Source organism: Dermochelys coriacea, chromosome 2, assembly GCF_009764565.3.
Source record: "Dermochelys coriacea isolate rDerCor1 chromosome 2, rDerCor1.pri.v4, whole genome shotgun sequence".
In the NCBI taxonomy this organism is placed as follows: domain Eukaryota; kingdom Metazoa; phylum Chordata; order Testudines; family Dermochelyidae; genus Dermochelys; species Dermochelys coriacea.
Window position 1 is genome coordinate 155,081,160 of NC_050069.1, and position 1,153,433 is coordinate 156,234,592.

Genomic DNA, 1,153,433 nt, shown 5'->3' on the forward strand with positions numbered 1-1,153,433 from the left:
GCTCAAACAAGCTGTGGGTCCTGCTTCAGCACCGAGGGCTACATTGGATTGGAGGTTGCCCTCAGGTTCAGAGAGTGCTGCCATTTTGCATCTTGGAGCTGGCACCTCTCTGAAGAGATGGAGAAATTGCTGCCTGTTGAGTTTGCTGAGGAGAAGGTATAGAACACCAATCGTGGCTGCTCCAGGTTGCCTGTCTCCTGCAGGAGGAGCACAGACCAGCAGGTGTGAATACTGGTGCATGGGATGGAGTTGGTCTGTCAACTGCTCCCTGGTATCACACATGCAAGTTAGAGATCCTATACCATCTGTTATGGCCCTGGATTATCAATCGAGTTCAGTACCAAGGAAGGCAATGCCAGCACCAGCTGTTCCTGTGCTGGTGGCATATCAGGTAGTAATAGACCTCCTCTGCTTTTCTGTCCAATCCTTTCCCTTTGTCAAGGACTTTACAGGACTGCATCTTTTATAACCCTATTGGCTGGGCAGACTGCTGAACCTGTGGGTCTGTCAGCACCAAACACTGCTATTTCCCTTCTACAGTCAGTGGAAATGGGGCTCATGCTGGGCTCACCCCAAGTCACCGCTTCAGCATCCCTGCCGTCAGCACTGCTGATGTTACCAGGGAGGCACTCACCATCCTGCATGTTGGCATGGCTAGTCCCTGCGGTACTGCTGCTGACTTTGGAGTCAACACCACTTCCAGCATGAGGCAGGCTTGGTGCTGGAAGTACCATTTCCACCATTGCTGCCAGTTTTGGGCTACAGCTGAGTCAGATCAGTTGCTTGCTAGGGCTGGCTCCACCTTTATCCTCTGAAGCCCAGGACTCCTCAGCATTCAGGTGGGGATCTTCCACCTGACCCACATCAGGGGCCACTCATGGATCAGTGCAGGCACCAGGATTAGCACTCACCTCACAGTTTAGACAGATTTAAATCCACTCCCAAAGATAAGGACTCTAAATGGATGGCCCTAAGGGGGAGGAAGATTTACATCTCCTCTTGGTTACAGGTATGCATTGCTAACCACTTGGCCTTGCTGTCCAAATACAACTTTGAATTGGAGGGCTGTCTAAATGTGCAGACCTCCTGCCCAAAGCCTCAAGGGAGGAATTTTGAGCACTTATTAGAGAAGGCTGCTTGATGGCAAAGATCTCATTGCAGCCCATGCTGGACATTGCAGATACTTCAGCCAGACTCATGGCATTGGCATGAAAAGGGCATCCCTGTGATGCAAGAGTCCTTTCTGGGGGGCGCAAGGTGGATGGGATCTCCACTCTTGCAAAGACTTCAGGCTTACCCTACGGTCTGGCGGAAGGCTCTATATGCTGGCAGGGCAGAGGCACCACTATGGTAGTTGTCAGCAGCAGTATCATCGACAGTGCATATTAGGGCAGCCTTTCCTTACCCCAGATAGCAGGACTATGCCAGAAAGGGGCATAGATCCTAGAGGAGGCAGCATTTGGGTCCTGGGTTTGACCAGTCAACAACACCTTTCCCTGGCATGCCTCAAAGTCCATTTTGACTCCTTGGTCAGAACAGTGCTCCAGTTATTGCTCCCTACTACCCATCCCCTCCAGTTAGGGACAGGCTGGGTTGCTCTATTGACTATGCTCACATGTTGTCTCAGAATGATTGGTTTGTTGCTCTGGACCTTCAGGACACATACTTCTGTATGGTGGTCTTGCTAAGTCACAGAAAGTTCCTTCAGCTTGTTGTGGCAGAGCACCACTTTCAGTAGATGATGCTTCCCTTTCTTCTATCCCTTGAGTTTTTATCAAATGGATTTTGTCATGATAGCATACCTCAGGAAGAAAGAAATCCCCCATCTTCCCATCCCTGGACTAGTGGTTACTGAGAGGCAAGTGCAGAGAGGAAATCCTTTCCCATATTGACCCTACACTGTGCTTACTCGACCAGCTGGGTCTCATCCTAAACAATGGAAAGTCCACTTTGAACTGTTTTCTAAGTGGGAAATGGTGGGGCCCTAATAAACTCTAGGACTTTAAGAGAGTTTTTGTTGAATGACCATTTTCAGGAGATTCACCACCTTTCCCCTAACCTGGACTGGGGAGCACAACTGGAATTGCTGAAAGTTCAAGGTCTGTGTCAGAACAGAAATCTTCACTGCATATCAATGTGCTGGAGTTTGGGGCCATCTACAATTCATGTCATGCTTTCCTGGGCCATATCAGGGGCTCAGTAGTTTACATACTTACTACATTGGAGTGATATTGGCAATGGGGAGCACATGCCACAGTGCTCCGCCAAGAGGCTATCAGGTTATGGCAGTTACTCATAGAGGAGAGTATCACGCTGACAGCCAACCCCTTGTCCGGCGTCAGCACTCATCTCGTGGACCATCTCAGGAGGAATTTTTCTCTAAACCACAAGTGGACTCTGTTTCAGAGTAGCAGCCGTGTTAGTCTGTATTTGCAAAAAAAAAAAAAAAAAAGGAGTACTTGTGGCACTGAACACACATGTCCTCTAAGTCACTGTTGCAGCTTGGAGCATTCCAGCAATTGACCTGTTTGCCACAAGGGACAAGAAGAAACATCATCTGCTCTCAAGGGGATCTCAGTCCAGGCTCCCTGTCTGACACTTTCCAGTTCAGCTGACAGTTGGCTCTCCTTTACATGTTTCCCCCAATCATCCCATGGGTCATCCTCAAGCTGTAGGACAAGCTCATTGTCATTGCCCTGACATAGCCAAGGCTGCACTGGTTCCCTGATCTTCTCAAGCTGTCACTTCAGCCTCCCATACCCCTTCCTCTCCATGCTGACCTACTCGCACAGAACAACAGTCATACCTTACATTCCCCACTCAGCTCCCTGCAACTCACAGAATAGCTGCTTCATGGCTAAATGAAGAGGAAGAGCAATGTTCGATGGTTGTTCAACAGGTCCTACTCAACCGTAGAAAGCCCTTAACCAGAATGGCCTATTCAGTGAAATAGAAGCCACTGCCAGTATGGTCATTGGCCCACAGAATTCAGCAGATACTAGCTTCTATAGAGTACATGCTGCACCATCATTGTTGGGACTTGTGCTTAGCTCAGTGAGAGTGCATCTGGCAATGATATCAGTGTTTCATTCCCCCCACGCCCGTTTAGAGAAAGTCAGTCTTCTTTAATATCATGGTAGCAAGATTATTAAAAGGTTTCTCTCCATCCTCCAGTCCGTGAGCTGGTTCTTCTGTGGAACCTTAAGACGGTCCTAGCAGCTTTAATGGGACCTCTGTTTGAACTCTTGGCACCTTGTCCCTTTCCACTTTCATGTCAAAACTGCCTTCCTGATAGCAGTAACATCTGCAGGAAGTGAGAGAGAGTTGCAGGCAACGATAGCATCTCCTTCTACACAGGTTTCAGAGTAGTAGCCGTGTTAGTCTGTATTTGCAAAAAGAAAAGGAGTACTTGTGCCACCTTAGAGACTAACAAATTTATTTGAGCATAAGCTTTTGTGAGTTACAGCTCATGAAAGCTTATGCTCAAATAAATTTGTTAGTCTCTAAGGTGCCACACATCCTCCTTTTCTTTTTGCACAGTTCTCCAAGAACAAAGCGACTTTTAACCACACCCCACATTTTTGTCTGAAGTTGTTTCCCCAGTTTCATTTGAATCAGGCAGTATATTTATCTGTATTCTTTCCTAAGCTGCGTTCATCTCCGAAGCAGTAGCATCTCTGTACGCAGACATCAAGCAATGTCTACCCTTTCATTTGGACGGGACTAAATCATTTTGTGCTTCGCCTCACTTGTTTGTATCATATGCAGAGTATATCAATGGGCAAGCGGTCTCTTCCCAGACAATCTCTGAATGGATAACATCCTGTATCAAGACTGCAGATGAAATGGGTTCAGCTATGTCTCCTCAGCGGCTGCAAGCTTTTTATATGAGAGCACAAGCGAAGTCAATAGCATCCCTCAAAGCTGTCTCAATAGTGATGTTTGCAGGCTGCTACGTAGTCATCTGTACATACATTTACAAACCACTGTGCTAGTGCTTCATCTTCTAGGGTGGACGCAAGTTTTGGAAGGGTGGTCCTGTAATCCTTGCTCAGGTAGACTCTATGCCCTGCCCCCTGGAGCGGGTACTGCTTGTGAGTTATCTAAGTGGAATACATGTCTGCATCACATCTCACAGAACCACAGTTACGAGAAGTTAGTTTCTTCTTTGAGCAGCTGCAGACTTGTATTCCTCAACCCATCCACCATCCCCTCTGCATCAGTCTAGGCTCTGGGTGTTTAGTGCAAAGAAATGGGTGGGGTAGGGAAGAGGGTGGTGGTGCCGCATATAGCCCATGGCCAGGCGCCGCCTGTAGCCCAGGGAAGGGCTATGGCCACAAGGCATGAGGCCACAAGGCTGCCCCTCTATGGGTACTGCTAGGCAAAATTCTCTGGCTGCAGTGTCTTGGGACATACAACTGGAATACATGGCTGCATCACATCATGAAACATGGTTCCATAAGAAATGATTTTTTACTGTAACTACGACAATACTGCAGCAGTTTATGAGAGGAAGAAAGTATCTCTAAAAGTTGATAATGGAAGCCACTGGAGTGCACAGCTCAATCCCAGTCCCACATTCTTGCTTCAGTGATAGTGCTAAGGATTAATGAGTTTTTGATTGTGCTTATGACTCTACTGTGTGTTCTCATATTTAACCCCAACTACCACAAGTAGGGGAAGATTAGGAGAGAGGAACTGAGGTCTGCAGGCCCTGAAGTACAGCACATGCCAATTTCACATGATGCCCCCACAGATTATGCAGCACATTGGAAAATGTGGGAAGCAGGTCTAAACAGCCTATAATCAAAGAGAGGTAACTAGCTACAAGACAAAAATGGTAAAATAAGGCTTAAAAGTAGTGGGGGATGGAGATTTGGTCAGCGGCTAGAAACCAAAACAGAGTCAACCTAGCGGAGCAATTGACTGGTCTCTTTGCCACTATCCACTCACAGACCAGACCCTGACTAAAGAAATGTACTTATCTCACATTGTTTCATCTCATTTCTTAGATGAGCCACATAATGCACTCACACACTGGAACGCAAGTACTTGTGATACAGCAGGACCAGCGGGCAGCAGGAGAGTGATCGATGGGAGGTAAAAAACCCCAGGATGATCGGAGCCTTATTCCCTGTGGACTAAAGAGAAATTACTACAGATTAATTAGTGCACCTGGAGCAAGACCTAATAAAACCCCCTGCTTCAGTTCGACAGGAGAAGGGAAGGACAGCTGCCTGTAGTTTGGAGGCATACTGGTGTTGACCAGAGGATTTGAATACCATGGGAAGGGAGACCATCCACAAGCAGGGTAGAGGGACACCCCCAGCACAGAAAACCAAGAGAAACCCTGTCCGGGGGAAAGTGGGTGTGAAACCAAAGGGGCTGGGACTGGAGGAGGGAGCAAACCTGGGTCCCTTCTCCACTACCCTTCTCTTTCCCTCCAGGGCACTTGAGGAGACCAAGAGTAGGGGGAGGGGTAGTGGCCTGACCCACCACAATAGCATTGGCCATTTGCCACAGTGGTGTCAGTGGTGGGATTACCGTGCTGTGGACTTAATCCAGGGTGAGCCACATCCCCGCTCCTTCCCACAAGGAATGATGTAGTCAAGGTGCAGGTGCAAGCCACAGCAGCCCAACGGGAGGTAGTGCAGCAGGAGACCAAGCACATGCTGATGAGCCAGGCCACCCAGGACCACACCGTGCTACAGGAAGTGCTGAACCCGGAAGTGGCTACACCCCTTGGCCTTCAGCTCCAAGAAAATGATGGAGCTGCTGGTAGCGGACTGGTATATGAGGGGGCTACCCTCGAGCCTCCGAGCCTGGGTTGGCCAGAATGATCCTTCCACCTATGATGAGTTAGGTCAACCTTGTAGAGAGACAACTGGCAGCCTGTGAACTGTTCCAGATCCCAGGAGAGAAAAGACATGGTGTACCAGGAAGCCGGTCCCAACCCCAAGATTATCAAGAACTCCAGGAGAACTGCGACTGGAAGGAAGGGTGCCCAGGAAAACCCTGAGGCCCTGAAGGGGCCTGGGGGGAGAGGGCTGGGGCAGGCCGAATAGACCAAGGCAGAGGGCAACAACTGGAGTAAGGTATCACTGTTATGTGGGGGAAGGGGGGAACTGGAGCACATAGCAGTGCAGTGCCCCAACCCAGAGGAGTCCATGCAGTGCACTCTAAGGGATTACGGGGAGCCATGTAGTTTAATTGGCCTGGTGGGATTGCAACAACCCCACATGGGTACACCAGGCTGGTAAAAATGAATGGTACTGAGACCACAGCTTTGGTGGATTCTGGGAGTGCTGTCATGCTGGTCTCGGAGAAGTTAGTAGGGAAAGACCAACTGACCCAGGCCAAAACCACAGGAGTAATGTGTGTCCATAGCACCATAAACTTCTACCCCACGATTCAGTATGGATTGAGATCCAAGGAAATACTATCAGTCATCGCAGAGGTGGTCCCCAGACTCCCCTACCTAGTCTTAATTGGTAGGGACGGCCCAGGTTCAAAAACCTACTCCCCCCAATAGAGCTAGAGGAGGGTAGCAACCCCCGGACTGAAATTGAGGCACCCACAGATAGCCCTGACCAAATTTTGCTGGATTTGCCCCAGAATTATTTTCAGACCCCAGGAAACCCCGAAAATCTACGCGGGAAAGGGGCAAATAAAAGGTTAGGAACCAGGATTGTGGCAGGGAACTAGAAAGCTGCTTTAGTTGGTAGGCAAGCCATTCTGGGAGGCCAGGCGACAGCTCGTTGAGGACCCAGAGGTAGTCCCCAGCACCAGGTGCAGAGTTAAAACAGACTCCACAAAATTAGGCCAGATCAACCCCACACGCAAGAATTTTGGTTAGGACTAAGCCTATGATCCAATATATGCAAACAGCCTGCCCATAGAGAGGAAAACCAAAGGCCCAGAGCCATACCATGTGGTCAAATGTGATCTATTGTTCGGAGTAGTGCAAATAAGAGGGGAAAAAGTAGAAGCGGTACTAGACATCCTTAAACAGGCCGGCCTCACTTCCAACCCTCCCAAGTGCACGATGGCCAGATACCTCGGGTATGTAGTAGGAAGGGGCTTGGTGAAACCCAAATGGAACAAAGAGGCAATACAGGGTTGGCCCCCACTGGTCTGCAAAAAGCAAGTCAGAGCATTTTTTGGGATAGTGGGGTAGTATTGCTGGTTCATCCCTCACTTCACCATGAGGGCCTCGTCGCTGACATAGATGATAAAAGCTTGGGATCCAGATATAGTAAAGTGGACCAATGCGGCTGAAGAAGCATTCACAGACTTAAGGACGGCCCCTTGCAGTAATCCAGCGCTCGTAGCCCCAGACTTGGAGAAGGAATTCAGCCAACAGCTGGATCCCTCAGAGGTAGGGCTAGGGGCCATCCTCTTGCAGATAGTAGGAGAGGAGGAGCACTCAATCCTGTACCTTAGCCAGAAACTCTTCCCGAGGGAGCAACGGTATGCTATCATCGAAAAGAATGTCTGGCAGTTAAATGGGTCAGGGAGACTCAGACACTAGCTCTTGGGGTGACAGACCACGCTCTGCTCCAGTGGATGTACAGAAACAACCCTTTTACTTCCAGGTACAGTACAGGGCTGGAAGATCACACAGCAACACTGACTGCCTCTCTTGACAGTACTGCCTCTCGTCCCCAATAGCTCAACTCATGGTGCTGAATGGGAAGAGGGGAAAAATATGAGATACGGCAGGGCAAGAGGGCAGCAGGAGAGTGATAGATGGGAGGTATGTAAGCCTCAGGATGATCAGAGCCTTATTCCCTGTAGACGAAGGCCATGTCTACACTACCCGCCGGATCGGCGGGTAGTGATCAATCTATCGGGGATTGATTTATCACATCTAGTGTAGACATGATAAATCAATCCCTGATCGCTCTGCTGTCAACTCCGGAACTCCACCAGGGCAAGAGGCGGAAGCGGAGTTGACGGGGGAGCGGCGAACGTCGATCCCACGCTGCAAGGATGCGAAGTAAGTGATTCTAAGTCAATCTAAGATACGTCGACTTCAGCTACACTATTCTCATAGCTGAAGTTGCGCATCTTAGATCGATCCCCCCCAGTGTAGACCAGGCCTAAAGAGAGGTTACTACAAGTTAATTAGAGCACCTGGAACCAATTAAGGCCTTGCCCAAGACCTCATAAAAACCCCTGCTTCAATCAGACAGAAGAGGGAAGGAGAGCTGCCTGTAGTTTGGAGGTGTACTAGTGTTGACCAGAGGATTTGAATACCAAGCGAAGGGAGACCCTGCGCCCAAGCAGGGCAGAGGGACTCCCCCAGCACAGAAAACAGATATCCTCCTTCCCCCGGGCAGGGTTTAAGAAGCCTGAGAAGCCAAAGGAGCTGGGACTGGAATAGGTGGCAAACCTGGGACCCTTCCCCGCTCCCATTCTCTCCCAGTCTTGAGGAGTCCAAGAATAGGGGCAGGGGCAGTGCCCTGACCCATCACACCAAGGAAAAGTGCTGGACCCACCACAATAGCATTGGCCATTTGCCACATACTGCATTAAAAATTAAACTGACTTCCTCAGATACTGTAATGCATAACTAAAACAAGACCTAATTTTCTTCCCAATTTCATCTGTACACTTCCAAGTCAGTTTTTTAACTTCATGGACTGAAAGTGCTTTCTTATTCCTTGCACACAAAGTCCCTCCCTTCTGCCTGCCCGTGGTGATCTTTCCTATATTTCCATATTATCTTTCTATTAATCTAGTCAAGTTGCTGCTGCATTTTTGGTTGCCTCCTTCAAATACTTTTCACTCCATCAGGAGAGGGCGCTAATCCAAAGGACCAAGCAACAGCTGCAGTTCTTCTAGCATTTGCAGTGCTTACGGAGCACTCAACAGCAGCTTCATCACCAGAATGAAAGGCCTGAAGGCCACCCTGAAGTCTGGGTAATTGACACTCATTGACAACATGTGCCATTGACTGCTAGAGACCACACTGACAAAGTGGGTCATCGCACAGACCTTGTGCAGAGAATGGCTGCACATATTCCTTGGCCAGAGTTCAACAGAGTCCATAGGTGACGTGGCAGGTCAAATCCTGAAGGTCGAACGGTTGGATCAGGAACAAGAAAACCATTCCAAATGGCTTTGGCTGACCACTTATTGTGCCACAGGGCTGCTGCTGACATTCCGATCTGACATTTGAGACCACAATGGATGTCTCAATGTAAATTGTGCTATAGGGTGACTGAAGATGTCCATGTACAGTGGGAGAACTGGATTGGCATGTAGCTTTTCCATCAGTCCAGCTGCAGACTCCCTGTAACGAATGTGTGGAGGAGATAGTTACTCAGAACTGGTAGCCGTGGATACAGGGTGCCTGTGATGATGTGCATGGTCGAGTTCAATTCGGCATTGACCAATTTAGTGTAAGGTGAATGACTCCATACAGGGACACAGTATTTCACTGAGAAATAGCACAGTGCCAGAGCTACGCTCCATGTTGAACTGGCTAATTTGCTGATTAGATTATTTCCAGTTCTGATTTTGGCACCAGACTTTTTTAGATGGTCACAGTAAGTCAGAGCAGTCCGGTGTGACACCAAGGCAGACCAGTTTGCTATTTTCTGTTGAGGTTACTTGTGTTGTGGAGGTGAAAGCCGCTTAACACTGTCTTGGTCACATTTGGTTGAAGATGCCAACTGCTACGGTAGTCTGCCATCTTGGCCAGGTCAGTGTTCATGATGTTCTCCAATTCAGTGAAAGCTGCAGTATGTCATCCCTACACAGCTATGGCTGCCAATTAAATACCAGATTAAAAAGTACAAGCTCCTCAGCACAGCCCAGAAAAGCTGCAGTAACATTACTTTGGTTATAATTTCTATCCTTTTTACTATGCTTTCTGCACTCATTTAGGACAACAGCTACCACTTCCATACTTTTTCAAAAAGGAAACTTTGATACTCACTGAAGACACAGTTAAAAGGGTAAGCCTCCTTATTTCCTCTCCAAAAGTCCATTTTGTCTACAACTTGCCCACACAGTTATTTAGCAATAACCATACAGCCTGAATTATTAAAAGAACTTGAAATCTTTCAATTATTACAACCAGTAGGGGGAGGAAAAACTGGATCTCCGATGACAACTACCAGCTGACCTACAAGCAAACTATTTAAGCTTCCAAGAGGAGAGCTTCAGGATAAAGTTTAAAGGAACCATAATCAGTTCATTTGTAGCTTGTGTTAAGAAATGCCTCAGACAAACCTGTACAATATTCTATAATGGAGTATAAAAGATATTAGTAGGAAGCAATAGGACATCTCATGGAAACCTAGGATGAAGCTAGCGATGGTTTTGCAGCATCACTAGGACTTAATGCAGAAAGTGAAAAGCATCATAAAAGTGGATGAAAAGTAAAGAAAATTACAGTCTGCATTACAACACAGAATACAATTTCCTCAAAGGCACTGAACAGAACAGATCTTTATAATTAGCTGTCCTAGTCCCTTTTTAATTCTGTATCTAAAATCTTCCTCACTCATACGTATCTGAAAGAAAATGATGATGCTTTAGTATGTAAACTGATGGCAATGTGGTCTCTAGTCTGATTTTTGATGCATCTCCTGATGTGTTGGACCATCTGATTGTTTTCGTTTTTTGATTTCAAAGCAAAATTGTTTTGTGCTGATGTGACATTCATTCCATCTGCTGCCACCCATTTTGTCGACGCAGCAATAACTGACATGTTTGATACGTACCAACTAACTTGGGAAAACATGGCCACAACACACACAGATTCTGCTTCCTAGATGTTTAAGTTTGCATAGAAGATTAAACTCACTCAAAAACCGGAGCTGCAACATATTACCTGTCCTGCTCATCTGATTAATGTTGCGCTGTCAGCAGCTACTGCTACAAAAGAAATGAAAGAGTTGAAATCTTGCCTCATTGGATTAAGGGCCATTTTCAAGCATGAAAACAAGATGAAGGTTTTGTTTTCCACAGTGCAAGATGAGTGCAGAGCCGACTGCTGATTACCTACCACTGTTGTGCCACATCGATGGATGAATTTGTACTTCGCTGCCGGTCATGTAAATAATGCATGGACTGCGCTAATGCGTTTCTAGATCATCCCAACTTTGATGGTTCTAAAGCAGAAACTCTGAAGAGACTGGCAAATAACCAGAATGACTGCCAGATTCTGCATATCAAGGTAATGTTCACTGTTGAAAACTTGGAAACGTGTGATAACTCCAGTGTTTTCTGTGTTTCTCAGACTACTGCGAACACATGTGCCAAAACAGAGGTTTACTGGATCCTGACAACCAAAATCTCAGCTGAACTGAACACAAAAGGTGAAGGAGAAACATATGATGAGAAAACTCAGCCATTTCTGGAAATCCTTCTGACCCCAGAACACAAGAAAACCAAAAAAGCGTTCAAAGCCGTCAACTCAATGCTCAGTGAGAAATGGGAGATGCCCATGATGCATAACCTGAACCCCAAAGTGTTTGGTGCCAAAGATTCTTTTTGGAATGTCATCCAGGTGTTGCACCTCTTCCTCAAGGTGAATTTTGCAGCAAACTATGACCAGAGTGTTTTAACCATTTTCCACTAGTGATAAGATTTCACATCTGAAAGGGGAATTTACTACTTACATGAACTTGCCTGACCCTGACAATGTGAAACTGGATGTGTGGACTTTTTGGAACAATCATCAAGACATACTTCCTCACTTCAGCAAAGTAGCACGGTGAGCTCTGAGTGTACCCCCTGGATTTATTGATGCAGAGTGCACATTTTCAAAAAATTGGATTACCTCCAAGACAGCAAGAGGCTCAATCTGAGTGAGGATACTTGGAAGAAAATTATGGAAGCATATGCAAACCAGGATACTTGGAAAACCTACTAGCTCAGATAAAGACAAAATATCCCTTTGTACATTAAAAAAAAGTTTAAACTGTAGTAAAATGTGTATATTACCAAAAGGGTTTTTTGTTTTTCTTTCCCCCCACCCAATTTTTCTATTTTTTTTATATTTTAACCCAATTTCATCCTGGTTTTAAAGTTTGGAAAATGAACACTGCAAAATGCTCAGATTTTTTTTTTACACAAATAAAAATTGAAAATGCAGAATGCTATTCTATACAATGTAATTCTGGTTGTATTTCCATATTTGTGTGCATTTTTACAATTAAAAATAAAATTGGTTAAGTTTTTCCACTAACAAGTGTTTGCATTTTCTTATTTAAGAGCACATTTTGAGTCCACAGTAGGAGAAATGTTTTGTTTAGGGCCCATCATTTTAATGCGTTCCAAAAAGAAATTCAGTATAAGTTACTTCTAAAAAGTATCCTAACTAGTTAGAAAGTCTAAAATTAGAAGAACTGGCCATTTGTTCATATGTGAAGTAATGCATTTCTGTATTTTTCATGCAACGGAACTCTATTTTCAGTGAGTATTCTTTCTAAATGGATTATAACATACAAAAACTTTTTTTGGAAAAGGGTGATTAATATTAACCAGCCCTCAAAAATCTAGAGTTTTCACTGCAATCTACTAAAAATATTTAACAAATGCATAAAAATGCCTGAACAGTATATTCATCTCCATGACAATAATTTGTGCTCCAACTATATTTTTACTGTACTAAAAACAAACCCTATCCCCTTCCACAAAAAACAAAATATCCAGAACTAAATTGTTCAGTTTGTTTCCTAAAAACTCAAAATGAAGATTCTTCAGTGTTCTGTTCATCTGTTCCAGTTCAGCCGTTTTATCTTCTTAATTTATTTCTCTAGTTTCAATTAATTCTTTGACTAATGTTTCAATATTGATTTCTGGTAAAGGAAAAAAGAAAAAATCTTTAAATTATTTATTCATTTTTATGCAACTTTGCATAAATGCATATATCAGATACAATGTTAAAAATGAGAGATTTAGCTTTCCTCATTTCCTTAACTAACTTTCCTAATTCTAATATAGTCGAATAGTTTGCATTATCTATCTGGCAAATTCACCAACATGATGATGGCCCAGTTATATATTAGTTCAGTTCTGTCTTAAAATGTTCTAGAAATACATTTCATAAAATGGAATATTTTTCTACTATTTAAAACAAACTGCAATTCATAATGCTTATTTGTGTAGATACCAAAGCAAAATAATGTGACAAATTACCATCTCAACAGCAGTCAGAATCAATATCAAACTGTCTGTTTAAATATTTTACTATTAAAAAAATTATCCCCAAATGTGTTTGACACACATTTTGCATGTCTCTCTACTATTATCTCCAATGCTAGATTTCCCCCAACCCAGTTATTTGTACTCAGTCTCTCTTTAACAGCCACTCTTGTCTGAAGTCTGAAGCAAACTGGCTGCTTTATGAAATTTGAAACCTGGACAGCCAGACGGCCCAGACTAAAGCTCTCTTCCTCCACCCCCCAATTCATAGAATCATAGAAATCAGGGTTGGAAGGGAACTCAGGAGATCATCTAGTCCAACCCCCTGCTCAAAGCAGGACCAATCCCCAACTAAAATTAGGTAGGATTCTCTCCTATTTCATAACATCACTTTCCCACAACCACATCACCAAAACAACTATATCAGTCCTCAGAAGAGTTAAATTGAGCTCCCTTCAGAGCAATATTAATGCCAATCTTGAGCTGCAAATGTGATGTTGAGGGAAGTCAACCCAAAGGCAACCCTCACAACTGAACAAGCCATGTCAGCCCTCTGCACAGTTTGAACCTTTGACTACTGCTTCGTAGCACGTCAAACTACAAACTAGATCAGCAAGGCTTTAATAAGCTTAAAATCTTTACAATCTTACTTTGAAGTGCTGGATAATATGGAGTCAGCTGCTTGAGCATTCTGGTCATTGTAGGTACATCCTTTCCTCGAAGTCTATGCAGAATGTTGGGAGTAAGACCACTGGCATCTTCATCAAACATCGTATCTGACTCTCTGTTTTGTTGTTGGCAATCTCTGTATGAATTGTGGACAGAAGAGGAGGAACGAAATGAGGCCGAATCAGTCTTGAAATTTGATTTCTGATATCTCGATTCTTCTGACCAACTAGAACCACCTCTTGATGAAGAAGTGGAATTTGCAGACCCACTCCTGTAGTAAGATGAAAAGCTTTGTAAAGGATAGTTTGTTGAATATCCTCCAGATGAAGGATATGTAGCAGAGAGAGCAGAATAGGTTGATCTCTGGTCAGGTAAATTCCTTGTATTTGTAAATGCTCTTTGACTCTTCCAATTTGTACCTCCAACACCATAAGCCATTCTGTTATCAGGAGCTGTAGTTTGGTTTCCCTGGGCACTATTAGACTTGTAGTCTGTTGAATACCCACTTCCTGAATATGTGAAGTAGGGAGAGGCGCCTCCAACTGCAGTGGACTGGGAGGATACAGAAGCAGATTGGTTGAATTGCTTCAGCCATTCATTGATTCCAGTAGCAAAGCCTCCCGTCTGAAGGGCAAATGAATTACTGAGTGCAGCCATTGTTGCAGAATCATTAGGTCTTAGTCCATACGAGGACGATCCATCACCTGGTTGGTAACTGTATGAACTGGCAGTGGTGAATGAAGGGTTTGCATCTAATTGTGATGTAAATTGTGCCTGTTCAGGTCTTTGAGATGAAAAATCTTGATTCCAGTTAGTGTTTCCTGAAAAGAAACATGCAAGTAAACCTAAATAAAATGACAGAAAGGCCAGCAGCAGAAGTTGGTCCAACTTTAACTAAGCCCATGGCGGGGAAGGTGGGTGGTAATCTGTAAGTTTACCCCCTTTGTATTTTAGGATAGTATTTAAATTATTAAAAACCACTGATGTGTCTCACCACCTACTGGGTGGGCAAAATGTTAAAACACCGCCATCAGTTGCCTTTTCACCAGGTTTGTAATAAAACGTTAATAAAAATAATGAAGGAAAGTGGGTGAATGATTCTGACTCATAAATAGTTAAATCACTTAAGTCACAAATATTTGAATTAAACACACTACCTTCACAGGAGAGAGGAGCATTTTCCTTAACTGTTCTCTGAAAGTAGTTCTCAGTTGTGCCCCAGTATCTAATTACTTGGCCTGGTCCACACACCATTTCTGTACGGGTACAACTATCCAATTAGATTTGTGGGTTTGTTATATCAGTACAACCCCAATGTGGACACCATTCTATCCGTATAAATGTGCCTAAAATTGTACAGTTTACTCCCCTCTTCCCTTTTGATATTATTCACCTTTATTCTGGTATAACTTAATCCATGCTAGGGTTTTCTACCACTTTAACTATTCCAGTACACTTAAAGCAGTAACATTTATATATGGAGGCAAGCCCTTGCACAGAATGACTGAAGACAGCAATAGTTACAGGCACAAGAGTACAATGTGTCAAAAGAATGTTTTTAAAATTTAAAGACCATTTTAATAGTATACTCATGTACGAGTGTGAACACTGAGGGTAGCATGAATGTACCTCCAATGGATAGACAGCATATGCTAATGAAGTTCCTGACATTTCCTACAAAGAGGTTTAGTTCTAGATAAGGAATCTAGGTAGCAAAGATTCCCAAACAGACAACAGCCAGCGAGTCCAAAAACAAACAAAAAACAAAAAGATGCAAATCCATGAAAATAAGCTGTGACTGTGTGCCTCACCAACTAATAGTATTGTGCTCAAATTTTTGGGGGGAGGGATAGCTCAGTGGTTTGAGCATTAGCTTGCTAAACCCAGGGTTGTGAGTTCAATCCCTGAGGGGGCCATTTGGGGCAAAAATTGGGGATTGGTCCTGCTTTGAGCAGGGGGTTGGACTAGATGATCTCCTGAGGTCCCTTCCAACCCTGATATTCTATGATTCTTCTTCTTCTATGAACACAAATGTTGAAGTGCCTGAAAAACAGTTATAATCTGAAGACACTGCAGGTAAAAAAAAATACAAAAACGTATCTGTCTCTCAGCCACCACGTTTACAATGCATGTCCAAGACGAACCTAAGAAGGGAGAAGGTGAAACTAATACAGCACTTTGTAAGATTTACTTTTCTCATGTCACTTTAAGACCAGTTTAGAAACTGGAATGCCAAAAATACTTAACGCAATTATTATGGAGATTTTTAGTGCTCAGCCTTTCTATTGTTTGCAGAATCTGCCTCCTCAGTGAGGTCTACATATTTGGGGACTGGATTTCCAAAAGTGCTCAGGGCTGGCCTAACTGTTCCCACTGAAGTCAGTGGTAAAACTCCAAGAATTGTTAACATCTGTTTTAACTCAAATTACTAACATTCTGATAAAGGGGAGGTCTTTGTCTTAGAAATATCAGGAATGTCACTGTTCTTTTGAAGGGGAGGTTGTTGCATTTAAAGTGGAAAAAAAGAAGGAAGGAATTTTACAAAATTAAAACCTTTACAACATAATGAATAAAATATTGATACAAGCCTGATTTAAAATATTTTTTGCAGCTCATCTTTGAGAATTTTCTTTTTGGCTTTAAGCAATATCCTGTTTTCAAAGAGCTTTTGAGAATCTGCTAAAATTCACCAACATGATGATGGCCCAGTTATATGTTCTTTATATATATATATATATTCTTTTCTCCAATTTCTATTAACCATCTCACTTTGCCTATTTAACCAAAATGCTTCAAGTTCCAAATCTATTTTTTTCTAGCTAATTAAATGCATCAGACATTGAAATTTTGCTGCTTTATTCACTTCATTTATAGAATCACAGGACTGGAAGGGACCTCAAGAGGTCTTCTAGTCCAGTCCCCCATGTGACACTGTATGGAATCTCGGGGACTGTTTAGGATATTATGAATACCAATATTGTAAAATTGCCATGAGTTATGCCAGATATGCCGTGTAAGGTTATCTGCAAAAATGTTATAACTTGCCAGGTATGATAATCTCGTTTCTGTGTTTGTATCACCTTTGTATTGTAAATTATATGTATGGTACATCTGTAGTTTCAAACTAGTGTTATGCATCTGGGTAACACACCCAGACAGATTGGTATTAGCATTGCCTAGCTGTTTGACAGCCCATTAAGGGACAACAGCTATACAACTGACCCACTGACAGAAGGCAAGATATATGAATCAGTAAGGCATGCAGGGACATGCTTATGGAGAGAACTCTAAGAGGCCTTTCAAAGTCATGTGCTCTCTGCTATGAATGTGTTTGAAATAAAGGAAGTACCCGACATATGGCAAAAAGACTACAAAAGGCAGCTGCATCTTCTCCATTTTGTCTTCAGTCCTGCTTCTTACCCTGGAGTAACCTTCCTAAAACTTCTGAAGCTCTGAACAAAGGACAGAATGACCCATTCAAGTTGTAGATGTGTCCAGCGGGACTTTCAAGCCAGCAAACTCACTAATACTGCTAGGGACTGGATGGACTTAAAAGTCATTGTATGTGACTATTTTACCATTTAACATCTCTCTTGTTCTTTTTTCTTTATAATAAACTTTTAGCTTTAAGCACTAAAGGATTGGCTAGTATTTTGGGTAAGATCCAAACCTACACTGATCTGGCAACGTGGCTGACCCTTTGGGGTCAGAAGAACATTTTGTATATGTGAGCAGAGTTTTTTAAGTAACTTCTCACTGTACTGGACCTACGTGCTGACTGGGAGCCAGAAAACTGGAATATAATAAGGGGCCTGTGTGATTCCTTTTTTGCTTCTTGATAACTAGCGTGGGGGATCAGAAGCACAGTTTGTGACTGGTTGGGGAGTTTAACTTCAGCGTTACCCACCAGTCTCGGGAGTACCTTTTCTCCCTTTTGCAGTCTGCCCTGACCTTGGCATTTCCAGTGAGGGCTGCCCCAGGCACACCGGGTCAGACCCTGCACTCAAGGCAGGACTAAGTATTATCTAGACCATTCCTGCCAGGTATTTTTCTAACCTGCTTGAAAATTTCCACTGATGGAGATTCCACAACCTCTCTAGGAAATTTCAGTGCTTAATCACCCAGACAGTTAAGAAGTTTTTTCTAATGTCCAACCTAAACTGTCCTTGCTGAAATTTAAGCCCACTGCTTCTTACCCTATCCTCAGGGGTTAACGAGAACAATTTTTCTTCCTCCCCCTTGTAACAACTTTTATGTACTTGAAAACTGTTATGTCCCCTCTCAGTCTTCTCTTTTCCAGACTAAACAAACCCAATTTTTCAATCTTCTCTCATAGATCATGTTTTCTAGACCTTTAATGATTTCTGTTGGTCTTCTCTGGACTTTCTCCAATTTGTCCACATCTTTCCTGAAACGTGGTGCCCAGAACTGGACACAATACTCCAGTTAAGACCTAATGAGCACGGAGTAGAGCAGAAGAATTATTTCTTGTTTATTGCTTATAACACTCCTGCTAATAAAGAAAATGAGTACTTGTGGCACCTTAAAGACTAACAAATTTATTTGAGCATAAGCTTTCGAGAGCTACAGCCCACTTCATCGGATGCTCACGAAAGCTTATGCTCAAATAAATTTGTGAGTCTCTAAGGTGCCACAAGTACTCCTTTTCTTTATTGCGAATACAGACTAACATGGCTGCTACTCTAACTCCTACTAATGCAGCCAAGAATGATGTATTCTTTATTTGCAATGTTACACTGTTGACTCTCATTTAGTTTGTGATCCATTATGACCCCCAGATCCCTTTCCACAGTACTCCTTCCTAGGCAGTCATTTTATACGTGTGCAACTGATTGTTCCTGCCTAAGTGGAGTATTTTGCATTTGTCCTTATTGAATTTCATCCTATGTACTGCAGACCATTTCTCCAGATCATTTTGAATTTTAACCCTACCCTCCAAAGCACTTGCAACCCCTCCCAGCTTCGTATCATCCGCAAAATTTGTAAGTATATCTATATGCCATTATCTAAATCACTGATGAAGATATTAAACAGAACTGGACCCGAATCCAATCCCTGCGGAACCCAATTTGATGCATCCTTCCAGCTTGACTGTGAACCACTGATAACTACTGTCTGGGAAGAGTTTTCCAACCAGCTATGCACCTACCTTATAATAGCTCCATCTAAATTGTATTTCCCTAGTTTGTTTATGAGAAGGTCATATAAGACACTATCAAAAGCCTTACTAAAGTCAAGATATACCACATCTACCACTTCTCCCCATCCACAAGGCTTGTTAGTCTGTCAAAGAAAGCTATTAGGTTGGTTTGACATGATTTGTTCTTGACAAATCTATGCTGACTGTTACTTATCACTTTATTATCTGTTAGGTATCTGCAAACAGATTGCTTAATTATTTGCTCCATTATCTTTTGGGGTACTTAAGATGACTGGTCAGTAATTTCCCGGGTTGTCTTTATTCCCTCTTTTTCGAAGATAATTGCTAATGGCTCAGATGTCTTCTCAGTCAGCGCCTTGAGTAGTCTAAGATGTATTTCATCAGGCCCTGGTGACTTGAAAACATCTAACTTGTCTAATGAATTTCTAACTTGTTCTTTCCCTATTTTAGCCTCTGATCCTACCTCATTTTCACTGGCATTCACTAAGTTAGATATCCAATTGTTAAACCTTTTAGTGAAAACTGAAACAAAAAAATCATTTGGCACTTCTGCCATTTCCACATTTTCTATTATTCCCCCTCCCACACCCAATGTGTAACGGGCCTACCTTGTCTGGTCTTTCTCTTGCTTCTGATGTATTTGTAGAATGTTTTCTTGTTACCCTTTATGTCTCTAGCTAGTTATCACATTTTGCGCCTTTGCCTTTCTAATTCTGTCCCTACATACTTGTGTTATTTGTTTCTTTTCATCCTTCGTAATTTGATCTAGTTTCCACGTTTTATAGGATTCTTTTTTGAGTTTTAGATCACTGAAGATCTCCTGGTTAAGCCAGGGTGGCCTCTTGCCATGCTTCCTATCTTTCCTATGCAGTAGGATAGTTTGCTCTTATGCCGTGGAATCAGCTATATCTTTCTTCAGTCCCAGAATTCCCTTTAACAAATCAGACTGTTCTTCAGGTGGACGTGCAGGTTGGTACAGCACCACTCCACTCGTATTTGTTTCATGTAGTGGCTGACCCATACGTAATTTCTTTTTTTTTGCCAAAATGGTTTAATAATACTTTAGAGCAGGTCACAAGCTGGGAGGCATGCATGTTACTCTGTGCCCTTAGTGGTTCCAGACTATTTATTTCTGCTCACTGGAAAATATGGCAGACCAACCCCTCACTGAAGAAACCCTCTCATCAAAGCCAGAAGATGACAGCTCTAGCGCCGCCTGTTAATCTCAGCTACTTTGGCACCACTCAATGAGATGGGCAGGTCCTCAGGTGGTCAGTACCAGAATCAGGAAGGATTTAACAGATTAAAACCCAAAACTCCTTGAATTGCACCAGACAACAAATGGAAATCACAGAGCACTTCTAAAGCACGGCATTCTAGTGGCAGAGTAGCATAACTGGGCAGAAGTTTAAGTCCTCAAATAGCATATTCTGTGAATTCAAATCTACTTTATAAATAATATTTCAGCAAAGACACCCTGCAAAGTACCTGAATTGCCTTTGTAATTTTCGTAAGACTTATAGGGTTTTTGGATGTTTTTTCCTGCTGAAAGCTCATCTTGAGATATTGACATCAATGGCCTCAGGCTGCTGGCATAATTGACCTAGGGGGAAAAAAATAGCACACCTCATGGCATTTGTTCTAAAAATTTACATTTCATTTCCGTTTCAAAAATAGCAACTTTTCCCATAGCATGCCAATACATTTTCACTGGCAATGCTATTTTTAAGCAATGAATCCTATGTTTTGCTGTGCTGCTCAAGTTGCTCCCAACTATCAATGTGAGGAACAATGACTTCCTCCCATTTGACCTGGGTTTTGAATTAGCCATTAATCTGAGGAAAATCAATCTCAATACACAAGTTAGGTCTTTGAGCTTTCTCTCTCTCTCTCATGCATACACACCAGTACCTTATGATACCTGTTTATCAAAATGTGCTAAGTGCTAGCAAAATCAAAGCCAACCAACCATACTTACCATTTGGCTAGTATTAATACATTCTAGTTTTGACAGTGAAAGACTTCAGTGATTATTTTCCTTATTCCCCTCGTCCTTCTCCAGTTACTGTACAGGTTTTCAAAACTTTGTTATATTTTAAAATAATATTCATGGCAATGTCATGGGTGAACATTTGAATTTCATGGGATATACATGGCTGCTGAGTCCCCCCAGAACCAAACTGCTTCCATTTTTCCAACAGAGAGGAGGCTGGTCGTGGCGGCAATGGGGGGAGCAGGCCAGTCCCAACCCTGTGGGGAAAGCAGAGATGGTGGGCAGGTCCTAATCCAAGGAATCGAGGGGTGGCAGGCAGGCAGCATGTTTCACCACATGGTGCCGACTGATCTGATCCAGCCCAGCATGAGGCAAGGATCAGAGCCTGGCTCACTCTGCACTCAGCTCCAGGCCAGGCTACTGCATAGTGATTAGGAGCCTCAGTGTGGCCCATACCACAGTGGCCCCTGCAGGTCCTGGGAAAAAACTGAAGCACCAGCTGGTGAGAAACTGAGACCAGGATCCATCCACTCTATTCTCCTGCCAGGGTAGGGCCCTTCACACACCTGCTCCTGTTCCAAGCAGTGGCAGCACAGCTAAGATATTGGCTACAGTGGAGGGATGGATCCTGGTCTCAGATCTTGCAGTGTCTCCCTCGGGCTTGCAGGAGCCACCATGTGTAGGCAGGCCAGGCTCCCAACCACTGAGTTGCCAGAGCCAGCCCGTCTTCCCCACTCCCAACAGCCAGACAGGAAGCAGCAACCTTGGCGGGAGCCAAACAGCGTGAGCTGGGCCAGACCATCTGGAGCCATATAATGAGAGACATTCCCATCCCAGCCAATCCCCTCCCACGCAGAATAGGACCAACCCACCACCTCCCTGCCCCTCTCCAGAATGGGACCAGTCTGCTAACCCGCCACGAGCAGTCGTGGCCTCAATAGGGAGAAAGTAGGGATGCCTGCTTCTGCCTCTCTGCTGTTGAAAGTCACCATACTAGGCTAATTTCACAAGTTCCATGAAACCATGATTTTTACTGGTCCCTATATATAAGCAGATAGAAACAGAAGAGCAACCAGCCTAGATGTCTCTACTACAGTCTGCTGATATATGAAAAGAAGAAGAAACAGAAGCTGTTCTCATGGCTCAAAGCCTCAAGCAGGAACAGAGCTACATGCCACCAATGAGAACTGTCCACATGTCCGGGGAGAAACGAATGAAGCAGCCAAGTAGTGTCACTTGGGGAAAAACACCAAGTGGTTGAATTAGTTCCCTTATATCTTGGATATATAAGTAGCAGGAAAGCAGTATGGTGGGAGAACAATTAGGCAACATGTAAGCATGTGCAGAAGGAGGCAAAGGAGACCAACTGCAGAGATGCACATGAAGAGGGGAGAAAAACAGGACAAAATGGGACATGGAAAAGAAATTAAAGGGAAAAAACAGTGCAATTAACTTCTCAACACCAAGCACACTTATACTAAAAGACAGCTACTTATACTTAAATTTATTTTCTAATTTCTGTGCCAACTGCCATAATTGTTGCAGGGATGTTACATGATTATGAATTGGAGGAGTGGGTAAACGAATGGGAAAACCCTTGCAACAGAACACCACAATATAGAACTAGTCATTGAAGTAGACCAATTACTTACAGCTGCTTTCTTTTTACAAAAGGTCTTCAAAGCTTCTGTCAGATCTTGTGTAATACTAACTACCAGAGTTGCTTCTGTGTCTGAAGTGACCTGAAAAGTTTCCTGTCAAAGTAAAAATAATCAGACATTCAAAAAGGTTAAGTTTCAAACTGTAATTAAGAACACTTATCTCAAATACTCAACTGGACTTCCCAAAGGAGATCATAAATTTTGGGAAACAGATGCAAAATAGATGGATTCAAATGAAGTTCTATGACCAACTCAAGCAAAAAATTAAGGAAATGAGATTTATACAAGCAGCTGAAAGCCCTGGCCAGTAGATGGTGTAATTTGTGAAGCTGTGTGTGTAAAAAAGCAAAAAAAGGGCTGAGAACTTACAAATTGGATGCTAACAGGCCTCAAATCCCAGTGATGGCTGAACCAGATGATAATCTAAATAAAGAGGGCTCTCATCCACACTGGTAGCTGTTTCCACTGCTTCACACTGCCTCAGACATTTTAGGATTCAGACTGACATTCCTGGAATCTTGTTATATAAATGGGGCAAAATGGCATAAAAGAGTGGGAGAGCAGCCAGAGGGCACCACAGTAAAAACCAAAAAGACAGGATGAAGCAGGTGTCTGAGCCTCTCTCCAAATTTTTTTTTTTTAAAGAAAATAGTTCAGTAACCTTTTCTTCTCAGAGTTTCAAAATACAGACTAGACACTTACCTAAACAAATTACAAGCCATAATTAATCATGAACATTCTCCTTGCAAAGCATTTTAGACATTAAACATTATTAAAAACTACTTCAGCAGCTAATGTTAAAATCTCTACTACAAAAAGCAGAGATATCAAGTTCTATTTCTTTGAACTCTGAAGCAGTTCAAATTGAAGTTCTAGTGTATGATGTTCCCGGCAATAGCAAGCAAAAAAGGATTTATTTATACTGCAGCTGCCCAATCTTTAAGATTTGGTGAAATAAGATGTGAAGAAATACGACTTGAAAAGTAGGAATTACTGATCAAGTTCATTCATACTGTTCCCAGTGATTCATACAAGATTTGTTCTTTCTGCAGTGGTGCAAATCCAGTGTTAAAACGTAGCAAAATCCTGGCAAAAGTACTTTTTGTACATACCAAGTATTCTAGGGCTTTCTGCTTTCGAACTGGATCATTCTGCAGGGGGGAAAAACCACCACAAGGACTGATTACAATGTTTATATATATATTCTTCTGCAAAACATCATAAAATATAACAACCAAATGCTTGAGGGAAGAAAGTATTTTACAGCAATTATAATCTTAGGTCCTTATTGCTGGTATATTCAATAACAACTGCAATATTTCCATTTTGGGCTACGCAAGTTTCAAAATTAAGACAGACTTCAGTTCCCAAGATATAGAGTTCCTGAAAATCCTCTTCACTTTCAGCAATTACCTTTTTGTTCTCACGTTGACCATAAGAGAAGAGGTCTTTTACTGTTAAGTTACAGCTATTGATAAGTTGATATTCTTAAGGTGAAGGATAATCAAAGCACCTTACAAAAAAAAAAAAATCAGCACCTGTGAGGGATAGAAGTAATTATGCCAATTTTATAGGCGGAAAGTGAGGTTGAGAGGCTTGTGCATGGTCAGTGTGTCAGTGGATGAATTAGGATTCCAGGACTCTACTCTGAACATCCAATTGCACAAAAGTTTAACTAAAGATACATTTACCAAAGCAAGATAAAGTTATATGAGACTGTTTTAAAACAATATAAATGTTTCCACGTAAGAGTTTGCATTAGGGTTGCCAACTTTCTGATTGCACAAAACAGAACACCCTTCCCGCATCCTCTTCCCTGAGGCCCCACCCCTATTCCAAGGCCCCTTCCCCACTCACTCCATCCCCTGCTCTTACCCACTCTCGCTCATTTTCACTGGACTGGGCCAGGGGGTTGGGGTGTGGGTGCTAGGGGTGAGCCAGAGATGAGGGGTTTGTGGTGAGGGCTCTCGCTGGGTGTACAGACTCTGGGGTGGGGCTGAAGATGAGGGGTTCAGCGTGTAGGAGGGGGCTCTGGGCTGGGGCAGGAGGATAGGGTGCGGGGGGGATGAGGACTCCAGCTGAAGGTGTGGGCTCTGAGGTGGGATGGGGGATGAGGGGCTTGGGATGCAAGAGGGGGCTCTGGGCTGGATCCGAGGGGTTCGGAGTGCAGGAGGGGGCTCAGGGCTGGGATGCAGGAGGGGGTGCAGGGTGCAGGCTCTGGGAGGGAGTCTGGGTGCAGGAGGGGGCTCAGGGCTGGGGCAGGCAGTTGATGTGCGGGCTCTGGGAGGGAGCTGGGGTGTGGGAGGGGACTCAGGGCTGGTGGAGGTGGTTCGGGGTGTGGTGCAGGCTCTGGGCAGCACTTACCTGAGGTGGTTCCTGGAAGCAGTGACATGTCCTCTGGCTTCTAAGCGCAGGGGTGGCCACGAAGGCTCCATGCGCTGCCCTAGCCCACAGACACCGCCCCTGCAGCTTCTACTGACCTTGGTCTCAGCCAATGGGAGCTGCAGAGCCAGTGCTCTGGGTGGGGACAGTGCGCGGAGCCTCCATGGCTGCCCCTGAGCATAGGGGCCACAAGGGCACACTAGCCGCTTCCAGGAGACACATGGAGCCAGGGCAGGCAGCAAGCCTGTCTTAGCCCTGCTGCGCCATCGATTGAACTTTTAATGGCCCGGTCAGTGGTGCTGAATGGAGCCACCAGGGTTCCTTTTTGACCAGGTGCCTGGCAACCCTAGTTTGTATGGGTTTAACTAGATCAGTTTTTTAAATGTACAAAAAAGCTGCAACTGAAGAGAAGTCTAGTGGTGAATCCAAAGCTTAACAAGTGATGCCAAACCATGATGAAGAGGGAAGATGTCATATTCAAGTGTGGAATTTCTTATAATGTGTGAATATCTTCGTCCTGGAGCCAGTTTCTTCCCTGATGAGACACTGTGCCTTGATAGCTCTCATGGCACAGGCAATTCTTCTTCAAGTAAAGTCCCTATGGGAGCTCCACTGTAGGTGTATATGTGCCCCCGCGCCTCTAATCGGAGATTTTTGGTAGCAGTGTCCCGTTGACCCCACACATGGGCCCTCCCTCCCTCATGGTCTGCCTCGAGGCTATTTAGCACTGCAAGGTTGAACCCCCCCTCACTTCCTTCTCAACCGCCTTTGGCCTCAGACAGAATGAACAGTTGTCCCTCTCTTATATGTGTCATTAGCATAAGAAGCATTTGTTTTGTTACCTTTGTTCTCCTTAAAAATAGTTAGGCTAGTGTTTATTTTATTTTACTCCTTTGGGTTAAAGGGGGGGGGGGGGAAGAACTTCAGTTTCCTGCCCTGTCTGAGGGCATTCCCTCCCGGCATCTAGTAGACTTTTTTTTAACTGAAAATAAAAAATTAAGTAAAGACAAGGTTCTTCTGCATTCCTCCCTGCTAGAGGATGACAACCACCTGCCCATGGGCATGGCTGGCGCTCTCTGCTCCAAGCGGTGCTGCTCCTGCCAGGAGTCAGTTTCCGTAATGGCCAGACACACTCTCTCTGCCTGGGAGAGCCTCACAGAAGTGCTTTACCTGCCACAGCTAAAACGGCAGCCTCACAGGAGCTGGGAGCTGAAGTTAAAACTCCTCCCTATGGAGAAAACATTTCAGTCTGCAAGGGACTCCAGTGGGTGCTGACCCCGAATCATCCCCAGAGCCTTCACTTCAAAAGGGGTCGAGTTGTGAAGAGAAGGAGGAGAAGAATAAGAGAGTGGGGAGGGGGGGGAAGCCATCAGCAGACTCCCCCTGGAAAGGCTCATAAAAAGAACTCCTCTGACCAACTGGCTAGTCAGAGGGGTACCCCAGTGCGGCCATCTCGGCACCAAGCCAAACACATTCATTCTAAGTAGCTGGCCAGCAGGTGAGGCTCCCCAGAGCAGCCACCTCAGTAGGACGACACTAGCAGCTCTGAAGCATGGCACTGATAAAGAGCCCCCTGCTGTAAGCTCTGCTGCGGCACCATCCGCATCGGACCACAGCTTTGAAACAGGCACCTGAGAAGGCGTCTCCTGCTGTGAGCTCTGTTGCGGCACTGTCCGCACGGCACCATCCCCAAGGGGCTTCCGCACTCAGGCTCTCAGGAAACGGTACCACCCCCTAAGGAGAGGGGACAATTACTGAATAGTCTCTAAAACAGCGGCACAGAGAAATCCTTTGGTACCAGGTGCAACAAAACTCCCATCTAGGAAGTGTTCTGCACCTTCCCAACCATCGACACTGACAACATGTTACAGACACTCCTCTGTGGTACCACGTGAGCCCATGGTAACACACATGCTCTGGTACTCTGGAGACCTGTGGCCTCAGTTCCCAGGGAGAGAGAATTACAGTACCATATCTAAAATAGTGGCGCCAACAAACTTTCTGAACTGGGCACAATAAAACTCTCATTTAGGGAGTGCTGTGCCCAACTATCGGTACTGACAACATACCAGGGACACTCCTCTGTGGTACCAGATGAACCCATGGTACTGCATGAGCTCTGGTACCCTGGAGACCTGATCATTGGGGAAGAATTGCAATCCCCATTACTTGGTACCAGGACCCCAGTATTGAGCACATTCCGGCACCCAAAATCGCTCTTGGCACTGGGCTGTATACTGCCAATACCCCAGTCAGCGCCACCCTTACCCACGGAAGAATCTGACACTGGCCAGGAGAGGATCATTTCCCTGGCTCTCATTGTGGCCTACTGTCACACTACAAGAGTCCTCCCCAATTCCATCAATCATGGTGTGGGCCCCCTGAGGTAAGCCCACTGCCCATGCCCCCCTTCCTCCCCCGCCCCCCCCCCCGGTCATATTGTAATTCTTGGGTGACGTACAAACATGTCGCGACTGTCCCCAGTGTCTCTCAGGGCGAGTCCACCAGATGGTTTGCTACAGCCTGGCTGTCCAGAGCACCCGAGTCAGCACAGGAGGAAGCTTTTCAGAACAGGAAAAAGAACCCGAAGAGGAAGCTCCCCCTCCAGCCCACACTTCTCCTCATCGCTTCCAGACAAGCTGCGCTGCTCCCCCCTATCACTAGGTGAAGATTTTAAGAACTTTATGGACCTTACCAAGAGGGTGGCAGACAAGCTGCAGATTCCCCTACAGGAGGTGGCAGTTACACATCACAAGTTGGTGGAAATTCTGCATACCACCTTCTCATCTAGAACTCTCCTCCCAAATAATGAGGCAATTCTAGACCCTACCAAAATCATCTGGCAGACACCAGCCTCCATCGGACCATCCAGCAACAGAGTGTAAAAAAAACAAACCAAACCAACAAAAAACCCCTACATCTCTACCCAAAGAGGCAGACTTTGTTTTCAACATCCGCAACCCAACTCCACCATAATGGATGTGGTAGTCAACTCCATACGATCAGGCTTGGCAAGATGGCATATTCATCGACAACATTACTGTTTAAAGTAATAAATTACCAGACTGCCATGGCCAAATACAATTTTATTAATTATGGGAAACCCCATATGTTTCTGGAACATTACCGGAAACACAAAAAGAACAGATTCAAACCATTCTTAGAGATGGTCAATTAATAGCCAGACTATTACTAGAGACAGCACTGGATGTAGCTGTTACAGCTGCCCACCCAGTCTCCATGACAATGGTACTGAGGCAGGTTGTGTTTTTTTGGCTACACCCCTCTAGATTGCCCAAAGAGCGACAGACTTCCAGTTTGAAAGGCCCAACTCTTTGAGGAGAAGACAGATATTCTCTCCACATCCTGAAGGATTCTTGGATCACATTACACTTCTTAGGAATCTACCCTGTGGGACAGAAGAGAAGATATACCTCTCAACCACACCACAGGTCACAATCTTCTCAATGCCCACGATCTCAGTGCTGTCATGAGCCACAGTGTAAGAGGACCAGGGCTTAAAGTGGGAACAGTCTGCGCCTCAGTCCGTGACCTCTCCAACTGCCTCTTATAGGCACTTTTGATGAGCTGGTCGAGGGCCTGAACAATACTACCTTACAGCATCATCTACCATCTATCCACCTGTCACGCCACTCAGAAGTCACCTTGCCCTACTTCACAGCAGTTAGGACCAGCTCTAAAGTAAGGAGATTGATTTCTAGCCCTGAACCTACAGGGTGCCTACTTCCATATCTCAATACAACCATTGTACAGGAGATTTCCTACTGCTTACCTTTGGGGTAGGATCACTACTAGTACAGATTGCTCCACACAGGGTATTCTCCAAGGTTCTCTTCATTGTGGCAGCATACTAACCCCGGTACAGTGACTAGACTTTATCAGCACCAACCTTGATGCAGTACAAGTGAGAGCATTCCTCTTGCTACCCACATTCACCACCTTGGGACACGTCTCCCTAATATGCTGGGGAGATCACCTACACAATCACAAGGTTCAAAACAAAATGACCTTCCACAGAAACGACCTTCCATATCACTCTTTTGGGGCTAAGGGCTGTCAGGAGTGCCTGTGCACACTTTCTGCCTTTCATCAAAAACAACACACAAAGGTCATGATGGACTTAATGTGACCTATATGTTTGTATAAACCACCAAGGAGCTGCCAAATCTCCCGCCCTCTACAAGTCAGCACTCAAACTTTGGAAATGATGCACCCATCACAATGTGCTCATCTCAGCTGTCTATGTACCAGGGATACAGAACATCACAACCGCCAGTATCAGTTGCAATTTTCTCACGACAATGAGTGTGTACTGAATTCAGAGGTGCTTCAAGATATATCCACCCTTTGGGGAACCCTGCCTATGGATCTCTTTGTTACTTAACGGAACAAGAAAGGCCCTTGTTACTACTCCGGGGCTGGTCTGGGGAAACATTCACTGGCAGTTGCCCTCATCTTCCCACGGGACAGGGCCCACTTCTATATCTTTCCCCAGTTTCCTACTCTAAGATTCTGTTGAAAATTCAATGAGACAAAGCAAGAGTTATTCTAATTGCCCCTCTTGACCATGACAAGTCTGGCTCCCTTACCTGACACAGATGGCAATATGCCCTCATGTTTCTCTTCAGCCCATCCCTCACCCGCTCTCTCAAAACAATGGGCTGACCCTTTACCCCAACCTGTGCGTCCTCCATCTCCAAGCTTGGCTCCTTCTTAGTTCCAAGGCTTAGAGGCAGAATGCTCTGACAAGCTGAAAGATGTGTTGCAACACAACCAAAAGTTAACCACTCAACATATTTATCTACAAGTTTGTGTCATTTCAAACACACAGACCCAACCTCATCTTTCCTCCCTCTGATTTTGCACTACATTTTAACCTCTCACTCAGCTCCCTTAAGGTTCACCTTGCGGAGAAATCAGCTTCCCACTTGGTGTTTGCTCACCCACTAATGCATAGATTCTTTAAGGGCACTGGGAATCTCTTCCTGCATGTGACACTACCCACTCCAGCCTGGAACTTTAACCTAGTTCTCAGGGCTTTGATTAGACCTCCCTGCGAATCCAGGGCAACTTGTTCTCTCTTACACCTATCCATGAAGACAGCATTACTAATTGCCACACCATCAGCTAGGCACATAGGAGAAACAGCGACCCTGATGGCACATCCATCGTTCACAGTCTTTTTTTTTTTTTTTTTTTTTTTTTAAAAAGACAATAACTCTAAGACCATATCCCAAGTTTCTCCCTACATTCTCTTCACTTTCCATATGAATCAACAGATCCATCTCCCTGTTTTTTCCCAAAACCACATTGTGACAACCGGAAGATAATTATGCATATGCTAGATATTAGAAGGACATTAGCATTCTACTTGGACAGGACTAAGGACTTCAGGAAATCCCCGAAACTCTTCCTTTTGTCCACAGAAAGATCCAAAAGCTCTCTGATATTGGCTCAAAGACCATCCAAATGGGTCTCTAGTTGCATTAATCACTTATCAAGGGCGCAACTTGCTTCTGTCCAGAGTCCATACCCACTCCATGAGGTCAGTTTCTCCCTCAATCACATTCCGTAGGGATATCCCTATCTCAGCAATCTATAGAGCAACGACTTGGGTCTCTGCCTATACTTTCACAGAACATTATGCGATCACTGAAGATTTGGCTGCTGACATCATCTTCGAGTCCACAGTACTTTCTGTAGTAAAAGACTCCACTCCGAAGTCCCAGCCTCCAGTGGTGGGTACTGCTTGGGAGTCACCTACAGCGGTGCACCCATAGGGACACTACTCAAAGAAAAAGAGGAAGTTACTCACTTTGTGAAGTTCTTCGAGATGTGTGTCCCTATGGGTGCTCCACAACCCGCCCTCCTCCCCTCTACTTCAGAGTTCTCCATAGGGCTCTGCGTTAGAGAAGGAAGTGCGGGGGGTTCGCCCGTGCAGTGCTAAATAGCCGGGAGGGAGGGCACATGCAAAGGGTCAATGGGACACTGCTACCAAAAATCTCTGATTAGAAGTGCGGGGGCACATATACACCTACAGTGGAGCATCCATAAGGACACACATCTCAAAGAACCCATCGTTACTGCACAAGGTGAGGAACTTCCTCATATCCATTCCAATGAAATAGGCCACAACTAGGAGAGCCAAAAGTTTTAAGACAACTGGCTGGCCTGAGACAACGCACAGTGCCAAATTCCAGAAGAATCATAGTTCTTACAGCAATGGTTCTCAAAACAGAGGTACACATACCCATGGGTGGACGCAGACGTCTTCCGGGGATACATCAACTCATCTAGATATTTGCCTAGTTTTACAACAGGCTACATAAAAAGCCTAGTAAAGTCAGTACAAACTAAAATTTCAGAAGTAATTTCTCAGTGTGTTGTGCCACTTTTGTATTTTTATGTCTGATTTTGTAAGCAAGTAGTTTTTAAGTGAAGTGAAACTTGGGGTACGCAAGATAACTTAAGACTCCTGAAAGGAGTACAGTAGTCTTGAAAGGTTGAGAACCACTGATTTACACCATACGGTGTGTCAAAGCTTTGATATTAAGATCAAGATAAGGCTGACAAAGCTGTTGGTGCCTAGTGCTTTTCAGGGAAGCATCAATATATATTAATTATTTGTATTATTGTAGCAACTAGGAGCCATGGTTGTGACCCAAGACCACATTGTGCTAGGGTACATCTTTGAGAAAAATCTAAGGATTTTTTTATTGTCCTTTTGCTAACCCAAGATTTAACAAGTTATTGAGTATAGAAGGTCTTTGATTTAAAGAAGGAGGGAATAGTGAGGAAGCAGACTGACTGACTTTTGGCTTGGGGTACAGAGATAAAGCTTCCTAAAAAAAAAAAAACAACTGATGAATATCCTTTTAGCTTCCTCCAAAGAGTGATAAGCATCCCTTACCAATATGAAGTTTTGTTACGGTAGGTTATTTCACTTTATTGTATAAAGTGGGATACAATATCAATAAAATGGGAAACTGAGTCAAAACACAGGTAGACATTCAGAAAACAAGAACAATGAAACATATCTATCATACAACACATTTAAAAATTACTAACACTTACCTCAGGCTTGTAATCATCTTCCCACCTAGAATAAAAAAAGAAAGTTTTGTTGTTTAAACAACAGCATAAAGGCTATTTTAAAAAAGATTTAGAATATTTTTTATCTAGGCCATCCTGCACACAGATTTCAACTTCCCAAGTGACCTCAATTATTAATCAAGGCCTCCCACCAGATGGCACAGCTGTAGTACCACATTCAACACTAGGATATAGGATTACAGTAAGACCACCAGAAGAGTCCAGGAACACTTTCTACAGGGCTGTCAAGAGATTAAGAAAATTAATTGCGATTAATCACGCTGTTAAACAATAGAAAACTATTTATATAAATATTGTTGGATGTCCTCCACATTTTCAAATATATTGATTTCAGTTACAAAACAGAATACCAAGTGTACAGTGCTCACTTTATATTTATTTTTTATTATAAATATTTGCACTGTAAAAATAAAATAAATGGTATTTTTTAATTCACTTAATACAAGTACTGTAGTGCAATCTTTATCATGAAAGTTGAACTTACAAATGAAGAATTATATACAAAAAATAACTTTGTTCAAAAATAAAACAATGTAAAATTTTGGATCCTACACGTCCAATCAGTCCTACTTCTTGTTCAGCCAATCAGTCAGACAAACAAGCTTGTTTACATTTGCAGGAGAAAATGCTGCCCACTTCTTGCTTACAATGTCACCTGAAAGTAAGAACAGACATTCACATGGCACTGTTGTTGCCGGTGTTGCAAGATATTTACGTGCCAGATGCACTGAAGATTCGTATGCTCCTCCATGCTTCAACCACCATTCCAGAGGACATGCGTCCATGCTGATGATGGGTTCTGCTCGACAACGATCCAAAGCAGTGCAGACCAACACATGTTCATTTTCATCATCTGAGTCAGATGCCACCAGCAGAAGGTTGATTTTCTTTTTTGGTTTGGGTTCTTTAGTTTCTGCACAGAGTGTTGCTCTTTTAAGATTTCTGTAAGCATGCTCCACACCCCATCCCGATCAGATTTTAGAAGGCACTTCAGATTCTTAAATCTTGGGTCAAGTGCTGTAGCTATCTTTAGAAATCTCACATTGGTACCTTCTTTTCGTTTGGTCAAATCTGCAGTGAAAGTGTTCTTAAAACAAACAACATACTAGGTTATCATCCGAGACTGCTACAACATGAAACATATGGCAGAATGTGGGTAAAACACAGAGCAGGAAACATACAATTCTCCCCCAAGTTCAGTCTCAAATTTAATTAACGCATTTTTTTTTTTTAACAAGCGTCATCAGCATGGAAGCATGTCCTCTGAAATGGTGGCCAAAGCATGAAGGGACATATGAATGTTTAGCATATCTGGCATGTAAATACCTTGCAATGTCTGCTACAAAAGTGCCATGTAAACGTCTGTTCTCACTGTCAGGTGACATTGTAAATAAGAAGCGGGCAGCATTATCTCCCGTAAATGTAAACAAACTTGTTTCTCTTATCGATTGGTTGAACAAGAAGTAGGACTGAGTGGACATGTAGGCTCTTAAGTTTTACATTGTTTTGTGTTTGAGTGCAGTTATGTAACAAAACAAAAAAACCTACATTTGTAAATTGCACTTTCACAATAAAGAGATTGCACTATGGTACTTGTATGAGGTGAATTGAAAAATACTATTTCTTTTATCATTTATACAGTGCAAATATTTGTAATACAAATAATATAAAGTGAGTACTGTACACTTTGTATTCTGTGTTGTAATTGAAATCAATATATTTGAAAATGTAGAAAAACATCCAAAATATCTAATACATTTTAATTAGTATTCTATTGTTTAACAGTGCAATTAATCACAATTATTTTTCTACTATACAGACAATAAGTAACAAAGCTCCTTCACAGAACATCAGCTCCTTGAGAAGAAAAACGCTTAATTATCTTGGTCATCTCCTTTGACTGTATGCCACCTTTGCAACATTCTCAAACAATGCCAGCCCTGGGTGTGATGGACCATTCTGGGATATGATCTGAAGTTTCTCTATATATAAATACATCATGCTGCCATTAAATGATTCAGCACGTGCAATACATCAGAAAGTCATAGTTATACATACAAGATTAAAATAACAATCTATAACTCACTGATAATGAACAAAGTTTTGTACAAGAGCAAAAACTGAACAAAGATAACAGACAAAAATGTAGGATTTTTTTTTTCTAAAGACAAGTAGCAATGGTCTGAGATAAACAAAACAAGTGACCACTTAATCATTTCAAATGTATGGTGATGCGATGGTAATAAATGTATTCATGTGGGAGTTTACTGGAGGTTTCCTCACCTTGATTTTTTCTTTGATGATGAGGCTAGAAAAAAAAATTGGAAGCGGTCAGCAAGAGCATATGGTCATTATAGTATCAATGCAAACGGATCATAATATAAATTCCATATTTATTTACACTTCCAGCTCAGTTAAGTACAGAATTCTTCAGCACTGGCCCTGTTCATTATGCCAATGGATCTGATTAAATTTTGTCACCATCAGCCAAATTCACTTTCCCTCTTATCTTACTATTAGGCTATTAAAATGTACCAGGTACTGTCTGCCCCCAATTGGCATCGTTCAGATTGTGTTACACCAAGATGTCCAAGATTATATAAATGTATTTGGATCAAATATTTATAGCTGACCTTTTTCATTATAAGCTAATTTTAAAGATATAGTATTTGCAATATTCAGCTACACTTACATTCTAATGGGTTAAATGACTGTTAGCATACTAAAGCCAGTTCAGAGGTTCTATAAAGAACCCACAGTTTTTCTAGTGGAGGGCAGACTGTAGAGTACATAACCAGGTAGGCCCCCTTACCCTGGTATAAATAGCAGTGTAAATAGTGAAGTGTGGCTTAGGCAAGTAAAGACACACCTGAAGGACAGGGGTCTGAGTCCAAGTACATGCCCTACATGGCAGTCTACTTGCCCAAGCTGTGCCTTCCTGTCTACACTGCTATTTTTAACATCATAGAGTCAGGTTGCCTCCCCAGTGCTAGAGAGCCTTCCCCTGCTGCAGGGAAAGACTCCAACAGCAATGAAGAGCTCCAGTAGTGGGAAAAAGCCTCCACCCTGCCAGAGCCTCTCACTTACAGGTATAGCTATACACCACACAGCTGGCTTTTCACTGCAGCATATAGCTACACATATCCTAGACACCACTGACAGCAGTGTGTAGTGTAGACATAGCCTCAGTTCAATCAGGAAGGAGAAAAGTATATCAACTTATTCCAAAACAATGACATAATACTGCATTTTTCACTGAAATACATTTTTCAGTTGAGTTAATGAGTACAATAACTACTAATTATGATCTTAAATAGTATAGACAAGGTGGGTGAGGTAATATTTTTTATTGAACCAACTTCTGTTGGTGAAAGAGACAAGCTTTTTAGTTACACAGAGCTCTTCAGGTCTGGGAAATGTAGTCAGTGTGTCACAGCTAAATGCAAGATGAAACAGATTGTTTAGCATAAGTAGCTAACATATAGTTCACATTATATCTTAGTTATGTGTTAGCTACTTATGCGAAACAATCTGTTTCATCTTGTATTTAGCTGTGACACACTGACAACATTTCCCAGACCTGAAGAGCTCTGTAACTAAAAAGCTTGTCTCTTTCACCAACAGAAGTTGGTTCAATAAAAAATATTACCTCATCCACCTTGTCTCTCTAATATCCTGGGACGAACACACATACAGCAACACTGCATATCTTCAATACTGCCATATGCATTTTCAGTATTTTCAAAATGTTTCAGAAATGTGAAAAATATAACAAGATCACTTTTTGCACATCTAATTAAAACACTGGAGGATTTAAAAACAGAAAGTTATATGCATACTAAAGCTATTGCTCTAAAATTTTACACATTTTAAGTAATCACTAACTTTTGTAATCTCAAGTTAGGTTCAAATATTCATTATTTGAAGTTTTATTTAAAATATATTAAAATTATATTAATGTAATTTCACAAACTTACAAGATATACTGGGTCTTGTATAACCTTCAGTCTAGGAAGCAAAAACAGGCTTGTTTAGATTAGACTTCCTCGCTTACATATGAATTAATATTGGTTGTTTCCCCACAGTTCAAGTCCTCTGCCATACCCAGCAGAAACTTGGGCCTGCAGAGAACCCGTCTCACTATACTTTTATTTACCACTACCTATTGCACCACATAATTTTACATTTATCAAATACTAAACATTACCAGGCAACCTTACAAATTAGCACTTGTTTTTTGAAAGAATCAAGTTTGAGATGCAAGAATTTCCTCAGGTCCCGAGGATTTCTAAAACATAATGAACCCTTTGCCACTATGAATTTTAATGTAATATACTCAACTTTTATAATTGAAAACAGGACTGGCTAGACAATTTCTGATCCTAAAAGTTCTAAATTTCTGTGAAAACGAACAAGTTTTTGGTGAAATTTTAAAGGAATCCTCCTGATTTTTTGACCAGCATTAAGTGAAATACTGACTCAGGAAGATGTATGCTTTCTGAAAGCACTTTGTAAAATTAAACAGAGTTTACTACTTTTTAAAATTAAAAATTTAATAGGGCCTAGTGTCTAGTTTGCCAGAATCTAGATACAGAACCAAAGAACAAATTTAGTTGCTAGTTTAAAAACTTATCCAATTTACCTTATACATTTTTAAGCCTTCAGTCTTTTCTATCTCTCTTGCTATCCGTCTGAGAAATGAGACTTTGTCCTCTTTCACGCCTGGTGTGTTTTTCTTCATTTTATCTGGAAATTCTTTAGACTGTCAATGAAAAAGGTTTGAGACCATTTCAATATTAAATTTGACGAGTCATGCATTTTGGAAATTTTACAATACCTGTGGAGAAAACTGACAGGTTTCAGAGTAGCAGCCGTGTTAGTCTGTATTCGCAAAAAGAAAAGGAGTACTTGTGGCACCTTAAAGACTAACAAATTTATTTGAGCATAAGCTTTCGTGAGCTACAGCTCACTGAATGCATCCGATTAAGTGAGCTGTAGCTCACGAAAGCTTATGCTCAAATAAATTTGTTAGTCTCTAAGGTGCCACAAGTACTCCTTTTCTTTTTGTGGAGAAAACTAAACAAACAATAAGATTTTAGACATTATGGTCCTACATTTCCTCTAGCAGAATATAACTAATTGTGATTTAATATGATACATTTTTATTAGTTTTCATCATTACAGAATTTTAACACTATACAGAACTCAGGTAAGACCCTTGACAAAAGAAACATGCTTTGTACAATGTCCTAAAGGCAACCAGACTTGGGCTCTGATGGACTAAGAGAAGGAGTTGTTGTGACATGCTTCAGGAGTTTTACTAGAGAGACCTCAGCCTGCTTAGTCCCATGGCAAACACCACTAAAAATTCTTGAATCTTTATTGAAGATATGCAAAAGAAAAGTTTGAAATGTAACGTATTAAGGCTTTCATTTTAACAGTATCCCTTACTCTTTTTCACTGTAACCATAGAAAATTTTTCTATGAACCACCCCGGGTATTAAAGATAGGGAAAGAGGTACAGGGAGAAGAAAAAGCAGTTGAGATGGGTTGGAGCTGCTGTTGTTCATCTTAAAATCTGATGCCATTTCCTTGAAGACAAACTAAGACAAGCACACATAAAAGAGGAAAGAAAATAATACAAAGGTAGAAAATGAAGGTTCTGTCTTTGGCGTTGATTCTTACTGGCAAATCTCTCTACTAGAGAATCACACAAGACCAACACAGAGTCTTATCAGCTATTCTGAAACTTGTACCAGCTTCGGTTTGTTTAGGGTTTTGCTTATAGCTGTCTCTCTGGTCCCAGGCTCATAACAGTACTGCAAAGGTGGAGTTGTCTTAGATAGCTAAGCCAGAGATTCTTTTCAGACAAAACACAAAAAGTAACAGATGGGAAAAAAAGATAGGGTGAAAAAGGAAAATGACACACATGGGAATTGGTTACAGCAGGAACCCAAGTCTCACACACCAGGGAGGCGGTGCTGGGGATTTAGCTGTTGTAGGTGACAATGTCATCTAGATCCCTCTCTCTGGCCCAGTCTGATCAGGACATTGATCAGAATCAGGCCTGTGATGGTCCAACAGTATCACAGTGGACCTGGGCAACCCAGGAGATGCTGGAGGTAACAATCACAATGGCATAGACTGATCCGTTCAGGCCCTGGGTTCTCCAGCCATCTAATGTTAATTTGATCCTCCCCTAAGTCTTTTTTTTTTTTTAAAAAGGATCTCAAAAGGAAGTGATGGACAGAATAACCCATCCCCTCATTATATTCTCTATTAAACCTAGTTTCCGACACACCAATTTTGGTCCATTTATTTCCAGTCCCACACTCCTCTTGTTTACCAGATATGATCTTACAGTCTTTGTGTTATATCAGCAGACTTTTTAAGACTACCCCAATCTTTGGTCTCCTTTACCCATTAAAATTTGTTATAAATTATTGGAATATTTTGTGAATGTTTATCCACTTTACCTGCAGCTGAGCTCACAATTGGGTAGTCCTGTCAGCCCCAAATCACTACAATAGAGTCATTGGTGTATAAAAACTTACACTAGGGACTGAGAGCAAGACCATATTCAAGCAATAGAGAAGAGATTGTTTTAAAAACAACTGAGTGCTATATCACTTAAGGCTTTAAAAATCATAAGTTAACACACTCGCACCTAGAAGCTAGTTTAGTACACAGATTTACTGATTACTCTTGGCAATCTGACCAGCTAAAATGACAAGTCTATTGGATTAAGAGAAGTCAAGAGATCTAACTGAATCAGGATCAACAAATGGGCTTTATCACCATTCACCAATCATCTGAATACAACCTGTGCCATAATATACTCAATCACAACTGATGGGGTCCAGAAAACCACAAGTCTGGATATACGGGGAGTTGCCCAAGATTCTCAGTGACCATACCTTAACTCGTTACTGAGCAGATGACCAGCTGTTCTCTTCAGCCACCATTAGATAGCAATGACTTTTGGTCACTAGCGTAGCTGGTCATAAAATGCTTCCTATCTCATTACCAACCTCTTGAGCAAACCCTAATCACCACATGTCTAAACAATAAAAGTTAAAATGTTGCCATATCTTCTCAATTTATCTATGCTTTGGATTCCTTAGTATTCTTCATATATTATTATTAGTTCATAATGAGGCCCTTAGGAGCTATCGCAGTATAAACAACTGTTTATACAAAAGAAAATAAATGGTGTAATAGAGTATTTAAGCACTGACCCAAATGCATAAAATTTTACTTACAATATATGCTCTTCTGTGTTTATAGCCACTGAGATGTTCTATCATAGGTGCCATCTCCGTGTTAAATTCACACAGTTTGCATTCATAATGTGGCTCTCTCCTCCCTTCAAATCTGATTTCAACCACATGTTCTAAACCTATAAAATCAAAAGTTACAAGTACTTACATTTCTTTACACAGGCAATTATGAATAAATATATTCTTATTTCAGCTGTGTAGGGACAACCAATGACGAATCAATGATAAAAGATACTGATCCATTTTAGGTATTTCCTACATTTCCTCACAATTGCCCATTAAGGATTAGATTTCTTACTGGTAATATTTGTTAGTTCAAGTTTCTCTCTTCACCAGTACAGACTTTTCTCTGAGTAAAAGTTCTGTCCTTGGTAGACTGCCTGTCACAGCAGGATCACAGTACTTCATATACCTAGAATCTTAAGAATGTACAACCAGAAGAAAAAAAACAGTGCACACAAGCACATACCATAAAAGAACATTAAGGTCAAGCACTCAAAAGTTAGGAAATGGAAGAATAAAGGTTTCCTGTGCAACCTTAATTCAGCCCCTTTATGCATGTCTATGAAGTCTTTAATTACATGACCTCCCATACTAATATTCCCACAGGATTCTTGCCTCATTCAATATACAGGACGGACCACAGTTCTGGGGATGAATCAGCATTGTGACAGAAGACTCTTGTTTGTAGGATCCTGGGAGGCGTGTACTAAATGAGGCAGGAGATTGCAGGAAGGGAAAGGTCTCATGGTAAAGGAACTGGAACACCATCCTGGAGAATTGGATTCCATCCCTGCCTCTGCCACAAATTCCTGTGTGATGCTCAGCAGCTCACTTAAACTAAACTTCCCTTATGTGATCAGTTATTTCTTTACCTCATTTTTGGGAGCCCAACTTGAAACCCAGAGTTCTGAATTGCAGAAGAGCTGAGGACTCAGAGTTGCAACTGAACTCAATGGGAGCTGTGCTTAGAACCTGTACAGTGATATATAATGCTAACTACTCTGAGAAAAGAAAAAAAAAAAGCTCATAAGTGTCTCAAATTGGGCACCCAAAATTAATGGACACTTTAGACCTTAATTTCTCTTAAATTCTAATTTATCTTAAGTTTTAGCTCCTCAGCTATAAAATGGGGGTGATAATAACTCATCCTACAGATGAGTGCTATAGAAAAGATTTCAGGAAATAATTCTGTTTTCACAGCAGGGACTGAAATAGTGAATGTGCAGTAAATAATGGTCTAGGCTCCATATTGAACAAGAAGATAAAGCAAAATACCAAGAAGCTGCTCACTGAATGAGTATCATCTCATGGTCATGAGTAAAAAATAGCATATCATTACATAGTTCAAGACTACGATAATGCATACTTGTAAGGGGGACGAATTAAGGTTGCACTGGTAACCTGAATTCTTGCATTCCCTGAAACTATCCCCAGAGTAGCTGGGTTTAGAGGTAGGTGAGACAGAAAATGATCTCTCCATCCCACTGTTAACAACCCCAAGGCTGAACATTTATTCTATACCAGTACCATATAAGGCAGCAGTAAACCACCAGGCATAGTGGTACTTTTTGCAGGATTGACAACAGGGGTAACATATATTTTGCACAGCTCAAGAGTTCTATTAAATCAGTTAAGAGCAAACCTTCTGTGGAGAAATAATGATCCAAATAGAGGAAACTTACTGCTTACAACAGAACCCCTATTACTCAATTCAATGTACTCCTCAAAGATGCTAGCACTTGCTAGGATCATGGAGGACATTGGCTAGTAGGAAATCATAAACTGATAAAGTTAAGCTCTGCCTAGTAAAAACCATCAAGTAGAGAAAAATGGTAGTATGTCCCAGTAGATTTAATATTCTCAGGGACATCATGAGGATAAACAATCATACAGAAAATCCTGGGCCATCAGAAAAAAACTTATGTCTGGCTTTTCTTCTGCAGAACCACAGAAAGAACAATGGCATGTGGAGTTCAATGTGTCCCTCTAGAGATGGAGTACTACAGGGATGAGATGCTAGATAATATACCAGCCTCCCAGAGTAGGTCCCATCTTCAGAGTGAAAGCTCAGACTGATGAAAGAAGTAATAGAATATTTGTTATTGGAGATCTTCCAAAAAGCATTAAATATGGATAATATAAAAGTGATAAATAATATCTAAAATATTACTTGACTTACACCGGTGATTAAAGTTCAAGCAAAGGGAAGTTGTCTGAACACAAACACAACATACCAACTAGCGGTTCCTCTCTTTTGGGATCTTTCATAAAATCTTTCAGACAGGTTATGTCCTTTGTAAGCTTCCGCTTAACTAGTGAAAACAAAATAGAAATACATATTATACAGACAAATTACAATTACCTTAAGATACTGGGCATTTTGCACATAGTTTCATATGACTGAACTGACAAAATGAGTTGCTAGCCACGGTTTTTGAACGGTCAGAGTGAATTTTAGTTAGGAAATATTGAAAAATATTACTTTACAATGGAAACCAATTTCCCTTATTAGCAGTGTTCAAATGCACAGTCTATAAAAAAAATCAGAATAATTTGTATTAGTCATCCAGACTTATCCTGGCATCCCATTTTGTGCCTGAAAAACTGGGAGTTCAATATAGGTAACGGACACATCCAAGTTAATGATTTGCAGACAACAAATAACAGACACATTGGCATTCACAAAATTCTTCAGCCAAGTCAAAGCACCTGTAAAAAGGCTTTTAAGAAGTTTAGATTTAGATTTCATCAAGCTAAGATATTAGGGATAGAATCCCAATTCCTAGCAAAGGAAGACCTCAGTATTTTTCACACTAACTTCACTTAGGATTCATTAGGGTTACCATAAGTCCGTATTTTCCTGGACATGTCCAGCTTTGTAGTTCTTAAATCGCCGTCTGGGAGGAATTTTTAAATATCTAAAAACATCCAGGATTTTGCCATTATTATTTTTCCCCAAAGAAGAGCTGGTTGGCATGAAGTCCCTGCCTATCAGCTGTTTCCCCTGCAGCTGCTGAAGCTCAGAGGTTGCAGGCAGATGTGAGTCCTTCTAATTTTCAGGGCAGAGGGAGCTGGGCTGGGGGGGACAAGCAGCCAGGGCACAGCAGCTTCTGGGCTAGCTGTGGAGGGGTGGGGGGAGATGGGGTGGGAAGTCTTGGCAGGGGATTGCGGGGAGACGGGCTGGCAGCTTTTCGGTTGGCTCCAGGGGGCTGCTGAGGGGAGTATGGGCCAGGGGCTTTCTCAAGGACTGAGCCAACCCTTCTCAGCCCACTCCGGTGTTTCCTGCAGGACCTGTGCTCCCCCTCCAGCCAGGAGAAACCAGCTGCGGACCCCCTTAGTGCTGGGCAGAGGGACAAACCAAAGGACATGGCTCCTTTAAGAAAAGTTTGCCCTTGTGTCTAATGAGTGAACTTGGCTGGGGCAAGCAGCTCGCCCCCTCCCCCTCCTTCACCTGTCCAGAGGGGCTTCACTGCAGCATCAGCCCCAACTCCAAATGAGCAGCCTCCCCAAGCCCGGGCCCTGCCTGTGCCCAGACCCCTCCCATGCGCGCTCTGGGAGCTCCCAACCCCTACGGTTCTGGGGCTGCACATCCCTTCCCTGTGCGTGGGGAGTCAGGAGGGGGCAACATACCCAGTACTTCTAGCCTCAAGCTCCCTGTGGAAGCTGTCTCCCCCCCCTCCACACCCAGATCAAGCCTGCCTGAGGGGCTTTGCCTCCTAGAGGGGAAGTTTATCCCCTCCTCCCCATGTGAGGAAGGATTGATTCCCTTCCCCTGGATCCACCCTCCCTGCCCAGCTCCCAGGGAATTCCTTCCCTTGCATCCACCCCCCTGCATCAGCTTCAAGTCAGGAGACACTGCCTTGCTTCACCTTTGGACACCCGAGCTCCTCTTTCTTCAGGATGCTGGGCTGCTGCAGCCCGGTGGAAGAAGCAACCACCCCTCCTCCCCCGCCTCTGGCCACGGTCCCACCAAGGGCTCCCCTCCCACAAAAGTTGTAGAATGTGTGAGCGAGTCAGCGAGCGAGCTTCAAAGTGGGGGTGGGCTGCAGCCCTGGGGATTGGGATGAGCTGGAGCGATACAGCAACCATACAGCAGAATGAATGAATGGGCCATTTCTATGCTGGGCTGTTGAATTAAATTTCTATCTGTGTCAGGGCGTGTATTTTCTGGGCTGGCCGCAAGGGGTGCGGTTCGGGGGAGACAGAGCTGCTTTGAGTGCATGAGCGAGAGGAAAGGACTCACTACATATAAAGTAGTACAGTGAACTTTTAATAATTAAACTTTACTTTTGAGGCCATAGCACTTTTTCTTATAGACGACATGTAGTGCACAGCATATATAACGGTATAACAACACATTAATACAACGCAAGTTGGTAGATACTGGTGAAAATACACTCCCTCTCCCCCGGTGGAGTGTCCTCTTTTTTGAACGTTCAGATATGGTAACCCTAGATTCATAAAACTATTCAGGGAAGGATCAAAATCATCCAACAGTTACTCTGTCCTGGATATGATGGCCTGAGAAAATATCCTCAAGCAGTGCTTACATATGCAACCATTTTAGGAAGATGCCTGAATTAAACATCCTTGTGTAATAAAAAACATATATGATAATACCTGAACAAAAAACAGTGCTCCAGTAGTACATTCAGGCTCTGCTGGACAGAGATTAAGATCAGGATTCAAACTGATCCTCCTAAAATCAACACAATGTGCTGTCACTAGACTAAGGTTTTGTTTGCTTATTTTACAGATTGACATCTGAGTAACTGCATGATGCGAGTACTTGCCACAATGAAAAAATATTTAAAAGCAAAGGTATCAAAGCCACATTTAAAATATCTTCTCTTCTTTGCTGACATTATGCACCTCCTTAATAGAGTCAGTCTGCATAATTAGATTTACTCAGCATTACTACAAAAATCCAGTTTTTGTTAATTTTATGGGGTTACAGTGAAACAATTGGTGAATCAGGCACCCACAGGGTGGATTTATTTATATCACCAATTTTAATCATGATTTAAATCAGCAATTTCAATCACTTTTTTCATTTGTACTTTTTAGTTCTTTTCCTAAAGAAAAGTTGAATCTCATTGATTGGTAACCATTAAAACATGTGGATTTGCAACTAAATATGGCTTTTATGTTAAATTTGGTGCTTCTTTTTGCTAACCAGAAGAATACACTACACTTATAAACCTTTATTTACGCAGTTACATAGGATTAATTTACATTTATTCAGATTCAATTTTTACATTTTTTATTACGTTAGAAAATAATGAATGATGCATTTCTTTTTAAATAGATTTACTTTTTACTTGTGATTTGTGTCAAGCTCTATTTGGAAGGAAATTCAAATTCAGTTAAAAATGCACAAAAGCAAAAATTAAATTTTTATTAAATATAACTACCTTTGAAAGTGCTGGATACATGAGAAAAAACTTCTTCAAAAGACATACTGACTTTAAAAACTGATTTATTACACAAAGGAAGTATTATCTGTAGTTGGTGAATTGAACTGATTGTTTCCGGTAACTATGTCCTTCGAGATTTTAGAACTAGTAGATCTCACACCTAGTTTTTATTCATAGAGTGGAAGAGGAAAACAAGCTTTTCTGCTTTTTTAGCATCCTTTTTTTTCTTTTTGGTCACTCAACTAGCTGAATAAACAGATGTTAAGAAAATATTCTGACCCGCAGAAGTGGCTACTGATGTCAAAATCTGGTTTAGCACTCAAACTCTAGTTCACGGTATTTAAACTGTGACTTCCACCAGTTTAGTGGTTCGTCTTTCTTTAAAGCTCGTCAGCAAATATGCATTAGATATTTTTTGTATTTAATTATTTTAATAATTTAGGCCTTAGCATAGGCTGTCAATTTCAAATTTAATTTTACATGTTTATATTAAAAAATAAACTTGTATTTAGTTTAAATAAAAAAAATCAAATTTAATTAAAAAATCCAACATTTTTTATTTAATAAAACCACAGGTTTTTTAGAAGTCTACCCTGGGCACTTGGACTAAACTAATCATAAAGAAAGCTACTTCCTTCAAATCTCAAGAAAGTAAAACAGTATTACAATAGCAGTAGTTTAGTAAATGCTATTTTCCCCACCTCAAGGATGCCAAAACAGAGTCATGATTAAAAGCTACGTAAACAGAAAATGGGATTTAAAAACAAACAAACAAAAAAAACCCAACAACTTCTTAACTCCATTACAGGCATGGATTATCTGTGCCAACAGAAAAAATCCCGGCTCAGGTAAGAGAAAGTTTTACCAAACTTTCACACATCTGCTGGAGGATTCATGAGCTAAAAGTCATGCTCTGTATCACAGGTTGCAAGAACATCCCAGATTTGACACGGTTTCCTTCAATCAAAAGTCGCATATTTTGCTGTGTTTTTCAGAGATTCTTAAACTGAAGAAGTTAGCCATTGCATGAAGCACGGATGGTCAAAATTTTTGATAGTGCACAAGTGGAGTTGTCTCTTTCTAAAACTTAAGACTATCTTCATGAACTTTGGACTCTGACCATCGAAACAAAAATTTTGTTTTCTAGAAGGGCAACTCAAAGGGTCTCCTGGGGGGCCGCGGGCAGGTTTCAGGGGGTCCACCAAGCAGGGCCAGCATTTGACTTGCTGGGGCCCAGTGCAGAAAGCTGAAGAGCCACCATATGGGGCTGAAGCCCAGCGCCTTGAGCCCTGCCACCTGGGGCTGAAGCCAAAGCCTGAACAACTTAGCTACGTGGGATCCCCTGTGGCGTGGGGCCTTGGGCAATTGCCCTGCTTGCTACCCCCACCCCACACTAAACCTGGCTTTCATATGCAGAAAAACTCTTCTTGTGGTACGGGTGGGCCGTGCAGTTTTTAGAGCATGCTGGGAGGGCCTCAAAAAGAAAAAGGTTGAGAAACCCTGGTGTAACATGTTGTATTTATTCATTTATATTCAGTTTTCTTACCTGGTCTCTGTGTTTCATATATCACTGGCGCGGGAGCACCTAAGATAACATTATTTTGACAGTTATTTGTCTTTCTCCGCATAGCAGAACAGACACAGAATATAAAATAGGTTTAAAGCGATGTCTCCCTTATTCTATGTACCTAATGCTTTCAATTTAACCTCACTAACAATATTGTTCCATCTTGGTATTTGATTTTTTTGGTTTTGTATCTTTTCAATTAGTATTTTTATTAACAATTTTTTTTAAAAAAGCGTTCACCTACAAATGTCATTACTTCCCCTACCAGGCAAAACACCAAGGATCACAGAAATATTGACTAAAACATTTCTTTGAAAGTTTAACTACAAAAATTAATCTGTGTTACTCCTATTCCAGTTATTTCCTTATTTAATATTTATTATGGTACCTTTGAAAAACCACAACTGGAAACAAAGCCCCATTGTGCTAGATACAGTACTAAAAGGAGAGTCTACACAGTTTACAATATAATCTTTTAGGTCCAGAAACAGTTAGGTCCTGAAATTTCATCCATGACGTGGGAGACCCCTTGTACTCATGGGAAACCCCACGCGGGTTCCCAAGTCTATCCCATAGAGCTGATTTCCCAGTCAGGCCCTTACAGGGCCTTTTCAGATATTTTCATGCTTGGTAGTGTTACTTTTGCACAGTTACTTTCCCCCTTCCTGTGCCCTTCATCCAGTCCTCCACATGCTCAGAGGTCCCCTTATAAATACCCAGTATAAAGCTAATTTATGGCACACATTCAAAAATTTAAAAAAAGTCCTAAGAAGAATATCTGATAAAGTTTAATATATGGTATTAAAATACCCTTTTACAGCAAATATTAAAAGTTCAACCTAGATTATAAAGCTCCTCGGGCAAGTGTCTGCCTTAAAACTGATGTAAAATACCATATTAATTTTTATGTTATCATAGGTTTATAGCACACTAACGAAGCTAAGGGAACCCTGGGCTGTGAGCAGTACTGGTTCTCTCTGGTATCTGTACCAGATAAGTAGTTCAAGAAAAGATTATAGTAGATTACAATATCAAATTTGTGTAAATTTGTTGCCCATTTCAAGACACTGTGCTAGTGTTTAAATTTAACAAAAGGAAAAAACGTTTTAACCAGATTTCTTCTTAGAATAATCATGTCTCCCATTTGACTGAGTTAACCACACCTCTAGAACATCTCTCAATGAAATGGTAATTTGACTTGGTAATCCTGGTCTCTGGGCGAAGTCATAAAACATACAGGGCCAAGTCCCAAAAATTTTTCCAAGATACTAAGTTATAACAAAACTAAAACAAGATTTAGAAAAGGAACATACTATATTTCAAGTTGTCCTTTCATCAAGTATCACTGATCACCCGAGATCCAATTTAGGTTTCTTTAAAGAAACCTTCAATATTTTATGGCCATATGGGTCAACACAATTAGCTTGACAAGAACAATCTTTCCTCTTGAGTGCAATTATCTCCACTATGCCTCAGGAGAGAAAGCTTACCAGCTATATGCAACAAGTGAGATTAAAAAACTATTAAAGATAACCCAAGACCACACTATTGAGTTACCTTATATATTTCCTTTCAGGGACAAAGGAGGACAATTTGTCCTGGGAAACTGAAACAACCCTGTTCTACGATCTAGCTCTTTATCTTCATGCTACCTTAAAGATGTGCACTATGGAAGCCTTTGGTGTTTCCCCTCTCCCCCACTCCATCTCCCCCTTTTTTTGTTTCCTGTATAATAATGAATAAACTCTGATCCTTGGCTCACCTAAGACACTGATTGAATCTTACATCCCATCCATTTCAAGCCTTTTCCATACAATCTGGTTTAATCCAAGTTTACTTTAGGAATGAAGACTGGATCCTTTGAAGGCATCTCATCTTTGTGAGAAGAGTTTTTGATCATACTTCAAGGACCACGGATGATGGATGTAGCATAAAGAACAGACAGACAGGTTCAAAGTCTCTCCTGCAGAGTGGATGTCCAAAAGTAAGCCTTATTTTATATAGGAAGTAGGAAGGGTACGGAATTGAGAATACAGTGCCGATAGCTAGGATTTATATTCCAGGTCTGACATTTATATGCTGATATGGACTGACAAGTGGTGCTTCTGTAAGAAATATGTGTGTGTATAATGTAGGGAAACATGGTTTATTCTTTTCTACTTATTGGAAGCAAGCCAGATCCTGGAGTAAATTCAGTTTGTAGATTTCATTTCTGGAAGTTGGGAAAGTTTAAACTGCTTGAAAAGAAGGTCTCTCAATTAGTGATTTTATCTCATTACCCAGACTGAGGTCTGAGTGCAAGTCTGAACAACTATTCAGCAAATCCCTTCAACTGAAGGTACAGGAACTGAAAACTAGCGTCTTCTTGACCACTGTGGAACAATTATTAATATTGATCATACTTTATTTTCTGTATCATTCTCTAGGACAGGTAAAATCAGGAAGAGATAGCCAACACTTTCACAACATCACTGCCATGGCTTCCACTTCTTTGAGGTAGAACATATCTTGGAATTCTTCTGACAAACAGGGATACCAGGAGGACACCAAACTTCTCTGAAGACTTAGATATGAGAATAAATCATCCACTCAATCTACTCATTGCTGACTAGCTCAAGCTCACCACTCTGAAAGTTGTGCATCTTTTACTGAACGTTGCACATCAGTAAGACTCTTCTCTACAGAAGAAGAGGATGGATTCTTTGTGAACACTGGTGCTTCTCATCTCTTCTTGTCTGTTGACATAACACAGTCAGGATTATAGCCAGGAAATTCATATGAACATGTGTCCATGTAGAGTGCCTACACTGAACACATACATTCTTAGGAGCTTGCGTCTTCATGGATACTGGAGTGCTGAGTATGTAGGCTACTAACAGAATATTTTTGTACTTTTTGTTCAAAAATGCACTCTTCTCTGCCACAATCCTCTCTACCCACCACTCTAATGCTATATAACACGTGTAGAATTGTTTTCAAAGTTGCCATTGTTAATTTCCAGTTTCATATAACAATTACTAAAAATTGAAATTTTGAAAAACGCACATGATATAAAAAGGACTTAGCTGACCTACAGCAGGAGACATCACTACATCAGGAGAGTTTCAGATACTCATGTTATCCTAGAATGATATGTTTTATACTGTCTGAAGCAAACAGAAGTAGTCAGAGGTTTTTTAAAACCTTCACCTTTTTCCTATGGTAAATGCTCCTTCACAGGCGGAGGTTTCAAATGACTTGGATTTTTCATCTTCCCTAGAGTCACTTAAATTAAATCACAAGTATGTCACACTTCAATACAGCAAGTTTAAACACAGAGGTTTTTAAAACCACAATCGAAGGACTCAAAAAAGCAGAAGGAAAACACGTTTTCTTAATGGAAGAGCCACACATAGCGTATAACTTGGGATAACTGTCCAAGAATGGACTGTAATAGAGTTACAGTAGAAAATCATTCATTTCCAATCAAAACTGGGAGACCTACCACAGTTTACAAAATTTGTGAATTAAAACAAATAAATTAAAAATATTCTAGGATGCTCTAAGATTTTATTCCTTTATTTAAAAAAGCATCATTATAGTATTTAAGATATTAGACTGTATACTAATACATATGACAAAAGTAATGACGTCTTAGTGGTGTGTCTGCTACTAAGTCTTAAAAACTGGTGTTTTGTCCCACTTCAAAATTTGCAAATCTTCCTTTGTTATTAGCAAGGCACTAGCTATATAAGTCTGACACTCCTGTTAAGTTGTAGGTACACAAAGTTATGTATTTCTTCCACGTTCACACATACTTTGTGCAGAAGAGGGAGAAGAGGACCAAAAAAATTGTTTAAGAGTAGGATATATGAAGAGAGTCAGAAGCTCTCAAGCTGTGAACCACAGAACAGCCATCTAAGTCTAACTTGTTCCCATCTGCTAAACCACTTAAAAAGAAAAGCTAAAAATACATTACTTTCTTACTATTACTTTTCATACAAGAGACTACAGTAGAGGCCACAGGCTTGCTAATTGATCATGAATGGGAAGCAAGATGGTATGTGTGTAATCGTGAGTGGAATAGGAGTTGTTCACAAGACACTATTAAAGAGTAGTACATACAGTGACAAAGAAGTCTGATTTTCCTTTGAACGTAAGTAGATACTCTTGGGATATTTCTGAACAATTTAAGACTATAGATATCCTTTGACCCAGATGCCTCCACACCAAGCGTGAAAAGGTCCTCACATGAAATTTACATATGGAAATGCTCAATTACAGTTTCAAGGCAGGTAGAATTAAACTGTCCTAGAACTGAAATATGGCTTTTATTAGGATACCAAAATCCATTTAAACTCACAGCATATTACTGAAAAAAGTAGCATAAATTCACCTGAAGACAGATATGGCTACTTCCATTTTTACTGCATGAACACTAATTAAATTAAAAAACTGTTTTACCCATTTTCATCAGTGTCATTATCTGGTAGTCCTTACTTTCATGGTATCAAAGATGCAAGCTGATTAACTAAGCATGAATTTTTTCTGTCATAATGCTAAACTGCATTGAACAGATTTGCAAAATAAGCAAAACCACCACAAAATGCAGCAAGTGCTAACGCTAGCTGAAATACTGAACAAGCAATTTTATCATTTAAAAATTACAATCTGATAGCACCTATGGAAGCTTGAAGGGAAGAAGAAAAATGTCATACTTACGATAAGCATTCATGGCTCTCTCTTTCTTTAAATATGAAGATGCAAGTCATCCCAAAATAAAATAAGAAAAAAATCATTAATGTGTTAGACCATTTAAAAGAAAAAAAATGTACTTTCTTAATGCAGCTTTTGCAGATGAATTACAATGAAGGCCAACTTTTCCATTTTTACATAGTAAAAAGTATACAGCCTTTATGATTTTCTGCAAAAGCTGGAAGTGCTGACAAAGAAGTGCTGATAACAATTAATACCAGAAGGTTAACATAAAGACAACCCTGGTATTACCTGAAGGAAAGGGATCAATTCTTAAAGATGATTAAGGCTTGACAGACTGGTCTCAGGGATGCCACACAAAACCTTGATTTTTGCATGTTTGCAGCTCCTAAAATTTTAAGAGCTGTAGTTCCAAAAATCAACATTTTGGGCTAATTTGGCAAAATCCTCAGGCTAGCCAAAATTTCCTAAAGCTCTGATAACATGAAGAACACGCAAAGCAGTTTTCATCAACTGAATCCATCACAAGTGGTTTTTTGGGAGTAGATGGAAGAAGAGGAATTGAAATTTCCACTTCAAGACATGGATAAGACTAAATATTGACTTGTTCCTAGGTCTTTCCAGGTAATAAACACACAAAGAAACAAATTACTATGGATATTCTAACTCACCAATTTGAGAAATGAACCAATTCAACACATCTTTATGTCAACGGTGCAGTTGTTTGTTGAGAGCATTCCAAAAAGAGGAAGAGTTTGAATGGCACATCTGAAATATTCAGTGCCACAGAGCAGATGCTGCAAGTCATTTCGACAATTCAATAAGATTTTCTAATTGACACAAATAGTTAGAGGATTTGGTAAAGAAACCAAAATACTGCCACAAAAGAAAACAATGAGAAAGGCAGTACCACTGCAGACAATGCAGCTTAAGCTCAACAGCATTTTAAAAACTTAGAATCTGGGCTTTAAGAATAAGTCTCCCATCTATCTATAGAGATACAGGAATTATTACAGATAAGACCATTCTAGTCTGGTGTCTTGTGCCTGAGAGTTGCTAGTACCTGAAGTTTCAGAGTAAGGTGGAAAATGCACGTTCCCAATTGCATACTGCTGTACATGGGGGGAATTTCTTCTGGGTCATTTCTGGGCAGTCAGCTTATGCCCTTGATTTCGTTTTGATTATTGTTTTCATTAACATCAGGGAAGTGACTCCATGGTTGAGAGATCCATTCTATTTCTGACCCCTTTTAAAACGCTGCATTGGGACTGAAAATTCTCATGCTAAAATCTCAGGCCACAGGTGAAATTTCTTACAGGAAGCTGGAAATAAATTGCTCCAGCTGTTTTTGAGTTATAGGGCTCTGAGAAGTTAGTGTTTGATTTTTAACAAAGTATCTAACTTTGAGAAGTCATAACTCAAAAACTGCTGCTTTTTAGGGTTCAAACCTCCCATGCACTTTGTCCACCACAGTGCATAGGCTAGTTTTTACGGTTTACAAATTCACTTACAAAACATTTTGTTCCATGCACATAAGTAGACAACTCGTATCTCTTTATTTAAATCTTACTAAATATGCACACTTTAAATGACCTCACAGCAAGATATCAGAAATCAATATATGGAAATTCTTCACATTCCAGTTATTTAAGGACTCCTCCATAATAACCCTGAGGTTTTCCATGAAAGTGAAGCTTTCTTTAACAGAAATTTCTAAGCACTTTTGGTTGTGCAGATAACCTTCAGAGCGTAAGTGGATACAGTGTTGCTTGGAATAAAATGCAACAATAGCACCAGAACAGACGTGTAAATTTCCCCAAGTTCATTTCAATGGGGGTAGTAAACTGAAGTTTAACAACGCTGGTATTTAAGTTACCAACTGTTTCATCACTACCAGTGTCATTGACAACATCTGATTAATATGCTTATCCAGTGTGCTTGGTTTCATTTGGAAGGCCATCCCAAAGGAAATGAAGTTGTGATTGCAAATATCAAATATGCAAACATGTTCTGAAGTCTGATAATTCTGGTCTTCACCAACAAGATTTCCTCCTCCTCCTCCTCCTCCTCCCCCCTGCTCTATCTTTTCCACCACTGTGAGAACTGTCCTGATAGAGACAAGGAAGTTCTGGTTTGGTAGTGGCAGCAGAGTCTTGAACCCTAGAGGTTCTCTCTCTTTAGGAGAGACATTTGCATTTGGCTCCCCATTCTCTGGGTCAATGGGGGGAGATGGAAGAAAGGTATTTCACAATCCCACTGAGACTCCTCGATGGATGAAGGTAGCTCAACATATGCAATTTGTAACATGTACACTGAGGGGAGGAAACCACCTCTAGGGATGGAGTGAGAGTGGCCTCTTCATCTGTACTCCAGAGAGGGGTCCTAGAGCAGGGGGACATCATTTCTCTCACATAATGCCACACCTAACACCGACTACCCCTAGAGCAGGTGAAGAAATGGCAGACAATACTCTAGGAGTCCATCCCCAGAGAAACAGACAGGCAATAAAAGAGAATTGGTCCTTGCGCAGACATGATGCACTACATCTTATAAGCATATACATATTGCAGGTGAAGACCACCACTGCCTCCCCTTTCTATCTGGAGAAGACTCCCTCAAGGTCCTGACCCCTCTCCTTCAGCTGTCAGATGCTGCCATCAAGTATCCCACTGTTTTCTAGGCTTGTTACAAAGGAAAGTGTTAGTCAACAGGTATAAATCACAGTATATTTTTGAACCCAGGTTAATATAATGGCCAAGATCACAGTGATTCAATTATTCTTGAAAACATAAGACTTAAATATAACCATGCATAAAGGCGGCTATAATCAAATCTCCTTTCTGAAAGTGTCATGCTACATTAAACCCATATTTATACATTTACCTGTTTAGTCATTGCTTTTTCATTAATCCACACAACAGAAAGAAAACCAATGGTATGTATCTGTATGACGATTGTTAATTTATTCATTTTGGAAAACTTGCACAACCACCCTTGGCTTTTGGCCATCCCAATCACACACACAACTTTTACACCACTGTATGCCAGGCGAACCTGATCTCATGAACCACTAAAGCTAGATACAGTTACTTTGTCATGTTAGAAAGCCTGGAATCCCAGAGAGCCTTGTTTTTAGCCCTAGCTATTAGTAAGGTATCTTTCTTATCTTTTACCTCCTGTCTTAGATCCGTGCCGCCTAAAGAGTAAACTTCAAATATGGTTCTATTGAACCACCTTTGTTTGCAGGTTTCTATACTGGACATTTTTTTTAATTTTGAAAAAAATAAAGTAATTTGAACATTGTATCTAACTTAGAATGTTAGAAGTAACAACATAGAGATGGATAATCAAGCTGAGTTCAAGACTGGTTCAAAACTGCAGGTCATGGATGTGATACAAAATAAAGGTACTTTTCACATGAAACTAAGTATTTCCTAATTTATTTATAATGTTCAATTCATGTGAAAAACTAAGCTTTTTAGTTTTTTAGAACTTGGAAACTTCTATATTTAAACATATGTACGTACCAAGATATTAGAAAGTTAATTTTGTTTCAATAATCCAAGAACTGATTGCATCGAACAGGATATTAACAGTAACTTCAAAACATGATTAACTAAACTTCTTCAATAAAAATAGAATATATGACTATTATATAGTGTGGGTAAAGGCAGGGTGGAGGATGTTTTGTTGAACACTTTGTTGGAGTTTATATTCAACCACATCTCTGCTTCTAAAATGAGCAATTTACCTGCTAATCTGTTTTTTTTCCCAAGTTCCACAATATGCCAGTCCAGACAGACAATCAGAGGCTCCAAACAGCAAAGAGAGCCAGAAAATAAAATTAAAATCTGTAGCACTTCACTCACTTATAAATGTGTAGGCTTAGCTGAATATGCCAAGCTGTAAGCTTCCCAAACAATAGTGAAGTAGTTCCATGCAGTGGAGAGTCTGAATTTATTCTAACACGAGTTCGGGATTTAACAAAAACATTTTAAGGAGGGGTGATATTAAATTCCTGACTAACCTCACAAACAGGGTGGGATTTCCAAGCTGGCATGAAGAGACTTTTAAAAAAAGATGTAAATTAATATGTAAAAAAATAGTTTAAAAAAAAAATCTATTCTCAACACCCTTTATAACCAATAGTATAAGTAACAGTATGAGAAGCGGTCAGTTCAGGAATAGGCATAGAGTAAGCTCTCAAATGTGAGAGACTATTAGACAAGAGAGGGTGGCTAGCAATGGCAATGTTCCCCGAGTATACCATGTGAAAACTGCAGCAAAGCACAGATGATTTACACAGCTCTAAAAAGGGTGAGAAAGCATTTCCCTTTTGAAACAAAAGGCAACCATGCTCCAAAAGAGATGCTCTAGCTACTATGTGACAGCAGTCTTCCTTAAAGCACTCCATCACTCAATGGTTTGTAAGGCTTGTGAATCTTAAAGGCTTGTGAATCTCTAGACATACTGTTAAATAAATTCTTTCAGGTAGAGGGGCAATGCACTCCTCCCAACTTCAGTGGAGAAGAGCTTCATTTATTTCAGAGGGACTGACATAACAAGGGCAGGGAAATCATTTGAGATGTAGATGTGAGACATTAGTTTATGAAAGTAATGAGTTATGACAACCACCTTATTTTTGGTTGAACCTACAGGAAGGGGTAGAGTCTGAATGACCCATCTGACCAAGCAAAGGGGAAACAAACAAACAAACAGCGATTGAGAAGGTCACTAGAAAGTTTTTAGAGTAGCAGCCGTGTTAGTCTGTATTCGCAAAAAGAAAAGGAGTACTTGTAGCACCTTAGAGACTAACAAATTTATTAGAGCATAAACTTTCGTGAGCTAATGCATCCGATGAAGTGAGCTGTAGCTCACGAAAGCTTATGCTCTAAATTTGTTAGTCTCTAAGGTGCCACAAGTACTCCTTTTCTTTTTAAAAAGTTTTTATCACTAAGAGTTCAAAGGGTGGGCCTCTGAAGGTGTTAAGAACTAGACTGAAGTTCAAAGTGACAGGAAGGAGGGGAGTACAACTGAGTTTTTGCTTCTGCTTATCCACAGTTTCAAAGTCTATCTCGAGGCGGGACTCACTTTGCTACGGAAAGGTTCCAAATAATATGCTGAAGCTGTAGTGATCCAAAACTCAGGACTTTGGGCAATCCACCCTAAAGTAACGCAAGGAATTGTTGTCTCTAAATGCACTTAGCTGCCTCCCTTTGCACAAGTCCCAACACTAATAAATTGCAGAAGCAGCCTTCTGCATCACTTGTTCAGAGAAGCCCTTTCCCCCTCATTTGTAATCCACTCAAAGAGTCAGAATGACAAACATATGAGTCCTCATGAAGTGGCAACACTGGAACAATAGATTGTGTCTGAAAGGAAGGAACAACTCTGACAGTGACATTGAGATTCGGACAAATTTGAGAGAGAGATTCAAGCACTCTAAGAGCTTTTCCTAGATCAGTCCAAGTCTACAATAATGACCTTCTATTCAACCCCATTTATTTTCTGCAGAGTCCTGTCAATCACTTGCAAAAAAGACAAGCACTGATCAGGTTAAACTCCCATGAATGACTACATTATTCACTAACAATTCCGTTAATCAGGAGAAGATAGTTATCGACATGTATTTCTAGTATAACCGTTACCAATGAATCTATGTATCAAACAATTTTTGCTTTACTACTGACTTCTGTAGTATCTGAACACTTCAGAAGTTATTAAAAAAAAAAATTCTTCCATCCCCAACAGGAAGGAGTAAATTGCCTGAATGGCATACACAGTTTAAAATATTTTTTTAAACTATGAAATAATTTTGGGAAAGCTAAGGCTAAGAAATGAGTTTTGTATTTAGTCCAATCTGTGGTTATTCTCTCCTCTGTCAGCAAGTTTCACAATCTTGGTCTAGCCCTTGAGAAAATTCTGTCTGCATTCAGGGATCTTCCCCTAGTAAACAACACAATCACCATGTGCATTCGTAAATACACATTTTCCAGATGGCGAAAATAAGACACAGAGAGCTTAAGTTATTTGACCCAGGGTCACAAAGGAAGACTGTCGCAGAAATGAAAATAGAATCCAAGGTCTCCTACATCCTGTGCTTCAGTCACAAGAACATTCATCCTCTTTTCCTGATGTTGCACTATCAGTTTGACTCTTCTTCGCTTTGTCCTTGGTTTCTATATTTTAAATCAGAGAATATGCAAAACTAGCCTGGTCATGAGCTATCAGAGTTCTCTCCACTAACCACAATCAACCATACACTGAAGCAAAAATAAGCCTCACCTCAAAAACCTTGCTTCTTTGATAACAGCTGCCCAATTGTGTAAGAGATGCATGGGGAAGGGGAAGGAGAAGTAGGGGAGACTGCTGCAGAATTTATGTCTAGAAGATGTATGATAATTTCAGATCTTAAGAAAATAAAAGGGCCCAATGGAGCTTTGATAGCATTGGCAAGCAATTAAGAAGCCAAAGCGATGTGGCCACTCAAAACTACACCCATGCAAATATGTCCAAATGAGCTGCTGTGATATTGTGCTCTTGTAGGCATGTCCAAGCTAGACTGATGTCCCCTGCCTCAGAGTGGAAATCAGGGCCTTCCGATTAAGACCCAAAAATTTCAGTTCTTAAAGAACACTTATGCCACAATTGTATAATTTTCCGCATGACTGAACCCTATCCACAGCTAGGTGCAAGTCATCCATTTAACATATTTAAGGTATGAATAGACAAAAAAAAAATTCTCTTCATGAAAGGTATCAAGACCAGCTGTCCCTGCCATGTGAGCCCATTGGCAGGGTCCCTTTTCATCTAATATTTCATTTTACATTGTGTAATTTCAAATGGTGATGCACGATTGTCAATCTTAGTGTCTCAATTTATTCCTCCCGGCAGCTAAGATATCAACAAACGTAGACCATTATTCCACAATGAACAGAAGCTGATGTACTGCATCAGTCTCTCCATGTTGTCTCTCTTCCCACTTACAAAACTTCTTCCTGAAGTTAAAATTGATGCACAAAAATTTACGAAGAGAAATCTAACAAAATTCAAAGGACACAAAAACCAACACTGAAATTTCACATAAAAAGGCTATGGGCGGGTGGGAAAGATCTGTATCGATTTATGAATTCTATGTTGTACTAGGAATGAAGACAAGCCCGGACATTTCAAAGATAACCTATTATACTGCATTCAAACAACTGCCCGCCCCTATGAGAGGGCAGTTGTTAGAATGCAGTAATAATAGGATCCTGAAAAGGTGTTTAACATCTCACTGAAAGACTAACATCAAGAGACATCAAAACTACAATTCAGAGCCACCAACTTTGTCTCTAAACTACGCTGTTGGCCCACCCACGTGAAACAATGGCTTTTCTACACAGGGCCGGCAGGGAGACATGCATGAAAGAGAGGACTCCGGGGAAGGCTGGAGCTTCTCACAGTTGGTACATAGTTCACAACAGACCCCTACTTAAGGGACAGGTTTATGCTCTGCAGAGGGGGGTCCAACCATCACCACACAAAAGGAATGGGAGGTGGAGAACTATGGCCAGACTGAAATGCTGACAAGCCTCAGACTCGTAGGAGAGGTGAGATCAGAGATGGGGAGGGTGCATCTCATGACTTTTGGTTCTTTTCAAAGATCTCTGTTGAAAAAAAAAACAAAAAAACACACCTCTTGAATGTGTTCAGATTTAAAGTCTCTATGGTTAAGAAATTCCTTTGCTAAGCCTGTGGTTCCTTGCTTTCCTGCCACGCTGCCCCCAGAAGGGTTAAACTAGAAGCCCAGGCTGCCCACAGCCAAGGTAGAACTCAGGTGAAGCAAGTAAAAGCAACTGACAGTTTTGGAAAGTCTCAGACATTGGGTTTTGAAATATAGCGTGGCTGGGTAATAACATCGCACATCCCAAAGAAGGGTGTCAGGCAAGAGGTTTGAGCCTGGGAATATGCTCTCTTGCCCCAGAGCTAGAAACAATGACTAGACTCTACCGGACACATTTGGCTTAGAAGCATGTGGAATCCAGTGACTTGTTCCACTTGCAACAGACCGGTGACTAAACAATGGAGTACAGAGCCCTCTTGTAACAAAAGCAATCCATGCAGTAGAGGAAAAAAATAGAGATTTATTTATTCCCAGCTTTAAAGTAGATTTCAGAATATAATCTTAACTATAAAGCTGCTAATATGGCAATTCTCCTTCTGCAATTTAAAAAAAAAAATCATCATCACTGAGCTCCCACTGCTTTTTAGACATGGGTGAATTCAATGTTCATGAAAGATGCTCTGGTGACTGGAAAACTAAATGCAGCAAGAGCAGCAGTAATGCAAGCTTCCAGATGTTGCCGCAATAGCATGCCTCAACTCGGACCTGGAGCAACCAACTAAAGGGGCTAAATAAGTAGTTTGGCCTCCATGCAATTCTTGGCTTTTCAGGCTGCCAAATGCAGTGATAGTTTTGGATGAGACCATCCATCATCTCTCTGGAACTGGAATGAGGACAAAAAGGAACTATAAAGTGGTACCATGCCATAAGTCAAATTCCAAACCTAAAGAAAAAAAAGAAGGGGAAAACCCAAAAACTGAGCAAAACACAACTGAGTTATAAACAGCATGCCTCTAATTTTTTAATAAAATTATAAAGTTAATGGATGAAAGATAAGGTACATATAAATATTTGGATTTTAGTAAGACACTTGATACAGAATTAACACTCCACTTCCAAAATTTATTAAAATTGGCATGGATATGGACACTCACATAAATAAAAGAGTACTTAGTTCAGGGTGGGGAAGGAGAGGATGAGGAAGTACCCATAGAAACCCTAAGTTAGATATGGTCCTATTTTACATCTTTATTACTGGAAACAGTTAACTCCATAATAAAATCTGCAGGTATGACCACCAATGGCGTACAAAGGAAACAGCTAGTTAGAGAGTAGAAACCAACAGGAAAAAAAGATTAATTTGGAGAAAATGCAAATTAGTGTTCAGGGTTGGGTGGGGTAGAATTGGGAAAAGATATTCAATGGGAGAGAAATCTGGCAGCAATTCTGAAGAACTGAGCAGTTGACAGAAAATTAGACACAAGTTTTATGCTAAAAAGGCAGAGGTGTCACACAGCTATGAAACAACCGTCCTCTACATAGTTTTTATGCAACCACATCCAGAATACGTACTCAGTTTAGAATGCTTCACTACTGATACATTCAAGAAAGTTCAGAGAACTGTAATCAAAATAAGCTTAAAAAAAAACAAAAAACAAAACAGGAGTACTTAGAGGAATCATAGAATATCAGGGTTGGAAGGGACCTCAGGAGATCATCTAGTCCAACCCCCTGCTCAAAGCAGGACCAATCCCCAATTTTTGCCCCAAATGGCCCCCTCAGGGATTGAACTCACAACCCTGGGTTTAGCAAGCTAATGCTCAAACCACTGAGCTATCCCTCCAGAGACTAACAAATTTATTTAAGCACAAGCTTTCATGGGCTACAGCCCACTTCATCGGATGCACAGAATGGAACATATAGTAAGAAGATATACACACACATACAGAGAACATGAAAAGGTGGAGTAAGAGGCTAATTAATCAAGATGAGCTATTATCAGCAGGAAGAGAAAAAAAACAACCCACCTTTGTAGTGATAATCAAGATGGCCCATTTAGACAGTTGACAAGAAGGTGTGAGGATACTTAACATGGGGAAATAGATTCAATGTGTGTAATTGAGCCACTCCCAGTCTCTATTCAAACCCAAGTTAATGGTATCTAATTTGCATATTAATTCAAGCTCAGCAATTTCTCGTTTGAGTCTGTTTTTGAAGCTTTTCTGTTGCAAAATTGACACCTTTAAGTCTGTTACTGAGTGGCCAGAGAGGTTGAAGTGTTCTCCCACTAGTTTTTGAATGTTATGATTCCTGATGTCAGATTTGTGTCCATGTATTCTTTTGCGTAGAGACTGTCCAGTTTGGCCAATGTACACGGCAGAGGGGCATTGCTGGCGCATGATGGCATATATCACATTGGTAGATGTCTAGGAGAATGAGCCCCTGATGGCGTAGCTAATGTGATTAGATCCTATGATGGTGTCACTTGAATAAATATGTGGACAGAGTTGACATCGGGCTTTGTTGCAAGGACAGGTTCCTGGGTTAGTGGTTCTGTTGTGTGGTTGCTAGAGAGTATTTGCTTCAGGTTGGGGGGCTGTCTGTAAGTGAAGACTGGTCTGTCTCCCAAGATCTGTGAGATTGCGGGATCATTTTTCAGGATAGGTTGTAGATCTTTGCTGATGCGCTGGAGAGGTTTTAGTTGGGGGCTGAAGGTGACAGCTAGTGGCGTTCTGTTATTTTCTTTGTTGGGCCTGTCCTGTAGTAGGTGACTTCGGGGTACTCTTCTGGCTCTGTCAATCTGTTTTTCCAATTCAGCAAGTGGGTATTGTAGTTGTAAGAATGCCTGATAGAGATCTTGTAGGTATTTGTCTCTGTCTGAGGGATTGGAGCAAATACAGTTGCATCTTAGAGCTTGGCTGTAGACAATGGATTGTGTGGTGTGTCCTGGATGGAAGTTGGAGGCATGTGGGTAAGAACAGCGGTCAGTAGATTTCTGGTATAGGGTGGTGTTTATGTGGCCATCGCTTATTAGCACAGTAGTGTCCAGGAAATGGACCACTTGTGTGGATTCGTCTAGGCTGAGGTTGATGGTGGGATGGAAATTGTTGAAATCATGGTGGAATTCCTCAAGGGCTTCTTTTCCATAAGTCCAGATGATGAAGATGTCATCAATGTAGCGCAAGTAGGGTAGGGACATTAGGGGACGAGAGCTAAGTAAGTATTGTTCTAAGTCAGCCATAAAAATGTTGGCATACTGTGGGGCCATGCAGATACCCATAGCAGTGCTGCTGACTTGAAGGTATATATTGTCCCCAAGTGTGAAATAGTTGTGGGTGAGGACAAAATAATCTAGGATCTTTAAAGAGGTTTAAGAAAAGGCTAGCACCTTATACCTTTTCAGATAAATCTGAACCATGGAAAAACTGAACTATGGATTCAACTATATTATCTGGTGGGCTATAACTACTTTGCCAAACCTTCAGAAGCATGAATAGTAGCCAAAGGCCATATCTCTCTCTCTCTCTCTCACTCACACACAACACATTAGTTTACACTTTACATGAGTTCCTTAGACTACATAGACTTTTATCCCTAGCCTTAAAGAATAAATTTTGCAGTTCTGTTGTTAGCTATTAAGATGCAAATCACCTATAAAGAGCGCGCACACAGATGTTTCACCAGAGTGCTCAAAGGTTTTCTTCAGAACTCCATCAATCTTGTGCACTGGGTTAGTGGTGGAAGAATTTCCTATATTTCAAGAGGATTGGTTAAGGTCCAATGCATCACTTGGTATGAACTATAATTAAAATGTATTTCTTCAGCTATCTATGTAATCTATATAATCCAGAAAAAAAAAAGTCTGGATTTTCACTGAGAGATGAAGCTAGAAATTCTACTGTATAATAAATTGCCGAGTTTGACATGGATTATTTCCAGGACCTCTCTATTTCCAGAAGAAAAAACTTGAGAAGCCTGATCAGCTTTCCTAAGCAGGCTCAGTTCTGAGTTTTCTTGCACCTTCTCACTTGATCATGAGCATTCATCACTAAGGGCTTGTTTACACTTAAAACTCTACAAAAGAACAGTTGCAGTAGCACTTGAGTGTAGACACTACCTATGCCAACTGAAAGGGTTCTCCCATTTGCATAAGTAATCCACCTCTTCCATTGATATAGTGCTGTCTACGCTGGGAATTAGATCGTCTTACATCATCATTCAGGGCTATGAATTTTTCACACCACTGAATGACATAGCTGTGTCAACCTAACTTCTTGGTGTAGACCAGGCCTAAGTCCAAGAGAGGTTCTCTGTCCTCCACAGCTGAAGTAATACAAGTCTCATTCCAAACTGACTCCTAAGTTCACTTCCCCTATGTTTCTTCCACTATTCAGGATATTTTAGCAGTAGGTTTTGTTCTGAGACTTGAACTTTCAAGAAAATGCTAACGTACAAATGCTAAGTCAGGAACTGTAGTGGAAACCAACTGTGGCTAACAGGACATCTTACCATATGATGGAGTGTTTACTTACTTTAACCCAGAATCTAGCTACTATCAGGCATGAACAACTGCACCAAATACCTGTCACGGTGTTGCCCACTTGAAAATTAGACTTCTGCCTCAGCAACTGGGCAAGAAAACTTGGTGACACATTTAAGTGTGTCCTCTCCATCAAGAATAAATGGCTAATGCATATAACAATTTTATTGTATTAATATTTACTATTTATAAAAGCTACAATGAAAGCCACTGTTTATGCACTATTCATAGCTTTAGCATGAATCTAGATTGGGAGCATTTTCTTTCTTGCTTATAGGTTTGTTTTTTTCACTAATTTTTTCCCCTTAATAGATGCTTCCATGTACTGTTTCATGAGGGTCCAAAGGAAGTGGGGTAGACACTTGGCACTCTTCTTCTGGTATCTAGAACTGACAACTGATGGTAAGCGTTTAGGATGTCTCCTGGAGAAATTGTAACTTCAGTTTTCCTTTGTGTATTTTATGTGTCATGGTCTTCACTTTCAGTCTGCCAGCTGAGCACTGAATAACCGTTTTGCTAACAAAACCCTGTCCAGCCTTAGAATGCTGATTCTCAGAAACCAAAAGCCAGTAACTGAACTGAAGCACTTCCAGTTCCATTTTGACAGGATATTAAAAACAAAACATTTTACAAAGCACCTTTCATAGAACTTCTCCTCAATTAGTTCATTCACAAAGAAAAATAATAGTGATTACAACTGGTCATCAGCTCAGGGTAAGAACCCTCCTGTGACTTGGTCAGGCCTTTTGAGCAATGTTACTAAATTGATAAACATCAATTACACACACTAGAACTAAACAATATATCAGAAGTTTCTGTATTAATTCTATCCTTGGATGGGAAAATTTATTAGAAGAAAAATAACTTGCAACTGTACAGATTACGACAGATACTCTGTTGAAAACAGCTAGATTCCTTTTCCTATAACACCCATCCTAGAGTGCTGCAGCATGCTAATGGCATTATAATTAACAGAGAAAGCACTTTTATTCCAAATCTCCATTCTGAATAGTTTATATCAGAAGAGAGTTGACAGTTTTTCAAAGAGACATTAAGGGCCCAAGAGCAAACTATCACACTGCGTAGGAAAGATAGGAAGTATGACAAGAGACCACACTGGCATAACCAGGAGACCTTCAATTATCTGAAGCTCAAAAAAAGAATCCTACAAAAGTGGAAACTAGGCCAAATTTCAAAGTATGAAAAGAAACAAATAACACAAGTATGTAGGGAAAGGCCAAGACACAAAACGAGATTAAACTAGCTAGAAACAAAGGGTAACAAGAAAATATTCTACAAACACACTAGAAGCAAGAGGAAGACCAAGGACAGGGTAGGCCTGTCACTCAATTGGGGGGGGGGACACGGGGGGGGACAATAACAGAGAATGTGGTAATGGCAGAAGTGCTAAATGATTTTTTTGTTTTAGTTTTCCCCAAAAAGCTTAGCAGCAACTGGACATCTAACAGTGAATGCCAATTAAAATGAGGTAGGATCAGAGGCTAAAATAGGGAAAGAACAAGTTAAAAATTAGACAAGTTAAATGTCTTCAAGTCATCAGGGCTTGATGAAATACATTCTCGAATACTCAAGGAGCTGACTGAGGAGAGATATCTGAGCCCCTAGCGATTCTCTTCAAAAAGTCATGGAAAATGGGAGAGATTCCAGAGGACTGGAAAGGGGCAAATATAGCACCAATCTATAAGAAAGGAAATAAGGACAGCCCGAGGAATTACAGAGCAGTTAGTTTAATTTCAGTACCCAGAAAGATAATGGAACAAATAATTAAGCAATCAATTTGCAGACACCTAGAAAGGATAAGAAGTAACAGTTACCATTTATTTGTCAAGAACAAATTGTGTCAGCCAACCTAATAGCTTTCTTTGATAGGGTAACAAGCCTTGTGGATGGGGGAAAAGTGGTAGATGTGGTATATCTTGACTTTAGTAAGGCTGCTGATGTGGTCTAGTATGACCTTCTCAGAAACAAACTAGGAAAATACAACCTAGATGGAGATAGTATAATATGAGTGCATAACGGGTTGGAAAACCATTCTCAGACAGTAGTTATCAGTAATTCACAGTCAAGCTGGAAGGGCATATCAAGTGGGGCCCTGCAGGAATCAGTGATAGACCCGGTTCTGTTCAATATCTTCATCAATGATTTAGAATAATGGCATAGAGAGTACACTCAAAGTTTGCAGATGATACCAAACTGAGAAGGGTTGCAAGTTTTTTGGAGGATAGGAGTAAAATTCAAAATGATCTAGACAAACTTCAAAAATGGTCTGAAGTAAATAGGATGAAATTCAATAAGGAAAAATTCCAAGTACTCCACTTAGGAAGGATCAACTGCACACATACAAAATGGGAAATGACTGGCTAGGAAGGAGTACTGTGGGAAGGGATCTGGGTGGCATAGTGGATCACAAGCTAAATATGAGTCAGCAGTTTAACACTGTTGCAAAAAAAAGCAAACATCATTATGGGCTTAGCAGGAGCGTTGTAAGCAAGACACAAGAAGTAATTCTTCTGCTCTACTCCACGCTGATTAGGCCTCAGCTGAAGAATTGTGTCCAGTTCGGGGCACATCTGAAGAAAGATGTGGACAAATTGGAGAAAGTCCAGAGAAAAGCAACACAAACTATTAAAGGTCTAGAAAACGTGATCTATGAGGGAAGATTGAAAACATTGTGTTTGTTTAGTCTTGAAAAGAGAAGACTGAGGTGGGACACAATAACACTTCTCAAATACATAAAAGGTTGTTATAAGGAGAGGGGTTAATTATTCTTGTTAATCTCTGCGAATAGGACAAGAAGAAATGAGTTAAAATGGCAGCAAGGGAGGTTTAGGTGGGACATTAGGAATAAGCTCCTGTCAGGGTAGTTAAACACTGGAATAAATTGCCTAGGGAGGTTGTGGAATCTCCACCATTGGAGATTTTTAAGAGCGGGTTAGAAAAACACCCGTCAGGGATGGTCTAGATAATATTTAGTCCTGCCATGAGTGCAAGGGACTGGACTAGATGACCTCTCAAGGTCCCTTCCAGTCCTGTGACTCTACGATATTGTTGGTCCCATCACAGAAAATCCACTGCCACAAGTTAGCTCACTATCCCCAACACTGGGGGAGGGTAAAAAGAGAAAATTGTGATCTCTCCCAGAGCAGTCAGAATCTGCTATTGTTGCCCACCACAGGTCTGTCAAGGAGAAAAAGAAAAGGGTTTTCAAAGAAAGACATGTTTTGGAGGTAAGAAAGGAAAAAACTGGGTGTTGTTAGAAAGCAAGCAAGCAAACTAATAATTTCTGGTGGCAGAGAAAGGGAAGAAAGAGGTCTCACATTAGAAGCAAGTAGGGTATGAGAAAAAAATGATACATGAGTAAAGCATTAGGGATTACTGAGAATTACAGGGGGTCAAGAGAATAAGCCAGAAGAGGGAGTCATAGATAGCTGTTAGGAGTGTGGCTGGGAGCTAAAGTTAAAGCTAATGTTGAGGAAAACCCAACTTTATGAACAAACTTGAAGTTCACACTTCTGAGACAGCTAGAGACCAGGTGAGTTACAAAATACCATGTTTGATTTCTAGTAGCACAGGAGGAAAAGAAGGTCACTAAAAGTGTCATTAAGATGGCATCCCTCATTGAGGCAGCTCTTATTGCCAAGCAAGAATGCAGTCTGATGACACCAGACAGAAGTAACAAAAGAAAAAACACTAGCCACTGAAGTTCTATTATTATAAAGTTCTGTAATCTTAGACTAACCGAGAAAAGACTAACAACTGTTCAGTTAACCAAGAGTATGAAAACTGTAGAACCCGCTTAACGACTTTGAAACCTTTCTGATTTACAGCACTTTCTAATAGGAAGTTACCTACTTGTATCAAATTATAACAGCAACTTTCCTATTATTTGTTTTACTTATGTTTATTATATTTAAACCCTTACGTAACAATGCAAATAATGTTCCTTTGTAACTAGAGTTAGTTATTTCTAATTTATAATTACACTGGAGTTTTTCTCCAAATTTAAGCTCAGTTGTATGGAACCTGGGAAGTTGAGCCAGATATTCCTTTTAAATTGCAGAGAAAAAAGACTTTGCAGGTCAAGCAACCTTAAATATACACAATTCACAATACGTGCATATTAACTTCACTTAAAAGTTAAATTGTAAATATAGCTGAGTTTCAAAAAAATAATGTTCATTGTGTACATTTAACTATTTTAACAATGTTTGAAAAGGCTCAAAATACCAGCATTGGACACTTTTCTGGGGATTTCATTTTCAGAAAAAATGGTGAAACAAAGCAATTGAATTGCAAATTACACAAGCATTCAAAACTTTTTTTTTTAAAAACAATTACTTACAATAAGTTTACAGAACATTTAGAAGTGTGAAGTTTATACACAAGACATTAAAATCACATTACATTACCTTTTTATGTTTTGCTCCACGGAAGTGTGACTGAAGACTTATAGAACTCATACATGGAACTTTACAAACCTAAAGAAATTAATTACATTCAGTTATGCTACAGCCAACTTTAGTATAAAAATACTGTTATGCAAGCACATCAAATAGGTCTGCAGTTATGGATGAAAACCTTTCATTATATTTTACTATTTTAAGAAACTGCTGAAGGCTTCTTTGAGGAAGGCTTGTGTGAGAAATTTAAAGTAAGACACCAGTAAATGACAAAGAGTAGTACATAACTAATCACATTAAGCCTACTTAGACATCGGGAAAGTGAAGATATTAAAAACAGCACCAGATCTGTGTAAACTGTTTAAGAAGATTTAAAAAACAAAAAAAAACAAAAAACTTTTCAATGAACTAGTTTCTGGAATCCTTCCCCACCCCCCCCCCCGATTTTTGACAATATACTTTTAACTCAGTAGTTTCCACACTGTTCTGCAGAGTGTTGGTGGGTGGTCGGTGCTGAAATAGATGATCACATGATGCAAAGGGCATGGAGAAGGAGCTGGAAACAAGGAGGACTGTAACGCCAACACAATAATTATCATAAGATCTCACAGTATCATCAGTGCAAGGTCAGCACAAAAACTGTTTACTGTTAACACAAAACAATGACTGAAAGAAGACATCAAACCTATTAATATTTCCTGCTGTTTTAAGAAACAGCAGCTCAAACAAGCAGAAAAAAGTGGGCAGTTGAGGCCTTAGTTTCTTGCTTCTAGAAATCAGAGCTGGATACATATATGCTGGATCTCTTCCTCCTGATGCAGATACTTTGCCTCATTTTGTCAGAGGTGATGCCTCACCCAAGGAACTCCATCAGAGCGGTAGAAAACGTGTAATAACTTCACATACTTCAGCAAAATCAATTTATTGGATTTAGCCTGACACTTTGAGGGTGTTAAAATGCAGCACACTGCTCTATAGAGCAGTGGTCTCCAACCTTTTTACGCCCAAGATCACTTTTTGAATTTAAGGGCAACCCAGGATCTATGTCACCCTTTCCCCAAAGCCCCTCGCCCCGCTCTCCCCCACGCTCACTCACTTTCACCAGGCTGGAGTAGGGGGTTGGGATTCGGGGGGGGGGGGGCAGGCACTCCGGGCTGGCCCTGGGACAGGGGGGTTCGAGTGCAGGAGGGAGTTCGGGGCGCAAGCTCTGAAAGGGGGCTCAGGGCTGGGTTTCGGGGTGCTGGCTCCAGGATGGGGCTCAGGGCTGGGGTGCAGCCTGCCTCCCGGCAGAACTTACCTTGGGCAGCTCCCGGTTGGCAGCGCAGCAAGGCTAAGGCAGACTCCCTGCCTACCCTGGCCCCACGCTGCTCCCGGAAGGGGCCAGCGCGCCGCTAGGGGGAACAGGGGGCACATGGCTCCGCACACTGCCCCTCTCTGCAAGCACTGCCCCCACAGCGCCCATTGGCCACAGCTTCCCATTCCAAGCCCATGGGTGCTGCGGGGGCAGTGCTTGCAGAGAGGGGCAGTGTGCGGAGGGAGACTCCTATCCCTGAACCCCGGGGACTGCACTGGCTTCTTCAAGGAGCGGCGTGAGCCTGGGACAGGCAGGGAGCCTGCCTTAGTGGCAGCCTCGCTTCACCGCCAGAGATCGCAATTGACCGGTTGGTGACCACTGCTGTATGGTCAACATGGACTCTAATACTACACAAATAATACACAAGCAGGACTCTATTCTGGGTCAGCTGAAGCTGAAGCCTTTGAGCCTTTCTAGGTTGGCTTCTTATCCGATTAAGCAGAAAGTTTGAAGGACACATGACGACTTCAGGCACTCTCTAGGATTCAAGTGTTCATTGCTGAGAAAATCTTGCAGTCAAGCCAACTGTGGATCTTTTGAATCAGAGTCATACTTATCCTTGAAAGACATGGGACAAATTATTTCCAATTTCTCCTGAAGCAATTTGGGTACAAGTATGAAAAAGATCACGTTACAAAGTAAATCCAGAAAGTGGAAAAGCCATCCTAGATCTATTTTCTAATTGGGAGGAAATGAATTGTGCTAACACTGATCACAAGCTACTTCAGTTCAGCACTTGAAGGAACAGGTTCATGGTACACAGCAGAAGCAGGTTATTAAGATCATACCCACTCACTTTAAGAAATTAAATATGGGGACTTACTAGAAGTGCTTAATACTCTGTTTTTTCAACACAGCTGGGGCAGGGGAATCAACATTTAATTACTCCTGTTGTCACAAATCTAATTTTATGTTTGCTTTCTGGCTCTCTTGCAGGCTACCAGCATCATCCACAGAAGTGAAAAGTTACCTGGTTCCTGCACTTTGACCCCTAGGGGCTAGCAAGTGAAGATGATAATACTGCACCATATGACAGACCTACATTCAGGAGTAAAATGTACTCACTAGATCACACAAAACTATGTTATATAAGCCATACTTTAAAAAAGCACCCAGAAATCCACTCACCTCACAATAAAATATCTTTTTCTCAGATTCTTGTTTAACATCCTCTGGTTTAGCATCATCCACATTGGTGGTGCTCATCTTGTAAAAGTGGATCAGAGCACTTAAAAAAAACAATGAATTCACATCTTATTTACACATTTTTTTTTTTAGCTTAAAACTAGAGTGGAAGAATACCTATATGTAAATTATTAGATACTTGAACTGCAGAAAACATCTGAACAGAACCTCTAACACAAAGCAAAAGCATTTTCTACGGTGGTCTTAACTATGAAATATTTTTACCACAAAAACAAGGATGAATATTTAGTTAAAGTCCAGTAAGCTACTAAAAGAAATTTGATCTTGCTGCATCTTAGACACACACACTTCTTTTTAGTTATCTGTAGTTTTATGGTTTATAATCTTTTACAAATCGAAACAAGGAACACAATTAATTGTATTCATTTTCTTTAAAATGCTTGACTGCTCTATCACCACACTTATATTGAGGCTTTTCCGAACACAGAAGATACACCAATTTTTTAGTTAAAGGTGTGACAGTTAAACCTATTTAGTTAAAACTGGTGCAACTTTGTGTCTGTACACTCATCACACGTGCATGCTAAACTAATAAAAACCAGGTTTAAATTGATGATCTAATGATGTACCCGCCATTCAAGTGTTAATTTCAATATGATAAAATTCTAAGTTTGCTCACTAGAAAAAGTACATTACCTATTGCTATACTAGCTGAAAATTTATTTCAGTTCCATGTAAATATCTGTGGTGCCTATGTTCTTCTATAATATATCTCAATTCATCCTGTTTTCATACAACTGTGTGCCAAATTATCTGTATTTTATTCTGTTTTATTGAATCAATAAAAGTATCAGGTATGTGTTACAGTTAAGGAGATTACTTGCATAACAGGCAATTCCTGATAGCTTTCAAGCCCAAGGCAGAAAAACAAATTATAAACAGAAAGTTATAATTTCCTCTGTTTCTTTTCAACTCCAATCCTTTTACACTTTCCTCTATATTCATAGATACTACGGTCAGAAGGGACCATTATGATCATCTAGTCCGACCTCCTGCACAACGCAGGCCACAGAATCGCACCCACCCACTCCTGCGAAAAAACTCACCTATGTCTGAGCTACTGAAGTCCTCAAATTGTGGTTTAAAGACTTCAAGGAGCAGAGAATCCTCCAGTAAGTGACCCGTGCCCCATGTTACAGAGGAAGGTGAAAAACCTCCAGGGCCTCTTCCAATCTGCCCTGGAGGAAAATTCCTTCCTGACCCCAAATATGGCGATTAGCTAAACCCTGAGCATATGGGCAAGATTCACCAGCCAGATACTACAGAAAATTATTTCCTGGGTAACTCAGATCTCACCCCATCTAACATCCCATCACAGGCCATTAGGCCTATTTACCATGAATATTTAAAGATCAATTAATTACCAAAATCATGTTATCCCATCATACCATTTCCTTCATAAACTTATCAAGTTTAATCTTGAAGGCAGATAGGTCTTTTGCCCCCACTGCTTCCCTTGGAAGGCTATTCCAAAACTTCACTCCTCTGATGTTAGAAACCTTCATCTAATTTCAAGTCTAAACTTCCCATTGACCACTTTATATCCATTTGTTCTTGTGTCCACATTGGTACTGAGCTTAAATAATTCCTCTCCCTCTCCTGTATTTATCCCTCTGATATATTTATAGAGAGCAACCATATCTCCCCTCAACTTTCTTTTGGTTAGGCTAAACAAGCCAAGCTCCTTGAGTCTCCTTTCATAAGACAAGTTTTCCATTCCTCGGATCATCCTAGTAGCCCTTCTCTGTACCTGTTCCAGTCTGAGTTCATCCTTCTTAAACATGGGAGACCAGAACTGCACACAGTATTCCAGGTGAGGTCTCACCAGTGCCTTGTATAACAGTACTAAAACCTCCTTATCTCTACTGGAAATACCTCGCCTGATGCATCCCAAGACCGCATTAGCTTTTTTCACAGCCATATCACATTGGCGGCTCATAGTCATCCTATGATCAACCAATACTCCAAGATCCTTCTCCTCCTCCGTTACTTCTAATTGATGCATCCCCAACTTATAGCTAAAATTCTTGTTATTAATCCCTAAATGCATAACCTTACACTTCTCACTATTAAATTTCATCCTATTACTATTACTCCAGTTTACAAGGTCATCCAGATCCTCCTGTATGATATCCCGGTCCTTCTCTAAATTGGCAATACCTCCCAGCTTTGTATCATCCGCAAACTTTATTAGCACACTCCCACTTTTTTTGCCAAGGTCAGTAATAAAAAGATTAAATAAGATTGGTTCCAAAACTGATCCTTGAGGAACTCCACTGGTAACCTCCCTCCAGCCTGACAGTTCACCTTTCAGTAGGACCCGTTGTAGTTTCCCCTTTAACCAATTCCTTATCCACCTTTCAATTTTTAGATTGATCCCCATCTTTTCCAATTTAACTAATAATTCCCCATGTGGCACGGTATCAAACGCCTTACTGAAATCTAGGTAAATTAGAGCCACTCCGTTTCCTTTGTCTAAAAAAATCTGTTACTTTCTCAAAGAAGGAGATCAGGTTGGTTTGGCACGATCTATCTTTTGTAAAACCATGTTGTATTTTGTCCCATTTACCATTGACTTCAATGTCCTTAACTAATTTCTCCTTCAAAATTTTTTCCAAGACCTTGCATACTACAGATGTCAAACTAACAGGCCTGTAGTTACCCGGATCACGTTTTTTCCCCTTTCTTAAAAATAGGAACTATGTTAGTAATTCTCCAATCATACAGTACAACCCCTGAGTTTACAGATTCATTAAAAATTCTTGCTAATGGCAATTTCGGGTGCCAATTTCTTTAATATTCTTAGATCAAGATTATCTGGGCCCCCCGATTTAGTCCCTTTAAGCTGTTTGAGTTTTGCTTCTACCTCAGATATGGTAATACCTACCTCCATATCCTCATTCCCATTTGTCATGCTACCATTATCCCCAAGATCCTCTTTAGCCTTATTAAAGACTGAGGCAAAGTATTTGTTTAGATATTGGGCCACGCCTAGATTATCTTTAACCTCCACTCCATCCTCAGTGTTTAGCGGCCCCACTTCTTCTTTCTTAGTTTTCTTCTTATTTATATGGCTATAGAACCTTTTACTATTGGTTTTAATTCCCTTTGCAAGGTCCAACTCTACTCGACTTTTTGCCTGTCTCACTTTATCCCTACATCTTCTGACCTCAATAAGGTAGCTTTCCTTGCTTATCCTTCCCATCTTCCACTCCCTGTATGCTTTCTGCTTTTTCTTAATCACCTGAGATAATTTGTAAATACCACTATTACTCAGCATTAATAAATTTAGCCATTATTAATCACGCTTAATAAATCCTGTCTTCTCAATGAAGAAACATTAACAAAGTCAATTCGAAGTACATTGAACGACTAGATTTGAAACATTTTCACTGTTTGATGGTTAACAGGAAACAAGAATTATCATCCATTCATTGAAACCAAAGCTAACCAATCTCACCGGGGACACCTCCCTGCTCCATGGCAAGGGAAAACTATGTCGCTGGAGATGGTGACAGTTACCTACCACCACCATGGCAAGGCTGGAACCAAGATATCAGTCCAGCACATTTGAGTGGTGACAGAGATCGCAGGCATCCCCCCACAGGACTGTGACAGTAGAGAGTGGGTAGCTGCACTAGAGCAGGTGCCTGGGGCACCACTATTACCATGGTTCTCAGGAGGCGTTAAGCAGGCCCAGAGTACCAGCACAAAGAACAAAGTGCTGGGGAGTGGAGAATGTCCTCCTTTCCAACCCCCGAGTTATACAGTAATATAAAAAGGCCATAGTCACCAGCTGGGGGAGAGAAGAAAAGTAGAACTCAGAGCCTCGGGCCAGAAAAGATGAGAGGGTGGCAGAGGAACGTGGATGCTGCAGAGACAAGAACCACTATAAGCTACAAGACTGACAACAATAGTCCCCCGTGCCCTGCCCCCCAAGCCCTTCTCCCCCGTGCCTTGCCCCCCAAGCCCTTCTCCCCCGTGCCCTGCCCCCCCAAGCCCTTCTCCCCGAGCCGGCCGAACACCCTCCCAGCCCAGGCAGATGAGACCAGGGCGCCCCAGACCCACTCTCGCTGTCTCCCGCCTCCCCGCTCCACCCGCCGGGACGCTCCCGGAGAAAACACCAGCGACACTGCCTCAGGGAATGCGCAACTACATCCGGGACCCCAACTCGAAACGTCACTTCCGTCCCCTAACGGCGGGGCCCGCGAGAGTGAGCGAGGTTATGGTACATGAGACGGAAGGGGGGAGGGATTGACAGCAGGACTCCCTCCCAGCCAATGAGAGAGAGTCTTACAACCAGCCAATAGGAGAGGGAGAGAGGAGGAGCGGGAGTTCAGGCCACTATTTGTTGCGGCAACAGTTAAGGCGCGTGGGGGTCTAGGGCGTCTTCCCATCGCGGGGCCCGTCTGAGGCCGCCCGCCCCACCCCGCCCCTAGGCGGGCTCCGAGCGGCCCGGCCGCTCTGACGCAGACCGGAGACGGGGGCCGCCGCTCTGGCTCCCCTGAGGTAACGCTGCAGCCAGCCGCGCTCGGACGTGGGGCTGCGGCCGGGCGCGCCCAGCGGGCTTGTGGTCAGTGCTGGCTCGGCTGGCCAGCCTCTGCTCCCCGTTCCCAGGGAGCCCTTAGGGTGGGCAGGGGTCTTGCTCTCCTGGCGCGCCGCTCCTCCGCGTGGGGGGGGAGGGGTGCGCACGCGGGCCCCGCTTTGCCGAGAGCCCCTTGGCACAGACCCTGCCGTCGGTGATCAGACACGCACAGAAAGCGGTTCCAGGCAGCCCTCCTCGGAAAGGGTTCCGCCTTATTCCATGACTGTTGTGTTGCTTGCGTTTCCCCTGGCAAACCGTCCCTGTGGATTGCTGTGTGTGCTGGTCTTCACATATGGCCTAGCTCCCTGCCAGGGCATAGAAAAGCAACAAAGATGTCTCAGATTCATCTTGCCGTTGTGCAGTTTGGGTTTCCCACTTAGTAAGAGCTGCTGTTTTGCTAATTTGACTGTAGACTTTTTATTCTTTAGAGAGAAAAGATGCATGAAAAAGAATCAATACGTTTCCATTTAAAAGTAAATGTTTGTCATCAATTGCTTAATTTTACATTTCTCAACAGTATTAAATGCAAACTATGATTTAAGAAATACACATGACAGCTCTAAAAGTGGTGTGAAAAAGTACAAAATTACATTCTAGTACACATCTTAAAAATGAAGGGAATATAGTAACTTCATTTTGATGAAACATTTTTTCTTTCTGAAGAAAATTCCAAGATAAAAAATAGACACTTGCTTGACTGCTTTTAATTAGCTTGCTATTGATGCAGTCTTTCAGTCCATTGCAATTGTTGTATGCAAAGCAGCATAATGTATGCTATTTTAAGACAACATATTATCAAAAGATTACTGTTTATAGTTCATTTTCTTACAAGAGTTTAATTTTCCTAGACTAAACATTTAAGGCACAATTTCAAAAGTGCATTCTACCCACATTTGCATGTGTAAATAAGTATTTTCCAGAGAAAATGATTAGATGCTGTAGTTACCTGAATTTTATACGCAAGTGCCCATTTTGCGCACAAATGTGTTTCTTGGCGTCCACAAATTGGTACTTTTACAAATAATGCTAGTGCAGTTAAGGATCCTTTTTCAAAATTGTATCCCTGAAAATCTGAGACCATGTGATACCCTTTTGAAGAAAAAAGTGCTTAGGCTAAAAATGTTGGTAGAGGGCTATGTTCTGTGGATATGATCTTGCTCCACTGGGTCTTTTGAATTCACTGGTTGTGGGATTGGACCTTATATGGCAGCAGAACTTCTACCAAACTGTATCATTCTTTGATGATCTGGGTGTGAGTGTTTTTTGTTTTGTTTTATACCCATAAGAAACATTTCAGAGTAGCTGCTGTGTTAGTCTGTATTCACAAAAGGAAAAGGAGTACTAAAGTGCCACAAATACTCCTTTTCTTCATAAAAAACATGTAGCCAAAAGATAGTCCCTTATGTATGGCTAGATTTAAACACTTTTTCACAGTTCTTTATGATTTGTGCCAATCCTAAAACATACAATGGCCTTCCTTAAAATACATATAATGCATTATTTTGTATAGGGTCTTCCATATGTTCTCTCTTAAAAGGCTTTACATAATTAAAATATACAATTGCACAGTAAAAATAAAAAGTAAAAGGAAAAATATTGACAGGTAATAGCAAGGGAAGAAATGTTTTTAGATTTTGAAAATAAGTACAGCGTGAGGCCTATAGATACAATAAGCGTGTTTCAGATGATCGGTGTTGCAGAAAGCTCTTGCATCAACAGTGATAAGATTGTGAGGGTATATAGAGAATACTGGTGTTAGGTGAATGGGTGGAACAAAGAATGGAGCAGAAAAAGAAAGTCCAGAAGAAGGCTGTAGGAGCCTTCTTGGAGGGAAAGGAAAGAAGCTTTGAAGTGATGCCTGAAAAAATACAGGAAGCCATTGGAGTAGTTTGAGGGGGTCAGGGGGTCAATGAGGTGATTGTGTGTTTGAATGGCTGAAAGGGAAGCTAGCAACATTCTACACCTGATGAAGTCTGAAGAGAGTCCATAGTTGCAAAGGGTTGTGAGAAGATTACTGGATGGATAAAGATTTCAGTAGATCAAGAAACTGTTTCAGAGATGGTAATATGCAGATTTGCAGACAAATAGTTGAAGTAAGAGAATTTGGGATTAAGGATGTTGCCAAATTTAAGGATAGTGGAGGTAACGGGTTAACAGGTAACTGGGGTAACATCTTTGAGCAGGGCTTTTTTGTTTTTTGTTGTTTTTTGGGGCCATTTAGGGATCTAGGGCAAAAATTGGGGATTGGCCCTGCTTTGAGCAGGGGTTTGGACTAGATGACCTCCTGAGGTCCCTTCCAACCCTGATATTCTATGAACAGGAGATCAGCATAAAGAAATGCAACAGCGTTTGGTTTAAAGATGCTTCTCTTGCCCTAGAGAAACAGTTCACTCTGATATGTAGTTGAAAGAAGTTAAAATAAAATTCCAAGTTTATTTGATCAAGACAGAGTGTTTGGACAGCGAGGTGCACTTTTTCATCCGAGGTGCACTTTCCATGAACAATGAAATACCAGCAGTGTAAAAGTGTTAGCTAAGGTCTTGCCTACACTTGAAAGGGTTTGCCAGTGTAGATATACCAGTAGCGCTATATTGACAACACCTTCCAGCTTGTGTCAGAAAGATGGTTCTTTAGCCATGATGGTTTAAACCAGTTCCTTGAGTGGAGTACGCTGTACCAGTTTATACTGTGGGCTTTTGCCAATGTAACTGTCTTGAGTAGGGTGGGGAAAAATCATACCCCTGACCAATGTAGCTATGCCAGCAAAACTTTTAAGTGTAGATCAGGCCTAAGTTTAAAGTTAGAGATAAGATTAGAGAGAGAGAAAGTAGACAGAAAAGGCCAGAGGGCAAGGCCAGAGGAGGAGAAGTCATCCCAGAAATAAAGGGCCTTCTAATAGACAAGAACAGAATAATTTGAGGAAGGAATCAAAGTTCGCTTTGGTTAGTTTAGAGGCTGTTCTGCACTCAAGGGGAATAGGGACGAAGAGCCACCCCAGTAGAGGAGGTTGTTGACTATATACAACTGAAATTGCTCTTCCCTGTGACCAATATACAAAATCTAGATTGAATACTGTCAGTGAAATTATTGTTTGAGCACAGACTGGAGAACTGAGAAATTGTTACTTTGTCAAGCACTTGCTGAGAAAAGTCAAATTAAAACTGGACCAGTAGTTAGTGTTGTTGTCTAACTTGTTTCTTAAAAATCTCCTTTAACCAGAGATATTAAGGAATGTATCAGAAGTAAAGGAATGGTGACTAAGAAGGGAACAAAGAAACACATTGAAGGCAAAACGATAGGCTAGAGAAGGAGATTAAGAGTTCCCTAAGGAGTAGTTTAATAAAGCAGGAGGAAGGAGAGGGAGAAAGAACCTAAATTCTACAGCAATATTTTGGGATTCTGTGGCACTCTGGTGTGGCAGACTGGACGTTCAGTGGCAGTTTCATTTAAATTTTAAAAATGTAGGATTTTAATTAGTTAAATATAAAAATCAATACAAGATCAGTACAATAGACACTTTTATTTATTTTGAAATAAAATTCTGTTTATTTTATGCTGTCCTAACACTTGCAGTTTTTGAGATATCATAGTTCAGACAGCATAGAAGAAGTTATAAGTGTGAATCTGGAGGCTTTGACAGTTGTGTAAGGGGCATTTGAGACTTTTTACACCTAGGGAGACATGGGAAACAGTTTGAAATTGTTGGGTAAGTACATTAGTTGGATGTTTCTGTTCAAATAATCAGCAGTTAAAATAGTCAACAGTGCTGACATCTAAATTATTATCCTAAGGTTTCAGAGTTCAAATGAGATGCACAGGGCCAGTTCATGCCACACAGAGCTATTGTTTCAAGCTACAGAATGAGGAAGACAGCATTGCTTTGGTTTACACTAAGACCATGTTTTCAAGGTTTTCTTTGCAATCACAAGGTTTAGAACGTTAATTTTGTAGAAAAAAGTTAAAATTTGAATTCTAGAGTACAATTCTCTGGGCAAAGAATGGATTTCATGGTGAATTCTGTGGTCATAGAATGCAGGAGAGCCTGGCTGTTGTAAATCAAATTTTGTCTGAAATCTACTTTGTCTTTTTTAAAAATCAGAAGTACTTGAGCCTTCACCGATATATTTAAAAAAAACCAACACCCTGATTTTGTATTTTTAAATCACTGCTAATTTGTTCAGTGTTGTTAAATGCAACAAAAATTTTAAACTAAATGTAAAGAAACTGGAATCAGCCACCGTACCTAATTGCTGTCATAATTTGTGAAATACTTATTATTTTATAGACATGCATTCTGCATACCACAACATATTGCTGCTCATCTCACATTTTGCTTATTTCAGATACATGCACAATTTCCATTCTAATGTGTGTATTCACAAAATGTTATCAGTTAACACAAACCAAACACATTTTGTTCATTCTAGAAGCACAAGACTTTAAAAGATAATGCCACATGAACTGGAATATGTTTCTCATTTAATTTATACCAAAAGCTGTCTTCTCTTTTGAAATGTTATGTTTCTCACCTGAATGAGGTAGAGTTTTCTTTTATAAATTCCTGAACAATAAAGGGGTAGGTTAGAGTTTCAAGGTCACACTTCCCCCAGTGGTGGCATTATTGTGCTCTATACTGTCACAGATTCAAGTATCTTATGTAATTCTCATTGTAATTCATTCTTTGCTTTATGGACCCAAAGTCCAAGCATCATTACATATCTACATCAAGTTCCTGACCATTACATTTTGCTTGCGGATCTCTTGTTTAGTTGATTGATGTGAAAACACTCATACAGATAGATAACTCTCCAATGCCTGCTCATGTGCACATGCTGAAAAGTACAGGTTATTTAAATTACAATCCTACAAATATGTCCAGCAGCCTTAACTTAAAGCATGTGAGTAGTCCTGATAGAGTGAATGGGACTATTCACGTGACTAAAGCCGCCTTTTAAGGTTTTGCAAGATAGGGTGACCTTTGGCATCAACTTGTGCACCAAAATATTAACAAATCTAAGATATTTATGTGATTTAAGCATTTTTAAAAATGCATCAACCACTTTGGGACAAACTAATACTGTACCCCCTTTTCTGTAGGTTTGTTAATACAAACACAGAGGACTTCAGGATGCCATTCTTCCAGTAGACTTTGCATTTGGTATGGAGAACACCAGCAGGCCATGAAATATAGACAGGACATTTGCTGAGATTTGCATGGCATATTTTACAGCAAAATGTGTGCCTTAGTGCTCAGTTCACATAGCTGAAGACCCAAAACAGAACTTGTTCTCTTCAAAAAGTTCTCTCGCTCTTGTTCTCTCGATCTTTCCACTGATTTCTTCTTTTTCCCCTTTTAAAAGATTTTTATATGTTTAATGTCTTGTAATAACAATGTCAAAATAAATAAGGAAACAATAACAGAAGAATGTAAATCTTACTCTAACACTGTCCGTTCAGAAGAAATTATCAGATACTTAAGAAGGAGAGAAATTCAAGGGGTCTGCTGAGGTAGAGAAATTGATGAAACACGTTAAGAATAAAAAGAGTGACTGAGAACATATAAAACAGGTGGGCAGGGGTGGAATAGCAAAGAATGGTGGAGAAAATTGGGATGAAGAGGGAGATTGGGAACAGAAATAAGTGGACTTGTGTAGAGAGAGAGAAAGAGACTCAGGAAGAGTGAGGGGAAAGGACAGAAGAAAACCGGAGTGTAGGTCTACAACAAAATGTACACTAAGTAACATTAGATATGTATAAAAGAGCCAACTCAAGGTGAAATAAATAGGGGGAGAAAAGTAGAATCACATTTTAAGAAGTCTGGAGAAAAGAGGAGAGAACAAAAATCTGAGAAGTCTAAAAATCCAGAAGATTAGCACGGGAGAAAATGCAGTCCCTGGAAACCGTAGGGACAAAATGGACCAAGAAAAAATGGAGCGAGAAAAGGGAGAGAATGAAAAACAAAAAAAGAAAAGACACAGTAAATATTTTGTTTTTTACCAAAGTTTTACGACAGTGTTATATGAAGAAGTATTTACAATGCTGATTTGTACTCTGTGTATATAAGCACGCTATATATAAAGATATATTCACAATATAGTGGCACTGACCAGGAGTGTGTTGGCCTGGTGGGAGCTCTGGGCCTTCAGTCTACCTTGCTTGTCACCATGAAAGGTTTTCCTCCTTTCCCCCTCGCTGCTGGTGATGGCTCATCTTAAGTGATCACTCTCCTTACAGTGTATATGATAAAACCCATTGTTTCATGTTCTCTGTGGGTGTATATAAATCTCCCCTCTGTATTTTCCACCAAATGCAGCCGATGAAGTGAGCTGTAGCTCACGAAAGCTTATGCTCAAATAAATTTTAGTCTCTAAGGTGCCACAAGTACTCCTTTTCTTTTTGCGAATACAGACTAACACGGCTGCTACTCTGAAACCTTTCAAGTAAATGAAAACTCTGTGCCTCTAGCCTCAGCTTGACCAGCTGCAAAAGTCTCTACCTCTTCCTCCTAATGTTCAAGTTATTAAAATCTTCTTCCATATCCACACATCTAAGTTCACACAGAGCCTTGCAAGGCCTAGAAGAGAGAAAAAACTCCAGTGTTTCCAATGAGATATTCTCTATAAGCTGTGCCTCGGGCTGTTTTCCTCATAATCAGAAAAGAGAATTTTTCCATCTCCAATTTGAACTTCAGTTTTAAGGAGGGCCATGGACAAATAATAGCTCAGTTCTCCGTTATTTTTAATTTACATAACACTTCGAGCGAAATGTAGTTTTTTCCCTCACACAAGGGAATTAATATATTAACAAGCCTTGAAAAGTATTATCTGAAGCTGTTTCAATTTAGTGGTTATAAAATCCATTGTGACACCTTTTCTTAAGAGATACCTGTGATGGGTGAAATTTGACCCTGAATGGAGGGTCAATACAAAACCTGTGTACTGTACTACTAAGGATCTACTATGGCTTCAACATACGGATTAAGGAGGACTTAAATCATGCACAGGGTGCATTTCACCCCAGGGCATATTCCTTGCCTCCTAGTTGATGCCTTCCACTTTAATAACGTCAGACCTAGGAATCTGAGGGAAGATCGGACAGGTCCTTTAAACCTCAACATTTCAGGGCTCAGCCTTCCTCAACAGTTTATATGCAGGTGCACAAGTTTCAGACACTTCCATTTGGTCCAGACTCAACCCTCAAGTTTCCATTTCTAATATAGTCTAATGATCTGTATTTAGAGGGGAGAGACATGCATTTCATTACCATGTTTAAAATAGGTTCCAAGAAGGCAGTCTTTTCTATTAGAGCTTGTGTCCGATCCTTCCATTTTGCCATTTGACTACTCAAGTCCCCAAACTGATGATCTATTAAAACCAGTTTACCAAGAGCACAGTCCTACTTTTGTTTCAAGCTTTCAAAATGAGTTTCTGTTTTGGTGGCCAGAGATTGTAAAGTGAAGGGCCTTTATCTATGGTCTTGTCTACACTGGGGTTCTGCCTCAATTTCAACCACTGATGTAACTGCATCTGTCTATATTAGGAATTTGCACTACTGTACTTACTTTGGTGGCTGGCCACAGATGGCTAGAATGGGCAAATCCCCAGTAAAGACAAGGCCTTAATGGGGAGCTTTAACAACCTTAAGAGATATCCCTGGTTGAGGATTAAGAAACATGCCCTCTAAGGGAGGCATCTCCAGCGCCTTCTGGCTCAGTATGTCCTCCAGACTCCGATAACTTAAAAATGAGATTGAGGAGGTAAATCCTTTCCTTTTAGCTCCTCTGGACAGGTTCTGGGTAATGAAGTTTAGGAGCTATCACTAGTCAAAGATAAAAACAAATTATCAAGTAAACAGTAGGGCGAGGAGGAGAACTCCCTTTATCCTGAACTTCATACTCTGAGTTCATGTCAGCCAAATATTTGTCTAGATATTTCATATATAATAAGCAGCTTTTATGACCAACTTCAAAAAAAAAAAACACAAAAGGAGCCTCCCCCACACAGAAGTTAGAGCAGTAGCTATGGGAATATCAATTCAATACCAACTCATTAATGAAGAGCTCCAAGATCAAAGGTAAAAACTAAAAGCAAACATCTCATCCACCCTAGTGCTCTAAGCCAGTGTTTTCAACCTTCGGTCCATGGATCTCTGGGGGTCTGCAGACTATGTCTAAGGAGTCCACAAAAGATGACTATGAAAATAAAGTTTCAGATCCCAGAAAAGGCATTTCCTTTTTCTGATCGATCAATAATATGTGAATACACCCCACCTACAGGTCAAAACCTGGAAGTGTCATTACCATAGAAGCCCACAGTTTAGTGCCCAGTGTCACATTTATAGTTGAATTCTGTCCAGTCAGTTTTCAACCAAAGACTTCTATGATAAGGGGACTGGACCACAGGTTGAATTTCCAAAAGGGTCTGGACCTCCATTTGAAATTTTTTAGGATTTGCAAATGAAAGGTTGAAAACCACTGCTCTAAGAAACAGCAATGCAAACACTGCTAGAAATAACACTTCTCCAAAGATGGCTTCTAAAATAGTGAAGTAAACAGTGACCAGTGGAAGAAAGCTGTACAGTTTAAAAGTGCTGTGTCTAAAGCATTGTTTAATAATAGGTAAACTCTGGGTGCTCAGCCATTCACATTGTTTACCAATCAAACTTTCATTGGCTCCTTGACGTTTTAATTTTCCATAACATTCCTGTTATAAAAGCAGTGGCAGTCCCATAGTGCAACAATGTCAGAAACCACCCTCTAGGGTAGGGGTTCTCAAACTTCATTGCACCGTGACCCCCTTCTGACAATAAAAAATATTACACAACCCCAGTACGGGGGAATGAAGCCTGAGCCTGCCCGAGCTCTGCAGCCTCAGGCAAAGGGGCCAAAGCCCAAGGGCTTCAGCCCCGGGGAGGGGCCTATAACCTGAGCCCCACCACACAGGGCTGAAGCCAAAGCCTGAGACCTGCTGTCCAGGGCTGAAGCCCCTAGGCTTTGGCTTCAACCCTGGGTGGTGGGGCTCAGGCTTCAGCTTCAGCCCCAGGTGATGGGGCTCGGGCTTTGGCTTCTGCCCCAGCAAGTCTAACACCAGCCCTAGCAACCCCATTAAAATGGGGTCGCAACCAGTGTTCCCTCTGTTTTTACATCCATGTGTGGAATGAATTTTGTTATGTGCACCAATACAGAGATGATGTGTGACACATCACCTTTGTATTGGTGCACATAACAAAATTCATGTGGTGGGGTGGAGCTGAGGGGTTTGGAGTGTGGGAGGGGGCTCAGGGCTGGGGCACAGGGTTGAGGTTCAGTGGGAGGGCTCTGGCTGGGGGTGCAACTCTAGGGTGGGGCTGGGGATGAGGGGTTCAGGGTGCAGGAGGGGGCTCAGCTGGGGCAGAGAGTTGGGGTGTGGGAGGATGAGGGCTCTGGCTGAGGGTGTGGGGTTGGGATGAGGTTCAAGGTACAGAAGGGGGCTCAGGCCTGGGGCAGAGGGTTAGGTGCAGGGGGTGAGGGTTCTAGCTAGGGGTGGGGCTGGGGATGAGGGGCTTGGGTTGTGGGCGGGGGTTCAGGCTGGGGCAGAGGGTTGGGGTGTGGTGGGTGTGGGCTCTGGGGTGGGGGCTGGGGGAAGAGGCATCTCTCCCCGCCGCAACCCTGAACCTCTGCATGGGGCTTAATAGGCAGCTGCACAGCTTAGAGGTAACACAGATCACAAACCACTTTGGGTCCCGACCCACAGTTTGAGAACTGTTGCTCTTGGGCTATTTTGTGCTTGAAGAATGAGTAACTCCTATCAATTGTGGCAGGAAAGATGTCGGTACATCAAATACACTCCCATAGTGAGATTCTTACTTTGTTTTTTTTACTGTCTCTGTTAATATTTATTATTTGCAAATCGTACTTTACACCCGTGGCTTACAAGAAACTGATCTTCGTGTACTAGTTGTAACATTTACTTCTCTCTGTCCACAGAGAGGATAAAAGCTCTCCATAGACCCATTTGTTAAGGTTGTTGTATGTGTGTGAAGATTTACATTAGAAAGAATTCCACTGATAAATACCATATCCAGTTTCTGTATATGAGATATCTGATAACAGCTCAGCTATAAACCAGTGGAGCAAATTCTAAAGTGATGCAAATTAATGTAAAGGAGTCTAATTTAGACTTGGACTCCCTCAGATCTCAAAGGAGTGTAAACGTGTAATTTACACACCTAGGAGCCTGAAGATGTTGGTTTACTTTAACTGACACATTTATATACCCTCCCATGAGTTGTTTTTCTTGCTACACTCCTTCCTCCTGGCATCTCAGCATGTGAATTATATTTTAGATTCCCTTACACTCAGTCTCAGTGGGCTTGAGCCTCTACTGCCTTGCACCTCCTGTATGTAGTGTAGTTGTAGCCATGTTGGTCCCAGGATATTCGAGAGACAAGGTGGTGAGGTAATATCTTTCATTTGACCAATTTCTGTTTGTGAGACAGACAAGCTTTCGAGTTACAGTAGAACCTCAGCATTATGAACACAGGAGTTACATACTGACCAGTCAATCACACACCTCATTTGGAACAGCAATCAAGCAACAGCAAAGACAAAAAAAAAAAAAAGCAATTCTGCATAGTACTGTGTTAAACATAAACTACTAAAAAAAATAAAGGGGAAATCTTAAAAAAAATATTTGACTAGGTCAGGAAACTGTTTCTGTGCTTGTTTCATTTAAATTAAGATGGTTAAAAGCAGCATTTTTCTTCTGCATAGTAAAGTTTCAAAGCTGTATTAAGTCAATGTTCAGTTGTAAACTTTTGAAAGAACCATAACATTTTGTTCAGAGTTATGAACAACCTCCATTTCTGAGGTGTTTGTAACTCTGAGGTTCTAAAGTACATAAAGAAAAAGAGCTCTGAGTAGTTTGAAAGTGTTTCTGTCACTAACAGAAGTTGGTCCCATAGAAGATATTATCTCACCCACCTTGCACCTTCTGTCGTCATTTCCATCTAACCAAAGTAAGTGTAAAATGCTACGATTCTGACCTGGTAAAATTGATGCCCACTTTGCACAGATTTAAATGACTACCCAAGGTGCAAGGCAGTGGAGAATCAGGTCCAGTGGGTCAAATTCAGAGTTGATGTGTTAGGCAGGGTGTGAGTTACCTGTTGGTAAATGGGAGAGAGTCTAAGTAAGTTAGTCTAAAGGAGTCTAAACAAAGTCTGTAGTCCCAGTTCTGAAACTTGTTCCATAAGAGCAGATCTTGGGGGCCACACAGAACCCCAGTAACTTCAGTGGGGGTCCACATTGGATGCAGAGTTTTGTCTGTGCAGAACAAGTTGCAGGATTGGGTCCTAAATTTAGGAAACATGAACACTGAGACCCAGATGGGGGCATGGATTACACCATCTTTATACTAAAATCTGAATTAGTCCCAAAACCTTTATTGTAAGAGTAGAGTATGAGGGCAAGATTGTCACCGTCTGTGCCAATGCAGGGATATAAGGGGGCACAAGGTGCCCCTTACTTCCCTGTGTGGCCTACCTGTATTGCAGATGAGAGAAAGAGGGTGGGGCAGAGAAGTACATCCCTGCTGTACTTCTGGAGCAATGCAACTACATGCTGCCCCTTACTCAGGCCAGATTGATAACTGATGACAATCTCACCGTTACTGACGAGCAGTTACTGAAATGAAAGCATTCTAATTAGTTGTAACACTTTGAATAAGAAAATGTTTACTCTAAGCTTTATAAAAATCACAAATACATCTAACCATTTTCTTCATAATATGCCTTTTATATATGGGAAAGTGATTTAAAGTTGAAATAGTGCAATTTAAAAACAATAGTGCAGGAAGCGAACAATAAAAAACAAAATAGAAGTTGTAGATTGCATTATATTATTTTCAGCACAAGTAAATTAACTCAGCAACCTTTACATGAAAGAGACCTAGGGCAAAATTTTTGCAAGCACCGAAGTGACTTAGGGCATTTCTACACTGCAATAAAAAATCCACTGCACGTAGTCTCAGAGCCTGGGTCAGCAGACTCAGATGCGCAGGACTTGGGCTGCAGGGCTAAAAATTGCAATGTAGATGTTTGGGCTTGGGCTAGAGCCTGGGCTTTGAGACCCAACTCTCTTGCATGCTCTCAGAGTGCAGGCTACAACCTGAGCCTGAACATCTACACTGCAGTTTTATAGCCCTGCTGCCCTAAGTCCTGTGAGCCCGAGATCAGCTGATCTGGGCCAGTGGGTCTTTTATTGCCGTGCAGATGTACTCCTAGGTGCTTTTGAAAAATTGTTCCCATAATCACCTGAAGGCATGGGAACTAGTCATGAAGTCAGAGGACAGCATAGTGACCAATTAAAGGGACATCATCAAATTATAAACAATTGTCTGATTTTTTTCCTATTAATTATACACGTAACACAATTTTTGTAAGTGTATGAATTTGTGTGTCACTGTCTCCCCTGTATAATGGATAATTAGTCAAATTTTCCTGTTTTTTATATGGATCTTCCAAACTGCAACAGGGGAGAGATTAATATTTTTAATAGAGGAAATGTGATTGGTAAAACATAAAAATTGTCAGGGTAACTAAAGAAGAGGTATAGTAACTGAAATAATTGTAGCTTGTTTTTGTAAGGTGACTGGATTTTGATTAACAGATTTGTAGATTCTAAGACCAGACAGGACCATTGTGATCATCTAGTCTGACCTCTTGTATAACACAGGCCATAGAATTTCCCCTAAATAATTCCTAGAGCATTCCTGTTAGAAAAACATCCCAACTTGATTTCAAATTGCCAATGATGGAGAATCCTCCACAATCCTTTGAAATTATTCTCGCTGTTTAAAAATGTATGCCTTATTTTCAGTCTGTATTAGTCTACCTTCGACTTCTAGCCATTGGATCATGTTATGCCTTTGTCTGTTAGACTGAAGAGTCCGGTATTAAATATGTGTTCCCCGTGTAGGTACTTATAGACTGTGATCAGATCGCTCTTTAACCTTCTATTTGTCAGGCTAAACAGATTGAGGTCCCTGAGTCTATCACTATAATGGTCTTCCTTTAAATTAAGCAATTGTAGTTTGAGAAGCCCTTGCCTGAAGGTGATTAAATTAATGTGGGGAGAAGGCAATAGCTGAGAAACTAAAACTAAAAATATAGACCTTAGATTCACAGGTTGAAAGGCTGGTCTCAGGTGAAGCGAATAGGGGTTTTGCTATTGACTTCACAGTGGGGCCAGGATTTCACCCACATCATGCCATGAACAATAGAACAAGGCAAGAGGAAGATATAGTTATACATTAATAATGCATTCATATATACAACAGATAAGCGGGGAAGCTTGAAAAAGTTAAATTGGTACACCTAAAGGAGGTCTGAATTAGCACTTTGCCATGATATATGCGGTTTTACTTCACTCCATTTCCAAAGATCCCAAAGAGAGTAATATTTTCTTAAATCTTTTCCCTTTGGTTTTTAATTGTAGTTACTCATGTAGTCCAACAGGAAGATAATCTACAACTTTTTCTTGTTTTTCAATATCATAAATATTCCAGATGCTACAAAATCTATTGTAAAAATGTACATTCGGTTGATTTATGAGACACAGGACCTGGTAATGCATTTTCAGGGAAAATCATCTCTATTCCATCCTGCCCATTATCAGACAATGATGGAGAATCCAAGGGTTCACGCTTGATTGTGTGAACCAAGCAGGGATTTTTAAACTCACATTGCATCTTAAAAATCTGGTTATTCTGCTCTTTCTCTTCTACTGAATTGGGGTTATAGAACTGATTGTAGAAGTCTGTAGGCTGAAAGTCATGGATGCTTTCCAAACATGCAGAGTTCTGGGGGCAAACCTGTGTCATCTCTTTGTTATGTAACCCTTTACATGGTCTGTTTATATTCATATTGTTGGTATGATTTGTTACAATGCATTGCCAATTGTGCGGTGTGTAAACACAGTGCGTTGGTTTTTGACAAGGAGACAGTTGCTCACTGAGGTCCAATTCTGTTTTAAGGTGCACCATGTTAGGGTAGCCAATCAGCTGCTTTTTCACCATACCATTCTCATCCAGCCAGACTCGACTTTGTGACATCATGTAGCTATCGGCTACATTTTCAGAATCAGAATCATATTCAGTTTTGATGGGAATATCTAGAGGAAATACTGTGTCATACAGAGTTTCTGGGTACATCAGTGGACGTTGTAATTTCACAGGATCTGCAGTGTAGTTCTCCACTGTAAATTGCTGTAAGCCTGAATAAGACTGGCAATTTTCTGTAGTACCCCAGTGGGAAGGACAGGTTGATGCTAAATTTAAAAGACTTTGATCTCCGTTACAGAACGGTCCAACTTTTCTGCTCGGACATGTATTCATGCGTTGATTTACAGAACAAGAACTTGATGAATTTTTTAAAGTCCAAATGTTTTTTGTGTTGCAGTTGTTTTGGACACCTAAAAGTAATGTGTTAGAATTGAGAGATTCCTCTTGCATGAAACACTTGTCATTTGTATTAGGTTCAAACTTCACTTTTATGCTATCCTGTTCATTTTTTACAGTTGTCCAGTTAAAATGCTTCATCTGTCCCAAAGTTTCAATGGCACAGTTATAGTTAAGTGCTTCCTTGTGTCCTTTCAAACTTGTGATGTTCTTTGGTACCTTCAGGTGCACATCATCTTCCCTTTCAATAAAAGCAGAAAAAGTCAGTCAGTCAAATGTCTCTAAAATATTTTTCCTGTACTGTGTGTTACCCATGTAAAAAATAGAATGGAGTTCTATGATACAGGTTTCATTCATATTTGTTTGTTTGGTGTGATTTGGATAATTCATCTCTCATGAGTAATGCAGGAATCTCATACCCATACCAATATAATCTTATAATGTATTCCATATTTATACTATGTAAACACACAGTGCAAGGCCATCTCATTTAAACTACTGTATGCATGTTAAATTCCATTCCACTTTTGGTGTACATTTTACCATTACCTTAACTAAAATAGTAACAACTTTTACTTTTATTATCTTTTTTATTAAAAAATCACCAAATGTTCTGGGCAGAAAAATGGTTTCAATATACAGAATGGTTTATTCAACATAGTATATGAGTATACGGAATGGTTTCAATAGTGTGGAATAAAACAGAGTTCATAGTAGTTTAAATGAAATAGTACTACATAGTTAGGAACTTTTTGATTTAAGTGGTTTGAGTGAGAGCTGCAGAGGTGTGTTTTTTCAGAGTAGTTTGTTGTAGGAGATGAAAGAAGTGCCCAGACTAATACTCCCAAGCATTCACTAATTTGGGTGTCTCCATTTTCACGTGTCCAACTTGAGACATCTTGTGCTTGATTTTCTGAGGCTCTATGATCCCTTAGTTCTCATTAGCAACACCTGAAGCACACAAAATTAGTGATCATTTATGAAAAAATTGGCCTTAGCTTTTGGATAACAGGTATAGTCTTGTCTTGGGATTTAGATTAATCAGAGAGGAAAGATGTGAGACACTGAATCCAAGTTATTTAAGGTATAGAGCCAAACTGGTTTGGGGAAAAGTGGATATCAGAATTAGAAACTCAAAATGGAAGAGAGAGAAAACTGATGGGGATTTCAGAAGTTAGTTACTTAGCTCAATACTTGTAATTTTTGTTTTGAGAATGGGTTCAGCATGTAAGTACAAGAATCCTCAGTAGGGGGAGCCCATGCTGTTATAATGTGGAAACTGTCCCATTACAACAAACATAGATTAAGAAGGGGGAGAGAAGTTGTAAGTAGGTACTTACAATATTAATGGGTTTCAACTCCTGCTAAATATTATTACAATTTTAAATTCTTAAAACACAACTAACATGTTACTCTCTTGCAGAAATAACGTCTCAGGAAGAAAGACAAGTATGATGCAGCAACAGCAGCTTTTAGAAATCAGTGAAAATTTGTGGGGGCGGGAAGTAACATCCAATGTAAAAAGTAAAGCAGAAGATAGGTCTGTTCTGAAATAAAGCATGAAGACAAACATACTAAAGTATTTGTATATAAATAGGAGGAGAATGGGGGAAAGGATGCCATTTTATGGCAAACGAATTTACATTTCCAGCAAGCTACTGCACAGTTTGACAAGGCAGACCCCACCAGGCAGACCTGTGGGGCAAGGATGCAAGTGATGATGAACAAAATACAAAAACAACAGTGGGTATCTGCTACAGCCCACGTGGTTTAGCTAGGGGAGAATAAGAATGGAACTTCATGGACCAATGCTCATGGTACTCCATCCCACGTGATTACCTTGTTCAATGGAGGTATTTAACTATTTACTGCATAACAAAGGCATCCAAATATGAATCAAAGAGGTTCCTAAATTACACACACACAAAAACAAACACAAAAATAGAGACTTGAACAAGAAGAGAAGCCACCTTGGGTCTGCTTCTTAATGGTCCAATTCATTCCCTGGATTGGAGTAACAGATGGCAGGAGACTGTGGGAGAGGGATTCCCTGGGGAGAGATGGGGTTTCTCTCTTCATAGGCAAGATTATGGGATCCACCCCCTACAGCTGAAAGATGTCTAGAAATTCTTCTGGGGCATATGCAGGAAGCAAGAGCTATCTGTATAGATGCCCACTGCCTCCTCTCCTGCTTCCCAGCCCCGGGACAGCCAAAATGGGGAAAGATACAGCTCATATTGTTATAAGTGGGGTTAAATCTTGTTACGGGTTGTTTTAAAACCTAATCAAAATTGATGTGTGAACATTCCCTTCACTTAAGATAGTTGTGGGACAGTTAAGGGGCCACATCCAAGAGAAGGGCTAATAGAGGCCACCCAGGAGTTTTGGATTGTGTAGGCAGAGTGGCTTTTTGTGGAGTATTGTTTTTTGTGTGTGCACATGCATATGTGTACACATAGGAAGGGAGAATACACAGAAACTAGGGACAGATAAGAACACAGAGAAAGGCAGAGGCAAAAAACAACAAAGCCAACCAATAGCTGAAGAACACAGTGCAACCCTGGAGAAAGCTAGAGAGTTTTTGGCTAAAGAGATTTGAAGGCTGTGAGATAAGAAACTACTCCTTTTGTTCTTGGTTCCTCCTCCTTTGGAGAAACAGGATTTTGTACATTGTTTATAAATAAACAAGATTGCATCAAAGAAACTACCAGACTGCATCAAGTTGTGCTTCCAGCTGGAAAATTCCCAGGGCCCTAAACTTTGACTAGCTGTACAGGTCGGAAATGAGTAACACTGATGTGAGGAATGAGATCCAGTTTCCAAGGAGTGAGACTGTGAGCTGGTATTCCTGCTGAACCAAGATAGAGCAAATAATGGAGGTGCTTGTAGAGATCAAAAAAGGTCATCAGGAATTATAACAGGACTAAAATGATTTAAAACAAGACCTGAAACAGGGGCTGGAGGCTTCACAACAGGGATTAAAGCAGCATCTGGAGGTTTACCAGAAAGAGCTCAAAGATGACTTGCAGGCAGAGGTGAAAACTCTGTTGGAGCAACAACTACAAAGCATCTGGACAGACTGGGAATTCCAGCTGCAAAACTCCCAGTCTGGAATGGTAAAATGGATTGGTGAGGTGACCAACAATCTGACTGACATATACCAGAAGTTTTTCCATAAAACAATGAAGACCAAGCAAGCTATAGCTAATCTGGAATTTGCTAATTGAGATGAGCTGGATCAAGGATTCATGAATTTAAAAATTCAGCTCCAGAAGGAAATCAAAGGGTCACTGACTACAGTGGAAAGCAGCCTCATGGATGCGGAATTGGGTAAGACCAGACATTTTCAACTGTTTTCTATCCTGTTTGTAACCCACGGGGCTGAAAGGGGAGAGGCTGGGGGGTTGTCCCAGCTCAAATAATGAAAAAACTCGGTATCTTTCAGGGCAAAATTCTGGGAGACTTATTTGGCTCAATTCAACATTATAGCTCAAATTAATGACTGGGTGGAGGAAGAGAAAGGCTGGGCCCACAGAACCCCTACCATAGCAATTTGATGGGAGTCACTAGCAATTCTGGGGTTTCATGGACCAATGCTGCTTTCTATTCATGTTGCATCCCCAGATGTACACCTCTGACCCAGCCAACATGCGCTTGGTAATCTGCCGGCTGATGGGGGAGGTGTTGGACTGGGCCTCGCCCTTGCTGGAGAGTAACAGCAGTTTTGTCAAATTAGAACACCTTCCTCCAATCTATATGAGAGATCTTCAGTGACCCGCCTTGTGCACATTTAGCCAAGGCTGCTTTAAGGAAATTCTGGCAGTGGCAGGGTAAATGTTGCTTACTATGTGGCCCATTTCCATCATCTCATTATGGCCATGGAGTGGAACAAGGTAGTGCAGCAGTACCAATTCTGGTGGGGTGTGCAGGAGAAAATCAAAGATGAACTGGCCCACATGGAGACACCTTCACAGACCTTGCCGTCCACATAGATATTCAGTTACAGGCATGAAGGGAGGAAAAGGAGGGTCCCTGCAGCTCCCATCCACATACTATTAACTAGTGCCTGTTTCATCTGCTGAACCAGTGCAGGTGGATCTGACTTGTTGACAGCTCACCCCTGTCCTGTGCAAGCTCCGAGGAACCCAGGAAATTAGTCACTTCAGGGTCAGTAAGGACTGCCCTGGGTTGTGTGAAGAAAGAATTCCCCTGCACTTCAGTCCTGATTGGGGCATGCACCCAGCTCCATCCAGGGGCTTCCCATGTGCAGGTGCCTATCTGACTGCACATCCCTGGAGATCCCCAATGGATTCCCAGCTAATGAACCCTCATTGATTCAGGAGCAGCTGACAGTTTCATAGATGCAGCGACAACCCAGGCCCTGCAGATTCCTTTGTGACACAAAGCCACTCTGGACCTATGGAAAATATTGATGGCTGATGGCTCCCATCTGTCTTCAGGACTAGTGATTGAGAATACAGTCCACCTGGAAGCCATTATCCAGGAGCACAGAAATATTTTGATTCAGCATCATTCAATCTCTGCACTTCCCTCTGATTCTTGGCTTCTCATGGCAGACTATTCATAATCACCTCATTCATTGGTAAGAACAGGAGGACAGTTTCCCTTCAAAATTCTGTCAGCAGTATTGTCAGGAACAAATCAATATTGCCCCAGCACTCGGGGGCTTCAGGCAGGGATCATCACCAAAGTAGGGATGCCCACCAAACCTACTTCAGAACTCCACCTTAAGTATCATGACTATGCCAAAGTGTTTGAAAGAAGATCACAGAAACCCTCCCTCTACATCAGGACTGTGACTGCTCCCATAGAATTGCAGCTGGGAGTGTAAATACCATTTGGGTGGATTTATGCCATGTCAGAACCTGAGCTAGCTGCACTGGGTAAATACCTCCAGGAGAACCTGGCTAGAGGGGTCATTCTCAAGTCAACCTCACCAGCTGGTGCGCTGGTCCTCTTCATCGAGGGAAAAAATGAGTTTCCAACTCTATGTTGACAACTGAGTCTTAAACCAGATAATGATCAGGAACCGGTATCCACTACCCCTGATTCCAAAATTACTGGACAGTGTAGGGGCCACATGTCAACAAACTGGACCTCTGGTGAGCCTTCAACTTCATGTGCATCAGGGCTGGGAACGAATGGAAGACTGCCTTCCGAACCTGCTACAGCCACTTGGAATATTTAGTGATGCCGTTAGGGCTGACAAATGTGCTGGCAAACTCCCAACGTTTTATTAACAATGTGTTACGAGACATATTGGATTGTGCACCGTGGTCTGTCTGGACTATATATTGGTGTTTTCAGACAATGCTGAACAACATACCATTCATGTTTGAACTGTTCTGGAGAGGCTACAGTGGTCTTTATGCCAGGCTCCAGAAGTGTGCATTTGACCAGGTCTCCCAAGAGTTCTTGGATTTTATCCTGTTCCTAGAGGGAATCACAATGGACCTACACAAACTCCAGGCTGTCCATGGCTAGGCAGCTCCCCACAATATATATGACCTACAGTGTGTTTTGGGTTTAGCAAATTTCTACTGTTGGTCATTCCAAAATTTTTGAAGCAAATTGCACCCCTGACCATGGCTCCCATATTGGCCCACCCAGATGTCATGCAAGCTTTTGTTGGAATTCAGCTCCAGCCTGATTCTCTCCTAAAAACACAGTCCTGAACAAGTAATGCACCCACACACCTATTACTTTAGAAAACTTACCCCCAGACAGCATAACTGCGAGATCCTAGATAAAGAACTTCTGGCAATCAAAATCATCTTTGAGGAGTGGTGACATTACTTAGAATGGACTCATCTCTCAGTCCAAATATTTACCAACCATAAAAACCTGGAGTATTTCTGCAGGGCTAAGGCCCCGAACCAAAGACAGCTCCAGTGGGCCTTGGTCGTCTCAAAATTCAGCTTCACCATTACATACTGCCCCAGGACTGAAAATGGCAAGGCCAGTGCCCTGCCCCAAAAGGGAGAATATAGTACCAACCCACGACACCTCAGCCAGCAACTGACCCACATTCTCAAGCCTTGAAACTTTTTTAACACAACTCTCTGCCACTATCCATTCTGTCTCTGCCTCTGGGATTCCGACCAATGAACTGGCTGACATAAAGAGTCGCACGACACCTGGGAGGTAACCATCTTTGCGAATAACTGTATTTACATTCCCCTGGGTCCAGTAAGAGTGGCTGTTGTACAGTTAAGCCATGACTCGCCACTGATCAGACACTTTGGGTGCTCTAAGAGCCAAGTGTCCTCCTTCTTTTGCTGGCCTCAAATGTGCCTGTTACAATCTGTGCCAACTACGTTTACCCCTTTTACAAGACTATGATAAATTTTGTATGAAGTATGGCTTGTGAGGTATCATTTGAAAACTCATAATTTGCTGATCATTGTTGTCTTGGTAAAATATGTGCAGCAACATTGTATGTAAAGTTATAAAATTCTACGGTATATTACTACTGAGACATGTTCCCAGTTTAGAAAAGCATCCACAAACCAGTTCCTCGGAAACAATAGGTAAACTGATGCCTCAGCCAGATGACAATGAAATCAAATGAACTATCACCTGGTTAACTGGCAAGAAAAAGGGTGTGAGTGAAAAATTTACATCTTGGCAAAGAAACAGTTTCCCACAGACTTCCTGTCTCCTAAACTCCAGCTGGAGATTATTCTCAAAGAAGAAGAAAAGTATAAGAATGGGGAACAGATGACCCAAGTTATCCCTCCTTTTTTTCTCTATTCTTGGCAGCTGCAACACCTGAGGAACAAAGAAACAGCTTTGGGCTGAGGGAGGGATCCTGTCTGAAAGGATTTCAGCCAGTTACACTGCTGATGCATGGCGTGAGAGAGACTTTTGCTTTGAATTTACTTAGCTGCTTGTTACATATTGGTAACAAAGAAATAAAAGGTAAAATGCAACTAATTTTGACTTTTATGCCTCATTACTTGTAATCGCTTAAAATCTATCTTTCTGTGGTTAAACTTTTTTTATTGTTTTATCTAAACCAGTGTATTTGGACTGAAGTGTTTGGGAAAATCCATTTGAGATAACAGAATTTGTGTATCATTTTCTATTAATAAAATGATGTACTTTATATGACCTTGTGTTTTCCAGGAGAGGGCTGGGCTGTACAAGAAACACATTTCTGGGGGAAAATCTGGGACTGGGAATTTGCTGCTGTTGTTCTGCAGTGTAATTCAAGAATGGCTGGCCATAGCATTCATATTGTATAGCTATGAGCAATTTACATGCTGGAGGCAGAGTCTGAGCAGACCAGGAGTGGTTACTCTCACAGCGAAGCAGTGTAAAAGGCACCTCAGGGTGGAGAATTGAGAGGACACAGCTGTTCAACAGTCCAAATTATATCCTGGCTAATGTCACAGTGCCCCACAATGCAGGCATTCACTGCTTCCTGCGATGTATGCACCTCTATCAAGGAACTAAACCATGAACGCGGCAACTTTCTCCAACCTCTGGAAACCCCATCCTGCCCCCAAACAGCCATTGCCTTAGTTTTCATCATGGAATTACCAGATTTGGACTGTGGTAGACCATTTTGCCAAGAGGGCCCACTTAATTCCTTGCACTGGTGCACCCTTTGCTGCGGAAACTGCCCAGCTATTGATAAACCACATAGTCAGTCTCCATGGCCTCCCTGATCACGTTACCACCGATCAAGGGCCACAATTCACTTCCCGATTCTAACGTGAAACTATGTTACTGAGGATCCATACATACCACACCTCCACCTACCATCCCAGTTGAACAGCCAGGGAAGGTGAATCAGATCCTTGAACAGTACCTGCAATGCTATGTCAATTATCACCAAGATGATTGGTCCTCACTTGGTCTATGTGTAATTTGCATATAATAATGCAGACCAGGCATCCACAGACCCAAGTCCCCCACCCTTTTTTTTTTGCACTGACTCTGGGTACAACCTTGAATTTCACCGAAGCTACCCTAGACCTCCTCTAACCTGACCACCTCAGATCAGTACAATGGATCCATGAAATCCAGGAGGAAGTGAGGAACACCTCGAAAAAATGAAAGACTACTAATGGCACACAGATCAGCCTCATTAGCAGAGCCCTACGTGTTCAGTGAGACAAAAGTATGGCTCTCGACAGAGAACCTTCGTATGGATAGACTCTCTAGTAAGTTTGACTACCAGTTCCTTGGACCCTATCAAATCTGGCAACAAATTAATCTGGTTCCCTTCAAGCTCCACCTACCTCAATTTCTTATAATCCACCTGGTGTTCTATGCATCACTCCTAAAACCATTCTCAGAGAATTTATTTCCCCACAGGACCCCTCCCACCAGGTGCGTATACAGGGCATGAAGAATACATCATTCAGAAAGTCTTGGGTGCCAGACTGAAATGAGTTAGGCTCTAGTATCTAATTGACTGAGAGGGCTATGGCCTAGATGGGTGGACCTGGAGCCAGCAGAAAATGTTCATGCCCCCACCCAGGTATGAGCCTTCTTCAGGAACCACCTTGAGAAACCTGAACCAATGTTGCCCAGTGGATGTCTCTAGGGCATAGGGTGGTGTTACGACCCATGGGTCTCAAATCTGGGTCTGCAGGATTCCTGGCCGGGGTGGGACAACGACACATCATGCTCCAATCTTCCACTTGATGCTTACTGGCATCAGCTAGAACTGTGACTCCTTAAAGCCCAGTTTAGATAGAAGGCTCCAGCCCTGGGTCCCAACTGGTGGAACACGACTGTGCCCGATTGACCCGCTCCCCCTATTTAAGCAGGAAGGAGGAAGAGGAAGCTGCCCATATAGTTGGGCTCCACCCTGCTTCATAGTGCTCACCCAGCTGTTGTATCCTGACCCTGACCTCGGGTTTCTTAAATTGCCCTTCATGTTATCTGACACTCAGCTCCTGACCTCCTGGTTTTGAACCCCAGCTGTCATGAGTATCTGCCCCCACCCTACACATACCACTAGGCCCAGCCACCTATATTCCTGCCCTGACAGCCTGACAGAAAGACACTGTAAGTTTATACCATTTGTAATTTTTTAAATTTTTTTTTTCCTGTTTGGGATGGATTATTGGATGGCACCTTTTAGGCCTCATCGTGATGATGGGGAGAAGCTGAGATTGTTGATGCTGTTATGAGCTGGGTTAAACCTTGTTATGTCTTTAGTTAAAAACTCAGTGAAATTGATGTGTAAATGTGTCAGGCGCTTAAGATAGTTGTGAGGCAGCTGAAGTGCTACTTCTAAAACAAGACATGACAGAGTGCAAACAGGTGAGCCTGCACTCTGATCATTCAGATATGAATTAGCTCCCCTGGGGAAAGCTGATGGGGGGAATTAGTTAATCAGGCTGGCCAGCTGAGCCAATTACCCCACCAGCCCAAGGCTGATAAGAAGCACAGGAAGGAAGTGTAAAGGGGAGAGAGGGAGGAACAGGGTTAGCTGAGCTTAGCCACACAGGCTCAGAGTAGGGAGTCTTCTGTTCCCCTCAGGCCCTGATGAGAGGGCCAAAAGCTAGGTTAACACTGTAAATAGACTGTTGCATGGGGATGGTTGTGAAAAAGGTGGAGGGAACATTTAAAATAAAAAGATATGGTGAAGGCACCACCTCTGGAGTCCGTGCAGTTTCTGCGGGGAGAAGGCGGGAGAGGAGCCACATTCCATGACACAAGGCCTAACAGAGCACCCAGGAGTTTTGGATTATGTGGGGAGAGGGGCTTTTTGCTGAGTATTGTTCTGTGTGTGCGTGCGCACTGGCAGGAAAGAAGAACACACAGAAACTGAAGATAGGTGAGAACAGAGAGAGGGACAGAGGCAAAAAGCAACAAAGCCAAGGGGCAACAGTCTAAATACAATTTTCACAGAGTGAGGGGGGTTCTGTGCACATCTCCTGGCCCTGCACCCAGTCCACCCACTCGCTACTTCCTTCCTCAGCACAGACTGCAGAGAGGCCTCTTTAAGGTCCATGATGGAGGGGGTGTAAGAGACCATGCCAGAAATATGGCCGAGCCTTTTTTGTGGAGAAGAGGGGAGCTCTACATAGAGAGGGTCTGGTCCCTCTATGTACAGTTCTATGGGCAGTCTGACCAAATAATAGAGAACATGTGAATAGGGAGGCTTATATCGATAGTAATAAGAAATGGGTTCCTAAGATGGGCACAGATTCTACTCCCAGTGGAATACCTTTTGCATTGAACACAAGCTTCCCTATTTACATCATCACAGAAAATGTTTAAAGGGTGAGATTCAAGGATACTTTATAATCCCTGCCTCTGACAACATCATTCAGCTATCAGCCATAAAGAGCAAGAAATGACCATGGTTCTCAAATATTATAAAATAAGAGGACACTGGCAACCAAGGGGTCAGCAATGACGGGACAGTGAAGGCTTCCTGCAGCACACTCTGCTGGTGGCTGAGAAGAGCCTCCGTCATAGTTTTTCTTGTTCTGAATGTGTTCCCCATACTTCAGAAGGCCAATACCATCCCAAAATCTGTAGCCACAAAAGAGAAATATTGTAGTCCAGAGCTGGATTGACTCCCAGTTGTTTCTAAACCATAAATGGGAGGATTGAAGGTCTTAAGAATTGGGAGTTATGAAAGTCAAGTGGGAGAAAGTTACTTGCATGAACTTTCCTCCCCATCAGCTGTCTAGGAGTCTACTGAAGGGATGATTTGTTTAGGGGGTTATTCTGGCTTCCATGAGAGGCTCTTCTTGGTGCCAAATGATCCAACATACTGTGGAGATAGGATCTGTGCACCTCTAGGAACTGGCTCTTTGAAGAATACAAATATTGTGTTGAGTAAGGCCCTCTGAAAGTGCTTGTGAAGTCAGTCGTCATTCATCTTAGGGTTTTGTACTACTGGCTGTTACAATAGTACCTGAGTGCTTCCCACATAAATTATACTGGCAAAGTGACGTCTCTAATGAAATTAGGCTTGAAAATCTTGAAAATCCTACCTATGTGATTTTGGAGCCCAAGTCTCATTGACTTTCAGTGGGAATTGTGCTCCTAAGACACTTAAGTGCTTTGGAAAGTCCTACTTTTGGTGAATAGTATCTTTATCTTTAAGAACTACAGGAAAACGTAAATATACTTACTTTAGAGCTTGCTGTGAGGCAATGACGTATTCTGAACAGCCAGTCCTGTACAGAACTTGAGTATTAGCTTGTACCCAGACCCAGTGATCTTCATTTGTTAGTACTTTGAATAGAGAAATGCCATTTTCTCCATTGTTTGCTAGAAAAATTAAAAGAAAATATATTCTAGTGCAAACAATTTTATTAGTTTTATATAACCTAATAAACTACTGGACACTCACAAATATGCGTGGTATCCTTAGTATCTGTTACAAAGAAAAGTGCAAGTCAGAATGTGTTATGTCTAAGATTAACTAGGCAAATTACAGGCAAGAATGCACACTGGAAAAAGATTAAATGTTCAATTTTCAAACACTTAAACTGTAATCAGTGAGATTTTGCAGTATCATCAGTTCAGTACAGGTTTTCCTGTCTAATAATAAAAGATTCAAGAGAAACTAGACAGTGAAAGTGGCTGTGATAGAGAACTTGTATTAAAGACAGTTCGATTTTTCAAGGTTTCAGGCCTGTACAAAAAAGAAGTTAATAGAGTTATCTGTATAGGGAAGAGGGAGAAGGGAAGGCTTGAGGAGAAATAACTATCAAAAGTCAGCAAAGAGGATTACTAAATTCTTACATTTTATATTAAACGCCCTGCCAATTTGTAAAAGACAGCTATAGCAGATCATAGATTCTCATAGTAGTGTAAGTCCCAAGCATTCAGAAATCATGAGTCAGGTTACCAAAACACACACAAACAAAAACAAAACCCTTAAAAAAACTAATACATTTTCATTGCTTTTTATTTGCTGTCTGGTTTTGCACCTTTAGGGTACACTCACATCATGTTTTCAGGCTTTTTGCTTCAACCATGAGAAACCTCTCTGTTTTTAATGAATGCTAATACTTTTCACATTGCAGTGGGGCAGATCCCAACCCCACTCAGCAGAAGGTTAAAGAGCTCCTCTGGGCACAATCAGTTGCAACCTGGCCTCCTGTAAGGAATGTCAAGCCTGGAGGGGGGTGGGTCCTTAAAAGAGAGACTCCCTGCTCAGTGCAGCCTGTGTGGAACTCTGAAGGAGCAGGACTGCATCCCAGAGCTCTCCAGGCTCTGGAAGAAAAGGTTACTGACTAGGGAAACTACTTGAGAGCCTTGGCTGACCAGCCCCCCTCAGAAAAGAGAAGGGCTGATACCTTTCTCTTCAGCTTTCCAAAGGCCTTTCATGGCTGCGGAAGCATAATGACTTTTTGTTTGGACTACTTTAACTTTCCCCACACAAGAGGGGCTGACACCTCAGCTAGCACAGCTGGAGGGCTGTGCTCCGGCAGCTGAGGCAGGATCAATACCCACCCTTTCCCCAGGGAGCACTAGAGACGTATAGCCTACTATATCTTTAATCACATGAATCTGGGTGCTGAAGCTTTAAGAAAACACAATATCACAAGCCTTGTGATAAAATTGCGAGAACTGGTAACATTGTATTTCTAGGCAGCTAGTATTGACACCATACTCTAGCCATTCTCTATCTTATATTTGATGAATCTACATCACAATAGCAGACAATAGAAAAATGGAAAATTGGGACTAAAAGATGGAAAACTTAAATTGGGGGGGTGGGGGGAGGAAGATTGTCTCCATAAACTGTCAGTAATACAGAATTATTGCAAACTGATACCTTTAATCTGGTTTTCAGCATTTTGTAACACATTTGTGAAAGCTGCACCTTCATGGTAACTGGTTCTTCCTTGTAATTCTGTTTCACTTAGACCTGAAATAGCTTTTGAACTGCAGAAGACAGACAATGTGAAAATATTTGGTCAGTGAATGACAATTCAGCTAAGGGCAAACACAAAACTGAGTAAGACATGACTTTTAAAATAGCAAGCATGTATTAAGTAGTTATGGTTTGAATGTGTGATAATTAAAATTAAATGTTTGCCAGTAATTGCTGGATCATATGAATTTCCAATCCAGTGTGGGACTGGAATACTGTACATACTGTTAAGAAAAAATATGATTAAGAATGTTCTGCTCAGTACTTATTTCCTGGAATAATAACATTTAGATTGGATTGAAATAAATGGTAATGTTTCCATTCAATTCTATTCCATTAGATTCTTATACAACCAAGGTATCTGAGTGTTAGCATTAAAGATAAATGCTAGTAAATGGGCTTCAACATGTAGCAAGAATCATCACATAGTTTAGATATATAATCAGTCACAGTCTTTATTTTTAAAGCATTTTAGAGCTTGTGATTCGTGCCAAACTGACTTCACTGGATTCTAAGGTGATAGTCTTCACTGCACAGTTAACTTGGGCTGTTACCTGGGTTTTAGCAACGCCCTCCCCCGTCCCTCCCTCCCCACATCCACACAGAAAAATCTTTAATATAGGTTTGGAGATGCGTTAAGCCTAATTTATCTGGCTGGGGGTACAGGTTAGAGCCCAGTTTCTGCTTTAACTCAACAGGAAACCTGCCCACTTTGCAATGAAGACACAGGCAAAAGTCACTTGAGTGCTGATAGTCCTCCAGTGCCTTCCCACAATTCCCCGTGAAGGACAGGTAAGTTCTCCCAAAGCTGACACAATTGATTGGGAAAGAATCCTAGATGGGGTTCTCAAACAAATTATTACGTGGCCTCAGAGTGTGGCGACCAACTCTTGCTGGTGGCTGCTCTGACAATTTTTCCTAAAATACTTACTTACCTTTAGGAAAAACATATAAATATGCACATACACATGTACAAATCATTATTTTTTATGTTGAATTTTTTGCGGACTCTATAATAAAAAATACGTACAGTTGTCTCTATTCTTAACTGGACCTAAACAGATTAGAAACACAAATAAGGTGCTTTGAACATTCTTGTCTTTTTTCTTGTTGTTTCTTTTGCTTTTTTGGTTGCTTTAAGACTTGGTAGCTAGCAAGTCTGCTGTGAAAAGTGATATTAACACACATACAAATATCACTTTTCACAGCAGACTTACTCAGCCCCAGAAAGCCCACGGACAAATTAAACAGTAGGTGGGGATGGAGGCAGTGGGAGCCAGGGGCAATGGGACACTGGGCGAGACAGCAAGGGTGAGGGGTGATGGGGGGTGTGGTGAGCTCGGGGCCAGAGCCTGCCACCGCACAGCCAGGGAACGGAGCCTGAAGCCCTACATGCAGGGGATGGGGCCTGGGGACGGAGCCTGAAGCCCCATGGCTGGAACCTGCCACCTACTACCCCAGGGCTGAAGCCTGACCCCACCAACCCCAGAAAGGTGGGGAACTCACACTGGTTGTCTTTTCCTCCAGCTTTTGTGTCTTCAGAGGAGGGAAGGGCCCAACCACTGCTGGTGGCCACAGGGGAAGAGCCACTGCTTCCTCCCTCCCAATCAGCATCTAGGAGGCTGTGGCCACAAGAAAAGCCCCTGATGGCTATGTGCAGCCACAGCAGCTGCATTTGAGAAACACATCACAAAGAACCATGGACTATGTCCCAAACTCATAACATGAGTGCAAGAAGAATAACGACACAGTAATATGGGTAGTGCTTCGCTGTAGAAGTGCTCAGACCCAAGCCAGGCTAACCTAGGTCCCAATCTCCCACGTTAACTGTGCATGAAGACAAACCCTACCATTCTTTTTTTATTAACAGAAAAGGTAGGACATGGACATTGGCTGTGTAAGCGCCCCCACACTGCCATGCCAATGTGCCTCAACCCGGGACTGGAGGGACCCTAGAGGTGAAAGGTTAGTTCATTCTGCATTCCTATTACATCCTTGCCTTTGCTGAGACTGCCAATAATGCTTGTGCTATAATCAGTTCTCTAATAGGAACTGGCCCGAGATCACCAACTCATTTCACGTAGCCCACTGAAAAGCTGGCAAGTTGTAGTGACTTCTGATCACCACTGACCTGGGCTATATTCCAAATGTTGACCTAGAGATCAACTATTTTGTATTCCATTATCGCCTTCAACTTTTCAACAATTCCACTGCCTTGTCAAAATGACATCAAGTGGTTAACTTGCCAGAAATATAACATATGGGTATATAGTACACATACAGCATATACAAAAACAATGCTAACAGCCAGATTCTGATAGTCGTGCGCACACTGAACAATACCATATTCCACAAGTCGTCTGTCATCACTGGAACTCATGGTATATGGTACTATTCAGTGCAAGTTACAGAGCACAATCTAAACATTTTTGTAAGGTAACTCCCTTCTCTTCATGTGCCAATATATATTTATGTCTGTATCTGTAATTTTCACTCCATGCATCTGAAGAAGTGGATTTTTTACCCACGAAAGCTTATGCTCAAATATATCTGTTAGTCTTTAAGGTGCTACCAGACTCCTGGCTGTTTTAATCTAAACATTAAATCTGAGATTTAATCACAAAAGAGGCAGGAAATTTACCAAGGAGCAAACACCGGACATACTTTGTCCTGGGCTACACTGACTGCTGCATCATGTTCCGCCCCAGGTCAGCTAGCACAATTGTTGACAAGTGTGTTCCATTTTACAGTGTAGATCAGGTCTGCCTCTCCCTCACATGCATCCAGATACCCATACAGGCACATTTAGCATCCAAATGTTCCCCCTTCCTCAGTTTGCTACTAAGGTTTGCCCATTCGGTCATTCTTTAAACAGTAGCTATGCTACACACTGTGGCAAGTTGAGAACTCCCTCTAAATGAATGGATATATTTTTATTTGCCACTTTTACATCTAACACAACTATTTATTATGTTGATATCTTTTGAACAATAGCAAGGAAAGAACAAAAATATTGAAAGAAGCTAGATACTGTTATTAAGATTGAGAGTTTTTAAACAAAGGGATATTTAGAATAAGCTATGCTTTTTACATGTTTAATAAGTATAAATCCCCAGTAAGTAATGATAAATACTAAAAGGTTCATTTGAAAATACTTTGTATCCATTGTGGCTGCATCATCAGCTTTGTGTTTTGCTTTCACAAGCAGACTTTTCATCTTCAGCTCTGTCATAGAAGGGAGCAGAAGTGGTGCCACTATGCAGAATAAGGACAACTGAGGGGGTAATATTGTTCCTGAAGAGGACTTCTTCTTTTGTCCCAAGAGAAACTTCAGTTTACCTTGAAACTGCATTGTCTGTTATGTAAAGAAACAGAATAAAATTATCATAAGCATTCAATGTATAAAACACTTAAATGGTAATATGATCTATAGACCATAATGTTCAAATAATATTGAACATATTCATGTTCTATCTGTTCTAACACATGCAGATAAACCCTTAATATATATTTCATTATCTTTATTATGTTTAATGTGTGGCTGTCCAAATCAACTTCTGAAACATGGAAAGGGGAGATAATACTGATTAGAATGGAGACTTTTTAACTAGCCTTTTCCTCTCCTGTTGCTGGAGTAGAAGTTCTGTATCATGTTCCATTAGCCAAGTCTAGCAGCTTATGATGCTTAAGTAACAGTTTCCTGTATGCCTCAGTCTGGAGCTGGAACTGGGTTTTTTTTCCATGATCTGATCTCTCCAGGATGAAGATTCCTGAGTTTTCTTCCTCTCTCTCCCATCCCCTTGTGAAATAATTGTGTGTATTGTCTGGGAGGTACATGGCTGGGGCAAAATGCAGAGGAACCATGAAGAGATGCAGATGGGAGGGAAAGTAGGCTCAAAATGTCAGGATACTTTGTATGGGGCAGGAAGGGAACCTTCAGTCCCTATCTGAAGACCTTTACCCTCCACTGTACCCACAATCAGATGTCAGGGATGGGGGGAGGCTTGGAGTTTCAGTCTGAGATTAGTGCCTTCTGCACAGTTCTGTCCTAGAGCAGGGTGCTAAGCAAAGATCAACACTGCTGCTGAGACTTGAGAAGAAAGAGTCTGGAGGGACAGACCACTGTATCTCAGGGCTTCTTCACCAGACTGGAACATACTGCAGTTTGACCCCTTTCCCTCAGCTGACATGGTCAGGGACCAGTGCAAAGGTTCAGGGAGGCATTCACCTCATTGCTCTGCCAGCTACTGGTAATGGCTTGACAGTGCAACCACCACAGCCAGGAGGGAGCACATGACATGATTGCCTCCAAGGTGCCTGAGAAACTCCTGAGATGGGAACCTGAGCTTTCTTAGTATTATCTCTTTCCTGGTGCATCGACTTCCACTCCCTCACTTCTTCCACTTATCCATCTCTCTTTTTATCTTCTGACCGTAAGAGCTCAGCCAACAGGACAAATCTAACCTTGCAATGCTTAGCCTGCCAAGTTGCTCACAGCTAACAGCTGTTACCAGCAGCCTGATCTCAGTAGAAGTTTGCCTACCAGAGGAAAATACAAGTACTCCAGCCAAATGTTTTCCAGAGCTACAGGAGTAATGCCTGGACCCAGAAGTAGCTAACTGGGTCATATACTATGCCCATGGCCTAGCAGCAAGTGAACTGCAAGTATCCAAGACAGAATCTGTATTTTCCTATCTCTTGCTATTTTTCTCTCCCTGTTTTTTTGTGTGTCTTGTTTTAGCTTAAGAACAAACAGGATTGGACTTTAATAAAAGACTCTGGAAGTTATCACCTACAAGTGACTCTCTCTTATCTTCAGCAAAGTTATCTGAGACTTTTAAAAATGGGATTTCCCTTTAAAGGCTCTATACAAAATTAGAGAGGGAGAATATTTATTATTATTGTTGTTGTTGTTGTTTAACATTTATATTGTGATACCATCTCAAGGACACAGCCAGGTTGACTCCATTGTACCAGGCATTGTACAAATGTATAATAGATGACAGTCTCTGTCCCAAAGACTATACAATCTAAAAGTTGATCCTTTGAATTTTAAATATTATCACTTGTTTTTTCTTTTTTTATCTTGTGTATATACTTAATAAATGTCCCCACACAAAGTTCTTTGTTTAGTGTACAACAAATGAAACGATGCCTCTGGCAACACCTAAAATGACATCATGAAAACTCTACCAGTCCTCACAACTGTGTATATTCTGGATTGTGTTTTACAGCTGAGTTTGTAGCTTGGAGTAGGGAGGATTATAGGAAGCCTATAGCTTACTTCAGCAGCTGCCAGGATAGTGCAGAAAGAGGGGGGGAAAAACAACGAGGAGTACTTGTGGCACCTTAGAGACTAACAAATTTATTTGGGCATAAGCTTTCGTGGCCTAAAACCTACTTTTTAGCCCACAAAAGCTTATGCCCAAATAAATTTGTTAGTCTCTAAGGTGCCACAAGTACTCCTCGGGTTTTTTTTTTTTTTTTGCTGATATAGACTAACACGGCTACCACTCTGAAACCTGCATAAAGAGAGAAGGTCTCCTTCTCCTTCAGTGTCAACACTCAGGCCCTTAGACTTTATTCACTTCTTAGCAGCTGACTCTAGATCAGAGACCACATGGTTCAAGGACTGTGATAAACTGAGCCACATTGCTCTTGCCTACAAAAGCTGAGCGTCTGATTATCTTAAATGCCATGTAAGGAACCTAACGAAGAGGTTTCTACAGGGAAGGTGTATTTGGTGGGGAAGGTTAGATGGAAACATTCACCTTATAGTTAGCAAAGAGCCTGTCTATCTAATGAGTTAAAACATGCTGTTGTGCATTAGCACTGAGCACCATCGGGTTAAGAACAAACATTTGCTTCCATATTGGGGAGAAGATGCTGGGAATTACATAATAAGATGGGGACTCAAACTCTGCTGTGGATCAGTGTCCTGAGCAGGGAAATCCCTTGTGTTTGGCAGTCCTTCTCTCCAGAGGCAAAGCCATAGGTAACTTTAGAGAATAGATACAAGTGTGTGTGGAATGAAGGGAGGAGCTGAAGAAGATGAGCAAAGGGCCTTCTGGGTCAGGAAGGGAGTATCTGGAGGGAACAGCATGCTCGGATGTAGAACAGAAAGCAGAGAAGAGAATGTAGGGCCTATTTCAAGTAAACCAGACAGGAATCTCATGAGTCAACACTAGGGAACACAACTGAAGATTCATGAAAAAATATCATTTGGTGTGAGGGGTGCTGTAACCCAGGAGGAAGACTTAGAGGAGAAGGAGAGTGTTTGCCTGTAAATGGAGGGAATGGTGAGAGTAGGAGAAGAGTTTCACAGACACCCTTTACAAACTGATAGAAAAGTGATGGGAAAAGTGTCAGTCAGTGGTAGGAAAATGAAGATTCTGGTGAGGGTGAGTTTGTTGTAAGGGAAGGAGAAATTACCGTGGAACCTTCAAATCCTATCAATTTTTGTGATGCCTTTCCTGGGGGGGATTTTCCTGTTATGGTTCAGACCAAGGGACCTTTTGTAAGGGGGATCTGAAAAACAGGGTTACTCTGCCCACCTTCCCTGAAACTTTGAGCCCAGTGCTCAGGGAAATCTTGGACCACAGCCTTTTCTCCACAGAGTTCTTCTTAGCTGATCATTTTAATCCTCATCTTTTATCTTAGCTTCCCCTTTGTTTGGGAGATGAAAGGGGAAAGTGGAGGGTTCTAGGCTGGTGTACAAAAAGACTGAGCAGAATGGTCACTTTTTGCCTCTAATTTTTGCTAGGTAGAGACATTGGTCATGATGTTTATGTTTGTGGGATGGAGGAAGAGAGAACGTATGAGGTCAGGACTTTTAAACAATATAAATATAGAAAAGTATTTTTCAAGTACTAGTATGTATGGAAATATACTCTGGGTTTCCCAAAGAATTTCAGATCAAGTATCTTAAGAATGCCCAATACTTACTTATGATCTTTTATTATATAAAGTTCTAGTCAGCTGCATGCTGGAACAATTTCAAAAATTTCATACTTTATAATTGAGTGTTTAAGTGTCCTAAAATAGGAGTTGTAACATTAGTACTGATAGATCCTTAACCACAGCAGTGCTACCTGTGCCTTAACTAATAAAGATAGTCATTTGGGACAGTTCCACTGATGCAAAATCATAAGTAAAAACATTCAAAAAAACTGTCAAAAATAGAAGCCATCCTAAAATTGTATTTCCCATATCAGTGCATGCAATTCATACAATCATGTTCAAATATCTTTAAGAGGTCATTTAAATTTGTGCTACTCAGCCACAGCTTGTTTCACAAAATTATACTTACAAGGAAACCGGAAGTACTGTCCAACAGGCAGCGGACTCGACAGATGAAACAACGAGTTAAAAAGGAAGAATAATCTGTTGGCATGCTGTCACACTCTTGTGCCTTAAACATCTTACTGAGAATGTATTCTTCTCCTACAAACAATGCGGGTGACATATGTCAGATTATATGAACTCAGAATGAAAATTCTGTGTACATATTTGAACAGATAGTTAAAGAAATTCCTAAAAAGAATATTTTGTAGTGAATATTCAATCATGAATATTAATATCTGCTAGGAGTACATCACAAAACAACAGCTGTGCAATAAGCTTAAGTTAATTTGCCTGACGGAACATAAACTTTCATATTTTGTGACTTTTTTGATTTTTAACTTAGCAAAATTAATCTTACAGTAACATAGAAAAAGTTTTTCCTTTTGGTTTGCTAGACTTTTCAAAGAAAAGAGACAAAAAAAGGAAGAACATTAGGAGAAAATGCTTATTGGCACTGCTGACAGGCACCAGTCAGCCAAAGGTTAGCTGATGCCTCCTGAGTTCTTTCGTAAAGCATGCACCAGTTATGGGCAACAGTGTATAGTTTTTGAAAGTATGCATTTCTCAAAAGAAACACGAGTGCTTCTCTAGAAGTGTGAACTCTGAGACTTAGTGCAATTCTCTACTGTACATACCCAGAACAAAATTTCAGAGTGTTCATCACTGCTAAGTTCCAAACAATATTGTTCAAATTTAATTAATGTCTGCACACTGTTTTTACAGTTTGTTAAATGCCTAATGCAGAGGTTGGCAAACTACAGCCTGTGGGCCCTTTACGGGCCGCGGGACCCTCGTGCCCAGCCCCTGAGCTCCTTGCCCCTCCCCTGCTCTTCCCTGTCCCCCGCAGCCTCAGTGCATCGCGCCGCCGGCGCAACGCTCTGGGCGGCCAGGCAGCGCAGTTGCAGAGCCATGGCCTGACCTGGTGCTCTGGGCGGCATGGCTGTAGTGCCGTCAGCCACTGGTGCACCAGACAGCGCAGTAAGGGGGCAGGGAGCAGGGGGTGTTGGATAGAGGGCATGGGGAATTGGGGGGGTAGTCAGGGGGCAGGGGTGTGGATAAGGGTTGGAGCAGTCAGAGGGCAGGGAATAGGGGGATTGGATGGGGCAGGGGTCCCAGAGGGACAGTCAGGAAGGAGAAGGTGGGGTTGGATGGGGTGGCAGGGGACAGGGAGAAGGGGTGGTTGGATGGGGTAGGGGTCCCGGGGGGCAAGTCAGGAATGAGAGGGGGGTTGGATGGGGTGGCAAGGGGCAGGCAGGGGTGAGGGGGTCCGGGGTAGAGGATGGGGTAGGAGTCCCAGGGGGGACCATCAGGGGATGTGGGGGTTGGATGGGGCAGGAGTTCTGGGGGAGCCATCGAGCGTGAGAAGCGGGGTTGTCGGATAGGAGGCGGGGGCTGGGCCATGCCTGGCTGTTTGGGAAGACACAGACTCCCCTAACTGGCCCTCCATACAGTTTTGAAAACCTGATGTGGCCCTCAGGCCAAAAAGTTTGCCCACCGCTGGCCTAGTGCATTTTGCTTCATTGAGAGGTATTTATTTCTTCTATAAAGAAGGGACCATATTTTACAAAGTTCTCCAAAGACTGCAAGAACTCCTGTGGAAACTATAAGCTTCATGGGGACTGCTTTTGAAGTTAAAAGCCCTGTATAAATTCTCTGAGTTTAAAAGCCAGCCATGGACTCCTGCTTCATGGTGCTGCTGCAAGTTTCTTTCTACCCATCTGAAAAACCTATTAATGCTCCATTAGCCGTCAGTGATTTATATACATTTTACCATGGGTCTGGTGTACTTTAAGTTTGTGAAAGGTCCGAAGGACTTCATACATTTTACCCAAATTATGGCAGACTCCAGGAACTTGACAAAATGGGTCATTTCCAGTTAGTAACCCGTGAGATAGTTACAGTATCACCCCCATTGTCTAGAAAGAAGAACAGAGAATGTGGGGCCAAAATTTTCAGAAACAATCACTAGTTTTGGGTGCCTCCAATTTTTATGTGCCCAATTTGAGGCACCAGATTTTTCAAAGGAGATGAGCATTCACCATTACTATTGACTTAAACTGGAGTTCTGGGTATTCAATTCCTCTGAAAGTTTTAGGCCTTGGGTAACAAAGAGCATTTTTTCACTTGTCAAAAACTGTTCTTACTTTTTTAGCTGGACAAACATAAATAAAATAAATAAAAAAACTTGGCAGACTTCATGTTCATGTGCTGAGAAGGTTCTCTGGTCTGCAACTGGAACGTGGGCAGGTGTGGCATGTCTGAACTAAGGCTAGAGTTGAAACCTTAACTGAACATTTTCTCAAAAAGAAAAGGAGTACTCGTGGCACCTTAGAGACTAACAAATTTATTTGAGCGTAAGCTTTCGTGAGCTACAGATCACTGAACATATTCTGTTTTCTAGCATTTCTCATTAATCAAATATTATTGTTAAAAGATGTTGTATTTAAAAGGGCAATAAAGTTTCAACCTCAACTCTATATTGAAGTTTTACTGGGGATATTATTATTACCACTATTACTACCTGAGACAAGTCACAACCTCTACATACCTTAGTTTGTCATCTATAAAATGTGAATAAAAATACTTACCTACCTTCCAAGGGTGCCCATTTTTAAAGTCCTTTAAAATCTTTTAATGAAAGGTTTAATACCATAGAAGTGCAAATTATTAAGAGTAGTAGTAATGGATACTTTTATTTCAAAAAATCCCACAATGTAGTGTTTAAACTTAAACTGATATTTAGACTATGCTGGGGGATCACTTTACCTCTACAATGCAGACACCTGTGATGTGAAATGTGGTAATTATTCAGCAGCCCTAAACTACACAGCAACACTACACAGAAATTTTGCATAGAAATGAATAATAATTTCTCCAGATAAAATTGCTGGGGGAATTTAGAGTGACAGAATGTAGTCACCAGAGAAGGATCATGGCTCACTTGTTCGAGTTCACATCCCTCTTGTATTCTTAGAGAAAGGGAACTTTAATGACTAGAAGTAGTCATGATTTCTGTTTTATGCCTCATCTGATAGAGAGCACCTCTAAACAGCAGAGGGTGCCCTAACACCATGCTGGGACAGTACTGAATCGAGGAAAATGGACTGCAGCACCTACTTGTTCTTCAGAGGTGTTTTATCCAGGTAGTTTAGTGTGAGAAAGCAAATGGGATGACAGCACAAATACTTACCTATTTTCCAGGGATTTATAAAGTCCTTTAAAATCTTTTAGTGAAAGGCTTAATACCATAGAAGTGCAAATTATTAACTGCTGTAGCAATAGTGTTCAGAAACCTTATGCATACTGTATTTTTGTGATTGACAGAAATATTGATATGTTATTTAAAGACAAGAGCTTAGCAGGATTAACCATTTTTATGGATGATGAAAAGATCTACAGCTACATTCGATAGGAAAAAATAAAAGTAATGTAAACTCTCACGCTTCAAGGCATAAACCATTTTCTAATTGTCAAGAATTAGGAAGAAACATCACCCATGGGCTCATCGTGTTGCAATTGTCCACTCTGAGGGTTTCTGCACCTTGCTTTGAGGGATCTGGCACTAGTCACTATCAAAGTCAGGCTGCTGGACTAGATGGACACTGATCAGGATTCACTATGACAAATCCTCTATCTCTAATGAATATTACGCAAACCTACCTGTTTCTGTCTGCAATTGTTGTCCAGATACCAGTTGTGGAGGATTCATGGCCCAGTGCAATTGTCTACAGAAATCTTGGCGATCATCCACATGAATGTAATCGTATATATTTTGGTGCATTACATCAGTCTGAAATAATTACAATAAACAATGTTTAGGCTGTAAGTTCATTTGCTAGGGGCTATTATCTCTATATCCCCATTAGGTGGATGCTTGGTGGGGATATTGGGTCAGAGCTAAGATTGCTTAAGGAATATTATTTCTGAATTTCCTGACTTTCACGTTTACTTTTTATTTTAAACTACAGTATTGTAGTGAGGATCTTTTTAGCCTTAATTCTTAATTTCCTGACTTTTGTGCATGTGCAAAATATCCATCAATGTTGCATTAAGGTAATTTTTGCATTTATTAAAATAATGCTTGTTCTGAATGTTAAATTGAAGGGATAAATTACAATGATGAGCGTTAAGGGTATATTCTATATTTGTAAAGTTCATGTCTTTGTTTACCAAAGATTCACAATAACAGAATAGCTCAAAATGTCTCCTGGGATGTTACATAGAATACACATTCACCTGAATTCTAAAAAAAAATAAAAATAAAAAATAGGGAAAATTACAGTACCATATCCTCATCTGAAATTGCATCATAAATATACCTTTAGTCCATTTATACTTTATATCTAGTCAACTGTAAAGGCACATGTCAAAACAGTGTACCGTACATGATTTTAGAGAGTGTATCAAAAGAAATGACAGCAAGGAAGTCATTACAAATTGTACAACATTAAGCATTCTAAATACCTTTAATATACATTTACCTGATGAAAGCCTAGATAGTCCACAATAGTTGATGATGCATAAAATATCATTCCATCTGAACTTACCACCAAGGCAAAGCCATTCAGTGACTGGGAGAAGGGAGATAAAATAAAGAATAAAAAAGTCAACAAAAGACAAAACACAAGAAGTAAAACTGGTATGACATTTATTAACATATTTTCTAAGCTTTTCTTTCCTAGTGTTCAATTATGGAATAACTACATAGCAGAAAGATGAAAACTAAAGCGTTGCTTAAAACAGACATTTATTAATTTTATTTAGCTTTACTATGACCTTGAGGTTAATAAGCAGCATCTATACCCCATTGATTTGTCTGCTACATCGTATGGACTAGTTTCTTCTATCTTTACTGTGAGTAGTTTCATTGATATCTATAGGACTCTAATGTAAAGTTGCTGCCCAGTGCAAGAGGAGCAGACTCTGCCCCTATACAATGATGGGCTAATCAAATATTATTTATCAAATGCTAAAGAAAAATAACACATGGGTGTATCTTCTCATCTTGATATATGGGGATTGATTTTCATAACTCAGAATTAAATTCCTGCATATCAACATGAGGATATAATAGTTTCAAATATAATTAGGCATTTAAATAGCTCAGAGGTTTTGAACATTACATCTGTATTGCCAAAAATATGTAACCACTGGTTAGTAATAGTAGGATGTTAATTATTTCAGTCCTAAGCCCTTAATACAAAGTCTGATTCTAAATTTTTTTTCACTGCCTACCACAATGTAAAGATATTTTAATTCCCCCTCCCCCACCCCATACATTGTGGTAGTTTCCATAATTTTTCAGCAAGAGCATTCTCCTTGGAATGACATTGTGGATAATGACCTGGAATGTGTTCTCTCTCCTTTTTTTAAACTTACCTTTTTTGGTTACACTTAATAGAGAGACTAATTAAAATGTAATAACAACGTGGTTAACCTTTATGATACTTGGAATTACTACTAATTAATATAACTGGAAGGTTAATTTCATGAGCAAATTACTTGTCACCCATTTAATTTCAAACTTACTATATTCCACTAACTTTTCTGAATATATATTTTTGATACATGGACCTAACACAAAATCCTCTAACCAGAAAATTAACTATTTGGGTAACACTTTAACAGTAGTACTACTACTATATAACTACAGTCCTTTCTAAAGTGTAACCAATTTTTCAAAAACTTTAACAAAATACATATGTTGGCATAATTATATAAATAAAATAAGGAATATTTAAAGTAATTGGACTAAGCAATGGAACTTAATGCACTAATATCATAAACCAATACACAGTAAAGAAGACAATATATGTAGAGTAATATTATGCCAGGTAATGTAAACAACAAGAACGGATGTAAATGAAGTACATTACACAAACATGAACACTGGTCATACCTAATCTAGAATTGTCTAATTTTGCCTACCTTCCCCTACCCCAGGACCTCCAGGACGCTTTTTCACCACAGAGGGACTGTATTTCAGAGATGGATTAACTAATTCCTGCATATGGTTTATATATCAATTGGTAAAAAGCACTGGGATTGTTTGAGATTAAAGTTGTATATTGTGACAAAGTTCCTCCTCTACCTTGGTGGGTCTTGTGCTTATTGGCGGATTTGCTCGCCTTGGAGCTTCACGGCAGCCTCTGTTTGGCCATTTTCATGAACCCACAGTCCAGGTCAACTCTGGCTTGACCAATCACCCTCTACTCCGGGTTCCAGTCCAGGGCCCTGTGGAATGCAGCTGTTTAGAGTGCCTCCTGGAACAGCTGTGCAACAGCTACAACTCCCTGGGCTACTTCCCCATGGCCTCCTTCCAACACCTTCTTTATCCTCACCATAGGACCTTCCTCCTGGTGTCCGATAATGCTTGTACTCCTCAGTCCTCCAACAGTCCGCGTTCTCACTCTCAGCTCCTAGCGCCTCTTGCTCCCAGCTCCTTACATGCGCACCACAAACTGAAGTGAGCTCCTTTTTAAACCCAGGTGCCCTGATTAGCCTGCCTTGATTGATTCTAGCAGCTTCTTGATTGGCTGCAGGTGTTCTAATCAGTCTGTCTGTCTTAATTGTCTCCAGTAGGTTCCTGATTGTTCAGGAACCTTCCCTGTTACCTTACCCAGGGAAAAGAGACCTACTTAACCTGGGGCTAATATATCTGCCTTCTATTACTCTCCTGTTGCCATCTGGCCCAACCCTGTCACATATCCCCCACCTCTGCTCACCACTACGGGGTTGGACAACTTGGGACGTCAGGCAGTGTACTCATGACAAGCCTTCTGCATTGCCATGGTGGCTTCCAGCCTGCTGTTGTATGCTGAATTGGAAAGGTTGTAGGGACAGGAACCATCTGGTCACCTTTGCGTTCTTCTCTTTATTTCCCTGCATCCACTGGAGGGGTGCGTGGTCGGTCAAAAGGGTAAACCGTCGTCCCAGAAGGTAATAACGTAGTGTTTCCATGGCCCATTTCACAGATAGGCACTCTCTTTCAACCATGACATACTTCTGCTCTCTCAGGAGTTTCCTGCTGAGGTAGAGGATTGGGTGTTCTTCATCTCTGACCATCTGCGATAGGACAGCTCCCAATCCTACTTCAGATGCATCTGTTTGTAAAAATGAATTCTTTGTTGAAGTCTGGGGCTATAAGCACGGGGTTACTGCAGAGGGCTGTCCATAGATCCATGAATGCTTTCTCTGCGGCATCTGTCCACTTCACCAAGTCTGGACCCCGGGCTTTTATCAGGTCTGTCAGGGGACTTGCTCTGGTAGCAAAATGGGGAATAAATTGTCGGTAGTACCCCTCCACCCCCAGGAATGCCCGGACTTGCTTTTTCTGATTTGTCCGGGGCCAATTTTGGATAGCCTCTAGTTTGTTTAGTTGGGGCTTGACCATGCCCCTTCCTACAATGTAGCCAAGGTATTTAGCCTTGGCTAGCCCTATATCACACTTGGCTGGGTTGGCTGTGAGGCCAGCCCGTCTTAGCGTGTCCAGAACCGCTTCCACCTTTTCTAAGTGGGTTTCCCAGTCAGGGGTGTGAATAATCACATCATCCATGTATGCCGCTGCATAACTGGTATGGGACCATAGGAGCTTGTCCATAAGATGCTGGAAGGTGGCAGGTGCCCCATGCAGTCCAAAAGGAAGAATAATATATTGAAACAGACCCTCTGGGGTAGAGAATGCCGTCTTTTCTTTCGCATCATTGGCAAGGGGAATCTGCCAGTATCCCTTTGTTAAATCAAGAGTGGTCAAAAATCGGGCATTGCCCAGGTGGTCAACTAACTCATCGATACGGGGTATGGGGTATGCATCGAATTTGGATAGCTCATTCAGCCGGCGAAAGTCATTACAAAACCTAGTGGTGCCATTGGGTTTGGGCACCAACACAATCAGGCTTGACCACTGACTGTGGGACGAGTCAATGACTCCCAGCTCCAAAATCCTTTTTACCTCTGCCTTGATCTCCTCTTTTTTTGCCGCTGGGACCCGATAGGGCTTTAAAGTTACGTTTGCCCCAGGGTCTGTTATAACGTGGTGATATGCTTCGGTGGTCTGACCTAGTTTGGTTTGGTATCAGTTGATCATCTCAGTTACCTCCTTCTTCTGGTTTGGTGTCAGATCAGTGGATATCCTGATCTGCTCCTGCATGTTATTTCCCTGGATCGGGGTCTCTTGGGCTATTACACACGCCTCTCGTTGGTGTCAAGGCTTTAAGAGGTTAATGTGATAAATTTGTTCTTGTTTCCGGTGTCCTGGCTGCCACACCTTGTAGGTTACTTCCCCCACGGGTTCAACCACCTCATAGGGCCCCTGCCATTGGGCCAAAAGCTTGCTTTCTGCTGTGGGTACCAACACCATCACCTGATCCCCTGGTTGAAACTGTCGGACTTTTGCCTGGCGATTGTAATGGGTTCGCTGGGCCTCCTGCGCCTTTTCCAAATGTTCCCATACAATAGGGGTGACCCGGGCTATCCGCTCTCACATCTGCAACACATGGTCAATTATATTTCTCCCCTCATTGAGTTCCTTGTCCCAGATTTCTTTTGTGATATCTAGTATGCCATGGGGCTGGCATCTGTATAATAATTCAAAGGGAGAAAACCCAGTTGAGGCCTGAGGTATCTCCTGGATTGCAAACATAAGGTAGGGTAGTAGGGTGTCCCAATCCTTCCTGTCCCGACTTACCACTTTCCTTATCATTGTCTTGAGGGTTCGGTTAAACCTTTCTACCAGCCCATCGGTCTGCGGATGATAGATTGAAGTTCTCAGGGTATGTATATGGAGCAGCGTACAGAGGTTCTTCATTAGCTTTGACATAAATGGGGTACCTTGGTCTGTTAATTTCTCCTTTGGTAGCCCCACTCAGGCAAAGATCCCCACCAACTCTTTAGCTATCGTTTTAGAGGCCATGCTCCACAGGAGGACAGCTTCTGGGTAGCGAGTAGCATAATCCAGAAAGACAAGTATATATTTGTGGCCCAGGGCTGTCTTCTCCAGAGGTCCCACTAGGTCCATGGCTATTCGCTCGAAGGGGACCTCTATGATGGGAAGGGGTACTAAAGGTGCCCTCAAGTGGGGACGGGGATTGTGCAGCTGACACTCCGGGCAGGACGCACAGTACCTCCACACTTCTTCATGTACTCCGGGCCAGAAGAATTGTCGCAGGACCCATGCCAGGGTCTTCTCTACCCCCAAAAAGATGACTATGGGCCAGACTTAATACAGCATTCTGGTGTGTTTGAGGTACTAGGATCTGCTGTACCTTCTGCCCCTGTACTGGTGCAACCCGGTATAGGAGATTCGTCTTCATTATGAAGTAGGGTCCTGGTCCCTGGGTTTTCCCTTCCACAGGGACCCCATCTATTTTGGTCATCTCCTTCCTAATGTTGTCATACCTTGGATCTTCAGCCTGGTCCCATCCAAAATTTCCTCTCCCGGGGTTAATCTGCCCGAGATCTAGGGGGCCAGTCTCTGGTGCCTCTCCTGGTTCAGAGGCATTAGGGTGTGGGTCAGACTCAGGTGCTTTTCCCTCCTGGGTGACCTCCTTTTCAGCTGCTCGGGTCCACCTACCTATGAAAGCGACCCTCTGGCTTTAGGCCAGTATTCAGGTTCCCAAGGCCTTAGCTGCCCTTCTTTCTCTTTTCGTCTTTCTACGCTGTCTGGGAGTGGAGAACAAATCTGGGAATATTTCAGAGAAGGTTGGGGGTTGACAGTCTACTGTGGATGCCTCACTACTTTCAGGGCTTCCCCCTTTCTCCAATTCCCCTACCAGGAGTAAGTCTCCAAACCCTGGGAAGTCCTTCCCTATGAGCACCGGGTATGGGAGTTTAGGGACTACACCTGCGGCTACCTCAGTAGTGTTCCCTTGAATCTCGATTTTTACTGAGATGGTGGTGTAATAACCGACTGTCCCATGGACGTTATCCCCATACGCTTAGCCCACAGCAGCTAAGTACGCTTCATGAGCTTCTCCACGACAAGCGTGATAGCACTCCCCGAATCAACCAGTGCTGTGGTCTCTACCCCATTTAGCTTCACTGGTCTGGTGTACATATGTGGAGTTAGTTAGACCCCCACAAGGTGGATTAGAGAGCATGGGTCTGCCCAGTTCCCCAGGTTACACTGCATAGGCTCCTCGGCATTGGGACACTGTGCAGCTGTGTCTCCCCACTCCCTGCAGGCGTAACATCTGTATGGAGCCCTAGGCATTCCCCGGTCTCTTGGTTTGGGCAGTCTAACATCACGATCCTCTTCCCCCTCAGTGCTCTGACTCTTGGTGGCTTCTGGTGGGCCTTCAGCCCCTCTCTTTTTCCACCTGGGCTCTCCTGGCGGCCCAGTCACCCGAGCTCTAGGGCTTGGTGCTGCTAGTTTAACCAGGGGTGTTTCTTCCTTAACTGGTCGGGTCAGCTCCCTCACCGTCCTTCGCCTTTCTACCAGCACGACAACCTCATCATAGGTGGAGGGTTCGTTCTGGCTTACCCAGGAGAGGCAGTAGTCCTCTCATGTACTGGTCGATGACAAGAACCTCTGGTATCTCCTCCAGACTCCAGGACTCAGTTCGTAACCACTTTTGTGCGAGATGGATGAGGTCATATAATTGGGACTGCGGGGTTTTGTTTTCCTGTACCTCCACTCATGATATTGCTGGGCCCGCACTGCAGTTGTTACCCCAGATCTGGCCAGGATCTCTGCTTTCAGCTGGGGGTAGTCTGCCACAGCCTCTTCAGGCAAATCATAGTAGGCCTTCTGGGCCTCCCCACACAGGAATGGAGCGAGGATGCCAGACCACTGTTCTCGGGGCCAAGCCTCCAGCAGGGCTGTCCTCTCAAAGGCCAGGAGGTATGCCTCTACATCATCCTCCCGCATCAATTTCTGCAGCCAATTGCTGGCCCGCATGTTTTGTGTCCCATCATGGCCGCGGTTCAGCTCTCTAAGGCTCTTTACCTGGTTTACCAGTTCCCGCAACATAGCCCGGTCTTGAGCAGCCTGGTCCATCAGCAGGCGATTCGTCTCTTGTTGCAGCCACACTGCCTCCTGTTGGGCGGCTGCCTGGACATGAGTAGCCTCCTACTGGGCAGCCGTGGCTTGTATCAGTGCCCACACTACCTCCTCCATTGTGGTGAAAAAAAAAAATAAAATAAACCCTCTCCCTTTTCCCCCCCCCAAACACCCTCCTTCTTCCGCCGCGCTGTGCACACCAGATCCTACTGCTAACACTAGTTGTGACAAAGTTCCTGCTCTACCTTAGTGGGTCTTGTGCTTATTGGCGGATTTGCTCGCCTTGGAGCTTCACAGCAGCCCTCAGTTTGGCTGTTTTCATGAACCCACAGTCCAGGTCAACTCCTCCTGTGTCTGACCAGGAGTTGGGAGGTTTGGGGGGAACCTGGGCCCGCCCCCTACTCTGGGTTCCAGCCCAGGGCCCTGTGGAATGCAGCTGTTTAGAGTGCCTCCTGGAACAGCTGTGCAACAGCTACAACTCCCTGGGCTACTTCCCCATGGCCTCCTCCCAACACCTTCTTTATCCTCACCATAGGACCTTCCTCCTGGTGTCTGATAATGCTTGTACTCCTCAGTCCTCCAACAGTCCGCGTTCTCACTCTCAGCTCCTAGCGCCTCTTGCTCCCAGCTCCTTACATGCGCACCACAAACTGAAGTGAGCTCCTTTTTAAACCCAGGTGCCCTGATTAGCCTGCCTTGATTGATTCTAGCAGCTTCTTGATTGGCTGCAGGTGTTCTAATCAGTCTGTCTGTCTTAATTGTCTCCAGAAGGTTCCTGATTTTTTGGGAACCTTCCCTATTACCTTACCCAGGGAAAAGGAACCTACTTAACCTGGGGCTAATATATCTGCCTTCTGTTACTCTCCTGTAGCCATCTGTCCCAACCCTGTCACAATATATACTGCTACTTCTCCCTTCCCTCAACCTGTGCTTTTATTAAAAACATGAACATTACAGTGGACCGATATATTAATTCTCATGCATTGTGGGGCCATGTTTTCAAGAGCTCAGTTCCCATAAGGGTGAGATTTTTAAGACTGCTCAGCACCCATCAGTTCCCTTTGTGACATTTATGGCCAGAATTTCAAAAGAGCTCAGCACCAACATGCTGAGCTCCTCAGAACATTTGTCCATAATGGTAGGTGCTGAGCACCTTTGAGAAATTTGGACCTGTGTGGCTACTCACCCCAGGGTGAACTATGCGTTAAAGAACCCGCGATGTGTGAAATGGATAGCTAGAGAGAAGTCCAGCAGAAAGACTTTAGGGTAGAGATCCCCAAACTGTGGGGCGCACCCCCCTAAGGGGGCGCAGAGGAACATTCTGGGGGACATGGCAGGCCAAGGCCAGCCCTCATGGGGGGTGGGGAGAGAGTTCCTCCTAGCCTCAGTGCGGCTCCTGGCCCCCACTGCAGCCTGATTGCAGCTTTGCTCCCAGGCTCAACCCCAGCCTCAGCCCCTGGCCACAGCTCTGTTCTCAGCCCCAGACCCACCCCCACCTAATGCCCCAGCTGAGGCCCCCTTACCCCTGTCTGCTTTCCCACCCATCCACTCCGGGAGCCACAGCCTCGCCTCTCCTCCAGGATGGGGGTGCAGACAAGAATAAGGGGGGTTGCAACTCTGAAAAGTTTGGGGACCACTGCTTTAGGGCCTTGTCTACATTAGAAAATAGCACTGTTTCACCAATTGATTTAGCTGAACTGGTGCTAGCCAAGGGTTAGCTGTAAAGTAGACAAGGACAAACTGCAGTCAGCATCAGTTTAGCCAACTGGAGTTAATCCCTGCTCAGAACAGGCATTACCTCTGGCTAGCTGAACTGGTGCTGATCACTAGTTTCTCCATGGCTATTCTTCCAGTAAAACCAATTGTGGAAATGGTCCTATTTTCTTCTGTAAACAGGGCTCTAGTCTAGATGCCACATGAATCTTACTTCCTCCCATTTGTATCTTTCACTGTGCTGAGAGTATCTCTGTGGATGGTATTCTGTCATATCTATTTACAATATCAGATGGAGACAAGAAAGGATTTTTGGCATCTTGTCTCTTTGGATTCTTCTTTGCAGCTATGAAACCACCATTGATGTGATTTCAGGAATTTTATTACATTTTAAACATCTGGTAAGCTCTTTAACTAAAACCTCCAGACTAAAAACTTCCACAAAGATAAATGGAGCATTTATGTGAGCTCCTTTATGCAGGTGACTATACTTGCAATGTGCACACGGCAAAGAACTTCCCAGTCATCAACTATTCATTAGCTGAGATAGCTAGAAATGCTGACCTTGCCATCTGCTTCAAGAAAAATAAGGTAATTTGCCTGCCCACATCTAGGAAAGCATATACGAGACCTAGAATCACTCTGAAACATAGGGCCTGATAATGCAAGGTACCGGGAGCCCTTAATTCCCATTTTTGTTGGCTTCCATGTAAGATGGAGGTATTCAGCCATGCTAGGTGGTAGTGGACTTACCTTGTAGGAATTTTGTCAAACACTGTTCTTATGGATCAAGAAATTGCTACTCAAATTATTAAGGGATGTTCTGCACCCAATATATTGCCACATCTAGGCCCTGCACCATATTCCACAAGAGACTGAAGTCTGCTTTTAAAATGCAGAACTAATTTCCAACTCACTCCACAGCTGTGAAACATGGAAAAGCTACTGCTAATATTTCAAAGAACTGGAATGGGGTTGGAGCAGTAGGAAGGGTTTGTGTGGGAGGAGACTAAGTGAGTGTATGTATGTGTAGGGAGAGGTTACAGAAATATGGGAGGGAAGAGGGGTGTGGGGGGGTTGAGGAGGCGAGACAAAGAGATGGGGGGTTGGAGGAGGTGAGAGAAAGAGAGACAGGGTGGTTGGAGGAGGTGTTCATGGGGATGGGGATTGATGTAGTGGAGGGAGATTCAGGAGTGGAGTTCAAGGATGTGTGTATTTGGGTAGAGATGGAACAGAGCAGGGAATTGCAGGAGATGTGTGGAGAGTGCAGTTACCCCTGTTTTTTCTTTCTTGTAACACCTACTTTCTTTTCTGCTTTTTGTGGGAAGACCTTAACTGAGAATCTCCTGGTTTCCCAATATTTAAGCCTGAGGTTTTGAAGCTCCATGTTCTGGAAGAGTACAGGGAATGTTGTGCAGCAGGAACCCTAATTCCACCTTAGCAAAGTTATGTGTGATTAACTCAAGGTCCATGTTACAAAAATTGTACATTAGCTGGGAAACCTGCAGCACAATCCACACTAACTAAAAAACCAGTGAACATGGAGCAAAACTTCAAAACTAAAGTGCAGGTATTTGGCTAGTTTTTTTTAAATGTTATGTTAAAACATTACTCAATGAAAAGACATATTATTCACAGTAGAGAGGGCTCAATACAGATAAATGGGGCAGTGCATTATTGTGCTACCCCAGAAACAGACCCGGAATCTGCTTTCATTACCTCTTTGCTCCACAGGGGGTGACTGTGACGTTGCACGCCATATGTTTATGGAAATATGTTTATAAGTGTAAATATGATGTAACTGGAATATGCTTTATGCAAAAGGTCTCTTGTAAGGTATCATTACAAAGCTATTAATCTACTGAGTGTGGTCATCCTATTTGTATAAATGTATCATTCTTGTATCTGAAACTAGAAATATGAAATATAACTCTGAAGTCCTATTGTAATTATGCAAAGTGTGGGCCATTAATGGTGGTTTGGAATTGTGATGGCTCGCATCAACTAGGACAATTGGTTGTAAATGGCTCTGTTTACCTGCAAGCCTTCCTGTGAGTCAGGCCAGGAAGAATGAAGGCTTGGTGTCTCAGAGGACATGTGATCATGTCACCTGGTACTGGAATCCATCTTAAACCTGGTGCTTTTCCATTTAGAAGGAAGGGTGGGGACCCAAAGAGACAAAAGTTTCCCGCCTTGTGTCAAAACTATATAAGGGGGTGGAACAAAGGAGGTTTCAGTCATGAGAAATCTCCTAGTTACCACCTGAACTGGAGCTAACAAGAACTGTACCAGGGGAAAGGATTGGGCCCAGACTAAGACGGAGTCTAGTCTGTGAAAGAAGCTTATTGGAACATCTCTGAGGGTGAGATTTGATCTGTAATCACAAAAAGAAAAGGAGTACTTGTGGCACCTTAGAGACTAACAAATTTACTCCTTTTCTTTTTGCGAATACAGACTAACAGGCTGCTACTCTGAAACCTATCTGTAATCAGTTTCTTAATGTATTAGGCTTAGACTTGCATGTTTTGTTTTATTCTGCTTGGTAATTTACTTTGTTCTGCCTGTTATTACTTGGACCCACTTAAATCCTACTTTTTATACTTAATAAAATCACTTTTGCTTATTAATTAAGTAAGTAATTAATACCTGGAGGAGCAAACAGCTGTGAATATCTCTCTACCAGTGTTATAGAGGGTGGACAATTTATGAGTTTACCCTGTATAAGCTTTATACATCTGGGGTTTGGATCCCACTGGGAGCTGGGTGTCTGGGTGCTGGAGACAGGAGCACTTCTTAAGCTGTTTCAGTTAAGTCTGCAGCTTTGGGGCATGTGGTTCAGACCCTGGGTCAGTGTTGGAGCAGACTGGCATTCTGGCTCAACAAGGCAAGGTTCCAAAGGCCCAAAATGGCAGAGAAAACAGACTCAAAGGTACTCTCAGCACACTGGTGACAGTCCCAAGGGGATTTCTGTGATCAAACCTGTCACAGTGACATACTCAGCTCCAGCCCTATATCTGGCTCAGTGTGTGTATCCCCAAAACAGGCTGGAATGTTGGAGCTCTGCCCATTCCCTGCCCAATCTTGTCGACTCCTACCTGCATGTATAGCAGCCCTATGGAAACTGTACAGCCCCCCACAGTATAGATAGCTGGCATCAGGGAGTAAGGAGGCACCTTGCAGGAGTGTGTGGAAGTGTAGGAAGGGCTACAGACGGGTTCTTAGATTTTAGAGAATAGAGAAATATTAAAAGACCTTCATTCTGCAACTCTTTGTCCAAGCTGAGCTTACTACATAGTAATAAATAGTGTTTTATCAATAATAGTTCAATTGCCTGCCAAAACAATTTTCAAACATTGAGTATATTTACTTTTTCAAAAGGTTTCATAGTAGAAATTTGAGCAGTGACAACTAAACACAACTTTATTGTCTAAGCTGTAAAAATAAATGATTGTAAAATGCCATTTGGTAAACCATATGGATTCAATGGCAGATGGAATTTCTAATCCAAGCTAAAACTTGAAACATGTGAGACAGGCTTAACTATGCACTGCAAACACTTGTTTGTTTGTGTTTGGTTTTGTTTGTTTAAGAAACTCATATTTCTTACATTGTACATGAAAAATTAAATCACTTTTTTCCAAATGGAAAAAAGGGCTTGGCATCAAACTGTGGACTGTGTTCTTTTTAAAAACAAGTACATCCAATTATGTACTCACGAAAAGCTGCACCTGCTACTTAAACAAAAAACTATTAATATGTCAGTTCAAAGCAAGTTCACTGTTACTTTAGTGCGCACAGTAGCTCTGAGATTAAAGTTATCATCCTCTTTCATTATGAGGTTTTAGAAACATTATTAATAAAAAAGTTCTCCCTGGGAATGAAGACAAATATTTTGAGAAAGATAGGACTTCCTTTGGCAAGATTCTTTATATATCCTGATGTTTTTTCTGGTCCCTTAACAGAGAATCAGCCAGCAAATACTTCAAAGATATTTTGGTCAAGGTCATGGCACAGTAAAAATAAGAAAAAAAGATCAGTTCCAAGCCACATTTCTCTTATTACTCTTCTTTGAAATAAAGGAAAATTCACTAGCACTGTGATCTCCAGAGACCACACTGCTATGGTTACTAAAGTACAACAGTCAAGGCCTGGAGCCGTGCCTTGCTCAGAACAGATTTTCAAGTCACGCAACACGGGTACTAAATTTCCAGTGTCAGTTGGCTTTCAGTGTATCTAGAGTTGTTTCATTTAGCAGTCTGTTGATAATCTTTGCATCACATGTGGGGTGGAGTTATTCTTTGATGATATGAATAATAAGTTTCTGTAAGTGGTACACTCATCCCTATCTTTCTCCATAATGATGTCTACTTAAGAATACTACTGGGAAGATGCAGTCAGCTTTCTTAATTTGTACCATAATGGATTTGTCTGTTCCATTCCACTAGTGTTTTTAAAAATTCACAATTACCCTGCACAAAAATCATTTTATAATCCTTAATTAAGATGCTCTTTACAAACTAAAAAAATCAAGTCCTTAGAACTCTGATATCAAGCTGAAACACAAAAAGACTATTCAAAGAGATACACCAATGTATCTAGTGACATGAAAGCATACCCTTTGCCAGAATAGTAGGATAATTCATAGCACTCCAAAGGTTTGTGTACATGTATTGTATCGACAAAGTTACTTCAAAGGGGCTACTTGAGTACGTAAACACTGCCCTGCATAATTAGGGATTGCAGAATTGTATCCTTCATAAACAGTTTCTATCACAGCCTTATGTGCTAGGAAACAAAAAAGAGAGCAATTTTTTTTAAAAAAAAGCAGACATGCATTTCCATCATTGTAGCCAATGGAGATAGGAAGTGTTGATGGATAATACTTTTGTCATCGTGTTTTTGTATACGTGAGCCCTTTGCACATGGGAAGATTTATGGGTGAATCCCATGGACAAGGAATACCGTATATGGGAGCTCTTTTCATAGGCAAAACTTTGCATGGCAATGGATTTGAACAAGGAAAAAATTGCATACAAGCTGCTTTGAGCAGGGAAAACTTTCTAGGGTGAATTTACTCTTGCAAATGTCGGATTTCAGCACAGAAAAAAATGTATTCTCACTCATTCTATCACTCAATGCTACCTTCTCTTTTCCCCAGAAAAAGTCAAGTCCATGTTCCTTCCTATCTGACTCAGTCCAGGTATGACTTCTCAGATCCCCAAGAAGAGTTGTAGTACTTAGAAGGTTAGCAGACTAAGTCCATTCTGTGCTACCCAGAGCAAGGTCAATCAATGCTGACCTTTCAAACATCTTTTGTGCTAATGCAGCTGGGGAAGAGTTTGGACACTGGACCTCAAATTTACTTTTGGACAGGAGACCTGGGCCATCTGACAGGGAGGGAGGACCTGGAAAAATTTAGCTTGCAAAGTTTTTTTCATTTATCTCATGTTTTGCTGTCACATCACTATCACAAGGGAATTGGATCAACTTCAGAAATACTTGTTTGTGAGTGTGTTATTTTACCTGTCGGAATTCAGTGAGGGAGCTGAAATGTGACAGCTTATAAAGAGGGAGTAGGTATAATCAGCATCTTGGAAATGTGGTGGGAAAGTATAAATCAATGAGCTATGGTGATCCGTAGTCACAAACTTGCACACAAACACATTAGATTACAGAGAGAGCAGGGCGGGAGGGAAAATGCCACTGATGGCATGGGGTACAAACCATAGATCCCAACCATTGCCCTTCCTCTCCTTACATATCCCCATTCAGCGTGATCTTCTGAAATAACCTGAGCTCACTTAATACCTGTCAACTGTTTGGGGAAGGGGCTATATTTTTACTTTGTTTGTTTGTTTGTACATTGCCTGGCACAGTGGGACTGGGGCCCTTAGGCACTATCACAATACAAATAAACCCCTTTGCCCAAGATGGAATTGAGAACATGATCTATACTCAGACTGATTTGAAACACCTTATAACCCTGTACTTAGCTGTGTGACACTATGGTGCACTCTAGAAACCGATAAGTTCCATTGTGTGGATGGCCAAGGGATGCAATCTACAGTATTGGGTTACAAATACCAGGTACTGGAAATTGGAATGTAGATTATGCTTCAGGCCCCCACCACAGAGCAAGAATAAAGATTTCAGTAGGTTAATGAAAGATTAAGGAAATTGCTAAATGTGTTGATACAAAAATTATTAATGGGTAACTTCAAATACTCCAATATGAATTGGTTAAATGATACGTTTTGCTAGGTGTGATTCATTGTTACCACACATTTTTGCTTTGTAGACCAGCTTGTTTTGTTGTTTAACAGTGAGAATGTGATTCTTCTCTTTGTGTCAAGAATTACTCATGATTTACTATCGGAAGTGAATGTGGGAGCTCCACAGGATAACAGTTAACATTACTGTGACAATCCAGGTCCAGACACGCCAAGGGGACAACAGAAGGTTTAAACCGCAAATGTAAGCAGCTAAATCAACTGATTGTGTACAACATTATTGCACTATAAAATAAATCAAGTCAGGTCTCTTATGAAAGCTTGTAATGCATTGAACTGAACAGTCATTTTGAGATACTTATACAGATTATGATTATAAATGTATATATAGACCTTTTTAAATTGTAAGTGTGGTATAACAGGGAGGAGAATCAATAAGACAGGAAGGGGCACATCTCAAACAGTTTGCAGAAAAACATCTTCAAGACAATGGTAGACCATTAGAATTAATGGAAAGATTGTGACACAGCTTGAAACTGAAAAGAAAACTCCTGTCTTGGAAAAATAAGAAAGGCATGAGTTTTCCTCACTTTGCTTATCTAGAGTGACTGAAGAAAAAACCCTGAAAACCCTTAAAAATGGAAGTAGTTTGAACTGGAGACCATCCACAAGTTGATGGACAGTCACTTGGCAGGTGCTGTCAATGAACAGTGGCTCCCCTCTCTGGCTAGGGATACACTGGGAAACCGTTCAGAGGCAATATGTAACTTGCATTAGAAAAGGGAGTCTATAACATTTGAAAGTGTAAAGCCTGAGTTTGCATTTTTATGTGTATTTTCTGTGTAACTTGTATATGTTTGCAATTCCTTACTATTTTATCTTTGCATCTCTGATTTTTCTATTAAATAAGTTTTTCATTTATTTTTATCTCAAGCAGGTCTCTGGTGTGCAAACTGTGTGAAGTGTGAATCCCAAAGTAAGCTAGTGTCTGGGGGGTTGTTTCATGCCTTCAGGGGTGATGAACCAGAGGGCAATGGTTTGAGTGTCTGGTACTTAAGAACTCAGGAAGGGCGGAATTGGGGAGACTCGGCACTGGAAGGCTGTTGGTGTCACCCTACAAGAAGCACTTACGCTGGCGGAAGCTAGGTTGAGACCTTGTGCTTGTGGGCAGGCTACTGATGTCATGGCTCTGAATCAAAGCAGCACAGCATTAAGGCACCCAACATTACAGAGCAGGCTGTGACAGAACCCCTTACTGGGCTGGGTAATCCCCAAAACATCACACTTAGAGAGTTAGGCTTGATATTATAATTCATGGTTATATCTTTATAATACTGTGCTGAGGCATTTGAAAAGCATAAAGCTTATCATAAACACATGCATAATCACAGTAACTGGATGTGCAAATGACTATTTGGATATGTAACAAGTCATTTACCCATGCAATTATCACAAATGCACATTAAAATTTGACACAGTTTTACATGTACTCTTCTTGCTACTCCTTTATAATCAATATGATGGTATACAAATTAATGTGGGCTCTTCCAAGAATGGAACCCCCTAATTGGTGTTATTCCTCATTGTGATCTCTTATTATTTTTACTGGTAAAGAAAGGCTCAATTCTCACAGTACTTGCTCTTGCACAAATATTATGACTATACTAAATCTATAATTTCTGAAACAAAGAAACAATCTGTAATAATTTGTGTAATTTCAGTTTTGAGTTCCTCAGAAGCAGGTGTTATCTTTGCAAGTAGAAGAAAAATTAGGGTAATAATATGTTTTAATTTTATCCTTTAGTTGTTCTGTAGCTAGTCTCAGTGTTTCAACTTTCTTCTCAATTATTTGTTCAATATAAAAAATGCAACCCTGAGAAGTTCTACTTGAGAACTCACAACATAATACACTGATTGCTCATTACTCTAAACTGGCAATTACAAACCCTGGCTAAAGAGGATACCCATCCTCATCCACAAAAATAATTCAAATCTGAAAAGAGTCTCGTGTAACATTTTTCTGATGTGTAGAAAATTAAGGCATGCACAAGCAGGAGTTCTCTGGAATATTCAGCAGTGTTTCTAACATGTAGGTGAATAAAATACTGAAAAGTAAGAACTGTCATAATGTTTCATCCATAATCAGCTTCCCTCAGTTTCTGCACAGTCATAGCTATTGTAAATGACAGACATATCATGCTGTTAGAAACAGAATCTCAAACTAGATACTGGTGATAGCCTATATTCTATAGCAGTGGTTTTCAACCTGTAGTCTACAGACCTCGGGGGTCCACAGACTATGTCTAAGATTTCCAAAGGGGTCCACACCTCCATTTGAAATTTTTTAGGGGTCCACAAAGGAAAAAAAGGTTGAAAACCACTGTTCTATAGCACTTCTGGAATTGCACTTTCCCTACCTGTTTTAATTTCTGGTAGCAATTTCTCTGCTTTAGCTTTTTTTCAAATAGTATAATTATCAATGTGTATTATTCCTGTAATTCTGAAAGGGTTTTTTAAAGAAACCAACATAATCCATGTTTTGCTTAATAACATACATTCAACCATATGTATTAAAGCATCAAACACTTTTTTGGACAATTTCTGGTGTCATGGAGTTTGAGAAAAGCAAGAGTGTGGGGACTGTCTTAATGTTCTAGAAGAGACTTTGTAGCCCAAAAGCAGAGTTTATAAAATACTCCACCCTGTTGGCAGCAGTTGATTCTGCTGGGAAAAAGCAGAGTGGGTTGTGCAGACTCAGGAAGGCAGGTGGCTCATTAGCCCATCTAGATATAAGGTAGAGGAGGTGACTTATATGGAAGAGGATGTGGGTTGAATAGTCCAAAGAGTAGCTGCTCCTACTGCTGTAAAGTTCATGTAAGTAGTGTCTGGATGAGCTCTCCCCTGACAGCTAGTGATGAGCTGTGGAAAAGGATTTCAGGAGCTGATCTCATTTGCATGGGCACACCCACCCTGCCTAGGTGCTCAGCATGATGGGATGTTTGTCCAAATGATCACTTTTGGATGGTGTTGGATCCCCAGTCTCCTTGTTATTGGGCAGGAATGATAAAGCTGTTATCGTTGTTATCCTTGTTGTATGCATCAAGGGCAGCAGAACTGTACTTGGCATACCCTGATTGAGGGACTCACCCTCAACTAAATGGCACTCACTAGACAGAGGGATGTGGATTCCAAAGCCCAGTGATTTGAGAGAGGGTGAGATAGGTATTTGTGCCTAGTGGTGTGGGTCCTACTTAAGGGTCTTAGACACCATTTGACCTTTTTCTCTCCACTGTGTAATAAAAACAGTTAATTTAGACTCAATTGAGAATCTTGTTACATACTACCTAGGTCTAAGTGTTAGACCTGCTTGTGCACCAGGAAGGAGGCTCCCCCACTAACAGCTGAAATCACTGAGAGCTGTGTTAAGTGGTGGAACCTGAAGACATCCTGGCCTATTGGCTGGCAGGGTGGCCAGCAGGGTGATGATTGGCCAGCAGGGTGGCTGGCAAAGAGGAGCAGTGTGCGAATGCCTGGGCAGCGGACCAAGTAAGGTGCCTTCTTATTTCTCCCACCCAGGGTGGGAGCTGAATTCTGCAGATGTACCTCTGAACTCTGGATTTGCACTGACCAAGAACAGCAACTGTGAGTGGGGTGCAGAGAAGGGACAGGAATGTTAAAGGAACTTTTGATTGCTGGACTTAAGAACCTGAAGGAAAAGGACACTGCCCAATTCACCATGAGTCATAGAATCATAGAATCATAGAATATCAGGGTTGGAAGGGACCCCAGAAGGTCATCTAGTCCAACCCCCTGCTCAAAGCAGGACCAAGTCCCAGTTAAATCATCCTAGCCAGGGCTTTGTCAAGCCTGACCTTAAAAACCTCTAAGGAAGGAGATTCTACCACCTCCCTAGGTAACGCATTCCAGTGTTTCACCACCCTCTTAGTGAAAAAGTTTTTCCTAATATCCAATCTAAACCTCCCCCATTGCAACTTGAGACCATTACTCCTCGTTCTGTCATCTGCTACCATTGAGAACAGTCTAGAGCCATCCTCTTTGAAACCCCCTTTCAGGTAGTTGAAAGCAGCTATCAAATCCCCCCTCATTCTTCTCTTCTGCAGACTAAACAATCCCAGCTCCCTCAACCTCTCCTCATAAGTCATGTGCTCTAGACCCCTAATCATTTTTGTTGCCCTTCGCTGTACTCTTTCCAATTTATCCACATCCTTCTTGTAGTGTGGGGCCCAAAACTGGACACAGTACTCCAGATGAGGCCTCACCAGTGTCGAATAGAGGGGAATGATCACGTCCCTCGATCTGCTCGCTATGCCCCTACTTATACATCCCAAAATGCCATTGGCCTTCTTGGCAACAAGGGCACACTGCTGACTCATATCCAGCTTCTCGTCCACTGTCACCCCTAGGTCCTTTTCCGCAGAACTGCTGCCGAGCCATTCGGTCCCTAGTCTGTAGCGGTGCATTGGATTCTTCCATCCTAAGTGCAGGACCCTGCACTTATCCTTATTGAACCTCATTAGATTTCTTTTGGCCCAATCTTCCAATTTGTCTAGGTCCTTCTGTATCCTATCCCTCCCCTCCAGCGTATCTACCACTCCTCCCAGTTTAGTATCATCCGCAAATTTGCTGAGAGTGCAATCCACACCATCCTCCAGATCATTTATGAAGATATTGAACAAAACGGGCCCCAGGACCAACCCCTGGGGCACTCCACTTGACACCGGCTGCCAACTAGACATGGAGCCATTGATCACTACCCGTTGAGCCCGACAATCTAGCCAGCTTTCTACCCACCTTATAGTGCATTCATCCAGCCCATACTTCCTTAACTTGCTGACAAGAATGCTGTGGGAGACCGTGTCAAAAGCTTTGCTAAAGTCAAGAAACAATACATCCACTGCTTTCCCTTCATCCACAGAACCAGTAATCTCATCATAAAAGGCGATTAGATTAGTCAGGCATGACCTTCCCTTGATGAATCCATGCTGACTGTTCCTGATCACTTTCCTCTCCTCTAAGTGCTTCAGGATTGATTCTTTGAGGACCTGCTCCATGATTTTTCCAGGGACTGAGGTGAGGCTGACCGGCCTGTAGTTCCCAGGATCCTCCTTCTTCCCTTTTTTAAAGTCTTTTGCTCATGGTTTATGTTTATGAATCCTGTTCGTGGTGTTTTCCCAAATTAATGCTGAGTTACTTCCCCCCTTTTAATAAAAGTTTCTTTGCTACACTAAGACTATGCGCTTGTGAGAAGGGCAGTATTGCCTCTTAGAGACGCTGGGGTGGTGTGTAATTGTCCCAGATCACTGGATGGGGGAATCAAGCTGGTTTTGTGTTGAATTGTTGAAAAGGAACCCCTAGATACTGAAGCCGGCCCCTTGTTGCTGCCAACGCTGATTGGCAGAAGGGTTAAACTTAAGCAAAAGGTTGGAGTAGACCTTCATTACCTTATAGTTAAAAAAGCCAAACCTGAGGAAGGGGTGAGTTTAGACTTAGTTTCTGGACTGTGTTTGTTGAACAGATTAGGTAAGGTGCCTGTTTACACATTTCCATTAGTTTCTAGATTGTAGAGTTCGTTGAAGAACTGAAATTAGAACGGAATGTAGAAATCTCACACTTTCCATTTTCTGCTCCTAAGATTTCAGGAAGTGTAAGTTAAGATGAGGTTAATTTTGCAAAGTTTCTGGGACTGGAGCAGCAGGCAGATATTTTAAGGAGGTCTCCTTCCAATCTGTCCTCCTGCCCAAAAGTGAATACACTCTCTTGTCTGTTAGAGAATAGTATATTATGCCTATTGTGCTTGCTTTGCACCCAGTTTTCCTATCAGGGCAAAGCAGTCTGGTATCTTTTTCAAGTTTATTCAAACGGAAGTTCAACTCTTTATTAATGATCTAGATGATGGGATGGATTGCACCCTCAGCAAGATTTAGGAGAGACACTAAGATGGGGGAGAGGTGGATACGCTGGAGGGTAGGGATAGGGTCCGGAGTGACCTAGACAAATTGGAGGAAAGAAATCTGATGAGGTTCAACAAGGACAAGGGCAGAGTCCTGCACTTAGGATGGAAGAATCCCATGCACCGCTACAGACCGGGGACCGACTGGCTAAGCAGCAGTTCTGCAGAAAAGGACCTGCGGATTACATTAAAGCTGGATATGAGTCAGCAGCGTGCCCTTGTTGCTAAGAAGGCTAATGGCATATTAGGCTGCATTAGTAGGAGCACTGCCAGCAGATCGAGGGAAGTGATCATTCTTCTCTTTTTGGCACTAGTGAGGCCACATCTGGAGTATTGTGTCCAGTTTGGACCCCTCCCCCTTACAGAACGGATGTGGACAAATTGGAGAGAGTCCAGTAGAGGGCAACTAAAATGATTCGGGGTCTGGGGCACATGACTTACGAGGAGAGACTGAGGGAACTGGGCTTGTTTAGTCTGCAGAAGAGAAGAGTGAGGGGGGATTTGACAGCAGCCTTCAACTACCTGAAGGGGGGTTCCAAAGAGGATAGACTTCTGCTGTTCTCAGTGCTAGCAGATGACAAAACAAGGAGTAATAGTCTCAAGTTGCAGTGGGGGAGGTCTAGGTTGGATATTAGGAAACCCTATTTCACTAGGTGGGTGGTGAAGCACTGGAATGGGTTATCTAGGAAGATGGTGTAATCTCCATCCTTAGAGGTTTTTAAGGCCCGGCTTGACAAAGCCCTGACTGGGCTAATTTAGCTTTGAGCAGGGGGTTGGACTAGATGACCTCCTGAGGTCTCTTCCAACCCTAATCTTCTATGATTGTAAGTAGGAAAAAAACAAATTATTGAAATCTATTCAAAGTTTCTCTCATAAATCCAAAGTAGCATAAAATCTTTGTCACTACAAAACAAAATTACTTCAGTGTTAACACTGAAAAGAGTTTAAATATATTAACAAAATTAAATTTTGTGAACACTTGTATACACAGTATCAGCAGTGTGTTATTAACCCACTGATGTTAAATTCACAATGTAATGCTTTAAACGTAAATACAGTTCATGATAAAAAAAATCATTTGTTATTTACTACTTAGTCCCATTATTCCAATTCTCTGAGCATGCTTGCAAGGCTGTCTCTCTACTGCCTTGAGAATGTAACTAGGTTCAACCATTTCAACGTTCTTGATTTGTGAACACTGAATTTATACGAAGGCAGTGTTAGTTATAAATATAGCATGGGCTATTGGCTTATAATTGGGTGTTTGTGTTATTCTCATAACTAAGGATGTTAATTTGAATTTGTCTTATTTTGCACAGATAAACATTTTTAATATGAAACTTCTATGTAAAATCTGAAATTCCACTAACAATTAGGAAACTAAATAAAGAAATAAGCCCAAAACATCCACTTTAACAACATGAGATTATATAAGAAGAAGAAAATAAAGACCTAGCAACACATATATAAAAATAATGTAAGCTAAAAATCACTTTACTTAAATAATGATTTTTATCCACTCCAAAATAGGACACTTATTCTGAAACAAGTATTCACATTCAGACTTGCATCAAAAGAACAAAAATGTGAATGAAAACTGATTTAGTTATTTGGGTGCAAGTTTGTAGGTAGACCAGCCCTAGTAAATGTACAGCATCTTTGCTGCTCCCATGGCACTTTGTACAAATACATTTATTGAGTGTATCAGATGGAGAGAACAGTTGCTGAGAGATGTAGGTTCTGAAGTCAGTTGGGGAGAGAATGAAGTTGAAACAGGAGAGAATAAGTTTATAGTGGAGGAAGTTGCATGGTTTCTGAATTGTCTCCAAAGATGCTCAAGTAGTATGAGAGCAGAAACAGAAAGAGGTTGTGAAAAGTGAGCCAGGATGGGTTTTGGTATGGCAGGTGCAGAAGAGGAGCATGTGAATCGGAAAGGGGAATTGATGTAGAGCTCAGCTGGTATACAAAAGTTCAAGGATTTCTGTCTAAATATATTCAAAGAGTTAAAAAATACAGAAGGAAAGTTACTGGCTACTATGCAAAAAAGAGGAAGGAAGGAAGGAAAAAGGCTAATCAATAGATCAAATGTTTAAATACATAAGATCAATTGAAAAAAACAGTCAACTGTATTGTAATTTCAGTACCATACCAGAAGGGAGTCAGTTAAAAGGAAGATAGATCTTGTAACATTCTTTTACGTACAGTATAAAGAAGTTAAAAGAAACTTCAAACAGAATAGAGGGATTTGGTGTGGCAAATGAAATTAAGTCATTGAAATGCACCTTAACTATACTACTGCTTGAATATTTTTTCTTGTTATTGTTACAGGAAACACCAGTGATTGGTCTAACTGAAAGAAATTATAGATAAATAGCTACTATTTCTTTCTTCCTCATGTGTATTTGACAACGCTTTTTGTCTAGCCAATGTAATTATTTCCCTTTTAATAGTCAGTTAGCTTATTAGTTTTCCCCTGTTGGTTGTGTGGGTCTATCACACAGAAGCAGGGGAGAGAAATATTTTAAAAAACAATAGGGTAATGTGGTTGGAAAATGACAAACTTGCAGCTGTAGTATTTGAAACTTATTGTAAAAGGGTGGCAAGGTGACTGCATAAAACTGGAGAAATTTTGTTGACTCATTCCAGCAAGTGCAGTTTCTTAATTTCACCCTAGACTTAAAGGAGACAGGAGTGACTGTCCACAGACAGGGAAGTAGGACAAAGGAGGTGCTGAAGAGAAGTCCTACCGACAGCCCAATTCCTAGAGAAAACGAAGTGTAAGGTCTGTTGTATTATTCTTTTGAGATTACTAATAGAGACAAATTCCAAGAAGGGGGACACTAAGACACCAACTCTGAGCCCATGTGCAACACTGAGGGCTGGGGAGAGACTAGAGCTGGTTGGAATTTTTTTTGACAAGACATTTTTCTTCTGACAAGGCAGATTTGTCAAAACCGAAGCAGGAAAGAGTTGATTTCTATTAGTTTTATCATTTCAAAAACTGTTGGAAAAAAGTTTCAAAATTGTCAAAATGTCTCTTTTCTACATTTTCAATATGAAAAGTTCTGCTTTTTTCAGTTTGAAATGATTTTTTCATTTAGAATTTGACATGAAGTATAATAAAAATTAATTTGAAAAGGTTAAAATTGGAATGAAACATTTTGATTTACCCAAACTGAATTTTTTTTAGATTGTCAGTTCATGAAGTTTTTTGAGATTTTGAATTTTCATGCTGGTATGGAACAGGAAAATTTTTCAAAATTATTCCTGGAATGGGAAAACAGTTTTCTGCCAACTTCTGGTAGAGACTCAATACATTCACATTACTTTATATATTTTTAATTTTTAAATTTACTAGATTTCCAGTGTACTGTGTCCTTTTAAAGATAGACATATTCTTAATATATTCCTACTTACGACAACAACAGAAGGGAGGAGAAACACTGAAAAGGTCTCTTGTATTCTGCCTGCTACGAATTGGAAATGACAAGCAGTGCTGAACAGGTGCAGAAAGTAAATGTATGTGTGCAACAGAAGATAGTGAGTCTCTCCTGAACCCAATCTATAGGTGTCCTTTATAGCTATATTCTCCATAAATCATCCCAAATGACTCAAAACAGATGAGATTATGTCGTCTGTGGAGGAAGTATACCATTCACAATCAAAAGCAACTGAAAACAAAAGAATAAATACTGGGAGAATTTTTAAAAGTGGCATTAAGTTAAAAAACCACAAACAGTCTATGAAAACTTTATACAAATACACTATTTTTGAAAATGTTCTAATCACCACACCACATTTGAAAACAATATAATACAAAGGTGAAGTAGTGAACTTAGTACAGGATTTGTTCTAGTAAGAGTGTGCTCTCCTTAGACTGAATTGTCAGATGTCAACATTGGTTGGAGTTGAAAAGTGATTCGTGATCACAACAGATGGTAAACTTATCCATGACGGTTCCATCAAACTCTTAAGTGATTTCTGATGTTCCAAACCCCTTCCCCCACCACAACCCTAACCTAATAATCCTCCATTTGTGTTTGACCCCTAATTCTTCTTTTATTTTAAGTTTGTATTTAAATAAAAACAAAGAAAACAAATTTCTTGCACTCAGACTGAAGTTCAAACTAAGCTACTTTTTTCAAGATCAGAGTTTATTAAGTACTGATTACACAAAGTTTGAAAGAAGGAAATGGAATTACACTAACACTTTTAAAAAAAATTACAGGAAACTGAGTAGGAAAAAGGTTTCCTGTGTTATTTCCTTATACAAAGTGCAGAACAGCACCAATGGGATGTTTTCTACTATATCATTTCCCAATTCATCTTGGAATGAAATTTGAACATATGTTAATTTAAGTTCTGATTCAGATTGTATTAGTAGATGCCACCTGGAAATGTCTCCTTGTACTGTAGCATATATTTATTCATCTCTCTTCAAAATAGATTGCAGAAATCCTATTATTCACAGTCATTTTTCAAGTAATGCAATAATGCCTCTAATAAATTTCATGTGCCAGGAACCAAACCTTGGAGTCTTTACGCTGCCAAAAGGCCCCTTGACTTCAGTCAGAGTATCAACTAAGGATTTCAGGACTGCGTCCAAAAGGCCTGATTCAACTTCCATTCAAGTTGATGGAAAGACTCATTGACTTCAGTGGGAGTTGGATCAGGTCCAAAGTAGTTATCCACAATTGTATCTCATACTGTGATTTAGAGTTAAAAAACAGATTAAGGGTCTAATTTTTCAAACAGGGCCTCAATTTTTCAGGTCTATTTTGGTGCCTATACTTAAATTGTGCCAATATTTTTGCACTGACAATGACCTACAGGCACAAATGCTGTTATAGTTAAATATCAAACAACCCAAAGGGCCCCACAAATCACCTTCTGAAATCTGAAACCAGTAGGATTTGTACCCCGCCAATGCAATTAAATGCTGGAGTAAAATGTGCTACAAAACATGGAGGCTCAGTTTGAAAATCTAGCCCTAAATAACTATATATAAATAAGGTTAAGGACTGAAGTGAGACTAGGCTTATTTACATCAGTTGAAGGTTATGGCAGGGGTGCCACCTGTACCCCTCTTTGGTCTGAAATAACCTTTATTTGTTGACCTTCAGGACTTTGAGGGAGGGGTCTGATGCTTAAGACATAATGTTGAGGAAGGGGTATGTTACTGTCAGGCTGCATAGTTATTGACATCTATGGTTATTTGTGATTTTTAAATAATTGCTAAAGACTGATAGTTGCTAATTTTGTTTTATAAATCTAAACAAATAAAGGTGGAATATGGTACTATCAATATGAATGAAAGTGGCAGAATCGACTCCTTACTAGCTAATATGGAAAATTGAATCATTCATAATGGGTCTCTCCATCATTAGTGCAAATTACAGAGGTTCAACTGTATATCACAAAACAAACAATTTAAGGCTCACTGAGACACACTAACAAGTTCCAAAGCATCAAGCAGTATGAGATTGCCTCACTCTGAAGTCTACCATTAGCCATGTGTACAAAAGCAAATGCCTCCTGGGCTGCTCTCCTCAGGTGGTAGAATAAATGTCTATAGAACACCATGTGGTGTGGGCAGGGTTATCCCCCACATGCTCCAATAGAATGGAGTGAGTTACAGAACCGATGTGTGCAAACATTCTAACCTAAAGGGTATTGGAATCATTGGAATGTCAGACTTTTTTAGCAAAAAGAAAAGGAGTACTTGTGGCACCTTAGAGACTAACAAATTTATTAGAGCATAAGCTTTCGTGAGCTACAGCTCACTTCATCGGATGCATTTGGTGGAAAAAACAGAGGAGAGATTTATATATACACACACACAGAGAACATGAAACAATGGGTTTATCATACACACTGTAAGGAGAGTGATCACTTAAGATAAGCCATCACCAACAGCAGGGGGGGGAAGGAGGAAAACCTTTCATGGTGACAAGCAGGTAGGCTAATTCCAGCAGTTAACAAGAATATCAGAGGAACAGTGGGGGGTGGGGTGGGAGGGAGAAATACCATGGGGAAATAGTTTTACTTTGTGTAATGACTCATCCATTCCCAGTCTCTATTCAAGCCTAAGTTAATTGTATCCAGTTTGCAAATTAATTCCAATTCAGCAGTCTCTCGTTGGAGTCTGTTTTTGAAGCTTTTTTGTTGAAGTATAGCCACTCTTAGGTCTGTGATCGAGTGACCAGAGAGATTGAAGTGTTCTCCAACTGGTTTTTGAATGTTATAATTCTTGACGTCTGATTTGTGTCCATTCATTCTTTTACGTAGAGACTGTCCAGTTTGGCCAATGTACATGGCAGAGGGGCATTGCTGGCACATGATGGCATATATCACATTGGTAGATGCGCAGGTGAACGAGCCTCTGATAGTGTGGCTGATGTGATTAGGTCCTATGATGGTATCCCCTGAATAGATATGTGGACAGAGTTGGCAACGGGCTTTGTTGCAAGGATAGATCCTGGATCACTAAAATATGCAGGGAAAAACAAGAGAAGGGATTCTGTTTTAATCAGTTGTGCCCATATATTCAGCCTTCTGGAGTCTGATTCCAAACTACAGCTGGAAGATCACTGCCTTTCTGCTTCCTCTAAATCATATAGGCTTTTTTAATGGGAATAGTAACCAAATCTGCCAGTGATGTCTTATTATTGGGCCCAATGTAATAACACTGGCCTGGAAACGACTAACTTTCACCTTCTGAGACAGAAGGGATACAGTGGATGAGCTATATCACAGCAATGGGCAAACTGACAATGTCATTAAATAATTAATACCACAACTGTGTGGGAACGGGCAGCCTTAGAGCAACAATATGAAAATCGAGGAGGTAAAACTGTTAAACTGCATTGACTTAGAAAACTTTTTGGGAGTTGAAGGTTAAACCTCATTACAGGATACAAGCCACTTGGGTCGCAAAGCTAAGAGAACAGAGAAGGTCATACGAGTTGGTTACACAAGAAAAAAAAAACCAAGCCTTCTTAATAAAATGGACTTTAACTTTAGTCAGAAGGGGTTTCTTTTCTCTTCTATTCTGGTGAATATAGAAAGGGGAGACAGGAAAATAAGTGGAGCTAAGAGTAAAAACATTGGGAGAAGTGAACAACTCAAATACCCTGCAGAGGGTAAGTAGCAGCATGGGTGAAAAAGAGATTATGACAAACAAAATTACTGTTAAGTAATTGACTCTTTCCCGTGCTCACATACTATAAATTCACACTGAAATCCTACACAAAGCTTGATCCTGAGTGATGCTGAGCATCTACAACCCCCTTTTGAATTTAAAGGGAATTGTAGTCTCTCAGCACCTCTAAGGATCAGGTTTACAGTTTGTATATTTAAGAAGAAAGCGGAAGAACCTCAAACAGTAATTTGTAGAGCTTTGGCCACGTCAGCCTCTGCTAATGAAGGAGCCTTCCCCACATTGTCTAACAAGAAAATTAAAAGCCCATTAGACCCTCTGGGCTAAGTGACCTTCTTCTTTAAAATACACTTCTGCTAGTCTTTCCATCATTGATCTATTACTTAACAGAATAGTCTATTTAGAAAGCATGATAAACATACCAGTACAGTTTAAAGATATATGATATGCTGAAGGTCTACATGTCAAGTAGTACTTTAGAAAGATATTTGAGTTAGCTTTGAAGCATCTCAAGGTAGAGACCATACCTTTTTATGTTTGTACAGCACCAAGTAAACAATTGTTACTCAAAATAAAATAATCAGGCTTATATGAATCCAGGAACCAACCATGAGAGTTTGTACAGTGAAAGGTGTTTGCATGACAAGTAAAATGTAAGGACTTCTTGACACACCGAGAGGATCTTACAACAGCAGATTAAATGGCCTTATTCATGTGACTGTCCATAATACACAGTAGCTTTTCCCACAGAGCAGCAATGAAGGCAACTACTTAGTTAAAATTCCTTTGTCCACTACAGCTAATAAGATGAATTTGGGTCAACAACAAAACCCACAATTCATTGCATCCCAACAATACTGAAAGAGCATCTAAGCTAAAATCAGTCCCCAGAGGATTTCCACACATGTTCCCAATAAATACTAGAGAAAATTCACCCATTAATGCCATGTGATATTTCTCCACAATTGGAACTAGTTCAATTCATTCACATGCAGCTGATCATCATCCAGCTGATGAGCCACAGTGTCAAATGTCACTGATAAAACCAATAAGAATAGGCCTCCTCTGCCCATTGTAGTAGGCAGATCATTAATGTCGGAATGCATCCGATGAAGTGAGCTGTAGCTCACGAAAGCTTATGCTCAAATAAATTTGTTAGTTTCTAAGGTGCCACAAGTCCTCCTTTTCGTCTTGAGCAAAGTTAGTCTCAGCAGTTGGAGAGTGTCTGAAGTCAGTCTGAAATTTATTATATACATCAGTACGCTCTAAGTGTTCCTGTAGCCATATAGCTGGCATTCAAGACGTGTAACAATTATATCTTACATGTATATGGCACTTATCACCTTAAAAAATCCCAAACACAAATTAAATACAGTGGGAACCCTTAAGAATTAGACACTTACTGCTTTTGCTATTATTTATATGGACTGTATTCCTTATACATTTAGAACGGGGAACTATTGCAAATAATTTTTACTTATAATCAAATGGCAGTTTTATTAAGGGCACTGTGTGTATACAGGCATTGCTTCACCTATCTGTGAAATGGAGCCATCTCTGGGGCGGACCTCAGAGGCTACTTAACAATGCATAGCAGCGCTACTTTTAAATAAGATTAGTGGGCTTGATTCTCAGTTACACTAAGACCCCTTTATGCCACTATGGCAACAGAGGATCTTTAAGGAGATGGAAAGAGTTCTGCAAGAATAACATGTTCAGAGCTCTTTCCTGATAATGCAGAGCTGGTGTAAGGGTGCTGCACTAGCCTTCCACCTAGCCCCTGTCAGAGGCAGAGCAGAGGTCTATCCAGCGTGTACTGCGGCTATTTTCTGCTTTCTAGTGCCTACAGTGTCACATGACCAGAACATGGGTAGTTGTCCCTAGTGGTTGTAGCAGGAGTCAGGCCTAATGGTCCAAACAAGCATCAGGCCTAGTGGCTAGAACAGGAGTTGGTAGCCAGGAATTGGAGCCCAGGGTCAGAGCTGGAGTCAGAGGTCAGGAATTGGAGCCAAGGGTCAGAACTGGGTTACCTGGAGTGAGGAAATGCAGGGGCAGGGCTGGGAACAAGGCAGGAGCTTTCACAGCCACAGGCACATGCTTTGAGCAGCCAGTGAACTGCTGCTGCTGGCCTTAAGAGCCAGTCTGCTGTCTCTTCCAACCAATCAGGTGTTGTAGCCAGTCAGGCAGCCTATAACGGGCCAGTTGCATTTGTTAGGTTGCCTGAAGATTGGCTCTACAGGGCCTGCTCCCAGAGTACTCTGCTGCAGGCCCTGACTCCTGACACGTGGGAAGCCATGGAAAGCTGTTTAAATTATAGTAGCTCTTAGGCTGCTCTAACTCACACCAGAGATCAAGCAAGTCCCTGCATAGTCCCACATGTGTGCACACAGGCAGCTAAAAATCAATCTCTGCCACCATCACATGCCTGCTGTAAGTGAGAATCAGGTCCTTATATTTAATTGAAACTACTGGGAAATTTAGGGATGCAGAATGCAATCACCCAAGTTGGAATTTGACTAAGACTCCATAACTGATACTTTTATTCTTGCAAAAACTGCAACTGGATCTTTCATGTCCACAGGAGTTCTGGACCTTGATTTTCCATCCCATTCAACAGCGGACACTTCAAGTAATGCAAAGTCTAACACAATGCAGGGCCATTTGTTCAATGGCTCAGGCTAAATAACCTTTAATAAATCACCAATATAACTAAGTTGCATGCATTATGTTAGAACCAGAAATGATAGCATTTATCACTCACTTCTAGTAGGAGTCCACCTTCTGGTATGGCAGTCTCACTGGATCCGTAGTCTTTTACTGTGTGACCAACTTGCTTCCTAAAGTGCTTTTCTTGAATGGCTATTGAAAAAAGCAATTAACAATATATAAATAATCCTAATGAGGGCTTTTAGTTACTGAAAACTTATTGTTGGTCCTACGGAGAGAAAAATACATTTCACAGCTCAGATTTTTTATATATACAGTTCTTTCCTTGCTTGTCATTATACCTATCACATTATTTTTACTGATTATGTTTTTTCCATTATTATACTTGACATATACAAAACAACAACAAAGTCATAGGAAAGCAGCAGAGAAGACAATGACATATTGCCACACTGCTTTTGTTTACAAAAGAATACATGTTATGAAAATTCTAACTAATAGCAACACTGCTCAGAAGATTGTCAGAGGGAATACAGGATATGAATGAGTTTTCTTATTTTCTGTTTTGACCTCTTGTTTGGCATGAAATGATCTTGGCCTCTCACTTCTATGAATTTGAGATTAGTTCTAAGACTCTAGTGTGTATTTTTGAAATGCCTTTTTTTCAAATGTGAAGTCAAAGTTTGTTTTTTAGCATGGAAAGCATGAAAATTTTGGATTAAAATTGCAAAATTTTCTCTGGTAATACCAAGAGGCCTGACAGAAACAAAGGCAGATTACTTTGGCTGACTGCTTTTTCCCTGTATAGGCTGTAAATATTCGTTCTGAAATATCTTTAGATAATCAGATTTAAGTCTCTGCCGGAATAAATATGAAGTTGAATCCCTGAAAGAGTGATGATTTCAGATCCACTCTCATTTTTGAGGATAATGAAAGAATCACCCAGAATACAGAGTTGATTATACACATCATCTGCTAGGTGAGTATCTGGATCATTGGGGGAGTATGCAGTGTGAAGCAAATCTTGTGATTCTGTCAATAAATAATGAAGTTAAAGATTCAGCTTCATTATTATTGCTGGGTTTTTAGGTATTTGACCTGGATCATCTTGAAAAAGCTATGATGGCTAACTGAGATGAGACATTTACCACTGTTCAAACGTACCAATCTAACACATTCAATCTACAAAAATACAGTTCTTACTTGGTTTTGCTCTGTTGATGTGAAGGGACAGAGAGAAGGGTCTGCCACTAAGTGGACCCAGGGCAGTTGGTACATAGAGGCTACTCCAAATGTCAGCCCATAGGTGCTGAAACTAGGGGTACTGGGGGTGCAGCTGCATCTCCTGACTTGAAGTGGTTTCCATTACATACAGGGTTTACAGTTTGGTTCAATGGCTCTCAGGACCCCGCTGTACAAATTGTTCCAACACCCCTGCATCAGCCTGGAGTAACAGCCACAGGTTAATAACCCCAAAATAGGGATGAAACAATCTGAAATAATTCATTCCACATAGGAATATAAAAAAAAAAAATCTGGAATGTTACTTGGCTCTTTGCTAAATGTAGTGATGACAACTGGATGCAATTTTTGAATAAGAGCCTAAAGTAAAAACTGAATAAAAATGTTCATGGATTTAACAGTATTAGCTGAAAATGACAAAGGGCGTGGTCCAAAGCCTATTGGAGTGATTTCTCCTTATTTCATAGGTTTTGGATCAGGTGCCTGTTAACTTGAGGCTCTATAAAGAGTCAAGAGACACGTTATCTTTTCATATCATATGATGGCAACACAGATACCACAGTTCTGGAAGTTACTTAAGAAATTTGAATTGGTTTTTAGTTCAGATAGTGAACATTTACTGCTAGTGATACTGTGGACTCATATTTCCTAAATTGTAATCTCAAGTATAGATAATAAATTCCTCACCTGAATTGTGGAAAACACACTAGGATATCCCAAAACTATATGAAACAGGACGAAGGGTTGGTTTCCATGCACATTTTTCAAGCTACTATGATTTCATGTTTTCAACCCTGCAAGCCATTCTGCAAAATGGATATGAAACTTCTGTGGAAAGGTGCACATTTTTAGGAGATGGGTTTTGTAGTCGGTCTCGGTTTAAATGTTAGGTTTATTGGAAAAGGTCACATGATGTATCTTTTCCATGTCCCTGCTCAACTGAGCTTGCTCCTAGGATTAGTAAGGTCAGTCGTAATGCCATTCGCAGCTGGGTATTACAAAGAGGGTGTAACTGCAATTTCTGAAAGCAGAGCCCCCATCCCATTGCTCCCCTAGACCCCAAAAGTACATTTTCATAATTCTCTACACAGAGGCTCTTTATCTTTGTGTAGGTTAAAGGACAGACAGGGAGTGGCAAGAGGAAATGAAGATTGATTTTTATATGAGTTCTTTTGGCTTTGTCAAACGTTCCAGTGGAGCTAACTCCATCTTTAAGAGGAAAGCATTATTTTATTTCATCGAGCAGGCTACGGTTCCCTGCCTGTTTATTAGCCGTCAGGCTCACACAAACACAGCAGCAGAGGCACAAGAGATGTTTGTTCCACAGTCCATCTAGTACTAATTCCATTTCCAAATATAAAGTATTATATTGTACTGTCATTTCACCCGCTAGAAGTTCCTGTATGCTTGGCACACACCCATTGTTTTATAACACATTGTACACATTGCCCCAAAATGTGAACAGACCCATAGCAGCAGGCAAGGCAGCCCTCCTTGCGCCAAGAAGCAGAATGCATTCCTCAGATGCAGAAAAATTGCTCCCTGTGTCTGGATCAGCATAGCTTCCTCATCACTATATACTCCCCCTCAGGGTTGAAGACACTGCATTAAAATTAAATATGAATATAAAATCCTCAAGTGGAACCAACCCATCAGGGAAGCAGGGATCAGTCACTAATGCACAAAGAGCTCAGAAGAGAGGCTGATGTTGATGAGAGTGTGTCATTGATAAAGGAAGCAAATATGGTATCTCAGTGAGGAAGAACAGGATATATATCAGAGTGTAGAGGAGAAACTGAAAAATATTACTCCTTTGGGAGTAACAGGTAAACACAAGCAACAATTAACCTCTGTTTTAGAGCCCTGCTGATGCCTTATCAGTGACTAGAGACAGCAAAAGTTTTTTGGACAAACTTTTAATCGAAAAATGCATTTTGGGGGGTCTGAAAGTATTTACCCAAATTGGGTCAATTTGATGAATAGTTTCAGTTGAGAACATTTTGTCAAAAAAGAATCAAAATATTTTGTTTTGACCATTTTGAAACATTTTGTTTTGACTTTCATTCTAAAGAGTATTTTGGTTTCAAATTTGGCCCCAGATTTTTTTAAAAAACCACAACAAAGAAGGGTGAAAACACATGAAACAGGCAAATCAAAATGAAAAAATTGGTTTTATTCACTTGAAACTGATCGAAAAACAAAAATAATTTTGTTTCAGGTCAACTTGAAATGTTTGGGTGGATTCAGTTGAGATTTTTCAGTTTGATGAACATTTTTCAAAAAAAATTGTTTCTGTTCATCCCAAACCAGAGGGTATTTTTTTTCCAGATTTTTCAGTTAAGCCTCTGAACCAAAAAACCCATTATTAACTCAGCTCCACCAGTGACTGAGTATTAAGAATTGAACAGGAGTCACTAGAAAGAAAGCAGCAAGTGATCCTGATTGGTGATTTGATAGTGAGAAATTTTGTTCTGAGATACGTGTGACCAAATTTGAAAATTAAATAGAATACCGCCTCTACGGGTACAGGACAAATGATATAACAAAAAGGATAAAAGAGAGCTTGAAGAATGCCAGGGAAAAATCCTCTAGATGTCATTCATGTGGGAAAAGATTAGGAGAGATTTAATAAACTCAAGGAGGATGCAGGAATCCAGGAGAGCTGAAACCTTGTTGGAATTTCATTTAGTACCAAGAACAATAGAAGGAAAGAAATTGATATTGGAGGCAAACGGATGGAGGTATAAACTATGTCAAGAGTTGGGGTTGAATTTATGGAGCCTGGAAAAGCCTTCCATGAAGAGACACAACTGTTTGGATTATATTGTCTCCAACTAAGCGCAGGGGACTAACCTGCCAGGTTCAAAATTAGCAAAGCTGGTTAGGTAGGAAGTGGACAGAGGGGGGAGCTTTTGCTTAACACAAATTATTTGTTACATACTTCCAACATACAAAATAAAACAGAAGATGGAGCTGTTCTGCAAAAGAAGATGAAAAATAAGAAAAGCTATGTTGATATACAAGAGTGACAAACACATGAAGCATAGGCAACAAATGTGAGAGGATCACAAATTCTAGCAAGCCTGGTGCAATCAGAGGAAGTATCAAAATCCACAACTCTGGAAAGGCTGGAAACTACTAAAAGACACTATAATTGAAGAACATAAGAATGGCCATACTGGGTCAGACCAATGGTCCATCTAGCCGTGTCTCATGTCTCTGACAGTGGCCAGTGCCAAATGATTCAGAGGGAATGAAAAGAACAGGGCAGTTATCAAGTGATCCATCCCCTATTGTTCATTCCCAGCTTCTGAAGTTAGAGGCTGAGGACACCCAGAGCATGTGGTTGGATCCCTAATCATCTTGACTAATAGCCATTGATGGACCTATTCTCCATGAACGTATCTAGTTCTTTTCTGAACCCAGTTAGAGTTTGGGCCTTCACAACATCCCCTGGCAACGAGTTCCACAGGTTGACTGTACATTGTATGAAGAAGTACTTTGTTATGTTTGCTTTAAAACTGCAGCCTATTAATTTCATTGGGTGACCCCTGGTCCTTGTGTGACATGAAGGGGGTAAATAACACTTTCACTTTCTCCACACCATTCATGATTTTATAGACCTCTATCATATCCCACCTTAGTCATCTCTTTTCCAAGCTGAAAAGTTCCAGACTTTTTACTCTTTCCTCATATGGAGTCTGTTCCATACCCATAATCAATTTGGTTGCCCTTCTCTGCACTTTTTCCAATTCTAATATATCTTTGTTGAGATGGCATGGCCAGAACTGCACGTACTATTCAAGGTGTGGGTGCATCGTGGATATATATAGTGACATTATGATATTTTCTGTCTTATTATCTATCCCTTTCGTAATGGTTCCTAATATTCTGTTACCTTTTTAGACTCCCGCTGCACATTGAGTCGATGTTTTCAGAGAACTATTCACAATGACTCCAAGATCTTTCTTGAGTTGTAACAGCTAATTTAGACTTCATCATTTTACATGTATGGTTGGGATTATGTTTTCCAATGTGAATTACTTTGCATTTATCAACATTGAATTTAATCTGCCATTTTGTTGTCCAGTCTCCCAGTTTTGTGAGATCCCTTTGTAACTCTTCGCAGTCTGCTTTGGACTTAACTATCTTGAGTAATTTTTATCATCTGCAAACTTTACTACCTCACTATTTACCCCTTTTTCCAGATCATTGATGAGCAGCATTGGTCCCAGTACAGATTCCTGGGGGACCTGCTATTTACCTCGCTCCATTTTGAAAACTGACTATTAATTCCTATGCTTTGTTTCCTGTCTATTAACCAGTTACTGGTCCGTGACAGGACCTTCCCTCTTATCCCATGACAGCTTATTTGCTTAAGAGCCTTTGGTGAGGGACCTTGTCAAAGGCTTTCTGAAAATCCAAATACACTGAGTCCACTGGATCCCCCTTGTCCACATGCTTGTTGACCCCTTCACAGAATTCTGATAGATTGGTGAGGCATGATTTCCCTTTACATAAGCCGCCTTGACTCTTCCCCAACAAATTTTGTTCATCTATGTGTCTGATAACTTTTTATTCTTTACAAAGGTTCAATCAATTTAGCTGGTACTGAAGTTAGGCTTATCAGCCTGTAACTGCCAGGATCTCCTCTGGAGCCTTTTAAAAAAATTGGCATCACATTAGCTAACCAGTCATCTAGTACAGAAGCTCATTTAAATGATAGTTGACATGCCACCATTAGTAGTTATACAGTTTCCTATTTGGGTGAATACCATCTGGTCCTGGTGACTTATTACTGTTTAATTTATCAATTTGTTCCAAAACCTCCTCTACAGACACCTCAATCTGGTCCAGTTCCTCAGATCTGTCACCTAAAAAGAATGGCTCAGGTTTGGGAATCTCCCTCTCATCTTTTGCAGTGAAGACTGATGCAAAGAATTCATTTAGCTTCTCTGCACTGGCCTTATCTTCCCCGAGTGCTCCTTTAGTACCTCAATTGTCCAGTGGCCCTACTGATTGTTTGGTAGGCTTCTTGCTTCTGCTGTACTTCAAGAAAATTTTGCTGTTAGTTTTTGTTTTTTACTAGTTGCTTTTTCAATTTCTTTTCTGACTTGCCTGATTATACTTTTACACTTGACTTGCAGAGTTTATGCTCCTTTCTATATAGACTACAATTTCTTGTTGTTTTCTTCTTTTTCAGAGAAGTGTCCAGTGTGATTTCATGAAGAACTGTTCAGATAGGAGGATGGAGAACCATTTCCTGGTCTGGAAATGCAAAAAGGGGAGGACACCAAAGAAGAATAGAAAGTGAAGACTGATAGCTGAAGTAGCTAACGGATGATGAATGCACCAAAAACACCGAGGATGATGATTTTAGATTAGCTGAATGTTTTATGTAATGAGAGGCAACAGTTTCGTTTTAATTGTCTCCTTTTTAAGTTACCACTTCTGTCAGGTGAATTAGTGGATTGGAGGGATATGAATAATGAAATTGCTCTAAATCAGTTAGAAAAATGTACAGTTAGAGGCAGAAAGTATACTACAAAAGTATCTCATTCTGGCACTAGCATTGCCTATCTATAGACCTAAACCTTTTGATTTGAAAAATCAAATCTAGAAGACCTTGAACATGTTAAAGGGGAGAAAAGCACTCTGACATCTTTAATTCCAAATTCTTGAGAAATTTACTGAAAATTGTCCTCAGCAATCATTTTCTTTTGTCCCTCACTCCAGAGATCACATATTTGATGTAAGTTACTATTTTATTTGCATTTATATAAACCTCAGAGCTCTTGTTAAAATATGATTTTAGACCAATGGAATTACCCACTCCAAATCAACTCTCCAAGTCCTCTCATGGATCAGCCTTAACTCCACCCACTCAAGTTATAGTAGTGACAGTTTAATCCATTCCAAGAGCAGTGGGAAGACCATCTCTCTCCTGGACTGCTGCAACAGACGTGCTGCCCCTTACGGTGGGCAGATTGTAACTTCATTTCAAACTCAATTGATCAAAAAAGAAACTGAAAATACCAAGCCTGATTAAACTATACATTCTTTTGCACTCTTGAACATTGTCTCTTTTCTATACATATTAATTTCTCTTTAGAGCCAAGAATAGCTGGTCATGTGTACCCTACTGAATGGAAAAAGAACTCTGTGCATGAAATTGTCTTAAACTGAGCAATAGCCATGAAGCTAATGGGACTATTCCTCTCACTACTGATGTGGAGCACATGTTAACACTAAGGACTAGACTCTATAGACTGTACATTAAAAATCAAGTTACATACAACATGAAGAAGAGTTATTAAACTACTGAACAATCAGAACAGCATCTTTTCATTCTGAAATGCCACAGCTCACAGTTTGCATGACTGTTTCAGGAAAGAAATCACCGACAAAATCCATTCTCAGAGAGTCTGATGTTTGGAGTACAGTACTGTAGCAGGGCCCATCAGACTGCCAGATGAAATTATGGTAACAATAATACAAAGTTTTCCTTCCCTACTTAGTGGCTTTCTTAGTCTGCTTCTTCTTAAGAGACTCTTTGAAATGTGTCTGCCCTTTGAAGTTTAAGTGCAGCATGGCATTTATTTAAGGTACCAAACTCAGTAAACTGAACTACTTTCTTTTCCTTCAAAATCTCCTTCTCTCTTTCTTTCAAAATTATTTGCCTCATTCTTAGTGAGAGCTTAATGTGTTTCCCATGTACATGAGGTATCAAAGACATGCCCTCTTCTGACAATTACATTCTCCTCTAGCTATTTTACAGTATATTTTTTTCTCACAGCTTTGCATGATTAGAGCTCACAGATATCTTCATGGCATGTGGGTGGGATCTGGGCACAGAGCCACTTACTAAGTTGAAACTCCACCCTTTGCTCCCCTTCCCTCCCCAGTTGAGGAATTCCTTTTGAGAAAAAACACCAGGGGGAAAGCAGGCCTTTTGGTAAAAGCAGACTGCTGACTAACCAGAGCCTCACTGTCACGCAATCTAACCGGCTGTCAATCTTTCCTTGCATCTGACAGTGGCCTGGCTCTTGTTCAAACCATTGCGTGCAAGCAGACAAGCCACACTACCCTATGAAGTATTTCATAATAACAACAGCTGTTAAATATTGATGACTCCTGGCAAGCTCTGAATGCTTTTTGTGAAGGTTAAGCCTTCATGTAATGGAACCTAATTCCTCATTATATATTGTATCAGATATCTGGAAATTGCCTAAAAAAAGAAATGTAGCTTAAAGTAAAGAATCAGAAAATAACTCCCATTCATTAGGGAGAGGGGGGAAACTGGCAAGTTAAAAGGTGAAGAATATTTCTGTCAAGTAAATTCCTTTTTACAAATAGAAAGGAAAAGGCTACAGGAAAAATGATCAAAACAATTGGTTTAGTTATATTCCACTGGGTTGGGTTTTTTTATATAAATAAGTTCTGATGAAAAAAACTTTGTAGAATAGCTGTCTGATTTGTCTTGTATATTTACACAGAACAGTTTATAATGCATGAAACTGTTCATATATTAAACACATCATAAGTGGCAAAGTACACATTTCTGTACCCCTTCTAGTACCCTCAATCCTGAGGGAACTGGCTAGTGCTGGGTTTCATGGAAGGCAGCGAGGATGCTAATGTGAAAGGTCAGAGAGGACTTCCAGCACTGGGGAGGTAGAAAGGGGTTAGTTTTTTGTCTTGAGCAAGTCCTGACCTCGCCCAAGCCCCAGCAGAAATCTTTCATGTTCTTCAGTTTGACCTCCCAAGTCTCTCTTGTCCTGACTCTTGCCCCATCAGGAAGGGAGTCAAGTCAGGCGGAAGAACATGGCTGTTGAACTTGAGCCTTTGGGAGCGAAATGGCATGAAGCTAGAATGGGTAACACTGAGGATTCAGACTAAAGGCAGAGGTCAGTGTGTGAGGCAAATGAAGGAACCTCACCAAGGGAAGGAAAGCAAGTTGGGGCTCTATTAGGGGAGGATTATGGGAGGAATTTTTGTCTCTCTTTTGTGAGGATGTAAGAATGTGGGGAGGAGTGGAGAGGGAGGAGGATTGCAATTAGAAGAGGTAAGCTAAGAAACTGTAAACAACAATATACTTATTTTTAGTTTTATTGCAGTTCATTGAGGAGAAGCACTGTGAAGTTTAAGAGAATTCATGGCGAAGATTACTCCACCCACCTCCCTGTCCCTATTGCTCACAATCTGGGATTCATACCAAGCAATGTAGTCTTGCATTAATATTTTTAAAACTCAGTGAGCATAACAAAGAACTACTCATTATTTATACTTTATTAAAAGCAATATTTTCTAAAGAAAGTGAACTTCTGTCTGTGAAAACCAAGATACAGCTTTTTTGCTAAATGCACTAGAAATTTTGAACTAAACTGTGTCAACAAATGAATAAACTCAACTTGGTGCAAAAGAAATGTAAATATTGTAGTCATGTTAGACTCACTATAACTATGGTAGAGGAGGCACTTTAATTTCACATTTAATTTCTTATAGACTTTTGAAAGAGTTACTCATGAAGCTGTCAGTCCAGAGGTAACTTATGTAGTATTTAGGGAGTGTGTTTAAAATTATGTTTGTCTATTTTTGAGATCTCAGGTTGAAAAATTATGATTTTTACTGAAGTTTTTCAGATGTTTTACTCTATATTTTCCTCTCCCCATCCCAATTTTGTACACTCGAACACAGTTTAAACCAGTTACGATGATCCAGGCTTTCACCTGCTAATCCATTTTAACTTTGACTGCCCTGAGTCTTCCTCATCATGTGGTCAGCCATCCCACTCCCTGTTTGTCTAAATGCGAGATCATCAGATTACATATTCATTTTATAGTTGCACATTCAGACTGAGATCTGGAGGCACCTGTAGTTTAGCTGATAGGTAACCAGAGCTGCTGAGCATTTCCCATTCCTCCTGTCCTTGCAATTAAAAATGCACTGGAAGTTACCCAGCAGGGCTCGATGGTTATTCTGCTGGGCTGTTGTGCATCTTTTCACATTACAGCAGTCTAAAAAATATCTAGAAGTTTTAGAAACTTTATAAAGTTTATAGAAATAGTCAAACCAATCCTCTGTTTCTTCTGAATTTTCAGCATTTTCTCTAGAGTCACAGAATTTAGTCCATCCTTTTTCAGTGTGGCTCAAAATATTTCATTGTTCCTAAGCCATATCTTTTTATTGAGCCCTGACCCCTAACAAGAATAGCACAAGAATGCAGACCCTTTTACCCATACAGAGCTCCTCTGAACTCTGTAGGCTCTGCACTGGCACAAGGATCCACATGCACTGTTCTCATTGCAATATCACGACCTCGTTCTCTCAATTTCTGGGGATGACAAGAAAGACAGAGGAACAAGAACAATGTCTGTGACATTAACTAAATAAAATATATATCAGCAGCAACAATAACAGAAATCAGAGCAAGCCTTTTGACCAAGCCTGTATGTGACTGAATAACAGTATGATGAAAGAATAACTTGTTATTCTATCTAACAGGAACGGCTAATGGGAGTTTTGCGAAGGAGTTCTCCAAGTGAAGGAGGAGCGAGTACATGACCTTGGGGTAAGTTTGTTGTCTGTAGTATCTGTGTTGTGCTTGCTACCTGTCTGAAACATACTGTGTGGTCCGTTTGTTTGGGGACTGTGTACTGAGCATAGCGGCCTGCTAGGCAAGGCTGAGAGCTTCTTAATGAGGCTTTGATCCCTAAGCGCTTTAGCACCCATCAACCCTTAACCAGGGGGCAGAGCTAGGAAGACCAGGGCTTTAAAAAGCCCACTTCTAAGCAACCAGAGGAGCTAGTGAACAGGAGCAGCTAACAGTGGAGTTTTCTGAGGGAGTTTAGAGGGGCAGTCAGTGGCGGATTTAGAGTTAGTGGGGCCCTGTGTGAAGATTCATTTTGGGGGCCCCTCCTTGGGGACCCAGCCAAGAAAAAGAACATTCTCTCTTATCCCCGTCCTCCCCCCGTTTTTCATTCTTTTTTTCTTCATCCTTCTCCTATATTATAAGTAATGGTAAGTAAATGAAAATAAAGTGAGGTACCTTGATTGGGGCAGGGGGTTGCGGTGCAGGAGGGGGTGTGGGCTCTGGGAGGAAGTTTGGGTGTGGGCTCTGGGCTGGGGCAGAGGGTTGGGGTGTGGGAAGGGGTGAGGGGTGCAGGCTTTGGCAGGTAGTTTGGGTATGGGGCGCAGGCTCTGGGCTAGGGCAGGGGGTTGGGGTGTAGGAAGGCGTGAAGGGTGCGGGCTCTGGGAGGAAGTTTGGGTGTGGGGTGCAGGGCTCTGGGCTGAGGCAGGGGGTTGGGGCATGGGAGGTGTACAGGGGGGCGGTGCTTACCTTGGGCTGCACAGCTCCCAAAACGACAGGCACACCCCTCCACCAGCGGCTCCTAGTCAGGGCGGGGGGGCCCACGCAGTGGGTCTCTGCATGCTGCTGCCCGCAGCTCCCATTGGCCACAGTTCCTGGCCAATGGGAGCTACGGAATCGGTGCTCGGGGTGGGGGCAGTGCACAGAGACACACCTCCTCCCCCAGGGACCGCAGGGACATGCCAGCCACTTCCGGGAGCGAAGCAGCATGGAGAAAGGGAGGCAGAGAGGGCAGGGAGCTGCCTTAACCCTGCTGCTGGCACATCTTTGCGCACCCCTTGGGGGGGGCAGCGAATCTCCGTGTGCTTCCCGGGGTGCGGACAGCACATGGAGCCACCTTCCCCCCGGCCAGGGGCTTGCAGAGACATGCCAGCAGCCGGCCACTTCCGGGAGTGGAGTGGGGCCACCGGCCACGGCATGCTGGCAGCTTGCCTGCCTGTGTCCTATTGCGCTGCCAGCTGGGACTCAGGGGCAGGTTGTCAGATATTTTTCCTGAATTTTGGGGGCCTCCCTGTTTTTGGGGGGCCCCCATACCACTGCATGGTTTGTTTCATGGTAAATATGCTTCTGCAGGGAGTGGGGGGGGTGGCAGCTAGATGCACTTACCATTTGTAAACTTAAAGCCAAAAACACTCCCTGATAAAAACAAAACAACAAAGGAACGAGCTGCAGGATTAATAAGATAATGCAGGCAGAAGTCCAGCAACAGAGTGGGAGCTATCCAGTTTATTGCACCCAATGCAGAATGTATGATTACCTACCCTATGGGCAGGTGGCATATACGTGCATTCAATGGAAGGAGCTCCTGGCCTTCAGAGATCATGTAGAGTGGCTGAACTGGAGGAGCTTAGCGAGACAGAGAGGTATATAGATGAGACTTTTCAGGGCACAGTAGAATGGTCCCACCCCCACTCTGACAAACTCTGTGCTATTGAGGAGAATGAAAGTCTCAGGGAAGGAGAACATCCAACTGGAGCATAGGGAAACAATCCCATAGTTGGGATCCTCCTTCCAGATGATGTCGTTGTATCCTCTCACACTGAGGATACCTTTCCGGGGGAGGGATTTCCAGTTATTAGGAAGAGACAGGTAATAGTCATGGGGGATTCGAGCATTAGGAACATAGATAGCTGGGTTTTCAACGACTGGGAGAGCCGCATGGTGACTTGCTTGCCCGGTGCGAAGGCTGCAGATCTCTCGACATCTAGTTAGACTTATGTGTAGTGCTGGGGAGGAGCCAGTGGTCATGGTACATGGTAGATACAGTGACATAGGGAAGGATAGGAGAGAGGTCCTGGAGGCCAAATTTAGGCTGCTAAGTAAGAGATTGAAGTCCAGGACCTCCATGGTAGCACTCTCTGAAATGCTTCCAGTTCCAGGCGCAGGGCAAGTTAGACAGGCAGAACTGCAGGGTTTCAATGCATGAATGAGATGAGGGAGGAGGGGTTTAGATTTATTAGGCACTGGGGAAACTTTTGGGAAAGGGGGAGCCTATACAGGAAAGATGTGCTTCACCTAAACCAAAATGGAACCAGATGGCTGGCACTTAAAATTAAAAAGTTAGTAGAGCAATTTTTAAAGCCGACAGGTGCGGAGGAGCATGTGGTTCAGACAGAGACATCTCTTAGGGAAGGATCTATTAATGGAGATTCCCTATGTCCTAGTAAGGAGGAGAGGATGGAAGATGATAAAATACGGATAGGATCTGATGAGAAACAGTCAAAAAAAAAGAGACCTATTCAGTTACATCACATACAAGTTTTTAAAGTGTTTATATACAAATGCTAGAAGTCTAAATGATAAGATGGGTGAACTAGAGTGCCCTATATTAAATGAGGATAAAATATATCAGAAAGACAGAACAGGTCATGCTGGTGGGGGAGTCGCACTATATCCAAAAGAAAGCGTAGAAACAAATGAAGTAAAAATCTTAAATGAACCAAACTATACCATGGAATCTCTATGGATAGTAATTCCATGCTCTAATAATAAGAATATTGCAGTAGGGATATATTACCAACCACCTGACCATGATGGTGACAGTGACTGTGAAATTATTAGGCTATAAAAATAAAAAACTCAATAATAATGGGGAATTTCAACTATCCCCATATTGACTGGGTACATGTCACCTCAGGACGGGATGCAGAGATAAAGTTTCTTGACTCTTTAAGTGACTGCTTCTTGGAGCAGCTAGTCCTGAAACCCACAAGAGAAAATTCTTGATTTAGTCCTAAATGGAGCAATTAATCTGGTCCAAGAAGAGATTATAGCTGGACCGCTTGGTAATAGTGACCATAATATAATTAAATTTAACATCCATGTGGTGGGGGGAAACACCACAGCAGCCCAACACTGTAGCATTTAATTTCAGAAAGGGGGACTACTCAAAAATAAAGAAGCTAGTGAAACAGAAATTAAAAGGTACAGTGCCAGAAATGAAATACTTGCAAGGTGTATGAAAACTTTTTAAAGACACCATAATAGAGGCTCAACTTAAATGTATACCCCAAATTAAAAACCATAGTAAGAGAACCAAAAAAGTGCCACCATGGCTAAACAAAGTAAAACAAGAAGTGAGAGGAAAAAAAAGCATCCTTTAAAAAGTGGAAGTTAAATCCTTGTGAGGAAAATAGAAAGGAGCATAAATTCTGGAAAATGAAGTGTAAAAATATAATTAGGAAGGCCAAAAAAGAATTTTAAAAACAACTAGGAAAAGACTCAAAAAGTAGTAGCAATTTTTTTTCAGAAGCAGGAAGCCTGCTAAACAACCAGTGGGGCCACTGCATGATCAAGATGCTAAAGGAGCACTCAAGGATGATAAGGCCATTGTGGAGAAACGAAATGAATTCTTTGCATCAGCCTTCACGGCTGAGGATGTGAAGGAGATTCCAAAACATGAGCCATTCTTTTTAGGTGACAAATCTGAGGAACTGGACCAGATTGAAGTGTCATTAGAGGAGGTTTTGGATCAAATAGATAAACTAAACAGTAGTAAGTCATCAAGACCAGATGGTATTCACCCAAAAGTTCTGAAGGAACTCAAATGTGAAATTGCAGAACTACTAACTGTAGTCTGTAACCTATCATTTAAATCAGCTTCTGTACCAAATGACTGGAGGAATGCTAATGTGATGCCAATTTTTAAAAGGGGCTTCAGAGGTGATCTTGGCATTTACAGGCCGGTAAGCCTGACTTCAATACTGGGCAAACTGGTTGAAACTATAAAAAAATAACAAAATTGTCAGACACATAGATGAACATAATTTGTTGGGGAAAAGTCAACATGGTTTTTGTAAAGGGAAATCATGCCTCACCCATCTACTAGAATTCTTAGAGGGGATCAACAAGTATGTGGATAAGGGGGATCCAATAGATACAGTGTATTTAGATTTTCAGTAAGCCTTTGACAAGGTCTCTCACCAAAGACTCTTAAGCAAAGTAAGCTGTCATGGGAAAAGCGGAAGGGCCCTCTCATGGATTGGTAACTGGTTAAAAGATAGGAAACAAAGGGTAGAAATAAACTGTCATTTTTCAGAATGGAGAGACGTAAATAGTGGTGTCCCCTAGGGGTCCGTACTCGGCCTACTCCTATTCAACATATTCATAAATGATCTGGTAAAGAGCTAAACAATGAGGTGGCAAAATTTGCAGATGATACAAAATTACTCAAGATAGTTAAGTCCCAGGCAGACTGCAAAGAGCTACAAAAGGATCTCTCAAAACTGGGTGAATGAACAACAAATGGGTAGATGAAATTCACTGTTGATAAATGCAAAGTAATGCACATTGGAAAATGTAATCCCAACTCTACATATAAAATAATGGGGTCTAAATTAGCTGTTACCACTCAAGAAAGAGATCTTGGAGTCATTGTGGATAGTTCTCTGAAAACATCCACTCAATGTGCAGCGGCAGTCAAAAAAGTGAATAGAATGTTGGGAATCATTAAGAAAGGGATAAATAATAGGACAGAAAATATCATATTGCCTCTATATAAATCCATGGTATGCTCACATTTTGAATACTATGTGCAGATGTGGTTGCCCTGTCTCAAAAAAGATATATTGGAATTGGAAAAGGTTCAGAAAAAGGGCAACAAAAATGATTAGGGGTATGGAATGGTTTCCAAATGAGGATAGATTAATAAGACTGGGATTTTTCAGCTTGGAAAAGAGAGAACTAAGGGGGGATATGATAGAGGTCTATAAAATCATGACGGGTATGCAGAAAATAAATAAGGAAGTGTTATTTACTCCTTCTCATAACACAAGAACTAGGGGTCACTAAATGAAATTAATAGGTAGCAGGTTGAAAACAAACAAAAAGTATTTTTTCACACAACGCACAGAATTAAAAGGTGATCATAACACATTTTTCCTCATATGACAGAAAGAGAAAAGTCTGATGTGTTGAGTAACAAGTGTTTTAGTAATTGATTGGATGATACAGTTCCATACAGCACTAAGCACAGGAAATTCTCACTTTACCCTGCTAAGAAAAATAAGGGGATACTGACACAGAGATCTAACTTGAAAAATATCTGATCATTTTCAGCCCTAACATAACTGAGCTCAGCTCCACTTACTTCAATGGAGGTGCACTGGCTTACTCCATGATAGAATCATAGAATATCAGGGTTGGAAGGGACCTCAGGAGGTCATCTAGTCCAACCCCCTGCTCAAAGCAGGACCAATCCCCAGCTAAATCATCCCAGCTTTGTCAAGCCTGACCTTAAAAACTTCTAAGGAAGGAGATTCCACCACCTCCCTAGGTAAGGCATTCCAGTGTTTCACCACCCTTCTAGTGAAAAAGTTTTTCCTAATATCCAACCTAAACCTCCCCCACTGCAACTTGAGACCGTTACTCCTCGTTCTGTCATCCGCTACCACTGAGAACAGACTAGATCCATCCTCTTTGGAACCCCCTTTCAGGTAGTTGAAAGCAGCTATCAAATCCCCCCTCATTCTTCTCTTCCACAGACTAAACAATCCCAGTTCCCTCAGCCTCTCCTCATAAGTCATGTGTTCCAGTCCCCTAATCATTTTTGTTGCCCTCCGCTGGACTCTTTCCAATTTTTCCACATCCTTCTTGTAGTGTGGGGCCCAAAACTGGACACAGTCCTCCAGATGAGGCCTCACCAATGTCAAATAGAGGGGAATGATCACATCCCTCGATCTGCTGGCAATGCCCCTACTTATACATCCCAAAATGCCATTGGCCTTCTTGGCAACAAGGGCACACTGTTGACTCATATCCAGTTTCTCGTCCACTATAACCCCTAGGTCCTTTTCGGCAGAATTGCTGCCTAGCCATTCGGTCCCTAGTCTGTAGCGATGCATGGGATTCTTGTCGTAAGTGCAGGACTCTGCACTTGTCCTTGTTGAACCTCATCAGATTTCTTTTGGCCCAATCCTCTAATTTGTCTAGGATCCTCCATATCCTATCCCTACCCTCCAGCATATCTACCTCTCCTCCCAGTTTAGTGTCATCTGCAAACTTGCTGAGGGTGCAATCCACACAATCCTCTAGATCATTAAGGAAGATATTGAACAAAACCGGCCCAAGGACCGACCCTTGGGGCACTCCACTTGTTACTGGCTGCCAACTAGACATGGAGCCATTGATCACTACCCATTGAGCCCAACAATCTAGCCAGCTTTCTATCCGCCTTATCATCAATTCATCCAGCCCATACGTCTTTAACTTACTGGCAAGAATACTGTGGGAGACCGTGTCAAAAGCTTTGTTAAAATCAAAGAACAACACGTCCACTGCTTTCCCTTCATCCACAAAGCCAGTTATCTCGTCATAGAAGGCAATTAGATTAATAAGGCATGACTTGCTCTTGATGAATCCATGCTGACTGTTCCTGATCGCTTTCTTCTCCTCTAAGTGCTTCAGAATTGATTCCTTGAGGACCTGCTCCATGATTTTTCCAGGAACTGAGGTGAGGCTGACTGGCCTGTAATTCCCAGGATCCTTCTTCTTCCCTTTTTGAAAGATGGGCACTACATTAGCCTTTTTCCAGTCATCCGGGACCTCCCCTGATTGCCATGAGTTTTCAAAAATAATGGCCAATGGCTCTGCAATCACATCTGCCAACTCCTTTAGCACTCTCGGATGCAGCGCATCCGGCCCCATGGACTTGTACTCATCCAGCTTTTCTAAATAGTCCCGAACCACTTCTTTCTTCACAGAGGGTTGGTCAAGTCCTCCCCATGCTGTGCTGCCCAGTGCAGCAGTCTGGGAGCTGACCTTGTTCATGAAGACAGAGGAAAAAAAAAACATTGAGTACATTAGCTTTTTCCACATCCTCTGTCACTAGGTTGCCTCCCTCATTCAGTAAGGGGCCCACACTTTTCTTGACTTTCTTCTTGTTGCTAACATACCGGAAGAAACCCTTCTTGTTACTCTTAACATCTCTTGCTAGCTGCAACTCCAGGTGTGATTTGGCCTTCCTGATTTCACTCCTGCATACCTGAGCAATATTTTTATACTCTTCCCTGGTCATTTGTCCAATCTTCCACTTCTTGTAAGCTTCTTTTTTGTGTTTAAGATTAGCAAGGATTTCACTGTTAAGCCAAGCTGGTCGCCTGTCATATTTACTATTCTTTCTACACATTGGGATGGTTTGTCCCTGTAACCTCAATAAGGATTCTTTAAAATACAGCCAACTCTCCTGGACTCCTTTCCCCCTCATGTTATTCTCCCAGGGGATCCTGCCCATCAGTTCCCTGAGGTTGTCAAAGTCTGCTTTTCTGAAGTCCAGGGTCTGTATTATGCTGCTCTCCTTTCTTCCCTGTGTCAAAAGAAAAGGAGTACCCGTGGCATCTTAGAGACTAACAAATTTATTAGAGCATAAGCTTTCGTGAGCTACAGCTCACTTCATTGGAAAGCTTATGCTCTAATAAATGTGTTAGTCTCTAAGGTGCCACGGGTACTCCTTTTCTTTTTGCGAATACAGACTAACACGGCTGCTACTCTGTTCCCTGTGTCAGGATCCTGAACTCGACCATCTCATGGTCACTACCTCCCAGGTTCCCATCCACTTTTGCTTCCCCTACTAATTCTTCCCGGTTTCTGAGCAGCAGGTCAAGAAGAGCTCTGCCCCTAGTTGGTTCCTCCAGGTCTTGCACCAGGAAATTGCCCCCTACACTTTCCAAAAACTTCCTGGATTGTCTGTGCACCGCTGTATTGCTCTCCCAGCAGGTATCAGGGTGATTGAAGTCTCCCATGAGAACCAGGGCCTGCGATCTAGTAACTTCCGTTAGTTGCTGGAAGAAAGCCTCGTCCACCTCATCCCCCTGGTCTGGTGGTCTATAGCAGACTCCCACCATGACATCACCCTTGTTGCTCACGCTTCTAAACTTAATACAGAGACACTCAGGTTTTTCTGCAGTTTCATACCGGAGCTCTGAGCAGTCATACTGCTCTCTTACATACAATACAACTCCCCCACCTTTTCTGCCCTGCCTGTCCTTCCTGAACAGTTTATATCCATCCATGACAGTACTCCAGTCATGTGAGTTATCCCACCAAGTCTCTGTTATTCCAATCACATAATAATTCCTTGACTGTGCCAGGACTTCCAGTTCTCCCTGCTTGTTTCCCAGGCTTCTTGCATTTGTGTATAGGCACTTGAGATAATTTGCTGTTCGTCCTGCTTTCTTAGTATGAGGCAGGAGCCCTCCCCTTTTGTGTTCTCCTGCTTGTGCTTCCTCCCAGTATCCCACATCCCCACTTACCTCCATGACTCAGTTTGGCTCAAAAAGTTAGGGAATGCAATAAATAAATTCCTAATAGAATTCAATTACTTTCAAAAATCAAATATGGAAATCCATGCAATTCAGAAAGTGTACAAAGAAGGCATTTAAAAAAACAAACAAACACTGTGATCCACTTTCCCCTCACCATTCCTGGTAATGCATTAGTTGGCTTGCTGAAGTCAAAGCAATCTTACAGTGACTTACTGATGTGTCATTTCTCTCTCTTCTGGATTTGGTCCCCTATCTGCAGACCAGTGTCACCAGCAGATCATCTCTAAGACTTTCATTCCTTCCCTTCTACTGCTTTCAGAACATTCCTGCCACATATCACTCTTATTTGCTCCCTTTTGTATGAAAAGATGCAGGGATAAATTCATACCTGGTAACTCCACTGAAGGAGGAATTTTATTCATTGTCTTTTAAAGAAAAGAGTTTCAACAACATATGTCATTAGACCAGTGGATCACTCAAGAAACTGTTTAAAAATAACCAAAACACTGGCACTGGAGAGGATAAAGGAAGCCTTTAACATGAAATAAACATGTTAATTTAAAATATCCCAGCTGAGCACAAGATGTACAGAAAACTTTCTTTATCTGGCTTTATCATAGAATATGAGGATTGAAAGGGACTTCAGGAGGTAATCTAGTCCAACCCCCTGCTCAAAGTAGGACCAATCCCCAACTTTTACCCTGATCCTTAAATGGCCCCCTCAAGGATTGAACTCATAACCCTAGGTTTAGCAGGCCAATGTTCAAACCACTGAGCTATCCCTCCCCCCAGACTTAAAGGTAAAAATATCATAGGAACAATTCCTTGTAATATTGTATTCTAGCACCCAAAAATATCATAGGAACAATTCCTTGTAATATTGTATTCTAGCACCCAAAATATACTAGGAACTTTAAAGACAAAGATGCAGACATATTGCCTCCCTGCATACTTTATAGAAAGCAACCTCCATCCTACAATGGAAAGAAAGAAGAAAAAAATCTGAAATCTTGCTCTTCAATCAGATTGATGTCATGCCACACTGTTGTACAGAAATTGATGAATTCACATTACAGTATGGGGCATTTTGTTTCCAGAGCACAGGAGAGAAGATCTGTTTTGATCTTTCTTGTTCATTGTTATCTAGTGAGACTGTCACATTGTAACTTGTGTAAGGAGCTCAGTGGAGGAAGGAAGTGAAACCCACTAGTTGGGGGTAAATCTGTGTGAGAGCAGTTCCTCAAAAAAGGTCTTTTCCGGTCAAGAACCATAAAGGAGGTGATGTGACAAGATATTAGTGAACAGAATTCTCTTTCCATAACACCTTACACAATGCTTTTAAATCTTTTGACAATAGTTTTCAGGTTTTTTTAAAATCACTCACTGACATCTCAGAAGTAGTAAACAATAAAATGAAAAATCTTACATTAAAGTTATGAGTGTAAATGCTCAGATAAGGAAATTAAAATGGAAAATCTATTATAAGAACATTAATTTGGTCACGTTGTACTTCTTGAATATTTCCTGGTGTAAACTGAACAACAGAACCATGAATATATCAAGATACACATTTAAAGTTTAATTCTGCAAAGTGATCCACACAGGTGGATCTTCTCCCCACTTGGAGTCCCATGGAAGTGCATGAATAATAGTCTGCCCAGGCATATATTGCTTTGCAGGACTGGGTGTCTGAAACAGAAATAGCAGATATACGGAATACGTGTGTGTGCATGCGAGAGAGAGAGAGAGAGAGAGAGAGATGCTCAATTTAACATTACTATGAGAAACTTAACTTTTCACTTCCTCACTTTCTCATAGCCTCTTCACATAGTATAAAGAAAAGGAGGACTTGTGGCACCTTAGAGAATAACAAATTTAAATGCATCCGATGAAGTGAGCTGTAGCTCACGAAAGCTTATGCTCAAATAAATTTGTTAGTCTCTAAGGTGACACAAGTCCTCCTTTTCTTTTTGCGAATAGAGACTATCACGGCTGCTACTTTGAAACCTGCACCCAAACTGTAGCTCTGCTTTTAATTTGTTTTCCAGTTTCCAAAAAATTGCAAATATAGCGACATACAGAAATAAAATTACCATGGCCCAGATCCTCAAAAGTAGAAGTTAAATGTCTAAATATCTTTGAGAATCTGGGCCCATACCATTATTACTGGGCCTAAGGCACATGTATAAAGAGAACTGCCAAGTAATATTCTGTATTAATATAATAAAATATTAGGGCCCAGTCTCATAACCTTTTTCTCATGTGAAAAGATCCAGCTCTGAGCAGTGCCATTGAATTGAATGGGACTTCTTGGATGAGAATGACTCCTCACTTGTGGCCAAATTCTGTCTGCTTGACTCATGGGGACTATTTTAGGAGTAAGGTGAGAGAGTGAAGTTGGCAATATTGGGCACATATTTGTAAGATATTGCAGGATGTGGTCCTTACTTTATGGAAATTACATTTAATTATAGCTTTCATGACAATTTGATTTCCAGTTTTTAAAGGATGTCTTTTTGCCACTGGCTTCCTCTTTTACTCTGTTGTTTAGCCATGGTGGTGGGTTTTTGGTCTTCTTGCTGTTTTTCTTTTTATTTGGAGTATACATTTAGCTTGAGCCTTTATTATAGAGTTTTTAAAAAGTTCCCATGCAGCTTGCAGTCATTTCACTCTTGTGACTGATCCTTTTAATTTCTGTTTAACTAGCCTCCTCATTTTTGTGTAGATCTCCTTTTGGAAGTCAAATGCTAGTGTGGTGGGTTTATTTGGTATTTCCCTCCTTAAAAGGATGTTAAATTTAATTATATTATGGTCACTAATACCAAGCAGTTCAGCTATATTCAACTCTTGGAGCAGATTCTGTTTGTCACTTAGGTCTAAACGAGGAATGCCTCTCCCCTTAGTGGTACCAGGATTAGCTGCTCCAAGAAACAGTCATTTATGGTGCTTAGAAATGTTCTCTCTCCATCCCATCCTGACATGTACCCAGTCAATATGAGATAGTTGATGTCCCCCAGTGTTATTGGGTTTTCTGTTTTTTTTGCTTCTCTAATCTCCCTGAGCATTTCACAATCCTCATCACCATTATGGTCAGTAATATATTCCTATTGCTACACTCTTATTATTTAAGCATGGATGTTGTATCCACTGAGATTCTATGGTATAGTTAGATCCATTTAAGATTTTTATTATATTTTACACTGTGCTTTCATTCACATATAGTGCCACTCCCCCACCAGCAAGACCTAGTCTGTCATTCCTATATATTTTCTATCTTGGTATTACCATGTCCCATTGATTATCATCATTCCACCAATTTTCCTAAGTACTTCTGGTCTCACATTGGTTTTGCACCAGTGTAAAACTATTGACTTCAGTGGATTTATTCCTGACTTGTACTGGTTTAAGAATCAAGCTCATAATCCTTGGGTCTTGACATTGTAGTTGGTTGCTGTTGAAATGATTATATTGAAGAAATATTTCAGAGGGAAAATAAGCACCAGAAGCTTATAACAGATAAGCAAAGATCATGTTTTCAAGCAAATGATCTTAAAGAATGGTGGGAAAGAACTATAGAAAATACATACAACAAAAGTAGAATGATTTCTAAGAGGAATGTTTTTGAAGAGGAATTATTAAATATGCATCTTATGACTGCAACAGCCTAAAGCGAAGTTGTAAATATAGAGCAAAGAAATTTTCTCGTAGCAGGGCAGAGCTGCAGAGAGGAGGCTCATTTATGCATTGCTGGTCTACCATGCAGCAGAGCTCTATTCCACTGATCAAGAGATCACTTTCATAACCACTTTTCTGAGGTCACAACTGAGTCTGCTACAGTCACGCAAGCTCCGGCTACCGGAGTTTACTATAACAATACATGTTCACAAAAACCTCTTGAAGAGGCAGTACATCCTCTCTACTGAAACAGATTTAAAGAAGACACATGTAAGCAAAATGGGCTACTTGAAAGATGTGTCATGGGCTGTTAGGTTTGGTTTAAACATTTAGCAGAAGTCTGAATACGGTACTTTGGAGTTTTGTCCAGATATAACAATGTACCAGTAGTAGGGAAAAGTAAACCTTTGTCAAGATTAATAGTTCAAGAATGCTCTTAAGAAATGCATGATGAAGCCTTTTTCAAATATTTATTCAAATAGTTTATGGGTTTTTTAAAAAAACATTCCATGTCCATAAAGTATATGCTACTGTAAGTTATGTTACTTAAGATATTTAAAAGAGTCATGGCAAATAGTGAAACAAACATTATATACAATAAATTATAGCTAAGATTGTCCTGAAGCTCCAAAAATCAACATTTGTTACTACTAGTCTATTATAAACAGCAGTATTTTAGAAATATAAGGTAACTAAATGATACTACTGTCAAAAGTTTATTCAGAAAGAAATAAAATAGTAATTATGAATTATAGTTCATAAAGCATAAAGACTTCTTCTTTTTAATTGATAGAAAACCTCCCAAATTACTACACAATAAACTTTTGAATGAAACAGCCTGTTAGGTAATGACTGGGAGAGGTGGTAACAGTGGAGAAAGACAAATTTAAAGAAAAAAAATTAACACACCATCTCCACTTCCATAAATTGAATTCTAATAAGTTTAAAGGTTTAATTTGGTCTATTTCCATTGATTATATTATAGTAGCACTATAAAGACAATTTCTATTCCATTGGGTTATCATCCTTGGCAATTATCACTTGGGGTAACATTTTTAAAAGGTCCTAAGTGACTTAGGAGCCTATATCCTATTTTTAAAAGTGACCTTAGGAATGTTGGAGCACATCTTCCATTGCCTCTCAATGTGACTTAGACTCCTAAGTGCCTACGGGTATGTCTACACTGCAGTTAGTCATCTGCAGCTGGGCCATGTCAGCTGATTCAGGCTTGCGGGGCTTGGGCTAAGGAACTGCTTAACTGTGTTGTAGGCAACCAGGCTCTGGCTGGAGCCCAAGCCCTGGGTCCCTGCAAGGCGGGGGGTCCCAGAGTCCAGGCTCCAGATCAAATGTCTACACCACAATTATACAGCCCCTTAGCCCGAACCCCAATCAGCTCACATGGGCCAGCCACGGGTTTTTATTACAGTGTAGACATACCCACTGTCACTAAGTCACTGAAGAGCTTTTGAAAATTTTACCCTGTCTCCTGTAATTATTTTTCACTACTCCGTGTACTACTACTACAAATTTCCATAGAAATGGCATTAAAACAGACTCGAACATCAACTCCTCTGTAAATAAACAGACTTCTTTTTGTCTGCTCTTTTTAAAGTCAGGGTAAACTTCAAAAGCTGCATCCAAAGTTAGTGAGCCTGAACTACTAATACACATGCTTAATTAATTAAGTTGACCATTTCCTTTCTTCAGTTATGCTGGAAACAGATACATCAGAGCAATACTGTGTTACTCTGCCTTTTAAAAAAAATTACACATGAATGTGTGTATGCCAGCAGGCTCAGCTGCTCCCTTCCATGCATCAATTTCACAAGGTCTTTTGCTTTCCCTACCCATTTCCACTGTAGCCAACCTCATCCCACGCAGATCCTCTAAGAACTCCAGTAGACACATTGCAAACACTCTGCCTGTGACAGCTGGACAATGTAATTACATCTCAGAACATTGTTTTCACCTGAATTGAAAAATTAAAAGCCCTAGCAGGAATGAACAAAGCATGGACTCCTATTCCACACTCTAACAGGACCTCAACTAATTACACATATACAAAAAACCTTACGAAGTTTTACTGTAACTTCAGTGATTATATTTGCATTTGATCATGAGACTAAATACAGATTATGTTGTTGCCTGTTCCTCACCAGGCAGGAATCAATGTAGGGAGAGAAATAGTCTCTCAAATATAATCACTTACATTCAGTGTGATCAGCATGACAGCCAGTCAGAGGCAGAGCCAGCTGATGAAAGAATTAATGCTGACAGTGGGCAGAGAGCCTATATGGGCAGTGTCAGCTGCCTCTGGTGCACCCCCTCATGGTCAGGAATGGCTCCGCAGCACTCTGCCTCAGTTTCCCCTCTCAGACAACCCAAGGACTCTACACCTGGCTCTCTTTCTTAAGTACACCTCCTGGGGGTCAATTTATTATTAAACCTAATGCAAAAGTCCCAAAACAGCAGGAACCCTCCCTGCATCAAATAAAGTTTGCAGATGATACAAAGCTGGGAGGTATTGCCAATTCAGAGAAGGATCGGGATATTATACAGGAGGATCTGGATGACCTTGTAAACTGGAGTAATAGTAATAGGATGAAATGTAATAGTGAGAAGTGTAAGGTTATGCATTTAGGGATTAATAACAAGAATTTTAGTTATAAGTTGGGGACGCATCAATTAGAAGTAACGGAAGAGGAGAAGGACCTTGGAGTATTGGTTGATCATAGGATGACTATGAGCTGCCAATGTGATATGGCTGTGAAAAAAGCTAATGAGGTTTTGGGATGCATCAGGAGAGGCATTTCCAGTAGGGATAAGGAGGTTTTAGTACCATTATACAAGGCACTGGCGAGACCTCACCTAGAATACTGTGTGCAGTTCTGGTCTCCCATGTTTAAAAAGGATGAATTCAAACTGGAACAGGTACAGAGAAGGGCTACTAGGATGATCCGAGGAATGGAAAACTTGTCTTATGAAAGGAGACTTAAGGAGCTTGGCTTGTTTAGCCTAACTAAAAGAAGGCTGAGGGGAGATATGATTGCTCTCTATAAATATATCAGAGGGATAAATACAGGAGAGGGAGAGGCATTATTTAAGCTCAGCACCAATGTGGACACAAGAACAAATGGGTATAAACTGGCCACCAGGAAGTTTAGACTTGAAATTAGATGAAGGTTTCTAACCATCAGAGGAGTGAAGTTTTGGAATAGCCTTCCAAGGGAAGCAGTGGGGGCAAAAGATCTATCTGGTTTTAAGATTCTACTTGATAAGTTTACGGAGGAGATGGTATGATGGGATAATGTGATTTTGGTAAATAATGGATCTTTAAATATTCAGGGTAAAGAGGACTAATCCCCTGAGATGGGATATTAAATGGATGGGATCTGAGTTACCCAGGAAAGAATTTTCTGTAGTATCTGGCTGGTGAATCTTGCCCATATGCTCAGGGTTTAGCTGATTGCCATATTTGGGGTCGGGAAGGAATTTTCCTCCAGGGCAGATTGGAGAGGCCCTGGAGGTTTTTCGCCTTCCTCTGTAGCATGGGGCATGGGTGACTTGAGGGAGGCTTCTCTGCTCCTTGAAGTCTTTAAACCATGATTTGAGGACTTCAATAGTTCAGACATAGGTGAGGTTTTTCGTAGGAGTGGGTGGGTGAGATTCTGTGGTCTGCGTTGTGCAGGCGGTCGGACTAGATGATCAGAATGGTCCCTTCTGACCTTAGTATCTATGAATCTATCTCTCCCAGGAGATAATCCTCACTAGGAGAGCATCCCTCACTCCCCCTGGTTCTCTCACTTTTACTCTGGAGCCAACTCTCCACCATGGAGACGTGTGGTAGGTAAGCCCCTCTACTGCTCCCTTGCCTTCACACCGCTCCAGCCCCTGGCTTTAGCTTTTTGTCTTAGAGCCAGTAGACATCTCCCATTCTCTGGCCTTCAGCCCTGGCTCTCTGTCTTTGGGAGGTCAGCTGGCAAACCCCTCTTACTTTCCTGCCTTCAGCCTTCCCCCAGGAACCATCTTCTGGCTTTGGCAGATCTCATCTCCTGCCAACCTCCTCCTTCTGGGCAGCTCTGACCTACTGGTTCCTCTTTACGGGTCAGGTGCCCTCTTTTCTGCCCAATTTGTGTGAGCTGATGATGCACAGGTGCATTAGCTCTGCTCCCTCTTAAAGGGACAATGTCACCATGTGATAGGCAGATTAAAGGAACCAGCACATTTAGCAGCATTACCTTCATCCTAGCACTGCTCCAGGTGGGAGCACTTTAGTCTGATCCCCTCCATAAGATTTATCATTGCAGGAAAAGAGATAGCCTTGGAACCTCCCTATTCCTCAAAGACCACAGCTTAAACTGGGAGATGTTTAAAGGTGAAATCTCCATTTCAAAGGAGCATTAAAATTTAGTACTAACTTCTTTCATGTATTGCAAAGCATTGTGGGATTGGAAGATTATAAATCCCTTCTGATGCTGAGGTAGATGGAACTGGTTGTGTTTCGAGAAGGTCTTTTGGAGTTGGGCTGCTGTTAAGGTTTTGGTTATTTTTTGCCTTGCACTTATAAATAAATGTTGGAATTGCATCCTTCCTACCCCATTAGGTTCAAGATTTAACAAACATAGCATTTAACTTTGTTAGATAACAGCAAATGTCTATGCAAGGAATGAAACATTTTAAATTGGAACTTTAATAGTTGTAACAGATGAAAATAAGAATAAACTAGAGCAGCTCTGAAATTCCAGTTTAAATAATTTGTAATCCAATTATTTTAGAATATACCACATTTTATCAGGTACAGTGTAATCAACTCCCCTTCCTTAAAAGGTGTCCATAACAGGACTTCTTTCTGACACATATACATTTCTACCATTTATCTTTCAATTTTAGGAAAAGAATTGGCTACTAATGTAATGTAGTGAAATCAGGATGCAGCACAACCTCTGTTATTCCAGTCCCCAAATTATTACAAATTTCCTCAATTTTCCTTTACAGCTCTAATTGAGATTCACAGTCTGAGTGCTTCATAACCTCTTAATGCAGATGAGAGGATGAATATAGTGATTCTGATTAGCTGTTAGTCCCCTTAAGAACATAAAAATAGCCATACTGGGTCCGACCAAAGGTCCATCTAGCCCAGTATCCTGTCTTCTGACAGTGGCCAATGCCAGGTGCTTCAGAGGGAATGAACATAGTTGCCATTTTTAAGAAAGGAAAAAAAAAGCAATCTGGGTAACTACAGGCCCGTTAGTTTGACATCTGTAGTACGCAAGATCTTGGAAAAAATTTTGAAGGAGAAAGTAGTTAAGGACATTGAGGTCAATGGTAAATGGGACAAAATATAACATGATTTTACAAAAGGTAGATCGTGCCAAACCAACCTGATCTCCTTCTTTCAGAAAGTAACAGATTTTTTAGACAAAGGAAACGCAGTGGATCTAATTTACCTAGATTTCAGTAAGGCATTTGATACCATGTCACATGGGGAATTATTAGTTAAATTGGAAAAGATGGGGATCAATATGAAAATTGAAAGTTTGATAAGGAACTGGTTAAAGGGGAGACTACAGCGGGTCATACTGAAAGGTGAACTGTCAGGCTGGAGGGAGGTTACCAGTGGAGATCCTCAGGGATCGGTTTTGGGATCAATCTTATTTAATCTTTTTATTACTGACCTTGGCACAAAAAGTGGGAGTATGCTAATAAAGTTTGCAGATGATACAAAGCTGGGAGGTATTGCCAATTTAGAGAAGGACTGGGATATCATACAGGAGGATCTGGATGACCTTGTAAATGGAGTAATAGTAATAGGATGAAATGTAATAGTGAGAAGTGTAAGGTCATGCATTTAGGAATTAAGAAAAAGAATTTTAGTTATAAGCTGGGGATGCATCAATTAGAAGTAATGGAGGAGGAGAAGGACCTTGGAGTATTGGTTGACCACAGGATGACTATGAGCCGCCAATGTGATATGGCCATGAAAAAAGCTAATGCGGTCTTGGGATGCATCAGGCGAAGTATTTCCAGTAGACTTAAGGAGGTGTTAGTACCGTTATAGAAGGCACTGGTGAGACCTCATCTGGAATACTGTGTGCAGTTCTGGTCTCCCATGTTTAAGAAGGATGAATTCAAACTGGAACAGGTACAGAGAAGAGCTACTAGGATGATCCGAGGAATGGAAAACCTGTCTTATGAAAGCAGACTCAAGGAGCTTGGCTTGTTTAGCCTAACCAAAAGAAGGTTGAGGGGAGATATGATGGCTCTCTATAAATATATCAGAGAGATAAATATCAGAGAGGGAGAGGAATTATTTCAGCTCAGTACCAATGTGGACACAAGAACAAATGGATATAAACTGGCTATTGGGAAGTTTAGACTTGAAATTAGACAAAAGTTTCTAACCATCAGAGGACTGAAGTTCTGGAGCAGCCTTCCAAGGGAAGCAGTGGGGGCAAAAGATCTATCTGGCTTCAAGATTAAACTCAATACGTTTATGGAGGAGATGGTATGATGGGATAACATGATTTTGGCAATTAATTGATCTTTAACTTTTCATGGTAAATAGGCCCAATGGCCTGTGATGGGATGTTAGATGGGGTGAGATCTGAGTTACGACAGAGAATTCTTTCCTGGGTCTCTGGCTGGTGAACCTTGCTCACATGCTCAGGGTTCAGCTGATCGCCATATTTGGGGTTGGGAAGGAATTTTCCTCCAGGGCAGATTGGAAGAGGCCCTGGGGGGTTTTCACCTTCCTCTGTAGCATGGGGCATGGGTCACTTGCTGGAGGATTGTCTGCACCTTGAAGTCTTTAAACCATGATTTGAGGACTTCAATAGCTCAGACATAGGTGAGAGGTTTATTGCAGGAGTGGGTGGGTGAGATTTTCTGGCCTGCATTATGCATGAGGTCAGACTAGATTATCATAATGGTGGTCCCTTCTGACCTTAATATCTATGAGTCTATGAACAGAACAGGTAATCTTCAAGTGATCCATCTCCTGTAGCCCACTCTCATCTTCTGGCAAACAGAGGCTAGGGACACCAGAACCTGAAGAGACCCCCTTCAGGTTCTCTTTCTAGTTCTTTTGTAGAATTTCTGTTTTATCTGTAAGTTCCACAGTAAAGTGCTATCTGATTCACTTTTACTCCAGATAATAACCCAAAACCAAGCCATTTGAGGTAATAAAACTATAAAGTGTTAGCTAATAAATAAACCACTGGAGTGGTTTCAGTTGGGGGCTGAAGGTGATGGCTAGTGGCGTTCTGGAGGCACTATGGATGTAGAAGCCCTCTACACCAACATTCCACACAAAGATGGACTACAAGCCGTCAGGAACAGTATCCCCGATAACGTCATGGCTAACCTGGTGGCTGAACTTTGTGACTTTGTCCTCACCCATAACTATTTCACATTTGGGGACAATGTATACCTTCAAATCAGCGGCACTGCTATGGGTACCCACATGGCCCCACAGTATGCCAACATTTTTATGGCTGACTTAGAACAACGCTTCCTCAGCTCTCGACCCCTAATGCCCCTATTCTACTTGCGCTACACTGATGACATCTTCATCATCTGGACCTATGGAAAAGAAACCCTTGAGGAACTCCACCATGATTTCAACAATTTCCATCCCACCATCAACCTCAGCCTGGACCAGTCCACACAAGAGAACCACTTCCTGGACACTACAGTGCTAATAAGCAATGGTTACATAAACACCACCCTATACCGGAAACCTACTGACAACTATACATACCTACATACCTCCAGCTTTCATCCAGGACACACCACACGATCCATTGTCTAGAGCCAAGCTCTACGATACAACCACATTTGCTCCAACCTCTCAGACAGAGACAAACACCTACAAGATCTCTATCATGCATTCTTACAACTACAATACCCACCTGCTGAAGTGAAGAAACAGATTGACAGAGCCAGAAGAGTACACAGAAGTCACCTACTACAGGACAGGTCCAACAACGAAAATAACAGAACATCACTAGACACCACCTTCAGTCCCCAACTAAAACCTCTCCAACGCATCATCAGGGATCTACAACCTATCCTGAAGGACGACCCTTCACTCTCACAGATCTTGGGAGACAGGCCAGTCCTTGCTTACAGACAGCCCCCCCTGAAGCAAATACTCACTAGCAACCACTCACCACACAACAAAACCACTAACCCAGTAACCTATCCTTTCAACAAAGCCCATTGCCAAATGTGTCCACTTATCTATTCAGGGGACACCATCATAGGGCCTAATCACATCAGCCACACTATCAGAGGCTCGTTCACCTGCACATCTACCAATGTGATATATGCCATCATGTGCCAGCAATGCCCCTCTGCCATGTACATTGGCCAAACTGGACAGTCTCTATGTAAAAGAATAAATGGACACAAATCAGACTCAAGAATTATAACATTCAAAAACCAGTCGGAGAACACTTCAATCTCTTTGGTCACTCGATTACAGACCTAAAAGTGGCAATTCTTCAACAAAAAAACTTCAGAAACAGACTCCAACGAGAGACTGCTGAATTGGAATTAATTTGAAAACTGGACATCATTAAATTAGGCTTGAATAAAGACTGGGAGTGGATGTGTCATTACACAAAGTAAAACTATTTCCCCATGTTTATTTTTCCCCCCTACTGTTCCTCACACATTCTTGTCAACTGCTGGAAACGGCCCACCTTGATTATCACTACAAAAGGTTGGGTTTTTTTCTCTCCCGCTGGTAATAGCTCACCTAACCTGATCACTCTCGTTACACCCATTGTTTCATGTTCTCTGTGTTTATAAAATCTCCCCACTGTATTTTCCACTGCATGCATCCGATGAAGTGAGCTGAAGCTCACGAAAGCTTTTGCTCAAATAAATTTGTTAGTCTCTAAAGTGCCACAAGTCCTCCTTTTTTAAACAACTACTCAAAGTTACACTTTCACTAAAATGATTTCCAACTGCCATGGAGAGCAAGAAGAATCAACCTTTAAAGATTTTACAATTACGAAAATCACGTCAAGCATCTTTGTTTTCCAATAAAAAGCCTGTAACCTACCACATTTACCACATACTGTAAAGATGAACTTAGAGCTCAGCTGCTTTTGTGCCAGGTCCCAATGCTTTCTACTTGAATTTTATATGCAGTGAAGTTAGAAGTATTCCATTTTCCAGCAGCCAAAATTGAACAAGTCCTAGGTTAGATAATACTGCAGTACATAAAATGAAGTACTACAGCCAGACCTCACTGCAATATGTAAGTGGCAAGGAGTTTCAATGGGGCCGAAAACAGAAAAATTAAATCAGTTATAGAAAATGGTTTAAAAATAGGTTGGGGCTTCACTGGAAGAGAGTCTCCCAGATGTGGCTGGGGATAGAACAATATTTAGGGACCAATGCATTGGTGTCCCTTTGTCTATGTGCTGGAATAAAGGAGCTCTGAAGGTATCTAAGTGCCCTGCTGGGGAATTTCACAGACTGAGGGTTTCCCCAATAGACACTGAGATAATGCTGGGGGGGTGGGGGGGCAGGAGCACGGGCATGTTGGGGAAAAGGGGCAGATCTGGGGTATTCCTATGCCCAATTTATTCCCTACTTCAGGATGATCCACAGGGGACACTGACAGCCAAGGATAGGTTAGGAGAGCTCCAAGAGGTCTTCTAAACTGTGCCAAGGGCCAAAATGGCTGTTGGCTAATACAGCATAGGTGAAACACAAAGGTGGTATGAAGAGACCAGTGTCTATCTCTTCTTCTTCCACCCAGTCCCTCTGTCAAGCTTGGTTCTGGTGCAAGATTAATTTGGCTCACTAGCCTAATAAGATAAAATACTCCATGGGAGCAAGGTGCAGTTAGTTGCTGTGGAAACAGAAATTTTGAATTTTCTGATTTGTTCAAAGTTTAAATTTACTACCGATTTCATAATTCCCTGATAGCAAATGATGATAAAAGCAGATAGTTTCAAAATTACCTGCACCAGAGTACATGTGAAGGGAAGAGCAGGGATCACAAACTCATTATCTCTTTACAATCCTGCTTTTTCCTGCAACATTTAAGTTTATAACTTAAAAAAATGCTTCCATGATTTTCCATGGTGAAGACACCCTTCACAAACTAAACAGCCATGTAGAAGTCAGCCCCATTCCTGCGAGGGGGAGAGGAGTGGGAAGAGCATTGGTCAGGACAGGACAGCTAACTCATGAATTGACTGGCCCATAATGTCAGCCACAAAGGACTGAGAATGCTGGTGGCGGCATGAAACCTGTGGGTGGGAGAGAGGAATCAGCAGTAAACTGGCAGCCTAATGACATAGGGAGTGCTGACAACAATTCATTATTTATTCCCTGCCCCTGCTGCAATGATTCTCATTGCCTTGAAGCTAAGGTAGGAATATATGTTGGGGAGGGGAGGGAAGGAAAGGTGCATTCCCTCCCTATGGCCCATGCAATGAAAGCATGAGAAGGATAATTACTTTCACCATCTCAAATCACATTGGTGAGGAACATAGAGGCTCACAGAAAGCAGAAGTTTCAGAGTAGCAGCCGTGTTAGTCTGTATTCGCAAAAAGAAAAGGAGTACTGGTGGCACCTTAGAGACTAACAAATTTATTAGAGCATAAGCTTTCGTGAGCTACAGCAGAAAGCAGAAGGGAAAAGAGGTCTATCCGACTCCTCTCATATACAGTATGATCCCCTAACCCTCCATTAATACAGGGAAATAAATGGAGAAAAGGATCTGGGATGGAAGGAAGAGTTGGAGAAGAGGCTGAAAGGAAACATTGGGGAAGAAGGGAGATGACATAGGGAAAGATGCCTTGGAGATGGAGGAAGCGAGAAAACGAAACAGGGAACATGAGCAAAGGAGGGAAAGAGGAAAAATAGATGGAGTAAACAAGAAGGTCCAAAGCAAAACTGAATCAGAAATGGAAAATGTTCTCAAGAAAAGGGGAGGTAGATTGTAAGAAGAATATTAAGGAAAAACAAATGGAAAATTCCTCAAAGTCTGAAGAAAACAGATTAGGGAACAATGGGCACCAAAACACAGAAGGAAAATCACCAAGGTAAACAGTAAGGGAAAAGGGGAGGAGGAAGGAAAAAAATAAAAGATGGTAGTTAATTAAAAGTTTAACACAAAAGTACATTGATAAGCATAGGTGCTGGAACAAGGGGTGCTAGGTATGCAGCAGCACCCCCTGACTTGAAGTGGTTTCCATTATATACAGGGTTTACAGCTTGGTTCAGTGGCTCTCAGAACCCCCAATATACACATTGTTTCAGCACCCCTCCTAATAAGATACCTAAAATTCATCAAATACATGACATGATCTCATGGCTGTGTTTTATAGGTCAGTCCGAGTCCACACCTCTGAGCGCTCCCAACAGTCCCTATAGCCTTCTACCTTTGCTGCTTTGGCTACAGTGTGGCTGGCTGAAGCCCTCTTCAGATGAACTACAGCAGCAGTGAAGATGTGAGCTGACCCTTCCCACACCATATTCATTTAAATGACATTTTAACATCGATATCTAGAAACATGGGACCAAATTCTGAATACCTCATTTGGATAAAACTCCCAATGACCTCAAAGCTGAGTAAAACTGAACAAGGAATTGAAGCTTTGCTTCATTGTCTGAATGTTCCCTCCATACCCAAACCTTTTGTTTTACCAGAATGGGCTGTTCTCCCAAATTCTCTCTAGAGCAGGTCTTTCCAGACACACTGCCTCAGTTGGAAGGGGACTGGGTTTCTCTCTGCCCTCTTTATCCTTGGAATTTACATTTCCCAGTCTCCTCTTCAGCAGTTGCAATCAAGATGAACATATGGCTTTAAACCCCCCCCCCCACACACACACACTGTTGCTACAAGCTGCTGTATACATTGTTTGGCAAAGGGTTACTGGGTTGTCACAGTAAGACTTGTACTTTGCCGCTGGGGCTTGTCTCTAGTAGGAGACATGGACAAAGCAATTCCAGTTTGCTGTTCTTTCCTGAAGTAAGGTTAGGGACAACTGGAAGTTAGGTTCAGTGACTTTGTAGAAAATACATAATTTATTGAAAATGGAATATACAATATATCATATTGGTCATTGCCTGGGTGTTGTGACTCCCTCCTAACTTGTACAGAAAAAGAAGTTAAAGAAACAATGTAACTACAGTGACCTCTTGGAGGTTAGTGTCATTGCAGCTTTACTGCTATAGACAAAGCCCAACTTCTGTCCAGAAAATGAACTCTGAAGAGCTCAGCTTTGTGCCCGAGGGTAATGCCTGACTCACACTGCTGATTTTAAAGGCATTATAAATTGCCCTGACAATCCCTATAAAGAATGCAGAATGTGACAGGAGGTTTTCACTACTGGGACATATCAGGCATTACTGGTGAGCAAATCCTCAGCCTGATATTATCTCCGCTTTATTAGCTACTAATGTTAGTGACAAAACTGTGAGCATGCTCCCCAATTAATGCGGTAGGTGTTTATGTGTTTAACTATTTCTGAAGTGCTTATCACTGTGGTACCAGTGGAGAATTTGAATGCTACTAGAGATAGACAGTAGGAGAGGCTCATCTGTGGTATAACATCTCTGAATTCAACTGAGTTACATCAAGTGTGAATTTGGCCCACTAGAGCTTGGGGCAGTGAGAGTGATGAAGAAAAAATTCAAATCTAAAATGGATACACAGAAAAGTGGCTCACTCCAGTATTAATAGGGCCTTGGAAGGTACAGAGCTCTCTTCTGGGGTGTGGAACACACAACTCCCACTGAATTCTGGCACCCAACATCTTATAGGACCGAACCTTTAATAACGGTGAAGGTAAAACTTGTGTTTTTAATTTAAAACGTCTCTGTTTTTCTCATGTGGATGCCTTGTTCTGGGGCATGAAGATTTTTTCCCTTATGCACTAAAGTGCAAGAAACAAAAAAATATATAAAGTAATTCAACCTCTGCTTTTCTGTATTTAAAATCTCAGCCATAATGTTGCATTAGCATATTTTCCATTTAATTATTGTATTCATCAGTACATGATTCATTATCTAAGATAGACTACTTGTTCACTTAGGAAATGTTTCCATAAAAATATCAGTATGTATATTTTAACAGGCTATTCTCCCCTATAAAGTATATGAAGCTTAACTGATCTAGGATTATTCTTTGAATAAAATATTTGGAGAAAAATATCCAATTTCAGTGATAAGAGTTATAAAGCAACATTGTGAAATATAACACAACTGAGGATAGTGTGTTCTATACCAGATGTTGAAATACTCTGAGTATTTAAGATGTATGTAAGGTGATATGTACGGCTTACAAACATAGAGTTGATAAGAGAGCTATGAATTTGTAAGTTGACTAGAAAAAAAAAATCTGGAAACTTCCATGCTGCCTCTTACACTTGGATCTAATCCTTCTCCTCCTTCAAATCCCTCCCCACAAGACCCATCCCTACCACAATTCCTATAAGAAATCAGCCAGTTAATCATGGTAGATTGAGGGCCAAATGGAGTTAGTGGCACTTTATTTATAAATTATATGAATTGCACATACAGATAATATATATGTGATTGCATTCTCCTCCCTCCATCTTTGGTAGGTCTCTTGCCTCCATATGCCTTAGTAGCGCAATGAGCTCCATGCATGCAGGCCCCTACCATCCATGTGGCTCTCCATTCAGCAGGGCTCCACAGGGAGGAAAGTGTCTTCATGCATCTTAATGCAGGACCAGGGAGTTAGATTGTAAGATTTTCAGGGCAGGAACTACACCTTTGTATGTATTTCTACAATACTTACCACCATTAACTCCATTTCCAGTTGGGACCTCTGGTCATAAAGATAATATAAATATTAAATAAGAATTAACAACTTTAAAAAAAATTAAACAGACAAAATTAGCTAGCAAAAATTTAAATATAATATAGAAGTTAACTGAGACATTTTTCAGCAATGGACACATTCTAAAATTAGAACATGTGTGGACGGAGACAAGAAGGAAATGATAAATTTGGCAATAAATAAATAGGCTGGGGATTAAAATTTTAAATAGAAGAAAAAATTAGGTAATGAATATGATCTGAAACTCCTAAAAATATACCTATACTGCCCCAAAAGAAGATGAAACAATTTAACAATCTAAATTAGCACTAATATCATGAAAAGATTTGGGGATATTAAAAAAATATGCACATGCTTAACTTTTACACATGATAAGTAGTCCCAAGACACATATGCATAAATCTTTGCAGGATTGGAGACAGAGAGAGCAATAGTTCCTCTTGGTTAACACCAGCTACAGGAGAAATACCACTATCAATGGGTAAGGATGCAGAATATGTACTTCCTATTTTGGATAATTATTGTATTTTTAATTGAAATTTGTAAACAATCCATAGAAAATACAGTGATGGACACCATTAAAAACCTGCAATATGATATATTCCATACAGATATAAAAAGGGAGAGGTGAGATTAGAAGCAGAAATGGGATTACAGTAGAATTTTAGAAAATAGAGCAAATCATTCCGTATTTGGCAAGAATATTGTTTATCAGTGAACAAAAGATAATACCACCTTCCTATGAAGGAGATTGTAAGTGTTTTAAAGGAATCTTAATAAGGATCTAATTTAGTGTAATGCTGTTTTACACTACATTTTCACTTGTACCACTATGATGTCTAGATTTTAGAAAATATATCAGCTGGTGGATAAACAGGAATGCATCAAAAATTGTAATCATATCAAGATTGTATTATAAAAGTGAAATCAACTAAACATAATCCAATAAATTATTTTACTTGATAGAGATAAACTGTAAGTGCACTGACTCATCTGTTATTGCCACATTAGACACAGAGGAAAACTGGAATTTTAGTAAACTGGAATTTTCTTTTCAATGCACTTCAAAAAAGGAAACTAGGGCAAACATAATAAAATGGAAATACGTACTTTACACTAAACCAAATGGGCAAAGAATTAGATATCTACACAATGTAAATTTTGCAGATTGTTTGCAGTATTGTTGCTGTGTTGGTCCTAGGATATTAGGGACACAATGTGAGTGAGGTAATTTTTTTTTTAAGACCATCTTCTGCTGGTGAAAGAGGCAAGCTTTCAAGCTAGCCAGACCTCTTCTTCAGGGCTGTGAAAGGTATTCAGAGGGTATGTCTACTCTACAATTAAAAACCAGAGGCAGGCCCGTGCCAAATGACTTGGGCTCACAGGGCTTGGACTAAGGAGATGTTTAATTGCAGTGTAGATGTTTGGGCTTGGGCTGAAGCTCAGGCTCTAGGACCCTGTGAGGTGGGAGGGTCCCAGAGCTCAAGCTTCAGCCCAAGCTCAAATGGCTACACTGCAACTGAACAGCCCCACAGTCTGAGTACCACCACGAGCCTTAGTCAGTTGGCACAGGTCCGTCACAGGATTTTTTTCTGTATTAAAGCAGGTTCTCTCAGGGTGGAGTGTCCTTGTTTGCTAAAGGCAGTTTTAAGTGTGTTAAGGTGCATGTCCTGGCTTTCTCCTCAGAGCATATTCTGTGGTATCTGAGTGTATGGCAGTAGATAACAGATTTCTTGGTGTGTTAGGTTTGGTCACTGGATCTATGAAGGAAGGTGCAGTGATCCAGGGGTTTCTCGTATATAGTTGTCTGTGGGGGTCCATTGTTGAAGTTAATTGTGGTGTCCAGGAAGTTGATGCTGGTGTGGGAGTGTTCTAGAGAGAATACAATGTATGGATGGTGGTTTGAAATGGATGAATTTGTGGATGAAATTGTGGTGGAAATCTATGAGGAAGTATAGGTCGTCTGTCCAGAGGATGAAAATATCATCAATGTAGCTCAGGTAGATAATTGGTTTCATGGTGCATTTGTCCAGAAATTCTTCCTCCAGGTGTTCCATGAAGAGGTTAGCATACTGGGCAGCCATCCTAGTACCGATGGCTGTTCTCATTGTTTGGACAAAGTGTTTGGGTGAGTATGGATGAAGATGAAATGAATGAGTCTGGAAATGTGTTTGGGGTGGATATCTGAGGGTTGATCATTGTCTTGTGAATATTTGAGACAGGCAGCAATGCTGTCATTGTGAGGGATGTTGGTGTATAGGGAGGCCACACAAATACCTCAAAAGAACCTCCTTGGAAAAAAAAACCCTTCCAGAAAAACCCCCCACAAACTTCTGACTGCACACCCCTGCTGGTCACCTGCCACTCCAGATTGGGGGTATCGTTAAGCAATTACAACCTATTCTCAATGGGAATCACATCCTGAAATAAATCTTCCCCAAACTCCCTCTTCTGGCTTTCAAACAACCCCCCAACCTCTCCAAGCTCATCATCCAAAGCAAGTTCCCCACAAACCAGGATCCTGCTATAATAGCAAATGCAAAATGTGCAGACATATGTCACTGCTACAATGATCAATAACCCCCACAACACCCCTTTCAAGATCCATAGGTACTATACATGCTATCACACCATGTGGTGTATTTTATCGTGTGCACTAAATGCCACAGTTACAACTATGTGGGTGAAACCAGACAATCACTACACACTCTCGCATGAACTCACAAGGAAAAAATGATAAAAGACAAAAACACCATATAACCAGTGGACAAACACTTTTCAGAAATTGATCATTCCATATCTGACTCCTCAGTCCTCAGCCTCACAGGAAACCTGTACAACATCTTAAAATATGAACCTGGAAGCTTAAATTCATAATTTTGCTAGACACTAAAAATCATGGGCTTGACAATTGCATTTCCCCTTCAAACAATGTTTCTACCACTACAAAGGCAAACAGTACATTCTGAATCAGTGATCTTACCTCTTCAGCAAGCAGTATTTTATACTTTGCACTTGTACAGTGGGATCTTAAAACACTTCAAATGTTACCGTGTTTGTCCCACCAAAATTCCTCTTAGAAAGTAAAATTTTCAGGTGGGGAAACTGTAGAATGGAAAGAGGAAGGAGGAATAAATGCCTTGACAAAGATCACAGAGTGTCTCAACAGCAGAGCCAGGAACAGGATCCAGATAACATAACACTATGCTTCTTCACAGCCTTGTGTAATTATATTCTGCCTATCTAAATTTGCACTGTAGTTTCTGTTGGATAGGAGATACTGCAGTTTCTTAATACACATCTGGGTTCAAAATTAGAAATAAAACTAAATCATTTTCTTGAGAGTAAAGAAACACCTTCCCTTCCAATAAACTGAAAAGAGGTGAAAAGCAAATCAGAGTGCATGTCTCAGGCAATGCTTTCCTAATCCTGCCTCCTTTCCATTGAAGCAGTTGTTAGGGCAACATTATTGCTGGTGGTCTTCTTGAACTTTTGCAATTAAACAAATTTTTTTGGATGGCCCAAAACCACCGCACTGATTTTCAAATCCATCTGAGCTGAGATATTGCCAGACAGCTATTTAGCTCTTCATCACACACGGACATCCACCATCTTCTTTAGACAGAAAAATGAAAGTTAAATCAGTACGTTAATGGAGTTACTTCAGGTTTACCACCAGTGTAAATGAGAACAGAATTTGATCTATAGACTGCTAACAAGTGGCCTCAGAGCCAAACTGTGACTGAAGCCATTGGCTGCAATGGAAGTGGTGAAAATGCACATTGCCCCAGCAGGAAATTATCTGAGAGCACAAGGGAGAGGGTGACCCTCTTTCAGCACTGACACTGGACTCAATGGGCCAGATTCTCTCTTGCCCTGCACCTTGACAGTGTTTTACACCAGTGCAGATTGAGTGCAAAGTGCATGTCAGTTGTTACCAAATTAGAAATATAATAGATGGTTACACAAGGGGAAGAGCAATGGAAAAATCAGACCTACTGACTACATCTAAAATTGAGTATTTTATTGACGTCTCCCAGCACTGGTCTAGCACTGATATAGCTCCATGGTGGGAACATTTGTGTAAACCAGCCATCATTGTTTCTACCAACATGTCATATAGTCCTGAGAGTACTCCTGTCATTCCAGCAACAGTGCTAAACCAACCCTGGGAGAACTCAAAGACACCCTCCCCCCTTACCATTTCCTGATCTATGGATTTATAAACAGCCAATGCAAGCAATGTCACAACACTGAGACCTATTGAGCCACTCACCACAAAATCACCTAACAATGACAAGGTGGCAGGAGAAATGCAACTAGTTCTTAAAGAGATGGAATAGCAATTGCAGTATGGTGCACAAAGACTACACATGTTCCACAGAGTCCTCTCCTCAGCACTCTACCAAGTACTGACCAGGCCTAAGGCCTGGTCTACACTACAAGTTTATGTCGAATTTAGCAGTGTTAAATCAAATGATTTTCCTGCACCTGCACACAATGAAGCCATTTTTGTTGACATAAAGGGCTCTTAAATCGATTTCTGTACTCCTCCCTGATGAGGGGATTAACGCTGAAATCGACATTGCCGTTTTGAATTAGGGTTAGTGTGGACGCAATTTGATGGTATTAGCCTCTGGAAGCTATCCCACAGTGCACCATTGTGACCGCTCTGGACAGCGCTCTGAACTCGGATGCACTGGCCAGGTGTACAGGAAAAGCCCCGGGAACTTTTGAATCTTATTTCCTGTTTGGCCAGGCAAGCTCATCAGCACAGGTAACCATGCAGTCCCAGAATCGAAAAAGAGCTCCAGCATGGACCAAATGGGAGGTACTGGATCTGATCTGGATATGCGGTGACAAATCCATGCTATCAGAACTACGTTCCAAAAGACAAAATGCCAAAACATTTCAAAAAATCTCCAAGGCCATGATGGACAGAGGCTACAGCAGGAACGCAACACAGTTCCATGTGAAACTTATGGAGCTCAGACAAGCGTACCAGAAAACCAAAGAATCAAACAGACGCTCTGGGACAGAGCCCCAGACATGCTGCTTCTACGCTGAGCTGCATGCAATTCTAGGGAAGGCTGCCACCACTACCCCACCCCTCTGATGATGGGATACTCTGCACCATGCCTGAGGATTTTGCAGATGGGGAAGATGAGGAGGAGGAGGAGGACGACGAGCTTGAGGAGAGCACACAGCATACCATTCTTCCCGACAGCCAGGATCTTTTTATCACCCTGACTGAAATACCCTCCCAACCCAACCAAGCTGGAGAAGGGATCTCTGGTGAGTGTACCTTTTTAAATATAATACATGTTTTAAAAGCATGCATTTTTTAATGATTAATTTTCCCTGAGGACTTGGGATGCATTCCTGGCCAGTACAGCTAATGGAAGAGTCTGTTAACGTGTCTGCGGGTGGAGCGGAAATCCTCCAGGGACATCTCCATGAAGCTCTCCTGGAGGTACTCTAAAAGCCTTTGCAGAAGGTTTCTGGGGAGAGTAGTCTTATTCCATCCTCCATGGTAGGACACTTTACCACGCCATGCTAGTAGCAAGTAATCTGGTATCATTGCATGACAAAGCCTGGCAGCATATGGTCCCAGTGTTTGCTGGCATTCAAGCAACATCCGTTCCTTATCTCTCTGTGTTATCCTCAGGAGAGTGATATTGTTCATGGTAAGCTGGTTGAAATAGGGGAATTTAATTAAGGGGACATTCAGAGGTGGCCGTTCCTACTGGGCTGTTTGCCTGTGGCTGAAAAGAAATCCTCCCAGCAGTTAGCCAAGCGGTTTGGGAGGGGAGGCCATTGGCGCTGAGCTGTTCGCGTTTGACTAGCAGGGATCTTCCCTGATACCAGCCACATGGTGGGGGGAGGGGTAAAGCGATCATCCCAGAGAACTAGATGGAAGGGATTAGTTTGGTTTCTGCTGCTGCACGTTAACACAAAAACCGCAGCACTAAATGGCCAACTCAACTGGCTTTGCTTGGTATGGGAAAGGAGGGCGCTGCGGTTATGAAGGTTGCAGAAGCCAAAAGACTATGGCTTACCATGGCCACCGGCAAGCCAAATTCTGTTGCCCGGCCCTGCGTGTGTGATCTCGAACACCAAAGCCGCAAGCACTCAATATAAGATGCAAAATGCGACCTTGTACCAAAGGCTATGTGCTATGTAATGTAAATAGTGTTGTTCACCATGAAAGAGAATAGCCATTGTTCTGTAAAATGTATCTTTTTAAATACTTCACTCCCTTTTTTTTTCTCCCGCAGCTGCAAATGTTTCAAGCCTCCCTCCTCTGACCCAAAGACTATCTCAGATAAGGCGGTGAAAAAAAAGCACGCGCGATGAAATGTTCTCTGAGCCCATTCAGTCGTCCGGCACTGACAGAGCTCAGCAGAATGTGTGGAGGGACACAGTAGCACAGTACAGGAAAGCGGCCAATGAACATGAGAACTGGAGGGACGATCGAGATGAGAGGTGGCAGCAGGAAGATCAGAGGAGGCAGGATGCAATGCTGGGGCTACTGCGGGATCAAACGGACATGCTCCAGTGTCTGGTAGAGGTTCAGAAACGGCAGCAGGATCACAGACTGCCACTGCAGCCCCTGTTTAACCGCCCTCCCTCCTCCCCAAGTTCCATAGCCTCCTCACGCAGACACCCAAGAACGCTGGGCGGGGAGGCTCCAGGCACCCAACCACTCCACCCCAGTGGACAGCCCAAGCAACAGAAGGCTGTTATTCAAGAAGTTTTGAAGTGGCCTTTTCCTTCCCTCCTACCCTCCTCCCACACCCCACCCGGGCTACCTTGTGAGTTATCTCCCTATTTTTATAATCAATCAATAAAGAATACATGGTTTTTAAATAATAGTGACTTTATTTCCTTTGCAAGCAAGCTGTGATCGAAGAGGGGAGGGCGGGTGTCTTACAGGGAATTAGAGTCAACCAAGGGGGTGGGTTTTCATCAAGGAGAAACAAACAGAAGTGTCACACGGTACCCTAGCCAGTCATGAAACTGGTTTTCAAAGCTTCTCTGATGCACAGCGCTTCTTGCTCTGCTCTTCTAATCGCCCTGGTGTCTGGTTGTGAGTATTCAGCGGCCAGACGATTTGCCTCAACCTCACACCCCGCCATAAACGTCTCCTCCTTACTCTCACAGAGATTGTGAAGCACACAGCAAAAACAATGGGAATATTGGTTTCGCTGAGGTCTGAGCAAATCAGTAAACTGCGCCAGTGACCCTTTAAACATCCAAATGCACACTCTACCACCATTCTGCACTTGCTCAGCCTATAGTTGAACAGCTCCTTACTACTGTCCAGGGTTCCTGTGTACGGCTTCATGAGCCAGAGCATTAAGGGATAGGCTGGGTCCCCAAGGATAACTATAGGCATTTCAACATCCCCAACAGTTATTTTCTGGTCTGGGAAGTAAATCCCTTCCTGCAGCCATTTAAACAGACCAGTTCCTGAAGACGTGAGCGTCATGAACCTTTCCCGGCCATTCCACATTGATGTTGGTGAAACGTCCCTTGTGATCCACCAGAGCTTGCAGCATCATTGAAAAGTACCCCTTGCAGTTTATGTACTGGCTGCCCTGGTGGTCTGGTCCCAAGATAGAGATATGCATTCCGTCTATAGCCCCACCACAGTTAGGGAATCCCATTGCAGCAAAGCCATCTACTACGACCTGCACATTTCCCATAGTCACTACCTTTGATAGCAGCAGCTCAATGATTGTGTTGGCTACTTGCATCACAGCAACGCCCACAGTAAATTTGCCCATTCCAAATTGATTCCCGACTGACCGGTAGCTGTCTGGCATTGCAAGCTTCCACAGGGCTATTGCCACTCGCTTGTGAACTGTGAGGGCTGCTCTCATCTTGGTATTCTTGCACTTCAGGGCAGGGGAAAGCAAGTCACAAAGTTCCATGAAAGTGCCCTCACACATGCGAAAGTTTCGGAGTCACTGGGAATCATCCCAAACCTGCAACACTATGTGGTCCCACCACTCTGTGCTTGTTTTCTGGGCCCAGAATCGGCATTCCACGGCATAAGCCTGCCCCAGTAATACCATGATCTCCAAATTGCCGGGGACCACAGATTTAGAGAAATCTGTGTCCATGTCCTCATCACTCTAGTCACCGCGCTGCCGTCACCTCCTCGCCTGGTTTTTCAGGTTCTGGTTCTGCATAAACTGCACGATAATGCGCAAGATGTTTACAATGGTCATAACTGCTGCGGTGAGCTGAACAGGCTCCATGCTTGCCATGCTATGCTGTCTGCTTGGGAAATCCAGGGAATAGGGCACGAAAGGATTGTCTGCCATTGCTTTCATGGAGGGAGAGTTGACTGACGACATTTACCCATAACCACCCGCAACAAATTTTTGGTCCCATCAGGCATTGGGAGCTCAGCCCAATGGGCAGCGGGGACTGCGGGAAAGCTACCCACAGTGCACCGCTCGGAATGTCGACGATTGCCACAGTACTGTGGATGCACACCGCCGAATTAATGTGCTTAGTGTGAACGCATGCACTCGACTTTATACAATCTGTTCCCAAAAATCAACTTCTGTAAAATCAGAGTAATTTCCTAGTGTAGACAATACCCTAACATCGGTTAACTTATGAGGCTTGACATCGTAACAGTCTACAGACGAATGGCTGCAGGCAAAATTATGTTTTTGTTGTGTGTTTGATAGCTTTTGGTAAATAAGAGAATATGTAAGAACAAAGTAATCTCCTGCATAATGCTGCACAGTGCTAACACAGTGTAAGACATCAAATACAAATAGAGCATGAAGCCATTAATTCCACAGAGAAGTCTAGAGTGGAAGGCATTCTTGAGTGCCCAAACCACCTTAGTTTTTAAGTTCTGATGGCATCAGGAATATTCAGATTGATATAAACCCCCTTTCCCCCCAAATATCAGCCACTTTTTCTGCAAATATACCTTACTGTGACTCCCATAATGTTCACCTCCTTTATCATTGTTGCAGCTTACTATACAATTAACTTTAAAGCATTTGTAAAACTGCTATGTAGGTCACAAACTGAAAAAGGAGCTACAGTAAAAGCATACTCAGCCTACTTAAAGGCTCAGAATAATTAAATACACTTTACTGAAGTCCAAAAGCAAACTTAGTAGTACCATACAAAACTGACATTTATTTATAATTAAGGCCCCTTCTCTGCGATTATTCCATGAGTACAGAAATAGCCATGGTAATTTGGAGACAGCTTCAGAATTTGCCACTGGCATGGAGCCTTGCTCTAAAAGATTCCCTTGCTATTTGCAGATGAGGGGAATTTGTGCAGATCTCGAGTCCTCTTACCCTTCCCAGGCTCAGGCTCATTCAAAGGAAGTTAAGTCCTGCTCAGACAAGTTACTCTACTACAAAACACAGAGATGTGGAGGCTAACATGATGATTTGGGAACCTGTCTGTAAAACTTATAAATTCTGGTTGATACTGTCAAGTTATTATTATGAAATTGCTGTATCACAGGAAGCCTCTCTATATGTATCCACCATTGCTGGCAAAGCTGTGTCACCTCCCTGCCAGACTGGGGACAATCGAGGGTCATTAGAACTCAAAGCCCACCTGCTCAGGTGGAATCACCTGAATGAGAGTCGGTTGGCTGGAGGTGGGAGAAGATACTTCCCTCAACTTATCGGCAGGGAGGAAGGAAGGGGAGAGAGTGGAAAATTTCCAAACCAGACAGAAAGACAGAAGTGACAAACCAGGAATTTAAAAAGGACTCCCAGGGGGAAGACTGAGAGAGCCATACAGGAAGTTTTGGGCAGGAAAGAGGAAGGGGACAGACCAGCAAGGTCAGAGAAGGTGAGCTCAGGAGAAAAGGCTCCATGTTTCAGAACACAAGCCATGCACTGCAGTCCCAGATTACTTTAGATGCTCTGGAATGGTGAGGTAACGGAGGCAGGGAAATGTGCATCGGGTTCATTATTTTTGTATAGATCTGTGTATTTCTTATGTGATTAAGTAAAGAGTAATGGTTTTAGAATCCTGTGCAAAGTGTCAATGCATTCCATGCATTACACCGATCATGTGCCCCGTGAAGAAGAGAACTGTGGACCCAGAACACCACACAGCTGGATTCTGGAAGAGGATGTATTTAAGCTACAGAGGAAGCCCGAGGGGCCAGCACTATTTCTACGGTCTGGGCCATGGGCTGCATGGTGACAGCTCTTGGAGGGGGGGTGCTAGACAAAGGGTCTGCATCCCAAGAGTGCCAAGGGACACCAAGACAGGCTCAGTGCCTAGACGCCATTCAGACTCTGGAGGCTTAACACACCCAGGGATTCAGCAACTGGATCACATCATAGCAGTCTGGTCAGTGGCCAAGAAGAGGCACTCAACTAGAGTTGTGACGACTACCCAGCCCTGTTTCCTGTCAGAGCACACTTACTGCTGGAGGAAGGAAATCTCCACCTTCCAGCAGACAAGAGGAGGAAGTAGAGCCTCCAACTTTCTTGCAGCAGCTAGGGCACAGGCAGAGCTTCCAGCCCACTCCCAGGAGTCTGGAGAATCCCCCACTCCTTCCCATCAGCCATGAGCGTGTGGTAGTGTAGCAGAACCTGCCAGTTGAACCAAATGATTTCCCCAAAGAGCTGTGGGGAGGAAAAAAGTGGAACTTTGATATAAGCAGCTAGGGTGCAATAAAACTGTTCCTCTACACACAATGAGGAAAACAAAGTCGGAGTAATCCACTCTTTAGAAAGGAATGTGTGAAGGGAAAGGGGTATGCAGCCACTTCTTCAGTAACAAACCCTCCAGGCTTTCAGGAATGAGCGTACAGAGCCAGACTTCTTGACACTTCTGAAAAATTCCACTGACGTCATGTTATAGCAGTTGATTAGATAATGACTTACAGACTGAAGAGCTTCCATCAAAGATTTATTCACCCATCATTTACTCAGTAGATATTGTTTCCTCTTTTATTTTGTTGTGGTGTTTTGAAAATGAATACAACTATATATCTAGAAAAGAAAGAGTTTGCATCTATGAATGGTGCCTTTTCGGCTGACAAGTTCTTGATACTTCACTACTCTGAATATTGTGGTAATATACAGCCATTGGTTTTGCCTTGGTTGTCACCTACTCCAAGAACAGTAGTTGTATTTTTGGTGTCTTTGGTGTCAGTTGTTGTCTTCTCAGGATACTATGGACAAGTAATAGATTTATAGATTCTAAGGCCAGAAGGGACCACTGTGATTATCTAGTCTGATCAGCATAACACAGGCCAAAGGACTTCCCTGAAATAATTCCTGTTTGAACTACAGCATATAGAAAAATTATCTAAACTTGATTTAAAAAAATCAGTGATGGAGAATCCACACAACCCTTGGTAATTTGTTCCAATAATTAATTATCCCCACTGTTAACAATGTATGCTTTATTTGCAGTCTGAATTTGTCTAGTTTCAACTTCCAGCCACTGGGATCGTGCAAGACTGAAGAGTCCCTTATCAAATATTTGTTCTCTATACAGGTATTGTAGACTGCCATCAAGTCACCACTTAAACGTCTCTTTGTTACAATAAACAGATTGAACTCCTTGAGTCTATCACTATAAGGCAAAAAGAAAAGGAGTACTTGTGGCACCTTAGAGACTAACAAATTTATTTGAGCATAAGCTTTTGTGAGCTACAGCTCACTTCATCAGATGTAGTTCATGAAAGCTTAAGCTCAAATAAATTTGTTAGTCTCTAAGGTGCCACAAGTACTCCTTTTCTTTTTTGCAAATACAGACTAACACGGCTGCTACTCTGAAACCTGTCACTATAAGGCAGTGATTTTCAAACTGGGGTATGAGTACCATTAGGGGTACACAAGCTCTCATTGGGGTACATGAGAAAAATCCTGTAATAGAAGACTATGCATTTATTTAGAAAGACATGGCAATCTAACCATAGGTATATTATGCCCGTATCTCAGATGGGGGTATGTGGTAGACTACATTGTTTAGAAAGGAGTATGCAGCCTAAAAAGTTTGAAAACCACTGCTATAAGGCACGTTTTCCAATCCTTTAATCATTTTCACAGCTCTTCTCTGAACCCTCTCCAATCTATAAATATCCTTCTTGAGTTGTGGTCATTATTTAATATATATATTTTTAAATGTATTGGCATACTTTAATGGTCAACATAATAAATTATTACTGTGGACTAATACAATATGTACTCCAAAGTTTTGGATTGGGTTCTTGTTTTGTTTTTTTAAGTCACAGGTTTCTCTTTACTGAGTGAATTTACACATGTACTCAATTAGCTAAAAGAAACATTTATTTTAAACAAATATTCAAATCTAACTGCCAGGTTCTTTTTTTCAGATTAACAGCTCTAACCCCAGAAATGCAGCCTTCCAACCTAAACACACATGCTGGGGCTGAAATTGAAAGTACAGGTTTCAGCTTAAATCAAAGATTACTATTTACAAAATTCAAATGAATTACAATGAATACAAAAATAATACTAAATAAGGAAAAAAAAATTTATTTTGTTTCTTCAGGTGTATTTCTCCAGATAGCAGATCTTACTGATCTGTGCCATATGATCTCCCATACCAACGGCAGCATATTTACACAGAATGCAAAGAATCTGGCACTCCCAGGAAAGGCTTTAAGTGAAAACTTACCAATGATAAAATCCCCGGAAAAACAAGAATCTTGTGCTTAGACCTCCTAGGAAAGCCCGAGAACTGAAGAAATCCCTCTAGGGAACCTTGATCATTTGATAGTAGAGAGGAACCCCCTAGCTGAATAAACAACCCTCTTGAGAATTGAGGTGGTATTGCAAAGATCATCCCTGTTCAAATCGCTAGGCCATAAAGCTTAATTCCCTAAACAAACCCCCCCACCCACCCTCTCATCAGGAGAGCCTAATCTAAAGAACTTGTGCTAATCTAAAGAACGGTGCTAATAAGCGATGGTCACATAAACACCACCCTATTTCGGAAACCTACTGACCGCTATTCCTACCTACATGCCTCTAGCTTTCATCCAGATCATACCACTCGATCCATTGTCTACAGCCAAGCGCTACGATATAACCGCATTTGCTCCAACCCCTCAGACAGAGACAAACACCTACAAGATCTCTATCATGCATTCCTACAACTACAATACCCACCTGCTGAAGTGAAGAAACAGATTGACAGAGCCAGAAGAGTACACAGAAGTCACCTACTACAGGACAGGCCCAACAAAGAAAACAACAGAACGCCACTAGCCATCACCTTCAGCCCCCAACTAAAACCTCTCCAACGCATCATCAAGGATCTACAACCTATCCTGAAGGACGAGCCATCGCTCTCACAGATCTTGGGAGACAGACCAGTCCTTGCTTACAGACAGCCCCCCAATCTGAAGCAAATACTCACCAGCAACCACACACCACACAACAGAACCACCAACCCAGGAACCTATCCTTGCAACAAAGCCCGTTGCCAACTCTGTCTACATATCTATTCAGGGGACACCATCATAGAGCCTAATCACATCAGCCACACTATCAGAGGCTCATTCACCTGCGCATCTATCAATGTGATATATGCCATCATGTGCCAGCAATGCCCCTCTGCCATGTACATTGGCCAAACTGGACAGTCTCTACGTAAAAGAATGAATGGACACAAATCAGACGTCAAGAATTATAACATTCAAAAACCAGTTGGAGAACACTTCAATCTCTCTGGTCACTCAATCACAGACCTAAGAGTGGCTATACTTCAACAAAAAAGCTTCAAAAACAGACTCCAACGAGAGACTGCTGAATTGGAATTAATTTGCAAACTGGATACAATTAACTTAGGCTTGAATAGAGACTGGGAATGGATGAGTCATTACACAAAGTAAAACTATTTCCCCATGGTATTTCTCCCTCCCACCCCACCCCCCACAGTTCCTCTGATATTCTTGTTAACTGCTGGAATTAGCCTACCTTGCTTGTCACCATGAAAGGTTTTCCTCCTTTCCCCCCCCCCTGCTGCTGGTGATGGCTTATCTTAAGTGATCACTCTCCTTACAGTGTGTATGATAAACCCATTGTTTCATGTTCTCTGTGTGTGTTTATATAAATCTCTCCTCTGTTTTTTCCACCAAATGCATCCGATGAAGTGAGCTGTAGCTCACGAAAGCTTATGCTCTAATAAATTTGTTAGTCTCTAAGGTGCCACAAGTACTCCTTTTCTTTTTGTGAATACAGACTAACACGGCTGCTACTCTGAAACCTAAAGAACTTGCACTCAAATAAAATAAGTAGGGACAACTCGTATCTTTTCTCTGGAAGATCCACAAGGCATAGAAATACGATGAGTAGATGAAAGTGGGAACACCCTGTAAGTAACTGAGGTACTGGAAATAATGCCAAATGGGGAAAATTCTGTGTTTCTTTCCCATCTCAGAGGGCCCAATCCAACTTCCATTAAAGTCAGTGGGAATTGGATTAGACCCAAAAAAACAAGAAACTACAGAAAAGGAGTTACCTCTAACATAACAGTAGTGGCAAATCAGAAAGAATGATGGAAGTCACACAGTGTGCTAATTCTGTCCACATGAAAAAAGCTGAATCAAAGGGACCGAATATGAGAAGTTTCAGAAGTGAGAAGCTGTGTCTAAAAGGACTTTAAATGCATCCTGTAGAAACTAAGCCCCACTTTGTTAGGGGAAAGAAATGGTCTGGTATGGTTAGTAACTGTCACAGTTTAGGACAACTGCACCTACATTTCCCCCTCATTGTCCTCCAAAGGCACCTACTTGTAGGCTCCCAGCTCCTCAGCAAGCATCTCTGTTGAGAGAAAATCTGTGTCTCTCTCCCTCCTGACCAGGGTTTTTTCCAGACTGTACAGTTCCCTGCCTACACTCTGAGTTCTCCAGCAAATCAGACACTCTAAATCATCAGCGTCTGCATGTTGTTTTCTCACCAAGGCTCTAAACACTATAACTGCTCACAGCTGTAAAGTACCACACACCTCTATCTAAGCAAGTACATTTAGTCTTAAGGTGAAAGCTTTCCAGAGAAAACATATTAAAATAATAAAAGAACCTACATGCCTGCTAATAAGCTTACCTGAGATCACCCCCACTCCAATAAGGGGCTCCAGTAAGCACAGGATCAGCCTTAGGTGTGACCGCCTAAGGGCGCCATGGTCAAGTGGGGACCATGCAGCAGTGCAGAGGTATACGCTGCCAGTGTAGAGTTTAAAAACTGCTCCCAGCTGGCAGGGGAGCGCCATGAGGGGCAGTGTTCCCTCTAATTTTTCCCATGCATGTGCAGAATGAATTTTGTTGTGTGACACATCACCTTCATATTGGTTCACATAACAAAATTCATGTGGTGGGGATGGGGCTGCGGGGTTCAGAGTGTGGTGGGGGGCTCAGGGCTGGGGCAGAGGATTGCAGTGTGGGGGGGTGAGGGCTCTTGGGGGGGGGTTGGTGATGAGGTGCTCAGGGCTGGGGAAGAGAGCTGAGGTACAGGAGAGTGAGGGCTCCAGCTGGGGGTATGGGCTCTGGGATGGGGTCGGGGTTGAGGGATTTGGGTTGCAGGCTGCCTGGGGGTTACAGAGGGGGGAGAGGACTCCCCCAATTCTCTCTTCCCACAGCAGCATCTGGGCTGGGATAGGGGAGAGGCTCCTCTCCCCCCGGCTGCGGCAAGTCTGGGGCAGGTCTGTTTTGGAGCTGGTGGGGAGAGGCTTAAGAGGCCGTGCAGCTTAGAGGGAATTTAGCTGAGGGGGCACCCAGATTTCTCCCTGCTTCCTCCCAGTGGGGGTGGGGGTGTGATTACACACAGATACTTTTCCCCCCTACGTTCCTCTGTGCCCCCCCATGGGGCTGTCGGGGGTGGGAGCAAGGAGCACCAGCAAGCGCTCCTGCATCCAAGTCACTTTCCCCACCCGGGCTGGGCTGTTAAGCAAGATCAGGAGCTGCTGCTTTGCTACTCTCCCCTTATGCAGCCCAGGTGGGGAAAGTGGACCTGGATTCAGGAAGCCCTGACATTGCTCCTTGCTCCCCCACTCACAGCTTCCTAGGAGGTCATGCAGGAGTGGCATTGGAGGAGACAGCAAGCAGCAATGCCAGCTGCTCCATGCAGCCATGTCAGTTTCCCCATGTGGACACAGGAGGGGAGTGTAGGGGTTAGGGGCAAAGGGGGCACAGTGCAGGGGTTGGGGTGCAGGAGGGGAATGCAGAAATTAGGGCCGAAGGGGGCATAATACAAGGATTGGGGCACAGGAGGGGGATGCAGGGGTTAGGGGCACAGGAAGGGAGGCAGGGGTTGGGGGCAAATGGGGAAAAGTGCAGGGGTTAGGAGCAAAGTGCAGGGGTTGGGGTGCAGGAGGCATAGGGGCACAGGAGGGGGGTGCAGGGGTTGGGGCACAGGAGGGGGGTGCAGAGGTTAGGGATGCAGGAGGGGTGCAGGGGTTGGGGCAAAGGGGGCACAGTGCAGTGGTTAGGAGTGAAGAGAGGGGTGAGGAGAGCAAGCATTACAAGGGCAGGAGGGGGTGTAGGGGTTAGGTGAAAAGGGGCCACAGTGCAGGAGTTAGGGACAAAGGAGGGTGGGTGAGGAGGGGAAATGTCAGTCCTTCAAACCCCACCAAGGGATTTTATTCTGGTTATAAGTTCAGAACAGCTGTTAGGGCAGAACAAGCACCCCATGAATCGTACATTCTTTCCTTTATACAGTTTGAACCTTTGATCTTGTCCTAATATAACAGGTGATCAGCAAACAAAGGTCCCCTCCTCAGGACAAAAGTTTTAAAAGGCTGAGTTCTCACATAACAACATGTAACATTTGCATATACTCACCCCTAGAGATTTCCTGGGAAATTCCTTTTAACTTTGTTTATCCCAAAAGTTCATTCTTGTGTGGCACGTTGTTTCATAACTCATAACACTTCCCAGGATTTACGTTGTCATATCTCCCCACTATAGAAGTTATATACAATTCCACAATAATACACAAACTTTGCATTTTTAATACAATATACTCCAAAGCTACTTAAATTCAATGATGTTTTTCAAGGATATTGCAGGAAATTGCCATATCTGTCCCATTCACAAACTGAATGAAGGGACCATTTCATGTTCTCAAGTGGCAAATGGCAGCAAGGATTTACAGCAGCACAGAGACAAACACAGAACCTGACACTAGATGGCTGTGTACCAAGAAAATGAAACACAAAATGCTAGGCCTAGAGACACCCTAACACTTGTTCCGGTCAAGAGAAATTAATGAACAAACTATAAGACCTTGCCTTGAAACTAAGAGAAATTCATGAGAGAGAAGAGGTTTACCTGGTCCTAACTTCATACTGAGGTTCACTTGACCCTACATCACTACACTCAAGTAGAGCCCCAATAAAGGTCAGGCCCTTGAGAGAGTGTCTTTGATTCCCCCTCCCCTTCACAGGGACTGATTCATTTCTGGGGAAACCTGTCATAGATTCATAGATACTAAGATCAGAAGGGACCATTCTGATCATCTAGTCTGACCTCCTGCACAACGCAGGCCACAGAATCTCACCCACCCACTCCTACGAAAAACATTACCTATGTCTGAGCTATTGAAGTCCTCAAATCGTGGTTTAAAGACTTCAAGGAGCAGAGAATCCTCCCTCAAGTGACACCCGTGCCCCATACTACAGAGGAAGGCGAAAAACCTCCAGGGCCTCTTCAAATCTGCCCTGGAGAAAAATTCCTTCCCGACCCCAAATATGGCGATTAGCTAAACCCTGAGCATATGGGCAAGATTCACCAGCCAGATACTACAGAAAATTCTTTCCTGGGTAACTCAGATCCCATCCATCTAATATCCCATCTCAGGGGATTAGGCCTATTTACCCTGAATATTTAAAGATCAATTAATTACCAAAAAAACATTATCCCATCATACCATCTCCTCCATAAACTTATTGAGTAGAATCTTAAAGCCAGATAGATCTTTTGCCCCCACTGCTTCCCTTGGAAGGCTATTCCAAAACTTCACTCCTCTGAGGGTTAGAAACCTTCATCTAATTTCAAGTCTAAACTTCCTGGTGGCCAGTTTATACCCATTTGTTCTTGTGTCCACATTGGTGCTGTGCTTAAATAATTCCTCTCCCTCTCCTGTATTTATCCCTCTGATATATTTATAGAGAGCAATCATATGTCCCCTCAACCTTCTTTTAGTTAGGCTAAACAAGCCAAGCTCCTTAAGCCTCCTTTAATAAGACAAGTTTTCCATTCCTCGGATCATCCTAGTAGCCCTTCTCTGTACCTGCTCCAGTTTGAATTCATCCTTTTTAAACATGGGAGACCAGAACTGCACACAGTATTCTAGGTGAGGTCACACCAGTGCCTTGTATAATGGTACTAAAACCTCCTTATCCCTACTGGAAATACCTCTCCTGATGCATCCCAAAACCGCATTAGATTTTTTCACAGCCAAATCACATTGGCGGCTCATAGTCATCCTATGATCAACCAATACTCCAAGGTCCTTCTCCTCTTCCGTTACTTCTAATTGATGTGTCCCCAGCTTAAAACTAAAAGTCTTGTTATTAATCCCTAAATGCATGACCTTACACTTCTCACTATTATATTTCATCCTATTACTATTACTCCATTTACAAGGTCATCCAGATCCTTCTGCATAATATCCAGATCCTTCTCTGAACTGGCAATACCTCCCAGCTTTGTATCATCTGCAAACTTTATTAGCACACTCCCAGTTTTTGTGCCGAGGTCAGTAATAAAAAGATTAAATAAGATTGGTGCCCAAACTGATCTTGGCTCAAGTGATCATGAGCTAATTCAGTTCAAACTAAATGGAAGGATTAACAAAAATAAATCTGCAACTAGAGTTTTTGATTTCAAAAGGGCTGACTTTCAAAAATTAAGGAAATTAGTTAGGGAAGTGGATTGGACTGAAGAACTTATGGATCTAAAGGTAGAGGAGGCCTGGGATTACTTTAAATCAAAGCTGCAGAAGCTATCGGAAGCCTGTATCCCAAGAAAGGGGAAAAAATTCATAGGAAGGAGTTGTAGACCAAGCTGGATGAGCAAGCATCTTAGAGAGGTGATTAAGAAGAAGCAGAAAGCATACAGGGAGTGGAAGATGGGAGGGATCAGCAAGGAAAGCTACCTAATTGAGGTCAGAACATGTAGGGATAAAGTGAGACAGGCTAAAAGTCGAGTAGAGTTGGACCTTGCAAAGGGAATTAAAACCAATAGTAAAAGGTTCTATAGCCATATAAATAAGAAGAAAACTAAGAAAGAAGAAGTGGGGCCGCTAAACACTGAGGATGGAGTGGAGGTTAAAGATAATCTAGGCATGGCCCAATATCTAAACAAATAACTTTTACCATTTACCATTGACTTCAATGTCCTTAACTAATTTCTCCTTCAAAAATTTTTCCAGGACCTTGCATACTACAGATGTCAAACTAACTGGCCTGTAGTTACCTGGATCACTTTTTTTTCCTTTCTTAAAAATAGGAACTATATTAGCAATTCTCCAATCATTCAGTACAACTCCTGAGTTTACAGATTCATTAAAAATTCTTGCTAATGGGCTTGCAATTTCAGGTGCCAATTCCTTTAATATTCTTGGATGAAGATTATCTGGGCCCCCCGATTTAGTCCCTTTAAGCTGTTTGAGTTTCGCTTCTACCTCAGATATGGTAATATCTACCTCCATATCCTCATTCCCATTTGTCATGCTACCATTATCCCCAAGATCCTCTTTAGCCTTATTAAAGACTGAGGCAAAGTATTTGTTTAGATATTGGGCCATGCCTAGATTATCTTTAACCTCCACTCCATCCTCAGTGTTTAGCGGCCCCACTTCTTTCTTAGTTTTCTTCTTATTTATATGGCTATAGAACCTTTTACTATTGGTTTTAATTCCCTTTGCAAGGTCCAACTCTACTCGACTTTTAGCCTGTCTCACTTTATCCCTACATGTTCTGACCTCAATTAGGTAGCTTTCCTTGCTGATTCCTCCCATCTTCCACTCCCTGTATGCTTTCTGCTTCTTCTTAATCACCTCTCTAAGATGCTTGCTCATCCAGCTTGGTCTACAACTCCTTCCTATGAATTTTTTCCCCTTTCTTGGGATACAGGCTTCCGATAGCTTCTGCAGCTTTGATTTAAAGTAATCCCAGGCCTCCTCTACCTTTAGATCCATAAGTTCTTCAGTCCAATCTACTTCCCTAACTAATTTCCTTAATTTTTGAAAGTCAGCCCTTTTGAAATCAAAAACCCCAGTTGCAGATTTATTTTTTGTTAATCCTTCCGTTCAGTTTGAACTGAATTAGCTCATGATCACTTAAACCAAGATTATCCCCTACAACCATTTCTTCTATGAGGTCCTCGCTACTCACCAAAATTAAATCTAAAATGGCATCCCCTCTAGTCGGTTCAGCAACTACTTGATGAAGGAATCCATCAGCTATCGCATCTAAGAAAATCTGAACCCTATTATTATTACTAGCACTGGTCCTCCAGTCTATATCTGGGAAGTTAAAGTCTCCCATGATCACGCAGTTTCCATTAGTATTTACTTTAATAAAAACATTAAAAAGGGCTCTATCCATATCCAAATTAGATCCCGGCGGTCTATAGCACACCCCAAGCACTATTGTAGGAGAGGCTCTACTAGTTATTTTCCCCAATGTAATTTTTGCCCAGATGGACTCTGTCTTATCCATTGCATCTCTTCTTATTTCTTTACATTCTACCTCATCATTGATATACAATGCTACTCCACCACCTTTACCTTTATTTCTGTCTTTCCTAAACAGCACATACCCCTCAATACCTGTAGTCCAGTCATGACTACTATTCCAACATGTTTCTGTTATCCCTATATCATCTGGTTTCACTTCTTGCACCAGTAGCTCTAGTTCCTCCATTTTGTTATCTAGGCTTCTCGCATGGGTGTACAGACATCTTAATTTTTGCTGTTTGGCCTCGCTCACATTTTGTACCCTATTAGGTACAGTCATTCTACAGCCAGTATAACCTATTAGACTGGTATCCACACTGCCCTTGCTCCTTATATACATTCTCCAACCCACGGCTGTATCCTTTCTTACTTCATCTTCTTCCCTCTCAATGCTAAAATCTGGCGTGGAGATTACCTGGACATCTCCCAACCATCTCCCCCAAATTCCTAGTTTAAAGCTCTCTTTATCAGTTGTGCCAGCCTCCATCCTAGAAGTCTATTTCCTTCCCTACTCAGATGAAGTCCATCCTGAGAGAACTGTCCTCTGTCCATGAATGCCTCCCAGTGGCCATACATCCCAAAGCGCTCCTTATAGCACCACTGCCTAAGCCATCTGTTGACAGTCATCATCTTGTCACACCTTTGTTGCCCTCCTCTAGGAACAGGCAGAATCCCACTAAAGATCACCTGAGCCTCGATTTCCTTAAGCATCTTCCCCAGCCTAGCATGGTCTCCCTTAATACTTTCCAGCGAGAATCTAGCCGTATCATTTGTTCCCACATGAAGGATAATTAGGGGATTCTTTCCCGTTCCCTTTAGGATCCTTTTCAACCTCAGGTCTACATCCCGTATCTTAGCACCTGGAAGACAGCACACCCTTCTATTCTCTGGATCAGCTCTAGTTACAGGCCTGTCTATTCTTCTCAATAAAGAGTTCCCGATTACATAGACCTGCCTTTTCCTGATTCCGGTGCTATTCTCCAGTCTCTCCCCTGTTCCCTCTGGCTGCAAGTACTTTCCATTCCTATTTTCCCTTATAATCCTCTTCAACCCATCCTGTATCCTCCTGTCAAGCAATCCCAGAAGGGGGTTGCACTCACAAGACCATCAAAGCAAATGGTTCTTGCAACATTGTCTCTCAAGTGTTTGCAGAGAAGTGTATAGTTCAGGGGTGGGCAAACTACGGCCCAGGGGCCACATCTGGCCCTCCTGACGTTTTAATCTGGCCCTCGAGCTCCTGCTGGGAAGAGGGATCCAGGGCTTGCCCTGCTCTGGAGCTCCAGCCAGGGAGCGGAGGTTGAGGTCTTGAGCCACTCTGCATGGTTCCCAGAAGCAGCAGCATGTCCCTCCTCCAGCTCCTACGCATGGGGCAGCCAGGGGGCTCCGCACACTGCCCCAGCAGCTCCCATTGTCTTGGAACCACAGCCAATGGGAGCTGAATGGGCAGCGCCTGCGAACAGGGCAGTGCGCAGAGCTGTCTGGCCGCATCTCTGCGTAGGAGCCAGATGGGGAACATGCCACTGTTTCTGGGAGCTGCTTGAGGTAAGCGCTACCTGGAGCCTGTCCCCCCCAGACCGCCTCCCGCTCCCCAACCCCCTGCCCCAGCCCTGATCCCCTTCCCACCCTCTGAACCCCTCAGTCCCAGCCCAGAGCATCCTCCTGTACCCCAACCGTCATCCCCAGCCCCACCCCAGATGGAGCCCCCTCGCCCTCCTGCACCCCAACCCCCAATTTCGTAAGCAGTCATGGCCTGCCATACAATTTCCATACCCAGATGTGGCCCTCAGGCCAAAAAGTCCCATCCCCCCATCCCCTGCCCCCAGTATATTTGGATCTTTCTCCCACTTCCTGGATGCATTTCCTGACAATCCTACCATCCCCATATATTAACTTAATATATGCATACAGTAAACATCACAATAACCAGATCAAGATAGAGTGTTCAGAAATTATTACAGGCAACTCCAAATTAATCACAGGACCACTACACTGAAATAGTTAACTGATGCTGCGCCCACATCCAAATATTCCCAGACTCTGGAGACATTCAGCTCTGAAGTCCATTGTGATGAGCTTTTATCTATAATGTTTCAAACAAATAATCCTCACTCTAAACAACTACAAACTTTGGGAAATCTTGGACAATGACCCAATTCAAATTTTGCAAATAATTTTAATGCATTTATTCTCATAGCTAATTCACCATCGCCTATGTTCTGTATGTATTCACATGCTGGTGTACCAAATTTTCAGCCTTCCAGGTAAATGCAGGACTAATCCGGCAAGTGGATAAATGTGATTGGTCAAAGTAATATGGCAAGGATGGCTTTTAAACATGTAACCATTCATTGTTATGTAGATCATTTTAATCTTCAGAATATTAGATAGGGAGGCAACACAGTACTAGTTGAAATGCAGTACATCTGCAAAAAAGACTGAAGTATTAAAAGGTATCCCTGTTCCTTCAATATTGTAAAAGAAAAATTATCCATATTAAAGCCTTTATGTTTCTCAGCTAAAGCTTCGTATTTAGCAACACTCATTACCAATTTCTGAGTTTCTGTGTACAGGAATATCGATGCCAAAGAACTGAAAGTGATAGAACACACTCATTTCCCCAACAATTGCTAGAGCAGATTCTGGTGGTTAGAGCAGGGAACTGAGAATCAGTTGTGGGTTCTATTCTTGAATCAACCACTGGTTCATCGTGTCATTTGATCTCTCTTCTGTAAAATGGGAATCATAGTATCTTCCTCAGAAGTATTAGCAGGCTAAAATTAGTGTTTGTAGAAGGCCTATAGATGAAAGGTTCTATATAAGGGCAAAATATGGTTATTATATACAGAGTAGTATGATTACTTTACAGAGTTACAAATTATACATAAAGGGAATCATTTAACCCACCAACAAAATGTAGCCAATTCTGAAGTCGAACATAAAAACTACAGTATGCTTTTGGTACAGGTTGTCAAGAATACCTGATCTAAATGAAGTGATAGAGATATTTAGAAAGGCAGAATACAATTAACCAAGTTGGAATATGGCCAGGAATTTGGTATTGCAACTCATATGAAAAGTATTTCAGTGCTCACAAGTCACTAGGGCCAGGGCTGTAAATATCATCTGAAAGATGACACCAACAGCAGCAGCACGGAGCCATCTAACACCAAACTGAGGCATTGGTTCGATACTGATCCAGAAGTGAGGGGTAAGGTGCTGAATCATCAGAACAACTTCCTGTAGAACTTGGTGTCTTCCAACCTAGCACTGAGACAGCCTAATGTTGCTTTCTGTGAGAGATCTGGTGAAATTGCAGTGATATGGCTGCAAACCACATAGGAACGTTTATGAGGAATTGGTGAAATTAATAACTATGTATTAGTTTGGGGGGAAAACTATAAATAGGAAAGTTGACAACTGTTTACAGATATTTGAAGTGTGTAAACACCATGAATACGGACGAATTATTTTGTAATATTCCAACGAAATATAAACAGGAATGGTGTGGCAGAGTTCAACAAAGAAAAAGTTAAATTGAATACTAGGAAAATCTGTCATGACAGTGATATCTACAGTTTGGAATAGCAACTACATCTTTTGCTTGTATAATTTAATGTGAAGTGGAAGTGTTAGTTACTACAAGTTATTTACCTTCATATGCTATAGGTAACAAATTTAGCGTAGTCATTGGTGAAGGACTAGATGAGTATTTTCAATCTCTTAATTTCTAATTATCTGTGAAATTATTTTCTTTCTTGAAATCAATATGGTGAACTTGCTCCATGTACTTTAATTGGCTACTGAACTTTATAAACAGAACACTTGTGCTACCCATGGACTCGTGTTATGTTAGGCGCAGTTACTGAAAGGACACCTAGTGGTGACTAAATGTGTCTGAGTACCAGCTTCTGTAGCTGTTGAAGGTATGTCATGAAGAGGCTAGCAAATTATTACAGCTTGAGCCTTCAGCGCCATATATAAATTGTTATGATATGACTGACAAAAAGTATATTTTGGGGGCCTCTGGCTACGGTATATAATTTTAAATGTACAAATCACTTCTTTTTAAACTAAAAGGCAGCTCAAATCCAGAAGACAGGGTTTGTGCATGTAGTACATTACAGTGCTTTCTCCAGTCTAGTTTTAACATTGCACGTCCACCCTACTGCAATTGTAAGAATATTGCTCAGTCTAACAGAACTCACAATGGGATATTCAGCTGATATTCAACCTAACTTTTATTTTGTTCACCTTCATCCCATATCTCCTCAATTGTGCCCATGAAGTATCCTAAACAATTCCTCCTCTTCTTTATAATACATCCTTCCTTTAAATACAAGCATGATTGTTGTATCCAAGCTATACACATTTAATTACTATACTTTCTTCCTCCCACCTGTCCTATAGTCATTTATGTGCATTTACTCCAATTCCCTCCAGATGTACTAACATATTTCCGATATAGAGGCGTCCATAACTGAATGCCATATTCCAGATGTAGTCACACTAATTTTACAGAGAGAGGGACTATAACCTTCCTGTTCTATGACATGATCCCTCTATGTATACAGGCCAAAAACCACATTTGGCTTTTTTGTTCATTCCTGCTTTCCAGGTTCTTCCCCCGTACTGAACATCATTGTTTAGGATTAAGTTTTCCCACATGAATTAGCTTGCACTTCTAGGTTGATTTTCCAGGTTCATTTTTATTAGGCTATATTTCTAGCATCATTGTGTCCTTCTGCATTGTGTCTCAGTCCATTTTCATTATTTGTGCCCTCAATGTGTTTGAAATACCTCCCAATTTAGTATCAATTTAGTATTCTTTAATCTAAAGAACTACAAAATAGAACAAGTATTATGTTTCTGCCCTTTTAGGTTCCTTTATTATGTCAACTGAGGGCCTAAATGTTGTGAATGTTTGCTATTGTTTTGTTTATTTGGGGGTGGGAGGTGGAGTTTTGTAACTAAATTTTTTACTTAAAAAATCAAATTCTGACTTATTTCCACAGAAATCAACAAACAATGAAGAACTGGAACCTAATACAATGCTAGACCTGAGCTACAGCTATTGCTCTCACCCAAAGATCAATAGCTCAGGCCTTCATCAACCACACTGCAACTAGTCACCCCTTCCTCCACTCCAGTCTTCTGAGTCTCTCTGCCTCCTCCCAAGGTCATTGAGCATACCTCTTTACCAGCCAGACTCAAATATAGGTCACAAAGCGTGGCAAAGACCTCATATGAGGGGCACAAATGCTATTCGTGCACATAGTTTAAGGTGATGGTAATTTCTTCTTTTTGTATAAACAACTATTTCTGTTACCACAATTTCATTATACTTTATTTCTGGTGTAAATGAGTTTTAATAATAAACGTGAGGGGACACCAAATGTATGTGGAATGCAGGTAATTTTGGATGTTCCTTGAATATGAGATGTCCCTTGAGACAAGGAACATTTTAGAGCAGGGATCTCAAACCCAAAACACCAAGAGGGCCACATGAGGACTAGTACATTGGCCCGAGGGCCGCATCACTGAAACCTTTTCATACAACGATATAAAAGTATAGTCAAAAATGAAAAAAAGGAAGAGTAATATAGCATGCTATTAAAAGTCAATGTATTAACTTTTTTAAAACTGTAATGCAAAAAGTTAGTGCTAATTTTGACAGTCATTTCATTTTTGGCCACTTAGCTGGCAGCATTTTGCATCAACCAGAGCATCAATATTAGGTTTGATATCCTGAGACGAAACCAATCTCAGTGTTGCTTGCAAATGTTCATCAGTGAGCCTTGACCTTAACACAGATTTGTTAATCTTCATGGAAGAGAAAAACTGTTCACATATATATGAAACATTGCCATTACCCTTGCAGAAGCAGAGGGAGCTGTCATGGGGCCTGATGGGGATTGATGGGCTAAGAGCCACTGGCCGTGAGCATGTGCTGAACCTCAAAGAAGGCAGCTGCCAGTACCTTTCAGGCTCAGGTCACAGCCTAGAACAGCAAGGGGCTGGGACGCAGGTTTTGAATCCCCCCACCTTGGGTCATCTCTCTGTTAGAACTTCCTTTGCATGGAGCTGAGGTGCCTTCTCTTCCCACTGAGACTAATGGGATCTCAGGGTGCTTAGCACTTTTCAGAACAGGCTCTGATAACATGTGCATTGCAACAAAGCCCTGAAGCCAAGGGGAATGATGGGTATGATTCAAATCACGCCACAGATGCCCAAATAAACAACCCCCTCTCCCAGACTGCTCCAAGTGAATCCCCCCTCTGGGTCTTCCGGTGCATCCTGTCTCCTGTGCATCTCTGCTAGATTGTAAGCTGTTTGAGGTCTTACCAAGCACATTGCTGGCACCTAATGAAAAGAGGCCACAAGAGGTATATCTAGCCTCTAGTTACCATAGCCACAAGAGGTATCTAGCAACACTTCAGTACATGCCCCACCCCTGCCCCACCTCTTCCCACCCCTTCCCCAAAGTCCCCACCCTGGCCCCGCCTCATTCCAGTCTCCTCCCCTGAGCACGCTGTATCCCCGCTTCTCCCCCTTCCCTCCTGGAAAGTCCTATGCACTGCCAAACAGCTGATTGGAGGTGGGAAGTGCTGGAAGGTAGGTGGAGGAGCAGGGATATGGCACGCTCAGCAGGGAGTGAGGAGGAAGGGTGAGTAGCAGAGGCGGGAAGTGGGCGCCTATGGTTGGCCACAGGAAATAACTCCATGGGTCGCATGCAGCCTGCGGGCTGTGTGTTTGAGACCCCTGTTTTAGAGGCACGTAATGGAGACCACCTTTGCTTTTATCCACCCACCAGCCTGGGGCGAAAGAGATGCCACACACAGGTGGTGTTCACAGTTCCCCATTATGGTTTCAGGCAGAAGGATGGTTGAGGCAGCAGAAGAGTCCATTAGGGTTCAAGTGGTAGGAAGGTAAAGCCAGTGGGCAGGTAGAAAGGGGACAGAAGTTCTCCAGTGTGGGTTCAAAAAGAGAAAGAGGCACTCTGGAAACTGAAGGGAGTGATGGATGACCAGCTACCAAATAACTGGAGGAGAAAAATATTGTTCTTTGGAGTAACAGCAGCAGCTACACCTCTGGTTTCAATCTGGAACATGATGTCAGATTCCATGTCCCTAAAGTTCGGCACAGCCTCTCCACAGCCTCACATTTCTTATTTATTAAAAATAAAAAACAAACAAACACACACTTTTCTTTTAGGAAAAAGATTATTAGGTCTTCATCACGTATAATAAAGGGATGAGAATGGGTGGAAAAAAGTACCTGTGTTTCTCTTTGCAGTTCACCTTTAAAGAATGGTTAATTTTTTTAAATCTAGAAAGTTCTGGAGTTTGTTTTTATAACTGTCTCTTTCATGTTTCAATTACAGATTGTATTTCTTCTTTTCCAGCCCTTCAGCCACCTTCCTGAATGAATGCAGGGGCTCCAGGGAGTTCTGTGCTGATATGTGGAATGGGACAGAGCCAAGCAATTAGAATTGACAGGCGGCCTGCAAGCTGGAGCAGGCTGGGGGCTGATGGTGGAAGCAGAGGCTGGAAAGGTCCCCCCAATGCCCTACTGTTCTCAGTCGAGTGGTGCAGATTTGGGAAAACCTTTCATCCTGTGGACAGCCCCAACAGGAGCTGCTGCTCGCTCTACCCCTCACTCACTTCCCTCCTACAGCCACAGATGTTTGTGTGCTTTGACTTCATGCAATACTGGGATCTGGTGTTTGAGCTGAGAGAGAAGGTTGGAGAAATAGGGCCATCATGGACTGACCACTGTCTTCTTGACTTTCAGGATGGCGGATTCCTAGCCTTATGGAGCAAAGGGCATGTTTTGACAGCCATTCCTCCGAGACTGATGAAACCAATGGACCTACCAGGCAGTCTCGCGGGCAAATGTTCATCCAACTGACCCCTCTATCAGTAGGTTGACAGGGCTGTATAGTAATCATTTGTCATTCACTAGCTACATAGTGGCCACTAGATGCTCTCTCCGTCAGCTTTGCCTGTACAGGTCACCATGGTTCACAGATTAAATGAGAATGGAGATAAAAGCCCTAGTGGCATCAGTTTTGTGCCAAGTTTGACCAACTGCAATACAGAGATGCCCTGACTCTACAAGAGGCAAAGAGGTTTCTTCATCTCCACCATAGCATCTGCAAAGTCTTGCACAGGCAGAACTATTCTGAGTAGTGGAAAGCTTCATGAATCCAAGCTACCTCCACTCAGCTAGAGTCAAGTTTTTCTCTGCATGATGAATTTGCATATTACTGTAAGCATGGTCTGAATGAACTCTCCCCTGACAGCTAGCTGAGAGTGGAAGAGACTTCAGGAGAAAACTGTATTTGCATTAACATACCTACTCTGCTTAGATATCCAGCAGATAGAGTGGTGTTCCTTAAAGTGATCAAATTTTCCTGGTGTTGGGTTACAAATCATTTTAGTACTGTATGCAGGGGTAGTGAAATGCTGTGATCAATGGTGTTGTCTTTATTGTATAAATAAAAAGGAGCAGAATTGTACTTAGCCTGTCCCAAATGAGGGGGTCATCCTCAGATGAAAGGACCTCGTTAAGCCAGGGGCTCAAATGCCAGACCCCCTGTGAAAGTAAGAGGGGCGGGGACAGGTGTCCCAGCCAGGAGGTGTAGACTCTCCCTAAGGGTCCCCGGCATAGCCTGTTTCTCCCTACTGTTCAAAGAAAGAGCTAAATAGGCTTCATTAGGAACCTTTTTGTTATGTTAAGTACTCACAGAGCTGAAATCACTTGTAGTGTGGCAGTGTTTCTGCCCAGCCTGCTGAGAGTTAAAAAAATAAAATCACTAAGAGACTGACCTGCAGAGATCACAGATGAGATGCAGGTGACTGACAGGTAGCCAGTATGAGCAACTGGCGAAAGTGGCAAATAATCAGCTGGTGGAAGGCAGCGAGGAACAGTGGCCAGCAGGGTGGCCAGCCAAAACAAGTGCTCAGATGGTGGAGTGAGCCAGGTGTCTTCTTCCCCAGGTGGAAGATGAACTCCCACAGATACACTTCTGAAACCTGGGTCCTCACTGACCAAGGACAACCACTGAGAGTGGGGCATGATGAGAAAGCAGAGGGGGGCATAGTAAAGAAACTTTTGGTTGTAGAACTCAAGAACATGAGGTAGAAGACACTGCCCCATGCACTCTGTGGTGGGTGTCCTGCTCACAGTTTTATATTTATGAATCCTCTTGCGGCATTTTCTCCTAATTAATGTCAGGTGACTTTTCTTTCATTAAAAGTTTCTTTTCTACACCCAGACTCTGGGCTTGCGAGTGGGGAAGCAGTGCCTCTCAGAGGTGGCCAAGGATGGTATGCAATTTTCCCAGGTTACTGGGTGGGGGCTCAAGCTAGTTCTGTGAAGTATTGTTGAAAAGGAACCCTTAGATATTGAACCTGACCCTGATTGCTACCGGCTCCACCTGGCAGAAGGATTACATTATTTTGCAGAGAAAACCACTCTGCTTTGGACCGAGCTGTCTACTGCCATAAAACAGAGCAGTAGCTCAATGGGAAAATCAATGAGAGTGTTCTGCTTGATTTTCTAATCAGTACTGTCCACTAAGATTATGCAGGTGCTGTAGCAGCTTCAAGCTCCAACTGTGAGATGGATCCTTGTCCTTCCTGGCTGCTGAAGGTCACTAAGGGAAGTATTGGGTCCAGTGTTAGTGAAGACAGTCAGTATTTTCCACATGGGGGAAGGAGGACAGGGTGTTAGTAGTTCTCCACTACCGTTAGTCCAGTGAGTAGAAAAACCAAATAGCTCTTCAGCTGCCAGACTGGCTAAGTATAGTCTCATTTTTGGGGAAAGTCATTGCAAAGGTAGTGGCAAGACAACTCTGGCAGTTTTAGTCCTCAAAATTTCCTTGACCCCAGCCAATCAGGTTATAGGCTAGGGTATGGAATAGAAAATTATTGTTTGTATTGTGATTTTGCCGTGAGGCCCTCATCAGGATTATAGCCTATTCTGCCAGGTGTGGTACAAATATCTAATAAAAAGGCAGTCCCTGCTACATTAGGATTAGCTGTTCTAGCAGTGGGCAAAGAAAGTGACATTCCTGATTTCTTTAGATCTGTCACCAGCCTTTGGTACTGTTCATCATGAGGTTTTGTCAACCCACCTTCAGTCCCTAAAAAAGGGGTCAGTGAAGCTGCTGGAATGGGTCTATTCTGATCTTTCTGAAGGAACCTAAAGAATATTTGTGAGCAATTTTTTTCTCTGCCCCATGGGCTGCTATGTATACAATTTGCAGCTGACACCCAGGTCGATCATGTCTAACCCAACTAGAGGGAAAAAACAAACCAACAAAAAACTGAACAAATAGCATAGCATCTATATTGACCTTGGGGCAGGGAAGAGGACTGGCAACTTAATTCGGATAATACCATGATAATATTGGTAGGTTGAGGTAAGCATCTGGCGGAATTGGCACAGATTTTATCAGTACCCCATAGGGACGGAGTTCGGCCACCATTTATAATAAATGTGCACGGCCTCCAAATTTTATTAGATCCTGGATACCCTATTGTCACCATAGCCAAGGGCACTTTCCTTCACCTGTGTAAGGTGAGATGGGTGTGATCATCTCTCCAATGTGGACCTCACCACAGTTATCTGAACCTTTGTCACTTCATGACTAGTCTGCTGTAATACTTTCTGCATGGGATGCTAAGTTGAGATCACCCAGAAACTGATAAAACAGGAGTACTTGTGGCACCTTAGAGACTAACAAATTTATTACAGCATAAGCTTTCGTGAGCTACAGCTCACTTCATTGGATGCAATTTGTTAGTCTCTAAGGTGCCACAAGTGCTCCTGTTCTTTTTGCAGATACAGACTAACACGGCTGCTGCTCTGAAACCAGAAACTGATGTTTTGTAGCATGTTACAGCCCAATTATTAAGCAGAGTTTCATGCATGGAACACATTAGACCAGAGCCTTGAGATCTGCACTGGATTCCTACAGGTTTGGAGATGGAACTCAAGGTGTTAGTGCTAATCCATGAAGGCCTAATTGGTTAGGGACCCGGTTGCCTGAAAGACTGCTTCTCTCCCCTTCACTCGATATGTGCCTACGTTTTCTTAGGTAAAAGGCATTTGCAGTTGAAAATAATACCTGCAAAAGTAGTCTCTCTATTGAATTTAATAAGTTTCCCTTTATACCAGCAAAAGCTTCCCAAAAGAGCTTTGTCCAACATCTGCTTATGCATAGAATACTTAAGATTTAATATAGCGTCCCAAAGGAGATCTCTGGTGAATAATAGTGTGCTATTGATATTAACTGGTCTGGTAAATCCTGATTTTGCAGATCTGGCAACAAGCAGACACAAAGCAATTAAAACCCTGTTAAGGAGTGCCATTTCCCTTCCCAATTTCCAAAACTGCTTTTATCTAAATGATCCCTCCTGGTTTTCCAGCCACCAGGGACAAAATAATGGCCCAGATCATCCCCTTGTGCTGAAAACCTGCCAGAAGGGGTGGTGGAGAGCAAATCTGCACAAGGATTCCCTCCCAGAGATCTCTCGCATCATACCATTGAAGGTGTGGTGTTTGCCTTGCCCTCAAACCTGGCAGAGCCATGCAGAGGTCCTGTATGGCTGGATTGGCTCTGGAATCTCTACCTCCCTGCTTTGGAAAAACCTATGGAGGAGGCGACTCTGTGGAAAATGCGAGATGTCCTGGTGCCATAACATCTTCTGAGGTTTCTCTGCAGGAAGGGGGTAAAGGTGTGCATCCAGTTATCCATACAACTAGTCCACCTGCTCCTTCTCCTGGCCCACCCAGTCTCTACCATGTCCCCATGATCCCACAGAAGAGACTCTGCTAAGAGAAGATGCCAAAGACTTGCCTTTCACATACCAGGGTTGGAGTGGGGGGGGAGGGGGGTTCATGTGCACTCTAGGAGCGATGATCTGGGCCATTATATCTTTCATGACCATAAGCTGCCTGACACAATCAGCCATGATTTCAACAGAAGAGGTGTTAACTTTGTATTTCTCAGGCACCTTAGATTCCGAGAGAGAGCTCTCCCAGGATATAAAATTAAAAACAGCTAGGACTAGAAAGAAATGAGGGTGAAAGAGAAGCAATTGTAGTGGGGAACTCAAAGATTCAGTTAGAAATGATTTCAGTACTCACTGATGTTCACTTTTTAGTTTCTGCATTATTGACTTACTATAAGCAGTAGAAGAGAATTTGATGAATAGCAGGCAACAGAGGCACATGCTTTATTTCCTTGGGTTTTAAGAGTAACATTTCTTGGCAGGCCAACATTGTTATATTCCAACTTCTGTATGTAATATTTTCTGATGGTGAAATACCCATACACTTCGTTAACAGAAGAGACTAGAACCGTCTGCAAATTTGGAAGAGTTCTTATTACAGACATCCACACGTACACATTTGGTTTTGATTATACAGTGTGCCAGACAACTACAAAAACAAATTGCAGCCCATTATGGCTTTAGTCAACACTTGAGATTTCACATTTCACTTCTCCTGAAAGAAAGTGATCCCTTTGGCCCCTCATCCAAGTCTATTTCCTGTTAGGCATACAGTAAATGCAGATAAAGTCACCATACAGCTGTTGCTTAACTTGTACAACGTACTTAAAAGGATACGATCAACTTGACATCTAGTCAATTTCAAAAAATGAGTTGAAAGTAGTTTCTGGTATTGCATGTGCCTCTGAGTCTCCCTGACAATTTTTTGTGGTTTTACAATTTTCCTCTTTTCTAAAAGATGCATTTTTATCCCATCATTGTTTGAAAAACCTACAACAGAGGAAACTGATTATACTCAAAGTGGTGTCCTATGCACAAAGCAAACAAGTGGAAAAATATGTTTAAAGTTAACAGTATCCCTATAATCTCACTGAAGTGTTGGATATATTTAAGAGACTTACCTTGAAAGAAGCTTTTGACCCGGAGATAGCTGACACTAAGGCGCAAGACAGAAAGTTTGTCCAACTTGGATATTATGTCAGGTGGGAAAGGCAGGAGGCTGGCCAGATGATCTAATTCAGCATTCAGACGGTCCCTATGTCTCTTAGAAGGATTAGACTTTTCATTCCCAATGGCAGGCCTTCTGTGGTGGGAAAAAGTATTGTTAATCATTCATTACACCTGCATAAAGGAAGATTGATACACTATTTGCTATCACAGAAACATGTAGATTATCTTCTAGGTGAATGAATCCATAAAGTTATTTAAAAATTTAGCCATTCATTTGCCTTCCTCATTATACAAAGCATGTTTACTGTAATAGAGAAGGAAGGTTTTTAGTTGAATACAATTATTCAGTCAATGGGGAATGAAGCAACAAATAAGAATGTAAGACTTCCTTCTCTAATGATCTCAGGTGACAAAGGGATTGTAATATGTACTCCTTCAGCATAAAACACAGAATTGATCAATTATCTCTGCAATTACAAAGCACATAAAAAGTAATTAAATTCTCAGTTAAAATTCTGATACCATTCTTGATGTTTCCTGATGCACTCATATTCATTTTCCTAACAAAAACTAAAGATTTTACACCTTAATGCTTTCCTTATTTGGGATTTAGACCTCAAGTACACACACATACCCTGCACATAAGGGCTGGAAACATGCACAATCCACTTTGCTACAAACAACTCTTCTCACTTCTACAAATGTGTTAGAATTAACATCATTAGAAGATAATACAACCTCTGCACACCCTGCCTTGCCAGATTGAAAGGCCAGACGGCCTGTATCAAGATGGGGAATGTGTGGGGAGAGGGGCTGAGGATCAAATTCAGAGGCAAGTCTAAGCAAACCCAAAAAGTCTGGACTGAGTCCAGTCCCCTCATTGGGTACATTATGCCAACTTAAATTATCACAGGACCAAATTTAGAGGTGATGTGTACGTTACATTCCCCTTAAACACACATTGTGGTACCTTTATCAATTCTGACAATGTGTAAGGCAGTCTCAGTAACTAAACAAAGTGCTGCAATTTTTACACATTTATTTATTTAGAATAAGTGGACCAAAATCTGCTCTTGGACATATACAGGCAGATTCCATTGAACTTCCACATGCAAGTACAGAATTTCGGCCACTACCCGTTTCTTGTTTGTTTTTAAACCTAAACTATCTCCAGTGACAAGCCATGATCCCACCAATTGTAAAACGCCTTCCCAGGATTCAGCGGTCTGTCAGACAGAGGGCAGCTGGGGTTTGTAGGGGTAGGGTTTGGCAGTGGGAAGAGGGAAAGCATTGGTGATGCCCACACCTTGTTTAAGTGTTGCTGTCCCTGAGCAAGATTGGGTCCTCTTTACCCCTTCCTCTAAAGGATTTTTCCCCCTCATCTCTATTCAATGGGTATGATCTGGATTAACAGATGAAAAGGTGGCCTCCAACACCCTCCCAAAAATGGGGTACAGGTGAAGAGGCAAGGTCTTCCACCCACAACCCTGTCTCAGGAGTGGTGGGATAACGCTGTGCTATCCCCACTTTCCAGGGCATGTCAGAAAATACTTTTTCATCTATGTAGTGCGCAGCGGAGTAGGGGAGAGGGTTAGGAGAGATTCAGAGGGAAACTCTGCTTCATCTAGTGGGTGTACCCAGGAACATTTCAAAGCATGGAAGTACTAGAACATCTAGGGATCCTGATAGGACAGAGAATGGTTAAGGAAAGGATCTCTCTGTACTGGCAAGCACAGGAGGGCCAGGGAGTAACATGAGGAGTCATTCTGTTGCCAAGAGCAAGAACCCTTCAGGTACCTACAAATGACATTCATTCACACCTTTGCAATCTGCATCAGCGGTGGCAGGGATTACGATCAGGCTTATCTCCTCAGAAAATAATTTCTCCTTTCTTTTGACATTTCAATATCCATAGGATAGTCGTATGGACATTTTAATCTCTGTAATATTTAATAAAGCATGCCAGAACGGAAGGACCACCTACACCTATGCCAGGACTCATAGCTGGCCAGAGAACACTGCAGGGTATCTTGCAGCAGTACACAGTGCCTCCCTTGGAGGAATTCTCCTCTAGCCTTTTACAGCCTCCATACACTGCTGCAGAAGCACATGGGCTCTCTAGCAGGGCCCACAATATGCTTTTTACACAAGGCACTTTACAATAATTAAAATGTTCAAACAAAAATTAAAACCCAAATATATTAAAAAAAACTGCCCAGTCAAAACCACCCCAACGAAAATACTACTTTTCCTCAAAAGAACAAACAATTGCACATTAAACAACTATGTTAAAAGAAGATTTAGGTTTCATAGTCAAGAGTTCTTAATTCTACCCCCTTCTAAATCTATCTTGTAGAGTGAAAAAGTCAGGGGTTCTGTGGAAAAAAAACACAGTATGGGATCAAGTAATTAAAAACTATTATAATGCACACACACAAAGGGACTGAATTAAGGTTGCATGGGAAGCTGTAAATCTGGCATACCCTAATTTTTTGAATGGTTGATTTTGTATCCTCAATAATGTTCTTTTCAAACAGTTTTTGTGCGTGGGGAGGGGAGGGCAGGTGTTACAAAGGAAATGGTAAAAACAAATGCAACCTCAACAGGTAATGGAGTTGCTTTCAAGCACCTGCAGTAGTACAGCTGTGACTGGTGCTTAGTAAATATCTACATTTAAAGAGAAAGGGACAACAAACAAATTAGGCAATTAATGAAGAGGGAGGAACATTCCGTCTCCTATTCCAGAGTTAGATATTTTTTCAACAGCTGATGGACATACCGGGCAATATTAACTTATGAGCTAGCTCTGTATCCCAGTCATACTCACCATGATACCAAGGAATGAGAAACAGTGAAAAAATTACAAAATGTTACATCTAATATTCCTATATCACAGACTAAAGACCACAATGTACACATTTACCCTATCTTGATCTCTGAAGTAAGGCAGCAATGGAGTGGGAAGAAATGAAACGAGTCCCAGTAAAAGGGTGCTTGATTTCACTGGAGCTCAATGGGTAAAAAATGGTCAAGAATAGCACATTGGAAATAGAAATTATGTGATCTTATTCTATAACCATAGCTGCTCTGTTAGTCTGGAGTGACAAAGAGGTGTGGACTGAGGTAATTGTAGTGCTTAATTTGCGCCAGGGCTTGCCAGGGCTGAGCCCTGGCACTTCTAGGCTTTGCAGTTCATAACCCTAGCATCACTGGGCTTGCTGCATTAGTTATGAGAGTTAAAAAATTGCTTGAGCCCCAGGCCAGAGGCAGATTAAGGTTTCTTGGGGCCCTGGGCCAGAGAGAGCCCCTCTCTGACCCTTCCACTTGTGGTTGCTGCACCGTTCAAACCCTTCTGACAGCAGCCCTGCCCACAGCTCCACCCTTTTCTGCCCCTTCCCTGGGGCACCCCAGTTCTGCCAGGGTTCCCCTCATTTTGCCTCCCACTGCAGCCCTGCAACACGTTTGCTACTTTCTGCCCATCCCACACACACTGCGGCCATGGGCTGCAGCAGGGAGTGAGAGCTCCTCCATCCCAGGGCCACAGCAGGGGTCCAGGTGCTGGGGCTTCCCCTGCCACCTCCTGCGCTTCTGCGGGGGACCAGGGTTGGGGCTTCTCCTGCCCCATCCAGTGCTTCTGTCACAGAGTGGGGTCAGGTGTGGGGGCTTCCCCTGTTGCCCCGCAGCTTCTGCCAGGGATGGGGTTGGGGCTCTGGGGGCTTCCGCTGCTGCCCTACAGCTTCTGCTGGAGACAAGGTTTGGAAGGGTGAGTGCTGGGACTTCCCCCACCCAACAGCTTCTGCCAGGGTGGGGTCAGGCAACCTGGGTTCAGGGGGCTTCCTCCATTCTGCAGGTTCAGACAGGGTAGGGACCACTAGGGGGAGGGGCTTCCCCATCCCACAGCTTCTGCTGATGAGTGGGGTCAGGGGTTGCTGAGGGGGTTTCCCTCGCTCTGCCCGCCTGGCGTTGTTGCAGAGTGGGATCGGGGTGTGGGGACTTCTCCTGCTCCGCTTGTCAGGTGACCAGGGCTCCAGGCTTCTGTCACCTGGTGGTGGATTTTTTCTGGGAACCTTCAGGAGCCCCCCAGTTGGCCCAGGCCCCTGGGCACAGACACTGTCGGTCCAGTGGCTAATCCACCACTGGCCCCAGCACCTGTGTCATTAGAAATTAAGCACTGGGTGATTGTGTTTGGATTGTGATGAGTGTGATAAATAAAACAAGGTGAGGAAAGAAGCCAAGTGATTTCTAGATGTCCAGTGAAAAGGTACAAAATGAAAGCAAGAGAGCCCCACATGGCCTCTTGCTGAGAGCCTAAAGTAGTGAGGCAGCAAGGGAGTGAATCCAAATGAATGGGAGGTTTATCTAAGTGGGGATTAGGTCCTGACTGCAATGAACTATATAGTTTAGCTACTCATAAAGAGAAGACAGCAAACAGATAGGTTCTGGATTCTAGGGTATAGATTCTATACTGTATTTTGAGCAGCAAGTGGATGATAAAGTGCTAGTTTAAGCAGCAAGTGGATGACAAGGTACACATTTTAAGGGTTGGTCTGCACTAGAACGAGATTCTCCAACTCCTCAATTGCATGGACCACATCACAATTGTGAGATCACCTCAGAGATCACCAAATCTCCCATTCAGTATCCTACCTCTTTACTCTCTGCTTCTTATGTAGTAGCAGCTTCTAATAAAGGCAGCTGTGCTGGCACCTCCTTCTTTCTAGCTGCTTATAAAAGCCTCCAGGTTGTTATTTTTAATAGAAATCCTGGACACCTGAAGAAGAGCCAGCACCATGTAATGAGCCAGTTTTCTGTGGACTCCAATTCTGGGAACTGGTGCATTGGAAGTCTGCACTTATTTCAGTGTTAAGTGGCAAGCAAGTGACGGAGCCATTTGTTCTTCAAATGGTTCAGTGTGTCTATTCTACCCATTGTAGTTAGTGTAATCCACTGCTGCAGTGGTGGATTTAGAGTTAGTGGGGCCCTTTGCGCAGCTTCATTTTCGGAGGGCCCCCCTCTGGACCCAGCCAAAAAAAAAAACATTCTCTTTCTTTTTTTCCCCTTCATCCTCCTCCTATAGGTAATGGGAAGTAAATAAAAATAAAGTGAGGTACCATGACTGGGGCAGGGGGTTGGAGCACAGGAGAGGGTGCAGGCTCTAGGACAAAGTTTCAGTGCTTGGTGAGGGCTCTGGGCTGGGGCAGGGGTGTGGACTGTGGGAGTAAGTTTGGGTGCAGGCTCTGGGCTGGGACAGGGGGTTCAGGAGGGGACCAACGCTTACCTTGGGCAGCGCAGCTCTCAAAGCGACCGGCACACACACCCATCCGGCAGTGCCCAGGGTGGGGGCAGTACATGGAGCCGCCTTCCCGGCCTGCCAGGGGTGTGCAGACATATGCCAGCAGCCGGTTACTTTCAGGAGCTGCATGGGGTCACTGGCCACGGCATGCAAGCAGCCTGCCTGAGCCCTGCTGCACCACTGGCTGGGACTCAAGGGCAGATATTTGTCCTGCATTTTGGGGGTCCCCTGTCATTGAGGGCCCCATGCCACAGCACAGTTTGTTTCATGGTAAGTCCTCTCCTGCACTGCAGTGTATCTACTGTGACAAAGTTCCTCCTCTGCCTTGGTGGGTCCTGCGCTTATTGGCAGATTTTCTCACCTCAGAGGTTCACAGCAGCCCTCAGTTTGGCCACTTTCATGGCTCAAATCTGCTGTTCACTCAGTTTTCCCCATGCTGCCCAGTGATGAAGCTAAGGAAGAAGAGCAATCCCCACAGTCTCTGCTGATCCACCTAGTGGATCAGAAAACAGGCCAGAGATCTTCCCTTCTGGTAAAACCCACAGTCCAAGTCAATTTCTCTAGTATCAAGTAGTGAGTTGGGGGGAACCCAGGCCCACTCTCTACTCCAGGTTCCAGCCCAGGGCCCTATGGAATGCAGTTGTCTACAGTGGCTCCTCTAACAGCTATGCAACAGCTACAACCCCCTAGATTACTTCCCCATGGCCTCCTCCCAACACCTTCTTTATCCTCACCACAAGACCTTCCTTCTGATGTCTGATAATACTTGTACACCTCAGTCCTCCAGCAGTACATCTTCTAACACTTAGCTCCTAGTACCTCTTGCTCTCAGCTCCTCACATATGCACCACAAACTGAAGTGAGCTCCTTTTCAAACCCAGGTGCCCTAATTAGCCTGCCTGTCTTAATTGATTCAAGCAGCTTCTTGATTGGCTGCAGTTGTTCTAATCAGCCTGTCTGCCTTAATTGTTTCCAGAAAGTTCCTGATTGTTCTAGAACCTTTCCTGTTCCCTTACCCAGGGAAAAGGGAGCTGGTTAATCAGGGACCCATAGCTCTCTCTTTGATTGCTCTCCTATAGCCCTCTGGCCTGGAGGAAGAAAGAGGGAGAAGGCTACTCCTGCTGTGAGGCTCTGGGCTTTTTCTTCTTCTCTTCTTCTTTCTTCTCCTCCTGCTGCTCTAGTTGCTCCCTTGGCTAAGCTAGATACCATTCACCCTCTTCTCTGCTACCTGGTTGGAGGACCCCCCCCCCCACCCTCGGGTGCTGCTACTGCTACAACTGCAGCCCCTTGAGGGGGGGCCTGCTGGCCCTCTCCCTAGAAGTGGGGAGTGAGGGACCCCAGTCTTTGCTGCTATGGATACCACCAACACCACCACCTGAGAGGGGTTCTTTCTGCCTGCCTGGATCACCTCCTGGAGCTGCTGCTGTTGAGGAGTCTGCTGCCTGGAGCTGCTGAAGCCCGGAGGAGGAGAAGAAGAGGACCATCTACCAGTGGGGGATCACCTAGATACTTTGCAGACCACCGTGGAGGGGGCCTTAAGACTGAGTAACTTTCAAACTGTGCTCTTGTGGGGGGGTCTTGACTGTGTTTCCAGGGACACGGGGTGTGGTGTGGAGCTGCCCCCTGACCCATCTGTGTCTCCCCCCAACTCCCACCACTACCACCACCGCTGCCCCCTCCACCACCCCCACTGGCTGTATACCATCTGCCTCAGCTCCTGCCTCTGGACTCAGCTGCTTGCTTGGCTTGCCACGCCCTGATTCCACCCGAGGGCCAGAAGCAGTAACCAGCCCAAATTGACTTTCTGCAAGGGCACGTGCCACCCCCCCTCCCCCCAGACTGCCTACCTTACAGCTTTGCCCTTGCAACCTGCCCCATTTGCCCGTTGCAGCTTTTGCCCCCCCCTTATGCCCCAGCCGCCCCTTACTAGCTTCAGTTTGTTTGCCTACCCTGCCCATTTCCTTCTGCAGCCTTCATTTGTTTGCCCCGCCCTAGCCTCTGAAGCTAGCCCCTTGGTTTCCCTGCCCTAACTCCAGCCCGCTTAGCCCCTTGCTCTGTGCGCCCATGCCCCCTCCCATGCACTTGTGCAATTCCCCATTTTAGTTTCAACCCTCTTCACTGCACCCCTAATGCTGTTGTATCCCCCCTCACTTAGTGCAGCTAGAGGAGCTGGGATTCCACCCCGTGTCGGCGACTGACCCCTAACCCCTGATTGCCCCCCATCCAGCCCACCCCTTTTGGCGCCCTCCTTCCCTGCCTGCAGCCTAGCGGGGAGGAGTGGTCGACCTGCTTCCCCTTTCCCCTCCTTTTTCTGGTGTCTCCCCTTCCCTCCCCACTCATGATGGCGGCCGACGAGATGGGTGGGGCCCCCTCAGCAACCCGATCTGACCCTCCCCCGCCTGCCCCTCCGTCACCCCCTCAAGCCTCTACCTCCGCTGCCGAATCATCTGCCACCACCCCCGCTGGGGTGCCAGCAGCGACGGGCACCGGGGTGACCTCCGCTGCTGCCACATCCTTCCCCCACTCAGATTCTGGGGGAGCCCCCCCAGCCGACGGGAAGGGCCAGGGTAAGAAGAAGGGCAAGGGCCCCGCTAAAAGACCAGGCCCTCCGTGGCAGGGGCTGCCCCCACTGCCCCGGCCCCACTACCAGCTGGGGCGTCCCTCCCCGCTGTTCCTTCCACCAGCTCTGCGGGTGTCCCTCCCCCAGCCCCCAAGGCATACACCCAGGTGGTGGCAGCCCCCCCCCCGCCTGCCGCTACGTCATCTCTCCCGTCCACCGCCTCCGCTACCATCTATAGCGGCCGGGGCCCCTCTCCCACCATGACCAGGAAGCACGGCGTCCATTGCCTTCTCACCCTACGTGCAGGCGTTGGTGAGGGTGGTGGGGCCCACAGCCATTGTGGCGACCTCCAAAATGTATGGCAAGGTTGTCTTCTTCTTAGCATCGGAGGCCGCTGCCAGGAGCCGGTGAAGAAAGGCCTGGCAGTGCGGGGCGTGTTCGTCCCCCTGGAGCCGCTAGAGGACCTGGGCGTCTGCCTGGTCTTGACCTCCATTCCTCCCTTTCTTCCCAATGCTGCCCTGTTACCCACCCTCTCTACCCTAGGGAAACCCATCTCGGTCATCAGCCCTCTCCCGTTGGGCTGCAAAGACCCCGCCCTCCGTCACGTCCTCTCGTTCCGCCGGCAAGTGCAGCTTCAACTGCTGTCGGCGGTGTGTGATGCAGAGGTGCTCGAGTGGTCCTTCCTAGTCCCCTGCCAGGGGGCCCATTACCGGGTGCACTACTCTAGGGGGAGGCCCAGTGCTACCACTGCCGGGCGATGGGGCATGTCCGGAGGGACTGCCCCTTGGCCCGGCAAGGAAGGGCATCCAGGACCCCCGAGCCCCAGCAGGGCACCTGCCCCATCATCGCCGGCGCCCTTGGCTGCCCGGCGCCTGAAACCACCCCTCATCCTTCCCAGTCCACCATTGCTCCCGCTCGGGCCCAAGGGGCACCTCCCCAACTATGCCCAGACAAGCGGGAGAGCCCCGCCCCCGCTGCTCACAATCTGGTGGGGCCTGTGGAGGAGGGTGCAGCAGGGACGCTGCCGGGCATGGGAGAGGGCCCGCCCCAAGGGAAATCTTCCCTCCCTTGTGCTACCCCACCGTCATCCCCTCGAGTCCCTGAGCCATCGCCTCTGACCCCTGATACGACCCCTGCTAGCCAGCCCCCAGATGATGCCATGGAGGGCTGGGCCCTAGTCCAGGGGAAGCGGGGCAAGCGGAAGGCTCGAGCTCCGCTCCTCCCATCTGATGCGGAGGCCCCCCGGAAGACCAGGAAGGGGAGCACGGATGCCGAGCCTTCCGCTCTACCCACGGGTGTGTTTCATCCACCGGTGCCGGCTGGGGAAGACAAGGCAGCACTGGAAGGCAGTATCTCCCCTCCACGGGAATCCCTCCTCTCCGAGGTCCCCGAGGGAGCCCCCCCCCTGCCCTGGCGCCTTCTGAAACCTCAGTGTGCCCCAAGGCGACCGTCGCGTCGGGTGCCGGCGGGGAGAATCCCTGGGTGGCGGAAAATGATTTCCTGTCCATACATGAGGAGATCGAGGCCCTGGGTCTGACCCCGGTCACCCAGCGGGAGGACGACTATGCCAGCGGGCCTCGATCTGGGCGACTTCACTCCAACCCCCCTTTCCCTATGCTCCCTCCCCCAACAGTTGCTTCTGCTCCCACCTCTGAGGAGCCCCTGGACTCCTCCATCAACCCGGCCGCAGATGGCGCCCCGCCGACGGCCACCAAGCCTGTTGAGGCGACGGCCACTGCCACGCGGCCGGGACCTGAGCCACCACAGGCACCCCTCGTTGGTGAGGAGCAATCAACCTTCTTCCCAGGAGGGGGCTCTACAGAAGAGTCCACCTCCTGATGCCGTGGCTGCCAAATCCACAATAGAGCCTGCACCCGGCATGACTGAGAGCCCTCTCCCCGCCCAGAATCTCACCCCTAACCCTAACCCTGCCCCTGCCCCTATCCCTATCCCGTCCACCTCCCGAGATGTTATTGCCACCCCTGGGGCTGTCTCCTTCCCTTTTCCAATAGATGACCCCCAGGGAGCGGCCTTTGTGTTTATCCGTCCCAACCCACCAGGGGCTGCTATCCTCCCTCCGCCGCCCCCTATCACTCCAGGGTTCGAGGTGGGCCTTGTGGTGCCAACCCACCAGGAGCCCTGTCGGGGGTCTGCACCGTCTGCTCGTCTCGGTGGGCCATGGGGCTGTACCAAGGGCCCCATCGGGGAGTAACCAAGAGACCGTAACCCCACCCTCCCATGCGCTGCGAGAGGAGTTGTGGGAGTTTTTAGAAGACGTCCGTGGCTCCTGCAACAAAGTACAACTTGCTCTCCAGCAATGGGGGGACTTTCATCAAATCCTCCGGGCCGCAAGGGCCCTCATAGGGGAGGGTAAAAGGACCGGGAAGGAGGGCGCCGCGGCCTACCAGCGGGTCCGCCTCTTCCGTGACTCCTTACTCACCTATGGGGTAGGTCACGGACTGTTGTGTGGCCTGTCGGGAGCCGCGAGCGTCCCTGCTGGCGAGGATCCCCCCCAGCCCTCCTCATGGCACCTCTTACCATTGCAACATTGAACACCCACGGCTGTAGAATGGGTCTCCGCAGGTCCCAGGTGCTCCCCTTCCTTCGGGAGCAGGGGCACTCTGTGGGTTTCCTGCAGGAGACCCATACTGATCCGACCGCCGAAGACAGCTGGTGGCTGGATTGCGGGGGACAGGGTCTACTTTAGCCATCTCACAGTTAATATGGCTGGAGTGGTGACCCTGTTCTCCCCCGACCTATGGCCTGGAGTGCTGGGAGTCGCCGAGGCTGTGCCAGGCTGCCTGCTGCACCTCTGGGCCCTCATGGAGGGGCTCATAGTCAACCTCGTTAACATCTATGCCCTGGCAGCAAGTGCAGAGCGGCTGTAATTCTATCAGCAGGCATCCGCCTTCCTCAGCACCTTGGATCCTCATGAGTGCCTGGTCCTGGGAGGGGACTTTAACATCACCCTCAAGGAGTGGGACCACTTGGGGACCAAGCAGAGCCCGGTGGCCACTGCTGCCGTCCTCCAGGAGATAGTTGACTCCCTGATGGACATCTGGCGCGACCACCACACATATGACGCTTCCAAGTTCACTTTTGTCTGGGTGGAGGCCCATCAGTTGAGCCACTCCTGGTTGGACCGCATTTATTTATCACGCTTCCATCTTTCACGAGCCCACTCCTCCAGCATCCGGCCGGCCCCATTTTCTGACCATCATTTAGCCACCGTGATGGCCTCCCTCTGCGCGGAGAGGCCGGGGCCGGCCTTTTGGCATTTCAACAACAGCTTGCTGGAGGATGCAGGCATCGTGGCATCCTTCCGGGAGTTCTGACTGGCCTGGCGAGGGCAGCGGCGTGCCTTTCCCTCGGCGCAGCGGTGGTGGGAGCTAGGGAAGGTGCGCGCCTGGCTCTTCTGCCGTGACTACACCCGGGGTGACAGCTGACGGAGGGATGCGACGATAGAGCAGTTGGAACGGGAGGTCTTAGAGCTGGAGAGGCGTCTGGCCGCCAGCCCCGAGGATCCGCCCCTCTGCAGAGCGTGCCGGGAGAAGCGGAAGGAGCACCGGGCCCTCGAGGACCATCGTCCCGGGTGCCTTTGTTCGATCCCGCATCCGTCTCCTTCGGGAGATGGATCGCGGCTCCCGCTTCTTCTACGCCCTGGAGAAAAAGAGGGGAGCCAAGAAACATGTCACCTGCCTTCTGGCAGAAGACGGCACCCCCCTCACGTATCCGGTGGAGATGTGCAGGAGGGCGAGAGCCTTCTACGCAAGCCTTTTCTCCCTGGATCCGACCGATCCTAATGCGTGCAGAGTGCTCTGGGAGGAGCTCCCTACGGTCAGCACGGGCGACCAAGACCGGCTAGAGCTGCCTCTCTCTGGCTGAGTTCTCGGAAGCCCTCCACCGCATGCCCACCAATAAATCTCTGGGCATGAATGGGCTGACCGTGGAGTTCTACCACGTGTTCTGGGACTCCTCAGCCCAGACCTAGTCACCGTCTGGGCCGAGTCTTTGCAGAGCAGGGTCCTCCCTTTTTCGTGCAGGCAAGCCATGCTCGCCTTATTGCCTAAGAAGGGGGACCTCCGCGATTTACGAAATTGGCGTCCTGTCTCGCTCCTCAGCATGGACTACAAATTCGTGGCAAAAGCCATCTCGCTGTGGCTCGGGTCCGTGCTGGTGGACGTGGTCCACCCAGACCAGACCTACGCCGTCCCGGGCCGCAGCACCTTCGACAACCTATATCTGGTCCGGGACCTTTTGGAACTCGGGTGTAAGGATGGTCTGTCATTCGCCCTCCTGTCCTTAGATCAGGAGAAGGCGTTCAACAAGGTGGATCATGGGTATCTCCTGAGCCAGACCTTTTAATTGGGCTCCTGCCCCGTGGACCCAACCGACCCCCTCACCCCTTCACTGTAAGCCAGCTGCATGAGATGCAGCTGGTCTGCTTTCAAACCACGCCAAGAAAACATCTATACACACTCGTGCTCCACACCCTTCATGCCCTTACCCTCGTGTCCCACCCAGATACAAAATGGCAGGACCTCCTGCCACCTTTGGAGGGTGAGGAGCCCCGGTGGGCCAGCCTATATTCCACCTTAGTCCCGAGGCCCACCGGGGCTGTCAGTTGGCGGCTCCTTCACAGAGCCATGAGCACGGGCGTGTTCTTGGCGCGGTTCACCTCAATCCCAGACACCTGCCCCTTTTGCGGCGTGAGAGAAACCCTGGAAAACATGTAATTGGAGTGTGCCAGGCTGCAGCCCCTATTCCGTCTCCTCACAAATATTTTGTTATGTTTTTGGTTGCACTTTTCCCCTCGCCTTCTTATTTATACACTCCCTATCAGTGGCCCCACAAAATCACGGGATCTCCTGGACAACCTCTCCTGACCCTAGCTAAAATGGCCATCTATAAAACCAGAGTGAGGAGGTTGGCCGATGGAGTCTTCTGTGACTGTGGGGCCTATTTTCGATCCTCCATCCGTTCACATATCTGGGCAGAGTTCCTCTGGGCGGCATCCACTAACTCCCTTGACGCCTTTGAGGAGCTGTGGGCGCTGTCCGGGATCTCTGCTCGGTGTCCCCGTCCAGTTCCCTTCGTTTGACCCTTTGACCACACTCCTGTCCCTGTTATTTCATTAGTTATCCCCCATAATCATTTGGTGTCCAGGTCCTGTGGATTCCCCTCTTAGGCTAGGGGCAGGGGAGGGATCCTTTAGCAGTGGGCGGGCAAAGCCGGATCCCAATAGGATCACTCTCCTGTAGCCATCTGCCCTGACGCTGTCACACTACACAAGTCAGTTCCTCCAACTGTTGCTGTGCCTGTGGAGTGCGATATCTATCCCACAATTCCAGGCACAACTCTTTTCCCTCTGTATTTTGTTTTTCGTGAGGTGGAGATGAAGCGATATTTTAAAATTTGTGAATACATTTTAAAAAATGTTCTCGGCTGTAAAGATTTAAAGAGCTAAATAAAACACTAATCTTTTAATGTGGTGTACTGTCTTTAAAAAAAATGGGAAGACAGGAAACACCAGTTAGATACTCTGTGCTCTATTCATCAGATTGTTGTAACAGTTATTAGACAATTATGGTTAGCGTACTAAACAGTATTTGCAGCTGCCTAGCCATGACTAGGCATTACTTCGGTATAATGGCATCATGGCAGAGGTGAATTTCAAAGAGGATAATCTAGTCGCTTTGCAGATTTTTAGTGGCAACCCCTCCCAAACATAAGGGGTAGCATAGGCCAAAGCTCAGAGATGTTTGAGGGGAAATGAATTAAGGGTCAAAATGGCATCACTGGCAGAGCAGAGGTGAGGGTCAACTACTTGACACCATATAAGAAATTATGCTAGGAAGGGCAGGGCTAAGCCACAAAGGGCCTTATAAATGAAAACTAACAAACCCAGAGCAGCTGCTCCTTTTGAGGTTCATGTGTATATTAGCACTGAAATGATTCTGACTGAACTGATGTGGGCTGGAGCAGCTGTCAGCTTTGTGCCAAGCTAGGACAACTGTGATGTTACTTTAAATGACGGTAAAATGTTATAAGAACTTTTGAGTGGGGACACAAAGTGTTTTACAAGTGTTCAAGGCTGTGATGCCAGGCCCATAGAGGAGAACAGGGGTATGAGGCACTTGAACAACTCCCATGAAGTATCACAATGGCATTTCCAAATAAGTTTTTGCATTTTCGACAAAAGCTTTTGGGCTTGGGGTGGAAAATTTTTTGATTTTTCAATGAAAAGTTAGAATTTCTCACAGAAAGCAGGCACTGTGCAACAAAAATTCCTTTATTTCAAAATCCAGTTTTCTGGCTAAAAACCTATGTTGATGGGAAACTTTTGACCAGACCTGGTTTCTGGTGCTTGAACTAGTGCTTTAAATGCCAAACTTCTTTAGTGTAGACCATCCTTAACAGGGTTTGTCTGGAACAGGAGAGCAGCTGGGGTTTGTGACTGATTTTGCACATATTGGAGGAGAACTGAACCAGATATATAAGAGCTGGGGCCCAGCAAATGTAGGGACAGATGGTCTCCATTACCTCAGTGGGAGAATGGGACTGAAACATAGCAGACCCCAAATGGTGCGGTTCTTCAGCATGTTCCTCCAGCACCTCATGACCTTTCCAAACCTCTCCAAGAGGGTTGCCTATACCTGCTCCCGATTGCCCCCAACCAACTCTATGATAAATTTCTGCCTAATTTAATGCAATAGGAGGCCACATTAACCTATTAATCTAGGTATTTTTCCATTCTGTGGTACCCCGATTTAAGAAGTAGTTCTGGGATCATCCGCTGACAGGAAGCAGAGAAACAGGGCTTCCATGCAGACAGCTTCTATTGATCCCCTGGTTTCTTTTGAGGGGGGACCAAAAATCCTACTCATTCTGTAAGGGGCAACCCCTATCCCTATCTGTCTATTGTCGCCTTCCCAGAGAATGATGCTGTGAAACCTCTCAAAGATTCCAGACTCCTACCCAGCCTAGCAGAGTGGGATGTTCTAACCCCTAGTGAAAAAAACAGGTGAATCCCTGGGGGAAATCAATGCAAGAGAGAATACACAGAACAAGGGCAGGTCAAAAAATTTCCATCCATTTTTTGTCCTCAAATGGAAAATTGAGGTTTCTACTAAACAAACATTTTCATAGACAGCATTTGTTTTCCTTGAATAGCTTCCCTTTTTCATCAGAAAACTGAAACCCCCCACACCAAATACACTTTTGGTTTTCAGCAACTGAAAATTTCTTCCATTTTCAACAAAATGTCAAAAAGTTCTATGGAAAGTATTGACAAAAAATGAAACAAAACTGTTTCCACTGACATTTTCCACTTAAACACCCACCCTCCTGTTCCCCATTTTCTGACCAGTTCTACCTCAAACCATTTTAGCATGGAGGTTTGCATTGGCAAGTTGCTCGGAGCCCAACTGCCATACCTAATTTAAATATATGATGGGGGGACAAGTGGAAGGGAGAGAGAGAGAAAAAAAACATACTGAAAACAACACAGGCCAAGATCATGTTCTGTCATAAAAATGAAACAAAAGAAACCATGAAGTGAGGCCAGAGAGGAAAGAAAGTCTAATAAGCAAGAGATATAGGTTATACAATATTCAAAATATATTACATGGAAAGAGGGTTAGCAACATTACAGTTAAATATAATGCACTGTAAGCAGTACACAATTGCTTTATCCCTTTAAATAGCTGGGAGAGTGGTTTGATATGGTGTGGTAGTACAGATATTTTTTGCCCTAATTAACAGGCTTATTCCTCAAGCTAATATGGGAGAGGTAAATTTTTCAAGCATCAGCTAAAAAAAACCGACAAAAAGCCAGATCTGGCCTCTGCTACAGCCCCTTTCTGCCAATTTAGCAGCATTCAGAGGCTGTATGTGGTACAGAATAGTAGCTAGAGGAATTTTCCCAGTGTACATGGCTCTGTACTGATTCTCTTGCAACTCCTGGTTTAGGGGCATGCCGGTGATGAAAGGAGATTAGGGTGGGTGAGGGAATGACTGGAACATGTTGGGCATGTCTTCACTGCAAATGAATGGTGTATTCTTAACTAAAGCTAGCTAATTCCTGTTTGTAGGATCATAGAATATCAGAGCTGGAAAGGACCATCTAGTCCAACCCCCTGCTCAAAGCAGGACCACTCCCCAATTTTTGCCCCAGATCCCTAAATGGCCCCCTCAAGGGTTGAACTCACAACCCTGGGTTTAGCAGGCCACTGAGCTATCCCTCCCCGCTTGTTAGCTAGCTCAGGTTAAAATAGCAGTCAAGACAAAGCAATTCAGCTTTTAACTCAAGTTAGCATGTCAAATTGCACCCCAGGCTCACTATGGGCTTTAACTTGATCTGATAACCTGAGTTAAAAGCTGAGATGCCACATCTTCACTGCTGTTTTAACCCAAGTTAGCTAATGCAAGGGAGGTAACCCGGATTAAGAACACATCTTTTTTTGGCAGTGACAATGTATCTTCTGTGGCCTGGCAATCCTGAACTCCTGAGCTGTGTATGACTTTGCGGCAGATGCGAGCACCTCATCTGAAAGCAGCAGCATCCCTCTGAAAGCAGCAGCTACCACTATCATCATCATGTGAGCTATATTGATGGGGTTGTGCAGATATGCATCTAGGAGAATTCCATACGCCCCTCCTCACCCCCAGCAGGGATCCTGGGCACAAGAAAGAAGGAAGGAAGAAAGCAACTTGTCTGATGTCCAGTGTAGGCCAACAACTGCCAGAAGTCTTAGAAATTAGGATATATAATGAATACCTTCTCCGTCGTGCCTCTCTAGCAGGAACTAAGTTATTGTTCTGCTCCGAATCTCCTAGATTACCTACAGTTTGAGCAGGTCTTTGGAAATGAGTAAAAGAAGAAATAAACCTTGCCTGGGCATTTTAAAACTCAGCTGAGTAACTAAGGAAAACTCTTGCCAAGACCCCATAATCCTAGGTTGTGTGGTCCCATTCCTCTCTCTTTTTGTTTGTTTGTTAATTTATTTATTTGGAAGGACTTTTAGCTTCTTGTTGTAGGCCCATGCCACTTCAGTTGGAGTAAACTGTATGACCAGAGCCTCCTCTAGCCCCATAGCCCTGACTTCTTCCACCCCGGAGAGCAGTGTCATGTGAGTGGGACATGGACAGTCATGCCTAGTGTCAGGGCAGGAGCAATCTAGTGAGTAGAAAAGGAGTCAGTAGCTAGGAATTAGAGCCATGGATCACTACTGGAGTCAGAGCCCACATTCAGAACCAGAGTCTGAAAACAGAGCCAAGGATCAGAGGTCAGGAATCACAGCTGAGTGTCAGAACTGGGTTACCTGCAGTGAGGCAAGGCTGGAGCATCACTGTCCAGTACAAATCTTTGAGCAGTCACTAAACAACTAGCTACCACTGGGCTTACAAGCTGGTCTGCTGACTCTGCCAACCAGTATGGGGCTGCAGCCAATCAGACAACCTATTACAGGCAGCCATGCTTGTTAGGGTGCCTGAAGCCTGGATCTATGCAGACCCTGATTCCTCACACCGAGGACCAAGGGAATGTGAAAAACTCATGGCAAAACAAGGACTGCCTGTTCTCCTGCCTCAGAGTCCTGGAGTGCCAATGTGGTCTGTCTGTGTGAAAGAAATGAAAGAAGCAGATCCTGAAAGAGGCTCTGGGCACCAGAAGTACCAGTACAGCATTTTCATTCAAGGTCTTTAAGATCAGAGAATGTTCCTGAATAACAGAGAACGCATGAAGGGCTTCACACACCAGCGACCAGGCCCACAGACAGACAAGCTTTGAGGAAGAGATGGACACTGCCATAAACTGAAAAATGATCCTGATTAAATCATAAATAACATCACACAGGAAAGTGAGGGCTGCCTACAGTAGGGCAGCTAATAATTCAAAGGTGTATACTCTACCATATTTTATCCAGAGTCAAGTTTCTGGATCCATCTTACAGCTGCCCTGGCTGCCTAAAACACATGCACGGTGGTCTGGACTGAAATCTTATAGCAAATGTATTTTCAAGGCAGAATCATTTTCCACCCTGAAATGGGGAAAATCCTGTCCCCACTGAAGTCAATGGAGGATTTGCCACTGATACTTGGAGCCAGGATTTCACCCAAGATTCCTGAGAACATCTACTCCCTCTGTTAGCAGAGTGGTGTTCTTAGCTATCTCATTTATCTGAACAGCCACTTCTAGAGAAACCAATCATACAGCTGTGCCTTTGGATAGCACATAAATCTCTACGGAAGCCATGGAACCACAATATTAAAAGTTACAAGCTTCCACAGCAACTGTAATTCTGCCTCCTTGATCACTAAGGGCCAACCCATGCAAACAATCATGCACATACTTAACTTCATGTAGGTAAGTGGTCACATTGAGTTCATGTTTATAGGACAGGGCCAAACTTAAAACTTACATACACAGTAGAACAAAATATTATATGTCTGGGAGCCAAGTTACAGTGATTGTAGGATCCATAACTTCTTAGTTCATTATTTTTGTGCACTTCTTATCCACCACAATGTATTTGCATTTGCAAGATTTTTCTAAGTGGTGCGATGGGGCAAGGCCAGATGGCTATAGAAAAGTAGTGGGAGATAAATATATTAGCTCCAGGCTAAACAAATCCCTGGTACCAGGTTAAGTGAAATGGCAGCTGCTCCAGGTCAATTAAGACACCTGGGGCCAATTAAGAACTTTCCAGAAGGCAGGGAGAAGGCTAGGTTGATTGGAACAACTGAAGCCAATCAGGGCTGGCTGAAACTAGTTAAAAGCCTCCCAGTCAGTCAGGTGGGGGTGCATGTCAGGAGCTGTGGGAAGAAGTTGCGCTGTTGGAGAGGCTGAGTAATACACACCATATCAAGCATAAGGAAGGAGGCCCTGAAGTAAGGGTGAAGTAGAGCTTGAGGAAGTGAGGGCTGCTGTGGGGGAAGTAGTCCAGGGAATTGTACATGTCATGTTTCTAAAAGGTCAGCTACCATAGCTGATACTATTAGGGTCCCTGGGCTGGAGCCCGGAGTAGAGGGTGAGCCCGGGCTCCCCTCCCACCTTTGCCACCTGTTTAATCACTGAGACTGGGAGACAACAGAGACTGTGCAAGGAAGGATAATTTCTCCTCACCTCCCTCACTGGCTTATGATGAAAATGGTTCAGTAGACTGTGACCCTTGTCCCTAGAGAAAGAAGGGTTACATGGAGGGTCACAGTGAGCCTCTGAGGCTAGTGAAATCCGCCAGGAAACGCGGGACCCACGGAGGCAAGAACAGAGCTTTGTCACAGTGGAAACAAGTTGTTCACCTAACTCCAAGACAGCTCAATAGATGTTGTTCAAACCTTCAAAGAATACTCCCCTTTAGACCAAACATAAAATGTTAGCTCAGATGGTCTAGCTTTAAAACACAATGTGGATACAAGAACTAATGGATATAAACTGGTCATCAAGAAGTAGCCTTCCAAGGGAAGCAGTGGGGGCAAAAGACCTATCTTCCTTCAAGATTAACTTGATAAGTTTATGGAGGAGATGGTATGATGGGATAATATGATTTTGGCAATTAATTGATCTTTAAATATTCATGGTAAATAGGCCCAATGGCCTGTGATGGGATGTTAGATGGGGTGAGATCTGAGTTACTACAGAGAATTCTTTCCTAGGTATCTGGCTGGTGAATGTTGCCCATATGCTCAGGGTTCAGCTGATTGCCATATTTGGGGTTGGGAAGGAATTTTCCTCCAGGGCAGATTGGAAGAGGCCCTGGAGGTTTTTTGCCTTCCTCTGGAGCATGGGTCACTTTCTGGAGGATTCTCTGCTCCTTGAAGTCTTTAAACCATGATTTGAGGACTTCAATAGCTCAGACATAGGTGAGAGGTTTATCGTAGGAGTGGGTGGGTGAGATTCTGTGGCCTGCATTGTGCAGGAGGTCAGACTAGATGATCCTAATGGTCCCTTCTGACCTTAATGTCTATGAATCTAAGATGTTGTGAGCAACTGGAAAGAGGGAGCTTCATTGTAATGATCTTCTCATCCTTAACTGTAGTACCATGCCCATCAATGCCAGTTTGTATTTATAACTCTAAAAAATACCAAAAATATAGTTGGTCTTACAATTACATGGTACAACACAAAAGATGCAGGGATCATTATAATAAAAACATTTATTTCACTAAGTAGTTTGGGGCATCTGGAAACCATGTCATATTTGAATGAAAATGACCTTTCCTTCCTTGCATTTCAAGCCATCCTGTTACTTCACAGTGCTTTTGTTCCTGCAGTCCTTGCACAAAACGTAGATTCAAGTCTCCTTATTATGAAAATGATCTAATAAAATAATTATCTCAAACATTTATTCTTTATTCAAAAAGTGCCACTCACCAGTTAATTGTTTCATTTAGTTAAATTAACCCATAATATGTTCAATTTTCAAACTTGTATTCAATACATTTTTAGTTCAGTTATGCTGCATACATGGCTGAGTCATGTTGGGGAAGGATAGGAAGGCCATTGCCAAGGCATTGGTGTCAGGAGACACTGAGTCCTCTGAAAGGCATAATGCCTCCTTAGCACTGGGGAGAACGTGGTGGAGAGCAGTTCTTGTTACAGCTTTAAAACGTGCAAAGGCATTCCCACACAGACAGACAGCCTATGTGGGGTTTATGGACAAGGGGAAGGGTCAGGACCTCCCCCGTTTTCCATTTGAGGACAAAAAATGGATGGAAATTTTTTGACCTGCCCTTGTTCTGTGTATTCTCTCTCGTATTGATTTCCCCTAGGGATTCACCTGTTTTTTCACTAGCACTCTTTCTGGGGCCAGTCAGCACTAACGGTACTCCCCACTGTGGGGAGACAGATTAAGCCTCTCCTGTGTGGGTGCATTGTGGAAGGAAGGGACCCCTGCAGCTTATCTCCCTTGTAGCATATCCATGTAGAGGGAGGCATAATTAGCTCATAATGAATATGATACTTAACTGTTTCTGAATGGGTTTCCTCCTTTTCTTCCCAGCATATAGACATTCCCCTGGTGGAATCATTGTCCTGGCACTGAAACAGAAAAGCAATAGGTGGTTCATTTTCAGAGTTTTCAGTGTTTCATACCACTTCACAACATTACAAAACCCAGGAAATTCAATTAAAGCCAATGCTCATTCCTTAAGCCATGGCATTATGTAAAGCTAAAAGGCACAGTGACATTAGAAGAAAGAAGTATCAGGCTTCATTCTGTTTCTTAGTTTATTCTGTTATTTAGTTATTAGAATATTGATGTTTATTTAATTTTCATGTTTTTTAAATTAAACCCATTAAAAATGGTATAAAATGGGTATAAAATACATCTTGTTTATTAGAGAGTCTGAAATAGGATTCTTTCTTCCTTTTAAAAAAAATCTCTTGTCCAATATATATTCTAATTTCCTGGCTAATATATGTTTAGGGTCAATAATAATAAATAATATTATATATCACCTTCCATGAGGAAGGATCCCACAACTCTTGAAATATACAGGAATAATTTCTTCCATTACTGAAATTGTTCTTAGCAGGATGCAATTACTCAACCTGGAATTTGTCCAGGTCCTCACGTTTAACATCTTCTACACTCTTAGAGGTCATTGGGTCCAGTGCATAGAGCATTCGCCAGAGACAGGTTCAATTCCCAGCTGTGTGACTGTAGGCAAGTTACTTCGATGCTTGTTCTGTTTTTTCTATTTTGACAACGAGCTCTTTGGAGCAGGAGCTGTCCGTGTTGGTACAGTGATTAGCATAATGGGGCCCCGAACTGAGTTCAGGCCTCCTGGGGTTGCTACTGTTACCACTACTAAAGCATCTGGAGAGCTTTAATGATCACAAGTAGTCACAACATTAGGTTTGCATTTTGTAGTCCCTCCAGCAGCACAGAACCCCTCCTAGCAATATGATGGGTTGTGGATTCAAGTGACACCTGAAACAGAAGAGTGCCACATATTGAATCACAAACACCACTTCATGCAGTACCAGGGTTTGTTTGTTTTTTGGAAGCCACCCATCCAAATATTGACCCAGCTTGCCTTTGCTTAGCTGGGGAAGAGCACAGGCCCAGCTAGTAGGAGGACACATTATGCATGTAATAATTTCAAATATTCAATATTTTAAATGCCTATTTGAGTACCCTTTGTCTATAGCACATCCAGTTTACAGTCTGGAGACTGACTGAATAGTTCAGTGACAAAAAAACCCTAACAAACAAAAAAGTATTAAAGCCAAGGCTGCAAACCCTTCCACACTTATCTACATGTGTGAATAAAGTTATATGAGGAAGTATATAGTATTGGACACGCAGTCAGTAAATTCTCTTCCCCAAGATTTATTCCTGAGGGTTACCTAGGGTCTGTCTCCCCTGCAAATGAATGTGTGATTGTAGTGTGGGTAGGTATACTTGTGGTAGCTTTAATCTAGCTAGTGCAGGTACCAATTGTAGTGAAGATGTTGTGGCAAGGGCTTCACCATGGGCTAGTTGCTGCAGTACAAGTCCACCAGGGACCCTAGGAAAATATTCTGGTAGCTGACACACAGCAGAGTCTATGACACCATATCTGCACTACTATTTTTACCCATGTGAGCCACATTAAAGCTAGTGTGAGTATGCCTACCCATGCTACAATTGCACCTTCATTCATGGTGTAGACATACCCTACATAACACACCCTAATTTGCAGTGTAGATGTACCTGTGACAGAATGACAATATCCTGAAAAATCCTTATGGAATTAAGATAAGATTTACTGAATTAAGTTAAACATTATTGAATTAGGGTTAATACCTTTGGGATATAATTCATTAAAATGTCGTTATGGATGTGTTATTGTGGCATTGTATGTATCTTCTCTAGTGGGAGAAAGATGATAATATACTTCCATCCTTATCAACCCTTTGAAGCCACCTCCCTGGAGAGGTTTGCATATACTGGATTCTCCAAAGACCAATAGACAAAGAAAGTGTTTTTTAATAACTAGCTGGTTTTTACCTGGATCAGGCCGCCTTCTTGATCCAGCAAATGGACAGGTCCTCTTGTGCAGGAAGAGCCCCAATCCTTTGGGAAGGGTGGAAGGACTGGGCTACTGACACCCCATAAGACTGAGTGCTTGTTCTGAGTTGAAGCTGTAATGAACCACAAGGACTCCTCTTGGGTGGGGATTTGAAGGACTGCTCCTGCCAGAATCCATGTTAGAGCTGGGGGGATCTCCAATAAGCTTATTAGCAAGCATGTAGATTTTTTTTATTGTTATTAGTATGTTTTCTCTTTTTTACCTTAAGAATAAACTAGGCTTGCATAGAAAGAACTGTGTGGTACTTAGAACTGAAGTAATTACATCTACTAGCCATCTCTGATGAGAAAGCAAGCAGGTGTCCTTGGGCTATCTGTCTGTGCTTGGAATAACATGGTGAAGGCAGGGAACTGTGTAGCCTGGAGATATCATGGTTAAGGCTGTGTGTCTGTCACAGAAGTCACAGATTCCATGACCTCCATGACTTTTGCAGCAGCTGGTGCAGATGGCTGAGGGGCTGCCCGAACACTCGGGCAGCCCCTGGGCCAGCAGCAGTTTGGATGTGGGAGGGGGCTCAGGGCTGAAGCAGGGGGTTGGAGTGCCGGGGGAAGGGGAGGGGCTCCTTGGAAGCAGCTGGCATGACCCTACAACTCCTGACCCCCAGCAATCGTGGCGCTCCCAGATCGCCCCCCCCTGCCCAGAGCACCCAGGGGTCCTGACACAAGTTTTAGTTACAGGTAAATAGTACAAGTCATGGACAGGCTTTGAATTTTTGCTTACTGCCCATGACCTGTCCATGACTTTTACTAAAAATACCCATGACTAAAACGTAGACTTAATCATGGTCAGAAGGGAGAAAGATGTGTGTCTCCACCCAAGAGTGATGATAGCCAGGGAGCAGAAGCCTGAGAGTTCTCCCTTTGCTGGATCCGCTCAGGAGAAATAGAAGTGCAATTGCCCTGGAATGCGACAGTAACCTTGAGAGGGCTGTGTTTACATAACAATTAAAAAAAAGTTCAGCCTAAACCAAAACTAAACAAAAAAATTACAGTGTGGGATTCAACCGAGGCCACTTGAGGGGTATAGAGCCCATCGGCTCTCAACTAGCCACCATTATAGACCTTCCCTTATGCAAAGGCAGGGAGAAGCCGAGGAGTTGCACTTAATCTGTTACACAAAGTTCAGATAGTGTACTTACACTCTGTCACACAGCCCCTTTTTCTCTGTTTAGGTGTTTGACTAAACTGGGTACTAAAGTGAACTTTAATCAAGATGGAAAAGGCATAACAAGAATCATTGGCTGGAAGCTGATGACAGGCAAATTCACATTAGAAATTAGGCACAACCTTTTAACAGTGAAAGTGATACCCTTTGGAAAAAACTACTAAAGGATGGAGTAGATTCGCCATCTCTTGATGTCTTGAAATCAACACTGGATGCCTTTCTGCAAGATATGCTTTAGCCAAACACAAGTTATTGGGGTAAATACAGAGATAACTGGGTGAAATGTAATGACATGAGTTATACCTGAGGTCCAACTAAGTGATCTGCTGGGCCTTTTGGGCCTTCAAAACGATTATTCATTTTTTGTCTGTGCTCTTCTCAGCCGCACAGAAGTACAATTTAAGCAGCACTGTTTAGAGGAAGAAGTTTGTGAGTCATAAATTCGAGTTCAAATCCTGACTTTTCTACTAATTGGCTGTGTAAACTTGTGAACAAAGAATGTAGGTCAAACCTAAAGAATGGGTGACTTTATTCTGGGGAGCAGTGACTTTGAAAAGATTTGAGGGTCATGGTAGATAATCAGCTGACATGAGATCCAAATGAGATACTGTTACCAAAAGGGCTAATGCAATCCTTGCTTGTATAAGCAGGGGAATATCGTGTAGGAACAGGGAGGTTATATTACCTCTATGCTTGGCACTGGTGCAACCACTAGTGGAATACTGTGTCAGTTTTGGCATCTACACGTCAAGAGGGATGTTGAAAAATTAGAGAGGGCTCAGAGAAAAGCCATGAGAATGATTAAAGGATTGAAAAGGGGTCTTGTAGTGACAAATTCAAGGACCTCAACATATTTAGCTTATCAAAGAGAAGATTAGGGGATGATTTGACCACGGTGTATAAAAGTACATACTTTCATAACAGAAATCTGGTAATACAGGGCTCGTCCAATATTTAAGCTCATCCAAAACATCCCTTTATAAGACCCAAGTTTCAGTTGTTTATTACTTTGTCCAACTTTAAACAGTTGGACTGAGATTTCCCATGCCAGGGATCTGCCTCAGTCTAAATTCTTTAGAAAACTTTACCAAAAATGGTTCAACCATTCCCAAGAATGAGGTTAGAGTAAAATATGTTGTTTTGTTCATGTTAGAAAGTTAGTAAAATCATTTCATTGAGAAGCTCTAGCACCTCCATGCTTGGGAGCAGGGGCTTAAAATTTGGCAGGAGGGTCACCATGGTGTTAGGGATGTACCTTTAGCCATCCTCATGAAAATGTGTCCATATTTGGCCGTTACGAGCCTCTAAAAAATAGCAGTTTGCACATGCTCAAGAGACTTATTTAGATAGCAGCTAAATTCTCTGAATATTCTGTATGCAATCAGATGCTTCATTGCCTCACAACTCCTACAAGCAACTCCACTGTGCATACGCCAGCCCCACACAGCCACTAAGAATGCTCCATCCCAGAGCAGCAGGGAAAGAACAAGTCTTTCCCTGCAGAACTCCTCCCACCCACCAAGGGCTGCTCTGGTACCAGGCATTGAATTGAGAGCAAGGAGACTCTCTCTAATGTGTTCTCAATGCTCCCCTGGCAGGCATCTAGACAGCAAGGAGAAGGTGGAATGCAGAGGAGTGAGGAGCTAGGCCTGGGGGGAATTATATGGGGGTAGTCTGAGATGAAGAGCTAGGGAAAGGAGAGGACTGGGATGAGAAACAGAGAGGGGGTGGTGGTAGGGGAAAATGAAACAAAGACAAGCTGAAGAGACCAGGGATAGACGGAGTCAGGCTTGTGGGGCCTGGGGCAGAATGGTGTGTGACCTCTACAAGAATTCTCCTCTTGAAACCTGAAATAGGATTCAGGTTTCCTAAGTTCAACATTCATCTGCTGTTGGCTAGTAGCTGTGAAACTCACTGGAAAATATGTTTGTGAGGCAAACCAGTAGCCAGGTCAGGTCTGCTCACTCCAGTACTGGGGTTCTCTGAGGGATATTAGTTGGCGGCTCCTTCACGGAGATGTGAGCAAGGATGTGTACCTGACATGTGGTGTACCTCACCACCCTCCCTGACACTTCCCTCTTCTGCAGCGTGAGGGAGACCCTGGCACACATTTACATTGAGTGCATGAGGTTGCAACCCCTTTTCTGGCTACTCCAGAACCGTCTCCTCAGGTTTTGGCTGCACTTCTCCCCTGCACATCCTGATCTTTGTACATCCCATCCATGGCCCCATGAAGGTGTGAGACCTTCTCATCAACCTCCTCCTGGCATTGGCCCAGGTGGCCATCTACCATACCAGAGGAGGATGCTGGACAGGGAGATACTCTGCTACTGTGGGACTTATTTCTGCTCCTCCCCCAGATCACATCTCTGGGCAAAGTTCCTCTGGGCCACATCCACTAACCCCTGGATGCCTTCAAGAAGCAGCTGGGGCTGTCTGGTGTTCTCTGCTTGGTGTCCCCCTCTCAATCCCTGCTTTTGACCCTGTGACCCTCACTCCCATCCCTATTTTCTCATTTGTTGTCCCTGCATTTACCTGAGCCCTGGGTCCAGTAGCTCCTCCCCCTGGCTGGGGGAGGGGCCTTTAGATGTGGGTGGGCTTGTGGCCACCTGTCCCCAGGAACATAATAGGAACAGGGCTTCTCTGGGGGAATATTCTCTGGAGGAATATGCCAGTTCCTTCACTGAGGCGAGAGGGAGACCCTGGCGCACCTATACATCAAGAGCACCAGATTGCAGCCCCTTTTCAGGCTCATCCAGAATCTTCTCTTCAGATTCCAGCTGCACTTTTCCCAACGCCACTTTTTGCACACCCTATCTGTGGCCCCATGACGTCGTGAGACCTCTTCATCAACCTCCTCCTAGTGCTGGCCAAGATGGCCGTCCACCATACCAGGAGGAGGATGCTGGACAGGAAGGTGCTCTGTGAGTGTTGGGCCTATATCTGCTCCTCCCATAGGTCATGTCTCTAGATAGAGTTCCCCTGGGCCATGTCCGCTAGCTCCCTAGACACCTTCAAGGAACAGTGGGCACTGTCCAGGGTTCTCTGCTCAGTGTCCCCATCTGGCTCTCCGCTTTTGACCCTGTGACCCTCACTCCCATCCCTGTTTTCTCATTTGTTGTCCCCCAAACTCATATAATACTCTGGTCTGGTAGCTCCTCCTCTTAGGCTGGGCGGGGGGAGGCTTTAGCTGTGGGTGGCTTTCACCAGCCCAACCCCAGAGCCTCAATAGGTACAATGACACCCCTCCAGCAGAGTCTGCACTGTCTCATCCCTCAGGCATGCTGCAGCAACTCAGCTACATTGACTCATCCCTCAAGCAGAGCCTGCAGGCATGCTGCAGCAGCTTATCCCTGGGCAGGCACTGGGTCAGATGATCCTCTAAGCACAGGTATTTCACTCTTACTGCCAGAACCACAAAGTTAGTCTGTGCAGCAGCACCACTTGGTTAGGAACCTCCTGCTGCCTTGCAGTGTTACAGACTCCCTAGGTTTCCAGCCTGTCCTCAATTCTCTCCCTGTTCCTGCCTCAACCTTGCCCATGCCTTGTTCCAGCCTGCTTCAGCCTTGTCCATGCCCTATTCCGACCTCGCTCCAGCCCTGCACCCATCTCCTAACCCAAACCCTTGGACTGACTCCAATCTGGCTTCAACATTCAGCCTGCATCCAGACTCTGACTCTGTTCCTGATTTGGTTTGCCCCATGGACTCTGACCCCGGTTCTGACCCACAGCTTATCTCCAGACCCCAGTTTCAGCAGTGCCCTTAGCCCGGTTCTGACTCTACATCCAGCTTCGGCCTTTGTCACCTGTTCCCAACCACAGCTCCAACCTCTAGGCTTGACTGCCCAGAGCCTGACAGAGTTCCTCATCCCTCTAATGGCTAGCCCACATAGAAAATAATTTTAAAAGAAAGTTAAGTTTGCAAAGTCAAGCACTCAACTGTCAGGAAATGCTAGGATTAAGGTTGACCATGCAACTTTAATTTGGCATCCTTGTGGATAGGCATTATGATACAGTCTTCAGTTACATGGTCACATACCATCTTTTTCACAGGACCCCTACCTCATTCAGTGCACAGAACAGAATAGATGGTACTCGAGGAATGAATCAAGGAGGTACAGGGAATAAGGTTGTTGTCTGTAGGATCCGTATCTCATTTTCTCTGGAAGGTGTGCAGATAGCGAGGTAGAGGATTGCAAGAAGAAAAAGGATGTCTTGTGGTTAAGGCAGTTTGAATACCACCCTGTAAAACGAAAGGAGTACCTGTGGCACCTTAGAGGACTAATAAATTTATTGGAGCATAAGCTTTCGTGAGCTACAGCTCACTTCATCAGATGTGTACAGTGGAAAATACAGTAGGGAGATTTTATATACACAGAGAACATGAAACAATGGGTGTTACCATACACACTGGAACAAGAGTGATCAGGTATGGTGAGCTATTACCAGCAGGAGAGCAGGGGGAGGGGGGAACCTTTGGAGTGATAATCAAGGTGGGCCATTTCCAGCAGTTGACAAGAACGTCTGAGGAAACAGTGTGTGTGGGGGAGAATAAACATGGGGAAATAGTTTTACTTTGTGTAATGACACATCCACTCCTAGTCTTTATTCAAGCCTAAGTTAATTGTATCCAGTTTTCAAATTAATTCCAATTCAGCAGTCTCTCGTTGGAGTCTGTTTCTGAAATTTTTTTTTTTGTTGAATTGCCATTTTAGGTCTGTAATTGAATGACCAAAGAGATTGAAGTGTTCTTTGACTGGTTTTTGAATGTTATAATTCTTGAGTCTGATTTGTGTCCATTTATTCTTTTATGTAGAGACTGTCCAGTTTGGCCAATGTACATGGCAGAGGGGCATTGCTGGCACATGATGGCATATATCACATTGGTAGATGTGCAGGTAAACGAGCCTCTGATAGTGTGGCTGATGTGATTAGGCCCTATGATGGTGTCCCCTGAATAGATATGTGGACACAATTGGCAACGGGCTTTGTTGCAAGGATAGGTTCCTGGGTTAGTGGTTTTGTTGTGTGGTGTGTGGTTGATGGTGAGTATTTGCTTCAGGTGGGGGGATGTCTTGTAAGCAAGGACTGGCCTGTCTCCAAGATCTGTGAGAGTGATGGGTTGTCCTCAGGATAGGTTGTAGATCCTTGATGATTCATTGGAGAGGTTTTAGTTGGGAGCTGAAGGTGATGGCTAGTGGCGTTCTGTTATTTTCTTTGTTGGGCCTGTCCTGTAGCAGGTAACTTCTGGGTACTCTTCTGGCTCTGTCAATCTGTTTCTTCACTTCAGCAGGTTGGTATTGTAGTTGTAAGAACGCTTGATAGAGATCTTGTAGGTGTTTGTCTCTGTCTGAGGGGTTGGAGAAAATTCGAAAGCTTATGCTCAAATAAATTTGTTAGCCTCTAAGGTGCCACAAGTACTCCTTTTCTTTTTGCGAATACAGACTAACACGGCTGCTACTCTGAACCCTGTAGAACGATTTATCCCTGCCAGTACCACAGAGTTCCTATGTGATGCTGGGCAAGTCACTTAAACCAAATTTTTCACAGGTGTCCACTGTTCCTTATCTTCTGGATGCCCAACTTGAGACCCTGGGGTCTTATTTGCAGAAGGCCTGAGCACTCACAGCTGCAACTGAAGTCAATGAGAACTGCTGTGAACAAATAAAGTGGTATAAAATACTACGTTCTCCCTGGGCTTATCTACACTTAAAACACTGTAGCAGCACATCTGCCCCTCTGTTGCTCCACCACTGTAGTGCTTCAGCATAGACGCTACCTATGCCAATGGGAAGGGTTCTCCCATCGGTGTAGGAAATCCACCTCCCCGAGAAGTAGTCGCTAGGTCGACAGAATAATTTTTCACACCCCTGACTGACGTAGTTAAACTGACCTAATTTTCTACTGTAAACCAGGCCTATGTCTTCATTGCAGATTTAACCTGAGTTATGGACACTCAATTTACTCCTCTCAAGTTAGCGTAGCTTGAGTGAGGTCTGATCTACCCTGGACACTTGCACTGGTTTAGCTACATCTCTCAGGGATGTGAAAAATCCACCCCCCTGAGAGACGCAGCTTTACTGAATAACTCCCAGTGCAAACAGTGGAAGAATTCTTCCATTGACCTAGCTACCGCCTCTTGGGAAGGTGAATTATCTACACTGATGAGAGACCTGCTCCCGTTGGTGTAGGTAGTATCTACACGGAAGCAGGGAAGCTGCACCGCTGTAGCATTTTAAGTGCAGACATACCCTGAAAGTGGCCATATTGCAAATTAACACGTGAGCCACACAGAGTGATGGTATTAGCAGCACAGAGTGCTTATGTTAGCAGCTGACCTGTTGTGTTCTCTCGCTGTAGTGAAGAAAAGCCCTTAGTGTCCAAACTGACCTCCTTCCTGGTGTTTGGCTTTATTGATAAGTCAAAAACATGAATGTAACAAACCTTGGCTGACACTTCCTCCTAGGATTTCCTTCCAAAACCTCTTGTCCTGAGCACAAAGAGACGCTCTCACATCCCTTACATTCCCATACGAGCTAGCTGAAGTCACATGTCAACATGAGACAGCAGTAATTACCAAGAATATTAAGGAATAGTTTTGGATGCAGAACCTAGGTAACTCACAAAAAAGCCACAAGCATTCTACAGGGTCTCAAGCTAAGACTTCACAAGAGATATTGACCCAAAAAACTGCTCTTCGTTCTCACACCAGCTCAATTGTCCTGGTGCTAAGACTGGTGGAAGCCATAGAGTAAACAATCACCTGCACCTGAACTGTTTTTACTATGTTCACGAAAGCTTATTCTCAAATAAATTTGTTAGTCTCTAAGGTGCCACAAATACTCCTTTTCTTTTTGCAGATACAGACTAACACAGCTGCTACTCTGAAACCTGTTACTATGTTTCAGTTAACCCTACTGAAAGGCAAGTCTAACCGAAATGCTGTCAAAATAATTTCTGGTCAATGAAGCCTTGTCTGTACTAGAGCTTCCACTGCACCAATTCAGCTGGACCAGTGTTAGAATGGATTAGGAGGGAGGGGATTGGGACATTTTTTTACACTGTTGACAAGGCCTTAGAATTTTGCCAGTCAAGCAAAAAATGTCATCAATATACATTTGAGGCTGAGAACATATTCTCCCCATCCACAAAAAAGTATTACCCCTGTGACACTCTGAGTAAGTTTCCCAGACCTGAAGAAGAGCTCTCTGTAAGCTCAAAAATTTGTCTCTTTCACCAACAGAAGTTGGTCCAACAAATGATATTACCTCACCCACTTTGTCTCTCTAATATCATGGTACTGACATGGCTACAACACTGCATACTACAATGGAAGATATTGAATTTTGCTGTCTGAAATGGAAACTCTACAATGTGAAGAAAAAGGAAGCAAAATTTAACAGCAATATCTATTTCCTGAGCAAATGCAAGAAGAGGAAGCTAGTCACCTTGTGCAGTAATGATGGTTCTTCAAGATGTGTACCCCTATGAGTGTCCACAATAGGTGTATCTGTGCCTCTGCATCTCTAATAAGAGATTTTAGGTAGCTGTGTGCAGTCAGCCCACACATGCACGCTCCCTCCCTCGTGGTCTGCCTCTAGCACTGTGTGGGTGAACCCCCCTCAGTTCCCTCTCTACTGCAGAGCCCCTTATGGAGAACTCCAAAGTAGAGGGGAGGAGTGCGGGTTGTAGAGCACCCATAGGGGGACATATCTCAAAAAACCATCATTACTGCACTGGGTAACTTCTTCTTCTTTGAGTAGTGTCCCTATGGGTGCTTCACTATAGGTGACTTTGCAGACGTATCTGCAACGGAGGACTAGGGCTTTGGAGTGGAGTTTGTTACTACAGAGAGTTCTGTGGAGCTGAAGACGGCATTGGAGGCTGAATCGCCAGTGATTGCATAATGTTCTGCAGAACTGTGGGAGAGGCCCAAGTTGCTGCTCTGAAGATTTCTGATAGGGACATCTTTAAGGAATATGACTGTGGTATAAATTGATCTCATGGAGTGCATACAGATTCTGGATGGAGGCAACAGGTTGCATCCTTGATAACAGTGATTAATGTGACCCGAGACCCATTTGGATAGTCTTTCAGCTGATATTGCAGAGCCTTTGGATCTTTCTGCAAATGAAAGGAAGAGTTTAGGGGAATTCCTGAAGTCCTTAGTCCTGTCTAAGTAGAATGCTAGTACTCACCTAACATCTAGCATATGCAGAATTGCCTCCCTGATGTCACTGTGTTGTTGCACTCCGTATGTTTTATGGAAATATGCTTATGAGTGTGAATATGATATAACTGGAATACGCTTTATGCAAAAGGTCTCTTGTAAGGTACCATAACAAAGGTTATAACCTACTGAATATATTCCTCCTATTTGTATGAATGTATCATTCTTGTATCTGAAGCTAGGAATATGAAGTATAACTCTGATGTCCTATTGTAATTATGCAAAGTGTGGGCCATTAATGGTGGTTTAGAATCTTGATGGCTCCCATTGACTACAAAAATTGGTGGTAAATGGTTTATTTACCTGCAAACCTTCCTGTGTACGTATGAGCCAATCCAGGAAGAATGGAGACTAGGGGTCTTACAGTGACATATGACCATGTCACATGATACTGGAATCCATCTTAATCCTTGTACTTTTCCATTGATGGGGCAGGGGTGAGGACAAGCACAGATAAAGTTTCCCACCTTGTGCCAAAACTATAAAAGGGGGTTGAGCAAGACAAAAGAGGCTGCCAGTCATGAGAAAACCCCTACTTACCACCTGAGATGCTGCTGGAACTAACAAGGACTGTACCAGGGGAAGGGATTGGGCCCAGATTAGGAAGGAGTATAGTCTGTGAAAGAAGCTTATTGGAAAATTTGTGAGGGTGAGATATTACCTGTAATCAGTTTCTTAATGTATTAGGCTTAGACTTGCGTGTTTTGTTTTTTATTTTGCTTTGTGACTTACTTTATTCTGGCTATTATTACGTGAAATCACTTACATCCTACTTTTTATACTGAATAAAATCACTTTTGTTTATTAATAAACCCAGAGTAAGTGATTAATACCTAGGGGAGCAAAGAGCTGTGCATATCTCTCTCTATCAGTGATATAGAGGGTGAATAACTTACAAATTTACCATGTATAAGCTTTATACAGAGTAAATGAATTTATTTGGGGTTTGGGAGCTGGGTGTCTGGGTGCTGGAGACAGGTAACCTGCTGAGCTGTTTTTAGTTAAAGTCGGCAGCTTTGGGGGCGTGGCCCAGACCCTGGGTCTGTGTTGCAGCCAGCTAGTGTGTCTAGCTCAACAAGGCAGAGTTCTAGAGTCCCAAGCTGGCAGGGAAAATGGGCACAGAGGTAATTTAAGCACATCAGGTGACAGTCCCCAGGGAATCTCTGTGACTGAACCCGTCACAGTCACAATGTGTTTTTTGGGAGATGGATCTGTTGATTCATATGGAAAGTGGACACAACTTTAGGGAGAAATTTGGGATGTGGCCTCAGAGTTACTTTGTCTTTAAGAAAGATTATGTATGTTGGGTGTGTCATTAGGGTCTCTATTTATCCTATGCATCTAGCTGAACTGATGGTAATTATAAATGCTGTCTTCATAGACAGGTTTAAGAGAGAGCAAGTTGCCCTGGGCTCAAAGGGAGCTCTAGTCAAAGCTCTGAGAACTAGGTTAATATCCCAGGTCGGAGCGGGTGGTATCACATGTGGGAAGAGATTCTCAATGCCCTTAAGGAATACATGCATCAGCGGGTGAGCGAACACAGAGTATCCATCTACCTGACGGTGGAAAGCCATTGTGGCCACAAGATGTACCTTAAGGGAGCTGAGTGAGAGTTTTGACATCTTGACGTTTAAAATGTAAAATCAGAGGGAGGGAAGATGAAGTTGGGTCTGTGTGCTTACAATGACACCAAACTTGGAATCATTTCCATTTTTGTAGGTAAGTACGTCGAGTGGTCAACTTTCAGCTGTGTAGCAACACGTCTTTCACCTTGTTAGAGCATTCTGCCTCTAAGCCCTGGAACCAAGACTGGAGACGGAGGACCCGCAGGTTGGGGTGAAGGATCAGCCCATCACTTTGAGAGGGCAGGTGGGGAATGGGCCGAAGAGGAACCAGAGGACATATTGCCACCTGTGGCATGTAAGGGAACCAGACTTGTCTTGGCTAGGAGGGGACAATCAGAATAATTCTCGCTTTGTCTTGTTGAATTTTCAAAAGGACTGTGCATAGAAGAGGAAACGGGGGGAAGGGCATACAAGACATCCATGCCCCATGGGAGGATGAGGGCGATTTATGTAAAAAATACAGATCATATTGTCCATCATGACCTTTGACTGGGTGTTCTGGATGAAAGGCAGAAGGTGTGCACAGGTGTTCCTGATGCCCCTTCGCTCTGAAAGATTGATATGGAGGGTCACTTCTGTGGAAGACTATTTGTCTTGACCCTTGCGGTCACAGAGGTGAGTTCTCCAGCCTATTAGGGAGGCATCCATCATTAGAGTCAGCATCGGTGGTAGTTGCACGAATGAAACGCCTGCCCGAATATTGGATGGGTCTTTCCTCCAGTCCATGGAATGCTTTACTGTGTAGGGCAGTGATAGCAGTTCGATTAGTCTGTGCCTGTTCAGGGAATAGACAGAAGTAAGCCACAGCTGAAGACATGTCATGACCATCCGGGCATTGGCGTGACAAAGGTGCACGCTGCCATATCACCTAGCAGCTGCAGGCAGTTCCTGGCTGATGTTTGAGTGCGGGCCTGGACTGTCTCTATGCGACTAGTAAGGATGGTAAGTTTGTATAGCAGGAGGAATGCTCCCGCTTGTACTGCATCGATAAGCTGCTTGTGAGCTTGTCAGCGCCAATAAACTCCAGTCGCTATACCAGGATCATTATCAATTTCTATGCAAAAAAGAAAAGGAGTACTTGTGGCACCTTAGAGACTAACAAATTTATTTGAGCATAAGCTTTCGTGAGCTACAGCTTACTTCATCAGATGCATTCGGTGAAAAATACAGACTTGATTAGCAACATCTTCCGAGCAGGACACTCATTTTGACAGGATTGTTTAACGTTTGTAATTGACAGAGAAGGCAGGAAAATAAAAAAACCAAAACCTCAGAGATGTTCCAATAAGCCTCTTTTACAGACTAGCCTCCTTTTAGTCTAGGTCCAGCAATCACTCACACCCCCATGGTTACTGTCCTTTGTTCCAGTTTCTTTTAGGTATCCTTTGGGGGTGGAGAGGCTCTCTCTTGAGCAAATGAAGAGCTTGCTAGTCTGTAAAAGAGGCTTATTGGAACATCTCTGAGGTTTTGGTTTTTTTTATTTTCCTGCCTTCTCTGTCAATTACAAACATTAAACAATCCTGTCAAAATGAGTGTCCTGCTCGGAAGATGTTGCTAATCAAGTCTGTATTTTCCACCGAATGCATCCGATGAAGTGAGCTGTAGCTCACAAAAGCTTATGCTCAAATAAATTTGTTAGTCTCTAAAGTGCCACAAGTACTCCTTTTTCTTTTTTGCAAATACAGACTAACACAGCTGCTACTCTGAAATTTCTATGCAGTAAAGCACTCCATGGACTGGAGGAAAGACTCATCCAATGTTTGGGCAGGTGTTTCATTCGTGCAACCACCACTGATGCTGACTCTAATGACGGATGCCTCCCTAATAGAGTTACAGATGGCCGTGGAAGATCTTCCATTTGAAAGGACAAGCTCTTCGCAGAGTAGACAGATTTTTCTCTCCACACCTTGAAGGATTCCCGGGCCACATTATGCTACACATGGGAGTCTCATGACTGCAGTCCCCTTTGTTCTGTTCCATCCCTTATATACCTTTGGCATGAGGCGGGAATCTTGTGTCTCTTTGGGTCCCCACCCCTCCTTCTAAATGGAAAACACCAGGTTTAAGATGGATTCCAGTACCAGGTGACATGGTCACATGTCCTGTGAGACCTCAAGCCTTCATTCTTTCCCATCCTGATTCACAGGAAGGCTTGCAAGTAAACAGAGCCATCTACAGTCAATTGTCCTAGTTGATGGGAGCCATCAAGATTCTAAACCACCATTAATGGCCCACACTTTGCATAACTACAATAGGACCTCAGAGTTATATTTTATATTCCTAGTTACAGATACAAGAATGATACATTCATATACATAGGATGACCACACTCAGTAGATTATAAGCTTTGTAATGATACCTTATAAGAGACCTTTTGCTTGAAACATATTCCAGTTACATTATATTCATACCCATTAGCATATTTTTTTATAAAATCATATGGAGTGCAACATCACATCCACCTCAAAGAATTCTATCAAAACAATAACAACACAACTCACACTTACCATGTTTCCACTGACAACCATAAGAAAAGAGAATTGATTGCTTCAGTAAAAAAATTGACTCTGAAATCCTTACACAATATCACATCCACCATAATCTCTCCACTGCCAAGAGAACCCCCATACAGTCCCTGAAATCTAACAACACACTTCTAGTTGTCACCTACCACCCCATACTGGAACCCAAATGGGGTATCATCAAACTATTACAATCCTTAATTGACGGGAACCCCATCTTGAAAGAAATCTTTCCGGAATCCCCTCTTCTGGCCTTCAAACAACCCCCTAGTCTCAGTAGCAGCAGCAGCAAGCTTCCCAGAGACCAGGATACACCAACTGAAAGCAGTGCCAGACCCTGCAATAACAGATGCAAAAATGCAGACATATCTCCACTGCTACAATCCCCCACAATATCCCTTTTAAGATCCATGGGTCTTAAACATGCTTTCACAACATGAAGTGTACCTCATCCAATGCACTAAATGCCCCAATATAAAGTATGTGGGCAAAATCAGATAATCACTACACTCTCAAATGAACTCACACAGGAAAATGAAAAAAAGACAAAAACACCACATTGCCTGTGGGAAAATACTTTTCACAAAGCAATCGCTCTATATCTGACCTATCAGTCCTCATCCTCAAAGGAAACCTGCACAACACTTTCAAAAGACAAGTCAGTGAGCTTAACTCATAACTTTGCTAGACACAAAAAAATCATGAACTGAATCGAAACACTGGATTTATGGTTTATTATTACAACAATCTATAACCTACTAACAACCCTCCCCAACTGCTTCTCTGCTCTTCCTTTCCTTTCTATGCCTGGAGGGGTGTTAATGGCCTCTTTATTTGAATGGTTCCTTGAAATATGTGTTTGCTTAGCATAAGTAGCTATATCATGGCATTTCTCAAACTGGGGGTCCCCCCTCAAAAGGGGATCGCAAAACTACTATGGGGGGGGTCATGAGAGAGCAGCTGCTGGCTGGGCATCCAGCTCTGAAGGCAGCACCGCTACCAGCAGCAGCGCAAAAATAAGAATTGCATGGTATAGAGCCTGAAATATTTTCAAAGGGGATCCCAGCAAAAAAAGTTTGAGAACCCCTCTATTTAACTGTGACACTCTGATCTATTTCCCACACCTGAAGGCATAGGCACTGACTTCCCCACTTTCCCATGGGTGCTCTACCCCCCTCTGCCCTGCCCCCACTCCATGAGACCCCCCACCCCAGCCTTGCCTCTTCCCCGCCTCCTCCTCTGAGCACACCACGTTCCCGCTCCTCCCTCCCGGAGCGTGCTAATGCTGCCAAATGGGGGGGAAGCACTGGGAAGTAGGCGGAGGAGCGGGGGAGGAGGAGATGGGGTGGGGGGTGAGGGGAGCTTGACTGCTGCAGAGCACCCACTAATTTTCCCCATGGGTGTTCCAGCCCCGGAGTGCCCATGGAGTCGGCGCCAATTCCTGAAGGAGAGCTCTGTGTAAGCTCAAAAGTTTGTCTCTCCCACCAACAGAAGATATTACCTCACTCACCTTGTCTCTCTAATATCCTGGGACCGTCACAGCTACAACAACACTGCATATTACGCATGGGTCATTTTGAATGTGGATATTAGAAATTCATACCATTCTCAATTAAAATGCAGCCACCAAGTTTAACTTTGTGCCCTGAACCTTTACCAATTCTCCACATAAAAATCTCTCTCTATTCCCATCCACCTTCTGCAGGAGGGCTTAAAGCCATCCACACCACAGTGTACTGTCTATCTGTACAGGCCAGAGACTCCTGTATTTTCAATTTATTCTCTACATGCAGACTGGAGATCTCGAGTACTCACCCACTATCCCAGTACCGATTCCAGATACCCATATCTCTCTTTGGGCCTGAACATTGACTATAATCAATTAATGAAAAACTGTATTGTAGCATACATACATAATGAGGCAGAGATAAGATTGATGTGACAATGAAAGAAGAGGTCTTGGCCTGTATTTAGAAAATGGGCAATAGTAGGGGTGGCTCCGTAAAGGTTGCGGTTGGAACCTTAACTGACCGTTTCCTAACTTCTTTAGTATTTACATTCTTGGGTACTGCATTACTCTGTAGAGAATTTTTTAAAAACCTCAACCCTGATTGTGAGTTAACCGGTGTTTTTTGCTGGTTTAATTTTGACTCTGACAATCTTTAGGCCTCTTTTTGTTTGACTGCACACAAAATGAGTGCACGTACTGCTTACAAAAGTGCTTAACTGACAGCACTGAATAGTGAAGTCCTCTACCCAGCAAATCATTATGTAGCGACAGTGGCATTGTTATCTTCTCCACAGTGGCACACAAAGATGCCTCAACATTCTTCTGGGTAGACTACTTCTGGGTCCAATTGGATAATTCAGTTTTTATTTCAATCCAATTGTGAGTCTCTCTGCTGAGACCTTCAACTACCAATTATTGCCAAGCATACTCATAAATCAACTTCTGGAAACTAATTTTTAATAATATACAAGCATAACATCTTGGTGTCCCTATGCAGAAAAATGGGTTTCTAAATGAAATAACCTGGCCTTTAAACTGTGTTTTTCCTTAATACCCAAAGTTGCATGTCCACATGAAGGGCTGAAAATTCCAGTTTACAGATCAACCTGAGCCAAATTTCAAAAGTGTTGGAATCTCCCCCTGCCTCCTTCCCCTTACACCAAACTGAAACTCAGGGAGAATTTTTAGATCTAAATTATATATAGGGCTTTCTAGAGGAAATGCTGACCGACCCAGAACTGTAACCACCTAGTTGTTTTTATTTTTTTAAAGTGTGAATATAATCACTCCATGAAACTGTATTTCATTAACTTTTCATTGGAAGGTCCCTTAAGGCGTCAGTGACAGAAGACGGGGAAAGCCAAATCTGGGAGCCACGGGGGCCAGTGCAAAATCCTTTTGCTTCTTATATTTTAGTTTTCACCCACCAGGAAAATGTTCCCAGCATCACAGGTCCCGGGACCTCTGTCCTCCTCGATGCGGGCGCTCAGCACGGGAGTTTCACAGAATGCAACTCGCCTCATGCGCTAGGCTCGGCAGGCTCCGTAGCCGCCCCGAGCGCGCTTAGCCCCGCCGCGCAATGGCACCGCAAGGCACCGGCGAGCGGGGACACCGCGGGAGGGACGGGCAGGCTGGTCTGCCCCGGCATCCCTGCCTACCCCACGCCCGACACTTGCCTTTATAATCAGAGACCCTCGGAGGCAACAACTCACCCAAAGCAGCAGCCACAGTCCGGGGTGCAGCGTCCCGCGCAGCGGCAGGCGAGGCACTGGCGGCGCTGGCCCAGCGGCTGTGAGCGCGGAGTGGCGGGAGATGCGCGGCCGCCGCTCCCCGGGTGACTCAGGTGGCGGGGCGGGGGAGGGACAAGCGGAGCCTCCCGGCTCCCCGCTCGCACGCGATCCTCAGCCCCGCGCGCCGGCAGCAGAGGGCGCTGCGGCGCCAGGAAGGGCGCGGGGGCGGCGGCCCTGCCGCCAGCGCGCGCACAGCGGGACCGGCCGCCCCGCCCTGCCGCCGGCCAGCCTCGCGCCCGCCTGCCCTGCCCGGGCGGGCTCGTCTCCCGCGAGCGGCGCAGGAGCGGGGCCGGGGGCCGGCGCGTGCCTCTGTCCGGGCGCCCGCCCGAGCGGGCCTGGCTGCAGCCGGCGCCGGCCCGCCCGGGGATACCCCGTCCGTCAGGGAGCGCGGCGTGACAGGCGGCGGAGAGGACCGAGCCTGGGGCCCCCCCCGGGCCAGTCCCAGCCCGGCAGGCACCTGAGCCAGGTGCTGTAACTGCTCTCTTGGGCCCCTTTCAGGTGCTCTGCCCCCGGGACACCCGCGCGGCGCTGGCCCGCCGGTGTGACATTGTGCTGGTTCTGGCGGGCCCGCTCGCCGGAGCCAGTCCCGGAGGGGCTGTCAAACAGCCGCTCGCTCGCTGATGTTCCTGCCTGCGGCTGCCCAAAGTCAGGGGTTTTCTGAGTAGGCTGCGGGGGGGGGGGGGGGAGCTCTGTCGGTCCCAGGAGATTAGAGAGACAAGGTGGGTGAAGTCGCATCCTAACTTACGCTTCCCCCCCCCCAACCAGAGCTTTCCTTCAGGAAGGAGGAGGAGAGCGCCCTGTAGCTCCAAAGCTCGTCTCTTTCACCAGCAGAAATTGGTCCAATAAAAGATATTACCTCACTAACCCTTATCTCTCTATTTTTTGATGGACATGGAGCTATTTTATGAGGGTGGAGGGGTTAGATTTTTATCAGTAAATGTCAGTAAGTGCCAATTTCACCATACACACACCAACCAACACAAACATGTCCATCAATAAGATTGAAATGTACAGCTAGGCAAGGTAAGAAAAATGCTGTTTGGTACTTTGGTTTGATGTAAGGAGAATTACATATTTTTTGATGTAATGTTGACAATTTGTGCTTAAGGAGATGTACAACTTTAACTTCTTGAGTCCCAACCTCTATTGTTATTCTCCCCGCTGTATTTTCCACCGAATGCAGCCGATGAAGTGAGCTGTAGCTCACGAAAGCTTATGCTCTAATAAATTTGTTAGTCTCTAAGGTGCCACAAGTCCTCCTTTTCTTTTTGCAAATACAGACTTACACGGCTGCTACTCTGAAACCTGTCATTATAGTTATTGTCTTCCCCCCCCCCCCATTATTTCCTGCAGATGTGAAAATTTGAATGGATAAAAATTTAAAAACTGCTTAAAATAAACATTCATCGAAATTAGGAGAAAGGAAAAATAAAATTCTGCCAAGCCTTCATATAGATTATGTTGCAATGGCCTAGCTTTAGTACTTCCCATTTGTGTTTCTTATTCAATTGTTGTGTTTTGGATGCCATGTCCCAGATCAATTAACTTGCATTGTCTGTAGGGTATATCATTTGATTATTTCCTGCCCCTATTTCTAACATTTCTACTTTGTACGAGTTTTCTGTCCTCTCTAGTGTTTGGAATACCTCCCAATTTCTGTTCAACATCCTCCCCCCACCCCACCCTCACCCCTTTGTTGAGTACCTCCTCCCCCAGATCATTTATAAAGATCCTAAATAAGATGCAACCTAACACTGATATATTGATCTGGATAAGTTCACCCAACTTGATACACTCTTGTCTGTCAGACTACTTTGCTGAATGTCCTACAATTTTCTGTTCATGTGCTCATAGCTAAACAAATAGAGATACTGTAAAAATGCTATACTAAAATCCAGACTATATTATCATAGTTAACAACCAGAGCCCCATTGGCTAGACACTGTATAAATATTTATTAAAGGGACAATCCCTGCCCTGAAGGGCTGAAAAATTAAGAATGAGACAACAGGTGGATACAAACAAACAGAAGGGAAAGCATAAGGTTACAATGGAGCCATTATTAAGGCTACAATTTTGTCATGGAGGTCGTGACTTCGAGACCTCTGAGAGTTCAGCCTGCAGTGACTGGGCACTACAGATTGCCCCTACTGTCCACGGGAGCTGTGGGGTCCCCCCACCACCTGAAGCAATGGGGGCCCCCCAAAGCTGTGAGGTGGTGGAGGAACCCTGCAACCTCCTGATGCTGTGGGCGGCGGGGAGCTGCTTGCTGAGCAGCTCCTGGCCACCGTGGACGGTGGGGGCCCCCTCGGAGCTCTGAGCTGTTGTGGGCTGCAGGGAGACCCCACAGCTTCCAGCCACTGTGGATGGCGAGGGCCCCCCGGAGCTCCCTGCTGCTGCAGGTGGTGTGGGGCTCCAAGTTGAGCAACTCCTGGTCACTGCAGGCAGTAGGGGTCCCAACAGCTCCCAAGTGGTGGGGGACCCTGCAGCTCTGAGCCACCATGGGCAGCCGGAGCTCCCTGCAGCTCCCAGCTGCCACAGGCAGCAGGGGATCCCACAATTCCAAGCCACAGGGGACCCTGGATCTCCAAGCCCCCACAAGGCCCCACCACAGCTGCCCAGTCTTCCCCAGTTACCTTTTATTTTTCAAATGTAACTGTAAGTGGATCATTAAGTTCCGTCACCACTTTTGGAGACATGAGCTGCAGATTGTTGAGCCATCTGGTTCTGAAAGCATGTACTTGCTGTTTAAAATTAAGCATGTGCCTAAATGCTTTGCTGGATTGGGACCAGGATTAAGACCCAGTTCATCAAGATCTGTTTTATATGGGCATACTTATAAAGTCTGAAAATTATACGTATCTATATAATGTTCAGACTTTACAAGTATTCTTATACCTGTATTTTTAAATTTATCAATCGGTTTTCATTATTTCTTACGCATACCACCTTCACTTGTCTTGTAAAAGATAGTAAATGCCACAGTTTTAATCTGTTTTAGCATAATCATTATTTGTATGTCCCTGCTTACATACTATCATTTTATCTCTAGTATTTTTCCCAATATAGTTGCAAGAGTTCCTTTTATGCTCCTTTACTTATTCTGTTAGTATTAAGTTAATTTTGTCTGTTGTTTTTAGAGCACAGGGGGTTACTGACCTTATTTTTCCCCTGATACTTTAACTGACATTGTATATATTCTTCCACTAGACTTTCTTAATATCCTCATGTTTTTGAGCATTCTCTCATGAAGCCATATAGATTGCTTCTTTCTTCCTCCTTCCCCCACCAGCTGGTAGAATTACTGTTAATTAACATTTAACTTGCAGTTCATCTTTTGAGTGGGTAAGGCTATTGATGCTGCTGTCTAGACCTATAGGTGCCTAAGTTTCCACTGATAAAGTCCCCTAAATTTTCCCAACTGCATCCTGACACCACCAAGCTGCTTGGCTCCTATGCCTCAGCAGCATTCACAAACTAAGCCCACTGATCTTACCTATGGGAGCATGCTCAGAGGCTGTCTTAGAGCAAGTCTGCTAGATCAGACCCCACACAGAACAGCTGATGAAGTGGTGGTGCCATAAAATACTTGAATACTCATTGGTTGGGGCCCTCACCTGAGAAGTGGGGACACATGGGTTCTGGGTCCTACTCCAACTAATTAATACAAAGTGGAACAATTTCAACAGGACAGATTGAGAGAGACCTATCTCAGAATACCTTATATCCTGGTGGTTAGAGCAATTGTGGTGGAGGCTTGGATTCAAGTCCGTGCTCCAGAGTGGGGGAGGCACTTCCTCCTCTTGAGTTTTATGAATCTCATCCTTCATTTCCTTTGCTTTTATTTACAAAATGTTTAAAGTGTCCAAAATTGAAATACAATGTTTTGTGCAACCCAAACTGAAAATTTTTCAACTTTTGTAATGTGTTGAAAATTCTGAAAAAATTTGATTTCAGTTCAAACCAATTAATTTTCCCCTCAGTTTTTCAGAACTACTAAAAGCTAAAAAAAATCTGTTATTCTCACAGCTCTGTTCGGGAGCCTCAGGGGGTCTGGGGAGCATGCTGATTGCAGATGCAATGTTCAGAGATTTTATCAGCAAGCTTCTAACAAGCTGTACTCATGCATGTTCAAATGGTGCTTTTCTGTGGCTTAGAGCAAGGTTTCTGTGGCAGCCTTGTGACCAGTGTTCCAGAATGTTTTTATCACCTTTTCTCTGTGTTTTAAAATTAATTTAAAAGAGGTATCTGTGTTGCAATGGAGAGCTGCAGCCTGATGATCACTGAGTCAGCCACCCTGAAGGTACACCTTCCAACTGCTGTACCCTTACACCTCCCAGCTGTAGACGTACTCTTAGTGATATTTTGTCTACCCTTTTAAGAATTTAAGAATTTCACCTGTCCCAAACTCCTAAGAAATACTGAAATTTAAAATTTTCAACTTTTAAAAGATTTTAAAATATTACATTTTCCTGCTTTTGCATAGTTTTAATTTTAACGATTTCAGATGTAAATATATTGCAAGTGTTTTCTCCATTCATTGTTGTTATACAGGGTTATTATTGGCTTTGAAATTAGGTATAACTATTGGTTTGATATTAGAAAATGGATGCAAAAATTATTCCAGGGTCCACATCATCCCAAATTCCTATGGGCACAGTGTTAGGAACACACCCTAATGTCCCTAAAGTTAAAGACAGATATCTGTTTAAAATGTTTGTGATTGCACCCAATAAATGTTTTTTATCACTTTCATTGCAAAAACATATATCCCCTACGGAACCAAGATATAACAGTCAAGAGAAATGGGGTGGATTATGGCCTGTGCTAGATTAAAAATTGATCTAGTTGAGGAAAGAGGGATCAAATGGGATGAATTAACTTTTAAAAATGTAATGACAGAAATTTTACAAAACCAATGAGTGCATAACCTATAATGTCTCAGCTCTGCTGCATTCCCTTACCTTTGGTATTTGCTTCCTCTCTCTTGATACTTATATAAGGATATCAACAATTTTGTGTGGGTCAGATTTGTAAAGGTCTTTGCATGCCTAAAGATGCAGATAGGTGTCAAGACGGGTTTTCTAAAGCACCTCAGCAAGTTAAGCACCTAATTCCCATTGATTTCAGAGGGGGATAAGCACCTAAGGGCTTTTGAAACTCCTACTAGATGCCTACCTGCATCTCTAGGTGTCTAAATATCTTTACAGATTTCGTCCTTTATCTTTAGATTAAAAAATGTGTATATGCTTTCTACCAAGAAATGTGTTATAAAAATATATAATTTATATCACAGATTATTATACTATATAAATGATTTTCTGTTCAGTTATTCTTGTGGAAAACACATTCAGGTGTTTTTGCTAACCGATTTATAAACATGTCTTTTTGATAAACAGGTCTGTTTGCAAGTATTTTAAAAGATCTCTCCCTCTTTTTACATTTTCGCTTTTCTCATTATTATAATGCAGTTCTTCATCCTTTCTACAGATAGTGTTACATATCAGTTATTGGGTTATAGTTATGGGCCATATACCAAATCCTATTCCCTTCCTTTTCTCTCTAGCTAAGGAGAATCTTGGGGGGACTTTTAGCATCTTGGTCAGGTCCTCCTCAAATTAATACCCTCAGAATACATTGACACAGCAAATTAAAGCCTAATTGTAGCACACCTGCACTAACTTTAATGTAACTAACACAGGTAACAATAGCAGTGCCTGGCATGCCATGTGGGCTAGCTGTCCCAGTGCCAGCCCACTGGGGACTCTGGGTACATACTTGGGTGGCGGGCCCATACCAGGAGCCATGCCACAATATCTATACAACTGTTGTTACAAGTGTTAGCTAGCTGAAAGCTAGTGTAGCCTGTGCTACAGTCATACCTTCATTTGTGGTGTAGACATATCCATATAGGTGATTTGGTTAACACCTAGATTCTAACAGGCTTTTTCTTTTTAAACAAATAGCTGTTTTTTCCTTAAGAGGTGTCTTTGCACATTTTTAATAACAATTTTCTCTCTCTTTTTACATTTTAGCCTTTTTCATGCTTTTAGCTATGTTTCTTTATCATGTCTGGGGTGGTGCTACTAATCAGTCATTGTTTTAGTGGTTCTGGGCCTGACACCATAGGTAAGTAGTCATACAGATTTGAGACAAATGCCTCCAATTATTTATGGAGAAAAGCACATTGGGTGTTTTAGTTAACACCTAGATTCTAACAGAGCTTTTTAAAAAAATATATTTTATTTTTACAAATATCCATTTTTCCCTTTAATAGTCACTTTGCATATATTTTTCAACTCGTCTCTCTTTTGAGCTTTTTTCATAGCTTTTAGCTGATGTGTTTCTTTATCATTTCTAGGAGAGGTGCTACTTATCAGTCACTGGTGTAGGGTTTCTTGGCCTGGCACCAAATCCCTCCCTAGGTGGGCTTTCCATTTGGGATGAGGGCATGGAAGGGGTTAGGTCAGACCCTAGAAGGGAAAGGGTTAGCCCATAACATTGCCATCCCTGTGACATCATCATTCTTATGTTATCAATAAATTATCTCATCAGTCTTTTTTGACAGGCGATTTTGACAGTAATATGCCCCAGCACATTGATAGCTTCTTGAACAATGTCAGTAAATTACTGATATTATTAAAGATGCCGGTTTGCTTTATTCGTAGCCATAATACGGAGTGGGTCAGATGCAGTATCCTGCAGCTTTCTGTGCTCCTCAGATTCCTTTCCTCAGTCCCACACCTTGGGCTAGTCATGAAGTAGTGGGCGGTTGCTTCCTACATTGGAAAGTACACGGGGAACAGAGTTTCTGCCAGACACAGGTTGCCAACTGGCCTTGTTGTGCACTTTTTCAACAGATATTTTTGGACAGCTCAAATGTAACCCATTTTTTACAGATTGTTAAAATATTCGGAAATTGTTATCAGCTGTGTTGAAATCCCTGAGCACGAGTTTCTTTAGCAAAGTCACAGATGGTAGAAAGAGCAGTTTGCTGTTTACTCCTTCATTCTATTTCCTTCTTTTGTTAGAATGTGAAGGAATTTTATTTTGCCAAAATGACTTAAGACCTAAGTATAACAAATCCTGACTTAATATTGAAGAGGTGGAAAGGTATAATGATAAACCATAAACAATCTGGATATTGACATGTAAAAATATGACTTGACAAGTGGAATAACCGCACCTGGCACTTGATGTATTGATTACACTGTGTGCTATGCTGTTTTAGTTCCTCAATATGCTGATTTCAAGTAGTTTGTAGTCACTGGTTCCAAGTTTCTCTGTTGTTTTTCCATTCTGAATGAATTCATTGTTTTTCTCTACAACTAAATAGATCATTTTAAGAAAAAGATATTTGTGTTTAAGGCAAAAATGCAGCTTAGATGTCACACTATTCTGTGTAATTGTAGATTTTGACCATTATTAATGCCCATTCACATATGCCTAGGGTTCTGCTGAAATTAGCTTCCTAAGCTCTTGGTTCCATGTCTTTCTGAATATAGAGATAGAAAGAACTTGTATTTCAAGGTATTAAAGGAAAAATGTAAGAAAAATATAGGATAAAGCTTATTTATAAGGCAAAACACCAAAGATGTTTTATAATGGGTACAAAATCAAACATTTCTGTCATTGTGATTAATCCTTTGCTTGATTATGGCTTGAAAGTAATTTTTTATCTGAATTTTTATCTTAGTAAATCCTTATTGAATACAAAGTGGAAGACATTAGACATCAAGTGCTATATTCTGTCAGGGCATTGGTGTACTTGGAAGATGGTGTGAACATCAGATTTGAATAATGTGTAGACTTGGAAATTATCTGCATACTGTTGGCATTGGGATTATGGCATCTGACAGTAACTTTATGTAGATGTCAAAATGAATGAGAGAGAGATTCAAGCCTTGTGGCATTCCACAGGTAAATATTCTGTGCAGAAAGAGCTGCTTGGAAGAAAGCATCGAGACAGTTGTGCGAGAAATGGGTGTTATAGAAGGGGACAAATGGGCTATTGAAGCTGGCAACATCTGCAGGAATGGAGGGGACCAGGGACAACATGATACAATACAAGGGAGGATAATTTGGGAGGAGTAAAGTTATGCAAGGCTTTGAACACAACCGTAAGTGGATTAAACTTGACGTGGCAGAGAAGGGGGAGCTATTGCAGGATTCAAAGAGGGTAGTGATGTAGTCAGAATGATGGGCAAGAAAGATGATTTTAAAAGATATATTTTGTATGGACTGGAGAGGGGTGATGTAGGTGTCAATGAGGCCAGTGAGGAGAAAGTTCTTGATTTTCTGTCACTTGAAGTCACATGGGGTGTGGGAGGAACCTCCCTCATAACTTTTAGCCTAGTGGTTAGGGCACTCACCTGTGATCTGGGTGAGCCCTAGCTCAAGTCCTCCCTCTACCTAAGTGGGAGAAGGGAGGTGGACTGGGATCTGCCACCTCTCTGGTGAGGGCCCTAACTACCTGAGTATGGGTTCTTCTGAGGTGGGGCTTCCTCAATCTCTCTTTTTGAAGCTGTTTCCCTGTGGATTAAATAATTAAAATATTCATTGGACCTGAGAGAAAGAGAGTAAGTGTGGGAATGATCCTGTAGCCTGGTGGTTAGAGCAGAGAGCGGGGAGATCCATGTCCCCATTTTTTATTTATTTATCCAAAATGGAACAGCTTCAACAGCGGAGAGTGAGGAAGCCCCACACAGCAGAATGTCCCATAATTCAGTGGTTAGAGTGCTTACCTCGGAAGTGGCAGATCCTAGTTCAAATCCCTTATCCTACCTCAGGCAGAGGGAGGACTCGAGCCAGGGATCACCCATATCCCAGGTAGGTACCCTAACTGTGCTGCTAAAAGTTATAATGGAGGGCTGCCCTCCCCCTGTTTTTTTGCTAAAACAGCATAGGCACCTAATGCCAAGCAGAGGGAGATGCCTCCCTGCAGCCTGGGTTTAGGCATCTATCTCCAAGAGAGAGGCAGGGTTTAGCACACATCCCTTTGCTTGGCACCACCAAGTATCTATTTTCAGCAAGGAGCCATGTAGCATGCTGACTTTTGTGAATTGCGGTGTAAGAAGTCTGTATCCCCCCATTCATTGTATAGGAGCCTAGGTGCCTAACTCAGGCTTTGTAGTTCCTGTGATTTCTAGGCACCTAAAACTTAGGCGTAGCAACACTCAGTGTCACAAGTACCTTTGTGAATCTAGCCTTAGGAGACTATTTATTTCAAAACAACCTCTTAGTAGTATTTCTCTGAGAGGACAATCTCACGGGAGAACATTTCAGACTGAGATAGGGAGACATTCTCCAATTCCTTCTAATAAGATGACATCCACACATCTTGCAAAAACATCTGAAAATTCTGATCCTGTCTAATCACTTAAATAAGATCTTCCATACATGAACTAAGGATAAAATCCTGGCCCCCAAAAAGTCAATGGAAAAACTCCCACTGACTTCAATAATGCCAGGATTTCACCCTATATGTGTAATATTTTTTCCTCTCTGTAAAAAAGATTTCCAAAGAATTCCCAGAGTCAAGTGTGAAAAGTAGGCTAAGGGTTTGTCCACGGAAAAGTTCCCCTGGTTTAACTTAACTTGTTTTTAAAACCAATTTAGCTAAAGCAATGCAAAAGGATGTGTTGAAACTCTGCTTGCAGTATAAGAGTGACTTATTTCGGTTTAGCATTCACTGATTCCACATAGACTTAAACTAAACCAAAATAAATCTGATTTTAAACAAAATAACTAACCAAATCCGTTTAAATCACACCTTTATCTAAACCAGTGCAACTTTCTTCTTTATTTATTTGTATTACCGTACTGCCTAGGAGCTTTAGTTATGGTAAACTAAGGTTTTAGGAGCCAAACTTTAGGCTCCTGATTTTGAAAAATGTGATCAGAATTTTCATCTAGTGCAGAATGTTGCTGTCCAACTTTAATTTGGCAGACTGACTTGAACTGATAACATGTGTGCTCTATAAAGTCTCCCAATCTGATCTGGAGTGGAATTAAAATTGTTAGTTATCATCTATAAAACTTTCAATGGCCTGGCACTTGGTTATCTTTTGAGATCACCTTTTTCTTTTATGTGCCAGAGTGGCAGTTGTGTTCCACTGGAAAACTTTTGCTGTTGGTCCCTAAGGTTCAACCCTGGCAGAGGGTGCCAGAGTATTCTTCCTGAAGAACGCTCAGGTCTAGAATTTGCTCCCTGAGTTTGGCAATTTTTAGGGCAAAGTGCAAGATACATTTGTATTCCGTTTTTTCTTAAATTGAGCCTGTAACAGAGATAATTAATCCCAAAACGAGGATGGCGGTGTTGGTTTGCTTCAAGCCAGATTGGTAACAGTCGTTAATTTTAATTTCAGTGGTGTGTGCTCAGATGAACAGATGTATTTTAATTACATAAATAAATATTAGACTTTGCTTTCATTTCAGTTGCAAATAAGAAAGATATTTTCCTTGTCAGGCCCATAAGTACAAGCTTGTTGGAAGCAGCTCTTTGCTACCACTTGCTGGCCAGAACAGAACAGAGCAACAGAAAACAGCTTTTGAAAAACATTTTTGTAATCATGTCATTTCATCTATCAGCCTGCCCTATCTCAGGGGATAAGAGAGAAATACAGGGCTTTTTATTTTCTCACTAAGGATGAAATTGACCCTGTCCAGATGGTCAGTTCTCAGCCATTGCATGATTTACGTCGCACTTTAAGGGTTTAATTGGAATTTAAGTGGTGCATAGATCTAGTACTGGTCCTCAGATCAGTTATTTATTTCACTCGAGATATCTTTGCCATCATCATTGTATTTATCACCCTGCACCAGCAAGTTGTTCCCATCCACTTTGTGTAATTTGTTGGTTTTAGATTCACAGAACTGAAGACCAGAAAGGACCATTATATCATCTAGTCTGGCCTCCTGTATATCATAAGTATATCATTGCATTTCATCCAGTTATTCCATATTAAGACCAATAACTTTTGTAGGATTAAAATATAGCCCATATTTGGCAAAAGCATGTATTTTCCTCTTCCAGTGCCTTCCTTCACCTGCATTCCCTTCACACAAAGGCTAACAGGGGTAATGTCTCACAAACCTAGGGTGAAATTTCATGACAGTTTTTGAGCAAATGTAAATGCATATACAGGTTTTACATTAGCAAAGAAGTTTTACAAATTTTACAGATACAGAAAGGGCCCCTCTGAACATCAAGTGCATTGAGATAACAAATAGAAACACAGAAAGTTAGACACACACCTACCAGAAACATAAAAGAAGCCACTTGCAGACATTATAAAAAAAAGTAAAATCATGAGACCCACACACATACATGCAAAGCCTGTTGTCGCAGGATGAATGGCCTCCTGAGCTCGAGCAATAACAAGTCTGTGATGACCTTAGATGTCTGGAGCTGTTTGCACACAAAACTGGCTCAACTTGTCTCTGGCCTACACTGACAGGTGTGGGTAACCCGTTGAATCCCATTCGTGATGGGTATCGGGGATTTCAATTATTCCCTATTGTACAAGGAATTCCCAGTAAGTGTGGGTCATAAGCTCACATTTTTTAAGTCTCTGCCCTTTGTATACATCACCTGTCGCTACTACTGATTGGATGGTTTAGTGAGGTCTTTGGACTGGCCCACCTGGGCTCAGTCATGGCCCTGGCATAGCACTGAGAAGATAGTCGAACTTGACTATCTAGAGGAAAAAGAAAAGGAGTACTCGTGGCACCTTACAGACTAACAAATTTATTTGAACATAAGCTTTCGTGAGCTACAGCTCACTTCATCGGATGCATTCAGTGGAAAACACAGTGGGGAGATTTATATACACAGAGAACATGAAACAATGGGTGTTACCATACACACTGTAACGAGAGTGATCCGGTAAGGTGAGCTATTACCAGCAGGAGAGCGGGGGGAGGAGGGGAACTTTTTGTAGTGATAATCAAGGTGGGCCATTTCCAGCAGTTGACAAGAACGTCTGAGGAACAGTGTGTGTGTGTGGGGGGGGGAATAAAACTCCTCAAATATTATCTGTATATTCATTTTATGATTATTGTAGCGAGGCGGTGTGGCTCCCCACTGCCCCGGAGAGGGTCGAGCCCCTCCAGACACTGCAGTGGGCGGAGCCAGGAAGCTCTGAGCCCGCCCCTCAGAGGGACAGGTGGCGACCCGGAAGTAGAAAGGTGGTTCCTCAGAGCTCACTAGAAGATCAGCCACTGGGGAGGCCAGAGGTAGCTAGCCCAGCCCAGCCCACGACTGGAAAAACGCCACGGCCGCAGGTCCATGCCAAGACTGGCCGGACCTGCCCTGCGCCAGCTACCCGGGGGAGTTACCACTGTTGCTTATCCACTGCCCCGAGGAGCCCATGGTGCTGGACCCCCCGGAGAACACCGCCGTGATCCAGGTACCGGAAGGAGGGGAGTTAGGAAGTAGCCCGGGGGCAGCCGACCCTCGTCTGGCTGTAACTCTGCCAGAACCCATGTCAGTGTGTTGCGGTCAGGTTCCCCACTGACCTAGCAGTGGGTCGTTTGCCGCAGCTAGGGCCCCAGGCTGGGTCGCAGTGGAGTGGGAGGGCCTGCGTCCCCCCCGCCCCAACTCATGGGTGGCGGTCTCCCCCTCTCCCAGGTCCTTTGGAGGCCTGGGCTAATTCACACATGTTGTGTTGCTCAGCCCCTGCCTGAGCTATTGACTCTCTGGTGTCCCGCCCTGACCCAGGGCCTGGCCTGCAAACATTGGGCTATTTGCTCAGCCCCTGCCTGAGGGCCTGAGCTACTGACTGTTTGGTGCCCCATCCTGACTCAGGGCTTGGGCCTATGGTGCTCGTTCCAGTTACTGCAAGGGCTGCCGAGGGAGATGCTGGTGGCCGGATAAATTCCCCCAAAGTCAACTGTGTGTAGTGAGCCGGCGAGGCTCCCTGCTGCCCCAGAGAGGGTCAAGCCCCGGCCTAGCTCCTTTACAATTATAATGACCTGTGGGCTACTGGCTCTTGACAGAAACCTCATATACCACCCTGTGGTGAACTGTTATGCAGATCTCTAACCTAGGGGATCCCTGTAAAACCCTATGTATCCCTCTGCCAGTTGGCACCAAGGGGATCACTGGGACACAGAAGGCTAAATAGTTGAGCTGTAGCAGAACAGGGGAGGCTTAATAGTCAGCACCTGAACATAGGTGAGAGGCTTACTAGACAGCTACCACAGGGTACGTTGTGGACCCCGAAGCTGGAGATCCCTGGAGTTGATCCACTCATCAGTCAGAGTCCCTTCCTCTGGCTGGTGCACCCATGTCAGAGCCCTCCTCCCCAGGCACTCTGTCAGCTTCATTTATTTGCTTTTCTTCTTCCCATTTTTTCACCCTAATTCTTGTGGTGTCAAAGTATCCTTCCTTGGGACGTGAACATGCAGGCACAGGAATCTACCAATTGCCAACCACACATACAGAGCCTATTTCATAATCACATGCACCATTGTATTAATCCCATTTATCTGCACTGATGTGCTTAGGTTGCTAGAGGCCCTGGTGTCAAATCCTATTAGACAGGAGTCAAATTTCTGGCTCATTTCAGTTTTTTCTAGAACAATCTCTAAGGAAAGGAACAAGCTTCTCTGAACAGGCTGCAGCTTTTTGAATCCCAAAGTGGCACTGCTGCTTTGTTTTTGCTTGGGGTGTGGGAGGTGGTGTGTTCTGTTCCTGGCAATATTAGTGTATGTTGTGAGAATAAAAAGTCTCATTCAAACTGTGAAATGATGTGTTGTATCTGATTTCCAAATGCCTTCTAGCAGTGTCACTAAATCTCATGCCACAGGTATCTGTCTGGTGTAATGAGTGTCTTGTTCATTTGCTTTCCACAAGTGCTCTGCTGGAGTGAAAACATGCATCTACCTTCTAAAACAAAAGGTGTCACATAAAACGGCACATTAAAAGGAAGGCAAATAGCCCCTTTTTCTTGCCAAGACACAGCAGTGTACTGGCTTGTCTACAGGCACAGTTCTTGCTTGAGGGTATGACAGGTGGGACGTGCCCATGCTTGCACTGTGAGGTGCGGACTGCTGTGCTCTCTTGAAATGATGGTTTCGACCTACTTGGCAAACGCCTTCTGAAAAGTAAGAAAGCTAAAGCTTTTGGCTTGAGGATGTGACAGGCAGGAAGTACCCACACCTCTTGGCTTAACTTTATTAGTCAGTTTTTCTGTGTGGAAGTATCTGAGCAATGGTGGTTACTGATATGTCATAACTGTGTGTGTGTGTGTGTATATATATATATGTATATGTATATATAATTTTTTTATAAACTGTTTTCCTCCCTTTCTAGGAGGGACATTCAGCGAGGCATCGCATTGCCTGTTTCTTTGGGTGTATGATCAAATGTACTGATTTGAGTTCAAACCCAGGTATTATATTGCAGCTGATACCATAATTATAGAAGCTTGAAGTTTTTCCAGTTAAGTCTTCATCCCCAATTTACAAATTCCTTGCTATTAAAGATGTTTGCCAGATTGTGGGTGGGGGGGTTGATGTAGGACTAAGTTAGGGCCTTGAGTCTATGGGTTAATTTTCTGATAAATGTTTGACCAGCTTGTGAAAATGAACGTCTCTTTCAAATCCTTGAAAAAGCCTCCTCAATGATTTATAAATTAATGGGTCAAACTCAGGTGTACATGTGTTAGTGTGGAAAGGGATGACAAGGTGAAATGTAAATCTTTTGCTCCAATACAGTCGATCATAAACACCACAGAGTTCACGGTCTGCAGGTTCTCCATAACAACAGCAGTAGGTGGTACATTGTGGGGTGTGGCCTGAGGTCAGGATGTATAGTCAACAGATTTTAGTGCAGACACACCATGATGCATCTATCCTCCGCAGCCTTGCTACAGGACATAGCAGAAATTATCTTCATGAAGGTCTACTTGGACCATGACTAGGGAACATCCCAGTGGCACCTTCAATGGGATGTTGTTCCAGGAAGAAGGATTGCTAGGAGGAGATAGGATCCACCTAACAAAGAGAGGGAAGAGGATATTCTCACTAGGTTAGCAAGCCTGCCTGCGGAGGGCTTTAAACTAGGCTTGCTGGGGGATGGAGACCTAAGCCCTGAGGTAAGTGGAAGAGAGGAAACACAAGGAGCAGGGTCCAATAGGGAGGCCTCCTGATTCATATTGAGAAAGTAGGGCAATCAGCTAGTTATCTTAGGTGCCTGTACATGAATGCAAGAAGCCTAGAAAACCAGCAGGAAGAATTGGAAGTCCTGGCACAGTCAAGGAACTATGATGTGACTGGAATAAAAGAGACTTGGTGGGGTAACTCACATGACTGGAGCACTGTTATGGATGGGTATAAACTGTTCAGGAAGGACAGGCGGGGGGAGAAAAGGTGGAGGAGTTGCACTGTATGTAAAAGAGCAGTATGATTGCTCAGCGCTCCAGTATGAAACTGGAGAAAAGCCTGTCTTTGGGTTAAGTTTAGGGACAAGAGCAACAAGGGTGATGTCATGGTGGGCATCTGCTATAGACCACCAGACCAGGAGGATGAGGTGGATGGAGGCTTTCTTCGGACAACTAACAGAAATTTCCAGATCACAAGCCCTGGTTCTCATGGGGGACTTCAATCACCCTGACATCTGCTGGGAGAACAATAGTGCACAGACAATCCAGGAAGTTTTTGGAGAGCGTTAGGGACAACTTCCTAGTGCAAGTGCTGGAGGAACCAACTAGGGGCCTGCTTGACCTGCAGCTCACAAACACAGAAGAATTGGTATGGAAAGTAGAAATGGGTGCCAACTTGGGCAGCAGCGACCATGAGATGGTCAAGGTCAAGATCCTGACAAAAGGAAGAAAGGAGAGCAGCAGAATACGGACCCTGGACTTCAGAAAAGCAGACTTTGACTCCCTCAGAGAACTGATGGGCAGGATCCCCTGGGAGGCTAATATTAGGGGGAAGGAGTCCAGGAGAGCTGGCTGCATTTTCAAGAAGGCTTATTGAGGGCACAGGAACAAACCATCCCAATATTCAGAAAGAATAGCAAATATGGAAAGCAACCAGCTTGGCCTAACGGAGAAATCTTCAGTGAGCTTAAATTCAAAATGGAAGTTTACAAGAAGTGGAACTAGGACAGATGACTAGAAAGGAGTATAAAAATATTGCTCGAGCATGCAGGGGTGTAATCAGGAAAGCCAAAGCATAATTGGAGTTGGAGCTAGCAAGGGATGTGAAGGGTAACAAGAAGGGTTTTCTTGTTAGCAACAAGAGGAAGGTCAGGGAAAGTGTGGGACCCTTACTGAATGGGGGAGGCAACCTAGTGACAGATAATGTGGAAAAAACTGAAGTACTCAATGCTTTTTTTTTTTTTTTTTTTTTTTTTTTTTTTTGCCTCAGTCTTCATAGACAAGGTCAACTCCCAGACTGCTGCACTAGGCAGTACAGTATGGGGAGGAGGTGAGCAGCCCTCAGTGGTGAAAGAACAGGTTAAGAACTGTTTAGAAAAGCTGGACATGCACAAGTCCATGGGACTGGATGCAATGCATCCGAGGGTGCTGAGGGAGTTGGCTGATGTGATTGCAGAGCCACTAGCCATTATCTTTGAAAATTCATGGCAATCGGGGGAGGTCCCGGATGATTGGAAAAAGGCAAATATAGTGCCCATCTTAAAAAAAAAAGGGGGGGGGGGAGAAAGAGAATCCGGTGAACTACAGATCGATCAGCCTCACCTCATGGAGGAGGTCCTCAAGGAATCCATTTTGAAGCATTTGGAGGAGAGGAAGGTGATTAGGAACAATCAACATGGATTCACCAAGGGCAAGTCATGTCTGACCAACCTGATTGCCTTCTATGATGAGATAACTAGCTCTGTGGATATGGGGAAAGCAGTGGACTTTAGGAATGCTTTTGATATGGTCTCCCACAGTCTTTCTGCAAGAAGTTAAAGAAATGCCACCAGTAAATGATGGCACCCGGCATTAGGTTTCCATGTCAAAATGTGGAAACAGCGTGTCACAGAGTTGCCATCCCTGTGTGCCCCTTGTGGCTGGACATGGTGAGGAGTTTCTCCACAATGATCTTCAGCCAACTTCCAAAATAGAGGTGACCTGGCCCCACAGCCAATCCATTCTAAAGTATTCTACCCTTCCCAGGGTAACAGTCACTTCAGGCAAGTCTACACTTAAAACGCTGCATCAGTGCAGCTGCACCAATGCAGCTGCTCTGCTGTAGCACTTTAATGAAGATGCTCTATGCTGATGGGAAAGAGCTCTCCCATTGGCACAGCTAATCCACCTCCCTGAAAGGTAGTAGCTATGTTGGCGGGAAAAGCTCTCCAACGGATGTAGAGCAGTCTACATGGGCGCTGTCATAAACATACAGCTACAGGTAGCATAAAATCCCTCCTTTACCTGTAAAGGGTTAAGAAGCTCAGATAACCTGGTTGGCACCTGACCAAAAGGACCAATAAGGGGAGAAGATATTTTCAAATCTGTGGGGGAAGGTTTTTGTTATGGTTCTTTGCGCTCTCTCTGGAACAGCGAGGAACCAGGGCATGGAAAATACATCTCCTAAAGCCATACCTGAATTAATCATCTAAGATTACAAATTGTAAGTAATAGGAAAGAAATGCATTAGATTATCTTTTGTTTTAGCTTGTGAATTTTCCCTAGGCTAAGAAGGAGGTTTATTCCTGTTTTTTTTTTTTGTTTGTGTGTTTGTTTGTTTTTGTAGCTTCACAGTTTTGCCTAGAGGGGAATCCTCTGTGTTTTGAATCTGATTACCCTGTAAAATTACCTTCCATCCTGATTTTACAGAGGAGCTTCTTTTTCTTTATAATAAAGTTCTGCTTTTAAGAACCTGATGGGTTTTTAGGACACTAAAACCCTGACAGGGGCTTAGGTCAATATAACTATGTAGCTCAAGGGTGTGGATTTTTCACATCCCTGAACAACATAGTTACACCGATATAGGTCTGTAGTGTAAACCAGATCTTAATTCAAATCCAATAAATGTACAGCACAAAAGAACCCTAAGTCAAGTTAGGCTCAGCCTTTAGCCCTCTTCTCTGTAGGCAACCCCCACCAACAGCCTGTCTACTTAGTAACTAGTTCTTTGGTTATTCTCTAATCAACCAAACCATGCCAGGTCTGCCCTCTTGTCAAGAGTTCCAGCAGGTCATAGTCCTACAATTTATGATGTGAACCAGGATCTTTGTCCCACATCAGGAGCAACCTGTCTCTTCTCCTTCCCAGACAGTCCTCAGCTGCTGGGCTTCCCTCCTCTTAAAACGAACACTTAGCACAGGGGTGGCAGGGCAGGGCTAACTGAGCCCAAGGCTGCTCTCTAACGACTCCGTAGTTGGTGTGCCTGCTATGTCATAGGGTGCCACGAGCAAAATGTGACTATTGGCTGGTCCACCGGGGGGGGGGGGGGGGGACTTCTATTCTACATGACACTGGTCTGCAGATTTAAGGATTCAGCAGTCAAATCCTCCTGACAGGATGAGTGGGGTTCTTATAGTTGCATGTGATGGCATTTGTTCTAGGTTTTCTTGGTATGGTTATGTAATTCACACAGCTGGAAAACGTGACATGCAATTAAACACATGTTCCACATTTTGATAATCTGACACACATTTGAGTTTCTGGCAAATGGGAAAGTAGAAATGTAGGCTGGAACATGTGAATGCAAGTCACTGGGCCCAATCCTGCTCTCTGCCGCAGGGGTGTTAAAGTACTTGCATGTTGCTCAGTGGATTTACGCTTCTGTAAACTGCTCTGTGAGGAGAAGACCTCCCTAGAGTTGGAAGAAGGGATAGAAAAGGAGTTCCTGATGGGATGAGGAGAAGTTTTTCTTTTATGTATATAAATACAACTGGGGCAGGTGCTAGTGCCTGCTTCCAATGGAAATCTGATCCACTCTCTGGAATGGACAAGTTATCCCAATCTCTGGAAAGAAATTACGGTTGCATCAAAATTGGGGTAAACTATTGTGGTACCAACCTTTTCCCCACAGAAAGAGACCAGAATATGGAAATGCAATTTAGAAATAGTTACTGGTGTATATCAAGTGCAGTTATGGAGTAATTTAGAAGGGGGGGTGGAATTTGTGTTCAAGGTAAATTCAGACTGTGGGGCTCAAAGACATCACATTCTAGTCCTAATAGAAAGGCCTACTAATGGGAAAAGCAGACAAAAATAGCAAGGTGACATATGGTACACCCTGTGAAAGTGCTTTTGATGAGGTAATAGAAATGTCCCAGAATTCTTGAAAAATAGGAGTGCATGGAACTCATGTCAGAGGCCTGGTTCAAAGCATCTGAGTACAGCTGGGGAGGACTGGTACCTGATTAAATTTAGAAAAACACTTGGCCATTAGTTGTAATAAGTCTTTTCTGTAATAAAAAATATGGAAACAAGTTAGAGTGTGTGAAACAGGAATGTTGTAACAGCCTTACTGCAATGTAATTCCATAGGTACACATTAAAATCCACCTCAACAGGGAGAAGCCACTACTGACTTCAGTCTGACAAAGACTGAAGGTGAGTCAAAATCTTCTTAAAACTAACTCTGGTCAGTATTTTTCTAATTTTAATTTTGTATGTTTCAAATCTTGAATGGGATAAGCATGCACGCATATTCATTTGATGTTCATTATAAATCTGCACTGAGTTTGAATTAATCTCTCCACCCTGGAGGTGGCCCCTCTAGATCAAGGTTGAGGCACATGATGAGGCTGGGGTAGGGGGAATGGAGCATTGCGGAAGTTTTCACTACTTCTGCCTGTGCACCACGTTCTGTGGACTTAGGTGACACACTGACGTTCAAGTCAGCCATTCGCAAGCACTAAACTCATTTAAAATGAAAAACAAGAAGAAAAACCAGTTATGCACCAAAGAAAATTACATTCTTTGAAAACACATATAAAAAGTGGTCTAAAATGAGCCTAATTAATACTTAATAGTTGATTTATTAAGACCTTCCTATTAATATACTTTTCCTATTAACAATAAGTAGGTACATTTTGTCAGAAATTTAGTTATTTATGTTTAGTAATTTATGATTACACATTGTACAAGAAAAAAGGCACTAAAATGTACAGCTAGTCACCCTTAGTACAAACTCTGAGTTTCCTCAGCTGATGACCGTTTTTGAATAGCTTCCTCATATTACTACTTATACATTTCTTACATCCTGAACCATTACAAAGTATACATTTTAGAGCCCTACTGAAAAATAAGCTTTTGCCCCCTTTTAATAACTTTTTCTATGGGAAAAACAATGAATTTTGCCATGAAAACTAGCTACACAATAAAGATAATAAAAAATTCCCTGTTCCTCACATTTGCGAAAAAAGTTAAGAACCAGGGAGGGAACCTGTAATGGCAATTAAAAATGTGGGCATAACAAGTTTAAAATAAATTGCTTTCAAAAATTTCCCTACGTACAATTCCAGAAACTAATTCTGTGAGGGGAAGAAATAGCTTTGGTGGTGTTTGAGGTACTAAAATACTAACCCAATACTTTACAAATAGGTAAGACAACTGAGGCAGCTAGATTGATAAAATCAGACTGGCCCAATGAAAAACTTCAGGCCAAAAAACTGTTTTGGTCCAATGAATAATATATAGGTTTCAATGTAGTTTTAAAAACTCACTGCACCTTCAATAAAAGACAAAGACCACAAGAGATATAATCTAATACTCTGTTAAAATACATAGTATCAGAAAGAATTTACACATTTTCAGATATTTTTATAACAAACAGGCCAGTACTTAAATGCTAATTTTGTATTAGATGCTCACCAACTATAGAAGCACAAACACTGTACAATGTAATTTGTACATTGTTAAAATACAACAGACTCTAATATTACATAATAAATACAACCCGGTGTAAATTAAGAATGGCTGCCTGATGGTTTGACCAGTTGCACAAGAAGCACTAAAAAGTGAGGCACCTAGATTCAAGTTTTCTCTTGGTATTCTCAGGTTCTTGGGCTGGCAGTATTTTGCCAATCATATTTTCAGTCTCTGCATTATTCTGTAGCACCCTCAGAACACAGTGAAAGTGCGCCATTTGGTTTTAAAAGATCATAACAGTCCCTGTGACCAAAGAGATTCCACAGCTGGTGAAATATAGGTGCAAAATAAGGTAAGTCTCTGCAGGATAAAATAAAATGAAAGCGGAGAGAACCTCTCATTATAACCTTCACCACCATCCTGAGTCGTTGCCATGGGAAAGGAAAAGCTGACTTTTCTGGGATAAGATAAGCCTCCTTAAAAAGGGGCCACCCTACTGTAGCTCTACAGGGCTGGCAGTATGGGTACTGATGGCATCAGCACATTTTAGAGACACAAATTTTCACCCCAAGCATCCTTGCTTATTTTCCCGTGCATATGCGGAATTGTAAACAATTCCATAAAAACTCATGGCACCTAACAGTCAAATGTATATTAAGTGATTCTCATTGGTTTGTCAGAGAACGCCTGAAAGATCACAGAAAGAAGTTAAAGAAAAACTGCACACAAAAAATCATTTTACACAAGAGGGATTACTTTTGTTCCTTATTGGGTGGAATTTCCAAAAGGTGCCTAAGAGTTAGGGCCCCAACTTGCACTGAAACTCAATGGGATCTGTGGGCATAAATCTCACATTATTTTTGAATATCCCAATCACAGTTTTGAAATGGTTGCTTTTCAAAAGCGTTGAACACACACAACTCCAACTGACGTCAATGGGAGCTCAGCACCTATAGCTCTGCCAGTAATGCTGGATGCCACTCAGTCACAAAACAACCCACTGACATTATTATTGAAAGCGCAAAAAAAGAAACATAAAAAAGAAGAGAGTTAATTAGGCTGATGTATTCTAATTCTGCAGGAACTAAAACAAACCTGAATATCTTGATATTTGCATTTATGATTTGGCTGTTTTTCAGTAGGGATCTAAAACAATATGACACCTGGACAGCCAGGAACTGAAATATTAAGAAAAGACCAGATCTCTCCTCATTTCCGCCTGAGACACTTAAAAATCAACAAGATGGACAATATAAAAATAAATACAAATATACACAGATGATAGAAGCCCATAAAGGATTGAAGTGGTAAGTAGAAAAGGCTTTTTAATATTATGCTGTTCATTTTTTTTAACTTGCTTTAATATATATTATATACAGGGTGGGGGCTGCTAACGTCATTTGCCATTTGTTAGAGTGTGTCTATTTCAATGGCAGTTATCAAGATAATAGTGGGAATGAAAGCATGGTGTATATTAGGTATTGGGTAAGTAGTATGATTAATGTAAGTGACCTAAAACTCTACTACTTACTCTAATGAAATCTTTATTAATTGCTATTCTTATTAGTTGAGTGCAGTCTGTATACTTTGCATTGTAATCAGTCTAGAGGTTTGGAAGAGGTTAATCCAAACTGCTTTATAATCAATAATAAAAAACATAATTGTTTAGTGCCCAGAAGTCTCTGGACAACTTAGTAGGAAAATAATGAACAGCAATGGGCCAAATTCAGCTCACAGCTATTTCCATACAAACTAACTGGCATCATTGGGATTACATAGGTCTAACTGATAGCAGGCAATATTCAGTTGTCTTGCACTCAGTCTGAAAGTGAAGTAAAAAAACCAGATACAGTATTCGCAAAAAGAAAAGGAGTACTTACAGCACCTTAGAGACTAACAAATTTATTTGAGCATAGCTGTAGCTCACGAAAGCTTCACTTCATCCGATGAAGTGAGCTGTAGCTCACAAAAGCTTATGCTCAAATAAATTTGTTAGCCTCTAAGGTGCCACAAGTACTCCTTTTCTTTTTGCGAACACAGACTAACACAGCTGCTACTCTGAAACCTGTCAGATACAGTATTAAGAAGGAATGAGACAGTAATAGACAGTTGTAGAGATATAGCTATTAGCAGCTTATTGATAATGCCTCAAATCATGCCACCTTAGTGAGACGCATAGACGCGTACATATTTGACAATAAAACTGACCCCTGTAGGATGATGGGCCTACATGCTTATAAAGAATTACCCACCACCACTGATTCAGTAGCTGAAAGGAATCCCATCTCCACCATGTAATGCATGGAGTCAGATCAACATCACTTCATGATCAAGAGTGTCAAAAATAAATGGCAGAGTAAGAGCAGTATAGAAAATTGTCTCAAAAACATCAGTCAAAATAATAATAATAATAGACTCCTTTCCAAGTAAGAGTAGAAGGTCTAGAAAACAAAACAAACCTCTCAAATACGTCTGGTGTGGAAAACTGAAATTGGGCAATAATTGGATAGGACATTCTGGTTTTTTGAGCAGAAGCTAATCCGCAGCATATTTTCATTAGGTCAACACTACTCTCCATCAAGGAAGCACTGATGATGACTTCCATCACAGGGGAAATCGTTTGGAGTAAAACACCAAATCTATCAAATAACCCACTTGATGTATACTTTCTGTAACATACTAGGTGGAGTTCATGGATTTGACAGTATCCAAAAGATCTTTAGAAAACATATAGGATTTCTTACTGATGTAATACTTCAAACTTCCCCAGGATCAGCAGTCTTGGGTATTCAAAAATTAACAAGCTGAGGAGCTCATCAAGTTCAGAAATAATTTCTTTGGGATACTTAGATGGTTAGTTCAACAGTTTTTAATCTAAGATCTCACTGAGAGTAACAGGTTAAGTATCCAAAGTCCTGGACCGAACTGCTGCAGAATGCATCTGAAGTTACAAAACATTGATCCTATTCCCCTATATTTGACTTCTGCCAAAGAAACATGGGGTACCCAGCCATGACTGGGCCAAATGAATCTCCCAGTCAGATTCCTGTGATGTAGTCTATATTCTGGAGTAAGTCTGACTTTAAAAAAAAGAATAAACCCACCTTACACACCTGGGTGGTTTTATATTCTATCACTGTACCTACCACCTTGTTGGTGCTGCACAAATAATAAATAATTATAACCTGGCATTTAACACCAACTTCTGATACAGGAGTATTCAAGAATGGCCCTAGATCTCTGAGAAGGGCTCAAAGATGGGAATGAGATGCTACAAATTATATGTAATGTGAACCCACTTCTGTCCTCCCCTTATGACAACAAACATGGCTAAATAGGGATTTTAACTTCCAGAGCCAGGAACTGAGCAATATAGCCCTTAGTATGCCTATAAAGCATAACAAAGAAAACAAACACACTTACAATTCCAAAGTACATAAAAAAACAAATAAATCATGTAGCTAATTAAATAATAAGCACTATCTAAAATCTAGCTTACTTTAGTTCTGATTTTTTTTTAAGGGAGAGAATTCTCTAGTTTCCGTTTAGTCTGCTCTTGGCAGGGAAAGGAAGGGGAAAAGATGATTTCTCGCTATTCTAAAATATTGGGAAGTTTCTTCAAGATCAGTCAGAAGACTGGACAAAGATACTGTTTGGTTCTTATCACAGAATCAGTCTGATCATCCACTGTGACCCCAACTGAATTCCCCCATCAAAACAGATGATTATCTCCCTTAACTGTCCAACAAGCCCTCCTCCTCATTCTCTTTCCTTGATTGTTGTGCCCAGCACATTTGGCAGCTTGCCTACTAGACTCCAACTATCAGAGGAATGAGTCTCAAATACCTTTGGCACACAGAATGCATTCTGGGGCATACAACCATAATTTCCATTCAGTATTTGGGGACAAGTAGAAAAGTCTAGCACTTTTGGCAGCCAGTTATTGTTACTGCCAGAAAGGGTAGGTACCTAGATCCCCAAAGAAAGGTTGACCAGAGGCTCAGAGGGATATGTAGTCCATCTTCTCAAAGGAAAGCTGTTTTGAGGAGGGTGGAGAAAGGAGAGCCTTCAACATCTGAGAATGTCTTAGAACCATGTTTGTAGGTGCAGAGCAATTCAGCTGACTCATACTGCTAGCCCAATTAGGTGGGTCTCTTTATAATCAGCTCAGAAATCAACACTCAGCAGCTCTCTGAGATAGGAGAGCTAGAGGGAGATAAAAGGAAGTCCTGCATGGAGAAACCACAGAATTAAGTCAGTTAGAGAAGAAGCTAGGAAAATTGTCTGTGGTGAACTCTTTGCATTCCTGACCCAGAGCTTTGTTTGGTATGGTTAGTGTTTCAGACAAAATACAAACAAAGGCAAACCTTGGGAATATGTTTTTGAGGAAAGACCATATTGTGCAGTGGATCTGGACCATTCACAAACTCCCTTGAAAGATAAATTGCTGGCACTAGAGGAAGAACTTTGGTATCCCATGGAGTATATCAAACACAGTGCAGCCAGAGGGAGAAGACTCGAGGCACTGAAGGGAGGAAACAGGGGACTGTGAGAATGTTGTAGAGGGGGAGGCATCAACAAATGTGTCTAAGTATCTGAAATTTTGTAGGCATATCCAATGTGAAACAAACAGAATCTTCACAACTTCTAATTAGCACTGAAATGTTAAGAAAGATAGTAACTTTACTTTAAAAGCTTTTAAAGAGAAGTTTCTCTTTCTTTTGCCCTAGCAAATGTTAAGTTTGTTTCGTGCTACCAATGTGAATGATGATATGGTAGGAATCTTAATGCTTTCAGCACTACAATGATAAAACATTCAGAGCCACAACCTGTAATTTTTTATTTTTTTGCTCTTTTATTATGCCATAAAGTCTATCTACATTCCCCTGGGTACTTGCTTTAAATCTAAGTGAACTGACTTGTCCTATGCAATTCCATGTTTTAAAAAAATATAAAAAAGCAAGATCCCCTGGTATTCAAAAGCACCAAAATAATTCTATGAGTTTGGAAGAGCAAAGAGCACTGTGCATGTTTCTACTGGCATAAAATTGGTAGTTTTTATTTTTACAGTTGTCAACAAGTTCTGTTCATTCTTCAAAATTATTGACCCATCTGCCTTGTATAAAATTTCTTAAATCGTGTTAACATTTCTCTCATATTATTCTACCATATTTTTATTGTGTTTGTGTTACTAATCTAAATATATTAATTTTAGTAATGCATTACAAAGATATTGTGGTTACCTCTTAATATCTGACCGGAGACAGAAAGAGAAGAAAAGGTGGATGGTGTTCAAAGTATTTATAGAAAAGCATGTATAGTAAGATAGTTTGATAATGAGACAGACAGCAGGAACTCCATTGAGTAAGGACACAGAGTATGAAAAACACAAAGTGTAACTGCTATCTGTGCCTGACACATACAAAACATCTTTGAATAAGCTACCCATATGTAGGAAACCACAGGACTGAACTTATGGTGGACTTTACCAGTTTGGCACACAAATAAAATATGCATCAGAAGAATTATGGAAAAAAATATGTCTTTAGGAGGAACTGTTCAAAATTTGAGACTAAAAAAACAAAAACAAGTAAGGAGGAATGGAAATGAAACGAGAGAAACAATACAACAGGTCCTAGAGATATTAGGGGGAAAAAAAGATTATTTCACTTGAATGGTAAGACCTATGGGTAGGGCTCTAGAGGAGAAACTTTCCACGTGAATCCTTCATGGAGATTCCTCCCGCATCATCCAAGGATCAATGGAAGGCTAGGGCTATCTATGCAGACACTGCTGCTGAACCAGCTCTGGTCCTGAGGGAGGACTCAGCTGAAGAGATAACATACAGCCCAGGGCCATAGTCTTTCCTGTCTAAGCTCTGCAGAGCTGGACTGGAAACAACATTTCCCTCCACCCACTTCTTTCTTCTAGCTTGCCCAGTCTTCCCCACTTCCTTCGCCAAGTCCCCAAAGTGCCCCTTATGGGGTCCAGCGGAATGTGTATGTGACTATGCCATGCAGTAAGTGGAGCCGACTTTCCATGCAGAAAGGAGAAGATCTATGCAAGGACAGTCCACTCTATGCACAGATCTTGGGTTGAGTATGATCAAAGGCAGAAAACAGCAAAATGAGATTCTACCTGGAAATATGAAAGCTTGTATTGCTGGGGAATAATAAATGGAACAGATCTTGAGAGACAGAAATTTTGAAACAATGCAGAAAAAGACTTACATGTGACAGTGGATAGCAAATTAGATGAGCTCCAATTTGATATGGCAGTAAAAAGTCAATATGATAATGGACAGTATAAGCAGATGCATCATGTCATGGCTAGAGAGAGGTCAGTTTCTCTCTGTATGAACAAACAGACCACAACTGGAACTCTGGGCCAAATACCTCACTGGTATAATTTATCATCCTTGGAGTTAAACCAGGGATAATTTTGGCCCAACATGTTCAGTTCTGGGTACTTTAATACTAGAAAGATGTAAACAATTTGGAGGAAATTCAGAGAAGAGAAACAAATAGTTTAGGGCTGCTGGGATTTACTTATGAGAAAAGATTTAGAAAAAACCTAAGAATCTTGGCCAAACAGCTAATGGAGGATATTAGGATGTAAGCCAGAAAGAGAGAGGAACAACTTTAAGTGTTATCCAAGGGGATATATATTAGGACTAAAGAGGATAGACCCAACAAATGACAATTTAAACTTAATACCAAGGGGAAATTCCTAGCAGTGAGTTCTGTTTTACGAGGTAATAATCAATCTCTCAGCCAAGTGGTGGAAACCCCATCACTCAAGTCATTTAAAACTAGCCTAGATAAAGTACTCAATAAAGACAAGACAGGGAATAATCATTCTGTAAGTCTAGCTGGATCCTTCTCTTCCAAGTGTGGGTGGCTATATGATCAGTAAGACTTCCTTATATAAATAATATTCCAATGTCCCCAGACATCTTGTGGTACTCAATACCATGTCCCTAAGCATAATACTCACATTAGCTATCCTTTCCTTAAGCTCTTTATCTTGGTTCTTTCCAATCCTTCTGCTATACTTTTTTACAACAGTGACTGAATTCAAAGTCCCTCTTGCCCACTCTAAATGCTGTACATTTTGGTTTCATAAGTAATACAAGCACTTCTCTGTGTGAATAAGGCTCTAAGAGTGTATATCCAATCTGAGACATCACCCACTTGGTAATCTGAAAATACGCATAATTTAAATGAATTTATTTGGAATATAAAAATAAAAATGTATCTCATAAACAGTGCTATCACCATAAAGAGTCAAAAATGAACTGATATCACAATCTCCTTGGAGCATGCTGTATTGTCTTCTAGGCCTACCCCATTCAAATCCACATTCTCTTTTCACTCCTGCTCCCTCCCCAACTTTCAAGATGTCTCTTTTCCTTACCTTCTGATACCATTTTTATGCTGTGTAGTTGAGTGGTTTTCAGCCAGTAGCAGTATGGGAAGGGCCTTGTCAGTGTGACACTAATATATATTCTCCTCCATCCCACCTTTTATCATGGGTGAATGGGCCATCACCATCTCCACTCAAAGCATTCTCACCCCCTAAACCACAGATCATTGCCCTCTGCAATCCCAATTCTCCTCTTTAATTCCCCCTACCCTGAGTCATAGATTATTGCCCCACACTCCAACATTTTGTTCCTTTTAGGCCAACAGAATTAGTACCCTCTGGCCCCACTGTCTTCTCCTTCCTACAACCAATTTGCCAGAAGAGGGAGTCTATCCACACTAAGAATGGGATTTTGCTCCCCAATAGAATTGCCCCCTTTAGATTTCACACCAGACTTATGTTTGTACCTCCTGCATGTCTGCCAGAACTGATTTTGTCAATCATTCAGGAGGAGCAGCACTGAAACAGCACCACTCTCTTCACTTTCACCACTAAGGTGCAGACAGCATATTATGACTGACAGGAGCACAGCCTACAAGTATGCATCAGCAGCAGGGAAAAGTGACCAAGAGAAAAATAAGTACGAAAGCTTGCAGCAGGAAGGCAATCCAGAGAAGAGGGAGGATGGCACCTTTTAAAATTTGTTTTCATTTGAAAAATATTGCTAATGTATGGTTTTCCTTTCCAATTATCTGTGGGGAAAATACATTTAAAATAATGGAACTCTCAATTTTATAACTGAATAAAAAATAAAGGGTTTTCTGCTCATTCTTTGTCACTTATTTAAAATGCCTCTCCTCCCTCCCCCCCAAACACCTTTTCAGATAGAGGAAGATCCTTTAGAATAAACCTCTAAATCTGTGCTAAAGTGTGCACTTTAATACTTTACCCTTGGTTTCGTATTGCTCATTTCCCAGCCCTTGTCTTCTTTAGACTAAGATCTTCAGGGCGGGGGCAATCTTTTGTTATGTGTATGTGTAGCACCTAGCACAAGAGGGCACCAATTTCTGTTCAGGCCTCTAGGTGCTATTCTGATACATATAAGTAAATAAAGACAACAGGAATCCCTGGTTGATAGCAGAGGCAGGGGTGGCTCTGGGCTGATGTATGGGACACAGCCAAGCAGACAGAATTCACAGGTATAGGGCACTGCACTAAGTGAAAATCTGCCTTTACCTCTATAAGTATGTTGGGTTGATGAGAAAAGAGCAGGATCCACAACAGACGTTACTTCTAATTAGGAGCAAGATCCAAATCCATTAGCTGGCTGCTGGCAGGAATTACTTGTTGGCGAGATAGCCAGCCCGCTGCTTCTTAAGAGTTACACGAAGCAGTGGAAAAACTTATCCATAGAATGATGTCAGGTGTACAGTGCAGTTAAGACGCTGGCTTCTTTTTCTAGCAGCTGCAGTAGCATGCTTCCCTCACATACTTCTAGTTCCTGAATATATATCTGGGTGACAGGATAGGACTGAGAGAGGGCAGCCAAAAGTAGCTGCTTCTGGGAAAATATCCTCTTCTTTCCCTCTTTCCAACAGTTATGGCCCTAGTAGCTAGCAAGCCAGTGCCCAACCATCGTTTCGATCAGCCAGCTGGTTGGAGGTTTTGATTTCCTTTCCCTGCAAATTACCTACTAGAATGCTCCTCTTGTCTCCTCACCGGCTCCTTCATTTTCACTTACCTGCTGCAGAGGAATAATAAATAAAATAATAATAAAAAAAGAAAGACGGGGAGGGGATTTCCTCTATGTCCCTGTATAGCAATTGGGTTACTGCCTGTCAAATATCTGCTGTGTTCAGTGTGAGAACAAAGAATGACTCCAACCCCTGCCTTCAACCAGGAAACGGAGGAAAGGGCTAGAAAAGAAGCAATATAATTTAAAGTGTAAAGTTGTAAAGCCGAATTTTTAAAACATACTCAAATTTCAGGTGTGTCTACTCTATGGGAACTTCCTATATTTGAAGAGGGCGGTTGGAAGTTGAGGGAGGAACAAATGTTATGCTCACAATTCACAAGTACTACTGTGCATATCTGAAACTCAAAGATACAATTTACTTTCAGAGCTCACCCACAAATGAATTATAGAACTTTCCCTTATTAGACTCATCCAATCTGTATTCCTAGATGGTATTAAGGAGTCCAAACATGTTCACTATTGACTGAACATCCATTCTGTCACACTACATTAATTTTAATAGACCCTCTTGCCAATACACCTTAGTAACAATGTGCTCAATCTGATTTTCTCTGCCCACCATAAATTCTAAGGCGAATTAGGAAAGGGTCTGTTAAAGGATGATACAGGCCATTCTTTTGTGATGGTTTGCAGTTTTCTCTCCCAATACATTTTCTTTTTATTTAGCACTTCCATTTTTATCCTGTGTTCTTCTTCAGCCATCTCACACTCCCTTTCTATCTGTTGTATTTTTGCCACATGCACTTCATTCATTTGTATCAGCTGCAGTTGTAAAATTGACATTTGCTGGTGATGCTCTTCTTCATGCATCTTTTTCAAAGCACCCTCCTGAGTGGCTTTACTTCGGTAGTTTTTATTCGCTGTTATTCTGACAGCTGAACATGAGGGCTCAGGTTGGGAGGTGCCTTCACATATTGGGAAATGTACTATCTCTTTCTCTTCATCACACAGTTCTCTGTTTGAGACAGCAAATGATTCTGCAAAAAACAGCAAAAAAATGGTAAGATACCCTCTTTTTTTCAAACAGCGTGAATAACACAGTCATCAGTCAACACATGCACACCTTGTTCTTCTGTAATGTAATGTAGGAGCCACCAGGTGATACAGTTATCTAAATATTTTGCATTCCCTTTATATTTTGACAGAGCATGTGATAAGATCTTCAGTCTCTTTCCTAGAATTGTATCTGAGGTAAGGATGCACTGGCTCCTACACTAAACTAGAGATTTAGTATGCTATTTACCCCTTAGGGACCACTCCCGTACACCCCAGAAGTATGCATGTTTATATTGATTTATGTAGCACCCAATTACATCAATCTTACCTCGAGATGTGCCTGATTAGTGCCATTGAAATAAATAGGACTATTTGTTCAACAAAACACTACTGAGACTAAAGGCGTTAGGAAATAGGAGTACTGTTACAGATCGTCACCATGTGTGTATCATAAATAGAATATTAACAATTATAAAAACAAACAGATCATTTTGTTTAGAGAAATATTAGGTAACAATGCAGTCAACTTTTTCTTTTTAGTGGGAAATACTAAGTTACAGGACAATCCTTCTTACACAACCCAAGACACATTGTCTCACCTTATTTGTGCAAAGAACTATATTTAGACAACAAACCAATGCAAATCCATTATACTTATTTCATTTGGTATTTTTTTTTAAAATAGTAATATTTCTTTAGCAGGTGAGTGCATTCTCTCTTACTAGTGAATAAATGATAACCAAATGCTATGGTAATAAAAATAAATAATAATCACTACATATCTCCCCTTTCTCTAATTTTACTGTGTATGTACTAGATACACTTTTTATAACACTTTTTTAGTCATTTATTTAATTTGGTCAATTTTTTCATTTCCAGTGACAAGCAACCAATACTCTAGTACAGGGGTGGCCAACCTGTGGCTCTGGAGCCACATGCAGCCTTCAGAAGTTGATATGTGGCTCCTTGTATAGGCACTGACTTCGGGGCTGGAACTACAGGCGCCAACTTTCCAATGGGCCAGGGAGTGCTCACTGCTCAACCCCTAGCTCTGCCACAGGCCCTGCCCCAACTCTACCCCTTCCCGCCCCCTCCCCTGAGCCTAGAGTACCCTCACTCCTCTCCCTTCCAACCCCTGAGCCTCCTGCATGCCACAAAACAGCTGATCAGGAGGTGTGGGGAGGGAAGGAGGGGGCAGGGCTGCCAGCGGGTAGGAGGCGCTGGAAGCAGGGGTGGGGGAGCTGATGGGCTGCTGCTGACATATTACTGTGGCTCTTTGGCAATGTACATTGGTAAATTCTGGCTCCTTCGTAGGCTCAGGTTGGCCACCCCTGCATCGACTAACTGATGAGAGATTCTTTATTTCTTTGAATAAGACTATCTCTATCAGTGGCTCTTTTGGTTTTCAAGTGCATCTCAATGCTTTCATAAATTGGAGCTATGCGTTATTGCGTAAAAAATAGATCTAGTGGCCCCTTCAAAGCTCCCTTCTGTGCCATACTAATCAGAGCCAGTGAAGGAACTAATTCCTTATAATGCAAGAGGTATAGTAGATGCCCTCCTGCAGGGTCACCCGACCTGTACTCTCAATGAATAAAGGCTGGCCTTGCTACTGCTCATCTTCTCTCACAAATGTCTCAAGTAGTCTTCCATGCTGCTTCTTTCAAAATATATCTGCCAGTCTTCCATCTCATTCAAATCCTTTCTAAAATCCCTTTCAGTACATAGTTTACCAAAAACTATGGCCTTTCTTGACCTATCAGGACATATGTATGTCTAACCTGAAGCAATGTTTAATCGTGTCTTTAGCCTATGCCCTTCCTTGCCCCCTTTTCTTCCAGGTTGTAACTTCACTTGTCTCTTAAGACTACAATCTAAACAGAAACTTTTTGGAGCATGGACTTATCTTATGTTTCCTGTGAAGTATATACCACGCTTGTGTACACTACAAAATAAAATAATAAATACTAATAATCTGGAAGAAGAAATGCTGGAAATCAGTGATTTTCATCTGGAAAGCAACTGACTGGTTATGTGGAGTTATATCTAAGTAGTAATGAAAAAGGATTATTTTTGTACATTATGTAAGTGGCTTCAAGCCATCTGTGCACTTTCAGCAGAATATATTTTATTCATTTCCCCTCTAGAAGCACAGGTAATAGATTTTATTTTGGCAGTGGAACTGCGTGCATGGGTGGGGAGAAATGCTGGGGCTATTTGTCTTCTCATGGCACTGGAGCAGGAAATATCTCACTAGGCAATTTTTTTAAAGATTTGGATCACCCCCCAGTCTCTTAAAAAAAATTAACCAGTGATGCTCAGAAAACTGTCTGAATTTCAAGAAGCTTCAGTATGCCAAATCAATGTCTCCAAATCTGTCGTCCTTTTGATAAGCTAAAATAAGACAGTGCTAGAGTTTGTTTATCCTATTCTAATAGTACTGGAGTTTTGGTGCATGGAGATCAATATTATTTCCATTTGCATTCAATAAAATGGCACTTTCTGTAACAAATCGTGCAACAGAAAAGGATCTACAGAATGGGAAACTATTTAGCTGCTGTGGATGAATGATAACCATTAAGATGGTAGTCTGGCTCATTCACTAGTTCAAGAGGTAGGAAATCTTTCAGGGTGAGTAGCACCTCTATCTTACAGGATGTAACATCTTCTAGTTTTTATCCCACACTCTTTCTGTAAAAGGTTGAATACCACAACTGAGACATTTACCTGAGTGGAAAAGAGGGATAAATGAGTCAATATTTTAAAAAAATCAGGGACAAAAAGGACTGGCAGTTTCAAAGTTTAAAGTGTACTAGTGTGCTACACTATTACATCAAGTCTTCATGGTGCCACAGGATGGAGAAGGAGATGACATTATTAAGGTGAGCTATTTACAAGAGAGAGTGCCAGGGTCAACATAGTAACCTTTGGTTCAAGTTGCATTAAATTTTTATATTGAAAGAGTTTACTTAAGAATACAAGAATGGTCATACTGGGTCAGACCAAAGGTCCATCTAGCCTAGTATCCTGTCTTCCGACAGTGGCCAATGCCAGATGTCCCAGAGGGAACGAACAGGTAATCATCAAGTGATCCATCCCCCATCGCCCATTCCCAGCTTCTAGCAAACAGAGGCTAGGGACACCATTCCAGCTCATCCTGGCTAATAGCCATTGATGGACCTATCCTCCATGAACTTATCTAGTTATTTTTTGAACCCTGTTATAATCTTGGCCTTCACAACATACTTTGGCAAAAAGTTCCACAGACTGACTGTGTGTTGTGTGAAAAAATACTTCCTTCTGTTTGTTTTAAACCTGCTGCCTATTAATTTCATTTGGTGACCCCTAGTTCTGGTGTTATGAAAAGGAGTAAATAACACTTTATTTATTTTCTCCACACCAGTCATGATTTTATAGCCCTCTATCAAATCCCGATTTACTAGTCTGTTTTCCAAGCTGAAAAGTCCCAGTTTTATTAATCTCTCCTCATACAGAAACCATTCTATACCCCTACTCACTTTTGTTGCCCTTTTCTGAACCTTTTCCAATTCCAATATATCTTTTTTGAGATGGGGCGACCATATCTGCACACAGTATTCAAGATGTGGGCATACCATGGATTTATATAGAGGCAATATGATATTTTGTGTCTTATCATCTATCCCTTTCTTAATGATTCCCAACATTCTGTTCACTTTTTTGACTGCTGCTGCACATTGTGTGGATGTTTCAGAGAACTCACTACCATGACTCCAAGATCTGTTTCTTGAGTGGTAACAGCTAATTTAGACCCCATCATTTTATATGTATAGTTGGGATTATGTTTTCCACTGTGCATTACTTTGCATTTATCAATATTGAATTTCATCTACCATTTTGTTGCCCAGTCACCCAGGTCTGTGAGATTTTTTTTTGTAGCTCTTCACAGTCTGCCTGGGACAACTATCTTGAGTAGTTTTGTATCATCTGCAAATTTTGTCAACTCATTGTTTACCCCTTTTTCCAGATCATTTTAGTAACACCACTATTTACCTCTCTCCATTCTGAAAACTGACCATTTATTCCTACCCTTTGTTTCCTATCTTTTAACCAGTTACCAAGTCATGAGAGGACCTGCTCTCTTATCCCATGACAGCTTACTTTGCTTAAGAGCCTTTGGTGAGGGATCTTGTCAAAGGCTTTCTGAAAAATCTAAGTACACTATATCCACTGGATTCCCCTTTTCCACATGTAGTAAATTGGTGAGACATTATTTCCCTTTACAAAAAAACATGTTAACTCTTCCTCAACCAATTACGTTCATCTATGTGTCTGACAATTTTGTTCTTTACTATAGTTTCAACCAGTTTGCCTGGTACTGAAGTCAGGCTTATCGGCCTGTAATTGCCAGGATCACCTCTGGAGACCTATGGGTACAGAAGCTGATTTAAATGATAGGTTACAAACTACAGTTAGTAGTTCTGCAGTTTCACATTTGAGTTCCCTCAGAACTCTTGGGTGAATGCCATCTGGTCCTGGTGATTTATTGCTGTTTAGTTTACCTATTTGTTCCAAAACCTCCTCTAATGACACTTCAATCTGGTCCAGTTCCTCAGATTTGTCACCTAAAAAGAATGGCTCAGGTTTCGGAATCTCCCTCACATTCTCAGCCGTGAAGACTGATGCAAAGAATTAATTTAGGTTTTTTCGCAATGGCCTTATCGTCCCTGAGTGCTCCTTTAGCCTCTTGATTGTCCAGTGGCCCCACTAGTTGTTTAGCAGGCTTCCTGCTTCTGATGTACTTAAAAAAATATTTGCTATTACTTTTGAGTTTTTGGCTAGCTGTTCTTTGGAAAACAAACAATCTCAACTATACATATAAAATGATGGCGTCTAAATTAGCTGTAACTGCTCACGACAGAGATCTTGGAGTCATCATGGATAGTTCTCTGAAAACATCTGCTCAATGTGCAGCAGTAGTCAAAAAAGCTAACAGAATTTAAAAAAAAACATTAGTAAAGGGATAAATAAAACGGAAAATATCCTAATGCCACTATATAAATCCATGGTACACCCACACCTTAAATACTGTGTGCAGATGTGGTCACCCCATCTCAAAAAAGATATATTAGAATTGGAAAAAGTACAGAGAAGGGCAATAAAAATGATGAGGGATATGGCACAGCTCCCATATGAGGAGAAATTAAAAAAGGCTGGGACTGTTCAGCTTGGACAAGAGATGACTAAGGGGGGGATATGACAGAGGTCTATAAAATCATGAGTGGTGTGGAGAAAGTGAATCAGGAAGGGTTATTTACCTTTTCATATAAGAACCAGGTGTCACCCAATGAAATTAATAGGCAGCAGGTTTAAAGCAAAGATAATGAAGTATTTCGTCACACAATGCACAGTCAGCCTGTGCAACTCATTGCCAGGGAAAGTTGTGAAGAACAAAAGTATAAGTGGTTCAAAAAAGAATTAGATAAGGTCATGAAGGAGAGTCCATCAGTGGTTATTACCCAAGATGGTCAGGGATGCAACATCATGCTTTGGGTGTCCCTAATCCTCTGATTGCCAGAAGCTGGGATTGGATGACACATGATGGATCATTTGATAAACTGCCCTTTTCTGTCCATTTTCTCTGAAGCATCTGGCACCGGCCCCTGTTGGAAGACAGGATACTGGGCTAGATGGACCATTGGTCTGACCCAGTACGGCCATTCTTGTGTTTAGAAAGTTGGTTTTACAGTATTTTATCTTCATGCTGTCATGCTACTATATTATGTCCTGTGTGAGATATGTAGGGTTTTTTTAAGTTGTTAGAATAGATTTATTCCACTGCAGTGACAGTCCAGAAAAAGATGTGGAAAGTTTTGTGGGTTTTTTATATGTTTTATTAAGAGTTCATTAAAAAAAATGAAAGGCTGGAGGGGAGCATAGGGAATTCTTGCCTCAGAGGATAACATCTAAACTTGCTGCTTGTGAAGAAGAAAATAGCTGGTGATCAAACAAGCAAAATGATGCTTTTTAAACAATCAGAAGTGCCCTTTGGGACTTCCCTCTTCCTCTTCTGTGTAATGGCTATCAGGAAATAGATGATCGGTCCACATCTGGTCAGCTGTTTAAATGATAACCAGTAACTTAAAAATGTATATAGTTTTCTTCACACTTGTAAAAAGAATCAGATTTTACCACTGTGTATCTAGTGAAATATACAGAAGGCCTCAGTATTTTTGCTGTGAAATGACTTTTTAATAGCCAGCAATAAAATTTTAAATAAAGAGATTTACACTGCTAAATTGAACCCCTCTAAAAATAGAATAAATAATGAAAATGCATACACACCCTACACACAGTGTTACTTGGATCACTATAGTAGCATTTATACCTTGGTTAGAAGCATCAGGTTGATATTCAGAATCTTCTTCCGGTGGACTCTGTAAAAAGTACATTTGCTCAGGCATCATGCTGGCAATCTTCTCTTTCCCTATGATGTGAGTATTTATAAGTGGACTAATACTTCTTTTTACTTTCTCCCGTCTTTCATGTGCCATTATCTTTTTTGTCCGTGCCTTGATATTTTCCCAGCATTTCTTTAACTGCTTGAAATCTCGTAGTGATACACTAGGTTGAGAATTATATTCATGGGCAAGCGCTTGCCAAGTACGTTGTTTCAATGCAATAGTTCTTGCATCGCTTTTTTTACACTCAAGTACATATTTGTATTTTTCAACTAATGCAAGCAGCACACTCTTTTCCACTTCTGAGAAGTATTTAGCAGGTTTTATTATTTCGTGGTTTTGCATTTTCTACTGTTTCTCTAGGAAGCCAAAAAATCCTATAAAAACAAAATGTAAAAACAAATAAGGATTGGTTGTTCATTCCGGCATCAAATAATTATATATCAGCAAAGGATTCCAAAATTATGCCTTCAGTTAATAATTTCTAAAGTTGTAATTCTACAAGGCCTCCTTTTTTATATGATAGCTGAATAAAATGTTGGGATAACTAGACAAAATATTCAAGTTATCTATAGTATAAATATCAGCTCTTATACAACAACACCTAACTAAACTGTTATGTAACAAGCACATGATACAGGATAAGCTTCCCACCTTAATTATGATTAGCAGGCCAGCAATGCCACTGTATCATAACATTAAATAACTATGTGTAGCTATAAAAGTTTTTAACTTACAGAAATAATTTGATTTAAAAGGGATATCTAGAGGGTCATCTACGCTACCCCCGTCATTCCAGCAAGTGAGATTTTAGAATAGTTACTGCATAACTGCTGGCTTAATGTCTAAATCTAGCCGTGAATAGCTCCAGTGAAAAGGATTCCACAACCTTTTTTGCAGCTGGCTTCCTTGTTTATCTAACGGTGATAAAGTTTGCCTAAAATTGAACATACATTTTCCCTGCAGCATTTTAAAACAATTATTTTTGTTCCATCCTTTCTGATTGAGAATAACCAGCCTCTATCCTCTTCCCAACAAACCTTTCTAATGTTAAAATTCATGGCTCTACAATAATAGCGCAAATTATAATATTCCAATTATAAAATGTGGTATTTAGGGCTTGCTATAGAAGTAGTCATAAGATTTTTGAAACATGATCAAATATCTTGAAATGTATGTGTTTATTGTAATTTTCTTTTAGTCAATATGTATTCTAAATCACTCAGTCTTATTTCATTCTACAATATTATAGGACAGATAATTCTGCCTTTCTACAGAAAGCCTATTGGAGGACTAAAGATACTTGGGAAAATATCATGAAGTTGGGAAGAGACAGGGTTTGAATCAGTAGACTTGAGTGCATTTATGGAGAGGGCCAGCCTCTCTGGGTATGTCTACACTGCAATGTAATTTTGAAGGAGAAAGTAGTTAAGGACATTGCGGTCAATGGTAAATGGGACAAAATACAACATAGTTTTACAAAAGGTAGATCGTGCCAAACCAACCTGATCTCCTTCTTTCAGAAAGTAACAGATTTTTTAGACAAAGGAAATGCAGTGGATCTAATTTACCTAGATTTCAGTAAGGCATTCGATATGGTGTCACGTGGGGAATTATTAGTTAAATTGGAAAAGATGGGGATCAATATGAAAACTGAAAGGTGGATAAGGAATTGGTTAAAAGGGAGACTACAGCGGGTCATACCGAAAGGTGAACTGTCAGGTTGGAGGGAGGTTACAGTGGAGTTCCTCAGGGATCGGTTTGGGGACCAATCTTTTTATTACTGACCTCGGCATAAAAAGTGGGAGTGTGCTAATAAAGTCTGCAGATGATACAAAGCTGGGAGGTATTGCCAATTTAGAGAAGGACAGGGATATCATACAGGAGGATCTGGATGACCTTGTAAACTGGACTAATAGTAATAGGATGAAATTTAATAGTGAGAAGTGTAAGGTCATGCATTTAGGGATTAATAACAAGAATTTTAGTTATAAGCTGGGAAACATCAATTAAAAGTAAAAGAGGAGGAGAATGACCTTGGAGTATTGGTTAATCACAGGATGACTATGAGCCGCCAATGTGATATGGCCGTGAAAAAAGCTAATGCGGTCTTGGGATGCATCAGGCGAGGTATTTCCAGTAGAGATAAGGAGGTGTTAGTACCGTTATAGAAGGCACTGGTGAGACCTCATCTGGAATACTGTGTGCAGTTCTGGTCTCCCATGTTTAAGAAGGATGAATTCAAACTGGAATAGGTGCACAGAAGGGCTACTAGGATGATCCGAGGAATGGAAAACCTGTCTTATGAAAGGAGACTCAAGGAGCTTAGCTTGTTTAGAGCCTAACCAAAAGAAGGTTGAGGGGAGATATGATTGCTCTCTATAAATATATCAGAGGGATAAATACCGGAGAGGGAGAGGAATTATTTAAGCTCAGTACCAATGTGGACTCAAGAACAAATGGATATAAACTGGCCACCGGGAAGTTTAGACTTGAAATTAGACAAAGGTCTCTAACCGTCAGAGGAGTGAAGTTCTGGAATAGCCTTCCAAAGGAAGCAGTGGGGGCAAAAGCCTATCTGGCTTCAAGATTAAACTCGATAAGTTTATGGAGGAGATGGTATAACATGATTCTGGCAATTAATTGATCTTTAACTATTCATGGTAAATAGGCCCAATGGCCTGTGATGGGATGTTAGATGGGATGGGATCTGAATTACTACAGAGAATTCTTTCCTGGGTATCTGGCTGGTGAATCTTGCCCATATGCTCAGGGTTCAGCTGATTGCCATATTTGGGATTGGGAAGGAATTTTCCTTCAGGGCAGATTGGAAGAGGCCCTGGGGGTTTTTCACCTTCCTCTGTAGCATGGGGCACGGGTCACTTGCTGGAGGATTCTCTGCTCCTTGAAGTCTTTAAACCATGATTTGAGGATTTCAATAGCTCAGACATAGGTAAGAGGTTTATTGCAGGAGTGGGTGGGTGAGATTTTGTGGCCTGCGTTGTGCAGGAGGTCAGACTAGATGATCATAATGGTCCCTTCTGACCTTAATATCTATGAGTCTATGAGCATGGATGCAGCTTGGGCCTGGTTCCCCAGATACATCCTGAAAGTCCATCAACAGTATATTCCACGGTCCTATGGACTAGTGTTCTTTGGCTAGTCATGGGATAGAAAGGCCAATCAACTCCCAGGAAACGGAAGCAACCCCCCAGGTTCAACTACTGGTGCTCATCATTTAACCTTTCCATTTTATTCTGATCTCTGAACTGGAAACAGAGTGAACCATCCCACGTGTTAGCTATGGCGATTGATAAGAAATCCTTTGCTGAGCATGCTGCTACCTGGTCATGGGACCACAGTCAGATTCTGGCAAATCTCTATGTGATGAGAGCAAGATGTTCAGCTTCAATAAGAGTGCCAGAAATAACCATGTGTACCAAGAAATGTTGGAGAACCTGGCAGCACAGGAGTGCGTTCTCTATTATGAGTCCAGGCAGTCCCTGTGGTAGGTATATAATCCATGTGTGCAGGATTAAGAGTCCGTATTGTTGGGCAGAGGGGTGCATATAGTCCATAGACAGCTACAGTCCAAGCAGGCTATATCATGAGCCAGAGCTAACCAGGGTAACTGCATGAATGCAGACAGCTTTCAGCAGCTCACAGAAGGCAGTAATCCATGTGGAAGCTTATGCAGCATCTTGCTGATTTCATGTATTTTCATCCAACCCCAAGTGCTGATAATTGCAAACTTTTCCTACATTAGACACTCCAGATGGGAGTCACATTTTGAAGAAAGGCATACTTGCTGGGCCCTCCTCTATAAGTCACTAGCCCATTCCCCTTCTAGATGTGTTGTCAGTCACCATAAGCTTCAAAAACCTCATTAGCATACAAGGTGGGTTGCACCTGGTAGCTTGAGGCAGAATATCCCTTTGCCATTCAGGAACCTCCAGAATCGTTATGTCCTCTAGAATGTTGAATGCTTGAAAGGATTGTGAAAACATGTAGAAAACTCTGGCAAGGGGCATCACCCTCACGCCTCCCCAAGGCTGAAATTGTCTGCAATATTTAAAAAAAGATACATCAGTTGTAAATTTCACCTTACCATTATGTGTGAAGGCTTTACACTCTGCTTAATTCTCAAGTGTGTCCATGGAGCCTCTGGGAAAACCTTGCTCTCGGAATATACTGAAGCACTCTTTTACAAAGTGTAATTTTTTGGCCTTGAGATTTCAAGGACACTTTTGGTGGCAATGTAGTGAACCTTTTCTGAAGCATGGACACAATAATGTCCTGTTTCATTTCTGTTTTCAGGCCCTTCTATCTCTGCAGGACAGCCATAGTCCAGCAGAAGCTGAGGATGTCACAATGCGATCAAAGAGGAAATGTGTCCACAACAGCTTTATGGTGCACATCATGGATAGGGCCAGCCAGCAGTTTCAGTAGCAGAGGGAGAAGGATTCACAACAAATCGAAAGGCAAAGTCTGATGAAAGACTTTCAGTGAAGTTCCTTCAGCAGGAAAAAGGAGGGAAAAAGACAGAGCACAGCAGAAAGACCTGTTTGAGAGGCTGCTTGTGCTAATGACTGGGAGAGTGCAGGCTTCCACTTCACCTACACTTCCTGCGCCAGCACCATGGCTGGTGTCCCCTCCATGCTACCATGTCCTGCAGATCAGGAACCCATTGGATAATTTTGTGCTTGGGTGGCCCATGCAACCAGGACTGAATGCTAGTTGGACTGGGCAAACGTATCTCCTGTAATCTTCCACACCTGTGAAATCCTCCACCCCTCTGCAACAGCACCAAGTGCATTAATTGACCAGGTCAATTAGAAAGGCAAAGAACATGGGGCTGGGGATACTCTGAAGTAGGGGAATCTTTTTTTTTTTTTTTTGTGGCACTGGTTTCACAGGTTTAGATAGCTCACTGTTTGAGATACGTACTTTTTTATTTTGTTTTGGTCATTTCCTGGCAACTGGCTTATACATTTTTAAAATAGTAATTTGTAATACATTCATGTTAACATATAAAGGCTTTGAATTCATTAACAATTTATCATCATTACTGCAGATGAACTACATAACACATGCATTTCAAAGAACAAATATAAAACCATGATGAGGCATAACTGGGAAGTCATATGCCACAAAACATCTCAATATAACTTTTCAAATCCACAAGTAAAAACCTGAGTTCATCTCCTCCATAAGAAAATGCATAAGAGCCACCAGCCCCTCCATGATAGTATAAGCAGTCATTCCATGCATAATTAAAAATTCATAACAATCACTGCCCTCCCTAGCATATAGCAATAGTACTTCATTTATTTTGATATTACTGTACAGAGACAGTGATAAACATACTACTCTCTCTCATCCATTGGTCCATGGAAGGCCATAACTTGGGCACACAAAGCATCCCTAATTTCTGTTGAACTTTTTGGCTGAGTGTACTGGTCTAGCAATCCATTAGTGTCAAGAGTCTGAATGAAGTTGCTCACCTTTGGCTGCACAAAGAATGGGAAGAGCACAGTGATGCAGACAGCATCAAAAACACTGGAATCCAAATAGGTCTATGAACCTCACCAGCAGGATTTCCATCTGCCAAATACACTTTCAACCACCATTCTGTACCTACTGAGAGTGTGATTAAACTTTCTTTTCCCCAGCCTCTGAGATCAGGGTATGGTTTCATAACCCAGGCCAAAAGGGGGTCTTCTGCAGCAGGGACAGTTACTCCATTTATGACAATGTCATTTGGTGGACACAGTGTCTCAGCCTGTCCATGATAGTAAGTCCAGATTGGGGAAAACCCTGTCATCATGCACTTTGCCAATGCAGTCTATGTTGGCATCCATGAATCAGCTTCTTTGGTTGACAAGGGCCTGCATAACAATGGAGTCCCTTTGCAGTTTATGTACTGTGATGGGGCAAGGCCAGATGGCTATAGAAAAGTTGTGGGAGATAGATATATTAGCTCCAGGCTAAACAAATCCCTGGTACCAGGTTAAATGAAATGGAAGCTGCTCCAGGTCAATTAAGACACCTGGGGCCAATTAAGAACTTTCCAGAAGGCAGGGAGAATGCTATGTTGATTGGGACACCTGAAGCCAGTCAGGGGCTGGCTGAAACTAGTTTTAAAGCCTCCCAGTCAGTCAGGTGGGTGCATGTCAGGAGCTGTGGGAAGAAGTTGTGCTGTTGGAGAGGCTGAGTAGTACACACCATATCAGGCACAAGGAAGGAGGCCCTGAGGTAAGGGTGAAGTGGAGCTTGAGGAAGTGAGGGCTGCTGTGGGGGAAGTAACCCAGGGAATTGTACATGTCATGTTTCTAAAAGGTCAGCTACCATAGCTGATACTATTACCCTGGGCTGGAGCCCGGAGTAGAGGGTGGGCCCAAGCTCCTCCCCCACATATACCTTTTGCCCCCTGATTAATCACTGAGACTGGGAGACAACAGAGACTGTGCAAGGAAGGATAACTTCTCCTCACCTTCCTCACTGGCTTATGATGAAAATGGCTCAGTAGACTGTGACCCTTGTCTCTAGAGAAAGAAGGGTTACATGGAGGGTCACAGTGAGCCTCTGAGGCTAGCGAAATCCGCCAGGAAACACGGGACCAACGGAGGCAAGGACAGAGCTTTGTCACAGTAATCATGTGTTCCTTGAGGATGGCAAACTATGGGCACATGAATCCCATCAGTGGCCCCTGCACAGTTTGGAAACCCCACAGCCAACTTGCCAACACCAAACTGGTTAGCAATGGACCTGTAGGAGTTAGAAGTAGCCAGCTTCCAGACAGTTATAGCAACCTGCTTCTGGACCAGCATATCTTTCCTCATTCTTGTGCAGGGGCCAGCTGTTCACAAAGCTCCAAAAACATTGCTTTCTTCATGCAAAAGTTCCGGACACACTGCTGGCCATCCAAGGGCTGGATGATAATGTAATCCTACCAGTCTATGCTTGTGGCTCTGCTCCACAAGCACCAGTCTACACAGGGGGCATTAGCTGCTTACGACTCTTGGTATAGTTGCATCAGCCAGTTGGAGTCTCCCATGTCTGTATCGTCCTCCTCCACAGAGAGGTACCTTTGGTAGGTCAGAAAATGCTGTCAAAATGTCCAGCAGCCTCTGATGGATGCTCTGACCATTTCCTAAACAGGAGCGAAAGCATGCCTCATCCACATTACTGGCTCTGGTTGACAGGAGCATGCAGACCCAAAAGATAACTTGGTGTTGGCAGGCTGAGACAACTTCCAGTAAAGTGCCATGGGATGGACAGTCAAGTTTTCCCCACAGTGCACCATGAATGAAGAGCTAGAGCAGCTACACCGGGGGGGGGGGGTGCCAGAAAGCCTGGGATAAGCTGGTTTTACTCTGGTCTGCATAGTGAAGTCTGGCTCCATGAGCATAGGTGTGAAAAATTCTAAACCCAAGGTCACTAATGAATGTGGACAGTCAAATGAAGGCTTAGAAACCCGTGCCCACAGACTCGGGTCCCACAAACCCAGGCTTACATTGGAGTATAGACATACCCTCTATGGATCTTTGAGTCCATGATCCTCTGGCAATACTGCTCATACCTGGACCTCCCTTCCGCCAAAGGAAAAGGCGCATTGACAGCAAGAAATGGGATTTCCCATAGGCATTAGTTATGGAGTATTTTCCTGTGTGTTTGACAGAAGATTTTGCTGCAAAGAGTATCTTTTCCTCTTGTCATGTTCCCTGCCTGCTTAGCCACTTTCCCTAAAATCATGTAGCCCTAAAGACTTGTGAGGTTTGCACAGAGAAGGTTTTGTGAAGTCAGAAGAGACTTAAGACATTTACGAGTTTTTTCATGAAGTTGACAGATTTCCACTCTATACGGCTAAATTCAGTGCCTTGCATAATGACAGGTTTCAGAGTAGCAGCCAACATTTAGTTAGTCCCCCTGCCAATGCAGTATTCTTCCCTACAACACACACTCTAGTATATTGTCCATTGCAGTGAGGCTTCCCTTATTTCCCTGAGGAGATCATTCCAAAATGGAATAGATTTCACTGTACAAATATGTTTTCTGGTATTCAGCCTAAATTTTTTCCTTTCTACATTTCATCCCATTAAGTCCTAGTTAGTCCTCCTTGTACCACCCTAAATAAATACATTCCTTCAAACACATTTACAGTCAACTATTCTTATCTTCTTTCTCAGTAGACAACTGATATTAATTATTTATAATTAATTAATTATTAATTTAATTACAATTAATATTTTCAGAATGAGTGACAGAAGAAATAAGAAAAGGAGTACTTGTGGCACCTTAGAGACTAACAAATTTATTAGAGCATAAGCTTTCGTGAGCTACAGCTCACTAAGCAAAGGTCAAAAGAAGGAAACAAAAAACAAAGAGGAAATACAAAAAAATCCAACAACCCTCAAAACAGAAGAACAGAAAACCCAGAAAGAGGACTGTATCCTAAGGGATAAAAAAGAACAAACTATGGGGTAGGAATTGCAGCAAGATGGACAGTAATAAGGAGCTCAGCCTCAAGGAATAAAAATACAGTTGAGAGGCTGGGACTGAGAGAAAATACTAAAGACAGATGGAGAAAATACTGCTTCCTTCTATTTGGCCATTTACTGTATTGCATCTTGATTTTTCATTTTGTAAGGAGAAAAAAAAGTGGAAAAAGAGAGGGAGCTGGGTGGCTTGCAGAGGAGGGAGGACCCTCTGCTGTGACACTTCCTGCCTCACATCATGGCAGATGTCCCCTGTTTCTTTGTAAAAATCTGGTCTCCCCACCTGATGACAGAGGAGTTCCTCTGTGTCTGTAATCCCAGCAGTGCACATACTATATGCGCAAAGAAACCCTGAAAGCATAGCAAACCAGGTGTTCTCATTGCTGCAGTGAATACAAAGAAAAGTATACCAGCTTTAAAAGTTTCTTAAATATAAGGAAAAAACAATTTAACAACAAGAGAAGAAACTGCCATCTGTGATGATGCAAACTAGGAATGAGTAGATAAACTTTCCTATTAGCATTAGAAATTAGTAAGTTTCAAAATTGCTGTTAAGTAAAAATCAATGCACTCTGCCCACTCATCCATGTTACTCAGGTCATTCAAACATACCACACTGCTCAGCAGCTTCAAACAGCCTCCAAAACCAAAACTAAAACTTTGCAACAAAGTGTGGCATTTCTTTCCCCCAAAAATGTTATTGAGGTCCATGATGGACAATATTCATTCGTATATCAGTGGCAAGTTTAAAGCCTTGTGACTAGAACTAGGGTAAGGGAGAGATTTTCTGCTTTTCAGTGGGCCATGCTGTACTTGCTTCTAGCTCTGGAAAAGTCAGAAGTATCGGACTGTAAAATCATGACATTTTTATGTTTAGAAAAGCCATTTAATTTGCAAAGCCAACCATGTTAGAGAGGAGTATTTAAAAGAAATTAAACACTGTAGTTTTAACTTTTCTTTCCCACAGATACCTGAAAATTTGGACTCACTGTAACTCAGGCACTTGGCTGTGCAGGTTTCTAAAATAGTACAAACTGGTATATGAAAAGTGAGTGATGTTGTGGTTCAAAGGTTCAATCACTCATGAATAATGCAGCCATCTGAAACTTACAAGTAAATGTTTTATACCACACCTTCATGTATTACTAATATTTATTATTTGCATTGTGGTAGCATGAAGGAGCCCTCATCATGGACCAGAAACTAGGCACTATGTAAATACAGAACAAAGAGACTGTCCCTGCCCCAAAGAGCTTACGATCTAAATATTCATTCTCTCTCTCACACACATAGATACTTACTATTATAATCAGATCTTCACATGTACATACAGTCTGCATATGCCTCTATGGAGCAGGCAGGGTCATGGCCTGACTCCATTAGAAGGCTTAAGAGACTGCCAAAAGTTGTTTGAGATACCTAATGACTAAATGGATCAAGAATGTGCTTTGAAGCACCTTCTCTTAGATACTTCATCTGCTTGCTTCAATATGTAGAGGCACAATTCCAGGCATTAGATAACTAAGAAGTGCCTTGAGACATCTCAAAACATCAGATCTTTTGAGAAGGTGCAGCGAGATACACCAATACATTTGTCCCCTACATGTGCTGAACAACTTCTGTCAGCCCTTTGGCTATTCCATGGAATAGTAGAAAGAACTCCCTTAGCCCACATCTCATGGAATAAATAATTTCCATGAGATATGGGCCATGGACTATAAATGTGGCTAGTAAAGATTTCTAGTAAGCAGAAATCTTTGTTGAAATGGAAGTAATTTTCTGTGCATGTCCCACAGGATCAATCTGGGAATAAGTTAAGTACATGAAAAACTGTTACATGGTAAATCCTGAGAAACAAAGGACTAAGTACTCTCACACCTTTACCTGTTCCCATACAAATTCCTCTTGCAGTCACAAGCATGTGCAGAAGATAATTTCAATATGCCCAACATTCTATGCTGGCATAGGGCATAAACAATACAGACTTTGCATTAAAAACAAATTAGTGGATTAAAAGTTACATACTGTGCAAACTGAAACCTTTATTACTTTCAAATACTCAACTATTTTCATTCCACCTTATCTTAGAAAGCATACTTCCATGAGGACTAAATGTTTAACCTTTTTATATTTGGCTGTTTTTGAGTTATTTATTGGCAAAAGTAGATTGGGAGAATTATTATATTTTAAAAAGCTACACACATAGAAGGAACAAAGCGGGTGTGTATTATTTTATACACACGCAATACTCTAACTCCAACATCTGCATCAATTTCATGTGTACCTTTAAAAAAATTATTTTCAAGCTGAGCCCAAGATGGACAATTTCAACTTCAAAAGACACATTTTTGAGAAAGTTATGAGTAAGAGAAGATAGAATTAGAATGGAAAGCCTTACCCAACCCTATCTTTAGTTTTCATTAATCACAAACATGCTATATATGGATATCATCTGCTATTTAACTGCAGCCATCTTGGGGGTGGGGAGGGGGGGTAAGTTCATTTAACAACACACAGCAGCATTACAAAAAGAAAAGGAGTACTTGTGGCACCTTAAAGACTAACAAATTTATTTGAGCATAAGCTTTCGTGAGCTACAGCTCACTGAGCTGTAGCGAACTGTAGCTCACGAAAGCTTATGCTCAAATAAATTTGTTAGTCTCTAAGGTGCCACAAGTACTCCTTTTCTTTTTACGAATACAGACTAACACGGCTGCTACTCTGAAAGCAGCATTACAGACGGTAATAGTTGAGCAGGAAAATGAAGAAAAATTTATCCAATTTAAGTTAAAGGGAAAAATTAGAGTAGATAATATAATGATCAGAATTAGAAGTTGGTCATGACACCATGGCTAAAACCCTTGTTTTTAGGGGGCGGGGCAAAATGGCATTGGATTTGTAATGACCCGAAGCAGTCAGGACATTAGGTTTACAGCTCATTCAAATGATGGAACTGCCAACAACCCAGTGTCCCACTTTCCTACAGCATCTAGGTTTTCCTCAGTAGTCTCCTATCCATGTATCAACTAGGGCTGACCCTATTTAGCTTGAGATGTAACAAGATCATAGTGCGAGACAGTAAGGCTGCAAGCATGGTTTCTGTAAAAGCAGATTTTCCACTATGTGAATTCACAGTTGTCTTTAAATATTTTGTAATTAAAAATACATTACTAATCATAATGAGAGGTATACAGAAATTATAATATTAATATTAAAAATCATTTTTAAAAACAATCTCTTTTCTAATCCTGTTTTAGTACAAAGTGTTAATAGTTACTGTGGGTTGTTAGATAGAAAGACAGGTAATTAATTAGTTACAGTCCACAAAACCGTTTGTATTCCTGTACTAGCAAAATAAAATTTTAAAGCGACCCAACCTACTAGTTATGGAGGACATCAAAAGCAGTTTGTGTAAGGCAAGAGGTAACAGATGCAGGTTGTTATTTCTAATGTTTTCCTGGAATCTCTTTTCAAAATAGACAGAAATATTAATCCTACCAGGCTTTCATGCATCAGGACATCTCAAGCATTAACAGCTTGTTCTTATTTCCTTGCTGGTTCCTTCTTTCCTCTTCTAGTTAAATGAAACAGAACAGATTCTAGCCTGACAAAGAAGAATGCACCACCCAATGCATACATACAGGCTGCAGCTGATACACAAACACAGAAATATAAACCATGGCAGAAATAATGAAAAATGTTCATGTTATTACCCCAAGTCCCAGGAAGGCCTCGCTCTGTTGTATATGTAAAAATAACCCCACCCTTAGATACCAAAGCACAGCTCAAATGATTTCTCTGTACTCTTAACAAAGCACCACGATTACCAATCTAATCCCCTCCCCCTACTCCGTTACTGTGTCGGGGCTGGGCCTTTTTCCTTCTTTACCTCCCTGCCGGCAGGTCAGACACCACTCCTTCAGCTCCTACCAAACTCCGATCTGGATTTTCCTGCCCTTCCGAGTGAAATCAAATGAAAGGAATCCATTTCATGCAGGTTACAGTCCAGGAAGATCCAAAGTGGATGAGTTATTTTCAATTATTTATTTTAGGGGATCTGACCACCTGTATCCCACATGCCAACTTTTAGACTTGATCAAGAGGGAGAATTTGATTTGATGCAGGAAAAATAAAAATAAAGTTCCAGGTTCCCCTACAAAGTTCTAAAATATCAGGTGCAATATCCTGCATTTTAGAAGATTCTCAAAGATAACCTGCAAAGAATGAAAAACCAGGCTTGTGACATTTTTAATAGATGATGAAGACCTGAAAGATTTCTCTTTCCTGGCTTTTACCACTGCCCTCCTCTTCCCACCCTCCCCGAAATTCTGGTCTGCTGAGACTGGAAGACTGGGGAACTAGCGAAATCACAAGAAGAGTGAAAGCTAAGGGAGAAAAGTTTTTAGTCAAATTGTTCAGAATGAATTGTTTTTGTTAACTGTCTCAGTTTCAGCATTGACTGCTCCCCCCCTCTCCCCTGACCATCTTTCTGGTCTTTCTTGAAGGCACCCTCTTAAGGTTTCTAGCTCCCAACCATTACCTCCTCTTGGGAGGAGGACACCTGTGTCTCTCTCCCTACAAGAGGGAGAATTTAGGCTTATAGTCCTTATGCATTTCACTGTGGTTTCTCCAGCATCCAGAACCAGTGGTTAACCTTTCGCCAGGAGCTATTACAGTTACCAACCAGCCTTCACAAAGCAAACTGCTCTTGTTCTTAGAATAAAAGCATTACGTAGAAGACATAGAGTAGACAATAAAAACCTATCCTCATGCTAATAGCATACTAGAGGTATCCCAACTTCCAATAGCAGCAGGACATCTGGGCAGCAGGCCAAGATGCAAGCTGGATCCATTTCATGCATATTACAGGGCAGCCACAGGCTAGAACAGTCTGTCAGAATGATCAGGCACCTAGCACTATCCCCTTGAGGTCACCTGGTTAGACCCTTGTTTGTGGATCAGCTGGACCTTGTATAATTAGAATGGGCCTATTTTAGGAATCACAGGTGATTACCTCAGAAAACTTATCAGGGTTCTGAACATTCAGGCCCAGAGATGACTCATCAGTCTCAGAAAACTCATCACAATTAGGTGTCAATCTTTCAAACCCCACTGCTGGCTGTGCTCTTTTGGCTACAAGTCTATGGGCTTGGCTACACTTGCGAGTTAGAGCACATTAAAGGAGCCCTGGGCACACTAGCTCACTAACCGTTCACACTGGCAAGGCATGTAGAGCGCCCTGACTCTACAGCTAGAGCACTCCTGGTACTCCACCTCAGCGAGTGGAATAACGTTTGGTGCACCCCCATTGGAGCGCCACGGCACCAGTGTGGACGCCCTGCTCTGTTAGTGCACTCTGATTGGCCTCCAGAAGTGTCCCACAATGCCTGTTCTAGCCACTCTGGTCATCACTTTGAACTCTACTGCCCTGCCCTCAGGTGACCAACCATCAGAACCGCCCTTTAAATTCTCTGAGAATTTTGAAAACCCCCTTCCTGTTTGCTCAGCCAGGCATGGAGTGCTCTCAGCGAATCTTTCCAGGTGACGATGCCACCACATGTCAGACAATCCCCAGTATGGAACAATGGCAAGGTGCTGGACCTCATCAGTGTTTGGGGGGAGGAAGCTGTCCAGTCCCAGCTGCGCTCCAGTGGTAGGAATTATGATACCTTAGGGCAGATATCAAGGGACATGATGGAAAGGGGCCATGACCAGGACGCACTGCAGTGCAGGATTAAAGTGAAGGAGCTGCAGAATGCCTGCCGCAAACCCTGCGAGGCAAACCGCCGCACGGGTGCTGCCCCTGTGATCTGCCGTTTCTACAAAGAGCTGGACACAATACTTGGGGGCGACCCCACCTCCACTCTGAGTACCACCATGGACACTTCGGAGCCCAGTTCAACAAGGCAGAAGGAGGAGGAGCAAAGCGGCAGCGAGGGTGCTGAGGCGGAAGAAGACACCCCAGAATCCCTAGATCCATGCAGCCAGGAGCTGTTCTCAAGCCAGGAGGAAGGTAGCCAGTTGCGGTGGCCAGTGCTTGGGGAAGGACAAACACCAGAGGAGGTTCCTAGTAAGTGGCTTTTATTTTGGGAAGGAAGTTATTCAGTGCGGGCTCTTGGGGCAAGGAGGGTTAGGGCTGCATGCATGCCTAGATGTGGAATAGGGCGTTGATGTGCTCTCTCACATCGTGGTAATCGACCTCAGTGATCTCTTCAAAGGTCTCATCCAGAACTTGGGCAATAAGCTTGCGCAGGTTTCTCGGGAGAGCCACTATGGTCCTTGTCCCAGTAAGGCTAACGTGTCCACGCCGCTGTGCCATGAAGGGTGGGGGGACCATTGCTGCATAGAGAGAAGCTGCATATGGGCAAGGGCAGAAGCCACATTGCAGTAGGAAGACCTTCCCTTGCTTCCCAGGTCACCCTCAGCAGCGAGATATTTTCCAGGATAACTCCTGTGGAAAATGTGGGGTCAGTGTTCAGTATAGGGGCCCCCTGCCGCTGTTGGCTCTCCCCAAGGCAGAAACTCAGAGGACAGTACAGCCGTGAAACAATCAGTCACGCTTGACCCTGTGCTTACTCACCATTTTGGGGCTCCCGTGGGTTATGTGCGCTCGCTTTGGGACAGGCAAATTATACTATTGTGTAGATTGTGCTTGCCCTTAAGTACGGAGGAATCATTGCTCTGTCTGGTGTGAACAATGCTGCCTCTGTTAAGTGTTGCAGCACAAAATGCACAAAATGCAGTGTTGCATTTTGCCTTTACAGATGAAACCTTGAGATCTCAGCCTCCATGTTATCACGGCCAAAAGACTCCAAAGAATCACAAAGAGGCCACGTAGAAGCAAGGAAGACATGTTGCATGAAGTAATGCATCATTCAAGTAATGAAAATCAAAAAGTGCAGGAGTGGCAGGACAGTGAAAGGAGGATCTGCCAGCAGAACGAGGAGCGCCAGCACAAAAGCGCGGTGCTCCGGCAGCAAAGCACGTATCGGCTGATAAGCATAATGGAGCGCCAAGCGGACTCTATCCAGGTGCTCGTAGCCATGCAGGCGGAGCACTACTACGCCCACCCCCCCTGCAGCCCTTGTCCCAAAACTCTTTCCCTTGTGCCCCCATGTCACCTCCAACCCACTTTCCCCAACATCCGGGTTCTTACTGCCACAAGCTGCCTCCAACACCTGTAGCTTCACCATCCAGCCCTGAAAACTACAACCCTTAGCCACTGCACTCAACCCCCATCACCATGCAGTATAGCCATCCTGAAGTGCAGTACTCATGCACAGCACTCCAGACAGGAAGGCTGAGTATGATAACAGGACATACACAAATCTGTGATTGTACTATTCCCCACCCCACTCCCTTGCCCTTTCTGTTTCCCAAGCAGTTGTGTTTCTTTTCAATAAATTAATTTTCTTTTCAATAAATGGATTTTTTTGGCTTTGAAAACATTCTTTATTATTGTATAAAGTAAAAGATACCTTAGCCCAGGAAAGAAACAGGCACTGCAAGTCAGCATAGCAAACATAGATTCCTACTAACATTGGAACCACTGCACTTCACTCCCATGCAGGGCACCAGACATTACAGGTGGCTTTCAGCCTCAAATTGCTCCCTCAAGGCATCCCTAGTCCTTGCAGCCCCGCACTGGGCCCCTCTAATAGCCCTGCTCTCTGGCTGTTCAAATGCAGCCTCCAGGTGTTGAACTTCTGAGTTCCATGCCTGAGTGAATTGCTCACCCTTCCCTTCACAAATGTTATGGAGGGTACAGCATGCGGATATAACCGTAGGGATGCTGTCATCGGCCAGATCTTGCTTCCCATACAGAGAGCACCAGTGGCCCTTTAAACAGCCAAAAGCACACTCCACAGTCGTTCTGCACTGGCTCAGCCTGTTGTTGAACCTCTTCTTGCTGCTGTCAAGGCTCCCTGTGTAGGGTTTCATGAGGCATGGCATTAAAGGGTAAGGGGGGGTCTCCAAGGATCACAATGGGCATCTCAACTTCCCCTACAGTGATCTTCTGGTCTGAGAAAAAAGTCCCGGCTTGCAGCTTCCTGAACAGGCCAGTGTTCTGAAAGATGCGTGCGCCATGCACCTTTCCAGACCAGCCTCTGTTAATGTCAATGAAACGCTCATGGTGATCCACATGCGCCTGGAGAACCATAGAGAAATACCCCTTCCGATTAACATACTCAGAGGCTAGGTGGGCTGATGCCAGAATTGGAATCTGTGTGCCATCTATCGCCCCTCTGCAGTTAGGGAAACCCATTTGTGCAAAGCCATCCACAATGTCATCCATGTTACCCAGAGACATGGTTCTTCTGAGCAGGATGCGATTAATGGTCCTGCAAACTTATATCAACACGATTCCAGTGGTCGACTTTCCCTCTCCAAACTGGTTAGCGATTGATCAGTAGCTGTCTGGAGTTTCCAGCTTCCAGACTGCAATAGCTACCCGCTTCTCCTCCATCAGGGCAGCTCTCAATCTCATGTCCTTGCGCCGCAGGATGGGGGCGAGCTCCTCACACAGTCCCATGAAACGAAAGGAGAACTTGTGGCACCTTAGAGACTAACAAATTTATTAGAGCATAAGCTTTCGTGAGCTACAGCTCACTTCATCGGATGCATTTGGTGGAAAAAACAGAGGAGAGATTTATATACACACACACAGAGAACATGAAACAATGGGTTTATCATACACACTGTAAGGAGAGTGATCACTTAAGATAAGCCATCACCAACAGCAGGGGGGGGGAAGGAGGAAAACCTTTCATGGTGACAAGCAGGTAGGCTAATTCCAGCAGTTAACAAGAATATCAGAGGAACAGTGGGGGGTGGGGTGGGAGGGAGAAATACCATGGGGAAATAGTTTTACTTTGTGTAATGACTCATCCATTCCCAGTCTCTATTCAAGCCTAAGTTAATTGTATCCAGTTTGCAAATTAATTCCAATTCAGCAGTCTCTCGTTGGAGTCTGTTTTTGAAGCTTTTTTTGTTGAAGTATAGCCACTCTTAGGTCTGTGATCGAGTGACCAGAGAGATTGAAGTGTTCTCCAACTGGTTTTTGAATGTTATAATTCTTGACGTCTGATTTGTGTCCATTCATTCTTTTACGTAGAGACTGTCCAGTTTGGCCAATGTACATGGCAGAGGGGCATTGCTGGCACATGATGGCATATATCACATTGGTAGATGCGCAGGTGAACGAGCCTCTGATAGTGTGGCTGATGTGATTAGGCCCTATGATGGTATCCCCTGAATAGATATGTGGACAGAGTTGGCAACGGGCTTTGTTGCAAGGATAGGTTCCTGGGTTAGTGGTTCTGTTGTGTGGTGTGTGGTTGCTGGTGAGTATTTGCTTCAGATTGGGGGGCTGTCTGTAAGCAAGGACTGGTCTGTCTCCCAAGATCTGAGAGAGCGATGGCTCGTCCTTCAGGATAGGTTGTAGATCCTTGATGATGCGTTGGAGAGGTTTTAGTTGGGGGCTGAAGGTGATGGCTAGTGGAGTTCTGTTGTTTTCTTTGTTGGGCCTGTCCTGTAGTAGGTGACTTCTGGGTACTCTTCTGGCTCTGGACCCATGGAAAAGAAGCTCTTGAGGAATTCCACCATGATTTCAACAATTTCCATCCCACCATCAACCTCAGCCTGGACCAGTCCACACAAGAGATCCACTTCCTGGACCCTACGGTGCTAATAAGCGATGGTCACATAAACACCACTCTATATCGGAAACCTACTGACCGCTATTCCTACCTACATGCCTCTAGCTTTCATCCAGATCATACCACTCGATCCATTGTCTACAGCCAAGCGCTACGATATAACCGCATTTGCTCCAACCCCTCAGACAGAGACAAACACCTACAAGATCTCTATCATGCATTCCTACAACTACAATACCCACCTGCTGAAGTGAAGAAACAGATTGACAGAGCCAGAAGAGTACCCAGAAGTCACCTACTACAGGACAGGCCCAACAAAGAAAACAACAGAACTCCACTAGCCATCACCTTCAGCCCCCAACTAAAACCTCTCCAACGCATCATCAAGGATCTACAACCTATCCTGAAGGACGAGCCATCGCTCTCTCAGATCTTGGGAGACAGACCAGTCCTTGCTTACAGACAGCCCCCCAATCTGAAGCAAATACTCACCAGCAACCACACACCACACAACAGAACCACTAACCCAGGAACCTATCCTTGCAACAAAGCCCGTTGCCAACTCTGTCCACATATCTATTCAGGGGATACCATCATAGGGCCTAATCACATCAGCCACACTATCAGAGGCTCGTTCACCTGCGCATCTACCAATGTGATATATGCCATCATGTGCCAGCAATGCCCCTCTGCCATGTACATTGGCCAAACTGGACAGTCTCTACGTAAAAGAATGAATGGACACAAATCAGACGTCAAGAATTATAACATTCAAAAACCAGTTGGAGAACACTTCAATCTCTCTGGTCACTCGATCACAGACCTAAGAGTGGCTATACTTCAACAAAAAAAGCTTCAAAAACAGACTCCAACGAGAGACTGCTGAATTGGAATTAATTTGCAAACTGGATACAATTAACTTAGGCTTGAATAGAGACTGGGAATGGATGAGTCATTACACAAAGTAAAACTATTTCCCCATGGTATTTCTCCCTCCCACCCCACCCCCCACTGTTCCTCTGATATTCTTGTTAACTGCTGGAATTAGCCTACCTGCTTGTCACCATGAAAGGTTTTCCTCCTTCCCCCCCCTGCTGTTGGTGATGGCTTATCTTAAGTGATCACTCTCCTTACAGTGTGTATGATAAACCCATTGTTTCATGTTCTCTGTGTGTGTGTATATAAATCTCTCCTCTGTTTTTTCCACCAAATGCATCCGATGAAGTGAGCTGTAGCTCACGAAAGCTTATGCTCTAATAAATTTGTTAGTCTCTAAGGTGCCACAAGTACTCCTTTTCTTTTTGCGAATACAGACTAACACGGCTGCTACTCTGAGTCCCATGAAAGTGGCTTTTCTCATCCGAAAGTTCTGCAGCCACTGCTCCTCATCCCAGACTTCCATGAAGATGTGATCCCACCACTCAGTGCTTGTTTCCCGAGCCCCAAAGCAGCGTTCCACGGTGGTGAGCATGTCTGTGAATGCCACAAGTAAACTCGTCTCATATGTGTTACTCGAGTCGATATCATCGTCCGAGCCCTCACTGTCACTTTGGATCATAAGGAATAACTCAACTGCCAAACGTGATGTGCTGGCAAGACTCGTCAGCATACTCCTCAGCATTCGGGCTCCATTCTCGCAGATCGAAAGGGAAGACAGAGTGTGGAGTACAAAAAACGTTGAAAGATGGCGCCCAATGTGGACAGAAGCACAGGGATTGCTGGGATGCGAACCGATGCGTCACGGGGTATTGGGACAGGACCCAGAATGCCCCGCACTCCCCATCCCCTTCCCAAAAGCCACAGCGCCAGAATGGGAAGAGGTGCTCTGTGGGATAGCTGCCCATAATGCACTGTTCCCAATGCCTCTGCAAGTGCTGCAAATGTGGCCACGCCAGTGTGCTTTCAGCTGTCAGTGTGGACAGACTGCAGCGCTTTCCCTACTGCGCTCTCCAGAGGCGGGTTTAACTCAAAGCGCTCTACATCTGCAAGTGTAGCCATGCCCTATGCAAGTTTTTTGACTGAACATGAACCCCAATTGGACAATTCAACTGTTTCTTTATTCAGCTCAGGCCTTTGATCTCCAGTTTCCAGGAACAGATAATCACCAGTTAATGGCTGTCTCTTCAGGGCATAGCTTCAAATGGCTGGTTTTTGCATAACCAGAGTTGTAACATTTTCATTAATCACTCCCTAGGGATTCCCCTACTTAACACTTATCATCCCAAAAATCCATGCCTGTCTGGCACATCTCAATATAGTCTTTTGAACTCCTTACACCTCCCGGGACTCACATCTACCACATTAACATCTATTTAGCTTCTACACACAAGTTGCAATGGTTTAACTGAAAGTGTGATTTTAAATAAATTTTAAAATAAATAAATAATTTTTGTTAAATTGGTGCAATTTTGTGTGTGGATACTCTTAAAGTGATTTAAATCTGGTTTATAGCAGTTTAGCATGTCCACACACAGGTTTGCTCTGGTCTAAAATGGTGCCAATTTGTGTCAAGTCAAGCCCTTAATGTTTGGAGAAAGAAAACCTTTGTTAAAGATTCCCCACTTTCAATTAAGGTGTAAGAGCTAACCATCTACATCATCTGAGACTCACTAAGAGATTCTCCAGCAAACTCATGGAAGATCAGACTAAGGCCATGCCTACACTTCAGAGTTAAGTTGACTTAAGTTATGCTGATGGTAAAAAAAAGTTGTAATTACATCACTTGTGCATGTTAACACAACACTCTTTGTGTCAGCGGAGTGCATCCGTTGTTGGCGCTCTAGCACCGACAGAGAAAGCAATGCACTGTGGATAGCTATCCCACTGTGCAAATCACCACCTTCTCCTAATAGGAGTTCTGGAAATGGATCGCAGTGCATCATGGGGCAAGGATCATCATCCCAATGATGCAGTTTTCTCTGGCCCATAACTCCAAGGGCTTCTGACTGCATTTCACGCCATTTTTCAACTACTCCTGAAAACTGTGTGCCCGCCATCTCTGCCTGAAAGCATGGATCTTGCACTGCTTACCAGTCTTGTGATAAGCGTTATGAACACAATGCAGCTGATCCTGCAGTATTTCATGAGCTGTGAATCTGAACAGGAATCAGTGCTGCCTGCGCCCTGCTGTGTGCCATGGAAAGAAACAATTCAAGACTGATGTTGACATTCACAAAACAAGTGCACATGGTGGACTGTCGCTATTGGGCTCAGGAAACAAGCACTGAGTGATAGAATTGGCTTACAATGTTGGTACGGGATGACAAGCAGTGGCTACAGAACTTTCCTATGCACAAAACCACCTCCCTTGTGTAAGGGGACTGTTGGCCTCTTACTAAAACTCAGTGGAGGTTTTTTTGATTGGGTAGCTTCCAGTACCAAAAAGCAAGGGGAAGGGTCAATGGGAAATCAGGACTCTGAGACTGACAGTTCCCGGGGCAAGGCAGAGAGGCCAATGCTCAGGGTCAGCCTGATTGATAGAACGGGCAGGCTATGAGAGAGTCAGGAGGCCAGGGGGTTCCCATCCTCCGTGTGAGCTGGAGAGCTGCCTGGAACAGAGTGAGGCTGAGCTAAGGAGAGAGCAGGAACCTGTGCTGAGCTATGGACAGAGCCACAGCAGCAGCCCAGAGAGCAGACCTGGGCTGGGAGGAGAACTGCAGCAACCAGAGCCAGAGGGGCCAGAAAAGCAGCCCAGAGAGCTGGAGGCAAAGCAGGAGCAGCGCTAAGGCAAGCTGGAGCTGGGGCAGAGTGAGCTGGAACTGAGGCAGAGTGGTGGGGCTGGAGCAGTCTGGAGCAGGGTGTGGTGAGCAGCTGGAGAGAGTGAGGGGGACCAGCACAGGGAAATGCCCCCAGCCAAGAGACCTTGCAGGCCAGACTTGGAAGGGGATTGTAACCCTGACGTCCCTGGGAAGAAGGGTTCTGCCACCTAGAGCCTGAGGCCACCGCCAGAGCAAGTGTCCGACCCACAGCATCCCTACAGCACAGCCAGGGCCTGAGAAGTAGGCTTGGGACTTGTGAGGAGCAGACTGAACTTCCCTTACATTCCAGAGACACCGGTTGTGATGTCCCCGTGCCACAGAGCGGGGTTATGTGTTTTCCTTTAACTTTTCTCATTTTTTCCTGATTTTTTTAATTGGTTTCTGTTTAATAAAGTGTATTTACTTTCAACTGTATGTAATGATAAGTGAGTCAGGGTACTGTCCAGCGTGGATAGAGCACCCCAAAGTGGGGACACCCTAGTACCTGTCCTAAGTGACCATGACAAGTTTGGGGGTCGAGCCCCCGAGGAATCCTGGGCCCAGCCTTATTGGGGTTACTAGGACTCCGCCACCCAGAAGAGCGGAAGGGGAGTCCTCGAGGTCAGGCAGGCCTTTGGGTAAAGGGAGTGGGAGCAAGGACTCAGATTCTTTCGCTAGCCCATTTCACAGGGTAGTGTGTAAGCCAGGAAAGTTCCTCACAATAGCAGGACCATTCCCCCACTTACATTTGAACTGTGTGCAGAGTTTGCCCTCACCTGCGGTGCAAGGACACCCAAAATAAGGCAGCTCTAACAGTGCAAAAGTGAGTGGCAATCACTTTGTGGAAGCTGGCAACTCCCAGACAGCTGCTGGTGGGGGTTGCAGTGATGCAAGCATGCCAGGCATTAATTACCTCCTGCTATAAAAGAATGTGATTCTGAGCAACATGCGGGAAATAGTGGATAGCTTTGCAGCAATGAGATTTCCTAACTGTGGAGGGGCGATGAATGTCATGCATATTCCAATTTTGGCCACAGACCATCTTGTGACGGAGTACATCAACAGAAAGGCTACTTCTCTATGAAAAAAGAAAAGGAGTACTTGTGGCACCTTAGAGACTAACAAATTTATTAGAGCATAAGCTTTCGTGAGCTACAGCTCACTTCATCGGAGCTGTAGCTCACGAAAGCTTATGCTCTAATAAATTTGTTAGTCTCTAAGGTGCCACAAGTACTCCTTTTCTTTTTGCGAATACAGACTAACACGGCTGCTACTCTGATACTTCTCTATGGTATCACAGGTGCTGGTGGATTACAAGGGTCGTTTCACTGACATCGTGGCACATGCATCTTCAGGAACAGTGGCTTGTATAGAAAGCTGTATGCAGGGACTTTCTTTCCAGACCAGTGGAAATGCCCATAGTGATCCTGGGGGACCCTCCTACCCCTTACTCCCATGGCTCATGACACCATACACCAAAAACCTAGACAGCAGCAAGGAGCACTGCAACAACAGGTGCAGAATGACCATACAATGTGCATTTGGAAGATTAAAGGGTTGCTGGCACTACCTTTTTGGCAGGTTAGACCTCAGTGAGGAAAATATTCCCTTGGTCATAGCAGCCTGCTGTGCTCTGCATAACATTTGTGAGTAAAGGAGGAAAAGTTTCCCAAGGGGTGGATCATTTAGGTGGATAGTCTGGTAGCTGATTTTGAGCAGCCAAACACCAGGGCTACTAGAGGGGCTGTATGAAGCATGGGGTGCTATATGAAGACGCATTTTGATAATGAGTTCCAGTAATTAGTTTTTCTGTAATTAACTGAGTCAGGCATTGTTTACTTGCCACCTTGGATAGCCCCTGTAATAATTCCTGCCTGAGCGTTAACTGTAGCCTGCAGATATGCCAATTGCAACTGTGTATGAATTTCTGTTCCATCCACCTCTGTAGGTCACAAATAAAGAATCACTGTCTTTGTAAAACAAAATTTTTATTAAACAGCAATACACAGATGAACATTTCTTACAAGGGACACAAGGATCTCACAGCTGCATGTCAATCCAGTTGTCATTACGGAAAATGTCCCTAGGGATGGAGTGCAAGGAGTACTGCGAAGGGCTGGGAACATGAGAGAAATGGGGGAGGAGGGGCAAGGAAGGCAGTTCTGTACGGGCTGCAGGAGGAGTTGAGCACACATGCATTCTACCTGCAGCACAATCAGGGATCACAGCATCACTGTTTGGTCCTGCATGAGCTTTATTACTTGCTCCTGAGCCTGTCTCCTCTGCTGGGTATCCATTTCTAGTTTCTCATTTATGGTCTCTCTCCACACTCTGTGCTCGCTCTTGGCCTGATCTGAAGATTGCAGCAATTCACGAAACATGTCCTCCTTACTCCTCCTCATTCGCCTCCTTATCTGATGGAGGCACTTCACCAGCACGTAGGAGCTGGCCCTCAAGGGCACATCTACAGAAGCAAAAGAAACAATATACCGAATCAGTGTTGTGTGTGCATTCAGTCTTGAATCAAAAAAGTTATGCACCTCTTTCTCACTTTCCCTTGGCAAGCATGCAGCATGGCCAGAGCACTAAACACAGTTAGTTTGTCCTGGTGGGACTGTGGGTGGGGATTGCAAAATGGGACAAAGGGTCTGGGTGGTTTGAGAAGGGGATCAATACAAGCACCTGGGGACATTATTCTGAATACTAGCACCGTTTTCCTCAGGTGGTGGTGATCAAACCTGAAATCACACTACTGAGGGTAACCGAAGATCCAAGGATGCATCTCCTGCATGTGTGTGGCTTCAGATCGGGTCCATATGCTGCTCGCCCGTGTGCTGCTTTGGTTACTCCAGAAGTAATTGCCAATTGGCACAGCAAAGTTTCCTACAATGGGGAAGAAAGAAAACAGCTCTGCGAAGGAACCTTCGGCAGAGGATTGCAGACTATTTGCAAGAAAATTTCCTAGAGATTTCAAAGGAGAATTCATGGGAGATCTTGGTGTGCATTAACAAACTTTTCCACTGGGGCCCCACTGCATAGCTGCACAGGGGAATGCGAAGCAGATGCAAAAAGTACCTAGTGTTGTTAATGTAGATCCCTTGTCCCATGTGCACCATATAACAAAATCAAGGATACCTCTACCTCGTGTAACCATGCAGTATCAAAGCATAATGAGTACTTAATGGAGCTCCCCTCTCCTGCTTCTGGAATGCCAGAGATGGACAGCTGGGACTGGCTAGACCACTCCAGAGTCAAAATGAGATGCTGGCTTGCCATGCCACCAGCTGAGCCTGTCACCTGTCCCACATCCTCTTCCAACTTGACCTCATTGTCCACCACTTTGTCCTTGGGATTGACTCTGCTGGCCATTGCCTTCAGTTCCCCTGAAGTATCCATGGGGCTTTTGGTAGTGGAGGTGGGGTCATCACTGAGGATGGCAAGCAGCTCCTTGTAGAAGTGGCATGTTTTTGGCATCTCACCAGAATGACGGTTGCCTTCCCTTGCCTTCTGGTACGCCTCCTCAGCTCTGTGATTTTAACATGGCACTGCTGCGTGTCCCTTTCATGTCCCTTCTCATCCATGCCATGAGCAATCTGCTTGTAGGTTCAAAGTTCCAATAGTTGGATAGGCACTTGGACTGCACATCCTCCTCTCCCCACACCCAATAAACCCAGCAACTCCGGTGTACTCTGTGCGGAAGCCTATTTGCTGCAGAAAGCCAGCATGGTCAACTGAGAAGATGTGATGTGAGCTGTCCACACTAAGCAAGCAGGAAGTGGAATTTCAAAAATTCCCAGGGCTTTAAGAGGGTAGGAGCACCTATCTGTGTACCTGGATGCAGAGCAGGGGAGTAAAAACTGCTTAACAGAGTGGTCATGATGGGCATTGTGGGACACCTCCTGGAGGCGACATAAACAAACACAGTGTCTACACTGGCACTGTGTCACTCTAACTTTGTTGCAGAAAGCTCTATGGCGCTCGCCAAAGTGGTTTTATTTTGTTGGTGTAGCACAGGGGTAGGCAACCTATGGCATGTGTGCCAAAGGCGGAACATGAGCTGATTTTCAGTGGCACTCATACTGCCCGGGTCCTGGCCACCGGTCTGGGGAGGGGGGAGGGGCTCTGCATTTAATTTAATTTTAAATGAAAGTTCTTAATCATTTTAAAAACCTTATTTACTTTACATACACCAATAGATTAGTTATATATTATAGATGTATAGAAAGAGACCTTCTAAAAATGTTAAAAATGTATTACTAGCATGCAAAACCTTAAATTAGAGTGAATAAATGAAGACTTGGCACACGACTTCTGAAAGGTTGCGAACTCCTGGTGTAGCAAAAGAGTTATATCAATCGGAGGAGCACTGTAGTGTGTACACCTTCACTGTTTTGTCGATGAAACTGTATTGCTTAGACAGGGCCTTAATCTTAAAGATATGATATTGCTAAGGTAAAAAACAAGCGGGAAAACAACAACTACAGCAACGATAATTACAATAATGACAAAACTCCAAACATTTTATACATCATAACAAAGAAAAACTGGCACCATAAAATCATTTAAAAATAAAGATTTTGTGCCAAAAATATCTTATTCATTTAGAATTCAGAACCAAAGGCAAACTGTAATCTAATAAAAGCCCAATGAATGCCAACAAAACTAACAGTTTCCAAACCATAGACATAGCAAACAAAACCATATAAAAACCCAGCCACCAGTACTGAAAAAATGTTTTAGCTGGAGTGCACTGTAACTGCTATCAGTGGTTTCCCAAGGAATTGAAATTAGGGGGGGGGGTGTTCGAATTAGGGGTGTCAGGGCTGATGAGGAGTGACACTGTGAGGGTGAAGGTGGGCTTTATGGCACCACAGTAAAAACTGAAAAATGTTTCATGACCATTTCATTAGATTTAACTCATGTTTTAAATTCATCACACAAATTAAAGTTGGCTACTCAAGACTTCTATGAAGCATTACATCTACATCCTTCTTGGTTTCTTGTTATAATTTTGCACAACTCAGTTAATTAACTTCTTGAATGCAATGCGGTCATCTTTGGTAGCTTCTCGTGTGTCTGGTACTTCCATTCCTTCAACTGATATGCTTAGTTCATTCACATGATCAGGCAGAAGGCAACTTCTTTCAGAACACAAAATTCTATTCAATGATGAAAAAGAATGCTCAACTGTAGCTGTTGTGACTGGGAGTAGCAAGAGATGAATTCCTAGTTCTTTCATCCCAGAAAACATAGCACAAAGGTTGGGTTGAGACACTAGCAATGATAAAAAATAAGTTGAAGTCAAATCTTCATTCATTCATCGTATGATATTCCACTCTGTGTTCGAATTCTCTATTCTGTCCTGATCCCATGGCAGCCCCATAGCGGGTAGTGCCTCACTCCATTCAACTGTCTGTGTTTTATAGGACAGGCATCTGTAAAAGCTACATAGAGGTTGAGTAGAATCTAGAAGTCACTGTTGTAGATTTTTAAGAATCAAGTCTATGTACTTTTTCAATCGTCTTAAACACTTATTGTCCTCTTCACTTAAGGATTCAATATAAATGCCTTCATTAGTCAACTTCTGGACTGAAGTCTTTGCTTCTTCCAGTACTTTTTCAATGGATAGCTCTCTGATTGATCCAAATGTAGCTTCTTTTGCTGGAGAAAGATCTACTACTGCTGTAGCAGATGCCTGGAGGGCATTGTTTAATGGCCCGAGAGAACATGGAAATAGTCTTCTCTGAACGTAGTAGCAAAAGTAATCCACCAGCCTCACTACTTAGATCCATCCCATCTTGGTAGATACCTTCCAAAGCCAGTAATAATGGCTGCAGTAATTTGAAGACAACAGTCAAGGATTGCTCATGAGAAAGCCAGAGGGTTTTCCCAGGTTGGACTAATTTGAACTTCATTCCCAGTGTATCTTCTTTATTTTCCAAGATGTTCAGTCTTTTTGGACTCTTGCTGAAAAAAGAATATAATGAAGACATTCAATTTATAGCTTTTTAAATGTCTTTTGAAGGTTCTCCAGCTCTGACGAGTGCCAGTTGGAGCAGAGGGCCTCTGCAGTGTGTATAGGAGAGACTAGGGTTACACTTTTTCTCTGAGCAAAGCTTGTGCTCCACCATGTCTTCCAGAGAAGTTTGCAGCTCCATCAAATGCACAAGCAGCCATCTGTTTGGGCTCCAATTGACAAGCATTTAACTCTTCTAAGATGTGGGTTGTCACAGATGCAGCTGATGTGTCTTCTATAACTTGAACATCTAGAAATGCATCTACTGGCCTACCACTGACATCAAGATAACGTACACAATGACTTAATACTCCATGCCCATTGGCCATGTATGCAATTTTTAAATCGTATTTTTAAACATGCTCCATGTGGGGTGCTTTTCATCGGCCGCCGGGCTTGTGGGCATTTGGGGTTCGCATTTTCAAAGTTTTCCCTACAGCCAGTGGGGCTAGCAGAGCCCGGGCTGCGAACAGGAAAGCTGAGGTTCTCCTCACCAGGGGCAGGACCTTTAACAGAAACACCAGAGACGCGCCGGACGAGCGGTGTTGCGGGCGGGGACAGCTGCCAGCGGCCCCAGGAAAGGCCCCTGACTCTCGGGAACCGTACACGGGCGCACGGCTCCCCGCGTCCCGCTGCTACCCGGGGCCGCGCGGTGTGGCGGGCGGGCGCCCAGCCCAGCCCAGCCCCCGGCGGAGGGCGAGGAGCAGACTCCGATTCCCGCCGCGGGCGGATTCCGGTCCGGAGTTTCCATCCCACATCCCCAGACGCGACCCCCGCGCGCAGCACGCAGGGGCCGAGGCGCATGCGCCCTGCAGTTCTCTCGCGACGGCAGCCGGGGCGCGGGGTGAGTGCCGGGGGCGCGGCGGCGGCGGCAGACGGGGCGCTTGGGCGGGATGAGGGCTGCTCTCCCCGCCCCCGTCTCCGTGCGGGCGGGGCGGGCTCGGCTCGCCTGCTGCCGCGCGCGGAGCTCGGAGTCGCGGGCCAGGCGGTTGGAACCGCGCCCGCCCGGGCTCCCGGCGGGGTCCAGGCTCGTGGGGCGCGGCCGCGGGCCGAGACCAGCCCGGGGGTCGCTCCGCGGGTGGCTGTTCCGGCTTCGCCCGCACCCCGCGGCGGTGATTGGCCCCGCGGCAGCGATTAGGGAGCGGGGCCTGCCGCTACGGCGGGAAGGAGGCGATGAGCCCCGGGGACCCTTCCGGGGCGGGGGGCGCCGCTGTCTCGCCCTCCCCTCCCACTTGAAAACGCCTGTAGTCAGCGATGCCTGCAGCGCGGGGGGCCCGATGACAGTTCAAATGTGGACGCTGCGGGTGGAAATGTGTCAGAGGAGAGAGCTGATCCTAGGAAGTTCTGCACAGTTTGCAGCGAGTGAGAGCTCGTATTGGTGCCCCTTCGGTGGCTTTTAAGCAAATACCACCACTTCTTTCTTTGCTCAAAGCGGGGTGGGGGTGGCGATCCATATTCCTCATAGTGTGGCCTTGCAGCAGCAGGAAAATGGGGGACCACTCCCCAGCTCCTGTGTTTGCATTGTCTCCTAGGGTGATGGGTCCTCGGAGTACAACCTTGAATTGGGATTGCTATGCCCCCTTAACTCTCCATCCTGGGCTGTCTCTCCTGATGCTTGACTAATGACAGTAGCAAACCTCTCCAGGTGTTGTAAACGCTCAGCCGCCAGGATGCGAGATACACCCAGATAAGTTAAATGAATGCTGTGCAAGCCACTCATGAGCTATACAGAGGGAAACACCAGCAAATCCCCCCTCCCCGATCCTGTGCCCCAAAAATGTACCATCTTGCGTTGCTCAGGACTTTCTCAGTAATTAATTCACCACTTCATCAAAGGATAATGGACATGCACTAGCTAATGTAATGTCAGCAGATTCCGCAACCACTTTAGACAAACTCACTAGTAAGGATAAAACATTAAAATAAGTTTATCAACTACGGAAAGATAGATTTTAAGTGATTATGGGTGGTAGGCATATAGGACAAAGATGGTTACAAAAGAAATAAAAGCAAAATTGCAGTCTAAATTCTAAACTTTATCAGACTAAGCAAGAGTTGAATCAAACAGCTTTTCTCACCCCCACTGGATGTTGCAGTCATATTACAGTTCTTAATACACAGGCTGAATTTCCTTTTCAGCCTGGGACCAGTCTCCTTAGTTTGAAGACTTTCTTTCCAGCGTTCTTATTGCTGGTCAGTAGCTCATGATGGTTGCTTAATGCCTGTTTGGGTATGGCTCACCTCCTTTGTTGTCCTTGACAAGCTAGCAGTGGGCATCTCCCGAACTCACAACATATTTGAATAACAAAATATAGCAAAATTTCATAACTTCATACGCAATAATGATATACGTAGCAAAGTGGATTTGATTTAAATCAAATTGATCTAAATCATGATTTAAATCACTAATCAGGAAGACTTGATTTAATCATGGATTTCTACATAGAAGTGCATTCTTGGTGGTGGTTATAACCTTAATACATATTCTTCACAACTCAGAGATAGATGTAGATTTCATTTTTAGAAGGTACGCACTATATATTTTTAAAGTGATTTATTTTGAAAACTTTTTAGATTAGTTTTACAGCTATATCAGAAAATGAGTGTTTGGTTATTTCATTTAACAAAGGTAATTGAAACATATTTATGAAGTCACTGTTAGAAGTGAGATTATCACTTCAACAGTCTGAATCCAAGTGCTTCAGTGACTTCCATCAGTTCACTGGTGTGACTTCCTTTAAAACATCAGCAAACCTATATTTCTTGAATGGTTCACCCTTAGCTCTGAAGTTTATTATAGTTGGCATTATGGAGGGATGATTGCTGGATGTCCATGTCATACCCAACTCCTCTTCTTCAGTAGTTAAGGTTTGATCCTGCTACTAAGTATTGAGAATATTTGCAAGAAAATGAGTTGGAGATAGTGCTTGTCCCATTCGTTTTTTTTAATGCTTGTAATTTAACTCTCATTGCATATTTCTCTTTTTAAGATCTCACTCAGTTCCTTCCAAATTTCAACAGCATTAGCAATAAAACAGCTATTTCCCTGCATTTTGTTCCAGGCTACAGAAATAGGCTTCAGGGTACTCAGCATGGATTCAACATTTCTCTTAAACCCAATGTTGAGAACTTTGGCTGTGACAGTGCCATCTATTTTTTCACGATTTTGTTCACAAACTGTCATCAGATTAGGCCAGTTCTTGATATAGTGCTCAAAACTGTCCACTACTGAATTCCATCACGCATCTTGTGGGAGAATTAGCTTGGTTCCTCCCACTTTTTTCAGAGCAGCTGTTGCAAAGTGGGAAGTATTTTGCAATTTCAACAATGTTATTTCTGGAAGGTGGTGCATCAAATGGGACTCTCTTCACTCCTAAATAATTTCTTCTCCTTTTGGATACATTTGTAGTGTTGTCTGTGACCAAGCTGCGTACCAGACATTTGTATTTTTTTTCCACAGTTTGTTACAGCTTTTACTACTACTTCTTGTAAGTATTCTGCTGCATGTGCATTTCCTGATGTATCAATTGTTTCTGTAAGAAAGACATTCCCTTTTTCTGTTGTCACATAAGCACATACAACAGGATAATTGTGGACATTGCTCCACTCATCAAGACTCAGATTAACAATTTTACCCTCTAGATCTTTTGCACACTGCTCAATTTCTGTACTGTATCCTGGTCTGAACCATGTTAATGAAATATGGGTTCTCAGTCATATGGAAAGGAGAGTTTGTTGCATAAACAAACCAAGCAATTTTTTCATTGATTATCTCTTTTTGTAATCTGCTGGTTCTTATCCGAAATTTATCTAGGGTTGTTTTTGGATTATGGAGGTGTTTTTTTCCTTTTTGCTACATGTGCTACTGTGGCTATGTGACATACATGATGTGATTGAAACACTATCATATTAGATAACTCTGAAACTATAGAAAATGATGGTGATATTGAAGGTGGATAGTTTTCAGAATCCTGTATGTTGAGGATGGATTCTCCTAAACAAAATAAGTCAATGCAGTTATTTAATTATTATTACCATACTGCTCGTTTAGTATTGTTCATTGCATTCACTGACACTCAGTACTACTATAGAGGTGAAATTGTAAAAGGAAGACCTGCCTATTTCAGCTATTTATTTTTTATCACAACTTCATTTAAAATGATAATACCATAGAGTAACAACTATATTTTTTTGCTCAAACATGAGAATTCAAGAATAGTTCAGAAGGAAGACGGGCGGTCCTTAAGAAAGAAGTATGAAATAAAAAAAGTTTACCAACCCGAAGATCCTGCATGTTCAGACATGTTCCTTTCATCATGTTCAATGCAGCTTCTTCTTGAGAAGGAACACTTCTCATGATGATGTTTCATTTGGGCAACCAGGCCTTGCATTTCATTGTGGCACTGTTTGCATTTTGCATGCATGTTTGACTTACCCACAGGGAGAGGAATTTCATTGAAATATTCCCAAACTGGGGTTTTCCCTTCTAGTGAGAGAATGTTATGGTAGATCTTAAATCAACGAAAGCTACACTCAGAAAGACCTCAAGACTTCTGGAACATGCTGCTCAAACAGTTTCACTTGTGTTTCTACTGCCTGTCCCTCTCTTCTCACATTTATCTCCAGACTTCTTCTCCTTGTCCAGATTTATTCCGCCCCCAACAATCTTCTATTCATTGAACTTTTTGAAACTTTGCATTTTTAGAGAGAGGTAAGGGATCGACTCTGTGTACATAAATTTGCAGAGAGACAATAGGGTTGAGGTCTGTTATTTTTCATTTCTATATATTATGTATTTCTTTTAAAACATTTTTGCTGTTAACAAGCATGTTATCTCTGGAGACACAAATCCACAGTTTGAGAACTGCAAAATTAAGCATCTCTGATGATATCTTCTAGACGAGCAGTGAGTCCCATTGGGTAGATAGAAAGATTAACCTAAATAATCTATACAGAAGCCCCTGGAACCCCATATGATTGGGTCCCTAATCCATGAACTATTGGAACTCATTTACAAAACTTTTCTTAAACATTACTTGAATATATTGTCTGATACTATAGAATTAGAATTTATAATTCCTATTCCATAATAAGATATCTTTGAGCTATATTGTATCTTAATTAAAACTGTTTTTAGATAGGTTTTTTCCTTAAAAAGCATTTTATAAAAAAAAATCCAATTTAAATAAAAATGTTTTTGATTTAAAAAACAAGTATTGATTTTTTTCCACCCTGATACATAGTTTGACAGAACAATGACAAGGCATGGTTTATATGAAATATAACCATATACAAATGATGAATATGGGGTTAGAATGTGCTACTTTGAGCTACAGTACATCACACCTAGCTTCTTGGAGAAGGTAGCTGAGGTGGCTCAGGCCCTTCTTGTCTTCCCAGGTGTCCGTAGTGGTAGGGACAGCAGTGGTTGGGATCGTAACTGACAATAATATGACCTGGTGTGCTCTGGTAGTGGATGTGGGTATGTATGCAGCATTTTGGAGCAAGCCTCCCAGTCTAGGATGATATACTTGAGCTAGTGGGATTCATAGTTGTGCTCTAAAAATAGCTGTATAGACAACAATGTGAAGTTGTGGCTCAGGCTGGAACTCTGGTTCTGAAGACCATCCCCTGCCCTAGGCTTCAGAGCCATAACCACGATTTCACAGTGCTGTCTATACAGCTATTTTTAGAATAATAGCGTTAGCCCCGCTAGCCCAAGTCTGTTGACCCAAGCTGGGAGACTTGCTCCAAAATGCTCTGTAGACATACGGAGGCCAGGTAGCTTCCTTACTGGCTGTAAAGGCTGTTGCTCTGCTCTCTGCTGGAGACTGTTTGCACAATCTGGTAGTCTGAGTTGGTTAAATATGGTTCAGATTTTCAGGCTTTTCTTCACAACTGTAAAAACCAGAAACATTTTTTAAAATGTAATCTTAGATTCTGATATCATGTGTCTCTGGAAGCTGGGATCCTAAACACATGGCTGTTATATCTGTGCCTTAATCTGGCTCTGTCTATACATGTATCTGAAAAGGTAAAAGCTGAGAAGTGTGGCAGAGCATGTGATTATAGTTTAGATGTGTGTATATTATGCCTGGTGGGTAGGGCTTGGGAGAGTGCCACTCCTCCCTTCCCCCCCTCCCCAATTTGAGGCCTGCTCTTAATGAAACACTGATGTTCTCAAAACACAATAATTAGCCTGGAAATTCAAAGCTAAACTTCCAGGTTACTGAAAAGAAACACCCAAAACCCAAACATTTAAAATATGCATATACCCCGCTATTATAACAGAGGTGGGCAAACTACGGCCCGCGGTACCCTCTTGCCCGGCCCCTGAGCTCCTGGCCTGGGAGGCTAGCCCACGGCCTCTCCCCTGCTGTTCACCCTCCCCCGCAGCCTCAGCTCACTGCATCGCCGGCACAATTCTCTGGGCAGCAGGGCTGCGAGCTCCTGGGGCAGCGCAGCTGCAGAGCCCAGCCTGACCGGTGCTCTGTGCTGCCTGGTGGTGCGGCTGTAGCACCACCAGCCACTGGTGCTCTAGGCACTGCGGTAAGGGGGCAGGGAGTGGGGGTGTTGGATAGAGGGCAGGGGAGTTCAGGGGTATGGTCAGGGGGCAGGGGTGTGGATAGGGGTCCAGGCAGTCAGAGGGTGGGAAATGGGGGTTGAATGGGGGCAGGGGTCCCGGGGGGCCAGTCAGGAAGGGGGGGGGATTGGATGGGATGACGGGGGGCAGTCAGGGGCAGGGATTCTGGGGGCAGTCGGGACAGGGAGAAGGAGTGGTTGGATAGGGCAGGGGTCCTGGGGGGGCAGTCAGGAATGAGAGGAGGGGTTGGTTGGGGTGGGGGTTCCAGGGGCTGTCAGGGGATAGGGAGCAGCGGGGGTGGATGGGGCAGGGGTCCTGGGAGGGCCATTAGGGAACGGGGGGGTTGGATGGGGCAGGAGTCCTGGGGAGGAGGGAACATGCCTTGCAGCCTCCCCTAACTGGCCCTCCATACAATTTCTGAAACCCAATGCGGCCCTCAGGCCAACCTTTCCTCCTCCTCCCTCCTCCCCCCTCCCCCCGCGGTGCTATAACATGTTAACAGATTAAACCAGAATTCTTGTGTCTTGCATGCAAGTAAAGTAATACTTCATAAATATTTTTGTAGCTTTCCTAGTCCTTTTCATCTCTTTTAAACCTCAAACATGGACACCGAACCTGAGGTAAAGAAAGAGAAGAAGCAGCATCAGCATCCTTTCTACTGCAATGTGAGTACTTCATATTATTAAGGGCCTTTGACAAAGTATAATTTTATCCATTGTTGAAGGGTTTGAGAGTAGGAACACAATCAAAGAGTTTGGGGAAACCATTGAAAACTAGCTAGCTTTAAAATGGCTTAGTATCTGTCTGGTGATTTGCCCAACTATTGCCCAGGTTCTGGAACTCCTCCTCCTCCCCCCCTTTTTTTTTATTTATTTGAATCACCCCTATCATATTTCTAGCTGGTGCCAATACAAGGTCTTCCTGTGCAGATACTTGACTCTCTTTCTCTCTATTAAAATGATAATCCAACTCTACGAGACCAGCTATTTCTGACTACAGATGTTGAGAGTTATCTTTTTTCAGGTACAATATTTTTTTGATTCTCATGATCAGAAGAGAGAAAAATGTTTTAAATAATGAAACAGATATTCCATTCTTTAAATTGCCACATAGATCTGGAATCTTTGCAATTAGTTAACACCTAACTGTAGAGTCTTCCTTTGATATGTGTGCACTGCTGCACAGAAGCTGTCCACACCCAAATATCGTTAGCTAATAGTTAAGGTTGAGAGTGCTAGTCATGCATTTCATGTGTGTCTTGGGTAAGGGGAAAATTATGGAAGTAGTCAATGCTATTACTCTTAACTGTCTTCATTAATACACACCCATAAACTGGAAGTTAAGAATATTCTAAGTGTTGTATAGACGTAGCTTGGTCTTGCGATGATGCCCTGGATAAAAAAACAACCAAGGATATGTCTACACTGCAGTTGAAGATGGGATTGCTGCTCATGTATGCCTACCCAAGCTGCAAGCTTTCGTCTGCTTACCACAGATCAAAATAGACATGAAGCTGCTGTCGTGCTCAGCTTCAGTGCGGCTGTATAAGGGCACCTGGAATCCTGGGTTTGTAATCATATTTCTAGCCCATGCTGAAGCCATTGCTATTTTTAGCCATGCTAGGTAGATTAAAGCTAGAGCAAGTATGTCTACCTGAGCTGCAGTTGCACCTCCAATTACAGTACAGAAGAACCTTGGGAATGGAGGTTGTTTGTAACTCCGAAATGTTCATAACTCTGAACTAAACGTTATGGTTGGTCTTTCAAAAGCTTACAACTGAACATTGACTTAATTCAGCTTTGAAACTTTACTATGGAGAAGAAAAATGCTGCTTTTAATCATCTTAATTCAAATGAAACAAGCACAGAAACAGTTTCCTTATATTGTCAAATCTTTTTTTAAACTTTCCCTTTATTTTTTAGTAGTTTATATTTAACGCAGCCCTGTACAGTTTTTGGTTTTGGGTCTCTGCTGCTTGATTGCGTACTTTCAGTTCCAAATGAGATGTGTGGTTGACTGGTCAGTTCGTAACTCTGCTGAACTTTGAGGTTCTACTGTATAGACGTATCCTAAGAGACAACCTTATCCATCCATAACACACACTTTAATCTCACCAGGGACCAAAACTATAATGCTTTGTGCTTATTCATATAACAGTTAATCCAACTCTGTCCTTTGCAGCAGTAAGAAGTCCACATAAAGACATACTTACTGTGATGGGACCCTTGGGGTACAACCTGGAATAGTGGGACCACTGTGCCCCCTTAACTCTCCAGCCCGGGCTGTCTCTCATGATGCTTTGCTAGTGACAAGCAGCAAACCTCTCCAGATGCTATGATCATTCAGTTAACAACATGCAGGGACACACCCAGCTAAGACCTTCTCTTGAACAATGTTAGATCATTAATTAGTTCACTGCTTCATCAAAGGATAGTGGACATGCACCAGCCTTTGTAATATGAGCAGATTCCCCAAGCATTTTAGACAAACTCACTGGTAAGGATAAAATATTAAAATAAGTTTCTTAACTACAGAAAGATAAATTTTAAGTGATTATAAGTAGTAGTTACCTAAGAAAATAACAAGTAAACATGCATTCTAAATCCTAAACTTTCAGACTAAGCAAGATTTGTATCAAATAGCTTTTCTCACCCCATTGCATATTGAATGCAGGTTGCAGTTCTTAATGTGCAGCTGAATTTCCTTCTCTGCCTGGGACCAGTCTCCTCAGTTCAAAGTTTTTATCTTCCCAGCGTTCTCATTGTCTTCAGGATAACTGGGGAAAGAGAGAGGTGGTCTCATGAAGTCCCATCTTGGGGGGTGGGATAGCTCAGTGGTTTGAGCATTGGCCTGCTAAACCCAGGATTGTGAGTTCAATCCTTGAGGGGGCCGTTTAGTTGATCGGGGCAAAAAATGGGGATTGGTCCTGCTTTGAGCAGGGGGTTGGACTAGATGATCTCCTGAGGTCCCTTCCAACCCTGATGTTCTGTGATTCAATGATGCCTTCTTTTATACTCTCAATTCATGTCCCAGGGAAGATACTGGTCCAGACATGTCCTGGTGGGCCTTGCTTAGTTATAGTCGTAGTCAGTCCCCATTGTGTGGTGCTTGCTCAGCTGTCTCATATAGAATTGTAAATTTCTTGTTTACAGTTCCCCTGCTGGTCAATGGCTTGTGATGGTCGCTTAACACCCATTTGTGTATGGGTCACCTCCTTGGGTGCCTCTGGAGAGCTAGCTCTGGGCATCTTCCAGACACATAGCATACTTCAGTGTCAACCATACAGCAGAATATTATAATTCCATATATAGTGATTATACACATATTTTGACAGAACAATGAATTTCAGCATGTGACCTTTCATATGATACCTTGCAAGGCATGCTTTGTATGAAATATCACAATGATATTCAAATGATGAATATGGAAGTTATAGGGTGCTACTTTGAGATACAGTGCATCGCACACATTCTTAATTGGACAGTCAGGATAGAGAAGACCATCCATGTGTCTGTCCATTTTAGGATTTGGAAGGTGCCTCTCGCAGTGTTCTCCAAGTGCTGATGTATTTAATGTGCCGCCAGCATACAGATATCAGGAAATGCAGAGCTAGTGTATATCTACTGGCATAAACTTCCTAATCCTAGACCATTCTCCAAATTTTAAGAATTCTGGTTACATATACTGCAGACTGTTTAAAGTCCTTAAAGCAGTTTTAAATGCTTCCCCCCAGAAAATATAGTTTGAAATGGATATAAACCCTCATGCATCAGGGCATATGTTGGCCTCTAACTGATGGAAATTAGAAAGGAATTTTCCTTATGAATAGGTTACTCCATAATACCTGTTGTAGTGTTTCTTGAAAGGTCTGTTGGGTAGGACAGTAGACTGGGAGTCAGGAGACGTGAGTATTATTCTCAGTTCTGTCACTGAACTGGTGCCGGCTGTTTTCCACTCCCATCTTTTGTCTGTCCTGTCTGTTTTAGATTGTAAGTTCTTTGTAACATAGCCTGCAACCTTCTTAAAGCTCGTATTTATAAAAAGAGCAGAAAGGAGTGATGGTGATGAGGCTATAGAATTTGGGGGTACTAGGAGGAGCCTGGGACTATTGTGGCACAATAGAGGGGATTTGGGATGGGGTATATATGGGGAATATAGGAGAGAGATGATCGGGTGGGGTGACATGAAGGGATGGGGATAGATGGAAGTCATAAGGTACATGAGGAAAGGAGGCAGCAAGAATCTGTTGTGTTCATGTGGAGTGGGAGTGAGAAAGGGGACATGGACTGACCCAGGACTTGAGGAAGGGGATGAGGCAGAATGTGTGGTGGCTGGTGGATTTGTGGATGAGGGGAGAAGAGAGGTGCAGCAGAAATGAATTGTAAAGTAGCTGAAGTGCTTTGGATGACAGAAAGTAATGAAGGAATTGTAGCAGAATGTGAGAAATAGTGGTTGTGTGGCAGAGGCTGTGGTGGACACCAGGTGAGTGGGAGGGAAAAGAGACTGGCTTTGGGCAAAGAGGTTAGGCAAGTAGAGGGGCAGTGAAGGTGAGGGGAAGTAGGAACAGAGAGAGGGAAGCTTAATAAATAGAAGTCAGTATCAGTGTTGAGAGGCATCAGGATGTTGTGAATATGAAGCACATTTAGCAAGGGCAGCAGAAGTATTCAGGGCATTAGGCAGATGGTGGGGGTGTTAGGCAGAGCATCAGAGAGAAACTCTTTTGTCTGTGCATTGTGAGGACTCTCCAGTAGAGGGAAGTACTGACTCTGGGGGTAGAAGATCATTGGTCCTACCTATAAAAGGCAGCATGATAGCCCAACTTCCTACTCTGGCTGCAAGTATGAGCTTTGCTGGGTGGGGAAAAGGCTCTTCCTTTGAAGGGCCACGCTCCCAGAAGGATTTCACAGGACAGTGGACCCTCCTTGGCAGGCCCCTGGAGAAAGAAGATGGGTGATGTGCCAAACCAGCCAACTATCCTCCAGAAGACTATACAGAGAAGTGGGGGGAAATGGTCTCCATTCCCCAGCCCCAAAGTATTTAAATTGGAACGCTGGATGAGACAACATGAGGGAATTGTTGAGCACAGAGTGGGGCAGCTGGATGTTGTGTGAGTTTGGAGGGGAGAGTTTCTTGGTTAGGAAGGGACATGTGTAAAACAGGAGGTAGTCATGCAGAGAATATGCACTCTATACTCCCCCAGAAGCAAAGCACCTGCTAAGTGGAGATCTTGTTTCTTTACATTTAATCTCTTCAAATTTGAACACGTGAGGCCTTTGCATAGTGGGGGCTGTTTTGCTTAGAAGGAAAGCAGGGTTAAGGCAGGGAGTATGGGGAAACAGATATGTTGGAGGGAGACATCTATTCCCTACATATCTCTCCTGAGGAACCTCATTTAGTAGGCTCATTGGTGCATGACAAACGTACTTTGGCTTTTGAACCTGACCACCTTACTGAGGTTTGTGTGTACATTGGGAGGAACTGGGATGTTTAGGGGAGTTGTCGGGAAGGAGTGGAGGCTCCTGGATATCTTCATTCACACATGTACACCACCTCTGATTAATCTCATTTGGCTCATCTTTCCACAAATGAGCCTACATACATTTGTCAGGGTCTGATGCGTCTACTGAAGTTTGTTGGGTGGAAGGGAGAGAACTGGTGTGTTTAATTGTTGCTACTGAGGAGAGCGTGGATGTTGGATGTGAGGGAGCTGGCTGTTTGCAGGCACAAAGAGGAGCTGAGTTGCTGAGGGAACTTTGGTGGAACCAGGTTGTTTGGGGAGGCATAGAGGGAGTGGTTGGGATGCAGGGGGTGTGGAGCGTTTCTCCCTTCTTGTAAATGTGGATACCTGTCAAACCTCATTAGGCTTGTTAGTCTCTGACAAGCGTATGCAAGCTCATCGGGGACTGAGGGGAGCTTATGGAGACTTGTTGGGGATGAGGGAGGGTGGAGGCACAGGGAGTCAAAAGGGATATGGAAAGTCTGGAAGTGTGAGGTTGGAGGTACAGGGTGCTAGGGCACATGGCACATGGAAGGGATAAGAAAGGCATTAACAGACCATGAAATGTATGTAGAGTGAATGCCTTAAGCAGATGTTGTCCTCAGCGTTTCAGTACCCTGCTCATTCCTGCCCAATGTGAGTATGCAAACCTTAGGAGGTCTACATTTGCTTAAAGGACTCACTCACCCTGGGTACCTTTCAAGGGCTGTATGAGGAAGAACATTCCTTTCAGCCCATTTCATTTTATATCAATTGCTTTCTCTTCAGTTTTGTAATCCCTTCAATGAAGTGTTGATGTGAATCATACTTCTTGAACAACAGGAGAAGAGAGATACAACAGTTCCTGATCAAAGTTTTCAAATTTCTTTAGAGCTTGGGTTTTGTATCCTTTATTTTGATCTTTTTGAAGATCACCTTTCCATACCTCTTTTAATGATTTTGAGAGAGATGGCCTACCCTCAGTTGAATATATTTGAAAGGTTTGGGTGAACCTGAAACCATCTTATGCTATGGAGAGGGACTTTTAAATGAAAGACAGGACTTTGATCCTCCTCTTTGGAAACCAGTGAATAGAGTGGGGTTTTTTTTTTGTTTTTGTTTTTTTTTGTAATAGCAGTTTTCTTTTTTATTTACGTACATCTGTTGTCAGATTTACTCCTGAGCCATAAGTTTTTGCTTCTTCAGCTTCTTTTGAGAGATCTTTTACTTCTGAGCAACTTCCTCTTCTGGCTTTGGAACAATCTGCTCCTTCTCAGTGAGGATCATCTCAATATGACATGGGGAGTTCATGTCGGGGTTGATACGACCATAAGCTCTGTAGGTACGCCTGCGCATTTTGGGGGCCTTGTTGACCTGGATGTGCTCAATTACCAGAGAATCCAGATCCTGCTGTTCAGTCTGGCTTTAGAGGAGTTGTGTTTCAGCAGAAATCAATCTGTACAATCTCAGGGGTATAACTGATGTTTATTAAACAGGGAGATTTTGATTAGTTTGAAATATCAATGATATTTTTCAGAATTAATAGTATTTTTTTCTGTTTGCTTGCATAATAACGTAGAAATAATTATGAATCTTCTTTTTAACCTAGATTTGCAAAATCTCATGTGCTTCTGCATTAAACTTGCAGACTCATTTCCTTGGATTCAAACACAAGACGGTAAGATTAGGGTTTTGTGTGTGCGGGTCAGGTTTTGTAGATAGTTGCATTAAACAATAATGATGTGTAGGATTGTAATCACTATTTTCTTTTTAAAGTAATAAATGTTCTAAAATGTGTAAAATTAGCAAAGCATCTAAATTTTTGTTTAGAATTTTCTTGCGTTTCTGTTTTTGTCATGTACAGTAAAGCAGAACTTTTTAGTATAGCAATGATGTTTAAAAAGGTTCATGTTGATCTAGCTGTGTCTTGCTGTCTAGATTAGTGAGAGCAAAGGGGGATTTAAACATTGCAACACTCAGTGTTGCAGTGCCTATCTCCTAGGTACTCAACCAGTGGAATTCAGAGCCTCAAGTTAAGTGCTTAACACTCCCTATACAAAGCACGGGAGCTTTGACATCTAAGAAGGGGATTCTCACTGCCACCTAAGCTAGCCAGGAGTGTGAAATGCAGATGAAAAAGGGAAGGATTTAGGGCCCAGATTCACAGTGGTATTTAGGCACCTAACTCCGATTGATCTGGGCCTTAGGTGTCTATCTCCATTTGGAAAAAGAACAGAAGTACTTGTGGCACCTTAGAGACTAACAAAATTTATTTGAGCATAAGCTTTCGTGGGCTACAGCGCACTTCATCGGATGCATGCAGTGGAAAATACAGTAGGACGATTTTATATACACAGAGAACATGAAGCAATGGGTATTACCATGCACACTATAACGAGAGTGATCATTTAAGGTGAGCTGTTACCAGTAGGAGAGAAATACTGGTATGGGTACCCGCATGTCCCCACAGTATGCCAACATTTTCATGGCTGACTTAGAACAACTCTTCCTCAGCTCTCATCCCCTAATGCCCCTACTCTAGTTGCGCTACATTGATGACATCTTCATCATCTGGACCCATGGAAAAGAAGCCCTTGAGAAATTCCACCATGTTTTTAACAATTTCTATCAACCTCAGCCTGGACCGGTCCACACAAGAGATCCACTTCCTGGACACTACAGTGCTAATAAGCGGTGGTCACATAAACACCACCCTATACCGAAAACCTACTGACTGCTATTCTTACCTACATGCCTTCAGCTTTCATCCAGACCACACCAAACAATCCAAGCTCTACAATACAGCCGCATTTGCTCCAACCCCTCAGACAGAGACAAACACCTACAAGATCTCTATCAAGCACTCTTACAACTACAGTACCCGCCAGTTGAAGTGAAGAAACAGATTGACAGAGCCAGAAGAGTACCCAGAAGCCACCTACTACAGGACAGGCCCAATAAAGAAAATAACAAAACGCCACTAGCCGTCACCTTCAGCCCCCAACTAAAACCTCTCCAGCGCATCATCAAGGATCTACAACCTCTCCTGAAGGACGACCCATCACTCTCACAGATCTTGGGAGACAGGCCAGTCCTTGCTTACAGACAGCCCCCCAGCCTGAAGCAAATACTCACCAGCAACCACACACCACACAACAAAACCACTAACCCAGGAACCTATCCTTGCAACAAAGCCTGTTGCCAACTGTGTCCACATATCTATTCAGGGGACACCATCATAGGAGCCTAATCACATCAGCCACACTATCAGAGGCTCGTTCACCTACACATCTACAAATGTGGTATATACCATCATGTGCCAGCTATGCCCCTCTGCCATGTACATTGGTCAAACTGGACAATCTCTATGTAAATAATGGACACAAATCAGATGTCAAGAATTATAACATTCAAAAACCAATAGGAGAATACTTCAATCTCTCTGGTCACTCGATTACAGACCTAAAAGTCGCACTATTACAACAAAAAAAATTTCAAAAACAGATTCCAGCGAGAGACTGCTGAATTGGAATTTAATTTACAATCTGCACACCATTAACTTAGGCTTGAATAAAGACTGGGAGTGGATGTGTCATTACACAAAGTAAAACTATTTCCCCATGTTTATTTTCCCCCCTACTGTTCCTCACACATTCTTGTCAACTGCCAGAAATGGCCCATCTTGATTATCACTACAAAAGGTTTTTTTTCTCTCCTGCTGGTAATAGCTCACCTTAACTGATCACTCTCATTATAGTGTGCTTGGTAACACCCATTGTTTCATGTTCTCCGTGTATATAAAATCGTTCTGTATTTTTCACTGCATGCATCCGATGAAGTGGGCTGTAGCCCACGAAAGCTTATGCTCAAATAAATTTTAGTCTCTAAGGTGCCACAAGTACTCCTTTTCTTTTTTACAAGTACTCCTGTTCTTTTTGCGGATACAGACTAACATGGCTGCTACTCTGAAACCTATCTCCATTTGAGAGTCTCAGCTATTAACTCTTCCCTGAAGTTAGTCACCTAAGCCAGGTCAGTCCTTTCTTGGGGGGGTGAGGGGGGAAGAGAAGAGAGAGAGAGACCCACCCACCCATTATAGCCTATTGGCTAGGGCACTCATCTTTTCGGGTCCTGTAGGGGGGAACACCTAGTTTGGGAATCCTGCCAGGGCTTAGGTATGAGCAAGGGCTCTGGGATGGCATCTGGACTTAAACAGTTTTGTGCATACCCATTGGCAGAAACTTAGATATTTAAGGGGGTTAGCACGTGCAGCTTTACGCAGCAGCTGAGCTATGATTTTGTGAATGCCATTATTACCTAAATACTGGATTTTGTTGCCCAAGTTCCCTTTATAAATCTAGCCCAAAATATGTTTCAGAGCTTCATGCTCTAGTCAGCAAGGGGCATGAGGCAAGATCAAATACAGATGCAGATATTGATTAATCTGAATAATGAAGCTAATATAATAGGAAACAGTGGATTGATTTAAATCAGAACAATGTAAATAATTGATTTAAATCAGCAAGCAGGAACCATTGATTTAAAAATCAATTTTAATTATGTTTTGCATTTGTACTTTTTCACTATTTTCCTAAAGAAAGTTTATTGTAATTGATTGCTAACCCCTGAAATGTTGATTTGCAACTAAATATAGCCTTTACTCTAAACTTAGTGCTTTTCTTTGCTAACCAAGAGGATACACTATCTAAATAAGTAAATATAATTGCTTAAAAATGTGTATATAGAGTCTTTAATTTTTACATTTATGTTCGAAAATGGTGATTTATGCATTTCTGATTTACTAGATAATGATTAATTTATACTTGTAATTGGTGTCAAGCTCTGTTTGGGTGGAAGTGCAAGTTCTATTAAAAAGGCACAAAACCAGCATTTTTAAAAATTAAATGATCTTAAATGTGCTGGATACATAAGAAAAATGATTAAAAAGTTTATCAAAACATGTTTTGCATTTTAAACTAATTATTTTAATAAACAAAAGAGGTATTATCTGTAGTTAGTGATTTGAACCGATCGTTTCTGGGCTGTGTGTCCTTCAAAATTTTGAAACTTGTACATCTCATTCTCTCACACCTAGTTTTTATTCATAGATTGGGAGTGGAAAAGAAGTTCCGCTGCTTTTTGAATTCCCAAATGGTTTCTTAACTTTGACTGAACTAGTCATTGGACTGAACTAATAGAATAAACTGAAATGAAGAAAATATTCTCTCTCTAACTGCAGAAGAGGCTCCTGCTCTTAAAAGCTGTCTTAGCATTGCAACAAACTGTGGTTCTAGGTGCTCAGCTAGTGACTTCCAGTAGTTCAGTGGTCTGGATTTCTTTAGAACTTGGTAGCAAATATATATTGCTTAATATTATTTTTGTATTTAATGTCAATGATTGTAATAGATTTAAGTCTAGGCCTTAACCTAGGTTGTCAGTTTTAAATAGGTTTATTTTTTAAACCTGTATTTAATTTAAATTTAAAAAAATATAATGTTTATGATTTTAAAAAAATGATTCTTATTCACCCTGATACCCATCTATCCATTCATTGGAGAAAAATTGTTTGAATAATTATCTTCTGTGTAACCCTTAATCTAATTAGTTTATTATATAAATAGTGACTGTCCATCTCTTTGGCAATGTAACGTTTCTAAGAAATTAAACCATTACATTGGTTTTTCTCTCATCAATTTAGGTTGAAGAAGCTCTAAAAGCCCATGGCATTGGTAAGTGCTAAAGTATAACTTTTTGCTTTGGTTAGATGTGTTTTATAAACATCCATACAAAACTGAAAGTGACCTTTTTAAGAACTTTAATTTTAGGTCCAATCCTGCTGAAGTCAGTATAACTAATTGTGCTAGTAAGGGGTGTACAGATTGGGCACTAGAATTGTAATATTTTGGGATTAATCATAAGAGGACCTGGTCTATACTAGAGAAATAGCTAGAAGAGGTTTGAATTCATTACTTGTGGAGGGTTAACTTTTAAACCAAATGATACTATTTAATTGTTAACTTCAATTATTCCACTGCTAATTATTTTAAAGAAAAATAGTGTGGTTGTATTTCATAAAGTTCAGAGGTGGAAAAGACTTAAGTCATTTGGCTTAAAAGTTGGCCCTAAAGTTGTACAGTTTGATACAGTGTATTTTCCAGTCTAAATCTAAATGTCCAATTTAATTTTTTATGTACCAGATATTGGGCTTGTATTGTTTGGAGAAAGTTCCCACAGCACAATAGACCCCTCACCGCTGGGCAGTTTTTTCCATTTTTTTTTGTTTTTGTTTTTTATACGTTGGAATTCTTTTTTCTTACTTTTATCCCATTATTCTGTGTTGGACCAGAATTTAAATTCAGACGCAAGCATCACAAGGCCTGTTTGGTGCTCCAAATCTATTCACTGAACACCCCAGGGAGGACTTGTGGCAATTCTCTTCCCAACGCAGGGGGTTGGCCATCTGTGAGAATTTATTTGTGAATAATCTACCACTCCTCTGCTCTTCCCCCTGCCCCATCTGCTTCCTTTTCTGACTGAAAAACTCAGTTTACATATGAATAAATGATACATTGTATGTTCTGAATCTGTATCATTTTAGTCTTTCATGCATGGCAAAATAAAGTCTCTTTTTAAATATTAAATTTTGAATAGAAATAACTTCTGCAATGTATGATTACAGTGAAGGAGGGTTCTGATACACTTCTTCTTGCAGAGGGGGTGAAGCCAGCAGGGTTTCCTCTTTGTCCTGCAATCTTGCCTGTTTTTTCAGGGCTTGTCTACATTAGCGGTTCTCATCAATTCCCCTGTGTAGATAAGCAGCCCCTTGTGAACGCAAGGGTAACCAGGAGCTCTGTGCTCTGCCCTTATGCCAGAGGAGAGCTCTTTATATGAAATTAACTAGCCCTTTCCAAATCCCCTCTCTGTATCATGTAATGTCTCAAAGTAGGTGTGAAGTGCTGGATTTAAAGCTTAATGTAGCAGACTCTCATTCCAGGCTGGGTTCTGTAGATTTTCACTATTAGTGGGTTCTGCTGTAATTTAATACTTTGGTATGAGTTTAATTAATTGTAAAATTGGCAGCTTGGTTGAAGTTGTAATTGTAATTTCTTGTCCTCTTTAATAAATTGTCTAGCACTAATTTGGTTTATTGTAATTCTTTGGTGTGAATGTTTGTGCTTCAACTATTACCAGCAAAATTTAACTTTTGGTACATAGAGATTAAAGTAATATAATTTGTTCCTTTACACGTCAACAAGAAGTTTGCATTGTTTCCTTTAAACATGGTGCATGTCCAGTCTTTCTGACTGGGTTCTTCTCAAGGTCTTGTTCCAGTCTTTGTTCATAAATTTTTACTTTTTTTTTTTTTAGTTAAAACTGTGGGTGGAATAGGGGACCAAGCAAAAGCGCCTATAAAACTTCCTGATTATGGTAAGTTAATTTCCTTATTCATTATAGTGCACAAACATGCAGCTGTGCCATGATTTAATGTCCTGCAAGAGCCAGGGATGCTAGAAGTTAGCACCTCCCGCCCGCCGACAGACCCCACGGATCAGCGCCTTGCCCCTCCTCCCCCTGCCTCTTGCCTGCTGCAGTTAGCTGGCTTGCGGCCTTCACGGGGGGGGGGGGGAGGAGTGAGGACTCCCGAATGCTGCAAACCAGCTGATTGCCGTGGGCAGGAGGCAGGGGAGTGAGGGAGAGGCTGCGCACCAAGTCCTTGCTCCTCCCCTCACCCTCCTGCCCCATGAATGCCGCAAGCCTGCTGATTGCCGCGGGCCGTCTCCCTGCTCCTCCCCGCTCCCCCCCGAATGCCGCAAACCTGCTGATTGCCGCGGGCCGTCTCCTTGCTCCCCCCCGAACGCCGCAAGCCAGCGGATTGCTGCAGGCAGGTGGCCCGGGAGGGAGTGGGGAGGAGCGAGGACGCAGCATGCGGAGTAAAGGGCAGCGAGAGAAGAAGAGGCAGGTTAAGGGTGGGGGCTTGGGGATGGGGTGGAGTGGGCGGGCCGAGGGTTGAGCTCCCGCCCCTGGTACTTGCAGAGTAGGGGAAGCTGCCGCTGCTGCGCAACGTGCTTCTCTTAGCCTATAGCACCTTCAGCCTCCTTGCCTGCCTCATTGTCTCCAGTGCCATTGGGCTGTGCCTGTGTGGAGTAAGGCGGGGGCACCTCCCAACTACAGTATTTTACTGTACTGTATGGCAAAAAATAAATTTCCCTTGAACCTAACCCCCCCATTTTCGTTCGTTCTTATGGGGAAATTGGATTCGCTTAACATCGTTTCACTTAAAGTCGCATTTTTCAGGAACATAACTACAATGTTAAGTGAGGAGTTACTGTACCTCTACAACATCTTCCTTGCAAGAGAAGACAGTGTGAGTGGGTGGGACTTCAGGGATAATGCTTCACCACATCAAATGGCTCATTGCTGTGCCTCCTGAAGGGCATTGCAGAGCAGGGATTGGTTTGGATTTGTTGGCAAACTTAAGTCCGTGATTGAAGTGGAGGACACCACTTCCTTTTCCTAGATTTCCCACTGCTCTAGAGAGTATCTAAGTATATAACTGTACACAATGCATGGTGGTTATTGCTTTGGTAAAGGGAACTAACCACATTTTAATAAAGTGCTTTTATTTTATAGTTCAAACTGAGCCAGAGAAGTTTCAAGGACAAACCTTGGAAGAACAGCTTAATACATGTAAAGATTCAGAACCTGCACTTGGTGAGCATTTTTTTTAAATGCTGTAATTAAATGCCAGCAATGTTTATGTTTCCGGAGGGATTGAGTGAATTTATACATTCATAAGTATGAAATTAAGTAAATCTTATACAATTTCCATTACGTGTTCTGCTGGTACAGTGTGTAAGTGAATCTTACTGATGAAAGTTTTTGGAATTCTCATTGCATATTTATTCTTGATTAGGTTGGACATGTATCTGTTGAGAGTGTGGGTTACAAATAAGGGTATATATATTAGAAGCTGCTCTTGACTAAGTGATTCTGTGATTACTCTTATTATAATATCATAGTTGATGGGTTTGAATATAAAAATGCATTTTTATACAAACATGTCAGTTTCTCTTTGTTGGAGAGGAGACCGTCTATTTCTAAGGAACACAGAAAGAGATGGTAAGCAAAGGATTGTCCTACATTTTCCAAAAGTGACTAGTGACTTTTGAATACCTCAGTTTTTGTTGCCCAACTTGAGGAACTTAGAGAGCACATTTTCACAGGTTGGTGGTTAGGAAGATGTCTTAAGCTTAGCGCCCAAAAATTGAAGTACTCAAGATAGCTAGTTATTAAAATCTTGGCCAATTTGTTTAGTACCTAATAAGTCACTAAGGCTTGCTTTAGTTTCTTTTTCTTGAATGAACTGTTGATCATCTGTGTACTGAGTAATAATATGTAGTGCAGATTGTTTTAGTAAACACTAAATTGTAAAATATCTCTTTCTTCTATACAGGACTTGAATATATAATTGAATACCGATCAAAAGAGAATCTCCTTGTTCTCTACGAGTGTCAGCTGTGCCACTGTCAAACGGGATTGAGTAACATGTTCATGCATGTTTATGGCTCTAAACATAGACTGGCATATCTGGTAAGTAGGGGTTTTTTTTTGGTTTTGTTTTTTTGAGCAAGTTTTCTTTAGACTGTTCGGTGGGTGGCAAATTCTCTACTTGCACTTTTCATTTGAAATATATTTGCATTAGGATGTTAAACCAATAAAAATAAAATGATTTTATATACACTTTCTCTAAGGCAAGTTCAATTGTAATAGAGCCACACACCTGGGTTTATGCTCTGGACTGTTACTAGGTGTAAAATTCTGAGCTGTTCCTTTGCCTAACAGTAGCAAACATGTGCCTACCTGCTGCTGACTCCCTAAATTGTCACTTCCTTTTCTTTGGTTGATTGAAGAAGTTATCTTGATAGCAACAATAAAAGCCTCAGCTTTTCTGTAATATAAACAGATAGCAACAGCTATATTTATAAAGAAAATAATTAAAAACACACACTAGCAAAACAAGACAATGCTTCTCTGTCTGGGCAGAGAATGAGAGAACAAACAACATATGACAGGTGTATAGTCATGTTGCTTAATTGCACTACTGGAAAGCATTCAGATACTACAGTAAGGTGTAGTTTAAAAAACAGAATAGAATAATTCCTTAATGGAAGCTTTTTTCAAAAGTTACATTTTTATCATTTATAATTGTTTTTGATTTCTAAAATAAAAGAACTAAAGCAGTGAAAAAATGTTGTCTGTTCGAAGGTGCCTCTAAGCATATATTTATTTTAGGTCTACAGGAACATTGTATGATAAGAGTACATGATTGGGAATCAGAAGTTCAGAGTTGTGTTCCTGGCATTGCCACTAATACAGCATGTGAGTGGGCAAGCTGTATCTCAGTTTTCCAGTCTGAATATTTGTAAAGCACTTTGAAATCTTTGGATGGGAAGGTGCTTTTAGAATGATCGAGTATTTGTCCTTTTTGAGTTCTTTTTTTCTTAATATGTTCAGACAAATGACATTGCCCCATCGTTGAACACTTACTTGCATTTACTTTGTATCAGTCCAGGAGGACACTTCAGAGCATTGCCTTTGTGCTTTGAAGGAATATCATGATGCTCTCGGATATGGGATCTGCTCAGAGATGGCTGTTTAAATTCTCAGATCCCATGAAGAACTCTTGGCATCCCTTAAGTTAGTCATTGGAAGCTACAGGGTCAAATAATGGTTCATTGTTGATAGAGATCCTGCTGAAGCTGTCAACTTTTATTCAGAACTCAATTATACTTGTATCACAGCAGCACTTCAGAGCGGTCCATCTGCTTCAACTTATTGGTGCCAAATAGATTTATTTAGACAGCCACGCTAGTTAGACTTTTTGATGTATGTTCCTTCTGTGCTATATTCAAATTTAGAGGTGAAGGTTAAGCCTCTAACAAAATGCAGAGTGAGATCTGCATTGCTGATTGAGATCTTCACAGCCCTTTGACACCTTATTTGCTCTTGACTTCTATTTATATATTTCTGAGTTCTTTCCTACTAGCTCTATTTTTGTTATCCAGATTGGACAAATATCATTAGGGTCTTGAATGCAACTTGGATTTGATGTAGGGTCTGTGGCATTTTTCAACCATGTACGTTCAGTTAATTTGACACTACAGTTGCCAGGTGCAGTGAGCATTCAGGGCATATTCTGTGTGCCAAGCCAGTTCTTAGTGATCATATGGTTGCATGCAGCCAATCTCTGGGGTGTAAGCTGTGCCCAACCTTTGGTTCCTTCAAAACATTTAACTACAGTACTATTGTATGGAACTTCTTCATTGGTACAAGGGGATATTGTCACAAACACTGGCAAAAAATCAACATGCCCAGATTTCTATATGGCACTCAGCATCTTGAGACTTTGAGTGGAGGATGGAAAGGAATGCAATTCTCAAGTCAATGCTGGCTAGAGGAGTGGTCCCTTAATAAACAATATGCAGCTCACAAGGGCCAAGGAAGAAAACTTTTTTTCTCAGAGGATCTGAGCTTTAACTTCATGAGAAGGATAAAAATTCCTAGCAGGATGTAATGGAGTTCCTGGAGCTGTAGGCCCTTCAAGATCCTGTAGTGAAAGGAGAGCAGCTAGCTCTCTTATTGAAGTTGAATCAAAAAGTGAAGCATAATTCTCTATAATAAGGGGGACAATATCAAATATTGTTTACATCTTCCTTCCATGAGTTTAATCGAGGCAGTAATGGCCAAAATGAGAACTGACACTAAAACAGGATACATGGTTCAGTTTCCCTGAGTCATGAAGAGATGTATTGAATAAAGCCTTCTAGTAGGAAATAAGCACCATCATTTCAGATGTTGCTTTTTGGATTGGTATCAGCTCTTTCATACTTTTATGAAGAGCATGCATGTTGTAGTGGTGTTTTTCCACAAATGCGAAATTGTGTTCCCCTAGCTGGATGTGGACAGTTCTTTAAAAAGATCCAAGAATCTATCCAGTCACTATCATATTGCTGAAATCTGAAATTGAAATTAATTTAAATAACATTTTAAAAAAATCACAGCTTGTTTCTTAAAATAATTTAGAATACATAGCCCATTCTAAATGTAACTTTGAAAAGTTGTCTTTACATCTTCAAGAGTATAACTCAAGTAGACTTGGATCAAGATAAGAGGTAGCAGAGAAGTGGTGTGCTTAACAGTAGTCTCTCCTATGAAGCTACATTAGTGACCTCTGGCAGTTTTTCCATTCCAGTGGGGTTGCTGGCTGTCAGAAAGCAGTCTGACATTAAAGGATGATCTGTGAAGTTGGGCTGCTCAGATTCCTGCTGGGGGATGTGAGATACATTGAGAGCCACTCTTCTTGTTGGCAGGGCAATCTTAAAAGCAATACATGCAGTGTAAATACAATAGGAAGATATATATATATATATATATATATACACACACACAGAGAACATGAAAAAATGGGTGTTGCCATACTAACTGATAGGTTTCAGAGTAGCAGCTGTGTTAGTCTGTATCTGCAAAAAGAAAAGGAGTACTTGTGCCTCCTTAGAGACTAACAAATTTATTTGAGCGTAAGCTTTCATGAGCTACAGCTCACTTCATCGGATGCTTACAGTGAAAAATACAGTGGGGAGAGCTTCCTCAGCTCTTGTCCCCTAATGCCCCTACTCTACTTGCGCTACATTGATGACATCTTCATCATCTGGACCCATGGAAAAGAAGCCCTTGAGGAATTCCACCATGATTTCAACAATTTCCATCCCACTATCAACCTCAGCGGGGACCGGTCCACACAAAAGATCCACTTCCTGGACACTACAGTGCTAATAAGCGATGGTCACATAAACACCACCCTATAACGGAAACCTACTGACCGCTATTCTTACCTACATACCTCCAGCTTTCATCCAGACCGCACCACAGGATCCATTGTCTACAGTCAAGCTCTACAATACAACCGCATTTGCTCCAACCACTGAGACACAGACAAACACCTACAAGATCTCTATCAAGCGTTTTTACAACTACAGTACCCACCTGCTGAAGTGAAGAAACAGATTGACAGAGCCAGAAGAGTACCCAGAAGTCACCTACTACAAGACAGATCCAACAAAGAAAATAACAGAACGCCAATATCCGTCACCTTCAGCCCCCAATTAAAACCTTTCCAGCGCATCATCAAGGATCTACAACCTATCCTGAAGGACGATCCATCACTCTCACAGATCTTGGGAGACAGCCCAGTCCTTGCTTACAGACAGCCCTCCAACCTGAAGCAAATACTCACCAGCAACCACACACTACACAACAAAACCACTAACCCAGGAACCTATCCTTGCAACAAAGTCTGTTGCCAACTGTGTCCACATATCTATTCAGGGGACACCATCATAGGGGTCTAATCACATCAGCCACACTATCAGAGGCTGGTTCACCTGCACATCTACAAATGTGATATATGCCATCATGTGCCAGCAATGCCTCTCTGCCATGTACATTGGTCAAACTGGACAGTCTCTACGTAAAAGAATAAATGGACATATATCAGATGTCAAGAATTATAATGTTCAAAAACCAGTTGGAGAACACTTCAGTCTCTCTGGTCACTCGATTACAGACCTAAAAGTCGCAATGTTTCAACAAAAAAATTTCAAAAACAGACTCCAACGAGAGACTGCTGAATTGGAATTAATTTGCAAACTGGACATCATTAACTTAGGCTTGAATAAAGACTGGGAGTGGATGTGTCATTACACAAAGTAAAACTATTTCCCCATGTTTATTCCCCCCTTTCTGCCCCCCACTGTTCCTCACACATTCTTGTCAACTGCTGGAAATGGCCCACCTTGATTATCACTACAAAAGGTTTTTTTTCTCTCCTGCTGGTAATAGCTCACCTTAACTGATGAGTCTCGTTACAGTTGGTATGGGAACACCCATTTTTTCATGTTCTCTGTGTGTATATATATCTTCCTACTGTATTTTACATTGCATGCATCCGATGTAATGGGTTTTAGCCCACGAAAGCTTGTGCCCAAATAAATTTGTTAGTCTGTAATGTGCCACAAGTACTCCTTGTTTTTTTTTTTTTTTTTTTTTTGCTGATACAGACTAACACGGCTACCACTCTGAAATTTTAGAAGGGTTATTTTGGCTTTCTATGGATTCATGACATGTTCTCAATGGTGGAATGACATTCTCAGAACTGTCTTTCTGGCTATTTCCTTAACATAAAATATTTAAGGAGTACTGGCTTATTATTCAAGTTACCATGAACCCTTCCCACCATTTAGGGTTAACCTTGGGGCAGATAACCTAGACAGTTGTTCCTAGTAAAATCATAATAAAAGACTTAAAGATTGATTACTGTGGTCCTTTGTGGATGGGAGAACACAACTACTGAATGATGGAATGGAAAGTTTGATGTACAAAATACAGAGTATTTAAGCAGAAAATAATTCCAAAGTCAGGTTGGATTGATTTTAAATCAATTTTTACAGTGATTTAAATCAGTAAACAGGAAATCTTGATTTAAATAATTGATTTAAATTATTATTTGCATTTATACTTTTTTATTGTTTTCCACCTAAAGAAAGATTGATTCCTATAGGTTGGTAACCATTAAAGCATGTTGATTTGTAACCAATCATTCACACTAAACTTTTTTCTAATCAGGAGGATACACTATATTTATTTAAGTAATTACATAGCTTGATTTATGTTTATTCAGATCCAGTTATTCAAATTGTTTTTACATTTTATTATGTTAGAAAATGGCGAATGTTGCATTTCTGATTCACTAGATGATTAATTTATGTGTAATTGATGTCAAGCTCTATTTGGATGGAAATTCAAGTTTAATTAAAATGCACAAAACAAGCATTTACATTTTTTCTTAAACTATTTTTAATACGCTGGATAAATAAGAGAAAAAAGTTTATCAATATATGCTTTGCATTTCAAACTAACATTTATTACAGTATTATCTGTAGTATTTAGTGAATTGAACTAATTTTCTGGTCATCATGTCCCTCTAGATTTTTAGAACTAGTAGATGTTATTCTCACATGCAGTTTTTATTCATTACTGCTTTTTCAGCTCCCAAATGGTTTCTTAACTTTGAACTGAATGAGTTGAATAAACTGGAATGAAGACAATATTACCTCTATAATTGCAGAAAAGACTCCTGCTCTTAAAAGCTGGTTTAGCACTTCAACAAACTCTGGTTCTAGGTGCTTAGCCAGTGACTTTTACCAGTTCACTGGTATAACTTTTTTTAAAACTTGGAACCAAACGTATTGCTTAATATTATTTTTGTATTTAATCTAAATGATTGTAATAGATTATAGTAAATTTAGGCCTTAACATAGGTTGTCAATTTCAAATTTAATTTTAAGTGTTTGTTTTTTTAAATCTTATTTATTTTAAATGCAAACATTTATTTTTTTTTTAATTATTTTTTTATCCACCATGTCCAAAACTTTTATTCTAGTCTTAAGGGTAATGCTGCCCTTAAACGCTTGGAGATGCTAGAAGAAATTAGTCTTTGTTCCAGACTTTTTCAACGAGACAAATCATGAGAATTCCACACTCTTATTAGAATTGATTTTGGAGAATTTTTGTTATCTTTGCAGGTGATTCAGAAGGAAAAAACAATTGTGTAACATAGATTTTCCCCCGCCCCCTGCTTTTTGTATATTGATAAATTGTTCAGAAATTTGGCAAAGATCTGTAAATTTCAGCACCCAAGTGAATACACTTGATAGGTGCAGTCATAATAAAGGTAATTTTGCTGCTGTGGGCATGCCTAGGGGGCAGTAGCACAATTAAAAGGTTTATGGGTTTGTTTGATGCTTTGCACTTCACAGGCTTTGCAGAATTTTCTTTCCATTGTTTAAAGTGTAGATTCTTAGTAAATCATCAATTTCTCATGGTGTAAAAATTCTGCTTTTATTATCTAAATATGTTAGAAAATAGAAAATTATAAATCCAGCTTTGTTTTCTTAAAATGTGTTGAAAAGTTCTGTTGTCCATGTGCAAATGGCTATTTTTGCCTAATTTATAATTTACCCAAATCTGAAAAGATTTTCCCAGGAAAAAGGGCAGTTATAACTTCAGGAATTTTCTCCTTTCAAATCTCTGAATTGCTATTGCTATTTTGTAAAAAGATGGTCTTTTTTTAAGGTTGGCAAAACTCTGTATTTCTCATTAAACTCATTTTCAAAAGCATATACGCTGTATTTGCTCGGACTATAAAATAATTTGAGGCAGAGACTAAGTGTGGAATATTTAGCCTGAAGGGTTATTTTTTTATTTAGATTTAAATAATAGATAGTTGAAAAAGGAGGGTTGGACATGGCAACTATAACTAGATAAAGTACTTACTGCTGTCGTATCTGAGCACCTCACAATCTTTTATCTTTATCTTCACAATGCTCTTGTAAGGTAGGGAAATATTATTATCCCCATTTTACAGATGAGGAACAGGCACAAGGTCAATGAGAAGTCTGTGGCAGAGTAGGGAATTGAATTTGGGTATCCTGACTCCAAGACTACCACTCTAACTGTTGACGTAGCTTTCCTTCACTGGTAGTCATTGCTTCTGATTTTTGCTTGTAATTACATCCAAATAGAAAAAATTAGATACTGTATTGTACATAACTGTTTGTATTGCCAGAGGGGAGAAAAAAGGATATTTGACACTGTATTTTATCATTAAGAAAGTCTGGATTAATAGAGGGGGTGGCATTTTTATTTCTAGACACAACATTATCCTGAGATAGTGGAATCTGATGAAATTAGAGGTCGAGGCTCAGAACTGAACAGAAGGCTTAAACAAGTTGCTGCAGTTATTGAAAAGAAGGAGGGAAGAAAACAAATAAAGGTAATTTAAAAAAAAAAGTTCAATGCCTACGTGTTTATAAAAAATACTGATGTCATCTTTCATTAATGGGATGGTGGACTCAACCCTCTTACTACCTTTGTAAATTACTGCTTATGTTATAAATGCTCTGTTCATTCTTAAAATGTTATTGTGGGTCCAGTTTTCTGTTGTTTACTGTTGAGCATGCAAAATCAGTTTTTATATAAGTGTATGCCCCTTCAAAAGTTCACAGAAGTTATATTAATCACCTTGTACTACACTATAACGAAAATGTATATTGGTCAGTCTTCCTTTAGCTAGTAAAATGGAGAATGGGGAGTTTCCCTGTTTCAGCAAAAGTGAGAAACATATTGTCATGAACAATAAAGATTTTACAGGAAAAAGAATCCCAGGGCACTGAAGTTTCTGCATCTTTTGCACTATTGCAATTAGGTAGCATAACTTTCACATGCTACTGTTCAAACAAAAGTATATTTTACATAGAAAATTTTACATTATTACATCTTTACATATACATCTTATTTTACATAAGAAAATTGGCTTATTCTTATCGAGGTGCTTCGATTGCTTGCAATAAATCTTCATAACTGTTGTGAAGTATCTCATGCACATGAGCAAATAGAATACAACATTCTAACCAATATTTAAATTAATGGCTATATTGTCATAATGTTGTAACGTTGCACTGTGCTTGAGTTTAGGCCAGTGACTCTCATTGAGGTACTGAAGATGTTGGGAAGATTTCCTCCCACAGTCTGTTGTTTATACCAGTGACCTCTTTGGGGAAGTAACAGGTTTCAGAGTAGCAGCCGTGTTAGTCTGTATTCGCAAAAAAGAAAAGGAGTACTTGTGGCACCTTAGAGACTAACAAATGTATTTGAGCATAAGCTTTCGTGAGCTACAGCATCCGATGAAGTGAGCTGTAGCTCACGAAAGCTTATGCTCAAATAAATTTGTTAGTCTCTAAGGTGCCACAAGTACTCCTTTTCTTTTTTGGGGAAGTAGTGGCTCCATTACTGGTGGAGATTCACTGCCTCTTTTAGGGAGGGCAAGTGTTGACTTCTCTTAAGAAAACTGTTGCAGGTTTTTACCCAGGAAACCAACTATTTTTGGTTAATTATAGGTCAGTAGTACCTCTTTCATTTCTGGGTATAATCATAGAGAAGGTAGTGGTAAGACAATGCTAAGTACCTAGATACCTTGTATCTTGCCACAGACCTGGCAATGGGACATAATCAACACTGGTAGCATTAGTAGATGATCTCTTCTTGGTGCTGAATTAAAAGCATGCTGTGCATGCTGATATTGTTAGGTCTACCAGCAGCCTTTGGTACAGTTCTTTCCTTGCAGAGTGATCCTAGAGACTGGCGCGAGGCAATGGTTCCTACATCCGAAGGGCACTGTTTTATGGAGTTCCATATGATTCCATCTTGTCTCCTCTTCTGTTCAACATGTATATGGGGCTGCTAAGAAGATTAATGAAGAAGTCTGTCCTATTATGTATTCAGTATGCTGATGACACTGAGCTGCTTGTATCCATTCCACTTGATCCAGCCAGTGCTAAAAAATGTCTAGCTTGGTGTTTCAGAGAAATTGGGTAATGGATGACTGCAAGGTGGCTGAAATTCAGTCCAGACAGTTCAGACTGAGGTGATGCTGGTAGATTGGGGGAAGCACCTTTGTGACATCTCAATCTGGGGTGATATTGGATCCACTTTTGCTGTTGGAGGATCACATTGCAGCAGTGTACAAGAATGTTTTTGTCATCAGTCTGGCCAGGTGATTGCAGTTGTTTTGTCTTGGATGTGTACCTTGCTACTTTACTACTTGCCTTTGTCACCTTGAAACTTCATTATTGCAGTGTACTCTGTGTGGGGCTACACCTTAAATCTATCTTAAACTAACTTAAACTGGTTCAGAATGCCGCAGCCTGCTTGTTAAGTAGTACTTCTTGATGGCAGCATCTGTTAACAATTCTCCAAAATTTGCATTGGTAGTCTGTTGGTTTTCAGATGGAGTTTTAAGGTGTGGGGTGATATAAACTGCGTTGGACTTGCCTCATTGAGAGAGACAACCTTTCTCCCTGTGCAATACTGTCACAGTTGTGATCAGCACAGGAGCTTGATCCCCTTTTTTTTATGAAAGGCAAAGGGATGCTGGCGCCTTTCCTTTGAAATGTTCTACTCCCCAGGTTCTGAAGAAGTGTGACTTTGTTGGCCTGGTGGGCATGCTGCAAAACCCATCTATTTGAAGAACCTTTGGTGGAGGCAGTTGAGGGTGGAATTTGTCTTTGGAAGTGTGGCGCATGTTTTAAGCTGCATTGGTCACATGACCTGTGATTAAATGAGGTGTGGTATGGTTGTGGGATGAAATACTGCTTTAGTTGATTTTTACTTTATAGCTCCTACAGTCTAGAGTTTTTAAATATAGGCACCCAGAATTTTGTATGAGAGTCCTCTGGTGTGGAGTCCAAAATCTAAAGAAATAATGCAGGAACTGCTTTCAGTAAGATTAGAGGTGAACAGAAATGGGATATGTTTGCATATGTGATATTAAAATGTTTGCATGCAAATCCCTGATTTGCCACATGTCTGTCTAGCCACATGCATGCATAAATCACAGATTTACACATATCCATTCAGCAAATGCGTGCTACGAACTTACTGAAAATTAGTCCGCACTGTTAGTGGTATCCATGAAGAGCTGATTTGGTCTGAAAAGTAAATCATTGCATCAGTTAACCTTATTTCGACAAGCAAAGAGGGAATAAAAGGAATAATTCATTGAATCCTCAATTTGAGTTGCTCTTGTTTCTAATTGTTGACTTTCCCCTGTAAAATGTCTTACTGAAACTGTAACGTAGAAAATGTTTTTATGTATGGAATTTTGCTGGAAAGAGCACAACTGCCAAGTTGTTTTCATGCAGGCATACTTAATCCAGTTCATTTAGAGACTCTAGATTGTACATTTTATGTCTAATTCTTCTTATCCTTCAAGTGGTGTCTACATTTGCCCTCTCACAGAATGCACTGGCTGCCTGCGGCTCAGATGGTGAAACTTAACTAGCAGTGTCCGTTGGAGTGCTCATGTGCCTGGCCATGCCTTGCCCCAGCCCTGTTCCTGAATAGTCTAGGGGTGAGGTTATAAAAGGGGGTGTGGTATTTCAACCACCAGCTGTGAGATAGAGAACCGCTCCAGACTTTGTGCCTCGATCTTACCATTAGATAGTGCTTAGTTACTTACTAATTGTTAATTTTAGATGGAAGTTATGTTTTAGAGTTACTAAGAATAAGTTTTACAATATCAGTAAGTAAGTTAGGAGATAGTATAGTAGTGTTGAGGCTTTGGCTCTGGCCTGTGATTATGGCAGATCCAAAGGTCAAGAAACACGTTTTAAACAGTGTGCCTCCTGCTCTTCAGTTTTCTGAACATTGGATGTGCATGCATTGTTCCATGCTGCCTCAGAGAAGGACATTTGACTTCCAGATGTGCTATCTGCAGCACTTTTACCTTGAGAACTAAGAAAGACAGATAAAATAGTCTGCAAGCAGTACTCCTTCAAGAGGAGCTTGCAAGTGGAGCTTACTTGATTAGATAATATGATTGACACCAAAAACTGGCATAGACCAGCCTTGTCATGAGATGTATTGAGGGACAAGGCTAAACATCATATTAGATGTCTTCATTGACACCCCGTGCTTCCACCTCCCATCATTGGCTCAGACTTGTAAGAAGTTCCTTAGACAAGATCCTAAGCTTAGGCATCAAAAATCTAGGAAAAGAGAGATTTCAGTGGAAAAGGACTTTGTGAGAAAAGCCAATCTACAAATTAGAATCTCCTCTGAATCTGTTATGTTGAAACTGAATAGCGCACCATTGCATAAAAACTGGAAATACAGCTGAGTCCACACAGCATCACCAGATCCAGATATAATCCCAGCTTCCAGGGACTTGGATCCGATGATGAAATTAAAAGATTCAAAGGACCTGGTTGTCAAGACAGAAGGAGGCATGGAAGGTGATCTTGGATTCTTGGATTCAGTCCTCTTATGCAACTATCTATCATGGTACAAGTGTAAATTCATCACTCAGATCTGATGGTGCCTCCCTGATGGGATCCAGAGAATGAAGAACTTCAGAAGAAAAGGAGCTCACCAGAACAGACTGTAGCAGAGAAAAGGAGTGTAGAGGAACGGTATGCGATGCCTCCCCTTCCACTTCCCAAAATGCCATCAGTTCCCCTAGCAAGCTTCTCTGTCTGATATTGGGTCCGCTGTTCTCTTCTCTGTTCCTAATCAGATTGGCATTGGATCAAAGACCTGATGACAGATCAGAGCAACAGGTATTTTCCTTATTTTGCTTACTAATTAGTAGAAAGTATTTGGGTTCTCAGCCATTTCCAGCAGACCTTTATGGTGTACCGTACGATGGTCTGGACCATAACATAGACTTACAGACATTATTGGAGAATGATCCCGGGGCCTAGATGGTTGTATTGCACAGTTCCATGTTGCTTACAGGATTTGCAGCACAAGATACAGTGAGAAACTCCTTTTACATCTACCAATAAGAGGATGTTGGCTCCATTGACATTAAGCAAGGAAGGAGCAATCTCTGCTCCTTCACATCACATGCTCTGCTGTGGTGCATGATTCTTTGTCAGAGGAAGACCAAGTCTCTCTCCAGGATTTTCATGAACTGAATCCTGAGACAGACATTCAGACATCTCCAGGTGAGAATGTAGGTGGTCTTGTCAGTGGCTTTTCCACTGGAGAATGTAATAAGGAGCTGGTTCAGAGAATGGCGTCTACACTTAAACTACCAACCACTTTGGTGGAAGAAACTGCAACCCAGTCTCTGATATCTGGTTCTCACTCTTCTGTAAAACATCATTACCAATTCTAGATGGACTTCTTCAGCTTATTAAATTAATGTAGGAAAATCCTTTATCAGTTCAACCAACATCCAAGAAGGCAGACACATTATAATTTACCCCAGGAGGGGTTTTTATTTTCATACTCGCCTTTCTCCAAATTCCTTGAAATTAGACGTGGCTTAGATCAGTCTACTCCCTGAGGGAGACTGGAGGAAAATGGATGTCCTATGAAGGAAGATTTTTCTCCCCTTCTGCATTGAGCTTCAGAGTTGCAAATTATTGGGCTATTATAGCTTGTTAGTGATAGTTTCTCTGGGAAATGATGTTGGCTTTTATTTTAGTGTTACTAGTGGAACAAAAGAAACTTGCTGATGCCATTGTCACAGAAGGACAGCAAGTATCAAAGCTTGCTGTGAGGGCATCTTCTGATTCCTGAAACTCTGCAGGCAGGGCTGTAGCAGCTGTCACTTCTCCCCAAAGATATGCATGGCTCAAATCATCAGGTTTACCCCCAAAAACTAAAGCCAAATTGAACGTCCTTCCCCTTGAGGAAGAAAGTTTGTTTAGTACCAGGACAGATAAGATTCTGGAGAAGAGCAAAGAAACAAGGTGTTCAGCAATATCTTTGGGCATTTATCAGCCACCCAAGAGAAGACCAGGAGTATTTAGGTATCAAAGACAATACTCTTTCTTACCTGCTTGTCCAACACAGAGAAGACATTATTACTAGCTGCAATATCGTCAACAATCTCAACAAAGGAGGATTAATTTCAAACCCAGGTTTAAAGGCAAAACCAAATATCTTTGGCAACTACAACATGAAACCTTAGGCCACACATCTGACACATTGTGTCACAGTACTCAAGCAGTCTTACTTCCCCTTCCCTTGAAGACTGTGACTGACATTATTTCCATTGTTGGGCTTCCATAAGCACAGACAGATAGATCTTAAAAATTATTGCCAGTGGGTATTCAAAAATCTTCCCTTTTCCAATCCACCCTCCCAGTTTCTGTTCAGGAACCCCTCCAACAATAACTTGTTAAGATCAGAGGTTCTGGCTCTAATCAAAATAGGAGTTGTAGAACAGGTTTTCAGTGGCTACAGAGGCAGGGGTTTCTTTACCTTTGCTTCTATTATTCCTTTCCTTTCTCCAAAAGATTGGTTTGCAGCCCTTGATTTGAAAAACATCTATTTTCACATCACCATAAGAAACACACATATCACAAATCTCTTCAATTCGTAGTGGAGGAGGCCCATTTCCACAAGCACCCTTTTAAACTTTTTTCCCCCCAGCAGATTGTGCAACCGGTAGCCAATCATGCTCTCCGATGGGAAATTTAAAAAAACAAAAATAGCAGAAGCCACACCCCCGGAAAAGCCCCCAAACAAGCAACATGCTACTTAAAGAAATGAATAGGCAATTACATATACAAAGAAGCCAATATATGCTTGCTGGGAGCGAGTTAGGCAATGTATTCACAAAATGTTTGTCAGCAGTAGCAACTCATCTCAGGGGAGACAGTATTCATGCATTCCCTTATGTCGATGATTGAAGGATCATCTTTCCAAAGCTGTCAATTGCACATGTACCCTTTAGATTTCATGATAAACCAGAATAAATCACTTTTATGACCTTTTCAGAGAATTCACTTCATAGGAATCATCTTGGACTCACAGATAAACAGAGTACTATTACCATAGGGTGGATTCCAGTGTATGACATCCTCCATAGAAACTTTTCCCCAGGTACCCTCTCAAATTGTACTCTTATCTCAAATTTATGGGAATGGTAGCTTCTACAACATATGTCACCCCATTTGCTTGTTTCAAATTAAGAATAATACAGCACTGGTTATCGGCCAATTAGAGATAATATGAACTGAAAACTTCTCATTCCCAGACACGTGTTGTTGTTCCTAGATTGGTGAATCCAAGCCCCAGAATGTCTGCTGGGGTGTACCATTCAGCCCTCCTCTTCTATCTTAACAGTGACTATAGATGTATCCTATATAGTTTGGCATACTCAATGCAGCAAGCTCATGGCTCGAGGATGTAAGAATTCCCTGAAGAAAAGGTTGCATTTAAACTAACTGGAATGCAGAGCAATTCAATGTGTGGAAGATGAGGCATGAATGCTTTCAGTTTCCAAAGTAGTTCAGGTGACCACAGACAATACCTCTGGAATGTTTTACTTGAAGAAGCAAGGAGGTGCACACTCTTCTCAACTATGTCAAGAGATGATGAGGTTGTGGAATGATGCGTCCTCCATAAGATATATCCCATAGTATTATACCTAGCTCAGAAGAACAACAATCTGGCAGACCAGTTAAGGAGAGCTCAAATGGACAATCATGTGATACCGGAAATATTCACATGTTGGGGCCAGCACAGTTAGACCTCATTGCATCTGTTGATAAATTGAAGTCAGTTGCTTGACTGCACTTTAGTTTATTTTGAAATATACTCAAGAGATCAAATAACCAGTGCAAATCAGGTTTATTAATATGGTACAGGAAAGAGGTTCTATATGATACCCGTCTCTGAAGAGCAGTCCAGTGCAGTCAGTGCTGTTACATTTGCCTTGAACAGAAGGTGCTGTCCTCAAAGTTATACCTCTAAAGCCATCTTTTTATACTTTGTTTACCAGTGAAAGGTACCATATTTGTAATTTGAAATTAGAGTATAACATAGTCTTAAGTATAACATAGAATTGAGCAAGTTGTGGGTAGGAGCTGAAGTCCCTTGAACATTCAGGAATGGATAGGCGATGGGAGAAGGGGTGCGTGAATGCTCTAATGGACGCTGTTGATTAGAGAGACAAGGTGAGTGAAATACTATCTTTTATTGGACCAACTTTGTTGGTCAGTGAGATGAGCTTTTGAGCTTACACACAGCTCTTATTCAGAAGAGCTCTGTGTAAGTTTGAAAGCTTGTCTCTCTAACCAACAGAAGTTGGCTCAATAAAAGATATTACTTCACCCACCTTGTCTGTCTAATATCCTGGGACCAACATGGCTATAACACTGAATACTGCTAATTAGATTCCTCCATCTGAGCTGCATATGGCTGGTGCATCCCATAAAGGGAATATGTGGAGTCCATCTCTAAGAACTCTGGTTACAAGTAGGTAACCTTCATTTGTATGAGCATAGCAGTAAGTAATTCTTTATTTTGTGGGAGATATCTGTGTCTCCTTTAGGATTCTCTGCTGTTCCTGCACCTTGTTGTTGTAGGAAATAAGTTTAAAAAGCAAGGCAGGTGCACAAATCACTTAAATCCACAGGTTTGTTTACTGTGAGTCTAATACCTGCATCTGCTTTCCCTAGTTTTCCTACCTCCAGCATGTATGCATTGCAATGGGAAATACATAACTGGTATCCTGAGAGCTAGACTTCAGTTTGGATCTGCTGTCAGGGATGGTAAATGCACTGACAACGTCTCTTTAAGAATAAATATTTTAATTAGGTTGGTTAGTTAGATGTTTAACCAAATGTGTGTATAAAAAGGTTTTGCTAACATAAATGGGCTTTATGTTTAGGTTGTAACGGATCCTCCTGTTATGAAGAGAAAATGGCAAGAATGTAAGTGTTCTCTGTATGTTTATATAAGATTAAATCCTTCAATCTTGACTTGGGTGCAAGGTCTATTGACTTCAAAGGGAGTTTTGCCTGAGCATGCACTGCTAGCGTTGTTTGGTAGTTTGGAATGTGTTACTGTTGTTTGCTACATGTCTAGACTTGCGAGATGCTGAGTGAAAAACCAACATAAGCAAAATTGAAAATAGGACACTGTTATTCCAAAATAAGTGTTCACACACAGACTTGTACAGAAATAACAAAAGGTATGAATTAAAACCAGTTCAGTTATTTTGATGCAAGTTTGTGTGGAGACCAGAATTTAGAGTAGTTGAGCAAGAAGAGCAGTTGTATATAGGGGACCTAATAGTCACTTTTAGCCTATTGAGGAAAAAGTTATCCACTGGAAATCCAGATAAACATGGATTAATGTCAGTCTAGATCAAGGGCTCTCAAGCTTTTTCATAGTGTGAACTACTGCTTAACAGAGACTCTCATGGATTGCCTCTTGTCTGATAATGATAGCATGGACTTCCTTCCTTCCTTACTGCATTTGCAAAAAAATCCTTGGAGCAACTTGAGCAATTACAGTTATTTTGCCATATAAGCATCTGTCTTCTACTGCAATTTAACAAGTGGAGACTATGAGGAGAGCCAGCACCATGTGGCCTGTCAGCTCTTCATATTACCAGTAAATGTAATTGGCTACAGACAACAGTTTGGCCACAAATTGATTGGCCACAGACAACAAGTTTGGGAACCACTGTTTTAGGTTTCTAGTCTCTTAAGGTCTGTGAGTTTTTGGTTAGTGTGTTTGTCCATTTTGTCTACTTGATTCAGCAGAAACCAAAATATCATCAGCCTAGATTCCAACCAAAGATTACATACAGGGTTGCTTGGCTGAAACTATTGAATTTTTAAATGCACAAGGAGTGTTGTTAGCTTGATAAGGGTGTTTTGTTTTTGGTTTTTTTTACTGAATTTAAAGATTACACAAACTATACAGTGGTGTAAATAAGAATGTTTAGCAATTTATTAATAAGTATGTAAAAATAAGTTGTGTAACAAAGGAAGAAATGTATTTAGCTGAAACACTTTAAATGTATCTTTAGATACTTACAAATGAGCAACTTTGAACCTTCCCTAATAAACAGAAAATGTTAATCTATGTGCATTTCAGGCATGTTTTTCTTGACTACCTTACAGATGGCTACCATTCAAAAGCTAAGGTTCAACGTGTGTATGCTTCAACTAGCAATGAAGGAAAGGCAGAAAGTGATGGTGATAAGGATAAACTGGTCACAGATTCTACTCAAAGTCTACCTTTTCAAGGTCAGAGATTTAAGCATGTTTTTAAAAATAACTTTATAACCTTTGTAAATTCATACCACTTATGGGATATATAGCTTGGCTTGGAAGGATTAGATTTTTGATAAATGTCAGTGAATGTTGATTTCACCACATACACAAACTGACGAAAAATATTTTGATCTATAACAATTGAAATTTACAGATAGACTAAGTAAGAAAAATGTTGCTCGAAAACTTGTTTGATTTAAGGATTTTTATTTTGTATGCTTTGACGTGTGATGTTTGCCAATTGGTGTTTTAAAGGTTAAACTCTAACTAAAGGGGAAGGGCATATAACTGGCCTCCGGGCAGCAAAGTTCAAAACAGTGACTAGAGCAATCACAGTGGGGTATTATGGGACATCTCTTGGAGGCCACTAAAGTCAATGTAAGTAATGCAGTGTCTATACCAGGGGTGGGCAAACTTTTTGGCCTGAGAGCCACATCTGGGTATGGAAATTGTACAGCAGGCCATGAATGCCTGGTAGGGAGGGGGACTCTGTGGGATGTAACATGGGGGAGGGCTCTATAAGGGATGTTACTGAGGAGAGGGGACCTCATGGGATGGGGTTGGGGGGGCTCTACAGGGCCAGTACTGGAGACTCCTAGGGGCCAGGCCAGCAATGACACCAAGGCGGCCGTGCCAGGCACTGCCACGGGCGGAGGCACCGTAGCTGGGATGGGTACGGCCCCTGAGTGGTTTTGAGGATCTCGAGGGTGGTGCCGTAAGGGGGATTGAGCATGATAAAAACGTCTGAGAGGTCGGAAGCAGCCCATGGACCATAGTTTGTCGACCCCAGTCTACACTGACGCTGCATCATTCTAACTACGTCGACCTAAGTGCTATGCCTCTCGTGGAGGTGGAGTTAAGTTGGCGTACCGGGCAAGTTACATCATTGGGAGAGACATTTTGGTGTAGCGCTCACAGAGTTAGGCAAGGCAGCTTACATGGATCTAACTCTTTAGTGTGGATCAGGCCTTAGACTGAATATCAGGACCTCTTCCTAATAGTGACATCGGCTACTCTGTAGAAGAGTGTTCAAAGGGAAGTTGTAGAAGCCTTATTCCTTGTAATTGAAAACTAGATGGCACAAAGCACTGGTGAATATACTGTAGCAAACAATCCTTCATTGACAAGGGACTGTATACCTCAAGAAGTTTTTTCTATCTCTAATTTCAGTGGTTCAAGGAGTTGTATATTCAGTGGCCTGCTTGAGGCAAGAGGGTAGTGTAGGACAAGACTGAAAATATGAAGAGATGACTTAGGGTCTTTATAAATAACTGAATAGGCTTGATAAAAGATGCATCAAAAATGCTTTAACAATGCTTTTTTCCTTTAAAAACACTAGAAATTAAATATAAAAATGAATATTAATACATTGCTAGGATAGACATAAAGCGTGCAAATGCGACAATTCTATAAGATATCATTTCTACTGCAATCCTTATTCTGGCATGATGCAGATGTATAATAATTTCCATTTCTTTGTTTCTGGGTAACAGATAAACCTTAATGTATTAGTCTGTATTTACTATATACCATAAAATATAAGTTGTGCAACATGGCTCAGTTATTGTTGAAGTAAAAACCATAACTTTTGGACTTCCACATTTTTGAATGCTTTGTTTTTAAGCTTAACGGTAAATTAATGTTTGAGTTTTATTTTAAAGTAAGGACATTCCAATCAAATGCAACTTTAAAAACATAAAATTATGAAAAACTGTTAACAAATATACCGCATTATTTTAATTTTTTTCAGATGGAAAGGATACTCAAGATGAACAGGAAAAAAGCGAAAAAGAACAACTGAAACCAGCTGAAAAGCTAGACGCTAACTATGCTGATGAAAGCAACAAAGCTAATGAAAACAGCAAAGGCGATAAGACTGAGTAAATTTAAGTTATTTTTAAAAACTTTACTTTTCTAAGAAAATTACAAGACCAGCATCTAAATCAAATTTGTCTTTCACAGAATTATCTCTGCAAATACACCCTATAATAGTCTCATGCCTTGTGAGGTCAGGAGCTATTTAAAAGCATTTAATTGTTAAAGGACATGTTTGTCAACCCATAGGACCAACCATGTTCCAGCTGAGAATAAGATAGATCCATGTCTTTAATTCCTCTCGTTCCCTTGGCGACACACACTTCTAATGGTTAAGAGCCAATACATCCCCATTGGTTCTTACCATTCTGTGGTTAAAGGAGCATCAGCTTTTTTTCCCACCATTCTGTAAAACTTTTTGTCTTACAGAGTTGCTGTATCTATACTTGACGCTTTGTAAATCAAGCTGGTGGGATTTGAACGTGTTATCTATAGTCAGGAATCCTCTATTTGATCCCTCAATGTTAACTACCTTGTCATTCTCCAAAAATCACCTTTCTTGTTGCAGTCATTTAAGCCAGAAGGGTGATCTAAATTGAGGCCCTGATTGCTGATCTTTCCTTTATGTGTTTTCACAAAGATAACTCAGTGCTTAATCCTCAACTTAAATTTTTATCCAGAGTGGTATTCAGATTCCATCTGAACCAGATCTCTACTATTCTGGCTGTCTTCCTGAATCTTATGGGCTGCTTGCTAGGACTAAGTTGCATGTTGAGAGGGCCAATAATTATTACGCAGGACCAAACCCTTCTGGAAATCATTCCAGTTGTTCACCTCTTTTTAAGAAAAGCTCAAGGGAAATTATCTCAGCCCAGCAATTGTGTAAATAGAGCCAGGACAGCTAAGAAAAGGCTCCGAAAAGGTCAGAAGGATTCAAAAGTTATTCTGTTAACATAGTAGCTGTCACCACACCTTGACTCTATACTGTTTCTTTCAGTTCACATCTTTATTCAATTCTGTTCTCTTAAAACTGGAGCAAAATCAGATGCTCATTTGTGGAGGGCAGTCCTTCAGTCCCTTTTCAGTTAAAGATTCTTACAATATCTACCTGGAGATTTCTAATCTCCTACAGTGAGATTGCTAATCTCCTACTGTGGCTCTGCAGGGACAATCCTGTGAAAGAGCAAGTATGTTAAGCACTATACAAACACCGTACATAACACAATGGAGGCCTGGTCCATGACAGGGATTCCTGAGTGCTACGTTTATTATCTGGAGTTCACAGTGTGCGTTGCCTCAGGCTATTCTTTTCTGATACACCTTCTTTTCATGCTTCTTTGGACTCTTATGCTAGATCTCAGGGAGGAGAGGAACTGATTGAGGTCATGGATATCTTATATTTGTGGCTGGAACATTTGTATCTGATGCTGATGCCTGCATGTCCCCTCACAATAGCTTTGATGGTTCCAGGACTTGCAAAAGGTGGCTTTCACCTACGAAAGTGTGAGTTTGCAGAAACAGTACCGATACTAAGTAACCTTACCCATATAAATCTACACTTAGGCCTGGTCTACACTGGGGGGGGAATCGATCTGTTACGCAACTTCAACTATGTGAACAACGTAGCTGAAGTTGACGTACTTAGACCTATTCACTGCGGTGTCTTCACTACGCTGAGTCGATTGCTGCTGCTCCCCCGTCGACTCTGCCTGCACCTCTTGCGGCGCTGGAGTACAGGAGTCGATGGGAGAGCGCTCGGGGCTCGATTTATCACATCTAGACTAGACGCGATAAATCGATCCCCGCTGGATCGATCGCTGCCTGCTGATCCGGCCATTAGTATAGACATACCCTTATATACTCAGCATCTCTATAGTTACATATGAAGTTTATTTTGTATCAATTTATAACCATAAATTTTATATAAAGAAAACTTGTCTTAACTCATAAAGCTCTTATATGAATCAAATTATACTGTACTTAAAAAGCTTCAGTATTACACAGTAATATATTTAGAAACCTTATGGTTTTACTACTGCACTGAGAAAGTTTTTGCTTTATGTTGTTTAAGAATATTGACCTGTGAGTTTAAAATTGAAGATTTCAGCCTTTATTTTATAAATTACACTTCATTATTGTACCAAAAGATGCATAAATCAGTTTCATAATGAGGGCAGGACATTTCTACTCCAGATCTTTTCTCCCACTAGCAAATATGTAAGTGATCTCTCAGATTGTATTCCAGTAACATGATTCATCAAATTATAAATTTGTGCTCAAACATTAACTATTATTAGAGAAAATATGCTTGTGAAGGAAATGGGCCTTTGGTTCCTGCAACAGATAGAGTTGATAATGGATAGTCTCAGTGAGCTGAAGTTTTTGCCACGTCGAATTACTCATATTCAAGTCATCTGTCTACTTCCTGACCTAGGATCATGTTGGCAGGATTCTGAGTTGGGTATCTGTTTTAACTTTGCAATTCCTAGCATATCGTAACTTTAATAGCAAGTTAGGAAATATGAAGTTCAGATAGATATTAAACTTCTGTCATTAGGGAAGGGAAAGACAGTAATGAGTCCCAAATGTTGTTTTGAATATCCTTTTATTTTTCTCAGTTTGTGTCATGTTAGCATTCTTGCTGTACGAGACATAAAGATTAAGATAATCTCTTCCCAATCTAAAAGAAGCCAGAATGCACTGTCTTTTTCTATTATTATTATTTTATTTTATTAATTTTATTATGAATTCACAAATTGTGGGTGCCACACACAGAGGGGTTTGAATGAGGAGAGCAGTAGATTTGTCAACTGTAATTACAAGAACATTCCATACCTATCGGACAAACAGTGTTAGATTGAAAGCAGGCCTTTGTATTCACTGTCTTCACAGTAATTTTATTGACTGATTGATTACTTTTTTTCTGTAAATCAGTTAGTTGACCATTATATATGTGTATACTCTATATTTCAAAAGGTGTGATGACAGCAAACAATCAAAAGGTAAAGACAAGGAAATCCAGGTGAGTATTTGATCTATCAGAAGATTGTTCCAGTTAAAAATAATCCTTTATTTCCTTTTAAGTTTTTTCTTTGACTGTGATGAATAAGAATGTTTCAGATCTGTATTCTGGCATATGCAATAGCAGCAAGTTACATTAAGACAGTAACTTTTATGGAAAAACATTTTATTTTTATATGTTGTAGTAGGGCTTACTGTTTCCCCTATAATACGTACAAACTTCTGTTGCAAACATCTGCAATAGTAAAAATGCTCCATTATGAATGTACACTATAACTTGAGTTAACAGAATGGTTTCATATTCGTTATCCGTGGGCTGTACATGGCCCACCCGAGCGTTTCATAAGGCCCAGGGCCTGCTTCAACACAATATGTTAACGGCCAATTCATTAGCGTTTTGTCGTCATGTTTACATCATTTTAGTTTACACAAGTGTGTAAATAGACAATACTGTACATAGGTTGTTTGTATTTAAATACATATGAAACAAGCTGAACTTAAAATATAAATCAATATAGGTGACTTTAAATCTTGTTAAAACATGCAGAATCTGTTTGGCCCACACAAGGTTGTGCTTAGGTTTATGTGGCCCTCCTGCATAATAGGGTTGGGCATCACTGACCTGAATCATACAAATAAGAAATCCTCAGGGTGTTTTTATATCTATTGTTTTACAGGATAAAGAGAAAGATAATGATGACGAAATAAAATCTGAAGAATTCACCAGCCATGAAGAACTACTAGGATATTTGGTAGGTGTTAAATTTATATTGAGCCAAGTTTGATGGAAAATGTAATGAAATATTTACTGTAGCGTGTAGTTGATTAAGACTGTAGTCAAAAAGTAGAAGATACATTGAATGTAAAACACAGGTAGTCTGTTAATTAAAAAATACTACTTTTATGTATGATGATTCCACCTGGAACAAAAATTTGGACTGGGATTCTGATGGGAAGAAAATCTAAGAGAAAATATACTTCAGGCATGCTGGCAGTTTCTCAGAGAGCGTATCAAAGGCATAACAGCAAACTATCCCAAGGTGAAGGTAAGATAGGAAGAATAGTAAGAGGCCAATATGGCTGCATGAGGCACTCTTTATAGCCTAAAAATAAAAAAAGAATCCTATAAAAAGTGAAAACATGGACAGATTGTGAAAGGTAAGTACAAAAGAATAGTACAAGCATATAGGGACAAAATCAAGAAGGCTAAGGCACAAAATGAGTTATATCTAGCAAGGGACATAAAAAGAAATAAGAAGAGGGTCCATAAATACATTAGGAGGAAGAGAGATGAAGGAAAGAATAGGTCCACTGCTTAGCGGGGAAGGAGAACGAATAATGGACAACATAAAGAGGGCCAAGATGTTTAATGCCTGCTATTTCACTTCAGTCTTCACTGAAAAGATTAATTGTGACTTGATGATTAACACAATTAATATTAACAAGAGGGAAGGAACATAAGCCAGAATATGGAAAGACCAGGTTAAAAAAATTGAGATAAATTGGATGTATTCAAGTCAGTAAGGCTGTTGTATTAATTTAAATGGAATAAATGGGCCAAAAGAGTCAAAAGTTAACATGACCCTGTCACTATCCAACAGTAAACAGTGTTAAACACAGTTTGAGGTTTGGTATACGGAGAACTCAGCCTGCTTAATACCATGGCAAACACACGAAAATGGCAGATGAAATTCAATGTTAATAAATGCAAAATAATGCACAATGGAAAACATAATCCCAACTATATATATAAAAGTATGGGATCAAAATTAGGTGTTACAACTCAAGAAAAAGATCTTTGAGTCATTATGGATAGTTCTCTGAAAATATCCACTCAATGTGCAACAGCAGTCAAAAAAGCAAACAGAATGTTGGGAATCATTAGGAAAGGGATAGATAATAAGACAGAAAATAAATTGCCTCTGTATAAATCCATGGTACACCCCATCTTGAATACTTTGTGCAGATGTGGTCACCCCCCCTCAAAAAAGATATATTGGAATTGGAAAAGGTTCAGAAAAGGATAACAAAAATGATTAGGCATATGGAACAGCTGCCATACGAGGAGAGGTTAATAAGACTGGGATTTTTTAGCTTGGAAAAGAGACGACTAAGGTGGGGATATGATAGAGGTCTGTAAAATAATGACTGGTGTGGAGAAAATAAATAAGGAAATATTATTTAATCCTTCTCATAATACAAGAACTAGGGGTCACAGATGAAATTAATAGGCAGCAAGTTTAAAACAAACAAAAGGAAGTATTTCTTCACACAACACACAGTCAACCTGTGGAACTCTTTGCCAGAGGTTTTGTGAAAGCCAAGACTATAACAGTGTTAAAAAAAATATATAGATACATTCATGGAGGATAGGTCTATCAATGGCTATTAGTCAGGATGGGCAGGGATGGTGTCCCTAGCCTCTGTTTGCCAGTAGCTGAGAATGGGCGACAGGGGATGGATCACTTGATGATTACTGGTTCTTTTTATTCCCTCAAAAACACCTGGCTTTGGCCACTGTCAGAAGACAGGATACTGCGCTAGATGGATCTTTGGTCTGACCCAGTATGGCCATTCTTATTTTTTTAACAGTTTATTAAAGATGAAGAAAAAACCATTAAAGCATTTGAAATGTAAAATATTAAATAAAGGTTTTGTTTTAAAAACATCCCTTATTCCCTTTCCCTTTAGCTGAAGAGAGTTTTTAGAAAGAAAACCCCTTTGTTTGACAGTTTTTTACATGGTATTAAAGGTGGCAATAGCTGTTGAGATGGCTTGGAGCCGCTGTTGCTAAGGTCTGATCCTTTTTCCTAGAAGACAAAACAAGACAAACGCATACCAGAGGCGATAGAAGTAACAGCAAAGATAGGAAATACAGCTTCTGTCTCTGATGTTGACTCACACTTGCAACCTTACTGCTGGAAAAACACAGACATGGCACGTGATCTTATTAGCCACTCCAAAATCTGCAAAAGTTTAACATTGGGCTGTTAAAGAGGGGGCTAAAAGTAATGCCCTCAGGTCACAGGCTCATAGCAGTGTTGTAAAATATGCAGTCCTGGTTGGCAGAGCGAGATTCTTTTATTAGACAGAAGATGAAAAGAGAAGGCTAGGAAAGAGAATTAATAAGGTGATGGTCGTGAAGAAGAAGGTGACGCTGAGGCAGGTGGGGGGGTGTGACAAAGTCACATCCCAGATGTTGTTTGGGATTTAGCTAGAACAGTGGAAGTGACAACATCATCTGGGTCTCTGTCTTGGCTTGGTCTGGTCAGGATATTTCTCTGGATTAGGATAGCGATGGCACAGTGGTGTCATGCTGGATCTCAGGGTCCCAGGAGATGATGGGGCCTGGCAGTCATGATGAAGTCACTCCTTCCCCCTCTTTCAGTCAGTCAGTCTGTCTCAGTAGCCAGCTTTTTCACCAGTATCTCTTCTTGAGGACCCCAAAAGGGAGTGATGGTCAGGATAGCCACATCCCTTCATTATTTTGTTTACCACTTTCGCCAAGTTTTTCACACACCAGTTTTGGTTCATCAATTTTTTAGTCCCACACTTTTTCTTGTTCACCAGGCATGATCTTAACACAGCCCCTGAGTTACATCAGTAGTGCTTTTTGGAGTGGGGGGTGGGGGGGCGGACTAATTCAGTCTCTGTCTCACTTTTGTGTCTTTTCCCATTAACATTTGTTGGTAAAGGTTATTGTGACATTTTATGAATATTACTTTTTATAGTGGAGCTCACAATTAGGATAAATTTTTAGGCCCAATTATCACAATAGACCTGATTAAATTAACTCTAGGGTACTTACAAATCTAGCTAAAGCAATCACAGAACCATTAGCGATTATCTTCGAGAACTCATGGAGGATGGGTGAGATCCCAGAGGACTGGAGAAGGTCAAACGTAGTACCTATCTCTAAAAAGGGTAACAAAGAACCTGGGGAATTATAGACCAGTCAGCCTAACTTTGATACCTGGAAAGATATTGGAATAAATTATTAAAAATTAATATGTAAGCACCTAGAGGATAATAGAGGATAATAGGAAGATAAATAATAGTCAAAAAGGATTTGTCAAAAATGGATCATACCAAACTAACCTAATTTCCTTCTTGGTCAGGTTTACTGCCCTAGTGGATAGGAGGAAGCATTAAATGTGAGATCTTGATTTTTAGTAAAGCTTTTGACACAGTCCCACATGACATTCTCATATGCAAACTAGGGGAGTGTGGTCTAGATGAAATTACTATAAAGTGGGTGCACAACTGGTTGAAAAGCTGTGCTCAGAGTAGTTATCAATGGTTCATTGTCAAGATGGGATGATATATCAAGTGGGGGTTCCTGCAGGAATCTGTCATCGATTTGGTGCTATTCAGTATTTTCATTAATTACTTGGATAATGGACTGAGAGTACACTTATAAAATATGCAGATGACACCAAGATGCGAGCGACTGCAAGCACTTCAGCAGACAGCAGTAGAATTCAAAATGACTTTGATAAATTGTAGAATTAGTCTGAAATCAACAAGATGAAATTCAATAAAGACAAGTACAAAGTATTTCACTTAAGAAGAAAAAATCAAATGCACAAATACACTGTACTTTTGAAAAAGATCTTGAGATTATAGTGGATCACAAACTGAATATGAGTCAGGAATGTGATGCAGGTGAGAAAAAGGCAAATATAGTTTTGGGGTGTATTAACAGGAATATAATGGAATGTAAGATGCAGGAGCCAAATGTTCCACTCCATTTGGCACTGGTGAGGTTTCGGCTGGAGTACTGCATCCAGTTTTGGGCATCACAGTTTAGGAAAGATGTGGAGAGAGTCCAAATTGGAGAGAGTCCAAAGGCAAGCTATAAAACTAAGTATATTTTATCTTCAGAAAAGAAGACTGAGGGAGAGCCAAATAACAGTACTCAAATGTGTTAAGGGCTTAGCAGATGTATGCGACTGCTGCTTTCCAACAGAGCCTGGAATTTGCCTCCTGCACAAGATTGTGCAGAAAACTTCCTTTTCTCTGCCCAGTAGCAAGAGAGCAATGGAAAGTAGGCTGTTTTGTGCTCTGCTAGAGAACACTGATCTCAATACCTTATTGTGCTGATCCATTCTTGTATCTGGCATCTGTATCTTATAGTTGGTTTGAATTACACTTTTTGGAATTGCTCTTGATGCCCACTGACCATCTTCACTGGAATACTCTGCTGTTTAAATATGAGGCTTTAAATGTTTAGCTTCTTTCATTATACAATTTTTCTGTTTTTCTCCGATTCACCCACTGCTGTCTCTCCTTGCTTCCTTGTTGAACTTCACCTTTCAGTTGTGATTTGTTCAGTCTCCTGTTCGTTAGCATCTGGGCTGAAGATGCACCCATCTCCATTGTTGAGTTTTAACACTTTCAGTATGATTGAGTTGCTGTCCCTCTTTACTTGCTTTAGTTAAAATATAGTACGCTTATTATTCAGGTAATCTATTTGGAGAAAATATGGACTGCATAAATTTTGAGTGATACCCTAGTTCAGCGGTTCTCAAACTGTGGGTCAGGATTCCAAAGTGGGTTGTGACCCCATTTTAATGGGGTCGCCAGGGCTGGCTTAGACTGGCTGGGGCCTGGGGCCAAAACCTGAGCCCCACGACCCGGGGCTGAAGCCTGAGGGATGCAGCCTTGGATGGCGGGGCTCAGGTTACAGGCCCCCTGCCTGGAGCTGAAGCCATTGGGCTTCTGCTTTGTTCCCCTGCCCAGGGTAGTGGGACTTGGGCTTTGGCCCCCTGACCCAGGGCGGCGGAGCTCGGGTGGGCTCAGGCTTCAGTCCCCCTCCTGGAGTCGTGTAATAATTTTTGTTGTCAGAAGGGGGTTGTGGTGCAATAAAGTTTGAGAATCCCTGTTCTAGTTTTTTTAGAAGCAATGAAGAATACAGTGGCTTTCTGTTTTAGAAGAGCTTATATTTTAATGTGATTTATGATAACCTTAGTCATCACTGCCATAATTTCATTAGCTCAAAAAAAAAATCCACTGGCGTTAATCTATTATCAGATAGCTTCCCTTTACTAAATATTTATTTTGCATATTTGTTATTAGCTGCTGTTTTGTTTATAGGATTCTCTTTGAAAAATAGTGATGCAAACTCAAACGGAACAAATACTGTTTGTTTTTAAAAGTAATCCCAATTGTCCATTGATAAATTATTTGGTGTATTGGTTGCTTTGTGATTACATAGATATTGAAATACTGGCTTTGACTTGTAAAACCTTGAGTGTCTTGGTACCTGCCTCTCTCTGCATGCAATACTGTCTCAGTTGTGATCAGTAAAGGTGCTCAAGCTGGAATCTTCTCAGTTTAGGAGAAGATACTGATAGGGCAGTTTCTGTGGGGGCCCCTAACTTTGGAATTCATGCCCCCCTCTGAAAATAGCCTGAATTTGTTAACCTTTGGGGCTTGATTCAAGGCTCTTTTATACACTCAGGCTCTTAAGGAAAGCAGCTGAGGCTTAAATTCACTTTGGGGTTTATTTGCTATTTGGGGAAATGATAAAGCTGCTGAATTTGTTGATTCTTGTATGAATATTGGTATGAGAAAATTACATAAGCGTGTAACTCCAGTTGGTACTCTTAAAGGTGTTTCTATATAAACTGAAATAAAATTTGATGTTACAAGCAAAGCAAAGTAATCTAATTGCTCATCTATGCCATAGATGAAAAGTTAGATTGTCTCCTTCGTCTTTTAAAACATGTTTTGATTTTTCACCTTTTTTTTCCAGCAAAGCTTTGAGATACTGAGTGAAGATGATGCATCCTTTATCTTAAAGGTTACACAAACCCTTACGAATGCATTGGTGGAATATCGGCAACAGGTTGCACCAACAAATGTAATTTTGTATATTTTAGTAAATGATTGAATCTGTTTTGACTTCTGTGACCTATAAAGAGTACAGATCAAGTATTCATACTGGAACAGAATGGACATGGGTGCAACCTCCAAGTTTTAGCCATCGAGATTTTGAAAGATTTATAGTGAAAATAGTATGAGAAAATCATAGCTTTTCCTGTACAGTCGTAACATTTTTGCTTCCCTTTGATTGCTGACTAGAAGTGCATGAAATATTCTAATAAGAGTTATGACTTGCCTGATTTAGGGGCCATTTTAAAAAAAGTATTTGAAATTTTGTTCTACATTTTCTTCACTATATCTTATTGAAAGTTTGACACCCATTTTGGCTTAAAAGTTCATACCTTTGAGTGATACCATTTGTGGTGCCTAAAAGCCACTTGGGCTGGAGGATTAAGCAAAGACCTTGAAGCTAGAACATCCTAAATCCTGCTTCTGTCTTTTCCAGTGATTGGCCTTATTAGTGTGTTCTCATATGCACACTATTAAGGCCCAGTCCTGCAAACATTTAATTATGTGCATAACATTACTCATGTGAGTAGTTCCACTGACTTCTGTAGGACTATTTGCATGAGAACACTTCAGTCTCTTTGGTCACTCGATTAAAGACCTAAAAGTGGCAATTCAACAACAAAAAAACTTCAGAAATAGACTCCAACTAGAGACTGCTGAATTGGAATTAAATTGCAAACTGGATCCAATTAACGTAGGCTTGAATAAAGACTGGGAGTGGATGGGTCATTACACAAAGTAAAACTATTTCCCCATGTTTGTTTCCCCCTCCCCCTTCCTCAGACGTTCTTGTCAACTGCTGGAAATGGCCCACCTTGATTATCACTACAAAAGGTTCCCCCGCTCTCCTGCTGGTAATAGCTCACCTTACCTGATCACTCTTGTTACAGTGTGTATGGTAACACCCATGTTTCATGTTCTCTATGTATATAAATCTCCCCACTGTATTTTCCACCGAATGCATCCGATGAAGTGAGCTGTAGCTCATGAAAGCTTATGCTCAAATAAATTTGTGAGTTTCTAAGGTGCCACAAGTCCTCCTCTTCTTTTTGCATGAGTAAAGTTACACATGTAATTAAGTATTTGCAGGATTGGGTGTAGGTCGGTAAATATGTAATTATCCTAATTTTCTTGTCTGTGTCAAAAGCAGGAATAAAACGCTGATCTTTTGGGCCTCCATCCTGTGCCTAATACACTACTCCAAGGTACCCTGTCTCAGGGTACTTTGGAAAATGGGGAATCACAAATTTTCAATAGTATATAAAGCTTTTGCTTTCATGACTGGTGGTTTATGGAGCTATGGGCTCTTTAGTGTGTTTTTTTTGGACTAGCACATCGTGTCTTTTTGTCACTGGACTGGGAATTAATGAGAGCAAATACTCTTTCCCTAAAAATTTTACTTGCCACTAACTCTAGCATAACAAGTTTTTTAGATGTACGTTTTTGGAAACTCTTATTTATTTAACCCATCAGTCTGGAATTTGTTTTTTTGGTGAAGATACTGTTCCTGTTTCTTCTCTCCTGAAGTGTTCTACTGACCTAATTTTAAGAGATGATTGTTTAAAAAACTTGAAAGAAGTTATGCATGCAATTTTCTTTAAACTTTTAGGAATCTTTAGATTCTGAACCAAATCAAGAAAAAACAATTGAACATTCCACAGAACAATCTGATGCGACTTCGGTGGATATTAGTGACTCTAACACTGGTAAAGCTTTAAGAATTTAATACTCCATTTCTTTAAATATATTTTAACCCTAACATTGAGTTGTGTGAAAACTTCTAGTATTTTTTTTTCTGCTTCACTGAAGCAGAGTTTCAAAATGATTAAGTTCAAGTAATTTACATTAATGGGGTTCTCTTTCTCCAGAGATATAGGAAGGCATATTGACCAATCAGAAAATAAATGCTATTCACACATTAAATTTAAATGTAGAAATATATGGGACTTTTAAAATTCATGGCTCATTAGATTGTCCCACTGGAAATGAATGGGAGAGTTCTTTGTTTCCTGCAAGCACATGCTAGTCTTTAAATGGACAACAAATATGCAGTCTGAACATTTGCCATTTAAAATGTTCTAGCTCTTGTTGAATTGATAGAGGCTAATTATTTTAAAAAATTAATGTGCTCAGAAAAGTCTTTATTCCCAAAGAAAGAATGCAAGTTCTGAAGTCTTAAAACTTGAATTGAAGTAGGAGAAAAGAATGTTTTAAAAAATTATCTCCAGCATCTAAATGTGCTGGTCTGGAGAGAGGGAAATATGATTGCAATTCCAGGAGGACTGATGAGGCTGGGTCATTGCATGCAAGCAAACAAGTCCATGATTTTGATGCCTTATTCCTGATTTAAGAGGGTTCATAGTCAGTCTTTTTTTCTTTCCTCCTCCTCTCCCCCTTGAAGAGAAATAGACTAGACTCAGGTCCAGTCTACTCACAGAAATTGCAGAGTTAACTAAATTGATTTCTTAGCCAGCTTAGTTAAATGAGAGCAACTCCCCTTTATCCAGCAGCTGAACACTTCACAGCTTCTTAGCCTCCGTGGTTCTGCTCCTGATATATCAGTACAAGAAACTTGCATCCTTCTACAGAAGGAGTTCATTCTTGGGACTAACAGGTTCTGTTTTTGTCATATCATCTGGTTTGATGGGGAACACACTCCCATGCCAGTAAGTAAAAAATATCCAGAATTCCAGTGCACTTCCTTTCGCTGTAACTTTTTGATAAGGTGACAATATTTCCTAAGAAGCATAGCATCTTAAAATTTCAATTAACATGCCATTAGTAAAACTTGGAATTACCTGCAGTATATGAAGTTTGGAATTATATGTTCTTTTTTTTGTATACATAGTGGAAGTAACTTTTTTTCCTTGCAGGGTTTTCAGCAAATTATGTGTCAGACAGGAGGCAGCATCCTTCCCAACAACCTTATAACATCACAGTGGCAAAGTCTAATATTAGTGGAACATTCATGAAAAAGGATTCACAATCAGTGAACTTTTCAAAAAACAATGCTACAAATTGGAAACATGGGACTTTTCAATCCACATTTAGAGGATTAAGTAATGAAGAGTCCTTAGAGTCTGCTTCTGCTGCTGAAGAGCTATATCCCTCCTCTTCTCAAGTTTTCTCGAAGTTTTCATCTGCTACTGAGAGAGATGCACCCCAAAACTCCTTAACTGACTCTTTGAGAACATCATATGAAAACGATGTCACTACTGAATTTTTCAATAGTGTAAGAAATATGGATGCTGCTGAGGTTACGGCTACTCTACAGAAAATAGCAGCCACAAATCCAGCCTTCAGAGGTAATCTACTTGCATATGTATAACTTAATTTTGTTTGTAGTAATTTTTTTTAAATGATATTGTTGAAGTGGAGCAGAGCTGTACAGATAAAGTGTATTTTGTGGATTTATAAGGACAGAAGTTGATGAGACATTCTTCTCTTAGTTCTTAATATTTTCAACTTGCCACTTTGTCAGGACCCACAGTCTTTCTTAGGGATGAATGTCAAAATGCTTGTTCTCCTCTGAAGATGTCATATGTATCTTAATTTTTATTGCCTTTTGGTATTTTCCTGTAAGCTCTTAGTAATGTTTACAAGTTTTTCCTATCATGAAGATTTATTTGACTAAAATAAGCATGCCTTCTTTTATTATTAATAATAATAATTAATAATAATAATAATAATAAAAAATGAATCTAGGACTTGTATGGTAGTTAGTATGATGTTGTTTTTAGGGTTTGAGATTTATGGTATGTAAGAAGCCTTTGCTTGTACAATTCTTAGGAACATGTGTACTCGTACTCAGTAATATTCTCAGTAAACAGCTCTTAATCAGGAGACAAGTATTTTCATCTCACACTATAAGCTCCTAAGAGTCCCAGCTTCTGAACTCTCCCATATCTCTATATCCAACTCTTCTGCTACCCTCCCCCGACAAGGAGCTTATACTCATTTCTAAGCCTCAAATACAATTTCTGTGTGCACCTGAAAATTTGGTAACATTCTGATCATTAAGACTCCTGAGATAATTCTAATAAAATATGTATACATTTGTTTCATTTAGTATGAAATTTTCCAAAACTCATGAAAATGTCCAGATGTTTCATTAGTACATTTATGTATGTTTGTTTTAAAATAATCATTATTAGAAGAACTTTATCAGCAAATCACTCATCTTCTCTTCTCCCTTTTTTATTAAAGGTATTGATATTCCAAATGTGATAAGGATCTTGACTGAAAGTGGGACCCTTAGAGCACCAAACAGCAACAGTGTGCAGTGATATGGGAAAACAAGAAGTGAAATTAATATTGGAATGTGTAAACTGAAAATTTGTCACTTGTATGCAATTAATTTCAGTCTGTACAGTATTACTTGTTATAATTCCAGAGTAATAGTTTTGATTTTGCAGATTTGCGTGTTATATTTATTTCTCCCAATAGCTGGAATTTCTGTATTTGTGGAAACAGACTATAATGTTGATTAAAAAAAATATTTTTCCTTTGTTAAAGATTATCACTTTTTAAAATTACCCCTAAAAATGATTTAGCAATATCTTGGCTAGAAAGCTTTTGGGTTTTACATAGTGGAGGGCTAATCTTTTTTCTTAATTCTTCATAAAAATAACTAAAGAAAGGAATTGCATGGGTAGAGTAGAATATACAGGTTTGAACCTTCTAGGTCATTAATTCAAATTTGACTCAAGATTATTTATACCCAAAAGATACTTCCTTTTGCAGCTATTCTTTGGCCACTGGACCTGATCCAAAGCCCCGTTTTAGTCAAGAAAGAGACTCCCATTGACTTATGTGGGCTTTGGATCAGGCCCCATCATGTGTGAGATAAGATTATAATGTCAGTCTGGTTCCTGTTTGAGGTGTCCAAATTGCATGAAACCTATCAGTCTTGGAAACTTAATTGGAAGACTCCGCAAACAGGTCAGAGATTGATGTGTCTCTCCAAGTGATCTAGTCAGGTCATGGTTGAGATACAGTGCAGTGATTTTGTTTGCTCAGTGAGAAACGTATCCCAGTGGTTATCGCTGACTGCTGTGTCCTGCATAATATCTATGAAGCAAAGGGAGAATAGTTGCCGCTGGGGTGGAGATAGAATGGCTGTCTACCGAGTTTGAACAGTCAGACACAAGCGCTGTTAGAAAAGCTCTACACAGATCCATACAGCTCAGGGAGACTTTGAAAAGAGCAATTTAACAGTGAGCCACAGTAATGTGTTGTGGTATACTGAGCTCTAGCTGGCTCTGCAGTTTGGGATCTTGTTTGGAATTTTTATGGTGCTTGCTGAACATTTATGATTATTACACTGTTTGCCACTGATCCTATGAGTTGTGTCACAGTAGTTCTTATTGTATAAGAGCTTTCACTAATGCCAGGCTTTCTGCAGCACAGATTGGGATCTAATAAAGATGAATTATTTTCCAAACAATAGAGATTAATTGACTAACAAAAACACTTCAAAAAATTTGTGTGCAAGCTAAAAGAAAATCCATACATTTAAGCTTTTAATATTAACAGAGCTTAAAGAAGGAAAAGGAACATTCATATCTATTTTAGTTACACATACACAAACCATGGCTTTCACAGGTTTGTGTATGAGAAGCTGTGATTTGTCCTTAATGTCCCCAAGGGTGGAAGAGTAGGGTTAGGGATGTGGCCCCTGATGCCAAGTGGAGTGTTGGCTGGGAAAGTGTAGGGAGGTGTTATACTGGAATTCTCCATGGACTGCAAAGGGAGGCGAGCTGGGATTGTTGAACCTGTAGGTCTACAAGAGTCTGCAGCATCTGTGTTTGCTGCCAGAGAAGCCCCATTATGTCCTGGTGCATCTCCCTCTCCTATTCCTGCTGAGACTCCTGGGCCTTGCTCCTGTCCTCTCTTTCCTTCTCCATACAATCTGCAATATTCATCCTCCAGGCCCTCTGTTCAAGGTCTGATGCAACCCTGCCTTACAAAATCAACATGTCATTCTGAGTCCACATCGTTCAGGCATTCCATGGCTGCAGTGGCAGCAGCTTCAGATAAAACACACAGAGGGACCATTGTTAAGGTTAAAATTTTGTCATGGTTATTTTTGGTAAAAGTCACAGAGAGGTCGCAGGCAATAAACAAAAAATCATGGGAGCCGTGATCTGTCCGTGACTTTTACTAAAAATAACAGGGGTGGGGGAAATGACAGAGCCCCATACGAGGGTACTGAGAGCCCGAGCCCCACTGTGGGAAGTGGGGGAACACAGCCAGGTTCCTGCTGCTGCTGCAAGGTGGGGCTCCCAGCCCTGGCCGCAGCCTTAGGGGGCACACAGCTCTGGCTGAAGCCACACGTTGGGGGCCCACAGCCCGGGCCAAAGCTGTGGTTTGGGGGTGCACAGCCCTGGCTGAAGCCTCAGGGTGGGGGCACATAGCCCTGTCTCCAGCTGTGAGGGAGATGCTCTTAGTTTTCACAGGCAACACTGTGGCAATATTTTACCTCCGCAGACAAGGTGGAGCGCAGTCTTTCCCACTCTGCTAAGAGGTGACTTCTCTTTCGGAATTCTGTATTTCCAGTTCCGTGGATCTTCAAACATCTAACCTTCTGGGGGTGCAGAATGGTTTTGCAGACCCCCACGCCAGATCATTTATGAGTCAGTACAAATGGTCACTTCACCTAGATGTGACCAGACACATATTCCAATGGTGGGCATCTCCCCAGGTAGACCTATTTGCAACAAGAACGAGCAAAAAATGTCAGCAATTCTGTTCCCTGCAAGGCCGCAGCCAGGGTTCCCTGACAGATGTATTCTTGTTTCCCTGGTCAGACAGGCTCCTCTGTGTTTTCCTGCCAATCCCACTCATTCACAAAGTCTTGCTGAAGATCAGACAGGACCACGTCAGAGTCCTATTCATAGCTCCAGTATGGGCCCACCACCACTGGTTTTCCACACTCCTCTATCTGTCAATGAAACCTCCAATTTTGCTCCCATTGGTCTTGGACTTAATTTCCCAAAGCCATGATTGGCTGCTTCACCTGAACCTCCGAGTGCTTCATCTGACCACATGGATGCTCCATGGTTAGTTGGTAGAGAGCAGTCTTATTCAAAAGAGGTGTAGATTGTCCTGCTAAATTGTAGAAAGCCATCCATGAGAGCTACTTGTCTTTCTAAGTGGAGACATTTTTCCATCTGGTCATGTCATTCAGGGATTTTGCTGACCTACTTCTTGATCCCGCACATACTAGAATATCTACTATACCTGAAAGGTCAAGCGTTGGCTATTTGTTCTGCCAAAGTACACGTAGAGGCTGTTTCTGCATTCCAGCCTAAGGTGGATAATCGATCTGAGTTTTCTAATGACATGTCAGTAAGATTTCTGAAAGGCCTATACAAATTATATCCTCAAGTGCACAATCCAGTTCCCAGTGGAACTCACCTTAGTGTTATCAAGACCAATGGCTCCGCTGTTTGAGCCTTGGCTGCTTGCTGTTACATCTATCAATTAAGGTGGCATTGCTGGTAGCCACCACTTCTGCTAAAAGAATAGGAGAGTTTTGTGCGCTAATGTCATGGCCTTCCTATACAATCTTCTTTAAGAACTGGGTCTACTTGCACCCTCATCTGAAGTTTGGCCCAAAGATGATGTCTGTCTCATGACAACCAGCCAGTTTACTTACCTACTTTATTCCTGAAACCACACATGAATAGAAAAGAGCTGCGTTTGCCCTTCCTAGAAGTTAGTAGAGCACTGGCATTCTGTCTTGCTAGAACGAAGCAGTTCCATAAATTCTCTCAACTATTCGTGGTGATCATGAACAGAATGAAAGGTCAACCAATCTTTACTCAAATATTTTTTTCTTGGATAAAAACATAAGAATGGCCATACTGGGTCAGACCAAAGGTTCATCTAGCCCAGTATCCTGTCTTCTGACAGTGGCCAATGCCAGGTGCCGCAAAGGGAATGAACAGAACAGGTAATCATCAAGTGTTCCATCCCCTGTTGCCCATTCCCAGCTTCTGGCAAACACCATCCCTGCCCATCCTGGCTAATAGACATTGATGGACCTATTCTCCATGAATTTATCTAGTTCTTTTTTTAACCCTGTTATGGTCTTGGCCTTCACAACATCCTCTGACAAGGAGTTCCACAGGTTGACTGTGCGTTGTGTGAATAAATAATTTCTTTTATTTGTTTTAAACCTGTTGCCGATTAATTTCATTTGGTGATTCCTAGTTCTTGTGTTATGAGAAGTAGTAAACAACACTTCCTGGTCTATTTTCTCTACACCAGTCCTGATTTTATAGACTTCAATCATATCTCCCTTTAGCCAACTCTTTTCCAAACTGAAAAGTCCTAGTCTTATTAATCTCTCCTCATACGGAAGCCATTCCATACCCCTAATCATTTTTGTTGCCCTTTTCTGAACCTTTCCAATCCCAGTATCTTTTTTGAGATGAGGCGACCACATCTGCACAAAGTATTCAAGATGTGGGCGTACCATGAATTTATATAGAGGCAACATGATATTTTCTGTTCTATTATCTATCCCTTTCTTAATTATTCCCAACATTCTGTTCACTTTTTTGACTGCCGCTGCACATTGTGTGGATATTTTCAGAGAACTCACCACCATGACTCCAAGATCTGTTTCTTGAGTGGTAACAGCTAATTTAGACCCCATCATTTTATATGTACAGTTGGGATTATGTTTTCCAGTGTGCATTACTTTGCATTTATCAACACTGAATTTCATCTGCCATTTTTTTGCCTAGTCATCCAGTTTTGTGAGATCCTTTTGTAGCTCTTTGCAGTCTGTTTGGGATTTAACTATCTTGAGCAGTTTTGCATCAGCTGCAAATTTTGCCACCTCACTGTTTACCCCTTTTTCCAGATAATTTCTGAATATGTTAAATAGGACCAGTACAGACCCCTGGGGGACACCACAATTTACCTCTCTCCATTCTGAAAACTGACCATTTATTCCTTCCTTTTTGTTTCGTATCTTTTACCAGTTACTGATTCATGAGAGGACCTTCCCTCTTATCCCATGATAGCTTACTTTGCTTAAGAGCCTTTGGAGAGCCTCATGTATGTGCATGTGTTACAACCTAGCTAATATCATCCTGCCAAATAAAATCACAGCTCATTCAACAATCAGCCTCCAACTCTGTTTCTAGTGAAAGATCCAGGTCTAGACGTTTGTAGAGCGGCATTGGTCCTCGTTGCACATCTCATTATGCCATCACTCAAAGACTTGAGTGACCATGCTAGAGTTGGACATGTCCTTTAGATAGACCCAAGCCCATGTCCTGCCTCACGACTTATGAGTCAAAGAGCGGAATGCACATGTGCAATCACTCAAAGAAGAAAAAACGATTGCTAACCTGTTCTGTAACTGTTCTTTGAGATGCATTGCATGTGTCCATTCCAAGACCTGCCCTCCTCCCTCTCTGCATGGAAGTTACATCAAGAAAGGAATGGTGGGGTGGGTGGCTCTGTACTTTATACCTGGTGCACAACAGCAGAGGACGCCTGAGCCACCCAGACAGGTACTGCTGAGGGTAAAAGTTTCTGATGGCAGTGTGCTAGGCACATAAACACCAAGAATGGAATGGACATGTGCAACACATCTCGAAGAACAACAGTTATGGAACAGGTTAGTAACCATTTTTTTCACTCCTATTTAATACCTTTTGGGGTACCATTAAAAACAAATATCAAGACCCTAAAATTGAGACGCCCCTCAAAATGCATACACAGGTAAAATTAATGACTTTTTTTTGTAATGATTCACATAAAAATGGACTTTGAATGAAAAACCCATATTTAAAAAAGATAAGAAATGTAGATATATTAAAGAATTATAGAGTGCTCTCCAAACTCCCCTCCCCAAATATGTTAAGGGGCTAACATATATTGACTGATATATGTTAGTATATCACTGAAATATAAAAATGAAGGATTTGCTAAATGTGCAATTTAAAGCTCTGAGAATTATATTTTAATGTTTTGTAATTATGGATAGAGAATGAGAATGAGAATAGAGAATGAGTAAAGATGAAGTAACATTTAAGCCAAGACCTTGCTGGCATAAATGTGGTTTTGCCAATTCTTCTTTTATATAGAATTTCTGATCTGTAAAATGATGTTACTGCTGTCAAAACAAAAGGAAACATATTGTGCTGGAAATTTTTGAGGTAAAAACACACAAACAACAACAAAACCCTTATCTGGGAAGACCCAAGACAGGGAACATAAAATGACATGACCCAGAAGCTGCGAAAACAGCTGCAAAAATGCAGAAGTTGGGTAACTGAAGCTTGCACATACATAATGTACAAGTTACTTAAAACCCAAAGGATTGATGTGTTAAAAGCCAATTCAATAAAGATTACTTAATCTGTAATGTAGAAATATATAAGAAACCTAAGAGAATGTGGCCCCAAACTGGAGAAACACGAAACTAGAAACTGAAGGATGGTACTGAAGGACCAGACCAAATGATCAGAAAAGGCACCCAACTATCGTGGAAGGTGTAAGGACTTCCCAGTGCCCTGGAATGTGGTAACTTGGGCCCTTTTATTTATTCCATCTTGACTGTTATTTCTCTGGCATAAATATATGTGCAGACACTATGTGACAATAATTCTGTCTGAAATAGTACAAATAAAGGTGAAAATTGATTAAGCATACATTGCGTGGATTTGTGATTGTTTCCTGACTTTTACCCCCAACATGCCTTTAGATATTTGTTAGCTTGTAGTGTTACTTTAGTTAGAAAGTTTGTGGTTATAGTTAGTTTAGTTTTAGGTTCAATTCTTTGAGATGGCAGAACTAAGGAAGAAAAAAAAATGGGTTTCAAAAGATGCTTCATGCCCCACTGTCCTGCCAGTGTTGGACAACCATGTTAGATGTCTTAAGTGTCTCAGAGGAGGCCACTTTCCTTCTCGTTGTTCTCTTTGTCACATTTTCACAGAGTGCGTAAAAAGAGGCAAAACAGATTTGCACGGACTCCTGCTTAAAGGAGCTCTTGCTGCTAAGCCATAGGGTTCCAGGAGATCATTGGATCTGAAGATTAAGAGGCCTGTTTCAGCTCCAACCTCCTTGTCTAGTAAGCCTAAGGTATCTGAAGGATCCCAGTGACCGAGGTTGTTGGTTCTGGCTCCCGTTCCTGTTTTATCAGATCCTCTGGTTAAAACTGCTAGGGTGTCGAAGGCACCATATGTCCTGTTGGCAGCCAAGGATTCTATGATTAGCCATTGTTACAGTTGTATCGGTTCCGAGGAAGGTGACGGAGAAGGTGGCCACTGTTAGCAGTGCCAGATCCCATGGGTCAGACTTATTGGATCCATCTGATTCAGATATGGCCTCCACAGTTCTGACTTTGAAACCTAAGTTGGTTTTGCATTTGGTTTCACAGTACAGGATTACAGTCCTGAGTCTCTCTCTCTCTGGATCTAGTGATGCCTAAGCCACTAAGATCGGCACCATTGTCTGTTCCCACTATGGTGCTTTTGTCGGAACCAGATCCAAAAGGACTCTCGTGGTGGCTGATGTTCACTGTTCAGCATCTAAGTGTTCGTGGGATCTGAGTGGGAGACTGTTGTCAGGAGAGAAGGAGAAAGTCTTCACTGGTTCCAAGATCTATATCCCCTTCACCTGAAAAGGGGTAAAATAAACAATTTTATGAGCCTTTCTATAGATTCATCATTGCCGCCTTCTCCTCCTAAGAAGCCTACAGGATCACCAGCCAGCTCCTTTCCATCTTGTACGTCTCTGCATTCTTTGGTGCTGTTGCTATCTCATCTGAGATTCATAGTGTATCTGAGGCCAGTTCCTCAGTTAGAAGAGGATAGAGGAAGATTTAGGAGGAACGAAATCTACACAGTTAAGGTCTTAAGTCTGGGTTTCCTCAGTTTTCTGGACAGTTCATGCTTCCTCTTATGGGTGTGTTCCTGGATCCCAGCTATCAGAGAGACTGGTACTCCTGGGCTGCATGGCCTTATTGGGCTCTGCCACAGGAGTTTTTAAATTATCCGCCTTATGGATGGAAAAATGATGTTCTGATGAGGATCAGTCGTCAGTGGAATCTTTGGATCCAGTTCCATCCAATCCATCTGCAGCTCACACAGTGGTGCCTCATAACTTTGTCTGAATAAGAGGATGAGGAGTTAGCTCATCTTTTTGAGCAGGGTCAAGTGGATGGAGAATTTGAACTTGATTTCTTATCTGATGAACACGCGAGAATTGCTACTATGTCATCTGCTTCTGAGGATGATTTGCAGTTCCATGAATTAGAGGATCACATGGCATTCACTTTGAACTTGCCTTCAGTTGCTGTGGAAGAGGCATCACATCCTGTTTTTAACATTTTTGGTGCTCCCTCCAGGAATAGGGTATCTTTACTTATGCTTAGGGCCCTACCAAATTCACAGCCATTAAAAACTCCTCATGGACTGTGAAATCTGTTCTCCCCCCTAGTGAAATTTGGTCTTCTGTGTGCTTTTACCCTATACTATACAGATTTCACAGGGGGAGACCAGTGTTTCTCCAATTGTGGGGTCCTGACCCAAAAGGGAGTTGCGGGGGAGTCACAAGGTTATTTTATGGGGGGTCTTGGTATTGCCACCCTTACTTCTGTGCTGTCTTCAGAGCTGGGGGGCTGGAGAGCAGCCGCTATTGGCCGGGGGCCCAGCTCTGAAGGCAGCGCCCTGCCAGCTGTAGCGCAGAAGTAAGGGTGGCAATACCATACTATGCCATCCTTACTTTGGTGCTGCTGCTGGCGACGGCTCTACCTTCAGAGCTGGGTTCCCAGCCAGCGGCCGCCACTCTCCAGCTGCCCTGCTCTGAAGGCAGCGCTGCCAGGAGTAGCGGTGTAGAAGTAAGGGTAGCAGTACTGCAATCCCCTTATACAATAACCTTTCAACCCCACCCCACAACTCCTTTTTGGGACAGGACCCCTACAATTACAACACTGCGAAATTTCGCATTTAAATAGCTGAAATCATGAAATTTACGATTTTTAAAATCCTGTAACTGTGAAATTTACCAAAATGGACCATGAATTTGATAGAGCCCTATCTATACTGAATGGTCTTTTGTAACCTGCTAAAACTGTTAGATTGATAAGAGGCAGGAGAAATTCAATCTCTAAGAAAGCAGACAAACATTATCATATACCTTATGAGGGTTTTTGTATTGTCATACTCGCCCCAAGCCAAATTCTCCATTGGTTGCTGAAGCCAGTAATATGTTCAGGTCTGGTCAAGTCCATTTGACTTCTGTGGATAGAAAGGGGAAGAAATTGGATGATGTTTTCTTCCTCTATTGATTAGAGTGGCTAATTATAAGCCAGTGATGGCCCATTACCAGTTCCATCTGTGGGAGAAGATGGCTTAGTTGGTGCAAGAGCTATCAGATGATCAAAGAAGATTGCCTATATGATTTTTGATTGAGGGTCAAAATGTGGTAAAGCATGCTCTCAGAACTTCTTTTGATATTCTTTGGCCAGTGTGTGGCACTTGCTGTTTTTTTGAGGAGTCTTACATGGCTGTGTTCATCTTCACTGACTGTGCATACTAGATTTAAAATGGAGGATGTCCCTTTTGAGATTGATGATCTTTTTACTAATATAATGGATGAACTCTTAGAAAAGTAAGTTGTAAAAGAGATCTATGGCTTGTTCACTAGGTTTATGCCTTACTGCTAGAAGGAGCCCTCCTACTCCTTTTTCATTACAAGAGGCAGTTCAGGCCTCAGTCTTCAGCATATTCTCTTCAGCAACAACATCAGTGGACTCTTTGTCGCAATCTCAACATAAAAAGAAATAATGCAAATTATGTCAAATAATCTGCTCCTTTTCTTTGCGGAATACATGGCCTCAGATTTAATGTGAGGATCAAGAATTGTGAACCAGTTGGTGAGGATCCTTCTGTCCCTGTTTGGAGACAGGTTAGCCCAGTTTATCAACAATTGGAAGCTTATTACATTGGACAAGTGGGGCCTAGAAATAATAGGAAAAGGTTATTCAAAACCATTCAAAAAGCTACCTCCTTTCAATGTCCCTTAGCCTTCCCTTCTCATGGAACCTTCTCTCAAGGTTATTTTCCTGTCAGAAGTTCAAAAATTGCTTCTGATAGCTGCTGTGGAAGAGGTACCTAAAAACCTGTGTGATCAAAGGTTTTATACAAGATATTTCCTGGAGCAGAAAAAAGTTGGGGGATGCTATCCAATTTTAGATTTAAGAAAATTAAAAAATTTACTCCAGAAGTTCCAGTTTCTAATGATAACCCTAGCCTCCATAATATCCTCACTTTCAGTTACAGGTAAGTTCACATCTCTCAATTTAAAGGATTTGTATTTCCATATTTTTATTCTACCAAAGCACTGGAAATGTCTCCATTTTGTGGTAGAAAAAAGCATTTTCAGTACAAGGTCCTGCCATTTGGTCATTTCCACAGTGCCCAAAGTGCTTTCTTTAATAGCAGAGAATAACCAATAATAAATAAATAACCAAAAAACATGTATCTTTGTTTACCCATATTTAGATGAATGGCTGCTGAAGTCTCCTTTACATGAAAATCTGCTAGTTCACATCAAATTTACAACTTCTCTTCTCATGGATTGGGGACTGCTTCTAAATATCAGAAAGTCAAATAGTGCAATCTATTTTAGAAATTTGTCACTGCTGAACCCAAAAGGTGATTTTTGGAGAGGGGGTCTGATGGGCCTTGTGGCAGCAACTAATTGTTTTTGTTTTTAGGCCTCAAAATGAGGTCGATACAACACTGGCCGGCTTGGATTTACAAACCAAATCTGGACAGTCTTCACCATGCCTTATGACATTTTAAATTAGTTGATGCAGTGGACAGACAGAACCTTTAGTGAGGTCTGTTCAACTCCACTTTGCCATCCATCACAATAACCTGTGATGTTTTGAACAATGGATGGGGAGCTCATCTGGACTCTTTCACAGTTCAAGCTCACTGGGCATCTCAGGAAAGGAATTTGTATGTAAACATTTTAGAATTAAGGGCCACTTGCATGGCTCTCAGACCTTTTCTTCCTCATATAAAGGGGAAAGTTCTTTAGGTAGCAATGGACAATACAACAGTCATATATTATGTGAACAAACAGGGAGGAGCCCATTCTTTTCTGCTGTGTGCCGAGATAGTCTAATTTATGGGACTGGTGCATTCTTCATGATGTCTATCCGGTGGCCCTGCATTTAGCAAGGGAGAACAAAACAGATCAGATCAGCAGAGAGTGTTCGCAGATACACAAGTGATCACTGACGTACCAGGTGATGCAAGAGATTTTCTCTAGTTGGGTTTGGGCTGATATAGACCTGTTTACAACCAGGTTCAACAAAAAGTGAAGTCTCTTCTGTCCAAGGGCAGGAAAGGACAGTCACTCTATCTTGGGTGCTTTCCTGTTGCATTGGGGAAAGAGCCTTCTGTATGCTTGTCCCTCTCCATTAATTGAGAAGGTGGTGAGGAAGATGTGACAGGACAGGAAAAGGGTGATCCTGATTGCCCCAGCCTGGCTTGACACAGAAATGGTACATGGACATGCTTCAGCTGTTGGAAGGGCGCTGCCAATGTTTTTTCCTTTGTTTTCTTGAATTAAGCAACACATTCTGAACCAATGAGGAACCAGATTGGGGAGAATGAGGATCTGGATCAAGGATCTTGCATTTCTGTTGCAACAATAGATTAGGAGACAATCTATGAGGAAATGGTACTACTTAAAATGGTCTAGATTTGTTTCTTCTATACAACGTAAATGCTCTTCACCAAGAGCTTCTATCTCTTGTTTATTGGCGTATTGGATATATTTAAAATTCAAGAGGCTGTCTAATTTCTCTTTAAATGTTCATTTCGTGGCTCAGCTTGCTATGTTTTAATCAAACGTAGATTGTCATTTGTACAGGATACAATTAAAAGGTTTATGAAAGGATTCTAACTTGTAACCCCTCCTGAGAGATCCAGTTCCACCATGGGATCTTAGTTTAATTTTATCTATGATTATGAAACTGTCTTTTGAAGCCTTGGCACAGTGGTCTATATTTTACTTATCTACTAAACCTCTTCATTGTTGCTGTAACATCAGCCAGAAGGATCAGAGACTTGCATGCTTTGATGACAGACCTGCCACTCACTATTTTTCATAAAGACAAGGTGGGACCTTACACCTGATCCCAGCTTTTTACCAAAAATAGTTTCCAAGTTTCACGTCAATCAGACAGTTAATTTACCAGTGTTTTTTCCAAAGCTGCATGCTAATAAAGGGGAATGTGATTTGCATATTTTAGATGCAAGGGAGGGAGGGATAGCTCAGTGGTTTGGGCATTAGCCTGCTAAACCCAGGGTTGTGAATTCCGTCTTTGAGGGGGCCATTTGGGATCTGGGGCAAAAATTGGGGATTGGGCCTGCTTTGAGCAGGGGGTTGGACTAGATGACCTCCTGAGGTCCCTTCCAACCCTGGCATTCTATGATGCTAGAAGGGTATTAACATATTATTTAAATAGACCTAAATGTTTTAGGAAGTCTTCAAGGTTATTCTTTTCCTATTCTAAGAATCATATGAGTCATGATGTATCTGCTCAGACCATTTCCAGATGGGTTAAACAATGTGTCATTTGCTTGTCTTAAACATGTTCCTATTGGGGAAATCTGACGATTAATAAACTTGTTTTGCTTTCATTATTAACAAAAAAAATCATGGATACAATGATACCAAGTGAAAGGAATAAAGGTAGAAATGATAACAAGAAAATTAAAGTGCAAACACGCATCTAAAAGACTAAAACTTATCTTGAACAAAGACTGCATCTTGTTAGATTATTTTCTCTCACCCACACTCTCCTTTCCAGCTTTTGCTGTCCAGGACCCATCAGAGAGGTCAAATAACTTGGTTTCTTCGTCTCCTAAGGTGAAGGATAAAGATGGAGTCTCTCTTCCTGATCCTTATATTCCCCAAAGGGATTGTATTTGTCTTGCAAGGCAGGAAGGCCTCCAGAGGGTTCAGCTTCCTGTGTCTCTCTCAGGTGCAGGAGCCCAGATAAATCTCTGTCTCTTGAGTTCAGGATCAGGATAACTCCCGCTGGATTAGCTTGATAGCTTTGTTTACTGCTAATATGTAAATTGAGATAAATCTACATTCCTTTGTCTCAGACAGATGTGTTTATTACCTTTAACTAGGCCAGGCTAGTTCTAGCAACATCATACTGAGGGAATTAAGAACTTCACATATAAATGCTTATTAATATAACATTAACACATAGCTTTCAGTGATACTGCACAAGGCATAGTTTGTACAAATAGTACTGCAATAGTGTGTGAATATAGGGTGCCTAGGGTCACAGTAACCTTCATTTATCTTCCAATGGACTTACCAGAGAGCACAAGAGCTGGGTTCGGTTTCTATTCACACAGCTGTGGCAAACACTTAAACAGCCAAAATGAGTGCATTTCTTGTCCAGGTAACTTTTCCAAATTTCTGAAAGAGGAGCCTACCTCAAGGAGAATGAAACCATTCACCACATCTTTCAGCCCCACCATATGGTGTTAAGGGCCTATGTAGATTAATTTATACATCTTCAACACATTCCTTTGCTAGCTATTCCTTTATACTCTGCACCACCACTCCTTTTGGTAAACACTAGTGTGAAGATCTTTATAATGTAATACTTCCTCTTCTTCATGCTGTGATGAGCAGTGAAATAGTTAACAATGTTGACATTTTTCAGAGTAGCAGCCGTGTTAGTCTGTATTCGCAAAAAAGAAAAGGAGTACTTGTGGCAGCTTAGAGACTAACAAATTTATTTGAGCATAAGCTTTTGTGAGCTACAGCTCACTTCATTGGAGGCATCAATGTTGACATTGAAAGTATCATCGCCCTCTGAAAGAATGCATCAGTTTGGGGTTCTCTGTAGACTTAGGCAGACATCCTTACATCAATTTCACTTGGGTTATGTTTTCTTCACAACTATAACAGCTAGAAACTTGTGCTGCTGTAAGGCTCTAGTGTAGATATAGCCTAACAGTACTGATGCAGCTGCGCTGCTATAAGATTTTGTGTAGTCGCTGTTTGCTGACGGGCGAGAGTTTTCCTTTCAACTGAATGAAATCACCCTTAAAGAGTGGCGGTAGCAGCACTGAGCATACTATCACTTATGTCAGCAAAACTTATGTCGCTCGGGGGTGTGGAAAAACACACCCCTGAATGACACACATTTTGCTGGTATAAGTGGTAGTGTAGACATGGCCTTACTTTTCTAAAGAGAAATAAAAACAGAGTTGGGAGAACAACTGAGCAATATCTCCACACCCACAGCCTTCTGCCTAATTCTGCATGTCCCACACTTTGAGAAGTGTGGCATTAATGGATAGTAAAAATGAACAGGTCTGTAGATGGGAGTAGTTTTTTTTATCCAATTACGCTTTTGTTATGAAGCTGGCTGACACTGAAAATGAAATATTGTAAAATAAATATCTACCTGAGGTAATAGGTTTTACAAGTGAGCCCAAGGAACAGGAGTTGGGGGCAAGGGGAGATCAGAAATAACAGATGCCCTCACAGTTCCAGTAGTTCCTTTCATTCCTCCTCTTTCCCTTCTCCCTCAAATTGGGCAAATGACTTTCAAAATATGCACCCACTACTGCCCAGTTTCTCTGCAAGGTCTTTTGTGCAATAATGAATTTTCTTAAGGGGCCATTTCATGGATAAATAATAAGTAAAAGCAAGATACAACTGAATCAATTAGCTATCAAAACTAGGGAAGGAGAGACTGTGGATACCGAATGGGAGAGGATACTATGTAAACAGTGGGGGAACAAAAAGAAGGGAGAAAGCTGGGAGGGGAAGAGGAGGGAATGTGGGAGCAAAGGGTGGAAGAGCAAGGAGAAGGATGTGGGGAGGAGGGGGAGAGATAGCTACAGATCTGAAGTAGAATAGAAAAGTTTGCTGACAGAAATAGAAGGGAAAGAGACAGGTAAGACCAGATTGAGAGAAACTCAAGTGAAGAGAGAATGAAAATCAAGGGAGTGTGATTTTTCTTTCCTTAATAGTTTATCAAACTTTCTAAAAAAAATAAAATAAAGACAGGTAGAAAAATATTTGATTTACAAATCTGGGGATATGAGCATGCATACTCCTGGGAGAATTCTGCATCAATGCGGGTGCACAGATTTATTTTTCCTCCGCAGAAAATACATTCTTCTGGAAAGGCACTGCAATTATACCTTTTGCCAACCAGGGCCTGCTGTGGCACCAGAACAGAGGGCAACTGTCTCAACTAGCCACAGAGAGGGAGGGGAGAGGCTGCATTCCTCACAGCACCTTGCCCACATGGCCAGGTGAGGAGGCACAGGATATGGGAGGGGACAGACAGGGGGAACGGGTTTGCTGGGGTGGTCAGAAGTGGTAAGTGGGGGACAGACTGGGGTGGGAGTTGAATAGGAGTGAGGATGCAGGGCCACATGGGGGTGGGGGGAGGGAGATACAGGGAGGAGGGGTTCAGGGGCACCTGGGGACAGGGGCAGATGTGCCTGACTGAATGGGAGAGGCTAGGAGTCAACCAGGGTCTGCATGGGGGAGGCTCCCTAACAATTGCTCTCCTCCTCCTAAAGCCCCCGCCTCCCATTCTATACTTCTCTCATCCACACTCAACAACCATCCAGATTAACTCCCAGGCTCCTTCCCATCAATTACTTCCCTTTCCCTCAGCTCTCCGTTACCCCTGACTCCCCCAAGCCTTTGCACTGCTTTCTGAGGGCTGTGGGAAATAGGTAAGGAATCTGTCCAAAAACATTCCTGAATCTTTTTTGTCATCTGTATTGGTAAAGACATAATTGTTGATAGGTATTTTGAAATAATTTACCAAATAAAATAACACAATATAACCACATCAGTTTCAATTAAATAAAATATGCAGAAATGTGCAGCATTTTAAGATATTGTATACAGAATTTTTAATTTTTTGGTGCAGAATTCCCCCAGGAGTATATGCAGCAAGAGGGACTTGAGAAACCTGTCTGCTAATGGAAAATAGGTGTGGAAGTCTGGGATTGCAGTAGACGGGGAGGAGCTCATGTGTTTTAGGTACAAGGTCGAATTTTGCCTTTTATATTGAGCGCCTGCCGGTATGGTGACACATCAAGCATGGCTGGGCAACAGAATTCAGTTTCCAGGAAGCCATGGTAAGCCACAGGGTACATGGGGTCACTTCTTCTGCGTTCATAACACATGGGGATGGTTTCAAACTGCAGTGCCCTTCTTTCACATAGCAACCAGTGCCGGTTGGGTTTGCTGTTTAAAAGGAGGGGCTGAGGTTTTGGGGTGGATCTGCAGCATATCCCTCCCCCCCGCATAGCTGTTCTCTGGGATGATCCCTTTTAGCCAAGCGCAAACAGCCCAGCATGACTGGGGTCTAGTGTGTTAGGGATCATCAAACAGAGGGGATTACTGTTCCCTTACAAAACTTCCCCTATTTCAACTAGATGACCATGAACGTTATCGCTCTCCTGAGGCTGACACAGGAAGATAAATACCAAATGTTGCGTGAATGTGACCAAAACCCAGGACCACTCGCTGCCATGCTTTGTGCTGCAATGATTTCAGACCACTTGCTACTGGCTTGGCGTGGTAAAATATTCTACTGTGGAGGACAAAATAAGGCAGCCCTCCCCAGAAACCTTCTGCGAAGCTTTCAGAGTACCTCCAGGAGAGCTTCATGGAGATGTCTCTGGAGGATTCCCGCTCTATTCCCAGAATGTTAACAGACTTTTCCAGTAGCTATACTGGCTGCAAATGCATCCCAATTGTTCAGGGCAAATCAAACATTAAAAAACAATTGTGTTTAACCACTGTAGCATTGTTACAAATGTGCACTCACCAGAGGTGCCTTATCCACGTTCAGGGTCCGGGAACAATACACCCTGGGAGGATATTGGCTCCAGGGTGAGGAAAAGGTCCTGGCTGAAATGATTCTCCAGTTGCCTGCTGCACATTCTCCTCCTCCTCATCCACAAAATCCTCATGTGTTGCCTGAGGCTGCCACCTTGCAGGTGTCCATAGACAGCGTTAGGCTACTGGTAGGTTCCCCCCTTAGAATGGCATGCAGCTGATCACAGAAGCGGCATGTATGGGGCTCTGACCCGGAGCGACCATTGGCCTCCTTTGTCTTTTGATAGGCTTGCCTGAGCTCCTTAACTTTCACACAGCACTGCTGTGTGTCCCGGGTGTAGCCTCTGTCTACCATACCCTGTGCAATTCTGGCATATATATATATATATATATCAGCATTTTTTCTGCTGGATCAGAGTTCTGCCTGCACAGATTGTTCTCCCATACAGCAATCAGATCCAGTATCTCCCGCTGGCTCCATGCTGGAGTTCGTTTCCGATTCTGGGACTGCATGGTCACCTGTTCTGCTGAGCTCGCCACGCTAACTGAACAGGAAATTAAATTCAAAAGTTCCCAGGGCTTTTCCTGTGTACCTGGCCAGTGCATTGGAGTTGAAAGTACTGTCCAGAGCGGTCACAATGGAGCACTCTGGGATAGCTCCTGGAGGCCAATACCATCGAATTTCACAGCGCTGTGTCTACATTACCTCAAATTCGACCCAGGAAGGTCGATTTTAGCGCTGCTCCCCTCCTCGGGGAGGAGTACAGCAGTCAATTTTAAGAGACCTTTAGGTTGGTGGAATGAGGTTGGTTGTGTAGACGCACTCATTGTAAAATCGACCTAATGTAGCTAAATTCGACCTAACCTTGTAGTGTAGACCAGGCCTTACCTTCCACCTCACCCCTCACAGTTCTTTATTCCGGAGCTGGGGAGATGCAGCTCACTGGCCCTGCTGAGAGTGGGGGGAGTCTATTTTATTTTTGGGTTGTTGGTTGCTAGGAGTCCATGTCTGGGAAATAGGATTTGCCATTGTCTTCTCAAGCGCTCCATTGATATGGGACCTAAGAGCCCAGACAGCTAGGCACCATTCACATCTGCGTGTTAGCCTGCCCAGAGAGCGAGCAAACATGTTTTCCCCCCTCCACTAGTTAACAATACAGCAGAGGGAAAACTTAAGCATTCATAGGCTTCATAAAAATATTACAAAAAATTCCCACTTCAGTCAGATATCCAAAATACGAGGAACACAAAATTAGTGACCACCAGTGAAAAGTTTGGTTTAAGTGACTTGCCCTGCATCAATTGCAGGGAAGGTTCTGCTCACCCGAGCTGAAGCTTGCCCAGTGCAGATGGAATATTGGGGGGGAAGTTTTAAAGTTTAGTTTGATAATAGAGAGACATCTTTTAAAGCCTTCGCCAAACAGAAAAAAGCCCTCGTTCATTTCATTTCAGCTAATCTCCTCGCTGCCCAGCTGCTTTTTGTCACTACTGCTGCCAGGAACCTTAGATTCCCATCTTCTCTCGCCTGATGTGGTCATTTCATTGCAGCAGTTCAGCAGATTCCCGAGCTTTGCTCTTTCACTTACATTTTTCACCTCATTGTACAGAGATGGATTTGCCATTACAGGAGAGTGTTAGCATTACGTAAATAACGGAGTTGTCTGTCTATGCACATGGCACCAGCATCTCGTTTCCCAAGCCAAAGTCACACAGAGCTGTTGGTGGTTAGCCTGGGTGTCAGAACTGCAGCCTTTAGCCCTTGGGGTCTCAAAGTGCTGCAGCTGCTGCCACCCTACATGGTGAATCCTCCAACCCATCACAAATAGCACTTCCATATTCTGCAAGCTGGTCTCACTGGCTGACTATCTGGAAACCCTTTGTTAGTGCAGCATTGAAGAGATTCTCCTGCTCTTGTTTGCATAGCTCCCAGAGGGTCACAGTGAAACACGACTGGGTAGCCTCTAGGATTCTCTCCAGGAGCTCCCTGCTCAGTCATTTGGCACCCCCTAGCAATGGTCTCTGACAGTGGCATTGCAGAGGGGGGTCCCAGCACACGGTCCCTTCTATGGCTTCCTGAAAGGGAGGGCATTTGCTCTTGTCATTTAAGGCCTGGCTATCAGAGTCAGGGCTCCTGGGTTCTCTGGCTTTGGAAGTGGGTGTGGTCTAGTGGTTGGAGCTGGACTGGTATCAGGACTGTGCTTCAGTCCTGCCTCGCTCAGTGGCGTTGTGGGTTACCTTGCAGCCAGTTGCTTTCCATCCCTGTGCCCCAGCTAACAGAGATAATACTGACCCCCCTCAGACGGGCTGGCAGGGGTCACTATCATAATGACTCAACTTGGACTGAGTTGTACTGGATGCCCAGGGTGTCTGTATGTAGCCATGGTTTTACTTACCTAGCATTATAGGCTGTTTAGCCCGTTCCTAGCCATGCGTGGTGCATCTGCTCCTGGCCCTCTCTGGCACACAGCTCCATCACACACAACCAAGGACATGGCCCACCAAGGACAATCTATCAGCTCCCATCTGGTGTTCAGCTCTAGGATGGACGGTGAGCCCTAGTCAGACAAGGTGGTGTCCTCCTGTGGAAATTGTTAGAGCTTAAGCCTCTGCCCCCACCTACGCCCCTAAGCAAAGGATTTCAAAACTGGTCCCTGATTCCAGGTCAAGAAAGTAGTTCAGCTGAGGCCAGGGTGGGTAGAATTACTGCCGGGACTGATTGTAAGAGAAGAGGAGATTTCTCCTCCGCTCTAGGGAGATTCCCATAGGAAAAGCAGCTGGGGTGGGGGCGATACAAGTACTACACCTCAGCCCTGGAATAGCAGGCAACTAGGACCCTGGGAGCCAAGGGATTGGTTTGTCTTGCTAGAGGGAGCAGAGCTGGAGAGAGCAGAAAAGGGCATTGGAGAAATTATACAAATGTCAGTATCACGACCAGGTCAGGGGCAGCCAGACCTAATGGTCAGAGCCAGAGTCGACATTCACAAGACAGGAGTCAAGAGTCAGCTGGGTCAGGATACTGGAAGGTCTGAAGTAAAAGACAATATTGCAATCAGAACCACAAATTGGATGCCACGAGTCATACCGAGTCTGGATGCCAGGAAATCAAGCCGGGGGAGTGGGAGCAGGAACAAATAGCACACGGTCCAGAAGAGGGAGGAGCTCGGGTATTCAGACAGCTTCCTGTCTGTGCTGCCAGCTTAAGGAGGGCCCGGGGATCAATTAGCTGGTCTGGGACTCCACCAATAGGCTTCAGGGCTGAAGCCTCAAAGAGGGGCTGGAGGTAAATAGTTGTCAGCAGGCTTCCAGGTGGAGTGCTGGAGTATGGCTGCTCCCGTGAACCCTGCAGACCTGGGCTGAGGACCCATGGGTCATGACAGTGAGTGATCTCTCCCCGCTCAAACCTCCTGCAGGAAACACTCTCCAGGATCCCGGACACATCCTCTGAGAATAAAATAAGGATATCACGATGACAAATAGGTCTCTGTACTAGGGAAGGATAGGGAAAGCTCCCAGCTAGGCTATGTAGCAGGAGCCCCCTCTTTGTCACAAATGCCCCAAGTGCCCAGAGGAGTGAACGGTCCTTACCTGCAGGAGATGCATGGGATCTTCCATCAAAGCCTCAATGAGACCCATATTGCTTGGTTTGACAGGATGAAATCACTGTCCCCACTGCTCCCTGAGCTGGGCTGGCTGCAGGATACATCTGTGTGAGAGGTTGGCACAGAGCTGGAAGACAGATGTGACAATCAGGGTCCAGGCACCCCAGGGGAAGAACAGATGGTCTGAAACCAAAAGCCTAAGCAATTAAATCAACTGATGCAATAGAGAATTATTGTACCACCCAGGGACATCAAGTAAGGTCTGTTAGGAATGCTGAGAACACCCTGGTCAAGCATATCCTTGTGTGACGTAGGTCCGGGTGGGGTATAATGAGTTGTGTATGTGTGCTGGAAATAGCTTCTTAAAATATGTTTTGGGATCAGACTTGATAAACAAGTTTGGTTTAGAGGCAGGAATGTGGATTTATCGGTCTGGGTCAAGTTTTATAAACCATAGGCAATGGAAGTACATTGACATCGAAGGTAAACAAAACAACCAAGATAACACATGGTAGCTTGGGGAGCACACCCGGGGGACCAAGTCTGCACCCCAGGAAGCTTTCCTGACTCTGCCACTACAGACAATGGACTTTGGGTAATAAAACAGGAGTAAAAGACATTTGAGGTCTCCATCACATAGGGAAGAGAGGGAACAGCATCCAGAGAGCTGGAGATGCTGGTAAATTGACGTTAGTCCGGAAACTGCTAAGGCAAAGATTGTGACTTGCTAATATTCAGTTTTAGTCACTACAAAGCATGTTTTGTTTTGTTTTGTTTGTAACCAAACTTGTCTCTTTCTCTTGCTTAGTACCGCTTAAATCTGATTTGTTACTACGCGTCCCAAACCACTTCAATGCTGTGTGTTCAAATGAAGTGTGAGTCTCCAGCCTACCTAACAGGCTGAGGTGTGTCCTGTCTCTTTGGAGGCAGCAAACCTAATAATTTCAGTGAGTGTCAGGTAAATTCATCTCTAATCCCTTCCCAGACCCACAGCTTCCTCCCCACCCCAGCCTCAGCAGCCCCTCCCATCTCCCTACCACTCTCCAATACCAGGCTGTTTCCATAATGGAAGCAGGCTTGCACCAGAGTTCACACACAGCTAGGGCCTGGCCAGGCCTGGTGTCACAGCTTTCTTGCTGGGCTAGCACCCCTGCCGATAGCCACTCTGGCAGTTTTTTGGCTGGGAACTCAGCCCTCCAACCGACTGTCCTTTCATCCGTTCCTTCCTAGGTTGCACTCATCCCAAAGTAAAAGTCCAAAAATGTCTTTAACAGAAACAAGACCTTCTGCCCTCTTGGGGGCTCTTCCTCAGCCTGACTTCAGCTCGGCCTTCCCTTGCTGATCTTGGTAGCTCTTTCTATGACCTTGTCTGTCCTCTTCCTTGGGAACAGTGGGAGAATCCAGTCCTGCCCTGGACTCTAGGTTCTGGCCCAAGGCCCTGTACTGAACAGCTAGGTCGGCTCCATTACTTTTCCTGTGGATTTCCCTGGTTTACCCTCAGGTGGGGCTCACTTGGTAATCAATCTGGCCTAGTTCCAGGCTTTGTAGCCCACAGGCCTGTTTTATACCCTCCTCCTTAAAATCTGGCCCAAACCAGGGGCAAGTTCTACTCTTGTCCAAGCTTCATCCCTCGCCATCTTCTCACTGTCACCAGCTGCGCACTTCTACAGCCTCGGCGTCTCTAGCTCCCCTGCCAGCTCGCTCACCAGAATGAAGAGGCAATCCTTCTCTTCTGCAGTATCCCACCCCTCTTCCTGCAGCCACTCATTCGCATTAACAGCTGCCTGCAAAGCCTCTTCTGAAGCCATTAGCTTCTCCTGTAGCCTTTTGGCTACTGCTGCTGTATCCCCCAAAACCTTTTCTGTCAGAGTCTGAGGACCCACCCTGGACTGCTCCACCCTTGTGTTTGTCCCTACTTCAGTCTGCTTTATCTCTGGGCCAACCAATTCATCCTTCATCTCCCTGCAACACCCGACAGGGTGTGTTGGTTGAGGATCTGTAGGGTCCACGGCCATCCCTGCCACCTCCACTTTGCCTGCCTCCTGTGGGTTTGTGCCAGAGGACACCTTCTCCTTTCTTTCTACCTTCTTGGGGCCCTGGCCCCTCCTTTTGCCACTCTGCAAGTTCCTAAGCAGGCAGTGTCTGCAAAACAAAGAACTCGTCCCCATGTTGGCACTAGACCACGCTTGTACACTTTCTCATGCCCTGCTCTCCTGAGCTAACCTTCTCAGCACAGCCCAGGCATGCTCTCTGTGTGCGCTCTTTTTGTCCAGGCACGGAATCACAGCCCTCTTCTATGGTTGCTCCAGAACCATGGAAGTTTCTCTGCCTGGTAACTCAGCCTCCGGCCTGGTCACCACCTTTAGTCCACCCTTCTGGGGCCCAGCTTGTCTCACACTAAAAGTCCAAAGAGATTTTTCCTCAGAAAGAAGTCCTTCTGCCATCACTGCGGCTCTTGCTCAGCCTGCAGCCCCCTTGCTGGGCTTGGTAACCCTCTCCGGATGTGTGTACACCCCCTTCTTTGGGGCCAGTAGGGGAACCCAGTCCCACCCTGACATTGGTAGCAGCCCAGGGCCCTGTGCCCAACAGCTAGGTCTGCTCCTTTCTCTTTGCTGCAGTTTTCCCTGGGCACTTCCTACCTTTCTTCATCATTCAGAGGCTGACAGGTGTAGTGAGGGGGCTGGAGAAACCCCACTGCTGAGTGGAAGGAGGTCAAAGAGTTGGGATTATGGGAGCTGATGGATTCGTTTGCCCTGCTGCGGGAAATGGAGCTGGAGACTGGAGATGCCATGTGAACAAGACTACCTGATGCTCTTTTCATGCCAAAGGGGCTGGAGCCTCCTGCCGGAAACACTCTCAGGAGTCCAGGTTCGAGAACGTCTCTGGGGAGCCTCTTCCTAGGAACAAAACTAGGGTGGTACAACGATGGAGACGTCTCTGTCCCAGAGCTGGGAGCCAGCTCCCAGCCAGACTACGCACTGGGGATCCTATTTCTCCCCCAAGAGACCCACATGCCCAAGGAGTAAATGGCTCTTACCTCCAGGAGGGAGTGGGGTCTTCATTCTCAGCCTCTTTGGGAGCCAGCATTGCTTGCTTTGATGGGACGAGGTGACCTGTCCCCACTGCTCCAAGGTGGCTCAGTTGCAGGATGCGCCCATCTGGGAGGCTGTGCCAGATCCCAGGGCCTGGAAGACAGCTGGGAAGGAGGCTCCTATTCATTTCACACCCAGAGACCCCATAGAAGGGCCAAGGGGAGAATAAACGGCAGAGGGAAAGCTAGCCCTAAGCCCCTGTCCCACTCCAACCTCCTCAGAAGTGGAGCTTTCTGAGCTTCAGTGGGGCTAGGGACTGTGGCCCTGACACAACGGCCCTCCTGCACCATATGGGGCAGGGAGAGCTCTGCCTGGGGGCAGGGGGAATGGGATGGGGGTAGACCAAGGAAAGGGGGAGGGGAATGGGTGTGAGGGAAAGAGCTCCTGCCCCAGATGAAGGAATTTGGGGGGCAGATGGAAGGACCCTGCTCCACAGAGAGGGGAGAAAGTTTCTGCAAGTGCCAGGGGGCTCCATTTCCCCTTCCACCAGCTCCCCATGTACAGTGAACCAGAGCAGTACCTGCAGCAGGGAGCGGGAGTTGCTGGTGGCCTCAGAGGCACAGTCCCTGTAGTGCCTCAGGCACCTGGTGCAAGTGCCAGATGATGCGGAGCTGGCACATCACATTGGCCATGATGTCGTCCTGCTGCAAGGGAACGAGACTCAGACACTCCCGAGGAATCAGGGGGAATTAAGGGCACCTGGAACCAGCAGCATTTCCACCCAGCACCTGCCCAGCTCTGAGGAATGGATTCACCCTCCTGACCCCCAGAATGGAGTCGTTTCGTCCTTTCTAGTGACCTCTGGTGCCAACCCCCATCCTTGTAAGGTGAGCTCCTGCCACCTCCCCCTCAGTGCCCCTGACAGCTGTTCCACCTCCAATCAAGTTCTCAGAACCCTCTCCTCCACCCCCACCCCGGTTGGGCAGGGAGGGGGCTCTAGCAGGGGGAGCAGGAGGGATTCTGGCAGCAGTGAAGTGGGATGTGGGGTGGTTGAGACCTTTCCCCAAGTCACCCCAGTGATTCATGCTGAAGTCGCAGGATAGCAGCCCTGGTGAATGGGACAGATTAGCAGCCCCTGCTCACCGAATCCTCCCGCTCTCTCTAGAGGGGGTCCAGACCTTCCAGCAGCAGGACAAGCTTCCCCCGCCCATGTGCCTCAGCCCTGGCTGGTCAGTCGCCATCACTCCTCAGTCCTTGGCCTCCCAGACTGCCAGTGATGGAAACAACTCTGGGTGGTGGCTCGGGTGACACGGACAGTAGGCCACTGGGAACTGGGTGCCGCCCTCTGGAACAGGACAGGCTCGCAGAGGGCACTTAGGAGACTCTGCTGCCTTTCCCAAGAGCGACAGCAGCGTGTCCTAATAACGTAAGTCCATGAGGAGGTAACGCTTGTCATTAATTAGCCTTGCTAAAGGGCTGGGTTAGAGCTGCTCTGGGGACAAGCTGGCTCCCTCCTGCTCATGGAGGGGAATTCAAATCCCTTCCCAGTAGCACCTGCTCTGACTCTCATTCCGCACCAGGCTCCTTGCTGCCAGGACAACCAATGGCCATAGGATGGGAATGAGGCCTGGGCCCCGCCCTAATCTCCTGAGTCTAATGCAGCTGCTTACCTTGTCCCCCACCAGCTGCTGGGCTTCCCCCAGGAGGGAGTAGGTGAGGAGCAGCCCAGCCTGGCAGACACGCAGCAGGGGGTTGTGGATGGCCAGTAGTGCCGTCCGGAGGAAGGAAGGATCTTCTCTGCCCCTCCAAGAAGAACTTTCTGAAGACCTCAAACCAACAGGACGTGGGACATTAGCAGATTGCCCAGAACCAGGCTCCAAATCCTGGGGCTAGAAGATATCTCTGTCTAGTGGCCCCAAGAGCAGCCAACTCAGGGGACCCAGCCACCTCCACTCCCTGAGCCATCTCATGCCCTGGCAGAGTGTCCTTACCTCCCCCACCCTGTGTTCCTATAGCCCAGGAGCCTGCTGTCCTGGTGCCAGTCCCAGCACCACAGGTCTTCGGCCTCGTGGATGGTCAGCCCTGGGAAAGAGAGAGACACACACACTTATTCTGGTTGCAGTGCTTGTGTCCTTCCAATCCCATTGGTGGCTGCACAGTGGGCAGAGTCCTCGCTGCGTGCCTGGCCCAACAGAATTGCAGGAGGTGGACAAGAACAGAGAAAGAGACTCATCCTCCAGCCGGGGTCAGTGAGAGAAATTGGCTGGGGTCCCAGTCTCACTCTTCTATCAGGTGCCATTTCCCAGCTGGGCTCCTCCCTCTGCAGCAGCAGCTGGTAGAGCCGGTAAACCCCCTCCCTGGCCTGCTGGTTGATGTCGTTGGCTGGGTCACTGATGAACACAGCCAGCTGTGCCACATGGTGACCCATCCTGGGGAATTCTGCTGAGTTCTAATGGAAGGGAGAGGGAGAGGGGACTCCATCAGCATTTTCCTGTCAGCTCCCAGTCCCCCCCGGGCCAGAACTCTCCTTCCCCTCAGCAGGAGATGCTAGAGTATAGGAGCTAGAGCTAGACCCTTAATTTTCTCTGCCCGCAAGGGAGCCTGGAGCACAGAGATGTGGGCAGGGCCCTCCATGAGGATTTGCTTCCCCAGTTGCTCCAGGATGACAGGAAGGCATGAACCTGGAGCATGGTCCCCTTCAAAGCCCCGAGTCACCACTTAACCAGGACAAGAAGAACTTGACTCAAGCCAAGCTCATTCTCTGCTCTGACTCTGCCTCCCCAAGAGGAGCACTCCTAACCCACAGCCCCTTCAGCAGCTGATCCTACAGCCCCTCGGAGCCAGCCCACCCACGCCTGGAATCAGGAAGCTGGGGTCAGAGGCCACTTACGTCAAACTCAGGGAAGGTGAGGGTGGATCTGAGCAGGGCTGTGCTGCTCCTAATGGCCCTGGCTCTCTCTTGCAGCACCCTGGACACAATCCAGTAGTTTATGTGCTGTGGGGAAAGGAGGCAGCTCAGGATGAATGGGCAGGGGCATGTGTTGTGCTAATGAGCCCCTCCCCATCCCCAGGGGGCTGAGAAAGTGTGTGCGGGGTGGAATATCTGATTCACTGATCGCAGAGCTTTAGAAGGGGATTGTTGCCCCCAGGACAAAGCTTGAATCCTGCAGGTCACAACTTGTCATTGTCTCTCTAGATTGGAACAATGCTCAGTGTCGGGGCTGGTCCCATCCTCTCTGAACTCCTGATTCCTGAACAGCTCACCAGGAAGGAGACAGACCCCTCACCCCTCCCTCGCTCTCAAGTCCTTGGCTGGATGAAGGGACTGAGTGTGAGCACAATCACCCCAGGAATCTCAGGGCCCATCGGAGAGAAGGGCTGATTCTCTGGGGTCCTCCTGTTTCTCTAGGAAGGAGCCTGTGACTCTTCTCTGAGGGCCATCTCATGGAGCTCACAGGAGGGCAGGGGTGAAAGTAAGGGGGTACAGGCCGGTACCGTGTACCGGTAAAAGGTAGCCGCCAGAACGGCCCGTACTGCTGACTTTAAAGCACTGCTTAAAGTGCTGCCTCAGCAGTGCTTTAACGTCACTGCCCCTTTTGTGCCCCCCCCCCCAGGTCCCTACCAGCAGGGTTGCCAATGGGAGGGCTCAAAAGGGGCAGCGCCGACCCAGCTGGGGGGCGCAAAAAGGGCAGCGATGTTAAAAGGCTGCTGCGGCAGTGCTTTAATATCGCTGCTCCTTTTGCCCCCTCTCCCCCCGCCGCTGATGGTCGGGGGGGGGAAGTAGCTGCCCCGGGGCCATGATTTAAAAGGGCCTGGGGCTCTGGCTGCCTCTGCCGCTACCACGGCTGCGCCGGCCTGAGCCCCGGCCCTTTAAATTGCCGCTGGAGCCACGGGTGGCGTGGGCCAGGGAACACAGACGGACGGGCTGGGGGATGCTGACCCCCAGCCCCACCCCTTCTGCCTGAGGCCTTGCCCCTTTCGGGGGGACCAGAGCAGCCCCGTGATAAAATCTGCATTTTATTTTCAACCCTGCAGGAGGGGTTCAGACTCTCACTCCCCAGGCCAGCCAGGGGCCCTGTGGTTAGTGCTCAACAGAACCAGGCAGAGCTCTGGCTTGAAGTTCCAGCTCCTTCCTCTGTCCTTCTCGGAGGAAGGGTCTGACATTGCATTGCACTGACTGCCCTGACCAAGGATGGCCCACTGGGGGCCCAGCTAGGAGGACAGACTGGAAAATGGATCTAACCATTAAGGTAAAATTGCCCCCACCCTTCTCATGGGGCTCACCTCCAAGATGTAGTGGAGCCTGGCTGTGTCTGGGGACTCTGCCAGCAAGTTCCCCAGCATGGCATCCAGGAGCTCTGGCAATATCTTGTGCAGATCCTGCAAAGCAAAGGGCATGGGTCAGGGTTAGGGAAACGGGGGCTACATCTGCTACAGTATGACAAGAGGAGTCTCTAGGAAGCACTGGTGAGATCCCCAAACACATATCCTGGCCTCTCTCATTCACATCCCACTGCAGGCAATTAGCAAAAATTCATGGCAGGATGACAGCTGGCTCTTCAATCCATGATTTTAGCATGATCTACCTGGACTTGGGTGGTGTCCTTCTCCGTGCCCAGGGTGAAGATGGTGTGTAGGGCAGTTCGAAGGAGGTGGGTCTCCAATTCTGGCTCCAGGGCAGGTATCATGGCGCTGGCAAGAGAGAGGAGCCGGTATTAGACTGTGCAGTGCGGGGGTGGGACTGGCACCAACAGGGACGTGAAACTGCAGGGAAATAGGCAGAGGCTGGTGAGAATGGAAACTGAGGCACTGAGCCAGGGAATGATAAGACCAACTTTTACCAGACAGACAGTGGCAGGGCAGGAATAGCGCCTGTTCCCTGGACCCTGCTGTCCCTCCTGTATCTGATCCTGGGAGTGAGCCTCTCCCTAAAGCCGTTGCAATGTTCCTGGAGTGAAAAGTACAGCGCAGCAGGAGAGAGGGAACCTTCCGATCACCTCTGCTGGAGGAGCCACCCTTGGGAGGTGACCTGGGAGTGGGAGGGGCAGTGACTCCCAGCCCTGGGCCTGAGCAGCACCGGGGTTAGGGGAATCAGGCAAGAGGATCTCGGTACCTGAGGTTGCCCACAGCAATCAGGGAGTTAGCGAGGATGGCGCCGGGTGGAGAGTTATCAGGCAGCTCCTCAATGAGCTCCTGTGAGACCCAAAGGAGACAAAGGAGTGAGAGAGATTCGGGCCCCACTGACACTTCCCAGTGAGGAGATTACACAGCCAGCCCCCCACACAGCTAGCAGGATCCCCCCACCTGCCTCCCGTTCCTCCCATTCCTGCCCACTAGTGACCAATCTCAGAATTTCTCCCGTCTCTTCTCCCCAATCTTCAACCCCAGCAATCCCTGCCCTCAGCTGCCCCTCCAGCACCAGCCATCCCCCATCCATTGGCCCAGGGAGAAACCTGCCCTTCCCATGTCTTTGTCCTCCCTTCAGCTGCCGGGTGCCTTGTCTCGCTCACCACAATCCTCTCCACCACAGCCGCCTTGCAGCACTGCGGCTCCAATGTGTCCTGCCCTCTCTGCTGTGCAGCGAGACACGCGGGGTGGGTGGCGTGCAGGAACATGAGCTGCTGGGCTTCATCCTGCACCCACCAGGAGTGGGTTTAGGGGAGAGCCAGGGACCTCCCTGCCCCACCCACGCCAGCTGCAGGACTCAGGCCTGAATGGGGGATAGTGGGGACCCGCCCATTGTCCAAATCACCCACGACTCCTACACAGGGAGGGTGAGAAACTGGGACAGTGCCTGCGTGGGGACGAGATCCCGACTGGTGTGTGACAAACACCCCTATCTTGGGGGTCCCAGATCATGGAGGAGAAAGGTCCGCATTAGGGGTGGTGGATCATGAGGGACAAGACCCACAACAAGGGGTCTGGTTGCTGGGAAGGAGCAGGACAATCTCAGTTCCAGTACAGCTGGGGAACGTTTGTACCTTTTCTCGGTCCTGGAGTTGCTCTCGGATGTTTTCGAGAGCAGCCTCCTCTGTGGCCACGTCCACCCATTCCTCCTCCTCCGAGTCCCTGGGGGTCCCTGAACCGGCGAGAGAAGGGGACAGGGTGACTTCTGCTGCCACTCGGGGGAAGGACAGGGGCATGGTGGGGCAATGTGTCCCCTTCCCACCTCTGGGATCTAGGGCAGATTGTGCCCCACACTTCCCCCTCTCAGTGATACCTTCAGCTCCCAATTCCTTCAGGAGCCCATAGCAAAGAGACCCTCCCACTGTCCTGGACTCCCTGGGATGTGCCTTCCCCTCCCCCCACAATGGATCACCAAGGACCAAAGTGTCAGCATCTAGTTCATGTGGCTCAGGCCAGACACCTGGGCTGAGGACCCGCCCCCCTAGCACTGATCGAGGGCCTGGGCCCAGGGTGTTCACAGACCCCTCCTCGAGTCCAGCCTGGCTCCTCACCTGGAACAAAGCAGTGGTGCCCATCGGTCTTGCTGCTGTCCTAGTCCCAGGTGCTTTTGCTGTCCCATGGGGAGCAGGCCGAGCTGCTGGTGCTGGGAAAGGGATCCTCCACCTCTTGCCCTGGGGAGGCTGGAAGATCTCAAGTGACCGGGCTGGGCTCCTGGGGCTAGTGCTGCCCACGCAACAAGCCCCAGAGCCACCCAGCCCGGCTCCCCTCCTGGGCTGGGTCCCGCCTGTCCAGCCGCATCCTGAGCCAGCTCCATTTCGGCCTAGCCGGGGCCTCTCCCACCTCGGTCCCTGAGCCGGGAACGGGTTTCCTCCGCCACAAGGCTGGGCACTTTCACCTCCTGGCCCGGCTGGGAGCTCCTTCCCTGCCAGCGGGGATGGAGGGGTCGCTCTGCTCCTTGGGAAGATGGCAGCTGCTTCCCTCGGGCTCTGGGGCCACCAGCAGAGCCTTCTTCCTGAACATCCTCAGAAGCCTGGCCATCCTGGAACCGAGCAGGGAGCAGATGTGAGTCTGGGGTCAAGGCAGCCTCTCACTAACCAGCCTTTTTGGTCCTCCCCATCCAGAGCATCTCCTTCTCCCCCCACAGGGGTATAAGCTACACACACTGGCAGGAGTTTATTGCATGATCTGCTCCCAACATTCCCCCTTGTCATTCCTGGTGCTGCAATACCCAGGGAGTCGCCTCCTTTTTGAGCACTGGGCTCAGACACAAAGACTATCGGTCACTTTGGACAAGCAGCTGCCTCCTGGCATCCCAGGCCACACTCCCCACCCCGAGGCTAGAGAAGGAACAGAACCCAGGAGTCTGGACTTCTCCTGGGAAACCATTCCCCATGTCAAAGTCACAAACTCCCTTGGCACAGGAAGCCCAGGGCCCCCTCGTTTCCCATTGATTTTGATGCTCAGCCGCTCACAGGGTCTGGCCCAGCTCAGAGACTCTCAGCCTGGGGAACAGTCTCCCACAAGGGAAGGCCTGGCAGCCCCATTGCTGGGACATTTCCCAACACACCGGACATGGCCCAGGAGAAGCCTCTCCCCAGTCTGAGAGCGAGGGGCTCCTGGGGGCTGTTTGCAGATCAAATCTCCTTTTGGAGAGATTCTCTCCCCCTATTTCTGCCTCTCCCCAGACATACTGAGGAATCCACCGAGGAACCCTAATGCCACTCACTTGCTCTAGGTGATGGAGTAATGGATGAAGGATGTTCAGGGTCGTCCCTTGCCCTCCTCCTCACTCCCCAAGCCCAAGACAGGTTGGAGAATGTGGTGACCTGAGGAGTTACCGTGCCCAGCCAGCAGGCAGGGTGATGACACTGGGCGATTGACTGGCTGTGAAAACAAGAGTCTGTCTTATTGCCAGGGGATGGAGAAACTCAGCCAGCAGCAGGGGGTGCAGACCACTGCCCCAGTGTGGCGGTGACAGTGCCTCTCAGAGCCATGGATGGGACCCAGCAGTCCTTATTTCCAGGCCCCTTCACAAACCACTGCTGCACACTCCCTCCCACAGCTGGCAATTAGAACCAGACCTTTGTGTCCGGTCCCCCTGCCTTTGAGAGGGGGGTGCTCTGCTGTAGTGACAGGACCAGGGGATTGGGAGTCAGGACTCCTGGGTTCCATTGCTGGTTTTCCTATTGACCTGTGGGACTTTGGGCAAGTTCTCTTCTCTATGGCTCTTTCCCCAGCAGTCAAAACGGGATTTAATACTTTCCCACTATTGGAAAGTGCCTGGAGAATCCCCCAGCAAAAGCTGCTTTGACAGTGCTAAGCAGCATCTGACCATTAAAGGTTGGAGTGCACTGCCCAGGAGGAGGAGTGCTTGGCTTTGGGGTTTCAGCTCAGCCCTGTCTATAGACGGGGGCCTGGCCATGGAGTTTGGCTCAAGGAGACCAATTCTCCAATTTGTTTAGGGCATTTTGAATTCCAGTCCTGTGCTCCAAAGCGCTTGGTGTCATCTGCAAATTTTAGAAGCATTCTCTCCACTCCATTTTCCAAATCATTAATGAGACTATTGAATAGTACCAGACCCCGGACTGATCCCTGCCGGACCCACTAGGTACACCCTCTCCATTGGACAGCCAGGCATGGAGGAGGACTCTTGGAGTATGGGCTTTCAACCAGCTGTGGCACCCACATTATACTAATCGCATCTAGACCACATTTCCCTAGTTTGCTTGTGAGAATGTCCTGTGGGCAGGAGTGAAAGTAAGTCTAGGGACTTACTGGTACGGGGCTAGGCTGGGGCCGGCTCTGGCCCCTGGAAGGGATGGGGCTGGGGGAGGTCAGGGCCAGCCCCGGCCCACCCTGTACCGACAAGTGCCTCCTTCCCCCTCCCCGGGGTAAGAGCGGCAGCCGGGGGCTCTGGCAACATTTTAAAGGGCCCAGGTCGGTAGGTGTGGCCGGAGCCCTGGCCCCTTTAAATTGTCCCTGGAGCCCCGCCGTCGCCACTTCCCCAGGGCTCCAGCAGCAGGACTCTGGGGACGGGGTGCCGGCCGCCACTACCGACCTGGACCCTTTAAATCGTCCCTGGAGCCTGCTGAAGCCCTGGGGAAGTGGCGGCAGGGCTCTGGGGACGATTTAAAGGGCCCAGGGCTCGGCTGCTGCTACCGCCCCAGGCCCTTTAAGTCACTGCCCCAGCCTCACAGCCGCTACCCCAGGGCTCCAGCAGCGGGACTCTGGCAGGAATTTAAAGGGCCGGGGGCTCCAGCTGCTGCAGGCCCTTTAAATTGTGCCTGTGGAAGCCAATCCACCCCAGTACACCGTACTGGGGCATACCAGCTTACTTTCACCTCTGCCTGTGGGACTGTGTCAAAAGCCTTATTAACACCAAGCTACATCACGTCTACTGTTTACCCACCTCCACTAGGCCAGTAACTCTGTCAAAGAAGGAAATAGGATTGCTTTGCTCTTGACAAATCCATACTCACTCGTCCTAAGAACCAAATTATCCTGTAGGTACTTACAAACTGATTGTTTAATCATTTGTTCCAGTATATCTTTCCAGGCATAGAAGTGAAGCTGGCTAGTCTGTAAGTCCCAGGGTTCTGTTTGTTCCCCTTTTAAAGGTAGGTCCTGTCTTCTTAATGGATGGGAAGATGTTCTTTTTCTGGGATCTCAAAAGAGAAGTGGTGCACAGCACCTGGTTTATTAAAGCCAAAAAAATGGAGGCAGGAACCTCTTCTCGCCTCCTGGCAAAGAGCCCCAGGTGACTAAAATAGTGGGACTCACATCCCTGAATGGGCTTTAAAAAAGACAATGGTTAAAATTTGGCCCCGACCATTTCTTCTTTCCATAGACCAGCCATTTTAGCAAAGTTTAGAATTCCTTGATGCTCAACATCTGGAAACACTCCTTTCTCCTTCACAGAGGGTTTTAATGCCCCCTTCTAACCCAGGTTCACTGCTGCCCCGAATTAGAGAACTGTCTGTATTCCCATGGGGCAGATGGGCATCCTGAGGTACAGAGAAGGGACGTGACCTACCCAAGGTCCAACATAGCAAGGCAGTGGCAAAGCCAGAAAGAGAAAATCACCAGTCCTGACTCCTGTCCTAATTAACAGACAAGAAACCCCCCAAGAGGCAGGGATAAAGCCCAGGAATCCAAATGGTGGGAAAGTTTTCATTGAAACTGTTTTCTGTCAGAAAATCCCATTCAGCCTAAACCAGTTTTTTTCTTGAAATCGTAAGAAGTTGGATGAAAATTCTTTGCACAAATGTTTGTTTGCAAAACAAAAGCATCTCCTGTTCCTCACAATGTGGTAAATTGTCTCATCACATAGAAAGAGAAGACACTGTGATCTAGACCTGAGGTGGGCAAACTACAGCCTGGCCCGTGGGACCGTCCTGCCTGGCCCCTGAGCTCCCGGCCGGGGAGGCTAGCCAGCCCCTGGCCCCTCCCCCGCAGCCACACCGCCGCAGGGGGAGCGCTCTGGCCTGCTGCTCCTGCTGGGCTGCGTGGCTTGTGCCCGCCCACCTCCCAGCTTTCTAATAAGCCAGTCCTGCTGCTCTAAGCAGCATGGTAAGGGGGTGGGGAGTGGGGGTTGGATAAGGGGCAGAGGTTTCTAGGGGGGCAGTTAGGGGACAGGGAGCGGTCAGGGGATGGGGAACTGGGGGGTTGGATAGGGCATGGGAGTTCCGGTGGGCCTGTCAGGGGATGGTAGTGTGGATAGGGGTCAGTATAGGGAGCGGTTGGAGGGTCGGGGATTCTCGCGGGGGGGGCGATCAGCGGATGGGGAGCAGGGGGGATTGGATAGGTGTGGGAGTCCCACGGGGCCTGTCGGGGGTGGGGCAGTCAGGGGACAAGGAGCAGGGGGTGTTGGAAGGGTTGGGGGCTCTGAGGGGGGCAGTCAGGGGGCAGGAAGTGGAAGGGGGAGAGGACCAGGCTATTTAGGGAGGCACAGTCTTCCCTACCGGCCCTCCATACAGTTTTGCAAACCCGATGTGGCCCTTGGGCCAAAACGTTTGCCCACCCCTGATCTAGACAATCAGATGAGATGCTTCGGTCTGAGCTAAGTAGTTGCTGCTCTTAACAATTTCAAAATAACAAAACAGAAATAAAAATAGAGTCTTTCAGCTATTCTGTTGTCATAATCTGATATGACTCAACGTGATGGGATACCTCACATTCTGCTTCCCGTGACTCTGTCGAATGGCTTCCCAACCTCCAACCACCGGGAGATAGGTAGGAGAGGATTGTTATTTCTATTTGCCAAAGGAAGAAACTAAGGCCGAGAAAGGAACAGTGACTTGTTTTATGTGTCACACAGCCAGGTAGTGGCAGAGCTGGGAATAGGACCCAAAAGGCCTGACTTTCAAACCGACCATGACACCTTGAATTTCCCAGGGGGCCAGCGGGGTGCGTTGAAGGGGCACTTCCAACTAAGCAAAGCTAAGCCGCGACGCTCTGACGCAGAAGTTCTGTACAACACGTAGGGCGACCCCGTGAAGAAACTGTATTTACAGGAAGAAATGGAGGGCTTGGGGCACCTTAAGGGACGAGCACATTTAAACGCTCAAATCAGAGGCTCGTTCACCTGCGCATCTACCAATGTGATATATGCCATCATGTGCCAGCAATGCCCCTCTGCCATGTACATTGGCCAAACTGGACAGTCTCTACGTAAAAGAATGAATGGACACAAATCAGACGTCAAGAATTATAACATTCAAAAACCAGTCGGAGAACACTTCAATCTCTCTGGTCACTCGATCACAGACCTAAGAGTGGCTATCCTTCAACAAAAAAAGCTTCAAAAACAGACTCCAACGAGAGACTGCTGAATTGGAATTAATTTGCAAACTGGATACAATTAACTTAGGCTTGAATAGAGACTGGGAATGGATGAGTCATTACACAAAGTAAAACTATTTCCCCATGGTATTTCTCCCTCCCACCCCACTCCCCACTGTTCCTCTGTTATTCTTGTTAACTGCTGGAATTAGCCTACCTGCTTGTCACCATGAAAGGTTTTCCTCCTTCCCCCCCTGCTGTTGGTGATGGCTTATCTTAAGTGATCACTCTCCTTACAGTGTGTATGATAAACCCATTGTTTCATGTTCTCTGTGTGTGTGTATATATAAATCTCTCCTCTGTTTTTTCCACCAAATGCATCCGATGAAGTGAGCTGTAGCTCACGAAAGCTTATGCTCTAATAAATTTGTTAGTCTCTAAGGTGCCACAAGTCCTCCTTTTCTTTTAGCCTCGAAGGTGCCGCAAGTCCTCCTTTTCTTTTTTGCGGCTACGGACTAAGGCGGCTGCTGCTCTGAGACCTGGCTTTGCAGGCTCTGACGTCCATTTGGCGGGAATTCTCCAGAATCACCAAAGGGGCTCCGGTAACGCCTGCCGCAGGCTTGACGCCTTCCTGTCTTTCTTTCGGGCGCCGTTAGCCAGAGGATTGTTTCCACGCAGCCTCCCTGCATCGGCCGCGACGCCCCGGGAAGTCAGGGTGAGGGACGCGGCCGCTTGCCACGGGCGGCTGTTAACTTCGGCGCCGCGTTCCCCGGGCGCTCGGAGCCGCGGCCGCAGAGACACCGGCGGGTTTTTCTCCTTCTGGGCTTGTTCACAGAAGCGGGCTGGGCTTGACGGGCCGGCGGCGGCGGCGGCGGCGGGAGCCCAGGGCCGCGCTCCGCCCGCCCACCAGACCTAAGCGGGCGGCCGCTCTTCCCTCCCCGCTCCTCTCTATGGTCGCAGGTCCCAGTTCCCGCCGCCCTCTCCCGTCAATCACGTGGGCAGCGGTTTCCGGCGGGGACTCGCCGCGGCTGGAGCGGGGAGGTGGCGCACGCTCGCCGCGTGGGTCGGTGAGTGCGGTCCGCGCGCGCGGCCCCCCGCCCCCGCCCCCGCCGGGGGACCCCGCGCATCAGCCCCGCCCCCGCCCGCTGGGTCGTTTTCGGGGAAACCGGGGATTTGCCTCGCCCCCTGCTGCCGGGGGCGGTTACGCGGGCCCGAGCGCCCTTTGTCTGGCCCCCCCTCCGCTCGCTGCGGGCCTGGGGGTCCCGCTCTCCTCCCCCCCCCCCCAGCGGAGCCCCGAAGAGCGGGGCGGGCGAGACCCCTGGGGGCGCTGCCCCGGGGCCAGGGCGGATTCAGTCTCCCGCGCCCCCCTGCAGAGGCGGGGCAGGGCACCCCCCGGGGGCTGCTCTGAATCCCTGACAGCGACACCCGCGGGCGCGAGAGCAGCCCCTGGCGGGCACCCGCCTCTGCACGTGTGGGGCGCGGTGTGAACCCTTCTCCTGCCAGCTGAGGGGTCCCCACTGATGCTCCCCGAGGAGCTGATCCTGGAAGCTGCCCTGGGCGGAGACGGCTGCTGCCCGCCCCCGGGGAGCTGGCAGGGTTGGGGCTCAGCTTTGGCGCTAGCAGCAAGTAAGAATAACAGTAAAAGCCCGTCTCGCAGCGAGCCTAGCTGGGCTCCGTTTCTGAGCTCTGACGCAGCGGCAGCAATAACTCAGCAGTAACTACCTGTCTGTAGGTTTCAGAGTAGCAGCCGTGTTAGTCTGTATTCGCAAAAAGAAAAGGAGGACTTGTGGCACCTTAGAGACTAACAAATTTATTTGAGCATAAGCTTTCGGGAGCTACAGCTCACTTCATCGGATGCATTTCCACCAAATTTGTTAGTCTCTAAGGTGCCACAAGTACTCCTTTTCTTTTTACCTGTCTGTAGTCTTCAATTCCAACACACACAACCTCTCTCTTTCAGGACCCAGTACACTTACCTACGCACAATAGGATTAAGACTAAAGAATTGCATATTTCATCTGGTCCTGCTCTCATTCTCCTCCTTTTGCAGCAGTTGCTCTGCAGCGCCCACTAGTTTCCATTGCAGTGTGAGCTGCTGCTCCATCTCTGGTGGTGGCATGGTCCTGGCTCTTTAGAATGTGTTTGGATGTTATTTGGGCATACTGTTAATATTTTCTTGATCAGTGAAAGCATCATAAAGGAAATAGCGATTTTCACAGTTTATAATTCAACTCAACTTGAATGGAATTTCATTGGCTAAAGAAAAAGCACTTCTCTATTCTGTCTGCTTTCTCCCTGCCAAATTTCAAAGGTCTGTTTGGAACATGGAAATGTTAGTTTCTCAGAAAGAAGTCCCAAGACACTTTTGTAATGGAAAAGGTTAAGCAGTCTAAATATAAGGGTTGCTATTAACTTCGCTGTAATATAGCTTTGAACTTAGTGCTATTTAACTATTTTTAATTTTCCAACTTGCCATCTGCAGATCATTCATGCAATTTTAAGGTGAATAGAAATATTCTAGACTGACTAAACTGGGAGTCTCAGTTGCAACTGAGGGAGTAGCTGCTGGATGTTTGAAAGAATGTCCATGGTCTGGGTGGCAGATCTAGTTTGATTATCAGTAAGGCTCCGTGTCTGTCACAGAGGTCACGGATTCTGGGACTTTCTGAGACCTCCGTGACTTCTGCAGTGGCCCACGTGGATGGCCCCTGAGCTGCTGCTGGGGCAGTCTCAGGCTGCTCCGCCTCCCAGCAGCAGGAGTTTGGGTGTGTGGGGGCTCACGGTTGGGGTGCAGAGCAGTGCTTACCTGGGGGGTGCTCCCTGGAAGGATGACAGGCACTCCCCTTCCTCAGCTCTTAGCTCCACATGCTGCCTCTCTCATTGGCTGTGATTCCCAGCAAGTGGTAGCTGCAGAACTGGGGCTTGGGGTGGAGAGAAGGCAGCACATGGACCTAGGATCTGGAGGTCGCCGCTTCCCATGAGCCGGGTAGGGAGCCTTCCCCAGCCCTGCCGCCTTCCCCAGCCCCTGGGCCGCGACCCCCATTGAGAACCCAGGGCACCCCGCCAGGCCGGACCCCTCCCCTCCAAGCACCCACTGTGCCCCCCAAGCTGCTCCTCTCCCTCGTGCCAAGTTTTAGTCAGGGGTATGTAGTAAATGTCATGGACAGGTCACGGGCCGGGAATTTTTCTTTTGTGCCCATGACCTGTCCATGACTTTTACTAAAAATACCCATGACTAAAACATTGCCTCAGTTATCAGCTATATAGGGTTTGCCAGGTAGAGGCCCTGAGACTACCTGTTGTCCTAGGCCTGTTGCAAATGCTTGAGTTGAAAACAGAAGTTTCTACACGTCCTGTCCCGCTGCTCAGAAAACTGCATCAGCAGAAGTGGATTTGACCAGTTCTTACCGTTACTTCTGCAGTAGGGGTACTAGAGCTCACCTTTTCATTGGATAAACTTTCTTCTGATTAGTTTATGCCAGTAGCATATACTTTTCTCAAATTATCTATATAACTCAAAAACTTTTTAATGCACAGTTAAAAATCACAATTGGCCAGGTTACACTCTGTGGAAGCTTTTCTTTTGTGATTTTTAAATTGCAACGTTAATGTTGCATTCCTATATGTTTAATTGCCTAGTTTTCTTTTAAAAGTAGGTGTGGGAATGACCCCTACATATATACACTTCCTTGTGGTATAGATACATTTCAGGTAAACTGTGTGCCTATCAGCTGGGCATGCCTTTAACTACACGAGTAACAGGTGTGCACTTCAAAGACCACATAGTTTATTAAAATAAATTTGTTAGTCTCTAAGGTGCCACCAGTACTCCTTTTCTTTTTACATTTATTGGGGATTCTTTCATGGTGTTCTTCACACAACGCACAGTCAACTTGTGGAACTCCTTGCCAGAGGATGTTGTGAAGGCCAAGACTAATAACAGGGTTCAAAAAAGAACTAGATCAGTTCATGGAGGTTAGGTCCATCAGTGGCTATTAGCCAGGATGGACAGGGATGGTGTCCCTAGCCTCTGTTTGCCAGAAGCTGGGACTGGGCAACGGGGGATGGATCACTTGATGAATACCTGTTCTGTTCATTCCCTTTGGGGCACTTGGCATTGAGCAATGTCAGAAGACAGGATACTGGGTTAGATGGACCTTTGGTCTGACCCACTATGGCTGTTCTTATGGTCTTATGTATTCACAGGAACTACACTCCAGTTAGGGTGGAGAGATCCCAAGATGTGCTTGAGGACCTGCTCTCTGCACAAAAATTTGAAGTTTCTGTCCTGCTGGAGAATCCAGTGTATTGCTCCCTCTTGAAATCTGATTTATTTAATCTCTCCCCACTTAAAAAAAAAAATGTAAAAACTTATTTTTTCAGAGGTATTTTTAAGTTACTACCACAGTTGCTGTAGTGGTTTTTTTGTTTTGTTTACTCACCTTGTTTATAAATTTGTTGAGGCTGGGATGTTCTTTTTATTAGTTAATGAGAATTGTTTTGATGGTGCAATGGAGCAGTCGGGGAGGTGCTTTGTGAATAAAATTATTATTTATTTGGGGATGCAAAGTCTGAATTGTGAGTGTTATATAGTGATTAACATTTAAAAACCATCTGAGGAGTTGAGGGGAGTAGAATGAGTTTGGGTTCCTGGCCATTTGAAAGGACGGTTCAGGTTAGGAGGCAGCACTAAGGCAAACAGTTGTCTCCACATTTTGGAAAAAACTGCTCATTTAAATAGCTGTAATTGTGCTGCTTACAATTTAACATTTTCTTTTGCTGTATATGTTCAATCTTGCATTTTTATACAGTAGAATCTCAGTTACAAATACCTTGGCAATGAAGTTTGTTTGTAACCTGAAATGTTCATAACTCTGAACAAAACATTATGGTTGTTCTTTCAAAAGTTTTCAACTGAATGTTGTCTTAATACAGCTTTAAAACTTTATTATGCAGAAGAAAAATGCTGCTTTCCCTTTACTTTTTTAGTTGTTTACATTTAACACAGTACTGTACTGTATTTCCTTTTTTTTTGTTTGTGTCTTTGCTGCTGCCTGATTGGATACTTCTAGTTCTAAATGAGGTGTGTGGTTGACCGGTCAGTTCATAACTCTGATGTTTGTAATTCTGAGGTTCTACTGTAATTTTATTTTAGAGGATTTTTTTTTTCCATTTAATAGAGCACCTATTCATTGAAAACTGTCAAGTTCACAGTTAATCTGTTTCAGAGTTATGTTTTTTGTGGGTGTGTCATAACCATACAGCTAAGGGTAGCCTAGAATTCCTCCTTACCTGTAAGGGGTTAAGAAGCTCAAATAACCTGGTTGGCACCTGACCAAAGGGACCAATGGGGAAAGAAGATACTTTCAAATCTTGGGGAGGAGGGAAATTTGGAGGCTTTGTTGGTGTGTTCTCTGGGGAAAGCAGAGGAGCATCAGGTCAAAAAAAACCTCCTTCTCCTATAAACCATCCTGTACAAGTCTCTGATATTACACAAAGAGTAAGTAAATAAGGCAAGGTGTGTTAGATTACCTTTTGTTTTCAACTTGTGAATTTTCCCTTTGCTAAAGAAAGGTTTATCCCATTTTTTTGATAACTTTAAAGTTTTGCCTAGAGGGGAATCCTCTGTGTTTTGAATCTGTAAATACTGTAAAGTATTTACCATGCTGATTTTACAGAGGTGATTCTTTTACCTTTTCTTTAAATAAAATCCTTCTTTTAAGAACCTGACTGATTTTCCCATTTTTCCAAGACCCAGGGATTTGGGTCTTTGATCATTTTGTAACCGATTGGTTAGGATATTATTCTCAAGCCTCCCCAGGAAAGGGGGTGTAAGGTTTTGGGGTGATTGCTGGGGGAAGAGGAACTCCAAGTGGTCCTTTTCTCTGGTTCTTTGTTAAATCACTTGGTGATGGTGGCAGCATTACTTAAATCCAAGGTACAAGGGAGAATTTGTGCCTGGGGAGTTTTTAACCTAAGCTGGTAGAAATAAGCTTAGGGGGTCTTTCATGGGGTCCCCACGTCTGTACCCTAGAGTTCAGAGCGCGGGAGGGAACCCTGACAGAGTATGAGGGAAGATAGTTAGCATTTTTCTTCAGTGCAAACCATATATTTTATACCCATCCTCCACTCTCCTTCAGAAGTAACTTAAGGGATTTTCCTCAAACTTAATCACCTCTAGCATGGAGAACTAGCATAATATATTTCATCCCAAAGGATGATTTAAAAAAAAAATGGGTGAGTAAAAACAAGCTGTTCTAACGAGAGAAAAATTTGCACCATAACAGCAGTTGCAACCAGTTATTGCTGTATGGTTTGTGATTACATAATGGAAATTATATTGGAATGCATTTATGCATGCCCAGAGGCAGATAAAGATGAGCTGAAAATCAAAAGCTTGTACGATCTTAGATCAGGGATCGGCAACCTTTGGCATGCGGCCCGCCAGGGTAAGCCCCCGGGCAAGCTGGGCCGGTTTGTTTACCTACCAGGTCTGCAGGTTCAGCCAATTGCAGCTCCCACTGGCCGTGGTTCGCTGCTCCAGGCCAATGGGGCTGCGGGAAGCGGCGTGGGCCGAGGGATGTGCTGGCTGCTGCTTCCCGCGGCCCCCCATTGGCCTGTGGGAGCTGCGATCGGCCGAACCTGCGGACGTGGCAGGTAAACAAACCGGCCTGGCCCGCCTGGGGCTTACCCTGGCGGGCCGTGCCAAAGTTTGCCAATCCCTGTCTTAGAAGCAATATGGGTATAGATGCTACCTGTTTAGTTTGGGACCAAAATGTAAGTTTTGTAAAGCCATTTAACGTGAATAGATTATTTTTTATTGAAAACAGGATTTGTATTTCAGTGTTCTCATACATTGCTGTGAACCCATACACAGCATTGAGCTAATACATGAGAACTGAAAGTCACAAACTAAAATGTAGCTTCTAAGTCTAGTGTTAACTGTCCAAAAGAAGTGAAATCTGTCAAGTGAATTGGATTTTAAATTTTCATTTTTAATTATTCTGTGTGGATGTGCTATTACTAACATAGGCAAGGGGTTTAAGAAAGATTGCCCTGGCAGTATACATATAAAACATAAACTTGCAGACTTTACTTTCTCTTCTGGCAAGAAAATATGCCTTCCATAAACAGAGTTACAAGTGATGAATTTTGTTAGAAGTTTCTATATTTGGTCAGCGATACCCCAGTTTTCTTTAATTAAAAAAAAAAATCCTTTTGGGTTTGTTAGTTTAATGGTGAATTTTGTGTTTCTGTGTATGTCAAGTTTCCCCAAATCAATATAGATATGGAAAATTTATGGTGGCTGGGATTTTGCTTGTTCTGGCAGATACCACAACATTTACAGTAATGATTTCTCAGGTTCTTAAGGTAGTGGTTGTCAAATACAAGTTTAATTCTATACATTTAACTACAGTATTATGCATTTTCTGATTTTATAATCTTAAAAACAAAACTTAAAAACTAAAGAAAAAATAATTCTGAATTTCTACATTGTAGGTTAATATCTCGAATGTAAGATTAATAGAAAATCTTTACTAGAATATTTGATTTCTTTGAAAGCTACTGAGCCTTTTTAGAAGTTGAGAGATTCACTAAACATTTGAGTGCTTTTTTCACAAGGTCCAGTTATTTTTATGTAACCACTTAGTGAACCCTGATATTTATATATTTTTATTTCAGAAACTGAATATTATACTGGTATCAAGTCTGGGATTTGCTATAATATAATTATTGCTAAAGTTAGTCTTGGATTAGTGCAAAAAAACTTTGCTAAACTAACAATCCAGTGAAAGTTTTATGAACTGATCCCTTTGAACCGCCAGCATTAGACATGAATACTACATACCACTGAATTTTGGAGGCACTCAGATTTCGAATGTTATAAATCATTATTTTTATCCCAGCAAGGCTGAGAGTTATTGGCCCTTAAAATCATATAATGACATCTTGCTTTTTATTTTTCTGCTTGAATCCTGACATGATTTTAACTGCCAGTATCAGGACCCATTACAGCTAGAAATCAGTGCTTTATACTATCAGAAATCTTAGAAACAACTTTCATCTGGTATAGAGTATTAATCTATTAGGTTGTGATGTCAGCTGCTAAAATTCTGTTAATCCTAAAGTGGTGGTATGGTACAGTAAGCAAGATTATCAGAATGTAGGAACCTTAAGGTGCAGTGTTTTGTGATTTGATAAAGCTAGAAGCAGTGTGTCAGTACAAATATGTTAAAGCTAAAAATGGCATCATGGGGTTTCATTTTTTCTCATTGTGTACCTAGGTTAGGAAAAATTATGAGCATTTTATCTGTGCTGGTGCATCTGCATGGCTGCTAGTGACGTACACACTGTAACATAGAGAGTGCACAGACAGGATTTTTACCACCCATTGCCTACCCTGTCTATCACTACAACTTCTGCTGTTGGTAGCAATGGTGCAAAAGTGTTTATACGCTTTCCTAGAGGAAAGCCAGTATGACTTGACTTTTCAGTCTTTTTATGTTTATTTTTATTTATTTTTTTATAATTACCATTGCTGCAAACTTAACCTGTGGTCTGAAAGTCAAGCAGTCAGGTTCTTTCCTTTTCACTCATTGCGTCAGTAATGAAAGTTTTGTAGGTCAGATTAGGGCCTCAATTACACTTGTGCAATCTGGTTGTCTTATTTGTGTTGTTAGATGTGCAACTGGTTGGGATTTTCTGACTGATGCACAAATGGAATAGAACCCTGCTTTAGGAGCTGTATTGGCCCTGCAGTGCTAACATGAGTAAAAAGTAGTAAAAAATGTGCTGTTTGTTGGGAAAGTAAAGCAGATATCACTCTGAATGCAGATAGGGAGCAGTTATATTGCTTAAGAAGGTGCCCTTCTTTGTAAGTCTTTTTCAGATCTGAGCCTGACTTTAAGGAGCAATAAAATATTTCAGAAGCCAGTTCTTGAGAAGAATAGACATTGTTTTAGTGTAAGTTATTTGATTGCCTGGTGTTTAATTAACAATTTGAACATCTCTCTACAGAGCTTCAAAATGACTAAAAAGAGGAAACACCAAGAGGATTTCCAAAAGGTGAAGCTAAAAGTTGGAAAAAAGAAGCCTAGACTAGAAAATGCAACTGATACAAACTTCAAAACAAAGGCCATACATCTTCCTGAACAGCTTAAAGAGGATGGAATACTTCCCACAAACAATAGAAAACTTAATATAAAGGTACGATAAGGTGAAAGTTTCAGCAGTGATTTGACAATTTATTATGTTTTTTAAAAAAGGTTGTATTTGAGCACTGTCCCACTGACCTTGACCAAATGCTGGACTGTGGATACTTGTGAAGTTTAGATAGTGGCTTGGGTCTTTGGATGAGCTAATAACCTAAGGCAGAGATTTTCAAAAATAGGAGCTGGAAGTTAAGTATTGTTTGGGAAGTTTTAATTCAAGGCACCTGTTTTTTAAAATCTTGGTGTTATGTCATTAGTTTTTCGTTAGTTTGTCCAGAGGCAGAAGGTTTCAAAAATAGACTCCTAAAGCCATATTTAACTTTAGGTTCCTGTTTTTCTTCGTTTTTCATCTGCTTGCTATCCCCTCTCCAAGTCCATCTGTTGCAACCTGAAAGGAACTGCACCTTCATGATCTATCAAAGGCATCTGTTTTTGGCTCCTGGCTCTTCAGAGGTCACTTCTCTTGGATAGGGATCTGTCTCTCTCTCTTGACAGGGGTTTTTCCAGGCTGCATTGTTTCCTGTCTACACTGTGATAGCCCTAATAAGCCAGACCACCTAAGCAGGCCAGACTTTGCACATTGCTTTCTCTCCAAAGGCTATGAACAGCTGTAATTGCCAGCAGTATAGGGTACCACACAGCTCTTTCTAAGCAAATACATTTGCTCTTAATGTGAAGGCATTACAGAGAAAGCATTAAAAACAATAAAAGAACCTACACATCTGCTAAAAAGCTTACCAGAGGTGACCCCAACTCCAACCTGGGGTTCTGATAGGTGTCAGTCCTTCGAAACACATAACTGGATTTTCCCCCGGGGTTACAAGTTCATAACTGTCTCAGATTCAGAACCAGAACTATTATGAGTAGTCCGTCTTTCCTTTATATAGCTTAGGCTTATGATCTTGATCTCATGTAACAGGTGATCAGCAGACAATGGCCACTCTTCAGGGCATAACTTCATAAGACTGGGTTTTTGCATAACTGGACGTAGGGACTGATGCTGCAAAAATGTATTTGTATTGACCTCCCCTTAGATCAGTGGTGGGCAACCTGCGGGCTGCATGCGGCCCATCAGGATAATCCACTGGCGGGCCGTGAGACAGTTTGTTTATATTGACTGTCCACAGACACGGCCACCCGCAGCTCCCAGTGGCTGTGGTTCACTGTTCCTGGCCAATGGGAACTGTGGGCAGCCGTGCCTGTGGACAGTCAATGTAAACAAACTGTCTCGTGGCCCGCCAGTGGATTACCCTGATGGGCCACATGCAGCCTGCAGGTTGCCCACCACTGATCTAAGGGGAGGTCAATGCAAATACATTTTTGCACCATACATTTGCTGTACTTTGGAGAACGTACTGAATTAAATTTAAGTATCTTTGGAGTCCAATATATTAAATGAAACATTTATGAATTATTGTGGCTCGAATTGTATGCAACCTCTAGAAGGGGAAACGGTGACAGATGTGAGAGCTGGACTGTATTGGTTAAGAGGACTATACTGAACAATGTGCCAGACAAGAATGAACTTTTGGAACAAAAAGTATTAACTGGTTTTCCTGGGGATTAGCTAAGGGGAGGTCAATGCAAATTCCCTGAGGACTATTTAAGGCAGTGGTGGGCAACCTGCAGCCCATCAGGGTAATCCGCTGGCGAGCCGCAAGACAGTTTGTTTACATTGACTGTCCACAGGCACGGCCACCCGCAGCTCCCATTGGCCAGGACCGGCCAATGGGAACTGTGGGCGGCCGTACCTGTGGACAGTCAATGTAAACAAACTGTCTTGCGGCTCGCCAGCGGATTACCCTGATGGGCTGCAGGTTGCCCACCACTGCCTTAAATAGTCCTCAGGGAATTTGCATTGACCTCCCCTTAGCTAATCGCCAGGAAAACCAGTTAATACTTTTTGTTCCAAAAGTCCATTCTTGTCTGGCACATTGTTCAGTATGGTCCTCTTAACCAATACAGTCCAGCTCTCACATCTGTCACCGTTTCCCCTTCTAGAGGTTGCATACAATTCGAGCCACAATAATTCATAAATGTTTCATTTAATATATTGGACTCCAAAGGTACTTAAATTTAATTCAGTACGTTCTCCAAAGTACAGCAATTTTCTGCAATATATCTGTCACACCGCCTTCCTTTCCTTAACTCTAGCTCTCCCACTGGAGGAGATGAGGGGCCACCTTCAAGGAAGTAAGTCTGCTATGGGTACCTTAAAAGCAGCTGTGCAGTCATAGCTGGCATACTCCAGCTCTACTCCGCAGATAGAAGTGGGTAAGAGAGAGTTTTGCTTGCTGTTATTAATTTAGGAGGCACTCAGATGTTATGATTATGAAGGTCATGTAAGTACTTAGATAGGAAACCATGAAATTATTGCATACTTCCTGTAATTAGGAAGGTAGGTGACTTGTTGGCTGTTATGCTCTAAAAGAAAGCATTTTTGGATCTGAAATAATTAAGCTCTTGATATAGTCCGTTAAAACAGTTTCTATAGCTATTAAGTCTTTTAAGAACAGATTATACTAGAAAATGGGTCAGTTTAAAGTTTTTGAAGGAATAACTAGTAAATGTGTATTTCTCTTCTTGTAGGATCTGCTTTCACAGATGCATCACTATAGTGCCGGAGTTAAGCAAAGTGCTCTTTTTGGGCTCAAAGAACTGCTGTCCCAATATCCATTTATAATTGATGCACACCTTTCAAATATACTAAGTGAGGTGGCAGCTGTATTTACAGACAAGGACTCTGGTGTCAGAGTAGCAGCAATCCGGCTCCTTCAATTCTTGGCTCCAAAAATCCGAGCTGAGCAGATTGCTCCATTTTTTCCTTTGGTAAGTGCCCATCTCTCCAGTGCCATGACTCATATCAGTGAAGGAATTCAGGAGGATTCTTTAAAAGTCTTGGACATCTTGTTGGAAGAGTACCCAGTCCTCCTTACTAATCGCTGTAGTATATTGCTGAAGAATTTTGTAGAGCTTATTTCTCACCAGCAGTTATCAAAAAACCTGAAAACTAGAGAGAAAATATCCTGGATGCTGTCTGTTAACCCTAACCGCAGAGTAACTTCACAGCAATGGAGGCTGAATGTACTGATCAGATTCAAGAAGTTTCTCCAAGCACTGGTAGATGGTTCCAGTGGATCAGAAGAAGATGAAGGGATCCAGGAGCAAAAGGAGAACTCCCGGTTCATGAGGAACTCAGTATGTATAAGTTGGAAGGAGCATGCCAGTAATCAGCAGCACATCCAGCTATATGAAAATGGTGGGTCACAACCAAGGATCAATTCAGCATTCAGACTAAGGTGAGAAAAATGTTACTTGTCTGAGAGTTTCATTGAGTCAATTCTATATTTACAACTAAGCTAATATGAAACTGTTGTATGTTGTTGCTACTGAGCCACAGGTGTTCATTTTTGTTCTAGGACTCTAGCAAGATTTATATTAGATCATTCAGTGAGATGGGTTATTTTACCACAACAACTTGATCATATTATGAAATATGAAAATATAGACGTATTGAGCCATTGATAACCATACTCTATGTCCATTATGACTCTCTCAGTGCTATTTTTCATTAACTACAAATAAAATGGTCATTTATACCACTTGTTATAAATTTTCAGTACAGGCCATCCTTCCATTACATCTTCCATGCAGATGGAACACTACAGCATTATTTTTTACTGCATATAAATGGAGAGCGTGAAAGCAAATCCCTTTTTAGTAGTAGAAGTTGAGTGTACTGGCACAAAGAGTCTCATGCTTTAATGATGTGCATATTCTAATGTGATGTAGAAACATTAACTTCAGGCCATGTGATCAGCACTTTTTTTAACTGAGGAGTTTTGAAGGCTCAAAAAGTTAACTTGTCTCAACTGTAACTTTGATCTCTTTTCTCCAACCTACAGTTTCTTTGGCTGAACTTAACATCTTTCATACTATCCATTGTATAAATACTTTCTGGCTGTCTGAGGTGCACAACTATGTAGCTGTTTGGTATAATCACACAGGTCACTTATTTTGAGGTCGCACAGAATTGTCAGTGTGCACATGCTTTTCATCAAATTACCAATTTTCTAGATCAGTTCACTTATACATAAAATGTGACTTCTTGAAATATGATTCCTTTAACTGACAAAAATTAATGAGGAAAGTGAAAAATAACTTTTAATGTATGCTTACTAACAAGAAATAGAAATAATTAACAGAATAGATACTGAGAAATGGACTTAATTTTACATTTATGAAAAAACCCAATTGTATATTTATAGTCCTCTTCCCTAGTGACCCTCCCTACACTAGACAAAAAGCCTTTCCCCACTTTATTCTTGCAGTGCCTGTAAGACAATTTGTATCCACACACAAATGTCATCCTTGGCATTTTATATTCATTTTAGCATTCATAGAATGAACTGCCTGAGAATAGTAGTACTACTTACCTCTTAGGTAGCACCTTTCATCCATAGATCTCAAAGTAGTTTACAAAGGAGCCACGTAACACTATCCCCATCTTTTGGAGTGGGGAAACTAAAGCACAGAGCTGAAGTAACTTGCCCAAAGTCATATAACAGGCCAGTGACAGAGCTGGGAATAGAACCCAGGTATCCTAAGTTCCAGTCCAGTGCTCTATCTACTGTATATCTGATTGAACTACAGGAGGGTATAATGTGTCTTTCCCCAGTGCAAATTCAAAGACACAGCTATTAGCTGGTCTTCCCATCTCCACTGCCACGTTTTACCTGTCAGTGACTGTTCTGTGCTCCCTGCCATAGGGGCAAATCAACAGGAAGCACCTTATTTGCAATGAGTACTGGGAATTATATGAAGTTAACAGTAGTGTGCAGTTGATTGCCAGTATCCACTTCTGTGAGCTAGCAAGTAAAAGAGTTTAGCAATCTTCTTGATTTCCAATAAAATCTGCTCCACTGAAAACTTTGATTGAGTTGTAAGCTGGGCTGAGCCAATGAAAAGGCCCTGCTTGGATAATAGAGTGTAAGTCAATTCACATAGAGTCAGAACTAGCAGGTTTACACCAAGATGTGTCAGAGGCTTGCCAAATTGTGCACTGAATGCTGTCCATGCAATGTGAGAGCTGAAGATGCATCATAACAAAGACTGAGAAGATACCTGAACATGTGGTGCCAGCTGAATTAGCTGCCCTTTCTGTGAGGAGCTGGATTTCAATAAGGAATCCAGAGAGCCGCTGCAGTGAGCGAGCATGAGGAAGAGCCATCAGATTACCAAGAGGAGATGTTACCAGAATCTAAAGGATGGCTGGCAAAGTCAGGTGATGGTGGCAAAGTCAAGTTATTGGAAAAAGAAGGGCCCTCCTCAAAAGGTATTGAGATGTATTTCATTTGATCACATTTGATGGTTGTTTTACTATGTGCACTGGGGGATTGGAGGGACCTGGGGAGTGAGATAAATAGGACCAGTCCATCTTGTCTTACTGGCTACAGCCATGATTGTTAAGAGTGCAAGTTACCACTAATAAGGGTAGAAGTAGTCTGGTTGCTGGAGATCGAAAATAGATGACTAGATAGTAGTTCTCAACCCGGGGTCCTGGCCCCCGGGGGGCTGTGAGTAGGTTTCTGGGGATCCTCCAAGCAGGGCCAGTGTTACACTCACTGGGGCCCAGGGCAGAAAGCCAAAGCCCCACCTTGCAGGGCTGAAGCCAAAGCCTGAGCAACTTAGTTTTGCGGGGCCTCCTGTGGTGTGGGGCCGCAGGCAGTTGCCCTGCTTGCTAACCCATAATGCTGGACCTGGCTTTTATATGCAGAAAAACAATTGTGGCACAGGTGGGTTGGAGAGTTTTTATTTTTGTGGGTGGGGGCGGGGGGACCTCAGAAAGAAAAAGGCTGAGAACTCCTGGACTAGAGCATAGAGCCCTTCTCCCTGACCACTTCTTCCTGCCCAAAATATCACATTAACCTGGAGACTCTTAATCCTGTCATCCCCAATTCCATGTCTTTTAGCTCTGCAATCAGTTCTCAGGGCTTGTCCACACTTACCGGAGGATCGATGCTGCGGACATCGATGCATCAGTGGTCGATTTAGCGAGTCTTCTGTAGACCCGCTAAATCGACCGCCAATCGCTCTCCCGTCGACTCCTGTACTCCACCTGATCGAGAAGAGTAAGGAGAGTCGACGGGAGAACGTCTCCCGTCGACGTCATGTAGTGTGGACCCCATGGTAAATAGATCCAAGCTACGTCAATTTGATTTACACTATTCACGTAACTCAAATTGCGTCGCTTAGGTAGACTTTTCCCTTTAGTATAGACAAAGCCTCAGCCTCTGTTACTACTGTTGCTGCCAGGAAAGAAGTGACTTCTAATGGGAGAGAAGAGAAATGCCTGGGATTCCCGTGGCTCCTACTCTTCATGGACAGTCTCAAAATGGCAAACATAAATGTTTAACACACAAACAATATTAAAGTCCTCCAGAAAGCTACATCTTTTTATTGCACTAAATCTTACAGGCAAAGTCAGTGGTCCAAGATATTACTCATTGATATAATACATTTATTACCCATGAGAGGAATCAGCGCAGATAGTGCAAAGACATTTATCATGTATTTTAATCTTTTGCTGCTCTGACAGCGGGGAAACAGCAAAATCTCTCAGTTGGCTACACTTCTAGCTTTGTGACAGCTTTCTTATCAAAGCAGTCGCTGTCCTGGGCATAAGAAACAAAAACTTGCACACACGGTGGAGAGGGGGGTGGGATATTAATTGCTGCTGTGTCTGGTACAGTCTGCTGTTTTTATTTAAACAAAACAAAACCTCACATGCCTCCAAACTGAGTACCATACATACCCCATACATGGAGTATTAGCTTTTAAAATAACTTATAATAGGCCCATGTTTGTTCCCTGTCTCTTCTTCCCAAGTGCTCCAGGCAAGAATTAAGCTTTTTACCTTTTTAAAAAAAAAAAAAAAAACGTAATGCATACCTTATCTTAGTGATCACCGAGTATTAATATTGCAGGTGGGCTCTGTGAAGTCTTATCTGCATACTGTTTAGCTTCATTCCAAAATGAGAACATTTGAACAGTTCAAAGCCATAATTTAATGTTCAAATTTGCCTTTTTCTGATTCTTCACTAGGTTCTACTGATACTTATGAAGTAAATAGTTGCACTGTATGAGGAATTGATTGGAATATCTCCTCTGCTTTCTGGATGCTAAGATCCCACTTTGTCTCACCACATTCATTTATTAGGAGGTCAAGAGCAGAGAAATGAAATCCCCTGACATATTGAAGAAGGTGATGTCGCGAGGTGGGATCTTCTTTGAACTACAGTTGGAGCTAAAGAGGAAAAATAAGCTGCAGCTGATTCAAGAGGAGGAGAGAAGGAAGCTGCAGAGGAAGTTGAAGGAGACTAGATTGCAGGAGAAGACTGAGAAGGACCAGGCAAAAGAATAAATGGAGCATTAGATGTACATCAGATGGATGAAGATGGAAAGCTAAACTCAACTCATTTGCCAAATCATTAGGGTTTCTGTACGGCCATTGGCAATACTCCCCAAGGAGAGGCATACATATCAGCCTGATGCTGGTTTCAAACAGCCTTATACAAGTGACTCTTCTCTTTTGGCATTTGCAAATGGCCCTGCTCTTGCCCTGTGTCTCCACTAGACTCCCTTTTACCATCCCTCTGCTAGGCTTTCATTATCCTCTTACTGCTCTGATGACACAGATCAGTATTATGCGCATCTATAGAATCTTTTTTCCTTGAGCTTCATCTTAATTTTTTGTTTTATTAGAATCTGTCTTATTTATTAATTAAATAGTCTACATTTTATTAGAAATTATTTGAATGCCTAATAGTGACATAGGACAAAAATTGGTAAATAGTGTTTGTACCACCCAGTCCCTTGGTATCCAAGTGTCATATAATAACTACCTTGTACAAGGTAAACAAGATGAATTGTTACAGTAACAGTTTTTCCAGGCCACCTTAGCATTAAAATATATTGTAAGGACTATATAGTAGCAAAGTGGTTAACAATTTCACTGACATGAAACACTCATAGCTCCCATATCCCTGTATAGCAAAGTATACTGCAATAGTCAAATGTCAACTTTACAGACTCCCTAACTTTGCGCACAGTAGCTTTTGTTGGCTGTGGAGGTCTATTTACACCTCTTTTGCACTGAAGTAGCACATACTGGATCTTACCAGTTTTTCTTTAAATGACAGTTATGCTGGACTCCTGCCCACAAGTTTCAGCCGCTGAGTACAATATCTCTTTCTGCTTTCACAGTTCAGTCCATCTTGCTTTCACAAATGTTGTGAAAAGTCAGGCTATTGAAATAAGTGGATGTATTCAGTCAGTGTTTTCATTACAGTTTAGCGGGAACCTGGAGGAGCTTGCTTTCAGGTTTTTCAAGGGCACATTGATCTACCATTCTGTGCTTGGTGATGTGGTAATTAAAGCAATTTGTCTCCATAATATGAGTAAAATTCAACAGACTACTGCAGGCTAGCCTTTGCAGAGAGATTGTAAAGTGTTATTTCTCATTGAGAAGTAAGTATTCTAGCCAATTATTGTCATTCCAGAATCCCAGCACAATGTAATCTCATCACTGCACGGTATCCATACCACAACCTTATCCTACTGTTTGGATAAGGCTCAGGTCGAGAAACTAGACAGACCTTAATGTGAGGTTGCTTGCCCTGGGACTTCTGTTGGAGTTCCTCTTGGTGTGCCAGGTGCTGTCATACATACGTTGCTCATTGATTGTAATCTAAAGGTCTGTAATCTAAAAGTGGAATAATAATGAATTCCACCCACCACTGTTCGACTCTCCTCCTCAATGTGATCTTTCCATAACAGCCAAGCATAGGACATTTATTCTAATGTAAACTGGGACAACTCCTCTGAGGAGAAGTTCATGCCATCAGTGGTGATGATAAAATAGGAATATTGAAGATATGTCTATGCTTAAACAGCTACAGTGCTTCAGTGTAGACGCTCACTACAGTGACAGGGTTCTCCTGTTGCTGAAGTTAATCCACCTCCCTGACAGGTGATGGTTAGGTCAACTGAAGATTCCATTGACCTCGTGCTGTCAACACCAGGGGTTAGGTCGGTATAGCTTCATCTCTTGGGGGGAGGGGAGCAGGGGCGTGGATTATTCACAATCCTGAGAGACAAAGCTGTGCCAATGTAAATTACTGGTGTAGACTAGCTATGAGATATTTACACAAGATTCACGTATTGTAACTATGTTCTTATATGGACCCCACTACTAAGTTCTTTAAGCTCCCACAACCAGTTTGGAAGTGTTCTGGGAATGGTAGATAGGTGCTTTTGTAGTTTCAAATGCCTTAGGAAACAAATGCAGTGTTTTAAAGAATGTTCTGTAGACATGATTAAATTGTGCAAATAAAAGTGATGTAACCAGCTTTTTCATGTAATCACTATCGCTGCAGTGGTTCACTCTCCTAGTTTACATGCACTCTAAGTTTCCTAGTTGCAAAGAAAGAGCCTCTAATGCTTCTGCATATAATGTTCCTTAGAAATAAAAGGAAACTGATGTGGCTTGTTAATTTTACTCTTGTGGATGTAAGTGCTGTGGGAAGTGGCACTTGAAAGTCTGGGTGGGAGACTTCCAGGAAAAATAAAAGAGAAAAACCTAAAAAATATAATTTCCCTCTGCTGCTTTGGGTGGAAAAAAATGCATACAGGATATTTTGCCCTGCAAAATACCGCATCTCTTATGTAGCTGGTTGAGGGGAAAAAAGAAGCCACAATAACGCGATTGCAAGCCTCATTGAATGTTATATATCTATACCGGGGTTCTAAAGATTTTGACACATGCTAAATTTCCTCTTTCTTGGCTTCTTTCTCTGTCTACTTCTCTCCTTGCTTGGGTATTTTTCACTGTTCTTTCTCTTCCCTCACCGTGCCCTTGCTGCTGAGAGGGAGTGTGCACTACTTCTAACCCCTTCTCTTCTTCCCTTTATGTGTCTCACTGTGCCCCCCTCCCTGCAAGGGATCGTGCCTGGTAATACACAATTATTTTGGAGCAGTAACTTTAAAAGATTTCAATCTGCTGTGCCTGTTTAGTATATGCTCTGGGTTATACCATAGGCAAGCCTTCTCTGCAGAGTTTGGCTAATTGTAGAATTTTGAAATTTAAACGTGGCCAGGGCAAGTATTTTTTTCAAACTATCATAAGTTATTTATTTTACTGGGTGCACTTTAAAGTTTATTAAGATTCTAGAGAGATTATTATAGTTATAGTGTTATTCCCAATTTTAACTATAGGGACTATCACTGCAGCTGGAATGAAGTGAGCCCACTGTTTATCAAGTCAAAGTAATGTACACAAGTTCAGATTTATAATGGGAGTTGCTTGTCAAGTGGGTTGAAAACCAGACTGATCATGGGATATGGTGTCCAAAATCATAGGATGAGGGCATTATTGCCCTCCAGAGAGTTCTCTTTCAGAGGGCAGATGAAACATGTTGCCTGTAATGTGTTTTTGTTAACCCATGAACCCTTGAAAATATTTTACTATCCTGGTTCTTCTGAGATTGCTTTGTTTTAGGAGCTTTGCAATTTTAAAATATTTACTGGTTCTCATTTATAGGTGCATAACTCTCACTGAATTCCACAAAAGTTGCATGAATGTATCTGAGGGAAGTATCTGGCCTTCTGTGTAGTGCATATATCGTATATTCTCGTTCATAAGCCGAATATTTTTGGTAAAAAAGTGGTATATCAAAGAGCGGGGGTCGGCTTATAAATCGGTCTATACCAAAATTTGATTATTTTAAACTCTACGAAATCATTGAATTGAATATCTAATACATTGTTGTTTTATTTACCTGGAGCATCTGCAGGCATGGAGCCCCTCAGTTCCCTGTGGCTGTGGTTTGCTGTTCCCAGCCAATGGGCAGGGCCGGCTCTAGGTTTTTTGCCGCCCCAAGCAAAAAAAATTTTGGCTGCCCCCCCATTTTTCCCCACACCCATCCCCAACCCCACCCCTTTCCCGCCCCATTCCAATCCCTTCCCCAAATCCCCGTCTCCTCCCCTGGGCGTGCCACATTTCCCCTCCTACCCCTCCTCCCAGGCTGGGAGGGAGGGAGGAGAAGCAGAGCAGCAGCGTGCTCAGGGGAGCAGGTGGAGTGGAGGTGAGCTAGCGCAGGGAGGGCCATAGGAAGTAACCCAGAGGGGGGGCAGAAGAACCGCTCCCTGCCACAGCTCACATACACTCCATCGCTGTCTCCTCCCCCGAGTGCTCCAGCCCTGGAGCACCCATGGAGTCAGCGCCTATGATGGCCAGCACCGGAATGCTGCCCCTGGAAATGTGCCGCCCCAAGCACGTGCTTGCTTTGCTGGTGCCTAGAGCTGACCCTGTAAATGAGATCTGCGGGAAGTGGCGCCATTTCCCGCAGCTCCCATTGGGTGGGAACAGCAAAGCATGACCACTGGGAGCTGAGGGGCTCCGTGCCTGCGAACGCCCCAGGTGAACAAAACGTCCAGACCCGCCAGTGGCTTACCCTGACAGGCCAGGAGCCGAAGTTTGCCAACCCCTGAAATATAGGGTCGGCTTATGAAAGGGTCATACAGTTTTTACCATTTTTACTTATCCATCGGGGGGGAGGGTCCGCTTATAAACGAACTGGCTTATGATCGAGTATATACGGTAGATCTTTTAGAATGCAGACAGAGGATGTTAAGGGAAAATGCCCTTGGATTTTCTAGTTCACTTAGGAGAGAGAGAAAATATGTGGGACATAGTTTTTCTTTTTGAATCTATTATGCTAAAATTATACCATTTCACTTTCTTGATAGTTTTATTCTAATAATCTTATTTTCACATGAATCTGTAGTGGTCAACTGCCAATTGTTACTCTCTCCAAGAACAAAGCATGTAAAACTGGCTGAAGCATAAATGGGTTCTAAATGGGTTCTGAAACCTTGTTTGCACTTTTGTCTGCATTTTTTTTAACCTACTATTGCAAGCGAACCCTAAGATTATCATAATTGAAAGAGATTAGATTTTTTTCTCTTTTTCAGTTTGTAAACTCTGCTTATTTAACAGCACTTTGTTTACAGTCAGTTTTAATTATTTTTCCTCTGCAGTCATTTCACTCTGTGTGGACTTTTCACGTAAATGAGGGAGAGAAAAACATTTATTTTATTTTTATTAAGTAAGTGTGATTGTAAAGGCACAAAGATTGGCAGGGGAATTTGGAAGCAGGTGTAGAACTTTAACTTTTCTTCTAGCTCAAACTGACAACATCTCATCAAAATGAATTCAGTGCATTTTTTCAGTTTTTTAAAGCAAATAGTTACTTTTTAGCTTAATATATTAAAAGCTATCATTGTGCAAATACAGTGCAATGAAGTGGTCTCCTTCTCTTTTTAATGTAATGCTCTTTATTTCTGATTTTTTGCTTCTGTGGTTTAGGTCCTTGGTAAGCGTGACAGACAGAGTGGAAAAAGGCCTGTCCTCTGCTGAAAATTTAAAAGGGTTTATTGAGACAATAATTCCATTATTGATTGAGTGCTGGATTGAAGCGTCTCCTGCACAACTTGGTGCTCCCATTCTTGGAAATCTTTTGGAACCTGAATCTCAACAGCTAATGCAGCAAGTGCTTAGTATCATATACTTGCTGTGGAAACTCACAAAGCAACATGACGAAACACACAAAATGGTAAGCGAAAGGAGTAATGTGATCTACAGCTTAAGCACATAAGTTAAATTTGCTCTGCCTATAATTTGGTGACTCTTTATGATATAAGTGAGGAAAATAGTTTTTAAAATAATGGAAATAAAAATTTAGTCCCAAGTCTTGAACATGATCTTATGGAAGTATGAGTTTGAACTTTCTCAAATCCTTTAATCTAGAAAAGTAGCTATCAAACTTGCGGTCTTTCGACCACCCTTGATGTACAGAGTCCTTCCTAGTATTCTGCAAGGCAAAAAGTTTTGAGATCGAAGCAGTAGAAGATTGGATTGTTGAGAAGGTATATGGTTCTGTGAGAGCATCTTTGATTCTCCAATTTTTCATTCTGCAGACTGCTCTGTAGGACAGTGAATCATTTTTCTGAGTTGTAGTAATCTTGAGAAGCTGGAGAGGCTTCATAAAAGAAAACAAGGTCTCAGAGAGCCACAGAATAATCATGGTGTAAGGTCCTTATGTTGCTTTCCAGTATTTTCATAGTGATGTCATGACTCTCAATTTTGAAGACAATCAAAATTACAACAAAAATATTGCAAAGCAATGTTGAAATGTCTTGCCTTCATTATTTACAGCTCCATGCCTGTTCACCAAAATAACTCCTTTTTTACTTCTGCTATACACTACTAGATTCTGCAGCATGGTATAGGGATGTCACTGTTCCCATTCCCGCTTCCCCTTTTAGCTGCTGGGAGGGATGGGAAGGGATATCTTGGCAATTCCTTTCCTAACATCTCTGTAAGAGAGTGCAGATTGATTTGCTGAGCACTCTCTATACTGCTGTATGTTCCAGACAGCATGGGTAGGTGTGTGTCTTTGATCAGCTGTTTTGCTCGTGAGATCAAATGGAGTTGGAGTTGCTCTTGTTGAAACCATGGACTTCAAGAGATGCACAAGATGAGAAACAATGCTGTAAAAAGTGTGTGTAGTATGTGTGTGTATATATTACCGTCTTCTGTACATGTCGCAGTTCAGGGCAACTGCACCTGTATTTCCCCTCTATGGTCTAGCAAGGGCACCTACTCTCAGGTTACTGGCTCCCCAGCTGTCATCTCTTGGGCAGACACACGTCTCCCCTATTCCTTACCTGGGTATTTCCAGGCTTCACAGTTCCTTGCCTACACTGACTTCCCCAACAAAGTCAGACTGCCTAAGCAGGCCTGCTCTGCTTTTCTCCGCAGAGGCTGTAAATGATGTAAATACCGCAGTGATAATTTACCACACAGCTCTTTCTAATCAAGTAAGTGTTTTCTTAAGAAAAAGCATTATAGAGAACACATACTGAAAACAATAAAAGCATCTTCACGCATGCAGATAAGCTTACTAGATATCACCTCAACTCCACCAAGCTCTCCTGCTGGTGACCAGTCCTTCAAATCACATCAAGGTTTTTTTTGTGATCAAAAGTTCAAACTTGTAGTTAGCTCAGAACAAGCATGCCCATGAATCTGTGTATCACTGTCTTATCCTTGTTTTGGCCTCTGATCTTGTCCTCCTGTAGAAGGTGATCACCAGACAATGAGTTTCTCCTCAGGGTGCAGCTTTGAAAGGTTCAGTCCAGAGGAGAAAACTTACCTCGTCCCAAGTATTTCCTAGGAATCCCACTTAACTTTGTCTAGCATGTTATTTCAAAGAGAACTTTGAAGCTCATAACACTTCTCAGGGCTTACATTAGCCATGTCTCTTCCTTAGAGATGTTACCTACAATCCCACAGTAATACATATTCATTTGTATTTAGAATACAATGAACTCCTAAGATCATGAAACTTAATTCAATAAGGTTTGACAAGAATATTGCAGGAAATTCCCATATCTGTCTTAATACTTAATGTTTTATGATGTTACATTGCGAGATTTTCCACAGTATGAAGGAAGTTGAAGATAAAACTATTATTTTAAATCACAGTTGGCACTCTTGTTGCAAATTGCATTATAAGACTGCTTTCAGAGGTTAGTTTGTTTTAAATTACACAGGGTTGAAACTAGCCAAAAAACCTGTTAATTTTAATTAATTTTCTTCTTCTATAAAATTTTGTTATTAATCAAAATGTTTTTATTCAGATCATTGTCTGTCTGAAGGACTCTCTGAATTGACACACCAATGTTCATGGGATTGATTTTTATTCTTAACTAATACTACATCTTAGTTAATATGTGAAGGATCTAACAATAAAAGAGCTATGCTGCATTTCTCTTTCAGGAACTCAATTATACTAGCTTTCTTATGGTTGTAGTGGTCACTCCAGTACCATGGTATTGACAATTGTATAAAAACCTAGATAGATGAAACTGTTGATGTTATGTCCCGCTATTTTCAAGTGTTCAAAACTTCCTTGAAAACTTACCTTTGGGGCAGAAACATTTCAGAACTTGAGGATATTACATTTTGTTTCTTTTTTACTCCTTTTAAATCATGGAGTCAAAATGAGAAATGCCCTTTTTTCTTTACATATTGAACCCATGCAAATGACTTAATTTTGGAAGCAGAAACTTTGCATGTAAATAGTCCTTGAAAAGTGGTGTTTTGGAGAAATGGTGAAGGTGCAGAGAAGAACCACTAAAATGATTAGAGGCAGGGCTGGAAAAATGCCTTCCAGTGAAATTAAAGGAGGTCTATGTATTTTCTCAAAAAGAAGATTGAGGAGATGGTTTGAATAGTGTATAAACACCTTCATGGGCAGAAAATACCAATAAAGGACTCCTTATTATGATGGGGAAAGGCATAACAAGGATTAATTGCTGGAAATTAAAACCAGATACATTATAAGTGGGGCTCGTGACATCATCTGTTGTTAAGGTTGCCTGTTACTTACTGTTAAACCTCTGTTTTCAGTTGCTTATAACATTGCCAATCTGTTTGGCCTTCAATTTTCTATGCTGGATGTCTCTCAAGCTGAATGATTTTTGGAAAATTTTGGCTGAAATGGTTCAATGATTTCTGAGAATGAGACTAGGGCAAATAACATTTTTTCTTCAAGGAGTGTCCCTGTGGGTTCTCCACTTTAGGTGTCTTGACGCCCTGCGCTTGTAATCAGAGATTTGTGGTAGCAGTGGCCGGTTGGGCTGTGCACGCACTGTACCCATCTCGTGCCGCACCGATCAGCAGCGCCCTCTCCTACTTCAGAAAAAAAATTATAGTAGATAATTCTTAGTGGTGATGTGGGCAGAAGTGATCAAGCTTGGAGGTAACCGGCAGAAGAATCTGTGCCAACTAGAGAATGCTTGCCTCCGGAGCTTGGAATGAAACCCAGGATCACACTGCCTCACCATTCCTTTGCTGTGAGCAAATCTCTGAAACCCACTGTCAAAGTGTCCCCATCCCCCTCTAGTGCTGTCCCAATTGAGGATGACAACCTACTATTCCTATTCATTACTCCATTAGCTACAGTGGCAGAGTTCTGTGTAGACCAAAAGGTTCCAACTTGGCTTATGAACCATGAATATGATGCCACTTGATGGACTTTTTTTTTTAAGTTTGCTTTTTAAAAAACTTTGGAAATTACACAGAAATTGCATTAAAAGAACATTTAAAATGCAGATTCAAACACTCAAAAGTTAAGAAATGCCAGAATTAAGGTTGCCTGTACAACCTTAATTTGATCCTCTTGTGTGTATGTATTATGATACAGTCTTTAATTACATGATTATATACTGTTTTCCATAGGCCCCTGCTTCATTCAGTGCACACGATGAATGGTGCTTAATTAATGAGTGGCCATTAATATGTTGTTTTCTTTGTGTTCAGTGTGTGGTCCTAGGTCTGATTTACTGCATACTATACAAACACTACTCTGACAACAGAATTATTAATTTCTTCAAGTGCTTTTCTATGGTGCTCATCATTTATAGCATCCGAGTCTGCACCAACATTAAAGAAATTATTGTCAGAATACCCCTGTGAGGTGAGGTGGTATTATCCCCTTTTTACAGAAGAAGAACTGAGGCACAGGGAAACTGAGAACAAAAGTATCCTTTAATTTTGGGTGCCCAATTTAAGACGTAGGATTGGATTTTTCAGAATATTTAGCATTATATAGCACAGCTCCCATTAACATCAGTTGCATGTGTGAGTGCTCTCCCCTTCCCCACCCCGAGTCAGGCATCCAGAAAATGAGGAACACAATAAGTGATCACCTGTGAACAGTTTAGTTTAAATGACTTGACTAGCATCATATAGGAACTCTCGCACAGGCAGGGATATGATCCAATTCTCTACGGCAGTTTTCATCTGCCTTATCTATGAAACTGTTCTTTCACTTTTGGTAGTCCCTTGTATTCATTCATAGGCAGGAGTCCTACAGACAGATTGCTTCACTACACAACCTTGATTTATCCCCAGGCAGCTCCATTCTGTGCGTTGCATGAGGCAGAAGTGGAAAGGTGTGCAATTAGAAATAAGGTACTAATCTTTAGCTATGAGGGTGATTAACCATTGGAACAAACTACCAAGGGAAATGGTGGATGCTTTTGAAGTCTTCAGATCAAGACTGGATGTAGACACAAGCTATTGGGCTCATGGCAGGGGTAACTGGGAAATTATGTGACCTGTGCTATACATGAGGTTCCTTCTGACCGTAAAGTCTATGCAAGTAATAAAGCCCTGTTTCTTCTCCCTATGTTCAAACACACCCATTGCCTTTTCCTTTCTCTTTTAGTTCACAGTTATCTTCCTGCTACATTTGAGATATTCCCAACATTTCATATATCCCTGGTTATCTCCTCTTTGGTAAACATGAAGGGAGGCATTTTGGCTTTGCAGAGGGCAAGCTCCTTTTCTTGCAAGGCTGCCTTCCTGCTGGCAGCTGTTCTATATGGCCTGGGTGGACTATGAATTAAACAATGGGAAACCTTATTGCGAACTAAGGGGATGTCTACATGCGGAAACTCAGTATGTACTTTCTGTTCATGCCTTTAGTTAATTCAGCTTACATGTTCCTGTGTACCCATTCACTAAGAAAATGTACAGGATCTATTCTGGGTGAAACACTGCCCCCACTCATAAGTGATTATCATTGTCTAGTAAACCATTTTGTTGTCGCAAAAGTCATCATCCCATAAAGAATGTGTATGTGAAAGAGCTTTAAATTAGAAGCTAAAATATTTTTTTCTCCTTCCTATGTGACATCCTGTTGTTTTTTTTTTTTTTTTTTACTAAGCATTAGTTTTTGGTAGACTATTAAATGATTACATTTCACTTCACTTACAAGCATTGTTTTCTGATGTATTATCTGCTTTCCTTAATAGGAGGCATGGCTTCGAATGAATTACCTTGTTGATTTCAAGCATCACTTCATGCGTCATTTTCCTTATTCTTTACAAGAAACAATTAAGCACAAAAAGAGAGATCCATACAAAAGGTATGAGTAAAACAGGTGTCACTTTACGTCTTTTTCTTTCATGAATAAGTGAGACCACATGTATGAATGAGATACACAGCCTGGTATTAATCTTTCAGCATAGCAAAAAAAGGGAAAAAATACTTTGGGTGGGTTTTTTTCTTTGAGATGTGGAGAGGTATTTAGATGGTGGTTATGTTGCTCTTAATTTATATGTTTAAAGAGTCTAAGATAATTTCTCATATGAAACTAGATCTGGATGTTGTTGTTATTTCAGAGAAACTAAAATGCAGAATCTTAGAAGTATAAGTATTCACTTGTATTTATTAGACAATTGGTTCTCAATTTGTGGCCTGCAGGGCACTTGCTGGTGGATTCTCTAGGTGTGTTTGTTCTACTGGTGCTGGATATCCTGTTTCCTGCTGTTAAATTGCATTGAAACACAATGCACAAACATTGAAACACAAAATACATTTATTTTCTGTGTAGTTGTGGTAGGGTGTTGGATGAATGTGAAAGGAAGGTCCATAATATCTCTATTAAGATATGGTCCATGTTTCAAGAAAGTGTGAGAGCCCTGTATTAGATAATGGATCGGTTCATGCATTATATCTTAGTAGTAGTAAACAAAAAATCTGTGATCTGGAGTGTATCTGGGCCCTAAATGGCTGCGTAATGTTATAAGGGAGAGTAAACACATTTCTCTCTCCAAGCCAGGGTTGATCAGAAGCTGTCTCCCCCTATCTGTCCCTTGGCAGCACAACTGAGCCAGTTTGGTGGAAATAATAATCTGTTGCTTGGAAGGGCCTATAGCAGATTGCTTCCCTTCCCCACCCCTAGGCAAATATTGAAGGATTTGTGGCTTTCTGTTAGGCCGTGTATAATAGCATGCCCTCACCTCAAGAGCACCCTATTATGCCAGGGCATGTTCTTGCAAGGGGTCCTCATCTCTGGTACCTCCTTGCAGCTTCTTCTTCAGCTCTGTAATGGAACATCTCTGTCAGTATCTTCCCCTAATTGTCTCTATCTAGGTGCTTTGTGGCCAAATCACATAAAAATGCAATCCCCTTCCAGGGTCAATCTATAAATCCAAACGTCTTCCAACTAATAATTCTTCTGCCCCTCTTGGGCTACACTTTTGTCCCCTACTCCTGAGTGCTGCAGAGCTTCTCCTACGATACTTTCTCCTAGCAGGTTTTTCCCCAGGGCCTCTAGGGGTATGTCTGCACAACATCTTGAACGGAGCCTCCCAGCCCAGGTTGACAGACTTGGGCTAGTGGGGCTTGTGCTAGTGCTCTAAAAATAGCTGTATAGACAATGATTTTAAGTTGTGGCTTGGACTCTGAAGCCCCATGGGGTTTACACTGGTACACTCCTACACTTATAGTTGAAATTCCATTGTAGGCTGTATCTGAATTACGGTTTCTCTGGGCTCCTCAACAGGTGGTGTGTAGCCTACAGGCACAATTTAGCCCTACATCAGGAAATAGTTGTGCTTGAAAGTGTGCATCAGTGGAGTCTACATAAAAACCAGCAAGTGTTGTTAGAATTTCAATTTCTACTTCAGCTCCCCTCAAAAACTGTAAAATACTGAAAATGAACATTAAAGGAATGCATGCTTCATTAATGTCATATATATTCCTTCTTCATAACTCCATGCAAGTTGCACCTCATACCATATCTCTAAACTATGGCCCACCGTACCTCTAAGTATAAGGCTATTTTGTTGGGTCAGTATAGAATCAATAATATATTTAATTAGACAGGTACTCCCCAAATTTCTGGAAGCAGAGCTCCCCTTCAGGAAAATAAGACCTGTCACCCCTCTCCACCCCAAATCTCCACTATGTATAATTAAGGTCCATGCATCTTAATTTACAGATCTTCCATGAATTATACTCTCTTGGCTAGTACTTTTAGCCACTTCTCTCCTTTTGGGAAATGCTGCTGTAGATATTCAGATTATAATACTACTAATATTTTCCTGCATGCTTTGAGCAGTTACATTAAATGTTAACTATTTATCATCATTGGCTTATGAGTTAGCACTCACTGAAATGAATAGGTCAGTTCTCAAATGAGGCAGTTCACACTTGAGAACTGTTGTTTATCTTTGCAAACTCTGGCAAGCATCTTTGAATTGATCACCTTCCACATTTGGAAGGGTTTATTTTTTTGAACCGTACAAACTAAAGACTAATTTTTTGTTTTTAATATAAGCTATTACTCTGAAGGACAAATTAAATCTGTCTGTAAGGCCCCCAACCGAGGTGCCTCACTCTTAAGGAAAGACAGAATTAGACCTAAAGACTTCAAAGCTAATTTGGTCTCAACATGTGTTAGCAAATACCAGAGCTCCATACATGTTCTGTTGGTATAATACATTGATGGAGTATTAAAACGTCTTTATGAAATAAAATAAAATAAAAAGCTATCTTTTTGGGTGGTAGAATGTGTTTAAATATATGGTGTTTGACATATATGGAAGTATATGTAGGCTTTGCTGATTGATAAAATTACTTTTAAAGTTAGCAATTTACAGATTTACCAACTAACATTTTGTACTGCTTTAAAAAAAAAAAAAGTAGTGACATTCACTCTTAGTTATAGCACACTGGAAACTTCTAAACTGTGTTAGGCTAATAATCTCGGGAATGCAGGGGTGAGCATGGAAAGGAGTCATAATTATACTCCTGCCCTTCCTGGGACTTTTGTATAATCTTGTGAGCTCAGTGGAGGTATTGGGTGCTTATCATGTTTAAAAATCAGGTCACTTATTTATGTATTTAACCATAGATTTAAGAGCCTTAGTGAGGCTCCTATTTTTAAAAGTTTTGCTTTAAACCTGTAGTACTTAGAAGAAATTTTTTCTATATTATGATAACTTTGTGAAACATTAATACATTAAAAACGGCATTCATTTTTCATAAATATTGGTATATGTATTTTACTTAGCACCAAGTACTGTATGACATCGTCAAACAGCGTAGACCATCTTTTATTGAATTTAACCCTGTGTGACATTATGGTTTCACTGGCAAGTGCTTCAACACTTCAGATGGATTCTGACTGGCTGGGTATGATAAGAAAGTTTGTGACCGAAACCCTTCAGCATGGTTGCAGATTGAACTGCAAGCAGTTGAACAGATTGCTTGGTGTGACATGGAGGCTAATGCAAATACAACAAAATAAAGGTAAGAGTAGTTAGCAGGTAATTGTCTTTAAAAACCAAATATATCCTATGTACAGGAAATCTTCTGTGTCTCTGATTAACTTCTACAGTCTAAGGTGGATGGGGTGCAAAGTTAAAAATGTCCTAAAATGTTTTGTAGTGTGTACTGTCCACAAAGTAGAAGTATTTCACTGTATACATCCCCTACTTCACAGGGCATTGAGAATGGCTGATTAAAAGAGTTTTGTAAAGCACTTTTAGATTCTTGGATTAAATATACTCTAAAAGTGAAAAGCCGTAGGAGTAGTACATTTGTGTATTTGTACTCATTTTCTCTTACCTTTAAGTAAAAAAAGAAGAGGAAAAAGAGATCACTTTAATGAATAAGGGAATTCATTTACATCTGCATTTTATTGATCACAGTTAATCAGTATTTCTTGAGGCCATTTCAGTGTTCCATTCTGTGTTTAAAATCATTTTCATGGTGCGTGCCTTTGTAGTGATAAGAAGGCCGTCATACTGCTATAATGACATGGAATGATAAGCTTACATTGATGAAAGCCTGTGTTAAGTAACACTTTATTTCCCAGAGTTTCATTAATTTTCCTTTCCAAGAGAGGGCACATCTCCTGTCACTTCTAGGTCCAATGCTGAATGCCTCTCTTTCAGCTGCTTTTTCTTGATTGTGATACCCATGAAATATTGATGGCCCTTATGCTGCTTGGTTTTTGATGGAGGACTTACTCAGGCTATGTCAACACTTAAGGCTTGTCCACACTACTACTTTTGTCACTATAACTTATATCACTCTGGGGCGTGAAAAAAAACATCCCCCTGAAGAACATAATTTATACTGACAGAAGTGCTGGTGGGGACAGCGCTATGTCAGTGGGAGAGTGTCTCCCGCCGACATAGCTGCCGCCGCTTGTGGAGGTAGTTTTATTATGTTGACTGGAGAGTTCTCTCCCTTTGGCATAGAGTGGCTACATGAGGGATTTTACAGAGGTGCACCAGCATCTGTACAGCTGTGCCACTGTAAGTTCGCTAGTGTAGACATGGCCTTAAAATGCTATAGCAGCACACTCCCACTGTAGCACTTCTGTCTTGACGCTACCTGTGCTGACAGGAAGGGTTTTCCTGTCGGTATAGGTAATCCACTGCCCTGAGAGGGGGTACTTAGGTCAATGGAAGAATTCTTTCATCAACTTAGCACTGTCTACACAGAGATTTAGCTTGGCTTAACTGTGTTGCTCGGGGGGTGAATTTTTCATGCCCCTGACCAATGTAGTTAAACTGACCTAACTTTCTAGAGTAGACCAGGCCTCAGAGAGTGGAAGTTTGCACTGAAACTAAAAATGGCAGTTGTCAGGCTCATCCTGATATGATAGCATTGCCCAGTGAAGTGCATTCTACAGATAATGCTCTGCGTTCGGGATCTGAGTTTCACTCTGGATGGTATCAGCAGGGAAGTTTCCATGGGCTGCAGGTGCTGTTATGTAGTGTGGTGTAGAATGAGAGGTGATCTGTGAAATAGCATGAACACTTTACAAATAAATTTGTTAGTCTCTAAGGTGCCACAAGTACTCCTTTTCTTTTCACTTTACCCATTAAAGGCTTTACAGATAAGGACCAAGTTCTAGAAGTAGATCTGGATTCATATAGGGATTCACTTTAGTGTGTGGTGTACCAGGGTTGGGCTGTGTGTGGAACTAGCTGCATCCAGATGGAGCATGTTGTAACAGTGTCTGGATCCAACATGGGTAGGTCTTCTGCATCTGAATGGAAAGGGTGAAATCTGTTGATCCTGGATAATCAAAGATCAAGGAAAGAAGGAATTAATGGCCAATGCAGGTATTTGAATGTCTTTTAACAGTAATGAGTCCAATAGGACCCAGAAACTGAAACCAATTTTACAACTAGAGGGCTGATGCCTTGATTAGAATGTGAGGTGGTAGCTCCAACCTGCTTTTCAAATGCTCTCCCATTCCTAATAGTGACACCTTCTTAGCATTCAAATAGATTATCTGTGATTTTCAGTATTCATTCATTTTCATTCTTGTATTATTTTTCATTGTGAAATTCTTTAATACTTTAAAAACGTATATGTTATGTGGGTTTCAGGTAGTTCCTTATCTAGCATTGTAATTTTAATTGTCTGAGGAATTTCACACTGCGAGCATTATTTCAAGATTTGTCTGTGAAGGCTCGTTGTACATCCTGCAGAAATTGATACCAAAATGCTTTACTCCCAGGATTTGGATTTTACATAGAAATGGGTATTTTAAAATATTTTACTAGCTCCTCAATAGATATTCTTAATGTAATGAGAAGATAAAAAGCACTTCTAAATTTCACATTTTGAATGTTTTTTCTTTCTAGTGGCAACAGAGACTTTGATAAAAGCAGTATATACACTGTACCAGCAGAGGAATCTCCTCTTTCCTGTTCGTATGTTGCTTTTGAAATTTTTTAGCAGGGTTTATCAGAAAGAAGAGTTGAGCACTCAAAGAATCAGGTAAAGATTTTTTCTTTATTTTTAAAATTTTTAACCTTGCAGATTTAATCTCAAAGTTTAGGCCATGAACTTCCACAGTAGAACAAAGCTTGTTGATACAGAATAAAAGCTCATTTGGGGAAAGCTCAGAAGATGTGTCCATTTGCTCCATTTGTCACAATTTCTTCCCCACTGCCAGAATTGTTTTGGATAATTTGGCCAATCTGGGTTCAAATATAATTTATTACCTAATTTCTATTTCCAGTAAATTTAAGCATGTGTAAAATTTTAAATAGTTAATTATCCCAGTTCATTCATTAAGCAGAGGTTTTTAATTTTTTTTTGCCTTGAAATTCCACACATGACTACTTTTTAAAACATTTTAATGTGTGGCAAAGATGGAGATTTGCAGAAATAGATACATTAGAAAATTAGATCATTTACAGTTAGCTTGGTAAAGAATTAAATTGAACTACAATAGAACCTCAGAGTTACGAACGCCTTGGGAGTGGAGGTTGTTTGTAACTCTGAAATGTTTGTAACTGAACAAAATGACATGGTTGTTCTTGTAAAAGTTTACAACTGAACGTTAACTTAATACAGCTTTGAAGAAGAAAATGCTGCTTTTAACCATCTTAATTGAAATGAAACAAACACAGAAACAGTTCTTTCTTAATCAAATCTTTTTTTAAACTATCCCTTTATTTTTTTTTTTTAGTAGTTTACATTTAACACAGTACTGTACCGTATTTCCTTTTTTAAATTTTTTTTTATTTTTGGGGAGTATGGGCTCTGCTGTTGCCTGATTGCATACTTCCAATTATAAATGAGGCGTGTGATCTGTTCGTAGCTCCAGGGTTTTACTGTACGTAAATTGTTGCTGATGTGACATCTAGGATTGCAGTTTTTTCTCCTTTTTTAGTAGGGATAAAATGTGAATTCTGTGAGAGAAACCTCTCTGTACATCCAACATGTTTGGAAATGTGGACACCCATATTGCTTTTGCTCTAGTACCTTCACAGAGCCCCCTTTTATTTCTGAATATTTGGCCCTGAGTATGTAAAAGACAACATCCAATTTCTTTCCTGTATCTATGGTGCAGAAACTTTTTTTAATACACGTCTACATTTCACCAGCTGCTAGCAGTGTTGATTAGTATACTTTGGATATCTTATTCCCAGAAATAATTATTTTTAATGTTCAGCCTTTTTATATTATCACAATTGTGTGATTCCATCACAGCCCAGTTAACAGCTATGGAGTTTTACAGATTTGCTCTTGGTTCTTATTTAAAAAGTAATGGAACTTTGTACAGATTGTAAGAATTTTGGGGTAGGGACTGTCTTTTTGTAATGTGTGCGCGTAACCTTGCACAATGGGGGCCCTGATCCCTGTTGGGGTCCTCTAGGCACTACTGTAATAGAAATAATATAATAATGATAAAATTTGTAGTAATAACTTGCTCTAGCTCAATAGTGATTGAGCACTGTGCCTTTACTCATTCTATCTGTGGATACTGAGATGGTCGAGTAAGACAAAATATGGGACTTTATATTCTGTGCCTCATGTAAAGCAAAGAAGTCAGAAACAGATGAATGTGCCCTGTTTTCTGGGATACTTAAGGAAAGGTCGCCCCCTGAGAAGATGCTCTGTCTCCAATTTACTTACTATATCTATCAAAACCAAAAAGTTACTGCTTATACAGAAGGGACTTAAACTGATTTTCCAGGATTTGTGTCCCTCTGGTTCTTGGCTGATTCCAAAGATCCCATTTAAATCTGGGAGATCTTTGATCCAAACTACTTGGATCAGATTTGCATGGTTCCTCGTCTTCTGAGACTTTAGGCACTTTAGCTAGTGCCTTCAAGAGGAGAGAGTAGGAGTGCTCAGGCTAAGGGGTGTCAAATAACTAGTCTGTTGTGTGTTCTCGGGCAGACTGTTGTCTCAGTTCGTGAGACCTACAGGAACTGCGCTCTTGGTAACAGAATGCTCCTCAGATATGGAGGGGAAGAGGATTGTTCCTGACAATTTATCTACAATTCTACTTGTTGGTTCTATCCAGTCTCTGATCCTCCACTCAAATAGGAATACAGTGCCTCTTCTGCAATGACTTCATCATGATCCCTTCTTAGAAGAGTCATGTGTTCTCTGTAGTAAGCCTGATGCACATTCTCTGGCAAGTACTCTGGTTGCAGCAGTCCGGAAATAATACATCCTTTTTCAATCAGGCAAACTGAAAAGTGATGTATTATAGAATTAAATATGAAAATATACAATATACTCAATATGGGTTCTGTGTTATTAAATTAAATTTTAATTATGCTTGCATTTTCAATATGTCGCAGATTTTTATATTGATGTATAATTACTTTGTAGCACTGGTATTTCTTTAGGGGATATCTGAGGATTTAGGCTTCCAAGGAGGTGGTTTGAGATTGTGGAGTATGCACATTAGTTGGATGCCTTTGCTCTGTATATTGAAATGGATTATCTGGATGTCTCTACTATTCCAGGAAATAATTGATAGTTTACATAGCAAAAGTTTTGTTTCATAGTAAGCCGTCCCTTGCTGTGAGTTGGAACTTCTTCAAGTGGTCTCTGCACGTTCCCACTCCTGGGATGTGCCAGTAATGCAGCTCTGCTCTCATAGCAATGCCTGTTGGAGTGCTCTCGCATCTCCTCTTGGCCCTTCTTTTACTGCTACTGAATATTCTGAAGGTGAGGCTATGAGAGGGATTGTGATGTTTCAGCCACCTCAGTTCTTTCTGTCAGTGGTTGCAGACAGACCAGAAACCTCACTAGTTTCCTCTAATCAGGATCTTTGAATCAAGACTCTCACATTGTTAGCTAGCTTTCAGTTGGTGTCAGATTAGTCTTTTAAATTTTGTCTTTTTAAAAGTTATTTACTTCTTTATTTAGTTCATTTTAGTCCATTCCCAACCTGCAGCACTGATCTGTGCATCTTCAAGGAAGAAGGTGTTTGCCTTGGGGAAGGATATTCTCTGTTTCTCTGAACCATATGCAACACCTTGACCCGAAGGACTCATAAGGAGCATCAAAACTGGCTCCAAGCTTGCCTTCTCCATGATGCCTTTGCAACCAAGTCCTCTGATTTAGAATCCTTAGGATCTGTAAGTACAGATAGGTCTCCTTCAGGGACTAAAGAGCAGCATAAGACCCCTTCCAAGATCTCCGCTACCAGGGTAGAATCTAATATCCTGGTGCTGAAGGATTTGCAACCATTGGAGTTGGCTGTCTAACAAGACGAGCCGTCTCAGATGTTGACCTCCATTAACAGAGCCAGTCTTCAGAAATGTAATCCTTTGTATCAGACACCTCTGGTTCCAAGCAAAGAAATGGCACAAATATCGACCTCTGTTAGCAGAGCCAATCTGTGCCATGGGACCCCTCAGATTCCATAGCCTCTATTCCAAGTGCATCTTTGTGACGGGTTAGATCACAGAAACCCTCTGGGCGTTGCAAACTGATGTGCCAAGACTACTTCTGCTCCTGCTTTCCTGCCCTGTCAGCTTAGGACTTCAGTGCCCTGCCTGGTTTGAGCCAGACCTGCTAGCCTGCTGCAAACCCAGACCCAGGTCTGAACCACATCCCCTAACAGCTGTAGGCTTAACTGAAAGCAGCTTACAGAAAAAGAAAAGGAGTACTTGTGGCACCTTAGAGACTAACAAATTTATTAGAGCATAAGCTTTCGTGAGCTACAGCTCACTTCATCGGATGCATTTGGTGGAAAAAACAGAGGAGAGATTTATATACCCACACAGAGAACATGAAACAATGGATTTATCATACACACTGTAAGGAGAGTGATCACTTAAGATAAGCCATCACCAGCAGCAGGGGGGGAAAGGAGGAAAACCTTTCATGGTAACAAGCAAGGTAGGCTAATTCCAGCAGTTAAGAATATCAGAGGAACAGTGGAGGGTGGGGTGGGGGGGGAAATACCATGGGGAAATAGTTTTACTTTGTGTAATGACTCATCTATTCCCAGTCTCTATTCAAGCCTAAGTCCTTGCTTACAGACAGCCCCCCAATCTGAAGCAAATACTCACCAGCAACCACACACCACACAACAGAACCACTAACCCAGGAACCTATCCTTGCAACAAAGCCCGTTGCCAATTCTGTCCACATATCTATTCAGGGGACACCATCATAGGGCCTAATCACATCAGCCATACTATCAGAGGCTCGTTCACCTGCGCATCTACCAATGTGATATATGCCATCATGTGCCAGCAATGCCCCTCTGCCATGTACATTGGCCAAACTGGACAGTCTCTACGTAAAAGAATGAATGGACACAAATCAGACGTCAAGAATTATAAAATTCAAAAACCAGTTGGAGAACACTTCAATCTCTCTGGTCATTCGATTACAGACCTAAGAGTGGCTATCCTTCAACAAAAAAGCTTCAAAAACAGACTCCAACGAGAGACTGCTGAATTGGAATTAATTTGCAAACTGGATACAATTAATTTAGGCTTGAATAGAGACTGGGAATGGATGAGTCATTACACAAAGTAAAACTATTTCCCCATGGTATTTCTCCCCCCCACCCCACCCTCCACTGTTTCTCTGATATTCTTGTTAACTGCTGGAATTAGCCTACCTTGCTTATCACCATGAAAGGTTTTCCTCCTTTTCCCCCCACTGCTGCTGGTGATGGCTTATCTTAAGTGATCACTCTCCTTACAGTGTGTATGATAAACCCATTGTTTCATGTTCTCTGTGTGTGTATATAAATCTCTCCTCTGTTTTTTCCACCAAATGCATCCGATGAAGTGAGCTGTAGCTCGCGAAAGCTTATGCTCTAATAAATTTGTTAGTCTCTAAGGTGCCACAAGTACTCCTTTTCTTTTTGCGAATACAGACTAACACGGCTGCTACTCTGAAACCTATCAGCTTACAGAAGTGTTCCTCTCTTGAACACTCAGATGCCCAACTCCCAATGGAGTCCAAACCCTAAATAAATCCAATGTAAATTGCAAAAGAGCCACAGTAATACGTCAGCAGCCCCCCATCCGCTCCCACTCCTAGTGCCTTCTGCCCACAGGCAGCCCCGCCGATCAGCGCCTCACCCTCCCTTCCCGCACCTTCCAATCAGTGGTTTCATGGCGTGCAGGAGGGCAAGGGGAAGGGGCGAGGGCACGGCAGGCTATGGGGAGGGGTGGGAAGGGGTGAAGTGGGGGCAGAGGCAGGGGGTGTGGCAGAGCCAGGGGTTGAGCAGTGATCACTCCCTGGCACATTGGAAAGTTGGCACTTGTAGTTCAACCCCAGAGTTGGTACCTATACAGGTTGGCCACTGCTGACATAGGTAACTGAAGACTTCAGTTGTAGATGAGATTTTCTCTAGGGCTATCCAGACATACACTTATTTGCAACCAGGCACAATTCAAAATGCCTGACATTTTGTTTGAGAGCAGGAGCGGACAACCGGTTCTTATCAGATGTTTTTCTGTTCAACTGGATAATAGGTCTTCTTTATGCCTTTCCTTTCCCCCATTTCCTTCAGTTCAGAATCCAGAAAAAATAGACAGGCTTAAGTGTCAATAACTTTGATTTGCAACAGAATAGGTGAGACAACAACAACTTCAAGATTTTCTTCATCTATCTAAAGGGACCTCTTGGTTTTTCCCAGTAACCGCTTACCCAGCAGAATGGTCTGATTTATCACTCAAACATGTGCTGTCTGCATTTGACAGCATGGCCATCGAACTCTGACAGACATTAAAAAGCCTTGCTTTCTTGAAATTCAGCATGTCCCAATAAATTCTAGGAAACAGTCACCACCCTTCTGTGACTTCAAATGGAAGAGATTTTTAATCTAGGACAATAATAACATAGTTCCAGAAACATCTTTTATTTACTCCGTACTTGAATACCTACTTCAGTTAAAGTTATTGGGACTTTATATTGTCTGTGAACGTCCGCTTAAACATTTTGGTGCATCATGCATTAATTGATAGGACAGTATTCACACATGATATAGTTAAGAGGTTCATAAAGGGATTAGTAAATGTTTATCCTCCAGTCTGAGTAATCTCTGATATGGGATCTCAACCTAGTACTTACTCAGTTTGTGACCCCCCCCCCCCTTTGAACCTATGAGGGAATGTTCCTTATTTCACCTTTCTGTCAAAACAGCCTTCATTATACTAATCACATCTTCTAGAATAATAAGCAAATTACAGGACCCAGGGCTGACCAACTGTTTACTGTCACCCACAATGACAAAGCAGTCTTCCATCTCATCCTAAATTCCTTCCCAAAGTGGTAAGAGTTCTGCCTCATCAGTCCATTAGCTAACTGGTATTCTTTAATAAACGTGCTAACAATGAACTTGCATACATCATTTAATAAAACATACATTCAGCCTTTCTCTCTTTAGGGGTAGATCTGGTAATGATGACAGTGTTTCGGATCTATGGGGTAGATTGGGGTAGACTCTGAAGCACAGTTCTGTGGCCTGGATGTGGTTCTGCAGCGAATTCAGAAACTGTAGAATGATCATATACACGTGACCCTCCATATGGCTGAATGGGATGGATAGGTTCCAGAAGCAGAGGTTTGAGGTGCCTCTCAGAGATCAGGGGACCTGTTGAGTGAACTTCATGCTCCTACTCAGGTAGCATTGAGTTTGAGCCTGAGATGTACATGAGTAATTCAAATAATTCTTTCCAGTGTACATCATCTTACATTGTTTATAATACATTTCACTTGCCATTGTGCTGCCCTTTCACGTAGATTTAAGACCCTCTGAAGTTCCTCTCATTCTTTTCTCCTCTTGACTAACCTCAGTAATTTTGTAACCTCACTCTGTCATCCTTTCCTTTTCTCTTCCCCTCCTTATCCACTTGTTCTAACATCTCTTTTGACACCTTGCTCTTTGACAATGATGTCTCGCTCTTTCACAGTGTTTTTTATTATCCGAAGAGAGCAGGTCTGCAGTAGGTATCTCAACATCTGTAGCTTCACCACAATGCTCCTTTGCTCTTTAAATGTTCTATTTTTCTCCCTGGTAGTTCAGAAGACTCAGTCTCGCACAATCTGTCCAAATCTGTAGTCTTTTGCATCTGATGCACATAAATATAATTCTTCTTTGCCTATTTCTCTTCAGAGTTTTCTTAGCTCTTCTCATTTCCATCTTACTTTTTACATGCCATATATTGTTCCTTGGGCTGCATTTCTGTTTTCTGGAAGATATATGTTTTGCTCAAATAAGCTCCTATATCTTACCATTAAACCATTTTTATTGTCTTTGGTGTTTTTTTTTTTTTTTTAATTTCTGAGTGTCACTTGTGGAATACATTCTGAGTCTGATATTAATTTCCTCTCATTTTAGGGCCTCCCTTAACTAATTTCCCCATTTTAAAAAATAATCCCCTCTTTAAAGTTTGGAATACTACGTGAAATTTTTTTTTTAGATATAGAGAAAAAGAACTGAGTGCCTTGAGGACCATGCTCCCTGTTATACCCTTAGGTCTAAACTTTTGAAGCCAATCAGAAGCACTCACACATAAGGCTACGTTTTAGTCACAGGTATTTTTAGTAAAAGTCATGGACACATCACGGATAGTAAACAAAAATTCATAGACCTGTGACTTGTCCATGACTTTTACTAAAAAATACCCCTGACTAAAATGGGGGAGTGTGGGGAGAGAGACTCGGAGGGCACAGCAGGTGCTGGGGAGGGAGGGCTCGGGGGGAAGTCACGGCCTGGGGGGCACCATGGGTGCTGAGGGGGGCGGGGCGGGTGCTTGGGGTACGAGTTGCGGCTCAGGGGGGCGCCGTGGGTGTTGGGGAGGGAGGTGTGGCCCGGGGAAGCACCATGGGTGCTGGGGAAGGAGGCGCGGGTGCTGGGGGGGGTGGGGTGGGCGTAGTGGCCTGGGGGAGCATAGGTACAAGGGGGCGGGCTTGGTGGGGCTGGGGCAGGCTCCTTACCCAGTTCTTGGGAAGCGGTGGTCCCAGCTCCCAGCTCTATTCCCTAGCTCTGATTCCACTCTGCCCCAAGCCCGGTTTCTGTAGCTCCCATTGGCTGGGAACTGGAGCCAATGGGAGCTGCAGGGGCAGTGTCTGGCTGCCGGCAGAGACAGCAGGTAGAGCTAGAGGAGCTGAGGGAGAGGAACAACCCCCCCCCCCACCGATAAGAAGTAGCCCAAGCCCTGAGCCCCCCTGCACCACACCTTGTGGCAGGGGGGCCCTGAGACTCAACCTGGGGGCTGCTTGAGCTGCTCAAGCAGCTCCTGGGCCGGCCACACGGGGCTGCTGCAGAAGTCTGAGGTCACGGAAAGTCACGGAATCCGTGACAAACACGGAGCCTTACTCATGCAGCCTCAAAGGTCACACTTTCACTCTCCAGCACAGGGGAGGGCAAACTACGGCCCATGTGCCAGTTCCAGCCCATCAGGGCTTTCAATCCGGCCCACGGGGATTGCGAGCCCCGTGGTGCAGCGGGACTAAGGCAGGCTCCCTGCCTGCCCTGGCCCTGCGCCGCTCCTGGAAGCGGCCGGCACCACGACCCTGCAGCCTTTGACGGGGGAGCAGAGTGCTCTGTGCACTGCCCTTGCCTGCAGGCACTGCCCCCCGCAGCTCCCATTGGCTGGGAACCACCCCACGCCCAGGAACCACTGCCAGACATGCTTCACGCCACTGCCACCCCGGAGCTGCTCGAGGTAAGCAGGGGCTGGAGCCCATATCCTGCACCCCAACCACTTGCCCTGAGCCCCTTAACCCCCTGTCATGAGCTCCCTGCTGCACCCCAACCCCCTGCCCTGAGCCCTTTCCTGCACCCTGCACCCCTCCTGCACCCCAACCCTTGCCCTGAGCCCCGTCCTGCACACCACACCTCCTCCCACACACTGCACTCTCTCCTGCATCCCATCCCGCTTCCCCAGCACTACATTAATGGCCCTGCATACAATTTCCCCACCCAGATGTGGCCCTCGGGCCAAAAAGTTTGCCCACCCGTGCTCCAGAATACTGGATAAGCAGTAGCCTGGACATGCTCAATCTTTGAGTGTAAATCTGTAGAAGCAATATACTTTAAGAACTGTGTTTACTGTTCAGTACCCTGTAATGAACTTTTTCTTTTCCTTGGATGGAGAGATACAGGAGACATATCTGTAACTGTTTAAATACATTGTTGGAAACACAAATAGACTATGTATTTAGTCATAAAAGATAACAATGCAAGATTAAAACCTTCATGATAAAGTAAGGGAAGTACATGAATTCATGGAAGTTCATTACATAATTGATTCAAAAATATCCTTTAAATAATGGAAATATTGGGAGGATTGAATAATGCAACACGCTTGTTTGTAAATATATACTTGGCTAAATATAATCCAACTGCTGTGCTTTCTGAAAGGGAGAATAATGCCTCTCTAATCAGTTAAAGTTCTTTAGAAAAAATATAGATGAAGGAGATGTGAGGGACATAATTTTTTTTTTTTTTAAAAAAACTTTTTATAAGGTCTCTGATAAAAACAAACAAAAAACCTTGCTCATAATTAGGAATATAAACCATGAGATAAAAGAGAAAATCCTGTGGATTAAAGAGTAGGGATGGTTATACGAAATATCAATCTAGGGTGAAGCAGCAATGGAAAAGGCAAATAGGATGGGTAAGAAACTAAAGGAACATGACATTGTATTGAACTCCCTTCTTTGAAGCATTTTGTCCAGTTTCCTTTTCTCTTAAAAAAAAATAATCTGAGATTAAAAAGATAAAGACAGTGAAGATGTGATTAAATATGATATGAGCCCCCCCAAAAAAATTTTAGTTTGGAAAGTGAAGAGTTACAGGAGACTTTTGGTATTCAGTGTTAAGGATATAGTGAACCCTGAATTGTTTGTGCTTTTCCTCTGACCCATAATATGTTGGGTCACTAAAGGATATTAATAGATGGTAAATTTAGAGCAAACAAAAGGAAATGCTTTTTCACCAGCATATAGTCAACTTGTGAAATTGAGTTCTGAAGGAGGTTGTTAGGTTACATGCTGCATAAACTGTTGGGGCTGTGAGAGAAGTGCGTGTATGATGATTTACTACGTACCAACACAATCAGACTCCTAGCTGAAACATTATAAATCGATACTATATTACAGTATTATAAGTATTCTGTATTTATTGTAATCATAAAATAGATTTAAGAATATTTGTATTGAAGAGAAAATAATTTTTCCAACTAACTTTTTCCCCCTTCTTTTAGAAGCCGAAGTAAAGTTTTATCTCGTTGGCTGGCTGGCCTACCTCAGCAGCTTGCTCTCCTTGGTTCAAGAAAGCCTGAGCTTTCAAACCAGTTGATTGAGACCATTCATTCTGCTGCATCTCATTCAAACAAGGAATTGTTACAAAGTTTGCAAGCCACTGCTTCTCGAATTTATGGTAAGAATTTTATACTAAAACATAATGAATTTTGTCTTGTCACTTGACATGAGAGGGATGGTACAAGGAGTAAAAAATCCTGTATCCCCTGACTAAAGGCAGAGTACATACATGAAATGGTTATTCATACCCTTAAAATAGAAATTTGCAAAGAAAGTCATGGCTGCAGCAGTTTTATTTCCCACAAAACTGAAGTTTCATTTGAAGCTATCTTTTTTTTTTTTTTTTTTTTTTTAAGGCTGGACTTAGCCTGATAGATGAGAACACTTGATATCTAATTTCTGTACAAAGCTGGACTTGGTGATATTCCCTTATTTTATGTTTCTCTTTACTTAGCAGTAGTTTAATGCTTTCTAAAGGCCTTGTTTCTTCAGGTTCTTAACTGAACCATCAGGGTTGTAAGGAGTACGTTCCTAGTAGAGCTGTTGATTAATTGCAGTTAACTCACGTGATTAACTCAAAAAAATTAATCGCAGTTTTAGTCACACTGTTAAGCAATAGAATACCAATGGAAATTTATTACATATTTTTGGATGTTTTTCTCCATTTTCAAATATATTGATTTCAATTACAATACAGAATACAAAATGTACAGTGCTCACTTTATATTATTATGTTTGATTACAAATATTTGCACTGTAAAAATGACAAATAGTATTTTTCAGTTCATCTCATACAAGTACTGTAGTGCAATCTCTTTATCATGAAAGTGCAGTTTACAAAAGTAGATTTTTTTTGTTACATAACTACACTCAAAAACAAAACAGCGTAAAACTTTAGAGCCTACAAGTCCACTTAGTCCTACTTCGTGTTCAGCCAGTTGCTAAGACAAACAAGTTTGTTTGTTTGCATTTACAGGAGATAATGCTGCCCACTTCTAATTTCCAATGTCACCTGAAAGTGAGAACAGGAGTTTGCATAGCACTTTCGTAGCTGTCATTGCAAGGTATTTACGTGCCAGATGTGCTAAACATTTGTATGCCCCTTCATGCTTTGGCCACCATTGAGAGGACATTCCATGCTGTTGATGCTCGTTAAAAAAATAATGCATTAATTACATTTGTGACTGAACTCTTTGGGGGAGAATTGTATGTCTGCTCTGTTTTACCCGCATTCTGCTATATATTTCATGTTATAGCAGTCTGGGATGATGACCCAGCACATTGTTCTTTTTAAGAACACTTTCTCTGCAGATTTGACAAAACACTAAGAAGGTACCAATGTGAGATTTCTAAAGATAGCTATAGCACTCGACCCAAGGTTTAAGAATCTGAAGGGCCCTCCAGTATCTGAGAGGGACGAGGTGTGAAACATGCTTTCAGAAGTCTTAAAAGAGCAACACTCAGATGTGGAAATTACAGAACCTGAACCACCCCAAAAAAAAAAAAATCGACCTTCTGCTGGTGGCATCTGACTCAAATGATGAAAATGAACATGTCAGTCCGCACTGCTTTGGATCATTATTGAGGAGAACCTGTCATCGGCATGGATGTATGTCCTCTGGAACGGTGGTTGAAGCATGAAGGGACATAGGAATCTTTAGTGCATCTGGCATGTAAATATCTTGCAACACTGGCTACAACAGTACCATGCGAAAGCCTGTTCTCATTTTCAGGTGATATTGTAAACAAGAAGCAGGCAGCATTATCTCCTGTAATGTAAACAAACATGTTTGTCTGAGTGATTGGCTGAACAAGAGGTAGGACTGAGTGGACTTGTACGCTCTAAAGTTTTACATTGTTTTATTTCTGAATGCAGTTTTTTTTGTACATAATTTTACTTTTGTAAGTTCAATTTACGTGATAAAGAGATTGCACTACAGTACTTTTATGAATTGAATTGAAAAATAGTATTTTGGTTTTTACAGTGCAAATATTTGTAATAAATAAATATAAAGTGAGCACTGTACACTTTGTATTCTGTGTTGTAATTGAAATCAATATATTTGAAAATGTAGAAGACATCCAAAAATATTTAGAAAAATGGTATTCTGTTATTAACAGTGGCAAAGAGTTCTGTGGCACCTTATAGACTAACAGATGTATTGAAGCATAAGCTTTCGTGGGTGAATACCCACTTCGTCAGATTCATGTAGTGGAAATTTCTAGAGGCAGATATAAATATGCAAGCAAGAATCAGGCTAGGGATAACGAGGTTAGTTTAATCAGGGAGGATGAGGTCCTCTTCTAGCAGTTGAGGGGGGAACACCAAGGGAGGAGAAACTGCTTTTGTAGTTGGCTAGTCATTCACAGTCTTAGTTTAATCCTGAGCTGATGGAGTCAAATTTGCAAATGAACTGAAGCTCAGCAGTTTCTCTTTGAAGTCTGGTCCTGAAGTTTTTTTTGCTGCAGGATGGCTACCTTTAAATCTGCTATTGTATGTCCAGGGAGATTGAAGTGTTCTACTACAGGTTTTGTATATTGCCATTCCTAGCATCTGATATTATTAACAGTGTGTTTAATTGCGCGAATAATTTTTTTAGTCACACAATTAAGTTTTTTAGTCGCTTTACCGCCCTCGTTCCTAGAGGTGTTGTACTTTGGATAAGACTTTTATAGAACGGTATTTGTTGCAGGAGTGGGGAAGTTAGCCCTTCTATATTGTCCAAATTCCAGTTTGGGTAATTATATTCTTCTTACGCAGATTTTCCCTGAAATTTCAAGAAATTATGTTCTTCCCTGCATCAGTTGGATGTAGTATTTTTCTTCTCTTAGACTCATAGACATTAAGTCAGAAGGGACCATTATGATCTAGTCTGACCTCCTGCACAATGCAGGCCACAGAATCTCACCCACCCACTCCTGCAGTAAACCTCTTACCTATGTCTGAGCTATTGAAGTCCTCAAATCATGGTTTAAAGACTTCAAGGTGCAAAATGTTGCATACTAAAATTATTAACCTTTGGGTCAAGGATTGTCTTTTCATTATATTTGTGCAGTGCAGTTGTTCTCAACTTGCGGCCCAATCGGCACATGGCTGCGGTGCATGTGACATTCTCAGGTCTATACAGGTAGTGTTGGATGAAGCCCACAAGCCCATCATGGTAAATAAGTTGAGAACCACTGATACAGTACTTAAGCCCCCTGATTCATGACTGGGGCTACTAGTTGCTACTGCAATATGAATAATAAGTGTTCTTATATGCTGTTAAACAGCTTCTCTGTTCCATCCCAGGCTGCATTTTGCTTGTGGGTGAAAGGAATTCCTGTGTTTTATATAAAAGTTGGTTAAATATTTTGAGGTCTATCAGGATGAAAAGCCCTATAGAAAGTACTTTTGTAACTGTTGTTTTAATAATAATTTCTCTGTCTATTCCATTATTCTGCAACATTGGAATTTCCCGAAGAAAGTATTTCTTACTGCAGTGTTGCCAATTCACGGGTTTTTATCCTGAATCTTGCAATATTTACTGTTTTTTCATAAAGCCCCAACTCTTAGTCAAGTGATATTGTAAGAATCTGTTTTCATTTTAAAATTAAGTTTCTATACTTCACTGTTGCAGAGAAAAGTCTGAAAATGTGACCCAAGCATACACTATATACTCAAGAACCATAAGGCATCTAAAAAGAACTCTAAATCTAATATTTTTAAACAATCTCAAGATTTTTAAACCAATCTCTTAACTTTTGGACTGACTCATGATCTTTGAATGCTTGGGCTTAGCAATCCTGGAACTGTGAAGAAGTATCTAACCTTTCGCTTTCTAAAATAATGGAATCTTTATGTTGTTTCTCTGAGTCTGCAGAGAGTCTGGCTATTTTGTTTATCACTTTTTCTATCCATGTGCTTGAATGGGAGTTTTTTTTATAGTGGATTACACTTTATCCAAACATGGATAATCTAAAAGCAAGAGGTTACCAAAACCCAAATAGAGCCATACAGAAACTGACATTGAAGCAACAACGAAAATTCATATGGATATTTTACTTAACTGATATTTGTAAAATGCTTTGAAGATGAAAAATGTATTGTAAATGCTTCGTATTGTTAATAACTTTTAACTTATACTTACAGCCACTTAGGAGCCCCAGTGGCCTTCCTGATTTCTTTACCCCTCCTTGCTTTCTCTGCTACTTTGTCCTTACAGACAAACTTCTTGATTGGTTTGCTCTTACATTTGTGAAAACAGTCCCCAGTGGCCATCCATTTACTATGGGTCCTAGAATTGAAGGGACAAGTTGGGCTTTGGTAAATTAATCAGCCTTCAGTGTCTTATGCAATATTAGGGGGGAAATCTTTTCATGCATGATAGTGTTTAATTCAGTTTTTGTGTACCTTTTTTAAAATTTAGATCCACTAGATGGCACTCTGGTTCTTCTTCCAGCAGAGTCACAGCAACGCTTAGTGCAGCTTGTATACTTTCTACCCTCTCTACCAACTGACTTACTTTCTTCTCTAAGTCGCTGCTGCATTATGGGAAGAATGTCTTCAGATCTAGCTGCCACCCTCATTGGGATACTTCATGTGAGGTAAAATGTCCATCTGTTTAACTATGCTTTTGGGTTTTTTTAACTTAGTATTATTTTTCTTAAATATCAAATTATTTTATGCAGTGGGTTTTCATTCACCATGTCATAATTACACTACTAATTTGTAATTTTTTATAAACATTATAGTAATTCAGCAAGAAAGGTCAGATATCACGTGACCCTGCAGAGCCAGAAATGGGAACTTGATGGTCTTGTCAAAATCACGTTCTCAGTTCTTCTCTTTGATCAAGTCCCTCCACAGGTTCCCCCTTAATTTTTCCAGTCTCTTATCTCTGTGTGTTATGATCTGCCCCCTTTGCTCTGCCAGAGATGGCAGCTTCCATTTTCATTTTGTTCGTTTTCCCCATGGGCACATTAACATGCTCTCACTTATGGTGAAACTCTCAGTAATCAGTGTCGGCATATCCTGCCCTTCTTCAAACTCCTTCTTAAGATGAATGTCTACCATGGTTGCTGTAGTAAATAGCCTAATGATACTGGCTAGACAGATGGCTTATTAATAATTAACCTCTTGTTAATAATTGCTCCTTGCCTTGGAAGATCCTCAGAAATCCAGCTTGAAAGTCATTGCATGAAATCCTGGGCCCACTGAAGTCAATAGGAATATTAATGGGGCCAGTATTTCACCCATGATATTTTAAAGTGTATCTTTTTATAAGAAAGGTTACTTGTAGGCGTGACAAATTTTAGGTAATATTTTTATGTTGTCTGAGTGCCTCAGTTTCCCCTGTAGGCTACATTTTCTCCTGGGTGGAAAATGACTGTTTGCTCTCAGAGCAGGCTCAGAGACATAGATATGAATGTTGCCTAGTTGTCTGAGCTGGAATGGGTCATTGGAGAAGGACTGGCTGAGGCTAACCCCATATAAATGGAAAATCTGAGATGATAATGGCAAATCCAATCACTAGGACACTGAGTCTAGCAACCAAGGTCCCAGAGGGAGATGGATTTCCTCATCTTTCAGCAGGAAGCTGAGCAAACATCCTTCAGCTGGAGAACAAAGGTCTAGAGAGGGGTGTGTGCCTGGGGTGGGGGAGAAGAGTTGGCTGCTGGAAGGAGCTGGGGCTATCGCTTGGGATCTGACTGAGGAGGTCGGATGGAGAGACAGAAAAAGCTTGAACCATGGGGTTCTCTACAGCTTGGCTGGGCTCGGGGCTAACTAGAATGCTCTGTGCTTTAACCTTTAGTTTTCTGTGCTAACCTAAGGACTGTCTATGCTGTGTTCCAGTTGACTAATAAACCCTACTGTTTTGACAATGCTGTTTGAATGTCACTGCAAATGCTTGGTGAGGTCATTAATCCTTGAAGAGTGTACAAATCTCTACAAGGAGAGTCTCTCAGTTGGCCTCACTGAACAGAACTTGCAGTGTGACGCTGGAGGTCTGGAGCCACAGATGTTTGGCCACAGGAGGTGGTGAGGCCTTGTGGCTTACCTTAAAGGAAGAGTGAGACCCTTGGGTGTGTGGCACACTGAAGAGTTTCTCCAAGAGACTATTCCGAAACTAGGGGGGGGGTAGCACCAATGTTGTGGATCTGTAAAGAAGGTATCTTAAAACTTAAATTTTTCTCCCTTTACGGTTGGACTCCAGATAAATAAGCTCTAAGTAGAGGATTGAAAAAGTCACACAATTTTTCAAAACGCTCTAAAATTTAAGAAGTAGTTTTCCAGTAAAGTGTGTGGTGCATAACACAATGCATAATGGTGGGGTGTGGTATAAAAATTTTATTGGTACTAGTTTAGGAAAACCTGCATAACTTGTTTATGGATTCACCATTAGTGAATAATGCAACCAATGCACAAAATGATGCCAATAAAAATTGTACATACCATATTATCATGTATTAAATTATAAGATTAAGTCCCTGTGTAGTTTGTGGCAAGTTAGAAATAAAATTCTGTGGCAAAGCCCATGGCCATATACTAGAAGTTCAGTGGCAGCCTCAATTTCAATACAGCCTTTCAATTTTGAAATAAATGCAAAAATTAATAATGCAATGGGGACAGTTTTCCTTGTGGTGTTTATTTTGTTATTAAATAAAATTTACTTTATGCTGTCTCAATTTTTAAGAGTGCGGCAGATTTTTGTATTAAACGCTTTACTGCATTCTAGAAGTTGTCAGGAAGCTGGAGATTTTGGCAGCTGGGTAGGGGACAGTTGGTTCTTTTGGCACCTCAGAAGGCGTGGGAGGTAGTTAAGATTTTTGGCACCCAGGAGGTAGTTAAGACTTTTGGCAGTGGAGAAGTAATGCATCTCATCTACCCTTCCTCTTTGCAGGCAGAGGCAAAAAGTGATTTTGAATTTGTGGGGGTGGGGGCCATAAGGGGCTTTGAACTCCTAGTCTTCTACCCTAGTGATCCGTGACAGCAACCAACTTGACCCACTGCTCTCCACTCCAGTTTTTCCTACTTCAAACAGCAGTTATGAATAAGAACATTAAATAGGATATTTCTACTTGAAAGGACTAGCAGTGAGCAAGTTAACAAAATTGCCATTTAAATTGTTGTTAGTATGTTGGAATCAACACCCCACTGAGGTGACTGTGACTATGCACATCTTGTTGTTTCAGTCTGTCTGCGGACTCAGGGCTTTGTCTACAACTAGATTTTTTTTTTTAATTAAAATTTCTGATTGTTGCTACTACCAGTAGAGCTCCATGGATGGTAGCAGCAGTGGGAAATCTGCTATAGACAGACATTTTACCAGTTTGTTGCATAGATCTACTCTGAATAGAGTTAGACAAGATGGTGGTTAAAATATCAGCATCTGGACTACCCCAGCAATCTCACCCTTACTGCCCCCTTGCTGGGGAGTTTTGAGAGAAAAAAAAAAAAAGAATGGCGATTGGGTAGAGGAGCTGGAAATAAAACACTGCACTAGTTTACAGTCAGGCCCCATTGAGATGAGTAGCTTACCAAGATTTGAAAATAATTGGGCACTTATGAATAATGAGAACATTCAAAGTTACAGTAATAGAGATTTTTTTTTTTTTTAAGAAGGCATATGAACTCCTGTTTCAAGGCATAAACCAACCTCTAATGGATGGAGGGGCTTGTCTACATGGGAAGCTACACTGGTAAAAGGGTAAAGTATGAATTAAACCAGTGTAACTCCCTGTGGGGACACTCTTATTCCAGAATAAGAATGCCTTTTCTCAGTTTAGTTAATACTTCAGAAGCAATACTGAACTGGAAAAAGACACTAATTGCAGAATGAGTGTCCACAGGGAGTTATATCAGTATAACTATGGCGGCTTAAGTATACCAGTATGATCGTATTTGTATAATGTCTTGTGCAGACTAGCCCTAAGAAACTTGTCTTGTGGGCAGGTTACTCTATAATTGCCTGTTGCAGCGTTTCTGGCACTTTTCTTTGAAGCATCTGGTGTTGTCCGCTTTTAGAAACAGGATAGTATTCTAGGCAAACCATTGTTTTGATCTAATAAGGCAATTCCTACCTTCCCATCTACATAAGGAAAAATCATGGCTGAAAACTGATATCTGCAATAGTTCTCTCTGGAACCATTTTTGAAAATCACGCAACTGCTGGTGTCGATTGAAACAAGCCATTTTCAACCTTGCAACAGAAAATGTGACTGAGAGAAAATTAAAACTTCTTGTCCCTATGTATGTTACCAATTAAAGCTTTTTCAGTATCTGTTCTGAAAGACCCATTACTGACCTCTGTTTTCATCAGTCAGTTTCCTAATATATGTATGGGCCTTTGTATTTGGAAAATTTTCTTTCGCAATCAAAAGGGCTAAAACTGTAAGTTTAAAAATTCCAAAACTTTAAAACAGACTGCTGAACAGTTTGGTAACAAGAACTTGGTTCTGCTTCATATTCTGTAGCCACAGAGTTCTGGAATACGTGTGTTTTGCCTATACAAGTTTATATAAATCAATCCCTCCAGATTCTTCAGTATGCTGTAACTATTGGATTGCCTCTAGATGGCACTGTTTTACTTCTATTCAAATTTTGTTTTGTGGAGAATACTTTTTCATGTACAAGTTTCTCTTAGTCCAAACCACCTGCCTGTCTGTCAGATACTTCAAATAGATCCTATTCAGCAACACCGTTGACTCGTCGTTATATTTGATGATTGTTTTTCTTGTCTTAAAAGGGTCTTTCTTTTAGTTATCCCTGCACTGAAAACCATGTTACCTGTATTTGTGAGTATATTTGTGTGTATATTCCCAGAAACACACTGGTGTATATTCTCAGACAAAACCTATATTAAATTGGAGTTAATATTGAAAGTAAATATTCTGGGTAAAAATTTAGGGTATTATGCTGTCAGAAACAGGATATTTTTCTAGACAGACAGTACTAATTTGGGGTAAAAATAATACAGGGACGTTGTAATTATCCCCAAAATAAGCATTATAAACCCAGGAACTTGGAAGGTGTATATATTAAACTTTTAAAAAAAAAAATCAAATCCACAGTTAAGGCACCCAAACAACCTTACTTCAGCACCAGAGTGACACGAGGCAGTACACACAAAATTATAATTAATGTACATTCGTGTTTGTGATCTACTGTTAATTGGAACTGATTTTTAAAGACATTAGAAAGTTTCAATTTTTTCTCCCCCCTCATAGAGTTAACCTGCCTTTCTGGAAAATAGTAGTTCCCCAGTGCTGTTAGGTGTTAGAAAGGAGTAGCATGTGGAACAAATGGATGGACCGCTTTTACTAAGGGCAGCTTGGCCTCAGTCCCACTCAGAACAATGAAAGATGGTAGAGCATGTTTGAGTTTCTCTGAAGGAGAACATTATTTCACCTTTGATAGAAAAACTTTTATTTAAGAAATTTAATAGATGAAATTCCCATTGTTCCTAAAAAATTTTTTTTCTGAATCTACTGATTGCACCAAATCTACAAGATCCAGCTCTCTGCTAGTTTTTGTGTAAATTGATAATACCTGGACTGAAATCATTTGAGACAAAAAATTTACATTGTGCTTAATTTCTTACAATTAATTTTAAATAGTTTCTTTAACTCCCAAATTAATGGGTTTACTTGTAAATTTTCAGAACATTAATTCAGTACTCATCAAAGAGCAAATGCTGTAATTTTGGAGAGAGTATGCTATATTCTTTGCACATAACAAAGTGGTTGAATCCCTGCTTTAAGTTCAAATCTCAACTGAACCTTAATTATGGAACAGTAGTGGCAACTCCAGCAAATGGATATATACATATAAGTGGGGAGAAATTCTCTCCAGGGATGGGAGAAATATATTAGCTGAATCTCTGATAATAGAGTAAGGCTTTAAAGCCAACAGTAGAAACAGCTATAATTAGAGTTGAATGTATTTTCCATTGTAACCTCTCTGCCTCAGTTTCCTCATTTTTAAAATGGGGATAATACTTTTTCTACTTCACATGGGTGCTTTAAGGCTTAATTAGTTAAAATGTTTGAAAAATACTTTGACTCTGTAACATACCTAACTGAGGCAGTGGAGGTTCCCATAGCTTTTAGGGAGAGCTCTCTTCTCCTTCTTGCTTGTTATCACTGTGTATGGACCTCCTACATGTGATGTGGTCCCTTTTAAGTGTCTTGCTTGCCTTTCGGACAGTTAGGGAGGAATTTAGCCCCCAGCTGGCACATCATGGAGGCACTGGGCATGCTCATTGCTCCATGATATCAGTGGGAAATTGGAGTTTTAGAATATAGCCTTTGTGAGGGACATCTTAACACCTGCTTGCAATAGCAAACAACCTGTATGTCCGCAGAGACAGGGAGGATCACTGAATATCTGTTGGCTCCACAGATATTGTGTTGAGCTTTTAGTGTCTTGCAAATACCTTCTCTCAGAATCAATTTTACTTCTATTTTATTTTGCACTCCTTATTATATTATCTTGAGCCTTTGATGCTATAGTTTAATTGAGTTATGCACATGGAGAGAATAAAAGTATAGGTAACCAAACAGGGAGGCTGGACAATGTTTGATTGATACCCATTAAATAAATCGTTGTGAGAGAGGTGATCTTAAAATATTATATTTAAATCCCAAAAAGAGATCAATTCCAATTTGAAAGAAAAGCATGGCTATTGTGCAAAAAAATTGTTGTTAAAAAGTGGCTTTAGTAAAGCAATTCAAAAACATAAAGGATTTTCATAAAAATTAAGCAGGGAGAGGTTCCAAAAGTAGAATTAATAAATCAAGAATTAGCAAAATTAAGTGAAATTAAAAAACACATTTGAAATCTCTGGCTAAAATGACTAATATGAAACAGTTCTCCAGAAAATTATGTCCACATATAATCCTGCTCCTGGTGTCATCTGGGTTTCAGTATTAACATTGCTTTGCCCAGAGGCAATGTGCAGTTTTGCGTACTCATTGCAGCACAAGGACACATGATAGGCTTTTTCCCCTCCTTCCTCAGTTCCTACTTTTCCATTGGTTGAAGCTCAGAACTGCAAGTCCCGATACATAGATGTTTAAAAAAATTTCAGGGAAATTTCCTCAGTTTAGTTGGATTTAATATTTCAGTTCTTTTTGGTAGTTTTTAATTTTTTTTCTTAGTCTTTGCCATTTTCAGACCAGTTTGGTGGGGGTGATAGAAAAGTACCTTATTGGACCAGTATAATCAGTGTTTAATATACAGTGGAGATGAGTCTGATTGATTGTGCTTAAAAATCTTTGGTTTGATGGCATCATGAACCTTTATTACTTGCTATTGGCTGAAGAAATAGTAGACCTATTAGCAATATTTAAGTATAGTATACTAGCTGAGCTCCCATCTGTTGAAAAGGAGAATATTTATTGTGCTTCCATTCTTCAAGAAGGAAAAAGAGGGATGACCTGGCAATTAACATGTAGCTTCTGTAACATGCCAAATACTGGAAAACAAGGAAATCAGTAAATGTTGGGATTGTATTGAGTTGCAGTACTTAGGCGTTAAAGTTCAGAGCTGAGATTAAAATTATTTCAAAATGGCCTAGAAAGAATGTTAATTAGATGCTGATCTGAGATTGAGTGAGCAGCAAATCCATTGGTGGACTGTGGACTACAAAAAATGAAACATTTGAAAATAGAAAGATCTGGATAATTTGTGGTTTAGGTTTGACCAAACTTAGATGTTTCAGTGTAAAGAAGTACAAAATAACATACCTGAAAAAGACTGTCCCAAAGCATATGAATAGGTTAGGGTGTATTAATTAGAAGCCAGTCATGAAGAGAAGTTTACAAATAGTGGTAGATAAGAAGTGTGTGTTCACTCTGGAATGCTTTTTTCCAGAAGGAATGGTTATAGTGCTTTAGTAACCACACACTCACACTGCTGTGTGCATTTCTAGTGCTTTTTTTTTAATGAGAGAAAGAGAATGAGAGAGAAAATATTCAATTCAAAATGATTAAAGAGACTGGTGAACATGAATTAAAAAGAAAGATTTGCCCTAAATAAAAGGGACCAGAACTCTCAAGAGGCAGAGCCTCGGGTGAGTTGTGATGCATTTCATCTCTGAGACATGAGGATAACTCATTCCATTGCTCACTATTACATAAAAGTCTGGGTTTTCAAAGAGGGCATATAAAGCATGGAGTTGGGCTGGGCATATGCCCTTAAACTTTTGCTCCCAAATACATGTTATCTAGTTGAATTGCCCCAAAAATGAGGGTAAAGTTATTGTACTTATAGATGCACTCTGATAAACACCCATTGTTCATTAGTGTATGTTTCCCACCAATTAGTGTTCTTATTTGCAGTACAGTAACTCCTCACTTAACGTCTTCCCACTTAACGTTGTTTCAAAGTTACGTCGCTGCTCCATTAGGGAACATGCTCGTTTAAAGTTGTGCAATGCTCCCTTACAACGTCGTTTGGCTGCCTGCTCTGTACAGCTGCATGTAAGATTTTGTGAAAGAGCTGCAACTTTACAAGGGAGCATTGCACAAGTTCCTCTCCTCTGCCTTTTCCCCGTCTCTCCTAGCGCTTCCCCCACCGCCAAATGGGGGTGTAGCTGTTTGGCAGCGCTTAGGACTTTCTAGGAGGGAGGGGGAAGAGTGGGGAAGCGCCGCATCTCCACTACTCCCCCTCTCTCCCAGAAAGTCCTAAGCCTGCCAAACAGCTGTTTGGCGGTGCTTAGGACTTTCTGGGGGAGGGGAAAGAGCAGGGATGCGGCGTGCTCCGGAGAGGAGGTGGAGTGGTGGTGGGAAGAGGTGGGCTTGGAGTGGAGCAGGGATGGGAAGAGGTGGGCCTGGAGCATCCCCCAGCAAAGTCGGTGCCTGTTCTTCTCCAGGTAAGCTGCCACTGCTGCTGCGAAGGTGCTTCCTAGTGTCCTTGCCTACAGCGGGCTGTGCCTGTGTGGGGTAAGCCAGGCCACTTCCCAATCACAGTACAGTACAGTATATAATGCCTTTTGTCTGTCCCAAAAAAATTTCCTTGGAACCTAACCCCCCGCATTTACATTAAATCTTACGGGAAAATTGGATTCGTTTAACATCGTTTCACTTAGTTACATTTTTCAGGAACATAACTACAACGTTAAGTGAGGAGTTACTGTATATAAGCAGTTTCTTTTTGTGTTCAAACAGCCTTTGCAACCACAAAGAAAATTAGTAGTAGGTGAAAGCTTACTTTTAACAATGCTGAGGCCAAGCTGTTGTTTCATTTAAAGTAGGAATATTTTTTCTCCAAATCCCCTTTAATTCCTCTAGATACTAGTTGCAGTTTGCCATACCTACACTTCCAAAATACCTGATCCTCCAAAAGAGTTGATTAAAAACCAAAAAATTCTAGCCCTTTACCTGTATATTGCAGCCTATTGGGGCGGAAGCACCATCTTTCCCTCAATATTTATGATCAGGGCTTGAAAAACTTACCAGACCCATACTAGTTGAATACGTACATATAAGGCCAAGGGGCAAGGCAAGAGCAGTGTTCAAGGATGGCATCTTGTTTAGAGTTCCAGCATTTTCTAATGCCACCTCCATGACCTCCCTTTACTCCTTTCCTCTCCTCTCCCCCATCCCTCCCATCTGGCGGGAAAGCTGTGAGCACTGTTTATCTAATGTGCTGTCCTAAAGCCATTAACTGTATGACTTTAAACCAGTTTGGTTAAACTGATGCAAACGGGGATACTCTTACTGAAGTTTAAAGCAGTCCTGTTTTGGTTTGGCTTAAGTCAGTTAGGTATTGGTTTAAGCTAAACTGAAATAAACCACTCTTAAGCCAAAATAAATGTCCACACAGGCATTGACAAAACCAGTTTAAGAGCTTGTCAGCATGGGAAAGTTTTCAGTGTCTCTTCCTGTTTTATCTGTACAGGTATAACTATCCTGAAAAAGTCCATCCATATGGTTTTGTTCATGCTGGATTAAGCTACTTTCATGTAATACTGCATCCACACAGATCTATGCTTTTAAAAAATAACTGCACAATATTCTGGGGCAGGTATCCCATGGTGCAGTGTCCTACCACTTAGGTCTTTGCATTATGGGATACCTATTAGAATCCACTGCAATTCTGGAACTTGGAATCAAACTAAAGAAAAACCCACTTGATTCTTCTCCAGTTGTCTTATAATTCACCAGATCTTTTTTTTCAACTTTTTGCAAACTTTTGCCAGAATGCTGCAATCCTTATAGTCATTTACATGAACAGGCTGTTCCATAGGTATTGGCAGTCAACACAGCCAGATGGTGCTGGTTGACTTGAGGGACATCCACGATGATGTAGAAATACTGCTAGAGGAGGATGAAATCAAGTAGATACTTCCGCATGACATTTTCCTGGAGCGTTTCTCTCGGTGGAGCACTGTTTGTGGGCTCATTCAACTAGATCCAACTGGTGGAACAGGATAGTCATGTACAACTGGGATAACCTGTAATGGCTGCAGAATTTCAGGCTACTTTCCTAGAGATCTTGACCAGAGCTCACCCCAAAGTGGTGGAACACCCACATGAGAATTCCCCTCAGATGGTGGAGAGCATGTGTCATCACCATCTGGAAGCTTGCCAATCCCAATTGCTGCTAGTTTGGTGTATTAGTAGAGTAACTGTCAGGGCTGTCAAGTATCCGGGGGTAGCCGTGTTAGTGTGTATCCACAAAAACAACAAGGAGTCTTGGTGGCACCTTAAAGACTAACAGTTTTATTTGGGCATAAGCTTTCTTGGGTAAAACAAGTGGTGTTTTACCCACAAAAGTTTTTGTCCAAATAAGTCTGTTAGTCTTTAAGGTGCCACCAGACTCCTTGTTGTTTTTGTCAGGGCTGTTATCATGGAGGAGTGTGCTGCAGACCTGGGTCAGACTCAGAAAGCTTGGCAATACATGGAAGATTATTGATCAATTTGCATGGATGGGGTTTCCAAATTGTAGTGGGGTCACTGTTGGGACACAGATAGCTATTCTTTGCCTCTTACACTAGCTTCAAAATTCATCAACAGAAAGGATGTTTCTTCATCAAGCTGCATGGCCAGGTTGACCGCTGTGGAAAAATTCATCAATATTAGTATGGGAGTAGTCTGGAAAGGTCCATGATGCCAGGTTATTTAGAAATTCACGTCTGTTTTATGCAATGGGAAAAAATTATTTTGCTCCCAAGATGACTAAGCACACTAACGATGGTGTGATTCCTCCTGTCATTTTGGGAAATCCAGCTTATTTTCTGCTTCCCTGGTTTATGAAACTTTTTACAGTATACTTCAATAGGAGAAAGAAGCTGTTTAGTTAAACACTGTGTAGTTGCAGAATGATGGTGGAGCGCAAATTTGGAAGACTAAAGGGAAGGTGGAGGTGTCTCATGACAAAGTTGCAGGCTTCTGAACAATATCTCCCTTGTCTAATAGGTGCTGGCTATGTTAGATAATCCTATGCAACTTTCTTCCGTGGACACGCCCTAACTATCGTTGACTAAACTAGTAACAGAATTTACATCCCTAATTATGTTAAATTATATGCAAGCACAAATGGCCTACACCCTATGTCCTAAAACCATTTATCTTAGTTCTTTCCTTTAATGCATAAACTTCACCTGTGTACCTGTTCCATTGAAAATGTAATTGTGAGCAGTTACCATATGTGTCCATTTGCACATTTTGTATGTGTCTTTCAGATACATATGTTTGAAAGGTTATAATGCCTCAGCTACAGGGCTTATTGAAAGATTTGACAATATTTGTGAAGAATATGTCCAAGAGTTCTATATGTAGCATGTGTGTGCCTCAGCAGCTGCTGTGTGTCTGCCTCAGCATCTCTTTTATGCATGTCTTAAACAGTACTATTTCTGCTGTTTTCTCTCTTTAATTTGTGGATTATTTTGAAAGAAATGAGATAGTTTTCGTATTTGTTAGTCAGTTTTTGGAGAGTAAAAGTTTGTCACCAAAAGTAAAGATGATAGTGGGAGAAGTAAGGGATTTCAAAGTGCAAATGAATATTTTTGAATTGCTACATTTCCTGTCAGTAAATTTGAGCTCTGGCTGCCTGGAAGAGGGTAAGAGAGTGTACTGCAGAGTTGAGAACCCCATCCTCCTCCCATTTAAGCTAGGGATTTGTTATCTCAAGCACCTTGTATGTTGCAGCTGCCACGGTATCACATGGAAAGAGTTGTTTCAGAAATAGCTAAGACCCAGGTAGGGCTTTATATGTTAAAATCAACACCTTAAACTTCACTCAGAAATCATTTGATAGTGATTGTAGATCACAGAGCATGAATATAATGGACTCCTTTTGGGATATAGCCACATTCTGCACTAACTGCAGTTTCCCAGTGGTTTTGAGGTACAGTCCTATAGAGTATATTCCAGTAATGCAACGTGGAGATTATAAAGGCATGGATAAAAGTAACAAGGGCTGCATCTGAAAGAAAAGGTCACAACTTTCTTGCCTAATACAAGTGAGAAAAGAGGCTTTTGACAACTGCTGCTACCTGGAAAATCTGTGACATGAATAGCAAAAGAAGCAGTGAGCTTAAGTTAATAAGATTCAACTTTGATTTTTAATAACAATCCGTCTGTTGAACTGGTTGCCTAATGATGCAGTTACAACATGCTCAATAGAGAGATTCTCATTGAGATTAGATAAAATTATGGAAATTATAGTGTACAGTTTATCATAGTTAATTTAGGGTTTGGGCTAGATGATTGAAGCGGTCCCGCTCATCAACAGTTCTGTAACAGATTCCTATCTTTGATAAAAACGAATTTATTCAAAAAAGGGAAACTAAAATTTACATTTAACTATATCTCCTCCCCCATCTATTGGAGAGTACAAAAGGCATGTTTTAAGAGTTAAATATTTCTAACTCTTAAATTATGAGCAGTATTTAAATATATTTTTAGAAATGCACACATAGTTTTCAGTTATTTGTGAAAGTATTAATATATTTCACTACAATTTGTGTGCAAGATAGTTTGCTATTTTCCCCTATTCGTAGTGCATCTACATTTATTCATGGAAATTGAGGTTTCTCTTTATATTGAACATTTTGATCCCATTTCCTAATCACCTCCATGAACCTCAAAAAGTAATAGTTTTAACTAGATACTTGGATCCTATGGAAAGGGTGACCATATTAGTCTTGTATTTAATTTATAGATTAGCTTCACACAGCAGATATTAGTATCACCATATTTGGCTATACTAGTGCTTTGGGCTTTTATTGAACCTTTCATCTGAAGCTCTCAAAGCATTCCCATACAATTCATTAAACTGCACATACTTCTGGTAAATAGAATCATAGAAGATTAGGGTTGGAAGAGACTTCAGGAGGTCATCTAGTCCAACCCTGAGCTCAAAGCAGGACCAACATCAACTAAATCATCCCAGTCAGGGCTTTGTCAAGCCAGGCCTTAAAAACCTCTAAGGATGGAGATTCCACCACCTCTCTAGATAAAGCATTCCAGTGCTTCACCATGCTCCTAGTGAAATAGTTTTTCTAATTTCCAACCTAAACCCCTCTCTCTGCAACTTGAGACAATTGCTTCTTGTTCTGTTATCTGCCACCACTGAGAACAGCCTAGTCCCATCCTCAAATAAGTCATCTGTTGTACAGATGTGCGAACTGAGGCACAGAGAGCGTAAATGAATGCCTTGAATGAAGTCTCACAGTAAATGGAGAGCCAGGCATAGAACCTAATCTCCTGGCTCTTAGACCATGTTTTATGCATTTGATAATTACATACAAAAACCTCTTAAAATAACATTGCTTGACTTTGCAACTTTAATAATCAAAAGTTAGGAAATGTCAGAACAAAGGTTGCTTGTGCAACTTTAGTGTGGCTCTCTTGTGCATATGTATTATGATACAGTCTTTAATTTTATAATCACATATTATTTTTTCCATATGAGACTTGTGTTCATTTAGATGGAATAAAGAGGCCCAAAGAGTCAAAAGTGTTAACATAATCCTGTCACTGTCCAACATTAAACAGTTTTAAACAAGATTTAGGGTTTGTTGTACAGACTTCAGCCTGCTTAGTGCCATGGCAACCACACCATTTAAAATCTCTTTAACCTTTTATTAAGGCTTCAGGAAAAGAAGGAAGGAACAGTTAAAGCATTTGAAATGTAAAATATTAAGTAAAGCTTTCATATTAACAATATTCCTTTTTCCCTTTTGCTGAAGAGAGACTTTAGAAAGAAGCAGGCCAGTCTTGTAGATGGTATTAAAGATGGAAATTACTGTCCTTTTGGGGGAAAAGATGGCTGGAGCTGTTGTTATTGGTGATGGTGTTTTAAAACCAATCCCATTTCCTAAGAAGGCAAAACAAGACAATCAAAAAGGGAGATAAAACAATAGCAAACAGAGAAAATGCAGCTTCTGTCTCTGGTGTTGAGTCTCCCTTGCCACCTCATTGTTGAAAAACACTTGCACAGTATGCTGTCTTATCAGCCGCTTTGAGACCTGGCAACTTGTACCCAGCATTGGACTATTAAGGGTATTGCTTTGAGCTGCTTCTTTCTGGTCACAGGCTCACAACAATGTTGCAAAATATACAATCTTGGTTGGCTAAGTCAGATTCTTATTAAACAGAATGAATAAAGGTGAGAGATAAGAAAGAAATAGTGATAGGGAAGAAAAAGGACATGAGAGGGTAGGGTTGACGAGAGAAAATCTCAGATCTCAGGTGGTGGTTGGGATTCAGCCACCGATGGTAGAAGTTACAATGTCATGTGGGGCCCTCTTTCAGGCCTGGTCTGGTTGGGAAGTCTCTCAGGATCAGGATGAAGAAGGCCTGGGGTTCCAGGGTGTGGAAGCCACGGTAATGAAGCTCACTCCAATAGCCAGTTTTTCTCCCCATGATCTTTTTGTTTAAGGACCCCAAAGGGAAGTGATGCATGGAATAGTTCATCCTCTTATTATTTTGTCCATCAGTGAGGCCTTATTTGACACCCCGAATTTGGTTCACTCATTTTTGGTTTTACGGTATTCTTGTTTACTAGACAAGAGCTTAACACAGTCCTTGTTTTATCACTAGACCTTTTTGTTTGGACTAATTCAGTCTTTCTCTCTTGCTTTTGAACCTCTTCCCATCAGCATTTGTTATAGGTTTTTGTGGCATTTTATAAATATTTCTCCCTTGTTCACTGTGCTGGATGGACCTGATCTTATGATGACTAAGGATTGTATTGTGAAAGAAAAGAAACTGTTGTTGATGGGACCCCTTCCTCATTTGTTACAGAAGATGGAAGCTGTATAGTGAATGAGGGAGGGGATTGCAGGGACAGAAAGGTTTTTCTCATAATGGCAGTAAGATGAAACTGGTATGTGTCTGTGGTGGGGCGGTGCTCCACCCCCACCCCAGATTGGGCTACAACAGGCCGGAGCGGCTGCACAAGGTGGCAGCCAATCAGGGAGGGCCTGTTAGAGAGCCAATCAGGGCCAGTATTACAGCCAGCCAATAAGGGCTAGGCTAGGTCCTATATAAAGGCTGCCCAGGAAGGGAGCAGGCAGTCTCTCTCAGACCTTCAAGGGAGAAGGTCTGTCACCTGAGTGAAGGAAACCAGCACCCAGGACAGTGCAGTGCTGGGCAGGCTTGGGGGAGCTGAGGAGAGCTCCAGCCCAATACTGCCAGGCTGCAGGCCCTGATAGAAGGGCCCACAAGGTGCAAGCGGGGCGAAGAGGAAGTGGCCCAGGGATGAGAGGCGAAGAAGGGCAGGGAGGCTGCCACCAGAGGGTCCCTGGGTTGGGACCCAGAGTAGAGGGCAGGCCTGGGTCCCCCCTTCCACTACACCCGGCCATAGCGGACTGCACCTGACCCCGATAGAAGGAGTTAGACTTTGGGGATGTTGTTGGCCACTGTGGCTGGGGTGAAGAGAAAAGATTGCTGTTAACCAACCTCCCCTCAGAAGGGGGTGAGTGTGGACTTGGGGGCACTGCCGGAAGCAGTGTCCTGAAGAGGATGCCGCTGAGCAAGGAGCAACACGGGTCCAGGCGCCAGCAGGGCAAGAGACAGATGGGACACCACTGGCAGATGGCGCTCAACACTGAGCTAATTCCCAGAGTGTACAGCAGGAGGCACTGTGGTGGTGAGTCCCGACACCATCACAGTGTCTGACCTGCTAGTTCCTAGCTCAGGTTAAATTCTGCAAAATCTACAGAACTACTTGTGATCTCTTATTTTTGACCGCTGTGATTTTATCTCTCCTTTATATGCTTCCTCTGTAGGGCTCTTCAAAACAGTGGACTTAAAACCTGTGGGCTTCAAGCCCTGTCTGTCCTGTGATGGACTAATCCCCCTGAAGGATGGTCACAGTAGGTGTCTGTTCTGCCTGAGGGAATTGCACATTCCAGACAGATGTTTGGTATGCTTGTCCTTCTCCATAAGTATGAACAAGTCACACACACGAATTGTACTAGTGGACAAGCCAAAATCGTTCTGCATCCTGTCAAGCAGGCAGGTGATACCTAAGGCTGATGCAGAGAAGTTAGCAATGACTAAAGATCTGGCATCAACACCCCTGCACCTGACCTGACCTCCACATTGATGTCGAAGTCAGCATCACCATAGCTTCCAGTGTTGAAGGCAGGCCCTATAATGGACTCTCAGAGACCAAGGCAGGAGTTCAGTGCCTTCCCATAAGGACTGATACGGCAAGGCCTCTGGAGGGAAATCCTTCAAGCCCTGCACAGCATCATGGACTGGAGAGAAGGAGCAGCCTGCAACTCTGGACTCAACCAGCGCAGCTCTGGCTCTGTTGTCACACCTCTCAGCATTGATCCTGGCCTCAGTGGTTAAGAGTAGGAAGAACCAGGGCCTCTTGCACATCGGCACAACCTCTAGAGGTCTACTCCTCACCGTCATGGAAAAGAGTCCTCCCTGCCATTGAATAAAGAACTGTCCTCCCTGAAGTCTGCCATTGTCTTCACCAGGAGACATATGGGCTTCCACTGCAGGAAGGGCTTCTGATTTTTGGTTTTGATCTTCTCTATTTTTGACTACCAATAAAACACCCCCAGGGGAAAAAAAAATAAGGAAATTGGTGTTTATCCAATAAATCTTTCCCTCTCTGACACCCTCTCTCCTTGCCCATCTAGTCTCAATTTTCTCTGCTTCCCCCAGCTTCCAGTTCCAGTCTCTTTGCCTATCCAGGACTGGCTCTGAGGTCCCCTTGTCTCCCAGGCTCCTTGTCCCTGTCTATGCTCCCCAGGTACAGCTCTTATCTCCTCTGCATGCAATTCAGGCAACTTCCCTCTTCAAGCTACTTGGGCATCAGCAAAGAGTGCATTGAAACTAAAAGAGAGACTGGCTCCCTGTTCACGGTTCTGGTACCTGGATCAGGACCCAGCATGGGTTAGAACTGTCCAGTGCTGTAATTGCACAGAAACCCTGAAGCCCTGGGATGGAGTATGCTTTAGGCAGGCAGAATTTTTGGGGAATTAAGCTACAAAAATTCTAGCATCTCTTTACTGAGCATGGGTGAACTGCAATTTTCTCAAAGGCTTATATCTTGGCCAAATTTGGGTGGATTTTCATGGTGGCAGGAAAAGTCGCATCCCTGACAAATAGGCCACCCCTTGCTAAGTTTCAGGTTTCTGCCCCAAGTCTTTGGAGTGCTAGAGCTTCTCAAAGAACAGGTCACCAGAAGTTAACATGGGCAAAACAACATATATTCCCCCTAATCTCATTCTTGTAGATGGCTGAACCATTTTGGCTGAGGCAGACACTCAGCATGGGAAATTTCAACCCAAATAATTAATTTGACAAAGTTATAAGCAACTGAAAACAAAGTCTTATAACAGGACGTTGTGGGCCACCTTAATAGGTGGTGCTATTAGCTCTGCATTATGTCTTACCTATTTAAAAATATGACACCATGAGAAACTTCAAAACAAGTTTTACATTGGGTCTCTTTTCTCTGTATGCTTCTTTTTTTATTATAATTCCTGTGTTTAAGATCCTTATCCATTCTAAATATATGCTGACACTATTATTTAATGGACTCCATTATTGCATAAAAAGAGATATTTTAAAGTTACTGAATATAATGAAAAATATAACTTGGCCTTCCAAAATAGTGACTTTTTAATTTTAAAAAAAATTAGTTTTATTTTAAATCTATAACATCAAATGTAAAATAAGGTTCCGGGTAAAATATATTTGGTCCAAAGTATTGTGTCTGGTGGCTGCTATTTTTTCCCATAAATGTTGTATCAATAGTTATGAAAATTTACCAGCTCAGTAACACAATCTACAGGCCATCTTTGATGACAGTCATGGAGGAGGAAAGTTTTCTATTATCCATTTAAAAAAAAACAAACAAAACACCCAATAGGCAAATAAATTTGTGTGAAGCTGGTATAAGTTTTACTTTAACAGTTGGGGGATAGGTGTGCTAAAAATAATGCATACTGATTTGATTTTTAAATTGATTATATTAATGTCTGATTTCCAAAAGTGTATTTTTAATTGTAGTGTTGTATAATAGCCCTCCCATTGTTTGTTTTTGTTTTTAAATAGATCTTCCTTTGCTGGATGGAAATGCCAAGTGCAGGACAGTTCGGTGAACGATGTGGACTACTTCAGCTTCTTGTTTTCGACACTTACAGGCAATCCATTTGAATTTTATAAATTGAAATTAAGAACATTAAATTGATTGTGATAAAGTGATATTGAATCTCATTTAGTATAATTACTTTATAAAGTAGATTAATGATGAATATTAAATATGGGCTAAATACTTTTACACAATGGAAAAAAGATCAGAAATTCTAGCATTGTGATATGCTTTGGTTATGGGTGAGAAAGCACTTTCATTCTTATTTTCTATTTTTAATGGCTTACTCTTTCACCCTCAGTTACCATGTGGACGGAATATTTTTCATATTTTGTTTCAGTACGCAGATATGTACTGCATCTTGGCAGGGAGTTAGACTAGATGACACGGTCCCTTCTCACCCTACGGTCCTATGTTTTCTTTTTGAAAACTTAAAGGAAATCTATTCAACAATGTTTGAATTATTTGAGTAAGAAAAAAAAATTATTCCTGCTTTAAGTGAATTGCGTAACTGCTTTATTTATTTTGATTGATAATAGAATTAATGAGCACAATAGAGTGGGCTTCCAGTGCTCTTTAGACAAACAGAATTATTACCAACCACTGAACACCAATGCAAATAAAAGTCAAGTCCCAAGATTTTCCCAAACAAAGAGGATAAAAGATGTGCTCTACAGAGTGTCTGGATGGTTAAATCTGGCAGACCAAGGTGGGGAGTGAGTAGCATGAGTAGCGAAGAAGCAGTTTGGATTTCAGATTTCATATTTAGCATGTACGTAGTCCTCAATCAGAGGGAGAAATTATTAGTGTGAAACTAGTGTACTGTGCATCCTTAATGCAACGATTGATATTTTACACATGTGAAACTGGATATTGCAATTTTCCCTTTGTGAAATTGCTTTTGCAGATCCCAGCTGCTTTTGTTCTCCACTTTTGGAGCTGAGCATTATGCCACATGGATTGCAGAAATGTGAAAAGCCGTTAGCCTAGGATGGGCTTTGTGCCTTGTTGCGTGCACTGAAACAGCTGTTACAAAAATAGGCACAGCAGCACCTCCCACTTCAATGCCTCCCCCCTCTCCTCCCCGTGGTGATCTTATGGAATCTCTGGTCATGACTCTGGAGTTAATGATGAACTGCATTTTACACTTAAAGCAGCGTTTCAACTTCTTTGCTTTATATGAAGAATACAACATATCTTTGATAAAATTACTGCATTTACTCTATTTGAGTTACAGAACAAGTTTTCTGAAAATTTGAGTTAAAATTTATTTTTAAATGTGTTCTCTAAGAAACTTGGCATTCTTCAAAGCTTTTTAAATCTTGAATAATCTTAATGGAAAAACAAGCTTCAAATTTCTCCTCCTCCTATTCCTGCATTCCTGCTCTGATCATATTCTTGCTCATCTCTATGCCTTCCCAAGGCTCCCCACAGTGCTGCTTCCTGGTGTTGGGAGCTGAGGGGGGACAGTGAGGGGTTGGGGATAGAGTGGGGTTATGGGGAGGAGCAGAGGGAAACAGATATGTGTGGCTTTGGGAGGGATGAAGGATTGTATTGAGGAGAGATGGGTACTATCCAAAGAGAGGGGCCTGAGAACTGGAGAGGTAATCAGTCTCTGAGGTCTGATGTCTGCAATTTATGGCCCCAGTGATGTTGCCGGAGTGCACAATGGAGCTGAGGTAGTAGTGCTGTTGTGCGTAGCCTTGTACTCACTGATCCCTTGGCACAAAGGGACGGGGCTCCCCATTCCAGTCCCCAAGACCAGTGCACAGTCCTGATTTCATCAACACAGGAACCCCCTGCATATGAACCTCTTCTCACATTCCTGACCAAATATACATTCCTGGCCTCACTCCACATTGACCCTGAATCCCGCATTTTTCGCTACTTGCCCATTATGGTCCCTTTGCAGACTCCTCTTCCCCCTGTTCTCTCCAGACTCTCTGTACAGCCTCCTCTTACTCACTGCATGCCACCTGCTGCCCAGTTTACCTCCAGACTTTCATAGGTAACTAAATTGAATATACATATGTTTCTTTTAACTCTGACAGTCAAATTCCACAATTTAATATCTATACATTTACTTGTTTGCCCATATTTTTTTAAAAAATAGTTAAAATAAAAAAAACCACTCAATCCTCCTGATAACCAACTGCTGCCACACTGTTCCTCTCAGCTCTCTGGCACCAGAAAGCAGCACCACCGGAAACCATGGGAGAGGGAAAGAGTGATTCTTTGTCGAGTGCCTGGACATGGCCATTCCACTGTAGGTGCGTGCGCACCCCGAGTAAAGTTGCCAGAAATTTTTCCCTCAGTGGTACCAATTGGGTTGGCTCTGGTGCTCCCTGGTACTGCGCGCTCACAACGCTGGCATAAAGGGCCTGGCTAACCTTGCACCTCTTCATTTCCTTCTTAACGCCAGTGACGTTCGCTGGAACTGCTCTCCATGCTATGGCAAGCTGTTCTCAGTAGTCTTCATTTTTATTTGATTCTTCATATTGTGTATAGTTAGCGTTTAAACAGTTGCTTAGTTATATAGTTTAGTTGGCGCTTCTCCATCAGTTAGCTGAGTTTTGCCTGGAGGCATTTGCGAGGCCAGAGACCTGCTGTCGCTTTCAGTACCACTGGCAGTACAAGAATTGGCAGCACTGGTGCCAGTGGGCAGGTGAGAACATGTAGTCCCTAGCTGTCGTCTGGTTCCAAGCCCCGTGATACCATCTAGAGGGAAACTGTTCTGGCTGGCCCCGATGGAAGCCTCCCAGCCCCATCACCGATTTCTGGCACCAGTAGGAACAATACCACCATGATTCCCGGAGGAAAACTTGTTAGCTGATTTGGAGGTTGGATCAAACGCCTCCCATCCAAGGAGTCACCCTTATTCTCCCTCCAGCCATCCAAGCCCCATCATGGACCCTCAGCACAGGTGTGCCCACCATGTCCTTGGCCTAGCGGTCACTGTCCGCCCTTTTGGAACCCTTTGGGGTTTTCCCCATTGCCAGGGTCCCATTCTAGAAGCTGTGACTCAGAGGCCTCCAAGAGAAGGGTGTCTCCATCTCATTGGGCAACACCCAACCTAGACTCCGGCATTGAGCCCAGTATTGAACTTCAGGATCTGGATCTGCAGGATCCCTTCAGTGCAGAAGGAGAGGAGGAGGTCCCTTGCATGTGCAGGCCGCCTCCCCGTCCTCCCCGGACGAGGCAGTGTTGGGGTGGACATGTTACCTCCTCAAGAGGACTATAAGGCCCACCAGGAGCTATTGAAGAGGTTGGCCTCAAACAGGTTTGCACGCAGAGATAATGAAAGAATCCTCCCATAGCCTGGTTCACATCCTGGTTGCTGTGGGCATGTTGAAAATGGCTCTACCTCTCAGTGAGGCCATTATGGACCCAGTGAAAGCCCTGTTGCAAAGCCCTGCCTCTCTTCCCCCCACATAAAAAAAAACAGCGGAGAGGAAGTACTTTGTGCCTGCCCAGGGTTATGAGTTCCTTCTATACTCTTATCTCTCCCTCCTGCTCCCTGGGGTCCTTGGTGGTCTCAACGGTCAATGAAAGGGAGAGACAGGGCCTACAAGGGGCAATTCCTAAAGCAAATGACTCCCAAGAAACTGGACCTTTTCAATAGAAAGATTTATTCTACTGGGGGACTACAGCTTAGGATCGCCAACCAGTGTAAGACTCCATGATGAAGTCCAAAGACTCGCTTCCCCAAAGGTGCAGGCAGGAGTTCTCCTCACTGGTGAAGAAGGGGAAGATGATAGCTTGGGCATCCTTGCAGGCATCCCTGGATGCGCTGGACTTGGCGACCAGGTCCATGTCCTCCTCAGTGGCCATGTGTAAGACTCGTGACTACAGTCCTCTAGTCTCCTGAGGTCCAGCAATCCCTACAGGACTGCATCGGTGGTCTCAGACCTATTCTAGACCTACGCTGACTCAATGGCTACCTCACGGAACTGAAGTTCCGCATGGTCTCCTTGGCTTCCATTATCCCCTCCCTGGTACTCTGCCCTTGATTTAAGAGATGTCTGTTTTCACATTTTGATCTTCCAAGGCCACAGAAGGTTCCTCAGGTTTATTGTGAACCAGGCCCGCTACCAATTCCCAGTTCTCCTGTTCGGCCTATCAGCGGCCCCATGGGTGTTTACAAAGTGCATGGTGGTAGTGGTGACTTTCCTGAGAAGACGGGGTGCAAGTCTACCTGTATCTGGATGACTGGCTAATCAGAAGCTGGTCCAAGGCTCAGGTAGAGTCCAGAATCCACCTCATACAGTTGACTTGACAAGTCCTGGGCCTGCTAATAAACAGGCAGAAGTCTATTCTCACTCCGGTGCAGAGGATGGAGTTTATCAGAGCTGTGCTTGACTCCTCCCAGGCCAAGGCCTTCCTCCCAGAAGACTGTTTCACATGATCATGTCACTAATAGCACACATCAAGGACCACCCCATTACGTTTTTGTCTGAGACTTTTAGGTCACAGGGCTTCATTCATGTACGTGGTGCAGCATGCAAGACTATGTCTCAGGCTCCATCAGTCTTGATTGGCCTTGGTCTACTCACTGAACCGCCGCCACCATCTAGACTCTGTGCTCACAGTGCCTTTCCCAGTCCTAGACTCCCTCAATTGGTGCCTGGACCCTCTGGCGGGTTGCTCAGGCGTTCCCTTCGCCTGGCCCCAACCTTTGATTTCTGTGATCTCAGACATGTCAGAGCTGGGCTTGGGAGCTCACCAGGGCCCCTCAGGACCCAAAGCTTGTGGTCCCTAGAAGAGCTCTCGCTACACATCAGTGTCAGAGAGCACAAGGCAGTTTGTCTGGCCTGTCAGGCATTCCTGCCTCACATTATGGGCAGGAGCGTGCAAGTGTTCACGGGCAATGCTGCAACTATGTTCTACCTCAGCAGGCAGGGGGGGCTTGCTCTTTCCCCCTGTGTCAGAAAGCAATTCGCTTGTGAGAGTTTTGCATAACCCAGTCAATCCACCTTGAGGCTTTTCACCTTCCGAGAGTGCAAAATGAACTGGCAGATTGCCTCAGCAGGTGTTTCACTACAGTGGTCCCCTCGCCCGGATATTGTCAGGGACGTTTTCCACCGGCGGGCGACTCCCCAAATAGACACTGTTTGTGACCAGATACAACAGAAAGTGTCACCAGTTTTGTTCTGTATGAGGCCACAGCCCCAGGCTTGCTCATGGATGCCTTCTTGCTCCCGTGGGCGGTGCACCTGTTCTGAGCTTTTCCCCCATCCTGCTCGTGCACAAGGTTGTGCTGAAAATCAAGCTGGACAGGGCGCGGGTCATTTTCATGCTCCCTCTCCTCCCAGACTTGATCTCCCAGAACCACAGTCAGCTGCTCCATTCTAACCTCAGCACCACCATCCACTTGATGGCCTGGAAGCTCCATGGATAAATATTGCAGAGTTGGCTTGCTCAGACAGGTCTGCTGGGTCCTATTAGGTAGCAGGAAGCCCTTTACCAGGGCTATGTACCTCTCCATTTGGGCATCCCAGCGCGGAGTCTCTCTCCCACAGTCATCACTGCAGTCTGTTCTTGAGTATTTTTTACACCTGAAACAGCAAGGTTTAGCGATTTCATCAATTTAAGGTTCATCTTGTAGCAATTTCAGCATTCCACCCTACCCAGTGAATAATTGATCCGTTTTTTCGCATGAAATGGCCATTTGTTTCCTCAAAGGCATAGAAAGACTATACTCACAAATACAGGAACCAGTCCCTTCTTGGGACTGTGATGGGTGGAGTAGGCCCTGAGGCCCCTAATGGAAGCCTTTTGGCCCTGCCACACCCCAGAAAAGGGCAGTAGAGAGGTCCTCAAAGCTGCCTATAGTGGCTATGTGGGAAGTAGCCCACCGGGGCCCAGCAGGTCAGTATAAGAAGAAGAATTTATAACTAAATTCAGTTCCTTTCTGAAGCTGGAGGAGCATGGATGGTGTGTGGCTGTCTGAGGGAGCTGCCGGACCTTGGATGAGGTAGTGCTGCCAGAAGCCATGGAGAACAAGAAGGAGCCTTGAGCTTGGTTGCAGGGACTCCATCAGGACAAGGCCTTGAGGTAAAGGTGAAGATGGCGTCGGGAAGTGACCCAGGGAATTAGAGCATTAGCGCAATTTAGATAAGGGGACACGGTAACAGCTGCTATCTGCAGGGTCCCTGGGCTGGGACCCAGAGTAGTGGGCGGGCCCAGGTCCCCCCAACCCTCATTAGTCACTGAGAGAAATGGCCTAAACATTGAGGCAACCGAATAAGGAGGAACTAAACTCTTTTAGTGGCCTAGCTGAAGAGGGCGAAGACATTGCTTCCAGAGACGGAATCCTGGGGCATCGCTCTATTCCGGAGCAGGGACAAACTGAGAGAGACACTTAGAGGGCACTGAACTGGAAAATCTCTCCAGGTAAGAGAGGCCTGGGAGGGAACCCTGACCAAAAGGAGCAGAAATTATAAAAGCTCTCCAGGTAGATAGGCCTGGGAAAGAAGACCTTGAGCAACCAGCATGGAAAATGAATAGCTCTCCCTGTAGAAAGGCCTGACGGAGAAGATCCTGATCTACTGGACTGAGAGACCGCCAAATCTCTTCAGGCAAAGAGGCCTGGCAGGGAAACGCTGAGAAACCAAGGCAAGCACTACTAAAGCTCCCTGGGTAAGAGGCCCCTGTTGGACTTGTACCTCGAAAGGGGTTTCCTTTGCTTTTATCACACACACACACACACACACACACACACTTACACACACTTGGCTGGAGGGCTGACAACACAAACAGGTAAAGAGAGAGTGCAGGCACACGCACTTAGCCAGCACTTAGCCTGACAGGTGAGTGCAACCCCGTACAGGGACCTAAAGCTGGTCTTATCAAAACTGACAGCCCCCTCACCCCCGTTTGAGCCACTGGCAATGTGCCCCTTGTCAGACCTTTTCTGGAAGGTGGCTTTTCTGGTGGCTATTACTTTAGCCAGGAGGGTCTTGTAGGTCTGTGCCTTTGTCGGACGACACCCCCCTCCCCCCCAAATACACGATCTTCTTTACGGATAAGTGCAGCTTCATGCTCACTCTGTTTTCCTCCCAAAGGTGGTTTTACAGTAATCAGGCAATCTTTCTGCCAATTTTCTAGCTAAAAACACACATGAGCAGGGAGGAGCAACGTCTCCATACTCTGGACATCAGATGTGCCCTAGCATTCTACATCGAGAGGATCAAACCGTTCCATAGATCCATCCAGTCTTTATAGTGATTGCTGAAAGGACTTGGCTCAGAGACTTTCGTCATGGATTACATCATGCATTTGCATGTGTTATGAGCAGCAGGTAGGTGTTCCATCACCAGCTAACCTGACTGCCCACTCCACGAGAGCACCAGTATCAGCATTGCTGGCTCATGTCCCTATTCAGGACATTTTCAGAGTGGCGACTTGGTCATCACTGCATACGTTTTCTACTCATTATGCCATTACTGAACTGGCTAGGGATGATTCCAGTTTCGGTCGAGAACTCCAATCTCACCATCCTATGCTACTGCTTGGGAGTCAACTACAGTGGAATGGGCACGTGCAAGCACTTGAAGAAACAATGGTTACTAACCTTTCCATAACTGTTGTTCTTCGAGATGTGTTGGACATGTCCATTCCACAACCCACCCTCCTACCCCTCTTTTGGAGTTGGCCAGAAGGAAGGAACTGAGGGTTTGCAGGGTCAGCCAGGCACTTTATACTGGTGCTATGAGCACATGGCACCAGAGACTGACTTGACAGGTACCACTGAGGGAAAAATTTCAGGCAACTGTGCTTTGGGTGTGAGCACATCTCCAGTGGAAGGTAAGGTTATGGAAAGGCCAGTAACCATTTTTGTGTGTGTGCTGAGGAGATGGGGATAAGTCACTTGCAAATTAATTACCAGATTTACAAATATACTCCAGCTGCTCTGGTGAAGCAAACTAGTTTTAAAGCCCGGTTTAACTGGCTAGTGTACAGCCTGCACATACCAGTGAATCTGAACCTAAAAGTTAGTTAAATTTTATAAAATTGATTTGAGGTTGATACTACAGATCTTCAAATCACTAGATATATATTACATGGTAGTATTGCCTTTAGGATTCTTATTTAACATAGTATGAAATTTTTAATAAGTTAAAGATAAACTACATTAAGATGGAATTTATATTGAATGTATTTATATTGAATAATTTAGGGGTAAAAACATTACAGCAATGTTTTAATTGTAGTGACACCACGAGATAGGAAATATGGGGAGATAAAATGAATATCTTTAAAAATCAGTTTCTTCTCTTTTGGGACCACAAAAACTATAATGCTTGAATCATAATTGTTCGGGTGATAGCGTGACATCACTACAGAGTAGTGATACAGAGCAGTGTTTGGTTGCCTCAATTGTATGTTTACATACTTCAATGAGTTTGGAATTTTCTTAAAGCTAATTTTAAACTCTGAATTACCTAGGTATGTGTTGCTTGTTTTTGCAATTATTACATCATCAATGTAGTGCTTTTATCATTAATTATTTGTATGTACCCACAACTTTAATTCAATTTTAATGTAGATTTTTATCTGGGAATTTATGTAGTCCTGTAAATGTACTAGGCACTTTACAATTGGTAAAACACACAGTAGAAACAAAGAGTGAAATGGAATTCCTTCTCTGATGAGCTTTAATGTAAATTCACAAATATAACGAGAACTGGTGATGGACAAGCAGCTGTATATGAACATAAGGGCTGATAGACAAAACTGAACAATGGGCTTTCAGACTGAGGCCAGGGGAGGACACAGGTTAAAATATTACAATTTTTAAACTTTTTATATATGAGTCATGTTACAAAGTATGATGAGCATCGAATAGAATCTCCGTTGCAGTCATTCTTGCTCAGTTTTTTTTTTCATTTTTCAGGACTGATATTTTGGTTTCCATACAAACTTATTTTCTGGCTTTTCTTTCCTTGCTCTGCATAAATAGTTGAAGCAGTTTGTTTTACACAGATACAGAAATTGCCTCTAAAATTTAAAGTAGGGATCTGTGATATTTAATTTTGCACCAAACCTGGTATATAGAGAAATATGGTTTCTATCACTGGAAATTTTGTCCAGGCACAAAATAGTATACTATTCATATTTTGTAAAGCTGTACATTGTGAAAAACAGAAGTGTCCCTCAGACTTTTTTTTTAACCAAATTACACTCAAAGTTTTGAATGGATGTTTCTTAGCTTTTTCCCTTAACCTACATTTTTGAACCACTTTTTTGTTTTTGGACATTTTTCTTTTTGAACTCAGAACTCATATTTTGATATACTTCTTTCAAAATATCAAGTGAGACCTATTAGAATTGTGGAACAACAAACGTTCTGTGGGCACAAATAAAGGAGTTTTTTTCAATGGTGCTAATAAAGTAGAACAGCGCTTGACTTGCTTTGTGATCCTAACTATTTCATTCCTCCACTGTCTCTAGGATTCTCTAAAGAGGAGTTGACTAGTCTTCAGAGCATTAGAGGAAAACCTCACATTAGCCAGACACAGTTTTCATCTGTCCATCTCTACCTGACTGATCTGGACCAATTTTTACACCACTGGGCTGTGACAGAGGTAATACATCAACACTAATTCTAAGCGACAGCCAACAAACTCGGAACGCTCTGTCCCTTTTCCTTATCCCTTGATGTCTAAAGTCCTTTCATGAGTTAAAAAAAGCTCAGAATATTATTGCTGTTAAACGGCAAGACCATTCTGTAGCTCTCAGGCAGTATTTTGGTAAAGCTGCTTAAAAAAGGTAAGCATGCAGTAATAAAGTGTGTAAAATACTACTTTTCAGAACAGGGAGTACAGCTTTGGTGGAAAATTCTTAAACACAAATGATTGTGTAAGTGTTGACTGTCAAAAGAGAAGAAATTATTGTAGAACGCTAATTTTGAAAGCGATTTTTTGGGAGCACATTTCACTGTTAATTAAATAGCACCCTTATTAAAGTTGAGTCATATTAAGCTGATATTGAGAGTACTTGGATATAATTTCTTATGCTTATTCACTCAGTTTACTGAAAATGAGTAGCCTTCCTGTGGCACTGTGAATTCAGTGCCTATCTATAGGACCATACAAATTTGAAACTTGGGTTTATTGCTGGTTCTAGAAGGATCTGAGGTCACCAAATTTTATTTTAAGCTAGCGAACTGTGAATTGTGTGTTGTGATTTATCTGTCTTTTATTACATGGCTATCACATAACATAACTTCTTTGTATGATAAAAATATAGCTGAAGTTGTGTTATGAAATGTGAACAGAGACTGAAAGTATTTAACAAACCTTAGTGACATGGACACTGCAGTTTTGATCCACCCACTGAACAATGAGGTTGGAGTGCTATGACAAGAGAAATGCTTCTTGGACAACTGCTGTAATTAGGAATTTAGTATTGTTTATGTAGTCTTTCAAGTAATCTTTTTTTAAAGAAAGAAGACCTATTTTAGACTGTTCTGTTTGCTGTAATCAGACCTACAGCATAATTAAACCTACAGTGTAATTCATAGTCTTACTGGTGACCATATTTACTGTGGTAGAACACTGATAGTCTAGATCTGTCTGTACATGTGCATTTATATAGAAGTCTGTTTAAGTATGCACCTTATTTACACATACAAAAAATTTACTAGACTAGAAATAATAGTTTATTGTTGATAGCTTGTTCTGGCTTTTGTATCTCTCACGCTAGTCGAGACAACTCGGCTAGGGTAGTTCAGCCTTCCTTAAGGCCTGGGACTCAGCAAGCAGGACTAAGGTATTTGAGAGAAGTCTAAAATTCCCCAAGGTTCCTTGGTCTCGTACACCTCTTGATGGAAAGCTCCAAGTTCTTTTTCAGGTTCTCAAATGGATAATGGTCCCTTAGCAAGAAGTTGAGTATCTTCTCTGACTTACTCCTCTGAGAAAGAATATTTGGACTCAGGAGTGCCCATCTGCATTTCCTCTCTAATTGCATGTCAGACAGAGACTTGAGGTCCCCCACAAGGGCTAAACTCTGAAAGTGAGCACTGTCTAGGAAGAGTAAATTATTCCCAGACAGGCACAAAAATCCACAAATACCATAAAAACCAAAAAAGAGTGAAAAGACATTCCAGAGTGTCATCTTCTTCTGTCATCTTCCCCAAGGAAGGGGAACTGTGTATTTTGGGTTATAACTCTTAGCTGGAGAAATGAGAAGTTTTTCCCTACAGACATGTTTGAGAGCTTGGGGAGAAATGTAGTGGTCACTATTGGAATCCAGCCAGATACAAAGGAGAAGCAGGCTAAAGCCAAGGGAAAATACCTTCCCTCCAAAACCAGGGCTGAATTTTCACTCCTCCATCAAGGGAGAATAAGAGAATCCTGATAAGGGAAAATGTTTGAACTGGAAAGCCATGAAATATTTTATATGGTCTTGGATCCCAAATATTCCCTCTTTATGCTCCCCAACCTTAGTACAATAGTTTTGGTGTGGTTTTTACTGTGGTATTGGACTTCCCCATAGACCCTGCAGATAGAAAAATTGAAGTACCCTCAAATGAGCGTTCAAAACTTCATCTTCAGTCCTCATAACTCACAAAGAATCCTGTTTTGCTAGATCCATGATGTCTTGATTCAGTGACCTATAAAGCTGCAGCTGACAGAACCATGATGAGCTGAAGTCAAAGCAAAAGAAAATCTCTCTGGTTAATGAGTTTGTAGTGGATGGATTCATGCATTCTGTGTGTTTGGCAGAAAATTCAATGGCAGGAAACCAAGTATAGCAGACAGCAGATAGTCTAAACAAATCCTCTGTGTCTCAGATTCATTGGGGAAATCTTGCTGGAAAGACGATTAATAAGGTAGTGGCTGACATGGATAAATAGAGAGGATTCACTCTCTACTACAGCAAAGCCTAAGATAGACTATATACCACAGAGGTATCAGAGAAGAACTTTTCTTGTTCCAGGGGTAAAGTCTCAGGCTGGAGTATCAGAAGGAAGTAGACCAATGATCATAGGGAAATAGATACTCTGTATTGCAGATGGCTGTCAGCTTTTCTGTGTTCTTCCTTCCTCGCTTCCAGTACTTCCAAAGATGAAAAAGGAGGAAGTGACTTATTTTATCCTATGGCTGAAATTGACAAAAAAGTTCTTGGTACGTGTACCTAGTGGAACTCTCACAGAGGTCTCTGCTCCATCTTTCCAGCAGGCAGGATTTCCTATCACTGGGTCCACTCCTGGCACAGAATTACGTGAGTCTGAGTATTGAGCCACAAGCCCTAACTAAGATGGTAGGTCACCACGAAGCTGTCAGAGTTCCTCAGAACAGCATATAGATGTGAACCAGCAGTTTGACCTTTCCTCCCTACTTGGGATCTCTCAATTCTTCCATTGGATGGCCTCTGATCTGGCTGTAGTAACATTGTCAAGAAGTCTCTGAAATATCTCTACTATTGGCACAAGTGTCTTATTCCATCCATAGGGACAAGATCATTCTGTGTGCTCCAGTACCATTCATTACCAAGATAAACTCTTCCTTTAAATACATCACAGGAGATCATGCTATATACTACTGAAAACATATATTGGGGTATATACGACTGAAAACATATTTTCATCAAATTCATCATCACTGTCATCTCCATACAAGGCAGGCTGCTGACCGAATATTTGCAGGGTAGTAAGCATCTTGTCTTCGCACATGAACATTTGTTTAGCTGAAGGATTGATTTGGGAGCACATAGTATTTCACATATAACTGGTGTGATCAGTACATCTTCCAAGACCCATCCATGCCTGATAGGGGAAGGTGTAGTTCTGGATGTGCTTGATCATCCCCATTCCGTTGCCTGATAATTTGTTTTCCTAGAAGCAGGCCGACAGAAAAACTGCTACCTACAAGGGGTGCATTTATACCTGCTATCAAGAACACAGACATCAATGTAGCTCTGCAGATGTTATAATGTTGCTCTTCAAATGGTAAACTCAGCTTGTGAATGCCTCCAGTGCATTTATGAACTCCTTTAGTGACTGTGTCAGCCATTCTGAGCATCTTCAGAGCGAGGAGACAGTCTTCGGAGGCTGAATCAAATACCTTCTAGTAAGATAATTTTGGTCTTTCTAGCCAGCTTTCTGGGTAGTGTCACATCCTGAAAAGGCATGGAAACCTGGCAGTGAGGTGGCTTTTAATGGTCTGAGTGATAGGAACACATCCTGAGGGATGTTCAATGATTGTTCCCCAGCAGCAAGCACAAAAACAGAATCTTGCAGTTGCATCTTACAGAGAGAACTAGAACGTCTGTGTCTTGTACAATAAGTCTTGTTTAGTAGCACCTTTCTCTATGGCATTGATGGCATGCAAGATAATTTCAGTGTTAGCCTCATCATAGGAACTATGAAGAAATTCCACTGAACAGAGTGAGGTGGCATTCGTTACGCCATGTGACAACTAAATTCTTTGAGGAATCCTTTGCATGATGGAATATTTTTGCTGCAGGGCATGCAGTTAACTTGTCCTTCATGTGAGTACGAGACACTAGCTTCTTCATTGTGAAACTGGAGATATATGTGGAGTCAATGGTTATTAATTGGGCAGGTGCAATAGCACGGAATCTCTTCTTTCTGGTAATATTTTCAGTTGATTCCTCTGTGTATGTATTGGACACAAGGCGGCCTTGGTCATAGGTCTGCTATTTTCTCTGTAGCCTCCTAATGAAATGTTCAGCTGACCCTTGGCAAGTGTTAATAGTTTCTGGTTTTCTGAGAGCTTGTACCTCAACTTTACTGTCTCTGATTGCTATGCTAAAAGGCCTCTGCTGGTCAATAGGTTCTGGCTTGGGAAGACCATGAAAGATGTGCATCTGTTTTTTTTTTTTTTTTTTTGCCTTGCATGTATGCATTGTTTCATTGCATTTGAACATCGATCATGGTACCATGGAGAACTTGTACTTTCCCAGAGTCTCACATAGACCAACATCACACTGAGATATGGACACAATCAGGAGATGATCCAACAATATAACCCATCTGTGGTTGGCTCAGTAATAGTCTCTTCCACCATCACTCTGACTTTCTTCTTTGTGTTTGAGCACAGCTTTAGTGTGTTCTTTTTCATTGGAGCCAATAAATTGATGGAGCTTTGGATAATTCTTTAGGTTTTATAGGCTTCGTACAAGTCGTGAGCCAAATTATCTATTCAGCTGACATCTAAGAGTGACTGCTTCATACAGTTTCTTACCCATCTCACATGTTGAATCTATGCTTAATGGATGCCTCCACATTTCTGCCATACGGCAGGAGAAGAAGGGGTTCTTCTCAAACCACATGCCATGGGACCTAGTATAGGGCAAGTCTCACTCACAGCTGGCACTTTGTCCTAGAATCTTCAACTTTTTCCTGATGCTAGATGTACTTCCTCTCCAATGCTAAATTCAGGTTATGGGTGCACTTCTTATAGCATACAATATGCCACCGAGCATTGTGTTTAACCAAGTCCTCCGCGGTGGTATTCTCCAAAGATGAAGCTACTAGTCAGTACTCTTCATCTCCCCCATTGACATCTAAAAATGATCAGGACCAAAGTGAAAACAGGGATTTTGCAATACATTATTTGGGATTGTAATTAATTATGTTATGTAATGTATGTTACGTAACTATGTACATACCATTTGCAGATGGATTCCAGTAATTTCTGGCTGGATGCTGATATCTTAACTAGTGCCTTATTACAACTCTTTTGGCATAATACACAAAGCTGATAATCAATACCACTGAACCACTTATTTTTTTTTGCCAATGATGGTATATCAACTTGAAGCACTCCTTCTTCCATTTAAAGTAATCTAAAACATTAAAAAAATTAATCAGTTATGTTATGCTACCAAATTCACGGTCCACTTTGGTCAATTTCACAGTCAGGATTTTAAAAATTGTAAATTTCATGATTTCACGTATGTAAATCTGAAATTTCATGGTGGTGTAATTGTAGGGGTCCTGACCCAAAAAGGAGTTGTGTGTGTGTGTGTGGGGGGGCGGGTTTGCAAGGTTATTGTAGGGGGATTTGCGGTACTGCTACCCTTATTTCTGCGCTGCTGCTAGTGGCGGCACTGCCTTCAGAGCTGGGCAGTGGGAGAGTGGTAGCTGCTGGCAGGGAGGCCAACTGCGAAGGCAGAGCCAGAGCCAGCAGCCGCACAGAAGTAAGGATGCCATGGTATGGTATTGCTACCCTTACTTCCATGCTGCTGCTGCTGGGGGGGGGCTGCCTTCAGAGCTGGGCATCTGGCCAACAGCTGCTGCTCTCCAAGCACTCAGCTCTGAAAGCAGCACAGAAGCAAGGGTGGCAATATTACAACCGCTCTAAAATAGCCTTGTGACCCCCTCTGCAACTCCCTTTTGGGTCAGGACCCCCAGTTTGAGAAATGCTGGTCTCCCCTGTGAAATCTGTATAGTATAGGGTAAAAGCACACAAAATACCAGATTTCACGGTCTGTGATGTGTTTTTCATGGCTGTGAATTTGGTAGGGCCCTAGTTATGAGCATTAATTGATAACACAGTACTGTCAATTGAGGGCCATAATTTAGCTTTGTGATGGCTGCATGTTTGACATGCCTGTGTTAAAGTATAATTTAAAAAATTGATATGTAAACATTTTCTCAAATAAGTAAATAATTGTTCTAGGTTTGTCATGTTTGGTATCATTATGTTGATAGGAGAAAGGGCTTTCGAATGATACCCAACTTGACCTATTTCCGACAATATTGTATTATCAGCATTTCCACCAACTGGGGAACCTGGAGTTGTTGAGGGGATCAGTAAGTCCCCACTGTTGTGCCAGAGAGGGTGACACCATTGAAATTATGATTCTGTAGATTTTTATGCCTCAGATGACACTTCCCTTACCTGTCTATCATTAACTTGTCCATGGAATTACACATGCTCCCAGACTGACACTTTTTATCCTCCTTACCTGTTTGGACATCTTGGTCATACAGTGTAAGGAGATCTTGCCTTTCTGATACTAGCTTACGGTGCCGGGCATCCATTGATGCAATCAGAGATACAGATTACTCATTAAAAATAAGATGAAAAAGAGAATCTAGTATTTAAATATATACATACTTGAGATTTAGCAGGAGAAACCTATCACATATAAATGGCTCACTTGTGTGAAGAAAAAAGATAATTTGGGGGTTGGGTAGTGAACTAGACTGCATTATCGTGTAACCATTAGCTTCGGTTGCATGTGGTCATGAATAATAAGTGGAAGATTGGATAGATGGTTTATAACAAAACACATTTTGGGAACTGTTTTGGTCCCCCTAATGTTTTCAATGTTTCTGCACAGAAGGATTATTAAATACTCCTAGGATGCTAGAAGTACAAAGCCAAATAAGTTTTAACAATGTACTTATTAATTTAAGGAACAACATAGAAGAAAGCCAGTGTTTTTTTTTTAAAAAGATGCCATTTTGTGTAAATGTTTAGATTAATCTTCATACTTGGTCATGAGAAATTAAATGTAAATGCAGGAATCTTTGCCCATTTTATTGAGCAACTAACACTTACAATGACCACTGCCACTTATTAAAGCCAATTATTTAAGATTGTACCCCTGTTACTAAAACTGATGAGATTCCTGAATAAACTGTTGCAGCTTAAAGCAAGAAGAACTTCCATTTTCATTCATTTTATCTGGTCATATAGTCATGTGCATGTCAGTAATACTGTTCCACTACTCTGTAAGTGAATTGACCTGTCAGTGTCAAATGAAATAGTAATAACAGAAATGAGCAGTTTAACAAATGAAACAATGTGCATGTGATAATTGTTGTTGCTATGAATTTGATGTCTGACTTTGTGGCCTCCGAAAATTTTAGAAAAAATGCAATCTACTACTTTTTAATTCTTCTTAAAGTCTGGATTCCAGAGTAGCAGTCTTGTTTGTCCTATACCAGGCATGGCCAAACTTACTAACCCTCTGAGCCGCATACAATAATCTTTCGAAGTTGGAGAGCCAAGAGACACACACAACCTGCCCCTCAGGGTGGTGCCCCACCTCCCCCCCGCATGGGGCTGAAGCCCCAAGCCCCAGCGTGCCCACTCGCGAGGCTGAATCCTCGAGCTCCCTCCAGTCTGGTAGGCGGAGAATGGGCAGGACATGGCGGGGCTCAGCGAGTTGCACTTTAAGTGTAAAAGAGCCGCATGTGGCTTGTGAGCTGCTGTTTGGACACTCCTGTCCTATACAGTACATTAATGACCTGTGGGAGGGAGTAGGCAAAAAGAATGTAAATTTAGAGGACATAACTTTGGGGGAACCCATCCAGTGTCAAAAGTGTGAATAGACTGAATCCAGAAATCATGGAAGAAAATGGAGACACTTATTGCATAAGATACTTTTGCATGATCCATACTTTTGCAGGATCCAGAGGTTGAAGTTGACAAACTTTAAAAAATAATATGTGGTAGCTGTTCAGAAACTGAACACTGATGTGACTAAACTTATTGAGGGAGCAAAAAAAAGGAAAATTGATCATATTACCATAAAAAAGGGCCATAGAAACTATAGTTGGACTGCTCACTGAATGAGACCCAAAATAGTGAGGGCACTGAAGAATCACATACTGTCTAGAAGAGGTAATAAAGCAAGGGTGATAAAGAATCACTGAGATTGTAACGTAGAATGGGAAAAGTACATTGCTATTTTAAGGAGTGTACCTTTGGATTTACATCCTTGCAAAATCTTGATTTCTATGCTTTACCTCATTCCAAATCCAGATTTCAAAATTAGAGTTGAGAGATTGTTCTCATGTGGCAGATCACCATCTGACCTGGGTTGTTAGTTGCTGGACTGCAGACCGATCAGAAAGTTAGTAACTGAAATTTCCAAGGCTGTCTGCTAATCAACTTGCAGAGCAAAGGCCCTTGACTGACCAGTGACCACTGAGTGATACCACAACAGAGTTTGCTTATATTTCTGCCATATAGCCTTGTCGGTATAGTTTTTTAAAACTTACTATAAACTCTCAGTTAAGCAATGTGATGAAACATGAATTGACAATGTTGCTGATACATGTCAGCTGTTTTGAATTAGAAATAAAAATGTATTTTTATTTTAGCCTCTTTAAGAAACATCTTTAACATAAACCTCTCATTTTTATGTAAAATATCCAAAATTTAAGCTTACAAATAAAATAAACATTTTTATCTTAAAAAAAATTTGCTGTGGCTATGAAAGCCAAAGAAATAAGTAATAGGAGGAACCTCAAAGTACACAAAACACTCATTCAAAAATGTAGTGAATTAAATATTTTATATTTGTTCTAGTGTTCCTTTTTTGTAAGAAAATATAAATGCTGATTTCGTCTTCTTTATTTCTAAGAAAAACAGGGCTTTGGGGCTTATTCACGTGTCCCAGGGCATCTGTTATGATCCTTTGAAATTGGGAGCCTTAGTCACATTTGTGCTCCTATCATGTGCTATGAATTTAGGAATCTAGGAAATTGTGTGCGTCTTCCTGCCTATTAGGAAAGAGGGCAGAGGGAGAGACCCAGGATCAGAAGACGACCTGTGAGGAAGTGGGGCTGTTTACATCTGTCATGTGTGAGGCTTGAAAGAGAGACGGCTTCAGGGAGCAGGAACTAGTTGTGGGGAAGCCTTGTCTATGCTGGGGAGCTCTGGAAAGAAGAGCTTTAATGACCATTAACCCCGTGAGTGAAAGGCTAACATGAGACACTGAGACTGTTTTGGGTTGTTTTGGTTTTGAATTTTGTTAATAGAGAGAGATCTGAAAAAAGAACTAGAACAGTGCTGTCATTTGGGGTGTGATTTCACCTTCCTCCAGGTGGCACATCAGCCACAAGAGAGAGAGTAAGTGTAGCCTGCTTTCTGGTTATAAGTAGCTTAGAAAAAATAAAATGTTCATCGCTAAAAAAAATAAAGATGTTCTAACATAGACCTTATGTGTCATACAGTTAGGCCAGGAAGCCTTTCTACATTTGTCCCCTAACTCATGGTTGGTTACATAGTTCTAATTTTTAGTATAAGCTGGACCTTAACAGTGTTTTAGAATTACTCTAAATCCTTAGATGTACATTACAATGTAGTGTGTAAATGTGTGTCACACTGTGCATGTATTTTTTTCAGTAATTTGTAACTCTAAATCACATTGCTGTTCTTCTTTTCTAATATATTGGACTGTAATTTCAGCCCCACCATTTTTCCTTCTTATTCCCATTCTGAATAATCTGCTCCTGCAGACTGCATTTATCCTGTGCCCTCTTTCTGTCTAGGTGTGGGGTTTTTTGTTGTTTTTTTAAACTCTGCTCTGTGGATGCTTTTTCTGGAGGAATTGAATCCGGAATGTTTTTCATATCATGCTCTGTGAGCTTAGCCAAGCCATAACAATAAAGATCTCTTGTTGTAAGCAGCTTCTCCAACAACTTAGACCACTGTTAATATTGCCCTGTCAAATCTGTTTACTTCAGAGAGAGGAAGCAGCACCTGACAGGAGAGTACATTGTCTGGTAAGGTATGGTGCTCCGGGGGATGCTGGCTTAGTGTTAGAAGGCAAGCTTCATTGCCTGCCCCATCATCTGAAAATTTTTCATTTTCTTCACTCTGCAGAAACGTGATACTGGATAGAGTTCTGCTTGCAACACAGTCACCTCACATAGTATCTTGGGAATTAAGAGCACTATAGCCTGTCCCATTTAGTTATCAATATTTGAAAAGGATGTTACCATAAATTGAAAATAACTATTGGTTTAGTTCCTGAAGTCTTTGTGTTTTTTATTCTGTTTTATAATAAAATAATTTCTCTCCTTGCCTTATTCTATCCCACATTCAACTTTAGTTTTTATTTGTATAAAGAATACATTGAGCTAAATTCTCTTCTGGTGTGACTCCATTTAGTGGACAGTGAAGAATTTGGTCCACTGCTTTTTCTTCATATTTGTGTACTCTCTCTGCATGCTCACATGTGTGTGTCGGGGTGGGAGAAAGATGTGCATATCTTTATTTCTCTGAAGAGAAAAACTCTGCAGTATATTTAAGATTGAAATAATATGCTGACTTCCAGAAAGGAGTTACTGGTACATAATTTCCTTTGAGGGGTGGAAGTGGAGTAAAAGAAAAGGTGAGGGATGTTCTGGATGTTGGATGTTCTGAAGAGCTCAAGGGAATTGGAATAATGATGAGCTGCCACAATTCAAGTGGGTTTCATGTCAAAGGTCGGATGAGTCACTTGTAAATGGGGGAGGAAATGTTTGGGTTGTAGGGCCTTCGAATGGAGTGAAAGAAAGGAAAGGATAAGAAGAAAATGGGAGGGTTTAAAATAATAGGAAATGAATAAAATAGTAATTTGTATTATTAACCCGTAGCTAATTTTAAGTCTTTCACTTATATCAGTGGTTAAAAACTGGGGAAATGCTGAACAAAAATACATGGTATATTGAATACAAATAATAAAATGTAAATAATGTAAAACTTAAAAAAAAAAAAGCGTGCTTCTCCATCCCCTTATCTCCTCCCCTTTGTGTGTATATTGAGTGTTTAGAGCCTGATCCTACCAAGTTGGATTTGAGTAACTTTACTTATATAGGTAATCATTTTGAAGTCAGTGGGACTAACTCACAAGAATAAAATTGGTCACAGGCATAAGTGTTTGCAGGACAGAACCCTTAGATTGTATGCTTTTTGAGTCAGAAATCTGTTGTATTATGGCCAGTACTTAGTAATTTTTTAGCTACTAAATAAATAAATAACTACAAAAAGTTAAAAACTCTCCTCCCAGCTCATCTTTTCACTGTGTCCCTTCTAGCCAGAAGGGCTCAGAATGAGACTGAGCTTATTTCAGTCTGAGTTCTCTCTCTCTCTCTTTCTCCTATCTTTGTCTTTGGAGGTTCAGCTTCTCACACATGAAGTACTTTATACAGGATGATAAGATCTGCCAGCAGTCTCCCTGGTTCGGTCTGCAGTTATGAAAGACAGGTTTTTCACATTGGAGTAGGGGGAATTCAGGCTGCAAAGTAGTGCATGCAACTGCTTGGTGGTAGAAAAGTGCACTTAATCAGCCAGAGCAGATGGACATACAATTTGCCCCTTCATTCAAGGTCTGAAGTGCAAAGGAGCGATAATTGAATTGTACATGGCCAGCATTCTGGAATACAGAATATCAGTTCTCACTAGCTAACAGTCTCGATATTGTCAGGATCATCCTGAATTTCTGCCCTGAGTTTTGGGGTCCAGCCAGCTACCTCTCTATGTCTTCTAATGGAGAGGTTTCCCCTATGGTTCTGACCTCCAGACTGCAGGGACTGCTCTTGGGGCTACCTTTCCTGCTCTTCTTTTTTTTCACTTCCTATTATTTGGCTTCCTTGCTCTCTGGTAGTAGCAGACTAGAAGTGGAAGACAGTCCACAATGGGGGATGAGGGACTCACCAGCCTGCAGCAGCAATAGTGAGTTTTCAGAATGTGATATTTTAATTATGTGGCTCTTGTTAACATAAGAGGTAGTCAAGCTGCTAGAATGTTGAGCATTGGTTTGAAAATATGCCATTGAATGCTTTGTGTATCCTCCATTGTGCTTATGGTTATTTCCAATATTTAAAATCATCCTTCTGTATAGCTTTGGCTTAATTTATTCAGGTGGGCATTTGATCAAAATAAAAAGTTAACTCACAACAAAATGCTTTTCTTGAAGCTTAATTTTGATACCAGTTTAAAATGTACATACTTTTTTCTGTGTCCATTCACTTCTATAATATTCTGAAACAAAATTGCTCTGTCTTTGGTCCAAGGGCAATTTGTTATGAGTGTGCTAAAAATGTGATAAATGCTAATTAAATGTATAATAATGATTCTACTGTGACATTCTAGCATGGAAATTAAACACTATGCAAACCCTTGCCTAAGGAAAATAAATTGTAAGAAAATATACTAATTTTGAAGTGATAATTAAGTTTTCTTTGCTTTTCATTTCCATGTCTAACCAAATTTGAGTTTCACTTTTATAACAGACATTTATTATTGGACAGACATTTCAAACAAGATTTAATTTATATTAATGAAAATAATTTCCATTATTGCTTTAGAAATATGAAAATAGAATTGGACACACAGAATGTTTGTTTTGGTTGAAGGTAAGGAGGATTCAAAGAGAATTGGAAAAAAATAACTTCTAGAGAACAACATAGCACTGGTAATTAAACACCCTACTATTCAGCATTATGTTGCTGTTAACTTGCAGCTCTGGGTTTTTCCATCGTTGGCTGGAAAGAACTAAATTTGTGGTGGGAGATATTCTGTCAGTTTGGGGTTCAGTGAAAATACCTTTCTGGTCTGACAACACCCTCTCTCTAAGCTGGTGCCAGGAGAGAAGCTCAGATCTTTATTTTCACCAAGTGGTTCATCCAGGACCTGCTGGGTTTAAGAAGTAGGGTTTGTTTGGCAGTGGGCCTTGTTAGCTTGCCAGTTAGGTCTTTAATAATATGTTGATAGGCTTGGCAAAAGTCAACTTTAATTTTTTTTAGTAATATCATTGTTTATTTTTAAGCATTTTTTCTATTTTTAAAAATTAAATTTTCACAGTGGGGGAATGTATAAGAGCAGACAATGTGGGAGGTCAGACAATTATTTAATGACAGTAGATGATGAAATTCAAAAAGTTAAAGCTTTATAATCCTTAAAACACAATTGTCAACATCACATGTCAAAATATACAAGGTAAATATCTTGAAATGAAACATGAGTGCTCAAGCAGTAATTTTTCTTTCTTTGCCTATCTGTAATTTTCAGTTTTTATTGATATAAATATTTTTCATTGTGTGTGTGGGTGGGTGTGTGAAATGGACATTTACTGACATTCACCAATAAAAATGTCATCCTTCGAAGCTTAGCTGTTGACCTTGCATGGGTGTAGCTGGAGAGGAAGCTGAATGATCAGCCAGGGTGCTTCCAAGTAAGAACTTCAACAGAGAAAGCTTGGAATTTGGCTTTCGGTATTTTGGATTATTTATGTTTTTGTTTGACATGGGGGTGGCTATTTAAAACTATGAACAGACACTGGTTCACAGACCTTAGAGACATGGGCCCATTATGGATCTTGTTCATTTTTGTTTGGATAAAACAAACACCTCTTGAGGATCAGGTTGAGAACTTTTATGGGCCAACATAAGGAGCAGGTCAAATCTCTCTTATGCCTGTTGGCTTTTCAGTGGATAGTGACGGCAGAATGGTAATTGTGTGAGCCTGCTCTGAACTCACTATAACTATAGCAGGTTCCACAAAGTAGTTTTTTGGGCAAGAAGTAACTAGGTATCTTTGATTCAGTGAGATTAATGTTTTTAATTAATAGGTCCATCACGTATGTATGTTTTATTTGGTTAATCTGAGCTCTGATTTTGGGGTCGTCTTGATACCTCTGCATGTAGTAACAAGGAAACAAGAAATTGAGGGTCATCATGTATGGGGGTACTTAGTGGGGAGGTCAGGAAGAACCTCAGTAGTATTATTTAAATGATAGTGCTATCTTACTGCTTACAATCTTTTCTGTCTTAAGTGGTGCCCTCTATTGACTGTAGGTGCTTGTAGTGTTTTGAAATATCGGTTTGTGTTAGGACTTTGTTTCTGTTACAAGATAATCAATAGGTTCAATTGGTTATGCTCCAGTCTCTCTCCTGGGCTAGTATATGAATTTATAATGTACCTTTCATCTTGAAAGATCCCAAAGCACTTCACCAATTTTTCATTAACATACAAACTGCATACATTACAACCACTTTACCTACCACTGAAATGCAACCATATCTGGGATTAAGTGTAATAATAGTTTAATAGTACACAGCCACATTACAGGATTGGAAATGAAGATGAATACAATATCTATTTGATGCCGTGGGGGCAACTTAGACAGGTTGAAATATCTGGAAAAATCACGTGAGAATTTGGCCAGGATACCATCATTAACAGCTTGTATGGTTTTGAAAATGCCATGGAATTATACCTAACCAGAAGTGATAGACCTCAGCATTGTGTTCTCCAAAAGACAATACTTCGAGTAGTATGCAGCCCCAGCAGCATAATAGGGCATTGGTTTATTTTTGATACTGTGGGAAAAATGTTTCCTATTGTATCAGCACTGCTTGCTGAAACACTTACGTGTTCCTTGAATTTCTTTCATCCAAGTACTGACCTTACCTACTCTGATACTGTTCAACTTGCAAGATCTGACGGGATCAGAGTTGCTTAGCAATAAGTTGAGATAATTTCTGCAGCCCAGCATCTCCCACAATTCTGGTACATATGGGCTATTTCCCTCTTTTCTGCAGTTTCTGGGGGCAGTTCAAAGCTGTAGTGCAATCTCTGCTAGCCATGTCTCCTCCTCTGGCAAATGACGTGTAAAAATATAATTAGGAAGGCCAAAAGAGAATTTGAAGAACGGCTAGCCAAAGACTCAATAAGTAACAGCAAAAAAAAAATTGAGTACATCAGAAGTAGGAAGCCTGCAAAATAACCAGTGGGGCCACTGGACAATCAAGATGCTAAAGGAGCACTTAAAGAAGATACGGCCATTGTGGAGAAACTAAATGAATTTTTTGCATCTGGTCTTCATGGCTGAGGATGTAAGGAAGATTCCCAAACCTAAGCCATTCTTTTTAGGTGACAAATCTGAGGAACTGTCCCAAATTGAGGTGTCATTAGAGGAGGTTTTGGAACAAATTGATAAACTAAACAGTAATAAGTCACCAGAACCAGATGGTATTCACCCAAATGTGAAATTGCAGAACTACTAACTGTGGTATGTAACCTATCCTTTAAATCAGCTTCTGTGCCAGATGACTGGAGGATAGTTAATGTGTTGCTCCAGAGGCGATCCTGGTAATTACAGACTGGTAAGCCTAACTTCAGTACCAGGGAAATTGATTGAAACTATAGTAAAGAACAGAATTATCGGACACATAGATGAACACAATTTATTGGAGAAGAGTCAACCTGGTTTTTGAAAAGGGAAATCGTGCATCAGCAATCTACTAGAATTTTTTGAGGGGGTCAACAAGCATGTGGACGGGGGATCCAGTGGATATAGTGTACATAGATTTTCAGAAAACCTTTGACAAGATCCCTCACCAAAGGCTCTTACGCAAAGTAAGCAGTCATGGGATAAGAAGGAGATTCCTCGCATGGATCAGTAACTGGTTAAAAGGTAGGAAACAAAGGGTAGGAATAAATGTTCAGTTTTCAGAATGGAGAGGGTAAATAGTGATGTCCCCCAGGGGTCTGTACTGGGACCAGTCATATTCAACATATTCATAAATGAGCCGGAAAAGGGGGTAAAACAGTGAGGTGGTAAAATTTGCAGATGACACAAACCTATTCAAGATAGTTAAGTCCAAAGCAGACTGTGAAGAGTTACAAAGGGATCTCACAAAACTGGGTGACTGGGCAACAAAATGGTAGATGAAATTCAGTGTTGATAAATGCAAAGTAATGCACATTGGAAAACGTAATCCCAACTATACATATAAAACGATGGGGTCTAAATTAGCTGTTACCGCTCAAGAAAGAAATCTTGGAGTCATTGTGGATAGCTCTCTGAAAACATCCACTCAACATGCAGCGGCAGTCAAAAAAGTGAACAGAATATTGAGAATCGTTAGGAAAGGGATAGATAATAAGACAGAAAATATCATATTGCCTCTATATAAATCCATGGTGTGTCCACATCTTAATACTGTGTGCAGATCTGGTTTCCAATTCTAATATCTCTGTACCTTTGCCCCATCTCAAAAAAGATAAGGGCAACCAAAATGATTAGGGGTATGGAACAGCTTCCATCTGAGGAGAGATTAGTAAAACTGTGACTTTTCAGCTTGGAAAAGAGACAACTAAGGGAGGATATGATTGAGGTCTATAAAATCATGACTGCTGTGGAGAAAGTAAATAAGGAAGTGTTTATTCTTTTTCATAACACAAGAATTAAGGGGTCACCAAATGAAATTAATAGGCAGCAGATTTAAAACAAACAAAAAGAAGTATATCTTCACACAGCGCACAGTCGACCTGTGGAACTCTGCCAGAGGATGTTGTGAAAGCCAAGACTATAATAGGGTTCAAAAAAAGAACTAGATACATTCATGGAGAATAGGTCCGTCAATGGCTATCAGCCCAGATGAGCAGTGATGCAAAACCATACTCTGAAGTGTCCCTTACCTTGTTTGCCAGAAGCTGGGAATCGATGATGGGATATATTACTTGATGATTACCTATTCTGTTCATTCCCTCTGAAGCACCTGGCATTGGCCGCTGTTTGAGGATAGGATAGTGGGCTGGATGGACCATTGGTCTGATCCAGTATAGCCGTTCTTATGTTCTTATTCTCTCCTCTTCCATTTCTAGGAAAGGTGATCCAGAAGATAAGGAGAGAGAAAGCAAAGATCTCCACACTGGCCAAAGAAACCCTTGACCATTGGCCTGTGGTAAACTCGGCATTAGAACCTCCTTTGAATCTATATGTGAGGCCAGACATATTCATCAAGATCATATCCTCCATCTGGACCCAGACTGTATACAACTGACCACATGGCTATTGAGAGGGAAGCACTAATCGTGATCTGACTATCCTCACGAGTGATTGGGATTCTAGTTTTGAAGTCTGTCTGAAGGAGAGTAAAAGCCTACTCTATCTTCTGGACAAGGTTTAGCTTGTAGTGTCAAGTAAACAATCTCCAAGGACCTTGGAATTCCAGATACTCTGGACTTTCTTCATGACGGTGTGGACAAAGGACTGTAGCCCAGATCTGTAGCACACTAGGGGTTGGCTATAAATTGCACTTTATACGCAGGGTACTGGGTTCCTTGGCAGAGAATCTTCAAATACTGAGATTTCCCAGAGCAGTCAAACTGTCTAGACTTGTCGTCAGACCAGTCTTTCTTAAATGGATCTAGTTCTGGTGCTAAAACCCCTAACCATCCACCTGAACCATTTACGTCGGTCACACCATTCTACCTACCCATAAAAACCTGTTTCTTGATTGCTATCACGTCTGCTGGATGAGTGTTAGAGTGGCAGTTTTATCCATGCAGGAACCTTGTTCTGTGTTCCATGATGACAAGATATAGTGTTAAGGACTTCAGAATCTTTCTTGCTAAAGAAGAACTCAATTTTTCATGCCTCGCAGGAGATCATCCTCCCGTTGTTCTATCCAGAGACGTGGCATTCTACAGAAATGATGATGTGACATAATCTGGATGTTCATAGAGTACTAAAGATTGCCATCCAGCCTACCACATCAACAAGAAGATTGGGTTTCATGTTCATATCCTTACCCCAAAGAGTCAATGGCTCTGTGTATCCAAACTGTCTTTAGTCAGATTAATCATATTATGCATTGTAGAGGCATGGAATCAAAGTACACCACACTGGGTCTTTGATAACTTCATAGGCGGAAAGAGCCTGCATGTCCTTCGCAGGGATCTGCAGAGCAGCAACATGGTCCTCTATTAATTCCTTCATTAGACACTATGAGTTGGACTTTCTGTCCTCTTCAGAGGAATCCTTCAGCAGGAAGGTGCTGCACACAGTGCTCCAGAAAAAGCTTGCCATTTTGGTAGTTAATTTTTATGTGGGGGGAGACTTTCTTCATCTCATTCTATTTCTTTATCCCTGCCTTCTTCTGTTTGTTGCTTGCTACTTCCCCTACATATCAAAATCATGGGAGACATGGGGCTGCAGAATGAGAATTTTTTTACCCAATAACTTCCTTTCTGCTACCAGTGTCTCCCACAATTATACCCTCTCTCTTCGCAAAGGGATAATTTAACTTTTATATCTACAGATTATGGGTTAGTTAGCCTGTTGTACATAATTTAGTGGTTGGCATGGACTTTATTATTACAAATTATATTATAAGAGATTTTGCACAGTTTTGGAATGAAACAGCTGGCAACAAGCTGGAGAAGGGGGTGTGACCAGAAGAATCTCCCCTGCTTTATTAGTTGACATTTGTACAATTTGGGGACAGCTAGTCATACCTTGCTTGAGGTTTTGATCTTCCTATCTGATATCTGGTTTTTTAAAGGACAGATGGAGAAGTCATTTCACTTCCTCATTAATGTAGCATGTTATAGTTAGCAAAAAGTAGTTGTTTGTTATTTATATTACAGTGCCGCCTAAAATCCCAATTGAGATTTGGACCCCATTGTGCTAGGCACCGTAAAAAGGGGTGGTGTTATGATAAGGGGGGCCTACATATTCACCCTCATTGTGAGCTCAACTCTTAAAAAGTATGTGAAAGGTCAGATGGCACAATAACCTATAAAAACAAATATTTGTGGGGGAAGATGTGAAGTGGAGATAGACTGAATTAGTCCAAACAGAAAGGTCTGCTGATATAACTCAAGGACTGTTTTAAGATCATGCTTGCTTGGTAAAAAGAAAAGTGTGGAACCAGAAATCTATGAATCAAAATTGGTGTGTTGGAAACTAGGCTGTATTGCTGGACAAAATAATAAGGGGCTGGGCTATTTCATCCACCATTCCCTTTTATGGATTCTTAAAGAGAAATTGGGAGAAAAATTGGCTACTGGAGCAAGCTTCACCATCATGACTGCCACCCTCATCATGTCCTGGGACCCTAGGCCTTCATCCTGATCCTGAGAGATGTCCTGACAAGACTGGACCCGAATGAGGGACCTAAATGATATTGCCACCTCTGCAGCTCCAGCTGAATCCCAAACACCACCTGGGATGAACCAGGATTGGACTTTAGCAGCAGTAGTAATGGCTCCAGCCCTTCTTGGCTAACTTCTTTTCCCCAGAAGGACAATTATTACAATCTTCGATACTGCCTGTCAGACAAGGGGGGGTTTTCCTTCTAAAAACTCTCCAGCTAAAGGGAAAGAGAATAAGGGATGTTAAAACGAAAGCCTTATTCAGTACTTCACATTTCAAAAGCTTTAACTGTTTTTCTTTTTTTTATCTTTAATAAAAGGTTAAAAAGATTTTTAATAATGCGTTTGCCATGGTATTAAGTAGGCTGAGCTCTCTGCATATCAAAACGCGAACCTTGTTTGACACTGATTAATGATGGACAGTGACTGGGTTATGTTAACACCTTTTGCTCATTTGTTTAATCTAAATTAGTATAACAGTTGTCCCTCCAAAGAGTTTACAATCTAAATAGACAAGACAGACAAAGTATGGGATGGGAGACAGGCACAGAGAGGTAAAGTGACTTGCCCGAAGTCACATAACAGATAGTTGGCAGAGGTGAGAATTAGAATCCAGGTCTCCTGACTCCCATTCCAGTCAGCTGTCCATTAATAACGTATTTCTTGCATCCCCAAAAATCTTTTTCTGCTGTTTTATTTGTACTTGGTGATTTCTGACCCAGGCAGTTTCTTTTGTAACACTAAAGGTTACTTTTACGATTTTTAAAAAGGATCAGCACTTAAAGAGGGATCGCTGTTGTATATCCACATATGCCCATGTATTAATATGTCTGCACACAGATGTATGGGCAATAAATACCATATTTACCTGTCACATATGTATTAAATTCATAAATATAACTGTTTGTTTTCTTTCATTTAAACAGGTGGTATGTCACAGCTTGTCCACTATACCTTCACGAAGTCAGTGTTTTGACATCCTCCAGAATGGTATCTGTAAATACCTGGTAAATAACATTTTTGTTGTATTTTCTAAAAGTTGTGTCCAAAATATAAAATGCACTTTCAAACAGCTTTGTGATATTCTGATTAACTCTTGTACCCAGCTCTTCAGTATAGCAGCAGAACTCTAACGGGTATTTTAAATGAGATTTGACGCCAAGATTTTGAAAATGACTCGTAAGTTTTGGTTTCCCAACTTAAAGGACCTGATTTTCAGAGGACACGCACTTGGCACTTTCTGAAAATCAGGCCCCTTTTCAAATTGGGAAACCAAAAATAAAGTCATTCAAAATCACCAGGATCACAAATGGCCCTGTTAGAACTTCCTCTGCTGAATACTCATCAGGATCTTGTGTTGGGACCTAATACACTACACCCTGGTGCTCTTAAGCATCTTTTAATCTCAATAGGTTGCAGTACTGTCTTTTGGCCATGGGTGCATTTCCTAGGCCTAGGCTATCTTTCATCCCTTCATGGAAATGAGCCCCGTGTCCCAGCTGCCCTAGGTCCCCAGGACCATTGCTGACCCCTCAGGCTTCCCGGGACCACTCCCTTTCCCGGAGTTCCTCTTGTGGGTGGTCTTTGTTTACAGTTTAACTCCCCAAGGTATAAGATAGGTGAAGCAAACAAACACATACACACACACACACACACACACACACACACAGAGGCATCTCAGATAATTCTAAACACAATTACGCTTTACTTAAGATAGCACAAAAGAACTACAGATCTAAGGGAAATAAGAAACATACATTTCCCTATCTTAGTTTCCTCACCACTACTGAGCATTCTTTGGGATTTGTATCAGTGTCCTTTTTGGGTTCTAGATCCCCTCTGTGGACTACACTCCTGCTCCAGCACAGGCTCCTCTTCCTGTTCTGGCTGGTGAGAAGAAAACTGCTGCACTCAGACCCGGGCCTTTTATCACATTTAGTCACCTTTGCCATATGGCCTTGTGGTCAGCCTCAAACACCAGGTGATCAGTTGCTCAGTTACCACTCCCGAGGTGTCCAGACTTGAAAAATTGCTTTTCCCTGAGCTAAGTAGTCACCTTTGTCCAGTTGGGCTCCATGAAAATAGATTATCAAAGTTTAATGAACCTCCATTGTTAGCCCTATGACACCAGCCCTTGGAAGAAAAAAGGACAACAGAAAATGCAACAAGCTCCACATTTAAAATGGAGCTTGCAGTCTGACACAGACACACAGAATGAGTTGACAATATCTAACAATTCATAAGCTCAGCACAGACAGATTTTTTCCAAATCATTATAGCTAATTTCTCTTTTATTAAAATAAATGGTCATAGTATTTATTTTTCAGGATCTCTGGTCTACAGCAGTTATGGTAATGGCAAGTTTAAGCTATTGTAGTCAATTGTGGATCCCACTGCAGATGTGCATGCACCTCATACACGCAAGACTGGATTCTTTTCACTAGCTGTTTGTCAGGGCTGTGCATATGCCCTGTGCCTCCGTGTGTTCAAGTGCAAGGGCATAAAAGGTGGGGCAGCCAGAACCCTCCCTGAGTTCCATTTTTCTGCCAGCGACATGTGGTGTCCTATCTACTGACAGCTGTAGCATAAGCTGAAACTTTCTGGAACAACTTTCAATCCTTTACTTACAATTTTAAGGACTAAATAATTCTTGTCCACCTTGATATCCTTTGACCCAATCCCCCTGCAAACCCTCTTGGTATCCTCTCATATAAAACAATAAAGGGAAGCATTGGAAGATAAATCCTCCAAAGCTCATTTGGTACTGAAGACAAGTGAAAAGGAGCAGACTGTTACAGCAGATCCTCCCTGATAGACACTGCTAGTTAAAGAATCTGGTCTTGTGGGCATGAGGCACATGTGCACTTAAGGTGGGTGTGATGTTCCTCCCTGGTGTTATCTGGACCGTGATCTGCTCTGTCACCCCAATCCTTGACTCTGGGAGCCAGCCTTACCCTGCTCTGCTGTGAGAACCCCCACTTCTGGGCTGTTCATGCACAGTCTCTAGTATGTAAGCTGCTCCCAGCTACTTGCAACCGAATAACACTAGCCAATATCTCTGGTCCCAGACACAACCCTAGGAACCTCCATCTTGAAGTATCCATTTATGCCCGCTGGACGCTGCAAGCATATATGAGTTTGTCAATTTATCAACAAAATTGATATGTACCAGGCTTGTTATCCCAAGGGGAGTCTGTGACATGCTTCAAACCAAACACACTGGTTCAGGTAGAATAAACAAATAGATTTATTAACTATAAAGATAGATTTTAAGTGATTATAAGTCAAAGCATAACAAGTCGGATTTGGTCAAATGAAATAAAAACAAAACACATTTTAAGCTGATCATAACACTTTCAATGCCCTTACAAACTTAGATGCTTCTCATCACAGGCTGGCTGGTTGCTCTTCAGCCAGATTCTCCCCTTTGATCAGCGCTTCAGTCACTTGGTGTGGTGTCTGTAGGTGTAAGTGGAAGAGAGAGGAAGAGCATGGCAAACGTTTCTTCCTTTTATCATGTCCTTTCCTCCCTCTTGGCTTTGACCGCCCCCTTCAGAGTCAGGTGAGCACTGAATCTCTCCAGGCAAGGTTGAGCAATTCCCCTGGTGTGGCCTCATGCAGGTGAGTCATTGCATTGTAGCTCCCTTGCTGGACAATGGCTGTTGATGGGTTGTTTGACACTCCGCCTGGGCGTTGGTTACTTTTCTTGCTGTTGCCTCTGGGGAGCTAATATCTGGCTGATTCCCCCAATATACAGTATGTTTTAATGACAACCATACTACACAATTCTCACATCTTCATATGCATTAATGATACACATACATGGATAGAGAAATGACTTTTAGTAGATCATAACCTTCCCCCGATACCTTACAAGGCATGCTTCATACGTAAGATCATGATTATATGAAAATGTGTAATATGGGGGTTACAGCACGCTCCCACAAGTTATAGAATGTCACAGTGGGATCCACACTGACTTCAACATCTCGAACAATCACAGTGTCTGTAAGATAAGTAAACATATTGTGTGTGTTTGTGGGTGAAGGAATAGAGTATATGGACTGTTAGATGGCTTATCTCTTCATTTCCTTGCTTTTGTGGTTTTTGTCAGGCATGTTGTCTACATGGCAATCTTAACTTATGTACAACAGAGGGCTTTGGGTATGAGTTCGTTAGGTAACCTGTGTTTAAATACTTCATGTTACACCTACAACAAACCCATATAATCCCGCTACAATTATCTCCTCACTATGTAAAGTAGAAAACGAAGTGTTAGCTGCTTGACAAAGATAACATTTGCTGTATTCTTGGGATTAGAATGAGAAAGCACTTTCTAGCTCCTGGGTAGGATAAACCATGAAATTATCTTTTCACCACAGAAGTGATAGCTTTAGCAACAGACACTAAATGTATAGAAAGAGGTCACTTCAGGAGACCCATCACCAATATTAGAACTGAAGGCAGTTGGGCTGGCCATGAAGATGTTTTCTGACAGGATTGATAAATGACAGAAAATGTGGCCATAAGGCCTAAATCAGTAGTGAAGCGGGGGGTGGCAGAAGGGGACAAAAAGCAAGTTCCTTTAGTGATTGCCCATGTCTGTTCCACTGTAGGTGTGTGCATGCCTTGAGCACAGTTGTCAGAGATTTCCCCCTCAGCAATACCTGCCAGGGCAGCATGAGTACCCTCTGCTACTTCGTGCCACTGTGCACAGGAGTAAAGTGTGGAGCTGCCCCGACCTCCCTCAATTCCTTCCTTCCACCTGTGATGTTTGTTGGAGCTGCTATTCTTGCATTTGGAATTTTCTACTTTCCTTAGCGTAAATATTATCTCTTCTGTTAGTTTTAGGTTAGTTTAGAGTTTTTGTACATAGTTTTAGATAGAAGATTAAGTTTAGATCAGTACTTAGTAGTGTGGATTCATTGGTTCCTGTTTGGCTACCAGTACTGGATCATTCTCCTGGCATCAAGTCCTGTTCCTTGTGTAACAAGTCTATGCCAATGAGTGACTCCCACCCCAGCTGCCTTAAGTGTCTGAGGGAAGTGCATGTGAGTTGCAAATGTCACATTTGTAGAGGATTCAAACCCTGCTAAAAGAAAGGCTGTGCAGCCAGACTCAAGTATCTGCTGATGGGAGTTTGCGCTCTGTCCACTATAGAGCCATCCTACTCAAATCTAGTACTCAGCACATCTGCATCACTTAGGAGGGCTCCTCCTGATCTGATGGAGTCAAGAGGCAGATCTTCATCACTGATACCGACAAAGAAGCAATGTAAGTCTCCTACCAGTACCAGAGTCTTTGAAATCTTTGGTGAGACCCTCGAGTGAAATCAAGGACACAGGTGTGCTCAGGAAGCACTCTCAGGCACAGTTCTTAAGCCAAGGGGAGTTGCTGACTCCAGAGCCTAGGACAGACCCCTTTACGTCAGTCTCTGAAGTACCAGTCACGTTGTCATCAGCACAGCTTTTTCAGTACTGTAGAGCCAGTATTCTTTCTGGTACTGTCTACTCCCAAAGCTTATGAAGAAGATCGAGAATTGTTAAATCTGTTGGTACCAGTTTCCCAGCTATTCAAGACTCCCATCCAGTACTTTTCCAGCCCCAGCCTGATGTATTGTTCAGTACTGCCAGCAGCTATAGTTAGTGCACCTTTCAAGAGAAGCCAGCAACAAACTCACTGGTGCCTCCATCTCCAGGCTTGGAACCGATCTCCCCATATTATCAGGGTCAGCTCCTCTTGGTCAGAGGAAGCAAACTCCTCATCGGACTCCAAGATTGGCTCTTACATATCTCAGCCCAGATATGTTCAGCAAACCCCCTGAGGAGCGTGGCCACTGTGGTACTGGCCATAGCTCAGCATTCCAAAGACCTGTGACCTGGGCATAACTGGGTCTCACCTCCATATCAGTGACGCTTTTGGAATCCGTGGGACTTCTCTTCACAATGTAGAGCAGCAATTCTCAAATGTTAACAACCTGAGGACCCCTGTTTTGATTTAAAATTTTTCAGGGACCCCCTGACTTGTTCCTTCTCTGAGGCCCCCCCTCACTCCAACCCCCCTCCCTCTGTCACTCACTCTCTTCCCCACCCTCACTCACTTTCACCAGGCTGGGGCAGGGGGTTGGGGTGCAAGAGGAGGCTCAGGGCTGGGGCAGGGGGTTGGGGTGTGGGAGGAAGGTGAGGGCTCTGGTTGCGGGTGCGAGCTCTGGGGTGGAGTGGGGATGAGGGACTTGGGGTGCAGGAGGTGGCTCTGGGCTGGGGTGCTGGTGGGGTGTAGGGTGTGGGCTCCATGAGGGAGTTTGGGTGCGGGAAGGGAATCTGGGCTGAGGCAAGGGTTTGGGGTGCGGTGTCGCAGCGGAACTTACTGCTGCTCCCAGGAAGCGGCCCCTAGGTGCATGGGAAGCCAAGTGAGGCTCTGTGAGCTGCCCCCGCGTTCACAGGCATCGCCCCCGCAGCTCCCATTGGTCATGGTTCCCTACCAATGGGAGCTGCGGAACTGGCACTTGGGCAAGGGCAGCGTGCAGAGCCTCCCTGGCTGCTCATGTGTCTAGGGGCTCCAGGGATCTGGTGGCTGCTTCTGGGAGTCACGTGGAACCTGGGCAGGTAGGGAACCTGCCTTAGCCCCGGGCTCCTGCTATGCAGGGAGGGAGGAGGAGGAGTTGATTATCAGGGCCCGCAGACCCCCTGGAGTAGGGGGTCTACGGACCCCAGTTTGAGAAATGCTGATCTAGAGCATCTCCTCTCCCTTCTACTTCGGCTAGGCCTCTGGAGCATCACTGTCTTCCCACGCCCGATACTGGAACTTGTACTGTGCACGGGGAAGTTCATTCATAGATTCTTCTGTGGAGGGAATTGGAAGAGGCTCCATCTCAACCTGTGGCCTCTTCATCTTCGTCGCCTGATGAGGTGGTGATAAGAGTCTGCTTGTCCCCCTCCTGATAATTATAGAGCTCATCCGGATGTTGAGGAAGGTGGCTGCAACTCTAGATATCAACCAACAGAGGTACAGGAAAGTCATAGAGGCTGGTGGACGTTTTGGCCTGAGTGGGCCCCTCTAGGATAGCTCTCCTTATTAATGAGGCTATTCTGGAGCCTTTCAGGGTGTATAGCAGACCCTGCCTTCCCTTCCTCCCATTGCAAAAAGGGTAGAGAGACAATATTACAGGGGTTTGAACATTTCTATAACCATCCTTTTCCAGGCTCCCTGGTAGCCTCTGCTGTTAATGAAAAAGAAAGCCAGGGACACTGGGCCTCAACGCTGAAAGGGAAAGAAACAAAGAAGCTGGACTTTATTCAGAAGGAAGCTTTATTCCACAGGAGGTTTACAGCTTAAAATTGTGAACCAGCGGGCTCTGCTGTGTTGGTATGTTTTTAGCCTGTGGGATAATATCTTGAAATTTAAGGACAGGCTTCTGGATGAGGTAATGCAAGAGTTGATTGTTCTGGCAGCTAGCTTGCTCCCCTTTACCATAATGACTTTGCAGATAAGTCTGCAGTTTGACCTATGGCTTCCACAAAAACTATGCAACACTCCTCTTGGCTACAATCATCAGGTTTTCCCCCAGAGGTTCAACAAACTATCCAAGGCCTCCCATTTGAAGCCCCACCACTCTTTTCTGAAAAGACTAATGAGAAGCTACATATTCTTAAGGATTGAGGGGTGACCCTTAAGTCTCTGGGGTTTTATATACCAGCGACATAAAAGAAAGTTGCTCTGCCTGCAGCAGTCCTAATGGGGTTTCTGTCTTTCATGTCTTGTATGCAGGACCTGTCCAGAAATGGGGGCACAAGTTACAAGAAGCTCCCCCCCCAGCTTTTTCTGCAGTTTTTGGTTCATCTGGACAAGCTGGGCCCCCTAAACAAACGTTTTAACCTGTAGGTTGAGGACAGCCTACCACTCCTAAGAGTACCATCTTTCTTCACCCTGCTATTTGTGACTTGCCTGTCCCACTTCCTAATTTCTTGGTCCTGCATCACCATGGATCAATGGGTCCTAAACACGGTGGAACTGGGATACACCATTCAATTTGTTTCTATCCCTCTTTCCCACCCCCTTTCCTTATCCCTCTTCATGGCCCACTTTCACGAGAATGTGCTACTTCAGGAAGTCCAATCTCCTTCTCATGTGGACCACAGAAGTAGTTTCCATCTTGCTCAGGGGGAAGAGGTTTTATTTCCAATGCTTCCTAATCCCAAAAGTGAAGGGAGAGTCTCAGGCCTATTTTAGATCTAAGACTGCTGAACAAGTTCCTAAAGAAAAGAAAATTTTGAATGGTCACTCTAGCTTCTTTTATCCCTTCCCTAGATGCCAGGGACTGGTATGCTGCCCTTGGCTTGTTTTTATGTGGCAATTCACCAGAGCCACCAAAAATTCCTCAGATTTGTGGTCAACAACTCCCACTACCAATTCACAATACTGCCCTTTGACCTGTGAGCAGATCCTCTTGTGTTAATGAAGCATGTGGCAGTGGTGTTCTGGAAAAGTCAGGAGTCCACATATTCTCTTACCTAGACTACTGGCTAGTAAGAGACCAGTCCAGGGCTCGGGTATCATCCAGCTTGGCCACCATAGAGTCCAACTTAGATGTGCTGGGTTCCTAATCTATATGGAGAAATCTCTGCTGACTGCTGTATAGAGAATAGAATTTATTGGGGTGGTCCTGGACTCTAAAAAGGCCAAGGATTTCCTGCCAGGATTGAGTTTCCAAACAAAGCAGGGTATTACTCTAGATCTGCTGCGGCCCATGTGACATCCTCAGGGCCTTGCAGGTAGTGTATTATGTGGATGTGGCCCACATAACACGTGTGGCCCACAATAGTAAATAGGTTGAGAATCACTGGTCTAGATTTAGGTTTCAGTGTGATATATGCCATCATGTGCCAGCAATGCCCCTCTGCCATGTACATTGGTCAAACTGGACAGTCTCTACATAAAAGAATAAATGGACACAAATCAGACGTCAAGAATTATAACATTCAAAAACCAGTCGGAGAACACTTCAATCTCTCCGGTCACACGATTACAGACCTGAGAGTGGCTATCCTTCAACAAAAAAGCTTCAAAAACAGACTCCAACGAGAGACTGCTGAATTGGAATTAATTTGCAAACTGGATACAATTAATTTAGGCTTGAATAGAGACTGGGAGTGGATGAGTCATTACATAAAGTAAAACTATTTCCCCATGTTATTTCTTCCCCCACCCCACCCCACCCCCCACTGTTCCTCAGACGTTCATGTTAACTGCTGGAAATGGCCCACCTTGATTATCACCTCAAAAGGTTTTCCTCCTTCCCCCTCTCCTTCCTGCTGGTAATAGCTCATCTTATGTGATTACTCTCCTTACAGTGTGTATGATAAAACCCATTGTTTCATGTTCTCTGTGTGTGTATATAAATCTCCCCACTGTATTTTCCACCGAATGCATCCGATGAAGTGAGCTGTAGCTCATGAAAGCTTATGCTCAAATAAATTTGTTAGTCTCTAAGATGCCACAAGTACTCCTTTTCTTTTTTGGTCTAGATTTAAAGGCCTATTCTATCAATACAATATAAAACTGCCACGAGCTTCTATGGCGTATGGCAGCATGCACTTGCATGGTGCAATATGCTAAACTGCACCTCAAGAAGCTATGAAGCTGGTTAGCCTCAATGTGTTCACCAGCCTGTCATCATGGAAATTATGGTTCAAATGCTTGTTCAGGTCTTGTCCTCCCTGGGCGGATGGACAGAACCGTTGAATGTTTGCATGAGAGTCCTCTTTGTACCTTCACAACAGACACGTCACAGAAGGTATTTTGTTGGAGGAGAAGGTATTTGTCTTTGTATTTGTATGCCTCCAACGGCTGGTAGGGGCAGTGTGCCGGGAGAGAAGCTGAGCCCTGATTAGGGGGCAGGTTTTCTCTGACTAGGGGTCCTAAAAAGGTAGCCAGCCAGTCAGACAGCAGCACAGACAGCTGCAGCGGCACAGGAGCCAGCAAACAGAGCTGTAAACAGGGGAGTTTGAGTGGGAGTTTGCAAGGGGAGTTTGCGGGGAAGACTAAGAGAGAGCCAGGCAAAGGAACAGACAGGCTAGTGAAGGGAGTGTGTGGTGATCGGGCAGTGTTTTGGTGCTCGTTGGGGGTTTGTTTTGCTGTGGGGGGTGGTGTTTTGGTTTGGTTTGGTTTGTATTTCCTGGACTAACAGGACTTAGGTGAGAAGGTGATGACAAATACAGAGGCAGCAGTGGTAGTGACCCATGCAGTGGAATACACAATGAAGATGACTGGATGCAGAAGCTGTGGCATGTACATGATCCTGGAGGGGGTACCTGAAAAGAGTTTCATCTGCATGAAGTACCGCCTGATAGAGCTGATGGAAGAAAAGATCCGAGGACTGGAGATGCAGGTGAAAACTCTGGTTGAGTTTAGAATGGGGTTCGAGCGGATGATGGAGCAAAGACATGAGGAGGCTGAAGGGAAAAGCTCAGACTTGCTGATGGAAGCAGGACCAAAGAACTCTGAGGGGAATCTTCTAGGTGAAGGAAGTGGACAGTGGAATCATGTCACTAAGAGAACCAGATAGAGGAAAAGATGGGCTAGTGGAGGAGAAATAGAGCTCAGGAACAGGTTTGCGGAGTTGGGAAATGAAGAAGGGGCACTGAAGGTGAGAGGGCAAGGAAGAAGAGAAGAGCAGCTAATCCTATAGGAAGAATGGACGAGTCAATGGAGATAACACCAAATATGAGCCCCAGGTGGGTATGAGATGGGTTGCAGAGGATTGCAAGGGACAATAGGAATCGAGAGGACTAGCAGCCAGAGGGAACAGGGGATAGACCAGAGAATTGCACCATCACCAGGAAAAGGCAGGACTGTGTGATTGGGGACTCCTTACTGAGAAGAATAGACTGGCTTGAAACCACAGCTGATCCAGAGAACAGAAGGGTGTGCTGTCTGCCGGGGGCTAAGATACGGGGTGTGGACCTGAGGCTGAAGAGGATCCTGACGGAAGCGGGAAAGAATCCACTGATTGTCCTTCATGTGGGAACAGATGATACGGCTAGATTCTCACTGGAACGTATCAAGGGAGACTATGCCAGGCTGGGGAAGACGTTTAAAGAAATCAAGGCTCAGGTGATCTTCAGTGAGATTTTGCCTGTTCATAGAGAAGGGCAACAAAGATGTGACAAGATCATGATGATCAACAGATGGCTCAGGCAGTGGTGCTATAAGGAGGGCTTTGGGATGTATGGCCACTGGGAAGCATTCATGGACAGAGGCCTGTTCTCTCGGGATGGACTTCACTTGAGTAGGGAGGGAAATAAACTTCTAGGATGGAGGCTGGCACAACTGATTAAGAGAGCTTTAAACTAGGAATTCGGGGGAGATGGTTAGGATACTCGCCATGCCAGATTTTAGGTAATCACCATGCCGGATTTTAACATTGAGAGGGAAGAAAACTAAGTAAGAATGGGCACAGCTGTGGGTAGGAGAATGGACATAAGGAGGAAGGGTAGTATACATAACAGTCTGATAGGTGATACTGGCAGTAGAATGTCTGTGCCTAATTGGGTAAAGAATGTGAGCGAAGCCAAACAGCAAAAATTAAGATGTTTGTGCACTAAAGCGAGGAGCCTAGGTAACAAAATGGAAGAACTAGAACTACTGGTGCACGAAGTGAAACCAGATATTATAGGGATAACAGAAACATGGTGGAATAGTAGTCATGACTGGAGTATGGGTATTGAAGGGTATGTGCTTTTTAGGAAAGACAGAAATAAAGGCAAAGATGGTGGAATAGCATTGTATATCGATGAGGTAGACTGGAAAGAAATAAGTGGTGGAATGGATAAGACCGAGTCCGTCTGGGCAAAAAACACATTGGGGAAGAAAACTACTAGAGCCTCCCCTGGGATAGTGCTTGGGGTGTGCTATAGATCACCAGGATCCAATATGGATAGAGACCTCTTTAATGTTTTTAATGAAGTAAATATTAATGGGAATTGTGTGATCATGGGAGACTTTAACTTCCCAGATATAGACTGGAGGACAAGTGCTAGTAATAAGAATAGGGCTCAGATTTTCCTGGCTGCGATAGCTGATGGATTCCTTCACCAAGTAGTTGCTGAACCAACAAGAAGGGATGCCATTTTAGATTTGGTTTTGGTGAGTAGTGAGGACCTCATAGAAGAAATGGTTGTAGGGGACAATGATTGGTTCGAGCGATCGTGAGCTAATTCAGTTCAAACTAAATGGAAGGATAAACAAAAATAGATCTGTGACTAGGGCTTTTGATTTCAAAAGGGCTAACTTTAAAAAATTAAGAAAATTTGTTAGGGAAGTAGATTGGACTGAAGAACTTGTGGATCTAAAGGCAGAGGAAGCCTGGAATTACTTCAAGTCAAAGTTGCAGAAACTATCAGAAGAACTATTCCTGCGTCCCAAGAAAGGGGAAAAAATTCATAGTCAGGAGTTGTAGTCCAAGCTGGATGGGCAAGCATCTCAGAGAGGTGATTAAGAAAAAGCAGAAAGCGTACAAGGATTGGAAGATGGGAGGGATCAGCAAGGAAAGCTATCTTATTGAGGTCAGAACCTGTAGGGATAAAATGAAAAAGGCCAAAAGCTATGTAGAGTTTGACCTTGCAAAGGGAATTAAAACCAATAATAAAAGGTTCTATAGCCATATAAATAAGAAGAAAAGAAAGAAATGGCTAAACACTGAGGATGGAGTGGAGGTTAATAATAATCTAGGCATGGCCCAATATCTAAACATATACTTTGCCTCAGTCTTTAATGCGGCTAATGAAGAACTTAGGGATAATGGTAGGATGACAAATGGGAATGAGGATGTGGAGGTAGATATTACCAGTTATGAATTAGAAGCCAAACTCGAACAGCTTAATGGGACTAAATCGGGGGGGGGGCAGATAATCTTCATCCAAGAATATTAAAGGAACTGGCACATGAAATTGCAAGCTCATTAGCAAAATTTTTTAATGAATCTGTAAACTCAGGGGTTGTACTGTATGACTGAAGAATTGCTAACATAGTTCCTATTTTTAAAAAAGGGGGGAAAAAAGCGATCCGGGTAACTACAGGCCAGTTAGTTTGACATCTGTAGTATGCAAGGTCTTGGAAAAAATTTTGAAGGAGAAAGTAGTTAAGGACATTGAGGTCAATGGTAATTGGGACAAAATACAACATGGTTTTACAAAAGGTAGATTGTGCCAAACCAACCTGATCTCCTCCTTTTGAGAAGGTAACAGATGTTTTAGACAAAGGAAACGCAGGGGATCTAATTTACCTTGATTTCAGTGAGGCATTTGATATGGTTCCACATGGGGAATTATTAGCTAAATTGGAAAAGATGGGGATCAATATGAAAATTGAAAGGTGGATAAGGAACTGGTTAAAGGGGAGACTACAATGAGTCATACTGAAAGGTGAACTGTCAGGCTGGAAGGAGGTTACCAATGGAGTTCCTCAGGGATCTGTTTTGGGACCAATCTTATTTAATCTTTTTATTACTGACCTTGGCACAAAAAGTGGGAATATGCTAATAAAGTCTGCGGTTGACACGGAGCTGGGACATACTGCCAATACAGAGACGGATCGGGATATCATACAAGAAGATCTGGATGACCTTGTAAACTGGAGTAATAGTAATAGGATGAAATTTAATAGTGAAAAGTGTAAGGTCATACATTTAGGGATTAATAATAAGAATTTTAGTTAGAAGCTGGGGACGCATCACTTGGAAGGAACAGAGGAGGAGATGGATCTCATAGTATTGGTTGATCACAGGATGACTATGAGCCGCCAATGTGATATGGCCGTGAAAAAAGCTAATGCGGTCTTGGGATGCATCAGGCGAGGTATTTCCAGTAGAGATAAGGAGGTGTTAGTACCGTTATACAATGCACTGGTGAGACCTCATCTGGAATATTGTGTGCAGTTCTGGTCTCCCATGTTTAAAAAGGATGAATTCAAACTGGAACAGGTACTAGGATGATCCGAGGAATGGAAAACCTGTCTTACGAAAGGAGACTCAAAAGAGTTTGGCTTGTTTAGCATAACCAAAAGAAGGTTGAGGGGAGATATGATTGCTCTCTATAAATATATCAGAAGGATAAATACCGGAGAGGGAGAGGAATTATTTAAGCTCAGTACCAATGTGGACACAAGAACAAATGGATATAAACTGGTCATCAGGAAGTTTAGACTTGAAATTTCTAACCATCAGAGGAGTGAAGTTCTGGAATAGCCTTCCAAGGGGAGTAGTTGGGACAAAAGACATATCTGGCTTCAATACTAAGCTTGATAAGTTTATGGAGGGAATGGTATGATGGGATAGCCGAATTTTGGCAATTAATTGATCTTTGACTATTAGCGGTAAATATGCTCCATGGCCTGTGATGGGATGTTAGATGGGGTGGGATCTGAGTTATTTTCCTGGGTGTCTGGCTGGTGAGTCTTGCCAACATGCTCAGGGTTTAGCTGATTGTCATATTTGGGGTCAGGAAGGAATTTTCCTTCAGGGCAGATTGGCAGAGTCCCTGGGGGTTTTTCGCCTTTCTCTGCAGCATGAGGCAGGGGTCACTTGCTGGAGGATTCTCTGCACTTTGAAGTCTTTAAACCACGATTTGAGGACTTCAATAGCTCAGACGTAGGTGAGAGGTTTGTTACAGGAGTGGGTGGGTGAGATTCTGTGGCCTGTATTGTGCAGGAGGTCAGACTAGACGATCATAATGGTCCCTTCTGACCTTAAAGTCATGATTCTATGAATCTAGATTGGGGCTCTCATTTGGGTCCCTTTCAGACACAAGGTCTTTGGTCTATCCAAAACCTAAAGCCAAATATCAGGGAGCTTTGGGCTATCTATTTGGCTCACATGGCATTCCTTCCATGTATCAAGTGGTAGAATTTGTTGGTGTTCACAGACAATGACCATGTTTTGTGTAAACAAAGTGAATGTGTGCGGGGGGTTGAGGGGGGAAAGGCATTTGACAAAGTTATGCTAAGAGATAATCCTGCTTTGGAATTTCTGCATTACCAGTTTCATCAACCTGAAAGCTACTTATTTTCCAGGGATTCAGAATGCTCTGGCAGATCATCTAAGTAGGTCATTCACAAGACACCATGAGTGGACTTTTTGTCCATATGTGACCCAGGTCCATTTTCCAGCTGTGGGAGACTCCCTAAGTGGACCTATTTGCAATAAGAGCAAACACAAAATGTAATCATTTATGTTCCTGAGCGGGCCACAGCTTTTGACTTTACTACCCATATCGGTCAGAGCTTCACTGTCACTCCTGTGGGATGCGGATGTGATCTCCCAGGACAGTGGTTTCCTCCTTCATCCCACCTGACAGCCTCAATGCTTCATGGCTGACACCCTTGGAAGGAAGGTGTTCTAAGGGAGTTCAGAGAGTTCTTCAAAGTAAGAAGTCTTTGACTAGGACTACTTATTTGCTAAGTGAAAAAGATTCTCCATTTGGTCCAGACAGAAGGATGTTTCCCAGGCTCGGTCTTTTATTCAGGATATATATTGGACTATCTCTTGTATCTGAAACAACAAGGGTCAGCTGTTAGGTCCATCAGAGTCCACCTAGCTGCTGTCTCAGCTTCCACTCTTCCATGGATAACCACTCGCTTTTTACCAGTCCTGTGTCCAATAGGTTTCTGAAGGGGTTAGACAGATTATATCCTCATATATGCAGCACAGTCCCTCCATGGAAGTTAAATTTATTTCTAGAAAAATTGATGGGGTCCCCACCTTTGAGCTGCTAGCAAGCATTTCTCTGTTGCACCTTCCTATGAAGATGGCTTTTTTGATTGCTGTTATCTCGGCCAGGAGAGTATGGGAATTGTGAGCCTTAGTATCAGAACCTCCTTTTATGATCATCTTCAGAGACAGTTTTCCTTCGACCTCACCTGAAGTTCCTGACTAAAGTAGTTTCCAGTTTTCACATTAACCAAGCGATTAATTTACTGGCTTTCTTTCCAAAACCTCAATAAAATAAAAGTGAGAAAAATCTTCATACTCCAGATGTTAAAAGAGCTTTGGCTTTTTGCCTAGATTGGATTTACCTATTTAGGTCTTTTTCGCAACTGTTCATTGCAGTTTTAGACAGAATAAAGAGCCATCCAGATTCTACCCAAAGGATCTCTTCTTAGATTTTCGCCTTTATTTATCTGTGCAACTGTGACATCCCCCAGGGTACAAGCTGGACTTTTGAACAGCGGTGTCCTCTTAATTCTCCAAACCAGGGCGTCTCTTACACCGATTTGCTAGTAAAAGCAGCCTCCCCAGGCTTTGATCTCACACAGCCATCAGCATGTTAAAATGCACTCAAAATTATATAAATGTTTTCACAGCCACTCATGAACAGATATAGGGCAACACCCACATATTCCTCAGTCCCAGCTTTGCACCCCAGAAATATGCATCTTACACTGCTCAAGACCCTTTTGGGCAGTGCAGGCTCATAAATCTGTCATTTTATCAAAGAAAATGAATATGCACCAGCCCTTGTGCACATCAGAGCAGAGATTCTCCAAACACTTTAATCAAAACACACTGATTTAGACTAAAAAAAAATAAAACAAGTTTATTAACTAAAGAAAGATTTTAAGTGATAAAAATATAGAAATCAGATTTGTTTACAAAAGAAGTAAAAGATAAAATCGCAAGCTGTTTCCTAAACTTTATCAAGCTAAGATTTGAAGGAAACAGCTCTTCTCACCCCTCTTGATGTTGCAGGCAGTTTACAGTTCTTAATACACTGGCCGGATTCCCTTCCCAGCCTGGGACCAATCTCCCCAGTTCAAAGTCTTTCAGCCAATCTTATTTCAGTAAAGATGGGGGAGGAGAGAGCTGGCCTGGGGCCTTTCTTCCCCCTTTTTATATCCTGACCCTTTTTACTGGAAAAGTCCTTGCTCTGTCCTGGGGTCAGGCAGTTCCATGGCGTATGTGAGCTGCCGACTGTCCTTCAGGTGAATAGTAAATTTCTTGATTACAACTCCCCTGCTGGTGAATGGCCAGTTAAACAGTCACTGGTCTCTTAGCATATAGCTGGGTGTTGGCAATCCCTTTGTTGTCTCTGAAGAGCTAGACTGTGGGCGTTCCCCAGAATTACAACATGTTCCAGTAACAAACATATAGCAAAATCTCATATTTCCATATACAATGTTGATACACACATTTTAACATAACAATAATATTCAGCAGATTATGATTTTTCTAGTGATACCTCACAAGGCATACTTTGTACAAGATTTATCATAATTTTGTAAAAGTGGTGACCATAATAGTATAGACTGCCATAGCTACCAACTGGCTGATATCACACCCCTGGTTAGAGTGTTGGCCCATTTGATTAAGTCTTAGGCTACTTCCTCTGTCTTTCTGGCTCACATGCCCATCTAGGACATTTGTAAGGCAGCAATCTGGTGATCAGTCCCTATGTTTGTCCCTCACTGTGCCATATCTCATCAATCTAAAGACAGTGCCAGCTTTGGATGGGTAGTCCTGCAGTCCCTGGTCCAGTAGACTCCAAGCCCACTTCCTGCTCAAACTGCTTGAGAGTCACCTACAGCTGAATGGACATGTGAAATCACTCAAATTAAAAATGATTACTAACATTTTCTTATAACTGTTTCTCTTCAAAATGTGTTGCACATGTCCATTCCATGACCTTTCCCACTTCCCCTCTATTGGCGTCTATATGGTAGAAAGAAATAACAAGCGACATGGATAGCTCCACCCTTTATAGCTCTGTGTAGTGGTGTGAGGCGACAGAGGTCACTTGTGACGCCCCGACAGGTACTGATGAGGGAAAAATCTGTGCAACTGTGTGTGAGGCATGCACACATCTGTAGTGAAATGGACATGTGCTACACATCTTGGAAAAATAAGAGTTACAGGAAAAGGTTGGTAACCGTTTCTTGTGGCTGAAATATTCCTCCATAACAGGACACATACCTAGACTGTATCAGAGAAATTTGAAGCACAACTCAAATACAGGAGGATTCTGCTGTCAGGGAAATATAGTTTAAGCATTTGAATGCAGGAGTTTGCCAGTGTGGAAATGTTCCATGGAGTATATTCTTCAATGCTCTGTTTTACTTGAATGTTTACTTGATCAGTTTTCCTGCTCTTTACTGAATCTTCTCCACTGTTTTGAGATTCTGTACTGGAGTGACCAGAACCTATGCACTTTGCTCTAGGTGCCTCTGCTAAATATTGTGCTCAATGCTTTATTCTTCTTTGAGTTTTGGTTCCTATGTGTATTCCACTGTGGGTAAACGTGCGCTTCATGCTCTTGAGACCAGTGAATTCTTTCAAGTAGTGTCCATGGGTCCACACCTCTACTCTTCTTCTCTACTCCAAGGGTAAAAGGGTGGACTGGACCAACCACGTCTCCAGTTCCTTCTTGCCACAGCATGGCCTGGATCGTAATCCTCCAATGTCTGGAGCTGACACTTTCTATTCTTTCTGTAAATATTCAAAGTTATATATATTATTCTTCCTTTTTTGTTTTTTGTGGTTTGCTAATTCCCTAGTTAGTGTTAAAATCCCCACCCTGGGGAACACTCCTAGTTCTCCTGATGTGGGATTTAGATTATGCCCAGTATACTGGCCTTCAAAAACTGCACCTCCTGCCCTGCTCATTTTTGGTCACCAAGAACCACTGCATTGCCTCTGCTGCTTCAAAGAAGCTCATATCTCTGCCAAGTGTAGTATCTGTTGCTCTTTTCCCAGCAGCGTACCTGAGTCAGACCCAGGCCAGGGAGGTTCCCCTGTACATCAGACAGAGTTGGCAAGGAGCATGCCCCTAGTACTAGGGAAGGACCCCTTTGGCTGGTCCCCCTCATGAGAGTAAAGGGCAGTCTCTTAAACATAAAACCAGATCTTCTTCTAGACGTACTAAGAGGAGAGATCCCTCCCTGTCAAAGTTGGGTGAGCCTTCACGTCCAAGCCATAAGGAGTTAGGTCCTCCTAAGCCACATGATCATGTTCAAAAGATGTATAGGAGCAAGATGCCTTTGGTACCAGGCTCCGCATTGACTTTGACGCTGAGTGCAGTGCCACCTAAAATGAAACACTGGGATTCTAAGGACCAGGAACTGCCAGTATCATCAAAAACCATGCGGTCAGAAACTCATTCACTGACGATACTGTCATGGCCCCATAAAGAACGGCTGTCTACACCTACTCTGATGGTATGGACTGACAAGATGCAACTTCTGAATGTGCCGGTGACTTATACCAGTCCAGACAATATCTTCGTCTTCCCGGACCCACGATCTTTCTTGATAGTGGGACCAGTCCTCACCAGGGAGATAAAAATGCCTTCAGGAATCTAAGATTCTGGAAGAAACCTATCCCCATCCCATCCTCTATCCACAGTCTCCTCTCAGTGATGCCGACAGCACTACAGATGGAGCTGGATCCAGTCTTTTCATCTTTGGGAAAGTCAGATGTATCAGTGGAACTGCTTCTCTACCACCTAAGGAATTCAGACCAGAAACGGGATTGAGAATCTCCTGGAACCAGGTTTGGTCACCCAGGAAGGAACTTCCTCCTCGGGACCTGTGTGTACCCAATGCCACCACAATCCACCTTTTGATTCGTCATACTGACCTTATTTGGGACCCTTACACATGTTACCTGGACTCTATCCATTCCAATAGGTAATCTTATCACCATTCTCTTCCAAGATGTCAGTCTGAAACCACTGAGCCCATAGAAAAAGGAGAAGATGAGCTGGATCTGCCAGTTCCACTGGGGTCTGTCATGGTAGTCACCCAATGAAGCAGTCATTCCAGCCTCTCCACCTCCCCCAGATGATGATAGACGGTTTCAGGAGCTGTTATGGAGAGGCAGAAGAACTCCAGATCTCCCTAGAGGAGTTCCAGCATAAGCTTCTGGATATCCTGCAACATGCGGGCTCCAATCAGGTTTGCACACCCAGTAAATGAAGTCATTAGAACTGATAAGGGTTGTGTGTCGCACACTAGTTACCCGTGCCCCCCTCCAAGTGGTCAGAGAAGTGATACTTTGTCCTCGCTAAAGGAGGGGAGTTCTTTTTATCCACCTTGCTGCAAACTCCTCAGTGGTCCAGGTGGCCAGGCAAAGATACAGACAACACCTAAGGGCCATCCCTGCAGATAAGGAGGCCAAGCGTCTCAGCCTTCTGGGAAGGAAGATGATTACATCTATCAGCCTGCAGTTTAAAATCTCAAACTATCAGACCTTTCTCACCAAATATAATTTCCTGAATTACTCTAAGTTTCTAGACTTTAGGGACAAGTTGCCCCAGGAGGACAGGGCTTAGTTTCAAACTCTTATTGGTGGGGGCAAACTGCTGGCCAGAACATCCTTATAAGCTGCAGTCAATGCAGCTGATATGGCATCAAGAGCAATGACTGCCACCATTGTGATGTGACAGGAATAATGGCTGTACTCTTCGGGGTTTCCCCAGGGTTGTTCAAAACACTGCATTACCTTTCTGTGAGACTCATCTTTTCAATGAGAAGATGGACAAGTGTTTGCACGTGTTGAAAGACTCAAAGGCAACTTTCTGTTTCCTGGGCATATATGCACTTGCCCCAAAGAAAAAATACTTTTAACAACCCTACAAACCAAGGTCCTTACCTCAATCCTTCTATCACCAGTGGTCCTATGAGCCACCCTGCAAATGACAGAAAATGTAGAGGCCAAGATACCCTGTGACTTCTACTTCAACCATGGCTACTCAACCTCACATTCCAGCCAAGGGATATTTTTGATAACTTTTAGAGACTTGCAAACCAGTATCAATGGCATCTCTACCTAATTCCGAGATCCATTTAGGGGGACTCCTAGCAAAATTTCCCCATAATTGGGCAACAATAATAGACACATGGGTGCTGGATATCGTCAGTTCTGGCTATACCATCAAGATTCTCTACCCACCTCCTCCAAAACTCATTTCCCTGTCCCTTTTCAGGGTCCACTCTCATGAAAGGCTCCCTCTTCAGGAGGTATAGTCTCTTCTCCAACAGGGAGCAATATAGCATGTACCCCCTCAATATTGGGGTTCTATTTGAAATATTTCCCAAGAAGAAAGGAGGCTGGAGACCCATTTTTGACCTTTGTCAACCAATGCTTTTATTTGCCAACTGAAATTCTGCATGGTTACATTGGAATTGATAATACCATCTGTCAAAAAAGGCACAGGGTTCATGGCTTTTGATATGAAAGGTGCATACTTTCTTGAAGAAATTCATCCCTCCTGCAGATGATTCCTCAGGTTTGTGGTGGGCCCCCACCAATACCAATACAGGGTGCTCTCCTTGGGTTTAGCTGCAGCTCCCAGAGTCTTCACAAAAGTGTTCTCAGTAGTAGTAGCTCAGCTCAGATGAGGCGGCTCCTCCACCTCCCTGTACTTGGACAACTAGCTTCTGACTGGCAGGTCTTGCCTAGAAGACTTAACGGCAACCTCGTCACTGCTCCACCTTCTGGTGTCTCTGGTAATTTGTGCAAATATGGGGAAGTCTACACTGACTCCAATGCAGACCATAGAATTTATAGGAGCAACACTGAATCTAATCAGGGTGAAGGCCTATGTCCATGTACAGATTTCATGCCAGGGGTGCTCTGATAGATCTAGTTATGCATCGCCCTTGAACATCAGTTCAGCTAAGCCTAACTCCCCTGGGCTGTATAGCATCATGTATTTATGCAATGCTATTTGCTAGACTCCTCCTCCATTGCCTAGAGACTTGGCTCCCAACAGTGTATAGACGAAGCAAGCACAGCATGAATACTATAGTGATGAATCCTTCTGCTCTGGTATGGTGGAGTGACCCTGGACATGTGTCCATGGGAGTTCCATTTCTAGCCCCCACACCCGACAAGACGATAATTACAGACGCCTTTATGACAGGCTGGGGAGCCCACCTGGACAATCACACAGATCAAGGCACTCTGACACCTTGGGAAGCTCAAATGCATATCTTCTGGAATGGAGAGCTGTATGAGAAGGTTGCAAAACATGCCTGCTATTCATACTATCCCATCCCATCCTGATAATGTTGGAAAACATAACTGCCCATTTCTGTATAAACCAGCAGGAAGGCGCATGCTCTGTCCCCTTCTGCATGGAAGTGGTATATACAGAGCCACATCACCGTATTGGCAGTGTACTTCCCAGGTACCCAGAATTCACTAGCAGACAGCCTCAGCGGACATTTCACCATCAACAGGAGTGGCAATTACATGATTCAGTAGTAAACAGCATCTTCACTCATTGGGGAACCCCCACTTAGGACCCATTTGCCTCGTAGTCAAATGGGAAGTGCAACATATATGGTTCCAAGGGAGCTCAAGGTCAGTACTCTGGGGCGATGCTCATTTCCTACCTTGGACTGATCACTTTAGTTATGCTTTCCTTGCCAGCCCACTACTACGTCAGGGTCTGGAGAAGATTTGACTATACAAGGCACATTGCTCCCAGATGGCCAAGACAGTTGCGATTACTAAGCCTCCTACAAATGTCATCCCTTCTGTCCATCAGCATTTGGACCTTTCCGGATCTTTTGATCCAGAAAAATGGTAGGGTTAGGAATCCCAACTCTGATGCTCTTTATCTCACTCACAGCTCGGTATATGGATGGATGTTGAACCTGTAATGTTCCTGCTGTGAAGCTGTGCAAAACATTCTTCACCAGAAAATGTTACCTAGCCAAATGGAAAAATTTCTCTGCCTAGGCCCAGTAAAATCATACATCTTCAGAGACAGTCCAAAATAGCGGGAATATCTGCTATCTATGACCACTGGCAACATGAACCACAAAATTTTGATTTTACTTTTTGGGATGAAAGATTTTATAAACACTGCTGTAATTACTGATAAATGAACATTAAGTTCCCATTTGGCTATACAGTGATGTGTAGTGAAGGAAATTTGTGTGTCTACTCTTTACTGGTGACCTCAAATGAAAATTTCTCAAAGCATTATGGATCCAGACTGGTACCGCAGATTAGTGCTCTTCTATTTGATGTTGGATCCTGTTATTTCACTTTGTAGGCTGGGAACACTGCAAAAAAAGTGTGTGGCATAGGTTGTGTGCTCAAGAGTGACCTGTCTGCATTAGGCAGCAGTGCTGATGGGTCCAAGTGAGTCCTGTCTAGTCTCTGATGGGAGAAGTGGTGGCTGTGATGCAGGACTTTTGGACTGGGAAATTTCAAGTGGGAGAAAAATAGGGCTTGTTGTGAAACATGGAGAACTATTCCACCCTCAGCCAAAAAAAGCAACACCAATTGGCTATTGCTTTTGTTTTTCTGATCATCTTTGCTTTAAATCCTTATCTTAAGCTGGAATAAATGTTGGTTTAACTAAATGTAACAAACACGACATTGCTATATGGCATATTTTGTTTAATTATTACTGGATATTTAGATTTACGTTAATAGTTTACCTTCAGTTTAACATGGGAGTCACTTCCCAAGGGAAAATGAGGGCAATTTTTAAAAATTGTTGAATGTATTAATTTGAATAGGAGGCTAAGTGATTTTTTTGTGATATTCTAGAAGAGAAACGTTCTACTTTAGCTGTGTTTGTATGCTAATAAAAGACTGTTTGTGTCAGATATAATGAACTTGTTTTGTCTCCTAGGTTGGACTGGCTGTAATACCAGATAGCACAGCTGGATCTATTTTGTGTGCCATGAGTAAGCTCCTGGATCAAGCTTGCATCCTTAGTGAAAATCTACACAAATTTCTTGCCTCTTGCTGTTATAGTCTTCTTTACTTCCTGTTAACTTTAGACAAAGAGGATGCAGAACATGTGCAGAAGAGGTAATGCTTGTTGTAAATGACAGAGAATTTTTAAAATTTTCTTTAATTTAACATCTATGTTTGAATACTTGTGACTTTTTTCACTTTGTGTTTTGGCCACTGTTCGTGCTTATTCTGAAATAATTGTTGGATTTAGGAAAATCCCACCATATGTACGGTTAGCTGGAATTATAAAAAGTTTTTTCAAAGCTTTTGCTTATGATAGTTGTTGTAGGTTAGGTCAGAAAACAATGTTATATCTTGGCACCGGAAAGGTAGGCCTTCATACCTTAATCTTTGGATTTAGCCTTTGATTCATTAGGAACAGTGAAAGTGACACTTAAAATTCTTGGATTTAGAAAGTCATTGTTCTAAGACACTAGTGCTTTTAATTAGTCTGTACTCTTAACTAACTAGAATATTGAGCTTTAGCAAAGCTGCTCAGACATGATTTTATAGAATTTGGAAATCAGTTTGACTAAAAAAGCCTAGATATATTTAAACCATGCAAGTATGTTTACCATTGTAGATGGAATGTATTTTTTAAGAGAGACAAGATAGATGAGGTAATATCTTTTATTGGTGAAAGAGACAAGATTTTGAGCTTACACAGAGCTCTTTTTCAGGCCTGGGAAAGGTACTAGGAATGTCACAGTTAAATAGAAGGGTGGAACAGATTGTTTAGCGTAAGTGATTAACACACATTCAGGCTGAAATGTCATGTTAACACCTCTTTAGTTGTAGGCCAAAAAAGGAAGGTTATCCGGTTACAGATTGTTGTAATAAGCCATAAATCCATTGTCTTTATTAAGTCCGTGATTTTTAATGTCTATCAGAGTTATGAATTTAAAATCCCAGGCTTGTCTTTTGAAGAGGTTGTGCAGGTTTCCTTTGAGGATGAGGACTGAGAGATCAGATATGCAGTGATTGTTTTGTGAAGAGTGCTCACCCATGGCTGATATGGTGTTTTTGTTTCATTGTTTGTCTGTGTGAGTTCATTCAAGAGCATAGTAATTGTTTGGTTTCACTCACATAGTTATTATAAGGGCATTTAGTGCACTGGATAAGGAACGCTAGGCTGTAATAGGTAAGTGCAGGACTCATGGATCTTGAAAGGTGTGTTGTGGAGGGTGGTAATAATCATAGCAGTGGAGATATGTCTGTGCCTTTTGCATCTGTTGTTATGCAGGGTCTAGTCCTGGTCTTTGGGGAGCTTGCTTCTGATGATGAGGTTGGGGGTTGTTTGAAGGCCAGAAGAGGGAGTTCAGGAAAGATTTCTTTCAGGATGTGGCCCCCACTGAATATTGTTTATTGTAATTGTTTAATGATATCCTGAATAGGTTCCAGTGTGGGATGGTAGGTGACAACTAGGGGTGTGTGCGGTCAGAGGGTTTTTTGTTCACACATTGATGCAAGTTCACTTGGGGTATTTGGGTGGCCTGTTCCAAGATGCAGTCTACTTCTCTGGGGAGTATCCTTGTTTGGGGAAGGTAGTTTTGAGTGTGTTAAGGTGTGTATCCTGCACTTTCTCCTCAGAGCATACTCTGTGCTTTCTGACTGCCTGGCTGTAAATAACAGATTTCTTGGTGTGTTTGGGGTGGTTATTGGATCTGTGAAGGTAGGTATACTGATTTGTGGATTGCTTGTGTGTAGGGTCCCATTGTTGAAGCTGATTGTGATGTTCAGGAAGTTGAGGCTGGTGTGGGAGTGTTCTAGAGAGAGTTTAATGGACGGGTGGTGGTTATTAAAGTTGTGGTGGAAATCTCTGAGGGAGTTTAGGTTGACAGTCCAGAGGATGAAAATATTATTGACGTATCTTTGGTATGTCACTGGTTTTGTGATGCATTTGTCCAGAAATTCATCCTCAAGGTGGTCCATGAAGAGGTTGGCACGCTAGGGAGCCATCCTAGTTCCTATGGTTGTTCCTGTGGTTTGGACAAAGTCTTTGTTGTTGAATGTAAAGTTGTAATGGGTGAGGGTGAAACGGATGATGTTGACTGTGTGTTTGGGGTGGATATCCGAGGGTGTCCATTGTCATATAGATATCTGGAGCAGGCAGCGATGCTCTCATTGTGAGGGTGTTAGTGTATTGGGAGGTGACATCCATCATGGCAAGGGTGGTATGCTGAGAAAAGTTGTTAGTATTGCAGAGTTTCTGGAGGATGTCAGTTGTGTCCTGCAGGAAACTAGCCCTTTGTGTGGTGAGTGGTTTTGAGCATGGTTTCTATGAGTTCTGATATTCCTTTAGTAACCATGGCCAGATATGGATCTGCTTTGGTTCCCTTGATTGTGTATCTTGGTAAGCATGGGGTGGGTTTGTGGGGGGTGAGATTGTAGAGTTTCTGTTAGGAGTTGTCTGGGGAAGGATTTGATGATATCCTTAAATTCCTGGGTGAATTGTGGTGTGGGGGTCTTTTTTGAGTTCTTTGTAGTAGGTTGAATCGGAGAGTTGACGATTGGCCTTGTTAATGTAGTCACCACAGTTGAGGACTATTATAGCACCCCTTTTGTATGCTGGTTTGATCATATCTGGGGGTGGTTGGATTTCAGGGACAGTATAGCTGTCCTCTCAGTAATGGAGAGATAGTATTGGATGGGATGTTAACCACTGTACAATAAAGAGAACAATTGTTCTCATATTATATAGTTTTTAGTTTTAGAATTTACATTAAAAACTGTATGTAGGATGTAGTTATTAGTTTATGATTGATAAACACCTCATGTCTCTCTCTCCCCCTAGTTTCTTGTGCCTTTTAAACACACACAGTAAAAGTTACTGTCTTTATCTCTGCTTGGTTGGGGAAGGGTCTAATTGCCACCATAAGCTAAGACAAGGGCTTCCTCAATATCAGTAAGGTCCAGGACTGGATGTAAATTTGTATTCTCCTGTACTTGCTGTGTTCACTGCATCCCCATGAATTGCCATATGCCGTATAGTTGAAAACAGCCTATCAGATTTATCAGTCTTAACTTTATGGGCACCTTGACTCATGCAGATAAGGATACGGCCTGGGAGCACACTTCTAACACACTTCTATTCTGCACTTGAGAAATTGCTAACTCTGTTCATTGGTTGTTATTTCCTCTCCCCAGGGACATGTTGTGGGGATCGTGTATTTCAGTGCTAGCTCTGGTGCCACGAGTGTTGAGGTTTATGCTGCAGAGTCTTCAAGTGAGCAGGGCCTGTCGGGAAGAACTGCCTGTCATTGGTCAGTTGCTGCGTTTGCTAATGCAGCATGGACAGCTCAGGAGTCACATGGTGACAAGTGAACTTCTTGTGCAACAGATTGTCAAGGATATTATGGTATGAAACTATTTTTTTCCCAGAAGACTTCAAGAATATCTTCTTCTAGCAGTGAGAATAAACCTCAACAACCCTAATCTGCATACAACACTCATTCAAATCACATACAAAAAAGGCACCCAAAATGTGGCTTGTGGAGTCCAAATTTTGGTCCATAGCTGCCCTTTGTGTGCCTTGACAGGGCGGCCCACAGAATAGGGGAGCACCTATGTGAACATGTGCTTCCTATCAGTGATGATCCTCACTGGCTGCTGTGTCATGAGGCGTTCTCTGGGAATGCCAAAAGCGTGCAGTATGCCACTGTCAGTCAGTGTCAGGAAAGCCATTCCATTGCTGCTGTGCAGATTTCTCTGCTTAGGCTCTCACTGACAAGGAAGACCAACCTCTAATCTTGTAGCCATGGGGAACAGGTGCCCTGGACACCAAAATCTATTGAGTGGCAAAAGGCATCTGAGGTTGGTTATTTTCCTTACAGATGACAACTTGATCTAGAAGGGATTACAGTGAGGGAGACAAACTAGGGTCAATCCATGAGTTTACACTAAAACAGTAAAACATTTGAGATTTGTCAAAAATAAGGAACCTGATAGTTCGTCACTGAGTTATAGAACAGCATCAAATTGGAACAAACTTTCCTAAAAATGTACAGCCATACTTCACTGCCTGGGTGGGGGAGAAAGGACAGAGACGCAGCACGAATCGGTGAGGCCTGTGACTTAGCAAAACTTGAAAGAAGGGCTCTGTAATTGGGGAACATTGTGTAACCGCAAAACGCTTACTGCTTCTGTTTGCTGAGCAGGCTGCAGCCAGGATTTCTCCGCAGTATTACTGTGCTTGTTTGGGACTGTCGATCTGAAAAGCCTGTGTCTCAAATAGGTTACTTGTTTTGATGGAGTGGGTTAGGATGTTCTTTAGTTTTAAAGAAGGAGGGCAAATGTGGCTTTTTTAGACTTCAGTAGGTGGCTTTGAAAAGCCACAGCCTGTGCATTCCCCCAGGCCTAGCATATTCACAGGAGCCAGTAAGGCTATAGCTACACTTAGAGTGGCGTGTAGAATATAGGCACAACACGTGTAGCTAAACACAGTCAAAGGCAGGTTGTGTACTTGTCACTGCAGTGTGTAGCTACACCCGGCAGTAAAGGCTCCAGGAGCAGGAAAGGCTCTGATAGCTCCAGGGAGCTGGCGGAGCCTTTGCCTGCTGCTTCCACGCTGCTGGAGCCTTCCCCTGAGATATGGGAGACTGCTGGGGCGTGTACTGAGCCAAGTAGTACTCTGCTCTACTCACCTATACCGTGTCTCACCAGTCACACTGCTCTGGATACCTGTGCTAGCGGGACATGCAGTGTTACTTTCCACACCGCCCTCAGTGGAGATGTGCCCTAAAAGAGCCTCTGCCATATTCTGTGAAGAGAAGATGACAGACTTGGCTTCTGGGGTTTAATACTGTGGTATTTAAACCTGCTCAGCCAGAGCCTGTGGTGTTACACTCCCTGGGGGCATAAGTAGCATGCTAGAATATTTTCTACCGTAGAGCTCTCAGTGGTTCATCTAGGGCAGGGATCGGCAACCTCTGACACATGGCCCACCAGGGTAAGCCCGCTGGTGGGCCGGGCTGGTTTGTTTACCTGCTGCGTCTGCAGGTTTGGCCGATCATGGCTCCCACTGGCTGCGGTTCGCTGTTCCAGGCCAATGGGGACTGTGGGAAGCGGCATGGGCCGAGCCATGTGCTGGAAGCCTCTTCCTGCAGCCCCCATTGGCCTGGAGCTTCAATCGGCTGAACCTGTGGATGCGGCAGGTAAACAAACCAGCCCAGCCCGGCCCGCCAGGGACTTACCCGGATGGGCTGCGGGCCAACGGTTGCCAATCCCTGATCTAGTGGTAGCCTTGGTGAGAATGTTTTTATAAAACTCCTTACTGTAGACATGGCCAGTGAGTCTTCCAATCATTTCCACTAATGATTTGGAAATGCATTGTAAATTGCTGAATTGGAACTAAGCAAACAAACATGATTAAAATAGCATAGAGACTGCATAATAGTACACTCTGAAATAATTGCAAATGAATGATACTTATCAGATAAATTCACACACCCTTCATAGTATTGTAGAAATGATCTGTAGCTGATCTTGTAAAAAGTAATGAAGTTTTAAAATTGTCATTTCACTAGAGCACTGTCTCTCTGCTAATGTTTCTTGAACTCTAAATGATGGCGTCTCCTTTTCTCAGTAATTACGTGGTGTGTAAATGAATAAGGTTCCTCTGTATTTGATTTCTTGTTTACAATAGAATTTCTGGTTAACTGAAAATATCAAGCGAACAAACTGAAGCTTCATGAGTAGTACTGTTAGTTTATTGGGTTGCATGTGGGGTTTTCAACCTGTTTCCTTTTTGCTCCAGACATTGAAGAGTGCTGAAGTCCAAGAGCAATGGCTAACAGACCTCCATTACTGTTTCAACATATATCTTGCCACACATCCACAGGGACCCGGTGCTATTAGCACAGAATACTGAAGAGATGAACATTGTACATCTGCTTTAAAGTGTTTACATCCATTTAATTCTGAATGGAAAATGTTGGAACAATGTTTGTTATAAACATTTTTTAAGTGGAACTTAAATAAAAAAAATTTCATAAAATCTGTTTGTACTACATTACTTTGGTCTTGAAGCAAGAAAGTAACATTGCACTGAAAGTAGTTTAGGTAAGACTGTTGACTGCAGGAGAGAATATGCTGAGGACAATCCTAGCTGTTGAAGTGAAAATATTAAATGTTGTCACTGTGGAGAGTATCTCCTTTGTTTATTGGATTCTTGTATTGACTCCAGTCATTTTCCATTATTTATACTAACATTTAAATGATTTCATTGTGTAATATTCCACCTTAAAAAGCATGAGTAGTATTTTTGCATTGTATAACAGTATTTTGGATATTTATTGAATATAAAAAATAGAAATGTAGTAAAGAATAATGTCAAAGTAATAAAATACAATATGCTTAGGACAAAAGTAAGAAAAAAAGGAACATGTTACATACATATTTTTTCTTAAAAAACATGTCCACCAAAGTCATGCCCTTGTCTGCCTTTCATTTCACTTGAGAAGTCAATGGCAACACTCCAGCTCAAGTCAGTGGGAGAAGGAGGCCCCAGGGTATGCATGTCGATATAAAAAAAAATTGACTATTTCACTAACAAAGACATTTCCTTTGTTTTGAGGGGAGAGAGTGAAGTGGTGAAATCCTGGCCCCACTGATTTTTATAGGGCCAGCCTTTCACCCTAGAAACTTAACAATTAACATGGTCCTTTCTTTCAGTCACAATTTCTACCAGTATGTTAGTATTGAACAGTGAGCTCAAACACAATGTTTCTTTCTCTTCAGTGATGAATCAGAGCGCACAGGTTGCTGTTGAGCAGATGCACTCATTCCTAGTGGAGGCTATACTTTCTGCTCTGCATAGATTTTGAGGTAATTAATTTGTAATTAATTAAATTACAAAAAAAAATTAATTTGTAATTAATTAAATTACAGGTAATTTCAAAGCTTTTGGTACTCTGAATTTGGGGTGAAATGAGACACAGTGACAAAGATTTTCTAAAATAGTTAACCCTTTGCTCTGCACACCTAGCTTGTGATTAGAGCAGTTTGGAAAAAATGATTTCAGTCCCACAGGAAATTCCAATACTTTGGCATTTGCTTTCATCCCAAAAAGTAAAATCAAATTTTTGTGGGATGAAAAGTTCGGAGAAACTTTGACTTGGAAATATTGAAACAAAAACTTTTTCAACATTTTTTGACTAAAATAAAAAATTGACCATTTCAGCCACAATGAAATTGACGAAGGGCAGCCATCTAAAAGGATGTAACCACAAAGGATGGAGAGAAATTGGTTAGGATATTCACAAGGGGGTACACTATGGTAATGAACAAAGAATTTTAATATATAGCAATACTAGGAATTTTCACTTCATAGCAGAGTGTGGAATAATCTCAAAGGAAAGGGTGGGAGCCATATTATTTCACCCCTCTTTAAAATTAAGAATAAATATGTGGATTGTATTGAGAAACTGGCTGTTTCATAGATTTGGATATTAACTGGGTGATAGGAGGGCAGGTTGGGTTTCCAATTTAGAGGCAATTTCAGCTCCCTAATTTTTAATCTAAGTGTAGAACTAGCCCTTGTTTTATGCTTTTTACCTAGAGAAAACTACTTGCTTGTATTGTTCTCCCAGGAAGTTTTATTTTAGCTTTCATAAATCAGAAGTGCTGTAATAGGGTTGGAGAAGAGAGAGAAGGCAATACTGTACATGTTCATTATATAAAGTTTTTTTTCAAACCCCGTATGTGGCTGAACGTATGGCTGTAATTAACACTCAAAACATATTTACAGATAATTTTGATAAATTCTGTAAATTGCTAATTCCAGTCCACTTCTCAACTTTACAAAATTTCAAATTTCATCGTGTCAGTAAATAAATTACTCTTTAATTCTACATTTCATTGGTACATGAAATGAGTTCAACTCCCTGGAAGTCTGGTTTGGCATTACAGCACCAAGATAATACAAGAATGGAAAATACTTGTGTTAGCTTAATATTTTGTATATTTTTTTAATTACAAAAAAGATTTCATACATCCCTGTAAAACCGGGGAGTAGTCTTTAAATTGGTCTCAGGTTCCCTATTACTACTTCTCAGCTTTGCTTAATGCTTGGGTCTTTTGGTTTTTGACTTTGCAGCAGTGGTTGGTCTCATGTTGTATGAAAACTGCTTCAATTTTCCTTCATTCTCCAGCAGATGAACATACTGCAGGTTGCTTACTGTAAAAACAAAAAATGTTAGTTCTGTGGGGTAATACAGATTTTTTTCAAAGAAAAGCTGCAGTCTGCTGTGGATCCTAGCCTTCACGTCTGCATAAATTATGAATACTTTGTTATGTAAATAAGGCCATTTAACAGAACTGTCCAAAGTTTCATCAGCACACCAGAAACAAAACCCTTCTTGACAACTCAGCTTGAGTCCATGTTCTGTTTCGCTCTATCACAAGCTGGGAGGCAGGCACATTCATTACTGCACTTCATGTAAATAGAATTTTCAAAAGTACTTAAGTGACTTAGGCACCTACAGCTCTTTGACTTACTTTGCTCTAGCTAATTATTGAAACGTTTACAGGTGACAGGCATATCACTGACAACTGAACAGCTGGTTTGTTGAAATTAACCAGGCAATAGCAAGATACTTTGTTTAGTATTGTTTGTGGGAGCTTGACGATTTACAAACCTTTCATTTGAAAACAAAACAAGGACTTCTCACAGCGTGCACACAACTGTTCTAGACTTGCTCAGTTTTGAACTTCAAGAGCGGAATCCAGCTTGACCCCTGCAGAACCTGCTTCCCAAGTCGGGAATTTCAAACTCCCGATAGTTTTTCTGTCATATGTACAAAATATTATATATCTGACAAATAGTGGTGTGGTTTTTTTACCTAGCTCATGATGCAACATGTAAATAACTTCCCTGCCACAAGACAGTATAAAGAATAAAAGTGCCAAGATTGTGATAAAAAGACAGCCATTTGCAATCAGTTATTTTAAACAAATACTTCCTGGTTGCAGTTATTTGTTAAAGATGGTCTGGGGTGGCAGGGGAACCGTGCTTTCTCTCCCCTTCCCCATGGACTAAAATAGGGTTTTCAGAACATCCAGCAAGTTCAGTTTTTATCCTTTGCCATGTTCTCCCTCCACCCATCTTGTGGAGCAGTGGCTGTGCTTCCTTCCAGGGCTTTGCCGCTGTACCACACCTGGGGCGTAAGCTGCCCCCATCAATACCTTTCTTTTGTCCCCATCCCAAAATGTTCAGCCTGCATATGCCAGTGAGGATGTTAAACTAGTTTGGTGCCAGTCTCCAGTTGGCAGATTTGTCACCGTACACTTTTTCACAAGGCACAAGAATGTTTGTTAGTGCCAATATTCTTCTCCTTCCCAGCTGTTCCCTTCTCAGTGAGATGAATCAAACTTGAGTCCATTTTGACCTACGCTAGACAACTACGTCAAAAATACTGTTTCTGGCATTAGCCGCTGACAGCTCTGAACTTTTCCAACAAACTTAATGTCATGCACGAAGGGCGTCAGATGGAAAACACGTTACTGTCTTTAAGACAGGGCTAAAGTTCTCTAAGCTCCTATTAGGTGAATGAAAGTAGGTACTGTTCTACAGGCACTGGGCAAAGTTCCTATCAGTATCCTACTTGTCACCAAGTTATGAAAGGTAAAGTCTACTCGAAGCTGCAAAAGAAAGCCTTTTTTTCAGAGAGATTTGTTGCCCCTAAAACCGAAGAACTAATCAAAACACTATTTAAGTTTAAAATCTATCTTCAGCAGTTCCATGACTCAGTATGCAAAGGTGGCAGATGAAACACCTGTCTGGTAGCTTTCGAGGCTATACTGAGAATGACCAGAGGTGTTCTCTTAAATAGTGCAAGAAAGAGTGTCGGTTTGTCTCTTGTGAGACAGAAATGTCTCTACCGTTATAATGCAACTCCAAGGGCAGTGCTGCTTTAAGACTCCCCTGTGACTTGAGAGAGTTCTAAACGAGCCGGAGAGCACCAAGAAAAGAGCCTAGGAACATTTTTCGTTTTCTTTCATTATTGTCCTAACACCAAATATTTTAATTCAAGGAATCAGCTTTTTAGCTATGCATGGTCTGATTTTTGAGCCACAGTTGGTATGACTAGAGAGGACCGCTCTGGCCTTTCAAACTGACCCTCTGATTTTGCAAAACTAATGATTGCATCACCCCTGCTACCATTGGTCTAAGCAGTCGCTGAATAACTGCAGACTAGTGCTTTAACACCAGACTTCTTAGTCCGGTCCACTGTTCGCTGATTGAGCTCGTTGAGAATTTGTTCCCAGATTCTATTCTCATCTCGTTCCTTCTTAGCCATTGCTCCCTGTCCTGCCGTTTCTTAAGAAATTCCTTTCTTTTGTGATCTTTGAAACTGTGCTCAGCGTCTCCCTCTTTTCTGGTAAATAGGTTAGCTCCCTTTTCTCTGGCCTCATGTCTTACCTTCCAGTCATGATGGCATTTTGTTGCAGTTCTGTACATTTAACTCTAATTCATCTAAATCCTTGCTCAGCCCTGGAAACCAGATCTGCAAACAGTGTTTCACGCAGAGAACAGAGATAAGTCTTCATTAGCAACTCCCAGAAATGTCAGCATGGCTTCTGGTAGCAATAAGATCTACAACTGTAACTCTTACCTAGTAACACCTAGCTTTCATGTGGTGCTTTACAAAGGAGGTCGATATCATGGTCCCCATTTTACAGATGGGTAAACTGAGGCACACACAGTTGAAGTGACTTGCCCAAAGTCACTCAGAAGGCCTGTGGCAGAGCCAGGAATAGAACAGAGGTCCCTTGATCTTAGTTCAATTCATGTGCCAATGTGTCCAATGGGCAGTTTTAGCAGGAAGGCCAAGAACTGAATGAATAGGAATAGGAACTACCTATCCCACAGAAGGAGGCCTAGCTCTGGGTAAAGTACTGCAGAGAACAATCCTATGCTGCCAAGGGCCTGACCTAATCTAGCATTAAAACGGACAGACAATAGTGTGCCTAGCAGCTGGTGCGTGCCTCTGTCACCAAAAGCAATCCACTGCCCAACTTAGGTTAGTGTATTGCTACGGGAGCAGGGCTGCATAATTTTCAGTTTCATTAAAACCAATTGTTGAAATGCAGTTTTTCAGGAGTCTCGGTAACTCCTGAAATCAGGAAAATGGCAGGGCAAAGGGTACTGGCATTTTTTCTCTCTGTAACACTGAGTACATGAGAAAATGTCAGTTATAATTCTTCCTTTAATGAGCAGGGTCCCTTAACACTCCTGTTGTTCTCCCTGAATTCTGGATGCCTTTCAGCAGCAGATCTGGGCTAATGGCTACTTATGAGAACTAACCTGGAAAGGCTGAACGCTCCCAATGTAGTGGAAAGTGGTGAGAGGGCACTAGCCCTTTCTAATGGGCATCCCGGTACATGGGGAAAGGGACTGGGCATGGCTACTTTCCCCTCCATTTCTCACCCTGCCCTGCTGCCTTGGGTGCTGTATGTAGCAAGGCTACTCCCAAATGCAGAAGGCTGACGTGAAAGGGATTTTAGGGCTCACATTTCAGCCTTTTAAGTAAGATTAACAATTAGTGCAGTTCAACTCTGCAGAGTGATTCTAACAATGGCATTGTGGGCTTTGTGATCCCCAGATCAAATGTGTTTCATCTACCTAAACGGTAAGCAACTTGGGGCAGCCACAGTCTAGTGCTTAGCAGAGAGGGACCCTAGTCTCTACTGCCGTACAAATAGTAAGTAAAAACATTTTTCTGCAGATTCAACATGGGATCTGAGTCAAGCTGGATTCTTTCCATCTTCTGCACTCCTGCCGGTAACAGATTGTTACATGTGTGCCACTCCAGTGCCCTCAGTCTCTATTCTCCATTTCCCATCTGGAATAACTCTTGCCCTCAGTGGCTCTGCACAGGTGTAACTGATTAGAATGTAACAAGCAATTCTGTAGCTGATGCACAAGGAGGAACAGAATCCAGCTCACTTTGTGAGTTGTGCTGGCTCTGCAGGAGATAGGAGTAAAAAGAAGAAGAACGTGTTTTTATCACTAAAATCGGCAGCCAGGGGAGTGAATGCGCTCAGCACAGAGATCTAGGGAGGAAGAAGATTCAATTTTTACATAGCACTTTTCAGCATAGAACAGTGGTGGGAAAGGCATCTTGGGGAGCAGGAATGGAAACAGGGCCACAGTAATTAAAAATTAAGATAAAAATCCCGCCCCCTCCCCCAATCCATCAATTACTCCCAAACACCTTTGGGAAACTACATCTAAACATAACCTGTGAGTGTGCAGAGTGTATGGCTTCTAGCTAAAAGAAAAGGAGGACTTGTGGCACCTTAGAGACTAACAAATTTATCTGAGCATAAGCTTTCGTGAGCTACAGCTCAATGCATCCGCTGAAGTGCTCAAATAAATTTGTTAGTCTCTAAGGTGCCACAAGTACTCCTTTTCTTTTTGTGGATACAGACTAACACGGCTGCTACTCTGAAACCTGGCTTCTAGCTGTGGACCATTAAGAGCTGGTGTACAAATGTGACCTAATTGAAAAGAGACCATCCCCAGCGAGGGTGTGGAGTAATCAGTTCTTGGTAACACTGGCTGTGCTGTGCAGCAATGAGGCTGAAGTCAGAGGGCTGCTTTTCAGAATGCCAGAGAAATTCACCAATAACCTACTTGCTACTAGAGTGTGACTCAGTAGTAGAAAGAAAAAAAAAATCAGGAAGAAGCAAAAGTTCTTTCACCTTCACCACCTGTGTAACTGTCTCCCCTCTTCCGAACACTTCCCCTCAACTGTATAACATCACAGCGACAGGGATTTTAAAAATGTTTTTCTGCAGGAAGGTAACAGCCAAGCAGCACTGCGAGTTGGTTCACAGATATGATATCGTAAAAAAGGTCTAACCAGCAAGCCAGAGTGTATCTGGGCAGTATGGTCAGATGTGGGTATCTGTGTCCACAAGCGCATGTATGCAATTGTACTTGTCTACGGTAATTTATGTTCACAAATTCTCAATGTGTGTAGAAATGTCGTATCTGTGCTTCCACATGGCCACCAGATACTGTGCTGATAAATTAAGTGTGCACAAATATGTGTATACAAATGCACATAGGTGAGTTTAAACATCTCTCCTCCTCTGTAAACTGCCACCATGTAATAGGGTTTTTCCTACTCACGTTTCTTTGAGCATATCTTGTTAAACAAACAAGTTAATATAAAAGAAAAAATTAAAGACTAATACTCAAAAGTCCAAAAGGAGTGACAGAAAACAGAACCCCAGCTCTCTGGGTGCTAGCTGTCTAGGCACAATGATACCTTAGACTGGATGTTCACTTGGTTACCTCATTTTTTGGTTTTATTATTGTTACTATAGTTTTGTTTTCCTCATTTTCCTTTCCAAGCCATCTAAAACTAACTATAACACTTTAAATTCCAGAAATGCTTCCAAAGCTTCACTAAGGCAGTACCCTTACCTGAGATCATGTGAACATCAGAAAGCTTATGCTTTGAAGAAGGTCTTGCTGGATGGCAAACTTTTCCTTCTTGAGAACGCCCTTTAAGAAACAAATGTGCATACTTTTAAAAATTCACACCCAGGTGTGCTTATGTATAGTTATAGACCATTTCAATGTCAACTGCAGCATTCTCTTAATTATAAAAACAAAGACTTACATTAAAATAATCTTATCATAAAGAGTCTCATAAAACATTTATGATGGAAAATTGTTAGGGCTGTCAATCGATTAAAAATGTATCATGCGATTAATCACACTGTTAAACAATAGAATACCATTCATTTAAATATTTTTGGATGTTTTCTACATTTTCAAATATTGATTTCTATTACAACACAGAATACAAAGTGTACAGTGCTCACTTTATATTTATTTTTATTAAAAATATTTGTACTGTAAAAACACAAGAAATAGTATTTTTCAGTTCACCTAATACAAGTACTGGAGTGCAATCTCTTTATCATGAAAGTTGAATTTACAAATATAGAATTATGTACAGAAAAATAACTGCATTCAAAAATAAAACAATGTAAAACTTTACAGCCTACAAGTCCACTCAGTCCTACCTCTTGTTCAGCCAATCGCTCAGATAAACGTTTGTTTACATTTACAGGAGATAATGCTGCCTGCTTCTTGTTTACAATATAACCTGAAAATGAGAACAGGCGTTCGCATGGCACTGTTGTAGCCAGTGTTGCAAGATATTTACATGCCAGATGCGCTAAAGATTCCTGTGTCCCTTCATACTTCAACCACCGTTCCAGAGGACATGCTTCCCATGCCAATGACAGGTTCTGCTCAATAATGATGCAAAGCAGTGCGGACTGACACATGTTCATTTTCATCATTTGAGTCAGATGCCACCAGAAGAAGGTTGATTTTTTTTTTTCGGTGGTGGTTCAGGTTCTGTAGTTTGCACATTGGAGAGTTGCTCTTTTAAGACTTCTGAAAGCATGTGTCACACCTCATCCCTCTCAGATATTGGAGGGCCCTTCAGATTCTTAAACCTTGGGTCGAGTGCTGTAGCTATCTTTAGATATCTCACATTGGTACCTTCTTAGTGTTTTGTCAAATCTGCAGAGAAAGTGTTCTTATAAAGAACAATGTGCATGAAATATATGGCAGAATGCGGATAAAACAGAGCAGACATACAGTTCTCCCCCAAGGAGTTCAGTCACAAATGTAATTAACACATTTTTTTAACGAGCATCATCAGCATGGAAGCATGTCCTCTGGAATGGTGGCCAAAGCATGAGGGGCATACAAATGTTTAGCACATCTGGCACGTAAATACCTTGCAATGCCAGCTACGGAAGTGCTCTGCAAACTCCTGTTCTCACTTTCAGATGACACTGTAAATTAGAAGTGGGTGGCATTATCTCCCATAAATGCAAACAAACTTGTTTGTCTTAGCAACTGGCTGAATACGAAGTAGGACTAAGTGGATCTGTAGGCTCTAAAGTTTTACATTGTTTTGTTTTTGAGTGTAGTTAATGTAACAGAAAAATCTACTTTTGTAAGCTGCACTTTCATGATAAAAAGATTGCACTACAGTACTTGTATGAGGTGAATTGAAAAATACTATTTGTTTGTCATTTTTACAGTGCAAATATTTGTAATCAAATACAAAGTGAGCACTGTACATTTTGTATTCTGTATTGTAATTGAAATCAATATATTTGAAAATGGAGAAAAACATCCAAAAATTTGTAATAAATTTCCATTGGTATTCTATTGTTTAACAGTGCGATTAAAACTGTGATTAATTGCGATTAACTAAAAAAAATTGTGATTAAAAAAATTAATCACTTGAGTTAACTGCTAGTAATTGACAGTGCTAAAAATTGTTAATATGATCCATAGTGGAATTTCAAGTAACTTTTCGGTACATTTTATAGTTTCTAGAGAAAACGTGGTTAAATAAGTATATTTCCTTTTCAAGTTTTCCAGTGTTTGGTTGAATAATTACCAGAGTAAACCTGCAACCAACTCAGTGTTAGATATGCTGAGTATGTGTACTTTAAAAATGAGCAGATAAGTAATATCACCTCCCAATCACCACATTCAAACCAAATTCAGGTCTGGTGAAATAGAAATATGGGGAGATGTCTGTCTGTCTGTTTGAGGGACACCTGTCCTGGAGTAATGATATGCAGTGACCCATACTGTTTTAAAGTTAAAAAATCAGGTTTAGAAATGATTTGCTTCTAAAAGTATCCAAACTGCTCCCCCGCCCCCAACTTGGATTTATCTATGTAAAAAAAAAAAAAAAAAGGATTTCTAACTCTGGTGCTGCAAAGTCCTTAGTAACTTGGGAAGTATTAAATCTATAGCAGACTCCAAAATCTAGGAATATTGTGAGTTATGAAAGCATCAGCAATGGAACACTTAAATTCTGAAACTTTTAATTACCACAACAGAATTACCATATATCTGCTTAAGGATGGATTGCTTGCTTGTTTTTATGGCTGAGTTGCTTTTATTTATAGATTTTAGGTTTTTACATGAAGACACTGATTTCAGAGGGCCATGGTTCAGCTGTTTCTTCCAAGCGACCTGGATGAAAAAAGCAGCTGTCTCTTGTTTCCATTTGTCTTCATCTTCTTTGCACTGCCGCTCAGCACTAAAAAGCTGGACCAACTTCTGTCTTAGCTGGTAACTGGAGAGAAGAGAAGAGCACTTGTTTTAGATGACCTGTTTTAACTTCAGTGTTTTACATGGATCAGTTCACATGGTGGATTACATGAGTAACTGGGAAAAACAAAATTCCCCACTGATGTGACAACTCATTTGGATGAGGAATATTTGCTTAGCAGACAGAATAAGACCTGGGTTCAATTCCAGATGTGACCATTAATTTCACACAATTACTAAAGCAGACAAGGATCATGGATATCAAAAGTTAATCTGGAACTTCAAACTATCTGCAGCCAAAATAATAATAAAATAATGTACCAAAAAATCACCCAAAGTGAGGACAATATTAAGAACAAAACTACATGTGGTATAATCTATCAATAATACTACCTCTGTGTTCATTGCATTCACAACTGAATGTAGTGGCATAAACTTTTCTGGTGCATTCTCATGCATATTTGCAAATTAGGGACACAATATAGGGGAAGATACTGGCCGAGTCTATTTCCTCTTTCTACACAGAACTTGAGAAGCTCTAAGGCCTGATTCTTCACTGCCTTGCAGCTTGTGCCGTCATTTATACCTGAGCAATGTGGATGTAAAATGCTACCAAACCAGAATAACAGTATTATGCACCCAGAGTTCTTCGTACTTCTGAAGGACTCTCAGTCCCTTCCCTGGTTTCTCCAATCTCTTAGTTCTCCCTGAATGTTTCACTCCATCTTTCTTCCAGTCTCTCTTCTAGCCTTACCACTGCAGCTGTGATGTGTCACTGACAGTTCACAAACATCCCTTCATATCCTCAGGACGAGGTCTGAGTCCCTCCCCTTCATTTGGCTAATAACACTTGCACAGAAGAGTTACATGTTTCCTTGCCTCAGATGTTAGTAGTCTGTGCTGTGCTTACATTTCATACTAGAGAATAAACTGACTGGCCCAAGAATCCACTCTAAATCTTCCTGCTATGACTTTTCCCCAGGTTAACAATAACTTATTAATTATGACAGCATTTGTCGCTATGGGGTATAAGATGATGTCATTGGTGTTTGGCTGCTCTTCTGAAGTGAGTCAGTGAACTCCGTCTAGTTTCCACATCCCCATGAATCACTTTCACACTTGTTGTTCATTGAGATCCATGCTGGAAGCCTCCACAGTGAAGAAAAGGAAGGAACGGATGCGAATGGACACAAATCCCATCTCACCTGGGAAGTAACGGCAGCCTTGCACTGTTGCTGCCCAGGCTTTACCAGCTCTTTGACATTTGGTTTCTAGCACCTTTTACAACAAGCTCGCAAATAAAACAAACTAATGCAAGAGAATGAGAAGCCAAATCATCACCGGAATGTGCTATAAGCCATCGGACCAGAAGGCGCATGAGACAGTGGACTAGATGGCTCAAGTGATTGTTAATGAGATTTAGAGCCTTTTTCTGCTACAAAAGGTTGTCTGTTCAAGTCCAGGTGACCAAAAGTTACCAGCAGATGTGCTTTTTCAGTGGCCTGTGTGAAATGAGCTGGTGCTCTCAGGTATGCCTATCACAAAACCCACTACCATCCCCACCCCTGGCTGCAGTTGTAGCGGAGGCACAAAGGACTGAATATACATGAAATTGGAACTACCCTCTCTTCCTCTGTGAGGTTGCCTGCCCATGCCAGATTGGTTTTGCGACTAGACACCACAAGTTTCCAGGGCTGCTGTTCTGACACTTTTCACAAGTTTTACATTCATTTAAAAAAAGCTGAGAGAGAGCTGATGAAAAGCACAGGCTAGTACCAACATGGGGATTTAACTATTCAAAACAGAGCAACACTATAATGGTTAAGTCAAGAAGCAAGTAAACAAACATTTCTGTGGATTTGTTGCAGGCCTTCTTCCAGAGACAAGGAAGTGTTATCCATGTATGTGTTAAGTAACCTGAGCTTCGTCATAACAGTAGGCCATCACAGGAAAAAACCTGTACATTGCTGGATAACTAATGACTGTTGCTATTAATTTAGTCTACAAAAGGTATGTAAAGACAAATGCAGAAAAAAATGCTGGGTAACCATTCAATAGCTGAGTGGAAAGGTATGTTAAACTGTACTCTGTGTTTGACAATTACTCCTGTATTAAGTGCTGCAGGTATTTACTGATATATAAATCAAATGGTCACATGGACATTATATCCCGTCATTGCCATCAAAGACCTCAGAGAACCTTCTGGTAGTTTTTGGAGACACACAAATATTGCAGGGAACCAAAGGGGAGGGGAACCTATTTAGCTGTGCTTCAGCTTATGTGCAAATATTCCACAAAAATGTGTCTATCTGGTTCTGAGGCAAAAAAGAAGGGAAGCAGGGGGTTAAATTTAAAAAAAAAACCCGCACAGTGCTGCGCTAACAAAAATTCAAAGCTCAGTCAGCATACTAGGTGCATATACCATGACTCTGAAGTGTATGTGTAGCAGGAATGAAAATGCTAACAGTCTATGTGCTCAGGTTTATGGGTAAGGAGGCTTTGAACTTAAGAAAGTTGTAAGTAAAGTTAAAGATTTGTCTGAAAATAACAGACTGAAGTGCCTGATGCCAGCTGGAGACTTACAGTGACAGCAACCAAAAGATTTCCAGCTTTTGTCAATTCACTGAGGGCCCAAGAGAGTGCCACCAGCTTCAATGCACCAGACATGGGAGCGAGGCGGACACAGGAACTGCAAGCCTCGGTGAGCAGGATAAGCAATTAACCTTTGGCAGGCCAGATGCCTTAAGAGACACTTCTGGGGACTAAATTTGTGAAGTTTGTGGACTGTGGGAATTGAAACATTTTTCTGGAAAAGGGAAATTTAACATGCATCACAGAAATATAAGTTACTACCATGATGTCAGTCCAGAATGCTGAAGGGATGAGCTTGGTTGTGTCTCAAACTGTTTTACATTTTCAATAAATATGGTAAATTGACTCTGCAAAACTTACAGTGAGAGTCAAGTCTATATAATCTCTTAGTATAGTGGTTGGTGGAGTCAAAGAACTCAGTACATACTGTCAGATAGCTTCATTAAAGTAAGTTCATACCTTTCTTGACAGGTTTCAGAGGGGTAGCCATGTTAGTCTGTAACAGCAAAAACAACGAGGAGTCCTTGTGGCACCTTAGAGACTAATGAATTTATTTGGGCCCAAATAAATTTGTTAGTCGCTAAGGTGCCACAAGGACTCCTCTTTGGTTTTAACCTTTCCAGACACTCTTCACAGGCACACAAATCTTTTACATAAAGTGGAGGGCTACAGAAATAATGCACTAATCACAAAAGCACACTCCACAGTCATTCTGCACTTGCTTAGCCTGTTGTTGAACTGCTCCTTGCTGCTGTCAATTTGCCCTGTGTATGGCTTCATAAGCCAGGGCATTAAGGGATAGGTGGGGTCTCCCAGGATCACAATCGGCATTTCGACTTCTCGTATAGTGATCTTCTGGTCTGGGAAGAAAGTCCCTGCTTGAACCAGCCAGTGTTCCGAAAGATGCATGCATCATGCACCTTTCTGGACCAGCCTGTGTTAATGTCTGTGAAATGCCCATGGTGATCCACAAGCCATTGAAAGACGGCATCAAATGCGGATGGAAGTACAGGGATTGTGGGATGCAAAGCAATGCATCACGGGGCACTGGAACTGGACCCTCTCCGCCTTTCCACAAGTCTTAGCGGCAAAAGAGAAAGAGGTGCTCGGTGGGATAGCTGCCCAGAATGCACTCCTCCAAATAGCGCTGCAAGTGCCCCAAGTGTGAACATGCTCTTGCACAGGCAGCTGTCAGCGTGAGCACACAACAGCGGTTTTCCTTCTGCGCTCTCTGAGCGGCACTGTAACTGCCGGAGCTGTACCTTTGCCAGTATAGACATGCCCTGAGATTGAGAGAAAGGATTTCAGCTAGTCAGACTGCTGGAGCATGGGGTGAGAGAGACTTTTGCTTTGAATTTACTGAGCTTGTTAATTAGGTATTAGCTGGGTTTCACTTTTTATTTTATTTTAATTCTTACTTGTATGCCTCATTACTTGTAATCAATTAAAATCTTTTTTTCCTGCAGTTAATAAACTTGTTTTATTGTTTCAACTAAACCAGTGTGTTTGGATTGAAGTGTTTGGGAAACTTCATTTAGAATAACAGGGTTTGTGTATATTATTTTCTATTAATAAAATAATGGACTTTATATGAGCTTGTGTTGTCCAGGAGAGGGCTGGGCAGTACAAGACGCACCTTTCTGATGGAAGTCTGGGACTGGGAATTTGCTGGTGTTGCTCTGCAGTGTAATTCAAGAGTGGCTGGCCCCAGCACTCAGACCGTATAGCTGGGAGTAATTTACATGCTGGAGGCTGTGTGTGAGCAAACCAGGAGTGGTTGGTCTCACAGTGAAGCGGTGTAAAAGGCTGGAAAATTGAGAGGACACAGCTGTTCAATAGTCCAGATTACGTCCTGGGTAATGTCTAGAGCCCTACCAAGTTCACTGTCCATTTTGGTCAATTTTACCATCATAGGATTTTAAAAATAATAAATTTCATGATTTCAGATATTTAAATCTGAAATTTCATGGTGTTGTAACTGAAGGGTTCCCAGCCCAAAAGGGGGGGGGGTTGCAAGGTTATTGTAGGAGTTCATGGTATTGCCACCCTTACTTCTGTGCTGCTGCTGGCGGCAGCCCTGCTTTCCTAGCGGGATGGCTGGAGAGCAGCAGCTGCTGGCCAGGAGCCCAGCTCTGAAGACAGCGCCACCAGCAGCAGCAGTGCAGAAGTAAGGATGGCATGATATAGTATTGCTGTCCTCGCTTCTGTGCTGCTGCCTGCAGAGCTGGGCACTTGGCCAGCAACTGCTATTCTCTGGCCACCCATTGCCACTCTTGCTTCTGCGCTGCTGCTGGGGTACTGCCTTTGGAGCTGGGGTGCCTGGCCAGCATCCGCAGCCTTTCGGCCACCCAGCTCTAAAGGCAGTGCAGAAATAAGGGTGGCAATACCACGACCTCCTACAATAACCTTGCAATCTCCCCCATGGCTCCTTTTTGGGTCGGGGTCCCGCAGTTTGAGAAATGCTGGTCTCCCCTGTGAAATCTGTATAGTACAGGGTAAAAGTACACAAAAGACCAGATTTCATGGTGGATACCAGATTTCACAGTCTGTGACGCATTTTTCATGGCCATGAATTTGGTAGGGCCCTAGTAATGTCACAAGCAGGGACCAGGAATGTATTTTTTTCCATTGAGTACTTTTTCTATTATTAATTATTAGTGACTTTTATCCCATATTGCTTTACATACTACTGAATATATAAGTATAACTTTCCAAAATATACAAACTATATACAGGGATCAGTGCATCTACATCTTAGGTGAAACATGCTGACTTTCTGATGCACCATCCTAGAACAGAAAGTGACATATAACATTCAATCAAAACTTCAACGAGAATTTAGATAGTAGGCAATGTAATTGCCCAAGTTGGAATTTGGTTCAGGCCTCAGATTTTATATTCCAATTTTTCTGAAAATTGCCATGGGATCCTTGCTCATCAAAAATGGTCAGAACCTACTTTTTGTGTGTTAAATAAAAGAAAGCATTTCCAGCAGCACAGTGCCCCCTAAAACCTTGTTGGGACATTGATTCAGTACTAAGTGGAAAAAGTGCTCCCTATTGAATCAATACAATACTACCACATACTTTCAGCTGTGTTGTCCTTGATGTCTCCTATCCCAGTTGTGAGCCACCCCAACTCTGTTTAGCTTGTGATAGATCACAGGGGCACAGGACACCTTGCAGATCAAATTCTTTTTTCTAAAACATTTAACTGTTGGTTCCGGCAAGGAAAAATAGGTCTAAAGATAGCTATTACCATCACTGAAGCATTTATGAAATGCATTGTGGGAATTTGGTGTCACAGCTCTGAGCACCATAATAAGAAATTCTGGGTCATCCAGCCTTTGTTATATATATAAAAAAAGCACAATGTTTTACAAATAGATGAGGAGGAAAAATCTTAGTGGGAGCTACTGCAGAATCCTCATGGCACAGCAAGAAGAGCTAAGGGCAGACAGTGTAGATAGGGTTGGGAAATGAAATGATTCTTTGTCTCACTGTTCACCAGACCGAGTAAAGGAAACATGCCAAAAACAAAGTTTCCTGGAAACAGAAGATGACAAATGTATGAACATAAGCGAGACACCACAAAAAAAATGAGAAAAATTAGAGAGGAACCCCAGCATTAAAAACACCACAGAGCAGGGCTGGAACTTCTCTCTGCAATAGGAGTGTACCCAGAGAAGGTAAAGTGACTCCCATATTCCAACAGCAATTAAAAGATTAACTGGAAATATACAGGCCTATAAATCTAACCTTGTATTGGAAAAGATTTCAGAGGCATTAATAAGAGGCAGAACAGGAGCACAGATACAGATTGGTTACAGTCAGTGTGAATGTTGAAATGGTCATATTTGAAGGTTAGGAATATAAGAATTGCCAGATCAGACCATGGCCCATCTGGTCTGTATCTTGTCTGTAGTAGTGGCCAGTAGCAAATGTTTCAGAGAAAGGTGAGAGCTCCTTATATTGCATCTAGTTAATCATACAATGTTACAGGTGAAACATTGCTTCCCAACCTCTACAGCTAACAAGCTTGTTTTCTCTTTGTATATTTCTCTTAGCTTGTTTACCTGCAAATTATTCATTTACCAAACACTCCCTTAACACAATCTTGTTCAATTGTCTCACGTGTTCTTGTTGCAGTGAATACCACAGATAGACTAGAGCAGGGGTAGTCAATTATTATTTGTCAAGATCTAAATTTTTTGGTCAAGGTATTTTCTTGGTCTTGGTCAAGGTCCAGACCCCCATCCAGCTCCCCTCTCCTAACCACCCAACTGCCCCCCCCCAAGTTCCCCAATCGCCTGCCAGCTCTCCGCCCACCGTGCTCAGAGTAGGGTAACCTTATTTCCATAAACTGAAAACAGGATGCACGGGGCTGGCCTGAACCACATGGCATTGCTGTTTTCCCCCCACCAAATATTTCTGTGCCCCACCCAATTGAGCCAAGCAGCAGAGATGGGGGCAGGGGAGAAGAGGAATGGGTATGGGCTAGGATCTGGGCAGCAAAGCAGGATGTGTGTGTGAGTACTTCTGAGTTCGGAGCCAGGAGGTGAAGCCATTGGACTATGATCCAGCTGGCCATGCAATGCCCCTTTGGGGGCTGGGAAAGAAGAGGGGCAGGAAGGGGACTCTGGATAACAGGAGGGACCAAGAAGACTTCAGAGAGCAGCCCTGGGGAGAGCTGGGATGTAGCAGAAGGTGACTGCAGGTGGACTGGGGAGGGAACAGGCCACTTGGGGCAGGGGGCTGGAAAGGGCTCCAAGGACTGAACCCAAAAGAAAGGCCCATCCCCACGCTGCTGCCGATGGTGCTGAGGCTGCACAAGCAGTCGCCCAGAGAGACACTGTGCCCCACATCCTAGCTCAGCCGCTGGCCCCTTGTTGTGGGGGGGTCTCGGCTGGGGAACAGGCATGACTCCAGCCCCAGCTCAGCTTCAGCCCGTGCTAGGATTACCACCTTTGAAATGCAAAAAAAACCTGGCACCCCCCCACCCACAAGTCAAGCCGATCACAACCCCAAAGGCTACTCTGCAACTCTTCCGCTTTAACAGCCACTTATAGTATCTAGAGCGAGAAACCACATAGATAAGCTTGATAACATCGCACATCTCTTCACTCGCAAGTGACTCAAACCCCCTCTCACACACACACACAGTGCACTTCTGCACTGGTGGGCAGACAGCCACTGTATTTTCAACAATTTTGATCTGTTATCACTTAAACTGCAGAAGTGGGAACACTGCAGCATCTTTAGCTGGGCACAGAAAGTTTTAACAGTAGATATCCCAGTGTATTATGACAAAAATGTAAATCTTTAGACCCACGTTAAAAAAACCTGGCATATTAAATTATTTTTAGGGCAACTGGCAAATCCATAAAAAAAATGGCCAGGCTGGATCAAATATCGGCCATGTGGTAGCTCTAGCCCATGTGATCACTGAAAAGTGTCTGGTGGTCCGGATTTGGCTCGCGGTCCTCTACTGACTACCCCTGGATTAGAGACTCATATGCATTGCAGAGATTTCGCTATTGCATCACCCACCGATGCTGTCTGGTGATGCTGTCTGGTGTGCTGCGGTAGGTAGAACAAAGTCAAAGCTCCACCCATTGCCCACAAATGGGGGAATCCAGTGGTTCTGTGAAACCGTTGCCACTCCCATGCTGTGAACAGCAGTAACAGTAGCCAGTGCAAGATGGTAAGGGGGTGTCTATGCTTCCTTACTAGCTTGCATGGCTACATGAGAGAGGCCACGATCTGTCCTGTAAGCCTTACTGTACAAAGCAGCATGCTCAGTCACCCTATCAGTTAAGGACTGCTCGCTCTCAACCCTTATCCACACTTCTGCATGATTAAGCCCAATGGGCGAAATAAATGTCCATCATACTGTAAATGTGGCCTGTGTATCTATGTGATGCTGTATGATTGAAATATGACCATCTATATCATTAATATTGCCACTGTTAGACAATTGCAACAAATCTTGTACAAAGTGTATCATGTAAGGTGTCAATGGAAAAGTTATGATTTGCTAAATAAGATTATCCTAAATCCATGTATCATCACTGTATCTGAAGTTATAAATACTGCTCTATTTATCTTTATCCCAAATGCGTTTGGTCCTGGGGTAACACCCACCTGGTAAAATCTAAATTTGAGAGCCCAAAAGGCAATTAAACCCTCACATTGGGCCATAGAAGAAGCTCCTCATGCCTGGTGAGCCTTCCTGTGGATGCCCCAGCCAGGTGGGTAATGACTAAGGATCCGTGTTTGTCACAGAGATTGCAGAAATCACGAATTTCGTGACTTCCTGCAACCTCTGTGACTTCTGCAGGGGCCGGTGTGACTGATCCCAGAGCCGCCCAAGCCGCTGCCTTGGGAACAGCCACACTGGCCGCTGCTGGAGTGGCTCTGCAGCCAGCTACTCGGACGGCACTGCAGCCAGCTGCTACTCTGGCAGCCCCAGGCAGTTAGTCCCTGGGACTGGCCAAGCAGTGGCCGACGTGGCTGGCCCTGGGGACCACCGGAGCAGCAGCTGGCCCTTGGGCTTCCCCAACCCGTGGTGGCTGGAGCAACTGCTGGTCCCCTGGGGCCTCCCTTCCCCCCCGATGGTGGCCGGATCAGCAGCAGGCCCCCCAAGGGCTCTCCCCACCCCAGCAGCGGTCAGAGCAGCAGCGGGCCCACTGGGGCTTCCCTCCCACCCAAGTGGTAGTCAGAGCAACAGTGAGTCCCCCAGAATTTCTGTCCCCCCTCACCAGCGGTCAGAGCAGCAGCAGGCCCCCAGGGCTCCCCCCCCTCGACGGTGGTCGGAGCGGCCATAGGCCCCCTGGGGCTCCCACCAGCAGCTGGTGCCACTGGTGCCCCAGGGCTCCTCCCAAGATGGTGGCAGGAGCGGCAGTGGTCCTCTGCAGCTGGTGCGGCGGGCTCCCCCCCTGGCAGGAGGCTTCCCCCCATGGTACTACCAGGTTATTTATGGTATAAATCATGGACAGGTCATGGGCCATGATTTTTTGTTTCTTGCTTGTGACCTGTCCATGACTTTTACTAAAAATACTGGTGATTAAATCATAGCCTTAGTAATGGCTGCCCCTGTGAGTCATCAAAGCATGTAATATGCTCATGTGACCTTGGACTCCATCTTGGGCTTCTACTTTTCCACAAACTGGGGCTGTGGGCTTTGTGTTTGAAACAGAAAATTTCCAGGCACTTGAGCAAAGGGTATAAAAGACACTGGAAACATTTCCATCTTGCCTCTTTCAGGCTCTGATTCTCAGGACTTACAACTAAAAGGAGCATTCCACTCTATGGACTGAGGACCTTCCAATCTTTTGGAAGTTACCAGAGACTTTACAAGCCAGCAGTTTATTTCATCACTGCTACAAACCTGAAAAAGAACTGTGCAATGATTGTATGTATATGATCTATTAATCATTTTAACTCTATTCTTCATTTCTCTTATGAATAAACCTTTAGATTTTACTTACTAAAGGATTAGCAGCAGTGTGATTATTAGATAAGATCTGAGTTATATATTGACCTGGGTATGTGGCTGATCTCTTGAGATCAGAAGAACCCTTTTGTTTGATGAAACTGGCTTTCAATAACCACTCAGCATAAAGCCTAGTGTCTGAGTGGTGAAATAAGGGCTGGAATGCTTAAGAAGACTGCATTTTTGAATTCTTGTTAACTAGTGTGGTGAGACAGAAGTTTATTTTGGTTACTGGCTTGGTATATATTTAAGGTAGAATAACCACCAGTTTGGGGTGAGTGAGCTGTATTTCTCAGCAGTTTGTCACCGTGCCTCAGTGGTCACAGCTGAGAATGTCAAATTCAGGACAAACTATAAAACTTTTGTTTTATTTAATTTTAAAAGGAAATTAACACTTTTTAGAGTAAGGTATACAGAGACTTGGAAAGATTAGATTATTGGTATATGCTAGCAATTATAGTTTTCTGTCTTCACACAAAAAATGAAGAACTAACATTCCATTCAAAAATTTAGAAAGGAGGAATTAAAAATGTATGATATACTGCATTTGCAGATAATTGGCTTACTCTCTTTCTATCAATTTTTAAATTAGAAATTAAATATTAAGAAACATGATTATCAAATATTTTATTATTAATCTCAATTTTTTTACAGTCATATGGGACAGATTCTGCCACAGTTACTCCCACTGAATAGTACCTTACTCCATGAGTAATATTGTCAGTGACTTGGGATTCTACTGGTGCATTTAGCAAGGGTCTTCCACTAGGATCTGATGGGCATACACCACATAAGTCCTCTGCACTTGTGAGGATAAGATAGGGTTGTGGGGTGGTCAAGCATTGGTAGACCTCAGTCCTTATTGTTCTCCTTCTCTTCTATGTAACAATAATTCCCATTGAGTAGAGTTACAACTAGAGTTTCCAGTATTGGCTGCCAAGTACATCTAAGCTGCCAAACACCTTGCTATTTGGACCCAATTTAATAATCAGAGGTCAATGTGGAATTGCACATGAGCTGGCAGGAGGTGGTGGTAGCAGAGGTGGCAAAAACCTTTGCCAAAAAAGTAGTTTAAACTGCTGCATGGGGAATACATTTGGGGCCTTTGTTTTCTGTGAAGTAATAGCCATGTTCTAAACAAAATGTTTATATTTTAACTAGCTATTAAAAGTCATTATTCTCCTTGCATTCTTTATGAAGTGACTTAATGACTCCTGGCCAGTAGCACACATTTCTACTTATTTAGTGATTGATAGAGAATTAAATCCCTGATTTATCACTATAAATGTTATAGAGAAAGGGACAAAATAGAGAAAGCAAGTTCCCAAAGAACTCTGATTGTGTTTTATCTCACTGTATCTCTCTCTCTCTCCCCCCCATCTTTTGTAACAATCTTCTTACCTTCTCCATGTCCTCTGAATAACAGTAGCAGCATAGTTCTTCTTCCGAAATAGCTCCTTTCTTGTTCTTTCCTTTTCTATTATCTGCATACGGATCTCTAATGGGATAAGTTCAATATTCATACTCTGACATGTGAGATGGGAACATAATTGATCATCTGCATTCTTGGACCCCGTTATATCTATTTTTTCCAAGTTCAGACTGTCATCAAAAATAGTGTGTGCTACTGGATCACTTGGCACAGGTCTTGTAGTTCCTGCTTTGATGGACAGTAAAGGGCAGGTCTTGTTTGCTAATTCATTATTTGCCACATTGTTAATTTGTACTACAGCATGTGAACTGTCATTTCTGATGTTTACAAATCTCATTTTTGCACTGCCGGGTCTACTGGAGCCAGCTGGGGAACATCTCTCACTGTTTAACTCTTTATTTCTTGCTTTCAGCGTGCGCGGTTTGCCTTTTGATAGAGTTTCACACTGCCTTGAATTCCTTGAGTTTCCATCAGTGCAGTTAATATTCTGCAAGCACCCTATTGTTCCTTCACAATGGCTTCTGTTGCCAGCTATAGAATGACTTTGATCTGCTAATTTCTCCCCAGCACTGGCTGTGTTACAACAAGGGATGTGCTTTTCGTTGCCGTGTGCTAAGCCTTTCGCGCTTGCAGTCTGCTCCTTGTGCTTTTCACCATACCACTCTGTAGCCGCCACAACTTGATGGTTAGCTTCAACTTTGGCTCCATCATTTTCTTTACCACAATGGAAATGGACACAAGCTGTCTTGCTTTTGGTGTGTTTTCTAGATAATTCTTTAGGGAGATAAATGAAAAATCAATGTTACAATCATTAATACTGCAAAAATGAGCTTATTTTTCAGATTCATTTTTTGCATAATAACCATTATGTGGCACACTGAGATTTAGAAATATGGAAAAAGAAAGTGAATGAGCAGGAAGTATTAGAGGGGAAAAACATCCACGGAATAAAAGGAACCAGACTTCTTTGGTTACTCTGTGCACATTTAATTGATTTCTCTTACGGACACAAAATTTGAATCAGATACCTATACTAGCTCCCACTGAGAAGTAATGTTCAACGGTTTTGATGTGTTGGCCTTCCTTGTGTACAGCAGAGTACCACCACTTCTAGCATGTCTAAGAAGTTTTTGATGTAGCCATGATGTATTCTGTCATATAATGAAAATCCCGCTCTGTATACTTAGTGTAATCCCCTGCCACAGATAGCCCAGACCGCTCTATTACGGGTTTCCCCCTGGGGCGCCACCTGGAACCGGAGTACCACTGAGCCCTCTAATCCACCAGCCTGGGCTCTCTTTCACACTGTGCTGCTGTGACAAGCCGCAAATACCTCCAGCCTGCACTTTCACCAGCATTCACACAAGTAGGGACACACCTAGTTGCAGTTACATGCAGGCTCTCTAACCACCAGCCTCCCAGCCTAGGACTCCAGAGCAGTACCGTCTTCCTGGCCTGGTCAAATCTGGCCAGTATATGGGTTTAATATCCGGTCCGCCTTTCCCTCAATGTGAAGAGGACCATGCATACTTGTGGTAACCAAGCTGAGAGTTCCCCCAGACACCTTAGTGAACCGCACACTGGTTTGTATTAAAACATAAAATAAGTTTATTACCTTCAAAAAGATAGATTTTAAGTGATAGCAAACAGATCAAAGCAGATTACCGAGTAAATAAACAACAACGCAAACTGAGCTTAACATGCTAGATAGGTTGGAGATGAATTAGCAAATTCTCACCCTGAGTGATAAACAGGCTAGCAGATTCTTAAGGCACAAGCTGCCTTTGCTTTGCAGCTTGGGTTTCCCAGGTTTTAACACACAGGCTAGAAATCCCTTTAGCCTGCGACCATCACTTCCCCCAGTTCAGCCTTTGTCCCTCAGGTGTTTCCAGGTGTGTGTTGTAGGGAGAGTGAGGTACCATCATGATGTTATTTTCCCCTTTAATATCCTTCCCACTTGCTGGAAAGCTCTTTTGCTGTGACCTGGGTCAAACAGTTCCCATTGTATAGAGCTATATATGAGAGGTTTCTATTGTACACAGTTCCTGGGGTAACCCTTGTGCTTATGTGCATTTCCTCAATAAGACATTAACATTGTTTGGCCTTTTTACTGTGGTACCTGAAAGGCTGTTTGTGGGTGTTTTCAACCTCACAACATCAATCCAATGAGATATTAATGTTTCGCAGACCAAGACTTTTAAAATGATACCTCACCAGGCATACTTTGTACAAAACATATCCTAATTACATGACAATGGTGAATACTGGGGTGCCAGGGTGAAACACACTCTATTTCTAGATCCCTGCTCCAACATCCTAAATCAAACTACAAAAGTCCCAATTTTCCTCTGCTGTAAATTTTCTTTCCTATTTTCAGGTCCAGGCTGGGACAGCATGTCACCTGTGACAATAGCTTCTAAACATTCTGGTGATAATGGCTTGGAAGTAGGACTGGAGCATAAAATGAAAATCCCTCAGATTGTTTGCTTTGGCTGCAATGCAGAATTTGCTTAGTAAGGAGCCCCAAGGGAGAACAGAGAAAAAGCTAGAGCACAGAAAGGAGTCAATACAGCATGCATTGGATAAGACAGAGCTAATGGATAAGACAGAGAGAAAAAAATACATTTGCTATTATTGTGTGTTTGATAAAATACAATCACAGGAGAGCCATAGAAAATGCTTAGGTTATACAGTCCAGTAAAGCACATAAAAACCCATTGGGCTAAATTCATCCCTGACGTAACTCCTTTAACTTCAGTGGAGAAGTCGGAGATCTATTGTCTGGATAAGAGGTTATGGCATATTAACATTTGGTTTACAGGTAGGAAACAAGGGATTATTGTCCATAGTCTCTCAGACTGGGAAGACTTGTCAAAGGGGTAGCTCGGGGTTTGGTACATATTGAGACTGTTATTATTCTTACAAATCTATCTGAACAAGATTGCCATGTAGGCAAATAGCCCAATTTGCTCCGGGGTGCATATTTTTTTAATTCAGTTCTAGGAATGGGGGAGGGAAATTTTTATATTCTTGGAATATACAATATATTCTTGAAATATACAAAGTATGTTTTCCAGTTCACAGCAATATCAGCATTTGTGCAACATTTTATGCTAATCAGATTTAATGTACTATGGTTTTTCTTCTTTAACAAAAAAAAAGTGGGGAAAAAGAGGATTTTCCTAATTTGCGTCTATACATTTATCTCCTAAAAAGATCAAAATAGGATGGTTCTCTGAACATAATATGACTGGGACTAAGGGTATTATCCTGCTCCCAGTGAAGTCACAAGCAAAACTCCCACCAATATCAATATGAGCAGGAATGAGCTAATACTAAGTACACAAGTAGCACACTTCCAGTACTGTCAGAACAATATCTCTGATTCCCCAACAGATTCATTCCTATCTTGAGGCAACCTTTAAAAATAGAATCCATCATATTGAAATCTATGGGTGACCTGCTGTTTGCATCATGAGTATAATAGATAGAACCTGAATTGAAGTCAACCATGACTCACTATTATGGTTAAAAATAATTTGCTATAGAACTTTCAGTGATTAGGCAAGTAACTAAGAGGAGAAGGAATTGAAAATGGTCAAATTCAAAACAAAATGGGGAAAAACAAAATGGTTCTAAGAGGTATAAGACCATATATAAGAATGAAGTGAGCTTTTTACTGTGTAGGAAAACCAGGAGATAATGACTGGCGAGTACACCATGGCATGTGAAGAGTGGTCTGCATGTGTAAAATTCTCTCTGCTCTGAGAACTAATAGGCATTTCTGCTGCTTCATGAGAGAGAGAGAGAGAGAGAGAGAGGAGTGAGTGAGTGAGTGAAGACCAGAAATAGGACTGCCTGAATGAAGAGCAGATGTTGAAGATAGGAGCCTTTAACTAACTTTTCTTTTATTTTAATTTTTATACATTAATAGCAGGTGCAAAAAAGCGACTTATAATCACTATGCTGGAATTCCTTCCAAAGTGCCAGATTCAGACACTTATTTTGGACCAAATCCTATGCAGATCCTTTCTAAAAGGCAGATGGCTTTCTGTTGGGAAGCAAGAACTTGATACTCGCTGAAGGCCAAATCTTGGACCCCACTGCACTTAATGGATTTTTGTCTGAGTAAAGACTGCAGGATCTGCCCCTTAAGACTAAATCCTGCATTCCCAATTTGGTACTTATTCAGGTAAAACTTTGAGATCTATGAGAGTTTAGCCCAAATAAGAACTGATTACGGGCTTCAGAGTTTGACTCTTATTGCATCTAGTTCTCTGGCTTCCCAACCTCTCAAAGCTCATCATCAGAAGCAAGCTCCACACCGACCAGGGCACACCAATACAAAGCATCACCAGACTCTGCCCAAACAACAGATAGAAAAACTGCAGACACATCTCCACTGCTACAATGATCAACACCCCCACAACACACCTTTTCAAGATCCATGGTTACTACACATGCCTATTGCAACACATGGTATACCTCATCCAAGGTACTAAATGCCCCAATAGCAACTATGTAGGTGAAATCGAACAATCATTATGCTCTCAAATGAACTCACACAGGAAAAAGATAGACAAAAACACTCTATTACCTGTGGGTGAACACTTTTCACTAAATGATCAGTCTCTACATATCTGATCTGCCAGTCCTCATCCTCAAAGGAAACCTGCACAACACTTTTAAAAGATGAGCCTGAGAGCTTAAATTCATAACTTTGCTAGATACTAAAAATCATGGACACTGGAATCATGGAAGAGAGACACTGGATTTATGGTTTATTACAACAATCTATAACCCACTAACAAACCCCACCCCTCAGATGCTTTTTCCCCTCCCCTCCCTTTCTTTCCTTCCTAAGATTGGAGTGGTGCTAACAGGCCACATCACTTTGAAATATGTGTTTAACTACTTATGCTAAACAATCTGTTCCACATTGTATTTAGCTGTGACACTCTGATTAAGTTTCCCAGACCTGAAGAAGAGCTCTCTGTAAACTCGAAAGCTCGTCTCTCTCAATAAGAGAAGTTGGTCCAATAAAAGATATTAACTCTCCCACCTAGTCTCTCTCAAATCCTGGGATGGACACATCTACAATAAACCTTTTATCAGCACATTCCTGTCATTTTAGAAGCTTATTACCCTTTTTTGGGGGTGGGGGTTGTGTGGTGTGGTTTTGTTTTTGTTTTTTTGTCAGGGGACTAACTGGAAGTTAACTGGTTTGAGAGCTTAAATAATAGAGTTTGTAACTAAATTTTGGCTATGAAAGATGGAAACCTGATTTTTGTGATACTTACATTTTATAAAAAGTCAACTGTAGGGACATGTCACTGTGAGCAAATCCTGAAAGATGATTTTGATGAGACTCAGGAAAATATCACAGGAGAGTTTTGGCAAAGGAGGGGTTGAAAGAAAAGGGTATTCACACTTCTTTTGCATTTTTTATACTTTTGTTCCCTTTCCTCATTTTTTCTGCATCTTTCAAGCTTTTTGTCCCTTTCCTTTTCCCTCCCTTACCTTCACCAACCCACATTTCTCTCTGTCTTTGCCACACATATTCATTCTGCAATGGAAAACCTTATCTCTTGCAAGTCTTGATCTTTTTAGTTCTTTATATTTGCAACCTTAATATTTTAATGTGGTGTTTCTGAGAGACGGCATTTACGGTATATGCCAAGATTTACACTACTATTTGTTTATCATTACCCAATTATATAGCCCTATCATGCAAACATCTGGCTAAGAGAGAAATCTTTTGTCTGGTTTTGCTATAAGGTCAATTAACTATACTGTCTAGTTGCCCGTTTCCCTGCTCCCAAGGTAAAGGAGTTTGGGTGATGACGCAGAAGAAACAGATTCTTAACTTCCTTTTTCTTTGCTCCATGGTAATAGACTTCCAGTTGTCTGAAGAACAGACAGGAGGTGGGGTTAATTTTACATCTGAGAGACCAGCAGGAGTTCTTGCAGTCTGAGACTGCTGGAGAGCAGTAGGCTCTTACAATACCCTCAATTACACCTGTATAATTCTTCTGTGATGTAGCTATAATGCAGATTCAATGCATGAACTTACAGAACACCCGTCTTACAAACCAAGAGGTTATTAAATAGTTTTTCCCACTAGTGGTCCAATCACTAATTGTGTTTGGATAATATTTTGTTATTTCTTTTTTGGATTGCTAAGTATGCATTGGAAATTCAGATCAAACAATTCTAATGTATGTGTACTTTTAGCTCTCCTGCTGGATAAATCTTGTCTTAATATGATGGAAGATTATAACCCTTTTAAGAGGAACTAATCTTGCTGTTTCTCTTGACTGACATTTGCACCAGTATTTGGGGGCTAGGGAAAGGTGTGTAGGGGAGACATTAAGGAAATGTAGGGGGGACATTAAGTAACGTGATGCCTCCCAGCACCTCTTGAACAATGGTGGGGAGGAAGTTGCAGTTCTTGTTCTCAGGGAAGCTCAAGCTCTGCTTCCTTCTACTGCCCCCAGGATGCAAAGTATCCCAACTGGAATGGGGCACAGTAGGAGTGCCCTGTCACTGGGAGTAGCCTGCACAGTCCTTCTATGTGCTGGGAACCTTCACCTTGCACTGTCTGTCTATATATAAAATTTCCCCACTGAAGTTCACCAGAAACCCACAGGTATTTCAAATAAGTTTTTTGTTAAAGTAAAGCAACGCTATACTTAGTACTAATTGCTTAGGAGGGGAACACAGCTATTTACATAAAACAATTTACATTCACTTATCAGATATGATAGGAAATAATTGACACAAAGAACAGAAGATAAAGACAGGTGTTTAAATGATAACTTTTCTTTCAGTTCCTTTTATTTGAAATAGAACCCCGATAAACTAAGAAGCTCCACTACCAATCACTTGACTTGAAACACTTTGAATATTAAGTCTAAAACACATAATAAATATTTGTAATTATGACCATGGAAACTGACAGAACTTGCATACTAAAATATGAATCATATCCCAATGAATATTAGTATCCTGTATGTCTGTCTTAAATTATAAAAGAACAAAAAGGGAGCATAATATGCTTGCTCCCATGATGGAACTGGTCAGACAGAGCCCATCTACAGACTATCACTGGACAGCCACTGCATAGTCAGTCTGGCCAATTCATTGATTACAAACCTTTTTGGTTTTTCTGATCTTCACCCAGTAGTTCTGCAGACAGACATTTTTCCTTTGGTGTTTTGTTTTGAGAGGTTGGAGGTGATCCTCTATTGTTTTTCCATGCCTGGTTTTCAGAAATGCTACTGCAGAGAAGCCTACAACTATGCCCATCCATTTGTTTACTGGACAGCTGTGGAGTGCTAGGAGTTCTGTTACTCTTCTCTCTTTTTGCTGGATGTGGCTGTACTTGCACCCTATTGAGTACCAGGTTCTGCATTCCCTTCAGCAGTTCTGCTTCTTTCCTCTTATTTTCTTCTTCACGTTTCCTATAATTAAAGTCAATATAAATATTAACAAAGACCAAATATTACAGCATGTTTCTGAAAATGATTCCATTATCAGTGGAAACTTGACATAAATCACAATATGCGCTTGATAGTCTAGGTTTTTCATGTTTTTATTTTCAGCACTGCCCACTAAAGGAACAGGTGCATATGGTGCTGAAACATTTCTGCTTGACAAAATATAACAACTGAATTTGGGCAGTAGCTGAATTAAGGTAAATTGATAGAAGTCAGGTTTAAGTCCATCTCACAGAGGTTTGAACCATTTTAATGAAATAGATTTTGCACCTTTAGTTAAACCACTGGAACTTTTTATAAAGTCAAGGTCCCAAAAATAGAAACCACAATCAGAATCTTTTTGTTTTAGTTTTATTGAAAAAACCTTGATATTTACTTGTTTAAAAGTTATCTTATGATCATTTACTAAAAAATTCACTAACATAAGAGCAAGTCTACATGTGCGAAGAAACAGCTGTAATACAAATTAAAATTTGTATAAAAAGAAGAAATAATCTGAAAACAAGTAACACTTAGAAACAATGCAAATGAATGCATGAAACATTTTACTTTTAACTTTTTGTGTTAATTGTTAACATTAACATACAAACTTTCAATACAAATAAATAAATAAATCTTATTCATAACCTGTATTTTTACCTTTAAAAGACTGATTTGTGTTTGGTCAATCTCTTATTATCTGTATATTTATTTTGTTTAAATTCCAAAAATGGTAACCATATAGTATTAAAAATGACTTGATCCTGATATAAAGCTGTCGGCTTTTTTTTCCCCGTTGAAGCAATTTCCCATACTTTATTTCTTCATGCCACCAATGCTATTATTAGAACTAATACTTATTCTGCTGTAGTGTCTAGAGGTCCCAGCCAGGATAAGGCCCCATGCTTGGAACTGTACAAACACATCAGACCACATGATTCCTACTGCAAAAGGTTGAAAATCTAATGTAAAAGAAGGCACAAAGTGAGTGCAACAAACAATAGGAAGGAATGGGGGGAGGGGAGAGGAACAGTCACATGGCTATGTAGGCTATAAATAAGCAAATGTGCATAGCTTGATTATTCCAATTCAGTTCAAAGCCTTTTTCTCTTTTTTATTAAATAATTAATAAATTGAATGAGCTATTGCCAGTTGCTGTACAATCTACCCATCATTAGTTGGTCAATTTCTTGTTGCAGCAGAAGTGGCTCTTGAGGAGGAATTTAGAGGTGGAGACGGTCATCTTCAGCTCAGATTCAGGGAGGGCATCCTGCATGTAGGTGGCATAATGGAAGAGAGTACAGAGCATTGTGGGAGAAGCAGCTGGGTGTTTAAGGCTGGCAGAGTGGAGAGGGAAGGGAACACCATGATTAGACAACATTTTTCAGAAGTACTTCTAACATTTTGCTTCTCTGTTGTCTGTCTTGTCTATTTAAGTGGGAAGCTCCTCAGGACAGGAACCGTCTCTCATACTCTGTGTATGCACGACTAACACAATGGGCCCCAATATTGACTGAATAACAATGTAGTGCCTATAGTCCCACAATAATAAATAGAAGAGTGGAAGGAAAGGTGAGGACAAGAATCTTGATTTAGAGACAGTATGAAATGGGGTGCCAGAGTTGAGATTCAAAGAGGGGTTAACAATCAGAGCATCAGACAAGGAGTAAGATCCAAGTAGCTGTGTTTTGAATTAATCATGAAGCAGTGCTTCAAATTAGTCATGTTTGTAGATCAAATCATGTAGCCTTCTTTTGCAAAAATTGATATGTTATACAAATGCAAAATATTTAAAACCAGAGTTGTGAATTCGAAAGTTGTGTACGCTTATTTTACCCATAAAATAATATATTTGATTTTAAAAATGGAGTCTTTGAAAATAAACATTGAATAGGTATGAAAGATGATTCTGGCCAAGATTAAAAATAAATACAAGTAGAATTCCACCACTTTTAAACTCTGAAGGTTTTTCCTCAGAAGTGGAATAAATCCCATAATCTGTGGCAAACATTATCGTGCACTTGTTTTTATAAATAGAAAACTAAGCTGTGGTTATAAAATAAAGTGACAATCCTTCCTATAAAAATGGACAGGTGGTAAACGTCAGATCACGTAGCCCTCTGATATTTTAATTTGCTTCCAATGCTGTAACATGGTTTGTGGACTGTTGACACATTAGCTCACAGCACGGCATATGATAGGTTAGTTATGCAGCATGTCATCATCAGTTCCTGTGATTCATATCAATGCCAGTATGTGTCATTTCAGTGTGATCTGTCAGGGAGAAGCCTTAACTTTATCTCACTGCTATCTTAGCATGTATGTTCTGCAGAAGAAGCTGATTGAACCCGGGTGCCTGAAATACTGCTAATGGATCTACAAACTGCACTCCTGGCAGGTTGAGGTACTTCAGCATTCCCTCCGGCATTGATAACAGTGGCTGGTTTCAAATAATAATACTGGCATTGCACAAACAGACAATGTGTGGGTGTCTGTCTCATGTACAGTATAGATCTCACTGCCGTTACTCTGCCATTTGATCTGATAAATTAGACCTTACTATTTACAGAACAGATATTTTCCTTTCTTCCAGAGAAGCAAACAGCTTACTACTTGAATCCACAATTCAGTCCATAAAAGAAATGACACGGGCAATATACAATCAACTCAGGAGTAGCCTGAACCTTGTCACTCTGAATTCAAGTCTATTTGTTGACTAGCAGAACACCACAAAGGATTGTACTACAACACTACACTAATTATAAGGTTTTAAAATGAACATGGGACTGAGAAGGTGGGAAATAAATGATGGTTTTTCTTCCTGTAGAGGTACTTTGTCAGTTTTACCTCAGAATTATGTGGCACTGTGCCACCCTCACTCTCCCTCAGTCCAATCAGGAGAGTTTACCTTGTGATTTATTTTATTTATTTTGAGATTAAATTCAATTTATTTTAAACTGCGCCAAAATCTTCAATTGGAATGTGCTGTCGAGTTTTGTACTGAAAATCCATTATTACCCTGTAGAAGTTGTTGAGAGGAAGCTGGTTGTTTTGACTCCTGAATAGGAGACAGTTGGGTCTTTTGGAGCCCATGAAGGCACAGAAGATAGTTTGAGGTTTTTGACAAACAAGAGTAAATTCAGGCTTTGTTATTCAGTAAAAGATGCTTCTCCTCCTCCTTTCCAGGGAGGAGAGGAGGTGATTTTAAATTTTGGAGATGGCAGGTGTAGAATTCCTCATTCCCCACACCTCAACAGTAATAAGTTACCTCTCTCAGCCCTGCCCTGGCATCTGCCACTACATCCAACAACAGAGAAGTATATTAGCTGGATATTTATGCTAATTAATGCATCAGAAGTGAAATAGTTAATAACATTTCCATTTAAGTTGTCCTTGTTATGTTTCATTGTTAACAACCCATTGAGATGAATGGGCAGTTCACACCTCTCAAAGCTGTTGTTTCAGGATGTCTGCAGACTCCAGAGGACAGTAAATTTATACTTAGTTCATATATTTGCAAGCAAAATGGATGTAAAACAAAGAATGGATTCTGGAAAAAAATGAAGTAGCAAATTCTAAAAGATGGATTATTGTTTTCTCTATCTTGTTCCCTTAAATGTAGAGAGGTCTCCCTACAATAAGGAAGGACAGCTGGAAGAAAATGCAATTTTCAGTTTCAGTTCACGTGCAAAATGTTAGAGAGTTATTCACTACGTTCTTATTCTCAGAGACCTTATATCAAATACCGTTGTCATTTTTTCTTAATCTGAAATAAAATTCTTCAAGGCTAAAAGATGCATGTTTTGCTCTTTGGATGTCAGGTGATATTTAACATTTATCTGGATAGAACTAAATCTTTCTGTTCCTCACCTCATCTGTTTGTTTCACATGTGGTCCAAGTGAAGGGTCAAACAGTCTCTGTACAGATTATCTCCAAATAGATAATTTCCTGTACCATGACAGCATATGAACTAGCCCAGGCTCCTCAAGGGGTACAAGCTCATTCCACCAGAGATCAGGCGACATCAACAGCATTTCTAAATGACATTCCTATACTGGACATTTGCCAGGCAGCCTCTTGGCCCTCTTTGCATACTTTTTCAAACCAGGTTTCAGAGTAGCAGCCGTGTTAGTCTGTATTCGCAAAAAGAAAAGGAGTACTTGTGGCACCGTAGAGACTAACAAATTTATTAGAGCATAAGCTTTCGTGAGCTACAGCTCACTTCATCGGATGCATTTCATCCGATGAAGTGAGCTGTAGCTCACGAAAGCTTATGCTCTAATAAATTTGTTAGTCTCTAAGGTGCCACAAGTACTCCTTTTTCTTTTTCCAAACCACTATGCCATTATGGCTGCATCCAAATCGGATGCAAATTTCGGGAAGGCAGTCTTGCAGTCCTTCTTTAAACAGACTCTGAGCCTCACCTCCTGCAAGTATGGCTTGTGAGTCAGCCACTTGGAATACACAGCTGCATCTACTCAAAGAAGAAAAAACAGTTACCTCTACCCGTAACTGTTGTTGTTCGAGATGTGGTACAGACCTGTCTTCCATGATCTGCCCTCTGTCCCCTCTGCCTCGGAGTCTGTACTTCTGATGTTCGGTGCTAAGAAACTGAGGGGGTTGGGGCAGTGCCGTCCTTAAATGGCCAGGAAAGGTGGGTACTGTGGGTAGTGCTAGGCAAAACTCTCTAGCTCCAGTGTGCAGGGTGTGCACACACCTGCATGGAATTCACATCTGCACCAGAAGAACAACAGGTACAAGTAGGTGACTGTTTGTTTTCTATAGAGATTCCTAAAAATGATTTTTAGTTTTGCCACAAATATACATAGTAATGACAGTTTATGGCCTGATCTTATAACCCTTATGCAAGTGAGTAGTCCCACTGAAGCCAATGGTACTACTTGTGTGGTAAGCACTATGTATCTTAAGGCTATTTAAGAGTCGCTATATTAAGAATTTGAATGCCTATGAGAAATGAAGCCCACGAAAAGAGTAAAGAAGAGACAAGAAGTCTTGTATTGCTCTCTTTAAAACTAACCAGTTAAACTGGCTACTGATGCCTCACAAAGAACAGTGCTTGCTGCTTTATTAAAGGATGGAACTCCAATTGCTTTTGCTTCCAGAACGATGATGAAAAGTGAAACAAAACTTCCCACAGAAGAACAGAGATGCTTGCTGCACTATTTGGGTAAGAAAGGTTTTTAAGTATATGTTCATGGTAAACAATCTGAAATAGAAACTGAAAATAAATTTTTAGAAGCCATTTGTTACCAAGCCCTTGACTAATATAATCACCCCGCCCCTCTGCCATACATACAAATTCAAAAACAGAGAATTCTGAGGTACCAGTTTATCCTAATTCAGGTGCTTGGTAAGACTTTTGTTATGGCAGATGCACTCTCTAGGGCACATTTATCTGAAGCTGACAGTAAGATAGCCTATAAGAGTACAAGTGCTCATGCTGACTGAAAACTTACCAGTCTCTACTGAGAACATTCAGGAGTTGATACAAGAAACACATGACGATGTGATCAAAAGGAAGATATTTAACGGATGGCCAGAGACAGAGAGATGTCTCATCCCTAATTCATCATTACTGGTCTGTTCAAAATGAGTTAATGTTTGCTGGTAATGTATTTAAAATGATTCCATGAAGCATGAGGAAAGAGATTGTGACATTGCACTACATATGTTTTATGGAAATATGCTTCTGAGTGTAAATATGATGTAACTGGAATATGCTTTATGCAAAAGGTCTCTTGTAAGGTATAATTTGTTTATCCTATGTGTTTGTATCATTCTTGTATCTGAAACTAGAAATATGAAGTATTACTCTGAGGTCCTACTGAAATTATGCAAAGTGTGGGCCATTAATGGTGGCTTAGGCTCCCATTGACTAGGACAATTGGTTGTGAATGGGTTTATTTACCTGTAAGCCTTCTCATGTACCTGACCTAGATAATGAAGAATGAGGTCTTACAATGACATGTGACCATGATATGTGATACTGGACTCCATCTTAAACCTGGTGCTTTTCCATTTAGAAGGAGGGGTGGGGACCCAGAGAGACAAAAGATTCCCGCCTTGTGCCAAAGCTATAAAAGGGGGTGGAACAGAACAAAGGGGGTGCCAGTCATGAGAACCCCTAGTTTCCACCTGAGCTGGAACTAACAGGGACTGGACCGGGGAAAGGATTGGGCCCTGACTAAGAAGGAGTCTAGTCTGTGAAAGAAGCTTACTGGAACACCTCTGAGGGTGAGATTTACCTATATTCAGTTTCTTAAATGTATTAGGCTTAGACTTGTGTGTTTTTGTTTTATTTTGTTTTGTAACTTACTTTGTTCTGTCTGTTATTACTTGAAACCACTTAAATCCTACTTTTTATACTTAATAAAATCACTTTTGTTTATTAATTAACCCAGAATAAGTGATTAATACCTGGGGGAGCAAACAGCTGTGCATATCTCTCTATCAGTGTTATAGAGGGCAGACATTTATGAGTTTACCCTGTATAAACTTTATACAGAGTAAAATGGATTTAATTGGGGTTTGGATCCCATTGGGAGCTGGGTGTCTGGGTGCTGGAGACAAGAGTATCTGCTGAGCTGTTTACAGTTAAGTCTGCAGCTTTGGTGGCGTGGTTCAGATTCTGGGTCGTTGCAGCAGGCTAGAGTGTCTGGGTCAACAAGGCAGGGTTCTGGAATCCCAAGCAACCAGAGAAAACAGGCTCAGAGGTAGTTTCAGCACATCAGGTGACAGTCCAAGGGGGTCTCTGTGACCGAAACTGTCACAGAGATGTTATGTTGCATTCATGAAGATAATCTGAGGAAGGAATTATACATGAGGAGAGTCACTGAAATTCTTTTCCAGTCTGATCTGAAATGTCAAAAGAATTTTGAAATGATCAGAATGTCAAATACATTGATCACAACAGTCTAAGGAACCAAGCCACTCCCTCACCCCCAGAATCTTTGCAGTGTCACGGAGAGACGTAGGTGCTTGTGACAATCACTTAACTTCCTCCAACATCCTAGATGCCTTTCAATCAGGCTTCAGGCCAAAACATGACATAGAGGCAGCCCTCCTGGGCCTGATGGATGGACTAATGATAGCCTTGCACAGGCACCACAATTCCATTTTCATACTCCTTGAATCTTAGCAGCATTCATCAGTCTTGATCATGAAGGGCTGCTTTGCCGCATAAAAGAAACTGACAGGAGTGGCTGAAACAGCACTACTGGATCCATTCATTTCCCCCAGACAGCTCACAAGGTGCTGTGATGAGTACATTACCAACAGGGTTAACACATGAACTCCTGTATGTATCATCTCCATCCCCTTCATCATACACAAAATGACTCAGAGGTAGCAAAACGCCATGGACTCTAGTGCTAACAGTATGCTCACAACACTTATCTCTATGTCTCTTTCTCCTTTGCCATCATCTACATGTCTCAATGAGTGTAAGAAGAGCAGCTGGCTTGGACAGAATCTGAGGAATTCAAGAGTGATGGAAGAACAGGAGGGAAATTTTCGAGAAACTCGTTACAACATAGACCTCACTCTCGGCTGAAGGTGTCTGAAAACTAATGCTCAAAAGTTCAGGCCTTTTGAATTCCTCATTGCTCCTAGAAATACTGATAGTATCAGTGCCTAGAAATGTTTTTTTATATTTGGCTAGCCAGAACACAATGGCCTTTCCTCTCAGAAAAGGAATTCACCATTATGATCCACATGTTTATCACCTACAGGTTAGACTACTGCAACTCACTCTATCTGAGGATGAACATAACTGACAAAAGGAAGCTGATGCTACAAAAATACAGAACAACATACATACTGACAAATGCATCACACCAATACTCCTCAGGCTCTGTATCTAGTGTAAGTTTGAAGTCCTAATTCTGATTTGCAAGACACTTTACCACCTGGGTCTAAGATCCCACAAAAAATATTTACCCATTTACAATCCTTCAAGACACCTACACTCCAAAAGGACATTACAGAAACTGTAGCCCAGGATTAGATTCTTGGGGCAGGGACAAAGCATTGTCAGGGATAGGACTGCAGTTGTTGAGTATCTTATCAGAAGAGATCAAACTGAGTCCAATCCTGATCATAATGAGGTCTAACTGGATACCCCACTCTTTGATAACATCATCTTCTCACAATGGCATTTTCCTAGGACTAAACCCACAACTGGACAGATCAGAGAGGAGACTATAGATGGCAAGAATAAATCACAACCAAAATCAACCCGCTCCCTCCACAAGCACAGATAAAATACCACCCAAACACGTACACTGGAAAAATGAGAGGTTGTGGAGTGTGAATGCCTAGTGCTCCAACTGCTGTATGGCCCTTAGGGTATGTCTACAGTGCAGCTGGGAATGAACCTGAGAAGACAGACTTGTGCTAACAGGGCTCAAGCTAGTGTGCTAAAAACAGCAGTGTGGATGTTTTGGCTTGGGCAGCAGCTTGAGCTCTCAAGCCCACCCGACCCCCTGAGTCTGAGTTTGGGAGACTAACCTGAGTCTCCGCTGGAGCTGCAATGTCCACACTGCTACTTTCAGTGTGCTAGCTCAAGTCTGTCTACTTGGGCTAGGAGGCTCACTCCCAGCTGCAGTGTGGACCACCCTTAGAGAACACAGTGGTAGTTGTCTTAGAGTATGTCTACAGTGCAATTAAAAACCTGTGGCTGGCCCATGCCAGCTGACTTGTGCTTGCAGGGCTCGGGCTAAGGTCTGTTGAATTCCAGTGTAGACGTTCAGGTTTGGGCTGTTTCCTGGGCTCTAGAACCCTGTGAAGTGGGAGGGTCCCAGTGCTTGGTCTTCATCAGCCAAAATATCTACAGCTCAATGAAACAGCCCAAGCCCTGTGACCACGTGTCAGCTGGCATGAGCCAGCCGTGAGAGTCTAATTACGGTGTACAGGTACCCTTAGGGAACATCAACACTGCAGAAAAAGGTGTGTTCATTCTTAACTCATGTTAGTTAACCCACATTAGCCAACTTGGGTTAAAACAGCAGTAGAGACACAGCAACTTAGCTCGTAATTCAGGTTAGCAGCTCAGGTTCATCCCCAGGTTGCCCTATAGGTTTTAACATGAGCTGCTAATCTGATTTAAAAGCCAAATTGCTGAGTCTTCAGTGCTATTTTAACGCAAGTTAGACAATACAGATTAGTTTATCCTAGTTAAAGAACATACTTTTTTTTTTTTTTTTTTGCAAGGTAGACTCAGCCTTGGTGAAATGAGAGATAGCTGGGAAGGCTTTAGCTAAGGAAGCCGCTGTTAAGGACCAGGATGTAGGCGGTTTGGCCTAGTAGTCAGAGCAGGAGTCATGTCTAGTGAGCAGAGCAGGCGTCCAGGTTGGGGAATGAAGGGAAGGGTCAGCACCAGAGTCAACTGCCAATTACCAGAGTCAGGGGTCAAGCCAGAGTCAGAACCAGGAATCAAAGTTGAGGGTCAGAGCTGAGCTCAGATACCAAATGCTAGAGCCAAGTCAAGCCAGTATCAGGGTCAGAAGTTGGAAGCTGGGGTCGGAGCCAGGACTGGTAACTGATAATTGAAGGCACAGTGTAAGGGCAGGAACTGGAGGAGAGGCAAGGATCAAGCACGGACCAGGAGCATAGAGGGAACAGGAGCGAGGGGCTGGGTGAGGCAGGAGCCAGGAGTGGAGCAAGAATCAGGAAGTAGGGTTGGGAGCCAGAGGCATGCACAAGCAGGATCCAGTGCAACCACAACAGGAAACCACCTTGTTGCTCAAACTTCCTGTGGATTGAATAGTGTGGTGGACCTGGGTGAATCTACAATCTGGAGTCCCATGGGTGGTCCCTTGGCTGAAGCTATCGTCCAACTAACTTCTCGGCCCACCAAGTTTCAGCACACATTGGGTACAGAAACCCTTAGTGATTTATGGAGTTGGTGTATGTGGATCAATCCTGAGGAGGCAACCTTCCAATTATAGATAAATCATAATGCCCTGGGAGCACAAGTGGGCCACCACTACTGAGAGGACCTTGGAGAATACTCTGAGGGCTAATGAGAGTCCCACCAACGTGCGAGAATGAGAGAATACTCTGAGGGCTAAAAGAGAGAATTCTGTACTGATAGTGGCCTTGGCCCAGTGTGAATCTGAGGTATTATCTGTGACTCAGTATGATCGAAATGTGGAAATAAGCATCTTGAAGGTTGAGGGCCAAGAACCAGTCTCCCTTTTCTGATGATGGGATAATCATCACCAATGTGACCATCCTGAACTTCTGAGGCTTAACAAATTTGTTGAGCTCTCTGAGGTCTAGTATAGGTCTCCAACCTCCCTTTTTCTTGTTATCAGGAAGCAATGAGAGTAAAAGCCTTTGCTTCTTAAATGTATGGGCACTGGCTCTATGGCTTGTACGCTGAGGAGATGGTCTATCTCTTGTTGTAGCAGGTTTTCATGAGAAGGATCCCTGAGTTCACTGTGTCCACGATAATCGAATTGTGAAGCAGGTGGGAGAAGAGATATCCTATGTCTTTTGCTGGAACATAATAGCTTTTGTTGGCTCGCTTGCACGTTGGTGGGACTGACGCAGGGGTCTGCCATATGAGTTAGGCAGGGTTGAAGAGGGCCGCGTTAATAAGGAGGGCTACTCTGAACGAGACAGAAGAATGTAAAATGTCCACTAGTTTGTGGTGTGACTCATCTCTTCTGGGCCAGCTCCTGAAATAGCTTAAAGTCATCTGCCAACGATGGTGGAGGGGGTATCACTATCTTGTCTGGTGATGATGATGAGAAATTAGTCTGGGGGGTACCTTCCTTCTCAACTTAATTGTTCAGGCTGCTCGGATGCCCTCAATATAGCAGCCAAACGAGGAGGTGTCCTTGGCTCTTGATAGGCCACGCTATAGCCATGGGAGGCACAATGTTTGCATGCCTGCTAAGAGTCCCAATAGGGCCATTGAGAGGGTGGGAAGTGGGCCGGTGGTTGGTACTGTAGCTGCCCATACTAAGTAGGCTGGGGCTCAGAGAAACTGTATGGTTGAGGTCTGGAATTGGCCACCTGTAGGGTGGGTCCAGAAGAGTGGCGGGAGACCACGTCTTCTTGATCACTATCTGACTCAATGAATGAAAAAGTGGGTACATGGCATGATGTTGCCAGTGAGCCTGGAGCTCTGGATGGACTCACTACCAGAGCCCCAGTACTAAGTAGAGGCAAATCCAGTGCGTCAGACACCGAAAGGTCTGTTGTGTACCGGAAGTATGGTGGTGTCGAAGGCATTGGTACCAGTGGTGGTTGTCGGTGCCAAGATGTCTGCATCAAAGGAGTCAAGGATATATACCTGATAGTGCAATCCGCCGTTGCCTGTCAAGCACTTGGCCGATTCCTGGACCTCTCATGCCCAGTTGGTACCAATGATTCCTTGCCTATGCCCACTGGGTCCCTAGGCAGCCCAACATACTCTGTTGGGGCAGTGCTATGCAAGCCCTGGGTACCTGACTTAGACAACTTCGGTGCCACTGGTACGGATGACGCAGAGCAAGCCAGAGATCGTTTTTAGCTTGGTTGGGGCTCACTCTGGGGACTCATGACTCTTTTCTTAAAGGTCTTGCAAAAGTGGTTCATGGGCATTTCCTTGAGCTCACCTCCCTTAGAAATAGAGGGTTGCGTTGAGGCTTCTTGCTCTCTGTGGTGTTGGCATGGTTCAGAGGGTGGTTGAAGGGCCACCTCCATTAGGAGAAGCTTGAGTCTCAGTTCTCTAACCTTTCTGGATCTGGGCTTCAGCTGTTGGCACAAACCATACTTTTGTATGTCTGGGGGTGTGTGTGTCTCCAGATGAGGGGGGAGTGCGAAGAAAAATGAAGTCTAAAATAAAGTGGGTTTTTTGGCTTTGGTAATAAAAGATAAATGAGTAAAGAAAAGAAAGCTAAAATTAACAATTCTGAAGAAGTTAATGATACGCTAATGGACAGCTAAAGCTCTGTCTCTAACCAAGGGCGGTTGAGGAGGAACTAAGGAGGGTTCACCTGCTTAGGATTCATTGGCCTTGTGGCAGAGCATGAGCGGGGGGGCAATGCATGAGCAGGCCAAATGGACACCGCTACACCAACAGTGGAGCACCAATAGGGATATTACTTGAAGAAGAACATGGGACACACTGATCTGACTGGTTTCAGAGTAGCAGCCATGTTAGTCTGAAGTGAGCTGTAGCTCACGAAAGCTTATGCTCTAATAAATTTGTTAGTCTCTAAGCTGCCACAAATACTCCTTTTCTTTTTACTAATCTGACTGTTGTCATCGTCCCTGTTTTAAGCCTCAGTGGCTGAGAAGAAAATCAAAACAACGCAAGTCTCAGAATTAATATTGTTTTCCATCTTGTCCTGCTTCTCCTCAATATAAGCTGGAGTTTATTAATTATGGGGGCTCTTTTGTTTTAGGGTCTTTCCATGCTTAAGGTGGTATTTCCTCTGTAAATGGAGTTTTAACATTGGATGTTCTCAGATATGTATGCTCCTTCCTTTGGCTAATAACAGTATAGCAGATTGTGAAAGTGGCTTGGGATATGGTTGCTGAATCAGTGTAAAAAAACCTGCCAACAGCTGATTTCTTCTTTGGGCTTCCTGACACTTTTGGCTGCATAACACAGCCTGAAACATAATTCTGATTTCAAATTTCTGAACTTCCTCTCATTAATTGACGTTGCAAGGTGCCTCATCTACTTAGGTTTCCTTACTACATGCTTTCAGACTTGCTAATGTCATTTGCCACAGAACAGTAAGAGATACTAACATATCTAGTCTTCTCATTACCTTTTACTACTTTGTCCTTGTTCAGGACTTCCATAATCTACAAATTCATTGTTAGAACCCTTTTCTTAATTCACTCATATTCTACAACTCTGAACTTTTACTGTATTCTTCTCTTTTTCAAGAATTAAGTTTTTTATTCTGGAATTACAAAGCCATTGGGATCAGTTCATTTGCTTCTAACACTTCTGGCTTCTTCTGTTTTTATTATCTGCATCTGGCTGTCTGAGGGCTCAAGCAGACATCACTGAATTGGTTTATATTTTGAATAATTCCAATAATTTGTAATCTTAAGAGTTAAATTTATTTTGTAAAATGAAAGCTTAGATTCTAGAGCACAAAATGACAGATTCTAGAAGAAATACCGGGTTTGCTTACTTGCCAGGAGCCAGCCCCATTTGATCTCATAAAGGTCTCTGGAGCTGACCCTAATAAGTTCACTAGTTCTCAATCGATTTGCAAAAAAAATCACAAGACTACCCAAAAGCCCCCCCAAAGAGTAGGGTATTTACTGGACAGCGTATCCCGTTACGACTCTGGCAATTAACATGGTGTGATCAGAGAAAATGATCCTACATGCAGCACAGCAGGATTTTGAAACTTTGCCCCATACACTCCATTTGTTACCATCCCTGTGACAATGGCAGTGCTACGCCTCCAAATCCAGTGGCCGAGACCAGGCCTTCTCCTATGAACCACCTAATCATCTGTGCAGTTTTGTACATGATATAAAATATCTTTGTTTAACCCACATGAAATAGGTTTATATAAATGATATGCATTTAACCAATTTGTATATCTACAGACGTTATTAGCAGTTATACATGTATTTAGCACGTAGCTCATTTTAAATGCCATCCACAGTATTTGTCTTCACTTCTTGCAATAGTGAATTACATACTGTAAATTGCCTGTATTCTGAATAAAACACTTCCTGTCCATTTTATTGTAACCATCATTGTCTATCCTTATCATTTTTAGGTGAAGTACCCAATTTTTTAAAAAACAAACTAATTCAGAACATTACAACTTGTGGAATGATTTATATATAACTAAAAAAAATCAATTAAAAATTTAGGAAGAGAGTTTTAAATACAGAAGTTGAAGTCTTTTTTTTTTCTTTTAACCTAAGAAACAGTTCATCACCATTCAGGATTCCCATATGCTGTCTACATTTATCTGGAGAGCAGGTTTATCAGATCAGGAGGGATATTAGCAGGCTGTATGTAGCTAAGAGTAAAACTCTGGCCAAGCTTAACTGTAGAATGCACAGATGGATACACAGAATGGTGACAACATAATGTCCCCTCCAGTTTATGACAGATCATAAAATTGCAATTAGATAAAATTTGTTATATGTGATAACTTGATATGAATATATGCTCAAAATTGTATATCAATTCAATTTAAATAAATATTTCCCCCATACTTGGTATAGAGACTTTGTCTCCACTATTTTCAATGAATCAGAAACAGTATAATAAATTTTATAATATACATTAAAAATAAACACTGGAGTAACAGAAACACCCACATATCATAATGAAGGAATGATGTCTTATGAAATTTTGTAGATAAAAGTATCATACATTTTTCAAAACACCAGGGACATCACAAGTAGGAAAATAAATTCTTTTGGTCAAATCAGATCTAAATCACACAGAAAGAAGCACAGTATTCCATGTTAAAAAGGAAACTATTAGATAATTTCATCAAAGACGGCTGGTCTATGTATGGATCTTCCACTGAGTTCAGGGGAGTTCCATAGGTAGGGAGGCTGCAAACTATACTCTGTGATAAGTCATCCCTGAGCCTGAACTGGTGAGACATCTGAGGTAATTACCTGAAAATCCTATGACAGGCCAATGCCAATCAATCAGGGCCCAGGCAATCCACAAGCAAGGGACTAACCAAGTGACCCGGAAGCAGGTTATATAGGTTCCTAATGAAAGCAACCACTACAGCCTGCTCACTGTTGCTACCTTGTTTGGAAGATTTGCAGATGCCTCGAAGTTCTGACAGATTCCCCCTAGCCTGCTCCTGTCCCTGCCCCACCCTCAGCTGGCTCCCCTCCTATCCTGACATACCCCAGGATGAAATCTCAGTCCCAATGAAGTTAGTGGAAATTTCGTCACTGGTTTTAAGGGGGCCAGGATTTCATCCTTGGAATTTAGATTATCTGACCATTATTATTATTGGTCCTTATTGGCCATAAATGATCAATACAACAGTGGAGATCAAATTCTTCCCAAAGAAGGGATGTTACCCTAATTGCAAGGAGCAACAAATTAATGTATATACAAAAAAGCAGATGACAGTTGTCATCATCTATAATATGGAGATAAGACAGAGATTACAAACTCCAGTAATGTATGCTTTATGTTAATTCAGTTGACCTTTCTGCAGAAGTAACAGCACACAAGTCATGCAGCAATATAAGAGCTAATGTTTTCATCCCAGACTTCTTCAGAGAAGTCTTCCAACTTTGGCAGCAGACATATTCAACAGAGAATAAAGTGAAATAGTTTCCAGACACGGACAGGAAATTTCAGGAGACAATATCTCCACTCTACATGTCTGATGCTGTTCTGAGAATGGTTCTCTTAAATTCCTGTTGAGATGTGAGGAACCCCACTACAAACATTCCACTAGGGTTAAACATGCAACAAAAATGATAAAAGGTCTAGAAAACATGACCTACGATGGAAGATTGAAAAAACTGGGTTTGTTTAGTCTGTAAAAGAGAAGACTGAGAGGGGAAAGGATAACAGTTTTCAAGTACATAAAAAGTTGTTACAAGGAGGAGGAAGAAGAATAATTGCTCTTCTTAACCCCTGAGGATAGGATAAGAAGCAATGGGCTTAAATTGCAACAAGGGAGGTTTAGGTTAGACATTAGGAAAGCCTTCCTAACTGTCAGGGTGGTTGAACACTGTAATAAATTGCCTAGGGAGGTTGTGGAATCTCCATCATTGGAGATTTTTAAGAGCAGGTTAGACAAATACCTGTCAGGAATGGTCTAGATAACACTTAGTCCTGCAATGAGTGCAGGGGACTGGACTAGATGACCTCTCGAGGTCCCTTCCAGTCCTATGATTCTATGTTAAAAAAGCTTCAGTGAAAACTTTTTGGCTGAGATTTTCAGAGCCACTTTTAGCTGTACAATTCCCATTACAGTTAATGAAACTAAGGCATCCAAATCGCCTGAATTTGAAAATCTCAGCTTTTGCGTTTCTGTTGCTGACAATACTTCTGGTCTATTAGAGATTGAGGGGTGTTCTGTAGCATTGCTATTATATTTGTTTTTGATTGTGTTTGGTTACTTGAGTTTGTATGTGAATTGAGATATGTATGTGGATGGGGTCGAAGTATGGTATAGTTTTGAGATGCATTTTCCTTTCAGGATTTATTTGTTGCAGAGAAATGAAAGGGAAATATGTGAATGTTTTGTGGAAATGCCATGAGATAGGAAACACACCTTCATATATGTTTGTATAGTGTCTAGCAAAATGGGGCCCTAGTCCTAATCAGGGCCTCTAGGCACTGCTGTAATAAATAATAAATCTCTGTACAACCGGATATTACAATTGAGAAGATTCTTCTGTGGGTTGTTTATAATAAAAGAGTTTTTAAATATCTCTTCTGTGAGTGTTGAAGTAGCAGAATCGAATAACTTAATTAAGCACCATCCACCAAATAGGATGTGAAGTATCTGAATACTAGTTTCTTTTAGCTGGGTAAGTGGCAATATTTTAATGCTGGGACAAATGGAAAACATATACATCTTTATGTTAGTGGCAACATTAGCACGAGTGGATTAGGACTCAATTTGTCCCTCTTGAATATTGTGGAACTTCAGACTACAAAGTTCTATAAACTATATTTTAGTTGCTTGATAGAACAAGCAGTTAAATTATTTTGATTAAATTCACCTGTTCGTTGAAAAGTTATATTCTTAGTATATAATCTCATCACAATTCTGGCACTATGTCAATTATATAAGGTAGACTGTCACTCATATTCATCATGTTTTATGTATAATTACTTGAATTATATAAATTATTTAGTCTATGTGCTTTCTAATCCGATGTCAAGTACTTTTCTAGTTAAAAAAACAAACAAACAAAAACAGTGTGTAGAAAATCTTTGCACAGTATATGAAACCTACTACTTTTGCCTTTCTTGGCTGTAAAATCCTTACAAAATTCCACTAGTTGGTGAAGTACAATGTTCTTTTTCTAAAACAAAGCTAGCTAAGGTAAAGTTAGCTATCGATAATCAAACTGTGGTCTTCTAAATATCTCCCATTTATTTTCCTCATCTAATTACTAATATCTTCCCCAAACTGATGTTAGACTAACTAGAGCATAAGTTCCTTTCATGCCCCTGTAAAAATGTTTTGGACACCTTTCTATCTTCACTGTATGAATATTGGTTAAACATTTACTGATGCTTGATTAACAACTTTGTACTCTGCAATATTTTGTCTAATTCCTGGATTTTACTTAAAGCATGTAACTTTAAATTAGAATTATCAGGGGAGAGGGGAGAAGGATTACATTTAAAGCAAGCTGGAAAGAAATCTGACTTTTCACTTGGTACAGTTTTGTGAATTTCACTGTGATGGGTGATCACAGATAATAAGAAAGTTTTGAAATTCTGCTTGTTTTCATTTTAGAGCAGGTTGCAAAGCTTCATAAAATAGATACAAAGTTAATTTCAGACATGTTTTTTTTCAAACACCTAAACCATATTCTCTTTTAATACTAATGAGAGACTCCCTATTAAAAAAATCAATCATGTATTCATATTCAGACACCTATAACATAGGAATTGAATTGTGGATTCAAAGCCTGTGGAAATGAAATGTGGAACAAGCTACTGGAGAAAGTCAGAGAGAACCCTAGAAGAATCACCTATTTGTTAAAGCTTTCCCAGAATAAACAAAATCTAGTGGAAAAAACAAACAAATAAAGCTTCTTAGTATCTGGGAAAGATAAAAGGCAAAATCCCTATGAAGACATCTATTAGGAACAACTACCATACACAGATGTAATACAGCTACTACAGTAATGGGTGATAAAGAAACATCCTATACAGATTAGATAAGATGTGGATGTCAGATATACTGCTGATGTTTGGAGGGAACATGGGCATTGTTTATCTGATCAGTTTCTGTTCTCTTTTAATTTACCTTGTTACTTGGCTATTAGAATACTTCATTTAGCCTTGCTCTTCTGCTATGAATTGGTATTTACCGTGGCTTTAACGATCTAAGAATAAAAATTAAGGGATGGCAAAAGTCATTTTATGCCTGCCCTTGACAGGAAGATAATTTAAAAAGTTTCATTTGCTGTTCTGTAACTGGTGAACTCTTTCTATCCGTGTGAAAAATCTATTTAAGTTCCATATTTAATAGCTTCTTTCTCCTTCTACCATCCTGTATTTCCTTCACTTCTTGCTCCGCTGCTCACTCACTCTTTGCCCACATACACTTTGCTCACTCTCAACTTCCCCTTTGTTTCTATCCTCCATTCCTATAGTCTTGTTCACTATAGTCCTGTTCGGTAACTCCTTTAGAGAGACAAGGTGGGTGAGGTAATAACTTTTATTGGACCAACTTCTGTTTTTGAGAGAAATCTGAAGAAAGACTTTATATAGTTCAAAAGCTTGTCTCTCTCACCAACAGAAGTTGGTCCAATAAAATCTATTACCTCACACACCTTTTCTCTGTAATATCCTGGAACCGACACAGCTACAACACCCCCACAGGAAACTCCTTTGTCATTTTAAAAAGAGAGGTACTGAAAAACCAGGTAACAGGGTTAATACAGAGCAGGATTGGCACAGGCAACTCTTTAGAAACTGATTGGATGGGAAGTCTCTCTTCATTTCCCAACTCCTGAGAAACAGAGATAAGGGGGGCAACTCATCACAAGAAGAATGATTCTCAGAGGGAGGGAGGATAGTATCCTGCATGACACAGGCCCAGAGTTATCCATCACCACAGAAATCATAAAGCTTTAAGAAGTATTTGTTTATTTAAAAAAAAACCCTCCAAACATAAATGTATTATATAATGTACCTATCTATACACCATCTGGTAGAACACTAGATTTTCCTTTAAGGGAACACAGACTTTATTTCTAAAAAGATGTAAAAAAAATATAGAGTAATTCATCTGTAAACTACTATTGTCTTCAACAATTTCATTTTTAATAGCTTAATTTCTGCACTCTCCATGTGTCAGACTTACTTGGCAGCAGCATCTTTTCTCAGCTGTTCATGCTTCATTAGAAGATTTTTTCTGTCTTGGAAAGCCTTTCTAACCTTATATCCTTTGTAGACAGCTTGGATTTTGAAGGCAGCAATGTCCTGTATGGCAGCTATAGACAGAGCGCCATGTTCTAACATAAACTGAATCACCTCATGGTGTTCTCCAAGCAAAGCATAATCAAGTGGTGTGTATCTAAAGACAGAAAGCATACAAGTGTTATGATAGATTAGATTGCTACTCCCAATGTATATTTTTGGTTTAAAAAATGAGATGGAAGCTCCACTAAAGAGGAAACCTCCTCAAAGGAAAGTATTTAACACCTTTTTCAGAGAACCACTTTTCCAAATTCTGAGGATCTGACTGATTCCATACCTTAACATGTTTCTTTAAAAAGAGGATTTGAGCAAGCAATTAAGACTTAATTGTTCCTTGAGGCTCACTTACAAATATATCCTCTGGGAGATGCACTGTGTTCCTAAATTAAATTTATAAGTGAAAAATGCCCATGATGTGAGATTAGGTGGCATGCTGGGTTATTTGCACAAGTATTTCTCTTCTGGGGACTTGATTCCAAATTCTGGTTTAGATCATAAGTAAAACTCATCTTGGTAGTCCCATTCTACCTTCTAGCTAGTGAATCTTTATTCACATAAGAATATCACATAAATACTGTAATTACATAATAAACAAGGTTTACAGCTTTGACAAAGAGAGGCCAAAACAGAAATAGCAGTGATTTTGCAGGACAGGTTTAAGTACCTTGGCAGAGATGTGTTACAAAAAGATTAATGATATTATAACCAACTATAGCACATGGTATTATTTCCACACTTTCAGGGGCATTAAGGGTAAAATTTTTTAAAAAAGACTTAGGAGACTAAGTCCCATTTTCAAAAGTCACTTACGGGCCCAAGTGCCTCTGGTTTTCAACAGGACCTAGGCGAAGTCAGTTAGGGTATGTCTATACTATTGTAAAACACCCATGGTTGACCCAGGTCAGCTGACTCAGGATCACAGGGCCCAGTCTGTGGGGCTATACAATTGCAGTGTAGATGTTTGGGCCCAGGCTCTTGACCTTTCCCCATCACAGCCCAGCAGAGTGAGCCCTGAGAGCCTGAGTCAGCTGATCCTGACCAGTTGCAGGTGTTTTATTGCGGCATAGACACACCCTTTTAGGCACTTTTGAAAATTTTAGCCCAAATTCACACAAGCAGTAAAGGGCAGCAAAATGTACACAGAAACCCCCACTTGTATTGAAGCGCCCATGCTAGAAAAATACATTTATTAACTGAATAATAGTGGCAATAGAAAAAAATATGATGCTTATACAATGTATCAAGTTAAACAGCTAGTATCAATGTATGAGGTAATAAAAATTAAGGCTCTTTTTGATGGTAACCAGAAAGGATGCAATGCAGATAAAGACAGGAAGAACAGACAGACAGCACAATTGGACTTGCCATATGGTGATGGTTTGATGGGAAGATTAGAGTGTCTGAACTGAAATGTCAGTAGGAATAAAAGGCAACGACAGAGCATGGAGATTTGTAGGTCAAGGTGTGTTGCTGATAAAACATTAAATGAGACAGAAAGATTTGAAATAATTCTTGGACAGATACTACTAAAAAGAGCTCACTTGAGAAAAATCAATTTTAAAAGTTTACCTGTGCTTTGAATATTTTTATGGAACAGATACAAAAAGATATTAAAGCATATTTTTAGGTTCCTAAAGCATGGGTGTCTACAGAGGTTACTTACCTGTAACTGGAGATTCTTTGAGATGTCTGGTCCCTATATGTATTCCACTAGCCCCACTCCTTCCCCTTTGCTTCAGATCCTTGGGACTGGCAGTAAGAGAGGAACTGGAGAAGTGTCAATCCAAAATGCCCCTTATGTCCTCAGTTCGGAGTATGAGGAGAGCAACTGCACAGGCACGGACCAAGGGACACCACATGCCAGAAATCTCTGATCTCAGGAGCGCAGTGTGCACTTGTTCCCTTGTGTGGAATACACATGGGGACCAGCACTTCAAGAAGGAGCCACGATTACATTTATAAAAAAATCATTGAGCTTATATTGACTCTCATTCAGACATACATTCATTGTCTCCCATTTACCTCTCTCAAAAGCCTTCTTTGCTCCTGAAATGTCCCCTCTCTTGGCAGAAAATAATGTTCTGTGACAGTTTGACGTAATTTTAAAAAGGCATTCTTAAAAATTTTTTAGGATCATCATATTTCAAAAACAGTTTGGTCTAGAAACACCAATTTGTTTTATTAATTTGTTTTATTAATTGTAGGAAACTGCTAAACCTCTCTTGAAGAGTGCTATTAGATAAGAGCAAATGGATGCCTCCCCACCATAAGGGCACCATGCGTTAACATATGGAAGTGTGCATATTTGAATGTCAATCCATCAAAATCAAACCAGAGCGCTGCACCTAAGGTTCACTCATCCCCAATTATGTCAGAGTTTAGATGATATGACACACTATTTGACAAATGCAAATATAGCATCACTATTTGTGCAACATTAAGGTTGAATATTTAAATACACAAAATTCTGGAAATTCAAAAGCTTCCTGAGATTAGTGCATCTATGTTCTTAACTGTAATTCTATTAATATAGTATTTTAAAATTTACTTCCCTTGTCTTTTAAAACAGTAAAAGAAACACACAAAGAAAAGAGATGTGCCAGTGCATTTAGATTAGATAATGCAATTATAAGCAAGAGCATATCTGAATGTGGGATTTAACGATCACACATACAAACACAGTGATGCCAAGAGGTGAACAGAGGGCTTCCCTAGATGCTAATGAAGTGGTTATAGGAATACCAGGGTAAAAATCTTTAACTTGAAGTTCTTCAAGCACCATTAGCAGGATTCTTTAAGACAGGTACAACACTGGTCACCTTCCAGTTCTCGAGGAGAATATCTGTTTTTAATAGTATAAATTAAAATTAATTCAAATACAGCTGTTTATTTTCATTTTCTATTGAAAGCCACCATAGACAGCATTAGAGAAACACAACCGGGAGCTGCTTAATGCTTTCTACTGTGGTTTTCAATAGAAAAATGATAATACATTGCTCTGCAGGACAGGAAGAGACGTCTGGATGGCCAGAGCAGGCAACAAAAAACAAATGATAGGGGTAAGTAAGGCAATTAAAAAAAAATAAGGGAGACAGGATGGAAGCCAAAATCCTGCAGCACTAATGTACATTGGATTTTAAATCATTCTAGTGATTTTTAAAATGTTGATGTACTCATATTTATTTGGCATGTAGATCCATAATTTTGTTTATGATTGTGATGAAGTTGTCTTTTGAAAAGAGACACCAAAATATGTAGTAGCGCTGATTACCTGCAGTCATGTGATCAATTTAAACTATCACAACCCAAGATTTTTAAATCAAAAACTATTATTTATATGTCAGTCAGAGACAAAGAAAACAGATGCAAATTTATAGTCACCCTATAATTATAGAGGGATTTATGTTTTAGTTGGACCATCAGAATACAGATAACCACCAGGTAATCTGCAATAACTATTTTTAAAATACAATTTTACTTTTCTCCTTTCACCAGATCATGCCCTCACTGAACTGAACAGCAAAACTCCAGTTCACTTCAACAGGAGCAGGATTGGGCCCTGTATAGACATCTGTTGGTAGATTTGTGAAAACGAACAGCTCCATCATCTTTTAGTGACACAGTATAAGAAAAAAGAAAGCAGAATTTAATTAAAGAAATTGTACTTTGGGGTTTTTGAAATAAGGTTGTACTAAACAGAAGAACATAGGATTAAGGTGGAATAGAAAGATTAATTTCCTAACTCTAATAAGGTGAATACGGCAAATAACATTTAAGTAAATTTACTTTAATTCACTGTATTTCTGTTCATTTCACTGTTATTGTGTGAAGCACCAATCCTGAAAGACTTACACACATGTCTAAGTTTACACACTAAGAGTAGCCTCATTGGCCTCAATGAGATTACTCACACAGTGTAAAATACACAGAAGTCTTCTGCAGGATCAGGCTGAAAAGTACAATAGAAATTTAAGATAAAGGTTTGAACAGTCTTATTTGAAAAATAGTGTCTTCAACTGCATAATTTAACTATTCTCCAGTCCCGAGATTACACCAGTGTTTTTAGATGTGTTCAAGCTCATGTTTCTCAGACAATATTGAACACGTGACAGACAAACCAGAGTAAGTTTGCTAAATTAGAAAATAATTTGTTTAATAAACTGTACCTCTCTTCATTGTTCTCCATGTGATTAGGGAAAGCATCAAAACCCAGCAGCAACTTTATAGCATCAAGATAGCCATTGTTACACAGCCAATGTAAAGCAGTCCTTCCCTATAAACCAAAAATATATGAAGTAAGAGGTTTATTAGCTGCTAACTTTGTATTGCCGAAGAAAAATAGCATATGGTGTCATTCAGGGCTCAAATGGACCTTATGACCAAACAAGTGGTTCCAAAAAACATCTTGTCCATTAACAAAGAAATAAAGAGTTTAAAAGCAAAAATCACTAAAAAGATTTTTAAAAATAGATCTGGGCCAAATTTGCAGCTGTGCAGAATTTATACTCTGTGAAGTTAAGAATAGCAGAAGGAAATCTGTCTCTAAGCCTCCTTTCTCTTCCCGAAATCATGGGCCAGCTGGGGGCCAAAATAGCCCTCTGTAATTTAACCGGCCTAAGGACCAATATAAATGATGCCAGTGGATGTAGTCTTGTAGAGCCATGGATCAGATGGAGCACTGTGCACTCTGCCACACTTCAGCAGACTCCCCAACATTCCACCTGCATAAAGGGCATCGGGGGCAGGTGGCACAGAGCTTTCCATGACAGTTCTAAGTCTCGCAAGGGTTATCCCATGTCAGGAGAATCCTCAGCTGACCTTTTAGGGCAACTTTCTGGCTGCTTTGAACTACTTGATGTAGCAGAAATCAATTGAAGCTAGGGCCAAGGATCTGGCCTTCAGGTAATACTTTGACCACATCCTTGGCTGTCAGCACATTGGCTGAACATTGCGGCTCCAAATTTGAGACCACTGTAAGTAGAATTCCCAGATATGAAAGCTCTGTAGCAAGTTTCATTAAACTGACTGTGGGATAGAAAAGAATGCCTCATGCAGTGAGGTAAAAGGTTAACATATTGGGGCAAGTTAGCTGCTGATGTAAACTGATGCAGTTCTATTGACTCCAGTGGAATTGTGCCAATTTACAGCAACAGAGAATTTGTCCTAGAAAACAAACTCTGTTTTGGCACCGAGTTTCACTTAATGCCTAAGGGATGGAGCAAAGGAACATACAAGCAAACTACAATGTTCTTCTTCGTCCTTAAGGGCAAGACAGACAAATAATTGCTGCAGTTCTTTCGGCAAATTTGTTGCACCTCACTTGCTCTATCCTCACTAACACGTGCTAGAGACAGACATGGTGTGGATTACAAAATTACACTCCCTTGTTAAATATTTAAATAAGAAAACAAATAAGTAAAGAATAAGGAGTTTTTAAAAGGATAATTTTTAGATGTTAGCTTTATATGGAAAAGCCAAAAGACAACATGGAAATGTGCATCTTCAGTTTATGGCCTATATTAAAATAATAATCTTCGATCAAGCCCTAAAAAAGTGAAACATGAAGGGAAAGTAGTCTTAGGGCTGCTTTTCCTTCCCCTACAATAGCAGTGAACACAGATTCATCGTACTCCTGGTGTGAAAAGCAAGGATTAAGGCCACTGTGCTGCAGAAAAGAGAAGGATATACAGGAAGGAGAAGATGCTTTCAATTTATGCTTGGTCTGACATTAACTTAAATGACACAGTGAAGAACAACATACCTCTTTATCTTGAATATTTGGATCTGCGTTATTTTCCAGTAACACGATCATGCAGTTAATATAGCCCCCATATGCAGCACACTGCAAGGGAGTTCTACCTGCATAATCCTGCACATTTGGGTTGATTTTATTTTCTATCAAAATTTGACATACATCAGCATTTCCACCCAGAGCTGCCCAGTGAAGGGGAGAATGACCATCTTGATCAACCAAATCTACTCTGGCTCCCCCTGTAATAGCAAAACAACATTTGAACATCAGCAATAAAAGCATCAAAATATTCTTGCATGTCAGAGGAAGGGGAAATTAAGCCCATGTCATCTTAGAACACCTCTGATAACCAAAAGACCATGGGGTTTCATTTTCAAAAGCACCTAAGTGACTTAAAATCCCAAGTACAATTTTCAAAAGTGACTTGGGCACTTAGGAGTTTCAATGGAAGTTAGGCATCCAACTTGTTCAGGTATTTTTGAAAATCCCATTAGGTGCCCATCTACAACTTTAGGTGTCCAAATACCTTTGAAAATCTTGCTGTTAGGCGCTTGAGTCCTTTTGACTTGAAATGAGATATAGGCTTCTAAATGCCAAAGTCATGTTTGAAAATTGAACTTAGATGCTTTTCAAAATGTTACCGCTAGCCTCACCACATTATGAGCTTTTGCAGTTATTTCCTTTTTCTTTACTCAAGCATGTAAAATTCTTCTACCCAAATCAAATTCATTTGTTTAGTTTGCTTTCCCCAAGGTGCTCTTACAACAGTTAAAAAATACAGTACAAAACCACAAAAAAGCCACAAAATATACCAATCATTGGCCCTAATCAAACCAAAAAAAACCTGTTCCTATAAATAATATAACTATAATGATTCATATGATTCAGTCAGCCCCTGATCACCTTATGTCTACCAACTCATTGCTTCCACAAAAGCCAAAGAGAAAATATGAGTGTAGACCAAACGTGATGCTTCTACAAATGCTGGTAGCTAAGATGATATGCCTATATCTGTGTAATATTACTATTTTCTTTTGTGGTTTCTATTATTTCTAACATTGTCTAAACAATAAAACTTTGTTTATAATAAAAAGTCACAGGAAAAACACATTAAAGTGATGATATCAAAAAAGTTGAAGAATAGCTGTATTTGAAACAGGTAAACCATTTAAATGTTCAAAGATGGCTACTGAACCCATTCTCACCAATGGTAAACAAAATTTAAATTGATCTCATTTATAGGAAAGAGAAAAAAATCCTATGTGAGGTTTTAGGAGATTAAAGGGTTCTGGAAGAGACTCATGGGGAGAGTGGATAGAGGCAAAGCCTGCTTTTGGGTATATGTTTAGTTTTTCTGTCTTCTCTCAATGCAAATCATTTGCTTTTACTACTTACTGTTCTATGAAATGTACTATACATAAATCTTTCCCTATTGGACTAATTTTGGGCTCTTCTTTTTGTCCAGCAATGCCATTTATTTTACAATCTACCTACAAGAGCATTTTAACTCTGTGAATGGATTTGTAAATTTGTGACAGCTGACCTTTAATGAGGGTCTGTATCACTTCTTTGTGTCCCATCTCGCAGGCTCGGAAAAGTGGAGTATGCTTCATTACATCAGTTGCATCTACCTGTGCATTATGTTCTAAGAGCAATTTCACAGTGCAGACATGGCCGGAGAGGGCAGCAGCATGTAATGCTGAAAGAATAGTTAGAAATTAGACAATGACAATTAGAACTGTCAAAAATAATGATTCATTTCAATAATTTTGGTAAAGAGAACTGCCATTCAATCACAAAACTGTGAACAGCTCAAAATAAAACAAGTGACAGCCAATCACTACTTCTCTCTTGCCACGCAAACAACACAACATAATGCATGATATAAAAAGGTGGCAGCTTTGTTACATATTCTTTACTCATGCAAACACAAATTCAAACCTCACCAGAAGTTCAACTGGCTTATACTGAATTGATAGAAGGACAGTAGCCTCTGTATACACTATATGAAGCTATTGCCTCCTCTTTTATTACTCCTATTACTGAATCACTCCACTCCAGACAGCACTGCCTATTGCTACTGCAACAAAAAGAAACAAACCCCTCATTTATTTCTCTGAGATTTTCCTGACATCAAATAAAATGGTCTCATTTCACACTAACATGAGAGAAATGTTTTTCCGCAAAAGATCTAGGAGATGTGCTGCCACTGGATCTCTGTTCTGAGGAAAAGGGAGTGGAAAGTGCAGAAACCAGCTGCAACTGGCTCCTGTAGCAGTAAATACTGCATTAGAGGTGTAGTGAAAATTCTTGTGGTACAGAAAGGAGGAGGCAGCTGAAAGCATTCCAGTATTTTCTTTTTTCCTTGACCTGACCTTGCATGTAGTTTTGCAAATTGTAGGGGGAAAGTTAAGGCTGGGTGGGTAGTGTGACTCAAGTAGGGTGATAGTAAGTGATGAAGGATGGTTTCTTTATATGGCAGTAAGGGAATATCTGGATTTCCTAACGTTTGATGTTTGTTAACACTGTAGATATTTGTAAAGTAAATGTAGTGTTGTTTTTTGGGGCTCCGTGGAAACTCATTTTCAAACTTAACTCTTTTGCTAGATCATGCCATTTTGGCACAATCCCATGTTAGGAGAGAGCAAAAGCAGTGCAAGCAAGACACATTTTGCCTCAGTGGCAGGTGGAGCAACCAAATTGATTCTTTAAAGAGATGCAGCATACTCCTCACAAGACAATCGTGACAGACCAGATTCATGGCTCTCTGCTCCTTCCCTCTGGAGGGAGTAATATGGGAGTAGTTCCTGTGCTCCCTTGACTGCAGGGACTGCAGTTTTGCCTGACCTTACATAGGTCATGCTAAGGTACCCTTTATATCCTGCTCTCATTTTGCACATGAGTGTAAGCTAGAGTCTAACCTTTTGTTAACAAAGATTTTCTTTTAGGACTATGCTTAGCTAATAAAAGGCCATATGTTCCCATCTTCTATGGGGCACAGCAGGCAGCAAAAGGGACCAGTGAAGGGCTTGGGAATCGGGGGGGGCGATTCAGTCTCGATGGCATGTTCCCACTTGCCCCAGAGACCAAGGAAATCCTTCTGCATGAAAGTCGCATGGGATTGGCTCTGCAGACTCCTATCCTTTCACATTTCCCATTTTCTTACCCCTGAATCTATGCACCATCCACCTCACTCTGGCTCAGCTCAAAGATTACAGCACAAATCCTTCAGCAGGGCCTGAGATGGCAGGAGGATGGTAAGATGTTGCTTGGTTGCACATGATGTTTCTATCATCCATAACCTCATCCCACTGGAGCTATCAACTGAACTTTGTCAAAATACAAGTTCAGCTAACCCAGATGGTTCTTCATGGAAAATCAAGCCACAAAGAGTGATGAGATTTCAACAGATTTGTTGAAATGGAGGGCAAATGTTTTGGAGATTTGCTTGAAATATTGATTTTACGTGCTTTGGAGTGGTAAATACATATTAAAAACCTCCTAACTGTAAGAACAGTAGGAGAATAGAACAAACTGCCTAGGGGAAGTCGTGGAAGCTCCTTCACTGGAGGTTTTCAAAAAGAGACTGGATCTCCATCTGTCTTGGATGGTTTAAACACAACAAATCCTGCATCTTGGCAGAAGGTTAGACTAGATGACCCTTGCGATCCCTTCTAACCTTATGGTTCTATGATTCTAAACAATCCAAACAGTAAGTTGAACCATGCAGAAAATCAGTCTCAAAAGTATACTTTTAGTACATCTTTTTCCTACAAATTACTTTTCTGATGACACAAATTCTGAGTAATTTAGAATGAATATATCAATATACACATTTATAAATGCCAGTTACAGTAGATTGAACCAAATGCTTCCCTTACAAGTGATCTTTTGATCAGTATGTGAGTTGTACTTATTTAAATTTAATTTGTTCAGAGAGTAAAACTAGGTGCTTTAAAAAATATCCAGGTGTCTCTAATATTCGCAGGTTTAATATACATAGTGCCAGATAGTGATCATTCCTGAGCTGGTGTGTCAGGGGTAGGAGGTGGAGGACACATAGAGTCCTTATCGACCCTTTGTGCTCCTGTGCAAAGAGTAGCTAGAAACCTATACCTTGCATTCCTTGAATGCTAGTGAAGGAGAGGTTTAGTGCTGTCTCAAACACAAGACGCACTACAAGGACTACTGCTGGGAGGTACTGTTTGCAGCACTATGCTACAAGATGTATCAATGGCCACTCTTGTATGAGTTCCTCCAGCATACTGAGGCATTGTGCCTGCCTCTGTTTGCCACAGGCTGAGTGCCTACGTGAACTAATGCTGATACAGTGCCCCTGTACACCCACTTACGCAGCTGTGGCTCTAAAAGCTGCAATCTACTTCACAGAGCATCTACATAGTCAGTAAAACAAACCCTAACGTGTGTAGCCTTAATAACTGAAATCATGTGTGCATAGTAACCGTGATCCACATTTTATCACAGAACATGTACACTGTACAGTCAATTTTTAAAAAAATACACAAATGTTTAATTGTTGGGGCTATCATGGGGGGAAAATCATTAATTATGTACGGAAGCTTCAGTTACATTAGTGAAAAGAAGCCAAAATCACTGAAAGCTCCACTAGCAATTTGGGTGGGTGGCTGGATAGACATGGAAATTTGACAAGAATGAAGTAAGTCCCTGCTGCTTAGCAGATTTGGATGGGTCTTGATTACATGTTCTGACCCCACAGTAAACTCTAGACTCTGTTTTCTGTATTGCACTGAAACTGAAGGCAGTAAGCTACTCAATCAGATAACAGATGGGGTGTATGCAAAAATACAATAGTAAAAGAGCTGCTGTGTCAGCCTGGCCTGGTTCTTCCCCTCCATCACTCATTCTGACGCAGGCATCTTGTTTCCCACTCTGTGCTCAATAATTTCTTGTAAGCAAAATTTTCTGTGATGGAGTCACGGTGACTGAAGAGATTCTTCAGCCAGCTGGTCACAATAGAACCTTTGTTCCACCGACAGTCAGATCCCTCACGATTGTACACAGTCGGTGACGGCAGAGCTATAAAGCTGCCCCTGCAATGCTCCAGCAGTGCTGATCCCTGAGAACAGTGAAATTCCTTTTCCTTGGTGTCATTTTCCTGCACAATAAGGAACGTCTTGATGTTCTACCAAAGCTTTGGTCTGAATGGAGATTTTGCTCTTTGTAAGTACATGCAAAAAAACTACATTAATGCGATGTTATAGCTGAGCTTTACCCAACACACGCACAAAAGTGAGAAAATTCAAACTTGTGATCCCCACAGCAACTATATCCCAGTCTCCTTAGGCTTGTGCACTATATTCTACTACAACCTTACTTTCCCTCAAACCATGGGAAACATACAGTCTTCTGAAAAGATAAGTCTGGGACAAGGGAGTGATTTCAGGGTGGTATATCTGAGTGATCTTCTGTTAACTGGAGGCCAGATGAACTGAATATGGAAATTCTTATGCTAAAACATATACATTCAATATGGCCAAATTCAGACTGCTTGGGGACAAGGAGGGAACAGTGGCATAATTTTGAACTTCTTGACTTTTAATGTGTGAGACTCACCTGTAGCTTTGCATTAATGGGTTGTTTTGGGGAACTTTCATTTTTTTATTTTTTTGGATTAAAAATTCCTCACCAAAACATGAAGGTTAGAAAATGGTCACACATTACTGCAATGTATTATGTGAGACAGAAAGGACTGTAAACCCACAAAACCAGGGGTTCCCAAACTTGGTTCGCGGCTTTTTCAGGGTAAGCCCCCGGCAAGCCGCGAGACGCTTTGTTTACCTGGACTTACCCTGAACAAGCTGCGAACCAAGTTTGGGAACCCCTGCACAAACCCAACAATTGAGATGCTGTGCTCTGTCTGTTCTGTAAGCTGTAGAAAGCCTTGTTGATGTGTGGAGCTTTAATAACTGTGGTGACTGCATGGGATTACTACACTTTTAAAGTCTGAAACATAGTGTGTGGTTTAAAAGACATTTCAGGTGGCAGTAGTTATAGCTGAGATTGATAAGAGACTGCACCAAGAATAAAGTGGTAATGGATGTAGCTTGTAAAGACAAAGTCATTCGATTTAAGGTTAATTAGGTTTATGCCTTTTTTTTTTCCTTCTTGGGGTATATCTTTGCTGCAGAGTTAACCAAGACTGATCACTCAAGTTAGCCTCACCTGAGTATGAGTGGCCACACTATACAGCCACACTCGAATGCATTCACACTGCTGTGCTCACTTGTATGAAGCTTTAGGACTTCTGGGGGGTATATCCCATGCTTATTAGCGCTGCTTTAAGCTGAGCCGTTCTGATTCTTTTTCAGTCAACTGTGGAAGAATTTCTTTTGGCACAGATGGGGACTTGTTGGAAGACATGGAAGGATTATCAGCACTTCAGTGGTTTAGCCTGGGTCCTCACTGCAGAGTGGGTGGAATACCAATCTGAGTGAATGCAACACCTGGGCTTTAGCCTATTATACCCCAGGACAGGACAGCTAGCCTGGGTGCAAAGTATCACCACACTTGGGTGAGAGGGTTTTGTGTATAGACAAGAGCCAGATTAGGGGCAATCACCCAAGGAAGAGCCCGAGTGAACTTTGCAGTGAAGACATGTCATACATGAGGGCCTGAGACTGTCTTAACTTGAGTTAATTCTGCAGTGACCTACCCTTAAATTAACTATTCTCAAATTAGCTTGACGGCGAGTGGCCATGTTATGAAATAACACTTGAGCTACACAGAGTGATTGGATTACTGCACAGTGACTATATTAATAGCACAGAGAGATTGTGCTAGCAGCTGATGAGCTATTTCAAGCTTTGCTTACATCTGATGATGGACCCTCCAACTTAAGTTAAGGGTATAGGACTCAAGATAGGGGAAACATTCAAGTTATAACTTGAATTAACTCTGCAGTGAAGACAAGCCCTGAAAGGTTTTTAAAAAGAGGTTTTCTATATAGAAATTCAGGAGTTCTCGATTCTGACTCTATGTATTGACTGGTGAAGTATTAAGGAAATGGAATGTGATCAACCAAGAAGGAAAGAAATATTTTTACTCGAACACTCTGTTAACACTGATCCAATGTAAATACAAGGGAAAAAAGCTCTCTTGGGAATTCAATTCCCCACACAGTAACTAATAGAACATGTTAATATACACCTCTAAATCACCCAAGAAGTCCTTCCAACAACAATAATAGATAAGATGGGGGGAAAATAATCCGAACAAACCCTGAAAGCCAATCAACCAAAAAATCATAACCAAACCCCTCCTCCAACGAAAAGTTTTCAGACATAAACCCATTTTTCTCTTTTCCAAGACATCTTTAAATAACAAAGTTCTGTGAGTTCAGCATGAGTATTAAAAATATCATAGTCCTCTGCTTAAGAGGAGCAATCTGCCACAAGGTCCAGGTCCAAAATTCCTCTCCCCTCATATTCTGCTATGCACAGATTGTCTGACTGGCTGTCACCCCACTATCTCCTACATGTCACTGGTACATCTGTGTTTATGTGTGGATAGTTTGTAAAGCACTTTGGAATCCTTTGAGATGAAAAGTGCCGTATAAATATAATAGCAGCATATTATTGTTACAAAATTGTATGACTTTTTCTATTGAATGAGATTGAATTCAGTTGCTATGAGAACCATAATTTTGAACTTCATGACTTTCGTGTGATTTAATTCTGAACCACTGTGCTAATTTCATTAAGCTTTTTGCATTGACTAGATAATAGGATGTAAAAGACCTGTTGGGTTACCACATTTAACCTCTTGCATTGGCACAATGTATAGTACATTAATCCTACTAATATTATATGAATCTTATTTATGATTTTTGTGCTGATGACTCAACTACTTCATTGGGTAGTTTATTATATTACCTACAAGTTTTCTTCAGCTATTGAGAAATGTTTATCTATATTCAAGCTGAAATGTTTCTATTTTTAGTAGGGTTGTTGATTAATCGTAGTTAACTCAGGGATTAACTCAAAAACGTAATTGTGATTAAAAAAATTAATCACAATTAATCGCAGTTTTAATCACACTGTTAAATAATAGAATACCAATTGAAATGTATTAAATATTTTGGATGTTTTCCTACATTTTTAAATATATTGATTTCAATTACAACACAGTATATAAAGTTGACAGTGCTCACTTAATATTTTTTATTACAAATATTTGCACTGAAAAAATGGCAAACAAATGAAATAGTATTTTTCAATTCACCTCACACAAGTGCTGTAGTACCATCTCTTTGTTATGAAAGAGCAACTTACAAATGTAGATTTTTTTAGTTACATAACTGCTCTCAAAAACAAAACAATGTAAAACTTTAGAGCCTTCAAGTCCCCTCAGTCCTACTTCTTGTTCAGACAATCACTAAGACAAATAAGTTTGTTTACATTTACGGGAGATAATGCTGTCCACTTTTTATTTCCAATGTCACCTGAAAGTGAAAACAGGCATTCGCATGGCACTTTTGTAGCCAGTGTTGCAAGGTATTTACATGCCAGTTATGCTAAACATTCGTATGCCCCTTCATGCTTCGGCCACCATTCCAGAGGACTTCATGCTTCTATGCTGATAATGCTTGTTAAAAAAATAATGCATTAATTAAATTTGTGACTGAACTTCTTGGGGAAGAATTGTATGTCTCCTACTCTGTTTAACCCGCATTTTGCCATATATTTCATGTTACAGTAGTCTTGGATGATGACCCAGCACATGTTGTTCTTTTTAAGAACGCTTCACTGCAGATTTGAGAAAACACAAAAAAGGTACCAATGTGAGATTTCTAAAGATAGCTACAGCACTCAACCAAAGGTTTTAGAATCTGAAGTGCCTTCCAAAAGTCTGAGAGGGATGAGGTGTAGAGCATGCTTTCAGAGTCTTAAAAGAGCAGCACTCTTATGTGGAAATTACAGAACCCGAACCACCAAAAAAGAAAATCAACCTTTCTGCTTGTGGCAACTGACTCAGACGATGAAAATGAACATGCTTTGGCCTGTACTTCTTTGGATGATTATCGAGCAAAACCTGTTATCAGCATAATGCATGTCCTTTGGAACGGTGGCTGAAGCAAGAAAGGACATATGAATCTTTAGTGCAGCTGGCACATAAATATCTTGCAATGCCGACTACAATGGTGCCATGCGATTGCCTGTTCTCATTTTCAGGTGATATTGTAAACCAGAAGCGGGCAGCATTATGTCCTGCAAATGTAAACAAACTTGTTTGGCTTATTTCAGAGTAGCAGCTGTGTTAGTCTGTATTCGCAAAAAGAAAAGGAGTACTTGTGGCACTTAGAGACTAACAAATTTATTTGAGCATAAGCTTTCGTGAACTACAGCTCACTTCATCGGATGCATTCAGTGGAAAATACAGTGGGGAGATTTATATACATAGAGAACATGAAACAATGGGTGGCCCACCTTGATTATCACTACAAAAGGTTCCCCTCCCCCCACTCTCCTGCTGGTAATAGCTCACTTTAAGTGATCACTCTGGTTACAGTGTGTAGAGTAACACCCATTGTTTCATGTTCTCTATGTATATAAATCTCCCCACTGTATTTTCCACTGAATGCATCCGATGAAATAAGCTGTAGTTCACGAAAGCTTATGCTCAAATAAATTTGTCAGTCTCCAAGGTGCCACAAGTCCTCCTTTTCTTTTTGTTTGGCTTAGCTATTGGCTGAACAAGAAGTAGCACTGAGTGGACTTATAGGCTCCAAAGTTTTACATTGTTTTATTTTTGAATGCAGTTTTTTTTTGTACATAATACTACACTTGTAAGTTTAACTTTCATGATAAAGAGATTGCACTATAGTACTTGTATTAGATGAATTGAGAAATATTATTTTTCTTGTTTTTTGCAGTGCAAATATTTGTAATCAAAAATAAATATAAAGTGAACACTGTACACTTTGTATTCTGTGTTGTAGCTGAAATCAATATATTTGAAAATGCAGAAAATATCCAAAATTATTTAAATAAATGGTATTCTATTATTGTTTAACAGTGCAGTGTTTAACATTAATTTTTTAATCACGCAATTAATCACGATTAATTTTAATTGCTTGAGAGAAACCATCTCCCGTCTAATATTAATGTTTATTTAATATTTGCATTGTGTAATATTCTCCTTTTTCTCAGTTGGTTCTCAGACGGAAGAGCTGCTCTAATCTGCACAAAAAATGGTTGTTCTCTCCCCATACTGAAGACCCTGGGACTGCTAATGTGCCAAGTTACGCCCATGCATAACTGTTTGTAGGATTTTACTTAAGTGTATAAAATGACTAATGACTGCTTCCAGCAGGTTTTTTTAACCAAATGCAAGCGTCGAATAGCTCTTTACTGTAAAGCAAGCCTTACCTGTGCCAGCATATTTATCTGCCATATTGATATCAATGTCCAATTTTAAACTCAGCATAATCCTGATGACATCATCACTGCCTTTCCCAGCTGCCCACATAAAGGATGTTCTTCCCTCAAGATCTGAGTCATCTTTCACTGAGGGATGTTTCAAAAATACTTCAACTGTTTCCTGCAGAAAAACTTCACTGAGTAAGAATGCCATTGAAATTAACATAAAAAGAGTCTGTAATGACAGAAGAAACTATTGTTTTGCTTAGCAGTTTTTGCTTAAGAAGCAAAACAAGGCTTCATTTTTCCTTTCTAAGGTTATATACAATATGTCTCATAATAACATTTCTGGCTTGTAATATCATCACTTGTATTGTGTTGGAGAATTCTCAAACCTGATCATTGTGTTATTCTGTTACTATGCCTATTTCTTGTTTATAACACCCATGGCTATGTCACAAGTTATGAATACACTGGTCTTATTCTGATTCACTTCTTACTTTTCTGTAACTTACAATCACTGTGAGGGAAATGATGGGAAAACATTACTAGAAATAACAATCTTGACAAACAGCAGAACAATGCAAGAAAAAAAATCCTCTTTTTTTCAAATTTGGATATTACTTCACATGAATAGAATTTCATTTTTCAAAGACCACTAAGTGATCCTATACCAGTTTCACTGTATGACACGTAACATCTTTAGAGACAAAACCACTATTTCTAATAGTCAATGAAATAATCAGATTATTAAATTACTAAAATATAATAAATCAGAAAGATGAGAAAAGTCATTACAGCTTAGCCCAGGCTTCCATTGTGTAATCAACACACTAGACTTTCTATTTAAATCAAAGAAAAAAACTCCTCCACCTCTTCCTCAGGTGATGCTTTGGTTTTAAGCTGTTAATGACATAACACCTCTCTAATCCACCTCCCAGCATCACTAATTCCATTACAGTTTCTAAAATAGCAAATTATAAGAAAAAGAAACAAAACAGTCCAAAACACAGAAGAATCACCCTTCCCAGCTCTCTAGGCTAGGACACGTGCTCTGAGCTCACAGGACCCCACCAGCCGAAAGCCAGCAAGTTATATTGTTCCTATGGCCAGGTCTACACTACCATTTACTTCAGTATAACTTACATTGCTCAGGGTGTGAATAAGCCACTACCTGAGTGATGCAAGTTACACCAACCTAAGCGTCGGTATGGACAGCGCTATGTGATCGATCGACTTCCTCCAGCCAATGTAGCTACCACCTCTGGCGGAGGTGGATTTATTATACTGATGGGAGAGCTCTCTCCTGTTGGCATAAAACGTCTTCACCATATGCACTATAGCGGCACAGCTGCATCGGTGTAGCTGCGCCGATGTAGCGCTTCTAGTGTAGAGTAGCCCTAGGTCAAACATACGTGGATCAGCTCAATATTGGAATAACTGGGAGAAATTGAATAGACTGAGGGTCAGACTACATAGTTGAATAGTCTCTTCTGATCTTAAATTCTATGAATTTATGAATCTAACTTGCAGAAACAACAAGGCCTACTTTCAAATAAACCCACTCATTTAACCTGATGCTGGTTCTGTAGTTAACGTCTATAGTAAAGGAAGGGGCAGTAAGGTTTCTTTCAAAGCATCAGCTTGGGAGAGGGAAGTTAAGGAAAAAAATAAATGTTAAAAGGTACCTCTGTGGAAATAACTTGAGAAAGTTTGGTAAATTCATTGAATGCAAAGTGTGCCAAGCTCAGGACAGTCAGGAATGGATCTATACTGGTGAGTTCATCTTGATTTCCTGAGCTCGCTGCACAGTGAATAAGCTACTTTTTGAGTTCAACCTAATGTATTCCAGTAGCTCCTGAAACTGGGAAGGAGCTAATGGAGCTGTCTTCTGAAGGGAGGGTTTGTAGCTTAGGTAGAAGATGAGATGGGCAGCTTGAACCTGGTTGTCTGTACAGATAACACCAATAGCAAGAGAGATCCTTTCTGAAAGGGAACTGTGCTTGCTAAAGGTAAATCATCTTAGGGTACGTCTACAGTACGAAATTATTTAGAAATTGTTCTATTCGAATTTTTGGAAGTGATTTTATACATTTGGTCTTGTGTTTCCTCACTAAAGCATGTGAATTTGACAGAGTGAGTCCATAGAACCGAGGCTAGCATCGAATGTCAGGTGGTGCACTTATGGGTAACTATCCCACAGTTCTCGCAGTCCCCGCCGCCCATTGGAATTCTGGGTTAAACTCTCAGTGCATGATGGGGCAAAAACATTCTCGTGAGTGTTTCTGGGTGTGTGTCGTCAGTCGCTCCTCCCACCGTGAAAGCTATGGCAGACAATCATTTCACAACTTTTTGGCGTGGAGACGCCATCATGCTTTCAGCAGACGGTGCAGTACGGTGCACCGCTTCTCTCCTGGGACTATGAATCCACCTTGCATTTCCTCTCGTCTTTCTATGTAATCTCTATAAGTATCTACTCTTTCTCTTCCTCATTGACCACTTCCGCTGCCAACTCTGCTTGGCCATCATGAACCGAGCAGCACAGCTTCTGCTGCCACTCTGCTCTCCTGCTCTTGCCGCAATACCGAGCTTCTCCATGTTGTCTGTCCTGGGCTCCTGCCTCTGTGAAAGCTCCAGAAGACGAACATTTCCCGCTTTTTTTCGGCTATCATGAACCGAACAGCTCCTCTTCCGCTGCCACTCTGTTCTCCTATGTTTCGCACCCTTTTCCCAAGTTTACCAGTGCAGGCACCATAGCACGGCAAGCATGGAGCCCGCTCAGATCTCCACTGCAGTTTTGACCATTGTAAATACCTCGTGCATTATCCAGCAGTATGTGCAGTAACTGCAAAAACGGGCGAGGAAGCGATGACAGCGCGATTACAATAGCGATGAGGACATGGACACAGACGTTCCTAGAAGCATGGTATGTCATAATTGGGAGATCATGGTGGCGTTGGGCCAGGTTCATGCCTTGGAACGCCGATTCTGGGCCTGGGAAACAAGCACAGACTGGTGGGACCGCATAGTGTTGCAGGTATGGGATGATTCCCAGTGGCTGCGAAACTTTCGTATCCGTAGGGCCACTTTCATGGAACTTTGTGACTTGCTGTCCCCTGCCCTGAAGCACAAAGATACCAAAATGAGAGCAGCCCTTACAGTTGAGAAGTGACTGGCTATAGCCCTGCGGAAGCTTGCAATGCCCGACACCTACCAGACAGTCGGGAATCAGCTTGGAGTGGGCAAATATTCTGTGGGGGCTGCTGTGCTGCAAGTAGCCAACGTAATCATTGACCAGCTGCTATCAAGGGTAATGACTTTGGAAAATGTGAAGACCATTGTGGATGGCTTTAATGCGCTGGGGTTCCCTAACTGCAGGGGGGCAATAGACGGAACCCATACCCTTATCTTGGCACCAGAACACCAGGGCGGCCAGTACGTAAACTGCAAGGGGTACTTTTCCATGGTGCTGCAAGCACTGGTGGATCACAAGGGACGTTTCACCGACATCAATGTGGGATAGCCGGGAAAGGTGCATGACACTTGCATCTTCTGGAACTCTGGTCTGTTTGAACAGTTGCAGGAAGGGACTTACTTCCCAGACCAGAAAATTACTGCTGGGGATGTTGAAATGCCTATAGTTATCCTCAGGGACCCAGCCTACCCCTTAATGCCATGGCTCATGAAGCCGTACACAGGCACCCTGGACAGTAGTAAGGAGCAGTTCAACTATAGGCTGAGCAAGTGCAGAATGGTTGTAGAATGTGCTTTTGGACATTTGAAAGCACGCTGGTGCAGTTTACTGACTTGGTTAGATCTCAGCACAACCAATATTCCAATTGTAATTGCTGCGTGTTGTGTGCTCCACAATATCTGTGAGAGTAAGGGGGAGACATTTATGGAAGGGTGGGAGGTTGAGGCAACTTGCCTGGCGGCCAATTTCGCACAGCCAGACAACAGGGCAATTAGAAGAGTGCAGCAGGGCTTACTGCGCATCAGGGAAGCTTTGAAAGCCAGTTTCATGACTGGCCAGGGTACACTGTGACAGTTGTGTTTGCTTCTCTTGAAGTTACCCAACCCCTATATATATGAAAGGAAATAAAATCACAATCGTTTAAAAACCGTTCTTTATTATTTGTTGCACAACACATTGAGAGAAATCAGAAGGTAGACCGAGTGAGGGAGGGTACTGGGGGAGGGACAAGTCCAGAAACCAAATAAAAATTTCAGACGTGCAAGCTTTCTACTGCTTGTGCAATCCTCTGGGGTTGAGTGTGTGGGTCCACGTAGCCTCCCCCGTGTTTTTGGGTGTCTGGGTGAGGAGGCTATGGAACTTGGTGGGGAGGGAGGGCGGTTATACAGGTGCTGCAGCGGCAGTCTGTGGTCTTGCTGCCTTTCCTGCATTAGATCCACCATACAGCGGAGCAAGTCAGTTTGTTCCCCCATGAGCTTGACCATAGCATCCTGCCTGCTCTTATCGCATGTGTCCCTCCTCTCTTAGTGTTCACTTAACGCTTTAAGGGACTCTGCAATTGTTTGCGTCCATGCATTCAGCTAGTCCCTATCAGTGCGGGAGGACTGCATGAGCTCACCAAACATGTCGTCCCGAGTTTGTTTTTCCCGCCTTCTAATCTGGACCAGACTCTGGGACAGAGTAGATAGGGGCAGCGTTGAAACATTTGCACCTGCGGGAGGAGAAAAAGGGAGGATAGTATTTTAAAAGATACATTTTAGAGAACAAAGGGGACACTTTCTCAGTGAAACAGGCAATTCATCGTACACAGGATATGTTCTTTCTGTACAAGGTCGCATTTTGCCTGTTATATTGAAGTGTCTGCCACTTTGGTGTGAGTAAGCCATCACACGCGGCTGGGCAATAGAATTCAGCTTGCAGGCAGCCATGGTAAGCCCTAGGGGCATGCAGGGTTCTGCTTCTTCCACATTCATTTCAATGCTTTCAAACTGCCAGGCCCCCTTTCCCATAGCAAGCAATGCCTGGTGGGTTTGCCATATAAAAGGAGGGCCTGCAGGTTCTCTGGTATGATCGCTTCACCCCCCCCCCCCCCGTCTCACACACACATACCGTGTGGCTCCGATGAGGCTCTGAGCAGGGATGAGCCTTTTAAACTAAACGCGAACAGCCCAGCGCGGCTGGGTTTCTCCTCACCCCCCGGATCCAATCAGGCTCTCACTCACCAGAAGTGCCTTCTCAGGGTCATGGTCCAGGAGCCTGCATTGGGAGTGGGGGGAGGCTATTGGGTCCAGCGTTAAGAATAGTTCCCCACTTGCCGCCTGTGCACTGTCCTCCTTCTCCTCCTCCTCTTCGTCCTCCAATAACTCATCCTCCTAGCTCCGTGCAACTCCCCCCTTGCAGGTGTCCACAGACAGTGGTGGGGTAATGGTGGCGTCACACCCCATAATTACATGCAGCTCACGGTAGAAGCGGCATGTATGGGGCTGTGACCCAGAGTGCCCATTCGCCTCCCTGGCTTTTTGGTATATTTGCCTGAGCCCCTTGATTTTTGTACGACACTGCTCTGTGTCCCTGGAGTAGTCCCTGGAGACTTTAGCATACATATTTGCGTTTCTTTTTTTGGAACGTAGTTCTGCCATGACAGATTCATCTCCCCAACATGCGATGAGATCCAGTACCTCCCGTTGAGACCATGCTGGAGCTCATCTGCAAATCCGGGACTGCGTGATCTCTTGTGATGGTGGACTGTGCTGATGGTGACCAAACAGGAAATGAAATTCAAAAGTTCCCGGGGCTTTTACCGCCTACCTGGCTAGTGCATCGGAGTTGAGAGTGTTGTCCAGAGCGGTCACAAGGGAGCATTCTGGGATAGCTCCCGGAGACCAATAACGTTGAATTGCATTCACAGTACCTGTAACCTGGAACTGCAATCTCAATTTTAGCGCTACTCCACTTGCCAAGGTGGAGTACAGAAATCGGATTAAAGAGCCCTTTAAATCGGAAAAAACGGTTTGGTCATGTGGACAGAGTCAGTTTTATTTCGAATTAACTCAGCTAATTCAGAACTAACCGTGTACTGTAGACCAGGCCTTAGTGTCACCACAGAGCAGGGGCAAGCTGGTAGTGAACAGGGTGTTGAATGTATGCATCCCTGAATGAGGCTCGAGAGTCATTCCTCTAAGAACATAAGAATGGCTATACTGCACCAGACCAATGGTCCATCTAGCCCGGTAGTCTGTCCCTGATAGTGCCCAGTGCCAGATGCTTCAGAGGGAATGAACAGAATAGGGCAGTTATCGAGTGATTCATCCCTTGTTCTCCACTCCTAGCACTTAGAGGCTTAGGACATGGGGTTACATTCTTGATCATCTTGGCTAATATCTAGTTCTTTTGTGAACCCATTTATAATTTTGGCCTTCACAACATCCCCTGGCAATGAGTTCCACAAGTTGACAGTGGGTTTTGTGAAGTAGTACTTTCTTTTGTTTGTTTTAAACCTGCTTCATTTAATTGAGTGACCCCTGGCTCTTGAGTTACATGAAAGGGTAAATAACACTTCCTTATTTACTTTCTCTACGTCATTCATGATTTTTTAGATCTCCATCATAACCTCCCTTAGTCGTTTCTTTTCTAAGATGTAAAGTCCCAGTCTCTTTAATCTCTCCATACCCTAATCATTTTTGTTGCTTTTCTTTGTACCTTTTCCAATCCTAATGTATCTTTTTTGAGATGAGGCGACCCGAACTCAAGTATGCAAGGTGTGGACATACCACGGATTTAAATAGTGACATTCTGATATTTTTATCATATTATACTTTTCATTATACCCTATCATACCTTTCCTAGTGGTTCCTAACATTATGTTAGCTTTTTTGACTGCCACTGCAAATTGAATGGATGTTTTCAGAGAACTATCCACAGTGATGCCAAGTAGATCACGAAAGCTTATGCTCAAATAGATTTGTTAGTCTCTAAGGTGCCACAAGTACTCCTTTTCTTTTTGCGAATACAGACTAACATGGCTGCTACTCTGAAACCTTTCTTGAGTGGTAACAGCTAATTTAGACCCATCATTTTGTATGTATAGTTGGGATTATGTTTTCTCAACGTGCATTATATGTTGCATTTGTCAACTTTGAATTTCATCTGCCATTTTGTTGCCCAGTCACCCAGTTTTGTGAGACCCTTTTTAACTTTTCTCAGTCTACTCTGGATTTAACTATCTTGAGTAATTTTGTATCATCTGCTAATTTTGCCACCTCATGGTTTACCTCTTTTTCCAGATCATGTATGAATATGTTGAATGGTACTGATCCAAGTACACACCAATGGATATTTACCGCTCTGCATTCTGAAAATTGACAATTTATTCTATCCTTTGTTTCTTGTTTTTTAACCAGTTACTGATGTATAAGAGGATCTTCTCTCTTATGCCATGACTGCTTACTTTATTCATCCACTTGATCACCCTTATCCACATGTTTGTTGACACTCACCAAAGACTGGTGAGGCATGATTTCCCTTTACAAAAGCCATGTTGTCTCTTCCCCAACACACTGTGTTCATTTATATGTTTAACAATTCTGTTCTTTACTACAGTTTCAACCAGTTTGTCTGGTACTGAAGTTAGGCTTTCTGGCCTGTAATTGACAGAGTCGCCTCTGGATCCTTTTTAAAAAATTGGCGTAACATTAGCTATTCTTGAGTAATCTGGTACAGAAGCTGATTTAAGTGATAGCTTACATATCACAGTTAGCAGTTCTGAAATTTCATATTTGAGTTCCTTCAAAATTCTTGGGTGAATACCATCTGGTCCTGGTGACTTATTGCTGTTTAAATTTATCAATTTGTTCCAAAACCTCCTCTAATGCAACCTCAAACTGGGACAGTTCTTCAGATATATCACCTAAAAAGAGTGGAAATCTCCCGCACATCCTCTGCAGTGAAGACCAATGCAAAGAATTCATTTAGCTTCTCTGTAATAGCCTTATCGTCCTTGAACGCTCCTTTAGCACCTCGATCTTTATTATTACATGCAGTTACCAGGATGCTATGATATAGACTATTGTATTCATGTTTGAAAAAGTTTCAAAATCAATATACAATTTTTAATATATATTTTTGATATTAACATTTTGAAATCTATCATCTATATAATACACAATACAGGAAAACTATAAAACTTGTGAACACATCTGGATACAGATTACTCTACAAACCATTAGAAATCTGTTCTCAGGGATATCCTATTTCATAGACACATAGAAGATTAGAGTTGGAAGAGACCTCAGGAGGTCATCTAGTCCAACCCCCTACTCAAAGCAGGACCAACACCAACTAAATCATCCCAGCCAGGGCTTTGTCAAGCCAGGCCTTAAAAACCTCTAAGGATGGAGATTCCACCATCTCCCTAGGTAACCCATTCCAGTGCTTCACCACCTTCCTAGTGAAATAGGGTTTCCTAATATCCAACCTAGACCTCTCTCACTGCAACTTGAGAGCATTGCTCCTTGTTCTGTCATCTGCCACTATTAAGAACAGCTGAGTTCCATCCTCTTTGGAACCCCCTTCAAGTAGTTGAAGGCGGCTATCAAATCCCCCCCTCACTCTTCTCTTCTGCAGACTAAACAAGCCCTGTTCCCCCAGCCTCTCCTCGTAAGTCACGTGCCCTAGCTCCCTGATCATTTTTGTTGCCCTCCGCTGGACTCTCTCCAATTTGTCCACATCCTTTCTGCAGTGGGGGCCCCAAAACTGGACACAATACTCCAGAAGTGGCCTCACCAGTGCCGAATAGAGGGGAATAATCACTTCCCTCAATCTGCTGGAAATGCTCCTACTAATGCAGCCCAATATGCCATTAGCCTTCCTGGCAACCAGGGCATACTGCTGACTCATATCCAGCTTCTCATCCACTTTAATCCCCAGGTCCTTTTCTGCAGAACTGCCACTTAGCCAGTCGGTCCCAGCCTGTAGCGGTGCATGGGATTCTTCCATCCTCAGTGCGGGACTCTGCCCTTGTCCTTGTGGAACCACATCAGATTTCTTTTGGCCCAATCCTCCAATTTGTCTAGGTCACTCTGGACCCTATCCCTACCCTCCAGTGTACCTACTTCTCCCCCCAGCTTAGTATCATCCGCGAACTTGCTGAGGGTGCAATCTATCCCATCATCCAGGTCATTAAGAAAGATGTTGAACAAAACCAGCCCCAGGATTGACCCCTGGGGCACTCCGCTTGATACATGATAATTATTATCAGACAATAATTTGTATAATCTATGTTATATTTTAAAATACTTTGCTTTATGTTTCAGATATACCATACTTACAGCAAAGTTGCTCTGTGCTGCATAATGTAAGGGTGTTGCCCCTTGGCTATCAGATGGGATTGTTCCAAACTTATTTCTTTCTAACAGGAGATGGACAATCTGTGCATGGCCTGACAAAAGAGCAAAAATTAACATATGAATAACCTATGCAGCTCACTAGATGCTTTGCTCTGAAGTCTTCTTTCCTACTTAAGAAACATTAATAAATGCTGGGACATTCAAATAAAATCATAAGATTTCACATGAGCTTTATGTTGCAATTGTCCAACTTGGCATGCTGTTTTTGCCAATGGTGCTCTAGTTTCACTGTTCCTTCTACCCTCATCTTTTGCAGGCCATGAGGGAACCATGATGGACTGGGGAAATGAAACTGTGGAAAAGGCCATTTAGAATCTATAGTAAAAGACAAAAGGCTATTATAATTTATTACTACACCATCAATAGTACTTTGTTAAACAACAGTCTACTATACTGTAATAAGTGAGATGGATACTTCCATACAAGCCTTTGGAAATTACAACCAAAACCTTGAATTTGACCCAGTGGTCAGCTCAAGGCAGCAAAGTGAGCCGTGGTCTGGGATGATGTGCTTTTGGTTGCTCATGTTGCTTAAACCAGCAATTTCATTTCAAGGTACAGTGTGTTGTAGGCATCAAGCCTGGTCCTTATTCAATTTTTATTCAAGCAGAATTCTCATTGAAGATCATGGTAATCTGACTGAGAACAACATGAAAAACAACTAAAAACCTCAGGATTTGGCCTCTGGATATTATTTCTTGCAATCATTTGAAAAACTTCTTGTAAGCATTCTAATTTCTTCCCCCAAAACTCCAGTTTCCCCAAACACAGCCATTATTTCAACTCTATGTTCCAACTCATTAAATGAATTCTGCGTGAGAAAGTTACTTACCTTACAGATACTGGAGGTTATTTAAGATGTGTCGTCCCTATTTGTATTCCACTGTGGGTGCACATGCACTTTATGTGCCTGGAGTTGGAGAATTCTTGCAACAAGTGTCTGTTGGTCTGTGCGTGTGCCCTTGCTCTTGTTCTGCCTTGAGCCAAGGGTATAAAGCAGGGATGGCCAACCTGTGGCTCCAGAGCTGCATGCGGCTCTTTAGAGGTTAATATGCGGCTCCTTGCATAGGCATTGGCTCCGGGGCTGGAGCTACAGATGCTAACTTTCCAATGTGCTGGGTGGTGCTCACTGCTCAACCGCCATCTCTGCCCCAGGCCCTGCCCCCACTCCATACCTTCCCCCAAGGCCCCTGCCCCTTTCCCCCGAGTCTACTATGCGCTCACTCCTCCCCCAATCCCCCCAGAGCCTCCTGAGCATGCAAAACAGCTGATTGCAGCAGATGGGAGGCGCTGACTGGTGGGGCTGCTGGCGAGCGGGAAGTGCTAGGGGATGGGGCTGATGGGGGGGAACTGATGACGTATTACTGTGGCTCTTCAGCAATATACGTTGGTAAATTTTGGCTCCTTCTCAGGCTCAGGTTGGCCACCCCAGTATAAAGGGTGGAGCAGTCCGATCACCTCTCCAATTCCTTCTCTACTGTAAATCCAGGAATGATCTGAAGCAGAGGGGAAGGAGGACGAGTAGTGGCATACAGATGGTGTACACATTTCAAAGAACCTCCAGTTACTATAAGATAATTAACCTTCTCTTCTTCTTTGAGTGCTGGTCCTTATGTGCATTGCACTGCAGATGAATGACAAGCAATACTCAAGTAGAGTGCGAGGATGCAGCTTGCAGAGTCATTTGAAGGACCGCTGAGCCAAAGGATGCATCAGCTAAGGAGTCCTGTATTAGAGCTTAATATCTCATGAATGTGTGGATGGAACTCCATGTAACAGCAGATACAGCATAAGATGACAGAAGGATTTTTTCTACCGGCATGTTAATACCACTACCCTGAATATAACATTGGCTGTGCTTACAGAATCACTCTTCTCTTGCCTTAGAAGAATAATAGAATCATAGAAGATTAGGGTTGGAAGAGACCTCAGGAGGTCATCTAGTCCAACCCCCTACTCAAAGCAGGACCAACACCAACTAAATCATCCCAGCCAGGGCTTTGTCAAGCCGGACCTTAAAAACCTTTAAGGAAGGAGATTGCATCCCTAGGTAACCCATTCCAGTGATTCACCACCTTTCTAGTGAAATAGTGTTTCCTAATATCCAATCTAGACCTTCCCCACTGCAACTTGAGAGCATCGCTCCTTGTTCTGTCATCTGCCACCACTGAGAACAGCCAAGTTCCATCCTCCTTGGAACCCCCCTTCAGGTAGTTGAAGGCTGCTATCGAATAGGGTGACCAGATGTCCCGATAAAATCGGGACTATCCCGATATTGAGCAGTTTGTCCCAATACTTTTTTTCGGGCGCAGCTTTTTTTTTTTTTTTTGTTGCTTAGGCAGCGGTGACAGGCATGGGGAGCGCCTTTTCAATTGTTACAGTCACCGGCACGTCCGGGTCTTCGATGGCACTTCGTCGGCAGGCACTTCTTTCTTCGTCGGCAAGATTTATTTCCCACCGTTGAACGTGCTGGGTGAGTGTAACAATTGAAAAGGCGCTCCCCCTGCGGTGGTCCCGATATTTTGGATTTAGCATCTGGTCACCCTACTATCAAATCCCCCTTCTCTTCTGCAGACTAAACAAGCCCTGTTCCCCCAGCCTCTCCTCGTAAGTCATGTGCCCTAGCTCCCTGATCATTTTCGTTGTCCTCCGCTGGACTCTCTCCAATTTGTCCACATCCTTTCTGCAGTGGGGGCCCCAAAACTGGACACAATACTCCAGAAGTGGCCTCACCAGTGCCGAATAGAGGGGAATAATCACTTCCCACAATCTGCTGGAAATGCTCCTACTAATGCAGCCCAATATGCCATTAGCCTTCCTGGCAACCAGGGCATACTGCTGACTCATATCCAGCTTCTCATCCACTTTAATCCCCAGGTCCTTTTCTGCAGAACTGCCACTTAGCCAGTCGGTCCCAGCCTGTAGCGGTGCATGGGATTCTTCCATCCTCAGTGCGGGACTCTGCCCTTGTCCTTGTGGAACCACATCAGATTTCTTTTGGCCCAATCCTCCAATTTGTCCAGGTCACTCTGGACCCTATCCCTACCCTCCAGTGTACCTACTTCTCCCCCCATCTTAGTATCATCCGCAAACTTGCTGAGGGTGCAATCTATCCCATCATCCAGGTCATTAAGAAAGATATTGAACAAAACCAGCCCCAGGACCGACCCCTGGGGCACTCCGCTTGATACCAGCTGCCAACTAGACATCGAACCGTTGATCACTACCCATTGAGCCTTACAATCTAGCCAGCTTTCTCTCCATCTAATAGTCCATTCATCCAATCCATATTTTTTAAACTTGCTGGCAAGAATACTGTAGGAGATTGTATGAAAAGCTTTGCTAAAGTCAAGATATATCATGTCCACCGCTTTCCCCATACCCACAGAGCCAGTTATCTCATCATAGAAGGCAATCAGGTTGGTCAGGCATGACTTGCCCTTGGTGAATCCATGTTGACTGGTCCTGATTACCTTCCTCTCCTCCAAGTGCTTCAAAATCTTTTCCTTGAGGACGTGCTCCATGATTTTTCCAGGGACTGAGGGGAGGCTGACTGGTCTGTAGTTCCCCGGGTTCTCTTCCTTTCCTTTTTTAAAGATGGGAACTATATTTGCCTTTTTCCAATCGGCTGGGACCTCCCCCTATCACTACAAGTTTTCAAAGATAATGGCCAATAGCTCTGCAATCACATCAGCCAATTCCCTCAGCACCCTTGGATGCATTTGATCTGGACCCATGGACTTGTGCATGTCCAGCTTTTCTAAATAGTCCTTAATCTGTTCTTTCACCACGGAGGGCTGCTCACCTCTTCCCCATGCTGTGTTGCCCAGGACAGCAGTGTGGAAGTTGACCTTGTCTGTGACCTTGTCTGTGTCTATACTGGGGTTTTGCTGGCAAAGCTACATCAGCTGATAGGTGTGTTTTTTCACACTCCTCACTGAATAGCTATGCTGACAAAATTTTGTAGTGTAGAATTGGCCTTACAGAGATTCAGATTGGATATGTAAATGGAAAAAAGTCAGTAATAGCAGGGACATCAGTGTTTCTTCTGGTTGCTGCACTCGTTCACAAATAAAGCCATTTAGTATACCTACAGTTTCAGAGAACTTGATATTCATCTACTGAGCACTGCTGCTACTCACAAGTTCTGGAATCAAAACAAATTAGTTCCTTTTCATGCTAAAGTTTTCATCATACTACTTATCACATATGTAACATTTTGCAATTTCAGGAGAAGTGCAAAGTTATTTATTAAGCTTTGAAAAACCTTTGTGAGGAGAGAAGAGCCAGCTCTAAAATTATATACAATCAGTAATATGAATGATTATATCCTCAGCTGGTGTAAACTGGCATAATTCCATTGACTTCAATAGAGCAGGTTTAAACCTGTTAAAGATCTGGCCTATTGGTTCTACTGTTCTTTGAGATCCTTAATGCCTCTACAGGAGGGTAGGGTTCCAACTTCTTGTAAATGAGAGGTTGTTATGCCCAACTTGTTGTCTTGTTGCTCAAGACACAGCCTCTTGATGGTGACAAACTTTATAACTATTACTTGTTTCTAACCCGCCTTTTTGCTGTAAGGTTATTAAAATATGCTGGCCAGGCAACACCAGTATCCTCTGGAGTCCATGGACATCTGTCATCCCTCTCAACCAACTTTTCAGCCATAATATAGTACACAGATTGCACTGATTTCATTTGGCTAATGATTTAGTCTTAGTGATGGACAAATGTTAGGTGTCCACGCTGATGCTTTTAGATATCTCTGATCAAGAGGTTCTGTTAACGCAACCACAGACCATAGCAGTAGTGGCTGGCACTTCAGTGATTCTGTTCCTTCCTCTTAAAGATCCAGGAGGGTGGTGTTTGGTAACTGCTCATCTCTTTCAAGGGCTCTCTTGTACAGTGCTCTTCTGGGTCCTAGTCAGTCACCCGTCCAATTCAATGCTTTTGTGGGTCTGCTTGGGGGGCATTATACAGATAACATACAGTTCTGTCTCTCTCATCCAAAACCATGCTCTGAAGTGTCTCTAGCCTCTGGTTGCCAGAAGCTGGGAATGGGCAACAGGGGATGAATCACTTGAGGATTGCCTGTTCTGTTCATTCCCTCTGAAGCATCTGGCACTGGACACTGTTGGATGACAGGATACTGGGCTAGTTGGACCTTTGGTCTGATCCAGTGTGGCCATTCTTATGTTCTTATCCAACCTGGGAGCTGTGATGTCTTTGGAAATTCCTGATTAAGACAGAAATTTAGAAGAAGGTGAACTGAAGTTCAATCCACACAAATCTCTGGATGACTGGAGGTAGCATCTAGATTTATCTAAGGTAATTATCTGACTCCCATTACTATAGTCTCTGACTGACTTACAATCTTTAATATCACCTGTCCGTGAAATAGGAAAGCATTATTAGCCCCATTTCACAGATGGACAACTTAAGCACAGAGAACTAAGTGATTTGTCCAAGGTCTTACATGAAGCTGGATATACAGGAACCCAGATTTGCCAAGTACCAGGCTAGTGCCCCTAACCAATAGAACATCCTTCCTCCACAATGCTAGAGCTTATGATTGCAGGGGCGTGCGCATCTTTTGTCAACGAGGTTCACCATTTAGGGGATCTTCTGGATCCCTTATTACTCCTTGCTTTGGTTGCCAGAAAGGTCATGCTTATTTATTTCACATGATGGTTACAAACAACTCTCTCTGATGTGTTTTTTTCACAGTTATCTGTGTAATTATCTCTCCTTGGTACTGTACTAGTGCTTAAGGAGACCAGTAGGGATCTGGGCCCCAGTGTGCTAAGAACTGTACAAACACAGAATAAGAAATGGTTTCTGTCCTGAAAAGCTTACAGTATAACAGACAAGACAAAAAATGGATTGAGGGAAGGAATATAACATACATGCAGAGTGAAAAACATGACGGTTTGCAAACATCTTGTTAGTTCCACCTTTTTTTTTTTTTTGAGTGTGGGGTTTTTGCTGGAATTGGGATTAGCTACATGGAAAGAGGGAGAGGGGACACTGAAGGGAGGGGCTAAGAAAAGAGAGGGAAAGAGGAGGAGCATGGAAAGAAAGTGAATTGATGCTGAAGTAAAGAGACTGGGAGGGGTGAGAAGGCATTGGAGCAAGCAGCTAATCAGTGAAGGAAAACAGCGTCCAGAGTAAAAACTCTAAAAAGTAGTTACTGATGACATCATCAGTGTCTGAAAGTCCCTACTCCGGGTGCTTGTCTCTGCTCCTGCTGAGTGGATCATCCTAGGAGTTTCTTTATTCCCCAAGCCACAAAGCTCTGGGAGCCTCCAAAGGTGGTGGTAGTGGGGGCTCTCCCTTAAAAATAGTTCTGGATCTGATTCTGATGAGTGACTTCATTTGGGCCTCATCTTCCTCTGACTGACCACTCATGGTGTAGCTGTACCTGCTGCAGCTGCTTGTCTCTGTTCCTCTGGGCTGAGTCTCTAGGTACCTCCAGATGGGATTATTCTAATGGACTCAATGAGAAGTTACCCTGGAAGATCATTCTGAAGGAACAGCTGGTGCGGAACGAGGTGGCCCACTTGCTCAGTTGTGTTAGCTATAGGAAGCATAAAACACAAGTGATCCAAACAGTGCAATGGCTCCCCCTAAGCATTAGGATGTAATTCAAATTGTTGATATTGTTCTTTAAAGTCCTGGTTGGTTTGAGGCCTGAGAAACTGCCTCTCCACCTATGCATCCCATTTTAATTGAGAATAGCTAATATGCTCTCAGTAACTGCTCTTAGATTTGAATGCATGGTCTGATGGTATAGGACATTTTCAGTGGAGGACCTCAGTCTCTGGAATTTGCTTCCCAATTAGTCAGATAGCCTATCATAATTATTCTACAAAGATTAGTTAGCATAGTGCCAGCAAGAATTTAATAGTAACAGGAGACAGGATAAAAAACTGACAATTGCCCTAAGTAAGTTTTGCATTCAGTGCTATTCAATTCACCCAGTAAAGCTGCCCAGTGAAGAGGAGTTCGAAAGAGGTTGTCATAAGATGTCACATTGCAGCCATCATAAGAGGTCAGGACATCAACCACTGCCACATTCCCATCAGCAACTGCAAAATGAAGGGGGGTTCGTCCTTCATAGTCCTGCCAGTTCAATAAAGATTCTGTGGGAGCAGCATCCTGTTTAACAAAGACATCAGAAACATAAAAATATGTTATATGAGTTTGAAAGAAACATTATATACCCTTAATGGATAGTGGAAAATGCCTCACGATAGGCAAGAGATGAAGTGTCACTAATCCGTACAGTAGGAACTAGATAGTTTTATAATCTATTACCTATACTAAATCTGCAGTTACTGTCAAATATTTTTGGCTCATGTTTTTGATATCTATCCCAAGCTTCTGTTGCAGTATTTCATCTTCAGTTCACACCAATGGGTTTGCCCTGGTTATGTAGTGTGAACAGATCCATACACAGTTCCTTAAAGGACTGACTCAAGTATTTATGGAAACCATAATTAGATCTCCTCACATAATTAGATCACTTTTTCCAGGTTTAAAAAGCTGTGTAGATAGTCCCACAGCTCCACCGCATAAGATATTCCTCTTTACTACATATTAGTGGTGGTGTCCCCTGGACACTTTCTAAAACACGAAGCTCCATTTTTCTTTGAGGGGGTCAATAAGCATGTGGACAAGGGGGATCCAGTGGATAGAGTGTACTTAGATTTTCAGAAAGCCTTTGACAAAGTCCCTCACCAAAGACTCTTAAGCAAAGTAAGCTGTCATGGGACAAGAGGGAAGGTCCTCTCATGGACTGGTAACTGGTTAAAAGATAGGAAACAGAAGGTAGGAATAAATGGTTAGTTTTCAGAATGGAGAGAGGTAAATTGTGGTGTCCCCGAGGGATCTGTACTGGGACCAGTCCTATTCATCATATTCATAAATGATCTGGAAAAAGGGATAAACAGTGAGGTGGCAAAATTTGCAGATGATACAAAACTACTCAAGATAGTTAAGTCCCAGGAGGACTGCGAAGAGCTACAAAAAGATCTCTTAAAACTGGGTGACTGGGCAACAAAATTCAATGTAGATAAATGCAAAGTAATGCACAATGGAAAACACAAATAATAATTCAGATGGGGTCTGAATTAGCTGTTACCACTCAAGAAAGAGACTTTGTGGATAGTTCTCTAAAAACATCCACTCAATGTGCAGCAGCAGTCAAAAAAATAAACAAAATGTTGGGAATCAATAAGAAAGGGATAGGTAATAAGATGGAAAATACCATATTGCCTCTATATAAATCCATGTTACAATCACATCTTAAATAGTGCATGCAGATGTGGTCGCCCCATCTCCAAAAAGATATATTGGACTTGGAAAAGGTTCAGAAAAGGGCAACAAAAATGATTAGGGGTATGGAATGGCTTCCATATAAGGAGAGATTAATAAGACTGGAACTTTTCAGCTTGGAAAAGAGACGACTAAGGGGGGAAATGACAGAGGTCTATAAAATCATGACTGGTGTGGAGAAAGTAAATAAGGAAGTGCTATTTACTCCTCATAACACAAGAACTAGGGGTCACCAAATGAAATTAATAGGCAGCAGGTTTAAAACAAACAAAAGAAAGTATTTCTTCACACATAGCACAGTCAGCCTGTGGAACGCTTTGCCAGAGGATGTTGCAAAGGCCAAGACTATAACGGGGTTAAAAAAAGAACTATGGATATTAGCCAGGATGGGCAAGGATGGTGTCCCTGGCCTCTGTTTGCCAGAAGCTGGGAATAAGCGACAGGGAATGGATCACTTGATGATTACCTGTTCTGTACATTCTCTCTGGGGCACCTGGCATTGGCCACTGTCGGAAGACAGGATACTGGGCGGGATGGACCTATGGTCTGACCCAGTACGGCTGTTCTTATGTTCTTAAAGATACTATTCAACACAGTGTTACAAAGGAAATCTAAGAGCCTTCAGGCATTTTTTGTTTTTAAACACTGTAGTTCTATAAATACATGAGTTTCTAACTGGTTTGATCATTTAAAAACCTTTAAAAAATGTGTCATGGTCAACCAATCTGATCAGCTGACACAGGTTTCATTTGGTATAATAAACAATATTGGACATTGAATTAGGTATGAAGAATTCTAAAAACATTGCATGTAAAGACTTGACTTGTTTCTCATGTTTTCTTAAAAGTATACCATAAAATGTATTAAACTATTTAATCAAGTATTGCAGATGTATGGTCTCTAACTATATACTTCTGAAAAAAGAACAAGGTAGGTGCAACAGAAAAAACAGTTACCTACCTTTCGTAACTGTTCTTCAAGATGTGTTGCTCATGTCTATTCCATTCTAGGTGCGTGCACACCCATGTGCACAGTCATCAGAGATTATTGCCTTAACAGTATCTTAGGGTCAGCTGTGGCACCTCCTTAAGTGCCGCGCTTATGCATCAATATATTAGGCGCCGCTGGCCCTAGGCCCTCTCAGTTCCTTCTTGCCGGCAACTCCAACTGAGGGGCAGGAGGACGGGTAATGGAATGGACATGAGCAACACATCTCGAAGAACACCAATTACGAAAGGTAGGTAACCGTTTTTTCTTCTTCGACTGCTTGCTCATGTCGATTCCATTCTAGGTGAATCACAAGCAGTATCCCTGGAGGTGGGTTCAGAGTTCACGATCGTACAGTTTGCAATACTGCTCTACCAAAGCCAGCATCGTCTCAGGCCTGCTGGGTAAATGCATAACGCGATGTAAATGTGTGGACGGGCAACCAGATGGCAGCCTTGCAGATATCCTGGATTGGCACTTGGGTTAGGAAAGCTGCTGAAGAGGCTTGTGCCCTGGTTGAGTAGGCAATTACAATTACTGGAGAAGGCATCTTGGTCTGCTCATAGCAGTAGCGGATACAGGCAGTAATGCAAGATGAGATTCTCTGGGCTGACACTGGACAACCTTTCATCCTGTTTGCCATTGCGATGAATAACTGCAGTGACTTACAAAAGGTTTGGTCCTCTCAATGTAGAAGGCTAGCGGCCTTCTGACATCCATAGAGTGCAACCCACGCTCCTCCTTCTGCTCATGCGATGTAGGAAAAAAGACAGGTAAGAATATATCCTCAGTTATATGAAACTGGGAAACAACCTTGGGTAGGAAGGCCAGATGCGGTCCTGGTTGGACCTTGTCCTTGTAAAACATCATGTAGAGTGCCTCCGAGCTAAGTGCCCTAATCTCGAAGACTCTGTGGACAGATGTTATTGCCCCCAAGAAAGCGACATTCAAGGAGAGGAGGAGGAGGGAGCAGAAAGCCAGAGGCTCGAAGGGGGCTCCCATGAGCTGCAACAGCACAAGATTTAGGTCCCCCGGAGGAATGGGGACCCTGATGTGACGGTATAGGTGCTCTAGGCCCTTGAGGAACTTGACAGTCATATCACGGACAAAAACTGGCCTGCCCTCGAGTGGAGGATGAAAAGTTGAAATAGTGGCCAAGTGGACCTTAACAGATGAAAGAGACAGACCCTGGAATTTAAGATGCAGGAGGTAATCCAGGACTGACTGCAGTGAGGCCCTCTTGGGTCGAATGCCTTTATCCGAAGTCCAGCATGTAAACCATTTCCATTTGGTACGTTGCTCTGGTTGAGGGCTTTCTGCTGCCTAGCGGGACCTGTTGGATACCGGCCAAGCACAGCCGCTCTTCCGCATTCAACCATGCAGCAGCCAGGCTGTCAGGTTTAGATGTAATAATCTGCCACGGTTTGAAAGAACAGGTCTGGCCAGAACGGTAGTTGTAACGGGGGGCCACTAAGAGGTCCAGCAGTGTGCTGAAACAGTGCTGGCATGGCCAAGCCAGCAATATGATTACTCTCACTCTGTCCTGCTTGATCTTCACGAGGACTTCATGGATTAATGGCACTGGAGGGAAGGCATATATCTGAGCCCACGACCACGGGAGCAGGAAAGAGTCCCCCACCTTTGGAAAATGATGCTGACTACCTCTGAATGGAATGACCACTTGTGGCGAGGTGAGAAGGTCCTGCTTAGGCGATCTGCCAAAGTGTTTCTAGCCCCAGGGAGATGAGTGGCCACGAGATGAATTGCGTGCTGAACACAGAAGTTCCAGAGTCTGAGGACTTCTTGGCAAAAGGCTGAGGATTGCCTTGCTTGTTGATATAGAATGTAGTGGCGGTATTGTCCGTCAAGACTTGAACCACCCTGCCTTTTATATGAGGCAGGAAAACTTGACAGGACAAGCGTACCATTCTGAGCTCCCTGACATTTATGTGTAAGGAGCGATGGTGACTCGACCAATGACCATGCATGCCAAGATTGCCCAGATGAGCTTCCCACCCCAGATCCAAAGCATTGGAGACCAGGGTAACCGATGAGGTGGTGGCCGCAAAGGGGACTCCTTCCAACACCGATGCGGGGTCCAACCACCAAGCAAATTATGACAGTATGTGGTCTGGACCCTTGACTGCTTGGTCTATGTTGTATCAGTTGGGGACATAGACCGATGCCAGCCATGCCTGTAGGGGCCTGAGATGGAGCCAGGCATGTAAATGCAGGCTGCCATGTGGCCCAACAGTCTCAAGCATGTATAAGCAGTAGTGAGAGGGTGGGTTTGCATACGTGAGATTAGGTCTGACAAAGTGCAGAATCGGGCTTTGGAGAGGAAGGCCTTGGTCCGAGTAGAGTTGAGGACTGCTCCTATGAACTCTGCGCTGCACTGGAACTAATGTTGATTTTTTCTTGTTTATCAATAGGCCTAGATCGCAACATGTGGAGAAAACTAGATTGTGGTGCTGCCACACCTGATGCTGAGACCTGCCCTTGATCAACCAGTTGCCGAGGTACGGGTAAATTTGAACACCCCGATGCCTCAGGTAAGTGGCCACTGTCACCATGCAAGTTGTAAACACTCTCAGGGCTGACGAGAGACCAAAGGGCAGCACTGTGAATTGGAAATGGCGCTGGCCCAACACAAAACAGAGGAACCCTCTGTGTCCTGGCAAAATGGAAATATGGAAATATGTATCCTTTAAGTTGAGGGCGGCATACCTGGAAGGAGATCATGGAGGCCAGGGAGACCATGCGAAACTTCAACTTCTTGAGATGCTTTTTGAGGTGACGCAGGTCCAGGATGAGTCTTAGGCCCCCTTTTGCTTTTGGGATGAGGAAATATCGGGAGTAGAATCCTTTTTCCTTCATATCCCAAGGGACCTCCTCCACCACTCCCAACCTTAGGAAGTTTTCCACATCCCAAGTGAGGAGTTGCTCATGAGAAGGGTCCCTGGAGAGGGATGGGGAAGGGGGATGGGAGGGAGGGGCAGTTGAGAATTGTAGGGTGTAGTCCAAGGTTATTGTGTGGAACACTCAACGGTCTGATGTTACTGATGACCATGTCGATTAGAAGGGGCGCAGGCAGTTGAGGGAAGAACGCGAGGGTGGATCCAGATACTTGACTGGAGCGCCGTCCTTGGTCGCACCTTCAAAACTCCTGTCTCTGGCTCCCATGGTGTTTCAAAGAGCTAGGTTGCGCTGGCGAGTGAGAGGATAAAGGGATACAGTGCTAAAATGCTTTGTCTTTGTCCTTTCTCCTGTAGGTACCCTGCCAGGAAGACTTCCCTGGACTGAGGTGGAGGAGGCCAGAACTGCTTTCTGGCCTGCTGCGGAGTGTGGAGGCCCAGCAATCGCAGGATGGCCTGGGAGTCTTTAAGGCCATGCAGCCTGGCGTCAGTGAGCTCAGAGAAGAACCCCACGCCCTCAAACAGGAGTTCCTGGATTGTGGCCCGCATCTCTTGGGATAACCTCAAAGACTATAGCCAAGAGCTGCACCTGATGGCCACTGCCGAGGCAACCACCCTGGCGGCCAAGTCTGTAGCATCCCAGGCCATCTAGAGGGTGCCCTCTGCCACCGTTTTTCCCTCCTTCAGGATCGTGGCAAACCCGAGGGCCAAATCCTATGAAAGGGACTCCCTGAACTTGATACATAAAAATTGTACCTGCCCAACAGGGCTTGGTGGTTGGATACCTGGAATTGTAGGCTGGCCGTTGAATAAATCTTTCTGTCAAAGAGTTCCAGTCATTTGGCGTCTTTATTTTTTGGTGTGCTGCTCACCTGGCCCTGCCTATCCCTCTTGTTAACTGCGGACATGACCAGCGACCCCACTGGTGCGTGCGTATAGAGATAGTCAAACCCCTTTGCAGGGATGAAATATTTTTTTCTGCCCTTTCAGACCTGGGTGGAATCAAAGATGGGGTCTGCCACAGCATTTTAGCAATCTTTACGACCCTGGGGTGGACAGGTAGTGCGATGCGGGCTGGGGAACTATATGACGTTGAACAAGCAGTCTGACTGCTCCTCCAACTCCTCAATTTCGAGGTTTAAGTTGGTTGCCACCCTTTTAAGGAGAGCCTGGTGCTCCTTAAAGTTGTCAGGGGCACTGCCAGTCTGGGAGGGCCCGGCCCTTTGTCCAGCGACAAAGACGACAAGGGCGTCACCGGGAGAGGGGCGGGTTCCCCTTCCCTTTCTGAAGACAGCTCCTTGGGTGTTGGTGCTTGTTGAGTTGTCCCTGCGGTGGATTCTGCACTGTGTTTCGAGCCCAGTGCCGGCGGTTTGTCCGAAGCAGCCACAAAGGAGCGGTGGGAGTATGGAACTAGCATCACCGGTACCCCACAAGGGTTCCAACATGGCCATTGAGCAGACCACTGTCCCTGCTGCCATGCTGCTGGTGCTGTACTGGTCTCGTGTACCCCCTTGGCAATGAGCTGAACTCCAGCTCCGACTCAGATCAGTCTCCTTCTGGTGACCAGAGTGGGGCTGTGGAGGCCTGTGTGTGCCTGTCTGTAACTCTTGTTGGAGACCAGTCTCTAGAGGGCGGGGATGGCTGCCTGTCCCTCGAGGGTCATTGAGGCAGAGGAGATTAGTGCCACGGTGGCGAGCAGTCCTGCACTGGCGGGGACCGGCACCTAGGAGACCGCCTGGGTGATACAGATCTGATCTTAGGCAGGAGGCTGTCCGGTACCAGGAGCGCAGGGACTGGTGCCTCGATTCCAGGGATCTGTGCCTCGTGAAAGGAGAGCATGGTGCTGGGGACTTGGTCTTCTAGCTGGTGACCAAGATCTTAGGCCATGGGGATGGGGATGAACGCCTGCGATCCAGGGACTGATGGTGCTCCCCGTCCTTTGGGGAGGTCCCATGACTGGCTTGCCCTTGGGCTGCAGCCACTTCCAGTGCCTGGTGCGACATTTGCAGAACTGGTAGGCTCATCAGGTCTTTGGAAGCTTGGGCTGTTTTAGGCAACTGTTCCCAGGAGTCGGAGTTGGATCCTTGGCTGGGCTAAGGGGTCCGAGTGTAGTGGTACTCCCCTGTAGCTCCGGGGTGGGCATGTGGCCTGAACTAGGTCCTTTGACCAGAGCGCCCTTCCCCTCCTTGGATGGTGACGGGAAACCCTTTTTCTTCAGATGCTTCTTGGGCACCAGTGAGAGGGAATGGTGCTGGGAGGATCCTGGTGCCAGTGGGGCACTCCACACTGATGCCGAGGTGCTAGGAGTGGAATCCGGTCAGGAGGGCTCCAACACCTGATGCAGCATGGCCTCCATCAGGAGGGCTCTCATGCGGATGTTCCTCTCCTTTTGGGTTCTGGGACGAAAGGTCTTTGCAAATCCTGCACTTATCCTTTATATGGGATTCCCCCAAGCACTTCAAACAGCGGCTATTGGAGGGAGTGATAGGCATTGGCCAGTTGCATGACAAACACAGCTTAAAGCTTGGGGAATGGGGCATGCCCCGCTCCAAGGTGAAGTTGCAGCTGGGACTCTAACCACTAAACTAACAACTAACACTTATTTTAAATGCTAACTAAGTACCTACAAACTATATAGAATGGGACTAACAATGGGCTAAGAACCGCTTACACTCTTGCTATGCAAGACAAGGCACTCTGACCAACCACCATGGGCAGTAAGAATGAACTGAGAGGATGTAGGGCTGGTGGTGCATAATATATGGATGTATGAGCGCGGCACTCAAGGGGGCACCACAGCTGACCCTATGGATCCCGCTAAGGCAAAAATCGCCGATGATGATGCACGTGTGCGCGCACAAACCTAGAATGGAATTGACATAAGAAAGCACTCAAAGAACAACATTCTTTGCTAGCCCTTCAGTATCAGCACAACACAACCCCAGGGCTTTCAATGTGTCCCATGTCACATGCTCAACTAAGTGCAGTCCTTAAAATTCCACTTATCCTACGAAACAGGAATGTCTTTTAACAATCCTCCCCCAGCAAAATGATGTTACGAACTGGAAAAACCTTGTTATGGGTCAAGTTACAACCTCTCTGGGATTCATGGGTGCGCCCCCCACAGCAGCGGCCCCCTCAGCAACAGCCGCTCCAAGGTTTAGTCAGGGTATTTATAGTATAAGTCATGGACAGGCCATGGGCCGTGAATTTTTGTTTATTGCCCTTGACCTGTCCGTGACTTTTACTAAAAATACCGGAGACTAAATCGCAGCTTATGTATGACCCTGGAAAAAACCTGAGGAGAGGTTTTTGGGTGAGAGGTGCAGGATGAAAATAGTGTTCTTGGTGCTGTGAGCAAAAGAAGCTGTTTCCTGCTATTTTATTCCTTCTGTGTTCAGAGACACGGGACTTGGTATGTTTTTTGTAAATAAGCAAAACTGCATCAAAGAAATACCTACAATCAATTTCTTCTCTTAACTGGAATAACCTACTAGATTCTGAATGTTTGGCTTGGTGCTTGGGTCAAAAAGGGATAACAATAACAAAACAGGACTCAGTGTTACGCAATGGAATTCAGCTTGCAGGGCACGAAATCTACATAAAGGCAAAGAATTAAAATCTGGGAGCCAAATTCTGCTCTGTTTCACTTCTGAAAATTCCGAGTAACTCTATTGGCGTAACCAAAGAATTTGTCATGAGACATTAAGCAAGGATAACTTTCTGTAGTACAGAGTGGGGTTTAGACCATGATAAATGGGAAATTATTAAGAGAAAATACTGTACATGGTTGCATCCAAAAATCTGCATGTTAAAGTGAAGTTCCAGTGAAAACTAGAAGACATTCTGATCATTGCACCTAGTAACAAAGGGGCCTGCCTGATCCAATTCCCGTTCAATTACAGGGAGCTTTTGACTTCCTATGGATATCGGAACAGGTCCTAAATCACCTACCTTTTCAAAATGTTGTAAATATTAAATGCAAAAACTAGCAGTGCTTCAACATTGAGAACGATAAATCAAGAGGATAAAAGTTTGGAAATTCCATAGTTACTGCAATGTTAATTCAGCCATGTTGCACATCTTGTATATTTTACTGAATAGATAAAATAACACAAATACATTTGGAGTTATATTTAACCATATTTCACAGATGCAACCTGGATGTGTTAACATTGCAGTATAAATCAAAACTCTAGAATTTCCTCATTTCTGACTCATTGATTTCTAGTAATATTAACTACTGGAATGTCCTAACATTTGATTACTTTATTTTAAAGCTTAATGGTCATATTTGGATGTAATATTATAAGTAAATATTTAACTATCTATGCCATATTAAGTAATCACTAGAAGAGTTCTCAGTTTCATGCACTGGAAAAATTAATTATAGACTTTTAATCAGTAGGTATTAGTTATCTGTGCCTTAGTAGAAAATAATGTAAAACAAACAAATAAAAAACCCCACAAATAATAATCATCCAAGACCAGTATACCAAACTAGGCTGTAAGTTATCACTGGATACAGCCACAAGTTAGTCGTTAGGCACAACAGCTAGGTTAAATTTGACAGATTCTATCCACAAAGTTTCATCTAATCTAGTATATTAATAAGAGTTGGGAAATAGGAATCTTTCCTATTAACTAAGTACACAATTAGAAGAACTGTTTTTACAGATACCAAGCTGTTATAAATTTTAGAAAAATAACAGAAGTATAGCTTACAGTTCTACTCCATTGTCAAATTGTTTTTACTCAAGCCATACAATGAACGAAGGGTGGGAATTAAGTCTCTTCCCTCACTGTTATTTCCTGGGTACAGTTGGCTGTCATTGTACGCATTTGGACTGCTTAGCAGGTGGAATATAAGGCAGAAAGATGAGAAAGCAATCCCACTATTTTTAAGAGATGGCTCATTCAAAATGACAAAATGCACAGCAATGAATGACTTTTTCAATGAACACTCCAAAGTTTATTAGAGAAGAAATGTGTGCACAAATTGATGATATTATTATTGGGAACCAGAAGATCATCATTCCCTCATCTCTGATTTATTCCTGCGTTTTGGGAAGCCAAGTTTTGGTTCATCCAGTGCTTAATGAGGAAGTTTTAAATCAGTGGTTTTCAAACTGCGATATGGGGAGCAATGATGGTCCACAGAGCACTTCCATATAGTCTGCAGAGCTGCTTTTACCACAATAGTGAAGTATTTTTTAAGCTTCATGCAACAACTCTTGTTACTAGTTGTACCTAGTCCAGGACACAAGTGCTTCCAGATTTTTTTGACAAATTAATATAAAAGTAACTAAGTACCTATCACTGCCTATACTGATGCTTCTTGTCTTTCTTTGCTAGGTGGTTGTTTGGGTTTTTTTTGGTGTAAAGGTTAGCTGTGATTAGATTTTCACACAATGTTAAAATTGAAAGTGCAGAAGTAAATTGCAAAGTGATCAGCAGTGATCAGAGTAATGGAGATGGCAGGAAACCATGGAAGCTTTTTGAACTAATAAGTATCATGTCTCATACTTGTAAAAAATAAATAAACAATAAAAGATAAGAAATAGGGATATGGAACTCAGCAGCTACACCCATCAGATGGTGCAACTTTACTTTGTTCTTTTACCTTAATTCTGTCCCAGTTTTTTTTCATGTAACCAAGTACTATGGGGTTTAGAAAGGTGAGAAGGGAAGTTGTTCAGGAGATGATCTCCAGCTTAAATTCTGGCTCTACTCTGAAAGTTTACGTTATGAAAATGGCATTGTAGGGTTCCATAAAATAATTTCTGTATCAAATATGATCAGTTGTTCCTAACTGCTAGTCCTGAAAATTTAACCTACTCTGAGAGTCAAGTTGAGCGCTTTCCTTTTCATACATCATCATCTGTTATAAAGGTTTTGTAGGTCAAAATATCTCATTTAAACCAGTGCTACCCCTTTCCCTTTTCGTGGCTTATCCAGGGGTAATCAGCTGGAAGTTAATAAGCACTTGGTTGATGATGCACAAGGAAGTACAGAATCCTTCCACTCATGCACTCAGATGTGTTGGCTCCAGAAAGAGTAAACAATAGTAAAAACTTACTTTTAGCATTTTTAAACTTGTAAAACCTAGCTCTGAATGCAAACAAGGAACACATCCGTTGAGTAAGAAAGGGCCCCCTGTGTATAGTTACTTTTCACAATAACACCCGACCATGATGTTAATCTTGTACCACTGAAGGCAATAGAATCTTTGCCACTAACTTCAGTGGGTGCAGGATCAGGCTCTTTGTGAGATAGTCCATACTATGAAAAAGATTGATAAACTCTGTTTTAAACAACTCCAACATTTGAAAACATAAAACTCTAAATCTGATTATCTTAACCACTGCCTATTGTTCAACAAATATCTGTCTACAGCACTGGACTTGGGATGTTTATAAAAGGACTATTTTAAAGTTATCTTGTACTGTAAATAAACTCCAAAGTACTGAATATATTACAAATGTCTTCAAATCCAAATGCCATATTTGGAACAAAAGATGCCCAATACAATTTTGTAAACATTATTATTCTATAATTATTATTATATATGTCAGAAAATTACTATTTTAATAGTGTACAATTTAAAACAGCTAAATGTAAGGTTATGAATGTGCTTTAGCAAACTGGGCTAAATTTCTATATGTGCAAAAGAGTTCTCAACTTGCAAGATCTTCTAAGTATAAACAGCCATTATAGATAGCTCAATGGATGTCTGCCTCGTGAAAAAAAACATTAAAGAGGTAGAAAATAACAGAGACTGCTGTGATATTACGGGGAAAATGCAATCCTGTATTTCATACCCTTGTTTCATGTCACTGAAGTTACTGGGGTTCCACAGAGTGAAAGTCAGGACAGAATTAGGTCCTAACGATTTTGTATGACTCTGTGCAGTCATTATAGTTTCTAACGAGAGAGAGAAAGAAGGAAAACATACATGTTAACAAATGATTATTTAATCTACAAAGGAAGATTTCTAGACTATATAATTCTGAATAAACTGATCCAGGCATGCTGAAAATTGATTACCATATCCTTGTACTCTGACCCATAACGTAAGAAGCTGGATTCACATAATGAAATTAAGTAGCAGTCAATCTAGAACCAACGAAAAGAAACATGTACAACATATAAGGTAGTCTCCTAATGAAATTCACTGCTCAAATCATTGAGACAAATAATATGCCTATTTAAAAGGGTAGACTTTACAGCCCCCAAAACATTTACAGCTATGTAAATAATCATATCATGCTTCGGGCCATAAATTTACTGTCCTTTGCAGTTCAGAAGGAATTCCTTTCAATCTTCAGCAAAACACACAGCTCCCTAGGTGCACTGTGAGGTATATTCTATTTCTTATGAAATAGCTATTGGACATGAAAGGGTTTAGCATTACAAGGACCAGTGGAGTGATCCATCGAATTTTATACTTCCATGAAACTGAAAATATGTATATCGAGTACAGGACCATGGACAGAAATAAATTATTATAATAAACTCTCTTACCAGAATACATTTGACTGTTAGAATTGCACTGGGATCCTTGTGGTTAGCTGCCCAATGAAGTGGGATTTTGCCTTCAATATCAGGGATTCCAATATTAGAATCGTGTTTTATGAGAAGTTTCACATGCTCTGGGTTATTGTAGTAGGCACTCCAGTGCAGAGCAGTTTGCTAGAACACAACATCACAAATTTTACAAACACATAAACTTTAAAAATGAAATTAAATGGATACAGTTGCAAAATTAGTTTTGTGAAAAAATATTTGGATCTTATAAAAAATATCTTCATAGATTCTTGGATGATCCAAGAATCTATGAAGATATCTTTTTATAAATTCCAAGTAACCTTTCTTAACGATCTCTGATCAGGTTATATTTTTTAAATGTAGAGATTTACACTATTTACACTGCTGTTGCAACATGAACATTAAAGTATCTTAGACCTATAATTAAGGCTAAGATTTTGTCACAGATATTTTTAGTAAAAGTCACAGACAGATCACAGGCAATAAAGAAAAATTCACAGAAGCCCATGACCTGTCCATGACTTTTACTAAAAACATTCATGACAAAATGGAGAGCTGAGGAGTCCCCACACTGCCTGCAGCAGCTCAGCAGCTGTAGGGGCCCCAGCTTGGAAGTCTGGGGTCCCCCCTACCTGTGGAGGCTTGGAGCTGTGGAGTCCCCCCACTGCCTGCAGTGGGGGGATCCTGCAGCTTCTAGCTGCCACAGGCTGAAGTCATGGAGGTCTCTGGAAGTCATGGATTCATTGCTGTGTAGAACTCTGGGCTTGGGCTGGATTCCAGGGTGTAGGGCCCTGCAAGGTGGGAGGGTCCCAGAGCTCAGTCTCCAGCCTGAGTGCAGAATTCTACACAGCAATGAAACAACCCCGCAGCTTGAGCCCTGCAAGCCCAAGTTAGTTGGCACGGGCAAGCAGTGGGTGTCTAGTTGCTGTGTAGGCAGGCTCTTAGTTTCAGTATGAAGTTCTGGGCATTAGATAAGAGTTTTCATATGATGTGATTTCATCTATTTGACTTCAAAAACTCAAAACCATTAAAAAACAAGGACATTCAAAGATATAGGACACCTCTTAATTATGCATAATGTCCACATAGCACATTTCCACTGAGACAGACAGATTTCACTTCGCTAGGAGCTTCCTTCTCCCTACAAACAAGGAAACATGCTACACACAACTTGTTTACTCTCCATAGCAGTGTAACAAATTTAATTGGGACATCAGAAATGTTAGTAAATATTCAGCATTAACTTATGTGCACAGGTTAATTTTGTAGTGTGTTTTTCTTTGCTGGGCCTTAGACAATCCCAAAATCCCTTTCCCTCTCCCTCATCATAGAACTGTTTTTTCTCCTTTCTCCCACACACATAAGGATTTTGTTCCCTCCCTCTTTCCATACACAGGGACTGTGTTTACTTCCTATACCGACACACATACAAAAGGGTTTTCATAGGGCTGGTCTTCACTATGGGGAGATCAATGCTGCTGCAATCGATGCAACAGGGGTTGATTTAGTGGGTCTACTGAAGACCTGCTAAATCGATGGCAGAGCGCTGTCTGGTTGACCCCAGTATTCCACCTCCCTGAGAAGAGTAAGGTAAATTGACCGGAGAGTGTCTCCTGTTGATGCAGCACAGTGAAGATACTGGAGTAAGTCAACCTAAGCTATGTCAACTTCAGCTACACTATTCACATAGCTGGAGTAGCGTAACTTAGGTTGATTTACCCCAATAGTGAAAACAAGCCCATAGTCAAACATTATAAAGTCAGAGGGGACCACTGTGATCATTTAATCTGACTTCCAGCATAACACTTCTTTGAATTAATTCCTGTTTATTGAATTAATTCCAGCACATCTTTTAGAAAAATATTTAATATTGATTTAAACATTTCCTATGATGGAAAATCCACCATAAACCTTGGTAAATTGTTCCAATGGTTAACTACCCACACCGATAAAAATTTGGACCTCATTTCTAGTCTCAATTTGTCTAGTTTCAACTTCAAGCCAATGGATCTTGTTGTAACTTTTTCTGCTAGATTGAAGAGCCCTGTATTATCAAATTTCTGTTTCCCATGTAAGTACTCATAGACTGTGGTCAAGTCGGTCTTAACCTTCTCTTTCTTACACTGAACAGACTGAACTACTTGAGTCTTTCTATATAACGTACGTTTTCCATCCTTAAATCATTTTCGTGGCTCTTCTCTGAACACACATCAATTTAACATCCTTCTTCAATTATTGATACCAGAAATGATCACAAAAACAACAAGGAGTCCAGTGACACCTTAAAGACTAACAGATTTATTTGGGCATAAGCTTCCATGGATAAAAAACCACTTCTTCAGATGCATGGAGTGAAAATTACCACTTATTTGGTAATTTTCACTCCATGCATCTGAAGAAGAGGTTTTTTACCTACGAAAGCTTACGCCCAAATAAATCTGTTAGTCTTTAAGGTGCCACCAGACTCCTTGTTGTTTTTGTAGATACAGACTAACATGGCTACCCCTTGATACTTGACACCATGCAAGGCAGAAATGATCACAGTATTCTGATATTAACTGCGCCAATGCCAAGTAGAGGTAATATAACTTTCCTATTCCTACTCAATGTTTCCATTCAGCTTTGTGAAACTGGCCCTTTAAAAGCAACAAATACATATATTATTGGTTTGGACTTTTATCTGTTTGAACACAATAAATGTAATCAACTCAGGATCACCTGTACCTAAGCTATCACTAATTTTTAGTTCTGTGATCAATTTCTCTTAATCTGTCAAGAGGAGGTTTTGTATAGAATTCTCCTGTGACAGATGCAACACTTTTTGAGTTAGAAAACGTCATCTATAATTTTTAGAAATTCCAACAATGTTTTAGTATTGGCAGCATGAGACATCCGGCAAATCATGCAGATTAGTCCTGCATGATAACACAGCCTTTTTCCCTGCAAATTATAGATAGTTGCTTAAGGAGCTGGTAATCCTATTCTCCAATGTGATTTGGTGGTCTGTGGATGGTGGTCTTAGTACCCTATTTGTGCTTTATCTGTTTGTTAGAGCACTGATCCATAAGCATTCAAGATCATTTGCTTTCAAGTTGTCAATGACTCAGAAACAGGTAACGGGTTTTGTTCACTTCCCCTCATGCAAACAAGTTTTGTTTACTCCCTCCTGACAAACACAGAGGATGTATTTTTACTCCTCTTGATCCTACCCAGGGATTGTCTTTATTGATGCCCTCTGAACACAGGTCTTTACTCCCTGCTACATGCAGGTTCTGTGTTTAGGAAGTGCAGATGCAATGCTCTACCCACAAACACTCTTAAAATTTACATCTTAAGATAGATTACTGCAGGCTATAGCAGCCCCATAACATCCTTATATATAAATCCATACTAAGACAATGGCCCAAGCAAACAGAGCTCTGCCATTTGACTTGCTGTGTGACCTTGAGCAAATCAATCCACAACTGTATTAATTTAGATGGAATAAATGGGCCAAAGGTGTTATCATACCCCAGTCATTGTCCAATATCAAACAGTGTTAAACAAGGTCTGGAGTTTGAAATACAGAGTTCTCAGCCTGCTTTGTACTATGGCAAATACATCACCAAAAACCCTTTTAACCTTTTATTAAACATAAAGAAAGGAAGAAAAAACAGTTAGAGCATTTAAAATATAAAGTATTAAAGAAGGCTTTCATTTTAACAACATCCTGTGTTCCCTTTAGCTGAAGAGTTTTTACAAGGAAAAAACCTTTTGTTTGACAATCCCTTAGATGGTATAAAAGATGGTAACAACTGTGGTTTTGGGGAAAAGAGTAGTTAGTTGAGATGAGCTGGAGCTGTTGTTAAATTCCAATCCCATTTCATCCCAGGTGGTGTTTGGGATTCAGCTTGAGCCAGTAGAGATGGCAATGTCATCTGAGTATCTCTCTATAGCCCAGCCTAGGCAAGATAACTCTCAGAATCAGGATGAAGAAGGTCTTAGGTCCCAGGACATGGAGGAGGTGGCAGCTATGATGGTGAAGCCTGATCCAGTAGCTAATTTTTCTCCTTAAAGTGTCTTTCTTTAAGAACCCACAAACGGAATGGGGGGGGGGTGGAATAACCCATCACCTCATTATTTTGTCCACCAATTGGGCCTAGTTTCCAACACATCAATTTTGGTTTATTGATTTCTGTTCCACACATCTGTTGTTTACCAAGTATGATCTTAAAACAGCCCTTGAGTCATATCAGTAGACCTTTTACTTTGGACTAATTAAGTCTCTCTCTTCCTTTCACACCTTTTCCTATCAACATTTGTTATTACAGATTATTGTGACATCTGATGAAATTTCATGTACTTTTTACAGTTGAGCTCACAATTACGGTACATTTGTAGCCTCAGTTATCACACCATGAGATCTCAGCTTTTCCAACTGCATAAATGAAAAATGCTTATTCAGGGATTAAAACTAGGATTAAAACTATCCAAACAATGTAACAGTTTTGATATTTGTGGACCCTGATTAACGTACATTGATTGTTAAAGATAAATGTTTTTCTCTTTTTTTCCCCTTCATGGTGTCAGGGCAGAGTTACGGTTTCTGCTAATGGAGAAACATTCAGTTTTGAAGAATAATGGGAGTGGGGGGAAATGACCATTAATTCCTCCAAATATTCAAAGATAGGTTTTGCACAAGATTTCAGTGAGTTTTAACTATGTGGAAAGTTTGAAGAGCTTTTTACACAGTTAAGATTATCTGGGTGCCTTAACTGTGCACTTCCATACCTTAATATGTTTGGATTTCTTTTAAATTGAACCTGAACTGATAGTTTCCTGGGTTTATAATTCTTGGTTTGGCGATAATTGCAATATCTCAGTAATGTATCTTATTCCAAATAACTGATACGTATTCTCAACCTTAAATCCATTTTACATAAATACTGTCTGGAAAGAACAAATATATTGTTACAGATCATTATTGTACCATTGTTACAGATCATTACTTGTGACAGGGTCGGGCCAGATGGCTACAGGAGAGTGATCAAACGGAGATATATTAGCCCCAGATTAAAGCAGGTCCCTTTTCCCTGGGTAAGGTAACAGGGGCAGTTCCAGAACAATCAGGAACTTGCTGGAACCAATTAAGGCAAGCAGGCTAATTAGGACACCTGGAGCCAATTAAGAAGCTGCTAGAATCAATTAAGACAGGCAGGCTAATCAGGTACCTGATTTAAAAAGGACCTCACTTCAGTCAGTGAGAGGTGTGCAAGGAGCTGAGAGTGGGAGGGCGTGCTGCTGGAGGACTGAGGAGTACAAACGCTATCTGGAATCAGGAGGAAGGTCCTGTGGTGAGGATAAAGAAGGTGTTGGGAAGAGGCCATGGGGAAGTATCCCAGGGAGTTGTAGCTGTCGCACAGGTGTTACATAAAACACTGTAGACAGCTGTGATCCACAGTGCCCTGGGCTGGGACCCAGAGTAGGGGGCGGACCCGGGTTCCCCCCACCCCTTCCCCCCAGTTGGTACAAGAGGAATTGACCTGGACTGTGGGTCCCACCTGTGGGGAAGGTCTCTGGCCTGTCCCCCCGACCCAGTAGGTGGATCAGCAGAGACTGCGGGGATTGTTCTCCTTCCTTTTCCCCATGCTGGCCAGTGATGAGGTTAGCTGAGTGAATGGCAGGTTTGAGCCACAAGCAAAACTGAGGGCTGCCGTGAATCTCTGAGGCGAGCAAATCTGCCAATAAGTGCAGGACTCACCAAAGCAAAGGAGCAAATTTGTCACATACTGTACCAAGCTTATTTTGTGAAAGCAAAAAACCCAGTTACCTACCTTTCATAACTGTTGTTCTTTGAGATGCGTTGCCCATGTCCATTCCATTCCAGGTGTGCTTGTGCCCACGCACGCGGTCGTTGGAGATTTTTGCCTTAGCAGTATCCGTAGGGTCAGCTGTGGTGCCCCCCGAGTGTCACACTCATGCGTTGGTATATCAGGTGCCACAAGCCCGATGCCCTCTCAGTTCCTTCTTGCTGGCAACTCCGACAGAGGGGTAGGAGTGCGAGTAATGGAATGGACATGAGCAACACATCTTGAAGAAAAACAGTTACGAAAGGTAGGTGACTGGTTTTTCTTCTTCAAGTGCTTGCTCATGTTGATTCCATTCTAGGTGACTCACAAGCAGTATCAATGGAGGTGGGCTCGGAGTTCACTGTCTTGCAGCTTTCAGAACTTCTCTGCTAAAGTCAGTGTTGTCTCGAGCTTGCTGGGTAAGCGCATAATGAGACGTGAACGTGTGGACAGACAAGCAGGTAGCGGCCCAACAGATCTCTTGGATTGATACTTGTGCCAGGAAGACCGCTGATGATGCTTGTGCCCTAGTCGAGTGTGCCGTCATGATCATTGGTGGAGACACCTTCACCAGCTCATAGCAGAATCGGATGCAGGCTGTGATCCAGGAGCCTGGACTCCTCAGATGATGATGAGGCTTTGGAAAGAAGACGAGTAAGTATGTGTCCTGGCCAGTGTAAAACTAGAAAATTACCTTGGCCAGAAATGTTGGGTGTGGGCGAAGCTGGACCTTATAATTGTAGAAGACCATAAAGGGTGGTTCCGAAGTAACTGCCCTGAACTCAGATACCCTGCAAGCTGATGTTATCGCAGCCAGGAATGAAACCTTCCAGAAGAGAAGCAGGAGACAGCAGGAAGCCAGAGCCTCAAAGGGAGCCCTCATGAGCCTCAACAGCATGAGATTCAGATCCTGAGCGGATGGGATCTCAGATGTCTGGGTAGAGATGCTCCAGACCTTTCAAAAACCGTGCCATCATGTCATGAGCAAAGATCAATCTGCCTTGGAACGGGGGATGGAAAGTAGAGATGGTGGACTTGATCGATGACAGGGACAAACCTTGGAGTTTGAGGTGCAGCAGATAATCCAGGATCTCATGCAACAGGGCCTGCTTGGCCTGAATATGTTGTTCCAAGGCCCAGCACATGAACCTTTTCCATTTGGCCAGCTAAGTCGCTCTGGTGGAGTGTTTCCTGATACCCAGAAAGACCTGCTGAACATGGGCCGAGCATGACTGTTTGCCCGCTCTTAGTCATGCAGTAGCCAAGCCATCAAGTGCAGCACCTCCAGGGTTGGGTGTAAAAGGCTGCAGTGGTTCTTGGACAGCAGATCTGACCAGAGGGGCAGCTGCAGCAGGGTGCCTACCGAAAGGCAATGTGCCGAACCAGTTTTGGTGAGGCCATGTGAGGACTATTAGGATAATTCTCGCCCTGTCTTGCTAGATCTTCACAAGGACCTGTAAATCAATGGCACTGGCAGCAAGGCATACATTGGTACCCCTGACCGAGGAATGAGAAAGGCGTCTGACAGGGAGCCCCTGTCCATACCCCGGATTGAACAGAACACGTGGCATTTTCTGTTCTGCCTAGACATGAACAGGTCCACCTAGGGAGTCGCCCATCTCTGGAAGATTATGCTCACCACTTCCAGATGGAGCGATCACTCATGGTGAAATGAGAAAGTCCTCCTGAGGTGATTTGCCAAAGTGATCGGGAACATTTCGGGCTCCAGGCAGGCTATCAGATGAATAACATCCTGTCAGGGTTCCTTCCCCACTCTGAACTCTAGGGTACAGATGTGGGGATTTGCATGAAAGACCCCCTAAGCTTATTCTTACCAGCTTAGGTTAAAAACTTCCCCAAGGTACAAACTTTGCCTTGTCCTTGAACAGTATGCTGCCACCACCAAGTGTTTTAAACAAAGAACAGAGAAAGAGCCCACTTGGAGATGTCTTTCCCCAAAATATCCCCCCAAGCCCTACACACCCCCTTTCCTGGGGAGGCTTGAGAATAATATCCTAATGAATTTGTTACATCAAAGACCAAAACCCCTGGATCTTGGAACAATGGAAAAATCAGTAAAGTTCTTAAAAGAAGGATTTTATTAAAAAAAAAAGAAAGGTAAAAATCATCTCTGTAAAATCAGGATGGAAAATACTTTACAAGGTGTTCAGATTCAAAACACAGAGGATCCCCCTCTGAACAAAACCTTAAAGTTACAGAAAACAGGAATAAACCTCCCGCTTAACAGAGGGAAAATTCACATAAAACAAAAGATAAACTAATCCGCCTTGCCTGGCTTACCTATATTGGTTGCAATATTGGAGACTTTGATTAGGATGGGTTGGAGAAGATGGATTTCTGTCTGGACTCTCTCAGTCCCAAGAGAGAACAACCACGTAAACAAAGAGCACAAACAAAAGTCTCCCCTCCCCGCCCAAGATTTGAAAGCATCTTGTCCCCTTATTGGTCCTTTGGTCAGGTGCCAGCCAGGTTAGCTGAGTTTCTTAACCCTTTACAGGTAACAGGATGTTGCATCTGACCAGGAAGGATTTTATAGCACTGTATACTGAAAGGTGGTTACCCTTCCCTTTATATTTATGACACATCCCACTCACAAATATACCAAAGGCGGGGAGCTTCTTCACATAGGGCCAAAGACGTGGCACCGTCATGCTTGTTGATGTAATATACCACACAGGTATTGTCCATCAGAACCTGCACCACCTTGCCCATCAGGTGGGGCAAGAAAGCCTGGGAGGCCAAGCGAACTGCACTGAGCTCCCTGATGTTGATGTGGAGAGCCAGATCGTCCAGTAACCAGAGGCCCTGAGTGCTCAAGTTGCCCAGGTGGGCTCCCCAGCCCAGGTCCAAAGCATCGGAGACCAGGGTCAGCGATGGGGACGGGGTCGCAAAGGGTACTCCCTCCAACACTGATCCGGGCTCCAACCACCAATCCAAGGATGACCTGATGTGATCCGGCACCCTAACTACCCCGTGTAGATCATGCCTACTGGGGACGTAGACCAACGCCAGCCATGCTTGCAGAGGCCGGAGTTGGAGCCAAGCATGGCTGACCACGTACGTACATGCGGCTATGTGGCCAACAGCCACAGGCAGGTGTGAGCCATGGTTAGCGGGTGGTTCTTTATATGGGAGATCAGGTCTGACATAGCCTGAAAGAAAGGAAGACTTTGCCTTGCTTGGAGTTGAGAATCATTCCAATGAACTCTATTCACTGCACAGGAATTAAAGTGTTGTTTTTTCTCATTTATTAGCAGGCCCAGGTTGCGACAGGTGGAACGCACCAGATTGAGGGTCCTTTGCTTGCTCTCAAGACAGGCCCTTGATGAGCCAGTTTTGAGATATGGGAAGACCCAGACACCTCGATGTCTCAGGTAAGCAACCACTGGTGCCATAAATTTTGTGAACACCCTCAGAGCCAATGAGAGGCCAAAGGGCAGGGCTGTGAATTGAAAATGGTGTCCACCCACTATGAAATGGAGGAAAACTCTGTGACCTTAGAATATGGAAATAAACATCCTTTAAGTCGAGGGCAGTATACCAGTCTCCTGGATCCAGGGAGCGGATGATGGAGGCCAGGAAGACCATACGAAACTTCAACTTTCTGAGAGACTTGTTGAAGCGACTCAGGTCAAGAATGGTCTGAGGCCCACTTTTGCTTTTGGGATTAGGAAGTAGCGGGAATAGAACCCTTTTCCTTTCATGTCCCGAGGGACCTCCTCCATTGCCTCCAGGAGCAAGAGGTTCTCAACCTCTTGGACAAGGAGTTGCTCGAAGAGGGAGGTGGGAGGAAGGGGCGGCTGAAAATTGCAGGTTATAGCCCCAAGATACTATGTCCAGCACCCAGTGGTCTGTGGAGACCCGTAACCAGGCTGAAGGGTAGGGATGAAGACGGTCAAGGAAAGAACAAGGTGGATCTGGGGAATTGATTGGGGCGTCACTCTTAAGCACACCTTCAAAATGAGCACTTCTGGACCCTGGGATGCTTCACTGGGCCAGGCTGCGCGGGTGAGTGGGAGGAGGAAGGGCAGCGACAACTAAAGCTCATGTCTCTATCACTTTTCCTTGCAGGCTTGATGAGGCTGCCAAGGCCTTGGCGGTGGGGGCAGCCAGAACTGTTTCTCTGCAGACTGCAGTGTATGCATACCCAGCAAGCAAAGGGTGATCCAAGTTTCCTTTAATCCATGCAGCCTCATATCAGTCTGTTCCAAAGAGACCGTTCCCAGTGAATGGGAGGTCCTGGATAGAAGTCTGCATCTCTTGGGACAGGCTGGCAGTCTGAAGCCAGGAGCTGCGCCTCATGACCACCACCAACTTGACCCAAGCCATCGAGTCTGCCTGCATCCCATGCCATCTGGAGAGAGCACATTGCCACTATGGTGCCCTCCTCCACCAAGGTGCTGAATTCCTGGGCCAGACCCTTAGCAAGGAACTCCTTGAAGGGAGTCCCAGACATTAAAATTGTACCTGCCCAAGAGGGCCTGATGGTTCACCACCTGTACCAGCAGGCTGGCTGTTGAATAAACTTTTCTCCCAAAAAAGGTCCAATCTTTTTGCCTCTTTATTTTTGGGAGTTGAACTAGTGTGCCTCTACTTGTCCCTTTCATTGACTGCAGAGACAACCAGCGAGCCCGAAGGTGGGTGGGTATAAAGGTACTCGAACCCTTTGGCTGGGATGAAGTATTTTTTTTCGGCCCTTTTGGAGGTGCGAGGGATGGACGACGGGGTTTGCTAGAGGCCTTGGTAATTTTCAGGACTCTGTCATGCACTGGTGCCAGGGTAGAGGCTGAGAGGACATTGAACAAAGTGTCCACCTGCTTGGCCATCTCCTCCACCTCTTGGCGCAAATTCTCGGCCACCGGTTGAAACAGGGCTTGATGTTCCTTAAAATCATTCGGTGGCCTGGCCCTCAATGGTCGCGTGACCACACTGTCCGGGGATGAGAACGATGACTGTACTGCCGGGGGAAGCTCCGGGGCTTCATCCCCCATGGGGAAGAGGGGTTTTGGGGTAGGCGCTGTCTCCTCTACCCTGACCTCCGAGCGGGTCTGATGCACCGAGCCTGGTGCCGCCAGCTGTTGCTCCAAGGCAGCGGCAGATGAGTAGTGCAAAGAGGGCATCGTCATCACCAGCATGCCCCAGGTGCTCCAATAATGCCACTGACCATGCTGCCAAGGTGGTACCGTAGACATCGACGCAGCCTCAGGTGCCCATTTGCGCCAGTGGGGTCTTGGTGAGGGGCTGAACTGCCCTTCTGTGCCGGAGGAATCCCCTTCCAGTGATCATGGCAGGGCTGTCAACGCCTGTATCTGCCTGCAGACAGTCGTCACCAGAGACCGGTGTTTGGAGTGGGAGGATCAGTGCTGGTATCCAGGGGACTGGTGCTGGGGGGACTAGAATCATGACGGGGAGTGCTCCCACGAGGCAGGTAACTAAGATCCGTGCTGAGAAGGCAATTGCTGAGAGGGCGAATGGTGCAGGTGGAACAGAGACCGGTGCCTCCCCCAAGGCGATCTACGTCGATCAGGTACCTCCCCCAAAGTGATCGCAGTGCCGGTGACCGAGGGCGAGCCCCAGAGGATGTGGGCTGCGATGCTGGAGATCTGCGGCGTGGAGGCAGAGAGCACTGCCATGTCTCAGGGAATCAGCGGCGCTCCACTGCCCCCTGAGGGGTCTTAGCGGCTGGCTTGCCCTTGTAGGGAGCCTTTGCTGCTTCCTGTGGCACGCGCGGTGCAAGCAGAAGCCTCTGCTCTCTCAGCACCGTGGGACCTTGAGAAGGCATCGATGCCGTCAGAAGTTTGGGTCCCCTACCGCTCCCGGGAGTTGGTTGTGAATCCTTTAAGGGCTAAGGGCCCTGACCAGGGAGGCACATCCACGTGGCTCTGGCGTGGCAGGGCAGCCCAAACTGGGTCCTTTGACTGATGCCCCATGGCCTTTTTTGCCTGGTGCTGGAGAGCCATGCTTCTTCATTTTCTTTCTGGGCACCGGCAACAGGGAGCAGTGCCGAGCGGAGCCCTATGCTGGGGGTGCGCTGCACACCAAGGCTGAGGTACTAGGCGAGACGTGGTGGGATGGCTCAGAAGCTGGACGAGAGCAACCTCCCATGAGGAGAGCCTGCAAACGAATATCCTGCTCTTTCTGAGTCCTGGGTCGAAAAGTTTTACAAATATAACACTTGTTCATCACATGTGATTCCCCCAAGTACTTGAGGCAGCTGCTGTAGGAGTCACTTACAGGCATAGGCCTGTTACAGTCCGCCCAGGGCTTAAACCCCGGAGACCGGGGTACACCCCACCTGGGGCAAAGTTCCCGCTGGGACTCTAACTTCTAACTCTTAACTACACTTAACAACTACTTAATACTAATTATTATAAACAACTATTTACAAGGCTCTATGGCTCCAAGTCAGAAGAGACAAAACCGCTATTATGCAAGGAAAGGCGTTCTGACTAACCACCAAGGGAGGTAAGAAAGAACTGAGAGGGTGGCAGTGCCTAATATACCCAAGCGTAAGCGTGGCCCTTATGGATACAGCAAAGACAAAAATCTCCAACAATCACGCACATGGGCACACCTAGAATGGAATCGATATGAGCAACACTCAAAGAAGAACAAAGGTTTCAGATACAGAAAACATATCTGCCAACGTAACAGAAATAACAGATGTGTTTCTTTCACATTTATCTGTTTTATGAATTGGAATTGCATTAAAACTGCCACAAGAATTGTCACTAAAGCAGTATCTTACCTTGTTTCTGTCCTGCGTATCCACTTCTCCTGGGGCCATGTATTTTAGTAACAAAGCTAAGCACTTGGGACTCTTGTGGCGGGTAGTTAAATGTAAAGGCGTCATTTCTTCTAAATCCTTTTGCATCCAGTTTGCTCTACGAGCAAGTAAAAGTTTCATCAAGCGATAATTTCCCTGGATAAGGAAAAATATAACAGTAAGAAACTAGTTCTAGCAACTTAGTCAGACCAAAAGATGACAATATTTAAAGACACCATTGTTGTATTATGGTGTCATTACAGCAATACCAGTCAGCTATAATGACTGGCAGGGACTTGAACCTGGGTGGACAAGCTCCACTTGGTGGCAGTCTTAACTTAGCCATTCCCTGTGATCCACAAACCACAGAAGATGTACACTATACGAAGTCCTGTCCAAAAGCTCCAAACTGACAGCTGCCTTGGAGGTTCCCGATTGGTCCCCTAACCCCATATAAGCCCACAGAGTGTTCCAGGATGCATCCAGGCAACATGCAGATTACCAGTGAGCTACGATGACTGACTCTAATGCTGAGCTCCCAGCATCCACTGTGGCTCTGACTTGGATTCTGACCATCACTCGGGACCTAGAACCCCAACAGAAGTTATGATCTCTGGTACTGATCTTAGCCCGGAAATCTGACCTCGAGCTGCTCAAGCCCAGACTCTTGTCCCAGGACCCTGACAGTTTGCCTGGACCAGCCCTATCCCATGCTGAAGGTCATTCCCATAGGAACATGGAGGCAGCAGGTCATCACATGCCTGGCATGTCTCAAAGGGCACTAGAAACATCTGAATGGGTTGACCATCCCGAGGAGGAACTCCCTACATCGAGAGCATAAGTGTTGCAGCTCTCATTGCAAAGCCAGATCCTGTAGATGCAGATGCTGTGCTGCGGACTCAACTAGTGCCGTGGACTCCTGGGGAGCAGACTCCAAGGCAAGAATACTGCACTCCTGAAATGTTCTGCACCTGCGTCCCTAGATGTGGGGCCAACCTTCCCACACCCAATGGAGACTGCCAAAAATTTAGAGGGTTTCTTAATTATTGCCATGTGCAATTCCTGCTCCACCCCTAGTCCTACCTACTGATTTAGCTAAGGCAGGATTTGTAATTAGTCTTTTAATGGGAGAGGCATTAGATTGGGCCTGACCCTGGCTAGAAAAGGAATGCCAAAACTGCTGAACTGGGATGCTTTCTTTCAGGTGTTTTCTATCATTCTGGATGATTCCTACTGCACTGTTTTTGCTGTAACAGCCCTGCAAAAACTACAATGGGTGAAGAATTGGTTGCCTCCTACACCACCCACTTCAGATAACTTGTCTGTGATGTGGAGTGGAATGAGGAGGCACAGCTCCACCAGTTTCAGTGGGGATTGCGTGAGGAAATTAAAGATGAACTACCTCGCATGAAAACCCCAACACATTTGGATGCCTTTTTTGATCATGCCATATGCATCAATAACAGACTACACCAGTGACATAGAGAAAGGAATGGGTCAGTGCCACATCCCAGCCAAGTCTCCTCAGTAACGATCCCTGGGTTAGTCCCAGGGCCCATACAACTCGGTGCAGCCCACCACCATGTGACTACCAAGGAAAGAGAATGCCATTCCGACCACAGTTAGTGTTTCTCCTGAGGGGAACCTAGCCACGCACTTGCCGGTTGTCTGTTGTGGTCCCAAGACATCCTTATAAAAGCATGCCGAAGGCACAGCAAGCTCTCATTACACCTCCAAGTTCAGGTCCTCCTCTACATCCCAGGTGAACCTTGATGAGTTCTCCCACAATGTGCACTTGTTGACTCCAGGGAAGCAGACAACTTCATGGATGCTGACACTGCACAAACCTTGGCCATGCCAGTGCAGCCAAAGGTAAGTCCTAACCTCACAGAGACTATAAGATGGCTAGTTCCTGTCCTCAGATCTGATGACCTAGAAGACCATGCCTCTGGAAACTGTTATCTAGAATCACTGAGAAATCCTAAAATTTGGAGCGATCTCTTTGCTGCACTTTCCCATAATCATTGGCATCTCATGGTTGGCAACACATGACATGCACATCTTGTCAGTTTCCACTCTGAACTCTTTCAGCACATCTGCCTGCATATACCATCTGATGGACCCCAGCCAGAGACCGGATTATCCCTTGGAAATCCCCTGACCCTGGTCATGAGTCAGGTGAGACCACCACCAGAATCAACCCTTGTTCTTCCCACTAAGTACCACAAATACCTGGATGTCCTTAGAAAAAAAAAGTGAATGTCCTATCAGCATATTGAGACTGACTGCCTGATTAAGCTATAACCTGGGGCCAAGATACCCTTCAGCCATATCTATGCAATATTGGAACTGGCAGCCCTGTGGCTCTATCTTCAGGAGAAACTTGCCAAAGGGTTACTTGGGCTATCAACCTCCTCTGCCAAGGCCCTTCTTTTTGTCAAAAAGAAAGATGGGAACCTGTGCCTATGCATGGACTATCAGGCCCTCAATCAAGTAACTGTCAGAAACCAGTACTCCCTCCCTCTCATCCCAGAATTGTTGGGCCATGTGCAATCAACCCAGGTACTCACTAAGCTCGACCTGTGAGTTTACAACCTGGCAAAGATCAGAGCAGGGGATAAATAGAAAACAGTCGTTTGAACCTGCTGTGGCCATTATGAATACTTGTTAATGTATTCAGTCTCACAAATGCCACTGCCACTTTTCAGCATTTTGTGAACAGTGTAGTCCATGACATCCTAGACCAGTACGTCGTAGTTTACTTTGACAACATACTTGTCTTCTCCAGAGTCCAAGACATACCTAGCATGTCTGATCAGTCCTGGATTGACTCCGCCAACATAGTTTATATGCAAAATTTGAAAAGTGCAGCTTTGATCTATGTTCCATGGAGCTTTTGGGCTACATCTTGTTGCCTGAGGGCCTCCAAATGGACCCAGGAAAGTGGATGCTGTTCAGACCTAGGTGGTTCCTTGAAACATCAAGAAGCTGGAACACTTCCTGGGGTTCACTAACTTTTATAGATTTTTTTCCTGAATTTTTGGGCTAGATAACCCTGTTGACAGCACTTCAACGCAAGAACACCTTCATCTAGTCCCCGGCGGCACAACAGGTGTTTAACCAGCTCAAGAGGGCCTTCACCAGTGTGTCATTCTTGACACCCCTCAACCCAGTGAGGCCCATTGTCATTGACACTGATGCCTCCAACGCTGCCATCAGGATCATACCACCCAAAGACATGGCTCCTAACATCACTCCTCCCTTGTGTCAACTCCTCATGGACGCGTACTCCAACAAAATATGATGAAACCCGAGGAAAAAAAAGTCTAGTGATCAAGTCCAGCCTTGAAGAGTGGCACCTGGAAGGGGCCAGGCACCCTATACAGGTGTATACAGATCATAAAAAACTAGAATACCTTTGCAACGCTAAGGTGCTAAACCAAAGACAGTTCTGGTGAGCCCTGTTGTCACATGTTTTAACTTCACCATTACCTACCACTCCAGGATCAAAAACAAAGCCATCAATGCCCAGTCCCAAAAAAGAAAGTACCTCAACTGTCAACTGTCCTATTGCATGGAGGCACGATGCATCCTTAAGCCCTGGAATTTCCTGGATGCCGCCACTTCCCAAGATCTCACATTTCTGATCTGCATGGGGGTGGGGGGAGAAGCTCCCTCCCAAGGAACTTGAGGTCAAAAGCAAGGGGCAATATCAGAAACAGGATGGCTTATTCTATGTCAAGGGTCACCTATACTTTCTGCCAGGATGTCCCCAACTGGAGGTTTTGAGATTCAGCTGAGACTCCCGGATAGCAGGCCACTTTGTCCACCTCAAGACCCTTTGCCTGACTGCCTGCTCCTTCTGGTGGTCCTGGATACAAGCAATGGTGCACTCCTATGTAGATTCTTGCAAAGTATGTGCTTGCACCAGGAGGCCATGCATGAGAGCCCTCGGCACTCTAATATCTGCAGAAACTCTGGCTAGACCATGGGAGACCACAAGAGGGACTATAAGCAATATGCTGGCCACCAGAACCAGAAAGGTCCAACATTTGCAGCTGGACAAAAGATTTGGTTTTCAGTACACCACCATATGGACCAGCCTCGTCACAAATTGTTCAGCCTGTATCTGATCAGCCAGATGATCAACTCAGTGACCGTCAAAGCTCCAGTTGCCCATATACATCAGGGTACACCAGTTGTTCTACATATCGCTGCTGAAACTGCACACTGACAACTCCTTTGCTCACTGACAACAACCACTGCCCACTCCAGTTCTGGTCCAGGGTCATGATCAATATGATGTCTATGAGATTTTAAATTCTAAAATCAAATGTGATTTGATTTCCCTCGTTGACTGGGAACGTTACAGTCCTGAGGTGCGCTCCTGGGAACAGGTGTCCCAGGTCCATATGCTTGACTTCATAGTGGCCTTCCAGGCAGCCTATCCAGATACACCCAGCCCAGTACATGGGGGTTGCCCCTAGAAGGTTGTGTGTATGACATGAGGATCGGCAGGACCATGGGTGCCAGGTTTGTATAATTTTTGGTGGTGCCCAGAACGGGTCCAAGCAGAGCCGCCCCGTCCAAAGGACGGATCAGGCCAATTGCCCCAGGCCCTGCGATTTAGGGGGCCCTATGCTTCAGGGGGACGCAGGGTCCAAAGTGGCCTGGGGAGCTTAGTGGGGGGCCTGGCGCTGGCAGCAGCAAGCAACCTGGCCCTAGCCCTCCTTGCCGGCTCCCAGCATCGCTTGGAGGAGGGAGCAGAAACTGGAAAGAGGCGGGATGGGGGTGGGGGCTTGAGGGAAAGGGTTTAATGGGGGCGGGGAGGGGGAAGAGCAGGAGTGGGAAGACGTGGGGTGAGGGTTGGGGGGAAGGGGTGGAGTGGGGGCGAGGCAGGGGCAGAGCAGGAGCAGGAAGAGGCAGAAGCGGGGAGGACTGGGGCCGGATTGCTCACTGCTACTGGCGCCAGGTCCTCTGTTAAGCCCTCCAAGCAGCCCTGGACCCCGTGTCCCCCTGAAGTGCAGGGCCTCCCAAAGCACAGGGCCTGGGGCAGTTGTCCCAGGCCGTCCTACGGACGGCACAGCTTTGAAAAATATAAGCCCACACACTGGTGGAGCCGGGCCCATGTTCCTGAATATTGCTAGAGCAAGGGCACCTCAGGCCCATATAACTGGCCGCCTGTGGGCAGGACTCAAACCTGAGTGGGCAGAGCCTCCAGGCCACTTGGCGACAGCTGTAATTTGCCTGCTCCCTTCTCCCTGCAAACTGCAGCTGACGTACACTATGGTAAGTGCTGCATGAGAGACGTGATTGGCAGCCACTTAGGAGGATCCTGATTGTCCCCTTGACCCTATATAAGCCCACAGGCACACCAGGAAGTGTCAACACTGCAGATTATTAGTGAGCAGCCATGACTGACTTTGCTTCTGATGTCCCAAAATTGACTTTGGCTTCTGACCTTTACTCTGGAACCCCAACGCAAGTTCTGCCCTCAAGTATTGACCTCAGCCTGGAAACCTGACCACGAGCTGCTTGAGCCATGCCCCCTGACCCAGAACTCTGACACCGTAAAGCTTGAAGACCTCTAGAAAAAAGTACTGCTTATTAAGCCTTGCCCCTTAAATTTCCTTCACTTTGGAGGACAGGATTAAAATCGAAAATAAACTTGATAAATTAGAAACTGATCTGAAAACTATGGGATGCGGGGGGTCAAGGTGGAGGGGGGTAGGGCGTGTCAGGGTGAGGATTTGAGGGCCTGCTTAACGGGGGAGCCCCAGCTACTGCTGAGGGGACACCGCATGCTGGGATCCTGCTTTCTCCCACCCACGATTCCCCTATCCCCTTTTCTTCTCCACCGCCCCCCCTCCCACATTCCTCTCCGCCTTCCCTATTTTACCTTCTTCCTTCTCTCATTTCCCCCCTCCCCCCTTGCCAATCCCACCCCGGGCAGTCACTGTTGCACAGAGTAGAAAACAGGAAGGCTCCCAACACACAGAAGGGGAGAATGACTGGCACTAGGACCCAGGAGGCGGCGTTCAGCTACAGAGTCAGCAGAGCGGAGGCACAGCCTCCTTCAGCTGGGAAGCTCTTTGCTTGCAGAATGGGGGCACCGTGACATGTAACCCTGTGTGCCCCCTCCCATGCCTCACCTCCGTTTGCAGTGGGGGCAATCCCCTCTCCAAAAAACTGCACCCATGGTCGTGGCTTCCCAGCCATTTCCTGCAGGGAAACACAGGAAATCTGCGGGGTAGGGCGGAGGCGTGCAGTCACGCAGAATCCCCCCAGGAGTAAATGATACAACTAGATGTAAAAAGGACAAAAATGGAAAATGTAAAAATGGAAAAGTGAAAGTATGCTACTAAAACACAACTCAACAAACTACAATCTTTTGTTCAATGTTTTCACCCCAGAATCATTCTTCCAGCATGTCTGGCTAGTCCTTAGCCAGGATCCAGTCACAGAGCCCAAAGAACTTGATTTCCTTTGTCTCATCAGGTGAAGGATAATTTAGGGGTTCTCTCCCCTTCTCTTTACAGTCTAGTAAACCTTTAAACTGTATTTTTCTGAAGTGCATCCCTAGATAAAGCTCCCTTTCCCTACTTTGTGTAAACACCATGCTGTCTGTTGTAGATAGGATGCTGGCTTCTCCCATGCTTGTAATTTTTACAATGCCAAATGATCTTCCTGCAATCTCCGATGCAAATGAATAGCTCGCTGTCCTTGGCCACACCAGGCTTGTGGTGTCAGTCCATTGCCTTTGTCTGGAAACTTGTATAATTCTTTGTAGGTTAATCGCACATACACTACACAAAAATATTAATGATCAGTGAGTTATTAGTTTTTCACTGATACCTTACATGACATCTTTTATATACAGATTATAACAACAGTGAGTTGGGGTACACTGAGTATGTCACCTCAGAAAAATTGGTGACAAAACACTGAAGCACCAAATGGGCCTCAGTTTCACAGCTGAGCCAGTGAAGTATTGACCACCTCCTGAATCATTCTGTGAAGGTCACATCCCAATGAAGTGAGCGGGAATTGCACACACTCAGCGCATTAAAGGATCAGACCCTTATGTGTAGTGTGCATCTTGTTAATTCTACGTTTATAATTAAGGCCCTACCAAATTCATGGCCATGAAAAACACATCATGGACCATGAAAATCTGGTCTTTTGTGTACTTTTACCTATACTACCCATATTTCCCAGGGGGAGACAAGCGTTTCTCAAATTGGGGATCCTGACCCAAAAGGGGGATCACAAGGTTATTTTAGGGGGTTCAGGGTATTGCCGCCCTTTACCTTTGCACTGCCTTCAGAGCTGTGCATAAATTTCATTGTGGAGATGGAACTCAAAGAAGTGGGGAGAAAAAACTAGACTGACATTTTTGATTATACAATTTTTATGACCTTCAATAATACACACTCATTATTGAATATACACACACAAACAAACACAAAGAAGAATCTAGAGAGTAGCAGAAAGATGATATTGAAATCTAAAAAAGGATAGGAAAAAAGCCATTTCCTATTCTCTGCATGAAAACTTAAATGTAGTGTTAAAAGTAAAAAAATATTTGTATTAAGATGGAATTAGATGAAAAGACGACATAACTAGCTATGTGAAGAAAGCTACCTGTAACTTAAACTACAAGTTTGCTGGCAAACATGTCTGTAATACAGATATTGCACACCTAATTTCATGCATTTTTAAAAATCTTTCAAGATTGTTTCTTAAAGAATATATTTACTAAAAAGTTACTTTTTCTCCCACTAGGGCAGGGGTAGAATAAGAAACTTTATTTTTATACACTTTCAGCTATTGCCCATATACTGCCTTATCACATTGCCTCAAAAACATACCTGTAAATTATGAGCCAGGTTTTCTAAGATGCCATGTTTTGTGGAGTCTCATTTGTGATATTTTGTGCAAATTATTTAATAAGCTAATTTATATAATTGCAAATACCCATAAACATCAACATTAAAAATGAGTGGATTTAATCCTGGTGAAAGACGTTAACTTCACAACTACAGCAAATGATGTCCTCTCTATCTAAAGAGCAGCAGCAAGGCAAGCTGCCCCCCACAAACTGTTCTGCCAGCACGGCTCAGGGGCATCTCCACAGCAGCTGGGAGGTGTAATTCCCACATTGGATAGATATTCCTTCTCAAACTATCACCTAAAAATAGTAGTGGGGCCACCATGGCCTGGGCTAGCCACCTAACTATGCACCCAGGGAGATCAGTGGGATTGTATTCATGCAGCTAGCCTGAGCCACATGGCCACAGTGCTATTTTTAGACATTAGCTCAAGAAGAGTTTGTACATGTACCTGAGCTGGGAATCAAACCTCCCAGCTGCTGTGTAGATGTACCATAAATCCTGGTTGGAGGTGGACTTCCTCGAGGCACTACTGGGACACTTCAATCTCTGTGGCCCCATATAGTTCTTGGCCTCTGTGCTGAGTCTGCCTATTACTGTGTTTGTGAGGTGGGTTTCTAAAACTGAGAACTCAAAACCTCCCCACATATCAACTGTTTGCGAGATGACAATGGAATGCTAGGTACCAGCATTCCTGGGTTCTATTCAGCACAAAACCAAAACAAATGGTGGGAACTAGCGGACACCCTATGCACCTGGGGTGAAGGAGGATAAAGACGAATTCCTGACCCTGAAAGCTGAGTGTTTCCTAGTCATTTGACCTACCGTCAGCATAGTCATTTGAATGTTTATTCTGAAAGGCACTGTAACAAAGTAGATGAGAGTAGGCTCTGTCATGTTAGAGACCTGGGTCTTATTCCCCACTCTGTCTCAAATGACCTTGTACAACTTCTTAGTTACCTTATTTACAAAACAGGGGGAAATACAGTGGCCTGCTTCTAAGTGCAAGAGGTATGAGGCCTTGGGCAATAGTAAGGCTGTTAACATGTACAGAAATATTAACAGCGCTGGGAAAACGCTTGATCTCTCTACTCCTTTGTCTCCTCCTGTGGCATTTTATCTGAGTAGTGAGAACATGGAAGTGTCTTAGCAGGTCTGGATCGAGGGATATGCTGATCCACACAGTGTGCAGGTTAAATGTGTGAGCACACAGGTGGCTTAAAGTTCACCTTATCACTCTCTTGATCTTGGTTCAGCTCCTGTATAGGGCTGGCTCTTTTGCATAGAGTTAGAGCAGTCTAAGGGATATTTTAACTAGAGCTGGGCATTATTATTTTTTGACAAATAGTTTATTAGCCAAAAAATGATGTTTCAGTAGATTCAAAGCTATCTGCAAATTTGACACATTTCCCCGATATTTTCAGCCAAATATTTTTTTCGGGTGCCATTCACCAATGGCTGTAGGAGGTGGTGGTGTCACCTCTAACCCCCTTACAACTTTTAACTCACTGGTTAGGACACTCACTTAGGATGGCTGAATTTGAGGCTCAATTACCTCCTCTGCCTGATATGGTGAAAGAGATTTGAACTTGGGCCTCCCATATTGCAGGAGAGTGCCTCAGTCCCTGGGCTAAAAGTTATAAGGGAGGTAAATACCATCTCCCACTCCTTCAGCCATTTTGTGAACACAGCCCTTCATTTCCTTTACTTTAATGTTAAAAAGTGCCCCAAAATGAAATCTGTTGACTATTTTTGATTTCATGATTTTTTTTTCAGAATTTCTGCATTCTGTTACATGCAAAACAATTCTTTCCTGATTTTTTTTTCCAGGACTAACAGGGAACCCAAAAAATTCAGCTATTTACCTAGCTCTAGCTTTAATTGGCACAAGTAGCTGAAGCTTGAGCCAGGGGCCAACATGGTTCCAGGGCATGCCATCCATGCTCCCCTTTCTTTCCCAAAGAGTAACATAGTGAGAAGTGTAAGGTTATGCATTTAGGGATTAATAACAAGAATTTTAGTTATAAGTTGGGGACGCATCAATTAGAAGTAACGGAAGAGGAGAAGGACCTTGGAGTATTGGTTGATCATAGGATGACTATGAGCTGCCAATGTGATATGGCTGTGAAAAAAGCTAATGCGGTTTTGGGATGCATGAGGAGAGGCATTTCCAGTAGGAATAAGGAGGTTTTAGTACCATTATACAAGGCACTGGTGAGACCTCACCTAGAATACTGTGTGCAGTTCTGGTCTCCCATGTTTAAAAAGGATGAATTCGAACTGGAGCAGGTACAGAGAAGGGCTACTAGGATGATCCGAGGAATGGAAAACTTGTCTTATGAAAGGAGACTTAAGGAGCTTGGCTTGTTTAGCCTAACTAAAAGAAGGTTGAGGGGAGATATGATTGCTCTCTATAAATATATCAGAGGGATAAATATAGGAGAGGGAGAGGAATTATTTAAGCTCAGCACCAATGTGGACACAAGAACAAATGGGTATACACTGGCCACCAGGAAGTTTAGACTTGAAATCAGACGAAGGTTTTTAACCATCAGAGGAGTGAAGTTTTGGAATAACCTTCCAAGGGAAGCAGTGGGGGCAAAAGATCTATCTGGTTTTAAGATTCTACTCGATAAGTTTATGGAGGAGATGGTATGATGGGATAATGGGATTTTGGTAAGTAATTGATCTTTAAATATTCAGGGTAAATAGGCCAAATCCCCTGAGATGGGATATTAGATGGATGGGATCTGAGTTACTATAGAAAATTCTTTCCTGGGTATCTGGCTGGTGAATCTTGCCCATATGCTCAGGGTTTAGCTGATCGCCATATTTGGGGTCGGGAAGGAATTTTCCTCCAGGGCAGATTGGAGAGGCCCTGGAGGTTTTTTGCCTTCCTCTGTAGCATGGGGCATGGTTGACTTGAGGGAGGCTTCTCTGCTCCTTGAAGTCTTTGAACCATGATTTAAGGACTTCAATAGCTCAGACATGGGTGAGGTTTTTCATAGGAGTGGGTGGGTGAGATTCTGTGGCCTGCGCTGTGCAGGAGGTCGGACTAGATGATCAGAATGGTCCCTTCTGACCTTAGTATCTATGAATATCATATCAAGTTGTCATTTCTTTCATATAACTTTTGGATACTGAAAGCAGTGTCACATGGCATGCTGGCTCTGCTGTTTTGTAGCTGAGCCTTTATTATATCCTCAGCTAAAGCTACTGATACTTAATGATTAGCTGTCAGTTTTGGGGCCAAATTCTGGCTGCTCTGACTCAGAGGTGCTAGAAAATAAGACAGTGCAGAAATCCGTTTCCTCCTGCTGAGGAAGCAGACAGAATCTGGTGCTTTGCCCTCCATGAGCCAAAGGGCATAAGAAGAAGTTATGCTAGAAGCTCTTGACATCCCAAAGAGGCCATGTTGCAGACAGAGGAAGATGCTGGGGGAAGCATATGTTTCACTTGTTACAGAATGTAGAATTGGCAACTCTTCAGTGTATGGCTCCAGCACACTTGGAGGCATGTTTCAGGAACAGGCGGCCTCCAGAAAATTCTAGGAGTCAGTGGAAATTGCCTCAAAACCAATTCTAAAACTGACTTAAGGCTATCAGGCTTTGGCCTCATAGTTCTAGTCTCTTTAGACCCTTTTGGACAAAAGCAATGCAATGGACATCACATCATGGAATGGGGTCAAATATGAAAAAAGGAGATGATTTTCAAAGAGAGAGATAAACAGTAAGAAATGACACACTGGTGGAGAGCGTGTGTCAAACTGAAGAAAGGCCAAATAAATAGAAGGAAAAAATAAGAAAAAACAGAATTTGTGCTAGTGACTTTGTATGATTTGTGATTTATTGTATTTCCTTGACAAACATCCTATGTAAATGTGTGAGGGATAGATGGGATAAGTAACAATTTAACACTCAGACTATTGCTGGTTACTCTGGGTTCTGCAGTTTTAAAAAAGCTGACGAAAAAGTCAGTAAAAGCAATCCTATATTAAACAGAATGCATTTATAATCTTCCAGTAAGCAAATGGGGCCATAGAGCTCTGCTGGATGTGGGTTTTCAAATTCTGGAAACTGTGGATGAATCCTAGAAAAAGCAACTGAACTCTTATTTCTCAAGTCACAGAGGATGCTGGTGGAAGACTGGACGTTCCTCCTCCTACCCACCCTAATTTGTAATTAAAACGTTTCAGTTTGGAGTAAATGGGGGGTGGAGAGGGATCAATTCACAGACCCTATCAAAAATCTCCTACCTCATTCTCGACGTTTAAGTCTGCACTTGGCCAAACGCTGGAGAAAATACTGTAATGTAGGGGAGTGCAGGCACTGGCAGGGAATGAATTAGATGACTTAAATAAATCTTGTCCATCTTTAATTTCCACTATTCTATTATGTAGATTACAGTGGCTGACTTTTAAAAAATGATTATCATAGCAATAAATGTTAGACAGTAACACTAATAAAGGATTTTGCATCATACTATTTCACAATAACACTTACTGTAGTTCTCTTCACTAGCACTTTTATGCACCATTGGTGAAATTCACCCTGATGTGAAGGGTCACCATCAAGCCCTCTACACTACATTAACTCCACAGAGCGGATGCACTGAAGGACTGCTGACAGAATGATCATGTTGGAGTGCTTGTGTACTCATGGAAAGGATCCCTCTACTGGCAAAGTAAACCATAATGGGAGCAGGATAGAGGTGGGTAAGGGGAAAGACACTAGATTTCACATGGATCCAGAGGCCCCAGTACTCAATGCCAGTGGCACAGAGAGGCTATAGTTGCTATTCCCATAGGCGATAAGGGTGGCAGAGAGTAGAATTCACATCCTCAACTGCTCTGTACTTTATCTATGTATGGCCTGAACATTGGGGTTTTATGTGAACAGAGTGGATTCACCAAGGCACAAATAAATCTGCTAGGATTATTTTTCCTACTACAATATTTTACTTTAAAAAAAATGGACAACATATTAGGGAGGATAAATTAAGGATGAGCTCAGACAAATCACCTCTTCCAACTTCTGAAGTTTACTGTCATTGATCTTTGCTCTTCAGTGAAAGCTTATAAAAAAGTCTGCCAAAAACCTCAACAAAAAAGCTGCCAGAAAATGCAAACTGCTCCCAGTGCCAGAGCCAGCAAAGCTACTGAATCCTTTAACGATATTCGCAGCAAGTTCAGTGAATGGTGAGTCACTATTTCCTGTTCTTCTGCTGTGTGTCATCTGAAGCATGAACTTAGGATTCTTCTTTAATATGCAGATATGCATCAGGGCATATCTTGAAATGGACACATGTAACAGTACAATATTTGTGCAACTACGAATCCATGCTAACATATCCAATTGCCTTTATTCATGATGAATTTTGAAAGAGGGGGATGGTGGGGAAACTCTTATTACTAATGCCATGGTACTTTACAGGTAAATAAATAGACAAAGAACTTGGAAACTAAATTAAAAAGAAAAAACAACAAAAATGATAACCCATGCAGGGCCTGAGAATTGAACTGGAGGGAGACAACAGTAAACCCAGGTCTACACTGCACTTCAAACTTATAATGGCATAACTACATCGCTAAGGGAAAAATCCACACCCCTGAATGACATAGTTATACTGACCTAACACCCCTTCCCCCGGCCACATGTAGACAGAGCTCTGTCGACAGGAGAGCTTTTCCCATTGGCACAGCTTCCGCCTCTCAGTGAGGCGGATTAACTATGTCGATGAGAGAAGCTCTCCTGTTGGGGTAGTAGTGTCTTCACTAAAGTGACACAGCTGTTCTACTGTAGCGCTGTATGTGAAGACAAGCCCTAAGTAATGTGAAGAGAACACTGTTCTTGGGGGAGAATAGTATTTTTCCCTCAGAGAATATCACGTACGTTGTTTTGTTTCACATATCTTGCTAGTTACATATTATTCTGTGTGCACACAATAGGAATTTCTCTCCTGGGTGGACAATTATGGAAGGTTTCAGAGAAGTAGCATCGCGTTTTTTGGAAGGATTTAACTGAAGAGTGGGTGAAAGTTAAAAAGTATTACACAGAAAAATAAAGAAGCGTGCATTGTTATCATTATCCCCACGCACTACTCTACGGTCAAGTAATGAAAACACTCCTATTTTACATTATTTTATTTGCTGCCAGACATTTTCCTCACCACTCACACACCTACTGTTTATGTTATCCTGTGGCATGCTGGGACACTAACAAATTCCTCTCCCTAGGAAACAAAATCTGTAATGAAAACCTTATTTTCAAAGTACGAAAACCTCTACTACTGCGACGGTTCTGATTCTTCCAAATTATTTAAGGTTTTGTTGTTGTTTCTAAGAGCAACAATAATAAACATGGGGAAAAGACCTGCCTGAAATGATTTCTGACTACCTCATAATGAATTTAGATATGGTTACTCTAATTTTTGTTGCAGTTGTTTTGTTTTAGCAATGCCATTTGTGATGCTGTATTCCTTACAGTTTTAAGAAAAATATTAGCTACTAGCTATTCCCAAAGACCTTTCCTTCCAGATCTCTCCATCACTGGAAAACTTGATGGTGGGAACCTCTTACTCAATATGAATGAATTCACAGAAGTTCAGATATCCAAAAAGTTAAAAGATGAAATGAAAAAATTGTCAGATTGAGAACCTATTTCTACTGCCAGGTTCCAACTTCAGGTCAACTAAAATGCAGAAAACAAAATTGCATATAAACTCTCCAGCTATACAGTTTAAAAGGATTCCTAAATATGGCCCCAAATCTACAACGTATTGTGCATTGGCAGACCTGTGTGCCCAGATGGATCCAACTGCAGGAACTGCAGAAACCTATAACTCCAGTTGGTGGTGTTTAATTGAGAAGTCTTGTTATGAATTTAATGAGCAATTACTTGAGGTGATCAATGTATATTATTATTTTTTCTAAAAAGAGGTGGAGAAGGAGGAGGGAGGACTAAGTGGACTTCTTGGTTTTAAAGCTTTACATAATTTTATTTTTGAATGGAAATATTTTTTGTACATAATTCTACATTTGTAAATTCAATGTTCATGATAAAGAGATTGTGTTACAGGACTTGTATTAGGTGAATTGAAAAATACTATTTCTAGGACTGTCAAGCGATTAAAAAAATTAAGCACGATTAATCGTGCTATTAATAATAGAATGCCATTTATTTAAGTATTTGTGGATGTTTTCTACCTTTTCAAATATATTGATTTCAATTACAACACAGAATACAAAGTGTACAATCCTAACTTTATATTTATTTTTATTACAAATATTTGCACTGCAAAAAACAAAAGAAATCATATTTTTCAATTCACCTAATACAAGTACTGTGTAGAATTATGTACAAAGAAATAACTGCATTCAAAAATAAAACAACGTACAACTTTAGAGCCTACAAGTCCACTCAGTCCTTTTGCAGCCAGTTGCTCAGACAAACAAGTTTGGTTACAATTTGCAGGAGATAATGCTGGCTGCTTCTTCTTTACAATGTCACCTGAAAGTGAGAACAGGCATTCGCATAGCACTGTTATAGCTGACGTCACAAGATATTTACATGCCAGTTGCGCTAAAGATTCATATGTCCCTTCATGCTTCAACCACCATTCCAGAGGACATACGTCCATGCTGATAACTGGTTCTGCTCGATAACGATCCAAAGCAGAGCGGACCAACACATGTTCATTTTCATCATCTGAGTTAGATGCCACCAGCAGAAGGTTCATTTTCTTTTTTGGTGGTTCGGGTTCAGTAATTTCCACATCGGAATGTTCCTCTTTTAAGAGTTCTGAAAGCATGCTCCACACCTTGTGCCTCTCAGATTTTGGATGGTACTTCAGATTCTTAAACCTTGGGTTGAGTGCTGTAGCTATTTTTAAAAAACTCACATTGGTACCTTCTTTGCATTTTGTCAAATCTGCTGTGAAAGTGTTCTTAAAATGAACATGTGCTGGTCATCATCCGAGACTGCTATAACATGAAATACATGACAAAATGCGGATAAAACAGAACAGGAGACATACAATTCTCCCCGAAGGAGTTCAGTCACAAATTTAATGACGCATTATTTTAACAAGCATCATCAGCATGGAAGCATGTCCTCTGGAATCGTGGCTGAAGCATGAAGGGTTATACCAATGTTTAGCATATCTGGCATGTAAATACCTTGCAACGCCAGCTACAAAAGTGCCATGCCAACACCTGTTCTCACTTTCAGGTGACGTAAATAAGAAGCAGGCAGCAGTATTTCCCGTAAATGTAAACAAACTTGTTTGTCTTAGCGATTCACTGAACAAGAAGTTGCACTGAGTGGACTGTACGCTCTAAAGTTTTACATTGTTTTGTTTTTGGAGTTATGTAACCAAAAAAAAAAATCTACATTTGTAAGTTACACTTTCACACTAAAGAGATTGCACTATGGTACTTGTATGAGGTGAATTGAAAAAATACTATTTATTTTATCATTTTTACAGTGCAAATATTTATAATAGAAAGTAAGCACTGTACACTTTATATGCTGTCTTGTAATAGAAATCAATATATCTGAAAATGTAGAAAATCATCCAAAATATTTAATAAATTTCATTTGGTATTCTATTGTTTAACACTGCGATTAATTTTTTTGAGTTAATTACATGAGTTAACTGCGATTAATCAACAGCCCTAATTATTTTGTTTTTAAGGTGCAAATATTTGTAACCAAAAATAAAGTGAGCATTGTACACTTTGTATTGTGTTGTAACTGAAATCAATACATTTGAAAATGTAGAAAACATCCACAAATATTTAAATTATATTCTATTGTTTAACAGCACAATTAATTGCTATTAATATTTTTATTTGCGGAATTAATCATAATTACTTTTTTTTAATCACTTGACAGCCCCATGCAAAAGTATTGCCCCATCTGAGTCTGAAAAGAATTACATTGAGCTGCACTTAATCTAAATACCGATGTCATTTCTGTTCAAGTTGTCTTGCATCAGACAGAGGTGGGATGTCAAAACAACTTTTTGAAACCCTGAACAAGAGAGCTCATGAGTGGATAGTTATTAATAAGAATAACACATAGCTCTTCATCCTTAGAACTCAAACACTTTACAAAGGAAGGTAACTATCATTATCTCCATTTTACAGGTGGGGAGGCACAGAGAGGTTAAATTGACTTGTACAAGGTCAAATTGTGAGTCAGGGCAGAGCCAGGCAGGGCCATCCGTAGCCATTTGGGTGCCCTACGCAGCTCCCCCACAGGCGTGTAGGGTCCGAGGCCTCCCCCTTCCCCCAGGATCTGGGAGGCAGGAGCTGTGGGGGGGCACTTTTGGGGCCCCACAGGCCCAGAGTGGCCCGGTAGATTAGCGGGGGGTCGGGAGCAGCCCGCTCCGCTTCCCTCGCCCCGGCCCCAGCTGTGTCGCTCGGGAAAGGGGGCTTGGGGGAAGGGAAGGGAAGGGATCCCCCCCCGCACTCACTGGCAACGGCGGGAAGCGGAGCAGCCCAGCTCCAGCCCGCTCTACTCCGCCAGCTCCCAGGCGCGGCGCTCCGCTGCCCGCCGCCGGTGAGAGCTGGGGAGGGGGGAGGCACCTTTCCCCAACACTCCCCTCCCGCGACGTGGCCGGGGGCGGGGTAAGAGAAGCGGAGTGGGCTGGGGGCGCGTCACTCCGCTTCCCGCTGCCAGTGAGCGCAGGGGGCGCCCTTTCCCCAACCCGAGGGCCGGGGCCGGGGCCGGGGCAAGGGCAGCAGAGCGACGCGGCCGCAGCCCGCTCCGCTTCCCGCCGCCGATGAGTGCGGGGTCACTGGGGGAAGCGGTGGGATGGGGGGAAGGGCAAGAGGTGGGGGTGCAGGGAGTTGAGTGGGGCCCCACACCCCTCTAGGGACGGCCCTGCCCCTTGCAGTGTGCGCAGCCCGGGCGGCCGCGGGCTAGGGCTGGTTCTGCTGCACGCAGATGCCCAGGGCACCAAATTTCAGGGTGCCCTACGCAGCTGGGTATGCCTAAGGATGGTCCTGGAGCTAGGTTTAAAACTCCAGTCTTCTGACTTCCAGTCCAGCAGCTAGTGTTCACAGACAAGTCAACAACATCTTGTGTTCAGTAGGACCCAAGGTTGCCAATAGAGCTAGAAAAATCAGCATGGACATCTGGGGCCTTGTTCATTGCTAGGAGGAGATTTTCAAGAAACATGACTAATCCAGCCTTCATACTACACTGAGGTCTAAAGCAGGACTGGAAGGTCTGAAGGACCTGCATCTTTGCAGTTAGACTAGCTGACCCTTAGAATCCCTCCTAACCCTATGGCTCTGTGAGGACCTGAGGCTGAGCTGTAATAATTTATGAATACTGCATGGGACCTGGTTATTGAAATAAAAACTGTACAGCTAGACTGGGGTACTGGAATGCTTAATGGATGCATATATTAATTGATTTCAATAGCAGAGCTCCTAGGGAATTAGCAGAGAGGGAAAACAATGTCTCTAATAAGTAAACACAGCAGGTGTAATTAAGAAACAATGACAAACTATTTAGATGTGAAGATGCTAAATCTTTGGCTACAGCCCAGTTAGATTACTGTGCTTTGCAAAGGCTGAGATTGGACAGTTCTAAAGGACCTGAAACAGTTAAGAAGTGACTTTCTAGAGCCATAGTTACCAAACCTTTTACTCCTGTGGCTTTCTTACAGATATTTCAAGAGGTGGTGGGGCTCTTTACAACAAAAAAACATTTTTTTTAAAGTGACTCAGGGCATTAGAGTTTGGATGATTTTTCAATTGTATTCAACTACATACACTTTGTTCAATTATATAATCCAGCATAATCCATGTTTCTAAAATTATAGTTTGAAAATGTGGATTTTTTTGGTGTATCCAGACAGTCTAAGATTGAAACAGACTTCTTCTTTCTAAGTGCATAGTTGTACCATATTTAGTTGATCTCTGATAGTGATATCAAAGACAAGTAGTCTTCCAAAATTTAACAATTTCTATGTTTAGTTTTCATAGAAATCGTTGCTGAAACCCCAGATTATCAGAGATAGTTAGAAGTAAATAGAAGCAGCACTCTCATAGCTTAATCTTTCAGCTCTTTGTACACTCCTCTAACAGAAATTCAGAATTCCTGGTTTGTTAGATTTGAAAGGTTGGTCTTCAATGTGTGATCACTTGAAAAATCAAAGAGATTTATTTAAAATGAGATATTTAAGGTTGGGTTACCAAGAACGGGTTTAAATTCAACAGTTATCTGAAGATTCATACTCAACTCCAGGAAAATATTCATCAAAATGGGAATACAATCCAGACAAATGTGGTAATAGTTAGTCTTTTAAAGTGTTTTGGTCACTTTCACTTTTCCTTTTTTTAGAACTCTGATAACTCCCTTTTCAGTGTGGCATCTCCACAGACAAAATTTCTTCATGAATCTCTCGTTTTCTCCTTCATATCTAGTATATTTTTATTCCTACCTTTAAGTGTTAGGTTTAGTGCATTCAATTTGCCAAATATGTCCTCCAGATAAGCTAATATAGTCAAGAAGTCCACATTACACATGTAATGTGCAAGGTCTGTTTTCTCAAGGAGGAAAATTCTGATTTTGTCACAAAATTCAAAGATGTGTTGTAACATCGACATGAGAAACCACCTGAATTCAGTGAAATAAATTGAGTGTGGTCAGAACCCATCTCTTTGCACAGCACACTAGAACAACTTGTGTTTTCTGCCTGGGATTTTATAAAATTAACAATTCTAAAACAATGTTGAGGGTCTCATGTACTTCAGGTTGCAACTTCTTTGATGCTGCAGCTTAGTGATGAATCATGCAATATGTCCAAATTGCTGCCGGTGCCACTTTCTTTACTTACGCTGTAACGCCACTGTTCTTTCCAGCCATGGGTGCTGCCCCATCAGTGCACAGCCCCACACATACGACCTAGTTAAGACCTTCATCCACTATGAATTTATCGAGGATCTTGAATATTTCATCACCAGTTGTTCGGTTTGGGATTTCTTTACAAAATACAAGTTCTTCAGCTATTGTATCTGCTTTGACAAATCTCACATAACACAGAAGATGAGTCAAGTTGGGTATGCCTGTAGATTCCTCAAGCTGCAGTGAAAGATGTTGACTCTTCTTAACTTGTTCTATCAATTGGTCCTGGATGTTTTCTGCAAGGTCATCAATACATCGATGGATGGTATTTAATATAGTCATGGTTTTCAGTGCCATGGCTGCTTATTCTCCAGTCATAATTCTATACATGTATTGCTGGTAGAAGTAGAAGGGTCTTTCCAATGGTGTGTGCTTGTTTGCATTTTGCAAGGCCACATCATAAGATGCTTATAAGGCTTTTTGAGGAGCAGCTGTATCTTTAGACATGACTCTTGTTTATGAATTCTGGATGTTTGGTTTCTAAATATATCTTACTTTTCTGTTTAACTTTATTAAAACCATCTTCTTCAGATAAGATGCAGGTGATTTTTCAACCTAGTTTAATAGTCTCTTAATTAGGAAAAAACAAAAACGGTCTTACCTATTAATTTCCCCCCCATCCCAACCCCCCAAACACTCATGGCTCCTTCACGAGCCATAGCTCACAGTTTGGGGAGCAACGCTCTGGACAGAGTGTTGTGTGTGCAGGCAGAGGAGGAAGTTGTTATGGCTTGTTTCCGAGGAAAAGGCAGAGACAGATACAGGCCCGACAAAACCAGCGTCTAAGGCAGTTTGGCCTTCCTAAGCTTCAGGGGATGGTAAGTCTTAGAAAGACAGCCAAATATATAGAGTGTTTTATTGTTTCTCTTATGCTTTGCTGTGTCCCTACTGCTAAACTTAAACAATACTTTATTTTGAAAAAGGTGTCTGGTCCCTGTATTAACCACTGCTCACAGATCCCAAAGGAAAGACTTGAATGTGCCAAGTCCAGTCAGAGCTGCTGAGCACTTATAGTTGGTACACAGGCAGCTTTAGCATGAGACCTTGTCTAAGAGTGGGAGAAACATGAGATTTACCCCAAGGCAGAGGAAAGCAAGAGGCCTAAGGCTTGATAGGGTACACTGGGAGCCAGGATGGGGCCAAAGGCACAGCTAGCCCTGCAACTGTGAAAGAAGAGATCTAGGAAACCAGAGGATTCCAGATTGCACTATTGTTTATTAATATATTTATTGAGATTTTAAAAAATGCATCCATCATTAAAAATGGATAAACGTTATTATGTGTTACTAAGTTGCCTCACCTCAATCTTCTTACTACTCTTTTACAAAAAGGGATAGACTCATAGTTCAATAGCTCCTTTTGCTTTAGAGGAATATAATTAATTTATTTTACTCTTTCATCAATAAAACATTCTGAAATATGGTAGCATTTCAGTTTACCACAAACAAAAGGTAAAACAGGGTTGCTATATTAAAAAAAAATAATCTTAGCAAGGCTATAACCTTTACCGTTTCAGTCAAATGTAAATTTAAGTTATATTTATTTATTTTCCCTTTTTAATTTTATAATTTTAATTCTGAAGTACCTTTAGATTTGTGGTATAAGTGTAGTATAGTTTACTGTCCTTATATCTAAATTAACCCTTTTATTTAGCTCGTTTGTGAAAAAAAAATCCACATGCTGATCAGATTTCCTCAAGAGGGCACTCTCCTCCAAATCTCCTGTTGTATACACTATTTTTTCAAAGACTGAAAAAATTCCCAAACTAAATCACTGGAGCAATTTTTTAACTTAGAAATTACACATTAACTTTTGAACCATAACACTTCAAAAGATAATAAAAAAATTCATATTGAGTCACAGTTGAGATTTAACAGTTGCTTATTTCTGATAAGGTAAATTGTGCATATTCATTAGTAGTGATTCCTTAGATCTCTAAAACTAGGATAAACCTGTAGATTAACAAATAGTCAAAAATTTTATCAGTGTACACAGACACTCAGATAAGAGGCAATATTATATGAATTACATGAATGGCACCTTGATCTTAGATTAAGAAACAAAACATAGAAGCATATATTAAATTATTTCATGTTACAATAGCATCCTTTCCAAAGAGGTTAACATAGACCCTATGCCAGAAGAGCTGTTTTAAAACAGTTATTCACTATTAAACTCTTTCTAGACTTTTACCACTCAATCAACTTGTTATGGCTCTGAAAGGTACATCTTTATATGGCTTGCCTTTATGTATCACAGTGTAATCCCAACGCTCATTTTTATATGCTGAGATTAATACAGTTGAGCCTGCTCTGCTTTTGAACTCTTGAATTCTATTATTGAAAAATTTTAGACGTTTACACCTAAAAAATAAGAAGTAGCGAGAAGAGGTTTATGATATTTTGACCCACAGAACTGCATGGCCATTTGTACCACATTCAGGTGTTTTAAATTTCTTAGGAAGGAAATTGATTGTGCACCTCTTTTAATTGAGACTTTTCTTCTACATTTTCTCTGACTGTATCCCCTTGTAGAAGAAGCATGCTCCCAATTCATAGATCATGACTAAGAATGACATGTAGCAGATGGGAGATTTTGCTCTACCTGGACTTATCAGTTTCAGCTGCTGTTTAGGAAGCCGGCTAAACCTCTCAGAAAAAATATAACAGTCATGGCTAGTATCCTTTATTTCTCATTCATTTATACATTTAGATACAGCATTGTTCCAAAATATCTTAAATGTAATATTTACAACAGCACCTAAGATACAAACATCAGAACTAGCACTCTGATGTTTATAACAACAGCTAATTGCTAGAAAGCTAAGAACAATTCTTCAAAATAAAATAGAAATAAAATAATATTAACAAAACTAAAAAGAATGTTTTAGAGAGGCAGATTAGTTAAGGCTGCTTCTGTTTTGATAAATTAGGTATTTGTAAATGAGGTTGTGATACTGGTTTGATTTCTAATGCAGTAAAACCTTTTCTAGGTATTGCTGTAAGTAGACTTTATGTGGTTAAGAAAATTCTTAGCATTTATAATACAGGCTTGATTATACTACCCTTACACACACTGAGTTGTACCATACGCCCCAAAAATCAGTGGAACTACTCTGGGAGTAAGGTATGACTCAAAATGAGTAAGAGTATCACAATAGTAAGTTTTCTCTATATTTGCTGACAAGAAACTTCATTAACACAGAGTAAGCATTGCCTGGTGGCATCTCCTGCTCTTCCAGACCTGCTCTGTACTCAGATTACAATTCCCGAAAATAAAAAGTCCCCTGAAACAGAGGCAGATTGTAGCAACATGCCTATGTTTCATTTTCGGATTTTGCTGTGGGTTGGGTTTGAATCTACAGTGCCTGGAGTAGCTCAGGTTTAATGAGCAGTGCATATCCCTTTGAGCCACTAACATTCTGTGATTAGTGGCTGGCTAGCAGTCCTCTTGGCTATTTTGTCTGCATATACAGACTGTAATCCGTTTGGCTCACAAGCATTAGATTTCAAGCCTCTCTCTACTGCGTAACTATTGAGTAACGTTTTCAATATTGTTTCCTCAAAGGGGTAGTGGGTCCCTGGAATAAATGTTGAACTATTGAGACTCTTTGGCGCCCATTCAGAGCCATGGCTTGATCCCCAAGTATGTGCAAAAAACATTGATTAAAAAAAACTTTCACCTCTAAGAAATGTTTTGTTTTCTTGGGGGGAGAGGGCCTGAATCTTAGGAAAGTTTTGTGCAAATTATCCTAAATTTGGATCACTAACTTCACCCCTCACCTCCAGGAGGCAGCAAACTTCAAGGAGATGTAAGAAAGCAAGTGGATTTTAGAGCACTTTCAGGAGTCATCCTTTAAACAGGAAGCATTTCCCAATCTTAAGTATAGTGGAGTTGGTGCTCTCCTATAATACTGTCTGACAAATATTTTTAACACAAACAATGGTTTTCTTAACCAGGCAAAGGCAGCTCATGGCAACATCTAGAAATGTTTTTTTTTTTGTGCTTAAAAAAAGCAAACTGGAATCAGAATTTATATCTCAAAAATTCCCAAAGTCTGAACGGCTGATGCACACTATTTACAGTACTATTCATTTCTATGTACAATTTATTTGGTCTTGGTCTGTAAATCTTGTAAAGTATAAAAATGATCTGTGTATCTCAGCAATTACAAAAAAAATCTTAATATTTAAACTGCTTTTTTAATAGCTAAAATTAACCCTGTTGCAAAGATTCCTTGTTGCTGTACTAAAACAAGGGTATACCAACCAAGCTATTTTGGTAAACTTAACACTAGAAGTGATATTCATCTACCAGGCTGCAAAGAAAGCACTAAAGCAAAAAGAAATTCACGTATCTCCATTATACACCGCAAAACTGTAAACAGACCACACAGACATCAATTTTTTCTGGGGGTGTTCCCTTTAATTTTTGTAAGATACAACTGATATATTGGGTGAGAATCAGAAACTGAAGAAGATGAAAAAATTCTTATCTTAGCTCCCAGTGCTGTAGGTACTGTTAATTCATGCTGCAGTGTTCTAAATGTACTGAAGTCTGAACCGTTACTAAAAAACAACTGTCATTTCCCTTTTCTCTGTCTCCTTAAGTGTCTAGGAATTTATGAGAGCTAAATTTGATTTGCATCTGTATCCCCAGAAAAGTTGCGACTTGAAGTTTAAGGATATTGTGAATAAAACTGATATATGATTAAATTTTTCACTAAATAATAATGTTGCTTTGACACTATTAAATACAAGCAAGCTAACTAACGGGTGTATTAAAGAAAATCTTCAAAAATACATTTTTACACATTTGGTGTTGCACTATGGCATTAGTCCCCTGAAGTTAAGCACTGCAATAAATCTCTGGGTGCTATATTTTCCTTCCACATAGAGAAAGGTGATGCCATACTATTCATCTAAAGTAAATTGCTGCCTGGCAAATTTAAATATCTGATGTATTGCTAATCCTCTCAACTCAACCGTGGCAGCATCATCACTAATCTTGACATTGTAGCTAAATCTTACAAAAGTACCCTTTTAGCAACTCCACTAGAAGCGGTTTAGACTCTAAACTAAAATTCTCAGCCCAAAGAGAGGCTCAAATAGCTGAATAGCAGTTTTATTTGCCAGTTTCCAAGTTTAAGGTGTTCATCCATCTGGCAAGGCATCTTAGGCAATACATCAGCCAAGAACAACTCTCTCTGTCTTGAGACCAATTCTGGCTATCAAACATGGCTTGACTGAAAGCAAAGCAACATCTTTAGCTGCTCTGTAGCTGAACTCCGATAATACTTCTCTCCAATGCCTCTTGCAACCTTGGCTTCGATATCTTGGTTTCCATAGGAATAGACAGCTATTAAGTGGCATATGGTCAAAGGGTACAAGGGAGAGGAAAACTGACCAACACTGTAAAACCAAAAGGAAAAACTTTCCCAACACGTTTTTTTAAAAAAGGAAATAAGCGCCTGTGTGCCTTCAGCTCTGAAGTCCATTTATCCATGACCACAATTTGTGTATGCTTTTCTGTGTAGTGGTATAAGCACCTCAAAGTTCGGGTGTCTAAATATACCAAGGAAAATTAACTGCTTCCATCTAAAAAACACTGCAAGGACAAGAATGCAATTAGCATTCTAGTTTCCAGCTGATCTCTTCTACTGTTATTGATTTGTTTTCCTACACTGTTCTTTAAAGCCATTCAGGCAGAAGTTCCCAAAATATCTAATCTCTCAAGAATTAGAGACAGAAGGTGAAATAGAACCCATTCATATTTATAGGATCTCTGTTTACTTCTTTATGCAGAATGAAGATTGAGTTATTCCAAATAATATTGTAGTGATTTAAGAGATGTCACATAGTACTGAATCAGTGAAAAAAAAATATCACAAAGTAAAACGTTCCTTGAAATAATTTTCTTAATCCAACACACTAAGTATGACAGGGTTGAAGTTATAAAACTATTTCCCTGAACTAGAACAGTCTTTACAAAAAAAAGTACAGTATAAGTATTTCCATTCACTCACTGCTTATTTTTTCACTCCTACCAGCCACATGGTTTTAATGGATGTTTATAAATATGTAATGTTTACTTCTTAATTTGTAGTACCGGTAACTACATCTGAAATTTACTGGATAACTGTAGAGCTATATGCAAAAAGAAAAGGAGTACTTGTGGCACCTTAGAGACTAACAAATTTATTAGAGCATAAGCTTTCGTGAGCTACAGCTCACTTCATCGGATGCATTTGGTGGAAAAAACAGAGGAGAGATTTATATACACAAATAGAGAACATGAAACAATGGGTTTATCATACACACTGTAAGGAGAGTGATCACTTAAGATAAGCCATCACCAGCAGCGGGGGGGGGGGGGGGAAGGAGGAAAACCTTTCATGGTGACAAGCAAGGTAGGCTAATTCCAGCAATTAACAAGAATATCAGAGGAACAGTGGGGGGGGGGGAAATACCATGGGGAAATAGTTTTACTTTGTGTAATGACTCATCCATTCCCAGTCTCTATTCAAGCCTAAGTTAATTGTATCCAGTTTGCAAATTAATTCCAATTCAGCAGTCTCTCGTTGAAGTCTGTTTTTGAAGCTTTTTTGTTGAAGGATAGCCACTCCTAGGTCTGTAATCGAGTGACCAGAGAGATTGAAGTGTTCTCCAACTGGTTTTTGAATGTTATAATTCTTGACGTCTGATTTGTGTCCATTCATTCTTTTACGTAGAGACTGTCCAGTTTGGCCAATGTACATGGCAGAGGGGCATTGCTGGCACATGATGGCATATATCACATTGGTAGATGCGCAGGTGAACGAGCCTCTGATAGTGTGGCTGATGTGATTAGGCCCTATGATGGTATCCCCTGAATAGATATGTGGACAGAGTTGGCAACGAGCTTTGTTGCAAGGATAGGTTCCTGGGTTAGTGGTTCTGTTGTGTGGTGTGTGGTTGCTGGTGAGTATTTGCTTCAGAATGGGGGGCTGTCTGTAAGCAAGCACTGGCCTGTCTCCCAAGATCTGTGAGAATGATGGGTCGTCCTTCAGGATAGGTTGTAGATCCTTGATGATGCGTTGGAGAGGTTTTAGTTGGGGGCTGAAGGTGATGGCTAGTGGCGTTCTGTAGAGCTATATGTAATTTTTTCATCATAGCATATTCCTGTTTGCGGAAAGAAAGAGGATTGTTTCAAAGAACTCAAGCCCCAAGTGAAAATCTGAAACAGGAAAAGGCCCCTTATATTTCTACTAGATCAAACTTTAATATCCCCTCTGGGGTGGGGTGGGGTGGGGACAAAAGTTACCTGATGAATTTAGATATTTTTCTTCAAATAAATTTTTTGTAAATTTTTTTCATTTTTCATTTCTCCACCAGCTCTGCAGACTTATCTTTATAAAAGATAAGAGGCAAAGAAGTCTCCGTCTTTATATAAGCATATGTTAAGACATAAGTAAAATGAGTTAAGCCTCATAGCTCCCAAAAAGGTGGTGTCTTAAATAGAATGGCTTGAGAATATGAGTTAAAAACTGAAGTCCTATTAGCAGTAAAGGACCTGATTCTCAGCAACTTTGTACTGTATTGGTAGGTCGGCAATTACAAATGTAACCCATTTTGCAAATGGACTCCTGGATGTAATGCGTAATTATGAGTATGCATGTAGCTAGACTGGCATGCACACTACACAGCCAGAGGTGCATACATACACATCTACAAAGTTACTTAAAACCAGGCCCTAAAAGTCAAAACATTAAAAAAAAAAAAGAAATTAAAAGATTAGACAGCAGAGGAAACATCAGGATAGTTAAACAGAAATGTAAGGGACCTCCATTTGACAGACCGAACTGTAGCAGGCCAGTGACCCTAACACCATGGTGGGGCACTGTAGACACAATTGGGAGCAGGGGGAGAAATCTATTGAATCATCAGCCTCACTTCCTGTCGCACATAGGTGTTCCTTGGAGATTTCACATACAAATACTGACATCACCTATTCCAGTTTAATTTCTGAGATCATAGGAAACACAGAACAAGTTGGAATGGTTGCTAAGAAGCAAGCACCAGAACATAGAATCCCCTCAACATATGTTCAGAAATCTTTTCAAACTATGAATTTATATTTTTTAAAAAGGACGGGAAACATTGACATTCAGATTTCTAGTAAACAATATTATTCTCCATTTTATACATAGCTTTCATTTTACTATTTGTGTCTACACACACACAAGATTTGATTAAAAACTTTTTAATGCACCATGACCCATGTTTGAATTCCATCCACCAAAAATAAATAAATAAACAAACAAAATGTCTGAAATGTTGTTTCTAAGCATATATATTTGTTAAGTGTTTTTCATGATGATTCACCTGGTGGGAGTGGGAAGGATTTGACAGGAATAGACAGGGCAGCCCATATTGGTATTTACCTTTGGCAATAATTATTGACAAACTTGAGGCTCAGTTATATTTGAACCACTTTGTATACATATATAATGGAAGGGTTTTAGACTGAAATCAGGTCAGAAAACCCTTAAGTATTCAGAAAAATGAAAAAAGTCCAAGTAAGTTATCTAAAGCCTAGAACTTCTAAAGATCACTGGGCTTCTGACCTCTTAAATTATGGAGAATAGGAAGTTGAAAATTTGATACTTTTTAAATCTTCCAAAACATGTTCTACATTATCAAGACAACCATTTTTTCCTCTATCTTAGGATGCATGAATATTATTTCATTTGTAAGGTTACCCCTCAGAGGTCACCACATGAAAATGTGAAAACATCCATCGCACATTACAACACTTGCATGTCAGGTCTATTGGTCACTTTCTCTCACTTACTTTTAATCACGTGTGAAAAAAATGGTTTCTTCAAACTTTCAAAAAAATTAGTATAGAATTAACAATTTCAAAACTGACCAACTGAAAAAAATTACAATTAGACAGAAAAGGACTAGCTGTTCATTATTCTGAAAAGGTAGATTAATCTAAGTAAATCTTATAGTCTAAGACATGCTAACGCAAAAGCTGCCAGTGTCTTGGAATCAACAAAATTTACTTACATAATTTATTTATAGATCAAGTTTGCCTCCAGTATAATTCACCTAATTCTCTTCAATCACCAATTTAACCAACTGCTTACAGACAGATGGAGAGACAAATGACAAATTAGTGCTCCCAGAGTTTGTGGCACAGCCATAAAAACTGAATTTATTTTTCAAATACCCTTTATAGCTATAGCCTTACAAGCTGAAGACATCCTATCTGGTTTACTATTGATTCAAATGACAAACCTGAGCATCAGATTAAGAAAGTGTCAGACACACGATAAAAGATTCCTTGACAATACAGCAGAAAGGTATCCTGTCTCAAAATGATCTATTGCTGTTACAGTGTTTACTGAAGCATTTATGGAAACATTGTATAACAAGCTAATTTATTTCAATTTGCAATTATAATGCCAACAACTAATGATAAGCGGTAAAAATAAACAACCATTCTGTCTTATTAACCGAATACTAAAATACCAGTCACCTCATTTAAAAACAACTGAAACTGGCTAGCTAATGCTGCAGCAGTAGTCTTGTTTTTCATTACTAGTGAGGAAACCTAGTCATACCCAGAAGGGGTTTCAAGGTCCCCAAAACAGTATATTTTCTTGTACAACCAGCTCAGCTGGTGGGGAGGGGGCGGGGGGGGGGAAGAGGAGGTAAGAATGGTATTTCCGAAAAGACAAGCAAATGGAGGTACTTTTGTCTATAGAGCCATTTAAAAAATATGTTCTAGACTGAAGATGTCAAAACCCTGGGGGCAGCATTGAGCAAATATCTTGTACACCAAGGGAAACTACAGTGCTAAACATGCTGAGGGAACAGTGAAAGAGAGTGGAACAAGATGGAATCTACTGAGATATGAGCAATTATGCTATCCAAGTATAGCAGCATGTTCAAAGAGCATCACACTTTTAGGGCAAAACCCATTATTTCCAAAGCTATATATAGCTAGAGAATTGTTAAAAAACATGAGAATAAAACAAAATGAAGGGGGAGGTGAATAGACTTTCTGATAATTTCACACAACATGGGGCTGGCTAGTGTATGAAAGTCAGGATGTTTTAATCAACATATGAAGGCCAATTTTTGGCAGTGAGATGAACAATGGACAGTGTGAAAGTGTTCTCTAAAAGGCTTAAAAAGAGGTGTTGATCCCTGCACAAGAGATCATTATTTTTAGGCAACTTCTTGCTTTAAGTGACAATCCTAAAGTGTCCCTGATTTTGCACAGTTCTATTCTAACTTTATTACAAAATTATCTCTGTTAGTCCAACTATCTCTGCTGGTTTGGGGTTGTTTTTTTCCCCCAGTCCCTTGAGTGGTCACTTAGGACAGGTTTCACTGTACATTATTTAAGGACTTTTATAAATGACTTTTTTCACCTTCTCTCTTGCACGGCAACTAACACTTTTTAAAAACAATACTGAATTTGATGACATCAGTTTGAATGATTATTGATAAGCAGAACAAAATAGAAAAAATTACAGAAAGTAACAATTGCTAAGGAGGGATTTTCAGAATTAAGTGGGCACTTGGCAGCAGGGATTGTATAAAAGGAAAAGTTGTGGTACTCTTCCATACTCTGCCCACAAAATAAGCTCCACCCACTTGACACCCCCAAAATGAGCCACTGCTATTAGTAGATTGTGCAGACGTTTAAAATGTGTGTGCCCTCTGGGTTCAACTCTCCCTCACCGGGGTTTGAATACACCCATAGGCTCTACTGGGCTCAGCTTCCCCTTGGTGTACTACACTGGTTTGCACTTGGCTCACACTTTCAAGGCTCTCTTTAAAACATGACAACTAGAGACTTTATTTTAAAATGAAATCTGATATTCTGGAGAACTAGGCAGCTTGAGAGGGGTGCCAGTATGCTCAGCTATACCATATACATACTGGCCCAGCTTAATCCCTGTTTGTCAGACAGGAAGTGAAAGACTATTACCATGCATAGGAAACAGTATAAAAGAAGGTCTGAAGCCATAGGTGAGAGAAGCAGACCAAAGGAACAGTAAACAGAGGACTGGGAGGAATAAAATGCAAGAGGTAGAGTATGAGAGCAGAGATATGTGGAAATGGCAATTATGTAGGGACTTGAAAGTGAGAGGAAGAGCTTGATTTGATGCAATAAGAGACAGGAAATTAATTAGGTGAATAAATGATAGAAGTCACATGGCTGGAGGGGAGAGAAAGGAAGTGATGTTTTGGGTAGGCTGAAGGGGAAGCAAGCGAGGAGGCGAGAGAGGTTATTAAGATGAGGAGGTTATCCAGAAGAAAAATGCCCAAAATGTAGACAAGAGTTTTAACCATAGAGATAATGAAGAATAGGCTAATAGAACTGGTGATATGAAGAAGCATCAGAACTTGGAAAGAAACCAGATATGGGCACATAGCTATAGCCATTCCTAGCCATAGCTATTCCTGACCACATTATATCAGGATGACCATGCTCTTGACTGCCTAAAGGGCATACAAGACATCTTTTTCCACAAGACTTCTGTTTTGTTATTAAGGGAAGATGTTTCTTACGGCTTAAAAAAAAAATCTCCCAGTAAGAAATGGTCTGAATTTAGGTGTGAAGTAATTAGAAAGCTAGGTTAAAAGTTCTTTTACGTGATTCTTAACTTTTTACTTGGCTTCTAATGTGCACAGATGAACACCGAAACTTAGATCCAATTAACTCACATCTGACAGAATCTAAACTTGTGCTGAGTTTGTAAGCTGAGCAGTTGGGGAAATAGTGGAGTCATCAATAGTTATAGAGAAATGAGGAGATAGAACTGGAATAAGAGAAAAGTTAAGAAGTTCAGTTTTGTAAAGACTGGGTTTGAAATGGCAGTGGAGCATATCAAAGAAAATGTCTGAGAAGCAAATTGGAAAAGCAAGAATGAACAGAGATACATAGTTCAGGCTTTTATCAGCATGAAGGTGGTAGCTGAAACAACAGCAGTGGACTTAAATGGGAACAAAACAGGTCCTCTGTCACTTTAGTCACTGAAAAGGGATGCCAGATACTCCCTTTGAGAATGTTGCATCTGCAACATTCACACCACATGCTGACCAATTATTTCATAACTGAAATTAGGATCTACTTTTAGAGCACTTTCAGCAAACCACCAGTAAAGTCCTATTCCATTTGTTTAATGGCTATTGTCATTAAGAGGTGTAGCACAGGGAGTTGTGGCATTGGTAGTAACCACCACCAGAAATTTGAATTCCAAAACAGCAGCAAAATTGTGGCTCCAGAGAGCATTGCCACAAAATCATGAAGCCACAATGAAATGGAAAATGTTCACCTCTCCACCTTTAATTAAAAAAGATTTTGAAAAATATCACACACTAGAAAAAATATTAAAATTAAACAAAAACATCATTTTGCCTCACTTCTGAATGCTTGGATTGTTTATTCTTCATATCTACTGGATCTGCATTACTCAAATGTGTTTCTATGCCCCCCTACTTTGGAGTGTAATAACAATCAGTGTTCACCAAAGAGCCTGAAAAACACTGAAAAACAGTAAATTATGGAGGGAATTCACATTATGAGCTTCAAAAGCAATTGTGAAGACATAATTTGATGTACATGATTGACTATAATTTTTACTTTAAAAAGCCTCTTAATCCAAGTTCAATAGCAGTCAAGGCTACTCAGCACTTTGCAGGAAGTGCTCAGTTATATGCAGGATTAATTAGGCCCAATATCATAATTCCCAGAGTAACATTTTACACACAGAAAAGTATAATCACACTAACATGTCAACTTCCAACTTGAAAGTAGCTGCATGTTGAGAAGTAAATGAAGTAGGAGATGCACATGTGAAAAGCACTGTTTTAATAACTTTGTAAATTAAACAGGTGCTCATTTAAATGTTATCTTGTTACTTACCCTGTGGAGGAAAATACTAGCACTCTAAGCCTTTTGAGGCATTCTACTGAACACATTATTCGTTTACTAGTATAATAATGCCTCATTCATTGAGTTTATATCCTTTGGATCAAAAACATTTTCTTCAAGGAATAGCCAGATAGCAAAAGAGCAAAAAAACACAATAATTCAGGTGCCAAAACTGTACATACTGTGCAATAGTTAATATATAGTATGTATTCCACTTAACATATCATACAATCATTAATTGACTCTTAGAAGGAACTACCAAATTTCTGCAACAATTTAATAAACTATTTTCTTTCTTTATAATTCCTGCTAAAGATTTTCCTCTTTGGTGGCTATTTACTTTTGCTACATCAAAATCTTTCAGATTTATATCCCCCGTCGGCTAATAAAGTTACTTTTACTCAAGACAAAGAACCAGCCTGAATTGGTATTACACTGCCAACACGGTCTCACAAAATATATAATTTAAAGTTACACAGGTTCATTAACAGCAGGGATGTATAATTAAACAAAAAGAGGTTAAAGCATACATTAGCCTATTCTACTTTTCTATCTATTACTTTTTTAAAAAGCTTTCATATGACTTCCTCTGAGTCTCTGAAAGCTAACCATCCCTCCTTCCTTTCAGTAAGGCTGACATTTGACAGCTTCACATAGCTGACAGGGTTACCCAACAGCCCACCCTCCCTATTCTCAATCCAATTAGACCTCTAATCCTCCAGATGAAAGGCCCAACTACTCACGTTCCTCATGACAACGACAGCTATTGATTATTTGTCACTACAGCTAACACCTTCTCTGTCGAGGCCACTCTGACAGAAGCAAACCTACCAAATTAGACAGCACTTTATCTGCCCTGGAGGCCAAATGGCACAACAAGTAAAGGCTAATAAATGGTATAAAAATGAACAAATCATAACATTATGACAGGTTGATCGTTGCCAGCAGCTTCACAGCTCAAGCTTGATGCTCTGTTAGACCTGCTCCTTCTCTTCTCTCCTCCACTCCTGCTCCAACTTTGACTGCATTAAAGGCCAGAACAATTAAGGCATTTGACCAGCAAAGATAAGCCAGGATAGAAGTATCATCAAGGGACACAAATGTCAATAGCAGACTATCGTTTGTCAATACAAACATTCTAGAGATGCAAATGCTTATGTCTCTTCTCTCCACTAGGCTGCACTGATTCTCTTCATAAAGAATTCTTCTCAAACTCAACAGAAACTCTGCAAAAATTAACCCGCAAATGTCACACACACAGACAGGAAATGTTATGCCAAGAGCAGGATTTGTAACATTAAAAAAGGGATCCTAAAGCTCCACATAAAACAGAGATAGCCTAATTTCTAAAGTTTTTGTTATGTAATAGGGCGAAAGTCTTCCTTTCACTTTGATGGAGTTACATCATAGAGGAATTTGTTTCTTGGATTTTTCATTATTATTATTAGAATGTAAGCTCTCTTAAATTGTTAGCTGTTCAAGGCAAGAACTGTGTTTTCGTAAGGGATTGTTCAGTACTCAGCAAATGGGGGATCAGTAGTCTGGTCCCTATCCTAGTACCAACAACAAATAAATTCAGGTTTCAGAGTAGCAAATAAATAATAATAGTATTGTTAATTGTATTATAATAGTACCCAAAACCTTCAGTCAGGATCAAAGCTTCATTCTGCTGGACAAGACAAATGGGGGAAAAGGGAGACAGTCCCTGAGCTGAGAAGCTTACCATCAAAGTTGATATAAAAGGCAACATGTGAGTGTAACAAACAACATGAAGGAGGTAGGGAGAGAGGATGAGGCAGGTAAAAAGTAATAAGTTCATGAGGTTACGTAAATAAGCTGTGTACAAAATCTGATGGTCCCAAATCATGTTAAAGGTGATTTTCTTTCAATAAATAAATTAGTAATATCTGCTGTCCACGCCTGCCATTCAACCTAGCCATCATTAGTTGGCTGATGTCTTATGCATGTAGAAGTGTGTCTTGAGAAAGGAGTCTTATGCCTTCAAAATTATGTATAGACCAAAAAAGAAAAAAATAAATCAAATGTTTGTTTAGTAACTACAGTATATGGATTTTAATTAATAATTTTTGGAAAACTGACAATTTAAATGACAAAATGTTTTTATCATGTTGCACCTGTGTTTCTATGATGTATCTGCAAAAACAAAAAGATACAATTCAGTATTAATTAAAAAAATCTAAACCCCTAGTTAATACCATTATTCATTCAAGGAAAAATATTTCAACATACAGTAGATCTGTATCTTATTTGTCCACAAGGTGGTTTAACTTTATTTATTCTCACTAAAAATAATAGATAACTTGGGGGTTGGGCATGAAGGAACACATGCATTAGTTAACCTGTTTTACCAAAAATATGCGAAAAATATGGGAATAAGCTGCAAAAATAAAAATTCTATCTAAAAGGTTCACATTTCTAATATATTATCTTAAAGTTCATCAGTATTAAAATAAAAAGTTTGGTAAACAAAGATTCCTTATGAACGATACTGTATCAAGAAAGAGGATGGTATGGTATGGTAGGTCACACAGATGCTATACTAATGGGCTCATTAAAAACATGAGCTAGATGGAAAATTGCAATTTTTTAGGAAGAAAGCTAACTCCAAATTAAGTTTTTGTTTTTAAAATGTACAAAACAAGTACAAGTTATTAAAAAATGGACTAGCAGATGAATACTTTGAATTCCAAAAAAATCATTCTAAAAAATGTAAAAATGATACATTTTAGAAATACTGTAATATTTGCCATGATTTCTCTGTTATAATATAATAATTTAATGCTTATTATGAACATTAATATAGATATATCTTGATTTAAATACTGTTTTGCTCTATTCAAAGAGTATTTCAACATTAGAATAGATGGGGCTTTATAAAATTCACGCATCATAAAACTACTTGTGTTTAAAGAGACTTCTAGAGACTCATTTAGCCCTGGTCTACACTAGGCGTTGAGGTCAAATTTAGCAGCGTTAAATCGATGTAACCCTGCACCCGTCCACATGACAAAGCCCTTTTTTTCGACTTAAAATCGATTTCCTTACTCCACCTCCGAAAAGGGGATTAGCGCTGAAATCGGTTTTGCTGGGTCGAATTAGGGGTACTGTGGACGCAATTAGATGGTATTGGCCTCTGGGAGCTATCCCAGAGTGCTCCATTGTGACCGCTCTGGACAGCACTCTCAACTCAGATGCACTGACCAGGTAGACAGGAAAAGGCCCGCGAACTTTTGAATTTCAATTTCCTGTTTGGCCAGTGTGGCAAGCTGCAGGTGACCATGCAGAGCTCATCAGCAGAGGTTACCATGCAGAGCTCATCAGCAGAGGTGACCATGATGGAGTCCCAGAATCGCAAAAGAGCTCCAATATGGACCGAACGGGAGGTACGGGATCTGATTGCTATATGGGGAGAGGAATCCGTGCTATCAGAACTATGTTCCAGTTTTTGAAATGCCAAAACATTTGTAAAAAGAAAAGGAGTACTTGTGGCACCTTAGAGACTAACAAATTTATTAGAGCATAAGCTTTCGTGAGCTACAGCTCACTTCATCGGATGCATTTGGTGGAAAAAACAGAGGAGAGATTTATATACACACACACACAGAGAACATGAAACAATGGGTTTATCATACACACTGTAAGGAGAGTGATCACTTAAGATAAGCCATCACCAGCAGCAGGGGGGGGGGAGGAGGAAAACCTTTCATGGTGACAAGCAAGGTAGGCTAATTCCAGCAGTTAACAAGAATATCAGAGGAACTGTGGGGGGTGGGGTGGGGGGGAGAAATACCATGGGGAAATAGTTTTACTTTGTGTAATGACTCATCCATTCCCAGTCTCTATTCAAGCCTAAGTTAATTGTGACCTAGAATCCTATTTTCAGACTCAAGGAATATTTCCAACACACCTCTGACCAACATATTAACCCACAGAGACCTTCCTGCCAACACTACAAAAAGAAGGATTCTGGGTGGACTCCTCCTGAAGGTCGAAACAGCAGCCTGGATTTCTACATAGAGTGCTTCCGCCGACGTGCACGAGCTGAAATTGTGGAAAAGCAGCATCGCTTACCCCATAACCTCAGCCATGCAGAACACAGTGCCATCCACAGCCTCAGAAACAACTCTGACATCATAATCAAAAAGGCTGACAAAGGAGGTGCTGTCGTCATCATGAATAGGTCGGAGTATGAACAAGAGGCTACTAGGCAGCTCTCCAACACCACTTTCTACAAGCCATTACCCTCTGATCCCACTGAGAGTTACCAAAAGAAACTACAGCATTTGCTCAAGAAACTCCCTGAAAAAGCACAAGAACAAATCCGCACAGACACACCCCTAGAACCCCGACCTGGGGTATTCTATCTGCTACCCAAGATCCATAAACCTGGAAATCCTGGATGCCCCATCATCTCAGGCATTGGCACCCTGAGAGCAGGATTGTCTGGCTATGTAGACTCCCTCCTCAGGCCCTTCGTTACCAGCACTCCCAGCTATCTTCGAGACACCACTGACTTCCTGAGGAAACTACAGTCCATTGGTGATCTTCCTAAAAACACCATCCTAGCCACTATGGATGTAGAAGCCGTCTACACCCACATTCCACACAAAGATGGACTACAAGCCATCAGGAACAGTATCCCCGATACTGTCACGGCTAACCTGGTGGCTGAACTTTGTGACTTTGTCCTCACCCATAACTATTTCACATTTGGTGACAATGTATACCTTCAAATCAGCGGCACTGCGATGGGTACCCGCATGGCCCCACAGTATGCCAACATTTTTATGGCTGACTTAGAACAACGCTTCCTCAGCTCTCGTCCCCTAATGCCCCTACTCTACTTGCGCTACATTGATGACATCTTCATCATCTGGACCCATGGAAAAAAAGCTCTTGAGGAATTCTACCAGGATTTCAACAATTTCCATCCCACCATCAACCTCAGCCTGGACCAGTCCACACAAGAGATCCACTTCCTGGACACTACGGTGCTAATAAGCGATGGTCACATAAACACCACCCTATATCGGAAACCTACTGACCGCTACTCCTACCTACATGCCTCTAGCTTTCATCCAGATCATACCACTCGATCCATTGTCTACAGCCAAGCGCTACAATATAACCGCATTTGCTCCAACCCCTCAGACAGAGACAAACACCTACAAGATCTCTATCATGCATTCCTACAACTACAATACCCACCTGCTGAAGTGAAGAAACAGATTGACAGAGCCAGAAGAGTACCCAGAAGTCACCTACTACAGGACAGGCCCAACAAAGAAAACAACAGAACGCCACTAGCCATCACCTTCAGCCCCCAACTAAAACCTCTCCAATGCATCATCAAGGATCTACAACCTATCCTGAAGGACGACCCATCACTCTCACAGATCTTGGGAGACAGGCCAGTCCTTGCTTACAGACAGCCCCCCAATCTGAAGCAAATACTCACCAGCAACCACACACCACACACAGAACCACTTACTCAGGAACCTATCCTTGCAACAAAGCCCGTTGCCAACTGTGTCCACATATCTATTAAGGGGATACCATCATAGGGCCTAATCACATCAGCCACACTATCAGAGGCTCGTTCACCTGCGCATCTACCAATGTGATATATGCCATCATGTGCCAGCAATGCCCCTCTGCCATGTACATTGGCCAAACTGGACAGTCTCTACGTAAAGAATGAATGGACACAAATCAGACGTCAAGAATTATAACATTCAAAAACCAGTTGGAGAACACTTCAATCTCTCTGGTCACTCGATCACAGACCTAAGAGTGGCTATCCTTTAACAAAAAAGCTTCAAAAACAGACTCCAATGAGAGACTGCTGAATTGGAATTAATTTGCAAACTGGATACAATTAACTTAGGCTTGAATAGAGACTGGGAATGGATGAGTCATTACACAAAGTAAAACTATTTCCCCATGGTATTTCTCCCCCCCACCCCACCCCACCCCACCCCCCACAGTTCCTCTGATATTCTTGTTAACTGCTGGAATTAGCCTACCTTGCTTGTCACCATGAAAGGTTTTCCTCCTTTCCCCCCCCTGCTGCTGGTGATGGCTTATCTTAAGTGATCACTCTCCTTACAGTGTGTATGATAAACCCATTGTTTCATGTTCTCTGTGTGTGTTTATATAAATCTCTCCTCTGTTTTTTCCACCAAATGCATCCGATGAAGTGAGCTGTAGCTCACAAAAGCTTATGCTCTAATAAATTTGTTAGTCTCTAAGGTGCCACAAGTACTCCTTTTCTTTTTGCGAATACAGACTAACACGGTTGCTACTCTGAAACAAAACATTTGTGAAATCTCCCAGGGCATGAATGACAGAGGCCATAACAGGGACCCGAAGCAGTGCCGCGTGAAATTTAAGGAGCTGAGGCAAGCCTACCAGAACACCAGAGAGGCCAACAGCCGCTCCGGGTCAGAGCCCCAAACATGCCGCTTCTATGATGAGCTGCATGCCATTTTAGGGGGTTCAGCCACCACTACCCCAGCCGTGTTGTTTGACTCCTTCAATGGAGATGGAGGCAACACGGAAGCAGGTTTTGGGGACGAGGGAGACGATGATGATGAGGATGTAGACAGCTCACAGCAAACAATCAGAGAAACTGGTTTTCCTGACAGCCAGGAACTGTGTCTCACCCTGGACCTGGAGCCCCAGTACCCCGCGAACCCACCCAAGGCTGCCTCCTGGACCCACCAGGCGGAGAAGGGACCTCTGGTGAGTGTACCTTTTAAAATACTATAGAAGGTTTAAAAGCAAGCATGTTTAATGATTAATTTGCCCTGGCATTCGTGGCTCTCCTGGATATACTCCCAAAGCGTTTGCAAAAGGTTTCTGGGGATGGCAGCCTTATTCCATCCACCATGGTAGGCACTTTACCACTCCAGGCCAGTAGCACGTACTCGGGAATCATTGTAGAACAAAGCATTGCTGTGTATGTTTTCTGGCGTTCAAAAAACATCTGTTCTTTATCTCTCTGTATTATCCTCAGGAGAGTGATATCATTCATGGTCACCTGGTTGAAATAGGGTGCTTTTCTTAAGGGGACATTCAGAGGTGCCCATTCCTGCTGGGCTGTTTGCCTATGGCTGAGAAATGTTCCCCGCTGTTAGCCACGCGGTGGGGGGAGGCAAAATGCGACCTTGTAACAAAAGCACATGTGCTATGTATGTAATGTTAACAGCAAGGTTTACCGTGAAAGAGTGTACCCATTGTTCTATAAAATGTGTCTTTTCAAATACCACTGTCCCTTTTTTTTCTCCACAGCTGCATATGTTTCAAGGATCACAGGATCTTCTCCTTCCCAGAGGCTAGCGAAGATTAGAAGGCGAAAAAAACGCACTCGCGATGAAATGTTCTCTGAGCTCATGCTGTCCTCCATACACTGACTGAGCACAGACGAATGCATGGAGGCAGACAATGTCAGAGTGCAGGAAAGCACAAAATGACCAGGAGGAGAGGTAGCGGGCTGAAGAGAGTACGTGGCGGGCTGAAGAGAGGGCTGAAGCTGAAAGGTGGCGGCAGTGTGAGGAGAGGAGGCAGGATTCAATGCTGAGGCTGCTGGAAGATCAAACTAATATGCTCCATCGTATGGTTGAGCTGCAGGAAAGGCAGCAGGAGCACAGACCGCTGCTACAGCCCCTGCGTAACCAACTGCCCTTCTCCCCAAGTTCCATAGCCTCCTCACCCAGACGCCCAAGAACGCGGTGGGGGGGCCTCCAGCCACCCAGCCTCTCCACCCCAGAGGATTGCCCAAGCAACAGAAGGCTGGCATTCAATAAGTTTTAAACTTTTAAAGTGCTGTGTGGCCTTGTCCTTCCCTCCTCCACCACTCTTCCTGGGCTACCTTGGTAATTATCCCCCTATTTGTGTGATGAATTAATAAAGAATGCATGAATGTGAAGCAACAATGACTTTATTGCCTCTGCAAGCGGTGATTGAAGGGAGATGGGGAGGGTGGTTAGCTTACAGGGAAGTAGAGTGAACCAAGGGGCGGGGGGTTTCATCAAGGAGAAACAAACAGAACTTTCACACCGTAGCCTGGCCAGTCATGAAACTGGTTTTCAAAGCTTCTCTGATGTGCACCGCACCCTCCTGTGCTCTTCTAACCGCCCTGGTATCTGGCTGTGTGTAACCAGCAGCCAGGCGATTTACCTCAACCTCCCACCCTGCCATAAACGTCTCCCCCTTACTCTCACAGATATTGTGGAGCGCACAGCAAGCAGTAATAACAGTGGGAATATTGGTTGCCATGGTATGGCATCTGCACAGAAAAAAGGCGCGGAATGATTGTCTGCTGTTGCCCTGACGGAGGGAGGGGCGACTGACGACATGGCTTACAGGGTTGGATTATAGGGAATTAAAATCAACAAAGGGGGTGGCTTTGCGAGAAACTGAATGGCCGCCTCAAGGATAGATCTCAAAACTGGGTTTAGCAGGCCGTTGATTTCACAGAGAGAGGGAGGGAGGAGAAAATGAATACAAAACAAATCTGGTCTATTTCTTGTTTTGAGCCACTTCATCTATCTTTATACATCTTGCTGGCAGCAGACTGTGCAGTACGACCACTAGCCATCGTCACCTCCTGGGTGCTCGGCAGAAGACGGTGCAGTATGACTGCTGGCCATCATCTTCTGCTGGCTGCAGATTAAAAGAAAGTGCACTGCCAGTAGGACTCAATCGCCATGAGACGAAACAAGGGAAATGACCTGGCTGAGTCACTCCCATGTTTGCACAGGCGCCTGGTTAAAAAAGCACCCAGGACTACGTCAACGACAGCTTCCAGTCATACTGCACTGTCTGCTGCCAAAAGGCAATAAACTGCTGCTGTGTAGCAATGCAGTACCACGTCCGCCAGCACCCAGGAGACATATGGTGACGGTTAGCTGAGCGGGCTCCATGCTTGCCGTGGTATGGCGTCTGCAGGGAGGGAGGGAACGGGGGCCTGACGATATGTATCCAGAACCACCTGCGACAATGTTTTAGCCCCATCAGGCACTGGGATTTCTACCCAGAATTCAAATGCGCAGCGGAGACTGCGGGAACTGTGGGATAGCTACCCACAGTGCAAAGCTCCGGAAGTCGACGGTTGCCTTGGTACTGTGGACACACTCTGCCGACTACATGCACTTAGAGCATTTGTGTGGGGATGCATCCGATGAAGTGAGCTGTAGCTCACGAAAGCTTATGCTCTAATAAATTTGTTAGTCTCTAAGGTGCCACAAGTACTCCTCTTCTTTTCATGATAAGCATATGTCTTATTATTTCTACTTTAAATTAAGTCTATGCATACATAAAAAAAAAGTCTATCCACATCTGTCCTTCTACATTGCTATTCTTAGGCTCTGCTCCTGCACTGGGATCTGTAGTGTGGACCCCCTACATATGTAAAATCCCATCACCCTTAACTGGACTCAGAACAAGAATAACTCACATGAGTAAAGTTACAAACATCCATAATCAGTTGCAGGAATGAGTCCTTAGATTGTAAGATCTGTAAAGCTAGGACAGTATTTCCATATGTTTGTACACTGTCTCACACATTTTGGGTGCTGCCACATTCACACATAAATGACAACATACATGGAACAAATATGTTATTCCAGGTTTTCAGAGTCCATAAATCTTCCACAGAGTGATTACCTACAGTTTTAATAGAGTAGGCTGCCTAAACTCAGAAAGATCAAAGAGAACCACATTCCTCAAGGTTATTTCACTTTGTTTAACAGCATAAGAAATTATTGTATTTTCCTCTCTTTGACATGATTTCACACTTGATTGTTGTGCACCATCATGTATGAACATCAAGCATCCTCTAAGAATCTGTTGTACACATGCCATAATCCATCTATGTATTTCTACCACACTAATTAACATGGTATGTGAATGACTATTAAAGATCTAGGGCACTTTGGGTATATCTACACTGCAATAAAAAACAGCTATAGCTGACTCACGTAAACTGATTTGGGCTCATGGGGCCTGGACTGTGGGAATATAAAATTGCAATATGGATGTTCAGGCTTGGGCTGGAGCCTAGGCGCTCTGGGACCCTCCCCCATTATGGGGTCTCAGATCCTAGGCTCCAGCCCAAGCCCCAACATCTACTCTGCAATTTTATAGCCCCGCAGCTCAAGCCCCACAAGCCCAAGTCAGCTGACTTGGACCAGTAGTGGGTCTTTTATTGCAGTGTAAACAATCCTTTTAAGGCCCTGACCTTGAACTGACTCATGCACTTGAAGTCAATGGAACTAGTCACACTGTGTAAAACTAAGCATGTGTGTAAATTTGTGTAGCATTAGGGTCTAAATCAAGATTTAACTCCACAATTCTATGGAATCCCACTGATGTAAAACCAGTTTGAGATCAGACTCAACCCTCCTAATATATATGTTGTGTGACTGAAGTCTGACTTAAAACAATATAAATTTAGGCAATTACCTTCTATAGTCCTCCTCTGGGCTCTACTTCCAGTAACCTGCCTGAATTTTAATCGATTTCACTAGGGCCCAAACGCATTAAATTTAGGCTAATTCCCTACAATATATCCACTAACTATATAACTGGGGGCCTGACTGAATCTGACTACCTGGTGTTCTTGTTAAACTTCACAGTTTACAGATTATGTTATATACTGAAGAAAACCACGAAGAAAGAACAAGGGATCTTCTATATTCAAAATGCAGCATCTAAACAAAGTATTTTAGCAAGAGCAGTAGCAGCCGATATCATTATACTTATACAAAGAAAATACATGACTCCACGTAGGTCACATTACCAAAGAGCCACCGCCAGATCAGAAGGGGCAACTTTAGGAACTGCAGCACTGCTACCTCATTATTGGACTCCTTTCAATTTTGCAGTTCTACTTAAAAGCCCCATAAGAATGCTGCAAACCAATGTATGACCAATTTCATGTTCCTTCAAGTTACATTTGGCATTCAAAGAGAATGAAACTCTTGTTAGAAGCAGAAGCTGGGAAGCAAGTTCCGCACTCAGAGGAAGATGCTAGTGTGCAGAATCTCAAAAGGAGAGTTTATCTGAAAACAAGTAATTTGCTGCTGATGGGAAGCCTCCACAGAGCCCATGAATACTAGTGAAATCGAAGAGTAGCAGGAAAGTGCTGCTGATGTGGAAGAATGTAAACTGGAAGGCTATGGCCAAGAGAATGACCACCACATGATGAGCAACTCAGAAAGAGACAACTGACTGACTCTTTTTTTCTACAATAGCTAGGTAGGAGAAATTCATACTACTGTACATTTTATTTCACACTAGCCCAAATACAAAGTACACAACATCTGAAACAGGTGGAACTTTATTGACGCTGGCTGTTTCTGAAGGATGAGTCTAAATAAAATGAGTAAATTTAACTTATGCTGCCTGGAAAATATATTAAAAGTGGACCATGAGCTTGCCTTGCAAAATCACTACTGAAATCAATGTTCTCTCTATCATAGGACTATTCTGGAACTTGGAGAAAGCGCTTTGATATGCTCAAGAAGCTGGGCTTCCATCGTCTTGTATGTTTCTATCTACACAGTACTGTAACCATTTTGCGATAGTTGACTTTGAGTCCTTTCCCCTCCTTCTACAGCTGGGATACCTGGAATGTGACAAATCAGGACATACACTTTTCTGAACTGCTGAATATATGAGATAGTGATTTGATTTGTTTCCAAATATCTAGACTATGACTTTCTATCTATTTTCATAACATAAATTAAAACATAAGGTAAAAGTTCAGAGGCATTTTATTTTTAAATGAAACACAAACAACATAAATTCAATTGACAGGGCCCCTACTTCCAATACTCTGTGAGCTGCCTAAGGGGTTATAGTCCAGGAAAGATACCTTGGGGGGGAAAAAAAAAGACAGTTATCTTTTCCATAACTGGTGTTCTTTGAGATGTGGTCCTTATGGCCAATCAACGTAGGTGTGCGTGCTTACCACATGCACCGATGCCAGAAGTTTTTCCCTCAGCAGTGTCCGTAGGGGACTGGCTCTGGCGCTCCCTAGAGTGGCGTGCACATGCCATGATATATAGGGCACCACTGGTTCCCCTCACCCACAATTCCTTCTTGCCGGAAACTCCGACAATGGGGAAGGAGGGCAGGTTGTGGAATGGACATGAGCAACACATCTTGACCACCACCAATTATGGAAAAGTTGACTGTCTTTTCTTCTTCAAGTGCTTGCTCATGTCCATTCAACTTAGGTGACTCCCAAGCAGTAACCCTTGAAGGTGCGAAGGAGTTCACGGACATGTAGATTGCCACACTGCTCTACCGAACCCAGCATTGTCCCTGGCTTGCTGAGTGATGGCATAGTGGGCCGTGAACGAGTGCACCGAGCACCACGCCACGGCTCGACAGATGTCCTGGATTACGAAGCATGCCAGGAAGGCTGCTGAAGATGCTTGTTCTGGTCGAGTGGGCTCTGACGATCGGAGGTGGAGGGACTCCCGCCAACTCGTAACAGGCCTGAATGAAAGAGGTAATCCAGTCAGAAATCCTCTGCGTGGACACCAGGAGGCCCTTCATCCTATCAGCTGTAGAGATGAACTTATGGAAAGGCTTTGTCTGATCTAGGTAGAAAGCCTGGGCCCTTCTGATGTCTAAAGCGTGGAGGTGCCTCTCTTCACTACTTTCATGGGGCTTAGGGCAGAAGACCAGAGGGAAGATGTCCTGGCTCATGTTGAAAGCAGACACCGCCCTAGGAAGGGAGGCTGGGTGGGGCTGGAGTTGGACCGTGTCCTTATAGATGACCCTGTACGGCGGTTCTGAGGTGAGGGCTCGCAGCTCGGGAGACTCACCTCTCCAACGTCACTGCCACCAGAAAAGCTACCTTCCACAACAGGTGAGACAGGGAGCACGAGGCCAAAGGCTCAAAGGGCGGGGCCGTGAGCCTAGACAAAACCCAGTTGAGATCCCACGGAGGAACCGGGGACCGAACTTGAGGAAAAAGTCTTCCGAGACCTCTGAGGAACCTGACCGTCATGTCATGGGAGAACATTGTCTGCCCTTGGATAGGCGGATGAAAGGTGGAAAGAGCTGCCAGATACACCCTGATAGAGAAGTGTGCCAGGCGCTGGTTCCTCAAATGAAGCAGGTAGTTGAAGATCAACTGTACCACAGAATGCGAAGGGGAGATGCCCCATTCTGCCACCCAGTGGGAGAACCTCGTTCACTTTGCCAGCTAAGTTTGTCTAGTCGAGGGCTTTCTACTCTCAAGGAGGACCTTCTGGACCCCTTCCAAACAGGACCATTCCTCAGGGTTCAGCCATGCCACATCCATGCCATGAGATGGAGAGACACGAGATTGGGGTTCAAGAGTCAACCATGATCCTGTGACAGCAGGTCCAGTCAGTTCGGCAGGGGCCATGGAGGGATCGCTCATAGGCTTGATAGCGTCCCAAACCAGTGCTGGCAAGGCCACACTGGGACGATCATGATAACCTGTGCCTTGTCTCTCTTGATTTCCACTAGGACTTTGCCTATAAGCAGAATTGGAGAGAACACGTACATCAGGTTTCCCACCCACAGCAGAAGAAAAGCATTGGAGAGGGAGCCTTTGCCCAGACCCTGTCTGGTGCAAAACCTGTGGCATCTCCTGTTCTGCCTGGTGGTGAACAAAGCCACTTGGGGAGTTCCCCACCTCTGGAAGATCATGCTGGCTACCTCCGGCTGGAGCACTCACTCGTGGTGAGAGGAGAAGTCCTTGCTTAGGTGATCTGCTAGTGTGTGCTTGGCACCTGAAAGGTGACACGATCCTAGGTGGAATCCATGATCCATGCAAAAGTCCCAAAAACGGAGTGCCTCTTGGCAGAGTGCCGAGAATCGCGCTCCCCCTTGTCTGTTGATGTAGAAAATTGAGGCTGTGTTGTCTGTCAAGGCTCTGACTACTCTGCCTGACAGGTGAGGTAGGAAGACCACGCGCACTCTGCACACCACCCTGAGCTCTTTGATGTTTATGTATAGCGTCGTTTCCGATGGGGACCACATACTTTGGGTCTGGAGGGTGCTGAGGTGCGCCCCCCACAGGTGAGGTCCAAGGTGTCCAAAATCAACTCACCTGGATGAGGAGTGCTGATGCAGAGAACTCCATCCAGGACTTTCTCGGGGTCAGTCCACCATTGCAGCGAGGTAAGTACAGTCACGGGGATGGTAATGACCTTTTCCAGGTGGTCCCTGGACTGAGAGTAGACCATCACCAGCCATTGCTGCAAGAGTCACATCCGGAACCGGGCGTGAGGCACCACATGTACACACCACCATGTGACCTAGCAGAAAAACCCTGGCTATGGTTAGGGGAAACATGAACACTTCCAAGATGAGGTCCATCAGTGCCCTGAATCTCTCCAGCAGCAGGAACGCCCTGGCGCAGGTCGAGGTAAGCACCGTTGCAATTAACTCTATCCTCTGTACCAGAACTAATGTGGATTTTTTGTCGTTCATCAACAGCAGAGGCAACAGCAGATGGCTAACAGGATCGCGATATCCCTTTGGACCTTGAGCTGTCCTTGACTAGCCAGTCGTTCAGATACAGGTAGAACTGGATACTCCAACATCTGAGATAAACAGCCACCACCGACATGCACTTGGTAAATAGTCACTAGGCCAAACGGGAGGACCACAAACTGATAGTGGTTGGGACTTATCATAAACGGGAGAAAGCTTCTGTGTCCCTCAAAGATGGTGATGTGAAAGTACGCATCTTTCAGATCTAGGGCAGCGTACCAGTCTCCTGGATCCAGGGAGGGGATGATGGAGGTCAGGGTGACCATGCAGAACTTCAGCTTTGCTAGGAAGTGGTTCAGGTCTTGCAGGTCGAAGATAGGTCGCAGACCACCGTTGGCCTTTGGGATTAAAAAGTAGCAGGAATAGAACTCCTTGTTCCTGTACTCTGGAGGAACGACCGCCACCGCACCTACCTGCAGTAACCCCTCTACCTCCTGCACGAGGAGACTCTCATGAGAAGGGTCCCTGAAGAGGGATGGGAAGGAGGGGTAAAAATGAACTGAAGGGTGTAGACCCACACCACCATACTGAGGACCCATCAGTCCGATGTTTATAGATGCCCATGCAGGGAGGAAAGGAGAAAGGTGGTTGGCAAGAATAGGGGAGGGAACAGTCCGGTAGGTCGCCCTCGGGTGAACCCTCAAAATGAGCACTTGCCTGCCTGCTTACTGCAGGTCAAGCTCAACTGAGAGGCCTACAAAGGCTGTTGGCTAGGACGCCTCTGGATTTCTTATGGGGAGGCTCCTGGCAAGGGTGCTTCCCCAACCCTGAGGCTGCTGTGGCTTAAACTGCTTGCAGGCAGGGCCGGAAACATACAGACCCAGCATTTTCAGGATCGTGTGGGAATCCTTGGGCCCTAGAGCTTATTGTCCATCTGGCACATGGCGACGGCTGAGGCCTTGGTTTGGATGGCAATGTCCGCTGCATCTGACACTGCTTGAAGCATCACCCTGGCCGCAGTCGTGCCCTCCTCCATAATAGCCAGGAATTCCTTCCTGGAAGCCTCAGGAAGAGAGACCTCAAACTTGGCCATGGCTTGGCACATGTTAAAATCAAAGTCCCAGGAGGGCTTGATGGTTGGCCACCCTCAGCTGGAGACTAGAGGATGAATAAACCTATGGCCGAACAAGTCTAGTCTCCTGGAGTCTTCATTTTTAGGGGTAGCCCTGGGTTGACCTTGTCACTCCCTGTGGTTAACTGCTTCTACCACTAGGGAGTTTGAGGCAGGGTGGGTGTACAGGTACTTGTGGCCTTTGGATGGCACAAAGTACTTTTGTGCTCAACCCTCTTGGAGATAGATGGCAGGAAGGAGGGAGTTTGCCACAAGGCGTTAGTGATCTTAGAGACCCCATCATGGAGGGGCAGAGCCACCCTAGCCGGCGCTGTGGAGCAGAGAACATCAAAGAGAGAGTCCAAAGGCTCCTCCAGCTCCTCTGCCTGAAGACACAGTTTGGCAGCAACCCTCTTCAATAACTCCTGGTGCGCTTTAGCATCATCCAGAGGAACTGAGGGAGGGGGCCCTGTTATAACCTTGTCTGGTGACAATGAGGAAGATGCCGGTGCTGTAGGGTCCTCCACAACCATTGGTGGTCCAGTGGCTTGCTCCCCTGCTCCTTCTTTGACCTGCGGGGTCCTCACACCCAAGGCTTCTTGAACTGGAGGAGGGCGGGAGAGAGAGGGAGCTGGTCAGGAAGCGCCCGCACGCAGCAATGCCTTCCTAGGGGATTGGCAATGGTCCGAGGAATGGCAACATCGATCCCTCAACGGGTCCCTGGAGCGGTACTCCTGCTGGGGGGGTGCATGCCTCCAAAGGTCTGCTCCTGGTAGTCGGTGAGCTGCACCTTGAGCCTCTCTGCCCATGCCCAAGGTCTGGGGACTGAATGGGGCTGCGCTTCGTCTGCCTTTTGTGATCAGATGCGTGGCAGCTACGGGAGGGTGAGTGCTGGTGGGACGTTCCCTGTTACATGGAACGGTGCTGCTGAGGTGGGGACCAAAGTGTTCCAAATGCGGGTTTACCCCACAACCGGGGTACTGCAGGAGCTGGTGTGGGCGACAGAGGGAGGGACATGATCTCCTATGCCACCTACAGGGCCTCTGGCATGGACAGCACCCAGAGCTAACGGAGGCCTCTGCTGCTATCTGGAGTAGCTGGCGGGGAACGGGTTGGGCTACATCACTCCACCAGAGCTTGTGCCCGAGATTCCGACATGGGTGAAGGGTTACCCAGCATGGAACCTTGCTCACACTTAGTCTTATCCGTTCCCTTGCAGGAGGTTGGAGACTGGTCTCGCGCCATCTTCTTGGTCATAGCCATGAATGGGTCCTGGTGCCAGCTAGTGGATGGTCCCGGTGGAGCGCTGCATACCAAGGTCACGGTACTCGGCGCTGAGTCAAGAGTGTTGCTCCAGTGCCAGAGTGAGGGCCGACTCCATAAAGAGTGCTCTTAAATGAATATCGCGCTCCTTCTTAGTCCTTGGCTTGAACGACTTGCAAATCTTGCACTTCTCACTAACGTGTCCCTCGCCCAAGCAGCGCAGACAACTGCTGTGTGGATCGCTAACATGCATGGGCCTCTTGCAGTGATCACAGGGCTTAAAGCCTGGGGACTGGAGCATGCCCCGTCCCGAGGCAAAGTCCCACTGGGGACCTACAAAGTCTCTAACTATAGCTAAGGGATTTATAAACTCTAACCGAAAACTATATACACTATAATTCAAGAGATAACTAGTTCGTACGAACGACCAGTAACAGCACTAGTTGAAGCAGCAACAGTTCCAGCACCGTCACTGGCGGCAAGAAGGAACTGAGGGTGTGGGGAATGGCAGCGCCCTATATACCGCGGCATGTGCGTGCTACTCCAGGGGGTACCGGAGCCAGTCCCCTATGGATACTGCTGAGAGAAAAAGTTCAGGAACTGGTGCATGTGGCGAGCATACACACCTCAGCTGAATGGACATGAGCAAGCACACGAAGAACAGAAATTTCTTTGAGGAGCTCAAATGGTCTTCCTGTAGGAGCTTGTAATATTAAACTACTTCCTTCATCATCTCATAGAGCAGAATAACCACCCTGTTTTGGCTCTAGGACTGCCTTTATAGCTACTCAATAGGTAAGCCTTAACGGGATCGACATCCACTCCCAGGAGAAAAGATATTCCAGCCTTTGACTTTTCATCTATGTGATTTTTTTCCTGTTCTAGTCTGATATAGACCAATTGTCCTCTATTTTTTCTTCACTTGCATGTTTACAGGCTTGCTTATGTGTTCATACCGTATGCTGATCTAGCAATTTTAGACAAAGATTTAGAGCACTACTACAATCTTACGACCTATATTAGGTCGACTTACAGCCACCACAGTAATTACTGTGGTGACTGATGTCCACACTACCCTCTCTCTCTCAGTGGTTTGCATCCTCACCAGGAGCGCTTCTTCCGACTGAAGAGGGGCAGCTTGGGGGGATTGAGAGCCAGGACTCTCAGCTCTGCACAGCTCCCTGCTGGGTGCCCAGCTGCCCCCTCGGGGCTTCTTGCCTTCCCATTCCCAGCTGATCTGGCCCAACATTGTTTAGCTGCTTAGATCGAACAGAATCACAGTTTGTAAATTATTAATTGAATCAGCTGCCTGAGTCTCAGGTTTGAAGTTTTAACTAGAGACTTTCCTTGTCAATTGTGGATATTCTGGCAGAAACTCACCTCTAGTCACAAATTGCTGCTGCTTAAACAGCTAGGAAGGGGTATTTATGAATAGAAAGTTAATCTGATTATATAGGAACATGAAGGCAGCACAGAAGTGAAGATGGCAATAACGTGACCCCCCTGCAACTCCCCTTTGAGTCAGGACCCCCAATTTGAGAAATGCCGGTCTCCGCCGTGAAACCTGTATAGTATAGGGTAAAAGTACAAAAATTCCAGATTTCACGCTCTGTGACATGTTTTTCATGGCCAAGAATTTGGTAGGGCCCTAATCATAGCTTCACTGCTATAGATTTTGACACTATTGTAAATACTGGCCTGATTCAAAACCCATTTAAGTCAATGGAAATATTCTCATTGACTGCAATGGGCTTTGGACAAGGTTCTACATGACCATAATAACCAACAGACATGAAGAGTAACTTACTTCTTCATAATTTTTCTGATAACAGTATTTATTGAAGATGTTCAGTAGCCATTTTTCAATCAAAGTTCTGTTGTTTTGAAAGATTTTTTTTAAAAGATGGAAGGGCTTGCTGCATTTTAGGGCTAATGGCATCCAAACATTTCCCATCATTACAATGCAGGCTTAGCAAAAAAGTATCTGCAACCAAGTCAACATTTCCACTCTCCACTTCAAACTTTGGAACTGAAACACAGATTTCCATATTTAAACCATTATTTGTATGCACACACACAAAAAACGTGTCCTTGTTTATTTTGAATACTAAATTTCAGCTCATTGCCTTTAGAAATATTAAACCAACAAAAAGGATTATAGGGGAAAGATAGTTCTCCCTGATAGTTAAACTGCTGGCTTATTAAATGCTATTGGAACACCTGTGAAATGTAAAAATTCTTAAAGAATAGGGAAACTTGGGTGAATCAGATTTGTTTCCCAATCTACACATTTACTTATAGTCAGGCTGAAACCATATCCAGTTACGCACGTTTCCCAAACAAAAGTAAAACCCCAATCAATCAGCATTTCTAATGATATTTCAGCAAAATGCTATGATGAAAAACATTTTAGGAAGTAGCATTTTCCAGAAATGACATTTCAACAGAGCACAACTCTTTGTGATGCCAAGTAAATGGGGCCTATGCTAGCTTTATGTGGACCATTGGCAAATAAATGATGTGCTGTCTCCTTGCTATTTTTTTCCCCATCATTCTGGGCAAGTTTTGGGGTCGCAGGAGTGAGAAGGCGATAGAGCCTGAGGAAGCAGCAGGTCTCTGAGAGTACACAGAGGAACTACAGGATTGTACAGGGCCCATGACAGGCACTCTCTCTCCCCTACTGCCCTCCTTCCCATTCTTTGATCCTCCTCCAGGCACTATAATTCCTGTTCCACTTACAAGTAGTCCATGAAGCCATCCCACTTTTCTGTACAGTAACCTAGTCTCTCTAGACAGAGGAAGGATCATTCGTAATATAGAAGAGAACTGAGAGTCAGAAAACTGCCTAGGTTCTGTCCTCAACTCTGCTCTTGGTTCAGTGTGTGCCATTGGACTGGTCACAATCCCATGTGCCCCTCGTTTCTATATCTGCTGTATGGAGATAACAATACTGCACCATAACTAACCCCAGCTTTGTAAAGCACTTTGAAATCTTCAGATGAAAAGTGTAAAATTATTATTATAACCTTAATGATCATTTTAGGACTCATGTCTTTGTGCTAGATCCTTGGGCACTATCACTATCCTCATTCCTTCATGCACATTGCAAAAAATGCACAGTTGAATTGAGAGTTGGGAAGACAACAGGTCTAATTCTGCTCCTGCTGATGTCAATGGTTAAGCTTCAAATTGATTTTTAAAGAAGCAAGAGTTAGGCCCATTCTAATCAAACACGTTTGGAAATCCTGTTAGATGTGCTTCCCTCAACAAGGGGGCATAATCTTCCTACCTATTCCTCAAAATGTTTCCCTCTGATTCATGAGTCTTACCTCAGTTCTACCCCAGTTGGGTTTTCTAAGCAATCCAACATCAGGAATGAAGAAACACTCTCTACTTCTTCAGGACTAACAACTAGTCTTAGTTTTGCCCCTTTTCTAATTTCTCCAAATTTGCTACCCTATTTTCAAATTTTTACATAGAGCCAACAATAGTCTCTTACCACTTCAGTTGCAGTGAGAGAATCCTGTATTGTATCCAGTTTTCATGCAATAAATCTATGCCATGAATCATTGCAGTTTTCAGCTCCTGCAAACAGACCCTGGGGATGTAGAGCGGCTGGAGCCAAGGCAGAAACTGCAGCAGTGCTGACATCCTTAGCTGGGCAGCCAGGCTTTGAAAAAGCTCTCTTTTGCAAAAGGTAGCATTCTCCCAAGGCATCTTTGGGGCATTTATAAGATTCCAGGCAGTGTTCTGAATCTCACATCTCCACCACCCCCAGATCATCAGGTTTAAGGTGATGCCTTAAAATTAGAGTCTCTCGATGCAATATTTCAATGCTTCTTAAATCAAGAAGTAAAATAGGTCAAAGATAACAGGAACAAAATAATACTTAGGATTCAAATGAAAACAAGACAAGTTAAATACACACACACACACAAACACACAGAGCAAGAGATCAATTTGCAACTGGTCAACTGCAGCAAAATGACCGAACTTCATTTTGATAAAGCTATCTTGCTCCTAATCCCCACTACAAAACGTTATCTTTGACCAGAAATTCCTGAAAAATTTTCCTTCTAGTTTTTGTTCCCTATCTCCATGTGCAAGATCAGAACAAAAACCAGAGAAGCATATGCATGTACAGCAGGGGCTATTGAGAGAGGAAGGGGAAGCTGTTTCTGCATGAGAGCTAAGAGCCCCATGTTATGGCCAAACTTTGGCAGGGGTTGAAGACAATATTCAGCTCCCACTGTGCTCCTGCCCTTGGAAAGCACTGGGTCAGGGTATACCTGCTACCTCCTCTAGCTACTGCAGTGGGTTGTAAGGTCACTTCTGCTCTCTGCAATCAAGGATTCCAATGATCCTGCAAGATGGGGCTGCTTCTCTCCAACCCTATTTCGGAGGGGAAGAAAGAGAGACATCTTTCTTCCCTGGCCTCAGAGGACCCTGCACCCAGAAGCATTCAAAATATGTTTTCTCCAACTTCCTTCAGTTTTAGTAATCTTAAGTGTTACTTGTAACACTAGCAGAGGAAAAATAAATAAAAAATGAGAATTTCAAAATGATGATATCTCTTTAAATAACTATAAGAGATAGCTTGATATAGGAATAAATGTATCTTTGGAAATGACTGGACAGATTTAGAACAATTTTATTACACAACTAGTAAACATGGTAGTAGCATGCCTTCCTTACTTTAATTCACTCAGAGATGAAAAGTCTTTAACTCTTTAGTTAATCAGCATGCATTGCTTTATACTCCTGTATCCCATCAATCTGACATTTCCCACTGAGTTAGCTAAGCTCAGTGTTACGTTGTTTTACATGCTTTTAATACAAATAATGTAGAAAACTAAAAGCTACAAAAAGGAAGTGTCAGGCATGGAGAAACTGATTATTAAAGAATTAAAATATTAAAAATGTTTTTAGTTAGTTTATCTTCAATTTAACTAGATTTAGATGCTGACAATTTTTGTTTCAAAATTAAGTATCTCATAAAACATGATAATTTGACACTAAGCCTTTGAAAACTGAGCACAAAGCAGGGGGTAAGGTTTTCAGATTTCCTAACCGAGAAATGGCATTATTAATTTGATATGTATTGTACATGTATTCATCTACAGAACTACATTTAAAATACAGTACCTTATAAAGGATGTGTAAATATATATGTAAGTATTTTAAATAAGTGGGTTTTTTTTAGTCTGCTTTCTTTATCTCCATAAATGATTTGGAGAGTTACTTGATTTCAAACATTTATGGTTTTGTTTTCATTAAATATTTTATATGAAAAAAAGAGAGAACATTGGAAAAAATCTCACTTTCAATATTAAAAGCAGATGAAGTATTAGATTTGCTGTAAAAGTGCAAATACTACAGCTGTATAAAATCTTCTTCTTAAAGCCAAGGACAAATATGCTCACCATTAGAATTCTAAGGTGAGTGACAAAAATTAGTAAAACTAGCTGCTATCTTTCTCTCCCTCTCTGCCCCTACCACAAAGACAGAGAGAACTGGAAGTTTAAGGGAATGAATGCTGTGGCATTAGGCTCCTAATTCTAAAATAGGTATTTGTGGTTTTGCTATGCTCTATTGGAAGAATCAGAGAATAGGATTGTTCTCTTTTTCGGGAGTATGCTGTAGTAGGAGAGAGATTTTAATTGCAAATTAATTGGCTAAAGACAATAATTCAGTTGGGAAACCTGGTTTTTCCCACAGTGCCAACATATTTTGGCAGATCTAAAATACAGTACAAGAATGACAGATATTTGGAGGAATCTTCACCCTCTTTCAATATGATTATACCTTTTACTCCCATCAGATTCCACATATTCCCTGACAGATTTTATTTTCTTTCAAAGGTTCTTTTGCATTCTTCTACTGTCTACTACTGACAACTAAATTTGGACCTGTGTATTCCCAGCATATAATGTGGCAATTGAGCCTCTACTGAATAAACCTGAATTCATAACATTCTGGGAAGATGAGACACATATGGAAGTTTTCGTATATACATTATACAGGGGCACCCTGAATTTTTTATGTTCAGAGGCTTTAAAGGCTTATTTGTGATAGACAAATAATTGTGCACAGTTGGGCACACATAGCAGCTTTTAAAACATAAATTGCTGTATCATATGCCTGAATATGAAACATTTGGAGAGTTACAGTCATGTGTCCCTTTCCTGAAAAATGAGAATTACAAGTTTTGACCTCACAGTTGATAATAATGAAGGTGTGAGTCCAGATGGACCTACAAATTTAGGACCAATTCAGTCATCCTTCTTCACACTAAATAGCATCTTACTCCACTGACATTAACAGAACTACTTGGGGAGAAAGATACTACACTTAAAGTCAGCAAGGATATCAGAACTGGACCCTTAATGACAGCAGTAGTAGCAGAGGTACTGCAGCTAAGTTTGATAAGGGCATGTGATTGTAACCTACAACTTCAGTTGCTCATAACTCTCTCTCAGCATTTTCCTTACATGCTGTAATTTCATATGCTTAGTCTCAGTCCACAGATGGTTTAAAATGTTTTTAAGTTTGGGCAGGTTCATTTTTGAATCATATATTGGGAGAAAAAACACCATATTTTCCCATCTGTAAGAAAATCTTGCAACTCTTTTCGCATGATCTGATGTATGTACCCCACAGTCACATGGAGATAGAAAAGTTAAATGCTTTCACTGCATCAAGGAAGAACAGTTGCCCTTCTTTGCAGAGAGTTCCTTGGCTGACAGGGGGCCTGAGTGTTTATAGAGAGGAGTTATTGCTGTTCTTCTGCTAGGGAAAACTGAGCTTTTCCTACACAACTGAAAAATGTTCAGGTTGGTAGGTGAAGAAGCTAAGGATTGGGACTGTGAACTGGTGGGGTGAATATCCGAATGTCTGTCTGCTGTGACCATTTGTTTGACTGGAGCTAGTTGCAGGGACTGTTTGACTGTGTGTTTTTTTGTTTGAAAAGTGTGAATTGGGAGTGCTTTGTTCCAGGTGGGCCTTGAAAAAAACGGTTACTTTCTTGTAACTGTTGTTCTTCAAGATGTGTTGTTCACGTCCATTCCACATTAGGCGCGCACGTCGGGCTGGCAGGGCCCCCCCGAGTGGCGCCACTGCGCCATGCATATATACCCCTGCCACCCGACCCCCTCTGGTTCCTTCTTGCCAGCAACTCCGACAGAGGGGTAGGGGTGGAATGGACGTGAACAACACATCTCAAAGAACAACAGTTACGAGAAAGTAAGTAACTGTTTTTTCTTCTTCGAGTGCTTGTTAACGTCCATTCCACATTAGGTGAATCACAAGCTTACCTCTGGAAGAGGGTAGGAGTCACGGAAAACTGCTCGGAGGACCGCTCTGCCAACTGCCACGTCCTCTCTGGCCTGCTGGTTGACCACATAGTGGATCTTGAAGGTGTGCACCGAGGACCAGGTGGCTACTTTGCAGATCTCCTGGATCGGGACCTGTGGCCAGGAACGCCATGGAAGTCGCTTGCACCCTGGTTGAGTGGGCCATGACCGCTGGGGCCGGAACACCTGCGAGCTCATAGCACGCTCGGATGCAGCTTGTAATCCAAGATGAAATCCGCTGCGCCGACACTGGGAGGCGTTTTATCCTCTCAGCTACAGCCACAAACAGCTGTGCGGATTTGCGAAAGGGCTTGGTGCACTCCAAATAGAATGCCAGCGCTCGACGCACATACAGGGTGTGCAAGCTGCAGTGACTCAGGTCCATATGGGCTTTCAGGAAGAACACCGGCAGACAAATGTCCTGGTCCAAATGGAATTAAGATACCACCTTAGGGAGGAACTTGGGGTGCGGTCAGAGCTGCACCATGTCCTTGTGAAATACTGTATACGGTTGCAAAGGGGTGAGGGCCCTGAGTTCAGACGCCCTTCTGGCCGAGGTAATGGCAACCAGAAATGCCACCTTCCAGGAAAGGTGGAGGAGAGAACAGGAAGCGAAGGGCTCGAAAGGGGGTCCCATGAGTTTAGAGAGGACCAGGTTAAGGTTCCATGGAGGGACTGGGGGGCATGAGTATGGAAACACCCTCTCCAACCCTTTAAGGCACTGTCCCACCATCGGGTGGAAAAACACAGCCCCCACAAGAACCCCAGATGGAAGGCGGAGATGGCCGCCAGGTGTACTCTGAGTGAGGACGGGGCTAGCCCTTGCTTCTTGAGGTGCTGGAGGTACTCCAGGATGGCCTGCACCAGGGCCTGGCTCGGTCGCACCTGTCGGGGTTCACACCAACACGAGAACCTTTTCCACTTGGCCATACAGGTCGCCCTGGTAGAGGACTTTCTACTGCCAAGCAGAATCTGCTATACAGGAAGGGAGCACTGGCTCACCAAGGCGGTTAGCCACAGAGCCTCCATGCTATCAGGTGCAGTGACTGCAGGTCAGGGTGGAGAAGCCACCCACCGTCCCACGTAATGAGGTCCGGGTGTAGGGGCAGGACTACTGGGGCCTCCACCGACAGCTCTAGGAGCAATGTGTACCAGTGCTGGCGGGTCCAGGCTGGGGTGATGAGGATCACCGCCGCCCTGTCCCCACGCACCTTGAGTAGGACCTTGTGTACCAAAGGGAGTGGGCGGAAGGCATATATCAAGCCCCCTCTCCACTGGATCGCAAACGCGTCCACAAGCGAGCCCAGGCTGCAGCCCTGGAACGAGCAGAACCGTGGGCACTGGGTGTTGGCCCTAGTGGCAAACAGGTCTACTCGGGGAAACCCCACCTGCGGAAGAGTGAAAGCACGACATCCACCCTGAGCGTCCATTCGTACATACGGTACGACCTGCTGAGGGAGTCTGCCAGCTCGTTTCAGACCGCCAGGAGATAAGACGCCACGAGGCGAATTGCATGGGCTATGCAAAGGTCCCAGAGGAGGAGAGCCTCACGACAGAGTGGTGAGGAACGGGCCCCGCCCTGTTTATTTATATAAAACATGACAGTAGGGTTGTCTGTCAGAACTGTCATGCTGTGACCACTCAGAGTGGCATGAAAGATCTGGCAGGTGAGACAAACTGACCTGAGCTCCTTCACACTGATATAGAGCGACCGCTCTGCTCCAGACCACAACCCCTGCATCATGAGGTCCCCCAGGTGAGCCCCCCCATCCGTGGTCTGACGCGTCTGTCACCAGCGTGAGGTCCGGCTGTGGGCGGCGAAGGGGATGCCTTCACAAACCACGGGCTGGGACTGCCACCACCGCAGGGAGTCCAGCACGTCCCTTCGGGCTGTCACTATCAAGTCCAGGGGGTCCCTGCCTGGGTGGTACACCCGAGCGAGCCACGCCTGCAGAGTCCGGAGTCTCAATCTGGCATGCCTGACCACGTGCGTGCATGGCACCATGTGACCCAGTAGCCGCAGGCAGCACCTGGCCATTGTTGGAGATTGGCGCAGGGAGGTGACCGCTTGCTGGATAGCCTGGAATCAGGATACTCGAAGGTTTGCTCTGGCCTGCACCGCATCCAGGACTGCCCCTATGAATTCCACTCTGCGTGGGTACGAGCATGGACTTGGGGACGTTGACCAGGAGCCCCAACTCGCGGAACAATCTCAGGGCCACCTCCACATGGCCCCGCACTTCCGCCTTGGATTGGCCGGCCAGGAGCCAGTCGTTGAGGTACGGGTACACCCGGATTCTCTGCCTCCGTAAGAAGGCCACCACCACCGCCATGCATTTTGTGAACACCCATGGGGCTGTGGCTAGACCGAACGGGAGAACCGCAAACTGGTAATGTTCTTGGCCCATGATGAAGTGTAGGAACTGTCGATGTGCTGGGTGGATGGTGATATGAAAGTATGCGTCCTTCATGTCAAGGGCAGCGTACCAGTCCCCCGGATCCAGGGAAGGGATGATGGTGCCCAGAGAGACCATGCGGAACCAGGCCTTGACAGGAACTTGTTGAGCCCGCGCAGGTCTAGGATGGGGCGAAGGCCCCTTTGGCCTTGGGTATGAGGAAGTACCGAGAGTAGATCCCCTTCCCCATTAGGCTGTGCGGCACCGCCTCTACCGCCCCCACCTCTAGCAGCGAGCGGACTTCCTTCTTTAGGAGATGCTCGTGAGAGGGGTCCCTGAAGAGGGATGGGGGAGGGAGAGAGGAGAACTGCAGCGAGTACCCATTCCGCACCGTGCGTAAGACCCAATGGTCTGATGTAATGTTGGACCATGCACAGGAGAAACAGGACAGGAGGTTCAGGAAACAAAGGGATGGATCCGGTGACTGGTCTGGTACGCTGTCCTCGAGCGCACCTTCAAAAGCCTGGCTTAGTGCCCGGCTGGGGTTTGTGCTGGCCTTGGTTCTGGCCAGGCCCATTATTGTTACTATTGTTGCGCCGTCGCCTGTTATCCCTGCCTCATGCCTATGGCGAGGCTGGTACTGGTGTTGAGTGGGAGGCTGCGGCTTAAAGGGCTTCCTCTGGGTCCCCGGGGTGTGCATATCCAGCGACTTAAGCGTAGCCCGCGAGTCCTTAAGGCTAGGCGACCCTGCACAGCAACTCCTAGTGGGCTCTATGGTCTATCAGTGGAGGGCCGGACACCGCTGTACCCGTCACCACCTCATCCGGGGATGACGAGGAGGTTAGCTGGTGCTCGACCCCCTCTGGCTGGTCCTCCTGCTCCACTTCTCCCGTGGGCAGGGCCAGGGCAGGAATCCAACTATCCTTGTTCTTGGCTTAAACGCCTTGAAAATCCTACACTGCTCAGTTTGATGTCCGTCCCCCAGACAACGTAGACACTTGTTGTGGGGGTCACTAGTTGGCATAGGTTTGCGGCATATGGCGCAAGCCTTGAAGCCGTGGGCCTGTGGCATGCCCTGAGGCCCGGGGCGGGTGCTGGAAGCCTCTAAGCAACACCACCACAGATGGTGAGAAGGAACTGGAGGGGGTTGGGCCGGCAGGGGTATATATGCATGGCGCAGTAGCACCACTCGGGGGGGGGGCCCTGCTGGCCCAATGGGAGCCGCTAAGGGAAAACATTTCCGACCCTCGTGCATGCAGAGCACACACACAATGTGCAATGGATGTGAACAAGCACTCGAAGAAGAATGGTTGATTGGCGGGAAGGCTTTGAGCCTGGGCAACTGCTTCAAGCCAGAAGCCTTATAAAAAAAAGCAAACAGTTGCAAACCGAGTGAGCAGCAAACAGAGGGAGTTTGCCTGCGAGTTCACCTTGGGGGAGTTCCCACATAATTTTTTGCCTTTCAGGCTTCTTTGAGCAGTAAATACAACATCTGAAGAGGCTCTTAGAAAGAAGCCAATATAGATAGTGAACGATCAGCTGTTGTGACCTGCACAGGATGTGCCATGTTTGTCTTTCTCCCAGAGGATAGAAGCAACTTTGTCTGTACAAAGTGCAAGCTGGTCTCCATACTGGAAGAGAAGGTTAAAGGACGTATCAACCCTGCGCTGCATCAGAGAAAATGAAGACTTTCTGGATAGAAGTCAGTGTTTGGTACTGCAGGCACAGCATGTTGAAGAATCAGAGAGGACAGTGGAGAACGGGGAAGAAAATTGGCAGCATGGGACTTCCAGAAGAAGAAAGAGGAGAACCCATGTACCCCCAATGCAGACAGAGGTAAGAAACCATTTTCAGGCTCTCTGAATAGCTACTATGGTGGAGAATGGTTTGGAAGAGTCGTCTGAAGGAAGGAGACCCCATCCACTGGAAGGCATAGGATGCATTGTCCTAGGGATGGGGGTTCCACGACCACCACTCCCAAAAGGAGGAGACGGGTGGTGGTGGTCGGGGACTCCCTCCTAAGGGGGACAGAGTAATCCATCTGCCGTCCAGGCCCGGAAACTTAAGAAGTGTACTGCTTGCCTGGAGCTAAAATTCAGGATGTAATGGAGTGTCTGCTGAGACTGATAAAGCCCTCGGACCGCTACCCCTTCCTTCTTCTCCATGGGGGCACCAATGATACTGCCAAGAATGATCTTGAGCGGGTCACTACAGATTATGTCTCTGGGAAGAAGGATAAAAGAGTTTGAGGCGCAAGTCATGTTCTCATCCATCCTCCCTGTTGAAGGAAAATGCACAGGTAGGGACCATCGAATTGTGGAGGTAAATGTGTGGTTGCATAGGTGGTGTCGGAGAAAGGGCTTTGGATTCTTCAACCATGCGATGCTGTTCCAGGAAGAAGGATTGCTTGGAAGAGATGGGATCCACCTAATGAAGAGAGGGAAGAGCATCTTTGCAAGCAGGCTTGCTAACCTAGTGAGAAGGGCTTTAAATTAGGTTTGCATGGGGATGGAGACCTAAGCCTGCAGGTAAATGGGGAAGTGGAATACCAGAAGGAAACACAAGGAAGAGGGTGCAACAGGGGAGGCCTCCTGATTAATACTCAGAAAGTAGGGCAATCGGCTTGTTATCTTAGGTGCCTGTACACGAACGCAAGAAGCCTGGGAAACAAGGAGGAAGAATTGGAAGTCCCGGCATAGTCAAGGAACTATGATGTGACTGGAACAACAGAGGCTTGGTGGGGTAACTCACATGACTGGAGCACTGTCACAGATGGGTATAAACTGTTGAGGAAGGGCAGGCGGAGGAAAAAGGTGGAGGAGTTGCACTGTATGTCAGAGCCCAGTATGATTGCTCAGAGCTCCAGTATGAAACTGGAGAAAAGCCTATTGGGTGTCTTTGGGTTAAGTTGAGAGGTGAGAGCAACAAGGGTGATGTCATGATGGCATCTGCTATAGACCACCAGACCAGGAGGATGAGGTAGACAAGGCTTCCTTTGGACAACTAACAGAAATTTCCATATCACAGGCCCTGGTTCTCATGGGGGACTTCAATCACCCTGAAATCTGCTGGGGGAGCAATACAGCAGTGCACAGACAGGAAGTTTTTGGAGTGTGTTAGGGACAACTTCCTTGTGCAAGTTCTGGAGGAACCAACTAGGGGCCATGCTCCTCTTGACCTGCTGCTCACAAACAGGGAAGAATTGGTAGGAGAAGTAGAAGTGGGTGGCAACCTGGGCAGCAGTGACCATGAGATGCTTGAGTTCAGGATCATGACAAAAGGAAGAAAGGAGAGCAGCAGAATACGGACCCTGAACTTCCGAAAAGCAGACTTTGACTCCCTCAGGGAACTGATGGGCATGATCCCCTGGGAGGTTAATATGAGGGGGAAAAGGAGTCCAGGAGAACTGGCTGTATTTTAAAGAAGCTTTACTGAGGACGCAGAAACAAAGCATCCCGATGTGCAGAAAGAACAGGAATATGGCAGGCAACCAGCTTGGCTTAACAGAGAAATCTTGTGTGATCTTAAACACAAAAAAGGAAACTTACAAGAAGTGGAAACTTGGACAGATGACTAGGGAGGAGTATAAAAATATTGCTTGAGGAGGCAGGGGTGTAATCGGGAAGGCCAAAGCACAACTGGAGTTGCAGGTAGAAAGGGATGTGAAGGGTAACAAGAAGGGTTTCTACGGGTATGTTAGCAACAAGAAGGTGATCAGGGAAAGTGTGGGACACTTACTGAATGGGGGAGGCAACCTAGTGACAGACTATGTGGAAAAAGCTGAAGTACTCAATGCTTTTTTTCCCTCGGTCTTCACAGACAAAGGTCAGCTCCCAGACTGCTGCACTGGGCAGCACAGTATGGGGAGGAGGTGAACAGCCCTTAGTGGTGAAAGAAGAGATTAAGGACTTTTTAGGAAAGCTGGACATGCACAAGTCCATGGGTCCAGATCTAATGCATCCAAGGGTGCTGAGGGAATTGGCTGATATGATTGCAGAGCCATTGGCCATTATCTTTGAAAACTCGGCGGAGGTCCCGGATGACTGGAAAAAGGCAAATATAGTGCCCAGATTTAAAAAAGGAAAGGAGGAGAATCCGGGGAACTGCAGACCGGTCAGCCTCACCTCGGTCCCTGGAAAAATCATGGATTCCTTGAGGACCTGCTCCATTTTGAAGCACTTCAAGGAGAGGAAGGTGATCAAGAACAGTCAACATGGATTCACCAAAGGCAAGTCATGCCTGACCAACCTGATTGCCTTCTGTGATGAGATAACTGGCTCTGAGGATATGGGGAAAGCGATGGACGATATATACCTTGAGTTTAGCAAAGCTTTTATGGTCTCCCACAGTATTCTTGCCAGCAAGTTAAAGAAGTATGGATTGGATGAATGGACTATAAGGTGGAGAGAAAGCTGGTTAGATCGTCAGGATCAACAGGTAGTATCAACTGCTCGATGTCTAGTTGGCAGCTGGTATCAAGTGGAGTGCCCCAGGGATCGGTCCTGCGGTTGGTTTTGTTCAACGTCTTTATTAATAATCAGGATGATGGGACAGATTGCACCCTCAGCAAGTTTGCGGATGACACTAAGCTGGGAGTGGGGGTGGAAAGGTACATATGCTGGAGGGTAGGCAGAGTCCACAGTGACCTAGACAAATTGGAGGATTGGGCCCAAAAGAAATCAGATGAGGTTCATCAAGGACAAATGCAGAGTCCTGCGCTTAGGATGGAACAATCCCATACACTGCTACAGGCCGGAGATCAACTGGCTAAGCAGCAGTTCTGCAGAAAAGGACCTGGGGATTACAGTGGATGAGAAGCTTGATATCAGCGAAGAAGGCTAATGGCATATTGGGCTGTCTTAGTAGGTGCATTGCCAGCAGATCAAGGGAAGTGATTATTCCTCTCTATTCGGCACTGGTGAGGCCACATCTGGAGTATTGCGTCCAGTTTTGGGGCCCCCATTACAGAAAGGATGTGGACAAATTGGAGAGTGTCCAATGGAGGGCAACGAAAATTATTAGGGGACTGGGACGCATGACTTATGAGGAAAGGCTGAGGGAACTGGGCTTATTTAGTCTGCAAAAGAGAAGAGTGAGGGGGGATTTGATAGCAGCCTTCAACTACCTGAAGGGGGGTTCCAAAGAAGATGGAGCTCGGCTGTTCTCAGTGGTGGCAGATGACAGAACAAGGAGCAATAGTCTCAAGTTGCAGCAGGGAAGGTCTAGGTTGGATATTAGGAAAAACTATTTCACTAAGAGGGTAGTGAAGCACTGGAATGGGTTACCTAGGGAGGTAGTGGAATCTCTATCCTTAGAGGTTTTTAAGGCCCAGCTTGACAAAGCCCTGGCTGGGATGATTTAGTTGGTGTTGGTCCTGCTTTGAGCAGGGGGGTGGACTAGATGACATCTTGAGGTCTCTTCCAACCCTAATCTTCTATGATTTTACACCCTGCCAAAAAGAGCTATTGTTTATTTCCACACTAAAACTAATGAACTCTAACTTTCCACCCTGAGGAATTGGGTACCATTTGGTTTATTCTTTTCTGTTGAGAACAAAAGGAGCTGTCCATGTCTTAACTATTTTTGTGGGTCTAATTGTGAAAGATGATTCGATATCTAGGACTGGTTGGTGCCATTTGATTTCTCAAAAAGTTCTTGACGGGTCTTACTACATGCTCACAAGAACTCAGAAAATAAAAAGTGATACAGAGTCCTTAATGAATTAAGAGGGTGCTTTCCTAATTCCATGTTAAGAACGGCCATACTGGGTCAGACCAAGGGTCCATCTAGCCCAGTGTCCTGTCTTCTGACAGTGGCCAATGCTAGATGCCCCAAAGGGAATGAACAGAACAAGTAATCATCAAGTGATCCATCCCCTATCGCCCATTCCCAGCTTCTGGCAAACAGAGGCTAGACACACCATCCCTGCCCATCCTGTCTAATAGCCATTGATGAGCCTATCCTCCATGAACTTATCTAGTCCTTTTTTGAACCCTGTTATAGTCTTAGCATTCCCAACATACTCTGGCAAAGAGTTCCACAGACTGTGTGTGTTGTGTGAAAAAATACTTCCTTTTGTGTGTTTTAAATCTGCTGCCTATTAATTTGATTTGGGGACCCCTAGTTCTGGTGTTATGAGAAGGAGTAAATAACACTTAGAATCATAGAATATTAGGGTTGGAAGAGACCTCAGGAGGTCATCTAGTCCAATCCCCTGCTCAAAGCAGGACCTACACCAACTAGAAAGTTCCTTATTTACTTTCTCCACTCCAGTCAGATTTTATAGACCTCTATCATATCCCCCCCCCCCTTAGTCCTCTCTTTTCCAAGCTGAAAGGCTTATTAATCTCTCCTCATACGGAAGCCATTCTATATCCCAATCATTTTTGTTGCCCTTTTCTGAACCTTTTCCAAGTCCAATATATCTTTTTTGAGATGGGGCGACCACATCTGTATGCAGTATTTAAGATGTGGTCATACATGTGGTCAAGGATTTATATAGAGGCAATATGATATTTTCTGCGTTATTATTTATCCCTTTCTTAATGATTCCCAACATTCTGTTCACTTTTTTGACTGCTGCTGCACATTGAGTGGATGTTTTCAGAGAACTATCCTCAATGACTCCAAGATCTCTTTCTTGAGTGTTAACAACTAATTTAGACATCATCTAAATTATTATTTACGTTTTCCAATGTGCATTACTTTGCATTAATCAACATTGAATTTCATCTGCCATTTTGTTGCCCAGTCACACCATTTTGTGAGATTCTTTTGTAGCTCTTCGCAGTCTGCTTGGGACTTAACTATCTTGGGTAGCTTTGTATCATCTGCAAATTTTGCCACCTCACTGTTTACCCCATTTTCTAGATCATTTATGAATATGTTGAACAGGACTGGTCCCAGTACAGACCATTAAGGGACACCACTATTTACTGCTCTCCATTCTGAAAACTGACTCTTTGTTTCCTATCTTTTAACCAATTACCAATCCATTAGAGGACCTTTCCTCTTATCCTATGACAGCTTACTTTGCATGTTGTTAATTCACACAATTTTATTTTGAATCTCACATTTGTAGGTGACTTTCTTAAAGCCCCAGCTCTTCTGGTCAGAAGATTCTGAGAGAAACTCACCTTTTATTCTGAGAGAAAAAAAAAGTTTTCTTGCTTTTTTGATCAAACATGAAGGTTAGAAACTATGAACCCTAAAAGCTCAAAAGCCAGAAGACAAATACAAAGAACCCAAAATATATTTTTAAAATCTCATGATTTAAGCCCATCTCAATAGTTTTGAGGTGTGGCATGCTTTATTTATGTATTTTTAACCCTTGGGGTTCAAAAATAATAAATCGCACATGAGGTCCTGTTAATTTGAAAGATTTTATTTTGGAACAAAGTTATAAATGCCACATTGAGCATGCACAGGACCTCATTTTCATTAAGATTTAGAGTGAACTGCTCAAATACCAATCAGGAAGCATGTGCAAGAAAGAGCAGTGAGGCAAAAAGGCCAGTTTGGTTTCCGCCTCCATGGGCAAAACAGAGGAAAAGCAGAAGTGAAAGGTCCCTTTACGTATGTTAACTCTGCCATATATGTTGTATTTTGGATTACAGTTTGCTGTTAAATGAATTTATTATTTAAAGCAATAAAAGAAAAAAATCTAGTTGTAATGCAACATTAAAGGTGCAAGATCAAGAGTCAAAACTTCCAGGAACTAAAGTTGCTCTGAATGTTAACTTTGCATATGTTGCATATTTTGTTATCTGCCTGAGTGACAGAGAAGCAGTTTAAGGTTTACATTCAACAAAGGAAGGAGGAATGGAAAATATTACATTTGTGCAATTGTCACCTTATATAATGAAACTTGTAACAAACAACAACTCAAGAAACTAATAAGTAGTCTTAATAAAGGTGGCTGAGAACTTTATGTGAAGCTAAAGAGAATTCTATCCAAGATTAAATCTCAATTGAAATGAAAAACGTTCTTGTTTCTTAAATTCTTAAAATATAAATGATCTGAAATACTTAATAAAATTAAGTTTTTAATGTATGAAAAGTTCGCTTGTAGCTAAAACATTCATTTGTCTGCCAGTTACATACACAAAACAAAGAATGGACTACACTGGTGATTCAATGTAATATTTTACAGCAATATACATATCTATGCAAAGAACAGAGTCTCTCATATATAACTGTATGTGTTCAGAATGTATCCCTTGGGAGCAATGGGTCAACTAGATTCCTAGAAAAGAGTAGTACTATATCTAAAACCAATTGTGGGTAAAACTCTAGTCACCTTGGAGAGGTGATCACTTACTAAAGGCAATCCAACATAGTAAAATATTTCAGGATATCTTTTATATGGTCACTTAGGGAATTTGACACGTAAGGTTACCTTTCAGGACAACATTTATCAAGCAACAATTTTTACTGTATGTTGTGTGTAGCTGAAGGAACTTTTGGGTGCAATTAACACTACTTTTAAAGGAAACAAATAGAAGAGAATTACAGAAGACCATCTTACACAGTTTACATGATTTTTAGCATTTCCCAGTGAAACTTGTAAGCAATTTGACTTGGCAAATGAACAATTATTTCCTAATACTGTTTGGGATCCACTAACAGACCCCTATGTCCATTGAGAGACCCACTGACTTCAATGGGCATCTGACTGGGTACTGCGGTCTGCTCTAGCAGATCCTGAAGCAGGAATATGGCTGTAACCAGTTGCACATGAATAACTGTTAAATCAAAACATTTCTCTTTTCAAACCAAGCACAGACACTAGTCCTCAGTAAGGATTCTGACCATGAAATATTTCACAGTTCAAACTTCAACCCATTTCATTATAGCTCCGTCTAAAACAAAAATGTGTGTGTGTATACATATATGTATACACTCACATACACACGCATATATATACATACCTACATACACATACACAAAATTAAATATTTTGGAAAATTATGAACAGGTGAAAACAAAGTAGTATAAATTACATGGTTTAACACACAGCTGAGGGAACATGGCTGAACTGACCTTGACTTTTGAACAATTAAATCCTCAACCATAACTATGAATTAAAAAATTAAAAGAAAAAACATCATTAATTCCAATATACAATTGCCATGATCTGTCCTCATTGCAACTCCTTTAAAACAGCGCTGTCCTTTCCTGACTGGCTCTGTAGCTCCTCTCCACCAGCTATGCCTCTTCATACCCTTTGCCATGCAGTCACTTCCCTGTAGAACAAGTGCAATTCCTCTCCAAGCCTAGTTACTGCAGAAGCCCTTGCTACCTAAGTGCTGGCTCGCCAGCTGATCTCACCCACCTGCTTGGTTACCCATTACTTTGGATACTCCTCCCAATCCTAAATACTCTTCATACATATTGTTCCCCTCATGACTAAATTATATTTATTGTTGCCACCTGTGATGGATATATCATAAATAAATAGTAGAGTTGTCAAGTGATTAAAAAAATTAATCATAATTAATCACACTGTTAAAGAATAATAGAATGCCATTTATTTAAATATTTTTGGATGCTTTCTACATTTTCAAATATATTGATTTTAATGACAAGCCAGAATACAAAGTGTACAGTGCTCACTTTATATTATTATTTTTGATTATAAATATTTGCACAGTAAAAAAAATTATTATTTTTCAATTCAACTAATACAAATAGTGTAGTGCAATCTCTTTAACTTGAAAGATGAACTTACAAACGTAGAATTATGTACAAAAATATAACTGCACTCAAAAATAAAACAATGTAAAACTTTAGAGGCTACAAATCCTCTGGAATGGTGGCCGAAGCATGAAGGGGCAAACGAATGTTTAGCATATCTGGCACATAAATACCTTGCAATGACACCTACAAAAGTGCTATGCAAACGCCTGTTCTCACTTTCAGATGACACTGTAAATAAGATGCGAACAGCACTATCTCTATCACTATCTTTACAAGTTAAATGTAAACAAACTTGTTTGTCTTAGCGATTGGCTGAACAAGCAGTAGGACTGAGTGGACTTGTAGGCTCAAAAGTTTTACACTGTTTTGGTTTTTTGAGTACAGTTATGTAACAAAAAAATCTATATTTGTAAATTGCACTTTCACAATAGATTGCACTTCAGGACTTGTATGAGGTGAACTGAAAAATACTATTTCTTTGTTTATTTTTACAGTACAAATATTTGTAATAAAATAATACAAAGTGACCACTGTATACTTTGTATTTTGTATTGTAATTGAAATCAATATATTTGAAATGTAGAAAAACATCCAAAAATATTTAATAAATGTCAATTGGTATTCTATTGTTTAAAAGTGCGATGAAAAATGCGATTAATCAATTAATTTTTAATAATGATTATTCTTTTTAGTTAATTGCATGAGTTAACTGCAATTAATTGATAGCCCTAATAAATAGGAAACAAACTGATATAACTGAAGAAGGCACAACAGATATGTAATGAATTTCCTAATACAGTACCTAAATTTCCCTTCACATACTTTATCTTTTAAGAAATTCTCAGAGTTGCTGCTGGCACTGATAGTTAGTTAAGGCACAGTCCTGCAGCCATTCAAGTCAATGACAATACTCCAATATGTATCACTGAATGTAGGAACAAGCTTACAGAGTCAGAACTTCATTGTTCTGAAATGGACAAAAATTGCTTTCCCTAGAAGGGAACAGTTATTAGAGCAAAGGGCCACTAGATTAGTGGCAAATGAAGTCAACCATATGTTTAAATCACAAAAAATAGAGAGAATAAAGAGATTAACTGTTGCACAAGCCAAATTCCTAGTAACATTTTCCAAAATACTAACATTTATAGCATGATGGCCTAGAGAACAGTAGAGTCCTTTGAAAATACTGGGTATCATTTACTTAGTTATTTAAGAGTTTCTTAAACTGAATGCCAGTGGCAACATTAGTAGCGCATTAGGTATTAGAGCATTTTTATTTAATTACCTTTTGTGCAGCAAGATGGAGAGCAGTTCTCTGGCTATGATCAGCTTTATTAATACCTACTCCTGCCTTCAGCAAGGCCTCAGCACAATCTAACCTGTCAGCCAACACACAGTACATGAGTGGAGTCCTCCCAAACTGGTCTTCTTTATCTTTCAGCTCAGGGTTTCCTATAATTATATAAAAGATGATTACTAAAGTTTGCATCACTAAAGCTTAAGTAAAGGTAAAATGTAACTGTCTATTTGAGAAAGCATGTAATCTGTACAGACACAACAATCTTTAGTCATAAGTTGCTCCCTCAACAGTAAGTGTTTTAATAGGTTAAAGAGGTACTCACAATTATGAAGGCTACTTAAAAACAGATCAGTCCCTACTTTTTTATCCCATCCCATAATAAGGAACAGAAGGAGAAATTGAATGAAACTTGATTTTTAACATCAATATTATCATCTATTTCACTGCTCCTCATTTTAGCATAAACAATCAGCTAATATGCTTATCCATCTCTTTTGGATGCAAATATTGGCACAGGATGAGTGAGTCAGCTGGTTGCTACCAAGAGTTGTTGGGATGGGAAACGAAGTTCAAGCCCTTCTAAAAAATTCAGATCGCTTCCTTTCCACCCACAATAGGGAGGGAATGAAGATGCATCCCCACAGTGCCAAAAGTCTTAACTGCTTCCTGGGTGTCAAAAACAGAAACCAACCCCCTCCTTCCTGGTATCAAATGCCCCAAGTATCCTTTGCTAAGCTATCTAAATTGAGCTCCCACCTGACAACTTCTACAATGTAGTTTTGTATCATCAGTATAAAAATCTGCAACACATTAGAAATAGAACATTTGGGAGCAGGATAAAATAAATCATATTTAATATAAAAATAAACACCCAAGGAATACTATACTGATTATATCATGCAATTTCATAACTCCCCCTGTGCCCAGAGCCACAACCCACTGAAAGTTAACATGGCCATGCAGGAGATTCCTTCCTCCCCCTTAATCATTTGTGCAGCTGCCTGGCAGAAGAACATAACTAGCCCATAATACATATTCAGTCATTCCTGTATCAATTTGCAGCATCCTGGGACTACCAATCCCAAACATTCAAAAAACATGAATTGGGACCCCCAATATAATAGAATTAGTTTTAAAACCATGATATATTTCTATAAAAGAATAAATATTTGGTTATTTTTATTTGCTCTCTGGTTTCTAAGACTTTAAGATTCACATTTTCAAGTTTTCTCTGCAATCATGAGGGCTAGAAACTTATTTTTTGTAAATGAAAACTAAGATGCTAATATAATCACGACTCCAGAAGCTGGGGCTTTAAGAAAAGAATTAAACCTCATGATACTCTAGACTAAGGGTGGACAAACCTTGGCTCAGGAGCCGCACGTGGCTCTTTTACAGTTAAAGTGCAGCTCACAGAGCCTGCTATGTCCCCCTTTCCCCCAATTCTCCACCTAACAGACTGGAGCGGGGAACAAGAGGCTTCTGCCCTGCAGCTGGGTGGTGGGGCTAAAGGCTTCTGCCAGAGACGACTCGTGCTTGCTGAGTGGGGGGATAATTTAAAGGTTTGGCTCCCCCCATCAACAGCTTGAGTCTTGTTCCCCCCAGGCATGCTCCCTCTTACCCTCAGCAGCCCCTCCCTGCAGCTCCCAGGTGTTAGCTCTGAACAGAGAGGCAGCGGCAAACAGCTGGGAGCTGCAGGGAAGGGCTGAAGCTTTCACTCCACAGGGAGAAGCAGCAGCAAAAGCAGCAGCTTTCCCTACAGCTCCCAGCTGTTTGCTGCTGCCTCTCCCCAGGGCTGGGTGCAGTCCCCAGCTTGCTGGCTCCAGTAGCTGCTGTGCAGGGAGGGGGCTCTGTGGCACCATGTGACCGAGAGCAGGGCCAGCAAACTCTAGCAAAAATCTGGGGGACGTGGGAGAGGGGGGTATGTGATCCCACAAGCTCCCCCAAGCGTTGCCTCTGACTTATGCCTAGCAGGGCCCTGTTGGGGCTCGAAGCTTCAGCAGGAGAGGGGCTGAAACCCTGAGCTCTCAAACTTTTGAAGATTGTCATATATGGCTTTGGCCACCTCTACTGTAGACAAAATTGCAACAACTGCCGCAATGCTTCCAGTCTTCATATTTTACAATTTGTCTTGTCACTGCTGTTAGACTGACTTAACTACTGGGTACACTGGCAAGGTCCAATGAGAAGGCCCTGACATGCTACTGGATAGAGGTACATAGAGTCTTGATGGCATTTTGAAACTTTCTTTGGGAAAGAGCAGACATTGTAGTGTAGCTGGAAACACATCCATACACTTTTCACCCCCAGAGATTCTTGTACAAGTCATAGACCAACCTCTCTAGGTCTCTTCTTAACTGTGCCAAGGACAGGGGTTTTCCCCCCATCATGTCTTCAAGTTAGGAATATCCACATGGCTGCCTTAGGGACAATTTCTCCCAGCCAGTTCCCCTCTTCCAAATTTAGGAAAGAAAGTAGCTGGTTGGCATCACAAAGCACTAGCTCAATCCCTCACCTCTGAGAGGAGGGGAATACCAGACCACCCCGCTTATGGAAATCTACCCTTGGACACTAAAGCCAGGGTCAACAGCATGGGCTTCTTTATGAGTCCCATCCAACTTGCTCTAGACCCTTTCCTTCACTCTCATTGGTCCCATCATCTGTCTCCTAGGTATTTTTTAAAGGCAACCCTGGAATGGAGTGCTAGGAAGATTCCCCTCACAAATCAAACAGCCTATTCACCTGGTACATATTGTGACGGGGTATACTAGACCCTCTGAGGCCCCCTGATACACCCCGTTCCAGAAAAGGGCAGTGGAGAGGGTCCTCCAAGCTACCTAGAGTGGCAGTGTAGGACACAGCCAATCAGAGCCCAAGAGGTCAGTATAAGAAGAGCTGAAGGGCCAGAGTAAGGCCAGTTCCTTGCTGGAGATAGAGTGTGGCTGGCTGAGGGAGAGCTGCCCAGCCGTCTGCTGGGCCTCCATTAGGACAAGGCCCTGCAGTAAGGCTGAAGATGGCGCATGGCTGTGGGAAAATGGCCCAGGGAATTAAAGCAGCAGCATGACCTAGATAAAAGGACACTGTAAGTAGTTGCTATCTACTGGGCAGATACCTAGAGTAGCAGGTGGGGCCAGATCTCTCCCTTCCCCCTCATTACCCACTGGGGGAAGTGGCCTGGACATTGAAGCACCCCAGAGGGGGAACTGAATTATAGTGGCCCAGCTGGAGAGCTGCAGCCAGAAAGGCCCTAAAAGTCTGAAGACATAGTCTCCAGGGAGGGAGCCCTGGGGCACTGTTCTATCCCAGAGCAGAGACAACTTGAGGGAGATGTTACAGGGAGCACTGAGAGAGACTGCTGTTGGACTTGTACCCTGGAAGGGGTTTTGCTTTGCTCTCAGAGGCAGACTGTGTGTGACTTGGCTAGAGGGCTAAGTCACAAAGACCCACCACATACAGAGTGAGTATAGGAGCCTGCACTCAGCCAAGTGGGTGCTTGTGAGAGGTGAGTGTCCCGTTACATGTATAAAAATTAAACTTCTTTTTGAATCCCCCTCTGCTTTCCCTTCAGGGCAACCTAGCACAATGTCAGACTTTGGACAGGCATGATTCAGTACCATACCAAAAGATTAGTTCACTGCCTCACCCTTGTGCTCTGCTTTATCACCTACTGAGAACATATGATTTGATATGAACTAGAGTTATTAACAGACTCAAAGTAATGGTAACTAACTACAGAACTTGGTTAACTCCTGGTATTTACCTTGTTTGTGATAGACAAGAGACCACAAAAAGCAATGCCATCTGCTGTGGAATTACCTCCTGCAGTTCTCTGTCATCTCTATTCTTGGACACTCGGTCAAAGTTTCCAGTAAGTCTGAGAGCCTCCTAATTAGAGCTGGGGAACAAACTGATTTTTCAGTTCACTGGCAGGATTAAAAAAAAAATGGGGGTGGAGGGGAAATTTGATTCAACCTGAACCAAAAAGAGGTTACCTACCTTGTACGATAACTGGAATTCGTCAAGATGTTGTCTCTACAGGTGCTCCACATCAGGTGGTGTGCATTCCCATGCAGTCTTGATTGGAGATCTTTGTGAATAGCAGCCACACCTGTGCCCTACGCAACCTTGTACTCCAGTACAAGAGTGCATAGAGAGTGATGGACCCACTGCAGCTCCAGTTCCTTCTCAATCATGAAGACCAGAGGCAAGGACTCCAAAGGAGAGAGGAAGTGGATCAACCATAGAAGCAAAACAACTACACAAGCTAAGAAACCTCTCCTTCTTCTTCAAGTTATTGTCCCGATGGGTGCTCCCTATAAGATGCCCAAACAGTACCCTCAATTACAGAGGAGGATGCTGAGAAGATAGATTCAGTAGAGCACAGAACAGCTTCACTAAAGGCCACATCAGCCCTAATTCATACATGATAGTGTAGTGCTGGGAAAATGTGTGCAAAGAGCTGGAAATAAAGTCCTGGAAATGGGTGCCCCAACCCAGAAGGTAGGTCTCTGTGATGGTCATCTTTGTTGGAGAAGGATGTGAAAAGGAAACTCCCACACAGTACTTTTAATGATCTTTCCATCAGTTTAGGGAGCAGAGAACGCTCCAAGGTATTGCCACCAGTTTGAACGTTTGTGCTTGCTAGGGGGTGTAGAAAGAACTGAGCCAACCTTGCATGTAGTCTTACTGATGTACAGGCTTCCCCGTGGTCTAGGAGCTAAAGATCAGCTCTTGCTGTTGGTTGAGGACTCTGTTGTCATGTGGAAATAAGGCTGGACACTATAGCAAACCCATCCATGGACAGGTACACTCTGGCAGACATGGAGTCCAATATGGCTTGGATGAAGTCTTAGTTGTAGAGGAGTGAGAGCAGACTTTTCTCACATTGAGTCAGGGGCCCAGAGAGTAGAAGAGGAATAAGTGCCTTATTGGATTCCAAATGCATCTCAAGAAAGAAGCTATCCTTGAGTAGCCAGTCATCAAGATGGGGGAAGAAAATTATTCCCATCTGACAAAGATTGGCTGCAATGACTGATGGGACCTTTGTGAAGACACTTAGGGCAGCTGAAAGGCCAAAGGGCAGGACATGGTACTGATAATGGTCCTTGCCAATGATGAATCGTAGGAAGCACCTGGGGGAAGTTCCATGAAAGTATGCATCCTGGAAGCAGAGGGCAATGAACCACTCACCCGGATCCAAATATGGAATTATCAGTACCATGGTTACCATCCTAAACTGCTCAGTGAGGACAAAGGTGTTTAAAGCCTTGAGATCAAAAATCAGTCTCTACCTTTTTTTCCATGGGAACCCAGAAGTATCTGGAGTAGAATAATCCTTTCCTGATGGAAATCCATTGGAATGGGTTTGTCACCCCAGAAGCAGAAGAGCTTTTATCATCTGTCATAAGAGACCCTCTTGAGAAGGCTCCCTGAAAAAAATGATGGGGATGGTATGGGAAGGAGGGATGGAATTGAACTGGACAGCCCAATGAAACTCTCTCTTGGATTCATCTCTCGGAGATGATGAGCTCCCAGGAAGTACAAAATGAGAGAGGCAGCCCTCAAAGGAGTGGGATGGTACAGCAAAGGATCCAGAAAAGGGATGATTCACAATGCTCAACCAATAGGTCAAAACAGTTGCTTGGAGGAAGTTGCCTACTGAGATCACACTGTAGAGAATGGCCCCTGATTAGGAAATCTGGACCTCTTTCTGGAAGTTTGGCAGTGGACTGGGAGAGGCAACTGAGCTATCTGTGGCTTGCAGTATTTAATCTTTGTCACAGGTGTATAGATGCCAAGGGATCACAAAGTTGTCCTGGAATCTTTGAATGAGTGGAGGGATCCATCTATGGCATCAATGAAAGGCTTAGGTCCTTAAAATGGAAGGTCCTCCAGAGTACTTCTGTACTTCCAGGGAGGACAAAAGATTGCAGCCATGATACTTGACGCATGACTACAGTAGTGGCCAGAGAGTGCAAAGCCATGTCCACTGCATCAAGTGAAACCTGAAGGGAAATCTTAGCAATCACCTGGCCTTCTGTGATCAAAGCTTGAAACTGCTTCCTCTGGTTTTGAAGCAAATGATCAATAAAATGAGAATTTGGAGCAATTTGTGGAGTTATATTTTGCTGTCAAGTCCTGATAGCTGACCACTCTGAATTGCACAGCAGCTAAAGCATAGCTTTTATGGCTGGAAAGGTCCAAGTGCTTAAGTTCTTGGTTGGAGGGTGTTGATCTAGACCAATATTGTTTGTTTTTTATTGACAGCACTGATAATCAGAGTTAGAGGTAGGGTGGGAGAAATGGTACTCTGAACCCTTGGCCAGTACATACTAATTTTTATCACCCCAAGTAGATAGAATGGTCGCTGGTGTTTGCAACACTGTGCAGGCTTGCAATAAGAAGTCATTGATTAACAATCTTGCCCTGAGAAGAGGACTAGATGTCCAGAAAGGAGTGCTAAAGTTCTTGTATTTCCTCCCAATGGACGTACAAGGCTTCTGCAATCCTTTTTATAGAATCATAGAATATCAGGGTTGGTAGGGACCTCAGGAGGTCATCTAGTCCAACTCCCTGCTCAAAGCAGGACCAATTTTTGACCCAGATCCCTAAATGGCCCCCTCAAGGATTGAACTCACAACCCTGGGTTTAGCAGACCAATGCTCAATCCTGAAAGGTCTTGCAATCATCTGAGTAGGAAGGTGGGCTGGGAGGGGTATCACCATAACTGCTTCATCAGTTGAGGAGGAAGATTTATTGGATGGTGTCTCCTCTATGCCTCACTCTTGTGAACGCTCACCCTGAGGAAGAGGGTCCCAAGATTCAGTGGCTGCTGGTTTTGACAGGTCCACCTACAGACATCAGAGTCCAAGGAAATGTCCTCTCTGTGTCTATTGGAGGCGTTACAGGTGTCCGTATCAAAGGCTAAGGAAGGAGTTGTAACTGCATTGATATTGGAGGCAGAGTCTTCATGAGATCGTGTGGTAGCACTGGAAGACGGACCGGATCCAGAGGGACTGACAGTACGGCAAGAAAACCCTTTCAGTATCCCTTGAGAGAGGGGATTTGGGTTCTTCCAGAAAACAAAGATCTTCACTGAAGAGGAATCTGGGCAGTACCAGTGAGTTTGGGTACTATTCCTTGGGAGTGACCATATCTAGTAGTTCTGGGGACTGTACTGATGGACTATATGTGCACTCCTTGCCATGACTTGATGAGGACTCTACTGAGGAGGATGATTTTGCTGGAGTTGTTGCTTGTTGAGGAGTCCTTGAGTTTAGAAGATTATACTTCCAATACTGAGAGCAAGCAACCCCAAGCAGCACCTGCAGCGGTACTGGAAGTCTTTTTGGGTAGTCTCAGTACCAGAGGAAGTACCCATACTGTACAGCAACATAAGGTCTCCTTGTTCCCTGACTTTAAAGGTGGATTTTTTTCTCCCCCTTCTCTTGTGCACTCTCTGGGGAACAAGTCACTGGTGTGGGTCCCTCTCCATCTCTCCTGTCTGGGAGACCCAAGTTTCAAATCCCTGCTCTATCAACTATTTATATAGTTGAACAGCCTCAACAGGAGAGACTGAGCTACACCCACACCAGAATATCCCACAAACCAGTGCAGGGGTCAGCAACCTTTCAGAAGTGGTGCGCCAAGCCTTCATTTATTCACTTTAATTTAAGGTTTTGCGTGCCAGTAATACATTTTAACATTTTTTAGAAGGTCTCTCTACAAGTCTAGATAACTAAACTATCATATGTAAAGTAAACAAGGTTTTCAAAATGTTTAAGAAGATTCATTTAAAATTAAAATAAAATGCTGATCTTATGCTGCCGGCCTGCTCAGCCCACTGCCAGCCTGGGGTTCCATTCACCTAGGCCGGCAGCAGGCTGAGCGGGGCCTGTGGCCGGGACCCAAGCTGGCAAGGGGCCAGCAGCCAGAACCCCATACCGGCAGCAGGCTGAGTGGGGCCAGCAGCCAGGATCCCAGACCAGCAGTGGACTGAGCAGGTCAGCCCACTGCCACTCAGCCTGTTGCCGGTCTGGGCTTCCGTCCGCCGGCTCCTGCCAGCCAGGGTTGCAGCTGCTGGCCCCACTCAGCCCTGCCCACAAAGAGTGGGTACCTACCTTCTTCCTGGTTCCAGCCCATTCTCCCTCTCTCTGCACTGAGCTGAGGGTGGGGGTGCACTGATCATAGGGCTGGGGGTGAAGGAGCAGGCTGGGGGTTGGGGTGCAGGGTCTGGCCAGGAGCTAGAATGAGGGAGGGGGCTCACAGTTGGGGCAGGAAGTTTGGGTGTGGAGTGCTTACCTGGGCAGCTCCTATTTGGTGTGAGGGATGCAGGATCTCCAATTTGGTGCTCAGGGTGCATGTGGGAATGTGAGGCATGGGGGGCTGAGAGTGGGGGGAGGGGTGCAGGGGGGGTGTGGGCTAAGGCCATGGGGGTGCTCCCAGCCACCTGCTTAGAGCAGCTGATAGCAGGGGGCTGGAGGAGATAAGCCCTGATTCCACCCCCCTTCCCCAAGGCCCAGTCCCCACCTCGTCTCCACCTCCTCCCCGGACCAGCAGCTCTGCTTCTCCCCCTCCCTCACAAGAGCCATCAGCTGATCGGCAGCAGGGAGAGGAGGAGGGGCAGGAACCCAGCATGCTGGGGGAAGAGGCGGGGGAGGGGGAATTTGCCTGCCCTGCAGCAACAGCTGGCAGGACCAAGCTTCTTCACCCTGCCCCTGCAGGGGCAGGGGGTTGAGAAGAGCAGGCTGGGGCAGGCAGGATTTTTAATGGCATGCTACTGCCTGCCGGGGTCCTGGCCCTGGCCCCGCTCAGCCTGGTGCCGGTCTGGGTTCAGCAGAGGGCTGAGTGGGGCTGGTGGTTGAAACCTAGCAGGAAGCAACATGCCATTAAAAATTGGCACACATGCCATAGGTTGCCAACCCCTGGCCCAGTGGTTGAGGCAGTGTCCCATGTTAGAGACCCAGATCTAATCTCTGCTCCGTATGAGACACAGGAAGGAACTGAACAGGGTCTCCCACATCCCAGGTGACTGCCCTAACACCTAAGGACAACTGGAGGGCTGAAATCTCAGGAGAACATTTTGTCTAAGGCTATGTCTACATTAGCACTTTTGTCAGTAAAACTTTTGTTGGCCAGGCGTGTGGAGAAAAAAACATCTCTGACCGACATAAGTTTCAACAGAAGAAGCACCAGTTTGGACAGCAGTATGTTGGTGGGAGATGCCCTCCTGCCTATATAGCTACCACCACTCATTGGGGGTGGATTAATTATGCCGATGGAAGAGCTCCCTCCCATCGGCATAGAGTGGCTACACAGGAGATTTACAGCAGTGCAGCTGCAACAGTACAGCTGTGCCACTGTAAGGTCTCTAAACTTGCATGCAATATAGGTGTAGCTTGGGATGCTGCATGATGAGTGAGCAAGAGGCCATGAGTCCAAATTCTAGTGTAGACATAGCCTAAGTTTTTCAGCAGGGAAGGGGCCTGGAGAGAGGAAAATCCCTAAAGGCAGAACGAAGAAACCAAGGTGTTGATTACAAGCTTTAAAGCCACAAAGGCTTGGTGGACAGAGACAGAATATTTTGGTCAGGCAAGAGGGGCAGGCTTTCATAGTGGGGGAGGTACCACCCCATTTTGTAAATGGCACCTAAATTAAAGAAAATTGTCAAACTATGTGGCAAATTTGTATCAACATCGCAAATAGTTTCAGGTTGACCAAGACTATACTCTTTCAGCAAATAAACTATTAATCCAAAACATTTTGTCCAGCTCTACTTCTGATCAAACTACTTCTGTCATTGGTCAAGCTAGCCATTCATCTGTTCAGGAAGCTGAAATTAGCAAGGGGAGGTCTCTTCAACTGAAGCTAAGGTTAATATAAACAATTTAGATTTTTTTTGTAATGAGTCTGTCTGTAACCTTCCCTAGACACCTACCTATAATCTTGCTGCATCAGCCTAGTATGATGCTGATTACACTCAATGCCCACAAAAAACTCACCCTTGGCCTTGTCTCATCCATCCCTGAAATAAGAGGGCTGATGCACAAAACAGTTTCTGATTTTGGCTGGATTGGAATGTCCATAATTGTCTTGTGTGGCATGTCAGCCAACAGCACAAAGTACAGATGCACAAAAATAATTAAAAATAAAACCTTGCTAATTTACACTAATGACTGAGAGAACTGTTGCAATTTACTGAATCTTGAAAATTAGACTAAGCAGGCAATACAAAAGCAAGAATAATGCACTACAAAAAGTACTTCCTTTAATTTTAGAAGTGTAGTTTAGTTTTAAAAATAGATTTTTTTAATAAATATTCTACAGAATTTTTTTGCAAAATGAAATTAAGTCAAAACAGCAAGACTTAACTGCAACACTTTGCTATTAAGGGGTACCTTTTTAACCCCGGCCTATACTTGTGTACATGCAATTCTTCATGTGTACAAACACGGGCCCCCAAAGCCTGGGTGAGAATTCTGCCCTGAATTGTTCTTGCAAAGAGACTGATGTTGTGTGTGCATTTTATTTATTTAGATCTAAATAATTAGACAGCAAGAGTTCTAGGTGCCTTAACACTTAATTTTATAGCATACTACATCTAACAGCATGAAAAGAGGTTATTAGCGAGGTTCTATTATAAATTATTTTTAAATGTTACGGTTAGTGCTACTCAAAGGTTTTTTTTTTTTTTAAAATTAAGCCCTAGTTATACATGTAGCTGGTCTTCGATAAAGAAAATAAACTAGAATCTAACGTAGTTACCATCCAGTTTAGTTACATACACTACAGTTTTAAAAAAGTAATGAATTCTAATTGTTTTAGGTGATACACTTACCAATTTTAGGGAAGCCAACAGATCATACACACATTCTTTAATGTGTCATAGTAAAGTAAATTAGAATGCCATCTTATTTTTTTCATGGTTTCTAGGCTTACAATGTTTGTTCATTGCTGCTTAAGGTGATAAGTTCTAATGTTCAGTAGCAGTATTAGAAAGCAGTAAGTAGAAATGTCACTTGTTCACCTAATTTTATGTGGTGATTGATCTGGGATTTCATTCAGGATGTAATAGTTATGCTAATGATAAACAAAAATGGGAACCAAAACTGAAGGTGCAGTTCTTCCTTGGCTCTTGAAAGCTTTTCTTAAGTTCTCACTTCATAGTTTTACACTAATTTCATCACACACTGGGTATAGTTTGTAAAACAAATTTTCTTCTCTCTCTCAAAGAGACAATGAAGCTGGAAGCCAGGAGGCAGAGCTGGAGCAACAGATCCTTGATGACCAGGACAAATTCAGGAAGCTTGAAAAGGAGAAGAGGGTCAGGTCACATCCATGGGACTGAAGACAGCAGAAATAAGGGTGTGCCTGATCAGTGGCTAGCTGACAAACAGATGTGTGTATGATGGACCCCATCACCCTGCCTGGAGCCTCAGTCATCATGGACACTAAAGGTTGTTCTGAGATTCTGACTGTGGGAACATGGGAAATTATTTTGATGTGGTGTTTTCTGTAATGATGCAACAAGGGTTAAATCCCAAGGACACAGGGAGAAGCCTGCCATGGCCAGACTCAGTGGTTGAGATGGCAAGCTCACTGTCTACCCTCACCAGGGAAATTGAATCAGTGTTAAGTGTCTGGCCCAATTAAAAGGTGCTGTGGCCCAGAATCTGCTGGGAGTAGTGAGTCACTTGTACAGTTAAGAAATGCTTTGAACCAGAACTCCACTGGAGGCAGGAAAGGTTGGTGAGTGCAGTGACACACTGGTACAACTAGGAAATGGTGTTTACTAGTTTGTTCAGCAGCTGCATTAATTAATTAAAAATAGTTTCTATGGCAACTTCCACTTTGCTACCTTGTATGTTTACTTTACCACTGTCTTTCTTTACATTGGTACGTAACAAATACCTAGATTATGTTCTGAACAGGATACAGAAGAGATGGTACCATGCCTCAAAAGACTTTACAGTTTGGATTATGATCTTGTAACACTAGACAACATGAAACAGTAGTCAACATAAGGCTGCGAGTCTAACAGTGATTCTGTTACTTTTGTAGCCGCTGGTGCTGGCTCAGGCCACCAACAGCAGTTTGGGTGTGTAGGAGGTGGGGTGCTTACCTCTGAGTGGGGCAGCTCCTCAGCTCCCACAGCCCTGCAGCTCCTAGGCAGCAAAGGAGCTGGGGGGGAGGCTTCATGCTGCTCGGACCCGCAGGCCTCCCAACCCCCGCAGCCAATGGGAACTGCAGCAGCCAGCACTTATGGAGGGGAGATTGATATACACACAGAACATGAAACAATGGGTTTATCATACACACTGTAAGGAGAGTGATCACTTAAGATAAGCCATCACCAGCAGCAGGGGGGGAAAGGAGGAAAACCTTTCATGGTGACAAGCAGGTAGGCTAATTCCAGCAGTTAACAAGAATATCAGAGGAACAGTGGGGGGTGGGGTGGGAGGGAGAAATACCATGGGGAAATAGTTTTACTTTGTGTAATGACTCATCCATTCCCAGTCTCTATTCAAGCCTAAGTTAATTGGATCCAGTTTGAAAATTAATTCCAATTCAGCAGTCTCTCGTTGGAGTCTGTTTTTGAAGCTTTTTTGTTGAAGGATAGCCACTCTTAGGTCTGTAATCGAGTGACCAGAGAGACTGAAGTGTTCTCCCACTGGTTTGCCTGCCAACAACCCCTCCCCATTACTCCCTCCAGCACCAGTAAGGGTCCTGGCCACACACTGCAGCCTGACCCCTCCCTCCCCCACAGGAACAGCAGAGTTCCCAGGCCATGCTGCCCAGCCCTCTGCCCCAGGACCCATAGTGCCCCTGGACTGCCCCCCTGCCTGTACCTGCAGCCCCCTGCCCAAGTTTCAGTCACAGGTATTTTTAGTAAATGTCACAGACAGGTCACAGGCCATGACTTTGTTTACTGCTTGTGATCTGTCTGACTTTTACTAAAAATACCCATGACTAAAATGTAGCCTTAACTTTCCATTATTTAGTTATATTTAAGACTAACTTTTAGTCATGGGTATTTTAGTACAAGTCATGGATAGGTCACGGGCTGTGAATCTTTGTTTTACTGTCCATGACCTATCCATGACTTGTACTACACTCCTGACTAAATCTGGGGAGTGGCACATGTGCTCGTGGGGGGCACTGCGGGTGACAACTGGGGGGACACCACAGGTGCTGGGGGGGGCACAAGTGCTCAGGTGGGGTGGGGGTTGACAGGGCTGGCAGGCTCCCTATACCGCTTCTCAGAAGTAGTGACATGTCCCTCCCTCAGCTTCTAGCTGTGTGTGTTGTCAGCTTCCCATTGGTAGGGAACCATGACCTGTGGGGGCAGTGCCTGCAGGCAGAGGCAGAGCTAGGAGCTGAGGGAGGGACATGTTGCCACTTCTGGGGAGCCCCCCCATCCCAAGGTAAGCACCACCCAGAGTCCTTCCCATGCCCCAGCCCTAAGCCCTCCACCGAAACTGCTCCTTCTGCTGCTGGGGGGGCAGTACACAGTTGCCTGAGACTGCCCTGGCAGCAGCTGGTGCAACTTGCCCAGGGGCTGCCTAAGCTGCTCAGGCAGACCCAGAGCCAGCCACACTGGCCACTGCAGAAGTCACAAGAGGCATGGAAAGTCCATGACAAACTCGCAGCCTTAGTTATAATGGCATGTCCCACAATAAGATAGGCAGGGAAGGGGTTAAACATCCACTGATCTGAGGGATTGCTGTTCCTTCAGAAAAACTGACTCACCCTGACTCCTGGAACGAGAGTTCTTCACATGCACTCATTAGAACAGGGGGACCAAACAGAAACATGCAGAAGGCTAAAAAGGATCCCAAAGAGGAAGTTCTGTGTGTTTTTGTTTTTTAATCCAGCCTGCCATACTGCTGTTGTGAGAAGTTGTGCAAAACTGGCAGGATTAGTGGAATGCTGTCAAAAGATCTTGAACAGTCTTAGAACATTAAGGCAAGTACTGTCTTGCCTCATAATGCTGCCCAGTGCACTGGCATAGTCACACAAGCATACTACGAACTGCCCAATTTCCTTCAGGCATCTACCACTGGTTTCAGCAGTTCCTGATGAAAAGCCAAAAAATACTGTTGTGATGTCATTCCAATTTTGCCAGGCAGTGGTTGGTTCCCCCCACCCCCCAGCAAATGCAGAATCTACATCATATCCTGTTAATGCATAAAAAAGTAGAGATTTTACCTTCTCTTTGCCAAATATTGTAGCAACTTCGAAAACTGAAAAGAACCTATAGGTTTTCCCTCTCATCCATAAGGAATCCAGAGCAACATTATCTGGGTCATACACAACAGTCCTTGAAAGAACTATTTCTTTGTCCAGAGCCCTGATCAATATTTTCTGCAGTTTCTGACAAACTGCATCAGCAACATGCAGTAAATACTTGTATCATGTTTCTTCAAATGAACACAGTACAAAGTTATTTTAGTGCTGCTTTGTGGTGATGAGAAAAGCATAGTTTCACCAACACTGGTGCATAATTCTTTGCTGCCAACTTTTAATGATAACTGCCCAGTCATTTGACAAGTTCAGTCTTGTTTTGGCTAACTCACAGAAACCTCTTCCAGTTTACTTTGAACGGTACCGTATCTGGGAGCAAATGTGTGGCAGAAAAACTTCTATAGGTACTTCAAGCTCTTACTTTCCCAAGTCAGAAAATCCACACAGCCCCATCCAGAATCTTCACTTCAAACAGCAAATGGTGGTGGTGATTCCCTCAAACTTTTTCTGTGCTAGAAAGTTTTCAGTGATCTGAATGTAGCGTGTAAATAGGATTTACGCTTTGTGCTAGTTTAATTCATTCATTGTTTTCCTTTCTTTTTGCTCTCATCATTAGGTCATTGTAGTTAGTTAAAAGGGCATGATTTGCTTATTTGCCTCTGAAGAGATAACAATATAAACCAGATAAAACTATTAAATATCACTTCCTAATGCAATTTATTACTTTAATACTACTAATTTACTCCAGCAAGACTTAATCATGCTTTCTGAAATTGTACGAAGACATCTTTGCCTAACTAGCACTTGAACAACTTTGAATACTAGTTCGGGGGAATCATTTCTGAAAATGATTTGCTTAAAAGGGGTCAATTTCCCACTGTAGACAGTTTAATTGTTCAGATAATTTAAGACATTTTACACATTTGCCCTGGTTAAGATAGTGAAACTGCCCAATTCTCATGCTTTTTATAGACATGACAGACCTCAAACATAAGCGTTTGAAGGCAAAAAAATGAGTTTTGAAGATTGGTACAATTTGAAAAATGATCATGAATAGATGTATTTAGCCAGTAAATTTTATATTTTCAACAAAAATGAGTGATTTCTTTATATCTCCAACTAAACTACTAATCTAACAAGTGTTACTAATAAATTTAAAGGTGTATTGCACATTTGATAACAAATACAAAATAAATTCCTTTGTATTTCCAAAGTCCTTATCTTCACTGAGGCCCAAGAGCTTTATTCTCACAGATGCTGAGCAAATGGAACTCCCACAGTCTCAGCAGGAGTTGCAATTACTCTGCACCTCTGAGAATTGAGCCCTTTACCCACAACAACAACAATTACATTTCAAAATTTAAATGAGTCAGTTTCCAAAGTTATTTAAATAAGTGACAAACTGCAGACTGTCGGCCCTTGGTCAGAGGGGGAGTGTGAAATCTTAGTTCCATTCAACTCAATGAGACCAGAATTTTGCCTTGTGTCTTCATCTGTGTTTGGAAATAACCAAGAATGTTACCAAAATCTAAGTAACAAATAGGGTTTTGGTTTACTTTTCTGAAATTCTGCTTAGTAGTAAAACATTGCTTCTCCACATGTTCAGGTAACTCAAGCAGTTGGGAGAGAACTTTACTAAACTTTCCAGAAATGTACTCACCTTTGGCGAATATAACCACATGAAATTTCACCCAAAGGAGAATTTGGTCAAAATGTTAAATTTCCCAAAACAGGTGTTTTAAACCAATGTGCCTTCTTGGTCAGACCACTGTTATTTAATCGCTATGATAAATTTTCTATTTAATCTTATTATTTAATTACATCACAGACAATAGATGATGATAATAGGACTGCATATTTTTACAGATATTACTAAGAGCGTACTTCCACTTAGGATCAGAACAAGGACAGTAATACTGGAAGTTAAATACTGGAGTGAAAAGCTGCCAATTTCAGATAGCTGAGACATGCATCTATAAAGAGAACACTTACCTGCTATTAGCTTTTGGAGGGCACCCTTATCTCCATTAATAGCAGCAGCATGAACTTGAGATGCTATTGAGGAACCATTGAACAGCCAGTTCTCTGAAACATTCATACTCTTCCCAGGTATTGTCACAGGCTGGATCTGCAACAACAACATTTTTAGTAAAAATTATATATTTTTGTACAAATCAAAATGTAATGCAATTTTAATCATGTAATGTGAAGAAGACTAATAGAATGTTAAAGTGGTTAGATTGTGCTGTAAAAACAAAAAAGTGTTCTGCTTTATATGTTAACAAAAGCCCCTAACTTAGGCTCAATAGACAAGCCATGCATTAGAGATATTTGTAATAGTCTTTTTGCCTGAAAAACAAACACCAATTGAGACTCTTAGCTGAACTCTCCAAATAGCATAGAATATATATTCATCTATAGTTGAACAGAATGTATTTAAGAATTTTATTTTATCTGCTTGATTCACAAACAAAAGCTTGGCTCCAACCATCCTTTCTAATACTTTACATTTGTCACAGATAGTAAACATAAGCATATTAGTCCAAGTTAAAATGATCTCGAGAGTTAGTAATATAGCTCCATTTACTAAAGGATCTCAGTGTTCTACAAAGGTGGTAATATCCCCATTTTACAGGTCAGGAATCTCAGGTATAGAAAAAAGTTGTTACCTGCCAAATGTCACACACAGTAAGAGAATTGGAAATTTAACCTAGATTCCCAGATCCATGCAATAATCACTATATCACACGGCTTCCATACTACATAAGGGTATTAGGATTCAGGGTATTTTTAAATTAAAAAATAGAAAGTACCCCAACTATCTACATATTACTCAATTGTCCTTATACAAGGGACAATATTCTCAAGCTCTCTGAAGAAAATTCATTCTTAAAATTGTGTTCTCAATTCATGTATGACAATATTGAAGTATCTAGTGAATATACTCTAAATCAGTGGTCCCCAACGTGGTGCCCGTGAGCACGCGCCAGGGCAGTTTTGTGTGCCTGCAGGACACCCCGCTGCCAAAAAGCATTGCCATTTCTCGGTGGCATTTCGGCAGTGATGCTTCTTGCTGCTGCCACTTCTCGGCAGCATTTCGGTGGTTGGTTCTCCGGCGGCTGCGCTCGGCAGCAGTATTTCGGCGGCGGGGTGTCCGGCGCCCACCAGTCTTTGGGAAATAGCAATATGCTATTCCCACAGAAAGGTTGGGGACCACTGCTCTAAATTATGGCTATATTTCATACTTTATGAGTATTTGGTCTAATGGATATTGTCATGGGGTCATTTTATCACGGTTTCTTATTACTAAGGGAAAAGGACCACTTCTCTCCATCCTCCACACTAGAGTTCCAATCTCAGTCTCTATGCCAGGCAGTAGTCTAGGGTTGGTCCCCCATATTTCCCTGGCCTCCTGAGATTGTCCTTCACATTCCCCATTCCCTAGAGAAAACCCAGAATACAGCTAATTTTTCAACAGTTTTAAACAGCCACAATTCCTGGAACCTTTAAAAAAGAAATCCAAAATCTTCAGACAGTCTGAATAAAAAAAAGTAAACAGTCTCCAAGTCTCCTCCTACTCCAAAAAGTAAACAGACTCTTGCTCCAGAAGAGGAACAGAGTTTTTTAAGTCCCTTCCTGTTGCTGAAAAGCAACAAGCAAAGGCTTTGCCAATTCTTGCAATTTTATTACAAATTTCATGATACTTGGTGTTTTTTGTTATGATATGAATATGGCCTAAGATATGCTTTATGCAAGATGGGTCATGTGAGGTATCATTGGAAAGGTTATGATTTACTGAATGTGTTTAATCCAATTTGTATGCATGTATCATTTCTACATCTGAAGTTAGGAACACGGTCTATGTAACAATTACAACTGTGTGGGTACGTGCTTGGGAAACACCCACCAGGACAGTAAGCAATTTGGAAAAGACAATGAGTCTCTTAAGATGCTGATCCCGCATCTTCCCAGGAGTTCCTTCCTGTAGACCTTGCAAATAAACCTTGTCTCATGGTTGCCCTTACACTGAAAGGTCATGTGATGATATTTTGTACCAGGTGACACTACTGATACTTTTTGACTGGAAACAAAGGCTTCCTGCCTTACGTAAATTCTATTTAAGGCTGGGAAGCAAGGCAATCTGAGTTTCCATTTGCCACCCACCTGAGGAAGACTATTGAAAGCTGCTGAAGAAACCAAGAAACTAGGCTAGGGGAAGGCAAGGGCTGAGTCCATGCTGAGGAATTACTGTGTGTAACCTGTTTCTTTAGTGTATTAAGCTTAGTTTGCATGTTTTATTTTATTTGCTCAGTAATCTGCTTTGCTCTGTTTGCTATCCCTTATAGTCACTTAAAATTTACCTTTTGTAGTTAATCGACTTATTTCTTATTCATTTCAAACCCAGTTTGTGCAATTCACATGAGGGGGAACCTGTGCATCTCTCTCCACATTGAGGGAGAGGGTGAATTTTTATAAGTTTGCGCTGTGCAGATCTTTCTATATAGCACGAGACAATATTAATTTTGGGTTTATACCCTAAAGGAGGTGTGCACATGAATGCTGGCCAATCCCCAAGCCAATTCCTCCCACACAGAGCTGATCTCAGCGACTCTGTGTCCATTTGCACACGGTGTGTTCCTACCTCTGTGTGTGTGTGCGCGCGCACGCGCGCTGGAGAAGGCTTAAGGGCCTGGCACAGCTAGGACAGGGTGAGGAAACCCACACTGGTGGAACGGGCAGACCCAGTAGGACCTCAGCACATCAGGTGGCATCCCGGATGGGGAGGTCCAACCTGTCAGACATCCTATTGCATAAAAATGTTAGCTTTTGCTTTAAAAAAAAAAAGTTTCTAATCTTTGTGGTTGCAGAGAAAAGCCTGAAAATGTGTCCTGATTCTATCCTAAAGGTCCAAAAAGCTGGAGGCAAACTAAAAACCCAAAATATATTTTTTAAACAAAATTCATCATTTCTAAGATAATATCACAATTTAGGAGGGCCTGACTCATGATTTTTGAAAGTTTGGGGTTGGCAATACTGAAGCAGTCTTTAAATTCCATTTTGCTATGAAATGAAAAGAACAGTCTTTTAAACAATTACACAGGGAAGGGCCTTCCGTGTGTAGTAACTTGGCTATTGATCCATGCCCAGCAGTGGCTTTCCTCTATGTAATAACTGCTCCCCAGCTGATTCTAAGCTGTTACTTAACCCTTGCCTCTGCAGCCCCATGGCTTTCTTCCTCAGCTACACTCCTGACTTCCTACAAATTACATCCAGTAACATATATTTAGGCAAAAATGTAATACAAACTAAACTGACCTGCAACTATTGCCGTTGAGTTTTTGCAAAGAAACTGAGACTTGGGAATTATATATCAGTCTAGGGAAAAAGTAAATAAACACAACCTGAATAATGGGGAGAAAAGAGATTATTGTATCCTTTAAAAATGATGCAAATGCAACATCTACCTTACAGTAGGATACATAGTCTACTTGGACCTTGCACACTGGATAGGACTACTGAAAATGTTGTTCATGTTTTCTGATTTATTAAAGTTGATCACATTCACATTTGATGATGTATTCCAGGATGGTACGCAGAGGGTGACGGATTTTTTGAGTTAGTGGAGAACTAGCTGCCCTTTGATATGTTTTCCCCTGTCAGTTTCTCCTCTTGCTCCTGTGAAAAAAAGCTCCAGTATACCATTTCCAACATATCTTTTCCAACAATACCCCAAAAGGCCACAAAAAGATAAAAGGCCTAATACAATTAGATCTTCCTTTCACTGGGGAAGGGGAAAAACCTATGAAATCCACTAGGACCTTGTTATGCCAATCTAATAAATGGGGAAGTGCTCTTATACAATAGTGATGGCTCTAGTACACAGCTGTAAAACACACAGATTATGGCATTTAATGCATAATAAATCATCAGGGGGGAAAATAGTGTCTCCTAACTTTCTACAACCGGCTCCCACAAAATTCTTCTTCTTCCATGAAGGAACTTGGTGAATATCCACTTCTTTTAGATGCCTGTGCTCTTTCCTTGAAGGTCTGTGCTTTTCGCTGAGTCTTCTGAGGAAGAAGAAGAAATCAAAAGCCTTCTTCCAGGTTATTTTTTTTCTCCAACTTAGCAAAAGGTCTGCGTCTTCTTATATGTTCCTTGAATTACAGTGAGGATAAAGAGATATGGGGTATTTGTGATTCAGATCATCATAGATTCTTTAATGGGGAAACCATCAACTTGAAACAACTACTTAAAAGTAGTTTTAGTACCTGACCCCATGTACCCATGCCAATTTTTGTTGAGTTCGCCTATTGCTAGAGTTGCATGAAAGACCCTCAGTGATTAAGGGAACTACCTAACGAGGCTCAACTGTATGTGGAGCAGATTTGACTGCTGTTTGAACATCTGGTAGCAGTTCTGGCTACCTGCCAGCAATGTTCCCTCTTTTCTTCCATCCATGTGCGGAATGAATTTTGTTATGTGCACCATATCAAGGTAATGAACGGATGTACACCACCAGTGGAAACAAAAAGCTCTAGATATAATATATATTTTTAAAAAGTTACCATAGGGATAATTACTCCAGCCAAGACCGATTAGGCATTTTAGAACTCACTACTCAAAGAACTAAATTTAAATGTAAGAGAGAAATAAAATTTATGAAATGCATAGACCAGTAAAAAAACTAAAACAACACACTTTGAAAAAATAAAATTACAAAGAATATACGTGTATTGCAGGAAGTACCAAGAAGTAATAACAAACAACAAAAACCCAAGTAAGAGTGGGGAATGCAAAGTTTCAAAAAGTTTATATGAATAGAACATAGTTGGGGGTGGAATAGATCTGGACAAAGAGAAGAAGTCTGGAGATAAATGTGAGAAGGGAGGGACAGGCAGTAGAAACACAAGTGAAACTGTTTGAGCAGCATATTCCAGAAGTCTTGAGGTCTTTCTGAGTGTAACCTTCATTGATTTGAGATCTACCATACCATTCTCTCACTAGAAGGGAAAACCTATAATGGCAGCAGGATGTAAAAGAGACCCAGTTTGGGAATAAGAACCATTCAAGAAATATATGTTTGCTGATGATGTTTTAAAGAAAGTCACACCAGTGAACTGGTGGAAGCCACTTAAGCATTTAGATTCAGATTGTTAAATTGATAATCTCATTTTTAACAGCAGTAGCTTCTTCTGCCAGTGTAGAAAGAATATTTTCTTCCTTTGGACTAATTCATTCCAAATTGGGAAATCGTTTGAGACCTGAAAAACCAGGGAAGCTTGTTTTTTCTTTTCCAGATTATGAACAAATAGAAAAATGAAGGTGAAGATGACTGAGTTAGCTGAAGAAGCCAATATTTTAAGTTTCTCATGTTGACCTGGCTGACATAGTCAATTTAATTTTTTTTTAAATTCATTTAACTATTTTAGTTAAAAAAAAAAAACCAACAAAAACAAACCTGATTTTAAAAAAATTGAATGTTTAATTAAATTCAAAAATTCATATGCTTGTTTTGTTAAAATATTGTGTTTGCTGTTGAAGAAAAAAATCCAGAATACATAACGCCATTGGTTTTAGTTAAATAAAACAATTTAAATGTCTGGTGCTGTTCTCCTCCTAATATAGCATGGCAAGAAAATCCTCCAAATATTAATGATTAACCTGTTGAAATGGAGATAGTTCACCTCCCAATGACTTCATAAATATCTGCTTCAATTACCTTTGGTAAATGAAATAACCAAACAATCATTAATTTTCCGATATAGCTGTAAAAGTAATCTGAAAAGTTTTCAAAATAAAGCACTTTAAAAATGTATAGTGTGTACCTTCTAAAAATGAAACCTACATCTATCTCTGAGTTGTGAAGAATATGTATTAAGACATCACCAAGAATGCACTTTCATGTAGAAATCCATGATTAAATCAAGTCTTCCTGACTGATTTAAATCAAATCCATCCTGAATTAAATTTGTTAACCTAAATTTGGGATATTGCAGATTAAGTACTGTACTTTATGACTTTTAAACCATACTTTGTACTTTTGGATAATTTTAGAATTATACTCATATGTATAGACACCAGGGCTATTGATTAATCGCTGTTAACTCACACAATTAACCCCAAAAAATTAATCCCGATTAATCGCAGTTTTATTTGCACAAACAATAGAATACCAAATGAAATTTATTAAATATTTTGGATGTTTTTCTACATTTTCAAATATATTGATTTCAATTACAAACACAAAATACAAAGTGTACAGTGCTCACTTTACATTATTTTTTATTACAAATATTTGCATAGTAAAAATGATAAAGAAAGTATTTTTCAATTCACCTCATACAAGTACTGTAGTGCAATCTCTTTATTGTGAAAGTGCAACTTACATATGCAGGGTTTTTTTGTTACGTAACAACTTAAAAACAAAACAATGCAAAACTTTAGAGCCTACATGTCCACTCAGTCCTATTTTTCGTTCAGCCAATCACTAAGACAAACTAGTTTGTTTACATTTATGGGCAATAATGCTGCCCATTTCTTATTTACAATAAGAAAATGAGAACAAGCATTCACATAGGACCTTTGTAGCTGGCATTGCAAGGTATCTACATGCCAGATATGCAAAACACTCATATGTCCCTTCATGCTTCCATTCTGATGACGCTCGTTAAAAAAATAATGCATTAATTAAATGCGACTGAACTCCTTGGGGGAGAATTTTACGTCTCTGGCTCTATTTTACATTCTGCCACATATTTCACATTATAGTAGTCTCGGACGATGACCCAGCACGTTGTTCATTTTAAGAACACTTTTGCTGCAGATTTGACAAAACACAAAGAAGGTACCAATGTGAGATTTCTAAAGACAGCTATAGCACTCGACCCAAGGCTTAAGAATTTGAAGTGCCTTCCAAAATCTGAGAGGGACGAGGTGTGGAGAATGCTTTCAGAAGTCTTAAAGAGGAACACTCCAATGCGGAAACTACAGAACCCGAACCACCAAAAAAGAAAATCAACCTTCTGCAGGTGGCATTTGACTCAGATGATGAAAATGAACATGCATCCGTCTGCACGGCTTTGGATTGTTATTGAGCAGAACCTGTAATCAGCATGGACGCATGTCCTCTGGAATGGTGGTTGAAGAATGAAGGGACATATGAATCTTTAGCACATCTGGCACGTAAATATCTTGCGGGGATGCTGGATACAACAGCGCCATGTGAACACCTATTCTCACTTTCAGGTGACATTGTGAACAAGAAGCAGGAAGCATTATCTCCTGCAAATGTAAAGAAAGTTGTTTATATGAGTGATTGGCTGAACAAGAAATAGGATTGAGAGGACTTGTAGGCTCTAAATTTTTGCATTGTTTTGTTTTTGAGTGCAGTTATTTTTTGTACATAATTCTCCATTTGTAAATTCAACTTTCATGATAAAGAGATTTCACTCCAGTACTTGTATTAGGTGAACTGAAAAATACTATTTTTCTTGTTTTTTACAATGCAAATATTTGTAATAAAAATAAATATAAAGTGAGCATTGTACACTTTGTATTCTGTTATAATTAAATCAACATATTTAAGAATGTGGAAAACATCCAAAATATTTAAATTATATTCTATTATTGTTTAACAGTGCGATTAATCGCATAATTTATTTTTTTTTTAATCGCTTGACAGCCCTAACAGACACTCTTTCCTTAACCTAAGGACAGGTTTCAGAGTAGCAGCCATGTTTGTCTGTATCTGCAAAAAGAAAAGGAGTACTTGTGGCACCTTAGAGACTAAACAATTTATTTGAGCACAAGCTTTCGTGAGCCACAGCTCACTTCATTGGATGCAGTAGTCTCTAAGGTGCCACAAGTACTCCTTTTCTTTTTTCCTTAACCTGTGTATTAGATAATTTTAACATTAAATGCAGGGTTAATGAAATGTTGCCATCCTTAGCGTATGAGTAAAGAGCAGCAGAACTGTACTTAACATGCCCTGACTGAGAAGGTCACCCCTTAAACTGAACCTCACTTGCCAAACAGGCAGTAAGGATGCCAAATCCCAGTGAAAATGAGAGGAGATAGGAATAGAGACAGGTTTCAGAGTAGCAGCCGAGTTAGTCTGTATTCGCAAAAAGAAAAGGAATACTTGTGGCACCTTAGAGAATAACAAATTTATTTGAGCATAAGCTTTCGTGAGCTACATGCATCTGATGAAGTGAGCTGTAGCTCACGAAAGCTTATGCTCAAATAAATTTGTTAGTCTCTAAGGCGCCACAAATACTCCTTTTCTTTTTGCGAATAGAGACAGGTGTTTCTACTTGATGGTGTGGACTCTGCCTAATAGTTACAGACACCACTTATCTGGTGTTGAAAGACAGAACTGACTGGACTCAATTGAGAATCCTTGGTTCTGTTCAGTGATTACTAGAACTGAAATGACAGAATATCAGGTCTGAGAGCTATGCCGTAAGCTTGGTGTATGGGTAGTGTTGTAGTGAATAACAATGAAGAGTTGGCAGCAGAGAGGTCCCCCACTACTCAGTGAAATCACTAAGAACTGGCTAAGTGGTGGACCTTGAGACCATGCAATTGCAGAAGAGTCAGTTAGTGGCAAGCAGCAGGGAAGCATGAGTGTACCATGGCAAAGACAACAGCAGCAAGTAAGTTGCAGAGAGGGTGGCAGCAGTAGAGGCATTGCTTGACGCCCAACCCTCCTTTTCAGGGACGGGAGCTGAACCTATACAAATACAACTCCAAACTCTGGGTCTTCACTGACCAAATTCAATTAACTGTGAGGGGGGTGCAACAGAGAGAAAGGAGATGGTAGGAAACTGAGGCAAAGGATGCTGCCAGCATATGGTGGGGTGGGTGTTGGCTTATGGCTACCTATTTTTGAATTGTGGCTGTGGTATTTTCACAAATTAAGTTTACTCAAGCTGTTCTTGTGAAGGGTACTGATCCAAGATCCCAGACGAGCCCTGCAAAGTGTAACCCTTTTACCAGGTGGAGTTGGCAGCAACAAGGCTATGTTCAATAAGTAGGGGTTCCTTTTAACAATACAGATCAGAAACGGCTTGAGCTCTGACCCAATAATCTCGGAAAACTAACCATCAACCCCCCCCAGGCACCCCAAGAGGCAATACTTCCCCACTCGCAAGCACTGTCTGTGTATAACTAACAAAAACTTTTATTAAAAGGAGAAGGGAACTCAGCATTAATTAACCAACTGCACCCCACTCACAGTTGGTTGACCTCGTTCAGTGAGGATCCAGATTTCAGAGGTGGGATCAAATGGGTTCACCTCCCACTCCGAAAGGGGGGTGGGCATCAAGCAATGCCTCTACTGCTATTGGCTCACAAGACAAACTACAGGCTCCTTTTATGAAAGAAGTCATTTTGGAACTATTTTTAATACAAATCAACCATAGGTGTTTCCAATCATCTAGTTCTTACATAATTAACATCTCTGTATGAAATTGGTTATTACACTGAAAACTTTTATTAATGAATACACTTGCTACTTCTTTTACATGTCCTTAAAACCTGAATCCTGCAGTTAGGAACTGTAAATTTACCTTATGAATTTTGAGAACCCAGGATGCTGGCAACATTACATTTTATCATAACAAAAATATGGATAATTACTTGGACATCAATGGGACTTAAATTATGTGAGATTTCATACTAAATTATGATGCTTCTTGGTCACATACACAAGGTTAAAGTGACATCACTTTTCTGTGTTGGAAAGATACCAACTTGTTAAATTTTAAGACAATAAAAAAGCAATTGTGCCAAATTTTGATTGATATATTCTTTGCATGTATAACAGCATAATGACAGGTTTCAGAGTAGCAGCCGTGTTAGTCTGTATTCCCAAAAAGAAAATGCATCCAAACGCATCCGATGAAGTGAGCTGTAGCTCACGAAAGCTTATGCTCTAATAAATTTGTTAGTCTCTAAGGTGCCACAAGTCCTCCTTTTCTTATAACAGCGTAGTTCATTGAAAGATATAAAAGCATTCTAAAAATATGAATGAATTACCGGTGAGTAGATATTACACTAATTTTGTATCTAGAGACACTGAGAAAGATGTTAGGGTTGAATGTGGCAGACGGAACCGTCCTGAACATTGCCCCATCAGTCACTACGGTTGCCCATTTCGGTTGGACGTATTCCTGGAGATTTCATCACATAAGATAATCTTTCATTAAAAAGAGTTATCTTTAATTCCTGGGGACGCCAGGCCAATCCTGGAGGGTTGGCAACCCTATCAGTCACGGGTGACCCTGAGCAGCGGCACAACATGGATAGCCGGGTACCAGGCGGATGGGAGAGCTGGACATAGAGTGGGACGTAGCCTGGGGCGTAGCAGGGTCCAGGGGGTGGGAGCCGAGGAGGAGGCAGGGGCCCGGCTAGCGGGACAAATTTTAAAACAAAATCTCGTCAGAGACTGTCAAGATTTTCGGCTTCACCCCCACGAGCCACCCAGTGGGGGCCGGGGCTCCCGGCGCTGCCGCCCCGCTCCCGCCGGACACGCGTGTCCCCGGCAGCGCGGAAGGCGCCGGGCAAGGCTGAGAGGCGCCTCGCCCTGCGACCGCCCCGCTACTCACCTGGGCCGCCACCGCGCGGGCCCCTCCCGGCGCTGCAGGGAGGGGAGGGGAGGGGAGGAGCGGAGCAGGCGCTTGCCGGGGCCACCCCCTAGTGCATTGTGGGAGTCGCTCCGCTCTGCACGCGCGCGCGCGGGAGGTGACGATGCGCGGGGGGAGGGAGGGGGGGAAGGGAGAGAAATGCCTACCTTTCCCAGGAGGCAGCGGGTTGCGACGGCTCCGCCTCCGCCCTCAGCGAGGTGCATGGCGGGAAATGGTGTTCCGCGCGCCTCTGCGGGCAGGACTGCAATTCCCGGCGTGCCCCGCTGGGACCCGGAAGTGTGTGGCTGAGGCGGGAGCTTCTAGTGGAACTTGTCCGGGGTGTTTCCTGGAGACGGGGGAAGTGAGGAGTCGCCGCCGCCGCCGCCGCCGCCGCCCAGAGTGGGAGCCGCATCACCCCCGCCCCTAGTGTGACTGATCTACCATGAGACCCGCCATCTTCCTGCCCCCGCCTGACCCCGCCTGCGTCCTCCTGATCTTGGTGAGTGACCGGCCCAGCCTCCCGCCGCCCCTCTGAGCCCGGCGCTGCCCCGCTCTCACCAGCCTGGCGCGGCGGCGGCGGCGGCGGCGGCTGCCGCAGGGGCTACTGGCTCCTAGTCAGACAACCCTGTCCCGGGATGGGCTGGGAGCTGGGGGGGTGGGTGGCGGGGAATTGAGGGGCTGGCAGGTGTCCCGGCTAGTCTGTGAGGAGTGTCTCATAGTGAATCCTGGGTTTCCCTCCGCGCTTCCTCGTGTAGCTCCAGGCACATCTTTCCCCGTCTGCGCTGGGTGGGGGGCGTCACTGGGTGGGGGCACCAGCTGGCGGATGCGGGCTCGGTGTAGGGGGGCGGATACTCTGGGCGGCCCCTCATTGGGGCGAGCAGTGCTGCTGCTCTCGCCCTCCCCCCCCCCCCAGCCCGCTCTGGGCCGTGTGTGCAGGGGGAGGGGGGGGACTCTGGCTCGCAGCGTCGCCGCATGAGGTGCCCGGGGAGGGGCGGTAGCGGGAGCAGCTCCCGGTTGGCGGACTTCTCTGTTGTGGCTCAGCCTGATAGGCTGCGAACCCGGAACGAGTCGGTCACGCCGGCTGCAGGGCGGGGCAGAGCAGAGCCTTGGGCGGGGAGCGCACCCCTGGCAGCAGGGGTCCTTTCCAAGGAGTAGCATCGCTTACCGGCTCCGGTAGCCGCTTCACAAATACCAGAGAGAGTCCCAGCAGATCTCCAAAGCTTCAGTGGAAGCACGGGAGGGGGAGGGGAATAAACATTTCCCTGATCTGAGTAAAAAAGAAACTAATCTAATGGGGAGCTGCAGTTTCTTCATTTGTAATAATCCTAGATCTTAGTGACAATAGAAAAGAGACCTCTGAAAAATGTCTTTGTGTTGACTGTTTCCCTTCAGATTCTCATTGTCAGGTGTTTTGAAAATTGTACACTTATTAGAATCCTTGTTGCTGTGTTAAAACAGCAGATTTTCTAGTGGAGCAAGCGTAAAGTATACTTCTAGCGTTTCATTCAAATTGACGGTGAAAGTGTTTCACTTCCTGTTTCTCATGAGCATATGTAGACTCTTAATGTTTGCAACCCACTTCTGAACACGCACTGAGTACAAAAGCCTGTATTTATAAATAGCAACAAGGCTTCTGTAACTAATGTTGAAAAACATAACTGAATGATCTTATACTGTCGATTTAGTTTTTGAAGTATTTGTCTTTGGGTATGCTATTGGAACGTTTTTTAAATTAACGCCTTATTTATACATGATTAAATTACCTTCTTGTGTAAAAAATTGCACATTCCACTTTATATGAACTTGAAATGATCGCCGATGTGGATATTTTGTACTAAAAGGTTTTTAGTCATCCTTTTCTAGATAGCTTAACTTATTTGTTAACTTGTTTCCACTTTGCTTCCAAAATAAACCACATTCTGTTCACTTTATTGCCTAAGTAATTCATTTAGATACATGGGACTTGTGTGGGTAAGATTAATAGGATTTGGGCCAAGGGTACTAACTTATTTAACTACTTTATTTTAAACTTTTAGTTAAGAGGAGCCTGGTTAGAAAAAGGAACCATTTAAGCATAGGGATATGGTAAAAGAGCAAACCTATGGAAAGGGAGGAGAAAATGGCAAGGGGAAAAAGAAGGATATGACAGATAAATAGGAAATACAAATAGTCATACAGCTTTAAGGTTAATAAAATTCTTAAGGTATTGTGAGAGTACAAATGGGCATAAATTCATGCATATGTTTACATAAATGTACAAATTAGTTGGAGACCTTTGATTCCTGGCAGTTTGCCAATATGACTTTTTATATTTTATGCTACTCTCAAGCAGCTACACTTTGAGCCTAACCGAACTGACAGTGCTCCTCTAATTTAGTGTTATGGATGAAAGTTTAAAGATTTGGGCATATACAAAATTATGGCATGTGCAGCAATTGTAATCTGTATTCCTTTTGCATAAGTAAAATACACTTCTGTATATGCTGATAAATTTTGTCTTCGTTTTTAAGTACAATGTAACTTAGTTCCAGTTGCTGTGAGAATAATTGTCACTTCCCTGCGTTTTTTGTTTAACTGTATCCGACTTCGTAGTGGATTTCTTGTTGCTTTCAAATACCAAAGCAAGCTGTCATGCACTGAAAAGCTCAAATATATCATGAGTTGATGTGTTTGCTATACAAAGATTCAAATAAATAAATGTTTGCAAACCTTGATACCTCGTCTAAAACTTGGTGTAACATATCATGGTATTTGTGCATGAGACATTTCCTGTTTTGTTTCCAGTATTCAGTTATTTCAGGGGCAGGCAAACTTTTTGGCCTAAGGGCCGCATTGGGTTTTGGAAATTCTATGGAGGGTGGGTTAGGGGAGGCTGTGCCTCCCAAAACAGCCAGGCATGGTGTGGCCTGCCCCCCCCCCATCTGTCCCTTCCCCCCGTCCCCACCCCGCTTCTCACCCCCTGACAACCTCCTCCCCGGACCCCTGCCCCATTCACCCCCTTGTTCCCTGACTGCCCCCTGCCGCCCCTGAATGCCCCCCGCTGCCCCATCCAACCCCCCTCCTTCCTGACTGCCCCCCGATTCCTGCCCCCATTCAACCCCCCGTTCCTGACTCTCTGACCTCCCCACCCCCTAGCCACACCCCTGCCCCCTGACCACCACCCTGAACTCCCCGGCCCTCTGTCCAACTTCCCTGCTCCCTTACCATGCCGCCTGGAGCACCAGTGGCTGGACAGCTATGCCACCGCGCAGCACAGAGCCCCCAGTCAGGCCAGGCTCTGCAGTTGCGCTGCCCCAGGAGCTTGCAGCCCCAATGCCTAGAGCATTGCGCTGGCGTCGCAGTGAGCTGAGGCCGCGGGGGGGGATGACGCAGCAGGGGAGGGGCCGGGGGCAAGCCTCCCGGGCCAGGAGCTCAGGGGCCAGGCAGGAGGGTCCCACGGGCTGTAGTTTGCCCATCTATGAGTTACTTCCTAGATTGCAAGGCCAGAAGAGACCATTGTGATCGTCTAGTCTGACCTCTACAGGCCATAGAACTTTCCCAAAATCATTCCTAGAGCATCTCTTTTAGAAAAACATCCAGTCTTGATTTAAAAATTGTCAGTGATGCAATTGTCATGTGCTAGGTGGCCTTTATTTTTTGAGGGAACTGCACTGTTTGAAAGAACCCTACAGTTTGGGGATCACTGGACTAGCACAACAGGGTCCTGACCCATGACAAGGGTGTCTAAGTGCTACAGTAATTCACATATTAAAAATAACTTATACCACTTAGCAGAAATGCTAATAACATGAGCAGAAAAGAACTCAGTGCCGTTTTGGAATATGAAATACAGGATTTGAGCATACTTCATCTCAGCCTCCTATTGGGAATTGGTTTGCTATATTTCAGACAGTTGATAACCAAAAATACTCTGCATTTAAATGAAAACCCCTCCATGTAGCACCATGCTACAAAGACTGGTTAAATTATTGTAAGTGTTTTACCATCCATATCAGTATCCAGATATATGAAATTTCATAACTGTTTATGGCTGCGTATAGCTTGCTGCTTATACAAAGAGTTCAAATCCTGTATTTTTATTACAATGATACAATAGCTTTAGTTGCATATTTATGAGCATTGTTCAACTATGGTTATTGGAACCCTTACATATAACAAAAGAATCAAGCTTTTATTGTTGCAAGAACTCAGTAGAAATTGGGAAATACAAGACTGAAAAACAATGTGTATAAGTTAAAAGAAAGTTTTATTCTTTAATTATTAGTGCAGTCTACGTGTATACAGATTTCATGCAAATAGCCTTATGCTTCAAAAAATCAGTAAGTAATGAGATCAAGAACTTCCATATAGTTTAGCTGCAAATCTCTTCATAAATAGATCATCTACTGCAACTTTTCATGTATGTGATTAAAAAGTAACTAGATGTGTGAGGGGGGAAAAACACAGAACAAAGTTGCAGTGCTTGATATTATCAGGGTAATACCCCAAATTGCACATCAATATTGGTCCTGTGTTGAAAGAGATCACTACACTTACCTGTTTGAGTCAGGTCACTCACCATCATGCCTCTTAATAGGCACAGATTATTATAATATAGGGTGTAACAATATCCCCATGGAAATAGATTTCTGACGTGTGCCTGCTTAACACAATGTCAAAAGAAAATCAGTCAAACTTTAGATCTTTCAGATAAGATAGCAATATTTTTGCCTATCATTTTTATTCTGTCTACCTACTAAAATATGTTACAAACTCTTCATGTGGGAAAAACATGTCCTTTATTGTTCATATCCACTATTTCCAGGATTATGCACACAGCAAACTTTTGGGATTGGCTTTTGTGTTGGTGTACAAGACCCTTTTTATGTATATAGTTTTGATAGCTTCCAAAAGGTTCTAGATGCTGCACAGACATGTAGAACATATGATCTCCAAGGGAAAAAGAGACAGGGTAAGTAAGTGGAAATCAATCTGGGCCATGATAGATACATGGATTGTTAGTTCTCTTTGCTAAGTATTATTTATGTTATAAAAACTGAATTTGAGGTCTTTGAGAGGCCACTCAAGGTGAAAGTGGGGGGAAAACGGTATACAGGAGTAAGAGAGGCAAAACGATAAAAGTAGGAAGAAACTGACCAAATAAAAAAAATTGTTGTTTAAAATAGCTGGCAACTTTTTAAAAAAGTATTTCTTACCTGTGGTTTTGCTTTTTTTTTTTTTTTTTTTTTTTTTTTAAGTTGCTGATTCTTAAAGCTCAGCTCATTTTCTCGGTAGCAAATAGCTTTAATTTTTAGATGGATATCATGTAATGTCACTTGTTCGTTGTATGGCTTGATGTCACCGACTGTACACACAGTCTTGATTTATGCCTATGCACTCCTCCCTCTAAGTTAATACAAGTTACTAATATCAGATATTATTCTTTGCTGATATTGACCTTATACCCTGAATTTTAAGTTCACTTTCTCCAGAGGCTCTTTCAGTGTGCAGCTTACCTACCAAAGCATTTGTAGGTGTTGAGGATAATGGCTTTAAAACATGCGTCGGTCAGTGAACTACCAACGAGTTTCAAGTTCAGCTTTAAATTGAAACAGATCTTGATTGAGTTTGAAGTTTTTGGCCTCCTTTAGGCCTGGTGTCACAAATCAGTCCATGGTAGGACATTCCCATTAGGCTCCATGGGGAATGCATGCACATGAGTCCAATAACTCCATCTTCACCACAGCAGATTCTGCAGGGTGTCTTTTTAGACGGTTGGTATTCACTTTCCAGCTGGAGCATATTGACTGTGTCGTCCCATCTGTGTCCCCGGTGATGTCAACAAGTAGCCCGTAGTTCATAGAAGGGGTTAAACAAAAGAAAGGTGAAGAAAAGCCTTTAAGCAGCTCCCTGCAAGGGAGTATCAGTGTCCACTGGGCTCCTGTGCAAGCCTCAGTTCCTTTTTCCTTCAACTTAGGGGCTCTACACCCTTGTTCTATGAGGGCAGGGGCTCTCTAGGCCAGGGGTTTTTGCAAGAGATTTTTTGGTGGCCTCAGAGTGCGGCCACCAACTCTTGCTGGTGGCCTCACTGACACTTTTTCCTAAAATTATTTATTTTTCCTAAAGTTGTTAAAGTAATATGCACATATATACATCCAGATCTTTGTAATTTATTTATATAAGGTTTTGGGTTGTTTTTTTGTGGACTCAATAATAAAAATCATGCACAATTGTCTCTGTTCTTTTCTGGACCTAATAGAATTGAGACACAAATAAGGTGCTTTGCATATTTTTGTCTTTTTTTATTATTGTTTCTTTTGCTTTTTTGGTAAAAGTGGTTGTCTGTATAACAATTCTGAAGTAAATTTAAAAATGCTTTGACACAACAGAAGTCCAAATAATAATGAAAAACATCTGGGTGGCTTGGAGGAGGAGAGGGGAGGCAGAGCTGCCGGTGGTCCGGGCTCCGGGCAGATGTGTGGGCTCGGGGCTTCGGCCAGCCTGGAGCTCCTCTGGACGGCAGGAGCGAGGGAGAGTGTGTGCTATGGGCTTTGGCCAGTCCGGGACTCTTCCTCACCCCCTCCACCTGCCCGCCACTTGCCTCCTCGCACATACCCACAAATTAAAAAGACGCACGGAAAATCCTTTCAGTTTGACACCAGTTCTGTTACTATACCCTGGAAGTGAGAATATATTGAATGATACATTTCATTTTGTCATAATGGCTCAAAACAAACAAGCAGTAAATTGCCTGATGTTTATTTCTCTGGAAGTTTGAATATAACAATGAGAAGTGGTTTTTTGGAACAATTTAGTACAAAGTAGGACTGAGTGGACTTATAGACTCTAAAGTTTTATATTGTTTTGTTTTTGAGTGCAGTTATGAAACAAAAATAATTTGTAAGTTGCACTTTCATGATAAAGTGATTGTACTACAGTATTTGTATGAGGTGCATTGAAAAATATTGTCTTTTGTTTATCATTTTTACAGTGCAAATATTTGTACTCAAAAATAATATAAGGTGAGCAGTGTACACTTTGTATTCTGTATTGTAATTTAAATAGATATATTTGAAAATGTAGACAAACATCAAAAATATTTAATACATTTTAATTTGTATTCTATTGTTTAACACTGCGATTAATCATGATTAATTTTTTGAGTTAATTGTGTGAGTTAACTGCGATTAATTGACAGCCCTAGGTGTAACATGCTGTTTCATATCTCCCTCTTTTTTTGAGGGATGCTTCTAGTGAAGAGCTGACTGACCATGAAAGCTAAGAGGCATTCATCTCATTCCAATTTAAAATAGTTACATGTAAAACTCCCACAGAGGTATGATTTTTCCCTGACCGTATTCCCCAGATGAGCCCGCTGAACTTGCAGACTTCAGTTGGTACTGAATTATGTGACGCTCTCTAGAGCCTGCCTGGTGATTCAGCCAGTGGTGATCATTGGACTCTACGCCTTGCTTCAACAGCTGGGAAAACTGTATTTAATATTACATCATGTTGGGCCTCTTGACAGCTATGATGTACACAAAGGGTCGTGGTAATTCTCAATGAGGGTGAAATCTCGGCCCCATTGAAGTCAGTGGAAAAACTCCTGTTGATTTCATTGGGACCAGGATTTCATCCATCAAAAGTTTTCTATATGCGCAATCTAAGAAGCCGACTTCATGTCAGGTATTAAATCTGCATAATGAGGGCACTAGAGGGCTTAGTGAGTCTCCTGCTCTTCTCCCTTCCCAAGTAGAGGCAGGTGTTCTTGGGTATTCATGTGTTCTGTTTTATTGTTTTTCCTTTCTCCTGCCCTCTTCTCTTCACATTAATTTGGCCATAGTGGGAAATGTTGTCAAAGAGGAATGTCTTTTGTCTTTATAACATACTCTGAAAGTGGTCAGAATCTGCATGAGTCAGAAGTCTTCTGGAAGCTTGTTCCATAATCGAATGCTTTGTACTTGTCTGCAGCTCTCTCATTATTTGTCCTGGGTTTTGTTGAGTGTGTTGTCCCAGAAGAGCAAAGCTGTCTTGGAGGATTGTAGATGGAGGAGTTGATGAGTCCTGACCCACTCTTAAAAGTTTAAGCAGCAATGAAAGTGAATTAGAACACAGAGGTAATGTGCTTATGGTGACCTGTCTACTGAGGCAGCAGGCTGCCATATTTCACATGATCTGAAGTCTCCCCATTGCTGCCACCTTAAGCTCCAAATACAAGAAGTTCCAGTAATCTGATGTGGAGGTTACACATGCATAGATCACTGCGATCAGTTCTGGGAGGAAAAGATGAGACTTCTAGCAAGCTGGAGGTGGAAGAAAGCTTTTTTTTTTTTTTTTTTTTTTTTTTTTTTATTTAAATCACTGATGCTACCTGGTCTTCTAGGCTCAGCGCTGAGTCAGATATTAACCTGAGTCATTTCACAACTTCAACACATGAGGGGCTGGGAGAGGAGGACTGGGCCAGATGCCCTTGTTAAAGGGGAAGATGGTAACCCAACCAGTTCTTCAGTGTCTTTTCTTTTTGCTTAGCCTCACTTTAATCATGCCTGACTTGAGTTTGTGTTTTTGCATCTGTGGAAAAGGAGATATGCCACTGTGTTGTCAAATTGTTGGCAGTTGAGTGCCTGGCATGTTGCTACTTCTCCAAGTGGTCTCATGTAGCTATACAACAGGAAGAGGAATGGATTTCTTTCCTTGGGGACTCTGCAGGCAAAGATTTCTAGGGAAGAGGAAATCACTCTCTGGGTACTATTGAAAAGGAATGACTAACCATTGTAGTGCTGTGCCATCTACTCCAGCAATGTCATGTAATCAGATCAGCAGTACCTCATGGCCAGCTGTGTCAGTAGCTGCAGAGAGACTGTGTCTGATTGATATATGCAAATTTGTGATTCTATAAGGATTGTTTTTCTACTTGTACTATTAGTGCTCTCAACTTCACATTTAACTATTTTTTTTAGTTAACTATTAAAACCCTCTTTCTTAAATCTTGGTGAAAACTGTCTCCAATTTTTTTTTGTCTGATGTCTAAAATGAAATTCTCTTAAAACATTTTTATACATAAAGCTTTTTGAGTCAAATCACTTGGGATTTCAGACCAAATGAGTGAAAGACAAATTGGTTGCTTTACAAAGGTAATTAAGACAGTATGTGGTGCACAGGGTAGCAGTAAGGGGTTCTTTCTTACTAATGATCCATTAATTAGTGAGGGCAACTCAGCAAGTGTGTGGGCCTCTTGGGGATTACCTCTGATTGACATTTAAAGCTGGTGTAGTTAAAAACAGTATAATTAAGATGGGATAGGATTTTTTTTCATTTTCGTTTGGACTAACAAATGACAGCAATGTTAGTTAAAACCATATAAATATTTACATATGTAATCCTGTTTAAATTTTAGCTATTGGATATTCTGTATACAAGATGTTAACCTAAAACAATATAGTGATCAATTTATCTTGTAATAACTCTCTCTGGCTGCAGTGTTTAGCAGAAATGAATCTTAACGTTCTTAAATTGAGGAGTACTTGTCGCACCTTAGAGACAAACAAATTCTCTAAAGTGCCACAGTACTTCTCATTCTTTTTGCTGATACAGACTAATACGGTTACCACTTTGAAACCATTCTTAAATTGATAATTCAAAGGACAAGTCCCCAAATACTGAGAAATGTGTATTAAACATTTGAAAATCTTAGGTTTTCTGTTCCGTGTGTGTGTGTGTGTGTGTGTGTGTGTGTTAACTTTTGTATGGAGCAAGCCTTAGGACTTTGTTTAGAAGAGATTTTTAAACCTTTTCACTTTTCAGTTATTTGTAACTTCATGAAAAATGTCCTTTTAGGCTGTAACTTTGTATGCATAGTCTCATCCCAAAGCTGAATCTTCCTTTGGAACTCCAAGCTAAATTGCTTCGGGTATACACAGTTATGGAGCACTGTAAACCTATTTATTGTAAACCTAAGTTTATTTTTTCCCCACTTAAGAAAAATTTGGGGGCCTTTTTTATTCCCAAATAACTGAAGTGACCAAACAAGAACTTTGAGGCTTATGGTCCTATCCAAATTTGGATAGGAGGATGTATATTTAATAGGACTGTCAATATTTGCACTAAAAATGATAAACAAAAGAAATAGTATTTTTTCAATTCACCTCATACATGTACTGTAGTGCAATCTTTTTGTTGTGAAAGAGCAACTTACAAATGTAGATTTATTTTTTTGTTACATAACTGCACTCGAAAACAAACCAATGTAAAACTTCAGAGGCTACAAGTCCTACTTCTTGTTAAGCCTATTTCTTGTTCAGCCAATCGCGAAGACAAACAAGTTTGTTTCATTTACAAGAGATAATGCGGCCCTGTTCTTATTTACAGTGTCACCAGAAAGTGAGAACAGGCATTTGCATGGCACTTTTGTAGCTGGCATTGCAAGGTATTTACATACCAGATATGCTAAACATTTGTATGTCCCTTCATAATGGAGTCTGGTATTTTCTTTGATGCAATCCTGTTTATTTACAAGGAATGTGCAAAGTCCTGCTTCTCCAAATGCAGGAGGAAACATGAACAAAAGAAGCAATTTCTTGGCTTTCTTGGTCCCAATCCTCTTTAGCCAACACCAAACTCAAAAACATGCTCTCGCTTTTCCAGGATCATGCTGTGCAGGCTACTGCTTGGCTTTCTTCTTGCTTCTCAGTGTCTGTCTGTCTGTCTGTCTCTCCCTCTCCTGTTCAGTTTCTATGCTCTTCTCCATCTCCCTTGCTCCACCCCCAACATAAATTATACTCTGCAAACCCTTCCATCTACTCAGTCCAAACTCCTGAAAAGGTTCAAAACCCCTTTCTGTCTTAGGTGGGGAACTTCTGTTTAACTCATCCTGATGGTTACATTAATTGACGGGTGCATTCCCACCCAGTCTCAGAGATTGGTGATACAAGCAGTCACCTGTATCTCTCAAGATAACAGCATGTAGGTTGTTCAGGAAGATCTGTTGCCTATATGTTCAAGATGAACACGAAGAATTTCTGTGGAGCCTGGGGTCTCTCACTAATATTGAAAGTGTTGGGTAAAATTTCTAGCCCATAATGGGTTGGTGAACGGGATCATGGAGGGTAGTCTGTGAAACGTTATGGCCTGTGCCATTAAATTCATAGATTCATAGATACTAAGGTCAGATGAGTGTCTGGTCTCTAGCCTCAATTGGGTGAGTGTGTTCAGTGAAAGCAGAATTGTGGATTGAGGCCAGCATGCAGGGTTTTCTCTGGGGTGGTGGGGACCTGTCATATAGTGGTAAATTAGATGGAGGGTGAGGATAGAAGTCTTGCTTCTAATCCACACACACACACACACACCTCTCTCTCTATGAAAATATTGGAGTCTGTATGTCTTTAATCTGCTTGAAAGCAAGGACTACCTAGAACTAAACAAAGATAACTCAACTGATCAAATAGCAACATTTCTGTATCCTTACATTTAACTCTGACTGACAAGTTGTAGGCAGCAGCAGCATTAACAAAACAATAACATTTCAATATCAAAGACTGAGGTTGCTTTCTATCTACCTGCATTCTCTAGCAGTTATAGTTTTATCTTCTGCCCCCTTTGGGAAAATGGGATTGGGGGGTAAGGATGTGTCACAATGGTTACATTACATTCCAGCCCACTAATCTGGTTTAGTTTAGTTTTATATAATGGCATTCTTCTTAAAGCATTGCAACATTATGAAGTTCACTGGTAGCCTAAGCTATACTCCTTCACCTGTCCCTGAAGTGAAGCCACCTCTAGGTTAAAACAGAAGCTGTCTGAAAGGACACAGCACTTCTATGCAGTATTGCCCTTTAAAACGAGGTTAATAAATGGGAATGTGTTTGCTCAGTTTTCAAGACGAAATCCACACTATTAAGTCTGCTGAATAGTATTAGTTTCATAAACGGGGTAAAATAAGATATCTTTTATCTGTGCTGTCCTACATCATTTTATGCTTTTTTCTCCTGTTTTCACTTCCCAAATGTGTATTTTTATGAACGACACCACCTCTAGGTAATTTTTGCAATAATTACAGGAATAAAATGAAAAACTGGCAAAAAGCCAAAACATATCAGCCTTAACAAAACTTCCTACTCCTGCATAGATTTTGATTTACATCAAACTTCTCTATCAGCAAAGAAGAGTAAATAGGTACACCTGAAGATCTACTGACAGGTTATTTTGAATTAAGGGAAGAGAGTTTGTTCCAAAGCCTAAGATGCTCATGTGGTATGCTTTACCATGAGCCCTTTCTCTTTTTAAATCAAAGGAAAATCCAGCTCAAGTTCCTCTGATCACAATTGTGACAGCAGGGCACGGGGAGAGTTGGTCTCAGATCAGAGCAAACACTTTAAACTTAATCCTGAAACCAAAGTGCAAATAAGGGAGCACAGGAGCAATGTACTCCTGCAGAGTCAAGCTAAATATTAAGGTATAGCCCTGCATGGAGCACACTATAGTAGTCCAGTTTGGAGATGACACAGGCATGGCTTGCAGTGGAAAGGTCTTTGTCTAAAAGAAACTGCCACAGTATCCTAATCAGATGCAGATGGGTGCTGGGGAGGGGAGTATTTCTGGTCATGACTGCTATGTGATTGTCCAACAGTAGCTATGGTTCCAACAATACCTTCAGATTATGAACATGATTCATAGATATGGGGGGCATCCGCCCTCAGCTATGAAGAAGATATTTTCTAATTTATCTTTCAGTATAAAGATATGTATGTTAACCTGTGAGAAATTCCTTCCGGTGAGATTATTTTATCTGAAATATTCATTTTGATCACCTCTCGTCTCCCAGACGTTAAAATCACTGTATCTATTTTTATGTCCTGAGCCAGATTAATGTAATTTTTTTCACAAAATATTCATGCTTTGATTCAAATAGATTGCTAAATGCTAAAGCCATTCTCCCTCTGTTAACTTTTGAGAAATCCTTGATTTAGCCAAGGGATGGAACCTCTTATGACTAGGAAATCTGACTTTTATTTATTTCAGATTATAAAATAAATCTTTGGATTAAAGAAAGAATTAGATTGTGTGTTGTGGTAGGAACCTCTGTATTTAAGCTTTCCATTCTAACACCTGCTTTCAGCAGGCCATCTCTTCAAATCTTTCACTTTTCAGGCTGAAATTTCCCAGGTTTGTCTTTGCCCAAAGGAGAAAATCTCTCTTTTTGTAGTATAAGCAAAATTAGTTCAGCCATTTTGGAGCACGAAGAGTATTTTATATGAAATCTCTTTGTGATCTTCATTAAACAGCTATAGTAGGGTTGGGCATTTGACCGATGAAAAATTTTCAAATATTTTAAAGCAACAGTTTATTAGAACAGTAACAAAAAAAGTCAACCTTTATGGTTTTCAATAGACTTCACCTTAGATATTCATGTCTAATGACAAAAAAGTAACTTAACTGAGTTATTTTAACAGAGAAAAATGCAAAAAATAATTAAACAAAGTTCTAAAAAAGGAAGAATAATTACCTTTTAGCAATGTTAGACTAATATTTAAATGTGAACATTATTCAAGACTGAAGTTACAAAAGAAAAAAATGAAATTAAATAGAAATAAAACAATCAGAGAGCAAATATTTTTTAAGAGTCATTTTTAAATGCACATATACTAGTCAGGCAGCAGACCAGTTCTTCAGGGATCTTGCATTTCACTATCTTCTTTTTCTTAATCTGCTTCATCTCTATCTTTTTCATTGTCATAATCACATTAACCACATTAATCGGTATCCCCTTCATCTGATGAATACTGAATCAATTCTTCATCTGCCATTTTCTTCTTGAATTTTGATACATGGTCACTACTTTTCAGCAGTGGTGGTCTGCAGTCTATTTCTGGTATTTGCATTTCTGATTCCCCAAACTGACCACTGTCACCTGGAGTAGAGCACCCACAGGGGGTCACATCTTGAAGGACCTCAGTTACTGCACAAGCTGAGTAATCTTCTCTTTACATGTTCTGAATGAACTCAGCTACAGGTTCAAACAGTGAAATGAATGAGTTTTGCATCCAAAAGATGACATCATCAAAAATGTCAGTGCGGATTACTCGGGGACAAGACTTGGCCACCTTTTCTTCAACAGCAGCTGATTGAAGAGCTAGATAATAGAAGATGCCCATTGAGTATGACAGGTAATGTGGATGAAATTGAGTGCCGTACTAACTGATTCTGAAAAATAGCTGCTGGTACTTGTTTGTTTTTTAAAAACTTGACAATGCTTTTCACTTTTGTCACGTATAATAAAGTTGTCAGATATTCAACATCAACATTGAAAAGCTGCATCATATGAGCAGCACATCCATAACACAGAAGCCGTGGATACTCCTTTATCTACTTAGCCCATCCTCCTTGCCAGAGGATGTTGTGATGGTCAAGACTATAACAGGGTTCAAAAAAGAACTAGATAAATTTGTGGAGGATACATGCATCAATGGCTGTTAGCCAGGATGGGCAGGGATGTTGTCCCTAGCCTCTGTTTGCCAGAAGCTGGGAATGGGCGACAAGGAATGGATCACTTGATGATTTTCTGTTCGTTCCCTCTGTCTCACCTGGCATTGGCCACTGTCAGAAGACAGGTTACTGGGCTAGATAGACTTTTGATCTGACCCAGTATGACTGTTCTTATAATAGTGATGACTAGTTGTTATAGATTTAAAAATCCTGTTAATAAATTTCTTTTCTTGAAAGAGATGGTCATGGCTACCTAATCAAATACTAAAATGAGAAAGCAAAAATTGAGGCATGGCTTTACTCAGTGCACATATATAATCTCCTTCGGAGAGGGAATGTCAATGAAAAATGACATGCCATCTTTAATGTATTCAATTAATTTTTTAAATTGCATTTTAGAAGGCATTTTAGTAGAAGTGACCCTACCTAATTTTTCCAAAGAAAGATATTTTAAAAATATAATAGATAAAAATGGATAGCTGTACTTTGATCTAGCTAAAGAAAAATCTTATGACAGTCTAATTAAAACTATCAAAACAAAATCCAGAAAACTGAATTAATTAATTAGGAAATATTTCTAGAAAGGTGGAACCTGATTAGCTCATTGGTTTCTGAAGCAAAGCAAAAGTATAGTATGCTGTAGTAATGGAGGCCGTTTAGATGGGTTCCTCCCCCCCATGATTTTCTTCCTGTCAGATATATGTCATGATAACAATCCAACTCCTTTCCACCTCAATAGGATCACTTGTCATAGCTAGTTCCAGTCACTTAAGGTTAAGATTTCCTATGATCAGGGGCGGCTCTACCAATTTTGCCTTCCCAATCAGTCACCACTGAATTGCCAAGCGGAGCTGCAGCCCAAAAGCCACAGCAGCGGGAAGAGCGGTGGAGCTGCCGCCGAATTGTGTCCATGGGACATGGACTGCCGCCCCAATCTGAATGCCGCCCCAAGCACATGCTTGGAAAGCTGGTGCCTGAAGCCGGCCCTGGCTATGATTGGGGTGCAGAATCAGTACAATCTGGAATTTCATAAATTCAAAGATATTTGAAATCTTGACTTGATTTTGCAGTTCTCAATGTTTTTTTCCAGTAAAGAGTTCTATTTGATAAGTGATTTTAGGTTTGACTAGTTCTTCTGGAGCTTTTCTGTTTCTTTAAGCTAAAAATGCATGTGGTCTAATTGTTTGTTCCTGAAAATTTTTAGCTAAGATGACAGCTTCCCAAAATGACTCCACTTTCTTTCATATTGGTGCGATCAATTTTTATAGGGATCAAGACAGTCTCTTTCAAAGAGCTTTCCAGGTTCTCTTCTGTGTAGGTGGCATTTTGGAGGGGCAAAATGGGATTTTTGTTCCTGTAACTGGAAAAAGTCTGAGCCCCATCTGGTTCCTTTTTTTTAATCCCCCACTGTTGTGGTTAGTTCGGTAAAGTGGAGCAGATATGTTCTTTTCCTGCCTATAGGGGTAGCAGAAGATTTGCAGTGCATTTAGCAAAGGCTTTCAGGTGCTCCAGTTGCATCTGCTTTTTAATTAAAAAAAAAAAAAAAACCTACCTGTATTTAACATATTGCTCTATTTGCCTAGTGACTCCAGTGCAACTGTTACAGAACAATGTAGCCCAAATAGATATGTCAGCTCTCACAGTAATTAGTAAATATAAGGCTAGAAATACCAGGTTCAAATAAAAAAACAAAATATAAATAATCCAGATTGGTTTGTGTTAGCTGTTTCCCAAGTTAGTGATTGTAACTACAATAGATAGATTTTTTTTTTAAGTGGCTGTATTTATAATGTTTATATTTTTCAAATCAAGTTGTAGCTATAGCTGTTGTACAAAAATACGAATAGTAGAAAAAACTTATTTTCTTATTGTTGTAGTTATGAAAAGTTGCTGCTACCACATTTTTTCAGTAAAAACTTTTAAGAAGCGTTATGAAAGCTTTATGAACTAATTAGTTCAGAGAAACATCTTTATAGTACAAAAAATAGCAAACGGTATTGTGCTTCATGAAGTTGACAGATTTCCACTTTATACAGCTAAATTCAGTGCCTTGCACTGCTACTCTGAAACCTGGTATTGTGCTTAATCACCAAATAAAGACTGGCAGTATTCAATAAATCTTAATTATGGGAATGTTCAGGATCACTCTTGGGAGTTTCTGTACCAATTAAGGGTTAAACTGACCTCGCTGTCAGTTTCAGTGCTACTTTCTCCTGGGATTGCTCACAATTTGTATCCACCTGCAACAGGCTGCAAACCCTTGTGCTTCCTGTTGCCTTCCAGGTTAATGCAAATCTCAAAGCAGCAGAAGATTAACACTATGCAGAAAGAGAAATGTACCTGGGGATTGAAAGTCAGCCACAGAATCCTGTGGGGTTAGGGCTTCAGATAGTAGCTCCAATATGTCAATCTGGATTAGAAATGGGATAGAGCTGTTTGCCAGGCACAAAAATAATTTCGTGGTAGCGAGGAGAGGCAGTTGGTCATGTGCCTTTAGCAGAAAGAAAGGTAAATGAAAGGTTTAGTGAGACTAAACTAAGCTATTACTGTTAGTCGCCTTTCAGATGCAATGCTAATTAGAAACCGTGATGCTCCAGGGAATAATAGATTACCTATATCCTCCAGACAGTTTATACTGGAAGTGAAGACCTCTATTTCATGATGTGATTTTCAAAAAAAAGAAAGAAAACCTGAAATACCATAGGTCTAGTCTAGTGCTTGCTTTTTAAGACTGTCTTATTCACACACTCATTTAAACCACTGCAGTATTTTTGCAAGGAAGTATTTAAAATAAGAAATTTAAGGACAAATTGATTTTGCCTATCCAGGTCTGCTTCTTCTGTTCAGTTAGCAATTAGTGTGTGCAAACACCAATGAATAGAGGAAAATGTGGGGGAAAGATTCACTTAATAATCAGAGAATAAAGTATAATAGTAGTAACATGGAACTCATTAATTTGGATATGCAATGTGGGTATTGAGTAACATTGCTGTCACCTTAGGATAAAAAAAAATTGGTGCATAGTTGGGGTTGGAACAGATATTAAATGCTTCAGGGCATAAGTCAAACCCTACGTGACAGAGGTAGGGGAATTTTCTTTTTTCTACGGTGGACATTATTCTGTAACTGCCCACTATGGGGTTTCTTGTACCTTGCTCTGAAGCATCTTTCAAGAGATGGGATCCTGGACTAGATGGACCATGGTCTAATCCAGTGTGGCAAGTCCTTTATTAAGATCAGCCAACTTTATCTTAAGTCTTTTTCCATTATATTTACCCTAAGGTCCCATCTATACCAGGTACAGCCAAGTCTGCAGATCTGTTCCAATTTGTAGTGTGCATTGGACATGTCCAAGGCTGTAGCCTGTATATGGAATATGAGCAAAGTACCACTGATGCTACAATTTGATTCAGTGTTGTATCCAGTTCCCTTGACTTGAATGTATTGTAGATGTGCACTAACTTCCCGTTTCTTTTGGCCATACTTGGCTTGTTCTTCCACTGGAACTTTTAGAGGAGGAAACTGCCATCAAAAGGTACATAGGAACTGTTAATAAGAAGCCCAGGTTACTCCATGTTCTACTTAAGTGTATGTTTATCTCAAGATCAGTCCATTATTAATTATTAAATGTACAAAAAGTCTCCTTTTCACAGTGAGTATTCCCCCCGTCCCCCATTCTTCTATCGCTTAAGAATAGGGAAACTGATCTCACTGAGACTTTCTACCAAAAATCACATTTGGGTTGAAACAAAGTATTAAGTTCAACTACAAAGGAGAATGTTTTAGAAAGTTATGAGGTTACAAATAGACCCAATGAAACTCTAAGATAGCTCTTGCTTAGTAGTAAATACCATAATAGCCATTTATTTGATAAAGTTCTTGGAGACCGTTGAAGGTGTATTCCATGAAACTCTGTTGGTGAAAAGGTTTTCGTAGTGGATTTGTTGGCTGAGTTGAGTTAATTTGTTCCTGTTTGAAGTTTGACTTTAAAAGCTGCTGTGTGTATTATACAATTATAAGATTAAGTAAGTGTCAAGGTATCTAGAGGTCTTATAGGTGTCTTTTTTTATTATTATTTAATCTAAATAAATATTTTTAAATATACTACTACTTTCTGATTACCTAAATATTTTTGTTCTGACACTTTTTGTTTAGCAGTATGCTTTTAAAAGCATACCTTCAATGCCTGTTTTTGAACAAGAATGCAATTGACATTCAGAGATGATTTCCTCAAAAGAATCTTGTTTGTTGCGCAAGGGTGGCTTTCATAGATTTCACTAGAAGCCAAGATAAAATTTGTCAGAACAGTGTAGCTTCTTAGCAATTTAAATAAGGAAACTGTATCTCCCTTCATGTTGAATATTAATAGTAATTTAAAAAAAAACTTCTTTCATCTCATGGGACAACTGGATTATTGGGTCAAAAGGCGATGTTTTCTTGCCTTAGGCAGTTTATATATTAAAAACCTCTGAACTGAACATAAATGTTCCATAATGATTGGCATAAGGTTTCATATAAGAAGATGCACTTTTTTTTTTTTTTACATTTAGCCTTATCCATCCATTATGAAGTTTTTGCCATCCTCAGCTGTTGTTTTGTCAATATGTTGATATATCACATCTTTTTATAAAGATATTGAACTTCATTCTTCTCGTGAAAAATGGAATATTTCAGTATCTTCAGACTAATGGAGCTTTGGGGAAAGGTATACTGTACACTAGTTTTAACAAAAATGAGAAATAAGTGTCTAAGTGCCGCTCTATCTTCACTGCAATATCTGAAGACTCTGTTTTTTGGGCTTTGTTTCAACAGCTAGTTGTACCAAACCTTGATGCAATAACAGACTTCAAGAAAGCTACCAAACTTTTACTTTTTCTTTAAGGCTTTACTTTTTCTTTAAGGCTTCTCTCTTTAAAGGGTTTGCCGCACGTGTTTGTATTGGGAAATGCTAGTTTATATTTTGTTTCTCTGGATTGGGGTATGGTCTTATCTTGGTCAGTGAACCCTGTACTTGGTTTTCAGTAAAGTACATGCATATCGTGGTAAGATGTATTTTACAAATATAAACATAAAAACTTGGGGAGTTCCTGCCCCATTTAAAGTAAGTATATATTACTAAACACCATGATAATGTAAAACTAGTATTTTGACTCTGAAACCAGGTTACCACAATAAACATGCAGGTGATAAAATTTGTTTTCAAAAGTTGTGGCCACTGCTACAGTAACACTATGCTAGCGACAGCTTTGTGGCTTTAAGATATTAGACCCTTTCAGGTTGATATGTCAGGGGATCTGACATGCTGAAATTGCAATGCAGGTGGAGCGTCACACAGAAGCCTGTCACAAAGGTTCCTCTGCAGACCTGTGTGGTACATCTTAGAAGGTCCCACTTTCGGGAGGTTTTTTCTTAGTTTTTCAGGATTTTTCAAGCAGTGATTCTCTCTTCTCTTTATCATCCTTCTAAAACTATTGCAACTGGAGTTAGTTCAGCTGTCCCTAATTAATCTTCAGCCTATCCAACAAAACCAGAGCAACATGGTAATATCTGACAATATCACTGTGATTGCATATGTCTTTCAAGAGTGGAGTAAAGTGGAGAAGGTATCTGGACGTCATGTTCTTGTCTTAATGGGAAGAACATCAGAGGAGATTAGTCAAAACCCAGTAGTCTTCAGGGAAATAATTTCAGACTCTCAGATTTTTGGGACTTCACAATTCTGCAGTAAGGATAAATCTAATCTGTAGAGGAGATGGAACATTTTCTGGAGCTGGGTTGAAGCTGTGGAATGAACTCCTCCAGGAATTAAGGACCATCACAAACTTCCACTCCAAGTGCAAGATGCATTTTCTTGACCTTGCTTTCTGTTATGTAAATATATAGCAATGTATATATTTTTAAAAACCCAAACTGAAACCCTACCAAATTGACACTCTAGTGCACAAACTTCTCTCCCCGAGAAGACAACAAGTGAGACAGGTGTGTAGTCATATTGCTTAATGCACGGCAGGAAGGCCTTCAGATACCATGGTGATGACCATGGTATAAAAACCTATATAGACTAGAATTCCAAGACTTCAACAGTCCATGTATGAGAGAGGTACTGAAAAACAGCTACTGTAGATACACTGTCTCAGTAATAGACATCTTGCTTTCTATAAGCTTTCCCCTAGATACCGTTGTTTTTTAGAAAATCAAAAAGGACCAGGTTGAGTGATACAGATAACGCCTTACTGTTTCATGTTACCATGGTTTTCCAAGCTGATTTACATATGCCTAATTGAATGTTCCAATGTTCCTAACATCTAAGGGAGACCTGTCACTTGAATTATGTTGGTACTGGATTCTAGAAAATCTAAAATCAGTATCATAGATGCTTAATGGGAATTGATAATAAAAGCTAGATAATCCCAATAGGGGAAAAAGAGAGACTTTGCTTACATCCCTTCACATACCACTTGAAAAGTATACATAGACTTAGGGCTGCAAGTCTCATTTATGCTACAATACAATAATTACAAGTACTGTTAATGTGAGCAAAAATAAACTCAATCTCCATCCCAAATGAGGCAATTTTGCTTCTGTTTTTTTTCCCTTCTCCACCTTTCCTGGGATTCTTGGTCCACCTCTTCCTTTAAGGCTTTGCCTTAATTGACAAAAAGATCTCTCTCTCTCAATCTCTCTCTTAACAATAGTTTATCTCACTGTAATATCCTAAATGGAGATAGGGCACTTGTATAATTCAAAATGAGGTAACTAGGTGAGGTCAGCAGTCTTATGCTCCTCCTACTACTCCAGGGTTGACCTTGCCTCATTTACATTGTGGTAAAAGTACAGTGTCTTGTCTCCACTATGTTTTTACAGTGGGATAGCTAATGAGCATTAGGAAAAGGAGTACTTGTGGCACCTTAGAGACTAACAAATTTATTTGAGCATAAGCTTTCGTGAGCTACAGCTCACTTCATCGGATTCATTTGGTGGAAAATACAGAGGGGAGATTTATATATACACACACAGAGAACATGAAACAATGGGTTTTATCATACACACTGTAAGGAGAGTGTGTATATAAATCTCCCCTCTGTATTTTCTACCAAATGCATCCGATGAAGTGAGCTGTAGCTCACGAAAGCTTATGCTCAAATAAATTTGTTAGTCTCTAAGGTGCCACAAGTACTCCTTTTCTTTTTGCGAATACAGACTAACATGGCTGCTACTCTGAAACCTAATGAGCATTAGTTATCCTGTGGTTAAATTTCTCCTATTTTATTAGTGAGGATTTAGCTGTGGTGTGTCTTGTCTTCTATTCCACCTTTCCTTCTGTGATGGCTGATTTCTGCTTTAGGAATGGTCTATGCAGGAGACCATTCAGCGCCTGTGTCTATGCACGAAAAGTGAAATTGATAAGCTAGTGTGGTAAGCTAGTGTGGTTTCTTCACACAGCTGCAAGTGAAACTGTCTAGTTCTCATATGTGTTCCTTTGGTGCTTTTGCCCCCTCTCCACCTTCCAGATTTCCCTGCACCACAGAGGAATCTTAATCTTTGCAGAGAGGAGAATGGAAGGCAATGTGATACCCAAAACCTCATCTGTTATTGATTATATCTTATCTGGCTTGAAATGTTTTTTCTACATTTAACTGCTAATCACGCTATTAGACTCTTTTTTTAAAACAAATGGTAAGTAAATGTGGATAGAACTTGGTATTGCCATAGTAATTACATTGAGTCCAGATATGTAACTTAATTTTGTAATTGAAGCCTCTAACTGTCATGGTGATAGGTTCTATAAACGTTTAATACAATTGAATGCCATTGCATTCGAGGACTGAAGAGATGTAAGGAACCATAGAAAATGAGGATATGAAAACAAGGCTAGTTTAGCTGGGCACAACTGCAATTTAAAACAAAACAAACAAAAAAAACCCCTCTTAGATGGGGCTAACACTGTACTCCTAAATCTTTCTCTGTGGAGTAAGACAATTGGATTGCTAATATGTGGCTTTCATTTCACTGCTAGGATTAAATGGACTGGTCGTCTTCTGTTTTTAAAAATATAAATTTCTGAATAGAGATTTTTTTTTTTCTTCAAGGCATAGAAATTACCTGTAATATTTACTGAACGTATTTAGAACTGAAAGAATAGGGAGAAAAATTGAATAGGTTATAACCAGATAATACTTTAACTGCACGAGGGATTTATACATCGGTAAATAAAGTTTAATTACAAACTTGTAGTGCCTTTTCCTGAAACTACTTGAATTTTTGCTATGTTGTGTATTGTCATTTTTAACCTATGATGTTTAAAATCTGTGAGATACGTTATTTCTCAATGTTGAAACATTATAAATGTTAAATATAGATTTAAAACCTGTTTCTTTTTACAGGTATCGTGGCTTCTGAATCCAGCAAGGAGTGAAATAACAAGTCTAGATAGTGGAAATATAGATGACATTTTAAGTAAGTACTTTGAAACTTCTTGTCTTTGCATGTTTCTACAATTGTTCTTTACTTGTGTGTAAAACAAGTGTGGGTTATTGTCAGATAATTTTTGACCGGTGCTTTGAAAATTGCTATATAAATAGAAGTGTTAAGTATTACACTTTTGTCAGTGTCTTTTCCCAGAATTGATTCTCTGAACGGAAGGGTTACTTTGAAAATTATCTTGCTGTTGTTTAAATTAGGATTTTAAGAGACTAAGAAAACACTTGATGTCTGAAATGAATACATTATTAGTGAATGTGGGAAGTGTGACGGGTTCCCCCCAGGGTGCCACCTGGAACTGGGGTACCACTGAGCCCTCAGACCCACCAGCCTGGGCTCCCTCTCATACTGTGCTGCTGTGACAAGCTGCAAAGTACTCCAAGCTTGCACTTTCACCAGCATTCACACAAGTAGGGACACACCCAGTTGCAGTTACATGCAGGCTCTCTAACCTCCAGCCTCCCAGCCTAGGACCCCAGAGCAGTACCATCCTGCCCTGGTCAATCTGGCCAGTATACAGGTTTAATACTCGGTCCGTCTCTCCCTCAATGTGAAGAGGACCATGCATAGCTTGTGGTAAATGAGCTGAGATTTTCCCCAGGTACCTTAGTCAAACTCGTACTGGTTTGGATTAAAACATAAAATAAGTTTATTATCTATAAAAAGATAGATTTTAAATGATTATAAGTGATAGCAAAGAGATCTAAGCAGATTACCCAGTAAATAAACAAAAACACAAACTGAGTTTAACATACTAGATAGGTTGGAGATGAATTAGCAAATTGTCACTCTGAGTGATAAACAGGCTGGCAGATTCTTGAGGCACAAGCTGCCTTTGCTTTGCAGCTTGGGTTTCCCAGGCTTTAATACACAGGCTAGAAATCCCTTTAGCCTAGGACCATCACTTCCCCCAGTTCAGTGTTTGTTCCTCAGGTCTTTCCAGCTGTGGTGTTGTAGGGAGAATGAGGTACCATCACGTCATGATCCCCTTTTATATCTTCTTCCCACTTTTTGGAAAGCTCTTTTGGTGTGACATGAGTCAAACAGTTCCCATTGTGTAGAGCTATATATGAGAGGTTTCTGTTGTACACAGTTCCTGTTGTACACAGTTTGCTTGTGTGCATTTCCTCAATAAGCCATTAACATTGTTTGACCTTTTTACTATTGTACCTGAAAGGCTGCTTGTGGGTGTTTTCAACCTCACAACATGTTATTCATACATAGCCAAACTTCATAGCTTCACATACGACGATAGCACATACAGTCCAACAGGATATTAATGTCTAGCAGATCAAGACTTTTAGAATGATACCTCACAACAATGCATACTTTGTGCAAAACGTATCCTAATTACATGCCGGTGGTGAATAAGGGGGTGCCAGGGTATCACAGGAAGATTTTATATAACAAAAATCTGTCAATAAAATGTTTGAGAGAGATCAACAAGCAGCTGAAACCTGCAAAAGATCCTAGTAGTCTTCCTTGGATAAATTATGCTTTTATTTTTGTAAGTGATATCCAGACACCACAGTGATTCACCCAATTTGAAATACACAGACAAATTGACAAATCAGTTATTGCTGTCTTATTGTGTTTGCTTTATGCAGTCAGATGTATGTTCCTTGCATGAACATTCTTCATCTAGAACCTAATAAATACCCAGTTTGCCTAGGGGTAAACTTTGACTGTGTTTTGTCTGACTAAATTTTTCTGTACACTTCAAATAGGTAAAGTAAAGTGGCTTTTTAATACCAGAAATTAGAACTGTAAAATAAAAAAGTTGTATGGTACTGCGGGATTGTTTCATATAGTAACTATATGATTGTGAATTGGCCAGTCTAGTTTTAAATTTCTTAAGTGATAAGCTGACAACGGAAATGATGGAAGCCCTTTTCCAAGGACATTCGCCATTTTTTCCTAATATACATTTTAAATGGTCATTTTCTTAATTTCATCCTATTACCCTTCTCAATAAGTACTTCATGATTCTTTGGGCCATCTTAAATTCCTACATATTCTGTGAATGTTCTTTAGCCTATTTAACACCACATAGACACAAAGATAATTAGAGAAAATCTTAAATAAGGCCAAACCTCACACTTATCTCTGCAGTACCCTATGGACACTTTGTTCCCCCACCCTCTTCAATTCATACTCCCAGGGGAATTCTGCACCAAAAAATTAAAAATTATGCACAAAATATTTTAAAATTCTGCATAATTCATTTGTCAAAAAACAAAATATCACATCAGTTTCAATTATTTTGGTGATTTATTTAAATATACCAGTCAATAAATATGTCTGTAACAATAAAGACAACAAAAAAGATTCTCCTAGGAGTAGAGAGTTAAAGGAAACTCCTATGACAACCCCGTTCCTGTTTCTCTGTTATGCTTTTCTTGGGTACTTCTTGGGGGAAAGCTCTGCCTCTCTGATCCCAGAAACCCACTCTCCCTGAGCCCATCTGCAGGATGCCCACCCAACCCTGACACCCGCACCCGTCTACCCCCGCCCCAGAGTCCAGCTGCGGGGTGTCCCCCCAGCCCAGACACCCAAACCCCCTACCCCCAGAGAGAGAAACAGCCAGATGTTGGATCCTGGTCTTGTATGCAGTTTCCTACGCACTGTCTCCTTCCTTCAGGACATGCTGGGAATTGCAGCTGCCTGGAATCCTCCAGCTCCCCTTCCCTCTGGCAGTATCCTGTATTTGCAAGCTGGAGAGCCAGGTTCTGCTCAGTTCAGCCACCCCTCGTGGTGGCCAGCAGCTCTGCAGCACCAATTCTGCAATGGAAAATGAAATTCTGTGCAGAACATTAATTCTGCACAAATTCTGCATTGCACAGTAGTGCAGAATTCCCCCAGGAGTATATTCAATACCTTGCATTTTATCATTTTTTGTTTTTAGTCTATCAGTCAGTTTCAGTCTGAGTCTTCATATCCAAGCCAATTTTAATTAATTTTGAGAGTAAGATTTCAAGAAAACACTATTTAAATGCTTTTCTAAAATCCACTTTGTATTCTGTTCATGTAGTAACTCTAACCTGAAGAAGAGCTCTGCATGGCTTGAAAGGTTGTATCTCTCACCAACGGAAGTTGGTCCAATAAAAAATATTACCTCATCCCCTTTGTCTCATATAGTAACTTTGTAATTTTGTCTAAAACCAATCTGGCTTGTCTCACAAGGTTTTTTTTCCTTTCAAACTAGTGCTGCTTGTTGACTATAGTGCTATTGTGCTTAAATAGTTAGTGATTTTTTTCCCCTCAGTATTTGTTCCATTATTTTGCCAGAGGTAAAAATCTAATTTACCAGATGGTAGTTACCAAGATCACACTCATTTATTAATTATGAACCTATTTTTGCAGGCCCTCTCAGAAGCAGAATTATAAGAAAAAATAAAGCAGCAGAGCCCTGCTTACATTCACAGAGTACAGTATGGCAGATCACTGCAGAAAAGACTAAGCCACAGATGTATGTTGATTTCTCTAGGTGTGCACATGTATAACCAAACATAGGAAATTATTCTTCCCCTCAGGAGGAAGGCCAGCTGTCCAAATCAGCATTAGGGAATCAAATTATATAATATAATTTGATTCCAAAGCATTAAGGACAGATTATTTTAGGCAGAGTATCGAGTGCTGTGACACTATACATAGGAGGACATCTACAGAGCCATAGAAAAGTTACAACTACATCTTGTCACCACCTTCTGCTGTGGGTTGCCATGCCCTAATGTCCAGGTTATTGTTCCTGGCTTCTGCTGCAATTGCTACGCTTCACTACCAACTCCATTCCACCCCTCCCCCACCAACCCCCTTAAGTAGCTGGCAATGAAGTAATGAGAGGGGCAAGTAGCCAAGATGTGGAAGGAAAAGTAAACAGTAAAGGGGCCTCTTTGCCCACCATTTCTTTCTTTCTAGCTCTCCTAGCCTCCATATTATAAGTCCAGGAGTTTCCTCAGCATGCATCAGTCCAAATTAAATCTGGTGTGACTACTGATGGTAAGAGCTCTCTTCCCCAGTGGTCAGGGACTTAGCATTTTGAACTGGGGAAGATTTTTAAACCACAGTATTCTCCTTAATATATAGGTCCTAACATAGGTGCCAAGTCCAAGCAGGCGTCACCTCAGCCCTTTCCTTTGGTCATGAAAAATTTCAGATGGCATGAGGCCAACTCAACCCCCGTCAACTCCGGTGCAAAAACAAACTGGCACTGGTGCCTTTAGTTCCTCCACATGCATTCACAAGCAGTACTAATGTTGGTGGATAGTATTGCAAGTATGATCCTCTCAACCTAAAACGCCCGGGGCCTACGTATGTCTGTCTGAAAAAGATAAGAAGATACAAATCTGTTTCATGGGACTTTGGTCCTTCGGGTGCAATACAGATGCAGATTATTTACCAACTATCTTAGTGATACAATGGGAAACTATGGAAAACTGAAACTGAGTCATCAGAAATGTCAATTTACCATTCTGGCTCCTCCCAGACACTGTGTAAAGGAATATAGATCATATGGCAAACTGAAGCAGTCCCTGAAGTACAACAGGAGAAAATACTTCTCTGTTGTTGGGAGCTAGAACAAGTATAGGGTGCTGAGGTGAGAGCTGTAGCTGTCCTCAGTTCCGTCAGAGTGATCTGCATGACTCCCAACTAGCCCTATCTAGAGTTGGAGATACACACATACAATTTGGTGCCAGATTTTTTCAGTTTGGGAGTGTGCTTGAGCCACTCACTTCCAGATCATCTCCTTGTGTTCAGGTGCAATACTGCAGGGATATTCTAATGCTCCCTTTAGCTGTTCTGGTTCCACAATGATCTGTTGTTTTATGTGGCCCTCAAGCCAGGTCACTGCCCAGTCCATTCCCTTCTGCGGTTAACAGAAAAGGCCAGAAAATAGGAAACTCAAAATTTAATGGCCTTCAAGACCGTCTCCCAGCCTCTGTCTGGAACTTGTCCGTCTTCTTCAAGTGATTGTTCACGTCCGTTCCAATTAGGTGTGCGCGTGCCGCGTGCACGGACGTCAGAAACTTTTTTCCTTAGCTCCCGTTGGGACAGCAGGGGAGCCCCCTACAGTAGCACCTTCATGGTGGTGTATATATTACCCTGCCGGCCCAACCCCCACTTCAGTTCCTCCTTACTGTCTGTAGCGGTGTTGGAACGTTCTCTCTCTCTCGCTCGCTCACGAGTGATCCCTTAGCTTTTCATACATAGTTATCAGTAGTTAGAAATCCATTGTTGCAGGTGTCTGGAAGCTACTTCCGGCACCAGCCTTGGGCTGCGGGGCATGCCGCAAGCCCAGGGTTTTAAAGCTTGCTCCACCTGCCGCAAGTCTACGCCCAAGAGCGACCCCTACGACTCCTGTCTCCGGTGTCTGGGAGAGTCTCATCAGGCAGAGTGCTGCAAGATCTGCAAGGCCTTTAAGCCGCGCACCAAGAAAGAAAGAGATTTTCACCTTAAGCAGTTGCTCATGGAGGCCATGGTACAGCCTCTGAATGACCGGCACTGGCCTTGGTGTACTCGGTGCGAAGTGCCCTGGCATCCATGTGCGACCCGGAACCACCCAGGCACCATAAATCATCAGCACTGAGACAGGACGACAAATTTCAGCACCGGTCAACTTTGCCGGCACCAACTAAGTGGCACAAGGAAGGGGAAAGAGGGCGCTCTCCCCAGAGAGCTGCTAAGCCATTCAAAGACGCTCCCAGCACGCAAACACACATTGCGGGCCCGAGCCAAAACCCGGCACCGTCAACTCCGGTGCCACAGGCCCCCTTGAGTCCAGTACCCATCGAGTTTAGTGACGATAAAGGGCTGGAGGAGGGTCCTCGAACACCCCTCCGCACGCAACACTTTCAAGGCAGCAAAAAACCTCCATCCAGAGGGAAGCGGCAATGGTACACCACTGTAGGTCACCGTCTCGGCACTGCTTCTGGTCGAGTTCGGTGTCCTATTATTCCCGGGCACCCGTGACCCAGTGTGGAGTTACGACTGCACGCCGGTCCCTGGCACCATCTGACTCCCAGCACCGATGTCACCAGCACCAAGTGCGAGACATCGGTCCCAAGACTCCCAGTACTGTTCGCGGTCCTGGTCAGCCAGGCACCTTTCCCCAGCTCCCTGGCACCCTGCGACCACTCAACGTTCGGCACCGCCCTGGTCCTCTCAGTCAGCATCCTCTGGATCTGAGGCCGACTTCGGTCTCTCTAGCTATAGTAGACATAGAACAATAGCTAGCAGAGAATCCCAACCATCCTGGCAGCCGCAGTGGGCCCCTCCGGGTCAGTGGCCCTTCTGGACCCCTTGGGCTTACCACCAGCAACAGGGCATCTCCTCCAGAGCCTCTAGGTCCGGACAATCTAGGCGACGACATTCCAGGTCACCGCACAGGCACCCATCAAGGACAAGGGAGGTCACTCTCTCTAGGCCACCCCCGGACTCACAAGAGCAACCAGCGCCCATAGGCCCAATACCCGAGATGGCGCCATGCTCTGCGACACCTCGAGAGGTGCCAGCCCCTCAGGGCCCTGAAGTGACCCAGGTCTATGGGGACACATAAGAAGGTCTAGATGAGGACAACCAGCAGCACCTCACTTCCTCCTTTTCCGCAAACAAGGCTGTGGCAGGTACGTCAGTCTCAGGACCACCTCACCAGGAGCTGCTCTGCAGAATTGCCCTCAATATGGCCTTCAGGTGGAAGAAACAGTCGAGCATGAGGATCCCATGGTGGATATTCTGGCCCCCAAGGGGTCCTCTAGAATCACACTCCCTCTCATAAAGACATATAGTCCGACTACATCACTATTTGGCAGACCCCTACAGCTAGAGGGGTAGAAAGGAAATACTTCACCCCTTCCAAGGGCTTCAAGTTCCTGTTCTGCCATCCAACTCCTTGTTCCTTAATCGTTTCAGCAGTCAACGAAAGGGAACGACACAGCCAACAAGCCTCGTCCCTCAAGGCCAAGGAAGCTAAGTGCTTGGACCTTTTCGGTAGAAAGGTCTACTCCTCTGGGGGCCTCCAGCTACGTATAGCCAACCAACAGGCAATCCTCAATAGACACAACTTCAACTCTTGGACGGCAGTGTCCAAGTTTAAGGATCGCCTGCCCCAGGATGCACACCCTGAGTTTGCGGCTTTAATCGAGAAAGGGAAGGCGGTGGCTAAGACTTCCTTGCAAGCTTCCCTCTATTCAGCGGATGCTGCGGCCAGAACCATTGCCTCAGAAGTAGTCATGCGATGCTCAGCATGGTTCCAGGCGTCGGGCCTCCCTTTAGAGGTCCAGAATACCGTCCAAGACCTTCCTTTTTAAGTTTCTGGCCTTTTCTCGGAGCAAACAGACTCCAGGCTGCATGGCCTCAAGGATTCTAGGACCATGCTGAAGTCGCTAGGGATGTATACGCCAGCAACCCAGAGAAAGCCCTTCAAGCCTCAGCCTCCGCCAGCAGGGGCAGTATCAACCCCGACCTAGGCAGGAGCCGTATCACAGGAGGAGCAAAAATAACAGGTGCAGACAGAACAACGCACCTAACCAGGGCCAGAATAAGCCCCAACCCGGAAACAATCAAGGGTTTTGAGTGCGTGCCTGAGGACAGTTTACCAACCCAGTTCCCGGGTCCATCCCCATGGTTTTTAAACCGATTATCCCACTTCTATCGTGCGTGGTCCCATATAACATTGGACTGATGGGTCCTACACACGGTACAGGTGGGATACGCTCTTCAGTTTTGCCCCTCCCCTTCCTCCCACCCACCTTCCCCATCCCTCTTCAGGGACCCCTTTCATGAGCTGCTCCTTATGCAAGAGGTTCGTTTGCTTCTCGAGATAGGTGTGGTGGAGGAGGTTCCGCAGAAGCTATGGGGAAAGGGGTTTTACTCCCATTACTTTCTAATCTCCAAGGAAAAGGGGGAGTCTTCAACCCATTTTAGACCTTTGCGGAGTCAACAAATTTTTGGTCAAATTCCATTTCCGCATGGTCTCCTTGAGCACTATTATTCCATCTTTGGAGCCGGGGGATTGGTATGCTGCCCTCGAAATGAAGGATGCATACTTTCATATCGCTATTCATCCAGTGCACGATGCTTCCTCTGGTTTGCCATAAACCAACATCACTACCAGTTCACAGTTCTCCCATTCGGCCTCTCCACAGCCCCCTGAGTGTTCACAAAATGCATATCGGTGGTGGCAGCCTTCTGCGGAAAAGGCAGATTCGAGTGTACCTGTACCTCAAAGACTGGCTTCTCACAGGTCATTCCAAGGAAGAGGTTCAGTCCCATGTGACGATGGCCATGTTTCACAGGCTGGGGCTCCTCCTCAATTTGCCCAAATCTTCTCTCATGTCACCCAAAGATTAGAGTGTTTATAGGGGCATTCCTGGACTCGATACAGGCAAAAGCGAGCCTTCCAGAGCCCAGATTCCAGGCCATAAAGCAGATCGTAAAATCAGTGCTTCGGTATCCCACTACCACAGTCAGGTGTTGCCTACAGCTGATAAGACATATGGCAGCATGCACGTACATGGTTAAGCATGCCTGACTGAGACTCAGACCCTTACAAGCATGGCTCGCACTGTCTTACCATCTGTACAGAGATCCCCTGGACCTCGTGGTGACGATCCCAGCTCAGGTGTTAGAATCCTTGTGCTGGTGGCTGGACCGACCAGTGGTCTGTGCAGGGGCCCCCTTCGCCAAGCCCCAACCTTCTCTGATGTTCGTAACAGACACGTCAGATCTGGGCTGAGGCGCACACTTAGGGGACCTGAGGATGCAAGGCTTGTGGTCAAGGGATGAGGTACCTCTCCATATCAACCTGAAGGAGCTCAAGGCGGTTCGTCTGGCCTGCCAAACCTTTCATGCCACATTACAAGATCACAGCGTGACAGTCCTGACAGACAACACCACCACCGTGTTCTATATAAACAAACAAGGCGGAGCCCGCTCCTCACCTCTCTGCCGCAAGGCTCTCCTTCTCTGGGACTTCTGTATAGCTCGATCCATTCAGCTCGAAGCCATCCTACCTCCCAGGAGTGCAGAACGAGCTTGCGTATCGCCTCAGCAGGTCTTACCACATGCACGAGTGGTAAATCAGGTCAGATATCCTACAGTCAGTCTTCCAGAAGTGGGGTATCCCCAAGTAGACCTCTTTGCCACCAAGAGCAACAGTCAGTGCCCTCAGTTCTGCTCATTCCAAAACCACAGTCCAGGCTCAGTTGCTGATACGTTCTTAATACCATGGGGCTGGGGTCTGAAGTACGCCTTCCCCCCATCCCGCTTCTCCACCGGGTCCTCCTCAAAATTCACAGAGACAGGGCGATGGTAATCATGATCGCCCCATCTTGGCCCCGACAGCAGTGATATACAATCCTTATAGAGCTGTCCGTGGACGCCCCAATCGCCCTGCCTCTCCACCGAGACCTGATCACGCAGGACCACGGGTGCCTCCTTCACCTGAACCTGCAATCTCTGCATCTCATGGCATGGAAACTCCATGGCTAAATTCCATGGAGAGACAGTGCTCTCAGTCTGAGAGACAGATTCTCCTCAGCAGTAAGAAACCTTCCACTAGGGCTACCTACCTGGCAAAATGGAAAAAGTTTTCTTGTTGGTGTGAACCCAAGCACCTTCAACCACTCCAGACTACTATCTCAGTTATTCTAGAATAGCTCCTACACCTTAAGCATCAGGGTCTATCCCCTTCATCCATCAGAGTATACCTGGCAGCCATTTCAGCTTTCCATCCAGGGGAGTCTGGACGCTTGGTGTTTTCTAATCCCATAGTGGGGCGATTCCTCAAAGATCTGGAAAGGGTGTTCCCATATTCTCACCTGCCTGTCCCAACCTGGAACTTAAACTTGGTCCTCTCCAAACTCATGAGCCCACCATTTGAGCCCCTGGCCACTTGCTCCCTCCTCTACCTTTCTTGGAAGGTGGCTTTCCTGGTGGCCATTACTTTGGCAAGGAGGGTGTCCAAGCTGAGAGCCCTCACCTCTGAACCACCTTACACAGTGTTTCATAAGGACAAGGTACAGTTTAGACACACCCTAAATTTCTCCCCAAAGTGGTCTCCCAATTCCACATGGGTCAGGACATTTGCTTACTGGTGTTCTTTCCAAAACCCTACACGAGCCCGAGACACCACAGCCTAACACCCTGGATGTCCGGAGAGCCCTGGCTTTCTACATAGAGTGAACGAAACCTTTCCGCAAATTGACCCAATTGTTTGTCACCATAGCCGACAGAATGAAGGGTCTTCCTGTCTCTGCGCAACACATATCGTCCGGGATCACAGACTGCATTCACACATGCTATGAGTTGGCCAAGGTCCCAGCCCCAGCAATTACGGCCCATTCAACCAGAGCACAGGCATCTTCAACAGCCTTTCTGACTCAGGTCCCTATCCGTGAGATCTGTAAAGCAGCCACCTGGTCTTCAGTGCACACGTTTACAGTCCACTATGCTGTTAACCAACAGGCCATAGATGATGAAGCAGTCATCAGGGCTGTTCTCCAATCAATCTTTCCATGACTCCTACCCTCCTATGGTAAGCTTGGAAGTCACCTAATTGGAATGGATGTGAACAATCGCTCGAAGAAGAAAATACAGTTGTCTGCCTTTTCGTAACTGTTGTTCTTCGAGATGTGTTGTTCACATTCATTACAATACCCACCCCCCTTCCCCTCTGTCGGAGTCAATGGCAAGAAGGAACCGAAGGGGGGTTGGGCCAGCAGGGCAATATATACACCACCATGAGGAGGCTACTCTAGGGGGCTCCCCTGCTGTCCCAACGGGAGCTGCTAAGGGAAAAAGTTTCCGATGTCTGTGCATGCAGCGCGTGCGCTCCTAATTGTAATGGACGTGAACAACACATCTCGAAGAACAACGAAAAGGTAGGTAACCGTCTTTTCTTGGCTTCTTTTATTCTTAACACCTATACAGCCTCTCTTGGTTCCAGCCCATTGACCCTGTTTAGGTGGCTAAGTACTGTTCCTTCAATCCCACCACCATTTTCCCTGGGTTGTTCCTACCTTCATCTTGCGTATCGGCATCTTCACAAAATCTGCATACTTTGCTATACTCGCCCTGACTTTGTGATGCCTTGAGGATTCTCCTGGGGCCAGCTACAAAGGTGCTCCCTCAAAGTTACTCTCAGCTCCCCTCTGCAGCAGCTGGACTGTATTGCTAACAGCCTCTCTGCTATTTGCCTTAAGATAGTCAGTACCCCTCTCCTTTAAACAGGAGTTTCCCCTCGGCTCTCTCGGGGATTAGGGTTCTATTTCACACAGCCTCTGGTTTGGAGTAGTCAAGATTTCCCTCTTTCTAACAGGAGTTCCCCCTCAGCTCTCTTTCTTGGGCAGAGGTTGTATCCTAGGCCCCTTGCTTTCAGCATACTCAGTATTTCCCTCCTTCATTCAGGTGTCTTTTCCCTCCTCCCCCACCTCTCTCTGGGAGCTGGTTTTATAGTTCAAGCCAGGTGCAAGGCTTATACTAGCTTCCTTCAGCTGAACATCCTTTCCAGTTAGTCCCCTAGCTTGGAGGATTTAGCAGGCAGCCTTTCTTGCTGATTTATGTCCCTGATCTGAGGAAGGAGACAACCTTTATACTGGTCCCCTTCTCCTAGTTGATCCCCGATTTGGTTAGGAAAGAAGGGAGCCTCGCCATGCCATTTCTGCCAGTTGTTTGTCTGCCCTCAAAGAAACAGTGCCTGTCTTTTTCCCAATCACTACTTATTCCTGGGAACACTTCCTCTCTATCTGCCTTTAAGTTCTTGTATATCTCTGCTGGACCTTCCAGATCCTTAAAGGCCATGCCAAGTGGTGAGGTGAGCTGACCACAAGGCCCTACTGCCCTGAAGGGCAGCCTACCCCACCACAAAAGCAAAGGGCCACCTACAGCTTTGGTTAAAATGAGGTCATTGGACACTGTCCAGAGAAGGTACTCCGTGGAGTTTTGCAAGATTAGGGCTACTGGACTGTGGTAATGCAAATAATAATCACCACCACCACAGGAACAGCTTTGTTCAATTCCCAGTCTGAAGCAACCCATGCAAATGCCAATCCATCATCTACTTTAGGTCACAGCAATACAGCCTGCTGCAAATTGTATTTGTATACTCAGAGTACTAGGAACAAACAGAGCAGGACTCCATCTAAACAAGTTATTGAGAGAGCCTTAACTTCACGTTTCCATTTTACTATCACACAAACAATTCTTTGTTTTTGCTTATGGATGTCAGCTCTTTTCCTTTCCTGATTTCAGTTACTACCATTTGATCTGACAAGTAGTCCCAGGGTCTCTTCTAGGATCATGATAGTATTAAATACTGGCTTTCAGGGAAAAAAGGAAATTCACTTCTCTCTTCCTTGAGAACTTTCTTGATCAAGGATCTATACACAGAGAGAGTTTGACACAATTGCACAGTGTCATACGTTTTCTGTAGCAACTTGGGTACATGATGGTAACAGGGAACTCAGTCACAGACTTGGAATGGTGATGAATATGTCATATAAAAGGTCTCATCTCAGAACAATGTTAACAGAATATGAAGATAGCCATAATAGAAAACGGTGTCACAGAAACTAAATCCAATTCTGATTGAAGCCTTTTGGGAATGCTAATCTCATACACAGGCATGCTTCAATGAAACAGTTCTGATGAGACCTATCCAGTAATTCTGCTGTCTCCTGTATATTTCACCCAATCTCACATATTGGCAGAGTTCAAGGTCCCATTGTATATTCTCCATCCCTTCAACTGGTGAATGCAGAGAATCAGGTCCACCAATTAGTGAACCAGGCAGAGCTATCCTTAGGTCAGATGCCCGTTGGAGATAATGGAGGGGGCTCATTGGGGTCCCAATTCAATCCAAGGAATAGGTACCACATGGTGAGCACAGCATACACTAGCTAGAACACATGGGGTCTTGGAGCAATGTTCCTTCCATAAATAAGTTTTGTTCCATTTCTGATAGTCAAAGTGTCTGGTATAGTTTACATAAACTAGGAAGAACATGATCATCCTTACCCCAGAGAAAACTAACTTCTCCTGTCTTAGGAAACTTTGTTTCACCCATCTCCATGTGCACTGCCTACTAAAGGGAAGATGAACAGCAAAACTTGCGTGGCAAAAGTCAGATTAAGCAAAGTAGAAACTGCACCTAGAAATGTCCTCACCCCTTATAAATGATTTTGATAGGAGTGATTATTAACCTCTTTGTCTCTAGAAACAGCAGTAAAGTGCACTGTGGTCTCTCTGTGTCAGGACCCAGTATATGAGGTGGTGAATGACCTCTTGCAAAGCTAGGCAATGTCTCTGCTATGTCTTCCCACCTCTTCCACTGCTCCCAAGGACAGTACAAAGGATAAGAAGGAAAGATCATAACTGTTTGTTTCTTTCTGGCTTAAGAGGTTATGGCTTTTAGGTCTGATTAATCTAGCATTGGACTTTCCAATGTTTCTGTCTCACAAAAGAGGTCTGCTGTTGCAAAATTCAATCCTCTATCTGAGACCAGACAGGTTCAAAATGGAAGTGATTATCGCTATCTTGGATCCAAAAAGTCAACAAATAGAACTTACTCTATTGGCTTGTGCAAAGTCCATAGTTCAACTGCTATGTTAAACAAGTGAATCATAGCCTTGAGTTCCTCCAGAAGGGCCATCTTGTGCATATATGAGTGAGCAAAAAGATTGTCTCTGTAGGATAATGTTAACAGCATGTTCAAAAAAAGGAAGTTTTGTACAAATTCCAACATTAAATACTTCCTTTCCAGCTTTATGAGGAACTGGGCAGGATGTGAAGGGGAAGAGGAAGCTGGGATTGATTGGCAAAGGAGACTGGAAATAGGAGAGGTGTAGGAGAGATTGAGAGCCAGGCACAGGTCGGTTCACAGAGACAGGGTGAGGAGCTGGGAGTGAGGGAACTGGGACTGGCTGGGCAAGGGGACTTGGCCTGGGAGTTTGTGTGTGGTGTAGGGAGAAACAATGGGAGCTGGAGAGAGGACACTGGAAGTGGGAAGTGTGTGTGTTCGGGGGAGACACTGGAAGTGGGGAGGGAAGACTGGTACACAGGGGAGTCTAGGACTGCCTGGGTAAAAAGACTTGGATGAGGAGCCATTGGTGGGAAGAGACGGAACTAGGCCGGTGACAGACTGGAAGGGACAGGACTGAAGGGCTAAAGCGTGAGCAGAATAGACAAGATTATCTCTGCCCACTAGAGCACACACTCTTGCAGACCTGGAATGGGGATTCCTGAGTCTCACTGTTCTGCTGTTGGCAAGTATCTGTGAAACCCACTGCCCAAGTATTTCATCCCCCTCTAATGTTGGTTCACACAGAGGATAACAATGTATTATAACTATCATTTACTCGATCAGCTCCAGGAGCAGAGGTCTGTGTGGTGGATCAAAAAGCATTAACCCTGCTGCTGAACCATATGAATGTCAATATGATGCCACATGATGGGCTTTGATTTTTCTTCAGTTTGTTTTTTTTAAAAACCTAGAAGATTATACATACAGCTATACTGAATGAACATTTTGGTTGCAAAGCTGAGCACTCAGGAAATTCCAGAATAAAGGTTGCCTGTGCAACTTTATTTTCGTTCCCCGGAACGTATGCATTATGATAGTCTTGAATTAAATTAATATATTTTTTACACAGCACCCTATCTTTTCAGTGCACAGGATGGACCATGCTCTGGAAATGAATTGGGTTTGTGTATTGAGGCTTTTGTCTGTAGCGCCCCTGCCTCCTTGTTGCAGAAGTTGGAAGGTGTGTACTGAATGAGAATGGGATTGCAGGAAGAGAAAGGACGATAACATGGTTAAGGCCCTGCACAACTGGATTCTGTCCCTGCCTCAGCCACAGAGTTCCTATGTGATGCTAGGGAAATCACTTAAACCACACATTTTACAAGTGATCGGTAATCATGTGTTTCTTTTTTCTGAGTGCCTGACTTGAGACCCTGGAGTCTCATTTGCGGAAGAGATGAGCACACTCCGTTGCAACTGAAGTCAATGGGAGCTGTGCTTTGGACATATAAAGTTCTATATAATGCTAAGTACTACAGCAAATCAGATCCTAGGCATCTCAAACTGGGCAGCTACAATTTGTGGTTACTTTTGACGTTAATTTCTCTCTACCCCTTTTCCATCTGTAAAATGGGGATATCTCCCCTTCACTTCATGGGGGAGTTTTGCAGTTCCTAAACGTTAACTGCTTTAAGACTCAGATACCATAGTGATGAGCATAACAGAAAATCTCATTAGGAAATTAATAATTCTGACTTCAGACCAGGATTTGTATATTGTGCAGTAAATAAGGCCTAGGGCCAGACGTCGAACAATGAGGAGAAAATAAAATATTGAACTGCTGCTCATTAAGTGAGCATCATAAGAACATAAGAATGGCCATACTGGGTCAGACCAAAGGTCCATCCAGCCCAGTATCTTGTCTACCAACAGTGGCCAATGCCAGGTGCCCCAGAGGGAGTGAACCTAACAAGTAATGATCAAGTGATCTCTCTCTCCTGCCATCCATCTCCACCCTATGACAAACAGAGGCTAGGGACACCATTCCTTACCCATCCTGGCTAATAGCATTAATGGACTTAACCTCCATGAATTTATCCAGTTTTCTTTTAAACCCTGTTATAGTCCAAGCCTTCACAACCTCCTCAGGCAAGGATTTCCACATGTTGACTGTGTGCTGTGCACTGAATGAGACGGATTTGTAGAAGAAAGTATATGTTCATGTATAGAAGATTGTTTCATAATGCACACAGAATAGGACCAAATTAAGGTTTCACAGACAACCTTAATTCTGGCATTTCCTAAAGATTTTGAGTGCTCAACTTTTTAACCTAAATGTTAAATGTTCTTGTCATTTTGCGTGTGTATGTCTAACATCCCTCATTAGTACTATATCCTTTGGTTTGGAGCAACCTGATAGAGGTCCAGAAACTTCTCACTTCCGTCTGTCACAGATGCTAAATTTTATTGATTTGTTGTTTAATTATTTGTATTGAATGTAAAGAACTTAACTCTAATTGTCTAAATGTAGCTTGTTGACATTGTAAATACACTTGACATAATGGCGCCCCTTCCCTTTCTCTTCCCATATAGACTGTACCCATTTATAGCAGTATTTCAGTTGTCTCATCCCATTCACTAAATTTGTAACGGCCATTAGATTGTAATCTCCATAATCTGGAAATGCTTGTTCTTGTTGCTTGTGCATACTCTGGCCCAGTCTCTGATTTAAGTGCTGCAACAAATGTTTGCATCACAACATGACATTGTTTTATGTTTTTGTTTTTGTTTTTCAGACAATGCTGATGTTGCTTTAGTTAATTTTTATGCTGATTGGTAAGTGTCAGAAACTTTTCTATTTCATGTTAAAAATCTCTGCGTGTTAGAATAGGACAATTTCCATTATAACAAGTCTTACCATTCTAATCAAAAATACAATACTTGTCATTTTTTAAACCAGTTCTCATTGTTTTTCATATAAAAATACTTTACATGTATGCAGTATAGTGTGCTTCATCAGGACATCTGACAGGGAAAAAAACTTTAGCTTAATGATAGTGAATGGCAGTAAGTATTTAATCAGTACTGCCATAACTTCTATATAAAGCTGTTCTGCGAGGGGGAAAATCCTCAAGTTTTTGAGCTCTTTAGTAATGAATGATAGTCTAAAATATATTATTTCTCTTCTTCCCCCCCCCCCCAAAAAAAAGAAAAAAAGAAAGCATGGGAGAGTTGCATTAGTAAATCAAGTCTTGTTGACTATGGAAGATTATCAAAGTAGAAAATTAGTGATATTATGACATCACAAGAGTCATAAGGCTGAAACTTGTGCAGTTGAGAAGGGAAGGCATTTTTGGGTAGACTGGTTAAATTTTTAAAACACTTATTTAAATGAATATGTTTAGTATTTTTCTGTTTAATTATAAGAAAATCTAGTTTCTGATAAAGCTCCCTTAGATACTATATGCTGATTTTTTTTAAAATGTTTTTCTGCTCCATTCTTGATATTTATAAAGAGTTTTTTCAGCATTGGAGAAATTTACTGACTTCAGTGAAACCAACAACCTGAAAAGTGATGCTAAATATAGAAAATTTATCATACTGGAAAAAGAAATTACTTTTTCTGTTACTGCTTAAAATGTTAAGAGTTATTTGTAACTGTAATAGATGCATTGTTTTCTGAAATTTTGTGAGACAAGATGTCTCTTTAGCTCCAATGACTAATATTCACTTAAGGGAGAAGATAAACTCAAAACATCCTTGCTCCTTCAGTTAAGGTTTGAGCGCTAACAATATGTATCCTGAGAAATCAGAGGTCTTCTAGGAAGATTAGATTTGGCATTCCTAAAGTAAAAATCAAGCAGAAGAGACAAAATACCCAAGCTTCTAGTGCATCTCAGAAGGAAACAAAAGGAGTTTTAAAAAAATCCTTATCAGATTTTACTTACTGATAATTCATTCAACTGCTCTCAAGTGATTAAAATTATATTTGAAATTTATTTGAAAACTTAAGATCCCATTTTTCTGTATATATAAATTGCCAATAAAAATAAAATATTTAATCTCTTCTTAGGACTTGTGCAACTTCTATGTTTAGACTTGTTTTAATTTTAAATCAATTTAAAAACCAATTTCGTTAAACCAGCAGAAACACCTCTGAGCACCCACTTAAGGTAGGTCTGTGCTATAGAACCTGTATGGTGACATAACTATTTCAGCACAGCCTACAATGACAAGGAACTTTTTTTGTCTGTGTAGGAGAACCACCTCTCTGAAGAACATTAGCTATGTTGACGGAAGCCCTCTTCCGTTAAGGGCTACATCTGCACTGAGGGTTTTTTGGCATTGCTGGGTGTCAGTCAGGGATCTCTTTTTTTTTTTTCACACCTCTGACCAACGATACTATACCAACATAAATTAAGTATAGACCAAACATCTTATCAGTTTAACACTAGTTATATTGGTTTAGCCTGTGCTTGTAAATTTGCCGCCACAAATTAAACCAATATAAACCGTGTTTATACCAGTGTGCGTATTCACACGGAAGCTTGCACTGGCTTAACTAAATTCATTTAAAATTACACCTTTTGCTAAATAGGTGCAACTTTGTATGTAGACAAGGAGTTAGTGTATATTCAATACAGAACTGTGTTATACGTGTTTGTTTTTTTTTATGGTCTCTCTTTGATTGGTACAGCCGTTGAACCAGAACAGTAGGCAACCAAATTGCCCCAATAACAGTGCTGTCTATTTTCAAAGCACCGTGCAAATATCAACTAATTAATTAATCTACAAAACTCTTCTGTGATGTACTTTGGTATCCCTATTTTAGAAATGGGTACAGTGAGATAAATTAAATCACTCCCATTGACTATTTTCTAAACTTGTAATCAGAGCCGTTTCCACAGTGCTACAGAATTCCTGTCTTGGCAAAGAATTGTAGTCCTGAATCTAAGGGCTGGTCTGCAATTGAAAGCTGTAAATTAAAGCACACTATCTGTTCCGGAATAACTCCATGTGTAGACAAGCCCTAAGGGATAGTATAACACAAACTTGCATTAAAAAGCTAAGGTTGGATCTATACTTAAATTTTACTGGCATAGCTGTCAATGAGGAATGTAGAAAAATCATGCCCCCTACCCAACATAGCTATGCCGGCAAAAAAAACCTTGCATAGACACAATTATACCAACACAAAAGTCCTTTTGTTAGTGTAGATTATTCTGTTCAGAGCACTGGTTTAAGAAACTATACCAGCAAAAGAATCTTGCCAGTATAAGCTGTATCTCTGCTGGGGGTGGGATTGCCAAGACAGCTCTACTGGCATATTTTTACTGGCAGACCTTTTTAAGTGTAGACAAGGCCTCAATCTGTTTTATTTTTGGTGTAAGTTTGCAAGTAGACAAGCCCTTAAAATTTCATTTTAAAACAAATATTTCTAGCCCTAGAAGATAGTCTTGAAAATGTGAACAGCGCAAACCAATGAACTGTTGCTGTAAACAATAGCTCTAGGAGGGTGAACTGCCCTGTTCATCTGAATGAGATGTTAACTCTGAAAAATATGATATCCACTTGATGTCAACACTTCAGTATTTCACAGTTTATTGTTTTAGTAGAAAAATACAGTAACATGCTAATCTGAAACAAGTTGCCCAGTTTCCCCTAACCAGCTGCTTTGGGAGCTTCTACAATGGACATATACATCTTCAATACAAAATTCTTCAGCATAACAAAAACGGAAAGCTTGGAGACAGTAGATGGTAAACTAAATTTAAGGCCAAAATAAGTAGTGGGTTTATTGTACTTACTGTGGTGGCCATTTTAAGTTTTAATATAATGAAAATGTCCTCCAAAGAGTCAAGGCTTTTGTAGCTTTTTCCCATCACGTCCACACCTTTTTCCAAAGCAGGAGAGAGGCTCTCTATCCAAGACTTCACTTGAAAATCTGACATCACAGCAAGATATGAACCATGGAATTCCCTGTCTGTGTACATGTTACCACATCATGATCTTAAATTTAAAACTTTAATTTGAGATTTTAAATTCAGCCATCTAAGGCAATAGTTATGGTGATCAATACCATTTCCAATGAGAATCTAGAGGCACCGTCTACATGAGTTGACCATTTTAGCTGCAGATTACTTGAGTCATGAGAAACCCAAATCATCTTTTTGTTAATTACACTTAGGGTAATATAATAGAGGAGAACGAAGGAATCTTTGATTTTCTGAATAGAATTTACTTTCTGTGGACTTAAATAGATAGTTTGAGGGGTGCCAAGCTCTTCTGTCTTCCATTTAGTGTTTGAGGTTTTTCAACTGAATCTTACAGGTGTCTTTTGTGAATGGTGTCATTCAATCATTTGTTGTGTTAATCACAAGTACGTATTCCCTTTACACACATTTTCTGTTGTTTGAGTTTATTTTTTCCTTGTATAGATGGAAATGTTACTGTGACTTCCATATGGCCTACCAAGAGAGTCCTAACCAAATACATACTTTCATTTTGCACAAAGCCACCAGATCATGTGCACATGCGAAAATACAGAAGAACTCCTATTTCATGAGCTTTTAAATGTGGATTGAGAAATTTATAAAATTCAGAAGTAAATAAAATTGAACATCTCAAAATTACAGCAAATATGGTGCATAAATTGCAGAACATTACAATCCATCACTTTCTTCTTGTGCTTCAAACCACTGCAAAGCAGTTTCCAATGTATTGAAGGCATTGAAATATGAAGGGATATCAATTTGTTTTTTGACATCACTTTAGTTATGTGATATTTTTTTCCCATCAGAAAAAAATTTGTATAAATGGTTATTCAGAAGATTGGTGTTCATAAAATTGAGGTTCTACTAAATCACAATTTCTCACTGAGTCACCAATACAAATAAAATTTTTGAAAGTTATTAATGTATTTGCTGTCTTTTGACTGTCAACAGGTGCCGCTTCAGCCAAATGCTGCATCCTATCTTTGAGGAAGCTTCCAATGTCATTAAGGAAGAATATCCAGATAAGAATCAAGTAGTGTTTGCCAGAGTAGACTGTGATCAGCACTGTAAGTAACTCAAAGTAAATCCTGATTTAGTTCTGTTGTTTTATTTTAACATGTCTATTAAGGAAAGAAGAGTTTTTAGTAACATCTTGCTGATAAATGAAGTATAATTAATTCCAATCTGACATTGGCAAAACTATTAAAGAGCAGCTAGCGTGCAGTGAGTCGTCCACTGTAACTTAGATAGCCCTGGGGAAGCTGTCTGAGCTAGAGCAGCCTGTTCCTGTCATCTTGTGGGCGGCAGTGCAGCCAAGAATTCCTGCCATGCTACATCCTCCACTACCCACCTACACAGGGGTGAGGCTGCGTAAGCTGTTTTGCACAAAACCTATGAGCCTTAGCAGAGTAGGGTCCCTCCCTTTTTCAATATGAAAAATGGCTCTCCTGTTGGTGTTGCCATCAACAAGTGGTTATCTTGCTTTTGGAAATGTGGGAAGATGAGATGGTTTTATTCCAATAGTAAATAGCAAACCAGGAAGCTGAATTAAAAGCAGTAATGGGTGAAGGGTAAGTAATGTCTGTTGCCCCAGTGAAAGACAAAGGGACAAGCATGGAATTCTGTGTCATTTGTATTGCAAAATAACAGCCATATTTTCTGTGCAATGTTCTACTTCCTCTTGGTGCATCAGCAATTTAGGGTTTGATCCTGTAGAGTTTAGAGCACATACCTGAGAGGTGCTGAGCGCTCCCTGCTGCATTAGGAGTTGATGGCATCCAGCATTTTTAAGAAAGTGCTCAACACCTTTTGATGGTACAGCTAGTTTTTTATCCATGGGAAGAGTACATCCTGTTTTTCTGGAGCTAAGAATCCAAAGTAGTAGTAATGTTTTAATGCTGTGTGCATTTAAGTCTCTTCGGTTGTGTAGCTCTAGATATTTACTTGTTGACATGAACAGGTGTGCACATATCTCTGAGGTATAATTGACACTGGTACTTTAAATTACTATTGCCTTTTTTGCTGTTTTGACAATGAAGGTGCAGTTTCATGGTCTCCTAGAACTGGAGCTTTTCCCTGTGAAGCGTAAAAAGAAAAGGAGTACTTGTGGCACCTTAGAGACTAACAAATTTATTAGAGCATAAGCTTTCGTGAGCTACAGCTCACTTCATGCTCACGAAAGCTTATGCTCTAATAAATTTGTTAGTCTCTAAGGTGCCACAAGTACTCCTTTTCTTTTTGCGAATACAGACTAACACGGCTGCTACTCTGAAACCTGTGAAGCGTGTGACTCTCTTTTGGCAGTAAAGTTTCTTTACTGTTCTTGTAGATTTAGTAATGACTAAATAGCAAGCTTCGGTATCTTCCACTGAGAAGCCATTATTTGTGCTCTTTTTGTTTTGGATATTGTTGTTCTTCCCATAGATAGTGTCCCAACAGTTAAAAGCACCCTTCTTCTGTTCTTGAAGGAAGTCTCAAGCATGAACACTATATGTTTGGGGCAGACTATATATCAGCTCAGAGTATAAGATATAAAATAAGATTGTTCTTCAAACTGTCAGGAGTGGGCAAATAGACTCAATTTTTGATTTCCATAAAGGTATCCACAAGGCCAGTTCATAATCACAAAACATTTAAATGACTTCTTGATTGAATTTTTGCATCACTGGATGTCAGAATCTTTCTGTGATGTCCTCAGCTTTAAAAGATCTATGACATTCTATTTTCCTAATGAGCAGCTTTGAAGTATTCAGCTGGCTTTGTGCATCAGGGTGGAGGGGATCTATTGAGGCACTGCAGTAAACATCAGAGCATAAACCATTCTTGATGGACAAATTAAATTAGGCATGCAATAGCTGAAATCTCTCATTTCTCTGAGCAGCCATCCTCCTGTCCTGTGTGTGTATTTTAAAAATTCTCGTGCAGAATTTGCTACAGCTGCTTGTAGAATTTCCAGAGCAACAGCAGAACATAATTCTCCAGTGTACTTCATGGAGTATGTCTTTATCTTACTTGGCTAATTTGTTACTTCACATAATCATACCACCGCTGATGCAAGAAGAACATTTTCCTGCTAAACTTCTGCTATGTGGAACACCTTTCTAGAATCCTAGAACTTACAAAATGAATAATGTATTTTAGATTTTATCCCCTTGCCTTGTTGACTGATGGACCTCTCTTGCCACCTCCTTTCACCCTTTCCCTTTCTCCCTCTCCTACCACTCTCCTTTGCTGTCTTCTGGCACTTCCCCTAAAAACACTAAATATCATTCTATATTGTGTTATGGTGCTCGCCTGGCAGCCATAAGCAAGAGCAGATACAAAGTATTGAGATCTATCATCAGTACTAGTTTCTGGAAAACAAAATTTACAGGTAAATAATTTAGTCAGTAATTCCCCTAAAGGTGTATTATTTTAAAAAAAATGAAAAATTGTCAAACACATAGTCTTTGTTGGAATTTTTCTACTGTCTTACTATCTGGTAGCTGCATTATATGTCTATTCTGCTAAACGTTTAAATGTAACTTCAGTCATTTGTTTAACCTGTTTATCAGAAACTTGTTTATCTTATTGTACTTGCTTTGTAGCAAAGTAACAGTGGCTCACTGTCACTTTCAAAATTTACATTAATATTACCTCAGAAAAAGTTGTTGAACTAGTCAAACCAACTTATATAGATTTACTTTTATAATTTTTTTTCTTTTTGAATTAATATTCCGATTACTGGTCAAAGTAAATTCACTAAACTTTGGAAAGTTATTAAGCAATCTGGCTGACAGTTTTTTGTGTGTGTTTTGTTTTTGGGCTTTTTTGTTTGGGTTTTTTTGTTTTGTTTTATGTTAATTATTGACTTTATAGGATTTTGGATGTTACATTTGTTTTCAAGATATGGAAAACTCTGAAGGGTGGAGCTCATACTGCCTATAGCTAAATTTACATTAACGCTTTATATAAGCCTCTACTTAGTTGCATTTTAAATGTTAGGGCTGAAACTTTTCTGTGCTTACTCTTTGCCTAAGGTTGAAACTTTTGACCCATTTTCAAGAACGACGTTGGGGAAAGTCAGTAGTTCCGCTAATAACTTTTTTCAACTGCTTTTTGAACTTTTGCACCTCCATATTTAGAAGTAGAGGTTTGAAATTTAACAGGAGGATAAGTCTTGGGGTCAAAAGTGTCTTTTCCTACCTCAGAAAAAATTTACCCAGTTTTAGCTGAGTTATAAGCCTCTGAAAATTGCCATTTGCAAACATTCAGTAGAGTTTAAGAGGCTTGTTTCTTTATTTCTGAACATGCTAACTGCATTGAGCATATTTCTAGCCTCTACTGAGCGTGCTGCATGGTAGACAAGTCTACGGGGTCTGAATGGGGGTCTGGGTGGTGGTGATGATGCAGCAGCACTGCCCTTTTTGGCCTAAGAGGGGTTGGACTGGTTTGGGAACCAGGAAGAGTTTGTATCAGCTCTTTCTGGTGTTACTTCCTTGCTCTTCCTTTCAAGCACTTACTATTGAGCCACGGTCAATTATGTCGCTTGCTTAGGAGGCAGACAAATCACTTCTCCCCATTTTACAGATTGTGCAAGATCACCTCTGGCAGAGCTAGAAATAAAACCCTGGTCTCTAAGATGACAGACCTAAGCTGTGTGAATTATGGGAGAATGTATGTGGCAGGGGGAGCTTACTACTTTTAGGGGCTACCTCACTTCTGTCTTGTGGCCCCCTTACTTTGCACTACTGTTTAAATTAAAGCCAGCCACTTGACGTCTATGGCCCCACTACTTTTTTTCCCTTAATTTGAGTACTAGACCTAAGTCTCATCCACTATGCAGCACTGCCTTTCTGAATGACTATGGCAAATTATGTTGTTGTTTATGCTGTTTGTAGTTGTAAGACCACACTCAGCTTCAGAATCAGGAGTGGAGCTTAGGATTCCTGATTCCCAGGATTCCTCTGTTGTCTAGGAAATAGTTGTGTAAGCCACTGGCAAAATGTGCATTGCATCAGGAACCTTTCATTCTGGCATTTTCTAACACTTGAATGCTTAATCTGGCAACTTTTTACATAATTTCAAGATAGTAATTAGTATGTAATAGTATATTTAATGTGTATTACTGTATTAAAGGAATTACTAGGTTAATTATCCAGTGTGGTCCTTCTGATAGCCTATATGCAGTATGCTGCAATACTTAACTAAACATTTATGAGCTAAAACATTGTGGCAGCCATAATATAACTTTCTTATTCTTATAGGTTTGTTTTTTCTACCCTAATGATTATTTTTGTTATGTATATTTTTAATATTATATAACCTCTCTAGTATAAAAAGTCATAAATCAGTATTGTCTATTTTTGATTAGATTAACAATTTCTATTTCTATATTTGTGTTGCATGATTTCAGGTTTTGTAGCACTGTTAGTACAGGAATATTGTTGTAGAGATGATGAATTTTGCACTGCAAACTACCTATTTCCTTTTGAAATCAAATCTCTGCAGGGAGCCCATATATCTGCTCTCAGACCACTCTAAATAGCATTCAGAATGGTCAACCTGGCATAGATACCTTTCATTTGATGCACTGTTATTCAGGCACACTGCAGGTCCCAGCATCTCACATCAACCTGTGAGGGAAAGCAAATTAAAGAGAATTATTGATGCTCTGCAAAATGTTTGATGCTTAATGACAAAGCTATCATTTTGTCTGCCCTCACAGCCAATATAAAGATATTGTGCCAGAGACTGATATTTATAGTCCTGATGTGATTGAAAAAGTTTAAAAATTGTTTTAATGTGGTATTAAAATTTTGTATATATTACATTTTAAACTGATTCATGAGTAGTGTGAAAATATTAAGTTAAAATGAGTATATTCAGTCTTTTCTTTCAAGAGTATGCTGAAGACCAATTTACATTATTTAATGTGCCTAAACTAGTACCCCAACCTCAGTTACCAACATCACCAGTTTCTAGGTGCCATCTGCTTGGAAATTCAGGTAATGTAATAAGCAATAATGTAATGTAATGTCAACCTACCTGTCTTCTAAATTAATACTTAGAAAATGCCATACCATTCATGAAGGATCTATGAGTTCATCCACACTTGCTGCATATTGATTAAAAAAATAACTCTTTTGCTGGGCAGCCATACAGGAATAAACCCACGGTGCTGTTTTTTCATAATAACAAAAATTTACATCATGCTGTCCCTCCTGTATTTTCTGGTTTTGGAAGGGGGTGTATTGCAATATACAAGAATTCAGAGCATAAGTCAATTTTTAACTAATGGGAGTTAGGAAGATGCCTTCCAGAACTGATTACTGCAGGAATTCTTGCACTTTCCTCTGAAGCATCTAGTACTAGCCACTGTCGGAGTGAGGGTACTGTGCTAGATGGATCACTGTGACAGTTACTTGGTTATTGTGTGTTAAATATTTCTCCAAGTAGATATTTATTTTTTGCCATTAGTGTGGTTCGCTTTGTAAGTGAAAATAAGGGTCATATGATGGTCTGATTCTGAAAATATGTGCTGATCCAACTCTGTCTTCCACTTGCAATTTGGATTTTTAATTCTTTCCTGAGCTAACAGAAACTGGAAAGAATGAAAGAGGCAATACAATGAGGTTTCAGGAAGCAAATAAGATGGATAATGCTCTGACTCAAATTAAATTTGGGATCCACCTTGGGTAAGAGCTTGGGGTGAGGACTAAAAGTATCCCTTTGTTTAAAAAAAAGTGTAAATAAAATAATTGTAAACTGGCCCTGGGTGCCTGAATATATCTTGCCCTTCCTGCCAAACTTTTTAACAAGGAAGGCAGCAACCTATGGAGAAGGTGAATGAACATCCATCTTGCAAGTGATTCAGAGGGTATGTCCATGATCCTTGCTATTACCAAGTCCTGGCCATGAGCTAGGTAATTTAACTGGCAAGTATGGATGGAACATCACTTTGAGGAAATACTTCATGAAAGGATGAGTGAAATGCCTCTTGTATGGAAGAGCAGCAGGCAGCAGTGGCTCTTGAGTGAATATTAAATATGGGGAAACAAGATTCTTCATCAATAGAGCCAGCCATGTGTTCTACTTAGGTGTGTGCGCTTCCAACACACCAGAGCCAGAGAACAGTATCTGCGGCCTGGCTTACACTGGGGGCAGGGATTGACCTAAGATATGCAACTTCAGCTATGAGAATAGCGTAGCTGAAGTTGGCGTATCTTAGGTCGATTTACCTCGCGTCCTCACAGTGCGGGGTTGACTGCGGCCACTCCCCCGTCGACTCCGCTTCCGCGCCTCGCCGCGGTGGAGTACAGGAGTCAATGGCAGAGTGATCGGGGATCGATTTAGACGCGACAAATCAATCCCCGATAGATTGATCACTATGTAGACATACCCTAAGAGCACCCACAGAGGCAGTGCACACAACCTGCAGCCATAGCTTTTTCTTGTGTATAGTAGTTAGTGGTACCTTAGGCTAAGTTTAGTGTTAGGGCAACCAGCTATTCTAACTAATACTATACTATGTCATGCCCTCACTAGGATTCAATCATTGTCCATCATGTTTAGGGGCCATCCCCAAAAACTATCCCCACGCAAGGTGTTGCTTGTATCTCAGTGAAGGATATATCAAAGAGCAGTGCTCCATCTGCAAGTTGTTCACAAACAGGACTCGGATGGTGAATGACTTGTGACTAAAACAAGCACCAGCTGGAGTGGGCCATAGTGATCACCTTCAGATCCAGCAAGTGATGCTGCTCTGTGCTTGGGCTCCAGCATTTCCCTCAGGTGGAAGAAGGGTCATTCTCCCTCCCCTGGTACGGCGAGGAATAGGTCCCATAAAATGAATCAGGACCATTCCAGGACTCTGGGAGACTCCTCCTCCTTTTCTAAGAGGTGTGTTACCTGACACTGTTCTCCCTCCAGCACACGGGATGGAGTTGTTCCATCTAACCACTCCCTGGTACTGATTCGAGAGCAGTGAGAGCCTGTACTGTCAAATCTAGTTCCAGCCTTGGTACTTTTGCTGAGTCCAGTATTAATTACATCAGCACCGGTCTCCATACCGACAATATATTAGGTGACATCAGACTTGCTTTGTCTTAGTCCCAGACTCTTCACTGGTTCAAGAGTTTGCTGGGGCCATGGCTTCTGCTGCATCATCCTCCATTGTGCCTTTGGCACCTTCTGACTGTGTCACAGAGCTGCCAGGCTTGTCGGCACCACAGCTCGCACTGCCCAGGCCTCTGATTGTGGAGTTGAGGCCGACACCTGGCCTGGCATGAAAGGTTCCCTTGATGTTGGTGCATCCTTTAGCAATGTCATTGTCCTAGTGGCAGATCACATTGTCAAATTCGGTACCACCCTTAGCCTCAGCGCCGACGCCTCTCCCGGTACTGTATAGGAGTGTGTCTCATTCAGTGCTGATCCCCCATGCCTTTTTGGCACTGATGCTGCCCCCATATTGGGCTTCAGGTGAGCCTGCCTTTGGCCTGTCAGGTCTGACTCGCCTGTTGTCACCACAGAATTTCTGGGACTCCTCAAGATCAAGGCTGGGGTCGTATTCACTCCCCATCAGATAGGTGCCAGAGAACAGCCTTGGATCAACAACGGCACCGAGATTGGCATCAGTCCCACGGTTGGGACTGGGGCTCTTAGCCTGGTGCCTGCTGGCCACCAGTGCCGTATCTGTATGCTCAGTAACCTCCTTGGAAAGCTCCTCAGTCCCTGAGGTCCCACTTCTCAACCTACTCCAGAGCAAGATCACCAGACCTGATGGTGGCTCCCGCTCTTAAACCACCTTAGCTGCAAATGACCACTGAGCCCATTCTTCCTGGACCTCCAGGGCTCTTCCTACCAGATCATGTGGTACAAGAACAGGACCCGTCATTGGCATAGCAAACAGCCTCCTTGTCCTTCCTGGACAAGTCTACTGTGCTGGAATCTTCCTTTCTTTTGGTGCCCAAACACTTTCAGATGTATCAGGAGCTCCTTGAGTACCCAGGTAGAATTCCTGCAGGAGAATACACATAAACTGCTGGATGGTCTCCAATCATCGGCTCTGGGGACACTAGCCATCCTGATAAAAGAGGCTCTTTTGGAACTTGCAAATACCCTCTGGAATACCCCAGCCTCATTACCTCCCATGGCAAAGTATTTGGAAAAACTGTACTTTGTTCCTATGCAGGGTTTGGAGGTTTCTACTCCCTTCTATATCTCTCGTGGTAACTGCAGCAAATGACCGGGCACAGCAGGGGAGATATAAGTCCACCTCTGAGGACAGAGTCTAAGACAATGAGCTTAATGGGGAGGAAGACTTATATCCCCGTTTCCCTGCAAATGCACACCGTGAAGCAGCAGGTGTTGCTCTCTGAATCCAGACTAACACAGCTACCCTTCTGATATCTCTGAGTATGACTTTCTCAATTAGACACCCATTTCTGAGTTCACAGACAAGTTGCCAGAAACCTCCAGGGAAAAGTTTATGGCATTCGTTGCAGAAGGCTGCAATTAGGTCTTGGCTACCATACAGTCATCTTTGGATGCGGCAGACGCCGGGCCCAGAATTAAGGCTATAAGCATGAGGAGGGCATTGTAGCTGCAGATTTTGGGCATCGGGCGGACTATTGAGGACCTAACATTTGATAGCTGGGTTTTGTTTTCCGGAAAAAAATGATGAAACCCTGCACTCTGTAAAGTATCTCAGGAGTCTTTTAAATTCTTTGGGAGTATATACACTAGCTGTGAAGAGACATCACTATAGTTGTCAGCAGCAACAACAGCAATAAACTCACAGCCTTTTTTGGACGGTCTTGCCATCCTGTAATGTAACAAGACTACTCCAGCAAGGGCCACAGATCCCAAAAAAGAATATCCTCTGATCCAGGTTTAACCAGCCAGCTCATCACACTCACACACCCTGGCATCCAGCATGTACCCATTCTCACTTTTGTGTGTCCAGAACAGCAATCCAGCAGTAACCTCTCCTTCTCTGCCCCCCTGTTTGGGAACAGGCTGTCTCATTTTTACAGTTACAGTGGACAAGTAGATTGTAAGTTACTGAGGGGAAAGTCCAGGGAGGAAGTCCTCTCTCATGTCCAGTTCACATTATGCCTACTCAAATCATCTAGGTCTCATTCTAAACAGTGGGAAGTCAACATTGGCTCCAGCTTTCAGAACCAAGTTCATTCAGGCCCTGATATATTCTGAGTTTGAGAGCTTTTCTGCTGACCAAGCAAGTCCACGGGATTTGTCACTGATGTCTGGACCTGCAATCTCAACCCTCAGCCATAGCCCAAGTATCCCTTAGGTAGGTAGTCATATGGCTGCATGCACACAGGTAGTCCAATTTGCCAGGCTGCACCTACGTCCTTTTCAGATGTGGCTAAAGTTGGTCTGTCATCCAAATCATCATCCTCTGGACACACTGGTCTGACTTCCTCCTCCAATCCTGGACTTCTCACGGTGGTGGGTGGTTCAGGACAATGTGTGCCAGGGTTTCCCTTTGCTCGATCCCCATTAACCAGAACTGTTGTCACCAGTGCCTCCTTAATAGGTTGGGGAGTGTATCTGGGATTGCTGAAAGTTCAAGGCCTGTGGTCAGAACAGGAAACTTCTTTGCATATCAATGTCCTGGAGCTTTGTGCCATCTACAGTGCCTGGCAGGCCCTTCAAGCTCACAGCAGGGACTCTGCGGTGCACATCCTTACCAACAATGCAACTGCAATGTATTATGTGAACGGACAGAGGGAGCACACTCCAACATGCTGTGTCAGGAGGCGATCAGGCACTGGCAGTTTTACATCGGGGAAAACATTGTCCCCATGGCCAATCATTTACCTGGATCCAGAATCAACTGATGGATCACCTCAGCAGAAATTTCTTATTGAATCATGACTGGTCCCTGAAGCCCAGCATCCTGCAGTCCATTTTTGTAGTTTGGGGCATTCCAACAATCGATCTCCTTCACCAGGAGAAGCAACAAGAAATGTCATCTGTTTTGCTCCTGACGGAGTCTAATCCAAGCTCCTTGACCGATGCCTTTCACCTGAGCTGGGAATCTGCACTCCTATATGCTTTTCCTCCAATTCCCATCATCCCGCAAGTCACTCTCAAGCTGAAATTAGACTGTGCCAAGCTCATTCTCATTGCTCCAGTGTGACTGAGATGATGTTGGTTCTCTAGCCTTGTCACATTATTGATTTGGTCTCCGATATTCCTTCCACTTCATTCCAACGTCTTGACTCAACATCCAGGTCAGGTTTTGCATCCAGCACTCAGCTCCCTGCATCTCACATGCATGGATACTGCATGGTTAGATGTGGAGTAGAAGGAAGATATTCTGAGACAGTTTGGTAAGTCTTGTTCAATTGTAGGAAGCACTCTCCCAGAGTGACCTATTCAGCCAAGTGGAACTAGCTCTTGAATGGTTGAGGAGTTGAATCGAAGCTGGCTTGTATCCAGGACACCTTGGAGTATCTGTTACACCTTCAGTCTTCTCATCTTGCATTTGGTTCATAGAGAGCATTTCATCCACCTATCCATGGGAAGTTGGTGTTTTTCAAACCCCATGGCAATGAGTTTCTTGAAATGAGTCCTCTCCACCTGCCGGTTAAAGAAGCCGATTCTTTTGTAGGATCTTAATATGGTCTGAGTGGCTCTTATGGGGCCTCTGTTATTGTCTGTGCCTGAACCCTAAGTTTTTTATCCAGAGTGGTTTCCCAGTCACTTGTGAGCCAAGCATTATATTTACCAGTGTTCTTCCATAAGCCTCATTCAACTGTAGAGGAACATGTTCACATGTTAGATGTCAGGCAATGGACCTATCCAGATTAAAAAAAAAAAAAAAAAGCTAAACAAACCTTTCCACTCCTCATCTCGCTTGCTTGTTTTATATGCAGACCGAAAGAACAGTCAAGTGGTCCCTTCACAGATGATCTCCAGGAGGATAACTTCCTGTATCATGACAGCGTACAAAGTATCCTGATCTACACAGTATCGGGTTTACAATGGCACTGGGCCCACACTCAGAAGGGGCTCCAGTGCCTGGACCGTGGCCTTGCCCCTGCTTTGCCTCTCCCCGCCCCCTCCTGAGACAGTGGCAGGTGGGGCCTTGCAGGGGAAGAGGCCAAGCTGGGGCAGGGCCTCAGGGGGTGGGGGGAAGAGGCTGAGTAGGGGCCCACAAAAGATTAATCCGGCCCCGGGGATTGTACCTCCTCAAAGGGTACAAGTCCATTCCACTAAAGCCCAGGCAAAGTCAACAGCATTTCTAAGTGACATTGAACATTTGCAGGGCTGCCACTTGGTTCTCTGTGCATACTTTTGCAAGCTACTATGCCATTACTGCTGCATCCAGATTAGATACAAACTTTGGGAAGGCAATCCTGCAATTCTTGTTTTAAATAGGCTCCGAGCCCCACCTCCTACAGGTACTGCTTGTGAATCACCTAAGTAGAATACACGGTTACATCTACTTGAAGAACAATAGTTACAGGTAGGTGATGCACACTTGTATTCTACGACCCACCCTCTGTCCCCTCTGCATTGGAGTCTGTACTTCAGACATTCAGTGTGAAAGAACTGAGGGGATTGGGGTGGCACCGCCCTTACATGGCAGGGGACAGGGCTAGGGCCACAGGGCAGGAGTGCTGTCCCTGCAGGTACTGCTGGTCCAAGTTCTTTGGCTCCAGTGCGCTGGACACGGGCACACCTAAGTAGAACACATGTCTGCATCTCAAAGAACAATAGTTACAGGCAGGTAATCTCTTACACACACGCACACCCAATATGAGTGATAACAAGTATTCTAAAGTAACAGGAAGCTGGCAAAGCTGGGATTTAGTTTCTACTGAGAGATATGGCTAAAACTCTTTCACTGCAAAGCATAAAATTTCTGGGCAGATAGGTATGGGGACCTGAAAAGACATGATTGGACTTTGGGACCTTTATGAATACATATTTTGATTGCTCATATGAAGTCAAAGCGGCCCAACGTATAGAGGTTCAAGAAGTCACATCCTCTTTGAAACAAAAGGCATTATACAAGGGTTGGGGAGAGTGGGGCTGCTTTAACGGAACAAAAATATCAGAGTAGCAAATCCAGCAAGTCAAAGTTGGAGCATCAGGTGTTTGCCTTACTTTTTGTAAGACTTTTTGGGGAAAGGAAAAATACAGGTGTGCACCCGTATGCCAGTGTCCAAGAAGTATATGGTAGTTAGGGTCTCTGCTAGCTCTTGAACAGATATGTGAGTATATACAATCTTTCCTTTTTGCGGGGGACAAAAGTCTCTGGAGGATCCCACCAGGAAAAGCAAGAGTTTGCCACAGACTTCTTTAGAAACTATTTTTGTTCATCTTGACTTGTGCAACAATAATCTTCCAGAAAATTCTCCGTGCCAGCTATGAGAAGAGCTGATGCCAATGAACAGCTGTGGTGCTGATCAGGATTTTAATGCTTTTCCCTTTGACAAAAGGCCCTGGGATCCTGTCTTAGGCATCTATTTGTTTATTGGGAATCTGACTTTTCAGTTTTGTGAGGGACCATGAACTGCAAAATGACACTTTCATCCCTTCTCAGCAGAATGTTTGCTACTTCCATGAGAGATGGGAAGTACTGAGTAACGGGTACTTCCCGAGAACAATGTAGTAGGAGGCCACTTCATTAGTGTGTCCTGGGGTGAGTGAAGAGAACTGTGCACACATTCTGTAGTAATGTGAATTGGCCAGCACAGAAAGTGGCTCATCCTTAACTTCACAAGTTAGTTTAGGAAATATCTGAGCAAATCTATTGGCTGACCTCCCTACTGTGAAGATCTGTTCCAGTGTGATCCTGAGCAAGAATGGATTCAGTCTTCCTTAAGTCTAAGATGGCGAAGAGAAGTTTGATTTTTCCTTTGACCCTGAGCTTTGTCATTTTAAATAGAGAAGTGATTTGAAAAGCCTGACTCAGTCCCTGAGAAGACTTGGTTCTGATGAGCCTGACTTAATTGTGGCTATACATGTTGCCATGGGAAACAGCGGAACAGCCACCAATGCCAGACACTTAAAAAAGCAGACCATCTTGTTTTGGATATAGCTGTTGCTCAGTTTGCATATGAGGGGCTTTCTGTGAAACTTCCTCATTAAGATATGTAAGTGTGTCTCAAAAGCTGAGTTCCAAGCCAATCCTGCTGACAGACAGATTTGCCAACCATATGTCATATGGAGTTTGATACTTTTGATAACTTTATTCTGAAGATCCAAAAGTGGGCAAAGCCTTTCCTTTTTCCTCCCTCCTTTTCTACTTAATATCAAGTATAAACTTTTCCTTTGGAGGATTTTGAAACCTGTTGTTTGTTCCTTACTGCAACATGGAGACAACTTTTTTTCCTTCAGCAATTTCTAAGGAGAAGAGTTTATAGAAAAGAATTGGGAAAGATGTGGAGAAGGAACTGAATTGAATTTGAGGGCATAAACTTTTCTGCAGTCTCTAGGATTTGTATTTGTGGAATTTCATTTTGCTGCAAAGCAGGATGCGCAGTTTGCAAAAGAATGGAAAGCACTGAATTTGAGATGTCTGAGCATTGCTGATGATGGATTTAGAAGTGATTTGAAGCCTCAGCATAATGCATAGCTCAAATTTATTGAATTGTTTGGGAAATCTGTGTTTTTGTGAAGCTTTCAAAAACTGTTTTAATTGTATTTTTAGAAATCTGAAGTGATAGGCTTTCATTATGTCATGAGCATAACTTGTCCATATACAATGTGTCAAATACAGTGGTTGTCATTTTAAAGAAAATATGAAATGATGGCTGGAATGTGGGGCATTTTGTTTGGTTTTTTTCCCCCTGGTTACTCCTACCTGAATCAAGTGCCAGTTGAGAATCTTCTTGGTCCAAAAATGAGCAGTGAGAATGCCTGGGAATATTTTAAAATTTAATTTAGGATTTACTATAACAAATGTTATCTCTGAATGAATTCAAACAATATAAAATGCAAATACATGATGTATTTCTAATCTTATAAGGAGTATATTTTTGTAGTAGCTCTGCTTGTGTTAGCTCTACCTGTATCAAATGCCATGGTTTAATGAAACATTTAGGATGTACTCTATTTGACTTCTGAATGAGTGCAAACAGTTTTTCATGTACTTGCATTTTATATTCTGTGAAAGATGGTTTTCAAATACATATTTGTGTAGGCCTGTCTTCTGCATGTGTTAACTCTCCCTTCATCTCAATGCAATTTATAAAAAGTATAAGTTCTGACTTGTGACTGAATTCAAACACTACTTCATGGAAATGTGCTTTAATTATAATTTTTATGCGAATGTAGTGCTCAACAAACATTCTGATCTGATAGTCCTGGCGACATGAATCTCTGTCTCACAGACATTCAGACACAGACAGAGACATGGAGATACAGTCGTGCATATGCCCCCATATTGCTTTAGTAGTGTGGCTCAATCCTGATTTGCAAGGGCTACAACCTCTAGAGATAAAATTTTTTCATCTGAGACAAAAAACAAGTTCTAATTATGGCGGTGTGTCTTTGTGGAATCTGTTCATTGGGGGACTGGACTGTGACTACCAAAATCCATCGGACAGTAAGAGCTTTTGATCACTACTCACCTACATTAGATTGGAGCTGGTGACCTAGTTGTGAAAGGTTCTATATCTGCTATTACCAATCTCAGGAGCCCTCTAGTCCACATATATTTTCAGAAAGAATGTTAAAAGTAGTTTTTATTTTAAGAGAAATTAAGTATTTATTTATGACTTGCTAATACTGAAAACATTGAAGAAAGTTTTACAGACTTCCTTGGGAAACTTGTTCTAAACATTGCCCCCCAACCCCACACACACCAGAATTAAGAGAATAAAGTAGTCTAGCTCCATTTAGAAATACAATTTTTTGCTTTCATACAGTATCCTAGGATATTCAGGAAATTAGTTTTTCTGTTGCATCTTCTGTGAGCTGGACCTTTTGCTAGGTGAAGTTGGTGGGTTGAGCCTATTATTGACAGGGATGTTAATATGTCCCTTTGCCTCCTGCCCTTCAGCAGGCAGCAATAAGGCTAATGGCCTCACCGGTAACAGCTCAGTTTCAAATCTTCCATTTTAAGGGAAGGTAAAGAACATCGTATTGGAGAAATTTAAGTTCTTATTCTTTGACTGAACAGCTGTCTTCAAGTGATAGTTTCAGTTATGTACTTAGTACAGAGATGGAGTACTTGTGGCACCTTAGGGACTAACAAATTTATTAGAGCATAAGCTTTCGTGAGTTACAGCTCACTTCATCAGATGCATGAAGTGAGCTGTAACTCACGAAAGCTTATGCTCTAATAAATTTGTTAGTCTCTAAGGTGCCACAAGTACGCCTTTTCTTTTTGCGAATACAGACTAACACGGCTGCTACTCTGAAACAGTACAGAGATGATACTGTTGTCCTTATCTGACATTCTGCATCCAACAGGCACTATGTGAGTGATTCTGTTAGCTCTTTCAGTAATACTTAAAACTACTGGTCATCAGGTTTTGCTGAGTTGCCTGTGGAATCTTCTGGGAATGGAGGGGATGGTCCATCATCCGATTTGTTGCTACCGCTGCAATTCCAAAAGCTGTTAAGTACCTTTTTGTATCTGAGCGTTTGTGGATGGAATACCACTGGGCTTAGTCTCTACTGCCTTACACACTCTATCAATATTGGGCTTGCTGTTGTGAGATGTTTTGGCCTGCAGTTCCACCAATGTGCAGATCACTAGATAGAAATCATCTTGTTAAAAGGATAGACTCCACTTTCTGGTTTTCTTTGTACCTGACAGAGCTACTGTAGATATGTATCTGAGAGCAAACTGTCTTTAGGTTCAATCAGATGAGAAGGATGCAAATGAATCTGATAGGACACAAATATGTAGAGGGGTGGCTGAGTTTAGTTTGCCTTTGTAGTGGTGCATTTGTCCTTTCCAGTATGATTTATAGCTTTGGCTTATATTGGATTCATTAGTTTTCCTGGATGCCCAGATACAGCTGTGACAGATTTTTTTTTTCTTCTTCTTTTTCTTCCATGTATGCCTGGTCTAGAGGCTGCAATGATACCCCTCCTGAAGAGCTTGCCACGTTGACTAACACTGTTTTAACCTTAGAGCACACTGCATTAATCCAGCTGTATGTGGATAGACCCTTGAAAAGCACCACAAAACTTTAGCTAGCACAGAATGCAGCAGCTAGTGTCTTGAGTGGGGTGAACGGTTAGGAACTTAGTGCAGCATTGCTCCATCCTTTACACGGCCTACCCATTGGCTCGTAGTGTAATTATGATCTATAAAGTGCTAAATGCTCTGGGATCCAGTGATCTGAGAGATCCTTGTTCTGTTTACATTGTTGTGAACTGCTCTTGCTCCCTCTTTCTGTAGTAAAATTATTTCAAACTGTTGAAAGACTTTTTGTGCGTGTGTGTGGAGACCACTTGTATCTGGAAGTCTCAAGATGACTGGATTGCTTCAGATTGCAATAGAAGACATTTCTGTTAATCAGGCTGTTTAGTGGGCCCTTAAATAGATTTAATACAAGAATGAGTACCAGAGGAACCAAAGCAATATGCAGGCAATCAGTCCCAAGACGGGACTTCGCTTTTTATCTGGTTCTAGGTATTCCAGAGCTATCATTTCTGGTTACCAAATAGTCCCTAGCAGTGGGTCCAAAAATGTCTGATACTTCCTTTAGAAAAGAAGAAATAGGATCAGATTATATTCACCAAGAAAACCAAAGTAGTCATTATGAGTTAAATACCCCAGCTAGAATAGAGAAGAATCAGGCTCAGTTGCAGCAGAGTTGAAGAGCAGATCACGATGAGTGAATAATTTGTTTAGAGGAGAAACTTGCAAAGTCTTTTGGTGGATTCCTAGTTTCTAAATTAGGAGATAAAAGTTTTGTATTTTTATAGATCTTTTCATTTGAGGATATAAAAATTACAACTCATCTTGCAGACCAAAGGGATGGTATCAGTGTCCTAAACCTGTGGATAAAAGATGGATGATATTCCAATTTTATCAGTGAGGATACTGAACTGCAGAATGGCTCATTGCAGTACTTAAGTCTTTCAGAATGCCTTTCTGACATTCTTTTTGGGAGCTGGAACAGTGTTCCAGCACTTCTGCTAATTCTAGCCACTTCCCTGCCTCCGTGTGTGTATGGGTAGGGAGTCCGGGGGGGAGTGTGACCCCAGTGCCCAGTTGGGGCAGCCAATCCCATATCAGGTGGACCCTTTCCCCCACCAGCAGCAAAGTGTTCTCTAAGCCAGCAGGTACTGGTGCCAGGCCCTGGTCAGGGGGTGCTCAGCAGTGGGTCAGTGCAGAGGGAGCTGGGGATGCTACAGCTGGAACCGATCAGGGAAGCTTGAGGACTATAGCTCCCTGGAGCCTGAGGCATAGACCAGAGCCAAGCAATATTGAGAGCTAGGCTGTGGAGCTGCCTAGATAGTGGAGCACATTCTGCTGCGCACAGGTTGGGGGAGGCAGGGATGGGATGGGCTCTGCAGGGAGTTATCCCCTGGACCTCTCCCAGCTTCTCCATTGCCCCTATCTTCCTCCCAGCTCCTCCCACTACCCCTCAGCTCCTCCTTCCTTCAACTCCCTCTCAAGACCTCCACTGTTCCCCTAGTATACACCTCAGGCCCCTCCCATTTAGAGCAAGCTTTCACCACCTCAGGGGTTCTGGCACTTCTTTTTTTAGGATATAGCACTGGTTAATTGCCTCCCTATCAGTAAAGAGGAAATTTCTAGCAGTACAGGAAAAGTACTAAAAAGTTGCTAAAGTGTTGTGGCTGTTTAATTTATTGGAAAGTGCAAGACTGTTTAGTAAAGTCCAACTTGCCTTCTTAAGTAATTAATAAGTGCAGACTGATAAAATATTCAAAACAGTCACAAATTTCCTCCATCAAGCGTCTGAATGTGTAAGCTGCCACTGTAGATAAAACTCCAAAGAAATAAAAGCTTGCTCTGTAATGAATTCCTAGGTTGTTCTTTAAGTTAAAGAATGAAACTATCCAGTACAATAGTTAATGATTTATTTTATATTAATGAACTAATACAACTCATCTTGCAGACCAAAGGGATGGTATCAGTGTCATAAACCTGTGGATAAAAGAAATAATATTAATTACTCTAAAATTTATGGCCACTTGTGGTAAATGATGGATGTGAAACAGGGTCATCTCAATTTTTTCTCTTCTGTGATCAGAAAATTGGAAGGTCAGCCAAAAAAAAAAAATCTCTTTATCTGGCACTGTTACATAATTATAAAACTGAGGCAATGACACTACATCAATGATTAATAATCCTCAGAAGTATTTTCTTCTCACATCACTACTTTTGCTATTGGTACTCAGATGTGTACTACTCTCTCTTAAATCAAAGTACAAAATTCTGGATACAGATTTGATTGCCTAAGTCAGGGGTCTCCAAACTTTTTAAATCGCGCACCCCAGGGCAAGCTCTGGGGAAGCAAAAAAAAGACAACGACGAAGTGGGGAAAGCCGAGGTGCTGCCAAAGGTCCAGGAGCTCCTGCCACGCACCCCCACGGATGGTCTTGTGCACACCCCATTTTGGAGACCACTGGCCTAAGTGATTGTTAATAGAGTTTATAATAATTATTGAAATGTCTATATAGGGAAAATTAGACTACTATCTGTCAGCTTAGCATCTGATGTCCTCTATTTGGGGGATGTACTACATCCTGCCATGTAAGGGGAATGGATCCGATGACCAGTGTCTCTGTCCAGAACTATTAGAATCCTAAAAATTTCCTAAAAAAAGTATGTTTCTGCTAATGATGAAAATGTATATTTACTATGCAAGCAGTGGAAAGCAGTATCTATTTGAACACTGACCCCATCAGTGAAAAGATGCATTTATTTGAGGGGAAATAGTCCATGATCCTGTTTTATGTATAGAGAATTAAAATTGACTCTTATTTTTATGCCATGCCATTTGACTTACTGTGATAGGATCTTATATTTTATGTAGCTGAAAGGCTTTATGTACTCCAGAATGGTTTCTACTTCTTCGAGTAGTGTCCCCATGGATGCTCCATGTCAGGACGTGCACGCACTTGTTTGGAGATTTGGTCAGCAGTGTCCATAGGTCTGCGCCTCAGACACCATTGTGCTCCAGTACGAGAGTATGTAGGAAGGGGGAAGGCCCGCTGCCACTCCAGTTCCTTCTCAAACACCTGCGGCCTGAGAAGGAGCGTTGCAGTGTCCATTAACTAACTACGCAGCTTGCTGCCTCTCTCACTTAATTTTGTTTCTTTTTTTCAGTATTTTCTTTGTTTTTGTTTTACTACACTTTGTGTATTTTTGGGAAGGGGGGTTTCCCCTTCCCTTCTTCTTTTGCATGATTTGGGCCTTTGTTTTTTGTCAGGCCTAAATCTGCAGCCTTAAGCATGGGTTATACCCAAGACCTTGGGCTTCAAAGCCTGCCACATGTGCCAGTAGTCTTTCTCCCAGAGTGATGGACACTCAAGCTGCCCCTGCTGCCTGGGAAAATCTCATATCCCCTCCAAATGTAAGATCTGCTCGGGTTTTAAAAGCAGATCTAAGAAATCGAGGGAAGATGGTCTAAACTTCTGCTAATGGAGAGCTCCCTGAGACCTATAGGATCCGAGTCACCCCCCTCAGTTCCACATAGAGCCCTGGTGACGATTGTCTCTATTGTGACGATAAGCAAAAACCGGGGTGCCCTTTAGAACCATCTAGACCCTCAGAGAAGAAGAGACCCCCTTCTTGAGAATGGGAGAAGAGAAAGGGAAAGTCACCCCCTTGGTCTGGGTCTCAGTAGACCTCGCACCACATTACAGGTACAAAGCTCCCATACCCACCAGTACTGAGATCATGGCACCAGGCCAGAAAACGACGCTGTGTACTGAGAAGCTGTCTAGTAAACCAATTAGGGCTGCACCAGAATCTGTGCGTTCGAAATACAAGGACTACAGAGCCAAGTTGAAATTGTTGTCAGTACCGCTTTCAGTAGCTAAACGCGAAAGACTTACTGATCACACTTCGATACTGTCTCCAGTACCCCGGCATATTGACACCTGAGGTTCCCTATGCGGAGTCCCCATACTGGCCAGTATTCAGTCCCATGAGGACCTTCAAATCCTGGAAAAAGCCTGAATTACCGTTGCTGAGAGGTATCAAAAGACATTCCTCAGCCTCACCACAGTTCAGAGGAGTCAATTACCAAGCCCTGATAGCAAAATACAATTTTACCAATTATTCCAAGTTTTTCATCTGTTGTTGAACATCTGCCACAGGATCAAAGAAAACAATTTCACCCCTCACAACAGAAGACCAGACAATCACCAAGCTATCTGTCGGGCCTCTTTCAATACTGCTCACACAGCTGCACATTCCATGGGCACAGCAGTAGTCCTGCTCTAAGCTTCTTGGCTGCAATCCTCTGGTCTTCCCCAAAAGATACAAAACACCATCAAGGATTTTCCCTTTAAGGGACCCAAGTTGTTCAGAGATGCCATGGACAGGCATCTGAGAAACGTCTTCAAAGAGATCTCTTTACAACACCATCCAATGTGAAGAGCATACAGTTCTACTCCAGGGGAGGGCAGGATCACATCTTGATGAGAGATGCCCTAGTCATTCCTTGGCTTCATGTACTGCAGATGGAAACAAGAAAAGTTAGTAGCCATCCTCATAGCATTGTCATGGCCAAGACAGGAGTGGTTCCCAGAGTTTGTTCTCATGTCTCTGCAGTTGCCCCTCCACCTTTCCCTGACAGCAAATCTTCTCACCTATGAGTTGGGAGCTATCACGCACCCAAGCCTCTCGGTGCTTCACCTCAAGGTGTGGCTACTAGATAGCTCTCTGTTATAGGACAAGACTGGAGGTACAAACAGTTCTGCTTCATAGCAGAAAACCCACATCAAGGAAAACTTGCTTCCAGAAGTGGAAGCGCTTCCAGACTTGATGCAGTCACTAATCTGTACTTCCTCTTGAGTGTTGTCTAACACACGTTCTCAAATACTTGTTCAATTTAAAAACCACAGGATTATCGCTGAGTTCCATTAAAGTTCACCTAGCTGCCATTGCAACTTTTCACTCCCCCATCAAGGCGTTTTCAGTCTTCACCCACCCAATCACTATGCGGTTTATCAAAAGCCTGTTTAACTTCTTCCCTTTTGTCAAGGAACCATCTCCACCATGGGGCCTCAACTTAGTCCTCAGTGTGCTGAAGAAATCCACATTTGAGCCTATTGGTAACTGTTCCCTTCTTCAGCTATCCTTTAAGACATTGTTCCTCATAACCATCACCTGGCCAGGAGGGTAGGGAAGGGAAGCTTAGAGACTTGATGGCCGATATACCCACTGTACATGCTGTTCTATGGGATAAAGTGATGATAATTCCAGACCCTTGCTTCCTACCTAAGTTTTCTTCAGAATTCCACATTGATCAGGAGATTCATCTGACAGTGTTTCATCCCTGGGGGGCCCAGATAATCTTCGGGGGGCCCAGATAATCTTCATCCAAGAATATTAAAGGAATTGGCACCTGAAATTGCAAGCCCATTAGCAAGAATTTTTAATGAATCTGTAAACTCAGGAATAGTACCGAATGATTGGAGAATTGCTAATATAGTTCCTATTTTTAAGAAAGGGAAAAAAAGTGATCCGGGTAACTACAGGCCAGTTAGTTTGACATCTGTAGTATGCAAGGTCCTGGAAAAAATTTTGAAGGAGAAATTAGTTAAGGCCATTGAAGTCAATGGTAAATGGGACAAAATACAACATGGTTTTACAAAAGGTAGATTGTGCCAAACCAACCTAATCTCCTTTTTTGAAAAAGTAACAGATCTTTTAGATAAAGGAAATGCAGTGGATCTAATTTACCTAGATTTCAGTAAGGCATTTGATACCGTGCCACATGGGGAATTATTAGTTAAATTGGAGAAGATGGGGATCAATATGAACATCAAAAGGTGGATAAGGAATTGGTTAAAGGGGAGACTGCAACGGGTCTTACTGAAAGGCGAACTGTCAGGTTGGAGGGAGGTTACCAGTGGAGTTCCTCAGGGATCGGTTTTGGGACCAATCTTATTTAATCTTTTTATTACTGACCTTGGCACAAAAAGTGGAAGTGTGCTAATAAAGTTTGCAGATGATACAAAGCTGGGAGGTATTGCCAATTCAGAGAAGGATCGGGCTATTATACAGGAGGATCTGGATGACCTTGTAAACTGGAGTAATAGTAATAGGATGAAATTGAATAGTGAGAAGTGTAAGGTTATGCATTTAGGGATTAATAACAAGAATTTTAGTTATAAATTGGGGACGCATCAATTAGAAGTAACGGAAGAGGAGAAGGACCTTGGAGTATTGGTTGATCATAGGATGACTATGAGCTGCCAATGTGATATGGCTGTGAAAAAAGCTAATGCGGTTTTGGGATGCATCAGGAGAGGCATTTCCAGTAGGGATAAGGAGGTTTTAGTACCGTTATACAAGGCACTGGTGAGACCTCACCTAGAATACTGTGTGCAGTTCTGGTCTCCCATGTTTAAAAAGGATGAATTCAAGCTGGAGCAGGTACAGAGAAGGGCTACTAGGATGATCCGAGGAATGGAAAACTTGTCTTATGAAAGGAGACTTAAGGAGCTTGGCTAACTAAAAGAAGGTTGAGGGGAGATATGATTGCTCTCTATAAATATATCAGAGGGATAAATACAGGAGAGGGAGAGGAATTATTTCAGCTCAGCATCAATGTGGACACAAGAACAAATGGGTATAAACTGGCCACCAGGAAGTTTAGACTTGAAATCAGATGAAGGTTTTTAACCATCAGAGGAGTGAAGTTTTGGAATAACCTTCCAAGGGAAGCAGTGGGGGCAAAAGATCTATCTGGTTTTAAGATTCTACTTGATAAGTTTATGGAGGAAATGGGATAATGGGATTTTGGTAAGTAATTGATCTTTAAATATTCAGGGTAAATAGGACTAATTCCCTGATATGGGATGTTAGATGGATGGGATCTGAGTTACTATAGAAAATTCTTTCCTGGGTATCTGGCTGGTGAATCTTGCCCATATGCTCAGGGTTTAGCTGATTGCCATATTTGGGGTCGGGAAGGAATTTTCCTCCAGGGCAGATTGGAGAGGCCCTGGAGGTTTTTCGCCTTCCTCTGTAGCATGGGGCATGGTTGACTTGAGGGAGGCTTCTCTGCTCCTTGAAGTCTTTGAACCATGATTTAAGGACTTCAATAGCTCAGACATGGGTGAGATTTTTCATAGGAGTGGGTGGGTGAGATTCTGTGGCCTGCGCTGTGCAGGAGGTTGGACTAGATGATCAGAATGGTCCCTTCTGACCTTAGTATCTATGAATCTATGAATCCCAAACCTAACTCTTTGAGGGAAGAAATGAGCCTCCATATGCTGGAAGTAAGAGGAGCCCTCGCCTTTTACCTAGACAGGACTAGACCCATTAGGGTTTTGCCTGGGCATTTCATCTCAATCGCAGAATGAATGAAAGGACATCTGATTTCCAGCCAAAGACTGTCCATGTGGGTTGCAGGATGCTTCTTAACCTGTTACAAAGCCTTGGGGGCTTGCTCCCCTCCAAGAGTGATTGCTCATTTCCCCCAGGGTTCAATCTACTCTGTAGCCCTACTTAAAAACATACCAATCTCAGACATCTGCGGGGTGGCCACCTGGTCTTTGGTCCACACGTTTTCCCAGCACTGTAACTGCTTCCAGAGCCAACACAGCTTTTGGTGATGTTGTTCTACAATCCATACTGTATCTGCCAGCTCAGGATCCTCCGCCAGAAATGAGGTACTGCTTGGGAATCTCCCGATTTGGAGCACCCATAGCAATACTACTCAGAGAAGAGGGAAAGGTTCCTTATCTTGTACAGTAAATGGACTTTGTGTGTCCCTGTGGGTGCTCTACTTCCCGCCCTCCTTCCCCTCTGTCTGAGTCTTTTACTGGACTTTCATGCTTGGGAAGGACCAGGAGTAGCGGCGGGTCAGCCCCCTCCCTTTGTACTGGAGCACAAGGGTGTTTTGGGCACAAGTACAGACCCACAGATACTGCTGATAAAGTCACTGATCAGGAGTGCACAGGCATGCCCACATCCTGATGTGGAGCACCCATTAGTACATACATCTTGAAGTACTTGTTACTGTACAAGGTAAGTAACCTCTCCTTTATCCACCACTGAAGTGCTGCCACTTCTTGAGTTGGATGCAACAGATGTTTAACATCCTACAGTTATCACGCACAATAGCTTAGTACAGGAAGAGATTAAAGTGGCTACAAATTGTAACTGTCACGCAGAATAGAATTATTTAAATTTGAGTTTGGTCAGAACACTGAGGTGTGGACATCCTTACGTAACTGTGATACAGAATTATTTGTGTCAATATAAGTCTGTTCAGTATTAATGGTTCCTTGTTTGTACTAAAACCAGTTATAAACAAACCAAGTAGATTTCTGATTTATGAAATCATCAGTTGTATTTGTGATTTATGAATGTACAGTTGTAAATAGATAAACTTAGAGAGACAAGGTGGGTGAGGTAATATCTTTTATTGGACCAACTTCTGTTGGTGAAAGACACAAGTTTTTAAGCTTATGCAGAGTTCTTCTTCAGTTCTTGGAAAGGTACTTAGCGTGTCACAGCTAAGCTTAAAAGCATGTCTCTTACACTGATTAGAAGATGGCCCAATGAAAGTTATTACCTCACCCACCTTATCTTTCTAATATCTGGGATCAACAAGGCTACCACACAATGCAAACTTACAGAGATCCATGCAAAATTTTTGGAGCACAGCTGGAGGCGATCTCTTTCCATTTGTGTGTGCTGTTGCAGTCTATAGAAGGATCTTAACATTTTTGAAAAAGAACCTAAATAATTATCCTTCGGGGAAAGGGGGGGAATACTAGGATAGCAGCAGTGGTTATATTTAAAAAGTAAACCCATTGTTTCTTTTTTTTTCACTTGCAAAGAGAAGTTGTGATAAAGTCTTTGAGATCAATCATATGCCAGCCATCTGTTGAGAAAAAGGTGGTATTTGCATTGATGATCATTACACAGGTTCTGTAGTCCATGTGATGAAATGCTATAGCTATGCTCTGCATGCTGTATTTGGGGGAGAAAAGTGTTCTAAGAGATTTGTTTTAAAACTAAACATAAAGGATTTTTTAACTAATAAAAGTACTGAAACTTCAGATTCTAATCTATTTGCAGTTGTGCAGTGACTATTCTTACCAACAGACTTTTGCAGTGAGTTACATTCTGGAAAGAACATTGTTTAATAAAAGTTGTAAAAGTTGGCTATAATAGGTGGAGCTCATTTAAAAAATACCTGTTAAAGTAATAAATCTATTAAATCAGTACATTTTCCATCTGCCAAACTAAAATATTATAACAATGCCTGCTAGTGCTGCTGTGAAATCTGTCAGCCTTTTAATTAAAAACTTAAGTTTTCAAGCTTTACAACTCTAATAAAAAAAAAAATTCGGTCTGAAAGATGGCCTACTGAATATAAGTCTTGGAACAATTGTTAAATTTTGTGAAAACGCATTTACTTTGTTCACAAATATGAACAATGAGTTTGAATCTATGATTCTGTCTCATTGATTTTTCAGATTGCTGCCAGTTTTGGTAATGGGAAAGTAAGAGTTTGAGCCAGGAGATTAACTTGGTGATCTGCAATTACACCAAAAAGTGAGATCTCATTCCACAATATTGCAGGAGTTCTCAGACATATGAGAGACAGAGATTTGTACCAGCTAGACCTTGGGTTTCTAGGATGTACGTGAAGGTAGAAAATTTCATCAACAGTAGCAGGATTTAGTAATTTGGGAATTGGAATATCTTTTCTCCTGATTTCTCAGTGTGGTTTAGTCTGCATTTTTTTCCCAAGTCAGTAGGAGTGTTTAAAACAAAACAATCTCTAGAGAAGAGGTGATGCATCTAGACTGACATAAAACAGTGGCAACATTATGACCTGGCAACATCAGTCAACACCAGCTGCTTCAGAGAATAATCTGTTATGATAGAGATGTTTTATCAATGATCACCCTGCTGTTTTCTGTCTCATAACTGCATCTGTACTTAATTACCCCTTCCCTAGAGGTGTATGTTCAGTAGTAGCTTCCAATCTTAATTCAGTGATTTCTATCGCCCTAGATGTGCTAAGGTCTGGAGGGAAATGGTAATGCTCCAAATCTTAAAGGAAAAGGCTGAAAACTTGAGTATTGCCTGCTGACCTAAAATACTTGGAAACTTGGTGGAGGAAACGATTTATGGACAATTAAAGAGAAAAAGCTTTGCCGAGCAGCTGTTAGGTGTTGTGAAGCACAAGCTGTGTGCTAGACTCACCCAACATTCTTTTAAGATATGACATGGATTGGATAAGAGAATGTAGTAGGCATATCTTATTTGGATTTTAATAGTGTTAAGGCAGTACTGCACAGAAATTCATTGATGGGAGATAGACTCTGCACCACACAATGCAGTGGATAACAAATGATGTTTAGGAAAAAATGAGCTTTCAGCAATTTTACATGAGATTTAAGAAGATTAGTCAATGGGGGATTACCTCAATTCAGTATTGAAACCATTATTATTGATATTCATTAATGACACTGAGAAGAGGTTAATTTGTGGATGACAAAATATGTGGTTAGGGAAGATTAGTGGCAGATATACGTGTACAGATCTGGTTAATTTAGAATACTGGACAAGAATGACATGAGGTTTAATACAAAGTATCAAGTAATAGCCTGCAGAAGAATAACTTTGAAGCAAAGATGTAAACTGACAATATTTACTGCACCCTCAGGAAGAGAGATTTGATAGTGATGGTGGTTAAAGCTCAAATCATTCAGTGGGAAGTCATTCTGAAAAAAGCCAATTCTGCATTGGGATGTACTCTGTCTATGTAAAGGAATCACTTGCAATACAAGAAAAGTGCTACTTTGCGGTGAATTGTAAGATTAAATAGGGAGTCTGAAGTACTGCAGTTCTACCACACACTGATTAAAAAAAATTACACTGAAGCTGGAAAAGGTCCAAGTGATGGCAAACAAAGGGACTTAAAATAGTGAATTAGGGAGGCAAGGTTCAGGAAATTTTAATGTAGCTTAAATAACCTTTATGGGCGGAAGAAGAATATCTACACTGTACACTGCTGGTAAGACAAGGAGCAATTGGACTAACTTAATACATGACATTCTCGATCATGAGAATCTGCTGTTATGTGAGGCTTGGAAATGCTTGGGGTTTTTTTGGAGCGGGGGTTTTTTCTGCCTTTTCAAAGACTTGGAAACAAGTCTTGATATTTGATGTGCAAAGACATGTTTCCTGAGACTATCCACATCAAATATTCTGAACTTTCTACTAGATATATTTTGTAAGGAGTCTGAACACTACTTTGTTGAAAGTGCAAGTCTTTGCTCTTCTTCAAGTCTGGGAAATGTACTTGGAATACAAGAATTGCTTAATACAAGGCTATGCTATTATTTAGCATAACTAGTTAACACATATTTCAAGGGACTATTCAAGGTGCAGTGGCCTGTTAACACCTCTCCAGTCACAGAAGGGAAAGGGGAAGCTGTCACGGTAGGGAGGGGGTTTCAGTGGGTTATAGATTGTTGTAATAAGCCATAAATCCAGTGCCTCTATACAGTCCAGGGTATTTTGGTGGCCCATTCTATGGTGTGATGTACTTCTCTGATGGAGTGTCTTTGGTGAAAGTTGGTCCAGTAAAAGATATTACCTCACCCACCTTGTGTCTCTAATATCCTGGGCCTGACACGTCTACAACAACACTGCATGCTTGTTTGGTTTTAAGTGTGTTAAGGAGAATATCCTGGACTTTCTCCTCAGAGCATATTCTGTGGTATCTGAGTTTGTTTGAGGTGGTTCCTTGATCTGTGAAAGATGGGAGTGGTAATCTAGGATTTCTTATGTATAGTTGTCTATAGGATACCATTGTTGAAGCTGACTGTGGTTTCCAGGATGTTGATGCTAGTGTTGGAATGTTCTAGAGGGCTAGTCTACACTGACGATGTTAAAGTGCTGCCACGGCAGCACTTTAACGTGGCTTGTGTGGTCGCAACGCAGCACTGGGAGAGTTCTAAAAAAAAACACCTCCACGAGGGGCACAGCTCCACGAGGGGCACCCAGCGCTGGTGCACTGTCTATATTGGCTCTTTACAGCGCTGAAACTTTCTCGCTTAGGGGTGTGAAAAAACACCCCCCTGAGCGCAGCAAGTTGCAGCGCTATAAAGTGCCAGTGTAGACAAGCCCAGAGAGAGTTTAATGTATGGTGGTTGAAGTTGTGGTGGAAATCTATGAGGGAGTCTGTTGTCTGTACAGAAGATGAAAATACCATCGATGGCCATCATTAACATTACTAAATCTGTCCTTTTTCCATCAAGAGATTTACCTTAGGTGTTTTTGCAGAAAAGGCAGTTCTGAAGTCAGCTCTAACTTCTTTCCCACAAAAAAATTGGCCTTTCACTTGTTGCTTCTTTTGTTCTAAACTCTCTTGCCGCTTGGAAAGATTATTACATGTTTAGATATGTTCAGTGTGGTAAAGTACAGAATTAAAGTTTGAAGAATAGGTGTTGTGGCTAGAGAAGAAGAGAGAATTAAATCTGTCATGATTTAGAATTTAGAGCAAGTCAATCATGATTTACCTCAAATGGGAATAGTTTACAATATAATATTTAATAGTCAATGCATTTCTATAGTTTTCTGCAGGACAGTAGTGTGAATCACTTAGTTCTGGTTCTCTTCCTATGGTAAGTTGTTTAAGAAGCCTAATAGGCTGAAGAATTGGGTATGTTCTCTGTTTTGTCTGACCTTGGATGTGCTATGGGATCTCTTTAAAACTCTTCTGGGAGTTTCAGATCAGTTTAATGCCAAAGCCTAGTGTGTGTATGGGTGTGGAACATTCTACTACAGAAGTTGGTTAGGTCATACCACAGCTCTGTCTTGACTTCGCCCTTACTTAATTAATCTGAAATGTGGTAGTAATCACAGAGATTCCCTCTCTTCGTCCTAAAATTGTTACATTCCAGTTTGGTTGGGAAGTGGTCTTTCCTTTCTGTTGTCCTTGTACTTAAAAGGAGAGGTTGTGACAGGTATAAATGTGAGTACATATGACTAAAAGACACTGATATTTGGAAGCATGTTTTTTCTATTTGTATTTCCTAGAAAAATCTAGTAGTGTGGCTGGCCTCAAGAGGTTGGATAAGCATTCATCTCTCCAGGTTATGAAATTGGCCCTGTTTTAGTTATTTTTATGAGGGTTGTGATGACCCCTTTGGCAATGAAGGCTGAAGAGTTTCTTCAAATCCTAGGCTGGGTAGTTACCTTAGCTATTTTATGTATGTTTATCATCATGTTACTAGCTAAAATGAGCTAGCTGCTTCATCTGATCTCTCCTGTAGTGTGAATGTTGCATTCAGCAATCTTGCATATTGCAAGACTCTCTTCCCACCCCCCACATTTGAATATAGGTAGTATGGGGAGAAGCTGTTTGAAGGGCAAGCGGAGTTGTGGTGGGTTAATTTAAGTTTTTTGTTAAGGGTGCCTAGAGCTATGGATAAGGTGCCTTTTTAGCACTTTAATAAATCTTAGTAGTAACGCCTTGATTTTTAAAGTCCATTAGAAGATTTACAACATTTTACCTGGTAACCATAGGTGCTGACTTCTATTTTTCCCTCGGGGTGCTCCATCCCTGCTCTGTCCTAAGGCCCCGTCCCCACTCTGCCCATTCCCCTCTAGGCCATGCTCTTGCTCTTGCTCCGCCTCTTCCCATCCCTGCTCCGCCCCCTCCCCCAAGCCATCTGTTCTCCCCCAGCCATCAAACAGCTGTGGCTGGTGGATTCTCAGCACCCACTATTTTTTTTTCCATGACTTCTTGAGCCCCAGAGCGCACACAGAGTCGATGCCTATGCTGGTAACTTGGTTTCTCCATATTCTCCTTTACTATCCAAAATGTTCTCCACATAGTCGCTGCTAGTGGAAACTGGTGTTTTTTGTTGATTATTAGTTAGTCATGACAGTGCCCAGAGGCCCCAGTCAAGATCACGGTCCAATGAGCAAGGCAGTGTACCAACACATGTGAAGTCATTGTCCCCATACAAAGAGTTTACAATAAACAGCTTGTTTTAGAAGCAGGAAAGTGCTATCTGGCTCAACATATCTGTATGTGTTTGTCTGTATCTTAATCCCTTTTTTCTCAGAAACAGATCTAGTTATCTCTTGAATTCACTTATACTATGTGCTTGAATTATGATAATCCAGTAACTTACTCTTTGTAAATGTGTTCCTTATTTATTCAGTTTCCAAATTTTTAAATTTTAAACCCCTTATCAGTAGAAAAATGTATTTCTGTTGACTTAATCACTTTCATACCTTTTAATACTTCTGTTAGTCACTTTTTATTCCTGTTTATAATTGCATTAAAATGTCATTTATTACCAAATAATTTTTGAAGCTTTCCCAAAATCTGTGGATACTTACGAAAGAGAGGCCCATGCTTCTGTTTCAAAACCACTGGTTCCCTGTTTTCAGTACAAAACTCCTTCTGTAACTTGTCTTCTACTTGTTCTTATTACTCCACTAAGAAATGGCTCACTTTCCACATAAAAATAGATCCTGTGATAAAGTATATCCAGAGGTAAATGTCATTAATTCTCATATTTCAGAGTTGACTATTTCTAGTGAAGGTGTGGGTTGACCATGCTATCAGTAGAGACCTGCTGACATGAATCTAATGTACATTTAGCTACCTTCTTTATTGCTTTCATCTGCTACTTTGCATGTTACTACGTTCCCTTTTCTCTCTTACTTGCTTTTTCTCATCTTCTCTCTTCTTTGCTTACCTCCCAATCTCTACCCCCATTATTAAACACCCTTTCCCTCCACTCCACTTCAAACTGTACTTTAAATTTGTAATTCATAATGAATTTTAATGTCTTATTAGTTACATATCTGGTTAAAAAACTAAATCAGAGTAGAAGCCACGTTATCAAGCATTAATAAACTACTTCATTAGAAGAAAAGGAGTACTTGTGGCACCTTAGAGACTAACAAATTTATTTGAGCATAAGTTTTCTTGAGCTACAGCTCGCTTCATTGGATGATGAAGCTTATGCTCAAATAAATTTGTTAGTCTCTAAGGTGCCACAAGTACTCCTTTTCTTTTTGTGGTTATAGACTAACACGGCTGCTACTCTGAATACTTCATTAGACTTTATCTAAAAAGACAAAACAAATGTTCCTAACATAACTTGCTTTCATTGAGATTATGCATTTCATATGAGTCTGCACAAACATTCCAAGTCTGGCAGAAAGTAAATTTGGTTACATGTGTACATACTAGTGAAGATTCAAATAGCTGTAATTACAATTTTAAGAGGATATGGCATTCTCAATACAATGGGTGGTATCAAACTGTTCAGGAGCCAAGAAATAAATAATAGTTCAACTGTTAACCGTTCAGTGTTTTCCAGCCTCTAACTCTACAGAAGATCACCATAAGGCATACCAGGGTTCTGTTCCTTGTGAAAGGAAGACTGAGGCATAGTGAGAATCACTAGTTCCACATCTCTCTTCAGGGATGAGGTTTTAATCCTTCATTCTCACAGTTGATCCAAGATTTTGGAATGAACTCCCACAAAAACTAAGGACAGCAGGAAATAAGGATAGTCACAAACCTCCCCACCTTCTGCTCCGAGTGCAATGTGCATTTCTTCAGTCATGCTTTTTGTAACTTTAACACACAGCAACATGTACAGTTAACCGCCCCCCAAAACACTACCAAAATAAAAGACTATATGCACAGTTATCCCCTTGGGGAAAGGAAGGCGGAGAACAAACCACACATATTAGATGTTTATCATTACGTAATGCACTATTGGAAGACACTCTAAGTCCTGGTCTACACTATGAGGTTAGGTCGTATTTAGCCACATTAGGTCGATTTTATAATGAATGCGTCTACACAACTAACCCTGTTCTGCCGACCTAAAGGGCTCTTAAAATCAACTGCTCTACTCCTCCCTGACAAGGGGAGTAGCACAAAAATTGACCTTCCTGGGTTGAATTTGGGGTATTATGGAGACAGTGCTGTGCAATTTGATGGTACTGACCTCCCGGAGCTTTCCCAGAGTGCTCCAGTGTGAGCACTCTGGACAGCACTTTCAACTCCGATGCACTAGCCAGGTACACAGGAAAAGCCCTGGGAACTTTTGAATTTCATTTCCTGTTTGGTCAGCATGGCGAGCTCAGCAGAACAGGTGACGATGCAGTCCCAGAATCGCAAAGAAGCTCCAGCGTGGAGTGAACAGGAGACACTGGATCTGATTGCTGTATGGAGAGAACAATCTGTGCAGGCAGAACTCCGATCCAGCAGAAGAAATGCTGATATATATGCCAAATTGCACAGGGCATAGCGGAGAGAGGCTACACCAGGGATGCACAACAGTGCCACATGAAAATTAAGGAGCTTAGGCAAGCCTACCAAAAGAAAAAGGAGGCTAATGGTCGCTCTGGGTCAGAGCCTCAGATATGCTGCTTCTATGATCAGTTGCATGCCATTTTAGGGGGGGACCCTACCAGTACCCCAACGCTCTCCATGGAGACCTGCAAGGTGACAGCCTCAAGCAACATAGATGAGGATTTTGTGGATGAGGAAGAGAATGCGCAGCAGGCAAGCGGAGAATCCATTCTCCCCGGTAGCCAGGACCTTTTCCTCACCCTGGACCTCTCAGGGCATATTGTTCCTGGACCCTGATGGCGGAGAAGGCACCCCTGGTGCATGCACATTTGTAACGACACTAAAGGGGTAAAAAGCAATTGTGTTTAATGTTTGATTTGCTCTGAACAATTGGGATACGTTCACGGCCAGTACAGCTAATGGAAAAGTCTGTTTACATGTCTGGGGATGGAGCGGGGATCCTCCAGGGACATGTCCATGAAGCTGTCCTGGAGGTACTCTGAAAACCTTTGCAGAAGGTTTCTGGGGAGGGCTGCCTTAGCAGCAGGGTATTGATAGCCCTGGCTACTTGGATCACAGCATCCCCCACGGTAGGCTTGCCCACTCCAAATTGATTCCTGACTGACCAGTAGTAGTCAGGCGTTGCAAGCTTCCACAGGGCTATTGCCACTCGCTTCTCAACTGTCAGGGCAGGTCTCATCTTCGTATTCCTGCGCTTCAGGGCAGGGGAAAGCAACTCACGAAGTTCCATGAAAGTGGCCTTTCGCATGCAAAATTTTCGCAGCCACTGGGAATCATCCCGTACCCGCAACACTATGCAGTCCCATCAGTCTGTGCTTGTTTGCCGAGCCCAGAATCAGTGTTCCACTGTATCAACATGCCCCAATGCCGCCATGATATCCCAATTACCATATCCTGTGCTTACAGGAACATCTGTGTCCATGTCTTCCTCACAATCATCCTTGTGCTGGCGGCTCCTAGCTAGGCTCTGCACACACTGCAGGATAATGCACGAGGTATTGCAATGCTCACAAAAGCAGTGTACGGCTGAGCGGGCTCCATGCTTACTGTGCTATGGCATCTGCACGGATAACCCAGGAAAAAAGGTGCAAAATGATTGTTTGCCACTGCTTTCAAGGAGGGAGGGAGGAGGGGAGACTGACGACATGTACCCAAAACCACCCGCAACAATGTTTTTGCCCCACCAGTCATTGGGAGCTTAACCCAGAATTCCAATGGGAAGTGGGGACTGTGGGATAGCTACTCACAGTGAACCACTCCATGAGTTGATGCTAGCCACGATATTGAGGACGCACTCCACCGACCTAATGCGCTTAGTGGGGACATGCACAATCAACTGTATAAAATCGGTTACTAATGATGGACTTCTATAAAATCAACCTAATTTTGTAGTTTAGATATGCCCTAAGTGTTGGTGATTCCAATGGCTATTCTCCAGCATAACTGGACTAACGTTATTCGCAGTTCTCCTTATTTGTTCCATGAAATAATGTTAGTCCAGCTATGTTAGAATATAGCCATTTGCAAATGGTTTTACATTATAATCAAGTTTTAGAATCTCATAATATAGAGAAATATATTTGTAGACTTAAAATAGAAAAACTGCAATTTTTACAACAAATCACTTTAAATTTGCTGTCTCTTTCCTAGATAAGTTTGCCTCTCAATTCTCAGTTTTTCTCCAGTGAAAAGTTAATGCCATTCACCATACAAAAATTTGAGGAAGTACTAGTAAAACCAGCAAAGCAGAAATTTTAATACAAAAATAACAAAGAAAATAAGCATGAATTAATTAGATTAGCAACTAATAAATTAGTTTGTTGTAGTGAAATAGGTATCAGAGAGAGAATATTTGAACTTTTCTATGTCTGAGACATCTATTACTTTGTTTCTGTGCCCCTTCTTTCCTCTAAAAATGGCCTCCACTGTAGGTTACAAAGGCTCCTGCCCATAGTGAATTGAGATTCCAGTTTTATTTGCTTAAATTAGAAAGCTTTATTGTAGCTCAGTATGGAAGGTTTTCATTTATTGTACATGTACTCTTTTTTCTAGGATTTAAGTCCCCATCGCTGCATCAGGGTTTGTTGGCACACATCTCATTGACTTTAGTGGGACTAGATATGGATACCGGGATCAGAATGTAGGATCGGAGCAACAGCTCTGCTACAGTTAAGGTTAAGACTAGCTTTATGTTTAAAGACTGACAGTTTAAAATGCTCTCAAATCTGTAGAGGTAATGAGATTGTCATGAAATTTGGTGTGTATCATGAGGGTGTGAAGTACAGTCAGTGATCCAAATTTGGAGCCATTTGACCAACGGATTCTCAAGACACTGTCCTGGGAGGTGGTGGGGGGGGGAAGCTTTTCTTAAAATTTATATATTCTGGCAAAGTTTTTTGCTCACAAAGAGAGATTGAGCTAGGACTCAGATCATCGCACCAAGGTCTCAAACACTGGAGGGTTACCCCAACAGAGTGCATGGCACCCACCAGCCCATGGGGGGAAATCAAATTAAAATGTTTTTAGAAAAAGAGTTTGCTTTTCCAGTTAGGTATGCTAAAGCTTGCATGCCTATCCACATTCTGAATGTATTACACTGTACATGTGCTGAGAGAGAGGCTATCTATCTAGAAAACTACATCAATATCACAGGATCTGTTTGGTTCTGAAGGTATGTGTTAATGATCATCAAATCTGAGCATGATGCCAGGCTGTGAGTTCAAATCCAAACTATGTCAGAACTCTGAAGTGTTTAAAAAAAATAATGTAGGCATACTGTTCCAGACTGCCTCTGGTTATTTTTTTATTGTTATGGGGAAATGTAATCCAACTACAGCAGACTATTCAGAAGGTGCTGACGCTATGGTTTTGAAAAGAAAATAAACTGCACAACTACTCCCTGGGAGGGGAGAGAGATTATAGGTGAAAGAGTATGTGGGAACAGGGGGTTAGAGTTTGGGGATCAGGTGATGGGGAAGGATGGGATACTAGGAAGGGAACATGGGGGGGTGAGTGACGGGGGAACTGGGTGAGAATAGGAGTAGTGTGGCCCATGTCAGCCCTAAATTCCCTTCCTATATGTGCACCATGATCTGGAGGCCCACAGCTCATCTGTGGGGTGTGGCATCCTCTTTTCTCCACCTCATCTGAGCCAAGTTCTGGACAGGGCTTGCGTATCTGGGAGCAGTTGAGCCCCTCTTCCTATCCTCCCTGTGTGAGCTGGGATCCCTGCCCTGTGAGTTGTCTCAGCTCCCTGTCTCTGTGTGTGTGTGTGTGTGTGTGTGTGTGTGTGTGCGCGCGCATGCGCACCAGGATATAACTGGCCCTGCCCATCTATAGGGGTCTGACTCCCTCTTCCCTGCCCCCTCTAATGTGAGCCAGGTTCTTGTGGGAGCTTGCATTTCTGGTGGTATCGGAGCCCCACTCCCTAAGCCCTTCATGTGGTCTGGAATCGGGGGGAATCTTTCTTACTTAGCTGAAGTCTGCTGTGCCTGGTGGCACATGAAGCAACCAGTTTTTCCATTGCTGTCTGTCCAGAGCAAAACCATCGTAGGTTGTCTCCATGATGACAGCATCTTTTACGATTGCCCTGTGATGGGTCATTCTTTGCCTTCCATGCCTTCTCTTCCTTCTAGGTGGAATCCAATCTAATATATAATTTGTGCTTCTGCCATGGGATAGCCTGGTGACATGGGTGAACGTAGCCATCTTTGTCTTAGACCCATGCAGCACTACACTTCTCCATTGGTTACATGATCTCACCAATGAATTCCCATGATTCTTCTCAGACAAAGCATCTGAAATGCATACAGCTTCCTGTTGTATACTTTCACCATCAACCATGTTTCCAAGGCATACAGTACTTTTGAAAGGACAGTAGTGTTGTACAGTTACATTTTATCTGGGTAAATGTAACTTCTTAATATTCCAGATGTTTGATAGATGGAAAAATGATCCAGTGGCTTTGCTGAGTCTTGTCTTCGCTCCTTTAGCGAGCTGGTGGTTAGCAGATATTATACTTGCAAGATAAACAGAGTCATCAACTCTTTTATTCTCTTCTCCATCAATCACACATCTACCAGCGTTGATAGCATTCTCTCCTATCTTTGTGATTTTGGTCTTCTGCATAGTGATATGAAGTCCCACTTTGGCGGCAGCTGCTTTTATGCTCATAAAGAGTCTTTTCCTTCCATCAAAGTTGATAAAGTTAGCCTAACCAGCAGTGAAGGCACATTTCAAGCTGCAACTTAGCCAAAGATTTGAGGAGTTAAAGACACTGACAAAAGGCATAGAAGAACAATGGTAGTTTTTCAAAGAAGCAAATATGAATGCAGCCAGAACTGCATTGGGGTGAGAAGATCTAAAAGTTGGAGCATTTTTTCTAAATACATGGAGACTTGTTGAGGAGAAGAAAGAATTAAAGAACAAAATTCAACAAGAATAAGACAGCAGGAACTCAGCTATTCTGAAGTATATGCAGACAAAAGCAAAGAAGTTAAAAGATCAGACAGGAGAGATACGAGAGAATGGATGGAAAACGAAGCAAGGGAAGCTGAGGAGGTGTACCAGAGAGAGGATTCTAAAAAGCTTTCTCTGGTATCCAAATAACTGATGTCACAATTCTCAAACCATTGAGGTATTTTAAATGCTCAAGATGGTACGATTTTAACCACAGAGGATAGAGTATTCTCAGGCTGTGCTCCACCACCAGAACCTGTAACACGATTGAGAGATGTGAAGAAATAGTGGATTTACCTATATCATTACGAATAATCACCTTTGAGGAAGTAATTAAGGCCATAAACCAACTGAAGAGTGATAAAGCACTAGACTATGAAAGATAGATGCTGAAATGTTAAAGACTGGATAGGAAGTGAGGGTGAAGTGCATGTGCAGGTTGTACAGATTGGTTTGGGAAAAAGAGGTCTGTGCTAAAGATTGAAGAAGAGAACCCCCCAAAAGTGGGGACCAGCTTATTTGTGATAACTGGAGAGGTATGACCCCCCTATCTGTACCTGGAATAGTGTGGTGTATTATCATTTTGAATAGGATGAAAACTGCTGTTGACAAAGTACTCAGGGAAGAACCGTCTGGATTTCATAGATACTAAGGTCAGAAGGGACCATTATGATCATCTAGTCCGACCTCCTGCACAACACAGGCCACAGAATCTCACCCACCCACTCCTGCAAAAAACCTCACCTATGTCTGAGCTATTGAAGTCCTCAAATCATGGTTTAAAGACTTCAAGGAGCAGAGAATCCTCCAGCAAGTGATCCATGCCCCATGCTACAGAGGAAGGCGAAAAATCTCCAGGGCGTCTTTCAATCTGCCATAGAGAAAAATTCCTTCCCGACCCAAATATGGCGATCAGCTAAACCCTGAGGATATGGGCAAGGTTCACCAGCCAGATACCCAGGAAAGAATTTTCTGTAGTAACTCAGATCTCACCCCATCTAACATCCCATCACAGGCCATTGGGCCTATTTACCATGAATATTTAAAGATCAATTAATTACCAAAATCATGTTCTCCCGTCATACCATCTTCTCCATAAACTTATCGAGTTTAATCTTAAAGCCAGATAGATCTTTTGCCCCTACTGCTTCCCTTGGAAAGCTATTCCAAAACTTCACTCCTCTGATGGTTAGAAACCTTCATCTAATTTCAAGTCTAAACTTCCCAATGACCAGTTTATATCCATTTGTTCTTGTGTCCATATTGGTACTGAGCTTAAAAATTCCTCTCCCTCTCCGGTATTTATCCCTCTGATATATTTATAGAGAGCAACCATATCTCCCCTCAACCTTCTTTTAGTTAGGCTAAACAAGCCAAGCTCCTTGAGTCTCCTTTCATAAGACAAGTTTTCCATTCCTCGGATCATCCTGGTAGCCCTTCTGTCTACCTGTTCCAGTTTGAATTCATCCTTCTTAAACATGGGAGACCAGAACTGCACACAGTATTCCAGATAAGGTCTCACCAGTGCCTTGTATAACGGTACTAAAACCTCCTTATCTCTACTGGAAATACCTCGCCTGATGCATCCCAAGACTGCATTAGCTTTTTTCACGGCCATATCACATTGGCGGTTCATAGTCATCCTATGATCAACCAATACTCCAGGGTCCTTCTCCTCCTCTGTTACTTCTAATTGATGTGTCCCCAGCTTATAACTAAAATTCTTGTTATGAATCCCTAAATGGGACCTTACACTTCTCACTATTAAAGTTCATCCTATTCCTATTACTCCAGTTTACAAGGTCATCCAGATCCTCCTGTATGATATCCCGATCCTTCTCTAAATTGGCAATACCTCCCAGCTTTGTGTCATCTGCAAACTTTATTAGCACACTCCCACTTTTTGTGCCAAGGTCAGTAATAAAAAGATTGGTCCCAAAGCCGATCCCTGAGGAACTCCACTGGTAACCTCCCTCCAGTCTGACAGTTCACCTTTCAGTAGGACCCGCTGTAGTCTCCCTGTTAACCAATTCCTTATCCACCTTTCAATTTTCATATTGATCCCCATCTTTTCCAATTTAACTAATAATTCCCCATGTGGCACCATATCAAACGCCTTACTGAAATCTAGGTAAATTAGATTCACTGCGTTTCCTTTGTCTAAAAAATCTGTTACTTTCTCAAAGAAGGAGATCAGGTTGGTTTTGCACAATCTACCTTTTGTAAAACCATGTTGTATTTTGTCCCATTTACCATTGACTTCAATGTCCTTAACTACTTTCTCCTTCAAAATTTTTTCCAAGATCTTGCATACTACAAATATCAAACTAACAGGCCTGTAGTTACCTGGATCCAGTAGGTTGTGTTCAGATCAGATTTTTACCTGGAGAAGACTTATTGAGAAAGGCTTAGAATACTAGCAGAAGATTGTTTTTAACTTGGATGATTTTATGAAAGCATTTTGATAGTGGCCTCAGAGAAGCCTTCTGGAAGATTGTGGGACACTATGAAATTCCAGCAAAGATTGTTAATTTGATAAAAGCTTTTATGATTAGTCTGCATTCTGCATGAGGACAAAGAATGGAGATGCAGAATGGTTTAAGATAATTCAAGTCCCATCCCCATTTCTTTTCTTTAGTGTCATAGATTTTGTGATAAGAAGCGTGACAGGTGTTGTCGAGGCTACTTTTATTGTTTGGGCAAGTGATAAGCTGGAAGATATACCATCTGCAAAATCTATAGCCAAACTATATACCAACTTGGATTGAATGAAAAGACTCTCTTTATGAGCACAAAAGCAGACCTGGGGATTACTGCTGACTGCACCCTGAGGTGTCTGAACCCCCCCTCATATGAGCCAGATTGGGGGGGTTGCTTTTTTGGGGATGCCTGGGCCCCTCTCCTGACATCCTCATGTGATCCAGGATCTGCGGAAGCCCTGCCCCACTGTCAGGGAGCTTAGAAAAGGCATGCTTTGAGCACGCACCAAGAACACACTTCCGAGACCAGGGCGAGGATTGGAACTGAGAACAAGTATACTTGACACATCAAAAACTCTCCACCACTGGGAAGAGGGGAAGGGAACACCCACTGACATGGATAGAGCCATTCACACTTCAGCAGCCATTCACAAGAATCTACACACCTGCTAATAAACTTACGAGAGATCTCTTCTTTCCTCCCACAACTCCAATAAGGGCTCTGGTAGAACTCAGTCTTTCAAACCCCACAAAGAATTTTTCTGTGGTTACAAGTTTATCAGCATTAGTTCAGAACATGCACAACCATGAATAGTTCAGTCTTTCCTTTACACAGCTTTGGCTTTTGATCTTCAGGTTCTGGGAACAGGTAATTAGCAGACAGTGGTCCTCTCCTCAGGGTGTAGCTTCAAAAGGCTGACTTTTTTGCATAACCAGAGGTGAGAAATATGTGTTCAACTCCTGCTAGTGATTAACGAGGCAAACACTTGATACTGTTTGCCCCAAAGTCCATTCTTGTCTGGCCAATTCGGTATAGTCCTTTGAAGTTCATGAGATTTCCGAGGATTAACATCCCATCTCCCTTCTAGAAAAATTACATACAACCCTGGACTGCAATAATACATAACATTTATATTTAATTCAGTGGACTCCAAAGATGCTTAGTTACATATGTTTTATTTTTTCAAGGATATTTCAGGAAATTGCCACATCTGTGACAAATGGTTTGGGTCTGCAGTGAGGGATGAAGGTATTATGCAGAGGGGGGAAAGTGGGGGAAAAGGTGGTAGGGGAGGGAAGAGGGGTTAGGGGGCTCTGGTAAAGGGGTGTGGGTGGATATTAGGGGGAGGGAGGAAACAGGAAGGGTTGGTGAACTGAGGGATAGCACAGGAAGTTGAGGAGGGGTGGCTGTCAGCCCTGAATTCTCCCCTTCTGTGTGTGGTTTGGGATCAGGGAGAGACTGCTTCTCTTGAGGTTTCTGAGCCCGTCTCCTTCCCCCTTCATGTGAGTTGGGGTCTGGGGTTGAGGGAATGAAGGTAACACAAATGTAAACATTTGAAATTCGGAAAACAAACAGTTAAGATGCATCACCTAAATTTTCCATCTGTAAAATGGGCCTCCTAATGTAAAATTCTTTAAGATCTACGGAGGAAAAGCGTTCTATAAAAGCTACGTCTTTTGATTATTACCTAGTCACAGTAGCATTTTGACTGTAAACCTAGATGAGCACTACAACTGTCCAAGTGACCACTCACTCCTACCAATAAACATTTCTCTTTCTGTTTAAAAAAACTCGGACATTAATGGCAAAAAGCTTTGTTAACTCAAAGTTAAGGTTGCCTGGTGATAACTTGTGCCATTCCAGAATGTCGAGTTCAGCAAAACTCAAACTTCTGAAAACCAGGAAAGACAGAGTTAAGGTAAACAACCACATAACCTTAATTCTCTGCCCTCTTTGAGTGATACCTCAACACGCCCATAACACACACACACTCCCATTCTGCCTTTTCACTCTAATGGACTGATGCTACCTATACTAGCCCTACGCTCAAACACTGAGCATACTCTCCCAACAAAATAGCACATCTGTACAATATAGCAGCCATTGCATGTCCTTTTACAACCCTTTCACACAGGATACCATGTATACCTATACTTCCCCCTGCCTATCATTAAATCCACAGACTGCTCTCATATCTCACCTTTCTACTGGCAGAACCCATGGTAAGCAGACCCTAGTGCTGTGCTACCAATGCAACCTACACAATTTTGTGTTGAATTGTTGCAGACTGGAACCTCCAGATATACATGTACCTCTTTCCTTTCATAACATACATGGTGGGGGGAGACTCAGATCCAGATCTCCTCATATCACAATTGCAGCTCTTTCAAGGCGCTTCAACTTATTCCTCCACCATTCAATACAACTACATCTTACACAGTGAATGCAGCTGGAGTACATGCAGGTAATTCTTGGCGGCTGTTGCCAGCTCCATGGGAAAGAGTTAAGGTTATGTATTTCCTGGTTTTCAGAAGTTTGAGTTTTGCAGAACTTGACGTTGTGGAAGGGCACAAGCTATCGCTGGAAACCTTAACTCTGAGTTAACAAAATTTTTTGTCATTTAATAGTAAGTAAATAAGTGGTGAGACTGTTGCAGCATATTTTTGTCATACTTGGCAAATAGAAAATTTTAAATTTATTTTCTAAATGTATTTGTATATAGCTTCAAATGCTATAACCTTCTAAAAATACACAAATTAATACCATCTCCATGTGGTGCCCACCGGGCTGTGTACTTCCTAATACCATTGTATGAAGTTTTATGAAAACATGAAATTTCAGTATGTACTGGGTTAGTGTATATCCTTGGCTCTAGCTCTGAGGAAGCTTTAGTCATTGCATTTTTTTAGGTCTTGATCTTGTTTACATCTTATTAAACTTACTTCTCACTTGGATTAGACTCCGTTACTTGGCAAGTTTTTAAATTTTATTTGTTTATTATTGCTTGTTATGCCCTGTTTTAATATTAATTCAATTTTCTTTTAAAAAGCCCTCCACGATGTTCACATGAAGGGTGCTAAATAAGTGTGATTGATTGAATCTAGTTTTAGAATTATGCCAGATTTTGGTCATTATGATTTTGTATGGTCATCAACATATGCAAGAAATTGCATTTCTTGAATATAAATACCATAGCTACTCTCCATTTCTCTCTTCTGCAGTGCTTTTCATTTTGCTCTTGTTTAAGATGGGGGAAGCAGGACTGTGTGTCCAACACCCCTGTCTTTGTTAGTGTTTGTGCGTGTGCATAAGGATTAATAAACAGTACATTTCCATATCTATAGCATTATTTTTTCTGTTAATTTCTTTATTAGCGGACATAGCTCAAAGATACAGGATAAGCAAATATCCAACCCTAAAACTGTTCCGGAATGGGATGATGATGAAGAGAGAGTATAGGGGTCAGAGGTCGGTGACAGCAATAGCAGATTATATCAGGCAACAGAAAAGCAATCCTATTCGAGAAGTTAATGACTTGGAAGAAATTAAGTCTCTTGACGTAAGTCTCTTAATTGGTGTTCTATGAAGTATGTGGATTTTAGAATTTTGTATTTTGAGACAAAGTGAATCATGTAGTGTTTAATTTGGAGTATGTATATATTTCTTGATTTTTACCATTCAACAGAATTATTTTATTGGCTTTTATATTCGCAATGAAAAGCAGATAATTATTTCTAGTATTTCAAATTATTGGAATTAACTTTTTCTTTTTTTAATTGCATGGATTTTGTTAAAATGTTATCTACCTCACTGGAATTTTTTTCATTCATGTGTCAATTTGAAAACAGGAAAAGAAGCATTTTACATTCCTTCACTGAAAAAGTATTTAGTAACATTTCTAGTCTAAATTTTTAAAACCTGCATTTTTGTATGGTCACACCTCATTTGGAGACAGATGGACAACAGTTCTTGCCCATGTCTCCGATTGTGGGATAAATGAAAAGCATTTCTGAGTTTAACGTGTTTTTTGGGGAATAATAATAGCCTCTGGTGACTGAAATTAAAAAAAAAAAGTCATAAGTACATACTTTGTTTTACAGCGCAGTAAAAGAAATATCATTGGATATTTCGAGCAAAAGGACACCACCAACTATAGAACTTTTGAAAGAGTAGCAAATATTTTGCACGATGATTGTGTCTTCTTTTCTGCAATTGGGTAAGTTTTTAAATATATTGGCTGTGAGACTGATCCTGAAGTCTTTACACGAACAAATTACAGTGAGTCCTGCTTAATAGAAAGAATTTTTGGTAAAGAACTAAAAGATTATTGGATTAGAGTCTAAAAGCAAATCTTTGTACTGAGATCAACCTAGAAGACTAAATAAAAAACACATCTAGCCAGATAGCTCTTAGTATCCTTAGTTTTTGTAGTGAAATCTTATTTTGTTGGCATTATTCCTCCTCTTTACTGTTCCTGCAATAGTCAGTTTGGGATTTTCTCTGCACAGAAAGTAATAGGGAGTCCATTAGCAATATCAGCATTTAAATTTTAAAAATGCTGATGTGTAGAATGTTTTTTAGCAATCTGAATATTTTTGTAACTTTCACATTCGTTTAATCAATACTTTGTAAGGCTTTCTTATAAATGCTCTTTCTTTGTTTTCTTAAAATTCTATTGCTCTTCATAATTGTTGTTTTGAGAGTAAGAGAATTCAATAGCTAATTACATCTGTGCTAGTGAAAACATAACTGCTTAAAATCTTTTCACCTATAAATTCCACCATTAGCTGCAGAATTCCAAAATCCCAGGCTTTGGGGACCATCAGACATAAAATTCTCCAGTGGCCTTGAAATTCTTTATCCATCTTAGTACACTTGTTTGCAGCTACAAATGAAAATACACAAGGTGTGGGCCAAAATCTTTCATATGGTCATATTGTTGAATTTTTACCTATGAAAGGGTAACGCATGTCTTCTCCCCCCCACGACCCCAGCTCAGTACAAAATGAAGACAGTCTAACTTCACAATTGCAGGACTTTCTATAATTATTTTTTTTAATATATTGTGGTAGCACCTAGAGGCTCCGATTGGGGATCCCGTTGTCCTAAGCACTCCTCAAACATTTATATCAGTGTTTCTCAAACTTTTTTTGCTAGCAACTCCATTTGGATTTTTTTTTTTAAAGGTACGCACACACATTCCACTAGAAAAAATTGCGACCTTCTACCTTCATCCCCTGCTCGGAGCGTGGGGCTCCGGACTTCAGCCCCCTGCTGCCCTCAGAGCTCCCAGCTAGGGCTTTCTGCCCTGGCGACTCCATCAAAATGGAGTCGCAACCCATGTTTTGAGAACTGCTGATTTATATGAAATGGTCCCTCCCCTGAAGAACTTAGTATAAAAATCAGACCATTTTTATGGCTCACTCATCTTTTTTTTTTTTTTTTTTAAAAATGCATCAAATTCTGTTTTGTTTGACAATGTTATATTATGTGATCTATAGCACCAATGCTAGATGTCCCTCCACTTATTCATGCCTTAAACTACTGCCATATTTTGCATCAGATGTGGCTGCATGTTGTTAGTGAATGAAGATTCCACTGTACAGAACTTACTTAAAATGCATAGGAATGATTTGGGGTGCCAGTGAATCACCATAACACCCATTCCTACCTCAGCCCAAGTGCAGCTTTTGTTTTTGAGAGGGTGAGGGTTCTCTTTGATGAGGTGCTGCCTTTGGCCAGAATCTCATGTTGTTCCTAACAACAATGTGCAATCCTGAATAAATATAAGACCTTGTCTACACTACACAGTTTTGTCAAAAAAAAGTCAACTTTCGTCAACAAAACAGTGGAGTTATACACACTACAATGCCGATTTAACTCTCTTGCTACACCGACAAAAAAACCCACCACAATGAGAGACATAGGGTTTTTTGTGACGAAGTTAGATCAGCACAGTGTCAGCGTACTCACTGTGCTTGCTTATGTTGCCCTAATTGGCCTCCAGGAGCTGTCTCTCAATGCCTGTCATGACCGCTCTGGTCAGCAGTTTGAACTCCACTGCCCTGAAGGTACACAGGTATGTGCCCCTCCCACATTTAAAGGCCTGGGAATTTTTGAAATTCCTCTCCTGTTTGCTCAGCATGGACAGTTCACACAGCATTTTCCCAGCTGACCATGCCTGCTTTCCGCAGTAGACATGCTCCTGCATGGAGCACACTAGAGCTGTTGGCCTTGCTGGATCTGTGGAAAGAGGAAGCTGTGCAGTTGCAGCTTCGCTCCAGCTGTAGGAACTTTGATACCTACAGGCAGATAGCTAGTGAGATGCCAGAGAAGGGATACAAGAGGGACATGCAGCAGTGCTGTGCTAAGATCAAGAAGCTGAGGCAGGCGTACCAGAAGGCCAGGGAGGCCAACTGTTGTTCTGGTGCAGTGCTGAAGACATGCCACTTCTAGAAGGAACTGCATGCCATCCTCACTGGCGACCACACCTCCACCACCAAGAGCTCCATGAATACTTCAGGGGGACTGGAGGCAGCGATCAGTCGAGTCAACCCCAAGAACAAAGTGGTAGACAAAGAAGTTGAGTTGGAGAAGAATGTGGAACACACCACAGTGTCATCTTGTGGAGTGGCGAATCAGGACCTCTTTTCCACTCCAGGGAGTCTAGCCAGTTCCAGCGCTCTGGCATGCCTGAAGAAGGAGATGCAAGCTCTGGTAAGCATGCATTGTGCTTTGATACTGCATGGTGAGAGGAGATTGAGCTCTCGCATACTTTATGTGGGAGAGGAGGCACAAGGAACAGAAATTAACAAATGAGCCTATACATCTGTGCAGTGGGGGCCTGGTGGAAAAGTTCGTTAATGTACACCAGGATGGCTTGCAAATCCTCCATAGAGATCTCTAAAAAACTTTCCTGTAGGTATTCTGCAATTCTCTGCCGAAGGTTCCTTGGCAGAGTTGCATTGTTTCACTGTAGGGTTTGTTGCTGCACAAACTGGAAATTTCAGCGGGGACCAGAGTGGCACACAGGCGAGCAGCATATGGACCTGGTCTGAAGCCGCATGCATGTGGGAGATGTACCCTTGCTTCCTGGATTACTCTCAGGAGTGAGATATCAGGTTCAATTACCCCCGCCTGTTGCAAAAGGTGCCAATATTCAGAACACTCTCCCGAGGCATGTGTAGTGACCTTCTTTACAAATCACCCAGACCCTTTGTCCTTTCTTGCCCACTCCCCCCTTCAAAACCCATTACCCCTCTACCCCCCAGCTGACCTCACCATTTTTCAGACTGTTGCCAAACTCTGTGCTAGTAAAGGGACAGCGAGAAATAAGTATGTGTAACTTTTGTGATTCATGACTGTAAGTGAACTCACAATACTGTCTTTCATTGTTTCTTTGGCTTCTGCAGTTGTGCCCTTGAGGACCCAATCTGCCGCATCAGTGGAGCTCCTCCGTCAGCTAAGTAGGGCCCTACCAAATGCACAATCCATTTTGGTCAATTTCACAGTCATAGTATTTTAAAAATTTTAAATTTTATGATATCTATTTAAATCTGAAATTTCATGGTGGTGTAATTGTAGGAGTCCTGACCCAAAAAGGAGTTGTGGGGGTCGCAAGGTTATTGTGTGTGTGTGTGTGGGGGGGTGTTTACGGTACTGCTACCCTTACTCCTGCGCTGCTGCTGGCAGCGATGCAGCATTCAGAGCTGGGCAGCTGGAGAGTGGCAGCTGCTAACCAAGAGCCCAGCTCTGAAGGTAGAGCTGCCACCAGCAGTCGAGCAGAATTAAGGATGGCATGGTATGGTATTGCCACCCTTACTTCTGCACTGCTCTGTGCAGAGCTGGGCCTTCAGTCAGCAGCCACCACTCTCCAGCCGCCCAGCTCTGAAAACAGTGCAGAAGTAAGGGTGGCAATACTGAGACCCCCCTAAAATAAACTTGTGAACTCCCCTCCCCCACAACTCCCTTCTGGGACAGGACCCCCAATTTGAGAAATGCTGCCATGAAATCTGTATAGTATAGGGTAAAAGCACACAGAAGACCAGATTTCATGGTCCATGATGTGTTTTTCAAGGCTGTGAATTTGGTACGGCCATACAGATAAGGAGGCAAACCAGGAGGAGTAAGGATATGTTTTGTGACGTGCTGCAGTCAACAGACGCATCACATAGCGAAACAAGAGGGTGGAGGGAATCAATTAACGAAAGACTCAGGCAGGATAGCCTGGAAAGGACACAGTGGCAGGAGCAGATGATAAAGCTACTGGAGGGCCAGACAGAGATGCTCAAGTCCCTCATTGCACTTCAGTTTGAGCACATCTGTGCACAATTCCCCTGAAGCCAATACTGAACTCCATTCCTTGCCCTCCCCAAACTCCCACACCACATTCCTTACATGTTTACTCCTGGGGGAATTCTGCGCCAAAAATTAAAAATTCTGCACCCAATATGTTAAAATTCTGCAAAATTCTGCATATTTTATTTGTCAAAATAATATAATATAATCACACCAGTTTCAATTATTTTTGTAATTAATTTCCAAGTACCTGTCAGCAAGTATGTCTGTAACAATACAGACAACAAAAAGATTCAGGAAATGTTTTTTGACAAATAGATTCCTTACTAGGCATATTAATACAGAACTCTGAGTAATAATTCATTTAAACTACAATATAGAACCGTATTTCCCGCACCCCTCAGAAGCAGTCAAAGGCTTGGGGGAGTCAGAGCTAACAGAGCAGCTGAGAGAGAGGGAAGTAATTGCTGGAAAGGAGCCTGTGTATGAACTTGAAGAGTTGTTGGGTATGGGTGGGAAAAGTATGGAACAGGTTTTTGGGGGGGCGTGGGGAGGGATTGCTAGGGAGCATCTCCCATGCAGACTCTGGCTGACCTCTAGCCTCCCTCATTCATCCAAGCACATCTGCCCCTGTTCCCATGTGTCTTTGTTCCCCAGTGTGTCCTTGCACCCCGTCCCCATGTGTGTCTGTGCCCCCACTCAACCCATACGCCCTCCCCCTCTCCCATGTGGCCCTGTACCTCCACTCCCATTCAGCCTCTGCCCCAGTCTGTCCTCCCCCACTAGCCCTTATGAGTCCCTATCTAACCCTCTCCCCTGCCCCGAAGCAATCCCATGCTGTCTGTCTCCCTATATCCCCTGTCTCCTGATCTGGCCCAACAGGTGCTGTGAAGAAGGCAGGCCCTTTCTCTTCCCTATCATAACGGGGCTGGCCAGGAGCAGCTGCTGTGTTCTAGTGCCACAGTGCTCACTGGTGGGCAAAAGGCGGAACTGCAGCAACTGTTCAGTAGAAGCGATTTTCTGTGAAATAAATAAATAAATAATTTAAATAAAAATGATAAAAATATGCACAGCACATGCAATATGTGCAGTGGTGCAGAATTCCCCCAGGAGTACATTTTCCTGGTTCCTCACACTATCCTGTGCACTCCACAGTGAAAGTTGGAGATACAGCTGTGAGAGCCGTAAGCAAGAGACTGTTCCCTGTTTGACAAAATGTTTGTTCTGTTATTAAACTTTAATTTTTGAAATAAAATGAGTCTTTGTGTCATACATGCATTAGTTGGTGCTAATATCAAACACAGTGACTGTAGGCAGAAATATTTGCTCAGTACAGTTAATGCTCAGGAAGTAAGCCCTATAGGGGTCATTAAAGGACATAAAGACACATTACTGGGAATCGGTGTCAAAATGCTCCTTCAAAGCCTCCCTATTTCGAATAGCCCCCTGCTATGCCCCTCTAATTGCCCTGGTATCTGGCTGCTCAAAATCAGCAGCTAACTGATGTACTTCAGTACTCCACCCCTCAGGAAACTTTTCCCCCTTCGCTTCACAAATATTATGCAGAGTACAGCAAGTCGCAGTGACCATTGGAATATTTTCCTCTCTGAGATCTAACCTGCCAAAAAGGCAGCACCAGCAATCCTTTAATCAGCCAAAGGCACATTCAACAGTCATTTAGCACCTGCTGCACCTGTTGTTGAAGCACTCCTTGCTGCTATCTAGGTTCCGAGTGTAAGGCTTCATGAGTCATGGGAGCAAGGGATTGGCAGGTTCTCCCAGGATCACTATGGGCATTTCGACATCCCGTATTGGAAGTCTGGAAAGAAAGTCCCAGCGTGCATCTTTCTATACAGGAGTATCTCAGATGTTTTTCGTTTTGCAGGAAAAGTAGATCACCTCACAAATCACCCTCAAGACAATGCTGCTTTTGCAGTGCTGTCTTTAAATTGTTTAAGGAAAGGAAGTTGAAACAAAGCCACAATTTTACTTGTTATGGTACATGGAGAGGATTGGCTGGGTGGGCACAATTTCAAAGAATTATAAAGAAAATCAGAGTTGAAATATCACCAGTGTAAAAGTTAGTCTTCACTGCTTATGAACAAGATGGATAAGAAAGAAGAGAGTTGTAGACTGAACCTTATAGGAGAGGTCTTTGCAAAGAGGACGAATAAACACCAGAGACTAAGAATATGTTGGTTAATGGGAGTGAAACTACGGAGGCTGTAACTGCAGAGGTAGATTGGGAAGGTGCTATGGTCCACAGTGTGGAAAGTTGTACAGAACCCAAATGGAATCAGAAGAAGCTGTCAGGAGGAGGAGGGAAATCACTTTTTAGTACTAGAAAGATATTGACATAATATAGGGAATTCAAGGAAGAACCCTAGTGATTTTGGAAGTGGAAGAATTGATTTTACAGTTTGAGGAATGTTTTAGAAACTATATGTATGCAGTCCATGATTGTGTTTTAATCATCGGTGGGAAAGTGAGAAAAAGAATCTATGTGTATGATAGATGATGAATAATAGGAATGGGAACTTACAAGCTAGTGCACTGTAGATTCACACCCTAGCTTGCCATGTACTAACATCCTGTGTAGACAAGCCCTTAATCATTTCCCCCCTCAACCAGGTTTAATTTGCTTAGAGTCTTTTATATCTAGTCATCCATAGTATTCCAGATAAAACAAAGAATAGACAGGACGCTTGAATTTGAGGCACTGAAACACAATAAGACCTTGTAGACCGCCTTTATTCACCAAGAAAGAAAGAAAGAAAGAAAAATCATGGCACAAAATGAAACTTGTTTTCATTTTTCTTTGTTGATCACTTTATAAAAGGCGTGTCTTTTACCATTAGAGCTGTTTTCTTTAATGTAGTGCACTCCACTGCTGTTTGATTTTAATTGTGCTGAACTCAGTAGTGGTGGTTACATACACATGACCAGTGATTGAAGTGGAAGGAGACAGAAGAGGGTCTTGATAAAAGAAATGGCACAAAAGATTGTACTCCAGAACTTTGTTTTTCTTTTCTACAGGTGTATGAGCTGATAGTAGCTGAGATACTTCTGTTTCCACACCTACTTTTGAGTCTGATACAGTGAAAGACAATTTTGTACATGGGAAGTTGCCTTAGTGTAGTTCCTTTATTAAGGGGGCGGGTAGTGGTCCATCACATTGTGGTTGTATCTTTTGGTTTTTGAGTTATGTATGCCCAAAGGAAAATGGGAAATACAAGGAGGCAGGCAAATAAGTTAGAAAACTCCTTTTATTAATATGCATATAATTATGCATTGCTGGAGAGTTGTCTTCTGTACCTGGAGTACAATAAAAGTAATTAAATATATATCTCATGGTCAAAATGACAACTACGGTAGGAAGATAGAAACAGATGCAAGTATTTGAAGGGCATAAACACTAGAAGCAAGAGGGAGGGCAATTAGTTTAAATGAAGCAAAGAAAAATGTGGGCTGTTAGAGATTATATGGGGATTTGTGTTTTATCAAATCACAATTGCAAAAATGCAACTACATGGGATCCATTGGCTTTTCTTAGGTCAGCTATAAGTAAATTTTATATAACTAATGGTGAGAAACTACTGTCTCAACACTGATAGAAACTAGATGTAAGAGAGCAATTTATTGGGAAAGATGGAATAGAGTTAACTTGTGTTTATCAGTGTTTGACTTGCTTTTTATTGGAAAAACTAAACTCTGTATTACGTAGTAACAGGAAAAGAAACATTAAGATATTTGGTTTTGCTCCCTGTGGAATATACAGATTAAATCAATAAACCATAAACACTAGATTCTTTTTTCTAATTATTAATGAAGAATTAAGGACCTACCTTTCTGATATGAATTATGCTTTAATAATTAGGGGCCTGATCTAAGGCCCATTGAAGTGGATGAAAGAACTTTGGATCAAGTTCTTGAGTTAGTATTTGTTACAGTTTTGTTAAATGATCTGGAGTTCTTTGAGATGTCCACATATATTCACAACCCATCCTCCTTCCCTATTACTCTGAAGTGTTTTAACTCCTGAATTTTGTGGTAATAAAGAAACTGAGTGGCTATTGGGCCCTCCCCGCCCTGTATGTCCTCAGTACAGGAGCAGGAGGACATTCAGGATGCAGGCATGGCCTCACCGAACACTGCTGACCAAAAGATTCCAATATCAACAGCATGAGGCACATGCGCACCAAGACTGGAATATATATGGACCACACATCTCTGAGAACTCCAGTTACTGTAAGAAAGGTAACTTCTTTTTAAGCAGTCTTGACTTAATTTTTTGTTTGTTCTGTCACTCAGGTTTTAATTTAACCTTTTGTGAAGTCTTAATTTCATTAGTTTTCTAGTCATCTATAGAGTTCCAGAGTAGACAAGAGTTGAATCTCCAGTTGAAAGAGTAAGCAGGAAAAAAAGCTTTATTAATGCAGACAACTCTTTCCCCTCACATACACACTCTCTTTTTTCAGGCTGCCTTTACATCATGAAGAAGCAAAAAGGACCAACACTTTTAAAAAATCCTTTGAAGATAACCTTTAAATTATACAAAGTAATGTGGTTTAGTAATCAGGAGAAGATGCACCAATATATTAGAACCTCTTGTATCCAAACCCCTGTTATCAAAAACAAAAAACTTCATTATACAAAGTTAGATTATATTCATCAATGTGCATCACTTACACTATGAAACTCCCTACATTCACCAAAACCTGTTAATCTTAATTCCACATCTTCCTCTCCCTGTCCCCTCACACCCAATTCCAGTTGATCCCTCTAGTACCTTAATTGGAAGATCAGTTTCTTGGTGCTCAAAAATGGTAATGAATGGGTACCTAAAAAATAAATGAGATATCATAGCAATTTCAACCAAGTGGATTATTGCTTTCATTATCTAAGCAATTTAATATTTATCTGTCATTACTAAAGCATATTTCTTCACTGCTTTTATTTAGGCCTATTTCAAAACCAGAGAGATTTAGTGGGGACAACATAATCTACAAGCCACCAGGGGTAAGTTTAACTATTTATGTTGCTTGTTTTCATTATGTGTATTAAATTTGGTTTTATGGAAGTTTAGATAATTTAATGTTTTTCTGCTTCTCAATTTTTTCAATTGTTTTATAGCTGAATATTTTATCTAGAAAAAGAAATATATGAACATGGGAAGTAATGGTTCTGAATTTGGGAGTTGAAGTGGTCTTAGTCTAACAATGAAAAAATAAACGTACACACCTACATTTAATTATTTCAAATTTATGACTTTCCTGAAATGAGAGAGTTTTTTTTCCAGAAAAGTGACACATTTGTCAGATGTCTCACTTCTGTTTCTTTTGTCCAGAAATTTTTTTTCAATGTGCATTGCCAAATTCTGCCTTTGTATCTTATTTAGTAGATTTTGTTTTCCTCAAAGCAGGTGATGTTTACCACACCTTCTCTCACTTTCTCTTGCACCTGATATTAGATGACTTATCTACAGGTGTCTGCTGTTCTATTTTCTGAAGAAAACATTCTCTTAACGTTAATTATATAATCACAGAAGTTACCAAGCTGTCATTCATAATAATGAAATGTATGTATAGTTTTTATTCGTAAAAAATCCACCATAAAAGGAAATGCTCAGTTTTTCCTTTTTAAATCTCAATGAAACCTTAACAAGGGCTCCTTATTTTAAACTAAGACAGCAGACAGACAAATACAATGAAAGGTAACTAAAAAAAAATCAGATGGGTTTCCAAACATGCTTTGCTGCAGGAAGAGTCTAGAAGGTCACTTTTGAATCTGTGCCTCTTATCACTCCCTTAGCATTTGACAGTTTGCTTCCCTGACACTAACCACAAGTAACTACAGTAGAAGTCATGCAGTTTTCTTCAGAGTCAAATACCAAAAGTACAAAAAGAAAGCCTGCCACAATTTAACAATGTTTCTCTGGCAGTGTAAGTTTAATCAGCCCTGAGATTCCAGTTTCTCTCCATCCTGTTAATTTTTTCAGTGTTTTTGTAAACACCATTCTTAAGAAACCTAACTTCTGCGTGCAGTTGAAATCTTGCAGTCCTTCATAGACCAAGTTATTATTTATCAGCAACCCTACAAAATTCTAAAATAAATCTTAATTAATTTATTCTAATCCTCCCTTTTTAACAGATGCAAAATTGTATCAGATTTTTATTTTTAACATTAACTTGTAAAGTGGAGTTGGTTGTATAAGCTATTGTATATAGCTATTTGTTTAATGTTCTTTAAAGCCATAGTTTGGGAATTGCATATGTAATGCATTTGTCTGAACACAACTCTTCATTGCAGTCCTGTCCCACAACTATATATGCACTCTACCACTATTTCCATGTCACGTACTTGGTCTCCCTTTAGGTAATATAGTATTTACTTATTTTCAAATAAGAATAATCAAAACATTTTTTTAAAAAACAGGAAAATGCTCCAGATATGGTATACTTAGGTTCTATGACCAATTTTGATTTGACTTATGCATGGACGCAAGATAAATGTGTGCCTCTTGTTCGTGAAATTACATTTGAGAATGGAGAGGTAAGGATTGCTTTTTTTCTTCCACCTTTCTGCTTTTTCCATTTATTTCATTTACTCAATTATTCTGCTTTTTTCATCAGTCTGCTCTTTCAAAAATAAACTCACTCTCTCTAGAACTCAGTTACACCCTGTCAGTCACCTTCCCTGCATTTATTTTACCTTTTGTATAAAATAGTTGCACTTCAGTTTTCTGTTTACTTTGTTTCTCAGCTCTTAGTGAAGGGTGAATTGGAGGGAGGTTAGTGGATAATTAATGTACTAGTTGAGTATAGGAGATTATAGATGAGAATATGTGGATCATTTTGGAAGTATTGAAGATCTGTGATGAGGGTATAAAGTTGTCTGAAATATAGGTGTAGGTATAGTGCTGCGACCTTGGTGTATCACTTAACTTTTCTGTGCTTCTGTTCACCCATCTTAAATAGGTACAAGATCTTTTGCATAGAGATTTTGAGGTGCTGTAAAATCCTTATGTGAAAGGCATTGTATGTATGCATAGTATTCATGATTATTATACTGTGAGCTTGAAATACCTGCTAGCCAGGGTGAAAAATGCAGTGGGCATGTTACCACAAATAATGTAAAGGAATAAAACTGTAGTACAATGTCATTAGTTATAAAATGTTGTCAGTCATCTTTCTATTTAATGAATTATTTAAAATATAACTTAATAGGAAAAAAATTTACTGAATATATTTGCCAGCCTCCACAAGCATTAATGTAATATGTATTTGCTGAATAGTATTTGACAAGCTATAGAGTTGGCTGAATGCCACAAAAATATTAAATTATTCTATGAATACCTGTAAAATTTATTAATATTTGCTGAGCCTTATTCAACCAACAGAGCTTACTACGTCTGTCTTGCTTTTGGTTGACCTTCCCTTCCCTTTCTATTTTCCACCACATTTCTTCCTTTAATAAATCAAGATGTATCTTTTCCTGGATTGTTCTTAGTATTTCTCATCTCCTCTCTGTTCCCTTTACAGTGTGTTTTTTTTCCTTCCTTCATTGTATTCTCTGCCTCCTTATGTTTTCTCTCCTTTCTGTATTCCCACCCCTAAATTATAATTTAAGTGTAAATGTGTAAACATACAAACTAAAATAAAATAATATATTGAACTCACTATATTGAACTCACTCAATAATATATTGAACTCACTCAGCACATTTAGACTACAGCACCTGTTAAAACCTGTGATGCAGTTCTAACATATTGCAGTGTGTTAGCCACATGATGATATATAAACTGAAGAATCATCCTGAATTCTCTTTTGTGGGGCTTTTTAGCTTTCTCCACTACCTGCGGTATCCTGTGCAATTTTGACTGTGCTCAAATTATTCTGTTAGCTTCCATAACGGGGCAGAAGACAGAGAAAAAATTATTTTGTGAGATAGACCATGCTAAGTGTAATTTTTTAATCAGCATTTAGACTTTTCAGCAGAAACTTCTGTTAAACGCAATTTTTAATTCTTCATTTGCATTTCACGTGCAAAAGATGCCAGGTATTTAGCATTTTTAGAACTGCATGATGGATTTTTAGTGTACTTTTCCCACAGTGAAATCAGATTCTGATCCCTAGAAACCAAGGTTCATCATTGTAAGTTTGTATCAAGTTTCTGTCCCAATTTTTCTAGTGCTCTTGTGAATCTCCACTCCTGTTTACTTAGGCAGATACTTGCAATCCCAGGTCATTCCAAATTGACATTTTGCTTAGCAACATTTGTTTAAAAACTCAGTGCTGCCAGTAGCCAAACTATTTCAAACATACCAGAATTCTGATACTTCTGCCTGCTTGTAATTTTATAGTAATTAGACATTTAGTATATAATGACTAATATTTTTAAAACAGAAGTATGAAGCATTGTCGTCAATGTTTTAAGCTGTATTTCTTTGACTTGCCAGTATGTGTTATAAAATATGAGGTAAATAAAAAGAGAGTTCAACATTAAATCATTAGAAATTAATTTTAAATTGAACTCAGTATTGGTAAATTAATTTCCCTGATTTGCTTTGTTTAAATTGTTTTTAATATCAGATTCGTTATGTGTGCATACTGGCCACACAATTGGGAATTCAGAGCAGAGTTATTCATTGTGACATTAGACAAAATAGAGTGGTTGAACTTCAAGAAGTTTCTTCCATTTTGAAGCTCTCTGCCAGTCTGAGAGATTCTCTGTTCTTAAAATGGAGAAATACCATAGGATCCAGTAATATCTCTCAAAATAGAAGAAAATAAGTGTGATCACAGGTTAATCAATCTGTTGAGAAAGCAGTTAAATTTGTAAAGTACAAACACTTCGAAGTCAGAGGAAACCATGTGATATAACATGCTGAATGGCAGGTTCAGATTTTATTCTGAAAAGGGTTAATGGTTCCGTGAAGACCTACAGAAAAGCTCTGGGAGGTTATGCCTGGAGGAAAACATCTTTCAGTGCACTCCATGCAAAACAAAGAGCAGTTGCAGGAGAGAAGTCCAGAAAGTGAGACAAGTAGCTGTTCCATTCGCTGATCATCCAGACCCGGTAGAGAATTAGACTGGAAAGGCAAACCAAATAATACCTGTGTTGGACTGCATTTAATAAATCCCACAGACAACACTCCAGTCCTGGATTTTAGCCTTGAAATAGAAATGATACGGGGGAGCAGAAAAGTGCTGCCAGACTGGAACCAATGACGTGAGTGTAGGAGGCCTAACTCAGTATGTACACACTAGTTGTACTGGGCATTTAGTTCAGAGTCTGAAGAATACTACAGTAACTTGTTCATTTGTTAGGCAACACGTGCTGGCCTTTGGCAGAGAAGACAGGATCCTTGAGGATAGGTCAGCAGGAAAACCAAAGGAATCTCTTTGATGAAGGTGTCCTTAGATTTCACTTTTTTCTAGACAAGTAAGGAAGTCAACATAGCTAATGATTAGAGATGACCAAAATAATTGGGGTGGAAGGTTGGGAATTGTGACTCCCACTCCCCACTGTTCATAAATATTTCAAATGCTTTCAGTCTTTCTAGCCAACTCTGTTGACAACCTGCCATTTGAGGGATTTGAGGGAAATAACTTTACTAATATGACCTTAGTTGTATACTGAATATATATTATTAAAGGGATAGACTGTGTGGACAGTGCAGCAGATGCTTTTCCTCTCCCAGGAGGGAAGGTGACATTTCAGTCTAAATATCCAAGTTCTCCACTTTGTATTTCAATTCTAGAAAAATGTGTAAAAGCTAGAGATGAAATGGGACCACAAATACCACAGCACAAGCAGATACTTTTTCTTGTTGTCTCATATGAAGGGTGGCAGAGGGCCCAACTCATCTCATGTGGGTAGAACTGACTAGGAACAAACATGGTTAAATATGAAGATTATTTTGGTGGGGGAGAGAAAGTAGTAGACGTGGTAAAAATGATTGGTACAGGAGTTACATGAAGTACAAATGGACTTTCAGAAAGTTTTTAAAAATTCCTGTAAAAGACCAACCTTGGTCTGACTCCAACACTGCTTCTTGAATGTTCAGATGACAACCAGCTAGCTCACCCTGGGAAAAAGAAAGTTCAGACAAATCCTTCCAATTACTTGTAGGGTAAAGCATTTACCACAGCATCTCTCTGCATGTAAAAATATGTCCCAAGAGATTTAGATTTGGTGGTAGAATGGACAAAATCTTCTCTAAATGTGAGGAAAGAAGAGAATATGAACTAGGAGTGCATGTTAGAAAAAGGATTTATCTCAGTTAATTGAGTTCAGGCACACCATTTTTAAAAAGCAACCTCCAGAGACAAGGGCCTGTCCCTTTTTTAGGAACTAAAGCCTGTCTGTCATTGGACAGTGCTGACAAGCAAGAGTCTATTTTAAAGGGGGGGAAATCAACTGAGTGTCTAGTAGGGGTATTAGAATGGTTAGCCACCAAGAAACTTCTATGATGGAAGGAGTGGTATTTGGTTGTAGGCAATATAGCATTATTACATGTAACACATCATGGTATTCTGTGTTTAATAGGAGAGGGATCTTTGGAAACCATAGGTGCAGCACTTAGAAAATAGCAAGGAATTTGCAACATGAAACACTTATAAATAAAGTCTGTTTTTTGAGTTGCATGCTGTACGCAGAACCAATGCATTGCAGGAAGGTAACAGCCCTTCTCTATAAGGCTAACTAGTGAGATTGTGCTTTGCTGAAAGACTACTAAGGGGAGATATAGCAGTTTACATATACTATAAAGATAGGATGGGATGAATATCAGGAAATATTACCTAACAGGGAGATCTATAAATCTGTAGAACAGTCAGATCTATATCTATACATCTATGTAATACCCAGAGGATACAGTGGAAGCATCATTGCATAAATCATTTAATGATGGGCAAAGCACTGGACAGTATACCCTAGGGTAGTCTTACAAAATGTACATGAAAATGTAATCACGTAGGCACAAAATGAGCTCTCCCACCCATACAAAATAGCAATCATGAAAAGAAAAAAATATGCAGGGATGGGGGGAAAAATCAAAGGAAGAATAAACTGGGTAAGTCTTGCATTATACCCTCAAGTTAGCTGAAATTGTGCTCTGGTAAACTGAAGGAGTAAATTCATAAGTTTGTCCTCTACTAAGACAACCTGAACACCCACTGCAGAGAGATTCATCCTGGAAATAAAGAGCAAGCCCATCCAAAAAGGTCTGAACTGTTGTGATGGGGTATAGGTAAAGTTTCAGATAAGCGAATCCAAGTTATTTAGGATTTTAAAGATCATCGATAGATTGAAATAAATCTGAAAGTTGACTACTAGTCAGTTTAGATACTGAAGAACAGAATGGTTGGTATTGGCCTGTAAGGAGATATGGGATTGTGTGGGTTTTTTGTTTTGCAAGGTTGAGGCTGTAGTTACTTTATTTTTAAATAAGTCTGATGGCAACAACCTCAGGCATGCCATCGTAAGTCTTTTGTACCTGGTTCTAAATTGTACTGCAGTTTAGTTAAATCTCTTATTTATTCTTTTGTATTATGTCTCCTGCCTCATTATTGATTATCCTATTCTATCAACTGGCTGTAAAGTTGTGGTCCTACCTAACTAGAAATATCACTAAATTGCATAAAATATATGTTGTGTATTGGAAGAAATCAGGTGTGTTTCTCATTTGGTATCTTTCTTTCTTTCTGCAGGAATTGACAGAAGAAGGCCTTCCTTTTCTTATACTTTTCCACATGAAAGATGATTTGGAGAGTTTAGAAAAATTCCAGCAGGAAGTGGCACGACAATTAATAAGTGAAAAAGGTCACTAATTATTATTGCCTTACCCTATCACTTTGTAGGCATACTAACATTTTTTTATTCAGCCAAATGCTAAAAAATGCATAAATAGTTAGAGCAGCACTCTAATTTTAAAACTCTTTAGGGCAAGGGATCATGTTTACTTCTATAGTGCTTAGCACAAAGAGACCCTAAACCTATTGGCTCCTCTGGGCACTACTGAAATATAAACTATTTATTATAAACAGTTACTTCAGAAATGCTTATTTTATATATGGGATTCATACAGTTGAATTTTTATGACCTATAAACTTAAATTTTGTAATCTATATTATATTATAACCAAAACAATTTCTCAGAACATTTTTATTATTTTAATGTGTTTGCTTGTTTACAGTCATTCCTTCATCCGTGTTTGTTACTGTAATGTACATAATACCTCAGATTTTATTCATAAATTTACCAAGACCTTAATATTTTCACATTCGAATATCTAATGTAAATTTTGGTCTGTATTCTCATTTTTAAGGTACAATAAACTTTCTGCATGCTGACTGTGATAAATTCAGACACCCACTCCTTCATATTCAGAAGACTCCAGCAGACTGTCCTGTTATTGCTATTGACAGTTTTAGGCACATGTATGTCTTTCCAGACTTCAGTGAATTAGCGTAAGTTAAACCCTTCCTTTCTTTTGAAAATCGTATCTTCTTGTGGTGAGACAAAGAAATACATTTGTTTAAACACTGTAACCAATATTACATGACTGAAAGTAGGTAAAATGTTTTATTAGCTGAGGTTGGGGGCGTAGGATCCAGGATCAGATCTCCAGCGGATGTAAATGATTGCACAACATTAACTTTAATGGATCTATGCTGATACACATTAGCTGAGAATCTAACCCCAAGTTTTAAATGCTGCTGCAAGTTCTAGTTCCTCAATTATCCTTCATATTTCTTAGCACCGTGGTACCTCTACTGCCAACATGGAAACATCAATTTACTTTGCAAAGTTTTTGAGCAGTGAATAAAATATTTAACTGATATATTATGCAATTAATGTGTATAAAATATTCAGTGGTAAGAATCCTCCAATCTGTCACCATCTATTTTTCTCTACTGCAACGATGACATTCCTGAGCTAGTCATGGACCATTGGTGGGGAAGCTCCTTTTACGTGGATTCCCACCAGATATTCTGCCTTCATAGTCAGTGGAATATGGCTGATTTGTTGGGATAATAACTGCCTAAAATGTATAAAATAGATGCAGTATCAATTTAATCCCTGGTCTTCAGTTTTTTCTAAATACAGTGGTATTTCTAACTAGGTGGTTTGGGACCTACTTGAGAGACCATGTCTCTCTCTCTCTGTCACACTGCCACAACGATGGTCAGCAAAGATGCTTGCGCTAGATCCTCTTCAGTTGAATAGAGTGAGGTGACTGGCATTAGAGCATCATCTCTGAGGGGCCCACTGTCAAGCCTTTCTTGTAGCCAACTGGGTGAAGGGATTGGGCCCGAATTGGGCTGATTGTTTATGGCCAGTGGAAGTTTGATGGGGAAAATCCTGATTGTGTTGGGGAAGATTTGGCTGGAAATTTTCTGGGGGACTTGCTGCTTTTTGTTCTTATTGAATTGTTACTTTCAGTAACATCCAGGTTGCCCAGACTACCAGTTTGGGTACATCTTTATAAGTTATAAATTACAATAAATAAATAAATCAACATGAAATGTATGAAAGCAGAATAGTTTTTCCTGTGCTATGCCACACCCATCTACCTTGCCCTCTCTATCACTGTGAGCTTTTGCACATAATGTTGGCAAAAGCTGCTGAAGGGCATCTCTTCATCAACAACCCTGCATAGTGAGTGAGCAAACTGTGTGTAATTTGTATCACTGAACTGCTATCACAAAACCATACTTTTTCGTTAATCACTGACAACTTTATCCATGTACCTGTTTAGCTTCCTATTTGTTATCTGAGGAGCTGATTTTTATATTGTTTAGAGCAGCATAGAGTATACAGTCAGTGCTTAATGAACAGGAAATAATTTACACCCCAAACTTATTCAATACCCACTCTACATGTATCTAAATAAAATTAAGTGTTCACCACAGGACCCTTTGTCTTGCACAGGTAAGGTTTCTGTTACTCCATAGTTCGAAAATGAAAAGTTGTATGCAGGCTCTCCAGCTACCAGATGTGTAATACTGAATGAAACACTTGTACAAACTCTTCTAAAGGGGACTGATGTTTGATGATAAAGTGACTGTCAGCACTGAGTTGGTTTCCTAGAATTTAGGCACCAGAGGGCAGGCCCTAAGCTGATGTAAGTTGTCATAGCTCTATTGGCTTCAGCAGAACTATGACAATTTAAACCAAAGGATTTGTACTGATATCTTTAATGTCAGAGACAACAGGAAGAACAGTGAGGATATGATTATCTTCTGTTCGTATTTAATCTGGCCAAAAAATCCAGCTCTTTTTGAGAGTTGTATTCAATGTAACGAGTCAAAAGTAAATGGAAATATGTTGCCAAGTGTGGTGACTGCATAGTCATGGTTTGATTTTACTAAAGTGCATGCACACAGTTACACAACTAATTTGGATGTGCAGTTGCTATGTTGATGCAAATTATGTATTTTTGCATCCAAATGATGTGACTTGAGTAAGCAGTCACTGTAATACTGTGTTCATACACTTGCTTGAGTCCCATTGTACCTATTCAAGCTTTAACATCCACTGCAAGCCTTCTTGAAAAGATTATGCTATGTGTCAGTTCTAGTGGTAGACAAATGTAACCCAAATTTTAAAAGCAAAGCACAAAATTTACAAACATGGCAATTGCCCCAAGTCTGAAGTTACTAGGGCCAAATGTGAATGGAATCTGTTAGCAATGATGACTACAGACACTGTGGCTAGCAAGAAACCATTGTGTCATGCAGAACCCTAGGTTGCTTGTACTGTAGACTCCATGGAATGGTGTAAACATGACAATCAGGCTTCCTGACCTCTGTGTCTTATTCTGGAGCTCCACCACGCATTGTTGCAACAGAGTTTGGCAGAAATCTGGTGATCATTGCCAGCTTCTCATTCAAATTCTAGCAGGCTTATTCTTAAAATGTTATCTGCCTATAATATAATACAAGCCTTAGTGTATTTTGATTAATAGTAAAATCCTAAAACTGTTTTTGTTCCATTTACTGTTGCACTCTTAAGAATATTTTGTGCAAAGTAGCATGTTCACAGCGCACACAATTGGTTTTTAACAAAATACTTTCCAAGCAATTTGCATTAGAGTAATAATAGTTTAAATTTTATCATAGCTAAAATAGCTTATGTACATAATTATCAGTTATAGCTGTCATGTGGATTTGTAGTTCCCTTCAAAAAATTATAAGGTATTTTTTGTCTTTTCAAAAACACCTTTCTTTCCTCTGCTTCATAGTCTGTATCTGACTAGTAATGGCTACAGCTTGTGTCAACAAGCAGTAATGGTAATGCATTTGTCAGATATATATAAATGAGAGAAATTGGCAGGTTCACAGACAGTCCCATAGGATCAAGCTGAACTTCAGAGACATCTAGATATGGCAGAAGTGACCTTGTGAACAGTTCATGGTTTTAAATAAAAGGTAAAATCTTAAAGCATCTCAGTAATTTGCAAAGCCCAGCTATTCTGTTGGACAGGGTCTGATTTTAGAGAGGAACTGCTCCAAGGGCGAAATGGAAATGGAAATAAAGGCCCTTGCCTTTATAGTAATGCCCTTTCGCCATCCAGCTACATCAAATTCTGCTGTCAGATTTGGAATCACAGTGGAACCTGCTGTTCTCTTCTACAGCATGCGTAGTGGGGAGTTGAATTGAGCATACAATGAAGTTATTGGCTTGGACAACGCTGTGGGAATTATTGAAGGGAAGAAATACTAGCTGTGCACTCAGGAGATAGCAAAGAAGAAGAAAAAACCTGGTAGGGTAGTTTAACACAAATGTACCATGCATTTAGCTTTCTGCCATAAATTAATCACTTAAAGTGAACATACTGTATCTGATGCACAGGAGAAATATGGGCTACTCTAAACAATCTACTTTAGTTTTCAGTTTGATGGTGTGCTTATCTATCATATGTTTATTGGGGAGGATTTTGTTTCAGAATTCCAGGTAAACTCAAGCAATTTGTACAAGATTTGCACTCCGGAAAATTGCACAGAGAATTTCATCATGGCCCAGATCCAACTGATGTAGCACCTGGTCAGGTAAGACTTACAGAAATGAAAGCATTTGTATATGGCTGTTTGGGCAAACCATTTATTCTTTCTCATCATGAAAACAGTGCTTTTACATTACCTTGGTGTGTAAGAAATCTGTTTATGGAAAATATAGTATGTAGCCATATTTACCTAGCAATATTTTAAAACACTACAAGCCAGCACTGATAAATCTCAGAACATACTTAAATTGAGAAAAATCCCACATTTTTGTGTTCTTACTGAACAAGAAAAAAATTTCAAATGTTTATTTCTTCGTATGGAAACCCTTCTTTTTTTAATACCTGTAATATCACTGGTTTTGTCACTTGAGTTAATTAAACTCTTCTGTGACTTGGAACATTCTGAATGGAACTGGCATTGTTCTGCTAGTGTGATGTAATCTGTTCATTTTAACAATTCAGTGATTGAAAATAGTATGGCTTAAATAAAACCAATTGTTTATGAATTCTTTTACCAATATTACATGAAGTTGTAAGGAATCCATTTTTACTTTGTCTGAATTCCATGTGTACTTACTTTTAGAATAGTAATAATATAATTTAGGGCTGTCAAACAATTAAAAAAAATAATTCCAATTAATTGTGAGATTAAAAGAATAGTAGTGATTAATCGCTGTTTTAATCACACTGTTAAACTATAATAGAATATCAGTTTAAATTTATTATAAGTATTTTTTCTACATTTTCAAATATATTGATTTCAGTTACAACACAGAATGTAAAGTGTACAGTGCTCACTTTATATTATTTTTATTACAAATATTTGCACTGTAAAAAAGATTTTTAAAAATAGTATTTTTCAATTCACCTCTTACAAGTACTATAGTGCAATCTCTTTGTCGTGCAATTTATAAATGTAGATTTTTTTTCCCCCCACAAAGCTGCACTCAAAAACAAAACAAAATCTAAACTTTTAGAGCCTACAAATCGAAGACTGAAGGGGCATATGAATGTTTAGCATAATATAAATACCTTTCGGTGCTGGCTACAACAGTGCCATGTGAACGCTTGTTCTCACTTTCAGGTGACATTGTAAACAAGAAGTGGGCAGAATTATCTCCCGTAAATGTAAACACACTTGTTTGTCTGAGTGATTGGCTGAAAGAAAAGTAGGACTGAGTGGACTTGTATGAGGTGAATTGAATTCAGCAAAGCACTCAGTTCTTCAGTCCACTCACTGGGTGAACCTGGGACAAACTCTGCTTCTACTCCAAGCCTCTATCTATACTCCCTTAACTGACTTGTCTTTGCCCTGAGGAAAGTTTCAAGAATGTGCTTCTTATGAACTCACTTGGCAGCTGGCACAAGCATAATTTTCTTTAGCCACATACCTTTTAAATTTCATATGAATATTTTGCATCAGAGGATTTCAAAACACTTCACAAGCATTAATTAATTAATTAACCTTCACAAAACTCCTGTGTGATATGGACATATTTAGACACAGCGTGGCTAAGTGACTTGCCCACATTTGAAAGAAAGTACTGTATGTGGCAGATTTAAGAAGAGAACCCAAATCTGACACACAGGCCTGTGCTCTAGCCATGAGACTGCCATTCCCCTTCCATCTAACTAGCTGGACTTGGTATTTTTTAATCTGTTAGGACTTTCTCCTCTGAACTTTTTTTTCTGCTCTTTTTACATCTCCAGTTGTTCTTAGCAAATTGAACTTTTTGAGCTTGGGTTATTTTTATGCAACTGTGCCAATGTGTGTGGCCCAAATGTACAGTCGTAGAGGCTCCATTCTTAAAGTTCACCTGAGTTCAGCACACCTCAGTGGTGGTTGCACTGTTTTTCACCACTTGCAATCCTGGAGCATGCTGAGGACTGGCACAGGAACACTGGGCTACACCAGGGGAATCCTCAGCTGCCACTTTAGGGTAGCATTAAAGTAGTTTTTGTGATGCTGTTGTGACAGCACGAAGTGACTTATACGAGACTGAGGATCAAGTCCCAGATGCTCAGCTGAAACATTTGACTGGCTCACTCAAAGCTTTTCCCTTTGAATCCTTTCAGGCCATTTTAGGATAAGATTTACAGGAAGCAGTGGATGGGAGGGGAAGAGCTTTCAGGCATTTAACACAGGACATGAAAGTTTACAAGGACTTTTGCAAGTAGATATCACAGATCAGATTGTTGTATTGAACACTGAAGCCAGGCTTTTCAGTGATGTACTCATCAGCTCAGAACTCAAGAGGAGACCTTAAAGGAAAATCTGGGCTCTGTTATGTAGGAGTTCAGTTCAGATAGTCAAAATGGTTCCTTCTGGTAGTGTCAAGGGACTGCTGTGCTACTGAAGATGCCATATTTTAGATGGAGTAAAATAGAGGTCCTGGCCACTTGTCATTAGATACCCTGGTACTTTCTGAAAGTTGGGTTGATGGTCCTGCTTCCCTGAGCAAAATGTAACACAAGTACAGTAAGTGCTTCTGCCAGGTGCAATATAATTTGAAAAGGGGTCTTCATTGTATCTCCAGGCAATCCAGGGATGTACATTCTAGGCATCTTTTGGCTGGCTTTTGCTTTCAGTTGATTTTGGGAGCCATGTTAGAAGATATATTTGTTCAGAGTCATTGGATGGAAGTCCATTTTAATAAAGTTCAGTTCAATACATCTTTTAGATATTACTTCCCACAAGAATGTGTTTGGCATAGGTGTCTGGCATCAATCATTTTTGTGTTCATTATTGGAAATAGATATATATTTGGGGGGAAATATCTAACTCCATAGATTCTCACATTTTAAGGCCAGAAGGAACCATTTTGACTATCTAAACTGAACTCGTACATAATGCAAGCCATGGAATTTCATGAAGTGATTCCTGCATCCAGCCCCATACTTGTGGTTACCTAGAGCATGTCTTTTAGAAAGACCCATGTTTTTGACTGAGGTCTGTTAATTTGGCTTAACTACATTTCTCGGAGGTGTGAAAAAACCACACCCCTGAACAGCATAGTCAAGACGACCTAGCCCCCAGCGTAGACAGTGCTAGGTCAACGGAAGAATTCTTCTGTCAGCCTAGTTACTACCTCTCAGGAAGATGGTATCTATTCCAATAAGAGAACCCCTCCCATCAGCATAGGTAGTGTCTACACTGCAGCAATGCAGCTGTGTCGCTGTAGCATTTCAAATGTAAATAAGCCCTGTGACTCTTAATGTTAGAGAATTTACCACATCCCTTGGTGAGCTGTTCCAATTGTTTATTTCCCTCACTATTTGAGGGCTTGTCTACACTTGAAAATGAATTTATATTTAAGGTAGGATGTGAATTTAAAGCACAATAGCTTTGAAAATAGAATAAGCTAACCCAGAACAAGGCACTCTTTTTCAAGAAGTGTGTCCCCACATGGAGTTATTCCACAATAACTCAATGTGTAGACAAACCCTGGAGGAAAAAAAAAGACTTCAAGTGGTTGCACATGTCCATTCCACTTCAGGTGTGTGCTTGCTCAGTGCACTAGCATTGGAGATTTTACGCTCAGCAGTTCCCATCAAGATAGCACATGTATGTAGTGGGTACTTGTCAATACACACTCTTAGTGTAGGGGTTTTTTTTCTACTAATAGGTTTCCTTTTTTTACTTCTGTACGTTATAGTTCCTTTCGGTTTTGGGTACCGGTGCCAGGGCTTGCTTTGTTCCCCGGGTTTCAAACTTTACAATGCATGCAAGACAGTTCTTGTCAACAGCCTGCACTGTAGGTTTCTGAACTACCCTAGAAAAAGGTCACATCAGAGAAAGATGCCAAATCTACAGGGACTTAGCCCAGAAGTAAAAAAAGGCAGGGAAGTACCTTCTTATGGAGGCAGCCCTCTACCCACCCTCAAAGCCTTCCCGTTTGGGGCAGGCACTGTGCAACTCTGCTTTAGTTAGGAGTGTTCCCCCTTTCCAGGCAGAGTCTGTGCCAATCTCCTTCTCTGGTACTGAAGAAGCAGCATCAGAGGACAGCAACCAGAGACCCATCATCCAGGAAATCAAGGTCCCTGGCACTGAACTCCAGCAATCAAGTTGGGAAGGAGAATGGAGTGCACATAGTGCTGAGACATTCTGTGGTACAGATACAACCTCGAGAGGTCATCGACTTCAGCGCCGATAATGGTGCCATTGAGATCGACCTCTAAGCGTGCATCATCCTGTTAAGCAGTGCTGTCATCTTTGGCTCAGCAGTAGCAGCAACAGAATCTTCTGGTGCTGTCAACACTTGAGGCATATACCTGCTGAGTGCTAGTGTCACTGGCAGACCAAGAGACATCTCTCCCAGTACTGACGGCCACTCTCATGGATTTACTGGCTACTAGAATTCCGCGTCCAGTACCGTTGCTACCTCCAGACAATCTGGTACTAACTCAAGAGGCAAGCCAGCTTATGATTTCCTTGATGCCATCCTCTTCGGACTACCGTCAGTACTCCCTGGCACAAGAAGCACTGCACCTACCTGATTGGACTAAATTTCATCGTGCAAGGGAGAAGTTGGATCTTGTGTGTCGCAGCCACGTCATGTAAGCCATTGCTCTCCTTCAAGAGGCTTTAACCTCTGGTATCTAGTGGAGCCTCCCCATTGGTCAGCTAGTGGCCATGGTTGGGAAGAAGTTGAGCTCCAGTGCCATATTGATGGCCGTACTGGAACCCATGTGGGTTTCCTCCTGCCCCAAACCCTCTCCGCACCCTCTGCCCTCTATGTTCTCCAATAGATGTTGTGATCCTGCATGGCTAAAACTGCAAGAAGCTGCTCCCAGTACCAGGCCCTGTACCGAACGTGAGCAGTCTGCCTCAGTGAATCCCCCCCTTTGGAGGAAGTAGGGGAAGCTCCACCTCAGCCAGTCTTGGGTTCCTCCTCATCGGCCAACGAGGTGGTTATGTCTTGTGTTTCCTCACTTCCCTGGGATGATTATGGGGCCCACCAGAACCCTTTAAAGCAGGTGGCTTCCTCCCTAGATATCCAGGTGGAAGTAGTTCATGAGCCACACACAGGTTAGTTCATATCTTGAGATCTGTGGGGCCTTCTCAAGTGGCAATTCCCATAAATGAGGTTATTCTGGAGCCCAAAAAAGTATTGTGGTAAACACTATCTTCACAGCCTCCTACAGCAAAGAGATCTGAGTGGGGTATTATGTCCCCTTAGAGGGGGTTGAACATTTTTACACCTCGTGTGATGGCCTTCAGTCAAGGGGAATGTTGCCTAGTGGTCAGGGCATAGGCCCTTTGACATGCGGGGATGGGATTTGGTGGGCTAGAGCTCTGTGCGGATACCAAATTTATATCCGTAGATATAAATCGGATATCCGAGGAGCTGCAGGGCTCTGTCGGGAATGGCTGGGGCGAAAGCAGCCGCACGTCAGGCCGCTGCTCACAGGAGCCAGTGCCCTGCACAGGCAGCTCCTCCAGCATGGCTGTACCGCCCCCCAGCCCGCCCACTGGGGTAGGCACCAGGCTTAGCAGCAGCTGTCCCTGATCACGCTAGTCCAGGAGCATGCAAGCCGCTGAGCCTGAGCTCCTGACACCCAGAAGCACTTTAAAGCTGCCCTCCCTGGGCCACTTCCTACCACCCCACTATTGTCCAAAGTTCACAGTCTGTAACAAGACACTGTGAAGGGGGTCAGGTCACTGCCTGGCACTGCTTCACAGCTGGACATGGCATGGCAGCTCTCTCCCTCTTGGGGCAGCAGCTGCATCCTCTGATGCCTGGGGCCTCCAGCCAGGCCAGTTCTAAGTCTCTCCCCTTCAGGGGCAGTCCCTAAACAAAACACTGGAATCAACACAGATAAACTGGGTTAGTAGATGAGGGGAGAAATGTCTCCCTCTGAGAGTCTATTAGAAGCAGGTCCTCCCTTCCCTCAGGGAGGGAACTTAAAGCAGTTGCTGAGAAAGAGATCCTGCCTTCCTTCAACCCTTCCCTCAGGAACTGCAAGGTAATGGTCCTTTTTCTTCCCTGCCCTGCCCATAAGTGAGCTGTTCTGCTCCCTTTTAACTCCTCCTCCAGTCTGTGCATCTCTTGTAGGTATGGCGGGCAGGGCTGGCTGAGCCCAGAGCAGCCTTAAAGTGTGGGGTTTGTATACCTCATCACACCTTCCCATCCCCATGGTCTTTGGTCTCAGCTGCTAACAAAAGCAAACGCTACGGTCAGTGGGTATCTATCCCAAAATCAAAAGATGCAAGGACGCTCAATCTTTTGGCAGGAAAGCTTATTCAACAGCTAGACTAAAACTCCAGATTTGTAATCAGCAAGTGTTGCTGGGACATTACAATTTCTGCCACCCAGCAATGTTGTAATATTTGCAGAGAAGTTACCAGAGGAGGCCAGGCAAGAGCTTCTGGCAGTAGAGGACAAAGGAAAGTTGGTAGCTGGGACCTTGCTTCATGCTGCATTGGATGCTGTTGATTCTGCTGCCAGAGCCATGGTATTGGCCATTACAATGCACAGATGTTTGTGGCTCCAGTCATCGGGTCCTCCTCAGTAGGTCCATCAGACCATTCAGGATCTCCCTTTTGAGGGACTGAGGTTTTTTTTCAAGGCAGGCCGATGATAAGCTTCATAACCTTAAAGACTCTAGGGCTATATTCAAGTCTTTGAGTATTTACACTCCCCTCCCAAAAAAGCAGCAGTGGTAGCCACAGCAGTATCACCATTTTTATTCTGGTATGTCTCAGCACCAGGACCAATCTAGCAGGAAAGAGAAAAGTTACAGGAGGAGACCACCTCTTCCTTTCTTTTCAGCCACGGTGAGATCATCATCCAGACAGCCTTGAAACACCAAGCAGTCAGTTCGACGTTCTTGTTGAGAATAGCTTACCAATTTGTAGTATAGGGTATGTCTATACTACCTGCCAGATCAGCGGGCAGCAATCGATCCAGCGGAGGTCAATATATCACATCTAGACTAGACTCAATAAATGGACCCCCGAGCGCTCTCCTGTGTACTCCTGTACTCCACTGCCGCGAGAGATGCAGGCGGAGTCGATGGGGGAGCGGCAGCAGTCAACTCACAGCAGTGAAGACACCATGGTGAGTAGGTCTAAGTACATCGACTTCAGCTACGTTACTCACATGGCTGAAGTTGCGTAATTTAGATCAATTCCCCACCCACCCACCCTTGTGTAGACCAGGCCTCAGTTTCTCCTGCCCCTGTTTTTTCCAACATGGTATCCCACTTCCTAAGTGCCTGAAGCCATGTCACTATGGCCAGTGGGTCTTAAGCAGGATGGAGCTGGGATACACTCTAAGTTTATTTCTATCCCCACCCCTTTCCTGGGACCACTTTAATGAGGAAGTTCTTTGGGAGATGCAATCTTTCCTCCTGTTGGCAGTCATAGAGGAATATCCTCCTTTTTACAGAGGAAAGGGGTTTTATTCTCACTATTACCTAATTCCAAAAGCAAAAGGACATCTCAGACCCATTCTGGACTTGCTAGAGCTGAACAAGCACAAAAAGAAAATTGTTTCACATGGTCACTCTGATTATTCCGTCTCTGGATTGTGCTGACTGGTATCCTGCACTCAACTTAAAGGATGTGTATTTATATGTCGCAATACATGAAAGGCACAGGAAATTCCTCAGACTTATGATCTACTAATTCCACTGTCAGTTTGCAGTTCTGCCATTTGGGCTGTCTGCGACTTCCTGTTCTTACAAAGTGCATGGCTGTGTTCCTGAGAAAATCAAATGTTTCCATGGCAGGATGACTTGCTGGTGAGTCCTTTCCAAAGCCAGATGACATCCAGCCTGGCCAAGATCCAGTCCACCGGGTTTGCTGATCAATGAAGAAAAGTCAATTCTCTTACCTGTTCAGAGAATAGAGCCTATAGCAGCAATCTTGGATTCCATAGGAGCCAGGGCATTCCTCCAGACATTTCATTAGACCTGAAGGTCCATCCCACCATGACAGCACAGAATTGCCTCAGGCTTCTAGGCCTTGTGGCTTCATGTACATATGTGGTTTGACATGCCAGGCTGTGTTTCACTAAGTTGCAGAGCTGGCCGAGCTTGATGTATTCCCCAGTTCATCATTCACTGGACACATTGGTTTAAGTGCCCACAGAAGTCTTAGCCTCTCTTGACTGGTGGATGGACCCAACCCAACATACTTATGGGAGTCCCTCTTTGTTTCCCCACATCCTACTTTGGCTCTGGTTACAGATGTTTCCACCCTAGGTAGGGGAATTCACGTGTGGACTCTACAGGCTTCAGATGTCTGGTCTGGCCAAGATTTGGCTCTCCGTATAAACGTAAGAGTTGAGAGCCATTCATCTAGCTTGTCATGCTTTCCTCCCCCACATCCAGGAAAGGAATTTGCTAGTTCCTCCGGCAACACCACTGTGATGTTCTATGTGAACAGCCAGGGAGGGGTAAGATTGACACTTCTATGCCAAATGGCAGTAGTGTTTTGCATCATAAGCTCAATACACCTCACAGCCTCCCACCTGCCATGTGTCCAGAACAGTCTGGCAAACCGAATGAGGAGATCTTTCACCAGTCACTGCAAGTGATCTCTCTGGCCAGATATGGTCAGATTTTTCAAGCTTGGGGTGATCCCTCCCACATAGACTTGTTTGCAACCCAGCACAACAGGAAGTGTCACCAATTTTGTTCTTGAACATGTCACCATCCAGAGACTTTAATGAACGCTTTCCTGATGCCCTGGAAAGACAATCTCATGTATGCCTACCCTCTGGTTCCACTCCTATGCAGAGTGTTAAAAATCAAACGGGGCCATGTTCACACGATCCTCCATAGCACTGGCATGGCCTCGCCAGCATTGGTTTTCCACTCTAGTCAGCTTCTCAACCAGGGTTCCATTACCACCAGAAGCAGACCTGATCTCACAGGACCATGGCCATGACCAAGACTACTTCATCTTTCAGTGGGATGCTCTATGGCTAACAGCACACAAGAATATCTGTTCAAGTGACGTGCAAAACATCCTCCTAAATAGCAAAATACCTTCTACTAGGTACACTTATCTGTTGAAGTGGAAAAGATTTTCCCGCTGGTCTCAGCAAAAAAGCGTTGGTCTGGTCTGGGCTCCAATACAACATGTGCTGCACTATGTGTTATACCTGAAGCAGTAAGGTCTTGCCATCAGGAACTAGCGGTTATCTCGGTTTTCCATCCTCTGATTACTAATTGCTTACTTCTCTCCAGTCCAAAGTCACTTAAGTTTTTGAAGGGTCTGAATCATCTATACCCCCAAGTAGACGATCCTATTCCCCCTTAAACTTAGACCTGGAATTAGCAAAGCTAAGGGGACAGCCCTTTGAACCGCTGGCTACCTGTTTGTTGCTGCATTTTTCAATGAGGGTCACCTTTTTGGTGGCTATTACCTCAGCAAGGAGAGTGGGAGAATTGAGAGTCTGGGTATTTGACCTACCAAAAACAAACATCAACAAGGACAAGGTTTAGCTATGCCTTCATCCAAAATTTCAAAGTGGTTTCTCACTTCCACATCAATCAGGCATTTTACTTGCAAACTTTCTTCCTTTCCTAAGTCTCATGCTTATAAGGATGAGGAGAGAGACTCCACACATTTGGATGTTAGGAGAGCATTAGTGTTTTACTTGGGCAGGACTAAACTGTTTAGGTTTTCCTCACAACTGTTCATGGTGGTTGTGGACAGGATGATGGGCCTTCCGGTCTCATGTCAACAAATCTTGTTGTGCATTTCCTTCTGTATATGTTTGTGCTACAACATGGCCAATGTAATTCCACCACACAGGGTGCTAGCACGTTCAATGAGATCACATGCAGCCTTTCTCACTCAAGTGCCTATTCTGGATATTTGTAGAGCTGCAGCTTGGTCTTTGGTACATACCTTTGCATCTCATTAGGCCATCTCTCAGCAGTCTAGCAATGATGCCAGATTTGGATGCATAGTCCTTCCATTATTATTCAGATAGACTTTGATCCCATTTCAGGATTGAACTGCTTTGTGAGTCACCTGAAGTGGAACTGACGTGTGCAACACATCTCAAAGAGTAATAGGTACAGAACAGATTAGTAAGCATTTTTTTCCAGTTTGAAATTTGCTGACTTCAAATTCCAGCCACTGGATTTTGTTATGCCTTTAGCTGCTAGATCGATGAGCCATCTAGTATCAGACATCTTCTGACACTAGAATTTATAGCCACCTAATTTAGACACACATCTGGCCTCTTATTGTTGTCATATCTGAGCACCTTCCTTGCACACAATATCTGTCTGCAGTTAATAAAGCAAAACTCTTTTTAAAAAGAAGAAAAAAAGATATGCCTCCTCACTAAAAGATGCTGGTATCATTTTCTGCCTCTTACATTTTTATTCATTGTGGAAATCTGAAGTTTTTTAATGCCATTTCCATTCTGGTGAATTTATTTTGAGATTAAGTCTCTGAAGTTTATTCTTGATAGTTTACCACTACTTTTATCCTCAAATCATGTTACAACACATGATTTTTCCACTTTATTGAAGGCAGTTGACCTTAAAGTTCCACATGCAGAAATTTAAGGACTTCTGATAAATAATCTGCGTCTTTTTCATGGTGACTTATGAGAGAAGGCATCTAAACCATATTTTTAATACTGCAAAAATGCTTCAGTACATAGTCTGATGTCAGAAATTCCATCTTTCAGTGGGATTACAAGCATTTCTAGGTTTCAAGTTATTTGGCTCTCCAAGAGAAACACTGTTCAATAGCTGCACATTTGCCCTGCATGTGCTGTGATTTGTTTTTTGTTTTTTTTTAAACTACTGAGGCAGGGCTCTTGAGAGGAAATTTTGATTGATGAATTGCTCATTATAGTCTGTACTTCCTGTTTGGAAGGTTTGGATTAATGACTATTAGAGCATTAAAGCAAGTTTAGTAATCAGTAAATGAGACCTATTGCTCTTTCACTCCCCAGTTCTATGCCCTGTAGTTGCTTGCCATCAGTATTTTGATTATAATGGAAGAATCTGTACTCAAAAAGTCAAATGTGAAAGTATCTAGATGAAAGGATTGGTGCTAAAACTGTTACCGAGGTATACGAGATGATGTACAGAATGCAGATTCAAGGCACAATCCTGTATTTTATCATAAAATACAAATCCAGCCCGTGTATATTTGTATATAAACAAACTACATATAGCTGGTTTTAAGGTATTTGCGTATACACAAGTCAGTCCACCTGGGACACCCAAGTCCCCAGGCAGGAGAAGAAAATTGTAGCAAGTTCCACCTGGCTTGCTGTGTAGCTCTATACTGTATATGGAGAAACTGCCTGAGGGTTTGGCATGCTAGATGGGGCTTGCTTCTGCAGCTCCCCAGCCGCCTCTGCAACTTACCAGGTGCTACCTGTTCTACTCTTGTATGAACCTCTCTGCTCTACAGAGATTAATCACTAGTTACAGACAGGTAGATCTCAATGAGAGGACAGATATATATATATACAAATACTTGTGTGCAGAAAATATGTTTTGCATAAATCATCACAGTGCAATGTTGTTATTGGGAAATCAAGTCTCAAAAGTTAGTTTCTCCTGAAAATGTAACTAGGTCATGCTGTCACTCCCATATGTTCCCCCACAAAATGAGTTCATTTAGAAAAAAGGTTATTTGGGTGCGTTTCCAGTCTATGCAATCGCTGAAAACCAAGGAAGCCACCAGTGAAGGCAACATTAATATTCCTGGGGAAATTCTGCACACAGCCAGCCCCGCTGCCTAGAATAGCTGCCTACCTCTCATCTTCCTTCCCCATGCCATCAAAACACATGTATAAGTATGTACGTGGGTCCAACTGGTATATATTACATAACTCTTCATACAGCATCATGCTATCGTGTGTGTATGTGACAAACACTGCTTACCAGGAGGCGTACATTTGTCTTTCTCCATCTACAGGTGGCCTTTGAATTATCCGTATAATTTGTGTTGTATACGTTTTTAATAAAAACCTTTTGCAGTTATTTGTAATTTGTCAATGACAGTCTGACTTATTGGCAGACAGAAGAGTCTCCAATGGATTTGGCACAGCCAGTAGTTAAAAATCTTTTTAGGAGTAAGGGTCACTTTTGCCATTATTTATCATAACTGAAAACTTGCACGGCAGCAGGTAGCCAACACATAGACTCTTCTCCATAAGCAACTACACTTGTTTTGTGGCTACACAGATGCGTGTAGGTGTAGATTCTGGTGAAGAATGTTTTATCGATCAGAGAAGTGCAGCTGGAAATAAAATTTTGTCCATCATCTCTGCATTTCTCTGACACCGCTCTGAGACCATCCTCCTCACTCAACCCAATTAAACATTTAAAAAAAAAATCCTAGGAAATTAATATGCAGACAGCTTTGTTCAGAACTTTGCTTTGTGTCAGGATTACTCTGTGTGTGGGACACAGCTAAGAAATTAAAAGTTAAGCCACCTACCAGTACATACTTTCTGCTCCTACTTAGAGCTACACACGTCACGATTACTACAACTACTGTACATGTACACATCCTTAACTCTGTCCCCCTCTGGATGCCAGCCTTGTCACCTCCTTTACCAAACTCCCCCTTCCCAACACACAATGTTCTTATCTTAATCATGTGCTTCACAGACCTTACTATGGAGCAAGGTATCTTCTTCCCCATTTTACAGACAGGTAACTGAGGATCTGAGCGTGCACAGTATTTGGCACCTCTGGGAATAGAACATGGGTCACCAATATAATGGAGTCAAGTCTCACTCACTTAGCCACACCACCTCCAGACGAGGCCAAATCTATGTGTAAAATGGGAGTGTTGCAACATAATCGCATCTGCAGAGTACTGAGAAACAAATTAATTACATGATCATATGCTGTTTGCTTTACAGAATGGTCTTGTGGTTAAGGTATTTGTCTCCTACTTCCCCATAGGAAAATAACCATACTGTTCAGTAATGCACATGTATGTTGAAGTTTGAGGTCAGAGTTAAGGTTTTGCATTTAGTGTGCGGTGAGGAATGTGGTGTAGGTATTGTTACTGTACACACTGGAGGCGATTGGGTCTTAGGAGGATCAGAATCTGTCTAGGCTGATGTGTGGTGGTTAAGATGTGTTAAAGGAGGAAATGTTAACTGGGTATTTCCTTGATGTTAAGGATCTTTGTGGATGGGCTTTCTGCTTTAAGCAACCTGAAGTGTTTGTTTTAAACCAGGTTATTTCTCTGAGTATATAAAAGAAATTCATTCCATCCAGTTCAAGAAACTTAGTGTTCTGTTTGTTTTTAGTCTCATTTCTCATAAGCAATAATCTTAAAGAGTATCTTTCCTTAATTAAAACATACTTTTGTGTTCTTTTTCAGCCAATTCAGGATTTAGCAAGCAGCCCACCAGAGAGTTCGTTCCAGAAACTAGCACCCAGTGAACATAGGTACACCTTATTGAGAGAAAAAGATGAACTTTAAAAACTTGAAATAATCTTGCAAGCCTTTCAGACAGCAGCATTGACTTCTGTGTGGTGGAAATAGTAACCCTATATTTTCATAATTCTGTGTATTTTTATTTGGGATAAACTGAAAAAATAAGTTTTTTTTTCTCCCTGGGCTTGTAAATACATTTGTTTGGTGGGTCATTCTGTACAGCGTCTTTCAAAAGTTATGTTCCTAATGCTAGAGTAAAATATCAGAGACCCATCTAGACTTTTGATCTAACTCTAATCTGTAAAACTTTTATAATCCAAATGAAGGTGGTATTGCCAGAGACATGCTGTTAACTTGCACTATCCCATTAAATAGGACTTTTGGGTTGTTTTCTGTATAATCGTAAAAGGTAGTACGTGCTTTTATTTCTTCCTCTCCATGTGAATAGTTATGCTGGTACCTTTTTTTTTTTTTGGTCACATTCTTCTCATCAAAAGGGCATATTCTGGATACTTAAGGGGGAATAAATTAAAGTTTTACAGAATCTTGTGTGATATTTTACTGTACATATGAAACTTGCATGAGTAAACAAGCATGACTGTTAAAAGTATCATGTGGGAAAATTAAGATGATTAAGGATAAGTCTGTCTTGCCTTCTCTCATGATCCTAAACCCTTAATGCTGTTGCACATAAAAAGCCAAGTTTAAAGAAATATATTAAGGTTGCAAAATCAAGCACTCAAAGGCCAGAATTAGGGTTGCCCATGCAGTATGAGTCTTGAATGACATGATCACATACTATTTTTTTCTATTGAACCCTGCCTCATTCATTGCACAGAGTGGATGGTGTTCATTTAATGAGCTTCTAGTCAGTATTCTGTTTAATCCCCATTGTCCAATCTGACACCAGGCCATACTTACTGCCTACTCTATAATCCCTGTTCTGAAGACGGGCTTTTCTATGCTGCTCATTACTATAGTACTGAAAGCTTCACAAATCTTATTTTTACAATATCCATGTAGGATGAAGAGAGGTTATCTCCATGTTATAGATGGAGAACTGAGACACGGGTTAAGGTCAAGGGTCTTATAATTTGGGGTGCCTAATTTGACATACAGCACCTCATTTTTGAGAGACTTGGCATTATGTAGCACTTCATATGTTCAAAGCACAGCTCCCATTGGCTGCAGCTGGTGAAGGTGCAGCACTTCTTCAAATCAGACTCCAGCATCTCAAGTCAGGCACCCAGAAAATAAAGCACACACAATTAGTGACCACTTGTGAGAAATTTATTAAGTGACTTGCCTAGCATCACAATGGAATTCTGGTATGCTCAAGGAGAGAATAGCCAATAGTCTGGGGATTAGGGCACTCAGTCTGAGAGGTGGAAGATGAGGGTTCAAATTCCTGCTTTGGAGCAAGACATGACTCCCAGGTAGGTGACCTAAACACAGGTCCATTTGCTATGATCAGTGTGTCTCTGGTTTTTCACAAGGGCTACCCTTGCTTAAGTGCCGAACTTCAGGAAAGGATTTGTGGCTGTGAATCCTTAAGAGATAGGTGCATAAGTCCCTTTCTGGATCTTGCTGCATTCCTATAAATTTCCTATTGGCTTAGGTGGTTCCCTCCTCAGCAGGACTTTTGTGACCACCTTTCTTGGGTGCCTAACTTGCCCCATACGGTATGTAGGGTGCTAGGGGCCGTAACTTGGAGCTGTGCTTTTCTCTCAGCAGCAGGGCACCTAGGAATTAAGTGATGTAATGCCTAAGGTCCCCTCTTTGAATGTAGCCCTTACTTCCTAATGCCAGGAAGTTACTAGTTGACTTATGAGGATTTACTTTTCCCCAAACTCGCTTACCAAGGATGCCCTGCCTAATAAATTTAAACTGCTTCTCTTTTTACCACCTTCTCAAAAAATTTTGGAACCTCTGAAGTTACTCTGTTGAGCAGACCCTGTATTTCTCCAGTGCACTTCAGCGAGCGCTAACCCAGCAGCCCTGACCCTAAATTTCCAGGCCCTCCTCTACCTTTCTATGTGATTAGTATGGATATGCAGCATGAGTGCAAGACCTCGCCTACCGCTGGAAGTTTTGCGAGACCCTTTCTCCCTTGTAGTGAAGTCACCAAATGCTTCTCCTGGTTGCACAGCCCTAGCTATCACTATTAACTAAATCCTCTGTCCTCTGCTTTGGTATCACCATCTCCTGCAGTGATTGCTTTATCTTGTGAGGAATAATACAGATGGTCAGAGAGTAGATCCTAGCTGGGGGGAGTCTACCCTCCATTCCCTGTGGTCTCAACCCACTATGAGGACCAACTGCCTCAAATGTGAAGATTGGTTAGCAAGGTCTAAGGTGGCTCTACTCCAAAATGTTTCAGGGTGTTTTCTCTATATAATGGTTCTGGTGCTGTGCTAGTGGCTGGGAGCTGCTGTACTGGGCTATGAGCTACCTGCACTAAGTATATGCATGTGTCACTTCAGTACATAGCAACCCTGTAGTCCATCATCCTCTGTGCAGTAAACAGAGTAGCCCAAACCACCATGAATCTGTTGGCAATGCTGCTGCTGCTAAGACTTTAGTATTTGGCTAGAAAATGCTAAGCACATCATGGGTGCTGCCATAAACAAACAAGAAGCAGGAAGCCTGCTTTCAAGAGCTCCTAACCCCAGGGACAGACAAACAGGGTTAAGGAGAAGGGAAACACCACTTACTGTACACATAAGTTACATTGTCTATAAGCAACATTGCAGATGTTGCTCTTCGGTGGATATTTTAACATGAAAGAAGTGTCTGAGCTCAGGTAACGTGTGGAAGGCACTACACAGGTGATACTAGGTATGCACACCTCTGAATTTCAACATTAATGTACAGCGTAAATATAGAGCATAGTGTGGTGAGCCTCTATGCAGATGCACAATGTGATGAAACTCTTCAACTACTGTGTCCATCCACTATTACATTTCAGTAGTTTAGATATTTTCCCTCAGGGGAGGACAATAGCAAATGATACTTTCCTAATTCAACAAAAGCTTGTTTTAAATATTAATACACAGAATATTGTTTTGAATGATTAAAATAATTACTTAAAAAAAGTAATGGATTCTTGCTTGCATACTTATACCTGCCTCTGGAAATTTCCACTACATGCATCCACCGAAGTGGGTATTCACCCACGAAAGCTTATGCTCCAATACGTGTTAGACTACAAGGTGGCACAGGACTCTTTGCTGCTTTATTGAAAAAAGTAATCCATTAGATCCCGTAAAGGAAATACAGAATGCCACTCTAATACCCGCTCTTCCAAAAATGAAGGTAAAAACCTTACTTAGTCTGCGGGAAAAGTGCCTGGCTTGTATTCCTGAGGTTTCTTAGTGTCCATGGAAAATTAAATGTTAGTTTGGCTACTGCAGGGAGCCCACATTTTTACTTCTCTGCAAATAAACTTTTTTGTTTCTCAAGTCGAGGTTTGTAATCCAGTATTGTTGCAGGTTTAACAGTATACTAAGTTCTGCGTACATACAAAATGTAATGAAAAGACAGTTTGTTTACTGCATTTTGCCACTTCTAAAATATGAATAATTTTGACCCATTACATGGAGTTTGTTTGCAACAGTACAATGAATAGCGTGGTGCAAAAAGACAACGGTTCTATAGCTACAGACTGTTATGGCACTACCGCACCTTCATCAAATTTTCATCCCATGTAAGACAGTAAGTAGCGGTTCAGTAGTGTACAGAAGGAAAGTAAATGTGTCCAATGAAAGTCCCACAACAACCAATGGCTTCTAGTTAATTAAAAAAAATTGAAAAGTAGGAAAAGTTTAAAGGTAAAGACTATCAGCTAAGGAAGGAAACAGCCTAGTGTAACAGTTATTACAAGTCCATCAACGGTGCTTACAGTCAGTTCATGCATTTAAAGAAAGCATTTCTTAGGTGTCTTGAGCAAATGAGCTAGATGACTCAGGAGGTCCTTTCCACTCCATCTGGTTCTATAGATGTAGGCACTTTAGCTTCTACTATGTAGTTTTGTCAATTTATATTTTAGTGATTACTTGTGAAAACCATTCTTGTGTACACAGGCTCAGGGAAGCAAAGTCTTACTTAACAGAGACATCTGAACAGCTGCACATTTGGATTCACATTTTTATTTTACAGGTAATTAATAAATTATGTAATTAAGAAAGAAATACCCTATACAAGAAACTTGTGCTCAGACGAACAGTTGCTTACAATATTTAGGCACCAAAACCCATAATCCCACCATTAGAAGACAATTATTTCCACAGACTGTGCCAAATCCTGGGTTGCAGTGGTGCTCCATTTTTGTTGTTGTTAAATGTGATGCAGTGGCAATTCCCTGCTGGGCTATGGTGCACCGAACAACATTGTGTAATAAAACTCCACTTAAGCAACCATCTTTTTTTAGAGGTTTATTTTGTACAGTCAAGCAGGTCTCTGGGAAGATGAGACCACTTGAGATCTTAAAGAAGCAATGGCATAGCCTGTGTTTTCCCTCAAGGCACTGAACAGCAGTGCTGGAATGGGGATGGCAGACATGGATTGCCACGATAGACTATCCAGGGTTGGGTGAAATTTAAAACTTGTTAAAACCCATATATTTAAAGAGGGGAGGTGCAGAGAGGGAATAGTGCTCCAAGTGAAAATCAAGCAAACGGGATAAATGAACAGCAGATCTCCAGAGGAAGACTAGCACAGGCTAGGAAAAGAGCTAACTACCCATACTGGCAGCTGTGAGCAAGAATGCTACAGAGAACACCAGCAAATCTTGAGTCCTGGAGAAATGTTATGCTGAGCTAAAAATCTACTAAGAATAAAGAATACAGCCTAGCAGAAGTGATCCAGTGGAAACTGAGGAAAGAACTAAACAGCTGTGTGGCAGGAGAGAGCAAGAAGCATACCTGACCAGCCCATACATAAGCACTAGGTGAACCCACCACATCTGAACTACATCAACATTACTGAAACTGATCAGATCACCTAATGGTGGCACCACCTGACAAGTTACTGGTGAGGTTCACCAGGACTGTCAGCTTCACAGTCCTTTGTCTTCCAGATGTGACGGTTGTAGGTCACAAAGTGACACTAAATCTCCACTACATCCTTGCTGAATAGGTGGAATGGGAATAAAGGACTGAGGAGTTGACATTGCTATAAACAGCAACCAGTGTCTTTGCTGAATGATCTTCTGTCCTGTCCCACCACTGTTTTGATGGAGGCAGGCTGTGAACAAGACATGGAGGAAAAAGGGAGAAGAGCACCTGAGCAAGTGCTTCTTAAACAGGCGGGGGTTAAGCCCACAAAGCAGCTTTCAAAGACAGGCTGGGAGGAGAACAATCAAGGAATGCTACCTCTCCTAGCACAAGCAATCCCCTGGGATTTTTTTTGGGGGGGGGGGGGGGACTGTTTGAAGAGGGAAAGAAGGGCCTGGATTTGAAAAAGAAAACCAGCTAGATTTTGAAGACATGGATACAAAAGAAAGATAGAAAAAATGACATTTCTTTAAAAAGAGCAGAGTGAATTTAGTGCTCTAGAAAGGGAGGGGAGCAGCACCACTACTTTGGTAGAGTTTGATAATGCAAGCAAGTGTTTAGTTATGCTTTCACCACAGCTGAAACAATGTGATTTAATCTTAACCCTCATGCCCCATTGCCAGTCTGTGCATCTGTTGAGGAGAGGAAAGACAGTCACACCAGACTGTATGGGGGCTTGGGCATACAAACAAATGAAGAGTAAAACCAGGTCATTTTTAACATTTGATCAGAACCAAACTGTGAAGTTTAAAAGACAGAGAGGAATACTAATAGTGTACTGATCTTTGAAATCACTTAATAAAAAGTGCTCCAAACCTTAGGGCCCCTCAGGTTTTCTGGTAAGAATGCTTCAAAGCCTTTCATAACGTGTTCTGGATTCTCAAGTAAATCCACTCCAGTAGCATCATACAAAATAAGGGGTGAATTTGGCACACAACCCCATGATTCATTAGGGCTGCAGTTTTCTTTATGATGAAAATGTATTCTTTACGGCTTTCAAAATTACAGGACTGACAATACGCATCTCACCTCCCACTTCACCCCTCCCAAACAGCAACACAGTTGTCAAAATTCATGACAGACTTATGTTCAAAGTGAAGACTGCATGTCTGTCGTCATCACTGGGACTATTACTTCCAGTCCTAGTCCTAGTCCTACTGAAATCTTACTTCAGCTGGATTGTTTGTCACTTTGGCTAGGGAGGTCTGGACAGCTGGAAGAGAGCTCCTCAATCATTTTCTGTTTTCTTCTCTGTATCAATTTTCCACCTGTGAAGCCCAATACCCCACCACCAAGTGCAGCTGCAATTCCTGCCACTTTGAAGCCTGCAAGGAGACCAATAGGACCCCCCACCACTCCACCAATGAGTGCACCTGCCACAGGCAAAGCTGCCAGCTTATATTTTGCAGCCTGTAAAAGAAAAAGAAATCTGTTTAGAACACACACCTGTGGTGATGTGCATTTCCCCCTCATTACTCTTGACAATACACCTCTAATTCTTGGTGCATAAATAAACCTTACAAATTACATTTTTTTAAAAATACACTATTCCACAGTAAGAGAATGTACCCAACTGCTTCAAACTTGAGCAATCCCATATATGTAGTAGGAAAACAGATCATTTTAATTGCTATTTGTTGATTTTATTTGCAATATAAAATCCATTGTCTGGCCTACATAATTCAAACAAATGTAAGAATTGTAATCTGCTCAGAAACTTTCCACTAACATGCCGAAGCTCTATTTGCGGGTTGTTAAAAACTATTAGTGATATAAATGTGGTTAAGTATCACAGCAACACGTGTCCCAGATATCCCTTCATGTCACGCTCATTTGACTCTTATGAGCCTGTTTTTGTAGGTATTCCATTGAAAGAAGCAGCAGAACAGCCTTCTAATGAGGCTTTAGGCTAGAGAAATTCTTTTCTGGCAGACTGCATGTAATAGAACATTACAAGAGATTGATTTTTTTTCCACAACCTATGTGTCATTTCTTCCTTATTTCCTTAATTGCTGGTTCCCTCAGCATTAAAGACGGCAGATCAATTGGGTTAATACAGAAGATTGCTGGGAGTCAGAGTACCATTGATTCACCAGCGGGAATAGATCCCTACCTTCCCCAAGTTTTTGGTTCCCTCTTCAACATTCACAGTAGCACTGTTGACATGGTCTTCAATCCTGTCAATCTTCTCCTGCTGAGACTAGATGCAAAGGAATGAGGAGTGAGGTTACCTGCTGGGAAGCAGCAGTAAGCCAATACACACTATTTTAATGCCTGTAATCAGGGCCCCACAGCAGCTTTCATCTGCTACACACTCTAGCCATGTAACCTTAATGGTAGTTCATTAATAGCATCTGATAAACCAAGCTGTAAGTACAAAACCACTTCCAAAAAGGAATGTAACTATGAGGTAATAAAATGGAGTGCTATTATACAGAGTATTGATATGGTTAAAGAAAGAGCAGACTAAAATGTATTCTTATTTCATCTACTGTTATATGAATGGATGAATGTGCATCTCAGGGAAAAATCCAATAAATCCAAACAAGCATTTATGCTTCATGCTGAGTTTCATACTCAAAACAATTCCTTTTCTAATAAGAGAGGGTACAAGGCAGGCACATATTGTATTACACACAACATTTCCTTGATTGATTAAAGAAATCCCAAAAGCCATGATTTACCTATGAAACTATATTACGTTAACGTAACCCTACCGATCTAATCTCCCGACTATGCTGAAAATACACCAAAATTGCACATCCATCTTCTGCTTTATATTTGTTTAATTTACGCAAAAATGCTCCACTTTCCCCAGTCAGTCACACTCTTACTGCGAGCCCCCTTGAGCTTTCGGTGAGCAGCCTCCCTCAGCTGCTAGTTGGAAATGAGATACTTGTTCCCATCATTTGTAAACCACAGCAGGACCCCAGCCTCATTCCGTCACAAAGCACAATAGGCTGTCCAGCATACAGTTCAAAATGTTCTGAATTTAAGATCTCTGTTCAGAACAGGTTTCAGAGTAGCAGCCGTGTTAGTCTGTATTCGCAAAAAGAAAAGGAGTACTTGTGGCACCTTAGAGACTAACAAATTTATTTGAGCATAAGCTTCCATGAGCTACAGCTCACTGCATCCGATGAAGTGAGCTGTAGCTCACGAAAGCTTATGCTCAAATAAATTTGTTAGTCTCTAAGGTGCCACAAGTACTCCTTTTCTTTTTGTTCAGAACAAGCTTTGTTTTAATCTTTCTAGCGCAATGGCTGAGTCCAGTTATGTCAGAAGTGGTGTAATGAATGTCTGTGGCAGACATGCAATAAGCCATGTGTATAATGGGAACTGATGATCTTGTGATTAAGAAGTTGGAATCAGGCACCAAGTTTATAGTCCAAGCTCTGCCACAGTCCTCGAGACCCTGGGAAACATCTGTGACTCAGTTTCCCTGTTTAAAGGAATAGAGAGAATACTTTCTCTTTTCTCAAGGGTATAGTGAGTCTTCAGTCATCATAAAATGCTTTGAGATCCTTGGATGGAACACATAACAGAACAGCAAGGTATTGTCAATATGCATTTCATTCTACAGCAGTATCTCAGCCACACAAACTCAGGGTTCATATTTCTCTGCCATTTTTAAACAGAAGAGCAACAGCAGCCCTGAGAAGATTAGGATCTGTCTCCACCTCTTCCTGCTCTCTCTTCATCTCCCACCTTGTTTCTCTTACTTTGACTGCTTCCCCAGAAAATATCACGGTATCACAATATGGCCCAAGTCCTGGTTTAGAAATAATCAAGTTACAGTCTAAGTGTCTGAAAATCCTACAGGTATCAATCCTCCAAAGGTGATGAGCCCGCTAACCTCCACTGAAGTCACTGTAGGTCAGGCCCATATTGTGCATGAGCAGTGCATAATTTTCCACTTAAAAAAACCCAAAACAGTGTATTGAGATGTGCACCCAATAACGATAGTTTTAACCACCGATAACTAACCAGGGTGCCATGTTTGGAGGGCACCCAAACAGTGTTTCCACCCACATGTTTTGACACATACAGCCAGATGGAAAGAGATACTGACCATTAATGATGCATTACTGACTTAACCTATACTTAACCTAAATTGTTTTTAGGCACTCAAACCAATTTATGCATCCTCATAAGGAAGGTGAACCAATTTAACCAAGCAGTTTCTAAACCCATGTAAATTAAATCACTGCAATTTCTGTGTACACAATCTATCATGAGGCAGATGAGAGATAGAGTAGATGCTCATGTGTGCGCATACAGAGTTTCTTTCCACCATAACATCTCGTAGAAAAGAAGAATGTGGGTAAAACTTCAGATCCTTCCCTGAAGTCCTGACTAAGTAAGCAAAAACACAAATCTTGTTCAGTGGAGTCTCTCTTGTCCTTCTCACCACAACCAGAAATGCCTAGAATGTGTGGAAACCAGTAGGAAAACTGTTGTACCTCCTGCTCTAATGTTCACGCTCTCCAATGGTTAATATGATGCAAAGGGAACCTGACAAAGGAATTTGGATTGAAAACTATCCCCATCAGCAGCTTCTGTGTTGGCAAAAATTAAAGACTATGGAGCAGCTAACAGTAGTTTCTTTGAAGTAAGGAATCAAGATACAAAGAAAAATTGCCAAGACAGGATCAGAATCAACAGGGCTCAATGGTCAAGATGCATGCAGCATGGAAGCTGTTGACACACAGAGAGAATAGCATTACTGTCTGTTATTCCTCAGCAAGCTTCACAGACCTCCTCATGGTGAGGCAATTAAGCATGTTAAGCCAGTGCTACTGAATGCTCCGAACTGCTGCAACATGGTACGTGAAAACCAAGGGTGAAGAGGGGACCTATCTTAAAACTCACTCCTTGAGAATGTAATGTAAATCTTTATCCTGAAAGCCTCATGAGGGCTTTCAATACAGTAATGCAGTGTAACATGACAACATTCTTAAATGGACACTGTCAAGATAGACAGTGGATAGTGAGGCAAATTCCTTACCCCTGTAGTTTAGATGATCAAAGGTCATTTAGCTCCAATAAACAAGCACGTGTTCCTGTTCCTCACTTAACAAAATGGAAGTTTTATCTATTGACCACAGGGGCCTAGATTTTCCAAAAAGAGGGAATCTGACTTTAGTGGGAGTTTAAATGTAAAAGGAATGCAGAACCAAGCCCAAGAGTTGGGGTCTAGCTTTTGTACTGTTATCTCCCCCACATGCCTATATTTTATTGAAATGCATAAGGATGTGTGCGTGTATGTATACATACTATTTAAGAAAGTGCCAGATTGACAGACTTGGAAACATGAGTTCCTACAGTATTTATCCATAGACGAAATACAGCACAGACATCAAGAGTGCAAACTTCCCTCACAGCCTTGAAATCCTGATTAGGAAGGACCATTCTATGACTCCATTCAGTCACTGTCATTTTCCTGAAGCTACTAACAAGGGCAAAATGTGATACGACTTCTGTGCCCTAATAAGTGGGCTGAGACAATTTCATATTAGGCTGCTGAACAGCCATTAAATAGTAAAAAGAAAAGGAGTACTTGTGGCACCTTAGAGACTAACAAATTTATTTGAGCATAAGCTTTCGTGAGCTACAGCTCACTTCATCGGATGCAGTGAGCTGTAGCTCACGAAAGCTTATGCTCAAATAAATTTGTTAGTCTCTAAGGTGCCACAAGTACTCCTTTTCTTTTTGCGAATACAGACTAACACGGCTGCTACTCTGAAACCTGTCATTAAATAGTAGCAACTTAGTCTGACTTCAGATCAGCGACAAAAGTCTCCACTACCTCTTTACCAATTATTTGAGCCACTCAGTCCCCCAGCCTTTGTCTTTATCAATTCTTTATCTAGAGTTTTAGATTAATACTTACATTGACTAGTAAAGAGAAGTCAGTCACCAGCTGGCTGAGTTGAATCAAGTCCTACAAATAAAAAATGATTTCTTATATATTTGCTTAAAGAAAAGGAACTTAAATGGTAATATAAGGGAGCTCCAACGTACCTCTTCTAAAGTTTCCCATGATTCAGCAGCATTTTCATCCTGAGGAATTTCAGGGAGTGGGGAGTACACCTGAATAAAACTCTGAGAAGTGTCCACGGCTCCAGTGTTATACAAAGGCTCTGAGTGAAAACATGATATTTATAAAGGCATGTATTAAATTAGAAAACAGGCTGCAAAAAATTCTTTGTCTTCCCATATCTTAATATTATTTGAGATAACATGACAATTGATCCAATTCAAGCCAGACACTAGTCCTAAAAAGTTTATACGAGCAAAGTTCTGTTCTGAACACCACAAATCCTATTTAAAAAATTGTTCTTCCCCCCAAAAATATTAAATTTCTTAGAACAGACACTCCCCAGGTTCTCTCTGAAAACAATCATCAAACTATCCTACTTAATTCGGGTTTAATTCATTTTGTATGGATTGTGTATTTTAAAATTTAGCAAAAGAATCTAAAGCCTGGGCTAAGCACTTTTTATTTATATAGGATAGATATAAACAAATAATTCATGAAATTGAGCGATGGTTCACATAGTTATGGTTAAGTACACCATCAATTTGATTTCTAGTCCATCTTTCCCACTCTGAGCCAGCAGGAACTAGGAAAGGATGACCCGCTGCAGAAGAACAACAATGAAACCCTACTAACGCTAATAAGAGAGTAGTAGAGTGTTGCTCAATTCTAAATCCTAAGACCAGGTAGATAACAGCACCTTGATTATAACAATGGGCTTTTAAGAGGTTGAAAGTATGGAAGAGGGATTGTCAAATACACGAAGAGATTGCCCTTCCCCCTCTCCTCTCCATATACACACACAAAGGAACACAGATGTGGGGCAGAGGGAGACAGGGGATGCTAATTTGCAAGGAACAGCTAAAAAAGTCACTTTATAAAGTAAAGTAATCGACCAGAACCTTGTGCATCTCTCTTACATCAACTATACTTGGTAAGTGATACAATGGAGACTGAACAAGATACGCTTCCAAAACCTTCATAACAAATTCAGGTTTTAGTCAAAGCAATGAGAATAGTGAACTCTAGTTCTTTTATTCCCCTAGTTTTATGGTTTTTCCCTTCTCTCAATAATTCCATAATAAGTCTTTTATATAATATCACTGTGGAAATAAAACTAAATTAATACTTAGTTTTAGAAGGAGACATGGCCTTGTGATCTGAGCACAAGGCAGGGAGCTAGGAAGCAGGCTGGGATCCAACACTTGATACCTTTGTGGCCATGGGAAAGTCGCTTAGGGCCCAATTTTTCAGAGATGCTGCTCTCTTAAGTTCTCATTGCTTTAACTGGAGTTGTGAGTGACCAGCTCTTCTGAAAAAAATCAAGCCATTTAACCTTTTGGTCTCAGTTTCCCTATCTGTAAAAGAGGATATTACTACTAATCGTACAACTTGTGTGGCATGTCTGAAGTAGCGCACTGTACAGCAGAAGAATTTCTGCATTGTAATAAAAAGCTCCAACAAAAACAATAAATACAGGCTACCAAGATTTGTAAGATGACTAGCTCTACCATATTATCTGCTTCAGACACCTCTGCAATAATATAAAGACATATTGGAAGGGGTGAAGTGTCAATTTTAAACCCTACGTTTTCTTGCTTTTGAAGGTTTAAAGAGCAATATCAGTGATTAAATGAAGTTGGAGGCAGTTTATTTACATTCTGATTAACATGCATATTGCTCTGGAAGCCTTAACACACACTCTCTTCTTTCCACATGTTAAAGAACAGTTATGTACAGCAGCCTTATTGATTACATGCCTTTCCCATTTAGAATGTAAGCTCCTCGGGCATGGTCTGCCATTTACTATATTTTGCAGAGCACCTAGTACAATGAATTTCTGACTTGGCTGAGACCACTAGATACTACAATAATACAAGTCTTAAATAATAATATAAAGCCACACAAGGATGGATAAAAACGGGGAGTGGGAGTTATAAAAAATTAGAAATAGGATCTTTTATTTCAATTAGATTTTTGCCGATTGTCTTTTTTATTTACATATTTGAAATTTCATTTTAATTTATGATAAACTACATGTACTATAATCCATTAGAATAATTTAAATTAAAAATAAGTATGTTGTATCAATGAGCCTTCCTCAGATTTTAATGAGTTAAAGGGTGCTGCTTTTTTAATTATCTACAGAATTGGGGAAACCAATCTAACGTTTGAGGTCAACTCAAGGTTTATAAATATGTCATAAGGGTATGTGCTGCATTAAGAATGTATATTATTTTCACTCTTTACAATGGAGCATGTTTTTTACTTTTTTCCAAATGTTTAAGTACTTTCAGTTTCTGTTGTACAGAAAAGCTTTTGCCTCAGTCACTTTTAGTTTCAATTTAGGTAGCAAGTTCACAAAGAAAATTATCTTCCTTTGGATCAGTTCATTCAAAACTGAGAAACAAAAAGGGAGCTGAAAAAGCAGGAAGGCTTGTTTTCCTCTTCCAATCTCTGAATAAAAAACAGATGGGTGATGAAGGACATGGGGCCAGATTTTCAAAGGTATTTAGGTACCAAAAGATGCAGTTAGGTCTAGTCAGATTTTCAAAAACAACTAAGCAGGTTAGGCACCTGATTCCCATTGTTTTCCAGACCCATTGATTTCAATGGTAGTTAAGGGCCTAATGGGATTTTTGAAAGTGTGAGAATAGATTAGGTGCCTATTTGTTCTTTAGACACCCCAATATATTTGAAAATCTGGCCTACAGTGACCAGAAACAATCTGTCAATTCACCAACTACACTTCAAACTTCTTTTGATAAATCCGATAGTTTTAAATGCAAAACGTGTTTTAATAAAAAAAAACTTTTTTTTCCTTATGTAGCCAACACTTAAAGTGGTTTTATTTAACTCAAACAATTTTAAAATGTATATTTTAATTCCAATTTCCATCCAAATGCAGCTTGACATGAATCCCAAATAAAAATTTATTAAATTACCTGGTATATAACGTCTCTCAACATTTTCTGACATTTTTGACATTAAAAAAATGTCAAAATGAAGAATCTGAATAGATGTATGGCAAACTATATAATTGCTTAAATGTGTGCAGATATGGTGCGTCCTGCTGGTATGCAAAAAATTACCAATTTTTGTGTAAAGGCTATATTTGGGTGCAAATCAGAATGTTTAAATGGTTACCAACCAATGAGAATAAACCCTTCATTAGGAAAATAACTAAAACTTACAAATTCAAAACAATCAATTATTTAAATTAAAGTTTGCTGCTTGGTGATTTAAATTAATCCATCCTGGAGGCAACCCTCACTGAAATAAGAGTCTTTCACAAATAGTTTTAAGAACTGCACAAATATGGGAAAAGATGGTTCAAAACAGTGCAAATCTTGGGCCTAACAACCTTGACAGTTTAAATGTTTGCCTAGTAGAAAACAATGCAGTTAAGGTTACATTCCCTGTGATTCAGACCTAAATGTTGTTATTTAAATGTACTTTGATTGCTTATATTAGGCTTGATTTCCAGCAAAGTTCTGTGAAGCTCAAAAACTTTCTTCCACCAACAGAAGTTGGTGCCATAAGAGATATTACCTCACCCACCTTATTTCGGTCATACACCCATGCCTGGCAGAATTCAATTTTCTTTAAAATAATTTCAACAGATAATATTAATGGTTATTGTTAAGCCTTCCTTTCTATTTTTATCAATCTAAATGTTCACAGTTACAGGAAATGATGGGGGTCGGGGGCAGACAATTATTTAATAACAGTAGTTGTTGAGATTCAAAAAGTTAAAGCTTTATAAAGCTGTTACATAAGAATGGCCAAACTGGGCCACACCAACGGTCCATCCAGCGCAGTATCCTGTCTTCCGACAGTGGCCAATGCCAGGTGCTTCAGAGGGAATGAACAGAACAGGTAACCATAGAGTGATCCATCCCCTATCAGCCATTCCCAGCTTCTGGCAAACAGAGGCTAGGGACACCATCCCTGCCCATCTTGGCTAATAGCCATTAATGGACCTATCCTCCATGAATTTATCTAGTTCTTTTTTGAACCCTGTTAGTGTCTACAAGGCTATAAGAAATGCTACTGCTAAGCAGAAAAGACACTTAGAGTACTAGTAAGAGAATTAAAAGGGAAGGATGAAAAAAAACCAACCCCAATAATATATTTGTTCTCTTAGCTAAAAAGAACAGTCTTCTTTACAAAATAACTTTGGCATGAAACAAAAATACAGCACTCCAGACCTAACCAGCAGCTTTGATTTAGTGACATAAAACCAGGGAGATTAGCCTGTAACATTGAACATGGTAAACAGATTAGCAAAAGATCAGTCTTTTATAGAGCTAAATTAATTTCTGGTGAAATTCCAAAGAGAGCTACATCAGGGATGAATTTGGTCATTTGAATTTTTGTTGTTGGACTATGCCTGACGCTGGTGGCTGACCTGAATCAGTGGAGAATACTGTTGTAGATCTCAATCAGTATTTCCATGGCAGAAAGCAGACAACTTTGGTCTATTGCACCAATGTGAACTAAGTCAGAGATGCTTGGGCAGGGTTTTGTTTTGTTTTTGTGTGTATTGCTGAGGCATTAATGTGTTATATGTGGTTTTATTTAAAGCTGCAGTACTTTCCTCATTTCCCCAAAATAGATATTTAATATTGTTGTTCCTTAAAAGGAATTTTTTTTTTTTACCAAATGTGTTTGTATGTACATGTAGTACATCTGACACTCTGCATGGGGTGGTGATTATTGGAAGAATTAGTTTTTTTCTGTGAAATATTGGTAAGCATCAATTTCATCATACATTCAAACTGATGGAAAAATATTTCCATGGATAATAAGAATTTACAAATATATAAAGTAAGAAAAATGCTGTTTGAGAAATAGTTTAAGGATATTTACATTGTATATTTTAACGTGATGTTGACAATCTGTGTTTTAACAGAGACGAATAAGGGGGGATATTATAGAGGTCTATAAAATCTCAACTGATAGGGAGAAAGTGAATAAGGAAGTGTTATTTACTCCTTCTCACAAGAACTAGGGGTCACCCAATGCAATTAATAGGCAGCAGATTTAAAACAAAACAAAAGAAAGTATTTCTTCACACAATACACAGTCAACCTGTGGAACCTTTGCCAGAGGATGCTGTGAAGGCCAGGGATACCACTCCTTACCCATCCATTAAGCCATTAATTGACTTAACCTCCATGAATTTATCCAGTTCTCTTTTAAACCCTGTTATAGTCCTAGCCTTCAGATCTACAACAGCATACACCACTGAATCACGTCAGCCACCAGCGTCGGGCATAGTCCAACAACAAAAATTCAAATGACCAAATTCATCCCTGATGTAGCTCTCTTTGGAATTTCACCAGAAATTAATTTAGCCCTATAAAAGACTGATCTTTTGCTAATCTGTTTACCATGTTCAATGTTACAGGCTAATCTCCCTGGTTTTATGTCACTGAATCAAAGCTGCTGGTTAGGTCTGAAGTGCTGTATTTTTGTTTCATGCCAAAGTTATTTTGTAAAGAAGACTGTTCTTTTTAGCTAAGAGAACAAATATATTATTGGGGTTGGTTTTTTTTCATCCTTCCCTTTCAATTCTCTTACTAGTACTCTGTAAGTGTCTTTTCTGCTTAGCAGTAGCATTTCTTGTACTTTTAAGGAGCAGCCTCTGCAACCACTCAACAAGCCAACCACCAGGCTCTCAAATGCCATGATTTCTGGTCTGGATGAAGCATCTGACCTTGGTTCTATGATATGTCTGGACTGTCTGTAAGTGCTATCAGAGTTGGAATAGACATTTTGAGGTGGTCTGTTAACCAGAAAGAACAGTTTCAAACAATATAGAGCTATCAGGATCAGTATGGCTACATCCGGTCAGATTCTCCCTATCACCCTGATATGCATATATGATATCTTGATCCCACAGTGTTAGAAAGGCATTTTGCAAGGATCCCAGGCTCATGTCTCCTCTGGAGCAAAAGACAGGATACATGTTTTTATTAGCAAACAAATCTATAAATGGGATTTCTCCATCAGTGTTGCGTGAAGAAGTATTTCCTTATGTTTGTTTTAAACCTGCTGCCTATTGATTTCATTGGGTGATCCCTTGTTCATGTGTTATATGAAGGAGTAAATAAAAATTCCACACCATTCAGGATTTTGTACACCTCTATCATATTTCCCCTCAGTCATCTCTCTTCCAAGCTGAACAGTCCCACTCTCTTTAATCTCTCTTCATACAGAAGCTGTTCCATACCCCCTCATTAATTGGCAATGCTATTCTGACAGAAGCGGAAGAGTGCAATATGTCAAATAGATTACGAGTTTTTTCCTTCAATTACTGAGGTCTCTAGTTTGAGGATCTCTGCTATGCAAGAGAATAGCTCCTAAAAGGCTATAAAATCATCAGGAGCTTGTATAACAGCCAAGACTGCATCATCGGGGAAGACGACAGGTCTCTGGGAGAAGATGAATCGTGTTGTTCAGGATGCTCAAGACCTACTTATACCTCATCTTCAAGCTGTTTTTACTCCTCTCTCTGTGCAGTCCAGAGTCTGGCAATTGATACAAAAGGAGAATATTCTGTGTTTTTTGTGACTGGTAAGAGGGTGATCAGCTCCTGGATGCTTTAGTCAGATGAAATTCCCCAGTATATCCAATAGGGCTAAGAAGGAGCAGTGTAGAGATAAGGCTATTTTGGTATGGTTGACGAGCCATTGCTAGGCCAGAGGTGGACGAGTTGGGGCTCGGAAGTGTGTGTCCATAGACTGTATCCCTCTGACTGAAGTGTCCCTCACTTCATCTGTATGAATAAAAAAGAGAAGGTTCTTTGCTGGAAGGTGGAAAGATGTGTCCCAGTAATGGACAAGTAGACTTTTTCCAAAAGTTGGTGCTGACATCTGCAGTGATTTCAGTAGTATGAGGACAGAGATGCATAGTGGTACCAACCACTATGGAGTGGAGTTGTGGATAGGGGTCGGGGCAGTCAGGGGACAGGAAGGGTTGGATAGGGGGTGGACAAGGGACAAGGGGGGTTGGATGGGTTGAGGGTTCTGAGGAGGGCAATCAGGAGGCTGGAAGTGGGAAGGGGTAGATAGGGAGTGGGGGCCAGGCTGTTTGGGGAGACACAGCCTTCCCTACCCAGCCCTCCGTACAGTTTCGGAACCCCAATGTGGCCCTCAAGCCAAAAAGTTTGCCCAGTTTTCTTGGCAACAAGGGCACACTGTTGACTCATATCCAGCTTCTTGTCCACTGTAACCCCTAGGTCCTTTACTGCAGAACTGCTGCCGAGCCATTCAGTCCCTAGTCTGTAGCGGTGCAAGGGATTCTTCCGTCCTAAGTGCAGGACTCTGCACTTGTCCTTGTTGAACCTCATCAGATTTCTTTTGGCCCAATCCTCTCATTTGTCTGGGTTCCTCTGTATCCTATCCCTACCCTCCAGCGTATCTACCTCTCCTCCTAGTTTAGTGTCATCTGCAAACCTGCTGAGGGTGCAATCCACATCATCCTCCATATCATTTATGAAGATATTGAACAAAACCGGCCCAAGGACCGACCCTTGGGGCACTCCACTTGATACCGGCTGCCAACTAGACATGGAGCCATTGATCACTACCCATTGAGCCCAATAATCTAGCCAACTTTCTATCCACCTTACAGTCCATTCATCCAGCCCATACTACTTTAACTTACTGTCAAGAATACTGTGGGAGACCGTGTCAGAAGCTTTGCTAAAGTCAAGGAACAACATGTCCACTGCTTTCCCCTCATCCACAGAGCCATAGAAGGCAATTAGTCAGGCATGACTTGCCCTTAGTGAATCCATGCTGACTGTTCCTGATCACTTTCCTCTTCTCTAAGTGCTTCAGAATTGATTTCTTGAGGACCTGCTCCATGATTTTTCCAGGGACTGAGGTGAGGCTGACTGGCCTGTAGTTCCCAGGATCCTCCTTCTTCCCTTTTTGAAAGATGGGCACTACATTAGCCTTTTTCCAGTCGTCCGGGACCTCCCCCGATTGCCACGAGTTTTCAAAGATAATGGCCAATGGCTCTGCAATCACATCTGCCAACTCCTTTAGCACTCTTGGATGCAGCGCATCCAGCCCCATGGACTTGTGCTGGTCCAGCTTTTCTAAATAGTCCCGAACCACTTCTTTCTTCACAGAGGGCTGGACATCTCCTCCCCATGCTGTGCTGCCCAGTGCAGCAGTCTGGGAGCTGACCTTGTTCATGAAGACAGAGGCAAAAAAAGCATTGAGTACATTAGCTTTTTCCACATCCTCTGTCACTAGGTTGCCTCCCTCATTAAGTAAGGGGCCCACACTTTCCTTGACTTTCTTCTTGTTGCTAACATACCTGAAGAAACCCTTCTTGTTACTCTTAACATCTCTTGCTAGCAGCAACTCCAGGTGTGATTTGGCCTTCCTGATTTCACTCGAGCAATATTTTTATACTCTTCCCTGGTCATTTGTCCAATCTTCCACTTCTTGTAAGTTGCTTATTTTTTAGGCCCAGAAGCAGTCCTATAGCTGATCTGTAACTGCCACCAACCTTGAATTGTTTTTCATTATGTCCTATAGCAATCTGTCCTCAAAGAAATTATCATGTGCCCTTTTGTTGTGGTACTTCCTGCAGTTCTGCAAGTGCCAGAGGTTTGTTTGTCCTGCATTTGCAGCATCAATGACAACAGTGCAGAGCTGTGTGGGCTCCATTCTTCTGACTGAGATGTCGGATAGTGACAAGTGCTGTGTGGGTTTGTGGGATTTTAAAAAGGCAAAAAAATTATAATCAATAACCACCTCATGGTATTATGAGATAGTGAAAGTTGCATAATAGGAACTTGACCTTTTGTCCCAGCCCCATAGCGGGAGTCGTGTGCGCCCCACAACACATTCTGAATATTCCCCAAAAGGCATTGCACTGGAAGGTGGCACACTGGGATACGTACCCCAGTGCACCGCACTTAGTATCAATTCAAGCAGCTAAGTATGCACACTCATGTGCGATATACTAACTGCAGCAGCTTTACACTGACATAACTTGTGTCGACCAAAGTTTGTAGTCTATACATGGCCTTAGCCAACATTACATATTTTACATTTGTCAAATAAAACCGTTCATCAGTTATTCAAGAATAAAGAAGCTTCCTAAACAGAACTGTGGACTGAGAAAAAGCTTCTTAAGTAAGATGACCTGTAAAATGGCTTGCCCCCAATTGCTTCCTTCATGCTGACCCTATTCTGCACCAGATTAGGATGTCCCACCACTGGCTTTAAGTGACATAAAGAGCCTTTAACGACTTCTCCACATTAAAGAATATTTCACACCTCATAAGGAGGCTCTGTTGTTACCTAGCAGCTCTATCTTCTTGGGGAACCAGGGCACAGTATCCAGTTTGTTTGACTCACGAAAGATCTTCCCCCCTCTCTCCCCCCACAGTCTCTGCTTGAACCAAATCTGCATCAGAAGAAAGACTTACAAAAAGCAACGAAAAGGCAGTGGGAGACGCACCTAAACCCTTGGGATAAAGATGACATAATTAAGGAAACTCCTGTAACCCCATTTGCATATAAGATGAGACAAGGAGGCACCTCCATTAGCATACAGAATGGAGAACAGAGATTCCAAGGTAAGAACCACATGGAACTCTGGGACCAGAAAAGCAGGGAAGCACTGCATGATGGAGGATCTCTGCTCCAGATGTTAATGAACCCACACCTGCACACACCCAACTCAATAGTTATCAGACCAACTCTAGTAATAAATCCTTTGTTATCATCCAAAATAGTGAAGCTCCCTAATTGCATTGTGAGCTCCCTCCAAGGAACAATGCCCAAAGCCAGGAATGATCAGCTCCCATGTCTAGCCTGAACAAAACAGCTTTGGTATTCTCCCTTGCTTACACATAAATCTAGTGTTCTCCCTTGAACCATTGTTGTTTCTCGACAAAAACTCCTATCCATGCTCAAGTAAGTGTTCCGATGCCTGGATCCAAAATCTGCATCACTTCCATTGAGACTTCATCTTCTCCTGACTGATCGTGCTGGAGGCTCTGCTTGACTCCAGCATCCAGACCCTCAGCTATCACCACCACCTGGGACCCCCGATCAATTCCAACGTCATGGAGTGGTGAGAACCCATCTCTCTCTCTCTCTCTCGGTATAGCCTTCTGACACTGACTTGTGTAATCAGTTATAGTTTTCTAAACCTGACTTTTATAATCAAGTTTAAGTTAGATTTAATATTGTAACTGTTTTGTTTGTTTGGCTCCCCTGTGGTTATTAGCTGGCAATAAATAACTTTCGTGATTAAGCTGGTTCCTTCTTTCTCTCTCTCTATCCCCTCTCCTTCCCCCAGCCCCCCCATGGGTGATTTTTGGTTTCCTCATTCACTCTGCAGCAACACTTCTCATTCCTAAGCTAAAAGATCCCTGCAGCACCCAAAAATCCTATGGGGGTTGATCATCAAGTGGGTTACTACCAGAACAAATGTAACGTGAAAGTGGGGACAGAGATGTGCTGAACCTGGGACATATGAGGGTGGCAGCTTGGAAGTGCTGCTCGACCCAGTCTGCTGAGTCCAGGAGAACAGGAGGGTGGCAACTTTAAAGTGCTGCTTGACCCAACCTGTTCAGGCATGCTCTATTCCGGTGCAGTGCACATGGCATACGAGGGTGACAGCTTGGAAATGCTGCTCCACCCAGCCTACTGAGTCCAGGGACGTATAAGGGGTCAGCTCGGGAGTGCTGATTAACCCGGTCCACTCAGACGCGCTATGACTGTGTGTGTGTTCATCTGCTTCTGGGGCTGGAAGAACCCAGCCCTGGGGAACCTAACGTCCTGCAGGACAGCTCCATTGGAAGGGAACTTGCAGTAGGGAGAAGTAGAGCTCGGTATAAGAACACAAGTGACACAAGCAGTACATTGATAGAAATACAGAACCACCCCACCCCCAAGAAGAGTAACCCTAATATTTCCCTTCCCACTTCAAAAACAAAACAAAAAAAGGGAGTTGAGGAGGATGAAATACCTGTGGGCTGAAAGTATGAATGAGAAATTTACATTCAAAAGTTTGTATTTTAGGAAATTCTAACCCAAATGTGAAAGGGCTTAGAATGGAAGTGCTTCCTCAATATCAACTACAACATCTCCTCAGAACAGCAGTAAAAAAAAAAAAAAAAAAAAAAAAACCACCCACCACCTCTGCATACTTTACAAAGTACCTTCACACTTCATTACACTCAAGATAAAAATCTAGTTCTCTGGGAAATTCAATATGCTGGTTAAAAAGAATTTTAGTAATTTTAAAAGTGGAGTCTCGCCTTTTGTTAACATTTGCTTAAAATGGAATTAAATTCAACTCCTATTGGACTTGAGATGGGGGATGGTGGAAAGGGAAAGGGCTGTATCATTTCTTTGACATGCCTCCTAAATGGGCTATTTGAATTTGTAAACTCTTCATTTGTCTGCCAGATTGGAAGCAACATGCAAAAAAGAAGTAGGGTATAAGGAAGTTTTTTTGATTGAGTAAGATCAGCAGCTAAGATCTGCTTTCAGATCTGCAGCCTTGAAGCACAAAAGAACAGGCAAAATGATATTACAGCTGCCCCATGAATGCAAAAAGCTGCTTTCATCTTAATGCAAACTTTTTAAAAAATCCTATATAATTATACTCAGTTGTCTGTGTGCCCGTATGTTTCACTTTATGTGAGGTGAACTACATCTCCATTCCTGAGCTGTCTTGTGAGTGTATGTCATTCCCATAATATTTTCCTATGGCTATGCCTGCCATCCCAAAATTTCTAATCAGTTTCTCGGTTTTTCACCAATGACCCGGTTTTTAAAAAAACATGAAAATCATTCAGCTAGAGATACTAATCCTGTTTTTTTAAAGAGAGACATTTTACAGTTTAGCATATATTTTTGTCTTCTTTTCTTAGTCATGAAAAGACTTTCCCTCTTACTAATGACATTGCACACAATTCTCCCTGCAGTTCTCTACAGAAGGAACTTCTATGACAACAAGGAGACAGAACTAGATACTATGAAGATTAGCACTTTATAAATACAAGAGCCAGATTACACAGAATTTCCTGATAGGAAAGATATTCTGTGAGGCCACTAACTAAAAATATGTTTTTTAAATTGAAAAATGTGAGACTTGTGAAGTATTTTAACCAATATTAAGCTTCAAACTTTTCTGTATGAGGATGTGTTGGTCTAATGGTCAATCCTTGTAAACAGCGTTTCAGATGTTAGCAGCAGCTAACTGCAGATTTGGCTTTAAATGTAAGGGCAGGTGGGACAGAATGAGGGTGAAAAGAGACAAGAAGATGCTCATGGGGTAAGGAAGGAAGGAAGGAAGGAAGGAAGGAAGGAAGGAAGGAGGGAAGAAAAAGTGAAAGATACAGTTTACATGAAAGTAGAGGGATCAGAGAAGAGCAGTAGCAACCAGGCCCATCCTTGGATGATCTATAAGGTAGTATACTATGTTTCTAAACCTCATATAAAGAAAAGCAGTACTTGTGGCACCTTAGAGACAAACAAATTTATTAGAGCATAAGCTTTCGTGAGCTACAGCTCACTTCATCGGATGCATTTGGGGGAAAAAAAACCTCATATAATGGTCTTGTACTTTTACTGCTTTACTGACAATTATGAAGATATATTTCTGTGTAAACGGACACTTCATTCTCAACCTGCTCCTCCTGATTGAGGCTTTCGGTGATGACATAAGAATTGTTTTCACCATTCATAGTTAACGAATTAAGTAAAAATGTACTAAGTGATTACCATAACTGAGCAATGGAAAAAGAAAACGTAACTACAATAACCCCAAGACTGCTTGTATTGCATAATTTAGTGCTCGTTACTTAACTACATCTATTAGGCTACCAATATTTTCCTCTTCCTTGGATAGCTGATTAAAGCATTTATTAACTACATAAACTGTGCAGTAAAATAATCTGTAGTCTACATATGGTGAGAAAACTATGGTATTTGAAAGTTGTATTAAAATTCACCTCGTCATATAAGAATAAAGTTTTACTAAACTGAAGTCTTGTCTATTTATTTCCACAGTATCTGGTCAGAAAACCCTGGAAATGTACTATCATAAAACAAATATAAAAATACCACAATACAGTACATAGAAAAATGAATTCTACTACCTCCTCCTACAGTCGCAGATCTGATTAGAGAAGACTTTAAAGAGGTGTCCTCCTGTTCATTAAACTGTCTTTTAAGTTCTTCTGCAGATTCTGAATGGAGTTGTAGAAATTCTTTTATGGAAAATGAAGCTTCCTCTTTAGCTGGATTTATCATTCTTTGAAGAATTTGTTTATCTTCCAGTCGGACCCGCAAACACAGTTTCTCCATCTCTCGGATATTGGCTCGCAGTTGCTGCAATAGTTTTAAAAAGGTTATTTGTAACTTTATGGCATACTGCTACTCCTACACACCTCTTTCAAGGGGGTGATGCGAATTAACTACAGTTATTTTAATTTTTAAATAATCCAAAAAAAAAATTACATTTCAATATTTTGTATAAATTGAGAAAAATAAAAATTCCAAAAGGTCGTCTTCTCAAACAACCAAATGCTTTAATTTTATTCTAGTTAAAATGAAAATATTCTAAACAAAAATCTGTTGCACCAAGGAGATAATGGGCATATTTTGCACAAGTAGTAAGAATTCACCTACAGTAAGAAAAATGTTCTTTCCCCACTGTTTTGTTCTTTCCTGTTTTACCTGTGCACAGGTCTATTCCCACAGTACTTCATTTCCTATATCTGTGACAACTGGTCCTTAAGTTCTTTCTCTGGAACCAGTACAACCCACACAATCCACCACATACCCAGCAGCTCAGTGCAGTTGCTAATTCTGCACCCTCTCACCCATTCTAATAAACTGGCTGTACACAGGGGAGTAGCCACTGACATCTGGTACCTAAGTAGCCAACTATAGCCCTGATTACAGATGTCGTATCTAAGGCCTTGTCTTCACTTTGAATGTGCCCCAATTACAGCTATCCATATAGCTGCACAAATGTAACCCTTAACACAGACAGGCAAAGCAGTTATTTACACCAGTTGCTCTTACCATTCCTTGAAACTGGATCCTCCTCTGTATATTTAATCTCCTGTCCCATTGTGCACACAGGGGCTGCAGTGTTCTAGTTCTTGCTGCCATATCAGTAATAGCAGAAAAATGTACTGATTACCAAAGGCAAAAATGATCTCAGTTTCCCATGTTCATCAACCAGACTGATCTACATGTCACAAAAGCTAACCAGACATGCAAGAACAAACTTCAGTTCAACCACAGCTAAACCACCTCTCTCATCACAAGAGGAGCTATCCACAAGAAAAACTCTCCATGAAGATGTGGTCAACACTATGAATATGTTTCAGAACCCAACCCTAGTGGATGTAACACACGGGACTGCTATGACACCTGATGTATTTAGCATATTTTGCAAAGCAGTCACTGTACTCTACATTTACACAGGAACTCAGAGGTAGTGGAGAGCTGCTTTGGTTTATATCGACTCATTATGACGATTCTACACAGATATAAGGGCCAAAAATCAGTGTAGTATAACATTTACATAATTACAACCTTTTCATGACCCCACTGCAGCTAAGACCCAGCTCTGCTTTCCAAACCAGCACATCTCTACCCTGCACAAGATTTGGACAGAGAAAGAATCATCTCACTGCTGTACCAGATACTGCTGGATAGCATTTTACATACACTTGGCATAGGTGTCAGTATCTATGGACGGCACAAATCCGTGAGAGAGAGAGAGAGAGTGTGGGTGGGTGTGTGTGTGTGTGTCAGACTGTTTGGAATTTCAGGAGTTCTAGAACACTATGGATCAGAGCCTGATACGGGTCTAACGGGTTAAAGACTTACTTGAACTCGACGAGATCTGAATAAACAGATGACTGTGCACAGTTATTTCTTGTTAAGGACATTATAATTAAAGGCTGCGGGTTTACCACAGGATCACAGAACCTATGATTTTACTGATTTTGCCCATAGAGCGTCACGGACCACTGCTTGATGTACCCTTGGGGGTGGGAGGAGGAGGGAGGATGTTCATCAAAGAATACTTGAATTCTTAGCTGTTGTACTGTGCCATCTTGCTTTCTTTGTGCAAGCTTTCTTCTGTTGTGAGTACTACCTGCCCTCACTTCCTTTCAGACAAAATATTCAGACTGATGTGTGGAAGGGGGCTGGAAGTGTAGGTTTGTTTTGTTTTTTTAATTGATTTCAGTTGTTTAAGAGTGAATTGAGCGCTGTCAGACAAAATGGTGCATCCAAGATAATAATACTTTGCATTTATATAGAATATTTTCATCCAAGGAACTCCAAGTGTGAAGAGGAGCTATATCCATTTTACTGATTGGGAAACAGGTACCAGTAGGTTAAATGCCTTGCCCATAGTCACATGACAAGTCATTGGCAGATTAGGAATAAAATAGCAGACATGCTGGCCTAATTGCTAAATGACTCTACATCCATAATTGCAGCTGCATTGCTATTTCTGGGAAACATCCGACTCAGCTAGCATCAGCACTCATGTCCTACAAACATTTTTGATCCCAAGAATCAAAAACTTTGTTGGTGGTGGAACAGATACAATTAGGGCTAAATTATGCCACTGCATGTGGGGGTGCATCAGAGAAGCACAATGTAGAGAGGAAAGAGAGGGGGGAAGCTAGCATTGGCACAGAACAAGTGGCCTGGTGAGGGGATGGCTTTTCTAGGAAGAGTGCAGGCTACACCTGTTGGGCAGACATAGCAAGGGACATCATTTTCCATTCACCTCCAGACATACTAGGCCTTACAAAGGCAAAATACTACTACCAACTACTCACTGCTGTTTGAGCGAATACCTACCTACCTCTTCTCCCCAGTGCAGCTCACACTCATAAGAGCTATAATTGAACCCATTTTAGGAGATGCGGAAGTCACAAAGTATCGTCTGTACACATGCACTGTTCATGTTGCACCTCGTGGAAATAGTGGTAACTTACAGCGTAAGTTTCCAGTTGGAAAGCTATATGTATTTTTAAGTGTGCAAGGAGAATCTGGTGCCTGCTCATGGAAACATTTTCCCTAACATTACAGCAGGGAAAAGGAAAGCTCTACTGCACCTGTGTTCCTTGATGGTTCAGGCTGAGGCAAAGGAATAATGCAGCAGAGGGCCTCAAAACAGGATTACCTGTTTGTACATCTCCTTCAACCAAACAAACCGTTTCAGAATTGCTCATTTAAATGAAGCAGTGGGGATGCCGCCCATCAGGCTCAGATCCACAAGATAATGAGGTGCCAAAACCCCAGACTTGGGCACCTACTTCCACTTTTAGGCTCCACTGCAATTCACAAATTCCCACCAAACTCTGTAGGTACCTAAATTCACTCAGTGCCTAAGTTTTCAGGATAAAAGTTCCCACCTCTGAGCATACACATCACTGCCTCCCTCTAGGCATCTGGAGGCCTGCCTACCTCTCATCTAAACCGCAGAGCAATTCACAAACTGGGGGAACACAGGTGTTTGTCCATCTAAATCGCAGAGTCCAATCAGTAGGTGTGCTCAGAGCAGTCTACCATTCAGAATCTGGCCACCAGAGAAGGAGCTGGAGGAAGTGTTGGTGGTGTCACCTGCCTTGTAACTTTTAGCCCAGTGTTTAGAGTATTCACCTGGGATGTGGAAAGTCCAGGTTCAGTTCCCCCACCCACCCACCCGAGAGGAGACGGGAGATCCCTGTTGAAATCCTACCACTCAAGAGAATGCTCTAAACCAGTGGTTTTTAACCTTTACTGCAGCCTGCACCCCTTTGGTTCTCAAAATATGTTTTCGCACCCCTTATCAAAAATCGTTGAAGTAGGTCTGTTCTTTAAACCTAGATAGATCACAACTACAGAATGAAAGAGATAGAATTATATACATATAAACATAGGTTTGATGACACAAAGTAGTTGTAATTACGTGCCTGCGCTTAACTTGTGCTTTCAATGATTTACCTTCTAAAAAAATCTGGCACGTCTCGCACCTCCAGAAAGGGCATCTTGTACCCCCCGGGGGTGCAAGCACCCCAGGTTAAGAACCACTGCTCTAAACACTGAGATATGGCATATTCTTATACCGGGCTCCTTCAGTCTCTACTGTTAAAGCTGTTCCACTGTGTATAAATAACGAAAGAATGACTGGACAAGGGGGACCGGCCACAGGGTCTCCCACCTCCCAGGTTGGCGCCCTAACCACTGACCTACAGAGTGAGTCATTCATATTCATTCATTCTCATTTTTCTCTCTCTCTCTCCCGCCCCCCCCCCCACCCAATGATTGTTCAACTGTGGATAAATACTTAAATAGTCATTGGGCACGCAAGACAGAATGACTGTGTAGTGTTTAGGGCACCCCTCTTAGAGGTGGGAGACCCTGGGTCCAGCCCCCTTCTCCAAACACTCTTTCACTATCTATGTACAATGGAACAGCTTCAAACATTTTGGTTTGGGGGGTTTAGCACAAAGCATCACCTAGACTTTTAAAAACTAAGAACGCATGACTGATTTTTACTAAAAACTAACATAAGAAATGTATAGTATAAATTATATTACTTGTTGATTTGGGATAGACTTTTCATGCAAGCATAAAAAATGAATGTTGCAATATAAAAATAATAATCATATGACATTCTAAGCATGTATAATAAATCATTCTTCATTGAACTGTTTACCATGTGTTTTGAACATTATTCTTAGAGTGGAATGAGGGACAAATAGTTTGGGAGGGGTGTTTTTAAGGTGAGAGTTTTCTTCATTAATGCAAGGGAGTTAGAAGCGGCAACATTGCTTGCCTGGAAAAAATAGGGTGTAGAGGTTGTTTGTTTTAATTACACGTCTTGGATACAATTAAAATTTTTTTTTAAATAAATGAAGAAACCCTTCCCCCGCCGATAGAAATGTAACTACATATAAAGGAAATGAATCCAACCTCCATAAAACATTCTACACACTGAGGGGGAAGGTCACGGTAAAAGACGTATTAAGCAACCAAAGAGAGCGGAGAACTATTGATTCATAAAAATCAATTGTCAAATTAATCAAGACTATACCATACTGTATGTTTAAATTAATAGTATTACCAGACAACCTTAGGCTGCAATATTTAAAATTAATCCCACATATAAACACTGATTACAATAAAGGAAATATGGAGGAGACAAAGTATGGTGTTATAAGATACTGAGTTGAAACAGAAGTCTGATATAATAATATTCCCCATAAATTCTTCATTTAAATCAAACAAGTTAGACAGTTCTTCCTAGCATTTCACCTTAATTTATGTTTTTAAGCAGCCAAAAAGTGATCATTATAATCACAATCCAGAAAACAAACTTCTCTTTTTTAGAAGACCTTTGGAATTTGGCAAAAAACAAAATGGAAATATCTAGGCACAGATCTGTAATTACTTCTTCTGAGCATACATCAGTCTATCTAAAGAACAGTATGAACAGAAATGAGTGTGAAATTTACATGGATAAATTCTATCACACTGCTTTGCTTCCAGAACAAAGACCGTTATTCTGTCTTCATTCTCAAATGAGACAGAAAACCATAATCCAAACAGAAACCTCCTTTGTAGTAGCCTAGAAGGAACAAAAAACACACACACAATGTGTAAACGATGTTGGGAGTGGCTAATATTTTTTCCCAAAAATTTCTGAACTGCTAGTAAACCTCCTGAATAGGAAGTCCCCTCAGACCCTTGACAAAATTAGATAACTTTTGCTCAGGGCTTGTATTGGAGTGTACACATGTACATAGCATACACCTACCTCCCCCTAACTTGCCTTCCAAAATCTAAACCAGTGGTTCTTAACCCATGGCCCAATCAGCACACAATTGTGGTCCATGTGACAGTCTCAGAGCCATACAGGTAGTATATATATATTGTGTGGATACCAGCCACATAACGTAGAGAGAGCTGCATATGCAGCCCACATGGCAAATAAGTTGAGAACCACTGATCTAAATTCTTGTTTTAAAAAAATCTTCAGCTCTCATTGCTGTGAAAAAAAGATTCAAAAACAAGAACCAAGGCCTTGTCTACCTGGAGGGATTTTAGGCATTGGTGGCCAGCCACCGGTGTAACTGCAGCAGTGCAGTTGGACAAAAGCTACTGTAAGCCATAATTCGCACTGGTGCATCTTACCCTGCTTGAAACAGGAGTAAAATGTACCACTATGCAAGAAGTCTGCACCATTACAACTACATTGATGGCTAGTCACCAACAGCTGTAACTGGAGCAAATTCACAATGCAGATAAGGCCTGAACATAAACAACAGAGTGACATCTGTTCGAGTTTGCAGACAGTCTAAAACAACAACTCCAAAAGATACAAACCACCTTGTTTCAAAGAGATAAATTCAAAATGTCATTATTTTACTGTTGTTCTAAACAAGGCGATGGAGGATCACATGAAGATATGCACAATCTACCATCAATGATATTTCATCCTAGAGCCACGATTTGTCCCCCTCCAATCAAGAAGCCACGCCCAAGCTGCCAAGGCAAGGCATCTGATTGCCAATGAGGGAAGCCAAGCCTGAAGAGCCCACCAAAATGCAGTACAGCATGCATGATTGTATTCTGAATAGCTGCAAAATCTATTGTAAGTCGCTTCTCATGGTGGTGGTGTTAAATGAGCGGAGTTTAGTTTGTGGGTAGACAATGAAACTGTACCACTGTTTTACCCTTCCCCTCACAAATCTGATTCTGTTTTTTCAAGCAACCTATCTCAAGTGACATGGAAGCATGGTTTCCTTTATCCAAGCACCTTTAAGTATTTTGAAGTTGTGAAGCTTTAGGTTGTAAGATCTGGAATGTCTCTTTATAATATCTGAAATCTTGATCTGCCAGTTTTCCCAAAGAATTTGACTACTGAAATGAATGAGAGGCAATCTTTGTTTCAAGTGCTTGTATAACTTGCTATATAGTAAAACAGCAATATTTCTTAGATCTTATAGAGAGCTTCCATCCCTAGATCTCCAAGAACTTTACCAGGGTGAACAACATGCATTATTCCCATTGTAAAAAGATACAGAAACTGAGGCACAGAGTTTGAGCCTAAATTGTCAGAAGTATCCACAAATTTTGGGTGCCAAAGTTAAAATGTCAAAGGCCTCATTTTCATAGGTATTGACCACCAGCAATTCCTACTGACTCCACCAACACTTCACAATAAGGAAATTGTACAGAACTCTAAATGTAACAATGTATACTGGGACTATCTCCCTTTCCAAATCTTTACAACACATTTAATAAACAATATTTTTCCGTCATAGGCAGCAAAGTTAAAATTGTGAAGGGGCATAAACTGGATGTGATGATAGTGAATGATGAGAGGTTGTGTGTCAAAAAGGAAATGGCTGGATCCTTTCACTGTTCATTTCCAGACTGTCTAACATTTAGGGTGAGGGAGTGGTTTGCAGGTGTATGTTTCCTGTATAGAAAGTGTAATACTGTTTTGGGGCATTAGCTGAATTCCAATGAAAAACACTTTTAGCCTTAACTCTCTTTTAATAAAGTTTTTGTCTGTGAATTTCCCTGTTGTTTTACAGAATACCAAACATTTTAAATTGGGTTAACATGTAATTTGGAAAAATGCCACATTTTTCTCTTAAAATGTTGTGCTAACAAGCAATATCTAGGATTACTAAAACTAAAATAAATTTGCAGAATACTGTATAAATTGCTCTATTTTTTCAGTTATGCATTTTACAGTACTTTGTGTATAGTTAGTTTCATTGTTTCTCCTGCCACCTGCTAAAAATATCCTTAACAACATCAACAGTGGAATGGGAAAACAACTATACAAAGTAATTAAATTTCAGGACATACTATTTAAAGTATGCCCTATCAGAACCTAGAATCTTTTGAAGTAGTTTTTAACATTCAAGTTCCAGCAGCTAAATCCACTCTAAAGCATAGCACTATTCACAAAAAAAAAATCTTAACACAATGGATTTACTATTACCTTATCAAAAGGAAAACAATCATAAAAACAAAGAGCAGAGAGAAAACCTTAGTCTTCTAGTTTGTTCTTAGACACTGTAAAACTAATATTTGAATCAAGTAGTATACAGTATGCACAAAAACAAAAAGGCTTCAACTGAAACGATGCAAAAAGCAATCATTTTCTTGATCATTATCAAGGGCATGACACAGAATATACTTTTTAGCAAAGCTAAGATACATAAAAGACTCATGGAGACCTTACAAATTGTAACAGAAATCTTAAAATCTATCCAGGATTCTCCAAGAGATAGAAATTGTCAACTTTCAATGAAACAGATGCCATCCTAGAGCTAGCATATTTCATTTTATCTTGAACTGCAAAAATGCTGAGAATATAAAATTTAGACTTTTCCACAAAAGCCAAACATATCAGAGACAATACAGTAACTTTAAATTAGGTTAACATACTGACCTGATCTGATCTTGATGAGAAGGAAATATAACCTGATGAAATTAATTCACAGGCTGATTTAGCAAGAATTCGGCGAATAAAGAGTTATAATACTCAAGTCTAGATGTTCTTACAATGTGAGTCAGAACCTCCTTTTATTTTTGCATAATGACAAGTTTCAGAGTAGCAGCCGTGGTAGTCTATATTCACAAAAAGAAAAGGAGGACTTGTGGCACCTTAGAGACTAACAAATTTATTTGAGCATAAGCTTTCGTGAGCTACAGCTCACTTCATCAGATGCATCACGAAAGTACTTTCATAAGCTCATGAAAGCTTATGCTCAAATAAATTTGTTAGTCTCTAAGGTGCCACAAGTACTCCTTTCCTTTTATTTTGATAGCAAAGGGTGCACACTGACAACATTCTGACAAGGTAAAAGAAAAAATTTAGAAACACTCTTGTAACACGTTCCAGCATAAAACCTTCTTGAAGTCTAGTGCTGAAGAAACATTACCAGATTCTACGAATTCTAATATTATCTCCACTGAGGTAAACAGAAGACACAGCGCTCAACAGTTACTGTGGCCTGAGGAGAAGAATTTCAATTTTATTAGTATTTAATTTTTTTACTTTTTAGACAGACACAAATTCATTGCCAATAGGCAGAACCATGTTCTCTGTACGCAGAGGTATATTACCAGAGAAAGGGAAGTAGATCAAAGTATCACATGCGTAACAGTGATATGGTGCCCATACTAATTGAAAATACCACCTGAAGGAAACATACACAAATCAAGAAATATGAGATCCAGAACAGAGCTCAGGGAAATATCTAAAAGGGTCAACCTGCTATCATAGTTATGCTACCTAATCCTGCCATAGGAAACATTACTGCAAAAAGAAATAAAAGCAGTGTGACCAGAAGAGATATAACGCTCCTGTCAGGAGCTATGCTTGATAACTCTCAGTAAGGTGGCACAAACTTTTAGTCACTCTTCTCATTATTAAAGATGCGAGTTTGTCATGGAGATCACAGAAGTCACGGATTCCCATGACTTACGGGACCTCCATGACTTCTGCAGCAGCTGTTTCGGTGCATATGGGAGGGGGCTCAGGGCTACGGCGCTGGAGGGCTCTGGGTGGTGCTTACCTCGGGGGAGGGGGGGGCTTCCCAGAAGTGTTGATAGTCCCTTCCTCTCAGTTCCTAGCTCCGTGCGCTGCCTCCACCCACAGGCACTGCTCCCGCAGCTCCCATTGGCCACAGTTCCCGGCCAATGGGAGCTACAGAGCTGGCACTTGGGGCTGGAGGAGGGTCAGGGTCAGGGTCAGCGCATGGAGCTCGGAGCTGAGGGAGGGACATGTTGCTGCTTCCAGGGAGTCATGAGAAGCCAGGTAGGGAGCCTGCCAGTCTTGCCAACCCCCATCCCTAACACGAGCAGGGGTCCCGGGCCATGCACCACCGCCTGCCTCCGCAGTACCAGCGTTGGTGCCAGGCCACCCGCCCCCCCGAGCACCCGCGGCATCCCCAGGCCGCCCCTGTTCCACTCGATTTAGTCAGGGGTATATAGTACAAGTCATGGGCAGGTCACGGGCCATGAATTTTTGTTTACTGCCCAGGTCAAAAAGGTCCCCTGGCGGCTCTGGTCAGCACTGCCGACCGGGCCATTAAAAGTACGGTCAGCAGTCCTAAGGCAGGCTACTACCTTCCTGTCCTGGCACCACGCCCCAGAAGCAGCCAGCAGGTCCAGCTCCTAGGTGGGGGGGGGCCATGGGGTTCTGCGTGCTGCCCCTGCCCTGAGCACCAGCTCCACACTCCCATTAGCCAGGCTCCATGCCCCACCCCAGAGCCCCCCTCCCATACCCTGAACCCCCATTCCCTGCCCCACCCCAGAGTTCTCACCCCACCTCCTGCACCCCAACCCCCTGCCTCAACCCATAGCCCCATCCCGCACTCCAAATCCCTTGGCCCCACCCCCCAGCCTGCAGCCCCCTCCTGTAGCCCTCATCCCCGGCTCCATCCCAGAGCCAGCACCTCCAGTCTAGAGCCCTCACCCCCTCTCACACTCCAACCCCCTGCCTCAACCTGCAGCCCCACCTCCCAGCCTTGAGCCCCCCCATACCCCAAACCCCTTGTCTCCAGCCACACCCCCAGCCCAGAGCTTGTACCTCTTCCCACACCCCAACCTCCTGCCTCAACCCAAGGGAGGGGGAATGTAGTGAGCAGGAGGGCAGGGCCTCGGGGAATGGGCGGGGCTAGGGTGTTCAGTTTTGTGCGATTAGAAAGTTGGCCACCCTATCCTGCAAACCCCTTGTCACCTGCAAAATTTTAATCACGAGTGGTTCCATTGACCGAACTGAGATTATTCACAAGCATAAGAATTTGTACAATTGGGGTCTGGTTCCTCATTCAAAGACACACATATCTTGTGCTGTTTACTTCTGGAATGTCCCTTCATGAAGAATTTAAGGACTGCAAATGCCAATTCTAAAATATTTACATCCTATATGGACTGTAGGGAAACGTACTGCAACCTAGATATGACATACCAACAACTATGAAAAACTTTAGATGATCCAGGACAATTAAGATACCAGAATATGTGGTGGGATTTGGGAGTTGGTTTTTTTTTTTTGTGAAAAGCAATTATGGGCAAGAATACAAGTAAATATTTGATATAGATTGTTATATGGATATTACTGATCGTATGATTTCCTTGTTTCTTGCTCTTGCACATTTAATTTTAAAATTCACAATTTTTAAACTTTTTTCCTTGATAATTTTTTGTATTTTTTTTGTTTGGTCTGTGTGTGAATTACCTTTCCTGTCATGTTACTATTTACTCTATTCACACTATTTACAGGTGGCCCTTACTGTCTGTGGTATATGTTTTCTTATGGTATAAAGACTCTGTTTGCGGAGAGAAGGTCTTCAGAGAAGAGACAGATGAACAGAGAGAAGCCAGGATTATGTGAGAGATACCAGCCAACTATCAAGGACATATACCCTTTTTTGGGTCTGCATGACAAAGAATGAATGGGAAAAGTATAGTCCTAGAGGATCATATGACACGTGTCAGCTGTGAACTATCAAAATTCCTCTGTTCAAATCAAGAAGAAGACACACAAAAGCTTGCCACCTGATTAAAGGAAAGTTGCTGATCATGAAACTTAAAGTACAAAATAATTTCCTGCTTTTGTTCATAATTTCCTATCTTGTACTAAAAAGAAAAGATGTCATGGGTGTCAGACCAGAAATTTAACAGTGGTGTTTTATAAATAGCGCATGGAAAAAAAAAAAAAAGTATTTAATGCTAATGAAATGTGTTTTGGATTGACAGATTTAATTAAGTACTGAGTCCTCTCGTTATCTACAGCATTTGTTTGGTACTGTACAATTTCAGAACTAAAGATAGTTCCTGCCTAAGGAGTTTTTTCCCCTTGGGCCAAAAACATAGTTCAGCCTCCAGGACCATTCAATTCTTGTTTTCTCTGTTACGGCTACCAAAGGTTGCAATTAGTGCCAGGCTCATATTTACTAAACTCCTGTGTGTTATTAATGAACAAAAGGGACCTGCCCGAGTGTTTTAGAACAAAGAACTAACCTTGTTAGAGTTGATAAAAGATAATGTAAACACTGAAACAGACACCACTTTTAATGATGAAGTCAGCACTGGCTTCACTGTTCAGCTGAGGCAAATACACTTCTTGATCACAAACAGATTCTTTGTAGCACAACAGATGCAGTTCCATGCAGGAGGATGCAGAAAGTGGGTAAGGGTGAAGTATCATATGTGGCAGCACACAGAAGCAGGAGGGGCTGGAGCATGGGACAGCTGTATGTGGTGGACTACTTTGGCCTACTGAAGAAGTCTCCACAGAATGGCTTCTCACACATGACCAACAGCTGACCCCATTACTCAAGACAGCCAATGGGCACAGGATATGACCCTTCATGAACAAGCCAGAGAGAGATAACTATGGTTAAATACTGAAAAGTATTAAAATTTTACATACACAAAGTATCTTCCCAGCTCCACAGCTTCTAAGTGTTTAAGGAGAGGGGCTCTCTCTTATGCACTTCCTATGGTGTCTAGCTCAGGGATTCTCAAACTGGGGGATCGCAACCCTACGGGGGGCACCAGGTTATTATATGAGGGTCACAAGTACATGCATGAAACAGAGAGCAACTGCTATAAAATATATAATTTAAATCTAGCATTTTAGAAAATTATACACACACGTTTGTCATAATGTAGTATGTTTAGTTCAAAAAGTATTGTAAACATATAATGCAGCAATCATTATTCCTAAATAAAATATATATTGTATCATCGCCACTTTAAGGAAATTGGACTCTGCAGAGACTGTCCTGGATACTGCAGGACTCTGTAGTATCGTGAGTGCAGGTTTGTTGTCTTGAGACTAAAAAGGCAGGACTGAGACAACATTAGAGGGCTTGATTGTTCAGCAGTTGAAGAGCTGCATTAAATAGCAGACCAATCAGAGCACTGAGACTGGCAAAAAAATAAATTTATAATTTAACAGTCAGACACAGAGGCAGGGGCAGTGATAAGGGAAGACTGCAAGGGCTATAGCAACCCCAAAATTTGCCTTAGTCACCCCCCCTTAGCCACCCCTCCCAGCACAAAGGTCAAACGTTACACAGAAGTAAGGGAGGCATGATATGGCATTGCCACATAATACTGCAGTTCTGTACTGCTGCTGGTGGCAGCAGTGCCTTCAGAGCTGGGCACCCAGCCAGCAGCCACCGCTCTCCAGCCACCCAGCTCTGAGGACAGTACCTGCTGGCAGTAGCAGCGCAGAAGTAAGGGTGGCAATGGGGTGCTACTAAGTTTGCTCTGAAAAGCGATATTTGTATGTTTGTTAATATCACTTTTCACACAGACTTACTAGTGCTCCACTGCCACCCTTACTTCTGCGCTACTGCTGGCTGCAACACTGCCTTTAGAGCTAGGAGGCTCTGAAGTGATATTAACAGATATATAAATATCACTTTGCACAACACCATTTACCTGCTAACAGCCCTGGATTCATCCTGGCAACATGTCACATCCACAGTTCCTGTGCTAAGCTATTCATTAGTTACTGCTCAAAGGGAAGGACATAATGGTGGAGCAGAGGTCTGCTCTCCCTCTCATCTTCCCCCACTAAAGTCAAGGGAATCAATTCAGAGGCATCAGGTTCTAGTGTGGGCTTCCACACAGCTCCCACCAACTGCTTCTTCCAGATAGCCTAGAAGTAGAGTTCCAAAGCTCCTTCAAAGGCCTTCAGAGACAGAAAGCACCACCACTGCTGCCAGACCCTGTGGATACTTAGCCTGTCTGGCCTCACAGCCTTCACTACAGCATCAGATATTCCAGGACACCCAGCAACTCTACTGCCGAATAGTCTACACTAGTCTTAAGGCCATCAACTACTTCCCCCGCTTCATTACGCCCCCTGTAATTGTCACTGATCCTCCCCATAGCCTTTCCCCTTTTCCTCTTCTCTCCAGTTTATTATATTCTTTAACTTCAAATACAATATCAAACATACTGGGTGTACTGGTTGATCATAGGATTACTATGAGCCGCCAGTGTGATGCAGCCATGAAAAAGGCTAATGCAACCCTAGGATGCATCAGGCTAGGTATTTCTAGCAGAGATAGGGAAGTGTTAGTACCATTATATAAGGCACTGCTGAGACCTCATCTTGAATATCATGTGCAACTCTGGTTTCCCATGTTTAAGAAAGATGAACTCAAACTGGAACAGGTGCAGAGAAGGGCTACTAGGATGATCAGAGGAATAGAAAATCAATCTTATGAGAGGAGAATCAAAGAGCTGGGCTTGTTTAGCCTAACCAAATGAAGGCTGAGAAGACATACGACTGCTCTCTATAAAGACACCAGAGGAAAAAATACCAGAGAGGGAGAGGAGTTATTTAAGTTAAGGGACAATGTTGACACAAGAACAAATGGATATAAACTGGCCATCAACATGTTCAGGCTTGAAATTAGATGAAGGTTTCTAACCATCAGAGGAGTGAAGTTCTGGAACAGCCTTCTAAGGGGAGGAGTGGGGAAAAACAACCTAACCGGCATCAAGACTGAACTTGATACATTTATGGAGGGGATGGTCTGATGAAACTTCCTATAGGGACATGTAGTTGATCTGCAACTGCTAGCAACAGATATGTCCAACGGGCAGTGATGGGACACTAGATGGGGAAGGGCTCCGAGTTACTACATAGAATACTTTCCCACGTGTCTGCTTGTTGTGTCTTGCTGAAATGCTCAGGTCTAACTGACCGCCATATTTGGAGTCGGAAAGGAATTTTCCCCCAGGCCAGATTGACAGAGACCCTGGGGTTTTTCCACCTTCCCCTGCAGTGTGAGGCATGAGTCACTTACAGCTTTAAACTAGTTTAAATGGTGGATTCTTCATAACTTGAAGTCCATCAATTACAATTTGAGGACTTCAGTAATTCAGCCAGAGGTTATTGGTCTCTAACAGGAGTGAGTGGGCAAGGTTCTGTGACCTGCAATGTGCAGGTGGTCAGGCTAGATGATCATGATGGTTCCTTCTGACCTTAAAGTCTATTTTCCAGTATTGTTACATTTTAAATACATCATTTATTCATATTACAGAAGCACAGAGGTCAGTCATGTTCCCCGCCCTTGCCCACCTACCCTGTGTCTCCTTTTCCCTCCATCATCTTCACTGCTGCCCTCCACAATCTATATGAATTTGTTTTGTTTTAAATTAAGATTTATGCAGTACTTCTAAACCAACTCATTGTCTTATACTTGACACACTTATGCCATTGTGCTAACACTTCTCTTGATTTTCTCATGTCATTATTTGGGCCCCTATCCTCCAAAACACTTACACACGCTTAATTTTAAGTACCTGAGCAAACCCATTGAAGTCAACAGAAACACTCACATGGGTAAAGTTAAGCACATGCATAAGCTTTTTGCAGGATCAGATTTCTAAATTTTCAACTCTTTGGGACAGTGGCAATGTCTATTTTGTCTCTGTAACACCAAGTACACTTTTGGGCATTCAGTGAATAATAAAAAAAATGAGTTAAGATTGGCATATTTTGATCACCTGTGTTTGCAGCTAAGGGCTAGCTTACACACTGAGTTCACAGGTTTAACTAAAGGTGTTTTTAAATTAATTTTAGTTAAACCAATGCAAAAGGCTGAGTGGACACTCTTATTTTGGTTTAAGACAGGCTTACTGTGGTTTGGCTAAATCAATCATGAACAGATTTAAGTTAAAACAAAATAAGGCTCTCTTAAATCAAAATAAGAATTTACACAATGGGCTGCACTGGTTTAACTAAATCAGTTTAACTAAACAGGCGCAAAATTCATGTGGAAACACGACTAAAGTTAAATATGAAGCTAATTGCCTCATTAAATGATTTGCACCTAGGAACCCTGTGCAACTGGTTGGGAAAAAATGGATTATACATGATTTCTGCAAAAATATTACAATGCATGAGCGAAGAGAATTTCTCATATTAAAAAAGAATCCGTGGACTAAATTTAGAGGAATAATTAAGAGACTCAGTGTAATTTACACCTTCTTCCATCCCCCTCAACATTCAAGTTGCATTAACTTAAATGCATGCCCATTTACCAAGGTGTAACTTGCACCACTTATGCCTTGTCTACACTGGCAAGTTTCTGCACCATAAAGCAACTTTCTGCACTGCAACTCCCGAGGTGTACACACTGCCAAGCCACTTAGAGCGCAGTTGTGGCACTTTTAAAAAAAAAAACAAAAAAAAACAAAAACAAAAACAACCTCAATGAGAACTGTACAGCTTTCTGCACTGGGGCTACAGCGCTGTGGTGCCAGTGTAGACACCATAGCGATTACAGCACTGCAATTGGCCTCCGGGAGGTATCCCACAATGCCTGTTCTCACCTCTCTGGTCATCGGTTTGAACTCTACTGCCCTACCCTCAGGTGACGAATCGTCATCCTCACCCCGTAAATTCCTCTGGAAATTTAAAAGTCCCCTTCCTGTTTGCTCGGTGCAGTGGTCTCAGAGCATCTTCACAGGTGGCCATGCCTGCTCCATGCACCAGGCGATCTCCCGCTTGGAGCAATGCCGAGCTGCTGGACCTCATCAGCAATTGGGGAGAGGAGGATGTCCAGTCCCAGGTGTGCTCTAGCTGTAGGAATTCTGATACTTACAGACCGATTTCACGATGCATGACAGAAAGGGGCCATGACCGGGACACATTGCAACGGAGGGTCAAAGTGAAGGAGCTGCAGAACGCCTACCACAAGGTGGGGGAGGCAAATCGCTGCTCTGGTGCTGAGCCCACGAGGTGCCAGTTCTACAAAGAGCTGGACGTGATACTTAGCGGTGACCTCACCTCCATTGCAAAGGCCCCTGTGGATACTTCGCTGGCTCGCGTGCCAGTTGAGAGTGGATCGAGCCAGCAAGAGGAAATCTTGAAGATGTGGAGGGGGAGGGGGACCCAGAGGCAGAGGATGACTCGGAGGTCAGAGATGCATGCAGCAAAGAGCTCTTTTCTAACCCAGAGGGGCCTAGCCAGTCACAGCCATCAGAGATTGGCGAAGCGCAAACAGGAGAGGAGGCCGCTGGTAAGTGGATCTGATTTTGGGAATCGCTGAAGCAAGTTGTTGGGTGCAGGAGGGCAGAAGGCTTGCAGAAAGCAGGCTTGTCTCCTACCACATGCCTAGTCTGAGTCCGGAACAAGCTGCTAATTGACTCCTTCACTTCATGGGAATCTCCCTCAGAGATCTACAGGAAACTCTCGTGGAAACACTGGGCAATCCACTGCCACAGGTTCTTCAGCAGAGCTCCTTTGTTTCTTGCCCCATTAATGGTAACTTTCATAGATACCAAGGTCAGAAGGGACCATTCTGATCATCAAGTCCGACCTCCTGCACAACGCAGGCCACAAAATCTCACCCACCCACTCCTACGATAAACCTCTCACCTATGTCTGAGCTATTGAAGTCCTCAAATTGTGATTTAAAGACTTCAAGGAGCAGAGAATCCTCCAGCAAGTGACCCGTGCCCCATGCTACAGAGGAAGGTGAAAAACCTCCAGGGCCTCTTCCAATCTGCCCTGGAGGAAAATTCCTTCCTGACCCCAAATATGGCAATCAGCTAAACCCTGAAGATATGGGCAAGGTTCACCAGCCAGATACTACAGAAAATTCTTTCCTGGGTAACTCAGATCCCACCCATCTAATATCCCATCACAGGCCATTAGGCCTATTTACCATGAATATTTAAAAATCAATTAATTACCAAAATCACGTTATCCCATCATACCATCTCCTCCATAACTTATCGAGTTTAATCTTAAAGCCAGATAGATCTTTTGCTCCCACTGCTTCCGTTGGAAGGCTATTCCAAAACTTCACTCCTCTGATGGTTAGAAACCTTCGTCTGATTTCAAGTCTAAACTTCCTGGTGGCCAATTTACATCCATTTGTTCTTATGTCCACATTGGTACTAAGCTTAAATAATTCCTCTCCCTCTCTGGTATTTATCCCTCTGATATATTTAGAGAGAGCAATCATATCTCCCCTCAACCTTCTTTTAGTTAGGCTAACAAGCCAAGCTCCTTGAGTCTCCTTTCATAAGACAAGTTTTCCATTCCTCGGATCATCCTAGTAGCCCTTCTCTGTACCTGTTCCAGTTTGAATTCATCCTTCTTAAACATGGGAGACCAGAACTGCACACAGTATTCCAGGTGAGGTCTCACCAGTGCCTTGTATAACAGTACTAAAAGCTCCTTATCCCTACTGGAAATACCTCGCCTGATGCATCCCAAGACCGCATTAGCTTTTTTCACAGCCATATCACATTGGTGGCTCATAGTCATTCTATGATCAACCAATACTCCAAGGTCCTTCTCCTCCTTCGTTACTTCCAATTGATGCGTCCCCAGCTTATAACTAAAATTCTTGTTATTAATCCCTAAATGCATAACCTTACACTTCTCAATATTAAATTTCATCCTATTACTATTACTCCAGTTTACAAGGTCATCCAGATCCTCCTGTATGATATCCCAGTCCTTCTCTAAATTGGCAATACCTCCCAGCTTTGTATCATCTGCAAACTTTATTAGCACACCACTTTTTGTGCCGAGGTCAGTAATAAAAAGATTAAATAAAATTGGTCCCAAAACTGATCCCTGAGGAACTCCATTGGTAACCTCCCTCCAGCCTAACAGTTCACCTTTCAGTAGGACCCTTTGTAGTCTCCCCTTTAACCAATTCCTTATCCACCTTTTGATGTTCATATTGATCCCCATCTTTTCCAATTTAACTAATAATTCCCCATGTGGCACTGTATCAAACGCCTTACTGAAATCTAGGTAAATTAGATTCACTGCATTTCCTTTGTCTAAAAAATCTGTTACTTTCTCAAAGAAGGAGATCAGGTTGGTTTGGCACAATCTACCTTTTGTAAAACCATGTTGTATTTTGTCCCATTTACCACTGACTTCAATGTCCTTAACTACTTTCTCCTTCAAAATTTTTTCCAAGACCTTGCATAGTACAGATGTCAAACTAACAGGCCTGTAGTTACCTGGATCACTTTTTGTTCCTTTCTTAAAAATAGGAACTATGTTAGCAATTCTCCAATCATAAGGTACAACTCCTGAGTTTACAGATTCATTAAAATTCTTGCTAATGGGCTTGCAATTTTGGGTGTCAATTCCTTTAATATTCTTGGATGAAGATTATCTGGGCCCCCCGATTTAGTCCACTTTCCCGCGCCATTTTGCCATGCTGTGCGGGAGGACCATTGCTGTACACAGACGAGCAACATAGGGGCCAGGGCAGAAACCACAGGCTTGGAGAAGACCCTCCGTTGATTCGCTGCTCACCCTCACCAATAAGATATCTTCCATAATGATCGCATCCTGTGGAAAGTGGGGACAGGAATGATTATCAGTCCCCCGCCCCCTACAGTGCTGGCTTTCCCCCAGAGCCACGTGCCCAGTGTACAGCAGGATCCGGGAAGAGTGATTTACCCTGCCCCTGCAGCTACTCACCATTTTGGGGGTCTTGTGGCTCATGTGTGCTTGCCTGGGTCAGCCAGTTAGTGACAGGTGTGTGAGTACTGGCTGTGTTTTAAGGCACTGAATCAGTGTTGTCTGTGTTGCAAGCAATACTGCTTCTGTAAAATGTTGCATTTAAACTTCACAGAGAGATAACAAAGAGGGAGGCTGGGCTCCCAAAGTCATTAGTGGTGGAACGACTGCGCAGAATTAGAAAGCGGCCAAGAAGAATTAAGGAGGACTTTCTGCATGAGGTTATGATGCACTCCACTGCTGAGAAACAGGAATTGAAGGAGTGGCAAGTCAGCGAGAAGAGGGACCGAAAGGAGAACACGGCATGCCAGAATGAAGCCATGGAGCGGCTCTTTAATGTTATGGAACGCCAAGAGGACACGCTCCAGGCAATACTAGCTCTTCAAACCTAGCAACTCAGCACCCGTCCTCCCCTGCAGCTGCTGTCGCAAAACTCTTTCCCATTCACCCCCCAGACACCACCATCACACTCTTATCAACATCCTGGCTCCAGTCTCTATCCATGGCATTCCTCTCCTCCCTCCTCACAGTCCAGCACTGTGGATTCCCACTACCCACTGCACTCAACACCCATCCCTCTGCAGTTTGGCCCTGCTGAAGTACAGTACCTGCTGCATTGTACTCCAAAGGAGAAGGTTGGATATGATCTCTGGACATACACAAATCTTTAGCCATGCTGGGACCCCCTCCTCCTCCTGGGACCTTCCCTTCCTCCATCCCCCACCCTGCTGATGTATTTTTTCATTTGACTCTCCCCTCCAGTTGTTGTCTTTTAATAAAATAATTAATGCTGGTTTGAAAGCAATCTTTATTCTATTAATTGAAAGCAAAAAGAGCCCTGCAAAGCAACATACAATTATGTTAAACCTCCTTATTGCATCATGTGCACCTATCACCTCCTAGTATTACAAGCACTGCAATCCCAAGCATAGCAACAAATATTAGTGGCTTTCAGCTTCAGATGGCTGCCTCAAGGCATCCCTGATCCTTATGGCCCCACACTGTGCTCCTCTAATAGCCTTGGTCTCTGGCTGTTCAAACTCAGCCTCCAGGTGCTGAGCCTCTGCAGTCCAGCCCTGAGTGAAGCTTTCACTCTTCACTTCACAAATATTATGGAGCATACAGCATGCGGCTATAAGCATAGGAATATGGTCATCAGCCAGGTCCAGTTTCCCATAGATGCATCACCGGCGGGCTTTTAAATGTCCAAAAGCACACTCAACAGTCATTCTGCACATGCTCAGCCTGTTGTTGAACCACTCCTTGCTGCTGTCAAGTTGCCCCGTGTATGGCTTCTTAAGCCACGGCATTAAGGGGTAGTGGTGGGGTTCTCCCAGGATCACAATGGGCATTTCAACTTCCCCTATGGTGATCTTCTGGTCTGGGAAGGAAGTCCCTGCTTGCAGCTTCCTGAACAGCCAATATTCCGAAAGGTGCATGTGTCATGCACCTTTCTGGATCAGCCTGAGTGAATGTCATTGAAACACCCACGGTGATCCATAAGCGCCCAGAGAACCATTGAGCTATACCCCTTGCGATTAATGTATTCGGTAGCTAGGTGGTCTGGTGCCAGAATTGGAATATGCGTGCCATCTATCTCCTCTCTGCAGTTAGGGAAACCCATTTGTGCAAAGCCATCCACAGTGTCACACACGTTGCCCAGAGTCACGATCTTTCGGAGCAGGATGTGATTAATGGCCCTGCACACTTCCATCAACATGACTCCAACAGTTGACTTTCCCACTCCAAACTGGTTAGTTACCGATCGGTACAGTCTGGAGTAGCCAGCTTCCACAATGCAATTGCCACATACTTCTCCAACAACAGGGCAGCTCTCATTCTCGTGTCCTTGTGCCACAGATCTGGGGCAAGCTCATCACAAAGTCCCATGAATGTGGCTTTCCTCATCCGAAAGTTCTGCAGCCACTGCTCCTCATCCAAGACGTGCACCACGATGTGATCCCACCACTCAGTGCTTGTTTCCGGAGCCCAAAAGTGGCATTCCACTGTGGACAGCATTTCTGTGAATGCCACAAGCAATCTCATGCCATAGCTACTATGCGTGGTGAGATCAATGTTGCATTCCTCTTGCCTTTGTAGTTTAAGGAATAACTCCACTACCACTCATGATATGTTGGTCAGAGCAAGCAGCATACTGGTCAGCAGTTCAGGATCCATTCCTGCAGCCCAAAGAGGTAGGCGCGCAATATACAAACCACTGAAAGATGGCGCCAAATGCAGATGGAAGCACAAGGATTTCTGGGATGCAAAGCAATGCACCACAGGTCATTGGAACAGGACCCAGGATGCCCTGCGACCCTCTCCATCTTCCCAAAGTCTTAGCAGCAGAAGAGAAAAAGAGGTGCTCTGTGGGATAGCCGCACAGACTGCACCGCCCCAAATACCACTGCAAGTTCCACAAGTGTGAAAAAGCTATTGCGCAGGCAGCTGACAGTGGGAACACACAACAGCGGTTTCCCTTCAGCACTCTCTGAGCAGTGCTGTAACCGCCAGCACTGTAACTTTGCAAGTGTAGACATGCCCTTATATACAGGGTGGATCAAAATCAATGATTTTTAAAATTAAAAAAAAAAAAGATTTTTTTATTTAAAAATTGGATTTTTTTGATAAAATGCTTTTTGGGGAAAAATCTATCTAAAGATAGTTTTAATTAAGATACATTATAGCTCAAAGCTATCTCATCATGGAATAGGGATTGTAAATTCTAATTCTATAGTATGAGACAATATATTCATGTAATGTTTAACAAAAGTTTTGTAAATGAGTTCCAATAGTTCATGGATTAGGGACCAAATCTTATGGGGTTCCAGAGTCTTCTGTATAGATTATTTAGGTTAATCTTTCCATCTACCCAATGGAACTCAGTGCTCAGTCTAGAAGATACCATCAGAGATGCTTAGTTTTGCAGTTCTCAAACTGTGGATTTGTTCTCCAGAGGTAACATGCTTGTTAACAGCAAAAATGTTTTTAAATAAATAAGTAATATATAGAGGTGAGAAAAAAGACCTTAACTCTATTGTCCCTCTGCAAATTTGTGTACAGAGTCAATCCCTTACCTCTCTCTAAAAGTGCAATGTTTCAAAAAGTTCAATGAATAGAAGATTGTTGGGGGCGTTATAGATTGGACAAGGAGAAGACGACTGGCAATAGATGTGAGAAGCGAGGGACATATGCTTCTTTTGTTAAAATATTATATGTTTGCTGTTGAAGAAAAAAATCCAGAATACTTAACGTTGTTGTTTTAGTTAAATAAAACAATTTAAATGTCTGTCTGGTGAGGTTTTCCTCCTAATACAGCATGTCAAGAAAATGCTTCAAATATTAATGATTAACCTGTTGAATTGGAGATAGTTCACCTCCCAACGACTTCATAAATATCTGCTTCAATTACTTTTGGTAAATGAAATAACGAAACACTCATTCATTTTCTGATATAGCTGTAAAACTAATCTGAAAAGTTTTCAAAATAAATCACTATTTAAAAATGTACAGTGTGTACCTTCTAAAAATGAAACCTACACCTATCTCTGAGTGGTGAAGAATACGTATTAAGGTTATAACAACCAACAAGAATGCACTTTTATGTAGAAAACAATGCTTAAATCGAGTCTTCCTGACTAGTGATTTAAATCACGATTTAAAATTAAATCCACCCTACTTATATATCGCCTTGGAATTTGACCCACAGAGTCTAAGGGAGTCTAACCTGGTGGAATTTACCTGTTGAAGAGCCAGAGGAGAGGGGTGTATTTTAACCTAAAACCTTTAGGTGCTTTTCTTGTCACAATCCTCTCTTCCTTTTTTAAATGTTGGTGGAATTTGTCCAAAGTCTTCCTTACACTTTCTCAGCCTAGTTCAAAAGTGATGCGTTAAGGGATACAAGTTACAAGCTGATAAATGGATGCGAGTCTAAGGAAGTCTGAATCTAACCCAGTATTGTTAACTACAAGCATTCAAAAAACAAGAGTCAGGCCTCCCACAAGTCTTGAGACTGACTGAAAAAAATCATGATTTTTTTAAAAAAAAAATAAATTTGGGGTTCCTTTTATTTCACTTCTGGTTTTATGCCTTTAGGGTTCATGTTTTCAAGTTTTTTTCTCTGCAAACATGAGGACTGGAAAATTACTTTTATTTCAATAAAAGTTGAGATTATCATGTAATCATTTGACTCTAGGCACTGGTGCTTTAAGAAAACCCCCACATATTATCAGACTCCCAATAAAATCATGGGAGTTCGCAACACTGCTAACTGCCTTCAAGCTGATGTAACTTACTTACAAACTTAAAGAAGTTGGGACAATGTTTAAGTTACACCAGATGACACTAACCTCTGAAACTGGCCTTAAATCAGTGAAGACCATTAAGACAATGAAAAGATTATGGGTGGGATTTTGAAGTTAAAGGGAGTTTTATTATTGACAACAATGGGAGTAAAGTAAAAACAACATTGAGTACTTCTGAAAATCCCAACCTCTAAACATAAACATACAAGAATTAAAAAAAAAAAATACACAGTTGCTACTCACTTGTATCTAAATTGTTAAAAGGCAAAAAATGTATAATATATATTGCAAAATAAAAGTTTCCACAGGCTAAATCATGCCCTGCTGGTGTACCTGACCTGTATAACCCAACTGAAGAATAATGTAAACTCCATTTGAAGACAAAGGCACTGCAAAGGTGTAACAGAGGGCATAATTTGTCCTATAGGATCTTTATTATTGTTGAAGATACATGAGAAAGAAAGAGCCCAGTTTGAGTTTGCAGGGCTGACAACTAGGGGAAATTTTTTTTTTTCATGATTTGCAACTCAGGTTTGTTCAGTTTATGAATGAAAAAGCATTAAGCAAAAATTTTCAAGTTAGTTTTCAGATTAGAATTACATTTTAAAGACAGCATGTCTCAGAACCATTTTGTTCAAAACTATATTGTTCAAAATAGGCTCTGTCTTTTGCACATGTTCACTAAGCAGGACTTTCCTGTTGACCTGTTGTGCAAGTCTAGGTTGGAAATGGAGTGGAGCTAGACAGGCCATCCTTGTCATTTTTTCCTTTTTATTCAACAATTTACATATGCTACGATAGTGGTAATATAATGTTTTACTCCAACTGGGAACATTCATTTATCTGTTGTAATAACACCTCACTGGGCTGTTGTACTGTTCCCTTTGAGTCCTCTTAAAGCTTACGATAGACTATTAATGATCTGTTGCATTGAACACATCTGGGGCAAACTACTCAGCAAAATTTACCAAGTTATTACATGTGTGTTGCCCCGTAGCTGTACGGAGTGCCTAGGATATGCGTCACATGGTTGGTTGACCCCTAAGGTGTAGTTGGGCTCAGTCACATCTGCTCCAGATTAGCTACTATTCCTTCCCACTCATCCCCACCCCCCAAACTAGACTTGATCAGCTGGGTGATTTCTTTAAGAGGGCTGAGAACTCAGTATGAAGACTGTGGAGCCACAGAAAGTTGGTAAGCTCCCGTGGAAGGCCCTGAATGAGAGTCTTCAGGAGACCGAGGGGACTCCAGGGAAGGAAAGAGCCTGGGAGTCAGGGCTCTGAGAGCCTGACAGCGAACCCAGAACACACTAGGAACTGAGTTTAGGGTGGGTTAAAGAGGAGACTGAGTGGAGAGAAAGTACTTTGCATTGGCTGGGACTTTTGTTTGTACTTGTTATCCTGAAAGGGAACTGAACTCAAAATGACTCAGCCAGAGGGCTGAGCCCCACCTCAAATGAAGCAAAACTATAACAAGGAGGACACACAGCACGACACTGAGTCAACAGGAGGCACTACAGGGGAGGCATGCCCTGTGACAGTGAAAAAAAAATCTAGCAAAACTATTTCAGAAACAAAAGACACTGTATGCAAGAGCTACCTTCTTAATGTTCTGAAAAGAATGGCATAATTTTCTGCAAAATAATATTTTCCCAAATCTTTCACCCATTGGCAAAATTTTCTTTTAAAATTGTTTTTTTTAATATCTCATTCAGTTTACCAGGAGTAAGAGGTACACATTTATACTTACCTATACTTCTATTATACTTTTGTCCAGCTTTAAAGTACAATAAAAGTAATTATTCTGTGTAAACTGAAAATTCAGAAAAATGGCTAATTATGCGCACATGAATTAAATGTAGAGTGGCTGTGCATATATTTGTCTAAAACCTGTGGCGGATGCCTTGGGTCAATATTGATTTAGGGATTCCTAATGTATTTTTATAACATCTAATTCTGAGAGCAAAGTGTGTGCTGCAGAGAACATTTGGTATCACAATAATTAATCTGATTTCTTTGCAAACAAACAGAACACAAGTCCATTGGTAAACATTTAAACAGCTTACAGCAAACACATTCTACATGTCGTATAATTTATTATCAAGTACTCCAGACTCCTTACTATTTAATTAAAACAAGTCCTAGTCTATTCTTTCCTTGCATGTATCCAAATACTTATTCTGAGCTGTTAGTATCAGACTGCATATCAGTTTAATGCATAACTTATCCTTTCAGCATCAAAACATGAAAGCATAAAAGAAGGAAAAAAAGTAAGGACACTGGGTTAGCTTTAAGTGAAAATGGTACCCCAATATTACATAGTCACAGATACAGTAGAAAAAACTCCTTTGTATTACAGATTTTATCTGTAAATATTTTTCACATTTTATTAATACAGGTGGCATTTCTGAATCTACAACTGGTAGACGTCATCTTGCTAAAACTGTAACAAAGTGATATCGAGAAAATTAGAACTCCACGTAAAGCCCTATCTACCATGACTGTTCAACTATCTATAAAAAGTATATAACAGCACAACTTTAACACAGTTGTGGCTAAATAGGTGTCCACTTGGCAGGAGCCTAGGTTACAATATTGTTGTAACTGTTGTTCTAAGGGTCTAATTCTGCAGTCACCTGCAGAAGAAACTTTGGAGTATACAAAGAACCAAGTGCTGTTATTTCATCTTCAAACATCAGAAAGATATCACAAAACATAATAATGCCAAACTCAAACCTCTCAAAATATGGAAACACAGAATAAAACTACTTTTCTACATACATCACCTCTCACATCTCTGCCCTCAGACAATGATAAACCTTCCATCACTTGCAAACCATACCCATTCAGCCATGGACTCAAGATGACACCAACACAACCTTAACTCTGCCCTTTGTTTAAGGCCATTGTTCCTTTGCAATTAATTTTTACTTCTGACTGTGGATTTTAATCTCCTTTTATTTTTCATAAGGGACCATAACCCATTTTAAGGTAAGGTTTGTTTGTAGTATTAGAAATGTGAACTTAGAAATGACTACTAAGAACATATTAATCAATGAGGCTCCTTGGATGATGGGTTATTAGCTGGATGGATGCTACTCTCTGGCATGTATATTACTTTGTATTGTTTTGTATCTAGGAGATGTGGGGTTTTGTTTTGTTTTTTAAACTTTCATGACATTCCACAAAATGAAGAGTTAAGGTTGACTGGACATGAAGTTAATTGACCTCCATATAGGCACAGGTGTCCATGCTATTGAATCACACTGCATGATCCTATGATACTTATGCAAGCAAAATGGGTATTTATGCATCTAAGAGCAGATCTGAACATCCAATGTGGATAATCTATTTAGGTCTATTTATGTTGGAAAACTGAGCCAATGTCTGTTCCATTATAACAATTGCTATGTTCTAATTACATTTATAATATAAGATAACCCAATGTTCAAACTCTGCAACACACAAGACTGCATTAATAATTTGTCAGGTGCTAAGAGTCACACATAGCTGCAGATTTGCATGCATACACACAGTATTTAAAAGTCAAAAATAAGGGCACACAACCACAAAATTTACTTGCATTTGTATCTTGTTAGATTAATAGAAACATTTTGTGGTTTGAGTTTGCTGGAAATAAACACTGTTGACGATCATCTTTGTTCTCTTTCTGCACTTACAAGGAGAGAAAGCCTATGGCTACATTTGCCCCTCAGGCCACATTTTGGGTAATCCTACTTTAAAGTAAAGCAGTAACAGGTGCCTATAAAATATTAATCCCTATCAAAATCCCTCCCCATCACATCTAGCACTAAATAAAAGGCATTTAATCCCATTAATTTCACATAGCCACTTTAATATCCTTACCTGAACAGTACGTCCTGCATTGATGTGCTCTTCATGTAATCTGTCCCACAGTCTGCATCTCTGATACTACACAAAGAAAAAATACTCTGTATAATTGCTAGAAAAGAATAATTATTTTAAATTTCTGTAGTTTACATTAGTGAACTAATGTATTGAAGAGTGTATCATATTCTTCAATCTCTCCTAGTGTTCTCACAGATGATCTACCTGAGACTACAAATTTTGATATTTATAAGGGTGTTGTATGAAATATTCATACCGAAAGGTTCTGTGAAATATTCATGTTAAATATTACATTCAATATGTTTTGGGGTAAGAGAGCTTCATATTCAAGCAGTGTGTTTTAGAAAACAATGTGACCTTCAAGACAGCCTGACAAGGAATAGAAAGACCGAGTGCTAATTTCTGCCTTCTCAAACTCATATATTGGTTTAGATTCTCAGAACCCCTCATTATAAGGAGAATTCAAAATATTATTTTTATCATCTTTGAGAAGTAAGATTCTAACAGGTGGTCTCAAGGTCAAATTTCATTATTCATTGATTTTATATTTTCTTCAAACAAGTGATTTAGTAGATTAATTGTCTGGATTATCTCTGGAACCTAAGGTTTAAATCAATATTCATGAAATGAGGTTAGTGACATTGCCTTTCATCATAAGTAAATAATGTTGCTGCTTTAAGCAATTTGACATAATTAATTATTTTTGCTTAAAAGTAACCTGCAAAATAAATAAGACTAGATTCTACAAAGTTATCTTTTTACCCCAAGGGGTGATGGGTTTATATGGTTAAAATGTAATTCAACAAGAAATATTTTATAGGAAACAGTTTAGTTGTTGGTACTGACAGCTTGCAAGACTGCAGGCGCTAACATTTATTTCAGTCAAAAATTATAAATAGACATATAAAAATTTGATTAAAAATTTAAAAATTAAAAATCCAGCTAATGCATTATTGTTCTGATTGTCTAATGCAGTGGTAGCCAGTCTTATTACACAGGAGGGCCACATAAACCTAAGCGTAACCTTGTGTGGGTGAAACAGATTCTACACATTTTAATAAGATTTAAAGTCACCTGTACTGATTTATATTTTAAGTTCAGCTTCTTTCATATGAATTTCAATAGAAACAACTTATGTACAATATCATCTATTTACACACTTGGTGGAAACTAAAATGATGTAAACATGACAAAACGTTAATGAATCAGCTGTTAGTATATTGTGTTGAAGCAGGCCACGGGCCTTATGAAATGCTCTAGTAGGCCGTGTACGGTCCACAGGCCGTAGGTTGGGCACCCCGTTCTAGAACATATGGGATGAAATTATAAATCCAGAAGGGCGATATTTGAAATCCTATGAACTCATAAAGCTTCCATCTACAGTAAGACCTTCTGAACATTTATAATTCTTCAAAGCCTTAGAAATCGTTTCTTAAAATGAAAGGGTCAAAGTTAAATATTCAAGTGTGGCTGTACACTGAAAAGCAAAACTGTAAAAATGACTCAGCACTTTTGAAAATTAGGTAACTTACTTAGGTGCCCAACTAGGGACTAACATTAGGCGCGCGCACACTTTTTTTCCCCCCTCCAAACGTTGGCCTCAATTTTGTATCTATAGCTATATTTTTCTGTCAACGTCCAAGAGTTTTTCTATTCTTCCAGTACTTGTGGCACCACAAGTACTCCTCATTCTTTTTGCTGATACAGACTAACATGGCTTCCGCTCTGAAATCTATTCTCCCAGTGTTATTCAGAGTCCCCAAAATGTTTTCCACATATTTTTTGTACTTACAGTTTTTGTTAAATTCATCACATCAACAACTGCATTAAAATAACGAGTAACAAATTTGGTGATATCCGGTGCTTTTGACATAAAGTACTATATCCTGTTAAAGTTGCTGTATTCAGATCTCTGTAAATTCGGATATAGCATGCTAATGAGTGAGTGAGACTTGACATCTCACACTCTTACACTTTCCTTACACTTACTCTTTCCTAAGCTTATCACACTCATATTGAGAAAATAAATAGATTTTTACTCGGGCACTACAAAAGGCAACCATACATCCAGGGCCTCAAGCGTGGGGCTTAGAGCTTCCAAGCTTGTATACTGTGGTAACCATGGAGACTACAGGCCCGCATTCTATATTGCACTTCATATTGCACACGAGAGAAGGCTAGGTTGGGGGCGGGGTGTGTGTGTGTGTACATGACAATACTTGACGGTCAAAAAAAAAAAAATTTGCCCAAAAAACAAGTAGGACTTGTCCGAAAGTTTGCAGGTTCTGCAAAATACAATTCAAAATGTAAATCATACTGGACAAATTCATGTCCTCGGGGATCTCCAACCATCCAGGTTTTTGTTCCAACCAGCAAATAAATTGTTTTTATTAAAATCCACTGGTTTGCACAGAATATACAATTCTCACGTGCCCTAGACTTTAAGTATGAATTAGGCCATTTACATGTTTCATCTGCAATATTAAGCACTGTACATGTTAAAAGAAACTATTAAGTGCTGGTTGAATTAAAAACCTGGACTACCAGATGTCGCCAAGGACCAAAGATGAGAGTCCCTGTTTTAAGCAATGACCTAACACACTACATGGAAAGTCTCACTCTTTGGGGCTGTAAATCTCACTCTTAAGGACAGCCAATCCTTGACATCTATGTAAATGGAAAAGACCCAATGTCATGATTAAAGGTTCTGCAAAAACCTTCTCCTTGTTTTTTACATTAGAAACTTTTGGCTTTGTTTACATTTCAGAATTTTAGCAAGTTCAACAGTCAAGACACTGGAAAGTCACCATACGCTTGTCTAGATAGCTTTAACAGATGCTAATACCTGTGATGATTTTTTGCTAAAGTTCCCAAGTGTACAGGTTTCAGAGCAGTAGCCATGTTAGTCTGTATCAGCAAAAACAACAAGGAGTCCTTGTGGCACCTTAGAGACGAACAATTTTATTTGGGCATAAGCTTTCGTGGGCTACAACCCACTTCATCAGATACATGGAATGGAAAATACAGGAGCAGGTATAAATACATAAAAAGATATGAAGGAGTACTTGTGGCACCTTAAAGACTAACAAATTTATTTGAGCATAAGCTTTTGTGAGCTACAGCTCACTTCACTGTACCTCACGAAAGCTTATGCTCAAATGAATTTGTTAGTCTCTAAGGTGCCACAAGTACTCCTTTTCTTTTTGCGGATACAAACCAACATAGCTGCTTCTCTGAAACATGAAAAGATGTGAATTGCCTTATCAAGTGTGAGGTTAGTCCAACGAGACAATTCAACCGATAGCAGGATACCAAGGGAGGAAAAATAACTTCTGAAGTAGTAATGAGAGTGGCCCATTTCAGACAGCTGACAAGAAGGTGTGAGTACCAGTAAGGGGAAATTAGTATTGGGGAAATTAGGTTTACATTTTATAATGATCCAACCATTCCCAGTCTTTATTCAGGCCTAATCTGATGGTGTCCAGTTTACAAATTAATTCCAGTTCTGCAGTTTCACATTGGAATCTGTTTTTGAAGGCTTTTTTGTTGAAGAATTGCCACTTTTAGGTCTGTTATTGAGTGACCAGGCATATTGAAGTGTTCTCCTACTGGTTTTTAAATGTTATGTTTCCTGATGTCAGATTTGTGTTCATTTATTCTTTTGCGTAGAGTCTGTCTGGTTTGGCCAATGTACATGGCAGAGGGGCATTGCTGGCACATGATGGCATATATCACATCGGTAGGTGTGCAGGTGAATGAACCTCTGATGGTGTGGCTGATGTGGTTAGGTCCTATGATGATGTCCCCTGAATAGATATGTGGACAGAGTTGGCAACGGGGTTTGTTGCAGGGTTTGGTTCCTGGGTTAATATTTTTGTTGTGTGGTGTGTAGTTGCTGGTGAGTATTTTCTTCAGGTTGGGGGGGGCTGTCTGTAAGCGAGGACTGGCCTGTCCCCCAAAGTCTGTGAGAGTGAGGGATTATCCTTCAGGATAGGTTGTAGATCCTTGATGATGCGCTGGAGAGGTTTTAGTTGGGGGCTTTAGGTGATGGCTAGTGGTGTTCTGTTTCTCTTTGTTGGGCCTGTCCTGTAGTAGGTGACTTCTGGGTACCCTTCTGGCTATGTGATGCCATGCGGGTATCCATAGCAGTCCTGCTGACTTGAAGGTATAAATTGTGTCCAAATCTGAAATAGTTGTGGGTGAGGACAAAGTCACAAACTTCAGCCACCAGGTTTGCCATGATGGTATCAGGGATGCTATTCCTGATGGCCTGTAGTCCATCTTTGTGTGGAATGTTCGTGTAGAGATCTTCTACATCCATAGTGGCTAGGATGGTGTTTTCTGGAAGATCGCCAAAAGATTATAGTTTACTCAGGAAGTCAGTGGTGTCTCGAAGATAGCTGGGAGTGCTGGTAGCAGAGGGCCTGAGGAAAGAGTCTACATAGCCAGATAATCCTGACTTTGTCCTCACCCATAACTATTTCAGATTTGGAGACAATGTATACCTTCAAGCCAGCTATGGGTACCCGCATGGCCCCGCAGTATGCCAACATTTTAATGGCTGACTTAGAACAACACTTCCTCAGCTCTCATCCCCTAATGCCCCTACTATACTTGCGTTACATTGATGACATCTTCATCAGCTAGACCCATGGGAAAGAGGCTCTTAAGGAATTCCACCAGGATTTCAACAATTTCCACCCCACCATCAACCTCAGCCTGGACCAGTCCACACAAGAGACCCACTTCCTGAACACTACAGTGCAAATAAGAGATGGTCACAAACACCACCCTATACTGGAAACCTACTGACCGCTATTCTTACCTACATGCCTCCAGCTTTCACCCAGACCACATCACTAGATCCACTGTCTACAGCCAAGCTCTAAGATGCAACCGCATTTGCTCCGATCCCTCAGATAGAGACAAACAGCTACAGGATCTCTATCAAGTGTTCTTAAAACTACAATACCCACCTTGTGAAGTGAAGAAACAGACTGACAGAGCCAGAAGAGTACCCAGAAGTCACCTACTACAAGACAGGCCAAACAAAGAAAATAACAGAACGCCACTAGCCATCACTTTCAGCACCCAACTAAAACCTCTCCAGCGCATCATCAAAGATCTACAACCTATCCTGAAGGATGATCCCTCACTCTCATAGGACCTAACCACATCAGCCACACTATTGGGGCTCATTCACCTGCTCATCTACAAATGTGATATATTCCATCATGTGCCAGCAATGCCCCTCTGACATGTACATTGGCCAAACCGGACAGTCTCTGCGTAAAAGAATAAATGGACACAAATCTGACATCAGGAATTCTAACATTCAAAAACCTGTCGGAGAACACTTCAATCTCCCCGGTCACTCAATAACAGACCTAAAAGAGGCAATTCTTCAACAAAAAACCTTCAAAAACAGACTCCAACGTAAAACTGCAGAACTGGAATTAATTTGCAAACTGGACACCATCAGATTAGGCCTGAATAAAGACTGGGAGTGGTTGGGTCATTATAAAATGTAAACCTAATTTCCCCCTACTGTTACTCACACCTTCTTGTCAACTGTCTGAAATTGGCCATTCTCATTACCACTTCAAAAGTTATTTTTCCTCCCTTGGTATCCTGCTGTCAATTGAATTGTCTCATTAGACTAACCTCACACTTGATAAGGCAATTCACATCTTTTCATGTATTTATACCTGCTCCTGTATTTTCCACTCCATGCATCTGATGAAGTGGATTCTAGCCCACAAAAGCTTATGCCCAAATAAATTTGTTAGTCTCTAAGGTGCCACAAGGACTCCTTGTTGTTTTTCCCAAGTGTAGACACAGACTTGGGTGAGTGACGAACTAATGAAATTATGACATCTCAAAACTAGAGAATGAAAGCTAAGCAACCAAGGGGGAAGGGATTTTAGTCAGTGTTTACAACTCTGCTTTGTTTTGTTTATGTTAAGTAGGAAGAGAGTTTTCTAACAGTTTGTTTGGGATGAGGAGTTTGTCTCCAGCCTATCAAACAGAATGTGTATAATTCAGTAATTTCAGGAGGTTCACTTTCTAGGATTGTTACATTTTATGGTCCGATAATTAACAAGGCCTAAATAAAACAAAAATCCCGAATTTCAGCTATGGGCTGTGTACAGTACATGAAGCTGGTCAACCAATAATGTTCTGATAACAGGTTTCAGAGTTTTTCTCCTCGTTGCTCTGAAAACAGGAAGACAAACTTGTTCTAAATATTGCTACTAGTTCTTGCTTTTAGTATAAGAAACTAAAGTGATGTAGCTGGAATAAAGGTATAGCCAATACCTGAAAAATAAGATTTGTGTTAAAAACTCGTTTAAAGAATCTTCTCTTCTCTAGTCACATTTAATTGCATCATTTAATAAAATAGTTTGCACACTACTGTTCTCTACCTAAAAAGCAATAAGATATCCATCACCGATACTTTTTCAAAATGCATAAGATTTTGAAATTAAAAACTTAAGCTCTAACCATAGATAAAGTAGAATGTTTCTACTATGTGGTCACAGAAGCCTGTCACAGAAACAATGTGTGGTTGTACTGTCTGTAATTAAGCTGTTGCTAAGCATGAGTTTCCCTGACAATGATCTTGGACGGAATTCTGGTCATAGTTGCCTGCTTTGTACACAATAAAAAGTTAAATCAGCACTGACCTACAGACTCATTTCATCTTAGAGGATATATTTTATATGCATGTTTTCACCAATCACAGAAAAATAGCTTTTAAAAATATTCATGCGTGAAAGAATCAGGATGGGGAGAAAGACGAAGGTAGGAAAAACCGAAAAACTGAAAATAATTGGTAAAAGCCCATCAATGTCTAATTTCACTCAATGGGCATAAATACTAAGCTCACAATATGTTGAACAATCTACAGGCAGGGAAATGTCATTCTCAATCAACCAGGTAGCGAAACAATCTAACTAACTACCTCATTCCTACAGGAACTTTACAAACACATTTTGGAGGTGTCACTAACAAAGGGAGACACCGGAAGAAAGTGCGTAGTTCTGGCTATTAAGTCTAAAAATAGTAGAAAGTCCAAATGGCTTCCCTATTAATGCTACAATGGATGGCTCTTAATTTACATTGTGCGTTTCAAGGTTCTAGGAAACATATAGCATGTAATAGCAAGGATAATTTTCTCTTTTCCTAAAGAAAGCAAACTCCATGGATGAATATACTGGTTCTCATCGGTTTGCACTGCTTAAACCAGAATATAAAGCTTTGTGCTAAGTGCTTAGCCATTTGTTTGAAATCTGTTATAAAGATGTTTATAAACCATAAGTGAGGTTTTTCCAGCACTGACATGGTATGGACAATATCTATAGGTTGACACTTTGTTCTATATAGCTTTGTGAAGTAATACTTTTATTGCAACTAAAAAAAATATACACACATACACACACATACAGAAAGCATATAAAATACCAGTTAAAACTTTTTAGCTGTATTTTAAAATTTAGACTAATTCCTAATATAAGGATGGGCAAACTATGGCCCATGGGCCAGACCCATTTTAAGCAGGTCCGCTAGCTACCAGAGGGGAGCCAGGTGGGGCTGCAACACGCGACTCGGTCCCGCTCCGGTAGGGGCGCTGGTTTGGGGCTGCTCCACCTGGCTCAGCCCTGCTCAGGCACTCCAGCCGGGGCTCCAGATCAGGGGCCGCACCACCTGAAAGCCACGGCATGTCCTCGCTCTGAGGGTCAGGGGCCTCTCCACGCCTAGGAGCCAGAGAAGGGACATGCCACTGCTTCCGGGAGTTGCTTGAGGTAAACACTGCTCGAAGCTTGCACTCGTGAGCCTCTCCCCATGCCCCAACCCCCTGCCCCAGCCCTGATCCCCCTCCCACTCTCCAAACCCCTCCATCCCAGCATGGAGCACCCTCCTGCATCCCAAACCTCTCATCCCTAGCCCCACCCCAGAGCCCAAACCCCCAGCCAGAACCTGCACCCCCTTCCCACACCCCTGCTCCAGCCCTGATCCCCCTCCAAACCCCTTGGTTCCAGCCCAGAGCACCCCCCTACACCCGAAACTCCTCATATCCAACCCCACCCCAAAGCCTGCACCCCCTCTCACACCCCAACCCCAATTTTGTGAGCATTCTTGCCAGCCATACAATTTCTATTCCCCCATGTGGCCCTCAGGCCAAAAAGTTTGCCCACCCCTGATCTAATATGCAAGCCACAAATATTTAATTCTGCTTAAATCTACTAGCAAGAGAAAGGGAATGGTGAAACTTAAGCCTTAGTTCTGCATTACTCTATTCAATAGGTGGTTTGTCCACCCTTGGCTTTTATTACAAGATAGTCTCTTATATCTACATATTTCTTTCAAATGGGAGGCAATGCTTTTTTAGTTAGTTTTGAGGTGTGTTGGATGGTTGTTCTATTGAAAAAAAATCCCATTCTAAGCTTCCTTCCACTGGAAACAGTTATGTCAATATTCGTTCACACACTGCACTATCCATTATGCCATCACTGAAAGCTCAACAGCTTTAGAAGAGCTAGAGCACCTCCTGTAACCCCCAAATTTAACAATGGACACCAGATATTCCTTTTTTAGGGCTTCTCCTTTCCTCCATTTTATTTATCATGCAGGGAGGTGGTAGCACCACATAAGTTAAGGATGCCCAAAACTTCCCAATAGAAGACCCTAGTTTCAATTCCGATTAACTTTGCCAGATTAACTGTTCAGACTGAAATTTTCCAGGTCTTTCAATGAGTCATGCTCGTTAATGCTCCATAGGCCCACAAAATTTTCTTCCAAACTCTTCATCCTTTCCCAAATTGATTAAACAAATGTATGCCCCAATTCTACAAAGGTTAACATACATACTTAAAAAAAAGAAAAGGAGGACTTGTGGCACCTTAGAGACTAACAAATTTATTTGAGCATAAGCTTTCGTGAACTACAGCTCACTTCATCGGATACATTCAGTGGAAAATACAGTGGGGAGATTTATATACACAGAGAACATGAAACAACGGGTGTTACCATACACACTGTAAGGAGAGTGATCGGGTAAGGTGAGCTATTACCAGCAGGAGAGCGGGAGAAGGGGGAGAACCTTTAGTAGTGATAATCAAGGTGGGCCATTTCCAGCAGCTGACAAAAACATCGGGGGGGGGGGGGAAATAAACATGGGGAAATAGTTTTACTTTGTGTAATGAGCCATCCACCCCAGTCTTTATTCAAGCCTAAGTTAATGGTGTCCAGTTTGAAAATTAATTCCAATTCAGCAGTCTCTAGTTGGAGTCTGTTTTTGAAGTTTTTTTGTTGAAGGATAGCCACTCTCAGGTCTGTAATCGAGTGACCAAAGAGACTGAAGCATTCTCCGACTGGTTTTTGAATGATATAATTCTTGACGTCTTGTGTCTATTTATTCTTTTACGTAGAGACTGTCCAGTTTGGCCAATGTACATGGCAGAGGGGCATTGCTGGCACATGATGGCATATATCACACTGGTAGATGTGCAGTTTAACGAGCCTCTGTTAGCGTGGCTGATGTGATTAGGCCCTATGATGGTGTTCCCTGAACAGATATGTGGACACAGTTAGCAACGGGCTTTGTTGCAAGGATAGGTTCCTGGGTTAGTGGTTCTGTTGTGTGGTTGCTGGTGAGTATTTGCTTCAGGTTGGGGCTGCTACTCTGAAACACATACTTAACGTTATATACCAAGAGCAACTACAGTGACGTTAATAGGGCTACTCATGCATAAAGTTAAGCATGTGTATAAATCTTTGCAAGATTGGGGGCCTTGGTTTGCATTGCTTTGTGATCTGGTATCAGATATAATTTCTTCCGTTAAATACACCCTCTTTCAATCTTTTCACTGTTTCTGAATGAATGTAATCAATATTATGTTCCTTACGCTCCTTACTTCACAATTCATACACCGCCTGTTTTTCTCCACCCATTTCAATATTAACTGTATCACTTACTTAAGTAAATCTGCTACAGAATTACCTTAAAAACATAGCATCTCTTATGGTAGTTCCCAGAATACACTCGGGTATTTAAACTATCAGTTTATTTTTCTCAATGCTCTAAAAGAGAAATATTCAACTTTGTTCAAGAGGCTTTCCAGTTCAACAATCATATCGTCAATTGAAAACATACCATCTGGTATTAAGATTCAGATACAATTTTCAATAACCAATCATGAATGATTTTTCTCTTTGCTTTAAGGAACACTAAATAATAGTTATTTCTCCCACCTCATTTTAATAACCTAACACTAGGACAAATCCTGAGTTCCTTACATAGTTTTTACTTGTAAAAATCTTCCACTGAAGCAAAGAAGAAGAGTTTTGCCTAAATAAGAATTGTGTTAAAACTAAGGACTTCAGGATTTTTCCTATTACTGATAGAACAGGTAAACACACACTAACACAAAACAGAGGTTTTTCTGAATGTGTGGGTTTATCCATTGCTAGGTAGACCTTCTATGACTGATGTGTTTGCAAATTAGATTAATAAAAGAACCACTAAACTACACTGTCAAACAATAGCCACGTTTTTTATCAAAGCATCTCATCCTATAGTCTACATTTGGCTGAAATCAGTATAAATGTTTTAAGTGTAACTGATTCTGTACATTAATAAAAACTATATTAGTAGGAGGAAAAACTAACCTTCTTAATATTAATTTGGTGCTTTCTCAACCTTTCGAGATCTGTTGGAATTGCCACTTTAATGAATTTTTGGATGGCAGGTTCAAGACGACGAATATTAACTTTTTCTTCATCTTCGGACATCCTAAAAATATCTATCAAGTCAGAACTTGACCAATAAGCCTTTACTCATCTAGAAACCCCTAAAAAGAAAAAGATATTTAGACTTAAGCAAGATTTATTAATATTACTTGCTCTGATACAGTTTAACTATATTAAGCTTTTAAAAACAAAAAAAGGTATCAATATTTCACATAATGCTCCTCATACAAAAAAAATATAATTGTTACGAATTAATCATTCAAGCCTGCATGATTCATTAGCTGAAACTAATGCCAGTGCTCACAAACAAATTAAGAACTTTATTCTTGGGGAATATTTTCAATGGACAATGTTTTTAATCTGACAAAACAGCTAAATGATTAAGGTACATGTTTAAGTGCTTTGATGAATAGGGACAGATTTATGCGCATATTAATGTTAAAATGGTGATTCGGTGCTTTGCAGACTCAGAACCCAGACTTTACAATTTCAAATTCTGTAAGCTTTGTACATATTTGTAAAACTTAAGATATTCTGGAAGACACCAATATAAAATTGAGGGTGAAAGTTCACACACACACACACACACACACACACACACACGGAAATCCTGAGTGAAGGTTCCCACAGCAAATGGACTCTACCTTCTTGCAAAACGATTAAAGCCCCAATTCTACAAAGACTAAGCATATTGTGTAAATCTTTACAGGATGTGGGATTAAGTAACCTGACTCTGCATCTTTCTTTAAACTGTACTTGGGTTTTTTTTTCTTTTCCCTGAGATGAAGATATGTAGAATTTTATATTGCTGCATATCAACGCACACTTTTGCACAAACACATACATCATGTGACTAATGAAAAAAATTCCATCATACTGTGTATGCACAAGGAACAAGAAAAACTTCATGTGAGAGTTTGAAAATCAAAATGTCCCTTTATTCATGCAGCATTAGAACTGTATTAATACAATTTATTGAAACATGATTTTCTTTGATTTAACTTTCCTTTAAAAAAAAAAATACAAATTTGGGCAGATCTATACTAGACAGTTTTGCCAACATAGCTATACCAGTAAAAGGACTAGTGTTGACACAGATTAGTGTAAAAGCGCTTTTACAATAGAGTTTTGCAGGTATAGTTAAACTATATTGGTATAGTTAAACTGGCAGAACCCTCCTAGTGTAGAATTGTAAACTTCTTGTCAAGTAGAGAAAAGCCAGCCGGGCCTAGCATTTCCTGCCCAGGCCTTTGGGAAAGGAGAAAGATCAACTTCTGGTGGGGGGAGAGGGGAAGAAATAGGAGTTTCCACAGGGAAAACAGTTCAAGATTAATCAAATTTCAATACCATCACCCTCTGATTTATCAATGTTGAGTTACAAATCATTTTCTTTTATGAAGAAAATACTACCAAAAAATGTATTTTTTCCTGAACAAAAAAAATTACGTGGACAAGCAGATTTTAAAAAACAGCAGAACAAGTTTCAAGTACATCAGCTTTGGAGGTTTCCCTTCAAATATTTAAACTCAGCAGTACCACTGATTTACCTTTTTCTGTTTCACAACCTCGAAAGAAAGGCATTTTAGTTACTCAGTTTTGCAATTGTTTATGAATCACTTTACTCCAAAATGCAGAGGGATAGACTAGTGATCTCTTAGATGTCCTTTTCTGTTCCAACAAATTCTGCACTTATACATGCAATTCCTGAAATGAGTATGCATCAAGACCCTTTAATTTTAAATTCTGAAAAATCTGAAGTTTAATATTTCAATATATCTATTCCGTAAAGCCCTAGAAAATTCTACCATTACTGATGTTCAGAGTGTCAAGTGGTTTAAAAAAAATTACATCAGTCCTTTTATCAGGTTTTACTGGACTACATCACATTAGAAAAGTCCTTATTTAACAGTTATTATGAAGGCACCAGTCACAACTCCCCAGTTATGACCGAGTTCCATTTTGCTAGGAACGCAGGAATTCAACTTTTTTTTTGTTATGAATAAAGAATACAGTGCATCATGCCCAAAATTTACAGCACTGATTCTTTAAGTACAGAATTTTCTGACACTTTACAAATAATTCCACAAATGAGTTTGAATTAAAATTAAATTACAAACTGGTTCCTTTAAGAAATTTAGGATGTGTCAGTTTTTTCTTTGTCCTGAATTATCTTAATAACAGAATAGCAGACTCTTAAACCTTACCATACAGTAAAAATTGATTGAAATCTACTGCATAGGCTGTATTTGAGTAAATTAGATTTATAATTAAGCTAACAACACTGTTGTGTCTAATTGTTATTTTTATTTAGGATACACTCAGAGTCAGATCAACAGTTCAGGTAAATTATGTGGGGCCACTGTGAAGCAGAGCTAACCTACCTCTCCAGTTTATGTGAATTTACTCCTGGGGGTATTCTGCGCCACTGCGCATGTGCAGAATTTATGTCCCCTGCAGATGTATTGATTCCCCACAGAAAAATGACTTTCTGACAGGGAAGCCACAAGAGTGGCCATGCATCCCTCCCCAGCAGTATGTATTGGAGGCCTAGGGCAGCCGGCAGAGAGGTAAATCATTGTTGGGCAGGAGGCAGGAGTGGGGAAGACTCTTCTGGTAGCTCCTACCCTGCACCGGGCTCAGCTGCTAGTCCCAGCGAGGCTGGGGAGGACAGGACTTCCTCTTCCCTTGCACGGCATCGGGGGCCGGGGCCGAGCCACCCCCAGTTTTCTCCCCTTTGCAAACTTCCCCTCTCCTCCTCCCCGACTCTTACTGTACCCATCACTCCTCAGCTGCAGGGTGAGGGATCCTGGTGCAGGGGGAGGGATTCCCCCATCCACCCAACACCTGTGCATCCAGACCTCCTTATACCCAGACCCTCCCAGTGAGCCTCCCCACCCCCGCCCCCAATGAGCCCCATTCCTCCTGCACCTGGATCACCCCACTGAGCCACCCACACCCAGATCCCCACCCCACCAAGCCCCAACCAGCTGCATCTGGACCCCTCACTGAACCCCCCCACACACCCATACTCCCCTGCTGAGCTCTATCCCTCCACATCGAGACCACTCCCGCTGAGTCCCAACCACCTTCACCTGGACCCCCTGCAGAGTCCCATTACTGTTGTACCCAGAACCCCCAACAAGCCCCTGTGCATCCAGATTCCGCCCCCCCCCCCAGATTGCCCCACAGAGAACCCTCTCAACCCACACCTGGATCCCGCCTGAACCCGCAAAGAGGAAGATCAGCTAGTTACTCCCAAAGAGAGTCTTAGTAAAGTCAAACTTGGTCATGACCCTTTTCAAGATCAACCAATGAATAGATAAGTAGTTTATTTTTCTTTTTTCCCTTATTTTTTCATCTCGTGTTTCTTTTCAGGCCTTGAAACAGGAGATGAATGATGATTTAGATAGCTATAGACATATATATATACACACTAGACATACAGAGTTCATTTGCACATTTTCGCTCATTGAAAAATAGTAATTGAAACAAGACTGAAATATCATTAGCCAATTAATCTACATTAAAATAAATATACATTGCTTCCTGTGGTCACTGTCATAAATTTTATCACTAGCATCAAGCAACAATTATCTGAGAGCTTTTAGAAAAAAAAAAATGCAAGCCGTTATGTGTCCATCTTCCACTCCACAGGTGGATTGTCAATGTTTCCCACACATTTGAGTACTGCCTTTACTGTAAAGTTATTGTTCTCAAACTTCACATATGAAGAATTACAGAACATAGTATGTTATTAATTAATAAGTTTGTTCAGCAGACAATTGAAGTTTACTGTATGATTAGATTTAAGGTAGTACTATACAAGGCATTGAACAGGTGACAAATTTGTGAGGTTGAAACTGTCAGATTAAAAACATTTTAGAAGTCATTTTAACTTCCTGGTCTTACTGAAAGTAAAACAGAGATGCACTTGATTTGAAAATGTATCTTCCACTAAGCTACAGTCTCTTCACAGAGAACTCTCTCGGCTCCTGTTGATTGATACACAGTGGAAGTTGAGGGTGCTAGGAATTTTACAGGATGGGGCTCCAATTTTGCCAATTTTTGTACCTGTTAATTCTATTCTAAACTTTGTGAAAATTGAGGCAGTTTGATCTGTAATGTACATTTTGGTGATTGCTGTTAATATGGACCTGCAAAAGTTTCATACTCATGTACTTCTGCAGATGCCTATCAGGACTCCTTTGCACTCATATACTGAAGTTACAACGTGTAATAAACTTGAACATCTGTTGCGTATACAGTGCTGTTTTCATGTTGTACATTCACACAATATATTTTATCAAACTGTATTACATCACCAAGTAAGTAAGTATAAATGTACGTACTTACTATTTTTATTTCATTTTATAGGGCCATATTTTTGAAGTGGCCTCAAACCATCCTGCATCTGCAGCAAGAATCAAATTAAAATACTATTTACATGTTACTAACAGTGTTGCTATACAGCAATACAACCCATGTCACACAACAGGGATCTTCCTCAGAGAGGCTATAGGTCCAAAAATTTTAACCACAAGGTGTTCCCATTACAACTTCAAGCCGAGCTTGTAACCAGTTAGTGGCATGAAGGGTTCTAAACACTGGGTCATATTCTCTGCTGGCGTAACTCCATTCAGCGATGCCAGCAAAGAAGTCGACGGGTGATCTGTGTGCACGTACCACATGGTTGAAACACAGTAAGTGTGACGGCTAACAGCGTTTCAACCCTCACAGAGTGTATCTTCTTGTAACTCAGCATTTCAGAAGTGGGGGCACCGGGTACTACCCTGAGGGACACAGGCAATTATTAAACGAAGAGGTGAAGGCCTGTACCACCACATGCCAGGGCTCTGTAGGGACACAATTGGTTTCATTTTCCTGAAGTGAGGCTGAGCTCCTAGAAATGAGGAAGCACTGCTGTTACCCACTCGTCGCCCTGGGGCGGGACTCCCCACTCTTTCTCTAAAAAAGAAAAAGGAGGACTTGTGGCACCTTAGAGACTAACAAATGTATTAGAGCATAAGCTTTCGTGAGCTACACTCTGTCTCTGGGGGACAGCACAGCTCAGACCACATTGCGCCTTGGCCGCTGCTGCTGCTGCATGTCCCCCGAGCGGGACGCGCTGCTGAGGAGCCCCGGACTTTCCCAGGCTACAGCGATACAAACGGGGTATGGGGCACGGTAGAGGCAGATATCCCGACACAGCCGTGATGCTGGAAAGGTTGCAGGGCAGACCCACGCTGAACTGTCGGGCCGGTACCCAACTCGGACGACTGTACGGCGAACGCCTCACAATCAATCAATCGCTGCTGTGGCACGGACAAGCCGCAGAGAGCCCGGTGAGGCCGAGCCCTACCCGCACAGCGGGATAAGTCACCCCTTCAAAAGCCTCCACCCCGAAGTCCCCGCTACACAGGAGCCCCTGGGGGAGACACGTACCGCAGCAGCCGCCCACGGCTCTGGGAATAGGAAGGGGAGGCGGAGAAACGTGTCTCGTCTCCCCGCGCCACCGCCACCGAGCTCCCCAGGCTCGTCCCCACCACAACACATCACGGCCCCGTCTCACCCCCCGCCGCCGCGCGTCGCGTCCAGGGCCCCCCAGCCGGAGCCGCGCCCGCAGGCCCCGCAGGATGGGGCCGGCCGGGGCAGAAACGAAACCGGGGCGGGGCCGGAACTGGGGGGTGGGGGGGGGGAGACACCGACCAGCCGCTCTCACCTCACAGCCGGGCAGGAGGCGACGGCGCCGCTGGGACCCGAGCGCGGGGGGGGCGGCCCGGAGCGGGCGCTGCGGCGAAGCGGCGGCGGGACAGCGGCCAGCGCCCGGCCCGGCCCCGCCTCGCCTCACCACGTGCCGGGAGTTTCCTAACCCGGGAAGCGCCCAGCACCGACCCGCCCCCAGCCGGCGCCCGGCCTGCTTCCCGCAGCGCGGCCAGGCACGGAGGGACCCGGCGCCGCACCCGCAGAGAGGCGCTGCCCAGGCTGCTGCTGCCGCCCCCGGCCCGGCCCGGCCCGGCCCCTTATTCTCCCTGCTGGGCGTCACTTCGCTCCCTGTGCTGGGGAGAGGCTGGGCCCAATTCAGTTGTTAGAATCTCGCCCTCTCCTCGTGTGGATTACAGGTCAGCATTTTTTCTAGTTAAAATGTGCACCGTTGTGGGGTCTAAACTTTTTATTGATCTACCCTTTCACAGTTGCAGGGAAACGATGAGGGGGGGAAGGATCAGACAGGGGTTGTTTAATGACAGTAGATTTGAAATTCAAAAAGTTAAAGTTGTATAACCCTTAAAATGCAAATTGTCAACCCCATATTTGAAAGATGTCAACATATATAGAGGAAACATCTTTAAAACAAGCTCTGTAAAGTTCCCAAACAGCGTTTTTCTTACTTTGCCTAGCTGTGTATTTCTGTTATCAGTGGAAATATTTGTACAGCAAAATTGACATTTTATCATTAAAAAGCTAGGTTTCAGAGTAGCAGCCGTGTTAGTCTGTATTCGCAAAAAGAAAAGGAGGACTTGTGGCACCTTAGAGACTAACACATTTATTAGAGCATAAGCTTTCGTGCATCCGATGAAGTGAGCTGTAGCTCACGAAAGCTTATGCTCTAATAAATTTGTTAGTCTCTAAGGTGCCACAAGTCCTCCTTTTCTTTTTATTAAAAAGCTAATACTTCCAAGCCTATATCTGGGGCCACAAACAAACCATAACAACTTTAGGGCCCAAGCCTGCACCCCTTATTCATGTGCTTGACTTTACAGGGTGGAAAGTCCCAATAAAATCCACTCCGAGACATTCAATCGCAGGATGGGGGCCCTCATTAACAGTTACCTTTCTTATGATAGTTAACATGAATTTCCTAATTTTTGTGCATTCTCAGATATAACATTTCATTAGTGTATATAGTCATAAAATCTCATGCTACATATCACTTTATTTTTACAAATCATTTGACTATAATGATTCATAAAAATAAATTGATGCATGATGCAAGATTTTAATAGGGGAAAAGGAAAACAAGACAAAAGTCTTCTGCTTGATCATGTTATAAAATGTAAAAAGGACAGTCAAATAAAAAACTTGTGTTTGATGACGGCCTCCTCGTTGAAATAAACATGCAACTAGGGTGACCAGACAGCAAGTGTGAAAAATCGGGACGGGGGTGGGGGGTAATAGGGGCCTATATAAGACAAAACCCCAAATATCAGGACTGTCCCAATAAAATTGGGACATCTGGTCACCCTACATGCAACACATATTTGTTTCTGGGCCTGGAACTCCCCTAGGATTGGCACTTGTCCAGGTTTTCCCAGGGTTGACCTGAGAAATCTCTACATCATTCTGGAACATTTTGCCTGTTCCCCAGCCCTGGGGCTGCCTTTCCCTCTGGGTTTCCTCTATGTAAAGGGTTTGGTTTGGTCCCCTGCTGAATCTGTTCTCTGGGGGTGGGAGGGAGCACAGCCTCTTTCACAGTGGGTGGGGGGTACTGGCTACAGGGAAGGCGAGAGATGAGGAGACACAAGTGCTCTCCTCAAACCTGGGTTGCGGGGACAGAGGTGCAGGGCCTGTCAATGGCTAAATGGAGTCAGACCCAAGTATGTAGGGCCCTTCAGTGACTCAATGCTCTCCAATCCATGCTCTTCTGCTCATCATCATTTTAAACGTTCTAATATACAGGAAGCATCAATAGACACCCTGCCCCGCCAGTCCAGGCTGCTTGCCCCCAGTCCCATTTTTGTGTACCCCACAGGTGGCAACCCTGTGCTCCACTTGCACATTGGGCTTTGATTTTTTCTTTAAAATTTAATGGCACAAAAAGGGGCCTTCTAGTAGAATATGAGGTAACACACAGGTGCACATTATATTTTGTTCGTAGTTAGAATCCCAACTCTGACCCCAAATATTTTGAAAGAAGTTTAAATAACTAACGATTACTATGAAAATAATTGTAAAATATGAGAATAGATGTGTTTCCCAATGAAAAGACAGTGTTGGAACAGAATTTAAATTAGCTAAGAGATTGTTTGGGTATTGGAGAGTAAAGTTAGCACCATATCTTTAATGTTTGTATGACTTTATATTACACTTAATATTCTTTAAAAGTAAATGTAAAATTGACATGTTTATCCATACCTTGGGTGGGAAGAGTTGCTTCAGTAAAAGTGAAAATGGTGCTGACATTTCCATATAGTGGCATAACTATTTTTGGATATGCCACCCAATCACATTTGAAGTAGGCCCCCTAGAGTTCCACAAACAAATTTATACTTTGCTTTATCACACATTTCCTCCCCCTCCAAACAAAATGTATCCATTAATTCTCCTGTAACATAGTCTTGTCCCACAAAATAAATTCATTAAATTTGCACCCGCTTCTAACAAACAGAATTCTCCACCACTCAGTTGGTGCCTCTACTCACTCACACCCATGTGCACAGATAATTTCTGATGGCCTGATTCAGTGCTTGCTAATGTCTGTGGAGATATTCCCACTCATCTCAGTGAGCATTAGATCAGCCCACAAGCCAGTGGAGAAGGGGGTTCATATTCTATTTTGCTCCTCCCGTCCCAGTTCATGTTTCTTTGCCTAACATCCAATCCAGCTCCTCCTGGGAGTTGTAGTTCAGTTGCCTCATGTCCCTGTTCTCTATGGGCCAGTGTTCCCCATCTAGACGATATCTCCTGTTGATGTCTGTTCTTCAGAGAATATTGGGGGCCAAGTATGATTAAACAGTGGATTTCAATATGGAAAAAAAGGACAGAAATCTGTTCTTCAGTTAGAGTAAAATAAATTCCTTTAAATAAATATTCCAGTTGTATTTAATTCCACTACGTCTTTAAGTGCAGTTCTACTCTGAAAAGTTACTCTGTTAAAACGACATTATGGGGTTCCATATTTGTTGTGTTACAGTAACTTCTAAATCATATTGGCCTAGTCTCCAAGATTTTTTTTTTTTTTAATTACCAGCCCCTTTAACTCATCTGGAAACAGAAAGCCAGGCTGTGTATGTTCTGGCTCATGCCTCATCATCAATAATAAAGATTCTGTGGTTCAAGTTCTGCTTTCAGATGCATCTATCAAACTCATTTTTTCTGTCATTCTGTCTTCATTTACAACTGTACAATCCTACTGATGTCAATGATGGTACATAGGTGTATGGGCAGAATACGGCCCTTCTTCTGGTTCTTAACAATATTATTGATCTACAAACCAGGAAGTAGTCCACCCTACTCTCTTACCCATGTTGGCTCTACAATGCTTGCACAAGTGAATCATGTTAAAATTCAGCAAATACAATTCTGAACACATACACAGGGAAGAAGAAAAGGAGTACTTGTGGCACCTTAGAGACTAACAAATTTATTAGAGCATAAGCTTTCGTGAGCTACAGCTCACTTCATCGGATGCATTTGGTGGAAAAAACAGAGGGGAGATTTATATACACACACACAGAGAACATGAAACAATGGGTTTATCATACACACTGTAAGGAGAGTGATCACTTAAGATAAGCCATCACCAGCAGCGGGGGGCGGGGGCGGGAGGAGGAAAACCTTTCATGGTGACAAGCAAGGTAGGCTAATTCCCAGCAGTTAACAAGAATATCTGAGGAACAGTGGGGGGTGGGGTGGGGGGAGAAATAACATGGGGAAATAGTTTTACTTTGTGTAATGACTCATCCATTCCCAGTCTCTATTCAAGCCTAAGTTAATTGTATCCAGTTTGCAAATTAATTCCAATTCAGCAGTCTCTCGTTGGAGTCTGTTTTTGAAGCTTTTTTGTTGAAGGATAGCTACTCTTAGGTCTGTAATCGAGTGACCAGAGAGATTGAAGTGTTCTCCAACTGGTTTTTGAATGTTATAATTCTTGACGTCTGATTTGTGTCCATTCATTCTTTTACATAGAGACTGTCCAGTTTAGCCAATGTACATGGCAGAGGGGCATTGCTGGCACATGATGGCATATATCACATTGGTAGATGCGCAAGTGAACGAGCCTCTGATAGTGTGTAGTGTATGGGTCCAGATGATGAAGATGACATCAATGATGACATCTTCATCATCTGGACCCATGGAAAAGAAGCCCTTGAGGAATTCCACCATGATTTCAACAATTTCCATCCCACCATCAACCTCAGCCTGGACCAGTCCACACAAGAGATCCACTTCCTGGACCCTACGGTGCTAATAAGCGATGGTCACATAAACACCACCCTATATCGGAAACCTACTGACTGCTTTTCCTACCTACATGCCTCTAGCTTTCATCCAGATCATACCACTCGATCCATTGTCTACAGCCAAGCTCTACGATATAACCGCATTTGCTCCAACCCCTCAGACAGAGACAAACACCTACAAGATCTCTATCATGCATTCCTACAACTACAATACCCACCTGCTGAAGTGAAGAAACAGATTGACAGAGCCAGAAGAGTACCCAGAAGTCACCTACTACAGGACAGGCCAAACAAAGAAAATAACAGAACGCCACTAGCCATCACCTTCAGCCCCCATCTAAAACCTCTCCAATGCATCATCAAGGATCTACAACCTATCCTGAAGGATGACCCATCACTCTCACAGATCTTGGGAGACAGGCCAGTCCTTGTTTACAGACAGCCCCCCAATCTGAAGCAAATACTCACCAGCAACCACACACCACACAACAGAATCACTAACCCAGGAACCTATCCTTGCAACAAAGCCCGTTGCCAACTCTGTCCACATATCTATTCAGGGGACACCATCATAGGGCCTAATCACATCAGCCACACTATCAGAGGCTCGTTCACTTGCGCATCTACCAATGTGATATATGCCATCATGTGCCAGCAATGCCCCTCTGCCATGTACATTGGCCAAACTGGACAGTCTCTACGTAAAAGAATGAATGGACACAAATCAGACGTCAAGAATTATAACATTCAAAAACCAGTTGAAGAACACTTCAATCTCTCTGGTCACTCGATTACAGACCTAAGAGTGGCTATCCTTCAACAAAAAAGCTTCAAAAACAGACTCCAACGAGAGACTGCTGAATTGGAATTAATTTTCAAACTGGATACAATTAACTTAGGCTTGAATAGAGACTGGGAATGGATGAGTCATTACACAAAGTAAAACTATTTCCCCATGTTATTTCTCCCCCCACCCCCCACTGTTCCTCAGATATTCTTGTTAACTGCTGGAATTAGCCTACCTTGCTTGTCACCATGAAAGGTTTTCCTCCTCCCGCCCCCGCCCCCCGCTGCTGGTGATGGCTTATCTTAAGTGATCACTCTCCTTACAGTGTGTATGATAAACCCATTGTTTCATGTTCTCTGTGTGTGTATATAAATCTCCCCTCTGTTTTTTCCACCAAATGCATCCGATGAAGTGAGTTATAGCTCACGAAAGCTTATGCTCTAATAAATTTGTTAGTCTCTAAGGTGCCACAAGTACTCCTTTTCTTTTTGCAAATACAGACTAACACGGCTGCTACTCTGAAACCTGTCAATACACAGGGAAGTAATCAGTGAAGTGAAAAGGTGCTATTTTTACATAATTTTGAGAGTAAAACCGCACTTTAAATAAATCTGCAATGGTGGAATAGGAGAAAGATAGATTTCAGAACATATCTAGTGGGCTTTCCCCCTTAGTAAATAATATTTAGTGCAAATGAGGAGAGAGAGAGAAGTAAAACAATTAGAGATTCTTGATTTCCTTGTGGTACACTTGTGCTTGCCCCTCTTGCACCATGACTAGGTTCTCTCACAACTTTCCTAAAATCTTTAACTTCTCTCTCAGGTGTATCACATGCTGTACCAAAATCATGGCCTTGGAACTTCATTTCTCCTATGTCTCCCAAAGGAGATTTAGCATTCCCCTTAGCTGTCGCCCATATAGTAATTCAAAAAAGCAGAACCCCGTTGATGTCTGAGGGGCTTTGTGGTCAGCGAACAGGAGTGGCAGAAGTAATTGGTCCCAGTGGCAAGGTTCCAGGGCTTGCAGCAATTTTCCAAGGTCTTATTAAATCTCTTTATCAGCCCATCAGATTGGGGGTGGTACACAGATGTTCTTAAAGCTTTTTACCTTCAGCCGGCTACACGGTTCCCTCATAAGCTAGGACAAAGTTGGTGCCCTGACTTGTGATTAGAAAAGGAGTACTTGTGGCACCTTAGAGACTAACAAATTTATTAGCGCATAAGCTTTCGTGAGCTACAGCTCACTTCATAGCTCACGAAAGCTTATGCTCTAATAAATTTGTTAGTCTCTAAGGTGCCACAAGTACTCCTTTTCTTTTTGCGAATACAGACTAACATGGCTGCTACTCTGAAACCTGACTTGTGATTATTTCCCAAGTGATCCCCTCCCAGGCAAGCACTTTCGTGAGCTTCAGGGCAAGGGCTATTGCCTCTGTGGAGTGGAGCAGAATAGCCTTGGGGTACTGAGTCACATAGTCAAATGTGACTAGTATGTGCGGGAATCTCGTTGCACTCTTTTCCCAGAGGCCCACGACAATCCTCTCATACCCCAGGGAGGAGTATCAATGGGACCTGGATACCTTCCTCTGACCTGCCCACTGGCATTCCAGGCAGGAGGCACAGTACTCTCAGACCTCCTTATGGACACCCCCAGCCAATAAAAACTAAGTTTCACTTGGTGGAGTGTTTTCTCCTGACCATGGTGTGTGCCAGGCACAGTATTTCTCTGTGGTGGTTCTTTGGGACAAGCAGTTTCATTTTAATCTCCCTACTCGGGTGCTCTTTCGCTATTCTATATATTTTCTCTCCCTCTAGCTCCAAGAGGGGCCATTGTTTCAGGAATTGAAATTCCACTATCTCGAAATTCTACCATCTGACCTGAGCTGTTTGGTCGTAGGCCCATCCCAACATTGGGTCATTTCTTTGTTCTTCCACAAAATCAGCATTGTCTGAAAATACATCAGTAACAGTCCTTTGTCACTCTTGGGTAAAGTTCATCCTGCCACAGTCAAGGTGTTGTCTGTGGGGGTCAATGTTCCTTCTCATAAGAACATAAGAATGGCCATGCTGGGTCAGACCAAAGGTCCATCCAGCCCAGTATCCTGTCTACTGATGGTGGCCAATGCCAGGTGCCCTAGAGGGAGAGAACCTAACAGGTAATGATCAAGTTATCTCTCTCCTGCCATCCATCTCCACCCTCTGACAAACAGAGGCTAGGGACACCATTCCTTACCCATTCTGGCTAATAACCATTAATGGACTTAACCTCCATGAACTTATCCAGTTCTCTTTTAAACCCTGTTATAGTCCTAGCCTTCACAACCTCCTCAGGCAGGAAATTCCACAGGTTGACTGTGCACTGAATGAAGAAGAACTTCCTTTTATTTGTGTTAAACCTGCTGCCCATTAATTTCATTTGGTGGTCCTCTTTCTTTTATTATGGGAACAAGTAAATAACTTTTCCTTATTCACTTTCTCCACACCACTCATGATTTTATATACCTCTATCATATCCCCCCTTAGTCTCCTCTTTTCCAAACTGAAAAGTCCTAGCCTCTTTAATCTCTCCTCATATGGGACCCGTTCCAAACCCCTAATCATTTTAGTTGCCCTTTTCTGAACCTTTTCTAATGCCAGTATATCTTTTTTGAGATGAGGGGACCACATCTGTACGCAATATTCAAGATGTGGGCGTACCATGGATTTATATAAGGACAATAAGATATTCTCCATCTTTTTCTCTATCCCTTTTTAATGATTCCTAACATCCCGTTTGCTTTTTTGACTGCTGCTGCACACTGCGTGGACGTCTTTAGAGAACTATTCACGATAACTCCAAGATCTTTCTCCTGATTAATTGTAGCTAAATTAGCCGCCATCATATTGTATGTATAACTGGGGTTATATTTTCCAATGTGCATTACTTTACATATATCCACATTAAATTTCATTTGCCATTTTTTTCCCAATCACTTAGTTTTGTGAGATCTTTTTGAGGTTCTTCACAGTCTGCTTTGGTCTTCACTATCTTGAGCAGTTTAGTATCATCTGCAAACTTTGCCACCTCACTGTTTACCCCTTTCTCCAGATCATTTATGAATATGTTGAATAGGATTGGTCCTAGGACCAATTTTCCCAATTCTTCCTCTATGTCTTTGCCTGCTAAGGCTTGCAGCTCCCACTTCTTCCTATCTCCAATATCACATTGGTCCCACCCAATTTGGCCAAACCAGACAGTCTCTATGTAAAAGACTAAATGGACGCAAATCAGATGTCAAGAATTATAACATTCAAAAACCAGTCGGAGAACACTTCAATCTCTCTGATCACTCGATTTCAGACCTAATAGTCGCAATTCTTCAACAAAAAATCTTCAAAAACAGACTCCAACAAGAGACTGCTGAATTGGAATTAATTTTCAAACTGGACACCATTAACTTAGGCTTGAATAAAGACTGGGAGTGCATGTGTCATTACACAAAGTAAAACTATTTCCCCATGTTTATTCCCTCCCACCCCCTCACTGTTCCTCACACGTTCTTGTCTACTGATGGAAATGGCCCATCTTGATTATCACTGCAAAAGGTTTTTTTTCTCTCCTGCTGGTAATATCTCACCTTACCTGATCACTCTTGTTCCAGTGTGTATGGTAACACCCATTGTTTCATGTTCTCTGTGTATATAAAATCTCCCCACTGTATTTTCCACTGCATGCATCCGATGAAGTGAGCTGTAGCTCATGAAAGCTTATGCTCAGATACATTTGTTAGTCTCTAAGGTGCCACAAGTACTCCTTTTCTTAAAACATAGACAGAGATTCACATTTGGATAATTTTCAACAGGGTAAAAGAAGTTCACAAGGAACTTCCTACAAAAACTTCTTGTACACAAACAGTTACTGTTGATCACAACAACCTGAGACTGGTTGCCTCAATGGTGTTCCAGATTATGATGACACTTCCCTGATCGCTATTAAGGCAGATATGGGGTTCTTGATAGACCTCTGTGGAACATATGTATCCACATTCCTCCTCCAAGATACACGCATCTAGACTGATAGAGCGATATTCCTCTTGCTCTCTGAGTGCCCACTTAGGGATATCTATGGGTGTCATTATGGTATTATTAATTATTATTCCCAAGGGGATCAGGAGAGATACCCAATTAGTGCTGGCATTAGAAATAGTTAAGACATGAGCCGTGATTTCTCTTGAGTCTGGATTGTAAACAAAATCCAGAACCCACCACCACTGATGATGCTCCTTCTCGAAAGGTGTAACATCACCCATCATCAGATTCTTAATTTCCACTGGGATGGTTCCTTAGTATCCAACCTCGAGGATGCGATGCCACAGTTTGCAGCATGATTGTATTTTTATACAGGTAAGTGCCCATGATAGGTTGGTTTGTAGGACACCTATGGCTTGCACTATTTGGAATTGACTTAGTTTCTGTGCATCTAGCCCTTTATGCACAGTGGATATTATGTTGTATGAGAAATCACTAATTTGATTTAAAGGAGTAGTCAAGGTTATTCCAATGTTGCCATATCATGGCCTACATTACTAATGCATTGGGCTAAGGTACCAGCTCTCATAGCATTGATTACGTCTAACCCTGCCCCAACTCCTTCCAAGACTTTTGCAGTAAAGTCTCTTCTCACTCAGGTATGTAGGCTCACTGCTAATTACCCATGCATCCCATCCCATGAGATATGGTTTCAGAAAGGATGCACATTCAGGCTGAATATCTTGTGCGGAGAGCTGCATGTTAATAACAACCTTCTTTAAGGCATAGCGGGGGTTGATAATAAGCAGACGCTTTAGGTCCTGTTGAATTACTACTGGACCTAACTTACTGACATACGGTTTTGGGATCACAGTCACTTGTTGTCGAAGCTTAACCCCAAATACTCCTGAGACATACCACCTCCCAGAATCATTAAATGCAACAGATATGTTTGTACTGCTGTAACAACTTGTCAAAAATATAACCTTGCCCAATAAGCAGAAATTATTTACATTCCCATAGGTGTCACACCGGTGTGCATGAGCACTAGTACAATCAGACGGATGAACATGGTTCGGGTAGGAGTACGTACTCTTACCCTAGTGAAGGGTATGTTGATTGGAGCACTCAAAAAGATCTCTAACTACAATGTCCCCTCCTGGATTTTAAATTTTAGACTGGTGGACATGCAGGCACATCTAAGTAAACTCTTGGTGATAAGTCCACCTGAACAGTTTATACCTTATGATCTTGCAGGTCCCAAACATAGTTTTGTTTAAACTTCACTACTTTGCCCAAGGGTTCTGCATCTTTATTCAAAAGATTTATCTGGGCACTATACTGGGCTGTGGCCATATTGGATCTATCCCCCAACTCTTCCTTCCAAACCAATGCACAATTTGAACCATTCTTGTATGCAAAGGTCATGATGGGCCCAATATCCTCTTCAACTACTGGCCTGTGGTAAACACCCCATGCTTGAATAGGCTCTTTATCTGTTAACTCAGACCCTCTTATACCCTCCACTTTTCTGATACTGCAGAAATAGTGCTCTCCCTCCTCCATTGATAAGGTTCCTCCCATGGTTACAGTAATGGCCACCCACAAAAGACGATGGAGGAATCTTCGCTCCTATGGGATGAGCAACAAAAGGGTACAGTTATATGATGCAAAGATGATGCAGTTACCTCCCAGCATCCTTCCACGCTTTCAGCTGACTCGAGTGGAACCACTTGGACTTCTTTCCCTTGGGTCCCCGAAGCTCCACCTCGTATACAGTAGGACTGGCCTTATTAACAATATGTATGGGTCCAACCCATCTGACACTAAGAGTATGTTCTTGTTCTGAGCAGTATCTATACAACACTCTGTCCCTGACATCCCATTCTATAGGTCTAAAGGAGCCCAATCTCTTGTCCATAGATTTAACATTGGACTTCATTTGGATGGCGACTTGGCGTTGTATGGAGCTAATATCCTGCAACATCCTCTGCATGAAATTGTCCACCTTCAGCCTAGGCTGATACTCATCAGGTGGGGTCCCACCTGCCCACAGTGCTAAGGGGTCTTCAAAAGCCTACCTGTCATAACATCTTGGAGTATGAACCCATGAGATGCTACTGTAGATCTAAGCGCCATGAGTATTAAAGGCAACTTCAAATCCCAGTCCTTCCCCTATAGGCTGCCAAACTTTCTCAACGCTGTCTGCAAGGTACGATTTGTATGCTGTACCAGGTCTGAGCTCTGGGGATGGCCAGCAATGTGTAGCTTTTGCTGTATGCCTAAAGCTTGACACATTGCCCAAGCAACCTTTCCCACAAAATGGGGTTCCTGGTCAGAGTTGATACACTCTGGCAGGCCAAATCTAGAGAAAGTCTGTTCTAGGAGCACTCTAGTGGTTGTTGTCACTGTGGTGTTCCTTGTGGGGCAGGCCTCCACCCACTTTGTAAAGGCATCAATTACAACCAGACAGTACTTTTGGCCTCTACCGGTATTAGGTAAGGAACTGATGAAGTCCACCTGGAGGCTAGTCTAGGGTCCTCCAATACGTTGGTGATGCATCAGACCTTTGGTGCCTTTAGCATCGGGGTTATTTTCCACACAGGCCAAACAACCATTGACGTACTTGGTTGTGTCTTGAACCACACTAGGCCACCATGCCAGTTGTACTATTTGCTGCACTGTCTTCTCTATGCTGAAATGGCCTTGCTGATGAGCCACACTGACCATTTCTCGATGTAGGCATGTTGGTAATATCAAGACAGGTGTCACATCTTGTATGTCCTTTTTAGAGCCATAATCAGACCATGCTTGTCCTGGAAGATTTCATAGCTTCTGTGCTCCCCTTTCTCCAGTAGCTGGTGAATTTCTGGATCTTCTGCATTTCCTTCAGATCTGGTTGGTCGGTCGGTGAGATCGTCTGCTTTATTTCCCACTTTTGCCACCTTCCCTTCCGATTGGATCCAGAGTGTTTCCTCTCCCAATCAGGCTGCTTCTTTTGCCAGTTGGTCCACCTTATTATGGAGGTTGGAAATTTCTTTGAAGTCTTGATGATGAGTCCTCACCTTTAAACAGGTGTTTGCTGCCAATTCTTACAGTGACTAATTCCCATGCATGCAGCAAGTATCTTGCACGTGCTATGGGTTGTCCATCTGCAGATTTCATGTCTCGATGAATCCAGATCGGCATCCATTCGCTAAAGGCTTGGATCACCCAGCTGGAATCTGAACATATACAGATGTCAACTTCAGAATCTTCTCCATGCAGGACAGCCAACACTGCCACTGCCTCAGTGCCTGAGCTGAGAGCGGATGAACCATTCCCTGAAGGACACGTTGGGATTCAGGCTGCAATGCCGCATAACCAGCACAGGGACTTCGTCTTTGTGGTAGCAGCTACCATCTACCACCCATATTCTGAGACCCTTGTTCTTTGCATCCTGGTAGTTCTTTAGCTTGAAAGGTGACTTGGGAAGATCACTCTCTTGCTTGGGAAGTGGATATTCATGATCTTGTCCTTCAGTAAGCAGTGCATAAGGGACGACAGCTAATTGAGGAGTCTTCACTATCTCCAGGTTTCTGTTGAGCAGGTTTAACGTCCAGCTAGCCAGTCTGGGGCTGGATACTCGCCCATCATTGGTACGCCCTGATAGGATATACTCGAGTGGAGTGTGAGTAGTTTTCAGGACCACTGGAGCCATACCTATAAGGTATTCCCAGTGTCCAACAGCCCAAACTAATGCTGGGACCTCCTTTTCGCAGCTGTTGAACCGCCTTTCAACTTCACTGTGTGTCCTCGATCCGTAGGCCACAGGTCAAAGGCCATTTCCATGGTCCTGCATGAGGATAGCACTTATGCCCTTGTTGGATGTTGCCAGTCTTAGATGGAATGGCTGCTCAGGCTTTGGGTAGGCTAACGCTGGTGCCTTCGTGAGTGCCTGTTTCAGGTCACAGGAAGCTTGTTGATGTTCCTCATTCCACTGCCACTCTTGTCTTTCTTCAACAGGGTGTATAATGGTCTGGCCATCTAGGGTATCCTTTTATAAATTCCGTTGAGAACCTGGTAAGACCCAGAAAAGATCTTAGTTCTGATACGTCTTAGGGTACAGGTAACTTACAAATCAGGTTGACACACTGAGTGTCTGGTCGCTTGCCTTCCTCTCCGATGGTTATGCCCAGGTAGGTTACTTCTGAACACACAAGCTGAGCCTTAACAGGGTTTACCAAGAAGCTAGTCTTGATCTGGTCTAGGATAGCATCCAACATCTCCAGATTTTATTCTTTTGTACCAGTGACTATGAGAACGTCATCTACATAGCTAAGAACCTTACCATCGTGTTTCCAGGTACTCCACATGTTGGAAACCTGACGGTGACAAATCGATGGTGCATTAAGTAGGCCCTGAGTGAGTTGGCTAAATGTATACTGCCTCTCCCTATAAGTGAAAGCAAACTTGTGCCAGGTGGAGGGGTGCAGGGGAATGGAGAAGAACGCATTAGACAAGTCCAGTATTGAAAACCATTTAACCCCTGATGCAATGGTAGCCATTATCTCATTGTATTTGGCAACTACAGGTGCCAAAGGTGGAATTACCTTGTTCAGTTCACTGTAGTCCACCATGAGACACCAGGTCTTGCCGTCAGTTTTCATTACAGGCCAAATAAGTGAATTACAGGGACTCTCTGTTGGCAAAAGCACTCCCTGTTTGACTAATGCCTTGATGGTGCTCAGGATGCCTTCCTCTGTAGCAACAGGATACCAATATTGACTTTGTGGCTTCAGGTCAAGTCCATTGACTCCGACTTCCCCAGATGTCTTGCCACATTGCAGTTTGTTTCTTGCAAACACCTCCTGATGCTTGAGAGCAATGTCAGCTACATCTTTTTCCCACTGTGGCAGTTCCAAGGTTTCAGGAGCTTTCACCGTGGCCACTCTCTGAGATGAAGGTATGATCTCATGACTTCTGTTGTTTTTGTCTTGAACCAATTTCCAGTTAGTCAGGTCCACAATAAGGCTCATACTAGAAATCAAGTCCTTGCCCAAGATAACCTGGCCTCCTAGGTTCTGAAGACCAAAGGTAGCTCTGGCTACAATAATGTGGATTTTGCAGATAACAGGCTGTGTAAAGGGGACCACACTCTCACTCCCGTTGAAGCCTTCCAAAATTTTCGTCTCTTTGATGGGTATTTTTTTGGCTTTTGGCTCAGCACCATACACCAGATGGAAACCAAAGCACCCATATCAATCAGCATCTGCTGGCTGAATCTTCCAAATTCTCCCTCCAGGACCACTGATGTTGATGGCCTGCCCCATGAGTCATTGGTATGGGAGCTATTAATGGGGGCAGAGGGGGATCTCGGACCCATCATAGTAGATCTGCAGACTCTTTTTGCTGCTGCTTCCTGCTCTTATGCTGAGCCAATCTCAGTAGAAGCTCCTCAGTGGACAGACCATCTATGTCTTCTTATGCTGAAGCAACTCCTTCCAAATGAGCATCCTAAGTCCATCTGGCTGGCTGTTCTTGCTCGGATATGCAACAGACTTCCTGTTAGGTTGAAGTGACTTCAGGCTTCCCATATTTAACTCTTTTCCTCGATGGCTCTTGGTGGTAACCATTGCTACCTTCCTCTTAGCTCTGGAGACTGGAAAAGCTTCTCTTTGTATTTCATGTGCTTTCCGCAGCTTGTCCTCTAGCTCTCGAAGGGTTGTAGTCATGCAGTCCATTGGTCCTAAAGCCACCTTCAGAACTGGGGACAGCCCTTGCAGGACAGATTCACGGAACTCTGGACCATCACAGGTGGTCACCCCTGCTAACCAATACAGCAGCCTTTTACTGAGATATTTCTCTGGCCTCTCAAAAGCTGTTGTCTCTTGGAGTAATGTCTCCTGATAAAGTTCTGTTGTGGGAAGTAAAATCTTAAAACACCTTCAAACAATTGACGATTGGTTTCCACGTGAGCTACCTGCAAATCAATTGGAAGGGTGCCAAATTCTTCTCCAGACATACACTCCCTGAAAAGAATGGCTAGGTCTTCTTTACTAATACCAGGTAGGGAATTTGCATTGGCCAGCCAATCCAGAGCATTCTCTCTGTTCAGTGGTCCAAGGGCCTTTCCCACCACACAAGCCTGTTCTGGGGTGTATGTCTTGAGTTCATGCTGCATCTCTAGTGGCTGAGATGAGTCAGGACTGTAACTAATTACAGTGGTGGTGATCGGTGTCATGGGTAGCTTCCTCCCTCCTGGACTCAGTTCAGGGGGAGCAGAAGGCTGCTTACTCCGCATTACCTCCCTCGCCTCCAACTGCCTACGTGATCTGCAAGGCGCACTACGTTCAGAATCATCTGAGCTGGAGCTGCTGGCCTCTTCTGAGCTCTTCCTCAAGGGATCCCTACTAACCTCCCGTAGAAGGCCCTGAGTCTGCTGCAACTTATAACGCAGCTTTTGGAGCTCAGCCTGGCAGTTGGAGTGCTCTGCCTGCTGAGATTGGTTAGAGCGAAGCTTCTTCATCAGTTCCTCGATGACTGTCTGGGTCTTCTATTGCTTCACACCAGCAAGGTGAAGCTCCTTATCTTTCTTAGCAATCAAATCGCTTAAGTCCCGGACTTGTCCATCCAGCCTGCTGATCTGGGCTATATAGCTGGCATTCTGTTCCTCTGTCTTCATTCGTCTGCCAATTTCTCTACCTCTGATTCTCTGGTCTTTACCTGCTGCTCCAACTGAGCCACTTTAGCTTCCTGAGCTTTTCCAAACTCATGAAGCTCCCTACATGCTGCATAAAGACCATAGATCAGTGCCCGCTTCTGCTCTTTCTTATTGGGCTTAGGTTTATCTTGGACATACTTCTCCCAGATGGTAACCAGAGAGGAATAAGCCTTGCCTCCCTTGAGTAGCCTCCCTACCCAAGGATCCTTCCCTTTCCCAAGAAATTCACACAAAAGGCGAGTGAATTTTTATTATGCTCCAGAACCCAACCGGATGCTCCGAAGGCCCGAGTACTCATCTCGAATGACAGTCTCGAACAGATATGGGCCGAGAATCTCAGTCTCCCTACCGCAACCTCGCTTGGTTATGGCACCGTCGGCACTCAGTGGTGGCCGAGTCTTGCCGACAGAAAGCAGCCTGGACAGGACAGGTCCTCTGGGCAGGTCTCTCTGTTGGGCAGATCATCTCCCTCAGGTAGGTCTTCAGTGCTTGTCCTTGCAGTCTCTGCTTGACCTCTTAGTCCAGTGCAAGTATGCGCTCACTAATGGAGTGTAGCAGTTGAATGCAAGTATGTTAATAGAGACCAAGAATCCAAAGTCCTATGAGCCCTGGTCCCTCTAGGGCTCCTCACATCTAACTGTGTGGGACACTGGCTGCCACTGAAATGGACAGCCCTGAGTGACAGGCGTGCCCCTCACTAAATAACCTGCGATTGCTAGGCAGATTATGGCTGTCACATGACTAACTGCCCTGACCTTTTCCCACCTTAATTTGAAAAAGGCTGAAAGAGCACTAAATCATCTCAGGAGAAGGGTATCCAAGGTGAAGGCTTAGCTGTCCTTTCACAAATCCAACATGGACATTTCATAAAAAGGTCAGAAACAGATTTTACCCAACACTGTCATCAGGTATCACCCCCAAAACAGCCTACTGGACATCCTCCCAAGTTCCACCCTGCCTCACAGCCATTAGCCACAGCTGTTGCTAAGTACTGCCCCCTCCCTATTTCCAGTGGTCAATGTTTTTTCTCCACCTGCTTCTTTGAAAGACTCCATTGGCCCAGATGTCTTCTTCTTTGGTGACCATGACTGTTCTCCTTGGCCAATTTCTGTGCTATTACCTGTCAATCACGGTTGTTGCCTGCCATGATTAGGTGATACTGGGGATATGGGTTAAACTGCTGGAAGTGACCTTGCATGCTCTTCAAAATGGCATCATCCATCAGATACAGATACAAAACCACATCTGCTTTAGTCTCAGTACTGGATGGGGGACAAACCCTAGAAAAGCAGGATTGTCCAGTTTAATACCGGACAAGTGGCCTGTCTGCTGCCAAGTCAGGGAGAAGGGTAGTAGGGTCAGACCCCAGCCTCCTGGCTGAGTCTTACTCTCGGTTACAGTCCTTTCCCTGTAGAGTGCTCTAATTCAGCGGCTACAGCCTGTATGCCTTCTTGCAGCCAGTCTCTCCTTCACTCTTCCCTGTGCCTGACTGCCAAATCTTCCTTTTAAGCAGGTCCTCTATAGGAAGCATGCCCAGGAGCTGCTATGGGGCAGGGCCTTCTGGCCTAACACTGCTCTACCACCCCTTTAACTTTTTGCGGGGTCTGAAAATAGGTTTCTGTATAAAAAGAAGAGATCTTGTTTAAACTAATTTTGAATTTATTAATATATATATATATATATATATATATAATATGCCTTTGGGGAAACTGGCTCTATCGGGTTCTACTCCTTATAAGTGAGAAACTACATTAGAAATCGACCACCAGTGGTACTATCATCCTTGGCAGCGCTCATTCCTGATGACCATTCCTGGTTCTGCTTCCTCTGTGTGGTTGAAGAGATGTTTAACAACTGTCACTAAGTATATTGGGAGTAGAAGCTCTGCTAGAAGAAAACAGAAGAGTTCTTCAAGTGAGAAAAATTAAAGCTTCCATCTAAAAAACTTCAACTTAAGAGGTTTTCTAAAGTGAACTCCCTGGCACCAAAATTAATTATGCTTAAAAGTACTACTAACTCATGCAAAGAACAATATAGTTAGGCTGTTCTAACTGACAAATTACAAGATGGAGTACTGGTGGGGGTCAGTTATAAACCACGAGCTGAGACAGAAGAAGAAGACGAGCTACTCCTTACACATCTATCTATAATGTGTTGAAAGAACATTGTGTTATGATGGAAGATTTCAATCTTGAGGACATATACTGGAGATATCTTGACACTAGTAAAACATCTTTGAAGTTTCAGAAAGTTATAGATAACTTTCTAACAGAAAAATATGGAAACCATCTTGGGGTAATTCTATATTAGACCTCATTCTGACTAAGAAAGATTTTAAAAAATGGTTGGTTAGCTAGGTGCAAGTAATCATTACCTAATTCAATTTGTTATGCATGAACTGAATATAGTCCTGACCAGTAATGTATAAACTTGGTGTTTTAAAATACCCAGTCTCTCAAAGCTTGGAAAAAAATCATGAGCAAAGCTGAGTGGGAGGAAAATTTTAAGTATTAAAATGTGAATTATAATTGGTATTTATTCAAGAATGCTTTATTAGATGCCCCCCAAAACCTACAATTTCACAGTCACATAAGAAGGTTTGTTTGATTTAAAAACTATTCTGGTTAAAAGGGGAAGTGAAAATAGCAATTAAAATAACATACCACAAACAGAAAAATGGGTAAGTTGATAGCAAGGAGTTCAAATGAGCAGTTAGGAAATGCAGACAATTGATAAGGGGAGCTAAAGGTATAAATGAAAAAAGTCTATGGCTAGTAAGTTTCAGGACTAAGAAGAAATTCTTTAAATATATCAGGAACAAAATTAAATCCTAATAATGGCACAGGTCTGTTTCTAGATACGGAGTAGAGTTGTCAATCATGATGCTGAAAAGGCAGAAGTATTCAATAAATATTTGTTCTGTATTTAGAAAGAAGTAAGATAGGTTCATATCTTACAGTGATAATGAAATATTTTCTATTTCAGCAGAAACTGGGGAGGATGTTAAACTGTTAGAGTTAAACATTTAAGTTAGTAGGGCCAGATAACAAACACCAAAGAGGATTAAATAATGGCCAAGTAGTTCTCTGAACTATTAATATTGATTTGTTAACAATTCTTGAAACACTGGGGAGGTTCCAGAGGATTGAAGTAAAGCTCATTTTGTGCCAGTATTTCAAAAGGGTAATCAGGATGACACAGGTAGCTACAGGCCAGTCAGTCTGATATCATTCCTGAACAAAATCATGGTAAGATTAATATGGGTTACAATCAGTAAAGAATTAAAGGAAATGTGATAGAGTGCACTCAACTTTCAAGTGCCTCCTGTCCGCTGGGTGTAGTGCTGCAATTTTTTTTCCTCCTGGTACCCCCTATATGGTGTTGACCTTGTCAGGTGGGTCTTCAGTGGCTCAGCCCTCCAGCTAAGTCACACCATCTACAATAGGGGAAATGAACCCCTTCCAGGGTTCAAAGTTCAACAGATGGTTTGGCCTTTTCAGGGTCTTCAGCCTATTTAAACTCCAGCCCCTTTCTTGGGCTTTTAAACAAGTCTTATCCCCTTCTCAGGGCTTAGGTTGCTTCCCCAGTGGCTTGTGGAGGGACCTAGGCCCATCCACTACTCCAGGTCCCAACCCAGCAACCCTATGAACAACAGTCACACACTGGTCCCTTTAGCCACATCAGTTAGCTGCTATGGTTTTCCCTGGTTTTTTTCTCATGCTCCTATCATCTTCACCTGTTACCTTAAGGTTACAGACCTTGAGTTCTCTTTGTCTTACCCCTGCTTGAGCAGGGCCTTTCCCAGGCCTCCTTGCCTGGAGAGTTTCTGAGTCTTCTAGCCCTTCCTCACATTTCTTGTTCCAGCCAGCAACCGATCTAGTCAGGTCCTGCAGCTCCTTTTATCTGAGCCTGCTGCACTCTGATTAGCTGCTTCCCTGCAGCCTTTGTAGGCAGGTCTGGAGGACCCACCTTCAGTGCTCCTCTCCTGGGGTATGATGTCGTAGGACCATGAGGCCTCCACTAGGGGGCCTCAAAGGCCCTGGTATACCTCATCACAGAATAGTAGCATAATAATACCAGATCAACATTTTTTTTTGAAAAATAGTTGTTTTTTTTAAATCAGATTACAAATGTGGTTGACATAATATACTAAGACATAGGAAGTAATGATCTTACTCTACTTGGCCCTGATGAGACCTCAGATGGAGTACTGTGTCTAATTCTGGGTGCCACATTTTAGTAGGAAAGATGTGGACATACTGGAGAGAGTCCAAAGGAGAGCAACAAAATTGATAAAAGGCTTAGAAAACCTGACCTATCAGGAAGGGTTAAAAAGACTGGGCATGTTTAGTTTTGAAACAACAAGACTGAGGGGGAACCTGACAACAGTCTTCAGATACGCTAAGGGTTGGTAAACAGTTCTTCTCCATGTCTGCTGAAAGTAGGACAAGTAGTAATGGGCTTAATCTGCAGCAAGGAAGATTTTGATTACATATTAGGAAAAACTCTCTAACTTTAAGGGTAGTTAAGTTCTGGAATAGGCTTCCAAGGCAGGTTGTGGAATCCCCATCACTGGAGGTTTTTAAGAACAGGTTGGACAAACACCTGTCATGGATAGTCTAGGTTTACTTGGTCCCACCACAGTGCAGGGGGCTGTACTTGATGACTTCTCGAGATCCCTTCCATCCTTACATTTCTAGGATTCTATTACTATAATTGTAGATAACCAAATGGCTGTGAGCTCCCATAGCCATGCTGTGCAGATGACAAGGTGAACATGCTTCTTGCATACATAAACGGGAATATCAAGTACAAGTAGAGAGGAGGTATTACCTCTATACAGCATTAATGAGACTGCTACTGGAATACTGTGTGCTGTTCTGTTGTCCACACTTCAAAATGATGTTGATAAATTGGAAAGAGTTCAGAAAAGAGCTACAAGCATGATTTAAAATCTAAAAATCATGCCTTATAGTGAGAAGCTTAGAAATTGCCATTATTTAGTTTATCCAACAGAGGATTATGAGATGGCTTGTTCATGGTATATGCCTACCTACATGGGGATGTGATTTCTGATAATAGATGGCTCTTTAATCTAGCAGAAAAAGGCATAATAAGATCCAATGTTTGGAACCTGAAACTAGACAAATTCAGGCTAGAAATAAAGCACAATTTTTAACAGTGAGGATAATTAACTGTGAAAATAACTTTCCTGAGAACGTGGCAGATTCTTCATCATTTGGAGTCTTTAAATCAAGATTAGAAGCATTTCTAAAAGAACATTCTATAGCTCAAATAGAAGGTATGGGCCTGATGCAGAGGTGACTGAGCAAGCTTCTGTGGCCCATGTTACACAGGAGGTCAGACTAGATTATCATAATGGTCTCTTCTGGCCTTAAAATTTATGAATCTAGCATAAGGCAAAAGACCCAGAAGGCTGGCTAGCTAGCAGGAAAAGAGAGAGAGGGATCCAAAGTTTGCAACAATGATAGAAAAGTTGCAACAGACAAAGGGGATTTTGTGAGTGCTGCCAGGCAAATTTGAAGATCACTTGAACTATTTTAGACGAGCTCATAAATTTCATACCTGACATTCAACTTTTCTTCCATTGGTAAGGAAGATGATATAAACAATTTTTTCAGAGTGCTCCAAATGTTGTCACCTACCTCCAGATGGTCAAATTTTCCTGGATCCAATGCCAAGTGCTGTCACTCATTGTAAGGCCATGTAAGGAACAAGAGTTCCACCGTCAGGTTTGGGCAGAAACTATCACTGATGGCCAAAGATACAGCAGACAAGTTCTAAAGATGGAGATGGGGTTGCACTTGCTGAATAAAGCCTACTTGTTGCCGACAGATTTAGACTTGTGATAGATGTTCATAACCATTATTTGAATAGTCTTAGCGATCCGACGTATTTGGGTTGTCATGAAATTTACAAGGAAATGGGTCTCATCCATCACTGAAACTTGTATAGGAAAACACCCAAACTTCCTGTAAAATGTTAAAAACTGTTCTATTTCTAATATGCCTACAAGGGGAAGAGAAGCAGAATTTACATTTGCATACCCTAAGCATTCATAGTTTCAGATGTATTGATACACAGTCCAGATACCCAGTTCATTAACTTTGGTTATCTGTCATGTCATTGCTTAGTCTTATTCTCAGTATTCTTCGATATACAGGCTGTCAGATAACTCATTTTGGGTTCAATGTTTCAGCAAGTTTGTTTCTCATAGGATAAAGAACTTCCTACTGTGACTGTAGTTGTTCCAGTGGAACATTTTAAGTTTCTATTGAGTATTTAGCTGCAGGATTGTTACTGGCCTTACTAATTTCATAACTGGCAGAATCTATATGACAAAAACAGATAATGTTTCCATTGTATAATCAAGAACAGATATTACTTTGTCCTCACCCACAACTATTTCAGATTTGGGGTCAATGTATACCTTCAAGTCAGTGGCATTGCTATGGGTACCCACATGGCCCCACAGTATGCCAACATTTTAATGGCTGACTTAGAACAACACTTCCTCAGCTCTCATCCCCTAACGCCCGTACTCTACTTGTGCTACATAGATGACATCTTCATCATCTGGACTCATGGGAAAGAGACTCTTAAGGAATTCCACCAGGATTTCAACAATTTCCACCCCACCATCAACCTCAGCCTGGACCCGTCCACACAAGAGACCCACTTCCTGGACACTACAGTGCAAATAAGTGATGGTCACATAAACACCCTCTTATACCAGAAACTTACTGACTGTTATACTTAACTACATGCCTACAGCTTTCATCCAGACCACATCACGCAATTCATTGTCTACAGGCAAGTTCTAAGATACAACTGCATTTGCTCCAATCCCTCAGACAGAGACAAAAACACCTACAGGATCTCCATCGAGCATTCTTATAATTACAAAACCCACCTGGTGAAGTGAAGAAACAGATGGACAGAGCCAGAAGGGTACCCAGAAGTCATAGATTCATAGATACTAAGGTCAGAAGGGACCATTCTGATCATCTAGTTTGACACCCTGCACAACGCAGGCCACAGAATCTCACCTACCCACTCCTGTGAAAAACCTCACCTATGTCTGAGCTATTGAAGTCCTCAAATCATGGTTTAAAGACTTCAAGGAGCAGAGAAGCCTCCCTCAAGTGACCTGTGCCCCATGCTACAGAGGCAGGCGAAAAGCCTTCAGGGCCTCTCCAATCTGCCCTGGAGGAAAATTCCTTCCCGACCCCAAATATAGCGATCAGCTAAACCCTGAGCATATGGGCAAGATTCACCAGCCAGATACTACCGAAAATTCTTTCCTGGGTAACTCAAATCCCACCCATCTAATATCCCATCTCAGGGATTAGGCCATTTACCATGAATATTTAAAGATCAATTAATTACCAAAATCACATTATCCCATCATACCATCTCCTCCATAAACTTATCGAGTTTAATCTTAAAGCCAGATAGATCTTTTACCTCCCCCCCCCACTTCCCTTAGAAGAGAACCTACTACAAGACAGGCCCAACAAAGAAAGTAACAGAACGCCACTAGCCGTCACTTACAGCCCCCAATTAAAACTTCTCCAGCACATAATCAAGGATCTACAACCTATCCTGAAGGACGATCCCTCACTCTCACAGACCTTGGGAGATAGGCCAGTCCTCACTTACAGACAGCCTCCCAATGTGAAGCAAATACTCACCAGCAACTATATACCACAAAACAAAAATACTAACTCAGGAACCTATCCCTGCAACAAACTCCGTTGCCAACTCTGTACTCATATCTGTTCAAAGGACACCAGCATAGGACCTAACCACATCAGCCACAGCATCAGGGGCTTGTTCACCTGTACATCTACCAATGTGATATATGCCATCATGTGCCAGCAATGCCCCTCTGCCATGTACATTGGCCAAACCGGACAGTCTCTACGCAAAAGAATAAATGGACACAAATCAGACGTCAAGAATTATAACATTCAAAAACCAGTCGGAGAACACTTCAATCTCCCTGGACACTCAATAACAGACTTAAAAGTGGCAATTCAACAAAAAAACCTTCAAAAACCAGACTCCAACAAGAAACTGCAGAACTGGAATTAATTTGCAAACTGGACACCATCAGATTAGGCCTGAATAAAGACTTGGAGTGGATGGGTTACTACAAAAACTAAAAACTAATTTCCCCCTACTGTTACTCACACCTTCTTGTCAACTGTTTGAAATGGGCCACCCTGATTACATTGGCCTCATTACCACTACAAAAGTGATCTTTCCTCCTGTTGATAATAGCCCACTTCCACTTTAATTTTATTGTCTCATTAACACTGACCTCCCACTTGGTAAGGCAACTCCCATCTTTTCATATACTGTGTATAGATATCTGCCCACTGTATTTTCTACTCCATGCATCTGATAAAGTGTGTTTTAGCCAGTGAAAGCTTATGCCCAAATAAATTTGTTAGTCTCTAAAGTGCCACAAGTACTCCTCATTGTTGTTTTTTAGATATTACTCTGTTACATTGACCATTGCTCCGTCCAGTCTCTCAGATATACAGCATGATTTGCAATGTCATCTCATTTTACATTCCTGAAAAATCAATTTCATTCAATAATTTGTGGATGGCTTGGGCAACACTTTCTGTAGCTAGTTTCTTGACCTGAACGAGATATTTGTTGCAAGGTTTCTTTATTGATTTACATGCCACCAATACAACTCATGTTATAAATTTTCAGGGCAGGGTGGAATTTCTGATACTCCGCCTCTTGTTTAAATGTAGAACATTTCAAAGTCTGTTCAAACACAACAGTCCTTTCAATTGCATATGCCACAGCAGCAGGAATTAATCAACACCCATGTCTTCTCCAACATCCTTTCACCCCCACATTGTCTGAAGAGGACATATGGGATTCAGTGAACTAATGATCAAATGTCTGTGGATAATATTAGATTTATTTTTGTATGGATCAGAGTTAGTAACCAGTATCCACTACACTAGGTTTCAGATGTGAGGTCACATCGACTTATATGTGTGACTACACACAACATTTGCACTCATTGATTAAATTAGGTTTTGGTGTGATCCTCTTTTGAGGACACTCTTAGATTGGTTTGAGAGTGCCTTATTTAGGTTTTATTATTATATCAGTTTAGTTTAAATTGGTATCATCTTAAGCTAAGTCAACATAAGGCACTCTTAAACTGAGATTAAGAGATTCCATTAAGTGCCATTGCATCAATTTAACTAAATTGGTACAACTTCTGTGTTTAGATAAGGCCTTAGAAATTCTGGGTGAAATCCTAGCACCATTGTTAATGGCAACATTTCCATTGTCTACAATGGGGCCAGGATTTCACCTTCTGTCTATACCTCTAGGGTTACTGAAAAAACTAGAACTGTAGCAAAGGGAAAGGGTGTAGCAATCAACCACCATTGAACAAACAACATTCACTTATGCAAATCATTCATTACTCTTTTTCTGTAAGCTTTCATACTGCAAGACGATTCAGCCTTGAGAGAGAGTTTCAGCATGCCTTTCAATAGCAAGCAGGATAAGGGCATGTAACAAATCACAGCATCCCTTTGTAATTGGATTATATAAGAATGCTTTCATTAGAATTATCTTTCTACCTAACCAAGAAAAATTAAGGCTACTTTTTAGTTGACCCACAGGGATTATCTTAAGCAACTGCCCAGTCAATACAAGATTCTCATTGAATTTCAATAACTTATTAAAATTAAGAAACTTTTTACACCATACAGCTGGAGAACCTATATCAATTTGTTTAGGCTTTTTCACTGACTAGATGCTAGAACCCCTCCTAGTAATAGACTCTTACAGCCTGTCTGCTTTTGTCATCCTCCTTCCCTCTTCTGGGAAAATCAGAACACTGGGAAAATCCTCAGATCTCAGTAACAGGTTCCTCCTCCATGCAGTTGAGGTGAATAGAAGTAAAACTCTTTTAGCTGGCTAGCTTGGATGATGGAACATACCTTTGGGTTTACTATCAATGACTTCTTCTTGAAGAGTCTCTCAGCCAAAGTCCCTGTCACACTCCAATGCAAGCAACATTTTTTAACTTGAATTTACAAGTCTAGACAGCTTAGCAGTTCCTTCTAACCATATGGTTACATAAAGGGTGGTTGACAGCCATTTCCTGAAATTATGGCATAGTTCAAAAATGGAGTTTAGTTCATCAATACACACTAGGACTTAGGCATGATCTAAAGCTTAGATTCTGTCTACACTGGCAAGTTTCTGCACAGTAAAGCAACTCTCTGCGCTGTAACTCCCAAGGTGTACACACTATGAAGACACTTAGTGCACAGAAACTGCAGTTGTAGCACTTAAAAAAACCCAACATCCCAACAAGAGGCATACAGCTTTTTGCGCCGGGGCTACAGCGCTGCAGTGCCAGTGTAGCCACTGTGGTCAATTACAGCGCTATGATTGGCCTCCGGGAGATGTCTCACCTCTCTGGTCATCAATTTGAACTCTACTGCCCTGTCTTCAGGTGTCCAACTGCCAGCCCCACCCACCCCGTAAATTCCTTTGGCATTTTGAAAGTCCCCTTCCTGTTTGCTCGGTGATGCGTGCAGTGGTCTCAGTGCATCTTTCCTGGGAGCCATGCCTGCTTCACGCACCAGGTGATCCCCCGCTTGGAGCAATGCCAAGCTGCTGGACCTCGTCAACATTTGGGGACAAGAGACTGTCCAGTCCCAGACTATGCTCCAGCCATAGGAATTATGATACCTACGGATGGATTTCACGATGCATGACAGAAAGGGGCCATGACCGGGACACACTGCAGTGCAGGGTCAATGTGAAGGAGCTGCGGAACACCTACCACAAGGCGGGGGAGGCAAACCGCCATTCTGCTGCTGCGCCCATGAGCTGCCAGTTCTACAAAAAGCTAGACACAATACTAAGTGGCGACCCCACCTCCACTGTGAAGACCACTGTGGATACTTGGGTGGCTTGCATGCCAGTCGAGAGTGGACCAAGCCAGGAGGGAGAAATCTTGGATGACAATGGGGAGGGGGACCCAGAGGCAGAGGATGACACGGAGGTCAGAGATGCATGCAGTCAGAAGCTCTTTTCCTCCCTGGAGGAGGCTAGCCAGTCATAGCAGTCGGATCTTGACAAAGCGCAAACAGAAGAGGAGGCCGCTGGTAAGTGGATCTGATTTTGGAAATCGCTGAAGCAAGTTGTTGGGGGCAGGAGGGTTGCAGAAAGCAGGCTTGTCTCCCATGACATGCCTAGTCTGAGTGGCAGAACAGGCTGTTGATTGATTCTGTAGCAGGGCAGTTACCCCGCTCCGGTGGAAAAAGTCTAGGCTGATTGGGGAAGCAGCCACAGCTGGGGCCATGCACAATCAGGCCACAGCTGACCCTATAAAAGGGCTGTGAGCCAGGAGCTGAGTCAGTCTCTCTCTAGCCTTGGAGGAAGAAGGATCTAGCTGCCTGGGAGAAAAGGGTACCTGAAGTAGAGCAGGGCTGGGGAAAGGCAAGAGGAGCTGGGGAGCTCCATCCTGGCAACTCCCCAGGCTGAGGCCTTGTGCAAGGCCTAAAGAGGTACTGGGGCTGCGGAGGTGTAGCCCGGGGATAGGCAGAGGCAGCTGGTCCAACCACCTTGCTGATGATGAGTGGCCATTACAGACTGCAGTTTGCCCCAGTGAGGGGGGGCTTGATGATGACTGGCAGTAGCCACTGAGGCAAGGTGGGCATAGGGGGATGAGATTCCCCTGGGAGGGGAGACCCAGAGTGTGGAGGTACTGAAGTGGGCAGAACCTCAAGGGAAAAGGGCACCGGGGTGCAGGAGGGACATGGGGCCTGAGGCAGGCAAGACACTAGCCGGAAGGAAGCGCTCCGAGGCTGGAAAGAGCTAATTCCCAGATGACCAGCAGGAGGCGCCTCGCCGGTGAGACTACGCACTGGTACAGACTCCGTCACTTCACAGGAATCTCCCTTAGAGATCTCCAGGAAACTCTCATGGAGATACTAGGCAATCCGCTGCTGCAGGTTCTTTGGCAGAGCTGCTTTGTTTCTTGCCCCATTAACGGTAACTTTCCTGTGCTACTGTGCCGTCACAGGGAGGGGGGACCATTGCTCCACACAGAAGAGCTGCATAATGGCCAGGGCAGAAGCCACAGGCTTGGAGAAGACCCTACCTTGATTCACTGCTCACCCTCACCAGTGAGATATCTTCCATAATGATCACATCCTGTGGAAAGTGTGGGGACAGGAATGATTATCAGCCCCCCACCCACCCCCCACCCATCCCAAGAGATGACCTTGGGAACCCGGCCTCCCTCTTTATTATCAGCAACGGAACAGCTGCGCAGAATTAGAAAGCAGCCAAGATGAACTAAGGAGGACTTTATGCATGATGTTATGATGCACTCCACTGCCGAGAAACAGGAATTGAAGGAGTGGCAAGTCCGCGAGAAGAGGGACCGAAAGGAGAACACGGCACGCCAGAATTAAGCCACGGAGCAGCCCTTAAAGGTTATGGAACGCCAAGCAGACACACTCCAGCTGATACTAGCTCTTCAAACCAAGCAACTCAGCGCCTGCCCTCCCCTGCAGCTGCTGTCTCAAAACTCTTTCCCATGTGCTGCCACACACTTTTATCAACCTCCTGGCTCCAGTCTATACCTGCAGCATTCCACTTCGCCCCCCTCACAGTCCAGCAGTGTAGACTCCCACTACCCACTGCACTCAACACCCATCCCTCTGCAGTTTGGCCCTACTGAAGTACAGTACCCTCTGCATTGTACTGCAAAGGAGAAGGTTGGATATGATCCCTGGACATACACAAATTCTTCAGCTATCCTGGGACCCCTCCTCCTCCTGGGGCCCTCCCTTCCCCCACCCCCCTCACTGCTGATGGGTTTTTTTGTTTGACTCTCTCCTCCAGTTGTTGTCTTTTAATAAAATAATTGTGTTGGTTTGAAAGCAATCTTTATTCTATTAACTGAAAGCAAAAAGAGCCCTGCAAAGCAACATACAATTATGTTGTGAGAGAGCTTATTCCTTCACTCTCCCACTTCCCTGGTGCTTCTCGCATGAACAGAGAGCAACAATACCCGTAGGCCAAAGGTGCAAACAATTCAATGTTTATTGGGGTGAACTTCCAGCAAGCTTAAATCCAAGTTCCTTTTTCCTTATTTTCAAATCGCAACTTACTTCCTGTTTGCCCCTAATTTATATAGTAATATTCTTAGCTATACCTTAACCAATGATTCTACTGAAATTTACCTAACCAATCCTACCATATTGTAACGTGATTAGCTAACCAATTATATCCTACCACCTTAATTAGTTTACACCCAGAAAAATTAATTATACAGCAGACAGAAACAATCAAAGAACCAGACAGAGACCATGCAAATAAACAATAGCAAAGTGGGAACTATAATGACAAAACAATACAGAAGTGAGGATTTCACAACTACATCTATAAAAACATAAGGGTTTCCCAGCTGTGTGTATTGATAAGTGAGTTCTTACCGGACAGAAAACTATCAACCTAAATTTCCTTTTACATCTTCTAGGCTCTTCCCTTTCTCTGGAGGTGATAGGTCGGATCACCTTCCTAGCAGCCCCATACTGACTAGTTTGGAATGTGAGGATGTGACCGGTTACTTCCCAGCTTATGGCTGCCTCTGCTGCTTAGCCAAAGGAATTGGCCTAAGAACAGGGCCTCAGACTGTCACAGTGAGAGAAGGCCCTTACACAGATTCTTTCTTGTATACCTCTATTACTAGCTAAATGATAAACATATACCTACATTCTTAAGTATATGCCTTTACAGGCAGGCCTGAATATCTATATCGTAACATTCCACCACTTTTTTTTCTTATGGGATCCTCCTGCCCAGGTATCCTTGGAAAAGCATAGGACATATGGTGACACACTTTCTGATAGGGCCAGCCATCAAGGTGGAACGTGTCGATGCTCCATCTGTCCCACTGCCCCTTGTGTAGTACCATGCCCTGCACCTTCTCTCTTACGGGCATACTACACCTATTCCAATTAGTGTTCCAGACTTCCCAGTATAGTGGACCCAAGAAGGTTGTCTAGTATACTGTGTGTGTGGGGGGGGGGTCTTACTACATTACTTATAGGTTATAATTGGTGGCTGTTCTCTAGGGGGTTGTGCCCCCCTTGATCGTTTCCATATGCAATGTAACACACATATAGTTAACAATACACCAGCTGCTATGATAATCCACAGCAACACCGAGAGTCCTGACCCCTGCAGTATGGTCCAACATCCTGGCCACCACCAAAAACACTGCTTCTCCTCCTTTGATAAGGTTATAATTTTGTCAGCGCCATCCTGTAGTGTGTATTGTAAGTGTGTCCAACTGTTGGCGCTTGTAGCAAGTTGCTCTTGTAATCTTTATGTACTTTTGTCCACATTGTGTGTCCATTGAATATCCACAGTGAAATTTGGTATTGTCCAAACCAATTCAACTACTTGATACGGTATGGGGTAGTAGGTGCGGGTTCGATTGTTTACAACAATTAAGTCCACTGATCCATTGGTGCACCATAATCCAGGTGGCAGTGTATAGAAGTTCATCATTTGGTCATACACTGGAAGGATTTTGCCTCCTAGTGTTATATTGCAGGATTGCATATATTCCCAACAGAATATACCGTACTCCATATACATTACCCCTAAATGCCCCCCCTTTTCAATAGGCCATTGATCCTGCTCCTCCATAGTCATAGGAGAGGGGCACATCCATATTCCTCCTCTGGATCTACAACTGCTTAATGTGATGACAGTCCAATTTACCTCGTTCCACCCCCCACCTATTTCGTAGTGGCTCCCAATGCGCTCCCCCTTCCCTAATTACTCCCATAGGGTTATTTGCATTTCCTTCCCATGGTATCATAGTAACAATTACAAGAACTGTCCCCAGAGGGGATGTTATTTTCCAGGTAGATGGGTATGTTTTTGCAATTGTGGATAAATATGGGCTAACCTCCCGATTTAATACGGAAGGTCATTGTTCTGACCAAGCATCTCTCATAATATCCATTAACATTATTAACTGAGCATTTTGAATACCTACGCACACTTCTCCCCATGTTAGTCTTCTGAAGCCATCCCCTACCCATGTCACCAGGTCCCCTGCCCAATGAGTTAATTGCAGTTTACCTCTACTGCTGTCCTCCACCCTGTGGCAACTGCCAATAGTTGCTGTGCCATTAATTCATTAATTTGTTGTTGAAATTTCACATTTTGGCTTACTAATTGTTTGGTTACCCACTCGTCCCCCAGATTCCATGTACCCAGCATAGTGTTCCCCACTGCCCACAATCCCCTTTTCCGACGACGATTCCAAGTGTGTCCCCTCACCCACCCATTGAATTGTTGTTTCAATCCTTTTATGTACATACTACAATTAGGATGAATTTGGTCCACCCACCATTCCTTAGGGCGTACCACCCATATAATAGAGTGAAAGGACACATTAAAAAGTGCTGGCTGCACCTGCTCACACAATGGCTCCCCTACATTTGCTCATCGGGGAATATTCTCGGCTCCAGGCTGTGGCCACTTTAAATTTGGATTCTTCCAACTTGGCATCCATATCACCTGTAGGGTTACATTCTGTAAAATGGTTAACTCATCATACACCCAGCGTCCCAATGGGGATTTTACACCTAATGTAATATGTACATAACAATCACACCTTCGGGGATTATCTTCCATGGAAGTACCATTGTGGTTACATATGATAACATCACACCTGAATGTGGGGCCCTATTTTCCCCAAGAGGGTTCATTTGCTCCAGGAGACCAGAGGGTTATATTCTTTAGACCCTCGGTAACAAACCACATGGCTGGGTAACTGTGTTTTCCACTATCGTTAATCATGGCAGCACCCAGGGAGTACGATGCGATATTTCCTGATAAATTTGATATTCTCCACCTGGTTGGGATTCCCCCATCTAATCCATAAACTTTATACCAACACTTTCCAATTCCTGTTGGAGTATTAGTGGTACATCTTTCTATGGGGAAGATTCTCATAGTCTTCATTAGCTTTATTACCACAGATTGCATGTGTAGCCGTCCATGTGTTTCCTCCTTTTGACACTTCACATCGTGGGATCTGAACAGAATTTGTAAATTGTAATTTGTAAATGTGACAATTGTGATTAGCACTAGTAATTTTTCTATCCAGGGCCAGGGAATTTTCATCCTTTTCTCCTTTTTGAATTAACCTCTAATACACACAACAAAATTTACACGTCCCCTAATTGAAAGCAAAAAGAGCCCTGCAAAGCAACATACAATTATGTTAAACCTCCTTATTGCATCATGTGCACCTATCACCTCCTAGAATTACAAGCACTGCAATCCCGAGCACAGCAACAAATATTAGTGGCTTTCAGCTTCAGATTGCTGCCTCAAGGCATCTCTGATCCTTATGGTCCCACAATGTGCTCCTCTAATAGCCTTGGTCTCTGGCTGTTCAAACTCAGCCTCCAGGTGCTGAGCCTCTGCAGTCCAGCCCTGAGTGAAGCTTTCACCCTTATCTTCACAAATATTATGGACCGTACAGCACGCAGCTATAAGCATAGGAATATTGTCATCGGCCTGGTCCAGCTTCCCACAGAGGCATCACCAGCGGGCTTTTAAATGGCCAAAAGCACACTCAACAGTCATTCTGCACTTGTTCAACCTGTTGTTGAACCACTCCTTGCTGCAATCAAGTTGCCCCATGTATGGCTTCATAAGCCACGGCATTAAGGGGTAGGTGGGATCTCCCAGGATCACAATGGGCATTTTAACTTCCCCTATGGTGATCTTCTGGTCTAGAAAGAAAGTCTCTGCTTTCAGCTTCCTGAATGGGCCAGTGTTCCGAAAGATGTGTGCGTCACACACCTTTCCAGACCAGCCTGAGTTAATGTCTGTGAAATGCCCACAGTGATTCACAAGCGCCTGGAGAACCATTGAGAAATATCCCTTCTGATTAATGTACTGGGTGGCTAGGTGGTCTGGTGCCAGAATTGGAATATGCGTGCCATCTATTGCCCCTCTGCAGGTAGGGAAGTCCATTTGTGCAATGCCATCCACAATGTCACACATGTTGCCCAGAGTTGGTGTGTTTTGGAGCAGGATGCGATTAATGGCCCTGCACACTTCCATCAACACAAGTCCACCGGTAGACTTTCCCACTCCGAACTGATTAGCGACCGATCGGTAGCAGTCTGGAGTAGCCAGCTTCCACAGTGCAATCGCCACACGCTTCTCCAGTTGCAGGGTAGCTCTCATTCTCGTGTCCTTGTGCCGCACGGCTGGGGCGAGCTCATCACAGAGTCCCATGATTGTGGCTTTCCTCATCTGAAAGTTCTGCAGCCGCTGTTCATCATCCCAGACATGCATCACAAGGTGATCCCACCACTCAGTGCTTGTTTTCCAACCCCCAAAGTGGCGTTCCCCTGTGGTCTGCACCTCCGGAAATGCCACAAGCAATTTTGTGTCATAGATACTACACGTGGTGAGATCAATGTCACACTCCTTTCACTTTGTAGTTTAAGGAATAACTCTACAGCAACTTGTGATGTGTTGCAGCCCGAAAAGACAGGGCGCGCAGTACACAAACTGGCGCCAAATACAGACAGAAGCACAGGGATTGCTAGGATGCAAAGCAATGCATCACGAGTCTTTGGGACAGGACCCAGGAGGCTCTGCAACCCCCTCTGCCTTCCCACAAGTCATAGCAGCAGAAGAGAAAGAAGTGGATTTACTATAGCAATGGAAAAACTCCTTCCATCACTATGGCAAGTGTCTACAGTACAGTGACAGAAGTGCAGTGCCAGAGATGTGCCAATGTAGTGCAGACAAGTGTTTAGTGTGCTCTTTTCTTGCTATGAAGAGTCAGAAATGAAGAGGGGTAGTGGCTAACATAACCACATTTTTAATAGTATTTTGCAGACTGCCTGCTTATTTACAGCTTCCTCTATTTATAATGGTTTTTAAACACACTGAGACCAGTTTGAAGCTGATTATAGCTTGCTGATTTTTTTAAAAAATTCCAGATGGATGTTCAGTTTGGCCATATCCATTCCCCTTTTTATTAGCTATTTGTAAACATTTGTGGAAACAATCTTTTCTTCATGCAAATGTTTGAGACCTGGCTGTTCTTTACACAAATATTCCTATCAAACAACAGAATTCATGGGTGAAAGAGTCACTATTCTAATATTTATGTCACTTTAGCGCCCTCGTGGCCAAGATGGAGTCTGCTCTGCAGGCAGCTCTGGCCAAGAGAAGGTGCACACAGGAATGCAGCAGGGAAAGTCCCTTCCATCTCAGGGGCACCTGTTCCAAATCCCCCAGCGTGAACACACACCCCAGAAAAGTACAATGAATATAGGAGAGGGAAATATTAATTTACAGAGGGATGAAAGGAGAAAAACAGGGGGAAATATAGGAGGTGTAGTAAAACAGGGTTGCATTCAACTCAAGGCCCCACAGACCGAAATGGTACCAGTCTGAAAGGGCAGACACCGAGCAATGTGTTTGCAAACAGAGTTCAGGAGTTCTGGGCAGAATTCCAGAACAGTGGTGAGTCCTGGGTGCTCCTGGTCGTCTTTGGCTCCAGTAAAGTTTCCTCAGCAAATCCCTCTGGTGCCCTCTTCTGCCACTCTCTGCAAACCTACAGAGAGCGACACCGCCTCTCTTAACTAGCTAACAGCCTCCCTCCTTATTCCCAATGCAAAGTCACAAGTCCCAGTACTCACAGCCACATGCAGCTCTGGGCAGCAGTGATACTGGGTCCAGCTCTGGTGTGTCCTTCTCAGGCGATTCCTCGGGAACTATTAACTATGGTTTGTAACCTGTCCTTTAAATCAGCTTCTGTACCCAATGACTGATAGCTAATGTAATGCCAATATTTTAAAAGGGCTCTAGAGGTGATCCCAGCAATTATAGACCGTTAAGTCTAACGGCAGTACCGGGCAAATTAGTTGAAACAATGGTAAAGAATAAAATTGTCAGACACATAAAACAACATAAATTGTTGGGCAAAAGTCAACATGGTTTCTGTAAAGGGAGATCATGTCTTACTAGAGTTCTTTGAGGGGGTCAAACAAAAATGTGGACAAGGGGGATCTAGTGGATATAGTGTACTTAGATTTCCAGAAAGCTTTTGACAAGGTCCCTCACCAAAGGCTCTTACGTAAATTAAGTAGTCATGGGTATGAATATTGAAAGTGACCTGGTCAGTAAGGTAAAGTTCCTATTATAACTGTGGAGGGATATTAGAATTTTCTGTAGGAATGTATTGATCTAACTAATAGAGGACTGTGGAACCCAGCAAACAGGAAAGCCACACAATAGATCTAGTTTCAGAGTAGCAGCCGTGTTAGTCTGTATTCGCAAAAAGAAAAGGAGTACTTGTGGCACCTTAGAGACTAACAAATTTATTAGAGCATAAGCTTTCGTGAGCTACAGCTCACTTCATCGGATGCATTTGGTGGAAAAAAAAAACTATAGATCTAGATAAGGACACCCCAGCACACACCTGAAAGCCATTTGGTCAAGCTGTTGGCTTCAAGAATCCTGTCTCCAGTCTCTAATAGGTTGCAAGCCTTATTTTGCCAAAGCTGGGAAGATAGAGGTAAAAAAACAAAACTACTAATGGATTAAAAAGCCTTTGGAGGTGGGGGGAGAAGAGGTGGAGTGCCCACTTAGCAGCAGCTGTCTAGGAAGACAGGCTGGCTGAGAAAGAGAGAGAGAGAGAGAGCGCACGAGCACTGGGGCGGGGGGACACTCTAAGCAGAATGCCCTTCCCGGATCAAGAGAGCTGTAACCTTAGGGGAAAAGTTATAACACACATACACACAGAGTCTGTTTTACTGTTTTTAAGATCTGCTTTTCTCTGCAGTATTTTTGTTCTTAATAATTAGTACTTTGGTTTAAGGAGGCTGTTTGGTCACCGATTATCACTGGCATTGCCTTGGAGGGAACAGAACTGAACGGCTGAGGTAATCAAAGTTGGTACCAGGGGACTGCACCCCAGGGCCTGCTCTGAGTGTGAGAGAATTGTGGGATTCCACCCTGAGCCAGCCTGAGGCCTGAAACCTGAAGAAGAGTAGTCTCAAAGAGATCTAGGGGGGTTAGAGTTGTACTTTGCCTGGTCATGATAGAGTGACCAGATGTCCCGATTTATAGGGACAGTCCCACTATTCGGGGCTTTGTCTTACATAGGTGCCTATAATCCCCCACCCTCGGTCCCAATTTTTCACATTTGCTATCTGGTCACCGTAGGTCGTGGTGAAAATTATTATTAGTGATAGTACAAGGATTGGGACTGGGTTGTGTGGCTAAGATCAGATAGAAAAGCTATAGCTTTTTGAAAAACTAACCAGTGACATGCCATCCTCTCCCTTACTTCTTATGGCCACACACCCCCAAGGCAAATGGCCCCTTGCATGCAGCTGCTCCAGGCAGGGGGCTCCATAATACAAATCAGATCCGACAGTTACTCAGTAAAGTCAAAGGAGAGAAATGGTCAGTAAAGTCATCTTTCATTTAGAAAATGTGGTCAGTTTATCGGTTAGGTGTCACTTTAGGGGAGTGTCTGTAGTGGCGGGAGATGTTGCTCAAGGGTGGGCAATAGAGTGCATAGCCAACTAATGGACAAAGGCAGGGGAACAATAGGTCTCCCACATTAGCTACTTGCAAATCAGCCAAAATGGAGACTTTATAAGCTCAGGGATTTTTGGAGTCCGTACCCATTCAGTAACTGGGATATACTGGGCCTGATTTTCTATTACCTTGCACTTTGCGTAGTCATTTAGACTTGTGCAGAGTGGATGTAAGACCATTACCACTCTTATTTGGTGTAGCATGTGTGTTGCACTGCATTTATAAGCGAGTCTGGAGTCTCCCAACCCCATCCCTAACCCCACTAGCACACAGCAGTGGTATGATATGAAGAGCACAGTGAGACAATCCATTCCCTGTTGAATTACAAACATCTGTTCTGACAACATTCAATAGAGTGAAAATATGCAGGCAAAAATCCTTGTCTGCCAGAGAGGATTAATGAACCCTCTGGTACTCTGATGATGTCTTTGTTCTTTCATTCATGTTATACTGTCTTTGGCTGCTAATAGGGTATCTGCAGCCCAATCCCATTTCAGATACACTGTGATTGTAGACATTGGTTTATTGGTGATCTGTGTGCAGAGAAGGAGGGGAACTGTTCAACACCTGATATTCAAATTGTCCTTTTACCCAGCTGCATATGACTGCACCCTCAAGCCGTTAGTTTGTATATATTATTAACATATGCACAAGCACTAAACTTAAAAGGGGACTTTTAACAAGAAACTGAGTGTTCTTGTAGCTGTGTCAGTCCCAGGATATTAGAGAGACAGAGTGGGTGAAGTAATATCTTTTATTAGACCAACTCCTCCGGGGAGAGAGACGAGCCTTAGAGTTTACAAGCTCTGTTTCAGCTTGAAAGCTTCTCTTTTTCACCAACAAAGCAGTGGGTCCAATAAAACATTACCTCACCCACCTTGTCTCTCAGATTGAGCAAGGCAGAATGGCACCAGAAGCTAGGGCAGGGGCAGAAAGTGGAGCAAGACACAGGGTCCAAAGCAGATGCTGAGAATGACAGACAGAGAAAAAACAAATTTTAAAGATGCAGAAATTGATGTGATCACCCAGGTGTTTACTCCACATCATGATGAGCTATAAAGATGCCAAGTCCCAAAGAATGTCCATGGCCTACAAGCACAAGCTGTAAAGGCAGATCCTGAAAAAGATGAACAGAGTTGGGAGCTATGGCAACCAGGCCTAGAACTTAAAAAAAATGGAGGGACCTGTGCAAAAGATCCAAGGACAACATTAATTAGATCACTTCACAAAGATGTCATGGCAGAGGTGGATCCTGCAGAGGGATTTAAAGTCCGAGAAGGTGCAGTTTGCACTGAATGGGGTGGGGCCCTGTGGGAAAAATCGTATGTGGCCATGTAATTAAAGATTATCATAATGCTCACACACCAGTGGTTGCACAGACAATCTTAATGCTGCCATCTCCAAACTTTTGATCGCTTCACATTTTTTGATATTACATATATATTAACTCTAACTCTGCTATGATGTAGGTAGTTTTACAATAATTTAAGTGCATTTAAGGTGAGAAGTTCATTTATGTACTCTACTGAATAACACTGTTCCTTAGTGGTGGATGGAAAATAGGAAACGGAGGTTTAGATAGAAATGGATAAAATGTGTTAACATTTGCACACACAGTGCACCTACTAATATTCTAATACATTTGGAATAGAAAGTTACTGTTTAAAAGTATTTTGATGCATGTGAGAGCAATGAGTTTGTTAAAAATTGTGATTTTTAAAAAATCCTACATTTAATACACCCAGCTAGGTGGGTTTTATAACGTGAAATCACATGTCAAATAATTTCCTGACCCATTTCTCTTACTTTTGCGGTCCCTGTGGTAGGGGAAGTTTGATGATGCACAGCTGCAGTGGAAGCTCCTGAAACAAGCCAAGTACTCTGAAGGCCAACAGGATCACAGAGTAGTAGCTCTGGTTATACACTTTAACAGGGTGCAGAATATGATCCCCCCTACAGGAAATGAGGTCATGGCCACTCCTCCTGCCCTCTTTGGGATTCAACTACCCCAGACAGGCAGCAGAATAAGGATCCCCAAGGCAGGCTACAAAGACAGTTTTGAGCAGCAATGGTCACACCCAACAGATAACCCTAGTTGCAGAAGTTATTAAAAATTATTTAACATAACACTGGCTGGAAGCCATGGAGGGAAATAAAAGGCTGATTATAACAGTACTGAGCAAACATGTTGTGATGGGTTCCCCCCGGGGTGCCACCTGGAACTGGGGTACCACTGAGCCCCCCTGACCTACCAGCCTGGGCTCCTTTCTACATTGTACTGCTATGACAAGCTACCAAGCCCTCCAGGCTTCAGACTGCACTTTCACCAGCATACGTACAGGTAGGGACACACCCAGCTGCAGTACATGCAGGCAGGCTCTCTGACCAGCCCCTGCATGGGAAGGCTTCAGCTACAGCATCTCCCAGTTCCTAAGGCATACACCCCTTCTGGAGTATAAACCCAAAATTATACTGTCTTTGCGCTATATAGGGAACTGTACAGCGTACGCTCATAAAATTTGCCCCCTCCCTCAATGTGGAGAGGAATATGCAACAGCCTTCTGCCTCTGAATTATGATTCCCACACATTGTTTTTGCTTTATCGAAAATCAACTTTATTAACTACAAAAGATAGACTTTAAGTGATTATAAAGGATAACAAACAGATCAAAGCAGATTATCCAGCAAATAAACAAAAAATGCAAACTAAGCTTAATATACTAAATAGATTGGATATGAATAGCAGATCTCACCATAAGCTAGCAAACAGGAGTGGCTAACAGGGGAGTTTAGAGGATGGAGTGTGAGTTGGGGGCGGGGGCTAGATACACTTAACATTCTTTAAACTGAAATCCAAATACCCCGTGATAAAAACAAAACAAAGGAACGAGCTTCAGGAGTAAAAAGAGAATGCCCACAGAAGTCCAGCAACAGAATTGGGGCTATCCAGTTTATTGTACCCAATGCAGCATGTATGATTACCTGCCCTATGGGCAGGTGGCGTATGTGTGCATTCGGTGCAAGGAGCTCCTGGCCCCCAGAGACTGTGTATGGGCTTTTGAGACCAGAGTGGCTGAACTGGAGGAGCTAACGGAGACAGAGAGGTATATAGATGAGACTTTCTGGGATATAGTAGAATGGTCCCACTCCTGGTCTGACAGCCTCTGTGCTGTTGAGGAGGATGAGTCTAAGGGAAGGAGAACATCCAACTGGAGTAGAGGGAAATGATCCCATAGTTGGGACCCTCCTTCCAGATGATGTCGTTGTATCCTCTCACATTGAGTATACCTCTCTGGGGAGGGATTTCCAGTTATTAGGAAGAGACAGGTAATAGTTATGGGGGATTCTATCATTAGCAACACAGATCGCTGGGTTTGCGATGACCGGGAGAACCACATGGTCACTTGCCTGCCTGGCATGAAGGTTGCAGATCTCTCAAGACATCTAGATAGACGTATGTCTAGTGCTGGGGAGGAGCCAGTGGTTGTGGTACATGTAGGTACCAATGACATAGGGAAGGATAGGAAAAAAGGTCCTGGTGGCCAAATTTAAGCTGCCAGGTAAGAGATTGAAGTCCAGGACCTCTATGGTAGCATTCTCTGAAATGCTTCCAGTTCCACATGGAGGGCCAGTTAGACAAACAGAACTGCGGGTTCTCAATGCATGGATGAAACGATGGTGTAGGGAGGAGGATTTTAGATTTATTAGGAACTGGGGAAACTTTTGGAAAAGGGGGAGCCTATACAGGAAGGATGGGCTCCACCTGAACCAAAATGGAACCAGATGGCTGGCACTTAAAATTAAAAAGATTGTAGAACAGTTTTTAAACTAAGGGCTGGGGAAAGCCAACAGGTGTGGAGGAGCATGTGGTTCAGACAGAGACATCCCTTAAGGGAGGTCTATTAATGGAGATTCTCTATGTCCTAGTAAGGTGAAGAGGATGGAAGATGATAAAATAAAGGTAGGATCTGATGAGAAACAATCAACTGAAATACACTTTGACTATTTGCTATTTTGTACATCAATTGTACACTGCACCTCCTTGTCCAGCATCCTCCTCCTAGTGGTGTAGATGGCTACTTTGGCCAGTGCCAGGAGGAGGTTGATGAGGAGGTCTCGTGACTTCCTGGGGCCACGGACAGGATGTGGTGTATATGAAAAGGTGTGGGGAAAAGTGCAGCCAGAACCTAAACAGGAGGTTCTGGAAGAGCCTGAATAGGGGCTACAATCTGGCACATTTTAGATAGGCATGCACCAGGGTCTCCCTCATGCTGCAAAAGGGACAGACATCAGGGATGGGGGGTGAACTGCACCAGGTACCACCCATGCTCACGGCTCCATGAAGGAGCCACGAACCAATATCCCAGGCGGGCCGTGGGACCAGAGTGGAATACAAGCTGGCCCACCGGGGTTCCTCACCCTCCACAGGTGGTATAAGGTCCCACTACTGGGTATCGTGGCGGGACATGAGGGTGAGGAAGTGAAATGTGTGGAGCATGAGCGTGTAGAGTTGGTCTCTAGGTGCAGTTTGGAAATGAACTGAATGCAGAGCGTGCAGCTGGCTCAGGTTACGGAAAGGAGGGGACTGGAGGGGGGCTGACAGGGCATGGGCCCGATGAGAAGGCCCAGAGGACGGTGTAGTAAGGTGGTATGGCCTCCCTCCAATCCGGAGGGAGAGGGATGACCGCCACAGCACTACAATGTGCTTCATCTAAACTGCACTAACTACACTGTATTTTGAATATCTGGGCTCTCAGTCAGGCAGTGTCCATGCAAATCATTTTCTGTTACTTATTTTTTGGTGCTTTTTACACATTATCTTTCCAGCTCTTTCCAACCTTTCATATTAGTTATTCCCATATTACCTTGTGACCACACATGGCTAACAGATCCCTGAATTTGGCCCCAAGCAACCTCCTCTTCATCCAGCTTCGAGCAACTTTTGCAAGATGTCAGTAAAGTCCCAGGGAGACAGAGTGGGTTAACCTTGATATTGGATATATGTACACTATTTAGAGAAGTGAATTTTCTACAGCATACAGGGACCAAATTTCAAAAGCTGTCTTCAAGTTTGCGCACACAAAATTGGATGAATTTCAGTTGGTAGCATATTTTTAGAAAAGTGAGTTTCTGGCTTTTCCTCACGATGATAGCCTTGAAAACAAACAAATGCAAACTGATTATCAGGGATTAAAGGAACAAGCAGCTGGCCTTGACTTCTGTAGGAGGAGGCTGGGATGATCTAAAGATCCCACTCCCTCCCATACACACGTCTTTATACAAAATGAATCAATTAAAGTGAGGTTTATTCCAAATATCAGCTCATCATCCCTCCCCAAAATCCTGAGCTAGCAACCAGGGTACAAGCCCACTGGGGACCTTGGGTGCACATTCTGGTTGTTAGCCCAAGCTGAAGCCCGTGTCGCCGTGTCTTCACTATTTTTGTTACCTGTGCTAGCTAGATTAAAGCTAACATGGGTATGCCTACCAATGCTACAAACATGGTTTAGGCAACAGTCGAGCTGCGGCTGCAACCACTATTGCTGTGACCAAGGAAGCTGCTATACAGAGAACAACTGTCCTGCAACCCCCACCTGCCCAAAAGGAGAGCATGGGGGGTTCACCTGTAGTCCCTGCACACCCCAACCTGCCAACTGCTGCATCAACCCATGAAAAGGGGAAAGGGCCAAACTACTTCTTTACTGAGTGGGAGTTCTATATCTGCTATAGCCCACCTCTCTCTTCGCTGGTGTCTGCTAGCGCAGTCCCAGCCTGGACCTATGCTCCCCTTTCTACTTTTACCATCACATATAGAAGACCTGCACCCCCGCACCAGCTAGGGGAGACCTGCCCATTTCGAGACAGCTTAGATACATTCAAGCTGCTCTGTACAGTGAAGAGATAAGATGGATTCACAACAGGAACACAAAAGTTGCTTAGTGATGGAGAAAGAGAATTAAATACAATAAAAATAAAAATACCTGTCAATGCATTCATGAATCATAGAAACCTCAGAGATCATGGATCATATTAACCTCAGAGATGATTTGATTACTGAATTATGCCCAACATATATAAGAAATATAATGCAGAGAAACTTTAAAAACTCCATATGGGAGTGTCACACAATCCACTTATACTGGACAAATGTGTGCCACAAAGGGAGATCTCTTGGCTATCCTTTGCTTGGGATACAAAATGTTGCCTATTAGGAAAGAAATTAGATTAAAAAAATTAGTGAAATACAAAAATGTGTACTCTTCCTACAATTACTGCTAAAAATGTATATTAAATTAGATGCCCCAAACCGTGCCCATATTATATGTATGTGCTATGGAAATCTACTTAGTAAAATGATAGTTCTTATATATATAATTTTTTTTAGACGACAAAGAAAAGTTTGAAGGTAAGTGGATCTTGGTCCTAAAAAGCATAACCAAAAAGAAAAAAACATTAACTTCTGTTTAGTATTGAAGATGTATATTTGAGCTAGTTTTGTATTCTTATATTTCCATGAAAAAGAGACGAACAGAATTGCATATACTTACAGTCAATATGTATCACAAATATGTAACATTTTGATTTTGAGTGTACAGTTTATTTACAACTGACATAATTTTTTTAAAGTATAGCACTGCTGAATTATGAATTAGCTAAGGGTAAAGAATTTATATATTTTTGGAAGGGTGGAAAAAAAGTATGGAATTGATTAATTTTTTTGAAAGGTGAAAGTATTTTATATAGGGAGTGTCACATGCATCAGAATCTTAGGCAGACTTTTTGAGACAGCCAATTGTGAAAATCGTGGCAGCACATCATAGCTAATTCCTTAATCCTTGTGCATCTTTTGCATTAACTTAAAAATCCAAGTTCTGAGACATGCAAAATTCAGTGTCTAAACATTAGTGCATGAACTTGTGAGTTGCAAATGTGATGGGGGACCCTTTGTAAACTGCACTCAAAATGGCTCAAAATTCCTTAATTTTCTTTCGACAAAATAAAAGTTTTTCCAGAGTGAGCCGAGGAGATAAAGTATTCCAAGATTTACTCCTGATATATCTATCATTGAAGAGATTTTGAGACACAGATGAAGAATACAAACTTCACGTTTATGTTACAAGAAAAAAAAAAGACAAGGAAATGTAAGTTTTAGAACTGGTTGAAATAAAAAACGGCTTATCTTCAAAAATTCCTAAAAAACTATTTTTAAAATATTTTTCCATAATTTTCATCAAAATGGTTCTAATTTTTTCCCCAGGTTTTCAATCACTTAGTACAAATTTTGAGTAACTTTTTTGCAAATTTTGCCACCTGTGGGTATGTCTATACTACAATCATGGGGTGTGATTACAGCTCACATAGACACATACCTGAGCTAACTTTAATCTTGCTAGCTCAGAGACCGGAGAAGAGAAGCCATGGCAGTATGCACTTTAGTCCAGGCTAGTCTTGCAAACAATTACCCCACATTCTTGGTAGTTTTGTATAGCCTGTGCTGAAACATGCACTGCAACAGTTGGATTAAAGCTAATTCGGGTGGGTCTGAAGTCACACCTCATGATTGTCATACAGACATACCCATGAAATGAAAACAACCTCCAAATTTCAAAATGTTCCACGGTTAGTTTTATTTCCATTTTTTGACCAGCTCTAATAAGTAATAAAGCTATTCAGACAGCCATGCACCATGAAAAAATAGTTTCATTCCTCACGACAGAATCTCCTGACACTCTCCCCAGATCAGGTGTAACTGAGCAAGGTGATGTGCACTGATTTCAATTCACTCATCTTATAAAATCTTCAACTAGAAGGTTTTGTTCCAAGGATTTGCAGCCCCTAGAAAGCCTCGTGCAGTCAGCTGAGTTTCAGGTTTTTACAAGCTTCCACATACTGCTCCAGCAGTGTGCCTTAGGCCTGAGACATCAAAGGGAGAGAGGGCAGTTCAGCCTCCATAACCATTCCTTGTCTTTTTTGCTGCCAATTGTAGGCTTTATTGGGGGGATGGGAGTATTTTTTGTTTTTCGTTTTATTGTAATACAGACATCAGTCCCTGGGACTGAGATTGCAAACACTCATTTTCCATAGAACACTGAACAGCTATTAGAAGTTAACAACTTTCACGATTTAATTCAAACGTCAGCCTCAGGCAGACTGTAACATTCATTATTTCAGCCCCCTCAGCAAGTGAATCCTGCCAGCTCAGACTCTTTGGGTATGTCTACACTGCAGCTAAGAGCAAACCGCACATACTCACCCTCGTGAGGCGCCCACCAGTGCACTAAAAATAGCAATGTGGACATTCCAACTCAGGCTGTCACGTCCACCCTACCCGCAAGACTTGAGAGCCTGAGCACCAACCTGAGCCGGAATGTCCACCCTGTTTTTAGCATGCTAGCTCAAGCCCTGTTAGCACAAGTGTGTCTACTCAGTCTGGGAGACTTGCTCCCAGCTCAGTGTAGATGTACCCTTCTAGATTCACTCCCACTTACCTATTTGGGATCAACCTCTTTCACATCACTTTTGAATTAGGCCTACAGTCACTGCTGACCAACTTGAATTTAAACTAGCAACCTAAAGAAGAAAGGCTCTGCTATCCTATGACCATTTCCCCTGAGCCATCAAATATCTATTTAGCTCCATTTCCTCTATTAAATGCTTATGTATGTGTGTTTGGGGGTAGGTCTATTCTTGGTGGGCAGGAATATGCATAGATACCAGAGGCCCAGCCTGAACTTTATCTTTGGCATTCTACTTTGGCCGTTCACGATACATTTTGGGTTTGAGGGCCAACTAATACTGGGTTTAATTTTTCCTCTCTCCTGCACCTTTTCCAGGAATCATTTATTCCAGACACACACAGTACTGACTGCATAGTTCAAGGTGCAAGTCCATGTACAGACTGGAAAATGCAAGGAAATTCAAATTTAAATGAGATGGCTTTTTTACCTGGGTCTGGCACCAATTACAAAGAAATCTAAGATGCACAAGGATCTATGTTTCATGTACTTAATATCAAAATGAAGCATTACACTGCAAAATAAAAAATTCCGTGGAACAATTTGTTGTATTTGTATACATGATGTACACAATTACATCATGTATATAATTACATCATGTAATGGCAGACAGCTATTAAGTGACAAGTTTTTAAAGTGCTTATATACCAATGCTAGAAGTCTAAATAATAAGATGGGTGAACTAGAGTGCCCCATATTAAATGAGGTTATTGATATAATACGCATCACAGAAACTTGGTGGAATGAGGATAATCAATGGGACACATTAATACCAGTGTACAAAAATATATCGGAAGGACAGACCAGGTTGTGCTGTTGGGGGAGTGAAAGAAAGTGTAGAATCAAATGAAGTAAAAATCTTAAATGAACCAAACTATACCATGGAATCTCTATGGATAGTAATTCCATGCTTGAATAATAAGAATATAGCAGTAAGGATATATTACCGACCACCTGACCAGTATTGTGATAGTGACTGAAATGCTCAGGGAGATTAGAGAGGCTATTGAAATAAAAAAACTCAACAATAATGGAGGATTTCAACTATCCCCATATTGACTGGATACATGTCACTTCAGGATGGGATGCAGAGATAAAGTATCTTGACACCTAAAATGACTGCTTCTTAGAGAAGCTAGTCCTGGAACCCACAAGAGGAGAGGTAATTCTTGATTTAGTTCTAAATGGAGACAGGATCAGGTCCAAGAGGTTAATATAGCTAGACTGCTTGGTAATAATGACCATAAAATAATTAAATTTAACATCCCTGTGGTGGGGAAAACACCATAGTGGCCCAACACTGTGGCATTTAATTTCAGAAAGGGGGACTACAAAAAATGAGGAACTTAGTTAAACAGAAATTAAAAGGTACAGCGCCAAAAGTAAAATCTCTGCAAGCTGCATGAAAACTTTTTAAAGACACCATAATACAGGCTCAACTTAAATGTATAACTCTAATTAAAAAACATAGTAAGAGAACCAAAAAAGTGCCATTGTGGCTAAACAACAAAGTAAAAGAAGCAGTGAGACTGTCGTAAAGTGACGACTCACTGGTGCAGCACCTCCTGCTGGTCATCCTGGGAATTAGCTCTCCAGCCTAACAAGCACCCTCTGCAGGCCGGTGTCTCGCCTGCCGTTGACTTCCCATGTCCCTCTCAGACCCCCTCTACCTCAGGGTTCTGCCCCCAGCAGTAATCCAAAATCTAGGTCTCCCCAACCAGGGTAACCCCCAAACCTCTATCCCCACCTCGCCTCAGTGGAAATTGCCAGTCATCATCTAGCCTCCACTCACTGGGGCAGACTGCAGTCTGTAAACCAGTCATCATCAACAAGGGGGTTGGACCAACTGCTTCTGCCTATCTCTGGGCTACACTTCCCAGCCCCAATATCTGCATTGGCCTTTAGCAAGGCCTCAGCCCAGGGAGTTGCCAGGTTGAAGCTCCCCAGCTCCTCTGGCCTTTCCCCAGCCCTGCTCCACTCCAGGTACCCTTTTCTCCAAGGCAGCCAGGTCCTTCTCTCTCAAGAACTAGAGAGAGAGTGTGTCCCAGCTCCTCCCTGAGCCCTTATATAGGGCCAGCTGTGGCCTGATTTGGGCATGGCCCCAACTGTGGCTGCTTCCCCAATCAGCCTACCCTATTGGTTCCCCGGGGCAGCCCTTTACCTGGGCTGTTTTAACCCCTTCAGAGCCGGAGCGGGGTGACCGTCCCACTACAGAGACAAAAAGGTATCTTTAAAAAGTGGAAGTTAAATCCTAGTGAGGAAAATAGAAAGGAGTATAAATTCTGGCAAATGAAATGCAAAAATATAATTAAGAAGGCCAAAAACGAATTTGAAAAACAACTAGCCAAAGACTCAAAAAGTAATAGCAAAATTTTTTTTAAGTATGTCAGAAGAAGGAAGCCTGCTAAACAACCAGTGGGGCCACTAGACGATCGAGATGCTAAAGGGGCATTCAAAGACGATAAGGCCATTGCGGAGAAATTAAATGAATTCTTTGCATTGGTCTTCATGGATGAGGATGTGAGGGAGATTCCCAAACCTGAGCCATACTTTTTAGGTGACAAATCTGAGGAACTGTCCCAGATTGAGGTGTCATTAGAGGAGGTTTTAGAACAAATTGATAAACTAAACAGTAATAAGTCACCAGGACCAGATGGTATTCACCCAAGAGTTCTGAAGCAACTCAAATGTGAAATTGCAGAACTACTGATTGTAGTTGGTAACCTATCATTTACATCAGCTTCTGTATCAAATGACTGGAGGATAGCTAATGTGACACCAGGTGATCCTGACAATTACAAGCCTGACTTCAGTACCAGACAAACTTGTTGAAACTATAGTAAAGAACAAAATTGTCAGACATATAGATGAACATATTTTGTTGGGGAAGAGTCAACATGTTTTTTGAAAAGGGAAATCATGCCTCACTAATCTACTAAAATTCTTTGAGGGGGGTCAACAAGCATGTGGACAAGGGGGATCCAGTGGATACAGTATATTTAGATTTTCAAAAAGACTTTAACAAAGTCCCTCACCAAAGGCTCTTAAGCAAAGTAAGCTGTTATGGGATAAGAGGGAAGGTCCTCTCATGGATTGGTAACTGGTTAAAAGATAGGAAACAAAGGGTAGGAATAAATGGTCAGTTTTTAGAATGGAGAGAGGTAGATAGTGGTGTCCCCCAGGGGTCTGTACTGAGCCAGTCCTATTCAACATATTCATAAATGATCTGGAAAAAGGGGTAAACAGTGAGGTGGCAACATTTGCAAATGATACAAAATTACTCAAGATAGTTAAGTCCCAGGCAGATTGGGAAGAGCTACAAAAGGATCTCTCAAAACTGGGTGCCTGGACAACAAGATGGCAGATGAAATTCAATGTTGATAAATGAAAAGTAATGCACATTGGAAAACATAATCCCAACTATACATATAAAGTGATGGGGTCTAAATTAGCTGTTACCACTTAACAAAGAGATCTTGGAGTCATTGTCGATAGTTCTCTGAAAACATCCACTCAATGTGCAGCGACCGTCAAAAAAGCGAACAGAATGTTGGGAATCATTAAGAAAGGAATAGATAATAAGTCAGAAAATATCATATGGCCTCTATATAAAGCCATGGTATGCCCTCATCTTGAATACTGTGTGCAGATGTGGTTGCCCCATCTCAAATATATATATATATATATTGGAATTGGAAAAGGTTCAGAAATGAGCAACAAAAATGATTAGGGGTATGGAACAGCTGCCATATGAAGAGAGATTAATAAGATTGGGACTTTTCAGCTTCGAAAAGAGACGACTAAGGGGGATATGATAGAGGTCTATAAAATCATGGCTGGTGTGGAGAAAGTAAATAAGGAGGTTGTGACAGGGTTGGGCCAGATGGCTATAGGAGAGTAATAGAAGGCAGATATATTAGCCCCAGGCTAAGTAGGTCCCTTTTCCCTGGGTAAGGTAACAGGGAAGGTTCCAGAACAATCAGGAACCTTCTGGAGACAATTAAGACAGGCTGATTAGAACACCTGCAGCCAATCAAGAAGCAGCTAGAATCAATTCAGGCAGGCTAATCAGGGCACCTGGGTTTTAAAAAGGAGCTCACTTCAGTTTGTGGTGTGCGTGTGAGGAGCTGGGAGCAAGAGGCCCTAGGAGCTGAGAGTGAGAACGTGGACTGTTGGAGGACTGAGGTGTACAAGCATTTTCAGACACCAGGAGGAAGGTCCTATGGTGAGGATAAAGAAGGTGTTGGGAGGAGGCCATGGGGAAGTAGCCCAGGGAATTGTAGCTGTTGCACAGCTGTTCCAGGAGACACTCTAGACAGCTGTATTCCACAGGGCCCTGGGCTGGAACCTGGAGTAGAGGGCAGGCCCAGGTTCCCCCCAAATCCTCCCAACTCCTGGTCAGACACAGGAGGAGTTGACCTGGACTGTGAATTCAGAAAAACAGCCAAGCTGAGGGCTGCCGTGAAGCTCCAAGGCGAGTAAATCTGCCAATAAGCGCAAGATCCACCAAGGTAGAGGAGGAACTTTGTCACAAAGTGTTATTTACTCCTTCTCATAACACAAAAACTAGGGGTTACCAAATAAAATGAATAGGCAGCATATTTAAAACAAACAAAAGGAAGTATTTTTTCACACAACGCCCAGTCAACCTTTGGAACTCCTTGCCAGAGGATGTTGTGAAGGCCAAGTCTATAATAGGGTTCAAAAAGAACTAGATAAGTTCATGAAGGAAGGATGGCTATTACCTAGGATGGATAGGGATGGTGTCCCTAGCCTCTGTTTGCCAGAAGCTGGAAATGGGCAACAGGGGATGGATCACTTATTGATTACCTGTTCTGTTCATTCCCTCTGGGTCACCTGGCATTGGCCACTGTTGGAAGACAGGATGCTGGGCTAGATGGACCTTTGGTCTGACACACTAGGGCCGTTCTTATGTTCTAAGAGATGATACAAGCAGGCTGCAGATTCTTAAGGGGAAAGCTGCTGTTGTTTACAGCTTGGAATCCACTACATGTTCCATTCACAGGCTAAAAATCCCTTTAGCCTGGCTCCAGCAGTTCCCCTAGTTCAGTCTTTGTTCCTTAGGTGTTTCCAGGAGTCCTCTTGGGTGGGGAGTCAGTGAACAACCAAGATGATGTCACTCCCCTGCCTTACATAGCTTTTGCATATGGCGGGAACCCTTTGTTTCAAAGTTGGGTTTCCACGCCAGTCAATGGAAAAATAGATATCCCAAGATGGAGTCCAGCACCAGGTAACCTGTCCCTGTAGTGTCACAGCAGCCATTACTCAGAGGCTGTCTGTAGCATCCTCAGGAACGCTCCCCAGGTGGGAGTTAAGCTTCTCCTAAGGCCCGTTGTTTCTTCCTACTGGCTCATTAACCTGAATGGGCCCTTCCCAGCCAGCCATCTAGACTGAGAGCATTTTGTCTAGTGGGCATTGCCCAGGTGTAACTACATTTTGAAATACAGATACATTGTCAATATTCATAACTTTGGATACAAAAATGATACATGATTACAAATAGGATGATCATATTCAGCAAACCATAACCTATCCAATGATACCTCACTTGACTTGTCTTGCATAAAATACATCATAACAATGTCATAATCATATCATAATAATATCACTGTGAAGAATATGTAATTTGACTGCCTGAGCTATACTCTTTGACTATTTGCTATTTGTGTTGTGGGATTTGTCACTTTTATATCACATTTTTCTGCTCCCTGGTTGGATTACTGAAATTTTGAATGGCTGAAATTGGGAAAATAATAAATAATGAATAGCAAAAAGAAAATTATCTTGCTCATGCATGAATAATCTTTCTGTATTTAAATACAGGTATTCATATGAAGACCAACCATTCCCCCAAAATATGCAAATTAAAAGGGTTTGGCCAAGTAAGTAGCCATTTAGCGTTCAAATAAATGTTAATGAACATTGATTTTGCAACATTTAACCAGTTCTAGATTTTAGCCCTTCTTTGGGGCCATGAGATCATTGAGTAGTGCATCCAGTGCCATACCCAAGTCTGACTGATTTGTGATTGCATGGGGTCCAAGAAGTTGTCAAGGAACTGTTGTTGCTGGAGTTTGTTCACTGCATCTTTCTCCATGACTTTGCCCAGATCGGGAAATATGGAAATGGGATTATTTAGAGAGATCATTTGGTGTCTAATGAGGACCAAGGAGGCTGGTAAGTTTGCTTGTAATATTGTGTCCTCTGGGCTAGGGAAGCTGACCTGGACTCTGATGATTTTTTCTGTGAACTAAGCTAAGAGCTCTTTTTCATAGCAGAAGACACTAGGGTGTGGACTGATTAGATAGGTCACTTTACAGACTAGTTCTGCTGCTCTTCATTTAATAACTTCTATGACACACTTTCAAAGTTACTTTAGTAATACGTTTTAAATTATTATTTTAGAATATCATGCTAGAAATGATGCCTTCTGTAACTTTATTTGTATCCTTTTAGGGCAGAACGAGCAATAGGTTTTGGAGGCTTTACTTTCTGATTCTTCCTAATATGTATACACGTGCTGTGAACCTTATGGGTTTTACACTCTGACTTGAGTTTGATCAAAGTTAACATGTATACATCTGTGAGGACTGGGAAGTGTGTCCTTGGTGTTTCACTCTAAGCTTTCAGAAATGATCTCCCTAGATAATTTTATATTTGTGAATCTGAACACAGCATTTCAGAAAGATATGCTGAGTCAGGTTATAGGAGAGGAAAGGTGTCTCTCTGTGCCTTCATTCCCAGTCTGTAAAATGGGGAATAGTACTACTTCCTTTCTTTGTCCTGTTTCTTTTGATTTTAAGCATTTTGGGGCAGGAGCTGTCTCTATGTGTGTGTACTGTACCCAGGTCTGGTGTAACCACAAGACAAACTAGGTGGCCACCTAGGGCACCAAGATTTGGGGGCGCCAAAAAGCAAGCCCAGAGGCAGTGGGGCTTGGCGAGGAAATGGGCGGCTGCCTCGGCTCAGCCTCCATGCTCAGCCCCAGCAGGGGGCATGGAGAGTGTGTTCACCCCCACCACGCCCCGAGAACAAAAGAGCCTCACGTGGCAGCCCAGCAGAGGAAGAGGACACCAGTGCGTTGGCCAAGGTAAGCGCTTCCCCACAGCTCAGGTGCCTGCTGATCCGTGCTCCCCTCATGCGCGGGCTGCTGGAGAGGACGGCAGCCCACAGAGCTGAGCTGCCTTGGTGCCCCTCTCCCTGCTCCAGCCTCTGTCAGTGGGGGAACGGTTGGAGCTGCCCTGGGCTGGGGCTTTCTGCAAACCGGGACTGAGGCGGGGAGAGAGGGACAAAGCCAGAGAGACACTGTGCCCCAAAGAGAGATCAGGGCTAAAGGGAAATGTAGAGCTGCACTAATGGGTTCAAATGCAAATAGCAATTGATTGGCTCCAACTATGCGGTATGGGAGAGGAAGAGGAGTAGAGGGCAAGCAGGACCTGCAGTACTTCCCAGCTGAGTCTCTTCATCCATCCGAGGATGGTCCTGCCAAGACTGACAGTGTGAATACAGACACATTGAATTTGGTTGTTAATGATGCTGCAAAGTGTTTCTTGGAGGCAACAGCCTTCTTTGATTTAGTTCAATGTGTTCATGTGTATTTCTCAGCTTCTACACGTCGCTGGGAAGTTCTAACACACCATGTATCTAATCTCACAGTTAAACCATTGAGTGAAATAAGATGGGAAAGTCAAATCGATGCCTTGAAACTGTTTCACTATCAACTTGGTGACATCTATGATGCTCTGATAGAGATCTATGATGACACTACTCTAATAGGATCATCTGGCAAATACGTCAAGAGTTGATGCAAAGGATCTTGCAAAAGCCATTTCTAGTTTCAAGTTTCTTATTTCTCTTGTTGTGTGATATGACATATTGTTTGAGATCAACATGATTAGCAAAGAACTTCAGGCAAAAGAATTCGACATACGTGACGCCATTAATCAACTTGGAGAAACCAAGAAGTTTCTTGTGGGCTGCAGAAGTGATGCAGACTTTGAGAAAACATTGGTAGATGCAGGTGAACTTGCAGAGGAGTTGGATGTACCGGCACTTTTTGAACCAGATCCAATCCGTATTAGAAAAAAGAGGAAGCAGTTCACATGTGAAGCAGATGACAAGCCTGTTTATAATCCAAAAGAAAAATTCAAAGTGAATTTTTACTTTGCAGTCATCGACACAGCAATACATTCGGTTGAAAAAAGATTCACATTGATGCAGCAAATTAGTTCAGTTTTTGGCTTCCTATATGATGTTTACAGTTTGCAAAATACAACACCAAAGCAAATTATGGAACATTGCTTGAATCTGGAGCAAGTTTGCAACATGGTGAATCCAAAGATATTGATGCCTTTGACTTGTGCAATGAATTGCAAGCTATTGCAAGATGAGTCCAAAAGAGTGCATCACCGCAAGATGGTTTGAACTTCAAATGGAAAAATAAGCTGACAGATAGTGTCCCCAACACAGTTATTGCTCTTCGCATCCTCTTGACTCTCCCAGTTTCTGTGCCAAGTGGTGAGCGAAGCTTCTTGAAGCTCAAGTTGATAAAAACATACATGCGAACATCAGTGTTGCAACAAAGACTTGTTGGGCTATCTACCTTGTCAATAGAACATGACATTGCTTGCAGCATTGACTTAGAGGAATTTGTTTCTAAATTTGCTAAACTGAAAGCGTGGAAAAATAAACTCTAAATTATAACGTGTTGCTCCGTGACAGTGTATTGGGTATAATGTATGTGATTTATTTTAAGATCCATGGTATGTCGTGCAAAGTAAAAGCAATAACAATGTCAACACTGTCAGGTTATTAATTTATTTTCATTAAATGTGTAGACTAAATAATGAAATTAATAAATTTGCAAGACAAATGTGTATTAATTCTAATGAACAATGCCACATTATGCAGTATTCATTTTTGAAAGTTTATAATAAGCGATGCTCTGTGGGGGAGGGGGGCGCAAGGTGGAAGTTTCGCCTAGGGCACAAAATATCCTTGGACCGGCTCTGACTGTGCCTGGAATAATAGGACTCTAATCGCAGTTGGGATCTCTAGGAACTACTCTAATGCTAATGCTAATAGTGAATTGCAATAATTTTCAGAAGAACTGAGCAGTTGTTGCTCCCATTAACTCATTTAGCGCTTCGGGTGCTCATGAGCTCTGAAAATCAGGCATTGCTCTGAAAGCAAAGCTGGTATGTAGGTGCATACCGGTAGTATTAGATATTATTTTTACAATATACTTATTTATATACAATATATCTTATTTTTATAATATACTGCCAGGCAATAGTGAATTGGGCCCCAGGCATTATTGTACCTTATGTAAGGTCACCAGCCCACATCCAGAAGCTGTAAAATGCTATTGCTAATTAATATTATTTTCCATTCCAGTTGTTATAGTTCCCTGAAATCCTATAACAGCATTGTTACTAGAGGCTCAATGGCCAGTGCAAAGAAGAAGAAAATGAAACACAACCAAATCAAACAAAAGAAGAGATAGAATAGGGTGCATCTTGCATTCTTAAATAAACTCAGAGCCTGATTTTGGAATCTTTTCAGGGTATTGCCAAAATAAAAAAAACTACATTTCACTCGGTCAGAGGCTTTTTTGGGGTCAAGCAAGAGGAAGAATAGTTTTGTACTGAGGTCTGATATTTGTATGACAACATTAAGGCCTCATTTTAGTTTATTTGGAACCGTCTATTTTGTTACAGGACTTGTTGGATCCAGGTGTCCTAGGTAACTTATTTCAGAAAATCTGTTTTCAAAGTCTCCTAGTCAGAAAGCTATTGCCTATATCCAAAATGGAGGTAGGTCTATAGGGGCATATGGATCAAGTTCTGGCTCTTTTTTAGGAAGGATTGTAATAGTGTGTCTCCGCAGTTGCTCAAAGTACTTTCTTTTGCAGTTTATGATCAGTTTAATTGTGATACATCAATCTGCGGCAGAACGAGTTTTCTAAAATTTAAATTCATAACCTTCCAGGTTTGAAGTTTCGCTTATTTTAATTATTTGATTTTGCTCTCAAATCCCTTAACTACCAAGGACCTGACCAAGCCCTCTGATTTGTATTTTATAAGCTTTGTGAGCATGTCCACTGTCAAGAGTTATTGCATTTGGTAATATTTTTGCAGGGATTCTTGCTTGCTATACAGAGCTATGCAATATTGGCCAAAAACATCTATTATCTCTTTTGCTTTCTGAGTCAAATAGTTATTTTGTGGCTTTATAATTTTTATTACTTTCTAACAATCTGCTGATACCTTAACTCAAATGGCAAAAACCTACTGGTTTGCTTTCCATGTTTGTGTTAGTTTTACCTATACTAAGCTAACTGTTTGCTCATAAGTTTGTCGTTCTTTCCTATGCTTCTTTACTTTTCTGAATGTCCTTGTTGATAAACTGATTTTTGAGTTTGCATCTAAATCTTTATTTTTTTTCTATTTAACATATCATATTGTTCACTCCATAGAATTTTCCATACTGAAGCAAATAGAATAATTCTGTCCCAAGATAACAACCCCTAAGAGTCTGCTCTAGATTTCAGTGGCTGTGGCACCAAGAGAAACTGTCAATTCCTTTCAAGAATTCAATGTGTAGGTACTGGAGCCTAACACAAATACAGCTGTAGTTCTTCTTTAAAAGGTATATGTGTATGTGTAGAGGGAGAGGAAGAGAGAGCTGGAGACCAAAGGGGTTTACAGTATTAACTGGAGGCCAGGGGGCAGAGGTAACTGGGAAAGAACTGCAGTGAGAGTCTGGAAGTCAGTCATCAGAAAAGGGGGATGGAAAGCATAAGTAAAGGGGGAAAAGGCTGTGTGGGCCTGGACTGGGGACATTCATAGATTCAGGTAGGTATCTGAACTGAACTTTTGAGCCTTTGGGGTTTGCCCACCCTAGTCACAATCCAGTTTGTAACATCACTGACTGTTGCCATGGAAAGTAACATGATACCACAAATGCTGCATTCTGACTTCTCTGAGGGATCAAGTAGGAAGAGCTGGGAAGAGACAGAGTCTTGTTTAAACTCAAATATCTTCAATTAATTAGGAGACGTTGCAAGATAAATAATGAAAACCACGAGAAAGATAAATGACTTTTTGTTTTATATCTAATATGTTTGAAAGTTTCTCTAATATGAAAGTCTCTTTGGAACTCACTTTGACTCTACAGCAATACTTATTCATGGGGAACAAGGGCCTCAGACCACAGTGGAATTTAGTGTGGGGGGGGGACGTTGTTTTTTAAACCAAGCTCAACAAATTGCTTAAGAGGTTAGGGGGCTCAGGTGTATTTCACATATCTCGGGTATTTAAAAATACTTCACTGGATGTATGTCATTTAGATTGTTTATTGATTAAAATGCCACACCAAAGAATGTCCATCCAAGAGCTCTGAATGCCCTTATCATAAACTTAAAAGCACAATTAAAAAAAGAGATAAGTGAAAGCATGGCGTTCCAATTGCCTCTTCTCGTTCCCATCCCTTCCCTCTTGGATTTGACATTAAAATAGTTGCATTGTAAACAAACTGTTTCCAAACAAATATGTTGCGGTAGTCATGACAATGTCAGTGACAGCTGGCGCTTCACCCTTAATGTTAATAAATATCATTGCTTTGGTAGGGTCAAATCAGCATCCTGATCCAGCATGGAATTCACAGCTGTAAAACCACAGAAGCTAATGGAGCTACTTCTGTAAACAAGGGCTGCTAGATCAGCCCCCAAATATTAATGTAAAAATCAAGATATCCAGTGTTAAAAAGAAAACACAAAAATTATTTATATATTGTGTACCACCTGCTTTTCCTTGTAATTTAATAAATCACCACAATTATTGTTTTCATATAAAAGTAGGAGTTCAGTTCTCAAATATCACATTAACAGTTAAGTATTTGATTAACAGACTCTTTGTTATACAATTACTATATCAATAGCTTGTAATTTATAAAAATGTTAATCCTTTTATCCCTTAGTAATTATTGTTTTATCCAGATCTTGCAATATTCCTATGGGTCAGCTTCATTAAGTCAATAAAGCAGGGGTGAATTTCTTCTTTCTAAATACTCACTATCTAGTATGTTAATCAACCATAACCGACTTCCAAATGCTGGGTCAAATCATGTTTGTCTTACTCACCTGAATAGCTCCATTGACGTCGGTGTCACTCCTCTTATGAATAGAGAAAGCAAAATTAGCCTGTTGTGTGTCATACTTTCGTTGTTTTGAATCTATTGGTTTCTTTTCTTGTCATTTTGTTTAAAATTTGGTATCATGGGAACATCAATTGTCCATTTAAAGAAAAGTCTATCATAGAGGCTGTGTAGTATAGCGAGTAGGGTACTGGACTGGGAGTTAGGAGAACTGGGCGCTATTCCCTGATCTACTACTGCTGTGTGTCCTGGGCATGTCACTTACGCACTGTTTCCTCTCCTACCCTTTGTCTGTCTTGCCTATTTAGATTGTAAGCTATTCTGTACAGGGACTGCCTCTTACCCATGTGTTAGGAATCGTGATTAACATCTCTGTTGCGGCCTCTAGATGCTGCTGTAATATACATAATCAATCAGAAAAGAAGTACTTGTGGCACCCAAATTTATTTGAGCATAAGCTTTCGTGAGCTACAGCTCACTTCATCAGATGCATCAAAGCTTATGCTCAAATAAATTTGTTAGTCTCTAAGGTGCCACAAGTACTCCTTTTCTTTTTGCTAATACAGACTAACATGGCTGCTACTCTGAAACCTGACAATCAATCATAACGCATGTCAAATTTCCTCCACCAAGGGGATTGCCATTTTTGTGAAAAATATGCTCCAACCTATACAAAACTACTTTACCTCAAGTTAAACATAACCAAAGCTTTAGGCTTGTGTTATGGATTATACAGAATATTTTAATTCTGTGAACAAACTTGAATGTTAAAAGGGAAATGGCTCTGTAGTAGTAAAAAGATTTACTGCAACTCCAGATATGTTCACCCTCAAAGGGGTACTGAGGCTGTTGTTCACACCTCCTTCACAGGATGGACTTACCATATGGCTCTGACCTTGCAGTCCTTACTCAGGCCAAACTCCCATTGAAGAACTGAGTGGTCAGACCACACATCTCATTCCAAGGACTAAGTCACTTAAATATTTAATATATTTAAATTAACAAGGAAATAGAAAGTTGCAGTCTTGATAGTGTGTTGCCCAGTTCTGTATTCTCTGCACACCCAAAAATACTTTAAGTTCAATGGGAGCTTGGGGCAGAGAAGGAGTCAAGCCCGATCATTTAGACCAGGCTGTGGTTCTATTTTCCCACCTCTGACACAATTCACTATTGTTGCCATAACTGTGAGTTTAAATACATGTGATATCAGTGGGAGTAACTCTTATTTTGAAGGGGGGAAATCAGACCCAGGGAATGTAACCCACTATTTCAAAGTCTGACCAAATAGGAGACTTCAAAGCTGAAAGCTACTCTCGGTCTCTCTGTTTAACAATTTGAAGTGTTGTTGTTTAATTTAAAAAGAGTGATCGCTTCAAAAGGAGCCCTTTTTTGACATTTTTGACAATCTCCTGCTTTGTCACTCATTCAGCTAGTGAGCTGCAGTCCCCATGTCCTACTGCACCTCATCTGACCTGGCCTCCTGCTGGGAAGTTCCACTAAAACAAGTGCTCTCCCCTGAGCCCATCTGTAGTTATGGAGATATTGAAACAATGGCAGACATTTCTTACAACTGTTTAGAAAAAGCAGTGGTAATTACACAGGCTTATTTAGTAAGGGCTAAATGACCCCTCCTACAAAGGAGAACCACACTGAGGAGGGGACTTGCCAGGGTTTTAAAAAGTGCTGCTGGCACCACCTGGAGTGTTCTCCTGCCAGTATATTGTGATTCATTGTGGTGGAGGGTGGGATCATGACCCTGCCTTCCTTTTATCTAGACACACCCCTCTGGTGCTGTGAGAACTGTAGGCATCCCCTCCATCCCTGCCCCTCTACACTCCATCACCTGTAGGTAAATTACAGCTGCTTGCAGGGGTGGAGGAGGAGGGAAGGAGAGTTATTGGAAGGGTGGAACTCCCCGTTAGGGCTTTCTCACAGACAGCTGTAATCTGGCCCTCAAAATCTAGCTAAGATTTTGTAACTAACCCGCAGTGATGCCAGTTCTCATGATTTTGTCATGAGTCTCATGATAAGTGTTTTGTTCTTAAAGTCCCAGCTCCTTGAGTCAAGTGGATATGTGATGATTTCAGTCTTCATTCTTAACTTATTTTTTCCTTTTCTAGCCCTTGTGGCTGTGGAGGAAGCTTCAAAATATGACCCCAGTGCATCCTAAAGGCTTAAAAAGCAGAAGGCAAATAGAAATCCATTATTTTTACATAATCTAATGATTTTAAAGCCAATCTCATGATTTTTGGTGCATCTGACACATGATTTTTGAACATTTGGGTTGGCAATACTGACTAGTTTTCCTTTAAGGTGGTTTTTTTTTAAGTATTTTAATGCAATGTGTAGCCATTAAATTTTCAGTGTTCTTAAGCTTGCTTCCACTTTTAAGCCTCAAGTAGACAAATTTTTAAGGTTTTACAAATGATAAAAAATTCACATCAGAATTAAGCATATTTATTAAACACACCGGGGGCCTCTGAAAAAATGTTATTCAATTTAATAGTTTTTAATTTACATTGTATATGTACAAGAGCATTTCTTTCAACCCACAGCTTAACAAAAAAAACCAAAAACGCACACTGCTGTTAGAAGAGCAGAGAAACTTTTGAAATACTCTGTTGTCTGAAATAAAAGCAAGGCACTCTCCTTTAACAGCTGATATATTCCTGAATTCAGCCTGCAAAAAGGCATGTTCACACTGAGAGAACTCGAATAAAAGTAGTAGGCTAATCTTCTTTAATTCTTTCTTTTGCTATCGTGATCCGTCATAGATCATACTGCACAAATACATTTGGTGAATTTAAATAAATGTGAAGGATATTCCACAGATTACATGATGTTGGAGAGTATCACAGTAAAGAACGGCTATGGAAAACTGAAGCACATTGGGACCTGAAGTCTAACTTAGGGCCCTGGACCTGCTACCATCAAAAACATGCTTCCTAATAAATGTATCTTGTTCCAAGAAAAATTATGCTGATTTGTGTGAAAGTACTTTTCAAGGGTCCAGTCCCATGAAGCACTGAAAGTCCTCAGCGTGGAACTGAGGGTGCTCAGCAGCTTTTCAGGATTTGTCCTGAAGTAAAGATGATTTCTCAAGGGACCTTGGCCCAGATCCTCAGAGGTGTTTAGATCTTTTGTTTTACACAAAGGGACAGAAGTAAACACACTTTTTGATGTCTAGTGTGTGTGTGTGCGTGCGTTTGTATATACAAATTATACACAAAATTTCAAATTCAGGTCAAAATAGATTTGTCTTGCAGATCAGGCATCTGACCCCAACCTACAAGAAATGTTAGCTTCTCTGATATTTAATTATACTATTATGTTTGCACATAAGCTTACAAGTCAATACTAAAAGCAAAACGTTTCCAAATATTATCTTCAGGTAAACTGGAAATCTTGACTATAATGATTAGAAGTCTGTTTTCCTATTGATACTACTAAAAATCTTGATATAAGAATAATTTTCATAAAAGCACATCCAAACATAATAAGTGATAAAATACCAGATGATACTTGAAAAGAATACAATGACTTGATATCTGGGTTATCTGTTGCAGCAATTAGGCAATTCATTTGGCATCTGTTTGATAGTATAATTTAATTTCCATATAAACAGCACAGTTTAAAAAAGGACAAAAAGCTAGAACGTTTAAAGCTAACAAAAGATACAGTGACATCAGGTTGACATTCAAAAAAATTTTCTTAGCAAAATGACCAACAAAATTTTGACTTAATACAGTGCATATAAAGTTTTTTAGAACTAAAATCTTTAAATATTATTTGAATTTAGCAAAACATGAGCAAGATTTTAATATCAAAGTGCTAAACAGTACTGCCTTAAAAGTCACTGCAAATGAACTGTAAAATAATTTTGCTTGTGAAGTGACAGATATTTTTATATACAAATGGTTAATAAAAAGACACACACACATATATATATATACACACACACACACATACATATATATATGTGTGTGTGTGCGTGCGTGCATGTATGTATGTGTATGTATATATATATATGTATGTATGTATATGTATCTGCATACAGTTCTCTAACTGGTGTATCTGAGTCAGTGTGAACACCCCATTTAGTTACTTTGTGTAACATGGCTCCCATGAGCTGGCAGTCATTGCAATAAATACAGGCAAAGCCATTACAATATACCATGCATACAAACGTTTATACAAATAAAGACACTATGCAACAAATTATTTCATATTAATATGGCATCAACAATATAAACATACAAAAAAGGAGTACGAACACGGAATGTTTAAATGCAGCCCACTATAGCCTTCCTAACTCTTACATTCAGACTATTTTACAAGACTTGCTTGTTCTTCAAAACCGTCTTGTGACTGTTTACTAACTTGTTACCTAGATTAAATCTAAAACTTAACTATCCCTGATGCTGACCCTGTGCGTTCCAATCACTACTTACTTTTACTTCCTTATCTAAGGAACAAGTGCTCAGCTGAACCACAAATTGTCCCTGTGTCTTCCACATACATTTGTCAGTAAGTCACACTACATGGATTCAAGTTTGGGAAACTTTGTCGTGTAAGTTAGTGCATGTAATCTTCTCACTTGATTTCTTCGATTTTATTTTCATATTAAAATAAATTAGTTAATAAACAAGACTTAGTAAGACAGCACTTTAAAAAATTGCACTTGAACATGGGAGCTAACAGCCATTGTCATTTTGCTATATCTGATTTATACGAAATATTCAGTTGAATGTCCTTTGTTAAAAAAAGTGAACTTTTGTTTAGTTTGTGCCAATATGTGTGCCCTTGATACAGGAAGTATGCTAAAGGTATCATCACAAAACACATACTACCCTGGCAAACAACTATTTGTTGTTCTTGTTTTCAAACACAGCATCTACATTTGTATTCCCCATATATGATGAGGTGTTACACAATAGATTTAAAACAGTCTTGTTAACCTTTTACTGCTGGGATAGCATTGTCCAAAAGTGCCTTATTAGCAATTTGTAAAAAAACCCAAATCACACAAAAAATAAACAAAAACAAGAACACAACCCCCAAATAGTAAGCCATTAAATTTTAGGCCTTAGTTTGTAAGGAAAAAGCGCCTGAAAAGTCCTCATTTTAGGGCTGGAGTTGCTTTTCTGTTATGTAAGCGCAGAAATGTTAGCAGTAAGTCACAATCCATTTGCCTGCTCTGGTGGGCATTAGACTTTCATGAGGGTAATTTGAGACTCAGAAAGGTAGGGTATCCAGAAACAACTTGTCAATAATGGAAGGGGGTGGCACCAAATCTTCCAGTTTCAGGTAAAAGATGCGCTGCAGTCCCAGTGTGCAGAGAGAACGCAAGTCAGCAAGAACACCCAGTACCTTAGGCTCTGCAGACTCAAGTGGCTGTCCTTTGTTTTGGCAGCTGAAAGCTAAGTGATCTTTTAAGCTGCTAGTGATCTTGTTGCATAGCTCTTCCACTTTCTTTGGTTCTTTTAATCCATGTCGTTCTGCAAAAGGATCGCAAGAGAACAGCCAAATCAATGTCATTATGAGAATAAATCTGCTCCTTACTCTAGGGTAATCAACCTTATAACCAGGTAATACTGTAACAGACAAAACGAAGATCTTTTAAAGTATATAATAATATATTAGAATGGTGATGCCATATAATATTGACTGACCTTGTTTCATGTAATAAGAAAATATAATAATTGCCCTTTCTTGTTAGCAACCAAAATATTTAATGGTGGCTTTCAACTATAATTTAAATTATAATTAATATAAGAAACCTGAGCTATCTACATTTTTAATTATATAAAGCATAATTTAATTGGACAATTATATGGCAAAATGATCACAGGAGGTGTTTTGGAGATTTCCTTGCCTCCCTACCAGTTGTGAATGCTCAATAACTATGGCAACCATTATTTATTCAGTGAATTCAAGTGGAGATCAATATCCACAGCCAGCTCCATCAGCACTAGGCCTGGAATTCCACTAGGAATTTACAGACACTCTTGCAGGAAACCAAAGGCACCTCAACCATTCTTTTTTATTTTGATAATCTACAGCTTTTATTTATCACTAAAAAGTCTGAGATAAAAGAAGTCTGGAAGTCAACTATTTCCACCTTCGAGCAAGCAATGCATAAAGTAAAAGAGCTACTGTGTTACCCATCATGAAAAACTTCTGAAATTCCTAAAACCAAACCAATGGCTTCTAGCTAAGGTGTTTTCTCCTCACCCTCCCCTATTTATGTTCTGTTAAAATGCTGCAGTGAAATTACACATCCTCAGTTCATTAAGCTTGAGGAGAAAGCTTCATATTTGTGATTCATTAAAAACAATCTCTTAGCAGACATATACGAAAAGAAAGCTTTGCATCATTGTTTACCGTCAATACTTACTGGATGAATGAATGTAACATGTTTCTGAACAATAATCTCAAATAACTGTTGCATTTTAATTTGTCTTTGAATTTCAAATGTGCAGAAATGTAAGAATTTGCTTCACAAGCAATGTTATCTTTCTTGTTTTAAATACAATTATAATTGCCAGGGAGGAGCAAGAAAAAACAGATTAAATTAACTAGCAAACATAATATACTGTAGATAGTTAGGCCTGCAACCAATTAAGGAAATATGGTGGGAGAATGGTGGGAGGTGAAGAAGTGGGGAGTTGTGAAAGATTTATGCTCAATGCACTCCCAATTATCTGTAGAGCCCCTTCCCCCTCCCCATCCTTATGCCAAGATTATGCTCCATTCTCCCAATCTCTCTTCCCCTCTTTTCCATTGTCCATGGGAAGGAAGGATCTGGCAGGAGGCACTTTCTTCTGGTCATCTCCCTAAAAAGTGGAACCAATGCAGGGAGCACATTCTTCTTTGCCCCAAAACCAGGAATAATGAAAGTGTAGGGGCTCTGGTGGGCACCTCACTCTTCTCAGGCATGCATGTATATGTATATGTGTAGTGGGGGACCGTGCTCCTGAATTCCTCTCTGTAGTGACTGCTCGGGATATATGTTTTTGATAAACTAATTAAAATGGAGGCAACTGCAATAAAAGTAGACAGAAATGTATGGGTTTGATCATCCTCTTATTTTTCCCAGTTTGACACTTTTGTAACTCCATTGACTTCAATGGAGCTAACTCCTGAGTTATACTGGTGTGAGATCAGAATCAGGCCCCACATGTGTAAACCTTTGGTCCAAAGCTAATATACTCTATCATTTGCCATCAATCTGGTGTGCTATGTAACAAATACATGAAAAATACTCATCTAGGTAGTAACAGCTGCTCAAACATTTTCACCTTCAAAGAATTTCAAAACCTAGATATTTGAAGTGACTTGTTTACATTCAAACAAAGGGTTCACTGAATATTTAATACATTTCCAGTAAATTGTGTATAATGTAATTATGTAAGCCTGACTGTACAGGTCACCTAGAGTAAATACTTAGACGGATATTGCCATTTAAAGAACACAGTGACTAAATATTTTATAAAAATTGAAAAATCTGTGCAGATTTTTTGGCCCAAGTCTTCTGGGGAATTCTGTGAAACATTAAATTAATCTTTAAATCTTTGAAGTGTTCCCACCTTTTAATCTGCGTTAAGGTTGTATTTTAGCAATGTTAGTGAAGACATATTTATAGGTCCAGAGAGCTGGTATACTTAAACAGATCCACAGGCTGACTTTAAAAATAAATAACTGTGTAGTATAGTGGAGATGCTGTAAACCTATCCCATTACTTTGTGCATTGCTGCAGAGTTTGGAAAATCAACTACTGGACTTAAGCACATAGGGCCAGATCCTTAAAGGTATTTAAGCCCCAACATCTCTTTGAAGATCTAGGCCACAGGCAATTTATTTCCCAAATCTCTAAATCTTTTAATCTAAATTAGGACATCGGAATATGAACAAGAGGCTGCTAGGCAGCTCTCCAACACCACTTTCTACAAGCCATTACCCTCTGATCCCACTGAGGGTTACCAAAACAAACTACACCATTTGCTCAAGAAACTCCCTGAAAAAGAACAAGAACAAATCCGCACAGACACACCCCTGGAACCCCGACCTGGGGTATTCTATCTGTAACCCAAGATCCATAAACCTGGCAATCCTGGACGCCCCATCATCTCAGGCATTGGCACCCTGACAGCAGGATTGTCTGGGTATGTAGACTCCCTCCTCAGGCCCTACGCTACCAGCACTCCAAGCTATCTTCGAGACACCACTGACTTCCTGAGGAAACTACGGTCCATCAGTAATCTTCCTGAAAACACCATCCTGGCCACTATGGATGTAGAAGCCCTCTACACCAACGTTCCACACAAAGATGGACTACAAGCCGTCAGGAACAGTATCCCCGATAATGTCACGGCTAACCTGGTGGCTGAACTTTGTGACGTTGTCCTCACCCATAACTATTTCACATTTGGGGACAATGTATACCTTCAAATCAGCGGCACTGTGATGGGTACCCGCATGGCCCCACAGTATGCCAACATTTTTAAGGCTGACTTAGAACAACACTTCCTCAGCTCTCGTCCCCTAATGCCCCTACTCTTCTTGCACTACATCGATGACATCTTCATCATCTGGACCCATGGAAAAGAAGCCCTTGAGGAATTCCACCATGATTTCAACAATTTTCATCCCACCATCAACCTCAGCCTGGACCAGTCCACACAAGAGATCTACTTCCTGGACACTATGGTGCTAATAAGCAATGGTCATACAAACACCACCCTATACCGGAAACCTACTGACCGCTATTCCTACCTACCAGCCTCCAGCTTTCATCCAGACCACACCACAAAATCCATTGTCTACAGCCAAGCTCTACGATACAACCACATTTGCTCCAACCCCTCAGACAGAGACAAACACCTACAAGATCTCTATCAAGCATTCTTACAACTACAATACCCACCTGCTGAAGTGAAGAAACAGATTGACAGAGCCAGAAGAGTACCCAGAAGTCACCTACTACAGGACAGGCCCAACAAAGAAAACAACAGAACGCCACTAGCCATCACCTTCAGCCCCCAACTAAAACCTCTCCAACGCATCATCAAGGATCTACAACCTATCCTGACGGACGACCCATCACTCTCACAGATCTTGGGAGACAGGCCAGTCCTTGCTTACAGACAGCCCCCCAACCTAAAGCAAATACTCACCAGCAACCACACACCACACACCAGAACCACTAACCCAGGAACCTATCCTTGCAACAAAGCCTGTTGCCAACTGTGTCAACATATCTATTCAGGGGACACCATCATAGGGCCTAATCACATCAGCCACACTATCAGAGGCTCATTCACCTGCACATCTACCAATGTGATATATGCCATCATGTGCCAGCAATGCCCCTCTGCCATGTACATTGGTCAAACTGGACAGTCTCTACGTAAAAGAATAAATGGACACAAATCAGACATCAAGAATTATAACATTCAAAAACCAGTCAGAGAACACTTCAATCTCTTTGATCACTCGATTTCAGACCTAAAAGTTGCTATTCTTCAACAAAAAAACTTCAAAAACAGACTCTAACGAGAGACTGCTGAATTGGACTTAATTTGCAAACTGGCTACAATTAACTTAGGCTTGAATAGAGACTGTGAGTGGATGGGTCATTACACAAAGTAAAACTATTTCCCCATGTTTATTCCCACCCCCCACTGTTCCTCAGACGTTCTTGTCAACTGCTGGAAATGGCCCACCTTGATTATCACTACAAAAGGTTCCCCCCCCCCCCCCCCCGCTCTCCTGATGGTAATAACTCACCTTAAGTGATCACTCTCGTTACAGTATGTATTGTAGCACCCAATGTTTCATGTTCTCTATGTATATAAATCTCCCCACTGTATTTTTCACTGAATGCATCCAATGAAGTGAGCTGTAGCTCATGAAAGCTTATGCTCAAATAAATCTGTTAGTCTCTAAGGTGCCACAAGTACTCCTTTTCTTTTTAATCTATTAGTTTATCACACCTCTGAAGTCACTGGAAAGTGCCTTTCTGGTAGCATCCAAGTGACTCTAAGCAGAAGGAGACAAATCTTGCTTGTTTTATCCATGTGCGTCCTCCCACTGGGTCAGATTAAGACCTGGAGCCCACCATGCTGCCACTGACTCCAATGGGAGCAGGAGCAGGCCTTTGATATAAGAGGTGCAACTACACTGAAGTCAATGGAGTTGTAACCGTTGCCGCTGGATTTCAATTAGGCCTGTTCTCTTCAGTGGCAGTACACATGTGAATAACAAGGGCAGGATTTGCCCTAAGAAGGACAGCTAGTCAAAAAAGAGGTTTTCACTAAATAACGGAGGAGGTGCACAAATACTGTTGTACACAGACCTCCTTACAGTAGCAGTGAAGCAGGTGCAGGGCCGGTGAAAAGTAGGATTTTTCTGCCTTGTTAATATCTCCCTGGTTAATTGGCCTGTCACCCACTTTTGCAACAAAAATGGTATCTCATGGTGGGTGTTCCCTCCATAAACCTGAATAAAATGACTCATCATCAGGAGTCTTTCAGAAACTTGGCATCTAGACCTCTGCAAAGTCAGGAGTTAATCCTGAGAAATTTGAACACAGACAGTTTTTCACACCCTTCTGCTTTCCCTACATTTCACCCCAGGAGATCTCTATGTGATTCCTGGCAATAAATCTGCTGAAGGTCACACTTCTGCAGGAAGAAAATGAAAGACCAGAGCTAAGTTCCAGGCTTAGCTTGCCTACCCTCCCTAACTCCAGACAGTGGTGGAGTATAGCAGGATAGGACCAATCCATTGACGCAGACCTACCTCTCTAGAAAACACCACTCTCTGCAAATATACAAGGGGCTTTTAGGCTCTGTATTTAAATCAATCTGTCTCTTGTTTAATTAATTCCTATCAACCAGAGATGTGTTAATATCCTGGAAGCAACAGTCTATGTCCCAGATTCAAAAAGGGCCTCCTAGCTAATTATATTGAAAATTAGGGTCTCTCCCAGTTTCAGTATAATTATTTGATTTCCTCTTCCCTTTTTACAAGCTCTTCCTCTTCCAAAATTGAAAGAAATTCCGGGCTTCACTGCCTCTGTGCTTTCCATGTTGGCACTGTTCTACTTAAGCATCTTCTGGTTCTTCAGACCTTTGGATCCCACATTTCAAGATCGAAAGTGATCCACAAAACCAGAACAGCATAGAACTCATTTCTTGCTCTCATGGGGATGTGGGAAAAACATGTTGCACTGTTTTCTAATTACTCTCTTCTGGCTGATGCTTAAAGCAGTGTTGACGTGCTCTGGAGGAAGATGTGTCTAGCCCTGCCTAACTAACTGAAGGAAGTAAACGGAGAACAGAGACAGAGAGAGGAAGATCCTAGAGGAGCACCTTAAATAAAAAAGGCCTACTATGGTATTGTGGAGTTTTGAGTTAACTGTTTGCAACCCACCTTCATCAGACCAGATGTCAGTTCTTCTAATCTGGGTGAAGGCTAATACTATATCTTTATGATCTGTCATAAGGGACCTATTGAGGCTGCAGCACACTGTCTTATATTCTGCATCAAAGCCCGGAACATCAAATAAACAGAAAAAAAACACATGTATGGACTTTTACATTAATAACATAATGTGCCTATTTAATTCATTAAAATCGTCTGTCTTTTTAGTCTTTTTCTGTATATTTGATGCTGCTGTATACCTTTCAATTTATCTCTGTACTTAGTATTGACAATACATTTACAACACCCTTCAAATTGTGTGTAGTCCCAGTGTGACATTACACGAATTATTTAATGAGTCCATTTACATATTTGTAAATAATTTGCCTATAACCATAAGTTCCATCTTGTCAATATGCTTTCACCCACACTGGGGCAGGGAGAGGAGACTGGGGGAAGGGGATAGGACATGGAGCGGCACAAAAGTTGTCAGCTGAGAGAGGGTTGGCTGGGATAGGTAGAAGAATTGCGGAGGATGCTCACACAGGTACTGGAGAGTGTCTAGAGATATTGGGTAGATGGATGCATGTTTGGAAGGTGTTGGGGTGGTTGGGGTAGGTCGGGTACTGTAGGGTGTCTGGGAGTGCTGGGATGGGTGGGTGCTGGATGTCTGGAGGGTAACTGGGGAAGAAGTTTGAAGCTAAGTGAGGTAGCTGGATACTATGTTGAGGTTTCTGAGGACAGCACTGGTCCCCTCCCCTCCCCTTTTATGCATGCTGCTGCTGCTGGATGCTTTTCCCCAAACTCCAGCAGGGGAGGAGCAGAGAGGCTGCCTGCAGAACAGGAGCTTGAGCATTCCCCAGTGGCTGGGAGAAGCAGCTGCAGTCCATTCGTTCAGTTCCACTGAATGCTTGATCTCTCAGCCGGGCTACAGGAATGTGTGATGCTGCTTCCATGCAGTGAGGCCAGGGGGAGCAGCTACAGGATTTGACAGCCTGGTGTGAAGGGGTTGCTGGTATATCACTGCGGGATGTGGGGGTGAAAGAGTTTTCTGGCTTTGGGAGAGTGAAATGGTCCAGGTTAATTTTACTGTGGGGAAGGCAGGGTTTAGCAGCACAGAAGAGTAAAACCAGAGGGGCTGGGCTGGGCAGCTGAGAAAGGAGAATGGCATTCAGTGGGATTTGGGGGCAGGGGAGGACTTGACCACTGGGAGCACAGGGATTGGGGATGGGGAGGGAGAACGAAAACCTCTTTTAGCCCCAGTACTGGCTTTTACTGTCCTCTTTCCTTGCCCCTCCACAGGAGAGAGAGGAGTTAGTTCTCTCAAACACCCTCCAACTACTTCCCTTCCTCTCTCCTGCTCCCAGCATCCCACGGACTACCATACTACTTCCCCCCACCCCCTCCCGAGAGCACTGGCCTCTTTGTTTGATTCATGAAGAGCACTCCTGAGGTCAGGCAGATCAAGCAGAGCACCACTCTCAGAAGCCCTTCTGTTTACCTAGATACATGGTGCAGGGACTGTTTCTGAGGTTGGTGCTGCCTGAGACAAGTATGTGCAGTGGCATACTCAGGCTGTCGGGGAAAGCCAGGAACTGATTGTCCATGAACAAATCCCACAACAAGGAGTATTAAACCAGAACATTCTCCAGATTATAACCATTTCCCCATTATGCTATCGTTGAGAAATAATAAGAATAAAGATAAGCAGCTCAAACAGTATTTTGTGCTGTTCCTTCTACTGCAATCACCTCTCTCTCTCTCTCTCTCTCAGGGCTTTCTATACCACTCTTTTATACCACTCATCATTTTATAGTAAATTCTTAAAAAACATATTAATGGAGATATGCCAACATCATAAGACAAAGGAATAAACACAAATTTAGATCAACTTCAAGCTCCATTACAAATATAGGGAAAAAGAATATCAGTGTTTGACAAATACAGACACACAACATTGGTCGGGAGGGAAATGTTATTTCTTCATATTTAGAGGAAATGTTTACTTTCATTTGTCTGGAGGTTTTGAGAAGACTAACAAAACACATCAAATATCTCTATACCAAAAGGGCTTTTATCACTGGAAACCGCAAGAAACATGGGAATGTATTAATTAAAAGTTATTGTCATTAAACGTTTTATGTGCATCCAACTCACCCACAGGACAATCTTTACTTGTTTACATACGGGCAACTGAACAGGGTGTGAATGAGCAAGCACCATGATGCTAAAACAGTGTTGAGGTATATGAGGAAGAACATATCACATGTTCACAGAATGTTTGCATTAGGTTTTATTCCTTTAACTAAATCCCCTAAATCTCCAGGAAAATAATTAGGAACAGGTCTCATAGTTAGGTAAAAGGAGAAAAAAAAGTCAAGGACATTTTCTTCGTGCTGTAACAATTCACTCATTTTGGGCCTGGTTCTTATATGAGTGTAAAGCAAAGTAACCCTACTGAGTTATTCTGCATGTACACATGGTGTAAATGAGATCAGAATCTGGCACTTATTGTACCTCTCTTAATCATGGTGAAATGAGTACAAATTGATTTAAAAAATAAGGAAATACTTTTCATAGGAAACCAGTATTGAAGCTAAAACTAGTATGTATTAACACATCCCCAACTGCAGGAGGAAAAAGTACCCTAGAAACTCTGAAGATGAAATCCTGGCATCATTGAAGACAATGGGAATTTGCCCTTGACTTCAGTGCAGCCAGGATTTCACCTCAGGTCTCCAGAGAATCATCGCATCCAGGGTGAAAAAATGATGCCACTTGCAGGGGACTAGGAGTTGAACTTACAACTTTGTAGATGCCCTGAGATCTGTGAGGAAATCCATTTCCATTTCTGTGGATCTCAGGGCATCTTTGTAAAGATTCAGCCCCTCTCCACCTTAGAGCCATGGTACAACGAGGCACTGTATCACCACTGAAAACCCAGCTGCATCTGTACATTATCGTCCTCTCTGAGAGGGGTTAAATAGAAAGACAGGAAGTGAATGCCGCTCTGAGTAACACTAACTCCTGCTGTATTTCTACAAGATTGTCGGGGACATCTGCCCCCAGCTCTCTCCACTTCAGCCAGCTGTGCCCCCCAAATCACATAAAGCCTCAAGTTTGCAACATTTAAATGGAAGGGCTTCTGCTGTAGAGAAATTATGCTTTCCAGGTTACAATGCCCCCATTCTGTGCTTACTAGCCAGATGTGGTAGGCATTTGTTCTAGTTTCATCTCCTTTGCCCCATGCAGCAGAGGGGCTGAAATGGTCTTATGTATACACAAATTATTCACTAACAGTATGCAGAAAAATTCCTATTGCATCCCCCTGCCCCCAGTGCTATATGGTTTGAGATGTATTTCACCTTTTTAAAGAATATTCCAAGAAAACATAAAACCCTGGAGAAAGAGGGAGTCATTCGGATTCCATTTTAATAGGTGTTTCCGTGAGTGAGTGAGTGAGTGAGTGAGTGAGTGAGTGAGTGTACACTATTGCCAGCCAGACTTTCGATATTGCCATTACACATGTTCAAAAATCAAGTTCACCTTATCTGGAATATAGCAAAATTGACTGAAAGTGCTCAGATCTATGCTAACAATACAGTGCTAGTATTTGAAGATTTCTGTTACCAAAAGAGCACTTACCTGTAATCATACTTAGAGCTGATAAACATGCTAAGGCTGGGATATCAAGGTTAAGGCTCTGTAAATTTAATGAAAAGTCTTTAATTGACTCAAGCCACTCCCCAAATCCACGAAGGCACTGAAGTCTATGAAGCACAAGTCCATTGCAGAATACAAACTTATCTTCAGCAGTATCAGATCTTGAAAAAAAAAATTTAAATCATAAACACACATAATTTTACAAAAAGATGTACAAACAATAGTGAAATGTGTATCATTTAATATCTAACACATATTATTACGGGGCATATGTGGGCATTCATGTTTGACAATATGCTTCCTGTGGGCAAAACTACAACAAACAAGCTTCTATGATTGCTTACTTTGGAGAGTTATAAGCCTGAGGTTAACTGTAGCATGTGCTGTAGATTGTCTAATTAGTTAAGATTTTTGGTCCTGCCAAAGGCACAAGCAGCAGAGACATTTTACATTAAATACTGTATGTTTGAACTTAAGGAAGACAAAGATATGTGCTTTGAAATACAATAATAATATGACTTGGAGAAAGCAGAGATTATTTTCATTCTGTGACCCTTAGTGTTTCCTCCCTTATATTTCTCAAATTTCAAAAATTGTTAAAGACAAAACAATAGAAAATATATAAACTAATGTACACAAACGCACAGAACTCAAGGCAGAAAATCTCTTATGTGAAAAATTCACAGTATGTGTCAGACTACAACTAAACACTAAAAAGAATCCCTGATAAAAACAAACAAACAAACATAGTTCATCTTCGCCCTAAAGAAACAGGGGCATAACTCAAAACTCCATCCTGGGATTTCCCTGTAACTATCTTAGGTACAATGTCTTAACTAGTGCCAGGCTGACGAATGGCACCTCACTCTATGAAATGACTTGGTATTAGGAAGAAAAACAATTTTGAACAGGATTTTGAAGCCCCTTTATCCCCTTCCAAAACAGAATTTCAAGACATCTGTGTGAAAGGAAAAAAACCCCAAACCATTGCATTACAAATGCTCTTCTACAAGTCATATAGGCAAGTACAAAACAGCCTCATTCGAAAGTAAATAAGGACAAATTATGATTAAAAGGAGAAAAGAAGATTTGGTAAATCCAATAAATGGAAGCATGTTAGTGAGAATATATTATTCCATTTTTGTACATTATTTTCTTATTTTTCTTCACTTGTATCACAAATTGAACACAGTATTTTGTCAGGTTTCAGAGTAGCAGCCATGTTAGTCTGTATCCGCAAAAAGAAAAGGAGGACTTATGGCACCTTAGAGACTAACAAATTTATTTGAGCATAAACTGTAGCTCACGAAAGCTTATGCTCAAATAAATTTGTTAGTCTCTAAGGTGCCACAAGTCCTCCTTTTCTTTTTACAGTATTTTGTGTCTTTTGTTGCTCTTTCTTTTTGGCTGTTTTCACAAATGACAAAAGTAAAGCTATCACTCTACTTATCCTTTTAAAAAAAAGTAGAAATTCACAGTTTTTCACATCAATTTAATATGGGATTATTTTCAATCACAAGTAATTACCTGATGGAGAGTCTTAGTACAAACAGCTCCAAAAAAGCTGATTCTATGAGTAACGTCTGATCTTCCTTTGGGAGATCAGTAAATCCTGGAATTTTTTCCGCCCAGCCCCTGGATATGTCAATGGAGGCAGTCAGAAGATTATAGAACTGTTGTACATGTTCTGCATCTGTGCCTGCAGCAGCCTGGTCAGTGGAACAGTACTACAATGAAAGCCACAGAAAGTAATATTATGCGTTTTTAAAGAATGCCACAATACATACAATGCTGTCTGCTCAACAGTGCTTTTCCAGTGAGTCCCTCAATGACAAAGACAGTAGGTTATTTTATCAAAGGGATAATAAACAGTTAAATATGAATGTAATGCCTATATATGTGTGTGTGTGTGTGTGTGTGTGTGTGTGTGTGTGTGTATATAATGTGTGTTTTACTTTTCATATAGGTAACTCTTGAATACTGTAACTGTAACTATATGCATTTATAGTAGGGCTGTCAATCACAGTTAAAGACTCACGTGATTAACACAAAAAAATTTATCGTAATTAAAAAAATTAATCATGATTAACTGCACTGTTAAACAGTAGAATACCAATTGAAATGTATTAAATATTTTGGAAATTTTTCTACATTTTCAAATATATTAATTTCAATTACAACATAGAATACAAAGTGTACAGTGCTAACTTTATATTATTTTTTACAAATCTTTGCACTGTAAAAATGATAAAAGAAATAGTATTTTTCAATTCACATCATACAAGTACTGGAGTTCTATCTCTTTATCATGAAAGTGCAAGTTAAAAAATGTAAGTTTTTTTGTTATATAACTGCACTCAAAAACAAACCAATGTAAAACTTTAGAGCCTACACGTCCACTCAGTGCTACTTCTTGTTCAGCCAGTCGCTAAGAGAAACAAGTTTGATTACATATATGGGAGATAATGCTGCCCATTTCTTAATTACAATGTCACCTGAAAGTGAGAAAAGGTGTTCGCATGGCACTGTTGTAGCTGGCGTCACAAGATATTTACGTGCCAGATGCGCTAAAGATTCATATGTCCCTTCATGCTTTGGCCATTGTTCCAGAGGACATACTTCCATGCTTATGATGCTTGTTAAAAAAATAATGCATTAATTAAATTTGTGACTGAACTCCTTGGGGGAGAATTGTATGTCCCCTGCTGTTTTACCTGCTTTCTGCCATATATTTCATGTTATAGCAGCCTCAAATGATGACCCAGCACATGTTGTTCGTTTTAAGAACACTTTCACTGCAAATTTGTCAAAATGCAAAGAAGACACCGATGTGAAATTTTTAAGATAGCTACAGCACTCGACCCAAGATTTAAGAATCTGAAGTGCCGTCCAAAATCTGAGAGGGACGAGGTGTGGAGTATGCTTTCAGAAATCTTAAAAGAGCAACACTCTGATGTGGAAACTACAGAACCCAAACCACCAAAAAAGAAAATCAACCTTCTGCTGGTGGCATCTGACTCGGATGATGAAAATAAACATGTGTTGGTCCGCACAGTTTTGGATCATTATTGAGCAGAACCCATCATCAGCATGGTTGCATGTCCTCGGGAACAGTGGTTGAAACATGAAGGGACATATGAGTCTTTAGGGCATTTGGCATGTAAATTTGGCATCTTGCAACGCCAGCTACAACAGTGCCATGTGACCATCTGTTCTCACTTTCAGGTGACATTGTAAACAAGAAGCAGGCAGCATTATCTTTGAAAATGTAAGCAAACTTGTTTATCTGAACGATTGGCTGAACAAGAAGTAGGACTGAGTGGACTTGTAAGCTCTAATGTTTTACATTGTTTTATTTTTGAATGCAGGTTTTTTGTACATAATTCTACATTTGTAAGTTCAATTTTCATGCTAAAGAGATTGCACTACAGTACTTGTATTAGGTGAATTGAAAAATACTATTTATTTTGTTTTTTACAGTGCAAATATTTGTAATCAAAAATAAATATAAAGTGAGCACTGTACACCTTGTATTCTGTGTTGTAACTGAAATCAGTATATTTGAAAATGTAGAAAACATCCAAAAATATGTAAATAAATGGTATTCTATTATTGTTTAACAGAGTGATTAATCATACAATTAATTGCGATTATTTTTTTAATCCTGAGATTAATTGTGATTAATTTTTTAAATCACTTTACAGCCCTAATTTATAGAAATCAGGCATTTTATAAAATGACCAAATTTGGCCTTTATCCATATGCTGTTAGTCAACAAAACTTGAAATATGGTGGTTAGGATAACTTTTAAAACTGGAAGGATATAAGGATTCTGTTTAACGTATCACAATTTTTAAATTTCCCATTGATGAATTTGGCTCAATGTATTGTAAATGCAGATTTCCTCCAAATCACTATCTCACCGTGCGAGAGGCATGTGGGATAAATCTTTTATGTTATCTGACACATGCAGCATCAATCCATCTGAATAAAAAATTGGTTCAAAGTAAAATAACTGGCGAAAATGACCTCATCATCTGAACCAAACAATTTTTAGGTTTAGGTAAAGAATGTATCATCTTGTTGACACAACCAATCCTTTCATCAGCCCCAGCTTCCTTAACTTCCCCATGACCTGCCAACAGACTGTAGCTCCTTCCCTTCTACCACTTCCAACTTCCTCACTACTGGATCCTGTCATTTCTGAATTCAAATCTTATGCCCAGGGTCTAAGCCTGGCCCTACTCTCTCTGTGACATGGAGCACAGCCAGAGTGATGTGGCCCAGCCTATTTCTGTGTCTGAGAAGTGCTGCTGGTTTCCTGAGTGGGGAGAGATGAACTTGGAATTTACTCCATGGCTTTAACAACTTCCTCTCCACTAGGTCCTTCGGAGTAATTTCTGGGAGGGATTTAGTGCAAACAGTATCGCCCTGGACCCCCCACCAAAAGATCTCCACAGCTGACGGAGAGAAGCACTCAAGAGCATCCTCAACTGGCAGCTAGAGACAGAGCCCATTGACTTGAGGAGTCAGCTGATAACACCGTCAAGAGGGGACAAGGTGGGAGGGGAAAGACCCCCAGCCTCCCTCAATGACAACAGGAATGTTTCTGGGGCCCCTACTACTGCCACCTCACCGCCCTTGCAGATCTGATTGAGGCTGTTACTGCATCCATAAGCTCTTCCTCTGTGGAAGAGAGAGAGGGAGAAGAGGGACCCTGGAGTGGGTAGCTCTTGTCCACTACATACTCCCCTAAGGGAAGCAGGTTCACCAATGGTGTAGAATGAGCAGGATGAATGATCTCAGAATCATGGATAGGTTGGAGATACACAAGAAGTGACACTGGAAACCCTACATAACTCTGGCCACATCTGAGGTATCTCTGCTGGTGCTAAGTAATTCCTGTCTGCTCAACCCAGCATTAGCTGCAGGGCCATTTCTCATCCTGTGCTCCCATTGCCTCCCCCAGTGATAAAAGCACATGTGATCCCTCTGATGAAGTTCATATGGGGAAAAATCCTGCCCCTGCAGCTATGGAGGGTCACCTGACACTGAACCAGGGCAGACCGGAAGATGCAGGGCTGGGGAGAGGACGGGGGCTGTTCAGGGCTGTTCAGGGTGTAACATTGCATGGTTACACAAGTCCTTGATCCTCCCACCATGAAGGGGGGTGGGGTGCACAAATGGGAACAGAGGCTATTCTAGCCATTGGAAGCAATAGCCATTGAGGAGTGGCTATGCACTTCTCCATGGCCTGGAGGGGGCTAGGAGGATGATTTCATCACCATCACCACTGGTCCCCTGTGCATCTGCCCAGTACTCGGCCAAGATACTCAGGCTGGGTGCTGGGATTTGGATTCCCCCTGAGGTTAGCAGGGCAAATTAATCTGGCTCGTGTGTGACACTGGAATTCAAAGAGCACGTGCTGCACAGACCGTCAGTTCCCGGACTCCTGTTTTACATGCTACTCAGACTGTGCAGGGGAGGGGGGTGGCTATGTGGTGCCATGGGGGCATGTCACCTCTGGGCGTGCCATCTGACTCCTGCGTGCTGTCAGCCTGTTTGCTAATTATTACAAAACATAAACCACAATGTACATCTACCTATCATTTTGGCCTTAGAGCAGGATACTTGTTTAGTAGGTTACATGGTGAGGCCATAAGTGATTAGAAAATAAGAAGGCTCTGGTGGAAGTGAACAACCTCCACAAATTCCCAAAGGCAAAATGGGGGGGGGGAGGGCAGCAGGGAGGGAGGAAATGACCTGGGCAGTTACTCCAGACTCATGGGAAATCTGGCTGCACTCAAATACGCTGGCAGCCAAGTCCCTCCAAAGTGCTGCACGACAGCATGCATTTTGGATGTTCTTTGTCATAGTTATTGGGTAAGTAAAACATCTCTCCTCCCCCAAGGTCAGATCCTGCCCCCAAGACCTTTGCATGCAGGGGACCCTCTGTCTGTAGATCCCCCCATCCCATGCAGAAATTTTGGAGGGTAGCAACTTTTGTGGTTCCCCCTATATCCACACTACGCGAGGGGATGGGTGTGGGGCAGGGAAGAGATGGACCTGATCTGGGAGAGGGCAAGCACCCACCAGCCCCACACAAATTGCTCGGAAAAGGTATGATACCTGCAGGCTGTATTAACTTTTCTGCAGAGCTACATATTGGAGAGCCCCCATTTAATGGGCTCTGGAGACAGCCACGGCCAGGAAACCCCAGAGCCAATGTGGAGGAGATGCAGAACCCCAGGATCTGCTTGGCCCAAGGGACACGCAGTTGATTGTGCAGGGGTGGAACTATGGCACATTCATTCCATGAGGGGCAAACAGAATGATTTGAGGGAAATTCCTCCCCCTTCCACAGGTATTTCTGAGGCAGGACATGCTCTGAGCCACAGAAATCAGCAAAAAGAAAAAAATATAACGCTCTAAAATCATCCCATGCGCAGCTCATCTGAAGTCAAATCGGGATAAATCTGGCCCAGTATTTTTAAAAGCGCTCCTTGATCACATTAAATTGACCTATAATGGCAGCAACAACACAGAATGTTACCATTTTCTAACTCTAACATGAATATTTCCATGTTACATTAGAGAAGCAGGTTTATTAAATTGAATATATATTTAATAACTCTACGTATTTCTTAGATTTGTTTTGCTAATTCTAGTAGCTCAATCCAGCCCATGGGAGCATGATAAGCAGAATGACAGAAATTGTATTTCCTGCCTCTGAACGGTTAGTCACTGCTAGAGTGTGTCATTCATTACTTGAAAGGCTCACATTTTACCAAAAATAGATGAGGAAACCAACTGGGGCCAAATTCTACAGTCCTGGATTACGCACAAATCATTTCCTGCACTGGGAAAACCCAACAATCACCGCATGGGAAGGGGCTGGTGTTTACCTCACTCCTGCAGAAAACAACTAGCAGGCCTGGCCTTAGTCAAGACGCCATTGGAGAGAAGGGGGAGCACTCTGCACTCCATGAGACATCACCACAAACTGGAGGCACTTTGGGAGAAAGTCAGAAGAGGAGACCTTCCCCTGGCCCCCAGGACATAGTTCCTTTATGAACGAAGCTATCCAGGGAACCCTGTCTGTGGTTGCTGCCAAGATTTTCCCCAAGGGGAGTTCCTGTGTACAGCAGCATTATTTTATGTAGGATATGAAAGTCTGATGCTGTGCAAAGTGGTCATACACCCCTGTTCCACCCCTTCCTGCTTATGTCAGACCTCCTGGAGCTTGCAAAGTTTCAAAAACATGGAGGACGCTTCCTTAGATTTCAAGGGGAGGAGCAATTATACTCTTAGTGCATCTCCTGTTTCTGCATTGTGACCCCGGCATTTGCTTAATTTCTGGCCTCTATAAATACAGATTACTGCCCTATTTTACTCTTAATCAGGCAAAATTCTTATTGAAGTTGATGGGAACGCTGCCTGAATAAGGGGTGCTAGAATTGGGGCTTTATTCGCTTGTCACTTACACAGTACAAGTCTGAACTTCATGGAATTACAACAGTGAAACAGGTGTGCGACGAATATGGCCCTTCACCTTTAATAAGTTATAAAACAATCTTCCTAGTAATTGTTTCGGAAACCAAATATCTTAATATTCTGTTACTGTGGACAGATAAATTAAAACCAACTCCGAAATGAAGAGTATCAATGTTCTGAATAGAAATAAGATTTGTTTTGACATTCTAAGGTTATATGATTATTTGGATTTTCTTTGTGCAATGTACTGATTCTTTTTTGTTTTAAACAAATCCTGTACAGAGGTTTTTATTGCTATTTTATTATGGCAGGCAAGACAATATTATTAGATTACAGTATGCTAGAAATTTGAAAAATTAAGGCCCCGTTCCTGCAATGTATTGTGTGTGGGTTCCCCTCCATCAAGGCATAGGGTCCACCTGCATGCAATGCATTGCAGAATCAGTATCTTACTGAGCACACCTATAATTACTCTGCTCAGCAACAGGATTCATGGAAGTGGTTTTGCAAGTACATGTTTTTACTAAATATACCATTCCACTATTATCAGTTGATTTATAGTTTTCATTTTGTTCATTCTAATTCCTTAAAAAATATGCAGATCATTTACAAAGATATGATTCATTCATTTATGTTAGGAGGCTTAAAAAGAGGTTTTCAGTACTACTAAGCACTACCAACTGATATATTTTACTCTAAAGTAAAGTTAGGGTGTCAAATCCTGCCAACAACCAATCAGACACAATAGAATCTTTTCGTTATGAAGCATAAACTAATTTAACATCAACAATGCAGTTTTCCTTAGGCTTCCAATGAAATTGTACACAATCATAAAAAATATTAACCACTTAGATCTATGCGCTATTTTTGTATGAACTGAAATAGTCACTGTAGGTTTTTTTTTTTAAAAAAAAAATCACATAAAAATACACAATTTTCATTGGATTTTTGTCAATGTCAAAAAGCTATACATCTATCAGTATACATTCAGGGGCTCAATCCTGCATAAACACATCTGGGTAACTTTACTCAGATAAGTAATTCCATTTAATTCAGTAGGACTATGTACATCGGTAAAGTTACTTACATGCATAAATGTTTGTAGGTTCAGACCCCAATGTGTTTTGGGAAAGTTAAAATAAATGAAAATATACCTAATGCATTCTCCCATTAAAAATCATCAGACAAAAATATAAACTGGGTGCTTAATAAACAGAGCAAAAAAATTCTATAGGTAACTATAGATTAGCCTGTAGAAAAGCATCTGTAATGTGCCTATAATTATTAAAGAATGTCAATATAATTACAAATAAATGGAAAGGTTATTAATATAATCTTCTTAACAGCAAATGATGCATTGGCTGCATAGAGTGATGTTGTTTTGACCAGTCTCATATTTAGTAAAATTTAATAAAGAGAAAGGGATTTGTTCATGATTTTCCACATATGTATTTTTTCTTTCCTTGTTTTGGAATTTCAATAATATATTTTAATAATTGCAGCTGAGCTATAGCCTATTTTCTGCAATAGATAACAAAATATATCACCAGTATTTAAATAAAATAAATATATAAAAATAAAGTTACAAAAAATCTACAATATATGAGAATTCTTTGCTTTTTCAATTATTTTTTTCAGTTTGATTTAAAGAACTATTCGACAGACTTGGATTAATAAATAATAAATAAAATAATAATACCTATCTCTTATATAGTGCTTTTCATCAGTAGGTCTCAAAGCACATTACAAAGGAGGTCAGTATCATTATAATTTATTCCGTCAACCTAATATGCATGCTGTATTATGCAATGGCCCAATCCTGCTCCTACTGAAAACAATGGCGAAACTCCCATTGATTTTAACTGGAGCAGAACCGGATGCCTATTTGTTTCAACAACCAGGTATAACTTTTCATAACCCATCTATCTGAATATAAGAAAAGCAGTTCGGTTTTCCAAACTAGAAATTAAGACCCCAATCCCACAACTGACTGCACAGGAGCACATACCGGAGTCTGCCCTGAGTCCTGTTGAAGTCAATGGGGCTCTGCACTGCTGCGCATAGTCTGTTGTGGGATCAGTGCCCTATTTACCTATGCACACTTGCTTTAGCACACCTGTGGGGAGTACTGCAGATAGTCTTGTGTCTTAAACTCTGTATCACAACAGATAGAGGCTAAAATTAATTCCCAGTGTAACTCCATTTAAGTCACTGCCGAGTCACCTGGGATAGGGCACTGGGTCAGTTATTACTTTATCTAATTTTTACAGTTTTCTCTCATTTCAATGTACTGATTGTTAAATTTTAAAAAATACAATTTAGCAATTATTTCTATGCAAAAAATTATAAAACATACTCTGGAATAATCAAGCTCTCGGGGTGTGAAGTCAGTTAAAGCGCGGACCAGGGCATTCATCATACTGATTGAAGGAGAAGGTGGGGAGGGCTGGGAAGGTTCCTGCTGTAAAGGGCTCTTTGGTTTGGAAGGCAGCCGACCTCTTCTCCCTTTCAAGCTATCAGTACGGACAACTGATTAAAGAAGAACAAAAATCAGTCCACAAAGACATCACCAAAAAGCTACAACCACAAATGAGCACCAGGTTAGTTCTTAATTATGATTAGTCCAGCAAAATCCATAATAAACTTCCATTTAGATAGATAGATAGATAGACAGATCACTGCCATCCTTAATTGCAAAAATATAAGTGAATATTATAAAACAGTGTGAAGCTCAGACTTGTAGCCAGCAATGTTACATCTGACCAGCACCATTTTATGTAACCCCAGTTCTGTCCCTGTATGTTTAAATTTTACACACACACACACACACACACACACAAACCCTAATGATAATATGAATAATGTACATTTAAGCCTTCTTACTGAAGAATTCTTAGCTTCCTTAAAACACTTCACATGCTATGGGCCTGATCCTGAAAATGCTTACTCATGTGAGTACTTCCATCAGTGGGACTACTCACATACTTAAGCATTTGCAGGATTCAATCCTGGTTCCATTGCAATCAATGGCAAACCTTATATTTAATTCCATGGGAACAGACCAGCGCCCTATGTAAAGGTACGCAGGACACAATGTAATGCAGCCCTCTGTGAGGTGGCAGCCAACTGCAGTACAGCACACAGTACAGCAGGAAAGGGAAGAGAAACTTTGGCCAGAGTCACTGGGAAAAATCTTCCTCTGATGACCTTGCTGTTCTTGAACCTGTGGTTCCAGAGTATCTAGATATTATAAAACTAACACCTCGAAAAAGAAAAAAAAAAACACCTTACATATATTGCATATACCTACGCTTTGGGGGTAAGCAAACTAAAAAGCCTACCATTATAAAATTCCTCATAAAAATTAAATCTATATATTTTAACATAAGCAAATTTAATATTTAGATATTTGTGCTTATGATAGCATACATTCCTTACCTTCTTTAACCATGCCGACACTGAGACACTTCTGAAAGCGGCAGTACTGGCATCTGTTACGACGTCTCTTATCCACTGGACAGTTTTTATTTGCCAAACAAACATATTTTGCGTTTTTCTGAACTGTTCTCTGAGAAAATGCAACGCAGAAATAGTCAACTGATAGTTTCTTGAATGAGCTAGGACCTGACAAGATGTATTTTAATTACAATGTGAAAAGCGACAGTGCAATTTGTATAATTAGATAAAATTAATTTCCTAACACACTAGCCTGGAGGAAAAACAGTTTTATTGGTGTTAGCTGCTGACAATGAAAATTGTCTAGGATTGTTCTGAAGCAAGTCTCAGGAGACAGTCAACTTTGAATGATAAAATCATATCTGAAATTACCAGGTCATTGCATCTACCTTTGGGGATTAGATTATCTCCGCTTTTAATATCCCTTTGGGAACAATTTTCTACTTGGTTCATTCCCCTGATTATTACTGACCTTATTAAAATAGAATCAAAATAACCTGGTATGTACTTCTCTTGCTATCGCTGTTGTTAGTCAAATATCACAATAACTGGTTTTGCTAGCCATTAAAACCAATACAGATGAAATCAAAACTACAAAAACCAAACCAAACCAAAAAAACCCCAAACCTTTCACAATTTAGTTATCTCTCATGGAAAAATAACTTATTTTGGAGAAAATGAATGCAGTTATATTTATACTGACACTTGCTTAGCTATAAAACAAATGTTTGGAGAGATGCTGACCAATTTATTTTTAAAATCCTACATTTATATTCTAACAAATCATTTTGAAAACTATCAAATAGTTCAGATTTTATAAAAATAAGTTAAGACTAAAAAAAGAATAAAGCAGATATTAGTACAAAGAATGTAATGTGTTTTAATATTTAAAATCAATGCTATTTCAATAAATAACTCAATTTCACCACAGATGAGCATTTAATAGCAAAGACTTAAAAGCAACCACAATAAAATTCATAATTACTGTGACATTATAAACTGAATCTTTCATCAATATGAAATTATGTAGAAAAATGTTATTTCTTTCACATTTGTGTTCCTTGTGCAATAAAAGACAAAATCAAACGTAATAAAAATAAGAAACACATCAAATCATTCACCACTTAAATGACAATTGCATCTTGTACTTGGAAAATTATTTTGTAAATTTAGGGCCCAATCCTGCTCCCATATAAATTCACAGCAGTTTTGCTATTGACTTCCACAGGAGCAGGAACTTCATAGCTACTTTTCCCAGATGATTTTTGGTACCTATTCTAATTATATTTAAACAACTAAGAGTTTTAATAGATATGTGTATTTTTACCATATTATAAAAGTATTATCATTGAGTAATGTTACTAGGAGTAAGTGCAATATAAAAATGTTTTAAACTTCCTGCTCCTATCAAAGCCAATGCAAGAACTCCCATTAACTTCAACAGGAGCAGGTCTCTGATCTTTACAGAAAGAAATTGACTAAATTAAACCTTCAACCTTGATACTAATAAATCAAACCCTAAGATCTACCGCAAGCTCTAAATTTAAACATGTCATTTGTAAGAGTAAACTGAAACCTTACATACGATCTGTAAAAAGCAAAAACAAATACTAAAAGCTAGCATTAAAAACAAACAAAAAAAATATATAAACCCAGAAAGCATAAGCAGAAAGTTTCTTCACAGTGAATGTGTTACGTATTACCTGTTCCCAGAACCTTCTAAGTTAGTCTCAGAGCTAATATTGAGGCACTGAATAGTGCTTCGTCATTGCACTACTTAATACCTTTCACAGATCAGAATTCACTAGTTTCTCAACTAAATAGTTGTAGTCAAGCAACAACTTCCTAGCATGACAAATGTTCTGTTTTATAACATACATTGACCCAATTGCCTCCTTGGCATGTCCTTAAATCTTTACATTTCTTTGGATTACCCTATGGAGGGAGATTACACTTTTCACTGTTACTACTAGCTGAATTATCAGAGTACTATTGGGACGCCTGTATTTCATGCCTTGTTTTAAAAATATTTAATTAGTCTGAATGCCTCAGAAAAGTCCAATTTGTTGACAGCAAAATAAATGCAGCTAGATTTATTTCAAGAGAAGCTCCTGAAATAGTTGCCCTGCACTCCACGGAAAGTCATTATGTGCCAGACACTAGGCTGCTGTATATCAGTTTAGCTCCAGTGATTCAGCCAACTGAGGCCTTGTCTACACAGTGTGTTAGTCCACACCAGAGCAGTATAAATTCTAATGCACACTAGCATGTCGCACACTGACTAGCACAGCATTCTTATCTTAGTACTTTTTGAAATGGCCGGGATTACATTAACGCACACTAGGGAACTTTTAGTGCACGGCAGTAGGGTCCCACAGGCCAGTTAGTGCATGACACACTAATGTGCACTAAAATTTACACCCCTTTGGTGCAGACTAACCTGCAGGGTAGCCATGCCGTGAGACTCTGGGTGAGAACTAGCCCAATCTCAACACTACATCCTCTGGAAGATATGATTTGGCTTTGTATGAATAGTCGGTTGGTGTCTACCTTCCCCCACCACACTACCCAGATGGTGGGTTTTCATTCTAATATACACTTGGCTCACAGAATCATCCTAACTTTTCTGGGTGAACTGATCAGCATAACAACTGAAGCAGTCAGTGGTTAGTGTGAATGGTGTGGGGATGACTTGGGATGGGGGGTTGGCGTCCGTGTGTAAGTATATACGGTTCTCACCTTAAAGAAGCCCTTGCACCCCTCGCACGTCCGTACCCCATAGTGTTGGCAGGCAGCATTGTCCCCGCACACAGCGCAAGTGCCTTCTCCAGATGAGGAGCTCCTGCTGGGCGGGGAAGGCAGGCCACTGCTGCTGCCACTGCTCTCACCCAACAGGCTGGAAGTGGCTGCATTGAGGCCCAGTGGCGAGAAGGCTAAGGCGGCTGCTCTTTTGGCCAGGGGGAGACCATAAGGATGGTTCTCCATAGTGGCTTGACTAGCAGTGGGTCTGTCAGATCCCAGAGGCAGGCTCAGGGCAGCAGGGTCATAGCACATGTGGGCACCAGCTGCAGGCGTATGGGGTGGCGAGTGCTTGAAGTGGAAGAGGGGGAAGCGGGTGGGCACAGTCTTCATAGGGGCAGAGTCCATCAGGTGGCTGGGGGCCATGCAGGTCTGTGCAGGCTGCAGCGGATGTGGGGGTTCGTCCCACATGGAGGCCTGGTGAGAAGGGAATCCAGGAGTGGTAGGCGTGGAAGGCGGGGACTGCTTGAAGTACATGGAGGTGCTGGGCATCCCTTCGTCTGTGGAGGGCGGCAGTGAGGAATGGTAACTATGTAGCCGGCTGTCTTCCATTTTTATGAGGGGCCTCTGGCTGGAGGAGGCAGATTGCATTTGGTACAGGCAGGAGGGCTTGAGCTCATAGCTGCCAGAGTAACCCTCCATGAAGGTGCTGAAGCTGGGCAGGGAGGTGGTGGCGGTGGCAGTGATCTCAGTGCTGCTCAGGTCCATGGTCAGTTTGGTGTAGTCAGGATTCATGATCTCCGAGCTGTACTCTGAGCCATATGCGTAGGTCTGAGCTGCATAACTCGAACCAGGAGGTGAAGGGCTATACTGAGCTTGCACACAGGGCATATCTGCAAGGGCAAAAGGGCCCATTAGCAACAACAACAAACATCAACCATGCTGCGGCGGCAGCTTCAGGTCATCACTTACATCTCTCTTAGCCTTTTATGGTGATTTCCTGCATTTCATGGAGAGAAATTAGACACCCACTGCCAGAATGTGGGAGTTATAAATTTCCTCTGAGTACTCAGTTTTTGAAAAGAAATATATATTAGATGCATATGGGGCCACATTCTGCTCTCAGTTACGTTGGTTGAAATTACTGGAGTTACCCCAATTTTACACTGGTGTAAGTGAGAGCAGAAGCTGGCACAAACTGCCTTAGCTCTGCTGCCTAATAGACATAGCTGTCAATGAGAATTAAACAAGAAGCATGAAAAGAGTATATGAATAAATGCAATTATGCCATAAAATTTTCATAATGGAAAAACCACACTACCACAGTCTATTATGTATATAAAGGTATTGTCTACAGTGTACTTCAAAGACACAACTGAAATCACTGTATTTGTTACTTAGGAGCTGTGAAGATAAATACTTCTTACTTGACCTAGAGCCTACATACTGTATTTCTGATCAGATCATAATTAAGGGGGATATCTTGCCATCAGCTTTTAAGAAGAACTCCCCATTATAGGGAGGACTGCTAAAAAAGATGGCACAATAGACCCTAACATTTTTTAAAATGTAAAGGTAAAAGTACACTGTATTTCTGTCCTGATTGCTATAAGAGATCTAGGCTGAGGTTGATACTAGTCCTGTATTTTTTTTTTTTTTTTTTTTTTACATTGCATCATGAAAGTAAATCCAGTTCACTCACACAAGGAGTTGATTTATTTATTTAATTTCCACTTCTCTATTCTTCACTTTATTGCTCATAGACCCAATACAGCAATCTCATATTGCTCACAGACCCAATACAACAATCTTTATGAGGTTTGTCTGCTTAAGCACTACAGGTTTCAAGCGCAGTATTTGCAATCGAAGCTAAGGAAGTCACTGAGTTTCACTTTGACAAAACATATATCTTATTATTAGATAGGGAAATGCTTTCACATGAAAAACCTGAGAAAGTAAAGAAGTATTATTACCCTTGGATGAAATATATTTCAAAATTAGGACTAGTTTCTCTCTTTATAGCCAGTATAATTCATATTCCAGAGGTATTGGATAAATGATACATACAAACATTTCTAAAGTTTAAAGGTAGCTGTTCTTCCTGGATATTTTAAGAAGTCCCTTTACTTTGGTTTCTTAAAACATTTACTAGAAACTCTCACACAATAATCAAATTAATTTCTATTAAATAAACTTTTAATTCCTAATTTGTAGAGAAACACATTTAAATTAAGAACAGATTTTAATTATTGTATTTTCATGTCAGAAGAAAGCCCAGCTTTTTCAAGTTTTCAAGGAACTTTGTAAAAATGTGGGAGAAAATTACTGTTTTTGTTTCCTAAAATGATTCTTTGAAGACTACTTTTATTTATATATCCAAATACTATATTTTTTTAAAAAAAAATAGGACAAAATCTTCATAAATCTTACCTCAAAAATCTTATTTATTTTTATTTCTAAAATGTGCCTGCCAGTCTCTGGGTGGATATACACAATTGAACTAACGTAAATTAAGAAAGAAAACTCAATGTCAACTTGTGATATTATCAAACAAGGGAAGTTAAACAACTGGTTTTCCTAAATATGTTGCTTATATGGTAATAGAGTAAAAGGAAATGAAACTCCTTCCATACACCTCCAATGAAAATTCATTGAGAAATGCAGTTTAACAAGCAGATAAATAATGCCACAAATTGACATGCTGACACAGAATCTTGTGAAGGAGAAGGATTTTCTGCCTGTGCTGAATAGGAGCAGGGGTTGATAAGAGATGACCTGCTGTTCCTCTTCTCTTCAGCAAGAATACCTGCACTACTGAATATCACATGGCTATTTCACTTTAAGAAAGTATTATGCTAAATTTGCTATAAGGGAATCGAAATCTGCATTAAACCCTATTTGAAGAAAAGAAGGAGGAAAGAATTAAGGTAAGGATCTATTCGGATCTGCAGAACTCCTCTTACTAGACTGATTCCCAGTGTGATCTACTGACTGGTTCTAACCCCTGTTTTTTTCTTTCTACTTTAAGCCCTGGGATTAATTGTCCTCAAACATAAATAAAATAATAATAATGAGGTGACAATTTAATTATTATTATTTCTTAACCCAAGGTACCTAAAATAATCACAAGCCCCATAATGTTCACCATAACATCCCACCCACTTGCTTGCAATTTTCTCTTGCAATTTTTACGCATTGTTGGTCAGGGACTTTTAATTCCTAGAGATTCAGTCATAACAGTAAAAGTCTTACTAAATACAGTCTCTGAATGACCATGAAATTGAAGTGGGGACCAAATTCTGCTCGAAGGTGAACTCCTTGCGCCCTGGTCAAAGCGAAATGGCATTGCAAGAGCGAAATTTGCCCCTACGAGTTTGAAAAATAGTCAAAACTGTTGATAGAATTTGCAAAAGAAGCTCGGCGTGTCGGCAGGAGACTTTATTCTCACACCGATTCCACTAATTCCTTGTGGCCGGGAGAAGCCAAGGGTCTGGCTTCTGCTCTCTGTTCCGCACGTGTAAACCCAGAATAACTCCCTTGACTTCAGAGGAGCGGCTCTGCATTTCCCCCCCCCCCCCCGTCCTTCGGGGCTGAACATCTGAGCGGGCCCCCGGCCGCTGTGTGTCTGTTACCTGGAGGGGATCTTGCGCGCTGAATGGTGGGGCTGGTGGTCTGGACGGCGGAGGCTGCAGGAGGAGGCGGGATGCGGGCTGGCTGGGGCCGCTCTGCGGGGCCGGCTTTGGAGCCGGGACTCAGCGTGGGGCGCTCTTCCGAAGCGGGCTCTGTCGCACAGCAGGGGAAGAGAGAGGTCGGGAGTCACAACGTGGTCTGCACCCGGATCGCGGGGGCCGGGCTCCGAGCCCCCGGGCTGAAAACGAGCCGCGGAGAGCCGGGGAGGGGAGGCAGGTTCTGAAGGGAGAGCCCCGGCTCGGCCACCTGCCGCCCGGGGTAACAGCGCTAACGCGGGAACTGGCGGGGAGAGACACGCGTCCAGCTCAGCCCCAGCTGCCCCCAACCTGGCGAGGGGGCTTCTCGGGGTCCTCCGAAAGCCGGTCGCCCCTCTTCGCCCCCCCCCCTCCCCCAGGTTAGAAAAACCCCCGCCCTCATGCCGCCACCCCCCCCCTTCTCTCTCGCTCAGGACACCGGGGGAAGCGTCGGAAGGTGCCGTGGAAAGGAAGTTTCCACACTTTTTTTGGCGGCAGCAACGGGATGGCACTGTCGGGATCGGATTGGCCGTAAAGCCAAGCAAGCCGCCTCCTTTCGCCCAGCGAAAGCGCCCAGAGAAAGGCGCCGGGGGAAATGTTTAGCAACTTTCCCTCTAACGGGCTTGGCCCCTTTTGTCCTACACGCGGGGGCGTTTTCGGCAGGCCAGCAGGGTGGATCCAGGCCAGAGGGCAGGTATGGCCAAGGCGGACAGACTCTTGCAGTGACCTGAAAGGATTTCTCCCCCCCCCCCGCCCCCGAGCTTGCCTTCTCCGTGCAGTCCCCGAAGGGTCGGCGCTCGCCCTCTCCCCGGGGGGGGGGGTGGAGGAATCCCGGGGATCAGCCCCCAGACTTAGATCAGCCCCAATGCCAGCTCCTGTTCTTGACCTGCCTCGGGATTGCAGCGTCCCTCGCACACGATATACAAGCGACGCTTTGGTCTAATCTGGGGCGAGAGACCTCCCCCCCCACCCCCCCAACGGGGCGGGCATCCAATAACGACACCATTTTAGAGAAGGTCCTTTCCCTCTTCCGATAATATTCAGCACCTGGAGGACTCCACCACGTTTGCTGTCCTCGTACCCTACTGACAACCCCCCCCCCCCTTCCTTCAGCAAGTGCAGCCCTAAAACCAGCGGCCTTTCTCCTGCCCCCCGAAGGCTCCGCCGCCCTTGCGCCCTCTTCTGCCCTCGCTTCTCCCCCCCCCCCCCCCCCGGTGCTGTGCGATGGCTCATCTCTTACCTGGTTTGGCTTTGTCGCGCTTAGTCCTGAAGCCAACACCTGCGTATCAGAGGGGAGGCTTTGCATTTCGGCGGGGAGGCACTAACCCCCCCCCCGTCCCCTTGTGTCTATTAGCGCGAGTCCTGGCCAGCAACTTTCGCCTACTTTTGCCATTATTCCCTGCGAAGCGCTCGGGGTGTCAAACGCTCATCTGCTCGCCTCTTCTTCTCCCGCGGTCTCCCCATCCCTCCCCGCTCTGGGGCCAGCTCTTGCAAGGCCGCTCCTCGCACTGCACCGAGCGCCCCAGGGCTCCTCTCCTCCCCCAAAGCCGCCGGTTACCTAGAGACACTCCGTGCGCCTTCAAACACGCAACACTCCTCCAGACTGCAGCCGCTGAGCCGGGAGCGCAGAGCCCGGGGGGCTGTAAATTAGGAAGGAATAACTACCCTTGTCAAAGCGCCTTTCTTCCTCCTTACACTTCACATTCAGCCCCAAGTGACCCCCCCCTCCCTCCCCCGGTAATCTGAGGAGGGGACCGTGAAATGCTCCATTGTGATTGCGGCTCTTCAGCGGAGTTTCGAAACCTTCCTTTACCCCGGGAGGGACCGCGAAGGGGAAGCGTCCCTGAATTCAACTTTCAGCTGCACGTCGAGTCGCGGCTAGTTGGTAACTTAATCGCCACGTAACTATCAACCCAACCCACAGAAGTCCAGCAAATAGCGCGCAACTCCAGCCAATTTCATCTCTGCGCGGCCCCGGCCCTTCTCTCTTTCCCAGCCTCTCGCGCTCAGTGTGTCATCACCGGGACAAGAAGAATTTAACACACAACCGTCCCCGCGGAGGAAAAAAAAAAAGACAATGCACCGGAGAAGCTAATAAGCTGAAGCAGGCTGGAGAGAATTCCAGTGATCAATTCCAGAAGTTTATTTGAAAGTGACGCTCGCAGGGGACCCCCCCCCCCTAAAAATAGCATTTTCCGCTCTTTATTTGGGGAAACTTTGGGAGTTAAACCCTGGAGCCCAAAATAGGGTGAAAACCAAACACTTCTCAACAACGGAAGTTAAGGATTAAAGTTTAGACGATCCCTGCCGCCACCGTGACAGCGCAGTATCGCGATACTGCAGACCAATAGCTGCCCACGATACACCCCACTTGAATGCCCATTATACAATATGTTATGGATTCTTTTAAAGACAGGCGCGGTTGCCCAGTTCAGAAGAGAGAAATTTATACAGCGAGTTTAAGGCAGCGAGTGAAATGCAGCTCCTCTGTACTGTGACACACGTGCTGGGTCTGTGTAGTAAGTAATTACAATCTATGACCTCCAAAGGGAAAAGTGCAAATTTCTTAGGAGCATCTGCCAGGCAGACGTGCCTAGCAAAGATCCCATCTCATTTCATTACAATATGCCATATTCCAACAATTACCTCTTCGGCGAACTCTTCCAGCAGTTTGTTTGTTCTCTCCCAAAGCGAGATCAGCTCAACCTGCCCTGCCGTCCCTATTAGCCAGTCCTAACTTGCACAAACAAAACCACTTATTTCCCAAGCACAGTTAAAGGAAGAGACAAATTACTCAAAAAGAAAAGGAGTACTTGTGGCACCTTAGAGACTAACGACTTTACTGCCATTCTTCACCCGAGGTGCAAACTCCCCACCGCCGGCGGCAGCATCATTTCCATGACAACAACTAGCAGAAATACCTTCCTATCGGCGGAGGCTTCTCTTTCAGAAACCCGGCTCTCCTGTTCAGGAGAGGAAAAGTCTCAAGTAGGGGCTAACAGAACAGCATCAAATATATATCCACCCAGGACAGAAAGGAGTAAAAGTTTCAGGGTACAGCCCCCCAGCATGTTAGATTAGTACCACTGACGTTCATCACAAACAGTTGTCATTTCAAGAGCAACATAACCGGCAGCACAACTTTTACCAAGTCCATCCACATTCTCTCTCTCCCCATTCATATATACATACTTGATTGCTGTGGCGGTTCCGTCTTTACATCTAGTTTGTAAATGCCTGTTTCCTTAAAAGCGCATGTAGGCTCCGTCCAGTGGCAAAATTAGGAAAGGCAAACCCAAGAGGGTCTTGGAGGCTGAATATCTGGAGGCTGCGTTATCCCGAGTCATGGGAAAGGATTACAGAGGCTCGAGAGACCAGGAGCTGAGAGCAGCCTGCTGCGGCTGGTGCTCCGGAGCGGAGCGTGTGTGCGAGAGAGTGAGTGATGATCAGCCAGCGGCAGCAATGTGCCTTTGTTTATATGCGCTGGCTCAGCGATAGAGATCTGCCTCTGTCTCTCTCTCTGGGTCTCTCTCTCTCTCTCTTTCTCTCTGTGTGTGTGTGTGTGTGTGTGTGAGGCGAGAGAGGAAGGAGACTCCTCTGCCGCTGCTCTCTCCCTCTCCCTCTCTCTGAACGTCATTTATGTGAGAGGAGCCCTAGCGGCCTCTCCATAGAGCGACTGGAATGCGAGACGTCAATAGTGACGCCATGGGAGCCTGACGCTGCTGCCCACCCCCCGCCCGCCCGAGCCGGAGTCTGTGAGTCTCTCCCTCGGTACAGTGCGGCGCGTGTGAGAAAGCCCCGGCCCCGCACCGCCACTGCCGGCATCTGCCTGCGACGCTCTGCTTAAATTTTCAGAGTGCTGTCAAGCTGCGAGGCGCTACTAGGAGGGGAGAGGGAGGATACGGCTGGCAGGCTGGGTCTGAGTACGGGACTGTTAGTGGCAGTGTAGCTATTTCTCAGTAATATCTATGGCCAGGATTAAGAATGAGAGCAATGCCTTATGCTGTTCCTGCACACAGGGGCATTGCTTAACCGTATATATTTCAGGACAAAATAAGAGAGTATTTAATAAGGTAAAGTTCAGACGACACCTTGGACATGTAAGCCGCGCTTATTATTGATGATGATTAAAATTGTTTCAGAGAAAAAAAGGAAAAGGAAACGTTTTAATGCGTAGGAACAAGGCGCAGGTTCTGAAGGATCTCATTAGACCCGGCTGGGTCTCTCTGCTCGGGTCACAAACCAGTCACTTCGGGAAACTTCATCAGGACTCCTCGTTGCTTTTGCTTATAACTGTAGCTGCAACTCAGTTTGCTTTCGCTCTAGCTGGGCCCTGAGCTCTCAGTTATCCATTGTAGCACATGATTGTTGCTCTGTCTGATTTTATGTTTGCTCGCGTCTTCGCAATGTGAATGGGGGTATCCTCAGGAGGAGGCTTTACTTTCGTTTCATAATAATTCTCCATATGGTGGATTAATTTGCACCCAAACAAATAAGAGCTGGACATTGCAACCTGCATAGAAAATACACATCTGAATGAAACGGCTGCGGCTGCTGCTCACACACATGCAGGGACGAGGAGGGAGTGAAAGAAGAGACGCCGATTGCACTTTCACTTTGTTTAGGCTGGATTCACGATCCTCCTTCTCCTCCGGTGTCTACATTACACAATCCCTGGGAACTAAATGGGTTTCTGGACTCAGTCCTGTGAAGCTGGTTTTCTTGATTTTCCTCTCCGGAGGGAGGGGTGCAGTTGTGATTTGAAGAAGGAGACATGGGTTGGCTTGCTATTTAGAGGGTTGGGGGGGTGTCTTTGTGAATCCGTGTGTGTCTGCGGGTAAGACTCTCACTGAAACAAGTGGAGCTTTTAATATGTAACTTGCAGTGAGTCCGGGACCAGAGGTCCACCGGGGCACTGCCCAGCGCCCCCAGCCCCCGATCTCCTGTGTCAGTGTCACATCCCTTCCCAATCCATCTCACAGAGGGAGCACTTCGGCTCCAAGCGAGGAATCCGGCCGCAGGCGGTTACCCAACACTAGATATTTTTTCTACTTTCTTATACAGCGAGCCCCTTTCCGAGCCAATCAGAGGGAACACGTCACCATGGAACGCCGTCCTCTTGCCGGCGCGTCCAATCCCCGCACACGGTGCGCCGGGCTCCACTCCACGGGGCGGGACCCGGGACCTGACGCACAAGAGGCGCGTGATTGACGCAAGCTATGTTGCTAAATTTAGCCTCTAGCCTGTGCAAGCCGATTGCGATCACGCGGGGGAGGGGGCGGAGCCCATTGAGCGGCGGCGGGCTGGGCGCGCGCCCGCCCGCCCGCCCGCGCGCGCGCAGCGTTGGGGCTATTTTGGGTCCCTGCTTTGATCCGGCCGAGCCAAATATAGCTGCAGCCGGGTATTTATAGCCCTGGCGAGTCCCATTGTCGTGAGGGCCACGCCCCCCCCGCCTGGCTTCCTCGGGACGGCGCCCGCTCACCAGCGAGCGCCGCCGCCCGCAGCAGCAGGCGGAGAGCCGGGCTGGCCTGCGGGCAGCTGGGTGCCGCCGAAGGGGAAGCTGGAGAAACTTCCCGGCAAGAGGCGCCTCGGCAGCCTGGCGCGCTGCACCGTTTCCCACCGAGCGCCCAGCCCGCTGCCGGGCTGGCTGACGCGGGGCCCCGCCGCGGGGGCGGCCGGTGATTTCCCCGCTCGGGAATGCGTAGCGCCTGCGGTCACCTGCCCTACCCGGGCGCCGGCCAAACGCCCCGCGCTGGCCGCCTGGTGCTCGGGGCAGCCGGGACCCCACCCGCGCCGGGCGCGGACTCCGTGCCCAGGGCTGCCCCGGCCGGGCGCTGTGGGGATACCCCTGCCTGATGCAATGGAGCGGCGCCGGGCTCGCATAGCGGAGCGGTGACCTCACGGCAGAAGCGGCGGCTTGTTGGGAGCCCCCGCCCGCCTGTTGAGTCAGCGCGTTGAGAAGTGAAATTGCCATGACGGGCCGGTGCGCTCATCCCCGGGGCTGACAAGCCGCAGACCAGGGGAGATTCCCTTTGATGCGCTCCCTGCGTGGGCGGCCCAGGGCAGAGGGAACTGGTGGCACTTTCCGCCCGCCGTTCCCCCACTGCACGGCCGCGATAAAAATACTTCGCTTTCCGTGGTGTCATCTGCCTACTCATCCCGGTGTGCCTGGCAGTAAGGGGAACTGGAGAGAGTGCGCAACGCCCGCTGCCTGGCCTGGTCTGGCCTGCCCGGCGGAAGGGCTGCGGCGTTGCCTGATATTTTCCTCAACCCAGTTCCGGAGTGACCCCGATTCCCTTTTGATTCCCGCAATTCCGCCCCTTGATTACAGCCTCCCTCCCCCTGGTCCCCTAGTTTAGAGAGACGGCTTCAGCTGGGAAATCCGGTTTCTCTACCTCCAGTATCCGCAGAGAACTCCTAAAATAACAATCGGTGAAAGAGGTCGGCGAGGGAAGAAATCTGCATGTGTTCAGTTTGCTTACTGGTCAAGTCTGACAGCAGCCTGGGTATAGACCGCGCCGCTGCGCTTTCGGACCGCTCACCTCCTATCTTAGGCTCTTCCTTGTTGGAAAAGATTGTTCTACAAAGCAGGGGCAGAAAAAGCCTTATTAATGCATAGAGGAGTTTAAAATAATTCAGGGCATCCTGTTTGAAGGCTATGCTACCATTAACTGGATGGGGGGGGGGGTGTCAAAAAGTCAAGTTGACTCTGTCCCTTGAAACACTTGAGGCCAAGTTCCTCCTTGGAGTAGCGAGTTTGTAACCTGCTATTGGGAATTAATCTCTGCTACCTGCAGTCAATGTAGTTATAGCCAGGGAGACTTCTGTCAATTTTGTACAAATTTATGCTAGTGCTTTTGAAACACTTGAGAAGGAGGGGCCCTGTTCCAGGCAGCCCTTAGTATTTGAGGAGAGAGAAGTGAACAAAAGTTAGGGGAAAGGGAACAACAGCAGACCAGTTATAAAATATTTATATACATGTCAACTTGACTCATTGTAAGCAGCGTGGAGGAAGTGGGCCTGTAAGAGGGACTTAAATGTAGGGGCTTTGTGAATGAGCTCAGTGACTCTTTCTGTGCATAAGGGGAAAGTGGGAAAAGGAGGGGGAGACTGGTGAATGGGAAGACAAGGCTGGAAGTATTGGGACAATGACGGAGACAGGAGGCAGCACAAAGCTTCATCAGGGACGGTAAGTAGGAAGGATGAAGTTCTGTAGAGCTATGGGTGATAAGGAGAAGCTTCAATATGATGCACTAGACTAGGGTGGGGACCAAGTGGAGGGATTCACTTTGTTTTTCCACTCATGTATTGTACAAATAACTTTGCTGTGATAACTTTAACTGTTGGGTAGACATTTCTTATTTGAAGTGGCAGTTGATTGCTCCAAGAGCCGATTAAAGCTTAGATTGTCTAGGTCCATTCCTAGGCCCCAAGCTCCTGGAATCATTTGACTAAGAATGTCCACTTTCATTTTTATTTCTTTTTAAAGTAAATGCATAGCCCTGGTAGTGGTGAAGAAAGGCATGAATACAGGATATGATTCTAATTGAGACAGTGACATGCCTGAGTCTGCAGACAGCCTGGAACTTTTATCTCTGAGAGGGGTGAACTATCCCATGCATTTCAGTGATCTGTTAATGCCAACACCAACTGCTCGAGGGGACCCTGACAACAGTAGTCCAACGAAGGACCCTGTGGGTGGCAGGAAGAGAAATGTCCAGTAAGCCCACCCACGCAAGCAAATATAATCTAGCTGCTGGAATAAGTACTGGAACCCCCCCACTATAACCTCTACCTTTCTCGGGCTGGGAGAAGGAGAACCCATGCTACCTCTTTGGGAGGGGAGGGAGGTAACCATGCCAACTGCATCTCAAAGCAGGAAGTGTGGTCAAGGATAAGACTGTGTGGGTGGAACCACAGTGTAAGGGCATGGGCTGTGCAGGGGCAATTACTGCCCAAAGAATGAATTTCTGAAAGAAATTCAGGTGATTGAAATCAGGGGTTTATGACTGTTTGTTTATAAATATGTTCTGATTGCTTTAACCTCAGTAGTTCTGCCCACACAAGAGTTAATTTGGATTTGAAGAGGCCAGGACCAGATAAATTTCAGATGTGCAAGCACACCATCTTATTTAATAAGATGATGCCTTCACAGGAATCTTAATTTAAGTAAATGTATTATTGAATAATGACACAATTCTGAATGAAATCCCTACTGGCACTGTATTGATGGTGGAGAATGGTGAACACACACTCATAAAATATGTTTGGCATAAGCTTTAATCCTCACATAAACACAATTCTGTTTGATGGAGTCCACTTCGAAGAGAAAAAAGAGACAGACTAGTATTTATCCAACAGGTGGTTGGCTTTTTGTGAAATAGATGCTGTGCAGACCCGGCTTGCTGCTGTTCAGCGCCAAGGAGATGGCAATCTCTTTGAATTATAACTAATAAAAAACCAAATATTCTTGACTTTCTCTGTTTAACTTATTTAGTTCAAATTATTGCATGACTTGTTCATGCCCTTCCACTCCATCTGTTTAATAAACCTTAGCTCAGATCTTCAATATCTTTAAGGGACCAGAAAGTAACTTTTCCTATCAGAGGTGCTAATAACTCAGCTGGAGTATTACATGAACCCTGGCCATTGTGGTTTTTTTTGTTTTTTTTTTTTTTTTTAAAGAGTCAGATCTGTTTTATTTATCCATCATATATTGAGGTTTCTAGCTGACAGATACTTTTGGTTCATGCTAACAAGGGATAACTTCTCTAATTTACCAATTTTTAAATTAACACTTTCCCTAACATCTTTCTACTCCTTAGCAAAACCCTCTGAGGTTAATCCTGTTATAATATTTTCCTGTCATATCTGTTTTGCTTGCAGCTGTTAAACTATATTGTCAATTGCCTTGTTACCTATCATCTTACTCTGTTTCATTTACTGTTCTCTCAGGCTATGTCTACACTATGAGCCATACAGCAACACCGCTGTACTGCTGCAAGGTCTCCTGTGTAGCCTCTCTAGCCGGCGGGAGAGAACTCTCCTGCTGGCATAATTAAACCACCCCCAACTAGTGGCAGTAACTACATCATAGGAGTGAGTCTCTCGCTGACATAGCGCTGTCCATGCTGACAAAAGTGCTAGTGTAGAAAAGCCTCACTCTTTTCCCATTTTTGATTATCTATCCCCCTTTCTTTTTTTCTGGATGGGTCTCTCATCACTTTTGTGCTTGATTAGCTAAGCTGTCTGCCTGTCTCCTAGAGTAGCCTGTCAGCAACTCCGTAGCCTGGGATAACATTAAGGGTTCCAGATGATAACAGTGGGAGATTCCAATTTGATTCACAGCCCCTTTTACCTTAAGTAGCAGGGGGCTAATTTTCTCACAAAGCAACTCAGTGGGATGCTGAGTTCTCAGTGTGAAGCTGTGTCAAAAGGGCTAGTGCAATCCTTGGATATATAAATGCGATTAGTGAGTAGAAGTAAGGACGTTATTTTACCTTTATATATTACATTGATGAGACAGATACTAGAATACTGTGTCCAGTTTTGGTGTCCCTATTTTAAAAATGATGTTGACAAATTGAAGAGGGTGCAGAAAAGAGCCACAAAAATTGTTCGGCAGCTGGAAAAAATGCCTTACAGTAAGAGACTTAAAGAACTCTGTCTTATCAAAAATAAGACTGAAAGGTGACTTGATTACATTGTAAAAGTGTCTTCATGGAGAAAATATCAGTATTAAAGGGCTCTTTACTCTCAGAAAAAGACACAAGAACCAATGGCACTGAAAGTAAAAGTCAGACAAATTCAAATTAGAAATAAAGCACAGGTTTTTATCAGTGAGAGCGAGTCACCATTGGAACAGATAACTAAAATAACTGGTGGCATCTCGTGAGGTCTTTAAATTAAGACTGGATGCTTCACTGGAAGATATTCTTTAGCCAAACACAAATTATTGGGCTCAAAACGGGTAACTAGGTGAAATTTTATAGCCCGTGTTCAGTGCTTAAAGTGATCTGAAAAAAAGTGTGTGTGGGGAGTTCTATCACAATCTGAGATTGGCAGCATTGGTAAGAAAAAGTGCTTAAAGTGCACCCATCAGCAGCAGTGCTTGATTTAAAAACTCCCCCTGACCCTTTGCAATTCCTCCATGCTCTGCTCCCCTCCCTTCCCCACTTTAGGCATTGCTTGTGCTACACAGGAGGTCAGACTAGACGATAATCTGATGGTCCCTTCTAGCCTTAATATCTATGAATCTGTGAAACCCCTAAAAAGCAGGCACCTCAGATACTTCGGTAGGGCTGGGCAATACATCAGAATTCTCGTAAATACACTTCTCAAACATATCTTAGTTCTCTAATGCTGACACAGGAATCTCTTTTTTTCATCCTCTGCAGACACAGAAAGCAGGACAGTGTTGCCAAGTTTGGTTTATTGTTTCTATAATAAGTGAGTTTCGGAGGTAATGGCTTGTTAGGCCAATTCACCCTATCCAACTCACAGGAATGGCGTGTTGCATGTTCATCTTTTATCTCCCTGTTAGTAAATTAATATTTCTTCCTTGTAATTTTCCTGTATTTTTTATTTGTACAGTTATAGCTATTTTTGTGAGGAGCCAGTGTGATCCAGTGGATAGTGGATCCACTAAAACAACGTGGATCCAAAAAAAAAGACTCAAGAGATCTAGTAGATTCTATTTCTTGCTTTGTCACGGGCCTGCTATGTGACCTTGGCCAATTCACCTCACTTTTCTAGATCTCAGTTCACTGTCTGCAAAATGCCACTTTGAAAGGTGCTTTTGGAGTTAGGGATAAAAAACATCATATAAAGAGCTAAGTATTATTATTAGTTATTAGTTTATACATAGGACCAAAGATCCCTTGACTTATAGACATTCCTTATTTTCTTATCTAAATAAGTTTACCTAAGGACCTATTATATCTGCTTTCCTTTCATGTTTGTCACAGTCAAAAGGTCACAATTGGGCTCTGTGATTTTATGTCATAGGTCAAAACGGATTAAACACCAACAGAAATCTTTCTTTTGCTAGGGCTAATATGAAGGAGGTGGTGAATCAGCTAAAATAAATGGTCAACTGAGTGGATGAACCAGTTCTAGTTCCTTTCACTGGATTGTATGTACAGAGTCAGATCAAGGCATAGGCAATATAGGCCTGAGCTAGGAGCCCATCTCCTGGAACCACATGATAAGGACAGAATCTCTGCTTTCATTTTTAAAAAAGGAACTTTCTAGCTAGTATGATTGTGAAGAAATTCTTGAAAGCGATGCCGCTATCTCTTCCTAAGTCTGCAGAGAGCCTGAAGCTGAAATTGCAGGGTGTGGACTGCCCCATGCATCACTATGAGATGTGAACTTCCAAATTCATGGTTTAGGGGTGACTGGCACATCAACTCAGCAGAGTAATTTAGATGCAGCAAGAGGAGAAGAGAAGGGCAGTGGCCCCGCCTAGCCCCTCCAGCAAATACAGTCCAGCGGCTGGGCTAACTATTGTGCGGATTCTGTGCTGCCAAGCCTGACTCTCAGCAAGGGAAAGGGGGGGTTCTTGCTGCTGCTGTCCCTGCTGTTCCCAAGAGGAGGGGGCCCCTGCTGCCATTCCTGGGAGGAAAACGGGGCCCCAGGATTCTGCCTCTACTGCTTTAGGAAAACAGCTATGTTTTGAAGTGTGCCCTGGAAGTCAACAGATCTGGGCTTTGTCAAACCAAAGGGGAGCTGAGTTCCTCAGTCAAGGACTCCTAGTTGCTCTCAGTACCCTTCCATTGAAAAAAAGTGAGCTGTGAGGCTGAGTGCCTCATCTGATTGTACCAGCCATGGTAGAACATGAGTAGAGAGACATCATCTAAGGAACCTGGACACAAATTTAGGACTTTATAAAGGACAAGACCAACACCTTAAACTGCACTCAGAAACTAGCTGTCAGGCAGTGCAGATCATGGAGCTCAAGTGCTTTCTGTGAGAAGTACCACTTAAGTCATAACCAGCTATATTATGCACCAGCTGATGTTTCTAAATGGTCATCAGGTATAGCTCCATACAAAATAGAATGCAGTAATCCAGTATTGGAGGGACAAAGGCATGGATCATTGGGGCAAGGTCTGCACCAAAAATAGCACCTCAAAAACATCTAGGTATAGATTTTAAAACAGTACTCTTGGCCACTGCTGCTACCTGGACATCTAGAGCAGCCAGGGGGTCCAAAATTATACCCAGATTGCAAATGTGAATACAAACAGCAGAAAAGCAAGTGGGAAGATACCATTTTTGCCTCTTCTGATTGTTCCCCATAGTTTATCAGCATTACATAGGAAGATAGGAATTGCTATTCTGGATCAGACCAGCAATCCATCTAGTCCAGAGTGCTGCCGCTGACAGTGACCAGCAACACATGCTTCAGAGGATGGCACAAGAACCTGCATTAGGCAGATGTGAAATAATCTGACCCCCACGTAGGTCTCATTCTGATATCTAATATTTAGAGATTGACTTAAACCTTGAACCACAAGATTTAATAGCCCTTCCAAAATTTTTATTGTTAATTATAACTCTGGATAGTCTTGATAGCCATATAAACATCCAATCTCTTTTTGAATCTTGTTAGATTTTTGGCCTTAATGACTTACTGTGGCAATGAGTTCCATAGCTTAATTACATATTGTGTGAAAAATAAGTAATTAAGCTTTATTGGGTTGTGAATTTCCCACTTTTTAATTTCATTGAATTTTCCCTTGTTCTTGCATCATGAGGCAGGGATAACAGAAGCTCCCAATCTACCTTCTCTATATCATTCATTATACTTTTATCATGTCCTCTCTTATTTCTCGTTTGTAAGGTAAACAATCCCAATCTTTCCAATCTCTCTTCCTATGAGAGCTTCTTCAGCCTTTGATCATTCTCATTGTTCTTCTCAGAATCTCTTCTGGTTCAGCAATATCCTTTTTTAGATGGGGTAACAAGTGCTGCACACAGTATTCCACATGAGGCATACCACTGATTTATATAAAAGTATTATTTCCTTATTCTTATCTGGGCTGACTATCCAATGGCTAAACCATTTCTCAGCCAGATGCTGGGCAAATTTCTCAGCTTCACCATCTGGGTCCAATGGAATAATGATGTAAAGCTGAGAGTCATCTCATATGGGAAACACTGCAGCTCAAGCACATGCAATATCTTCCCTCTTATTTATATATATATATATATATATATATATATATATATATAATGAACAAAGGAAGAGTAAAATAGTATCTTGTCAAACCTCACTTGAGAGAGTGCTTTGTGCAGGCCAGTAATAACACTGTACTGTTCTCAGGGAACACTCAAAGGCAACTCCATCTACTCCGCTGGAATCCATAGATGGGTCAACCACACTTCATGGCCAACACACACAGTAACAATTGATGGCTATAAAAGAATCATAATGGACATTTAATCTTGTCCAAAAGGAGATATTTTTCCAGCACTGCTGGTAAAGTCTTGGTCTGTATGGTACCCAGGCCTAAAACTGGAAATGGGTAATGGAAATCTGGGGAGTCCTGGTATCATCAGAGCTGTCAACTGCAATGTTCTTGATTAACTTTCCAAAATAGAGAAACCTGAGACTGAGCAACCTTAATGGGATTGGTTACTTGAACTGGAGAAAAAGTTTTTAAATAATATTTAAATAATGATAGCTCCTACCATTGGCAACCTCGTTCAAAACCAGAAAGACATGGATCCAATTTTTAGCCCAAAGCTCCTCCAGCAGTTCCGGATCTCTCATTACCTGAAATACACAAAAAGACTCAGTACATGCTGATAACTTGATCGAGATCTGAGTCATCTTAACTATAAAATCACTTGAAAATTTCTTATAGCATGAAATAACCTACTTTGTTAGAGACCAGATTAATTAGGCTATTCACTGCTCAGACCAGTTCCACCAATCAGGAGTTCATAGATGCTGTAGTGGAGTTTGATGAGATCATTCTTCTTCTTGTGCATAACCACAGCTTGAACTTTGAAACATCAGTATGCCACAATTGGTCTTCCCTTTTGTTTCAAGATAGCGAAGTCCTATAAGGTTATCTCTAATTTCTATGATTCTTTAAATGAAAAGACTAATATGTGTATTTGCATGTATTATTTAAAAGTCCACATAGTGTATGCTAATGAAGATGTAAACAAATTACATAAAGGATACTGAATGTCATTTATCAACAAAATGATGTTTTGAATAATCTTTTATATATTTCACAAAGCATTTTCATAAATTTCTGTAAGAGAAGAGGAAATGAGAGTTGATTGTTATCATGCTGCATGTAAGTTTGGGCAGTTGTCACTATGCATACTTAAGAATTTTAGGCAATTTTCTTCAGCAATGCTCATTCCATTTTTGGCAATCTTATGCTTTCATGTATTTAGTTATTAAATGATTCTGGTGTTTTCACTCTAACAAAATTTCTCACTGGTCATTCCACATATTTATGGCTAAGTGCAGGAAAAAGTGCTTCCTGACATCTGTTCTGAATTAGTTCTCTTTTCCATTTATGCCCTCCTGTGTTCACCATTTGTGTGATGAAAATAGTAACTTAGATTTACAATGTTTGTACCATTTAAGGTTTTATAAAATTAAATTAAGCCTCCTTACTGCTTTTCTAAATTTAAGATGAAGAAATTATACCCCTTTCTCAGTTTATGTTTTAGTAATGAAATGTACCTCATTCAGTGTACCTTTATCATGCATTGTACTTTTTTTCCCATCATGATATTGTCTTTCTAATGACAAGAACTGAACTTGATATTTTAAAGGTCTTTTATTAAAAAATTATATAATTTCATGATCTAGTTCTCTTTCTCTCTCTCTCTATAGTTGTTCAGTTGTTTTTTATTTGCTACTTCGTACTACAGACATTTTTAGAGGACTCCACATTATCTAAAGGTTTCTTTTAAAGTCAGCCTACTCAGTTAAATTTTATAAATTTTCTATATTTGTTGATAAGTATGGAATGATACGCCACTTTTTGATTTTTCAACTTCACCATCTCAGCTACATAGATTAAATCAATTTATTTTATTTCCTTTATGATGTATTACTTGTGTTAAAATATTAGCAGATTTAAATAATTTCACCAGTGTCATTATAAGTGATAAGCATCAGGTGATCAAGTACTAATATTTGGAAACCCGAATTAAAACTTCTTCCCAGCTGAGTGAGTCTTTTAAAGAGATTCTACTCTTTTTTTCATTTTCTCCCAAACTGGATTAGGCTACTGTATTTTACTGTGTTTGAATATGGTTGTGAACAATTGAGTTAGATTATTCTATATTGGTAATGACTTGGGGCCTCTCCTCACTACAATAAATTAAAAAACAAAATAAAGCCCTAGTGCAGATGAGGCAAATTATACTTTACAACATTAGCTGGTCGAGGTGAACCCTAGGTTCCCTCTACTGGTCAGTGAAGTTAGGGACTATTTACTGTTTCCAGTATTGTGGTTTAAATTAATAATTTAGCTAGATACTAAATATCTGTAACCCCTTAGCTCCCCTCCCCCTCATTTTCTTTTGTCCAGTGACTGTAGAGGTGTTAACTGGTCACTTCACCTTGAGTGGTCTCTTAGAATACGTATTAACTGCTTATGCTAAACAACCTGTTCCACCTTGTATTTAGCTGTGTCACTCTGAGTACCTTTCCCAGATCTGAAGAAGAGCTCTGTGTAAGCTTGAAAACTTGTCCCTTTCATCAACAGAAGTTGGTCCAATAAAATACATTACTTCACCAGCTTCAAGAATAATTATGTTTACTATTGTACCAGCTAAGTTGGTTGTTTACAACTCTGTTCAAACACTGTAAAATGCTGTCGTGTAGAAAATGCTTCATCCTTTTGCTTTAGCTCAATAGGCAGAGCCAGGACATGAGACAAGGCTCAAATGAAACCTGCCTTTAGTGACCACTCAAAGGACAGACAAAAACTGGAGGTGATTTTTAAACAAAAGTGTGGCTGAATAGTACTTATTATGATTGGTGATACTGAGGAGGGGCAAGCCCGGGTAGGGTGGGGGGTGCAGTGTTTTAAGACAGGAGGCTGCCTAATACAGTTTCACTGTATTTAAAAAATTGCAAACTGAGGTCCCATCCTTCAGCTGTATGGAGCCCTATTGCAGTCTATGGGACGCTGCACCTGCTCATGGGGCCCCTCATAACTATCCAGTTGTGGATTTGAGGCCTATTTTATTTGTAAATCCTATACTTATATCTGGAAAAGAGACAAGCAATCTTATTTCTCTTTAATTTACTGAAAGAATCCTTCCAAGAATTTTCAATCATTTTGATGCCATATCTGCATAATCTGGTTGATTTTCTACATTTGCTTGTAGAGGTTTTCTGGTATACCTCTCTTGAATTTAGCAATGTTTATGGTTTCAAAAGGCCTATGGAGTCTGCTCCGAAGGGAACGTTAAAATATGTTGATAGTAGTCTATTAAATAGGTGGATTTCTGCCTGTATTTCCTTTAGCACTGTTAAGATATTAGACACATTATATTCCATCTGGTCTTGAAGGGTGATGATTGGTTCTTCCAAGCTGTTTTGAGAAGAACGGCCCCAGAAATGCTGAAGTCATTCAGGACAATTAACACACAGCTAATGGCAGTATCATTAGTTTAGCTTTAAAAGATTTCTTATTCCTTTTACATAGCACATGTAATACATTTAAAAGTACAATGATGATCCCTTTTCCATAGAAGTAAAACTACTCCTAAGAGATATATTTATTCCTGGGTAAATTTGCAAAATGAAGGTAGACAGATGACCCCTTTCCATTCTTTATGGCTTTGTAATATTAACTAGGAATTTAAAAATAGTGCAAAACTGTTTTTAATTTTGTTCAAAATGTGAAGTTACAAAGTGAATAGATATAAAGAGAGAAATATACATATGCCAGTATTGCCTACTTTCACAATTTTGTTATGAATCTTTCATTATTTGGTGTTTTTCTTAAAGTCCCAGTTTCTGGATTCAAAATATTTTGTATGATTCTTGGCTTTCATTTTTTTGAAAAAGTAAGACACCTAGCCCTCCATAGTTGCAGAGAAAATAGTGAGTGCACTCTGAAGGGTCAGAAGGCAAATAATGCCAACACTGTTTAACTTTTAAAAATCTCATAGTTTTTAAGCCACTCACATGATTTTATGAGGCCTGAGTCATGATTTTTGAACCTCTGAGATTGACAACACTGATATAATATTTCATGAGCTAAGGTATCATTCACAAGGAACAGAAGAAAGCAAAGGCACTGATCCTTGTGCATGTCATCCCCTAGGCAGGGAGTCTATTTTACCCAGAGACATTTTAAAATATTTACAAGACATAAGGATGTTGCCTATTATAATCTCTTAGTGTGGGTGTGTGGGGATACTGCATGCTAGTCTCATTCACAGAGTGAGGTAGGGGGCCAAGCCTGTCCTGGTTTCAGATATATCCTTCCACCAGTCCCAGAAATTGGCAGTACTCATTACTCCCCTCATCTCCTATGCCTGGCCTCATGCTACGGTTGGAATCAGCCCAATAGCAGCAGCTTGTCTGAGCTGCATACCAGGGATGCTGCGTGGGTCCCATGGAAGCCTGCTGCTGTCTTGTGCTCATGTGACAGACCCAAAGAATCTGGTGTTGGGGGAGTGGAGAATTTCTAGGACTGGTAGAAGCAGGGTCCGTGACAGTGACTGTACAGCCTGGTGTTCTGCCCAAGCAGCAACAGCACAGCTGAAAACCACGTGGTGGAAGTGGAGGCTGCAGAACAGGTGATAGCGGCTCCCAGAACTGATAGTTTGGAAGGAAAGAGAAGGTGGAAGCATCATCCCAGAAAGGAGCTGTAGGTTGATATAATTGGGAGGTGCTTCCTTGAGCTAATATCACACACTGCTGCTGACGAGTATTCTCCCAGGGGTGCTTCTTTATACCTCTAAGCACCTGGATGCTTACATACAAGTGCTAGTTTCTTTGGAAAAGTATTGAATTGAGGCTAGTAAAAGCCCTGCTCTCTCCAGTTCCCAAAGGCCCTTTAAAATACGTGCACATCATGGACATGCAATGCAAGAGTCTGACAATGGAGCCAGAGAGCTAGACCCCAGCACTTGTATGGAAGGGATAGCGGCAACCAACTGCCACTCTCTCTAGCAAGAAGAAAAGGAGTACTTGTGGCACCTTAGAGACTAACAAATTTATTTGAGCATAAGCTTTCGTGAGCTACAGCTCACTTCATCGGATGCTGTAGCTCACGAAAGCTTACGCTCAAATAAATTTGTTAGTCTCTAAGGTGCCACAAGTACTCCTTTTCTTTTTGCGAATACAGACTAACACGGCTGCTACTCTGAAATCTCTCTAGCAAGATTTTTTTTCTCTGGGCTCAAGTCTACAACTGTCTCTTATTGAGAGCCTTTGAGGTGCACCTCTGGTGCTGAAGGAGGAATCATAAGCCTAGGGACATAGCATTGGAATCATAATAGCTAGGAGCTGCCTAGGGACATAGCATTGCTACATATAAAAGTAAAAGACTTGGCTCTACAGTAGAAGTGTACTTAGCTACATGATGATATGCAAAAAAACCTCCATTTTTATTTGAGATATCACTTTCCGGGCTGAAATGTACATTTCATTCTCCAGTCACTAAGCTCAGACTCCATTTTGTCACAAAGTTAGCAACCCTCATAGGGAATACATTGAGGAGACAGAGAATGTCTGTACATATGTGAAGAAAGGCAGCTTTTAAGGATTCAACTGCACAGCAGTTTCTGATTTTAAAGAAAATTTCAGAGACAGCAGATTACTCTTCTAAAAGAAGAAAATATTTTAAAAAAGGTCTGGGGAAGGGACGTCATCTGCTTGCTGAAGAAAAGTTTTTTAAGCTGCTTTAGGATAGGCTTAGGTAATAATACAGTTAGCAAAGACACAGTTATATATAGTGAAGCAGTGTAGTTTAAACTGGAACAGTGTTTTCCCACCAACGTAAATACAAAATAATCGTAGGCACTGTGGGAGGCTTTCTTAACAGAGAGATTGTTTTACAGAAGATTCATCCCCCTGCCCACACACACTAGTAAACAGCTACAACACTAAAACTCAAAAAGCTATACAGTGTTCCTAGAGAGGGGTCCACTCAAGAGCAATGCTCAGATATAGTACTGAATTAATCGTAACCAGTGACTGTCACACTGGTTTTTGCATAGAGGTAACTATAACCTCAACACTGGGAGAACGAGGAAGAGGAGAGAAACAGTTTTGAAAACCAAGCCACTCTTGTGTGGGAACAGACACTTTGCTGCTGCTCTGGTTATCTGGATGATTTTTTCCCCCTGCTACCTCTGATAATATTGTTGCACGCGCAGAGCATTAGCTAAGCAAAAGAGAAGATACTTAAATGATCACAAAGCGTACCCAGGAGCCTTTCAAACCTCATCCATCGCCAATGCATTCACAACGTATCTGACACCAAATCATTTGGAGGAAAGAGAACGGGAAGCAAAGCGGCAAAAGGCTGCCAGGCCCAGTCAGCTAGTCCAGTGGCCAGGAGCACCCGGCCCGCTCCCCTCCCTGGTGTCTCTCATTCGCCCCAGCTTTCCCCGGCTGCAGCCTCACCGGCACTTGAAAGGAGAGCGGCAGAGAAAGCGGAAAGTGAGTCACGCAGGTTCACGTCCCACCCCTGTCAGCTGCGGCCCCGCAGTCAGTGCGTGCGCCCCGCGCCTGGCCCGCAGGGGACACCCCGCGCACCCCTCCCCCGCCCCGGCCTGGCCCGGAGCCGGGGGAGGGGCGGTAACCCGGAGTCCCGAGCTCGCTGTGCGGGGACCCCGCAGCAGGGCGCCGGGCGCGGGCGTCTGAGCAGCGCCCAGGCCGCGGCAGCAGCGGGCGCGCGCGGGGGAGGGGCCTCCCCGCTTGCTGCCGTGAGACTCGCAGCCCCCGCTCGAATTCCCGGGACCCCCGGCTTCGAGGAAAGAGAGGCGGGACTAGCGCCCACCCATCACGTGACATCCCTCAGCACCGCCCCCTGCCCGTCCAGTCCCGCCCCACGCAAGCGCGTGCGAGCGACACAGCAAAACGACCGAGATCCCTGAGACCGGTACTTCCCCGCCCCTCTCGTCTATAAATAGACCGCGCCGTGCGTCTGTCACGTTCCCATTACGTAGACGCACGCTGACGCACGGGGCGGCGTGCTCCGTGACGCAAGCACGTATCCACCAAAGCTATAAATAGGCTTCCGGCCGTGGCAGCCAGGGGACAGAGCGGTTGTGAGTTGGAGCTTCGGTGCGTGGGCGGGTAGGACCGCAGGGGGCCGAGCCGCCCGGTTTCCATGGGGACCGATACTGGGGATGCGCGCGGGCGCGCTAATTTCTTCATAGCTCTTTCCCAAATGGGGGAGGGGGGCGGCGGGAGCCCCGGCCGGGCGCGGTGAGGGGGGGTGGCCCTGGCCCTGCCCGCTGGGGAAGGGGGTGCAGGAGCCCGCCAGGCCCCGCGCCCCCCCGGGGGGCCTGTGGCGGGGCGGCTGCTCCAGCTGGGGGACAGCAGCGTCTCCTGCCCTTCCTGTGCTCGGGGGTCCCGCCCCCCGCGGGGTTTGGGGCCCGCCTGTGCTGCTATTCGTCGTCCAGTAGCGCTGGGGAGGCCCCCGCCAGAGTCCGGGCCCGGGCCCTTCCCCCGGTGCTGGTAGGCGCAGGGAACAAGGGGTGGCTAGCTCAGGGTGGGGAAGAGGAGGCGTTATCCCCCTTTCCACAGCTGGGGAAGCTGAGACACTGAGGCCTGGGCTGCAGCCCTCCTAGCGGAGTCCGGGGGGTGCGGGGGTGGGGGTACATGTGTATTTACCAACATCCGTGGACGGGTGTAGCCCCTTATGTAGATGCAGTTATGGTGGCATAAAAGTGCCTGATGGTGTACTCCAGCGGGGAATAACTAGGGGACCCTGTCTATCCCATGTAACCGCGCTCGCCCACCGAGTTTGTACTGCTCTAACTATACCACTCTAGGTAACGAGGTGCACTTTGCGTACGTGGATGAGACTGAAGTGACTTGCCTAAAGTCCTGTCCAAAAAAAATCTCGTAGACTCAGGACCTGAAGCCAGTTCCAGCATTTTAATCAGATGGCTACCTTTTTCATAGCCCATACAAGCATCACGGGAACGACTGGATGTACTAACAATAATGTAAATAAACCTTATTTGCTTGCATATTTTGAAATGTAGGTGGACTCCTTAGTTCCTACTTTTGATTGTAAGCTTTTCGGGAAAGGGAAGGTGTTGATTTTATGTCAGTTAACTAACTTACTGTTAATGTTACCATAACTGCAAAGACTTTTACTTTATTATGGTCCCACTAGGAACAGACAAGGGTCCATGGAAGAAATCTAAATTAACGTAGCTTGGGAGTAATAAAAATAGTTAATACATGAAAATCTAAGCATTTTATAAATATTGTGGTCTTCTCCAAAATAGTACTTCTGTTTTATATAATTTTCAATTTTTTCTTGCAACAAACCAAACAAATTCTAAATTAATAAGTTTTAAAAATAAATCTGATTGTATAAGTCTTGCTTGGCTGGTCAGTCACAGGCAAATGCTGTGGGCCAGCAATTTGGCCACAGGTACTGTTGCTCTGGCCCCTGCCTCACTTCCCTAGTTTAGGACACCATCTGGCTGGTCTTTGTCAAATGAGTAACTACTTTTGCAATATAGTCTTACAGATTACAGTATGAAAATTTTATAGCTTCAAGTGCTATAACAGTGTAGCTCTTAACATGAGAATATTGTTCAGATCTGTATAACCGATCACACAGGTTGTAAAATTCAACTTAGTACACAAACAATACCTTGGTGCACTATTCCTTTATTTTATATTTATAAGAGCAGATTTGCTTTGCATACTCTTCCCCTCCCCATTAATTTTGTTTTTCAGACACACCTCTATCTCTAGGTTTAGAAAATGAAAATTTGGGGGAATTAAAAAAATTTGCAGCTGTACAACCCCCCCTGAAAAAACCCCTACACAAAACCGAACCACTCAAGCATCGTGGTTGAATTGTTAAGGTATCAGCTAGTATGATGCTGATTATATTTGCTCTAGAGCATAGCAGTATCTTCCACTACAGCTACATATTCTAAAGCATTCCACAGTGGAAGCTGTATTAATCAATCTTTTTCCTTCTCACCATGAAGAGTGAAAGAGCTACACACTTTGTGGAGTGATGCCAACAAACACAGGGGTGTAAATTGCTGTGGGTTAATGTAGTCACCTTTCAACTGCAGCTTAAGTCTGTGGTCATCCTTTACAAATGCCCTTTATTAATTTCTGGCCCTTCTGCTCTCTTCATCCTCCTGTCCTTTCCCCACACAACCTGGGTTTCCAGTCTCCACTTTATATCTCCTTCCTTCCCCAGTGTCATAATGTCTGGAGTGGCTCATGACCAATGGAGTACCAAAAGTAGGGCAGACTCCCCAAAGTGGTGGTATATTCTGTAATTTGATTTCACCAACCCTGTACCTAATGTGAACTCCTGGATCACTGGAACAGTCTTACCATGGAGTCCTAGACAGTCCCCTTAAGCATGTTATTCAAACTTGCCACCCAGGCTAGCTGGACTTAGTAATGAATGGTTACTTGTACTAAAAAGTCAAAATATTCAGGTTGCTACCAGTCCTAAGAGACCAGTCACTTACCCCAGATCAATTTGTACCTTAGATTTCTCAAAGAGTGCTGGTAGCCAATTCTAGAATAAACTAATTGAGGCTTTACTAACTAGGAAAAATGAGTTAATTATAGGTTAAAGCAGGCAACGTATATACACACACAAGTGAGTTCAATGTATGGTTCCAAAGGTGACAGAGGTGGTAATCAGTCAGCACTTACTCCTAAGTGTGTGCTATGCCAAAAAAAGTTTAAAAAAATTCTGCAAATTTGTCAAATAAATGTGGAGGCTCCACCATGGCATTGGGGAGCGCAGGCTACTGGCTAAACAGAGGTGGGACATCATTGTGCAGCTCCCTGGGACATGGAATCAGCAGTGGGGGTGTACCCAACCCTAACAGCGCAAGGACTGGGCCTGCCCCTCTGTGCCAAGTGCACCAGGTGTGGGTGGACAGGCAGGCTCAGCAATGCAGGATTCAAGTGTGCAGCAGCTTAGGGTGTGAGGGAGATCCAGGTGTGGATTGAGAGGGCAATCTGGGTGCAGGCAGCTCAGTGGTGGATCCAGGGGGGAATCTGGATACACAGAGGCTTGTTGGGGGTTCTGGCTGCAATGGTAATGGGCATCTACAGGGGGTCCAGGTGAAGATGGTTAGGGCACAGCAGGGGCTCTCACTGGAGGGTTCAAGATGCTGGTAGAGTGGGGCTCAGTGGGGTGGGGATCTATGTACAGTTGGCAATCTGGGTGCAGATGGCTTGTCAGGGTAGTCAAGGTGCAGGGGGAGTGGGGCTCAGTTGGAGGGTCTGAAGGGGGTCTGGATGCATGAGGGTTGGGCAAATGGAGGAGCAGCTCCCTGTACAGTGATCCCTCTCCCAGCTGAGGAGCAAAGGGTGCAGGAAGCACGCTGGAGGTTGCAGAGCTTCCTACAGCTGGGGGGAGAAATCTGGGGGTGGGTCTGACACAGGCCCGGATGCTGGGCAGGGGAAGAGGAAGTCCTGTCTTCCCCAGCCCAGCTGGGACTAGCAGCTGAGCCTGGTGCAGGGTAGGAGGCACTAGTCTTCAGTCCTTCCTTCAGTCCCGCTCCCTGCCCCACAGCAATTTACCTTGCTGCCAGCTGCCCTGGGCACCCAAAACATACTGCTGGGGAGGGTCGCATGACTGCTCTTTTGGCTTCCCTGTCAGAAAGGGATTTTTCTATAGGGAAGCAAAGAAATCTGCAGGAGAAAAATTCTGCATATGCACAGTGGTGCAGAATTCCCCCACAAGTAAGCATTGAGTGTCTTCTTAGGGCTAACCCAGCTTGGCTCTGGAGATCTCTGCTTTTTTTGTTTTGTTTGTTTCTTAGCTCCAGCCCTTCTAGGAGTGCAAACAGCAAAGAGATGACATGAAAATATTTTTCTGTCTTCATTTCCCTCTTCCAGAATTCAAGCTGATGGAATGTGCTCTCTCTCATGTAGCACCTTCCTGGGTGTAAGAGGACCATTAAGCCAGCCTTTGTGTTGTGATGTTTCACAGGGACCCACTTAGTCTTGATAATTCTGGATGGGAAAGGGAACCTCTTTTCCTGCTTAGGTTCACAAGTTCAGAGCAGACATTTTTACAATTATAAAGCAAAATGTACATCTCTTGTAATATCTGTATAAGGTATTACAAGTAAGATTAATGCATGCAGCAATTTTTAAGCATTTCATAGAATTTAAAGACATTCTTACATGTTCAGCACCAATCTTGCCTATGTGTTTAATATTGTTCAAGTTGGTCTGGTTTCCAGCTATGAATTTGTCAAAGTTCAGCTGACACCCACAGACTTGAGGAGAGCTGGCACCTAGTTTACCAGCATCACTCCGAACAAGCCCATTCTGAACTTTCCCCACAGTGCATTTCCCCTGTTGGCTAATTGTTTTGCTAGTTTTAATAATGAAATCAGGAATCACTTCATGCTGGGGTTTTTATTATTATAAAAAAAAAAAACTAGCCATCATGACAGGTTTCAGCTGTGTTAGTCTGTATCTGCAAAAAGAAAAGGAGGACTTGTGGCACCTTAGAGACTAACAAAGGTATTTGAGCATAAGCTTTCGATGAAGTGAGCTGGAGCCACAAGTACTCCTTTTCTTTCTAACCACCATGATATTGACAAGCTGTTCCTGCCGTGGAAGAAGTGCTGTTGAAACCTATAGCTGCTGATTAGTGTTTAATGCCTCTTTGTTTCTTCTTTTCTTGCTTCCAGCCTCTTTTTAATTATGTTCTACTTTTGACTTCTTGCTATTTAGTACTGACTTCAGTGATGAATAGAAACTACAAAGTAAACTACATCCCCCTCACCCCATTTATCTTGTACTTCCATATATTCTTGGCTCTGAGGTGCAGTAGCAAAGGGAGAGCTATTTCATACACAGGGACGTTGAGAACTCCTTTCTATTTTGATATTCTTTTGCCCATTTCAACTTCAACATGAATTTACTCTATGTATTTCTTCTTAATTTGTTCCTATTCATACTAAAAGTGTTTTATTCAGGTTAAGTGGCTCAATTTATCACAAAAAAAAAAACCTGAGCTCCTGTGGAGGAAGGAAGGTGCAAACCTGAGAGGCCGTTTCTCTGGTGAGCATGAGGCTGCTTTTAATGATGCTGCCATTGCAGATCTCTTTTGCAAGAGGGTGACAATTGGCCATGAAACGGGGTGACCACCTGGCTTTTCTTGTTCTTACAAGGTGGTGGCCAGTGTATTGGGAGAGGCCAGCTTCTCTCCATAGTCAGGCAAGGAGATGCAACATCTGATGTTTATCTTTGCGAGGAAGACTGGATCACCAGCATCCTTCTCATCACGCTCCTACTGTATGTGGGGGGGGGGGGGGGAGAGGGGAGGGGATGAGTTGGGGGAAAGCAGGAGTTGATATTGCACGTGCTACTTGCTGTGTATGTTTTATCAAAATGAAGCACTTCTCAAATATTTGAGATGGAGCACTCACACCAGTTAGCTGGTCCACAAGACAAAAATGTGCAGTAGACTTATAAAGTTGTATTCTCCCAGTAGACTTCATTGTTTTCCAAGAAAACAATGAAAGGAAGGAATAACCAATGCATAGTATTTACAGCATGTCTTTAATGTAAATGTTTATATTTTCTCACCTGAGGAAAGAGAGATTTAAAAAGGAGAGTTGATCAGGACATTGTCCTGTCCCACCACTGAGATGGTGGTTTTGAGGTCAGGTGATGTTGATCAAGGCATCCTGGGAGGTGTTAGAGCAATTAGGAGATTCTTAGGTTCAGGTGTGGAATGGCTGGGAGTGATTTGGACATGATGGGTAGGTACTGACTAGAAATCCAGAGAAGCTGGTCTTAATGGAAGTGAGACTTTTCATTAAGAATGGGAAAATCCTGGTGGGAGGGAACTAAGGCTGGAGTGGTTGCAATGGGAAGTTAAGGAACCTGGAGAAAAGAGCTCATACCAGAGGCCTGCTGTTTGCAGTTCAAGAGGGAAAACAGTTGTTTTTAGTTTGGTGGGGAAAGAAAGGTTTGTTGTAAAATTGACACACACAAAAATAAAGAGGTAATTTATAGGGCCACATTTTCAGAAGAAAGGCCTGAATACACACAAAACCTCAGTTATGAGCACCAATATTTTTAACTCTGAAGAAAACATTATGGCTGTTCTTTCAAAAGTTTACAACTGAACATTGACTTAAGATGTTCAAATTTTACTATGCAGAAAAAAAATGCTGCTTTTTGCCATCTTAATTTAAATAAGCACAGAAATGGTTTCCTTACCTTGTCATTTTAAAAATGTAACTTACTGAATTTTTTTTTTTTTTTTTTTTTAAAACATAGTACTCTACTGGCTCTTTGTGTCTCGGCTGCTGCCCAGTTGCATACTTCCAGTTCCAAATATGGTGTGTAGTTGACCGGTGGGTTTGTAACTCCCATGTTTGAAAGTCTGAGATTCTACTTTATGTAGAAATGCATTATTGCACATGAAAATCTAGTACTTGCACATGCAGCCATGATAACTACATGTGCATATGAAGGCATGGAATTGTAAGCATATTTTTCTATATGAATCTTAAAATTTTCTCTATGAAAAGTTTTGTTCCTAGTTGCCTTTGAGTATAAAATATAAATCTTATTAGGCTGAAAATTAATTCTCTCAACAAAGTAGTGCGAGATTCTGTACAGTCATTGATGCAGAACTGTGCATATATTCCAGTTATGTAGTTCCCTGAACTTATTGGTTCTGGGCATCTTATTTGCAAAAAGCCAAAACACCCACACCACACATCACTGTAAGGCCATTTTAGAGTAACCATAGAGGATGCAAATATCTGTACTTTGTTTGATTTTGAGCCAGTTATGCAAGTCCATGCAATATTACTTTGAAGCGACTTTGTCTGTACAAAGTGCAAGCTGGTCTCCATATTGGAAGAGAAGATTGAAGGTCTGGAGCAACAGGTAACGACCCTGCGTTGTATACGAGAAACTGAGGATTTTCTGGACCAAACTCAGGATAGCCTTCTAGGGGCACAAAGCTCTAAAGATTTAGAGCAGGTTGCACAGAGGAGCCAAGAGGCCAGTGAAGAAGCTTGGCAACATGTGACCTCCAGAAGAGGTAAGCGGAATGTCCGGGTTCCAGTAACACAGACACAGGTAACTAACCGCTTTCATGTTCTCTCCACAGGTACCATTGCGGAGAGTGGACCAGATGATATGTCTGGGGGGAGAAAGCAGAAGGAGACTCCGCTGGTTGGGAGGCATGAGATGCGATGTCCTGAGGTTGGGGGTTCTACGACCACCACTCCCAAGAGGAGAAGGCGGGTGGTGGTGGTCGGGGACTCTCTCCTCCGGGGGACTGAGTCATCTATCTGCCGCCCTGACCGGGAAAACCGAGAAGTCTGCTGCTTGCCAGGGGCTAAGATTCGTGATGTGACGGAGAGACTGCCGAGACTCATCAAGCCCTCGGATCGCTACCCCTTCCTGCTTCTCCACGTGGGCACCAATGATACTGCCAAGAATGACCTTGAGCGGATCACTGCGGACTACGTGGCTCTGGGAAGAAGGATAAAGGAGTTGGAGGCGCAAGTGGTGTTCTCGTCCATCCTCCCCGTGGAAGGAAAAGGCCTGGGTAGGGACCGTCGAATCGTGGAGGTCAACGAATGGCTACGCAGGTGGTGTCGGAGAGAAGGCTTTGGATTCTTTGACCATGGGATGGTGTTCCATGAAGGAGGAGTGCTGGGCAGAGACGGGCTCCATCTTACGAAGAGAGGGAAGAACATCTTTGCCAGCAGGCTGGCTAACCTAGTGAGGAGGGCTTTAAACTAGGTTCACCGGGGGAAGGAGACCAAAGCCCTGAGGTAAGTGGGAAAGTGGGATACCGGGAGGAAGCACAGGCAGGAATGTCTGTGAGGGGAGGGCTCCTGCCTCATACTGGGAATGAGGGGCGATCAACAGGTTATCTCAAGTGCTTATATACAAATGCACAAAGCCTTGGAAACAAGCAGGGAGAACTGGAGGTCCTGGTGATGTCAAGGAATTATGACGTGATTGGAATAACAGAGACTTGGTGGGATAACTCACATGACTGGAGTACAGTCATGGATGGTTATAAACTGTTCAGGAAGGACAGGCAGGGCAGAAAAGGTGAGGGAGTAGCACTGTATGTAAGGGAGCAGTATGACTGCTCAGAGCTCCGGTACGAAACTGTGGAAAAACCTGAGTGTCTCTGGATTAAGTTTAGAAGTGTGTGCAACAAGAGTGATGTCATGGTGGGAGTCTGCTATAGACCACCGGACCAGGGGGATGAGGTGGATGAGGCTTTCTTCCGGCAACTCACGGAAGCTACTAGATCGCATGCCCTGATTCTCATGGGTGACTTTAATTTTCCTGATATCTGCTGGGAGAGCAATACAGCGGTGCATAGACAATCCAGGAAGTTTTTGGAAAGCGTAGGGGACAATTTCCTGGTGCAAGTGCTAGGGGAGCCAACTAGGGGGAGCGCTTTTCTTGACCTGCTGCTCACAAACCGGGTAGAATTAGTGGGGGAAGCAAAAGTGGATGGGAATCTGGGAGGCAGTGACCATGAGTTGGTTGAGTTCAGGATCCTGACGCAGGGAAGAAAGGTAAGCAGCAGGATACGGACCCTGGACTTCAGGAAAGCAGACTTTGACTCCCTCAGGGAACAGATGGCCAGGATCCCCTGGGGGACTAACATGAAAGGGAAGGGAGTCCAGGAGAGCTGGCTGTATTTCAAGGAATCCCTGTTGAGGTTACAGGGACAAACCATCCCGATGAGTCGAAAGAATAGTAAATATGGCAGGCGACCAGCTTGGCTTAATGGTGAAATCCTAGCGGATCTTAAACATAAAAAAGAAGCTTACAAGAAGTGGAAGGTTGGACATATGACCAGGGAAGAGTATAAAAATATTGCTCTGGCATGTAGGAAAGATATCAGGAGGGCCAAATCGCACCTGGAGCTGCAGCTAGCAAGAGATGTCAAGAGTAACAAGAAGGGTTTCTTCAGGTATGTTGGCAACAAGAAGAAAGCCAAGGAAAGTGTGGGCCCCTTACTGAATGAGGGAGGCAAGCTAGTGACAGAGGATGTGGAAAAAGCTAATGTACTCAATGCTTTTTTTGCCTCTGTTTCACTAACAAGGTCAGCTCCCAGACTGCTGTGCTGGGCATCACAAAATGGGGAAGAGATGGCCAGCCCTCTGTAGAGATAGAGGTGGTTAGGGACTATTTAGAAAAGCTGGACGTGCACAAGTCCATGGGGCCGGACGAATTGCATCCGAGAGTGCTGAGGGAATTGGCGGCTGTGATTGCAGAGCCCTTGGCCATTATCTTTGAAAACTCGTGGCGAACGGGGGAAGTCCCGGATGACTGGAAAAAGGCTAATGTAGTGCCCATCTTTAAAAAAGGGAAGAAGGAGGATCCTGGGAACTACAGGCCGGTCAGCCTCACCTCAGTCCCTGGAAAAATCATGGAGCAGGTCCTCAAAGAATCAATCCTGAAGCACTTAGAGGAGAGGAAAGTGATCAGGAACAGTCAGCATGGATTCACCAAGGGAAGGTCATGCCTGACTAATCTAATCGCCTTTTATGATGAGATTACTGGTTCTGTGGATGAAGGGAAAGCAGTGGATGTATTGTTTCTTGACTTTAGCAAAGCTTTTGACACGGTCTCCCACAGCATTCTTGTCAGCAAGTTAAGGAAGTATGGGCTGGATGAATGCACTATAAGGTGGGTAGAAAGCTGGCTAGATTGTCGGGCTCAACGGGTAGTGATCAATGGCTCCATGTCTAGTTGGCAGCCGGTGTCAAGTGGAGTGCCCCAGGGGTCGGTCCTGGGGCCCGTTTTGTTCAATATCTTCATAAATGATCTGGAGGATGGTGTGGATTGCACTCTCAGCAAATTTGCGGATGATACTAAACTGGGAGGAGTGGTAGATACGCTGGAGGGGAGGGATAGGATACAGAAGGACCTAGACAAATTGGAAGATTGGGCCAAAAGAAATCTAATGAGGTTCAATAAGGATAAGTGCAGGGTCCTGCACTTAGGATGGAAGAATCCAATGCACCGCTACAGACTAGGGACCGAATGGCTCGGCAGCAGTTCTGCGGAAAAGGACCTAGGGGTGACAGTGGACGAGAAGCTGGATATGAGTCAGCAGTGTGCCCTTGTTGCCAAGAAGGCCAATGGCATTTTGGGATGTGTAAGTAGGGGCATAGCGAGCAGATCGAGGGACGTGATCGTTCCCCTCTATTCGACACTGGTGAGGCCTCATCTGGAGTACTGTGTCCAGTTTTGGGCCCCACACTACAAGAAGGATGTGGATAAATTGGAAAGAGTACAGCGAAGGGCAACGAAAATGATTAGGGGTCTAGAGCACATGACTTATGAGGAGAGGCTGAGGGAGCTGGGATTGTTTAGTCTGCAGAAAAGAATGAGGGGGGATTTGATAGCTGCTTTCAACTACCTGAAAGGGGTTTCAAAGAGGATGGCTCTAGACTGTTCTCAATGGTAGCAGATGACAGAACGAGGAGTAATGGTCTCAAGTTGCAATGGGGGAGGTTTAGATTGGATATTAGGAAAAACTTTTTCACTAAGAGGGTGGTGAAACACTGGAATGCGTTACCTAGGGAGGTGGTAGAATCTCCTTCCTTAGAGGTTTTTAAGGTCAGGCTTGACAAAGCCCTGGCTAGGATGATTTAACTGGGACTTGGTCCTGCTTTGAGCAGGGGGTTGGACTAGATGACCTTCTGGGGTCCCTTCCAACCCTGATATTCTATGATTCTATGATTCTACTTGCTATTAAAGGCTGACAGACAATCTGTTCACTTAGCAACACAGGCTGCTGAAAGCACATCATTCTGAAGCTCACCTCATTGCACCGACTCCCTGTTAAATACCAAGGCAAGTTCCAGACTTTAGTCTTTAAAGCCTTCCATGGAAATGGCCCAACCTGTGTAAGGGAATACCTTGCCACAATCATGACCACCTTTAGCTGACAATTCCACTGGAATGTGAATGGGACTATTGACTGCTGAAGACAGAGCTTTCTCTGCTGTTAGTATCTCAGTTGTGAGCTATTTGACTACAAGCCTCACTGCCTTCAGAATGAAATGTAAAATCCACTCCTTTTGTCTAGATTTCCTAGAGTCAAACTCAAAAAGAAAATCTCTTTACCAGGGCTATCGAGAGAGATCCCCCTATTTAAAGGGGGGGAAAAAGAAGTCACTCAGGTACAGTGATGAGAACAAATCCATAGAAAGATGAAATTAATACAGAGAGCAAGATGTATAGTCACAATATTCTAATTTGTGTTCTCTGACTGGCTCCTGTACTTAGATTTTTCAGTTAGCTTGCCAGCAACAAAAATGCTATATTAATACCTTAAGCATCATTGAACAGTGTCACATGGCTTGTTTGAGAGGTGATGTGGTTATGAATTGTAAGCTAAATGGCACTCATAATACATGCTGATCACAAAGCTTTTACGGAAGCCAAAGTCATTGCATTGGAGGTATATTCTGCCAGGAACAATTGTCTCCTTGTGTAACACTTGCACAATGAGAAAGGTCATTCACTTGGCAAAAATCTACTCCAGTTCGGTCAGTTAATTGATACTGAAGCTGAGTGCATGGCATGCTGGAGTGAACATTTCATTCAGCTGCTAAATGCACCCCCAATTTCTTTGGGCCCTGACATCAAGTCTGCAAGTTGACCCTGTCCTTGCAAAATGATCCTGGCAAATTTAGATGCAAAGAAGCTTAAGGGAAATGAGGCAGTAGGAACCTGTGGAACTGTTTAAAAGTGCTGGACCAGCTACTCTTATGACTAGCCACTTAAATATTTGCTGGAGAACTGAGTTGGTCCAGTCTGACTGGCAAAGAGGTATTATTTGCCACTTTGGAAGCAAAGGCAGCGCACTAGATGGTTGTAACTATCATGGCATTACTCTTCCTGAGGAAAGAGTTTGTTTCTGCCTTGTTGGCCCAAGCTGCTGATACCTTGGGAAGCAAGAGGAGACCACAGTATGCCTTCACTTCTGCCTGTTCCACAACAGGCCAAATCTCCCCAGCGCACCAGTTTAATCACAAAAGCATGAGAATTCAAACTCCCCATTCATATTGCATTTGTGGAGATCAAGGTTGTAGGACTTTCAAAATCAGCCAAAATGTTTCCCTGTTACCCATAGCCCTCCTTGAGGAACTCTGTATAATGATATGTCTCCTATACGAGGACTGCTCAAGCTGTGGTCTTCTGATAGGGTGTGACATTCTATAGCTTGGGGGAGCACCCTGTAACCCCCATATTTCTCATTTATGTATAATTGTGATTTTACATATAAAGCATGCCATGTAAGGTATCAGGAGAAAGAACAATGACTTTCAGCAGATCATATCCTATCTAAATATGTAGATTATCAATGCATATGAAATTATAATTTTGTATGGTTTTCACTAAAGTATGCTGTGGATTTGGGAAGGACCCACATACTAGCTCTCCAGAGATAATGACAAGGGAAGAGGTAACCAATACTTGGGTGGGTGCTGAACAGACATCACCAGCCATTGTGTAGCAGAGGAGTTACAAGTCAATGACTCACTCAGAGGAGACACACCAGGGTATTGCTTCACCTTGTGACTCAGCAATGCCCACCAGACATGCCTGGACTTATGTTCTCCAAGCACATGGACTAAGGGTATAAAATGAACACAGCAACCCACTGCTTGGCCTTTGTCCATCCCCCACCTAGGGTGCAAGCAACAAGGACAGTCAGGAGACTGAAGACTCCAAGAGAGAAGACTGGCCCACATTTAAGGGACAAACCTGTATATTAAGAACTGAAATATCCAGTGGGTTGAGAAAAACTGCTTAATCTAGATGTTACTCACTCTAACAGGGCTGAAAGTTTAGACTGCGTGGTTATATTTTCTTTTGGTATCCACTGACTTTTTGCCTATCACTTAAAATCTATCTTTTGTAGTCAATACATTTGTTTAACTATGTAACAAAGCAATGACTCACCAGCACAGCGCCTCCTGCTCGTTGTCTTGGGAATTAGCTCTCCAGCATACAGAGTGCATCCTTCTGGCTAGGATCTCACCTGCCACTGGCCCTGTGTCCCTCCCAGACCCCGGTGCCCTTTACCTCAGGGTTCTGCCCCAGCAGTACCCCCATGCTCTGGGTCTCCCCTCCCAGGGAAACCCCCAACCCTCTCAACCCACCTTGTATCAATCTATCCCCCACTCATTGGGACAGACTGCAGTCTGTAATGGCCACTTATCATTGGCAAGGGGTTAGGACCTGCTGCCTTTACCTATCCTCAGGCTGCCGCTGTGCAGCCCCAGTACCTTTTCATAGGCCTTCATCAAGGCCTGCAGGCTTTACCAGGCTGGAGCTCCCCAACTCCCTTACCCTATTCCCCAGCACTGCTCTACTTCAGGTACCTTCCTCTCAGGCAACTAGCCCTTCTCTTTTCAGGGCTGGAGAGAGACTCTCCTAGCTCCTGGCCTCCAGCCCTCTTATCAGGGCCAGCTGGACCCTAATTGAGCTGGCCACTGCTGCGGTCAGCTACTCCCTCAGCTGCTTTCACTCTTTTCCCCCAGCCACAGCCCTCTCCAGGGCTGCTTTTATCCACTGTTCTGCGGGAGTGGGGCAGGCACCCCACTACAAACTGTTTACCAGTGAGTTTGCCTGAAGTGTTTGGTAAGGGTGTTTGTTCAGAGTTACAAAGGCTGGTGAATATCCACTTTCCACTGATGAAATTGTGAACCAATTAATAAATTTGCACTGCTCATCTTGAGCAGTGCAAGATGGTTTATTCCTGAGGTACAAGGCTGCGAGCTGGGGGGATTTGGCTGGTGCCTTTGTGATTCATGAGTGGCTCAGGGAGCATTCACACAATCTAGCTGGGTAGGGGCTCCACATGGGATTGTGCTGAGTGATAACAGCACCTGGAGGGGCTTGCTGCTTGTCACTAGAAAAGCATTGTGAGAGACAGCCCAGGCTGGAGAGTTAAGCGGGCACAGCGATCCCAGGGATCCCATCACAAGAGGAAAGAACCACCTTCCCAATTAAGTCGGGCATTTGACTAGAATGTGTTGCAACCCCAGAACACTTGAATGCCATCAATGTAAACAATGTGCTTGAGCAGATACCAAGTACATGAATTTTAGGCACATGCCTTAATGATAAGAAACTCATGAACATTGAGTTTGCCAAATCAATGAGAAAGTTATTTGCGGCACTTTAAGCCCTGGAAAGATCAGTGGCAAAAGTCAGCCTGAAAATAAATTGGGGTAAAACCAAAATTCTATTATTGTTGATTTTGAATATGCTGTGGGCTCTAGCATCTTAGTGGGTAACTACCCAGTCAAAATTGGTGGTGATTTCACCTACTTTGGCTCTGTTGTCAACAACATGGGTGCCATCAAGAAAGAACTTTAAGTCCACACTGCAAAAACGTAGTCAGTAATGAGGCACCTCATCAAGAATGACTTTTGTAAACCAAACACCCTGATAAAGTAGAGAGGCAAAGCTGAGGATAATATAATGCTTCAGTGGTTAGTATTCTCCTATTGGGACTGAAACATGCCTCACTCTCAGAATTGAAAAGAAGTTGTACACCATTCAGATGAAGCATCCTTGAATGATCGAAAACATCAAATGGTATGAATTTAAGTTGAACAAAGAGATCAGTTTTCTAATTAGGTGGGTCCCTCTTTCTCAAAATAACTGCCGAATGCTATCTAAGGTAGTATGGACGTCTGCTCCAAAAGCTTACCAGCTTCCCTGTGGGTATCATTTTTGACTTTGACCATATGAAAAGAGAATACCCTAAAACACAATGTCCAAATGGCATCAACCTGTCTCTCAGAGGCTTCTTACCCAGTAATGTGCCAGATTTGACTCAAGACATGGAGGTGCATAATGTAGTTGGTGGCCCTTACGCTGTCCAACTGACAACATGAAAACCAAACAAACAAAAATTCTACTTCAGTTTCTCTCTCTCTTTGCTGTTTGCAGAAAAATCTTTTAAAACATGATAATAAAAAAAAGAAAGACATTAAAAGCATAGAAAATGGGGCTGTGACACCATAGAAAGGGAATTCAATTTTTTAAAAAAGCTTTAAACTCTTTAGATTAATTTCACTTTCCCATCTATCTGCCTTTCCACCAGCAAGGCTCTTGTCCCCTTAACAAGTCTTCATATATTTGTGTTTTATAAGGTATATGTTCATTCCATTTTGAAACAGTGGTAATAAAATATATTGCAGTTATTTTAGGGGACAAGAGCTTGGATTGACCTGGAAGGAGGTTGGGGTAAGAGGAGAAAGATAAACAGGGGAGGAAGTGAGAAGAGGGGGAAAAAAGGAGGGGGGCAGAAAGGAAGAACAGATCCCCCCCCCAAAAAAAACAAAACAAAAACCAAAACAATCTGTTGAGCAGTTTGACAGCCCATTTTGATATTTTAGTACCTTTGTTCTTTTCTTTATTTCAAAATTTGGCCCAAGATTTAAAGTGCTTATAAATCCATATTTAAATGGATAAAGGAGTGGCCTAGTTTTCAGAAGTGCTGAGCACCCGCTGCTCTACCATGAGCAGAGTTGTACCAGTTGGAAATTTTGCATAGATCGGCCTAGTGCAGACAAGGCCTACTTCAAGTTTATGTAAACAGTAAATTCAAACAGGCCTCTCAAAGTGGGGCAAATTTCTTCCTTGTGTGGCTCCAAGTGAAGTCATAACAGGAATTCATTAAGCTCATGTGGTTAAATCTGGCCAAGCATGTCAGTCCAAACACGCAAAAGAAAATTATTAATACATTTGCATACTTGCAGAGCAATCTTAATACAGGGGTGATTTGCTAACAGTACATTTTAAATGCAAATTAACATATTAATTCTATATGCAGTTGAAGAGTCTGAATGTGCAGGATGAACAGTTGGATGCAGGAATCGAAGGTGATGCGATGTGTAATTAGAACATTAATTTACCCAGTCTCAAACATGACTTATGAACTCTGTCATGATTAATGAACGACTCTATACTGGGCATACATTGGCAAACAAGCCTCCTTTTTTAGTTTTATAAGGATAAAAATCAATTAGTATTGCACCTTAATTAAAAAAAAGTGGCTTATTTACATGAAATATACTTGTACGGGTAGTTCTACCAGTGAGCTAATTATGTTCTTTTTCAAAGACAAGGGATAGAATGCCATTACTTGAAACTGTGTGTCATAGACAGCGATTTTAACCACAGGAAAGAGTCTCTAGTAATGTCTTTAATCTGATTCAGTGTCTATTTCCCCAGGGGCCTGCTTCTTGATTTTGTCTAACAGACGCTGAGCAGACTCTGGCTCCAAGAAAACATACATTTTAGCATGATCTCATTCTATGTTTTGCAGAATAAAAGTGGCAGTGTCTATTTCCTCCTCAAAAATGCATGACTTAGCAGAAGAACCTGTTGCTTATTTTCATTGTTAGGCCTCAGGTCTGGAAAAAAGAAGGGTCTGAGAATATTACATGCTATGTCTCACTTTTTTCCAACAGACACTTAAAGTACTGTGTTCACAAGATTGTCTTTTTGTGCCATGTTTTCTTCTGGAACCAAGAAGGGAGTACACTTGTAACTCATCCTACTGACCTCTCTATGGTATTTGACACTGTTGTCTCCTGTCCCACTTGCAAAAAGCTCTAGGAATGAATGCAAGTACCCCCAAAATGTCTCAGGTCTGTTTCAGAAGAAATCCAGAAGGTTGTTACGGGAAACTGTTCCTGCACATTTAAAGCCCTAATCTACGGAGCCCCATAGGTTCAATACTCTCCCTTATTTATTCAACCTCTGTAAGGAGCCATTGGGAGAGCTAGTGAGATAATACGGGACTGACCTGCCAACAGTACACAGAGAACATTCAACTCTACATCTCCTTTACATCAAACATAAACAGCAATATGTCCCAGTTTCCTCAATGCCTAGTCCAAACCAGCACCTGGATGAAGAGCAACTGGTTAAAACTAAATCCAGGCAAGACAGGTGATGCTAGCAAGGAAAAGGAAGCACTTTGGAAAAACATGCATCCCCTATTACACTGCTGAAAGGGTCTGTCCTCAGATTGTTAGTTTGGTCTGTAGGCCTTAGGTCCTTTTTGACTCATCGCTACTGGATATCTGAATAGCTATGGTGACAAAATAATTCATACAAGTCTCTGGCTAGCCATAGGATTGCACCCTGTCCTATCCGACCCACCACTGGCTATGGCGTTTCATACATTTTTGGCCATCAGGTTTGGTAATTGCAACTTGTTATATTTCAGAATGAAACCACCCTAAAATACCACTCAGCAACACATCACTAAACACCATCACCCTGGTGCTTCACTCTTCACTGGCTCCTCATTAAATATAGAATTCAGTCTAGGGCTCTGTCGTAATATAAGAAGCCCTAGGAACTAGCTCTAGCTACCTGAGAGATTGTCTCTCCCTCTATGAGCATGACTTCTGATGACAGCCAGGGCTGGATTAAGACCTTTAGAGGCCCTCAGCACTGAAAAGATTATGGTGCCCCCACATATGTAACTCAAAATAAAAACAATACTATACCGTAAAATAAAATTATTTTTCAAAATGACACAAAACTTACATGTATGCTGAAATTAAAATAGCTTCTTTCTAGATTTTGTGATTGCAAAATTCTGGATAAGTTCATCGAAGCTGACTCGACGAAGCATGTCTGCTTCCATACACAATAGAGAAAGTGCATCAAGTCTGTCCTGACACGTTGTTCTCTGAAGGTTTTTTATTCTTTTCAGCTGAGAAAAAGAGCGTTCTGCAGAGCAGTTAGTAATCATCAATGTTAGAAAAATACATAGCGCAATCTCTACAATATTGTATTCCGTCTTTCAGTATTGTGTCATGAAGATCAATGTGACTGAATTTCATTTTTCCTGTTTCATTAAACTTTGCGCGCATATAACAGTGGAACTGCCGTACTTCTCCACAGAGATTCATGTTCAAGTCAACAGGGTATGAGTCAACTAGCTTTTAGGAACCTTGTGAATATTGTTTGTCAGATAAGTCCATATCGTTTAGAAAAGAAAATTTACTTGATACTTCTTTGTACACTTCACCTCTCCTCTTCATATGAGCTTCAAGTGTAACAAGTATAGCATAGTAAGTAGATACGCAAAATTTATCTCTAGGATTCAATGCTGTTTCTGTTGCACTGCTATAATTTGCTTGTTTTTTCCTGATTCGCTTGTGGGACTGGGCTTCTTTGTCGTTAGTATCAGGCAAGATATCTTTTGATATGTCTTCGAATCTTTCAAAATCATTCCTCAAAGTGTGTAAGTGGTCTGCTAATGATTGACAGAGGTCTGCACATGTTTTCAATTCTTTTTCTGGGAGAGCTTGACTTGTGTGGTAAAAGTGTTATAAACTTTCTTTCCACATGGTCAACATGAATACAAACGCTAGTTCTTGCATCTTGTTTGCAATGTTTTCTGCCTCTCGTATAGTTTCTCCCTTTTGTGATTGGTCTTCAGCTATACTTCCTAATGCATCCATAATCTTTGAGTAGGACTCCAGAATTGCACTTGTTGCCACTGCATGTGCCTCCCAGTGAGTATTAGAAAGAGATTTGAACACACAATCATTGCCCAAATATGTTTTAAGGACTGTGCATCGGTGTGTTCAGGCAGAGAAAAATATATAAAGTAACTGGACTGTTGAGAAAAAACATACTGCCACCGGACAACAATCAACAGCACTGCGGCCAACAAGATTGAGAGAGTGTGCAGCACATAGTATGAATATAGCATATTTGTTCTGTTCTAAAAGCTTCTTCTGCATTCCTTGATAACATCCTGACATGTTGGCAGCATTGTCATAAGACTTACCTCTGCACTTTGAGAAATCTGTTTTGCAAACTTGGCACAGATAATGCAGTACTTGATTTGCCATTTCTTCACCAGTGTGGCTTTTCAAATTGAGGAATGTTATAAATTGTTCAACTGGTTTTCCATGTGTGGGAGACACATATCTTAGTACAATACTCAATTGATCAATATGTGAAAGATCAGGTGTAGAGTCGACAGATAAAACTGAAGTACCCAGCAGTACTTATTTCATCCACAATAGCTGAACGAACTTTGTCACTCATTAGACCAATGAGTTCATCACATATTATCTTGGATAAGTATGATGGGTTACCTTTGCCGGCATTCCTATATTTTGAGATATGGCCTGCTAAAAATGGGTCAAACTGACCCACAAGCTCCAACAATCCCAAGAAATTTCCATTCTGCAATGATCCAAATGTGTCATTTGATCCCCAGAAAGGCAGACCACGTTCAGATAATGTTTGAATAACAGCTATAACATGCTGCAAGACTTGTTGCCAATATTCACGCTCCCCTTTAATTTGTTCTTCTAATTTTTGTGTCAATCCAAAGCCCTGTCTTCGATTTAAATATGTCAACATTGAATCTCTGTGAGTAGTGCTATTTTCATGTTGTTCAATTAAAACAGTATTCTGCCAGTCATTAAATCCATCTGCAGCAAACCGGGATGTTGAAAATTTATATGCAAAAAGTTTGCAAACAAAAAACAGTACACAGACCCCGTTGATGGTGAATATAGTAGCCATTCTCGAGTGTATTTCTCACCATTCGCTTTCATGCCGAAAAATATTTTTTGTGGACAATATCGTGTTTGTTTGCCATTGATAAAAGTCTGACGTAATTTCTCAAATGGACCAGCGTGGTGTTGACAGTCATTTGGTCCACGATCTATCCAGTAAGCTACATCATTGGTACTGAAATCAACCCACATACCAGGATCTTTTCTCCTATTATTTACAGCTTGAGCAGGTTCAGTCTCTGACACATCCACACCTTCTAGAACAATATCTGTTTTACCACCAGGAGTAGGATGATCAGTTACAGTCTCTGACACATCCACATGTTCTGGAATGGTGTTTGTTTCACCAATAGAAGAAGGGTCAGTCTCTGAAACACCTACAGGTTTTGGAACGATGTTTGTGCTAGTGAGAGAAGATGTTGCGTGTGATGGATTTGCTTTGAAAAATGATGTCAGCTTTGGAAGATTTTGGAAAATTTCATTAGTTTTTTGTTTCTTTTCTTCCGCCAGTTTACGTTTCTGTGCTCCACTCAGTTGGTTACATTACATCCTACCCTTGATCACAGTTATCTGAACTTAAAAAAAAAAATTACACAACGTACACTTTTTATGTATATAATATATATATATATATATGAAACAAAAAAAAATGAATCAAGTACATATAACTCAGAAGAATATATTAATAATAAAACATAAATTTATTGCACTACATGACAGGATCTGATTTCCTTGCATTATGTCGATCTACATTAGTAGGAGTCCCCCCGGTTTAGGTGGGGAAAGTAATAAAAAGAGAACAAAAAAACAGGGGCAGAGTATATAGTGGAGTGTAAGGAAGTCTAACAGATGTTCTGATTTTTCCCATGATGACTACTTCGATGCTTTTTTTGAAATATCAAATTTTTTCCAAAAAAACCTCACTTTTTTGGTGCCCCCTGCTTTGCTGGTGCCCTAAGCACGTGCTTAGTCTGCCTATTGGGTAATGCAGCCCTGATGACAGCCATGTTACATTTGAACTAAAACTACTCACAGAATGGAAAAGATCTGAGAGCAGGAGACAGAACTTTCACAGGAGGTGGACCTAGACTCTGTGAAAATCACAATGGCAAGAAATAAGGACTGTTAACATCACAACACTCAATTAATACTAAATTATTTTTGTTGAGTTAATAATTCTTCACAGATAGTGCACTTTAGGGTGTGGCTGCTTATTAGGCACCCCCTCATCGCCATAGGCACCCTGCCCTGTTAACCCCCCCTGCAGGCCCCTTAAGTACTCCAGACTATCTCTGTTGTAGCTCACAGCACACCTTTCTGGGGCTGGTTTAATGTCAAATAAAGTTCACACAGACCTCACAGTCCTGAGCCACAAAATAATCCAGAGAATCATCAACAAAGTCAAAAAGCATAATTCAACAGTTCAAATTTAGCTCCCATTCTTCAGCTGACAGTTCCTTCTCTGTTAGCCTACTCCACCTGAAGCCATCATCACCATCTCTTTCCAGCTGGCACTCAGCCTCTGGCCCTGCTTCCTTCTTTATTGGTGTCTCCTAATTCCTAAACTTCTCTCAATCATCACCCCTGTGCTGTCTTTTATATTTGAATAACCTGTTTCCCCACAGATGGGGCTCATCTTGTAACCAGGGCTGGCTTACTAAGGCAAGCCACACCATTACACACACCTTCCCATTCATATAAAAATCATCAAACAATTAAAGAACCCTGTGAACTTAACAGGCTATTTCTCTGACAGGCAGGAAGGAAGAGGGAGTATGGTTTTTAACATTTTTAAATACTTGGGAGGTGCTTAGATGGTATCATAATAAGAACTGTATTACTATATTGCTAGACAGATAGAGCAAGAGTTGATTAAGATTGAACGATCAAGTCCTAAAATGTCAAGGATCTATTTCTCTATCAAAGCACTTCATTCATCTTCTGATAGTGTAAGAGCTAGCAGTGGAATACTATATAATATGCATTTGGATTAAAAACCTCAGTACTTCATTTGATTTCACTAACCCACTGCACAATATTTCCAGTTGCTTTATTTCAGCCTTCTTGTTTTTTCTACCTCTCCACTTCATTTTTAATACTTTTCTCCCTAATATCTGTATGCCCCTCTATGTTGGTCAGTCTGAGGTGATCAAACTTGACTCCAGTTGCCTCCCTGGTGTCTGTATTTTCTTAATTTGTTGAAGAGAAGCTTTGGATGGTTTTTTGAGTCCTCTGGTTCTGCCTATGGTTCTGCACTGATATGTAGGTCTCAATGGCATCACATCCCAGCCTCTGCATTGAGAATTACATTCCAAGCCGACCCATCTGATTCATTTAGCATTCTGATTGCTGCAGTGAACTTTTGTACTGAAGCAACTTACTTAACTAAGTATTGGCTGCACAGTATGTTGAACCAAACTGAGCCACAAAAATAAGGAAATTTTGCCAGCTAGGTGGAGCTTCCCTATGAAGTTTATTTTTTGTGGTTTTGTGCAGCCTTACTCAATAATATCACACACAAAATCATTTTAGTAGATGCCAGATTCATGGAGAAAATTAGAACTCAAACACAGGAAAATCGTCCTCCTTCGTGCACTTTGCTATTCAAGAAGTCAGGAATGCAATAAATGAGGATTGTCATGAAATATTGCATTCTTGTTGACATTGATATGAATGGGAGCAGGCAGGTACCATGCCCTCTGTGTTTAACAAAGCATTCTAAACTCATAATAAATAACTAGAAAACAAACTTCTTAAAATAAGCATTTTTTAGCAAGTTTTGAAAGATGTTAAAATAGCTTGTACATAGTTCATTGGCTCCTATATGACTTACTTACCAGAACAGCTTCCTTAACACCTAAAAGGATGTATTTGTTCTGAAAAGTGAGCCTACAAAAATGGCATCATGGGGTTCTACACTTATTGCCTCTATTAAATGTGCTCAGTTTCCAATTAAAAATTATCCTTCTAACTGCCAGCCCTGCAGATTCAACCTGCGATCTAAGAATCGGATTGGATGATTTCCTTCTTGTGCTTCTTCAGTGTAATAAAGGGACCTGTAGGTCAATTTATGCCTCAATTAATGTACAGCTATACAGCTCCACTGTTTCCCATTACGTCTTCAGTAAGTTCCGTGAAACTCCGTTGCCTTCAGTAGGGTTACACAGATGTAAATGAATGGAACTTAATAAACTATTGTGTTGATGGTGCACCAGGAGGAATAGAATCCAGCTCACTCTCTCTTAGCTGTATTTGGCTCTGCAGGGGTAATAGGAGTAAAATGCAGTAAAATGTATGTCTCTAATGACATCAGATAGGACTCAAAATATAATCAACAAGAATAAAGTGGTTGAGTAAGAAGGTTCCTTTTTTTACACATAGTTACTTTTCAGCATAAAACTGTGCTTTAAGGAGCATGGTTAAGTGTGGTTTAGTAACATAATTTAATCAGAAAAAAAAACAGTGAACAAGCAAACCTGCTAATCAACTAAATCCATGAGAATTGTGCTAAACTAAATCTCTCAAAATGGAGATTCACATGTATTAATTTCAATTGTAACATGGTATGACAATTTGAACAACTGCTTGACAGAACCAATGGGATATACTGAGTCACAGGGCTCACTAACCAGGGTGGGATGATCAGGGCACACGCCTCAGGTGCAAAGCTGTGGGGGCAGGAAAATGGGGCCAGAAGTGATGTGTGGGGGGAGGGCACATGGGATCACATGTCCCCTACTCCCCCTGATTTTTGGTTGTGCCCCCCCCACCTAGACAGGCTGGGTGGCCTGTTGAGGTGAGTCATGGGGTGGAGGTGGGGCTCCTTCCACGAATTCCATCATGAGCCCCACCATTTGGGGCTGGCCCGAGCAATCTGCCATCATTGGCCCGAGCCACCTGGTGTTGCTGCTCCCCACCCTGCAAATGTTCCTTCACACCCCCTTAGGGGGTGCACCACACAGTTTGAAACATACTCTCCCAGAACCCTTGAATTGTTCCCCTCTCCTATGAACAGTTACGTGCCACCTTTGAATGGAGCGGAAAATATGAAGGGAAAACATGGTAGGGGGTGTAAATATGCTTGCTTGCTTGGGCGCTAAGTGCCTAGTTATGGCTCTGTTGAACCATTAGAAACCATTGTGTCATTTCACCAGATGACCATTAAAAAGTGGCAAGTCAGAATCACGTTGTAGTATTAAATGATAATAATAAAGGATTTTCAGATTAAGGCAATTCCTCCCTTTTCCCTCTCACACTATGTGTAATTTTCTCTAATGCTTTGCAACTCTTGAACTCAGTCCTTAACTGAGGGAGCATACTCAGCCTTCTATCAGGTAATGACACACTTAGCAATTAACAAAGTCAAATATGTGAGTTTTGTTTTATGTTTTCATTGACATATTCTGCATGAAAAAAATGTGTTTTCTCATGTGTTTTGAAGACAATGTCAGTGTTCTATTATTTCTGTGTCTGCATAGGGCTTGATACAAGTCAGTCAGTGGGAGCCTTTTCATTGACTTCAGTGGGCTTAGGATATGTTCTATAATTAGGTATTTTGTACATTGTCATCAGTGGGTGTATACCAAGCTATCCTCCTTTAGTTTACATTTGTAACAAATGGCAGATGCTGTAGCATTAAAGGTAGATATCTATACAGAACATTGAAGAAAATCCATTTATACTCAGTGCATATTGTTATATGTGACACTAATGGGCATGTTTATTCCAAATGGAATCCTCACAGTTAACATTTAGGTTTACTCCCAACCTGATTTTTAATCATGTCTTTACCCAAAGTGGGGAGCAGAGGTTCAGTAAGCAATGAAAGTTTTTCAGTGCTAAATGTGCTTCTTTAAAGCTCATTTTGGAGATGTATTGGCTCCATTTACTTCTTGAATGCACTCTTTTTTTTGTTAGTAGGATGCCTACAGGGCCGGCCCACAACATTTTGGTACCTGAGGTGGGGAGCTCAAATGACGCCCCCATGTCCCCTTGCTTGGGCCAAAATTTTGAAAGGTCTCAATTCTGCCTTCTTCCTGTTCTGCTCCTCAGCTACCTACCCCAATAAAGAAGAACTAACAATTTAAAATGCCTTGTTCAAAAATTTTAAGTAACACTTAACTTTCAAACACCTGAATAGCAAAAGTAACTTTTCTTGTCTGCATAGTAAACACTGGCATTTTTATCTGTTTGGATAATCAAAGTGGTGCTTTCCGTGGATTCTTGGTTGCAAAGATTTGAATTGCTTCCTGCTGAAGGTCCACAGTCTGGGACAGCACATGCTCTATTGAGATAGTTGCAAGGCCGACCAGTCTCTCCTGTGTTATTGTGGAATGTAGATGTGTTTTTATTAACTTCAGCTTGAAGAAGCTGCGTTCTCCGCTGGCAACTGTTACAGGAATTGTTAAAAGTATGCGCAGAGCAGCAAAAGCATTTGGAAAGGGGGTGGTCATCTTATTTGTGCACATATATTCCAGAACAGCCTTTGGAGTTGATCCTGCTGAAATGTATCTTGAAAGGGCTTTCAGTTCGTCACCTAAATCACTCGCATCAATATAGCACATGTCATCATGTGTCAACACTGTCTCTAGTGCCCTGCATTGCTGGTGTAGGTCTTCTTCAGGTATAGTGAGGAGTTTTGGAATATCATACAACATCCCAAATATACTGCTGTGTTCCTTGAGCTGCATGAAATATTCTTCAGCCGACTGTGTTGCACAATTTAGCACCTGGTTAAAGAATTCAACTTAGAATTGTTGTTTGGGGTCTCTTATGGGATTATCCCATGCCTTGTAATCAAAATGTCTTCTTCTTTGGTAACTCTTGTTATTCTTGAATGGGTGGGAAAATAGCTTGAGTGTGAAGTTCCTCTGCCAACTTCTGTGCACTCTTCAGAACGTTTTGAAATCCCTCATCTGACCGGTAAGACTGTAGGTATTACTTTGCTTTGTCCAATTGTTCCATTGCTCCAGATATATTAAGATCAACACCTTGGAGTCTCTTGCTTACAACATTTATTTCAAACAGTATGTCATGCCACAACACTAAGCTACACAGAAATTTGAAGTTATGTATGTTTCTGGTGATTCCATTTCCCTCTGCCACTGTTCTCCCACGAACAGTTCCTGTCATAGCATTAGCCTCCATATTGGCATCATCTATCTTCCCAATTTGGTGTTTGATAGGCTTTATCGCCTCCACTTGACTTTCCCATCGTGTGGCACTCAGTGGTTTCAGTGTCAGAGAGGATGTTCCCAGACGTTGCTTCAAAATTTGCCATCAGTGAGTTGATGCAGAAAAAAATACATAGATGCTTTGAATTACATTACAAAATTCAGCAGCCTCACTAGAAGCTGATGCTGCATCACTGACCACCAAGTTCAATGAATAAGAACTGAATGGGACAAAAAAAACCTTGAGGGTTTAACTCTTGGATCTGAGTCTGCACTCCTCTGTTCTTTCCTCTCATGTTGGCACTATTATCGTAGCCCTGGCCTCTCATGTCAGCTATTGCAATTCCCGTATCTTCCAGCTTTTTAAGAAGCACATTTGTCATACCAGCTCCTGTATTATCATCAATGTCAGTACATTCTAGAAAATGCTCTCTGACAGTCACCATTGCAGGGACATTTTCACTAGGTTCTGTTGTTGTTACAAAACGCACCATTAAAGTAATTTGTTCGGTGTGGCTGATGTCAGGTGTGCAGTCCAGAATAACAGAGTAATATCTTCCTGTGACAGTAAGATCTGCCACAATCTTCTGTTTGATTTTTGTTGTCAGTAACTGTATGATCTCATTTTGAATTGTTTTTCCAAGGTAGTGGTGTGTGTACATTTCTTGGGTGGTGACTCTTCTAAGATGCTCCTGGAGTACAGCATCAAACTCAGCCATCAGCTCCACAGTTTTAAGGAAGTTTCCATTGTTTGGCTCATACAGCTGATCTGAAGTGCCACGCAGTGCTAGGTTTTGGGTAGTAAGTATTCTCACAATGGCAATGAGCCTTTTCAGAACATTTTGCCAGTAAAGAGGCTCTGATACAATCTTCTCTTAATGCTGATCATCTATGGTGGCCTTTAACCTTAATCTCATCTCAAGCTCTTTCCACCTATGGAATGCTCTCTGGTGATTTGCTGCCTTCTCATGGCATGCCAGATTTCTAGCCAGATTTTTCCAGTCCTTTGTTCCTGTAGAATCCAATGTGGCTGGAACATTAGACTGGAAGAGTTTGCAACAAAAACAGTATGCAGCATTCTGGGCTTTTGAGTGCATAAACCATGGCCTCTCCACTTTGTTACCATTGGGGATTTCACGCCAGTAATGTGTTGGATGGAAACTTCTATTTTCATTATCTTTGGGGAACATGAAGTTTTTCACTTGCTGTGGCCCATGCAGTACAAGGAAGTCCCTCAGGCTACTGCTCAAGTGGGTCCACAGTCCTTGATCATCTAAACTTAAGGAACTAAACTCAGCAGCAACTGTTTCTTGCACCTCCATCACACTCTTCTCTGATCTACACTTTTCTTCAGGAATGTGCATGGTTACATCCATTTGAGATGGAGATATGGATGCTGCAGTAGCTGCCAGGTCACCTGCACTCTGACTAACAGGAAGATCAGGCATCTCCTCACCACTCACATCCTCAATGGGGCTGGAAGGCTCACAGTGAACATTTGTGTCTATGTATCTCAGGAGAGCTCCTTCCTGCTTAGATAGAAAAGCTTCCTTTGCTTTCTTTCTTTTTCTGAATGCTGCCGCAGAGGGGCGTTTTCTTCTTGACTCATGACTGCTGTTCTGTGCCAGCTATAGTGGCTCTCAACACTCAATTGAAGGGGACAAATAAGCAGGCTAGTAGCAGGGCCTGAGTGAGGGAAGATATCGGCGTCTTAAGGAGCCTAACTGGCTCCTACTACTTCAGTTGACTGCCTGTTCTCCTCAAGTGGCTTCAGGGAAGCAGCAGGAAACAGGAAGCTCCCTGAGAAGCTGGTGCTAATCAGTCCAGGCTCCTGGGGGTGCTAGAGAGGTACATAAGAGGCTCCTCCTCTCCCTCCCTGCAGCTTTGTTATTCCTTCTCACCTTTCCTCCTGCCTGCCAGTTATGTCTCTTGTGCTCTCCTTCCTCCAGCACAGCGCTCCACCATCTCTGTGCATCTAGAACAGAGAGAAAACATATGTACCAACAGCAGACACAATTTTCTAAACTCTGGATCCTAGTGGCACCCCTCCCCCCCTCCACCCACAGTCTGGCACCTGAGGCGGCTGCCTCAGTTCACCTCATGGTAAGGCCAGCCCTGGATGCCTAGTCTAGCAGTACAGAAGAGCGCCAACTCTGGTGAAGTTCATAATTGTTATAGCTCAGGAAATCAGAACCATACTTTAAAAACATAGTAGCTTGTGTATTCATTTTAATTTTTTTCATAATATTTCTGTTACATTAATGGAACATTAGTCTTCCTCTGCTGGTTAATTTAACACCTGTAAAATCCCATGTATTTATTAACTAACATCTCTGTAGCTTAATGTACAAAATGCACTGTATTTAAGGCTCTGTGTATTCTGTGGTCTTGAAGACCTACATTCTACAGCAAGAGCCTCTGTTTTTTGTGGCACTGTAGCAGTGCTAAATTTTGGGTCAAACCAAGGTTTTCCTGCCCTCTATGTAGGAGGGGAGAATGTATGACACATGGAGGGAACAGGCTCCTTACTCATCCCTTTGGGTGCCTGCACTGTCTTGCCAGCATGGTGATTCTGAGCTAGGAAAAACATGTAATGTATGTGACTTGAGATTCACTGGGTACCATTGACTATTGGTCCAAGGCAAATACCTGAAGCATGACTGGTATTAGTGACTCAGTACAAACGCTAGTACTGCACAAACAAATGAAATAAGCTGTTCCTATAATAAATTCACTGCTAGATCACTTATTGCAATTTAAAGTATTTTACTTCCTGCCTCAATCAGCCAGGGCATAGCTATAAGGGCTCTGTGTCCTAAAATAATCACGTGCAAGCGTCAATACATAACTCTGCTAAGCCTCTTTCTTTTAACTCAGTGTGTCAGGCATTTGACTAAAATGCCTCATTATACAGTGGAATTCTTAAGATGAAATCATGGCCCTGTTGAAGTCAATGGCAAACTCCCACTGACATAAATGGGGCCAGGATTTCACTCTGTGTTCTGTGTAATATACATATTGATGAGGTTGGAGCCCACATCACCACTGGCAGCACCTGGTTGCTTCAGTATAAGACAATACCTTGGGACATAACAGATTACCCTGGAGTAGATTATCCTGCAGGTTATTCAGGGTTGTGGATTGAAACCCAGAGTATTGTGACCTGGCAAGGCTAGGCTATGCTAACAGTGTGGGGAGGCAGAGGCAAACCAAAACAAAACGGATCATTTTAAAATGTTTAGAACTTCATAAGGGAAATCCCCCAAATTGTACCAGGAGCATAAATAATATAGAACATGAACAAAGACTTACTATTTATAATAATAAACTATACATTACCATCTCATTAACTTTTGTGAGCTTGTACACGCTGTGCACTTAGTACCATGTGCATTGTTATTAACATGAACAAAAGAGATTACTGTACAACATACGGTGTCACTTCAGAGAAGAATCAACTTTTCCTCTCCTTGACTGTAAGTCCAGCTCCACTCTTGCTATCCTGTTTTTAGCTTCTCTTCCATTTGAAGTGCTCCTTAGATTCAATGTTCCTGTGGCTGTCTCTCTGTTTGCCAAGTTTATCCACAAGTGGGGTTTTGTACCATTTGTCCATTAGGCACTTTTGAACTGTGTTCAGTCAACAGGTGATTACACAGTCACTCTCTCTGTTCATGTACTTTAGGTCCTTTGTGGGTGGGCTTCTTGTTCACTGCTTCCAGGATCTGTTTGCAGCTTTTTGATCAATTCCCTTTTTTCACCAATGATATTTCCTTTCAGTTTTTTCCCCTTGATACTCTCTCTCTGGTAAGTCTGTAGATTTGATTTCCCTTTTCTTCCCTTCTCTAACAGCATCTGCTCGTGTACGCAGGTCTATTTTTTTCTGCTTCTCCTGACCCAAAACCTTTCCTATTTTTCTCCTTCTCACTTCCGCAGTCCTCTCCTTTTAGTGTCCTGTTCTTCTTTTATTTTATCCCCTCACCTCCTACTCAGGCTCCAGTTCATCTGTTAGCTCAGCTTCTCCTTCTCTAACGGCTTTTTCTGACTGCCCCTTCAGGTGGATGGATTCCAAGCGCCCTCTCCAGCTCGAGCTGCGCTCTCCTTGGACGTCTCTCTCCCCAGGACAGCATTCTGTGCTGCTGCATCACAACTGCAGCAGATGCTAGTGCCAGGGTGCTGGTTACTACAGGAGGGCATATTCGCCATTCTAAGCTGCAGTCATTTAGGGTTTGTCTACACACAAAAGTTGTATTGCTTTAATTATACCAGTATAGTTAGAGCAGTACAACTCTCCCTATTGTGAATGCAGTTATATCAGTATAAAGGTGCTTTATACCAGCATAGCTATTCCTGTATCAGAAGGGCATAAACTATACCAGTATAAGTCATCTTTATACCCAATAAATGCATCCATGCTAGGAGATTGTACACCATAATAATTCTGATTACAAAATCACACCCCTAACTGAAATAATTATACCTGTACAAAAGCTATGTGTAGACCAGGCCTCAGATAAAGCTACGTAGGCAAATATTTATGTGATTTATCCCTAATGTTTCCCTTGATTAATAGCCAAACAATTTCAATTAGTAACTGGAATACTGCAAATTTTTACTCTGAACATCATATTATGGAGAGCATCATAATAAATACAAAATGTAAATAGTCCATTTTTTTATATACACTGAACAGTGCAAATATTTAAAAGCGGTCTTAGATCTTTTGCTTGCAGTAAATTGGTCTTATTTCTGGCCTGCATTTTGCAAAGAGTGACTCAGAAAAGGAAGTGAAAAGAAATCTTTTAAAACTTTAACTAGAGTCTTAATTTCTGGCAGGCTTGTTGTAATATTTATGCAACATGTACACAAGATCCTGACTGTTTGTTAGGCAGATCTGGGACTAGATTATTGTAAAAGAAATACTTTTATGTTTCTTTAATTGATATAATATTTTAACTTGCTTAAAATCAGCAAGTGCAATAGCCCATCATTCCAAGGCTGTCTGCTAAAAGGCTGCCCTTGTTGAAGATTACTGTATGTTGGCTCTGGATTCTCTTGATGTTTCTCTCTCTCTCTCTCTCTCTCTCAAATATGTAATGCACTTTGACATGCAACAGCTTTTGCTTTTAGAAAAGTTTTATAGAGATGGTACAGTATAAAGTGTATAATGGCTGTTGAGTATGTCATACAGCTTGGGGGTAGTGTGGGATTTCAATGTCATGCAGTATAGAGGATTGTGGAACTCACTGGTAAAATACATCAGAATGACCTGAAATCTCACTGCCTTTGGGACAAGATGAAAAACTCACTTGATTTACCTTTCCAAAAATAAATAAAGGAATTATTAAAAAAAGATTTTAAAAATGAACAAAACAAAACAATGTGGAGTGAGTGAATGAGACAAATTTAAGATATAGATTCATAGATACTAAGGTCAGAAGGGACCATTCTGATCATCTAGTCCGACCTCCTGCACAGTGCAGGCCACAGAATCTCACCCACCCACTCCTATGAAAAACCTCACCCATGTCTAAGCTATTGAAGTCCTTAAATCATGGTTCAAAGACTTCAAGGAGCAGAGAAGCCTCCCTCAAGTCAACCATGCCCCATGCTACAGAGGAAGGCGAAAAACCTCCAGGGCCTCTCCAATCTGCTCTGGAGGAAAATTCCTTCCCGACCCCAAGTATGGCAATCAGCTAAACCCTGAGCATATGGGCAAGATTCACCAGCCAGATACCCAGGAAAGAATTTTCTATAGTAACTCAGATCCCATCCATCTAATATCCCATCTCAGGGGATTTGGCCTATTTACCCTGAATATTTAAAGATCAATTACTTACCAAAATCCCATTATCCCATCATACCATTTCCTCCACAAACTTATCGAGTAGAATCTTAAAGCCAGATAGATCTTTTGCCCCCACTGCTTCCCTTGGAAGGCTATTCCAAAACTTAACTCCTCTGATGGTTAAAAACCTTCGTCTGATTTCAAGTCTAAACTTCCTGGTGGCCAGTTTATACCCATTTGTTCTTGTGTCCACATTGGTGCTGAGGTTAAATAATTCCTCTCCCTCTCCTGTATTTATCCCTCTGATATATTTATAGAGAGCAATCATATCTCCCCTCAACCTTCTTTTAGTTAGGCTAAACAAGCCAAGCTCTTTAAGTCTCCTTTCATAAGACAAGTTTTCCATTCCTCGGATCATCCTAGTAGCCCTTCTCTCTACCTGCTCCAGTTTGAATTCATCCTTTTTAAACATGGGAGACCAGAACTGCACACAGTATTCTAGGTGAGGTCTCACCAGTGCCTTGTATAAGGGTACTAAAACCTCCTTATCCCTACTGGAAATGCCTCTCCTGATGCATCCCAAAACCGCATTAGCTTTTTTCACAGCCATATCACATTGGCAGCTCATAGTCATCCTATGATCAACCAATACTCCAAGGTCCTTCTCCTCTTCCGTTACTTCTAATTGATGCGTCCCCAACTTATAGCTAAAATTCTTGTTATTAATCCCTAAATGCATAACCTTACACTTCTCACTATTAAATTTCATCCTATTACTATTACTCCAGCTTACAAGGTAATCCAGATCCTCCTGTATAATATCCCGATCCTTCTCCAAATTGGCAATACCTCCCAGCTTTGTATCATCTGCAAACTTTATTAGCACACTCCCACTTTTTGTGCCAAGGTCAGTAATAAAAAGATTAAATAAGATTGGTCCCAAAACCGATCCCTGAGGAACTCCACTGGTAACCTCCCTCCAACCTGACAGTTCGCCTTTCAGTAGGACCCGTTGCAGTCTCCCCTTTAACCAATTCCTTATCCACCTTTTGATGTTCATATTGATCCCCATCTTCTCCAATTTAACTAATAATTCTCCATGTGGCACGGTATCAAATGCCTTACTGAAATCTAGGTAAATTAGATCCACTGCATTTCCTTTATCTAAAAAATCTGTTACTTTTTCAAAAAAGGAGATTAGGTTGGTTTGGCACGATCTACCTTTTGTAAAACCATGTTGTACTTTGTCCCATTTACCATTGACTTCAATGTCCTTAACTAATTTCTCCTTCAAAATTTTTTCCAGGACCTTGCATACTACAGATTTCAAACTAACTGGCCTGTAGTTACCCGGATCACATTTTTTCCTTTCTTAAAAATAGGAACTATATTAGCAATTCTCCAATCATTCGGTACTATTCCTGAGTTTACAGATACATTAAAAATTCTTGCTAATGGGCTTGCAATTTCAGGTGCCAATTCCTTTAATATTCTTGGATGAAGATTATCTGGGCCCCCTGATTTAGTCCCATTAAGCTGTTTCAGTTTCGCTTCTACCTCTGATATGGTAATATCTACCTCTATATCCTCCTTCCCATTTGTCATGCTACCATTATCCCCAAGATCCTCTTTAGCCTTATTAAAGACTGAGGCAAAGTATTTGTTTAGATATTGGGCCATGCCTAGATTATCTTTAACCTCCACTCCATCCTCAGTGTTAAGCGGCCCCACTTCTTCCTTTTTAGTTTTCTTCTTATTTATATGGCTATAGAACCTTTTACTATTGGTTTTAATTCCCTTTGCAAGGTCCAACTCTACTCGACTTTTAGCCTGTCTCACTTGATCCCTACATGTTCTGACCTCAATTAGGTAGCTTTCCTTGCTGATCCCTCCCATCTTCCACTTCCTGTATGCTTTCTGCTTCTTCTTAATCACCTCTCTAAGATGCTTGCTCATCCAGCTTGGTCTACAACTCCTTCCTATGAATTTTTTCCCCTTTCTTGGGATACAGGCTTCCGATAGCTTCTGCAGTTTTGATTTAAAGTAATCCCAGGCCTCCTCTACCTTTAGATCCATAAGTTCTTCAATCCAATCCACTTCCCTAACTAATTTCCTTAATTTTTGAAAGTCAGCCCTTTTGAAATCAAAAACCCTAGTTGCAGATTTATTTTTGTTAATCCTTCCATTTAGTTTGAACTGAATTAGCTCATGATCACTTGAGCCAAGATTGTCCCCTACAACCATTTCTTCTATGAGGTCCTCGCTACTCACCAAAATTAAATCTAAAATGGCATCCCCTCTAGTCGGTTCAGCAACTACTTGATGAAGGAATCCATCAGCTATCGCATCTAGGAAAATCTGAGCCCTTTTATTATTACTAGCACTGGTCCTCCAGTCTATATCTGGGAAGTTAAAGTCTCCCATGATCACGCAGTTTCCATTAGTATTTACTTTATTAAAGACATTAAAAAGGGCTGTATCCATATCCAAATTAGATCCCGGAGGTCTATAGCACACCCCAAGCACTATCGTAGGAGAGGCTTTACTAGTTTTCTTCCCCAATGAAATTTTTGCCCAGAAAGACTCTGTCTTATCCATTGCATCGCTTCTTATTTCTTTACATTCTACCTCATCATTGATAAACAGTGCTACTCCACCCCCTTTACCTTTGTTTCTGTCTTTCCTAAAGAGCACATACCCTTCAATACCTGTAGTCCAGTCATGACTACTATTCCACCATGTTTCTGTTATCCCTATAATATCTGGTTTCACTTCCTGCACCAGTAGCTCTAGTTCCTCCATTTTGTTACCTAGACTCCTCACATTGGTGTACAAACATCTTAATTTTTGCTGTTTGGCCTCGCTCACATTTTGTACCCTGTTAGGCACAGTCATTCTACATCCAGTATAACCTATTAGACTAGTATCCACACCACCCTCGCTCCTTATATACATTCTCCTACCCACGGCTGTATCCATTCTTACTTCATCTTCTTCCCTCTCAATGCTAAAATCTGGCGTGGAGATTTTCTGGACATCTCCCATCCATCTCCCCCCAATTCCTAGTTTAAAGCTCTCTTTATCAGTTGTGCCAGCCTCGATCCTAGAAGTCTATTTCCTTCCCTACTGAGATGAAGTCCATCCCGAGAGAACTGACCTCTGTCCATGAATGCCTCCCAGTGGCCATACATCCCAAAGCCCTCCTTATAGCACCACTGCCTAAGCCATCTGTTGACAGTCATAATCTTGTCAGACCTTTGTTGCCCTTCTCTAGGAACAGGAAGGATCCCGCTAAAGATCACCTGAGCCTCAATTTCCTTAAGCGTCTTCCCCAGCCTAGCATAGTCTCCCTTAATACTTTCCAGCGAGAATCTAGCCGTATCATTTGTTCCCACATGAAGGATAATTAGGGGATTCTTTCCCGCTCCCTTTAGGATCCTTTTCAACCTCAGGTCTACATCCCGTATCTTAGCATCCGGAAGACAGCACACCCTTCTATTCTCAGGATCAGCTCTAGTTACAGGCCTGTCTATTCTTCTCAATAAAGAGTCCCCGATCACATAGACCTGCCTTTTCCTGGTGACAGTGCTATTCTCCAGTGTCTCCCCTGTTCTCTCTGGCTGCAAGTTCTTTCCATTCCTATTTTCCCTTACAATCTTCTTCAACCCATCCTGTATCCTCCTGGGGCTCATATTTGGTGTAGTCTCCCTTGACTCTTCCCCTTTTTCTATAGGGCTAGCCTCTCTTCTCTTCTTCCTTACCCTTCCACCTTCAGCGACTACCTGCTGAGCCCCTTCTTCATTTTCCAACTCTGCAAACTTGTTCCTAAGCTCTATTTCTCCTTCACTAGCCCGTCTTTTTCTCTGCCTGGTTCTTTGAGTCACATGTTTCCACTGACCACTTTCCTCATCCAGTCTCCCCTCCTTCCCCAGCCCTGCTTCCATCCGTGAGTCTGAGCTTTTCCCTTCAGATACCTCATATCTTTGCTCCATCATCTGCTCAAACCCCTTCCTAAACTCAACCAGACTTTCCACCTGCATCTCCAAACCTCGGATCTTTTCCTCCATCAGCTCTATCAGACGGCATTTCATGCAGTTCCCCCCTCCAGGATCATGTACATACCACAGCTTCCACATCCAGTCATCCTCAATGTGTCTTTCACTGCAGGAGTCACTCCCACAGCTGCCTCTGTATCTGTCATCTCCTTCCCACCTAAATCCTGTTAATCTGGGAAACAGAAGCCACACCAAAAAGACCACACCCCCCCCCAGCAAAAGCAAACCCCAAACAAGCACCACAAGCCAAATATATAAGATACTTGTAAAATATGTTTGTTTTTAAAGTGTTTTATGGTGCTCAGATACCATGGTAATGAGTTTGATATAGATCAAGTTTATAGTGTCACACTCAACGGAGGATAGCGTGGGCTTCAGACAAACCTAGGTAATGAAGGATGTACAGGCAGAATGCAACTCTGTATTTAGGATGGTGTGGACAGGACGGTGAAGAAATGTGATATATGACTTAGCTTCATTTGCTTCATGGAGCTATGCTGATTAATACCAGTGGAGCATCTTCCTTTATATTGTTACTGCTTCATGTAATATAAAATAGTTTCAGTGTGATAAGACCAATTCCTTCATATATATTTCTTCACTGTTCTGTTCACTATTGTAGATAAAAAATTGCAGCTGCTTTTACCTTGTTATCTAGTTTTGTTTTCAATGGAACTACATGGGTGGAGGATGTGGTCTTTTATCAGGCAGCTTTGAATCAACAGAAATTATGTTTATTATGTTGAGCTTTACTAGTGTGACTAGCATCTCTGCAAGCAGAATTTGTAAGGGTTTGCACTGTGCCACTAGAATGTCCAATCTAGCTAGAGTGTTAGCCAATACATATCTGTTAGGCATAGTATACACCAGATTACTAGGTATCATGAGCATGGTATTAATGTAATACTACATTATATATATGGATGTTTGGGAAGTTATGTTAACTGAATGTATTATGCTCTTCCCACAGTTCCGTTCACCCATGTCCAGTATCCCACAACACTTTAGCTTTGCAAAGTCAGTTTTGGCGTTAGAAAATAGGAAACTGTCAATGGCAAAATACTTCAATGTTGTTCCCCAGTACAAGCTGGGGAGGTACCTTCACAGACCAGTATCTGGAATGCTACTATCCAAAACAAAGATAAAGAAGGTAAGAAGAACAAGTTAAGGAACTGATGGGCTGGATTTTAGTGACGGGCAAAGCTGTTTGTAATTTGTACAATCAAAATACTACTAGCTGAAATGCTTATCTTTGAAGTACACCTTCTACTTAAGGTGAACACACCTGTGAAAATTTCTTCCTGGAAGGAGGGCATGTATGTCTCCTTTTCGTATTGTACTATTTTGTTTTTAAACAATACATTTGGCTAAGTTTGGTTATTTGGTCTCTTGAACATTTGAAAGAATGAAGAACAACTATAGTCAAACAATTAGGTACACCTTTGAGCAAACAGGAGTATTCAAGCTGTCTGGTCAAATAGTCCTAATGAAAGGAGCAACAGTCTTTCTAAGTCCCTTTTTGTTCAGTCAGGGTTCTTACTCTTCAGGGAAATTATTTCTTTATGCATTTTAGCCCCTTTCACTTACAACATTTAACACAACTGAAAGGTACAAATAAATAGTTTTCCTTTTTTAATTGTATTTATTATGCACAGAACACATGCCAAGTAATATGTATTGTTTTTTTTGCACTTTATACACAAGGAATAAGTAAAGTCCTTCCCAAGGAGGAGGGGAACTGGTAGGAAGGCGATCATTTGAGAGTTTCATAGTCAAGGATTGGGAACCAAAAGTCTATTCAGGGAGGCTGAGACTTTTTGATGTTCTAAAGGCCCATAAAATATTACATCCCAAAACATATATTTTTTTTATGCTCAAAGTATATTTCTTTCTTTCTCTAATCTAATTTATTCATTTCTAATATGCCCACCACCATAGTATCTGGATGCTAGCATAACATTCCTACTGAGTTTCCTAATAAATCTGGTGAATGTGAAAGTTCATAATCTAGGCTAAAATAATGTATCTCTTCACTAATAACAATACCACTTACAACAAGAAAAACAGACTAACTTTGATATTCACTTTAGGAAAATCTTTGCTTTGTTTTGTCCTCAATGGAAGACACCTGCAGACTGTTTTAAGGTCAATTTCAAGCATCTAATTGATTTAGTAGATTTTAATCTGAAAGATTGTATGTTTCCACAGTGCATGATCAAGAGAGGATTTGACAAAACTATATTTTAAAGAAGCATTTGTTTTGCTATTATGACATAAATTGCACAAATGTGGTCACACACAGGATCTGTTTAAAACAAACGTCTGGGTTTGTCTGCAGGTATTACACAAAGGAAAAGAAGAGTAGTAATTAATCTCCGGCATTCCTATGTCAATTAAAAAAAAAAGAGTTTAAAGCCATTTCAGATACTGTATTGCCCCTGAATCCCCCTGCCAATTTTTGTGATATTACAATCACATTGTCCCATTTTTAAAAATATTTTTCTTTCCTTGTTACTGTGTGAAAGACCCACATTTACAACAAAAGAAACTGACTGACTAATGGGGGACACACTGAAATAGACTATATACAAAGTAGTCCTGGATTAGGAAGCTGGGGAATGGGAAACTGAACTATAACTAAAAATCCTGTACAGAAATAGTAGGGAAGGGAACAGATAGATGAGATATAGGATGAGACAGGAAAGGGAGACATTCAGTGTATTAGGAAGAGGTCATGGGGAGGTTTGTGAGTGAAGCTTGGGTTGAGAGCAGAGCTTGGAAATATACCACTATTTACTATTTTCCACAGAATTTCCCAATAGGTGTTATGAAAGAACAGTACTAGATTTTTGTGAAGGAAAAAAAGGGGTATACCTAATGTGGCAGCCATTATCTATTATTCTAGATTTGTAGAAATTCTGCTTCTTACTAGAACTACAAGTCAACAGGCCATAGAAAAGTTAAAAGGCATCTTTTCTCATTTTGGCATTTCTGGAAGAAATTGTCAAGGTGAGCTATAGTTTACTAGCTTTGAATTCCAAGCATTCTCGTACTCTCTATAATTTTGGAGAATATTATATCCAGGCCACGCTATCTAAAGGGAATATAAACTAGGGGTAAGGACTGCAATACTTTGAAATCTCAAAATGTGTGCCATAAAGTCATAGCAGGAACTTCAATTAATGAGTAAATGAACTGTCTTCAGTTGAACCCTAGGATGTATACAGTATAAGGTGGATCAGAATCTGCCCTATCGTATGTAGGAAGACTAGAATGCAGTATAGTAGTGCTCAGCCTTTGAAGCTTGGCATCCTCTAAAATGTGGCTGTGTGCTGCTGTAGGTAATTTTATTTTCTTGTTCAAATTGAATTTTTTTAGAAATTTCCCCATTAATTTTCTTTTCATTATGTAAGCACTCTTTGTTTGCATGAAGAGCATGGTCATGGTGGATTCTCAATCACTGACCATTTTAAAATTGAATTGGGATGTTTTTTCTAACAGGAATGCTCTAGGAATGATTTTGGGGCAGTTCTATGGCCTGTGTTATACAGGAGGTCAGACTAGATTATCACAATGGTCCCTTCTGGCCTTGGAATCTCTGAGCTGCTAGAGCTCCTGTGTACTTATGTTTTTAAAGGGGAACTGAATCCTTAGTTTAGGACTTTTCTACCTATGCTGATCTTACTGACCTAGATGTTAGCCATGGCATTTGTTCTTGTTTCATGATTTATGCTCTTGTTTCATGAGCATGCTCTTCTGTAATGCATCTTTTCAGATGAATGGCTTCATCTTTCATACTATTATTTAGCTTAAGTAAAAAATTGATAAATGAAAAGTAAAACAGCAACAAATCCCCAGTATCAGCCATATGGGATTCACCTTTGAAATGAAAAGGAAACTTGACTGCTCCACTACATTCAATTGTTCCCATGGACATTCAACATACTGCTTATCCAGTAAGAGAAGAAATAAGCCACAAATACAATTGCCTTGAACAGCAGTGTCCAAAAAGGGAAAGGCAAGTCAAATCTCAACCAAAAAATTAGACTTAGTCCCATGGTAACTATGTACAAATAATTAAACTTAGGAACATTCCTCTAACTACAGGCAAATGAATAAAGGGCACCAAAAATGTACTGTGGTTCAGAGTCCATTGAGAAAATCAAGTTCATATTAGCAGATAAGTCTGATTTCTTGCCCTCGATGAACATATCGACTTTCTCTTGTGAGTGTAACAATTCTGCCAGATAAAACAGTGACACATTTTAGCCCAGATCTTAAATTTTTCTTCATCTCACAGGAGTCTCTCTCTCGAGCTTTCCCAAGACAAGAGAACCCTTGGAAAACCTAACTAGCATCCAGGAACATCAGATTTCCTATTTGACTGGCTGATTTTAAGACCAGGTTTCTCCAGTAATGAGTCCAAGATTGGTCGTAGGTGAATATGACACCATTCTGGAGATGGTTCTTTCTGCTCTGGTGATGTATCACAAGAAAGAACATGTAGATATATCTATTGAGAAGCAGGTGTCCTGGTGATGAACCCAAGTCTTTTTGCCCCTAGGTTGAAGTGTAGATATTGCTGGAGGCAGTGGTGTGGGCATCGTCCAGTTTAGAACTCTGCTGCTCTGTCTCATCTAGGTATTGGGTATCCTGCTGAAACTAAGTTAGTAAGGGACAAATACAGTCCTCTCCTCTTTGGCCATAGAGGGTGCCTTAGTGGTAGAACTGATAAAACTTCTGCTGCGCAAGGTGAGGGTCTGGATTCAGAGATGAGGGCAAACTCCCTGCTCAGCAAAGAACAGGGCAGATGGGTCTAAGGCCTAATGGGCCTGTGTTGGGGACAGGGTAGGGCTGAAGGGTCCACTGCACTTGTGTGTGTGATCGGGGGGAGTGTGTGGGCTGATGGTGATGGCATGTAAGAGCCCACAAAAACTATTTAAATCACTGGATTTCAGTAGCTTCCTCCACAGAGCAGCACTATATCCACTTTGAAACCCCGCCCGCCCCCAGGATTTACTCCTCTCCATCACACATATCTAACTAGAGTCCGGCCTAGCTATTTGGCTGCGGCTGGACTCAGGATTTTTCCTTAAACACTGTTATGGCCCCCTGTTATAGGGTGGACTAGGCCCTGAAACCCCCTGCTGGAGGCGTCATGGCCCTGCCACACCCAACCCTAGAACAGAGTAGTGGAGAGGGTCCTCCAAGCTGCATAGAGAAGAGATGTGGGATGCAGTCAATCAAGGACGAAGCTGCAGGGAGTAGCCAATCAGGGCCCAGCAAGCCCATACAAAAAGAGCTGCAGGGCTAGAGGGAGTTCAGTCTGTTAGCAGGGACTGGGGAGGAAGAGTTGTGCCTGCTTGTGGTAGGGGCTGAAGGGGTTAGACCAGGGTGGGCAAACATTTTGGCCCGAGGGCCACATCTGGGTATAGAAATTGTATGGCAGGCCATGAATGCTCATGAAATTGGGGGTGGGAGGGGGGTGAGGGATCTGTCTGGGGGTGTAGGCTCTGGGATGGGCCAGAAATGAGGAGTTCAGGGTGCGGGAGGGGGCTCTGGGCTGGGTTGGGGGGTCAGGGTGCAGGAATGAGGAGGGCTCCTGCTGGGGGTGCAGGCTCTGGGGTGAGGCTGAGGATGAGGGGTTTGAGGTGCAGGAGGGTGCTCTGAGCTGGGACCAAGGGGTTTGGAGGGTGGGAGGGAGATCAGGGCTGGGGCAGGGAGTTGTGGCACGGGGATGGGGAGGTGGCTCAGGGGTGCAGACTCCAGGCGGCGCTTACCTCAAGCAGCTCCTGGAAGCAGCAACATGTCCTATCTCTGGCTCCTATGTGGAGGCATGGCCAGGTGGCTCTGCTGCATGCCGCATCTGCAGGCGCCACCCTTGCAGCTCCCATTGGCCGCGGTTCCCAGACAATGGGAGCTGCGGGGATGGCGCTTTGGGTGGGGGCAGCATGCAAAGCAGAGCTCCCTGGCTGCCCCATGTGTAGGAGCCGGGGGTGGGATATGTCACTGCTTCTGGGAGCTGCTAGTGGCCCCCGACCCTTCTCCCCGGCTGGACCGCCAGAGTGGGGCAAGCTCCAGACCCCACTTCCCAGCGAGAGCTTGAGGGCCGGATTAAAATGGCTAGCAGGCCAGATGCAGCCCATGGGCTGTAATTTGCCCACTCCTGGGCTAGACAGATCAGTTGCTGGCAGGGACCAGGGAATCTCAAGAATAGCTCCTGGCTGACAGTAGGAACTAAAGAGGTAGTTACTGGCAGGGACCAGGGGAGTGAGGAAGTAGCTTCTGACTGGCTGCTGGGACTCAACTAAGATGGGTTAGGGGGAAGTGGCCCAGGGAAATGTAGAACCACAATTAATAAAGGGACACAGCATGTGGCTGCTATACTTAAAGGCTCCCTGGGTTTGGACCTGGAGTAGTGGGTTAGACTGGGCTCCCCCCACCAGCCACTCGGGGAAGTGGCTATGCCCTAAGGAAGGGAATTAGAACTGTGGCACCCCAGGGAAGGAAGCTGCAGTACTGGGACTGACTCAGCGGGGAGCTGTAGTCAGCAAACTGAGTCCAAGGGGATGTCTCAGCAGAAAGGCTGGGGTGACTGAGGACTCAAATAGAGGCAAGTAGTCCCCAGGGAAGAAGCTCTCTGCTCAATACCAGAGTAGGAGCCTTGCAATCTAACCAGATCAACCGAGGGTACTACGACAGGTCCTGTTGGACTGGCTAAAGATTGAGTCCAGGGTGGGCTACAGGAAGACACACCAACTGTGGAGGTACTTCAATAGGCCCCAGTTGGACTGTTTTAGATGACTGAGCCCAGGGAAAGCTGCAAAATATTGGGGACATTTTGTACTGTGTATCCTGGAAGGGGTTTGTTTCGCATATGGACAGAATGCGACTTGGACGGAGGGCTAAATCACCGAAGACCCTGCCTAACAAGCACAGCGGCTGACAGGAGGCACCCGGAGAGGATAAAAAACTGCAGGTCTGCACACATTCAACTGGGGGGCACTTGTGAGAGGTGGTGCCACCCCATTACATTCCCTTATCTCTGTACATTTGTAATCATTTTTGGGGGGGTAAGAGTTTGGGCCATGTAGTTTAATGCTATAGGGTGGGGCCCAGAGGAACTGTAGAGGATTGGCCACCCACCATGATGCCACCATTAGACAGCTCAGTCAAGTTGAATGAGAGGTCTTTAGATTTGCAGGTCTTGTGTTAGAAAAATCTAATGCACTGATCCACATTTCTGGAAGAGAGATCAACAGTATTTTATATTATATGGTTCAAATGCATCTGATGACCTTTATGGTTTCACATGATGTAATTTTCTTTTCCAGTTTTCTTTAAAAAAATCTTTTACTTAATTCAGACAATGAGAGTATCCTTTAAATAGATTTTATAGTTAAAGACCATTATAATATGTCCATGTAGCATGCAACAAAATACAAGTATTTCATATATGTGTCACATTTTGATTACTGGGTCACACACTGATAGGTTTCAATGTATGCACAGAAATACTGTCTTAAATTTTTATTCGTATCTGAAATGTGTAGTTTATGAACTAAAATGTGGTCATGTACATTACTACTATGGATACTGGATTCAATATGGATACTTCCTTAAGTTGTTTTTTCCACCAAATGCATCCGATGAAGTGAGCTGTAGCTCACGAAAGCTTATGCTCTAATAAATTTGTTAGTCTCTAAGGTGCCACAAGTACTGCTTTTCTTTTTGCGAATACAGACTAACACGGCTGCTACTCTGAAACCTTTCTTAAGTTGTAATATTTTCACTGCTAAAACCTAAAACAAAATTTATATCTCCTAAGGAATTTTCATTCAGAGATTTGTTAACTGCCTTTTTGTCTGAGGAAAATCACATTTGTCTTGAGTACACAATCTTTTCTTCTATTTCCCGTAACAAACTGCTCTCTCAAAGGCCTCCTTTCAGTGAACTTCAAAGACTATAACTCTTTTCCAGTAATGTGAGGTCAATAAAGCCATGCCCTTTATTCTCTCCTATCTTCCTGGAGCAATCACATGGGAAGAGCATCTCATAAAACCAAAAACATCATGGAGGGTTGAATAGTTATCTTTATAAAGATGTTAATGGGACTGTTAACTAAAAAACCGAACCAGAACTACAAAGCAACACAACAGTAATGACCGAATACTTTGTAATCTACTGATACTATTGTTAAAAAAGTCAAACCTAAGATATTTTAACTAAAAGATTAGCAGGAAAAGGATTTCTCACTCTTCTCAGATTGTTTATTGTGTGAATTTGACAGCACTTTGTCTACAATCGTTTTATTGTTTACACCTGTATAGTCAAGGCACTAAATTAGTTGTGTGGATCTTTCACAAAGTAAGAGAAGAGAAAAAACACTTAAAAACCCAGAAACCTGTGATTGTAAAATGACAAAAATTAGCATGTGGGGCACCAGGCCAGATGCAGAACCTGAAACTATTTGTACTTTATATTTTTAAAATATTGACTAGATTTCAGATTGAGCACTTTAAAAGAGCTCATCATTAAGGCTACATTATGCATTTACAACCTGCCCTGTGGAAAGGGCTCCAGGGCATAGTAATCTGCTTTGGCCCATACCAGAGTAGATTATTCCTTACCTCCACCTGTTCAGGTATGCTGGCTGGCATGTTGATAGGGAAGCAGAGCTAAAGCTTTATCCGCTCCATATTCTGTCACAGGAAGCAGATGGCACCCAATGCCTGCTTACCCCTGAACCTAAGGTCTGGAGAGGCCACGTGGGAGGGAATTCTTACTCTTTGCCCCATGGCCATGACCTGGCTTTAAGATTTTATTTGAAGGGTCAGAGATTAGGGATGTGACAATAAAATGTTCATTATGAAATTTAAGAGTTTATTAAAATGACATTAAATTTGAAAATTGTAAAATTATTCAGCAAAAACAACAATCCCAGTGTTCTGAACAAATGTAATAACAGATTAGTGAGTCACAGGAAATGATTCAGTCAACTTTTCTAAACTTTCAATGTGTGTTTCATGTAGGAATCTTTTTGTAAATGTTTAGACAGTTATGGTTTAGGAGATAAATATTGCAATTTTATGGATTTAGGAGTCTGACGTACAAGTGTGTGATGCATAGTTGTCAATTTACTGAACTTTTGAAGCTAGTCAATTATTATACTCTAGCCTAGTGTGAGATGGAGATTTTGTTTAGAAAATTACAGTTGTTATCTGCATCTTTAACAATGTCATATTTGGGAATAACAGATTACTCATCAGATATTCAGCACCAGATAGCGATGGTTTGAAATTACCCAAGCTTTTATAAATAAAGTTGGGAAAACCTCTTGGGCCATCTAGTTCATTGCCCCGCCTATTGTATCACTGCAGAAGAGCATTTATAGATTTCTGTAAAATTTCTACTAGTTTCCTGTCTAGTCTTGCCTTAAATACTTCCAGTGATGTAGTGCCCTGACCTCCTTCGGCAGGTCATCCATTGTCTAATTGACCTAGCTGTTATAAAGTGCTTTCTAGTTAAAATATTTCCTCTCTTAATTAAAGCTTATTAATTGCATTAGTACTAGCATTGACTACAGAAAATAATTCTCTCTTCTTTCATGCTAATTTCTTGCAGCAACATTTTTTTTTTACTATTTTGTTTCAATAAGACATTTTCCTAAACGTCCTCATTATGAAGCAGAAGAGGCAAGTCAAATACACTGATACCACTCTATAGTTAAAAATGTAAACACTACAAATATAGAACCCAATTCTGCTCCCAGCTACATTGGTATGAATCTGGAGTAACTCCCCTAAAGTCAATGGATTTACCCTAGATTTACATTGATTCAACAGAGAGCAGAAGTTGGCCTGCACATATCCATTATTAAAATATGGACATCTGTCTTTCTAAGGAGTCATGAACCTGGAGCCCTGGCCACTTGTGGTCATTAAGGATTCCATGACAGCTTTTGCAAGAACAGAGCAGCAACTTCTAGTGTTCTAGCTGAATTCCAACTTCGGAGTAATTTCATTCTCTCGAATGAATTGCCCCTACAGGAAAAGGTATCCTAGGGAAGCAGCTTCTGTAAGAGAAAAAAGGTCTGATGGGGTATGTGGCAGATCTTGGGGAAAATAGAACCTGTCAATGGCTTTTTGGATGTCACATACATAGATGAATTTTCTACTGGGGGAAACAGAGTTCTCTCTCTTTCACTCTCTTTCTCTGCAGTAAGACTTTAAGTTACCCCACAGCAACAACTTCCTGTATTTATTTAATGTTTTAGGTTAGAGATACAATTTAAAAAAACAAACAAACAGCAGTTGTGTAGCTGTGTGGCAACGAAGATTAAGTATATAGGTATCTACCTGTAGGGTCTGAGATCTAGGAGACACCTAACATTCTCAGCTGCAACAAGGGGAGATAGACAGATAATACCTTTTCAGGTCCAAATCTTTCTGGAAGTGGACTGGACTAGCACCTGTTGAAAAGAGAGTCCACTTGTTTTTATCCCTGTGACATTTGACTGGATACATTGGATCAATATTCTTTAAGCAAATATGATCCCTGAAAGAATGGTTTAACAGGCTGACCAACACACTTTGTTACATGTAGAGACTTTGGAATGTTCTAATACAAATATCTAGTTGGGGGCCATTGTTTTTTTTTTTTTTAAATTTCCACCAGAAAAAGTAAGGGTGTCTTAAATCTTCCTTACAAACATACTTTTTTAAAATGCTAAACTCGAGATTCTTTAAGAATAATTCTATCTGGCAAGAATAAACGGACACTACTTTTACTCTAAATCGTATCTAAATCTGTTTTTTTTTTTTTAAAAACAAGTTGAATCGAGTACCGTGCCTTTTAAAACAAAACTGTGGCAAATTGCTGTGGGATAACACTGTAAAACAAATAGGAGAAAACTTTTAATCTGCTATAGAAGAATTGTGTTTGGAATTGTGCATATTGGTGAAATTCATGGGGATTTTAATTATATGTGATTGTTTTATTTCAGTCACTCACTCTCTTTTATAAAAGAACTTGCAGAGCTTAAACCATTCATTTCTAGAGCTTACATTCCCCCTCTCCATAGTCTTACATACAACTTTTATACGCAAGCTAAACCATGATTTGATTTAAAACCAAAACAAATTGTGTGGTATATAAGACTTCAAGATTCTTGATTTTATGATCTTGTGTCATTTAGATAATTACATATTTTCTCTCTACTACCAATAGTCCCCTGTTCCATTTGGCAACCATTTATTCCCACATCTCCATTTTTGAAATGGAGCTGAAATTAATACAGCATGTTTTGTTTGGCAAGTGAAACATTGTTCTCTAATATAAGTATATAATTTGGAAATAAAAGGTTATTTTTGGGTTGAATGGGTATCTTGTGTTCAACCATTATTAATTATCTATTTTCACTTTTGTGTCATGGCTGTTTGAAAGGACCAAAGAATAACCCCAATTTGGTGTTAGTGCAGTAATTACATTTTCTTCATTTTGAAAGCTCTTAAGCTGTTGAACAGACCTTACAATAGGCTCAAGCAAACTAAAAATAAACCACAGGCAGTTCATATTAACTGGGTAATAACAGGCAACAGAGAGGCGCAGTATCAAAATATGATGAAAACAGGAAGTTCATTACACAAGCTGCCCTTTTCTGATAGGTATGAATTTGTAAAGCCTTACCTAAAATAATAATCCATTAAAGTTTTAAATAAAAGCAGAGAGCTGCCTATTGTTCATAAGTCAATGTAGGTGAAAAACACAAAACACAATATGTTGTGAAAGATTTAACAGTGTTCTGAGAAACAACCGTATTTTCACTGAGTTTTTGGTGACACTAATTTTAATTTTATCCTCACTATGGACTTGATTCTGTAACCTTACTGCCAATGCACTGGCAGTAACAAGGGCTGGGATCCTTATTTTAGGGGATTCTCTTCAGTTTTGGCTTGAGCCTCCCCACCCAATAATCTGGGAATTTATAAACACTCTGGATGTCTTTGCTAGGCAAATCTGCACAGACTTGCTAGCACTGAGGCATAAACAAACTTTATTGGGAGGGGGGCTCTGTTTAGAGCCTTTTACCCTACCTCTGCAAACATCAGTTTTCATCAGGGCAACCCCATACCAAATCATTGTCCTGCCTTTGCTCAGGTGAGTTCCCAACAAAAACTTAGTCAAATTATGCCCCAGTGTCTCCAAACTACTGGCAGTTAATATGCAAATATTAATATGCCTCACACAGTCAACTCCCCTTGCTCTCCAGCCAATGCCAGCAGAGAGTTCACTCAGTTACCTCTGTTCTCTCATCTGCTTCAGGTTTACAATCCACAAGGTGCAGAGTACTCAGGACCTATCCACCAAAGCACTTCAGCACCTGCCTAATAACTTTAATATTAGGAGTAAAGTGTGACTGGAACTAACAGGAGTTGCCAAGTGAGCTCAGAATTGAGCCCTGGATGATCCTTTCCAACCCCACACTGATGCTGCACTTTGTGTAGTTAAGTACCAGTCAAATAATCTGTAATGACTTTTTGCCAGTTTTCAAGCACGAAGGCACCTAACTCAGGCCTGGAATAAGGCTATTTAGGGCCTACACAAGCTGACGCAGGCCCTCATAGTCTTCATCTCTCCCCCCAGGGACAGTGGTGCCCCCTCTTTTTCTGGAGGGGCAAAAATGGCAAAAGGTGAGGCAACAGAAAAGTCCACTCCACTTCTAGAGAGTTCAGGCTGAAGGCCGTATCTCCTTTTATCAATCTAGGAGAAGCAGGAAGGGTCCCCTCCCCCTCGGAAGCAGTACGGCCCTCTCTCTACTCCTTACCAGCTGGGGCAGCAGCAGGAGATTCCCCCAGTACTTACTTCAACAGGTAGGGTATATCTTGGTGGGTGGGGTTGGTCAAATCCACTGCACTTTCTTCCTCATGCTATATGCAGAGTCCTCTGCGGGAGTTGTATCAGAACGGTCCTCCTTAAGACAGTTAAGATCTCACAGAGATGAATAGGATATTTCGCCGCTCTCAGAGCTATAGTTTCAGGCTCTCTGCAGACTCAGATAGGCATTACTTCATCAGTTATGCTCAGGTTACATTTTTAAGCTTTTCTTTGCATTCATATGGGCTAGAAATATTGGGCTAGAAATATTTTTTTTTAATGAAAGTTTAGAGTATGACATAAATATGTGACTCCAGGAGGAGGCCTCTAGGCACGGTCCCTGTAATGCTTATGCCATAAACTAGACCTGACCTAAATAAAAATGGCCTGATTTTTATAGGTGCAGAGCATCTGCAGTTCCCATATACTTCAAGGAAAGCAGCAAGTTCTCATCACTTTGAAAATCAGGCCATTTTTATATATATGCCTGACAATGGATTAAACTGCCTAACTTTCAATGACAAAGTGAAAAGGTTGCCCCTTTTCCCCCTCAATGAATCTCTTTTATGCTTTATTTAGCTTAGTAATGAAGACTACTCTTCACTGAAAGATTAAAAGGCAAGATAAAATATATATAGCTGTTTCACCAGCAGACTAGAGAGTTCATTAGCATACAAGCTGCCTCCCCCAGAGTGCAGGCTGGTTTAAAATGTTTTTTCCTTTTTTCTGCCATGCAGCAGTGTGGGAGCTAAGAATTGGTTTTAGCTAGTTTAGAAGCTTGAGCTGTATGGTACTGTAGCGAGAGAATGCATTTGATTTTAAGAACAGGGAATTCTGTTTATTTGAGGATAATCAATCAAGCCACACTATTTTTCACATCTGGATTATCACCTTGAATTTTACTCAGGGCAGCTGTAATTTTTGTCTTTCTGCTTGTACCCCAGGGGTCTCTCCTTCCAGCAGCCAGAAAAACCTGTCAGAGACCACACCCCATTTTCCCCAGCCACTTTCTCTCTACTCTAGGGGCTGTAGTATTTTACGGATGAGCAAACTGGTGTCAAGATAGTTCTGCTCATAATAAAGAGTTTATGTGCAGCAATGTAATGAAGTAATAACTTTCTACTACTCTGTTTAGCTGCAGTCTGCAACTGCCCTGGGCTTCTTTGTTTCTGATCCAGCAGGAAGTGTGTCATAGGATATAAGTCTGCGTCTAGAGTATACAGGAAGTGTGGCATCTCAACACTTTGTAGAAGACTTATTCTGTAGCACAGGGGCTATGAAGAGTTTTGCAGCTGCGCAAGCACACAGGTGCCTGTGTGTGTAGTTGCCCATTATGTGTACCCAAAGGCTGGTTTTGTTCAAAAATATTTCTGTGGCTGGGCCTGGAGTGCTTGAATTTTTGTGCCCATGTTTGAAAATGTGGTCCTGTATACACAAGTGGGGCAGATACACTGTTGTCTAAATTAGGGCTGCCTAAGAATAGTATGGAAGAAACTCCTTCCTCTTAGCGCTTCTATTTACCTCTCCACCAGTTGCTCTGGGTGCCTGAAACGATGTACCTGTGCAGCTAAGGAGTGGTGCATATCTGCTCTTCCAGCTTCCCTTTGCTTCCCTGTGAGAAAGTCATTTTTCTTCAGGGAAGCAAAGAAATCTGCAGGAGACATTAATTCTGCACACACGCATTGGCGCAGAATTCCCTCAGGAGTAAACCGTTACATGAGGGCGCTGCTGACTGCAGATGGAAACAGTGTAGAATTTCAGTTTCCCTTTCCAGCTTCTCCTCAGTGTAAAGGGTTTGTGCCCTTGCTACAGAGGGAATCTAGCTAGGACTGGCTTGTTTCTTTCTGCACCAAGGGCCAAATTCTGGGAGATGGTGAGCATTCATTTCATTGCAATGAGAGTTGCAGGTACACAGCATCTCCCACAATTTGACTTTCAAAAATTTAGAAAATTAAGGAAATTAGTTAGGGAAGTGGATTGGACTGAAGAATTTATGGATCTAAAGGTAGAGGAGGCCTGGGATTACTTTAAATCAAAACTACAGAAGCGATCAGAAGCCTGTATCCCAAGAAAGGGGAAAAAATTCATAGGAAGGAGTTGTAGACCAAGCTGGATGAGCAAGCATCTTAGAGAGGTGATTAAGAAGAAGCAGAAAGCATACAGGAAGTGGAAGATGGGAGGGATCAGCAAGGAAAGCTACCTAATTGAGGTCAGAACATGTAGGGATCAAGTGAGACAGGCTAAAAGTCGAGTAGAGTTGGACCTTGCAAAGGGAATTAAAACCAATAGTAAAAGGTTCTATAGCCATATAAATAAGAAGAAAACTAAGAAAGAAGAAGTGGGGCCGCTTAACACTGAGGATGGAGTGGAGGTTAAAGATAATCTAGGCATGGCCCAATATCTAAACAAATACTTTGCCTCAGTCTTTAATAAGGCTAAAGAGGATCTTGGGGATAATGGTAGCATGACAAATGGGAAGGAGGATATAGAGGTAGATATTACCATATCTGAGGTAGAAGCAAAACTGAAACAGCTTAATGGGACTAAATCGGGGGGCCCAGATAATCTTCATCCAAGAATATTAAAGGAATTGGCACCTGAAATTGCAAGCCCATTAGCAAGAATTTTTAATGAATCTGTAAACTCAGGAGTAGTTCCGAATGATTGGAGAATTGCTAATATAGTTCCTATTTTTAAGAAAGGAAAAAAAAGTGATCCGGGTAACTACAGGCCAGTTAGTTTGACATCTGTAGTATGCAAGGTCCTGGAAAAAATTTTGAAGGAGAAATTAGTTAAGGACATTGAAGTCAATGATAAATGGGACAAAATACAACATGGTTTTACAAAAGGTAGATCATGCCAAACCAACCTAATCTCCTTTTTTGAAAAAGTAACAGATTTTTTAGATAAAGGAAATGCAGTGGATCTAATTTACCTAGATTTCAATAAGGCATTTGATACCGTGCCACATGGGGAATTATTAGTTAAATTGGAAAAGATGGGGATCAATATGAACATCAAAAGGTGGATAAGGAATTGGTTAAAGGGGAGACTGCAACGGGTCCTACTGAAAGGCGAACTGTCAGGTTGGAGGGAGGTTACCAGTGGAGTTCCTCAGGGATCGGTTTTGGGACCAATCTTATTTAATCTTTTTATTACTGACCTTGGCACAAAAAGTGGGAGTGTGCTAATAAAGTTTGCAGATGATACAAAGCTGGGAGGTATTGCCAATTCAGAGAAGGATCGGGATATTATACAGGAGGATCTGGATGACCTTGTAAACTGGAGTAATAGTAATAGGATGAAATTGAATAGTGAGAAGTGTAAGGTTATGCATTTAGGGATTAATAACAAGAATTCTAGTTGGGGACGCATCAATTAGAAGTAACAGAAGAGGAGAAGGACCTTGGAGTATTGGTTGATCATAGGTTGACTATGAGCTGCCAATGTGATATGGCTGTGAAAAAAGCTAATGCAGTTTTGGGATGCATCAGGAGAGGCATTTCCAGTAGGGATAAGGAGGTTTTAGTACCGTTATACAAGGCACTGGTGAGACCTCACCTAGAATACTGTGTGCAGTTCTGGTCTCCCATGTTTAAAAAGGATGAATTCAAACTGGAGCAGGTAGAGAGAAGGGCTACTAGGATGATCCGAGGAATGGAAAACTTGTCTTATGAAAGGAGACTTAAGGAGCTTGGCTTGTTTAGCCTAACTAAAAGAAGGTTGAGGAGAGATATGATTGCTCTCTATAAATATATCAGAGGGATAAATACAGGAGAGGGAGAGGAATTATTTAAGCTCAGCACCAATGTGGACACAAGAACAAATGGGTATAAACTGGCCACCAGGAAGTTTAGACTTGAAATCAGACGAAGGTTTTTAACCATCAGAGGAGTGAAGTTTTGGAATAACCTTCCAAGGGAAGCAGTGGGGGCAAAAGATCTATCTGGTTTTAAGATTCTACTCGATAAATTTATGGAGGAGATGGTATGATGGGATAATGGGATTTTGGTAAGTAATTGATCTTTAAATATTCAGGGTAAATAGGCCAAATCCCCTGAGATGGGATATTAGATGGATGGGATCTGAGTTACTATAGAAAATTCTTTCCTGGGTATCTGGCTGGTGAATCTTGCCCATATGCTCAGGGTTTAGCTGATTGCCATATTTGGGGTCGGGAAGGAATTTTCCTCCAGGACAGATTGGAGAGGCCCTGGAGGTTTTTTGCCTTCCTCTGTAGCATGGGGCATGGTTGACTTGAGGGAGGCTTCTCTGCTCCTTGAAGTCTTTGAACCATGATTTAAGGACTTCAATAGCTCAGACATGGGTGAGGTTTTTCATAGGAGTGAGTGGGTGAGATTCTGTGGCCTGCGCTGTGCAGGGAGTTGGACTAGATGATCAGAATGGTCCCTTCTGACCTTTGTATCTATGAATCTATGAATCTATACAGGAGGTTGTCAGAATTGGATAGCCAGCACTCTCAGCACAAGGTGTTGACTACTACATTAAAAAGGCATGTCTGGGCCTAGCCTTTGCTCTTGCCCCTTCCCATTCACCAGGAAAAGGCTGCAGGTCTGGACTGAGGAAGCAGATGCTATAATTATTCACCAGATATAACAAGGATTGCTCATTGGTGCATAATCCCCATAGGATCTCTGGAGACATCCTATTGGCTGCTGGCCTCTACAGGCACAATACTGCATCTGCTACCATTCAGGCACTTCTTCCACACAATGCAGCTCTGCCTCCAAAAGCTTTAACAGGGATCTATGTGTATCTGCACAACCATGGAGAATACTACTGTATCTCACCGAATGCTTTCTATTAAACTGACGTTTCTCTTGTAATTGGATAATTTCCTTGCCAAATAAAACCATTTCAGATTGTATATTTGCTCTGACTCAGAGGTTTTTCATCTAACATTTAATCCAGCCAATAAAACAGCTACCAAAATGAAGATGTCCTACCATCTGAATTGAATATCTTCACTCAGTAGGGTGAAAAATAGTCATATTATTGAATAATGACAATGGTGATTCACCCTTCACAAACTCTTTATGGAAGCTAAGCACATTAAATAGTCTAAGCAGATGATGCTTTGTGGAATACCAGGCATAAATCCAGACTGATAAACTATAGTAGTTATCTTTTTACAACTTGGCAACCAACATTTTGGTGGTGAATTTGGCATCTTTATTTATTAATGAAATGAGTCTATACCATCCATGAAGGTTTATTAGCAAGTCTCAGAAGTAAGTGCATCTCACAGCTCTTGAAATGTCATTGGAGAAAGCTTTCTTGCAAACTTCAGCCAAGATTTCCTGTGGTATGTCCTCAAATTAAAAAAAAATCATTTGGAAGCCCTATCTATCCCTAGTGTTTTGACCCCATTTAGCTCAGACCTACACTCTGAGAACTGGAGACTCAGCAACAAAAACAACAGTTTCTTGTTCAGCAGGTGTTGACCCTCCTACAAACAAGGAGGGCAGTGACAAACCCTTCCATGAGACACCCAGTTCCACTCCAGTCACCACAATACAGGTGAAACTTATGAAGATAGGACTGGAAGATCACCCTGAGGCATTGTTGGTTATATTTGGATGGGTAGCAACAATAGGACAACAGCCACCTGAACAATGAGCCATTCTATTGACCCCATACTTAATGGGGCTGGTCCAGGCTGCCTACGGGGGGCCAGACCCAGTTGCTGAACAAGACTGTGCTTGAGTCAAAGCTGCGATGTTGGATTATTTAGATATCGTAGATGAAACATGTTGTTTCCAGGAAGACACCCAGCAGGAGCCTGGCTAACTCAAGGAACAATGCTGGCATTGGCTTCAACCTGAGATGTGAACTGGGGTGCAGGTAGCTGAGAAAATTGTAATAAAACAATTTACCCTAATACTCCTGGCTGGGAGTAGAGCCAGGGCATTGAGGAATCAGCCTGAGACATTGTCCAAAGCCTTAAACTTTGTGGACAATTACATGGCTTCTGACAGACCTCCTTCCAAGATGCTTGGGAGAGGGTAGTTATATGGAGTCAAGAGAACCAGCACACTTGGAAGCATGTGCTAGATGAGGAGGCTGGCCTAACTGGAACCATATCTCTGACTCAATATTACTGATGGTCAGAGGTCACAGCAAGGCCACGGAATGCAGACCCAACCTGGAACAGAAACCCAGAGAATATTCAGACTTATAGAAATGGCCTTTTCTGGGGCCAGACTTTCCATGGGTGATGATCAGGCCACAACCCCCACTTCAGGAAACTGTTTTGCATATGGACAATGGGGTCACCTCTGCTGTTACTGCCCCTTTATGGAGTGTGACTAAGGCCAAACCTGGATGGCTAACATCAGGGTCCCGAAAATGAAGCCTAGCTAAAATGGTAGTCCCTATACAGATTAATCAGGGTGGAAGCAGCAGGACTAGTTGACTCTGAATGCAGCCAGACATTGGTTATAGAGCAGCTGGTAGGCTCTAGGGTTAGTTTCTCCTGAGGTATCTTCCTTCAGCATGTGCATAGATATGTATAACTGTACTCCACTAGGGAAGTCCAGTTGTTGGTGGGGGAACATATGGGACTTCATGGGGCTAGTTTCAACCCTGGCGTACCCAATAATCTTGGGCAGAGAGTGGACCTACTTTAGGAAAGCCATAAAGGCGTGGGACAATCACCCACCTGCAGGGACTACAACAATCTCAGAGATCCAAGAATCCTCGGGACCAAAACAACTAATGGAGTTAGGTGAAACAGAGGACCCCGGAGAAGGGACTTCCCACCAGGAGAGGGACTCTCTCCCTGCCATGAAGAACAATGAGACCACACACCTCTTAGACACGGAGCTCCTAGCAAGATATGTCGATTTGTAGGTGAACAAAGGAATGATCAGATGCTAAGCTGGGCTTAGGACCAGGTGGCCAAGTGATTGACCCTCAACTGCTAAAACAATGGCTCCACTTCGATCTTAGGAGAGGGCAGCTCTATCTCCTGGAATGGGACCACTGAACCAAAGAGGTGAGGGCAGCTACTCATGCCAAAAAAATATTGAAGGGAAGTGTTACAATTTGCTCATTTGGTACCATGCACAGGACACTTGGTTTGGAAGAAAACCCTCAGGTGGGTGGTGACCAGGTTCTACTCACCCGGTATACACAAGGAAGTCAAGGACTACTGCATGTTCTTCTCCGAGTGTCAATGGGCTGGCCTGAAGAAGATCCCAAAAGCTCCCCTAGTCCTGTTTCCTACAATGGGGGTACCCTTTAAAAGAATAGGAAGGGACCTAATGGAACTGCTGGAGAAAAGTGCGGCAGGATATCAACATATCCTGGTGATCCTAGACCCTGCAACTTGGTATCCCGAGTCCATCCCCCTTCTCTTTATGAATATGGCAACCATCGCAGCTGTGCTTACAAAGTTTTTTGCTCAGGTGGGGATTTGACCAATCAGGGGACAAATTTTACATCATGTCCATTATGATCTAGTAAAGGTTAAGACAATTAAAACATTGGCTTACCACCCCCAAACGGACAAATTAGATGAGCAGTTCAGGTGCTAAAAGAAATGCTGAACTTTTTAGTATCAGACCCTTGTCGCGGGAACAAGTTACTCTCACTACCGTTATTTACCATCAGAAAGGTTCCTTCCGCAAGCTCCCCATTCAAGCAATACAGGAGTCAATCTGTGGGATTTTAGAACTCGTATGGAAGCATGGAAGCAGTAAGGAACAAAGGAGACAAATATGGTCCATTATGTACTCCAGTTATGGGAGAAGCTTAAGGCTTTAGGGGCCTTTGCAAGGGAAAACTTATCAAAGGCCCAGCAAAACCAAGAAAGGGCCTATAATAAAAATGCCCATTTACAAGAATGTAGATGTGTTTGACTGGATGCTATTATTGCTGTTGAGTTTGAAGTTGAAATTGGGCTGGTGGCAAGGGCCATTTGTGGTAATGAAACAAGTGGGGCTGGTTGACTATGAAATTTGGCTGCCAGAGAAGAAAAAGGAAACACAATTGTGCCGCGTTAGCCTGTATGAGGTTAAAGGCCTAGAAAGACCAAAAGACACTCCTCATAACACCCTATCTGCCCGTACCTGAACTAGACCCTCAGCACCCAAAACTCCTGATCCATACTGATGGAAGAAGACCTTAGAATGGAACAGAAGGTCCAAAATGGAGCAGCTAATTGGATCTTTCTCCATGGTCTTTTAGATCTTGCCAGTATGGCCTACCATCACACTGCCAAAGAACTGAGACAGTAGGTTCATGAGAACCCACAACAACTCCCTCAAAAGATGTGGGGGACTGTCTGAGAAAAGCTATGGGACTGGAGGGTCATGGAAGAATCTCACAGTGAGTGGAGGAATTGCATTGTGCTGGTGCTGAAACCAGATAGGACAACTTGTTTCTGTACTGATTTCAGAAAGGTGAACTCAACACTGAAGTTTGACACCTACTCCATGCCCAGTGCAGATGAGTTACTAGAAATGCTGGAAGCTGATAAGTATATCTTCAGCCTGGAGCTAATGAAAGGATATTGGTAGGTCCTGCTGACCTCTAAGTCTCATGAAGAAACATCTTTCTCCATCCCACTCAGTCTGTAGATATTTTGAACTATGCTCTTTGGCTTGCATGGGTCAGTGGGTAAGTTCCATTGATTCATGGATCAGTTGTTTAGATCACATGGACAATGTGTAGTTGCATATATAAATTACATTATTTACAGCCACACCTGAAATCACCACACAAACCATGTTACTGCCATCCAAAGGCCCTCAAGAACATTGGACTTACTGCAAACCTGTGTTCCCTGTAAGCTGCGTGCTTGGGCGGCCACCCAGGAGAGATTCAAGTGCCGCACAGCTGATTAGCAGAGCCACACACATCAAGCTGGCAGCATGTGTTCGGGTCACGTTGCTCCTGCAGCTGCTCCCAGGATCCTCCTGCTGGCTGTGCAGAGCGGGGAAGTGGGGGAAGGAGGGTGCTGATGTCAGGGTGTCCCCCTCCTGCTCCCCCAGTCTCTGTATCCCATCTCCACAGAGCAGGATAGAGGGGACAGGGCACATCAGGACTCGCAGCAGCTCTGAGGTCAACATGCCTTCCGGTGAGTGCCTTAAAGAGACAGTTCACAGTCTCTGAGACTCCCCCCGCAGCCAGCACACACAATCTCTATCTGTCTGTCTCTCTCTCACACACACACGCTTGCACACACACACACACATACATACACACTCTGCCTCTCCCCCTCCCCCCTGCCCATGTACCCCATCTCCACAGAGTGGGGGAGGGGAGTCATGGTTCAGGAGGAGGAGAGCTTTCAGTGAGTACCTTAAAGAGAGAGTGGATGAGCGTCTCTCAGAAACTTCCCCAGCAGCCAGCACACACACACACACACACACACACACTCTGCATGTCACACACCTCCCAACACTGTTGTTGCTGTTACTGGTCTATGCATTTCATAATTTTTATTTCTCTCTTATGCTTACATTTAATTCTTTGAATAGTGAGTTCTAAAGTGCCTACCTTGTCCTGGCTGGAGTAATTATCCCTACTGGTAACTTTAAAACAATATATTATATCTAGGTTTTTTGTTTCTACTCGTGGCGCACATTCTACACATGGGTGAAAAAATTAGAGGGAACATTGCTGCAAGCCCTGCCAAATGTAAGATGATGAGACAAGAAGTCACGTATCTCAGTTATACTGTTGGAAGGGGAAAATTGTGGCCAGTGATTGGCAAGGTGCAGGCCTTAGCAATCTGCCCCATTTTGATAACAATAACAACAAGAACAACAAGAACAAAAACAGGTACAATACTTCTTGGGCCTGGCAGGCAATTACAGACGTTTCATATTAGACTTCGCCATGATTACAGCCCCTTCACAGACCACATGAAGGATGCCAGTTCTAAAAATACCATTTTGCTGGAAGCCTGCGACAAGTCATTGAGGACACTAAAAGATCATCTGTGTCAGGAGCTGGTACTTTTTCACCCAGATTTTTTGAAAAAGTTCATTCGGCCAACAGATGCCTCCAATGTAGGCCTTGGAGCAGTTCCTTTCGCAGGAGTTTGATGGAGAAGAAAACCCAGCTCTCTACATCAGCAGAACACTCTTCCCCTGGGAGGTGACCTACTTGGTCATCAAAAAGGAGGCCTTGGCTATGAAATGGGCTGTAAATGCCCCTAAGATTCCCTTTGTTGGGAAACCCCTTCTCTCTTGTAATGGAGAACCCCTCTTTCCTTCTTGAACACTGTGAAGGATGCCAACCCAGGCATTATGTGGTGGTACTGAACCTTATAATCATACAGCTGCTTCATTGAGCTGCGAAGGCTCATCTGGACATGGATTTGTTTTCCCAGAGGGTGGGGAACTTGGTGCTGATAATGGTACCCCGGGTCCTGTTTTGAGAGGCAGAGGATGTGATGGAGTGCACAAGCCCCACACTGAAAAGGAAGGGGTTAAAGAGATGCTCTGGGCCCAGGCAGCACCACCCCACTGCACCTGCAAAGACTGTACAGGCTGGACGAGGAGCTTAAAAAGGGGAGCCTAATAGCTCAATGGCAGGCAGATAGTGGAGGTGAGCTGACCTACACTCTGAGCTCCTGGGAAAGAGCACCACAGGAGCTTGTGTTACCTGAGGTCTGGCTATAGTGACCTGACCAAGTCTCCAAAGAAAGGATCTGTGACTCTCTGAAGGACTGAGACTTTATCTGTGTGTTTTAGTTATTTACTTTATCCAGTGGGAAGAGAGGGGACTGGTAGGAAGTGATCAAGGGAGGCAGTCGCATAGCAGCAGAGTGCAGAACTTGGCTGCTTACCATTGGGCCCTGGATTGGGGCCTGGTGGAGAGGATCAGCCTGAGCTCCTTTACCACCCGTAAAGAGGGACAACTATAGAGGCCTATATCTGATGTGTGGAACCTAGCTGAGGGGAGAAGACCCTGAAAATAAAAGGTTCTGGGTCATGAGATCTTGAGCCATGGAGATAGCCCTGAGGCCACTTGCTTAATCCTGAAGGCTCCCCCATTGTTGGACTCTTTATACATACCCCCAAAGGGACATATTTGAATAGGTGAGCTGACCAGAGGCCAGAGTCAGTGGAAGGACAGACCAATGTCCACGCAAGGTGGAGTGACGGTAAGAAACAGGTTTCAGAGTAGCAGCCGTGTTAGTCGGGGACTTCCCGGAGGAAGACAACCTGCCATACCCCTGCCTGAACACTAGGTGGCAGGGGTATGGCACCCCCTCTACGGTCTCCCATATATTTTGCTACTTCTCTCAGAGAAGATTGATTTGGAGTGAGTAGTTCCTTTTATTTTGTACCAGGGCTTTGGAGCGGAGCCCGGAGCTGGAGCCCGGAGCAGCTCTGGAGTAGTGGAGCTGCAAGTTTTTGCCTGGAGCTGGAGCGGAGCCGGAGCACAGCTCCAAAGCCCTGTTTTGTACGATTGCCAAAGCCTTTGGTTACATGGGATGGGAATGATCTGGGACACTCTTTTGGGTTCTTCTTTGCACGTTGATAGCATTTTGGTTAGCATTTGAGAGTATCCTGAATGCTGTCTAGGCCAGCCGTGTGGGATATAGCTGGTATAAACCCCTTTGGGGGCAGCAAGAGGCTCTTTTCCATTATAGGAGGAATTCAAGACCCAGTGAAATGATAAATGAAAGGGATCTGTCCCTGTACTCTGTGCCTAGTACCTCTTTATTAATTTGTAGAGGGTTTGTGAGGGTGAGCAATGCTTTACTTCCTCATATGGCTTGATAAATGGTTATAACACAGAAGCCTGGGCCTAAATCCCCCAACTGCCATGGCATGATCTCAGTGGCTTTGACAGACAACCACTGAAAGACCAAACTGCAGCACTGCAGGAAAGCTACTATGTGTGAAGGGCTGTTTTGCCATCTCCATCTGACTCAGAATAGTGAACTACCTCTCTTCTTGGGGAGAGAAAGGAATAGGCTATTGCTCCTCAGTCAGCTCTCTGACTGCTGAACTAACAGCCTTCCAACACTTCTGCTTTGCAAAATAATAATAATCTACAAAGTGCTACAGCAGAATACAGCCAACACATAGGCGGGCCTAGAAGGGACAGGAGAGTTCTCCCCCATGGCCAGAAGGGAATGGGAATGAGAAAACAATAGAAGGGAAAGTAAAAACAGAAAGAGAGAAGTGGAAGAAACAATGAAGGAAAGGGCAGAATAAAGGGAGGGAGAGAGCAAGGACAAAAAATAATACAACAGAATTAAGAGGGAGGGGGAACAACAAATAATTGGGAAACTGGAATTGGCATTAATAATTACTGAGAATTATAGCAAGTAGAAACCAAAAAGACCTATCTGTAGAGCTGGCAGAAAAATGTCAATTATTTTTCATGGGAATTTTCAGAAAGGGGGAAAAATCAATGAAAATATTTTACAAATTTCAACAAAAAATTGAAACCAAAATGTTTTGTTTCCAAAAATTGTGTTCTGTAAAAATGTTCTGTTTCTACTTTTTTAAAGATAAAATAGAAAATTTTTGAATAAAATGAAAACTTTTTGAAAAAAGCCATTTCCCCCCTCCCCCCCGAAAAGAAGTTTCAGCAATTTTTTTTGACAAGCACCATCTGTTAGATCATCTAATTCTATCTCCTGCCAGAGTGGGATCATTCCTAATGGACATTTTCTAGTGCTTTATCCAATCTACTATTAAATGTCCCAATCAATCAGATTTCCATCAGTTTACATGCCCAGACCAAGAGACTTTTCCCTACTATTCATTTTGGTTTTTTTGCTTAATTTCATCTCATTATTTGTATTATACCCTCTTGTGTCATCCTAAATGATTTCTCTCGTGTGCCTTGTTAGTGTTTACACCTTTTTAATATTTGTAGTCTGTAATCATGTCCCTCTTTTGTTGTCACTTAGCCAAGCCACCTTTCTTGCTGACTCAATTCTTTCTATTTTTTCTTGCAGTTTTTCTCAGAATTTAATCCAATTTGTCATCATTTTTCTGGCAATTAGGTGCTGATAACTTGAATACATTTGGCCAAATTCAGCCCTGGTATAAATGGGCATAACTCTAGTGAAGTCATTGGTGCTGCACTAGTTTAAACCCAGTCAGATATGTTGGTGCCATTCAGAGATTCCAAAGCCAGAAGGGACCATTGTGACCATGTAGTCTGGCCTCTTGTATAACACAGGCCATAGAACTCCCCCAAGATAATTCCTTTAGAACTAGTGCATATCTTTTAAAAAAAATCCAGTCTTGATTGAAAAATTGCCAGTGATGGAGTAGCTACTCTGACCCTTTGTACATTGTTAATAAATGAGTGCAATTCCACTGAAGTCAATGGAATTGGTGCCCACTTATGCCAATGGCAAATTTGAACTAGGTCTGAATTTGGACTAGTATTTCAGGTTACATCTCACCATATTCCTGTACATTGAGTCTGTTATCTGCCTTCTTCATGAAGAGATGTCTCTGTGTATGCAATACCATTTTTACTGCCATTCTACCTTCCCAACTGTTATGTAATTTGTTCCTCACTCTCACCCCTAGAACTTTTTTTTATCATTACTGCTTTCCAGGTTTCTTCTCCTTCTTACAAAATACCCATGCTTTGGATTATTTTTCCTGAGAAATACAGTATTAGGGAAAGATCCTGACCTCTGTTTCCCTTGTAAGCAGAGGATAGCTACACATGGCTCCCACCAACATGAGGAACCTTGCCTGGGCCAACAGGCTTTAAGGAGCAAGATTACTCACCTCCATCCTATAAAAGTGATGGCCCCGGCAAGTTTTGGCCCTTTATTTGCATTTGTCTAAGATGAATCTCATTTTGCTATATCTTAGGTGATATATAAGGTGATAAGTAACAGTCAGCATGAATTTGTCAAAAACAAATCGTGTCAAATCAACCTGATAGCTTTCTTTACAGGGTAACAAACCTTGGGGATGGGGGGAAGCGGTAGATGTGGTATATCTTGACTTTAGTAATGCTTTTGATACTGTCTTGCATGACCTTCTCATAAATAAACTAGGGAAATGCAATCTAGATGGAGCTACTCTAAGGTAGGTGCAAAACTGGTTGGAAAACTGTTCCCGGAGAGTAGTTATCAGTGGTTCACAGTCATGCTGGAAGGGCATAACAAGTGGGGTCCCACAGGAATCAGTTCTGGGTCCGGTTCTGTTCAATATCTTCATCAGTGATTTAGATAATGGCATACAGAGTACACTTATCAAGTTTGTGGACAATACCAAGCTGGGAGGGTTTGCAAGTGCTTTGGAGGATATGATTAAAATGCAAAATGATCTGGACAAACTGGAGAAATGGTTTGAAGTAAATAGGATGAAATTCAATAAGAACAAATGCAAAGTACTCCATTTAGGAAGGAACAATCAGTTGCACACAAACAAAATAGGAAACAACTGCCTAGGAAGGAGTACTGCAGAAAGGGATCTGGGGGTCCTAGTGGACAACAAGCTAAATATGACTTAAGAGTGTGACGCTGTTGCAAAAAAAGCAAACATCATTCTGGGATGTATTAGCAGGAGTGTTGTAAGCAAGACACAAGAAGAAATTCTTCTGGTCTATTCTACTCTGACTAGGCCTCAACTGGAGTATTGTGTCCAGTTCTGGGTGCCACATTTCAGTAAGGATGTGGACAAATTGGAGAGAGTCCAGAGAAGAGCAACAAAAATGACTGCACACAGGCGAGCAGCCTAGGGACCCTGTCTGAAGCTGCACATGTGCAGGAGATGCACTTGTGACTTGCACTCCATATGTATATGAAAATATGTTTACAAGTGTGAATATAATGTAACTGGAATATGCTTTATGCAAAAGGTCTCTTGTAAGATATCTTTACGAAGCTTATAATCTACTGAATGTGTTCATCCTATTGTATGAATGTATCATTCTTGTATCTGAAGCTAGAAATATGAAGTATTACTCTGAAGTCTTATTGTAATTATGCAAAGTGTGAGCCATTAATAGTGGCTTGGAATCTTGACAGCTCCCATTGACTAGGACAGTTGGTTGTAAATGGCTCTGTTTACTTGCAAACCTTCCTGGGTACATGAGGGCCAGCTGGAAGAATGAAGAATGAGGTCTCACAGGACATGTGACCATGTCACAGGATACCGGAATCCATCTTAAACCTGGTGCTTTTCCATTTAGAAGGAGGGGTGGGGATCCAGAGAGACAAAGGGTTCCCGCCTTGAGCCAAAGCTATAAAAGGGGGTGGAGCAGAACAAGGGTGGCTGCCAGTCATGAGAAATCCCCTAGATACCACCTGAGCTGGAACTAACAAGGACTATACCAGGGAAAGGATTGGGCCAAGACTAGGAAGGAGTCTTGTCTGTGAAAGAAGCTTATTGGAACATCTCTGAGGGTGAGATTTATCTGTATTCAGTTTCTTAATGTATTAGGCTTAGACTTGTATGTTTTGTTTTATTTTGCTTGGTAACTTACTTCGATCTGTCTGTTATTATTTGAAACCACATAAATCTTACTTTTTAATACTTAATAAAATCACTTTTGTTTATTAATTAACCCAGAGTAAGTGATTAATACCTGGGGGAAGCAAACAGCTGTGCATATCTCTCTATCAGTGTTATAGAGGGCAGACAATTTATGAGTTTACCCTTTATAAGCTTTATACAGAGTAAAACAGATTTATGTGGAGTTTGGATCCCATTGGGAGCTGAGTGTCTGGGTGCTGGAGACAGGAGTGCTTGCTGAGCTGTTTCCAGTTAAGTCTGCAGCTTTGGGGTAATTCAGACCCTGGGTCTGTGTTTCAGCATGCTAGTGTGTCTGGACAAGACAGGGTTCTGGAGTCCCAAGCTGGTAAAGAAAACGGGCTCAGAGGTAGTTTCAGCACATCAGGTGACAGTCCCAAGGGAGTCTCTTTGACCGAACCCCTCACAGCACCCTTTCATCCTCAGTTACCCTCAGGAGTGAGATGTCAGCTTGGATCACCCCTGCCTTTGGAAAATGGTGCCAGTATTCAGAATGGTGTCCCGAAGTGCTTGTAATGATGCCCTTCTGAAACCATCTAGACCAGTTTGTCCCATCTTGCCCCTTCCCTCCCCCCAGGCCAAACTCACTATGTTTAGGGCTCTCGCTGTGCTGTGTGCTTGCCAAGAGAAAGTGAGAAAGAGGTGTATGTAACTTCTATGATTCAAGGTTGTGAGTGCACTCACAATACTGCCTCTGTGTATTATTTCTTTTGTTTCTGCAGATGTGCCCTTGAGGGCCAGCTCCTACACACTGGCAGAGTGCCTCCATCAGATAAGGAGGCAAATGAGGAGGAGTAAGGAGGACATGTTTAGAGAAGTGCTGGAATCATCTGATTATCTGCAGATAGCAAGCACAGAGCGTGGAGAGAGACAATTAATGAAAAGCAGAATAGATAGCCCGGAGAGGAGATGGAGCAGAAGTGGGTGATAGAGAGCAGGAGTGGATGATAAAGCTGATGGAGGACCAAACAGAGGTGCTGAGGTCCCTGACTGCACTGCAGTTGGAACACATCCGTGCTTGACTCCCTCTACAGCCCATACACAACTGCATTCCATGCCCTCACCAAACTCCTTTCCCCCCGCCTCCCATTCCTCACATATTTCCAGTCCATCGCAGTACCACTTGCACTCCACCCTTAGGAATATGTATCATAATGACAGCTGGACTTACACACAGTGGTGAGAGCCTCATTTGAGATAGTGCTCCTCAGTGTCATGTCCCTTGTAAGAAAAGGAAATCTGTGTATTACTGTTTAATACAAATTTAGTCTTAGAAACACAATGATTCTTTATTTGTGTCCTACATATGGTGGTTGTTACTAAAATCCATAAAGAGTGGCAATGGGCACATTTTCAGGCTACAATTAATGCTCAGGCAGCAATAATTACAAAGGTCATTCAAGATGACAAGTGAACAATGCTTGGCTGAATGCATTACAGAAAAACACATTACTGGGGATCATTGTCAAAATGCTGTTTCAAAGCCTCCCTGATTCGAATAGCCCCCCCCCACACACTGAACCTCTCTAATAGTCCTGGTATGTGACTGCTCAAAATCAGCCACCAGGCAATCCACCTCAACACTCCACCCCTGGGGAAAGCTTTCCCCCTTAGCTTCACAAATGTTATGCAGAGCACAGCAGGCTGCTACGACCATGGGAATATTTTCCTCACTGAGGTCTAACCTGCCAAAAAGGCAGTGCCAGCTATCCTTTAATCTGCCAAACTCAAAATTCTATGGTCATTCTGCACATGCTGAGCCTGTTGTTGAAGTGCTTCTTGCTGCTGTCAAGGTTTCTAGTGTAAGGCTTCATGAGCCATGGGAGTAAGGGGTATGCTGGGTCTCCCAGGATCACTATGGGCATTTCCACATCCCAAATTGGAATCTTCAGGTCTGGAATGAAAGTCCCTGCTTGCAGCTTTCTATATAGGCCAGTGTTCCTGAAGATGCATGCGTCATGCACCTTCCCTGACCACCTGGTGTTGATGACAGTGAAATGACACCAGTGATCCATCAATACCTGCAATACCATAGAGAAGTATGCCTTTCTGTTGATGTACTCTATCACAAGATGGTCTGGGTCCAAAATTGGGATATGTGTGCACTCTATCACTCTGCTGCAGTTAGGGAATCCCATTGCCATCCACTATTTCCTGCACATTGCCCAGTGTCATAGGCCTTCATAGCAGGAGGCGATTAATGATTCTACATACTTGCATCACCACAACCGCCATGGTGGACTTCCCAACTCCAAACTGATTCCCGACTGACCGGTAACAGTATGGAGTTGCCAGCTTCCACACAGCCATCACTACACGCTTCTCCACTGTGAAGAAAGCTCTCATTTTGGTGTCCTTGTGTAGCAGTGCAGGGGAGAGCTCAGCACACAGTTCCAGGAAGGTGGCTTTGCACATCTGAAAGTTCTGCAACTATTGCACATCATCCCATACCTGATGCAATCCCACCACTCAATGCTTGTTGTGTGAGCTCAGTACTAATGGTCCACCCTGTGCAGCTGCTCCGTGAATGCCAACATCAATCTTGAGTTGTTTCTTTCTATGGCACACAGTAGGGCAGGCACCACAGATTCATTTTCAGATTCAGAACTCATGAAATACTGCAGGATCAACCGCATTGTGCTCGTAGCGGCAGAAGGTGGCGAGTTGCACAGTGGGATAGTTAACCATGGTGTATTGCTCTCTCTGTTAGAGATGCTAGAGCGTAAACTGTGGACGTGCTCCGCCAACACAGGGAACGTGGTATGAACATGCACAAGAGATGTAATTACAGTGATTTATGATCATCAATGTAACTTAAGTTCACTTAACTGTAGTGTAGACATGGCCATAGGTAGTTGCATAACAGAGAAGATTACAGGCTTAATTTGAGGCATTTAACCTGTTACGGTGGAGATTGTTGACACTTGGGGGCAATGATTGGGCTAATGAGGTAATTAGTTCAATAATGGAAGGAAAAGGAAATAAGATGGGGAGCCCAGAAAGTGAGTTGGATGAAATAGAGAAGGCTGGGTGGAAGGTGCCTTCTGACACATGCTTGTACTATGTTATGTGATGCTTGGAATCTGAAGATTAAAGATAGACATGGGGAAGGGAAATGGACTGTGTGTATACTGTGAGTAAGAGACCATACACATGGGCCAGGCAGTGTGGCATATAGGTGTCACTGAGGGAGTGTTCTGTGACAACCACTTCATAGGACTTATTCTGAAAGCTTAGGTGGGTCTTATGCTAGCCCTCTGCAAAGGGGTGACTGTTGCTCTCAGTATGGCCATTTTGTTTTGACTTTTCTTCACAATGTTTTTTGGAATTCAGGTGTCACAGAGTGAATAGAACATTCAGGTAATCCTGTCATTCAAAATGTTCTTTGCTGCCTCTGAGCTTTGAGGTCTCCTGCTTCTCAGTGACTTTTACTACTGTTCTAACAAGACTTGTCTGTCTTCACTTAAGACCATCTTCTGACACTGAGATTCGTGGTGATGAATATGTTATAAATACCTAGACAGACAGACACTGTTCTCTTTTTGCTGTTATGACCAAATCCTTAATTTTTCCACTAAATGAGTCTATTTTCTTTTCAAATCTCTTCCAGTCTGCTAGACTGTGAGTTTAAGGCAACCGTAAGGATATTATTTAAGTGACACTTTTTCTTTCTGTCAGGTTCATCTTCAAAGGCTTCATCCTCTCTTCTCCAATGCATTCCTCTCCCCCCTCTTTTTGCCTACTAAGCTAAGAAAAAACGAGGAGTCCTTGTGGCATCTTAGACACTAATTAGTCTCTAGCATTGTTTTTGCTTATACAGACTAACACGGCTACCTCTCTATAAGATAAAAAAGTGTTTGCTGTATCCATCTGGAAGGAAATATGTCTAGGCCACCCAGGAGCCTTTGAGAATCCTAAATTTTGAGATGGATCCTGGTTCCAGTTAGCTTTGCACCATTCCTGATCTTTGAGGCCATCCAGGCATACAGTCCTCATAAAATATGTAAGTTTCTGATGTCCTCCAGAGGATTTCAATAACCGTGAAATATGGGCATCATGGAATTTGGTAGTTGCAAGAATATTCTAATTACGTTTGCTGCATTGGAGAATTCCTGGCCAGTGAACACAGTAATCTGGGGGATTTGGAACTAAAAATACTACTATTGTCTCTGGCCAGGATTTTGTGACACAATAGCCTGAGCTAGTAGTGTTGAGTCAAGAGGCTGGTGTAACAGGGTTTACACTAGAACTTAATATAGAAGAAAGCTATTGCTAAATGAGCATGTTTTAAAATTGGTAGTTTGCATATCAGTTTGTCTCTAAGACAGAAAATGGATGTGTTTTTACATTTTATGAACAAGAAATTCATGACACAGTATGTGAAACCAAGAAAAAAAGCCTGAAATGAGACACATTCCTCTAGGGAAGACTTACTGTGCCTGCTTGGGTTAGTTCCACTGTGTTAACTTTTAAGTGTGATTTTTTTTTAACCTGGTATTCTAACCAATTTATAAGAAAATTTTAACCCTTTTCTTGCTAGGCATTTAGCACGTTGCATTTGGAATCTCTGATATCAAGAAGCACAATTTTGCTTATATTGGAGTTTGGATGAGATTTTTTTAATAGCAATTATTGGCACTACGATCAGTCACAGAAAATTATAAAATGTGAATGGAATATGTTTAAAAGGGGAGGCTTATTATAAGAATCTTAGGTGCCTTTTTGGCTTCAGAGGTTTCAAGAACAGCATCGTTCATTCAGGAAACAACTGTCTTACACTGAAGCCAAAAGATACTAGTTTAAGACCTGTAAGCTTGTGAGATGGAGAGAAGATAGTTTTCCCAAGTATTTTGTACATGGGACAATCTTTTTTAGTTAAATATTTATTGGTGTCTTGGGTTTTAAAAACTTTGTTGGAAACACAACATTTCATATAACAGCCTAAATCATGGGGACTCACCTCTTTGTATGTTTAATTATCTCTTTGTATATTTAAACCCTCATATTCTTACACTGCGTTGTGTTGCCTAATTTAACTTTGTTCCTTGTATTATACCTTGTAAATGCATTATCTTTTTTTAATGTATTGAATTTTGTTCTATGTGATTCACCTAATCTTTCCCATCATAAACTAAACCCTGCCAGTGGTCACTAAGTGTATCTGTATAAACATGCACCCTGTTTTTTCCTCTACTTGAGCCTCTCTAATATATAATAAGTGACTAGGCTAACTTAATACAGCCTTTATTTCTATCAGCTAAAGGGATGCTACTATTTATTATTACTGTTCGCTCTATAACTGTATATGGCTCTTATCAGAATGTAAGATATTGCAACCTAAACAATAGTTAAATCATTCATTTCCTGAAGGATTTATAATCCGTAGCCACACTCTAAAGCAAATTGCATCTTGCAATAAAAGAGAGGGCATAGTGGGATCCTTGAGTCTCATGTTGCCATTCTTTATAAGAAAATGGTGACTGCTGACTGTATTTGCAGGTAATGCCTAAGACACAAAGTCACAATTCAGTGTTCCATCCGTATTCAACAAACTACTTAACCATGTGCTTAACTGTAGGCCTGTGCTTAAGTCCCATTGACTTCAACAGGATTTTAAGTTCAATGCATGCTTAAGTGCTTTGTTGAATTTGAGCCCAGATACAGACTCCAGAAGGACACCAATATAACTGAAAACTCCAGTGAGCCTTCTTCATGCCTTTCTTTCACTGGTAGAAACCCAGTCAGAGGGCTTCTAGTGGCATGCAATCCCTCTTCCTCCTGGGGGACTGGAGCAAGCAAGCACAGGATGAAAAGGCTTCTGCGGTGCTATTCTCCCTTGCTGGAACCCGGACAAACAGAAGTAGTTGAAGAACCTAAGCCTTCAAAGGTGCAACTACGTTTGCTGACAAAAGGGGTACAACTTGCACTCTGCCTCCAATCAAGCTCATTGACTTCACTGGAAACTCAGTGCCAATTTCGATAACTGCTGAAGTCTTACTGCACAACACAGATGAAATAAACAAGACATGGAAAAGGAGACTAAAGTGAGTGGGTGTTTGTGAGACCCATTACTAAGGCTGTATAATTACAGTAAATTTTAAAGGCAATCCATTGATTTGTGATGGGTAAACCATCTATTTATCACAATCTCACTGTCTTATTTTCTTCCCCAGTTCATTTTCTTACTTTATTTACTTCACTGTGCATCACATGATTATTATATACTGTCTTACTGAGTGCTTTAGAAATATTTAAACAGGTGTGCAAGGGTTTCTTGGTTATCCTGCTCAGGAAGAAAACCTGGAAAGCTAAGAAGGAGCCCTACTGGTCAAGGATGGTGAAATAAGCTTGTCACAGGCTGGCTGGCCCTTGAAAATGGGATTCAGGCTCAGTTTTGCCTGTGATGATCAGCTACCCTCCCAACTGATCTTAATCATCTGGAGATCAGGTGGCTTTGTGAAATGAGTGGATCCTGCTAAGGGAATGAGAAGGTTTGCTCAAAAGGCTCAGTTGGCAGAGGAGCTTCAGGAAGGAGTTCCTACCTTGGGAAGGGTCCTAGTAGGAGAGGGTAGCTGAAGTAAAGGAGACTCTGAAATGGGCCCGAGGGAAGGCCAACCCACAGATAGACAGCTCTGGGGGCTGAGTGAAGTTGAAGGTGTGAAGTAGGGGAAGTGACTCTAGGGAAGAAGCCCTGAGGGTCAGCATCTTGGTGGGAGCTGGGCCTCTGGTGAGAGAGCCTAGGGATGCAGTGCTGTAATGGCAAAGAGCTCAGGAGAGGGTGAAGAATCTGAGGAGAATTAAGCCTAAGAAGGGGATGTGGGAAAGGTCTAGAAGCAGGCTAAGGTAAGAAGTGGTTCTGGGAGGCAGCCAGAAGCCTGAGTAGATGAACTTTGGCTGCTTTCTATGGCGTTCCTGGATTGGAACCCAGAGAAGATGGAGGAAATGGGTTCCCTTACTAGCTGCAGAGGAAGGTGGTGACAAGAAGCCCCCTGACAAAAGGGGTAAGGACTTCTGAAAGCCCTGAAATAAGAGGGTGTAAAGACGACTGGGCCCAGAGTCAGGGGCCAGAGACCTGATTTAAGGACACTGCATTTTCTGTTAGGGTATGGAAGATGTGGGACTAAACATGACCTACTGGATGACTGTGTCATGAGAAGAGGCAGACCACTGCAGGGCTGGAGTGGCAGGCAGTGCCACATGAGGAGAGCCTGCCATGTCTATTCACAAGAGGTGCTCCAGCTATAAGTCCACGTTTTTGCACAATATATGCAACTAATATTGTGCAGTTTGAATAGTAAGGCTTGAACTTTAGCTGCCACCAGCCTCAGTTACAACCAACAAGGTGACCCTGACAAACACCCCAGCCAAGGCCGGATTAACTTTTTGTGGGCCCAGTGCCAACATATTTGTGGGCCCCGGGGGGGCGGGGGAAAAAGCACAGTGGGGTGGGAGCTAGGGTTGGTCCCTGGAGCAAGGGAGAGGCCAGAGTAAACTGCAAGCGCAGCAGGGCTGGGAAGGGGGTAAACAGGATCCCCCCACCCCTGCCCACATAGAGCAGGTACCTACCTTCTCCCTGGTTCTAGCCCATTCTCTTTGTCTCTCTCTGCACTAAGCTGCCCCTCCTCCAGTGTGTCAAAGTAGGAATGTTCTTAATGTTTTCTCTGAATACTGTGTGGGTGCCTCAGTTTCCTCTATGCATTTCTTAAGTATCTGGGTGGTGGGATAAGAGTGTGTGATTGTTGCAGAGCCCTAGGCAGGTGTGATGCTGTCTGCACAGAGAATGGCTGACACCCTGTCTCCTGGCAACTGATGGCCTGGGCCCCTCTCCTGCAAGGTGCCAACTGAAGGTGTTGGAGAACAAAGAGATCAGGTGGCCTCCTGGCCCGGGAAAGAGACAAAGGACAGAGGAGGAGCTGGAGTGGCTTGCAGTTTGGACCTGGCTGGGGAAATGGAGGGAGGTCCAGCACCGGTGTCTGGGCTCCCTACCCCACAAGATGGACCTGTACGAGGGATCATGTTTTCCATACCTACAAGTTCTGCTTTGACTGTGTTCCTGTCGTCTAATAAACCTTCTGTTTTACTGGCTGGCTGGGGGTCATGGTGAATTGCAGGAAGTGAGGGGTGCAGGACCTTGACTTCCCCACACTCCGTGACATCCAGCAGCAGCAGGGCAGGTTCTCTTCCAGCCCTCTGGGGTGGGTGTTGAGAGTGGGAGGAGCGGAGGCTAATGTGGTTACTCCTATAAGCAGACTTTTAGTTTCCAGTCAGCACTGCTCACTGGACACTCAGTTCCCATTTTCTACTGGAGTTTCCAGTCTAAAACTGGATACCTGGCAACAGGGCTGCCACAAAAGCCTGAGGGGGGAGGAGGGGCAAGCAATCATTTTTAAAAGTGAGGGGGCTAAACCTTAAGCATTAAGCGGTGGGAAGCAAGGGGTGGGTGGGCTAGGGAGTGGAGAGGAGCTAATGGGCAGGGCCATGTCTGCTGTACTGCCCAGGTAGATTGGAGACTGTGGGGATCAGCTGACACAGTATCCGCAGCCCAGGTGACGTGACAGCCAGTGGTGGATTTAGAGTTAGTGGGGGCCCCCCGGCCCTGTGCTCAGCCTCTTCTTGGGACCCAGCCAAGAAAAAGAACATTCTCTCTTATCTCCCCCCACCCCTGTTTTTCATTCTTTTTTTCTTCATCCTCCTCCTATAAGTAATATAGGACATAAATGAAAATAAAGTGAGATACCTTGATTGTTCTTGTAGTCTAACTTATTTTTCCACAGACCACTTGAAAATCATGGAGGGTCTCGATAGACCACTTAATGATCTTTCCAAATATTGTAAAAAAAATTTGGGGTGCGGGGTCTGGCCAGGAGCTAGGGTGAGGGAGGGGGCTCAGGGTTGGGGCAGCAGGTTGGGGTGTGGAGTGCTTTCCTGGGGCAGCTCCTGTTTGGTGCGAGGGGTGCAGGTGGGAATGGAGGGGGGTGCAGGAGCTCCTGTTTGGTGCTCACGATGGGGGTGGGGATGTGGGGGGGTTCAGGAGTCAGGGCATGGGGTGTGGGAGGGCTGGGTATGTGTATGTGGGGGGAGGTCCAGGGGTCAGGGCAGGGGGCTGGCTGTGTGAGGGGGGGTCAGAGTGGGCAGGGAGCTGGCCATGTGTGAGGGGGGTGCAGGAGTCAGGGCAGGGGCCTGGAGGTGTGTGGGGGGTGCAGAGGTCAGGGCAGGGGGCTGAGGGTGTGAGAGGTGGTCAGGGTGGGCAGGGGGCTGTGTGTGTGTGTGGGAGGTGCAGGGGTCACAGCTGGGGGTTGGGGATGTGGGGGTGCTCATGGCAGGGGGCTGGAGGGGGTATGCCCTGATTCCGACCCCTTCAGCAAGGCCCCGCCCCGCCCCACCTCTTCTCCTCCTCCTCCCCGGAGCTGCAAGCGGGCTGAGCCTCCACTTTTCCCCCTCCTTCCTGCCGGCAAACAGCTGATCGGTGGCAGGGAGATGGGGGGAGGCAATGTAGCACGCTGGGGGAAGAGGCGGGGGAGGAGCTTGGCTGTCAGTAGAGCTTTGTTTACCTGATATGTAAAAATGGACCGTCATTGTCTTTGAAGATCAGGCTGGTCAGAGAATCAAGTACACTTTTCTTTGTCTAAAGTAGATCTGTTTAACACATTTCAGTCATCTTTCCAGCACATATCCATAACTCTTAATACACGCCATATATATATGTCATGCAAGAATATTAATGATCGGAGAGTCATTTTCAAATGATACCTCACAAGGTATATTTTGTACAAAGATTATTACAATAGTGTGTAGGATGTGAATACAGGGGTTCTTAGGGTCACTGGTGCTGAAGTACAACAAATAACTAACTTGTAACTGTTTGTTTTTAATGACTACCAGACAGCGTTGTGAGTTATTGAGGGCAGGGATTATGCCTTCATGTTTGTGTGGGCAGCATCTAGTGCTGCCTTGGTGCTTCCAAGGTGTACAAATAAATAATAAACAACAAGAAATCATTCAGCCCTCCAAAATAATTATCACTGTTTGGGAAAGGCTAGGTGAAAAAGCGAACTTTGCATTTACCTTGGAAGTTGCAGAGGTCCATCGTCATTCTCAGTTCCTGCTGGAGTCAGTGCCTTAGCCATGAGCCAGCCACCAGCTGAAAACTCTGACTCCAGCATATGTGGAAGTCATGATTAGGATTGAGAGATCCAGAATTTCTAAGGAACAGATCTGTTGTGGGGAGTCAAATTCTTTGTGAGGTGAGGTAGCCTCTTAGGTAGCATAGCCATATCACATGGAGGGCTTTGAAAAGAAAGGACAGAGGCCTGGATCCACAAAGGGACATAGGTACCATTGAGGTTCAGCATCACGATGCCTAATTTTTAGGTGTCTGAAAAAAAATCACAGGAATAACACTGCTATCCAGAGTATCTGATAGGCTCCTATAGGATGCCTGGAGAGAGACGGGGCCTAAAAATGTCATCCAGAAAAGTCAGCACAGTAGGCCGGGAGCAGCCTAAATTAGCCAATAAGACAAGCCAACAAGAGGGGTGCGTCCAAAGCCCTACCATCTTACAGACATCAGTGCCTAAGTCTGGGCTGCAAAGAGGGACCTATCTCTCCTTGTGGTCCACAGCCAGAACCCCATCTCTTGGAATCAGGCAGCTTAGGTGCTCAACTTTTTTTTTTAGGTACCTGCCTTACTCCACACAAAATAGCTGGAGGAGTGTACCTTATACATTTTTAGCTCAGTGGCTGGAGCACTCACCTGGGATGAAGGAGACCCAGGTTCAATTCTCCACTCTGTCTGTTGGGAGAGAAAAGAGGTGAGAGGCCCCTGTTCAAATCCTCTTTTCTCCCCCTCAAGTAGAGGGGGGAATTGAATCTGTATCTCCTACCTCACAGCTGAGTGGTCTAACCACTAGGCTAAGAATTATAAAGTGGGCACCACCAACTCTTCTTCCTCTAGGAGCCAGATTTTGAATGGGGCTTAAGCAGGAGGTAGGCCTCAGGACACCTAGAGGGAGAAAGCAGGGTGCATGTCCAGATGCAGAAACATAAGTGCCTAGGGAACTTTTACCCTGAACATTTAGGTGCTGCATGAGTTTAGGCACCTACAGGGGTAGGTGGCAGTTGAGCAGGGATTTTGTGGATTGCAGTGGAACCTAAAACTGGGATATAGGTGCCTGAAACCCCAGATCTAGGTGCCTAAGTGCATTTGTAGATGTGGGCCAGAGGCCTTAAGTCTGATTTGATGTTCAATAGAAGTTAGTGAAGCACAGGGAGAATGGCCCGTGTTGCTTAGAAGGCACGCTGACACTTTTTTGAGCCAACTGAAGCTTTTTAAGGGTTGGTGATCTCAACTAATAGTGCATTTGCAAAGAAAAGTGCCAACCCTATATTGCAATAACCAAACCTTGAAGTTATGAATATATGGGTCACCAGGACAAAGTCAGAACCTGACAGGGTGGAATATGGCCTCTTGGTATAAGATGGCATCACTGTCTGAGTCCCAAAGCATCCCAAAGCTGAAGGCCATCTTGATGGCTTAAGAGAGCATGACCTCAATAGGGGCAGCTATATTTTCAAAGTGTTTCCTTTTGCCTACCACATAACATCAATCTTGCTAGGATTTAATTTCACCCAGATAATCTTCATCCAGGTGCTTATTTTGGTCAGGCCCTGGAACAGCTGGGCAGTGGAATTGAGTTAAAGTAGATCTAAAGGGTACATACAGTTGGCTGTGTTTGACATTTGAGTCCATCCATACTGTCTCATGATTTCTCCCAGCAGTTTGAAGTAGATATAGAGTAAGAGTGGGGAGAAGACTGATACTTGTAGGATTCAAAAGAGAAGTTGTATATCTTTACCCCCCGGGATCACCTTTTAGTGCGTTTTTTTAAAAAATATGTACGATTAGAGCAGTCTGGTAAAATAGTGTTTAAACCAAACAGCCATGACACAAAACCATTTCACCACCATATCAAGGAGAAGGAAAAAAAGTGAATATTTTACTTGTTTGTCAAAATTAATTATTCACCCTCCAGGCAAGGAGCAAGCTGATTTTTCCAAGGCTAGATTCTACACTTTAAACTTCCCTTCCCAGTGGAGCTCCATTAATTGCCACAGTAGTAAAATATAAAAACAGACACTAAAAACTCAAACCAGACGTAAAAAAACATTTTAAAAAATAAGATTTTATGTTGTTGAACAATTAGGTTTGCTCACTCACATAGCAGTCGAGCCTTTAGAAAAAAGGGGTGTCTTCCCTCTTCCTTGGACTGAGGCAAGGAGCTTAATTTATAAGGCTCTGAGGTTTCCCCTGGAGAATGTTCTTCTGTTGTTCTTAACTCAATGATTCTAAGAGAAGCTAGGTTTCAGAGTAGCAGCCGTGTTAGTCTGTATTCGCAAAAAAGAAAAGGAATACTTGTGGCAGCTTAGAGACTAACAAATTTATTTGAGCATAAGCTTTCGTGAGCTACAGCTCACTTCATCGGATGCATTCGGTGGAAAATGCATTTCCACTGAATGCATCCGATGAAGTGAGCTGTAGCTCACGAAAGCTTACGCTCAAATAAATTTGTTAGTCTCTAAGGTGCGACAAGTACTCCTTTTCTTTTTTAAGAGAAGCTAGTTCCCCAAAATAAAAGAAAATGGCGAGTTGGTAATTTTGTCCATTGATATACTTTGGGCCACATGCCAGGTTTGAAGTAATCTGATTCAATGGCAGGATTGCATTATCTTGTACTATTTTGTCCTTACTTGCTGCTCTGTTGATTAACAAGCATAATAAAATGTCTGCTGCCTCATTGAATTCTTGGTGTGATACAGAGCTGAGTAAGGGTGTGACAGAGTGCTGAGATCTGACAGATGGGTCAACACTCTGATCACTCTAGCCTCAGTTAGTTCCCCCCAGTAAGGGCTGATTGAATAATTAGATTATCAGAAGGAGAAGCTGGGGGAGGTAAGGAATTAATTAGCCCTCAGCTGAGCAAACTGATAAAAAGTCAGGAAGGGAGTTGTCAGGGTTCCTTCCCCACTCTGAACTCTAGGGAACAGATGTGGGGACCCACATGAAAGACCCCCTAAGCTTATTCTTACCAGCTTAGGTTAAAAACTTCCCCAAGGTACAAACTTTGCCTTATCCTTGAACAGTATGCTGCCACCACCAAGCGTTTTAAACAAAGAACAGGGAAACAGACCACTTGGAGACGTCTTTCCCAAAATATCCCCCCAAGCCCTACACCCCCTTTCCTGGGGAAGGCTTGATAATAATCCTCACCAATTTGTACAGGTGAACACAGACCCAAACCCTTGGATCTTAAGAACAATGAAAAATCAATCAGGTTCTTAAAAGAAGAATTTTAATTAAAGAAAAGGTAAAAGAATCACCTCTGTAAAATCAGAATGGAAAATACTTTGCAGGGTTTTCAGATTCAAAACACAGAGGATTCCCCTCTGGGCAAAACCTTAAAGTTACAGAAAACAGGAATAAACTTCCCTCTTAACACAGGGAAAATTCACATAAAACAAAAGATAAACTAATCCGCCTTGCCTGGTTTACCTATACTGGTTGCAATATTGGAGACTTGGATTAGGATGGGTTGGAGAAGATGGATTTCTGTCTGGTCTCTCTCAGTCCCAAGAGAGAACAACCATGTAAACAAAGAGCACAAACAAAAGCCTTCCCCCCTCCCCCCAAGATTTGAAAGTATCTTGTTCCCTTATTGGTCCTTTGGGTCAGGTGCCAGCGAGGTTAGCTGAGCTTCTTAACCCTTTACAAGTAACAGGATGTTGCCTCTGGCCAGGAGGGATTTTATAGCACTGTATACAGAAAGGTGGCTACCCTTCCCTTTATATTTATAATATGCCCCCCAAAGCACCGATAGGGTGAAACACTGGCTGTGATTTCTTCCTGGAGCTCTGGATAAAACAGAGTTAATAAGACACATGCATCTCTAAATATACTACTAACTGTATAAAGACTAACAATATTTCCCACATCTTAAGGACGATTTGGACCACTTGATTCTGGGAAACTTTCATGGGAGAGTGCATCAGCCGCTTTGTTAGACACTCCTGAAATGTTTTGTATGTTGAAATCAAAATCTTGGAGAGCTAAATTCCACTGAATAAGTTTTTTGTTATTTTCCTTGGCGGTATGAAGCCACTGTAGCACAGCATGGTCGGTTTGTAGGTGGAAACGCCATCCCCAAATGTATGGGCGTAACTTTTCCAGAGCGTAGACAATGGCGTAATGTTCCTTTTCACTGATTGACCAGTGGCTTTCCCTCTCAGACAGCTTCTTGCTGAGAAACACAACAAGATGGAACTCTTGATTCGGTCCTTCCTGCATTAAGACTGGTCCCATACCACGCTTGGACGCATCTGTGGTTACTAGGAACGGTTTGTCAAAGTCTGGGGCCCTTAGCACAGTGTCAGACATGAGTGTCACTTTAAGCTGGTTAAAGGCCTCCTGACACTCTTCAGTGCACTGAACTGCATTTGGCTGTTTCTTTTTGGTTAGGTCTGTTAGTGTGGCGGCGATTTGGCTGTATTGCGGTACAAATCGTCTATAATATCCGGCCAAGCCTAAGAAGGATTGGACCTGTTTCTTTGACTTTGGGACAGGCCACTTTTGGATAGGATCCACTTTGGCCTGTAGGGGGTTGATAGTGTCCAAGGTAAGTCACTCTGTTTAAGCCTATTTGACACTTCTTAGCCTTAACAGTTAGTCCTGCCTCCCTTATGCGTTTGAAGACTTTTGGTAGATGTTCCAGGTGTTCTGCTCAGGAATCTGAAAATATGGACACATCATCAAGGTAGGCAACTGCATAGTCTCCCAATCCTGCTAGGAGACCATCTACAAGTTTTTGGAAGGTGGCGAGTGCATTCCGCAGCCCGAAAGGTAGTACATTAAATTTATACAGCCCAACACATGGGATGAAGGCTGACCTTTCCTTGGCAGATTCATCTAGTGGTACCTGCCAGCACCCCTTGGTTAAGTCCAAGGTGGAGATGAACTGGGCCCATCCCAGTTTCTCCAATAGTTCATCTGTTCGTGACATTGGATAGTTGTCTGGGTGAGTTATAGCATTTAGCTTATGGCAGTCCATGCAAAAACGTATCTCCCAATCTGATTTGGGAACTAGAACCACTGGAGATGCCCATGCACTGCGGGAGGGGCAGGTTACACCCATCTGTAGCATATCCTGGATCTCCTGTTCTATAGCAGTTTTAGCTTGAGAAAACACCCGCTAAGGTTGGGCTCTAATTGGGTGAGCATTACCTGTGTCAATGGAGTGGTATGCCTGTTCAGTCAGTCCTGGGGTGGCTGAGAACATCGGTGCGTAAGTAGTGCACAGCTCCTTGATCTGCTGTCGCTGCATACGTACAAGGATGATGGAGAGGTTCACCTCTTCCTCGCCACCGTCACTTTTCCCTTCATAGTAGACACTTTCAGGCCACTTAGCGTCATCTCCTCCCTGGGCTGTAAACTGACATACCTTTAATTCTCTGGAACAAAAGGGCTTTGGAGAATTAATGTGGCACACCTTAGGCTTTCGGTTTGAGGTGGGGAATGCTATGAGATAATTAACAGCTCCCAGGTGCTCTTGAACCACGAATGGCCCTTCCCATGACGCTTCCATTTTATGGGCCTGGAGCGCCTTTAAGACCATGACCAGGTCCCCTACTTTGAAGGACCACTCTCTGGCACGTTTATCATACCAGACTTTTTGCTCTTTTTGAGCATCTTTTAGGTTTTCTTTAGCAAGGGCTAAAGAGGTTTGGAGGGTGGTTTGTAGGTTGGTTACAAAGTCCAGAACGTTAGTTCCTTGAGAAAGTGTAAACCCCTCCCATTGCTGCTTCACCAACTGTAATGGCCCCTTAACTTCGCAGCCATATAAAAGTTCAAATGGAGACAACCCTAAACTGGGATGTGGTACAGCTCTGTAGGCAAAGAGCAACTGCTGCAACACTAGGTCCCAATCTAGTGGAGTGTTCATTTACAAATTTACGTATCCTGGCTTCCAAAGTTCCATTAAACTTCTCCACCAGGCCATTTGTTTGATGGTGGTAAGGGGTTGCAACCAAGTGATTCACCCTATGAGCTTCCCAAAGGCTTTCCATAGTTCCTGCCAGGAAATTAGTTCCTGCATCTGTAAGGATGTTGGAGGGCCAACCTACCCTGGCAAAAATGTCTGTTAGTGCCTGGCACACACTTTTAGCCCTTGTGTTGCTTAGAGCTACTGCTTCCGGCCATCGGGTGGCAAAATCCATGAAAGTCAGGATGTACTGCTTTCCTCTGGGTGTCTTTTTCGGAAAAGGACCCAGAATATCCACAGCTATTCGCTGAAATGGAACCTCAATGATGGGGAGTGGCTGGAGAGGGGCTTTGACCTGGACTTGGGGTTTTCCCACTCTTTGGCACACCTCACAAGATCAGACATAGGCAGAAACATCCTTGCCCATTCCCTCCCAGTGGAATGACCTCCCCAAACAGTCTTTGGTCCTGTTCACCCCAGCATGGCCACTAGGATGATCGTGGTCTAAACTCAAGAGCTTTACCCAGTACTTAGTTGGAACTACCAACTGTCTCTGAGGATGCCAGTTTTCCTGGTGCCCACCAGAAAGAGTTTCCTTGTATAAAAGTCCTCTTTCTACAACAAACCGGGATTGATTAGGAGAGCTGAGAGGCGATGGGTTGCTCCGTGCCACTGTCCAAGCTCTCTGGAGGCTTTCATCTGCTTCCTGTTCAGCCTGGAACTGTTCCCTTGATGTTGGAGACATCAGTTCCTCACTGGATTGTGGACCTGGGCTTGGTCCCTCTGGAAGTGATGCAGGTGATGGGGCTGTTTCCCTTGACTGTGAACCGCTCTCCGCTGGAGCCCTATGGGGTATTTCAGGCTCCGGCTGAGCCTTTTGTTTAGGGTCATCTGCTGCTGCTGCCAGTGCAGGCTCAGTGGTGCCCTCTGGTGTTGGAGCTGTAGACAGGGTTGCAAGCGCTGGACTCAGTGCTGGCAGTGGTTCTGGTGCTGGTGCTTCGCCAGTTTCAGTTCGGGGACTGGCTTGGCTGGGTCTCTGGGACTGGATCCACTACGGCCGTTGCAGTTGTTGGCAGGGGATCCGGTTCCACCACCTCCATCTGGGTCTCTGGTAACACAGACGGGGCCCCGGTGGAAGGCTCAGGAACAGGGATAGGTGTGAAAACTTGTTTAGTCTGGCTGCGGGTGACCATTCCCACCCTCTTGGCTAGCTTTACCTGGTTGGCCAAGTCTTCCCCCAGCAGCATGGGAATGGGATAATCATTATAGACTGCAAAAGTCCACATTCCTGACCAGCCCTTGTACTGGACAGGCAACTTGGCTATAGCCAGATCAAAAGAGTTAGATTTGAAGGGTTGAATCGTCACTTGGGCCTCTGGGTTGATTAAGCTGGGATCCACTAAGGATTGGTGGATAGCTGACACCTGCGCTCCAGTGTCCCTCCACGCTGTAACCTTCTTCCTGCCCACACTCACAGTTTCCCTTCGCTGTAAGGGTATCTGGGAGGCATCTGGACCTGAGGACCTTTGGTGTGACCCCGGTGCAATGAACTGCAGTCTGTTGGGGTTCTTGGGGCAGTTGGCCTTCACATGCCCTAGCTCATTACATTTAAAACATCGCCCAGTTGACTGATCACTGGGGTGAGGTGTGTTGCTGGAGAATGGTGTGGTAGAACAATAAGGTGTCCGGGATTTTCCTTGGGATGTATGTGGGGCCTTGGGTTGCCCTCGGTGATAGGGTTTTGTTTCAGGTTTCCCCTTCTGATATTTGCTCCAACTGCTACTAATTTTATTATTTTCTGCCACCTCCACCCATTTGGCTCCAATCTCCCCTGCCTCGATTACAGTTTTGGGCTTCCCATCTAGGAAGCATTCCGCCGACAGGAATGCTCGGGTGTTAGCCCCATTCTGGGGACTCTCGCTTGGGTTTTAAAAAGTTCATAACTGTTCATGTGTTCCTTCGGCATTTCAGCTGCCACGTCTACTAAGGGTCCACTGAACTGCGGCCTCAGCTGTACCATGTACTGGTCTGTTGAGATGCTGTACCCAAGGCAGGCCCTTTCGAAGTTTTCTAAGAAGGCCTTGGTATCATCGCCTGCTTTGTAGGTGGGGAACTTTCTGGGATGGGAAGGGGTAACTGGAGAAGGATTGCTAGGGTTGGTTGGTATATTCCACTGAGCCCTTGCCTTCTCCATCTCCAGTGCATGCTTCGTCTCTTTTTCTTTCCCCTCCATAGCTCTCTTGTGGGTAGCTTTCTCTGCCTCCACCCTGGCTTTTTCTGCCTCCATAGCTCTCTTGTGGGCAGCTTCCTCTCCCTCCACCCTGGCTTTTTCTGCCTCCACCTCCAAGAGCCTTAAGGCCATCTGTCTATCATGCTCTTTTTGTTTCTCTTCAGCTTCAAATCTGGCCAGCTCTAGTTTATTAGCTGCTTCACTGGTAGTCATTTTCCTGCTTTCTTGTGCTTAACTCTATCTATACTGAGAGTTAGGGGGAAAAAAAACTTGTGAATTTCCCTGCAGGAGGTTAACTACCCTGCCTTTAGGTAGAGAAAACTCCAGCTCAAAAAAGAAAAATCCCTTTGTAAAAAACCTAACACCTCTGTCTCCAGGCAAATAGACAGAAAACTCTCTAGCTGCTCTCAGCTTAAAAAAAACCCCAACTTCTTCAGGTCTGTGCTTTTGGTTCAAAATCATCTCTGGTTCAAAATGATCCCACTGCTCTGCCACCATGTCAGGGTTCCTTCCCCACTCTGAACTCTAGGGTACAGATGTGGGGACCCGCATGAAAGACCCCCTAAGCTTACTCTTACCAGCTTAGGTTAAAAACTTCCCCAAGGTACAAACTTTGCCTTGGCCTTGAACAGTATGCTGCCACCACCAAGCATTTTAAACAAAGAACAGGGAAACAGACCACTTGGATATCCCCAAAATATCCCCCCAAACCCTATACTCCCTTTCCTGGGGAGGCTTGATAATAATCCTTACCAATTTGTACAGGTGAACACAGACCCAAACCCTTGGATCTTAAGAACAATGAAAAATCAATCAGGTTCTTAAAAGAAGAATTTTAATTAAAGAAAAGGTAAAAGAATCACCTCTGTAAAATCAGAATGGAAAATACTTTGCAGGGTTTTCAGATTCAAAACACAGAGGATTCCCCTCTGGGCAAAACCTTAAAGTTACAGAAAACAGGAATAAACTTCCCCCTTAAGACAGGGAAAATTCACATAAAACAAAAGATAAACTAATCCGCCTTGCCTGGTTTACCTATACTGGTTGCAATATTGGAGACTTGGATTAGGATGGGTTGGAGAAGATGGATTTCTGTCTGGTCTCTCTCAGTCCCAAGAGAGAACAACCACGTAAACAAAGAGCACAAACAAAAGCCTTCCCCCCTCCCCCCCCGATTTGAAAGTATCTTGTTCCCTTATTGGACCTTTGGGTCAGGTGCCAGCCAGATTAGCTGAGCTTCTTAACCCTTTACAGGTAACAGGATGTTGCCTCTGGCTAGGAGGGATTTTATAGCACTGTATACAGAGAGGTGGTTACCCTTCCCTTTATATTTATGATAGGCGTGTTATAAAGTGGGAGGACAGGGTTAGTTGAGCCTGGGACAAAGGAGTGAGTGTGACCTCCATGGGCCATAGCAAAGAAGTGGAGGTTAAAACTGTGATGATGCACTATGCTGGTGTTGGTGGATGGGTTTAGAATAAAATATGGCCTGCACACACATGGCAAAAGTGGGTCTGAATAGTTTCTAGGGTATCAGAGGTTGGGGACAGAGTGTGGCCATGTCACAAAAGGATTAGGGGGCTTCCTCACAACTCATATTAATCATGAGATGTATTTCTAAGGAAGTTATAAGCCACTGAAAGTAAGATGAGTGCTGTAGCAGGCTTGACTGAAGTGTTATTGCTTGATGATAATACTTTGTATTCTGTCAAAGTGCTTTCATAAACATTAATGGATTAAGATTCACAATGCATCTATGAGATATGTAGGTAAATTTTTTGGGTCTGGTGCTGTGAAGACCTGAGCCCCTCCTGTGAGCTGCTGAGCATCCCGAGCTCTCACTGAGATTAATAGGTGATGAGGACAGTTTCATGTCACGCAATTGACTGCACATTGCCTAGGGGAAACTGAGGTGCAGAGAGGATAAGTGACTTGCATGAGGTCACAAAGGATGTCTGTGGCAGAGATGGAGATAGCTCCTTGATCTTCTGTTTCCCAGTTCAGCTCTCTCATCGTTGAGTAACTAGGGCATGTTTCACTTATACATTCCAGAGCACTTGCAGATTACTTTTAAGATGTCACCTCAGAGCCTTAATTTGGTTGGTCTTAAATTTGTCTTGTATAGTTAAAATCAAAGCTTGTAGGTGGAGTCACCTACAGTCAAAGTTTCCTGACACATCCCATTATAAGATCTTGTTTACAGTTTCTTTTTCCTTTTTGGCCCAAATGGTTAAAGCTTGGCACTTTTCCCTGCCAGATATCTGTCTCAGATTGAATTTTTTGGAAAGCTTCAGGTAAAACAATTCAACCATTTCCAAAAGTGAGACTGGGGGAAAAGGTTTTGCCACTGTTAAATTAATGCTTATAATCATTCATTGAGCTTCTGTAGTGCCCCTATGCATTGGCACAGGGACTTGAAACTTTGCAGGTGTGAGGGTGCCTTTTGTGTCAGGGCTGTGACTCTTTCCCTCCTTATGAAAAATGCCCAAATTTGGCCAGTTTATAACCTCCAAAAAAATGTCATGTATGCTCAGTAGGACACTGTTGAGCTGCTAAATTCTCTGAAGATCCTGTCTGTACTGAGCATGCTCCAATCCAGGGGCTGAGCAGCACTTTCATTGTCATTGCTTTTTTCATGCTACAAGGGACTGCTGTGGCATCAGACACAGGAACTAAGAGCAAGGAGACTCTTCCCTGTGCCGCCCATGATCCTCCTGCGAGAGCCCTGGCAGTGTGGAGGAGAAGGAGGAAGTAGCCACACTGGAATGCAGAGAAGTGAGAAATGAAGTTGGGGTAAGTAGGGAGGAGAAGAGAGGGGCAGGAGCTGGTGTGTGTGTGTGTGTGTGTGTGGATATGAGCCAGGGTAAGATGGGTAAGAGCAAAGAGCAAAGACAATCTAAGGGCACAGGGCCCTAACCACTAGAGCAGTGGTTTTCAAACTTTTTTTCTGGTGATCCAGTTAAAGAAAATTGTTGATGCTCATTACCCAATGGAACTGGGGATGAGGGGTTTTGGTTGTGGGAGGGGCTCAGGGCTGGGGCAGGGGGTTTGGGTGCGGGAGGGGATTAGGGCTCTGGGCTGGGGGTGCAGGTTCTGGGGTGGGAATGAGGGTTTGGGGTGCAGGAAGAGGCTAGCAGCAGGTCCAGCTCCTAGGTGGAGGCACACAAGCAGCTCTGTGCGGCTCTCATCCGTAGGCACCGTCCCTTCCCCCACTGTGCGAAGCTGGTGCTTAGGGTGGGGGCAGTGCGCGGAGACCCATGGCCTCCCTGTCCAGGAGCCAGACCTGCTACTGGCCACTTCCGGGGTGCGGTGCGGTGTTGGAACAGGTAGGGAGTAGCCTGCCTTAGCCGGGCAGCACCACCGACAGGACTTTTAATGGCCCAGTTGGCAGTACTGACCAGAGCCACCACGACCCAGTGCCTTCCATTCTGCAACCAAGTTCTGGGATGCGATCCATGATTTGAAAATCACTGCACTAGAGTATACTCCCATACCTGAAATTGAACGTAAGACTCCTCAGTTTCTACATTCCTCTGCTCTCAGCAAGTTCTTTACCCACTAGCAAAGTGTGTCTTATTCCTCTTGGAATGATGGGTGTACATAGAGGATAACAGCCTACTACTGTTACTCTGTTAGCTTGAATAGAGGTCTGTGCTGTGAATCTAAATGTTCAAACCCCACTGATGACCCAAGTTGGGGTCAGGGGAAGGAGAGGTCAGTGTGGTTCCACATGACAGAATTTCTGTTTTTTCAATTTTTATTTTTAAATTAGAATGCCATTCAAAATCCTTAAACATATATTCCAAGGCCACATGGGACCATTGTCATCATCTAGTCTGATCTCATGTATAACACAGGCCATAGAACTTCCCCAAAATAATTCCTAGAGCATAGCTTTTAGAAAAACATCCAAACTTGATTTTAAAATAGTCAGTGATAGAGAATCCACCATGATCCTTGGTAAAGTGTTCCAAAGGTTAATTACTTTCACAAAAAATTTACACCTTATTTTCAGTCTGAATTTATCTTGCTTCAACTCCCAGCCATTAGAGCATCTCTTCTCTTCATGCAATCACCTGCGTCACTCACTACACACCTCCCAACATATGTAAATAATGATGCAGGGATCCTACAGAGAACAGCCTTCCTCTCTCCACAATCCTATCTGTGCAGTGAATGAGGCAGAGGCCTTGTTGGGGGAAAAAAGTTCTTGCGATCATGCAATTAAAGATGTTCTCATAATGCATACTCACAAGGGGGCTGAATTAAGGTTGCATGGGCAATCTTAATTCTGGCATTTTCTAATTTTGAAGTTGCTTGACTTTGCAACTTATTCTTTTAACATACATCTTTTGTGTGTAATAGTGTACATATGTAGCAGTATCCTCATGCACTGCTTGTCAAAGGCTGTGCTGCTTGTAGAACTTGGACCACTCCATCCTGCTGGACGGCCTCCATGCCCATAATATGTAAGTTTCCCTTGTTTCTTTCTAACTCCCATTCTTATTTATCAAACTGCATCTTCTGGTTTCTCTTCTGTGTCAGGCTCCTCCTCTATGGAGTCTCACAAGTTTCAATTTTTCACTCTTACTTTTTTCCATCTACCTTTTCTTTCTTATCTTATTTCTAATCTTACCTTCTACTTTGACACTGGTAACAACTGTGTACATCATTCAGCACCTTTAATAACTCCTTTCGATCCATTCTCTCTGCTTATCTTTCTTGACTAACTAAATTTATTGCTTCAGCTCAGTTTCCTTCATCTAACTATCTCAGGCAAATGAAGCTCCTGTGACACTCTGTACCTTGGGGGTACACCCTACACCCCCATGTTCCTCTTTTTAAAATGATTGTGTGTAGATGCTTGGGGCAGAGGGATACAGAGGCCCAGATCTCTCTGGTTAAGTAGAGTGTGGGTCCAAAGGCCAATATGTTGCCTGGCCAAATGGCAGAGATTGTGGGAGTGGGCAAAAGCAGACTCCTCAGACCAATAGCTAAAATCCATGTGGTTTGGAAAGTGTTTTGACTGTGTCAGAAATGGAACACCTCCTATTTGAGCTGCTCCTTGGTAATGATTTTTTCTGTGTAGCTCAGGTTAAAATATTTGCCTGCAGCAGGAGGGAGTGTTATGCTGGGACCCCCGAGGGAAAGGGTAAGGTCTCGGGAATTGCTGAGAGAATGGGAGAGAGTCTCCTTGATTCTTCTGCAGCAGGTAGAAGCCACATGCTTCCAGGTGGGAGGGTGGTTGAGACCAAATCCTGCACTGCAGCTTGAGGCAACACCACATCAGGAAGGGATGGGGGTGTAATGCCTGCCATGGAGAGAACTGTCCAGGTTGTTAGCTGCCATCAGGTCGCAGCTGAACCAGAAGCAAAACGGGCTCTAGGGAACATAGAACAATGTGACCCAGAGAAGGGGCAGGGAATCTCAGAAACCACTGAAGTGGGTGAGGATTCCTGTGACTCTGTAACACAGCGAAGCAGGGTGCTTCCAAGTATGGGAGGGGCTGAGACTAGCTCCTTTCCAGCAGAAGGCAACATGCCCTCAGATGCGGGGGCAGGAGAGGTGTTGTCAGGGATTAAGGAAACTGTCCCAGTTGTTAGAACAAAAGATAGAACCCTTCCCAGGGAGCACAGAGAAATGTCTTTGGAGGGGGCCCCGAGGAGGAAACTGGGGAAGGAATAGTGAGGGTACAGGAATGTCTCCTCACTAGTCACTTGGGGCAGGATGCCCAGGACACTAGGAGGATGGCTGGGTCAGCATCTGTGCACCCAGGCACTCAGCTTGTGACCCAGGTTTTGAGAAGGAACTGTATAACTGACCTCCTGGAGGGGAGCAGTCACACAGCTGACTTCTCAGGGACAGAGAAAGGGGTGGTGGAGAGTACCCCAATCCAGGTCCCAATTTTTCAGGGTGCTATTTCTGATAAGTTTTTGGAAAGTAACTGTATCTTTTTAATCAAGATGTAATTCCAATGCCTGTGATAACAGAGGAGTTGGGACCCCAAAATTGCCAGGTGGTAGTTTGCCAGAATACAAATGACCCAACTGATAGAGCGGGGGATGTTTTCCCCCAGGCTGGTGAGAGACAGGGAGCAGTTATGGGAAAGCTGCTGGGAAAAGGTGAATCTGATCAAAGGATAAACACATCTAGCCCAGAGAGCACAGATCACAGCCCTCTAGGGGGCAGGGAAGGACTCAGTGCTGGGAGGGGGAGATAATGGGTAACCCCAAAAGGGGAGCTGGATTTTATGCATATGTACAGTCCTGGGGTTGGGAGATCGCTCCCCGAAGGGCCAGCCAATGTGCAGGATCCCCCTGAACACTTATCTTTCCAGACCCTGAGGCACCAAAATTTCAGAAACATGATTAAATTAAGAGCCCACACAGAGGGGAACACTGGAGGGAAAGAGAACCCAGTGACCGATTACACAAGAGAGAGTCAAAGGACACCATGGGTAATGAACAAACTAACCTCAAACCAGAATATCTGAACAGAGGGCACGATATCATAAAGATACTTGTAAATGCACATCTGAGATAAACATTTTGGTATTAATGTTAAGTTTTGGGGATAAGAATTTTGACACAGATGTTAAACCTTATGATAATGCTACTTTTCAATTAATATTTGTAAACAGGTTTAAAGCTTATCACAGTAGAGAAACCATAAAAAATCTGGTTTGCTGTGTGTTTATGGGGAAACTGAGGCACACTGCCTCATGGTCTTAGTGGCTGGATGCTGAGAGAACTGTAACACAAACTGCCTTTGAGCTGATCAGTGACTAATTCTTTTGCATTAAACTAAGGGGGAGGTGTTATGCTCTGTACCTCAGGGAACACCCTACACCCCCATGTTTATCTTTATAAAATGATATGTGTGGTATCCAGTGCAAAGTTTATCATGTTGGGTGTCTTCAGAAGGCTCATGATGCACTGAGCATGGTTGTTATAGTGATGTTATAGTAATTGTTACAGTAATGTTATAGTAAAGTTATAGGTTATAATTTCATGTCTATATTTATGAGGCTGAAAATGTATCCTCATTGCTTAAAATAAGCCCAGGCAAAAACTCTCCAAGAGCAGAAAGCCACCCAAATACTGAAGTTCACACCTCATCAGGGCAGGTATGGGACAAATCCAGCCCAGCCTCACAGGAACAAAAGACATGGCCTAGGCAGCAACAAAAAGCCTTCCTTTGGTCAGTTTGGAACTGCGATGAGGTAATGCTCACCTGACTCTGAAGGGGGGGAGCAAAGTCAAGAGGGAAGAAAGGACATGATAAAAGGGAGAGACATTTGCCATGCTCTCTCTTTCTCTTCCACCTACATCTACAGACATCACACCAAGCAACTGAAGCACTAATCAAAGGGGAGAGCCTGGCTGAAGGGCGGGCAGCCAGCCTGTGGTGAGAAGCATCTAAGTTTGTAAGGACATTGGAAGTGTTAAGATCAGCTTAGAATGCACTTTGCTTTTATTTCATTTGACCAAATCTGACTTTTTATGCTTTGACTAATATCCACTTAAAATCTATCTTTATAGTTAATAAGTCTGTTTGTTTATTCGACCTGAAGCAGTGTGTTTGGTTTGAAACGTGTCAGGGACTCCCCTTGGGATAACAAGCCTCGTACATATCAATTTCTTTGTTAAATTGACAAACTCGTTTCAGCTTACAGTGTCCAGCAGGCATAACTGGGCATTGCAAGATGGAGGTTCCTGGGGTTGTGTCTGGGACCAAGGGTATTGGCTAGTGTCATTCGGTTCCACAATCCAAGGAGCAGCTTACATGCCAGAGGTTGTGCAAGAACAGCCCAGGAGTTGGGGTTCTCACAGCAGAGCAGGGTAAGGCTGGCTCCCAGAGTCAAGGATTGGAATGATTTAGCAGATCACTGGTCCATATAACACCGGGGGGATGTCTCAGCCCCCTTAAACACAAGTCCACTTTCTGTATTTTGTTTCTTGACTCAGGCAGCTCATTTGCCTCCTGTCTTGGTGTGATGCTTGAATGGGAGCTTTACTTCTCCCAAATCTCTTCTTTCTTTCTGCAGATCTATGACTATCTCAGTGATTTTGACTCAATATGCCACTGCCTTTATTTCACCTTTGACAAAATCCCATCAATATCTTCATTTCCTTCTTCCACTCTGACTTTTGTAATTCCCTCCTTTAGGGGTTCCCCAAGTACCTTCTCTTCAAATTCATGCACTTGTAGAGTACCTGCCTTTGCACATGTACAAACAAGGGCATTCACAATGTCTCATCCTCACACAAATTAACAATTGCCTTGCTTATCTTTTAAAACCCTCTATCAAGGCATTATTATTCTCATCAAAAGCAGTATCTGAGCATCTTGCCTGCCATAGTCTAAAGCTTTAATTCTCAACTGTAAGACCTTAAATTGCACTTAGGGAACAATAGGCAGCCAGTGCTGTTTGTTACTGACTGTTGTGGGTGAAGACCCTTGAGCAGTTGTGCTGAGACTGAAAGGATGTGGCAGGAGCAGCAGGCTGATGACAAAGAAGACAGCTTTTGTTTACACACTAGTACCCTAGTAGTGGCACACTGGTAAAATGGACAGTGTGAAAGGGTTTTAATAAACCATCATGGCCCACATTTTTTAAAATGCAAGAGCACACGATTCCCAATACTTCAGAGCTAGCCACGGCTCTGCATGCACACCAGGGGATAACCATACACAAATCCTTGCCTTGAACTCATAGATAGAGTGTTTAGCACATTCTGCTTGGACATAAGCAATCACTTTAAATAAAGAGCACCTGTGTTTTAAAAAAAGCTTTCTACAGGGTGCTATAAGCCATTTAAGGCTGTGTACATAAATATTAAACATTGTAAGTTAACATACGAAAGGACCCATCTTCTTCCAAAATAACACAAATTAGAACATTTTGATTTGTGTAATTTTTCTTCATTGTGCTTTGAAATTTGTCAGTGCTGCCCAGAACTCTGGATGGGGGTTTTTTGGTATGAAGTTTTAAATCTAATCAAAATAATAAAATAAATACATTTTTAATAAATAATGTAGCTGCTTGGAAACAAATTCAGCTGAGACACAGAGTGAAAGTCTTCTTTTGCAAGCTAAAATTCAATTATTTGATGCAGTGGAGGTAGGGAAAAGGTGAATACAGTATCCATTTTTAATTGCTGACAATTGCATGGAATATATTTGGTGTAACAGCACTAGTTGAGAGGGTCCCCAAGAAACAGAAAAGCCTCCACTATAGAATAAGACCTTTCTTCAGTAAGAAGTTTAAAATGTCCTGTTTGTAGACTGCTCACTCATGTTGGTGAACATCTACTCAGGTACAGTCTCACTGAAGTCAATGATAAAACCTTGGTTGACTCCAATGGGAGCTGAATTGGCCAGAGTTAGGTACTTCTGAAAATTCCACCCTAAATACTCTGTGACACTGCACCCCATATTCTTCACAGTGATATTATTATGATATGATTATGACATAATTATGATCTATTGTATGCAAGGTACGTCATGTGAGGTGTCATTGGAAAGGTCATGATTTGCTGAATATGATCACCCTTTTTTGTATGCATTTATCGTTTTTGTATCTGAAGTTATGAATATTGACTATCTGTATTTCAAATGTAGTTACACCTGGGTAGCACCCACTAGACAAGATGCTTTCAGTCTAGAAAGTGGGTGGGGAAGAATCTATTCAGGGCAATGGGCCATTAGGAAAAAACAATAGGCCTTGTGAGAAGCTTATCTCCCACCTTGTGAGCCTTCCTGTGAACACTACAGACAGCCTCCAAGTAATGGCTGCTATGACTCTACAAGGACATGTGATGAGACCACATGTCTCTAGACTCCATCTTGGGATGTCAATATTTTTCCACAGACTGGTCTGGGAACAAAAAGTTCCCGCCATATGCAAAAGCTATATAAGGCAGGGAGTGACATCAGCTGGTGTTCTTCACTCCCTACCCAGAAGACTCCTGGAAACACCTGAGGAACAAAGACTGAACTGGGGGAAGTGCTGGACCCAGGCTAAAGAGATTTTTAGCCTGTGAATGAAACACTGGGGGATTCCAAGCTCTAACGCAAGTGCAGTTTGCCCCTTAAGAATCTGCAGCCTGCTTGTATCATCACTTAGGATGAAAATCTGCTTTTCATATCCAATCTATTTAATATATTAAGCTTAGTTTGTGTTTTTTGTTTATTTGCTAGGTAGTCTGCTTTGATCTGTTTGCTATCCCTTTATAATCACTTACAATCTATCCTTTGTAGTTAATAAACTTGTTTTTGCTTTATCTAAACCAGTGAGTTGGAAAGAAGTGTGTGGGAGTCATAACTCAGGGGCAAAGGCTGTTGCATATTCCTCTCCACATGGAGGGAGGGGGAGAATTTTATGAGCTTACGCTGTACAGTTCTCTGTGCAGTGGAAGATGGTATAATTTTGGGTTTATACTCCAGAGGGGGTGTGCACTTTGGGAGCTGGGAGTCATCTTAGCTGTAGGCTTCCTATGCAGGGGCTGGTCAAAGAGCCTGCATGTAACTGAAGCTAGGTGTGTCCCTACCTGTATGTGTGCTGGTGAAAGTGCAGGCTGGAGGGCTTTGTAGCTTCTCACAGTGGTACAATGTGAGAGGGAGCCCAGACTGGTGGGTCAAGGGGCTCGGTGGCACCCCAGTTCCAGGTGGCACCCCATGAAGAATCCGTCACACTCAATATGTGCGTATGCAAACAGTTTTTTCTTATTACTGTTATGTATCGGAGGCCTTGTCCACACTACATAGTTTTGTCAACAAAAGTCAGGTTTCATCAATAAAACAATGGATGTATACATACTGCAATGCTCTTTCTGCCAACAAAACTCTCCTGCTTTGCTGACAAAATAAAACCACCTCGGTGAGAGGCGTAGAGCTTTTTGCGGCAAAGTTATATTGACAAAGTGTCAGCGTAGACCAGGGGTCTCAAACACACGGCCCGCGGGATTATTTTCTGCGGTCTGCCAGCTCCCCGTGGCCCTCCCGCCCCCCCAAGCATATGCCTAGAGTAGCTCCAGCCCGGCCTGGCATGCACCGGGGGCAGGGCAGGCTCCCCGCCTGTCTGCCCTGCCCCCGTGCCGCTCCAGGAAGCAGTCGGGACCTGTGGGAGGAGGGGGGCATAGGGGTCTGTGTGTTGCCATGGCCGCGCCTTCAGGTAGCTCCCACGAAGCTCCCATTGGCCTCAGTTCCCCGTTCCCAGCCAATGGGAGCTGCGGGGGGTGGTGCCTGGAGGTGTGGCCAGGACAACACACAGACCCCTGTGGGCCCCCCCACCAGGTTCCAGCCGCATCCTGGAAAGGTGCAGGGGCAGGGCAGGCAGATGGGGAGCCTGCCTTGCCTCCAGAGCGAACCGGGCCGGAGCCTGCCCCCGAACCCTTCCTGCAGCTGAACCCCCTGCCGCACTCCACACCCCGACCATCTGCTCTGAGCCCCCTGCTGCACCCCACACCCCTCCTGCACCCCAATCCCCTGCTCTGAGCCCCCTGCCGCACTCTGCACCCCTCTTGCACCCCCTGGGGGAGGGAGGGGGCGGAATTGGGTTGGGGATTTTGAGGAAAGAGTTGGAATGGGGGCAGGGAAGGGGTGGGAAGAGATGGGACGGGGCGGGGCCTCATGGAAGGGGTGGAGTGGGGGTGCAGCTGGGGCAGCGGGAGGGGTCAGTGATGCGGCCCACGGGCCAATGTACTAGTCCTCATGTGGCCCTTGTTGTCATTTGAGTTTGAGACCCCTGGTGTAGACACTGTGGTTGGTTATGTGGCTGACCTCCAGGAGGTATCCCACAATGCCCATCCTGACTGCTTTGGCCAGTAGTTTGAATTCCATTGCCCTGCACCAGGTACACAGAAATCTGCCCCTCCTCCTTTGAAGACCTGGGAATTTTTGAAATTCCACTTCCTGTTTGCTCAGCGGGGAGAGCTCACATCACATCTTCCCAACTGACCATGGCGGCTCCACACAGCAAATGCTCTTCCGCTTTGAGCATACCTGAGCTGCTGGATCTGCTGGCACTGTGGGGAGAGGAGGCTGTGCAGTCCCAGTTCCACTTCATCCATAGGAACTTTGATCCCTATGGTCAGATTTCTTGTGGCATGTTGGATAAGTGCTACGAATGGGACATGCATCAGTGCCGTGTGAAGACAGAGGAGCAGAGACATTCCAGAAGGCAAGGGAGGCCAACTTTTGCTCTGGTGCTGCACCGAAGACCTGTCACTTCTATAAGGAGCTGGACCCCATCCTTGGCGGCGACCTCATCTCCACTGCCAAGAGCCTCATGGATACTTTGGTGGGGCTGGAGGCGGCAGACAGTGGACAAAACCTTGAGGAGGAAGTCATGGACAAGGAGGTCAAGTTGGAGGATGATGCGGCACACGGCAAGGCCGTCGGGTGGCACAGTGAGTCTGGACCTCTTTTCCACTCTGGAGGGGTCTAGCCAGTCCCAGCAATCCATCTGTGGTGTGCATGATGCAGGAGAGGAGAGCTCTGGTAAGTGATCTTTCTGAGTTGATGCATGCGGCTTGGTTATATGAGATAGAGCTGTCCTTGGCTCTGTATAGTCTAGAAGTGGTGAAGGGATAGAAATGTACAGGACTAGCTGTGTTTGTGTGTGCTTTACATTCCCCTGTGCAGCTAAGCAGTGCTGCAGAACAGTGTGTTAACGCACACTGAGATTTCACGGGAATCCTCCAGAGAGATCTCTATGAAACTTTCCTGGAGGAACTCACTAATCCTCTGCCGGAGATTCCTTGGCAGAGCTGCTTTGTTCCTTCCCCCATTTTAGGACACTTTCCCGTGCCAATCGGCAATCACTTGTGCAGGGACTAAAGCGGCACACAGGTGAGCAGCATAGGGAGCTGGTTTGAAGCTGCATGTGTGCAGGAGGTGCACCCTTTCATCCTTGCTTATCCTCAGGAGTGAGATATCGGCTTCAATGACCCCCACCTGTGGAAAAGGGTGGGAGAATTTACAATATTGTCTCTAGTCGCCTGCAGCGATCCCCTTAAAAAAACACCTAGACCCTTTGTTCCACCTTGAGCACCCAACCCTACCCCCACTGGGCCAGACTCACCATATTTAGAGTGTTTGCCGAGATGGGTACTTGCCAAGGGACAGTGAGAAAGTGATTCGTATGTAAAAAGAGGTGTATTTTACTACAGTGATTCAGTGCTGTGCGTGAACTAACAATCATTTGGGCTCCAGTGTGGGGTGGTCAGTGACAACTTAGGTTGTGTGGTCAGAAGGGGTTTTATTTCTGTACAGAAGCAGGTTCTTCTGGGGTATTTGGGTGGCCCATTCCATGATGTGATCTACTTCTCTGGTGGCATGTCCTTTTTTGAAGGCGGTTTTAAGTGTTTTACGGTGTATATCCCAGACTCTTGCCTTGGAGCCACCCAAATACTGCAAGAGAACCTGATTCAATACAGAAATAAAACCCCCTCTGACCACACAGCCCTAGTTGTCACCTACTACCCCACACTGGAACACATTGAGGTATCATCAAACAGCTGCAACCCATACTCAATGGGGGCCCCATCCTGACAGAAAACTTTCATGAATCCCCTCTTCCGGCCTTCAAACAACTCCCAAGCTTCTTCAAGCTCATCGTCAGAAGCAAGCTCCCCACAGACTAGGACTCCAAGTGGCAACTGCTAGAACAAAAGATGCAAAACCTGCAGACATATCTCCACGGCTACAATGATTATTACCCCCTGCAATGCACCTTTCAAGATCCATGGATCCTACACATGCCTATCACAACATGGGGTGTACCTCATCCAGTGCACTAAATGCCCCAATAACAACTATCTGGGTGAAACCAGACAATCACGATGCTCTCAAATGAACTCACACAGGAAAATGACAAAAGACTAAAACATCACATCACCGGTGGGTGAATATTTTTCACAAAGTCATCACTCTATCTGACCAGTCCTCATCTTCAAAGGAAACCTGCATAACACTTTCAAAAGACGAGCCTGGGAGCTTAAATTCATAACTATCCCAGACACTAAAAATTATGGACTGAACAGAGACACTGAATTTATGGCTTATGACAACAATCTGTAACCCACTAACCCCCATTTTTGTCCTATATCTGCAGAAGTGTTAATAGGCCACTCTACTTTGAATGGAATAGGTGCTAACTACTTATGCTAAACAATCTGTTCCACCTTGAATTTTGCTATGACACTTTGAGTACCTTTCTCAGATCTGAAGCAGAGCTCTGTGTGGCTCAAAAGCTTGTCTGTCTCACCAACAGCAGTGAGTCCAGTAAAATATATTACCTCACTCACCTTGTCTCTGTAAAAATAACTAACATTTACAAAAGAAGAAAAGTTGGGACAGTGTGGTGTCACTAGAGTGCGAAGGAGCTTGAGATCTATCTTTAGTATTTAAGTTTTAAAGTCTGGTTTCCTTTATGCTAATTGATTATGTCCATAATTTCCTTAAAAACTGTACCAAAAATTGACAATCTTGTATGTATTTGCCTTCTTGCTCTCTGTACATGAAAAATCCGCTTTCCATCTCAGCTGGGAGATTTTGGACGGTACTGGTCACTCCCCAATTCAATTGAAATAATCTGATAATTTCTTGAGCAGACGGCAGACTTGGGAATCTTAGCTTCTGTTTCAGCACTGTGTGAAAAATCATGAAGGCTCAGTCAAGCAATAACAATTGTGAGAAGCCTCTGCTTTAGAGACTTCTGAGGGGATGTTTCAGTGATTGATATTCACTTCTGGAGCTATCAGCAAAATCCCCCAGAACAACAAACTAAATGATGAGTAGATTTTGTCTGGCACTAGCTTGTATGTGAGGGGAGTCGTGTAAGGAGCTTTCCTTCCCCCACCCCAAGGCTCTTGCCCAAGGACCAGTCACTGATATCAATGGTAGACAGGGATCTTGGGTGGTGTGTGAATCAGTGGGTGGGGAAGGTTAGCCCCAAGCCCTGCCCCTTCCACAGAAGGCCCCACCCCTCCTGCTCCCTGCCGGAGCCCAGAGCCCCCCTGCCACCGTGGCTGCCGGTCCTTGCCCTAGGCTAGCCCCCTGAGTCCTGGAACGCTGGGAGGGAGGGAGGGCAGGTGAGTGGCCACAGCTCCTCCCGGCCCCCAGAACACTGTGAGGGAGAACGGGCTGTATCACCACTACCCCCTCAGCCCTGGAGCACCAGGAGGGCGGGCAGGCAGCGTGGCCCCAGCCCCTGGAGCCAGGCTGCAGAGTGGAAGCAAGGGGCCTGGGAGCAGAATGTGGGCAGGGCCACACCTGGCTGTTTGGGGAGGCACAACTTCCCCCAGCCTATGGTACCCACCGCCCATGACAGGGACTAATCCTCCCTCCAGCTCCAAATCACCCCAAACTGGGCAGGGAGGAGATCCTGCTCACCAGTCCATTATGGACTCTGCATTGTCCTGTGGAGCTGATTGCACCATACCAAGGGATAGCACAGTGCGCACTATTGTTTTGCCTGCAGAGAGCTTGGGAATGATTTGTGTCTTAGGAGGAATAACTGCTCCCTGATTTCCTCAAAGGGTGGTATGATTTTGCATCATCTACAGTGCAGGCCATTGTGTTACTTACATATTCTGGCTCTAAATGCTGCACATGTGCTGTGTATGGGTTTGGGGGTTTTATTTATTGGCTTCTTCACTTATATTTATTCCATTTGAAAATAGGCAAAAAATGTTTCTATAGCTTGAATTGTAAGTGATGCACATTACTACACAGGAAAGGGGTGGGCAACGAACTCATACAAAATCATATGAGAGGAAAAAGAGACACATGACTGAGTTTGAATATGTGCACTTCTCACACAACAGGAAACCACAGGTATGTATTACATTAGCAATTGAATCAAATACTGTATTTGTGACTAGAGTGTCTTTATCCCAGGTGCCTTGCCTGATCATCCACCCAAGTATTTTTCAACAGGGATTGGAACCCGAAACTGACAGTGACCTGCACTCTACAGAGATTGATTGGGACCGTTAAGATATTTAGTAGTGTGACCACACACAGGAGTGCAGTGCATAGGGAAATGCCAGACTAAAGCTGTGTGGTCTAGCAGCTAGAGCACTGGACTGGGACTCCAGAGACCTGGGTTCTCTTCCTGACTTAGCTGCTGGGTGTCCTTGGGCCAATCACTTCCCCTCTCTGTGGCTCAGTTTTCCCATTTGTAAAGTGGAGATGATAGCGATCTCTTTTGTAATGGATCTACTGGCAAAAAGCACCATATCAGAGTGTGGTGGTGATGGTGTTATTAATACTGTGATTGTAGTAATGTCTCAAACTATGAAGAGGTGTCTTGGCTGCATAAAGACTTATACATCCATGTTTCTAGTGTTGGACCTTTCCACAGCATTTGATTTAGTCAATAATTAATGCATGCCTGTTGACCAGTCACAAAGACATGGAGGGTAAGTAGATTGCACTAATTCTTCTCAGATGGCATCCAGAGAGTCATGTTGGGCACCTACTCTCCCCTCCAAAGCACTCATCTGTGAAGTCCCACAGGGATCCATCTTCTCCCTCATAATGTCCAGTGTCTCTAAGAAGCAACAAGGAGAGTCTCTGAAACAGCTTGAAATGCCAGTAATATGCAGATGACACCATGATAAACAGCTTTACATACCCTGCTTCACATCAGACAGAAACAGAACTTGCTGTTAGTTATCCAAAGGATTTTGTAAGATCAGCAGCTGGATGATCAGCAGTTGGCTAAAGCCGAATACTGATGTATGAGTGATGTAGAGCCGAGTGTCATTTGTGTACTGCCGGAACACATTTTCCTCTGCTTGTTTCATATCGATGCTGAACAGGCTGTTTAAAATAATTACATACACATGGAATATTTATAAGATTTTTTCAGTTTTAAAAAATATGTAGCTTGACTGTGAACCAATCACTGTGGGTATGTGATGCTCAATAGTTGACCTATGTTACTTTGTTGTGATTGGTCATATAAGTCACATGTTGTTGTTGTTTCTGTTTTCAGTCTGGATGAGAATAATTTGCAGGGTGACCATCAATCTGTCTGTCTATTTGTCCCAATGTGAGTGAATGTAAAATTTGACTTTCATAGATACTTGTATATGTTAGTTTGAAATTTGCTTTGCACAAACATTCATAAAAGAAGAATTTGATCCCTCAAATGTTTGTGGAAAGTGAACTAAAATGGAGAGTTATAGACAGCTGAAGAGGATTCATTGTAAAAGTGAACCAGATATAGAAAAGTATTTGCTGTATTTGTGCAATTCTATATGGCAGTGTGTAAAGTTATGAGAAATGAAAGGTGGGAAGGGTTGATGGAGAAGATCAGATTAAAGAAGAGATGACTGAACGAATATAATACAGTAAAAGAAAGGGAGGTAAAAGCACGGGATTCAGAGAAAGGAAGATAGATGGAAAAATGACTCATTATAGAAATATATTTTTCTATCTAATCTAATCAATTCTATGTATTTCTAAGGTTCCTATTTGTAATATTTTTTTCCTGGTCCTTAGATGCCAAAATATTCAAAAAGAATGTTATTTCTCTGTTCTTCTGTGAGTTTGAGTGTTTTAGTTTTTGTGTACTAAGTGTATGTTCCAGGGAGAAGGCTTAGATTTATCTCTTCTGGCAAGGAGTTTCATAGCTGGGGGAATAGTTTGAAGGGGAAATGAAAACAGGGAGGAAAAGATATGCAGTCAATGGAAGGAAACAAGGAGTGAAGAAAGGGAAATGAGAAAGAAGAGAGAACAAAGCAGATGTACATTTAAGCTCTGCTACCTAATGGGTAGTGTAATGCCAAAATGTTAAATGCAATAAACTAATAACAATAGTAAAACATGAGCTGGCTGTAATAGATGGACAGAGGATGGGGGAGAGCATATACTGAACTTTGCCTAGGGTAGCAAAATGCCTATGGCCAGCCCTGAATGTGACAACATGAAGAGGAGGAAGGCTTCTGAAATAAAATTCCCTGCAGGCTCTAGAAAGCACTTGCTATTGAAGTCTGCAGAACGTACTTCAAAAACCATTAGAAATAGTGAGAAAGGTATTTGGCTGACATTGATTCAACATTCTGACATAACACACTCACTCACATAACCCACATGGTATTTGACACATTTTTGAGTATTAATGAGTATAATTGAGTTGCTTTTGTTTGTTAGTATGAGTAAAGAAAGAATTGTCTTTCAGTACAGAAAATGCCCAGAAACCACATGTCATGGATGATGAAGTTGTCCTTGCTATTACCATGCCAAACAGAAAAACCTGATGGCTACATTGTTATACACCATTTCTCAAGATAATGTGTTCCATTTGGTAGTATTAATGTTATATCTGTGGAAGATGTTAGGTCATGCTTTGTAAAATTACTCACACTTCCTAAAGCAACAGCTATTAAAAATAGTGGGAAATACTTGAAAAAGGGAAAATAAAAAGTATATCGTTTCCCCCTGTTTGTTCACACATTGATCATCATAAAGGCAAACCCCCAAAGGATGTAGCCTCATTGCAGATTGGGCATCAACCAGATCAATCTATAACTAGCTCCATAAGGCTGTGTGGCTGGATGTTCAGTCTGTGTTCATCATTGGTGAACTTATTGCACCACTGACGCTTTTGGCAACCATGTGGTAACTGACTGTAACAGTATTCCTTAGTAAATGTGCTTCGGATTCTGTTTGTCTTTCATCCTAATAATATGCCCACACTGAGAAAGCCATTGCAACTGAACCAGTGCTATTGGTCAGTATCTTCATCTTGTGAGGGTATTTCTACTGAAGCCAGCCACCTGCAATCATCTGGCCAGTTGTCCTTGAAGCTGAAGTGGATAAAAGTTTGTCTCTGCCACTGAAGCAAATATGACCACTGAAACCTTGCCATCCCCGTATCCTGTGCGTTGGCAACAAATGTAGAACTGGTGCTTGGAATGTCACATATTGAGGCCCATTATTAAATGAGATGATTGTGAAAATGTGGTGAAAAGGGTGATGCAGTAACTTGCAAAGGGTTTGAAGATAGGTCTGGTATCACCAACGTGGCGTATTCAGCCAATCAAATCATAGTTTTGAATAATTAGGGCCAAATATTCAGCGATCCCTGCATGCACATATGCAACCTATAGCCACACGCTGACTCATCCGTGTGTATTTTCCAAGACCTAGATGCACACAGGCTGGCTGAAAATTATGCTAGAAAAGAGAACATACAGCTCTTTGTGGATGTATAGACAGTTTTTGTGTCTGTTGATATAGCTAGAGTTTTGAAGAGATTTGTGTGCCATTCAGCTGCACTGCCCACTCTTGCCTCCCTTCCTTCCTTCCCCCATAGCAGTCATGGTACATGAGTCTCAGAGAGTCACCTCTTTTGCAAGCTACGTGCAAGGAACATTGAAATAGGGACGCAATATAAATCTCATCATTGGGCCACAGATGGAAGAAATCTAGGAATATTAAAGACAGTTTAGTCACGTGTGTGTGTGTGTGTGTGTGTGTGTGTGTGGAGGTTTGGGGAGCAGGGGAGGACGAAGGACAGGGAAAGAAGAAATTTGCCATTGTGCCCGCAGTGTATCTTTTTCACCAGCTTCTTTTGGTTTCCTATGAAAAAGACACTCCTTCCTGGTTTCACACTGGCCATCTCTGGACACAGTAAACGTATTAACTATAGCGTTTCCAGGGGTGAAAGTAAGGTAATATGGGCCGTACAGCATATCAGTAAAAAGTGGCCACCGGTACCGAACCGTACAGCTGACTTTAAAGCACTGTCAAGACAGCTCTTTAATGTTGCTGCCCCTTTTGGTTCCCCTGCCATCGGTAGCTCTGGTGTTCTCCCACCTTTTAAAGGGATTTTTGGAGTTGGGGAAGGTGGGAGAGAATGGGGATTAGGGCAAGGAAAGGCCTTACACAGCTTCTCTTTCCAGTCAGATAGTGGGAGCCATACACTGAATGGAAACATACAGACAAAAACCCCTGATTTGAATACTGAACCATGCTCATACTGTTGACTCTTGGACTATATGCTCTGTACATGTCCAGATAAGATCACTCTGGAACTTTTGAAAGAGATGCTGCCTGCTGATGTAATGACCGAGACAGAAAAGTAAATTGGGGAGTATTTTGCCATCTTGATTACATAAGCTTAGAGTAAGATATGATCAATGATAATCGCTTGCAGAAACTAGATGTTCTGCCCTGCCCCTATTTCCATGACAACCTCCCTGTCACTGAGGTGAAATTCCCATCTCATCCATCCCCTGCTCTGACATTTTTTCCAAACAACTATAGAATTGCTCACAATTTTTGGAATGTCAATGTTTTGAATTTGGAAAAATGGGGGTGGGGTGGGGGGGAATGTCACAGACTTCTGTGAGAGTGACTTCATTGGCTCCTAGGAGTAGTGATGCCTCACTGATCTACATACCGGTGTCCCATTAGCCTGGTGGAGACCCCTGATCTGTGTCTCAAGGATATCAAAGGCCCTCCAGCTGATAGAGCTGGTGATTCTTTAGGCCCTGTTGCAGTTCTCTGCAGGGGCCTGGGAATGGACTGGAAGAGTCCAGGGGGCAGGAGAAGCCTCTGTGTCCTGTAAATGAGAGGATTTACTCTGGCAAGATGCTGAGGGACTGTACAAATGCATATGTGTTTAGGTGCAAATGGTGCTTTGGCATTATTTACCCAGCAGCAGGCTGGCCTGGATTTTGCTCTCATCTCAGTTTTGGGAGTCTTGAGTGCTCTAGGATGAAGGAGTTGCACCAGGCCCCTGATACCGGGCCATCACAGCAGCGAAATCCTCTTGGTACTCCAGACAGCCAGCATGTCCAGGCACAAATAGATTTTCTGATGGTTTGCAGACCACCTTATGCAGTGCAGGTACCCTCTGGGAGATGTCGATTGTGCTGACAGATGGGAACTGTGCCACAGCACTGAACTTCTACATGGTCTGATGGCACAAACTCAGTCTTAATGCTTGTTCATTGTCCTTCTGTGCTCTCACCAGCTGCTTCTACTTCTTTTGATGTGTAACAGATGACCAAACAGAGACAGTCTTCTCCTGTGCCTCCTGGCAAATGCCACCCTGTATGATAACTACCTAAATTAGCCTGTGTGGCCGTCCTACAGTTTTGAAAATAGGATGAAGGTGCCTGTGGCAATGGCTGTGTTATTTGCCTATACCCATTCTGCATCCTGAGTCTGGCCAGGCCAGCCCTCTCTTTGAAAATCCCTTTCCCCCTGAGTAGGTGCCTGCATAGGGTTTGTGCACATTTTTATCTTGGGGGCAGTGATGGTTTGGGGGACCCCTCTATGTACAGCTTATGAATTATTTTTGATATTATGAACTCTCAGTATGCTTATGCCTTACAGTTGTCTTTACTGTATTTTTGCATCAAACTACTTGTGGCAAGGCAAGGGGGACTGCCGCCTGGGGGTCTCTCTCTGAATGGGATGGTTGTCAACGACAATCAACAGCTGAATAAGCCTTGTCCTATCAGAACAATGCCGTGGTTGCAACTTAGGTAAAACCAGCTCTCTCCAGCTTGTCTGCAGAGGAGAGGAGAATGGAAAAAAACAAACAAAAAAAACCCACCAGGAGAAGGTACAAAGAACCACAGTGTTAGTGCTGACTTTTAAAAATACAGAGATGGAAGGGGTAGAGGAAAGAGGGGGCATGCTTTCTGAACTAGAGGAAACAAAAAGGGAGCTTGGGACAGGAGTGAGAGGAGACTCCAAGGTGGAGAAGTTAGGTCCAAGAGAGGGGACCCTAGAATCGGGACTCTGAAAGAACCCTAACCAAATCCCAAAGAACACTTGAGTGGTGAGGAAACTGAGGTAAGGAATTGCATATATGGTTTCTTATTTTGCATGGATCTGTGTATCCATTATACTGTGTAAAAGTGAAGAGTGTTTGGTTTAGAAATCCATCTGCAAGGTCTTGCTTCAACTATCAACTGTTCCTGAAGGGTTAAAGTAGAAAGCAGAGTACTCATGAGAGTGGAGCTCTGGAAAGGGTGTGCTTAAGCTCCTGGGCTATCTTGTGGAGTTCAACCCTGGTCTTGGGGCTAGGATAGCTGGAATGTGATTGCCCACTTCAGAGAAGGGGTACCAGATACTCTGTGCCCAGGGAGTGAGCCTAGAGGCCAAAGAAAGAGACCGTAACTGGAGCCTACCCAGAACCAGGGGAGCTTAAAATCACACAGCTCCATCATGTGGGGCCAAACACAGCAGCCTGGTAATCTTGTCCTGCGCAGTGACTGGGACTTATATTTGAAAGCAGTCTTAAGTTTTCTGTGGAAAGAGAAATGATAACCTTATGTCAGCTAACAAATGATGGATGATGGCAGAGTGACAGTGTTTAATCTCAGAGCCAGTGGAAATAATTTGGCATAATGTGAAGTAAATTTGGCAGAATTTATTCTCAAGAGAGTGAATGCTGAAGCAGCAAGAGCAGTGTCTGTGGTCAGGATGGAGGGAGTCAGACTCTCTTTCTATTTGATGGGGTGACTCAGGCCCCAAAGGGATTCATGTGGGCCTGAGAGGTCAATTAATATGTCTGGCAGCACTTGTGAGAGAGAGCGAGAGCAAGCCAGGCATAACTGATAATGAAGGCCAGCTGGGGAGGGACTGGGTGGTGATTATAAAGCCAGGGAGTTTGTAGTAGAAAAGGGCTGCAGGGAGAGAGTCCACAATCACTGCTGGGGGAATAGGTGATATAGGAAGTGGTCTAGGGAGACAGCAAGGAGTCTGAGGGAGTAGCCCTTTGCTGCCACCTACCCGGTCCCTGGACTGGAGCCCAGATTACAGGATGGGCCTGGGTTTCCCTACCACTTACTGAGGAAAGTGGGGTGTAGGGAGCCCAGAGACAGATGGAAGATGGGTCACTGGACTATGGCTGGGTTGGACTCTCTCTTACCCCAGAAGTGGTGGATTAAAGTGTAACCTGGCTGGATGGCCAAGTTGCAGGAAGAGAGACCACCACAGTGATGTAGCAACTGACAGAAAGGGGTGCCATCTGAGGCAAATGCTAATTCCTAGACTTGACCATAAGACTTGACTCCTGTGGTGAGTGAACTTCTTTACACTCTGCTTGTGATCTGACTCTCCATTATCTTACGATCCCCCCGTGTCTTCTGCAACTAGGAAAATTTAAATAGAAAAAAAAACATGCTTAAAAATAAACACCAATATTATTATAGAATATCAGGGTTGGAAGGGACCTCAGGAGGTCATCTAGTCCAACCCCTGGCTCAAAGCAGGACCAATCCCCAATTTTTGCCCCAGATCCCTAAATAGCCCCCTCAAGGATTGAACTCACAACCCTGGGTTTAGCAGGCCAATGCTCAAACCACGGAGCTATTCCTCCCCCAAAGGGATAGACTTTTATGATCTTGGGGAATAGTTCAACACCTGACCAGGGACCTGAACCCTGGACCCTCAGATTAAAAGTCTGATGCTCTACCAGCTGAGCTAGCCAGGCTCACCAAGTGTGAGACCAGATCTGGCCCAGGCACTAAGACAGCAGCAATGAAAACACATCAATACTTCCGTAGTTGGCAGGATTCAAACCTGCATGGGGAGACCCCAATGGATTTCTAGTCCATCGCCTTAACCACTCGGCCACAACTACTTGATTAGTAGCGATAGTGATCTAAAACATTAGTCATCAAAAAATAAAAATTGAATTCCTACTTATATTCTGCATAAACTACTAAGACAGACCAATCAGAAATGTTCAAGAAATGGATAGATTAAATATAAATACTTGATAGAAGAAATATTATCACTGAAGTGGCTGTTTTTCATTTGGTATGAGCTGAAATGAAAGGAATTCTAAAGAGTCCATATAAATCACAAATCTCAGGGGAAAAAACCCAACCTACAACACATTTTCCTTGTATTGTTACTGTCCTAGAAGAACTGTACTTGAGTGACTAAGTTAAAATAACACACAAAAAAGATGATGATTCATGCTGCTTTTTCTAATGTATGGAAGCCAGTATCCCAGCTGCAGCTTTGAATAAACGAATGGGGAGGGGGAATAAAATTATAGTAGGTATGTTAGGCATAATGTTCCCAGTTTGCAGCCTGTGTATGTGATTACCTAATATTACTTACCAGCTGTTTCTTGACATTAGTCATAGTGAGGTGACCAGATGTCCCAATTTTATAGAGACCTGATTTTTGGGTCTTTTTCTTATATAGGCTCCTATTACCCCCCCACCCTCTGTCCCCACACTTGCTATCTGGTCATCCTAGTCATAGTGATCTAAAACAACCACTCTTTATTTGTTTATCTCAATAAACATTCTTCTTTTTGAAGAGGTAAGCTATTTAGAAACACAAGTGTTTCCCAGTTCTTTTGTGTGCATGTTGTAATCATCTTGAATTGGACACGGGTATAGCTATCTTTGTAGGTAATAAGCACTGCAGAAAAATATATAAAACCAGTAACAGCTCTATTTTATTATCTTTATATATGTATATTGCAGTAGTACCTGAAATGTGCTAGGCACTGTATTATAAGTTCTACGGAATGCAAAAGAAAAATGTCTTAATATGCAACTCAAGTTCTTTCTTCCCCAACTAAAGCAGGAAGTTTTATTTAGAGAATCTTTATCTGTTCATCTAGCATTGGAAGCTAGATTTTTTTTTTAACTATACTAGCTGTAACTTTAGCTTTAAGCATCTTTACATTGCCATTGCTTATCAACTTTGTGGTGTACCCCAGTTAATCTCCTAGCATCGGCCTGAGTCTGGCATGCCTACTCATGATGAACAATACCTTATTCCAAACGTATTCCCATTAAAATCAGTGGGACCATTGGCAAAGTAAGGCACTGCTTAATGTTGGCAGGGTGTTAGAACATGGCCCATTTTGACTCTGAAATGGAAACAGGAGAGGGGCTGGTGAAATAAAGGCTAGGCAGTGACAGACTTAGGAACAGCACTCTGCACTCCATGGTTCTGAGTACCGTATTCCTTTTTGTAGGCCATGTGTTCTTTAGAGAAGCTCCTCCCTACCTCTTCCATGCAAGTTGGACTTATGTAACAGAGAATAGAATTCTATCCAGCCTGCATAAATCATAATTTGTCTCTGCTGGTCCTACGTACAGGTAACCTTCTCCCAGTGCTTAATTTGCAATGAAGGAGGTGCTGGGGCTTGAGCAATTAGATGCCAACTCAAGCAATTATTTTATATTCATAACTGCTGCAGCAAGCCCAGAGGTGCCAGGGCTATGAACTGCCAAGCTTGAAGGTGCCGGGACTCAGCCTCTTTTATCTGTACTGTGGATTGATCAGAGTTGAGATCTGCCATGTGAAAATGATGGCAGAACATGCTCCTTTTGGAATGCTTCCTTGTCCACTGTCAAGAGGCAAGAAATGAGTGGTTCATGAAGGGAAGGAGAAGATCAGAGAAATAACTTTTGTGGACAGGAAACAGAATTTGGAAAATGCTGGGTGGGGAAAAAAAGCTAAAGGACCAGATATTGTTGGAGAAATCATCAAACTATGTGTATAGAAATATGAATTTAATTGTGGCTACAAGTCTGTGGGATAGTAAAGGCCAAAGAACAGGAAAAATAGAGCGGGTTAGTGAGCGAGCAAGAGAGAAAGAACCGGTTGGTGTCTGATTGAAGCACAGGAAGGATCTCTCATTAAATATAAAAAGTAGTGTACGTCCCCCTTTCTCAGCATACATAGTGCGCAATCAAGATTTGTGTCTAGAGGGAAGAAAACATCCGTTTTCTTTGATCTTACCTTTACCTTTAAATGAATCATGTCTAAAATCCGATGAAGTGAGCTGTAGCTCATGAAAGCTTATGCTCAAATAAATTTGTTGGTCTCTAAAGTGCCACAAGTACTCCTTTTCTTTTTCTGAATACAGACTAACACGGTTGCTACTCTGAAACCTGAAAATAATGAGGATGTCAGAGTAAATTATGTACAATTGCTATTCCACTTCTTTTCCTTCACTTAAATTTAACTCTTTGCTGGAGCACAGGCCAGAGTTCTAGCTTTTCAGAATACATTACAGACTGAAACTCAGGGCACTGCATTTAAATACTGAATGTAGGTCTAATGAATGGCTGTGAGTCACTATCAAAGAGAAATATTGCACATGGGACCAGATTTTTAAAGGTATTTAGGTCCCATTGAAACCATAGCCAGATACTTCTGATTTTCTAGAAACCAGAAAACTCTGATCTGGGAATCCTTTTACTAGCACTGTGCAAATTAATGACTCCTCCTTAGTTTGTCTGATTTGAAAGAATCTTGCGTTCAGACCAAATGTTAATATTTTTGAGTTATCAGCACAGAACACAATCCTCCCATTCTATAGGGCACTACCCTTCTGCCACAAGCCAGCTGAATCAAACATGGGAGTTACAAACCCAAATGTCAATGAGCACCACCTCTTTTCTTTTTCTTATGAACTGAGACAGAATCCCAATACGAGCAACTAGCTGATAGCTAACTATAACTTCCATATACTCAGTAGTCATTAGGCCCTCATCACAGAGCATCCTCTAAGTCAGTGATATGCAGATCTCCATGGTTCAGGAGCCAAATTAGTGATCAGCATTACCCAAAAGAGCCACAGTAGTGTGAAGTCATTATTTCATTTACTATATGTATATAATTATTCTCACTGAAAAATGACTGACCAAGTATTATTATTTTATCAACTACAATTGGTTAATAACATAGTAAAAGCATCCTGACTAGTTAACTTAGATTGGTTAATAATTAAATCAGTGTTTTAATATCATGTGCTGCAAAGAGCCACAGGAGACATATTAAAGAGCCACTTGTGGCTTGCAAGCCTCAGTCTGAGTATCACTGCTCTAAGTCCATAAAATACTCCATAGTGGATGCTACATTATTTTTATAGGGCCTTCCCTAATAGATAAATGCTGGCATAACACTCGCCTCTAGCCAGAATGTTACAGGTTTGGAGACCTAGCCCTGACAGCAAGCCATGTCCTTCTGGTCTTTTGTTGTTTGTCATTCAACTGAGCCTAATAGGAGTTTCCATCATTTGCGGCTCTCTGTATATAATATCCGTATCCATCCTCCCATGAAATAAATTTGTTAGTCTCTAAAGTGCCACAAGGACTCCTCATTGTTTTTGATGATACAGACTAACATGGCTACCACTCTGAAACCATTCTCCCTTGAGTTTTGATTGGCTAACTGCTGGGCTGAGGACATGTGAAAACATGTATAATTGCTTGTCTTTATTGGCAACTTCCACATTGGTGTCAAGCTAGTTCCATGTCTACTAACACCCTTTCTTCTGCAATTGTTATAATGTAATACTTAAGAGTTATTGTTTCATCTTCTAAAATATTTGTAATGATTTCACAGTGACTCCAACCTGAAATCAAACAGCAAATATTTTTAAGTGTTCACTTATGGAGTTAGGAAGAACAGTTCCTTCCATTGTAGAAATCATTGAGTGAAATTCTGTGGCCTGTGTTATGCAGGTGATCAGCCTAGATGATCACACCTGGCAAGAGAAACAGCAAAACCAGACACTGGTCTTTTTAATTTTGTTTAACAGTGTACAGAGAACTGGTCTGAGAAAAGTAATGGCACTTTACAAATAGAACATTTTAAATGAGAGACAATAAAATTATGAGAACATATTAATCACACAGAATCTCACCATCTGTTGACTCCATATATATATATCCCATCCCACTGCTCCATATGTTACAGGAAGATAAATACATATAATGATGGATAACAAGTAAAAAATAGCACACGAAAGGTCTAACACACACATAGTAAATAAACATATGGCATAATGACCCGTTTAGCTATATCTGGAATGACCTCATGGAATACACATAACAGGAAAAGGAAGTGATCAACAAACAAACAAGCAAGCAGATATGGCATTAGAATAGCTGATCTAATTCCTTCAGTTGCTGAAAGCAAGAAAAGATGCAAGGCATTTAGTAAGAGCCTAAATAGAACACTCAGCTAAAACATGTAGTAATCTCAAAAAGAAGATATTGCAAACCTAGAGAGCAAAGCCCAACTGCTCTGTCACTAGAATGCCCAGATGGATTTTTTTTCCCATTATAAGGCTGCACGGAATATTTCTATTTTTCTATAACAAGTCATTATGTTTTGGATGTGGAGACAATTTTTTGTCAGATAGAGTTTAGGGATGGACTTGCATGTTGAAGGAATCATGAACGAGTCAGAATCACTGAGCAAAATCCTGTCCTCTGGGGAAATGGGATAAGAGGGCATAGATAGGGAGTCTCTGTCCTCTCAGACCCTTCCTGTGCAGCACGAGGGCAGGCCTGCAGCATACTGCTCAAGAGAGCATTAGGCGGGGTGGGAGGGCTATAGATATGATAAATGTATTATAGGGGATGAAGCTGTAGGTATTGGGCTTGATCTACTCACGGGTCTATGCCACCTTTCACTAGATGAAGGCCCCCCCCCCCCCCCCGAAGCAAAAAATCCACTGCCTATGCAGGGAAAGCTCTGGCAGTGCAAAATCTGAAACCTGTGTTGCATTAGATATTGGGGGAATCCTTGGGGCAGAGGGAGGTTGAGCAGCTCAGAAAGTGGGTGGTGCTAGCTAGGGGAGCTGGTGAGCACACTGATTCAATGCTTCCCTTCAGCATCTCCTGCCTGCAGAGTTCCAGGTGGGAATGGATCTGCTTCTTCCAGGGGAAACACTAAGAGAGGGCATTGGGGAGGAAAAAATGCCTGCCCTCCCTCTCTGTGAAGGGTTCAGGGGACCTTGCTGTTGCAGGGGGATGTAATTCATTCTTGTAGGTTGCTAAACCATCAGCAGTAAATTGGGCCCAATGTCTAGCTATTTCCTTTACTTAGCACAAAATTTAGGGAACTTTTCTATCACATGCATAGTAAGACTTAACATCTTTTCCCATGTAGCAATTGTGGCAGGTTTTATTCCCATTACCGTAGCTGGTTTGAATGTTCCCTGATCATTTTCAAATGTTCCATTTATGTCCCCTAGTGGCACAATGCCGGTATGCCAAAGGATTTGGTTTTATAATAGTCTATTTTACTTATAACAGACTGACATGTAGGTTATTTACTGTATATTTCTCAGCTAGGCTTCTGTTGGCTCCCCCTGCTGTGCCTGCACCCTCTGAGGAAGGTTTGGAATTCAGCATGGAGCTGGTGTTGCTTGAAGCAATATTAACTCCAGTAGACCCTTTCACAGGGAAATCCTCTAGACTGGCATGGGATCAGACTGTACAGGGCAGATACATGCCTCCTAAATTGTCAGTCTCTAATGATCAGGTGTTTGCCCGAAGAAGCTTCCGGAGATTTCAGGTGATGCAGAAAACATGGTGTGGAACTGCAGCACTTGCTTTTCAGTTAGCTTTGGGGGCTTTCCTCCCTTTCCCCTCTTTTGCTGACCTTCACATCTTGCGGAAGAGAAGAGCACCTGGCCTTTGGTTACTGAAAAAATGCAGTTTCCATGGCAGCCACACAGATTATTTTGGAAGGTGTTTCCTTTAGCTGGAATCTTTGATCCTTATTTCTTAATAAGTAGCTCTCAATTTGCATATATGTTCTATTCATTCATCAATAAATCTACGAGGCCAATTCTGCCTTCATTATAGTTGATTTACCCTTCTTCTCTTGTGTGGTCACATTAAGTGCACCTCGGATGGTTACATATAGGCCTTAAGGAAACTGCCAACACAGCATTCATGCATTAGAGTTGCAGGGTTATAACTGTGAGAGTAGAATCTGGCCAAACATTTTTAGTCCCTAATCTATATATAAATAACCTCTGGGTCTTCTGAGAATAGCAACCATCCTGCTCAAATGGTAAAAGCTTATATATATAGGAATAAAAGATCATGTAAATTGCCACAATGCATTAGACTTTCCTAGGGCAAACTGGGCCGGTTTTGAGAGTGCTGATTTTTGAAAAATATTGATAGAATGCAAATAAGCCTCCTTGTCTTTTGATTTTCGGTTAGACTGAAATCCATCCTTTTATAGGCTCCCAATTTGTATAGGGGATTTAGCTGAGGTGGAGGGATGCTATGCATCCTCCCTCCTGGCTTTGGAGTTGGAACCCCCTGCATGCCAGTTTTGGGGCACTGAGACTATGTAAATGAGGATTCTGCATTCCCTTCCTCTGGCCCACTCCACGCTGATACAGGGGTGCAGTTGAGACCTTCCCATGGCATGTAGGAGATGCAGAGTGGTTGCTCCACCTGCCCTTTCTTGTAACTGTCATTCTGAACTTAAGTAATGTGGTCTCCCTTATGTGGGCCCTAATCAATAGGGAGAGACCTAGACTACAGTATCCCATAGTTTTATGATGAAAGACATGAGGTTCTTGACAGGCTGCCTTTTTTTTTCTTGACAGTGTGTTTTGCTTTCCTGCAGTTTTGCAGTCCTGGTGTACTCTGAACATTGCCAAAGGTTGGTTTGTTATTTCTATTGTCAGAGCTGTGATATATTTTCAGTCAGGTGAAATTTACAGGCACACCTTTCTCTGTGACAGGAACAGCAAGTTAAAAGGATTTTGTAAGCAGTGACTTCCTTGGGCAGTGCCTGAGGTTTTTTATTTGTTGGCTTGAGATAATAGGTAAAAACTGATCAGAACCTTCATTCTGCTCTCAGAGGGACCTTTTAGGAGATTCCACATTCTATGGATAACCCTTTCTCCTTCACTTGTTCCCTTTCCAGTCTCATCTGGAAGTGGTGGTGCTGAAATGCCATCAAATGTTTTTCTGGATTCTTTCTCACCCAGCTGAAGACATGAAGTGCTAGAAATCTTTGAGAAATCCTGTCATGAAATTTAGAGCTGTGTTTTGGAGTTGTTTTCTCAGCTGCATGTTCTTGCTGGGAGAGAGAGGGGAGGTTACTGAGGAGTATAACATTGCATTTGTTTGCTGCTGAGCTGGTCAAGTAACCTAAAAGGGGCAGAGAGCTCAAACATCAACTATTGAGAGGAATAGCTGCTGAAGGGACAAGGAGCAGGCAGTGAAAAATCATAGCATGTTATGTCCCTTTCCCCCTGGAAGACGGGGCTTTCTGTTGGCTAAATGAGGTCCTGCTCTGATTTATTTTTTGTACTCCATCAGTATAAATTATTAGGCTGCATCGCTGGAGTTTTCTCAGTTTGAAAGCCAAAAGGCAAACCGTGACCTTCCCCTCTCGCTTCACTCCAGTCCCAAGTAGGCCACTTTAATAATAAAGTATGCCTTTATTTTTCTTTTAGGATAGAATAGGTGGGTGCATTTCTGCCTTAAAAAACAGTTATGTATTCCCATATACTTTTAGTTCATCATTAGCCAGATTATCAGAGGTGTTGAACACCCACAATTTTAATTGAAGTCAATGGGATTTATGGGTGCTCTGAAAATCATGCCACATATGTACGTGTTTATACAGCAAACCTAGATATTTATTACATCCTCTCTTTAGTTGCTTTTCCTCCTGTACCTTGTCTTCCAGCCAACGTGGCATGTGAATTGCACCAACAGTGTTCCCAACTCTTGTGATTTTGTCACTAATTTTGCAATATTTGATGTTTTTCTTAAAGCTGCTGGATTCATGTGATTGAGTCTCAGCTTTCATATCCCTCATCAGTTTAGGTTTACCTTTTTAATTTAGTCCATAGTACTCAATAAATTGCCCAAAGTTGGCTTAGTCAGGTAAATTACTCCATTAGCAATAGAAACCAAATAATGAGGCGCTCTATCCCCTCATCCTATAATGCATCACTTAATACAGTTTTCCAGCTAATCAGATCTCAGAATTATGTTTTGATTTATTTGATAGTAAATTAGGTTATGTGGTGGTTAAAACAGCTAAGAAAATGTTAAGAAGTTAGAGCTATCAGGTTATATTTATAATTCAATATTTTTCCTCTAAGACCCTTGAAGGGAGTTGCTAAAAGAGATACTGCAGAGAAATCTAGAAGTCTTGGAAAAGATTATTAAATTTTGTAGTATCAGGTTATTGGGCTAATCAGAGCAATTAGATTTTTGCAATAAGCTTTATTGTTGGAAAAAATTAGGATTGTTTTTGAAGATTGCTAAAGCATTTTTCAAATGACTTTTAAATTCTTTTCTCTGCATTCTACTTCAAAATCTGCTGCTCTTTGGCATGCAGTGAAAATCACTTTTCTACAAAAGAGAAGGAAAGGGTTGTGTGTAAAGTATGGAGAAGGAGAGACAACTTGTCATAGCCTTAAAAAAACAAACAAACCTGTGTGTTCCCAGATGATGATAGAGCTCCACAAATCCACAGGGAAAATGACTGAAGCTTAAATCAGAGTTCACATTTGTTGGTACAACTGCTTCCATCCATTTCCCCACTAAGCTCAGACTGTTTGCAGATGGGAAGCTGTTTGTTTTTTCAATTATGATGATGTGAAAGCTTTTCTTATGACACAAGTGAATAATGAGAGAGAGGTTGAATGACGAATGTTTTGATGGATCTGAGAACAATCTTATGGCAGACGAGCTCTCTTTGACTGTGAGCAGTCATTTCTAATATGTGATGGTGGTTTATTTTATATCAGTTTGGAAGCATCTAATAGTCAGCTTGTATTTTTTTCCCTTTCTCTTTGATTATTTTCTTGGAATACTCAGATGCTGTTTTCTTGTATTTCTGGAAGTGGCCCAAAGAGATTTGAGGACATTTTCAAGACAGATTTTAATTTATATTGTACTTTTTTCCTCTTTGGGCTAGACTGAGACGCGCATTGGTGCGGTGTGGAGCTGCACTAACCAAGGGGATCACAGGAGGCATTCTGCTCTTGAGAGGCAGAGTGTCTCAAAGAGCTTAGCATAAGATGCTGTATCCCTTGAAGGGGTATTCATATTCCCCTCTTATGCTGCCAGTCAGCAGAGCTGGCTGGCATGTGTGTAAAGGAAGGGGGACGGGGGCAGAACCATGGTTGTGTGGCTATACCTTCAAAATAACACTTTAATTTGTAAAGGTGGCACAGGAAAAACAGGAACCAAGACTGAATAGAATTCTGGGTTTGGGAAACATGCAATGACTATCAGGTCATCCTCTTCAGAGAGTACACTGTAGAAATACCCTTGAGGGAGGTCACATGTGAGGAGATAAACCTGTAACTGTATGACACAGGGGAGATGGTGGGAAAAGACGACAAACCCCTCCCCCCATACCAGATGTTTGAGGCTGGGTCTCTGACACATTGGCTTGACAGTGTTAGAGAGGAAGGGATAAGCTGAGATAGAGCAGGCATTCTCTAGAAGTAGGAGGTTTGGTTTCTGGCTCTGTAATCCAAAGGGCACCAATAGATTAACTTTTGAACAGTTTGGAATAGACATTTTTATGCAAGTTTTTTGTTGTGTATGGTGTATATTTTGTTTCAATATGATTTTCTCTCTGTTTAATAAATCTTTACAACCCAGCAGGCTTTACACTGTTTAGGGATGTCAGGCAGACTGCCATGAAGAGATGAGATGAGATGACCTTCGACCTCCTAAGAGGGGGTAGTAGAGATGAAGGGTATCTGGAGGCTATCCTGTTCAGAAGCCTCAGTCAATGGGCTTGGTCTAGGTAGTCTTCTTCCAAAAGGTGTTTGTGTTCAGGGTTGTGGATCTCAGATGCACATAGCTGGCCTATGTAATGGCATGTTCTTATCACTGCTTCCCTTATCCTCTCTACTCCACTCCTTCCTATTGTCTGTTACACTTGTTACATCTTGTCTTAAATTGGATTCAAAACTCTTCAGACCAGGGACTGTCTTCCTATTATGTTTGTACAGTGCCTAGCACAATGGGGTCTTGAACCTGTTTGGGACCATCAGGTGCTCCAGATAATAGAAATATGCCAACATCTCATGACCATGGACAAAAATTCAAGTTTAAGGGATGCCAGGTGACATCCAGTAACTAAAAACCTGTGGCTGACAGAGCAAGCTGGTATCCCCCCTCCCCCCCGATTCGGGAAATATCCTTGGTTAGAGCCTTACCTTCTACCATGAGCCAAGAACTCTAGAAATTGTTAAAATGGACTTCTATACATTTACCAAAAATTCTTGAGTTTTCTGGAAGTGAATGCTGGCTGCACAGTACAGCCTCTGAACTTGCAGCTAGCCAGGTATCATGATCTAATCAGTAAATTAATGTTCTTATTTGTTGAGCTCTGTGATGGTGGGGCCCACCCCTAGGGTGCCTCCTGCTGGCTGTCCAGGGAATTAGCTTAGTTCATCAGTGCACCTTCCTCTGATGACATCTCACAGTCACTTCTGCTCCAGGACCTTTGTCGCTCCCAGGACCACAGCATCCTCTTCCAGACACAGCCCTTCAGCTGTTCCCCACTCAGTTCTTCCCCCTTTTGGGGGACCAGCAATCCACTGTCCAGCCACTTCCTCCTCAGTGGTGAATTGCAGCAAAGTGTGTGTGTGTGTGGGGGGGGACCCTGGCCCACCCCCTACTCTGGGTCCTGGCAGCCACATGCTGTGTCCCCTCCAGCCCCACTGTCTATTTTCCTGGGCCACTTCCCCTCAGCCCTAGCACCTTCTCTGCCCTTATCTCAGTCTGTCAGCAAGCAGCTTGCCCTTGCCCTGGTCCCCTGATCCTGCCCAGCACTGCTCTGTCCCAGGTACTCTCTTCCTTCTGTAAGACAACCAGTCCTCCCTCCTTAGCCTGCAGGGAGGGATTGAAGCTACTCTGCCCAGCAGCCCTTTTTATATGGCACAGGCCGGTCCTGATTGGCTGCCCCTATAAGCCCTCTCCTGATTAGCTGTCTCCTGCATTCCTATAAGCTCTCTTCTTATTGGCTGCCTCCTGTGCAGCCTCCAAAGGGTTGCTTTAACTCCTTATGGGGCAGTGTGCTGCAAACACCCCATCGCAAGTTCTCAGAAATTTCACTGCCATGCTAAAGACTCTTGGGGTGACATATCCATTTGAAGAGAACTTAATTTCAGGGGAACCTTGGGTATTGGTTGTAATTTGAGTGCATAAACATATACTGAAGACAGATTTGCTCAGATCTGTTTTCCCACTTGCATAATGTGGCTTTAAGACTTTTTGGACTGACTATGCAGAATGAC

General features: G+C 42.4%; 10 protein-coding genes, 4 long non-coding RNA genes, 2 other non-coding genes and 1 pseudogene across 41 annotated transcripts; 7 read left to right on the forward strand and 10 right to left on the reverse strand.

Moving 5' to 3' along the window:
• Window positions 1–11,983: 11,983 nt before the first annotated feature.
• LOC119851596 lies at window positions 11,984–74,496 on the reverse strand. Its single transcript, XM_038391679.2, has 17 exons — window positions 74,343–74,496; window positions 74,068–74,145; window positions 70,197–70,296; window positions 67,724–67,792; window positions 51,154–51,178; window positions 46,432–46,470; window positions 41,703–41,780; window positions 39,448–39,584; window positions 36,828–36,947; window positions 36,163–36,193; window positions 34,469–34,493; window positions 32,147–32,171; window positions 23,782–23,820; window positions 22,661–22,762; window positions 20,504–20,618; window positions 13,815–14,654; window positions 11,984–12,818 (listed from the first exon to the last, which is right to left on the reverse strand). The coding sequence occupies exons 3-17, from the start codon at window positions 70,272–70,274 to the stop codon at window positions 12,763–12,765; spliced, it is 1,779 nt and encodes a 592-aa protein (XP_038247607.1). The 5' UTR covers window positions 70,275–70,296; window positions 74,068–74,145; window positions 74,343–74,496; the 3' UTR covers window positions 11,984–12,762.
• A 3-nt stretch (window positions 74,497–74,499) lies between these two features.
• On the forward strand, window positions 74,500–105,526 carry LOC122458848. The gene is made up of 5 exons (XR_006279128.1): window positions 74,500–74,783; window positions 90,718–92,624; window positions 102,879–102,972; window positions 104,051–104,145; window positions 105,389–105,526. It is a non-coding gene; the product is annotated as an uncharacterized LOC122458848 (long non-coding RNA).
• AHRR (aryl-hydrocarbon receptor repressor) lies at window positions 85,626–221,007 on the reverse strand. 2 transcript variants are annotated; one of them, XM_043508518.1, is made up of 10 exons: window positions 220,956–221,007; window positions 214,795–214,976; window positions 144,358–144,455; window positions 114,006–114,095; window positions 113,185–113,314; window positions 109,490–109,623; window positions 105,336–105,535; window positions 102,082–102,191; window positions 100,427–100,565; window positions 85,626–89,535 (listed from the first exon to the last, which is right to left on the reverse strand). In XM_043508518.1, exons 4-10 carry the CDS (start codon window positions 114,054–114,056, stop codon window positions 88,416–88,418), a joined length of 1,884 nt encoding a protein of 627 aa, XP_043364453.1. In that variant the 5' UTR covers window positions 114,057–114,095; window positions 144,358–144,455; window positions 214,795–214,976; window positions 220,956–221,007; the 3' UTR covers window positions 85,626–88,415. The 2 variants fall into 2 exon arrangements, with proteins under 2 accessions (XP_043364453.1, XP_038245008.2); XM_038389080.2 differs by lacking the exons at window positions 144,358–144,455; window positions 214,795–214,976; window positions 220,956–221,007 and having other exon boundaries at window positions 87,715–89,535; window positions 114,006–114,563.
• A 61,598-nt stretch (window positions 221,008–282,605) lies between these two features.
• On the reverse strand, window positions 282,606–304,507 carry MSANTD3 (Myb/SANT DNA binding domain containing 3). Of its 3 annotated transcripts, none has more exons than XM_038393397.2 (4): window positions 304,342–304,507; window positions 303,951–304,102; window positions 291,882–292,331; window positions 282,606–285,495 (listed from the first exon to the last, which is right to left on the reverse strand). In XM_038393397.2, exons 3-4 carry the CDS (start codon window positions 292,297–292,299, stop codon window positions 285,086–285,088), a joined length of 828 nt encoding a protein of 275 aa, XP_038249325.1. In that variant the 5' UTR covers window positions 292,300–292,331; window positions 303,951–304,102; window positions 304,342–304,507; the 3' UTR covers window positions 282,606–285,085. The 3 variants fall into 3 exon arrangements, with proteins under 3 accessions (XP_038249325.1, XP_043364454.1, XP_038249324.1); XM_043508519.1 differs by lacking the exon at window positions 304,342–304,507 and adding an exon at window positions 304,166–304,324 and having other exon boundaries at window positions 303,951–304,026; XM_038393396.2 differs by lacking the exons at window positions 303,951–304,102; window positions 304,342–304,507 and adding an exon at window positions 304,166–304,324.
• Window positions 304,508–320,427: 15,920 nt separating this feature from the next.
• Window positions 320,428–374,872, forward strand: LOC119850571 (histone acetyltransferase KAT6A-like). 3 transcript variants are annotated; one of them, XM_043508520.1, is made up of 18 exons: window positions 320,652–320,708; window positions 321,701–321,767; window positions 327,013–327,112; window positions 333,533–333,601; window positions 337,622–337,652; window positions 339,292–339,351; window positions 340,555–340,635; window positions 341,378–341,514; window positions 348,692–348,814; window positions 357,230–357,272; window positions 358,473–358,598; window positions 360,376–360,505; window positions 363,417–363,462; window positions 364,139–364,213; window positions 370,219–370,326; window positions 371,968–372,064; window positions 373,232–373,663; window positions 374,565–374,872. In XM_043508520.1, the coding sequence occupies exons 3-18, from the start codon at window positions 327,050–327,052 to the stop codon at window positions 374,642–374,644; spliced, it is 1,701 nt and encodes a 566-aa protein (XP_043364455.1). In that variant the 5' UTR covers window positions 320,652–320,708; window positions 321,701–321,767; window positions 327,013–327,049; the 3' UTR covers window positions 374,645–374,872. The 3 variants fall into 3 exon arrangements, with proteins under 3 accessions (XP_038244737.1, XP_043364457.1, XP_043364455.1); XM_038388809.2 differs by lacking the exon at window positions 321,701–321,767 and having other exon boundaries at window positions 320,428–320,708; XM_043508522.1 differs by lacking the exons at window positions 321,701–321,767; window positions 370,219–370,326 and having other exon boundaries at window positions 320,593–320,708.
• A 12,621-nt stretch (window positions 374,873–387,493) lies between these two features.
• LOC119850572 lies at window positions 387,494–398,135 on the reverse strand. Its single transcript, XR_005290958.2, has 5 exons — window positions 397,887–398,135; window positions 394,836–394,976; window positions 394,333–394,691; window positions 393,644–393,829; window positions 387,494–388,110 (listed from the first exon to the last, which is right to left on the reverse strand). It is a non-coding gene; the product is annotated as an uncharacterized LOC119850572 (long non-coding RNA).
• Window positions 398,136–399,988: 1,853 nt separating this feature from the next.
• On the reverse strand, window positions 399,989–404,371 carry LOC122458486 (protein MROH8-like). The gene is made up of 6 exons (XM_043507119.1): window positions 404,340–404,371; window positions 403,863–403,960; window positions 402,995–403,074; window positions 402,468–402,573; window positions 402,166–402,261; window positions 399,989–400,330 (listed from the first exon to the last, which is right to left on the reverse strand). The coding sequence occupies exons 4-6, from the start codon at window positions 402,567–402,569 to the stop codon at window positions 399,989–399,991; spliced, it is 540 nt and encodes a 179-aa protein (XP_043363054.1). The 5' UTR covers window positions 402,570–402,573; window positions 402,995–403,074; window positions 403,863–403,960; window positions 404,340–404,371.
• Window positions 404,372–410,080: 5,709 nt separating this feature from the next.
• On the forward strand, window positions 410,081–534,095 carry TEX10 (testis expressed 10). 11 transcript variants are annotated; one of them, XM_043508529.1, is made up of 15 exons: window positions 410,081–410,120; window positions 418,588–418,776; window positions 421,371–422,080; window positions 431,209–431,455; window positions 436,728–436,840; window positions 439,775–440,013; window positions 442,371–442,506; window positions 452,721–452,896; window positions 457,188–457,365; window positions 475,297–475,385; window positions 484,787–484,920; window positions 504,903–504,983; window positions 527,619–527,800; window positions 530,873–531,083; window positions 533,481–534,095. In XM_043508529.1, the coding sequence occupies exons 2-15, from the start codon at window positions 418,597–418,599 to the stop codon at window positions 533,592–533,594; spliced, it is 2,790 nt and encodes a 929-aa protein (XP_043364464.1). In that variant the 5' UTR covers window positions 410,081–410,120; window positions 418,588–418,596; the 3' UTR covers window positions 533,595–534,095. The 11 variants fall into 11 exon arrangements, 9 of the variants coding, with proteins under 9 accessions (XP_043364464.1, XP_038244482.1, XP_043364466.1 ...); XM_038388554.2 differs by lacking the exon at window positions 410,081–410,120 and adding an exon at window positions 410,461–410,636; XM_043508528.1 differs by lacking the exon at window positions 410,081–410,120 and adding an exon at window positions 412,889–412,996.
• Window positions 534,096–535,547: 1,452 nt separating this feature from the next.
• On the reverse strand, window positions 535,548–737,294 carry INVS (inversin). Of its 5 annotated transcripts, XM_038388551.2 has the most exons (17): window positions 737,161–737,294; window positions 726,542–726,677; window positions 710,291–710,457; window positions 639,907–640,080; window positions 627,286–627,453; window positions 614,500–614,680; window positions 607,445–607,554; window positions 598,154–598,325; window positions 589,288–589,443; window positions 587,754–587,983; window positions 586,159–586,265; window positions 581,877–582,089; window positions 562,510–562,817; window positions 555,324–556,128; window positions 543,629–543,861; window positions 541,161–541,241; window positions 535,548–535,901 (listed from the first exon to the last, which is right to left on the reverse strand). In XM_038388551.2, exons 2-17 carry the CDS (start codon window positions 726,645–726,647, stop codon window positions 535,786–535,788), a joined length of 3,327 nt encoding a protein of 1,108 aa, XP_038244479.1. In that variant the 5' UTR covers window positions 726,648–726,677; window positions 737,161–737,294; the 3' UTR covers window positions 535,548–535,785. The 5 variants fall into 5 exon arrangements, with proteins under 5 accessions (XP_038244479.1, XP_043364458.1, XP_043364459.1 ...); XM_043508523.1 differs by lacking the exon at window positions 627,286–627,453; XM_043508524.1 differs by lacking the exons at window positions 726,542–726,677; window positions 737,161–737,294 and adding an exon at window positions 708,349–708,382 and having other exon boundaries at window positions 710,291–710,426.
• Window positions 713,222–722,147, forward strand: LOC119850495. Its single transcript, XR_005290891.2, has 2 exons — window positions 713,222–713,387; window positions 721,538–722,147. It is a non-coding gene; the product is annotated as an uncharacterized LOC119850495 (long non-coding RNA).
• Window positions 737,295–737,403: 109 nt separating the features above from the next.
• Window positions 737,404–858,329, forward strand: ERP44 (endoplasmic reticulum protein 44). 2 transcript variants are annotated; one of them, XM_038388560.2, is made up of 12 exons: window positions 737,404–737,677; window positions 760,023–760,095; window positions 776,434–776,473; window positions 780,583–780,698; window positions 823,460–823,644; window positions 824,186–824,301; window positions 833,345–833,402; window positions 834,819–834,935; window positions 840,098–840,209; window positions 840,715–840,856; window positions 844,339–844,441; window positions 857,729–858,329. In XM_038388560.2, the coding sequence occupies exons 1-12, from the start codon at window positions 737,621–737,623 to the stop codon at window positions 857,828–857,830; spliced, it is 1,221 nt and encodes a 406-aa protein (XP_038244488.1). In that variant the 5' UTR covers window positions 737,404–737,620; the 3' UTR covers window positions 857,831–858,329. The 2 variants fall into 2 exon arrangements, with proteins under 2 accessions (XP_038244488.1, XP_043364470.1); XM_043508535.1 differs by lacking the exon at window positions 737,404–737,677 and adding an exon at window positions 759,183–759,315.
• On the forward strand, window positions 798,553–801,071 carry LOC122458849. Its single transcript, XR_006279131.1, has 3 exons — window positions 798,553–798,716; window positions 799,725–800,041; window positions 800,359–801,071. It is a non-coding gene; the product is annotated as an uncharacterized LOC122458849 (long non-coding RNA).
• Window positions 858,330–861,917: 3,588 nt separating the features above from the next.
• On the reverse strand, window positions 861,918–926,383 carry STX17 (syntaxin 17). Of its 5 annotated transcripts, XM_038388561.2 has the most exons (9): window positions 926,095–926,383; window positions 924,729–924,786; window positions 920,295–920,476; window positions 909,621–909,686; window positions 882,027–882,258; window positions 868,861–868,979; window positions 868,730–868,780; window positions 864,953–865,039; window positions 861,918–864,249 (listed from the first exon to the last, which is right to left on the reverse strand). In XM_038388561.2, exons 3-9 carry the CDS (start codon window positions 920,415–920,417, stop codon window positions 864,010–864,012), a joined length of 918 nt encoding a protein of 305 aa, XP_038244489.1. In that variant the 5' UTR covers window positions 920,418–920,476; window positions 924,729–924,786; window positions 926,095–926,383; the 3' UTR covers window positions 861,918–864,009. The 5 variants fall into 5 exon arrangements, with proteins under 5 accessions (XP_038244489.1, XP_038244491.1, XP_043364472.1 ...); XM_038388563.2 differs by lacking the exon at window positions 924,729–924,786 and having other exon boundaries at window positions 926,095–926,382; XM_043508537.1 differs by lacking the exon at window positions 924,729–924,786 and having other exon boundaries at window positions 926,246–926,372.
• A 50,345-nt stretch (window positions 926,384–976,728) lies between these two features.
• Window positions 976,729–980,383, forward strand: LOC119850493 (annotated as a pseudogene).
• Window positions 980,384–985,884: 5,501 nt separating this feature from the next.
• On the reverse strand, window positions 985,885–1,019,762 carry NR4A3 (nuclear receptor subfamily 4 group A member 3). Of its 2 annotated transcripts, none has more exons than XM_038388559.2 (8): window positions 1,019,119–1,019,762; window positions 1,015,855–1,016,004; window positions 1,012,223–1,013,115; window positions 1,009,466–1,009,595; window positions 1,008,384–1,008,556; window positions 1,000,061–1,000,260; window positions 998,516–998,694; window positions 985,885–988,941 (listed from the first exon to the last, which is right to left on the reverse strand). In XM_038388559.2, exons 3-8 carry the CDS (start codon window positions 1,013,111–1,013,113, stop codon window positions 988,679–988,681), a joined length of 1,836 nt encoding a protein of 611 aa, XP_038244487.1. In that variant the 5' UTR covers window positions 1,013,114–1,013,115; window positions 1,015,855–1,016,004; window positions 1,019,119–1,019,762; the 3' UTR covers window positions 985,885–988,678. The 2 variants fall into 2 exon arrangements, with proteins under 2 accessions (XP_038244487.1, XP_043364474.1); XM_043508539.1 differs by lacking the exon at window positions 1,019,119–1,019,762 and adding an exon at window positions 1,017,167–1,019,089.
• Window positions 1,019,763–1,141,774: 122,012 nt separating this feature from the next.
• Window positions 1,141,775–1,141,847, reverse strand: TRNAK-UUU. The gene has a single exon. It is a non-coding gene; the product is annotated as a tRNA-Lys (tRNA).
• Window positions 1,141,848–1,141,915: 68 nt separating this feature from the next.
• Window positions 1,141,916–1,141,997, reverse strand: TRNAS-AGA. The gene has a single exon. It is a non-coding gene; the product is annotated as a tRNA-Ser (tRNA).
• Window positions 1,141,998–1,153,433: the final 11,436 nt, after the last annotated feature.

What these genes read in the sequence shown, in the direction of transcription:
- LOC119851596 (XM_038391679.2), bottom strand. Translation starts at nt 70,274, where the DNA reads ATGAGCACCACCAATGTGGATGATGCTAAACCAGAGGATGTTAAACAA. An exon ending in AAGAGAGGAACCGCTAGTTG is followed by an intron (nt 39,585 to 41,702) that starts GTATGTTGTGTT and finishes TTGATTTTATAG; the next exon opens with GTTTAGAACATGTGGTTGAA. An exon ending in AAATTACAAAGGCAATTCAG is followed by an intron (nt 14,655 to 20,503) that starts GTACTTTGCAGG and finishes GTTTCTTTTCAG; the next exon opens with GAAACACTAACTGGAATCAA.
- AHRR (XM_038389080.2), bottom strand. Translation starts at nt 114,182, where the DNA reads ATGTTAATAAATGTCATACCAGTTTTACTTCTTGTGTTTTGTCTTTTG. An exon ending in TGCTGAAAACCAGATTAAAG is followed by an intron (nt 100,566 to 102,081) that starts GTATCAGTTTGC and finishes TAATTTTTCTAG; the next exon opens with CAAACAATGGAGAAAATGGC. An exon ending in GCCTCACAGCAAGCTCTAAA is followed by an intron (nt 89,536 to 100,426) that starts GTAAGTATATTT and finishes TTTTATTGAAAG; the next exon opens with GGAAGATGATGTGCACCTGA.
- MSANTD3 (XM_038393397.2), bottom strand. Translation starts at nt 292,299, where the DNA reads ATGCAAAACCACGAAATAATAAAACCTGCTAAATACTTCTCAGAAGTG. An exon ending in ACCTGATGCTTCTAACCAAG is followed by an intron (nt 285,496 to 291,881) that starts GTATAAATGCTA and finishes TGTTTTTTGCAG; the next exon opens with AATCATTTGCTGTCTCAAAC.
- LOC119850571 (XM_038388809.2), top strand. Translation starts at nt 327,050, where the DNA reads ATGGACACCGAACCTGAGGTAAAGAAAGAGAAGAAGCAGCATCAGCAT. An exon ending in TCTAAAAGCCCATGGCATTG is followed by an intron (nt 337,653 to 339,291) that starts GTAAGTGCTAAA and finishes TTTTTTTTTTAG; the next exon opens with TTAAAACTGTGGGTGGAATA. An exon ending in TCAAAGTCTACCTTTTCAAG is followed by an intron (nt 358,599 to 360,375) that starts GTCAGAGATTTA and finishes AATTTTTTTCAG; the next exon opens with ATGGAAAGGATACTCAAGAT.
- LOC122458486 (XM_043507119.1), bottom strand. Translation starts at nt 402,569, where the DNA reads ATGATACCTGCCCTGGAGCCAGAATTGGAGACCCACCTCCTTCGAACT. An exon ending in AGGACACCACCCAAGTCCAG is followed by an intron (nt 402,262 to 402,467) that starts GTAGATCATGCT and finishes TTTGCTTTGCAG; the next exon opens with GATCTGCACAAGATATTGCC. An exon ending in GGCTCCACTACATCTTGGAG is followed by an intron (nt 400,331 to 402,165) that starts GTGAGCCCCATG and finishes CCCTTCCATTAG; the next exon opens with AACTCAGCAGAATTCCCCAG.
- TEX10 (XM_038388554.2), top strand. Translation starts at nt 410,520, where the DNA reads ATGGTCGCAGGTCCCAGTTCCCGCCGCCCTCTCCCGTCAATCACGTGG. An exon ending in AATTCAGCATTCAGACTAAG is followed by an intron (nt 422,081 to 431,208) that starts GTGAGAAAAATG and finishes TCTGTGGTTTAG; the next exon opens with GTCCTTGGTAAGCGTGACAG. An exon ending in AGATTGTCAAGGATATTATG is followed by an intron (nt 531,084 to 533,480) that starts GTATGAAACTAT and finishes TTTTTGCTCCAG; the next exon opens with ACATTGAAGAGTGCTGAAGT.
- INVS (XM_038388551.2), bottom strand. Translation starts at nt 726,647, where the DNA reads ATGAATGTTTCAGAGAACTGGCTGTTCAATGGTTCCTCAATAGCATCT. An exon ending in TCCATCTTGCTGCACAAAAG is followed by an intron (nt 640,081 to 710,290) that starts GTAATTAAATAA and finishes TTCCTTATCCAG; the next exon opens with GGAAATTATCGCTTGATGAA. An exon ending in AGAAAAGATGCTGCTGCCAA is followed by an intron (nt 562,818 to 581,876) that starts GTAAGTCTGACA and finishes CTTTAATTATAG; the next exon opens with GAAACGTGAAGAAGAAAATA.
- ERP44 (XM_038388560.2), top strand. Translation starts at nt 737,621, where the DNA reads ATGAGACCCGCCATCTTCCTGCCCCCGCCTGACCCCGCCTGCGTCCTC. An exon ending in GTTAATTTTTATGCTGATTG is followed by an intron (nt 776,474 to 780,582) that starts GTAAGTGTCAGA and finishes GACTGTCAACAG; the next exon opens with GTGCCGCTTCAGCCAAATGC. An exon ending in CTGATGTAGCACCTGGTCAG is followed by an intron (nt 844,442 to 857,728) that starts GTAAGACTTACA and finishes GTTCTTTTTCAG; the next exon opens with CCAATTCAGGATTTAGCAAG.
- STX17 (XM_038388561.2), bottom strand. Translation starts at nt 920,417, where the DNA reads ATGTCCGAAGATGAAGAAAAAGTTAATATTCGTCGTCTTGAACCTGCC. An exon ending in ATGCAGGACGTACTGTTCAG is followed by an intron (nt 882,259 to 909,620) that starts GTAAGGATATTA and finishes AAACTATTGCAG; the next exon opens with CAACTGCGAGCCAATATCCG. An exon ending in ACTTCTCTTTACTAGTCAAT is followed by an intron (nt 865,040 to 868,729) that starts GTAAGTATTAAT and finishes CTTTGCATCTAG; the next exon opens with TCTCAGCAGGAGAAGATTGA.
- NR4A3 (XM_038388559.2), bottom strand. Translation starts at nt 1,013,113, where the DNA reads ATGCCCTGTGTGCAAGCTCAGTATAGCCCTTCACCTCCTGGTTCGAGT. An exon ending in GTACTAAGACTCTCCATCAG is followed by an intron (nt 998,695 to 1,000,060) that starts GTAATTACTTGT and finishes TTTTTTTTCAAG; the next exon opens with ATCTGATACTGCTGAAGATA. An exon ending in AGCTCTAAGTATGATTACAG is followed by an intron (nt 988,942 to 998,515) that starts GTAAGTGCTCTT and finishes ATCCTTTTGCAG; the next exon opens with AACGACATGGATTAAAAGAA.